Source organism: Lissotriton helveticus, chromosome 3_1 (genome assembly GCF_964261635.1).
Source record: "Lissotriton helveticus chromosome 3_1, aLisHel1.1, whole genome shotgun sequence".
Lineage (NCBI taxonomy): Eukaryota > Metazoa > Chordata > Amphibia > Caudata > Salamandridae > Lissotriton > Lissotriton helveticus.
The window spans coordinates 271,891,781-273,045,213 of NC_136061.1; the positions used below are offsets into that span (position 1 = coordinate 271,891,781).

The 1,153,433-nt window shown below is 46.3% G+C and overlaps 4 protein-coding genes across 13 annotated transcripts in view; 1 reads left to right on the forward strand and 3 right to left on the reverse strand.

Moving 5' to 3' along the window:
• The window catches only part of GGNBP2 (gametogenetin binding protein 2), a 668,014-nt gene extending 443,835 nt beyond the window's left edge, over positions 1 to 224,179 (reverse strand). For 3 of the 5 annotated variants that reach the window (XM_078679791.1, XM_078679787.1, XM_078679786.1), the window contains exon 1: positions 63,193 to 63,488. In XM_078679791.1, coding sequence (XP_078535917.1) covers positions 63,193 to 63,285 — 93 coding nt within the window. In that variant the 5' untranslated portion in view covers positions 63,286 to 63,488. Of the gene's footprint in view, positions 1 to 63,192; positions 63,519 to 224,105 lie in introns of those variants that run through there. The other 2 variants (XM_078679788.1, XM_078679790.1) reach the window with 2 other exon arrangements.
• A 40,877-nt stretch (positions 224,180 to 265,056) lies between these two features.
• Positions 265,057 to 314,197, reverse strand: PIGW (phosphatidylinositol glycan anchor biosynthesis class W). 3 transcript variants are annotated; one of them, XM_078679793.1, is made up of 3 exons: positions 314,107 to 314,194; positions 310,081 to 310,187; positions 265,057 to 269,224 (listed from the first exon to the last, which is right to left on the reverse strand). In XM_078679793.1, the coding sequence occupies exon 3, from the start codon at positions 269,212 to 269,214 to the stop codon at positions 267,691 to 267,693; it is 1,524 nt and encodes a 507-aa protein (XP_078535919.1). In that variant the 5' UTR covers positions 269,215 to 269,224; positions 310,081 to 310,187; positions 314,107 to 314,194; the 3' UTR covers positions 265,057 to 267,690. The 3 variants fall into 3 exon arrangements, with proteins under 3 accessions (XP_078535919.1, XP_078535918.1, XP_078535920.1); XM_078679792.1 differs by lacking the exon at positions 310,081 to 310,187 and having other exon boundaries at positions 314,107 to 314,197; XM_078679794.1 differs by lacking the exons at positions 310,081 to 310,187; positions 314,107 to 314,194 and adding an exon at positions 313,702 to 314,000.
• Positions 314,198 to 314,289: 92 nt separating this feature from the next.
• MYO19 (myosin XIX) lies at positions 314,290 to 894,560 on the forward strand. 4 transcript variants are annotated; one of them, XM_078679798.1, is made up of 25 exons: positions 314,350 to 314,444; positions 446,209 to 446,246; positions 447,017 to 447,161; positions 449,275 to 449,423; positions 478,425 to 478,538; positions 479,282 to 479,414; positions 529,356 to 529,425; positions 544,394 to 544,496; positions 544,702 to 544,798; positions 575,564 to 575,640; positions 577,152 to 577,242; positions 578,068 to 578,239; positions 602,596 to 602,669; positions 604,338 to 604,459; positions 647,451 to 647,564; positions 648,232 to 648,408; positions 671,165 to 671,311; positions 687,890 to 687,997; positions 697,331 to 697,401; positions 698,509 to 698,621; positions 739,101 to 739,264; positions 758,758 to 758,887; positions 798,654 to 798,739; positions 818,535 to 818,873; positions 892,652 to 894,560. In XM_078679798.1, exons 3-25 carry the CDS (start codon positions 447,032 to 447,034, stop codon positions 892,769 to 892,771), a joined length of 2,901 nt encoding a protein of 966 aa, XP_078535924.1. In that variant the 5' UTR covers positions 314,350 to 314,444; positions 446,209 to 446,246; positions 447,017 to 447,031; the 3' UTR covers positions 892,772 to 894,560. The 4 variants fall into 4 exon arrangements, with proteins under 4 accessions (XP_078535922.1, XP_078535924.1, XP_078535921.1 ...); XM_078679797.1 differs by lacking the exon at positions 314,350 to 314,444 and adding an exon at positions 314,699 to 314,810; XM_078679796.1 differs by lacking the exon at positions 446,209 to 446,246 and having other exon boundaries at positions 314,290 to 314,444.
• On the reverse strand, positions 894,473 to 931,788 carry ZNHIT3 (zinc finger HIT-type containing 3). The gene is made up of 5 exons (XM_078679800.1): positions 931,567 to 931,788; positions 913,301 to 913,332; positions 901,709 to 901,801; positions 901,539 to 901,619; positions 894,473 to 895,627 (listed from the first exon to the last, which is right to left on the reverse strand). The coding sequence occupies exons 1-5, from the start codon at positions 931,647 to 931,649 to the stop codon at positions 895,395 to 895,397; spliced, it is 522 nt and encodes a 173-aa protein (XP_078535926.1). The 5' UTR covers positions 931,650 to 931,788; the 3' UTR covers positions 894,473 to 895,394.
• Between the last annotated feature and the right edge of the window lie 221,645 nt (positions 931,789 to 1,153,433).

Sequence of the window (1,153,433 nt, forward strand, 5' to 3'; positions counted from 1 at the left end):
AGATCTGCTGAGTCAACAATCGCAAAAACCATTCCATAACATAACAAGAGCAGAACAGCAGGCCCTCACAGAATTAAAAAATGACGGAGAAACCATCATAAAACCAGCCGACAAAGGCGGAGGAATTGTTCTACTACCAGCAGCTGGTTATGATAAACAATGTATGGACCTCCCGATAGACAAAACTTTTACCAAGTACTCACCGGAGACCCAACTGCACGACTACAAAGGACCATAGCCATTATGGTAGAAGAAGCAGAAACCAACAGCTGGGTATCCAAAAAGGAGGCAGACTATTTGGAAACAGAATCTCCAAATACCCCCTACTTCTACTCTCTGCTTAAAACCCACAAAAGGGATAACACCACCCCCTGGAAGACAGATTGTCTCAGGGATACATTCAGTCCTTGAACCACTTTCACAATTTGCAGACCAACACCTAAGACCTCTGGTTCAAAACACGCAGACATATCTAAAGGACACCCGAGACCTCCTGAACAAACTACAAGACATTGAATATTCACGAGATACAATGCTGCTAGTAGGTCTCGACGTCGAGAGTCTGTATACTAGCCTGCCACAGCAGAAGACTCTGGACACACTAGAAATCATCTTATTGAATACAGACTGGCCATTCAAGACTCCCCGACACTTCGTCCTTGAGTGTTGCAGACTAGCCCTAATGGAGAATTACTTCCAATATAAAGACACACTCTACCTACAATGCCACGGAACATCGATGGGCAGCACATTTGCCCCCAGCGTGGCGGGGCTATACGTCAGCACTTTTGAGAGTACCTATATCCAAAACGAGAACAATCCTTACCAAAGTCGTATCCTTTTTTGGAAAAGGTACAACGACATCCTGTTAATATGGGATGGAGATGCTGCCAGCCTGGAAGAATTTCACTCCTGGATAAACTCCCAGGATGAATGCCTAAAATTCACATATACTGCCAATAGTGAAAATCTGGACGTCTTGGACATTACCATCTTTGCAGAGAATAATACCCTTCATACTAAATCCTTCTTCAAACCAACTGCAAAAAACAGCCTCCTCTCTTTCAAAAGTTTCCACCCACGCCCCCTGAGGGAAAATCTCCCATACAGCCAGTTCCTCAGACTGAGGAGGAACTGCAGCAAAACTTCCGATTACAGAAAACAGGCCAACGATCTATGTGAAAAATTGACAATCCGTGAATACCTGAGAAAAGTGATCAACAACTGCAAAAAACGGGCACGTAACCAATCAAGAGAGGCCCTACTAGAAACATCACAAAAACAGACACAAGAAGATGTCATTACCTGTGTTACTACTTATAGCCCAGTAACCAATCAAATCAAGAAGATCATCAATAAGAATTGGAGTATCCTTACATCTAACTTACTTACCTGGCCAAAACCAAGGTTTGCAAACCGAAGAAGCCGCAACTTGAAAGACCTCCTGGTCCACACCAGACCTCCCCCAAAAAAAACAAAGAACAGGCTGGTTTGTGGGATCACCCACCGGTAACGGGACACTTTCCCTGCGGTTCCTGCTCAGTTTGTAGCCTCACAAAACCTACGAAAGAACTTCAATTACTTCCAGACTTGAAATGGACAATAAAAAGACATACTAACTGCAATACCAGTCACGTAATCTACATGATCACATGCCCGTGCCAAATGCGGTACATAGGCATGACATGTAGAAAAGCGAAACAGAGACTCTGCGAGCATCGCAGCAATATCAACTGCAAGAAAATCACTACAAAAATGTCAAGCCACTATTTGGAAATGAGCCATACCCCCACAGACCTCCAATGGGTCATCCTAGAGACCTTAGATAAAAGAGACAGAAATGCAGCTAAGATTCTTTTCGAAAAATAACAACGTTGGATACACAGACTCAAAACTGACACCGCAGGTTTAAATGACAATATTCCATGGTTGAGCCTGAACAGATAACCACCCACCTGTATACAACGACCATGACTGTTTTGTCGACTCTCTGTAGGATTCTATAAAGTGAGATAGAGGAGTGAGCTAATACACAAATTTTTGGCACAGCCTTCCGTACCAACCACAGTGATAACTCAGTGTGATGAATGTGATTAATAGAATCCTGTATTTAAAAGATTCTTCCATCTTACACCGCCATACCCCACAAATAGACCCATTATTGGCAGACACTACTCCAATGGCCACAAGGCTGCTTTCATTTTTATTTTTATTTATTAATTATTTCTTACTTTATTTACAAAATAGAAATAAAGATTTACATTTGCACTTATTAGAGTAACCATGCGTCAGTAACTCCTCGCACTATGCATCACAGCCAAATAGTCATGGAAACATTGCCTAAGCTGACCCGGATATGCTCAGGGTGAGACAGCACATGCTGCGTGTGAAGAGAGAAAGCCGAAGGTAGCGTCTTCGAGTGTCGTCCAAAATGAAGCTCGACACAACTGCAAGTATCTCTTACATCTAATCTCCTCTTCAAACCACTTTTTTCCGCAGCAAGGCTCCTTTTCCAATTGCCATCTGCCCGAAGAAGTTAAACTTTATACTTCGTGAGGTATGTCCCGCGCCCCATACCACGAGGGCTCTCCCTAGCGAAAATAACTAATCGCTTGCATCCATCTCAAATAGCCGGCCGCTCGAACCACGTTATCGTTCTACATTAGAACACCGGTGGATTACACCGATTGGGGACTGAACACCTAACTTGCGACAAAAACGACACGACCGACAGTGTTGTTGAAGCCACTCGTTAACACTTGATATTTTAATTCGTATCGTTATCACCAAGAGGATTTCTAGCTTCACCAAGAACGGTCTCGTCAGTAACACCAACCGAGACCTGTCACCACATATGCATGTGCCACTTTGAAAAACACCAAAAGTATCACCATTATAGAATCAGAGTGACAGTCAGACGGTCAGAGGTACTAACAACACAATCCGATTACAATGTCCCAGCACAAACCGTAATCAGCCAATCACCTATGTTTTATTCCTCCAGCATGACATCACCATAGAAGCATGAGGATGAGAGAGTTGACACCCCATAGGAGTGTGGTTATGTGTAAAGTATTGCCATTTTTTAGTTGTTTTATTGGTTTCAAAATCCACCTCGTTTTGATCTATGTGCAATTTTGTACAAAACTGTGTGTCTCCCCAACCCCCCCCCCCCCTATATGTATGTGTGTTTATTTTTCCTACAGGTACAATGCGACCTCACTCCAACTGAAGAAACAGGTCACAATTTTACCTATTTCTTTTATTTGTTTTCACCACTTCACCTATTTGCACTGATCCTGAGGAAAGCTCACTGACCTATGGAGGCGACCAGAGCTGAAACATGTCGACCGTATTTTAAAAACTCACCTTTACAGTGCGCTCGAATCCTTAACAATTCTATAGCTGCACATTGGCATTCTTTTCCCGTTTGGGCTACCCGAATCCAGACACATTACATTTTTTATATCTGGCTATCGGGTATTTTAATCCCTTCTCCCAATCACACACTACCCTTATTCACGATCACTACTGTTCTTAACCAATGGTTAACACCTCCTGGCAGAGGCTGCATGAATACTGACCCTATGATTCTGCACACACATGTATACAAGAGCGGGGAGACAACATATACCGCTACGATAGCTTTACCTACACGTGCATGAGGGTCTTTTATTTGAGAGACACCACACACCGACCTGCAAACCTTGGTTATGCAGGACCAGTGATCCTTCCCCGATGATTTTTTGCGTAACTACTAGGAGACTGAATGGATCAGTATCTTCCTCCCCTCTTTTGATTTTGTGCTATTGCACTTACACACACACAAAGCCACCCACACACACATACAGAGCCACCCACACAGAGCCACCTACCAAAAAAGCTACCCACACAGAGCCACATGCACACACACGCACAGACAGAGCCACGCACAGACACACAGACAACATAAATGCAGTGTGTATGTGTTAGCTGATCACTGCATAAGTGAGTTAAAGAATGTGTTGAGGGTTTCACTTAACTCATTCAGCTGTAGTGCTTTAGGGACGAATTCTACTTGGAAGAGGTTTGATAACGTTCTTTAGACCCCCCCAAAGAAACGTTTTGCTTCGTTTGTGGGACCAATAAACACTATTGCTACCTACACAATATAGATTTTTCACAAAAACTACAAAGCTGGTGCTTTTTAGTTCGTCAGTAAATGTGCAGTTTAAGTATTGCCAGGCAGGAGTGTGCTTGTGCCCTCCGTCGTGCTGTGTGACTCTAAAAGGGGACGTAAGTGGTACTCACGGTGGTTGTCGGGTGTTCTCCGGGACTATTGTCGCCAGCACGAAGGCCCCTTCCTCCACGGTGTCGAGCAGCATGGTGGCGGCCCGCATCTGGTCGCTGGTCGTCAGGTCCCTCCAAGCACCCACGGCCTGCAGCTGCAGGAGGTCGTTTACTAACTCCACCATGGCTTGTGGAGCAGAGGAACAGGATCTGGACAAAAGTCTGGTGGGGCCGCGCGGGCTGTCAGACATCTACTAAAACATTCTGTGTGATATGACTAATAATATATTTTTATTTTACAGAGTTTTATATAGCGCAAACTTTGGATTAATAATAGGTATTAAACCCTAGCCTGCTCAATGCTCATCATGCCCCCAAATCAATAGCCCTATTCCCAGCAAGTCTTTTAAATTCACGTAAACACAACGTTTCTCAAAAAATCCCTCTATGTAAAATGTAATGTAAAACAAGCAATGGCGTTGCCAATAGGTTTCGCATTTTGAAAGTTGGAGCTATTTGTTTTGTAAATGACATTTTATATTTATATATTGTTATTGACAATGCCAATAACGATATCTAAATATAAAATGTAATTTACAAAACCAATAGCTCCAACTTTCCAAATGCGAAACCAACGCCGAAACAAAACCGAGTGCACACGGTCGGCTTCTGCGTACTCATGCAGACCTCCTGCACCGGCCTGCCTGAGTCATCAATTATTCAGTGCCCTCAGATCCGAAGGCATTCAACCCGAGTGCCGCCGCTGTGGCCGAATGAGAAGTGGCGTGACTGAGCGCGGAGAGACGACTGACTCATTTGATGTTTACCTTTAAAAAGCCAAAACGAAAATTGCTTCCATAATGCTGCAGTTTATTTTAATCAAACTTTACCGGCACGCAGGCAGTCACAAACCTCACATCACATACTGTAGTGTTTGTAAGAGTGTTGATATGCTGGCAAATGGCCGGAGGGCCGACAGAATGAGAAGTGGCGTGACTGAGCGCGGAGAGACGACTGACTCATTTGATGTTTACGACTGACTCATTTGATGTTTACCTTTAAAAAGCCAAAACGAAAATTGCTTCCATAATGCTGCAGTTTTTTTTAATCAAACTTTACCGGCACGCAGGCGGTCACAAACCTCACATCACGTACTGTAGTGTTTGTAAGAGTGTTGATATGCTGGCAAATGGCCGGAGGGAAGCCGGATGGGGGCGGGAGAGCCTGGTGGGGGGGCGGGAGAGCCTGGTGGGGGGGCGGGAGAGCGTGCGAGGGGAGGAGAAGTGTGGCAGGCAGATGGGCGGCCTGGTGGGGGGGCGGGAATGCGAGCCTGGTGGGGGCAGGCGGATTAGGGAGATGCTCGTGCTTGTGTGGTCACGTGACCCGCTTTTGTGGTCACATGACCTCACATGCACTGGGAAGAAACGCCAGTGGTTTCACTAGTCGATCAAGCCCTTGAATTTTCGCCTATTACATTCGCAAGCGAATGATAATAGGCGAAACCTAAAAAAATGATAAAGCGCAGCTAACACCCAACGGTTTCTTGGCGCTAAAGGAGGCAGACAATCCGAGGGGCTAGAAGCGTTAATTGTAAGCATTACAAAACAGGTGGGTTTTAAGGAGGGACCTAAAGTGGATGTAGGAGGCTTGTCTCAGGCCTAACGGGAGAGCGTTCCAGTATAACGGGGCAAGGAATGAGAACCTTAGTCCACCCAGTTTTTTACGTTTGAAGGTCGGGGTCCGGAGTAAGACCAGGTGGGAAGAACGAAGATTACGGGAAGGGACATATGGGTGTAGTAGAGATAAGATGAAGGAAGGACCTGTGCCTGCAAGGGATTTGAAAATGATGCACCCCAATTTGAACTTACAGCGTTCAGATACCGGGAGCCAATGGAGGGATTTTAACAGGGGGCGGACATGTTGGTGTCTAGGCTGATGGTAGATAAGCCGTGCCGCCTGGTTTTGTACGAGTTGTAACCTCTTCAGTTGATAGGCCAGAATGCCAACATAGAGCGAGTTGGCATAGTATATCCTGGAGATGACTAGGGCCAGCAAAACCAGGGTAAGAGCCTCGGTGGTCAGGAAGCGTGCGATCTTTCGGATTTTCCTTAACTGGAAAAAACTAGGAGACCACCGCGTTGATCTGGGGCTTCATAGTGAGGTCGTTGCTGACAATGATCCCAAGGCTTTTTACTGAGTTGACAGGGTGGGGGGGGAAGACCCAGCCTCGTGGGCCAGAAGGTAAATTTCCAGGGGTTGGAAGCTCCCCCGACAAGCAGTAACTCTGTCCTGTCGAGGTTGCGTTTCAGATGGTTCACCCCCATCCAGTCACTGATGTGACAGAGGGTGGTTTGGAAGTTGTCGATGGAATGGTCCGAGGAACTGATATCGAAAACCAACTGAATGTCGTCCGCGTAGTTGAACGCGGTGACACCTCTGCCGCGTAAGGACCGAATGAGGGGAGTGAGGTATAAATTAAAAAGAAGAGGAGATAAGGAGGAGCCCTGCGGGACGCTGCAGGTTAGTTCGACCTCGTCAGCAGAAAACAGAGAGCCAAACCGTTTGGCGGCGATTGCTCAAAAAGGAGCGAACCCAGTCAAGGGCGGTGCCCCGGATGCCAGCCTCCTCGACACGGTCGACCAGGATGTTATGGTCGACCGTGTCAAAGGCGGCCGACAAGTCCAGGAGCACCAAGGCCTGGCTGGTGTTGGAATCAGCCCCTCTCCGCAACTCCTCCATAACTGAAAGTATAACAGATTCCGTAGAGTGGTTGGGTCGAAATCCAGCTTGTTGGGGATCAAGGAAGTGAGAGTCTTCAATGAAGGTGCTCAAGATGTTGGTGACATGAGACTCGATGACTTTACTGAGGTAGGGGAGGAGGGATATAGGACGGTAGTTACTCATAACCGTGGGGTCTGCCGTAGGTTTCTTCAGAATGGGCACAACCTCTGCTCTTTTAAACGACCAAGGGACTAGGCCAGAAGAGAGAGAGTTGTTCAGCAGCGCCAAAGGGGGGGGAAGGGCTGGCTGTGAAGGCCTCACGGAGAATCAGGGGAGGGCAACAGTCCGTGGGGGATCCGGAGGTAACCTTTTTTAAGAGGGCGAGAAGCTCCATCTCTGAGATTGGAGGAATCTGTGCCAGCTGCATGGAGTTGGCAGAGAGCAAGGAAGGGTCAGGCCTAGGAGGGTGGGGCGGGGTTGAAGAAAGAATGCTGTTTTTGATATTGGCGATTTTCTCCACAAAAAAAAGATTTAAAGAATCACAGAGTGCACGAGAAGGAAGGGGTTTAATGGTAACCCTATCTGGGTTTGACAGTTCCTCCACGATGGAGAAAATATCCTTGGTTCTAGTGGAGGAGTCAGCAATTTTTTGGGAGAAGTAAGTGGTCTTAGCTTGTAGGACCGCTAATTTGTATTCCTTAAGCAGGGTTGTAAATCGTATTTTCATGTCAGGGGCGTAGCCACCGGCGCTCAGCCTGCCTGAGGCCCAATTTCAGGGCTTTGAGGTCCTCCGTAAACCACCTTTGGGCGTCATGCAGGCGCTTAGTTTTGATCTGTCTGAGTGGAGCCACAGTGTCGCTTGCTGATTCTAGCCAATGTGTAAGGGCGGAGGCTTGGGTATCAATGGATCCAAGATGGGGGGGGGGGGGGTGGAGGATCGAAGTAATGAGATCGGCCCTGTTCCAATTCCGGGCAGAAAGGTTGCCTTCCAAGACTCTGCTAGGGCAGGAAGTAATCATGAGGGAAAAAGAAACCATAAAATGGTCTGACCATAGACAAGGAGAGATTGAGAGGGCGGTTATGTCCAGGTTGGAAGTCCAAATCTGGTCTAGGGTGGGACCCTTAATGTGAGTTGCTGATTTTATATGAGAGAGGCAGTTCATGCTAGCAAGAAGGTCGGAAAATGTAGCAGAACAGGCGCTCTCTTTGACGTCAAAGGGCCAATAATTGAAATCGCCTAAGATTAAAAGTTTAGAGTTATTAATGACAAGTTGGGAGATCATGTCTCCGAACATTGTAGGGAAATTGGGCATGGACTGAGGGGGACGGTAGACTAGGGCACAGATGAGCGGGGTCACTGGAGATTCAAGTCTCAGCATGAGATGGTCGACCAAGGGAATACCGACTGAAATCAGGGCGGAGAATCTAATAGAATTCTTAACAATAGCTGCAACCCCACCTCCTGATTTTCCAGAAGGTCTGTTCGCTTGGATGATGTAATAACCAGTGGGGATTGCCGCAAGAACGTCAGGGGCAGACTCCTCATTGAGCCAGGTTTCTGTTAGTAGTAATATGTCCGGTTTCTCAGAATCTAGCAGGGCAAAGATTTCCAACTGGTGCTTTACCAGTGAGCGTGTATTAAGATAGATGACTTTAAGGTTGGAGTTTAGAGGCCTATTAATAGTGGGAGAACTGGAGGCTGACAGAGAGGCTGGGGGTATAGGGGTTTCTTTCTCAGGAAAGGTGTCTCTGGCACAGAGAATCCCCAGTGGCTCAAGGCTGGTCGGAAGTGCTGGGGGGGTAGGGTAGCAGGAGTGTAGGTGGATCAAATCAGCAGAAGTGTACTCTATGCAGGACAACCACCCATATCTGTCAGCACACACGGGGTAGCTAAGGATGCCCAAAGCACGGGCTTGCCCCCGAACCCTCTGCTCTCTTGGGCAGTGGAGGGCCACAGAAGATGCAGAGTACACAAGAAAAACTAGTGCAATCAGGGTGGCAGAGGCAAGAAAAACGGCACAAACAGGGTGGCAGAGGCAAGAAAAACGGCACAAACAGGTTGGCAGAGGCAAGAAAAACGGCACAAACAGGGTGGCAGAGGCAAGAAAAACGGCACAAACAGGTTGGCAGAGGCAAGAAAAACGGCAGAAAATTAGCTTCCGGGACGGCAGCTCAAAGCAGACATCTGAAAAATAACGTGGTCTTGTTTTTTTATTTTTATATAATAAGCTAATTTCCTGGAAGCCAGCAACCAACTGAAGGAAGCCAGCCTTCGGTCCGAGACCTAAAAACCACCCCAAGATGATAGGATTCTTCCCTGCCAACCACAACACAGCCACGATCTACTCAGCTTCCAAAGAAAAGTGAGGCCAATTTTTAGCTGTAATAATTTGATCAACACTGTCCCAATTATGAGACAGCAAGGCAGATGGTAACCCTGGCAAAAGAGTCTGCAGCAAAACGGTACAGTTCAGTACATGTCTCGAAGCATATCGCTTAAGGATGACATCTCAGAAGTTATAAAGTCAAGGAAGGCATTAACTGGAAGGCATTACTAGGACCGGCTAACAGTGGTAAGAGGAGGTGTGACTGGAAAGGCAGGCATCAATTTTTCACCCAGACATTCAGACATTAAAGCATGTAGGTCCGAAAAACACATGAAAGACGCACAAGTTTACTGCTCTCCAGACTTACTGCTCAGTTCAGAGCCAAAAAAAGAATCCGCAAGAATCATACATCCACTCCAAATATCGAAATCAAGCTGGGAACACTGCATACTCCTTGCTGATCTAGAACACCTCTTTTAAACGCCATGTTGGCGGAGGGAGGAAGAAAGAGTAAAAGAAAGCTGGTTTGGAACGGTCTTCCTGCAGAGTTTTAGTCAGACCCTTGGGGACCAGCCAAGAGACCACCACTCCTCCCAAAGGATGCGTACCCGACTTGTGACAAATGCAAATAAAAGAACACATTTCGCTGTAAAGGAAACTCCACTCCGGCACTCCAAGCTTCCCGGACTCTCGTGGTAAACCTGCTCGGCGCAGGTAAACAGTGGACTGGAGGGTGGGACCGTTGGCATGAGCTTGTCATTTGCGCCTCGTGTCCGCTTCTGCGCGTCCAGAAACACTGCAGCGCTTAGAGACGGTTTTCTCTGTACACTGAGCTATAAACAGGTCATAGGATAGCCGTTCCGTCACCTAAACATTGAACCCCGAGCACTTGATTATACTGACGATTGTTGAGTGTGCTTTACAGCGTTTTTACGCGAGACATTGGAGATAGACTAACCCCGTACAGTAATTTCCCCCATTCAAAAGGGATTTCAGTGTTACCACCCCCAGGTGGGTGAAAGGAGGAGTCGGTGCTTCTGTGTTATGTTATGTTAAATGTATTTTTGAGCGCACAGCTGCCCCAGCAAAGGGGCGTCCTGGCGCTATATCTGAAAAAGAACATAACAAACAGGCAGAGTAGGAAGCTAATAAGGCAGTGGGAAAAGATAAGTTTTCATAGCTTTCCTAAAAGCAAGAAGGTTATCTAGAGCGCGAATATGAACAGGAAGTGCATTCCACAGTTTGGCGGTCAACACCATGAACGATCGACCGCCCAATCTGCATTTGCGAAATCGAGGAACACATGCCAGACTTTGGCCAGCAGAACGCAAACTACGCGAAGGAGTATAGAGAGTCAGGAGATGTTGAAGGATGGCGGGAGTATCAGATTTTAGAATTTTAAAAGCAAAACATAATGCTTTAAATTCGATGCGTCTGATGACTGGCAACCAATGAAGTTTTGCAATTGTGCTGCGGACTGAGCAGACACGTGGGAGACCTACCAGGGCCCTAGCTGCTGCATTCTGGACCCGTTGAAATCGCAGGACTTCCGCCTGGTTGGCGCCCAAAAGCAGTGCGCTGGCATAGTCGAGTCTAGATAGTACACTCGCTTGAACCACCAACTGGCGAGTGGGGGCATCAAAGAATTTGAGGATAGGCCTCAAACCCCGTAAGATGCCAAAGCACATAGATGCCACCTTCTTAGTGTGACACGAGAAGGTAAGTTTGGAATCCAGCCAAACGCCAAGGTTCTTTAGCTCCGACACCGGTTTTGGGGGGGGTCCTAACTCCATGGGCCACCAGTTTGCACCCCACAGATCTGGCTGTTTACCCAGTACCATCACCTCAGTTTTGAGGGCGTTGAGCTGTAGACAGTTGGCCGTTAGCCAGCTGGCAACTGCCCTCAGACCATCCGCAAAGTTGGATGCCAGTTGGTCGGAATCTCCGTTAAGGACCACCGCCAACTGGGTATCGTCGGCGTAGGATACCATTGTGAGACCATATCTCTTCGCAACCTCCGCTAATGGTTGAACATAAAGGTTGAAGAGAGTGGGGCTCAACGCCGACCCCTGCGGGACTCCTTGGGTGATGGCACGGGATTTAGATCTAAATGGTGGTACAACCACTTGAAAGGAGCGTTCCGATAGAAACGACAAAAACCAGTCTAACGCACTGCCTGAAATACCAGCCTCCCTAAGCCTCTGGACAAGAATGGGGTGGGATACAGTGTCAAAGGCGGCACTGAGGTCCAAAAGGACCAGTGCCGCCGTTTGACCGGCATCTAGTACAGAGCGGAGATGTTCAACCATATATAGGAGTGCCGTCTCTGTACTGTGTCCAGGTCTAAAGCCATTCTGTGTGGGATCCAGTAGTTGAGCTGAGGTCAGATGTTTCGTTAAAAGATTATTCACATGGGCCTCTGTGATCTTTGCCACCCATGGAAGGAGAGAGATTGGTCGATAGCTCTCCGGCTTCAGTGGATCCAGTCCTGATTTTTTTATAATAGGCATTACACAGGCGGCTTTCCAGGCAGGCGGAACTGAACCGATAGTTAGGGATTGTTCCACAAGATGACGAATGGGGGGAAGGCAGAGGGGCGCTGAGTCCACAAACTGGGCTGGTCTTAAAGGGTCGTCAGGGGAGCCAGATTTAACCTTGGCCACCAGGAGGTTAAACTCTGATTCTGATGGTATGGGAAGAGTGGCCAAGCCTAGAAGAGTACGAGGTGTTATAACTGTACTATCTAGGTTAGCTTTGGGAAAAGAGCGATAGATAGCACTAACTTTTTCCACAAAGAAACTGGCCAAACCCTCACAGTGATCAAGGGAGCAGATCTCGTTATTGGGGAGTCTGTTCACTGTGAACTCTTTCAGGACTTTAAAAACCAGCTTGGAAGGATTAGAGCTTGCCAGAAATTCCCGAGCATAGTAATCAGCTCAGGCCCGGCAGACAGCTCTATGGTAGACCTTAACCTTCGCCAGGTAGAAAACTTTTAGGTCTTTCTCATATCTCTTCCTCCAAGCTCTTTCGGCTTGGCGACAGGTAGCTTTTAATCTCCTGAGGTCCTCCGAGTACCAAGGGTTAGACTGGGAGGAACGGTTCCTACTCCAGGTAGCTGGTATCAGTTGGTCGAGCACTCGAACAATCCAGGTGCAAAAGGTGTGATACCCAGTTTCAACGTCATCCGAATAAACCAAGGGTGAGATGGTCAAAGCACGATGGAGATCCTCCAATTTGAGCTTTTTCCAGGGGCGCCTGAAAGTTGTTTTATCAGGCTTCCCAGTAGGGCGAGCTGCCGTAGTAATAAAAAGCTCAATGAGGTGATGGTCACTCCATCCCATGGGTTTAGGGGGGGTGACCTCAGTCAATTGAAGGTTTGTGAAGACCGGATCTAAGATGTGACCACCCTCATGGGTCGGATGACGGACCAATTGGGCCAACTGTACAGCTTCTAGATCATCTAGTAGACCACTAACCGCTGGTACTTCCAGGGCGTCGAAATGGATGTTAAGATCGCCGATAATGGTGAGATTGGAGGTGAGCAGAGAGAGAGAGAGCTTACCAGCTCAGGAAGAGCTTTCCTAAAAGCACAATCACTCCCAGGAGGGCGATATATTATCAGACCTGAAAAGGTTTGGTTCGGGCTAGTGCTGATGGAAAATTGAGCACATTCAGCGCCCACCAAGTCCATAGGCTTCCAAGTGCAGGTGAAACAGGTTTTAAAAGCCATGGCAATACCTCCACCTCTCCCCTTACGATTCAAGGTGTAGATAGCATAGCCTGGGGGGAGGGCCAGATTGATAATGGCCGAGTCCTCATCTCCTAGCCAGGTCTCCGTCATGAAGAAGACATCAGGGCCTTCTAAAGAGATAGCTTCGTAAATATCTTGGTGGTGCTTAGATAGAGACCTGATATTATGGTGCCACAATTTAATGACACTAGGAGGAGGAGGTACCTTATTCCGATGCAACATTGTCTGACATGGGGCCCTCTGAGGAGCCAATAATTCCCAGCAGCCGCAAGGACAAGTATGGGGACCACACAGCGGATGTAGGCCCACGTGTGAGCAGGGGGTTAATGTATGTCTGAACAGATGTAACGACTCAGAGGAATACTGGTAAACCATTATTGCAGTAGGGAATAGAGCCTTACCACAATCCACGCGTCCTAGCGCGGACGAGCGCAGACGGGCAGGACTCTGGCTTGACTCAGGCGAGAGTCAGGCGCTACCGCTGCGCGTCACCGCTGCGCGACCCGTGTGAGCATTAAATACCGGCTCACCTGTAGTACTGGCAAGCGCTAGAGCGCTCAGGCAGATGTCACGGTCGGCAAAAACCACCCCCAAGATGGCGACCAGGCGCCACACGAAGGCAGCACAAAGGACAACACCAGGTAAGACAGGCTCCACACTAGGTGCGGTGAGGGCACAATTTATGGTGCAAGGATGTGGGCAACACTAATAGAATTATTAAAAAGCAAGAAAGCGACTTTCCAAAATTAAAATAAAAAGCGGTATTTTAAAAGCAGTAAAAGCGCTACACGCTTGAATGTCCAGCAGCATAACGCACAGGCATGCACCTTTCAGAAGACCGAGCAACTGAAATGCTCGTCTTAAATACCGGCTCACCTGTAGTGCACACATTTCACCAGCCAGTACCAAACCCACTGCTCAAGCGTGCTGGTTACATCAGCGTGTCTCGGACAAATGGTTCCCGGGGGGGGGGGGGGGGGGGTCGGAGTGGTGGGAGCAGGGAGAGAAAGTTTTGTTTTAGAAGGGCGAGGCATGGGTTAGTGTCCGGTTTTGGGGGTTGGGGCTGAAGGAGTGGAGTACCCCCTCGGTCCGGTGCGTATGGGCCAAGAAGGGGGTTGGTCGTTTTTTGAAGGGGAGGGTGCGATTCTGAGGTGCTGTCTTGGTGCCGTCAGACCTCCCTGAGGTCACTGGTGGCCTTGCGGGTCCTTGACGACCCCACCAGCTTTGGTGCAAACACGACCAGATTGAGGGTCCGGCTGCAGAAGCCACACAGGGTTGTTGTGTGGTTTTAGAAGTAAAGGGAATTAGAAGAAGGACTACTGCATGGCACGACAGTCCGCCGCCACACATGGAAAGCATGCTGACCGTAGGCATGGGCTGGGGTCTTAATGGACATAGACTAACCCCGTACAGTAATTTCCCCCATTCAAAAGTTATTTCAGTTTTACCACCCCCAGGCGGGTTAAAGGAGGAGTCGGTGCTTCTGTGTGCACACATTTCACCAGCCGGTACCAAACCCACTGCTCTAGCGTGCTGGTAACATCAGCGTATCTCGGACAAATGGTTCCCGGGGCGGGGGTCAGGCATGGGGGGGGGGGGGGGGGGGGGGGGGGAGGGCGGAGTGGTGGGAGCAGGTAGAGAAAGTTTTGTTTTAGAAGGCGAGGCATGGGTTAGTGTCCGGTTTTGGGGGTGGGGGCTGAAGGAGTGGAGTACCCCCTCGGTCGTGTGCGTATGGGCCAAGAAGGGGGGTGGTCGTTTTTTGAAGGAGAGGGTGCAATTCTGAGGTGCTGTTTATTGATGAGTTTTAATACAAAGTGATAAACTTTACCTCAGAGTGATGGAAGAGAAACAAAACAAGCAACATTCACACACTCTAAATCTAACAATGTGTAAAAGAGAAGCCCAGAACTGGTGCATTGCATCACTGGTGACCTGGAGTCACCTGGAAGCCTTTCCAGAGCCACGTCTCAGCCCTGGGGTGTTCACCCCTTCCAAATATGTCCGTAGCTGGTGAGGGAAGTGACAAGCCCTCTCCAGCAGCTGCACTCCTCGCACGGCACCCCACTCGGCCACTCCCCCCAATAACACTTCACAACACTCAAACAGAAACAGGGATAAGCTACTTCCAGGGGGGGGGGGGGGGGGGGGGGGGGGAACGGGTTTAGCTCTGAACGTTGCATGGAAATAAAAGTTTGAAATCGAGACAGATGCAACCTCTCCCATTCCTGCCAAAGCACATCATGTCATAACACTTCAGGCGCAGTCCCGGCCTTTTAGCTACGCATTGCATTCTGGGACTTGTAGTTGTGTTTCTTTTAGTAATAAAACGCTAGCAAATAATGGCCGGACCGGCTGAATGCGTTACACAGATATCACAGAGAATAACATCACCCAGACACAGGGGAACCCCAACCCCTGATCCAAGGGGCGCACTAAATACCTGGGAAAAATCAGTGCTGGACACCCCGACAGGAGAGGAACAGCCGGAGTACAACGACGGTGGCGAAAGTAAAATGCAGGCGATACATCTTTGAAGAACAGGTGCCAGCGAAGCACACCAACGATCCGAGCCTCTGGGAGCGAGGGTCAGGGACATCCGCAGTAGTGCAGCTGCGCCACGAGGACAGCGGTGAGAGCGAGACAGACCTGCAAGCAGCCAGAGTGAGCCCCATCAAGATCTCCAGTGACGGTGCACCGGCCAAGGAAGCTCCAGGATGGCGAGAGAGGCCCTGCAGCCAGGAAGCGGACCACAGCGCTCTCCGTCTGGGAGGCTGTGTGCAAGTAAAGGGGCCGCGGGTCCCTGACGGAGTTACAGATAATACGGGGTTCTGCATTGGTGCTACGAAACGCAGGTGAGGCCGGGGAGAGACAATAAGCCCAGGGCCCTGTGAGCTCTGGAGATTCCTTGTGAAGGGCCAATTCCCGCCACATGTCCCTGTGCAGGTCCTTACCTCGGTATTCCTCTGCTTGGAACGCAGCACAGACAGGCGAGGAGGAAGGGAGTCCTGCTGCTCGTCTTCGGGACAAAAAAAAAAATGGCGGCCGCAACAGAGCAGTCTCTCCGTCCGTCTCCAGGTTAGGGTTTCTAGCTTGCAAGCCATCACTGCAGAGTACAAACATGTCAGGGCCAGGGGCACCACATAACGAAGGGACAGTGAATAAGATATTGGTACAAGGCGGAATAGAGCCCGGCAGCACAGGCGAGGATGAAGGGAGTCCTGCACCTCGTCTTCGGGACAAAAAAAAAATGGCGGCCGCAAGCTTCCGTCTTTTTCGGAATGGGGGCGTGGTTTTCTGTTTGAGTGACAGACAACGTCACTGTCTAAAGAACAGCAAAACTTACGCCCCCAAATCCGAAAAGGACGGGTCTAAATCGGAGTGACGCATCTCTCCTCCAATGGCTGGCCTCCGTTTAGGAAGCCAGCCAATGGAGGAGAGACAGGGCAGGGAGGCGGGTTCTACAGCCATACTAAGAAACATTAAATCTCCGACCCCAGACTGCGCAAGCGCAGCCTTTAGGTCCGACCTAAAAATGTGGGTTGAAAAGCTTGAAGGTTACCTCAACAATTAGACCACGCACAGTCCTGAAACCCAGACTCAACGGCTGTTTGTGCTCAAAAATGTCAAAAATAAAAGCCACTCTCTACCCTGGGGTAATTAGTTATGAGAGCTTTTTGCTCCTGTCACCGATTCCAGGTCCATGATCCCAAAGTTGGGGCAGAAGACCAAACGGCTCCAATTAGCTCATTACAACAGAATATTTCAGTTTGAACAGCCATTAGAGCCACCTTTCGTAATAGGATGCAGGGCCAAAGCACAGAATACCATTACGAAAAAAAGTTAAAGGTGGCAAAAAGGGCTTTAGAGAGCAGGCCAAGACACTCTACCCCAAGTCTGGGCGGTCCAAAAAGGACCCCAACTTCTTATTGAAAAAAATTTAAAATAAAAAGGAAACAGTGCAACCAGGTTTGCGGTCACTGTGTTAGGATTTCTGAGTATCTAAGCAAGATTTTGTTTGACCTTTACAGATCATTCTCCTAGGTCAGTGCCTGAAAGCACGGGCTCTTGAACCCTTGTTGGTCCCTCGTCTTGGACTCGTAGGCTTGTGTCCAGGATTGTAGACCATGCAGGGATGTAGGAGTCCCTGCATGGGTCTAAGAATCCTTGAAGGTTTGACAACCCAGATTGGAGTGAACAATTCCAAAATAAATAAACAAACAGTGTAAAGGCATATAAAAAAAAAATGGATGCATCATGCTTGGCTGCCTGTTGAAAGTTGTGTTGGGATTTGGGCGAAGGGGGCTGGCTGTCCGCAGTGTGTTAGCGGGTTTAATTTGTGTGACAATTATGTATGCAGCTTGCAACCAAGTGTGTGCATTGAACCACTGGACGTAGATTGCACATGTAGCCAGCTTGCAATCTTTGTGGGTTGTCTGGCAACGTTCAGATGTTAGGTAAGGCTCATGTCTGTGTGACATCAATGCACTTGAGAGCATTAAAAACTTTTACTGAGGTCACATCAAGCACACTATGTTTAAGAGCACTCATGCACTGGAGACAGAGCGTACCACAAGAAAGGCAAATAAAGTGTACATAATACACAGATGGTGAAAGACTACTCTTGTTTAAGGTCTGTTCCTCCCTTCTTCAATCCATACCCTACCAATTGCCTGCTGCTTACCCAGCACATCTCTCAAGACCTCCCCTAACACAGCTAGAAACATTAAGGCGAATACTGGGGGAAGCAGAAAGCACAGGCGCCCTGTTGCCTTAACTATCAGTTTATTAAATAACCAGCAGCAAATACAGACAAAGGGCTCTCTAGTTGCACGATCCTGAAAACAAAGTTCTTGTTTGCAAGACAACCAATTTCATACATGACTGCGAGAAATCTATTTTGCTGTGGTACTCCATAAAGGATTTCCCCAAATCGGCACACTCACCTGGGGATATCCACGGATCACTGACAGCAAACATTCAAATAACTAATCTAAGACCTATAGTACAAGAGTGTGCTCTAGTGGCTACTAGCCACGACAGTGAGACTCCGACACTCCTGTGGGCCTTCTGAATTGTAATCAGAGCCGTGATCTGATGGCTGGGGAACTCTTTCTGGGTGGAGGGGACGATTGCCATCTTAAGCTAAATTTTAAGGTGACTGGCTGTGATGGCACCCTAAGTCTAGACTGGGTATACTGTCCTTTCTACCTGTACTACTTTAGGAAGACTGCCTAGCAGCTTTCCACAGCAAAGGTAAGTTGAGTGCCTAGAAGTGTAGTCAAGTGCTTTGAGGTGTGGGAAATGTATGATGGTGGGTGATGTGTGTTTGGACTGGTGAATGGTGGGATCTTATTGGACCCTTGTACACTGCACAAGGTTGCGGTCTGTTTCATGTAAGCAGACTATGTACATCTTGGATGTGCCAACCTACATGTACACCTTTCTTTTTCTCTTCCCGAAGTCAGTGTACGTGGTGGGCAAGGGAGATGTCTTCAGCCAGTTATCGATCGCACATTTTACCTGCCAAAGGTGAAACCCACCCATCCACTAATTTCAGAGTTGCAGCCATCTTCCTTGGCAACAAGAGCAGATGAACTGCGGAGTCTGCGCACAAGTCACCTGAGACTAGAATGCAGACTGCCCTCCATCTGGCACAATGCGCGCAGCCGCTGCTAATTAAAAATAGATGGCACCGGAGGAGGAGCTACGCTAGCAACCAAGATGGCCGCATAAGCTCCCGGCTCCGTCGACCTCCGTCGCTGGCGGACCTATCCTGAAATTCATCCTAACCTCCCGCCCGACTCCTGTGTGTCTGAATCGTTGCTGACCCCCAGGTGGGCAATCCCAGAGTTTTTATCGCTCTTATTGACGAAGTTACACCGTCTTTCATTTTCGGGCCTACTCCAGTGTGTGAGCCGGGGCCTCGAGTACTGACCCAGCCGGGTTTCAGTTGAACAACATCGGCCGCGGGTACCTGGCGGAGTCCGGTCTCCTCAGAGTGAAACTTATCCTCGATCTGGTGGTGGTCTTGGTCCCGGCGAATACTAGACAGACGGCGACGAGACGTGATTGATGCAGTGGGTGGGGGGCCAGGTCCCGGGACCCTGTTGAATCCCTCGGGGTCTGCGGGTGGGGCCCCCGCTCGCGGCAACCCCGTCCATCCCGCTTCTGTCTGTTTCCCCGGAGTAGCCGGCCTCCGGGGTTGAGGACCTGCTTGGTTATCGTGCAAGCGGAGATGGATCGGACGATGTGTGGACCAACAATGGGGACCGTAATGGCCGCCATCGGGACTCTTCACCGGCAAATGGAGGCAGCTCTCCACAAATTGACTGTAAGCATCGAGACTGTGTGTTTGAGACCGGACTCCAGCCCTGTGTCAGACCTGCAACATACGGTGACCCCCGCGAAGCTCGATCTAACTCGAGAGGAGAACCCCGAACATAATCGGAACCTGGTGCCATTTGTCTATGCGCGACAACAGCGGTACGTTGCTGGGGCCCCTGAACAACTAGCAGGATCGGCAGAGTCATCGCCCGCACAGGACTTATTTCTTCCTTCGCTTCTGGAGACTTCCATTAATACTTTTTGGACTGCCTTTCGTGTGTCTGGTAGACTTCGAGACTTAACATTTTTGACCCTTTCAGGACATATTGATCTCCTTTTTCTACAACGTTTTGACTCTTTTGTTACTATGCCAGTCCTACTGGATGGGGTTTGTGCGATGGATCGTAAGGGCCAGGGCTGAGTTTGACTGTGAGTTCGGTACAGTGACTTTCTTTTGGCTCTGCTGGGTTGTATCCGTGAGCGTAGGGACCAGATGGAAGTCTGATTCTCTGGGTTTGGTACAATGGCTATGTTCGAAAAGTGATTTGCTGCCTCTGTGGTGCCGGGGGTTGGGCAGGAAGGTCTTTTCTCTTTCTGTGACTCCCCTATCTGTTTGCTTATTAGTCTGCTTTCATTCGCTTAGTACGACGGTAGGGGATGTCTGCTTTTGGCGGGGGGAGGGGAGTCCGGGAGCTCGTATCGTATTGTATGACATTTCCTCCTCCATCTTTTCCCTTCCTTGGGGATTAGTTTAGTGGGCGACAGGCACGCTGCTAGTGGGGTTAGGATGTAGCCATCTGCAGGGGTGCAGGGTGGGGGCTGAGTTTTTTTTTTTTTCCTTTATTTTGTTCTATGACCTTTCTTTTTCCCTTTTCCCTTCTTCACAAGAGATGTGGCATATTCTCCTGAGCCTTTTGTTCCTCGTATCCGGTTGTCGAGTGTCCCATTTTCATATCCTATATCCAGGGTGGGCGGGTTCCGATGATGTTTGCTTAAGGTTATCTGTACCGTATTGTTTTGCCCAGCTCTAAGCTGGTATTGATGACTTTCAGATGCCTGTAATTGTTGTGTATTTCCTCAACTCATTGCCCGTTCACCACTACAATGTGTTCCACAACATGATACCCGATATGTACATTTCTACTCTTGTTTTATAATCAATAAAAATATATTTAAAAAAAATAGATGGCACCTGGCTGTGCTGCTGCTTGCTTCCTAGACCAGGGGAAAGAGAAGGCGGGACATCCACCCGCCTTTGGCCAATTGCATGCTGTCTTTCTTAGAAAGAAGCATGCAAAGGCCAATAGCGGGTGATGAAAAAGAGTTTAAAGCCCTTACTAAAAGCCTCGTGCAGCGCGAAACCTAAAAAGCAAGCTAAGGAGAGTGATAGCAAGCCAATTATGGGCAATGGGCAGGCTCTAAGCCCAGTGTTAGTTCACAGCAGGCCTTTCGCAATCAGATAGCTCGCACAGTCTGGTGGGCTCAACTTAAAAAAATGTCGGGGGGGGGGCTACAAACGGTCAAAAAGTTAAGTTTTGAAAGTTGGAAAGATTTATTTTTATTTGCCTATAAATTTAAACCCATTTACCCAACTTGCAGAAAATCTGTCAGATTCATACCAAAAAGGTTAACCTTATTCTTGGTATTTTTAAAATTGTTCTGATTAAATCAAGGAATGAGCACCTTAAAGAGGGGTAAAAATGTTCATTTGTTAACTAATTTGACGATTCGATATGGAATGTGGCAGCGTTTTAGCTATTCAGATATTTTATGAATTTGGATTAAATTTAGCAGGCTGTTAGCAAGTTAAGCTTGGTGCTGGAATCCCAAGTTTCATGTAGTACTGAAAAGGGGAGAAAATAGAGAATGGGTAGTCAAAATATTTGATTAGCTAAAATTTGGACCAGTTACATGTATCTTCACATCACACCTATGACCAGTAAGCACTGGTCTGATTGCGATCACTGGCCTAGGCCAGAAAATCTGGCCATGAGCAGGAAAATCTGCTGCCTCAGTGCAAGTGTAGCACAGGAACCTCTCCAAGAGGCATACCGTACCCTCTGGGTGGCTACAGCTTCCCACTTTAACCTCCTGATAGAGACGAAGTACAATTTATCAGTGGGTTCTGGGTTCTTTGTTCATCAGGAAACACAGAAAAAGCTTGCACAATATTTTAAGATAAAAGGCTACTGGACAATAAGTGGAAGGATTGGTGGTAAGAAAGGTGCTGTGTTCATTCTTACTTCAGACAGTCACCAAATCAAGGAAGCCAACGGAATGGTCTTTTTGTGGTTCAAATCTGCAAACCATGCAGAAGAGGATGGAAAATGTGTTAAATCAATGATGGGAAACACACCCGAGCAAAAATCTACTAGCCCTGCTCATAGTACTTCCCTATGCATTATGTTCTAGATCGTAAAATTGTCCATTTTGTACTCTGGAACTTGTTTTCACAGATCAATAGAAACCACTAACCAAAGAATAATTTGAAATCCTCCGAAACACAAAAATACAGACAGATTTTCCAGAATTTACATCTACAAACCTTCCTCAGCAAGCTACAAAACAAAACTGTGTTTCAGGCAAAGATACTGTATGTAGATCCATACACCTCAGATTGCATAATTTACAGAATCTCAACCACCAACACTAAAGTGTTACCTGGTGCTTTTTCTTTTCTAAATACTTTGCAGCAACCTTAATGTTGAGCACATCATCCAGGACACCATAACCAACAAATTACAACATTTCAGGAGCCAAACATACAATTAACTGTCGGTGTGGCCTGTTGGAAAAGACTTTTCTCCCTCTTACTAAATGTCCATGGCTCTGTAAACCTCAGCGCTCCGTCCATTATCATCTTGTGTTTGCTCTGTAAACCTGGGCCAAGCCCCAGCAGGAGCACTTATCTGAAAATGCCCACATCTATTAAAGATCCTTTGATCAAAAAAGTGGTAAAGGGGACACTGAAGAGCCGATATTGTGGCAGCTATAAGGAAAGCGGTGAGAAGTTTCCTCTGAACAGATCCAAATGTGTTGAGTAATCTGCTTTGGACCCAGTTGTACCCATTCCTAGAGATATGGCTCTATAGATTAAAGAAGAACAGGACAGGAAGAAATTTGAAAAACAGACTATTTTACTGAAACTTAAAGAATTACAATTTAAAGCACAAGAAGAGTGTAGAAACTGATGAGAGAAGGGTTAGACTTTAAATACAAAATGTATATATGGCCATACCACTCCCTGGTTACCTGAAGTGTAGTGCGCACCAGAAAATAGTACATGATGTTAATTATCAGATTCCTGATGAAGATGTACATTTTAAAATGGCCCAAGAGACAGCTACAGCAGAAATGACAGTTGAAAAATTACATTATGATTTGAAAGAAAGAAATACAGAAGTAAGGGAGTTCACAGAGAAAGATGTCAGATTAATAAAACATGCAGAACATGTCTTATTCAAATTAGAACTAGGACATTTTCAAGAACACCATCAGTTGCAGAAATGTTACTAATAATTGGAGATAAACGGAGTAAAGGATTTTTGGTGGAATTGATTGGAGGTTTATGTAACTTTCTGATCACAGGTTCACGGAAACTAAATGAAGAGAACAGAATAATGCTGGAGAGTAAAAGTTTAACTTTTCTAGTTTGATCTATGGTACTGAATCGAGCAATATATTTTTTCACATTCCATGTGCTGAAGAATGGCTTACTGTTATTGGTTTTTGTCAAGTTCATATAACCGTGCTATTGCATGAGAATAGTCAGGAATACTATCAAAAAAATGATGAATGTCAGGGACACATAATTGGAAAAGGAGCTAGAAAGGTGTCACCAGAGAGTGAAAATTATTCACCAGATGAATCCACCTCAAATTCAAAAAGAAGTCAGGATTTTATTTTTATTTTTTTTAAATGGTTGGCTGCTGTAGTGAGTGGTTACAAAATATTTCCCTAGTGGCTAAGCCTTTACTGAGGCTGACACACAAGGATGTGTGATCGGCTTCCATTGGACAACAATTGCACAAAAGCATTCCTAGAGTTGGAAGAGAAAAAGGGTCAAACCCCGGCACTAGGAGTGCAAGTTTATTACAAAGAAAATACACCGATTTGCAGTGCGAGTGAGGGCTGCGCTCTCTCAATGTCTGTTCAGAAACATGAATGTATTCAAAAGGTTTGTGACGTATTTCCCGATGACCCTTGATCCCAACGTCACAGAAATGCCCAGCTGCCTTAATTTAGTAGCTATGGTAAATGTCAGTCACAAAAGAGTGAGAAAAAAAAATGCCTTCATTTGTAAAGTTGTTTAGGGAAAAAAGTAGGACTAAGTAATGTCTGAATTCAAACGTATTGAGGTTACAGTCAACAAATCAAATTGCTTGTAATGAAACTGAATCTGGCTGACTGCTATCCCCTCTACTCTTTGCCAACGCCATGGAACCAGTAGCAAGTTGGATCCATAGAGATGCCCTGATGTGCGGCCTTTGATGGGGACAGGACTAGAAGACGTTGTCTCGCTATAAGCGGACTATGTCTTAATGTATTTAGCCAAGCCAGAGAATTCCACCGATAGAATCTTGGACATTTTTTGTATCTTCAGCGCTTACTCTGGGCTCTGCATATACTGGAACACATCTGGTCTCTACCCCTTCGCGGGTTAGCGTCCCAACAATGGTTGCGGCAGTACGTCCCGGTGGAGGAGAGGAGAGGCGAGTAGTTCTCGAAGCTTGGGGACCTGTGGAATACAAAAGGCTTAAACCCCTTTGAAACAAACACTCTAGGTGGAATACTAACTGGTGGAGTGCCAATAGCTTCATTATATTCAGATCCGGCACCTCATTAACAGATGCACAGATCAGATTGAGGAAATCCCGGACAAGAGCCCTCTGGAATTTCTGGTACTCTGTACACCCGTACACAGGAACACCATAATGGTGGTGTACAACACACTGCTGGGTCACAGTACCCCGCCACTCCGAAATTGAAGAGAGTTGGGAGAGCAACGAGGAGGACATGCTACATCTTGTCTGAGAGGCTCTCTGGTTCCATTCCTTATTTAATAATAAGATTTGTAATTTTGCCCTGTAAAAAATTGGCAATAATGTTACATAGTTCTTGTGAGAGTATGGCCTCTGGGTGTACAAAAGAGTTGTACATTTTTAAATCTCTTTAGTAGGATTTTAGGCCATGGTGATTCTCTCCTGACAATATTGTGCTTCACAAGACTGCATCAGTTTTTCCCCCAGACTTGGAGTACCTGTTTATAAGCATCATTTTAGTGTTAGACCTATGCCAAAGTGTTTCAGCTTCTTTGCAGGCTTGTTCTGGCGGCCCAAAGATTAGTATTGGACCATGGTGCAGATAGTTTTTCTTTTATAAGAGCAAAGTTTAAGCGAGATCAGGAGTCAAGAAACAGAAATCCATTTGTTCATTACTTGTGTGCTACTCGTAGGGTCCAGATTGCTAAAGGGCGGTAAATAATACGTTCGAATTTTATTCCACTGAGTCTTGTCCAATTTGTTCCAAGCTTTAGCCCATGGCCTGCCATTGCCAAGATGTGCACGATCTAATATTAATTCAAGATCTCGATGCCCTGTTCATCACCGAAAGTTGGCTCAATGACTCCTCCAACCCCGACCTCGCTATTGCCCTCCCCCCTGGTTTTACCATATTTAGGAGGGATAGACCTTCAGGTCGAGGTGGTGGGATAGCACTAATCATCAAGGAAACTTTTCCCTGTCATACATTTGATTTATGCCACCTTAAGGACGTCGAGAGCTTGGGTTTCTCAATTAAAATCACTGCCTCATTTTCTCTCTCGGTTGGGCTTCTTTATCGTCCCCCGGGAAACCCTACTTCATTTCTTAACTCTTTGGATGAGGCCCTTGGAGCACTCATGCTACAATACCCTAACTTCACGCTCCTTGGCGATATGAACCTACATATGGAATCACTCATTAACCCTCACTCCATCTCCTTCCTACAGTCCCTGAACATCTTTGGACTCTCCCAACGCATTAACACGGCCACTCACAGCGCTGGGCACACCATTGATGGCATTTGTTCCAATCTCTCCACTCTCTCCACTTTCCCTCCGCTACCTCAAATTTGGACTGACCACTACTTCACCCCTTTTGACATTATGACTCCCATTCCCATCTTACCCAGCCCTAGTCACACACAAGCCACCTTTACAGTCAACTGGAAGAAAGTGGCCGAACGAATAAAGCTGGAGTCAAAACCACTGCCCCCACCCCCCACCGTAACTGGAGATGTTGATATAGACTCCCGCAATTTTCATATCTGGATGAACCAAATAGTCGCGATTAATACTGAACCCAAAAACAATCAAGGAAAGGGCCCCAAGAAGAAAAAACCAAATGCCCCCTGGTACACCCAGACCCTTGCAGACAGTCATCTTTTATGTCGGAGGCTGGAAAGACACTGGAGACAAGCATATGATACGGTCTCCAAAACACGCTATGTCCAACAGAGGAAATTATATCTCTCTGACATAAAATCAGCAAAAAAGGAATATTTCACCAATCTTATAATGGAAGCTCATCAAAATCAAAAAACTATCTTCACCATAGTTAAGTCTTTCACTCATCCAAAAGCTCTCACCACCGATATACCTCCTTCAGAGAGCTTGTGTAATCAAATTGCTGATTACTTCATTGACAAAATTGTTAACATTCAAAAAGACTTTCCCCCACCCTCGACAATTTCCTTAGAGGTAACAGTTAACTACCCTCCTCTTTCCAGTTTCAAACCAGTCTCCTTGCAACAGACAAGCAAGGCAATCCGGGCCTGTAAATCAGGAGCACCCACTGATTCCTGCCCCCCCATCATTCTTCATCATCTCATTGACACAGTCAATCCCTACATTCATGGTATTATTAATGAATCCCTTGAATCCGGAACTGTACCTGCCGAATGGAAGAAGGCCACTGTAAAACCTCTGTTGAAAAAACAGAACAAATCATCTACAGACTTGACTAACATGCGCCCCATCTCCTTACTTCCCATTCTGGGCAAAGTCACGGAGCATCTAGTACATGAGGAGCTTAAAACTTTTACAGAAGCCCATAACATCCTGCACCCTCAGCAATCGGGTTTCCGCTCCGGTCACTCCACCGAAACAGCTTTGATCGAACTTGCTGACTCCATCAAATTCCTGCAGGATGAGGGCAAGCAAGCTGTCCTCATCCTGCTGGATCTCACAGCAGCATTCGACACTATCTCGCATGCCATCCTAATTAATCGAATGCGAGAGATCGGCGTGACAGACACAGCTCTGGCCTGGATTTCATCATTTCTATCAAATAGGTCTCAGACTGTGTCATTAGGACCTCACCTATCCAGCGAAAAACTCATTACATCCGGAGTGCCACAGGGGTCCATATTGAGCCCTTTATTTTTTAACATCTATATGGCACCCCTTTTAGCTGTGATAGAATCACATGGGATCTTGGTCACGTCTTACGCTGACGACACTCAATTGGTCGTCACCTTTGACAAACAACAGACTGACGCAGATCTCCGGTTCAAAAACTGCCTCTTTGACGTTTTTGAGTGGTTAAATACTAATCATCTTAGATGTAACAGTGCAAAGACGGAGATTATTCCATTAGGTAAGAATCTCTCTTTCTGCCCGAAAGATTGGTGGCCCACAGGATCAGAGGCCCCTCCTAGTGCAGTTACATCAGCCAGAAATCTGGGCGTACAATTCGATTCTTCCCTTTCTTTTGATGACCACGTTAAGATCACCGCAGGTCGCTGTTTCGGATTAATAAAATCTCTGAAGAAATTTTTTGATTTCCTCCCAATTGCAGCCAGAAAGTCAGTCGCGGTAGCTTTTATACTCTCCCGACTCGACTATTGCAACGGCCTTATGGCCGGAGTGAAAAAATCTACTCTTAGAAAGCTGCAGAGCATCCAACATGCGGCAGCTAGACTGGTCTTACAACTTCCCAGAAGGTCATCCGGGTCTTCAGCCTTGAATTCGCTTCATTGGATGCCACTGCATAAACGAATCCTTTTCAAACTGCTCCTCACAGTCTTCAAAACCATGCAAAACACAGGACCCCGCTATTTTGTTAACCGATTTACGCGCTATAACCCCTCGCGTTGCCTGAGATCCTCTGGGACAAATTTGGTTCAAATTCCCAGATTCAAATATAAGACCAAGGGCGGAAAATCTTTCAATGTTCTGGCGGCTAAAGCCTGGAACACCCTACCCGCCAATCTCAGAGCCATAGACAATGAGAACAACTTTAGAAAACTCCTCAAGACATGGGTCTACAAATTACCAGACTCCTCTGTCCTGGCGGCTATTTAGTTCTCGTTTACATTTACTCCACTCTTTCAGGTATTTCTCTGCAGCCCGCCCAGCGCCATGATGCTCCCCTGGGAGCGAACGTTAGCGCTTTACAAATGCTCATAAATATCAAATATCAAATATGTAGGCATTTGGGAGGGTACACATATTACCCTTGGTGTAAGGGCTTGTAATCAAGAAAAGTATAATCTTATGGCCAGACCATGCTATCGGAATAATATCCTTCATTTAAAACATATGTGGAGTGAAATTGTGTCTACTGCATGCCAGGCTGCAGGGAAAGCTATATGTTGGGAAGATTACAACATGAGTGTAGGCAGAGATTCGGATATCGTTTGATCATTAATATCTTGGTCACGGTCAAAATGTAAATTAAAATTACCTAAAACGACTGAGTGGTTACAACTTAATAGCCAAGTGGCTACTGTATCAATGAACAATTTTAACAGTCAGTCACTTGACCTGGTGGTGTATATCATGGGATGAATTTGTGAACACAGGTCAATGAAAGCTTCAAAGTGACTGACAATTGTTTTGAATTTAAAATATTAGATATAAAAAAGTTAGCACTCTGAAGGTGTTACTTGAAGATGTAGACATTACCCCCTCCTTTTCTTATTTGATCTGGGAGGCGAATGTGAACTATATGATAACCAAACAATCATGAATTCATGGTTCAGTTAGAAAAATGCAATCATGTACAGAGTCCAACAATTAAAATCATATATTTCCATACCGTGTTTGCAAACATTTAATAAGGCATATTTAATTTATTTATTTTATTTATTTATGCAATTTGTTAAGCTCACAAATACCCCAAGGGGTCTCTGAGCTGTGGACAGCTGAGCTGAGAAAGACTGGGAGGGGGTGATTTATTGATTGAATCTTTATCTCAACCATATGAATCATAATTGTGTTAACCCCTGGATAATTCAGCAAGTAAAAATGCATCACTAGCCATTGCTCAAAGCTCAAAAACACAGACCTTCAAATGGCAGGTAATTAAGCTGGTTTCTAATCTATGAATGGCAGTATAATAAATTGGGCTATTGGTTGAAGAAGGGGGAAATCCTACTCAAGTAGGAACTACAATACTGGTCAGAGTGAAACACAAATTCACTAAATTAATCTGTGCTTAACCCTCTGGTAGCTTAGCACAAAAAGCAGTCAGGCTTAACTTAGAGCCAATATGTAAAGTATTTATGTAACACAAAAAGAAAAAACACAAGAAAAAATCCCACCCGAATCTAGAAAAATAGAGTACATATTAATTAATACCATGAGACCAAAACAACAACAACAAAAAACAGTCTGTAGAAAAGGAGTTATGCATTTTCAAAGATTTTAGGGAAATAAGCGTTTTTCAAGCAAAAGCGCTAATTGCGGTTCTCTGTTCAAGCTGGACAAAGTCACACGTTTAGGCTGACTGCGATGGAGCGCTGATCGGGCACAGGACTAAGTTTGGCACACTGAGATAGCATCTTGATTCCAAAGGACACATGGTACTAAGTCTGCATTGGGCTGCACAATACTGCGTAAATGAACCGTCGAGCAGAAGCGGAGATGCGCCGCTCTGGGTCGGTGCTATCTATGGCACCAAGCAGGAGCTGTGATTCCGACATCTAGCTACGTCAGGTTAATTAAGCAAACGGGCTGGGGCTGCATTGCAGAGACTTTGAGATGCAATGGTCAGTGCCGGGAAAGCCACCGAGGTGCAGCGTGCTGCACCAGGTTCCGATGAAGCAACCGGTCTGGAGCTTGCGATATTAGGACTTGCGTCGAGATGCATTGCTCTGCCTCGGCTCTCATGAAGCTGCTGGTCAGGATCCTGTTGTGTCCCAGTACCTCAGAACAGGAGGTAGTCGAATTACCCTTGGAGGCCCACTGGTTGTCCTGGGTTCGAGCAGAGATCAACAGGCAGCAATATGGTTCTTGATTGTTCAAAAAAAGAGGCATAATAGGTGCCTCGTCTGGTGGATCTATAAGCAATATATCTGTAACGTTGATGTATATTTACGTGGTGGATGACAGGAGATTTTCCCAAAAGTGGAAGAGATGCCCTCATCAAGATAGTTAAGCAAAAACAGTGGTCATCAGATGTTCCTATCACAGCCGTATTTAGCACACTGACAAGATGACCACACTAGAGTCACCGTAACCCACTGTCCATCCCCTCGCTCTCGTTCAGGGAAGAGATGCTTTCACTTAGCACACCACACTACAATTACCAACATCAAAACAATTACCAACATCAAACTGACTGTCCCAGGGTAGATACAACCACTGGATTCAATTACAAGAACTGAGGCTATATTATGCATAACACTTTTAATGCAGTCTCCAAGCAGCTGCATACATCACAAAGTAAAGGTTCCAGAACATTAGTACCGTATAATAGGCATAAGCCAACAACAATCTGAATCTTTTAAATGCGGCTCAGAGCAGATAAGTTGGACTTTTACTACTTCACTAACATATGTTTGTAGCTATTATCTCTACCAACTCGGAGGATATATTGTCGATGTGTGGTCCTTACACCACCCCCCCTAACTCGAAAAAGATCTCCAATTTTCTGAGATCCCCTTAAAAACAAACTCTCCCCAACTCTGGAACTTTTCCATCCCCCTTGCAAATCCTCTCACTGCGCTTTATACCGCGTTTATTTTTGCCCTGGCCCCTTCATTTAAATGGCCTTCTTGTAACATCGCCGTGCTAATCTTTACCTCAGAAACATATGCACAATTGCCTATCGAGGTAAACCCTACCTCAAATAATGCTCCCTTCAAGCGGGAAACTCTCTTCCTTCGATGGTTTACATGGACGCCTGCTCCTTAGAGGGCATTAGAGGAATGACCCTCGGCAAGTGGAACTCTTAGTCCCAGCGTTGCCAGGGGCTTTCTTCAAGACTTTCGGTGGCTTCCCTTCCTCCAGCTGATCTAACGCCATCAAGCTTGAGGCTCCATATCCCCACGGAGGCTGGCATCAGCTGTTCCTAGGGACACGCGAGCGTCAGTTGCTCGATTCCCGACTGAAACCAGCTGATGCGGATCTCGATCTGGACCCGCAAGTAGGCCAATTTCTATTTTGCATAAAAAATACATTTAAAAAAAGTGAAACACACAAGTGTTAATCCTCTTAGCCCTACGCAGGCTGGAATAAAGACAAAGCCATAAGCCTATATTACTTGGTTTAAGATTTAAATCAGTTAAGGGACTGACTAACTAACAAGTGATAACATATCTTGTTATCGTCATCATACCCAGTGCCTTCAAGCCCTCCTATCCTACAGTGGCCTCTACATTATAAGGCACACACCAATAAAACCACATTAAGTGTGTCTGCGCAATGTCTGACATTGATTCAGACGAGGCTGTTGTTCCCATCCCTAATATTGTTAATGAAGTCTTCAAGAAAATGATTCAAAAAGAAATGAGGTTGTGCATGCTAGAGACCTTAAATCAAGGCATGACATCCAAGAGGTCCTTCCCTAATGAGGAGCGCGACACTACAGAGGTGTAAAGCTTCCATACCTCTGATGACCTGATCGAAGTAAGGGGGAAAAGACATAAGAAAAATAAAAACACAGAGCCTCCAACCCCCAAGAGCACAATGGGAGGTCCTAGAACCTCAATTATCTCAAGGGGTCTTAGCAGCTCAACGATTAATTACGGCCATCGTGCCTCAAACTACATGGGTGTCCTTGGCGGCACAAATTATCGTGGTGTCCTTAGCAGCACGAAATATCTGGGTGTCCCTAGCGGCACAATACATCTTGGTGCTCATCTTGAATTGGGAGATAAAGATTATGATAACGACAAAAGGATGAAGAGGCTTTGGACATATTGGATGAATATGTCCTATAGTTGGACGATGCCAACAACCAAGAATTTTACACACAACCCACCGAAGAGGAACTCCCTTCCTCATTCAAAGACAGTATCTTCAATCCTTTGGGGGAAGAAATGTTCTCCCCGCTTAACATCAGACATCGAGATTCTCGGAATGGTGGCCGCATGAACATGGGTCCAAATTCATTTAAGAAATGCTTGCGAAACCTTTTAGAAAAAGATACCAGAAACAAGCTCAGAGCTGAAAGCTCCAAACCTTCAATTCCGGACAAAACCATCCCGACACCCAATTTAGACCCAGAATTAATCAAATTCCTTTTTAAACTCTGCAGCAACCCAAGAAAAGGCATGGAGAGATTCCTCATAGGATACCAAGATCGCCTCCTCAATATCCTGGGTCCTCTAGACAGGATTATCAACTCTGCCGTGGAGAGCCACATTAACGGCACACCCCTGGACACGAATACAATTAGGGGATGAAGCCAAAGGACGAAGATTCTACTGGGTAACGCCAACGCCAGCCTTAACGCCGAGAGGAGAAGAGTGGTTCTCACGAACATTAGCCCGAAAGGCTCCGATATGGCAGACGGAGAATCATCTCAGAAGCCCAAAGGATTACTTTTTGGAGAAGACCTAATTAAGTCACTAGGCAAGACGTGTCCACATTCACAGCCCCGGATAAAGCACAACAAAATATTAAGAAAGTCTTCAGCTCTAACCTTTTTGGACGGGCCGGAAGAAGGGACCTCTCTTCCGGCCGCTTCAACCAAAGGCCCTACTCAAAATTCCGTTTGTATGGAGGAGGATACCAAGCCACCAATTCTCCACAGTTCTACACCCAAAGAAGGAGATGCCCTTGCAACAGAGGCTTCAGGTCCTGTGGAGCCACCAACAGCAACAACCTCCAAAGTGAGTATTCTATCCCCTCTTCCTGCTCGCTCTTTCCCCTGAAAGGTGGGAGGCAGACTCAGATTTTTCTTTCAAAACTGGGAGTTAATTGCACAAGATCCATGGGTTCTAAACATTGTGATGTGCTTCACGATAGATTTTACAGAAAACCCTACACAAACCTTCTTTCCAAGAGATATCCCACTCAATTTAGACCATCAAAATATAAGATAAGAAGAAATGTCCTCCATGCTCCAGAAATTAGCAATAATAGAAGTTCCTCTGGAAGCGCAGGGATTTAAAAGTACACTTTTTCTTGTAGAGAAAAAGGAGAAAGGCTGGCGACCGGTTATAAATTTGAAAGAACTAAACAAATATCTGGTCTACAGGCACTTCAAGATGGAGAGACCTACTACTAGAGGGGGACTGGCTAGTCCAACTAGACTTAAAGGATGCCTATTTTACCACCCCAATGGCCAAAATCCACCAACCATTCCTTCAGTTCATGTGGAAAAATCACCTTCATCAGTTTCAAGCCCTACCATTCGGCCTGACCTCTAAACCTTGGTGTTTCACCAAGGTCATGAGAACTGTCGCCTCATCCTTGAGAGAGAGAGAGGCATTCATCTAACTGTTTATCTAGACAAAATCCTTATAATGTCCCAAGACTATTCACAGAGTCTCCAAGATCTGAAGACCGTAAATTATCTATTAGAAAGCCTGAGATTTTTATACAAACAAAAGAAAAATAGATTCTGTTCCCCTCCAGAACTATGGAATTCCTAGGCTTTACCGTAGATACAACGAAGTGTCTACTTCTCCCATCAAAGAAAATAACCAAGATCAGGAAGGAAATAAGACATGTCTTGAAATGAGAAAACCTAACTAAGGGAACTAGAGAGATTGCTAGACCTACTATCCTCCTCCAATCAAGCCATCTTCCCGGGTCCATTAAATTAGCAGGCTCTTCAATGGGTAAAAGCGAGAGCTCTGAGATCTGGCCTTTGATACGAAGAACCAATTATCCTAGATCAGGAAGCCAGAACTAGCCTGGTGGCTTGAGTACCTAGACGAATGGAATGGCAAAGCAGTGTTTGGGTCAGTACCAGAGTTTGTCTTAGAATCAGATGCAAGCCTTCATGGCTGGGGAGCCCGTCTCCTCGATCAGTATGGGTGGTATCTGGTCGCAAGAGGAGTCCTCTCACCACATAACTACTTAGAACAGACAGCTGATCTTTATGCTTTAATGAGCTTCAGACATTCTCTCCATAGCAGGTCAGTCATCCTAAAGATGGACAATATGTCTGCGGCAGCCTATATAAATCGTCTGGGAGGTACCCAATGACCGGATCTTTCAAATTTTGCCAGAAAACTTTGGATGTTCTGCCTGGAACACAAGATCGCTCGGAGAGCAGAAAATCTCCGAGGGAAAACGAACATTTCTGCAGATTGGAACTCGAGATTCTTTTTGGATCACAGCGATTGGAAACTCAACGTTTCCGTATTCCGTTGTCTCAACAAAATGTGGGTTCCCCTAGAAATAGACCTTTTTGCGAGCAGACTGACCTTCCAGTTGAAGAATTACTTCAGTTGGATGCCCGACCCAGGTGCTCTGGCTGTGAATGCCTTTCTCCAATCTTGTAAAGGAATCAAAGCGTAAGCCTTCCATCTATTTGCCATGATCCAGAGGGTGCTTTAGAAAGTGAGACAGGACCAATGCTGCCTTGTCCTAATAACTACCTTCTTGCCACCTCAAGCCTGGTTCCCCACCACTCTAGAACTAGCTTGCAACCCTCCCTTCTTAATTCCGTCCCAAGAGAATCTTCTGACAGACATAGAAGGAGGCAATCACCCCCTTATCCACCCCGGGAGTTTGAACCTTCTTGCCTGGAAAGTGTCAGGAGATCCAATGAAGTGTCAGGACTTTCATCAATGGCTGCAACACTCCTCGGAGAGTCTTGGGCCCCGGGTACTCACTGCAGATACAACAATATATGGAAACGCTGGGTACGTTGCTTCGTGGGAGGAACTTGGATTCCTTGGAAGCACCTATTGTTGACGTAGTAAACTTCCTGGTTGAACAATTCGAAAGGGGTCTCTCCTATAGAACAATTAACTGTTAGAGATCAGCTATCTCTGCCGGCCATTCCCTTGTCAACAGTAAAACGGTAGGTAAAAAGATCATTGTTTGAGAGTAATGAAGAGTATTCGTCTGTGGAGATCTCCTAAGCCCAAATATGACTCTCTCTGGGATGTTAAGCTAATTCTAGACCTTTTCTCTAACTGGCCTGTTAATTCTCAAATGAATAGAACTATCCTTCAAGCTCGCTACACTGCTATGTTTAGTTTCTTGCCGTAGGGTTTCTGATATCAAAGCCCTTGAAATCACCAATAGATCCTATCATACGTTCAGTGCTAAATTTGAGCTAATCAGGAGAACCAAGACTATGTCTGATTCTATCTTTTATCCACGCTTCGATTTATTCCCTAAACTTTGTGTGGTAGACTGCATGAGAGAGTACGATCGCAGAATGAATGGTCTTCATGCTGAAGGTATGAATCAGTTACTTATCTCCTTTGTTGAACCTCATAAAGGTATAACTTCAACTTCTATTGCCAGATGCGTTAAAACAGTTATGAATTTGCCAGGTATTGATTTAAAGAAATTCAAAGCTCACTCTCTCAGAGGTGCTATGGCCAGTAAATTCTTCTGGTCTGGAGGTAAGTTGGAAGATATTCTCAAAGCTGCTGACTGGTCTAATGCTAGCACCTTTGCAAGGCATTACTGCAAACCAATTGAACACATGTCTAACGTAGTCTTACAAAGCTGCCAACATGCATAAAGTAGCCTCCGTTCTTGTAATTAAATTGCGATTCTCCTATTTCCATGACTAGAGCATCTGGATTTCATTAGAGATACGAAGGCTGACTTATCCCACCCATCCCTTCCCTTGAATGACTAGTCTTTCTTTATCTAATTCTGTAAATATCTTATATTTGATATTAATAGTTTTATGATCATTGTTTGTTCAAGACCTGTTCTTATATTAATATTGCTTAAACTACTTTGTGTATTGATTTCATTCTATACTTTCCTAAACTACTTCGTGCATTGATTGCATTCTGTACTTTCTGGAAATACTAATTTCTCTCTCTTTTTCAGGTAACCTCTCATAATGTCATAAAGTTTGGCCTTTTGGCCACTCCCTTGTTCTTCGTCATTCATTTTACTTTGGATTAGAGACAAGCGTTTGGAACATTTAAAGTTTGGACTTATGCTCTTTTTTACCACATTTAAAAGAGGCAGATAGTGGTTGGCTCATGCCTACTATATGTAACTAATGTTCTGGAACCTTTACTTTGTGATGTATGCACCTGCTTGGAGACTGCATTCAAAGTGTTATGCATAATGTCAGCCTCCGTGTCTTTAATGAAATCCAGATTCTCTAGTTATGGAAATAGGAGAATCGCAATTTCAACATTTGATTGGCTATCTAAGACATCCCAATGAACATTACTTACTTTAAGTATGTTTGGGCTGGATCTGTGTAGTAGCCGGGAAGCAGAGCCAATTCAAGTCAACCACTATCTCAGCTAGGGATCAGATGTGAAAGAATCAATGTGTACCAGTGTGCATACTACGATCAGAGCTTGAAAGCTGCTCTCTAAGCCATTCAATGGAGCCTAAACCGGTCTTGACTCATTCATTGAGTCAAGACAGGTTTAGGCTCCTCGCCACAGTTAGGGGAATAAGAACGGTCTTCTTTTCTGAAAGACCGTCTACACCACTGGAACTAAACAAGGAGACATGGACTTCCTCTTATGATTTGTCTAGGATTGTCCCACGAGGACTCAAAAAAGTGGATGCAACAAGTACCTTTCTCACCCCCTAGGACAAACTTGCTCTACGAGCCATCAATTTCCATCAAGTACAGCACCAGGCCTAATAGCTCATGTTGATGCATGCATCTTATTTCCAGCTTTCACCACGCACAAAGAGTTAATCATGTGTGTGGATTATAGGCACCACTTTCATGCACCTTTTAATACTCAATGTGTGGGTGCTACAAAAACAAAACTAGCCTGAACCTCTGACTATTGGAACTACTAACCGATTTCCTTCAGTTTCCAAGTGTTCAGTGCAAGTTTTCGGACTGAGTCTTTGACAGCATTAATCACCATAGCTTGCTCAGCTGCATGTTGCTTACATACGAATCAGCAGCGTATTAAAAATGACAAACACAAAAGAGGTTTACATTTGCTGTTTAAATCACAATTAATTTTATACTAAAGTGAAAGGTACTTGGGGAGGCTGACCCACTCGTTTAACATACTAAATCAATTTTAACTGTTTTGGGTTAGCATTAGCTTAATGTGTACTTTATTTTAATTTCTTACATTAAGGTAATTAAAGAAAACAGTATGTGCATGCACATGTATGTGTTTACAGGGTTGCATTAAATAAATTATTATGTAAATGGGGAAAGAGGAGATTAAAACATGAAATGCGGGTCAAATCTAGAGTTTACAGTTAATTTCAAGCCACAGATTGAGGACATAATATTTCAAGAAGCACATAATTCTAAATCACGTGCCATAGTCAAGATCAGAAATTAGATCTGCCAGAAAGCATGTAAGTGACTAAGCGACCCGAACCAAAAGTCCCCATTACAAAATGTGCCACTCTGGCCATCAACTTCTGCCCACAAGACATATCCAAAAGCATCTAAAGGGGCCCGATTAGCACCTTTAACTATAAATTGCTGTTCCCCAACTCTCTTTTAATAGATTAATCAAAATAAGATTTTCCTTAACACTAAAATGATCAAACAAATTATGGTGGAGTGGAAGTCGATGACAAGATCCATACAACCCTCTAGTTCCCCAAATGAGGAACACACACTTCACTCAAAAATGTTTGCAACCAAGGAATTACTTTCCAAGCACAGCCTTTCATTCTCTATTCAAATTAGCAGCATTTGTGTCGTGTATTTCTATAGGTTCTGAATCGATCCCCCTATTCCTGACCCTATTCTGGTTAAACTACCTAGCTAGTTAACTAACAGTCAGCCCATGAGGCAAGAAAACCCCCATGATGCAGATACCGTTATCTGACGCAGTCACACTACGGCACAGGAACGTGTTATCTGATTAGGTCATAACGCTTGAGATCTAATTAGACAAGCGACATTCCTCCAGCCCCTGATAAGGCATACGACGTTCTCATAACAAATCAAACCTATGACAACCTGGATAATCCGTGCGGCCATTGTTTTGATTTCACAGAGAACTTTAGTAAAGAATGTGCTAACGAGCAAGTCGTATGACATCTTTATTGACGTACCTATGTCCATCCTTACGTCAATCCCGGCACCTTTAAGGTATAAATATTGCCGACCTTGCCCTATGCAAACACACGCGTGGTGACAAGACGGAGCAGCCATACTTGCCGAAGCCGAGAGCAGAAGCAGACCCCGCTGGCAGCAGCCCCGCCTTCCTGACGCGCTGAGAGACGCGCTGCTATCTCAAGCCGAGAGACCCAGCACCGGCGCTTCCGGGTAGCCCTCGCAGGCAGCCTGGAATATCGAGAGCAGAGAAAGAGATACCATTCCTCATTCATCCTAAATTCCAGGTACAGAACTGAATAACCCCTCACAGAGAATTCTTTAGTTATTCACTTGGCAAAAACAAACTTAACTTAAACTGTAACTTTCTATTCCCGCCCACGCATTAGACTTAGGTCAGGTACACGGGGTAGGCGTATTTAGAAACACCAGTTGAGTACGTTTAGTCAAATGTATATGTGTATGTAAATATATTTTAATCATTTTAAACATCATATGGCTCAGAAACCATATCAATGTTTTTACAGTATTATTTTATACTATTGCTTCTAATGTATGCACTTTACTTAACTATAAGTATTGCAATAATATCGATCCATTTCTCTTGTACGAGAAAAGAGACTGATCAATAAATAACATCTTTTATTGAACACGCCCGTCTCTTCCTTTTCTCTACATTCTGATGAGACTAAGAATGCACGTACTGACTGAGTAAAATAATTGCCTTGTGCTCACACGACTCTCGAGATTGACTCTTGATTAGGGGAGAGCAAAGTTGTCATGTTCTATGGTTGTCAGAAACTAAATCCCTTCTTGTCTAATCAGGGAAGTTAATCCTTCCTTGAACATTCGAGAAAGTTTCTAGCGAACTCTGAGCTTAGCTGGCAAACCCAAAAATTAAGTCTAGTATCGACAGTAGTAGACCTAGTTAACGTCTGGCCTAGGCCTTTACTGCTGTAGGTACTATTCCAATGCGCAGAGCCTATTGGGAAAATAGGAGCTACACTACATGGCGCCCAACGCGTTTGGAAAGGGCGATAAAACTAACGTAAGACATTTAGAGTAACTCAGTCGTGCTTTCTCACTCAGACCCCTTTTCCGAAATACTCCAAAGACGTCTGGAGTGGGTGAAAGGTTATTATATCCTCCAAAACCTCGCAGGAGGGAACTCCTATGTATGGTTCTTGGTCTAGTCAACGTTGAAGGATAAAACAGTTCCAGAATATTGTGCATCTAATCTCTGTTTCCATAAAGAAACCTGATCTGCAAATAAAAATAATACCATCCTGTCTGTAAAATGGCAGAGAGTGATGATGAAAGAGAGGCAATTAGATTAGCAACTGAAATAGCAGATGCTGATGCTACCATGCAAACAGCAGACCCGGATATAATACTCATCCAGGTCGCCAAAAGGAGATCTATAACCTTAAAACTTATAGAAAATGGACTGACACCTAGAGGTGGCACAGTCATATTCGTAATTGAGGCACACGAATATCGGCAGACAGAGGTATACTATACATGGATACATTTTCCAGCAGCAAATGCTGTAACAAAGTACTTCCACTATTACAAAGTAGAGGAACCTCCTGAAACGTACACTCCTTTCGAGGAGGTGGAAGTACCACTCAAATTCCAAGAGCATTTGCTCTTATTTGATGGCGCCCTAAAACATAACAATCACATTACAAGGCTCGGTCCTTTAGGAAGACCAGGAGCAACGTGGCCGGTCCTAGCCGGATACACACCACATCCAGACATCGAAAGAATGCCTGCAGCAGAGCTTTTAATACAGCTAAAACAACTACTAAAAATTCATAGACAATTAGTTCAGTATGTAATGCGGACTTCAACAATTCAGCCAGCGATTAAACTTCCACAGCTGACCCCTCACCAGGGGAACACAAATAAAATTACACCACAGAACATCCAATCCTGCCTAGGTAAAGTTCCAGCTAAACGGGAACAAATACCATTCTGGTTGGCACAGAAAATTACCCAAATAGAGGCGGTGTTTCCTGACACCACCCCGCTGGAAAAACACAGGATTCTGACTATATGTCTCCCAATGGGAATCGCACCACACATTGAGGACTGTGACACTTGGGGTACAGTCTTTGCTTCCATCTATACAAAAACGCACGGTGTTCCATCCATTTCGGTAATACCAGATGTGCTAAAACAAATTCAAGATGAATACGGTCCAGAACCTGCTTTAACTCTTGGTATGAAATTACTAAAAGACTTCAAGCAGGTCTCGGCTATATTACTAGCCAACATAAAGGGTGAAGCAGCAAACGTGGCGATCCGCCAGAGGTTAAAAGAGACAGATATAGCAGACCAACCAGCTGAAATTGCCAGAATCATAGAAAAATCCTATGAAGAACTAGGCAGAGATAGTCTAGGTGGAATACCAGTAAAACCGCAACTGACTACAAGTCCAGAAAAAATGTTTTTTTAATAATAATAATAATAATTCACCAAAAAAGAACTGGGATGGAAATAAACAATCCAATCCTAAAGAAAAGAAATTCCAGTCCAGAGGAAGGTCTCCTAGGCGAAGAGAGAAATCTCCAAACCCGAGACAAAGGTCACCCCAGAGTGACCCCTCTGGGAATAGATATAACCTTAGAAATAGGGATAATATTAAAAAACCTGATAGATATCAAGACATTGATACACGTCCCTCTCAATCTTTTCAGAATTCCTCGCAGAAATCGGAAAGAAGAGGACGATCAGAAGAGCACGCCAAGTCCAAAGACAAGGAACCTGCTCAACTGAAAAAGAAATCACAATTTCCAAAAAAGAAGGTAGCCAGTATCAAGGTAGTTAACAATGCCGAGAATACTGAGGACACAACTGAAAAACGGAGAGTGGGCTCAGACAATGCTAGACAGCGCAGCAGAGGTGAGCATAGCTCGCAAAGTCCTTATGAATCATCTGGAGACAGTGGACACGAATGAATACCTTCAAGTGGAAACTGCAGATACCAGAGTTAGCAAGCCCCACAAAATATACGAGATAACATTACGTATAGAGGGAGATAAGACTAGGAAAATTAGGGGACTATTTTGGGATAACCTCTCCAAAGGCTATGACATCCTTCTAGCTGAAAAAGACTGGCCACCAGAGTTTGTCAGGGAGTGCCCTCATGGCGAAGAAGTAATTATGCCTGCCTTCTCGAATCAAATACCGATTCATAAAAAATATACACTTGCTAGAAAGTGGGCAGTGGCCTTAGCACCTGCTTTATATAAAAATCATGTAGGATGGGATGAGGATTCTCCTCCTCACAAAGTCCAGTTAAAATCACAACCAACTGCACAAAGGCAGTACCCAATTAAGCAAGAAGCTAAAAAACAAGTAAATGAAATACTAGATCAGCTAGAATACCAGGGGGTGATTGAAACTTGCACCTCACAAATGAACAATCCTTTGTTTCCGGTCGCCAAACCAGACAACTCATATCGTCTAGTTTTGGATTACCGACACCTTAACACATGTTGCAAAACCTTTGCAGTGCAAAACTCACACAGTGCTGCACTAATGAATAACATAGTGCGCAAAAAATACAAAACAACCTTGGACATCTCCAATGGATTCTTTTGTCAAAACATAGCACCAGAGAGCAGATATTTAACAGCTTTCTCAGTAAATGGCACTCAAAAACAATTCTGTCGGTTAGCCCAGGGGTACAAGAACAGCCCGGGGGTATTCTCAGCGAGAGTAACAGAATTACTACAACTATATGATGATGAAGCATTATCTTATGTCGATGACATTTACTTAACAGATGATGACTTGGAGACTCACTTGAAAAGAGTGAACACCATAATACTTGGTTTCGCTGCAGAGGGTTACAAATTCAACTTCAAAAAGTCCAGAATTGCCCATCTGACGGTCCTATTCTTAGGATATGAGTTATCAAGTGAAGGTAAAAGCCTGGCAGACAATTTCCTAGAGAAATGTGCCGTAATCCAAGCTCCTAAAACACTAAAAAACCTACAGTCAATTCTAGGCTTCCTAAATTTCGGAAGAACATATATTGCAAATTACGCAGAAAGGGTCAAACCCCTTTATGATCTAATTAAACCAGACTTTAAAAGATCCAGTTGGACTCAAACACACACAGAAATTTTGAGATCCTTACAAACAGACATGCTAATTAAAACAAAATTAGAAACCCGTGATAATACACGCAACCTTGTGATCCGAGTCATCCCAGGGAGATGCGGATTCACATACCTAACCTCTAATGAGGGAGATAAGGTACCAATTGCATTCAAATCACACTTGTACACTAAGGCTGAAATGAAATTTAGCCCAACGGAAAAAATTCTTACAGCAACACAGACAGCTATAGCAAAAGAACGAGCCCTGGCACAAGGTAAACGAATAGTAATCGTGACACCAATACCAGCCTTAGAGGCGGTAACAAAGGCAAGCATTCCAAATGCTAAAGCACTCCATCCGAGATGGATACAATGGGCTAACTCTCTTGCTGCAACAGACGTGGTGTACGAATTTGATCCTTACTTAAAAACACAAGAATTTCTCCAATATGAATTTGAATGTCCTCCGCCAACCGAAATTCTGCCTCTAGAACACTACGGCTGTATAATATATACAGACGGATCAGCACAACCCGCAGTAGGGGGTAAACAAGCTTACAGTGCTGCGTGCGCGATTGTTAAAGGTCGTTGGCACGAAGGGAAATTTAAACCAACCCTCACTAAAACACAATCTCTAGGAGATTGCACAGCTCAGCGAGCTGAACTACTAGCATTCAAGATGGCGCTTGAAAATACCGATCGAGAATTCCCCACACTTATAGTGTGCGATTCGTATTATTGCGTTCAGTCTTATAATGAATACTTGCAGATCTGCCTTCAGAACGGTTTCAAGGATGCGAAAGGTGGCACAATCAAGCATAAAATGCTCTGGGAACAAGTAGCTCTTTTACAAAAAGAACTACCAAAGACTCACGTGATACATACACTGAGTCATCAACGTGATGGCGTTCACGTTGCAGGGAATTCATTGGCTGATGAGGCCGCGAAAGCAGCTGTGCAAACGGCTTCCGTAGCAGCCGTCACCCGGTCAAAAACAAAAATAGACAGCGAAATATTACAAGCTGTCAGCGCTTCAGAAAAGGATTCGATAGAACCACTCCCTAAAGGCTTTCCAGAAAAATACTCATACATAACTGATGAAAACAATGTTCCTTTTGCTCGAATCCCTGGAGTGGGGGATAGGGCAATTCCAAACATGGAACACAGATTAGGACTAAGAATAGCGGCACACGAAGGGCTTGCTTCTACCCATGCTGGCGTCTCAGCCACAGTATCATTATTAAAACAGAGATACTGGTGGCCACAAATGAGAAGACAAACAAGGAACTATGTTCTAGCATGTGAAATATGTCAAAAAATGAAAGTATCAACTGTGAGACGTCCAGCACAGACGCCCCTTCTAATCTCGGATAAACCATTAGCATGTGTTTATCTAGACCACTGCGGTCCCTTACAAAGGGATGGTAACTATAAATATATCTTGGTCGCAGTGGACTCATGCACGAGATTCATATGGATGTGGCCCCAGCGAACGGCTGACGCCAGAACTGTTATAAAAGATTTGCGGGTCTTTATCGGCACATACGCAATTGGCATTCTGCATTCGGACAATGGTCCTGCTTTTAGCTCTCGGGCTTATAAGGAGGCCATGGTCAGCATGGGCGTGCAATTGCGGTACTCTTGTCCATTTCACCCTGAGGGGAACGGAATTGTTGAAAGAAAAAACCGTGACATAAAGCAATCTATAACGGCAAAGGTATTAGGTTCGGGAGCTGGGTGGGTCAAACATCTAATAAGTGTCCAACGTAGTCTAAATAACTTGCCAAGAAATTCTCTGAAGGGATTCAGTCCGTACGAATTATTATTCGGAACTAGGATGTTGATCTCTGACCTTGATAGTCAGACTTCAGTGGTAATAGAAAAAACCTTTGATGTCAAAGACCGTTTGGCTATTTTGCAGGACTTAAACAAAACAAGAAAAGACCTGAGCAACATACAGTTGAAACAACAGCCAACGACCACTGAAGATTCACCACCTGTCCCAGCAAGACCTGTCTGGATTCCAAAAGTCGGGGATCTAGTCAGGGAGAAGATCGCGGTAAAGAAGGAATTTGGGCCTTCTTACAGAAAAGCAGTTCCTGTCTTGTCTGTCAACGGGACAAGATCAGTTGTACTACCGCCACTTGCTGGAAAAAAGGAGAACAGAGTTGTATCCATCGACCTGGTAAAACCACAACATGTGGCCGATAACAAACAGTAGGCCAAGTGGACTCCCAATAAGTAGCAGAACACAAAGGTTTGCTACCAGTACAGAGGTCCTAACAAAGAGGCTCATCACATTCGAAACGCCTAAAGAAGAACAACAAGGACTATGCAACAATGCAATAGAACTCAGACCTCTGAAAACCCAAATAAAGACATTTAGCAGAGACACACCAATCTACAATGAAGTTCCAAGTGAAAATGCAAGAAACAAAAATCCTGAACCAATTGGAACAATTGACAGAACTGCATCTGGTTACTTCATCAACTTCGATGATTCCTCTGAAGGTTTCAGCGAACAAAAGACACAGCCATCATCAAAATCCTTTAAAGACAAAGCTAAGGAACTTTTGAAACAACTGAAAGAAACATATCTGGTTACTCCATGGATTGAATTTTGGGTGGGTTTTGGTGCATTTATCCTCATACTTTGGCTCATCATGGTATTTACCTTGGGACGCTTCATTGAGGGAAAATATGCTAAAATGGACACAGCAAGTCAGAACATCAACTTGGTCCTCAAACCACACACATCTTCACACGTCGAGAAACGAGAACTTTCTTCAGAACTTTCTTCAGCCAACTTCACAGCAATTCCAATACCTGGTGGGGTAGCCTGGGACAACACTGACTATGAAATTTATGGTCCGGTCGAGATCCTGAAATATCCACACCAAATCAAGATCTCCTTGAGTGATTTTGCAAAACCAAACTCATTTGCTGATGATTGGGACTTTGAAAGTATAAACAATATGATGTCTGACTTAGTAATGTCTGCTAAATTTACAAAACATGATTATTTGCAAGGTTCTACAAATTATGATAGTATGTATTGCTATAACCATTATGGTAACCATTTCTTGCATAAATCTGCACAACCTAGAAATGTTTTAAATTATAATCAATGGGAACATTGTGCTACACCGCCAAAAGGGAGCTCTAGAACCGTTTATGACAAATATTCATACTTTCAAGGTTTTAACACTAGTAATGCTGAAACATTTTATTACAAATTGTCAAACAAGACAAGGATGAAAACCATGATAACCAACACAAAATTGATTTATTCTGATTCGTTCTTTGAAAAAATGAATACTTTTGGATTTGATTATTGGGACAAAAATGTTGATTTGAAAAGTGTTTGGGGTACAAAAGAATGGCAAGTACAGGGTTTAGAAGCTTTGTTTAGAGCCTGCATGATCCCAGAACAAATGATATTTTTAAATGACACTGTTCAACAAACCACCTGTCTTGGCTTAGCCAAAATCAAAGATTTAAATAACCTGTCTATTCCAAAGCCAACAATGTTTAGCAATAGCTCTGAAACAGATGAAGAAATAGACATAAACCATATACTTAACCAAAACAGAACACATCCTGATTGGAAACAATGGTTGATCTGGCCCACAGATACAAATAACTGTCAAGATAGATTCCTGAATAAAACACAGGGTTTCAAAATGACCAGGCCAGACCCTAGATATCCCCAAAGACATCACCCAGGGATAATAACAACCTACAGTGTGGGCAAATTATGCCTTCAATGGCTACAAACTTCCACACTGCCTGAAATTAAGCAACACCTAACTTTACTTACTGATGGTGCTGACTTGCGTGATTTCATACTGGGACCACGCAAACAGCGTCAAAAGCGTTTCATAGCAGCCTCTGTATATGCAGCATACAATGAGGCCTGGAAGGTTACTCAAATTGAAACAGCAGAAAGAATACGGGAAATTGACCGTATTAATTTGGAAAAATCACTTTCTGTAGTGGACAATGGGTTAATGACTCTGTCCTCCAGAATTTTTTCATTGGACAGCATTGTGTCTTCAGCAATCGATATATTATCGCAAGACTTACTGTTATTACAACATGGACAGTCACAATTGCGTTCCATTGTACATCTTGGCTGGACGTTACAAAATCTGCGTTCAGGCTATGTGCCTTGGCGTTTAATCAACACAACGTCACTATTCCAAATCTTTAACCTTACTGATAGACAAATCGGTATGGCGCAGAAGGGTGCTGATTATACAATCTTGAGCATTGAAAAACTAGAAAGATTACCAATGACAATGTCAGAACGACCTGTCAGTGAATGGATAATCCACGGAATCATAAATATTCCAATCTCAACCTTCAGGTTTCAATACTGCCAAAAATATATACAGGCTGGCATGTACGAGAAATTGGGAAAGGGGTACCTTAAAACAACTTGGAACCTGCCCTATTCACATGCATGTGTCAGTAACAAAGGACAGAAAGTGTTTCTTAGTGGCAACAATTGTGCTATGTCACTAAGCGGCACGCTTCTGTGTAACGGTATTAGTTTGCACGGAGCCTGTGAAGGGAATTCATACAACCTTTCATGTCACCAGCAAGGCGCACCTGCAACTGAAATAGAACCATTCTTTCAAAGACTCTATAATGGGAGTTACATTCTTATTGTAGACCGCAGATGTTGTAGTCTTATGCCCGGGACTCCTTATCTCGTCACTACGACGGCGAAGGTCAAGTGCTGTGGACGTTCTTTGTTCCCCAGCTCCTTTCCAGACAGGGAGGCAAGGGCATGGCCCGGTTTGAAAATTACTTCTATTCGAATAGATACTTTAAGCAGAATGAAAACAGTGCTTCTTCAGACGCCTACAAGGCTCACGTCATCTAAAGAAACGTATGATCTACAAGTCGCAAGGACGACTGCAGAGATACATACATTATTATCAACTAATTCCCCCGTACATTTCGCGGAAATCCTGAGCGAAATCTTAAATATTTCTGATACCACTGGGGTCTCAAAGGTATTTAAGACAGTATTTTCGATGGCATTAACACCATTCAAAGCCATACTGGGTATTTTTCCAGATTTCGTCCATTCGATTTTCGGCGGACTTCCCCTGATCCTGGGACTAATTGCAGGAATCCTATTCCTAGTCCTTATTTTCCGTTATGGCAACCCATGTCACAGATCAAACTCTCGCGACAATGGAAGATACGATCCTAGCCATTGGATACCGGGACCGGATATCAAAAATCCTGGGACTATCCCGGCTTAGAGACCTAAACATGACTTGGTTTCTATCATTTCGACCAATGTGGCAAAGGTGTGTTTTACCTGTACTAAGGTGTCTGCTATGCGGAGAAGAATGCGTGTTAGACACCTGTCTGACGCTACAATCGGATGCGCCGGTGGATGCAGATACACTGTTGGTTCCTACCAAGGTTCACGCACTGTGCTGCCCTCAAAGGCTGCCAATTCTGATGACGGCATTCCTGGAATCTTCACCACTACGATTGAAGGGTAGTGAAGTTCGAGATGAAAGCAGCATCGAACAGGTACGACCTTCTGTCAGCAATGCAAATCAGAATGTCAATGGAGACAATCATGCGCACGAATGCATGGTTACCCCTATTTCCGACTTAGTGGAACTTTCCCATGAAGCTGTTGACAGTTTTTTCGAAAGCCTGAATGATATGATGTTCTCTCCGGAACAGAAATAGAGACTTTTGAGTAAACTCGCACACGGCGTTCCCTGAATTCGGCCTTCAACTTTAAAAATAAAGTCACATGAACAATTACAATCCAGTTCACGGACAGCAACTTTTTTCAGCAAGCCCTTAAAAAAAAATTTCTATATATTTTTTCCCCGGGACACTGATCTTCTGCTTAAAGTAAGAAACTATTCCTAGAGAACTAAGATTTCTATTTTAGATACTTTATATAGACTTTAGCTGCCCGCTGGTATGTTCACAAATATTTTATTATGTGATGAAATGGTCTCGACCTTCCTTTCTGTATAGCTATATTAAGAGCCATTTCATGTGTATTTCTCATATACCAAAAAGCAATAATGCATAACAATGCGTGTTTAATTTTGCATTTAATTCATAGCTTAAGTGCATACAATATATATGACTGCAATTTTTCAGTATATTTGAAAATTTCAAAATGCATTTATGTATTTTGGGGTGGTAAGGTATACACTATACTCTATAGTATGTTGTACTATGTTATACTATGCATAGATTAGTAGATATGACCATAGTTAGCGTGGAGTGGGTGTCGTGTATTTCTATAGGTTCTGAATCGATCCCCCTATTCCTGACCCTATTCTGGTTAAACTACCTAGCTAGTTAACTAACAGTCAGCCCATGAGGCAAGAAATCCCCCAGGATGCAGATACCGTTATCTGACGCAGTCACACTACGGCACAGGAACGTGTTATCTGATTAGGTCATAACGCTTGAGATCTAATTAGACAAGCGACATTCCTCCAGCCCCTGATAAGGCATACGACGTTCTCATAACAAATCAAACCTATGACAACCTGGATAATCCGTGCGGCCATTGTTTTGATTTCACAGAGAACTTTAGTAAAGAATGTGCTAACGAGCAAGTCGTATGACATCTTTATTGACGTACCTATGTCCATCCTTACGTCAATCCCGGCACCTTTAAGGTATAAATATTGCCGACCTTGCCCTATGCAAACACACGCGTGGTGACAAGACGGAGCAGCCATACTTGCCGAAGCCGAGAGCAGAAGCAGACCCCGCTGGCAGCAGCCCCGCCTTCCTGACGCGCTGAGAGACGCGCTGCTATCTCAAGCCGAGAGACCCAGCACCGGCGCTTCCGGGTAGCCCTCGCAGGCAGCCTGGAATATCGAGAGCAGAGAAAGAGATACCATTCCTCATTCATCCTAAATTCCAGGTACAGAACTGAATAACCCCTCACAGAGAATTCTTTAGTTATTCACTTGGCAAAAACAAACTTAACTTAAACTGTAACTTTCTATTCCCGCCCACGCATTAGACTTAGGTCAGGTACACGGGGTAGGCGTATTTAGAAACACCAGTTGAGTACGTTTAGTCAAATGTATATGTGTATGTAAATATATTTTAATCATTTTAAACATCATATGGCTCAGAAACCATATCAATGTTTTTACAGTATTATTTTATACTATTGCTTCTAATGTATGCACTTTACTTAACTATAAGTATTGCAATAATATCGATCCATTTCTCTTGTACGAGAAAAGAGACTGATCAATAAATAACATCTTTTATTGAACACGCCCGTCTCTTCCTTTTCTCTACATTCTGATGAGACTAAGAATGCACGTACTGACTGAGTAAAATAATTGCCTTGTGCTCACACGACTCTCGAGATTGACTCTTGATTAGGGGAGAGCAAAGTTGTCATGTTCTATGGTTGTCAGAAACTAAATCCCTTCTTGTCTAATCAGGGAAGTTAATCCTTCCTTGAACATTCGAGAAAGTTTCTAGCGAACTCTGAGCTTAGCTGGCAAACCCAAAAATTAAGTCTAGTATCGACAGTAGTAGACCTAGTTAACGTCTGGCCTAGGCCTTTACTGCTGTAGGTACTATTCCAATGCGCAGAGCCTATTGGGAAAATAGGAGCTACACTACATTTGGAAAACCACCCGAAAAATAAATAAATTCATTTTGATATATTTCCAATTACAATAACTATTAACATCATCACCATGCGAGGACAACCTAGTCTCTGGAAACAAACCTATTCAAAGCCTTACAGCAAGAATATTATGGGGTCGCCACTATTCTGATGCATCTCTAATAGCCTGAATTCCCTCAAATATTGTAGAAGATTACATTCAAGGTACTCCATTTTAGAAGATTACATTCAAGGTACTCCATTTTATCTATATCCCACGATCTCTAGCTTCTTAATGGTACTGTGGAGATAGCTGCTGTGAGCACTGGTTGCTACAACCTTGATTTCTTCAGGTTGTGGGTGATGATCATTGCACACATATGTGGAACATCCACCCAAAAGCAAAGTAACAAATGTTTCACAACAGCAGAAATTGCCTACTCTTTGAATGTCCAAATGCATTATGATGGAGACTTGAGCACTAATTGAACCTTTAAACACAATTCACCAAAAGCTGTTCAACAACAGCACCTCAGCCTTTCAAGTCTCTAAAAATAAACACACCCAAATAACTCAAGGATCCTATTGAGTTCACTCACCCGTTCAATCCGTTATACTCATCGAAATAGTCACAAATTAAAATCCACCTATTTTAATTAATATGGTCCGTCTTGGAGATCTCAGCTACGCTGTTATTGGCACTAATCAGCTAAAGAAGGTACTTATCAGGCTTCCAATAGGTCTCAACTAGCAAATGAGAAATTACTCCATTCATACCTAAAAAAAAGTCTTGTTTTCAATGAGATTTCAGAGAAATAAAGACAGAGCCTTATTGAGGTATAGCGAGCCAGTCAATTTGCTCTTTAGGTCTCAACTAAATAACTTCAAGGTCCGAAATCAAGAATGAACCAGTAAGTGTTTTCATTGTCTCATTCTATTACTCAAGGATTCAACTAAAATCATTTAGCACAAGATAATGAAAAATGTTATTTAAAAAAGGAATTATTCACTATAACAGTGACAGCTATGGATGAAACTGCCACACACCCCAATTTATACAGTTGGATAATTGTGAGCAATGCAACATGCAAATGCATGTATCACGGCCTAACAACATCAGACACCCTGCTACCAACAGGTGTAGTTGTAGCTTCTACCAAATATGACTACAAGAAGCTAGAGCACAGGATGTTCAAATGTCATGTGAATAAGAAATTCAACTGGTGAATCCATGGTGGCTTATATTCCCTTGTTATTTAATTATTCCAAGTACAATAGAACAGTCAACACCGGTTTCGTCCCGTGGGAATTTATCAAAGCTTTGAATAGGTTTGTAGATGGACCAGGACCACAGTAGAAATACATTTATAGCTCTATCTAAAGAAACAGTATTAACAATGGTTTGTATTGTATTGTGCCCTGTAGTAGGTAGTATAAGCTGAGAGTGGCAAATAAAGTATGCTTAAATTAGTTGTTGATAGTGTATCGTTTAGTCCATCGGTGTGTGTACTGTTAATGAGGTTTCTTCCAGGTACAGGCTGTAACTGTACCCTGAATAATTAAAACAGTACGAGAATATAAACCACCACGGACTCACTTGTTGAATTGCTAACTCGCTTTACAATTGAACGTGTATGCTCTGCTACCTTTCTGTATTCATTCAAATTATTATTAAGCATTCCTGTTTTAACTGGAAACAAAATGCACAAACCATGCAACAAGTAAAGCAGTTGGGAACTTTAGAAAAAAACAGAAAAGCATGCAGAATAAGATTTCATACTTTTACTTAAAATCAGTCTGCTGCATTTGACACATTTCATACACAGGCTGGCAATCTCACCATCTCAGGTGGCTTTTGGAACTCGCATAGTCATGACACCATCAGACTAAAGACCAAAAATGAAAAACGAAACAACAAGCCAAGACAGGCATTTTCAATCTATTCACCCAGGATCCGGTAAGACATCCATGAACTCCTGAAGACCTCACAATGATGCTTACATTTATAAAAAAAAATAAAAAGGAGGAGTTCTGCCTCCTATTAGTTAGGGTTTAGACTATACAAAGGCTACAAACAAATACCACATTGAGAGCAACAACAAAAAACAATTCTTCCAGGTTGCTCTAATCTGGATCTTCCCAAAGCATTTATTTTTATATTCTCATTCGATTCCTGGGTTAGGTACATATACAACAAGGTGAGTATCTTCACTGAATTATGAGAGGGAAAGTAAATTCCCTGGGAGTATAGCTAAACATACCATCATGAGTCTGTTAGGCTGCTGGTTAAATCTGTGTATTAAGATCTTGTGTTCATGTGGTAGAGAAATTGTTATACTGAACCTTGGCTACAAGGATCTAACTGCCCACCCCATCCAAACGGATGGTCTAGCTTCCCCACCCTTAGTTATGGAATTGTATCCATTTTGTCTCTCGAAGGGTACCACGGTTAATGATACACTACTGACAAGTGCCACATAATGACTTTAGGACCTATTCTAAACCTCAGACGGACATACCTGGGTACAAGGACAACAATATCTGCACACTGGCTAAGGAAGACTTTGTAAATGCCACGGAGTTAGGATCTACCTTCTACAACCAAGGAAGGGGAGCTCATCCGGACATTATAGAAGGGAGCAGGTTGGGGTGGGAGGCAAGAGTTGGCACAGTAGCAGTGACATGCTAAATGCAAAGACTAAAATGCTGGGAACCGTTTGGCACCGGGAGATGAAATGCTGATGTTTGGATTACAGAGACCCTGGAACATAGGAGATCGTGGTACACACCATTTTAAAAGCGTAGTGATCAGTAAAGAGGGATAGCTGGCCAGTAGCAGCAAAGGTAAGTTGGACGTGCTGCTGGTTGTGGACTATGCTACTGGCTGAACAGACTCTATAGATTTTAAATATTTTAACATGAAAGCTGCTGTGCATGGCTAGAAACAAGTCAAGCTTGGGTGTTTTAGCAAAAATGCAATCCCATGATTAGCAACTGAAAATTGTAACCAGAGTTGCAAACATTTTGCAAAGCGGTGGGGGAGCATATGGAAGCATAAGTCATGCCTCATGTCTTGATCAAATCTTAATCTGTGGGTTGGAATGCCAGAATAACCCTGCCCTACATTTCTGATTGACTCAGCTGCCCTTAAACCTACAGCTATCAAATAAGCAAATCATGATGCAGGGCACTTACTAGAACCTATCTGCGCCTCTAACAATATAAATGTAGTAAGAGATCCCATTCATTTTATTTAGGCGGTTCACCATGGCATCACTTTTGTGCTCCCCATCTCCACAGGTAGCCAACTGTCACTTTTACTAAAATTATCCTGCCTTGTAACTGGCAGCATTTTAAACATGAAACAATAGGTTTTGCTCTCACAGAAAGCTTCTCCAACTCAGATACAAATACCAGACAAGCAGAACCTAATTCTGCTCTCAATAATTTAGTTAATTCACTCCAGTGCATCGTAGACCTATACTTACCTTCTCAGACACTTAAACATTTCCCACAACGTAAATAGGAGACATAACCCAAAATTTGTGGATGAATTAAAGTCAAACTACATGTCCAAAGTGCAAAAAGTTGCTGTTGCTGAGATTAGAAACGTAGGGAGACTTGAGTATACTAATTTGGCAGCAACTTAGAAATGTAAAATCATTTCACATAATTTCAGAGCTACAATCACACACATTTTCAGCCACCATAGAACCTTTGCGTTTACTCTGCAACAATCTTGCTCAATTCTCATCAATATCTATTCATGGGTAACAATATCCAGAGCGAAAAATCCCCACCCTAAATAAACTTCCTAATAAAAATCAGGCCATTCAAAAAATTCCTCTTTTGGATTGATTTTTTTCTTAAGTACCAAGACCGATCTTGATGTCATTAAGAAGCTGTTGGCCATCTGGTACTCCCCTAGACTCATGCACAGCTACAATAATGAAAGTGTATCCATTTAGCAACACTCGGATCCTTGAATTGTTAAATTGCTTCCTAAAGCAAGGGATCCTTCCAAAGAGCCGGAAAACTGAAGCGACGACATCCATCTCAAATTTCACCTGTTTGTATTTACAGTATTTATAAAATATCTTCTTGTCCATGGGGCAGGTTGCTTCATAAATCTACTTGTCCTGTAACAAAATCTACTTGTCCCTTTGGTGCCATGTAGTGCGGTGACACATAATGGCAGCAATCTCATTATATAAGAGCTCCGATATTGCCTCTCTGATTATGCCAGGCCTCGAAGCATAGTAGTGTTTGAACTTTGCAATTCCTTTACGTTAACACATTTCCGCAGATCAATATATGGGCCTGGAGGTAGTGGTCTGTGCCAACCTACTAACTTGCATGTTTTAAGGGTTTTCAACAACTCTTCTCTAATCTTTTCCCATACAGAGAAATGTTGGAAATTTACTCCTGACAATGGCAGACATAAACCTTCTTCCAGAGTTGAAGTGGTTGGAGGGAAAGTGAACTTGCAAACACTCAGATTTTCACATGGGAAAAATCTACACATGCAGATATGCTCATGCTAAAATACAGTTCACGAATATTTTCTAGGAGTACTATTTCTTGTCCTACTTATGTAAATTCTTGGAAATCCACAAAAGCTGTATAGCTGTACTTAATGCAAGGACATATACCATAGGTGCACTTTGGAGACTTTCTTTAATAATAGGGCCCAAATTTGGTCTGGCGTTGACCATGACCGTATGCGTTTAATAAAATTAATTCTCTCTCCCTCCCTTCCTCCCTCTCTCTTCTGGCTTCACTGTGAGTGACAGCCTTCTGCTCTTCCACAAGGAACATATCGGCACACAAAGCTGTTTTGTTCAGTGCCAGTAACTACTGTGGCAGTGTTTGCTTTTTGAGACTAAAAACTATTTTTGCTTTTGCCAATGTTTGTTATAATGGGGAGGGCCCGGCAGGTCCCACACCAATAAGGTTTTACAAAAACCATGCCAAAACAAGTTTCACATTGACAAAAATAAAAAGCGGACCACCAACTTCAGACCTATTGGCTTTGCGGATGCTGGTTTATTTTTCTTTTCCATAATCATATTGAAGCTGGTTGAACTGATTTTCCACACATTACTAAATGATGCTGCAAAGAAAAAGGCACCTGAAATTTTACAGTAGTTTAACTCAATGTTTTGGGGTTATCCTGCTTTCATTTTTTTATGAACATTTTATTTTGAAAGCAAAGAATCATCAATCTTGCTTTCAAGCTTCTGCAAATATTTGCATAAAATCAGAGAGAATTCTGGGAGCATTATACATATCCTCATATTGCTAAAATTTGAAAACGTGTGCACACATTTTTATATTGGAACCACTTTCAGTAGTGCAGTCAGAGCTTACAATGTTTACTTAAGAGAGCTCATCCTAATAACGGCTTTCAATTATTGAACCATAAATACAAGTTTGAACAGCATTAATGAATGGATATAAATATTACCTTAACTGCAGACATCGCCCTTCCCTGATCCATAATGTGGGTACTGCAACCTGGCAGCCTAAGGATTTGTGCTGCAGGGGGTTGGTTCTACTTGTCCCAAGGACAAAATACACATGAAAACGTATTGCCCTTGACCACAAACAATATGTCCTGGGCGTCGGGCTACAGAAATTCCACATCCCTGATTTAACAACATTGTTCCCTCAGAACAGGATTCAAATACATTGGGCGGGTTATGGTGACCTGATTAACACATGTGAACATGGTACTAGTGCTGTGGGACTAGTCGGGGTTTATACCTGCTAAATCCAATGCACACAATATTTATATGTTACTTGTGATTATGTACAAGATAGATCCTAAGATCTCAGCAACTGGTCCTTTCATAGAAGCAGAGAAGGCCTTTGATTTGTTCAAATGGCCTTAATGCAGTCTTGAGGAGACTGAGATTGGGGGCACATTTAATATACATAGACACACAGATTCTTATAGACAGTTATGACCTGCTAGGACTAGACTGCAAATACAGATAGAGGAAATGATAAAATTACAGCTGTCCTTAGCTGAAAGCATAGATATTTAAAAAAGGTGGTTGCCCAAGCCCAACTATAGTTGTATTAATATACTGATCTCACGGTCACAAACCTTATTTAAACCACTATGGACTTACTTTAGTAGGTCCATTTGGACAGGAGGGTGGGTACGATTACGGTGGGGGATGGAAATGGATTCGCTGAGGATAAACAAGCTGATGTGGGGGGGACAAATATATGATAATGGACTTTTCATGACTAGAACACTTAAGGATTATGGGCTCAATCAGTACCCTTGATTTGATTACTGGACATAGACTGACACATGCGGTGAAAGGTAGATACCAGATATTGGTACAGGAGTATGCTCCACTTATGAAACATATTACTATTAAACTTAGAGAGCTGGGTCTCGCAACTGTTTAAACTGTAAATTGAGTGTTTTTTTTATTTTACAGAGTTTTATATAGCGCGAACTTGACCCGAATCGGGTATCAGAGCGCTTTACATAGCACCAGTTGCATTACATGAAGACACATTCATTTTTTTGGTAGGCACAGGGAGATGGAGTGATTTGCCAAAAATCACAGGATGTTCAGCGTCATTGCAGAGACTCGATCCCAGTTTCCCAGATTCGAAGTCGACCGCCCTAGCCGTTAGGCCAACTCCTCCCCATATGTGCATATTTATAAACACACGCTTAAATGAGAACCCCAACCAAACCCTGCCCTCTGCAACACCATCTAGTAACATCCAACAATAAATATCTCAAATCTTTGAGCTATAAAAAACTGGAGTAAGCACAAAACTGCTAATCTGTGAAATACAATAGATATACTTGGCCTCTTTTATGGAGGTTGACAAGCACGTACTTTGAACAGTCTGTGGTAGATTTACTCTCATATTTACTAGGGTGAACAAAATGTACACAAACTATAATAAAAAAAGTATTGCATAAAATGTTCCCCATAATTCACAAAGTGGTACAAGCTTAATCTAATAAAGCCACTTACCCCTTTTTAGTAAACAAGACCGAACCATTGTCTGCATTATGCATAGCCTAAAAGCAAAAATATTCTTCATACTAGCAGTGTACGCTACCGGATAAACCACATCAAGTTGTAGATCATCTATAAGTGGTCAAACAACAAGGCTCGCACATCACAGATTCAGGGAAAATTTAAAAATGTGATCAAAAGAATTATGTAACATGCTCAAATGGACAAACAACACCATGTCACCAATCTAGTGTTTAGCAAATATCAGAAAGGAATTTTTGAATATTCATAACATAATGAACTTTTCCAGAGCACCACAAAATTAGAGAATCAGGGTCCGTCAATCCAACAGGTCCTATAGTCATCCAAGAAACAAAAGAATGAAACTCAATGAATAAGAGTCCAAAGCATGAAGGCACTATGTGGATCCGAAAGTCAAAGTGCCCCCATTTCTTTAAGCAATCAATTTGACTGAAATCCAAAACCGAGACAGCCGACACATGTTTCATCACTTGACAACTCCTTCAAGGCTCAAGAAACCATTCGGAGACAAGCACGCTCCAGAATGCGTCCTGCAACGGAAATGCCACTTGCTCACGTGTACCTCCGATCCCCGAGGACAGGAAGCAATTGAACCTGCACAGTTTTTTAAATCAAATAATTTGCGGAAGGGATCCAGTAATATCAAAATAATGTATATAATGTGCTGAGGTCAAAGAAAACTTAGTAGTTAAGACATTTTAACGGCAACAGCTATAAGCCGATAATTCAGAGGAGTTACAGTGGCGGCATCATATGGATGCAAGTTCTATTGATTCCTGTCCTCGGAGCTCAGGAGGTACACATGAGCAAATAGCATCTCCCTTGCAAGACGCATTCTGGAGCGTACCCATCTCCAAATGTTATGTTATGCTGGCTTATATAGCGCATGGCTACCCCAGCAACGGGGCGTCCCAGCACTTGCAGACAAGCCTGAGTGCAAGGTAACCTAGCCCATAGAAGTGACGTGTGGCGCTATTTTAGATACCCTAGATGACGGGAAACAACCAAATGAATTCCTGAGCCTTGAAAAATGTGTCAAACGACAAAACACGCGTCAGCTGCTTTAGCTCTGGACCCCAGTCAAACCGACCCCCCAAATAAAAATGGAAACAATTTCACTAAATTGGTAACAGTTATACTGGAGGGCACAGCGTGTATAAGAAAACGTAAATGCAAATTAAGGTTCAATTGGTGCTCAAAGTGGAGAGAGTAGGTTACCACTACTCAATTCAGCGTCAAAATTGACTAAGCATTAACAGTTATCCACCAAGCACTCGTCTTCAGATTAAGTCAATCAGAATCAATGTTCATATGTCTTTTATTCCATCAATTCGTCATCAGATTTCTTCATCCAATGTGTAACAGAATACCAGCCAACACGTGTTTCGTCTGGTCAGTCTATGACAAACAGACTTCTTCAGGGCTGTAATTGATACAAGAAAAAGGGTAAACCACATTTGGCATATGCCACCACACAATTCTATGCTCAAATTGGGCTACCACGTAGCACATATATAGTATATAAGTACTCACTATACATATGTTAAGATATAATTACGATGGTTTTGGACTTGGAATTTTGCTGACTGGCAACTTCGAATTGATAAATACTTGGGAGCTATTAACTGGATCACGAACTATTGCTCACAGGTACTTATATGTAAATTAAATAATTGAGGATTGATTATGGTGTGAACTGTATAGGGATCATGCATTTAGTTAGGGACTTAGTGATTAAATATATGTATAGTGAGTACTTATATACTATATATGTGCTACGTGGTAGCCCAATTTGAGCATAGAATTGTGTGGTGGCATATGCCAAATGTGGTTTACCCTTTTTCCTAAAGAATTCAATGTATATAGAATAAATGATAACTCTTTAGACAAGAGAGAGCTTATGAGAAGTGACATAAGGTTTATTTTCTGATTAGAAACTTGTTTGGATTGGACTGAGGAGATCAATGGAATATTGAAGATTACGTACTACATGATTTCGCCCTTATACTATGGGTGAGTCTTTATGGTCAAATTTGTATATATTATGATGACCTATCTGCTAGTATAGTTGGTGACTGGGTCCCATTTGGTTTTTCAGGTTAATTGCCATTATTAATTTTCGCAACATTTGGATTGAAGTTAGGTACGTTACTCCTCCCCTGATACTTTAATCCAATGTGAATGGGTGCTCTTTCTTGGGCATTAAACGCATTAGCCTTACACTTTGGGTATTTCTCGCTTTATTCTTGGTGACTGGGACTTCCTTGTTGTACTTTTTCTGGATACACTTATTCGGTGTATTTTACTGTGAATATGAAGTATAGGATTATGTTTTGTAACTTTGGTTACTGTATCAATTACAGCCCTGAAGAAGTCTGTTTGTCATAGACTGACCAGACGAAACACGTGTTGGCTGGTATTCTGTTACACATTGGATGAAGAAATCTGATGACGAATTGATGGAATAAAAGACATATGAACATTGATTCTGATTGACTTAATCTGAAGACGAGTGCTTGGTGGATAACTTAACAAATAAAAATGGACCCTCAGACCCACACAGTGCCCTCACACTTTGGACTCCCACCCACCGAATCTCACTCTTCCCCTCTTGGACGACTACCATAGGACCTGTCGAATTGACGGACCCTAAGACTCCAACCTTGTGGTGCTTTGGAAATGTTTAAGTTGTAGATAATGTTGATGTCTTACTTTCTTGTCCAAAATTAAAACAAATCGTTTAAGAACCATTTTGAATAACATAAATCAATTATGTAGAATGCAATTTTCAACTGTGAGCATCCCAGCAACGATGATGTGGGAAAAAGACCTGGGTGAGTGAATGGGATTTCGAAATTGATCCCACTTCTGTGCCCAGTTAAATACAATTGCAGTTAACTATAGACAAACTATTACCCTTAAAGCTCCTAGATACAATGTAAAAAGTTAACAGTTATGTACTGCATGAGTATCCACAACGCAATTAGCCTCAGGGAGACTTTTTTTTGTCTGGTCTGGGCGTGCCAAAGTATTGCTGCCTACTGGGTGAAAATACTGTGTGTGGTGTCCCAAATTGTGGGTTGTGAGGTTCCCAGATCACCTGTTGTAGCTTTGATGGGATATGTTGCTTATATATCAAAAACTATTAGGCACCTGTTTGTGATACTGTTATTACTTCCAAAAAGGGGGGAAAGGGGAATAGCTACACATTGGATGAAAAATAAGCAATATGAATGCTGTGTTGTCCTCTGGAATGCTACTGATAACGTTGAGGCCTTAGGATATTTGGATACAGTTACTGCCATATCTTGCAGACATACTAGACAATGAGACTGCAACCATGACCCCCAAACCTTCCCTTTGTGATGCGAGGGCACCTTCACCAGAAACGGATTGAACTGTTGTTGGCTATTCATGGTATTGAGAATCAACGGGTAAAGACCTGGTAAGTAATGAGATTGCTAGTGTTACTGTGTAATATGATTATGATATTTGTATTATTATGTTAGCTGAAAGTTCATAAATAAAATATGAAAGAAGAATGCAATGACACTGCCCAACTACCAAACTTTAACATGCTGGTGTAAGTCTGAAAACTTTCTCAAGGTAAAACCAGCAAATACATAGTTATTACTCGTGCCTAATGCTCCTTCCTCCTGTCACACTACAAGCTGTCCTGAATCTGTGCAACAACTACTCACTTCACAAAAGTTGTAACAAATCTCTCTCCGCGCCTCAGCTGGCAATGCTGTGGAGTGTGCATGTCAACCATCTTGTGGTGCCATATAAAACTTCTAACATAATGACAACAGCTACCACGTACAGTGGTAAAACCATTGATTTAATCTATGCTGCACCACGCAAAAGCCATTTATTTAACTTCCTTTGAAAACCTCACCATGGTCCTTAAAACAGTACTCCAGCACAGACCCTCTTTCATGACTCCAACATTCACAGTTGATCAGCCAAACAGGTCCCTACATTAGGCCAATCAGTTTTACGTTAACTGTACCCTGAATGAGAACAGTTACTGATAAAGACAGGGGATTCTTTCTAACTGCATTGGAATTCCTTCCAAACAACCGTGTATGAAGAATCCAATGTAGCCACGTTTTGAAAAGCAATCAAAACTCGGCTTTTTAATCAGTGATTATACATTTTCTTTTCTTTCTACTGTATGTGGATTAGGTTGCCCTCTTAGAACCAAGAAATCAGTATGCTCTATAAATAATAAATATTACATAAAAAATGAACACCATCTTTGCTAGTCTTCAGCAAATGTTTCTATGCCGGTCTTCTTCCCCAATTATTTACTGTCACATGCTAATATATCAAGTGTTTATAACCTAAGACGTTCATTTTTGCTTCTGAGTAAACTTAACCTTGACTGCTACAAGAAATCAGATTGTGGCAGTCTGCATCCGTCTAAACGTAATTACACTATTTATCCACGATTCAGCATAAACAATATCCTAGCTTATTTCATAAATGCTATAGGAATTTTAAACTTTTGCAAAGACTTGAGAATTAATGCTTTAGGTATATCCACGGAAATGAAATATGCTGATCGCCATGTATCCAATGGAATGCATAATTGTATTTGCAATAGCAAAGCACACACGACCTCTGCCAACTTTTGGAAGGGGCAATTTACACTTCTGGTATCAGAGGAGAAATAAGATGCACAATTCGCTAAATAAATTAACATTTCAGAATAATGTTTGTGGACAAAATTTCGACTCAACCCAAAATGATTAAAAGCAATCTAGGACAAAAATGCAGGATCACCTCCGCACATGGTCTAGTTGTAGTTAATATACTTTATTAGTTCATTAAAATCATACACATGTACAAAGTGTGCCTCTAACATTTATAAGATTAAAAAAATCAATATAAAAACGTTACATTTCCAGTTATATAATAATCTGGTTATGTAAGGCAACAGTACATTTCAGAATGAAAACCACATTCTCCCTTAAAAAGGCTAGAGAATAGGTAATACCAATAAAGCGTGTAGTGCTTGGCCGTGGTCCTCCAGCAATGTAGCCCCAAAGAGCATAATCAGGCTGGGGAGCCTTGTCGATCTTGGCACACCCACCTTAAACACCCATCCATGGTCAAAGCAGGTGACCACTATGCATAAAGTGTTTGGTGCATTTGTACAACAACCTCAACAAGGCGGGGTAGGGGATTAACATGGTCCTAGCAGCCCACCGAGGCCTTGTTATGCGGCGGTGGGTTGGAGGAGGAGGAGGGGGGGGGGGGGTGTCACATGGATACATATTTGAGTGAGAGTGATCTGCCACGAACTCCAATAGCAGAATAGAATGTTAATTTTAAATCCCAAATCTAACTGTACAAATTGGAAGTGAGAAAACATTGGTAAAAGTGAATACCAGCAAAGAAAGGACCATGTGGGAATTGACTTCATTCCTAATTTCCCCAACTCTGCCCTGGTAACAATTCATATTCCCACCCAACCTCAAACTTCTGACTACTGATAATCAACAATGGTGGTGAATTTGTCAGAGTGATGTTTTCAACTATGACTGTACACGAATTTATCAATCACAACCAGAAGTTATTGTACACTCTAGGAACTCCCACTTCACCCCAGGATTTTATATTTGGGTTTGCAAGTCTTCACAAGTATCACGAGCCCTAATGTGGCAGGGCAATGAATGAGCAGACAGTGTTTTGATGGTGTTCTTTTAAAGACTTACACAGAGACATCACTGACATACATAAAAATTGCCTGGGGCATATCACCTGAAAACAATACACATGAGGTAACCCGATAAGTAGTACTATAATATACTTAGCTCTTATATACTCATGTCCAGATTCTAGAAACAGTTATAGAACTTTCAACGTGCGATCGTGCAGTCATTCATTTCAAATGGACTCTTGTTTACATAATTGGACAGAAACACACGATAGTAGATGTACAACGTTTGCCTTAAAAATGATGGCGCTGCGAATCACTTCTGGTAAACTAATTTCTATTAAATCAATTTGTATCGCTATAGTGTCTGATAAACAGTAAAGCAAGTGATCTTTCTAGGTGCAGGGTGAAAATGTGTTTTTCCTCAAAATATGGAAAAAGCATAACGCTTCCTGTGTGGAAGTGTTGTCTAACAAGACAACTCCAACGACGCTTTACATAGACACCTTAATATGTACTGTGACGTGATAAGATACTATAGGTGTGAACTGCAGTTCCAGACACATTTACCGTCTACACTTAACAACAACGATTATGATGTGGCAGGAGGCTGCAGGTGCGGACTCGAGTTTAATATTGCAGCTGAGATACCAATGCACTGATATTATGAGGTGGTAAGGGTCTATATGTTGTTATAAGTGATTATTAAGAACAATTCCAGGCATGAACACATAGGAACTGCAAGACACATATCGAAGACCTGTCCTGTCAACTTCCCTTCGTTAGTACAATATCTGCCACCTTAATAATTTACAATAAGCGGGACCGGTGCAGTCGAGTTGTTTCTACTTGAAGGCCCGGGCCACAGTTACCTCCGCACCACGGGTCACCCACTCTTGCCCTCACCCTCACTCACCGTCAGGGTGTCGTCGATGAACAGCGGGATCTGTCGCTTCTCGAATGGGAACTCCTCCTCGCCGTCCCTGCACACTGCGACCAGGCGCGCCATCTCTCCTGCTTATTGCTGCGGCTGCTGTTACTGCTGCTGCTACTTCCAGCTCCCCCAGCTTCGGCCTGAAAACAGGACGGAACCAAACAGAACTGTCGTAAATAAACTGCTGCTCATCCGTTGGCAAGGTCCCTGCCTGGTTCACAGCACAATCTCCATCTTGGAACGGGGATACGTGTGCTTCCTGCGAGATCGCCTTCCGCGTTCCATGAAGACAAGTATTTGTTACGCAAGTGTCTCTGTGGCATCCATGATGCAACGGGAAAACGTTTAGAACGAAACTGCATTGTATACCAGTTACAAAGGCTAGCTCGCCATCTTGTTGCAGGATTCTGTATATTTCAATTCCATAGACTCGATCTACTGAAAATATTACACTCTTTTCCCATACCAAGATGGACAACAGAGAACCGTAAGTTAGCATGGTTTCCTTCTACGCACAATCTCACTTAGAAACATGAACGGAATTACATTTACATTACCACTTCAGGCCATCTGTCAAATGTTGCTGCCATCTTGGAATGGGAGTCAGGCGTTGACCTTTGGACGAGTACTTTGAACAAGTGAAACTCACGTGAATAACCTATTGACTATTACGCATCAAGTTAGCTCTTATAGATTTTTTTGAGTCCTGAAAAAAAGCAACAGGAGCCAAATAGACAAATATTTAATCAGCATTCAGAGATGTTAGATAAAGATTTTTAAATCCGACTTCCTGATTAGCTACCTAAATTGCCCCATGTCGCTACGCCACCATTTTAAAAGTGGAAGACTTTGAACACTTATCGGAGGAATGCAGTTTCCCCATTGACATATATTGAAGCAGAGGCACTTTAAAGCGAGAGACACCTAAAATAAAGCCAATTTTGTCTTAAAAAATTAAATCGCAAATGTCCCCTCTGAATCGGGTATGTTGCTATTTGTATGTATGCGATTATAAAAGCATCTTCAGCCGCAGCCATGAGATTACATTCATAAACTTGTTTCTTGCTTTGCTCTGCAATAATTCTACTTGGATAAACTAGTACATTTCAAGGAGCACACTTCAATAAGCAAAATTACAACTTACAGAATACAAAAAGTTCTTGTAGTCCAGGAGTGACAGAATAAGTTAGGCCCAAGTTTTTTTTCTTCTTTGCAGACTGATAGTTTTAGCCCTGCAAATAAATGAACAGTAAGTACCCCAAGCGCACAGATACCTGGTTGCAACTGAACAAAACGGCTTGGATGAGCTATTATAATAGCATGGGGAGCTTAACAAATGACTTAAGTGTTAAGCGTTTGGACTACTTATGTGTAGGATTTCCACGTAATGTGCCTTTGTGTGACATTTCAGTTCCTTGGGTGTGACACTTTGTGAGTGGAACATTGCAGTTTTATCTGGGTAACGACATTTGTTCGGACCGTTTTTTACCAGTATTTTAATGTCCCACCTGGTACACAAATTAAGGCTATTGCTTAAAGCTAGTATTTTTTTTACCCTTATCAGTACATACTGTAAACAGTGTACACAAGAAGAAAGCACTTTACAATGTCATACATAGCTGCCTTATTGATCCCTGACTGATGATTAAAGTAAACAAAGACAGAAAGGCTATGTTAAAAATTAATAAAGATGATTTCCGGTAAATTTCTATTTATATATCTTGTATTGTTAAAACATGAAAATGGCCAGTATTTTTAACTGGGAAAGGTGGGGGACACTGTACAGTGTAGGGTAATGGTCTGGAAATAACTTTAAAGCAGCTGCAATGCTCTACAGTGAGTATGCCTATTATAAAGCAGGGCTATGTTCAAAAGCAGCTAAGCATCAAACCTGTCCATGCAGAGTCACAACTGTATGGCTTTGTGCAGGTAGATACAGTTGAACAATACAGCGGAATAGCACAAACGCATGACTTGGCGACTTGGGGCAGAGACAGAGTATGCATCTACTGATATTGATAGACTTTAATCAGTGCTGCAGCTGCCCATGCTCTTCCATGATGCATTCAAGCCAACTAGGGTTCCCACCTTTTGCAGACAAAAATACCGGCCATCTGTTCGCGGTTTAACATTTTTGCACAGGTCTGGACGTTTCTTAAGCAGAACTTTATTGAAATAGTCTATTCTTTCTTCTAACATGGCCCTTCGGTCTTGGTTTAATTACCTGCTGGAGGTCATTAAGACTACTATGGAACACATTTTAGTGCTTTCTTCTTACATTTACTGATTAAAGAATGCATTGATAAGGGACAAATGGCTGCTTTAAGATATTTTCCTAATTTTTGTACCATAACCTAAGACGTTCATATTTGCTTCTGAGTAAATTTAACCTTGACATGGGACCTTAAAATACCGGGCATGCTGGTATAACACCAGTCAGCCTTAATGCCAACCCTCCATATGTAAACAGGGCAGTCCCGTTACTTAAAGTAAACGTAGCTTTGTTTTAACTTTCCCCAGCATAAACATCCTACAATTTAATGCAAGTTAATGGGAGAATTAAATTCCCTTTTTACTAAGGCTCCCTCTTACATATTCTCAAATATTGGTACCTATGATTCTGTGTCATCCAGACTATTAGGGCAATAGCACAAAGGCATCAGAGAACAGAATAATTAGACAGTCTTGCTCCAGGTACCAACGTCCCTGCATTCTTTCCTGTTGTGTCTGAAACTTACTGTCCACCACAGGAGAATATTTAAGGGACAGCTTTGTGTCAAAAATGCTTCCTTGGCCCATTCATGACAGATGCTGATATACAGCCTCCAACTGACCTAAACTGTCAGTAAAACATCATTCATTCCTTGTGGGCGTCTTACCCTAAACTGATGTAATTATTCAGTCTTGGTTTCCCCTTTGTCCTCTTTTACTTGTAGTTGTGCATACATTTTTGGGGAAAATACTTAACTAAAAGTATTTGAGTGCAAACAACCACTTTGATGGCATATGTGTGTGTGGCATTTGCAGAAAGATGACTACAGGGAGTGTATGAATGACGCTATCGACCATTATCTGGCTGTTAATGTGGGGTCCGTTTCCTCTGCTAGGACACTGTGGGAGGCACTAAAACCCACGCTGGGAGGGGTGGATAATTCCTGGTGTGTGGTGGCCCGTAGAGAGAGCAAGAAGGAACTATTGAGAGAAGAGGCAGAAGTGGAGGCGCTGGAGTGGAGGGGCGGAGGGCGGCCCAGTCAGACAGCAATTAATATTGGCACAGTAAAACTATGGGGCCATATTAATGGACGAAGCCCGCCAAGCATGGCTGGCAACGCGTAGCAGGGTGTACCAATGGGGAGACAAATCCAGCAAGATGCTGCATTGACTATGTCAGGGTGCCTTTCATTCCCAGGCCCTTACTAGAGTCCTGGGCCCGACGGGGGCACCACTTATCAAGCCCCTGGCTATCGCAGAAAGCTTTGCTGTATACTATGCGGACCTCTACACTCCGAAAGAATGCCTCGCAGCCACCGTCATTGATAAATTCAGATGACTTACCGCCTAACGCCGTGTCGGATGAGGTGCGGGACCGACTGGAGCGGCCTGAGGAGCTGGGCACGGCACTGAGGGAACTGAATCCCGGGAAGGTTTCCCCAGCGAGTTTAAAACATTTTTTTTTATACAACTGGCCCTGCACTTTAGGCGGGTGGTGGAGGAGGTGCAGGAGCGCGGCACCTTGCCCCCGGACTGGAGGCACACAGAGGTGGTGGTGTTCCTCAAACCAGGCAGGCCTCCGGAGCAGCAGGCGTCGTACCGTCCCATCTCCCACCCGAACGTGGAGGCAAAGGTCTTAGCCAAACCGTTGGCCAACCGCTTCTACCACACATTTCCGCTCTGGTGCAACCCAACCAGGCTGGGTTCATACCCCAGAGGGCAACCAGACATAATATCAGGCGCGCACATGTGGCGGCGGCGGCGGCCAGCGGACAATTGGGTGAACCGGCGGCACTACTGTTGGCCGACATGGACAGGGCGTTCGACTCCCTGAGCTAGGTGTATCTCTTTGCCTTGCTGTGGAGGCTCAACTTTGGCCCGCGCTTTCTTTCCTACCTAATGCTACTATACACAGACCTGATGGCGTCAGTGCGGGTGGCGGGAGCGCTCTCTAGGCCCTTTTCTATTCAGCGGGGAACGCGCCAGGGCTGCCCCCTTTCCCGTATATATCTATTTGCGCTCGCTATGGAGCCGCTGACGGCCTCGGTGCGCATTGCTGCTCAGATTAGGGGATTTGAGTGGGCACCGGGTATGTCTGATACAATAGCACTATACGCGGACAATGTCCTTTTCTTTGTCACGACTGTAGAGAAGATTGGGCCGCAGCTGATGCGTATCCTACAGATCTTTGGGGAAACCTCGGGTTTACATATGAACCCACGTAAATATACGTTATGGGCCCTGGGAGGTCGGACGAGAGTGGGAGCATGGGCATCTTTGGTTCAGCTGGCGGTGGGAGGGTTGAAATATCTGGGTGTATTCCTGTCAGATCTACCGGTGATGTCATGGAAACGCAACCTGGCCCCGGTGTGGAAATGCACCCCGGAAGATCTTAAGTCATGGTCCCACAGGCCCCTGTCCCTATACAGCAGATCGGCGATTTTTAAGATGGTGGCGCTTCCCCGGCTCCTCTACCAATTGCTGAATCATCCATACCAGATCCCACCCCGATGGTTTAGGCAAGTGAATGCAGCGCTGGGTCAGTTTCTGGGGGGGGGACATGCTTCCTGTCCACCTACTGTGGGGGGCTTGTGTCCTCTGATGTCCTCTCGTACTATCAGGCTTCACACTCACTAGTCCTAAATGAGTGGTGGTACGGCGACAGGGGAGACCCGGCATATGCAGTTGAGCAGCAGCTTGTGGGACGCCATTCCTTAAATATGATATTATATTCAGCGCCGCTACCGAAGTCGTTGCCATCGGTCACGCGGGTGGTGTTTCTGACCTGAAGGCAGGCTCTGCGCCAGATGGAGAGGTGGAACACTTTGACCCGTGAGACCCCCCTTTGGGAAAACAGGTGTTTACCTCAACTAGCAGAATTACAGGGCTTCCGGGGATGGGATACGATAGGCATCTTAGTTCTTGGGGATGTCATTAGGGACCGGACGCTTAAATCCTTTCGGGAGCTGCAGGAGAAATATTCGATGCCACGCTTCCAGTTTTACCACTACCTGCAATTTAGGCACGCCCTATCCCCTAGCTTGGAGGGCCTGGAGTTGCTACCCGAATTTAGCCCCATATAGGCGAAGGTCTTCATAGGGGATCTCCCAGATCGCAAAATTTCCTGAATATACCAATCGCTGGTCATTCACTGCTCCCCCACCCTCTCGGAGGTGTTGGGATGGGAGCTCCCCCACACGCCGCAGTTGGCCCTGCTGCACGTTAAGGAGGGAGTGGGGGGTAATATTTATAAACGCCATCTCTTACAACTGGGCTTTACACTAGCAAAAAGAGATATCGCCAGGGCCTGGAAGGCACCTAGAGCCCCATCGGTGGCTGCATGGAAAAATGGGCTGGACTTTTGTATGGGGTTAGAACAACCCATTTTCATTGCTAGGGGGTGTCCGCACAAACACTATAAGATATGGAAGCGGTGGGCAGACTACCGGGGTCTATTATTGGACCCGGCACAGGAAGTAGAAGCACACTTGCCGGAATAACGCACATGCATTTTATTGGACTGTGGGGGCGGGTGTGGAAAGGATTGGAGGGACTAGTTTCTCCTGTTGTGATATTATGTGATGGACAGGATTATGTAGCATTGGCGCGATCTGGGGGGGAGTTGGGGGGATTTATTATAATGTGGCTCGTTAATACCTGTAAAAGTCAAAGTCATTATCAATGCATGATTGCTATGTGCAGTTGTCTCTGGAGTGCAGACCCCTGCAGTGTATGTGAAACTAGACAAATAAAATCTGTTTAAAAAAAAGTATTTGAGTCCAGAGTAAAAAAAAACATAATTGGATGAGCTAATCATACTTTACATTGGGAGACCAAGATAAGAACCTGTTCCACACAAGTAAAGAAAACATTTATTGACCCAGGCGAGCAGCCCCACACACAGGAACCAGTGATATTTAAGGCTAGGTCAAAGTGGGCTCTGGCCAAGGACACCTTTCTTTTACAACCTCCGTGACTAAGGGGGCATTACCTGTTGACCTTCCATAGCCTTGTGGGTTCTGGTTCCATCCCTATTTTATAACTACAGATATCATGTACACACAGTTTTTTCAAAATACATTTTTTAAGTAGTGTGGGGCAGTATGGTGGATGTTTAAGCATCACAGACAGAAACATTGCAAACAATGTTCTTTTAATTGTTTTGCCTGGTACAATGTCCACAGATATGTACACTGATGGACAATATAGTAAAACATATAATCTCACTGAGTGCCACGAATTTGAGTAATAGTAACAGTATTTATATACAGCATTTAGGAATTGAATAAACTGCAAAACACACTGTATAGAAGAAATTATGATTGCTTATAGACGGGAGGACATCATGTAAAACGTATTTATGGCAATGACACTAGTGAGCAACAGATTTATCACTGACTAGTGAAACTACATGTTAGCATGCATTCCATATATTTGATGTCACACTACAGCAAAATACAGTGAGAGGTACATAGTTATCTGCAGTTATTGTATACTATTGTTTAGCAACTTTCTGTTTCAGCATCACAAACGCCCTCCTGCCTTCCTTGTAGAGAACCGAAAGATAAGACAACAGACCTCCAAAGAAGGGGGCGGGAGGAAGAGACTTACCACTAACATTACTTACTACTAGTACAACAGAAAACCCAGTGACTGCCAGAACGAACGGAGCCTCAGAAACCATAGAAAGCATAGATGATGTCTCTGGTACAGATAAGAACAGTAAACGGGGTGTTTACAGCTTATGATGTCCTCATACCCTTATTTATTATATTTTGTTTTATTTAATGCATTTTTATACAGTGCAGACTTTACCCAAAGGTGTCAGAGCGCTTCACAATAGAATTATAGAATAGAACGCATCAGTATCAACATGTTTCAGCCTCTTTCCTGCCACTAAAGGCCCCAGGCTTTTGTCAGGATAAAGACATGTGCCCTGGAATATGTGTCTTTTTCACCTTTTTTATATTATATTTAACCTATTTGTCCAGACTAAAGACATGCAAAAAATGACATGCAAGGTGCGTACTCGTCCAATCATTTTCGCATATATAGCTTCCCTACTGTGGTAATAATCTGTGTGACATAAGAATTGATAGGATATATAATTCAACACTGTCTCAATGGGTATCAATAGAAAGGGTACAAATTAGGAGTAAGTCAATTATAGAGGAAACAACAACATGTAGCCCTAACGTATTGTAAATGTGTTTATTTTTTTCAGCAAAGGCAAAAGAATGCTTCAAGAGCGATAAAGCAGCATCAGCAGTGTTTAAGACGTGTGTTAAGTGCAGAGTGAACACATTGTGCTTGTGAGAGAACATAAAAGATTAAATGGCTCAAGTGAAACACATGAGGCGCTCGTTATGAACAACAAACTACCACGGTTACCAAACTCCTTCACACACTAAACAGGCATTTAATTTAGTGCTCCTCTCCCCTCTTTGTTGTTCCTCAACAAGGCACAAGAACAAATTATCACCCCAAAAAACATCGAAAACTAGGATTATTTGAGGGAAACAAAGAAACAACGTTACTTGAAAAAATATTATTGCTTGTGATTGACACTGTTCTGCTGAGAAGTTCACGCATTTTGCTTTCCACGTATACTCAAAAGCGGCTTTGGGTTGCTTTCTGTTCATGTTTTCATGATGTTTTGCAGCTGGATGGGAAGTGTAATTTTAGTGTATCAAAAGGAAGCACGCAACTAGCGAGTGAAGTTCGGAGACTAAAACATGTTATCTCCAAATGCCTTGTTCAAAGAGGAAGGGCGACCCAAAAAATGCTCTCCTTCTAGCGTTGTAAATTGTGTGCAAATTAACCAGCACGCACACCATGGCAGTAGTTTTCAGGGGTTGGGCAATTATATACCACACTTCGATTCGTGTTCCTCCCTGCCCCTCTGTTTCCCTTACACGCCTCCTTTCCGTGGCACCTGTGACCAATGTTCCCTCTAATTTTTAGGTTTCGCCCTGGCCGTAGCACCTGCAAAACAGGTGCTCCGCTCAGGGCGAAATCCTATGTCCTACAGTATGGGGCTTAGTCCCGCCTCTGTCTTCCATTGGCTAGCTCCATAAATGGAGGCTAGCCATTGGAAGAGATTGGCTGTCAATCGCGCTTTCCCTGTGAAAACGCGATTCGGGGGCGTTTCTGGGTCTTTTTTTAAGTCCCGCCCCTTGTTGCCGTGTGTCCCGGGCCGCGCTGTGATTGCCTGCCGGCCCGGGACACCCCCGTGACGTCATTCCCCGGGCCGCACTGTGATTGGCTGCCGGCCCGGGACACCTCCGTGACGTCATTCCCCGGGCCGCGCTGTGATTGGCTGCCGGCCCGGGACCTTACTTGTTGGTTTCTGTCGGATTAATCGATATTGACCGATTTTGGTTCCTTTCCTCTAGCTTGTGTATGGGATTTTTCATCCTTTATGTTATGTTCAGGATACCGAGGAGTAGAGAATGTATCCGGTGCTCGGGGAATCCTGGCTGCAGGACAGGACAGGCTAGGTATTCTGAAGGTCAGGGGGTGTGCAGTCTGCCCTACCCCAGCCCCACCGGTCATTTCTAGCTGAACGCCTATTTAGCACTTCTTTCTGGTGCTCTACAGAACTTAGCAGGTCACCTGAAGGCACGCGCAGCTCGCCACAGGCCTCTGTAGTCTGGTTGAAAATCTACCTTCGATCGTTAACTTTTTGCTAACTTTTTCCTGCAGCGCTATCGGTGTGCTGGCCACAGGCTCCCTGTGTGCATTAACCAGTCGCGCTTCTTGGCGCTGCACGTGTCCGTATTCTTGGTGGGCACTCCCACACCCTCTGGACGCCCCCAGTGCCCCTTCCACCTGCTGTCTCCGTAATGGCCCTGCCTTAAACTCTCACTGCTACACTCTTTTCCCCTTTTCTGCCCCAAGCATTTGTTTTTCCCCTTGAGCCGTGCAACAAATCCAATTACTACAATTATCCGTTGGATGGATTGTGCGGAGTGTGTGCGTGGGGGGCAGCTTTATCCCACCCTCCCTCCCCGGTGGCTGTCCATCAGCCTCGCCTGCACAGAATGGTGCCCCTGCAGATCCGCTCGAAAAGGTCTGTTCACTCTGCAGTTTGCCACCTGTTCCCCCGCCCCACCCCTCCGCCCCTCCCGTCCCCAGTGAATGGTCCGGGGGATCAGGAGGCTCTTGCCAAATAACTGGGCGATGCTGTCACCGCTGCCTCGCAGCACCTTGGGACGCACTCACTTTTTCCTAGCGCTGCGTTGTTAGCACAGCCACGGTTCACGTTTTGACACTGAATTAGATGGGAAATGAATACTTCCCAAGCACATCGAAAAAATGAATAAAGGCTGCTTCGAAAGGCTCCACCACAGCCCCGAGGCATGGCACAGGGAAGCTCAGGCCTCTGCGCTGGCGAAGGCCTGGGCCCTGTACTTGCTGTGTGCACGAATGTGTGTGTGTGGTATTTGTGTAGCGTTAACCTAGTGGACATATCTACATAGTCTTAGGCAAAGATACCACCGAGAGGTAGCTGGAGCGATAGCTGGTATCTCAGAGCGGAAGTGGACTGTTGCTGCGCTGTGATGTAGTGCTGGCTTCAGCCCCGTACTAGACTGGCATATCATTAGGCGGTCCTGGTTGATACAGGGGTGTTGTTTGAATTCCGGGGTGCATACATGGAGACACGTGTTGGTTGCCTCTTTTGCATTCTTAGTCTTCAGAGTGACTTGTCCTGGCTGTGGGTGTTCCAAGAGCCACGAGGGTGGCGAGCTCTCGTCAGCCAGCTGGGCAGGTGGGAGTGCCGGTTGTGATGGCTTTGTAGATGACGTATCTTCATCATGGTGTTCTGGCTATGGGTGTGCCAAAATTGCTTTTTTTTTGGGAGGAATGGTTTTACTTTCTTTCGGAGAGTGATCCGGTATCAGGCTGTCTTGGTTTTCTTGTCAATTTGTTTCCTGATGGTGAAATCGGCATCTAGGATAGAAAGAATGGTCATGAAACCCCGTAAAATATCTCCACATCTGACTGTCCCCATAATTGACAGTGAACCCTTCCTGACAGTCCTCGCCCGCACTGACTGCCGTTCCTAACACACAAACCAGTCTGAGCCACTGGACTCCAAGTGTTTTTTACATTTTTCATCAGATGTTTGCTTAAAAGGTCTTACGCTGATATCTGAAGGTTCAGTAGTTTTAAGACAAAACCTCCAATCACAGCCCAGTGCTGCCTATTTAGATAGGCGTTAAAATTATCTCCAACCCCTTCCCAAGAGGCCACCATGGAACGTTCTGGAATGTACCACGAAAAAGACGTGCAGAGTAGGAGGGGAACAGGACAAACGAGAAATGGAGGGATAGAATGAACAAAAAAAGAAGAAAAGCAGGAAAAAAGAAAGGAAAAAAGCCAGAAAGAGCACAAAAGAGAGCAATAAAGAATGGTTGAATGAATTAAGTTCTGACTGAGGAGCGTGGGAGTCAGAGATAAGACAGGCAGAAAGGGGAAAGCCAGGCCCAGAGAAGAAGTTGTTTGAAAAGTACAATCAGGGAGTTGCAGTTTCGCTATTAATGTTGCATGTGTGGGTTCAGTCAATGGTAAAGCCAGTACTACTAGGGAGTCCACATGACATGATCCCAGTCAGTGGCGTGCTCACTTGCTGTTGTGTGCTTCTCTGCAGCGTGTGTACACTGCTTTATACTGTAATGTGACAGGCAGAGGTGCAACTAGAGAGAGACAAATTTCGGGGAGGGGGAGGCGATTCATATTTCACGGTGGGGTGCCTAATTCTTCCAGCAAGAAAGAAAGAAGGCTTTTGCTCACAGTACTTTTCAGGGAGTTAAATATTCGTACTTGTTAGTAGGCTTTTAAGCACGTCTTTCATGGAATAGACTGCAGACTTATGGTGAGATTCTCTAAATTCAGCGACAAGGTTACTGAGAGAATCGGCGAATGGGCCTGAGTACCCAAATAAGAAGTTCTGGTTGATGCACTTGCCACTTTTAATTGATGATTTCAAGACGGGATACCTTTTTAGTCTATGCTGCTCATGCGTTGTGCCAATAGGCTCATTAAACTTTTAACTGTTCTTTTATATGTTTAATATACGCTTGCTTTGTGCTGTTTCTTAATTAATGGAATTGTATTAATTAATTTGAATTGTTTTAATTAATTATCAAATAAAGATTTGTACTATACTTATTTAGAGGGCAACAGATACAGATTCGATTAGTTAGCCTAGACTTTACTTCTCGTGCACTTTTACACTTCCTTCCCGTTTGACCGAGCTCAATGCTTTAGGCAACTACCTGGTGAACCTACTGAAGATCTGATCCCTCGTTCACCGGCTGGGCAAGACTACAAATTGGAATGTGGGTTTGATAGCAATTTGAGGTTCCTCTGTCTTTTACCCAGTTACCCTTTCCTCTTTCCAAATAACAAATTGATTGGTCCTTTATTTTACTGGGACAGATCCCCATAAATAATAAGTATTCAATTCCGCGTGTCCATGCTTCCGGGCACACACACAGACAGTTTTTCAGCTGCCAGCCGCACCCGAGTACTTCGCAGGTCTTTCAAAGACCATTGACGTGTTAATGAAGCTTTGTCTCACCTTCTTAGAGCCCCTACAGCTCCACTCTGCATATTGCTGTAGTCAGAGTGGAGATGCAGGGGCTCTAAGAAGGTGAGACAAAGCCTCGTTAACACGTCAATGGTCTATGAAAGACCTGCAAAGTACTCGGGTGCGGCTGGCAGCTGAAAAACTGTCTGTGTGTGTGCCCGGAAGCTATCTCAGCCCGGGCTGACACACACGAAGGGGGAGGTGGTAGTGGTGGGGGAGAGACATAGCCTTTGAGCCCTAAGGGTGTTGCACGCCTGGACTGCCAGAGGCGACCCTGTTTTTTTTACGTGAGCCAGCCCTCTGCTGCAACCTGCTCGAGGGATCGGCTATGTGCGCGCTTCACATAGGTCAATGCGCGCTCGGGGTGAAAGAGGTGGGCGCCCGCGCACGCGCGCAGGTTCGAGGGAACACTGCCTGTGACACCTGTAACACCCCTAACTGTAGTTCACTGGTGGTACATGTGAGATCTCAGAGTGTAGTGCATTGGTGGTGAGCATGGTGTGTTAAAAAGCCTTGGAATATATCAATAAATGTTTCCTGAGGCAAGCATGTATTCATGAATCCGACTGCATGATCCAGTGTGTAGTAATCGTATAACTCTTCAGTCCCTGGTGGCACAGCACCCAGGATAATGTGCTACATAGGTAAACACTTATAAGGTCCCAAAGACGAGACTTATTGGCTATGTCAATGCTTGTTTTCTGTGCCATGGTGCTCAAAATCCTTTTGTTTGCACTAGTGGAGACAAAGACACCATGTCTAAGCGAAGGCATGCAGTTCTGATTAAGAATGAAAGTTAAATGTTGTGAATACAAGAGAAAGACAGTTTCGGAGGCTGATGGATTTAGCAGGCTGAGACATTGGTGTATATACATTGAAGGTAGGCCTGTAGGTGGACGAGGCATGCTTGCATTGAGCTGCACAGACTGAGCCAGGCAACCTAGCTAGGGTACTGTGATAGTTCCTACTTTTGTTGATATGAGCTACCTAGTTTTTCTCTCTCCACTATATATTTTTTCTTCTTGGCTCTCACGGCAGCCACAGTCGTGTTAGCTGCACATGTAATATTTCGAGCTTTATATGTGGTTGTGGGTGGAATGAGCCATTGAGAGATTGTAGATTGGAGCTCTACTGCACTCTAAAACCTAAAATCATTTATCTCTCCGATCTCAAAAATGTTTTCTTGAATAAGGAAAGGAGGTAATGTTATGGCCTATCTCCAAATTTTAACTACTAACACAGCTATTCAATGTTAGAAAACAGACCATGATTTGGTTATATCTTGTAATCATAGTTATGAACAAAGGACTAGTTTCAATTGACTTCTAATTGGGTTTCTGCCCTCATCATTAGGGAGAGCTGTGTACTAACAGATAGCACCCTTTTTTAAAGCAAGAACACGCTAGGCCCACATCTGGGAGGATTAGAAGTAATTTCTTGCTACCCAGAATGGGGAAAAAGTACAATATATATGGTGCGCCAGTAATCAGGATGGCAGGGTCATTTTCACACTCTCTTCAAACATGGGGAACTATTGTTGTATGCTTCTCCATCTTCTCCCTTTCTTCCTTGCAGTACGCAGTCAATATATTTCAAAGATAATACCCAGAAGTGCAAAACATCGAAAAACAGAAAACCACAATATAAAAATTATTATAGGCTGGGTCCTAAAGCAAAAACAAAAAATACAAAGCAAATATAAAAGGTACAAATCTGAACCATGATCCATCTAATAGGGTAAATTAGAAAATCAAAGCCTTTCAAGACTCCACTTTACAAGCAATTAAAACCATTTTGAATAATCAAAGAAAAAGTGATTTGATGTCTTGAAAGAACAATAGAGTTCAGTTTTGCTTTTAAGACACTATAGGATTTTGTCACAGATACCACTAAACTCCAAATACTTAACTCTGTTGCTATTAGTTGTATTATAGTTTTTATTTCAAACCTAATAAAATGCCGGTTAACCTACTGCCCCCTCTACACTGTCATTTGTCCGCACAAGCAAAGCACATGGGTAAGGGTTTACAGGAAAGAGCCACAAAGACCACAAAACTGACTCTGGCTATGACTTTTTAATGGCTAGTATGCAAGACAATTAGCAGTAAGAGTCTCAACCAAAAAGAATTGTACCATACCATTGGTGTCAGTGGAGTACATAAAGTAGTATTAATTGCTTGAAAACCTAGACCCCTGAGCACTTTTAAATCAAGCCTTATCTTCGAGAAAATATATCATTTTGATGATTTTATTCAACAATTTTTAAGAGACATTAATGAAACATTTACAGACTACTCATCGTTGACCTTAAGGTGTAATATGGTTGAATTAAGATAGCTTTACACTAAATGCACAGAATATTTTTTTTTATAATTCATAAAGGAACATAGACAAATTTTAAGTGATTCCTCTCATGCTTTCCCGAAGCATTTGCAGTACTTAATATAAGCAGTCTCTATTTGGAACAAGAGTTTTGGAATTGCAGACTCCAATCATAGCTGGCAATGCGAAGTGTACTTAGGTAACATGAATACCTTACATGTATGCACACCAAAATATCCAACAAGAGTTCCAATTTGTTCCTAAATGTTGAGGCTTCAGAACTTAAAGCTGACTGTCATTTTGATTTAAAAACTGTAAACATTGGCGCTACACTGGAACTATGCATTCCACTGGATACAATTCATTATTGATGTTGCTTTGATTTTCTTGGCACTGCCGTGAGCTTTATTTTTTCTTTATTTATTCCATGTTCATGGCCTAGTAGTCTTCAATTGTATCTGGCTGAATTCTGTAATACTGTTTCATCCTTTTGTGCTACCATCCCAGAAGTAAAGTAGCTGTGGTTCTTGAGGCACCTCTTCTCCATTGTTGACGAAAGGAAAGTTAAAGGCAAAGCCACAGTGATAGTGAGGTTTTTAGGTCTCGGACCGGAAATGCTGGCTTGCCATCTTCCGGGAGGAGATCTTATGTTTCTTAGTAGGATCGTTTATCCCGCCTCTCTCCTCCATTGGCTGGCTTTCTAAACGGAGGCCAGCCATTGGAGGAGAGAGGCGTCACTCCAAACAAGCCCCGTCTCTTTCGGATTCGGGGGCGTGTTTTTGGCGTTCTTTCGCCCTATGACGTCACCCGTCACTCAGAAGCCAAAACACGCCCCCCGAATCTGAAAATTTTCGGAACCTTGCGGCCGCCATTGTTGGCCAGAACAGCCTCGCTGCCACAGGTAACTTTTCTTCTGCCCCCGATTGTGCCGTTTTTCTTGTTCATACTTCGGCTGGGTACGTCCCGCACTTGGGTACCATATTGCCGCTTGTTTCATACATCTGGTGAAAGGGTGTCTCTTGCTGTTGTTTTCGCGGCACGCTAGCGCCTGGATGCAGTTGCAGTTTCGCTTCTTGCCACGGGTTTCAGATCTGACTGTGCCCCGGTGGCTGTAAGTTCTGCAGGTTCCTTTGTGGTCTGCGTCGGAGGCCGCCTCGTGACGAGAAAAGAAGTGGCCGCGGTACAAGATCGGGGTTCGACAGGATCTGGACGCCAATGAACCACTCACCGGTAAGGAGGACCGCACCAGCGCCCAGGCTCACGCGCACCGCTGACATACTGCGGCAACGCTCCTCCTTTCATCATTTACAATTTTATAATTTCAAACGTGCCCAGCCCCATCGTTGCAGTTACAATAGACAACTCTTTAAAGGAAAGTTGTAAGACGCGTGAAATCTCCTCATGAAACAACGGTTTATTTCTTGCCGGGTTATGATATTTTAAATTATCCAATTATTGAAGCGAATGAATATGTATTTAATGGGGAAAAAATCTTTTGTTCAGAATCTTTGGGTATATATCGGGGAGCCCCTCTTTCGCTCTCGAGCTTTTTTCTCTCTCTTTGCGCCTTATTTCTCTGCCCCCCACACTCTCTCTCCCCCCCTAGTTTCCTCTCCCCTCCCCCTCGTTTCCTCTCTCCCGCATTTCTCTCCTTCCCTCCCTCTTTCTTTCTCCCCCGCTCCCCTCCTCTTTCTCTCGCACGCTCTCTCTTAATTTCCCTCTCTCTGCCACCTCTTCCTTCCTCTCTCCTTTCTATGTCCCCTTCGCTCCCCTCCCCTGTTTCCATCTGTGTCAGAGGCTGGGGAGCAGGTCCTTTGGAGAGCTCTCTAGAGGGGTGTTTCTGACGGGAGTAGGTGAGAGGTTTCTCTAGTGAAGCGGCCAAGTTCCAACAGAGATGTGGCGCTGTGCAGCGGCATCCCCCAGCCACAGTGTGTGTTTGTGTGTGTGTGGGAGGGGGCGTCCTTTGTGCTCGGTCCCGTGTCATCACGAGGGACCTGCCATGATCAAGTGACAGAAAACGTCTTGAGAGAATAGCCCGCCCCCTCAGCCTTGGGTATGTCTATGGAATGGTCACCGGGCCTGGTTCTTCTTAACACCTCCCCGCCTTACTACCATTATGTATGTGAGACACGCGCGTGGCCATGTGAGTGTGACCGTGTGTTTCAGTCAGTATATGTTTGTGTCGGGTGTTGCAATGGGTATGTGTGTGTGTGACGGGGCGGCAGGTCACCCCTGCGCAGGACTGGATAAAGAACCCGTATATAAGGACTGGTGGTCAGCTGTCCCTGTCTCGCCCTTTTCTCTTCCCCCGCTGCAGCCGTCAGAGGAGTGGCCAGACCCGGACTCTGGTTATCCTTGGGGATTTGAGGTAGAACCAGAGCAGTGTCCCTTTAAGAATGACAGCGTCGACGACGAGACTCCGCCCATCGTAACGTCAAAAGCAGGAAGAACTCGGAAGACGCCGGAAGACTGTCCCCTGGAGTACGAGAGCGAGGAGGAGCGGAGACCGAGGACGGAGCAGTGCACGAACAGCCCAGCTGAAGACGACAAGCCAGGAGGCCCACGGTTCTGCGAAGCGCCCCGCCACGCTCCCACGGGAGGGGCGTGGCTTACAAAGGTACGGGGCAAAGTTGCGGGGTGGGCGGGTTGGAGTGGTTAAATCCACTGTGTATATACCGCCTATACGACCCCCTGTCCCCCCCTACCTCACGAGCACTACATCACTACCGCCTTGTGTATACACTGAGCACCAGGTTTCCCTCACTCCCGGTCCCTAAGCTGCATATACTGGACGCTCCCCTGATACCTTGTTTTCTGTTCCTTTTCCTTTTGGTCGGTGCCTACCACGGACTTCGTCTGGAGGTCGCTGTGACGTCACCATTCTGGCAGTTACACCCCCGGGACAATGCCGTAACACCCTGGAACTCCCGTGTTTTCCTAGAGGCGTCAGACCGGAGCCTGACGAGATAGCGCGCATAAGACTGTCCAATCGCAGAAAGAAAGCATATCTAAAAATAAAACCCTCTCTCAAAGCACTTTTTCAGCCTACTGACTCCGTTCCTTCCCGTGCCGTTCCAGACCCCGTCACAGTGTGCCACTAAGGAGGCATGTGTGTGAATGAGTGTGTATGTGGCTGGGGTATGTGTGCGCCAATGTATCGGGATGTGTTTGTATGAGTGTAAATGTGGGTACGTGTGTTGGTGTATGTGTATATGTGTAGGTATTGATGCAGGTGTGCATGCGTGAATAAGTATGAGTGTGTGTTTCTGTGACTATGCGTGAGTGTAAGGGTTTCTGTGTGTTAGTATGTATTTGTATGTGTGGTCTGTGCTCGCTTTGGTGCGTGTGGATATGCGCTTCAGCAAGGATGTAGGTTTGCACGTTAGTGACTGAGTAGGTATATGTATGATTTATATGTGCATATGTAAGTATGCGTGTTACTATACTGTAGATTTGCACATTGTAATGTGTTAGCATAAATGTAGGTATGCGTATTAGTGTGTATGCATGCGGGTACCCTCAGCATCTCTTCAAGCTTATTTTAAGGCGTGTAACATATTGTGCCACAGATAAAACTGGTGTGGCCATCTACACAGGAGATATGCACACATACACGCATACATTTTAAATCTCACATTTTATGTGTGTGCATATTTACAATTTGAATACATTTATAAACAATCATGCAACCTCAAATGTAAACAATTAAAACAAACATCTCTGCTTTCAATTGAGTGTAGTAGGAGACATTATTGTGTGTGGCAAGGTAGTGTCTTCTTGTTTTTTTCTGTGGCCTCCTGGTAAAATTACCAACCATGGTGGGAGGGGGCACAGGGGAGGAAGGCAAGACAAATAGAGCTAGGCAACAGGCCCCATTGGGCCCCTCACTAGAGATGCCTGTGAGTAGATATGTTTGTGTGCGTTGTTGGCTGGCATGTATGTTAGTAAGCCTGTTAATGTGTATATATAAAGGCATGTGGGTATTGGATCTATGAGTAGGGGTGTCAATGGGTTTGAATGTCGGTATGCATATTATTATGCTTGTATTGGGTATGTGTGTAGAGAGAATATGCATTTAAGCATTTAGGTGAAAACGAATAAAGTAGTGTCTGCTCCCAAGATAGGCCATTGGTCCCCATGTTATATTTCAAATGGTGTTATTCCTTCTCCCCCACTTAATACCTGGGCTACTCTTTCCAATTCATAATAATTCCAGAGCTGACCCCACCACTTATCTATGTTCGGTAGAATAGTGCTGATCCACTCCTGGGCAATACATAACCTAGCCGTACAGATTGCTGTGAAAGAAAACAGTGCCACAGGATTATGCACCTGTTCCAAGGACAATATTCTGGCGCCTAGATAACCAAATTGTACTCCTGTCCAAACTGCTTTGGTTGGATGTATATTTACAACAAGGGGTGGTGAGGGACAGAGTCTCTGAATTAAGCAGAATACTCTCACCCAGTCAAGAGATCAGGGCTAGATCCAACACCGTTTTTTAGCTCACTGCACCATCCCAGTTTCAGAACCTGGCTGTATGCAAATTAGTCTGTTCCTGTCCCAGTGCATGATGGCAAACCAAACTACAAAAGCCAATTCTTACACTGGGAAGGAAACAAGCTTCCGGGGACCGGTTTCTGGCATTACAGCCGTCTTCGGCCCGGCTTGCTTGAATCCTGATGGTGCAATGAGCAAGGGACTCATGTCTGAGTATACCCTTCCACGCTTAGGGTGGACAAAAATATTTACAACAAGGGGTGGTGAGGGACAGAGTCTCTGAATTAAGCAGAATACTCTCACCCAGTCAAGAGATCAGGGCTAGATCCAACACCGTTTTTTAGCTCACTGCACCATCCCAGTTTCAGAACCTGGCTGTATGCAAATTAGTCTGTTCCTGTCCCAGTGCATGATGGGAACAGGGCAAACCAAACTACAAAAGCCAATTCTTACACTGGGAAGGAAACAAGCTTCCGGGGACCGGTTTCTGGCATTACAGCCGTCTTCGGCCCGGCTTGCTTGAATCCTGATGGTGCAATGAGCAAGGGACTCATGTCTGAGTATACCCTTCCACGCTTAGGGTGGACAAAAATATTTACAACAAGGGGTGGTGAGGGACAGAGTCTCTGAATTAAGCAGAATACTCTCACCCAGTCAAGAGATCAGGGCTAGATCCAACACCGTTTTTTAGCTCACTGCACCATCCCAGTTTCAGAACCTGGCTGTATGCAAATTAGTCTGTTCCTGTCCCAGTGCATGATGGGAACAGGGCAAACCAAACTACAAAAGCCAATTCTTACACTGGGAAGGAAACAAGCTTCCGGGGACCGGTTTCTGGCATTACAGCCGTCTTCGGCCCGGCTTGCTTGAATCCTGATGGTGCAATGAGCAAGGGACTCATGTCTGAGTATACCCTTCCACGCTTAGGGTGGACAAAAATATTTACAACAAGGGGTGGTGAGGGACAGAGTCTCTGAATTAAGCAGAATACTCTCACCCAGTCAAGAGATCAGGGCTAGATCCAACACCGTTTTTTAGCTCACTGCACCATCCCAGTTTCAGAACCTGGCTGTATGCAAATTAGTCTGTTCCTGTCCCAGTGCATGATGGGAACAGGGCAAACCAAACTACAAAAGCCAATTCTTACACTGGGAAGGAAACAAGCTTCCGGGGACCGGTTTCTGGCATTACAGCCGTCTTCGGCCCGGCTTGCTTGAATCCTGATGGTGCAATGAGCAAGGGACTCATGTCTGAGTATACCCTTCCACGCTTAGGGTGGACAAAAATATTTACAACAAGGGGTGGTGAGGGACAGAGTCTCTGAATTAAGCAGAATACTCTCACCCAGTCAAGAGATCAGGGCTAGATCCAACACCGTTTTTTAGCTCACTGCACCATCCCAGTTTCAGAACCTGGCTGTATGCAAATTAGTCTGTTCCTGTCCCAGTGCATGATGGGAACAGGGCAAACCAAACTACAAAAGCCAATTCTTACACTGGGAAGGAAACAAGCTTCCGGGGACCGGTTTCTGGCATTACAGCCGTCTTCGGCCCGGCTTGCTTGAATCCTGATGGTGCAATGAGCAAGGGACTCATGTCTGAGTATACCCTTCCACGCTTAGGGTGGACAAAAAATATTTACAACAAGGGGTGGTGAGGGACAGAGTCTCTGAATTAAGCAGAATACTCTCACCCAGTCAAGAGATCAGGGCTAGATCCAACACCGTTTTTTAGCTCACTGCACCATCCCAGTTTCAGAACCTGGCTGTATGCAAATTAGTCTGTTCCTGTCCCAGTGCATGATGGGAACAGGGCAAACCAAACTACAAAAGCCAATTCTTACACTGGGAAGGAAACAAGCTTCCGGGGACCGGTTTCTGGCATTACAGCCGTCTTCGGCCCGGCTTGCTTGAATCCTGATGGTGCAATGAGCAAGGGACTCATGTCTGAGTATACCCTTCCACGCTTAGGGTGGACAAAAATATTTACAACAAGGGGTGGTGAGGGACAGAGTCTCTGAATTAAGCAGAATACTCTCACCCAGTCAAGAGATCAGGGCTAGATCCAACACCGTTTTTTAGCTCACTGCACCATCCCAGTTTCAGAACCTGGCTGTATGCAAATTAGTCTGTTCCTGTCCCAGTGCATGATGGGAACAGGGCAAACCAAACTACAAAAGCCAATTCTTACACTGGGAAGGAAACAAGCTTCCGGGGACCGGTTTCTGGCATTACAGCCGTCTGCGGCCCGGCTTGCTTGAATCCTGATGGTGCAATGAGCAAGGGACTCATGTCTGAGTATACCCTTCCACGCTTAGGGTGGACAAAAATATTTACAACAAGGGGTGGTGAGGGACAGAGTCTCTGAATTAAGCAGAATACTCTCACCCAGTCAAGAGATCAGGGCTAGATCCAACACCGTTTTTTAGCTCACTGCACCATCCCAGTTTCAGAACCTGGCTGTATGCAAATTAGTCTGTTCCTGTCCCAGTGCATGATGGGAACAGGGCAAACCAAACTACAAAAGCCAATTCTTACACTGGGAAGGAAACAAGCTTCCGGGGACCGGTTTCTGGCATTACAGCCGTCTTCGGCCCGGCTTGCTTGAATCCTGATGGTGCAATGAGCAAGGGACTCATGTCTGAGTATACCCTTCCACGCTTAGGGTGGACAAAAATATTTACAACAAGGGGTGGTGAGGGACAGAGTCTCTGAATTAAGCAGAATACTCTCACCCAGTCAAGAGATCAGGGCTAGATCCAACACCGTTTTTTAGCTCACTGCACCATCCCAGTTTCAGAACCTGGCTGTATGCAAATTAGTCTGTTCCTGTCCCAGTGCATGATGGGAACAGGGCAAACCAAACTACAAAAGCCAATTCTTACACTGGGAAGGAAACAAGCTTCCGGGGACCGGTTTCTGGCATTACAGCCGTCTTCGGCCCGGCTTGCTTGAATCCTGATGGTGCAATGAGCAAGGGACTCATGTCTGAGTATACCCTTCCACGCTTAGGGTGGACAAAAATATTTACAACAAGGGGTGGTGAGGGACAGAGTCTCTGAATTAAGCAGAATACTCTCACCCAGTCAAGAGATCAGGGCTAGATCCAACACCGTTTTTTAGCTCACTGCACCATCCCAGTTTCAGAACCTGGCTGTATGCAAATTAGTCTGTTCCTGTCCCAGTGCATGATGGGAACAGGGCAAACCAAACTACAAAAGCCAATTCTTACACAGGGAAGGAAACAAGCTTCCGGGGACCGGTTTCTGGCATTACAGCCGTCTTCGGCCCGGCTTGCTTGAATCCTGATGGTGCAATGAGCAAGGGACTCATGTCTGAGTATACCCTTCCACGCTTAGGGTGGACAAAAATATTTACAACAAGGGGTGGTGAGGGACAGAGTCTCTGAATTAAGCAGAATACTCTCACCCAGTCAAGAGATCAGGGCTAGATCCAACACCGTTTTTTAGCTCACTTCACCATCCCAGTTTCAGAACCTGGCTGTATGCAAATTAGTCTGTTCCTGTCCCAGTGCATGATGGGAACAGGGCAAACCAAACTACAAAAGCCAATTCTTACACTGGGAAGGAAACAAGCTTCCGGGGACCGGTTTCTGGCATTACAGCCGTCTTCGGCCCGGCTTGCTTGAATCCTGATGGTGCAATGAGCAAGGGACTCATGTCTGAGTATACCCTTCCACGCTTAGGGTGGACAAAAATATTTACAACAAGGGGTGGTGAGGGACAGAGTCTCTGAATTAAGCAGAATACTCTCACCCAGTCAAGAGATCAGGGCTAGATCCAACACCGTTTTTTAGCTCACTGCACCATCCCAGTTTCAGAACCTGGCTGTATGCAAATTAGTCTGTTCCTGTCCCAGTGCATGATGGGAACAGGGCAAACCAAACTACAAAAGCCAATTCTTACACTGGGAAGGAAACAAGCTTCCGGGGACCGGTTTCTGGCATTACAGCCGTCTTCGGCCCGGCTTGCTTGAATCCTGATGGTGCAATGAGCAAGGGACTCATGTCTGAGTATACCCTTCCACGCTTAGGGTGGACAAAAATATTTACAACAAGGGGTGGTGAGGGACAGAGTCTCTGAATTAAGCAGAATACTCTCACCCAGTCAAGAGATCAGGGCTAGATCCTACACCGTTTTTTAGCTCACTGCACCATCCCAGTTTCAGAACCTGGCTGTATGCAAATTAGTCTGTTCCTGTCCCAGTGCATGATGGGAACAGGGCAAACCAAACTACAAAAGCCAATTCTTACACTGGGAAGGAAACAAGCTTCCGGGGACCGGTTTCTGGCATTACAGCCGTCTTCGGCCCGGCTTGCTTGAATCCTGATGGTGCAATGAGCAAGGGACTCATGTCTGAGTATACCCTTCCACGCTTAGGGTGGACAAAAATATTTACAACAAGGGGTGGTGAGGGACAGAGTCTCTGAATTAAGCAGAATACTCTCACCCAGTCAAGAGATCAGGGCTAGATCCAACACCGTTTTTTAGCTCACTGCACCATCCCAGTTTCAGAACCTGGCTGTATGCAAATTAGTCTGTTCCTGTCCCAGTGCATGATGGGAACAGGGCAAACCAAACTACAAAAGCCAATTCTTACACTGGGAAGGAAACAAGCTTCCGGGGACCGGTTTCTGGCATTACACCCGTCTTCGGCCCAGCTTGCTTGAATCCTGATGGTGCAATGAGCAAGGGACTCATGTCTGAGTATACCCTTCCACGCTTAGGGTGGACAAAAATATTTACAACAAGGGGTGGTGAGGGACAGAGTCTCTGAATTAAGCAGAATACTCTCACCCAGTCAAGAGATCAGGGCTAGATCCAACACCGTTTTTTAGCTCACTGCACCATCCCAGTTTCAGAACCTGGCTGTATGCAAATTAGTCTGTTCCTGTCCCAGTGCATGATGGGAACAGGGCAAACCAAACTACAAAAGCCAATTCTTACACTGGGAAGGAAACAAGCTTGCGGGGACCGGTTTCTGGCATTACAGCCGTCTTCGGCCCGGCTTGCTTGAATCCTGATGGTGCAATGAGCAAGGGACTCATGTCTGAGTATACCCTTCCACGCTTAGGGTGGACAAAAATATTTACAACAAGGGGTGGTGAGGGACAGAGTCTCTGAATTAAGCAGAATACTCTCACCCAGTCAAGAGATCAGGGCTAGATCCAACACCGTTTTTTAGCTCACTGCACCATCCCAGTTTCAGAACCTGGCTGTATGCAAATTAGTCTGTTCCTGTCCCAGTGCATGATGGGAACAGGGCAAACCAAACTACAAAAGCCAATTCTTACACTGGGAAGGAAACAAGCTTCCGGGGACCGGTTTCTGGCATTACAGCCGTCTTCGGCCCGGCTTGCTTGAATCCTGATGGTGCAATGAGCAAGGGACTCATGTCTGAGTATACCCTTCCACGCTTAGGGTGGACAAAAATATTTACAACAAGGGGTGGTGAGGGACAGAGTCTCTGAATTAAGCAGAATACTCTCACCCAGTCAAGAGATCAGGGCTAGATCCAACACCGTTTTTTAGCTCACTGCACCATCCCAGTTTCAGAACCTGGCTGTATGCAAATTAGTCTGTTCCTGTCCCAGTGCATGATGGGAACAGGGCAAACCAAACTACAAAAGCCAATTCTTACACTGGGAAGGAAACAAGCTTCCGGGGACCGGTTTCTGGCATTACAGCCGTCTTCGGCCCGGCTTGCTTGAATCCTGATGGTGCAATGAGCAAGGGACTCATGTCTGAGTATACCCTTCCACGCTTAGGGTGGACAAAAATATTTACAACAAGGGGTGGTGAGGGACAGAGTCTCTGAATTAAGCAGAATACTCTCACCCAGTCAAGAGATCAGGGCTAGATCCAACACCGTTTTTTTAGCTCACTGCACCATCCCAGTTTCAGAACCTGGCTGTATGCAAATTAGTCTGTTCCTGTCCCAGTGCATGATGGGAACAGGGCAAACCAAACTACAAAAGCCAATTCTTACACTGGGAAGGAAACAAGCTTCCGGGGACCGGTTTCTGGCATTACAGCCGTCTTCGGCCCGGCTTGCTTGAATCCTGATGGTGCAATGAGCAAGGGACTCATGTCTGAGTATACCCTTCCACGCTTAGGGTGGACAAAAATATTTACAACAAGGGGTGGTGAGGGACAAAGTCTCTGAATTAAGCACAATACTCTCACCCAGTCAAGAGATCAGGGCTAGATCCAACACCGTTTTTTAGCTCACTGCACCATCCCAGTTTCAGAACCTGGCTGTATGCAAATTAGTCTGTTCCTGTCCCAGTGCATGATGGGAACAGGGCAAACCAAACTACAAAAGCCAATTCTTACACTGGGAAGGAAACAAGCTTCCGGGGACCGGTTTCTGGCATTACAGCCGTCTTCGGCCCGGCTTGCTTGAATCCTGATTGGTTGGATGTATGACATTACAATGCATGCTTTTACATCGCATGCCTTTACAACGCGGTATTTACAACGAATACCTTTACAACGCATAGTGCTTTTGGGCGCTAGATAGTGAATAGTTTAATTTACTATTCCAACTCCAGTCCCCGTGGATAGTAGGGAAGGTGTTGGATAGTACATTAAACCTATTCCCTATCCTAGAGCGCCCCCCAGCGCAATGCGTTGTAATGGTTTGCGTTGTAAAAGTTGCGTTGTAAAGGCACTGCGTGGTAAAAGTTGCATTGTAAGTGATGTTTACCGCTTTGGTTATCTCCGCCCAGAAACAAGTTAGTTTATTATAGTTCAGAAATGTGCGAATGTAATCCACTTGCTCAATTTAGCATTGGGGGACATTTGGAATAAACCTGAATGTCTCACAATGTAATCTCATTGGTGTATAATACTATCTATGAATTACTTTAAACGGCTGTAATCGCAGATTAGCTGCTTCGAAAACAACGTTACCAGCATCAATTGCAATCTGAATATTTTGTCTAAGAATTTCAATTACCAATTTCTCGTGGCTTGTGCGTGAGCTCTTGCGTAAGCTCCTCACCCTCCCCCCCCCACCCCCTCGTGGCTTGTGCGTGAGCTCCTGACCCCCTCGTGGCTTGTGCGTGAGCTCCTGACCCCCTCCCTGTGCCTAACAAAATGAATGTGTCCTCTCTACTACTCTCTAATGCTCACCTATTGCCATTGTAAATGACAATACCATTTATTTATGTTTTAAAAAAAAAAGAAAAAAAATGTCATGAGCAATGCCAATAGCTCTACCTTTAATAATGCCGAGACCATTGCATTGTAAATGCTTGTTTTCATATTGAAGCTTGGATGTTACTTGTCTAAGTAGTTCCCTTGTGCCAGTTCCTGAGACAGTAATATTAGTACAGAAAGATGATGACTGCAGACTTGTGCACTATTATTCTATGAGCTTCTTGATATGAAAGTAATGTTTATGTTTCTGATAGGCTGAAATGGCTGGGTGGGAGCGAATTGGCCCTACACTGGCTATAGGGTGTGATAGAATTGCCATAAACAGGCTCCGAACAGTATCTCGAAATAGCCCTTTGTACTAAACGGGGGATCCCACTCAACCATTGTTGCAGCACGACTGGTTTCATTGTCATGTATGTCTGCTAAATATGTATTACAATCCTTTTGGGCCTTTAATTAAAGATAAAGCTCAGAACATCAGTACAATTGATTAGCCATTGTACATTACAGATCATCAACTCTCACCTCTATTACCAAAATCTGATCATCCAGATTGTTTATCTTCTTAGTGAACTCAGATTCATAGCAAATACTCTGCAATTCATTTGTTGAAAAAGATGCTCCATTTCAGCTTTCACGGTTGGGGAATGAGCTTGATCTTTCAAGATTACTGGTTCTTATGTCACTACAATACGTTCTTGAACATTAGAGCTTCTCAGCTCCTTATCTTTACACATCATCTCAGAACAGGCTGCCAGGCAGCCAGTACAAACAAGCATTTGCAATGCAATAGGTCTTGCATCACTGAAAGTTTGAGCTATTGGCGTTGCAAATAATAATGCAATGCCAATAGCTCAACTTTCATTAATGTGAGACCTTTGCAAAAATGCTTGTTTGTATAGTACTCAGTATGATCCAGATTGTCTATGTAGAAATTTTCGCATAAATAACCAAGGTACAAAAGATACTCGCACCCTCTCAGAAAAACATTGATTCTAACAAACACCTCTGAGACGCAGGCTCAAATTCCACAAGAAAGTGTGAGTAATCCTGAAACTGATTTGAATAATAGTATAAAAGATTTTTCATGATGTGCAATGCATCTCCTTAAACTATATATAAAAGGGGCTAAATCCATCATCTACAAAATAACCTAATATTTAATAAATGATAAACCTGATCTGACTTGACATCTTTCGGGCACCAGACTCCGTTCCGGTGTTGACATTGTTCATAATTCAAAATCCTGGAAGGAGATGGTGTGCTTTATTCTCAATTATTGAGTGGTAGCCCGTCTGTACCACCCACTGAGGACTAAAACATCTTGTGGCACTGGGAAGAATGCTTTTGGATATGCACATATATATATATAGGACCAGGAGCGGCATGTGACTTCACTCGGCAGCAGAATCACTGCATTTGTGCTGCATGGCTCGCTTTCATTCCTGCTACATGAGGGAGAACGTGTGGGGACCCTAGGAAGGCTCTCATCTTTATCTACAGGATTCATCAAAGATCCCTTTCATCGGTATTACAGCGCTCATTACACGGTACTTACCGAACACTGCATTATGGTTGCTGTAGTTTCCATTGCTCAACTGCAGCTGCTTTGCATTCACTTTGAGTCACCTGACTCCTCATTGTGGGGAGGACCGGAACATTCAAAAGGGAGGCGTGGTGTTTTCCTGATTTTGTGAAGGGCGTCTGACGAAGGCATACTCACGCCGAAATGCATTATGCCCAGCAAAGTTTGTATTAAAGACTCTTCCGAAGCCCCATGGTGTCCTCTGACCTCTTCTTCACGGGAGGGGTCCTGCTTGCTTATCAGGGCACGAGTCGGGGTACCACGCGGGTGGACGGCATCCCCCCACTTATTTTCCAGGGTGGACGCCGTCCACCCTGCTCAATCAAAACGCCGTCCCGATCCAGACTTTCCTTCGTCCCCGGCCTCGCCTGCTGCCTGCCCGCCTCAGCCGGATATGTACGAAAACAGACTCTCCCAATATTGCACCTCACTGCCAGCTTTATTAGCCCATCATCCCCTAATGCTGTGGTTCCCAAAGTGTGCACCGCGGCACCCCGGTGCGCCGTGATGAGAAGCCAGGGGCGCCGCGGCGCCGAGCAGGATGTGGGGGAGCTTGAAAGAAATGCCACCTTCTGTTGCATTGCACATGCTTCAAAACATTGGCACAGAGCGCCCTCTCTCCACCTGCCCGCCCCCATTCCTGCAATCACAGGCTGCTAGAAGCGCAAGAGCAGCCCCACCCCGCCCATTGTCACTTTGTATGGGGCTGATTGCCACATACAGAATGTCAATGGGCCAGTTTGGGGTGTTACAGCATGTGGTGAGCCGCTTCCTGCGGGTAGCGCCGCCGGCAACATTAAGAGCTGGTCAAGGGCATTCCCAAAAATCTCACCAGAAGTATGCTGCTTGCCACAGGGTCAGGAGTCTCTCTCTCTCTTCTTTTGGCATATGTTGAAAGCCAACACGATGTACAACATTTGAAAATGAACGGAGGGTGTAATGTGTTTCAAATAAAAGTTCGATTATTTTAAGACTGTTTTTTCACACATTTTTGTCTAAAATAAAAAAAAATCTGAGCAGTGAAGGCTCTTGCAGGGCTGTTAATCGGTGAGTCGAGTTCCCAAGAGGTATGTTAGTCCCTTCTCTCCAGCCTGCTTGCTCAAATCAGAGGCGAACACCCCGCAACTGGCTGTGCATAAAAGGCAAGAACCACCCGCTTAATTACTGGAAAGGTGAGGAAGCATGCACCACTCCACTGTAACTTTTGGGATTCATAGCCCTTGCACAAGAATCCACAGACACCCCGGAAATGTGTCTTTTGTGACTGCTTTTTTAAATATGTTTGTGCACTTCGGTATATTCAACACAATATTCACCATAATATGATGCAATCGTTTTTCAGTGAACAAGTGTAAAAGTGTTGGGTACCCTAATCTCATGCTGCTGTATCAGCCTTCCATCTTCACTAGATCGATAACATTATGATAATTAATTTGTCTAACAATACATATCAGGTATGACACCTGACAAATGTACATTTCTTATTGTCTTACAGGCTGGATGGGTGAAAGGGTAAATGGTTGGATGGATGAGTGAATGGATGGGTGGGTGGAAGAGTGGATGGATGAGTGAAAGGATGCTTGGGTGAAATGGTACACGGTTGGATGGATGAGTGAGTGAATGGATGGATGAAGGGATGGATGACTGAAAGGATGGATGGAAAGATAGACGATGGATAGGTTTTCAAATAGTTGAAAAGGTTTGGATATGGATGGGCACACAGTTGGAAGGACAGAATGAATGGTGAAAGACTGCATGATGGATAAAAGAATTAATAGATGACAATGTACATTTGGAATGGTGGATATCAGGGGTTTGATGGAAGGATGAATGGTTAGATCATTGGACAAGAGAGCTCTTCTGGGGATGGTTGTGATCAGTGGCGTCACAAGGGGGGTGCGGGAGGTGCGGGCCGCACCGGGTGTCACCAGCAGAGGGCTGACACCAAAATGAACTCCTCGCTATTTATTTACTGTTCATGTAACACCGTCCGTATTGTCCCATGCTGTTTATAGTGCAGGGAAATGGACGGATGCCAGAATCTTCCTTTTCCCAGTTCTGCGAGCGCAGCGGCTTTGTCAGGAGGGGCTTGAGTATAAAATGAGCTCCGCCCTTGACCTTCTGCTCGCTATTCTTTTTGCTCGGAGATGCGATCTTGGTCGTGTTCATGTTCCGAGTGCATGTGGGCGTTTGGGGAACACCACATTCAGTGAACACAAAGTCAAGATTGGCCCAATCTCTAATGGTAAGAACTTTCAGAGTTTCGTAAAAAGTCACATTTGCAGTTAATTTTTGGAACCTTTTGAATCATCCGTGTATATATGTTGCGAGGCTTGTCCTGCATTACTGCAGATGTTAATATGAGAAGCACTGAAAAGACCATTTGATTTCTTTGGACAGCGCTATGATGGGCCAAACGCAGGTAGGTCACAGAGTGTGCAGGATGGCAGGAGGAACGAAAAAAGGCCTCACCCTGTTTGCCACGCCTGCCCTAGACAATGGATGTTCAGTTGAATCATACAAAAGTATTAAAAAAAGGCTCCGATACTCAGCACATCGAAGCGGGGTAGGAGCGGGGTAGGCGCAAATTTGCGTGCACAAATTCAAAGCGCATTTCATGAGTTTATTTCAGTCACTTTGAGAAGAGCCAAAAACTGTGGGAGAAACCATGGGGGGGGGAGAAGGCGACGAGGAAAGGGTTAAAAGAGCAGCAGGCAGGGGAGGGAGGTGCAGGCGGAGGGGGTGGATGGTGCAAGCAGAGAAGGAGATGATGCAGGCTGAGAGGGAGACGGTGCAGCCAGAGGGAGAGATGGTGCAGGCAGGGGATGAGATGGTGCAGGCAGGGGATGAGATGGTGCAGGCAGGGGATGAGATGGTGCAGGCAGGGGATGAGAGGGTGCAGGCAGGGGATGAGATGGTGCAGGCAGGGGGTGAGATGGTGCAGGCAGGGGGTGAGATGGTGCAGGCAGAGGGGAGACGGAGCAGGTAGAGGGCAGATGTTGCAGGCAGAGGGGAGATGGTGCAGGCAGAGGGGAGATGGTGCAGGCAGAGGGAGAGATGGTGCAGACAGAGGGAGAGATGGTGCAGGCAGAGTGGAAATGGTGCAGGCAGAGTGCAAATGGTGCAGGCAGAGGGAGAGATGGTGCAGGCAGAGGGAGAGATGGTGCAGGCATGGGATGAGATGGTGCAGGCAGGGGGTGAGACGGAACAGGCAGAGGGGAGACGGAACAGGCAGAGGGCAGATGTTGCAGGCAGAGGGGAGATGGTGCAGGCAGAGGGGAGATGGTGCAGGCAGAGGGGAGATGGTGTGGACAGAGGGAGAGATGGTACAGACAGAGGGAGAGATGGTGCAGGCAGGGGATGAGATGGTGCAGGCGGAGGGGAGACGGAGCAGGCACAGGGCAGATGTTGCAGGCAGAGGGGAGATGGTGCAGGCAGAGGGAGAGATGGTGCAGACAGAGGGAGAGATGGTGCAGCCAGAGGGAGAGATAGTGCAGGCAGAGTGGAAATGGTGCAGGCAGAGGGAGAGCTGATGCAGGCAGAGGGAGAGCTGGTGTAGGCAGAGGGAGAGCTGGTGCATGCAGAGGGAGAGCTGGTGCAGGCGGAGTGGGAGGGGGAGATGGTGCAGGCAGAGGGAGAGATTGTGCAGGCAGAGGGAGAGATGGTGCAGGCAGAGGGAGAGATGGTGCAGGCGGAGGGAGAGATGGTGCAGGCGGAGGGAGAGATGGTGCAGGCGGAGGGAGAGTTGGGAGCCATCCTATTCAACAGATCTCCCTGCCTTGCATTTGTCCTGCTCACACCTGTCATGATGTCACTTCCTGTCGTGATGTCACTTCCTGTTGTGATGTCACTTCCTGTGACCACGCCTAACTTTGAGAGTCCCCCCACTTCTTTTTTTAGGACTTGTGCCCTGTTGCTTATATATATATATATATATATATATATAGTTTGGGCGCAGTATCTCTGTATTAGCTCTAAACGGGTGCCTGTGTGTTACAGGTTGGTGCAAAGTGCCAAAAAGTTTGGAGTCCAGGCGAGAAATTAGAGTGAGGTGCTAAAGCATGACCTCACGTTAAAAGTACTTCATCCCACCACTGCTGGTACAGAAACTCCCTTTGTTGCGACCCGCACCCTTGCCCCAGAAGTAAAAGCCTGTACCGTTCAGCGTGGTATGTGAATCTCCAGCAGTACAGAAAAAATACGCAGCCGCTCACCTAAAACCTGTAATAGAAATGGTTGTAGGCCCGACCTGCCTCGCCCACTTGCATATTGTGGCAACGCCTGCAGAAAAGCTATAGCTAGTGAGCCACTTTGCATCATGGGGATTTAATTTCACACTAGAACCTCCTGTATAGCGTTTTGCTTGTGGACCACAAGTCACTCTATTCTCTGGGAAGGCAGCTTAGAGCCTAGGGAGGAGGTATTGCAACCAAACGTATCACGTGACCTATGTCTCCATTGTTCCTTCTGAGCTCCAGTCTTTGTTACTGCTGTATTTAATTCGCTGCGGAGCTCGTTGTCTGCTACCGGGATCTAAGGGAAGACTTACGGGAAGCATCATGTCCATGCAGAAATAAAGAAAGCAGCCCAGCCATGCTGTGTGATAAAGCTTGGCAGGCCACACTGTATGTACAAAGGAAAGCGTCCGCAAACAGTGAGTTTTAAAGTGAAAGCGGCATGCACAGATAAAAAAAAAACATGCTTGTCCGCCCCTGCTTTATGTACAAAATAGTGTTCCGAGGCTGTAATTAATACATACAGAGTAACAACACATGGAACAGGGGTATCCTCATTGGAGGTTACAAGATGAGAAAAGGCGGTACTAAGGAAGGACTAAAAAACCTATTGAACAATGAAAAGGACAAGGACAGGGACAGGAGTCAATTAAAAAAAAAAGATAGGCGGAAAATTAGCAGAGCTCCATGCCCATATCCTGAATACAGAAGCACTGCCTAGGGGAGACCTAAAAACATTGAAGAGCAAAATAAACCTCAATGGGCATGCATTTTGCACACTGTGGGGCATATGCATCAAAGGGTTTTGCCCATTCTGTGTCTATGGGAAAATGAGTTCATGCATATGGGCCTACGTTCTGTAATTCTGGGATGCAAAATTTAATTACTATACTATTCCGAGCTTTCACATGAGTAATAGGGAATAAGAGCACAAATCTTTGTTTTCACACAGGTTCCCACATTCCATACCCTTTTCTATGTGCATATTTCACCAGATTTTTATTGTTGAAATCTGGCTGAGGACAAAAATCAGGACTGCAATATTCTCAGGTAATTTGTAATCCACATTCAGCCAGTAACTCCTTTTACCAGACAAATTATTAATTCCATAATGAGGGCCAAATGTCTACATTGGTGCATATAAAAAAGCCATTAAATGCAATCCTTTTAAAAGTTGTTGTATGCGTTCAGTGTCCTCTGGAATCTAGTAAATGCATACAAGCCAACTCAAAGTTCAACGATTTCGGGAAATATCTAATCAATCAATCAATCAGGACATTTGTTAAGCAAGCTACATACCCGTGGGGTCTCAAGACACTGTGGGGTGGGGGGGGGGAGGGGTGCTGCTACTGGTCGGAGAGCCAGGTCTTGCGAAGTCTTCTGAAGGTCAGTAGGTCTTGGGTCTGCCGTAAGTTGGTGGGGAGGTGGGAGAAGGTTCTGCCGCCGGTGGTCGTTCTTTGAATGCGGGAGACTGTGGCGAGGGCGAGGCCAGTGGAGCGGAGATTGTGGGTAGGAGTGTAGAAGCTGAGTCGTCTGTTGAGGTACGCTGGGCCGGCGTTGTGGAGGGCCTTGTGTGCGTGGATGAGGAGCTTTAAGGTTATCCTTTTGTTGACGGGGAGCCAGTGTAGGTCTTTCAGGTGGGGCATGATGTTGCTGCTGCGGGGGATGTCGAGGATCGCCTGAATTCTGCAGGAGAAGAAGGATGTGGTCCAGTCCAGGGCCTTCTCTTGGATCCCGGCGTCGTGTAGGTGTGTTCGTAGTGTGCGGTGGCAGACCGTGACTGTCGAAGGCGGCTGACAGGTCCAGGAGGATGAGGGCTGCTGTATCTCCGTTGTCGAGCAGGGTCCTGATTTCGTCCGTGGCAGCAATGAGGGCGGTTTCGGTGCTGTGGTTGCTGCGGAACCCGGACTGGGATGGGTCCAGGATGTTGTTGTCCTAGAGGTAGCGGGTCAGTTGTTTGTTGACGATTTTCTCGGTGACGTTCACCGGGAACGGGAGATGGGACGGAAGTTCTTGAGGTCCTTGGGGTCCGCCTTGGGCTTCTTGAGTAGGGCGTTGATCTCGGCGTGCTTCCAGCCTGCCGGGAAGGTTGCTGTCTCGAAGGAGATGTTGATAGCTTTCCGGAGATGGGGGGCGATGCGTGTGCTGGCTTTGTTGAAGACATGGTGTGGGCATGGGTCAGACGGGGATCCAGAGTGGACGGAGTTCATGATTTTGATGCTGTAATCGACGTTGAACCATATGATCAGGCAGCTGGTGGTCGCGGGGGTGGAGGTCTCGGTGGTTGGCGGGGCGGTCGTTGCGTTCAAGCTGTCGTGGATGTCTGCGATCTTGCGGTGGAAGTAGGTGGCCAGTGAGTCGCACAGCTCCTGCGAAGGGGGGATGCCGTTGGTGTTGGATCTGTGGTTGGAGAGTTCCTTCACGATGCTGAAGAGCTCCTTGCTGTTGTGTGCGTTGTTGTCCAGGCGGTCCTTGAATGCGGTCCTTTTGGCGGTTCTGATGAGTTGATGGTGTCTGCCTGTGGCGTTCTTGAGGGCTGTGTAGTTGTCTGGTGATCGTTCGCTGAGCCAGTTCATCTCCAGTTTCTGGCATGTATGCTTGGAGGCCTGGAGGTCTTCAGTGAACCAGGTGGTTTTCTTGCTGGTGTGGGTGTTGGAGGGTGTCTTGAGCGGGGCGAGAGAGTTGGTGCAGTCGTTAATCCACTGTCGGAGGTTGAGGGTGGTGGTGTCGGGTTCGGTGGGGTCGGCTGGTGGGCTCTGGGCGTGGGTGGTGGTTAGCTGCTCTTCGGTGACTTTGCCCCAGCAGCGACGAGGCATCGGTTGGGTGCGGTGGTGTGTGGTGGGCTTCCTGAAGGTGAAATGGACACAGCGGTGGTGGGTCCAGTGGGGCTCGGTGGTGTGGTTGAAGCAGACGTGGGGCTTGCGGAGAAGTTGGGATCTAGCGTGTGACCGGCGGCGTGGGTGGGTGTTGTCACAAGCTGTCTGAGTCCGAGGATGGCGTGGTTGGCGATTAGGGTGGCGGAGTTGACGTTGTTGTTGTTCTCGAGGTGGAAGTTTAGGTCCCCGAGGAGGATGTAGTCTGTGGAGGCGAAGACGTGCGTGCTGATGAAGTCTGTGATGGAGTCGCTGAACTGTGGTCGGGATCCAGGGGGTCTGTAGATTAGGGTTCCTCTGAGGGTGGTGTTGGGGTCGGTGTGAATCTGGAAGTGCAGGTGTTCGGCGGTGCTGAGGGTGTCATCGGTGCTGGTCGAGACGCTGAGGGTGTTCTTGTGGATGATGGCAATTCCACCTCCTGCTCCGTTGGTGCGGTCTCTGCGGGCGATCTTGTAGCCTTCCGGGATGTTTATGGCGATGTCGGGTGCTGAGGTGTGGTTCAGCCAGGTCTCCGTCAGGAAGGCGACGTCTGGGGCGGTTGAGTCGAGGAGATGCCAGAGTTCTATGGCGTGTTTGCGGGCGGAGCGAGTGTTGAGGAGGATGCACCTCATGTGGTTGGGTTCATTGGTTGGTGGTTTTGGTGGTCGGATGCTGGTGAAGCTGCAGTTCCGGCAGGTGAAGGGCCCTTGGGTGCGCTTCGGGGTGGCCCGGTAGCAGGTGTATTCTTGCCCAGGGTTGAGTGCGTGGAGGGTGCTGGCGTCGTAGTGCAGTCGGGTGTCTAACTGCGCCCGGACGCTGCGCGCGGCTGCCATAAGAAGGGGAGGTGGGAGGGAGGAGCAGCTGGGTGGAGGGCAATGGACGAATGGGAGCAGGGGGGCTGGGCCGCAGGGGACGCAGCGGCGGGAGCGGGGCCGGTGAGGGGGTGCGGGGCGCGGGGAAGGGAGAAAAAACACAATCAGAGAGCACAAGATGTAAAAACAGACAAAATTATAGGGAGACCAAAACACCGGGACAACAGTTGAAGAGAGACACCGTTAGGGAGAAAAACGGCAGTAAACACAGGCAGTGGGCACAAATTACAAGGAGAACACCGGAGCAATAGTAGAGCATAGAAAGTTACGGGCAGTCGAAGGCCTGCCAGGCGGGCCTCGAACTTGCTAGTAGATGCAGGGGGGAAGCACGGGCGCAGTCAGGTGGAGCTACGCGGCGTGGGAGCGAACTGCCTGCAAAACAGGGTCAAGGGTCGCTAAAATGCTAAAATTCTATTATCCAATTAGACTCTGTGCTCCAAACATCACATAGCAAGCACTGTAGGGTGGTGCGACTGGTACCACTGCACCCGGCGCCTGGGTCGGGGAGGGGCCATTTGTGTGCATAATCAGCACTGTTCCGTCGCCCAAAAGCTTGCACTGGGCACTGCCTTGTGTTCTCAGAACATCTGCTTAGTTGGAGCCGTCTGGGAGACAGAGAACATTTTTGTTTCTTTTGTGGATTAGAAGTGGCACATAGAGTAAGCTTCATTCTCTGTAGCGCATTAAAGGTCAGTTTGGGCACATTAATAGACCCATCAGAGTTTTTTAAGTGAAATCCACCAGTTTAATTTTTTTAATTCGCAATTGGAAGTCAGCTTGAAAAAAGCTATAAAGAGCGTAACATTTTACTTAGTCCAGTGTTTAAAAGCTATACAGAAAGTAAAATTGTACTTGGTGCTGTGCTTCAGATTTGCTGTATGCTGTAAGAGGTTAAACCTGTGAATTAATGAAGCCACATTGAACAGGAAGATTACAATTGCATAGTTCAGCAAAAAATGTTAACTTTTCTGTCTTGATGAATGGCGTGTAACAGTAACATCAAGTTTGGCCTCCCTTACTTTCAAAAACATTTCAATAAATGTGATCTCCCATACGCCGATAAAAGTTTCCTTCCTAAAGTTTCTTTTTGCTAGCCTCAAGGCAGTAGAATAGGCCTGCTGCAAAGAACTGTACAATGAAGATTACTGAACTGTATTTCAGGTGAATAGCTCAATGGGTTACTGTTTTTGTCACAGCGATCCTTTTGTTACTTGCAGTTCATTAGATACAATCCTAATATAGCTCAGTAATAAATCTCATCAAAGAGCTGCATGGTATAAGTTAGAACATTGTTTTTCCCCCTGTCTTTTACTATCCTATTGTTGCTAAAAGGGTTTGTGTGCATAGAAATATATTCTTATTAGTAAAGCCAACCCCAACCATTGTGTCATGTTTTAAATCCCGGGTTTGTGCTTCTCCAGATCAAACTATCTTAAAATAAGCTGTCTACTGGTATGGATGACGTGATTCCTACACTTAGTAATCCTCATTGGATTATGTAAAGTTTCCTATAGACTGATTTACACACATATGATTCATTGTTTCTATATAATGTGTGTGTGATCTAAAGTGCCCTGACACTACACTGGTATGACTAGTGTTACAAAAAAAATAAAATGTATGTGAGAGAGAGGCTATGGAGAGATGAGGGGTACTGTTTTATGGTAGTAGTGAGGGAATCCGTGAAACAGGTGGACACGGGGGGCCGCCAAAAAAGACTGTTGCACATAGCGCCACCAGCTCTAAAGCCAGTCCTGACTGTATAATCTTTTTTCTTTTTTTTAATTATTTATGTTTTTCTGCCTCTGGAACAGAGGACTTCAACCTGTGGATCCCGCCCATTTGGGGGCATGGCTACATCTGCAGGAGAGGCATTACTCAGAAATATCAGTTGATTAATTAAAAGGTCAGAGGGGCGATGAATGGAAATAAAAATAACCTGGAAGCAATGCAATCTTTCTGTGGTTTATAGGTTGTCTTTGTTTCCAAGCAAGGGCAGTCAGAGGCGACAAGCAGGTTGGTAGGGGAAGAGGGGAGGACCTCATATCAGACGGGCAACAGAGCTCCTACGCAATAAAAGCTAGTGTTCAGACTCCTGTGGTCCCGCAAGTCATGGCCAAGGATGGGATGAGGTGTAGGGGCAATATCTTCTTCTGTAACAATCCAGGAGAAGCAAGCTGCTGGTTGCCTTGGAGCCGAGGCCAAAGGATAGAGGAATCCTTTTCACAAAGACACAGAAGGGGGATGCTCCTCCATGGGGGCGGGGAGGTTATGCCAGGTGTAGATATCTCTATCTACTCCAGTTAAGGTTTTTCTTTGCATTCTGGGATTTTTAGTTCTAGATTTACAATGAGGTAAAAATGACTTCAAGTTCCAGACTGCTGAGAAAAATCCTGAAATTGGGCAGCTAGTCATTCATGCACCTAGGAAGCTTGGCGTGGCTGTTCTGAGTCGGGGTCTAGGCAGGCTACTAGTTTTAGGCAGCTCCATTTGCTTTTCAAAACTGCAGTGGGAGTCCACTCCTGGGTGCCCTAGAAACATGTCATTAGGGACTGATTGAGGGGAAGTGTCTGTTTTTTATCCTTAAAACTGTATCGTTGGCTTATCCACTGCAAGTCTCTCAGCTGTGTTCCTTAAAATACCAGAAGGTCGGTGGGGGCATGGCTTGGAGCGTCAAGATGGCGGTCGTACTCTCCGAACCCCTCTGTCATCCGCACCGAGAATCACCGACATCGGCTGCCATCCATCCCCAAATTCTACAGCCGGTACATCTCCACAACCTGTGCCACCCGTCCGTGGCGAGAACCGCCACAGATTGTGTGCAGTACCCTGTCACCATCGAAAACCTTTTTGTACTGCCATACCTTAAAATGGGAGCGCTCGCTCTTTAGGCCCCGGAGTCCTAACCTGAACTGCTACTGCAGGCCCGTCGACAGATCCAACACACCTACGGCCCGGGGGCCCAGTGTGACAACCAGCAAACCCAGCAGCCCGCCTGACATCGGCGGGGGGGAGCTGTGCAGCCCAGAGCCGCTCCTACTCCCCGGCGACCAAGAGTGGGACGTCTGGCTGCGCGGTGCAAGGAGAGGCCTCCTTCCTCAACAAGGCCTCCGGGGTTGCTGCGAGGCCCGATGCCGTGAAAGCTGTGGTCAGCTGCTGCATTCCAGCAAAACTGATTCGGGTGGTGGGGTAGACTGATCGGATCGGTGGTGTTGCCCCACCTTCCCCTCTCAGGACCGGTGACGGACCCAACCCGCCTGCGGCCTGGGGACTCGGAGTGGTTGCTGGCGGGCCTGGCGGCTTGCCGACCGATGGGGAGAGAGGAGCTGCAAGGCCCTCGGCCACCCCCCTGCTCCCCGGTGATCCGGAGTAGGGTATTTGGCCCAAGGTGAGGCCTCGTTTTCTTGGCCGGGTCCCCAGGGTCGTTGTGGGGGCCGGCGCCCTGGAGGTTGCAGCCAGGGGCCGCACCAAAGCACAACTGCAAATTCAGTCACCACTTCAGATGGCGGGGGTAAACCCATCGGCTGCGCTGCCTCCCCTCTCTGTCTGCGGCCCTCCTTCGAGCTGGGGACGATTCAGGTCTCGGCTGAGCCTACCAGGCCCAGTACGGTGGTGCCTACCTGTGGTGGCCCTCGGATCGATGGACAGGACCCCAGAGGTCCAGGCGGGAACTGAGCGGCTCCTCGAAGACCCCGGTGAGTGTAGGAGACAGCTGCACGAGGGCATGGGGGCCTTTCATGCGCAATTCCCCCCAAGTGTTGTGGTCCTGAGGCCGCATAGTAGCAGGACTGTGGTGGTGAGCTCGGCTGCACCGATCGAGCAGCGAGGAGCTCCGGGAGGGAGCCCCCACCATTCCCCCTCCTCCACTCCCACGCTGGCCTCTCCAGACTTCAGCGGCCTTGACACCCAACCAGGCCCAGCGAAGAAACACACCGCCCACGTCAAACCTCTGACCTGCTGCACTCCGGCCAACAGCTGAGTGACTGTCGGCGGCCAGGATCCCAAGACGCCCCCCTGGGACACCATTCTACCCACATCACCTCATGACAGGGGTGTAGACTTCTCCCCGTCCACCTGCCGTGCCTCTGGGGGCGGCGGGCACGGCCCCGGCAGTCCAGGTGGGATCTGAGCGGCTCCTCAATGACCCCGGTGGGTGTTGGGGACGGCGGCATGGAGAAGTCCTGCGCAACTTGCCCCAAATGTTCTAATCCAGAGGCCGCACCGCAGCGAGACTCTTGTGGTGGATCCGGCTACACTGACCGAGCACACTGCTCCCATGTTGGCTCCCCCTGGACTTCGGCGGCATTGACAATCGACCAGGCCAAGTGAGAAAAATGCCCTCCCACAGCGAATCCCTACGCTGTCGCATTCCGACCAGCAGCTGGACGACTATCGGCGGACAGAATCCTGGGATGCCCGCTGGGACACCACTACAACCACATCAGCCCTTGGGAGGGGAGTAGGCCCCCCCGCCTTGGCCACAGTATTTTGATGCACCACCATCCGGGCGGACACAGCCCCCTTTCAGCACCCATGATGGGAAAAGATCGGGTCCCTAAGTCATCCACTACACAAACTCAAACTAAAATGGACCAATACACTACAAATGATCGAGGTCCGGTGGAGGGGCACTTGGGGGTCCCTCCCTCCCGGGAATGACCTATCGACCATCCTGCAGGCCATTGACGACTCCCAGGCCTCAGTGGAGAACAAGAGCGGCGAGGTCCTGGTAGATATGGCCCTCATTCGCCAGGACCTGCACAACGCCACAGCCCGAATTTCGGATACGAAATCCCGCATTTCCACAGTTGAGGACGATTTCAGTCAGCTAAAGGAACAGGTAACCCACCTGCAAACACACACTACATAGCTGCACTGCAGGGCTGAGGATGCCGAAAACCGATCACGCCCTAACAACCTCTGCCTGGTGGGGTTCCCGGAGGGGGCCAAGTAGGGCCAAACAGCTACCTTTGTGGAAACGTGGCTGAACTCTTGGATGCCCAAAGATGCACTATCAACATGGTTCACGATTCAGTATGCCCATTGCTCCCTGGCTCCTAAACCGCCGCCTGGTGCCACCACACCGTCCTATCATTGCTAGGATCGGAAACTTTAAGGACAGAGGTGCCATCCTGAACGTGGCCCGGGATCAGGGTACCTTGAAGTTCCAGAACCACACCATAATGCTCTTTCCAGACTATGCTAGAGAGGTTCAGTCCCAGCTACACTCATATAAGGAGGTCTAGCAGAAACTTTGTAACCTGGGCCTGCGGTACGGGCTTCTCTTCCCGGCCCGCCTTCAGGTTGTCTTTCAAAACAAGACGCTCTTTTTTGAGACCCCGCAATCTATGTGGACCTGGCAGACAATGGCCACTCCGGGTCTGCTCTACATCTTTCACTGGGCCATCCGGAACACAGAAGACTGACCCACTCTCCCCTAAGCAACAAAGGAGGCGCACGCGGTTCCGCAGGGGCCAAGGGCCGCATGGGGGGATGTCTGATTTGCCTGGCCCAGGTGCCCATGGTCCAAAAACCACTGCGGCCCCTCCAATCTCACGGGATCAAAGCTGAGAAAGCTCCGCGGATGAACTGCATTGCGGCCCGGACCCCCGCCAGGGCCTAGAACCCCACAGCCTCAGACTCCGATCTCTCCAAGAGACCTGCACTCTAGGGAATCTGTCAGAGGTGCAGGAGTACGGATCAGAGAGGTCCTGACTGGATGAAGAGGGAAGATATAGCCAACGGACAATGCAGAACTCAGAGGCATGCCAACGACACTATCATATCCAAAATAGTGGAGGGGTCCACCACGCAGTTCCCAGCTAGGTGTTTCAGTTTAGCTTGTTGTTGTTAACTTCTCTTTCTTTTTCAGGGCGACAGATGATTCAGTTCCTGAAGTATAGGGTGGGTGGGTAGTGGGGGAAATGGGGGACAGTTGTACTCTGGGTAGTTTTAGGTCTGGATCTGCCCTGGATTCCTTTCCTTAATGTTTACAGCACTTTGACATTTGCTTACTGCACCGACACCGCAAGAACGCACAACACACAGCGCATGCCGCAATTACATGCTTACATTGAAGTGTACCGGCCCCTCTGGAACCCAGTGCCCTTGGGCCCACTCATTCTACATACCAATCACAATACAGACAACCACCAAAGGTAAGTCCCTCCATGTTCTATCCTGGAATGCGAACGGACTACTAGACCACATCAAGCGAATGGGAGTCCTCAAATACACCCAGCGCCACGCACCTGATATACTCCTGCTTCAGGAGACCCATCTCATGGGGACCCTATGCCCCTACCTCGCATGAAATGGTTTTGACAGGATGTGGCATTCCAATTTTGAACGAGGCTCATGAGGGGTTACAATCCTACTGCGGCGAGGACTCCCCTTCACCACTGGCCATATCGCAATAGACCCTTAAGGCCAGTTTGTGACCGTGTCCAGGAAGCTAGAAGGGAACACCCTGAACCTGGCTTCTATATATGTCCCACCTGCAACACTCAACCTCCACCCTGCAGCGCCTCACTGATACAATCTCCTCCCTACCCCTGGGGCAGACGGTGATCACAGGGGTGACTTCAATGCAGTTATGCAACCAACACTTGACGCGAGAGGCATACCCTCCCCAACGAGACTAGCCCTTGCAAACAAATTAGCCGACTAGATGGCTACCCTTGGTCTGTGCAAAGTCTGGAGGGTCTGGAATCCCTGAGGCTCTCAATATACCAATACCTCAGCAGCCCACCGCACACACTCCCGCATCAACCTGGTCATCCTGCCTGCCCCCGACTGCCACAGAGTCTCAACTATTACCATCATCCCCAGGGGAATCTCGGATCACTCAGCCCTATCTCTGCACCTGGGTGGAACCTCAGACACGCTCTGGACGGTGTGGAGGATGAACGCATGGTTCTTACAGGACAAAGAGGCCAGGAAGGCGATATAGGTGAAACTACACCAATATTTCCTTACTAATCAGGGTTTGGTCCCCTCTTCGAGCACCCTCTGGGATGCAAGTAAAGCCACTATCCAGGGTGTAGCCAGGGGCTGGGTGCACGCCAAGCGGGTGGCGCAGAACAACCGCCTGACCCTTCTTGAGCCACAAGCAACACGACTGGAAACAGCCCTAACTGGGACCTCCGATGTTCATCAAGACAGGAAACTTGCGGCCAATTCGCGAGGAGATCAAACAGATCTTCCTAGCCTCAGCCATGATGCTGTGGCGCATTTCCGTGGCCCGAGTGTACGGATAGGGTGATAAAAATGGGAAGCTGCTGCACAGTCTAATCTCCTACCCCCTAGCTAACAGGATAATCCCGGAAGTCCAAGACGCCTCCGGTAACAACCAACACACATCGCCCGCAATCGCGCAGGCGCTTGCAGACTACTACGCCCAGTTATACTCCGCTCGTGAACCAGAAGCTACACTCCCGGACATGCTATGTCAGGGGAAGATCTAACTCCCTCACCTCACTGAGGTTGAGGCAGCAGAACTAGACCTCCCCTTTACCCCAGAAGAGATACACGGTGCAATATACTTGTTGAAGGCCTTGAAAACACCGGGGTCTGACGGCTTCCCGCAAGAATATTACGCGGCTTAGCGGGATGTGCTGGTTCCCCGTCCCATAGACCTCTACCAACACGTCGCCGAGGTAGGCTCCTTCCCCCCGAGACCGATGTGGCAACTATTGTCGTGATTCCGAAGACCCAGCCGCCCTCTCCTGTTTGCGCGGAATACCACCCGATTTCACTAATCAACATGGAGATAAAAATATATGCCACAATCCTAGCCCAGCGGCTCCGTCCCCTTCTACACAAGCTGGTCCACCCGGACCAATGTGGCTTTATGCCAGCACGTAGCACCAGACATTTCCTAAGGCGCCTCCATCTCGCCCTAGCTCACCGCCAGCTCCTTACACCCTACCTAAGGCTCCTTCATGTCGATTTCGAAAAAGCTTTTGGCACAGTGGACTGGCGATACCTGGAAGACGACATGCAGACGATGGGCCTCGGGCAACAGTACCGAGCCTTGTCCAGTTCCTCTATTCCAACCCCATAGCCAGAGTACTTACCAATGGAGCCCTCTCAAGGCCATTCCCAATTTAGAGAGACACAAGACAGGGGTGCCCCCTCTCACCCCTTCTATTTGAACTGGCAATGGAACCCTTGGCCTGCCTCATTCGGGCCGACCACCTGATCCAGGGATGGGCGTGGGGAAGCAACCACATCGATAAAATTGCACTATACGCGAACGATGTCCTGCTCATCCTGACAGACCCAGCCAGCTCTGGTCCTAGATGCCTTGAGGCACTCCAAGCCTTCGAGAATATCTCAGTCCTCCGACTCAACCCAACAAAAGAACAATAGTTACTTACCTGTAATCTGTGGTTCTCCAGTATTGGTGTCTTTCATAGATTCACATGCCTGAATCATTCCCCGTCGTCGAAGTGGGAGTCCCACGGTATATAAAAAAGCAATAATATGCCATAAATATGTAGTAATAGTAATGGAAAAAGAACCAGGAAGTAAAGTAGCCAATGCTACAGTAGGAAAAACTTCCACATCTATGACTCTCATAGTCATTTTGTATAGTCCAAACTACAGCCAATCAGGCGCCAGCACCCACCAGAATGTTCTCCCCAGAGGCTCAGTGTAGGAAGGTAGATCCCTGACTATGGTTGCCCCCAACTTTTTGCCTGGTGTTTTGCTGGTTTTCTGACTTAGTTGACCTGGGGCCCTGCTATTCAGGACCCCAGGCCCACTGCTCTCTCTGTAAAATGGATTCCATGTACCTTAGGTACATATCCAATTGGATACTGAGTCTCCTTATCAGTCCCTGTACAGTGTACCTTAGGTACCCAGGGCATAGGTGTTCCCAGGGGCCAACCAGGGGCTGCAGCATGTATTATGCCACCCCTGGCTGGCCATCCAAATCTGACACAACTGGCTGCTTGACAGCTGGGGCAAGGTGGTGTAATCACCCTTTGCTTTAGATATAGTATACCTATATCTAACCCTAAAAATGGACACACAGATCTCCTATCAGTCACTCCTATGGCAGGCCTTGACAATCCTGAAGGCAGAGTGCTTGGAATCGTGTGAGATAGTGCTCTGGCATGAGCTGAGCCTGTCTGCGGCTTTCGGTGTCGTGTATTTCTATAGGTTCTGATTCGATCCCCCTATTCCTGACCCTATTCTGGTTAAACTTACTAGCTAGTTAACTAACAGTCAGCCCATGAGGCAAGAAATCCCCCATGATGCAGATACCGTTATCTGACGCAGTCACACTACGGCACAGGAACGTGTTATCTGATTAGGTCATAACGCTTGAGATCTAATTAGACAAGCGACATTCCTCCAGCCCCTGATAAGGCATACGACGTTCTCATAACAAATCAAACCTATGACAACCTGGATAATCCGTGCGGCCATTGTTTTGATTTCACAGAGAACTTTAGTAAAGAATGTGCTAACGAGCAAGTCGTATGACATCTTTATTGACGTACCTATGTCCATCCTTACGTCAATCTCGGCACCTTTAAGGTATAAATATTGCCGACCTTGCCCTATGCAAACACACGCGTGGTGACAAGACGGAGCAGCCATACTTGCCGAAGCCGAGAGCAGAAGCAGACCCCGCAGGCAGCAGCCCCGCCTTCCTGACGCGCTGAGAGACGCGCTGCTATCTCAAGCCGAGAGACCCAGCACCGGCGCTTCTGGGCAGCCCTCGCAGGCAGCCTGGAATATCGAGAGCAGAGAAAGAGATACCATTCCTCATTCATCCTAAATTCCAGGTACAGAACTGAATAACCCCTCCTAGAGAATTCTTTAGTTATTTCACTTGGCAAAAACAAACTTAAACTAAACTGTAACTTTCTATTCCCGCCCACGCATTAGACTTAGGTCAGGTACACGGGGTAGGCGTATTTAGAAACACCAGTTGAGTACGTTTAGTCAAAATGTATATGTGTATGTAAATATATTTTAATCATTTTAAACATCATATGGCTCAGAAACCATATCAATGTTTTTACAGTATTATTTTATACTATTGCTTCTAATGTATGCACTTTACTTAACTATAAGTATTGCAATAATATCGATCCATTTCTCTTGTACGAGAAAAGAGACTGATCAATAAATAACATCTTTTATTGAACACGCCCGTCTCTTCCTTTTCTCTACATTCTGATGAGACTAAGAATGCACGTACTGACTGAGTAAAATAATTGCCTTGTGCTCACACGACTCTCGAGATTGACTCTTGATTAGGGGAGAGCAAAGTTGTCATGTTCTATGGTTGTCAGAAACTAAATCCCTTCTTGTCTAATCAGGGGAGTTAATCCTTCCTTGAACATTCGAGAAAGTTTCTAGCGAACTCTGAGCTTAGCTGGCAAACCCAAAAATTAAGTCTAGTTTCGACAGTAGTAGACCTAGTTAACGTCTGGCCTAGGCCTTTACTACTGTAGGTACTATTCCAATGCGCAGAGCCTATTGGGAAAATAGGAGCTACACTACATGGCGCCCAACGCGTTTGGAAAGGGCGATAAAACTAACGTAAGACATTTAGAGTAACTCAGTCGTGCTTTCTCACTCAGACCCCTTTTCCCAAATACTCCAAAGACGTCTGGAGTGGGTGAAAGGTTATAATATCCTCCAAAAACCTCGCAGGAGGGAACTCCTATGTATGGTTCTTGGTCTAGTCAACGTTGAAGGATAAAACAGTTCCAAAATATTGTGCATCTAATCTCTGTTTCCATAAAGAAACCTGATCTGCAAATAGACATAATACCATCCTGTCAGTAAAATGGGAGACAGTGATGGAGAAAGAGAGGCAATTAGATTAGCTACTGAAATAGCAGCAGCTGATACTACAGCACTCGATGCAGACCCGGATATAATACTCATCCAGGTCGCCAAAAGGAGAGCTATAACTCTAAAACTTATAGAAAATGGACTGACACCTAGAGGTGGTACAGTCATATTCGTAATCGAGGCACACGAATATCGGCAGACAGAGGTATACTATACATGGATACATTTTCCAGCAGCAAATGCTGTAACAAAGTACTTCCACTATTACAAAGTAGAGGAACCTCCTAATGAGTACACTCCTTTCGAGGAGGTGGAAGTACCACTCAAATTCCAAGAGCATTTGCTCTTATTTGATGGCGCCCTAATACATAACAATCACATTACAAGGCTCGGTCCTTTAGGAAGACCAGGAGCAACGTGGCCGGTCCTAGCCGGATACACACCACATCCAGACATCGAAAGAATGCCTGCAGCAGAGCTGTTAATACAGCTAAAACAACTACTAAAAATTCACAGACAATTAGTTCAGTATGTAATGCGGACTTCAACAATTCAGCCAGCGATTAAAATTCCACAGCTGACCCCTCACCAGGGGAACACAAATAAAATCACACCACAGAACATCCAATCCTGCCTAGGTAAAGTTCCAGCTAAACGGGAACAAATACCATTCTGGTTGGCACAGAAAATTACCCAAATAGAGGCGGTGTTTCCTGACACCACCCCATTAGAAAAACACAGGATTCTGACTATATGTCTCCCAATGGTAATCGCACCACACATTGAGGACTGTGACACTTGGGGTACAGTCTTTGCTTCAATCTACACAAAAACGCACGGTGTTCCATCCATTTCGGTGATACCAGATGTGCTAAAACAAATTCAAGATGAATACGGTCCAGAACCTGCTTTAACTCTTGGTATGAAATTACTGAAAGACTTCAAGCAGGTCTCGGCTATATTACTAGCCAACATAAAGGGTGAAGCAGCAAACGTGGCGATCCGCCAGAGGTTAAAAGAGACAGATATAGCAGACCAACCAGCTGAAATTGCCAGAATCATAGAAAAATCCTATGAAGAACTAGGCAGAGATAGTCTAGGTGGAATACCAGTAAAACCGCAACTGACTACAAGTCCAGAAAAAATATTTTTTAATAATAATTCACCAAAAAAGAACTGGGATGGAAATAAACAGTCCAATCCTAAAGAAAAGAAATTCCAGTCCAGAGGAAGGTCTCCTAGGCGAAGAGAGAAATCTCCGAACCCGAGACAAAGGTCACCTCAGAGTGAACCCTCTGGGAATAGATATAACCTTAGAAATAGGGATAATATTAAAAAACCTGATAGATATCAAGACATTGATACACGTCCCTCTCAATCTTTTCAGAATTCCTCGCAGAAATCGGAAAGAAGAGGACGATCAGAAGAGCACGCCAAGTCCAAAGACAAGGAACCTGCTCAACTGAAAAAGAAATCACAATTTCCAAAAAAGAAGGTAGCCAGTATCAAGGTAGTTAACAATGCCGAGAATACTGAGGACACAACTGAAAAACGGAGAATGGGCTCAGACAATGCTAGACAGCGCAGCAGAGGTGAGCATAGCTCGCAAAGTCCTTATGAATCATCTGGAGACAGTGGACACGAATGAATACCTTCAAGTGGAAACTGCAGATACCAGAGTTAGCAAGCCCCACAAAATATACGAGATAACATTACGTATAGAGGGAGATAAGACTAGGAAAATAAGGGGACTATTTTGGGATAACCTATCCAAGGGCTATGACATCCTTCTAGCTGAAAAAGACTGGCCACCGGAGTTTGTCAGGGAGTGCCCTCATGGCGAAGAAGTAATTATGCCTGCCTTCTCGAATCAAATACCGATTCATAAAAAATATACACTTGCTAGAAAGTGGGCAGTGGCCTTAGCACCTGCTTTATATAAAAATCATGTAGGATGGGATGAGGATTCTCCTCCTCACAAAGTCCAGTTAAAATCACAACCTACTGCACAAAGGCAGTACCCAATTAAGCAAGAAGCTAAAAAACAAGTAAATGAAATACTAGATCAGCTAGAATACCAAGGGGTGATTGAAACTTGCACCTCACAAATGAACAATCCTTTGTTTCCGGTCTCCAAACCAGACAATTCGTACCGTCTAGTTTTGGATTACCGACACCTTAACACATGTTGCAAAACTTTTGCAGTGCAAAACTCACACAGTGCTGCACTAATGAATAACATAGTGCGCAAAAAATACAAAACAACCTTGGACATCTCCAACGGATTCTTTTGTCAAAACATAGCACCAGAGAGCAGATATTTAACTGCATTTTCAGTAAATGGCACTCAAAAACAATTCTGTCGGTTAGCCCAGGGGTACAAGAATAGCCCGGGGGTATTCTCAGCGAGAGTAACAGAATTACTACAACAATATGATGATGAAGCATTATCTTATGTCGATGACATTTACTTAACAGATGATGACTTGGAGACTCACTTGAAAAGAGTGAACACCATAATACTTGGTTTCGCTGCAGAGGGTTACAAATTCAACTTCAAAAAGTCCAGAATTGCCCATCTGACGGTCCTATTCTTAGGATATGAGTTATCAAGTGAAGGCAAAAGCCTGGCAGACAATTTCCTAGAGAAATGTGCCGTAATCCAAGCTCCTAAAACACTAAAAAACCTACAGTCAATTCTAGGCTTCCTAAATTTCGGAAGAACATATATTGCAAATTACGCAGAAAGGGTCAAACCCCTTTACGATCTAATTAAACCAGACTTTAAAAGATCCAGTTGGACTCAAGCACACACAGAAATTTTGAGATCCTTACAAACAGACATGCTAATTAAAACAAAATTAGAAACCCGTGATAATACACGCAACCTTGTGATCCGAGTCATCCCAGGGAGATACGGATTCACATACCTAACCTCTAATGAGGGAGATAAGGTACCAATTGCATTCAAATCACATTTGTACACAAAAGCTGAACAGAGATTCAACAACAAAGGAAAAATTGTTCAAGCAGTTCAAACCGCAATAGCTAGAGAAAAAGACATAGCTGACGGTAGACATATCACAGTCAGAACAGCAGAATCAGCTTTTGAGGCATTAACAACACCGTGTAATTTACCAACAACAACATTGGATCCAGAATGGTTACAATGGGTAAATTCAATCACAACGGACAAAGTATATTACTTCTTTGATCCAGAACTAGAAGAATTAAAAAATCTAAAATATGAAAAAACGTATCCTCTGCCAATCGACATTCTGCCTCTACGACATTACGCCTGTGTAATCTATACAGACGGACATGCTCAACCCTCCGTTTGGGGAGAACATGCATACAATCCCACATGTGAGATTACAAAAGAAGTGTGGCACGGAGGTAAACTAAGACCTCTATTAACAAAATCACACTCAGTAGAAACTAATTCAGAACTACAAACTGAAATATTAGCTTTGAAAATGGCGCTAGATAATGCGGATCGCGAATTCCCGACACTTATAGTGTCAGATTCATATTTCTGCGTCAAAGCATATAACAAGGATTTGCAGACCTGGATTCAGAACGATTACAAAGATGACACGGATGCACCAATAAAGCAGAGACTTCTCTGGGAACAAGTAGCTCTTTTGAAAAAAGAACTACCAAAGACTCACGTGACACACTCACTGAGTCACCAGCGTGATGGCGTTCACGTTGTAGGGAATTCATTGGCTGAAACAGCCGCAGCGGCAGCCAGTAAACCGGCTCCCGTAGATCGAAAAAAGCGTACATTAAAATACATTGACGGCGAAACATTGCTGGCAGTAAAAACGTCATCAAAAGGCGACTGCTCGGCGTTACCGATCAACTATCCACTCAATTACACATACATCATAGATGCAAACTCCATTCCTTTTGCTCGAATCCCTGGAGTGGGGGATAGAGTGATTCCAAACATGGACAGGAGAAACTTGTTAATCGCAGACGCACACATGGGCGAGGGTCTAAGACACCTTAAATTAAAGGATTCTCTGGAAGAATTACAATCACGGTACTGGTGGCCAGGCATGAGCCTGCACTACACCATGTTTGTAAAAAAACTGCCCAAACTGCAACAGAGATCGCAGTGGGGAGAGAAGCAGTTTAATACCTCGTCGTATCAAGGCAGATAACATCACCACTAAAAAGAATGGCTTGCGATTAACATATACAGGCTAGTTCCCACTTATAATGTAGATCCACAGCACTCGGCTGACGTCCGGACTGTTATACAAGATTTGCGAGTCTAATTGGCATATACGCTAAGAGCATGCTACGTTCGACCATTTTTTTTTTCCTTTTCTCAGGCAATCCAGCCTGGGAGGGGAAAGAATGGCCAAATGAGCACAGCCCAGCGGGAATCTTCTCACTTCCTTCCTGAGGGTATGGGATGGTGTAAAGAAAAAACCAAGACAGAAAGCAATCTATAATAGAAAGGATATTAGGTTCGGGAGCCGGGTGGGTCAAACATCTAATAAGTGTCCAACGTAGTCTTAATAACTTGCCAAGAAATTCTCTGAAGGGATTCAGTCCGTACGAATTATTATTCGGAACTAGGATGTTGATCTCTGACCTTGATAGTCAGACTTCAGTGGTAACAGAAAAAAGCTTTGATGTCAAAGACCGTTTGGCTATTTTGCAGGACTTAAACAAAACAAGAAAAGACCTGAGCAACATACAGTTGAAAGAACAGCCAACGACCACTGAAGAATCACCACCTGTCCCAGCAAGACCTGTCTGGATTCCAAAAGTCGGGGATCTAGTCAGGGAGAAGATCGCGGTAAAGAAGGAATTTGGGCCTTCTTACAGAAAAGCAGTTCCTGTATTGTCTGTCAACGGGACAAGATCAGTTGTACTACCGCCACTTGCTGGAAAAAAGGAGAACCGAGTTGTATCCATCGACCTGGTAAAACCACAACATGTGGCCGATAACAAACAGTAGGCCAAGTGGACTCCCAATAAGTAGCAGAACACCAAGGTTTGCTACCAGTACAGAGGTCCTATCAAAGAGGCTCATCACATTCGAAACGCCTACGGAAGAACAACAAGGACTATGCAACAATGCAATAGAACTTAGACCTCTGAAAACCCAAATAAAGACATTTAGCAGAGACACACCAATCTATACAGAAGTACCAAGTGAAAATGCGAGAAACAAAAATCCTGAACCAATTGGAACAATTGACAGAACTGCATCCGGTTACTTCATCAACTTCGATGATTCCTCTGAAGGCTTCAGCGAACAAAAGACACAGCCATCATCAAAATCCTTTAAAGACAAAGCTAAGGAACTTTTGAAACAACTGAAAGAAACATATCTAGTTTCTCCATGGATTGAATTTTGGGTGGGTTTTGGTGCATTTATCCTCATACTTTGGCTCATCATGGTATTTACCTTGGGACGCTTCATTGAGGGAAAATATGCTAAAATGGACACAGCAAGTCAGAACATCAACTTGGTCCTCAAACCACACACATCTTCACACGTCGAGAAAAGAGAACTTTCTTCAGAACTTTCTTCAGCCAACTTCACAGCAATTCCAATACCTGGTGGGGTAGCCTGGGACAACACTGACTATGAAATTTATGGTCCGGTCGAGATCCTGAAATATCCACACCAAATCAAGATCTCCTTGAGTGACTTTGCTAAACCAAACTCATTTGCTGATGATTGGGACTTTGAAAGTATAAACAATATGATGTCTGACTTAGTAATGTCTGCTAAATTTACAAAACATGATTATTTGCAGGGTTCTACAAATTATGACAGCATGTACTGCTATAACCATTATGGTAACCATTTCTTGCATAAATCTGCACATCCTAGAAATGTTTTAAATTTTAATCAATGGGAACATTGTGCTACACCTCCAAAAGGGAGCTCTAGAACCGTGTATGGCAAATATTCATATTTTTCAGGTTTTAACATAACTAATGCTGAAACATTTTATTACAAATTGTCAAACAAGACAGGGATGAAAACCATGATAACCAACACAAAATTGATATATTCAGATTCTTTCTTTGAAAAAATGAATACTTTTGGATTTGATTATTGGGACAAACATGTTGATTTGAAAAGTGTTTGGGGTACAAAAGAATGGCAAGTACAGGGTATAGAAGCTTTGTTTAGAGCCTGCATGATCCCAGAACAAATGATATTTTTAAATGACACCGTTCAACAAACCACCTGTCTTGGCTTAGCCAAAATCAAAGATTTAAATAACCTGTCTATTCCAAAGCCAATAATGTTTAGCAATAACTCTGAAACAGATGAAGAAATAGACATAAACCATATACTTAACCAAAACAGAACACATCCTGATTGGAAACAATGGTTGATCTGGCCCACAGATACAAATAACTGTCAAGATAGATTCCTGAATAAAACACAGGGTTTCAAAATATACAGGCCAGACCCTAGATATCCCCAAAGACATCACCCAGGGATAATAACAACCTACAGTGTGGGCAAATTATGCCTTCAATGGCTACAAACTTCCACACTGCCTGAAATTAAGCAACACCTAACTTTACTTACTGATGGTGCTGACTTGCGTGATTTCATAATGGGACCACGCAAACAGCGTCAAAAGCGTTTCATAGCAGCCTCTGTATAAGCAGCATACAATGAGGCCTGGAAGGTTACTCAAATTGAGACAGCAGAGAGAATACGGGAAATTGACCGTATTAATTTGGAAAAATCACTTTCTGTAGTGGACAATGGGTTAATGACTCTGTCCTCCAGAATTTTTTCATTGGACAGCATTGTGTCTTCAGCAATCGATATATTATCGCAAGACTTACTGTTATTACAACATGGTCAGTCACAATTGCGTTCTATTGTACAGCTTGGCTGGACGTTACAAAATCTGCGTTCAGGCTATGTGCCTTGGCGTTTAATCAACACAACGTCACTATTTCAAATCTTTAACCTTACTGATAGACAGATCGGTATGGCGCAGAAGGGTGCTGATTATACAATCTTGAGCATTGAAAAACTAGAAAGATTACCAATGACAATGTCAGAACGACCTGTCAGTGAATGGATAATACACGGAATCATAAATATTCAAATCTCAACCTTCAGGTTTCAATACTGCCAAAAATATATACAGGCTGGCATGTACGAGAAATTGGGAAAGGGGTACCTTAAAACAACATGGAACCTGCCCTATTCACATGCATGTGTCAGTAACAAAGGACAGAAAGTGTTTCTTAGTGGCAACAATTGTGCTATGTCACTAAGCGGCACGCTTCTGTGTAACGGTATTAGTTTGCACGGAGCCTGTGAAGGGAATTCATACAACCTTTCATGTCACCAGCAAGGCGCACCTGCAACTGAAATAGAACCATTCTTTCAAAGACTCTATAATGGGAGTTACATTCTTATTGTAGACCGCAGATGCTGTAGTCTTATGCCCGGGACTCCTTATCTCGTCACTACGACGGCGAAGGTCAAGTGCTGTGGACGTTCTTTGTTTCCCAGCTCCTTTCCAGACAGGGAGGCAAGGGCATGGCCCGGTCTGAAAATGACTTCTATTCGAATAGACACTTTAAGCAGAATGAAAACAGTGCTTCTTCAGACGCCTACAAGGCTCACGTCATCTAAAGAAACGTATGATCTACAAGTCGCAAGGACGACTGCAGAGATACATACATTATTATCAACTAATTCCCCCGTACATTTCGCGGAAATCCTGAGCGAAATCTTAAATATTTCTGATACCACTGGGGTCTCAAAGGTATTTAAGACAGTATTTTCGATGGCATTAACACCATTCAAAGCCATACTGGGTATTTTTCCAGACTTCGTCCATTCGATTTTTGGCGGACTTCCCTTGATCCTAGGACTAATTGCAGGAATCCTATTCCTAGTCCTTATTTTTCGTTATGGCAACCCATGTCACAGATCAAACTCTCGCGACAATGGAAGATACGATCCTAGCCATTGGATACCGGGACCGGATATCAAAAATCCTGGGACTATCCCGGCTTAGAGACCTAAACATGACTTGGTTTCTATCATTTCGACCAATGTGGCAAAGGTGTGTTTTACCTGTACTAAGGTGTCTGCTATGCGGAGAAGAATGCGTGTTAGACACCTGTCTGACGCTACAATCGGATGCGCCGGTGGATGCAGATACACTGTTGGTTCCTACCAAGGTTCACGCACTGTGCTGCCCTCAAAGGCTGCCAATTCTGATGACGGCATTCCTGGAATCTTCACCACTGCGATTGAAGAGTAGTGAAGTTCAAGATGAAAGCAGCATCGAACAGGTACGACCTTCTGTCAGCAATGCAAATCAGAATGTCAATGGAGACAATCATGCGCATGAATGCATGGTTACCCCTATTTCCGACTTAGAGGAACTTTCCCATGAAGCTGTTGACAGTTTTTTCGAAAGCCTGAATGATATGATGTTCTCTCCGGAACAGAAATAGAGACTTTTGAGTAAACTCGCACACGGCGTTCCCTGAATTCGGCCTTCAACTTTAAAAATAAAGTCACATGAACAATTACAATCCAGTTCACGGACAGCAACTTTTTTCAGCAAGCCCCTAAAATATTTTTCTATATATTTTTTCCCGGGACACTGATTTTCTGCTTAAAGTAAGAGACTATTCCTAGAGAACTAAGATTTCTATTTTAGATACTTTATAGACTTTATAGACTTTAGCTGCCCGCTGGTATGTTCGCAATAGATTTTATGTGATGAAATGGTTTCGACTTTTTTTCTGTATAGCCATATTAAGAGCCATTTCATGTGTATTTCTCATATACCAACAAGCAATAATACATAACAATGCGTGTTTACTTTTGCATTTAATTCATAGCTTAAGTGCATACAATATATATGACTGCAATTTTTCAGTATATTTGAAAATTTCGAAATGCATTTATGTATTTTGGGGTGGTAAGGTATACACTATACTCTATAGTATGTTGTACTATGTTATACTATGCATAGATTAGTAGATATGACCATAGTTAGCGTGGAGTGGGTGTCGTGTATTTCTATAGGTTCTGATTCGATCCCCCTATTCCTGACCCTATTCTGGTTAAACTTACTAGCTAGTTAACTAACAGTCAGCCCATGAGGCAAGAAATCCCCCATGATGCAGATACCGTTATCTGACGCAGTCACACTACGGCACAGGAACGTGTTATCTGATTAGGTCATAACGCTTGAGATCTAATTAGACAAGCGACATTCCTCCAGCCCCTGATAAGGCATACGACGTTCTCATAACAAATCAAACCTATGACAACCTGGATAATCCGTGCGGCCATTGTTTTGATTTCACAGAGAACTTTAGTAAAGAATGTGCTAACGAGCAAGTCGTATGACATCTTTATTGACGTACCTATGTCCATCCTTACGTCAATCTCGGCACCTTTAAGGTATAAATATTGCCGACCTTGCCCTATGCAAACACACGCGTGGTGACAAGACGGAGCAGCCATACTTGCCGAAGCCGAGAGCAGAAGCAGACCCCGCAGGCAGCAGCCCCGCCTTCCTGACGCGCTGAGAGACGCGCTGCTATCTCAAGCCGAGAGACCCAGCACCGGCGCTTCTGGGCAGCCCTCGCAGGCAGCCTGGAATATCGAGAGCAGAGAAAGAGATACCATTCCTCATTCATCCTAAATTCCAGGTACAGAACTGAATAACCCCTCCTAGAGAATTCTTTAGTTATTTCACTTGGCAAAAACAAACTTAAACTAAACTGTAACTTTCTATTCCCGCCCACGCATTAGACTTAGGTCAGGTACACGGGGTAGGCGTATTTAGAAACACCAGTTGAGTACGTTTAGTCAAAATGTATATGTGTATGTAAATATATTTTAATCATTTTAAACATCATATGGCTCAGAAACCATATCAATGTTTTTACAGTATTATTTTATACTATTGCTTCTAATGTATGCACTTTACTTAACTATAAGTATTGCAATAATATCGATCCATTTCTCTTGTACGAGAAAAGAGACTGATCAATAAATAACATCTTTTATTGAACACGCCCGTCTCTTCCTTTTCTCTACATTCTGATGAGACTAAGAATGCACGTACTGACTGAGTAAAATAATTGCCTTGTGCTCACACGACTCTCGAGATTGACTCTTGATTAGGGGAGAGCAAAGTTGTCATGTTCTATGGTTGTCAGAAACTAAATCCCTTCTTGTCTAATCAGGGGAGTTAATCCTTCCTTGAACATTCGAGAAAGTTTCTAGCGAACTCTGAGCTTAGCTGGCAAACCCAAAAATTAAGTCTAGTTTCGACAGTAGTAGACCTAGTTAACGTCTGGCCTAGGCCTTTACTACTGTAGGTACTATTCCAATGCGCAGAGCCTATTGGGAAAATAGGAGCTACACTACATCCCTTAGCCGTTTCCATGATATCGCATACCATATACTCTTAAGTGCATTATAATCCTCGCGGTTATATGCCAACTCTGGTATCGCTTTATCAAAACATGTCGAGTAAGGTGTCATACGAATTGGAATACTAACCCCTCGCCAATTCTGGCGACGGGGTTAGCATTCCACCCTTCTAGGGGGACACGACATGTATGTAACCTGTAACCCCGGTTAAAGTCAGACATAGCCTCAGCTCCACAAGATGGATGCTGCCACCGAGACACAAGTCTGCCCTCCTGCTGCTGGGAGTCCTCCCAGCACAGGAGGCAAGGACAAAGGGTTTCCTGCCAGGGGCGGTGCCAGCACCGTCCCAGACAGGGTTTTGTGTATTCTAGGTAGGCAGGGCTTTAGAGGAAGGTGACTGCAAGTGGCACCCCGGTGCTCACTGTGCATAGGCCGGCTGAAACCAGTTCCAGGGGCACTCCAGCCCCTGGCCTGGGGAAAGCCCGCCAAAGGAGAGGGGTGTAACCACCCCCCTCCTAGTCCCACCCATAGGGCAGGACTTAGTCGCGTGCCAGCCCCTTTTTGCAGGATAAAGGTAGGAACTGGCCCCCTTCCAAATCAGATCATCTTTGAATCCTGAAACTACTTTCTTCAAGAAGGAACTGAAGACTCTTCCTAAGATTTCTCCCTTGTAACTAAGGAGTAGTCATCCTGCAGCAGCAGGCACCAACCAAGCATTGCGGTTTGTTGCCAGTCTCTCCTTCGGATCAAGACTGCTCCAGCACGACGAGAACCGGCTTCCCTGGCACCTCTGACCTCAACCTACATCATCAGCCCAGCTGTGATCCGTGGGTGTGACGAGACCTCGAGGGACCGGCCATCTTCAGAACTGCACGACGCTTGTCCAGCACGACGCCTGAGTGACCCTCGACTGAGTGCCTTGGGGTAAGAGAAGCCCCGACCCTGAGCAGCTCCAGCACCGAAGTTCAGCCCCCCTGCATCCACGAGATCTGCGTGGGGCCCTTCTGCTCTTTGCTGCTCACCGCGTTGTCCAGGTCGCTTGCCCGTTGGCTAGTGGCCCCTTCACGACGCTCCACGACGACAAACACTGCTGGTCTGGTTGCTCCAGACTGGCCCTTGCTTCCCTCCATCAGAGGAGCACCCTGGACCCTTGTGGTCCACTCAAGGCGCCATTTTAGGTCCACCGCGTGGGCCTTGCATTTGCCAAGACTTGTTGCCCAATCCTGGGTCCAGCGACGTCGACAGCAAGAACCTTCGTGGGACAGCTCGCACCTCCATCCTGGTCGCCGACAACGCCTCCTGGTCCGAGAGACTGCAGAGCCCAGCAGCGCCCACTCACCTGACTGCGGTGACTTCGCCCGGTGCCATCCTGGTGCCCACTTAATCACTGGCTAGTGATTCAGAACTTGGTCCCCTCTGCTTTCAGGTCTTCTCCTTCCCTGATCCAGGCTTGGATCACTCCGAACTTTCTTCACTGGCCGCCTGCCAGCAACTCTTTCTTCAGGCTCCTGGTTCATCAACGAAGAAACCCGACGACACTTGAACCCTATGCAGCCGCAGCCTCTGGGCTAGGTAAACCGAGTACTCCGGTGCTCCAGCGTAGGCCCACTCTCTAAGTGTCTAGATCCACTTTCGTTTTTGACCTACCTAGTCGGGTTCGCCGGAAAACACTAACTTTGCATTTACTAGGATCCATAGACTTTGTTCCGCATTACGCGTGAGAGTTCCCACTCTGCACACGACGTCCCTAGGTCTCCTGCTAGTAATCTAAAGGTTCAGTAGTCCAGTCCTAGCGATCCCAAAGCCTATGAGAGTAGTACTTACCTGCTAGTAATTTCGCATTCCACTTTTGTAGTATATGGTTTTTCGTGCCCCTCGGGCATTTGTGTAAATTGTGCGACTTAAAGTATTTTCATAAGAGTTTTGTTGTGTGCTTAGCTCCCTGACTCATAAAGAGTTCAGGGTAGTCTTGTTATAAATAAATACCTGTTTATTTTCATAACAACTTGTGTGGTGTCCTTTCACTGGGTGTTCAAGGGGTAATGTGATGGTAAAACAGCTGGCTTAACACGCCCTCTAGAGTCTTAGCCTTAGACTGCTCGTATCCATGCTACTAGGATAGCTGGTCTATAAGGTTGACTTACAACCAATCATCAATAAGGGTTGTTTGGACTGATACAAAGTGCTCACTAGAATAGTGAACATTATACATCAGGCCAACTTCTCACATTGGTGAGCAGCGGTTGGGATTTGAGCTTGCTGTTGTTTTACCACACATATCCTAAGAATATCTTGTGAAAGATCACATAAGTACTAAAGGTACATATAACTTAGCTTAGAATACTCTGAGTTCTACTGAACCAGCTGTTGTAGCTCCTAGGGCCTAGCACACCCTAAACTACAACTCTAGCAAGGGATCAGTAGGTAAACATATAGTGTAGGTAAGTGCACCACTTACACCTCACTAGAAAAGCATGTCTACCCATGGAGAGTCTTCAGAGACTCCCCTTGTGGTTATTGACCCTTTACAGGTCAGCTCAAGATATGCAGCTCTCAATTTCCAGGAGTTGAGACACTTGTGTACCTCCAGGAAATTGAAACAGGGGTCTAACCCCACCACTCCCTTTTTGTTGGGTCTCTTAGAGACTTATGATGCTAGGAAAGCATCTCAGGGAGATGGGAATATGCCAGCCTTAGAAGGGCACCTTGGTGATCCAGACCTCCACAACACTGTAAATGCAGTTGAGGAGGAGGACCCTGAGGAGCTCTCTGGGGATGAGGCAGACAAAGGTCTTGAGGTAGTCAGAAGGCTAACTAGGGCCAACATAGACTTGCTTGGGCTAGGATCTGGGGGACCCCCAGTACTGACCCTAAGTAGGCCTAACCTTGGAGTTAGGAGAGATAGATCTCTTTCTAGGGACTCCATTAGATCTCTGCACTCTAATGCCTCTTCTCAGGGGAGAAGGAACTCTCCCCAGAGGAGATTGACTTCCCCTCAGAGAAGAGAGCATGAAGCAAGGATGAGACAAGCTAAACTGAGGATTGAAAGGGAAGAACTTGCCCTGGCCAAAGAGAAGCTTGCCTTTGCTAGGGAGCAGCAGATGAGTGGGTTAGCTCCCACTGGTGGCAGCAATCTCCCAAGAGATAAAGAGAAGGGTTTAGATACTAAACACCTGACTAAGATAGTGCCCCCCTTTAAGCAAGGGGATGACATCCAGAAATGGATGGCTGCTTTGGAGAGGGCCTGCACTGTCCAGTGCATCCCCCAAAGTCAGTGGGCAGCTATACTGTGGCTCTCCTTTGATGGCAAAGGTAGAGATAAGCTCCTCACTACTAGAGTTGAGGATGCTAACAATTACCAGGTCCTGAAAAATGCACTGGTTGATGGGTTTGGCTTAACCACTGAGCAGTACAGGTTGCTGTTCAGAGACACCCAGAAAACTCAGTCTCAGGACTGGTCTGACTTTGTTAATTGTGCCACTAAGGCTTTGGAAGGCTGGCTACTGGGTAGCAAGGTTACTGACTTCACAGGATTGTATAATCTTATTATGAGAGAGCAAGTCTTAAATAATTGTCAGAACCAGTTATTACACCAGCGCCTGGTAGACTCTGATCTGACCTCTCCACAAGAATTGGGTAAGAGGGCAGACAAATGGGTCAGAACCAGGATTAGGCCCAAGAACCAAGGTGGTGACCAGAAAAAGGAATCAACCAAACCTCAAGAGAAGGGTGGGAATAAATCTCCAGATCAAACCACATCAGGGCCCCAAAAATCCTCTGAGGGGGGTGGGTCCCAGAATCCTTCTAATAACCAGAAGAAACCTTATTGTTATCCCTGTAAACAGGTGGGTCATTTGAAAACTGACAGCAGTTGCCCAAAGAATAACAATAAGGAGAACATACCCCCAAGTAACATTCCCAAACCTCCTGTTACTATTAGTAGTAATCCCCCAGGTGGTGGGAGTGCCCCCAAGAATTTGGGTGCATTTACTTTGGGAGTTCCTGGGGACTCTGGCCTAACCAGGTCCCCAAACTTAAATACTCTTGTCTGTGAGACTGGCATGGGGTTTGCCAACTTCACAACTTGTCCCAACACTTTGGGCAAGTACAGACAGGAGCCCCTCATCAATGGTATAAAAGTTGAGTTATATAAGGCCCAGGCGAGGGGAGCAATCATGTATGGGGCTGAACTGTGGGGGCACATGCCTTGTCATAGCCTTTCTGTAACAGAAAACAAGTTTATAAGAAGGGTGGCTGCTCTCCCCGCGAGCACTCCGCTTCTTCCATTGAGGCTTGATCTAGGATTACGACCACTAGCCGATGAGATAGGTCTGAGACCCATAGCCTTTTGGCGCAGGCTATGGAGTAGCAACGATCTTACGGATTACAGGGCAGAACTGGTCGAAATACTGAAACATCCAAAGGTGCTTAGTGTCCCCTGGGTTAAAAATATCCAAGCCATCTGCATGGATTTGGGGCTTCCTGATCTATGGACAGACCCGGCCACGGCAGCACCCAATATTTCTAAGAAGTCTCTGTCGAATTTATACCACGAATATAAATTGGCAGGGGCTATAGCTGCCCAGCCAGACGGGTCTTTGTCAGCCGTGTTCCTACAAAGTAAGGACACCTATAAGTTTGAAAAGGTTCTGGACCCTATTTGTCCCTTACTGGCAAGAAAATTGTATCTCCAGTGGCGGTATGGTACATTACCCCTCCGGTCTTTTACTAGCCGATGGTCGCCGGCTGCCCCCAGCAAGTATTGTCCTGTGTGTGAGGATAGGGAGGAGAACGACCTGCATGTGGTCTTTTTTTGCCCAGCCTATAGGGCAGCTAGAAAGTATTGGCTGCTTCCGTTGATAAGGAACATGGGTGGCAGGGAATATGCATCAATGTACAGGGTTTTAAAAACTGATGTTACTGGCCCAACTGTTTTTGCACTTTCTAAGTTTTTTACCAATGTGTGGTTTACACGAAACCGTTTTTTAAAAAATGTTGGGTAGTGACTGAACTTTTTTTAAATTCACTATAAAGTTATTTTTCCCTGTACTGAACCCTTTTTACGTATTCATATTTTAGATGTAATGATATGTGAATATGTGTTTTTCCTTCTTTGTATTGTGTATCTTTTATGACCAAATGGTCGAAATAAAGATTGGAAATTGAAAAAAGTTGAGGTCTATAGAGATACAGGGGCTAGCATCACTATGGTGACTGAGAGTCTAGTCCCCTCAAGGCAACTTTTACCTGGTGCCACATACCAGGTGACCAATATTGATGGAGTACAGAGAGATCATCCCATGGCAGTGGTCAATCTCAGCTGGGGAGGTGTCACTGGCCACAAGAGAGTGGCAGTGTCACCAAACTTGCCTGTAGATTGCCTACTGGGGAATGATTTAGAGCTCTCAGCCTGGGCTGAAGTAGAGCAAGAAACCCATTCTAAAATGGTAAACATCCATGGTAAGGTTAGTGGGGCAGTGATAGCCACAGCCCCAGTCCAAGATGTCCTCCCTGAACAGGTCAGGAGGGCTGTGCCAGTCACAGCCCAATCTCAGACAACTTGCTTCCCAGAACAGGTTGTCAAGGCTGTGATGGTCACAGCCCACACCCAAACTGAGCCCCCTCCTGAAAAGGTTGGGAGAGTTGTGATGGCCACAGCTCAAACTCAGACAGATGATAGTGTTGTGAAGCCTGAAACTATGGATCACTCCACTCAGACAGAGAGCATTGAGGAGGAAGAGAAATCTCCGTCCACCAGACTTTAGGAAAGGGTCAGCCTCCTCAGGGAACTGATCTGACCCCTTGTGAAGAAACTGCCACAGAGGTAGTCAGGCCTAGCCTGGCAGAACCCCTGATGTCAGTGGACCCTTCCAAGGTGGGACCCAGTCTGGAGCAGGTAACCTGCCCCTCTCTACCCTGCCTCAGTCAGCCCAGGGCTGTAGAGGTCAGGGAGGCCAGTGTTGGACCCCAAAGGGCCCCCTGTCCAAAAGAACTTCGCAATCAACAGATTAAGGGCACTGAAGCTAGTAATCCTAGCCAAGTGAAAATAAAACAGACTCCTGAGGGATCCCCCTTAAATTTAGTTAGGGACCTCCCACAGATGGACACTGTTGGGCACAGCCAAACCTGGGACCTGAGGGCCCCAAACCTGACCTGTCCCTCCAGTAAGCCAAACAGAGGGACCCAACCTCCAGCTGTAGGTAGCCAGAGGTTGACCCTGAGAGCCCAAAACAACTCAGTCTTGGAAAGAAAGGCCTCTATGGTGGAAAATGATTGGAGGAAGCTGAGCCCAAAATTAGTGGAGCCTCACTTCAGTACTCCATTTCAGCACCAGCCTTTTCCTTTGCCAAAACACACCACAGGTAGAGATTCCCTATGGTGGAGACCCTCAGATACCCTTAGGGTGAGGGATTGCTTAGTGGACCATGAGATAGGGGGTAACCATGCCAGTGCTGGTACTTCCTTATATGGCCACTCAGGCAATATAGGCTTACCTGGCAAGGATAGCCTTATCTCCTTTCGTTTGGGGGGGGGGGTTATGTAGGAAGGTAGATCCCTGACTATGGTTGCCCCCAACTTTTTGCCTGGTGTTTTGCTGGTTTTCTGACTTAGTTGACCTGGGGCCCTGCTATTCAGGACCCCAGGCCCACTGCTCTCTCTGTAAAATGGATTCCATGTACCTTAGGTACATATCCAATTGGATACTGAGTCACCTTATCAGTCCCTGTACAGTGTACCTTAGGTACCCAGGGCATAGGTGTTCCCAGGGCCAACCAGGGGCTGCAGCATGTATTATGCCACCCCTGGCTGGCCATCCAAATCTGACACAACTGGCTGCTTGACAGCTGGGGCAAGGTGGTGTAATCACCCTTTGCTTTAGATATAGTATACCTATATCTAACCCTAAAAATGGACACACAGATCTCCTATCAGTCACTCCTATGGCAGGCCTTGACAATCCTGAAGGCAGAGTGCTTGGAATCGTGTGAGATAGTGCTCTGGCATGAGCTGAGCCTGTCTGCGGCTTTCGGGATCCCTCCCTTAGCCGTTTCCATGATATCGCATACCATATACTCTTAAGTACATTATAATCCTCGCGGTTATATGCCAACTCTGGTATCGCTTTATCAAAACATGTCGAGTAAGGTGTAATACGAATTGGAATACTAACCCCTCGCCAATTCTGCCGACGGGGTTAGCATTCCACCCTTCTAGAGGGACACGACATGTATGTAACCTGTAACCCCGGTTAAAGTCAGACATAGCCTCAGCTCCACAAGATGGATGCTGCCACCGAGACACAAGTCTGCCCTCCTGCTGCTGGGAGTCCTCCCAGCACAGGAGGCAAGGACAAAGGGTTTCCTGCCAGGGGCGGTGCCAGCACCGTCCCAGACAGGGTTTTGTGTATTCTAGGTAGGCAGGGCTTTAGAGGAAGGTGACTGCAAGTGGCACCCCGGTGCTCACTGTGCATAGGCCGGCTGAAACCAGTTCCAGGGGCACTCCAGCCCCTGGCCTGGGGAAAGCCCGCCAAAGGAGAGGGGTGTAACCACCCCCCTCCTAGTCCCACCCATAGGGCAGGACTTAGTCGCGTGCCAGCCCCTTTTTGCAGGATAAAGGTAGGAACTGGCCCCCTTCCAAATCAGATCATCTTTGAATCCTGAAACTACTTTCTTCAAGAAGGAACTCAAGACTCTTCCTAAGATTTCTCCCTTGTGACTAAGGAGTAGTCATCCTGCAGCAGCAGGCACCAACCAAGCATCGCGGTTTGTTGCCAGTCTCTCCTTCGGATCAAGACTGCTCCAGCACGACGAGAACCGGCTTCCCTGGCACCTCTGACCTCAACCTACATCATCAGCCCAGCTGTGATCCGTGGGTGTGACGAGACCTCGAGGGACCGGCCATCTTCAGAACTGCACGACGCTTGTCCAGCACGACGCCTGAGTGACCCTCGACTGAGTGCCTTGGGGTAAGAGAAGCCCCGACCCTGAGCAGCTCCAGCACCGAAGTTCAGCCCCCCTGCATCCACGAGATCTGCGTGGGGCCCTTCTGCTCTTTGCTGCTCACCGCGTTGTCCAGGTCGCTTGCCCGTTGGCTAGTGGCCCCTTCACGACGCTCCACGACGACAAACACTGCTGGTCTGGTTGCTCCAGACTGGCCCTTGCTTCCCTCCATCAGAGGAGCACCCTGGACCCTCCTGGTCCACTCAAGACGCCATTTTAGGTCCACCGCGTGGGCCTTGCATTTGCCAAGACTTGTTGCCCAATCCTGGGTCCAGCGACGTCGACAGCAAGAACCTTCGTGGGACAGCTCGCACCTCCATCCTGGTCGCCGACAATGCCTCCTGGTCCGAGAGACTGCAGAGCCCAGCAGCGCCCACTCACCTGACTGCGGTGACTTCGCCCGGTGCCATCCTGGTGCCCACTTAATCACTGGCTAGTGATTCAGAACTTGGTCCCCTCTGCTTTCAGGTCTTCTCCTTCCCTGATCCAGGCTTGGATCACTCCGAACTTTCTTCACTGGCCGCCTGCCAGCAACTCTTTCTTCAGGCTCCTGGTTCATCAACGAAGAAACCCAACGACACTTGAACCCTATGCAGCCGCAGCCCCTGGGCTAGGTAAACCGAGTACTCCGGTGCTCCAGCGTAGGCCCACTCTCTAAGTGTCTAGATCCACTTTCGTTTTTGACCTACCTAGTCGGGTTCGCCCGAAAACACTAACTTTGCATTTACTAGGATCCATAGACTTTGTTCCGCATTACGCGTGAGAGTTCCCACTCTGCACACGACGTCCCTAGGTCTCCTGCTAGTAATCTAAAGGTTCAGTAGTCCAGTCCTAGCGATCCCAAAGCCTATGAGAGTAGTACTTACCTGCTAGTAATTTCGCATTCCACTTTTGTAGTATATGGTTTTTCGTGCCCCTCGGGCATTTGTGTAAATTGTGCGACTTAAAGTATTTTCATAAGAGTTTTGTTGTGTGCTTAGCTCCCTGACTCATAAAGAGTTCAGGGTAGTCTTGTTATAAATAAATACCTGTTTATTTTCATAACAACTTGTGTGGTGTCCTTTCACTGGGTGTTCAAGGGGTAATGTGATGGTAAAACAGCTGGCTTAACACGCCCTCTAGAGTCTTAGCCTTAGACTGCTCGTATCCATGCTACTAGGATAGCTGGTCTATAAGGTTGACTTACAACCAATCATCAATAAGGGTTGTTTGGACTGATACAAAGTGCTCACTAGAATAGTGAACATTATACATCAGGCCAACTTCTCACACTCAGGCTCTCAGATTTTCTCGCAAGGAGTGAAGGTAAACCAAAATAGCCTAACAAAGCCTCTGAGGGGAGGTGGGCGGGTTGCATGTGAATCTATGAAAGACACCAATACTGGAGAACCACAGATTACAGGTAAATAACTATTGTTCTTCTCCAGTATTAGGGGTGTCTTTCATAGATTCACATGCCTGAATCAGAGTAGCTAGCAGTACATATCCTTGCTGGGCAGACGCCAATGACGCCAAGCTTGTCAGCGAGTAACGCAAATAACAATGCAAAGTGAAAATACACATATTGTATAAAGCATAACATAATGCAAACATGGAAATATGTGTGAACATAACATAAGAAGCGTCTGACAGCAGAAACAAGGAGGTGGGAAACAGAGGCTCACCTTAATGAAACAGATTCCGTAGAACAGCTCGACCCACAGAAGTATCAGCCTCGCTGATGGACTCTAGACAGTAATGTCTGGTAAAGGTATGGCGACTAGCCCAAGTAGCCGCTTTGCAGATCTGCTGAAGAGGGACTCCAGCAAATAAGGGCGTGGATGAAGAGACCGCTCTTGTAGAGTGCGCTCGGGGCGCTGATGGTAAAGGTCTCCCAGCCTGTGCATGACAAAAGGCAATGGCAGCAGAGATCCATCTTGAAATAGTCTGTTTTGAAACTGCCTGCCCCTTACGAATCGGACCGTAGGTAATGAACAACTGGTCAGAAGTGCGTACAGTAGACGTTCTTTGTAGGTAGAATTTAAGACATCTTTTAATGTCAAGCGAGTGTAACGCTCTTTCCGCAGGTGTTTGCGGGTCTGGAAAGAACGACTTAAGAACAATAGGTTCGTTCAGATGGAAATCCGAAGGTACTTTCGGAATGTATTTTGGATTTGTGCGAAGTATCACAGAGTCACTTGTGAATTGCAGGAAAGGATGATGCACAGTGAAAGCTTGGATATCACTAACCCTCCTGGAGGATGTCAAAGCCAAGAGCAGTGATACTTTCCACGAAAGGTACTTCAAGTCGGCTTTGTGGATGGGCTCGAATGGGTGACGCATGAGTTGAGCTAGGACCACATTCAGATGCCACGAAGGAGGTGGACGGCGTACAGGAGGGAACATTCTAAAGAGGCCTCTGAAGAATTGTTGGATAATCCTTGCTGAGTACAGAGAATTGGTTCCGTCCTGTCGATATCTGGATATTGCAGCCAGAAACACCTGTAAGGTAGCATGAGACAGACCTGTACGTGCTAACTGCAGGAAAAAAGGAAGAATTTCCTCAGGTTTTGCTGAAAAAGGGTGAACCCCTGCTGAACGGCACCAGATGCAGAAGCGCTTCCATTTCAGACTGTACGTCTTGATGGTAGCAGGCGCTCTAGCCTTGGCCAACACCTCTTTACAGTCCTCCGGGATGTTCAGGTGTGCAAACTCACGGTGTTCAGGAGCCAGGCTGCTAATCCCAGAGATGCTGGGTCCGGATGGAAGACTTGTCCTTCCTGAATGCTGAGCAAGTTCGGGATTGGATGTAACTGAATTGGCTTGCACTCTGAGAGTAGGAGGAGCTCTGTAAACCAATATTGGCGCGGCCATCTGGGCGCAATAAGGATGAGTCGGCAAGGTTCCTTCTTCATCTTCCGCAGAACCTTGGGGACTAGAGGAATCGTGGGAAAGCGTACGCAAACGTCAGAGACCAATTGATGGAGAATGCATTCCCCAGAGAATTCCTGTGGGGATGCCAGCTTGCGAAGCTCTGGCATTTGCTGTTGGTGCTTGTCGCAAATAGATCTAGGTCTGGCCAACCCCACTGATGAAATATGTGTTCCACTGTCTCCTGGTGAAGCTCCCATTCGTGGGTGGTGACCGTTGTCCTGCTGAGTGCGTCCGCGAGGACGTTTTCTGTCCCTGGAACATGCACTGCTTGCAGATGTATATTGTGATGAAGAGCCCATGTCCATAAATCCTGCACCTCTTGAGACAGGAGAAGAGATCGAGTTCCCCCCTGCTTGTTGACGTAGTGCATGCTTGTTGTGTTGTCCGTTCGTATCAACACATTGGCATCCTGAATGATGGCACAAAACGCCTTGAGTGCAAGAAAAATGGCTCTCAGTTCTAAACGGTTGATGTGCCACCGTCTCTGCTGCGCAGTCCATTTGCCGCTGATCGTGAGGCCTTGTAGATGAGCCCTCGAGGGACGCATCTGTAGTGATGGTTAGACTTGGTGCTTTTTGAAGGAACGCGCACCCCTGCCTCAGATGACTCATCTGTGTCCACCAGAGAAGAGACTTCTTCATGAGTGGCGTGATTTGAATGAGGTCCTCGAAAGTGCCCGAAACCTGTTGCCACTGTAAGGTTAGTTCCTCCTGAAGCGGCCTCATTCGAAGCCGGCAATTTGGAAGCAATGGAATACAAGCCGATGCCATCCCTAGAAAAGACTTGTACAGTCAGACTGAAACTGACTTTCTTTGCATGAGATCTTGTGCTAGCCGACTTATCTTCATTTGTCTCTCTTTGGAGACGAAAGCTCTGAGTTTTTGAGTGTCTAGAGTCGCTCCTAAGAATGCCTTTCTTTGAGACGATTGCATTTGGGATTTGCTGAAGTTGATTGTCAGGCCTAGAGACTGAAATAGGTGCAGACACTGTTGAAGGTGTTGTCGAACGGTTTCGTGAGAACTGGCCTTTATAAGGCAGTCGTCCAGATATGGGAAAATTTGTATTCCTTCCAGCCGGAGGTGCGCAGCCACTGGAGCTAAAACTTTTGTAAATACTCTTGGAGCTGACCGCAGCCCAAAAGGAAGGACCTTGAATTGGTAGTCCCTGCCAGCCACCCTGAAGCGAAGGAATTTCCTGTGGCGAGGAAGGATGGGGATGTGGAAATATGCATCCTGGAGATCTAAAGTGACCATGCAATCTCCTGCTGCTAGAAGATGTAATATTTCCTGAAGCGACAACATCCGGAACGTTAATTTCCTTAGATATTTGTTCAAAGCGCGAAGATCGAGGATCGGGCGCCACTCCCCGTTCTTCTTCCTTACCAGGAAGAACCTGGAGTAAAACCCCATTCCTCTCATCCTCTGAGGAACGCTATAGATCGCTCCTTTTTGTATCATCACTTTGATTTGGGTAAGCAGCTCCTTCAGGTGAGCCGGAGGCGGTCCTTTTGGCGGAACATTTGGAGGGAATTTTTCGAATTCTAGGGAATGGCCCCTGGCCACAATATCTAGGACCCATTTATCTGTTGTTATAGATTGCAAGGTGGAGTAAAATTTCGATATTCTTCCGCCAAGTCTTTCGTGAGGGTGTAAAAATGGTGGTGGCAGGTGAAAAGTTTCATTGGCGCTTGTCTTTGCCGCGGTAATTTGTCTTACCCCTGTTCTGGGTGTAGTGATATCTTTTCTGCCCATAAAACTGGAAGCGCTGTGTCTGATAGCGCTGGTTATTTTGCCTGTATGTGGATTGTTGTTGGTATCCACCTCTATTGGAGGACGTCCCTCGTCCTCTCGCTCCTCGAAAGGGCGGCTTGCGGAATTGTAGGGTGCCCAAGGATCTTGCCGTTTCAGTATCCTTTTTAATAGTTTGTAACGCTTCCTCTACTTTGGGACCGAATAAATATTCGCCATCAAATGGCATGTCTAAAACTCTGTTCTGGACTTCTTGCCTGAAAGAAGTTGAATGTAACCACCCCTGTCTGCGCAGGACAGCAGCTCCTGCTAACTGTCGAAATCCTGTAGATGCGACATCTATAGCTGAATCGATAATCTCTTCCGAGATTCTTTGGCCTTCTTGAAGAATTTGAAGTGCTTCAGCCTTGGATTGTTCAGGGAGGAGATCGATAAATGGTGCGATGTCAGACCACATTTGGCGATCGTACCGCCCCAAAATGGCCAATGCATTGGCAGCACGAACAGTTGTTGCAGCCATGGTGGAAACACGCTTTCCAATTGAGTCAAGGCGTCTGCCATCCCTGTCCGGCGGCGCCGTAACTGCAGAGGATGGATTTCTGGCTCTCTTCTGGGCAGCCTGGACAATTACTGAGTCAAGTTTTGGATGTCCAATCAGACATGCAGGTGATTTTTCGGGAGCTTTATACTTTTTATCAATGCGTGGCAATACCGGAGGGATGGAGGCCGGTGTTGACATTACCTTAATCCCTTCCTTCCAGATGAAATCAACGATGGGTATTGTCTTTATTTGTCGTCTGGGCTGATCCTTGAAATCGTATAAGAAACATTCTTGTTGCGTCTGTTCCATCTGTATATGAAAACGTTTGGTTGCACGCTCCATTAGTAAGTGAAAACTCGCTACGTCCACCGGAGGGGAGGCCGACGTAGTCTGAGGAGATGTTGAAGGAGATTGTACTTGATAGTCATCCCACTCCGACAAATCATCCACTTCTCCTTCTTCCCTTTGGTCCTCATCCTCCGAAGACTGCGGAGCTCCCTCTTGAGTAGGTTGTAAGTGTGAAGATGGACACACCGGTGGAAGCACGATTGGAGGTGCTTCAGAAGTTGGAGTTGTTGGTCCAGAACCTGCCAATTCTGATGGTGGGAACCTCCTATAATAATCGTCCAGCATATATTGTAAATTGAATAGCAAAGCCATAGGTACTTGGGCAACAGGATTACTCACTGGTGTCGATATGTGAACAGGAGATTGAGAAGCATCCTCTTCCTCTTCTTGAAGTTTGATATGCAACTCCGATGGGCTAGTTGCTTGTCCAAATGCGTTCTGGACCATTTCATCCTCACTTTCAGTGTCCAAAAGTTGGTCTGGCAGTTCAGAAAGGTGAAATTCGAAGGGGTGAAAGCTGCATTTCACGTATTTGACCCGATGCTTGTTGAGGTGTTAGAAACACCGTCGACGGAGACCAAACCTGCAGTGCCGTGCATGATGACATTTGCGTCGTCGTCGTCGGATTCCCTTCCGATGGTTTTGTCGTCGACGGGACACTTTTTGTCGACGGGACACTCTTCGTCGACGGGACACTCTTCGTCGACGAGACACTCTTCGTCGACGAGACACTCTTCGTCGACGGGACACTCTTCGTCGACGGGACACTCTTCGTCGACTGGAAACTCTTCGTCGACGGGACATTCTTCGTCGACGGGACACTCTTCATCGACGGGATACTCGTCGTCGACGGTACATTCTTCGTCGACGAAATACTCTTCATCGACGGGTCACTTTTCGCCGACGGGTCACTCTTCATCGACGGTGTTATCTTCGTCGACGGCGTGAAGCCCGTCGACGAGCTCGTCGACAATTTCTTTTTCGTCGGCGGTAGAGCCTTCAAAGGAGTCGACGACGAGGAGTCGACGACGAGGCGTCGACGACGGACGTTGACGATACAGGCCTCACAGAGACAAATACCATAGTTGGGGACGACATCGACGATGACATAACCATACCAGGTTTAGGAGAGGAAAAAGTTACCGTCGATGTCACTGAGTCGTCGTTCTCGTCGACGAGGAGGCTGAAGTGGACATCGCAGTTGGAGGAGAAGAGGTCTGTGGTAAATTCCTCTCAGATGATTGGGGAAACTTGATGATTGTTCCCTTTTTAGGACCAGAAGCGCTTTCCATGCCCTTGCTTGTGGGGACAGCCTTGGATGTTGAAGGCTTATCCAGTCCCTTAGTAGGTGGTTGTTTTTTAGTCACCTTTGCCTTAGGTGATGACATTCCTTCAGGCGCAGGCCTCTTCCTAGAGGCTACAGTAGATCCAGAGGCAATGCTGCCTACCTCAGAAGCAGGATTAGAAGAATCCTTTAGCCTTTTCAACCACAGAAGTAAACGACCCTCTCTGTCCCTGAGAGTCTTTTGAGGCATGGTTCTGCAGATCTTACAGTCAGAGGCCTGATGATCTGGGTACAGGCAATAGATACACTTTTTATGTGGATCTTTCTCAAAAAGCCGAAGCTTACCACAGCAATCACAGGCTCTAAAGAGAGATTTCTTAGAAGACATCCTTGAAAGTAGAAAAATTGAAGTTAGAGTAAGAAAACTGAGCAGAGCTCAGGGAGACTCCCTTTCACACGACGTGCGGTAGAAAATCTGAGAGCCTGAGCCTCTGGGGAGAACATTCTGGTGGGTGCTGGCGCCTGATTGGCTGTAGTTTGGACTATACAAAATGACTATGAGAGTCATAGATGTGGAAGTTTTTCCTACTGTAGCATTGGCTACTTTACTTCCTGGTTCTTTTTCCATTACTATTACTACATATTTATGGCATATTATTGCTTTTTTATATACCGTGGGACTCCCACTCCGACGACGGGGAATGATTCAGGCATGTGAATCTATGAAAGACACCCCTAATACTGGAGAATCAAACCTAGTGCCACTTCACCTCTCTAGGGAATGCTTTGATTGGCAATCAACCATCCCCTTCAGGTGACAGTCATTCAAATATTTAGGGATACGGGTCGATCTGCTCCCCGTGCTGGAATGGGCATTAAAAATTTCCCCATTGGTCAAAAAAGCCAAGGGCTAACTCAAGCGCTGGCGAACCTTGCCACTCAACAAACTAGGGAGAGTAGCGTTGTTCAAAATGATGATCCTTCCATGCTTCTTATAAATCATTCAGAACACCACCTTCCACTTCCCAAGCAGCTGGTTTAAGGAAATGGACGGGGTGACCACGAGGTTTCTGTGGGGAGGGGCAAGACTGCGTGTCCCCCTCGCCCAATGCAGGATCCCACCCTTTGACGGAGGCATGGGTATGACCGATCTCCACCTATACTACCTAGCCACTAGACTCCTTGTCATTCACGACTGGTTCACCGGGGGCTGGTCAAACCCGGCCTACAAAATGGAGCTGAAGGACATGGAATTCCCCAAATACAAGCATACTTATACAGGAACCCAATACCTAAAGCAATATCGACAATAATCAGAGCGTTCCTGGTGGCTTGGCGCACCGCCCCGAGGCACACACAATGGGACAAACGATTGAGCCAACAAACGCCTCTCTGGCAAGGCTCGTGGTTAAGAGAGATGGCCACACTCACGGGATTCAGACAATGGGACCACATAGGGTACCACTGTTAAAGGACGCTTGAGTGGGCGACCACATTAGGATGTTCCAAGACCTGCAGAAACGCTACACCCTCCACACCTCACAATTTCCTAAATATTTGCAGCTTCGTCATGCCCTCAGCGCACACATATCAACAGGCACGTCACTCCCCGAATTCAGCCCACTCGAAGCTCAGGTCATGATGGGGAACCTGGGGAGGTGAGGGGTGTCTCGAATATATCATACCCTTCTCAACAACGGCCCAGCAACACTCGATCCGCTCGCGGCCTGCTGGGAGAAATGGTTGGGTCCCCTGGAAGAGGAGGATTGGCCTGATGCCCATATGGCTCCCAAAACCATTACGACCTCAGCCAAACTTCGTCTAATTCATCTATACTGTTTGCACGTGGCCTACCTCACCCCAGCACGCCTACATAGGGTTGCGTCCCTCCCCAAACTGCACGTGCTGCGGCCAAGAACTGGCAGATTTTTACCACATGATTTATACCTTGCCCCGTACTGGTCAGCAATAGAGTCCGACTCACACATACGTCTCATCCTGGACGGCCTGGATGGTTCTCGACCTGACAGACTATTCCTTGGGACAGCGGTTGCGGTGGCCAAATGGGATATTGCAGCTACCTTGGCGCAAACTAAATCCTCAAACATAGCAAAATGGCTCCGGGGTGTGGATTCGTGTGCCGCACAGGAGAAACCCTTATTCGAGCTCTTGGATGCCTAACCAAGTACAACAAGGTCTGGGGCAAATGGTTAAATGAACTGGAATAAATGAACCAAAGCTCACTTATGTACACATATGTAATGTTCTTGTGTCACGGTTACTCTTTCACCCATTAATGTGTTTGTTTTTCAAATTAACATTTGCAGTAACAACTTGTACCATTGACAAATGTCTTGTGCTGTTAATGCGTTTGTTCTTAAAATCATTAAAATTGATTAACAAAAAAAAAATACCAGCAGGTCAGGCTCAAGGGCAGCAATCTGATGTGTGCAGACCAGAGTAGGTCATTCAGGATGTTTTTTTCCTTCACATTTCATTATATTATGGAATTTGGTGTCTTCATCATCATATTATTAAATGAGAACTACAGATCCCAGAATGCAAACAACAAAACCCGGAATGGTTGCGCTACTCATGGGAAACTTGAGCGCTCTTTTGGGGACCTCTGAGCCATAGCGTACTGGTGAGAGTCAAAATGCCAGGAGCTCTATTGCCGAGGGGGAGGATTCCACGCTCCTCAGATTAATGGCCCAAGAAAGAGAGGGAAGAGGTGCCTTAATGTCAGAAAACTGTTGAGGGGCCAACTTCAAGGGATCTTTAACATGGGCCAGGCAAATAAAAACATCTCACAGGTACTTTTGGAACTAAATTAGCCAAGAGTAACTCCTGTTATTTATTGCTTAGAAATGGCACAATTGTAGGACAAAGTGCTATAGGAAAGAAGTTATTAGTATCTGTCCTAATGCGTGTCCGCATGCGTGCGGCCGCTATTTTCGCGCTGTGCGGCTTTTTGCGAAAAGCTGCGTTACATGACGAGCTGAGCTCGTCATGAGCATGCGAACGGCGCAACTCATGACGAGCTCAGCTCGTCATGCGCATGGAAGGGGTTAAGAATACCTTACATAGCTCTGAAATACTTATGAGATGTTTTGGTCTTATTTCACCCATTTTAAGTTTATGTCTGAAAGGAGAAATATGCAGGCTGTGCCTACTTTTTCCATCTTTAACATAGATACACTGTTGATTTAGTAAGACCTTCTCCCTCTTGCCACCACTTGCAACCCCTAATCCTGACTCAAGGGTTTTTCAGGGAGGCCCAACTTAATTACATTATAGTCAAGATGGGCAGCACAAAAAAAGTTGGAAGAACTTTGCTCTTGCATGTGGTCCTTTAACAGTTGTCCCTGCTTTAATGGGAATATGGTAATCGTGCATCTTAAAAGAAACTCTTCAACTTTAATCCAAGACTTCGCCATAACTAATAATGAATTGCATTTCCTTTTATACTGGATGCATTGCACGTCCTTTGGGAGAAGGAACTCTCCCCAGAGGAGATTGACTTCCCCTCAGAGAAGAGAGCATGAAGCAAGGATGAGACAAGCTAAACTGAGGATTGAAAGGGAAGAACTTGCCCTGGCCAAAGAGAAGCTTGCCTTTGCTAGGAAGCAGCAGATGAGTGGGTTAGCTCCCACTGGTGGCAGCAATCTCCCAAGAGATAAAGAGAAGGGTTTAGATACTAAACACCTGACTAAGATAGTGCCCCCCTTTAAGCAAGGGGATGACATCCAGAAATGGATGGCTGCTTTGGAGAGGGCCTGCACTGTCCAGTGCATCCCCCAAAGTCAGTGGGCAGCTATACTGTGGCTCTCCTTTGATGGCAAAGGTAGAGATAAGCTCCTCACTACTAGAGTTGAGGATGCTAACAATTACCAGGTCCTGAAAAATGCACTGGTTGATGGGTTTGGCTTAACCACTGAGCAGAACAGGTTGCTGTTCAGAGACACCCAGAAAACTCAGTCTCAGGACTGGTCTGACTTTGTTGATTGTGCCACTAAGGCTTTGGAAGGCTGGCTACTGGGTAGCAAGGTTACTGACTTCACAGGATTGTATAATCTTATTATGAGAGAGCAAGTCTTAACCCCTTCAGTGCTAATGACAAGGGTAACTCGTCATGGAGTTTCCATTGATTTCAATGGAAAGTCAATGGAGGTCGATGAACACCCTTAGCAGCCAAGTGGTTAAATAATTGTCAGAACCAGTTATTACACCAGCGCCTGGTAGACTCTGATCTGACCTCTCCACAAGAATTGGGTAAGAGGGCAGACAAATGGGTCAGAACCAGGATTAGGCCCAAGAACCAAGGTGGTGACCAGAAAAAGGAATCAACCAAACCTCAAGAGAAGGGTGGGAATAAATCTCCAGATCAAACCACATCAGGGCCCCAAAAATCCTCTGAGGGGGGTGGGTCCCAGAATCCTTCTAATAACCAGAAGAAACCTTATTGTTATCCCTGTAAACAGGTGGGTCATTTGAAAACTGACAGCAGTTGCCCAAAGAATAACAATAAGGAGAACATACCCCCAAGTAACATTCCCAAACCTCCTGTTACTATTAGTAGTAATCCCCCAGGTGGTGGGAGTGCCCCCAAGAATTTGGGTGCATTTACTTTGGGAGTTCCTGGGGACTCTGGCCTAACCAGGTCCCCAAACTTAGATACTCTTGTCTGTGAGACTGGCATGGGGTTTGCCAACTTCACAACTTGTCCCAACACTTTGGGCAAGTACAGAGAGGAGCCCCTCATCAATGGTATAAAAGTTGAGGCCTATAGAGATACAGGGGCTAGCATCACTATGGTGACTGAGAGTCTAGTCCCCTCAAGGCAACTTTTACCTGGTGCCACATACCAGGTGACCAATATTGATGGAGTACAGAGATATCATCCCATGGCAGTGGTCAATCTCAGCTGGGGAGGTGTCACTGGCCACAAGAGAGTGGCAGTGTCACCAAACTTGCCTGTAGATTGCCTACTGGGGAATGATTTAGAGCTCTCAGCCTGGGCTGAAGTAGAGCAAGAAACCCATTCTAAAATGGTAAACATCCATGGTAAGGTTAGTGGGGCAGTGATAGCCACAGCCCCAGTCCAAGATGTCCTCCCTGAACAGGTCAGGAGGGCTGTGCCAGTCACAGCCCAATCTCAGACAACTTCCTTCCCAGAACAGGTTGTCAAGGCTGTGATGGTCACAGCCCACACCCAAACTGAGCCCCCTCCTGAAAAGGTTGGGAGAGTTGTGATGGCCACAGCTCAAACTCAGACAGATGATAGTGTTGTGAAGCCTGAAACTATGGATCACTCCACTCAGACAGAGAGCATTGAGGAGGAAGAGAAATCTCCGTCCACCAGACTTTAGGAAAGGGTCAGCCTCCTCAGGGAACTGATCTGACCCCTTGTGAAGAAACTGCCACAGAGGTAGTCAGGCCTAGCCTGGCAGAACCCCTGATGTCAGTGGACCCTTCCAAGGTGGGACCCAGTCTGGAACAGGTAACCTGCCCCTCTCTACCCTGCCTCAGTCAGCCCAGGGCTGTAGAGGTCAGGGAGGCCAGTGTTGGACCCCAAAGGGCCCCCTGTCCAAAAGAACTTCGCAATCAACAGATTAAGGGCACTGAAGCTAGTAATCCTAGCCAAGTGAAAATAAAACAGACTCCTGAGGGATCCCCCTTAAATTTAGTTAGGGACCTCCCACAGATGGACACTGTTGGGCACAGCCAAACCTGGGACCTGAGGGCCCCAAACCTGACCTGTCCCTCCAGTAAGCCAAACAGAGGGACCCAACCTCCAGCTGTAGGTAGCCAGAGGTTGACCCTGAGAGCCCAAAACAACTCAGTCTTGGAAAGAAAGGCCTCTATGGTGGAAAATGATTGGAGGAAGCTGAGCCCAAAATTAGTGGAGCCTCACTTCAGTACTCCATTTCAGCACCAGCCTTTTCCTTTGCCAAAACACACCACAGGTAGAGATTCCCTATGGTGGAGACCCTCAGATACCCTTAGGGTGAGGGATTGCTTAGTGGACCATGAGATAGGGGGTAACCATGCCAGTGCTGGTACTTCCTTATATGGCCACTCAGGCAATATAGGCTTACCTGGCAAGGATAGCCTTATCTCCTTTCGTTTGGGGGGGGGGGGTTATGTAGGAAGGTAGATCCCTGACTATGGTTGCCCCCAACTTTTTGCCTGGTGTTTTGCTGGTTTTCTGACTTAGTTGACCTGGGGCCCTGCTATTCAGGACCCCAGGCCCACTGCTCTCTCTGTAAAATGGATTCCATGTACCTTAGGTACATATCCAATTGGATACTGAGTCACCTTATCAGTCCCTGTACAGTGTACCTTAGGTACCCAGGGCATAGGTGTTCCCAGGGCCAACCAGGGGCTGCAGCATGTATTATGCCACCCCTGGCTGGCCATCCAAATCTGACACAACTGGCTGCTTGACAGCTGGGGCAAGGTGGTGTAATCACCCTTTGCTTTAGATATAGTATACCTATATCTAACCCTAAAAATGGACACACAGATCTCCTATCAGTCACTCCTATGGCAGGCCTTGACAATCCTGAAGGCAGAGTGCTTGGAATCGTGTGAGATAGTGCTCTGGCATGAGCTGAGCCTGTCTGCGGCTTTCGGGATCCCTCCCTTAGCCGTTTCCATGATATCGCATACCATATACTCTTAAGTGCATTATAATCCTCGCGGTTATATGCCAACTCTGGTATCGCTTTATCAAAACATGTCGAGTAAGGTGTCATACGAATTGGAATACTAACCCCTCGCCAATTCTGCCGACGGGGTTAGCATTCCACCCTTCTAGAGGGACACGACATGTATGTAACCTGTAACCCCGGTTAAAGTCAGACATAGCCTCAGCTCCACAAGATGGATGCTGCCACCGAGACACAAGTCTGCCCTCCTGCTGCTGGGAGTCCTCCCAGCACAGGAGGCAAGGACAAAGGGTTTCCTGCCAGGGGCGGTGCCAGCACCGTCCCAGACAGGGTTTTGTGTATTCTAGGTAGGCAGGGCTTTAGAGGAAGGTGACTGCAAGTGGCACCCCGGTGCTCACTGTGCATAGGCCGGCTGAAACCAGTTCCAGGGGCACTCCAGCCCCTGGCCTGGGGAAAGCCCGCCAAAGGAGAGGGGTGTAACCACCCCCCTCCTAGTCCCACCCATAGGGCAGGACTTAGTCGCGTGCCAGCCCCTTTTTGCAGGATAAAGGTAGGAACTGGCCCCCTTCCAAATCAGATCATCTTTGAATCCTGAAACTACTTTCTTCAAGAAGGAACTCAAGACTCTTCCTAAGATTTCTCCCTTGTGACTAAGGAGTAGTCATCCTGCAGCAGCAGGCACCAACCAAGCATCGCGGTTTGTTGCCAGTCTCTCCTTCGGATCAAGACTGCTCCAGCACGACGAGAACCGGCTTCCCTGGCACCTCTGACCTCAACCTACATCATCAGCCCAGCTGTGATCCGTGGGTGTGACGAGACCTCGAGGGACCGGCCATCTTCAGAACTGCACGACGCTTGTCCAGCACGACGCCTGAGTGACCCTCGACTGAGTGCCTTGGGGTAAGAGAAGCCCCGACCCTGAGCAGCTCCAGCACCGAAGTTCAGCCCCCCTGCATCCACGAGATCTGCGTGGGGCCCTTCTGCTCTTTGCTGCTCACTGCGTTGTCCAGGTCGCTTGCCCGTTGGCTAGTGGCCCCTTCACGACGCTCCACGACGACAAACACTGCTGGTCTGGTTGCTCCAGACTGGCCCTTGCTTCCCTCCATCAGAGGAGCACCCTGGACCCTCCTGGTCCACTCAAGACGCCATTTTAGGTCCACCGCGTGGGCCTTGCATTTGCCAAGACTTGTTGCCCAATCCTGGGTCCAGCGACGTCGACAGCAAGAACCTTCGTGGGACAGCTCGCACCTCCATCCTGGTCGCCGACAACGCCTCCTGGTCCGAGAGACTGCAGAGCCCAGCAGCGCCCACTCACCTGACTGCGGTGACTTCGCCCGGTGCCATCCTGGTGCCCACTTAATCACTGGCTAGTGATTCAGAACTTGGTCCCCTCTGCTTTCAGGTCTTCTCCTTCCCTGATCCAGGCTTGGATCACTCCGAACTTTCTTCACTGGCCGCCTGCCAGCAACTCTTTCTTCAGGCTCCTGGTTCATCAACGAAGAAACCCAACGACACTTGAACCCTATGCAGCCGCAGCCCCTGGGCTAGGTAAACCGAGTACTCCGGTGCTCCAGCGTAGGCCCACTCTCTAAGTGTCTAGATCCACTTTCGTTTTTGACCTACCTAGTCGGGTTCGCCCGAAAACACTAACTTTGCATTTACTAGGATCCATAGACTTTGTTCCGCATTACGCGTGAGAGTTCCCACTCTGCACACGACGTCCCTAGGTCTCCTGCTAGTAATCTAAAGGTTCAGTAGTCCAGTCCTAGCGATCCCAAAGCCTATGAGAGTAGTACTTACCTGCTAGTAATTTCGCATTCCACTTTTGTAGTATATGGTTTTTCGTGCCCCTCGGGCATTTGTGTAAATTGTGCGACTTAAAGTATTTTCATAAGAGTTTTGTTGTGTGCTTAGCTCCCTGACTCATAAAGAGTTCAGGGTAGTCTTGTTATAAATAAATACCTGTTTATTTTCATAACAACTTGTGTGTTGTCCTTTCACTGGGTGTTCAAGGGGTAATGTGATGGTAAAACAGCTGGCTTAACACGCCCTCTAGAGTCTTAGCCTTAGACTGCTCGTATCCATGCTACTAGGATAGCTGGTCTATAAGGTTGACTTACAACCAATCATCAATAAGGGTTGTTTGGACTGATACAAAGTGCTCACTAGAATAGTGAACATTATACATCAGGCCAACTTCTCACACTCAGGCTCTCAGATTTTCTCGCAAGGAGTGAAGGTAAACCAAAATAGCCTAACAAAGCCTCTGAGGGGAGGTGGGCGGGTTGCATGTGAATCTATGAAAGACACCAATACTGGAGAACCACAGATTACAGGTAAATAACTATTGTTCTTCTCCAGTATTAGGGGTGTCTTTCATAGATTCACATGCCTGAATCAGAGTAGCTAGCAGTACATATCCTTGCTGGGCAGACGCCAATGACGCCAAGCTTGTCAGCGAGTAACGCAAATAACAATGCAAAGTGAAAATACACATATTGTATAAAGCATAACATAATGCAAACATGGAAATATGTGTGAACATAACATAAGAAGCGTCTGACAGCAGAAACAAGGAGGTGGGAAACAGAGGCTCACCTTAATGAAACAGATTCCGTAGAACAGCTCGACTCACAGAAGTATCAGCCTCGCTGATGGACTCTAGACAGTAATGTCTGGTAAAGGTATGGCGACTAGCCCAAGTAGCCGCTTTGCAGATCTGCTGAAGAGGGACTCCAGCAAATAAGGGCGTGGATGAAGAGACCGCTCTTGTAGAGTGCGCTCGGGGCGCTGATGGTAAAGGTCTCCCAGCCTGTGCATGACAAAAGGCAATGGCAGCAGAGATCCATCTTGAAATAGTCTGTTTTGAAACTGCCTGCCCCTTACGAATCGGACCGTAGGTAATGAACAACTGGTCAGAAGTGCGTACAGTAGACGTTCTTTGTAGGTAGAATTTAAGACATCTTTTAATGTCAAGCGAGTGTAACGCTCTTTCCGCAGGTGTTTGCGGGTCTGGAAAGAACGACTTAAGAACAATAGGTTCGTTCAGATGGAAATCCGAAGGTACTTTCGGAATGTATTTTGGATTTGTGCGAAGTATCACAGAGTCACTTGTGAATTGCAGGAAAGGATGATGCACAGTGAAAGCTTGGATATCACTAACCCTCCTGGAGGATGTCAAAGCCAAGAGCAGTGATACTTTCCACGAAAGGTACTTCAAGTCGGCTTTGTGGATGGGCTCGAATGGGTGACGCATGAGTTGAGCTAGGACCACATTCAGATGCCACGAAGGAGGTGGACGGCGTACAGGAGGGAACATTCTAAAGAGGCCTCTGAAGAATTGTTGGATAATCCTTGCTGAGTACAGAGAATTGGTTCCGTCCTGTCGATATCTGGATATTGCAGCCAGAAACACCTGTAAGGTAGCATGAGACAGACCTGTACGTGCTAACTGCAGGAAAAAAGGAAGAATTTCCTCAGGTTTTGCTGAAAAAGGGTGAACCCCTGCTGAACGGCACCAGATGCAGAAGCGCTTCCATTTCAGACTGTACGTCTTGATGGTAGCAGGCGCTCTAGCCTTGGCCAACACCTCTTTACAGTCCTCCGGGATGTTCAGGTGTGCAAACTCACGGTGTTCAGGAGCCAGGCTGCTAATCTCAGAGATGCTGGGTCCGGATGGAAGACTTGTCCTTCCTGAATGCTGAGCAAGTTCGGGATTGGATGTAACTGAATTGGCTTGCACTCTGAGAGTAGGAGGAGCTCTGTAAACCAATATTGGCGCAGCCATCTGGGCGCAATAAGGATGAGTCGGCAAGGTTCCTTCTTCATCTTCCGCAGAACCTTGGGGACTAGAGGAATCGGTGGGAAAGCGTACGCAAACGTCAGAGACCAATTGATGGAGAACGCATTCCCCAGAGAATTCCAGTGGGGATGCCAGCTTGCGAAGCTCTGGCATTTGCTGTTGGTGCTTGTCGCAAATAGATCTAGGTCTGGCCAACCCCACTGATGAAATATGTGTTCCACTGTCTCCTGGTGAAGCTCCCATTCGTGGGTGGTGACCGTTGTCCTGCTGAGTGCGTCCGCGAGGACGTTTTCTGTCCCTGGAACATGCACTGCTTGCAGATGTATATTGTGATGAAGAGCCCATGTCCATAAATCCTGCACCTCTTGAGACAGGAGAAGAGATCGAGTTCCCCCCTGCTTGTTGACGTAGTGCATGCTTGTTGTGTTGTCCGTTCGTATCAACACATTGGCATCCTGAATGATGGCACAAAACGCCTTGAGTGCAAGAAAAATGGCTCTCAGTTCTAAACGGTTGATGTGCCACCGTCTCTGCTGCGCAGTCCATTTGCCGCTGATCGTGAGGCCTTGTAGATGAGCCCTCGAGGGACGCATCTGTAGTGATGGTTAGACTTGGTGCTTTTTGAAGGAACGCGCACCCCTGCCTCAGATGACTCATCTGTGTCCACCAGAGAAGAGACTTCTTCATGAGTGGCGTGATTTGAATGAGGTCCTCGAAAGTGCCCGAAACCTGTTGCCACTGTAAGGTTAGTTCCTCCTGAAGCGGCCTCATTCGAAGCCGGCAATTTGGAAGCAATGGAATACAAGCCGATGCCATCCCTAGAAAAGACTTGTACAGTCAGACTGAAACTGACTTTCTTTGCATGAGATCTTGTGCTAGCCGACTTATCTTCATTTGTCTCTCTTTGGTGACGAAAGCTCTGAGTTTTTGAGTGTCTAGAGTCGCTCCTAAGAATGCCTTTCTTTGAGACGATTGCATTTGGGATTTGCTGAAGTTGATTGTCAGGCCTAGAGACTGAAATAGGTGCAGACACTGTTGAAGGTGTTGTCGAACGGTTTCGTGAGAACTGGCCTTTATAAGGCAGTCGTCCAGATATGGGAAAATTTGTATTCCTTCCAGCCGGAGGTGCGCAGCCACTGGAGCTAAAACTTTTGTAAATACTCTTGGAGCTGACCGCAGCCCAAAAGGAAGGACCTTGAATTGGTAGTCCCTGCCAGCCACCCTGAAGCGAAGGAATTTCCTGTGGCGAGGAAGGATGGGGATGTGGAAATATGCATCCTGGAGATCTAAAGTGACCATGCAATCTCCTGCTGCTAGAAGATGTAATATTTCCTGAAGCGACAACATCCGGAACGTTAATTTCCTTAGATATTTGTTCAAAGCGCGAAGATCGAGGATCGGGCGCCACTCCCCGTTCTTCTTCCTTACCAGGAAGAACCTGGAGTAAAACCCCATTCCTCTCATCCTCTGAGGAACGCTCTAGATCGCTCCTTTTTGTATCATCACTTTGATTTGGGTAAGCAGCTCCTTCAGGTGAGCCGGAGGCGGTCCTTTTGGCGGAACATTTGGAGGGAATTTTTCGAATTCTAGGGAATGGCCCCTGGCCACAATATCTAGGACCCATTTATCTGTTGTTATAGATTGCCAGGTGGAGTAAAATTTCGATATTCTTCCGCCAAGTCTTTCGTGAGGGTGTAAAAATGGTGGTGGGAGGTGAAAAGTTTCATTGGCGCTTGTCTTTGCCGCGGTAATTTGTCTTACCCCTGTTCTGGGTGTAGTGATATCTTTTCTGCCCATAAAACTGGAAGCGCTGTGTCTGATAGCGCTGGTTATTTTGCCTGTATGTGGATTGTTGTTGGTATCCACCTCTATTGGAGGACGTCCCTCGTCCTCTCGCTCCTCGAAAGGGCGGCTTGCGGAATTGTAGGGTGCCCAAGGATCTTGCCGTTTCAGTATCCTTTTTAATAGTTTGTAACGCTTCCTCTACTTTGGGACCGAATAAATATTCGCCATCAAATGGCATGTCTAAAACTCTGTTCTGGACTTCTTGCCTGAAAGAAGTTGAATGTAACCACCCCTGTCTGCGCAGGACAGCAGCTCCTGCTAACTGTCGAAATCCTGTAGATGCGACATCTATAGCTGAATCGATAATCTCTTCCGAGATTCTTTGGCCTTCTTGAAGAATTTGAAGTGCTTCAGCCTTGGATTGTTCAGGGAGGAGATCGATAAATGGTGCGATGTCAGGCCACATTTGGCGATCGTACCGCCCCAAAATGGCCAATGCATTGGCAGCACGAACAGTTGTTGCAGCCATGGTGGAAACACGCTTTCCAATTGAGTCTAGGCGTCTGCCATCCCTGTCCGGCGGCGCCGTAACTGCAGAGGATGGATTTCTGGCTCTCTTCTGGGCAGCCTGGACAATTACTGAGTCAAGTTTTGGATGTCCAATCAGACATGCAGGTGATTTTTCGGGAGCTTTATACTTTTTATCAATGCGTGGCAATACCGGAGGGATGGAGGCCGGTGTTGACATTACCTTAATCCCTTCCTTCCAGATGAAATCAACGATGGGTATTGTCTTTATTTGTCGTCTGGGCTGATCCTTGAAATCGTATAAGAAACATTCTTGTTGCGTCTGTTCCATCTGTATATGAAAACGTTTGGTTGCACGCTCCATTAGTAAGTGAAAACTCGCTACGTCCACCGGAGGGGAGGCCGACGTAGTCTGAGGAGATGTTGAAGGAGATTGTACTTGATAGTCATCCCACTCCGACAAATCATCCACTTCTCCTTCTTCCCTTTGGTCCTCATCCTCCGAAGACTGCGGAGCTCCCTCTTGAGTAGGTTGTAAGTGTGAAGATGGACACACCGGTGGAAGCACGATTGGAGGTGCTTTAGAAGTTGGAGTTGTTGGTCCAGAACCTGCCAATTCTGATGGTGGGAACCTCCTATAATAATCGTCCAGCATATATTGTAAATTGAATAGCAAAGCCATAGGTACTTGAGCAACAGGATTACTCACTGGTGTCGATATGTGAACAGGAGATTGAGAAGCATCCTCTTCCTCTTCTTGAAGTTTGATATGCAACTCCGATGGGCTAGTTGCTTGTCCAAATGCGTTCTGGACCATTTCATCCTCACTTTCAGTGTCCAAAAGTTGGTCTGGCAGTTCAGAAAGGTGAAATTCGAAGGGGTGAAAGCTGCATTTCACGTATTTGACCCGATGCTTGTTGAGGTGTTAGAAACACCGTCGACGGAGACCAAACCTGCAGTGCCGTGCATGATGACATTTGCGTCGTCGTCGTCGGATTCCCTTCCGATGGTTTTGTCGTCGACGGGACACTTTTTGTCGACGGGACACTCTTCGTCGACGGGACACTCTTCGTCGACGAGACACTCTTCGTCGACGAGACACTCTTCGTCGACGGGACACTCTTCGTCGACGGGACACTCTTCGTCGACGGGAAACTCTTCGTCGACGGGACATTCTTCGTCGACGGGACACTCTTCATCGACGGGATACTCGTCGTCGACGGTACATTCTTCGTCGACGAAATACTCTTCATCGACGGGTCACTTTTCGCCGACGGGTCACTCTTCATCGACGGTGTTATCTTTGTCGACGGCGTGAAGCCCGTCGACGAGCTCGTCGACAATTTCTTTTTCGTCGGCGGTAGAGCCTTCAAAGGAGTCGACGACGAGGAGTCGACGACGAGGCGTCGACGACGGACGTTGACGATACAGGCCTCACAGAGACAAATACCATAGTTGGGGACGACATCGACGGTGACATAACCATACCAGGTTTAGGAGAGGAAAAATTTACCGTCGATGTCACTGAGTCGTCGTTCTCGTCGACGAGGAGGCTGAAGTGGACATCGCAGTTGGAGGAGAAGAGGTCTGTGGTAAATTCCTCTCAGATGATTGGGGAAACTTGATGATTGTTCCCTTTTTAGGACCAGAAGCGCTTTCCATGCCCTTGCTTGTGGGGACAGCCTTGGATGTTGAAGGCTTATCCAGTCCCTTAGTAGGTGGTTGTTTTTTAGTCACCTTTGCCTTAGGTGATGACATTCCTTCAGGCGCAGGCCTCTTCCTAGAGGCTACAGTAGATCCAGAGGCAATGCTGCCTACCTCAGAAGCAGGATTAGAAGAATCCTTTAGCCTTTTCAACCACAGAAGTAAACGACCCTCTCTGTCCCTGAGAGTCTTTTGAGGCATGGTTCTGCAGATCTTACAGTCAGAGGCCTGATGATCTGGGTACAGGCAATAGATACACTTTTTATGTGGATCTTTCTCAAAAAGCCGAAGCTTACCACAGCAATCACAGGCTCTAAAGAAAGATTTCTTAGAAGACATCCTTGAAAGTAGAAAAATTGAAGTTAGAGTAAGAAAACTGAGCAGAGCTCAGGGAGACTCCCTTTCACACGACGTGCGGTAGAAAATCTGAGAGCCTGAGCCTCTGGGGAGAACATTCTGGTGGGTGCTGGCGCCTGATTGGCTGTAGTTTGGACTATACAAAATGACTATGAGAGTCATAGATGTGGAAGTTTTTCCTACTGTAGCATTGGCTACTTTACTTCCTGGTTCTTTTTCCATTACTATTACTACATATTTATGGCATATTATTGCTTTTTTATATACCGTGGGACTCCCACTCCGACGACGGGGAATGATTCAGGCATGTGAATCTATGAAAGACACCCCTAATACTGGAGAATCAAACCTAGTGCCACTTCACCTCTCTAGGGAATGCTTTGATTGGCAATCAACCATCCCCTTCAGGTGACAGTCATTCAAATATTTAGGGATACGGGTCGATCTGCTCCCCGTGCTGGAATGGGCATTAAAAATTTCCCCATTGGTCAAAAAAGCCAAGGGCTAACTCAAGCGCTGGCGAACCTTGCCACTCAACAAACTAGGGAGAGTAGCGTTGTTCAAAATGATGATCCTTCCATGCTTCTTATAAATCATTCAGAACACCACCTTCCACTTCCCAAGCAGCTGGTTTAAGGAAATGGACGGGGTGACCACGAGGTTTCTGTGGGGAGGGGCAAGACTGCGTGTCCCCCTCGCCCAATGCAGGATCCCACCCTTTGACGGAGGCATGGGTATGACCGATCTCCACCTATACTACCTAGCCACTAGACTCCTTGTCATTCACGACTGGTTCACCGGGGGCTGGTCAAACCCGGCCTACAAAATGGAGCTGAAGGACATGGAATTCCCCAAATACAAGCATACTTATACAGGAACCCAATACCTAAAGCAATATCGACAATAATCAGAGCGTTCCTGGTGGCTTGGCGCACCGCCCCGAGGCACACACAATGGGACAAACGATTGAGCCAACAAACGCCTCTCTGGCAAGGCTCGTGGTTAAGAGAGATGGCCACACTCACGGGATTCAGACAATGGGACCACATAGGGTACCACTGTTAAAGGACGCTTGAGTGGGCGACCACATTAGGATGTTCCAAGACCTGCAGAAACGCTACACCCTCCACACCTCACAATTTCCTAAATATTTGCAGCTTCGTCATGCCCTCAGCGCACACATATCAACAGGCACGTCACTCCCCGAATTCAGCCCACTCGAAGCTCAGGTCATGATGGGGAACCTGGGGAGGTGAGGGGTGTCTCGAATATATCATACCCTTCTCAACAACGGCCCAGCAACACTCGATCCGCTCGCGGCCTGCTGGGAGAAATGGTTGGGTCCCCTGGAAGAGGAAGATTGGCCTGATGCCCATATGGCTCCCAAAACCATTACGACCTCAGCCAAACTTCGTCTAATTCATCTATACTGTTTGCACGTGGCCTACCTCACCCCAGCACGCCTACATAGGGTTGCGTCCCTCCCCAAACTGCACGTGCTGCGGCCAAGAACTGGCAGATTTTTACCACATGATTTATACCTTGCCCCGTACTGGTCAGCAATAGAGTCCGACTCACACATACGTCTCATCCTGGACGGCCTGGATGGTTCTCGACCTGACAGACTATTCCTTGGGACAGCGGTTGCGGTGGCCAAATGGGATATTGCAGCTACCTGGGCGCAAACTAAATCCTCAAACATAGCAAAATGGCTCCGGGGTGTGGATTCGTGTGCCGCACAGGAGAAACCCTTATTCGAGCTCTTGGATGCCTAACCAAGTACAACAAGGTCTGGGGCAAATGGTTAAATGAACTGGAATAAATGAACCAAAGCTCACTTATGTACACATATGTAATGTTCTTGTGTCACGGTTACTCTTTCACCCATTAATGTGTTTGTTTTTCAAATTAACATTTGCAGTAACAACTTGTACCATTGACAAATGTCTTGTGCTGTTAATGCGTTTGTTCTTAAAATCATTAAAATTGATTAACAAAAAAAAAAATACCAGCAGGTCAGGCTCAAGGGCAGCAATCTGATGTGTGCAGACCAGAGTAGGTCATTCAGGATGTTTTTTTCCTTCACATTTCATTATATTATGGAATTTGGTGTCTTCATCATCATATTATTAAATGAGAACTACAGATCCCAGAATGCAAACAACAAAACCCGGAATGGTTGCGCTACTCATGGGAAACTTGAGCGCTCTTTTGGGGACCTCTGAGCCATAGCGTACTGGTGAGAGTCAAAATGCCAGGAGCTCTATTGCCGAGGGGGAGGATTCCACGCTCCTCAGATTAATGGCCCAAGAAAGAGAGGGAAGAGGTGCCTTAATGTCAGAAAACTGTTGAGGGGCCAACTTCAAGGGATCTTTAACATGGGCCAGGCAAATAAAAACATCTCACAGGTACTTTTGGAACTAAATTAGCCAAGAGTAACTCCTGTTATTTATTGCTTAGAAATGGCACAATTGTAGGACAAAGTGCTATAGGAAAGAAGTTATTAGTATCTGTCCTAATGCGTGTCCGCATGCGTGCGGCCGCTATTTTCGCGCTGTGCGGCTTTTTGCGAAAAGCTGCGTTACATGACGAGCTGAGCTCGTCATGAGCATGCGAACGGCGCAACTCATGACGAGCTCAGCTCGTCATGCGCATGGAAGGGGTTAAGAATACCTTACATAGCTCTGAAATACTTATGAGATGTTTTGGTCTTATTTCACCCATTTTAAGTTTATGTCTGAAAGGAGAAATATGCAGGCTGTCCCTACTTTTTCCATCTTTAACATAGATACACTGTTGATTTAGTAAGACCTTCTCCCTCTTGCCACCACTTGCAACCCCTAATCCTGACTCAAGGGTTTTTCAGGGAGGCCCAACTTAATTACATTATAGTCAAGATGGGCAGCACAAAAAAAGTTGGAAGAACTTTGCTCTTGCATGTGGTCCTTTAACAGTTGTCCCTGCTTTAACGGGAATATGGTAATCGTGCATCTTAAAAGAAACTCAACTTTAATCCAAGACTTCGCCATAACTAATAATGAATTGCATTTCCTTTTATACTGGATGCATTGCACGTCCTTTGATTTTCCAAAGAGGGAAATGTAAATAGAAAGAAGACAGCAGCTGACAGTGCCACTGAGCTCCTGCTTAAAACCAGGGGCGTGTGTGAGAGGGTGAAAATGTTACGGCAAAAACAGCATGGTTAGGAAAGTATGCACCAGTAAACAACTGGAGTATTATGCTCAGGATTATGTCCGATAGTCCCTGCTGCCAGCTCTTCAGCCTTATGGGAGGGCATCCTAAACTACCAGCACAGCCCTCCATCTCCGTCCCCCTGGCTCCCCTCCTCTGCTGTGAGGCACGGAGACACACACACAGGCTAGAGCCTGCCGACTGATTGGGAGGGTGAGGGAGAGCAGAGAAAATACACAAGAATGAAAGCAAAACCAGCGCGGTGCTCGTGAAACGCGCACAGCGCTGATAAAGGATGTCCGCAATTATTAAAACAAGCAACCGAGTAGGTGTCACATGTGTAGGAGAGTAGGGTCTGCTTCCTATGGTCACCCCCACTTTTTGCTGTGATACTCTGGTTTTTCGAATTTAGTTTGGCTGTGGGCCTGCTAATCAGACCCACAGCCCAGCTGTTCTCTCTCTTAATTAATACCTTGTACTTTAGGTACATACCTGATTGGGTATTGGGTCACCTTTGTGAGCCCCTGTATAGTGTACCATTGGTACCCAGGGCATAGGTGCATCCAAGGCCTACCAGGGGCTGCAGCATTTATTATGCCACCCCTGGCTGGCCATCCAAACTGACACCACAGGCTGATCACTCAGCTTGCGTAAGGTGGTGTAATCACCCCATACTTAGATATAGTATACTTATATCTACCCATATATATAGACACATATGCACCTATAAGTCACTCCTATGGTAGGCCTCGACAATCCTGGAGGCAGAGTGCTTGGTTTTATGTAAGAGGGTGCCCTAGCATGAGCTGAGCCCCTCTGCAGCTTTCGGGAAACATCTCCTTATAGCTGTTCTATGATATAGCCATACCATATACTCTTAAGTGCATTATAATCCTCGCGGTTAATGCTAACTTTGGTTTGGCTTTATCAAAACTTGTTGTGTAAGGTGTCAAACACTTTGGAATACTACCCCCTCCCAGCCCGCCAATTCTGGCGGCGGGGGTAGCATTCCACCCTTCTAGAGGGAAAAGACATGTATGTTACTGCTTTTGTCAGGCTGTGCTCCGCAGAATCCGGTTGATGCTAGTAAGGGTCCACCTCCTGACGTTGCCAACACCCTGATAATATAAACAGGGTATTCGAACCATCAGGCGAGGGAAGGAAGGGAAGATACAGCAGGGAAGGAGACCTGAAACAACAGAAGGACAATTTACAATAAATGCAAACAGTGGAATGGCTACTCTCTTTTGGTCTCACTAAGCTCACCTGCAAAAACAATGGAGTAGTAGATAATCTGTTTTCCTTCCAAAACCTTCTTGTCTGATTCTATATGTAATCAGGAATACACAAAGAGGGTTTGAGAACAGCTCCAAATACAAACAGCAATACTCAGTCACTCTCTCTAAGATACATGAACATACCATAGAATCTGGTCAAAATGTTATTAAGGCAAGTCTTCAAAATAAGGTCTCTCCCATCCTTCGTTTAGCAAATAATAATAATGTGCAGGATTGTAGAATCATCCTTAGGTAAGTCATGAAAGAATAACTGTAAGTTCAAAGTACTGTATTAGGCTGTGGGGTTTTAGGTTTAAACCTATAATAACTGATAAAACCCCACTGAAAGAAAAATAGCCCTCACTGGTGAAAACATATAAACACTGAAAAAACACCTGGACAACCACAAACTAAATGCCATTAAAAGAAAGGAAAAAGAGAGTGAAAGTCATTTATTTCTTCCTGAAGGGTCAATACAATATAACTTAGTTATACAAGTAGCAGTAAGACAGACTGGCTAACATTCTTCTGCTTGAGTTTTGCTCTTTAGGGATGCCGCTAAAATATTGTTTCTTCTTCGTTTTATTTTTCAGTTTTGTGGCCTTTGGTCTAAAAATGCAGTGTTTAGTTTCATGTTTTAGGTCTACTTTATTTATTTTATAAACTATAGAGAATCAGGAAATATCAAACTCATATTTGATATTTTGGCTGCATTTGATTCTTTCACCGATAGGTAAAATGGCTGGTTTCATAAAAATCTTTCCTAATATGTGTCATCACATTTACCAGCAGAGAATGGGTAAAAACTATTAATACATCAGAGCATAGTTTCTAGTGGGTCAGTATTGATAGTAGGTGAATTGCCAACACCTCAGGCTTTAAACATTCAATGCAAGGTATAGTGACAAGTATATATATCACCAAGCATCTGGGATAGTGGTGAAAACATGACACCAGACTTTTGGAAAACATGGAACGCAGTGTTACTTGTAATGCTCTGCTAAAAAGGTTCTTTCCAAGTTCAACAAAGACTGGAGTGATATTGTTTGTATTTGCAGTGATTCAGCTACGTATATAAAAAAGTTGTGTGATGATATGTCAAAATTGATAACCGAGCTGAAGTGATTCCCTGTAGTAGATCCTTTCCACTTGTTAGATGGTATGCTGAAGTTAATGAGGGATGCTATTGACTTTTTAGTCCTTTCTGGCGCACTGGTTTCTAATGCACAGGAACTAAAACGCAAATATTAATAATTTCGTGCTTTATGTGGCATCAAGGAAAGAGTCATCTCAACTGTGTCCCTTAGCTGATGGTTCTCAGCCCAATGGTCTAAGAATGCTGAGAGGACCTTTTCACAGAAGTTTACATGGGAAGGAAAGAGCGAGCGCACATGACCCAAAGACTCACTGAAGAAGTATTGTATGGTGTACAACAATAAGATTCATTTGCAAAAATCTATTTGGACCTGATATACACTATAAGTACACTGTCTATATACCATTTTCTTTCAGTGCAGAAAGCAAGCAATAATAAAAGCAAAACGTTCCATAAACATCGGAAAAACACTTTTTCTGTGGTTTTTAGTGGCGTGAAAATGTGTAACCACTGATAACAACTGTTTTTTAAGATATTGAAAACACTGAAAAAACCCCACCAGAATTTACCAAAAATAGAAACTGAAAACAGGAAAGCCTATGTATTAATGATCAGGTAGTACTCCATATGGAATTTAATTAACTAATGAACCCTTCCCTGGTTGTTTTCCTATATCTTCTAGAATGCTGTGACACAAGACAGCTACCACAGCGTCCAGCTTTTATGTTCCAAAGTATTAAAGCATGGGTGGCGCGTGGCATCCTACCACCGCGCTCCCATTATCATATTTGTTAGATCCTCCACAAACCTTAACTCGGTAACGTGTGGCTGCGACCGCCACCTCGTTTTGGTTAAGCACTAGCCAAATGCCAAAATGAAACCAGCCCCGGTAACACGTAGCCGACCTGCCACCGCGCTCCAGAATACATCAAAGAAGAGCACAATAACCAAACTCACTGACTCGACAGCAGCGGGTAGTTAAATTTCACTACTGCGCTCTGCCGTAGCCGTGCGGGGAACGAGGAACTGTCCGACAAAGAATTGTGATAGAAATGGCAGCGTGTGGCAGCTTACCACCGCTCTCCTCTGTAAAGGACAAGGCACTCCCCAACAATAAATTCTTTCATAGGTTGTCGCTTTCGCTGTCTTCGAGCAGCGACAAGAAGCGAGCCTCAGGAAACACCGCAATTTGCCGGCAATCCTCCAACCTCTGAACCGGAACCAGGAAGCCACAGAATACCGCACATCCTCCAATGCGCTACACCGGTCTAAATACTTCCTGTCCCACTGTCTCATGGGAAATGTAGTTTCAAACGTTGTTGGGCAGGCGCAGCTAGGTCAGTCCTCACAGCTTTACCCGGTTAAAGTTAAACAGAGCCTCAGCATCACAAAATGGATGCTGCTGCCACAGACACGAGTCTGACCTCCTGCTGCTGGACGAAATTCCGGCAGGGGGGCCTGGACAATAGGTTTCCTGCCTTTGGTGGTGCTAGCACCTCCCCAGACAGGCATTTAGTGTATTGGGGCAGGGAGGGCTGCAAAACGAGACACTGCCTGGGACACACAAGGTGTTCCATGCATAGCCCGGTTCAAACCAGTTGCTGGGGCACTCCAGCCCCGCTCTGGCGCAAAACTGGACAAAGAGAAAGGGGTGTAACCACCCCCTTTCCAGATCCACCCAAAGGAGGGACCTAGCAGGTAATCCAGCCCCTAAAATCAGTATAAAGATAAGAGCTGTGTCCCCAGGACTTTAGATTATCCTGGAACGAAACTCTGATACGGAACTCTTGGACCTTCGATGTTCTATTTCGACTAGAAGACTGAAGACATCTCCCTTGTGGTCAAGGAGTGACCACCCTGTTCAAACAGGCACCATCAGTAACTTGTCGGTCTGCTTTGTCGACACTCCCGACTGAACCCGAAGACTCAGCGACACAGGAACTGGACTTCCAGACTTCTCTGACTCCGACCCATATCCGCAGCAAAGCTGAGAACCGTGGTGGACACGGGAGACGTGGGACCATACACCCTGGACACCCTGAATTTTGCTAACAGCTCGACTACCGAGGTACCCTCACAGTTGTGCATTGGGGTACGAGAAGCCCCAGATCCGAGCACCATTTGCACCGAAGCTCAGCCCTCCACACTCCACGAGTGCCGCGTGGGGCCCGCTCTTGCATTTCAGCTCAACGTGTCTTCCCGGTTGCTAGCCTGTTGGCTAGTGAGCCCCCTGAAGACAAACCTTTGAAACCAACTTGCTTTCCTGGTTGCTCCAGGCTTGCTCCAGCTTCCCTGGAAAGGAGAAGCTCCCCAGACCTTGCTGGTCTGACCTGAAGCCCATCTTCACTTCCTGGGTGGATTCCGTTTGCCAAGGCTTGTTGGGTCCAATTTGGATACCGACACCGCAGTCAACTAGATCCTTTGTGGGACAGCTCGAATCCAGCTCCTGGTCATCGTAGACGCCTCCTGGTGCTCGTGCCTACAGAGACAAGCTTCACCTCCTCACCTGAGATCATCGCGACATCGCCTGGTTCCGTCCTGGTTCCTTCCTGGTCACTGGCTTGTGACCCAGACTCTGTCCCCTCTGCTTTCAGGTTCTTCAGTTCCTCGATCCACCCTTGGATCCACCCGGACACTCTTCCTCTGGCCGCCTGCAGCACTTCTTTTGCAGATCTCCATTGAAAGCACTGACGAAACCCGACACCAAAAGGCACCTATGCACCCGGCTTCCCTGGGTAAGGTAACAAGAGTACTCCGGTGCTCCCGTGGGTCTTGACTCTCGAAGTGTTCTAGTCTAAATGGGTTTTGTCGTAGTCCATCCGGAAGTGCCCTAAAACAGTAACTTTGTAACTTCCTCGTTCTCCATTATAAGTCAATGGTAACTCGCGGCGGTGTTTAGACACTGCACGCGTCTCCCGTGGGCCTCCTACTTCCTAACCGATTCCCTAGGCCTATTCAGTATTTCTGTAGTGGTCCTTATACCACTTACTTAGTATATGGTTTGTGAGGCCCCTAGGGCAAAACTGTATTTGTGCAACTTATCGTATGCTAATTGAGTAACTTGTGATGTACTTCGATCTCTGACCTCATAAAGAGTGCAGAGGGGTTGTGTTAGAAATAAATACATATATAGTTGATATATACCTTGTGTGGTGTCCTTTCATTTGGTATTCAAGGGATTATAATTGGTAAAACAGCTTGCTTCACATGCTCTCTGAAGTCTTAGCCTATGACTGCTGGTCCATGCTACCACTAGGATAGCTTGTCTATAAGGTTGACTTTACAACCACCATCAATAAGGGTCGTTGAGACTGGTGCAAGGTGCCCACTAGAATAGTGGACATCATATGCCAGGCTACCTTCTCGCAACGTGTGGGAGGCAGCAGTAACACAACTGTGGCATTAAGCATAGGTGGAATGCAGAATGCTATGTTTAAATGTAGGGAGCTAGGGCACTGAAGCTAAACACAGACAAACCGTACCAGAGCAGGAAACCACGTACAAAACAGTCCCTCAAAGAACAGATATAGAACCATGGCAGAATGAGAGAGTACTAAGTCCCTGCTCTGTGTGAGGAACAGAAAAGAGAAAGGAGGGACAAAGAGGCAGGACTGATCACGAGCAAGCACAGATTTTTAAAGGACACTGACACAGACAAATGAAAAGCAATGGCAAGAAAGGGGATGTAATTGATGCCCACAGGCTGATTAGAGCAGGTCTTGAAGAGGCAGCGCATACGCTGTCTTGCTCGACCTAATAAATGAGCAATATTATTATGTGGACCAGGCAACCAACTGCAAATTCAGAGGGTCTCACATTGATGGATAAGCAAATAGCAAATGAGCAAAGAGATTTGTGCCTGGTACTAATAAAGCAATGCCTCCTACCTTTGTTCTTTCATCACACTTCTCCAGATCTTTGCCTTAGCATTACTGTGTTCTGTGTGGCACACAAACCAACTTACTTTTGAAACAGAAGTACATCTTTCATGACGACCAGTGAGGCAGAAGAAAGTCAAAGGAGTTGTTTTCAATTTTCTCCTAATTATGTCAGAACCATAACAAGATGGTAACTTTGTATTTTACAGGTAATGCTTTTGAATTAATTACCATCAAAGATTAGTAAATTTATAACTCGCACAGTGACTAGGGCTGTGGTGAAATACTGTTCAGATGCAAACTCTCAAGCCATATCAAAACACCTAAAATTCTCCAAGGATAAATTATCAACTTCCTCAAAGTCTTTTATAAGGAGGCTGGTGCTTGTGGAACATTTTCTCCTAATGACTTCTCTCATTTGTCATTTCCTACATAGTCATTGTTAGACCTGGCACCATTGGCGTGTGTCTCCATTCCATTTTCTGCTGTTCTCTCGTGTGTTTTTGCTGGTCTAGATGCTTTAGGCACTTTGCCACTGCTATTCAGAGCCAAAGTGCAAGTGCTCCCTAATGTAAATTGTTGTAATGGATTAGTGACTCCATGATTGGCTTATTTGATTTACTTGTCAGATCATAGTACAGTGCACCATGTGTGCCCAGAACCTGTAAATAACATGCTGTTGGTGGGCTTGCAGCACTGGTTGTGCCACCCACAGAAGCAGCTTGTAAACTATTGCTCCGGCCTGCCACTGCAGAGCCTGTGTGCAGTCTAGGACTGCCATGTGGACTAGGCAAGTGCACACACTTGCCAGTCCCTAAACCTTCCCTTTTCTATATGTTAATCACCCCTACGGTAGAGCCAAGGTACCCCCATGGGCAGGGTGCATTATATGTAAAAGGTAGGACATGCGGGGGGCGTGGCCTGCGGCATCAAGATGGCGGTCGCACTTTAAGAGTGCTCCTGGACCCCCTCCGTCATCCGCCCGGCATCTGCTGCTTCTATCCTGCATCTACACCATCTGACTGCCGGCTGGGGATCCCTGTAGTGTCTGCATCCCGCCGATGTCCTTGGCGTGATCCTTGTGCTCCCTAGCTGCTCCTGGCACCCGGAGGCCTGGCGCAGACAAGATGGCGGCCCCCAGGTAGTGTGGGCTGCTGCATCGACGGGCTCCAGCCCGAGGCCTTGGCGATCCCCCTGAGACTCGGACTTGTGCAGTCGGACCCCTTGCTTCATTCCGGCGTCACTGTGGTGCTGCGCTGCGGACCTGAGCGGCGGAGCGGCACTGCCCGTGATTTCCAGCGCCGGAGCTGCGGCGAGAGCCCACTGTGTAGAGGGCCCACCCAGGGGTGCCCGATTGGGGTGCCGTGTTGAGGAGGCGGCTGCCGTTACGGCCCTGGGCCCGTGAGCGCGGGTGTCCTGATGACTGCGGCGAGGAGATTGATTCGACCCGACGTGCTCAAGGTGAGGGGCTCCAGGGGGGGGGCTGTGTGGTTCGGGCTGCGCTATCGCCCCCAGGACCTCGGGCCCTGCTGCTGCCCAGCTAAAAATCCTGCGTCCCGCGCGTGGAATCCCCCCCACCCCCTAGCGGTGGACAGTAATCCGGTACAGGGCTGGTGAGAGGCGCTCTTCCACACTGGCCCTTTCTCTCTCTGCTCCCCAGGGCTGCTGGGGCCCCCCTCCTGCTGCTTACCTGAGGCTGAACAACGGGGGCAGTGGTGGAAGCTCCGGGGCCTTGTCGGCGAGAGGGGCCTTGGGGTGGTGGCCTGGGCCTCTGCGGGTGGACAGCCGCTCCCCTGAAAACACCATGACAGCTGGGAGTGCCTGTGGGGAGGAGAGGATTGCGCCGCACGTCCGGCCCAGTGACCTGGTCCCCACGTTTCCCCCCGAGGCAGCCATCCAGCCCTCTACCACGGGCGAGATCGTTCGGACCCCACTACTCCACCTGACGGCTAGCCCGGTCTGACACTGTGTGGCGATGGGGGTGGCCTCTGGACCTCTTCCTCCTCTGAGGTGGCCATGATCGCCCGTACCCGACCAAGTGGGTGCGTGCTGTGAGGAGGCTACCGTGGACGACCATCTGGGCCGGATAGCTTCCCCCAGGAATACTATTCTACGTTTCGGGAGGATCTGGTGCCCCACCTGATGGAGCTTTTCCGACAGGTGGCGGAGGACGGGTCCTTCCCATCTGAATCGGATGTGGCAACTATCGTGGTCATTCCAAAGACGCACCCACCCTCACTAGACTGCTCCGACTTTAGGCCTATCTCCCTGATTAATACTGAAATTAAGATATTCGCCACTGCCATCGCCCAGAGATACCGCCCTCTCCTGACCGACCTGGTCCACCCTGATCAATGCGGCTTTATGCCGGCCAGAGGTACCCGGCACTGCATCCGCCGTCCCTACCTTGCCCTGGCCCACCGCCATCGACTCTCCCCCTACCTAGCCCTTCTCCTTCTCGATTTCGAAAAGGCATTTGACACGGTGGACTGGGGGTACCTGGGAGACGTTTTGGAGAGGTTGGGCTTTGGCCTTCCCTTCCGCTGCCTGATCCAGGTCCTCTACAATAGCCCCAGAGCTTCAGTGCTCGTTAATGGCAGACTCTCCGAGCCGTTCCCGATTCGAAGGGGCGTCCGTCAGGGATGTCCTCTTTATCCACTCCTATTCGCGCTAGCGATGGAGCCCCTGGCGGCGCTCATACGGCAAGACCCCATGATCCGAGGATGGCAGTGGGATCAGAGCCAAGAGGACAAAATTGCTTTATATGCGGATGACGTGCTGCTCTATTTGGCTGACCCGAAACGTTCGGCCCCAGGTCCCCTAGAGCACTTTCTGCCTTTGAGCGAGTCTCTGGTCTCCGTCTCAACCCGTCAAAGTCCACGTTGGTCCTCCTTCACTCCTCGCGGGCCTGCTATGATTAGCAGGCGGTGATCCCCCTCCGGAGGCTGTCGTTTAAATACCTGGGTGTGTGGATGACCCTCCTGCCCGAACTGGAGTGGACTCTTAATATCGCCACCCCTAGTCACCAGGATGAAAACTGATCTCCGAAATTGGCAATCCCTTCCCCTTAATCCGCTGGGTCGAAGCGCCCTCTTTAAAATGATGATCCTTCCCCGCTTCATCTATATTTTACAAAACATCTCGATCCTCCTCACGAGTAGCTGGTTCCGTGAACTGGATAGCGTGTTGACTCGATTCTTATGGGGAAGAGGACGTTCGCGCCTATCCCTCTCCCACTCCCGAATTCCCCCCTTTGATGGTGGTATGGGAGTTTCCAACCTCTACGCCTATTATCTGGCCACCAAACTTATTGTGATCCACGATTGGTTTGCGGGTGGATGGTCCGACCCTGCCTACCGAATAGAACTCACTGTTCTGGAGTTTACACACCTGCCTGGTTACCTCTATGGCTCCCCGGTGCCCCGGGACATGCCCTCCATCACTAGGTCGGTCCTTACGGCTTGGCGTGCCGCACTCCGCCTGGTGCGCTGGGATCGGAAACTGACAAGGCAAACGCCCTGTGGTGTGGCTCCTGGTTGGGTGAGACAGCGGCCCTGGAGGGGTTCCGCCGATGGGACCTGGTAGGAATAACCCTACTAGGGGATGTGTGGGTGGGGGACCACATGCGCTCCTTCTCTGACCTTCAGCAGCGACACTCACTCCTACATTCCCAGTTTTATAAGTACCTACAACTTCGCCATGCCCTCAACATTCATCTACCCACACCCACTTCCATTCTCGAGTTTAGTCCCCTAGAGGCCCAAGTTATGATGGGAGACCTGGGGAGGGGAGGGGTTTCCCGGATATACCGTGCCCTGATCAACAACTCCCCCGCATCCTTGGACCGTCTTAGGGAGCGTTGGGAGGGTTGGGTGGGACCCTTGGACGAAGCTGATTGGCGTGATGCCCTTATAGCACCAGAACCTTAACTACATCCTCAAAATTGCGTCTAGTTCAGCTCTATTTCCTCCACGCAGCCTATTTGACCCCGGTCCGTATCTTTCGAGCAGGTGTACGATCCTCCCCGGCCTGTACTCGTTGCGCCGGTACTCCGGCCGACTTCTTCCATATGGTGTGGCTGTGCCCGGCCTTGGAGTCATTCTGGAGAGGGGTGGAGAGTGAGCTGACGAGTGTGTTGGGTTGGGTGGTCCCTCATGACCCGAGACACCTGCTTCTAGGAGTGTTTGATGGTCTAGACGGCTCCAGAACCGATAAGCGCCTCTTGGGGACGGCGCTGGCAGTGGCGAAACAGGACATTGCTGCCAGATGGTCTCAGGCAGAGGCACCAACCCTGGGGAAATGGAGAAGGGGGTAGATTGGTGCGGGATACAAGAAGAATCTATTTTTGAGGCCCGGGGTTGTTCAGAACTCTTTCACAAAATATGGGGCAAATGGTTTGGCTTGGTACCACCGTGATGACCTAGATATTTTATTATGTTCGATGGGTACCGATGGCTTATTCTACTTACCCTGATTTGCTATGTGGTGTCATGGGGTGGGGGCAGGGGTATTTTATAGGACTATGTGACTTGTTATGTATGATTTTCTTTGTATTGAAAACTTTAATGAAAAATGATTATCAAAAAAAAAAAAAAAAAGGTAGGACATGCCCGGATGTGGGTGGCATGTCCTGATAGCGAATTACAGCCAATTTCGTTTGTCACGATTTCAAGGCTACCTGTTCCCATAGACCAGAATGGGCAGTTTGATTATAACATCTTAGAATCCTAACTGACCCAGGGAACAAGGTAGAAATTCGAGTTTAGTATGCCTGAACTCAGAATGCTAAAATACACCTTTTAGTGAAGGTGATTTTTACATTCTATGTTTGAAAATACCACTATTAGAAAGTATACATTTTCTTGCCTAACCATCCAGCATGCCTCTGCTAGGTTTGTGTACTCCATGTCTAGTTTGTTAATGACAGGGGGCTGGGGAGAGCCTTGGCTCCAGCAGTCTGATGGGTCAGGGCTGGGCTGAATAGGACATGCATTGAATAGAGAGTGGGGGAGTGGGGGGGTGCGGGGGGGGACATTGAGATTTGCTGTCACTGACCTGAGCCCTCATAGTATAAAGAGTAGCTACCTGGGCAAGGTCTGCTTTCCACAATACTGTCTCCACCTCCTGCCAGGAAGCTACACAGAACTGGTTTTGGCTGGGCACAGGCACCCTCTGCCTTCAGAGGACAAAGATTTTGCAGTATAAATATTGGGGCCCAGACCCCAGAACTTTAGATCACTTTTGGGAATCAAGCCGAACCTTTGCCAAGGAGAAGATCCAAGGAAGCTGAAGGAGGAGACTGCCCCAGTGCTGTTTTGCTATTTCTAGGGTTGCCTGCAGTGGTTACTTTATTGCCAAGGAAAGAGGAAAAGGACTTTTGTGAACTTTTCATAATCTTGAGAAGAATCTCCAAGGGCTTGAAGTGTGCTTGCCTCCTGCCTGAAGTCTCAGGGATACAATACTTCACCACCAGCTCCCCTGAATTCCCCTGCTGTGAATTCTACCTGTAGAGAGGTGCCTACTGTTGTTTGGGCCCTCTGAGAATACTGCATGTCGCTGGGAGCTGGAAGCGCGACGCAACAAGGAGAAGCCTGCCGCCGCCGCAGCAGTTACCATCGCATCGCCAAAGAAGCGTGCCGCCGCTGCCGTTGCATCATCGACGAAGCGTGTCGCATCACTGGAGAAGCGTGTCGCCGCCGCAGAGGTCACTGTCGCATCACCAGAGAAGCGTACAGCAGGGCCTGTCGCGGCTCAATAGTTACTGAGTTCGCCGCAGGGCCATCGGGCATGCACGCATCACATCCAACGTTGTTGCATCGCATCAAAGATGCCATTTAGTCGCATCGCACCAGATCGTCACATCGCATTGAGGCGCCATCTTGTCGCATCGTCACCGGGCCGCAGTAAGAAACAAAGCATAAACTCCCCACACAGTAAGGAAGCGAGCCTCAACTCCCCTGTGCAGCAGTAAGGAACAGACGCATCCACTCTCCTGAGTGTAAGGAACGGTGCATCAACTTCCCTGCGACCCTTTTGTTTGTATTGCGTGATGCATCCCAGGTACTTTGAGAGTAAAGTGTCACATTTACCATCTACATTGAACTAAGCTATTTTCTACCATTTTAAAGTCTTATTTTTGATTACAGTATTGTGGACTTTTGTTGTTTGGTCTTGTGTTGAGTCTAGTAAAGATTACTTATTTTTCTAAACGGGTGTGGTGCCTATTTGTAGTGTTTTCACTGTATTACTGTATCTGTTCACAAATGCTTTGCACACTGCCTCTGAGATAAGCCTTTCTGCTCGTGCCAAGCTACCAAGGGGTGAGCAGGAGTTATTTTAGAAGTGTAGCCCCTTAACCTGACTAGAAGCGAGGGTCCCTATTGGTACAAATCAACCTACCTCTGCCAATTAGAGACCCCCAATTCTAACAGCCATGTATCGTGTGCTTCAGATAATTTTCCTTGGGTTCCTAGCGCCTACAATCTGTGCAGTGTCCCTCTGCCGCCCTAGTGCTCTCCAATCTCCTCTTCAGGTGACTTTGCTCTTACTGACAAAAAACCATTACCCTAATGCTTAGTCATGAAGTTCCCTGGCCTGCACCTCACACTCACTGGATGCCCACAATTTCTTTATCTCAGTTGTGGGAGTGCAGATCATCACGGGGTTTCTACCAAAGAGCTTAGATTGCCAAGAAAAAGGAAACAGGTCCCAGAATTATTCAAATCAGTGAGGTTGGTATGCTTTCAATGCAGCAAAACCATCCCTAAGGTATCCTGACCTGAAGTGACCCCCTCCTTAGAAAATCCTCTATGTTGGATAGGAGAATTTTAGCTAATAGGATTAGGGGATGCCCCTCCCCAAAGAAAGGGGACATACACACGGTATAGTCATCCTAAAGGTAAGAAGCCCATTGGCTACTGCCTGCCAGTACCTGTAAAGTCCCTAAATGTAGTATTTAGGGGAACCCCTGACCCTTGATCCTCAGATTCCTGGCTACCTAAAAAAGAAGAAGGATCGAAGAGCCACGCAACAGTGAGAACTCCAGACGACAACTGACTTGGCCCCAGCCCTACCTGCCTGTCTGCAGCCCTTTAAAAAACTGCTTGAAGAAGCGACTCGTCCTACAGGCCCAGCTAGCTCCACAACCCTGGGAGGACTGCCTGCCTTGTTCCTAAGACCAAGAACTCCAGAGGACAGCTGCCCTGTCCACAAATAAACCAATACCAAGGACTCCCTTGCCATTTGGAACCGCGAGTCCTACCCACTCTGCACCCGACGCCCATGGACCAAGTCTGAGTGGCCCACCGGTCCAGTGTTGTCTCCCAAGCGATCCTGAACTTGAAACCATCGGTGGCAGACCTCTCCTGGACTCCACGAAGAAACCTCCAGCCTCAGCACGAAGGGTCACCCTACCGCGACCCGCTCCGGTAAATATTTTCCGTCTAAAGGCACCCTGCATCCTCAGCCCACGACTTTGGGGAGCCGAGCCAATGGTGCTCAGGAATCCACCAACATCCCAACTTACCTGCATAGTTGTTGGTCACATTCGGTCCCTCCTGGTCCGAGCCTGCAGCCTCTTTGTGAAACAGAGTTCCCCCATTCACTTGCATTGGGTGCCCATTGCTGTTTTTGCACCCTGCACCCGCCCGCCCTAGTGCCGCTGATGGTGTAAGCTTGGTGCTGTTTTGGGGCCCCCCTTGTGCTTGCTTGACTCCCCAGGGCCTGTGCCCTAAAACCACAGGTACTTACCTGCAAACTGTGCATCTCTATTCACACCTAGTCTCCATTGACCAACATTGGGCTCCGGGCACAACCTTTGACCTCTGCACCCGGCCGCCCCTGTGCCACTGGTGGTGTAGATTTGGTGTGCACTTGAACCTTGCCCTGTGTTGGTCCAAACCCTCGAGGACTGGGACTTTAAATCGTGTAGTTACCCGATAATGTGCATAAAATATTTCCTTCCATGGATTACATTGTATTTCTGGCTATTTACAATGTCTATTTTTTACATTGCTAAGTATTGCTACCGTTAATTGACAGCACAAAGCATTTCTAATACCACTGTAAAGTATTCCTATTGCTATTTGTCACACATTTTCACTGTACCTGAAAGTATTGCTATTTTTGAACTGGTACTGACCTGCAACTTAGTGAACTGGTACTGACCTGCAACTTAGTTCTTCTTGGTTATGAAATAAAAGTAACATGGTAACGTTGTACAAACATAGGATTTGGAGTTAGTCATTGAGTGTGTGTCTTATTTCTTGACTGTGCATGTGCAACAAATGCTTAACACAGCCCTCTGATAAGCCTAACTGCTAAAACACACTACCACAAAAGAGAGGAAGATATTATCAAATTTAGCCTATGTAAAGCCTCTGGGGATTCACTGGACTCTGTGCACACTATACCATACTTTTGAAAAGTGTATACAGACCCTGCTTCCAACAGTATATTCTTGTGTTGTGAGTATAGTCATGTGGGAAAGAGCCAGCTCTTGACAAATCTTCTCACGTGGAAATGGTTGGCTGAGGATCTTATGTATGTGGGCAGTGAATTCCATAGTTAGAAAGATGTGTTTTGTCTTGGATGTAGGAATTATGACTTGGGGAGCCATTATTGAGCATAGGTTCCTCTGTTGTATTTGTTGCTTTTCTTTCTGATAAGGAGTGGTCCCTTTGCCAGGTATTACTTTGTGTGTGAGATACAAAGCAGCTTGTAGGAGGATCTTCTGGTAACCAGTGTAGCGCCCTCAAAGTAGGGAAGATGTGTGCTTGTGGCTTTACATATAGGAGGATTCTAGCAGCAGCATTCTAAATTCTTTGTAGTATTCTCATAGTTGACAAATCTGAGTCATGACACAGACCGTTAGCGTAGTCCAAGTTTGATAGGACAAGAGAGATGGTAGCTTGTACCTTGTGTGGGAATTCTAGGTAGGAGAAGATGTATTGCAGTGCTTTCATTGGGAGAAAGCTTGATTTGGAGGGGTTGCAGTTTTTGCCAGTTGCCACAGGCGTTTGCGATTTTGATGATTTGTCTCATTTTTGGGTTGCAGTGTCCAACTGTGTCCAAAAGGACTATCAGACCCCTGTTCAGAGAGCCACAGGGCAAGCAGGAGCTACTGGGCTTAATTGTGGGGGTTGAGGCCTTTTAGCCCTGATGTCCCAGGCACGGCGTACTATGGATTCTGAGCAACTGAGCCAAGTACACCTTCACCACTAGAGTTTCAGGAATAGCGTGCTCCAAGCAGTTCAAGGCTCCCTTGGGGGAGGTGGATACAGGGGCGTGGACACAGACTCACAACTCAAAGCACACACACCCGGAGCAATTAGTGGCATAACAAAACTTGAGGGGGCTTTCCTGCAAAGTGCATGGAGGGGCACCCCCACGATGTGGACCCAGTCAGGAGCTCTCGGGCTCACCGGTGCACAGAGCCAGAGGAAGCTTCCTGAAGCTCCGGCCCCCTCTGTGCCACAGGGGGGTCGGAGGCTATTGTTACACTTGTGGGAGCAATACATGATTGTCCAGGCAAATACTTTCAGAATAAAAGAAGTACTTTATTCAAGTGACAACACAAAGGGAAATACGAAATTCACAGTTGCCCTGAGGTCAGGGCTCTAATGTTTTTAGGCAGTTCCCTGTGTCCCACTCCCTCCTCGCTCTAGCGATAGTGGTTATTCTCCATTTACTATAGGGAACATCCACAGGAAGTCCCACTAGTAGTCTGAGTCTCAAGAGTCCACTGCGACTCTATTTTTAAGGCAAAAGTGTTCCAGCACCGCAGCGCTACCTTGCAAGCAGGTTCCCCAGGGACCAACTGGCCCAAATTAAGTCTTACCCGCACCTGCAGGATCTGTACATCTGGAGCTGCTGAGCGCACCTCCTCTGCAGATGCCGGAGTAGCAGCATCTGGATCAGCTGAGTTAACTGTAAGTGGCCCAGATGGGCTGTCGTAGAATATGCTCCATTTCCTCACAAGCGGTTGCGCACCCACAGTGACTGAAGGTTCCTCGTGGCTCCTCCTTGCAGGGTAAGTCTTTGGTCCGTGCCACGATGGGGGTTAGTGGATGTGGTGCGAAGTTGCTGATGCCTATCCCTCAATCCAGGGTAGGTGCGTAAAGGTTCCAGAGACCCCCTCTGGCATACAGGGTCACCGTATTTTTTTATTGTACAGAGGCACTGACCCTATAGGCACAGCAGATGCCTGTACAGTGGCCCCTCCTGGAGTATAGGGTCGCCGGCTCATCACACCACAAGGGCTACGACCCACTCTGCACGGCAATCTATCCACGCCAGCCCCTCCTGGCATACAGGCTTGCTGACACCTCATTGCACAGGACTCTGGCCCGATTGGCACAGTGATATCCACAGCTCACTTCACAGTGGTCCTCCTCTAGCTTGCAGGGATCGCCAACATTGTCCTGCACACAGGAAACAACCTGATCCTTGCAGCAGCTATTTCCTCACACATCACTCAGGGAGTGAACTCAACAGCATTTTCCATTGGACTTCGCTCCCTCCAACACTCTCCTCTTCCTCATAGGGCACACTGGTCTTGGCAACCAGGCAGGTGCTGGTGCTGCAGGCTCTTAGCAGATAGTCTTGGATTCCCTGGTTGGTGTCCCCTCAACTAGCAAGGACACAGACATAAGTCTTGCAGAGCTTTTCCTCCTCACACAGGCTAACTGGTTGGTTTACAGTTGACAATTTGTGGGGTCTCAAGCTCCCCTTCTTATAGTCAATTTCCAAACACCAAATGTGATTTAGGGTCCAAGTATTTGTAATGTATTTTGGGTGTCTGCTTCCTTTGAAGTGCCCACTCCTATGCACTCTCTTGACCATGGGAGTGACTAGATTGCACACCTGGATGTCACCCACAGCCATACTTTTTGTGATTCTCTTAGTCCCATCCCCTTTCTGAGATGTGCCCAGCCCCCTTCCATTTGACATCTAGCTGAATCAAAGAGCATCCTTTGAAGTGTATGGGGAAAGCCTGGCTCTCCTTTCCCCAGGTTGTCCCTCCCAGCTTACAGGAATGCAGCAATATACAAATCTGTCTGGGGGCTCGTCTACCTCCTCGCAATGTTTCCCCATGTAGCCCTAGGTCTCCCAAAATGGAAACCATAATCTGCCATGTACTGCACCATTCACAGGCACCCACACACCCAGCACATGCATTTAACATGCATGCACTGCATAGTACTATGTCCTTTATGAACTGTACTCCTCACAGGCACACTGTGGGAGGACTGGGTGAATAAATAGTCATGGAGGCTGGATGTATTTCTTTATGTTGAGATTTATTTAGTTTTTTTGAGTTTCGAGAAAATATATAAACAAGTCAGGATCAGCTGTTATGTGAAATACGTATGCTTTCTTTTTATCGTGGTAGGGATCACTTGAGTCGAGCCGATGCCATCCGGAGGCTCAATGAAAGAGCGAACAGTAGCGGTAAGTAATGTTTCAAAAGTAAGTCTTTCCTGATCTTCTACCATGCCCTTCTGGTGCACTCGTGTGGGTTTATCAGATTGATAATTTTGTTATAGTGCCAATGTAAAATAATAATATGTTCGGTAAAACGAAAAGTAGGGCTCTCTTCTGAAACGTGAGGCTTGACCTTTTCCTTTAACTACAGGCTTCTCGTACTAGGATTGGTTCACCCCTGGGTACTGATCCATTCTTATCTCTAATAACAAAATAGAAGCATTAGCTTGCATTCTTTTCTTGGCTCTGGGTTTATCAGATTCGGGTTTCAGAAAGAGACTGACCAGGTTTTTGTGACAGCGCCTTAAAAATGCAATCACTGTGCCTGTGTTTTACCCCTCAACATGACCCCTCCTCCCTCTTTCCCACCCCAACCCGTAAATCTCCGTCCCATTGTCACTCACCCGCTCTGCCGCAGCTCTCCAGAGTTGTGGCCGCTCTTCAGCCACCGCTGGTGGAATCCACCACTCCTCACACCAGGAGTCGAATGCCTCTTCACCGTCAGCAACATCCTTAGGCTGGGCTTCCTCACGGACTGGCATCCTGTCTCATAGACTTTCTCTTGTCTCCGACTCCACTTTCTCTCCTCCTCTTCCTCCCGGTTTCCAGGGTCAGCCTTCTTTTCGCCTTCTTTGTCCTTTCTTGGTCCGTGCTCCGGCTAGTGCCTCCTCCGTGCTGAAAAATATGAAAGTCCATCTTTGATGTTGATCTTCTTTTGCTCATCTTAGTCCCTTCTTTGTTGAAGTTACAGGTGCCTTGTAGATATCAACAGCCATATGGGGAAAGTTCCTGATGCACATATGGTCATTAGTTTTTGACAGGCAGACTTCCTCACACACACATAAGCCCAAGTACATGCCTTTAACATGCATGCATTGTACAGCAACACATCCTTTATGTAGTGTACCACTTACAGGCACACATACACCAGCACATGCACTGAAAATGCATGCACTACTTAGTACTGCGTTACCCCTGTATTGAACCCTTCACAGACACACATACAACCAGGGCAGATACACCAGTCAAGTGGTGAGCAATTCTCCACATCAATCCGACGAAGGCCAAGGGGGCAGTGTAGGAAGCTGGCTGAAGATGTAGGGGTGCCTTTTGGGGTCGGATTTTCTTCGCCGGTCACGGTCAGTAAGACCCTTTGTGTTGAGGCTGCAGTTGACTTTGTAGGGTCCAGGAGAGGGCAGCCACTGATGGAGTTGAGGTCTGGATCGCTGGGGAGACGTCACTGGACAGGTAAGCCACGCTGACTCAGGCAGTGGGAGTCGGGTGAGGGGTGGGCAGACCAGTCAGCGGAACACGAGGGAGTTGGTCATTTTTATGGGGACATCTCTAAGATACCCTGTGAGTATGTTTAACAATAAATCCAACACTGGCGTCTGTGTGGGTTTATTCTGCCGAGACGTTTAATACGAAACTTCTCAGTATTCAGAATATCCATCATGGAGCTGTGGAGTTCATAATGACAAACGCCCAACCCATGTACTCAATATGGCTTCACTGCACTTACAATGTCTAAGAATGGACTTAAGACATTGTAGGGGCATTTTGCTTGTGCACCTGTGATAGAGTGCACCCTGCCTTAGGGCTGTGAGGCCTGCTAGAGAGGTGACTTACCTATGCCACAGGCAGTGGTTGTGGGCATGTCATCTCGAGTCCTAATTTTTGTCTGCACCAAATAACAGTCTGCAATGACAGTGTGTATGTGTTTGGTGATGGGTCTCTGAAGGTGGCACAATACAAGCTGCAGCACTTGGATACCCTTTCTGGCCAAAAGGCCCTTGGTACCATTGGTACATTTTACAAGGGACTTCCATGTGGACCAGAGGTACAGTTTTGGGAAAGTACACAGGCACTGGGAACCTGATAGGCAAGGACCCAGTGCACACTCAGTCAAAGTGCATAAGATATCAGGCAAAAAGTGGGGGGTAACCATGCAAAATGGGGCACTTTCCCACAGTTGGTTAAGTATACAGCATTTGAACTTTAAATGAGTGAGCCTGCAGGCCACACTCCACTGACAGATTAAAAAGGCCCTGTTCACTCCTACTGATCACTACACGGTACACTTCCACCACCATGCTTGTGCTGCTTAAGTCCTGGTAAAGGCAGGTGCCTTTCACCAGTATGAGGGGTAGCACCTGGGTGCCACTCCCAGTCCAACAAGACCACAATCCATGGGACAGGCCTATGTCATGGTCACACGCATGATCTGTGTTTGCCCATGACAACATAAATCTGCATTAGGGATCCAGACATCAATACTATGGGGCACTCGGGCAGGGATGCATGTCTGTTACCATGCAGAGGACTTTTCCAAAGCAATAAAGACTGTGTGTTGAATTTGAAGATTTGAACGCTCTTTCATGCTTATGGCTTGTGCTTATTGTGATTAATGTGATTATTGCTCAGAGCTGAGGTTTAGGTAATCAGATAGATATATAAAACTGGTATTTGACTTGTTTGTTATGGTAGAGTTGTTGGACTATGAGGTGTCATGGTCACACCAAGGATAGAGGCTTATCAAACTTCTATTGTGAGATTACACCCAACTGACATTAGTGTTTGGTTGTGCCATTAAACACAGGAGTATAAGATGGTCGAGAACGTGCTTTATGTGTTCTGTAGTACCAGGAGGGTACTATTCTTTATTTCTCTTAGAGTGATTGCCAATTCCATTCCTCCTTTAGGTAAAGCAGACAATAATGGTTGTAATGTTTGTTATGTTATTCATTTAAAGTAGATCAGAGTAGATTGGAACTGATGAGTGCTTTGCTGTGAACGACATCATCAGGTGCCGCGCTGGGATGAGTAGTTCAGCTCTGTGTGTGGCACGGGGATTGGTGGGAGTTGTGTCGCTAGGTGCCGCATTATGGTTTGCTGAAAACAGCTAATTATTTGGTTGGGATTGAAAAGTTCTCTGTTTACACTGTATGAGTTGTACAGATGTAGTTCTGTAAGAAAATAAGAACAATGTTGAGGAAAGATAATTCACCTTTTTGTCATTGCGAGGAAGTGCCTCCAGAAGACACACCTACAAGCAAGATAGTCACAAATGTCAGGCTTCACATGTTTTTGGGTCAAACAATGAAACAAGATCACAGCGAAAGATGGTGTTTGCAATTTCCTCTCTATAGGAACTTTAACTTGTGAAAAATTAAACATTTGAGGAGCGTGATGGAAGATATGGCGCCTCAACTAAGACCTGTGCAGTTTAAAGCGTTGAATGCTTGGGAACATGCTGTGCAGGAACTGGGGTGATGAGAGAGTGTGCTTGAGGGTGTTGGTGATTTTGCTGCAATTGCAAATCAAGAAGCTGAGGTGAAAAAAATCACGAGAGAGAGATAGGAAGAGAGAGTCTGAGACTGAGAGCAATTTGTGTAACAGGTTTTTGGATGATCTGCTGAATTGCTGACCACCTTCATACAATGTTATTCCTTCAACTGTAGTGCACCCTCCACCACAGTTGGAGAGGAGGGACAAACATGTTAGAAAGTTTGAGTGTACCTCTTGTGTAGGAACTCCAACTGCAAGTCTGCAGCCTGCCACTACAGGTCCATCTCTAGATGCTCTAGTATATCTGATGTCACTACTGCTTTAGTTTCAGAATCACAACCTCAGCTAGAAGAGGCTCCCTCAAAAGAGATTAACGTAGTACAATTAAAAGCAGAATTTGAGGAGCTTGCAAAGGTGACTCTTGATCTACAGTTCATAAACACATACAATGAGGCTGAGCTGGTATTCCTGAGTAGAGAGGTTGCAAGATATGCTTGTGAGGCGCTTGCCAGGTTGGAAGAGTTGACTGACAAGTTTGGGGATTGATCTGAATGAAAATAAGAACTTGTGGAAGAATTTCAGGACGGGGATGGAAGGTGATGAATTAAAGAAAATTAGATTGTCAAGTTTGAAAGTGCATATCAAGGAGTTGGTGAACAGCATTAAGGAGTGGGTGAAAGTACAGATGTATAAGGAGCAATGCGTGAAGCATGAAGGGAATAAGAAGAAAAAAGTAGTCACGGGAGGAACTAATAGAGAGCTAGCATGAGTGAATCAGAAAGAAGCTGAAGAGTTTCCATTGAGAGAGGTACAAGAATGTGCATAAATTCATGTGGAATTGCTCGGATCTTCTTTCATTCACGAACCTGTTTCCAAAGTTAAGAGAGAATTCTGGCAAATGGTATACTGTGGTGGAAAGGATTGTGACAATCTCGAAAGAGTTTTGGGTAGACTTGAATACTATTTTGAAATTGTGGTCCCCAAAGATTTGTGGGTAGAATTCAAAGTGGTCATGGGTGGCCAACACAAATGCGCCTTCCCTATTGTCATGGATAAGTACAAAAAAGGTGGTTCCCCATTTGAAAAAGAAGGTGCCGTAGAAATAGGTGGGTTGCTTAAAATAACACAGAGTATCCGAGACGGACTCAATATATCCTCATATCTGCAGTGGTAGCAGAAATCATGCCCATCATCGAATCCATGTTACAGCAGAGCATTTTGAAGAAAGTTTTAGGCAGTCCTTGAAATTCATTTGTGGTGAGTTTGCAGAAACTGAACAAGAAATGGAGGATAGTCCAGTACCTTTTAAAGGTGAATCAAATTGTAATCTTGTATTTTTCGGTGGTACTGAAACCTGCCATGATACTCTTACACATCCCAAGTCATGCAGAGCTGTTCTCAGTCACTGATCTGTGTCAAGCATTCTTTTCAATTCCCTTACGTGAGGTTGGAAAATTCCTTTTATTTTTTTAAATAATTTGGGTGAAAATCCTTGTGTGGTGTGGACCCTACAAAAGGATACAGAGAGTCCCTCGATCTTTATTCAGATACTGAAGAATTATCTGGACACTCTACAGCTGCCTGGCAGCTTGGTGATGGTACGTGCAAAGAGAACCTATTGATCACGTCAATAACTCGAGAGGTCTGCAAACAAGACACAATTGCATTGCTGAATCAACTTGCAGAGAATGGACACAAGATGTCCCCTACAAAACTTCAGTACTGCCAGAGGAAGGTTCTCTACCTGGGATGCCACACAGAGAAAGGAGCAAAGAATATGTTTCCATAATCTTGAGAATGAACTCTGACCATTAAGTTCTGCACATTTAATCAAGATAAACAATGTGAAACTGAAAATGACCACATTTCAAACATGTTGATGAATATTGTGAGGGATCTGTTTACCTGATGTTACGATTTCCCCAGTGGAAATTATATCTTGTTTCGGGCTACCAGTTTCTCTAAAGTCAGATTGTGGCACTCATTTTAAAAAATAAAACATGAAAGTGCTGTACACAACCTTAAAAAAGATTCCACAGTAGTTACAGAACAGAAGTTTTAGAAGTAGTGGAACAAATTAATGGCACTCTTAAATGGCCTGATGCCCTTTCCTTTGATCTTATGAGCCTTTGAAGCACTCGAAATCCAAAAATCTAAAGACTGGACTCTCCCTAGATGAAGTGCGAATGGGGTGAGCCTTGAGAATCCCATCAATGCCGCAGTTGTTCTCGTGGATATAACGGATGATATGGTTCTTGACAACTGTAAAGGATTGGCTAATATGGTACCTTCAGTTTCCCACCAGGTTGACTTGGCAACCCCACCTTCAAGACAAGAGCTGTGGCATCAACTCAGTTTGGTGAAAAAACATGTCAGGAAAACATGTCTTGAGCCAAGCTGGTAGGGATCTTTCAAGGAGTTCTTGTGACAAATTATCATGCTGGGAATAGGCATCCCATTCCAAGAATGTGAGGCATGGTGGTGAAGAAGTGGTGACCATCACCACTGATTCGCAGAGTCAAACGCTAGCTCAGTGTGAACATACAGTAGGAGAAGATAGAGCACAAGAGTCTAAAAGTCAGACTGTGGTGCATGAGCCAAAAATAACAACAAGAATAAATTGAGAAAATGAGAGAGTGTGCAGCACACACTAGAAGACATTGCAAGTATCGTAAATAGTAGAGTGCAGAGGGAAGAGATGTGGCCAAAAAGTGAAGAGGGTCTGAAAAACGTCTTGACTGAGACAACAGCCAGAGGTCAGTAAAACTAAGGCACAAGGAGTGCCAAACTGAAGATATTCAGCTCCTGAATGGACCTACTGCATTAAAGGTGACCCTGATTTGAGAGCTTATAAACCTGAAAATGTTTTTGAGAAAATTACTAGAAATTAAGTTATCACAGCAGAGGATGGAACAAAAATGTTGATTAACAAACTCAGATGGTACATTTCCTTACATTTAAAAATTTATATTTTATACAGTACTTAACCAGATGAAGATATTCGGTTGGGACAGTTAGACTCTACCTTTATGTATACAGTTGGATTAGTTGGTTCCATTATCCTAACGTCTAACATGAATTAACAGTGAAAAGAATGGAAAGTTTTGCTGATTGGAACAGTAGTGTGAACAGCAGCTGCTGCTACCAGACGGGAGTGGTGGGGTGTAACGGGGTCAGGGGGAATAAAAAAATTATAACAATTACCTATGCCGGGCAACATCTCTCCACAGTCCTTTTCCTTCTTCTGTCTCCACGGGCAGCGGGAAGCACCCGGCCTCCAAGGCTACTCATAACCAATCGCAATGCAGCTTTGTGATTGGTCTGAGCAATGTGGTTCGGTGCTCAGACGGGGACTGGGAGGCTTTGCATGTTCTTCACCAGGCTGTGTAGAGCAAGCCTTGTGCAAACCACTCCTGTCCCTGCTCTGGGCAGCCCCGCCCACCCCGAGAGCCACTAACGTCAATATGAAAAGTAAAATGGAAATAAAGATAGTTTATTACCATTTTATTTTTCCTTTTGAGCAGTGGAGCTAAGCTCCTCCGCTTAGCAAAGGAGCTGCCACTGAGTGTGAACATGCATATTTACCATTTTTCTTCTTTTTCCTTTTTTGAATCTAGAAACCATGGTGCCAACCACACAGAAAGGTTGCAAAACTGTACTAGTGGTTTTGGCATTGGCCATAGTCATATTAATAGTGTGCTTATTTATGAGGCTTATCACTTCTTTTGACCATGCTTCATCTGAGATTACATCTAACCAGACCTTATTAGACAGAAGCCGTAGATTTAGTATATCAATATTACACAACGATTCCTCTGTAGTAAATTTTCAGACAATGTTTATTTTAGGTTGTTGGAGTATTCCAGGGTAAAGGGTGTCCAAGATTGGTATATACGTATGCATCTTTCACCTTCTACAGCAGCAAGTGTCACTTATCACTAACTGCATCTTACTTATTCATTTTTTTGTGGGTGGTATAATTATGTATTTGTTTTATTATCAAGATAATTTTGAGTGTTATTTTTCAATTTTTTTAATTTCCCTTTAGATAATGTGCCTATTTTTGAGTCTTTAAATCCACAAGCATGGGTAAAGTCCGTGGAACGCATGTATCATTATATCAGGCCTATCACACAAAGGCTTCATTGCACTTTAATAGGTTTGAGGAAGAATTAAATACATGAAAATTAAAGGTTGAAACAAACCATTGCGAAAGGAGAAAGAAGTATTTTGGAGAAAGAAGAAGAGGCAATAAACAAAATAGCAATATGTTTGAAATTCAGTTTGGATTTACAAAAGAGGGGCAATTCATGTGTGATGCATGAGAAAGCTCAGATTAAAAAAGTAGAGATGGTGGGCTGGAGTGATTGTGTCTAAGGGTTTAGAGCAAGTGGTGCAGTTCTGATAGGAGGAAAAACTACTGTTAGTGGAGTTTACTATGTGTGCAGAAATTGCTTATGTTCTGCTTCGACTGAATTGTGTACTTTAGTGTTTCCTAAGTTGTATCATGTAGATGACAGTGAGGACAGGAATGTAAATGCTCCTGGGAAAACTGAGCGTGGTGTAGTTCTAAATGACGTGAAGATTAGAAAGCTGTCTACCTTGGTAGATCCTTTAGCAACGTACACAGCTGGTGCTCTAATCGCAGTACATAAGAAGCTTATGGCCAGATGTGTTATGGTATTGCAGAATAGGCTTACTTTAGACTTTCTATTAGCAAAAGAGGGTGAAGTTTGTCATGTGCTTTGCATTCAGCAATGTTGCGCCTATCTGCTTGACACAAATAACCAGATTAACTAGTATATAACTAACATGACAGATATCTCTCACAAAGTGAAGAGTTTAGAGAAGACAGGTGCCTGGGAAGCGATAAAGAAAGTGTTTTCAAAGATTGGTGAGTGGTTTAGTAGTCTTGGGGGGGTACACTCAAGACCATATTGACACTAATTCTAATTCTTTTGATTTGTCTGATATGCCTTTTTATTCCTGTAATAAGGATCAAAAGGATTATAGCTAATGTATGCCTAGATTTCAAAATGTCAGACATTGTTTGCCATCTTGTTTTTGTGACACGTGAACATTTTATTTCTAGTAAGCTGAAGTCCTGATATGGTTGAACGCAGTATTCCTTTTTATTTTTATTCCAAGTGCAGAAATGTTTATTTTTTGTCACTATTGTGGAATGTTGTGGTAATGAGTAGCACACTTTCAGGATCCACCTACAGAGTGCAAATGTAGGTAATGTATCATATTTGTTCCTGACAGTGTACATTTGAAGAACGCAAAGGGAAGATCCATGCTGGATCATCCTCTGATTTATAAGACTTTGATATAAACTGATTTACATATTTTTTTAATCTTATAAATTCTGATTATTAACTGATTTTGAACTGCTGCTTACCTGATTCTTGCCTTTTGTAAAGCATTAAATGTAATAAACCTTCATTGTTTGATGCTTAATTATTTTCTGTTTTCTTGTGAAGCCTAATTTGCTTCATACAGTATTGATTGCTTTGATTGGTCGACCAGCCCCAGCCGCTGAGTGTAGTGACCTCATGCCTGCTGGTGAGCTCATGAAGTTCCAACTCTCGAGTCTGTCCTCGTGCTGCAGAATAAGATGAGGTCACCAGAAGTCAGAGCACTGGAATGAGAGGAGGTTTCTGAGCTCCTCGACGCTGTACTTGGATTCAAGTCAATAAAGAAGTGGAATTTAAATACAAATGTCTCCAAGCCTCTACTTTGCAGCAATGGCAACGAGCGACTTGAATCCTGTTGGACCCACTCATTGAAATCGACCATCGGCAGGTGTCTGACTGTTTTGAGAGTTTCATTTGTGACAGCGTAAGGAGAAACCCTCGACAAAAGAACCATCACAGCTTGTCTTCCACCTGAATTACAACATAGGTTTGTTTTGTACATTTTATTACTGCCTTTCATTCTTGGGAACTATCCAACGGCTGTTGACCGTTAGACCCACGATTTACTCTTGAGCTGCACAGTAGGCATTCCCATCTCTGCTATCACCTATGACGAATTCAAGATCCTGTGAGGGGACGGAAGAAAGAGACGTGCGACACTTCCACGCATGTTACGTTCGCAACATGATCTACGTGGTGGCCATCTTGATTACCTGATTGCTAATCAGTTCACTTTGCGTTCCAGCAAGTGTTTTCGAGCCAATTCCGGAACCAGACCACCGCTTTTCGAAAGCGGTGATGCACACACCTTGCGTGTCACTCACTCTAGGAAGTGTTGTCAAGCCTTTTCTGGAACCTGACCCCTACTTCTGAATACGGTGATGCGCACACCTTGCTTGTTACTCAAACCCGGAGCTGCAGTTTTGGCCTCTAACACGGTGACACGCACACCTCTTGTGTCACTTATTTTGGAACTTCTATGCATGATAAGTGTGTTTTGGCACACCAGTCTACAGTGGCACGCACACTTGTTGTGTCATATTGCACTCTATTACAGGGCGAAAACATTGATATCCTGACCTTATCTGAGACCTGGCTGGGGGATAACTCCCTACCGGACATTATAGCCGCTGTCCCTGAAAACTATGACATTCACTGGCAGAATCGTACAGGGAACACCCGAGGGGGAGGGGTGGCAATAATTTTTAAAAAACATCTAGCAGTGACTAAAATACTGGCGGAGTCAGCGGATTTAGCCGACCTGCTGGCGATAAAAATTATGTTCGATAACATGTGTGTTATAGTTCTCACAGTTTATCGCCCCCCCAACGCAACCCCAGGCTTTAACGACTCCTTTATGACCTACACATCTGACATGTGCTCTAGATATAGAAATGTCATAGTCACAGGAGACTTCAATTTTCATTGGGACAAAGATAGGAAACAGCCTGCAGCCAACACCCTAGAGACAACCATGTCTTCTCTAGGATTCAGCCAGCTTGTGAATGCCCCTACCCATGTTAAAGGCCACACCCTGGACTTGATATGGACCACATATCCCAGGGTGGCACTAGTTGGAATCCTTCCCTGTATGTGGTCAGACCACCATCTGATCTACTGTGATATCCCTTTGGACACCATACCCTCACGTCCAGTACCTAAAACTAGACTGACTCGTCAGTGGAAAAACGTAGACCAAGATACGCTGACTACATCACTTAGAGGAATTGCCCAGCCAATAATGCTTAACCAAGATGTAGATCAGGATTGTAAAAACATGATGGACTATCTGGTAAAGGCCATTGATCAGATAGCCCCTGAGAAACCCCAGACAAAAAATAGTGGGAAAAAGGGAGCCCCTTGGTTTACATCTGCTTTGAGGGACCAAAGGAAGGCCCTGCGTAACACAGAGAGAAACTGGAGAAGGAATAAGGATATAGCCACTTGCGAACAATACAAAACGGCGTTCCGTAGCTATAAAAAATCTATCCAGACAACTAAAGCTGCTTTCTACGAGGTCCGTATAAATAAGGCGAATAATGTTCAAAAGGAAACATTCAAAATTCTGAAAGAACTTACAAAAAGAGCCCAAGATGCAGAAAGCAGCATAGACTGTGGCACCTTCCAGAAATATTTTCTGGATAAAGTTGACATTATTAGGCGTGAAATAAAAAGCACGGGGTGCAGTTTAATTGAGCAGCACATCGATTTAGAGCCAACGGTTAGCTGCTTATTATCATTTCCCCCCATGGATCCACTAACCCTTGAGTCACTGATGAGAAAAACGAAGTCCGGCTCCCCTGCAGATCCATGCCCCCCAAGCATTTTTTGCTTGGCAGGCCCAATCCTAGAGAACCATATCTTAGCCACACTTAATAAATCCCTGAGCACTGGCAGGCTCCCAACTGGCTTCAAGGAAGCTCGTGTAAGACCACTGTTAAAAAAAGTGGGGGGAGATCCTAATGCTTTAAAAAACTACCGACCCATATCCCAGCTGCCCTTCTTGTCTAAAGTACTCGAACAGCATGTACTTAAATCTCTGTCAAGCTATCTGGAGTCTAACCATCTACTCCATGAGAGGCAGGCAGGCTTTCGTGCACACCACAGCACCGAGTTGGTCATGCTCTCGGTGCTGGATGAGCTCAGAAGGATGGCTGACAGTAAAAGACCGAGCGCCCTGATTTTGTTAGACCTATCGGCGGCGTTCGATACTGTCAGCCACCCCATCCTGCTGAACAGGCTGGCTGGGTTTGGGATCCAGGGTCTAGCCCTTCAGTGGCTGGAATCATTTCTATCTGGGAGAACGCAGAGAATCCAGATGGGAGATAGTGTATCAGGAGTGGGAAGTCTGACTTGTGGCGTCCCCCAGGGCTCAGCACTTTCCCCACTCCTGTTTAACATTTATCTGCAGCCCCTGATTAACACACTAGCGGGAATGGGCTGTCGAGTATTCAACTATGCTGATGACACACAGCTGCTGCTGGGCATAGATGATACAACACATGCCCAGTTGCACGCGCAAGATATACTCCGATACACGGTCCACTGGATGTCCATCAACCAGCTCAAAATCAACCCGGAAAAGACAGAGGTGCTGATAATACCATCTAAATGCACCTCCTGGAGCGATTTGTACTGGCCCCAGGAGCTGGGCCCAACCCCACAGCCGGCAGCCACGGTTAAAAGTCTGGGCATTAAACTGGACAGTGGCCTCTCAATGACCAACCAGGTTTCCACCGTGGTTGGCACTTGTACAGGTCTTCTAAGACAGCTGCGTAAACTGGTCCCTCTTCTCTCCCAGTCGATGCTACGCACAGTGGTCTCGGCCACTATAGTGTCAAGATTAGATTACGGCAATGCGCTCTACCTAGGCCTGCCAAAAATACTAACAAACAGACTTCAGGTAGTCTTAAATGACGCCGCAAGACTTATCTTCAATCTCCCGCGGAGAACGCATGCCTCTCCACTATTAAAAGATCTACATTGGCTACCAACTGGACAGAGGTCTGTTTTCAAAGGCCTCTGCATAGCCCACAAGCCATCTACGGGAAGGCCCCGACCTACATCAAGGAACGGATCGAGATATACAGACCGGAAAGAAATCTCAGGTCCTCTGATGCCAAACTCCTTGTATGTCCTCGTTTTAAGCTGGCCACAATGGGTGGGAGATCTTTTTCGGTTGTATTACCGAAGCTTTGGAATGCCCTGCCTGAAACACTCCGAAAGGAGGAGAATCTACTCCGCTTCAGGAAAGCCTTGAAGACCAGCTTGTTCCGAACAGCACTTAGTCCAGCTTAGGCACTCCACCCCTTCTCTTTCTCGGTTGTTATGTTCTGTGGTCAAAGCGCCCTGAGACCTGTAGGTGACCCGGCGCTATATAAACCCATAATAACAAATAACAAATATTAGTACACCTCCATGAGGGGTGTAAGAAATTCCTACCACATTTCTACACAGTGACAGGCACACCCAGTCTGGCACAAGATTTTTGATGTTCACACATCTACAGTATATGCTGGATGTTTTGAGCACTCTGCTAGGTTGCACTAGCATTATAGCCACCACCTATAGAGTATGCATTATACTAGCGCAAATCTCACGCATGAAGGGTAGAGCATGAAGCACTGAACCACTGAGAAACCACATTACAGGCACGTATTATGTATGTTTGTGATTATATTTTTTTGTTTCCACAGGTTCCCTTTTTTCCTTCTCTAAAATTTGGATGTAAGGATACCTTCCTTGGGCAGAGGGTTGGATACACCTTAGCGAGTGTATATCACCCAGGTCTCCCATCACTTGGTCCTGACAAAAACCTGGCATTTTCCATTACAGGTTGAAACATGTAGACCTTTCACATAGATACTATCGGTCAAACCTAACCAATGGAAGTATCGAAGAAACTGTATTTTTTAATTAGTTTGAGGACAAGTTTACTTGGCATAGTTAAATGGCTTAGGAACATAACATGGTTTTGTAGCCAAGGCATACTTTCGCTAGTGTACAATAAAAAAGAACTGAGTTGGCGGTAAGGGTCCCAACAGGTCATCGCTTGAGGCTAAGGTATAGTCCTGATGTGTCGTGGGCACTTGCAGTGGTGTTGGCAGGAGTAAGAGGATTATAATGAAATAGCGGTATGTCAAAGTAATTGGCTATCGCCTGCAGTAATATGGTCTGCTTCATTCTGGGAGGTCAGCCCCTCCCGGTAGTAATGCGTCTTTAAATAGTTGCAGGGCCCACAAGCAAAGAGGGAGAGAACGGCAGTCCTCCAGTTCAGACAGGTGTTGTACTAGGGGTTGCTATACTAGTATAAATTTAGTGTCAGAGTGTGTGATGCGGCTGGTCAGGAGCTCCATCGCCATGGTGTACCAGAGGCGGGTGAGCCACACCGAAGTCAGTGAGGTCAGGGCTTTCTTCCTATACATGGCAATAACCTGCTTGGCTGCCCATAGCATGTGGAGGATCAAACGGCAATCAGAGTGGGTCATGGCTTTAAGAGATTGGGGTCGGAGCCCGAGGATCGCTATCTGTGGCGTGCTCAGGATGGGGAAGCCCACTACGTCTTTGATGTGGCTCAGCACCTCCTTCCAGAAGAGAGTTATTATTGGGCAGGACCACCAAATATGTATAAATGAGCCTGTGTAAGCATTGCAACGCCAACACAGTGATGTGGAAGTGGCAAACATATTCTGGAGGCGGAGTGGAGTGTAGTACCAACGGGTCATAACCTTATAGGCCATCTCCTTTTGAGCAATGCTTTTATGTTCTGAGGATAACTCTCCACAGCTGCTCCCATTGCTCTGGAGGGGTATCATCCGCTATGTCTGAATGCCATTTCTGCTGGTAAGAATAAAGGGGTAGAGGGTTGGAGTGCTGCAGGACCAGCTATATATGTGAGATGAAGGAGCTTACAAGCGTCTCAAAGGAGGTGAGCTGGTACATGGCTCCTTGCTTATTGAGGGGTGTATGTAGCCAGTGTCGAATTTGATAGTGTTGCAAGTGTGCCATGTGTGGTTCTGAAAATCTGGATTCGTATAATCGTTCTGGACTCGAGAATTAAAACTTCGTCGAAACATGACGAATTTGGTATCAAAAGACCGAGAATGACGAGCACATCATGTCCATATATTTTCAACATATTCGAGTGACGATTTCACCTCGAAATCGTCATTTTCGTTCTGAACCCTTGGCTCCCATTTATGTGTTGCCCTTTACATAGGCCTTAATCCAGCTGAATTCAATTCCACAAGGACACGTACTCAATCGACTTTTCCATGACCTGTGCAAGTTGGAACCATTGCCCCAGGCCGAACTCGTTAGGTCAGTTCCCCTCCCAGTGGCCGAGCAAGATAGCATCAAGGCTCAACAAGCCATAAAACCATTTCAGCGCGCACACCTGCCGTATCTTGCTCACATCTGTCTCTACTCTTTTGCTTCACTTACTTTATGATGGGGAGGTGCCTGTTTTATTGGGGGTCCACCGATATCTAATGAAATGTTGGGCCTTGCCGGGTGATTTGTTATGGGCAGCACGACGTGAAATATGTACATGTCATCATGACTCTGCTTTTCTTTTGTAACCAGTAACTATAAATGACATACTACGAATTCGAAGAATGTTTGCCTGAAGCTGAATATTCTGTATAAAGAGAGAAGCCTGACTTTGTAAAATCGAGCAGTCTCCTGAGAATATACTTCTCCGTGTGTTGTATTCTAGGACACTTGTTACCTTGGTTGCAGCCAATAAAATCGATCCTTGACTTCACCTAGAAGACTCTGAGTTTCTGTGGTCTAAATCAGGAAGAACTCGAGGTCTCTGGGTGTACCCTGACACCGCTGGGTTGCCGGTTCTGTGCCGGTTCTTAAAAACCCAGTACCTCAGCTGGCGCCCAACATGGGGCGCCAGCTGAGGTACTGGGTTTTTAAGAACCGGCCCAGAACCGGCAACCCAGCGGTGTCAGGGTACACCTAGAAGACTCTGAGTTTCTGTGGTCTAAATCAGGAAGAACTCGAGGTCTCTGGGTGTACCCTGACACCGCTGGGTTGCCGGTTCTGTGCCGGTTCTTAAAAACCCAGTACCTCACATGGTTGGAAGGTGAAAGTCTTTTTTGCAGTGATCGAAGGATTTGAAGGCTTCTCCCTCAAAAAGGTCACTAATCGTGCGACATTCCCCATCAACCCAGGCCCGGAAAGAATTGGGCTGTAGGGCTGGGGGGAAGCCAGGATTGTGAGCGAGTGGCGTGTTGGGGAGGGGAAGGAAGTAAGTCCCTGAATGACCGCAAGTCTATCCCATATAACCAGGATCGTTCTCATAGGGGTAGCGATGTAGGCACTGCACAGCCTTGCTCACTTTGGCAGCCAGGCCAGGTCCCACATGCAACCTATTTTTCTCACTTTCACGGACTACCCACTCCGAGATATACTGCAGGTGTGCTGCCCAATAGAAAACAAGGAAATTGGGAATGTTTGGAAAAGGTAGAGTATCTTAAGCAGACTGTACATTTTAACCGTGTAAATGCGACCTCACCATGATATGGGGAGTGGTTTCCATCACCTAAGGTCTTCCATGACAGATCGCTTGCAATCCGGCCAGTTGGCCCGAGACCACGATTCCAGCGTGGCCATAACATTGAGGCCCGGGTACCCAATCGAGTGGGGAGCCCATTGAATTATGGTGAGAGTGCTTAGTTCGAGAACCTCATGAGGGGGATGTGTTAGGTTCAACACCTGCGATTTAGCTACATTAATTTAAAGTCCTGAGATGCGTTCAAATTGAGAAAGCAATGTGAGAATCACAGGAAGGGAGCTCTTTAGGGTTGGTCAGGGTGAGTAGGAGGTCATCTGCCAATAGCGCTACCTTTTGTTCATCGCCACCAAATGGTATGCCCTTGATTGCAGCAGACTGGTGGATGGTTATGCTAGGGGTTCTACTGCCGCAGCAAAGAGCAAATGGGATAGTGGGCATCCCTGGCAAATACCCCCGTGAATCTGGACAGGGGTGGGGGGTTGGGGGTGGCAGTAGCCTGTTGACTCTGATTTGTGCCGACGGGGCAACATAGGATGCCATGATACAAGATACCATGAACGGGCCCAACCCAATCCTCCGCAGTACCGTCCAGAAAGGCCCAGTCCCCCCTATCTAACGGTTTCTCAGTGTTGATGGAAAGGAGAAAAGCTGGGATATTGCGCCACTGGAATTTTTCCACCAGGTGGGCTATACGCTGTATATTATCGGCCCCTTGCCATTGGCGTATGAATCCCAATTGATCTCGGTCTATCAGGCTGGGTAGGCAGGGTTCCAAGCGGTGTGCCAGTAGTTTGGTGTATAGCTTGGTATGAATGTTAAGGAGAGAGATAGAGTGATAGGAGGTGCAGGACGTACGGTCTTTCCCTGGTTTGAGAATGAGAACTATCTCTGCCCTGGACACCGTGGGGGTTAAGCTGGTACTGTCAGTGAGGGAACTGAATAAACGGAGCAAGGAATCCTGAAGTTGAAGAAGGAACAAGCGATAGAAGGAGACCATGAGTCCATCAAGGCACAATGTCTTTCCTATCAGCAAGCTTTTCAGTGCCTTTTGGAGCTCTTCTAAGGTTAACAGGACTTCCAATTGCTGTGCATGGGAGGGGTCAAATGGCAGGAAATGGATCTATTGTTGTCTAGCTCCTCCTGAACAATTTCACCTTGGCTATACAGGGTTGAGAAAAAAGGGTGGCATGCCTGCTGTTTGTCTGTTTCCGAATTAGCCCATGTGCCCCCTTTGGTCTTAACTCTAGCAATATGGGCGTGGGAGATATGCATACAGAGTCAACAGGTCAGTAGGGAGCCTACCTTGTTACCCCTTTCGTAATATTTTTGCTTCGAGGTTAGAAGGCAATGTTCGGCCTTGTTTATTCGGATCGCTTTCAGTTGGCCGCAGAGGGAGGCCAGCCGTTTTTGATGTTGCAGCGACAACATTGCATGATCCTGTCGTTACAGCGCTTTAATATCTTTAGCTAATCTGGCCTCCATCAGGCGGGATTTTCGTGTTCGGGCGATTGCTATGGAGGTGATAGTGCCCCGGATGGTTGCCTTAAAGGCATCCCATAGGGTATGGCTGTTAGTATTAGGAAGATAATTTGTTGCGAAGTAAGCTTGAATTGCCTGCCATGTTTCTGCTACATTGACCTGATCTCGTATAATGTGTGTGTGGCGAGCCTCCAACGCAGTTAGGAGCGAGGGGCACTCCTATGCCTCCCAGCGAGATTTCAAGATGAGCGTGGTCTGGGATAGAGATGTTCGATATAGTCGCCACTCCACAGACCGAATGAGTATCAGGGGTATGAAAAAATAATCTATGCGTGAATATGTACAGTGGACATGGGAAAAAAGGTGTAGGCTCTTGCATCCGGTGCCGAGCATCTACCAGGCCCAAGGCAGTGATATCTTGCTTTATCGCCTGCAGACATTGCCCCCATGCCCTGGAAAGAGGTCGCACTACGACCTAGGTGAGGCTCCCAGACCAGGTTAAAATCCCCCACAATAAGCATCGGGCCCATCTCCTGGGAGGCAAGCTCCTTGAGTAGGTTCCTAAAATATGTGTCTTTGGAGTAGTTCAGGGCATAGATATTAATCAGTGTGAGGGGTCTGCCATTGACTAGTAGCTTGAGTTTTACATACTGCCCCTCTTTGTCCCGTATTATTTGTGTCCTTTGTAAGTAAAGGCCAGCTATAATAAGGATTGCACCCCTGCTGTTTTGTCAAAGAGGAGGCCTAGATTTGAGTTGGGTATTTGGGATGCGTCATGCGATATGTATCCAAGCGTAGGAGAGGAGTCTCCTGGAGGAAGACTATGTCCAGGTCCTGGTTCAGTAGGTAGCATCATACTTGTCGTCCCTTGCTAGGGACATTTAACCCTTTCAAGTTGAGAGGAAGACATTGAACCAGAGACATAACTAGATATGTGGGTAAAGAGGCAAAGCCATATGTAAATCCCGCCCATCTGCTAATGGGTGAAACACATGTATCGTCTGGGAGCTCGCAGCGCCCGGATGTGTAAAATATAAGAAGAGTGATAGTAAGAATCGCCCCACTTATCTCACCCGGTGTAAGGTGGTGAGTTGCCAATCGTGGAGCAACGTAGTGGCGGTAAAGTGCGCTCTTCTCCCCTCCCCCCCCGGGTGTTCAAGATTAGGGAAGGGAAGGGAAAGAAGGCAAGCAAACAACAATAATGAAAGTAAGGCCAACCAGGCCATAATAGTCCATTCCAGTCCTGGAGTGTGCCTATGGTATATACCAGGATGACTCTGAGGAAGTCTCCCCTCCTGGGGACCAGTTGAATGGCAAGGGGGGCCAAAGTGATCTTGCTGCAAGCCGGGGTCTCCCCACCTAGCGGCCGACCCCTGACTACAAAGTAGGGAAGAGAGTACCCCCTGGAGCGTGGGGCCCCATTAAGTTGAATCCAAGCATGGAGATTGCTGAAAATTTGCTGGGGAAAATTAGCTACATCCTTGGTAACGTATTATAAACCACCAAATATTTGAAAGTACAATGAGACTAGCTGGCCTGGAGGTTTGAAAAATGTCAATGCAATGAAGCTGTGTTCTCAAGGCATCTGAGATGTTTGGCTTCTGTAGTTAAGACGCACTGGGGAGGGTGCGTTTGAGGCTCATGGGGAGTTAGCCAGAGACTGAGGGTTATCCAGAGATCTGAGGTGTTGTATAATGTCTTGCATGGCCTGTTGTGATACATTTCTTGCTTTCTGGGCCTTGTTTTGAAGATGAGGTACAGTTGACCATTCCAGACGCAAGGGAGTCCAGGGTTGTGCCAGACCAGAGTTCAGGTTGGAGGGACGGGACTACGCTGTAAGATGGAGTAGTTGTTGTGCCTCAGTAGGGATCGGAGTGATTTGCATTTGTCCTTCCATATGAAAATCAAGGCAAAGGGATGGCCCCACTGATATTTAATTTTCAAATCTCTCAGTTTGTCTGAAACCGGCTTAAATTCCCTGCGTCGACGCAGCGTAACAGGGGCGAGGTCTTGAAAAATCTGAATGCAATGTCCGCCATAGGCCAGGTCAGCCTTCTCTCTGGCAGAGCTCAGGATTGCTTCCTTCTTAGTGAAGAAGTGCACCTAGATAAGGATATCTGGAACAAGGCTTGTGTTAGCACGAGGCACTGCTACCCAGTGTGCCCTATCCAGAGCTGGAAAGGAGAAATCATCACTCCCAGACCGCCTGAAGAAGATCCGCCATATAGGACATGATGTCCTGCCCTTCTGCGCCCCTTGGGACCCCCCTAATGTGGAGGTTGTGCCTCCGACTCCTGTTTTCCAGGTCCTCCTGTTTGATTTGTAGCTGTATGTGTTATTCTGCGAGAGCTGCCATTCTATGCCACAGATCTTCCTGGTCCTCTGTTTGTGTGTCGAGTGTTACATCGCAGAAAAACCAAAGGTGATGATGGACAGAGCGTTGACAATACAAACACTCACCCCCAGTCAACTGATCTGGGTTTAATCCATCACCGTTCTTTAGCTCACTCCGCCACCCCAGTTCAGACATGGCCATATGCAAATCAGTCTGACCCTGTGCCTCATGGGAACAGTCCAGCCCGAACTGCCAAGCCAGGTCTTCCCTGAACCGGAATCAACCTTCCCAGGACCGGTTTCTGGCATTACAGCCGTCTTCAGCCGGGCTTGCTTGACTCCAGTGGCAAAGTGAGCAAGGGACTCACGTCTGAACATACCCTGCCAACTTAGGGCGAACAAAGAAAAACCAAAGGTGAAGATGTACGGAGCATTGACAATACAAACACTCACCCCCAGTCAACTGATCTAGGTTTAATCCATCACCGTTCTTTAGCTCACTCCGCCAACCCAGTTCAGACATGGCCATATGCAAATCAGTCTGACCCTGTGCCTCATGGGAACAGTCCAGCCCGAACTGCCAAGCCATGTCTTCCCTGGACCGGAATCAAGCTTCCCAGGACCGGTTTCTGGCATTACAGCCGTCTTCAGCCGGGCTTGCTTGACTTCAGTGGCAAAGTGAGCAAGGGACTCACGTCTGAGCATACCCTGCCAACTTAGGGCGAACAAAGAAAAACCAAAGGTGATGATGGACGGAGCGTTGGCAATACAAACACTCACCCCCAGTCAACTGATCTGGGTTTAATCCATCACCGTTCTTTAGCTCACTCCGCCACCCCAGTTCAGACATGGCCATATGCAAATCAGTCTGACCCTGTGCCTCACGGGAACAGTCCGGCCCGAACTGCCAAGCCATGTCTTCCCTGGACAGGAATCAAGCTTCCCAGGACCGGTTTCTGGCATTACAGCCATCTTCAGCCGGGCTTGCTTGACTCCAGTGGCAAAGTGAGCAAGGGACTCACGTCTGAGCATACCCTGCCAACTTAGGGCGAACAAAGAAAAACCAAAGGTGATGATGTACGGAGCATTGACAATACAAACACTCACCCCCAGTCAACTGATCTAGGTTTAATCCATCACCGTTCTTTAGCTCACTCCGCCAACCCAGTTCAGACATGGCCATATGCAAATCAGTCTGACCCTGTGCCTCATGGGAACAGTCCAGCCCGAACTGCCAAGCCATGTCTTCCCTGGACCGGAATTAAGCTTCCGAGGAACGGTTTCTGGCATTACAGCCATCTTCAGCCGGGCTTGCTTGACTCCAGTGACAAAGTGAGCAAGGGACTCACGTCTGAGCATACCCTGCCAACTTAGGGCGAACAAAGAAAAACCAAAGGTGATGATGGACGGAGCGTTGGCAATACAAACACTCACCCCCAGTCAACTGATCTGGGTTTAATCCATCACCGTTCTTTAGCTCACTCCGCCACCCCAGTTCAGACATGGCCATATGCAAATCAGTCTGACCCTGTGCCTCATGGGAATAGTCCAGCCCGAACTGCCAAGCCATGTCTTCCCTGGACCGGAATCAAGCTTCCGAGGAACGGTTTCTGGCATTACAGCCATCTTCAGCCGGGCTTGCTTGACTCCAGTGACAAAGTGAGCAAGGGACTCACGTCTGAGCATACCCTGCCAACTTAGGGCGAACAAAGAAAAACCAAAGGTGATGATGGACGGAGCGTTGACAATACAAACACTCACCCCTAGTCAACTGATCTGGGTTTAATCCATCACCGTTCTTTAGCTCACTCCGCCACCCCAGTTCAGACATGGCCATATGCAAATCAGTCTGACCCTGTGCCTCATGGGAACAGTCCAGCCCGAACTGCCAAGCCATGTCTTCCCTGGACCGGAATCAAGCTTCCCAGGACCGGTTTCTGGCATTACAGCCGTCTTCAGCCGGGCTTGCTTGACTCCAGTGGCAAAGTGAGCAAGGGACTCCCGTCTGAGCATACCCTGCCAACTTAGGGCGAACAAAGAAAAACCAAAGGTGATGATGGACGGAGCGTTGACAATACAAACACTCACCCCCAGTCAACTGATCTGGGTTTAATCCATCACCGTTCTTTAGCTCACTCCGCCACCCCAGTTCAGACATGGCCATATGCAAATCAGTCTGACCTGTGCGTCATGGGAACAGTCCAGCCCGAAGTGCCAAGCCATGTCTTCCCTGGACCGGAATCAAGCTTCCCAGGACCGGTTTCTGGTATTACAGCCGTCTTCAGCCGGGCTTGCTTGACTCCAGTGGCAAAGTGAGCAAGGGACTCACGTCTGAGCATACCCTGCCAACTTAGGGCGAACAAAGAAAAACCACACCGCGCCGGAGATCTTGCAGGAATGCTTTGAAGTAGGTTTTGAGTGAGCCAATTACTGTCTTAATTTCTTGTAGAAAATCCATACTAATATTATAAAGAGAGATCCCAAACCTTTGAGGCGGGTAATCTCAGTAACCACAGCACCAATCACAACACCCAATACAGCGTTGGAAAGGGCAATTGCAGCAGAAGGACATAGGCTATGCAGACGGCCACCATATTTTTTATTTTTTTTTTTTAAAGTTTTATATAGCGCGAACTTGACCCGAACTCAATCAAGTATCAGAGCGCTTTACATAGCACCAGTTACGTTACATGAGGACACAAATTCATTTTTGTTAGGCACGGGGAGATTAAGTGATTTGCCCAGAATCACAGGATGTTTGGCGTCGTTACCAAGACTCGAACCCAGATCCCCAGGTCCGAGGTCGAGTACCTTAGCCGTTAGGCCAACTCCTCTATACATTTAAAAGGTAAAAGAACCGTGCCAGCAAAGTAGTCCCTTGTGGGCGTGTCTGCGTTGTGCTGTGGGTGTGGGCTGGGGGCGTGACTAACGCTGGGGGCGTGTGGTACCGCCATCACATCGTGGGTTGTGGGCGTGTGCTGGGGCGTGACAAACGCTGGGGGCGTGTGTCCGCCCTTCATGCCATGTGAACGCAATTGCGCCACATCAAGGGGCACGCTGGGATGGCGTGTGCTACATTCCGCCCTTCATGCCATGTGGGTCGTACATTAATCAGAAGATCGTCTGCTGTGGCCATGTGCTGGGGGCGGGACAAACGCGTTCACCTGGAGGCCTGGTAAGTAACGTTACTGCAGCCTTTCCTACGTGCTGTTACTGAACTCTCTCATTCAACGAAATTACAAGCGCCTGCTGCCATCAACCAGGGCTCTAGCCGGGCTCAGGCGGCAGATCAGTACACTAATTACACGCGCCTGATAACCAACCAGGGCTGCAGCTGGGCCTCAAGCGGGCGAACACGAGCCTGCTAACATCAAACAGGCCTGCATCTGTGCCTCAAGCGGGGAACACGCAAATGAGCGTGTCTGCGGGGACAATTACTGCAGCCTCTCCTACTCGCTGTCACTCAACTCTCTCATTAAACGGATTTACCTGCGGCTGATAACTCTCTCATTTAACGACATTACACGCGCCTGCTAACATCAACCAGGGCTGTAGTCGGGCTTAGGCGGCGGATCACTACACCAATTACACGCGCCTGCTAACATCAACCAGGGCTGCCGCTGGGCCTTCTCTGTCCCTATTCTAATGAAAAAAAAATGTTGTCTACCGCGAGATTTTAAAATAAATTGCCCTTGCCAAATACACACATTACACACATTCTATTTCATACCCGGACAACGTCGGGACGGGCTGCTAGTTAGTCATAAAGGCCTGCGTGAGGGGACTTGCCTCGGGTCCCTCCGAGTTAGCCGCCACCAGGAGAACAGGCTGGGTCATAGTGGCAGCGGGCGGTTTTAACCACTTAGCTGGTACTACAGCTTCTTTAGTGGGGCCTGGGGCAGTGTCCTTTCCTGCTTTGGTGTGGGGCATGTTCTTCCCTGGTCCTCACATGTCATAATTTCCCATTTGGAAGGCCAAGTCTCCGGTTACTGGCCTTGGGGGCGGTTGGGGTACCTCCGGGACTGTTACCCTCAGAACACAGCGTTACCCCATAGCAGGAAGGCTGGCAACGCCGACCCAAAGCCGCCAGAAGGCATAGGAGTCTAGTAGGGTCTGGCGCTAGTGGACCCCAGGGCAGCCAGGAACCAGGGCAAGCCCAACCTGAGGTTTGCAGACAAGGTTGGTGAGGGATGCGCTCCTGCCGCCCGTTAAGGCAACCGATATCCCCACCCGTTCACAGGGTGGGGTGGTCACTTTGGAGACCAGGTCCGGATTCTCCTCCTCTTGGTAATTATAGCTTTAGTACATAGGGCACTGAGGGGGCAGGGAGCTCATCCCCGAATTGCCTTCTTCACCTAGTCGCGATCTGAATTGTTGACCCCCACCACTGGTGTTCATCAGGCTATGTGGAGAGCCTTTCTACATCTGGAGGGGAGGGGGGGAGACACCTCCCACCGCTCGACGATGCAGTTGAACATGGGGTGATTTATAAAATCAAAATCAATTAAATCTAGTTTTCCTTAAAACAAATGCAGCTTCATAAACATATAAAATGGACTCTAAATTCAGTATTTTCTATCCATGCTCCTAATCAACACTACAACTTTATCACACTAAAACATTGTATGTATATATGTAAAAAGATAAAAACCTTCCTTGAGGAGGTTCTCGGGAGAGAAGGGGTGGTCTGCTTGCCTCATTGTCAGATGTTTATGGCATTTGCCTACCCACTGCATGCATGTGGCACAGGCTACCAGGTTGCCACTGAACGTAATTCTCTTTCTCGAACCGTTTTTAACATTGGGCCAGGCCTACGGCTGGCAGTAATAGTAATTTGATTGCTGTAAGAGTGGTTTTCTGGGGCAGTGAAGCAACATTTATACCTATCAACCCACCACATCTATTTAAGACAAGTTATTATTGTGCTACTAGCTAATCACAATGATGTTCATTGCATCACAGAAAGACATGTTTTTGCTTGGTGGTGCCACAGCTGAAGTGTAACCTCCAAAAGTAAGCCATTCTAACTCAAGGGATGTAGCGTCAACCTGAGTCAAAGAAAAAACAAGTAAAATATTGAGGCATAATATTAATTTAGTTCATACTAAACATATTGAGCCTGATTTAAGTCCTGGTGGAAAGCCTGTGGGCCTGCCAGGGATACAGGTGAATTACTTAATTGGCCTGTTGGAAGTACCACATGCCTGATTTATAAATGACCACCAAGCTGTAATTTATAAAGGCACTGGCAGGAACTGCCTTTACTGTGGTTCCTGTCAATGTATTTTACTGTTAGCTACAAGACGCAGCCCTGCAGCAATCAGTATTTTTTTTTTTTTTCAAAAAGAAAATTTAAAAACGGGACTTCCTTTTTTTAAATAAAAAGAGTAATGCTCCCCTTGCCATTGGAGGCTTCGCCCATGGCCGGGGAGAATTTGAATGTTTTTACTGTTCCTTATCAAGAGGTTTGACCTGGAGGTAAGAGACAGTAAAAAATGACTACATGTCCACCCATCTAAATTGGGTGGGAAGACATGTAGCCAGTTCTCAGACGGCCCTTACTTCCCAGGGCTGTCAGAGAAGTTTGGCCACGTAGGAGACAGAGCAGTCTCTGCCATGGCCAAACTTAAGGTCCGCCTGCAATAAAATTTGATGCGCTGACCACTATATCGGTGGGAGGGAACTCGTTCGTCGTTGAGATGGAGTACCCTCCCCGCCAATAAATAAATCAGATCCATTGTCTATAGGTAATACATGTACGTTATAAAGTCAGAATAAGCCTGCTGGACCTTATATCAATCAATCGATCAATCAATCAGTCGTTTGTAAAGCGCACTACATGCCCGCGAGGGTCTCAAGGCGCTACTGATCGAACAGCCAGGCCTTGAGTATCCTCCTGAAGGTCAGCAGGTCTTGGGTCTGTCGTAGTCCATGTCTTGGAGGCGAGGTGGGAGAAGGATCTCCCACCGGTGGTTGTTCTTCGGATGCCAGGGTTGGTGGCGAGTGAGAGGTCGGCGGAGCGGAGCTGGCGGTTGGGGATGTAGAAGGATAGCCGTCTGTTGATGTAGGCTGGGCCGGTCTTGTGGAGTGCCTTGTGTGCGAGGGTGAGGAGCTTCAAGGAAATCCTCTAGTTGATGGGGAGCCAGTGCAGGTTTCTCAGGTGGGGTGATGTGGCCGTGGCATGGTACGTCGAGGACCAGTCGTGCCGAGGCGTTTTGGATGCGTTGTAGTCGTTTGATGTGCTTAGTCGGGGCTACCGCATAGAGGACGTTTCCATAGTCGAGTCTGCTGCTGACGAGGGCCTGGGTGGCTGTCTTTCTTGTATCTGTCGGGATCCATCTGTAGATCTGGCAGAGCATGCGGAGGGTGTTGAAGCAGGAGGAGGAGACAGCGTTGACTTGCTTGGTCATTGAGAGCGTTGAGTCAAGGATGATTCCCAGGTTGTGTGCGTGGTCGGTGGGTGTCGGGGCTGACCCCAGTGCCGTCGGCCACCAGGAGTCGTCCCAGGCTGAAGGGTTGGAGCCGAGGATGAGGACCTCCGTCTTCTCCGAGTTCAGCTTCAGACGGCTGGTCTTCATCCAGTCGGCGACGGCCTTCATTCCTTCGATGAGTTTGGCTTTGGCGGTGATAGGGTCCTTGGTGAGGGAGAGGATCAGCTGAGTGTGGTCGGCTTAGGAGATCATGTTGAGGTCGTGCTGTCGGGCTACGTGTGTGAGCGGGGCCATGTAAATGTTGAACAGCGTCGGGCTGAGGGAGGATCACTGGGGTACGCCGCAGATGATCTCAGAGGCATTGGAACGGAATGGGGGGAGTGGACGCTCTGGGTTCTGCCGGAGAGGAAGGAGGTGGTCCAATCCAGAGCTTCGTCTCGGATCCCTGCGGCGTGGAGGGGTGCGCGTAGTGTGCAGTGGCAGACGGTGTCGAAGGCGGCAGAGAGGTCTAGGAGGATGAGTGTTGCAATCTCGCCATTGTCCAGCAGGGTCCTGATGTCATCTGTGGCAGCGATGAGGTCAGTCTCGGTGCTGTGGTTGCTGCGGAACCCTGACTGGTAAGGATCCAGGATTATGTTTTCTTCGGGGTATCGGGTTAGCTGTCTGTTGGCAGTTTTCTTGATGACCTTGGCTGGGAAGGGGAGCTGAGAGATGGGCCGGAAGTTCTTAAGGTCTCTTAGGTCTGCCTTAGGTTTTTTGAGTAGGGCGTTGATCTTGGCGTGTTTCCAGATCTCTGGGAAGGTCGCGGTCTCGAGGGAGAGATTGATGACGTTGCGCAGATGGGGTGTGATGGAGCTGCTTGCTCTGTTGAAGACGTGGTGCGGGAATGGGTCTGACAGAGAGCCAGAGTGGATTATGCGCATGGTCTTGATGGTGTCATCGATGCTCACGCTGGCCCAGGCTAGCAGGGGGTCGTGGTCGATGGTGTTGCAGAGGGTCTGTTGTGTTGCTGTCTGTTGGGGCTGTCTGGGTCTTGAAGCTGTTGTGTATGTCTGCTATCTTGCGGTGGAAGAAGGTGGCGAGGGAGTGGCACAGGGCTTGCGACGGCGGGATGTCGTTGGTGTTGGAGCTGGAGAGAGCTGGTGTTGGAGAGTTCCCTCACGATCTTGAAGAGCTCCTTGCTATTGTGTGCGCTGTTGTCGAGGCGGTCTTTGAAGGAGGTCCTCTTGGCCGCCTTGATGAGGTGGTGGTGGTTGCGGATGGCGTCCATGTGTGCTGCGTGGCTGTCCGGAGTTTGTTCACTGTGCCATTTCTTCTCTAGTTTCCGGCAGGCTTGCTTGGAGGCTAGGAGTTCTGGGGTGAACCAGCTGGCCCTCTTTCTGGTGTCTCTGTGGGGGGGGTTTCTTCAGTGGGGCGAGGGTGTTGGTGCAGTCCTCGATCCAGTGTCTGAGGCTGTGGGCAGCGTCGTTGGTGTTGGAGGGTTCGGTGGGTGGGCTGAGAGCGAGGTTTGAATGTAGTTGGTCTTCGGTGATTTTGCTCCAGCAGTGGCGGGGATCTGTTGGGTGCGGTGGTGTGTGGTGGGCTTCTGGAAGGCGAAGTGGATGCAGCGGTGGTCAGTCCAGAGGAGTTTGATGGTGTGGCTGACGGAGACGTGCAGTCTTGAGGAGAAGGCAGGGTCGAGCGTGTGGCCGGCGCAGTGGGTGGGCGTTGTGACGAGTTGCTTTAGTCCGAGGTTGGCTAGGTTATCGATCAGGGTTGTGGAGTTGATGTCGTTGTTGGTCTCAAGGTGAAAGTTCAAGTCTCCTGGGGGCAGGATCCAGGGGGTCGGTAGACGAGGGTGCCTCTGAGGGTGGAGTTAGGGTCTGGGTGAATCTGGAAATGCATGTATTCGGCGGTGCTGAGCGCGTCGTCGGTGCTAGTCGAGACCCTGATGCTGTTCTTGTGGACGATGGCGATTCCTCCTCCGACTCTGTTGTTGCGGTCTCTGCGGGTGATCTTGCAGCCATCTGGGATGGCTATGGCGATGTCGGATGCGGAGTAGTCGTTAAACCAAGTCTCTGTCAGGAAGGCGACGTCCGGGGATGTTGTATCGAGACGGTCCCAAAGCTCGACAGCATGCTTGCGTGCGGAGCGGGTGTTCAGTAGTATGCATTGGAGGTGGTTGGGGTCTTTCTTGGCGGGTGGTTCGTCGGATCTGAGGCTGGAGTAGCTGCAGTTCCGGCAGGTGAAGGGGCGGTGTGCACGTTTCGGGGCGGCCTTGAAGCAGGTGTGGCTCCGTCCGGAGTTCAGAGCGTGCACAGTGCTGGCGTCGTAGTGGCAGCCGTCGTCATGGCGGGTGCAGGGGCCAGGGGTTCTGGTGCTGAGCACGGTCTATGCGCGGACGGGCGCAGACGAGCTTGCCTTAGCCGCGCAGCGGCTGGCATATATGGAGAGGTGGGAGGGAGGAGCAGCTGGGAGGCGGGGGCAGCGAATGGGCAGTGGGCCATCAGGGGGGCGGGGCCGCAGGGGACGCAGCGGCGAGGGTGGTGAGGGACAACGAAGGTAACAGAAGGAAAAAGGGGCACAAAATTGAGGGAAAAACGAGTGGCACAGAAGGCAAAAGGGCACAAAAATGAGTGGAACAGAAGGCAAAAGGGTCACAGACCCCACCAGGTAGGTCGCTCCCCCTCCGCACAGCACCGCCTGTGTCTACCTGCCGTTTTAGATTCCAACCTAAGAAGACATGTATAAAAGGTTAAAGTCTCTCCCTTAATTGATTCTTACCACTGTATCCAACATTGAGGAACAAAACAAATCAAACACCAAGAGAATATCACTGGAAATTCATTCCTTCTTCCTGACTGGGGGTTAGGTTTAGGATTGTCTGGCGATCGTGGGCTTGGTAATTAACTTTGTGATTGTCTCTGTTACCTGGGACAAGCTCTGCGAGCGCTCCCTTCACAGCGGCTTTTCCCCGCTTCATAACCACGTGGTAGGCTCTTGGCCCAAGGGCGTTGTCATGTTGGTAATAATGTCTAATACTATGTTTGATGCATGTGCATCGCGCGGCCACAAAGAGACGACAGTGAGGTCAGACAAACGTAAATTTGCTGTACAAGAGTTGGACTATTTAGGCCACACTGTGTCTAGTCATGGGATTAAGCCAGCATTTTCTGTAATTAGAGCAATTGAAGAAGCAAAAGCCCCCATGGATAAAGATGCATTATGTTCATTCTTCGGCTTAGCCGAATATTATGCAAGATTTGTACCCTGTTATGCCCAAGCAGTAGAACCCTAACGAGTGTTACTTAGGAAGGTCAGAGTTTTACATGGACAGATGATTTGGATGTAGCAGTTGGGAATGTGAAAAATGTATTGTTTCAGCTCAAGCATTACATGCAGGGGAGGGCATAGTGGGCGTAGCGCGCGATACGGAGGGCCATGGAGACAGAACCATTCTCCGCACACTCCGCGTAGCTCCGCTTCACGCCACCCGCCCGCACTATTAAAACAATGAAAAAGAACAATTTAAAACACCTTACCTTATGGGCGGCGTCCCCGGGCTTCCCTCTTCCTGCAACGTGCCTTCTTCTTGAAAACTGCCCGGGCGCCCACGCATTCGCAGTTTTCAAGAAGAAGGCGCGATGGAGGAAGAGGGAAGCTCGGGGACGCCGCCAATAAGGTAAGGTGTTTTTAATTGTTCTTTTTTAACATTTTAATAGTGCGGGCGGGAGGCGGATGGGAGGCCAAATCCGCTATGCCGCGAGTGCGCGGAGATTTGCCTGCTCCGTCTACTTCGCGGAACAGGCACAATTCTGCATATTCCGTGGGTGGCACGGAGTTGTCCGCCACCCCTAATTACATGTATTTAGGGATGACTGTGTTCCTTCATAACTGTGGATGCCAGTATTTATAGTCTTGGAGCAGTACTAAGTCAGAGGGTGGATGGACGTGAGCACATGGTCGCGGTTGCTTCTAGATCTCTTAAGCAGTTTGAACAGCAGTACAGCACAATAGAGCGAGAAGCTTTGGCGTGCGTGTGGGCTGTTCATAAGTTTAGAATGTACATCTGGGGACGCAAGTTTGAATTAGTGACAGAGCATGAGCCTTTGGTTGATATTTTTATTAAGGTAAACATCACCAATATGTCCGCCAGACTCAAGAGGCTAGTGTTGAAACTCCAAGTGTATAATGTTGTGGTTAAACACATACAGGGCGGTAAAAAATGTTGTGCCGACTGTTTGCCCAGATGGCTTACGCACAAGGACGTTGAGGAGGATTCTCTTATGGAGGATATTGAATGCCTCGCTGTGGTGGACGCAGTACAAGAGTATGATTACGTGTTGTCCGAGGTGATTGGAAGACAGCTTGCGAGAGTGATTTAGTCTTGCAGAAGGTAATTGAGTATACAACCCACAGCTTGCCTGATCCTAGATGTTTGGATGGTTATTTGCGTGTTTTTGCTCAGATGTCGGACAAATTGTCTGTTGAAAACAGTATTGTATGACGGGGAGACAGATTTGTCCCTCCCGCCGGATTGCGCTCTTCAATCCTTAACAAAGCTCACCTTGGGCATCTGGGATCTACTAAGACTGGGATGAAGATTAAACAACATTACTGGTGGCCTTCTCTAGATTCCCAAGTTAAAAATGCAATCGACAATTGTCCTGAATGTCTCCTGTCCGTTAAACATTGGCGGACATTGAAAACCCTGTTACATCCAAAAGCGTTCACTAATGCCCAATGGGAAAAAATAACCGTAGTTCGTGCCTGTTCCACCCCCAACCCTCGCCTCACACCACGCCGTGTTACGACCTATGGGCATAGCTCATAAATATATTAGCTGATTACTCTTGTTTCCTGCTACCGGCTACAAGGGGCTTTTCAGAGCTTGGTGGCTGTCTAGTCAGTAATGTGTTAAGAGAACCGGTGAGGGGGCTGCCCAATTAAGATAACGGCACATTTTTTTTGTGCTCCTACCCTCCAAAGAATATACAGTCCCAGCAGGACCATGATTATGCCCTCTCTCTTTCCTCTGAAGAGGAATGCCCCCCACCCGCAGCGACACCGTCCTGCACAGGTGGACAAGCTACTTTTCAGGGCCATCTCCCAGATGCCAGCTCCCCTGCAGGAGAGCGTCGATAAACTGTCTGCCCATGTCTTCAAGGGCACGGGGATACTGGGAGACGGGGCTGGGTGTGACCCGGGTTCCCCCACGTAAGGCTAAAAGCATGACAAGGGGTACCTTGAAGGATTTCGCTGTTTGACTGAAGTCTTTTACAAGAGTGCACACACGCTCAAGGAAGCACCCTACCGGGAAGAGGATATACCCGGGGTAACCAGCGACGAGGTTGCAACAGATTTCAACCCATAAGAGGGGTTCCCTGACATGGGAGAGGGTGATTTGGTGGAAGAAGAGGGACCCATGACAAGTAGACCTGTTTGCTTCCAGATGAAATGCTCAACTGCCCCAATACTTTAGCTGGAGACCAGACCCGGGGGCGGAAGCGGTAGATGCCTTCCTTCAGGATTGGTCAATGGGTTTGGGCTATGCCTCCCCTCCCTTTCTCTTCATCCAGCGGGTGGCAGTGCAAGCCTGGTGCCAGAGGGCCTTGCTAATCCTGGTCACTCAGATCTGGAGATCACAAGCATGGATCCCCTCTCTCCTGGCCTGGGCCGCCCCGGTACAACTTCCATCATATGAAGAGATCCTGTTGTACCCCTTGGACCAGCCTCACCCATTGGTTCTCCAGGGCCATCTCCATCTCATGGCATGGAGGATTTCAGGCGACGCTGGCAAGATGTCAGACTTTCTCAGGGGGCTGAATTCCTCATCCAACAGGCTTGGGCCCCGGGGACCATCAAGAAGTATAGATCAGCTAGGAGTAGATGGGTAGGTTGGTGCGGGGAGGCACACCTGGATCCCATGAGCACCAGAGTTACAGACATAGTGAACTTCTTGGTGGAACTTGTACAGGAAGGATTGCCTTATTGTGCCATCAACTCCTTCAGATTGGCTATTACAGTTGGTCATACACCAGTAAATAATGCTCCGGTGGGGGAACACCCCTGGGTGAGCAAACTCCTCAAGGGCATCAGGATTTCTTGCCCCCCCCCGACGGGTCTTTGGGATGTCAACCTGGTCCGACGCCTGTTGTGATCTTGGCAGGACAATCAAAATCTGACCAGGAAGGAAATATCTGCAAAGTTGGCTGTGTTGCTCTGCCTCATCTTGTGCAAGAGATCTTCAGATGTGAGGGCATTAGACCTTTCTGCCTGAATCTTTACCCTTAAAGGGGTTACATTTAACATCTCAAGGAAGACGAAGAAGAGTATGAGGTCGGTATCCTATCCAGCTTTTCCTGAGTCTCCTAAGTTGTGTGTGGTCAGATGCCTGAAGTCCTTTAAAGACATGGCATTGGAAGTACAGCCTCCTGGGGAACGGCAACTTCTGATTGCCATAAAAAAAAAACTTCAAGGCTGTGTCACACCTGACCAGTGCCAGGTGGGTGAGATGGATCATCGATACTAGTGAGTTTGGGGCACACTCCACTAAAGGGGCTATGGCTTCCAAGGCTTTCCAGGAGGTAGTGGGCAGATTGGAGTGTAGTCTGAATGTGGCGGAAAGGTCCTCTGATTCCACTTTCAAGAGGTTTTATTTTAAACCAATCCATGACGCAGCTTCCCTGGTGGTAAGTAGGCTTTAAAAATGCATGATCCTTGACTCCGGTCTTGACATAGAATTATAAATGTCCTAGTTAATATGAATGTTTCAATTCTATTAAAGGACGCAGAGGCGAGGATATTCCTCCCTCGCACCTCACCCGGCATGCTCTATGTATGCCTCCCTCCCTAGGAGGACTTACGCAATGACATACATGGAGTCTACAAATTAGAGAACAGGATCCTGAGAATAAAAGGAAAGTACTGACAATTTACTTATCTGCTATTGTTTATTGCTATGCTTGTGGTTTAATTTTGACACTGTTCATAATAGCAACCAGTTCCTATATTGCACATCAATATCTAATGTGAGATTATGGATCTCCTTGGATTCTTTTGATAATCACTAACATGTCCAGTGATATTCTCTTGGTGTTTGATTTTTTGACCTTCAATGTTGGGTACAATGGTATGAATCAATTGAGGGATAGACTTTAACCTATTATCCATGTCTTCTTAGGTTCGGAGTCTAACGGAATAAGGTCCAGCGGGCTTAACTTCCTTCAGTGAGGACTAAGAGATCACCGGTATCATATGGACTATCGGATTGTTATGTGTTTGGACTTTTGGTGGCCATGGTTACTCCTAGTGTTCATGGGAGTTGTAGTTCCAGAGATGTGTTTTTACTTTATCTTTGAACGTGCTGTTAATAAAGAGTGAAGAAAGTAATGCATAATCCTTGCCTCCGCGTTCTTCATAGAATTGAAACTATCCTTCATGTTAACTAGGACATTTTTAATTTTCTGTACTTTTTCATTTTTAAACATGAATACAGACAGGAAACACATTGTTTTTTTGTCTGTATTTATATGTAAAAAGCAGTAAAAACAGAAAACTGGGAGCCTGAATGTTAAGTAAGGCAGTTGCAGTCCTGTGTCCAGCTTTAAAGCTTGACTCATACAAACATTGAAGCTATTTTTCAGAAGTATATGTTTCTTGTTGAGTGGCCACAAACACAGATAAATCACCAAGGTACCAATTTGAGAGACATTAACAGGCTTAATAACACATTGCTGACAGATATATAAGCTGCTAGAGAATATTGTATGAGAAAGTGCATCTTGACAGAATGCCATAATCTCGGAGTATCTAAGCAGAACAGGCAGTATAAGTCATATTATGGCTCAGGCTAAAAAACCCTGTCAGTTGAGATAGCCGAGAGAGTAGGAGAAATGCAGTTAACATTTCCACTAGATACATTATTTAATGTAAGAGCATTGCTAGCCTCTGATAGAGTTCCAGCGACCATTATCTGCAAAGGTTTTGAAATATTGTAGTTTATACTTTTATACTGGAAGAAATGTAAAGTTTACTCAAAGATACACAAACCTTTAGAAACAATTTAGGGATGAATCCGAAACGGACCCGGGAACTTAACAGTTGTGTTAAAGTTTGCCACTGCCTAGTAACAGTTACATCACTATATGGTTGTGGAGTGTGTGGGAAGAAACAGGTCTATAGGGCTAAAGTGACACATCTTTCAGTAAGCCTTGCACAAAAGTAGGCAAAATGGTCCAACTGAGGTAAAAAATAACATTTTATTTGCTCAAAGCTAAAAGGTATGTCTAGGCTGTCCGGTTTTAGGTTTAAACCTATTATAACTGATACAACCCCACCGAAAGGAAAATAGACCTCACCAGTGTAAACACATAAACACTGAAAAAACACCTTCCCAACCACAAACTAAATGCCATTCAAAGAAAAGAAAAGGTGAGTGAAATAGTCATTTTTATTTCTTCCTGAAGAGGTCGATACAATGTAACTTTATTACATAAGGCAGCAGCAAGAAAGACTGGGCTAACATTATTCTGATTGAGTTTTTTTGTTTAGGGATGGCACTAAAATATTGTTTCTTCTGGTCTTCGGTCTAATGATACAGGGTTTAGAAGCATGTTTTAGGTCTTATTTAATTATTTTATAAACTGTAGAGAATCAGAAAATGCATTGATTCTTTCACTGATTAGTAAAATGGCTGGTTTCATACAAATCTTTCCCAATATGTACCATCAGATTTACCCACAGACAAAGAATGGGTGAAAACCATTTACCCACAGACAAAGAATGGGTGAAAACCTTTGATACATCAGCCCCCTTTTCTAGCAAGTCATTGTTGATAGTAGGTGAATTGCCAAACACCCTAGGCTTTAAACATTCAATGCAAGGTGTAGTGGCAGTTATATGTGAAAAGAGTGCTGTCACCAAGCATCTGGGATAGTTGAGAAAACATGACACCAGATGTTTGGAAAATATGGAACGCAGTGTCACCTGGAATGCTGCTGCTAAAAGGTCTTACCAAGTTTAACAAAGATGTGAGGATATTGTTTGTATTTGTAGTAATTCAGCTACGTATATGAAAAAGTTGCGTGATAACCTGTCAAAATCAATACCTGAGCTCAAGTGCTTCCCTGTAAGAGATTCTTGCCATTTGCATGATGGTATACTGAAAGTATCTTTACAATCTTCAGAGTTAATGAAAAATGCTATTGACTTTGTAGTCCATTCTGGTGCTCTGTTTCATTATGCGCGGGAACTAAAATGAAAATATTTCTTCTTTTGTGCTTTGTGCGGCATCAATGAAAGAGTAATCCCAACTGTGTCATTTAGCCAGTGATTCCCAGTCCTAGAGGCCGTGAATGCTATATTATCCATGTGGAAACCGTTTCCAGAATTTGTGCTTAGTGATGTCAAAAGTCAAGAAATGTGAGAATCTTTGGTTGCATATTTATACTGATGTGAAAAGAAGTACACTCTTCTGCATTCTTAGATTTTTACAGGAAAACATGTTTGCTGTGGTGAACATAATAAAAAAACTTGAGTCTGAAACCACCCTTGTCTACCAAGTGTTCAGCGTAATTAGAGTAGATGTGAAACATCTCCTTGTGAGTTGGCTAGGCGACACTTTTAGTCACTTTGGCACTGTAACATGTTCCATGTTAGAATTCTTGCCACTTGGTAAGCAAAGATAATGTTGAGGAGAAATTCAGGAAATTTCATTTTACAGTGCATGAGAAATGGCTGGCAATCATGAATCGAAATGTCCCTTCGCCAACCATGGCATTTGAAGTCAATAAAGCCTCATTGAGGTACTCTGTACAAGTTCTAGATCCTTTAAGTAAATAGGAATTTTCTCCAGACATTGTAAAGAACTGCTTAATTTTTTACCGCTTCATTAACTGAGGGCATATGCACCCAGTTCAACGCATAATTTGCAGAACCTGTCCCAGAGAATCGCAATCATCAGGTGCACCAGTATTGGAATGGAAAGCTATGTCAGTGGCCAGAGATAACAAATTGTGAACAGGCTGTTTTTAAGTTGCCTGTCTCAAGTGCCAACGTTGAGAGGGCCTTTTCACAGATAAATGTTTACATGGGAAGGAAAGAGCAAGTGCGCATGACAAAAGGCTCACTAAAGAAGTACTGTATGGTGCACTACAATAGGTTTGATTTTAAAAAATGTATTTGAACCTCATACACCCTGTATGCACATTGTCTATACTCATGCACTGTCAGTGCAGGAAGCAAGCAAGCAATAATAAAAGCAAAATGTTTCATAAACACCGGAAAAACACTGTTTCTGTTGTTTTTAATGGCGCGAAAATTTGTAACCACTGATAAACACTGTTTTTTAAGGTATTGAAAACACTGAATAAACCCCACCAGATTTTACCAAAAATAGAAACTGAAAACAGGAAAGCCTAGGTATGTCCCATCAGAATCCTCTGAGATGCTAACACGTCTTAACAAGGAAATCAAGGTAAAACCGTAGGTGTGCCTGACAGGTTTAATCAGTAAATCCTGAACACATTAGATTTTACTTTAATGTGTATAGTTTAGGTTTTAAGATATAAGCCTATATACACTGACTACACACCCAATCCTTTGGAATGGAGAGTATTTCCTACTACAATGTACTCAAAAATATGTATGTGTGTATAATGTGACAGACTATTACACACTAACAGAACCAAGAAGAACCTCACGGGGTAGAGCTACTACATTTTACATACTGAGTAGTTTGGGAGAATAACTTTCAGACTGCCCATATACCTTTAAATTCTGGGAATCATACTGCGCATATAGATAGTACAGAGTTTTTAATCGATGGGCTCAAGTCTACAATCTAGAGAAATAAATTGAGAAAGGCACTAATTCGTGTTCACGCCTAAACAGTATCATGTGCTTAACAAGCCTTTACAAAGCAACGGTCTCGCCTTTGCCAAAGTTAGAGCAATTGGCATTGTAAATGACAATTTTTTTATTTATGTGTTGGTTCTGAAAACAGATAAATAAATGGCATTGTCATTTACAATGTTAATAGCTTAATCTCTCGCAAATGCAAGACCGATTGCATTTGCACCCACCCACACAGAGACACACACACACACACACAGAGCCCCCCCCACACACACACACAGAGCCCCCCCACACACACACACACAGAGAGCCCCCCCACACACAGCCCCACACACAGCCATACACACACAACCCCCCACACACACACAGCCACACACACACACAGCCACACACACACAGAGCCACCCCCACACACACACAGAGCCCCCCCACACACACACAGAGCCCCACACACAGAGCCCCACACACACAGAGCCCCCCCCACACACACACATAGCCCCACACACAGACACACAGAGCCCCACACACAAACACACAGAGCCACACAGACACACAGAGCCACACACACAGAGAGCCCCCCCCCACACACACACAGAGCCCCCACACACAGCCTCACACACAGGCACACACACAGCCCCCCCACACACACACAGCCCCACACACACACAGCCACACACACACACAGCCACACACAGCCCCACACACACACAGCACCCCCCCCACACACACACAGAGCCCCACACACACAGAGCCCCACACACACACACACACACAGAGGCCCCCCACACACACAGAGCCCCCCACACACAGAGCCCCACACACACACAGAGCCCCAGACACACACACAGAGCGCCCCAGACACACACACCGAGCGCCCCAGACACACACACAGAGCGCCCCAGACACACACACAGAGCGCCCCAGACACACACACAGAGCGCCCCAGACACACTCACAGAGCGCCCCAGACACACACACAGAGCACCACACACAGAGCCCCACACACAAACACACAGAGCCACACACACACACAGAGCCACACACACAGAGAGCCCCCCCACACACACACAGAGCCCCCACACACAGCCTCACACACACACACAGCCCCACACACACACACAGCCCCACACACACACAGCCACACACACACACAGCCACACACAGCCCCACACACACACAGCGCCCCCCCCACACACACACAGAGCCCCACACACACAGAGCCCCACACACACACACAGAGGCCCCCCCCACACACACAGAGCCGCACACACACACACAGAGCCCCCCACACACAGAGCCCCACACACACACACAGAGCCCCAGACACACACACAGAGCGCCCCAGACACACACACCGAGCGCCCCAGACACACACACAGAGCGCCCCAGACACACACACAGAGCGCCCCAGACACACACACACAGAGCGCCCCAGACACACACACAGAGCGCCCCAGACACACTCACAGAGCGCCCCAGACACACACACAGAGCACCACACACACAGAGCCACACACTACGGCCCCCACACACACAGAGCCACACACACACAACTGAATGAGTTCAGTTGAACGGGCCATATAGGCAGCGGCGGAATGGGTTGACCAGGGTCTAAAACAACATCACAGCGGCGCAGGCGTCAACATTACTAGTACCGTGAGTTGAGGTTCAAGTGCCTGGAATAGACGGAGGTTAATAATAAGACAAGGCCACCTCCAGTTCACAGACTCTAAGCGACCTGCCCCTCCCTTCCGAGGGGCATCACGGGTTCAACCAGAGACTGACTGAGGTCACACTTAGTCGGGAAAGGGTCACGACAGCCAAAATACAACCTTGCTTTAAAAAGACAATCAAAAAATGGTATACGAATAAGTATTTTTAAACTAAGAGATACCTGCAGTCACTTTGGTAAGCTTTTTGCCGAAAATTAAAACAGTTGGGCGACACTTCCCCTTTAATGTCTCAAGTGCCCTGTCACTCCACCGAGGGAAGTCTGCTCACCAGGAAAGCCTCAACAAGTCGCTAGAATTCCGGATTTGCATAAAATGCAGAGAAGCTGCCCAGGAATCACCAGCTGCACTCAACTTTGAAAGGGTCTGTATGCAAACACCAGACGATTATATTCCTAAAATAAACACGAGCAGTCAGTTGAATGCATGCATTGAACCAGGAAATCCATGGCCGTCTCATGGGGGGGGGGGGGTTACATTTGTCGCATTTGATCAACTAGTAAAACGGGTTACACAGGAGTGGGCGTGCTCCAACTAGTGAAATGGCTCAGGGGGTTCGTCTAACTGCTGCATATCCATCAAGGGGCTCGCAGTTGAGATATGCACGAGGCCTGCACTTTACGGGTTCCAAACATAGGAAAACAGCACTTACCGCTAACTAAGATAAATGTGTGTACTGCGGAGATATGCCTTTGTATGTGAATTAATTGTAATTGCAATAAGGTAGCTCAGCTTGTCGTTGCAAAAATATGGCTTTAGTCTGCAGGTCAAAGGTTCCACTGCCGCCAAGAACGCTCTCTGAGTGGATGTACGTGCTTCAGAGATCAGTATAACTTGCAGACCTTTAACCCTACTGCTACCTTGCAACGCTCGCTCAAGAGTACGTGCCCTAAGGTTCAACATATTTTCTGTAGTCATTTTCTCCATGTTAATAGTCACATGCAATTGATCATTGTTAAGTTCTGACCCCAAGGTTAGCGGGAGGAGTGAAGAAGTTAGTAATCTCCTCGATGCTGCGTGTCTCTCAGGCTACAGGTTACCAAGCACCCAAAAAGCGAGCGGGATGAGGAACAGAGGGGTGGGGGTGCCAAAAAGCGAGCAGGACGAGGAACAGGGGGGTGGGGGGGCCGAAAAAGCGAGCTGGGACGAGGAACAGGGGGGTGGGGAGGCCGAAAAAGCTGGCGGGACGAGGAACAGGGGGGTGGGGGGTCCGGAAAAGCGAGCGGGACGAGGAACAGGGGGGTGGGGGGGCCGAAAAGCGAGCAGCGAGCAGAACGAGGAACAGGGGGGGGGGGCAGAAAAGCAAGTACTCACCGGCTGGGGCGGAGGACTCGACGACTTGTTCCGGCGGCGGTCGGGCCGAAATGGCATAAGAAAAGCGCCGCCATTTTCGCATTCGGGGCGTGGTTTTTGCAGTTGAGTGACGGATGTTGTCACAGAGTGAAAAACTGCAAAAAACACGCCCCCGAATTCGAAAAAGACGGGGCTTGAACTGAGTGACGGCCCTCTCCTCCAATGGCTGGCCAGCATTTACGAGGCCAGCCAATGGAGAAGAGGCGCGGGTTCAAGCCCCATTCTCTGAAAACATCAGTTTCTCCCAGCGGAGACTGCGCAAGCGCAGCCTTCGCTAGGCGAAGCCTAAAAAGGGGGAATGGTTTCCTTCTGTTTTTTAATAGGGCTTTATGGTGCTTAAAAGCCAAGTTCTCAGACAAATAACCAAGAGAAAATCAGCAGATGGGGAACCCTGCACAGCACGTATTATTAGAAAAGCAGGAAAATGTAAAGTTTGGATTGTAAAATGCCTGCCAGCCTGTTTAATGTATTACCTGAAAGATATTCTATACTGGTTCCACAAACTGGGTGACAGTACATCATTAAAAATGATCCGACTTTAGGAAGGAGATATTGTGCTTAGAGTGGAATTTCCAGATTAATAACCAATGCATTTTCACCATTTGTAAAAATGAACCTATTAAATATACAACAAATTTGAGTGGTTGGTCATCACATACCCCATTTAAATATTAAACTGTAGCTTATTACTATTTCTGTACAACTAAATGATCATTAATTGACATGCTCATTTAAATGATCATTAATTTAGAACATTCTGGATCATTCAGTGAGTGGAAATTTCTAACAGAGTTATAGCAAATCTGCCCCAGATTATAATTCTCTCTCAATCGTTAGAGGCACTCTCCTGTGGCTAGAGGCTATAACTTGGGGAGAGAGCCTGTTATAACAGGTAAAGCGCCCTGAGGGTGGCTATAGAGCTATATTAGCACCCTGAGTGGAATACTGGGCGCTAGACAGAAAATCAGAATGCTTCTTTTGCAAGCAACAATTACATACAATCACCACCCCTTTTTCATCTTTCCCCACTTTACAAGAAGGGAGCAATGGATCAGTTTCACAATGCTAAAGAAAGGCTCCTCCTTTTTGTGTGGGACAAGTGTTGCTTTGTCTCCTGATACTACTGGAGAAAGAAAACTGGCTTCCCTCAGACGTAACTACAAACTGACTTTCCTCTACATTCATGCAGCAAGAAAGCATGCCAGAACACATAGAAGTAGAGAGAAATGCATTAATTGGTGTTTTTTTACTTCCTACTCTATGGCTCTCTAGCTCGTTTTTATTTGTACACAAATGAAGGATAATACTAGGTCCAAATTAGGCACATCTACCTGAAGTGTGATATGATACTTTAGCTCTAATAAACAAGTTAGTTACCTTCAGTATCGCTTTCTCTGGTACAGACTCTACCTAATCGCAGATTCCTCACATTTTGAATATTTCACCAGGCATCAGACTCGATTCTGAAACTTTTGAGAAGTATCTCTGCACATCTCTACGTGACACCATTCTGTTTCGGAAATGACTGAGGACCAAAAAAGGTGCCACTCCTGTACGCTGACCTCAGTTGCTTTTGAGATGGTCCACTCCCCTAAACGCAACTCCCCAGCCAGAGTCCCAACACCAAATTGGCATCAAACAAAGTTTAGATTCCTAGACCTGGGAATCCAATTCATAAAATGGGGAGGGTTGGTAAGAAATCTGAGCTCAGATAGAGTCTCTACCAGCAACAGGGTTAACAAAGGGAAGTAACTTGTTCTTCTATTAGAGCCTTCTAACCACAGATTCATCACCTTTTGAATAAATACCAAAGCAATTCCTATTCGGAGGTGGGCCTGCGAATCGGCTCAAACCAAAAGTCCTGTAGTACCAAGAGGGCAATATGCCCCTCTTGGTGAACTTGGCTGTCCAGACAGTAGTGGTTCGAGAACAGGTGGAGGGACGCCCAAATAGCTGCCAGGCAAATGTCCAGGAAAGGCCCTTCAGTGGTAGAAGCCTTAGCTCTAATGGAATGAGCCTTTAACCCTTCTGGGGGCTCCTTCTTGGCAAGTGCATAGCAGATCTTTATGCAGAGCACCATCCAGTGAGAGATTGTCCTTTTCTGCATGGCTTTTCCCTTCTTTGTTTCCAAAATCCCACAAAGAACTGATTGTCCACTTGGAGTTCCCTGGTATGATTAATGTAAAAGCTTTGCACTTTTTTAGGATCAAGGGGATGGAGTCTCTCATTCTCTTTCAGGGGGGGAGACAGAGCATAGAACACTGGTAATGTAATGGTTCGACCAACATGGAAAGTCATCACTAATTTGAGAAAAAAGGATGCCATAGTCTGCAGACCTAGTTTGTCTGAGAAGAAGGGGGTATACAGCAGGTTGCCCAAAGAACTTGGAGCTCACTTACCTCCCTACACCGATGCTATGACAACGAGGAACACTGTATTGAGGGTGAGAAGTTGCAAAGGAGATCTGAGAAAGGCTCAAAGGGAGTACACATCAAACCAGGTTAAGATCTCACTGTGGCATTACAAAGGTAGAAGGAAAAAACAAGTCCTTTAAAAAAAATTCAGCACAACAGATGATTTCAATAAAGAGGTCTAGTCCGGTAACTGTAAGAAGGCCGAAAGAGCCGAAAGGTACCCTTTGACTGTGCCGAAAGCAACGCCTTTCCAGGGAGAGAACAAACAAAGCATTAGACAACTTGGCCTGGAGGGGGTCTGTCTGTCATGTGCCACACCAGACCACAATCTTTCCCAAAGACAGGCATATACAGTTTTTGTCGAGGGACGCCAAGATGACATCAATCATTTCTGGAGGAAGGTCAAAGGTGTTCAGCTATTACCACACAGTCTCCAAGCATAAAAGAGTGAATTGTGGAGGGCCGGTTGTAACACTCTGCCATGTTACTGTGATAGCAGATCCCCCCAGAGGAGCAGCCTAATTGGAGGACAGATGTTCATGCTCTTCAGCTCTGGATACCATACTCTTAATTCACAATCCTGGGTCACTAAGATGACTTGGGTCCGGTCATTTTTCATCTTCTTTACAACTCTGGGTATGAGAGGTATTGGTGGGAAAGCAAACAGAAGGTCCTGGGTCTCAATGTAGGCAGAACACATCTCTGAGAGAGAGTGAGAGATACTTTAGGATCTCAACAGTACAGAACTGTTGACATTGCACGTTCTCGGAGATGGCGAAGAGATGGAGCAAAAGTACTACTCGAGCATGGAAGAGACCTTGCACCACCTCCAGGTGTAACAGACACTTATTTATTTATTTATAAAGTTTTGTATAGCGCGAACAAGACCCAGGAGGGGTTCAGAGCGCTTAACAGTTGAGGTAGGTAGGTTAATAAAGTGTGGCAAGCACACATCAGCAGCTGATTTTGTCTGCTTTGGCGTTCAAAGATCTCACAAGGCGGCTCACTACCAGGAAGATTCTTTGATGGTCAGCCGTTTCCAGACAAGTAGTCTTTCCTGGCATAGGGTCCTTACACACCCTGGCCTTACCCGCCCTGTTTGTTACAATACCACATGGCTGTGGTGTTGTCTGTGAGCTCCTGCGCCAGCCTTGCCTGGATGGAAAGCAGGAAGGATTTCAAGGAAACGTGGATGGTCTTCATCTCCAGAAGGTTGAGGTTGAGCTGAGCCTTAATGGGAGACCAGAGACCTCCGTTCTCCACCTCTCCCAGGAAGCCGCCCCAACACAGAAGCTATGCAAAAGCCACTACTGTAAGCTCTGGGTGAGGTAGGGAGAGGGATCTACGACAGACACAATCATGGTTGAGCAACCACTACTGCAGATCCTTGCCAGTCTACTCAGAGATCTGGACATGGTCGGAGAGATCCCCTTGATGTTGGGCCAACTGAGACTTCAGATCCCACTACATTGCCCACATATGCCACCTGGCATGCTTGACCAGCAGGAGGCAGGAGCCATCAGTCCTAGCAGCTTCAGAGTCTAACCCACTGAAATCAAGAACAGAGGCTGAAAGTTTGTCATCATAACATAAATGTCTTAGACTCTCCTTTCAGGGTGGAAGGTACGAAACCTGACCATATCCAGAATGGTTCAGATGAAAGGGAGTGTCTAAACAGGAGTCAGGTGTGTCCTCAGCACGTCCATAGTGAACCTCAAAGATGTCAGGAAGTTCGGAGTAGTCTGGAGTTGAGTGAAGACTTCTGGGGCAAGCCTGCCATTAGCAGTCAGCTGTCAAAACAGAGAAAGACTGGAACCCCTGGCCTCCGGAAATGTGCTTCCACCAAGGGGTACTGGTGAGACCAAAGGGAACACAGAAAACGGAAAATGCTCCCGTCTCACCATGAACAACAAATAGCACCTATCGGCCCGCAGAACGGGATGTGAAATAAGTGTCATTTAGTTCCAACGCTACACTCCAGTCTCAGGGATGAAGGGTAGACAGGACCTGAGCCAGAGTGAGCATACTGAATTGGTTCTTCCGAAGGAAGGTGTTGAGAGGGCGCAGATGTAAAATGTGACAACGGACTCCGTCCTTCTTTGGCACCAGGAAGTAGTAGGAGTATCAACCATGACCCATTGACCCATTTTGGATGAGGGTACCTTCTCAAAAGCCCCTTTGGTCAAAAGGGCTTGCACTTCCTACCATAAGATGGAGAGATGGTTCTCCGTCAGTCGTTCCAAGAATGGTGGAAGGTGTGGTGGAACTGCCTAGAAAGGGTAAGGCATAACCCTTCTGAGCAATCTGCAGGACCCACCAGTACAATGTCATGGCCTGCCAGCCTGAGGTGGCAAAAATCATTAGATGCTACATGTAAACAGGTAGCTTGCCCCAGGGCATGCTTAAAAGGGCTTGGCAAGTGGAACCATGAAGGAGGACGTGCGGGGTAACTGCAGACTGACTGGCATGCTCTTTTTAAATGTGCAATTTTGTGTGACAAATTATTTTTTATTACTAATGATTATTAGAGTGCATATAATCGTAACCAATTAATTAATAATGTTGCACTTGAAACAATTTTATTTAGAGGCTTAGAAGTGTGTCTATTAATATAGTTTAGTTATGTCACATTTTCATAGAAACACTGTTTTATTAAAAATGGATGCTGTTTTTGTGTTCTGTTAATTTTTGTCTCTGCTCATTAACCCTCCCAATCAATGTCACCCTGCGTGTCTTACCTACTCGCTGTTTTGCAGAGCCCAGGACATTGTGACACAATTGGTTATTTTCTTTAAAGGGTAAATATTGTGAATTAAACTTTCTTCTTGTTCCTAATGTAACATTCTGAAGGACATTTCCGCTGGAAGTTCTGATGCAAGATTGCTAGAGTACTGTTGTATGAATCTTTGAAAATGTTTCATATTATGTTGTAGATCTTCGGACTGCGCTGTTGCTGTGGAAGCTAATGCAAGAATCCCTCTACTCTAGAAATGGGTTAGTGTTCTGATTATTTTTATGATGATCATCACTCTGATTAGTCCAATCTGTGTTATCACTATTCATACAATGCTGATTTTGCGGTTTTTGCCTGTTGATAAAATGGGTATAAATACCTATAGTTTTGAGGGTAGGCCAGATGATTGTGCTGTTTCTCTGGAGACTGTCAGGTTACTTTATTGACTTCTCTTTATTATTAGGGACTTTATAAATTTATTTAGAGACTTCCCATTCTATTAGGGATGCTGTCTTTGTGACTTTTTGTTTCTTATTGGGACTTAGAATAATTCAGATTTCTGACAAGGTACTCTGTATCTGAGCCGTCATGGCATATACTTTGTTTTCCGCTGTACTATCTATTTTGAGATTTGTAATAAATCCCATAAACTTTCATTGATCTAGAATTCAGTCACTTTTATTATTCTGGTAATTTGTTGGGCTTTATGTCGAACAGGATGGTGCCTTATCTCTAGATCAACGGTGCAGGAGCCGAGCTGCCAGAGCTACATTTTGAGGTGATGGAAATAATGAGCTACAGTGAAATTTGGGGTCTCTGCTCCCACACTGTTCCTAACCACTAGATTGGTGTGTGCTTCGACCGTGAAAGGGCTGGGAACGCTGCTGAGGCTCAAGTAGTTGTCTGTATTTGATGCCCCTGCCAGAGCCACGGAAGGGTTGAAAAGGGTAGCGCAGTTGGCGAGGCGAGGAAGACAAGCACAAGTAGCATGCTGTGGCCCAGCTTTCTTTGAAATGTTCCAGGGCAGAGTCCATTTTGTCTCCACAAATGGTGAGTCTCGTCAAAGGGCATGTCCATAAGGGACAACTATACACTGCCGTAGATGGCTGTAGATCTAAATTAGGCGTGGCGACGAATAGCAACACTAGTGCCAATGGCTGAATCTGTGGTATCCAAGCAACAACAGATAGTAAATTTTTAAGCGTTGCGGCAATTTGTATGGCTTGGGTCAGTATGGGATGAAAGTCTTCTGGAACCCCAGGGAGAACTTGACCTAAAGAGTAACAAAGTGTGGGAATAGTGGTCTAAAAGGCAGCTGGCACTGCCTGACTGGAAAGACAAACTTGTGGAAGAAAATACCCTGTTCCCAATCGTTTCTATACTCTTAGACTTCATATCTGGAGGAGAAGTAGGAAAGGCATCTGAGTTTGTCCTGCTGGTTGTAGCTTGCAACACCAAGCTCTCAGGAGAAGGGTACGGAGTCAGAAAGGTTGGGTTGCCAGGGGCAGGGCAGTGCCATCCACAATCTGGCGATTCACTGAGGCACCAGATCAAGGCTTGACCCAGGCCCCTAAAAGAGAGTTGGTGAGGGCCGCGTTAAAGGGCAACAAGGACTCAGTATTGGTCTGTCCTGGTTGGAGAATTTCAATTAGCAGATTAGTGTTGACCTCCAAGGTGGGGAGCTTGAGTCTTAAACCTTGTGGAAAGGAGTCACTTTTCCTAGTGGCAAGGCCTGGAGGTGAGACTAGGTCACGATGAGGAGCGGTTTTGAGGCTACTGGCATTCTGAAGATTCTCATAACAGTTGTCTTCATGGTAGGGTTGCCTTAACTTATCTCCTGCATCATTCTCCTTGTAAGAGTCTCTCCTAAATAGGGAATTCAGTGCATGAGGTCTATCCCACAGAACTGCGACGCTGAGAGGCTCAGATGGAGTGGGCATGGGAAGCGGCTTGATGGATACCAAGCATGGCTTCGGTCAAGACAACACCGACTTGGAGACCACAATGGGTAGAGCCTTGTTCTCTGGCATCAATGGAGTCTGTATTGACCTGCTGGGGATCAAAGTTGAACTTGGAGTCGACAGTGGCGCCGGTAGGGACCTGGTGGTGGGCTCAGAGGGTCCAACTGGTGTTGGGGGTGAACTCGTGGACAGGCTCCCAAATGGAGGGCCTCTCCGCTCTGTGGGGCCCTGTAGGCACACAAGGGGCTGTTGGAAGGGAACCAAAGGATCGGAGCATGACTTTGTGAAACTCTTGCCTCTGCCTAAGTGTCACATACGGAAACTTAGGTTGTGTCGCCAGGACAATTTGCGAGATTGGCTCTAATGTCCACCATCTTCAGGACCAAGGCTGACAGGCCTGATAATACTCTCAGCAGGAAGGGCCAAGTCTCATTTACATTTGACTTACATGAGGATTTGGCGTGTGATGATGATTGTCCTCGGGACAGACTTCTGGACCAGGATTGAGACCGACCTTTGGAACTTGGACCGGTCCCAACGTGGAATCTTCCGATGTTTGGTGATGGAGTTTCACTTTGCAGTCCCAAATGTCATTTAGATACCCTGTCACTCAGTCACTCCAGTTCTTGGAGTTGTGAGTTGACCCAAAGGCACCATATGCAAACCTAGAAGGAATATGCCAGACATTTCCTTGCGACAGCCCCTACAAGGTTTAAATAGTGTTGTCTTGAGAGGTGACATTTTCCCTTACATACTACTTTGCTTAGAATTTTTTGAGGTAAAGTGTTCTCAAAGAGACAAAAATCTAGCTCCGGATCCGCCTCTGGTGGCGGGGGAAGTAAGGAACTGATATTATGAAGCAGGAGTGGCACCTATATTGGCTCTGCACTTCAATTCTGGAGTGGAACAGTGCCAGGGAGGGGCCACATAACACCACCTACCAGTGTGCAGAGGTAATCAAAGGTTGTTGGATCCAGTCTGATGCTTGGTTAAATACTCAAAAGGTGAGAAATCCGCAGTTAGAAGCCTCTATCAGAAGAAAGTCACAACAAGCTAGCTTGTAGCCCGGTGGCAGCGGGCTCACGCGCATCTGCTGGAGCGCGAGTATTTTATTTTAAACCTCGGTCTCACTGTGCTGATTAAGAGCATTTTATCTGCCTCTCTACCCCTTCCCACCCTGCTGACTACGAGCAGCGAGAACGCACTCTAAATTCTTTTCCAGTGGCCCTGCTGACTTCTAGCCGCCACACTTACCCCGACAGCCTGCCTGAAGCCAGCAATCCACCGTGGGCTGGCCGCTTAACGGCGACCCCCGGCGACTGCGGGCGCCATTTTGGTTTGGGTAGTCGGCCTGTTACACCCTAGCCACTCCCCCCTGATCGCATCACTACTTAAGATCCTCCTTGCCTTGGCACCAGCGATAGCTTGTAGCCCGGTGGCAGCGGGCTCACGCGCATCTGCTGGAGCGCGAGTATTTTATTTTAAACCTCGGTCTCACTGTGCTGATTAAGAGCATTTTATCTGCCTCTCTACCCCTTCCCACCCTGCTGACTACGAGCAGCGAGAACGCACTCTAAATTCTTTTCCAGTGGCCCTGCTGACTTCTAGCCGCCACACTTACCCTGACAGCCTGCCTGAAGCCAGCAATCCACCGTGGGCTGGCCGCTTAACGGCGACCCCCGGCGACTGCGGGCGCCATTTTGGGTTGGGTAGTCGGCCTGTTACACCCTAGCCACTCCCCCCTGATCGCATCACTACTTAATCGGCCACCATGCGTCAGCGCAGCGGACGAGCGCAGCGGGCGCGACGTAGGCGCGCCGGAGTCGCGCCAGAGTTAAGCCCGTCTGCGCCCGTCCGCGGCTGGCCGGGGCCCGGGCCCGGTCGCTATGCCCATTTACCTATTACGTACCCTTCGGCGACTATTTACTCCCTTTGGCACCTCCGCTCCCCACCAACTCCAGTATTGGAACGCATTGCCTCACTTGGTCTATGCAATTCCTGCCTCGCACCACCATGTCCCAGTGTGTCATCCCAACAGTCGTCCTACGTCTCCCCTCCTCCCACCAGGCCGCCTTCCAGGCCCGATTATACCTCCCTTCGCACCCCTGACAACCCTAAGCCCCCCACCTCTGCGATCCTCCTTAACACCAGGTCCGCGGTTGGGCACCAATTCGAGCTATTCCACCTGCTTGATTCACGTCAGCCTGACCTGTTATTCCTCACTGAAACATGGTTCAGGGATGACTCGCTACCCAGCCTGCTGTCCATACTGCCCTCCACCTACTCGGCCATTAGGAAGGATCGTTCTGGGGGGAAGACTGGGGGGGGTGTTGCCCTGATCACTCGCGCGGACTTCCTTTTCCAAACCCTACCGTCGCCTGTGATCCCTGCTGTGGACTGCCTTGTAGTCCGCTCCACTTCTTTTGGGGTCCCATTAACCTGTGTACTCATTTACCGCCCGCCCCAGCCTACCCCTGACTTTTTAACCGCTATTGAGGACCTTCTGGCCACCCTTGTGGTGAACAACTCTGCAATTTTACTACTTGGAGACCTGAACTATTGGCCGAATGACCAAGCTGAAGACATAAGATCTAAGGAGTTTACGGCTCTGCTCACTAGCCTAAATTTCCTTCCTCAGCTCAGCATGGCCACCCACATTAAAGGCCATCAACTCGATCAAATTTGGTCCCTCAACATCCCTATCGACCCTCCAATCATTTCCCCTTGTTCCTGGTCAGACCACTCCCTCATTTCCTTCACAGCCGACCTCGGACGGCCGCCTAAACCCCCCCTGCCCAAAAACATCTGGGCCAGAAAGTGGGATAAGGCGATCCTTCCTGCGGTCTGCTCCTCCCTTGCAGCATCCAGTCCGGAGCTTAGTGACTTACCCCTTTCCACCCAACTCTCAGCCATCAACAACTGGCTGCTAAAGGCGTGCAACCCCATCGTCCCCCTTAAGAGAGTGACCATTAAACGTGCCCATGCGGCCAACAGATGGTTCACTCCCGCCTTAAGGGACAAAAAGCTTGCGGCTCGTAGAGCCGAACGCGCCTGGCGCCGTACCTACTGCCCTCTTCTCAAGGCCAGCTACTGCTTGTCATTGAAGGATTACAAATGCGATATATTAAAAGCCAAAGCGGAGTACTTTTCTGGCAGAATCTTGGCAGCAGAAAACCAACCCAAGGAGATATTCGCCACTGTCCACGAGCTCGCTGCTTCCGACAGGGCGACCCCCAAAATCCCCCCATCCCAAACACTTTGTAATTCCCTCAATTCCTTCTTCTTCGAGAAGATTGCCCTCATCAAGGCCAACATCCCCCCACCATCCCTGGCATTACCTGCTGCTCCCCCCACTCCCCCGCCCCTCCTTTTACTCAGTTTCCCCCCCTCACCCGAGACACTTTGCTTCCCCTCCTGGCCCGGATCAAATCGTGCTCCCCTCAGGACATCGGCCCTGCATTTGTTTTAAAAGAGCTTTTCTCTAACTGTTATTCTCCTCCACTCACCTTCATCAATCACTCCCTCAGCACCGGTACTGTTCCTCTTGCCCACAAGTCGGCAGTCATCATCCCTATCTTGAAAAAGGCAGGCTCCGATCCTTCTCTGCCCGCCAACTACCGCCCTATCTCCCTCCTCCCATACCTCGCAAAGGTCTCAGAGGCTCATATCACCAGGTCGCTGAGCTCCTTTGTGGAATCCACGGGCTGCCTTTCCGCCCGCCAGGCGGGCTTTCGCCCGCTGCACTCTACCGAGAAGGTAGTTGTGTCGGTGATGGATCAACTAAGGGAGGGCATTGACACTGGCCGACCACAGGCCCTGGTCCTGTTAGATCTGTCCGCCACGTTCGACACGGTGGACCATGACATCTTGTTGACCCGTGTCGAAGCGGCGGGCATTGGGGGCACGGCCTTTGCCTGGCTCCGTTCTTTTCTGATGGACAGGGAGCAGGCTGTTCATCTTGCCAACTTCACTGCTCCACTTAGGAGGGTGACATGCGGAGTCCCCCAAGGCTCTTCCCTGTCCCCCTTGCTATTCAATTTATACATTTCACCCCTCATTTTTTCTTTGCAGCAGATGGAGGTCTCGGTGTTTAATTACGCCGATGACCTCCAACTTATTTTCAATCTCTCCTCCTCCCCTTCTTCGTCCTCTAATTTCCAGAAGGTTATGCTTTTTATCCAAGGGTGGATGAACTGCAACCACCTCAAGTTAAACCCGGACAAGACCGAATTGGTCCTGACGGGGGGTGGTTGCAGTCCCTGGTCCTCTTCCTTCTGGCCCCCTTCCCTTGGCCCTCCCCCCCTTCCAGTCCCCAAAGTCAAAACCCTAGGCATCTTCATCAATCCCCTGCTCACTCTCCATGCGCAGACCAGTTCAGTGGTGCCTGCTTGCTTCTTCTCCCTTCGGATCATCCGAAGGGTTTCCCGCTTCTTCACTGCCGCTGCACTCAAACTCATTCTCATGGCCATGGTGCTTTCGCGCCTTGACTACGGGAATGTAATCTACAATGGCGCGCCGGCCTACTTGATCCGTCGGCTTCAGCTGATTCAAAATCAGGCGGCTCGCCTGATTTACGGGCTCCCCAGGTTCAACCACACGACCCCCCTGCTGCAGTCTCTGCATTGGCTTCCAGTGAGGGAGAGGGCCCTCTTTAAGCTGGGCTGTATCACCTATCAGGCTAGATCAGGGACCGCCCCCGTCTTCTTGTGTGAAGCCATCTCCCCTTACCTCCCTTCCAGAGAGCTTCGTTCCACCCACCTGGCCCTCTTGTCAGTTCCCCGCTTCAGGAAACAGAAGTCCGGGGGGGCTAGATTTGCAGTGCTGGCTCCATCCTTTTGGAACTCACTCCCGCTTGCTCTCAGGACGTCATCTTCCTATCTGGAATTTCGCAAGTCACTGAAGACCTTCTTGTTCTCCAGATCTGTAGCAGCCTAGCCCCCTTCTTCGCCTCCACTGATCCATAGCTATCTAGCGCCATGAAACCGTTCCGGTATAAGAGCGCTCTACAAATATTTTAAAATTCAAAATTCAAATTCAAGCACTGCTTGATCCAAGTAAGTTAACATAACAGTTTGGAAAGCAAGGTTGCTGCAAGGACTAATTTGTGCAATTATAATGCTAAGATATTATAAGAAATTGTGAGTCAAACAAATAGTTTCACGGTGTCCAAATGACAGAAGTTACAAAATCGCAATAGATTAAATGTCGCACTTTTACTGTTTTTAAATGCTTGTAAATAATATATATCACTATTATCCAATAGATGGTACTCAGTGCCGACAGCACACGGTTGGAAACCTGGGCCTATCTTCCTGGGATATGAGCACCGCATTTATCAGCAGTAAATCTTCAGCTCACTGACTTTACCCGGCTAAGCAGGCTCTAACTATCAGAATTATGAGAGAACTAGTGTCAGAAAATGACCTGATTCTGAGACACAAAAAGAAACACATAAACAACATTTTGAACTAGATATTGAAACATGAGATGGCACACCACAGATTTTATGGGGCACATGATGCTTACAGGAGTGAGATTTATATGATGCTTTGGCACATGTGGCGTACAGAGTACATGACCTATGGGATAGCTATTGGCGAAAAGCTAAAATGCATAATTGATATAAGCTTCTTGAGAGGTTTTTTAAGTAAAGCGTGGCATGGGTTAATGAAATTAGTTACTTGAATAACATTATGTCGTTTCTGTGTGGTACATGAATGGGTTACTTGAGGGGCTCTATTTAGAAATTTGGACTATATGGGTCATACAAACTACTTTATGCTCATCACAGTGTATACACAGATGCACTATTGACAACAGATTGAACAAAAGAATATTTCTAGATTTCTAGGTACACAAGTGAGGCAGAAAAGACAGTAAATCATATGCTTCAGTATTTGAAGGTTGTTACAGAGGATAGATATGGTACGAAAAAATTACAAAAAACATTCCAATGACCTTTTAGGAGCCACATATTTCTAACACTGTGGTCCTAAAGGACAACAAAAGGCACATATGGCAGTGTAAATTTGACAACTCATGAGTGAAAGCGATATGTGGGTGTTTTGAGGGCTGATGCCTCAGGACTAGAGCTAAATGTGTGAGAAGTGCTGTCTACGTGAAAATAGGGCAGACTATATTACATTTTGTGCATTTTTAGGGGTTTTCCTGCAAACAGGGCGGTCCCTAAATCGGATTGACCTGGAGAGCGCCCTTGGCGTAAAGAAAATTTGGTGTTTGTTGTGAGGGGTGGACATTACGTTGGATGTGAGAGGAAGATGGGAGTTAATGGGGGGCTAACAATTAGGGTGAGGTGCATTAAGGGCAGATTACAACGTCTTTTAACGGGGGCCAGTTGAGACCAAGTGGGATGGACTAGCTGTTCCCATAACATTAAGTTAGGCAGCTCCCAGTGCTGCGCCCCTCGGAATTCTGGCGCACAGGGCCTGGGCCCAGCTTCCCCATGCCCCAAGGCCCGCCCTGCATCCTGAAGGCTATCAACAAAACAAACAGTAAAACAGATTAATCGCCTGCCACGTCAGCTACCGGCCTCTTCTCCCATCGCGAGTGTCAGACTAACTAACCTCCCTCCACTCCGAGCCCGAACAATGCGGCGCTTCTCCCCCTTATGGCTTCTGCCCGTCTCAGTCCGAACCAGAATGGGGGTCGGATCCGATGCTTTACCTCATGAAAAGCTCGAGGCACCGCTCCACGTGTCATCGACCGCTCCTCTTCGGCACACTCGGGTTTCAAACACAACTTTTGAATGTAAACAAAGAGTTGGAATGTTCACAATTTCACCTTTCTGTGCGGGGTTTATCCTTCCGCGAAGATCAGCACGAACGAGTCCGTCCATTTTGTAACGAAAATTACTAGGAAAAACAAGCATTTGCAATGCAATAGGTCTCGTATTTGCGAGAGTTTAAGCTATTGGCATTACAAATGACAATGCCTTTTATTTATCTATTTTGAAAACCAGAACATAAATAAAACACATTGTCATTTACAATGCTAATAGCTCAGACTTGCAAATTTAAAACCTATAGCATTGTAAAAGCTACCTACTCCTGCCCTGCAATGCAAACACACCAAAAGAAATTAAATTGTGTAGCAAACAGCCAATTGCATGAGTTGAGCGATGCTAAACTACTTTGCGTTGAGCAAACTCCCGTTTATGTATAATATATCGAATTTGTAACCATAGGTAAACAGGCAGCTGCGCTGTCAGCCAAACCGAAAACGACAAGCGAGAAACAAAATTGAGGAAGAATGACTGAAGGGAATTAGTGATTCAAAAAATGGAATACATTTTGGAATAAAGACAAAATGAAACCGAAATAGTGAATGTGTAAGGGAGAAATGGGGAGAGAAAGAATGAGAGCAAACAAAATGGAAGAAAATAGGTAGGAAATATCGAAAAAGGAGTTAGAAACTGAGGGATGAGGACAGAGCGTGAGAGGGAGAGAGGGAGAAACCGAAAGTCAAATCCAAATTCAGGCAGGAAAGAGAAAGACAAATTATATATCCTAGAAGAGGGTATGGAAAAGGGGAAGAGAAAAGTCAGTAGGCAGAGCAGAGGATGCCATGCGAAGAAAACTGAGAAAAACAGAAGGAAAGAAGGGCCATATTATCAAGACGGGGCGATAACATTATGTCTAACCTGGGTTTCTATGGACATTCTTAAGGGCATATTATCAAGCCCTTTATCGCCACTTTAGCTGCAGTTTCCCGGCGATAGTTTTATCGCCCCGTCTTGATAATATGGCATAACATTTTGAGGAAAAATATTCAAAAGGCGGCCAATAATGGAGTGAGATAAAAAGAGGGCAGGTGAAAAATATTTACAAGGGAATGGAAAACAGAGAGAAAAGACGAGAGGACGAAGGAAAGATTCAAATAATTTGGACGAAATACAGGAAATATAGAAAGATTGAGATACGGGTTAGTGAGACAGAGAGACGGGAAAGTGACTATTTGGAATAAGAAAGAGGAGAAAAGGGTACAACACAGGCGAAAGAGAGTGAAGAGCCAGCATAAAGGGCGGACTACAGAAGGGGTGGCGTGAAAGGTAGAGGGGTGAGAAGACTAGACAAACAGAGAACACAGCAGAGGCACCCCCCCACATGGTCGCACCACCCAAATCCCAATAAATTTAGACCACGCAAATTGGAAGAATTGAGGCCGCAGTTTATTAGGCATTTCCAACTTACAAGCGATCCTTTACACACCATAATCGTTTGTCCGGCGAGCATGTGTCCGTGCCCCATCCACTCTGCACTGTGCCCTACCTTCAGTGCAGCTCTCTTTGTCAAGGTGACCTATCCGGGGACGCAACCCTACCCTTTCACTCCGGGCAAGCTTTTTGCTTCCAGCCCGACGGGTAACCTTTTACTTCGGGTTTCCACACACTCTGGGTAAGCGTCTGTTTTAACCCAACCGGATGACCCTTTTGCTTCTGGTGTCCACACACTCCCGGGTAACCAGCCGGTTCCCACCCGGCCGGGTTACCTTTTCACTTCCGGGGCCCACACATTTCCTTTCGGGTAAGCATTTGTTCCCCACCCCCCGCCAGGTGCCTACTGTTCCCCCACCCATCTCTGCGAAGGTGACCCGGTGACCGGTACCCACTTCCTCCCTGCCACAGGCTCCGCCCTCAGTTGTGTCATTAATTGTTTACTTCTGGTTCACCTGAACCAAGGGCCAAGGGGACCTTGCCAGTGACCCCCTGGGTCCTGACTGGCCTGTTTATGGTCTGTGCCCGCTTCGCAACCTGCTTTTTTGTATTCCTCTTGGATCGCTTTGTAAGTACCGCCATGCCTCACTGGGAGCTATGCCCCGCTGGGAGCTATCAGTGCCTGTGAGGCCCCCCTATGCCATACCATTCTTGAGAACTACCAACAGTCCCTTGAATTCAATGCTGTTAGCATATTCCTTAGCAGGACATCTGTTCCAGTGTCCGATAGGTACACCCCATCTGCTCTGTAATAGTGCGGCTGCTGCAAGTTAATCAGGTGTGCCTGATGCTACCTAAACCTGGCCCCCCGTTAAAAACTTGGCTATGAGGCTATTTAGACTCTTCCTTGACAACTCCATGCCGTTTTGGGAGCGCGCACCAGCCCATACCCTACTAGGAATGATCTCAGACCATACAACTTCTGCGGTGTCCATGCTCCTGGCTAAATTGGTGAGATCCTTCTTTAACATTGAAGTCGTTCACCCCGGCCTATCACTGGAAGGTCATTTCCCCCTAGATGAATTACTACCACACTCGGGTCCTTCGAGCTGGTGCGGAATTCTTCAATGATGCTCCCAAATTCTCTCCAATTTAACCCTGGCTTTCCAACCCATCGCACCCTTGTCCTTTGAAACGGGAATGTTGCATTCCACCCAATGCTGTGGGCTTGGTTAGCAGCCATGGACACATAAGAGTGCCCGATGACTCACCCTGATTTGTATTCTGTGGAGTAGAACAGAAGCACAGAAATGTTGAGTATGAGTCTTCATTCAGCCTTTTATTATACGTGTAACTAGCTGTACATAAGTGTAGTAACTACCCCTACAACTGAATCCCCGCAACACCTGTCTTTTTTAATCATTTATCTGTTGGGTGTTTGGGCGCGTATACACCCGAAACCTGTCTGATTCCCATCTCCCCATTCGTTTTATCGCGCTTGCCGACATCCCCTCCTGGAAGGCTGTGGTGGCTGCCCCAATGCGGAAGGAGTGTGTAGTAATACCCTTGGAGCCCAGCTATTTGGACCATGGCTACAGTGTTAGCAGGGTCCCATCTTTGTGGGTGAGAAGGTAGCTGTCGCCGTTGACACTTTCTCGCTCCTGGATGTACCCTGCCAAAAGTTTAACTGGGCAATACGAGCTGTGCCCCTCCTTCCTACTCAGTGTAATGTACTGTCCCCTTCCCACTTGATCTGTCTTAGAGTGTCGCACCCGTAGGGATACCTGGTGTGTGCCTAGGGATATGTCCTTGACCAACAGGGCCCTGTTGCTTTTATCCCCTTTTGCTCTAGCTACTAGTTCGCTAATGCGAAAGGCCCCAAAGAAGACCAGGGAAAATGTTACTCTATACAGCGTACTTTCAAATTCCGAGTAGCACACCAAAAGGAGGTGGTCCATTCGAATCTTTAGTGTGTTAAAATCAATTGGAGACCTGTGATCCTGCTTTTTGCCCTCCCCTTTGGCCCAACCTTTCAAGGCTGCCCTAAGAACAAAACCTTTAGTAGGATCGTCAAAACCCTTTAGCTTTGAATGGTCTGCTATTGCTGATAGGTGCTCTCCAACCTATGACATAGATTTGCCGGCTCCCCTGGCCCACACCACAAACTGTTTAACCCGAAGCCCCAGTCGCCGAATATTGCCTGGAAGCTCGGACGCATCTGCTGTAAAGTTCCGAAAAGTGTCCACACAACGCCGATACCGTTGCCTTGTTCCCACAGCTAAATCCTCCTCGGCCATACACTGTAGTTGACCGTATAATGCATTAGTCTCCAATATTCCTCTTTGAAGGGCGCAATTTCCTGCTGCACTGGTAACGACCTGAAAGCTGATTCAATATCAGCTTTTGCCATGAGGGCTCCTGTCCCCGCCTGCCTGACTAACTCGATGGCTTCATCAAATGTTGCGTAAGACACTGTGCAAATATCCTGGCTTAGCCAGTCATTTACTGAGTTGAGTTTGGGATAAGAGAGATGGTGGTGGATCATTTGGTATTTGCCTGCTTCCTTTTTGGAACCATACCTAGTGGAGAAATAAAAAAGCTGCTTAAGGGGGTGGGGGGGGGAGAGTTGTGAACTGGGCCTGCTGTTCTTCCTAGCCGAAGCTCTTTTTGTATCTTTTCCGCAACTATTTCCGGAAGTTCCTCCGCTGATCGAAGGTTCCTAGGGAGAGGTGTGGCGCCGCGGCCAGGGCGACTGACGCTGGAATCTGGGGATCAGGGTTCGATCCCCGGCTCCGGCGGCAGGTCAGCCCAGCACCATGTGACTCTGGGCAATAGCTTGCTTAATCTTCCCAACGGCCCCCAGCGCCTAGAGACCCTTTCGGGTGATTGTGCGCTTTACAAATGTGGATTATTATTATTATTATTATTATTAGCTGACCTGCTGCTAAAGGGCCACAGTAAGGTATTTTAAACCCTTCCTTGAAACCCAAAAAAAAAGTAGTTCCATCTCCTCATCTTTTGGGTAATCATTCAAAAGTGTTGCTAGCAATTCAAAGTTTATTGGGGATGGGCCTTTTGTTACCAGGCCCAGACTATGGCTGAGCCATGTACGGGGCTCCTGGTGCAACTCTAACGAGCGTTTTGCATGCCAAAGCGGGATGGTCTCCGCTACACCGGGAGCACCCATGCCAAAAAGTGCATTGCATCCCCCAGGTGCAATTGCCTGTATTGAACAGGCGACAGGTATTATCCCTTTGTTTATGCTGTAGCAGCTGCTTGGCTCCATCTGGAACTTTTGGCGATTGAAATTCCTGCAGCTGCTCCTGGAGCGGCTGCTGGTGCCGCCCCTGGCCCAGCATCGATCCTGTGGAATTTTTCGTTGTCACCATGCCGACCTGACTTGTCCCCTTGCTGCCCTGCCGTCATCTGCCCCACGCCAGCTGGGAACCCCACCGCAGTCAAGAGCTGACGACCCCTGCCCCCGTTGAATTGCGCACTTGACAGCCCATTGTTGCCCTGTGGTAGCTGCCCCCCAAGTTGCATGCTGGAAATTTGAAAAAGCTGTGCCTGTCCGCTGGCTATGCCCCACCTGTGTGATCTGTGGTCCTGCTGATCCCAATTGTTGTTGTAGCGTTTGTCCTCCACTTGTCTGTTGCCGCATGGGACATAGCCATGTCTGTTGCTGCCCCCCACCACCCAGAAGGGACTGCTGACAGTGCCCAAGTCCTGCACCTTGATGCTGGGACCCCTCCCTCGTTCCATTCCCCACATAGGTGATCCCGTGTTGAAACTGTACCTGTCCCATTTGCTGCTGTGGGAAGCTTGTCACTAATTGTTGACCCAATCCGCGTTGAGCATTTGCCAAAGAATGTGCCTGTGTGTTGTTCGCCTGCCAACCCTGTCCTGCTGGCGGTGCGATCCAGTGCTGTACCCCACCCCCTGCCCCCGCTAAGCCTACCCCGTAACCTGCTTTAGACCCCATACTGTTCCATCCATTTCATTCGCCTCTCTTTGTTCCCAAGACATCCCAAGACTCCTCCATGCGTTAGCGGAAGTTTTGATCATATTGCAGCTACCCCATGCCTCCATAGCGCCTGAATCTGTCCAGGATAGCTTGGTTGTATCTACTTAATGCTGGACCTTGCTCCGGGAACATTTCTAACATTATGGCTGCCAATAATGCAAAGGCGTCCAGCCAGTTGTTAATATGCTCATCGGGCTTGATCCTCTTCCTATCTTTGCTCTCTCCGCTGGGCCCGGATACCCGTAACGTGTCTATCCCCCTGCGCACATGCTCCAGTAGAGTGAAAATATCAATGAATTCCCTCTTTCAAACTCTCTCTTTAACCTCTAGTGGGATATGCCATGCTTCTGACTGTGTCCCGTTCAGCCCCCCTAACCCTACCTTACTCAACGGTGTGGTGTTTTGGTCACTATCTTGCGATGCATTTGACAAGGGACCTTTTCCCAGTGTAATGGTGCTACTTTTAACCGACTGAGCCGACACTTTCCTTCCTGGCCACTCTTCGGCCCCATGTTCCCTACTCCCCCCCCCCCCCAGACTTGTATTGGGAACCCATCCGGTGCTCCGCCTGCTGTGATCCCTTCATCACCCATGACAGCCTCCCCATTGTTTTTGCCAATGTGCTTATGCCAATTATTGAATATTTTCTTAATTACTTCTGACAACTCACCCAAGGAACCACTTTCCGCTGTCAATGCCCCTTCTTTACTTGACTGTCCTTTGTCCTCTCCTATTTGCCTACTTGGCGTAAATGCCCACACAACTGCTGCTGCTGCCTGTGAGTCCTCCCCCATTATTGCCATTGTTGTTACATCCTCTGTAGACATCCTTGCCTTTTTTGCTCCTGCGACAGAACTGCCCCGCCCCCTCACCTTCTTTTCCATACCCCACTTTCCCCCCTGTGTCGCTGCATTAGTATGGTCATTAATAGGAAAAGCGTCACCTTGCCACTCTTCCACCTTGTTCCATTGTCCACCCACCTTCGGGCGCAGGTGATTGCATTTGAGCCATTGCTAGCTCCCACCCTTTCCAATTCTTTGCCTTTGCTGTTACTGCAAAGCTGGCCCAAAGCTGCTGCGCATCCTGGCCACCGCGGGACTCCAGTCCTGGGATCACCCAGCTAGGTCCAGCCTCTTCATTTGCTGCTAGCTCCAGCGCACCGCTGTAAAACAATCCCTCATCTCCCATCATGCTCGGGCATGTCCTGGAGCAATCCCCCTTTCGTGGTTGACCTAAAATTGAAAATGGTGTTAACCTTGCAAGCTGTTATTGTGAGTAAGTCCTCTGTGTGGGGCAGCCATTAAACCCCAACAAGTGCCAGCGCCCTGGCCTAGGGGGTGCCCACTTGCTACGGTGCCCCTCCATCCTTCTCCCTCGGTGTTCCTTATCTTTGCGTCGTGCCACCCCCAGTCTTTTGCAAACGTACCTTCCGGCAAGTTCCGACCCCTTAGGCTCGTTCCTGCCCCTTTGCCCAGTCCATGACCTCCGCCACTACTGACACCTCTTTGCTCGTTCACTCAGCCCTTCACCGTCCAAATGTATTCAGTCCTTGCTCAACTCTATATAATAGAAACCACATGTTAGATTTCCTATTCACCCCTCCTGTACATAACTGTCGTACCATCCTCGTACACTCTATTTCTCTATGTTGTCAACCCAAACCCATGTGGCAGACTATGCATGCATGCCTACGAAACACTTTTACCTCCTTGTTGACCCTTTCTCAAATCCCTGCCACCCCTGTACCACTCCCACCCCCCAGCATTGGTGGAGGCGCGCTGGGGAAGTGGGCAGAGGGTATTAGGAGCTCAGCATTCACCCAACCCCCACGACCCCAACCCCCCGGCATGAGCCTAGCACACTCTCCCCCCCAATGCATTCAAGAAAACCCCTTTGCACTTTTAATGAGGCATTGTACCTTCCCCTGACAATAAGTGTACCCATATTTCCTGGACAATTTAGTATATTAGCAAGACTAATATTGCTCCTTTTCTGCAGAAGTCGACATTTAGAATCCAAGCTGCCAAGCAGGAACTTAAGTCAAGGCACACCATTCAAAAACAGGGAAGCAGACGTCAGGGAGAGATCCAAGTGCACAGGCGCTGTAGAGTACCCGCTCTACTTTGCGTGCCTTCCCGGGGGTCTGCCCAGTTCCTGCAGGCCTTGCTCCCTACTTAGGACTATCCGCAATAGTACCTACCTCCCCTCATCCATCCCATCCCACCCCACCCACCCCCTCCAAATGCTGCCCACCACCATCAGCCGTATGTAATACAGTAAAATTCTAGCTCTGCACGTTTAATCAACTTATCTGGCCTTTCATAACCTGAACCTCTACGGTCAGTATCTCACTGTTGCTGCGAATTTAGTGGGATAAGTATTCAGAGCTTTTACTCCTTCCTTCCTCCCGACACTCAGAAACTGAATTGAAAGCAACACATTCCAACATAAATAGAAATATTGTGACATTGAACGGCTCTTTTCTTCTTCGCAAGTCCTTGTTGAGAAGTGTTGATATTCCTACTGAGCGTGCGAGCTACGTAGCTAGCCCTATACCATACATAACTGAAATATAAACATATCCGCGTATACGGGGCATCACAGACTGCGCGTGCAACAAGTAACAACTCATTTCATTTTGTTCCTATGTCGCATAATTTAGGTAACCCTGCCGCATAATTCCAGCGGGACGGGATATGCGTCTGCCTTTAACACTTTACACCCAACTTTGCTGCAGAATACAGGACGGTCTTCATCTAGTGCTTTGTATTGGGCGCTAGAGGCCTGTCTAGGTATTGCTCCATTGCTGGCTTTTTCCTGCCTTTCCGACTTTTTGTCTTCACTGGCGCACTCACGCACAGAAGGCCTCATCACCAACGCCACGAGCCAGCCAGCCTGGATGGCCTGCGCGACTACGAATTTATTATCAGAGGCGCTTCCTTTTTGGCTAATTATCCTGAATTATGCATCCAAAGCAGCATATTCACATGGAACACATCAGAGGTGTCCGGAGCCCTTTAAGCAGTATGGCGGGGGTTTGCTTGATATTAGCCCCCTGCCATGAACCCCCGTCCCCCTTCCTTCGGCGCCTTCAGGATTTATACATTTTTCTTAGTATTTTTTTTTTTAGGCGATGATGGAAAACCCGAGCGATGTTCCAAACGTCTTTCCTCCTAAAAAAATTCTGTTTGGAGTTAAAAGCGCCCTTGCCTTCGGCAGCCTCTGCCCCCCCCAGACTTAGTGTTAATTTTTTTCTGCTGCGCCGTAGTGTTTCTTTTCGCCCCCAATGCTGACCCCGAACCCCCAAATCTCTACCACTGGGTACACGACTCCCGCCGGTATCGGACGCCCCACCCGCTGCTGTACCCGCCGCCATTTTCCCACTTCAGAAACACCATGTGTGCCGCTGTAAGGTGACCGACTCGAAGCTAACCACAACGAAGTCCCTAAGATCGCCTACCAATCAGGACTGAGGACACCAGCGGCTCCCCCATCTTTCGAAGCCCCTTTCTGCCAGCCGATAGTCAGCTGATATTGCAGGTAGTGACTAACAAGCTTTCCTTTCCCTTCCGCCATAGCCCTGCTCAGTGCTCGCTATGCCACCCACTCTTTTAACGTTAGCTGTGTTATGTCCTTGCACTGCCCACTGTACCCGCACTCTCGGCCCGAGCAAACCCCCCCTTCCCTACCTCTCCTCCACCCCCTTTCACCTTTATCCACTATGCTGCAGCCCACCCCAGACCCACAACCTCCCCCCACCTCACCCCACACTCTGTCGACGCTGCACCTCTTCTCCTGACAAAATCCACCGGGGAAAGACGCCTGAGTCATGTCTTCTCCTGTCAGATACCTTCTGACAGCGGTGAGTTTTTGGATACCGAGGCAGTAGCCTCATTACTCCATATTTGTAGCATCGTGCTACTAATAAATACAGACACTGATTACTGTTTGACTGGAGCTTTATTACATACATCCAGTATCATCCCTGTTCCTACTCTAACTGCCCTCATCCTGTCCTGGCTCCTCCTCTTCCCCTCAACCCACCTAGCTCCACCCCCCAACTACTAGACTGTCAACTCCATTACATCTCCCCCTTTCTTAAGAAAACAAACAAACGTGATTTCAATCCATCTCCTCGATGAGTCTCTTTGGTGGCTGGATATCACGACGTGGCCGTAACGACATGGCCTCCGTGGACACAGTCGGCAAAAGTCCATTTGGCTGACCTCTGCTGTCAGTAGCACCAGAATTAGGCTCCTCAAGCGCAGGGGTGCCAGTGGGGCTCAACAATGGTCCATTCATGTCTCGAGGACACCTCTTGAAGTGAGAGACGTTCCTGGTGATTCGGCGTTGGTCAGATTCGGCAGTCATCATGGTGCCCTTCTGTTGGGTAATCAGCAGTGGCTCGTCACGGAATCGGTAATCAGTCTTTTTCTGTTGCTCCAATTTGACGAGGACATAGTCTCCTTCATGCAAGGATGGAGACCTCGCTCTCCTCTTGGCATCGGCGTATGACTTCATTCTGTCTTTGTTGTGCTTATTAATCACAGCCATTTCGAGGTGATTGTGACTCGGCGACCCAGCTTGCAAGGCCCCTTCCCATGTAGGAATGCGAATTCTCATGGGTCGTCCTAGCATGAGGGTTGCTGGGCACTGTCCGGTGGTAGAGTGTGGGGTAGTCCTGTATGCTCTGAGGACTTCATTCAAGGCGGCCTGCAGTTCCTTCTTCTCAGCTGTGGCCTGCTGAAATGTCTTTTTGATTGTGGCCATGAACCTTTCAATGGTGCCATTTGCCTGTGGCCAAAGTGGTGTAACTTTCTTGTGCTTGAAGTCCATGTGCTTCGCAAAGGCACTGAATTCATGGCCATTGAACGGGGGACCATTGTCCGTCTTAACTTCTTTGGGGACACCCCAGGTTGCAAATACCTCATCTAGCACCTTGAGAGTGCAAGAAGCACTGGTGGACGATATTATTTGTGCGATTGGAAATCTGGAATATTCGTCAATTATGGCAACTACATATTTCCCAGACTGCAGCGGTCCGTAGAAGTCCATGGCAATTTCTTGCCATACTATGCTGGGCAGGGTGGTCATCTGTAGTGGTGCCGGGGGATTGCTTTTGCTGGTCAGCTGGCAGAGATGACAATCCTTCAAGGTAGACTCTACAAGCTGGTCAAGAAACGGAAACCAAACACGTTCCCGTCGGGCTCGCTTTGTGGATACAATTCCTCTGTGGCCTTCATGGGCCAGATTGACCACTCCCTGCCGTAGTTTCCTGGGGATAACAAGTCATTGACCTCTCAGGATGACTCCATCGGCGGTGAACGATAATTAGTCGCAGACGTGCTGAAATGCTTGCATCTCTTTCTGGACAGTGGGGTCTGTGTCTTCTTCGTGGGGGTTGTGCCTCCATCGATTGGTTTGGATCCGGCGGAGTACCATCTGCAGAACAGTGTCTTGGGCGGTGACTTCCCGGATGTCGTTCATGGGAATGGCAGGTGGAAGTGCTTGGTCAGCCACGAAGTGAATATACTCCTCAGCGATCGAAGGTTTGGATTCAGATGACAGCTGAGGGTGGCGGGACATATAGTCAGCCGGGTTCGCCGCCTTCCCCGGCTTGTGAACGATGGTGAAAGTGTACTCCTGAAGTCTGAGACCCCATCTCTCAATTCTCGGAGGCATCTTGGATCTCGGGTTGCCGTAGATGGTGACCAGTGCCTGATGATCGGTGATCAAGGTAAAGTGCTTGCCATATATAAAAACATGAAAATGTTCACATGCCCAGACCACTGCAAGACTTTCCTTTTCAGGCTGTGAGTACTTTTTCTCAGGATCAGACAGGCTGCGACTGGCATAAGCGGCAATCCGCCTCTGGTCAGAGCCGTTGTCATATTGGGCCAAGATGGCCCCCAGTCCAACGGGGCTGGCATCTACGGTAATCTCGGTCTTCCGGTGCGGATTGAAGTAGGAGAGGCTGTCGGCTGACTCCACAGCACGCTTGATGTCTTTGAATGCTCTCTCGCACTGAGGGGTCCAGTCAAACGGTTGACCAAGCTTGGTTAGGACCCGAAGGGGGTGGCTAATAGTCGCATAGTCACGGATGTAGCGAGCACAGTAGCTGGCCATCCCCAAGAAAGACCTCAAGTTGTTGACGTCCTGCGGGCTCCTGGTATTGTTCAGGGTCGCAATCTTGTCCGGATCAGGTTTCATACCCTCATCCGAGTAGATGTGGTCAAAGAATTTCAAAGTGGCTTGATGAAACTCACATTTCTCTTTGTTCAATGTCAAATTCGCGTCCAACAGGGCATGGCAGACGCGATCAAGAGCAATGTCATGTTCACGAACATCCGACCCATAGACCAAGATGTCGTCGCTGTAGTTCAATGTGTTGGGGATGTTCTGGATTATTTGCCGAATTGCCTCTTGGAAGATTTCTGCGGCAGACGAGACACCAAAGCTCAGTCTTTTATACCGAAAAAGTCCTAGGTGTGTCGCAAACGTGGTAATGGAACGAGACTTGGAGTCTAACTCGAGCTGGTGATAGCCTTTGTTTAAGTCCAGCTTCGAAAACACTTTGGCACCATTCAGTGAAGCGATCATGTCGCTCAGATGCGGTCCAGGGTGCCTCTCCCTCTCAATTGCAGTGTTGGGTAGGCACATGTCAACGCACAGTCTCACCTTGTTGGGAGTCCCTTTCTTAGGCACGATGACCACCGGTGACACCCATGGGGTCGGGCCATCTGTGCGCTCTATGATGTCCGCCGCCAGGAGTTCTTGAAGTTCATCCTCGACGGCGCTTTGCAGATGAAATGGAACCCGCCGTGGGTGCTGTGCAACGGGCCTGATCCGTTCGTCAATGTGTAGATGGATTTGACGCCCTTTCAGCCTGCCCAGGCCCTGGAATAGCTTGGGAAATTTGCTGACGCAGTTCTGGTTGTCGGAGACTTTGAACAAAATTTCCACCAGACGAAGAAGCTCTGCGGTGGGGAGGCTAAGTAGGCAGTCGGCTTCAGGCCCCTTGATAACATGTATGACCGCAGGTATGGTGATATTGTCGTGGGTGAGTGTCGTGTGGAATTTGCCCAGACAAGGGAGTGGTTTTTTGGACATCCACGTGAAAACACGGACCGGTGAAAAAGTTAATGGGGGCTTCGGGATCATTTTCTCGTGTTCCGTAACCGGGATGTAGTTCAGCGAGGCCCCGCTGTCCATTACAAACTTCATGTCATGGTTCCCCACTTTAATGTCTAGGCGTGGATACCTTTTGAGTTGATCAGGATCAGCTATCATATTTAAGTATTCTACGGTGTAAGCAGAGTCCCTGGATGAAGATGATTTCGAGTCCTGTGACGGGGATCTGCGTTCCCATTGCGACCTGCGTGATTCTCGTCTGGAATGCGATGAGGCTGGGGACCGCATGGGCTCTCCTTGAACAGCTCGTATGTGATGCTTCCTTGTGTCAGAGCGAGACGATCTCGTTGTTTCATTTCGCCGTTCCTTGTGATAGTCTCCGCACATTGCTTCGAAGTGGTTTGATCGCCCACATTTCCTGCATCACTGACCCATTGCCGGACAGGTGTCTACATGGGGATAGTCATACCCACATCGATAACATCGTTTAGTCCTTTCTGGCTTTTGGTCCCTTCGCCCTGGATCTCTCCTCCTGTATTCTGGGCGTCGTTGGCGGGATGACGGTCTTGGCTTCCACTGTTTCTCTTGCGAGTACTTGCGTCTGCCACTAGGTCGTTCTTGAACCCGATGTGCTTGCTCATGACTTACACTGTGTCCTGTTTCGATGGTGGCGGCATGTTCCTCCGCTTGGTCATAGAGGCGCGTCATTTCTTCTATTTCTTCCAGTCCATGGGGCTTCCTCAGCAGTCGCCTTCTTAGTGTTTCTGAGTGACAACCGGTTATGATTTGCGATTTGATGGCAGCGTCAGGCGAGAAGGCTTCAAATTCGCAGTGCCTCGACAGCCGTCGTAACCGGGTAATGAATGCACACATCGCCTCTTCTTTTCCTTGACGCGCTTGATGAAACGTATGTCGTTCATAGTCCACATTCCTTTTGTGGAGGAACTTCTTGTTCAACGACTCACGTACCTTGTCATAAGTTCCAGCATCCGCAGGCGGAAGGTCTTTAATAATCTTGCTTATCTCTCGGCCCGCTAGGTTGCGGAGGGCAATTAGCTTTTCTTTGTCTACTGTCACTTTGGATCCCTCAATATAATCTTCAAAGTTTTCAAGCCATTCTTGCCACTTGGGGCCCATGCTCCCTCCTGTGGTCACGGTCAGGGGTTCTGGAGCTCGCAGGTGTGATCCTCCCGCGACGTGGGGCTTCGTTTCATTCCGCTGCGGTGAAACGTTGGGGGTCACCATCGTGTTGCTGTTTCCTTCTCGCTCTTCCCTTTGCTTCTGCTTTTTTTTCCACTACACAGCTGTTGATCACTGTTTGTTCCTGTAGTTCACTTGCGTTTGCCGCCGTCAATGCTTGTTTGCTTCTTTTCGCCAATGCTTGTTTGTTTGCTTTTGTCAATGCTTGTTTGCTCCTTTTCGCCAATGCTTGTTTAATTGCTTTTGTCAATGCTTGTTTATTTGTTCTTATCAGTGCTTGTTGAGACTGCTGGATGCCTGACTTCAAGATGGCCGCTCTACAATCGCCAAGGGGTCTGTCTCGAAAGGTGCCTGACTCCAAGATGGCCGCCGTCACTACATGCACACGAGGCTTTCTCTCTCGGCTCATTCAGTCCCAGTTTTCTCTGAACTCACCAGCAGGCGACTTCAGGGGGCAGCGCACGTCAGGGTACACTTCTCTCCAGCTACTACTGCCACCAGGTGAGGTTGGGGTGGGCTCCCGCCTTACTCTGCAGGTTCCCGCGCTTCTTCGCCGACAGCATGCCAAGACTCACGCATCGGGCGTGAGGTTTTCACCGTCGGTGAGCACTCGAGCCCCGACTTCAGCGCGCTCAGCGGCGCTTGCCAGCAGACCTTCAAGGACGATGTCCACTGCTCTGGGAGCGCTTCTTCTTCGTTCTTGGGCGCAACACAGGATCGGAGTGGGCTCCCGATTTCTGTACTCGTACCACTCACTCAGGGCACACGCTTCCAGCGTGAGTCGCGCTTCAGCGCGATCAGCTTCTTTTCTTCAGAGCGGTTCAGCGCTCGTTCCTGCGGCCCCTCTTGGCTCCCTCACAGTCTCTGGAGGAGCAGGGTCACCGGCTGCTGGCCTCGTCTTCTCAAGCGGCAGCTTGGCTTCACTCTGCAGCGTTTCTTCGACGCTGCCTGGGACAGGGTGTTCTGTTCTCTCGGGGTGCGGTGGGCAGTGGGTTTAGTATCCCATCCTCGTCGCCAGTTGTAGCATCGTGCTACTAATAAATACAGACACTGATTACTGTTTGACTGGAGCTTTATTACATACATCCAGTATCATCCCTGTCCCTACTCTAACTGCCCTCATCCTGTCCTGGCTCCTCCTCTTCCCCTCAACCCACCTAGCTCCACCCCCCAACTACTAGACTGTCAACTCCATTACAATATTCATTTAGAATTTTGTAGTCGCTGTTTAGGTTGTCTTATTGGTGTGTGACGCTTTGTCACAGTTGAGGTTGTATCACATGGTCAGCTCAGTGATAACCGGGGAAAGAGGGCCTTGTGCCCACCTTTAAATACCCTTTCCTCCTTCCCACATTCCTAACCCTAGATTTACGGCTGAGCTGGCCCAGCCCTATTATCTGGTGGTCCCGCTCTTTCCTAGTCTCTCTCCCTTTCCTTATCTCTCACTAATCCTGTACATTGGTGTTCGGGCTCTGCTCCCCCGGGGGCGGCCTCCACTGAGACCCCCAGTACAGCCACTATCCACCTCTCCCTGGGGAATGGGGGGTTGAACCAAGGGGCAAAGGACAAAGACAGAGGAAAGATGTGAGCAGCGTTTGGACTGCGCTGAGCAGAGAGGGGCGGGGGAGTGCAGAGGGAGGCTTGCACCCCCCCCCCGTCCAGCGGGCAGGTAATGGGCCATTTCCTGCCAGAGCATGGGGGGTTGTGCAAGAATGTGTTCACCTTTTATGGTCAACGCGATGGGGGCAGCCCAGCAGCAGGGGGTGGAGAAGGTAGAGGGAGGGCGAAAGGAATTAGGCAGAAGGAGGGCGAGAGGGGAGGTTCAAGGTGCAAGGAGGGAGGAGAAGGTGGGGATAGTAGGGAGGGTGGAAGTGTGTGGGGGTAGCGGGGAAGGGCGGTGATGTCAGCAGGACTGACCCTCGTAACAAGGCCCCTGGAATTATGTGATTTTGTGGCCGTGTGTTTTTCTTAAAATTATGGACGCCCTGCATTTACCACATAATCCATCATCTGCTGTGTTATTTGTAGAATTTAACAAATAAAATGCATCTGTAGCTCAAACAACTCAACAAGTTAGTAAACACATGATGGCATACAGGGCAGTGAAAGGCCCTTTGCAAGTGATGACTGGTCATGTTTGTGTTGTTTCTTTCTGTATTGGGGTGTCAAAATGGTACTAAAGAGGTAAACCTTTTTCTGCGAGACCTAAAAATGGCACCTACACAAAGATTCATAAATGGACCGAATGGATGTTTGGGCCTGACACAAAATAACTTCATATAAATTACAAACATTCTAAAATGTAATTTTACAGAGGAGAATAAGACAGAACAAGGTTCTACTTTGTTTCCATCGCACCTGCAGTCTCCGCTTCCCAAACCCTCTGCTGCCATCCCTGGTTCGGTTTCGTGTCTTAACTTTGTTGTAAGAAGACGAGGAAGGGCGAGGACGACAGAAAGGAATCAACAGAGACAAACAGAAGCCAGCGAGAGGCAGTCAGAGGCATGAGCTTCCTGCAAACAAAGAGGAGAGAGAGAGTGACCGGCATCCGACCAGTCTCCCAGGAACATCAGCTGTTGGCTAGAGTGACCGGCGCGCACTTGGCAAACCAAAAGCAGACCTGTTCCAGCTCCAGGAGTGACTGTGCCCATGATGCACTGGGACAGGAACAGACTAATTTGCATATAGCCAGGTTCTGAGCTGGGATGGGGCAGTGAGCTAAATAACAGTGATGGATCAAGCCCTGATCTTTGGACTGGGTAAGAGTGGTCTGCTTAATTCAGACACTCTGTTCATCACCACCCCCTTTTCTGAAATACCGCAACCCAGAAGCGCTCCCCAGCACTTGAGCGCAGGGCTCCCCCGCAAGTCGGGGGCTTGTGTAATGCCCCTGCTCTCCCCTGCTGCAGTGTCTGCCGGCAGATGCTGGGAGGGAGAGCCCGGCCGGGGTGGGTGGGTCATGGGTGAGCTGCAGTCGCCGTGCCCCCTGCGCCTCCGCTCTCCGTGCCTGCTTCACAGCTGTGGTGAAGAATGTTCTTACCTGCTTGTTAAAATAAACAAGCAGATAAGTACTTTACCACAGTCGTAAAACAGGCCACAGTGTCTGGAGGGGCGGTCTAAAAAGTGGACAGGGTGGCACCTGAAAACCCTCCTTTTCAATGGGAAGCCAGCGTTTACCCTAAACGCTGACGCTACCCAATGAAAAGGAGGGGCGGGGCTTAAAGGACCCATTTTAGAACAAAATCTCTCGCAGGGCGTGGCCTGCAGCTTCGCTGCTCTGTCCACGCCTCTACGAGATCTAAAAAGGACTCTTGGATACCGCCACGTACAGTTTCCCACATGTTAGGTCACTAATTTACCGTTTTTGGCACTATACACGAAGGCTGTATACTGGCAAGGTGACCAGATTTCGAAGTAAGACAGCAATTTTACATCCTTAATTCACTGCGCTTACCAACGCAGGACCAATATATGCGGGTGGGGGATCCATTACAACTACACAGTTTGTATGACAAGAATGCCAACACTTCAAGAGAGGTAGATAGAAGGGGAAACAATCGGTTAATTTATTTTCCCAGTTGACTCACTACATAGAAACAGTGTCTGTTTCTGGAGACAGTAAAAATAAAGCAAGCTTTAAGGACCAGGAGTCTCCCGCCCGAATAGGACCTGTTGGCATGTGCGCACTATCATCAGTATTAATAAAATTTTTCTCATAAGGGCTGCTAACCACTTCTGGACTGACCACAATGGGGGAAAAAAGACACATGAAAGTTTTTGTTGAGTTGACCTTCTCTGAAAACCGGGACGTGCAAAATTTCCTGAAATTTGCCAAGACAGATGGTGAAAACTGGGATTGTGCTGGCAAATCTGGGGCACCAGTCAGCCTTTATACTGGCTAGCAGATTGCCAGTCAAGGAAAGGAGGAATCCGGCATGTTGTCCATCAGGGCACCAGTCCTAAAAAAAGAAGTAGGGGGACTAACCTAGGTAGGCAGTATGCAAGTGACATCAAGACGTGCGACATCACGGCGCATGACATCACGGCGCACGACATCACAGCACATGACATCACACATAGCATCCCAGAAACTGACATCATACTAAGTGGCATCACAACCCACTACTTTACAGGAAGTGACATCAGATATAAAGCCCTCACATATATGTTTAGCAGGTCTATCATGTGTACTTTTGAGTGCATTGCAAGAGTAATAGCACAGTGAGCTATGGAAGATGATATCTGACTTCTACACCTTGCAATCCCCCAGTTTTATGAAACACATCCTGTACATTCATTTACAAACATATATCATTTATTGTACATGTTATATACACATGTTGATGTAAAGCGCCCTGACACCATCCAGTGAGATGAGTAGGGCTAACCAAGAAAAAATAGTGGTACTTAAATTATTTCAACGCCTCCTCAATGAAGTAAGCTTTATATAAATGCAATTTGGTTTGTGTAAATACTAGGAAAGACCAACACATCTGACATTATTACAGTGCATGCACATCGCCTAAACAGTCACTGAACAAAGCGAACAGCTGCTTCTAAAGTATGTGTCAAATGGTAAGAAGGTGTGTACATACATTTCCCCTGTGCTGCAGTGCCTTTGAGGTGTGAGGGTCCAGGTCTGCATTTGCATCAGGTGTAAGGCTCCTGACTGCTCCCAGCTAAAAGACTCGAACAAAAGGAGGTCTGATGACCCCTCATATTCGGTCTTTGTTATGGGCCCAGCAGGAGTCTAAAATAAGAAAGCACCCTCCCCGCCTGCACGTTGTTGCTCGTTACGATAGACAGCAGACAACATGCAGATGCTGCTGAAAATATCCCGGTGTTTGAAAATTACATCGGGACGAGTTCAGGACATTATTCAGTGGGGCCAAACTTCTTGGCAGAGTGTACGGCGTCCACCCTATGAAAATAGTGGGTGGACACCGTCCACCTGCGTGTACCCCCGACTCGTGCTCTGTTGTCCATACAGTGGATCTGACTGGGGCACAGAAGAAAATTGTATAATTCCCCTTTGATCGGTTATGCCACTGAAGAGGAATAATGCTCACGAGAACGCTGAAGTAAAGATGCGGGCTTGATTTGAAAAATAAGTTTGTGAAAGGATCTCACATCTAAAACCACTTGCAGAAGTTTGTATCCGTTAAGCAAGCATCCTTGGGGCACCATGGTGCTTGTGTAGCAACCTTTCCAGGGCTGGAGCTGGGTCCCTATCTGGCCCTATCCGATATTCATAAAGCCCACAAAAAATGATGGTCACAATCATAGCAGCAGTGGCCCTTCCATGTTGTTTACCTTACCTCGCTATGGAGTGCTCACGTATCTGTATTCTTTAGAATGTGAGGCCGACGGCACTCGATGTTTGCCAGTTGCTGCTGGATCGTCGAGGTGGTCGTAGGCCAGGTTGTGTCCACAAATATATCTTCTTTTCAACTCTACACGAACCTTGAAGATTATTTCTACTCTCCTTCTCAACAATTTTGGCGATGATTTTGTGTCTTTCTCTGCACTCTTGAACGCAACCTGGTAATCCATTAGTGGATGTTCTCTTCTTGCTGGTTCTTTGTGCTGTAACGTCGCCGTATTGGGAAGTTTTAGTTGGATCTTAGCTGCACTGTGTCAACTTTTTAAGGTACTGGGTATTTTGGCCAGAAAACATCACTTTTGTGGTGTTTGAGCTGCGTGCATCCCCTTGAGCTCAACCTTCGGCTTACTACGTCACTCTTCTGATGGAACGCACTGCATAACCCACGCTTACTTTCCAGTGCGTGTCCGACGTACACATCGTCTTAACGTCATTTTACGTGCCTCCATTTTGTTTGTTTCAATTTAAGTTCCGTTAGCGATCTTCAAGGCAGCTCTGCATGAGTGTGAGTGTACCTCATATCATCAATCAATCAATCAATGATAACACTTGTATAGCGCACTACTCACCCGGAAGGGTCTCAATGCGCTTGGGGGAAGGGGTCCGCTACTGCTCGAACAGCCAGATCTTGAGTTGTCTCCTGAATGCGAGATGGTCCTGGGTCAGCCGAAGGGGGATGGGAAGGGAGTTCCATGTCTTGGCCGCCAGGTAGGAGAAGGATCTGCCTCCGGCGGTGGCTCTTCGGATGCGTGGTACGGCGGCGAGGGCGAGGCTAGGAGACCGTAGCTGGCGGGTGGGCGTGTAGAAGGTCAGGCGGTCGTTGAGGTACTTGGGGCCCAGGTCGTGGAGAGACTTGTGTGCGTGGGTGAGGAGCCTGAACGTGATCCTCTTGTTGACGGGGAGCCAGTGCAGGTCCATCAGGTGGCCGGAGATGTGGCTGCGTCGGGGGATGTCCAGGATGAGTCGGGCGGAGGCGTTCTGGATTCGTTGGAGTCTTTTCTGTAGCTTGGCTGTGGTTCCGGTATAGAGGGTGTTTCCGTAGTCCAGTCGGCTGGTGACGAGGGCCTGGGTGACCGTCTTCCTGGTTTCGGTCGGGATCCATCGGAAGATCTTGCGAAGCATGCGTAGGGTGTGAAAGCATGATGAGGAGACGGCGTTGACTTGTCTGGTCATTGAGAGGGAGGAGTCCAGGATGAAGCCCAGGTTGCGTGCGTGGTCTGTTGGCTTGGGAGTGGTGCCCAGGGCTGGGGGCCACCAGGAGTCGTCCCAGGTGGAGGGCGATTGTACTAGGATGAGGACTTCCGTCTTGTCTGAGTTCAGTTTCAGGCGGCTGTTCTTCATCCACTCGGCGACGTCTTTCATCCCTTCGTTTAGGCTGGTTCTGGCGGTGTCGGGGTCTCTGGTGAGGGAGAGGATCAGCTGGGTGTCGTCGGCGTAGGAGATGATGTTGAGGTTGTGTTGGCGTGCGATGGCTGCGAGAGGTCTCATGTAGACGTTGAAGAGGGTGGGGCTGAGTGATGATCCTTGCGGTACGCCGCAGATGACTTCGGTGGCCTCGGATCTAAACAGGGGGAGGCCTCTGTGTTCTTCCGGCGAGGAACGAGATGATCCACTCCAGTGCCTTCTCTTGGATGCCGATGTTGCTGAGGCGTTGAACTAGGGTGCGATGGCAGACAGTGTCGAACGCTGCAGAGAGGTCCAGGAGGATGAGTGCCGCTGTTTCCCCGTTGTGGAGCAGGGTCGGATGTCGTCGGTGGCTGCGATGAGGGCGGTCTCGGTGCTGTGGTTGGCTCTGAAACCGGACTGCGAGGGGTTGAGGGATCCGTTCGCCTCGAGGAAGCCGGCAAGCTGTCTGTTGACGATCTTCTCGATGACTTTGGTAGGAAAAGGGAGGAGCGAGATGGGGCGGAAGTTTTTGAGGTCGGTGGGGTCCGCTGTTGGTTTCTTCAGTAGTGCGCTGAGTTCGGCATGCTTCCAGCTCTCCGGGAAGGTGGCGGTGTTGAAGGAGGTGTTGATGATGTTCCGGAGTTGGGGTGTGATGGTGGAGTCGGCCTTGTTGAAGACGTGGTGGGGGCAGGGGTTGGTTGGAGATCCGGAGTGGATGGTGTTCATCGTGCGGGCTGTGTCTTCGGTGGTCACTGTGGTCCAGGTGCGGAGGGTGGCGGTTGGGTGCGTTGGTTCGGTGGTTGGGTGCGTGGATGGTGCGCCGAAGCTGTTGTGGATGTCAGCGATCTTGCGGTGGAAGAACGAGGCGAGAGAGTCGCAGAGATCTTGTGAGGGAGTGATGCCGTTGTTGCCGGGGCTGGGGTTTTGTATTGTTGCATATTGGAGCTCACATCTACTCTTTATGTGTAGTGCTGTTCAACCTCGCTGCGGTGATCTGCACACCTCGTTGAATTTGTTGAAGTTGCATCGCTGGAGAGTTCATTTCGTCATTGTTCTCCAGCATGTCAGTTACCTTGCATGCCAGTGCAGTGCTGTGCTGTCATACTTCGGTAATCTGCACACCTTGGGATTTTATTCAATTACATCGCCAATTTTTTTTGCCAGTGCACTTTTTTTCTCTAATATTCTATTTTGGACGCTTGTGCCTAAATGTTATTTTTTTTTTTTTTAAACTCTTTATTGAGTCATGCGTGAGTCACATCCCAATGTCATAATGTCACCTTTGTTTTTACCTTTGCCAGGTACTCCAACTATTATATGGGAGGATTGGTTTGAGATGTTAGAGAACTATATTACAGCACTTGATGGTATTAACTTTTCACTGGCAAGAAAGAAGGCTTTATTACTTAGTACTCTTGGAAGTGAGGTCAGTGTGTATTCAAGTATCTTCCGGTTGCCATGAGTGCAAATGGTCAACCCATGAATGTTGTTTATAGAGAAGCCATTAAACGTATAGAAACAAGATTTGCTAAATAGGTACATTTAGTCATGGTAAGATGCAAATTTTACACTCAACCTCAATCAGAGGGTGAAAGCATTGATAACTTTGTAGCCAGGTTACGTGAACTTTCAGTAAAATGTCATTTTGGAACAATGGCCAAATAATTAATTTGTGACCAACTCATCGTTCAATGTCGTGATAGGAAGATCCAAGAGAGACTGTGGGCCGCTAAAGATCCTTCACTCAAAGAGACCATTGATTTAGCTAAAGTAATTGAGGAATCCCAGAAATGTATTAAGGAGTTAAGCAAGAGAGATAAACCTATAAATGAAATTGCAAATGTTGAAATTAGTAAGGATTAAGCTGTGGATGTCAATGCAGTTTCTAAAAAAGTTGTTAAGAATGTGAATACCTTTGGGTCTGTATCTAAACCCAGGAATAAAGAGTGTTTGAGATGTGGCAGCCAATATCATTTGGCGGATTACAAAAAATGTTTTGCTTTGGACTAAGTTTGTAGGAAGAGTGGTCATAAAGGACATTATGCACGCATGTACAAATCATTAGATACTTCTGAAGTATAAATCCAAAGTTAATGTGGTTCAACCATGCCCCGCTTTCGAACAGACACTCAACCGGGTGTTGGTTTTAGAAGAAGGTACAGATTGTTTTCATGAGGAAGTCAATCAGGCCTTATGTAGATTAACCAGACCTTCTGCTGAAATTAATGTGTGTGGTCAGAATGTTACTCTCATGGTGGACTCAGGCTCTATGTTCACCATTATACCGGAGTCCCTCTTTCACACATTTTGGGAGTGTGTTACTCTTTCAAATAAGGATATCAATCCTGAAAGTTATCAAGGTGAGTCAATTGATATTTGAAGTTACATGTATGGTTCCATTAAATTTGGCTCAAGGAGTACTCAATGCAAGATTTACATTGCAAAAGATGGTCCACCAATCATTGGTTGGCAGCACCAATAGGATTTACACATAATCATCAATCCAAGGTCCCCCAACCAAATAATGGTGGTTGAAGATGATATTCAGATTGACCACATTTTACAGGATGTGCATAAAGTATTTGAGGACAGACTGGGCTGTGTACAGGGTTATCTTCACAAAATAATTCTTAAACCGGACGCTTGTCCAGTTCAGCACAAGTTGAGGAACGTGCCACTATCTGTGAAGCAGGGACTTAAAGATCTTCTAAAAGAGTTGTTAAAATTGGGTGTCATAGAAATGGTAGAGGAATCGTCATGGATTTCGTCAGTGGTTTTGACACTTAAATCTGATGGTCGTTTGAGATTTTTCATTAATTTAAGATCACTCAACCAAGACATTATTATGGATACCTTTCCTTTGCCCAATATTAATGAGTTATTACAATATGTGGATGGTGGCAAGCACATCTCTAAAATAGATATGATAAGTGCTTATTACCAGATTAAATTACATGCCGACTCCAAGCCACTTACTGCTTTCATACCACAGAGGGCACTTTCCAATTCACTTGCATGCCATTCGGTTTGGCGTCGGCTGAGAGTGTCTTTCAGAGAATGATGTCCAACATGTTTAAAGGGCTGGTGGGGGTGGTTTTCTTCCAAGATGACATTCTTGTTTCAAGAAAAACAGCAGAAGAGCATAACACACTTCTTAGACAAGTTCTTTGGAAACTTGAACAAGGGGGTTTAACAGTCAATAAGGAAAAATGTAAATTCTTAACTGAACAAGTTGAATACCTTGGGTATACCATTTCAAGTGGAGGGTTAGCTCCCAAACGTAACCTGTTGGAAGCTATAAAAAATGCACCTTGTCCTAAAGACAAAGATCAGCTCAGGTTCTTTTGAGGCCTAGTGGAATATTATTCCGAATTTGTGAGAGCCTTTGCTGACATTTCTGAACCTTTGAGATGTCTTTTGCGAAAGGTAACCAAATATGTGTGGAAGGGGGGCATGGCTAACAGCCGAGCAAGATGGCTGCTTAGTGCAGGAGCTCCGCGGACGACACAGCCCTTAACGTCAATCCGTTCACTAATCCGGTACATAATGGCAGTCCAGAGGCTTGAGCGGAAGCCTGGGGCCGAGAGGTGGGGATAGGCGAAAATCCAGCCGAAATCGGACACTGGGGGCCAGAATTACCGAGAATCCTGAAATCCGGCCTGGCGCTCGAACAAAGACCGGGGCCTGGAGTATCATCGAGCTGCAGAACACGGCCGGGGAGTAGCCAGAGAGTGTTGGAGCAAGATAGGCAGCGTCTTCAATCCAAATACAAACGAGCGAGCTCCGGGATTGGTAAGACCCGACGACGTCGGACAGCGGAGCGGAAACGGACGAGGTGTGGCCTGGTCGACCATCACACAGCCAGGGGCTCGATTTACGGCGGCATCGCCCCACTGATCGGTACGGAAGCGGGAGCGCCCGATAGTTCGCTGCCACCACAATCGTTGTCAAAGAAAAAGAACAGTATTTCACTTTGTTTCCTGGCTCGAGAGGTTGGCTTACAAGTTTTGACCCCACCGAAAGGTAACAGACCAGCTACGGGGGCGAACCATTAGCACTACCGCCGCCACCAACATCAATATGGCGGGCAGGGGCCCACGGACCCAACATGCGCAGGCCAAACTCGACAAGTTTGCTTATGACAAAAACAACCCGCCACTTCAAGAAGGACGCAACTCCTCGGGGGGGAAAAACGGCAAATGGTGAAGAAGAAAAGAAAGTAACGTTGGAAGACACCATGGCCGCCCTATCTAGTGTTCAAACAACAGTGGGGTCTATCTCTACAGATCTCTCAATATTAAGAGCGTACTTTCATAAAATGGTGGACAGAGTAACTGAAGTGGAGAAAACCACACCAACTCTAGTGATGGACACAGCGACAATGCAGAAGACGCTGTCCCGACTCGAGACAGAAAACAAAATCCTGGCGGAAAAGCTCGATGATCAGGAAGGGCGCTCCCTCCGGAATAACGTGTGTATTTTAGGTATTCCGGAAAGTGAGGGCTTGCAAACTATGGACCTCTACATTGAAGAACTGGTGAAAACACGTCTGCAGCCCAAAGGACTATCGAGTTTCTTCTCGGTGGAGAGGGCTCATCGAGTGCCGGGCGGAAAACCTAAACCAGGGGCACCTCCCAGACCGGTGCTCGCCAGACTGTTCAATTTCCGTGATAGGGACGCCATTTTACAAACTGCACGAGTTTCCCCGCCGATCAAAATACAGGATTCGACGCTCTCCTTTTTCCCGGATTATACAGCGGCAGTCTCCCGACGCAGGCGGAATTTCATGGAAGTCAAAAAGGCGCTGCGAGATCAAGAAATACACTTCTCCATGATATATCCGGCTAGACTCAGGGTAGTGGCAGAGGGGAAGACGTGGTTTTTTGAAAAGCCGGAGGAGGCCCATGACTGGCTGGAGGGATGGCGGCACGCTGGCAGACCGCGCCGAGGGAACAAGAACCATCAACGCCATAAGGAGGACGGCGATGCGGGCAATCGGACTGAGAGGAGCCCAGACTCTGAGGTCACAACGGTCAGTTACAGAGACTCTTGGCCAAGAATAAGACTGTGAAGTTTAACCACCCTGAACGAACATGCAACATTAGTTTGTGCCTGTTCTTGCAGGCTTGGATACCGGACTGATGCAGGCCATGGACTGAAAGGAGGGTTTGTGTCGCTCAAGGACTTCCTACCCCGTCAAGCAAGTACTTTGGGTGAGGATGGGGGATTAAAGCACTCCGCTGAGTTGGGGCGGCGGGCGATTGTATGTCCGTTGAGCGGGGAGGCAGGGTGGATGGGTGGATGGGTGGGATGGGAGGGGAGGGAGTTGAGGTTTTGTTTTTCCAGGTACTGCTTTCAAGTTTCGAGATTGTAATAGAGAATACGATCCTCATATACACAACCACACACATTAGTTCGGGTGCGCCACACGTTGCAGAAGCCACTGATACTGTATACTTCTACGATGGGGGATGACTCACTGCTTGGACCAGGGGGAACTTCTATCACCGTAGCCCCATCCCTCTCTGTGATGACATGGAATGTTAGAGGTCTGGGAGATAAAATTAAGCGCGGGTTGGTATTGCAAAGTATCAAACGGGCAAACCCCACAGTAATACTGCTGCAAGAAACGCATCTCACTGGTACGTCCATTAAGGCACTCGATAGATGGGGCTATAAGATGGTAACGCACTTTGCCTACACGTCGAACTCAAGAAGTGTGGGTATATTAGTTAAAAAACTATTTCCACTCATTGTAAAAGAAACTAAATCAGATGATGCGGGAAGATTTGCGGCTATACACACGTAATGGGAGGGGAAACAACTAAATATTGTCTCAGTATACATACCCCCATCACTTCACGAGGTGGCCCTCCCAGCTCTGAGTAAATTTTTGCTTGGACTTCCGGTGGGTGAACTGCTCATTGGCGGGGACTTCAACTCAGTGGTCGACAACTCCATGGATAGGCACCCACGACGGACAAACACACAGGGGGAATCCCCTTTAGGGAGCTTTTTTGCAGCGTTGGGACTGCTCGACATCTGGAGGAAATATCACCCTATTGAACAACAGTACACATATTACTCCAGTGTACACAATAGCCTCACCAGAATAGATTATTTTGTGGGTTCTATGGGTTATCTGACAGATATCGATAAAATAAAAATTAGGCCCCGAGGAACTTCTGACCACTCCCCGATCTTACTCACTTATACACGCCATCAACACAAGAAACGTTGGACATACCCGATAAGCCCCGGTTACCTCAAAATCCCCGAGATCAAAAAAGCGCTTAAAAAGACGACAAAACAATACTTTCAGGAAAACGAGGGATCGGTGACGTCCTCTGTTATATTGTGGGAGGCATATAAAACGGTCCTCCGGGGGCAGGCTATATCCTCCATAACAAATAACAAAAGGGAAAAACAGAGGGAACTACAGACTCTGGAAATGGATTTGTTGTTGGCAGAGGTTAGACACAACACTGACCCTACCCTCGACACATCCAACACCCTGCACTTAGCACAGAGACGCCACAAGGAACATCTGACGGAACTGACCAGGCAGGAGATAGCAAATACGCGACACAAAATATATGATATTGGCGATAAGGCTGGAAAGCTGCTAGCATGGTTAGATAAACGAGATAGAGAGGGCAGATGGATAGTGCAAATAAACACACCTGATGGCCGTAGCGTAACAGATCCCCACGCCATAGTCACCCTAATGGCACATCACTTTTGTGAAATCTACTCCTCCAACTCTGTGAGTACGGAGGACGAGGCTATGACCTACGTGCAGGATTTGGCCATGCCTAAATTAACCGCAGAAGAAGCACAGGACTTAGAGAGGGACCTCTCAGTTTAAGAGATACACACCGTCATACGGGCGTTGCAATCGGGCAAGGCTGAAGGCCCCAATGGCATACCAATTGAACTATATAAAAACATGACAGACACACTAGCGCCACATATGCTACACATGTTTCAGGAAAGCTTACAAGAGGGGGAGCTCCCACTCGACCAGCGCTCAGCCACTATAATTACCATCCTTAAACCAGGCAAACCAGCAGACCAATGCTCCTCCTACAGGCCCATCTCCCTCATAAACGCAGAGGCCAAAATTCGTGCCAAACTGTTAGCGATAAGGTTAATGCCACACCTCACTAAACTTATCCACCAGGACCAGTCGGGCTTTATGCCGGGCAGGAGCATAGCTCTTAATTTGAGACGATTACATGGCGCCCTGGCTCAAGCGGCGCACCTCCAAGAACCGGCGGTAATACTTTCACTCGACGCTCATATGGCATTTGATATGGTCCACTGGCCCTTCTTATTCGCGGTGATGAGACATCTTGGCTTTGGCCCCAGGTTCTGTGCCTGGATCCGGTTACTCTACACAAAACCAATGGCGCATGTCACAGTTAATGGTCACATTTCAGAAAATTTCCCACTGGCGAGAGGCACGCGTCAGGGCTGCTCACTGTCACCGATGTTGTTTGCGTTGGTGCTGGAGCCCCTGGCGGTCTGGCTAAGGTGGGAACTTACGATACGTGGGCTTAGGTGGACAGAGACATGGGAAGATAAGATCTCCCTCTACGCTGATGACATACTCCTGTACCTCACTGCCCCTAGACGCTCAATAATTAGCCTAATGGATGTATGCACGGCCTATGGACGGGCTTCAGGGTACACTCTAAACTGGTCCAAGTCCATCATGTATGTGCTCCACGGTCCCCCTCCGCGTCTCCCAGACAACTGCCCACTTGCAACAGCGGCGGGCACGTTCAAGTACTTAGGGATTCACATCACAGCAGATGCTGAAGACTTCTATAATAGGAATCTTAAACCGCCACTGGAACGCTTAAAACAGGATATTCGCCACTGGGAAACCTTACCACTTACCCTACTGGGGAAAGCGGCACTATTCAAAATGATGGCACTGCCTCATTCCCTATATATACTAGAAAACACTCCATACCCAGTGAAACCCGCGTATTTTACAGCAATCGTGGCACAGGTTACTAATCTGCTATGGGGCAGCAAACCACCGCGCATAGCGCAGGCAAAGTTAGTGCGCAGTTGGTATGATGGTGGGATAGCGCTCTCTGATGTGCGACTTTATTATTGGGCAGCACAACTGAAGGTTATTAATCAATGGGTACATCTTCCCCGGACAGAACCAGCACTGAAGGCAGACAGACACCAATTGGGAGTGGTTGAAATGCTGGCTCCACTCTACGACAAAAAATTATCTTTGCAAAAATCAGGACCGCTGCGACACACATTGGGGATATGGCACATGGCTCAGGCACGACTGGGTTGGCAGGGGGTACTCACACAACTCACTCCATTATGGGACACGAAATGGTTAGGAAAACTTAGACACAGCAAAAGCTTCGATCGCTGGGATGATATTGGGATCTCGACGATTGGAGACTTATGGCAAAAAGGAGGAGTATTACCCTTCGATCAGCTACGGCAACAATACGACCTAGCCCCGTCTGAATTTTTTAGATACAATCAAATCAGACACGCCCTAATGACAGCACTTACACCTGATACGGAACTCCCTGAATCCTCCCCCCTAGAAGACTGATTGTTAACAGACTTCATGGCGAGAAGAGCGACCTCACACACATATCGGAAATTGGTAAACAACTTACCTGATCTGATGGGAATACTGCGTGATAGGTAGGCCGCTGATGTGGGTGAGAGCGATGAATCGGAATGGCGGGAGGCACTGGCATCCCCGAAGGAGGTAGGCATTCCTTCACGTCTTAGACTGGTGCAATTGCGCATACTATATCGCTCATACTACACAAGACATAACCTGCACAAAATGGGACGAATAGCACAACCTTATTGTCTGAGAGGGTGTGGAGATGTTGGAACCTTTTTCCATACCATATGGGACTGTCCCAAAATAGCCGAATATTGGGCCCGGGTAATGAGGACGATGTCACAGTCAGAAGGGGTTACAATACTACCAGAACCCAGGCGCTGTCTACTAAATGTCTGGGAGCCGAACAACCTCACACGAGCAGGGCAGAGTTGGGCTACATTGGGGATGATGATAGCAAAGCGGAATATTGCGCAGAAATGGGGCAGTGCAGAACAACCCACATTAACAGTATGGTGTAAAGACATGGATGCTGCCATGATGGCAGAAAGGGCGGTGTATAGTAACAGGGGATGCCCCCAAAAATGGTCCAAAATATGGGGAGCGTGGAATAAGTATAGAAGAAACATCTGTGAACCACCTCCGGACCGAAATGACAGCAGCGACGAGTGAATATTGGGCTCAAAGCTCACTCAGTGGACTTATATCAAAATGACGACACATTTGTATATCTGTGATTCTGGCGTACTTGACTGTGTATATGATGCTATGATATGATACCTGACTGTGTGGTTGTGGTTGGAATATGTGTATGGCACTATTTTTGAAACTCGAATAAAATATTTTACAAAAAAAAAGTTTAAAAAAAAGAAATAAATATGTGTGGAATAAGGAACAGCAAGAAGCTTTCTGGAACATTAAAAATAAGATCTGTGATGCGTGTATTTTAGCTCCTTTTAAGTCAGGGTGCAAATCTTTTCTAACAGTAGATGCCAGTCTCACTGGCATTGGTGGCGCTCTTTCTCAAAACAAACGTGGAGGTGAGAGAACGATTGCCTTTGCATCTAGAACTGTAACACAATTAGAACGGAACTATTCGTAATTGAGAGGGAAGCACTTACTGCAGCCTGGGGTGTTGAGTGCTTTAGAGTATACCTTTGGGGTTCAAGATTTGTTTTGAAGATGGACCACAAACCTCCGATGAAAATTTTGTCTGCTGGAGGTGCAGGTAAGGGCTCAGCTCGTTTGGCCAGATTCGCTGCCAGGTTGCAGGAATACTCGTATGATATTGAATTCCTTCATGGATGGAGGAACTTGCAAGGTGATTGATTGTCTCGTATGTCTTTAGATTGGGAAGTTGTTGACAGGAATGTTGTCAAGAAACTTGAATCCGAGGAAGCTGTGGCTTTGGTGAGTGAAGTGCGTGAATGTAGTTTGGGTGCGTTTTCAAAAGCACAGTGGTTGGAAGAAATGCAGTTAGATACCAAGGAAGGAATACCTTGAAGGAAGTTATTTCCTTAATTAATAAAGGTGCTCCTCGTGAAAGTATGGTACCTGTTGCGATCAGACCTTTTTGGAAACTAATGGATGAGTTATCAGTAAATGGATCTGATGTTGTGTGAGGCGACAGGTTTGTGTCTCGGCTGGACTTTGCTTGCAAATCTTTAAGCTTGCTCATGAAGGTCATCTGGGCCAAGGCATGACTATCAGAAGAATTAAACAAGAATTTTGGTGGCCTGGAATGGATGACCAGATTCGTAAGTCAGTTGTAAATTGTGTTTTGTGTAAAGAGAGTGAAATAAGACCCAAAGTTGGCAATCAGAATAGTATGGGTCACATTACCGATCCTGGGAAGGCTTGGTATACTATTTGTCTAGATTTCTTTGGCCCTCTTTCTGAATTATCAATGGATATGCGTTTTGCTGTGGTCATTATATATGTTCACTCCAGATGCCCTGTAGTAAAATTTGTGAAGAATGTCACTACTCAGTCTACTATTAAAGTATTAGAAAAGTTGTTTTTGGATGAAGGTGTTCCACATATGTTGCTGACCGACAATGGTACACAGTTGACTTCTGGTGACATGCGTGTTTTTTTAGAAAAGAGTGGAGTTAAACACTCTTGCACCTCTCTTTACAATCCTATGGGCCATGGAATGGTATAGAGGGCTAACAGATTGGTAAAGGGCACCATTCAACTGGGGTTGGCCAATGGATAATCCCCCAAACGTCTTATTGAAGAAATGCTCTGGGCGTATCGTGCCACCGAGTATGGTGTTATCCATATATCACCTTTTCAAAGTATGAAAGGATGTGTACCTGGTTGTCGCTTGGTTCCGTCGTGGCTGAAAGATTGGGTGTTATCTGGAGGTGAACATCCTCAGGAGTTTGTTGATTCTTAGTTCATGGTGGGTGATTGGGTTAAATTAAAGTGTGGTAGAGTGAGAGCTGGTTTGAGCAAATTTTCAGGTCCTTATCGAGTTGTCAGTGTTGCAAAGCATTTTGTTGTTGTGGAAGGAGGACAAAAATGGAATGTGCGTAGAGTGGCTCTTTCCCAGAGAAGGGGGTCTGTTGTCAAGCAATCTGGCTATGATGAATGGTGTTCTGGCACAATGTTTATCCCAGATATTCCTGTTACTTCTGATCCAGAGAGGATGGGTCATGATGTTGTTGTTGAACGCAGCACAGATTCTGCGGATCTTGTTAATATTCATGATACAAGATCAGATAATCTGGTTGATTCTGGTGCAAGAATTCACAGCCCTCCTTTGTATTTACAAGACTATCAGCCAGATTCATTTGGGATGCATCATCCCGAATGCAAAAATCGCAATTCTAGAAATCGCTAAATTGCGATTATTTGCATTTAAGGAATCTCAATTTGAGATTCCTTAAATGCAATTCATGAACCATTTTAAAATTGCAATCTGGGGCCGCTATTTACGGCGAAGGCTAACTACGTGGTAAATAGCAAAAACTAAGTTGTATGTTACACACACACATGTCCTTGGGACATGTGTGTGCGCAACACCAGTGGACATTACCATTTCAGGGGTGCAACAGGGTGTCCTTTGGACACCCTGGCACCCTTTTAATTGCTTCCTTATTTGCGATACGCTAATTGCTAATCGCAAATAAGGAATGACTCCCCATTCATTCCTTTGGGCCTTTAGGCCCATAGGAATGAATGGGAAAGCCATTCCTTATTTGCGATTAGCAATTAGCGAATCGCAAATAAGGATGCAGTAGAAATCGCTAAAAATATTGCGATTTCTATATGCATTCCGTTTGCGAGTCTTTAATAGCGAATCCTTAAAATTCGCTATTAAGGACTCGCAAAACATGACCATGATGAATCTGGGGGTATGTCACTGTTTGGTCTCATCTGTTTTTTAAAAAAAATTGTGCTTTGCCTTTGGTTTTGTTCATTAAGGAGGAGGATGTGTTGCGATGTAACTTACCTTTATATTTATGCAGTGGTCCTTCCATGTTGTCTACCTTACCTCGAGATCGAGCGCTCACGCATCTGTATTCTTTAGAATGTGAGGCTGACGGCACTCAATGTTTGCCATTTGCTGCTGGATCGTCAAGGTGGTCAGATGCCAGGTTGCGTTTACAAATAAATCTTCTTTTCAACTCTACACGAACCTTGAAGATTATTTCTACTCTCCTTCTCAACAAAATCTAACCAGTCCAAAAGCACTATGGAGAAACTAATGCAGTAGACATGTAGAACTAAATAAAAATGTTACATAAACGAATACTCAATTTTCATGTGTTGAACCTGGTTTGCATATTCAGTCGATTTCCCTGGTAACAGGTTGACCGGGGCAGAAAGGTAATGACTGGAAACCACAACCTCCTCCTTTTAAAAAACATACCTGAGATCACGTGAATGACGTTGGGACACATTTCCAGAGATTTTTTTCTACTAAAGAATATTTTGAAATTTATTAGAGTCAGTAAAAGTTAAATGAACCATTCTTGGGAAGAACAAACATTGGCAATGCCAATAGGTATGGCTTATAAATGAAAGTTGTGTGTCACTGATGGTATTAGGGACTCAATAAATCCTCAAACATGCACTCAGTCCTTCATCTTTGCACTGCTTACTCTTCTCATTCATTCACTGATTCAATTTTGCATTCACCCTCTGACACAATCGCAAAAAGACACACCCAGTCTACAACTTATGCACGGTAAATTAAAAAACTACAAGTAGAATAAACATGTTGCTGTCTAAAAATGGCAAGCACATTCTTGCAAAAATGAAACTAACATTAGCAGAGGGTATCCGTCTTGCAAAGGTATTGTAAACAGCCTCCTGTTGTTTTGAAGTTCTAGCATGGCCGCCACATTTAGAACCAACGGGTAGGCCATCTTGGAATGATAAAATAATGAGACACTATGGACAGCACCATTACATTACGGTCTCATGGTTTAGAGGAAGTGACCACCTGGGATACATTGCATTACAGATTAAATGAGCGGCAAGTATGCGACCCATTGGTGCTGCCTTGAGAGCTGTAGTATTCGATTAAAACATTAAAATTAAAAAAGGCAACGCAAAGAAATGAAAGTGGAGCTATAAAAGGAAAAAATTAAAAACTAAGGTCCTGATACTGAAACACACTTCTTTCAGGTGTATGTACAGGTGATCAGAAAATCTCTTCATTCACAGGGCAAGCGAGCCAATGACTGATGAGGACTAAATCATTACCCCATGCAGTAAGATATCGTGGATGGAAGCAGAGTGTAAATATCACTCAGACATACCGATGGCAGAACAGAATTTACCCAAAGGTCCTGTATGTATCTATATGGATATACATTCAGATGTATGTATTACTAAATGATTTTTTTTTATTACAAGATACCGGCAGACCGCTAAGAAGAGATGTTAGCAAAAATGATTACATTGCCAATGTTTTCTCCCTAGGGTTTGTCAGAGGCAGTAACCAGCCCAAAACTCCTTACCTTCAACGGTAATGTGTGATATTTTATGTAACAATATACCTATCTGTAGACTTTAATACAGAGAAATAATCCGCCCTTAAATGCTCACTGACTAACAAATGTGCTCCTCAATCAATATTATGGGGTAACACCAAAACCCTTACCCTACTAAGGTAATCTGTGAGATCCCATGTAATAACATACCTCTCTGTAGCGTTTAGCACAATCAATATTTAAAATCTATTCCATTTATCTTAGCTTTTCATTATAAACAATCAGGCCTAAAACATTTAACAATGGCTTGTCACCAGAACTAACTCAAGCCTACTGTACAATCCTTCTAAAAGGCAACCATCCAGCATAGTTATAAAATACAAATGCATACACAATTACAGTTGGCAAAGGAAAATGTCTCCTGTAAGAGAGCCTGACAGGAATAATTGTAGTGCATATCTTCTATTCCCATGCTTTGTTCGACTGGATCACCAGCATCAAAACCCAGAGTTTGTCAGAGTGGTTGGCCAGTACCTAAATCCTTGCATACTGAAGCAGTCTGTAAGATGACATGTAACAAAATACCTGTTGATAGCACAATGTGATAACAACCAACTCTTAAATGCTTACTGGCTTTAACACATGCCTTCCACAATTAATAAGCTAGACCACCTGCCCGTCATAACACTTCATAATAAGCAGACACGATCTATGGCATTGGACATAACGTTTCCCAGTGTACCAATCAGGCCTAATGCTAGTCACCATAACCAACACAGGCATCCGTCAAGGGAGGGAGGTGAGACAGCTTCCCCTTCCTGGTTAAAATGAAGTTCTGAGCTCAAGTTTCTTCACCAGTCAATCAACAGACACACAGTAATAAAAAAGGATTATACACAGAATTACAATTGGATGTGTAAAATACTATGTTTCTTAACAGGTCCTAAAAAGGATTCTCACAAGGCAAACCATGGTTTGTCACACAAAAACCATTGCTTAATATAGTAATCTTAGTTATTTTGTTAAATTAAATTTCAATCTGTAGGCTTTAATGCAGAGTATTAATCCACACGTAAATGCCTACTGACTTTAATATATGCCTTTATCATAACATTTCATATTAAACAGATCAGAGATACAGCCATAATCTTTGGCTTGCCATCAAAACCAAGCTTTTCGGGCATAAGCTTTGCCACAAGTCAAAGAGTGCAATACAAGCCATCTTTTTAGTGGGAACACAAAGTCGGTCCAATCAAATCTTGTACTCTGGGAAACCATCATGTGGCTGGAGCCTTGGCCCCTCTTTAAAAAAAAATTAGAAAAGCTCTTTTTTTTGTTGATTGCATAATGTCAAGCGACAGTTGAACTGTCAAGCCGTATCTAAAAATAACTAAAAATCTATGTAGATCAGTGTAGATGTGAGCATTCCATACTGCTCTCAAATACCAAATTGCACTCAAAAGTCTCAAGTAATGATGAAAAAAAGAGGGTGCAGGGACTGCAATGCATTCCTCCGGGATGCCCTCAAACCATCTGTACTGCTTTCAGAGAAAAACAAACACAGTAAATGATCTAGTTATCTATGACACTGCAACAGCATTATCATTTGGCTGCCCATGAAAGTTCAAGATAAGACAGTTATACTGCTGCTGACTCAGGCAGCTGGATAAATAAAATAATCACAGCTCCATGTTATGTTATAGTAAACTGATTTCTAAAGCACCTGGCTGTCTCTAAAGGGGCTTCCCAGCACTAGTCACAGGAGAGGCACTGCAAAGACAGGTCAGGAAGACCATCAGCCTTACTGGAGATCAGCCAGGTTTTCAGCTGTTTGAGGAGTTGTAGATGGCCATGGATCTTCCTAAGGTTGGGTGGCATGAAATTCCATAGGATCAGCGCTAAGTTACGAAAGGAGCAGGGGGTGCAGGCCAAGTTTAAAGCCGCAAAGTGCTCTGGAGGTCATGTAGAATTGCATCAGAGAAGCTAAGATAGGTGCTCCTTGCTTATATAGAATTTTGTGTGTGATGCATAGGACCTGGAACTTAGTACATTTGCCAACGGTAGCCAGTGGAGCTTGACTAGAAAATGGGAAGCAGAGCTGAATTTAGGGAGCGAAAATAGAAGTCTAGCGGAGGCGTTTTGTATAACCTGGAGCCTGTTCAGGACAGATTGTTTTGAGCCCAGATACAGGATGTTGTAGTAGTTAAGATGAGATGACCAAGGATTGTATGATCAGTTAATGTACTTGCTTGGAAAATAGTCCTAGAAAGACTTTAAGGTTCCTAAGGATGCCAAGTGTCTTGACTTGGGGTTTGAAGAACAGATAATTATCCATCCAGATTTGGGGGATTATAGTTTTTGAAGTTCCATTATTTCTTCTCCTAAGAGTGTCATTTTCAAATAGTGTCCAGTACATTTGTTCCCCGCCCCGTTCCCAGAGTATGGTACCTGTTTCCCCAGAGGAGGAGTATAGGTTGAGATTCAGGGGCAGTAGGAAACTGTCTCACCAGTCTTGGGGGGCATTTTGTTAGTTAGAGTCCACAGAGGCTCAGGAGGCACGCTGGTGGCAGGCTCCCTGCTACAGCTGCCCAGCACCTAGTGGGCAGCTGCTCCGTTTAGGCCCCCCCGACATTTGGGACAGTCACAGGTTGCGGCCTATGTAATTTCTGCGAATTGTTCTGTGCTGCACCTCTGAATGTATGTTTATACATCATGTGTTTTCTTCCCTACACCTCCAAATGTTGTGACGCATCATGTGTAATGTGTTCATGCTTATACCCCTACATGTATTGTGATGCTTAGGTGGTTGTTCTTCTAGTATAGGTGTACTAGTGAGGTCCTGGTTCCCTGCGTGACATTCTCCTAAGGTGGTTAGGGTTGCGTAGGTGGTACTTACCTGTTACCAGTAGTTACTGGTTGTGTGCCCTATTTTCTATTTTGTACTAAAGTGATTATTATTCTATGTACCAAGTGCTATTTCCAACAAGTATTCTAAACCTAAAAGTGCATATTCCTGGTAGTGGCCCATGTGGCCCTGTCCTGTACATATATCCCCTGTAAATTCTGCCCGTGCCTGTTGGCACATTGTAAAGTGTGTGTTTTTATCTAATGTGTTTTGCTATAATACAAAGGCTATTTTTATATATAGCGTTGTGTGGAGTTTCCTTTGTGGTGGGCCTTGGGTGTTGTTGCTGGGTGCGCGGGCAAACGCTTAACTTACATAGCCTCCGAGTTTAGCCTTACTGCTCGTGTCACGTTACCAAGGGGGTGAGCAGGGGTTATCTTGGCGTGTAACTCTCTTGCCCTGACTTAGAGTGGTGGTCTCTGACTGGTTTTGGCGCGAGCCTTGGCACCTTCGGGTAAAGTCTGCGCTTTATAAAAATGCATTAAATAAATAAATAAATAAATAAAATAAACCTAGTATTTCCAGCCACCATTGATTACTCCAAAGCTGGGTGTGCCTGCCCAACAGGAAGATATCGGTTTTATTGGCATTAAGTTATAAGCAATTTTTGTGCATCCATCCCGCAACTGCTGTTAGTCAGTTTTTGAAGTTGACGTAACTGTTGGTAGACTCTGCTAACAGAGATGAACAGCTGAATGTCGTCAGCATACGACAATAGGGAGATTCCAAAGGACTTCACTATAAATGTTGATAAGGGAGGGGCTGGGCGCCAATCCCTGTGGGACATCATGTATTGGCGCTCTTTGGGATGAGGGAAAAGGGGGCTACAACTTGAAAGTTGCGACCACACTTAGCCCTTTGTCCTGTCCCATTGTGTTTCTCTGTGGCCTCAGTGGCGGGACACCTCCATTGGAGGAACCTTTGCACTAATTTAATGTTTCAAATAAATAAATAAAAGGCTGCTTTTTAAAAAAAGAGGTAAACCAGGTCAACGCTTTGCCATGTTCTCCTAACTCAGTTAGGCGGGATAATAAAACCGCATGGGAGATAGAGCCAAAAGCTGCACTGAGATCTAAGAGTACCAGAGCCTGGGATTTGCCAATGTCAGTCGAGCTGCAAAGGGATTCAATGACTCTTAGGAGATTTGTTTCATTGCTGTATGATGGTCTGAATTTGTTTTGGGAAGAATCTAGTATTGTTCAAGAAATTTGGTTAGGATGTTATTTAAAGTGTTCAACAACCTTAGATAAGAATGAAAGGAGGAAGATAGGATGATAGTTTTCTGGCTGAGTAGCATCAGTGAAGGGTTTTTTTTTAAAGAAGAGGGATAACCTTGGTGTATTTCGAAAGTAGTCAGATTTGAATGTGTCGTCCGGAGATCCAGATTCTACTTGGCATATTAAGGTGGAAATAATGTTTGCGTCAAGCAGGGCCAATTTTTTCATTGTTGCCAATTGTGTGTGGGTAGGGTTTGCGTCAAGGGAGGAAGGAGACACTGCCTCCCCTTACTGGTTAAAATGTAGCTGGATATTGTTGACCCTATTGACCAAGGTGGATACAGGTATGGTCAGGCTGTTCACAACAGAAAAGATTTCCTCCGAAGGGTTACAGCTTTTTTTAATTTTGTCAGCAAAATAGTCAGTGTAAACTCTTTTAATTGATTTCTGATAGCATTTAATAGCTTTTATGTATTGAATCTTCGGTACTGCATTGTAAGATGTGTGCCACAGACGTTCTAGTTTTTTACATTGCTTTTTCTCCGCGAGCAGTGTATCGTTAAACCAGGCAACTCCGGGGCAGCTTCCTAATTCTACAGCGCATGGCATGAATAAAATGATCTAAGGCAGAGATAAGCCATGTTTTGATAGAAGACTCTGCCCAATCTATATTGGAGTCTAGTCCGGGAATCCGACTCTCAATGAAACTTGAAAAGGCAGATAGGTCCAGTTTATACCATTGGCTTCCATTTGCAGAGTTCCCAATAGTGGTATTCATAGTGCTAGGAAAGTCTATGGTCATAGGCACCAGATAATAGTCTGACCAAATCACGAGTGTAGGGAAATCTGTTAGAAAGGAAGACATGTTAGAGGAAACAGGGTCCAGCAGAAGGTCAAATGAGTTGCATGTTTTACTAAATGAGCCAGCTGCAAAGTGGATTGATCATTGGTAAAATCTTGGATTTTTTGCCATTGATTAAATCGAGATGCAGATTCAAGTCACCAATAATGTTAAAGTTAGACAGTAGGGACTCCATGAACTGTTTAGAGAGGCCAGGAGTTCTGTAAATCAGAAGGCATGCAAAGGTAATATTGTTGTTTAAATAGCATATCCCACAGACCAGTCCTTAAAAAGGCCAGGGAACAGAGTGCACTCGATGTTGGATCTTTGAATAATTGCGATGTCAACCCTCTGCCATTAGGTCTGTCATATCTTTGAATTTGGTAGTATGAAGGCATGGCCAAGGCAGGTTCTGCATGTGTGGAGTGGGTGAGCCATGTTTCAGTAAGGAATAGAATATCAAGCTTCCTATCCAATATTAAGTCATATATTTCAGCATAGTGCTGAACCAGCGAGCAACAGTTAATGCTGTGCATTTTTAAGGTTAATGACATAGATTTAACCTGGGGGAGAGGAGGGGCGTGATACTAGAAATAGTGAGGTTACCCTTCGTAGTAGGGGTGAAACTGCAGTGTATGCAGTGCACTTGGCCATGTCTGTTTCCCCTAGAGCAAAATAATGTAGGCAGACCTTTGTGCAAGGAAGTCAGAGAAGTAGCAGATGGGGGAGGGGCAGAGTGAGGTGTCTTGGGTGACGAAGGTGAAGCAGGGGTTCTGACCTTTTGTGCAGCCCAGGCACGGATGAGCACAGATGGGCTAGCCTTTGGTGTGCAATTGCCACATCCGCGCATCGGCTGCCTGTTTATGGCTGATCAGGCACATAGGAGCTTTCTCTCACGTTGCACCCACTAGACTGCTAACCTCTCTCACTCAATGGGTAGAACAAGGTGGCCATTGAGGAGATTAAAGCCCAACTAAGGTAGGGAGGGTCCTGTTAATTGCGGCTCTCTAAGTGATGCTGCGCTTCCATCACACAATTATTGCACTTCCCCCAGCACAATCATATACATTAAAACAGAGGCAGCAGTTCGTTTGTGCAATTATTTAAGAATTCACTGATTGGAGAGCATGGAGGGAAAGCACTTTTTTTCTGTGGAAGCACACACTTTCTGCTCAATCAAAACATGTACTTCTGGATACCGACAAGTGGGTGGAGCCAAAGCCCCTCTCTGTAGTACTCCTGAAAGTTCTTCTTTAGGTTGGTCACAATAAGTCTGACGGCAGCTCTGCTGTCAAGTCAGAACTCAAAAGCAATGCCACAGAACATGTAAACAGATCTAATGACAGGACTAGAAACTGATAGTTTACTGGGTTAATTTGCACTTAACAAAATCTTGAGAATTCACAATTAAAAGAAAGAAGACATGATTGTGGCCTTGTTACTTGAAGTTATACAGATTAACAAAACGTATGTACATACCTGTAAGATTTAATAATAATGACCGGCTTTAATAATAATGTATGCTTTGATAATTATGAGACTAGTTTGAGCACAGCCTCTTGTGGGTGAGAAAACAGTTTATCGATAAGAGGCACACATTGATAATTTTATAACCAATTTCTAAATTTGGATATTAGCTTGGGCTTTGAAATTGAGACCTATTTATGCTCAATAATCTTCTTATAGCTTTTCTCAACAACACATTTTCTATTGTAGAATCATTCAAAAAGGTTCAGCAAAACATACCTTGCAACATTCCGTCTAATATTCTGAACATTATATACAAAAACAAACATTACAGAGTTTGATATTCAAAAGTAATTTATTTTAAGATTGAGTTTTTCTATTTGTTCTCCATTTACGAGTTTGTTGGGTTTAATTGCTCAGAAATCAACCAATTAAATATTATTTTTGGTACACTAACAGCTTTCCCAGAATGGCAGGCTTTAGGTAAATTTGTTTGCTATACTCTGCAAATGTGGACAAGCCAAAACCGTAAATAATAAATTCTCTTTTTTTGCAACAGCAGCATAGGCAAAATAAAAACAATTGAAAATAATTACAAATTAAGTAATAGTATACTGACTGTCTAATAAAGATAAAATAAATGGAATTTAAACTGGAATTTGGAACACAAGAAACCTTTGTTGATTAAATATATGTTACAGCTTCTTAAAAAAACTCAAATATATATATATATAATATTCTACACACGGTTTGATATGAAAATGACCCTGTCCGCTAAAACAAGTAGCAAAAAACACAAATCTGAAACAACATAAAGTAGTACATGCTAGATAGATCATGGCAAGGACCCTGAAATAAAAACAGCGACCTATCCCAATTTCTGGCTCAAACAGCACCTATACAGATCAGTTTCTAAGATAACTGTAAAGTAGTTACATAAGATGGCAGCATAACTTCCATCCAATAAAGATATGATGCATATCTCTTGTGCTAATAAAGTAGAAAATGTTTTTCTAGATAAATGCTGGTGATATTCTATAAGGACTTGGGCAGCTGCTTTGTCCACCAGTGCTTTCAGTATTTTTATCTTTGTTTTGAAACGTTTCTCATCCTCAGCTCACTTCCTGATGAGTCCTGCTTGAAAGTAAATGTAATAGTTTGGCGGACCGCACTGCTGCACCCTAGCAGAGGTGCCTATTAGCCCACAAGGACAATTTGAAAGCCTGCAACATAGGGGACTCCTTTTCCATGAGGAGTGTTTGCAAACATGGAACTATTGTGGACAAAATTGGATTGAGATGATCCGGAAGATGGCAGATGCCACCTGGTAGAAAACAGTGGGATCACACACTTCATACTCCATCTCCTCCAGTGAGCTGTCTGGATGGAATACACGCATGCTCCCACCAGAGCAGCCACTTGAGAGTGATACTCCTTTGTTGCTACTAAGCCACAGCCACTCCCAGTGCATGCTGAAAGTACGGCATGCCTTCCAAACAACCTGACACCACACTCTAGAATGAGGAAAGCTCTCAAAGAAGCTGGGTGCAGGTGAACTGAAGCAGGAGAATTGATTCTGCCTGTACACTTGCATTCCGGCACCAGCAAGTTGTATAGATACTTATGTGGGAAACCCCCAACCCCTTTTACACCATCTCATGGATCCACTCACCTCAGTCTAGCATGATCAGTGGCCCATCATCAGCCTCTGACGTGGGTGCCAATTAGTGCTCCACAAGCCACGCTTGAGGGTGACCCTAACCTCCTTGGCTTTACATTGGTGCCCAATGGACACATGTGCTTTCAAAAATCCAGTGCTTGTGGATTAGACTACGACGTCCTTGTTCACGGTCTATCTATTTAGCAACTTGATTACAGTCAGAACCTAAACCAATCCCCTCCAGCAGGAAATGTGATTCCTCCAGTGACTGGAACCAATGACCCTGTGTTGCTATCCTTTCAATGGTCAAACATGCCAAGGTTCCAAGACCCCTTTGGTCACCACAGTGACGGTGTATTAAACGTGACCAGCAGATCACAATATGTCATCATAAAAAGTTAATGCTGACTGGTAGGAACTGAGGTAGAGTGATGTCTTAACATAGCTTTGAGATTTTGATTTGCACTTTGGATTGTTCCATAACTTGTTTAACTGTTATTGGCAGAATAATGGGATTTTTGTATTTATATTTGTTTTACTGTTTCAGTAATAACTCCTACAAGTTGTACCTTCAACCTTTACTATGAATACAATACTTGTGTTATGCTGAGTGTAGTCTGAACTAGTTCACACCACCTCCCGGTGAGTTAGGCCTTTACTGCTTGACTAAGCTACGTTACATACACTGGGAGGACCTGCGTTTAGCAGATGATCTTGTATGCTGGTTAGATAGCAGGGAATATTCGCAATCTCGCCTTTGACAGTAGTAGGTGGTTAGCACAACTTTACACAACTAAAAAAAAAACAAAAAAACAGAGGTGGCCAAAACTATTTTATTCAGTAGAACCAGTTTTATCATTTACAAATACTAAAATTAGAGGAAATACCTGCTCTGCTACATATCTTGCATGTACATAATCAAGAGCTACAACCTAACTGCTAGATAGGTTCCTGCTTTCTGTATGTGGAGAAACAACCAGTAGCATGAGTGAAACTGACAAACATCACCTACACCTGTGAAGGCACAGGCCGAACAAAAGGCATGATTATGAGTGTTTTGTTTAATGAATTTTTGTTTTCAAACTAACCTTGGTTTTCAAAAGAAATTTTTGTGTTTTCCTTACCTTCCTAGTAAAAAGAATAGTATTTCTGAAGCACCGCTTTGTTATTCAACCCAAATTAAATTCAGTTAAGATCTGCTTTAAAAAGATGCTACCCGTATACAGAACCAACATCTAAAAGTTAAAAAACTGATACTTTGATGAATTATACACCTATCGTACTTAATGCAGACCTACACTTTTATGAAATTACCAAAACTTGAAAGTTATACTTTTGACATGTAATATATACATTACCAAACAATTGCAAAACATGTACAGTAAAAGGACACTTAATGAAAATGAACTGCTGCTGTGAATGGTATCAATCAATATGTTTACTAGACCAGTCATCACATTGGCTAGCAAGAAAAAAAGCAACTGGTTTCTATTTATGGCATTGAGAAGACAGAGATCTGGTTGATTTAGATCTTTTGTGGAGGAAGAAAAATCGGACTCATCAGTTTTCTTATTTTTGTCCAAAGTACTTGAGAAATTCCAAGAACAAGGTACTGTACTTCCAGTTACCAAGTGTTTTGCAAATACTAAAACAAGATCTGCAAGGAATATGGTAACCAGGAAGGCCAAACACTGTGCAACCACCCAGACAATAAAAGGAAGATTAGCCATTCGCCTGGAGGTAGCCTCTATGTATACTTGCAGGACATGAAAGATTAAGAAAAGTGTGAAACTGGTTACAAGAAGAGACCAAATTGCTTTCACCCAATCTCTAATCATGGTTCTCGTGTTTAATACATAAAGGCCCACTTGCACACCAGCCATGTATATTGCCAGATAGCCAAACACAGAGAAAATCCCTTCTCTATTAGCATTCAGAAATCCTTCCCGAGTTCCTGTGCCATCACTTCCATTCAATATAAACATTTTTAGAGTTGTTGTTTCAAGAGTTAGTTGATAAACTACTGCAAGAAAAACAGCCACAATCCATGATATGTGCACTGGAAATATTGTCAACACGACAGAAGCTCCAATTCTCACAACTGCCAAGGTGAAGAAGAAGTTCCAGTGGACGCCATACTCCGAAACATGTTCTTGATAATCCACTGCTTTCACGCTGAAGAAACGACATACCCCAAGGAATGCAAGTGGCCAAACAGATATAATTTGCTTAGTTAAAGCACTCCCTTTCTTCTGTAGCACACCACAATGTCGTCGTACTTCTGGTGAAACAAGGGCATTTGCAAATACGTAACCACCAACTCCAAAGTCCATGACGCCTGTCCCATAGCTCTCCGTTTTGGCATACCTCCTTGGAAACAGTGGAAAATCCACAGCCAGAATGGAGACAGCAGTCAATATGTTAATAGAGACCCGCAAAACAGTCACTGATGGGACACTGTTCGATTTTAATTTTGCCTTGAGAAGAACTTTGATGATATCTTGAAAGTTCTGCCGAACATAATTATTTCTTTGTGTGTATAATATACAAAGTGTAATTGCACAGAGTGCTGAAAAGCAGAGGGGCACAAAAAGAAGGATATCACTTAGAAGAGTGCAGGATAGCACGATCGGGACCACGAGCAGAAGGAAATCTAGTAAGAGATGTCCTTGCCATGAACACTTAAATTGTCCACATTGTAGATAATAGAGGATCAGCAGGAGCCCTCTGCCAACCACACAAAATGGAGGCACACTTAAGCCCAATGAGATTTCTGTTAGACTTGTTCCATTTAGATTACTCACAAAGGCTTCCTTCAGCACTTTCTCAGACATTCTTCTCGCCCTACAAAGGAAAATTTCATTTCAAATTAAATTTGATATATTATTGAAGCACAGACTAAAACAAGAGAATGATCTATGTAAACCATACATTATCGAAAGCAAATTCATAAACATCTATGTTTGATATGGCACTATGCTAGCGAATCACAAAAATATTCAAGCCAATATGTTAAATGATTACAGAGTTTATTTAGGAAGTTTGAACTGAGAAATTGATAGTTACAGTAATAGGTCAGTCACCGACGGCCAGAAACTATTCATAAATTGAATGCCCCTTTTGAATTGGCTACTTTCTGGTACTATGCACAAGCGGACGTGTACTAGAAACACACCACCAGCTACTTGGATCAATCGTCTAGATTTTTAAACTCAATAGATTTAGAGTGGAATGTTGCTAATTGTTGACTGAAATGTCTGCCCACATTTCAAATAACTTGACTCCAAATGGGAGTAATAGAATCTACTATTGTATTAGAAACAAATTTACTGTGAAATGCTATGCCTTAGACCAACTTTTTTTAGGACTCATTATTTTCTACACAAACCAATATAAGCAGTTTTATAAGTCCAGCTCACGCATCTCAATCTTTTACCATGTGTCAACAACACAGCCTTGTTACTATTTAATCAGTTAGATCATATATTGGGTATTATATTGGGAAAATGGTTCCACCAAGGGCTTCAGATCTCAGGTGCCTTGTAATTGTTCAAGTAACAAACAATGTCTTTCTTGGCCACTATCATAACCATAGTTACCAGGGACTAGGGTCCTTGAGCTCCATCCCAACCTTCATTTTTTACGAGGATCACTCGCACCAACATTTTTATACAATAATGGCCATTTTTATTATGTTGCCTCTAAATATTGCAGAAAATGACTTTAAAAAAAAATCTTTTATTATTGTAACATTTGCACAGCAATATTACTCACTAACAAATTATAAGCCACAATAAAATATATTTGACATTTACAAGATAATAAAGGAACTAAAGAAAATAAACTTTTTATAACAAATGTTAAAAGAATTCTAATAAAAACAGCACAAATAGCATTAAGGAGTAGGTGGGTGTATTAAACCTAACAAAAATAGGTCTGAAATATCGTTTTTTGGTACGTTCTTAATCCAGAACAAAAGAATGGTACATGATCTAAATCTTGACTATCAGCTCCATAGAACTGGCAACGTGGGTGCCTTTCCCCTAACCACCCAGATAATTTCATCAGAAGATTTTCATACCTGATATTTATAAATAATCCTATAGCCTCAAAGCTAAGATTAGATCTTAAATAAAATTGCATTTCATTCATATTTACAAAGGTACAGTTAAAATAATTTTTAAAAGCTTTTATTTAGGAACATTTTTCAACCATAACCTAATTGATATCAGATATGTTTGATTTAAAAGATCGTTTAGAGATATTCAAAGTTATTAAACAATAGGACACTAGTTTAGTGAGCAAAGATTTTATTTCGTGATTTGCTTTTTTGTGGAAAAAGTTTCTATAGGTATTATAATAATAATAAAAAAAATACAGAAGGAAACAAGGAGGGAGAACAAAGTGTTAAATAAAGTAATGGACAATTGCATGATGTGTACTACAACGTAACACTTATGGGTTGCTATCGACAGGATTTGAAGAATGCCATTAGCTGTTGCCATACCCAGAGAGTGTGGCGTAAGATTGGAGTTTTGATGTATGGGGGAGGTGTGAGTCTTGAGAAATGCACACAGAAATATATGCAATATGTTCACATCTCCGCAAGTGTGTCTGGTATCATAACAAAGGTAAAAGGGTAGGGGATAGGAGTGGGGGAAGAGGTGGAGTCATGTGATTCAGTATAAGAGGTGGCAAAAACCTAAGTAGAGCGGACGAGGGTGGAACCGGTGGCTAGGGGAAGATTTGGAGGATTTCCCTTTAAGGGGGTGGACTGTGAATTAAGTGAGCGAGCGTATCCCAAATATGCTGGGAGGTTACCGGGCAACCTTTGTTACTAGATTGTGTTATGTGTGTGCTTTTTAGATAGGTAACCCAGGCCCACCAATTATGGTAAGTTACATTGTTACTAGATTTCCAATCAATCAGCATTACTTTAATGGCAATGGGGAGTAAAAGGACAATGAGGAAGAGACCCGTGGCAGGGGGATCAATTGGAGGGTCTGCAGATGAGGAAGGGATAACGAAATAGTCATTCTACACATTTTTTGTAGCAGTCGAGAGACATTGTGCCAGTAGGTTTGAATGTTAGGGCAAAAGAATAAGATATGTTCTTAGCCACTGGGGGAGGAGTCGCACGTCCAGCATGTATTGGCACCCTTCAGTTTTAATTGAAATAATTTTGCAGGGGTCGAGTACATAAAGTGTGCAGCAAAGAATTTAGTCTGGGTTAGGGAGGGAATCAGTTTGTGTTGAAGTAAGTGTGATCTCCCTTTAGCCCAGGTGTCCTCAACCGGGGGAGCTAGGTTTTTGGAAGAAAATTAAGGAGTTCACTTTTGTGCCAAAGGTGGATGGCGTGGAGTTTTTGAGGTGGTAAGTTTTAAAAAACGTTTTGAAGCAGCATGACCCCACGAAGCCGCGGGGAGGTAGTATCCAGGAGAGGCAGTCATCTTCACATTTGTTTGACTATAGACACACCTTCCCACACCATTTCTGAGGCTCATGGGGCAGCATTCCTTTTTAGACAAAATATACATTATGTAGCATACCTATTGAGGTATTGTATACAGTGCATGTTTATTTTGACATGTCCACCACGTAGTAGTATCTACAAGTATATACACCTTTTTCTATTTACTAAAATTTCGAGTATGAGTGTAGAAGGGATCCTTTGGTCCTGATGAACAAGCCAGGGTAGGGCTTCGAAACATGTTGGCATAGGAGAAGCAGTTCATTATAGCTTTGTTTCTCCATCTCTTTTCCCACTTTTAACAATACCAGCTCAACTGAACATTAAAGTCTTCTTTCCATAGAGCCAGGTATTTTTTAATATATATTCACTCCTCCACTCACTCCTGACCCTTACACTCACATACCTACACTACACATAGTCTTGTTCAATAACTAGTGCTCCCGCGTAGTCATAGGTTGCAGCATGCCCCGTCCCGTGGCGGGGCAGGAAGACCCCTTTGATGAAGCATGACACCAAGGGCCTTTTTGGTGTGTGAGGGGTATTTAAACAAAGCTGTGTGCTTTCCACCACTGTAGGAGACACACCTAGTTTGGAAGAACACGGTTACATATCTTTTCAGGGATGGATCCCTTTTGTTTCTCACATGTTGACAGTCTTTCTTTTATTTTATGTAGGGTTTTATTTTCATCAATGGAAAGGGATTCATTGAGGTCTTTACAAAACCATATCCCAAGGTACTTGATAGTGGATTTTCATTGGAAATTGGAAGAGCCATCCATTGAAGTATGGCAGTGGATAGTCAGTGGAAGGATTTCAGTCTCATCATGAAGTTTTACTATTGAAGTATTTGGTTGTACTTTGATAGCTTAACGTGCTATGGCAGGGAATTTAGTAGTGTAAAATGTCACTATAGAGGGAAAATCTCCTTTTACTTATGCTCTGAAATATTGAAGAAAGCCAACAGATCTGGCAGTGGCCAGCTGGTTTTACAAATCACTAGGCTAAGGGCCTGATTACGTCTTTGGCGGTGTGGGAGCGAGCCGCTACGCCCTGCTCCCACAATGCCAAAGTCGACTGCTGCCTGCCCGCTAGATTACGAGTTTCCTTGTGGTCTGGCAGGCAGGGCTTTGACAGTCCCGTAGCAGTGCAGTTTTAAGGCTCATATGTGAGCCTGAGAACTCCAGCGCTGAGGGAGCACCAAATCAAGTTCCCGCACGTCATGCGCTGTGCAGTCCATGCTGTACATGAACTGGGGGGCATGCACACAGGAGGCCACACCATGTGCCCCCCTGCATGTATCCCTAGGGCCCCCTTAGTGTCCCCACTGCCAGCATTTTCATGGCGAGAGCACCGCCATGAGCTGGTGATGAGGAGACTCTTAATGTGCTTGCGGCCCTGCCAAGCATATTGCGGCCTTACACTGAAAGACTGCCAAACTCATAATTAGAGATGATTCAGAAAAGGGGGTGGTGATGAACAGAGTGTCTGAATTAAGCAGACCACTCTTACCCAGTCCAAAGATCAGGGCTTGATCCATCACCGTTTTTTAGCTCACTGCACCATCCCAGCTCAGAACCTGGCTACATGATAATTAGTCTGTTCCTGTCCCAGTGCATGATGGGAACAGGGCAGACCAAACTACCAAGCCAATTCATCACCAGAAAGGAGACAAGCTACCGGGGACCGGTTTCTGGCATTTCAGCCTCGTCGGCCCGGCTTGCTTGAATCCTGATGGAGCAGTGAGCAAGGGACTCATGTCTGAGTATACCCTGCCACACCTATAGTGGCCAAAAACGATTCAGAAAAGGGGGTGGTGATGAACAGAGTGTCTGAATTAAGCAGACCACTCTTACCCAGTCCAAATATCAGGGCTTGATCCATCACCGTTATTTAGCTCACTGCCCCATCCCAGCTCAGAACCTGGCTATATGCAAATTAGTCTGTCCCTGGCCCAGTGCATCATGGGAACAGGGCAGATCAAACTATCAAGCCAATTCTTCACCAGAAAGGAGACAAGCTACCGGGGACCGGTTTCTGTCATCGGCATAAAGGGAGATGCGGTCTTCCCAGCCCCTCCCCACGAGATGCCCCGGATCTGTGGATCCATACGGATTTTCACCGCCAGTGGCTCTAGTATGAGGGCGAATAATAGCGGGGACAGGGGGCATCCCTGTCGGGTGCCGCGACCCAAAGTGATCACTCGTGACGTGTGCCCATTCGCAATGATCTGTGCCAGGGGCGCTGTATATAGGAGCTTAACCCAGCCACAGAATTTAGGGCCAAAGCCCATTTTCCTGAGTACCGCAAAGAGGAACGGCCACTCCACCAGATCGAATGCCATGGTGGCGTCTAAGGAGAGAATTGCGGCATCCTCCCTGAGTGAGGGAATGCGGTGTAGTATCCCATTAAGACGCCGCAGATTAAGGGAGGTGTTTCGCCCTGGCATAAAGCCGGATTGGTCGGGGTGGACAAGAGTTGTGAGGTGAGGTTGTAGACGCTGAGCCAGGAGTTTCGCTAGCACTTTAGCATCCGCGTTCATCAGCGAGATTGGCCGGTATGAGGAAGACAGATCAGGTGGTTTACCAGGCTTGTGTATAGTGACAATAGTGGCCAACCTCTGATCCGGCGAGAGGGAGCCCCGCTCCAAGCAGTCTGCATACATGGGAAGCATATGGTGGGTAAGGGCTGATGACATAGTCTTATATAGTTCGATCGGTAGGCCGTTAGGTCCCATTGCCTTTCCGGTGTTTAGGGCTGCTATGGCCAGCCCCAGCTCCTCCCCCGTTAGGTCATCTTCTAGTGACTGCGCTTCTTCCTGCGAGAGTGTGGAGAGAGGAATGTCATGCAGGAAGCGTGTACATTCGTCCACTGATATTTCCGCACGTGCTGTGTACACAGATTCATAGTAGGAGGCGAGTTCCTCCACTATTTCAGCGGGAGAGGTCGTGTGTGTGCCATCTGGAAGTGTTAAGGCCGCTATCCGCCTACTCGCCCTTTCCTTCCTCTCAATCCATGCCAGCATTTTCACCGTCTTATCTCCTAATTCATAGACCCTGTGTAGCGTATCAGTTAACCTCAGCTTTGTCATGTCCTCTGCATATGCTCTGAATTCCTGAGATGCTAACGCCAGTGTGTGTGCCGCGTCCTCCGTGGGGTCAGAGGCGTGCGCCAACTCTGCGGACTGGACCGCTGTCTCGAGTGACTCGATGGCTGCCCTCTGTGCCACTTTATGCCTAGTGATAGTGGAGATAGCTTGTCCCCTGATCACTGTTTTGTAGGCCTCCCATAGTATCGACTGTGAGTCGACCGAGCCCACATTGTCTTCGAAGTAATTCGTGGTAGCCGTCTTTAGTGCCTTAGAAATGGTACAATTCTTAAGATACCCAGGATAGATCGGATAAATCCGTTGACGTCTGGTGGGGTGTACTGTGTAGGTGAGTAGCACCGGGGAGTGGTCAGATATTCCCCGCGGTAAGTGTTCAATGGAGGTAATCTTTTCTGGGGGAACGGCTAGCGTCAGTAAGTAGTCTAATCGGGAGAGACTATAATGTACTCCCGAAAGAAAAGTGTATTGTCGATCCCGGGGATGCTTGAGTCTCCATGCATCTAACAATCCCAGTGCATCCAAGAATTCTCGGAACAGGTGGTCCGCTCTGGTAGCCTCTCGAGGAGGCTGTCGATTCATGGCAGCGTCTAGCACCGCATTAAAATCACCTCCGATAATTAATTCCCCTTCCGGGAGTCTAAGCAGTAAGTCACCCAGGTCTTGGAAGGCCCCTTGATGCAACGCCGGGGGGATGTAAACCGACAGTACATTGTATGGCCGTCCCTCCCATTGGCAACTGATCGCAGCAAAGCGTCCCTGGTCGTCAGCCAAGTAGGGGTGCATTTTTGGAAACCAGGATACCAACTCCACGTGAACCAGAGGAGAATTCTGCGTGGGTGACCATTTTAAATCCCCAGCGGTTAAGGGCCTTACAGGATGTACCCACCAGATGTGTCTCCTGGAGTAATACTATTGTCGGTGCCTTTCTCTTAAGAAATTGGAGGACTAAACCCCGCTTAATTTTGTGGCCCAACCCATTGACATTCCAGGTGATGATAGTGAGTGGGGGAGTAACCAGTGATTGTGAGGGGGGGTGAGGCGTTAAAAGGTTTTGGTCAGCCATGGGTGTAGGTGCTCCTGCGTGTCAGTGGCGCTGAATCTAGCATTTGGACCGGGGTCCAACAACAGTGTATATGGGAAGCTCCGTCTGTGGCGGTAAAGAGTGTTCGGCGTTGTGCAGAGGTAACACAAAGAGCGTTCTGCGCTTGAGTGGAGAGCTGGCCTAGATAGGAACCTGAGACTATAGGAACATTGGGGCCCAATTACTGAACAATCATTATGTACTAAGTGCCGGAGCGGCAATGCTCCCGAAGAAGACACTCGGACCGGGGTCCCATACCATCTATCGTATCGTGTAGTGTACAGAGCGGTTCCAAATCCCTCCCCCTGTCTAGCTAGAAGGACCCTGGAGAATACTAGGCTCACTAAGAAGCCTCGTCTATGGCGGCATTGAAGACCTAGCAGTGTGTAGTGGCGCCAGAGTAAATGCCCCGTGGTCGTGTGTACATATAACCCTAGGAAAAACATGAGACTCAAAAGAGAACAATAGAACTTTGCAAACAAACCCCCCTGTCCATCCCCCCTCCCTGCCTCCCTGCTACACGGACATAGAACCGCCCGCATCCCCAACTTAGCAGAGTGCCTACTCCCATTTCTCCCCAATGTACTTGCTTGCGGGGTAAGTGTTCCGTGGCACGAGTGACCCCATCAGTCACAGTCTGCTCCTCTCGTTCATAGTCCAACGGCAGCCCTCTCACCTCTCGTTGCCACCGATGGACCGTACAGTGTCAGTAAAGAACTCATATTTCAGGACATCGTTCGTCGGCTTCCGGCCCCTCTTCCAGCTCCTTGTCACGATTCTCCCGGGTCGATGTTGGCGAAGTTCCTGCAGTGTCGAATCGTTGGTTTCGTTGGTCTCTGCCCGTGCGTCTAGTTGGTTCCACCCGACTCCAACCATCCAGCCTATCCCACGCCGCCTCCGGGGTATCAAAAAACCAAGCTTTATGGTTATCTACGACCCTTAGTTTCGCCGGGAACAGCATCGAATAGGGCAATTCCTTTGCTCGCAAGGCCTGTTTTACCTCCATGAAGGTCTTGCGGCGTCGGGCCACCTCGGCAGTATAGTCAGGAAAGAAGGCCAACGTGGAGTTTTGTATTTTGATGGGTGGGGTATTCCGAGCCGCTTGGAGGATGACATCCCTGTCCCGGAAATTGAATAGCCTGGCCAGGACAGGCCGTGGTGTTGCTCCCGGTTTCGGCGTTCCACCTGGGACCCTGTGCGCCCTCTCCACTGAGAAGAAGTTCGATAGACCTCTCGGTTTCAGTTCAGTCTTGATAAGGTCTTCGATGTAAAGGTCCATCGCCTGTTTGCCTTCCGATTCTGGCATTCCAAGGATTCGGACATTGTTACGCCGAGCCCGCCCCTCCTGATCGTCCAGCTTGTCCTGCAGTTTCTTAGTGACCGCCTCCATCCGTTCCATGGCCAGCTGTAGTCCGGAGGTGTCCTCAACCAGGGATTTCGTGACCACTTCAACCTGCGCCACCCTCTTGGTCATCTTGTGCAGGTCCGCCCTCAGTAATCCGACGTCCGAGGAGATGGCCCCCACTGTAGTTTGGACGTTAGTGAGCGTCCTCATTAAGTCCTCGAGCTTTTGCCTGCGGACGAACGTCCTTCTGTGTGTTGCGAGGGGGTCTTCTCGAACGCGAATTTTTCCAGTCTCGACTGAGCAGCGTTGTGTCGCGTTCCTTTTCCCGCCATTCCGCCGACCTTGCGTGGGCCGTCAGGCGTGTCAGCCCCGGCTAGTGTCCTGTCAGTTTCTCGGCCCTCTGAGGGTCGGGCGTGCAATTAGGACGGTCCGCCGACGAGGCAGGCCCGGTCAGGCGTCAGGGGTAAGCTCCGAGACTGGCTCAGCGGATAGGATCCCCCAATACCGAGGTCGGCCAGTATAGTGAATAGCGACAAAGCGGTGGGTTAGACGAGGCTTGGTCAGAAGGAAACCTCAATGCAGAGCGCCTTGTAATGTGCAGGCCACTGCGCCACAACTGTCTCACTGTCACTCCGGGCGAGCAGTGTCTCTGGGGGATGAGTGTGCATACACCGGTCAGTACTCTCTCTCCATGTAGTGGGAGATCCCCTAAGGTCCAATGCGCCCCCTCAAAGCTGTGTCAGGATCGCAGCACGGGTTGGTGAACTCGTTACAGAGCTCACACTGCGGTGGCCCCCGTCTGGGGCGTATCTTTACTTGCTCGTCCCCAGGCACGAATCCGGTAGGTCGTTATCCCACCAGCGCGGCTCCAGGCCAGCAACAGCGCAGGTGAGGTCGGCTCCGGAGGAGGGACGGCGCGCCTGGCAGTAAATGGTCGGGTCCGCCCCGTCAGCGTGACAATAGATCGCTCACCTCCCGCCGGTAATACAGTCAGTGGCGGGGGGTGGCGAGGGGGGGGGGGATCAGGTGTAGGCTCCTCACTCACCGTCGATTCCCGGCCTCAGGATGTTCTCCACCGGCCCCCGATGACAACCAAGTCAAGGGCGGGGGGGGTGTGGGGGAGGCGAAGACCCACCTCAGAAGAGCGCCGCCACCGGTGCACACGTCCGGTGTGCGAAGCGGATGATTCCTCCGGGCTGTGGTCGGAGCCGCAATGCGGGGGCTTCCGGTCCGGTCTCCCGGCGGCCCCTCACTTCCGGCCGGGTAGGGTTGTAGGACAGGCCGGTGCAGCCACGATGCGAGCAGGCCGCAGGCAGGCACTCCACCGCGGGGCAGTTGCCGGTGTCGGATCAACACCGGGGTTGCGGCGGAGGACGCCGCTTGGAGTCCTTTCGGTGAAACAGTCGCCTGAGCAGCCGAGATCACGGATGGATGTGAGGATATTGAGATGGGGTCTCGGTTACCACGGAGCTCCTCTGCTAGGCAGCCATTCCAGTCGGCTGCTAGCCACGCCCCCTTTTACACTCTTAATATAATAAAAAATGTTTCTGCAGAGAAGTATATCCATGGGCCCCCACAATCATTAGCTTGGTTTTGCTTTCATTGACCAATAAAGTATGTGTGTTTGCTTAGGCTGCTAATGCATTTAATTGTCTTTGTAGTCCAAACCGCCTGCGTGCATCAAAGCAGAGATTTAATTATCACCTAATTTTGAGAAACAGGAATGGGACAATTTTATATGCTCTGGTAGATCGAATAGGTGCAATGAAAGAAGTAAAGGGGCTAATACACAACCTGGGTTTAAGAGATTCTGCATGAAAGTTCATTTGTCGATCCTAATAGTACACGCACCAAGTTGTTAGAGTAAATATTGATTATAGGAAATAATAATCATGAATGGCCTAGGCTATCAGTTTATGCCATATCTTGGAATGATCAAATCGACTGAACACACTGCTAAAAATCAACAAAAGCCACAAATAATTTCATTTTTATTATTATTTATTTTACATATTTCCTGCATAGTAAAGGAGATAGATAATGGGGTCTGTTGTACAACAAGTGGGGCAAAACCCCACTTGCTCAAAAGGTGTAAGATGTTTATCATTCACCCAGTTTACTAACTGGGATATTATGACCTTACCAAAGACTTTCTCCATAACATCTAACAAGGCAATCAGATGGTAATTTGTAGGTTCACATCTGTCACGTTTTTTGTTCAAGGGGATCATTTGACTACTCTTCCAAGATTCAGGGATACAATTCAAGTAAATACAGTTTAGGAATAGGGATTTAAGTATCTAAGCCTGTTTTAATAGGTGTCATTTGCAGTAACGAAACAGGACTACCAGCTGGTCCTTGAGCACAGGAATAGTTTATAGATGTGACAATATCAATATTTCCTTGTATGGTTATCTGATCTGAACTAGATGACGTTGGCCTATAATTTAATACTTCAATGTGCACCTCCAAAGAGTTCCAGCATCTTGATTTTCCCTTTAAAGTCTAATTTGCTGTTTTGAGATGGCTTTTTTAGAGCATCTTTTATTACTAGGGGAAACACAAATAGTCGAGTGTATAATTAGTAAATGTAACAACATCAAGTAACGATAAAAAAAGATCAGAAAAGGCATCCAAAGTAACCATACTTGAATCAAAAAACGTACTTATCAATTACGTTATCCAATTTTCTTTGTTCATCTTTAGCTCACTATTTTGCAAATATATGTGCTTACAGTGACAACTATAAAATCAGAGGCTCTACAGAGAGTTGTGAAACGGTGGTGCCAGTGTGAGAAATTCTCTTTCTGGTCAATCTTTAGGCTGATACAGAGCTGCTTAGCTGCCATTCATAATGTATGAACAGCTACTCTTTTCCTAAGTTTTGCCAAACTTTTTCCATCATGCTGATGTTTAAATTTCAAACCAAATTATGATAGAGTGGAATAATAATTTAATAAAGGCAGTGGTTTTCTGTTTAAGATTGGCATTGGAAAAGACCACACCCGTCAAATAACATCCTGCACAAAATCCTTAATATTAGAAGATGGCCTGCTAAGACCCGTGAGAAGGAAAGAGCTAAGGAAATGAGTTTACAAGTGGAAAAAGAGGGTGGAAAACAAATCTCTTTCGAATACAATTATTTGGAAACTATTATAAAAACCTAACATACAAAAAGAAACGTGTATTATAACAAAAGCTAATCCTTAATGGCAGAAACCATAGCCTTAAGACCACAGGAAATTACAGCCACTGGTTGTTAAGGTTCTCAGAATTCCCAACCCTGTTATCTAATTAATTTTGGAAGAGTTTGGGGTATTCTACTAAGCGGAACTGTATGATCAGGCTGGTTCCAATAAACATAAACTGATTACATCAAGAATGATTTAATAGTAACGTTATTTACTACTGAGCCTATAAAAACACTGTCTGCTCATTAAGCAGAGCAGTAGGTCAGGAAAACTCTCTGCAATGATCATAAAGTCAAATACAGGATAGAAAGCCTCAATCTTATGTCAGTTTTTCTCCTGGGTTAACAATACTGGAATTTTCCCGATTCTTGGCTAGGAGCTGTGATTATAGCGATACACAAAAATGATGATTACCCTCTTCCTAAAAAATATATATTAGTTTCACACATATCCGGACCTCTGTGTATGTTAAGATAACCTTAAATCTGCTAAAAGAAAGTATGAAAGAGAAGAACATTAAATCTGCTAAAAGAAAGTATGAAAGAGAAGAACAATCACTCAACATTGAACAATACTTTACTCTATGGGTCACTGCATGCAAGACCATAGAAAACTTTAAAATCTCTTTTGCTGCTTTGTATACCTTTCAGCATATTTTGTCTGATTGGTAGGGAGACCTTGTGCTAGAAACTGATGGGAATAAGTATTGCTGGAGGTCCCCTCTCAACTCTTAGAGAACTCTACTTCTCGATTTGGGTCCAGGTAGAAAGGTATTCTATGGAAGTGTGACTTAGGATTTGAGTGGGTAATGGGTTAAGGCAGGGTTGCGTGTAAGCTCCTACTTTATTCTCAGGGATTATCTTGTTTTCCCGAAGGTGGATGATATGCATATCCCATGCCTATTGAAAGCAAATACTTTTTGTTGTCTTTTATGGTTTTTATTGTACTAATTGAATAAAGGTTTATATTGATGATTAATGTAAATGATATAGTTATAATGGACTCACTTGATTCTGCCTTTAAAGAAAACCGATCATTTTTCATGACTATTGGTCCAAAGAATAACAATGTATCTAGATAAAATGTATATATATATATATATATATATATATATCTTTTGGCATAAAAAGAAGTACATTTTCTTGTTTTTTCAGAGCACCTCAAGTGCGGCAATGGAATCTTAAAATATCTATTTTAGAACTTCCATACATCGCTGACATGGTCTTTTCATTTGTAGCAGTGCACCCCAATGCATCCATCCGAGGTCTGCAGAAATATAACCATGATATTGAAGGGTTGTTGTTTGACCCACTAATTTTTGCCTTGAGAAGTAAAGTTACTCTCTAAGTATTATATGATGCGGAACTTGTAATTGTAAGTGCACATACCTCTTGGAATTCGGTTGAGAGAAGTAGCTGGCAACAACTATTATTTCCCCTGTCATGGGCAGTTAGATTAGAACAGAGGTGAAACTCATGGCAGGATCAAGCTTTAATTAGTACTTTGAGATAGCTTCACAGACTTTCAGAGTGAAATCAAAATAAATTATTTATTGTCCCGTAAGGAGCTAAATCAAAGTGAAGTGAGCTAGTCCACCTAAACCTTATTCCAAAGGAGATGAATAAGATCATTGTATCTACAGGACACAGAGCTGCCCCTAAGCAAAACATACTCTCTCTCTTCAAGACTCACATTATGGAGAGAAAAACTATTTTAAATATAAGCAGTTTCCCTGTTTACTCTCATTGGGTGCAGATACAACCTCCACCTAGCTTTCTTATCTCTCAAATCAAATAATGTGTCTTGTAATTTTCAAACTCCAAATACGAAACTAAACTGAGAACTGTAACCTGCAATTTGCTATTGGAAGAGCTGCAAAGGAGATTACTCTCTGTCCTACAGTTTGAAGACAGCTTTAAAAAAAGGGATTTTGCGCAAGTCCAATGCAAGAGCAAGAGATTGTGTAGTTCTTTTTATGTGATCTTTATTGACGTATTAGAAGTAACAATACAGAAATAAAACAGGGTAACCCTCTCTGTTAATGTGAAGCAGACACGTCATATGGTTGCATCACTGTTTCATACTCAGTGCTTCCTGGTTAGCCCACTTTGAGTGTCCTTTTGCACCTCAGTCGCTCTACGGGGATAATGTGTCCATTGTCATCAGTAGGCCAGTTCCCCCACTCATGTCTTAATGAGTACCCCATAGATAATTTAGCTTAACAATGTGCACTCTAACTGCGGCCCAACCAACTCAAATCGCAACCTTTAAATTTCACTTGTCCACTAATGGAACACACCACTACTTAATAGCTATTAATCCTCTTCCTTCGTATCAGCAGAAACTGCAATGACACATTTTTTTATAATTTTCTGTCAACATCACTCAATTTTGCCAAGAGCCCCAGACCTGCCAATAATTATCTGGCAAAAAATTGTTTCTTGACTACCTTCAGTAGTTCTCTTTTACTCATTGTTTCCATGGCTAGCTCTTCGGTCAAAAAAGGTCAGTCTCTATGCAAATGACCTCGGTTACTCACGAGATCAAATGTGACCAAATGCATTATCGGCAACCCTAAGATGACCTGAATCACGTCTCCATCACACAAAGAAATATCAATCCCCCAAAAAATATATGAAATGCCGCACAATACACATTTATACCAACGCCATCCTTACAGGAACTCCGAAAAACAACCTTGCCCCCTTTACAACAGTTCTCAACATGGCTGCCCGGCTACCAACAGGTGTTAAATTATTTGAGGACTTCTCACGGGCCCTCAAGAACCTCAATTGGCTTCCCATCGAAGGAAGATGTATCAGCAAGACTGCTTGTATCACCCACAAAGCCCTTCCGACTCATAATCCAAACTACCTAGGTTCCGCACTTTCCAAAGCAGGAAGAGCCAGGGCTCTGAGAAGCTCCAACTCACTTCTTATCATACCTCCCAAACAGAAAAAGAAATCCTCACAGACTCGCTCATTCTCTGGAAATGCTCCTAGGATCTGCAATTCACTCCCTAGTGATCTCCCGCTGTAACCCATTGTTGGACCTGGCCCTTTTGGCAGGTTCACCCCGAAACTTTTTTTTGCTTTCTCCTAGCCTGTTTCTAGAACCTGGTGTTGGTGATTTTAGGCCTCTGCGCACTTTTTCACTGTGGTACAGTGTAAAGCGCGTGTGCTCTCTGTGTATGTGTGGTGAGTGACATGCCCTCCCATAGGAATGAATGGGGAATATGTATGCCCATGGTAGTTCCTGATCTGTGGGGAGTGCAGGGTCGAGTTTGATATGTGCGAACTCGTGAGATTGAATGCTGCGTAATGGTGTATGCGGCATGATTGTGTCTAGTCTAGAAGTGCCACTTTGAGAAGTTGGCATATTTGTGTAATTTGTGCCTGGCGTGTGATTGGCTGGTGAGCCTGGCCCAGAGTGCCTGGGCCTGCTTGTGGATTGACTGTCTGGTTTGAGGGTGACAGGGGCTGCAGAGCCCCCAGGAGGTTGTCTGAGTCAGCCCGTGGATGAAAGGCAGCATCTGCTGCCAGGGAAGTGGGAGGAGATAGCACCTGGGAGTGAATGAGGCTGTGCCTGCCTGCCACAATGCTGGCTCCACCCCCCCCGCTGGGCGACTGTCACCTCTGTCCCTGATACTGAAAGGACTTCCCTATAACCAGTTCTAGCTGGTTCTCACACTGCCTGCACAAAGACTTCAAAGACTTTTCTCTGTGTAAGAAGGGGCTGTGTCCCCTTCCAAAATGTTCTTGTTTCTGACTTGAATCCTACCAGGGGCGTGCTGCTGCTTGGGCCCAGGGGAATCCCTGGGCCCTGCCCAGCCCCTGGATACCTGGAGGACTTCTGGGGGACCCCTCTGCCTTGCCTGGGCTGATTGGGGACTTTGCTTTGCCCTGGATACCTGATGGCCCTGCAGGGCAAAGGACCTTTTTTCATAAAGACGCAGTTGAGGAAATATGAACCATCCAGACTACTTAGATCTGGCCAACAAAAACTGATAGCAATACCCAAGTTCAAACGAGCGAACTGGGGGGGAAGAAGTTTCTTTGTCCATGCAGCAAGGACATGGAATCAACTACCATTAGATATAAAAAAAACAGCCCTTCTTTGGACTTGTTCAGAAAGCAAATTAAAACATGGTTGTTTACTGCATAAACCTAAGACCAGTTCAGGACTACGGACATGTCATAGCGCCAAGACGCCTCCGGGCATTCGTGCGCTTTAGAAATAGATAAATCAAATCAAATCATGGACTGATGTCCTGGACTCTGGAGTCCTTTTACAGGGGCCCCTTTGCTTTACTTTGCTAAAGGACTTTGCTGAGACTTTATTGGGCTTATAGCGCCTGGGAGCGCTGTATTTGCTTTCTAGCGCTGAGAGCGCTGTGCTTTTAGCCCCCTAGCGCTGGAGAGCGCTTTGCCTTCCGCTTACAGCGCCTAGAAGCGCTTTTTATTTGATTTATAGCCTGGGAGCGCTTTACTTTTCCTCAGCGCTTGGGAGCGCTGTATGTGCTTAGAGCCGGTGCCCACCCGGCCTTGGTCACCCCATGTATTGAATTATCTAGCGAGTGCCTACCTCGCTTTGTTGTGGATTTAAAGGGAGCCCACCCCTGGATGTTGCCCGTAAAGATTGCCGTCCTCAGCCCGGGGCCGCGGGCGGAATATCGAAGGGGCCGCGCACTGATTGGGTCGCTGTTGGAGGATGGTCCCGGAGAGCTGCGCTGTGATTGGCGGGCCCCGGGAAGAAGTTGCCGCGTCACGAGGGGCTCGTTTGGAGAGCCGCGCCCTGATTGGCCAGATCTGCCTTCCGGTCTCCCGTGTGCAGAGGGAGACCGGAGATACTGCCGGCCCGGGCCCTGAGGCGGAAAGAGGAGAAGCGGAAGGATGGGCGGTTGCGGGGCTCCCGTGTGCTGAGGGAGCCCCGAGTGAGGAGAACCGCTGATCGCCAGAGAACCGGTGAGTGGGGCAGAAGAGAAGGGAGGGGCGCCGGGACACATTGTCGGTGTCCGCCCCCCCCCAGTAGCGCGAGTTCGCGCTTATTGTCAGTGTGAAGCCACGAGGGCTCCAAGGGCGGCCCCGGTTGGCAGTGGGTCGCCCCAACGTGGAGGTAGAGCCCAGAGAGGCTCTGAAGGGGCATGTGTTCTTTTGAGTCCCCCCAGAGGAGGGGGCTCCACCGAAGGCGCCAGTTTGTTTGTCGAGCCCCAAGGGGCTCACGCAGCCCCCCTTGATGTGTGGAGAGGCCCGTGGGGCCTCGCTTGACGCGAGTCCCCAGAGGGGGGCTCAAACGGCCATTTATAGTTTCAGAGCCTGTGTGGCTCCAACGTTTGGGACATGTGTGGTGTCCAGAGCCTGTGTGGCTCCGTGTGGTGCAGTTTTATGTTCAAGGGCTACTGAGAGCCCATGCCACAGATTTGACTTCTCAGCTGCCCAGCAATTAGTGGGCAGCTGCACCGTTTAGGCCCCTGACATTGAGACACAGGGCGTCCTAGCCCCCACAAGGCCAGTTGGCCTAGGGACTGCCACAGGTGGTGGCTTATGTAGGTTTTGCGCAATTGTGTGGTTTTTCCTTGCACCTCTGAATGTTTTAGGCATCATGTGTCTTTGCGCTATTGAGTTGTGTTTTCCTTCCTGGCACCTCTGAATGTTTTTGATGCATCATGTGTCTTGTTATTACACCGCTGAATGTATTTTTGTGCATCATGTGTTCTTTCTTTCCTTACACCTCTGAATGTTTTATGCATCATGTGTTTACCTTTTTCCCTACACCGCTGAATGTGTTTTTGATGCATCATGTGTAATGTGTTCTTGTTTATACCCCTAAATGTATTTTATTCTTAGGTGGTTGTTCTTTCCAGTACAGGTGGTCCTAGTGAGGTCCTGGTCCCCAGCGTGACATTCTCCTAAGGTGTTTAGGGTTGCGTAGGTGGTACTTACCGGTTCCCAGTAGTTACTGGATGTGATTCATAACTGTGATTTTATATCCTTTATTCTAATTTCTGACAGTATTTCTATTTCTAAAAGTGTTGATTCTGACAGTGGCCCATGTGGCCCTGTCTTGTAAATATTCCCTTATGAATATTGCCCGTGCCATTTGGCACAATGTACATGTGTGATTTCTATCTGATGTGATTTTGACAATACAGAAGTTATTTTCATATAACCTTGTGTGGAGTTCCTTTTGTGGTGTGCCTAGGATGTTGTTGCTGTTGTGTGCTGGCGCAAATGCTTTACACATTGCCTCCGAGTTTAGCCTCGCTGCTCGTGCCAAGCTACCAAGGGGATGAGCAGGGGTTATCTTGGCGTGTGACTCCCTCGCCCTGACTGGAATGGTGGTTTCTGCCTGGCTTTGGCGTCAGCCTTAGCCTACCAGAAATAGCCAGTTCTAACACCCATCCTTTCCATGCTTCAAACGGGACCTTAAATACCTACTGCTCAACAAATACTTTAATACTCAAGCAAACTAAGTTTTGTTCTCAATGATCACACCCAATCCTTTTAGAGCCCCTAAGGCCGGCATTTGATTGTTTAAGCTTCTTCTTTGTCATTCACGCCATTAACTTGTGCTGTTCTAATGTCCTCATTTTGTAACTACCTTGACTGCACAATGTTTTTCTTGGTCTGTATATTTGTATGTACTTCTGTAGAACGATCTGTATATATGTATGTACTTCTATGGAACGATCCTGCATTATATGTAAAGCGCTATGATACCTTCGGGTCTCGTTAGGGCTATATAAAACCTATAAAATAAATAAACAATATAGTGTCTGCGCTGCTTAAAAAATTCCACCAAAACAATTGCAGAAGCTGAAAATTACACAATTATTCTAAACTGTCTAATACTGCACAGCTCTTCTTGTCAGTTAATATTCCATTGAGAAATCGACTAATACTTCCTACATCAACAAACAGGCGTTTAAACAAACAAATAGATCTCACTAATGCATCTGCCACTCTATTACAGAACCAACCATACATGCTCACTCAACACACCTCTGAACGCCTCACCAATAATACAACCAGTAATCTTCAGTCCCAAAACGTGACATCCTATTCCAATAACTTGCTCTGTTGCTCACAGCCCACTTTACTTACTTTGTCAACATCTAGACCCACCTCATTCGAGTGGATAGAGTTTTCAAAGAATTCAGGTCGACTTAGCCTCAAACACATTTCTTCTGAGACCCCGCGGGCCTATTTCAGTTCCACACCGCACAGTGTCAACGCATAAAATGGGAGCAACTCTTGCATTTCCTCATATAGCCCCATCCTGATGAAACTCCATTGGTTCCCCTTGCTTGCCCGCACCATCTTCAAAACCAGCTGCATTGTTTACAAAGCCATTACGACCAGCACCCTCCCAACCCCCCCTATCCTGCAGACAAGCTCACATTCTCTGGTGGTTCTCGGCATACTCCCAGCCAGGACACGACCAAACTGCAGACTAAAAAGTATAAAAAAGAAAAAGATAAGGCAACAGATCTTTTCCATCTATATACCCAGAATCTGGAACAACATCCCTGTATCCATCAGGACCACCCCAAAAGCAGTTAGTTCAAACTAGTTGAAGATTCACCTCTGTAAAGAATACTACATCACAATGCATTAACCATCCACAACTCAGCTTCCTCTCCTATTACTCACTGAAGTTAAGATTGCCCTTAACCATATACAGTGTTCCGCTGCCTTTTGCTTAAGTTCACACTGTAGAAATACCATATACATGTGAAGAGTTTTTGTAAAGTGCAAAGATGCAGTACGGAAAATAATGATGGGATGCACTGCAATTCTGCTGTAATACAAAAAATATATTTTGTTAAAAACTCAAAAGGTAAAGGTGCCACGTTTCTCTTAAACAAATTACAGTAGTACCCGCGATCCTAAATTCACAAAGGTCATAACAAATGAATGTCCTAACTAGCAGTGCTACTGACAAAGTGGTGCATTAAGTTTGATGGGTTAGCCTAATTATCCCTAACAAAGCCTTTACTTCTCAAACCATTTACCTATAGGACAATTAAGTGAAAATATTCCCCCTTTAAGAAAATGAGCAAACTGTTTCTCAGTCACTGTTGGAGCCTGCTGATGACAAAGGTGCCTTAAACTTTGTAATTCTTTTGTAATCCAGTCCCTGTAGTCCAGAATCTTGATTTCTACAAATGCTGTCCCACGTGTGCCAAAGAGAGTCAATGGCAGAAAAGAAGAAAATGTGTTTCCTTAATTCTTAGAATAGACCTACATTATGGAGTCACAATGAGTAAACCCATGAGTTATCACTTACGGATTTATGATTAAAAAATAGTTTGGGGTTTGCAATGAGGTGTTATACTGATTGTGATTAAATTAAAATCTTATGATTAAGTTGCAAAGAAAGAACATGCACAGCATTGGAACATTTACATCTCAAATTAGGATATCTTTCCTGGCCAGGTAAGTACAAAAATAATATGAGCTAGAGTACTCCCTGCTGTACGTTAGAAGGATGGTGCAAGTCACAGAAGTGTTCCTTTATAAGGTCATAGAACTCACAGGTAATTTGCACTATCCTTAAAATGCACAAGAGGGTATTTTATTCCTTATAATACATGATCCATCATCACCCTTCCTGCAAACCACATCTTTGCTTTCATATGAAAGGGGACGAATGGTTGTAGACATAAAGAATAAAGTAGACTCTAATCTAAATGTAAGCACATTAGAAAAGCAGCTATTAATCCACATTAAATAAGAGACTTGTAAAAGAACAAATACATCAAACAGAAACTGCCCAAAAAACATTACTCTCCATAATGTGGGTGTTGTGTGCCCCTCATGCTGTTGGGCTCCAATTAAACTGCACCTTCTGTACTAATGATAGCTGGGGTTTTGAGTTGTGTGCTTTCTCCTCTGCCTTTTCAACTCTTCCCCACCATGTCTGGTCATCACTCCAACCTTGAAAGACTCTCTGTCCCCGTCCCAAGTATTGTCTGTCTCTTTTCAGCAAGGGTTCCCTCAATCCCAATGCTACCAAGGAAAGGGAGCCCATATGCCTCTTATGTAAAGTAAGACGGTCATAATTGTGATGCAGTGGGCCCTGCTCAATTCTGGGCCCAGTGCCACTGCACTGGTGTCTCTAATGAGAAAGCGTCCTTTCACTGGATTTATAAAGGTCTTTGCACTAGGTACAGTCTGCCGACCTATTACAAAAATGCACTTGTTTTATCTTAAACAGTAAATCATTTTGTGCAGCCTATCTTAAACTCTGGGCCATTGGAATAATGCCAGTCTGTGGCTGCAGCATTTTCTGCATAATTATTGTTTTTCTGTATTTGTCACACAATCCGTTATCTGCTGGTTAATTGCCAGATTTTCACAAAAAGAAATCGTTTCTAGCATAAACGGATGAAAAGATACTAAAAATGTGGCAACATGTCTGTGTGCAATGGAAAGGCCTTTGCAAAGGGTTGATTAATCATCTTTCATTCCTGAATTTGGGTGTTAAACTGCTACTAATGAGGGGTATTCTCTGCCCAGGCAGCGTTGCCATGTGTAAAAAACACACACACAAAAATAATGAAGTAATAGTATCACAAAATGTGCCGCAGTGCACCGCATTATTTGCCTTTTCTGGCTGCTTAATTTAGTCAACCATGAAACATAATCTGTTCCTCCCCTGCCACATAATTCCTGTGGCCCTGTTAATACTGTGTGTAATACAGTTTTAAAATAATGACTTATATTCACAGAGCTTTCTGGTATAGGCTGGGAGCTCATTGCAATATAAATACACGTCACTATTCCAAACTGCACCAACCAGGTTTCAATAGTGTGACTCTTTGGTCTCGCAAACAGACATCTAGAATGACAGCATTAACCAACCGATAATTTCCTACTGTAAGAGCGACTCATCCGCTGATTACTTTAGTTTACATTTCTTTTTCATTAAGCATTTATGTATTATTTCATAAGCAGGATGTCTAGAGGTGAAATAACAACAAAATACTTGTAATAGTTTGTTCTTTTTAGCCACGTCTCTCAAACCAGTGCTCAGGATCATAGCTCCCACACTTTTGTATGCACTTGAAATGCTGCCTGTTAATGAACACAGTCTGTAAACGGAGGCAAAGAAACTAAGTCGGGCTTCCGAGCCATCTTTATTTACAAGTACTTACTGAGCCATTGGCGCCCCCCTCGAAACACAACCAGGGAAACCCGCCCCCTCCCCCCCCGGCGGGTGAGCTCCACAGTTTGAAGACTTATGTTCTCATATAAGTTACATTTGAAAATTGCGGCGGCTCAGGGTGTAGAAAAAGCAGAGAAATTCTATTCTTACATGCAACTACCTTTCTTGTACAAAAAAATAAACACGTTGCCACACATCCCTACTTCTTGCTCGATTGTTTGTTTTCAGAAAAAAAAGATCAGAACAAGCATTGGCATACCAATAGGGCTGGCTTTTGGGACCTTGTATGTGACTAGCCATGCAACACTTGATATTGTTTAATTGGAGGATATGGTGCTGGATAACTAAATACTTATAAAGTCCAAAGGCGAGATCTATTAGCTATGCATTGGGGGACCTTTTAGGTGTTTATGTAGAGCTATTGATTTTGCCAATGTTTCTAAGCTGTGCTGTAGAGAAGTGTGGCTGCTGTGCAGCATGCTGAGAAGTTGTAATTAAAATGTGTAAGAAGCACTGAGTGATGCTGTGCTGGCCTGGAGCTATGCAGTGGTCGCGTTGAGTGATGCTGTTCTGGCCCCTAGTGATGCTGTGCTGGCCCTGAGTGATGCAGTGGTGATGCTGATTTATGCTGTGGCGCTGCAGAGTGATGCTGTGGTGGTAGTGAGTGATGCTGTGGTGATGCTGTGGTGGTGCTGAGTGTTGCTGTGATTGCGTAGAGCGATGCTGTGGTGGCGCTGACTGATGCTGTTGTAGCCCTGAGCGATATTGTTGTGTGCTTGAGCGATGCTGTGGTGGTGCTGAGTGTTGGTGAGTGATGCTGTGGTGGTGTTGAGTGATGCTGTGGTGGTGTTGAGTGGTGCTGTGGTGGTGTTGAGTGATGCTGTGGTGGCGCTGTGTGATCTTGTGGTGCCCCTGAGTGATGTTGTGTTGGTGCAGAGTGATGCTTTGGTGGTGCTGAGTGATGCTGTGGTGTTGCTGAGTGATGCTGTGGTGTTGCTGAGTGATGCTGTGGTGGTGTTGATTGATGCTGTGATGTTGTTGAGTGATACTGTGGTAGCGCTGAGTGATGCTGTGGTGGCGCTGAGTGATGCTGTGGTGGCGCTGAGCGATGCTGTGGTGGTGCTGAGTGATGCTGTGGTGGTGCTGAGTGATGCTGTGGTGTTGTTGAGTGATGCTGTGGTGTTGTTGAGTGATGCTGTGGTGGCGCTGAATGATGCTGTGGTAATGCTTAGAGATGCTGTGGTGGTGTTGAGTGATGCTGTGGTGGTGTTGAGTGATGCTGTGGTGGTCTGGAGTGATGCTGTGGTGACGCTGAGTGATGTTGTGGTGGTGCTGAGTGATGCTGTGGTGGCGCTGAGTGATGCTGTGGTAGCGCAAAGTGATGCTGTGGTGGACCTGAGTGATACTGTGGTGGTGCTGAGTGATGCTATGGTGGTGCTGAGTGATCCTGTGGTGGTGCGGAGCGATCCTGTGGTGGTGCGGAGTGATCCTGTGGTGGTGCGGAGTGACACTGTGGTGGTGCTGAGTGACACTGTGGTAGTGCTGAGTGACACTGTGGTAGTGCTGAGTGACACTGTGGTAGTGCTGACTGATCCTGTGCTGGCCGCGAGTGATGCTGCGGTGGCCCGGAGTGATGCTGTGGTAGTGCTGATTGATGCTGTGGTGGTGCCGAGTGATACTGCTGTGTCCCCAAGTGATACTGTGGTGGTGCTGAGTGATGCTGTGGTGGTGCCGAGTGATATTGCTGTGTCCCTGAGTGATACTGTGGTGGTCCTGAGGGATGCTGTGGTGGTGCTGAGTGATGCGGTGGTCGTGCTGACTGATGTTGTGGTGGCGTTAAGAGATCCTGTGCTGGCCCGAGTGATGCTGTGCTGGCCCGGAGTGATGCTGTGGTGAAGCTGACTGCTTCTGTGGTAATGCTGTTGCGCTGCAGGCTGATGCTGTGGTGGTACAGAGTGATGCTATGGTTCTACTGAGTGATGCTGTGGTGGTGCTGAGTGATACTGTGGTGGTGCCGAGTGTTGCTGTGGTTGCGTAGAGTGATGCTGTGTTGGCACTGAGTGACGCTGTTGTGGCCCTGAGCGATATTGTTGTGTGCTTGAGTGACGCTGTGGTGATGCAAAGTGTTGCTGTAGTTGCGCTGAGTGATGTTGTGGTAGTGCTGAGTGATGTTGTGGTGCCCTTGAGTGATGTTCTGGTGGTGCTGAGTGATGCTGTGGTCGTGCTGAGTGTTGCTGTGGTGGCACTGAGTGATGCTGTGGTGGCGCTGAGTGATGCTGTGGTGGTGCTGAGTGATGCTGTGGTCGTGCTGAGCGACGCTGTGGTCGTGCTGAGTGACGCTGTGGTGGTGCTGATTGATGCTGTGGTTGCGACGAGTGATATTGTTGTGTCCCTGATTGATGCTGTGGTAGTGCTGAGTGATGCTGTGGTGGTGCTGGGTGATCCTGTGCTGGCCCCGAATGATGCTGCGGTGGCCCTAAGTGATGCTGAATGCTACTGTGATGATGCTGATTGATGCTGTGGCGCTGCAGAGTGATGCTGTGGTGGTACTGAGTGATGCTGTGGATGTGGTTCAACTTCAAAGTGCGTTTTGATTTAATATCGGACATTAGCTATTTTTTCTATAATATATTTAGCAGGATTATTGCCCAAAGTGTGTGGATCTTTGATTGGGTGCATCTGTAACTGTCTAGCCAGTTCCTTAATCGACATAAACCGCTTATTGTCTAAATGAGGAGCATTCAAATGCACAATAAATAAAGTTCACACTATGTTATGCACATTGTTTGCTTACTTTTTAACATTGCCTGCAAATACAATCATGTATCGGAGCGTCTTTCTGTGTGGCGAGGTTTCAATTTAAAATCAGCTAATACAGCTGTGAACCAAGGAATTTGTCTGTCAGCAAGCGAGAGGAAAGCCAGATGGCTACTGTGCGCGTGCAGACACGCGTAATAGCAAGCTTTAGGCCACAAGCGAAACCTTGTGGTCGCATTTCAAAAGCCCACTCACTAAATATCTCGCCCAGATCAGCGCATGCGCTGGCTCAGGCAAGACCTAAAAATTAAATTCCAGTTGTGTGTTTGAATAAACCAGGGGTTGTTGGGACTGCTCACGTTAAAATACAAGAAGAAACGAAAAGAAGAGGAGTTGTTGGCAGGCCTCAGAAACAATAAAGACATACGAGTTTCGGCCTGCCCCTTCCCAGAGTCCTGGGCTGCACATCACCTTGCTGCCACTCTAGCCCACACAAAAAGGAAAGAGGCAGAGTGGCACTTTAGGTCTCACCTCTTCCATCTTGTGCAGTACTCCCACCCCCGGCTGCACAAGCGTGTCTCCTCCTCCTCCTGGTGGCACAGTGCCTGCCATTGTCCTGGTGGTACAATGCATTTCTTCTACTTATGGTCTCCTGTAGATTGTGCTGAGCCGAGAGCTCTCCTTTTCCTAAAAGTGAAGTAATCAACTCCCTTTGCAAGTGCAATGTCTGCCCTTCTCCTTGTTGGGCAGTGCTGCCCGCCTGGGTCTGCCTGTGCTTTGCTTTGGTCCTCCTGGCTCTTTAGGGCTATCGTTTTCATGGTTTTGCAGTTCCCTTCTTCGGTGCTTGATGGTACAATTGTTCCTCCTACTGTTGGACATGCAGAGCTCTTCCCCTACTTAGGGCAAAGAGGCCACGTCTACTGCTCCTTCCGGTTGCAAAGCGCTATCTACTTTCAGAACAAGCATTTGCAATGCAATAGGTCTCGCATTAGGAAAGTATGAGCTATTGGTCTTGTAAATGACAATATTTTTATTTATGTGTTGGTTTTGAAAATAGCTAAATTAATAGCTTTGTCATTTACAATGCCAATAGTTATAACTTTCTCAAATGTGACACCTATAGCATTTATAATGCAACATGTTTTGTATTTACGTGACTTAGATGTATTGATATTACAAATAACTATGGCTTTTAATTTTTTAAATAATTAATACTTAAATAAAAGTTATTGTAATTTATAATGGCAATAGCTTAAACTTTTGTAAATAAGTTTTGTGAAGATTATGTTGTGTATTTTATTGTGACGAAAATCCAAGAACAGAAGTGAAATATTAACATCTTTTTGTGACATTTGTAATAAAGCTTGAAACATTGAGAGAACATATTTGACCCAGTTGTTGTTGAATTGTTGCACAGATTGATGCTGTGATGGGGCAGAGTGATGTTGTGGTGGCGGCGAGTGATGCAGTGGTGGCCCTGAGTGATGCTGTGGAGGCCGTGAGTGATGCTGTGGAGGCTGTGAGTGGTGCTGGGGTCGTGCTGAGTGGTGCTGTGGTGGTGCTGAGTGGTGCTGTGGTGGTGCTGAGTGGTGCTGTGGTGGTGCTGAGTGATGCTGCGGTGGTGCTGAGTGGTGCTGTGGTGGTGCTGAGTGGTGCTGTGGTGGTGCTGTGGTGGTGCTGAATGATGCTGTGGTGGTGCCGAGGTGGTGCTGAGTGGTGCGGTGGTGGTGTTGAGTAATACTGTGGTGGTGCTGGGGGATAATGTGGTGGTGCTGAGTGATAATGTGGTGATGCTGAGTGGTGCTGTGGTGGTGCTGAATTATGCTGTGGTGGTGCTGAGTGGTGCTGAGTGAATGTGGTGGTGTTGAGTAATAATGTGGTGGTGCTGAGTGGTGCTGCCGAGTGGTGCTGTGGTGGTGCTGAGTGGTGCTGTGGTGCTGCTGAGCGATGTTGTGGTGGTGGTGTTGAGTGATAATGTGGTGGTGCTGAGTGATAATGTGGTGGTGCTGAGTGATGCTGTGGTGGTGCTGAGTGGTGCTGTGGTGGTGTTGAGTGATAATGTGGTGGTGCTGAGTGATAATGTGGTGGTGCTGAGTGGTGCTGTGGTGGTGCTGAGTGGTGCTGTGGTGGTGTCGAGTGATGCTGTGGTGGTGTCGAGTGGTGCTGTGGTGGTGCCGAGTGATAATGTGGTGGTGCCGAGTGATAATGTGGTGGTGCTGAGTGATGCTGGGGTAGCGCTGAGTGGTGATGTGGTGATGCTGAGTGGTGCCGAGTGACGCTGGGGTGGCGCTGAGTGACGCTGGGGTGGCGCTGAGTGACGCTGGGGTGGCGCTGAGTGATGCTGTGGTGGTGCTGAGTGGTGCTGTTGAGTGGTGCTGTGGTGGTGCTGAGTGGTGCTGGGGTTGCGCTGAGTGATGCTGGTGTGGTGCTGCTGAGTGTTGCTGTGGTGGTGCTGAGTGATGCTGTGATGGTGCTGAGTGATGCTGGGGTGGCGCTGAGTGATGCTGGGGTGGCGCTGAGTGATGCTGGGGTGGCGCTGAGTGATGCTGGGGTGGTGCTGGGGTGGTGCTGAGTGATGCTGTGGTGGTGCCGAGTGATGCTGTGGTGGTGCTGAGTGATGCTGTGGTGGTGCTGAGTGGTGCAGAGTAATAATGTGGTGGTGCTAAGTGATAATGTGTTGGTGCTAAGTGATGCTGGGGTAGCGCAGAGTGATGGTGTGGTGATGCTGAGTGGTGCTGTGGTGGTGCTGAGTGTTGGTGAGTGATGCTGTGGTGGTGTTGAGTGATGCTGTGGTGGTGTTGAGTGGTGCTGTGGTGGTGTTGAGTGATGCTGTGGTGGCGCTGTGTGATCTTGTGGTGCCCCTGAGTGATGTTGTGTTGGTGCAGAGTGATGCTTTGGTGGTGCTGAGTGATGCTGTGGTGTTGCTGAGTGATGCTGTGGTGGTGTTGATTGATGCTGTGATGTTGTTGAGTGATACTGTGGTAGCGCTGAGTGATGCTGTGGTGGCGCTGAGTGATGCTGTGGTGGCGCTGAGTGATGCTGTGGTGGCGCTGAGTGATGCTGTGGTGGCGCTGAGCGATGCTGTGGTGGTGCTGAGTGATGCTGTGGTGTTGTTGAGTGATGCTGTGGTATTGTTGAGTGATGCTGTGGTGTTGTTGAGTGATGCTGTGGTGGCGCTGATTGATGCTGTGGTAATGCTTAGAGATGCTGTGGTGGTGTTGAGTGATGCTGTGGTGGTGTTGAGTGATGCTGTGGTGGTCTGGAGTGATGCTGTGGTGACGCTGAGTGATGTTGTGGTGGTGCTGAGTGATGCTGTGGTGGCGCTGAGTGATGCTGTGGTAGCGCAAAGTGATGCTGTGGTGGACCTGAGTGATACTGTGGTGGTGCTGAGTGATGCTATGGTGGTGCTGAGTGATCCTGTGGTGGTGCGGAGCGATCCTGTGGTGGTGCGGAGTGATCCTGTGGTGGTGCGGAGTGATCCTGTGGTGGTCCTGAGTGACACTGTGGTGGTGCTGAGTGACACTGTGGTAGTGCTGAGTGACACTGTGGTAGTGCTGAGTGACACTGTGGTAGTGCTGACTGATCCTGTGCTGGCCGCGAGTGATGCTGCGGTGGCCCGGAGTGATGCTGTGGTAGTGCTGATTGATGCTGTGGTGGTGCCGAGTGATACTGCTGTGTCCCCAAGTGATACTGTGGTGGTGCTGAGTGATGCTGTGGTGGTGCCGAGTGATATTGCTGTGTCCCTGAGTGATACTGTGGTGGTCCTGAGGGATGCTGTGGTGGTGCTGAGTGATGCGGTGGTCGTGCTGACTGATGTTGTGGTGGCGTTAAGAGATCCTGTGCTGGCCCGAGTGATGCTGTGCTGGCCCGGAGTGATGCTGTGGTGAAGCTGACTGCTTCTGTGGTAATGCTGTTGCGCTGCAGACTGATGCTGTGGTGGTACAGAGTGATGCTATGGTTCTACTGAGTGATGCTGTGGTGGTGCTGAGTGATACTGTGGTGGTGCCGAGTGTTGCTGTGGTTGCGTAGAGTGCTGCTGTGTTGGCACTGAGTGACGCTGTTGTGGCCCTGAGCGATATTGTTGTGTGCTTGAGTGACGCTGTGGTGATGCAAAGTGTTGCTGTAGTTGCGCTGAGTGATGTTGTGGTGGTGCTGAGTGATGTTGTGGTGCCCTTGAGTGATGTTCTGGTGGTGCTGAGTGATGCTGTGGTCGTGCTGAGTGTTGCTGTGGTGGCACTGAGTGATGCTGTGGTGGCGCTGAGTGATGCTGTGGTGGTGCTGAGTGATGCTGTGGTCGTGCTGAGCGACGCTGTGGTCGTGCTGAGTGACGCTGTGGTGGTGCTGATTGATGCTGTGGTTGCGACGAGTGATATTGTTGTGTCCCTGATTGATGCTGTGGTAGTGCTGAGTGATGCTGTGGTGGTGCTGGGTGATCCTGTGCTGGCCCCGAATGATGCTGCGGTGGCCCTAAGTGATGCTGAATGCTACTGTGATGATGCTGATTGATGCTGTGGCGCTGCAGAGTGATGCTGTGGTGGTACTGAGTGATGCTGTGGATGTGGTTCAACTTCAAAGTGCGTTTTGATTTAATATCGGACATTAGCTATTTTTTCTATAATATATTTAGCAGGATTATTGCCCAAAGTGTGTGGATCTTTGATTGGGTGCATCTGTAACTGTCTAGCCAGTTCCTTAATCGACATAAACCGCTTATTGTCTAAATGAGGAGCATTCAAATGCACAATAAATAAAGTTCACACTATGTTATGCACATTGTTTGCTTACTTTTTAACATTGCCTGCAAATACAATCATGTATCGGAGCGTCTTTCTGTGTGGCGAGGTTTCAATTTAAAATCAGCTAATACAGCTGTGAACCAAGGAATTTGTCTGTCAGCAAGCGAGAGGAAAGCCAGATGGCTACTGTGCGCGTGCAGACACGCGTAATAGCAAGCTTTAGGCCACAAGCGAAACCTTGTGGTCGCATTTCAAAAGCCCACTCACTAAATATCTCGCCCAGATCAGCGCATGCGCTGGCTCAGGCAAGACCTAAAAATTAAATTCCAGTTGTGTGTTTGAATAAACCAGGGGTTGTTGGGACTGCTCACGTTAAAATACAAGAAGAAACGAAAAGAAGAGGAGTTGTTGGCAGGCCTCAGAAACAATAAAGACATACGAGTTTCGGCCTGCCCCTTCCCAGAGTCCTGGGCTGCACATCACCTTGCTGCCACTCTAGCCCACACAAAAAGGAAAGAGGCAGAGTGGCACTTTAGGTCTCACCTCTTCCATCTTGTGCAGTACTCCCACCCCCGGCTGCACAAGCGTGTCTCCTCCTCCTCCTGGTGGCACAGTGCCTGCCATTGTCCTGGTGGTACAATGCATTTCTTCTACTTATGGTCTCCTGTAGATTGTGCTGAGCCGAGAGCTCTCCTTTTCCTAAAAGTGAAGTAATCAACTCCCTTTGCAAGTGCAATGTCTGCCCTTCTCCTTGTTGGGCAGTGCTGCCCGCCTGGGTCTGCCTGTGCTTTGCTTTGGTCCTCCTGGCTCTTTAGGGCTATCGTTTTCATGGTTTTGCAGTTCCCTTCTTCGGTGCTTGATGGTACAATTGTTCCTCCTACTGTTGGACATGCAGAGCTCTTCCCCTACTTAGGGCAAAGAGGCCACGTCTACTGCTCCTTCCGGTTGCAAAGCGCTATCTACTTTCAGAACAAGCATTTGCAATGCAATAGGTCTCGCATTAGGAAAGTATGAGCTATTGGTCTTGTAAATGACAATATTTTTATTTATGTGTTGGTTTTGAAAATAGCTAAATTAATAGCTTTGTCATTTACAATGCCAATAGTTATAACTTTCTCAAATGTGACACCTATAGCATTTATAATGCAACATGTTTTGTATTTACGTGACTTAGATGTATTGATATTACAAATAACTATGGCTTTTAATTTTTTTAATAATTAATACTTAAATAAAAGTTATTGTAATTTATAATGGCAATAGCTTAAACTTTTGTAAATAAGTTTTGTGAAGATTATGTTGTGTATTTTATTGTGACGAAAATCCAAGAACAGAAGTGAAATATTAACATCTTTTTGTGACATTTGTAATAAAGCTTGAAACATTGAGAGAACATATTTGACCCAGTTGTTGTTGAATTGTTGCACAGATTGATGCTGTGATGGGGCAGAGTGATGTTGTGGTGGCGGCGAGTGATGCTGTAGCGTTCAGTGATGCTTTGGTAGCGCATAGTGATGTTGGGGTGGCCCTGAGTGATGCAGTGGTGGCCCTGAGTGATGCTGTGGAGGCCGTGAGTGATGCTGTGGAGGCTGTGAGTGGTGCTGGGGTCGTGCTGAGTGGTGCTGTGGTGGTGCTGAGGTGGTGCTGAGTGGTGCTGTGGTGGTGCTGAGTGATGCTGCGGTGGTGCTGAGTGATGCTGCGGTGGTGCTGAGTGGTGCTGTGGTGGTGCTGTGGTGGTGCTGAATGATGCTGTGGTGGTGCCGAGTGGTGCTGAGTGGTGCTGTGGTGGTGCTGAGTGGTGCGGTGGTGGTGTTGAGTAATACTGTGGTGGTGCTGGGGGATAATGTGGTGGTGCTGAGTGATAATGTGGTGATGCTGAGTGGTGCTGTGGTGGTGCTGAATTATGCTGTGGTGGTGCTGAGTGGTGCTGAGTGAATGTGGTGGTGTTGAGTGATAATGTGGTGGTGCTGAGTGGTGCTGTGGTGGTGCCGAGTGGTGCTGTGGTGGTGCTGAGTGGTGCTGTGGTGCTGCTGAGCGATGTTGTGGTGGTGCTGTGGTGGTGTTGAGTGATAATGTGGTGGTGTTGAGTGATAATGTGGTGGTGCTGAGTGATAATGTGGTGGTGCTGAGTGATAATGTGGTGGTGCTGAGTGATGCTGTGGTGGTGCTGAGTGGTGCTGTGGTGGTGTTGAGTGATAATGTGGTGGTGCTGAGTGATAATGTGGTGGTGCTGAGTGGTGCTGTGGTGGTGCTGAGTGGTGCTATGGTGGTGTCGAGTGATGCTGTGGTGGTGTCGAGTGGTGCTGTGGTGGTGCCGAGTGATAATGTGGTGGTGCCGAGTGATAATGTGGTGGTGCTGAGTGATGCTGGGGTAGCGCTGAGTGGTGATGTGGTGATGCTGAGTGGTGCCGAGTGACGCTGGGGTGGCGCTGAGTGACGCTGGGGTGGCGCTGAGTGACGCTGGGGTGGCGCTGAGTGATGCTGTGGTGGTGCTGAGTGGTGCTGTTGAGTGGTGCTGTGGTGGTGCTGAGTGGTGCTGGGGTTGCGCTGAGTGATGCTGGTGTGGTGCTGTGGTGGTGCTGAGTGATGCTGTGATGGTGCTGAGTGATGCTGGGGTGGCGCTGAGTGATGCTGGGGTGGCGCTGAGTGATGCTGGGGTGGCGCTGAGTGATGCTGGGGTGGTGCTGGGGTGGTGCTGAGTGATGCTGTGGTGGTGCTGAGTGATGCTGTGGTGGTGCTGAGTGATGCTGTGGTGGTGCTGAGTGGTGCAGAGTAATAATGTGGTGGTGCTGAGTGATAATGTGTTGGTGCTAAGTGATGCTGGGGTAGCGCAGAGTGATGGTGTGGTGATGCTGAGTGGTGCTGTGGTGGTGCTGAGTGATGCTGCGGTAGTGCTGAGTGGTGCTGTGGTGGCGCTGAGTGGTGCTGTGGTGGTGCTGAGTGGTGCTGTGGTGGTGCTGAGTGATGCTTGGGTGGCGCTGAGTGATGCTTGGGTGGCGCTGAGTGATGCCGTGGTGGTGCTGAGTGGTGCTGTGGTGGTGCGGAGTGATGCCGGGGTGGCGCTGAGTGGTGCTGTGGTGGTGCTGAGTGGTGCTGTGGTGGTGCTGAGCGATGTTGTGGTGGTGCTGAGCGATGTTGTGGTGGTGCTGTGGTGGTGTTGAGTGATAATGTGGTGGTGCTGAGTGATAATGTGGTGGTGCTGAGTGATAATGTGGTGGTGCTGTGGTGGTGCTGAGTGATAATGTGGTGGTGCTGAGTGGTGCTGTGGTGGTGCTGTGGTGGTGTCGAGTGGTGCTGTGGTGGTGCCGAGTGGTGCTGTGGTGGTGCCGAGTGATAATGTGGTGGTGCTGAGTGATGCTGGGGTAGCGCTGAGTGGTGATGCTGAGTGGTGCTGAGTGACGCTGGGGTGGCGCTGAGTGACGCTGGGGTGGCGTTGAGTGACGCTGGGGTGGCGCTGAGTGACGCTGGGGTGGTGCTGAGTGGTGCTGTTGAGTGGTGCTGTGGTGGTGCTGAGTGGTGCTGGGGTTGCGCTGAGTGATGCTGGTGTGGTGCTGTGGTGGTGCTGAGTGTTGCTGTGGTGGTGCTGAGTGATGCTGTGATGGTGCTGAGTGATGCTGGGGTGGTGCTGAGTGATGCTGTGGTGGTGCTGAGTGATGCTGGGGTGGTACTGAGTGATGCTGGGGTGGCACAGTGATGCTGGGGTGGTGCTGGGGTGGTGGTGAGTGATGCTGTGGTGGTGCTGAGTGATGCTGTGGTGGTGCTGAGTGATGCTGTGGTGGTGCTGAGTGGTGCTGTGGTGGTGCTGAGTAATAATGTGGTGGTGCTGAGTGATAATGTGTTGGTGCTAAGTGATGCTGGGGTAGCGCAGAGTGATGGTGTGGTGATGCTGAGTGGTGCTGTGGTGGTGCTGAGTGATGCTGGGGTAGTGCTGAGTGGTGCTGTGGTGGCGCTGAGTGGTGCTGTGGTGGTGCTGAGTGGGGCTGTGGTGGTGCTGAGTGGTGCTGTGGTGGTGCTGAGTGATGCTTGGGTGGCGCTGAGTGATGCTTGGGTGGCGCTGAGTGATGCTGTGGTGGTGCTGAGTGGTGCTGTGGTGGTGCGGAGTGATGCCGGGGTGGCGCTGAGTGATGCTGTGGTGGTGCTGAGTGGTGCGGAGTGTTGCTGTGGTGGTGCTGAGTGATAATGTGGTGGTGCTGAGTGGTGCTGAGTGATAATGTGGTGCTGAGTGATAATGTGTTGATGCTAAGTGATGCTGGGGTAGCGCGGAGTGATGGTGTGGTGATGCTGAGTGGTGCTGTGGTGGTGCTGAGTGATGCTGGGGTAGTGCTGAGTGATGCTGTGGTGGCGCTGAGTGGTGCTGTGGTGGCGCTGAGTGGTGCTGTGGTGGTGCTGAGTGATGCTGGGGAGGCGCTGAGTGATGCTGGGGAGGCGCTGAGTGATGCTGGGGTGGTGCTGAGTGATGCTGGGGTGGCGCTGAGTGATGCTGTGGTGGTGCCGAGTGATGCAATGGTGGTGCTGAGCGATCCTGTGGTGGTGCGGAGCGATCCTGTGGTGGTGCGGAGCGATCCTGTGGTGGTGCGGAGCGATCCTGTGGTGGTGCGGAGCGATCCTGTGGTGGTGCGGAGTGATCCTGTGGTGGTGCGGAGTGATCCTGTGGTGGTCCTGAGTGACACTGTGGTGGTGCTGAGTGACACTGTGGTAGTGCTGACTGATCCTGTGCTGGCCGCGAGTGATGCTGTGGTGGCCCGGAGTGATGCTGTGGTAGTGCTGATTGATGCTGTGGTGGTGCCGAGTGATACTGCTGTGTCCCCGAGTGATACTGTGGTGGTACTGAGTGAGGCTGGGGTGGTGCTGAGTGATGCTGGGGTGGTGCTGAGTGATGCTGGGGTGGTGCTGAGTGATGCTGGGGTGGTGCTGAATTTGAAACGTTTAAGTTTTGACTTGCACCATATCATTTGACACATCTGGCTCTGATTCAAACAGCAAGTCACATCGAGCAGAAGTAAAATGTAGGAATCGGGCTGAAAGAATCACATTCTACATAAGTATGCCAAATGCCATCACGTCCTCTCCTACGGCCCAGTATATAGCTAAAATGGCACAAAGAGAGAACAAATCTAGGGCCAATTTGTAAAGTGGAGAGCAAAACAATGCCAGGTACCGCTTTATTCAAGGTGAAAAGTAAACCTCATATTTCACAAATGTTCTTATGTCTTAGCGCAGCCTAAAGGTGTGCCAAATTTGTGACTAATAGGTGACTGAGCAGATCTGCACACGTTTCGCTGCCTTGAAATACTCAGAGATGAGGAATGCAACTGTTGTCGAGAGTGACAGGCAACACCTCAACTTTCACAAGGACACGCCAAGAAGACCTTTAAGGACTGAAATCAAAACACCGCTGCCGATAACCTAACTGATAGGGCAAGATCCTGCGCCTACCGGTGCATACTTAGAGCTGCATGGCAGGCTTGAATGATTTGCCTAGTGCTGTGTAACGTGAAGACGTAAAGAGCAATGGTAAGAAAGGTAAGGATTCCCACAACAGAGCAGCATTGTTTTCAACTTGGGAAGGATGATGTGCGATTTCAAATACAACAGTGATCAAATATCGACACCGACTCCCCAAGGCGACCTCCTATAATGGTGTGAGAATTCTTTTGTCAAGAAATCAACTACTTGTGCTGTTCTCAGACAAAAAGATATATTTAAGGCTCCAATTGATATTAAAACGTTAGATTCGAACTAGATTTTTTTTTCTTTTTGAATAGTGGAGGACAAGTCAAATCTGAGGTCTTCTGCTTTTGAAGATGAAACACCAGGGGCGCTATAGAGGCCACAGCAGGATGGCCAAACTGTAGTGCAGCTCTGCCGGTTGGAGCCCACAATCTCTAAAATATCACCTCAATCGGCGTTATTAGGAAACAATTGCAATGGACAAGGACTGTAACTGGCCCCAGATGAGGAGTTGAAGATATTATGGGGCATTGAAACACCGAGCTATACTACGTGCAGAAACCAACACAAGAACATCGCCGAAAGAAATAATGAAAAGCGGCCGGGAAATGAGCATTCCTTTGTACTGTGAAGCAGGGGGCGGGGGAGCGGATCCCTTTGAAGTGAAGCTCGCGGCCGTGAAAGTGAAAGCAGGGATGTAATTAGGGAGGAGGAGAAGTGAGGCCGAGTGCGCAGTGCGCACGCTGGGGAAGCAACATATGCCTGTGGGAGGGAGGCTGATGGCTTTGATGTGGGCGCGCTTTCCGCACGAGTGCACCACACGAACTGTCCGAAATCCGCAATGGTATAAGACCTTGGTTTGCCCACTATACTCTCGTCTATTTATCCCTTGCGGGATATAATAGTCGAGACCTAAAAAGCACAAATGTTTTCGACCGTGAGAAAGTTTTCCCAGCCATGCCATTTGACCCACATGCCCAAGTCCCATGGTGATCCTTCCCCTCGTTCATTCAAAGAGAGTATCTTGAGTCAATTAGGTACAAAGAAAGAACAGTAGCAGAGTTAGGCTTTTTGCTTTGCACAAAACAATTACTTGAATCCTTAACAGTCACGTCCAATGTATGTGAATGCAGGACTACATTATAAGGAATGATTCCTGGCTAAACAGGTGATAGAGCGGGGATTAAAATAGCTGCACATACCCTACTAATCAATCTGTGTCGTTCTGGATAACTTGCAGACCTGAGATGTGGTTGTCTTGCAAACAGATGGACTTTGTAGAAGGAAGTCAGAAGTGGGGGGCTGCCCGGTAAACTAATTATTTGTGTTACCTGAAGATATTTACATTTATGGAGTTAGCAACATGACTCAAGGTGTTAATGTTCCTCCTGGCTATCAGCTGTAATCCTGAGCTTGCATTTAGTAAAGCAGACTCAGTCTTCCATCCTTCTGAGGTAGATAAAGTGACTACCACAAACTGAGTAACAGTAAATGGCAGAGGTGCGTGTGAAGCTCTACTCGGTGACTATATACGTATATGGAGAGCAGCGTATTCTATAATTATCCGTACACAATTGAGTTTCTGTAGCATACATCCTGAACTAAATCCTTCAATAAGCTTCAGACTTGACACTGAATTAAAATGAGGTACAGTGACATAAACTGATTTGCATAAGATCAAGCAGTTCAGTTAGGTGGAAAGCTGAGATCTTAACCCATATTTCCTTGTTACACTTTCATTTATACAGCTGACTGACTACCTCCTTCTCACTCCTTTATATCACCAAACTGCAGTGATTTCTGTTTAATTATTTAAAATGTTAAATTAGTACAATAGGTTCAATAAGGATGTGACAGATTATTTCAATCTGTGATACCTAGAGAAGGCTCACTAGCATGCATAAATGTTCAGGTTTACAGAGAAATGGAGCTTGATCTTTCAGCGGAACACATATGACACACAGTTTAATGCTGTTAAAGTGTATTTAATAAGTAGATAATTTACTGTATTTTTTCTCTGGCATCAGCACTGATGGCAGAAGGGCAGCCATGAACAATATGCTGCTGTATTCAAGTCTCAGCACCCACGTATTCCCTTTCTACATTAACTTTAGACTTCAGAGTGCAGTTGTGGGATTGAGAAGAGTATGGGATGCCCAGCACTACACTGATTTAAATGCATTTTAACATAGTTTAACATGACACTCCTTGAAAGAATTTAGTTTTTTCTTTTTAAATTCCTACAATGCCTTAATTTGATTTCAAGACTAGCACTTTGCCTGGCCCTGGTGTTCAGAAATGCTTGAGATGTACTAATGTTCATGAAACGTCTGCATTACACACAAAAACATTTTAAACTGTTTACAAAATACTGATAGCAAAATATTTTACTGATATCGATAAAGTAGCTGCATTTGATACTAAGAACATATGGAAATGGTCTCCCTGGAAGCACTTTTTCAAAGGTACAAGCTCCCACCCAAAGCACATTCAGGACATCTCCCTTACATGCGGCAAACAGTTTTAGCGTGATTTTAAAGAGGAACCACGCAAACTAATACATAGGGCCCATCGGCAATGCATTATTTCAGGTGCCATGATGCTGGAAAGATATGAAGGTGTACTTTGTCAGGCAGCAGGGTAATTATCTGAGAAGGGTATTTTACTGGCTGGTGTAAGTGCAGTGATAGTCTCTGTGATGAACAGCCGGTTCGATCCCTGGTGGCCCAGTGGTGGGTCTCCTTCACTGGTACCTGTTGTTTCTCTGTGCCTCTTCTCCCTAATTTCTGTCTTTCTTTTTGCTGTCTTGATTTCTATCTTTCTTTGCTTTTCCCACTGTTTTTATTTCCCTACTTGTATTGCCTTGTCTGTGCCGTTTTTTTACCCACTGTTGTATCCCATTATTCTGTATTGCCTTGTCTGTGCCGCTCATTCCCCTCGCCCCCATCCTGCGTCTGTTTCCCGCTGCTGCCTCCCCTGCGGCCCCGCCCCCGAGCCCCAATTTGCTCCCGCTCCCCCCTCCCAGCTGCTCCTCCCTCCCTCGACCCCTCATAATGCAGGCCGCTGCGTGGCCGCGCCGCTGGCGTGCCTAAGGCAAGCCCGTCTGCGCCTGGACCGCGCCCAGCGCAATAACCCCTGGCCCCTGCAGGAGACATACAACCAGGCTGAGCTACGACACCGCCACCCTCCACGCACTCAACACTGGCCGAGCATCCACCTGCTACCGAGCCACCCCAAAGCGCACCCACGGACCCTTCTCCTGCAGAACGTGCAACTTCACCTGCCTCCGCACCGCCACCTCGCCCCCTGGACCATGCAACAACAACCACCTCAAGTGCATCCTTCTCAACACCCGCTCCATCCACGAACACACCATCGAACTCTGGGACCTCCTCGACACAACTGCACCGGACGTCGCCTTCCTCACGTAAACCTGGATGAACGCCTCCTCAGCCCCCAACATCGCCATAGCCATCCCGGACGGCTACAAGATCACCCGGAAGGACCGTATCAACCAAACCGGAGGAGGAATCGCCATCATCCACAGGAACTCGATCAGCGTCACGACCAACACCGAGGACGCCCTCCCCTTTGCCGAACATCTACACTTCCAGATCCACACCGACCCTAAGACCACCTTCAGAGGAACCCTTGTCTACAGACCCCCGGGACCACGCACACAATTCAGAGAAGCCATCGCAGATTTCATCAGTGTGCATGCCCTCACCTCCGCAGACTACATTCTCCTGGGCGACCTGAACTTCCACCTGGAGACCAACAACGACAAGAACACCACCTCCCTACTTGAAAACCTCGTCAACCTAGGACTCAAGCAACTGGTGACCACCCCCACCCACCTTGCCAAACCCCATTTTCTCCACCAGCAACAACGTCTCCTTCAGCCACACCACCGGCCTACACTGGACAGACCACAGCTGCGTCCACTTCACCTTCCATAAGACCACATCCCACCACCGCCCACAACAGATCCCCCGCAGATGCTGGAGCAAAGTCACCACAGACCAGCTGACCACATCACTGAGCCAGAACCCACCAAACGACACAATTGACGCCAACGCCGCCGCACGCAACCTCACACAGTGGATTAGTGGCTGCGCCGACGCCCTGGCACCACTAAAAAACCCCTCCGGCAAGTCCAGCAACAAGAAAGCCACCTGTTCACCGATGACTTCAAGAACACAAAGAAATCATGCCGAACCCTCGAGAAGACCTGGCGCCACAACCAAACAACAGAGAACCTCACAGCTCTCAAGAACGCCACCCGCAAACACCACCAACTGATCCGCACCACCAAAAGGACCGCTTTCAAAGAACGCCTAGAGAACAACGCGCACAATAGCAAGGAGCTCTTCAGCATCGAGAAAGAACTCTCTAACCCCAGCGCCAACTCCAACGACATCCCACCCTCGCAAGACCTCTGCGACTCCATTGCCACCTACTTCCACCGCAAGATCGCCGACATACACGACAGCTTCGACGCCCAGACCCCGCTACCAGACACCGAGCCAACACCCCCCACCGACACCCTCAGCACCTGGACCCCCGTCAGCATCGAGGACACCACCCACGTCATGAACACCATCCACTCCGGCTCACCATCAGACGCCTGCCCTCACCACATACTCAACAAAGCAGACGTCGTCATCGCACCCCACCTCCCGAACGTCATGAACAACTCCTTCTTGTCTGCCACCTTCCCAGAGAGCTGGAAGCATGCCGAGATCAACGCCCAACTGAAGAAACCCACAGCGGACCCAAAGGATCTCAAGAACTTAGGGCCCATCTCACTTCTTCCCTTCCCAGCGAAGGTCATCGAGAAGACCGTCAACAACCAGCTGACCACATTCCTCGAGGCAAATGGCTCCCTCAACCCTTCCCAGTCCGGCTTCTGAGCCAACCACAGCACCGAGACCACCGTCATTGCAGCCACCGACGACATCAGGACCATGCTCGACAACGGCTAAACCGCCGCCCTTATCCTTCTAGACCTCTCTGCCGCCTTCGATACCGTCTGCCACCGAACTCCAAGATCCCGCCTCCACAAGGCAGGGATCCAAGGAAAGGCCCTGGAATGGTTCACCTCATTTCTCTCCGACAGAACCCAGAGAGTCCGCCTCCCTCCCTTCCAGTCCGCGGCAACCAAAATCATCTGCGGCGTACCCCAAGGCTCCTCTCACTCAGCCCGACCCTCTTCAATGTCTACATGAGCCCACTCACCGCCATCGTACGCACACACAACCTCAACATCATCACCTACGCCGACGACACCCAGCGGGTCCTCTCCTTCACCAAAGACCCAGCCACTGCCAGAATCAACCTCCAGAAAAGAATGAAAGACGTTGCGGAAATGGATGAAATACAGCCGCCTAAAGCTAAACTCAGACAAAACGGAGGTCCTCATCCTGGGAACATCACAATCTGCCTGGAACGACTCCTGGTGGCCCACCACGCTGGGCTCCCCAACGACACCCACGAACCACGCACGCAACCTAGGATTCATCTTGGACTCCTCGCTCACCATGTCCAAACAAGTCAACGCCATCTCGTCCTCATGCTTCAACACCCTGCGCATGCTTCGAAAGAACTTCAGGTGGATCCCCACCGAAACTAGAAGGACGGTCACCCAGGCCCTCGTCACCAGCCGGTTGGACTACGGAAACGCCCTATACGCATGAACCACAGCAAAACTTCAGAACAGACTCCAGCGCATACAGAACGCATCCGCACACCTCATCCTGGACAGCCACATAACCGCCCACCTGAGAGACCTGCACTGGCTCCCCGTCAACAAAAGAATCACGTTCAGGCTCCTCACCCACGCACACAAAGCACTCCACAACGCCGGACCCTAAAAACTCAACAGACGCCTCACGTTCTACACTCCAACCTGCCAGCTCCGCTCTGTCACCCTCGCCGCCATCCCACGGATCCGCACAACCACCACCGGAGGAAGATCGTTCTCCTACCTGGCTGCCAAGACATGGAACTCCCTCCCCGCCCACCTATGTCTGACCCAGGACCACATCACCTTCAGGAGACACCTCAAGACCTGGCTGTTCGAGCAGTAGCAGCACCGCCCCCAGCACCTTGAGACCCCCACTGGTGAGTAGCGCGCTCTATACATTTTTTGATTGATTGACTGATTGACCCAGCAGCGAGTACGTGATAGCATTCAAATAGCAAATGCTGCTACAGGATTGAGGGCCACAAACAGAGTTAAGCTGAGACTAAGCTTTGTGATAGAAGGCACAGTTGCTGGACAGAAATAGATTAGGCATACTATGTGCGAGGCCAAACAGAGGAAAGTCAAGAGGTGTTACTGGACAGGAAATCAGGACAACTGGCAGAGCCAAGAATGAGTTTACGCACTGTGAAATCAAGTGTTGGTGCAGACTTGAGGTACATCAGCTGAGCATTTTCTGTATGGAAGGTGTGTAGGACGAGGTGCACTGGTGGAGTTACACGTGGTCTTTGCGCTGTAATAAACGCAAGATAAATTATTAGAGGTGTGTGAATGAGTTAGTCTAAGCAGCGCTGAACATTTTTTGTTTTTTAACAACCTATAACTACGTTTTCTTTAATTTATTGTCCAATCTCTTGTGTCCAATGAATAGGGCTGGGTTAATGTGGGCTTAGATAGCTTGTTCAAGTACAAGATGTACAGCTGTGTGTCACAAATTTACCACATCAAGCCAACAACCTTTTAATTTATTTACTTTTTGGATTGCAAACCTGACCCCCAATAAAAGGATTTCAGAGAGTTTCACATAAAACGGAAATGCATTACGCTGGAACTGGTCATATACAGTATGGTCATGTAGTCAGAAATTATGTTCAGCATCAATATATGCATCAATATATGCAGGTAAGACAAAACTGATGTATGCATTTAAAAATAGGTAAGTCTCTAGATAAGGAGTAGTACCCTAAATTGCTTTGTTTATTTTTAAGAATCAACGCAAAACAGATATCCCAACAATCACAAATTCTTCTTTGCTTCATTTACATTTCAGACACAGTTCTGGTCTGCTTCCAGGAGGCTGAGCATCAACCCAGTTTGAAAATCACAATGGAACTTTTTTTGCCGCAAGAGCGATGTGCTGCTTAAATGAAACAGGTCTTCGATAAATTCTAACAAATAGGAGAACTACTGAAGCACTTTCCGTTTTTATGGGAGTTTGTGTGAGCAGGGTGGGAAATACGCACCCGCCTGTACTAATTTGTAATTACAACTACAGATCAAAGCCGACCTGGGCTGTGAAGGAAGGTCTCTTTACACCATGTGCTGCTTGAACGGTTGAGGGAGCGACACAAAGCAGACACTGATGTCTGGGGACGTGAGTTGGAGGTGTTATGGTGCTTATGGTCTTATTTGGTGCAGACATATGATACTGAAGTCTGTGTGGAGGGTGTATGCTAATTGGTACTGGCTGCGCTTTAGGGCAGTTAAAAGTATTTGACAAAGTGCTTAAATAGATCTTCTGAGATAGTAAAATCTATAAAAATGTAATTAAAATAAAATACAGTATATTTATATACCTCCTCCGAGAATTGAATACAAAGCATTGACCCTCGATGTAAAAGAGGGTAAAGAGATCCCCACCTAGTGGCTAAACTGTGAAATCAGGAAACCTGGCACAACCCCGTCTTCCGTGCATGACCAAATTGTGTGATCCACTTCTTCCACTGTGCCTCCTTTTCCTTTACCGTCACATTTGAGCCCACCTTGAAATACATATGTTTAGGATGCCCGCTGTACAAAAACCTTCCTTGACTAGTCTATAATTATGCTCCATCTGCATTACAAACATAATCTACATCTAGGGTGCACAAGACAACAGACTGGTCTTTTGGTTCACTACTGGCATTATAGGGTGGTAGGGGAGGTGCTTCAACGGCCATTGATAGCTATTCATTACATTGAATGCTGCATGTTATGTTGTGGCTTGTATGCTAGTTTGTGGTTAATTCTGTTCTTGGCAGTCACTGTGACCTGGGTTTATTCATGACAAAGAGGCCGTGTTAAATCAGCTTCAATATTTTGAGTGGTCTTGTATAAATAAAACACACTTCCACCTATGTACACAGTCACAGTGTAGCATACAATGCACTCAGCCAAACTGGGAGTTTGAAAAGCGGGCTGAGGTGTTGACAGACAGCCCACTCTTTATGCCCAGATGCTGGTGAGATAGTCCTTTCAAAGGCGATAGTGAATGAGGCAGCAACAAGAATTAACAACATGATCCTAAGGGATCAACGCCTATCTGGGCCCAGGTACTATGCTCACCACCTCATACTGCCCCCAGTTTAGCTTACACACCATCTCCCACTCCAACTGCTTACTCCTTTCCTAGTTCAGGAGCAGTCTGTAGGGCAAGGATTCCCACTACTGACACCCACCAGTATAGGATCCACCTTGAGTGAGACCATAAGCAAGCATGTGATCCTGGGGAAGAAGCAGATCTGGTAAGATGCACATGGATGTTCCTGCACCACCTGGCCTGGTGTGGTCTGTCCACTCAGCTAAAATGCACAGCCTGCCTGTTAAAATGAGGAGCACGTTAGATTATGTGTGCCTTAATTTGCTGATTCATAACTTTAGTCCAGAAAATAACAAAAGGACGTCATGCATGGCATTTACTACGCCCTTCCATTGCTACCATTGCATCAAAAAAATGTATGTAAGAAATATTTTCTCACCCTATACTTTTCCTGAGGCTCAATAAAACAGTACGAGTGATTTTACAAAATAAGCAAGCTTTCCCACATTTTCCTTCCTCATTCGTTATGAAGAGGCAGACAGAGCAGGCTGTTATTGCACAGGTGACTGCTCCTTATGCTGGTGTCACTGACCTCACGTAAATCAGCTCTTAACACGGACACACCACTAGCCCTCCCCAGTAAACCCCAGTCCACACTCAAGACGAACTGGCAACACATAGCAATGTATGTCATTTTGGACTACCCCATCTCCAGAGTTCCAAAAGGATAGTCACAGCCAGCTGCAGTCTAGTACTACTATATAACACTCTTACGTTGCCCCTACCCCACCAAACCTTAACTAGCACCCTTCCAGAAACCACTTCGGATTTCATTAAACAAAGCTCTAAGTTGCATTTGGTTCCTTAAGGGGCAGAACGGACCACTTTTGTTGGTAAAACTGTGTTAATTACATAACTGTTTGTTAAGACGAACTCTGAAAGCAGTATATTGATATACAAGGAATGCACTCAGGACTAGTTCAAGGATATTAAGCACTCCAGGCAAAATTGCATCTTGACGCTGGAGTGCTCCGTGCACCTTTTCCTCCCAGCACCTGGAAAGCCCATACGGCTGGCTTTCATGTCGTACACAACATTTGTGCATGCAACATGTGTAAACAACATCTGTAAGGATCAGTGTTCAGATGCTTTGTCACATGAAAGCGAGACCTACTGGCTTTGCCAGTGCTTGTTAGACTTTATGTGCTCTGCTGACCTTCGTTAAGTAACTGCTTTAGGCACAGGGGAGAAAAGCAGGGAAATCTTAAAGATTGTTGGGGCCCTGGGTGAAACGTATTTCGGGTGGGGGGCAGCCCTGTTCGGAGCAGCTTTGAACGTATGATCCAATCTCAGCTCTTGTGTGCCCTCTTTAGCCAGGTCACTGACAGTGCACAGGTACACTGGTCCAAATTCTAAATATGTTTACATCCAATATTGATTAGTGACATGTATTTTCAATATCGTAACAGCAGTAGCTCACTAATATTACAGTGAAAAATTAGGGCAGGACTCTGCAGAACTCTGTTTTTCCGGGGCCCCCTGAAAAACTGGGGCCATGGGCCTCAGCCCACTTTGCTCATGCCTTAAAACGGCTCTAGAGTGAAGGAGGACAGCAGTATCTGGGATCCCTTCTATTTTGTTTGGTGCGCCAGTCGCCGAAGGGCATAACCAGACATTTGGATCGTGCCTTGCCGACTTCTAACTAACATCATTTTCTTCTGCTTCTTACCGTGGCGGCTATTCTCATCCCCTATTTATTCTGAAGCGTTTTTGGTCCCTGAAGTTGTGGTTTAATACTTTCCCACTGCCGGGTGCTCCTGAATTGCGCCTGCATCCCATCTGTGTGCAGCGTTCCACATCCGCAACACCAGGCTGTGCAACCTCCAACCCCTGGCTGCACAGTCAGTGTTACCCTCCAACATCTGGCTGCAGAGACGTCTCTAGTTGTTACAGACCGTACATGAGAAAATTCCCTGGGCTGTGCCACTCCACTCGTCTCTTAATCCTGCAGGCTGGTGAGTTTTTCTCTTCTAATCTGCGCAGTGCTTCCCTCCTCGTCTTTGCGGCGTAATTCTCCCTCCCATCCACACCACCCCTGCAGCCATCATACCCAGTTTATCCTGAAATTTCTCACCATAATCTGTAACAGTTAACAGGTTCAGCCCATCCAAACCCAGCGTTGACTCAACATTTCCCAAACTCTCCCTTCCGGCACACACCCCACCATTCATCAGAAGGTACCAGCCAATCAGTGGAGAAACACTCTGGCAGGTAATCATAGACATAAACATAAACGAAGGACACGCTCGTTTGTGTCGTAGGGACTTGGCTGTAAGCACCGCAAAAAGTGCAGCCTCCTTAAATAGCATGCATGGTCGGAACAGATGGACATCGCGTGTTTCATAAAACCGATCTACAGTACAATTCGAGATTAAGGGTTGCAAGTGCGAGTTATTTCAGCAGTGTTTCGGAGTAAGTACGCATTTGATTTTAATTACTACTTACCCCATTGTCAGTTACTTCTTAATACATATTAATTATTTTGTTCATTTGCGACTTTGTCTCTGCCAGATTCCTCAGTATGCCTGGAACACTAGTTTATTTTGTTTTAAAGAACGCAATATACGTGGTGCCAAGATGGCGTCCTGAGCTGCGTTTCTTTTCATTATTTTTCTGTATCTATTTCTGTATATGGCAGATGCCAGCGGCGGGTTGAAGTTTAAACGGTTTGTCCTCGTCCTTGGCACGGGAGAAGGCAACATGGCATAGTAGGCCATGGAGGAGCGGCCCGGGATAGTATTGAGAAACGGACGGCGTGCTCACCCAGTTGAGCCACAGGTAAAGGAGACTCTCTCGTGATTTTTGTGACGCGGCAGAGCACGCTCGGTGCCGTTAGTCTTACTTTCTCCGTGTTTCAGCTGCCGGTTCCATGTCTGCAGCATATTATTCATAACAGCATGCCCCTTCCACAGAGCAGCATTCCTTATTTCTACACTCTACTTTATTTGCAGGGTGTCTTTCAAACATACTTATGAGAGAACACTCATTTTCTCCCGAAAACTTACCTCGCTCACCTTTCAGTATTTTTTTATTTTATTTAAATTGGTTCAGTGGATCGCCCTCCTGGGAGCCTCAAAATATTGAGTTATGTGTCCCCCTATGATTTGTCTCGCGATTCCCGGTCCTAACTGTCACTTGTTACCAGCGTTTGAAGTGCTGGGACTGTGATTCTGAGTACTATGGAGGTGGGTTGGAAAAACTTGATTCCTCCTCGATAAATAGGAGGTCAAGGCTAGGAGGTCAACGCGTGGCACCTAAAAGAACTCCCACATCCAAATTGCAAATGTTATTTATTTAAAAAAAAAACTCTTCCACAAACAAATCTGCAACAAGCAGAAACGTGACAGTAAATCTTACTTAGTTTGTTGCGGAGGTTGCATTTTAAAATATCTTATAGGGTTATTGCACTTATTGCCGAGAGTTTGTGTGCCTAGTAGATCTCAGGTGATATTAATAATGGTAAGATAACTCTGATGGTTAATGTTCTTGCAGGAGAGATCTGTGTTTTGTCAGTCAAAGTTGTGACTCAGAGTAGCATAGAGGGTTAATGTGCCTCATGCACTTCACATAATGTAACATGGCAGATTTTTATTTTATGTAGACAGGTAAGCAGGTTAATGCTTTTGACACCGAGATCGTTTTATTATTTTCAGAACGTAGATTGGAATCCTTCTAATACAGCACATCCAGCTAGAGCCGGCATGAAGAGGTCGTAAAGTTTATTGATGTTCAATTATTTAAAATCATTACATCTCAGTTGAAACAAGCATTTACAATGCAATGGTTTCGCCTTTGGAAAAGTTAGAGCTATTGGCATTGTAAATGACAAAATGTGTATTTATGTGTTGGTTTTGAAAACAGATAAATAAATGGCATTGTCATTTACATTGCCATTAGCTTAATCTCTGCAGTGGGAGGGAGGGAGACACAGAGGGAGGGAGGGAAACAGAGAGTGGCTGACAGGGAGGGAGACACAGAGGGAGAGTGGGAGACAAGGAGGGAGACACAGATGGAAAGTGGGAGACAGGGAGGGAGACACAGAGGGAGGGACGGAGACACAGAGGGAGGGAGACACAGAGGGAGGGACGGAGACACAGAGGGAGGGAGACACAGAGGGAGGGAGACACAGAGGGAGGGAGACACAGAGGGAGGGAGACACAGAGGGAGGGAGACAGAGGGAGGGAGGGAAACAGAGTGGCTGACAGGGAGGGAGACACAGAGGGAGAGTGGGAGACAAGGAGGGAGACAGGGAGTGAGACACAGAGGGAAAGTGGGAGACAGGGAGGGAGACACAGAGGGAGGGACGGAGACACAGAGGGAGGGAGACACAGAGGGAGGGAGACACAGAGGGAGGCAGGGAGACACAGAGGCAGGGAGACACAGTGGGAGGGAGACACAGTGGGAGGGAGACACAGTGGGAGGGAGACACAGTGGGAGGGAGACGCAGTGGGAGGGAGACGCAGTGGGAGGGAGACGCAGTGGGAGGGAGACGCAGTGGGAGGGAGACGCAGTGGGAGGGAGACGCAGTGGGAGGGAGACGCAGTGGGAGGGAGACGCAGTGGGAGGGAGACGCAGTGGGAGGGAGACACAGAGGGAGGGAGACGCAGTGGGAGGGAGACGCAGTGGGAGGGAGACGCAGTGGGAGGGAGACGCAGTGGGAGGGAGACGCAGTGGGAGGGAGACGCAGAGGGAGGGAGATGCAGAGGGTGGGAGATGCAGAGGGAGGGAGGGAGATGGAGGGAGAGAGAGGGAAGGAGACGGAGAGAGGGAGGGAGACAGAGGGAGAGAGAGAGTAAGATGTGTGTATGCTGGGTCTGGTGGCTCAGTGGACGAAGGTGTCTGCTGCAGGGACCTGTGTTTAACCTCATGGTCAAAATTTGTTTTTGCTTTTGCCCCGCCCCCTCTGACCCCGCCCCCACCGGTGCGGCCCTCGGCCGCAAACCACACTGTAAATTTGGCACCCCGAGAGCAAGTTTGTGAGTACCCATGGCCTAGAGGGTGTTTTTTTTTCCCTTGGGCCCTCTAGCTACTGCAGGAGTGAAGGTCCAGTGCTTGATTGGCTGGCCAGAACAGGAGAGAAAATATCCCAGAATGGACAGCCTAGTGAAGCAACCAGCTAAGTATAATAAGAAATACTATCAATGGAACTGGTAAGCTACTAAAAGCATAACTGAAAACCATAACTCACACCTCTTCATTCATCATTCTGCTAAGTGCTCTGTCCTATGACATAACCGCTCCTCAATGGTCATCATCCATGACACGGAAACACTTCACTCATAGAATCAAGGCAAAGAAAACACACTTCCACACACACCCTACACAGTGCTACCCATGTAGGCAAGTGCTTCAGCGTCCCACATAGGGGCAGTAAGCGCTATATAAATGTTGCGATACAATACAATATATTGAATTTGCGTGGAGGATGAATCTTAACCACAAAATCCTTGATAGGGTTATTTATTACAGTAATCAATCACATAGCTAGGAGTGGCATAAAATCCACGTTGCTATCCAAATGTATTGTATCATTGGTGGAGTCACTCACTGAAAAAAGTATGGTTCAACCCGAGACCGCGCAAGATTCTTACTGCAGCCAATGCATTATACACTTGGAGTTAAAGCGGGTAAGCCCCTAAAAGTACACAATGCATTTAACTGGTTACTGTACAGACCGCCTTTGACTTCCAAAATGAATTGCAAAATGGGCTGTCTCAAGTATTTTTAGATAATCAAACAGCGAAAGTTAATAGTAATAAGGAAAATGGCTCTCGATACGTTTATGTACATTATAACGAGCCAGCTTCAGGAACTCATACTCTAGCAAGCGTATCTTCGTAAGGGGGGCTGGAAGCTGCCTTAGCTGGAGAACAGTCCAGGCGCCTGCCTGCCTGCCTGACCTGGTCGAACGTTTGTTTTGAAGCTTGTGGCTGGACATCTGGCGCTCTGCTGTGCGGCCTGGCCTGCACGAAAACATATGCGCTGTGGCTTCTCTCTGGGTATTCAAATACAAACAATGTAGACACCGGCTGTCCACTGTAATCTAACTGAGGAGTACGTTTTTAGAGTTCTCCCCCAAAAAGGAAGAGAAAGTACTTACCCTGCTGGTTGCTTTATTAGTTCCACCACCTATGCCTGTTCGGTACTCGATACACTCCCTCTAATCAGACGCCGACTTTGCAAGAGTCTCGTCCAATCAGAGTAGCGCTTATTGCGAGGTCACTCGACTGTCAGTTATTGCCATGGACATGGAGACAGAAGCTGCGGTGGAGTGAAATCCGCCACGTGAAATGCCAAAGCCGACACAAAGCCCGTTCTTCATAGCTGCTGGTGTAGATAGAGCTGGTTAGACAGCCCCTGGGATGCAAGGAACATAATATTAAGAAACGGAGTCAAAATGCCCGGGCGGCGCGTATTGGTCTATTCTTTAATAACTTATGGCGGGTTAATCTCTGTGAACTACACTACCCAGGTTCCTCTTCTCCTAGCGTAAAATGCCTTTGTTATAAACTGTCGAAAGCGTCTCTGGGGCGCGATGCGAAATGATTACTGAAGTCTGTCGAGGTTGTTGTTTCTCGTATTCAAGACAAGTTGCATCTAATCAGTGAGCAGGGCTTTAAGAAGGATGAAACAAGCATTTACAAAATGGAACGGGCATACGGACGGGAGGGAGGGGGGGCGGGAAAGGAACGGACAGCGGGAGGGGGGACAGGAAAGGAACCACTCACCTGGACTTTCTCGGCCGGCGGTCGGCCGCCAAATGGCCCAAACAACCTCGACGAGCCAAAAAAAAAAAGCCCCGCCCACCGCCGCATGACGTGGCCAAAAGAGAAAAATTCTCGGGAACGCCCCCGAATCTGGTCCGGCCTTGACGGACAGATCCGGCACCCAATGGAGCTAAACAATGGGAGCCGGGGGACGTTCCCGAAGTCCTTATTGTAAACAAAGGATTTCGCCTGCGCAGAGCGCAGCCTTCAGCAGGCGAAACCCAAAAAAACAAAAGTGGTCTGTCTAGTAGATCCACAAAAGCTCAAGTATAAATGGATGGCGAATGGGGTAACGGTGGAAGAACAAGGGTCATACAAGTACCTCGGAACAATAATATCACAAGGAGCGAAACACAAGGAGCACAAAGCAGCAATACAAGCCAAAGCCCAATCTTTAATCTACGCTTAAAAAAAATGGACTGCCCTAATTACAAGCACCTATTAAAAGTTATGGCAGCCCAAATCATGCCCACCCTATCCTACGGTCTAGTTACTTGGTGTGGCAAGGAGGCCGATCTATTAAATGACCTACAGATCAAAACCTACAAAGCTGTCTTCAACCTCCCAAAATCCGCCTCAGCATCACAAGTCAGGCTTGAATTTGGACTGCAAAATCAGAAAATCCGGAGCATGAGCGGCTTTGTGAAGCTCTGTCATAAACTTCGCTCTGCAGACCCAGATACAATGGACTGGCTGAGCTGGGAAGAAATCAAAAAACAGGCGGACAGCGAAACCCCGAGCACCTGGTGAAAGAGTTTGAAAACCTGTCTGAAAGAGCTGGAGCTGGAATCAGCATGGAAAACTGGGACGGACAAAGCATGCTTAAGCAGATCAGCCAACGTGGCAGCAAAAAGGAAATCCTTTCTGGAGGATAAAAACACACTTGCAAAACGTCGGCATGGTTGGACCATCATTAACTCCTTTACAGCACTAAAACCTCAAGCATATCTCTCATCTCACTTTAGCGGGTATTTAAAAAGAGCATTTACAGATTACCGGATGGGTCTGCATGTCTCGAAAGATTTATTACCGTCCTGGAAACGCTCTCAACAGACGGAGCAATGTCGTCTCTGTGGTTATAAAACCGAAACCCTAGCCCATTTTCTCTGTGTATGTCCAGCACTCATGGCTCAGAGGCGACGATATTTGAAACCCATTTTAAACGAGCTAAACATCCGATCCTGCAGACACGCAGTAACAAGTTGGATGGGAGGTTCCTCCATAATTCTGGCATGCCGGGGAGTCAAATTCCTGGCAGAGGTGAGAAAATGCTTAGGTCAAGTCGAGCAGGGGGAATACTGAGGAGGTGGGCCACTAGGGCCACCCTAATTCCAGGGTCTCTCATGGAAATTATAAACAGTAAAAACTGACTGAGACCCTGAGACGGCTGGAGCTGCCCCGGACGAAAGTTTTTAAATATCGTATTTTATACCATTTCCTAGACGCTGAGTAGCAACAAGACCAGAATTTTTTTAATTAATTTTTGTACTGTTATTTTATCATGTGAAATTTGTAATAATTTTAAATAATTATGAAATAAACCTTTTTGACTTTGACATGAGTCCCATGCTCACTTTGCCACTGGATTCAAGCAAGCCTGGCTGAAGACGGCTGTAATGCCAGAAACCGGTCCTAGGAAGCTTGAATCCGGTCCAGGGAAGGCATGTCTTGGCAGTTCGGGCTGGACTGTTCCCATGAGGCACAGGGTCAGACTGATTTGCATATGGCCATGTCTGAACTGGGGTGGCAGAGTGGGTTAAAGAACAGTGATGGATTAAACCCAGATCTGTTGACTGGGTGTGAGTGTTTGATTGGTTCAGATGCTCCGTCCATCACCACCCCCTTTTGTACCACTAATATGATGGATCACAAAATCACCCTAGACATAGTCATAGAAGGGCTAGAAACCAGTGATGCTGTATTAAGTCAGCTGGAATTCTTCCATTCAAACTGGTTCCAACGTGTAAAAATTGATGAGGCTCTCTCTAAACCGGCTCCTGTAACATGTGAAATCCCCTAAGGTTTAATATTAGCTACATTACTATTTAATATATTTGTTGAGCCCCTTGGACCTCTACTAACAGAACTACGTATTCTTTTATTGTGGATTGAACCTAGTTGAACATGAAATTATGACCACTCAGTGTGGTCTTTTTCTCTAACCAAAATCAAGAATGGCTAGACATTTAAAACGCAATGATTTTAAAGCTGAGAGTCTACTTTTCTCAAGAACCCTAACCTAATACATGAATGAGAACTGTGCACACACAATCCAATAATTAGCAAGTCTCAAAGATTGGCAGCAGACAAAAAAAATTACGCTTATATTACAAATCTGGCAAAAGGTGGAATTTTACCAGCATTAACTACTTTGTAGATGCAAACATTTTTATAACCTGAAGATGTAAAATAACAGTGCAAGAACTCATAGTATCACATTTAGATTTCGGCAAGGCCCTTTACACACTACTATAAAGAACCTAGCACCTCTTAAAGGTGTTCTACATGCAGCTACAAGTTTAATCCCACTATAATGCAAATATGCCCACATCAATTATGTTCTGTGTTCTGCAAAGTGGGTCCCGACTAAAAGGGGGGGGGGCAGTTATAAAATTGCATATATAACTTATAAGGCACCACGTCTAAATAAATAACTTTAAAATACAGTGCTTTTCCATGGGTTCCCGCCTGATTGGGAAATAATATTATCGCCTCCCAATCCAAGACACCAAGAAAGGATCCTCTCCTCACGTCTCATTTGAGGTACTCTTTACCTGTACATGAGGCTATCTAACTCCTCCAGCCATTTTATGCGCCTCCTAAAATCCAACCTTCTTGAAAAATACCTCTAAACAGCATGACAGGGCAGATCATCGCTCGCTTGGCAGTTTAAAAGATGCTTACTGTGAAAAAACTCTTGCTTTGGTAAAGGAGTTTATTGAAGTGGCACCCTGAAAAACCCTGGAATACATTTCTTGTGAGGTACTGATGTTAAACCACACTTTGTGTAACTGCTTCAACAAAGTATGTTTAATGACCCGATGCAACACCCACTTTTATATTTTGCCAGAAAAGTCTAGGATTTAGAAATGAATAAACTGTGCATTTCGGTTATGTTCTCCAAACCCCTCCACATAAAAAATGAAGATCTACAGAATAAAAAAAGCTAATGTATCCCCGAGTGACGGGATGTCTGTGTAGGTTTAGGGTCTAGTCAACGAGTCACCAACATATAAAAGATGAACGCACGTTATCATTTCCAACCGCTTGACATTGCTCTCTTGTTTCACTCTTCTTTATCCGATTCCTGCTTTTTAGGCGCACCCCCTGTCGATCCTTTTGGATGGGTAAATTGTAGCCGTCTGCCCCTCTCTCCATAGGATCTTAGACCCCAAATTCAACGACAATTGCAAAAAAAGTAAAGTCCACATTTGTAAAGCGCACAATCACCCGTAAGGGTCTCTAGGCGCTGGGGGGCCGTCGGGAAGATTAAGCGAGCTATTGCCCAGCGTCACATGGTGCTGGGCTAACCTGCCGCCGGAGCCGGGGATCGAACCGTGGTCCCCAGATTCCAGCGTCAGTCGCCCTGGCCGCGGCGCCACACCTCTCCCACGCAGCAGGAAGCCAAAGACAGCAGGAAGGACGCGACGCCTGTTTCTTTATGTTCTTATTACGATTATATTATACTAACTGTCCGCTTCCTGAGAGAACTTTACAAGGTGACTATACTTTAAAAGCGAAACCGGTCCAGAACAAAAAAACACTGTTTCTCCCTTCCGAAGGTACGGTACGCCCTAGTGTGTTGTTGGTCACACCCTATGCACGAACCTCCCGTAGCATCCAATGGAATGTAGTTAAGACCAACCAATTCGACAACTAGACCGCGCCACAGAAACAAATCCACGTCCTTTACAGCGTGGTTACGACAATGGAACTTCTGTTGCTGAGTGCTGTACCCCACTCGTCCTAGCTTTACATATGCCCAGAGCTCCACCAGGAACGCGGGTGTGTCTGAAGAAGACTATTGCAGACGCTTCAGTATTGAAGAATGCAGGTGGCTAACTACGGAGCTCATAAACCTGTACGTGCGAAACGTGTACGGTTCCGAACATATGAACTATGACTGCACGTTGGACAAGCTTCGGGTAAAGTCCGCGCTATATAAAAACGCATAAATAAAATAAATAATCGATCAACGCCGATTCCGATTGCCCTTGAGCACGCCCACTTACCGCCCTTTGATGTACGGGGACCTCAACGTTAGTCTTTCGTTTTTAACCTTCGCTTTCCGTCGGGGCAGCATTGCAGGCTCTGATTGGCCCACGGTTTCTCTGCAGTCATTCGTCGCAGGTGAAACAGTACTTTCATTGGGCAGTTCAGTCTAAGAGTGGCTGCCGTTCTGACAGCCTGTACTTTATGCTAGTAGACATGGGGCTGAGGAGAAGCTCCAGAGATCACTGGAGTTTTTTCATTTAAAATTTTTTTCTTCAATGGAGCTCTTAATGCTCCGCGTTACATAGCACCCGTGGATAGCCTAAGTAGAAAGGTGAGTACACGGAGGCATACCTGCCAACTCACAAGGGAAAATGAGGTAAAAACCAATGTAACAAGTCAGGTCCCGGGCCGGCCAGCCAATCACAGCGCGGCCCGGGAATGACGTCACGGGGGTGTCCCGGGCCGGCAGCCAATGGCAGCGCGGCCCGGGACAAAGGGGCGGGGCTTAAAAAAAGCACCAGAAACGCCCCCGAATCGCGTTTTCGAGAGAACGCGATTGACAGCCTCTGCCTCCCAATGGCTAGCCTCCATTTATGGAGCTAGCCAATGATAGGCAGAGGCGGGTCATCACCCCAGATAGAAATCAAGAGGTTTTGCTAGCGCATGCGTACTTCGTACGCATGGCTAAGGCAAAACCTAAAAAGGGAAAGAGCGGAGCAGATAAAGCAGAAAACAAATAACAACATACAATAGCTGAGCATGATAAAAACATGCAGTTAAGGAATGTCCATACAGTTAAGGGCACCCCAATGAGTGGTCTATAAAATCCAAAAGTGCTTCATGATTACAATAATAAAACATAAAAATAATATATATATTTTTTATTTTTTGCTTTTGCCTCAAGCGAGCTTATAATTGATAGAGTAGCGATGAGCTGCTTTAAAGTGCGCGCTAGTTCTTAGTTCCTTACTGGTGAGGTGCGACTCTGAGGGGTATGATCCAGGGAGGGCAGGTGTGGGTGCCCAGGATATCGAGGACATTTATAATTGTCTATTGCTGCTTTCCTTCCTTTATGTGAACCAATGTATGAAGGACCTGCATGCAAACTACAAGGCATGGGTTCAGACTCCTTTAGGTTTTTCTCACTCTGTAATTATAAGGGTGCTATAAAAGTTTTCTTTGGGTAGTTGTAGAAATGTGCCCCTTTTTGGCATGGTCACCCCCACTTTTTGCCTGGTATTTTATCTATTTTTGACTGGGAGTTCACTGGGTCCCTGCTAACCAGGCCCCAAATGCCAGATCTTTCCCAAAATTGTACAATTGTTTCCCACAATTGGCAACACCTTTATCACTCTCTGTAAGTCCCTAGTAAATTATGTCCCTGGGGCCTGAGGTACTAAAACGGGCCCCCAAGTGCTGCAGCACAAATTGTGCAATCCTAAGAGGGCCCTCAACATACCCGTTCAAGACTGGCACTACAGCATGTGTGTTTTGGTGCAGACCAAAGTGAAACACAATATCCCTGTGTGCCATGCCCCCTAACAATGCATGTAATATTTGTAAATTACCCCTACAGCAAGCCGTACAGCCCTAACTCAGGATGCATTATATTATATGTTAAGACATATCTGCCTAAACAGATATGCCTCTGTGCTGGGCAGTCCCATTACTGCCAGTGCAAGTGAGCAGGGAAGCCATTTTAAAACATGTGTTGGACAGTGGTGAAGAAGAGTTCCCAAGTTTCATGATGGCTTCACTAAAAATAGGGATTTTTGGTATCAAACATCTTGTTTTAATAAACCCACATGCACCCAGAGGGCACTGTAGAGGTGCCCATTAAAAATCTGCCAGCCACTGGTGTGTTGACTGACTGGTTTTTGCCAGCCCACCACCAGAGATGTGTTTCTGCCCCCAAAGGTGAGGGCCTTTGATCTCAGGAGTTCAGAAACAAAGCCTGCTTGGGAAGAGGGTGCTCACACTCCCTCCCACAGGATGACCTGCTGATTAGTATTCCCAGGCAGGGGAGCCTCAAAGAAGCTACCGTCTTTTAAATGTGAGTCTCGCTGCCCTCACAGGAGAGGAAGCTAAACCTCCTGTGTCCAGAGCCCTTCATAAATTCGACCGGCGTGAAAATTAGTTTGTAAGCTAGGCGTGCTCATCCTAGGCTAGCACCACCCCTAAGGTGGCCTAAACTGAAGTGGTACAAAAGGGGGTGGTGATGGACGGAGCATCTGAATCAATCAAACACTCACACCCAGTCAAAAGATCTGGGTTTAATCCATCACCGTTCTTTAGCCCACTCTGCCACCCCAGTTCAGACATGGCTATATGCAAATCCGTCTGACCCTGTGCCTCATGGGAACAGTCCAGCCCGAACTGCCAAGCCATGTCTTCCCTGGACCGGAAACAAGCTTCCGAGGACCGGTTTCTGGCATTCCAGCCGTCTTCAGCCTGGCTTGCATGAATCCAATGGCAAAGTGAGCAAGGGACTCACGTCTGAGCATACCCTGCCACACTTATGGCGGCCAAAAGCGGTACAACAGGGGGTGGTGATGGACGGAGCATCTGAATCAATCAAACACTCACACCCAGTCAAAAGATCTGGGTTTAATCCATCACCGTTCTTACCTCCCCCTTTTGTACCGCTTTTGGCCGCCATAAGTGTGGCAGGGTATGCTCAGACGTGAGTCCCTTGCTCACTTTGCCACTGGATTCAAGCAAGCCGGGCTGAAGACTGCTGGAATGCCAGAAACCGGTCCTCGGAAGCTTGTTTCCGGTCCAGGGAAGACATGGCTTGGCAGTTCGGGCTGGACTGTTCCCATGAGGCACAGGGTCAGACTGATTTGCATATAGCCATGCCTGAACTGGGGTGGCAGAGTGGGCTAAAGAACGGTGATGGATTAAACCCAGATCTTTTGACTGGGTGTGAGTGTTTGATTGATTCAGATGCTCCGTCCATTACCTCCCCCTTTTGTACCGCTAAACTGAAGTGGACATGACTTTTCAGAGTTGGCAATCTTTGTAATGGCAAACACTAGGAACCCTGGGACAGGGTTATGCCCACTTCCCACAGGAAGTGGTCCTATAGAGGGCATATTGACCGAAGGAATAGGTAGCCTATTGTCAGGTACCCCGCAAGGCTTACCTTAGCTTGCGAAGTAATCCAGCAGAGACGACGAGTGCAATCGCCCCTGTACCCACCTTACCCAGTGGAGAAGATGCACCAAGCTGGAATGAGATGGGACCAGGGAAGGAAGCTAAAGATGAAGGGAATGAGCCCCTTAGTTTCAGGAGAGGACGTTCTCTTGGCTCGGGAAGGATCGGGAACACCAGCTGGCAGGGAGACAAAGGAAGACCCAATAAGAAGGATTGCTCCCTCACCCAACCCAAAGTGCACCTCTACACACATAAAGAACATTAGCTACCTGGCAGCAGTACCATGGCTCTGGAAGACATTTTTAGCTGAGAAAAGGAAATGATGCTTCAGCGTGCTCAGCAACAGAAGTGTAAACGCTCCTGCGCTGCTCAGGCAGAGGAAGGTAAAAGCGTATCAGCGCGATGCGGAACAAACCAAAGGAAGGTGCTCCAGAGCGGTGTCTGTTAACCCCAATGACAAGCGCTCCAGTAGCGGTGTGGGGATTGAACAAGAAGGCGCTTCAGCACGATGCGGGGAAAACAATGGCAAGCGCTCCAGCACAGTGTGGGGATTAAACAAGAAGGCGCTACAGCGCGATGCGGGGAAAACAATGCCAAGCGTTCCAGTGCGGTGTGGGGATTAAACAAGAAGGGCGCTTCTGCGCGATGCAGGGAAAATAATGTCCAGCGGGAAAATAATGTCCAGCGCTCCAGCGTGGTGTCACTGCATGGCTTCACCAGCGGGGAAATGAACAGAGTATGAGGTGAAAACGAGGCGGCGCATCAGCGCGTCCTCGAAATACCTGATTGCCCATCGGGTCCGATGCATGCAGCGTCAGGACGGGTTCTGGCCAGGATTCGAAGCGCCGACCTGGCGGGAACCGCAGCAATTAAGCAAACTCCCCCAGAAGCGCTGGGTGAGTCGAGGCGGGACCTGTTTGCGGACTAGACCACAACCTGACCGTCACCCAGAAGTGAGGGTTTCCAGTCCTCCGTATGTGTGCAGAGGTTTCCGTAGTGCGGCAGAACGCCGCAAACATGACACCTATTGGCTAATACCCTACACTCCCCTATCATCCTAGTAGAAACTTTCGGGGTTGAGATAGTGTCCTACGCGGATGACACCCAACTGGTGGTGACACTATCTCAGCCCCCAGAAGAGGCGGCAGCGAATTTCTCGGCGTGTCTGGGGAAATTAGCGGAATGAATGAACAATAATTGTTTACGCCTTAATGCAAACAAAACTGAGCTCCTTGTGGTCGGGAAAGCCCCCTCCATCTAGTCCTCTGCCTGGAGGCCATCGGAGTTAGGACCCGCACCGTGTCTGGCAGGACAGGTGAAGAACCTGGGGATCATATTAGATACCAACCTCTCTTTTGTACATCACACTAGAGGGGTGGCAGGCAAATGCTACGGCATTTTAAAATGCCTGCGTAAAACTTTGGATCTCCTCCCAGCAACCAGTAGAAAAATCTTGATCCATACTTTGGTCACGCCTCACCTTGACTATGGCAACTCACTGTACGCTGGCCTGAGTCAAAAGGGGCTTCACAGATTGCAGGGTGTTCAAAATGCGGCTGCCAGGTTGGCACTGAATCTTTCTAGAAAATCTTCAGGTAGCCGTGCTTTGGCTAACCTGCTTTGGCATCCTGTCCGGGAGCGCATCAAATTGAAAACTCTATGCGTAGCTCACCGCATCGCACAGGGTAAGGGCCCTGTCTATCTCCAAAGCTTAATGACCCTGTACCAGCCTAAACGAAAGCTAAGATCACTGGGCTGTATGTTTTTTCAGGTTCCCCGCATCCATCGAGCCAGGATGGGTGGGCGTCCCTACAAGTATTTGGCCAGTAAGCACTGGAATGCGTTGCCTCTGGAACTCCGGATGGAGCCATCAGAGAGGAGATTCAGGATGAAACTTAAAACCCACCTTTTTCCCTAAATAGATAGGAGGGCCCGACGGATCCTGGCGCTACTTCTATTTGCAAGGGGTACGAGCTGGTTCAGTGAATCTACACAGCGCGGGGACACACTGTTTCTAGTGTAACCAGGTGCTTTACAAGCTATTATTATTATTATTATTATCCCTACATTCAGCATGTAGGGGAGCCCCTGGTGCCAGAAAGACAGATCCTGCTGACCTAAAAGAAGACTGACATGAAGAGTCGCACAGAGCAAGAACAGACGACCCAGCAGCTGATTTGGTGCCAACCCTGCCGGCCTGCCTGCTGACTTGGACAATTGTGGTAACAGCTGCAGGACAAGTCATCTTTTGAGTCTCAAAGCCCAGGAGACCTGCCAGAACTTCACCCAAGAACCAATAACTAATTTGAAGCAGCAGACCTGCATCCTGCAGGTACCCAGAGAGAACTGAGAGGACTGCAAGACCTCTAAAGACACCACTGCACCAATCGCGCCCAGCCTAAGTTGAAGTGGGCCAACTGTGTCAACATGGTCCCCCAGCCCTCGAGAGTCTGAGTCCATTGTGGTTTAACCCCTTCTGAACTCCCTGACGCTGCCTGCAGCCTCTGTTTGCAGGCCCCTCTACTTCGACTGCTCCCGTAAGAAAACCCCGATGCCTGAGGACACCTCTGCACCTGTCGCCTGTGAGGAAGAGGACATAAGGTGTCCCTATGTCCCGAGCATCGTGAGGCATGACCCACCCCACCCCCAACCCCACATTGTTTCAGCCTAACTGGCCTCCCAGTCAAAGCCTGCAGCCTCTTGACGCGAAGAACGATCCCTATAGACTAACATTGGTGGTGTTCTGCTGGTACTGCCTTGAACCTTGCACACCACTCCCCTTAAGTCCCGGAGATCGATCCAGTTAGTCACTGGACGTATCTGAATGCCACACTTGACTTTCCTCCCACAGGATAACACTGCATCTTCTAAGAAATGCATTAAGTGTCGACTTTTTGAATGCAAAATACTTTCTTCTGAAAAAAGTACGTACCTGTTCATATTGATTCTGGTGCCTAAAGATGCATGTAATTTAATAAATTGGTGTGGATCTCCTTATTGAGTTGTGTACATCATTTATTGACTATTGTGAATATTTGCCGATGTCTAACACTACTCTCTGATTAACCTAAGGCTGCTCGACAACACTACCCCCTAGAATAGCACCTAGGGATTGCTAAGGCAAGCCCTGTCCCCTCATAAGGGAATACCTTGACTATTTGCGCGATATATCAATTTTTGATCTATCATTTAAAGAGCCAGCTTCTTATAGTAAGATTAAAGTCTTAATGGTTCAAACCACACCAAACAATGTGTTATGTTCTAAATCCAGATTTTTGTTTTGTTTATCCCAGCCATTCACTCTAAAGATAGAATACCTACCAGTAAGACGAGGTGTGACTCGTACACCTTGAAACACTCATTGCCTTATGTAATATCCTGTACATTGATTTACACACTTGTATAATGTGTGCATGTAATGTCACAGTCAGAAACTCTACATTGGGAAAAGTAGCACTATAAAAGAATAAAATCAAATAAATTAATAAGTGCCATTTAAATAGTTATTTTTGTACGCATACACACGGATACAGCTGCTTTGTAAGCACATTTCTTGCATAGGGAAGTTGAAAAAAGTCAAAAACCTACTTTCAAATGGTAGTTTCTCCTAAGTACTTGTGAAATGATAAACTGTGTGACTTTGTTTCCCCTCCATTGCATTGACATCTAAGTATTAGGCTCCAGATAGCTCACAGTCACGATTATACTTGAACAATAGGCGAGCTGATGGGCTTCTAAATTCTGGCTATGTTTTTGACCCAGCTAGAAGTGAATATAAATCTCCCTCTCCTCCTGCCCGTTGCTGTTCCGAAGAAAAAGCAGATAAGATGCCGGAGCTAGTGTTGGCAAATTATACATGTACAAATTCAATATATTCCACCGGGGCCAGATGGATCCCACATCTGGCTCTATAATAGTTTCTGGATTTGGGATCTGGCTGGTTTCCCCCATCATTCCAGCACTGAATCAGCCCGTCACGGAACTAAATCCTGGTTGGCGAAGTGGGGAATAATGGCGTGTCTGTTTATAGTGTTATGAGGTCTCGGTCTCGACTGAGAGCACTGTGAATACGCAAGTCATTGTTTTAACATTGTGTTACACACCGTATAAGCTAGGATGTTGCAAAATGTGCAAATAGATTTAGTGTTTAAGATAAAACAAGTGGTTTCACAATGAATTTTAGTAATGCTCAGATTGCATATAGAGCACAACAAATATTTTTTCATTTGAATCAATCACTCCAGAATTCAGCTGGCGACACCCTTACATTACCCTTCAAAAGAACATAAACTTTGTTACTATAATGACTCAATCAGTTAAAGCCATACACTGGCTACCAAGCAGCCTTTAGATTGTCTCCTTGATGAAGTGCACACATACATTTCTTTCAGGTAGCAGGCTAGGAAGAGCTTGTTTCTTCTTTCCTGTTTGCCCCTTTTTTGGCTTCACTGTACAACAGAGCCCTTCCCTTTTATCTTAAGCAGAGGCACCTCAAGATTGATATTAACCTTTTATATATTTATTTATATTTTATTTATTGATTTTATTTGTGTTTTATAGAGCGCGAACTTGACCCGTTAGGGTATCAGAGCGCTTTACAGGAAAACATAGTCAAGTACAGAGTAGGCAAAGCATCATCCAGTTACGGATCGAATGAAGGAGGGCAGAGTGCAGGGTACATGAGGGAGATAGGGCATGTATTTACAGGTTAAATATCCAAATACTCAAGATGAGAACATATTTATAGATTACGTTAGCCAATGTTCGCGACAAGGCCCCAGGTGTCTGATGGGGTGAGCTAGCTAATCTCAAGGGAGGCAATAGAGGGGTATAGATCAAGGCCGTGGTGGTGGTAGAGGAAAAGTTTAAACGAGAAATGTATATATGAGGAATGTTTTGGCATCCTTTTGCAGCTTGGAGCAGGAGGTCTCTGGCAGATCGGGAGTTTCTGATTCCTCCAGAAATCACAAGTTTCTGCCTCAGATATGTAGGGGAGTTAGAATATAAGGCCTTGTGCGTGATGCATGCTACTTTGAGCTGTATTCTTGCCTCCAGGGGAAGCCAGTTGGGTGCTTTCAAGTGCGAGGAAATATGGTCGTATTTCCTTGTGCCTGTGAGTAGTCTGGCGGCCGCGATGAAGCAGGCTTTTAGAGGTGCCAGGGAGATCTTGGGTAGACCCGGTAGGGTAGAACAGCCATATTCCAGTCTAGAGATAACAAGTGCTTGGACTGCCATTTTTAGGTCGGGAGTATCGAGGCAGGGTTGCTATTTCGTAAGATAGCTCAGGTGGAATCTGGCTGATTTGGCCATTGAATTGATATGGTTCCGCATGTTAAGATTGCTGTCGAGGGTGATTCCCAGGGATTTGGCTGAATCCATGATTGAATCTCAGGGTTGGTGTTAGGCGGGGCGATCAGGAGAAATTCAGTTTTCTTTGCGTTGAGTTTGAGTTGATTAGATGCAAGCCATTGGACAGTGAGTTTCAAGGCTTCGTTCAGGGAAATGATCTTTTCGAGAGATGAGGATCTGAGTGTCATCAGCGTAGATATGATAGGAGATATTAGCAGTGCGTAATACTTCGGTAAGCGGTTCTAGGTAAAGATTGAAGAGGGTGAGGGATAGTGTTGATCCTTGAGGGACTCCAACCATGACCGGGGATGGTGCTGATATGTTGCCGTTTACAAGGAATCTCTGCGACTCAAAAATAACGGAAGGACTCCAGTGGAAAAGAGGCGGGACATTGGTTAATATAATCCTGACATTGGTCCTAAATGGTCATTGATACTGAACCAGATCGTAAACATTAAGAACGGCACTGAACCACGAACTCCAAGGGGAGTGGCAGTCCTCCCATTGGCCGCAATTCAACCAATCATGGCTTACATTTGCTCAAATGGCCTCTCGCAGTATCGGAAAAAGTATGGCTTTATGCACTGACGAAGGCGAATGCTGAAACGTGTATGCGAAGAAATAAAGCCTCTTTGATATACCTCGTGTGTGCACCCACCTCATCGGTAGTTGTTGTGTAACAGAATAGGTTTCCACCACCTGCTAACCGGGAAATTGGAATAATATATATATTATATTATATTGTTTTTGCAACAATGTTAACAATGGATCTGCTCACTTCGACCACTGGTTGTGACATCAAACCATTGTCACTACAAAGAGAAACATTTCATTTACTTGGTCCGAAGTATACAGGATCTAATGCACCAGAGCAGTGCGTAACCGCTTATTTCACAATGGGAGAACACCGTGTAGCTTATTGTGTCAGCTCAAAACATAGTGCTTGCAGAGACTATGGGCCACATGCAAGAACACCTTTTTCCCATAGACACAGAATGGTCAAAACCCTTTGATGCATCTGGCCCAAAGCGCAGTGTGACTTATAACGTTTAATAATTGTTGTGGCATCTTGTGGTGCCACTACAGCACAGTGTAACACCAACTGTGAATTATAACAATTAAGATGTAGAACAAGACTAGTATTTCAAATTATATTTATTACATTATATTTCTTGATTTGTCTTATCAAAGTATATCAAGTAACATAGCTACGGCCAACAATGTTTTTACATTAATTATATTTTCAAGCTTTAATGTGTCCTTTAGCCAAATCAAGACCAAATTTTATTTTATCTTTGCAGTCTCTCTGAAAACTTCACAGAGAAGTATATACACCTCAGTTCTAGCATATTTCTGCTTACTCCCAATTTCAATGGCACAAAATTCTATTATTGTAGCACATATCCCCCTTTGTTCATCCAGGAGACAGATGATGGCTGATATGTTCTATGATGCAGTCTATCTGGAAAACTCCTAAATAACTCTGCACTTACCGGCCCCAGCATAATTGTTTGCTTCCATTGCTTATGTTCCAAGATTTAAGTGTTCTAGCCTATGCCACCCAACCATCATTCATCAACATATTAAGAATATTCATTATAATGCTTGATATTAATGGACGGCAGACACAAAATTATTTTTCATTTTGACTTGGATACAAGATACATATTGACTCGCATCTGTCTTGTTCTGTATAGAAAACTAGACTGATTATGTAGAATATGTCCTATATTTTAATCTTGTGACATAGAGATTGGGAGCAAAGACTGCCAAGATGGGACCGTACACAATTCTTCTCGGTTTGCAGAGGTATTGGAAGTATAGAGTTATATTTCAACTTGATTTGGATTGAAGATATCTGTGGAATGCTGGAAAATCTCCATTCCATACGAAACCCTTGCTAACTCAAGCTGTTTGATGGAAGATACACTCAGAAGAAAAATAAAAAATAGAATATCATTTGTAATACTTTCCTTATTCTGTAACCAGTGGTATGTATTTTTATTGTTTTAATTCTCGATATTTGGTTTCACCCTCTGGCAACAGGGTGTATCAGGGTTTATCACCAACGAACCTGTTGGTATTACAATACTTTTCATTTTCATTAGCAGGTGTCAATGTCTCTTTACCACTGCTGCCTAATCACTATTATATTCTTATAATATCGAACTGTGATTCCTCTTTAAGACATAAGTGCAAAAGAGAACTTCTCATATTGACCTATGAGCAAAGTGTGGCATTTATTTGTACCTTCGCAATAAAGTGTCATGCAACATCACAGTAAAGTGAAACCTCTTATTGTGAGATTAGAGCAAAGAGTACAGTCTGGCTGTTTAGAACTTTCTCATTGGAGCATCAAAACAGAGTGAAGGTTGAGCAGTATTTCACTGTTTGGGGAAAAATAGGGCTGCTCTTCATATAATTGTTCACAAATACTATTTTTCACACACAGGTTCTATTCAGTGTTAAGGAGAAGTTTAATGTTTTAGAAACAAGTTAAAGCTTTGCAAATATTGCATCAAAACTTTAAAACTAAAGTCAGTGGGTTTGTTGAGACAAGTCACGCTTAAGGTTTGTGTTCGCAGGCTTTCTCAATGTGCCCAGCCTAATTATTTAAGACCATTTATAATGCTTTATCTTTTTAATCAGTCACCACCTTCGTATTTGGCATCTATCCTGGGTGTGTCACCAAGCTAATACCTATCTGTGTCTTTGTAGTTTAAAGCTTTCCTTGTACTTTGTAGGTATTGCCAGTTTTTTCTCATGTGCAGTTGTGGTGTGCAAGAAGTCGAGGCTTAACTGTGGATGGGAACTACTTGTTTTATGGTGCATCACATATGATCACAGGAGTACAGCCTGCTTGTCTGTTTCTCAGTGGAGACCACACATTTACACTCTAGTAGTGCATCATTTATCTTGACTTTTATGTAACGCTAAAATGTTACCAGTCAAACTTTAGTTACTATAAACATGCAGAACATCCAAAATAACTGAATCAACTAAAATCACTGATAAAAGCCGGTTTGGCCAATTCGATCCCCTTATTGGTATGTATGCTGCTGGTTGTTTCTCAGTTATTAATGGATATCTTGGTGTGGACTAGGGGTATGGGCGGACCGGAATAACAGGCGTGGAGGCCGGATGTATTGCGCTATTTTAGCTGTTTATTTATTGTTCAGTACCAGGGTAGGCAAAAGGGGTTGAAAAGGGTGTGAGTCTGGATGCCTTGAAGACGTGTCCCGAAGCATAGGTTGAACAGGGCTGCTCTCAACTGGGCGGGTCGTCGGGGTGAAGAGGTCTTCGGGTTGGCTTCTGGTCCACTGACGGGATCCGGTTTCGCCTCGGAGGGAATGAGAGAGAGAACAGGGCGGTTAGTCCTTGACGTTTTGGACTTTCGGAGTACTTTCGCCAACACCCGGGGCATGATGGGGCCAAAGAGAACGTGAGGGCGAGGACGTTAAGGGAGGGCTCAGAGAAGGGGGGAAAAGAGAGGGGAAGGGGAAGAGCGTGCTGAGGTGAGGGAGGAGTGTAGGGGCTATGGTGCAAATGACTAGGTGAAGTGACACGACTAAATATTATATACAGTGTAGAGGTGGTCTTTCGGTGGAGGATACTATGTACAGCTAGATTACAACTATCTACAGGGAGGCATGGAGAAAGGATAAGAGTGTACTCGCGTGCCCCGCCGCAACTCTCCAGCGCGTTGCGGCCGCTCTCCAGCAACCTCCTGAGGACTCCACCAATCTTCGGTCTAGACGTCCTCCTCTTCTTCGTCTCTGCTCCTCGCACTCCTTCCGCTCTCCTCCTCAGGTTCTCTGCACGCTGTCTCCTGCCACGAGTCCGCCGCCTTGAACGCTCTCCTCTCTTCGTCGTCGGCTTTTCTGTGGGTCGGGCCGGTGATAGGGGCGGGACTTCCGGGGTCACCGGAGGTCGCTTCCGGTTCGTTGCGCGACCCCGCTGGTTGCTCTGTTTCCTGAAGGAAAAGAAAGAGAGGAGGAGTCCTGGTCGTCAGGGACGCGGGAGGGACGGGAGCAGAGGCCATGGAATCCCTGCTCGTACGCCGCCCTGTCAAGGTGAGAGGCGCTCCCCTTCCACACTTGGACTCTCCAGTTTGGAGGTCTTTCACTGGAGTTATACAAACATACAGACTACTGGAAGTGGTCAGATTAGAATTGGGTTTTGATCTTTGCATTGATTTAGTATTTTTCCTTATGGCATTCACTAACAAACTCTAAAGGCACCGAGTCTACAATGAAATGTGTTATTATTACCCAGGGTTGTTGTAGAAAATATGCATCATCACTTTCGATATTGATTATCTACATATTTAACAATTACATTCTGACTCAGATTAATAAATCAATCATGGTATTTATGTAGCGCCCAGCTAATCAATGAGTGTCCCAGTGCAGACAAATTTGAAATTATTGATATGCCAATTCAAAAAACCAGGTCTTAGGATTCTGTTTTTATGACAGTACATTTTGTGCAGTCTGAAGATAAAAGGAAGATAATTCCAGTCCCTGGTGGCAAGAAAGGAGAAGGAGGTGCCACCCCACTTCTTCCTTTTTATTACATGATCACCACCATCATAGCGTCAGATTGATATATTCAAGAAGAATAACATTTTTAGATACTCCTTGCTACATCTTAACAAAGTTCAGATTCTTACTGTTACAAACAAAACCTACTTAACTCTTATTTTTCCTTCTTGATTTCGAGAGTTACATTTATTTGACTTCTTCTGATAGATCAGTATTTAATTTGTTATCATAACTTTGAGAAATATTAATACGTTTTTTAAAGGAATATTTGTAGTTTATATTGTTTGATGAATGGACCATGAATAAAGAATAGAATAAAGTACAAACAGTGAGAGCATACATCAAATACCAATGTTGTGAGCAAGGAAAACTGGTTGGTCTATGAAGCTGAGTGTACATTTGTAAATTTAATTTAAATTTGTATTTATGCAAAGTAAATCCACCATGGCAAACTAGTTTGCCTAATACTCTGCATATTGAAGCACCAGGACTTCCTGCTTACCCTCTCATGTTGCCCTAGTTGTCACCAACACCCACAGTCCTTTTTGAACAGTAGGCTTTTTGAAATACTGGCCTTCTTCCTGCCAATTATACATAATCTTCATTCACTAACTTAAAATGTGTATTCTTATTCTTGCCAGTACGAGTGAGGCCAATTATTCTGCATATATTTCATCACAAGCTTTCTTTGCATTATATACATGTTTCCATCCTGTCTGTTGCACACTCGCAAGATTCTTGATCTATGCCTTAAGTGGTAGGTTTGTAATTGAAAGGTGTCAGTGGTGTTATTTTACAGAGCAGTATGGAGTTTGATGAATAGGTTGCTTAACATTGGCCTCTGATGCTTTTTAATGGTATCCTTACATGTAGTTTTTCTCTATTTGAAAACCTGGTCACACAAACCAGGTTCAATCGAAACACCTAGTTAGGCACAAACATCTGGATAATTGGTGCATGGGTCTGGAACTCAATCTACTCCCAAACCTGTGAACTAAAGAAATCTGAAGATGAACATCTCAGAACTGTTTCCCTCCCTTCTTGAATACACTGATCCTATCCTCTGTGAATGAGAAGCTACTGTCTTCTCCTCCCCCACCGCCCCCCCAATTGCATACCAATCTTCTATGATGCTGAGAACTCAGGAGATATGGATTATCTCTGCCAGGTTGTTCAAGAACTCATCGGTGGACTAACCATTGTAAAACCATTGTCGCTGCAATTACATAATGGTGCATGCTTTTTGCTTCATCCATAATGTAACTGTGTTGTAAATAGGGGTTTGCTTGTATAACCCCACGTGACCTTGGCAATTAGCATAAGGGAAAAAAAGCAATGGAGTACAGTGGGGATAAATTCAACAATTTAGACCACAGTGGAGCTAGATTCCCACTGAGAAACCGATTTAATTAAAAAAAAAAAAGCTTCCCAACTCCAGGCCCTGACGTTCTCCAGAACAGAGGGAGTGCTGCCGCCTACCCCCCCTCCCCACCCCCACATCCCCTCAGTTGTGGTTGGCTTACCCAGCTCCCCGTGCCAGTGTTTGGGGGGAGTGGCGCCCACCACATTACCCAGATCTTCCTGCTGGAGCATGCAGGGAAATAACAGAGCTGCCAGCGAAGGAAAAGCTGCCCATGTCGGGAGCCAGTGGGCTGCCCCTATCCTTGGCAGCACGTGGGGTGCCTGAGTGGGACTGGCACCCAAACAAAAGAAGAAAAAGTCATCTGGCAAGGACAAAGTCCTCAAAGGCAGCGACTCTATCGGCGTAGCAGGAGAGGTGCTCATTAGGTCAAAAAAGAAAGTAGGTAGTAGTGTTCCCTAAGAGGGAAAAACCGCACATCGAATAATGACTCTATGTATACATCTGATAGTCATGAGCGTGTAACCTGATATTCCAAGAATTGGGTCAGGGTGCTAGGACATCTTTTAACATCTACTACCTAGAGATGTCGTCAGCACATTAAACAAAAACATGCATGTACATAAAACCCATAAAAGCTTTAACCGCACACCCTTATGTCTATTTATCAGTTCAACATTAGTATAAGATGAATTAAAGACGCAAACAAAATGCATTCATTGGTACAAATGATTCTGAAAAGGTAAATTCAATCAGTGTTGTTCATGTCCAACAGACAGTCCAAACCTATTTAAACAATTTTGCAGATTCTCACCTTTATTAATTCATTTTTTTTTTTAAAGGATTCCCAGCACACAATCTAGCCAGCACGTGTTTCGTCTGTACTCAGACTTTGTCAAGGCAGTACGGGAATAAAGCGACAGTAGTTTCAAATCACGAAAAAGCACGGAAGAGCATCAGGCTGCGTAAGAAATATCCGGAGGTTGTCCTGTGGAATTCCCGTCGATCTGAATAATTAATGTATAGTCTGCAACTATTAGTATCATTAAGTCATGGGTTTCCAGATAGACACGTTCAATGCCGTACCGATATCGATCTATAGAGAGTTATAAGCCTTCGTAAGTATTTAACATATGGTCAGTCAAACGTAGAATAATACTCCGCATAAAGATCAACAATGGCAGTACAAGTCCATGTTAAGAGTCTGTGCCGTGCCACCAGTTGCTGTGGACAACTGCTATTTCAGGGGAACCTATCTCTCATAAATGCGGATGGCAAGATTTTCTCAAACATTTTGGAAAGCCGCCTTGCCCCAATGTCTGGATTAGTGTCAGAAAACCAAGTTGGGTTTATCCCTCGCAGAGACACCACTGCCCATGTTAACATGGCTGTTGGGGCTTTCGACTTTGCTGAAAAGAGGATGGTAGGCCTCGGTATGATTATCCGGGATGCCGAAAAGGCCTTTGACAGGGTCGGGTGGGACTTTCTATGGGCCACACTAACCACATTTGGCCTTGGAGGGCAGTTTAGGTAGTGGGTGCAAGCCCTATATTATAATCATCAAGCTAAACTGTCTTATCTAGGGTCATATTCAACTCCATATTGATTTTTTTGCGGCACAACGCAAGGATGCCCCCTCTCCCCATTACTATTTGCTCTGTATAAAGAGCCATTTATCCTCATTTTGCAGTCTTGCATACGTATAAAATCGCTGGTATCTGAGATAACTAAGCTCAAGATCGCGGCATATGCAGACGATATTGCAATTTTACCCTAGCCGAGGCCATTACAACTATAGAGACAGAGCAACTAAGTTTGGTGCTGTCTCTGGATAAAAATTCAATGTTAACAAAACACAAGTGCTTATTAATTTTAAACCGGATTCTCCAATTATGGGGGTTTGTACTACAGCGATGTATTTGGGGGGGTTAAGATATCAGCTAATGTAAACCAGATTGTTAGCTTAAATTATATACCATTACTGAATGACACTATTAAAGAACTGGATAAGCTCCCCATAAGAATTTTAGGGAGATGTAACATAGTAAAAATGAAAATACTCCCTAAGTTTTTATATTTGTTTCGTTCTATCCCCATACGGGTCTCTAACATATTTTTTTTTAAACTTGAGGGATGCCCTCAGTAGCTTCATTTGGGGACACAAGAAGCCGAGACGGGCGATCGATCTGCTCAAATCTCCTTATAATCAAGGTGGACTAGGTCTACCAGACTTTAAAATTTATTTTTGGGCTGCCTGTGCTGGGCGTTTCCGCAGTCTCCTTAGTTTGGATCACAAAGACCCCGCCCCCCCCCCTCACCTGTTGATTTTAGGAAATGATAGCCAACTATTTCTATATCGTACTAACGACCCAAATTACTTTAAGCGAGTTAGGTTCAAGACAGTAAAGGATAGTGATTATGTATGGCGGGCTATGTCCGCTAGAGGTAAACGAACGGTATTTCACGATAAGCTCCCATTATGGGGGAAACCTATGTTTCCTGAACTGTTTCATGACCATGCTGGTAAATCCTGGTCCAATTATGGGGATACACGCTTAGGCGATTTGTATGATGGGAGTGGACTTAAGTCATTTGAAAGTCTACGAATATATCATAAACTAGCTGCCCACTTTCTTTTTAAGTATTTACAGATCAGGGACTACCTGGTAAAAAACGTGGCCTTGGATATGCTAACTCATTCAAACATCTTGGAGTGTTTGTGTGGAGAAAAAACGAAGTCTCTACTTGGTAATATGTATAAACATTTGTATAATTTTAGACAGGATGGAAGTGAAAAATTAGCGACGTGTGGGAGCCAAGGATTGGGGGTAGGTGTAACACCTGGCATGATCAAACATGCTTTAGGGAATGTAGGTGATTCAGTCTATTCTGTTAGTCTACAATTGCAACAATTTCGCACAATTTGCATGTTGTACTACACGCCTGAAAAGATAGCTAAATGGGCTCAAGGGAATAATTCTGGAGACAAGACAAAATGCCCTAAATGTGGGACTCATGCTGCTAACCTCTTACATATGTTTGTAGAATGCCCAGAATTGAAGGCCTACTGGCAGAATATAGGCCAGGTGCTTCATCTTAAATTAGGATTGCATCCCTCATTAACGGCTCTAGAAATTATGTTGGGTTATAAGGGAGATAAACCAGCCCTCTCACGACTCTTTTCAACTTTGATGGTCGTCGCTCGACTAGCTATGGCTCGTGTATGCGTTTCTTCGACACTGCCATCTATAGGCGAGTGGTGGACCATCATTAGGGAAACGTTTTGTTTGGAAACTGCTTTGGATAAAGCTAGGGGTGTTCGTTCCTTGGTAAAGTTAGAGGCAATTTGGGGACCAATGGCTTTGGAGGCACCATACTAATGATGTAAGGTGGCGCATTCCTCTATTTATGCAATATTAATATTTTGACATGTATGGGTCATATATGAATGTTCCTAGTAAATGCTCTTGCTTGTTCTTTTCTACTTGGATGAAAGGGTTGCATTATTTGCCCTTCCCCTTTTGCTGAACAATCTAAAAGTTAAAGTTGATATTTGTTTTGCTTTTTCACTGTATTGATTTATGTGTGCTATTGTTTGCCCTTTTGATGACAATAAAAAACATTTTATAAAAAAAAGGAAAGTGAACTTGCGAACCCTCAAGATTTTCGCATGAGCAAATCTACACATGCATATTTGCTCATGCTAAGATGCAGTTCACAAATATTTTTCAGGAGTACTATTTCTTATCCTACTTCTGGAAATTCTTGCGAACTTACAAAAGTTGTATAGCTGCAGTGAATGCAAGGACATATACCGTGGGTGCATTTTTGAGACTTTCTTTAATAATTGACCCCTTAATTTGGTCTGGCGTTGACCATGAACTTTTGTGTTTTTTAAAATTCTGTCCCTCTTGCTGTATCGGCTGGCTTCACTGTGAGTGACAGCACTCTGCTTTTTCACAAGGAGCTTATCGTCACACAAAGTAGTTTTGTTCAGTGCCAGTACATTTTTGCTTTTGCCAGCTCCCACACCAATAAGGGTTTACAAAAACCATGCTAAAACAAGTCACACTTTGACAAAACTAAAAAGCTGACCACCAAGTTCAGACCTACTGTTTCCTGTAATTTTATGAAAGCTGGTTACACTGATTTTTCCATTATGAATATTTTTGGGAAATACTAGCATGCATTAACACAGGTTACTAAATGATGCTGCAAAGAATTGGTACCTGAAACTTTACAGTAGTTTAGCGAATTTTATTTTTTTAAATTTGTTTTCCTGCTTTCATTTTTTTATGAACATTTTGAAAGCAAATAATCATCAATCTAGCTTTCAAGCTTTTGCAAATATTTGCTTCAAATCAGAGATTATTCTGGGAGCACTATACATAGCCTCATATTGCTAATCTTTGAAAACATGTGTACACATTTTTATATTGAAACCACTGTCGGTAGTGCAGTCCGAGCTTACAGCATTTACTTAGAGCGCTCACCCTAATAATAAAGGCTTTCCGTTAATGAACCATAAATACAAGTGTGATCAGCATTAACATATTGACAGAATATTACATTAACTGCAGACCGTTCCCTTACCTAATCCATAATGTGGCAGCCGAAGGTTTGGTCTTCAGGGGGTTGGGCTTACATGTCCCAAGGACATAATAAACATGAAAACTTGTTTCACTTGACCCCCAAACAATGTTTCCTGGGCGTCGGGCTATAGGAATTCCACATCCCTGAGTTACAACAAAGGCAGTAGGCCTATTATATGTAATGTGAAAAGCTTTTGTTAGAGCCAGTAGGGCTTTAACAATGGGTTGTTATCACCTTGTGCTACAGGCTATATATGGGTATCTCGCAGATGACCTCAATAGGCAAAGTGTGTTGATGCTGGATACCCACTCTAACACGTTCTAAGGGTTTTCATTGTGATGATTCTTGATATGCACTATTGGGAGGGGTTGTATATATTGTTTTGCCAACCGTTATTATGTACATATTTATAATTGTAGAACTGTACTATTGATGGCTGGCAGTTTATGTCCACTTCACTAGGCCTGGTTTGCTTATAATGAAGGCTCTCTCATTAATAAGCCAGACCTGTTGTCATTCCCTATGCCTGTTTTAATCATTTGTAGTGTTGACATTGCATCATTCACGACTGGCCCCGGTCAACGTAGAGTATCTTGCGTACTGTACGTGGGGCACTTCTGGGGGTTTTGCTGCCTATTTGAAATTTTGCTCGTTTTTGGGGGCCATATTAGGTTGCAGACCGGGTAGCGTTCTCTAGTCTTTCCACGCTGCCTATTTTAGAGGCATGAAGACGTGGACGCGCCGCCGGCGCGCAAAAGGTAAGCCCGTCTGCGCCTGTCCGCGCTCGGGCCAATCCCCCTGTTCGTGAGACCTTAGATGTCAAGAAATATTCAAAGCAGCAACTTGTAGAGCTCAGGCCAAGAGGGGGTATGGTTAATTGCCCTATACATGTGTGACCAGGAGCACAGGCCCGGTCTCGAGAATAAGAAAACGCTGCCCTTAGAGACCATCGATAGACATCTCTCACCTCTCTCTCAACAGCAGCCAGAGAACTGGAACCGGGCCGACCCTCCTGCCTTTCGGCCAGAAGCCGAAATGGAACCCTGTTTCTTTAATACGGCGGAGTTTTCCAGAAGTCCGGCCTCCTTTGATGACGCAACGGCAGCTGACCCTGCAAATCCAGGAAGCGCAGAGAACGAGGTGTGTCTTACACCCAGAGAAGGCAAATACGGAGAGTTTGAAGAGTCAACTGAAAGGAGGAAGACTGAAGAGGACTTGAGGACGTAACCAGCACGAAGTCTACCGGAGCCAGGAGGCCAACGACACGGTGCACCGCCCAGCCACTCTTCAAGGGAAGTGTGGCTCTCCCAGGTACGTTCGCGTATAGCGGGCTGGGCAGGGAGGAAGGGTTTTAAACCACCGTGACCTCACCGAAGCCATTCCAGTCACGTCCCATCCTGAGCACTGTCTGCACCTGGCACAGCGTTAACTGATTTTTCTGCACCGTGTGACTCCTCACCCCCTTACCCCGTGCACTGTATACATATTGTGGACACCTGACTGAGACCAGTCTTTGTTTCTTTTTCACCATACACCGATTTCCGACCGGCCTGGGGACATCCTGGAGAGGCTACATCGAGGAAAAGGAGGGCTGCGAGGGAGAAGATCTCCGGAGAAAGAACAGGAAGCGTCACTCCCATATTATCGACCCAATCCCTTAAGAAAAAAACTGTTAAGACCAATAAAACCCAGATTTCATTACAAGACCGTAGGCTACCATTATTCTTATATCTTTTAATTGCAGCCGCATATGTCACAAAGCAATAGTTCCATATTAGAACATTCTGAACCAAACAATAGCAGTAAGCACTAGGCAATCATCCTCTTTTAAATGCGGCTCCAAGCAGATAAGTCAATCTCTTTTTACCTCCTGAAACGTTCTGTGTTTCTTGCCTTTATGTTATTCTTGTTTAATATTTCTATGCCTCTGTTTTATCTTTGGTAATATGCTTGTACTATATCCATTTATTTCTCCCTACAGCGCGTTTTTCACGCTTTTTCCTTGGTGTTTTCTCCACTTTTCTCAACCCTTGTTTTGAACCCACCCTCAACCCTCCCTCATGTTCGGTCTTCCGACCTCCAATTTACGGAGGTCGGCTTCCGTCCTCCTTTCCCTCTCGTTTCTCCTAATTTATTTGTTTGAATACTCGCGCTGTTTTGCACATTTTGTTTCACCACGCGCTCACCGTTTCTCACGCGTGTGCTTCTCCGTTTAATGTCCTTGACCGCCAACTCCTCTTGACCGGCACATCTCACTGCTCGCGCCGCGTCTTGACTTTTAAACACGGCGATCCTTCCTCGCATAGATTGGAGGAACGTCCCTCGGCAACATACACGCTACGTCGTGTTGTCGCTAGGGGGCCTTTCCTCTAACCACGGGCTCACAATGCTGATCGCGCTCGAGGTACTGTGCAGTTTAACGAGGCGATCGGCTGTTTATTCATCCTGGCAGTTACTGAGGGACCCGTTTTACCTGTATTTTGGCATCTTGCAAAATTAATACTTCCCCGTTTTAATCTTCATAATTTATTTAAATCGGCTTCACTCACCCTATTTAGTTTTTTGACACTTGAAACCCCTTATTTGACTCTTGAAACCCCCAAATATATATATATATATATATATAAGTATTATATGATAATAATAACACAAAAAAGGGGGGTTCTATTTGATACCTTGACTCTAAATAATAAATTATTATCACCATGTCTGACACGGACTCAGATCAGGCTAGCGCCGCTGAATCTGACTTTGATAACGAGGCGATAAAAAATCTTATACATAAAGAAATGAGATCCTGTATGTTCTCAACACTCTCCCAAGTCATGTCTTCTAAAAGATCATTCACTTCTCAAGTGGATGACTTTCCCGAAGCGAACTTTGTGGAGGAGAACGATCTTACTGAGATAAGGGGTAAGAGGCATAAGAAAACTAACCATATTGATTTTACCCCAGAGAGCATGGGAGGTCCTAGCACCTCGAGATTTACGGGAGGTTCTCGCACCTAGACTGCCTCAGGTGTCCCTTGCGGCACAAAATCGAAAGGTGTCCTTAGCGGCACAAATTTAATAGGTGTCCCTCGCGGCACACATTTTCAGAGTGCTCAAGACGATACAGATGATCTCAATTTTATCTCATATGACAATGATGATGCCTCTGAATTTCCGGATGAATACATCCTTGACCTTGATGAAGATGACCAGGATATTGATTCCATTCTTTCAGCGACCATGTACCATCTTCTTCTAAAGATAGTGTCATAGACCCCTTGGGTGAGGAGATGTTTTCTCCTTTCAATATTAAGCATCCTAGGAGTTCCGAGTGGACACCCCATGACCATGTATGTAAGTTCATTACGAAATGGCTTAGAAACCTCTTAGAGAGAGAGACTCACAATCTCTTAAGAGCAGAGTGCTCCAGACCTTCTATCGAGGGTAGAGTTTGCCAAACCCCAAATCTTTACCCCAAACTTATTACTTATCTTTTTAAACTTGGCAGAGACCCTCGTAAAGGGTTGGAAAGATCCCTTAAAATCTGCCAAGATAAAGTTCTTGACATCCTGGGTCCCTTGACCAAAATATCGATGCTGCTGAAGAGAGCTACGGCTGCTCTCTTGATACCCATTCTATTTGGGGTTGGAGTCAAAGGGCCCTTGTTCTATTAGGCAATGCTAATGCAGGCCTTAATTCTGAAAGGAGACGAGTGGTTTTAACCAAAATTAGTCCTAAGCTAAGTGACCTAGCCGATAAGGAAACTTCTCTCAACCCAAATGGTCTGCTTTTCAGAGAAGATTTAATTAAGAGCCTGGGCAAATATGTCTCTACATTTACTGCCTTAGATAAAGCGCACCAAAACATGAAGAGAGTCTTCAATTCAAACAACCTTTTTGGAAGTGCCGGAAGAAGGGGCCAGTCTTCTGGCCGCTTCAACCGTCGGCCCTATTCAAGGTCTAGGGGCTATGGTGGAAGAGGATACCAACCCCCCATCCAGCCTCAATTCTACCCCCCGAGAGGAAGAGGCTTCCGTTCGAGAGGATTCAGAGTGAGAGGAGCCTCTGCCGACACTAACCCTCAAAGTGAGTACTCCTCTTCCTTATCCTTCCCTTTTTTCAAATCCAAAAGTGGGAGGAAGACTGAAATTCTTTTACCCCAACTGGAAACTTATCACTCAAGACCTTTGGGTTTAAAACACTGTGGTCGGCTTTTCTATAGATTTCCTCCAAACTCCAGTTCAAAATACTCTCCCCAAAGTAATTCCCCTTACTTTAGATCCGGAAAAGATGATCAAGGAAGAAATTTCCTCAATGCTCTGGTGCAATTATAGAAGTCCCTATGGAATTTTTAAAGATTTATAAGTACTCTCTTCCTAGTAGAAAAGAAGGTCAAAGGTTGGAGACCCGTCATAAACCTGAGGGAACTCAACAAATACCTTGTTTACAGACACTTCAAGATGGAAGACATCCATCTTCTCAGAGACCTCCTTTTGGAAGGAGACTGGTTAATCAAATTGGATCTGAAAGATGCCTACTTTACCATCCCTATGGCGAAAGAACATCAACCCTTCCTTCAATTTATTTGGAAAAAACGTCTTTTTCAATTTGAAGCCCTTCCCTTCGGCCTCTCCTCAGCCCCCTGGTGTTTCACCAAGGTGATGAGGGCAGTCACCTCTTCTCTGAGAGAAATAGGTATCCGTCTCATCATCTATCTAGACGACATCCTTGTTCTGTCTCAAGATTACGATCAAATCATCCAAGATCTAAACATTGTGGTGGATCTCTTAGAGAACCTGAAAAATCCATACTATCCCCTTCAAAGACTATGGAATTCCTGGGTTGCACCGTAGACACCACAAACTTCCTTCTCCTTATCCTCCGAAGAAGATTTCCAAAATCAGGAAAGAGATAAGACATGTCCTCAAACAACATAATCTCTCTTTAAGAGAACTGGCCAGGCTCTTAGGCCTTCTCTCTTAATCCATTCAGGCTATCTGTCAGGGCCCCCTAAATTATCAAGCCCTTCAAAGAATAAAAGCGAGGGCTCTGAGATCAGGTCTATGGTACGGGGATCGTGTTTCCTTGAACCAGGAGGCCATCTCAGAACTGACCTGGTGGTTAGACAATCTGGACTCATGGAATGGCAGAGCGATCTTCGGTTCGGCACCGGATTTTATTTTGGAATCAGATGCGAGCCTTCATGGCTGGGGTGCTTGTCTCCAAGACCAAAGCACTGGAGGGGTCTGGTCTCAGGTGGAATCTTTTCAACACATCAATTACCTAGAATTAACTGCAGGGCTTTATGCTCTGATGAGTTTCAAGCACTCTTTTCATGGCAGATCGGTTGTTTTGAAAATGGACAACGTGTCTGCTGTCGCCTACATAAACCGTTTAGGTGGCACCAAATCGGAGGACCTCTCCAACCTGGCCAAGAAACTTTGGATCTTCTGCCTGGAACACAAAATCTCTCTCAGAGCAGAATATCTTCCGGGAAAATCCAACCTCTGTGCAGATTGGAACTCAAGGTTCCTCTTGGACTACACCGACTGGAAGCTCAACACCTCTGTCTTCAACTCACTCAATAATTTCTGGGTCCCTTTCCCAATGGATCTATTTTCGAGCAGACTAACGTTCCAATTGGAAAGTTATTACAGCTGGATGCCCGACCCGGGTGCTCTAGCGGTGAACGCTTTTCTCCAATCGTGGGAGGGGATCAGCGCTTATGCCTTCCCCCCGTTTGCCATGATCCAGAGAGTCCTTCAGAAGGTGAGACACCAACGCTCTTCGATTGTCCTGATAACCCCTTTTTGGCAATCCCAGGCATGGTTCCCTACTATCCTGGAACTAACTTACGATCTTACCTTCCTGATTGCTTCCCTGGTAGACCTCCTTACAGACGTAGATGGTCAAATTCACCCTCTTGTTCAGACAGGGAATTTGAACCTTCTTGCCTGGAAGGTGTCAGGAGATCCAACTGTCTCGCAAGACTTTCGTCGACGGCTTCAACTCTCCTTGACGAATCATGGGCCCCTGGCACACATTACCGGTATAACAACATTTGGAAAGTTTGGTTACGTTGGTGCTTGGAGAGGGACCTGGATCCCGTGGAGGCACCTATCGTTGATATAGTTAATTTTCTTGGAGAACAATTCGATGGAGGTCAGAGGTACAGGTCTATTAATTGTTATAGGTCTGCTATTTCCGCTGGCCATTCCCTTGTCAACAATAATAAAATGGTAGGTAAAAATCCTATTATTTGTGGAATATTTAAGAGTATCAGACTTGGAAGACCTCCTTAACCTAGATATCAATCTCTATGGGATGTTAAGTTAATTCTTGACCTTTTTCTGTACTTGGCCAGGTAACTCTCTTTTGAACAGAAAGAACCTTTCTTTAAAATTGGCTAATCTCCTTTGCTTGATTTCATGTCGAAGAGTCTCTGATGTTAAAGCTCTAGATATTTCCTATAGATCTTATGAAATGTTTGGAGTTAAATTTGAACTGCATAGAAGAACCAAGACTATGTCTGATTCTATTTTCTATCCACGCTTTGACATATGCAATAAACTTTGTGGTGTTCACTGTATGAAAGAATATGATCTGAGAATGAACTCTCTTCACCCTTCTGGTGTGAGTCAATTGCTTATCTCCTTTTCTTCTTTTTGGATGCCATTTAATTGCATCCTTGTGTGCTTCCTGTCTCCACCATGGGCCCGCCGATAAAGTAATTGAAAAGTCAGCAGCGAATTATGCTCCAAGACCTTCAAGGAAAGACTGAGCTTCATGCAGGATCGTAAAAATAAAAACTTTCCCTTTGGCCAACACTTTAAGTTTCGATTGCTGTACTATCATAGCTTGAGCTCCCTTGCTCTTAAAAGAGTCAATAAGTTTAACAAAGTCCCTGCGTCTATGGGCAAATACCGCCGACATATCAGAAAAAATCCGAAAGTTATTCGCCCCCTCCGCGTTGAATGTTTTCTTAGAGAATGCAGTGTTTAAATTTTTCTCTTTTACCCTGAAATCTGAAAAATTGAGCAAAATTGTGCGGGGATATTTCAAGTTGTTGGGTTTATGCGCCGGGACTCTGTGCGCCCTTGTGATCGTTAGGTCGCCTTGGAGCTCAGGTATGGCTTTTTTCAAGAGGGACTCTGACCATTTAACTACATCCTTATCTTCAAGTCCCTCTGGTATGCATACTAGCCGTAAGTTGGACCTCCTGTTATAATTTTCAAGGTCCTGCATTTTTTCCGCTAGTTGAGTTTTCTCTCTGTTGGACACTAGAAGATCTTTCTGCATTGCCGTTAGAGAGTCCTCTAAGGACGAAATCCGAGCTTCAGCTTCGGAGACTCTCGAGGGGAGATTACCAAGGCATTCCTCCATTTTCGTGAGCGTGCTGTGCAGCTGTGAAATTTCCTGAGCCCGGGAACTTTTAAAGTCTTAGTTCCTGAAGGATAGTTGCAAGCATATCTTCAATGGAGTTCGCTTTTGTGGCATTCGGAGGGAAAGACAAGCCGCCCTCTTGGGAAACCTGAGATGCTTGTAGACTTAAGTCTTGGCTTGGAGCTTTCGTAATTCGCTTGTGGCTTGGGCTTTTAATCAGCTGAGCCGGAGGGTGGGAGCGGGTCTGGGGCTGGGCAACGCAGGGGGGAACCCTGGTTGATACAGTTAGTGCTGCCGAAATTACCTCTTCTGAGCCTACCTGCGCCCCTTGCGCTGTCACTGGAATCTCAGGCGTTGTAAGGCTGTTTATATTCCCTCCAGTGTTAGAAACATCTTGCTCCGGCAAGTCACTTGCCCCCCCTTGGTTGACCTCTCCCCGTGCAGGAGTGCTCGAAAATTGCCCCTGTTGGAGGAGGGGTTTAGAAAAAAGAGGGTATTGCTTGGGGGTTGATAGACTCTCAGAACCCTTAGCTAGAGGCACGTTATCAGCCTTGACCACTTTGTCCACAACTATATCCACCCGGTCTGTCTTCGTCCCCTTGTCCTTCCCATCCTCCTCTCCTTTCTCACCAACAGCTAGCAGACTCAATTCTGCTGAAAGTTCAGACAAAGTCAAACTCTCTGCGTCTACATCCTCCTCGCCCTCCTCCTGATCATCTTCGTTGTCTTCATTATCTTCTTCATCCTGTTTTCTTAAGGCATTATATTTATTTTTTCTGTATATCTCGACAGTTTCCGCTGCTTTTTCTTTCAGGGTGTTTTTTTATTGAGTTTTCCTTCTATTTTTTTTCTCTCCCTTGGCTGCAGGCGGGGGTCTAATCGCTATCGGCGACTTTAATAGCTCCCTCCCCAACTCCGGCTTGGCCAGCTTGCCCTTTACTCTTGCCGCCATAGCTGCGTGTGATTTATTGAGCTTAAGCTCACGGTTTTTAACAAATAGCAAAACACACTGGATTTCTCAATTAATACAGAACACCTCCCCGCTTATTGTCCGAATTTTTAACTCGCAGGTAAGGGGGGGTGTGATAGTAAGACCCGTAAAAGTTCTGTCAGCGGACTTGAAGAACTTGGTAATTTTCGCTCTCAGGGAATACTTACTAATTATAACAAGAACTTGGCACAGACTCTGAAAATATGAAAAGACATCTTTATTAAACTTAATATAGTGAGGCCACGTCACCCAGAAGCCGTAGCAAGTGGATGAGGTAGTCTCCCGAACACAGAGGACAGAGGCCTTTTATATGTTTTTAGCGTTACATGACTCCGTACAAAAAGAAAGAAAGGGGCAGTTCTGGTTTTTGCAAACATGCAAAAACCCAACATTCCTTCTTACACAAGCTGCAGAAACCCATAATAAAAACCCGGCACGTCCCCATCGTAAACAGGCCATAAAGAAGGGAGCAGAGACAGGTGTGAGTAAGATAAGACAGGGTGTGTGCGCGATGAAAAGGTTTATGGCATGTTGTACCTTGATGCTATCTCGCTCGGCCACTGGGAAAGGAACTGGCCGGGCAGGTGCGGCCTCGGGCAATGGTTTCAGCTTGCCCAGGTCACAGAGAAGTCAATTAAGGTGTACGTGTCCTTTGGAATCGAATTTGGCTGTAGTTATAAGCCTATGTGAGGGCAACTCACAAAATGGCTGCTGTACACAAAATGGAAGCCAAGGGTTCAGGACGAAAATGACGATTTCGAGGTGAAATCGTTACTGGAATATGACGAAACTGCTTGTACATAGTGTACTAGCCATTCTCGGTATTTTGATACCAAAACCGTCATGCTACGACAAAGTTTATTACACGAGTCCAGAATTTTCAGTACCACAGACGCTCCTTTTGCCCTTACATAGGCAATAACCTATACTCACGCTAGTCTGAGTCCAGGTCTATATTTATCAAATCACCAAGATGTTGCTGAAGCATAATCCTGTTACTTGGCGACTCTCTCGGGACAGGTCTCCTTACACACGTAGTAGCACAAAGGCCATATATGGCAGGACCAAATAGGGAATGCCTCTATCTGTAGTATGTGGTATAAGACCACACACCCAACAATTAGTGATGTTCACTACTAACTGGTGTCGATGCAGAAACTGTACAAAAAGAATTATCAGTAAACTCTGACCTCCTAACTAGTTCATGTTCAGGTAAAATCTGGAAAGTATGTAAAGAAGTAGAAGTAGGAAGAGACATAGGTTGGGAGGTGGGTACAGATGTGAATTGGGCAGCAAAAACAATCCCACCCATAAAAGACAATGCCATGTTTATAAAACACTAGAAAACACGTCATTAAGAACATATAGACAAAGTAGTGACCTCTATTACAAATGAAATCATAATTTTTCACAACCCTAAGCAAAAGGTAAATCCTAAAATTATCTAGTAACATTGTAGGTCTTCCTATGCATTTCTGTAATTCATTATATGTTCAAGTGAAACAGTGCTCTGAGGTGAAAAGGGGATACTCTTTCACAGAAAATGGACTTTATTCTGCTTGTACTAAACAGAATACTACTTAAAAATAATGCCAGTTGAACAATAAAATCATTCTCCTAACACTTAGTCTATACAATCACACGGAAACCTCTTGTGAAACCAACTATGCCCAGAGTCTGTTCAAAAAGCTTCTCTGGCAGGCTTCTATTGTCCAATCAAGTCTGCTCCCGTTGTTGCATGGGCCTTTGGATTCAGGCCTCCCATGCTCTGATGCTCAGTATCTGTTGGAGTGCCCTCCTGGCAAACACTCATAGCTCATTCAAAAAGTCTCAATGTCTCAAGGGAGTGCACCGTATCTCTCCTCTGCGGCAGACACTACAGATATTGTGCTCTTCTCGTGCAGACCCGGGACCATTCTCAGACTCCAACACTCATCATTCAGTGTCAGAGGACGCCCAGGCCGCTCTTTCATGGGCACCAGAATGGAGTGCCTTTTGCCACTCTTGGATCTTCCGGTGCACTGCACTTTCGTTGAAGCAAGGGAAAAAGGGGTGCGTGGCCAAAACTCAGGCCAAGGGGCTCAAGGGACTGCACTCTGTCAGAGGTTAACCAGCACATAACAGGCGATCTCTTGCACTGAAATCTCAAGGGACTGTGGCAAAACCAGCTCCTTCTTCTTTTCTGATGTTGAACGCCTTCTGATGAAGCAAGTGCGATGCTTTAAACAGTTCACTGTACAACAAGGGTACTGCAAACAGGTGGCCTGCGATCTTCAAAGGGGTGGCCACAGCCATGGGACAAATCTGCGTTGAAATACACTGTCATTCAAAGGCAATACAAAAACAAAGGTAATAGGCAAGTCTCTTCAATTGGGTTTCCGTGTGAGAGCATATCTTTCATCATCATAGCGACATGGGAATTCTATCTGAATGGATGTCCTCACACATAGTGGCATGTCTAATGGGGCAAACACATTTTATCTCAATGATACACATAGGTGTTCCTAAATTCCTCATCTAGAACATCTCAAAAGCGGGATCACATACATGTTATCATAATAATTGTGCATCAGGTGGGACTATGCAATGCAAAAGCCAATGACAAGAACTTGAGAGTCCTGGTATTTCCATTATTTAAAATACATCTGGTTCATTAAAATTAAAGCAGCAGAAAAAGGAACTAAAAACCAAATTAGAATAGGCATTGAATTTGTCATATTAAAAAAAGTAATGTGTCTCCTATTGAGGTGGAAAGCTTATCTTACTATAGTATTGAGTCAGTTAATCAGTCCTAACAGTCCTAACAGTTAGACTAGAAAAACATCAGAATAGGCCTAAAGAAAATTCTTAGAAACCAGTCTAGTTATGCAACAGGGAATTATACATAAAATGGGGGTCCATGGTACATTACTGCAATCTGAAAGTGCGAACCTGAACAATACACCAATAATAAATAAAAGTTGACTGGTGAAAGGAATACGGAAAAGAGAATAGGACACAGCTAAAATCCCCAATAACTAGGCCTGATGTGCTTGGGTGATAGTCAGGCATGTGACACAATACCAAGAGTATGGGTGATACACAAAAAAATCACAATAGTCTACAAATTTAACTCTACCGTTGGCCACTACACCATGTACGGTAATCTCAGCTAATGTTCCAGTTCCTTCTTCAGGAAAAAATTAAACCTGGTTTCTTTTACGGTCCAGAGCCATAGGAAAGCCACTTAGGAAGCAGAATAAAACTGACTACGGTGAAATAGAAATTAGGTCACCATGTACAAGAGTCACAAATCTATAATTTATCCTTACGTCCAATCAGGATATATAATTTTAGGGCTGCCGGTTCCTTACAGGAAAGGGCAGTATCGTGACTACAAATGACACAATTTGCTGTTTATTTTTCTTCAATACTTATAGCCAAATTTGACATACACTGGTGAAGTGTTGTCTGTCTGGTTCACAATATGTAAAAAAATCAATTCTGTGAATTTTAGTATCAGCGAAAATTTTACCCAACTGTTGACAGCGACACGTATCGTCCTACATGTTCGGTAAGAGTTGGTGGCAGCTACTCCCCGCTGGGCGCCGAGCCTTACATACTTTGAAAGCAGCTCGTTTTCTCAGAGGCTTTAATTGTTTTATGAAACTCGCTTTGTGTACTTTGAGCTGAAGCTCCAATTTTAAAATTGCCAAATTTGCATTTTATGCTGTGACCGTATGTTTTATCTGCACTCTGACTAATCTGAGCACATACTCACACTCACCAGAGTTCTTAAACGTGCACCCGAGGACTGTTTCTGCTTAGTTTCAAGGCAACCGGCACCCCAGCCAATCGCGGTTGTGAAGGGCGGGACAGGGGCGGCACCTGACGGAGTGTCGAGCGGTTAGCGCTCTAGACCTCCGCTTCCTTGAGGCTATTTAGCCACTCGGCGGCCCCAGCGCGCAGCGATGGCGCGCAGGGTGGGCGCCTTTGACTGCGCCAAAGACGAGCCTAAGACCAGCCCGTCTGTGCCCGTCCGGGTCACGGGGCAGGAAACGCTGCCACAGGTATGATTTCTGCGGATCAGCTAAGGGCTTTACGCCCCAGTGGCAGCGCTAAATGCCCCGTCCTAAAGCCTTCCCTAGCGGGCACACAAGCATGTCCCTACTGTACCTTTGCCCTTTCTAATGTTCAGCCTTATCCAGAGGCTACAGAAATTCACAAGTTACCTACCCATTCGCTTAGGCAAACTCCCTGTGATTTTATTTTTTATACTGTAAACTGTAGATCTCTGCCTCAACACAAAGCAGATATTTACCATCTTCTAGATGAAGAAAAACCGTGTGCGTTGTTTTTAACGGAGTCCTGGCTGCATGATAGTGCAGGTCCCGATGTAGCTGCCGCACTGCCCCCCAACTACGCTATCGCTAGAGTAGACAGAGAAAGACAGATTGGAGGGGGTATTGCTGTGATTTTTAATAGGAAGTTTAACTGTGATCTGAATGCGGTTGATATCCCTGGCTGTGAAGCAGCATTTTTTAAAATCGCACTGAACCCTAACTTCATGTTTTCTGGTTTTTTGATTTACCGCCCTCCTGGAAACAGCAGTGTTTGGGCTGCGAATCTGGTTAATATCATCTCGCCTTATTTCCTTAATGCCCAAAACTTGACTATATTGGGTGATTTAAATCTCCATTTGGAGGATACATCAAACAGTATAGCAATGAACCTCCTGGAGGATTTTTCTACCCTGAACATGACACTGCAAAATGAGGGCCCTACTCATAAAGCGGGACATTTGTTGGATCCCATCATATCCAACATTCAGGAGTTAAAATGGTTAAATACTGATCCTATCTGTTGGTCTGACCATTTTTTAACGCGCTTCAGTATTACCCTTAGAGAGCCCAAGCAGTCACGCTCTACACAGCCCCCGATCCGTATGAGGAATTGGAAAAGGCTGGACTTGGCTGACTTACAGAATGCATTAAAGATATCCCCCCCTGTTTTGGGCTGTGATATGGATAAAAATGCACTAGAAACCCACACTTGGTTGGAGAGAGCAGTTGATACTTGCTTACCTATTTCCAGGTGTAGAGGGAATGTTCACCGTCCACCGGCTCCCTGGTACACTGAAGAACTCAAAATTGAAAAGACTAAGTGCAAAGCGCTCGAACGGAAATGGCGCAAACACTACGACCCCTTAAAAAAAGAAGTATAACGTAAGGCTAGAAATCTTTATCATTCGGCCTGCACGAGAGCCAAAGCCTGTTATGTAGCAGAGACTATTAACACTGCTACTAACAAAGCACGAACTCTTTTCAACACAGTCAAGGATCTCGCTGGAGCAAACTCTATGGCTGTCGCAAGTCCCCTCACCGCCCAAAAATGTCAAGATCTTGCCACCTACTTTGTGGGAAAGATTGAGACGATCATTGCTAACATCAATCTCCCGGTGAGTGATGGCAGAGAAATTCCGCCCTTAGTTAGATCAACAGGATACCGGCTCGACTCCTGGCCACTCATCTCCCTAGACACTCTGAAATCCTTGGCTACTTCTATTAAGTCAGGTTCCCCTAGTGACCCTCTCCCTATTAGCATCCTGAGCCAACTTGATGACTCTGCCCTGAGGATCATTTTGGATACTCTAAATGCTTCTATCCACCTGGCAAAAGTCCCAGCATCCTGGAAGCATGCCATGGTCAGCCCTCTGTTGAAAAAGCCATCTGCAGATCCTGAGGTGCTGGCCAATTATCGCCCCATCTCCCTGTTGCCTGCTTTTTCTAAAATTTTGGAGAAGCACATCCACGGTGTACTAACTACATTCACGGAGGATAACAACTTACTCCATTTCTCCCAGTCGGGTTTCAGGGCTGGCCATTCTACCGAGTCCGCCCTCCTGGGAGTCACCGAGAGGATCAGGGAGCTCTTGGATGAGGGGCAAACGGTTGCGCTTGTCCTGCTCGATTTAAGTGCAGCCTTCGACACCATCTCACATAACAGACTGCTTGTCAGGCTGAGTGAGGATGGTGTCGGAGGTACAGCGCTGGATTGGATCGAGTCCTACTTGTGCAACCGGACGTTTCAGATCTCGTCCTCTCAGGCTCAGTCAAACATTTTTGTCTCGCCCCATGGCGTGCCTCAGGGCTCAATTTTGAGTCCATTATTTTTTAACTTGTATCTTCGCCCCCTCGCCGATCTAGCAGAGCAAGTAGGTCTAGAACTTATGACCTATGCGGATGATTCGCAGATTATCTTTTCTCTTACCAACTCAGAGCCTTCATCCCCCTCTGCGCTGAAATTAGGTCTTCACGAAGTCTTCAGCTGGATGTCAACTAACCAGCTGAAGCTCAACGGGGAGAAGACGGAGATCCTTCTCCTTGGTAAAAACAGAGACCTGTGGCAGGATACTCACTGGCCGCCTTCTTTGGGCACTTTTCCTATTCCGGCGACCCAAGTCAGAAACCTTGGAGTGTGCATTGATGATTCACTATCAATGAAACAGCAGGTTAACAAAGTGGCTGGCACCTGTTTCACCATCCTTAAATGGCTGCGGAAGATTATCTGGATGCTGCCTGTTGATACCCAGAAGACCGTAGTCAATGCACTTATTACATCTAGGCTTGACTACGGTAACATCCTATACCTGGGTTCCAACTTAGCCGTGACCAGGCGGCTTCAGTTAGTCCAGAATTCCGCAGCCAGGCTGCTGTGTAAAATCCCTAGGACAGCAAGGATATCCAAGCACCTTAAAGACCTACACTGGCTCAGGGTTGAGAACCGGATTCGGTTCAAAGCCTTGACCTATATGTTCAAGATCAGGGCAGGAACCGCTCCAAAATATTTGCAAAACCTAGTCAGGCCCTACTCCCCGGTACGAGATCTTCGCTCTTCAAATGGAGCAAACTTTGTGGTTCCTAGATTTAAACTGGCCAGAGTGGGAGGGAAATCATTTTCCCATCTGGGTCCAGTTCTCTGGAACTCCCTTCCTCTAGTTTTGCGAAAAGAGGAGAATTTTGCCAGCTTTAAGAAAGGCGTCAAAACCTGGCTTTTCAACAAGTAATTATGGTCTTTTGGTTTTCCGTTGCTTTCTGTGTTGTTTGGTCTCTTAGTCCTGGCGCCGGGAAACCCTTTGTGGGTATCTGTGCGCACTATAAATGCAAAAAATAAAATAAATAAAATAAATAATAAATGTCCCTCACAACAACACGGGTGAATTTGTAATAATTTCTTAAGCGGCAACATACAACATAAAACATGCAAAAACGCACAAAACGGACGTCAAGCCATCAGATATACTCGCTGTAAAACAATAGCATATATAAATGAGCGGTGACGCATAACACCGTGTAAGGATACCCTCCTGTTTGACAGTAGATCACCAATAGTTGGTATCTGCTGTCAAATACAACTTTTGGACACACAGAACCAGCAAGAACAATTCATGATAGAACAAAATACACAAACATGAAAAACGCATGGACATTTCTTTTCAAAGGAGTTGCGCAAAAAAACCCCATCTCATTTCAACCAACCAAACTCACGTGTCGTGAGCCCCCAGAGCAATCCATGAATGATCTGTGAGCAGAAGCGAAAAGGGAAAAAAAATTTAAAATAAATACACAGCACACAAAAGAGACATATACAATATGTATAGATAATACAGATAATAAACAGACATCAATTGTAACTTTTAAGCAGAAGACAAAACATGATACACATTAACAAACACAAAAATAAATTTCCATTACTTCACTGTTACCATCTTGTCAGTCACCTTGCAACATGAAGCCTTTTTAACTTTTAGAGGTAAAATCCTTTCCCTGACACCTAAAATTAGCCTTGTGCCACAATCTCCGTGATAAAAAAAACTTCTTAATTGGCAAATCGTTCTTACTTATTCATGTAGGTTTCAAAATTTTAGTAAAAGGCTGCATCCTATTTTTTTGTCTAAGATGTAATGCAACACTTCGTTTTCTGTCAAAATAAAAACGACTAGCAGACATTATTTTTTTAGAGCAGAAATACAAATGTCATGATGTTGGGACTTTTCAAGAAACCTTTTTTATATTTCCCTTTGGAATTAAGTCTTTAACTTTAAACCAGAAATTCCACCTTTCAGAGGCCTGTTTAGCAAGGTTATTCTGCATTTCACAGAGACAAGGCTCGAATTTAAAAGGTCACAATGTCAACATGACAAAGACAGAAGGCCTACTACATTTACTGTGAAGGGTTCACACATACCAGTTTTTAGAACAAATGCTTGCTACCACCCTATACAATGGTACTCATTTTAAACACCACCTAATGTCTAAATGGGCCCCGCTAAAGTTAGAACCTTCAACCCTGATATTAAACACAAAGTTCTGCACCGGGCACATTGGCTCGCCGAGCTATGAAAAACAACCTCAATAACAACCCACAAGTTTGTATTATGCACAAATGTATGCATTTACTAAAGCCAGAGACATTTTCAAGCTATGGTAAATTACAAGAATCTGTGTTTTAAAAAAAAAAACATTTAACTCAATTTCGACTTTTATCTTTGGGGCACTTAAAAATAAATATCCTATAATTGTTTTACATATTAATCATCCTCAGGATGTTCTTTACACGTTACAGATATTAGACATTAGTCATATCTCATGTAAATCCTTGGAAAAATGAGCTTTTTACGCCTGCGCCAAGTGAAAAGCAACATGCAAATTACCTAATTACACCGTAACACATAACTTAAATCACATTTTAATACTGGGAGGTCATAGTATGAGTATTAAGCTTTATAAATATCAAAAAAAGATTTTAAAAAGCACTAATTTTTTTTTTCAAATAATATTTTTCGTTCAATTAAACCAATTATCTGTTTTTATGATAACTCCACATATAAAGGTAAGCTGCATCCCTTTCCTATCATTTTTAGATGCATTCATTTATGCGCCTACGCACAAAAAGCCTAACTTAAAACATGACATTTTTCGCACCATGTTTAAAGGGCAATCAGTATTTTCAACAGAACCAAAAATATACTTTGAAAAAGATGTTTTAAGAGAGGAAAACCGTATTTGGAATGTCTTCCAGTGAGACAAAGTGATGAACCTTATTTTTGTAACCCTCTAAAACACTATTCTGAAATGAAAAAGATCCAACTGTGATTAACTAACTGCTAAGTCCTGGGTTAAATAAACATTCCAATATTATTCATGGCCTTTGAAAAACAACATCTGCTGCCTTAACGGCAGGAAAGGCCCTGCACAGGGCTGAAACTGAAACCTGGGCATGCTTTCAGTCTTACTGAAAACAGACATTTCAAGTTTTTTAAAAATGCGCGTTCAAAAAGATGCATTTAAATCTAGCAAGAAAAAATTCACTTTTTTTTTTAAAGTGTTTGCCTTTTACATGTACACAATCTATTTAAGTAAAAAAAAAAATACAAATTCGTTTTGCTACAAAAGACACCATTATTTTTGAGGCCTTCATATTCCTAGTGAATGTGAATTTTAACTTATCTTTTTTAAGCATTTAACAGTTTGCACATATGCGTTTTTGCTTAGTCTGTAAATCAAATAGCAAAATATAGCGATTTTAGCATGTGACATAGTAAATTGCTGGAGTGTTATTTAATTTCTACTATATATTAATTAATCTGACATTTTACTTAACAAACTGAAAACATCAAGAAACCCACAAACACACATTGAGAGCTCATTGCAGACATAAAGAGACAGAAATCAAACACTCGGGACACACAATACAGCGCTGTAAGCTATTACTGAAGTTACACTAATGAGAAAAACCACATAGACATTGAAACACACATTGAACTCACAAATCGACACTTTGGACGAAAACAAAGCCATTTGTAAATACTAGCTAAGTCATATTTACAAGAAACACGTTTCAATAGTATTCCAAAAAACTGCAAAAACACAGCCCAACAGACTGTTGTATGTGCACGAAGTCACAATACACTTAATTCACTAGCTTTGGCTGGCAGAACACCAAAAATTGTGCTGCATATCTCCATTCATAAAACTGCGCAGAACAAAGGATCCTTGTTTTGTATTATGTCCTATTTTAATTCCCTGGGGATACAAAATCACCAAGGAAGAAATATGTTTTTAAATCTAAACCTATTTAGATATCCCCTTTAGGGGAAGCCGGCTAATCCAAACGTATACAAAGTTGGCCAACACAAATCTCCAAATTCGCTAAGATCAGGCACCTTATAGCTCACTAATCTAGCTTCAAACTTCAAGGGGCTATCTCTATCGATACACTCGTAAATATGCAAGACCCTCGGTTTTTGAAAATTGCAATATTCAAATAAAACTAAGGACAAATCAAACTAAGAACCAGACTAAGGAAGCAAAGAACAAAGGACTGGGAGCGACCCACTTATACTTAACTCTTACTTTTACTAATCAAAATATTATCCAGATTCTAACTGTCAAGTTCTACATGACCTAATCGTCTTTTTAAGAATACTCACGCCAAAAAGGTTATCAGTCAGGAGTGACATCATGTAGAGGATCAAAAGTCAGGAAGATCAGAAATATACTGGGCCGCAGAATCAAAGAATCTCTAGAATCCCCGTGCACAGAGTACCTTCTTAGTAGAATCTTGTTCTGTCCTCCTCAGTTTATTTGAGTCTCCTGGCACGATCACTCCCACAGAAAGTCACTTCTCTGATGAGCCCCACGTTGGGCGCCAACTGAAGAACTTGGTAATTTTCGCTCTCAGGGAATACTTACTAATTATAACAAGAACTTGGCACAGACTCTGAAAATATGAAAAGACATCTTTATTAAACTTAACATAGTGAGGCCACGTCACCCAGAAGCCGTAGCAAGTGGATGAGGTAGTCTCACGAACACAGAGGACAGAGGCCTTTTATATGATTTTAGCGTTACATGACTCAGTACAAAAAAAAAGAAAGGGGCAGTTCTGGTTTTTGCAAACATTCCTTCTTACACAAGCTGCAGAAACCCATAATAAAAACCTGGCACATCCCCATCGTAAACAGGCCATAAAGAAGGGAGCAGAGACAGGTGTGAGTAAGATAAGACAGGGTGTGTGCGCGATGAAAAGGTTTATGGCATGTTGTGCCTTGATGCTATCTTGCTCGGCCACTGGGAAAGGAACTGGCCGGGCAGGTTCGGCCTGGGGCAATGGTTTCAGCTTGCCCAGGTCACAGAGAAGTCAATTAAGGTGTACGTGTCCTTTGGAATCGAATTTGGCTGTAGTTATAAGCCTATGTGAGGGCAACTCACAAAATGGAAGCCAAGGGTTCAGGACGAAAATGACGATTTCGAGGTGAAATCGTTACTGGAATATGACGAGAATGCTTGTACATAGTGTACTAGCCATTCTCGGTCTTTTGATACCAAAATCGTCATGCTACGACAACGTTTATTACACGAGTCCAGAATTTTCAGTACCACAGACTTGCTCACCTCAGCCTCGCTTCGGACCGCATAGGACCGCTCTCCTACTTCACCACAGTCCGGGTTTTCAATCCTCCCTTCGCTTGTCCTTGCCTCAAACAACTCTAGACTCCCAGAGCATAGGGCGGATAGCGAGGCTTCTGCGGCGAGGGTCAGCGTGGAGCAGCTTGTCGAAGAACGCCCCAGGTGCAACTCAGCGTGTTGAAGCGGAGCAGGTGTGGAGGGAGAATTAGGCGCGAGTGCGGGTGCGGGCAGAGTGAAGCCCTGAATGCCTCAAACATCCGATGTCCCAGAAACCGGCGTCGACCGCAGCCACAGTGGTAAGGCAGACTCGGGTGGCAGGACAGACTCGGGCATCAGGCCCCCAGAGAGCAGCATAGAGGCGCCGTAATAGTTCACCCGGTAATCTTTTCAGTGGAGCGGAGGGGAGCTCTGGCGTCTAACAGAGATCCAGCGTTTCCGATCGTGGGCGGAGCCACGGGAAACAGGAAGCACAGCGGCGGCGTGCATGGGTTCACGTCAGCCGTTCGCCATCAGCCCCCAGCTCATAGGTGTGAGAAGGACGGAAGTGGGACACGGGGGGTTACCGTCCACTCTAGGGGGGTGGGAGGGAAGGGGGTCAAGGGGGTGTCGCAGAGGGAAAAAAAGAGTTCATATATTGAAGAATTATCTATGTCAATACTGACACAGTTATGGTACGGACAATGTTACATTTAAAAGGCTTTTTTGCACAAAAGGGCGATTCAATTTCGATATTTTGCACTTGTCACTTTAAAGTCCAATTAATATGTTTTTGCTCTTTTCTTTTTTGCTTTGCTGCTATCATACAATTGCACTGCCTATTTGCATATTTGCACAAGGAGTGGTCTAGAACTATACGTCTTGCTGCTATTATACAACTGTGCTGATTATTTGCTTATTTGCACGAGGAGAGGATTAAAACAACACGATGTTGCTCTTTTTTTATTTTTGGTCTCTTTTCTACATCTATGCTGCTCATTCGCTTTTTCTGCACAAGGAGAGGTATAGAACAAATAATATGCTGCAGTTTTTGTATGCTCATTTGCAGCTATAACATACCTTCGCTGCTTATTTGCACAGGATAAGATTTAAAACTCTCCTGAATATATTTACTTATTATTTATTCTTCTTGTATAAGTTTTAATATTTGAAAAATGAATAATATGTTGAAGTCTATCATTTCTAAGGCAAATGGTCTTAACAAATGTTCGCATTTTCAGTGAAGACCAATTACTGAGCCGTTGCTTTTTCTCTCCTTATCTGTTGCTATTCTACAAATTGCATTGCTTATTTGCACATTTGCACAAGGGGAGGTTTAAACCAACATGCGTTGCTGCTACTCTACAATTCTGCTGCTTATTTGCATATTTGCCCAAAGAGAGGCCTAGAGCAATATAATGTTGATCTTTTTGATTTTTTTTTGTCTATTACATATCTGTGCTGCTCTTCTTCTTGCTCTATACAGGGAGAGGTTTAGAACAAATAATATGCTGTAGTTCTTTTATGATCATTTGCTGTTATCATGTATGTATGCTGCTTATTTCTCATTTGCACAGGCTGAGGTTTAGAATTCCCCTGGATGTATTTACTTATTATTTGTTGTTCTTATAGACATTTTAATATTTTGAAGAACAAATAGTATGGTGAAGTTTCTCTTTTAATGCAAATGGCTTGAATAATGTCCGCAAAAAAAAATGCCATTGAGTGCTGGCTAAAAAATCTTATCCCAGATGTTATCTATTTACAAGAAACCCATTATAGAGATCAGGCAGAGTCAGATAAAATCTTTAAGAGCTTGGTTGGCCATAAGATATCCTCAACAGCTAGCTGGCTCAGGGAGGTGTATGTATACTAATAGGAAGACATGTAGGTTTTATTCTGGAAGGGTCACTTATAGACCCCAGAGGTAGATGGGCAGTTGCACATGGTAAATTAAATAATGTAAACATAATTTTTGCCACAATCTACGCACCAATTCTAGATGACCCTCTGCCAATCTTACAGTTAAAGCATGCAATAACAGGTCTTCCTGGGCCAATAATATGGGGGGGAGATTTTAATCTTCTACAAAGTCCTTTACTGGACTCCTCAAAAAAAGATAGTCGTCAGAACAAACCCCAAGTTGCTATGGCCATCCAAAGCTGCAAACTAGACATTGACGTTATTGACCATTGGCGATTCTCTAATCCTCTCAAACGAGAATATTCATGTAATTCAGCAAAGTACAACTCTGCATCTAGGTTAGATTTTTTTTTTAACATCTTACGATTTAGAGTTACACAATTATGTCCATGTACCAAATGCTTTTTCAGACCATGAGGCACTCTGTATGGAGGTAAATTTAGGGGCATATGACGCAAGTCCTTCAAGAAGATGGTTTTTTAACAAATTGAACCTCCTAGACCCGCAATGGTGTATAGATATTGAAGGAAAGATTGAGCAGTATTTGCACAGAATAGAGGTACAGCCCCATTAAATACGACCTGGGGCGCATTTAAGGCCACTCTGCGGGGGTTAATTACGTCTAAAGAAATACCAAAGCAGAGGGCAAAAAGGGAGGAGAAAATCAATCTACAAATTGAACTTACGCAGGCAACCCAAAAACATTACAGGGTTAGATCAACGCTCTCTGGGCAAAAGCTGTCTGAGGCAAAGTGTAGGATGAAGGATTTTTACTATGATTTAGGTGAGAGCAATAGTAATCTCTATGCCCAAAAGATATATGAAGAGAGTGAATACACAGGGAAGCTCCTGGCCTGGCAAGCCAAAGAAAAACAGACCCGAAATAGGATAGACCAACTAACTGACCCCATCACTGAATTACATGCTAAGACCACCGCCTCCATTGGTGAGTTGTTTTTGAAACACTACGAGGGAGTCTATCAAGCAACTGAAGGGGCTACATCCAATTCCATTGGGGAATTTTTAGAGTCACTCGCAATACCTAAATTAGATGCTGAGGGCAACAAATGCCTCATAGAGGATTTCTCATTGTCAGAACTAGATGAGGTGATTGGCTTCTTCCCCAATGGTAAGGCCAACGGTGATGATGGTCTCCCTATTGAATTTTTAAAAAAAATTTGGAGGACCCCTGCGTAAAGAACTTCTGCTATTGGTTAACTACTTACTTCAAGGAGGACCTCCACCGGACTCTTTCCATTTAGCGGTGGTGGTTAGCATTTTAAAAAAAAGGAAAGGACAAGGAAAATATAAATTCGTACAGACCCATAAGTCTTTTAAATACAGACTATAAAATGTTTACAAAACTTTTAGCAAACCGATTGAACAAAATAGTAGGGTCTCTGGTAGCCCATGATCAGTGTAGTTTTATTGCAGGCAGGCATCTTTATTCAAATACAAAATTTCTATTGGAGGCACTAGATTATTTTAAGACTAAAAAGGTGAAGGCTCAAATCTGGCTTTTAGATGCGGAGAAAGCCTTCGATCTAGTGTCATGGGACTGGCTTTTTGCTATTTTGCACAGTTTCAATTTCCCCGACTGTTTTTATCTCTCTTTTAAAACAACTTTATATGAATTTAGGGCACAGATTATCATTAATAATACTAATATTGGGACATGCCAGGTCACTAGAGGCACGCGACAAGGATGCCCCCAGTCGCCAATTTTATTCGCCATATTTATTGAACCTTTGGCGATTGCAATTAGGGATATGAGGACTGACACAGCCCCAGTAGCTGGAATGACAAATATAAAATTATATGCGGATGATATTGCCCTTTTTTAGATTCTAAACCCTCAAGTCAATTGAAAATTTTAACATTTTTCTCTGACTTCCAAAAATTAGAGGGCTATAAGATCAATGTCAACAAAACTGAAATTATCTCAGCCAACTGCACTGTAGACACTTTAGTACCGGAATTCAGGCAGATATACAACACATGCCCAAAGAAATATCTGGGAATATTCATATCTGATAACTTGGATGATCTGTATTCGCTCAATTTTTTACCTCTATTAAAAAAGGTGGGGTCGCTTTTAGATCGTTGGAATTTATTACCCTTGTCTTTAATGGGACGGGCAGCGTTAATACGCATGTCGGTTTTACCTCTTTTTTTATTTTTTATTTTTTTAAAGACCTTTATTGTATAGTTTCATAAGACACAGCTACATGCCTACAACCCAGGGGCCGGCAGCAGTAATTTTGATCAGTTTTCTCATAACACAGCCCATCAGCCGACAACCCTGGGGTTCGGCGGCGTAGTAGAGTAATTCCTGGGATGAACCCCAATTTCCATAAGGATCTCATAGCGGCCCTTTTTTCTTTTTTAAACTAAAACATTAAATGAAACAAAAAGAGCGGAGTCAGAAACCAGCCACAAGCAAAACCTAGCCCACAAAGGGATATATAAGCCACTCGTAACCGAATCATCGTACAGGTCTCCCCACAGGTTCGTCACGGGACATGGCTAGTTCTGATGTTGGAGAGTCGCATATTTCCCCCCGATATGCATTCCAATGCCCCCATTTCCCGCCCCATGCCTTTTAGCACCCTCGAACCTTGTAAACAGTTTTTTCGGCAATCATACATTTATCCATTTCAGCCACCCAGCCCACCACCAGCAGCCTATCCGGTTATCCCCATTTCATCGCTATTGCACGTTTAGCCAGAAGAAATCCCAGTGCAGCCCAGTATAGTTCCTGATCATTTAGGTCATTCGCACCCCAGATGTTAAGAACACACTTCTTGGGCCCCAGCGAAACTTGCTTTCCCAGGGAGTTACTAATTTTCAAAAGTATCCTGCTCCAGAACTGTTGCGCCACGGGGCACTCCCACAAGATGTGGTAGAAGGTACCGAGGAGACCACAACCTCGCAGACACTGGGCATCAGGGCGCCTACCAATCTTGGCCAGGGTAAGGGCGGACATATAAGCTCTATGTAGCACTTTCAATTGAATCAGTCGAAACCTATGGCAGATTGCTGATTCCCCCCGGGGACATTAGAGCCGAGCGCCATTCCTCCTCATCTAAGGGGCCCAGGTCAGCCTCCCACTTGGATCTTAATGACTGAAAGGGGCCAGGGAGGTTGTTACAAAGTTTACGGTATGTTAGGGAAATGGCCTTCTCGGGAAGGGGTTCAGACAGGAGCCTGTCCTCCAGAGGAGAGGACTCAGGTAAGGTAGTAAGATCTGGGACAGCTGCACTAATAGCGTGTGTGATTTGCAAGTATCGGAAGAATTCAGTGGGCGCTAAGGCATATTTAGTCTGGAGGTCCGAAAAGGTTAGCAGTTTACCCTTATGAACCAGGGAGATTCCGATCATGTCCCATCTATCAAAGCCCTGAGTAAAGCAGAGGGAACCCAAGCAGTGCATTGACCATAGAGGAGTGGCCATTGTAAGTCTGTGCGACCACCCCAAACGTCTGTTAGCTTTATGCCAAAGAGCTACTGTATGTGCCATTGGCCCCAAAAACTTAGTTTTAGCAGGTTTGCCGTAGAGAGCACCCAGGTATCCCTCACGACCTGTCTGACACCTATCAAGCTGGAAGGCTGGATTTTGGGGCGAGCCGTGTATCCAACAGTTAACAGCCACTAATTGCGATGCCTAATAATATAGGCGGAGATTAGATAGGGCAATGCCCCCGTCATACCAACCCTGGAACAGTTTACAGAGGGCAATTCGAGCGGCCCCCCCATTCCACAACAAAAGTCAAAGCTCGCTCTCCACTGACCGGAAATATGAATCCGGGATCAGGAAAGGGCAATTCTGCAGGACATATAAGAAGCGCGGGAGCGCCAGCATCTTAAACAACGCTGCCCTCCCTGGGAGCGAGAGGGGGAGTGAGCGCCAATGGGCAACATCACTACGGAGTCTACGCATGGGGCCCAACAGGTTGCAATCGTGGAACAGCTTGGGATCAGGTGTAATGAAGATGCCCAGATACTGAAAACCTTCCTCGGCCAGCGCGATGGAGAACCCCTTTGGCAAATTGGGTGAGGGGCCATGTAACATGTACAGCACCGATTTAGCCCAATTAATAGAGTATCCGGAGTATTTCCCAAAATTAGTAAGGACGTGAAACAAACTATTAGTAGAGGATCGGGGAGATGAGACATATATCAGGATATCGTCCGCATAGAGGGAGATTTTATCTACAGCTTCCTCATTCCAGTGTAGTCCTCTAATGGAGACGTCAGTACGGATCCAATGAGCCAGGGGCGCCAGGGTGAGAGCAAACAATAGCGGGGACAGAGGGCATCCCTGTCTAGTGCCACGATGAAGCCGAAATCTCCGAGATGTGTGGTTGTTGACTCGGACTTGGCCCCACAGGTCTATGTAAAGGAGACGGACCCAGCTAATGAATTGAGGTCCAAAGCCGAATCGTCGGAGAACCTCAAACATATAGGACCATTCGATCGAGTCGAATGCCATCGTGGCGTCAAGGGATAAAATAGCCGCGTCTTGCCGTAGGATGGGACGGCGGCTCAGTACGTTATGCACCCTCCGAAGATTTAATGCCGTGTTACGGCCCGGGAGGAAATCCGACTGGTCATCATGTATCGGGGAGGGGAGCACTGAGAGAAGGCGAGTTGCGAGAAGTTTAGCCAGGACCTTGGCCTCCGCACTAATTAAAGAGAGAGGCCGGTAAGAGCTGCATTCAGCGGGCGGTTTAGTGGGCTTAAGTAGAACCACTATGGAGGCGAGCCGTTGGGTTAGTTGAAGGATCCCGACCTCTCGACTCTTTGTAAACATATTACGAAGATGGGGGATAATGTCGGGGACCATGCCCTTCAAAAATTCAATTGGGACTCCATCAAGGCCCATAGCTTTGCCGGAGTTCACGGCAAACAGTGCCGCCGTCAGCTCCTCCGCTGTAATGTCGGCATCGAGGGCCGTTCTATCAGCTTCCGACACAGTGGGGAGGCGCATCTCCTCGAAGTTGTCTGGATTCATCAGAAGAGTAGCCAGCGCCAGCGGTATAGACCCGCTCCAGGTGGTCTGCAAATGCCTCCGCTATGTCTTGCGGGTCCACTATTGAGGAGCCGTCTGGCTTCAAAATGGACGACACCCACCTACACCCCTGGTCACGGCGATCCAACCAGGCAAGCATCTTACCTGCGTTGTCCCCAAATTCATATACTCGATGGCGCGTGTGAAGCAGTTGTGCTTGTGCCAGTTCTTGCGACAAGGCCCTATAGACCAGCTGCTGGGCTCGAAGGGCCGCAGCATTAGCCTCCGACGGTGACACGTTTTGGGATGCCTCAAGGAGGATAAGATCTGATTCAGCCCGAAGAATCTGTTCTTCGTGTTTCCGCTGGTAGCCCGTCTTAAGGGCCAGCGCCTCCCCCTTGATCACCGCCAGGTATGCCTCCCAAAGTGTGACCGTCGATTTCCACAGTCCCGACGTTTTCAGCGAAATACTGTTCAGTACGTTTTTGCAATGCGTCTCTAATATCAGGGATCCGCATCAACCAGGGACTGATAACAATTGGGCCCCTTTCGAGGTAGCGGTTATACGTAAGATCAACGCTGAGGGGTGAGTGATCGGAGATGCCTCGGGGAAGGCCCCGCGGGCGATCGAAACTACCGATGTCTGCGGTGGGGCAAAATAGATAATCAATTCGAGACATACTGTTGTGTGCATTTGAATAATGTGTAAAATACGGTGTGTCCGGATTATGACGGCGCCAAATGTCTTCCAACCCCAAGGTGTGCTCAAAATCAGCCAGGTCAGAGCTGTGACGATGAGAACCCCGCTGGGGCCTGCGGTCTATGTCATCACACATTGTTACATTAAAATCACCGCCAATCAGGAGTGTCCCCGGGGAGAGACTTAATAGTCGGACGCCTTGCTCCTTAAGGGAGTCTCGGATCAAAGTCGGTGGAAGATAAGCTGATATAATATTCAGTGGCCTTCCCTCCCATGCCGCCTCAGACAATGCAAATCGGCCTAGGGGGTCTGCCCAGGTCCTAGTGTAAGTGAGTGCAAGAGTCTTTTTCACCAGGATCCCGGTGCCACGAGAGCCCGTCGTGAACCCTGCATGGACCAGCAGTTTGTACCCACCCCTCTGGAGCGCTCAACAGTTGTTGCCCACTAAGTGTGGTTCTTGCAGTAGGACGATGTCGGGAAAGTGGCGTCGCAAAAACTGGAGGACCACGGTCCTTTTTACCTTGTGTCCCAGACCATGTACATTCCAGGATAGGATGGTAAGGGTTCTAGAAAGAGACTGCGTCATAGTGGCGGAAGTGGTGGGGTCGAGGGGAAGGATGATTGGAAGGGGGGTCATCCATATTGGCGAGACATCAGAATATCCAGTGGAGCATGATTTAGGAAATTAAGAGGCAAGTAGGCCCTTTGGGGACTAGATAACATCCCAGGTCGCCTTCCCACCCTCAGTGGACCTAGATTGAGCATGAAACCGTGACAAGATAGGACTCCGCTGTTGAAACAAAGAAACATAAAACCAACAACAAAACAAACCCACATCAGACCATATTGACCCTCCCCCCTCCCATCACCCCTCCCTGCTTCCCTGCCCGCGGATTTCAAACTATCCACACCCCAACAAGGCAGAGTGCCTGTCGCCCTCCCAACCGTAGCAGGGGTACCTGGTGAGCCGTTGAGGCCTCTCGCCTGGGATCTTCAGTTCACACGTAACCGGTATTTTGCATAACAAAACAACACGCAGTGCACCTCCACAAATATTGAAAAACACTGTTCCAACAGTCCCCAAAACCGGACCATGTCGGGGGAGAGCTCACCGACATTAGTGGTGGGTGTCGAGTAGTAATCCTCTGCTCCTAAGCAACGTCGCGCATCGGTTTCAGCACTTCCAGCGGACTCAGTGTTCGTCCCCACTGGCGGAGGTGAACAAGTCTTGGCTGCCCGGCGGCGGATCTTGACCCACTTGGCTGTCTGGCCCACCATGGGGCCTCGGAGATGTCGCCAGCCCTCCAGCCATTCCCACGCTTCATCCGGAGACAGGAAAAACCAGACTTTACCATCCGATTCTACCCGCAATCTAGCAGGAAAGAGCATAAGTATTTCAGGTCTTGATCCCGCAGGGCTTTTTTTTAACTTCCAGGAAGCTGCGGCGCCTCGCCTGCACCCTCATTGTGAAGTCCGGGATCATGGTGATACGGGTATTCTCCAGGAGCAGGGGAGGCCCGGACCTAGCCGTCTGAAGAATGGCATCACGATCTCTGAAGTTGAAGACCCTCGCGATGATGGGACGGGGAAGGGCTTCCACCTTCGGCCTGCCTCCCGGGACCCTGTGCGCCCGCTCGATGGAAAAGTAGCTGGAGAGGTTTTTTGGCTGGAGGTGTTTTGTAATCAATTCTTCAACAAATAGGTCCACCGCCCGCCCCTCCATTCGTTCAGGCACCCCCAGGATGCATATATTATTATGCCTTGCCTGCCCTTCGTAGTAGTCAAGGAGGTCTCCCATTTGTTTTTGCTGTTGCTGGAGTTGGGCCACTTGTTGCTGGAGGGTGGAAGTGTCGTCGATGAGAGCGGCCGTCTTAACCTCGACATCTTTGACTTTTGAGTCCATCTTCCGGAGATCCGCCCTGAGGAGAGTGACCTCTATGTTCACGGAATCAATACGTGTTTCAAGGGAGGACCGGACTCCAGCTATTGCTGCCATTACGTCTTCTAGAGTGAGAGCCTTGGCCCCTACAGAAGGGGACGCAGTCTTTGGATCAACAGACATGGCAGTGTCTTTGGCCTCTCCCCTGGATCCCCATGAGAGCTTGTTAAGCTGCCGTTGGGTAGACGTCTTGGACCCTTTGTTAGACGCCATCAGGTACCAATATGCTCATAGCCAGGGGCAGCAGGCAACAACAAGGAAGCACCCCTGAGGATCAGCAGGAACTGCCGCTTGCACAGCCCCGGAACTGGGCCTTGTAGTGGGGGCCCCCGCGAGGAGGTACCGCAACCTCAGGCCTTCCAGCCCGGCCGGTCGCGAGGTAAATAATTGCTTCACCAGCATAGGCGCCAGCAAAGGCAGGCCCAGGCCTGCGTCCCCCCCGGCTCTCACCGATCCGAGGAATAGTGGGATTCAATGTCTATTTCGCCCCTCCAGATACACCAACAAGATCTAGGTACAGCTGCCGCAGTTATGGGGGGGGGGATTCGGACTCCAACACCCCCACGGGGCCCCCGCTTCCCGGTGTCGGGGTCCAGCCAATGGTCGGCTCTCTCCAATGGCAGCGTGGCACCTGGTCCACCCCTCAGCTCCCGGGGTGTAGGGAAGAAGAGATAAGGGCCCGAACGTCCGTCGCCCTGGCCCACCGCACCAAAACAATCCGTACCTGAGGTCTGGGAAGACCAGGGGAGAAGGGGGCAGTGGTCTCCACTTCGGGCCAGAGATCCCCTGGCATGCAGGCCCCAGAGCCGGGGAGTCTCGTAGGTCAGCTCCAGGTGTGGGGCCGCCTCGTAGGCGGTTCCTCCTATGCCGTTCTGCGGGTGTCTGGGCGGGCTGAAAGCAGGATCTGGCTCATGGAGAGCGCCGCGGGTCCCAGGCGCAGAGGTCACTTGCGGTCAGCCCCTGGAGAGCGGATCTTGTCTCCTATGGCCAGTGCGTATGCCGGCGCACCCCTGGAACAGGCAGGCCCCAAGCCGGGGAGCTTCGTAGTCGTGGGTCCAGGTATAGGGGCGTCCCGCAGCGGCTCCTCCCCCGGCACTCCACGGCCCCCGCAACAAAACGAGGGCCGGATTCAGCTCGGGGAGGCGGTCCGCTTAGCTCCGGTGATTGTGGTGCAAGTATCAGCCACTCCAACTGGCCGGGACAGAGCTCCGGCCGCCACGGCTCACCAGCAAACATGTCGGCTCTTTAAAGCCAGTGCCATTTTGAAGGCGCCGAGGTGTACAGTGTGTCGGGCTCTTTCTCCCCCATCTCGGCTCTCAACAGGCCCGTGCGAGTCGTCGGAGGTGCACAGCAGTTAGAACTGTGGGACACCCCAATTTCAGATGGGGTCCCCCAACCTACTCGGATATGTTGGACGAATTTCCAGGCGAGGTCTGGGAGCCGCTCTAACAGGCGACCATTCCCTCCGGCTGCTGGCCACGCCCCCCACCTTTTTAATTTTCTTTTCAGCACAGTACCCTGTGCAATCCAGGTCTCCTATTTAAAAAAAAAAAGTAGATGCTTTGATCTCCTCTTTTCTCTGGGCAAAAAAATCTCCCAGGCTTGCACTTAGCACTTTATATCTCCCATCGGCACAAGGAGGGCTGTCCCTTCCAAATATTAGAGAATATTATTTTGCGTCTTTTGCACACCATAGTTTTTAGGTTTTTTTTTTTTTTTTTTTTTTTAGAAACCCACCAGGCAGACAATTTTTTTATGAAGAAGATGCTGTCAGAATCAAAAATCACTGACCCGGTTAGAATTACGAAAGATCCAAAGAAAGTCGGTTATAAGTCCCTACAGTGGATTTTTAAACAGAAAGCTCAGTTCTTGAAATTTTATTGTATCCCCAAAATAAGTAATACAACGGATTTAATCAATCTGAGTTTAGAAGAAGAGGGCTGCATGGACAATAATATAATAAATATCTGGAAGGAGAATGGCTTCGAGAAAATTGAAGACTTCCTGATGGGTAATAGGTGGAAGTCTTGGGACGAAATTTCTAGACAGATGCAACACTCCTATACAATTCTGAACTTGTCTTTTCTTATGCTTAATCCAAAACTTAGAGAGCTCGATATAGGAAATTTACTTCATAAAGAAAATATTTCTACAGCTTTGAATAATCAAATACAAAAGAAAATGAGTATTTGGATTAAAATACTAAAAGAAAATAAAGGGCAGGAATCCTCCAGTAAGATTATTGAGAGGTGGAAAAGAGGGAAGATATTGTAATTAGCCAGCATGTATGGGATAAGATAAATAAATTTAATTAAACCATTTTCCGCGGCGCTAATTTTAAACGCAGGCAATTTTATAATAAATGGTTAATCTACAGAACCCCCTCTTTTCTCTACAGCATTTTTCCCCAAGTCACCGACAAATGCTTTAGGTGCGAAGAAAAAGGCACCTGGAAGCATATTGTCTGGGAGTGCTCAAAAATTCAGTTATTCTGGAAGGAAATCGAAAAATAGCTTTCTATTGAGCTCAAAGCCATTATAATATTCGATGACTTAATTCCTGTCCTAGGCTGCTCCTCAAGCCACACTCCATACGATGAGTCCCTTTTTATAGCCTCTTTATTAGCTAAATCCCTTATATTACAGTCCTGGAAAACAGATCTTGTCCCAACCTTTCAGGCATGGAAGGTAAAATTACTACGAATCCAGGGTAGGGAAAGAAAATATGCATTGAGGTCAGGGGCCCTTAAGAAATAAGAAGTATTGGAGTTTGTTTGAATCCCAGTTTGTTTTCTGACGATATCTAATTTTAACCACATCTTCTTAATATTAGTCTGCCAGATTGCATTTATTCATACACATTGCACTTTATAATTAAGCTTTACACCTGAGGAAATTTTAACGCGTTTTTGTATTTGTGTCCTGTACTGTATTAATTCTACTACAAATGTATCTTGTAATGCTCATTCTGCTTTTATGAACTCTCAATAAAAAAAAAATTGCTCATCTCCTTTGTTAAACCTCACAAAGGTATTTCTTCTGCTTCCATTGCAAGATGGGTTAAAATTGTTATGGGCCTTGCAGGTGTCTATCTGGGTCTCTTCAATCCCAATCCTCATTCCATCAAAGGTGCTATAGCCAGTCAGTCATTCTGGTCAGGTGGTAAGTTGGATGATATACTTAAAGCTGCTGATTGGTCTAGTTCTAGGACTTTTGCTCATCACTATTGCAAACCAATCACCCATATGTCTGATGTTGTTTTACATGGCTACCAACATGCATAATGGTAGCCTCCGGTCTTGTAATGAAATTGCGATTCTCCTATTAACATGACTAGAGAATCTGGATTTCATTAAAGACACGAAGGCTAACATTATCCCTCCCACCCTTCCATTGGGTGGTTGATGGTTGTTTTTGGTTCATTGTTTAACTCCTATGATATGTTTATTTGAATACTTAACTTGCACTTATGTTCTTATGTTCCTTTGCAGGTTTGATCTTTGTTTATATTCATGGTTTCATGTACACCCTTTTCTTTTCAGATTACCTCTTGTGAGTTCATGTTCGTGACTCATTTTCTACGGATCTTGGAGGTTTTGTCCATCTTTCTTCTTTCTTCAAGTTGTGAAGTTTCGTTGACCCTTCGTTGAAGTTTTTCTTGGGACATTTCCTTTCTCCTTTGCACCACATTTAAAAGAGGCTGATTGCCTAGTGCTTACTGCTATTGTTTGGTTCAGAATTTTCTAATATGGAACTATTGCTTTGTGACATATGCGGCTGCTTGGGTCTGCAATTAAAAGATATAAGCATAATGTTAGCCTCCGTGTCTTTAATGAAATCCAGATTCTCTAGTCATGTTAATAGGAGAATCACAATTATCTGACCTTAACGTCTCCCCTGTTTCCTCGGTCCCACCTGTGAGATGGGATTCAAGGGTCCACTTGGGGTATGCGGCAAATGCCGCGTGCAACTGCCTGTTATCCTTGATCAACTGGTCCACAGTTTGCATGATAAGTCTTACGTTGGTCCAGATAATGATGCTCAAACCAATATTAAGTGTTCGCTTTTTAGTGCAAGGTCCCTAGTTAAACATAGCTCTGAATGTGCCCTTTTTTTTTTTTTAGAAGAACATAGCATTAAAGTTGCTTTTATTACGGAATCTTGGACCGACCAAGCGTCTGGTCCAGACCTAATGAAGGCCACTCCCCCAGGTTTCTCCTGTTTTTCGTTAGATAGACCTTTGAGGAAAGGAGGGGGCTTAGTGGTTATTTACCACAATTCATTAAATATAGTCTTCCATCCTGCTTTTAATTCCTTTTGTGAAGCCCTTTTTATTAATCTCAATTTTGAGCACCACAGTATCTTCAAAGGGCTACTTTTGTATCGACCTCGACAGTCTGATATCCGGTGACAATCGCTTCACCTGCTCTGTTGGAAACCTTTGCCGACTTGGGGCTAACGTTTGAGCGTGGGACTGCGAGGACCAGTGATCTTTGCTGCGTGTGACCTGCCGCACCTGGGCCCTCTTCCCGCCCCACCTCCCTGCAATACAAAACAACTCTCAGCCCCCGCTTCGCGGGAGCCGCTCGTAGTCGAGGACTCTGTGTGCTGGGACATTTTGCCAGTCTGATATCCGGGGACAATCGCTTCACCTGCTCTGCTGGAAACTTTTGCCGACTTGAGGCTAACGTTTGAGCGCGGGACTGCGAGGACCAGTGATCTTTGCAGCGTGTGACCTCCCGCACCTGGGCCCTCTTCCCGCCCTAACTTCTTTCCATTTAGTCACGCCCTATTCCGCGGTCTGCGGGACTCGCGCCGGGCCAAGGGCGGGCCCGTTTAAGCCCATTCAAGGCCGATTAAGAACGGACCGGGCAACCCCGCTTACATTTGTTAATGTGAAATTGTATGTATACTTCTGTAATATCCTCTTTCCACAACTAAGGAAATAGGGGCTATAACCTCTGTCTTCCAATATGACCACACGTGAGAGTAGGAGTAAGGCCATTACGGGAGGGTCCCAATTAACAGGCACCTTAGATAATTTCATAATAAGAGCTAACTCGGTAATAGATCAAGGCATTAGCCTAATGGAGCGAAGGGTGTCTCAGGATTTAGCTATGGCCAAAAGGTCATCTATGGGCCACTTTGCATCTGCACGCACCCCAGAGCATAACACTAGAGCGAATCTTATAGAGACTCCGGTAGTTGTGCATGGTATTCCCAACACATTAGCGCAACCTCAAACACAGTCTTTAATTGACCTCCAACCTTCCCCGGTAGCGGTAAATACTTCAGAAATCATAACGGTTGGATCCCAGGAAGAAACCAACACGAGGCAATTGCGGGAAAGACGGGAGGGTGCCATACCGAAAAGAAAACGTGTCCATACCACCTCTTCAAGGGGCTGAAAATCTAAGGTAGCTAAAGCCTGGGGCTCTAGTGATACTTCCAGTAAGCAAGGGGAAGAACAAGGGCAAGTTACCCATGTTAGACAGGATTTACCGCAGTTAGATACATTGAATGAAACTTCGGATTCTAGAGTTGCAGATAACACCGTAGTTACTCTTTTTTAGGTATAATGGACAAAGCTAACGAAGCAGATAGCTTACTATTAAATCTGGGGAAGTTGCTCAAATCTTTTCTCGCACCCCTGGAAACTAGATTATTACACATCGAAAACCAGCTCTTAGATCTGGAAAAGTTAATAAGAATGTCGTCAAGTCCCAGGGTTGAAAAAGTGCTACACAAAGAACCTTTAGGTATGGTACCTGATGGACAAGTAATAAATAATCTTCAGCTGCTGACACAAAAACCAAACCCAAACACTACAAAGGTACCAGTGAGTAAGAAACCCCCCTGCATCTAGTCAGCACCCTAGACAGAAAATTACTCATTCTAATGCTACCACTTCAAACCCGAGAACTCAACTTCAATTTACCCCCAGAGGTCTGCCCGTATGTAGTCGTACTGACAGGTGTCCCGGAACTGGGTAAACTGAATGAGGAATCGTTTTGGTCGTTAAAGAATAAAGTTTCACATTGGCTTAACACCAACCGACCCCTACCACCACATATCACGAGCAAAATCCTAATGGTACGTAGGGTGCCCTGGGTAGGTTACAATAGAAAAATAACTTATGGGGACTGTGTGGTAGTCAATTTTCAGGACCCACGAACGGTGGACTACATCTGCTCGTGGAGACCTCAAAATAATAGGGTAGCCATAGAAACCAGACCTCTCTCATATTTTTACCTGGAGGAAGACCGACCTGACCAGGGAGTTAACTGGACCAGGGTCACGCACCATGGACAGGGTGGGATGGAACAAGGGGGTTACGGACACCCTAATAGCTGGAGAGGGGCACCGACGGCTAATAGGTTCAGCTGCCTAGAAATGGTGGACTGATTATACCCGTCTAGAGAGATTATAACTGGCACTTATGAGGAGTCATGCATGCACAACTCCATAGTTACCCATGATTCAAATGCAGGTAGTGACGTTGTGGGACATCGTGGTGAAGCACACTTTAACTCCTCTTGTTTGCTGGAAAAAAAAGGAGAAATTAATGTTGAACCTGTTGGGTACAATTTTGGTTTTGACTATGCCCCGGGAGGAGTAGTATCTAGTGTTGAGCAAGACCCGCCGGGACAAGTGTTAGCAGGGGACACAGAGGTGCGCCCCGTATGTGATAATAGTATAGTTAAACTTGACTTAGGAACCCCGCAAAGAAAGGTGGAAGTATTTGGGGGCAAAGTTACTATGTTGTCTTGGAATATAGCCGGCTTGGCGAATAAAATTAGGGACCCTGTCTTTCTGTCATTCGTAGATAATTTTAACATAATCTGCCTTCAGGAATGCTGGGAGCGGGTCGAAATGCACATTAATGACTTTCCCACTTTTTTCTCACCTGCCAAGCAATCAAGAAGGGGCAGAAATTCAGGAGGCCTTTGTATCTTTACATCCAACACCGCAAACATAACTGTTAAAATATCTAATGTGGGGTCTACTTATTATCAACTATTGTCACTTAATATGGGAGGTAATGAATTTGTCACCTTGCTCAATCTTTATAATAATATCCCGAAGAATGAAATAACCAAGGTGTCTGATGAACTTATAAATATCCTTCAAAACTCACCAGAAACTAGCCAGGCTGATAACTGTGTCATCTTGTTGGGTGACTTTAATTGTCACTTATGTCCTTACAGTGACCAAGGCACTTGCGGGTTGGTTAACCTCCAGGGTGATCCTTGCACCCATTTCGAGCACACTACTATTGGGAGTCTTTTTAACACTTTATTATTTCAATGGGATTTGGGGTTCGCAAACGAGCTCTGCAGCCCTCAGGTTGCTTCACAATCGACCTTCAACGGGAGGGGGCATTGGTCAGTTATCGATTTTATCCTTGTCTCAAATAGCCATCATCGCAGAGTTCTCAGCTTTAATACTGAGGACATTGCAATGATCAATCACTTCCCAATTAGCATAACCTTAAATCTGGGCTCGAGTAACGCAGAGTTCTCAGCATTAATACTGAGGACATTGCAATGATCGATCACTTCCCAATTAGCATAACCTTAAATCTGGGCTCGAGTAATAGTAAGACTAACAGTGTAGTCGATAACCTTTTATCAATACGGGATAGCCTTGGCTAAAGTGAATGGCTACTCCATTAAATGGAACAGGGTTGAGCCAAATGATTTCCTCGAAAAGAAGTGCCAGAGCACATTACTACTCCGCAATAAAAAGAAGGAAGACCGAATTGAAGGAGGTGGCATGGAGAACGCTCCATAAGGCTTGCACTCTGAGAGATAACACTGCCTTTTGGAAGGCCGTGAATGCCCCTTTCTTTGCCGCCAGAAAAACAGATTTAATAGAGAATGCTATAGAGGAGGGCATGTGGGTTAACCACTTCACTGAATTATATAAGAAAGATGAGTCCGCGAATTTAAGGCACCCTGATAGCTCTGGAACAGCTGAGAGTAACTCCGTGGGGTTGTTTCCTTTGGATATTGTATTTTCCTTACCCGTAGAACTAGCTATTGTAGAAAGTTCTTCCAGTAAAGCGGCTGGACCAACGTATTAAATAGTTGTAATGAAAAGGGATTCCCTTTGACCTGGCAAGAGGCAATCGTAGTACCCATTTTCAAGAAGGGAGACCGAAACGACCCAAAGTGTTACCGCCCCATTTTTCTATTCGATTCCTTGATGAAAGCAGCAGGTAGAGTTGTTTTGAATAGACTACAGATATGGGCGGATGAAACGGGTGCCCTATCTAAGTTCCAGTACGGTTTTAAAGCAGGCTTAGGCACTGTCGAGCAGGGACTAAACCTGGCTTTGATCATGGGCACGTATGTGGCAGCGAAAAAAGGCAATTTATTTATGACATTTGTCGACTTGAGCTCGGCGTTTGACTGCCTGAGTCATGACACTCTGTGGGACACTTTATCACTTCTTGGTATTGGTTGCAATATTCTTAATTTTATTAAAGAACTATATAGGGGCGCGGGGGCAAAAGTCCGATTTGGGAGCAAGGGGGAATGTACAATAAAGTTCCCTATAATGAAAGGAGTCCGACAGGGCTGCATTCTTGCACCGTTTTTATTTAATATATACATTAATAGTGTGGCCGACCATCTAATGTCGGAAAATTTGGACTTGCCCCAAATTGGTGGAACCCCAGCACCTATTCTTTTGTACGCAGATAATGCGGTTATCATGGCTAGGACCCAAGTGGCCCTTCAGAAAGCACTAACTATCTTCTCAGATTACATGGGAGCCAGGGGCCTAAAGATTAATATTGGGAAAACTTTTACTATGTGCTGCACATCCAAACATAATGTACAATGTAATACCTTTTTAGAGAAGTCAAAGATAGGCTTAACTAACACTTTTTCCTATCTTGGGATAGTTTTTAACAAAAAGGGTACTTGGACATCAGCCGCTAGCACAAGAAAGCTAGCATTTTCACGTGCGTACGGCGCGGTGAAACACTTTACAAATAAATTGGGGGGCAGGCCGGTACAGATTTTGCTGGACATCTACAAAGCAAAATGCGTGTCGACCGCAATTTACGGAGCAGGTATATGGGGGGTTGCTGACTGCAGAGATATTCAATCAAGTGAAAACGATTTCCTGCGATATTTACTAGCTGTCCCTAAATCTACATCTACATACGTATTCCACAAGGAGCTTGCTCTTGTCTACATCTCAGACTTAATCAGGATAAGTCCCGTTCTGTTATGGCATAAGGTTTGGACCTCCGCAGCAACCGAGCTCAATAGGGGAATAATTCAGGACTGTCTTAAACACCAAGAGGCTTTAAAAATCGTGTGGCTTTCTTATGTAAAGGGCTTTTTAACAGAGATAGGTTTTCCTGAATTCTATGATTCCCCGTCTTCGTTAAGCTCAATCACTAGAAAGGCATTGAAAGATGCCTACCTTTTGTATCTAGAGGATAAACGCTGGCGATTAGAGGGGGAAAAAGGTGTCTGTTATTCAGAATCAATTAATCCTACAGTGTTCTGGTATGCAATGTTACTTAAAACACATTGAGAGCAGTTATAGCAGGATGTTATTGATTCGGTTAAGAATAGGTTGTTTTTTCAGGCTGATTACCTTTCCAGATACCAACAACTGGTCCAAAGACCTACTATTATGCCCATGTGACGATATCTCACAGCAGTCCATGCTACATTGTATATTATTCTGCAAGTTTTACTCCCTCTGTAGGAAAAGAGACCTGTTACCATTATTGAAGGAATGGGGCCTAAGACAGTGCAGACCTGCTTTCCTGAAAATACAAATGTTACAAGATGAAATGACAATGCACCTAGTATGCATGTTCCTCAAGAGCGTTCGTAGATGCAGATCAACAATGCATTGAATATTTTGAGAACTGTACTTGGCACTGTATTACTGATTTTTAAATTCTTACTAGTGATGTATTCTTTTTTAATGTGCTTTCATGATTTTTTAACGGAATCGAATAAAGCTATCTTTGACTTTGACTTTATATCGACCTCCAGGGCAGCAACTGGTTTTTTTTGGGGAAAAGATGGTACATTACTCGAGGATGATCTGTGTCAAGATTCCCTCAAAGTCTTGGGCGATTTTAACTTCTATCTTGAGGACCCTAATGATTTCGATACTAGCGGTTTGAACAATATAATGGGAGCCGGGGATCTTAAACAATTGGTAGCTGGTCCTACACATCTTAAAGGTCACACTTTAGATGGGATATTTTCTAACAACTCTAATGTATCCTGTCAGGAGGTCCTTCCCCTGGCTTGGTCTGACCACAGTGCCATTATATTCGAGCTTTAGGAACCTTGAGTTCCTAAAACAGAGAGGACTCCATTTAAGTTGGTTGGAAAAAGAGCATGGAAAGATTTAGATAGGGTACTACTGGAGGAGGAACTCAAGAATACTCTACCCCCTCCTCCATGCAACACTGACAAAGCTACTAATGACTATACTGATTGGCTTGATAAAGCGTGTAAGAAATTGGTTCCACTAATAAAGTTGACCCCTAAGAGAGCGAATCCTTCGGCCCCCTGGTATTCTGACAAGCTTAAATGCAGGAAATTGATTTGTAAAAAATTTGAAAGGGCCTGGAGGAGGGGCTAATGTACTGTTGATAAAGCGAATTATAAATGTCGTTTAAAACAGTATAAAGACTTATTGCTGGAAACAAAGAAGAATTTTTTATCCAAAGGAAATTCTTCAAGCCAAGTCCAACCCTAAAGAACTTTTTAAAACGGTGAAAAGTTTATCTTCTCCTCACATCATTAACAATCTGGCCGCTTTCTTTCAACAAAAGGTGGAGGCAATATTTTCTACATTTACTTCCCAGCTGAAAGAGTCTGATCTCTGCCCAGTGGGTCCTAGTCAGGCTGATCTAATCTCAGGATCTGCTTTTGATCATTTCACCCCCCTAGGGCTTGAAGAAACTGTTAAATTGTTGTCTTCTGCCCGCTCAGGGTGTCCTACTGACCCTTGTTCGGTCCCAATACTCAAATGCATTTCGGAAGTGATTTGTTTGGTTTTGAACCCTTTTTAATAATAATATCTTCACTTCCGGGATTTTTCCGATTGCTTGGAAGAAGGCTTCGATACTCCCCTTTTAAAGAAGCCTACTTTGGATCCTACAGACCTGGGGAATTATCGGCCTATTTCGCGACTCCCCCTGCCTGCAAAAATCATTGAAAAGGCCATGAATGTTCAGCTTAGTAGCTTTTTTCAAGGCAATAACGTACTTGATCCCACCCAATATGGCTTCGGAGCTGACCATAGCATTGAATCGGCCCTCATCAAATCTTGTGAGGTAAGGGAGGCTTTGGACTGTGAGGGGAAGGCTATACTCATAATGTTAGATCTCTCAGCAGCCTTCGACACGGTCCACCATAAAGTTTTGATGGACCGGTTGTCTGGGGCTCGTGCAAGGGGTCGCTTGGAAATTCCTGCACTCCTTTTTATCAGGGAGATCACAAACGGTCGATCTAGATAATAACAAATCTCAGCCTTTTAGCCTTCCGTGCGGGGTGCCGCAGGGGTCGTCACTGAGCCCCGCGCTCTTTAACATCTATGTGACGTCCGTGGGAGTCCTGATTAGATCATTTGGTTTTCAGTTAACCTCCTATGCTGACGACACTCAGATTGTACTATCCTACAAGTACGGTAAAAGAAACAGGTGTTCGCTTCCATGACTGCATGAAGGCTATTTGAAACTGGATGTCGGCAAATTGTTCGAAACTGAACTCTAATAAAACGGAGGTGATTGTATTTGGAAATAACCCTCACGTATGGACTCCAGACTGGTGGCCAACAGATATGGGAAACCATCCTACACCAAGCTCTAAAGTGAAAAACCTGGGTGTAATAGTGGATAATAAACTGACTTTTTGTGCCCACATTAGTTCAGTGGTCTCCGCTTGCTTCTTGATTCTGCGAGTCTTAAGAAAAATAAAACCTTATCTTTCGGACGACAATTTTAGGACAGTAGTCACAGTCCTTGTACTGTCACGCCTTGATTATTGCAATAGCATATATCTGAATGCCCAGAAACAACTTCTTAATAGGCTTCAGATAGTGCAAGCTGCTGCGGCTAGATTACTGTCTGGTATACCCAAATTTGTCTCAGTCCGAACAGAACTAACTCGGCTACACTGTCTCCCGGTGAAACAGAGGGTTCGTTTTAAGGCCCTCTGTATAGCCTTCAAGGCCCTTAATGGTATTGGCCCTGACCACTTGAGGCAGAGGTTTAAATGGTATATCCCCAGTAGAGCGCTTCGATCCCTGGGTGCTAAACTTGTCCAAACACCTACCTACAAGAAAGCCGGCTGGGGAGGGAGGAGCTTTATCACCTGCACATCCAAGGCGTGGAACGAGTTGCCGTTCCACTTGAGGAATGCTGCCAATCTGCTCTCCTTCAGAAGAGGCCTGAAGACATGGCTGTTCTCTCTCTGATCACATCGACTTATGTTTAGGCCTAGCTCAGCGCCAGGACACCCACGGATAATCGTTCGCTTCTTATAAATTCCAATAACCTAACATACTGTTCAGAATGCTAGTTAGATTTTACCTTTACTGTCTGTTTTCAAGGGGATGCTTAGGAATGATAAGCTCAAATATTGTAATCTGGGTAACAATGTATGTGTGTGAAGGACTCTGCATAAGTAATTGAATATGGGGTGAAATTAAGCAAACGCAACAAGATGACGGACGGAGTGTTGAAACTTTTCAACCACTCACCCCCAGTCACAGATCTGGGTTTAATCCATTGTTATTTTGCTCACTATGCCCCCACAGTTTGACCATGTTGTTCGTGGACCATGGTCCAGCCCGAATTGCCAGGCCTGGTCCTCCCTGAATCAGAAACAAGCATCCTGAAACCCTACATTTAAGCACACATTTTTTATTCTGATGGGTAATTGTGTGGTTCTAACCTCCCTGGTTAGGGAAGATTACCTCGAGCATTGTGCACAAGAAGGCAACTTTGTATAATTTAAAAACAAACAAAAAGGATAGTAAGTTTAACAATGCCATTAAAGAGTGGAATGCCATGCCATCTAGTGATGATATTGTCCATAGTGTACACACAGTCTAATAACAATTAGAACATTGGAATGTGGAGCACTCCATTGCAGGCAATTAAGTGCTCTGTGCTTCTACGGGCCAGTAAAGGCCCGCAGAGCAGCATTCCAATTTTGTTCAAACAAAGGCCTCTCGGAGCCCGAGGGAATTGTTTAATTTATTAGAACATTCTGCCCTCTGGTGGCAGAATGTTCTAATAGCCCTTTGAAGCTGGACTATACCGGCTATTAAAAATCCCGCTCCCTTGTTAACGCTGGAGCAGGCCTTTAATTGCTGGTATAGCCCGCTATGGTGGGTAATAAGGCTATATTAATCCTCAAACCCTGTTGACTTTAACTTTCGCTTTTAACAATAAATATGCCAGCTCTTCTGCCTTTGTTTTAACTTTGTAAAATATACAGATCCGAGATGGCATCTGACATTTTGTTTTCCAAAAAAGGCTTACAGCTTTTATGATTAGTTTGTCACCATAACCAACTTGTGATTACTGTATTGAGCATTAGTCTGCCCGCAAGTGTTGGGTCAGGAATGTCCCGTGCATATGTGAACAGGTGTGTAGCCCAACAGCATGTATTACTATTATCCTGACTTTTTTATTGGCCTGAAATTAATGTGTGCACAGAGGACTAAATTCTGTTCATGTGAAAACCTAGCAAACACAAGGAGATGATGGATGTAGTGCTGAAACCTTTCAGACACTCACCCCCAGTCAGAGATCTGGGTTGAATCTATCATCATTCTGTAGCTCACTTTACCACCCCAGTTCAGATACAGCTATATGCAAATCAGTCTTGACCCTGTGCCTCATGGGAACAGTCCAGCCCGAACTCCCTTGCCATGTCTTCAGTGGATGAAAACCAGCGTCCTGAGACCGTTTTCTGGGTAATACCCTTCATCAGCCAGACTAGCTTGAATCCAGTGGCAAAGTGAGCAAGGGACCCACGTCTGGGCATACCCTGCCAACTTAGGGCGAACAAAGCAAACACACGGAGATGATGGACGAAGTGCTGAAACTTTTCAGACACTCAACCCCAGTCAGAGATCTGGGTTGAATCCATCATCCTTCTTTAGCTCACTTTGCCACCCCAGTTCAGACACAGCTATATGCAAATCAGTCTTGACCCTGTGCCTCATGAGAACAGTCCAGCCTGAACTGCCAAGCCATGTTTTCACTGACCCGAAAACAAGCATCCTGGGACCGGTTTCTGGGTAACACTCTTAATCAGCCAGGCTAGCTTACAAACCAAGCCAAGAACCTTTTAATGTGACTAGGAGGGGCTCACCAACAGTGCCCTAATAACCGACATAAGACCACCCTACATATCCTGGGTTGATCACTTGAAGTGGTGGAGTCAGCATACTGTGTTTTATTAATTATTCGTCTTGATGCCATTTTGCTGTCAAAGGAGAGTGTGATCTACTGCTCTTGTTAGTTTAACGTGCTGCTGTAGTGTCACCTCACCACCCTAAACCCTTTTGTTTACATTCTCTGTGCATGTCAGGTGCATGAATGTGTGGTAGATGTGTAGCACTTGTCTGCTAGTAAGACTGTGTTTGGTAAGAGTATGAGTACTGGAGCCATTGGGATCTATTTTTGATGCCCCATGGTCTGGCAAGGCGCAAGATGGAGGGTGGGTACAGCTTACCCAGACTTCGGAAGTGTATTGAGTGCATTACTGTCTGATATCCAGACACTGAAATGAGGGAGCATGCATGGAGACGGAACTTTCTTTAAAAAGTCCATGGGGTCCTGATCATCCTTAGGCTGCTGATTTAGCTCTCCCTGACTGCTGGCTTATGGTATATGGTAGCAGTGAGAGGTGGGTCAGCACCTTCTGTTGTTAAAGGATAGTAAGTTTCTAGCAGGATCTTCCCTTTTTTCTGCCCCTGAACACTGCTACAGAGCCCTCTGCAGCGTACCTTAGCTGTGTGTGACCAAGGCTGCTGTCTGCATGACAGCTAGCTTCTCAGAGATGAAAGAACATCATCTGAAGTCTGCCGTTTTTAGGGTAGGAGCTGAACACCTGTGTAGAACCTAGAAGCCTGCCTGTCTGGTCAGATAGGAGTGAGAGTAAATGGCCCTTCAGGAGGAGAATTCCAGTGTGCTCCCAGTATGAGGAAATCCAAGGATAAGCTCACTGCCACCAGGAACACATTCCTCACTTAACAAATCCCTCACTTGACCCATGTTGTGAGTCGTCTCCCTCAAATATGTATGATGGGTCTTGTTGCTGGCTATTCATTGCTTAATTCTGATTTGTGTGCCTGTATTGGAGTTTTATATTCTTGTTCCCTCAGTTGTGTTTGAACAATTGTTGCAATTTTCACATGTCATGAGTAACAACCACTTATCAATTTCCGCTCCAGTTTGCTACTTTTAGACTGTTTATAAACTCTTCTGATTATGATATAATGGTTCTCATTTATTTAAAAAAACAAAACAAGGATGCATTCAGGTATAGCTCTTTAAGTCTGTGTCTTCTGCATGTTCTCAGATTTTTGTTACGTTGCACAGTGAACGTGGATTCCTTTGGTATGGTGCTGGAGGCAAACTACTGTGTTAGTCCAGACATATGCACACTGCTCTCTCCGGGAAGCACTCTTGGCATTCTGTACAAATTTTGCTGAGGATGATACACTCCATATTAGCTGTTCCCTCGCCTCTAATCCAACTTCTAACAGTTTCTCTCAGTTTCTTTTTCAGTTCATGTCTGTAAAAAATTGTTCTCCCACAAGATGGCTCCTAGTCAAACATTCCGTGAATACACCGGAAGTGACCTGTTTGGTTAGTCTCAAACTATCTAGAGCTCATCTGCTTCTGTCCAGGTTTTGTGAGTGCTAGGTTTCTCAACAAATCTCTACTTTTAGATGTCCTACAATAAGTAACCCTTCAAGGAGACACCTGTTGCTGCCCCGTTATTTATTAAGTGTTAAGCAGCACAGTGGCTACAGGAAGGAGTCGCTGTTACTGCTGGCAGTTTCAGCAAGAGAAGGTGTTTCCATTACGTCCTGGTATTGACAATTTTTGTCACATAAAATTGTGTGCCCATGATGACTAGGGCCCCTCTTTGTCAGTCAGTTTTATAGTAATCTATTAATTATTGGATTTAAACTAAATCAATTGATCTTAAAAGATAACTGCTACGTTTGAAAACTGCATATTTTTTAATGTATGTGCTTTTATGGTTATATCTAACCGCAATAAAGTTTTTGAACTGAACTGAATCTATTAATTATTGGCTAATTTCTTCGAACATGTTTTTTTCACAGCTTGATTAGCAGCATATGTTTTGGATATAAAGGGGGCTTTTTTGAATCGTAGTTTCACCATAGTTTCAAATAGATAGAGTGCTATTTGTGTTGTAGTAAGGCTGTTATTTTGCTGTCTTTTCTGCCTTGAATTGGACAGGAAGCGGTAAGACCTGGAGTAGGCAGGAAGCTGTAGTTTCAGTGTTGGAATGTCTTGTGAGTCTTGGACTATGTGGTCGTAATATTTGAAGGCCCTCATATGTTAAGAAAATTCTATCCACCAAGGAACAGCCCTCAAATAGCGAATATGCTATCTCTACACTGCCTTTAGGCTATTTCTATAGGCCTCCTGCCTATAGAAGTGTATATGGTCTTTCACGTCAAATGCATCCTATTTTCAACCCCTTCCGTATCACAATACATTCTCTGCACTTTTTAGGTCTCGCTGGTGTTGCAGCGCGAAGCGCTGCCGCCAACGAGACTTATAGCCGCCTTGCTAGGTCGCAAGGGAGTCAGAGCTGTGCACGAGCCACTCCAGACCTGGGCACGAGCCGACTCAGGTCTGTGAACGCCAACGTGCACGCTCACGGCGTCCTCCCGCGTCTCTTCAGAGGTGCGCTCCAGGCCGACTTGCGGTGTGCGTGCTCCAGCGTTTCTGTGGCCGGAGGTAGACGGCATCTGGTAAGTGAGGGCCGGGGGGGAGTTTGTTTGCTTGTTTATTTAGAAAAGACTTTTATTTTGAAAAGACTTAATCATATTTTAGGTGGTGTTAGTTGCATGGTTTACATGGCAAATTGTTCTGAGGTTCAGCTCGTGCATGATGGGCCTTCGACCTAAGCCATACCCTTGCCTCGCCTTCTTTGTTAATTTGTTAGCTCCTCCATCTCTAATGGTGATAGTAATCGGGCTATGGGTTGGCGGTTGCAGTAACTGAGTTTGTGTGATGCGGCAGCGGTAACATATGGGAAATATAAAAGTTCATTTTTTTATTATTATGCAGCCAAAGTTCAACAAAATCCAAACATTGACCATTGAGCCAGTTAAATGTTAAATGTGGAATTTGTCAAACGGCAAGTTATAAGAAATAAAAACTCTTCATTAATGTGCATTTTACACATTCAACTCTGAACAAACTCTTTCAGGTATTTGCCTCCCTGAAGATATCCTGAATTTAATTATACGTGGTGCTGATAAAACCAAACATAATCAAAACAGGTACAGTGGACTGAAGGGCAGATGTAGTGGCAAGAACAGACGGTAATAGTAATACTAGCAGATGTTTGGTAGAGGTAGTAATAGAGATTAGATTGGTCCCTGCAAAGCCAAGCATAACCTTCCCTTTCGACTTTCTAGACTACACAGTGAAGGTTCCGAACACCGCGTGCCCTGTAATATTCACCCGTGAGTTGGCCTAACATTCAATAGACAGGTCCCCAAAACATAACAGCAACTTAAGGAGGAAATGAAGCAACACATACGCAAAAACACTCGGACTACTGGGAAAGAACGACTATCAAATACTTATAACTTTACGTACCCGTGTATCACTGCGCCTCAACGCTGCCACAGCCTCTGGTCTTATGGGCGTCCACTAAACCAAACACTCCTGCTAAAAACCAGTGCAACTCGAAACGTGGAGGCACGTGGTGGAACGCGCAGGGCCCTCTCCAGGGAGGCAGGAAGTGCTTAACATCCGCGCGCGCGCTTCAACATTTCTTAAATAAAGAGTTGTGGGGAGGAGGAGTGACGGAAGTGAGGGACTTGAAGGCTTTGAGATAATGTATGGGCTCTTTTACTCCCAAGAAGTTCTAAACGGAAAAACATAGTGTTCGGCACGCCAAGCTTATTGTCAATAGGTGTGATTGTTGACTTCTTGCAGTCGTGTGTTTGTTGTCGTCTAGATTACATTCGTTGATTTAAAGAGTTTCGCATCTCCAAATCTTTTCCGAATGAAAAATTTACGGTGGAAACCTGCGAAACAGTCCTATGCAAAATGGCGTCAGATGGCGTAACTGTCTTCACTGCCTGAGTGAGCTGTTAGACCATTTAACATTTGTTCTGTGTGTCCACAGCTGAAGATTGATATGTGTAAACAGAGGGTGGGGCTTCATGGGGAGCTGGGTTGCTCAAGACCATCCGGTCCGGAAATGTCAGCTCTTTAAATGCATTTTGAAGGGCCATTGGGAAAAAGTAAGGTAAGCAAAAAATAGTATGGTGTAGTAATTGGCAAGGTTTATTTAGGTGCTTACTGTCTTGGAGTATTTGAGCCCTGCTCCGAAACGCCATTCCTCCACCTTCTGAAAATCAGATGAATTAAGATTAGGATTGTTTGGCCTATTTCTAGTGCCTGCTTCTCTGAAGACCATAACATGGTAGACCCTAGACCCTAGTATTTACGCAGCTCTCGTTCATCACATTAATTTCTTTTGTAGATCCAACACTCTTTTCAGTTATGTTCTCTTATTAAGCCCCACCACTCTTTTAGAACTCAGTTGTATGCATTTGCCATTTAATTCCTGCAGGAAACATGTTACACCATTACAAATCATTTGCATAAGAAGTCTTAATTCATAATACTGCCACCAGGTTCAAACTCATACTAAAATACCTTTTATTGTGCCATCAGTGAAAACATTTATAAATAATCCAAGGACCACCTCAGGCATTCTTCATGTACTGCTGGCAGACTTTGTTTTACAAATGGTGTTATAGTCTGCTGCTACCAATGTCTATGGGTATGTACAAGTTTAGGTAGCTGGTCTTTTCTATGGCAGCCCTATGGATACAAACACTTGGTGACTGGTTTTGATGCTTCGAGTTGCTATGCAACCAACTTTATGCCTAATGTGAGTTGCTTCTCAGGTGGATCAGTTCCATTAATATTTGATGGGAGCTGGATTTTTGGACTGGTCTGCATTGTGAAGGAGGTTGGATTCGATAGCCTTTCTGTTACAATGCATTGACATGAGGTGTCTTGCCCATGACAGCACGAGAGATGTTTTGTTTACCAATATACTATCTTGCAAATATTGTATAGGGATTATGTGCTGGTAAACACAGTATGAACAGAACACTAACTAACCAAATGTACTTAAAACTGTACCCATATCCAATAATTTACTAATGCAGTGAAAGTGTTAGGGAGATTATCCAAATCTTTTACAAATATTTTTAAGTCTAGTTATGCTGCTACCAATTTAACTGGGCCAAGACCCTTTACTGATTGGCCGAGAAACTAGAACACAAACATGAAATTCCCCTTACTTTGAGGTTTACTAATACAGTGTGTATCAAAATGCAACATTTAAAAGTGTTAAGTTTCTCCTTGGAGTTCCCAGGAGTAATTTGACCCCTGCTCTGAAGCTGTCTGACTGTTCAAAATCGTACCCCTCCCCCCCAGTTCGGGTCTAGTTGCATCCCTGCTGGGGAGTGTGATCTGAACCCCGAGTTGTGGAATTTTCTTGGCTTGTGGAGCTGCAGACACCACCTTTCAATACATCATTGACTCCAGAGCACCAAAAATGGAGATAGGGGCCTGGCGATCCACGAATGGGTGGATATGCTCATACGTCCTAACTATAGGTACAGCTACATTTCGGTGATTCAGGTCCATATTCCTGCAAGGTCAGTCATGGATTCAAGGCCAACAAGACTCTCATTCACAATTAATAAAGATTGCAGCCCAGGGGCAAAATAGTCCCTATAGTTTCTTTCAACAATACCTACTCTGATGCTATCAAATGTACCCTTGCATTCTTGAGATCTCCTGTATGTTTGCCCTTGTTTGTGAAAACTTTCAGGGTAGCACTGACTCCGGCAAAATGTATCTGGCACAGTCGGTGGCTTTTTAAGAGAAGCAACACAATATTTTAGTGAGAGTGGTTCTGCTGTGAAAACCTCTACTTTTTCAGAAACAAGCCGCATGCTTTCAAGAAACTAAATATGGCCATAGAACTCGAAAAGTTTTTTTTTTATGTAACACGAGGTTGGTCTTTGCCAGGGTAACACAAACTTTTACAACTTTTAGCATTGTGCAGCGGTTTGGTTTTTCCAAATCCCAAGATGTCTGAAACATATAAGGATGCCTTGTAAATCTTTCTCATTCGTTCTTGAAAGACCTCTGCCACAGATAAGATGCGGGAGCTGAAGTTAAGTGTCTTGTACCTAAGTACAGCTATCTGAGTGGCAAAGGGGATAAGAAAACACAACAACTTCCCTCATTCTAAATGAGGATAACCCTTCTTGAGGGTACGTTTGGGAAAACTGATGAGCACCATTGAGTTGGTGTACCAAGACTCTAATGCATGGTGTGAGGTGTCTCTCTATTTGGAAAGCTAGGTTGGGCTGTCTAATTGTCCCCTCTACAATCTCGTGGACTATTATCCACACTACTGGCTTAATGAAATCATGTGGCAATCAGCCTCCACTTGCCGCTGGATATAGTGAATTCTACACCAGGTTTGATTGACTGACTTAACAGAGTCATTCACATGTAGATTTATCTGTCTCTCCTTTAGTTTGCCCAAGCCTCCAAAAAAGCTTTGAAATCCGCTTTTGAATGTGTTGTCGAGAAGAGCCAGGAGAATAATTGCAATAGACCCAGGTTGATTGCAGACACAAGCCTTATAAGTAAGGCTCCCAGTTTTACTGTTGTTACTGATTTTTACAGATAAATACAGACCGAAAACAATGTGTTTCCAGTCTGTATTTATTTTGAAAAGTGGTAAAAAACTGAAAATTGAGAATCTTCTCATGGACTCTTCTTGTTGTTGTTCATGAATTCCCAGTCAATAGTCATGCAGATTGAGAGCATGAAGAGTTAAAAACAAATTAAATGTACCTAATTTACTGTATATTAAAAATAAATATGGATAATTACAAATAAAAGGGCCAAAAAAGAAATATGGATAAATACAGACAGAAATGTTCCAACAAGCATTTGCAATGCAATAGGTGCCTAAACAAGCACGCTGTACTTATAGTCCTTGCTTATGAGAAGTAAGGCTGGCAGTCTCTTTTACTGCAAGCCTTGCTTTTGGTAAGCAAGGACCATACATACAAAGTGCGTGTTTATGCACCGCATGCAGATTTTCAAAACAAATGAATAAAAGGCATTGTCATTTACAATGCCAACAGCTCCAACTCTCGCAAATGCGAGACCTATTGCATTGCAAATGCTTGTTTTTTATAAGTTCCCCACAAAAGTTTGGGAATCTAACTCTCGTTCCCCCATTGCCATCTACCAACGCACATAACACTGCAGTTAGAAATCTTAGCTGGAATGTGGCCGGCCTCAATTCCAAGATTCACATAGCTGAGTGACAGAAACTTGTAAGGAGGTATGATGTTATACTACTACAGGAAACATGGGACCAGTGCTGCTCAAATTTAGCAAAGCATTCATATGGGGGCGCGCCTCGGGGGCATGGCTATCTGGATCGAAACTACTATGAGGGGTGCTGTTAAAGCCATTGAAACACATGCAGATAGCTTTCAAGTAAGTTGTCAGGTCATCCATTTGTTTGCACGTTATCAACTTTTACAATAATGATTTCTCAAGTATCCCAAACATCAGGTTGCCGCCTTTATTTACCTTCATACATAGTCGATGAACTACAGTGAGACCCCCATATAAAGGTAGAGGACGCCCCTCCATAATAGATTTTTTTTTTGTTAAGACTTGATCTTTGTCCGGCCAGCCCTGCTCTGGTCCTCAATATGGAAAAACCCTCAATCCACCCTAACAAGAAACATAATACTGGACTGCCTCTTCCTGGATAAAGATTTGCAAATACCCTGGATTGGTTATCTTAAGACCATTTATAGTCTTATAGGTGTTGAACCTTTTTTCTATGCTCCCTCGACCTGTGTTTCATTAAGTAAAAGGAGTATGACTGAGGCTTTTTTCCAGCTCTGAGTCCCAGCGGCCCAGGAGTCTCCAGGCATGCCCAACTGTCATAAGATAGTTGGACTTGTACAACACTGATAACAACACCAGTTATCCATGGACTGCTCCCAGCAGATGGAAATGTTCACTCTTACTTCGTTTTAGATCAGGCACTGTTAAGTACCTGTTATGCTTTACTCTGGGCTATACACAGCATCTTGATTCTATATCTTGCCAATGTGAGGATGTTTCCAAACAGACTATGCTTCATTTTATCTTTTTCTGCAAATTGTACTCTTAATATTCCAAGTTGTTTTTAACCTCCATTTTTAAGAAGTACTGTTGCGGCCTAAGTCAATGCGGACTCCCTCTTAGATTCTTATTACTTTTATATAATGTTAAAGTGTCTTTTATTGTGGGCGTATTTTTAAAGGCTGCAACGCAAGCACAAACTTCAGTGCACTGATGAGATATGCTGCTACAATTTGGTACTGTATGAGATATTTTATCCTTCTACCTGAGGCATTTTATGTATTGGTTAAATCTTAATTTCAAATGTTATGATGTATTTTTTTTTATTATTTTCTGTTTGTGAATAACTTTTATGGCTGTCATAATGCTGCCAAAAAAAGTTTTGAATTGAATTGAGTCTTGTGAGTATTTACAAACTCCTCTCAAATCTCTTCACAAATTGGACATTTTTCAAATTTACTTCTGACAAAGGCAGGAGTAAAACCTATTCCGGAAAGGTGAAAAACAGTGTAGAAGAAGTGAAATTGCAATTGCAATTGCTTAACAGATTTTTACACTTTCAAATATATACGTGCATATATTTGCATATGCAAAAATTAAAATCCGAAGTTTGTTAGGGGTGTGTTTTTCAGGCCTACATCTGTAAATTTGGACACATTTTTGCAAGAGGTGTTCTCTTTCAGGGGGGCTATTCATATATAGAATATTTAGGCATCAATGTAACTTCCTCCCTGTCCCAAATTTTGCATGCTAATTGGTTCATGGTTAAAAAATAAATAAATTGAGATCTCTGCAGATGGGGTGCCCCTCCAATATTGTGGTTACGATGGATCAACGCAGTTAAAATGAACGTTCTGCCATAACTTCTATATCTGCTACAGGCCTTGCCCTACTCTTTACTGAAAGACGAGATGGCCAGGATATTAAGGAAAGTAAATGAAGGTGCCTACAGACAGATGAGGACTATCAATGAAATGAAGACTATCGGGCAACACAACTGAGCCTCCTGCAAGCTTGGAAGACAAAATAGACAAAAAGTGGATTTTTATTGATAGGGTGGTGATGTAAAGACCACTATGGGATGTCCTGTGGCTACAGAGATATGCTCGACCTAAAAATGCATATGCGAGTGACATATTAAGCACAATCTGGAAAACATAGGATGTGGTAGCCACCAGGTTAAGACTCACAATGTGCTCTTCACAGCCATTCACCAAAATCCAGACTTCACACTAGCTATGAAAGGCCAGTAGCATAGATTATGAAATGAGGGAGACTGTTTCTTGGTGGGTGGCTTGTTTCTTTAGTCAGTAGGTCAGGAACGAAGTCGCTCCTGGTCCCCAAGCACTGTTGCGTTGCCAAAAAATTATTGCCACAATTATTTTCCTTTCGGTCTTTTTATTCATGTTATTCCAATCATTTCCATTTTTCAATTCATTTTGGCACTTGAAATCCATTTTCAAGTGCCAAAATGAATTGAAAAATGGAAATGATTGGAATAACATGAATAAAAAGACCGAAAGGAAAATAATTGTGGCAATAATTTTTTTGCAACGCAACAGTGCTTCTGGACCGGGAGCGACTTCGTTCCTGACCTACTGGCTTGTACTTTCACATGGCCGATGGGCTGACCACGTTTCCGGGATGCACGCAACTTACAATGATTCAAGTTTAAAACAGCCAGTTAAATGTGTGCACTACAACCCGTCATTTTCTTTCTATAGTGCCTTATAAGATCTTTCTGAAACTGACTGATTAACACATGCAAATAAGCCCCTGCGTGCTTCATCCTACGATCAAAGGGGATTTACAAGAACTTAAAGATTATGAAAAATATATTATGTCCTGCCCAGAATCCCAGGAACTAATATTGAACATCTACAAACTTTTAAAGAAAGGCAAAAACCAAGCAAGATGTGTTTTTTTGAAAACTTGGGAGAAAACCCTGGGGAGGTGATTCGGGGATGAGGAATGGGGCAAATGTGGGATCATATACAGAATGACCATAAAAATGTAATCAACATGGAGCAGAAGTACAAAATTAATTTAAATTATTTATTTGAGGTTTTATAGTGTGCGAACGTGACCTGTTAGGGTATCAGATCGCTTTACTGGGATAACACGTTATGTACAGGTTAGGCACAGGCTAAATACAAGGATGGGGATTAGGGAATGGACTACATTAGGACAAAAGCCAGAGTTATATACAATAACCAGTACACTACCATAATCAGCAGAGCGACATGTCAACGATTAAAAAGGGAAACCAGCAATTGTATATGAGGGGAGATATGATAGCAAAAGGCAGAGAGAACCAGCAAAGCATTGGAAGGAATGAGAAGTGGTACACGGAAAAAGGCCAAGCAGTACAGGAGATTATGCACAGAAACAAAAGCCATGACAAAGGTGGTCTGCTTGACAACGGTGAGTTATTGGAGGAATATGCTCATTAGGAGGTTTTTAGGTTCTTTTTTGTAGATTGGCAGAGAAGGTATTCTTCTGATGGAGGATGGTAGCAAGTTCCAGATTCTTGGTGCAGCCCCAGAGAACGCTCAGTTATATGTTTTTTCCTTGCGGAAGCGCAGTGGCTGGAGCACACGGTCACTGGCGGACTGGGAGTTTCTGAATCTCCGAGATACCACGATTTTATGAGAGAGATATGCCAGGCAGTTCATGTACAAGGCCTTGTGTGTGATACAGGTCAGCTTGAGCTGGATTCTGGCTTCAAAAGGAAGCCAGTTCAAAGCCTTCAGATGTGGTGAAATGTGGTCAAATGTTTTAGAGCCAGATAAGAGTCCATCTGTTGCATTGAGGCAGCTTTTAGAGGGGCTGTGGAAGTCTTTGGTAGGCCAGATAGGGTAGAGCAACCGTATTCAATGCTGGAGCTAACTAACGTCTGAACTGAGGTTTAAATGAGATATAACTGGTACCTTCCTCCTCAACGATTAAAAGTGATCGACCCAAATACGCAGGGGATATGCTGGAGGTGTGGAGAGGAGAAGGGTTTCATTCTGCTCATGTGGTGGTACTGCAATATGTTTTGACATTGTTTGATAGAAATCCATGGGTGTATTAATCACATCATTGGGTTTCTAATAGCAAATTCGCCAGATATTTTGCTATTTGGTCCCAGAGACCCTAAACAGCAAAGAAAGGACCAAAATAAGAATATTCGTAAATCGTCTCACAACTGCAGCCGGTCAGCTAATAGCTGCAAACTGGAAAGGGACAGGACTCCCCACAATGAACAGATAGCACATTAAACCATGAGAGATGGTAGCTATGGAGAAGAAGAATATATGATTTCAACAACCAACGTAAACAGTGCAAACGGATTTGGCAACCATTAATTTGCCACCTAATAGGAATAAACCTATGCCAAACTGTGGAAATGTGCCTTTAAATGGGCACACTGTGGCAGGAGTCACCCTTCTCTGTCCACTGGTCCGTAGACCAGCAAAATAGAGGTTGGCACTGAAGCTATAATTCAAATAACAAGTTTATTAATCACTCGTGACTGGGACCATGTCCATACAACACCCTCAAGTATTCCAGGAGGTAGTACATTGAATACACATACCATGGTACTTACATACAGAGTTTGTTGCAGAGTAAGCATGTAGATACAAATAGAAGGTACAGGCCTACACACGAATAGTTACTGACAAACATGGGCAGATGGTAGTTGACAGTTACATCTTTAACCAGGTGCATTTCAGCAGCTACAGGCCTTTGCTCAGCACATGCATTGTTTTGGCCCAGTACAGAAGGAGTTAACTAAAGCTGATGACTCAAGCAGAATAGAAGGGTAAGCAACAGTGAAGACGGGAGAATTACATAGGTAACAAAATGGATGCCACAACCAAAATGGCTTCAGCTTATGCTAACAGAAATTATTACACGTTTTCCACAAAACAATACCTCAAAGACTAAGAGCCTTCGATCTGAACTACCGATTCCAGTTAAAAATAGGATTAGTTTTATGGAAGGAGGGGAAATGGGGCAATCTTAGGTTCCTCAAGGGGGAAACGTGTGTCTATGTGTGTGGGTGGATATACAGGGGGACGAGGGAGTTGGGACTTTTGTAGAGTTTAGAAGTGGGGAAAAAGAGGGGATATTTTGCCTTCTAACAAGTGCTCTATTGGATAATCTTCCCATTTTTCTTTCAATAGTAATTGTTGAACCAAAGAAAAGTCACATAGAATTTCTAAAGGCAGTCATGTCTCTATTCCTCAACTCATTTATTTCTATAGTAATACCTTTCTCTTCTAGAATGTAGACAATACACTACCACTGTATGGGGACTATTACCCAACCACCTTGTGTGCCGTTTCAGACCAGAGTTAAACCAAAATGAATCCCACTGTTCACTCCATACATACACAATTGCAAACAGTATGTAACCTTCTACCATAAACCATATGTGCACTCTATATTCACCCAAACAAATCGGTGCAGGGTCTTGTCATGACATGAGTGGAATCTTACATGAGCTGGCAGGTATATCACTCTTATAGGATAAAAGGCCAGTTAAGTTGCTGATCACTAAAAGATGGTACACTACCCCTACCTCTCGCTGTACATGGCCTGGGACACACACAGTAGCCTAGGGTATACCTTGGCACCCTTCCATGACCTCTGGGCTAAACTCTGAGCCTTGCTGTTAATTTTGGGCCTAGGCCTATTGTGCACATGCAGGATTTTTTGCCTGCTGTGTCCAAAAATAAAGTCTGGATGCCGGATTCAATTGCAGTTGGATTATTCATGACCGGAATACGTGTCCTTTACCATACATGGAGACACTCCTGTCCCAACAAGGAGTGTAGAGACTAATTTCCCATCTCTTCTACCTGACCCCTGTTTTTTTTTTGTTTTGTTTTTTTATTTATAAGTTTTCATCAAATACAACCTACAGCGGTAATCCATTGCAAGCATGGAAGGATTGATGGGACATGGTATCATTCGTATACATTGTCTTTTCCGGATGTATTTGTTAATTTATTGGCATTAAAAGACCAGCAATACAAATAGCGTCCCGGTATCCATGCAGCAGACTTAATCTGCTTAAATTCCCCGTGTAAACACAACTCGCTTTATATTGAGAGAAAAAATAGAAGGTAAAGCATTGGGGAGAAGGGAATCTCTCTGGCCGTCGATCATGGAGTGTCTTAGTGACGCAAGCAGTGCCATCACAAATAATTTGAACAGTCTCCTTGCATCACCTACCCTTCAGTGTTGGAGGCCTCCGCTTGGTCGAGCAGATGGGCACTGAGGTAGCTCTGTAACGGTTCCCATATATTCTCAGGACGCGCCTGTGCAGGCCTTAGCTCCCAAATTCTGCTAGCTGGTTATGGCAAAATGCTGCATCTCTAAGCCATACAGCCAAATGCGATTTTCGCCCACTACCCCAGCAGCTCGCCACCCGCCTTTTAGCCAGCAGCAGTAGCATAGCCGCTAGCTTCCTGTGTTCCACCGGCACCTTTTGTACATAGCCAAGAAGGGCAACCAGCGGGGAGCGTTCACATCTTTAACGTATCACTTGTACCAACACATCAAAGATGCCTCCCCAATACTCCGAAAAATCTGGGCATTCACACGCTAAGTGCAGGAAGTAGGCCTCCGGCATCCCGCAGAGCACACATCATGTACCCTCCCTCTAACCAGCTCTATGCATCCACACAGGGGTCTTGTACAGCCTGTGAATAAACTTAAAATGAATTAATCGTAGTCTGTAATTGGGCGACCGCTCCCTGGCCTGCGCGCAGCAGTATGCCCACACTCCCTCCTCAAATGGGACTCCTAGGCTTTTTCCCCATTTGCTTTGTGCAGGGGGAATACTTATCGGGGATTCAAACTGCATACCAGAGTATAAGTGGGTAATGTGTTTGCAGTATGAGGGTTGCCTAAAAACTCTTCCAGGACTCGGAATGTCGGCGGTGCCACCTGAACAAGTCATAAAGAGCATGCAGCGCTGCTCTTAGCTGAAAATATGTAATTCTTTCTTTTTTTTTCCGTAATTTTTTATTGAAAAAAAAAATATTTACATGGAGCATTACATAAACATGGGAAAATGAGAAGAAGAAGAGAGAGGAAAGGAAGAAGAGAAGAAACGCCCGGGGGGGGGGGTGGAGGGGGAGGGTGGGTGGTCCGGTGAGTTTTTTTTAGCCTTAGTCCATGCACCGTTCGTGCGCTCCGCTTCTCGTCGTTGGTTCCTGGTAGTGTTCCCACGCCCCCTATTTCGCATTGACTTCCACTCGCTGGACCCCAGCCCCGACCGTGGACAGAAAGGAGAGAGAGCAAGGAGAGAGGAGCAGCTCAGAATCGTTTTGCAGTTTTGTGGCGGAAGCCTGCGTGCTGGAGGTATCTGTTGGGTTGAGTGCCTGGCTGTGCTTCTAAGGGGGTTTGTGCGAGGATAGGTAGTTGTCTAGAGACTCCCACTTATTTGACTGTCTGTGCATCTTGGGGGTGTGTTTCGCCGTTATGATGTCCGCCCCTCTCAAGAAAGTGACCCAGTTGAGCCAAGCTCTGGACGTGGCTTTCCCTGTGTCCTTCCAATTGTTCAGCACTGTTTTGACTGCAGCTGTCAACAGCTGGTCGATCAGGTCCCTGTCCTCTTTGGCTGTGATTGAGGGGGCCATGAACCCTAATGTTAGGCTGTGGAAGTCTAGTTGTAGAGCTGCCCCTGTCATTTTGTTTATCAATGTCTCAATTGTGTTCCAGAACTTCCTAACCTTGGTGCAGTGAAAGAGCAGGTGTGCTAGATCCCCCCTTTGTTTGTTGCAGTTCCAGCAGGAATCCCTATCACGGATTCCTATGGATGCTAGGCGTGCGGGGGTCCAGTATGCCTTGTGTATAAGCCAGAACTTGGTCTGGTCTAGAGTCGTTGTTACCTTTTTCCTTGATGTGGACTGCCAGAAATCTGCTTTCTCTTCCTCGCTAAGCTCCCTCCCCACTAGAGATCCCCAGAAGGTCATGACTTTGTTGTTGAGTTTGGTGGATTTGGGGCACAGGGCCTTGTAGAGGTGTGCTACTTGGTGTCCTAGTTTGTTTAGGTTATCGGCGTACTGCAGGATTGACGGTGTCTGTCGGGTCAGGTCTGCCTTCCCTATTGCTACCTTGATCTTCAGGAAGTTGTACAGTTCTATGCTTTCCATTTTGTGTTCTTCTTTGAGTGTGTCGAAGGTGGTGTGTGCGCCTTGTTTTTGTAGGTGGTTTACTGTGGATATGCCGTGTTTGTACCATGAGTGCATATCCAGTGTTTTGTCTCTGTATTTGATTCTGGGGTTGTGCCATATGGATTCTAGCTGTGTTTTCTTTATGCTCGTTCCTAGTAGCCTGTCTATACTTAGTAGGGCTGTCCTAGTGTTCCTTAACCACTTGGATGCTAATGACAAGGGTAACTCGTCATGGAGTTCCCATTAATTTCAATGTAATTTACATGGGGCTCTATGGACATGTCATAGCATCCAAGTGATGGGGTTGTGTTTGATTGCGAGGTGCCGGGTGGCGGTGAGTAGAGCAACGGGCTCCATCCCTCGGAGTAGTCCTCTTTCTAGTGTTAGCCAGGCTGGGGTGTAGTCTTGTTTGGGGGTAATCCAGTATAGTCCCTGTTTTGCTATGCATGCTTTTTGAAATGTTCTGAAGTTTGTTATGTTAAGGCCCCCCAGGTCTTTTGTCAATCTGAGCTTCTGTAGGCTAAGTCTGGGTTTTTTCCCTTTCCATAGAAAGGCATTGAGCATTTTGTCCAGTTTTTTGTGGAAGTCCTCCGTGTTAGTCAGTGGCAACATGTTAAGCATGTAGTTTACCATTGGTGTGAGCATCATCTTAACCGTCTCCACCCTCCCCCACCATGTGGTGAATTTGGGAGACCATCCCTCCACTCTTTCCTTTATTTTGCGTAGTATGGCTTGCTCGTTATGGTCTAGTGTGAACCTGAGGTCCCTCTCGAAAAGGAGACCTAGATATATATATATTTTTTTAAAACCTTTATTGTACAGAGAAGGCTTACAAATACGGGCCTACAACCCAGCGGGCCGGCCACCACAAATAAAAACAGAGTCAGCAGCACCGAAACGCATACAGAATATCACAACAAAGCATACAGGAAATAAGGGCTAAAAGCCACATAGGGACCAGCAGGGGCAGGATACGTGAAGGTTGATTTTCTAATATAGAAGCGGGAATAACAGAATAATAACAGACAGGAAGTCTCGGAGGGCCGTGGTGGGCCGCGAACAAGCTGCGATGTAAGATACAGGATAACGCTATAACGACAAACACATATCGATAAAGGCAGAATAGGAGTCCCGCCAGAAAAACAGTGGCAACCGCCGTTCAGCGCCCGCCCACCACAACAAGAACATATCAAATCAAACAGAATCGAAAAAAAGCTTATCAAATAAAGCCCTCCGTCACACAACCCAGAGAATAAGGAAAAAAAAAACCCACAAGAGGGGGGAGAAAGAAAGAAAAAGAGGGAAAAGGGGACAAAAGGGGAAAGGAAGAACGCCACCTCAAGCACACGCCCCATGTCAAACGAGATCGGAAACCACAAATCTGTATACAGGACCAGTAGTTACCGGAGCAAAATTATGTAGTGAGCCAAAGTCACAGTACGACCAAACGGCTAATGCATCAAAAATAACCCACCCAGGGGGACATATGCTGAGACCGCGCCCCGAAAAAGAGGACACACAAGAGCCATAGAACCAAAGAATAAGAAAAATGAGGGGAGAAAAACCTCAAAGAAATGACAGACCCCCCCCCCCACGAGCCCACCCTGCACCCCTGCAGAAGGCTATGGCCTACCCCCCAGCAGCGTGCCTGTCGCCCTAATCAGAACCCGAAATATAGAAGAGCTAAAGCAAGATTGAACCATAAAGACAAAAAAGGGGGGGAAAAGAAGGAATAAGGAAGGAAAGAACACGGGAGAGGGCATCAAAACAGAATCACAGGCTTCCACCCTCCCGTCCGAAACATCAGTGCCCACGGGAAGACAAAGATTCTAAGGACACATTACAGGAATACGATAAAAATCCGACATGTTCATACCGTTACCAACCGCTCATCCAACCATTACAAAACACCAGTCCACAAAGGCAAGATCGTCTCATCCCTGTCCTTGTTTTTCAAAACCTGTGGCAGTCCGCCTCATGAAGAACCAGACCACGAGGAACAGGAGGCAGAGAACAGGGAGGTCAAACTTCAATCCGCAGAAGATGTTTCGCGTACAACTTGGATGATCCGGAACAGTCAGAAACCATTGTACACAATGCAGGCACAGTTCCGAAGATGATCTGAGGAAAGCCGACCCAGCGAAGTCAGCACAGGATCTACGTTCGGCCATTCGAGGAGACGAAGCACAGGAAGAACCACCAAGGCCGGTCCGGACAGGACCCGGCCTACCGACCCACAGCACAGGAGAGGACACATCACGATGGAGGGCAGCGGAACTCCGAAGATCCGCAGAAACGGCAGCCACCGGGTCCATAATTCCAGGATAGTTCCAGTCGCACCCAGTAGCGACGCAGCCGTACACGCCAGGGGGGGTCCAAACGGCCCAGCGAAACGAGCCTCCTCCAGGTTATCAGCGGGTGCGGCCACAGGAGCACCCCAGGAGCGCAGGGCGGCGAGGATGTCGGCAAGTGTAGGAACACCTTTACAGTATCCGGCTTCTGTGCCACATCGTGGACCACCGCCGCCCATCTCGGCCCGGCTGAGATATACAGGGTCGGCCGCCATTTTGGAAGCCCGGCAGGGTCGCAGCGATCCTCGACCCCGGCCCGGGCCGCAGCAAGGCAAACGGAATGCAGCCAACCACCAGCAGAGGCACGTCCAGAGCAAGAAGGGGGGCCACCAGAAGAAGGAGGGTCGCAGGCCCCCCAATGCCACCGGCCCCGTTCTCCGAGTCCGGGCGGAGGCACTCAAAATGGCCGGACTGGAGAACAAAAAGGGGGGGGACAAGCCACATCTACGGTCAGCCCCGTCAACGGAGGGCAGCGCCTCCATCTCAGGCCGCTGGACTGCCTGATCAGGCCAGAAAGCCTCAACCGGCCTCTCTGCACAACCGCCTCGTCGGCCGAGACCACTGCGCCATCAAAGGCCGGCCATAGCGTAGCGCCCCGTCCGGGCGCCGCTGAAGAGACTCAGGCCAGTCCACTCCGGAGGCCCCGAAGCGAGCTAAGGCACAGTTCCGGAACCACGGCACCCAGAGACAACCGGAACAGACGGTAAGTGCCTAGAGATCGCCGCAGATCCACTGCGTAACAGAAATTGTCTTCCCGGGGCAGGATAAAGGCAGGATTTATGTTTCGAACAGGAAAGTAAACGGAGCCGAGCTAAAGCGCGGCCATCTCGGACGCGAGCTTGGCTCCTCCCCCCCGAGACCTAGATATTTGATGGGCTTTTTCTGCCATGTCAGTCCTGATGTGCCAAGGACTGTCCTTGTGGTGTGGATGTTTAGTGGTTTGCACTCGGACTAGTCCCTGTTTAATTTGTATCCCGAGACCTGGGCGTATTGTTCTATGGTTTCCATCAGGGCTCGGATTGATTTCTCAGGGCTTTCGGTGATGATTAGGACATCGTCCGCATAGGCCGCTAGTTTGAAGGTTTCCCCCTCCACTGGTGTCCCTGCTATGTCGGTGTTTGTTCTAATCATGTTTAGCAGCGGTTCTATCGCTAGTAGGAACAGGGCTGGAGACAGCGGGCATCCTTGTCGGGTCCCGCGCTCCAGGTAGAGCAGGTCAGACATCCCGCCATTGACCACCACCCGTGCTCTCGGATCGTTGTAAAGGGCTAGGACCATCTTCCTGTAGTTGGGACCAAGCCCAAATTTCTGCATGCAGTTATCTAGGAAAGGCCAGGATACCCTGTCGAAAGCCTTCTCCGCATCGAGGGCTATCATGACTGCTGCGTTGCTGCTTTTGGAGCTATGGTTTATTATGTGGCATAGCAGCCTTGTGTTGTCGTGGGACATGCGGTTTTTAAGATAGCCTACTTGTGAACAGTGTATGAGCTTGGGTAGGTGTGCGTTGAGCCTAGATGCAAGTATCTTTGCATAGATCTTACAGTCTACATTTATAAGTGAGATTGGTCTGTAGTTTTTGGCCTGCTGCGTGTCTTTCCCTTCTTTTGGTATTACTATTATGTTAGCCTCTGCCATGGACGGTGTCATGCGTCCCCCCTGGACGCAGTTCGTGAAGACTTCCGTCATTGTTGGCTTGAGTATGTGTAGGTATTGTTTGTAGAAACCGTCCGTGAAGCCGTCTGGCCCCGGTGCTTTGTTATCTTTGAGGCTTGCTGTGGCCCTCCCTACCTCGTCCTCTGTTATGTTTAAATCAAGTATCTCTCTCTCTTTGTCACTTAGTGTTGGTGTCGATATTCGTTCTAGGAGTTCTTTGCCTCCGTCGCCTAGTAGGGTGGTGTCCCTCGTGTAGAGTTGTTCATAGAACTCCTTGAATACCTTCAGTATCTCTTTGCTCGCGGTCTGGGACTTGTTGTTACTGTCTTTGATGGCTGCTATCGAGTGTTGTCTCTGCTTCCCCTTAAGGTAGGATGCCACATGTTTCCCTGCTCTGTTTGCGGTGCATAGGTTGATGGCCTTATATTTGTTTATCCAAGTACCCGCCCTTTCACTGAGGATTTTGTTCAGTTCGTATATCCGTCTGGTTAGGGTCGTGAGGGTGTTCTCATCCTCTATGTTCGCTATGTGTCCAGTCTCTAAGTGTTTGATTTCCTTTTCTAGTTCTACAATCTTCCTGTTTCTCTCACTATTCAGCCTACCTTTGATGGCGAGGATTGTCCCCCTAATAGTGGCTTTCAGGGCGTCCCAGAGTAAGTCTCTGTCTGTTTTGGGTGTGTCGTTAATTGCAAGATAATCTTTAATCGCTGTCTCTATCTCTGCCTTCGCTATCTTGTTATTAAGCAGTGTGTTGTCGAAACGCCATCTGCGCGCAGGCTTCTCGTTGTGTTTCCCTGATAGTACTAGGCTGATATGTGAATGATCTGAAATGCTTCGTGGTCCTATTTCAGTGCTGTCTATGAGGTGGGTGTGGGTATCTGATATTAGGATGTGGTCTATTCTGCTGTAGGAGTTGTGTGGATGTGAGTAAAAGGTGTACTCCCTACCATCCGGATTTTGAAACCGTCATGGGTCCTTGAGACTTAGTTTGGCGCACAGGTTCCCCAGGATATTGCCCCTTTGTGATGTTTGGCTTGGTCTGTGCGGGTGCCTGTCGATGGCTGGGTCTAGGACTTGGTTCATGTCTCCCGCCACTACTAGCAGTTCTCCTAGTGGTAGTGTGCTCAGTTGTTCTCCTACTTTGTCCCAGAATGGCCTGTCGTCAGTGTTGGGGCCGTAGATGTTAGCCACATGTATTACGTCTTCACCTCTTGTCAGGCTGGTAACAAGCATTCTACCTTCTGTGTCTGCCTGCAGTCCTCCCAGTACTAGTTTTGATTTCTTACTTAGTATTGTTACAACACCGTTCTTTTTGTTTTGTGCTGGTGATCCTATTACTTCGCCTATCCAGCTAGCTTTGAGACGCCCTATGTCATCTGCCTCTAGCCTAGTTTCCTGTAGTACATATATGTCACTTTTGAGCTTCCTCAGGTGTTCCAAGACTTTCCTTCTCTTCACAGGGTGATTAAGGCCTTTGACGTTCAGGGACACTATCTTGATATCAGTGGCAATCTTGGTTCGGTTGTTGAGTGTCATTTTCTGTGTTGTGCATCTCGCGGATTGTCTGGTTTTTCTCTATGTGCCTCACTGTGCTGGCCCCCTTGTACCTCCCCTGCCTGTGGGTGCCCTTTCTCTCTCCTGCGCTCGCCTCTCCTAGGGAACGATGTGAATGAAGAAAAGAAAGAAAGATAGAAAAGAAGAAGTGTAGATACCCCATGTCCGTGCTCCCCGCGACCCCCTCCCCCCGTGCCCCCAGCCCCTCCCTCCCGCCTCCCCCTCTTACTTGCTGAGTGGGTGTGCGACGACAAAGTTCCTTTTGCTCCATGTAGTCCCTGAGTTAGTGTTCTTGGTTGGAGTAATCAGCTAGGCTTCAGCGTGTCTGTCACAATAATGAGGTAGGATGTTGTCTGTCACAACAATGAGGTAGGATGTTGTCATGCGCCCGGGTTCTCTTTTGTGTCGATGTCCGCGTATGGTCCATAGTTCCTGAGTGAGACTCCCGGGCGCCTCTTGATATAGACTGTCTTGAGGTAGAGCTGTGTCTTATGATTGAAAGCGTGCTCCTGTGCACTCAGTCAGATTTCGCAGCGTCGTCAGGTGAGGCGCATCTTTTGGCTGCTCCGGGGCTTTTTGTTCTTGTTTCCATCTCTTCTGCGGGCGGACCCTGTATGTACCTTCTCAGGTCTTCAGGGTCATCGAATATCATTGTCTTCCAGTTGTCTGAGACCTTAAAGCGTGCCGGGCCGGCGAAGCTGAAGTGAGATTTCTTCTCCTTAGCGTGTCTCTTAGAGCCAGAAAGCCCTTTCTAGTTTCTACCGTTGGTTTGGAGTAGTCTTGTGTCAACACAATCTTGCTGCTTGCCCATGTGAGGTTTTGGTTCTTCCTCGCGAAGGCGAAGATGGCGTCGGTATGGCTCATTCTTAGCGGGTTGCAGATTATCGGTCTTGGATTTTTCCCCATCGCTGGCTTCCCTGCCGGTACTCGATATGCCTTTTGTACCTCAAACTGCCTATCGAATTTCAGGCCAGTGAGTTTAGGAATCATGTCTTCCAGCATGGCCGTGCAGGAGCCCGCCTTGTCTTCTGTGCCCTCTGGGACGCCCAAGATCCTAATATTGCCTCTTCTGGCCCTGTCGTCCTGTTCCGCCAATTGCCTTTGTATGGCTTTTGTGGCCCTTTGGCACTCTGTTATTGCCTTTGTGTTCTCTTTTGTTGTGTCCTCCACGTAGCTTATACGTCCCTCTGCAGCTTCAATTCGGGTGTTGGTGCTGTGCAGGTCAGCTCTTATTGCTGCAAGCTCCAGTTGCATGTTATCTATCGTTAGTTTCGTTTCCTTTGCTACTGCGTTGCCTTCATTAATTTTCCTGAGGATGGTTTCTAAAGTGATGGTCTCGTTTTTCTGCTTCATTGGCGATTCTGGGTTTTCTTTCCTCTGTTTTTTGAGGTCTGTGGCCGGTTTGCCTTCGTTGCCCGCCATGGTGCTGATACCTCTTCTTATCAGGACACTGCCCAGTCGGCCCTCCTTCTGCGTCGATGTAACGTTCTTTGTGGGGCCCGTTTTCGTTGTCGGGGCGCTTGTGTATGTTCTGTATCTGCTTGGTTCTCTGACGTTCCTGGTTCTTGTCTTGGCTTTTACCCCCGCCAGCGCGTGCTTTATCTCGTTCGCGACCAAACTCGGCCGCTTGCCGCCGCGTATGCTGTGAGGTTGCCTGCCTTGTAGTTGTTCAGAGTGCAGGCCGCTGTCGCATCCGCAGTCGCAGCTATGCGATCCCAGGCGCTCGTTTTTGGCCTTCGGTCGTGCTGTGCTGTGCGGTCTGTACTGCCACTTATTAGCGCCGTGCCTGGGGTGCTTGCCTTGCTGGTTCAGGTAGCGTTTCTCAGTCTCCTCTTGCCCTTCCACCGAGCGTGTCTCAGGCGCTCGTTTTTGGCAGCTCTCCTTCGATCGTGCTGTGCTGTGTGATCTGTACTGCCACTTAAAAGCGCCGTGTCTCGGGTGCTTGCCTTGCTGGTTCAGGTAGCGTTTCCCAGTCTCCTCTTGCCCTTCCACCGAGCGTGTCCGGGCTCTCACGACTCTCCCCTATGTGCTCGTACTTCCGATTTCGATCCTGTTGTTGTTGTGGCGACTTCCGGTAATGGCGGCGCCTATGAGCGCATTTAGTTTCACTTTCAATGTTCGCCCGGTCGAGGATCGCTGTCTGCTGTTTCTTGGTTCTTCTCGCTTTGTTCTGGCTCCCCCCGTAGCTCGCCCCCACCGTGATGTTCTTGCTCTCTTCCTTTTAGCGCACACCGCCTACCTGCTCGCCTGCTCTGTCCTCGCTCGGTGTGTGCGTCTGCCGATAAGGGGGGCGGTCGCGGGCTGTGCTCACCTCCTGCTCTTCCCCTTGTTTGCCTGCCCGGTTTTCTTTGCGGGTGCCATTTTTTCTCCCGCTAGATGTTGCTTCCAGGGGCGTGAGGAGTGCAAAGTCCAAAAAGCGCGGTGCAGACGCTGCTCTTTCACACACTGCTGGCCTCCTTTTGTAGCCTCGTTCTTCCCACGCTTGATTCGCGTTTCTGATGCAGGATCAGACCTGTTTGGCTGGTTTGTTTTCGCCTTAGTTGCCCTCAGGGACACGGAGCTGACGGACTCAGACGACCGTCCACATTGCCGTCCAAGCCACGCCCCGAAAATATATAATTCTTTCTATCAGTCCCGTGTGTTCATCCCCTAGCGCAGCATCCGTGCTAATGAAGATGCTGTCAGGGAATGCCTGCCCCATTGTGTGCAGCTGTAGTTTTCGCAGTCTCTGGTAGACTCCCGTCTCAGCAGTGAAAGGTAATGCTAGGGGTCTAGTGAGTGGCACGGAGGGTGCGAATAGTGTGTCCAAACATGCCCTACGACGAAGTTCCTGCCACACCCAAACTGTACAGCCAACCGGATTAATCTTGGCCCGTGGGCGGCTCTGTTGCCTAAACAGTGCCATATGCAATGGAACAGGGCCCGCCTGGTCACTTTCAGGGGCGGTGTGCGCCATAAAATGAGTTAGATAAATCCAATGAAATCCGAACTCGGCTTGCGCACAGTTATAGTACAACTCCATGTCTGGTGCACCCAGATCCCCCAGGTTCAAACGGAAGCGTAAGGGTCTCCCATGCAATACGTGACTGCCCACTCGCCCAAACAAGGAATATCAGATCCGAGCGAAGCCTATTCTTAAATTCCGCAGTGAGAAGTAGCGGGAGGTTGGTGAAAACATATAAGAACATGGGTAATATCACCATCTTGGCGATAGCGATCCGGCCTTCCAGAGACAGCGGGAGCGACTTCCAACTGTTCAGCCGGCACTCTTACCATCCCATAAGTCTGCCATAATTATAATGCCACAGCTCTTCAGAATCACGACTGATCCAGGGGCCCAAATATTTCACTGGGGATTCTGCCCATTTAAGTGGAAATTCCGACTGGAACGTGTCGGTGGCCACAGTTAACGGGAAGATCATGGACTTCCCCAGTTGATTGTGACGCCTGAGAGGCCTCCGAACCTAGTGATTTTGTGAATGAGGGAGTCAAGATTTATCGCCGGGTGGTTAACTAATAGTCACGTCGTCTGCATACATAGACACCAAGATCACCCGGGGAGTAAAGACAAGGCAGCGCCGTGCGTGATACTGCCATAATCAAGCTACCAGTGGCTCCATAGCTAAAGCAAATTAGAGGGGTGACAGCGGGCACCCCTGCCTCGTGCCGGGAGCCACCTTGACAGGGGGGAGACCACTCCATTGATCCTTAACCTAGCCGTCTGAAGTAGAATATAGTAGTTTTTATTTTTTTAAAGGACGGGCTTCTGCCGATACGGGTGAGAAGTGTAAAAAGGTCCGGCCATTCCAAGGTTTTCAAATTCCTTGGTAGCATCCAAAAAAATGGCGGCAGTTGGGAAATAAGAGTCAACCTCCTGCATGGTTGCGAAAAGGGTGCGAAGGTAATGGGAAGTACTCCTACCAGGGACAAAGCCACACTGATCAGGTCTAAGCACCAAAGGAAGCGAGATGAATTTTTCAAGAGAGAAGTGAGCAATATGGATTGAATGAGCTTTTGGAATGGAATAAAGTACACTAAGAACATCTACATTTTTCTAGTATGTCCATTCGCAATATCGCTCATTTAAGTTGTTTTTTTTCCCTGTACTTGGCTTTGGTGAAAACGGATCACGGGTAACTAGTCCTCATAATTGTGGCTTGTAACAGGCTACAGGTTTCCCTAACTCTTTTATAGAGAGGGAAAAACGGTGCTCTCCTACACCTGTATGCAGCGGGGTGTTTTGTAGGGGAACATAGTCTAAGAAGTCTCCCAAATAGTATATGAAAAACTCTGCACTTTTGGTTTATGCAACATGAACATCTAACATACATTAGGCAATATGGAACCAGGTCCTTTGTCCTCACAAATATATGTTCTTTTAAAAAAATATCCTATTGCCGTTATGGCCCCTTATATATAATTAAGGGTTTGCGATATAACACCGGTGGACCCCTGAGGCCGTATTGCAAAGTTTTATTTGTGAGATGCCCCTGGTGACGTTAATATGCTGCGGGGGTTCAACAAAGCTGAATATATTGAGGATAAGATTTTCCACCTTTCCCTTTTTCTTAATTGACACAAGCGCGTGTATGTTGTTGAGCACTGCCAGGAGGTACACTATCAGCTAACTTGCAGTACCCAATCCAAAATGGCGGGTCGCGTCTCCTTGCGAGAGGAGACGCGTCACGGGTGGGATCTCGGCAATCGAGTCCCCGCTTAAGAGAATGGCAGAGCGGATTCCCGGGACCGGGTGGAGGTAACGCCAAGGGTCCATAATAATCGGTAAGGAGAGGGACAGAGAGTGGGGACTTCCCCTTGAATGCGATTAGGCTCATTAAGCCTTTTATAGGTAAGCAGCGGAACGTGCCGGAAAACGCTAATTACACGCGTTCTGTATATGTTTCCCCCTTTTTTCAGTTTCAAAACGAAACGAGACCTGAGACTACCCACGATTGGGGTTTAGTCTATATTTTAATCGCAACCGCACGGCCGGTAGGAGTCACTTGGGCCGTGGAAGGGTAAATATGGAATGATGTGACGTATTCTGTACAGTTGGTGCAATTTGTTACACATAAGTCTGGATGGGCATGTGGCAAATGAATTTTAAATTTGTGTTTGTTTATTCGACAGTCATGAAGAATGGTGTGTCCAGCATTGAGTGCAGTGGCAAAAACTACTAGCCCTGACGAAATTGCCCAGAATCTATAGGGTAATGAAACATGTTGGCAAATGGCAGTAGGCTATATAATTAATAGCCACTTCCTGTTGTTTTTAATTGGATAGGCTGCACTAAGAAGAATAAAAATTGTGTATGTGTGCGGGTCCTATCTCGTTGCATTACACTGTTTGTTTTATGTGTGTTGCACTTTTATCCACTGCACTTCATATTACACTTAAAATGCACCTACACATTATTTTGGACACTTTACTTTAAAGCTTGATGACCGCCGATGATGATAACAGGGCAACACTGGTGAGTACCTACCAGGTTTCCCGTTGGTGGTGCGCCCGTGAGGGGTCATCTCGCTTTCACACTTTTTTTCACCATACACTGTGTTGTTGGTGTTGACATTGTTCTTGACTGTCTTAGAAGGGATTGAGGCCTTTTAATCTTGGCATGAATACACTGTACTCTCTACCCCAAGGTTTAAAAAGAAGGGGAGGTTGTTGTTAAAATATTGCAACTAGAGTTACTTTGATTAAAATATTAGATATTGCCGAAGGGGACGGGGTCAATATTGTTTGTATGAAGCAAGGGGAGATGTCAGGTGGCCAGCAACTTTTTTTTATCAAGGATAATCATTGATAGTGGTCTGAAGGAATCGCAACGCTGTGGGTGCTTGTCTGGCTTAAGAATGGTCACAATGAGTTCCTCTCTGAGAGAAGGGGGTAGAAAATTCCCGCTCTAGTGATTCCTAGCACATGTTGAAGTGGAATGCGAGAAGTGGCATAAACTCCTTATAGAATGCGGACGTTAGTCTGTCCAATCCCGGCACTTTGTCCCCAGGCATAGCCCAAATTACACCGATCGCCGCCTCCTCGGAGTACGGCTCGTCCAGATATCTACGATGACCATCACTTAACCATACCAAGGAGCAGATAGGGGTGTGCTTCTGTCTGACGCGCGGCATATAATGAGGAACAGAAAGCAACAACTAATCCATTTTCACCGACCCGTAGCTTGCCCATATATTTATTTGCACATGGCTTTTTGAGAAGTCCCCCCAGAGTTTTTTCCGGCTCTAGGCTCGAGCCTCCTTTCTTCGGTAGTGTCTTTCTCTGTGTGATGCCTCCTCAAATTCGGCAACCTTTTTTCTATTTTGTCATATAGTTGCTAGCTGATTGGTGGCGAAATACTTTGATTCACGTTCCCGTATCTCCCTCTCAAGGTGCCAGAGGTCTCCTCTGAGGGAGCGTAGGACTCACGCCTGCTTGGCGATACACTTGCCTCTAATGACGGTTTAAAAATCCCTCCCCCTCGCTCCCCCCCCCCCACAGCGTGGACGAGTAGTCAAACAGGCCAGTACTTTTCTCAAAATATTCGGTTAATACAGACATCATCTCCTCCCTGAAGACCCGGTCCCGGAGGGCGCCAGCGGGAAGACTCCAGGTGAAAGCCTTGTTTGGTGCGCCAGTCAGCGTGAATTCTAGTAGGACCAGAGCGTGATCCAAGAGGGATCGGTGAGATGAGCGCTGTTACAGACCCAAGTGTCCTCGTCGTGCGATGTCAACCAATAATCGATTCTGGATCCTATAGAGCCCGCTGTTGATATGCAGGTTCTTTCTCTGTTGTGAAGGTGTCAACGGCGCCAGACATCCACCAAATCATGATCCTCCATGAGGACCTATAGCTGCCGATGGGGTCCACCTGATCTGTCCTTTTAGCTGACCCCAGGGTTGATAACTGTCTGTGTGCATAACCTAGATTGAGTGAAAACTTGCCATTGAAGATCACTGGGTACAGGATGTCGGGCCAGTTTCAGTAAAGCATCAAATCAGAAGTTCTGAAGATGTTCTACTTGATTTAGCATTGTAGTAGTTCTTGGGCCTGTCCATTCGTATTGATGTTGAAGCAAGGATCAACAAACTTGTGCTTCTTTGTGGATTACCAAGTCCTTAGGTAGGTAGCCAAGATTGGTGCACTTCCGATCCTGTGAGCTGATGAACTTGAAAGACCAGCTGCGTGCTGCTCACTTTTTGAGTACCTTTGATCTGACCAGTAGCTAATGTAATATTGAATTGGCAATGATTGCAATGTAATAGACTGCATTCTCTGCGCCATAGAGCGAGTACCAGTTTAGGGTTAAGGTTTTTGGGCTCAAGAATGTGCCTACTGTATTTTAGCACCTAGTCAACAATGTTCTCTCATGGCTGGAAAAATTCTACTGTGACGACATTGCAATTTTTAGCAATGATGTGTAAGGATCACCTAGTACACCCAGAAAAGGTGTTCGCATACCGGGAGTGGAACTGACCACCAAGGCAACCATGTGCAATGTGGGGCAGTCCTCTATAGTCTGCCTTTGGAGATCCCAGCGCTTCCTAATACTTGCTAAACACTCTGCTTGACTTCAGATCACGCTAGGAGCCATTTAGAGCGACTGCGTGCAACTTGTTGATTTTAAAAACGCCGAATTTTAATTTGTAGAATTTCCATACTGCTTTGCACTCAGCATACTTGGCACTTACTAGGCACTTTTTTCGCCGTGTTTTGACGATCCCAGCCGATTTTAGGGCTGTAGATCGAGGGGCAGTGAGCACATCATCTACGGCGGCCATCTTGAGTGAGGGGGCGAGAGTGGTGAGAGCGCTCCAGTGTCCTGTACTTAAGGAAACGGTTGTCCTCCGCGCTAGCGGTCGCGTTTGCGGACGCGCCTCCTCAGCGCCGGAGTCACGCCGGAGTCACGCCAGAGTCAGCCCGTCTGCGCCCGTCCGCGACAGGACGGGGCGTAGGGGTCAGGGCCCATGTGTTATGGACCCTACCACTTCTGGTGCTCGCTGTATTTCCTACTCTGCTAGTTCCCTGCGCCAGTTACAACCCACGAGTATTTGTGCGACACGATTATCCTGTCAGCTACTCGAGGGTTGTTTTTCATGTCGGCAATGTCGTTTTCAATCATTTGTGCCAACAAACAGCTCCCACGCCAATGTAACAACACTGGCATCTCCCCTGGAACTTAAGTGTCTTCTCCTTAATGTACGGTCTCTCCCTAAACATCAACTTCAGATCTGGGATTTGATTTTTTTCCCAGCAACCTGACATATGTTTCTTTACCGAAACGTGGATGAAACCTCATACTATAGCTGCAATAACATTAGGGGTCCCAGCAGGTTATAAAATCATACATGTGGATAGGGCAATTAAAACAGGAGGTGGATTAGCTATCATATTTAAAGACCCCTTTAAGATAGCAATGTTAGAACAGAGCTTCACTCCCCTCCTGGAAATTATGGTATTTAAAATTAACCTAGCAAGCAATATCTCATGGAAGGGCGCACTAATATATCGCCCACCTGGGCATAATCCAGATTTTGCTCTGTCGCTTCTGGAACTACTGGCCCCCCATGTCAGAGCTAAGGAGGATTTCTTTCTCCTTGGTGATTTCAATGTACATATGGACAACCCTGAAGACCCTGAATCAATACAATTAACAGCAGATTTGTCCAATCTTGGACTAGAGATGAAAAATAGTGGGGTGACCCATATAGCGGGTCACACCCTTGACGCTATATTTTCCAACTGTATTAAAGTCAGGTGCCTCCCAGCCACAGAAGTCCACTGGACAGACCACTTTTTGATTGAGTTTTATCTGGCTGGAGCTACCAAGCGACAACTTAGAACACCACCCCCGCCTATTTACCGTCGCCAATGGCATAAAATATCAGTTGAAAATCTGCGTGAACATTGGCAACAACCTCAGTTCTCTGAATTAGACTCAGCCGAAGTGGCATTGGAAAAGTACAATAATTCTCTTAAATTAGCTATTGATGCACTCGCCCCGCTAAAACTTCACAAACAGTACCCCCCCAATAAGCAGGAAAAGTGGTATACCCTTGACCTTAGGAAAGAAACACAGAAATGCAGAAGACTAGAAAAAGCGTGGAGGAAATCTAAAAATGAGCAGGAAAAGAAAATGTTTTTAGAAGCTCAGTCAAATTATTATAGACATATAAAACTTGCAAGGAAAAATAATCTATCGCTACAACTAGATGCGGCGGGAAACTGTCCGAGGGAATTATTCAAAATCCTACTAAGTTTTGTAAAGCCGTCAGCTAGTGAGAGCCCTGACGATGCCTCACAGATACTGTGCGATGAGATTTCCATGTTCTTTGAGGACAAAATTAATTTGATTTACAATAAAATCATTGCTTCCCAAGGCACAGAAACCTGGTCCTCCCCCCTAGGTGTATCCTCTGCACTCACTGAAAATACTTTTCTTACTATTCCACCAGTTAGTGATGTAGATCTCCCACTCCTCATTAACCACATGAAAACTGGCTCCCCAAACGATCACTTTCCTGCTAAAATGGTGGCTCCCTTGATTTCCATTCTGGGACCCTCCATTCAGTCAGTTATGAATACCTCACTGGCGAAAGGACAAGTCCCGAGGGAATGGAAGATAGCGGCGGTAAACCCTATAAGGAAGAAGGCGGCTTCCCCCTGGACAGATCTTTCCAACCTCCGGCCCATCTCCCTTCTACCCTACATCGGTAAAATGACAGAGAAGCACGTGAACATCCACCTATCGAATCACCTTGAAGCAGCAGAAAGCCTGGACCCTTCTCAATCTGGGTTCAGGCCAAACCACAGCACCGAATCGGCCCTACTAGAAGTAACCAATAACATCAGGTTGACACTGGATAGTGGGGGGTCTACGATTCTGGTGCTGTTGGATTTATCTGCTGCTTTCGATACGGTGTCGCATAAAGTGCTTCTCGACCGTCTGAGGAATGTAGGGTTGGGAGGTGCAGCCCTGTCTTGGGTGGAAAGCTTCCTCTCCTGTCGCTCTCAAGAAGTCAGGCTGGGCTCCCATAAGTCCACCTCTAGGGAGCTCACCAGGGGTGTGCCACAGGGCTCATGCCTTAGCCCCACATTATTTAATGTGTATGTGGCCCCCCTGGCCGACTTAGTAAGACCATATGGGTTTACCCCGATATCCTACGCTGATGACACCCAGCTGCTGTTCCCCTTTAAAACTTTTACACCGGCCCTGCAAAAATCTTTTGCAGAAGGCATGAGGGCTGTGTCGAGATGGATGGCCGAGAACTGCCTACAATGTAATGTGGGCAAAATGGAGGTTTTACTGTTCGGGGAGGCAGCAACATTATGGTCTGGGGAGTGGTGGCCCACAGAACTAGGACCAGTTCCTGTCCCTAAGCAGACTGTCAAAAACTTGGGGGTGTTATTCGATCAAGCCTTGACTTTTAAACATCATGTCAACCAAGTTGCTGGCACATGCTTTAGGGCCATTGGACTATTGAAAAGGGGTTTTCCCTATATACCTGATAGTCACAGGAAAACCCTAGTCCAGGCACTAGTGATCAGTAGATTGGACTACTGTAATGGCCTTCTTTTGTCAGCTAATGAAGGCCAATTAAACAAATTACAAGTGGTTCAAAATACGGCGGCGAGGTTAGTCCTCAATGTTCCATCTAGAACTCCCTCCCGTCCTCTACTAGTCAAACTTCACTGGTTGCCAGTGCGGCAACGCACAAAGTTCAAAATTCTGTGTACCATTCATAGATGCCTGACAGGAAAGGGCCCCAAATATTTGACTAAAGCTTTCCGACCTTATGTTCCAGGCCGATCACTTCGATCGTGCAATCTCCACTTACTACAGGTCCCTAAAATAAAAAAATCTTGTCAGGGAGGTCGTGCTTTGGCACACACAGGACCCGTTCTCTGTAACTCCCTTCCCCTTAAACTCAAACTTATCACCAACCATTTATCCTTTCGCAAAACCCTCAAGACCCACCTTTTTACTATTAATTAACCGGCTTATGATTTACTACCTCTGTAAATGACCAGGCATGGGACAAATCTCCATTTCTAGAATAAGCGCGGAGATACCCCTTCGGGGGTTTATTCAGGCGCTATAAAAGCACATAAAATAAATAAATAAATTTGGTATTAGGTGGGCGATGGGAAGATCCGCCTTTTGGTCACTAATATCCAGTTTGTTTTGGAGTGGAAGGTTCCCAACTCGTACTCACCAGTTAGTTCTTTTTTAGGACTCATTGGCTAATAGTGACGTTTCAGCCAACTGTATGGCCATAGTTACACCTTGATGGTACTGACATCCAAGAACCAGCGTTAGAAACTGATTCGGACTGTTGCGTGTTAGAAGGCTTTGAGCTCCTGAAGGCAGCACTATGTAATCCCTGTGACTACTGCCAGCCATTCATTTTACAGACTAAACCTTCAGATAATGGAGTTCGAACAGTACTGGCTCAACGTGATGACAATTCAATGGCCTTTATCAGTAGAAGACTATTTCCTTTGGAACAGTACTGGACTACCAGTCTGCAGCTGTGTGGGCCTCAATGAGGTTCTGTCCTTACCTGTTTGATACCGGATTTGTGGTGCATACACATGACAAACCACTTAAATGGTCGGTGGTAATGAGGAGTGAAAATATTCTCAGGCTGTTGATGTTCTATTTGATTACAAGGCAAAGATATCCTGGTGGAGCAAAAAGGCTGATTGCAGCATGGGAATGCAGATAGACTTTCCCACCAGTTTTGCCAATCTGATGACTGGACTTCTCAAATTGTGGAATAAGGTTCCGGGTGTTCTGATCTGGGAAAGACCGCTGTTGGGACAGTAATAAGCCCTGCATAGTAAATAGGCATGTTCCCCTTTCCTGAGTTCTTGACTGCATATGTAACTAGTATCTTGACTTTTTTATTGGGCCTGCAATCACGCTAATCCAGCATGTGCGCAGAGGCCTTTGCCTGTCCATGGAAATGCGAGGTCCAGAACCTGTTCTGTGATCTGGAGGGGGTGCATCAAACATGCCATCATAAATGACATGGGACTACTGCCGATGTCCTGGCTTGACCACAAGACGCAATGGTGGCAGTTTACTGCGTTTTGTTAATTATTAGTGTTGAGCAGACCTTATTTCTGTGTCAAAGGTGAGTATGAATCTATTGACCTCACTGGTGTAAGCTTTGCTATAGGGTTAACGCCCAGACACTTGCACTGACTATCTGTGTGCATGCTGAGTGTGTGTACTTGTGGTGGATGTGTAGTAAGACTATGTGGTGAGAGTCTGAGTACTAGGATGAGTGGGATCCATTTTGGAAGCCCACTGCTTTAGCTCGGCACAAAATGAAGGGTAGATAGCTGCTTTCCAAGACAGTGAAAGTGTATTAATTGCATTTGTGTGGCTGGAAGGTGGAGAACCGGACACTGAGACAGGCCCATGTTTAGAAATGCCTTGAGGTCTTTTTAGGTTTCGACCTGGGAGTTGCAACTGCGTAGCAGTTGCTCCTCCCACGGCGAAACCTCATGATCCTACATATTGACTTTGGTTCCGCCTCGGTCTCCCATTGGCTAGCTCCATAAATGGAGGCTAGCCATTGGGAGACAGAGGCTGTCAATCACGCTTTCTCTTGAAAACGCGATTCGGGGGCGTTTTGCGGTGTTTTTTTAAGCCCCGCCCCTTTGTCCCAGGCCGCGCTGTGATTGGCTGCCGGCCCGGGACACCCCCGTGACGTCATTCCCGGGCCGCGCTGTGATTGGCTGGCCGGCCCGGGACCTGACTTGTTTTACTTTGTTGCCGCCATTAGGGAATCCTTAGACATTTTTTGTAAATCAGGAAAAGCCAGCGACAGCAACATGTACATACAGTTCGCCGATGTATGTTAACCGCATGCGTGCGGCATGATTCCCCCCCGTACGCTGGATTTTGCGAAAGCGCACTTTACATGACGAGCTGGGCTCGTCATGAGCGTGCGAGGAGGCTACCTCATGACGAGCCCAGCTCGTCATGAGCGTCGAAGGGGTTAAGAAAATATACAATTCTAATAAATGTTACTCAGTGCAACAATCTGATATGATACACAGATGTAAAAGGATAAATAACTGATTGCTCTTAAAATGTAAACAGGCGTGTTCTTATTTGTACACGTTCTCTGTTGTGTGATGGACAGGATATTTAAATTGCATTTATATAGTGTGGTTCCCATGGCTTGGCTTATGCTGTAGCTGCTTGGCTCGGCTCTGGCTCGCTTCTCCCTGTGAATTTGGAGTCGTGGGCTCCAGGACCCCATCGAACGGCACTCAGAGAGCAAGCCACACGTCGGCCGCTTTAAACTGCGGGTTTTGCATCTCCTCCGACCAGTTGCCAGCCTTTTGGAAAAACATGAGCATTCTTTTCGGGCCAGTCTGCCTCTAAATTACATCCTCGTCTTTGTACACATGGGGAATGTTTCTCAGACTTGCAGACTGCAACCCTGATATTTACACAGCCAAACATTTTACTGTAAATGCATTAAACTATTCCTCCGTCGGGACTGCTATCAGGGCCGGCTGGGAACCAAAGGCAGCCCCGGCGAAAATACTCCAAGTAGACCCACTCCTTTCTTCTGCTCGCTCCCTATCCATCCGCCAACCACCGCTCTCTTTCTTACTCTCTCTCTCTCTCTCTCTCTCTCTCTCTCTCTCTCTCTCTTTCTCTTCTCTCTCTCTCTCTCTCTCTCTCTCTCTCTCTCTCTCTCTCTCTCTCTCTCTCTTTCTCTCTCTCTTTCTCCTTCTCTCCTTTCCTCCTCTGGGACTGCTTTCTCTCTTCCTTCCGCCTCTCCTCCTCTCTCTCTGTCTTCAGCCCACAGGGAAAATGCCCGGTGGAATAAACGGCCTGTCCGGCCGGCCCTGCGGCACGGTAAACACTCGCGAGGAGAATGTACGGGAAAAGTTGTCCTACATACCAGTGTAAAGAACTGACCTGTTTAGCTCCTCGGGCGCTTATCGCCGGTGCACAGAGCTCCCTGCCTGCGCCCGGCTCCGTCTGTCTGCTCGTGCACTCGCGTGAACAGTTGTCATTACCATGGACCCGCCTTTGGCAGCGGCGCTTGGCCTCCTGAAAGGAAGGCTTTCCGTGAAACGGCATGACCGCAGGCTTCTGGCGGGGATCCGCCTGTTTACCTCTTTACTATCCGCATTTCACTTCACTCTGAACTTGGGTCCCAGAAAAGCGAAGCTGAAGGGAATTCCTGGAGCCTGCTGCAAACGTGCAGGAGTGACTCGCTCATACTCTGTTTGCACTTGTGTGTGTACATAAAATGTGGCACTAAAGAGTTTTTAAGAGAGTGAGATAGATTTAGGTCAATTCAATTCAAAAATACTTTATTCGGATTTCAACAAATCCATAAAAGCGACATAATTAAAAGTACATTTAAAATTACAAAAGCTTCCACAAATAGTTAAAGACTGCAAAAAAGAGCATACAGCATAAATGTAAACAATCAGTATTTTCTGATTACTAAAATGCAGTCCAATTTTCTAAAGTGCAAAGGCATTGGGAACTGTGCAGCGCATAAACATTTCAAGGTGATTCCATCGATTTGCGTGTAAAAGAAATAACTTTCAAAAATGAACTTACACGGAAGATCAATTCATCATTTTCTAGTTTTAAAAGCATAGAGTAGGATTGAATCAGGGAAACTGGTCTGTGTTTTTTAAAATATGGGGCTAAAAACCATTTGATGTATTTCATATAAAATTTACAGTTAAAAAAGAAATGTAAGTCATTTTGTCTGCTGAATCCATCGCAGGGACAGGGGCATGGCGTGTTTCCGGAGGTCATCATACTATAGCCCATAGGAAAGCAAAGTGAGTATTTTATAGTCCCAGCTCTCAGGCGATATAATAGCGATCTTTCCCAATTAGTCAATGGAAGTCTTAGGTATAAAGGAATTTGTTGTAGAGATGAGTCATTATTTACGTTATTCACATATGACTTAACAGTTTGTTTTTGCAATTCTTCCTCCAACCTCTTTTCCCTATAAAGGGCATAGAGTTCAAATTGGACATCCTTTTTATCTGTACTCTTAATCTGAGAGGGGTCGTTGAAAAGATGGATTTTGCCTATGCTGTTTAGGCTTTCTTGTGTCGCCCGAAGCCACGGAATGCTCATACCTTTGTCGCAAGCTAAACACTCCGTCACAATTTCCTGAGTTAAGGTAGCGCGATCATTGGCCCAAATGGCCAGCCAAAATAGTGCAGGCCGTGTGGCGATGAAATCAGTTATATAGGGCAAGTTGAGTTCAGCATGGCAAATGTACCCGGATGAGGAGATTGGGGCTCCAAGTAGTTTCCTGCATAGCCGATTCTCTTCTGTCTGCAGGCTGGGTGTTTTCACTATCCCCCAAATCTCCGCACCATAGGTTGCTACCGGGGCACATTGCAGTCTGTATATCTTCACAATTGCATTAGTTGTTTCAGTCCTCTTTGGCCGTGGAAGGGAAATGATTGAGTTTATGGCCTTTGAGAACTTGCCTGTGGCGTGGGCAAGATGCCCACTCCACAGGCCGTTCGCAGCAAAGACCATACCTAAATAAGAAAATGTTTTTGTAGAGTACAACTTGTCTTGTCCTATAGAAATGGAATTAAGATGTTTGGCCCCTGGCCCGCAGGCCATAATAAACGATTTTTTAAAATTCACTTTCAAATCCAAATTCCCCATAAAATGTGCAAAATTCTTGACCAGAGCACGTAGGGCGTTTGGTGTTAGGCCCATAATCACCGCATCGTCGGCATACAGAAGTGCGGGTAACAATCTCCCTTGAATTCTCGGGGCGTCAGTGGTCGTTTTTTTCAAGGAATCGCTCAGTCCGTTTATATAAATGATGAACAGTAGGGGTGCTAGGACGCACCCCTGTCGGACGCCTCTCTCAACCTTGATTGCCCCTGAGATCTCACCTTCCCTGCCAATCCGTACCTGTGCTTTAGTATCTGCGTGTAAATAAGCCAGGAAATGCACCAAAGGTTCGTCAAGGCCATAAGAGAGGAGAGTCGCCCACAATTTTGACCTGTTCACTAAGTCGAATGCGGACGACAAATCCATAAATGCTAGGTAAATAGGTGAGACCCTAGCTATGGTGTATTTGCCAATTATGAGGTTGAGGTTCAGGCATTGTTCAGTTGTCCCAACCTTACTTCTGAAGCCCATTTGGCATCTGTCCATCACCGCTGTTTCTTCGGCCCAATCATTCACTCTGTTATACAGCACCCGACCCAAAATTTTCAAGGTGTTGTCTAACAGCGAGATGGGCCTGTAATTTGCAGGGTCAGATCTTTCACCTTTTTTGTAGATGGGAACTATTATGCTTGTTGACCAGGTGTCAGGAATAGGGACCAACGGCAGACAATTAAAAACATTGACCAAAATGGGTCCCCAAAATTCCGGCTTGTGTTTAATTAGGTCGATTGGGAAGCCATCCGGCCCAGGCGCCTTGTTCCCGAGGCTTTGATTAATAGCCAAAATAACCTCTCCCTGGGTTATGTCTAGTGAAGTCAGTTTGCCAGGGCTATAACCATCTGTAGAGGCAACAGGGTTGGCGTATATTTTGGAGAAGTGTTGTTCCCATTGCTGGCTTGAAATGGTGCAGCTGATTGGTGATAACTGTTTTCCCAAGTCCCGCATCTTCCTTACAGCAGGCCAAAAAGTAGCGCTATTTCCCATAGCAGCTGAAACAGTTAATTCCTTCCAATGTTCTTCCACCATGGCCGCCTTCCTTATCCCTATGGTTGTTTTATAAGTTTGTCTGGCGGTCCGTACATCTGTCTGGCTCCTAGGTTTGGAATTTAGAGCCCTGCGGAGAGCCTTATTTGCCGCTGAACAACGACTGTCGAACCACCTAGGCTCATCATTGTGTTTTTTGTTAGGGACAGTTAGGAGAGACTTTATAACATTACAGAGATTTACAAAGTTTTTGACTATCCTTTGGTGATTCCCATCGGTCAGTGAACACGAATCAACTAGTGGTTGATGGTTGCTTAAAATTTTGTTCATAATGCAACCACTGTCCACCCCTTTCCATTTCAGCCTTAAGTTATTAGTTGAAGGCATAATATCCCTAGCTCCCAGAGTACGAGCAGGTGCTTGGGACGATCCTAGTCTTAATGTTAGTTCTAGTGCATTATGGTCTCCAAAAGCTGTTTCTAGGACTCTTGCCTGGGTGACTCTGTCTAATAGTTCTACAGACATAAAAATATAGTCCACCGTACTAGAAAAGTCTCTGCCTCTGAAGGTTGGAATGTATACTGATTCACTAGTTTTACATGTGTCCATAATATCCAGTAGGGAATGAGCATTTATGAAACTTTCTAGTTCCTTCCCACGTTTAGTGGCCCTGTCTGATTGAGTAACACCTTCTTTGGTTTTGACCATTTTGGCATTAAAATCCCCAGCTAGGATAATCCTATTGTTCGCACAGTTGTTGGGGGATTCAGTTATTTTCGCTAGGTTCCCGAATAGTTCTATATAATTCCTGTTAGGAATTGATTGGAAGTCATTATTATAGAAATTAATCAGTTATAACGGGGACCTACGTGTGAACTCAATTATTTGAATATTGGGGCTTTTAGTTGGTATTAATTTGATAGCCCCCCCTAAAGTTATCCTGAATCCAATCAGGAGACCTCCCATAGGGCGTCCAAAAACTGGCTTCTGTGCATTAATGCTGTGACATTCGAAGCCTTCAATAGCTATTTCCGAAATAGCCCATGTCTCTTGTAGCATTATTATGTCTTTGTCGGATATAAATTTTAACCAGTCCAAGTCCGACATCCGCTGTTGGAGTCGGGCAACGTTCCAGCTAATGATCCTTAATTCATTGTTAGATTGTTTGTGTGGGTATGGTTTCCCGTGGATCATATGCATATCAGAGGTTTTTTGGGGGCTACGGTGATCTCGGGATTCAAATGTTACGGGCCCAATAATATTACCATCTACTTGATCTTCTCTTATCGGTGACATCCTCAAACTATTTTGGGCTAAGTGTGTACTGGGGGTCTCCTTAACATGCACCTCTTTGATTTTTGTAATCTCAGTTAGGCAGCCCTGTTCAGTTCCCTCCAGTTCAATGTTCAGCGGCCAGGATGGTGACTGAAGTCAGTCAACCATCTCTAGGCCGCTGAATCTATTGAAAACTGGAATTCCCCAATAGGCATCCCTGCTTGTTGTATTTCTCTGGGGATATCTGTGATTATCCCGCCCCCATTCACCCCAGTTGTTCCCCACGTCTCTTTGTCCCACCCGACACCAGCCTCCATCAAAGGCCTGGTCGTAGTGGTCAAACCTACCATGATTCCTAGATGGGTAGAAAAAGGAGAGGTGCCTTGTCTCTATACCTTCTGTATACCCCTCACTTTTCCAGGAGCAAATGTGTTTTACCGTGCGTGGGTCCTCGAAATTAACAATCACACAGTCACCATGTGTTTTCTTTGTCTCGTGTCCCACCCACGGTACTCTCCTGACTGTTAGGATTTTACCCCTGCAATATGGGGGTAGGGGTCTATTGTTATTTAGCCAGTAACTGACTTTATTTGATAGAGACCAAGTGGGCTCATCAGTATTGTCTGGTGTCTCGGGAACTCCCGTCATCACCACTACATATGGACTTGATCCGGGCGGCAGATTAGCGGGAAATCTTTCTTGATTTCCTTTGATCCTATCCTTATGGTTGTTGGTACTTCCCCCCTTTGGTTGTGTCGGGTTAGATTGGTTCCCTTGCGGGTTTGTATTTGTAATGGGTGGGGTTGGTTTCTTCACGACACCCTTAGAGGGTGGAGTTAGTTTAGGTGTGTTATTAGAAGCTGCAACGGATTTTTTCACGGGTTGGCCCAGGGGTTGTTGAATATGCGATTTGGCTGCTGCTAAAGTGGATGTTCCTTTTGTAGGTGGACTTTTGAGTAGGGTGCTTAGTTCATTTAGTTGTTTTTCTATATTCCCTAGTCTCTTATCTATGGTTGCTAGATGTACACTTATAAGTTCCCCGACCTTAGTTATAAGTTGGTTGGTCGAGGGGCAGTCTTTGCATAATGACTCCGTGATGGACGAGTCCCCTTTATGGTCCGTCCCTGTATTAGTTTTCTTATTGCCCTTTTTTGAATAGTTATATGGGCATTTCCCCTGCTTTCTTTGAGGTAGGGGGTTCCCCTTAGATATCGAAATATTTGAGCCTTGTGGATGTTTCTGTATGGCTCCCTCCCTTAAGCCTCGTAATGCTCTTGAATTAGGAGTTGAATCCTGCATAGTGTGTGTAGTAACCGATTCTAGGGGAGGGGATAGATTAGTTGCCATCAGGTCAGAATCTATTATCAGGATCGGGTCAGTGGCAAAAACATGTGTGATGTCTGTTATCGGGATAGAGGGTAACTGAGACTCCATAGTGGGCGTTATAGCCTGGTTGTCAGCATAACTCGCTGCTGGGATAGAATTGGTAGCGAACTCCAATTGTGTGTTGAAATTATCGGTTACATCTAGATTTGGGGATTTTTCCAAGCTCCGTAGTGATTCCGATAATAGCTGTGTTGCTGATAAGTCCACAGTGTTAGGCATGGTGTGGATCTCTGCTCTAGCTCTACCTACTGGGATGCCATCAGCAGGATTATCCCTATTTGGGGTCTTAGCTGAAGCGAGGAGTCCCAAAGAAGAACGTTTGGCTTGAGCCAATTCCAAGGAGACTCTACGATCCAAGAGTGATATTCCATGGTCAATAGCTTCATTGGCCCTAGTGATGAAATTGTCGATTGGGCCAGTGACCTTCCCTACTACTGCAGCAGTCTTGCTGCGACTGCCCCTTGCAGACATAGCAGTATGTATGATGAATAGTCGCCTAGTAGAAGCGAGGCGTAAATGAGTAAGGTGTCTATCAAGATCTTACTTGGAATTTTCGAATAGCGTGGGGGTTAGTGGGGTGGCCCGTCCCGTCCTCCGTCGTCCTCGGACGGCCTCAGACGGCCCGCCCTTTGCCCGGGCTTAGCCCGGCGCTCCCGCGACGCGGGTGGGGCTGTGCAGTTTTATGCGCCGGCAGGCGCGCTCTCTGGTCCCGCCTTACTTCCTGGTAACGGGGCAGCTGGGAAGGGTAGTTCTTTCCCTCTCGGTCCCCCCCTCTCGGCGGCTGTTCCAAGGACAAGGACAGCGGCGGAGGGAGACCGGCGCGGTGCACCCGCAGGGGCTCCGCCTCCAGCAGCACCACGCTAGGCAGCCTGTGAAGCCTATCAGGTTATCTGGTGAGTCTGGCAATCCTTCGTGACAGTTTCAGTTTCCCCGCTCCACCGATGGGGCTGTGCAGTTTTATGCGCCGGCAGGCGCGCTCTCTGGTCCCGCCTTACTTCCTGGTAACGGGGCAGCTGGGAAGGGTAGTTCTTTCCCTCTCGGTCCCCCCCTCTCGGCGGCTGTTCCAAGGACAGCGGCGGAGGGAGACCGGCGCGGTGCACCCGCAGGGGCTCCGCCTCCAGCAGCACCACGCTAGGCAGCCTGTGAAGCCTATCAGGTTATCTGGTGAGTCTGGCAATCCTTCGTGACAGTTTCAGATTTAGGTCAAAAGGGTTCAGTGACCACTAAATTCCGTTCTACGAAAACATGAACAAGAAAATCCTTCTGCTTTGTACATTTTTTGGGGGTATTATATGATGGTTTTCCATTCTAAATATATAAAGAGGTCTGGCCAATGAATTGCAACTTACTCACTCTTCAGGTGCTCGTCATTGGACCCTGAGGGCCAAGGACTAAGTTTGTCAGGAGCCCCCCGCTGCAGGGCGAGTGACGGGGTACAAGGAGTGCATAGCCAGATTTTAAGTTGTAGAAGCTGTGTACAAAATTCCATTAACGTTGTAGGGCACTGTGAGGACCAACTCTAAGCCAGAAAAGGGGCCCTGTGACCCAGTGGTTGCATAGTGAAAGAGATCCATAATTTGGGTGTCGTGGGCTCCTCGCCCCATTGGGCTCGATGCCACTGCACAAGCTTCACAAATACCACCAACCCCCAAACAGGGACTACTGAATCCTGCTTGCTCCTGCACCTCCTTTCCTTTCTCTGTCTATGATAGTGCTTAATTTGAGCTGGTGGTTTCCAGTGCTCGACGCCAGCACTTAATTGTCAACACTAGCGCTTGTGACAGTCTGCCACAAAGTGGCGTTGTCTGGCTAATTTAGAGTTGACCACAACAAAAGTTAATTGTTAATTCAAAATACATTAAAAATGACTATTACCTGCTGTCCAAGCCATTCTTATAGTTAGGGGGCCTGAAATAGTCCGGATTGTCAAACTTGAAGAGAGTACTGGCACTTATGTTTTTTTTTTTTTACAAATTAAGCACTAGTCTATGATAAAGGGCACAGACAGCAAAGGATGTAATACTGGCTTCATCTAAAGAAAGGGAGGAACTAAGAACTTCCCGTTCAAGAGTCACATCGGAAAATAACTTGTCCTTCATGGTGTGTTCTTTTTTCATATTCTTAACTATGTATTCTTATGTTCCCTATGTTTGAATCATGTAAAGCATTCTGATACCCGCAGGGGTCATGTTCGTGCTATATAAAACCTTCAAAATAAAAGGAAGAAATACTGGAAAGCAGATTAAACAGTTAAAAAGTAAGAATTCTGTAAGGGCCGGACCACTTTGATAGGTCCGGCTTAGTCAAGCCAGTCCCCAGGCCCCTGCACCTAGCTTGGCCAATGTGAGCCTCTGCTCAAACTGAAGTTCTGAATGTAATGCATACAAGGCATACAGCATAGATCATGTGGCTGCCTTGCAGATGACATCTCAGGCGGTATGGCAATATAAAGAGACGGGCAGTGCTAGTACTCTCATTGTGTACGCAGGAAGCCTACAACTGTGTAGTAAAATACGAGAGCCCATCCACGTAGCATCAAATATCATGGTCTTTTGTGGAAAAAGTCATCTTGGAATCTGCCTGGAGACTTAAAGGGTGCACAATCTGCTGGCCAGTATGAAAATCCCACACGTCTAAGGAATAATGAATGTTTGTGAGGGACACATTGAATTTATAAAAAACATATAGTAGGAAACAAACTGTTGGGCGAGGGTCGACGTTGTTTGTGGGTGCCAGCTGTTTAAATGTACAGTGACTGTATCTCACTCTTGTCTGTCCTATTCCTCTTCGGTTTCACCACTAATTTGTCTGTCCTTTCCCTCTTACTCTAATCAAGGCCGCGTTAAATATAGGGGATCACCTGGGCAGCTTCAGGCGCGTGCGCTTTTAGACGGCGAGATGCCGCGCGCTATTTGTTAACACGTGTCCGGCTATAAAAAGGGGATTAGAGTGATATACCAACAGGTTTTTCGTTTCAGTTAATTGAAGCTAAAAAAGCGGCAGTGTCGGGGACCATATGAGGCGCGAGGACAGGCTCGAAAACAGTCAGCACTCACTTTAGAATGATTGTGTTCTGAGGTCTCCAAAAACAGGGAATGATGACAGGGAGTGATGGGCAGGCCTGCCCCAAAATCATAAGAGAGCTTCACTGTGGTTCATCCAGGTAAGATGAATCAGTCACTGTCGGTGTCATTTCATATATAAAGCGCACAGCTGTCTCTAGTGTGGCCTCGTGACGCTATTACTTTTACCGGAGAATGACGTGAGTACGAGTGGGATAAATGGTGGTTGGTGACACCTGTGAGCAGATAGATGCTTGATGTGCGTGAAGTCTAAAGATGTCGCAGGGGCCTTGATGTGGCATGAGAGCGCCAAGCGGGACACACGGAGCAGGGAAGGTCTTGTAGGAGGCTGGATGTATTTGCATGTGAGAAGGAGGCGCTAAGCACTTTATCTTGCAGTGTGTGTCTGCGTTTGTGCCAGCGAGTTCAGGTGCCGTGATTTAAGGCCGGCGATGCGCCCCAGTGACGTCACTGACCCTTTAACCAAACCTGAGAAGGTTTGAGCTGAGTGTCGAGCAGGGCTTGCACATAAACTTTCATGTGATCCCTTGAAGCATTACAGTGGGAGAGAGAGATGCTAGCTGTGCTCTAATTGTGGTGCAGGGAGCCAATCTCAAATGGCACCCGATCGCGTGCGTGAGATAAACTCTGTGGAAGATGGGGTTTTCTGTCCCCCTCAACCCCGGAGGTAATTCTGAAAAAATGTCATCAAGGAATTTTCAAGGAATGCGGCCAAAAAGGTTAAGGCTTTCCAGGAAAATGTGCATGGACACTACTGAGTCAGTTAGATTCAACAAGGGCTTAAAACCGTGACTGACTTTCTGTAGAGATGTTGAAGAGAAGAGGTCACTCACTCCTTCGAAAGTTTTTTTTTTAATGGGACTGTATTGTGCTTTGTATACAAATTTCGAATAAACTGACCGTAAAATCTATTGGTTTTATACAACCATGTTCTACTCACTCTACTACTCTCTACTATCCACTCTCTATCTACTACTCACCCTCTATCTACTACTCACCCTCTACTACTCTACTACTCACTCTCTACTCACTTTGTACTACTCTAATACTCTCTACTACTCACTCTCTACTACTCTACCTCACTACTTCTACGCGCGCACATATACATATATATATGTATATGTATGCATTTATATATGTATGTGCCACCTTTTATTTATGTTTTTGTTTTTGAAACATAAATAAAACGCATTGTTATTTGCAATGTCAATAGCTCATACTCACGTAAATATGCGACCTATTGCATTGCAAATGCAATAGGTCTTGCATTTGCGAGAGATTAAGCCATTGGCATTGTAAATGACAATGCCATTTATTTATCTGTTTTCAAAACCAACACATAAATACAAATTTTGTCATTTACAATGCCAATAGCTCTAACTTTTCCAAAGGCGAAACCATTGCATTGTAAATGCTTGTTTTCAAAAGGATGCTGATTATTTCTTCTTGATCCTAGCGTTTTAGTGGGTGGTATGGGTGAGAGATGTTGTTGTGCCCTTGTTTTGGGTACTCTTGTTTGAAGCCAGCATCATTGCTACCTGTTATGTGAAGCATCACCTTGCAAAACGGTTGTGTCTAAGCTATTGCCAGAAAACGACATTTTGAAAGAAAAGAAAGTCATACTGCCTCTGAAGCCGTGGCTGGATCTGTTTCCCATTTCTGGGAAAGTAATGTAGCCGTGGGACCCAAACCAACCCATTTGGTGCCAGTTTCATGACGAAAGAGGAGAGTGCTCTGCTGCTGTGTGACCAGGGCTGGTGCCTGCATGACAGTCAGGCTCCCAGAGTTGAGGGGACATGACCTGAAGTCTACACATCTTACCGGAGGAGCTGTCGCTCTGTCTAACAACTTGTAGCCTGCCTGCTCAGAGACTGGGCACCTGGCACTGCAGGAGGAGAGACTGTCTAGAATGAGAAGGCCAGCATTTTTGAAGAACACCGATAGAAAGCTGACTGACAGGAGGAGCAAAGCAATGTGTTGACCCATTTTATGACAGGGGTCTCTTTCCTCTGTGAGCGATTACCATGGAGAACTGTGCCAAGGCTTTCAACTAAAAGGCAGCATTGTTTCACCTGGTAGTCCTGCCATGTACCATAATACTAGGGCTTCCATGCAAAAGAAGCCATTGTCTCTGACTGGCCCTGGAAAATCTTGAGCAGCACCTCTGTGTCCCAGTAGGTGACGTATTTGGCTCGGCGTTGACATAGTCCGCGTTGTGACGACACTGTGCCCATATAGGTGCCACCCTAACACGCTGACATCAGTTCCTTTCTTTCTGCGCCAAAAGCACAGATCCAGACAGCTACCTCTGTTATTTTTTTACCAATTGTTTTTGACGACAATTTTTTGCCTTTGTAGTGTGCCGGGGACATATCCCCTGAAAACCTACAGGGTTCAAGCCTTGTGGGCATTGTCACAGCAATATGTCTGTGTCCGATTCTCACTTGGTCTATCTGTAGTGCTAGAGAGTCCGGACACAACCGCAAGGCCTGCGAAGAGTGCAATTCGATGCACCTGAAGACAAGCAGGCAATGCAGCTCCTGGTGAAACGGTAAAAGAAGGAAGGCTCAGCTGCTGTTCCAGTGGAATTTCTCAAAGCTGTTCCCGTGGATGATGGTCTTTTTGCACCAAGACCACCTAGTCGAAGTCTGGCTTGTCGATGAAGCACTAGAAGAAGTTGTCGAAGCTGGTTTCTACTTCACCCTCTTGATTTCCTGCTTCTAGGCCCCACTCCTGATTACCACCTGCGGAGCCGACGTCTTCCAGAAAAAGCATTACCCAAGGTCAGTAACTTGATCATTTATTAGGATTTACCTGCTTATTATTTCATGAAGTACAGCTGAATCATTTTTAGTGTAAGCTATTATAAAGGAAGCCTAGCAGCGGGAAAATCCACAGCAAAAGGAAAACCCATCATAATAGGAGTTTTGCAGGGAAGAAAGACACAGGAATTGAATCCAATAGGTTGCTACAAAATGGTGATGTACTGACTGGAACTTGATAATCATCAGTCGGGAATGTGAGAATCCAATTTATAGAGAGAGTTCAGTAAGCAATCCTTCATTGTGCTGCCAAGGTGCTGATTTCATAGAGGTAAGTCATATGATTTTGGCTTAAATTGTTACAGGATTAGATCCTGATCAAATATGTCTAGTGTATTACCTACCCTGTATCTAATGCGTTTGTATGCACTATCTTCAGCTAGGTTTCATTTGTTTAATGTCGGAGGCTTGAGCAGATTTCCATGTTAAGGCTACAACCCTCTTTGCTACAAATGTGACTAAACCTACTCGTCTTCTTATCCTGTTTGGTTCTAGACCAGGGTTCTCCAAAGTCAGTACTGGAGGGCCGGATCCATGCCTGATTTCTAAGATGACTACATTTATCTAAATGGGGATATGCTAAAAATCTGGAATGGATCCGACCCTCCAGGACAGACTTGGCCGAACCCTGTTCTAGACAATAAGTGTAGAAGGCATATTTTAGGAGTAAGACTATTATACCGATCAGTGAGCCCAGTAATATGGTTCATTGTCTTGTCCCAGAACTCACTGCTCACTAGGCAAGACCAGATCATATGATAAAAAGTGCTTTCACCCTAGTCATACATCGAGAACAGCAGAGAGCATGCAATGCAACTTCTGTGGTGTGAGATATGTGCAGTGTAAATAATAAAATTGGATAAGCTTTAAAAGTGTGTTTCCGGAAACTTTTGCTATGTGTCTCAATTTGCCCTTCCGCACCAGAAAGGTATTCCTCAAATGAATGTATGAAGGATTTATAGAGCGCTGGAATCACCCAAGGAGGGGTGTCTCCGTGCTGTAGACAGAGGTACAGAGGCTAAAACAGGAGGTCAGTTGTTAAAGAGTTCAGTTTTCAGACGTTTCCTGAACTTCAGAAAATTCAGGCACTTGTGTAAGTGGACGGGTAGCTAGTTCCAGTATCGAGGAGCCAGGTAGGAGAAGGCTTTACCACCAGCGCAAAGTTTGTTAAACAGAGGAATAACAAGTAGAGCCTTCTCTCCAGAACGCAGAGATCTGCTTGGTAGGTAATGAAGAAGTTTTTCCGCAGGGTACCTGGGAACCCTATCATTGATTGTTTTAAACTTAATTATTTTACAAATGGGGAGCCAGTGGAGGCATCTCAATAATGGGAGAGATGCAGTTCTAGGAGGCATATTGAGGGCCAGACGCGCTGCCGTGGTCTGAACCACTTGCAACCTGTTCAGCAAGGAGTTGTTTGCTGCTGCCAAGAGGGCATTACAGTAGTTGAGATGACTGACTACCAGGGCTTGAATTAGGGTCCTACCTACAGATAAAGGGAGTAGGTGGAACATTCTCCGTAAGAGCCTCAACATATAAAAGCAGGTGCCTGAGGTAGTTGCTACTTGATCTCTCATAGATAGGGAGTGGTCTAGGTCGCGCTCCAAGGGCAATGGGCCTTCCTAATCCGAAATCCGATTTAGCTCCCATTTAGCATTTGTCACCACAAGTTTTATAGAAAAGGGTGACCCCTAACCATGTCAGTATCATTTATAAGATCTTATCAATTGTGCGTCCATGTGATCATTGCCTTATTGTGTGAGACAGCATGGGATATAAACTGCCCTTGGTGTAGTTTGTAATAAATCTGTCTATCAAAAGCTGCAAGATTTCCTAAATCCTAACGGTGACCTACCTGAGTTACAGAAGACTTATCTCACGATATACAATTGGCTGTTTGTTTAATAATGCTAAATGTAGACATGCACAATAGGGTAAGCTTCGGTGTACATACCACCTTCAGTTTAGTTTATACTAAATATTTATTCCAACAACATTTAGCAATTATTAATGGTCTTTTTCTGGTGATCACATGAAGTCGACTTGGTTCGGTGTCGAGGGAGACCTAAAGAGGAAATGTATGTTGGGTGGTGAAAGCAATAGTGCATTGTTTATATTAAGGTGAAAAATATCTGTCAGAATGTGGAAAATAACGCGTGTCCAGTGCATGCCAACTAGAAAAACACATTTCCGTTTCAATGATCTTACTCTGCTTACATTGATTATCTAGACTGCCAAAGTTTCAAAAGTTTAGTTTTGATCTGTCTTCTGAAAGAAAAAAGGTAATGATGGTTTCTTAGCCAGTGCCAGTTATTATGCAATGTTTAATTACTTGCTTAAAGGCTTGTGTTGCAATTGTGTTTCACCAGCAGCCATACTGTGACAAGATTGGTTGTTTTCGCATTTCTTTTTAATGTATTTGCACGTTACAGCCTTTCCAAATTACATATGATAACAAGGTCGACAAGGGCTAACCCGAATGGGAGGTTTCAGGGTGTGGCCCTGTCTAGCCTCGTTTTTGACTTTCAGACACGTACTCATCTTTGTGGCAGCAACAGTCTGTATCCTCATTGCGTACTCGTGCGTTCATGCAAGTTTATAATTCAAAGCTACCCATGTCTTATTCCTTACAGAGGGGATTGTCTTGATGGTGATCTCCTCTAGGAAATTAAGGTAATAGCCTAGCCTGCCTATTCTTTCCTTCTCTCTTTGTCTTCTCTCTCTCCCGCTCTCTTTCTTTCTCTCTTTTTCTTTCTCTTTTTCTCTCTGTTTTTCCTCTTTCTCTCTTTCTTTCATACTTCTAAAGTGTAGAAGAGGCACTTGTCTAGGCACCAAAGAAAAGTTACTATAACTCTGCTTCTGTTGTTACAAGAATGTTGAGTGAAAAACCTGTACGTACCTGTTTTATAATTGAAAATGTTTGTTACCGATATGCATACCTGCAAAGTGTAGAAAAAGGCATACACCAGAGAAATGCTGCAAAATGCTACATTTTAACTGTAAATGCTATTTTTTCATCGAATCCCCGAGTAGAATGGACTGTTTCTAAATACTGAGTGGGCCTTTCTACCTCTCATTTAGAAAAAATGGCAGGTGGAGTGGGTCAACTGATACCACTTGAACTAGGTGGGCACAGGGATCGTTGGCATGTGTAGCGACGACTCAGCCATGGTTAGGCACTGTCAACACCCCTGGTAGGTTTAAACTTCTGACACAGTTTTGACATGGGTGGTCTATGTCGACCTTTTAGCTTTGTGGACATTTGGCTCTTTTTGGCGCTGAATACCCTAGACTTTACTGATTCCGACAGAAGCTGGGCACTGCTGTTGACCACTTGTGCCTTCGCAAGGAGTGATTGCCATACAGTTCGGCACTGGCTACTTCTTTCAATTTTAAGTAGTAGATCCCTCAGGATAGTTGGGCATCAATGATTCTTCAGCGCAGTTGAGCACCAGGCACCCTCAACACAGTTGAACGTAATGTGTGAACCTTTGACCACCTGCCATGGCTGGGCACAGTAGGCCCCTAGTATTTTGGGGTACTTGGGCATTAGACCTATGTCATTGTTTTGACCTGGATTGCCCACAGAGACCTGTGGCACTGCAGTCTCTTGACATGGTTGATCACTGCAGATTCTTGTCAGTGTTGAGTACTGCACACCCAAGCACTAGACAAACTCTGTTTAACATGAGCATGGATGTGCACCTGTGATCACTGGTTTGGGCGATCCCTTTGGTTTCCTTAAAACTGTTGGACCTTATGTACTCAGGACATGTTGGGCATAGGTCCCCTGCCTGGGTGGTAATTGTTCCCTTGAAAGCCGACCCATGGTACAGTTTTGAAACCTATACTTCTGGGATATTTGGGAATAAATGATTCTGGGATTCTTTGAGCACTGGAAACTTCTGACATGTGGGAAACCAGGGATACCTATTGTGATGGCAAATGGGAAGATTTGGCATATTTTTTGGCAGAGTTGGTCCGTGGGTGCTCTTGGCATTGTGGAGCTTAGTAAAGTTGTGCATGAGAACCCTCTGTACAGTTGAGCGGCATAGGCCATTGGCATGGTGAAAACTAGGGCCTATAGAAGATTTTTTATATCTTGGGCCTTTGCACAATAGGGGGAAATGGGATTCCCTATCCCATCTGGTAGTTGAGAGTCTGTGTTATAGTTTTGGGACAAGATGAGATCACGGCGACCCTTGGCACTGTGGACCCCTGGCGCTGATGGAAGTGAGGAACCCTGGTCATTCCTTTGCACCGGGGACTGTTGGCATGGGTGATTTCTTGGAGATCCTTGACAATGTTGTGCACTGGATGATATCTGCAGTGGTGGGCACTGAAGTTCCTTTCCACAGTTGAGCACTGGGAGTCATTGGCTCAGGGACACTAATGATCCTGGATACGTTTGGGAACTGTAGACTTCTGGTATGGCAGAGAGTAGAGTATCATACCCAAAACTTTAACAGAGGGTCCTAGGGAAATCTTTAAAGACCAGGTAGTGTTCAATCCCCAATCTAACACTGAAAAACATAACCGTGTTCCTGGATGTTCTTGGCCAAGAAAGAAGGGTTATAATTTAACATTTGTATATATTTACATATTATTTTGTAGGACCGAATCCAAAGTTCCTGTACGGTCTGCTTACCTAAAGGGAGCTCCAGGATATGATGGGCTGTATCGCACCAACCATTTGATTTGTTAATATTACATATTCACATTTTTTGCAGTAGGGTTGTTTGTATTGGTCCTGACGAAATCCTGGTGGCTGAAACATGTAGACCTGCTATTTCACCTTATATGACAGTTATCCTTTAAAACTGTTAGCGCTCTGTTTTTAGATTTGACACTAGGATAGTGTTTATTAAAGTTTCTGGAATTATCCTAGTAGCCAATTTTAACATTTGCACCTTATCATTTTCACTTTTTGCACTGCAAATCTTCAGCTTCACTTATCAAGACTGGCGAGTGGCTGTACCGATCACTGGGGTACGAAACAAGCTTAGTTTTGACACCATTTCTGGTTGGTCGCACGAGTGGTGCAACCAACCACCAATCCCAGATGACGAAGAGTATCCATGAATGTGGGCTTATGGGATTCTTTTCTACTTAAGGCATGCTATCTTTTCTGTTTGGCCTAGACGTTTAGGAGTCTTTGTTATAGTATTTCTTATAGTATTTCTCATGGTTTGTAGACCGGTAGGTTTTTGTGTTGTTTTTCAGAGAGCAGAGTATCCCATCACTTTTCGGAACCGGCGACCTATGCCTAGCTTTGGCACTGGCGGACTATATGGATCTTTGGAGCTGTTGGGCACTATGATCCTAGACTCCATTGTGCATGTGGAGTTTGGGCAATGCAGCACACGCAAGACCATTGGCATAAAGGTCCATTATTGATATTTTTGCAATATTGGACAGTGTGGTCTGTAAACTAAGGTGTTTACTTACAACTATCGAGGCTAAAATAAGATATGTGTTGACTAAGTCCATGTTTTGTCTGTAAGCTGATATTTTCAAGTCTGAGTAGTAACCCGCCCTCTGAAATAGCTAAGACCACAACCACATATTCAGAAACCAATCTGAAGATAGCTGAAATTCAGTGGCTCCTGTGTTTTCTCGCTGAGCAGATGACTTAATCTGCCCATGTTGATATTGATATATCTAACACAATTGGAATTTCTTTTAGAAACAAGCTAATTGTATGCCTTAAGCACTGTAAATAGCGGTTATTAACATGCATTTTACTTTTTTGGACTTTTTCAGTTTTTGAAGGCATATCATTTTAATAAAGGCAAAAAGTGCTTGTATAAAAAAAATCCTCTGTATGACCAAATAATGTAAACTTACAAAATCCACTTCCAACAGCCAGTTGATTAGAAAGTAGGATTCAAAGATGTCCTAGTTGCTAATGGCCTTCTGCTGTACCAGGGGAAAGGTAGTAGCCAGGGCTTTCGCACCACTCTTTATCATTCTGTCTCACACTCCAAGCTCTGGTGGTCCTGTTTGTGACAGTCATCAAGGTCTAGTTTGAAGTTCTTTATGCTCTTCTACACTCTGGTCCAGGGTCAGATGAAGGAGAGCCTAGTAGAAGGCATGACTTTAGCGATACAGCCCTCCTGGGGGCATAGTGTGCCGGGGTACAGTTACAAGGAAGCTGTCTGTGAAATAAGACATGTGCATTTGCACCCACTGAGACTGTTAAATAAGGCATCTCCTCTGCTCCTAAATGGAAGGTATTGGATGGTACATATATATTTAGATTAGATTTAGACTTATTAATAAAATGCATAGTTAATTAAAACCATCACACCAAAATACTTTTTAAAACCATTACAATTAAAACTGTTATATTTCCAGGTTAGGGCCATGCAGTGAAGCAACTTATTTCTCACATTGTCCCCACGAATAACATTTCCAAGTTGTGACCTTTTGCATACATTTACATGCACGACAATGTTGGATTACTTTCTCTGAAACTAAACTTGTTTTACATCTAGCTTTGCGGAACATTATTACAAAGTCCTGAAAATCATGTACAAGGTCTTGTTCCTTACGACGTACAAATGTCATCACTATCTTCATCCACGAGGCTATCTACATATCTACAACCTCACTCATCTATTCATACATCGCAAGGCTGCTTTGTATTATAAAAAATGGGCATCCCAATAGATTAGTGGAGGAGGTACTTCCGCTGACACTGAGGGTCCTCACATGTTGAGAAATCACCATGCAGCGGTCTGACATCTTGTGAGGGGTGTCCAGTTCGTGACCAAGACGCGGTCATTCACTCTATCCCATCAGGTAATGGGGTTGGATCGTCCCTTGGGGGAAAAGATTTGGCTTTACACTTACACACCCTCTAGATACACTTTGAGTAGGGTCCGCATCGTAGGAGGGCACCTGATTACCGCCTTGTTTTATATATTCCTACATATGTACAGTGTTTTAGCACCATGGTAGCAATCTATAAAACAACCTAATAAAACAGTATGTTGAAGGCAAGAGTTTTTCACATTGAGTCAAAATAACAAAATGTCTCATTGTTAAGCATGTTAAATGTGTGGCAGTACAATGCAGCTTCATGTATGGTTTTCATATGTAATTTTTGTTTTGCACTCACCAGCCTGGGCATTTACTTTTGCCATAAATAACTGTCCAAATTTAACAACCCTTATATTCACGCTAAGGCCCTGTATACGTGCTTATCTACAGGTTCTTACTCCGGCTTCAATGAAAGAACTCCTTATTAATTTTCTTCTTTCGGTAATTAACACCAGGCAGATAGACAAAATGGGAACCGTCATCTCCTTTCCTGACCCACAGAACCTGCATTTGTCCCCTTCTGCTGTCCTGGACCAGGAAGGAATCTGATCCAGGGTAGGTTGGTAGCTAAAATGCAGGCGCATAAATGGTAGCTTCAAGTGGAATTGGTATCCTTGATGAAGATAAATAAGGCTGAGGTTTTAAGACTTTGTAGAAATTAATGACTTGCCAGGCGTACTGTTTATTTTTCAGGGTAGCTTTTTCCTCCTGTAAGGAAAGTGACCTGGTGTTATGGTTAATATGGCTCTTAAATTATTTGAACGAGATTTGCAGATCCCATATGTTTCCTACATGGAGGGAGTGTATTGATATATTTATTTTTAGATGGTCTTTTAGCCCCACCTTTGAATTACAGGAATTTATTTATTGCCAGACTCAGGCTGGCCCGGTGTTTTTTTCAGCTTGGTGGAAGAAGTGGCACATACTCAGAAAGGCTTTTTTGATAGCCTAGCTATATTTTGTGAGTCCAAATTAAAGGTGCAGATGGGCCTGCATGATATGCTTGGGCAGTTTAAAAACTGAGCGGTATGTCTGGGCTGTTAATACATCTAAATGTTTTGTCAGTTTCTCCCCCACAATTTCAGAGCCATGTGCTATGGAGGGCGGAAGTTTAACTGACATCTCCTGCTGTAGAGGTCCGAGGATGGGACCATGCAAAGTTTTCTGTGAGCTGCTGAAACCCTGGTGTTAAAGAGGCCACCTTTAGCTTCATGCCCTCCATGTTCGGGCGAAAATAAGAGCCTCTAAAGTCGTACACCACTCCAAGATACTTCTACTGCTAGGTGCACTCAAGATGGGAGCCACCTATTGTCCAGGTGCCCGGAGATATCTAATTTTCTTCGTGAATTATATAATAATTGATTCCGTTAGAAGAGAGCACCCTCTGGGAGGGAGGGGCGGGGTGGGGAAGCTTTGCACAATGCTCAGGGTCGACACTTATCAGGCCAGGACTTAGTGAGTGGTGAGATTGATCGTACGATCATGTAAATGGACTTTTTTTTCCCAGCCGATCACCAATGCAAAATGTGTAGCTTCATTGATCAAGTCTGAAAGCCCCTGCTCGGATTTTCTAAGGTCTATCCGTTGAGACTGCTTCCCCAAACTATTGTTTTTTCCACAAAAATCAAGTGTTATATACACACATAGAGTGAGTGGAATTGGTCAGCGGGCTTCATCCACCGACAAGTTCAATTATCATTCACATTTTATTTCGACCCACTACAGCATACAGCGCGGGCAGTTTGGTCAGCCCACTTTTCCTAATAGTTCCCTTCACTGAGTGACTGCACAAAGGCTCTGTGCAATGTTCACATCCGCTTAAAATATAACTCAAGTGAAAGGAACTAAGTCTCGTTTAAAGTGTGCTTTAAAATTAGTTTTTCTTTGATTAATTGTGTTAAATTAACTTTAAAAAGTGGTTACTTATTTTGCCAGCACACTTTTTGAAATGTATGTTTTATATACAGTGTTTAAGTAACATTGTAACCTGCTATTCGAGTGCTTGGTTAAGTGACAATTTATTTTTGTTTCTTCACGAACAATATTGAAATGCATGATGCAACTGAAGGGTTTATTGTTTAAACATATCAGTAGCAAGACCGATACATCTTTGGATGTTTTTTAAAATTGTATTGCAAGAATGCGGTGGCCATGTTTAGGTGACAACATATTTTCTTTTTATTCCTTTTTATTACTTTTGTAGCATAAAATAACGTATCCCCCTCCCCGCCACCCCCATCCTCAAATGAGCTTTGGTAACTGCTCAAGCTGTCTCTCGCCGGACCTAAAGACTGCTGAAAATTGCAGCTCACTTCTTGGCAGCAACATTCTTTGTGGAATGCAGTCGTTAGTGTTATTTGAACAAGTCGGACCTGTTTCCAGTAGCTACGGAGGTGTGACCTCTGCTTGTGATTCTCAAGGAGACTGGTTCAGGCCGTGGCTGGCGGATTACGGGCTTTCTGCAGTCTTTGACAAGTACATTTTTCGAAACAAAGAAGTATGATGCCAGATTATTTGGAACGCTCACATAGATTTATTTTTGTACTAATACTTATTTGCTTGTCTTCCAATCCCTGCTGCGCATAGTTCCACGTTTTCTCAGTTAGTTATTTTTGTTTCCTGCATTTTTCATGCGTGTATATTGAAAGAGGGCATGGCTTCTCCTCTCGCCTTCACTCCCACTCGTGTTTAAGAGGTCACACTATTACAGAGGCAGCTGTGTCCCAAGTAGTAAATGCTAGCTCACACCAGGGGTGGCGGGGAAACCTGCCTTCTTTGACAAATGTGCAGTTTGTGCAGACTGGCGCCATTCTTACAATAACAATATCCCTATCGCCCCTCATAGCCCAATCGCTCCTGTCACCAAAACAGCCTCGTCAGAGTTCTGCTGTTTGCTCCACAACTGCAGATCTGCAATGAAACACAAACTGGAAATTTCTGACACCATCATCCTTCACAATCTCGACATGCTCTTCCCCACAGAGACCTGGTTCAACAACACCTCTCATTCTATATTTGATCTTCTGTTACCCACCGACTACTCTATCTTTAGAAATGGCAGAACAGACAAAGTTGGAGGAGATGTTGCAATCCTCTTTAGAAACTCCCTTCGACTTAAGGCTTTTCCTAACAGCTTCTTCCGTTCATTCGAATGCTTATCTCTTGCGCTTCAAGTGCAACACTGCTCACCATTCAGATTCCATGTCATTTACCACCCGCCTGGTGGCTGCTCTTTTTCTTCTTTAGAGAAACTCACTGACTTAATCAGCGACCAATACGCGCAAAGTGACAGATCTTCCTGGGAGACTTCAATCTTCACTGGGGCTCGTTGGAAGATTCCTCTGCTAAGATGCTGGCCATCTGCTTCTCAATAAAGATCTTATCCAACACTGTACTGAAACACACTCTCTAAGGGCTTAATTCTGGACTATGTTATATCTAAAGCAGACATGCTTACTATTGCTATCCCTATTCATGGAGACTGGTCTGAACTCTTCCTCATCCCCTTCTCTCTTTACCTATCGCACTCTATTACTCTTGGCCAACCTAAAAGGACTACTACCTGGTTGCGTAACACTAAAAACATTGACCTCAATACTCTCTGTGATTCCACTTTGCTATCACTTCCAAGGCTAGACCCGAACTTGGATGTCAACGATCTCACCTCCCAATGCCTCTCAGTCTTTGCAGTCGAAACCGATAGTGTCGCTCCTCTCCAAAGGAAAAGGCCTAGTCCCTCAGCACCTTGGTTCAATAAATCCCTTTATGAAGAGAAGAAGAACCTGAGAATCCTGGAGAAACAATGGAGACAAGCTCCATCCACCCCTAATCTTGCTACGTTACTGTCAGCACGATCCAAATACCACAAACGCATCTTCCTTGAAAAAACATCACACTTCGGAACCCTCCTTGACTCAGCCACAAACAGACCCAAAAAACTATTCGACCTCTTCAAAAATCCAAACTGCTATCCCCCAACCTCCCAGCCGGAAGATTCTCCAAAGAAAGCAGCGGAATTCAATATATACTGTGACAAAAAAGTGAAATCATTGGTGGATCAGGTCATTCATCCTACCCCTCTAGAGGAGCGTAAATCCTTAGTCATTTGGTAGAACTTTGACGCCATCTCTGAAGATGCCCTCCTCAATTGCATCCTCGACACAAAGCCCTCCAACCATTCTCTTGACCCCGTTCCTAGTAACATTGCCATTGACTTCTACACCCATACTCTTTCTTATTGAACCAGTCTGATTAACCTCTCCCTCAGTCAAGGCTCCCTTTCCTGTTAACTTTAAAACAGGACAGGTTACCCCTCTTCTTAAAAAACCCCACAGTTGATGCAAACGACCTCAACAACTTCCACCCCATCACCAACCTCTCTTTTTTTGCGAAAATCACAGAAAGATGTGTAGCAAAACAACTTTCCCGTCATATCAAGGACGATGATCTTCTTGACAATTTCCAGTCTGGTTTCATTCAAAACTGCAGCACTGAAACAGCCCTGCTGCAAGTGATCGATGATGCGCTGCGTGTATTCGATTCAGGGGAGTGTTGTCTTCTGATTCTTCTTAATCTTTCTGCACCCTTTGACACTGTGGGTCACCACACTCTCCTTAACACTTTTCAACAGAGAATGGGTTTGGAAGGAACAGTGCTTAAATGGTTTGCCTCTTTCCTTTCGGACAGATCCCAAATAGTCAAAATAGTGAACAGTCTTTGGTCTTCATTGGGGGTAGGTCAAGGTGTCCCACAAGGCTCTATCCTTGCACCCACATTGTTCAGTCTCTATTTGGAACCATTGGGAAATCTCCTAAGTAAATCTGGGATCCTTTACCATCTCTATGCGGATGACACCCAAATCTACCGTAAGGTGTCCTCCACACACGATCTCTCAATCCTCAACTCTACTCTCTACAAAAATGGATGTCAACTCATCAACTCATTCATCCTCCCGTCAACCTCTTTCTCTCTTCCTCCTGTTCAATCTTGGATGGATCAGCTGAATCTTCTTAACAATAAACCTATCGTTGTCGACATCGCAAAATCCCATGGTGTCTTACTCTACAAAAGGCTCAATCTACTCTCCCACATCAACTCCATTGCAAAGAATGCTCGATACCAACTGCGCCTTCTTTGGGGGTTTCCATGCTTCTTCCCGGAGCAAGACCTTAAAACCATGGTCTAATCACTGGTTCTCTCTAGATTGGACTACGGCAATTCTCTTCTTACTGGCCTCCCCAAATCCCACCTTTCCCGTCTTAAATCCGTTCTCCATTCAGCGGCTCGTTTTATAGTTGGGCCCAAAAGAAGTGATCACATCACGCCCATTTTGTCTTCCCTCCGTTGGCTTCCCATTGAGACGAGATCAATCTACAAGACTGCTTGTATCACCCACAAAGCCTTGTACACTTCCTTCCCTCGCTACCTGGCGAATAAACTGAAAATCTCTGGAGGCTCTAGACCGTTTCGTAATGCGAAAGAATTACTGCTTGAGCCTCCCACTTTCAAAAGGGAAAGATTGATGGCTCAATCCTTCTCGGACAATGCGGTGTGAATCTGGAACTTGCTTCTGTCGCAGCTACGCACCACCACCTTCACCTGGATCTTTAAAACTGACCTCAAATCTTTTCTCTTCCAAAGACACTTCCAGAACTAATACACACCCCTTCAAGTGCCTCAAGGGAGTTCTTTCACTATTGTAAATTTTGTATTCTATGCCTGTACAAGTGTCATCCCAGTGTGTTTTGAGTGACTGTCATTTATTGCTGTTTTATACCTCTTCTTGTATTTCATTTGCTTCTGTAACATGCACATTTGTAACATTCTCCTCATGTAACGTAAGTGGTCCTATTGTGAAGCGCTCTGACACCTTTGGGTAAAGTCCAGGCTATATAAAAATGCATAAATAAATAAATTCTTCCAATGCTAACCAACTCCCTATTTAGTGTCACAGTCCCCTGATGTAACAATAGTCCGTACGTGCGGTGGCGGACGGGAATGGAGGGGGAGGGGGGTCGAGGGCGAGCTCCAATGGGCCCCCTCCGGCACTGTGCTCGGGCAGTGGGCCCCTGGTCTGAGAGCTCCTGGCGGCGGAGGGGATTGGATGTGGGGCGCATCTATGTACTTTGCAGTGGGGCCCCCCACAAGATTTGTTATGCCACTGTCAGTCCTGTGGCAGGCAGCCTCTTCTTACAGGCAAACCTCACGAGCATCCGTTGAAGTTAGTAACCGCCCAGTAACTGAACTTCAGTGGGATGTTTGGCCAGTCAGTGAGAGGTTCTCCGTGCACCCAGAACGCTGGTTTTCAAAAACCATAAAACCATGTTTTCTCGAAAGGTCTGGCCTTCTCTGTAAGCTGTACCTCTAAAGGCTGATTGTAGCCCAGCCCCATCTGACTTCCCGAAGTTCTACTGGCTGCAGAGCTATTGCTGTGACTGTGGTAATGAGCCTTTTTAGGGGTCTACCGGTGCAGGGGTTCACCCTTATCTGTCCACTGGTCCTTACACCAACAAAGTAGAGATTTGCACGGAAGCAGGAATATCAAATAACAAGTTTATTAATCACTCATGAGTGGGACTACATCAATACAACACCCTCAGGCACTGTACGAGGTAGTACAAGGAATACAGAAACCAGGAGCCTTTTATACACACTTTGTAACTGAGTAAGCATGGAGACTCAAAATAGAAGGTACAGGCATACACAGGAATAGCTATCGACTAACCTGGTCAGACAAATATCTCTTGATCAGCAAAGTAAAAGGGGAGACAGGACTGCTTACATCCATTGAAACAGCCTGCCAGTTACATTCTAAGACTGCATTCTAGCAACTACAGGCCTTTCTGAGCTCATACATTGCTCTGGCTCAGTACTGAAGGAGTTAACTACAGTTGATGACTCAAGCAGGCAGGCAACAGTGAAGACGGCAGAATCTCATGGCTTAACAAAATGGGTGCCACTACAAAATGGCTTCAGCTTATGCTAACGGCAATTTCTCTGATTTCCACATGACTTGCACTACCACACACATTCTCTATTTTCTATAACCCCTAAAACACCTCACCCACCACTACTATACATGACTTTAAATACTAACACGTTTGTGTAAGGTACCAAACGTCTCCAAAAGGTAGCGTGGCACATGGGCATAATGCAAAACCAGATAGCAGAGCTGTGGGACCTCGTGTTCTAGGCGAAGAGCATTCTAAGTTAGACCACGCATGGGCTGGTTTACCTGCAGACATGTCTGTATTCTGAGAAGGCTGTGGATTGATAAAATAGCCGTTAAGCAAAGCCTGAAAATTAAATGAGTATCATCTTTTCAGGTAAAGTATTATTGCTTTTGTTATTAGTAAAATAGCAACGAGGTCATCGTGTACGGTATTAGTGCTTAAAGTTATTGTGGAACAAGCATTGACTAAGCCAATCAGTCTGCGTTGGATCCTGGCCTCTTTGCTTTGGCAGTGCTTGTTTTTTGCAAAATGTTGTTATTGAGGAAGCTTTTGACATAATAAAGATTGTGATCCCTTTGCACTCAGATACGAGGATCGGACGCCATTGTTTGGATTTATTCCGAGTAAGTCAATTAGTGTAGCCGTCTCACTTTCCTTCATTTTTTAACTTTCTCCTTTCCACACCTCCTGGACAGTACTAATCCGGTCTTTTTATATCTTGTGGTTCAATCACTCTTTGACCTCGGTTTCCTTCACGGAGCACTACCCCATCACTTTCACTTATTATTTTGAGCACTATATATTGAGCGCAGCATAGCTTCAATCGGATTTATTTTCATTTACGATGTTCTTTAACACAGGATTTACTAATTTATTTTTTTCATCACCTAGTGCATGTTACAAAATTCATTAAATCTATACATAGGGCATGTTTATTTTTACATAAACTGTGGTTGTACTATTATGTTTGCTAAGGTCCTGTATTATGTTATTTGTAGGCCCCTGAAGAAGGGTCACCTTGACCCCAAATGCATTGGGCAAAGGAGTAAATATAACAATTCTATAAATGTGAAGAAAAAAGAAAATAATTTTCTTATGAAGTACAATAAGGAATAAATATTCTGGATGGAATAAACTATGAAAAAAGCTTTATTGATTATTTTTTGAAATATTGAACAATACAGGAGAAGAAACCTAACAGTTTCCAGTGCGTACGTCTTCGTGAAAGGGTCCCCCCCATTTCACATATCAGGAAGTTATTAGGGAAGCTCCAAGGCCCTCGTCGATCTATTACCAGTCAGTTTTCACAGATTTGGCATAGTATTGAATGTAAAAATGTAAAGCCGAGATTTGTCATTCTTTAGTATCTCTCACTATTCTCTCTCTCTTCTAGAAAAATGGACCAAAGATGAATCCGCCGGGCCACACAAACCTGAACGACTCATTGGAGGACGAGGTCAAGGCTTTCTTGATCGAGGAGGATAAACTGCATCAGTTTGACGATCTTACTAAGGTTAACCCAGTGAACACTGCAACAGGTACCACTACTTACTTATAATGATATTATGTTCCTGAAGCACTTCCAGGTCCTGGTAACTGTTATTACTCATCTCATAGGTAATTGAGTGCCTGCTAGGCAACTCTGACAAGCATATTGTTAAATACCACATTTCTGTCGTACACCCTCCCCCCCCCCCCCCCCCCCCCCCACACACCCCTTTTCATGGCCAGATTGCTACACCATGCCCTTCAGCATCCAGGTCCTAATAAATACTTTCCAGCTTTCAAGAACCAGCAGCCAGTTTATTGTAGCCTTGTCATTTTGTGAACATCTTGTCTCTTCCCGTGTGAAAGCATTTCCAACCTACGACCTCTTAACATTACTATGATAGCTGGATGGATCCTGTTTACCAAAATGGGAACCAATGAAAACTCATTCTGTGGCAGCAATACTTTTATGGTCAAGTTTGCACTTCAGAAACTATAAAATCGAAGTCACAAAAATAAATGGAATACACAGTATGATAAAGTGGAAAAAAAGACATTTAAACATCTAGTAAATCAAGATAAGTTCTGTTCAGATTTCCAAAAATACATTGCAACCATCTATGCATGGTGTGAAAATAAATACTACTAAATATTTTAGGGTTTTAAAGAAATTACTAATCACCTGTAGGCCAGGTAAGATATTTGCAGAGGATGCTTATGTCACCAAGTTTAGAGCAACGTGCAGACGCAGTGTACCAAAACGGGTACTAGACCAGTGGTTCTTAACCAGTGGTGCATAGACCCTTGGGCGTCCACAAAGCCTATTTAAGGGGTCCATAAACTGCTTAGAAAATTAAACCATGTTAACAGGTTAATAAAGTGTATAGAAATAAAAAAGCTAATAGTGTACTTGAACATTTTAACACGTTATTCAAATCTGAAGGAATTTGAAACTGGAATTTAAAAATGTAGCTATTATCCTTAGACTGGTTCGTGGGAGCAGTGCAAGTGCATCAAGCAGAATATAGTATGGATATTGAGTGGCCTCAAGTGAATTTAGAAAAGCTCACACCTTCCTATTGATTTTTTTTCAATATATGTTGATTAATTGAACTAAATAAAATATTTAATCATTTATGTGTTTGTTTGATGAATGCCTTTTGCTATATTTTTTGTGTATTGTGCTAGAGTTCAAATAATCGAAAATGCTTAGGCTGGGAGTCCCCGGCTTCCAGTAATGACCCATTGGGGGTCTCCTGATTCCAATTATTATTTAGTGGGCGTCACCTGGTTCCAGTAATGATTAAGTGGGGGTCCGCAGAAGTAAAAAGGTGAAGAACTACTGCGCTATAAAGGGCCTAGTTGGAGGGTTCAAGTAGCCCTTGAGCTAGCAGCATCACACCATTGTGCTTCTGCCTTGCCAGAATTTGGTTTGTACACTTCCTGAAATAGTTTTTAGGAAGTATCTTAATTCTTTTACTATTGACCGGCTGGTTTACTGATCAGTAACATCTTGGTATTGCTCCTACAAACATTTGTAACATCAATTTCTTTCAACTTTTGTTGGGATAGGTATGATGATTTTTGCCTATGGTCAGGGTTCAATCAAGTGACTACGAGTCAGAACCCTTGGATAGTTAATATCTGAGAGTATGTAAAATCACTCTGGAGGAAAGCCCACACTTGAGTATTCCCCACTGAGGATATGCATATTCACAGCACCTGGTTTGTACTTTGATTCCAGGGTTATATACTAAAAACACTTGTGCGAGGGCTGTGTGCTGCTTTCCTATAGTGTAATGAACGATACAGTTGATGGTTTTTCCCTTTATTAGTATGATTGAGATGTCTGGCATGAAAGCAGATGTTTTTATACAGTATAATAGCACAGGCAGATTATATTTTTCCAAGGAAACGCTGGCGCAGACATTAGCTACTCTTGCAAAATCATAGTTTTGGATGTAAAAATATATAATAGAGGATCTGTGATTACTAGAAAACCTTTTTTCTTTTCTTTTTTTTTTTTTTTAGCTTTTTGAAGTATAAAATGAATACATACTCATGCATGAAAAAATTATTTAAGGTAATTCCTAACCCAAATTTTAGAAAAATTATTGAATTAAACTTTTAAGCAAACTTTGCACAATTACTTTTTTGTTGTAGTATTGAAATGTCTACAAGCAAGGTACGCATCGTCTGTTTTTTATACGAATGCTGGCTGCACACTTGTGGCTGTCAATCCATTCCGGCCTGTTTTTCATCTCTATACACCTGAGTTAATGAAGGAATATCACACAACGCCTCGACCTCAGGTAAGTGCTTTATTAATGATTTAATTGTTAGAATAATATAGTACATTTTAATAAGAACACTTGTGACCAGTAGACTAGTTTTGCTTTCATAATAAGGAATTACTGGAACCCTAAACACGAGAAAAACATTCTGAAAGACCCTGTACCTGTCCTACCATGCATGCATTGTGGGAGAAAGCAGTGTGGTGTCCTAGCCAGCTGAACATCAGCTTGCGGCTCAAATAAATGCATGTTCTGCTTTTGTTTATAGACCATGCAATACTGGGCACTACTTGTTTCTTAGCTGATTTGCAGGGAGCACCCAAGAATATCTGAGGATGTAAAAATTGTGGACCTTTCATTCAGTAGGTGACAACTAAGTTTAGCTAGATTCTGGAATTTAAAACAGATTAGCATTTTTAAGGTAAATATGTATGCAAGACTGTTATTTAGGCTGTCTATATTTTTCATGACTGTTAAAATCTGTTTAACTTGGTGGACTACATTTGACATGAGGATCTTTGAGGACATTTTAGCAACACTTCAGGCTTTTGTTTTTATCTTTGCAAAATTTCTGAAAACAATCGCAGCTTGTGTTTTTGGCTCGACTGTTGAGACATCAGAATTATTGTGCTGTGCTTAATAGACTATGAGTCACCCAGACACCCAAAGTAAAACAAGGTGCAGAGCCACAGATCCTTCTGGCTCACAGTGAAATGAGCATCAATTTAGTAAGTAGCCAGTGATGGTACACAGGTCACATACATATTTCTTTAAACAGCATTGCATTTATGATAACACCTACTTTGTGAATGAACAATGGCCTGGCACAGAAGATTGCATGAAAGACCAACCCATGTGGGCTTTTTTGGCCAGGACCTGGAATGGATGCACCCCAAATTCACGACCAGATCAATATCTAATCTACAGACATACATAATTTGGAGCTGTGTCTATCAACTCCCAGGTATAAAAAAGTTTTTTATCCAATAGCATTCTAAAATGTATATGCAAATACACCAAAATAACACAGAAACTGTCTACCCCCATTCTATGCAGAACAATTCTTCCAAGACAACCACCATTAATTGCTTTAGTGATTTCACCATTGTACAACCGCTAGCTTGTTCATGCCTAAACATATGCTGTGCTATAAAGCATAAATTCAATGCATAGAATATTATCTTAGATCACAAATTCAAATTTTTTTTAAAATGAACTGGTTGACTGGTGACTTCTGCGTGTGGTTAATGGTCTGATACCTTCAGCCCCAACGCTACTCCTGTTTAGGAAAGAGTTGAAGACTTCCCTCTTTAAAGAACACTGCACCACAATGCATTAATTGTCCACAACTCTGCTTTCTCTCTTGTTACCTGGTGACTTTAATGTTACCTTTGACCATGAGCAGCGTTCAACTGTCTTTTTGCTAGGTTTGTGCTATAAAAATACCATATACATACATACATACCTTCAGAGTGCAAATTTGTGTGGTCTCACTGTCCGTGCCCACAACAATTTACTGCTGAAATAGCTGATTCTGAAAGCTTCATTGAAAGCTGAAATTATGCTAATCAATGAATGGGCTTTCCACAATACACCCAAGGCTTTCTGTGGAAATAGTCTTCCGCCGTCTGGCACCAGACCTTCCCTTTGTCAGAGATGAGTCTGGTGTGAGGTAGGGAAAATGAAAGACCCAGAGCACAGAACAGGAACAGTAACAGAGTGTGGTGGGAGAATCCTTCTGCTTCAGAAATGTATGTGTACCCTGCAGGCTACACTTTAAGCTAATTTAAGATATTAACCCCTTCGACGCTGATGACGAGCTGGGCTCGTCATGAGGTAGCCTCCTCGCACGCTCATGACGAGCCCAGCTCGTCACGTAAAGTGCGCTTTTAAAAAAGTCAGCGTACGAGCGGAATTCCGCCCGCACGCATGCGGTTAAAAGGCCTGCCGCTTGGGGCAGAGATGACCGGCTAGGGATTACAAACATCTCTGCCCCGTGCAGGTTCATATTCTGAAACAAGTTGTCCATAAAACATTCAACAACAAAAAACCACACTTAACAGTTAAAACATTTAAAAGGACTCCCTCCTGGCTACCCAACCCCGCCCCAACTCACTACGTTTCATGATTAAAATTTTGTTTCACAGATCATAAAAACTGAGCAATTCCAACTGCCACATCAAGATAACACATTTCGGACAATAACTCCACAGCTTTATTCCTATGGAGAGCATCATATTTAAACCAGCATTGGCATAGCCAATAGGTCTCGCCTTTGGGACCATATAAGTGTTTAGCGATGCAGCACATTATCCTGGAAGCTGTGCTGCCACGGATTGAGTAGTTATATAATTACTACACACTGGGTCATGCAGTCTGATTCAGGAATATATGCTTGCCTCTGCGGTGCGCTTCTTCTTAGGTGGTTTTATGATCACCAACACTTGGCAGGCTTGTGTGGGGTCAGATGCCCAGGGGCACCAGAAACCAGTCTATACAACATGCATATCTCTTTTCCTGTGTGATCTTTGAATATCCAATGGCTCGTGCAACAGAGAGTTACTGGTGATGAGGGGTGGATACGTAAACATGAGGGAAAGGAGGGGTGGTACACAGACTCAGGACATGTCTAGAGGACGGTGGGTCACTAGTCAATCGAGGGTCAATGGAAGGAGCAGGTGGGTCTTTTGAGGGAGGCTAAAGCATATGCTTTAAAAAACAAAGTAATCAAACTGAAGCCTTACCAAAATAGAGTTACATGCTGGCTGCCTTTTCCCTGGGAGGAGATCATGTAACAGTCCACTGAAGCCTGGACAGTTAATAGGCCTTAATTAGTGTAAATTCCCCAAAATCACCTCATGTTAGGGTGACTCTAGTACTGTAATGTGATTTTATCCGTTGAAATATCCCAGTTGTAACCCTGGTAATTATGTCAAAGTGGTATTCAGTATGAGCTGTACAGTTATCTATCTGTTAACAGCTGATGCCAGCAAAGATATTACAGTGTGAGGTGTGCTTTGTGTTTTAAAGTAAGGACAATGAGAGAAAATAAAATGTTAACTGGGTCAGCAGCATAGACCGGATGCTGCATTTGTATGAAGTGATCTTAAGGAAACAGTATCTATATCTGTTTATTGTTGTAAGTTTGTCTTTTTTTTATTTGTAGTATGCTTGTGTGGCACTTTAAAGACGTGATTTTGTATTTATTGTTATGGATTTATATTGATAATGTTGCATTCTGTTGAGATGGTTTGATTTATTGTTTTTGTTTGATATATTTTTTTGTTTAAGGTTTATTTTATTTTCTAGATAGGGAGGGGAACATAGGTCTCGATGTACCCAGAGTTAAGCCCACAACCCACTTAGGGCCGGCTGCGTTTCATCAAAGTTTTTCCACCAATACGCAAAAGCATTAGTAGGCTAGTTGGAACATAGCATGTCGCCTACAACCCTTGTTGGGCCGGCCTCGTGACTCAGTACATATGCAATATTAACTTGTTGTGGGAAATCTCAAGACCTTATTTAGATCAATAACATTGAAAATGCGGGAAAGAGGCCCATATAAAGTGGGTAACGGGGAGGAGCCAAGCCGGCGACCGAGATGGCCGCTCGGGCTCTCGGCTCCGTCGGTCGCCTTCTCCTTCCACGAAATCCTGCTACTAATCCTGCGCCTGGGACACGATCCCGCATCGGTGGAGTGAAGCGGTGCCCGGCAGTGTGATTCCGGTTAAAATATCGGCTCGCTCATGGAATTATTGTCGTCGTGAAGATTGCGGCCTGACCAACTAAGAAACCGGGACCTCTGGTGGTGGAGAGGTTGGCTGCAAGCGCAACAACATAGGCCATAAATGACCGGAGCGGACCGGTCGACCCGGATGGGAGAACTGATTTGCCCGATTTCATCGGTGAATACCACGTTTGCGTAGCGCTACTAGCGGGACAGGGGAACACTGCTCTAGGCGCTGCCTGACGGCCCTATTTGATGCTCCGGATGGTGCCCGTGACGAAGGCCGACAACAGCTCCGCCCGCCTGATAAGAATTTGTGGCTGCTGCTGCCGGGGGTGGCCCGGAATTCCGTCGGGCCGTACACTGATTGCGGCAGAGAGTCAGATCGGTGGTATCTCCCTTGGCATCGATGGTGGAGAGCGGCCGCGGTTTGTGCATTGGTGCCGGGCGGCGTTCCGATTCAACCCGGCTTCGATTCTCCGAGGGGGTTAGATTGACTCGAATACTACCCCGGTAAGGATTTTCCTTCTTGGAGGGTCTCGGGCAGTGGTGTCAATTGCTACTACCGGAAGAGGTGAGATGGAATATACACCAGGGGCTGTCATGGTGGCTATTGCTGACTTGCACTCCTTCATGAATCGGAGACTGCTAGACCTTGAGCATAAATTGGTTGCTATTGTGTCTGAGATGGGGCTCATGGCTATGTACTCCGTTGTTCTAGATGGTGATCCTACGGTTCTAGACCCTAACGATTTGCAGTCATCAGTTGTCCGAACTTCCTTGTCGCACGAAGTGCGGGGTCTTGCTGATAGCGAGTTAATTGGTCTGAGGTGCCTGAATGCGGGTTTTACTTTTCCCCTGGACTTTGTGTTCTCCATCGGACAACAGCGCAGAACATCCTTATTTGTGACATGGGACAACGCGGACAGCTGGGCCGTGCCTGTACTGCGGCTTTCAGCTTCCATTCGGATGGGCCTCGAAGGATGTGTCCGGTTGTTTGGCCCTCTGGCAGTGACAGCGGATGGTCCAGGGGATCTCACTGCTCTGGATCGAACTGGTCAAGGTTGACCGACTTCTGCCTATTCGGACTGCATTGCTGGGATCGTGCTGATTTTGGACTTCGCTTTATATTGTTCCTTTGCGGGAGGTGGGCTAGGTGATTATTGGTCTCCCCCTAATTTGCCAATTTTGCATTATCCTTACTAGGTCTGATAGCATATGGGGGGCGCATAGTGGTGGGGGGAGGAGGCGGGAGCTGGGAGGTCCTCCTCCACTTATATCTTTTTACTGTTTTTCTCTCTTTCTCATCTTTCTTTCTTTCTTCGGGGTACTCCTGGGGCGACAGGCACGCTGTTAGTGGGGTAGGCCATAGCCATTACGGTGATGTGGGGTGGCGGGTATTGGGGGGGGGTGTTGTTATTTTAGTTTGTTTTGTTCTATGGTCCCTTTCCTTTTTTCTTTGGGTAGGGTTGGCTGTATCTTCTTCTTTTCTCCTTTCTCCATTCGAGCATCTGCACTTGCCTCTACTTTATTGTTTTGGTCGGGTGGGTTTTCCGGATGACGTTTTTGCTAACTAGCTTGCCATTGTTTGATTTTTACTTCTGGCCTGCCTCGGGCAGGCGTAGTGTGTGCTTTAAGCCTTATTGCTCATCGTTAATTCTCGATTGCATGGAGGGGTATGCTCCTCCCGTCTCTTCTGGTATATCATACAGTGTGATGCCTCTTATGATCTAGCCGCTGCTACTGCTTCCATATTATAAAATGAAACCTCTATTATCCTTGTGCTGCGCAGTGCCTGCAACCGTATATTCTGACTACGTAGTGATTCCTTTTTGAACTATAAGACTATTGCATTGCTCCTGTTTACATCTCCCGATTTGCGGCCGGCCTCGGTGGTTGTAGGCCTGCGCCTGTACTGCTTTGAGTGCTTCAATAAAGGTTTTTTAAAAATAAATAAAAAAAATAAAATAAAGTGGGTAACGATGAGTAGATAGAAAAAGAGAAAGTAATGGAAAAGAGAAATAGACAGCAACGAAAGCGACCAAGTAGGCTGACGGGTAGGTGCACGCAGCGGTGCATGATGCTAAGATGTAATACCTTCATGCTTGTCAGAGGGGGTGATTCGCAAGATTTTCTAATTACCTGAGGAGCCTGCTAGGATCTGGCGGGAGTATAGCATCTTCAAAGAGTTGTAGCGCTCTAAGCTTGGTGGGTAGATAACGTGCATGTTCTATTTTTCCGCCGTGTAAAGGGCAGTGTAATAGGCCCTGAAGGCCTCGCATTTGGCCCGCTCCTTGGTGACCCTTTCTCTGCCCGGCAATTGAATGTTCGCTATGTGGGCCTTTGCTGCACGTGTTCGTAGGCGCTTCGCCAGCAATCTGCCCACTTTGTCCCCCCTCAAAATATCGTTGCTTCAAGGCTAGCAGGGACCGCTCGGCTTTATTGGTGAGCAGGGCACTGAGTTGGCCCCTGAGGTTTGCGAGTCGCTGCCGAAACGCAAGCGAGGGATGGTTCTGGTCCTGCTTCTCCCATTTCTTAATGACCTTAGTGAGACTATCTTCCAGGCTATGGGACTCCCGTGCCCATGAAATCAACAGAGATGTGATGTGGCCGCGGATCGTAGCCTTGAAAGCATCCCACACCACAGGGAAGGGAGTCTTGGGCAGATCATTGCTCGTAAAGTAAGAGTCAATGGCAGTTTGTATGCTTTCCACATCGGCTGGATCCCGTAGGACCTGCAGCAGCAGATGCCAACCCGGGAGGCGGGTGGAGCAAGCAGCTGGATCCTGCAGAAGAAGCTGAACATGGGTATGGTCGGATAGTGATATAGCAGACATAGAAGCCGCTAGCGTGTCTCCTACAAGTGCGTGTGAGATAAAAAGATAGTCAATATGCGAATATGAGCGATGGACGGGCAAATAGTACGATTAATCCCGCACCTCTGGAGAGTGATATCCCCATGAATCCATCAAGCCAAGGTCTGTTATCCGTTTCTGGAGTGTGGAGGACATGGCCCCCGACCCGTTCGAGGAGGCTTCACTACGGTCCATCGCAGGATCCCACACCAGGTTAAAATCTCCCCCCAGAATCAGGCTTGGCGGGCAACCGTGTAGAAGGCGTAGGTCAGGTGGGGCTGGTGAGTCGCGAGGAGGGAAGTCGGAGTAGTTGAGCCGCTTCGTTGTAGGACCGCATCACTTTACGTTTGGACTCCCATGTAAAAATAAGGGCGAATGGGTGGCCCCACTGATAGATGTCCATGCTCGTCAGCTTGTCTGTCACAGGTTTAAAGGCGCGACGGCATTGCAAGGTGTTGGGTGCCTGTCCTGATAGACCTGGATCTTGTTCCTCTCGTATGTGAGATCCTGCTTGGCTCTCGCCACCCAAAGAATATCTTCTTTTTCTATGAAGAAGTGGACCCCGGTTAGGATATCTGGAAGGAGGCCCGGCCTGCCCGCGGGCCCGATAACTCGGTGCGCCCGGTCCAAAGCCGGCGAGGAGGCGTTGCTATCCCCCCAGACCTCATCGAGGAGCTGCGCCACATAAGTCATAATGTCCTTCCTTCTCCGCCCCGAGAGGAACCCCCCCCTGATGTGTAGGTTGTTCTGCCGACTTTGATTTTCCAGGTCCTCCTGCTTCGTTTGCAACTTTATGTGTTGGTCTTCCAGGATGGCCATGCATTGCCAAAGTTGCTCCTGATCTTCTGTGCGAGCGTCAACCGTCTTTTCCAGCCCGTCTACTCTCTCGCCTAGGTCCATAACTTCCTTCCTGAGTTCCCGAACACAGGAGTGTACTTCGGTGCATAAGGAGCCAATTTCGTTCTTCAACTCAGACATGAAGGAGGCCATAAATGCTTGCGTTACCGGCGACGAGTCTCCTCCAGCCAGCGGAGTCACCTCAGCGGGGGCAGACGGGCCTGCCTTACCCTACATCGCTGCCACAGAGTTGTCATTGGCGTTTGGCACTGAAACGTCCTTGCCTCTATTGGTACATGTCATTGTGGATGCGTGGCCTTCCTGCTATGCACCAGTCCCTAAGTCCAGCGAGGGTCCGCGACAGTCCACAGGGGCCCCAGGTAGTGTCAGGAATATCCTGCTCTACTTGAGGAGCGCGTCAGCAGCCAGCGGGCCTCCCCGCGGGCCCCAACCACAGGTTCAAGTGCGTCAGAGGCTGGTGAGTTGGTGATGAGTCTATATGGCGCGTGCCGTCAAAGTGTTGCCGGTACAGGCTACCTGCATACCTCAGTGCCCAAGTGGTGGAAAGGCCCCCTAGTTCGCAGACCTCTCCTCCACCCTCAGATAATTGTGCTGAACTCAGGGCGTGTGTGCCTAGGTGCGTACGCCCACAGCCAGCAATAGGAGAGTGAGTGTGGGGCCACTAGCCATGGAGGAGTCTCAGGAGGAGCCGCAGGTACCAGTCTCACCCGCAATCACAGGGGGGTCCCTAGCGGCATGTAGGCCAGGTCCCCAACGGCATGTAGGCTTCCCACCGTCAAATGGATTGTGGAGCAGCAGGCCCGAACAAGTGCAAGGTGCCAGGGCCGGTAGGTGCGGGGGCGCAGGGGGACGTGGAGAGGTGCCCCACCTGCACCCGAACCATGCCTCAAGTCCGCCAAGGTCCATTTAGTGGGAAAGAGCAGGCCGAGCAGAGCAGGACGGAGGCTCGTATCCAGCCTCAGAACCGCAAGGCCAAGGAATCGCCATCACCGGGGCCCCTTGCCGTCGGGGCTCCGGCAAGACTCCCAGAGCAGATGTGGCTCGCCGCTCAGGCAGTCAATGTCTAAGGGGGGGGCCACCACTGCAGGTGTTCGCCTCCGCTGCCCCCGCCGTCTCTTACCACCAGGGATGGTGGTGAGGCTTAATGCCGCAATCCCAGCAGCCCGGCGTTAAAATCTGGCGTCTACAAGGTCCTCAATAGCACTCGGAGCTCGCAAGCAGCATTCCTCGTCAGCCACACACCGCTATGGCACTGGGTGATCCGGCCCTCGCCGTTCGCAAAATGGTGGCCGCTGCCGCGCGAGCCCCCAAGAGGAAGAATTCCACTCACCGCATATAGTCCAAACCGGGCACCGCAGTTGCTCCGCTGCTGCATCAAAGTGCCCAGAGAGTGCCAGTATCCGCTCACAGCCATCCACAGCACCAGCAGGTATACAGGCGACAGCCCTCAAAATGGCGGCACTGGCCCAGCTCGGCTGGGCCCGAGTTCCACTCCCTCCCTCCAGGCCAAAACTATGCACTGTCTGTCTCCATGGGAGCTCTCCTGCCACTCCGCATCCGCTCTCGGGCCCCTTTGAGTCTGGTGGGGCCAGTAGCTTCCCGATGGCTGCCGCAATCGCCCAAGTCCGGGTGCCTCAAAATGGCGGGTTTGCGATCTTGGCCCAGGGGTCGGAGTGGAGCGGCTCTGCCACCACCGTTATCACCGCCCCCGAACCACTCTCCGCTTGCCAGCTGACTTCTCTCAGCTTCCGCCAGGTATTCGCCCCCAGGGGTGGCACCAACAAGCCCCCAGCTCCGCTGTAATTGCTTAAACATAGCGGGCGGCCAGAGCTCCATCAGCGTGTGTCTCACTGCATGCTCAGCGAGACCACGCCCCCCAATTTGATATATTTACAATGGAACTGTGCATCCAATTTGTTTCTAATGTAAAGGCTTTTTTGAGGTTGGAAAGCAAGTGTGTAGGCAAATTGTTTGCGTAAATTGTTTCTGATCAGGGAAGAGAGACGCTACTAGCATGCAAGCTGTCCGGAAAGGCTGACTGAGATCTTATTGTATTGGAAGTGAGAAGGGTGCAACAAGGTGGATGGGAGGGGGAAGGGATGGCTGGATGAGGGCTAAATAGTTTCTGGTTGTGTTGTGAAACCACACGCATAGCTATAAAGATTGCTATCGCTCTCTTGAGCTGCATATGGCTTTTGTTTGGGAATGTATCTCTTCAGTGAAATGTCCGAAATTACAGGATGGGAAGCTTCCTGTCAAGATATGACCCTAGTTTACCAGCTGCAAATACGTTTGATGTAGCTACAAAACCACGTCTGGTGTGTTTTAGGGATATTTTAGTTTCTATAGAGTAAATCGTCGTGTTTTGGTGGGAAATGTGCGTTTAGGGCATCTAAAAGGCAGTGTGTGTTTTAGTTCTTATCTATATTTCTTAATTGCAAACAAGCACACGCAGCATTTTCAATACAAAACATAAATTTAAAGGAAAAGACACAACTTTTCAGATGCCCCTAAAAACAATTGGAAAAGACTCCGCCTTTTAATTCGCATAAATGTAGCGATAAATGTTTTGAATAATTAAGTAAATACTTTTTTAATAAACCACAAACACGATGTAGAATAAAATAATGTAGCAGTTTAGCAAACGAGAGAAAGAGGCGCTGTTTTTCTATTTGCTAAACTGTGTCTCATTTGCTAAACTTCTACAGTATTTTAAGCTAGATCGCATTTAATCCTAATGAAAAGTATCCGCTTTTTTTGTTGTGTCTTCGGACAAATTGAAAGGGAATGGGAGGCAGTTACAGTTCAGGGCTACTTAAAAGTTCAAAGGAATGTCTGAGAGAAAATGGTCTACCCAAATCGGGCTACTGAGTAAAAAATACGAGCGACACACAAATAGAGTTTAAAATACTGAGCACAACTCTGAGCATAAGAAGGAAGGAGGCGGGAAATGTGCAGGGAGATGTGGGGAGCACGACGAAAGGCCTGAATGGAGGAAAGAGGCGCAGATAGCTAAGAAGGCACAGAAACCGGCACATCAACTGGTGAAAGCGGAAATGCAGAAGGGCGAAATAGCAAACGAAAGGCAGAGTAAAAAAGTGAAAAGAGGCTCAGAGGGGATAGAAAAACGTAGAAAAGGAGTAAATGAGAGGCAGAATTAAAATGAGGCGTCAAAGCAAGAGTGAAAGGAGGCACGAGATGGAGCAGCTACATGCAAGAGAGAAGGAGCAGAAGGAACAAGCGCGTGCGGCAACGCTAATTGCAAACAGATGGCGCCTGCGCGCCGCTGCTCGCTCCCGCAAGGTGGATGCCAGCACAAGCACGAGTGCTTGAAAAGGCCAGACCAATTCCAAAAGGTAATCTCCTAGAGCAGCGCAAGCACGCTGTCTAGGCGAGACCTAAATACAGGGGTCTTAAAAACTTGATTTGATTTGCAAAATCAAAGTTGCAGTCCATAAGAATATGAATAAGGGTACATCTAACATTCAAAGGGCAGGGGCATAGACCACTATTATTCTGTACCCTGATCCTGTGTGGGCGGGAGATGGATTGTATCCCACCCTAGTCCTTAAAATGTAATTCCTCAATCCTGGGTCTAGTAACCGTGATAGATAGAGAAAAACAGTACCCTGGCCCAATGTAGCAATCGAGAAGCTAATGGATAATTTATTCTCTAGATACAGTGGGTCGATAGATTCAGAGGCTGTAGAAGCTGATTCCCTCAGTGCTAGTTTGCCTGGAAATGGGAACCAGGATGTAACTATACCACTATTTATATGAATGTTCCTTAGTGCAATTATTCTGGTTCTTATGGCCTTTGCCCACATCCTTTCACTGCTTTGGATCTTTTACCAACACAATTTGGGGACTTTAACAACCTCATCATCCTCCCAACAATGTGTGGAAATATCTTCGTGCCAGAGTAGAGGCCGCCGCATTCCAAGAGACGAGATTGCACTCTCTCCTTATGGCCTGAACCATAGTATCCTGGGGGAGTGATAAGTCTTTTAAGCACCACCCCTTCCAATCTATCCCATTCATATATTGGGTCGAGGTTAACAGCCTCTCCCCAATAAAAGTCTAACTGAGGTAGCTTCCCTTCATAAGCTTTTAGTAATGGGATATGAGATAGGTTTGGGGGGGCTACCATTCAAACTTGAGACCATTGGCCTGCAAAAGGCCCATCTGCTTAGTGGCATCCCAATGAGCACCCCAATTTAAATTTCTCCTAAAAATTAAATCCAGGTATTTATATTGATTGGCTTGCTCCACCACGTGCGTACCGTAGTGCCAAGAAAAACTATGTACTTTTTTTTCCAAAGATCATGATCTTGGTCTTTTCAAGATTGATACAGAGATGGTTCTGCTTGCTATAGGTTGCCAGGGCATTGAGTTTCCTCTGCAAACCTAATGGGGTATAATCCAATAACACCAAATTGTCTGCATAAAGCAAACAAGCAATATGCTGGTACCCAATTTTTGGCAAAGGGTGCTAAAACGCACCCCTAGCTGACGCCATTGTCAATAGAATTTTTTTGTGATAACTGACACAACTTATCTAACTCCACTTGAGCCCAATTGCCAAAGTGCAAAGATTGGAGTGCCACAAGAAGATTTGGCGGTAGGTTCCAGGAGGCAAGTTTTCCCCACAGAGTATCCCTATCCACAGAATCAAAGGCTCTCCGGAAATCTGCAAAGCAACAGCACATCCTTTGATTGACCTCCAGAGCCTTTTGAATATTGCCCACAGAGCAAAACAGTGGTCTGTAGTGGAATAACACTCGTGGAAGCCCCCTTGTTCCGCTGCCCAATTTTCGAGTTTTGCTAAAATGATCTTAGAAAATATCTTTAAGGAGATATCAAAGAGGCTTATCAGCCTATAGTGCATAGGGTCTGTACCACTCCCTTTTTTAAAAATCGGTTTCACTATTGACCCCTTCCAGGACGAGGGATAAAGGCCAAAAATAGCAATCCAACTAAACAAGAAGGAGTTATTTGTAGCCCACCAGACACTATTTGTTTTAATTATGACTGCTGGGATGTTATCGGGTCCAGCGGCTCGGGAGAGTTTTACCCTCTCAATGGCAGCCTTTACTTTCTTCACTGAGAACCATATAACTGGGAGAGTTTGCCCATATATTTTCTGATGTCCATCTGTACTAAAAGGTCCCTTGTATAAATCTAACAAATAAGTGGCCCACTGGGCTTCAGAAATCATATAAACAAGTGTGCCCCAATTTTGGCCATTAAACTCATTGACCTTTTTCCAGAATTTTTGCTGGTCATTTAATAATGATTTCCTGCATCTTGCCCCCCTTACTATGGTAAAAGGCTGCCTTTTTTGTCTGCATGAGGGATTTATAATGGTGTTTAAATTTAACCAATTCTTGGGTGGCTGATGGGACAGTTTAACGCCTAACACAGAGATGTGTGCAACCTAAATGCCACACCTTCCTCTTAAAGTATTCGTACAGCATTTACCAGGCCCACAAAGTTGTTTACTATTTCTGCCTCACTAAATATTTTGTTCCTCTGATAGATGTTGCTCATTGCATTGAGGGTTGGAGAAACTAGGCTGTCAACTGTTGGCTACCTAATGAGGACCAGGAATTGGCAACTAGCTTACAAATTAGTGATCAAATTAAGATATACCACCCTCAAGACCATGCTGTAAATATATAGGTTAGCACTTTAGTCGGACCAATAGTTCTGCAGTAGCTATACAGATCAACAATAATAGAACCTTGTGTTTGGAAAAGAATCTATGGCTATCTCTGTTATGCATTAAAACCCCACATTTCAAATGCACAGTCTTGGTAAAAAGAACATTTACAAACTCAAGAGACCCAGAGATTTAGGATTTTCAATGAGATTTTACCAAATTAGTAGCAAATTTATAATCTGCATGTAAAAAGGTTAAGTCAAATTCTCAGATAAATTAGTTACAGGTGTATGATGAAACTACACATTAAACTAAAGCAGATAATTAAAGTTCTTACAGTCCATAAGGGAAATACTCATACAAGGACAGAGTCTTTAAGAAGAATGAGCAAAAGGGACAGCTCAGCAGGGCATTGCGAAGCTATGGTTCAGCAAAGAAATCCAAGGGAAGTTCCGGTAGGCAAGAGGTTCCTGCCACCTCCAAGGACAGGAGTCACTGTGAAAGAGTACTTCCAGGATGGGCTTAAGCAGAGTCCGTAAAAGTTCTTAATCGACGGAAATTGCCATACGCAAAATTAGGGAATTAGTAGGGCTCATGTGGAATTGGCCATGAAGCCAAAGAAGAGCCAGGGCAGGAGCGTGAGTGGGCTGAATTAAACAGCTAACATTTCGACAAGTGGCAAAGGGCTCAAAAAGGGCACCCTCCTCCTGGGGAGAGCAATTATCTAGATCAACCAGTCCGGAGATGACATAGATTGCCACACCATCATCGTAAGTTGTCCATGTGATCATCATCCGCTCACAAGGTGCAAAAAGTGATTATATTAGCATTCTTTCCTATACAAATAGTCTGTTCTGGGCACACAGGTTAGTCCACAATAAGCTTATTCATTACCAAAGCTTCCCATGTGCCAGTAGCAAAGGTTCATGTCTCATGGTAGTATCAATATATAAGTTGCAAATATGTTTCCACTCAGTCCTGAATGTTAGGGGAAAGTACAGAAACGCTAAATGAACGTGCTGAAGAAAAATTGCTTCTGCTAGTCATCAAGTGACCATACCAACTTTAAGGAAGGAAGTGAAATTAAGACATTAAGAGACCGCATATCATTAAAATTTAGGAACAGAATTAGAGTCAAACAAAGGTAATTCAATTAAGGTATTTGTCTTAATAGTCAAGTGTAATGCATTGTTTCATGAAATGGTACATAAGTGAGTATGGCCTACTACCACTTTTTGCTAAGTGTGCACGCGCAACGTGTAGTTATATTTTTTATTTTAAGAATTCTAAACTCTGCCCTTATAAGGATTCTTCATTGAAAGTTTCATCTTTCTGGTTAATAGGTCTGGGTGTAGTTCGCGTAGTTCTACTCTGCGGAACTCTGTGAAGTGCCGCAAAAACTTTGCCGCAATCCTATGTTTGTTAAGCAGTCCTGCTGGTTCTAAGATAAAAGTTTGGAACTGTAAACACTTGTCACTGTTGCATACTACAGACATTATCACATGCTTCTTTGTCCTTGTCTTTAGCCACCCACTAGTATTAGGAACTAGCTAGCAGTTTTGTAGTAGTCCATCCTATTTAGCACTCCTGAGTTATTGTACGTAATCTAGATCTGACTTTCACCAGTGGTATACGCTTTTAATGCAAATAAGGAAACTTTCTACCATGGAAAACACATTAGTAATCTTAATTTGTGGTTTAGACAAATTCTCATTTCTCATCTTAGGTTGCATGGACTCAGCAGCATTTATGATACTTCACAGTTTCTCATCTGACAAATATAATTCACCTCCATGCTGTGCAACTAGTGAATCATTGAAATGTAGATCATCACAGGCTTAATTCTCGTCCTTCGATTCCGGCACACTCCAGGCCACTGCTATCCTTATAAGAAGTCTACCATGGCATTCTTTACCCGCTAGTGTGCTGGACCATGAAACTATATTCCCACAATTGTGTCCTCAACCTAGCCAGTTTCAACATCAATTGTGTTCTCCCATCCCCAGGTGAATGTTTACATTTCATCGCCACCCAAATGCAAGCATGCATCCTTCTTTATTACAGAGTTTTGATGTTGTGGGAGTCGTAAAGTGCGGGAAGCATATCCAGTGGTGACAATTTCTTACTATCAGTTTGCTTGAACACTTCTTCCAGACAGTATGTACACAGCACATAAGGGCAGTGATATTAACAATATCTGCTTCGAGATCTTCGATGCACTACTTCTTTTCTATGTTCTGGTCCTTACTTATTAAGTTCCTTTCTTACTCTGCGCCGTCCTTGAGTCTTAGTTGTAAATTACTCTTTCAGTTATGAACAAATCCGTAGAGCCTCAACTATGACCATAACTGTTCACCAGTCTCAAGCGATGGAACACCAACAGTAACACTTAAAACTCCATGGTGACATTTGCACAACTTCTGCAGAAATGACATTTTTTAAATACTCACCTTGGAGGACTACTGTACTACATCGTTTACCTTTGACAATGTCATGCCCTTGTCTGTTCGATGAACCAACACTTAATGTCCACTACAATTATGCTGTTTATCTTTGTTGCCATAAACTAGGTTTTCATTTTGAAATACATGACTCATTGCCTCGTAACAGATGGGAGACAGAGGAAGCGTATTTATTTATTTAATGCAGTTTTATATAGCGCAAACTTTACCCAAAGGTGTTGGAGCGCTTTACAAAAGAACCAGGTAAATTACAAAAGGTACACAAGATAGACTAAACACGCAAACACGTTACATATAAGCAGTTATAGGTACACAAGATAGGCTGAACATGCTAAAACGTTACATAAATGTAGTTACAACGCTAACAAGTTGTATATTTATATTGTAAAAAATATAAAAGGTGTCCGCGTTAGGTTAGAACAGGAGTAAAATACTTATTCGCAGAGTTGATCTCAAATGAGTGCCAGATAAATTACAAAAGGTACACAAGATAGACAAAACAAGCTAACAAATTACATATATGTAGTTACAACGCTAACAGGTTGCATATTTATATTGTAAAAATATGAAGGGTGACAGCGTTAGATTGAAGCCGGAGTAAAATACATATTTACAAAGTTGTCCTAATGTGAGTGCTAGACCATTGCCACCTGGGACTTTACAATGGGATAAACGGGACAAGTCCAAGACTGCAACCCAAAAAAAAATCAACACTGGAGCGGATCAGCTAAAGTACTTGTGAGTTCTGGAGACTTAACACGGCAAGTTTCAGAAATCAGTTTGTTGAAGATGCCTGGGAATTAAGCCATCTCGGACTACTGCTGGTGTAAACTTTACATATTTAAACAGCTTTACTACTGTTCTGTACCCGCACGTTTGCCCGCCCCTCACTCCCTTTCGGCTGCGTTCAGCAATCCCCATGCACTGCACTCAACTGTAACTGTGCCAACTTCCAATGTGACTGTGCCCACTTCCAATGTGACTGTGCCCACTTCCAATGTGACTGTGCCCACTTCCAATGTGACTGTGCCCACTTCCAATGTGACTGTGCCCACTTCCAATGTGACCGTGCACACTTTCTCCCTGGCATCCCCAAGCTTTCGTGATGCGTAGCCCGATGGGTGTTACAGAAACTGGAAGGTCTTATAAGTAGCACCACTGGAATTGTGCAATTCTTTGTCTGCACTGTATTCCATAACTTATGCACTTGCCACATAATCCATCACCTGCCGCATAATTTGCTGATTTATTAAAAAAATATATAATTTAGAGCTCAAACAGAACAAAAGTTACTGAAACCGGTGCCATATTTGTTGATGCATAGTAGTAAGTGCTGTGCAGAGTTTAGCTGGCCATTTGTCTGTTGCTAATTACTGCCTTTTATGTTAGACCTTTGTCTAGGCAGTGTTAACATGTGGAAAAATGATCGCATAATGAAATAAAACTGCCACAAATTGTGCCTCATTACGCCACATAATTTGCCGTTTATTGCTGCATAGTATAGTGATTCCTGCAACAGATGTGGTCTTTCCTTGCCCTATAACGCCAGTTGCACTGCTTATAAGGTACAACAAAGACTGTAAGAAGAAATAGCCACTCTACTTGATGGCAAGCTGTCTTCAAATCAGTTTATAGAAGAACTTGGCAGCTCTGTGTATGCCAGTCTACTCATCAGTGAGAAGCAGTGAGTTAAAGATCACTGAATGTTGTCATTAAAGCCTCAGAGATCAATTCAGATGTGCAGCTGCCAGGTTTTTGTTGCAATAAATGCAAGCCATAGTACAATCGGTTTTGTGGCCCCTATGCTGCATATTTTGGACAGAATCTTGCAAATTCCATTCTCAAAATGGATTATGCCTTAATGCTTGTTTCACTTGCATCATACCATGTTTCAAACTTATGGAGTGTGTAAATCATTTTACAGTCCCTAATACTTACCAAATGCATCCTCGTGGCTATTGGACTCCTAGTTTATTCATTACTTAGTAGTAGACATTGCCTGCATCGGGTCAGTGTGCAATTGTAAGCTCTTTTTTTTCTGTGATCTAAGTTTTCTGTGGATATTGATTTTCATTGACATTTCATAGACTACTTGTGGCTTCTAGTATCCCAGATTGACGATTTTGGAAATGCCTCAGACTCCAGGTGATATCAGCTCTCTTTACTCACCTCAGGCATTGTGTGTTTGCAGGTGGCTGTACTTGTTTGTGTTTTACACGAACCCTGTACAAATACAGTGATTATTGGCCCTAAATCCGTCAACAAACAATTATCATTGTCTTCTGGTCACCCAGTCTTATGGATCCTCACAATCTTAGTGACTCTGATCTTGTGTTGTCTTTTTTTTCTTCTCCTTTTTTAAAAATTAATTACCGCCTGAAAGAGAACACAACATAACAGAGACCAAATACAATGCTTAACAGAAAAATGAAAAGACAGAAAAATCATAAATATAAGAGCACAGTCAATAGCATAACGAAACCTAATACACTGACCTCAGAAAGAAAGAGAGAGAGAGACCAATTGTCTAACCAAAATGAAGAATTTTCCTCCCAGGAATAGAAAAAAAGAGAAGAATAAACCATAATGTACTAAATAATCCTAAATAGGTGAAGGGAAGCTCCAAAACAAGAAATAAAGGGAATGTGCCTAAGCGTACGTGTCCTGTTGAGTAGCTACATTGGCCAAACCAGTCCCGGACGGGATCCCAAATCCAAATGGACTTTCTTCTGCAAGAATCCTTTTCAATTAAAACAATCTCCAGTTTATTTATTTATTTAAAAGGTTTTATATAGCGCTGACTAGACCCGGAGGTATCGGAGCACTTTACATGACCATCAGATCATAGTTACAGGTTACATCGTTACAAAGGTTACACAGTTATTAGAGCATGCCAACATAGTTACTTGTAAGATCAAGATAAACAATAAGCACAAATACGTAAGGGGAAAAGCAGGCAAAGGGAAAGATTCAGGGGAGGGGGAAGGAGCTGGGGAAGTAGACCGGTAATGAAGGCGGGAAAGTGGAGGGGAGGGTGAAGGACACCGCATGGAAAGAGGAGGGGAAGGGCGACGGGGACACAAACCGGTAGACTAGTCAAAGCAACGTCCAAAGTACAGTAAGCTGTGATCCCAGGGGAAGTGGTATCACTTCCCTATCTCGGTTGCGGGAGGCTCCCTTTACACAGTGGACTCTCTCAGTGGGGTCTCTGAGACTCCAAGGCCTACATACTGAATCCTTCCCCAAAAATGGGAGAGGGAGTGCTTTGGCAAGGGGTGCCATACCATACCTCAGTTGTGAGTGGCTCCCTTGGCGCAGTGGACTCTCTCAGCGGATACGCAGAGATCTTTAATTAATGAGTTATTATATAGCGCTGGCTAGACCCGATGGAATCAGAGCGCTTAACATGAGGGACAATAATATTGCAGTTTGCATCAGTTAAAAGTTACATAAGTATCAAGAAAGGCATTTAAGAACATAAGGGACAAGGTGAATGGAGCAAGGAAGGGTAAGGGCATAGGGAAAAGGGGTAGGAGGAAGATAGGACGTAGAGACTAGGGGAAAACCTACCCAAGGTCCGGCTGGGTAGGTGACGGCAGGGAGGGGGAGTCCACAACCCATCTCCTCTTTAGGTATATGGTAGCTCCACCGGGCATCAGCCAAATTGCTAGGTCTCCACAGTCTGGGGTAAGTTCCGCAGGTTCCAAGTCCTGATGTGTAGGCAGGTAATGGGATAAGTTCAAGGTATCGTCAATGTCCAATTGTTGTCCCAGGGAAATAAAACAACATGTAGGGGACCACTATGGAAGCCATCTTGGGGTCAGGCAGGGGACTGTACTGTACACTGGTACACTGGTGGCCATACTAAGGTCAGGCATCAGGCAGTTAAAGTCAATATCCAGGACAGCGGCTCCCAGAAAATAACAAATCCAGCGTGCGCACACCATCACTCGCACAGACAATCACAAGCACACATAAATGTGAGCACACACTCTCATACGCACACTGATGCACACAGACACGCACATAGTCAGAAACATCCAAGAACACAAGCACACATAAAATCCCTTGCACTAATACAAAAACATCCAAATACATGCACACGCAAACACCATCACATGCACAGACATGCACAAGCACACACAAATGCGTTCACTCTCATACACGCAGACACGCACAAAACACAAGCACACATACAGAAACTATCAAAAACACAAGCACACATACAATCACATGCTCCAGAACAAAAATACCCAAGGACGTACACACAAATACATTCACACACACACCATCACATGCACAAGCACACAACAAATGTGCGCACACACTCTCATACGCGAACAGAGGGCGCACACACAGAAACATCCACACGCACACATACAATCCCATGCTCTAATACAAAAACACTCAAATACATGCACACACCATCACACCCACAGACATAAGCACACATACAGAAACATCTGCGCGCACAAACACAAGCACACATAGAATCATGTGCTCTAATACAAAAACACCCAAATACATGTCCACACCATCACACGCAGACATGCACAAGCACACACAAATGTGAACATAGTCTTTCATACACGCACCGGTGCACACACACACACGTACATCCGCACACACCCCCTTATACACGCACAGACGCACACACAAAAGCACTCCCATGGCCTTTCTCCAGGACTGCCGCAGCATTGATGGCACACAAAGGCAGAGTCAGCAGTACCGATGTCCTGAGGGCGCTGCCATCTTAGGACCGAGCAGTTGGCCCACGTTTTAGCGCAGTCTGGTGTGTTCCTCATAAGAGAGCAATGGGTGCACACTGATAGTCGCGCTGTTGCTTCGGGTCCGTCCATATGCCACCAGGTCCAAGGAGCTCGCAGGGTGGAAAGCACTGGGTTCCGCTGTACTGCGGCGCAGCAGGGGTTTCCTCTGCTCGAGACAAAAAGCCTTTCACCCTGAGCGCTTTGCAAGTTAATGGCGGGCTGCGGCGTTTATGGAGAGCTAGGTGTCATTTTGTCTACAGCGCTGCTAAGTCCGCGCCGCAAGCAGTGTCAGGGTCCCCGGACGCCTCAATATGCCTCAACATTTTAACGAGGCTGACACTGCTCGTTGCCCTGGTAAGTGTCCATATGGGAATCTCCGTGGGCAGGCTGCTGTGCAACACAGCCGTCCCCATAGGGTGTTCATGCCCTGGCCGCCATTTTGTCGCCTGTGTCGGAGCATGCTAGGGGCACAGCGTTGCCGGGCTGGTCAGCGTGCACATAGCGCTTTAGCCCCTCCTCACCTTCGTAAAAGCCTGTCGTGGGCCGGTGGTCAGCATAGGCGATTCCTTCTAGTGCAAAGTGTCCACCGGGCTTGCGGGTCGAGAGCAGCGGTGGCGGTCAGTGTCCAGCCACCATCTTACTTGCAACGCCACCAGGGCAGTGATCACCGATTTACTCCCGGGCACGGCAACAACGGCAGTAAAAGGCTCCGCAGGGCAATGCAGACCCATTCCTAAGTCCTGTGCTATAAGTTTTCAGTCCTCCCACTGTGTCAGGGGATCAGGATAGTTGTTTACGGGGAGACGGCGAACTGGAGCATCTCAAATACCACAGAGTTTTCAAGTGACATGATGTCATTTTATAACAAGCATAAAATGAAATTCCTGAAATTATGTGAGATTACACTAGCATAAAGAGAATTGGCCCAAGCCTAATCACAATGAAGTAACAGGCCAATTCCATGATCAGAACCCAGAATCCCCCCCATCACTCATTGGCTGTATCCTTGCCTTTGACCTTGTACAGCACTATAATACCATTTGGCTGGATTCATAGTATACAAGTACCATATAAATATATAGTGAGCAAGGTGGTTCCGTCCACTGAAACACGTCTGAGCAAATAATTGTGGAATGAAGAAATCTGTACTTTGAAGTATCCACGGAGTCAGCGCCTTCTTTTATGGATGCATAAAGTTGGATTGGTGTTGGAGATATATGTATATATATATATGAGAAAATACATTTTGGATTATTTTGTCTACAAAAGTAATATAATCCTTTGGCATAATAAGTGTTATTGTAAACAGTTCTATAATAATAATAATAATCCACATTTGTAAAGCGCACAATCACCCGTAAGGGTCTCTAGGCGCTGGGGGCCGTCGGGAAGATTAAGCGAGCTATTGCCCAGAGTCACATGGTGCTGGGCTAACCTGCCGCCGGAGCCGGGGATCGAACCCTGATCCCCAGATTCCAGCGTCAGTCGCCCTGGCCGCGGCGCCACACCTCTCCAGATTTGCCTGTTCTGATGTATCGGCTGTCAAAGAAATCACATGTTTTTTAGGTCTCGACCTAAAGCATTGCTTTAGCAATGCTTGTTTGTCGAGATTCTAGTAAGCGGTCCGAAACGTCTACCAAAACGGCGGATTAGCCACAGTTCATGTGATCTATGCGCGTGCACAAACCAGCCACGTCATACCACCATTTGTCTGTGCCTCGCATCAGACTTCAAAGGCTGTCGCTCCCCAGCCCGCCGCATCAGTCTTCAAAGGAATGCGCTTCTCTCCCTATACTCGCGTCTCCAGCCCCCTCCTCCCACACCGTGCCCTCAACAGCCGCCCCTGTGCAGCAGTCGCATACCTGGCCCGCGGAGGTCAATCTGCCGCTCCCCCGCCCCCGAGTGCACATCTCACTCCACCATTTGTCTGTGCCTCGGCATCAGACTTCAAAGGTTGCTGCCTGCTGCCCCGCCACAGCAATGCAGAGAGCTTGTTTCTGGACGAAAGCATACCGTGCTTGTTCTGAATCTTTATTTCTCACCTTCCTTTTACCACTCTCTCATTCATCGTCTCTCTTATCTCCTAGCAAGTATTTCGTTCTTCCCGTCTTCCCTCCCTTCTCTTTCTTTCACTCCAGCTTTCTATTTTTGTGTCGTTCACTCTCCCTGATTTTTTTCTCTCTAAATTTCTCTCAATTCTTTCTCATTCTCTATTACACACTCTCTCTCTCTCTCTCTCTCTCTCTCTCTCTCTCTCTCTCTCTCTCTCTCTCTCTCTCTCTCTCTCTCTCTCTCTCTCTCTCTCTCTCTCTCTCTCTCTCTCTCTCTCTCTCTCTCTCTCTCTCTCACACACACACACATACACACTTTCTTTCTCTCTCTCCCTCTTCCTCGCTCTCTCGCTGGGAGTCCTTTGTTGTTATTGTGCTCCGGACCATCGAACGGGCCTTCATTCCTATGACATGATTATCCAGGTACCAAAGCCCATTTGTCACCTGCAGCAGAAAATTGAGTTAGTGCACGACTAAAGGCAACCAGGACTGTGTAATATCAAGTTGATTACATCAAACTAGCTGCAAACCTAATTCTGCGGGATGACACTCCGTGACCTCTCCAATCACCAATGCTGTCAGGAATCCATCAGCTTTACAGCTAATTAGGTGAACACTAATGAAGATGGTAAAACAACTTTTCTTTTTTTACGGCTGAACGGACCTTTCAGTTCGGAATAGGAAAAGAAAATCAAGATTTCGCTCAAGGTTGCTGGGGACTGTATTTCCTGAATTCCCAATCAGCAGACATCTTTCCGGCTGCCTGCCTCCCTCCCCGCTCCCTTTATCCTACACTCCTCTCGCTACAAAGCGATCAACTTGTCATCGCCGTTGTTGTGCCACGAAAGCATCCATGAACCTTCAAACTCGTAGCTGTGAGGCCAATGGGAGACAAATCTGGGCCTGCTGCGGGTGCCTGCGCGCCGCGCCTGCTTGCACGTGCCAATCGCTCACGCGGGGCAAATGCGCGTTTTTTAACACCTCCGCTTTAAGTAACGTTCGGACTGTTCCTTAGACACTTCTTCACTGGCTATCAGGCCGACACTTCCGGGAGCTCTGAGCCAAGGCCCTTTCTGCGGAGCTTTGGAAGTCAAATGTGGACTTGGCGCAGAGAAGTCAACACATTTCACTTGTTTCCTTCAGGTATCCATGACATCATCAGGACAAATGATCCTTTAAACGGACTTTACCAGTGTCCTATTGCCCCTTTCTAGTCATTAATATGGCATCCTAGCACACCACCAATTTCCCAGCATGCAAATCTGCATCTGCTCTGGAAAGCATATGATTGTAAAACTATACATGTGTGAGTATGTGTGTGTATTATTTGACAATAAGTAACCTTTGAACTGTCTCTGCACTGTCCATTAGACCAAGACCTTCAAATAGATTTGAGAGGTCTTAGACTGCAGAAGATTGAAGTCAAATGTGGACTTTGCGCAGAGAATTGTGTGATTTGCTTCTCTTTATGTGTCCATCACACCATCAGGACAAATTCCCCTTTTTTACACTTCGGTGCCCCCTCTTCCCTGTCCATTAGGCCAAGGACTTTAACTTTTGCGGAGCCAATGGGCTTGCTGTAGAAGAACGGAGACATATGTGGACTTGTTGCTGGTGTCTGGTTGCAGAGAAACCACATGCTTCACTTTCGTTTATTAACTTCCTGTACCCCCTCTACACTGTCCTTTGGACCTAGGCCTTCAACATGATAAGAGCCAAGGGGCTCACTGCAGAAGAATGAAGTCAGATGTGAACTTGGTGCAGAGAAGCCCACAGTGTTGACTTGTTTCCTGCATGTGCCCTTGACACCATCAGGACAAACTCTTGTTTTTAACCTTCTGCAGCCCATTCACTGTCCATTAGGTCGAAGCCTTCAGCTTGATATGAGCCAAGGTGCTCTCAGCAGAGGTAACAGAGTAATGTGTGGTCTTGCTGCTGGTGCTGAGGTGCAGAGAAGACCACAAGGTTCATTTGACACCATGAGGATAACATATGTTTTTTTAAATCTACCTGTGCCCTCTCTTCACTGGACTTGCTGCTCGTGCTGGGTTTGGAAAACCCCACAAGATTCACTTGTTTCCTTCATGAGCCCATCACTCCAACAGGAACAATGGCCTTGTTTCACTCTTCTGAAATAAGTAACCTTTCTGCTACCCATAAGCCCCCCTCTCATCCATTAGGCCGAGCGCACCCTCACTCACCCTCACACCCTCACCCTCCCTCACTCACCGTCACTCACCCTCCCTCACCGTCACTCACCCTCACTCACCCTCACTCACCCTCACTCACCGTCACTCACCCTCACCCACCCACCCTCACTCACCCTCACCCACCCTCACTCACCCTCACCCACCCTCACTCACCCTCACCCACCCTCACTCACCCTCACTCACCCTCACCCACCCTCACCCTCACCCACCCTCACTCGCACCCCCTCACCCTCACACCCCCTCACCCTCACACCCCCTCACCCTCACACACCCTCACCCTCACAAACACTCACCCTCACCCCATCACCCTCACCCTCACCCTTTCTCATCCTCACCCTCACCCCCCCTCATCCTCACACACCCTCACCCCCTCACACCCCTCACCCTCACAACCCCTCACCCTCACAACCCCTCACCCTCACAACCCTCTCACCCTCACCCCCTCACACACCACATCACTCAGGAACACCACCACATCACTCAGGAACACCACCACATCACTCGGGCGCACCACCACATCACTCGGGCGCACCACCACATCACTCGGGGGCACCACCACATCACTCGGGGGCACCACCACATCACTCGGGGGCACCACCACATCACTCGGGGGCACCACCACATCACTCGGGGGCACCACCACATCACTCGGGGGCACCACCACATCACTCGGGGGCACCACCACATCACTCGGGGGCACCACCACATCACTCGGGGGCACCACCACATCACTCGGGGGCACCACCACATCACTCGGGGACAACACCACATCACTCGGGGACACCACCACATCACTCGGGGACACCACCACATCACTCGGGGACACCACCACATCACTCGGGGACACCACCACATCACTCGGGGACACCACCACATCATTCGGGGACACCACCACATCACTCTGGGACACCACCACATCACTCTGGGACACCACCACATCACTCTGGGACACCACCACATCACTCTGGGACACCACCACATCACTCGGGGACACCACCACATCACTCGGGGACACCACCACATCACTCGGGGACACCACCACATCACTCGGGGACACCACCACATCACTCGGGGACACCACCACATCACTCGGGGACACCACCACATCACTCGGGGACACCACCACATCACTCGGGGACACCACCACATCACTCGGGGACACCACCACATCACTCTAATACACCAGCACATCACTCTAATACACCAGCACATCACTCTAATACACCACCACATCACTCTAATACACCACCACATCACTCAGCCCAACCACATCATCACACAGCACCACAACAGCACTGTCCTGGCTTGCTACCAACAAGCATTGCCATAGCCAATAGGACTCTCATTAGGAAAGTGTAAGCTATTGGATTTGTGAATAACAATGCTATTCATTTATATATTTTCAAAGCCAACACATATTTAAAAAATTGTCATTTACAATACCAATAGCTCACACTCTCCTAATGCGAGACCTATTGCATTGCAAATGCTTGTTATATTAGTATTTCTGCCAAAAGTACAGGTATTTTGCTATTCTTGACATAATAGTAGCACGTCTTTAACATATTGCAGGTATCGTTGAAAGCATTGTTGCTATCCTTAGCATATTAGTGACCCATCTATTAAACATTTGAATATTATTGGCTAAATGTCATCAATCCCCAACATAATATTGCCCAACTCTGCAACACTATGACTATCCCTGGCACATTACTGACCAATCTTTGATATATTACTGGCAATCTGACCGCATGATGCCTATATCAGAAATAATAGTGACTGAATCCTTGATACATTTGAGGTATTCCAAACAATAATTGGGCTATCCTACCCATATAGTAGACCATCTTTGAAAAAATTGTAGACATTTTTGATGCATTTCTGACAGTCACAGGCAGAACAATGCCCTGCTTAGCACAGTGTTGGCACACTTTACATACAAGTGGGTCTCCTTGGCATAAACGTAGCACGAGCCAAAGGGTCTCCAACCTTTTTTGTAATAAGAGCTTCTCATGTTCAAGACAAATCATCTTGACTTACTAATATTATCAGTACAGTAACCATATTAAAGAAGATTACATTAGTGCCAACAATATGGAAGATTACCCGCCGTAATCACATCAGTTCCTCAGGCAGGGTTGCCAACAGTAATGTAAACAAGCATTTGCAATGCAACAGGTCCCGCACTATTGAATTCCGAGCCATGAGACTCACTAGAAAGCCAAAATTGTGCCAGAACCAGTCTTGCTAGGGACATAGAAAAGAAGTATAAGCCGATAGATTGGGGGCGTGTGGCGAGAACTGGTGAATGACCCAACATAATTACTTCTGATCCGCTACCACTTCTAAGTTTGAGATAGCATAGAGCTTACCGAAGGCAAAGCCCCAATACAAGCGTAGTGCGGAGCAAAATGCAAAAACTTGAACTGCATTAGCTCCTGCTGATCCACAGTGAAAACACCAGTCGTCTGGTCGAAGCTTCATTACAAAGAGACAATGAGGGGTACATTTCAGGGGATCTACTTTGATACGAGATACATTTAAGGCTAGTTGAAACAGCACATTCCTGGGCCTGAGGTCCACAGCCGTTACTTCAGTGTTCAGGAGAGAGCTCCACTTATATGCCTGAGGCTGGAATGGGTCAACTATGTTATTCTGTGATGATCGATAGATCACCTTGTTTACCAGCCCGAAGTTTCACTTTAGAGGAGCATTCCTTATAAGGTCCAAACTGGGGCTTTCAATACAGCGAAGATCCTCATCCTTAAGACTAAAGATAAAATGCCTCATACAGGTACCTAAAGCAGACAGTGGATTTAAATGAGAACTACTGTTGTATGATCAAAATTGAAGAGAAAAAGTCTGTTGCAAATAACTGTCCTGAGGTAAGTAGGTTGCTTCTTCCCCAGGCCTCCCTGAAGCCCCTGTGAACACAATAAGGGAAATTGGAATTGTGGCTCAGATACATAAGCTGATTGAATAGGGTAATACCTGGAAAAACCCTGCTTATGTGAGTTCCAGATAAGATGAAAGACTTTTAAGAGTCTTGAATATGGTTAGCTTAAAGTATGCGATGTCCACAATCCCCACTCCTGGGGTTTACGATAACCAAGAGGTAAGAACTTTAAAACATACATCCCTGAGGCCACGGTCCCCATCCCAATACTAGCTGCATACGTCAAAAAAAGTACGCCAGATAGTAAAACCTAAAAATTGGGCGCGAAACCCCACCATCTTCCTTTGGTTGGTATAAATATAGAATTTTACAACGAGGCTTCTGATAACCCCAGATAAACATCTGCCATAACGCCTCCACTTTAGTGAAGAAGGCCACCGGAAGAAAAAGCAGCATACGTCGAAAAATATACTGGTACCTAGGGAGTATGATTATCTTAATGAGGTTACCCCACCTGATAAGTCCCAAGTGGAGACAATGCCACTTAAAGAAAACAACTAAAAAAGCTGGCAGAGTGTTGAAATAACTTTTCATAATTATTCTCAAGTATCTCCAAGATATTAATAGTTAAGGTAACTCCCAAATAGACTAGTGTCTGGACCCACCTCACGTCCTGTACTGATGGAGCAACATTTAATAGGATCTAGGTCTTGTCAGGATTTCGCTTGTAACCAGATACCTCCTCTAATGCCCGAGCTGCAGAAACTACTGCTTTTAGTAAAGTAAAGCATGTTCCTCATCCCCATATCCTTCATTGAATTAAAGTTTTCTTTACAATGGTTCAGAAATGTTTTATTCGTATGTGCCAAATCTTGTTTCTGAACTTTTTGTTACTCTGTGATTGTGCAGTCTGGCTTGAAATCAAATTCATTGTATCATTCTGAAAGTCTCTCATTATAGCAAGTGTGCTCAATGCTGCCATCTAAAAATTAGTTTTTATTGGCACGCTGCATTGTAAATATTTGACGATGTACAACTGTACTGAGTTGTTTATCATATCAGTTTTCACTGCATTTCACTGCATTTCACTGCTTCCTGAAGTTGTGATTTTAAAGCTAGTTATCAAGCGAGGCGGACCTTTCGAGGGTTGATGATCATCAAGCTATATATCTTAGACTATAACAGGGATCGAAGTTGCCTGCACAAAGTCCCTACACTTCATAAAAATCAGCGTAAGTAGGAATGCATTGAGAACAGAAGATGCAAAGCCTTGAAGGAATGAAAGCTGGAGATGACCTAAATACCTTCCTGTAAGGACAACTCTGATAAATATGTTTTCTCAGTGCTTTGACCATATCTCAATGGATCATAAAGTATATAACTCCTAGTACATAAAAGCACCAATTATTATGTTAGTCTGTAGAATGAATTTTTATGCAACAGTTAGTAGTTGGTTTTGTTTTGTGTTGCATTATAGTAAATCTGATTTTGGAAAAAAAATGGAAAAGAAACTTTGTGCTTGCTTTCAGGAGTTAAAGCCTCATGTCTTCATCGCCTCAGAACAAGCCTACCGAAATGTTCAAAGCCAAATTCAACCAGTCAACCAGTCCATCATCGTTAGTGGGGAGAGTGGTGCGGGCAAAGTAAGGGTGCACTTCACAACTGTATTTGTTTTGTTTTGAGGACCAGTACTAGTTGTGTCTCTTTTAAAGTGGTGCAGAGCAGTGCTAGGATTTTAATTCATTATCCATCATTGATCGGTTTTAAAAATATGCTCTGGTTCTCAGTGATGCCACTATTATAAAATGTATATTAAGAACTTCACATAACCTTTGTTTTAACTGACACTCAGTCTTTTTTTACTTTAAGCTTTTTTTTTTTTATTGTAGTATGCCTGCCGAAAATGACTGTATTTTACTAGCTTCTTGACTTACTTCTTCCTGGCTTCAACTGTGTTCTATCTTCCTGTTTAAAATATTGCACGTGTAGTCTGAAATCTGAAAGTTAAGTCTCACAGAACATTTATAAAATACTTTCACTCTTACTGCCTGCTTGAGAATTTTGCACTTGTCTTAGGGAACCAATGGTTTGGCTGTGAGGCACCGCTGCCCCGTGGAACAATGTGCCACAACCTTCTCAATGCAGGCATTGTTGAGGATGTGCTGTCTTCCTTCACTGGGGAGGCCATCATGATGACGTTGTGTAGGAACCAGTGGAATGTATGTATGTGTGTATGTTTTTAGAGTATGCAAAAGGGTCCTGGCTTGCAGAATCATGCAGCTGTAAACTCTGGCGCTTGTTTACATTTGGGGACCATTGAAATGAAAGGGCCAGTAAACGTCAGTAAATATAATAACTTATTTAATTGTGACTATTTTTTTTTCAGACCTGGACCTCCCGTTGTCTCATGAAGTATTATGCTACTGTTGCTGCTTCATCGTCTTCTCAAATGGGGGTCCAAGTGGTAGAAAGGATTGAGAGGAGAGTCCTAGACTCTAACCCTGTGATGGAAGCCTTCGGTAAATGCTCAACACTTTTATTGCAGTTAATTAGGTCTGCCAGCTAGCCGTTTTAATCTACTGCATGTGAAAGATGTGTGTGTATATAGGTGTTTATAAAGCACAAACCTAGCTTAGGAAGCCATGGTGAATTTTACAGAACAAGATTAGATCAGGGTTGTGTAGAAGGAGATCAGGAGCTGGGGCTAGGCAAATCATTGTCCATGATGAATAAGGTGCTCTTGAATAATTGATGACTTAAAGTATGGCTGAAAATTCAAACAGCAGGGCCTGTTCTGTTACTAACTGGAACATGGGGCTTATCAATACAATAAAACAACAAGGGGTCCCTTGCAGTATATTTATAAGCAGTATATAATCATAAAGCAATTAGTGTCGCAATGTATGACTTCAAGCAATGTGTTGACCCATCAACCCGTATAAAGACCCTGTATATCAATTTTTGTAAATATATTCTGTTAATTGTGCTTGAGAAGATCATATAGGCAAAAACAAATGGTGCCTGGTGTTTCAAGGGCTCACTATGTAATTCAAGCTACAATGGGGAAACGCACATATAAATCACGACAATAGACCAATAAAAACATGGTTGTTGGTACAGACATAACCATATGCATCTTAGCAGCCTGATCTAAAGAAATAATGGGAAGGCTAGTCTAATTGTCTGTCGCGTCAACTGTGTTTTAACCAGTGTTAGACCCGGCTTCCTGGGCACCAGGGCACTCAGGGGTAACTGCGCTCCAATCGCATTAACTGGAGTGTTCCCTCACTGATGTCCTGGGGCCTCAGTACTAAAGGACCCAAAACTGGATAACAAAGTACTCCTCTCCAGCACTTGACTCTCTCAGGGTAGCGAGACAGAGCAGTCCAAGGCTTACTCAAGGAGGTGAGGTGGGGTTAGACATTCAGAATACAGTGTAAACCGTACCACCAGCTGATAAACTCAATGTCCAGTCAGTGCTTTACTTTTTATAAAAGAAAAGTACTTTAATACACATAAGATAATTATTCTACACATAAAACTAGGATAAACAGTGAAAACCAGAAGTCTCTACAACCCTCTGGGGCAGAGTTCTGACCCCGAACAGTATTATAGCGCCTAGACGCCAAGCACTATAAAAACACAGTTAACATGAAAACACACAGTAAGCATTGCATATTACAGATCATGTTACACAGGGCTGGTCTCATTCACTAGAGCCTTGATACCAAACTTTGTATTGAAAGGATATAGTTTCAGCATATGATGCAAAGTCAAATGGTCGTGATCAGTCCCATAACCCCCCACCCAAAGCAACAGAAGTGCCCTCCCATTGTGAGTGAGGATACTGCTCTAGAGGTGTCAGGGATCTGATCAGAGGTGCCGGATGTCTTGGCACAGTTTACTGGAGTCCCACTAGTCCAGTAGCCACTGGCTAGCTGAAGAAGGGTAGTGGCTGGGCAGAGTGCCAGTTCACCCTGATACCCTCAGAGTTCACAAAAAGAAAGGTGGGGTCTGCTTCACTGGCCTCTCTTCCCAGTTACTGCTTGTACAGGCTCCCACAGCGCAAGGGAGGAGCCTAGAGGGGATTTGATCTCACCTTCAAAAACTAGAATCAAGCATCCTCCTCTCTCTGGCTCTTGTCATGTGCTGCAAGCTTCTTTCCACCAGCCTCTGTGATGTGCTGTAAGCTTCCTCTCCACACTGGGTGATGTGCCGCAATCTTCCTTCCCACACCTTGGGCAGCTGTCTGTAATTTCCTTGGTCCAAAGCGAACGCTCATCCAAGCCTCACAAACAGCTGGTCCTTAATGACCTTCCTTCCAGACCGCAGTGAACAGAGTCTTATCATCTGTCTTCACACCAGCGGGGTCCGTGCCTGGCTATCTTCTCTGTCATAGCCCAGTCTTTGAACAACAGCTGACCACTCAGGCCAGACTTTTATCACCTCTGATTGATAGGCTCATCCAATCAGAGGGTCTGCTACTTTTTACACCTCCAATCACAGACCATTCACCGCGTGTTCAATGCATGGGTAAAGCATGTAGCAGGTCGTGTTCTGGTATCAGGCTGCGCAACCCTCTAGAGAGGAATTTTAATTAACTCCAGCCCAGGAGGCCCTGACAAGTGAGGGACGGTCCTATCCACACAGTTAGTTTAGCTAAACCCAGATAAGAGCTGAGGGTCTCCCCCAGCCCACCAGGCCTTTCCAAGGAAATAGGGAGGGGGACGGGGGAGCTGGGATGTCCAGCAGGACAGCTCGCATTCCTCACACTGGCTCAAATCACTATTCTTCCCCTGTACACCCACGGGCTCTCAAACACAGATCAGCCAGACAACGGCAACAGGCCCACAGGCATGGCAAACTGCACAGACTTGGTCAGGAGGGTGCCTAGGGACTCACCCCTCCTGACTATAGATTTATTGCTGCCACCACTGTCAGTCTACCACAGCCATAATAGAGAGGGCAGTAGCCACTCTCTGAAAAATAGGGGTGCACTAGGCATGCCCCCTCGACCTCAGAGCCCAGCTCTAGGGTCTCAATCCAGGTAAACAGGGAGACCCTCAGTGGACATGTATGATTGTCATGCTCACCGAGTTAGGGATCTAGAAACTATACAGTAGCTTTTTGAGTGACTTGCCTGGAGATTAGCATAAGGCAGGGGAAGCACTCTCTCCAGAGACATGCAGGAGACTTCCCGTCCCAACAACCAGTAATGATTTAATCTGTAAAATATATATATATATATATATATATATATATATATATATATATATATATATATATATACACACACACATACACACATACATACATACACACACACATACATACACACACAGATGACAATTATTCCCCTTGTTTCTGCAAACCTTCTCACCTGCTTATGCTTCCAACATATCTTGTCCAGATGGTTACAGATTAAATCATTACTGGTTAAAACACTATTGATGCGACAGACAATTAGACTAGCCTTCCCATTATTTCTTTAGATCAGGCTGCTAAGATGCATGCATCTTAGCAGCCTGATCTAAAGTCATCTGTGTGTGTATGTATGTGTGTGTGTATGTATGTATGTATGTATGTGTGTATGTGTGTGTATATATATATATATATATATATATATATATATATATATCAAAACACTTTGAGTTGACAAAGTGGCGCACACTGGAACTTATAATAAAAAAAATATATATATCCAAATCACCAAACGGGAGCGTGCACCCAGGAAACAACCAGGCAAGTACGATACCAGATAGATTTATTCCATCATAAATCTATAAGTGACGCGTTTCGGCATTCCGGCTGCCTTGATAATAACAATTCATACAAGTATACACTTTGTTATTTAAGCATTAAATAGGAATAAAAGTAGGACTACAGCCGTAGATCCGACTAATAACTGAGTATGCCTTATGCCACCGGGACACTGTGCTTCAGGCCAATGTTTTAAAGGAAATATTTTGGGAGTTGTGGTCTTTTCGGTTGAATCAAATGGACTAATGCAACAGTAGTTTGTAAAAGGAGAACCCTAAACTGAAAACATATATTTTTGTTTGGTAAAAAATGGGGTCTGTTGGTCTGCCTTCCCCAGTTTTTCCACAAAAGTAGTTTCTTTTCATCTGCAATCCCTTCTCAATGTGATGCACAAGCAACACCAAGTAGGCCTTTGCCTTGCTTTTGGACCTCCTTGATGACCTGTTTCATAATGATGTTAGAAGTAATTTCTCCTGTAAGTAATTTCATTTGCTGTCATCCCTGGCTAGTACCTTGCTGTTCTTGACTGCAATGACAGTTTGTCTCTGAAGACCTTCTGACAGTGTGTGGATGAGACTGACGTTGAACCTATTTTCTCAACTTCCTTATTTCATATCGTTTGCTCCAATATTTGGCATTTGCTTAACGCTTATGCTTTACTTTTTATGTCTGACCTTTGAGACGGCTTTAGCTACCTTGCTTTTGGCACCTCTCTAGATATTAAACACACTATTTATCACTGCAAAGTTCAGTTAATATGGATCTTGAAGAGCTTTGGGATCCACAAATTTAGCACGTTTGCAAGTCTAAGCAACAAACCCCATTAGAATGAAATCACTCTCTGTGGCCACTGCTAGAGGTTATAACTCCCTTTCACTCCTTTTGCATTGGAAACTGCCTTGCTGCAGATTTGTAAGTCCTTAAAAACCTGCTTATTTCCTCTCATGTTCTTCTCATGGTTCTTTGTTGTGCCGTGTTGGTTGTCATTGTAGTTCCATGATACAAATGTTAGAGATTGCTTTACAAATGATAACACAATATTTCTTCTAATGCTTTCAACTGCAGTTTTTTGATTCATGCTCTCCATTTACCTGTGCACAATATGCAACTAAGAAAAACCAAAGGTGATGATGGACGGAGCGTTGACAATACAAACACTCACCCCCAGTCAACTGATCTGGGTTTAATCCATCACCGTTCTTTAGCTCGCTCCGCCACCCCAGTTCAGACATGGCCATATGCAAATCAGTCTGACCCTGTGCCTCATGGGAACAGTCCAGCCCGAACTGCCAAGCCATGTCTTCCCTGGACTGGAATCAAGCTTCCCAGGACCGGTTTCTGGCATTACAGCCGTCTTCAGCCGGGCTTGCTTGACTCCAGTGGCAAAGTGAGCAAGGGACTCACGTCTGAGCATACCCTGCCAACTTAGGGCGAACAAAGAAAAACCAAAGGTGATGATGGATGGAGCGTTGACAATACAACCACTCACCCCCAGTCAACTGATCTGGGTTTAATCCATCACCGTTCTTTAGCTCACTCCGCCACCCCAATGTGCAACTAAGCCACTTTTTTTAAATAGACATTGACAGCAAGGCTCATCATTTTCCTGTTATCAGAGAGTTACAGTTTGTCATTTAGCAATGTGGAAATCTGCAGCTTTGTTCCCATATTTTTTCAATAGAGGTTGTAAAATCTAATGTTTCCTTTTATGATTTAAAAAAAAAGATTTTTACTGGCATGGTATTCATATCCACGTTACATCATATGAAGCAGTAAAAGATCCCAGATCAGGACATGGTTCGTTCGATAGAGAGATTGGTACAGCGCTAAATGTTCGGGAAGTGATTACAGAAGGGGGTACGGAGTAATATGTAGTAGGTCCTCCACTAATATTCATTTTCATTTCAAAAATCTTTATTTCGATCACAGATCATAAAAGATACACAAAAACATACAATTAAAAACTTATTAAACATAGAGTGATCAGTATAATAAAATTCATTAAATGTTGAATAAAACACTCGAAGAAACCGCTGAAGGAGTCCATTATACCAATCTTTTCATCATTCGAGTTCGGGTAACCCACAATGCAGATAAAAATTTTGAAAGTGCAAAAACTACATAAGGGGAGAGATCAGATTTTAGAACTCTATAAGCAGTTTGGAAAGATCTAAATCCCAGATTCCTGAGCATCGGAACTAGCCAATATTTTCTACTTCGCTCATAACCCTTGCAGAAGAAGATCGCGTGCATGTCGTCCTCTTTCGGGTGGGCACACATCGGGCAAGATGGCACGGTAGAGCACGCTGTCCAAGACGCTGTAAACGAGGCTAGAGGAAGACATCCATAGCGCCACTGTAGGAACAATTTCCTTGTTAATGCAGGGGAAATATTGTCCAATGTTTTTTCGAGAGAGTAAATGTCTTTTATTTTCAGGAATGATTTTGTCAAGGACCCCTCACGGGAATTGTTGGAGGCTCTGGTAAGCATCATGTCGTTGTAGGCACTCGCAAGTACCTTCTTTGAAGTCTTCGTACATGAATTAATAGGATCTGTCCATAGTTCTGGGAGCCCAATTTCTTCGAACCTTCCCTTGACATAGATCAACCACGGAATCTTCTTTATCTTCCCTATTTCCAGGAATTCCTGTAGTTCCTCTCTATAAGTTACAAGATCTGGGCTGGACCACAAACGCCTCCAGAATTTTAGGGGTTTGAGTCCCAACTCCTCTGTTATGGGTATAATACCCAGATCTAGTCTGAGTGGAAGTAGTGGAGTACTCTGGGGAAGGGCAGCTACCCGTCTCAAAAATTTGTTCTCCGTGGCCTGTAACTTCGGATGTTGAATGTAGCCCCACAGCTCACCCCCGTAAGTCACCCCTGCCCTCGCCTGTATTTTATATATATGAATAATTGGGGCCAGTGGTCGATAGCTTGATTTATTCGCCAGGCGCAAAGTGCCACCCGCCAACTGTGCCAGTTTGATGGTCATTTTGGCCTGGTGGGATGACCAAGTGAAATATTCATTTATAGTAATGCCCAAGTATTCGATGTTATGGACCCGTTCTAACTGGACCATTCCTAGCTTTGGAGGGGCTCTATTTCGGGCGTTAGGATTTAAAATCATGAATTTGGTTTTTTGGGGATTTATTTCCAATCCCCGCTCAGAGCAAAAGTCTAGGAAGCCATCCAAAATACGTTGGATCCCCATCGGGGATTTAGACAGCAACAGGGTGTCGTCCGCAAACATAATTGCAGGCACCCTGTTGCCAGTCAGCTTTGGGGCATCAGAGTTAGCAATCCTGTTGAGGTGGGCAACTACCCCGTTCACAAAGATACAAAACAGGGTAGGTGCAAGCACACAACCCTGTCTTACACCTCTGCGAACGGGGAACCTTTCGGTTAGCTTGCCACCTTTGCCACACCTAACGCAGGCATAATTGTTGGAATGGAGTCTCATCAGGATTGCCAAAATGTCCTCCGGGACTTTCAGCTCCTTCATGACGCTCCACAACCTTGCTCTGGGAACCAAATCGAAGGCGGCACGTAGGTCTACAAAGATGGTATATAGACTGCCGCCCTCGATAACCGCTGTTCTCCAATAGAGCAGTTGTAGCCTGAATATTTGGTCAGTGGTAGATACACCCTCCCGAAATCCTGCCTGGTATGGGGACAGGATATCCGTTTCATGAATCCACACCTGCAAACGATTTAAGATCAGTCTGCCGAAGAGTTTTTGGGATATATCTATCAGACTGATAGGACGATAGTTGGATGGGAGCAGAGGGGATCCCTTTTTATAAATTGGGACTACCTCTGCTCCCATCCAAGTATCGGGCACAGTCATTCCCCCCTGAATAGCATTAAATATAAGTGTGAGGTACGGTGCCCAAATCCCTGGTTCCTGTTTGAACAGGTCCCCCGGGACCCCGTCCAATCCCGGTGCTTTTCCAGCAGGTAGGCCTTTAATGGCCTCCCTCACTTCTTTTTCAGTGAATGAGGGCCCCGAAGGGGTAGGTCTAATCAAGAATCTCTCGCTACTAGGGTCCCCACCACCCTGTGCATAAAGCGCTTCAAAGTGGGCCTGCCACACTGAGGGGGCTATATTGGGCTCTAGTGCTGGGGGTAACTCCGTCGTACCATTCGCTACTACCCGCCAGAATTTGCGTGAGTCTCTGGTTGATAGTGCTTTCGTGAGGTTCTCCCAATAATCATGGTCCCATTCCGCCTTGGCGTTCACTAAAAGGCTCTTATACTTATTTCTCCTATCACAAATTTCTTCCCTGCTAAGGCGGCCCTTAATAGCAGATATCAAGTGCGCCTTAGCCTTCCTACACGTGGCATTATACCACGAGGTCTTTGGCTTTTGGCCCTTCCTTTTCGTGGCGGATGTGAACAAATCTTGTTCAAGGGAGTCTGTAATATTTTTGTGTATTATTGCTAGTTCTCCTCTAGTTACTTCGTCTAGGTCTTTGGTACCTAGATCGAAGGCACACTCTAAAAATGGAGTTAGCCTTTCATAGAGGCAGGGTATTTTGTCTATACTACGAGCCAGCATCTCCCACTTGACTTTCCTACGATTATTTTCAAGTAGGAGGCCAGACTTGTCACTACCAGTTCCCTGTGATAGGTCCTGGTTCCTAGGAAGGGAATAAGTCAATTCCAGGGAATTATGGTCGCTGTCCGTTCTTGGGCATACTTTAAAGTCAATTATTGCTGGCCACATGAAGATTTTGACCATGATGTAATCTAGTCGGGATTCACTACCGGGTTTGTTGTAAGTCGGATTACTTGGTATATCCGAATTACAGCACCCATTACATGCCCTGAGAGCAAGATTAAGGGTAAGGGCATTTATTTGTAGGGCCAGGGGAGTCCAGGCCTTTGGAGGTGGTGCCGCCGACTCGGGTATCAGCCAGCTAGAGTCTTCATCTAGGGAGGAACCATCGCGTAGTCCGGGCAGAGGTTCATAGTGGGAGTTAAAATCACCCCCAACTAGACAGGGGAGATCACACGGGATGCCCTCTAGAAACCTAGCTAACTCATCTATAGTGGGCGACTCGTTATGCATTTTGGTCGGCCTAGAGTAGATATTGATAACTAGAAGCTTCAATGCGTCAGGCCACTCTAGTAGGACGGCCAACAGATCGTCGGAAGCAGTCTCCAAAGCGGAGGCTTGACAGCCTAGATCCGTTGCTATCCCTATCATTAATCCCCCAGAAGGTCTCCCCTTTCCCTCCCACTTGGCTGTTTTGGTGAAAGAAGCAAAGCCAGGTAGATCTACTGCTTCTCGCGCCCAGGTTTCCTGTAGGAGTATTAAGTTTTTGGAACTGACATAAACGCCCCACTCTGGGCAGTCTAATTTACTAGAGAGCCCAGCTACATTCCATGAAATTACAGTTAGGTGTGATGCTTGAGCACGAGACAGGCTCGCAGCCATATCATTGGATTCCTGATAGGCCGTATAAGTTGGAGAAGGATGTGTGGAGCCCAGTGGGCTGGTAACAATTGGTAGGGACGGATTTGTCATGGCTGGCATCTGGGTCGGTTCGTCTAAAGTTGTTGTCAATATATCCTTCATCCTATGGGATAAATTTAGGGGTGAAAGGCTCCGTTGGTGGGGAATAATCTTGAAGGGAGATGAGTCTCCAGACCTCCCGAGTCAATCCACCTCCTCCAGGCAGCCGAACCTGTTGGAAGTGGGGACCCCTTGCCACCAATTAAGTTGGTTTTGTCCGACAAAACTATGCGTCAATCGACTAGGGTTTCTGACAGTGGACCATGACCCCTCACTCACTAGTTGTTGTCTAGGAGGATAGAAAAAGGTGAGAGGCCTAACCACAATTGTGGAATTGGCCTCAAAAGATGGCCCTGCACATAGACACTGGGCTGTGTGGGGATCAGAAAATGATACCACCACACAGTCGCCGGGTATGGACTTATGCGTACGACCAATCCAGGGAACTCTCCGCACCATAAGTATATTACTTCTTTGATGGTCGGGGAGTTGTTTATTAGAATTAAGCCAGTGAATGACTTTATTTTTTAAAGAGAAATCGTTCTCCTGTGATTGTTGATCCAATTCTGGAACACCCACTAGAATAATGACGTACGACCCTGCTTCTGGCGGGAGGTCAATAAACCCTCCGCGGAAATTATGACGACTAGCCTGTCGTGTTGGTTTATACACCAGGGGTGGCCTAAGGGGGTGGTTAACTGGTGCCCTGGAGACTGTGTTCGGCCTATGTGCTGGTTTCTGCGGGTAAAAGGGTTTGCGTATTGCTGGACTCGGAGTAGGTGCAGTAGTATTTGCAATAGTGGTGCGGGGTTTTGGAATAGGTTTGGGTAGGGTCGCAGGGATGCTTTGGACTGATTGTGAAAGAGATTGAACAGATTGTATTTCTTTGGGCTGTGGAGTGGGTTCAGTTACACGTGTGAGCTTAGCATCCATTTCCTTAAGACTCAAACTGGCTAGAGTGACTATAGTCCTTTCCATTTCAAGGAGATTGTTCTCTATGCGAGAGAGCCTTAATTCCAGGGGGGAAAGTAACTGCTTTAACGTACCCCAGACTAGTTGGAGGAATTCACTGTCACCCTCCCTATCATGCACGGGTCCGCTCACCCGACCATCCAAAATGTTTATGCTGTTCTGACTAGGAGGGATGCTAAGAATATCATCTTCGACCCGGCTAGGTATTTCCGTAATAACTTCCCCATTAGGAACAGAGTTAGTCGGTTTGGGGTTAACATCTTTCATCCCAGGGGAACCCATGGCCCTTCTATTATTAAAAAACTTTAACCTTGCTATTCTGTCTTTTTTCCTAGCGTGTATAGTTCTCGCCAGACATTTCTTTTTATATGCTGCGGCTTTCTTAGCACTAGAATGACTGGCAGCTTGACTTATTTTGGAGGGGGGAAAGGAACCCGCGATACTAAATAGAGGGGCAGGGCCAGTGCTCTGTAGCACTGGATCAGGTTGGTGAATTGGAGGGGAAAGTACAGGGATAGTAGAGGGAACAGGGTGCATAACTGCCGTTGTTATCAGAGGCCGTGGGGCAGCAGAGCGATCAGGGGAACGGGCAGATGCAATTTCCCCCAAGGAAGATTTTTTGGAGTTAGCAATATGCGCCGACAGCCTACGTGCAGCATCAAGTTCTAAAGAGACCTTGTGCTGCATTTTGCTGATTTCCTGGTCAATCGCCAAATTGGTTTTGACCAGGAAATCGTCTATGGATCTATTAGAGTTGCTAGCCGCCATGAGGGTTTTGCTCCGGCTACCCCGTGAACACATATTACAGAGTACAAGTCAATAAATAAATATACACACAACAATAAAACTGTAAGATGTGACGGTAAAACTAGGAACAAAAAAGGGGGGGTGGCCCAGCCCAGCCCTCTTAGTCCTCGAACGGCCTCAAACGGCCCAGTCTTTGCCCTGTCTTCGCCCGGGCTGCGTCCCGCGCTGCGGGAGTGATGGGCCTAGATATAATGGGCGTGATGGGCAGGGGGCGGGCCGGCGGGGAGAGCGGACCGGATGGTCAGTCCGTGGTCTTCGCAGGGACTCCTGGATGTTGGAGTCCCTGCACACTCGCAGCCCACGCCTTACCTCGCGCCCCTGCCTCCGCCTTCAGTGACCAGGTGCTGCAAATTGAAAACGCACTCCTGTGCGCAGCGGCTCCCGCGAAGCGGGAGCGGCAAGCCGTGAGGGTGGAACTGCCCTTGAATTCCTTGACAAAAAGAAGTAAGCCTCTGCGTCTCCGTTCAGCGTCCCAGGGAATAGCAGGGGAAAAGCGCCTTTTACACTTACAGGTGGGCAGGGGGCGGGCCGGCGGGGAGAGCGGACCGGATGGTCAGTCCGTGGTCTTCGCAGGGACTCCTGGATGTTGGAGTCCCTGCACACTCGCAGCCCACGCCTTACCTCGCGCCCCTGCCTCCGCCTTCAGTGACCAGGTGCTGCAAATTGAAAACGCACTCCTGTGCGCAGCGGCTCCCGCGAAGCGGGAGCGGCAAGCCGTGAGGGTGGAACTGCCCTTGAATTCCTTGACAAAAAGAAGTAAGCCTCTGCGTCTCCGTTCAGCGTCCCAGGGAATAGCAGGGGAAAAGCGCCTTTTACACTTACAGGTGGGCAGGGGGCGGGCCGGCGGGGAGAGCGGACCGGATGGTCAGTCCGTGGTCTTCGCAGGGACTCCTGGATGTTGGAGTCCCTGCACACTCGCAGCCCACGCCTTACCTCGCGCCCCTGCCTCCGCCTTCAGTGACCAGGTGCTGCAAATTGAAAACGCACTCCTGTGCGCAGCGGCTCCCGCGAAGCGGGAGCGGCAAGCCGTGAGGGTGGAACTGCCCTTGAATTCCTTGACAAAAAGAAGTAAGCCTCTGCGTCTCCGTTCAGCGTCCCAGGGAATAGCAGGGGAAAAGTGCCTTTTACACTTACAGGTGGGCAGGGGGCGGGCCGGCGGGGAGAGCGGACCGGATGGTCAGTCCGTGGTCTTCGCAGGGACTCCTGGATGTTGGAGTCCCTGCACACTCGCAGCCCACGCCTTACCTCGCGCCCCTGCCTCCGCCTTCAGTGACCAGGTGCTGCAAATTGAAAACGCACTCCTGTGCGCAGCGGCTCCCGCGAAGCGGGAGCGGCAAGCCGTGAGGGTGGAACTGCCCTTGAATTCCTTGACAAAAAGGAGTAAGCCTCTGCGTCTCCGTTCAGCGTCCACTAATATTGCATCTCCCCCTGACAGGGCGTGGTAAACCATGTTCTATATTCAATCTAGTGTCGGCTGGGAGCATCCCATCCCCACGCCGTAGAACTCCCTCCATCAGCCCGATATTTTCTCGTTCTTCCTAGGACAAACCCTGGCGGTGTAAACCACTTTTTGGGCCCCATGCAAGCATTCCTGTAATCCACTGTTTTATGGGTAGGGACCTCCACCTCCGCCTCCCCCTCCCCCCAGACCCGTGCCCGTGCGGGGTCTCTCTTTGCCACCACCAGGCCCAGAGAGCAAAACACTAGCTTCTTGTGGGGCTGGTCATTATACCCCGGCATACCCAGGAGCACGAACGTGGGATTTGGTGGAATCTCTCATTCTTATGTGTCCCAGCATTTCTGTATCTCTTAGCATCCCTACAGCATACGATAGATTGAACCTGTATGTACATTATAGCATAGGCAGGTGAGCAATGGGATCCTCCCCATTTTCAAACCCTGTCCCGTGCTTTGTAAAACCTGTGCAGGACTTTAAGCTGTATCATGCGGAAGCGTGCCCTGATAGTTACCTCCTGGGAGTGCCTCCCACTCCACAGTCTTCATTTCTTCCATGTCCCGCTCTCTACATCGCCAAAGGCTTCAAAGGCCATTAGAGCTATTATTAATGAGTACTCTGTCTGTCGAGGAAATTGCATTCTTCCCTAAGGGTCCTGGCAGCAGATGGGTGTCTAGCGGGGAGGTATCAAGAAGTGAAGCCCAGTCCACCTTCTCTGCCCCGTAAAGTGTTGCAGCTGGGTGTGCTTGTAGTGTTGTAGTGTTGTATTGAGAGAAGCCAATGCTCCTCTTGTAAGCAGGTGAACATTTATGGTTGGTTCGTCAGCTAGCATGTCTCATAGGCAGACTATGCCGGTCGTCTCCCAGAGACCAAAGCCCTGCAGCTTACCTACTTCGTGGAGCATTTATACCACCCAGAGCAGTGTGAACTTAGTCACTTTCCTCTTTCACCTCACTTGGGTCTTCGCATTATCCCACGTTGTCAATGTTGTCTTCAATGATGCAAGCATCAAAAGACTCATGCAACCCTTCCTGTCCTGTACATATTGCCTCCAAGAAGAGTCCACCATGGAGCACCTATACAGGCGCACCCCAGGATCATCTCTCATGGCATGTGCCCAGTCATGTATCACCTGTATTTGTGAGGCCCAGTAATATACCCTGAAGTGCCTGAGTGCATATTCCTCCATTATACACTGAGCAGCAGAGGGTTGGCAGAGCTATCTGGGGATTCCCTCCTTCGTGCAGAAGTTGCTAGACCTCCCTGTCCAAATGAATGTAGAACGTTGAGGATGGCAGCTCTACCCAGGAGTGTCGGAGGAAGTTTCCTCCACCTGGCCACATCCTCCTGCAAATGCACCAGTTGAGAGACCAGCAAGCCAGTGATACAACCCACTGAGCAAAAGAGAGGCAACCCTGTATGGTTCCCTGCCACAGTGGGAACAGCGCTGAGGTAATTCTATATATCTTCACTGCGGCTGCAGTCTCAACATACAAAAGGGCCACCTTAACTAAAAAAGTGCCTGCCATCCCCAACAGCCTAAGCGCAGCGACAAGTTATTTGAAGGCCATTAAATCGAATCGGACACCTTTTCTATGTCAGTGGAGTTGAACGCCAGGGGAAGAGGGATGTCCCACATGGCGTTGAGCCAGTTCTGTCTCATTGACTGACATGGTATGGATCCCTTCTGGTCATAATGGACCAGAGTGTGTATTACTTCTTTCAACCTGTGTGCCAGGATAGTAGCCAGGAGCTTAGCCTCGATATTCAACAAAGAAATAGGGTGGTGTAGGAAAGCGCCCCTTTTTGACATGGTCACCCCCACTTTTTGCCTGGTATCGGATGCAGTTTTGACAGAAGAGCACTGGGTTCCTGCTGTCCAGGTCCCTAGTGCCAGATCTTTCTCTGAAGTGGTACAATTGTTTCCTCAATTGGTAATACCTTTAGCACCCCCTGTAAGTCCCTATTAAATAGTATCGCTGGTACCTGGAGCAAGGAGACTAAAGAGGGCCCCTAAGGGCTGCAGCATGTATTGTGCCAACCTTAGGGACCCCTCCCCGCCAACATGCAAACTGCCATTGTAGGTTGCGTGCGATGGTGCAGAGAAACGTTAGGACCCGACAGGGCACACCTCTTCCGTGCCATGCCTACAGACACTGCATGCAGTATACGCAAGTCACCCCTACAGCAGGCCTTACAGCCATAAGGCAGGGTGCACTATACTACATGTGAGGACCTATCTGCATGAGCAGATATGTCCCTGTGATATCCAAGTCGATTCTTAGATATTACAAGTGAATAGAGAAGCCATTTTGAGTACATGTGATGGACACTGGTGTTTACGAGTTCCCCAGCTACATGAAGGCTTGACTGAAATTGGGGATGCCTGGTATCAAACATCCTGTATTGATAAACCCACACAGATTCCAGTGAGGCATTTATTAATACATGCCTGACAACTTACCGACTACTAGTGTGCTGGTTGACTACGCAGCCTGCCACCACAGGTTTTTGACCCCTTGCATTGTGAGACCCTGCGCTCTTTGAGGGCAGAACCAATGTCTGCTCCGGCCGGAGGTGTTGTCACCTCCTCCATATCAAGTTAGGCGGCTTCAAAGGCCTCTGCCTGCTTTGATATGCAACCCGAGGCTTCCCCAAACAAGGGAAATGCAAGCCCCTGCCCTGGGCCTATTTGGCACCAGGACAGACTGCAAAATTAGCTAGTCAGGATGCATGTCCCCCTCGCAGGCTAGTTTCACGCCTAAGGTGAGCTACCTGATGAGGATACGTCTTTTAGAATTCCACTATCTTAGTTTTGGTGGAATTAGGGTCTCTGGGTCAGGGTTGTGTCTACTTCCCACAGGAAGTGGTCTTGTAGAGGGTGTAGACACCCTAAAGGTAAGCAGTCAACTGGCTACTACCTGTCTCTCCCTGTAATGCCATTAAATTGAGTATTTAGGTGGCATCCCAGACACCAGGAACTAAGTTTTGACAGATCAAGAAGAAAAGGGCACGAGAGCTTTAAGAAAAAGTGAGAACTGAAGATTGCTGTGGACTTTTGCCGCCAAACCCTGCCTGCCGCACTAAGTCTCGGAAGTCGCAACTCATCACACAGCAGACTGATTCCAAGAACCCCTGGAGATTGCCAGCTTTCGCAAATTACGAATTAGTTTGCCATGGAGTAGGGGAGCTATTCCCCTGTCCAGTATACTGTGCTGCCGCTCCCTGGCCAACCCCATGCAGCAGCCCCCCAGTAAGAGGACCATGTGCTCCTCTATGTCAGATCTGTGCCCTGTCCACTGAGTGAGAGTACACTAGAGCAAATGGTACCAGGGTACCGGATCCCTTGCAACAAACATAGACCGTCATAGTCATGTCGAGACTCCAAGGCACAGCAGTCGTTGAGGGACATCCGCACTGCAGAGACCCACTTCCAGAGTGTCCCAGCTGTCCTGAGTTTTGCACCCTCAACTGGTGAGATCAACGACAGCAAGGTCCCAAAGCGCAGCCAACATTTTCACTCTGCGGCCAAGCGCCTCGGCCTGGGTACTGACGAACCGACTGGGCCCCTTTGTCCCAGGACCCTTGTGACCCGAGCCCTCCATTGGGAGCTCCCGGACTTGTCCCCAAGTCCCCCTGTGCAGTCTGTTTCTATGTGGCCCCCCTTCTCTTTACCGGCGTAGCATGTTTAGCTACCAATGTTACCAGCAGCTCTGCACCTGGACGCCCCAGGGCAGGTAATGTGAAGCTGCTGGTAGTATTTTGAACCTTGGCCCTTACGACTCTGAGTCAAAGGAGATTCCCAGAAGCAGAGCGTAAATACTTGTATGCGATCTATGCCTTTTCTCCCATAGGAAAGCATTGTGTTTAAAAGCGCATTTAAATAACTGTTTTAGTTAGCTGCAAAATTCAATATTTACAAAAGTACTTACTTGCTATTGAAGTTCTTAGTATCAAAATTTATATAAAAATACAACTTATTTTTATAAATTGGTCTCTGATTTATTCTCGAGTATGTGTCTCATCTATTGCCTTTGTGTGTCAACACAACCGTCTGAAACGCCTACCTGCTTGCCCACACTACCACAAAAGAGAGCATTTGAGATAAATGTTGTACCTCTGTAAACTTGGTCTTTGTACGCAGTGTACCTCGTTTTGGTCCACTATATAAAAAGCCAGCTTCCTACAGGTGGTAAAAGCCACATTGTGTTTTTGGCTTACCGTCTTTATATATTACTGTGATCAGGGCATGACTTAGATCTTGGGGGAGCGCCTCTTGGGTGTAGGATTCCTCAAACATTGCTGAGAGGCGGAGGCCCACCAGAGTTCCCAGTCTCCTAAATAATTCTGTGGGGAACCCATTGAGACCTGTGGTCTTCCTGCTGCTCATGGTCTTTTACGCTTCAGAGTGTAAGATCTTGCTCCAGCATCTCTACTTTATCATCGAGTTGTGGGAGGGTCAGCATTCTCAGGAAGTGTTCTGTGTCTGCCTCCTCCTTGTGAGTTCAGGATTCATAAAGGACCTGTTAATATCGCTCAAAGTCCCAAACTATCTCCTCCATTTGAGTAATCCTATCCTCTGTGCTGGAAATTGTCTCTTCCACCCATCTTGCTGTGTGCCAATACTGGACTACCTTCCATATGGAATGCCATGGACTATTGAATATTGCAGCTATATATATTTAAAAAGTGATTGTATATGGAAGAGAAAATCTTTATTTATATCATCTCTGTTGTGTTTTTTTTGTTTATGTATTTAAATGTTTGTTTGCCCGATAAACAATAATGGATACTTGGGATTGGTGTCTGCATGTGCGTTTGGTACTAAACTAATGAAGGTTGGTTGGGACTACGATACTCAACAATAGAGATTAATGTTTTATCTATTATAAAACGTTTTTTCTGAATTAGTTCCTGCACATTACTTTGTTTATACAAGCCTCTTCCCTCCAGGACACAGGAGGCGTCCGGCCTTGTCACCTGCATCATATATTTTGTGCTGTTCTGCAAGGTAATGATGGCGAGTGGCCTCCACTAGTAAATTGCAGTACTCTAATCTCGTCACTTCCAGGAGTTCTCTGGCTGCGAGCCAGTTGGCCCTCTAGGAGCCATACCCGCCCTTCCAGCTTTAATATTTTAGCTTTAATAATTAGTCTGTCTAGCCCCCTTTTTACGGACTGGTATCATCTGTAGACTGTTACGAAGGACCGCTATGTAGGTCGCCCATAGCGCTCTGGAACAATCCACTGAGTCTGTTTTCTTCAAACTACACTGTTGAGTCCGCTGAGATCTGTGTCTCCGTGGTAGGGTCCTGCAACTCCTATGTGTTGAAGCTCAATTAAGGGCTACCTAGACAGCCGGGAGCTCCTCTAGTAATCAGCAGGTGGAGTGGTCAGAAATTTCCTGTGCCATGTAATCTGCCCCTGCAATGGAAGATACCAATCCTGTCTGGACAAACCAGGAGTCCAATTAGGTTAATGTCCCATGGACCCCAGAGTAATAGCAATAGGCCACCTCAGTGGGGTGCATCAGGCTCCAGACGACCAAAAACCCCAGCATCTGGGTGAGCTTTGCCAAACACGTATGGAAGAGGGGTCGGTTTGCCCGATCTTTGGTCTTTGGCCTGTCCATGTCTAGAAGCAATAGGTCATTCCAGTCACACCCCTTCCCCACTGTGGCATAGTAAGTGTGCTTCCATCAGTAAGGGGCTTACTTTATCCTTTGCTGCCTGCTGGAGTCTGGGTGGGACATAAAAATTGACGATTCTCCAGTATTGGGGTGTCTTTCATAGATTCACATGCTTGAATATTCCCCATCGTCGAAGTGGAAGTCCCACTGTAAATAAAATTAGCAATAAAAGCAAATATCATATATGTATACCAAAAAACATGATTACATACATTCTAAAATCATAAATACTCATAAGTACCATAGGTTGGAATGAGCACATAGAGCTACATTAGAAGAAAGAAAAGGCACTTCCATAGCCTATCCATGTCTTTATGATAGTCCAAACTACAGCTAATTAGGCACAAGCACCCTCTAGAACCTTCTCCTCAGAGGCTCAGGCCCTCAGATTTTCTACTGCACGCCGTGTGAAGGGAGCCTCCTTTTTCTACTTCCTCTTGGATTTTCTTTTTTTTTTTTTTTTTTTAAACGTAAGAGCTTTATTCGGAGTTTCAAATAATACAAGGTTATAAGCCTACAACCCTGAGGCCGGCTGCTCCACCATGGTAATACGTCTCATATGGAAGTTACACAGCTATTCAGCCGACAACCCGAGGTCCGGCAGCAAATCAGGCAGAATGATCATACAGATGTAATGGCTTACAACTTATTTCCATCGTGTATCTCACTTTTATATTTTTAACAAAACATAACATAACTTTCGACTCTGTAGAATGACAATTTGTACGTGATGGTATTTTCAATACACCTGTTCTTAACAAAGGTCTGTCTAGTTCTCTCCCCCCTTCCCACTCTCTATCGGGGATTACTCCAGTCTCCCGGCTGTGTCTGGCTCAGGTGCTGGTCCGTTGGTGGGATCGTGGAGTAAGTCTCCGGTCACTATCCCGCCCCCCTACCCTTCTTCGTCTTCCGAACTATCCTCCTCGTCCTCCGACAGGGGTTCACACAGATCACCCTGATATTGATTCCAGGGTGCCCAGATCTTATTCCACTTGCGTGGGTTAGCTCTCAGTTTATAAACCGCTCTCTCAGTCACCATCATCGTGTCCATATTTCTGCACCATATGGCCAGTGTCGGGGTTTCCACCGCCCCCCATTTCTGCGCTATGTCCCTCTTGGCTACCATTAGGCCTATAGTAACCCATTGTTGGTCGTGTCGTGTAAGGTCCGTAGGGCCCCATATATGTAAAAGGCATGTGCGGGGGTCGGGTAACAGCATCTTTCCCAGTGCCTGAGTGATGGTGCGGAAAATCTGACGCCAGTATGAGGCAATAATCGAGCAGTCCCATAATGTGTGTTTAAAGGAACCCTCCTCATTACAACCCCTCAAACAGAACGGGTGTTCAGCCCTATGTAATCTATGCAATAGTGTTCTAGTGAAGTAGACCCTATGCAGGACCTTAAGCTGCACTAATCGGAATCTAGACGATATGCCCGCCTCCCGTGGGGATGCCAGAGCCATATTCCATTCCAATTCACTCATATCTCCTAATTCTCCCACCCAGGTCTCCCTCAGTTTAACTAGGGGGTCCGGCAGATTATTCAGGAGTTTACGATATGTCAGTGAGGTGGCGTGTGTTTGTAGAAAATCAGTGAGCAAGCGATCTTCTAGTGGAGATGACTCTGCGATCTGGGTTCCGGTTGGTATCGCCGCTCGCAGCGCATGCCTAATCTGGAAATATCTGTATGTTTCGGTTGAACTCAGGTTGTAGGTCTGTTGAAGGTGTGTGAATGGCACCACTCCATCATTCGACCACAAGTCCCCCACCGTAGAAAGGCCTATAATATCCCATTGGGTGAAGCCTTTGGTACGTCGCAAGTGGCCCAGCGCCCTGGTGTCCCACAGAGGTGTCATTTTTGTTATAACTCCCTCCCATTGGAGCCTCTTCTGCGCCCTGTGCCACAGCGTGACCGTATGTTTGGTCGGCCCTATCAGTTTCCCCAGTAGTCCCTTGTGGTATAGTGGAGCCAGTAGGCTGTGTGTGCCTAGCTGTATTCTGTCTGCCCGGTAGGCCGGGTCGTCTTGCGGTGCATGCAGCCAGTGGTTGATAACCTTAAGTTGTGATGCCCAGTAATATAATTGTATGTTGGGCAACGCTATCCCTCCTTCGTACCAACTCCTGTTGAGTTTCAGATGAGCTATGCGTGCCGGGTGCTCCCCCCATAGCAAGCTATTCACCACCGCCGCAATGCTCCGCAGATACCGCGGAGGCACCAAACTCGGTGTATTCTCAAGTACGTATAAAAGTCTGGGCAGGGCTATCATCTTATATAAAGCTGCCCTCCCCAGTAGTGTCAGAGGGAGGGTCATCCAGTGACCTACATCCTTTCTCAACCTGGTTAGGGGTGGCATCAGGTTCCTGTCGTAAAAATCTGTAGCGTTACGGGTGATGTGTATCCCCAAATATTTAAATGAGGCGTCTGCTATCTCTAATTGGCACTCGCTCGGGAGGACCGTGGGGGTCCCCGCAGCTCGAAGAGCACTGATTTTGCCCAGTTGATCCTATAGCCTGATGCCCGTCCGTGTTCCTCGCACAGTGTGAGGAGTTCCGGGATGCCCTCTTCCGGGTCTGACATATAAATCAGCATATCATCAGCGTAGAGGGACACTCTATCCTCCCAGTCGTCCCTCCATCTGATTCCCTTGAGTAGCGGGGTGGTTCTAAGGATCGTGGCTAGGGGCTCTAGGACTATGGCGAATAGCAACGGGGAAAGCGGGCAGCCCTGTCTTGTCCCTCTATGCAAGAAGATCGCACGAGAGATATGCCCGTTCGCCGCTACCCGCGCCACCGGTGTATTGTATAGCAGTTTGATCCAGGCGATGAAATTGGGACCAAATCCCATATGGGCTAGCACCGCAAAAAGATATCTCCACTCCACCATATCAAACGCCATTCTGGCGTCAAGAGAGAGTATGGCTGCCGGTTCCGTAAGCGAAGGCGCCCGCGCCATCACTCCGTGAACCCTCCGGAGGTTCAATGCCGTGCTTCTGTGGGGCATAAAGCCCGATTGGTCCGGGTGGATCAGCTGAGCAAGGTGGGGTTGTAGTCGAGTGGCTAACAGTTTTGCCAATATTTTGGCCTCAGCATTTATAAGTGAGATGGGGCGGTAAGACCCACAGTCGGTGGTCGGTTTGCCTGGCTTCGGAATTGCCACGACAGTCGCCTGCCTCTGGTCAAGGGGCAAGATTCCTCGATCAAGACTATCCACGTACATGGCCAGCAGCGGCGGACTCAAAGTGTCAGCCATTGATTTGTACCATTCGATAGGTATTCCGTTAGGGCCCAGTGCCCTCCCGGAATGTATCATATTGATAGCCGCTTGCACCTCCTCCACCGTGAGGGCTGCGTCGAGGTCGTCAACTGCGTCCTGCGACAGAGTAGGCGTCGGTACCCCAACGAGCACCGCCACCGCTATCTCGGTCGTGACTTCGAAGTCAGGGGTGTAAACCCCTTGAAAGTGATCCGCCAACGTCTCTACAATTGCCGCTGGGCTCGTGTGTATTCGCCCGTTCCCATCCACTATCTGTAGTATATTCCTAGTTCCACTCTCCTTTTTTGCTAACCAGGCTAGGAGTTTATTTGCGTTATCCCCTACATCGTATATTTTATGCGTGGTCGCCGCCAAGGACTCCATAGCGCGCTGTTTCAGATGATTGTTATGTAGTTGTTGGCAGAGTTGAAAGGAGTGTAGCGTTTCCGTCGTGGGGTCCGCCATATGTGCAGCGTTCGCCTCGGCTAGGGCGAGGTCCAACTGTAGGAGTTCCCTCCCTTTTTCTCGTTTGTGTCCCGCTATCGTGGAAATGGCCTGTCCCCGCAGCACCGCCTTGTACGCTTCCCGCAGGACCGTGGGGGACTCTACCGATGCCTGATTCTCCGCAAAGTAGTATAGTGTTGTCTTTTTCAACTCCTTTCTCACCTCCGGTATCTCAAGATACCCTGGGCGTATCTGGTACAACCGTCTACGTGCCCTTTCCGCGCATGATAGAGTTAATGTTAGTGGTGAGTGGTCTGAAATTCCCCTGGGTTTGATTTGTACCTCATCAATGGTAAAGAGGCCACCGCCTAAGGTAAGGAAGTAATCAATGCGGGACATACTGTTATGTGTCGCTGAGTAATAAGTGTACTGCTGCTCAGTGGGGTGCAGCCTTCGCCATATGTCTACCAGTCCTGTGCTCCCAGGAAATCGCTAAGGCGTGAGGGACCCGGGGTGTGTGTCCTAACCGGGAACCTATCTCGTGTGTTGTGCGTAACCGCGTTGAAGTCCCCCCCAATGATTAGGTCTCCCTCCGGGAGCTCCAAGAGGACCTTCCCCAGAGCAGGAAATGCTATGGCATGCAGCGCTGGAGGAATGTAGACTGAAACCAAGGTCAAAGGTTTACCCTCCCACTGCCCGTGCGCAGCCGCGAATCGGCCTTGATCGTCTGTTTTGGTGTTCAGGAGCAGAAATGGGGATGACCTACGCAGCAATATACCTGTCCCGCGCGAACCAGACGTGAACTCGGAGTGCACTATCATTTGGTATCCCCTTCTGTTTAAGGCCTTACTCGCGGTGCCCACCAAATGTGTCTCCTGGAGTAGCACCAGGGACGGGTTCAATCTCCTAATGCCCTGCATGACTAGTCCCCGTTTGATCTTGTCCCCAAGGCCCCTTACATTCCAGGACATGAGGTGTAGTGGTGCCACTGGTGTCGACTGAGGTCCGCCCTGCGGGGTCTCAAGTGGGGGCTCCTGTGTCATGGGTGGTACGTGGTAAGGGCTCTATGGGTGTCATGGGGGAGTATCCGCGTGACCATCCCAGTGTCAATATCAGTAGGTGTTCAACACTCACAGCATGTGTCCTTCTATATCGAGTCAAAACATAACCAAACAATACCCCCTGTCCGGAGGTGCAAACTTGAACAACCCCCCCCTCCCAAACTCCCCCCTCCCTGCCCTCTTGCTACACGGACCTACAACCGCCCGCCTCCCCAACTTAGCAGAGTGCTTTACCCTCCCCACAGAAGAAATACTTGCTCGTTGAGGCGAGGAACACCCCATAGTTGGCAGCCTCCCAGTATGCTCTCCGGAGGCCCTCCGCCCAGTGTCCTGTGGCAGCCTCCCAGGCAGCTAACAATAAGAATAGTAATCCATCTGCCGCCGAGTGATCAGTGTTCCGAGGTAGCCTCGTCCTCCAAACCATCTCCCAACGAGGACTGCTCCTTATCCCCACGGTCTGGGGTCCGTGAACCTTCGCGATCCTCTGCACTCCTGTGTCCCTGCGACCTGTTCGATCGGCGCGGCCGTGTGGCAGGACGCCATCCGTCTAGCCATTCTCTGGCGAGTTCAGGTGTGTCAAAAAACCAGGTCTTATTTTCTGCCACTACTCGCAACCTGGCCGGAAAGAGCATCGAATATTGCAGTTCTCGTGTTCTCAACTCTTTTTTGATCTCTAGGAACGTCCGCCTGCGCCTGGCGACGTCTGCCGTGTAGTCCGGGAAGAATGCCAGTGTCGCATTTTGTAGCCGGACCGGAGGAGACTTTCTCGCAGCCTGGAGGATGACATCCCTAGCACGAAAGTTAAACAGGCGCGCTATAATGGGTCTCGGGGCCACACCTTGTTTAGGCCGTCCGCCCGGCACTCTATGTGCCCTCTCTACGGAGAAGAAGGCGGAGAGACCTTTAGGTTGCAGTTTAGTCTTAATTAAGTCCTCCACAAAAAGATCCGTCGCTCCCGTACCCTCCGATTCCGGAACGCCAAGAATCCTGATGTTATTTCGCCTGGAGCGCCCTTCTTGGTCATCAAGTTTTTCCTTCAGTGATTTGTTCTCTGCCATCACATGTTCCATCGCAGTTTGTAGTTCCGAGACGTCATCCACCAGCGATTTAGTGACCACTTCAAGCGAGCCCACCTTCTCTGATATCTTGTGGAGATCTGCCCGCAGGAGAGTGATCTCGGTGGAGATTGAGCCCACCGTAGTTTGCACTTGAGACAAAGCTCGCATGACATCGTCCAGTGTCGCCTTCTTCCCTCCTGGGCCATCTGTCGATTTACCGCTGGGTGGCCGCCCCTCCGGCGGGGAGGAAACGCCTTTATCGTATGCGAACTTTTCCAGGCGTGCCTGTGCCGCGCCGCCTTTGGTGATTCGACCCGCCATCCTGGCGCCTAGTGGGGTGCACTGCGGCGTCCGATCCGTCTGAGGCTATCAACCCCCCCCCGTGGCTTACGACAGTGAGGGTGCGGGGGGCCCGGGTCGGGTGTCGGTTGGCTGGTTGTCTCGGGCTATCCACGGCGGTGTTATCAATCGCCCCTGTATGCCGCAGACTCTGGAAGCAGCAGTGAGTCTAGGCCGTTGCTAGGCCGCCAGTGCGAAAAGTTTCTGTTCCACCGGGGGTAGGAGCCACCCCGGCAGACCGCAGACGCCGGCACTCCACCCGCGAAGGTCTTCCGTGCGGGCCCAGTCGGTGTGAGCACTGCGGTGCCGCCCGTCACAGGTGTCTCTCCCTCTGACCCCCCTCCGCCGAGGGCCGGGGGCGCTCCCAGTGACCCCCCCGCCGGGCCGAGTAATGCACCGGAGTTCGGTTTCCGAACAATGCAGGCGTGTCCTGCCGCTGCGCCTCACCCACAATGTGTCTGCGCCGCCTGTGCTCTCTCGTTCGTGGATTCCGTCATGAGCCCCTACGCGGAGCGATGTCGCCCAAGATGGTGATGCGGGCCGGTCGCCGTGAATGCGTTGGTGTTCCACCTGCCGCGGTCCTTCGTACACGACCCTTCCGGTAGCCTGGTCGTATTTAGCAAGTTGCCCAGCACACTCCCTGCAGTATAGTCCGAGCCCCTTGGCTTGCCTCCCTGCGCTCGGACACGCCCCAGGCTGCTGGCACTTCCGGCCGGGTCCGTCTGAAACCGCAGTCCCCGGCTTTCTCCTTTTCCGTAGGCCGCTTAGATGGTCGGCGGTAACTCGGTCACTCAGCGTTTGAATGGAACCGGAAATACTGGCGGTGATGCCGCCCGGTCCCGGGCGTCGGGACCCTCCGTCAGAGGTCTGTAAAGTGTCGGATGCGAGCACGGATATATGGAGAGGCCGCTCTAACCACGGAGCTCGTCCTCTAGGCTGCCGCCATGATCGGCTGCAGGCCACGCCCCCCCTTCCTCTTGGATTTCTACACCTTTTAGGATGTCTTCAAGTAAGAAATCTTTTTTGACCATGTGCTTCTTGTGGGAAGTTGCAGCTCTTCTCTGAGGACCCTCACAAGAAGTGTATTTACTGCCTCTATCCAGAACATGAGGTAGGCAAGTGTAACATTTGCAGAACTTTTTCCACCAAGACTCTTAAGGACAGAGAAGGGCGTCTCCTTCTGTGGTTACAGAGGTTGAAAGATAAGGATTCTCCTCTTTCTGATGCAGATAGCCTTGCGTCTGGTTTGTCTAGAGCCACTTCCAAGCGTAGCAGTGTGCAGGACTTGCCCTCTCCTTTCCTTAAAAGAGGAAACATCAGCTCAAGGAGGCTCCTGCAGTGTCTCCCTCTTCCTGCTGTGCCTACGCCCCCGAGATCTGACTCTCAGGTGTCCACGGCTCCTTCAGCGCATGTTTCTGCAAAAAAAGTGCCAAATCGTCGACGGGATCGTCAACGATCTGTCCGACGACTAGATCTGCCGTCGCTGGCTCTTCGACGACAGTGATGACGACTTCTGCCAGCAGGTCGTCGACGGCGGATGCGTCGACATCGTCAGCGTCGACGGTGGTGTGCGTGAGGCTCAAATCAGTCTCGTTGACGATTCCTATTTCCTCGTCGACATCAAAAAAGGGAGTCTCGTCGACGTCCAAATCTTCGTCGACGTCTTCTGTGAAGAAAGCCTCTTCGTCGGCGGGTACTCCATCGGCGGCACCTCCGTCGGCAGCAGCTCCGTGGGCAGTGGTCTCGTCGATGGCGGCCCTGTCGACGGCAGTGGTCCCGTCGACGGCGGTTGTCTCGTCCGACGTAGCTTCGTTGGTTGTCCCGTCAACGGCGTTATCGTCGACGACTACTTTCGCATCACTACCTCTTGTGCCAGTTTCAACGTCCGGCTCCGCGACACCTGCTGTTGACCCTCTGCTCCAGCGTCGCCATGTTTCTTTGGATCAGCTTCCGCTTACACAACACTCTCAGCCTCCATCACCTTTTTGCCACAGGTTCGGAGCATGACTCTGGTTCTGATGAGGAGGAAGATGATACATTCCGGGCAGCTCGAAGCCCTTCGGAGCTGGTCATCAAATGTCAGGATTATGAGGACGATCAGGAGGATCATCACTTCCATGACGAGGAACTTTCTACACAGGTTCCCGCAGCACAAATACCGCTTTCCCTCATTTCTAATCTCCAGTACATGTTGGAGGATTACAATAGATATTTTCCACCGTCTCACCTTGGCTCTCCTCAGCCTAGGGTGCCTGCCACTACAGCTGCTCCTTCGTCTCCTGCGCTGCCGGGGCCATCTGCGCCTTCTGTTCAGATACAGGCAGCTGCTGATGAGGACGATGACGTTCATCCGGATGGGTCTTTTATCGATCTAATTCCTGAGCCTTCCAGGGTGGATACTCTCAAGATTCTTCAAGAGGGGGAAAGAGTGTCATCGGAGATTATTGACTGCTCTGTAGACATTGCGTGCACTGGCTTTCTTCAGCTTGCGGGGGCAGCTGTTTTACTTTGTCACGGCTGGCTTCGTTCCACCTCTTTTCGCCAGGAGGTTCAGGCGAAAATCGTCGACATGCCCTTTGACGGCGAATCGCTTTCTGGCCAGCATGTCGGCGACTCACTTCAAACCATTAAGAAGGACACTGAGACGGCTCATGCCCTAGGCACTTGGCAGTTTCGCAAGCATCCTTTTCGTGGTACGCGCGGACGTGGCACCTCCTCTTCTTTTCTTGGCGGATCTAGCCAGTACCGCTCCTATAATCAAGGAAACCAAAGATATTCCTCTCAGTCTCAAAAATCTTATCGACAACAGTCTACAAACTCTTACAGAGGAAAGTCTTCCTACAGAGGCTCCACTTCTAAAAAGCAATGACTTTCCTTCCCCTCTCAAAGTTGGAGGTCGAATCTCTCTTTTCTTTTACAATTGGTCTCTAATCACTTCGGACAGTTGGGTACTAGACATTGTATCAAAAGGCCATGCCTTGGAATTTGTCAAGTTCCCTCCAACCACCTCTCCAACTGGTCCACCTCCAGCTCACTCAAGTAGCTCTTTCAACAAATTCGACTCATGATTCAGAAAGGTGCCATCGAAGTGGTTCCCAAAACTCAGAGGGGGCTCAGATTTTATTCCCGTTTTATCCTGATCCTCAAAAAGTCCGGCGAGTGGCGCCCGATCCTCAACTTGTGGGCCTTAAACAAGTACCTGGATGTAAATCCTTCTGCATGCTCACACTCACAGAAATCCTCCGCCTTCTCTCAAAGGACGTCTTCCTGACCACCATCGATCTCCAGGACGCATATTTCCACGTGCCGATACTTCCAAGGCACCGGAAGTACCTGCGCTTCCGGGTAAGGCGGAGAGATTTTCAATTCAAGGTCCTACCTTTTGGCCTTCAATCCGCCCCTCACATTTTTACAAAGGTACTGGCTCCAGTGGTGGCATATCTACATTTGTCCGGCGTTAAAATCTTTCCCTACCTGGACGACTGTCTAATCAAGTCGCAATCTCATCATCAGGCATCTCTGGACACTCAATTCTGTCCGACTCTATTTCGCTCCCTAGGTCTGTCCATCAACACCGAAAAGTCTCAGGTCGATCCAGCTTCCTGCAGAACTTTTCTGGGCGCCACTCTGAATACCTCGCTGGCAAGGGCATTTGTGTCGCACGAACGTCAACTACGAATTCTATGCCTAGTGGCTCTCATCCGTTCAAAAGGGCCCGTTTCAGTTCGTGTGTTGAAATCTTTTCTCGGGATGGCGTCCTCCTGCATATCCTTGATCCCAAATTTCAGGCTCAAGAGTCGTCCAATTCAGGAGGAACTGGACAAACAGTAGCGGCAGGTCACCGGCTCCTTCAAAGATCTGGTCCTGGTAACCGCTCAAATGAAGTTGGCTCTCCGCTGGTGGGCTCACCCTCCCAACCTTGCTGCCGGTACTTCTTTCCTGACCGTCACTCCAGAGCTCGTCCTTACCACGGATGCCTCCCTGGAAGGTTGGGGAGCTCATCTTCAGGGGCTGTCCGTCAAGGGCAAGTGGACCCAGTCTCAACGTTCCTGGCACATCAACAGACTGTAATTGATGGCCACTTTTCTTGCGCTAAAGTCCTTCCACCTTCTGCTTCAGGGAGAATCAGTGCTCATTCAAACCGACAATACCACCAGTATGCACTATCTAAACAGACAGGGCGGCACCAAGTCACCACTCCTCTCTATTCTGGCACAGAGAATGTGGGATTGGGCACTCCGTCACCACATTACCCTTACAGCGGTTCACCTCCGAGGCATCTCCAACATCCTGGCGGATTCACACAGCAGGTCCGCGTCCTCGACCCACAGTGGGAATTGCATCAGCTGACTCTAGACTTCATATTTCGGCTGTGGGGTCGGTCAAACCTAGATCTTTTCGCAAGCCCTGTGAACCGAAAATGCCCGTCTTATACAAGCTGGCTTCCCCACCGAGGGTCGTGCGGAAATGCCCTTTTGATGGACTGGTGCACTCTATTTGCCTACGCTTTTCCGCCGATCCCGCTGGTTCCTCAAGTGCTGTGGAAAATGTGGAGACAACCGTGCCACATTCTCCTGATCGCTCCCAGATGGCCTCGACAGGCGTGGTTCTCGGAACTGCTGCTCCTTTCACAGTGCGAGCCCATCCTCCTTCGCCCTCGGGCGGATCACCTCACAATGGACAAGGGTCAGATTTGCCATCTGGACCCCTCCTCTCTCAAGTTATCGGCCTGGAACCTGAGCACCTTGAATTTGCCCACTTGAATATTTCGCGAGCATGTCGAGACGTTCTTGCCAATGCGAAAGCTCCGTCCACAGTAAAGACTTACAAGTTAAAGTGGAAAAGGTTCTGTCACTGGTGTGCCTCTGCCAACATCCACCCCGTGCACTCTTCTCCTGCTCAGCTTTTGCCGTTCTTTCTGCAGTTGGCACAATCAGGACTTTCCCACTCCACTTTGAAGGTCTTCCTAGCGGCAATATCTCGTTTTCGGCAGGACGGATCTTCTTCTCTCTACTCTTCCAGAGTCATTTGGCAGTTTTTCAAGGGGCTGTTCAGAATGTTTCAGCCCATTCGGCGTCCTCCTCCTACCTGGCAACTCAATATTGTTTTGGCGCAACTGATGAAGGCGCCTTTTGAGCCCATCCACAAAGCTGATTTGAAATTTTTGACTTAGAAGATGTCCCTCCTTCTCGCCTTGACCTCCTCGCGTTGCGTGAGTGATATCCACGCCTTTACCATTCAGCCTCCTTTCCTTCAATTCAAATCGGACTTCGCAGTAATCCGGCATTCATGCCTAAGGTGCCAACTGATTTTCACCTCAATGAACCAGTGTTTCTAAAAACTTTCTTTGCTAATCCCCAAACTCCGGCGGAGCGGAGCCTACATTCATTGGATGTGAAAAGATGCCTTAAATTCTACATCAACAGAACAGCACCCTTTCGTAGATCTGATCAACTGTTCGTTCGTTGCTTACGGACGCATGCACAAGGGGCGTTCTGTTACCAAGCCAACTATTGCAAGTTGGATTTCCTCAGCAATCTCGTTTTGTCATCAGAAGGCTGGCAAGCCTCTTCAATCCACAGTTAAGGCTCATTCCACCAGGACGATTTCATCCTCTACTGCCTTGTTTGCTGGTGTGCCGATTCACCAAATATGTCGTGCAAGTACGTGGTCCAGCAGGCATACCTTCACGAAGCACTATTGCCTAGAGACGATCAGCAAAGCTGATACAGCTGTGGGCCAAGCGGTGCTTCGCAATCTTTTTAAATAAGGTGAGCCTCTTCCTTTCCCTTCGCTTGTATAAGTTGTCATCTGTTTGGCAGTCTTATGTTATATCTTTACAGCTCTGCCACTGCACTGCAGTTTTCTTGCGGATACCTATCACTGCTCACTATTCTATTCAAGCATGTGAATCTATGAAAGACCCCCAAATACTGGAGAAGAACAATTGTTACTTACCTATAAACGGTGGTTCTCCAGTATTGGTGTCTTTCATAGATTCACATGCGACCCACCCACCTCCCCTCAGAGTCTCTCTCTCTCTCTCTCTCTATCTTTGTCTCCTCCTCGACTCTTTGTCACTCTTGTGCTACGAAAATCTGAGGGCAAGAGCCTTTGAGGAGAAGGTTCTAGAAAGTGCTTGTGCCTGATTGGCTGTAGTTTGGACTATCATAACGACATGGATAGGCTATGGAAGTGCCTTTTCTTACTTCTAATGTAGCTCTATATGCCAATGCTAACCTATGGTACTTATGAGTATTTATGGTTTTAGAATGTATGTAATCATGTTTTTTGTATACATATATGATATTTGCTTTTATTGCTATTTTATTTACCGTGGGACTCCCACTTCGACGACGGGGAATATTCAAGCATGTGAATCTATGAAAGACACCAATACTGGAGAACCACAGTTTACAGGTAAGTAACAATTGTTCATATCTAGTCTTGTGTACCCCTGGTCCACTGGATCTCTAGCACCATCCCATCAGGGTTTATCCACTTTCTTGGGACCACAAAGAGTGGGAATTTTCTCGCCAAGATCACTCCCCCCACACTCCTTCCCTTTGCCATGAGCCTCTTGTTTATCTCACATGTTCCGATGACACATAGCGGCCTCAACCCAGGAATTTGCACTCCGTGACCAGGAGATGTCTCCTCCAGGAAGACCACGTCATTTGTGTTTTATGTACTGTGTTGCCAACTTTATCTTGATCTTGTCCTCTAGACCATTTACATTCCAGAAGAGGATTTTATGGCTACCAGGGCTCCCCCCCATCAAGTTATTGTGGCTCATGTTCCCTCACCACCTCCTCTCTCCACCCTTCCAGGTCCTCAACATCCCAGTTACATAAGTTTATGCCTGTTAATAGAACTTAACATAAACAACCTTGAACCCCCCACACACATTTCCTCTCTATAAGCGAAAATATGCTTATCCCCAACTCAGTGAAGGTCTGTCCCTCACCCCACAGAACCTTAAAAACAGCTAAACTTGAGAATGTTTAGTGCGTCCGTACCCTCTCAGAAGGGCGTGGAAAGATTGTGTCTGTATCTCACCAACTGCAGTCCATGCCTGCGACCCCCACTCTAGCTCATACATACACACATTCATATTGGCTCCACCCCCGGATAGTTCAGGATCCCAACCTCGTCTGATGACCCCTAAGGCCTCTGGCTCACCTAGTCAGGCCAGATCAAATGATGCCGTCTGCACTCAAAGGTGTCACCTTGGATCCAGGGCAGAGAGACTCCAGCACAGAGTCTCTGAGTTCAATGCTATGTGGGAGGGCCTCAGGCTCGCTCTCATTCCAGAATACTGAGAGTGGTGAATTGTGGCCACTACGTCCACCAGTCTAGCCATTTCAACTCTTGCCTACGATAACGAAGATCAGCTTGTCAGTGAGGAGGCCCACTACTTTCTCAGTTTCTCTCTTTTTTCTGCCCAGCCGTTTGCCATCTCTCCGCCCCCTTGACTGCCTCTCCCTCTCACTTTACCCATCTGCAGACATCCTCAGGGGTCTCAGAGAAGTATGTTGAGCCATTTTGGATTACCCAGAGTTTGGCCGGACACAGGATCGCACCATTTTTTCACCCTAACCTGCCACAGTTCAGATAATGTGTGCTTGTAAGGTACTCCTGTTTCGCAAACCCCATGAATTAGGACTTCATTAGCCTTTTACTTTGTGTATCTTAACATATTTTAGGGCTATTCCTTTGCTAGGGGAGGGTGGTGAACGTATGTACCAGAAAATATTTGTTTGAGGCATGTGAGCTGTAGATCACATGTTTTGCATACTCCTGCCATCTAGTGTTGGGTCCTAATGTTGGCAACATGTTTTTCTTCAAAGAAGTCTTTCCAGTCACGAGGTAAGATGACTCCTCCTTTCGATGATAGTGCGCATGGGCATCAACTCCATTGTTAGATTGTTTTTTCTGCCATCGGGTTCGGACGTGTATTGCGCCGTTCCAGTTTGAAACCGTTCTTTGGGTTCCCCTCGGTGCGCAATCCACTCTACCTGTGTTGGTATTGTTTTGTACGCATATCCCACTTCTCTGCATATCGTGTCGGTCGAGGAAAATGTTAATTTCGATCGGAAGACTTGTGGAAGGCCTAACCGTGTCGGTCCACTTTACAGTCGATGGAACGGATTCCATTTAAATTCTGTCCTCTGTGCCACGCAAAGTATCCGCCCACCAACTCGCAGAAAGTGTGCAACTTGTGCTTATCTACAGAGCACAACGAACAAGAATGCGAAGGGTGCAGATAGTTTGTTTCGATCCAAGAAATCTCTACGCGATCATCCGGCTCAACGCCGTGAAATGCAAAGCCAGACATCGAATACACGCTGGACACCTTCGGTGAAGGATCTGAGCAAGCAGAATTCGATGCTCAAGGGACTGAACAGGAACAGGAAGAGCAGACCTTATCCGTAACGGACTCGGAGATGGAAGAGGACATGCCACACAATCAGGTCCTGTGAGTACCGAATACCCCTTGCCCCGAAATCCAACTCAATCTAAGCATAAGGTTTCTGTTCTACCTCTGCACCAAGGTCGGTACAGAGACAAAGTTTCTGACCCCCTGCTTCCCGGCTCGGCATTGAAACACACCGTCAAGCCTTCAGGCTCCGGATCAAGTCGGCTAAATACCGCCACGGAGACAAAACCTTTGAGCTCAAAGCCGAAGACTGCTTCGTAGCCAAAACCCTCTACGCCGAAATTGAAAATTGCTTCAGAGCCGAAACCTTCCGCATCTAAAGGTCATTCCAACCCGCACTGAAGTTGTCGGTGCCAAAACCGGAAGATTCTCCTTCCAAGCCGCAGGATCCGATTTTTGACTTCCCACCTCCCAAATCGGATCCTAAACAAAAGGAACTTTACATTAATAACACAGGACATCTTCTTACCAAACTGCCTCGCATACGCAAACCTGAGTCAAAGGACATACAATATAAGATTCCTCTAAAAAATAGGATTTTGGTACTAACCCTTTTCCTCTTCCACCACGTTCCACTACAGCTTCACCACCTTCTTCAACATTAGAACCATTACCTACCACACCACAGTACTCTACACCCTCACAGCCTGATGATGATGATGATGATGATGATGTAGATGATGGGGATATTCAATTACCCGTAGATCCTTGGAAAGACTACACTATTGATCCACCTACAGATAATGACCCAGACCTTTACCCTGCAAAGTCCACTCCTGACGACAACGTAGGTTATTAAGAACTGCTTGCTAGAGCTGCATAATATCACGGGATACAGCTACACAAAGAATCCCTAGAAGAAGATTTCTTGTTTGAAACTTTGAGTAGTACACACAGGTCTAGTCAGATTCCTGTGATCAAATGCATGATGAGACATGCCGAAGACATCTTCAAGGACCCTGTTCGTGGTTGTATTCTGACTCCTAGAATAGATAAAAAGTATACGCCTGCCCGTCTGATCCAGTCTTCATTAGGGGCAGTTACCCCTAGACTTCCTTGTTGTCTGTAATGCCCGTAAACGGGTCTATTCACAAACCTAAAGGGATGCTCCTCCTCCCCACAAGGAGTCAAAATTAATAGACTCCTCTGGCTAACGAATAGCTGCCCAGGCGGCGAATCATTGGCGCATTGCCAACACCCATGCCCTCTAAGTCAGTTATGATAGAGCGCAAGGGTACGAAATGGAGCAATTGCTCAAATATCTCCCAGATGAGCCCAAAGCTAAAGCACAGGATTTAATACAGGAAGGAAAGCTCATCTCTAATTCCTCTATCGGATGTGCCTTAGATGCTGCTGATACCGCAGCTCGAGAGATTAACACTAGTGTGTTACTTAGGAGACATGCCTGGTTGAGGATTTCCGGTTTCAAACCTGAAGTCCAGCAATTTATCTTCTACACTCAGTTTGATATAGAACATCTCTGCAGGCCCAAAGTTGATCAGGCATTAGAGAAAATGAAAAAAGACACTGAGGTAGCTAAATCTATGGGAGCCTTACAGTCTCCTTTAACTCCTTCTACGCTCATGACGAGCTCAGCTCTTCATGAGTTACGCCTCTCGTACGCTCATGACGAGCTGAGCTCGTCATGTAACGCGGTTTCCCGCAAAAGTCCGCGCACAGCGGGAAAATCGCTAGCGCACATGCGGTTAAACTGTGGCTCCTTTCGTCGCTCCTTTTACAGTGGGGAAGGGTGGGGTTCAAGACCACATCCTCACACAAATAATTCCTCATATAAAGGCAACAATCAATCTTCCTCAACCAGAGGTTTCTTTAGAGGAGGATATAGAGGAAACCACGGCAAAGGTAGGGGCAAGGGTTCCACACCCCGTAAATCCCCTTCTCCTAAAAGCAGTGACTTGCCTACCATTCTCCCCGATCATTTAACACCTGTTGGAGGACGTCTTCTACAATTCCTCCCCATTTGGCAATCCATAACCGACAAATGGGTGCTAGAAATGATCCAAAATGGTTATTTCCTGGAGCTTTCCACCAGTCCTCCAAACATTCCACCTTGTTCTCACAAAATGTCACTTGTTCTCACAAAATGTCACTAGAACATTTGCACCTGCTCAAACAGGAAGCTCAGTCTCTTTTGCTAAAAGGAGCCATAGGGCAAATACCATTACAATATCAAAGGTTAGGCGTTTACTCCCTGTCTCTAATTCCTAAAAAAGGGCGGCTCTGGACCTCAGAGAACTGAACCGCTACATATGTCAGAACATTTCCACATGGTGAGACTTCAACAAGTACTCCCACTTTTACAACAAGGCGACTTTATGTCTACTCTAGACTTAAAGGACACATATTTCCACATTCCAATTCACCCTGTTCATCGCAGATATCTCAAATTTGTGATAGCGGGTCAACATTACCAATTCAAAGTACTACTATTTGGAGTCACTACTGCTCCCAGAGTATAGACCAAATGCCTGACACTAGTTGTAGCTCATCTGAGAAGACAGCACATCCACATCTTCCCCTACCTGGACGACTGGCTCATCCAAGCCGGCATGTAAAAGAAGTGTCTCCAACACACTCAATCCACAATTCACCTACTACATCAACTAGGGTTTACAGTGAATGCTTTGAAGTCCCATCTGCACCCTTCAAACACACAGCCTTATTTGGGAGCCACCATAGTCACTCAAAAAACTTTAGCATCTTCCACTGCAGCCAGAATTCACAGTATTCCATCTCTTCTCATTCAGTTTCAGTCCAACCATTCATTACCAGCCAGAGTGTTCGTGCAACTGCTGGGAATAATGGCATCTTGCATCATAATCGTACCCCATGCCCCATGCAAGAGTTCATATGCACCCCCTTCAAGAATGCTTAGCAACTCAGTGGAACCAATCGCAGGGTCGATTAACAGATTTAGTGTTGGTAGACGGCTGCACTCATTGCTCTTTGCTGTGGTGGAACCCACAAAATGTATCCAAAGGGCGGCCCTTCATCGACCCTGTTCCACAGACCGTGCTAACGGCAGACGCATCACTCACCGGTTGGGGAGCTCACTTACAGGATTACGCAATCCAAGGCTTGTTGAGTCAAAAGCACAAAAATCTCCATATAAACCAACTAGAGCTGCTAGTAGTGTTTCTAGCGCTCAAAGCCTTTTAAACTCCCCTCATAGGCAAAGCTGTCATGGTCCGCAAAGACAACATGACCGATATGTACTATATACAAAAGCAGTGTGGGACACACACACTCCCCAACTGTCACACTTAGCACAAGCCATTTGGAAATGGGCCATACACCACAGACTTTGTCTCATGGCAGAACACCTTCCGGGAGTAAACAATTAGATTGCCGACCTCAGCAGACAGAGGCAGCAAATTCACGAGTGGGAACTTCATCCTCCTCAGGTAGACCTGTTCGCCACAGCAGAAATCGCAAAATGCCAAAGCTTTGGCTCCAGGTTACCACACCCGTTCTCCAAAGGCAATGCCGTATAGATAAACTGCCAGGGATATTTGCCTGCGCTTTTCTGCCTCTCTCACTCATTCCACTGGTAGTTCGGAAGCTCAGGAAAACATCCCTCACACTAATTCTCATAGCTGCCACATGGGACCGTTAACCCTGGTTCACCACCTTGCTGTAGCTGTCAGTAGTTCCACACCAAAAGCTGCATCTCACCTCCAGTATCCTCATTCAGAGCCATGGTGAAATCAGGCAACCAAATCCCAAGGAACTGAACCTGACAATCTGGCTCCTGAAGTCATAGAGTCAGACTGTATGAAAATACTAAAAGAGGTTAGAAAGCCTAATAATAGGGCATGTTATGCAGCAAAATGGAAGCGATTTGTTATCTATTGTAACAATAACAATATCAATCCTCTTAATGCTTCTGTACAGAACATCATCTGTTACCTGTTATATTTACAGCAATCTGGACTAGCCTACACATCCATTCGCTTACATCTAGTAGCAGTAGCTGGATACGTACAAAACAGACACCACTTATCTCTATTCAGAGTACCGGTGATTATAGCCTTTATGAAGGGATTGAAAAGAGTGATACCACCAAGAGTCCCACCTGCACCAGTGTGGAACCTAAACATAGTCCTTACAAGGCTAATGGGTCCACCATTCGTACCAGTAAATAGGTGCTAATTACAATTCCTCTCCTGGAAGGTTGCTTTCCTCAACGCAATAACTTTACTAAGAAGACTTGGCGAACTCCAGGCATTAACTATACAAGAGCCCTCCTTTCAGCTTCACAGAGGTAGAGTTGTTCTACGCACCAATACTAAATTTCTCCCTAAAGTAGTTTTTGCCTTTCAGAGCAATAAACCTGATCCTGAAGCAGAACGAGCTCTACACACCCTTGGTGTTAATAGAGCTCTACTATATTACGTTAAAAGAACAAAAGAATTTCGCAAGACAAAGAAACTTTATTGCTTTTGCTCCACCACACAAAGGCAATCCCATATCTAAATCAGGCATTGCACGATGGATTGCAACATGTATCCAGACATGTTATGTGAAAGCAAAGAGAACTTTGATAATACCCCCTAGAGTGCATTCCACTTGCAAAATAGGGCTACTATGGCCTTCTTTGGAATATTCCTCTAGCTGACATCTGTAATAATAATAATAATCCACATTTGTATAGCGCACAATCACCCGTTAGGGTCTCTAGGCGCTGGGGGCCGTCGGGAAGATTAAGCAAGCTATTGCCCAGAGTCGCATGGTGCTGGGCTAACCTGCCGCCGGAGCCGGGGATCGAACCCTGATCCCCAGATTCCAGCGTCAGTCGCCCTGGCCGCGGCGCCACACCTCTTCAGCAACATGATCTACACCGCACATATTCACCAAACATTATCGTGTAGATGTGTTAGCGAGGCAACAAGATAATGTAGGCCAGGCAGTACTCAAAACACTGTTTTAGACAACAACAATAACTACAGGTTAGCCACCGCTCTGGCAGCATACTGCTTTATAGTCTATGCAAAGCATGTGATCTACAGCTCACATGCCTCGAACGGATAATGTTACTTACCCCGTAAGCATCTGTTCTTGGCAAGTAGAGCTGTAGATTCACATGCGCCCACCTACCTCCTCGGTCACCTGTAGTTGTTGCAGTTCTCATTTTACAAACATATGCATGGACATCTCGTCTACACTTTGTTATATCTATGCCTTTAAGTGTAACATTGTTCCTGAGAATGTATGTGACATCAGGGAATGTTGGAGGCTGAGCACGGAGAGTCAGTTATCTCCTGTGCCGCAAGCCTCACCGATGTGTGTGAATAAAGACACTTCAATCAAGATAAACAGATTACTTGTTTTATTACTGGCGACGATAGAGGGAACACACACTGGAAGATAAAAAAAGAACCCACGAGGAAAAAAAAAGAGGAAAAATGAAAACTTTTAATGAAGTTAAAAGGTCAGTTTTTCATTGAGAAGTTGTTTGAGGCGTTTTAAAAGCTTTAAAAAGCACATGGGATTAGTGCATGGAGAGGATGTTATTCGCTTTTATTTTTAATGAAAAGACACGCGTGTTGTGAAGCGTGAAAACAGCGTGAAGAAATACGTGCCAAAGCACTCTTTCAATTTGAAGAAATAGCAATGTAATTTAGTCGGAAATATTTTTCTTTGACATTATCTGTTCAAGCCTGAAGTTATTTTGAAGATTTAAAGTGGATTTAGTGCTTTGCACTCGAGATTGAAAAGGCTCGTGCTTAAAGTAAATAGCCTTTGGAACCTTAGCTCGAATTGAAGAAAAACAGCTGCGCGTACATCAGAGTGTGAAAGGGTTGCGTTTCATGTGCGCAGGGAAAACAGCTTTTGGTTAATGTTGAGAAAAGTGGAAATTGAAGAAGGACTGTAGAGCGACTTGTAGGCAGCACTGGGAGTATAGAAATTGAGGTAGGACTGCACATGCCTCATCAGGAAGTGAAGTGTCTTTTAATGGAAAAAAGACTAGTAGAGTAACTAAAGTCAATTCCAGGATTAAACAATTATACAAGATGGATGTTTCAAGTTACAACATATATGTGATATTCACAAGGAGAACACTATTACAATTCTGATTTTTATTTTACCATACCCCCAAAAAAATTGACATTTTTTGAAAGAGAGTCATTTGGGACAATTGACATGGATAAAATGACAAATCTTGGAATTCAACTGTAACCCAGTTGTTATTTTTTTTTCCATATTTGTTTTAGATTGTTATTTTAATTAATTATTTTAAATAATTATTTCAACTTATTATTTTGGTTTGTTGTGTTTACTTATTTTCAGGATGTCTACGGCAGGTGGAATGAATCAACCACCTCAATTTTTGAGTGAACAAGGTGAACCAGTCTTACCTTAGAAAAAGTGGAAGCCAATTTTTGACTCTTATCTAATTGCCATTGGCGGTGAAAAGCTTTCAGCTATTAGGAAGCAAGCTGTTTTATCGAACAATCTTGGAATTGAGGGTAGGAACATATATGACAGTTTAGACCCTATACCTTTAAGCAGAGGTGCAGGAGAGCCAAATGATGTCTATGACATGAGTGTTTTGCTTTTAGAAAAACATTTTGGAGCGCGCATAAATGTAGTCCTGGAGAGACATAAATTCTTTATGCGTGTACAAGCCAAAGGTGAGAGAGTTGGTAACTATGTTGCAGCACTTAAGTCACTTGCTCGGACTTGCGAATTCGAACAGCTCACTGCCTCTCTCATTCGTGATCAGCTTGTTCGTTGTACAAATGACCAAAAAATCCAGGAAAAACTATTATCCAAGAATCCAAATTTGAAAGAGGCTATAATTATTGTGGAAAGTGTTGAACATACTTCCAATTGGGTTAAAGAGATACATAAGGGTCCATGTGTCTCTGATTCTGTTTCCAATGTCATCGAAAAGGGACAAGTCAATTTGTCATCTCAAGTGAATGCTACTTCTGGAAGTAAAGCTACTTTTGCCAGTAAAGCAAACACTGGTTTAGGAAAGGTTACTCAGAAACCCGACAGACCAAAATCTAATTCAAATTGGAACAGAGATGGGGAAATTTAAATGTTTAAGGTGTGGTAGTCAATTTCATGGATCTAATTTTCCAAACTGTTTTGCAAAGAATAATACTTGCAGGAATTGCGGAAAAAGGGGTCACTATGCACGGATGTGTAAAAGCAACAAAGTTAACTTTGTAGAAGAAGAGGAGGAGTTTGATCAACAAGCTATCCATTGTGTTTCTGATGAGATATCTGTTGTAGTTAATGATGTAAAAAGTATAGACTCCGATGCTATAACCATGCCAAGATGTGACATTCACATATGTGATGGAACGGTGCCTGTTTTGGCAGATACAGATCCTTTGTATACTTTAATTAGTGACAAATTTTGGTTTGCAACTTTTGGATCTTACAACATGGAACTGTTAACACCTGATATCAATCCGGTGGGTTATGGGGGTAAAAAAAAATGATTTAATTGGTTATACTATACAAACCATTGTCTTCAAAGACAGAGAAACTGTAGGAAAGGTTTATGTTGCTAAACGTGGCGACAGTCTTCTTGGTCGGCGTCACCAGAGAGATTTGGGTATCGTTTTGAATCCGAATGCTCCAGAACAAGTCATGCTAGTCTCTCTGCAGGGTGATGTCCAGGACATTGTGAAAAAATATCCGAATGTTTTTACTGATGGTTTGGGATTGCTGAATGGTTTTAAACACAAAATAAAGATAACGCAAAGCCTGTTGTGCATAAGGTAAGGAAGGTACCAAATCTTATGCTGAAGCCTTTACAAGAAGAAATTGATAGGTTACTTAAGTTGGGTGTGATTGAAGAGATAGAATCTTCTGAGTGGCTCGCACCCATTGTTTTAGCACCTAAGGACAATGGAACCAAAATTAGGATGTGTGTTGATTTAAGGAGTTTGAATGGGTCAATCTGGGTAGATAAGACAACCATTGCCGATTATTAATGAGATTCTTTCAAGTTTAAGTGGGGCTTCTGTTTTCAGTGTGATGGACCTATCGGCAGCTTATCACCAGATTATGCTCCTCGAAGATTCAAGACATTTGGCGTCATTTGTAACCCCTGTGGGAGCTTACAGATTCATTAGGATGCCTTTTGGGTTGGTGAGTGCAGCTGCCTGTTTCCAAAGGATTATGAAGAATGTGTTGTCTGGCATTGATTCTGTACTGTTTTTCCAAGATGACATTTTGGTCCATGGGCATGATGTATGTGAGCATGATAAGGTTTTATTTGAAGTTTTGGCGAGATTGCAAAAATTTGGGTTAACCTTGAAAAGTGTAAATTCAGAGTGAATTCTGTGACCTACCTTGGACATTCAATATCGGGTGAAGGTATCAGTCCTAAGATTAATCTGGCTGAGGCAATTTTGAAAGCTCCCTCACCGTCAAACAAAGACCAAGTGAAGTCATTCCTTGGATTGTCTGAATACTATTCTAAGTTTATTTATAATTTTGCTAGTGTCATGCAACCTATCAGACTTCTTTTAAAAAAAGGTACTGTTTTTAAATGCGATCAGGAATGTGCTGAAGCTTTCAATACTGTGAAGTCTGAGATTGGGAAAATGCCTACTTTAGGCCATTTTGATGTAAAAAGGAAGACAATTCTGACAACTGTAAATGTAAATGTGTGTGTTTCGATTTATATAGCGCACTAATCACCCAGGGGTCTCAAGGCGCTTGCTTAGGGAACCCGTCCTGGTATTCCCCTGTGAGATACCCCGGCAGGGTATTCACAAGGTGAAAGCCAGGCATCCCGCCGCGAGGGGCCGTAGTGGAGATTAAGCAAGCTATTGCCCAGAGTCGCAGAGTGTGACCCCGTGAGTCGAGTAGGCACCGGAGCGAGAATTGTCGAATCCGTGGAATTTTTGAGCCCGAGACCCGCCGAGGCGGGGAATCGAACCCTGGTCCACGGCTGATCTCAGCTTCCGGGTCTGCCGCCTCTAACCACTGAGCCACGCTTCTCCAACTGATGCAAGTGTTCGTGGCCTGGGTGCTGTCCTTTCTGAAATGGTTGATGGTTCTGAAAAAGTAATTGGTTTTGCTTCTCGTTCAATGAAGGGAGCTGAGGAACGTTATTCAGTAATTGAGCGTGAGGTTCTGGCCTGTGCATGGGCTATTAAACATTTTAGGTTTTATTTGTGGGGTTTACCATTTTTGATCAGGTCTGACCACAAGCCTCTTGTTCAAATTTTCTCTTGCAGAAATTTTGAATGTACTACCCCTAGAATCAAAAGGTGGATTGAAGGGCTTTTTGAGTACAATTTTAGTGTAGAATATTTACCTGGTTTAAAAAGATTTCCAGCCTATTTTCATTCAAGATTACCTTTGGAGAAGCATGTGGTGGTTGAATCTGATTGTCACACAGTTTCGTGGGTGAAAGAATCAGCATTGAATGAGGTGGAGTGGGAAGGGTGTTATGCAAATGATGAAGCCAGAGTGCATATTTTCAATGTTGTGGTAAATGGTTGGCCTGTTTTGAAAGATGTTCCTGATTGTACAAAAGGTTATTGGAACATCAGGGAGGAGTTAAACATTGTGCAAGGTGAACTTTTTCGTGGTGACAGACTTATTCCTCCTTTGTTGATGCGTGAAAAGGTGATTAACCTTGCTTATGAGGGGCATTTGGGGCGTAGCCTCACAAAGGCTAGAGTTAGAGAATCGTACTGGTGGCTTGAAGTAGATCATCAAGTTGAGGATGTTGTTAAAGAGTGTCATTTGTGCAGGGAATGATAAATCGAGGAAAATAAGAACTGCTCCTCTTTCTCCTGTGGCAATACCTGTACGCCCTTGGTTCAAACTTGCTGTGGATTTAGTTGGTCCTTTTGACAATTTAGCTCCTTGTGAAAGATTTGTAGTTGTGTTAGTAGACTATACTTCTAAGTGGGTGTCTGCTTCTTGTATGAGTTATGTCACTTCTAAAAATGTTATTGAATTTTTGAAGGATGCTTTCACTTGTGAGGGCATACCTGACATTTTAGTTTCCGATAATGGGGTGCAGTTCACTTCACAGGAATTTTCTGATTTCTTGAATGATTTGTCTATCACTCATCAGAGGACTGCCCTTTATGCTCCCGAGGCAAATGGTCTGGTGGAGAGTATGAACAGATTGGTTAGAGACTCTGCTCAAACTGCTTTGGAGTTGAGGGTTCCACGTAAACCTGTTCTTAGAGAAAAGTTGTGGGCACATAGGAATACTCCGAACAACATTTCGGGCTGTTCTCCCTTTAAGTGTTTAAAGGGTAGGATGGCGGGTTCTAAACTTAATCCTTTGTGGTTAAGTGTGAAGGATAGGGTTTGTGTTGTCAACAATTGGAGAATTAGGAATTACCAGAGTAACTACAAGAGGTTTGATGTGAAAATGGGAGTGAAGAAAGATGTATGGAAGGTGGGTGACTTAGTTTATGTTAAAAAGGCAGTGTGGTCTCCAAAAGGGGAATCAAAATATTTTGGACCTAGGCGCATTGTAAAGGTCATGAAGAATGTTGTCATGCTTGCTGGTGGGGATGTGTGGAGCATGTCTCGTTTGGCAAAATGTAGGGAAGGGGATGCTGATGTGAAGTCAAGATCTAAAATTTCGGATGAAGTTTCTGTTGATACTTCTTGTTTTCCTTCTCGTTTTCCTTCTCGCAGTTCTAGAGCTAAAAGAGCTCCTTTGAATTTGCAAGATTATAATCTCAAATGAGATTTCATTTGAAGTTTAATGTAGTTTTTGTTTTCTATTGAATTTGTAGTTTTGTTTTCGCGTTTAGTTTGTTGAATTGTTTTTGTATTTGTTTTGTTTTGTTTTCATTATTTTATTATTATAAAAAGGGAGATGTTATATCTATGCCTTTCAGTGTAACATTCTTCCTGAGAATGTATGTGACATCAGGGAATGTTGGAGGCTGAGCACGGAGAGTCAGTTGTTATCTCCTGTGCCGCAAGCCTCACCGGTGTGTGTGAATAAAGACACTTCAATCAAGATAAACAGATTACTTGTTTTATTACACTTACTAACTCCATTCTCGCCCTCTGCGGGAAAACAATCTGACAATGAAGTCGATGCCCATGCGCACTATCACCGAAAGGAGGAGTCACCTTACCTCGTGACTTGAAAGACTTCTTCAAAGAAAAACAAGTTGCAAAAATTCAAACCCAACACTAGATGACAGGAGTGTGCAAAGAATGTGAATCTACAGCTCTACATGCCAAGAACAAATGCTTACTGGGTAAGTAACATTATCCTTTAACCTTATTACCCACTGCTTCCATGCATTCCGAGTAATTACTGTCGGGGACTTCAGTGGATGCCATGTAACACAAGAGGCCTGCATACTGTCCAAGGTTTCCCAAACACGTAAAGAGAGTGTTTAATCAGTCAGCCATCTTGTCATGTCTCCTTATAAAAATTTTGTATGGCAGGACATTTTTTTAGGTTTTGTAATTTTTCAGATTAAGGCAGGTTGTCGGTGCTTGTGACATTTCTGAAACCAGGACATCTCAAAGTAAAGTGCACAGTGGCACCTGTGATACCTCTGACTGCAGTGGCCTAGTGGTACATGTGAGATCTCAGAGTGCAGTGCATTGGTGGTCAGTATGGTGTTGTGTTAAAAAGCCTTAGAATGTGTCAAATGTTTTCTGAGGCAAGCATGTATTCCTGAATCAGAGTACATGATCCAATGTGTAGTAATTGTGCAACTCTTCAGTCCCTGGTGGCACAGCACTCAGGATAATGTGCTGCATGGCTAGACACATAAGGTCCCAAAGTCGAGACGTATTGGCTATGCCAATGCCAGTTCACAAATTGTCTTTAATTCTGAAAACATCCACTAATGATCCATTATGTGAATGGGGGACTCATTATCTTTTCTAAGACACCCGCAAACGTAATTGTTTATTAGAGGCAGGCACAAAAAGCTCTTTGAATGATTGAATGAAACAATAAGCAATCTGTGTCCACAGTTTATATTGTTTGGTCATGAATTTTCCTCCGAGGTTAGATGGCCATCCTTGTAGCCTAATTGTTTATTCTGGCTATAACATAATTCACTTGAAAGGCCACATTTAACATCTTTATCTGGATGAAGTGTAAAAGTATGTGAGAGCCATGTTTTATGGCTTTTCAACTGGACATTGCTACGGAACCTTGTTATGTATGCAGTCCTCTGTTTATTTCTGTTGCAGCATATACTAATCCTGCTACGACTGCTTTAGTAGTAATTCCAGCGTGCACAGTATTTATTCTTGAGGAAGAAGCGCTCAGCGTTGCTAGGAGCACCTCCGGTTGCTAGGTTTGTCTACTCGATGTGCCTCTTCCGTGCTAGCAGGCCAGCCTTCCCACATCTTTGCTGTGGACTGTGAATTCAAGTTTTGTTTTCGCAAATCTACAGTGATTAAAAGTGTAGACTGATTGAATGAGGAAAGGGTGTGTGATGATCGTGGAGGTGAAGGATTCACAACTGGCAGCCACATACTGGGCTTAAAGCAACTTAAGCGGAAGTGGCTAGAAGAAAGGGCGAGAGAAGGAAACCGACATGGTAGATTAAACAATATTATAATTTAGGCTGAGAAATGGTGCTTTTACTACTTTTGGGAAAGAATGAAGGTGATGCTTTTGTGAAGTGTAACCAAGGCTTAAGACTTGAACATGGGTAATCTGATCGAAACGTGACTGACAGGTAAAACTAGCAGTAGAGGAATGTATGTTTCTAAAATTGTTGGGCAAAATACACAAGATGATGGACGGAATGTTACACAATGGCAAAACATTCACACCCAGTCACAGATCTGGGTTTAATCCATCGTTATTTTGCTCACCAAGCCACCCCAGTTCAGACATGGCCAAATTGTCGGGACAATTCCATTCTGATGACTGATGCGTTGAGGAAAGCAACCTTCCATGAGAGGAATTATAATAGGGACCTATGTACTGGTTCGAATGGTGGACCCATTAGCTTTGTAAGAACTATGTTTAGGTTCCACATTGGTGCAGGTGGCACTCTTGGTGGTATCACTCTTTTTAATCCCTCCATAAAGGCTTTAATCACCAATACTCTGAATAGAGATATGTGGTGTCTGTTTAGTAAGTATGCAGCTACTGCTACTAGATGTAAGCAAATGGATGTGTAGGCTAGTCCAGATTGCTGTAAATGTAACAGGTAACAGATTATGTTCTGTACAGAAGCATCAAGAGGATTGATATTATTACAATAGATAAGAAATCGCTTCCATTTTGCTGCATAACATCCCTAGTAGTAGGCTTTCTGACCTCTTTTAGGATTTTCATACAATCTGGTGGTAGGTGTAAATAACCAACCTCTATGACTTCAGGAGCCAGATCCCCAGGGCAGAAGTATTGGAAACTTTCACTTGCTGTTTCAGAACAGGTTTCACCTAATATTTTGAAGAGTTATGGGTATTGTGCCTCTTTGAACATTGGACATTCGGCTTACATTAAAATTCTCACACTCGTTGGCCCCAGCTGTGACAATAGTTGCAGCATGAATCTTTTCTGGATTCACATGCTGTACAATATTTCGTCATCTAGTAGTTAGGTCTGGAAACGTTCCAATGTTCTCTATGTTTGTTTCTGTTTGGGTGTCAACGACTAGGTGGCTAGTGCTATCTCCCTATGGTGTTAGAAATAGGCCCACAGCGTCACAGTATATAGTTGCCATCTTCAGATTCTTTTTTCTGCTGTTGTGTTCAGAAGCGTGGTACACCGCTTTAGGTTGCAGATCACCTAAAATACTGGAACAGCACTAAGTCATAAAAAAGTGAACATCTGACTTTAAAGAAAATGAAAAACTGAAGACAGGCTTTAATTTGGGTTGCGACCATGTGAGTTGGAGAACGTGTGGTTGGGGTGGGAGTTTTTCATATAGATTGAAAGTATCCTCTTTAGATTTTGCCGGAGGTTCACCAATATATTTTCCAAAAAGACTTAGTTTTCAATCTTTGCCTACACAAGGAAGATCAGTCTGAGGGACGTAAGTCTTGCGAGGAGTTCCTGTCTAGAACCCTTTATAGTAACAAGTGGTCTTACGTGTTGCCTTTTTTAGACAATAATTGTAACACTAAGGCTAATATATATTGGATGTCTTGCATCAGAGCCAAAATAGGAGTTACCCAATTATAAAACAACACCTACAGTATCCTTCTCATTAAACAAGACCATCGATGTTTCACAATGCTCTTTTTGTGACAAGCGGCTCACTAATTTTCCTTGACAAATAATCATGAATAGTATGCTTGTTAGATGAATTCTCTCTAAATATTGTCTTAGTGGGACGTGGTTAGGGAAAGTGTCCATGGTGGATGAAGGGGCACTTGCTGGCTCTTTTTATAAACTGAGACTCTATGCTGCAGAGCCTTTAGTTAGAAGCAGATTCATCCATATTAAAAATTGACTACTGTATGTACGATAAAACACGAAAAAGAAAGTACTAACGCAGACCAGGTTTCTAACACCCACCTGCTGGCTTGCCGATGTGCTGTGACTGCCGATACTACACATCAAGCGCACGTGTTCAGGTAAGCACAAAGGTTAGTTTTAGGATTATCCCAGAGGCGAATGGTGAATCTGGGCAGTGGAAGGGTATTCTCAATCCCACTCCCTCACCACCTCTGCTGTCTTTACAGCGTTTAGGATAGTGTGCAAGTGCCAACGATGTACCAGCTTTCTGGATCTGGCGAACAAGTTCAACTTAGCACAAAGTTTGGTTTTAGGATTATCTAAGAGGCATGCAGCAAATTGATGTGGTGGCAGTGTTGTCTTAAGGCTTTTCAGGGCCCCTGGGCAAGCCATATTTTGGGACCACCTGTTTAATATAACTTTGAATTGTATTACCCATTATCTGCTAATTGAAGTACACTGGATGACAGACAAACTTTTGGAAACTGGGTTTACACAAAAACAGCTGAAATGCCTTTTCTGGGGCTCAAAAATCATTAACATTACGCTGGACAAAGAGAGACGAAGTCAAAGGAAAAGATAGGCAGAGATAAAGTGAGAGGCTGAGTTAAAGAAATAGAGTTGAGCAACGGTGAAAAACAGTTTACTTTCAGAGGGGGGCCCTTAGAAGACTGGGGCCTGGGACAATTGCCCACTTTGCCCACGACTTAAAATTCTCTGTGCGGTGGGGGTGTCTTCAGACTTCCCAGCTGTACAGACAATGACACATAGCTACAATGACACAAGTGCCACCAGTTTATCACGTACATATGCACTGTAGTAGCATATATGTAATACTGTGAATATTTCTGTGCTCGGATACAATTTGCACAAAAAAAATAGTAACAATATGCCTAGGTCTGAGGCAACCACCAGTGTGTTGCATTTACTAAGGCTTTGCCTTAGTCCTACAAGGTTTGACTTTTCCCACCCACGGATTCCTGAACTTGGTTTAGAGCACGAACGCTTGAGTGGGAAAATTCCAGGTTGTTGTAGCCCCAAACAACCCCACTTGCATACTTGTTTTTGTGCTGTGCATTGCCTTATGGGTTATCAACAGTCCAAAAAAAAGGGGTCCGGGCTGCAGTGGTAATTAAGACCCAATTACACTCTTTGGAATTTCATACACAAGTACTGCACTGAGAGAAAAGACGCTTTATATGTAAAAGTGTTTATTTCAACAGTCTCATCCTGTTGCTTAGCATATGAATAATAACCACACAGAATATAACCTGATGCATGACACTAACAACAAGAATAATTTTGAAATTTCTAACATGGTTGGTTTTTGACTATTTAATACCCTAAAGACTACTTCTATCTACCATATTATGAGAGCATGGGGTAGCTTGCATCTAGAGTTTCTTGGGATTCAGTGCACTGCATACCAGTTTGCAGCAAGAAGCTGTAATTATAATACTTTGGCCAGGAAAGAGTTATGTTATGTTATTGTCGATTTATATAGCGCACGGCTACTCGGGCAGAGTGTTCCGTCGGAAGGAAAATATACATCAACTGGGCTCACCTCCTCTCGCAATTGGCTCGGTTTTGGCTCCCAGCACAGAAATGAATGTTGTGGCAGTACCAGGACCTCAATGGTCATGCCCAGATCGACAATCACTTGCACTATAGCCCGCGGCCGTCACAAAACGGACCACGGAGCAGCGAGGATTCAAACCATGTGCTAAGGCTTTTGCCAGATTTTAATTGCATAGACCGAAACGGGACGAATTAAGTCCATGCCCACGATCCCACAAGAAGGAAACACTGGGATCACCACCTCAAGTGAGAGGAACAGTGAAACAAGTGACAAAATGGCATTTTTGAAATTCACTAGATGTGCCATTCTAGACTGCAAATGAGCATTGAGGTCCTGATGAAAACCCCGGGATGCAAGGGGGTTTGAAACGCGTAGACCTTCATTTTCTGGCCTTAAGAATTGTGAATAATTCTGATTGGTTGACTCATTGTATGTAATTTGTGTGATTTGTTTTCTATGGCTTGTATTGAACAAAAATTTAGGAAAAAAATGTTCTGTTGGTTTGAAAGGACCGTGTGAATGTGAGTGCTGGACATTTGAGTGAGTGACAAAAGGGCTGATTGCGAACGCATGGAGTGGTATGAAGATGGTGAAATGGATGTTAAAGGGAGAAGATTGTCGAAATATTTATTTTAAAAAATTGAGAGGGTGACTGGATTGGTATGTGCAAGTGTTTTAAGGATTTTTTGGCTTTTTTGTGATGAAATAATTGAAATAAAAGACATTTTTGATTAACTCGGATGGAAAAAGAGGTCTATGGTATATGCTGTACAATATGTACCCTCGGAATTAAATTAGAGTGAATAGGCATCGATAATTAGCCCAGGGCACATCAGAATGGCTTGCGCAGAGGTGTGTGAAAGATAAGTTTGCTACGATAGAGGTAGCAAAGCCTCTATCTGGCTCGAATCCAGCCTCCTCCTCACCACCGTAGATGAGCATATCTTCTCAACCATGCACACTGACCAGTTGTATGGCCTTCTTCTTCCGAGAAACCCCCTATGTCCGGCCAGCAAAGTGCAACAGGCTTCTATATTTCACCTGTCCCCTGATTCTCAGATGACTTCACCCTCTCCACAAATAGCAGACCTCTCCACTTACACACACATGAATACATCCCACACGTCAGTACCACACACCCTCTCCTCCTTACATATTTACAGATGAAGCAATATATTGACCTGTTCTACAGGCTCTGTGCATGCTGCATTGCAACGGACTTACCCTTTTTTATTTGCAATTATTTCCTCCTTTTCATTGTAATAAATATTCCTTATTTTCTAGCCACTACCCCATCCACTCCTACATTACAAGTCGTAGAACTGTGTGTGCGTACTCTATTCTCTGAGCAGTGAACTACGCACGAGAGATAGAGGTAGGTGTAGGTCGATGCCTGAACCTTTGTGAATTGCATTTATGAGTATGTAAAGTAGTGGTACACGAGTACTACCCTTCATACTAGTAAATGCCATCAATTGGGGGAAATATTTTTTGTCTTCAGTACTCACTTCAGATGTTTTTAATGATTGACACTTCTTGTGACTGCGTCTTCTGCTGTGAGATGAATGCTATGGAGGATGTAAGTTGACTTGCAGTCCTCAGCATGAATGTAAAAAACCTGTCCTCATAAGATCGTTTTAACGTTTGTGATTTTCCTGACTGCAGGGAATGCGTGCACGATGAGGAACAACAACAGCAGCCGTTTTGGGAAATACATCCAGCTTCAGTTGAACAGGTACACTGGCACAAGTACGCTTCTTGTTTACAAGAAAGTAGGGTCGATCAGTGTGAGCTCTTGTTACACTCTGTCCTGCCATACTTCTTCTTAAGAGATCGAGCCTTTAGACTGAATTACCAGGTCAGCCCTCCGATATAATCGACACGCTAGACTTCTGTTTTTACATGACTTTTTATTGCAAACCTTACAGAGCTGCAGTGGGTGGTTTGGCTTCTGGCGAATCTGTCTTATGTCAAATATTCTGGGTTCTCGGGCTGGTTTCTGGTGTACGTTCGCAACAATGAAATTCTCTAATTAGAGCTCTATTTCTCATGTTCCGAGGCCTACAGTAAATACTCGGGGAGTAAATGCGTTTGCTTCACCATGCTTGGCATCTCTAACTCCTTACGGGAGTTTTTGTAGTTCAGGATTTCAGCAGGATAATGGGCAGAGTAAGGTTGCTAACGCTGTATTGCTACAGCCATATCTGACCTTGGTTTTTGTACCGTTAACAATAGGCAGCTTTTGCCACTGCAATTCTAAGTGAAGTGTAATATATAAAAGAAACGTAGACATTTTTCACTTATTTCTGGTTGCTGTGTCTGGTTTTGTGTAAAACAAAATGTGTATCTCTGAAGAACATGTTCACCCTGAACGGTACCATGGCACTGAAATGAAGTAAGAGACTCAGTAGTACTCATTTTATCGACCTCAGAAGGATGAGAGGCTGAATGGGCCTACCATGATTCGAACCCGTGACCATGAGGTCAGACACAGATTCCTGCAGATGATGCATTAGTTCACAAAGCCCCCAGACTGGTAATATTTGTTTTGTCCAACAAAGCCCACCATGCGCGGTCAATGCTGGAACGGTCGGCAGTCCTCCATAAAAGGCTGTTCACTCCCTCTATTGTAAGTTACTCCAGATAATGTTGTTCTAGTACAAATGACGGAGTTAAAAGATTTTTTCCAGGTGAGCTTTGGTAATCGTGTCTATCTTTTAATATTTGCTCTGCAACTCCTAACTCTTACCGCCCCAACCCTACCTGCATTTATCCCACTGACTGAAGAATCCTTCCTCTGCTTGGCTGATCCTCACTAATTGCAAAGTACAACTCTAATCTCCCGTCTTCTGCTGTGTCATTGTCCCATGAAACCGCACTGACCCTTCGCTGGTTGACTGCGAGCAGGTACAATTGCCCCCTCATCAGAATCCCCTTTGATTCTTTCATAACCTTCTCCACTCTCCCCTTCCTTTGCCTGAAGAAGGCGCGTGTGCTCAGTAAATCGGGGACCCTATTAGCGTCCGTATTTTTTTGCGTGAAAATACTAACTGTAGCACTCTTTACGTTGAGCAATGATTTGATTATATCACAGCACTCGTAAGTCCTTTTCACTTTCGTTCAGCACATCCATAAGGGATTTGGAGGTATAGTATGCTTATCTGTAGTTTATGAAAACTGACTGTGACAAGACTGATGGGAGGAGTGTACCAAGCATTGGCATAGCCAACAGGTCTCGCCTGTTTAGGCTTTGCTAATGTTTAAGCCAAAAGTGAAACTACAGTCTGTGAAAGAACTAGAAATCAGGGCTGAGGCAAGACAGTAAGAGTTAAGGAAGAGCACTGAATGGACAGCAGAGGTACAAATTAGGGAAAAAGGGCTTAGGCAAAACAACGAGCCTCCCAGCAAACCTTGAAAAAGTTGGCTACCTTCTCTGTTCCATCCTGTGGCAGCTGCCCCAGGCCAACATAAAAAAAGAAGACTTGAAATCCTCTTCTAGGGACAGAAACAACTTGTTTGTATCCGAGAAATGAAACTTCCCCAACGGAGATGGCCCTGCATGTTTTTGAAAAACGACATTTAAAAGATGACGCCAGACCTTGGATAAATCAGCTGACTCTAGAAACGCCCCCTCCCTGCTGTTTGTTTAATATGTGCAGAGGGGTCGGTGGGGGAAGGGAGACCTGCTGGACGTGCACGCCAAGTATAGCAAGTCTTGCATGTAAACAGAAGCAGCCAGGGGTAGTATAGCATTTTAACTAATATGTGGAGAATGTAATAGATAAGTAGCTCAAACAGAGCCACAGGCAATCAGCGGTACAGAGTATAAGGGTATCATGCAATGCAGTGCTTTATCTAGTTCAGGAGTAAGAGGGGAAACCATGGTCAGGACAGGGGTGCAATGGGGGAGACTGTGGCACCCGGAACTGCATTCTTATGGACTGCTTCAGTCCACTACTCCATGTTGTTTACAAAGAGAATCGCAATTCAGGGCAGTAAGAGGCTGCCCTACATTTTTGATAAACATGTTTAGAGCAGAGAATAAATTATGGCACGCTCTGCTCAAAGTACGGAGGCTTTGAATTGCTCTCTGAGGAGCTCCCTTTCCTCTGCAGAGCTGCCCACACCATCTTGAAAGCACTCAAGCCGTACCACGTGAGCCAGTAGTATACCAGGCATCAAGGAAGCCTCCCGTGGTACCCGCCTGCCCTGCCCTTGCCACTCGCAACCTGAGCCTGCCATTTAACCCATCCTCAAGACAATTGTTTTCAAATGCAAAATTTAATTAAACTCCAGTCGAAATGAATGGGGTAGGGCTGAAGAAGAATTAGTTTCAGAAAGTAGTGGAAGACCATGAGAGGAAGTAATTGGGTAGGAGCTGAGGATGAAATGCACCACTGAGGAGCTAAAAGTAAAGCTAGTCACTGCCGCTATGCTCAAACTGGATTGGCCTGCAAAGCGTAAGACTTGTCGAGCAAAACGGCAAAGGGCCACAAAGAGGAGTGGTGGGGCGGGCAAAGAGAGACAAGGGGGAGGGGTGCAGGCAGGCAAAGATGACACAGGGACACACAAAGGAGTGGTGGGGCGGGCACACGGAGACAAGGAGGCACTGCAGCTGCTGCCCTGTGCGTCTCTGCTCGCTCCCGCGGCAAGATGTCGTGGAAGTGAACCTTTCAGAAGAGGTGGGACAGGCACCCACCTTTAGCCATTTGAAGGCTTTGATTGTAAACAAAAGACACACACAAAAGCCAATCCAATGTGTGGGAGAAGTCAGACCCACACAGAGTAGACACAAGAAGCCTTGCAGCGCATGCGCAATGCGCTAAGCTCGACCTAAAAATTTGACCTGATTTTACAAATGGTTGATTGGTTCGAGAATTCTGTTCTGCAAGGTTCAGCCCTGCTATGTTTTGTGAACCAAGGAGTTCCAAATGAGGATGTGAACAGAGAGTGCAAAAGGAACATTGAGGTGCATGGTGAGGAGTTCAAGTCCATATCTTTCGGAAATTATGCTTTGTCTAGATTACTATGTTCACCTGTAGACACACAGTCCTTAAACTGACTGTCAAATTCATGCACGGTTTTGGCAATTTATTTATTTATTTATGAAACTTATAAAGCGCGAACAAAAGCCCAAGGGCGTCTCGGCGCTGTGGACGTGGCAGAAAAGAGAAGTCGAGGAGAATTATTGGTTAAATAACCAGGTCTTTATTTTTCTCCTGAAGATGGCAAGAGTAGGGGAGGATCTGATGTCCATGTCCAGGGAGTTCCAAAGTTTGGCGGTTGAAACAGTGAATCGACGATCACCCCATGAGACTGTTTTGGTCCGTGGTACAGACATTAGAAGAGCATTTGTGGATCGTAGTGATCTATTCGGGACATAGAATGCCAGGGGGTTGAGAAGGAATCGTGGCCCTTGCTTACGGGAGGCTTTGTAGGCAATACACAGTGCCTTGAATTTAATACGGTTTTTCACCGCTAGCCAGTGATAGCCTTTGATGAATTGGGCAACGGGTTTAAACTTTGGGGTACCTGAGAGCATTCTTGCTGCTGCATTTTGTACAGACTGCAATTTACGGGTGACTTTGTGCTAGGCATTGATAAGGAGTCCATTGCAGTAGTCCAAGGAAGACATGATAAATGCTGTAATCAAAGTTTTACCTGAGTTGGGGGGAAGAAAGGGGAGGATTTTTTTCATCGATTTGAGCTTGTAAAAGGACGCTGAGACAATGGAGTTTGCGTGAGCGGCAAACGTTAATTTGTCATCGAGGAGTACTCCCAGGTTTTTGACCTTTGTGACAGGTTTGGGTGGAGAGCCCAATTCCATGGGCCACCAGGATCCGGGCCAGATAGGGCAGAGCTTGCCGACTATCATTACTTCCGTTTTTCCGGATTTTAACTTAAGGCAGTTGGTTGCCATCCAATTACCGATGGCAATCATGCCATGCTGAAAGTTGGCAGCTATTTCCTCTCTGTTGTTTTTTATGGCCAGGACTAGTTGAGTGTCGTCCGCGTAAGTTGTTAGGCTCATCCCACATGCCTTGATGACTCTTGCTAGATCTGCCACATAAACATTAAATAGCTTAGGACTTAGGGATGAGCCTTGTGGGACGCCACATGGTAGTGTCATCTGGGCAGAGCTGAAATTGCCCAGTTGAACCGTCTGGGTGCGTTTGGAGAGAAAGGAGGCGAGAAGATCTTTAGCTTTATCCTGGATGCCTATGGCATTGACACGGTTGATCAGGATGTTGTGCTCGACCGTGTCAAAGGCTGCCGATAGATCAAGCAGAATAAGCAGTGCTGTCCCTCCTTGATCAAGAATGGTTCTTATCTCCCCAGTGGCTTTAATAAGTGCAGTCTCAGTGCTGTGATACTTACGGAAGCCGAACTGGGTGTCATCCAGTAGGAGATGATCTTCAATGAGAACTAATATACAAGATGGCCACCAGGTAGGAGCTGCCAGCGTGAGCTCCCGGGTTTAGGGATAACCTAAGAGGTTTAAAATCCCTGTTAAAACCCGAGAACCCACGCAGCAGCAACCAGCCGCCACCGAACAACGGCTATCCCCGAATGCGGAGCAATTCCGGAGGCATCCTGGCCAGGATTGAGGTCCGGAGGGGATCAACGTAGACGAAGAGGAGTCACCCTGTAGCGCTGCGACTCGGAGCGCCCAGCAACTGCCAAGACGATCGGGCGATATCAAGAAGGTGAGGCGGATTGCTGGGGACGTGGAGCCAGAGTATTCCGAGGCAATTAACAACGGGCCCCCAGTATCAGAGGAGCGACGTGAAACCTGACTAGCCTCGCAACCAGGGGACGGCAGGAAGGGGCACCAGTCTGGGAGCCTGGACGTCGGGGACGTGAAGCGGCGGGAGGAGGTTGGAACCGGAGCGGAGTGACACACACAGGCTGCGCTGAATCTTGGAACGCTGACAAGCCTCGACGCGGGAAGATCAGGAGGAGGTGAAAGAGCACGGCTGTGACAGGGGGGGCGCCTGCCTGAAACAGCATGAGTAGCATAATGTTCATTTGAAAATTCAGGGGCCTTGAGGATATATCATGGATTATAGGCACAGTAACTTGTAGGCAAAGTGAACTACATACAAGATTGTACACAGGATGCGAAGGGAAACCACGGAGCAGCGCGCCTGACCTTAAGATGGCGGCCGCAGCAGACAGCTAATCGAAGTGCATAACCAAAATGCAAAATAATCAGGAAAAAAAAACCTAAAATGGCGGAAACAATCTCCTGGATAGTGAAAGCAGACTTACCTATAGAGAAAGCCTTTCCACAACAGAAGTAGGTAAAAGAGGACTTCCAATTCAGCTGACAAAGAGAGAGGAGCTATCCCAAGGACCGAATCTAGGAAAATGAAAAAGGACTAAAAAGCCAGATAGCCAGCCACAACAGGTGAAAGTGAAAGAGGACTAAACAGAAATAGAGAAGGGTTTTCTAACAATGACAAGGAATAAGGAGCTATCCCTTGGGTTGAAGACATGGAAAACAAAAAAGGACTAAAACAACAGAAAGAGAGAAGGTCTTCAGCACAGAAGTTATAACATTCACGTTGGACATCTTGAAAAGTCTTCTAAATTAATTGAAAACACAATAAATAAATAAATCATGTTGATCTTTTTAAAAATCACCACAATGAAAATAATTTATTTTAAATTAAATATGAAGATGTAATAACTGGAAGAGAAATTAATATAGGTAACGGGAATTAAGCAGCACATGCGAGAGAGATCCTTACTTACTCACCCAGATACTTCTTTAATTATAATCCTACATTTATTCTAAGAATAACTCATACCTACTTGAAGAGGGAAACGTATTCAGTACGCACCACATTTCACAGAAATGGAGGAAAACTACCTGGAACAGACAAATGGGAACGCCTACATCATAAAATACCCAACAAATCTTTCTAAAAATGCAACCAAAAAATTTAAGCATAACATTTTGAGAAAAAACCCTGACACACTGATCTCTGACATTTCTGTGTGTATGGCTAAAGGAGTCATCACGAAAGATATGATATTCTTCACCAGAAGAAAGGCGAAATGGCGCAATGCCCTTACAACGTTGCTCTATATAAATTCCACTACCAACATCCCTCACGGTACAAAATATATGACTAGAGCAACACCTAACCTGAGAGCCGACCTCTGCATTACTATCTTCAAGAATGGGATAGTGTTGATCCAAGCCTCTAATAACAACTTGGAAGAGTTCGACAACTCTTTCTCATTCCTAAAAAGAAACGTAGAGTCCTCGAAGCCACTAATACACCCGAGACACTTAGAAGACAACCCGGTCATACCCAACAACACCAGTAAAGTAGTTATAACAACAAGTGTACGCCAGAATCTTGATCAATCCTTGCAGCTAAGAGTCACTAGACCTCTACAAAACCTGTCAGAAGACAATATAATCTCATCCGACAATATCTCCACAACTAGAAACTCCACCAGTAACCAACAGAGATCTGAACAAATGAACACTCCATCCAGGAACCTCCAGGAACAGGTTTCTCAACCAGGAACCTCAAGCAGAATAGAATGTGCGACGGCAAGGAATGAAGCTGAGAAAACACGAAAGACATATAACATTAACAACGACCCTGAACCACCAAGCTTAGTCAGAACGTCCATCCCAGCAATTTCATCAACAATATCTCCAAAATTGGAAATTCCTACAGTAACCGACGGAGAGCTGAACAAACTAGCACTATATCCAGAGAACTACAGGAACAGGTTACTCAACCTGGAACATCACGCAGAACAGAAAGTACGTTGACAAGGAATGAAATTGAGAGAACACGAAACACATATTACCTCAATAACATCACTGGATCACCAAGCTTAGACAGAACGCCCATCTCAGCAAAAATAGTCCGAGGAGAAAACCGATCTAAGGTTAAAATTAAGAAGAAAACAAGACATGGACCAGAAGGGAAATTCAGGAACGGTGAACATCAAGACCGAAACTTACAGAATAAGTATCCCATCACGTCACCTAAGATCATGAGAAAAATTCATGAGATCCAAACACAAATCAGAATCCTTTCCCAGGATCTATTAAACGCCCTGAAAGGGATAGAAAAACTACATGATACCACAAAAAAATCTCACACGGAAATAGAACTCATCAAACAACTATTAAATACATCCGAGGACAACAGCAAGAAGAGAGCGATGCCACGGACAACGAGACAAAACAGACCTGAAAGGAATCAAAACTCTCTTTCAGAAGCAGAGATACTAGATTTACTCAGGGAGTATGAACATAAGGACCCCAATAAGGAACAGGCAATTGAAAGAGTACCGATTGACGCAAACAGAACACTCACGAGAAATGGAAGGAAACCCAATTTCAACAACCTACAACAAATCCAGCTAACCACCGATACATCTAATAGGATCACATATGAAACAGAAAAATCTTTAAAATGCCTATTGCTCAACTGCCGATCGGCAACGAAACATGCGCCTGACATAGCCGATATCATTATCAATCAGGGAATAGACGTTACCATCCTTACCGAAACATGGCTTTCTGAATCCTCGTCCCCAGTCTTAGACCTGCTGGTGCCCCCACACTATAACATAATGAGGCTTGACAGACAAAAAAAGTCAGGAGGTGGTATTGCTTGTATCTACAGATCAAACTTAGAAATTGGCCAATTTCAATATGACCCTCTTGAATCATGCGAATACCTAGGGCTCCATGTAAGATCGGCTAACAAACAGATCTGCAACCTACATGCCATATATCACCCACCGGGAAATAATATGAACTTCATAGACCAACTAATGGAGATCATCACTGCCAACTCTAGCAAAGACATCAATAATATATTTCTAGGTGATTTTAATCTACACTGGAATGACAACTTCGACAAACAGGTCAACGCCTTTAAAGATTTTCTTACAGAGCTAAAATTATCACAAGCCTGTCTGGAACCTACACACGAAAAAAGAGCTACACTAGACTGGATTATTTCAAAGGATAATGACATCTCAATCCTCTCAATAGTACCATGTGACTGGTCAGATCACCACTCCATAACATTCTTGATACCATCAAGGGAGAAGATAAAAATCACCCAACCTAGCAAAATGAAAAGATGGATACGTGAAACCAGAGATTCAAACATGGATCTGCTAAGGGAAAGTTGCAAAAAAGACCTCATCCTACCTGACAACGTACAGAATGTGACGGATCTAACGAACCACTACATGACCACAATATCGCAAATCGTCAACTCCACCTTACCACTCAAATTGAAAAAAGTATCGGAGAAGACAAAAAATCCATGGTTCAACGGAACATTGAACGAAGAGAGGCGAAAATTGAGACATGCAGAAAGAAAATGGAGACAACACCCGTCCTCCCCGGAGCTGAAATCCCTAAGAAGGATCAGAAAGGAATATAATAAGAAGATCATCAATTCAAAAAAGGAATTTATCAGATCTGAACTGGAAAACGCCAAAAACAGACCTCGGAAACTGTTTGAGATCATAAAGATACAATCTAATAAACTGTCAAAATCTGCCCAAGGAGTCTCAAAAACACAACTAAGCTGCGAGGACTTCTCAACCTTTTTCAACAACAAAGCCAACGAACTGGAAAAAGAACTTAGGATCGCTGCAGATAACCTCAACCACAATACAACATCTTCACAACCTGCACTACACTCTGCGAACAACGAGACAAAAAACAAGGCATACTGGGACACGTTCAAATTACTAAACCAGAATGAGGTTACCAAAACGCTCCTGCCACGAAACCGAACAATCACTTCAACGACCCACTACCAACAAAATGCCTGAAAGAAATCCGCCATATAATGATTCCAATTTGGACTGAAATTATAAACGCTTCACTTTCCCAAGGGGTCCTCCCAGAATGTCCCAAGACAGGACAAGTAGTCCCGATCATCAAAAAACCCACGGCAGACCCGGCTGATCCAAATAACTATCGCCCAGTGACCAACATCCCTTTTCTGGACAAATTAATAGAGAGATGTGTACAAAATCAGTTAAGCAGACATATAGACAACTTCTCTCTATTGGATGATTGCCAATCGGGCTTCAGAACTGGACACAGCACGGAAACCGCAATCCTTCACATAGTCGATGATGCTCTTCAAGCACTAGATCGTAACCAATCCTGTCTACTCATCCTCCTAGACTTGTCATCAGCGTTTGACACAGTTAACCACGAAAAACTTCTAACCAGACTTCAGAACAGGATGGGAATTTCAGGCACTGTATTGAATTGGTTCAAATCATTCTTACAGAATAGAACTCGGAGATTCCTAGTAAATCAATCTCTTTCCAATTCTTGCCCTAATACAATTGGAGTACCCCAAGGATCGACTCTATCTCCTTCACTATTTAACTTATACATCGAACCACTTACAGAAATTCTACGAAATTCTAAAATATCTTACCATATGTACGCGGACGACACGCAACTTTACATCAAGATCGCATCGCTGGAAGACACTACCATTATGAATGAGGCCCTCAAAATGTCGCTAAAGTGGCTATCTTGTAATCACCTCAAGCTAAACGCGAACAAAACTGAATTCTTACTCATCGCACCTCAAAAGAATCAAGCCGAAGTGAAAGAATGGTCCAAAATGATCACAGCACTAAACTGCACCCCAACGCTAGTTGAATCAGCTAAGTCTCTTGGAATCACACTGGATGAACACCTTGATATGAAAACCCACATCAAAGTAATGACAAAAAACGCACGCTTTCATCTGAACTACTTAAGAAAAATGAAGTCATTTCTATCAGAGAAAGACCTAAAACTAGCAGTGCAATCATTGGTGATCTCAAGAATTGAATATGGATGCACAACACTTGCAGGCCTTCCAAAAATCTCTACTGCTCCCTTAAAAGCATGCCTCAATGCAGCGGCTAGACTTATCACAGGATTGAGGAAATTTGACCAAATCTCCCCTCACCTGAAAGCTCTAAACTGGCTACCCTACGAAGCTAGAATACAACTAAAAATGGCATGTATCGCCCATAAAGCAATTCATCATAACACACCCAGATATCTTGCCAAGAAAATAAAAATTGCAGGAGGAAATTGACCCATCCGGAGTGCTAATCTACTGATGCTGAGACCACCTATCTTCAGGAAGAAAAAAACTTATGAGAGATCTTTCTCTGGTGCAGCCCCTAGAATATGGAACTCCCTTTCTGCGAACATCAGAAAGATCTCGAACACTGCAACATTCAAGAAGGAAACTAGGTCGTTTCTCATGAACAAATTCCTCCAGTAGATAGTCAACTTGCCTTCGGCGACTCTACAGCGAGGGTCATCTGGATTACATATTGGGAAGCATAAAGAAGTTGAGCCTTGGCAAGAAGTCATTGACTGTACTCTTGCATCTGCCCTTTATGTGCTCGTTTTGATATATACATTATTTTTTACAGGCTACATATGTGCGTGTTATTATCCTTGTTGTTATTATTATATTCCATATGTTGTTAAGCGCTCCGATACCCAAGGGTCTAGTTCGCGCTATAGAAAACTGTTATAAATAAAAATAAATAAATAAATAAAAATGTATTGAGCGATTTGTGTATTCATCAATTTTTCTATGAGTTTGGCCGCAAACGGCAGACTGGCAACGGGTCTATAATTTTTAGAGTCTTCGGCGTCTAGGTGAGGCTTTTTCAGAAGAGGTTGGAGAAGGGTGTCTTTCCAGATGGTAGGATAGGCACCAGTACAGAACATAGAATTTAATATTTCTGTGAGTTGGGGAGCTACTATGTAAACAACTGGGAGGAGTATTGCAGGTGGACAAGGGTCATTGGCTGTGCCTGATTTAATGGTGGTCATGACGTTGATTACTTGGGTAACATTGATTTTTTGAAACTGTCTAAAAATGGACTGGGGATCATTTGTAGGTTGGAAAAGGGAATGGTCTATAGTTCGGTCTGAAAAATTGGTGTATATATTATTGACTTTATCATAGAAATAGCTGGCAAGGTTGTTACAGAAGACTTGTGAGGGCGCAGGGACCGATTGTGGGGGTAATTGTGAGAGTTTGGATACAACCTGGTAGAGTTGTTTGTTGGAATTTTTAGCTTGTTCAATCTGTGAGGAATAATATAGGCTTTTTTCTTGGAGGATCATGGATTTATATTTGGTAAGTTCGTTTTTGTAGAGCAATTTTTCTTCAGTGGAGTAGGTCTTTCTCCAGTGTCTTTCTCGGTTTCTGCATATCTGTTTTTGCTGTCTAAGAGCATTAAGTTCTTGGAAAAACTCCGGAGTCGGAGCATCTTTGCACTAAAAGAAAGACTGGACCAATTACGTAGGAGACACGGGCTGAGGGCTTGCAACGGTCGTACTCAATCCGATATCCCCTCACAATGTACTTATAATAGACAAGGGAGGGAATCTAGAACCGACTACTTCCTGGTACAGTTAAAGTCATGGAAAAGGGTGGTTGACTTTAAAATATCAATAAGACAGGATAGTGACCATAACACCCTGGAGCTAGATTATATGATCCCTCGCGAGGAAGCGATTGGAGAGGAGAAACAGACAGGAGGACTCCTTTTAGAGAACAATAGGAGACGGATAAAATGGGATACCCTCGCGTCCAGTGAAGAAAGGCTTACCTCTCTTTACGCTGGAATTATCCCTATTCTTGAGGAGGCTTTCGAACTAGGGGGCCTATCGTCCACTATGGAAAGAAATGAGGCCTTAGTTCAAAAACATACCCATTTGACCCAGAAGCTAGAATTAGTTTTTTCCACTAATGCACGCCCGAAAACACAAGGGCAGTCTAACAACTCCTGGTACAATCGCTCATGCCGTTTGGCAAAACAAGACCTTATCATGACCATAAAAGAGGGAGGCAGTATATTGGAGATCCAATCCAAAAGGCGCGCCTATAAGTCACTTCTGTACAACGCAAGACTCGAGTGGGACACACATCACTGGGAGAATCTGGCCGAGTCCCTAGCTAGCAGGGACTCTCGTAGATTCTGGAGAATCATTAACCACGGCTGCGCAGATCTTCCATCCGCAAGTGAACCAAACATTTCAGCCAATGTTTGGCAAGATCACTACCAGGGGCTATATGCCCCCGAGGCAGAGGAGCTACAACCACCCGAAGCTAGTTTCACCAACACACGTAAAACACTTCCCTTCACCTTGAAAGATGTTGAGGTGGCCATAGCGGGCTTGTCACCTGGAAAAGCCCCGGGATTAGATGGGATACCTGGCGATCTCTTTAGGCAGGAACCTATGATCTGGGCTCCCTACTTGATGGTCTTATTTAATGCAGTCCTAGAGGGAATGAGGCTACCAGATACTTGGCTGGGAGCAGAGGTGGTACCGATATACAAAAAGGGCTCGCCTCTGCTCCCCGCCAACTATCGTCCGATTAGCCTCATTGATGTCAGCCAAAAGCTATTCTGAAGGCTGATTTTGGATAGACTCCAATGTTGGATGGAAGAGACCGAGATCCTGAGCCCTCTCCAAGCAGGTTTTAGGAAGGGCGTCTCTACGGTGGACCAAATACTGAGATTAAACATTCTATTCTGGAAAACTGCATATGTAGAAGGGGGGTCACTGTATGCAGTGTTTGTGGATCTCCGTGCCGCCTTCGACCTGGTCCCTCGGGCCAGGTTGTGGGCGGTACTGGAGGACATGGGTGTCCCTGATGACATCCTACAGATTCTCGTTAGGCTCCACTCCAACAACTACGCCCGGGTAAGGTATGGAAAGGGAGGTAGGCTCACAGATAGGTTCCCTGTCCAACGTGGTGTAAGGCAGGGGTGTGTGTTGGCGCCGACCCTGTTTTGCCTGTTTACAAATGGGGTGATAGAGCACCTCTGTAAAATCGCAAATATTGACGCGCCATTATTGAACAGCAGTAGGGTGCCCGCAATTATGTTTGCGGATGACACCCTGCTGCTGTCAAAAACGCCAATGGGGCTGCAAAGGATCCTGGATGGATTCTTGGATTTTTGTAATAAAAGGGGCCTAGAAATAAACCCAACAAAATACATGGTTCTGAGCCGCAAACATAAAAATTGCCCAAATCCACGTTTAGGGCATACACCTCTGGAGAGAGTTAACGTGATTGAGTATATGGGCATAACACTCAATCACAACTTAACTTGGCTGCCGCACAAAACAAAAGCAACCACTAAACTAATCCAGAGGGCGGGTGCAATCACTAGAATCGCTAGAAAATCCCCCTTTCGCCCGTTGGCACCGGCAATTCAAATCTACAAGGCCCAAGCGCGGGGTGGTATTATCTATGGGGCAGAACTATGGGGCCACACACCACTACACTCCATCCAAGTTGCTGAGAACAACTTTATTAGGCAGCTGACGGCTCTTCCTTTAAGCACTCCACTGATACCGCTAAGAATGGACTTGGCACTGTGCCCAATTAGCGAAGAAGTGAGCCTTAAACCACTGACCTATTGGAGGCGCCTCTGGAGTAGTCAAGATCTGAGCCATTATAGAAGCGAATTGCAAGAGCTTCTTAGAACGATATCTGCATCCAAAATTCAATGGCTCAAGTATATAAGAGACATGTGTATGACCCTCGGAGTCCCAGAGCTATGGAATGACCCACAAGCAACATCGCTAAGGCTTCCCAGGAAAGCACTGTCCAAACTCTTCTATGGTTTCATGCTCCAGAGATCTATTACCTCAATTCGGGAGGGCTCATTAAACGACATATTCATTAAAATAAAAGACACTTACAGTTTTGAATATGTCCTTGATGCAATGTCTCCTGTATATGTTAGGAAAATTTATTTACAATGGAGATATGGCTCTCTTCCCTTGAGATCGCTTACTAAGAATTGGGACGATAAGAGGGCCTCACCCAACTGCCCCGCGTGCAACTATAAACTAGAAAACGATGCTCATGTGGTTTTATTTTGCAAAGCCTACCGCAACATTAGGAGCTCTTGGCTCAAGCCATATTTAAGGAACTTGGGCTTTCGCACTTATGCCCCAGCTTACAGAGTCCTTAAAACTGATCTTTCAGCGCCCACAGTATTTGCAATGGCGAAGTTTCTGGCAGCTATGTGGAGAGTACGCGCAAGGATTATAAGTGACTCCACTGTGTCATGACCAAATTCTCCTTATTATATATATATTTTTTTATTTTTATGAATTGAACTGTAAAAACTTGAAATGATTGTATTTTAAGAAGCACTTTTTTAAATAGCTAGGAATCACTTCATGGACTTTAAATTGATTAACCCTTTTGTACAGTTTTAACATTGCACTGTTGTTTGCTTGTACATATTTTATGATCACACAGATCGAAATAAAGATTGTTGATGATTTGGATTCTTTGAGGTTGCAAGCCAAGTGCAAGAGTCAAATATGTTTTATAGAAAGAACGTTTCTAGAGAAGAGGGCAGACTATGCGGCTGGAAGTGATGAGGCTCGGGAAGCTACGTTAGACCATATGATTTTACAAACAGGGAAAGTTAGCCCTGCAGAAGTAGCACAGAAGAAAACGATAAATTGCAAGTGGTTTGGTGCGTACATAGTGCAGGAGAACTTAAAATACAAGGGTACATCTCTAGACCATTTATGGTCTCTATAGTTAAACTAGGCAGGGGGATGGTGAAAATGGGTGGGTCTGGCATTTCTAATCTGCTTTCTGTGTATAATTTGTTACTTCCAGAACACAGCTTCTGACCGGTGCCTCCATCCAGACTTACCTGTTAGAAAAAACGCGAGTTGCCCATCAGGCCCCCTTGGAAAGGAACTTTCATATCTTCTATCAGGTTTGCAATCTTGTCTGCATATATTATGAGAACTATTTGTTTCATGTGAACATTTGCTGCTATTGTGCGTTGTTTGGATTGGTGTGCACTGCATTTTAATTAGTTCTTTTCATAAAAATTAACTTCTAAAAGTGTTCTAAAGCAAGCAGTGTAAAAGCAAATCCGTCTAATGCTGCCATTTTTTTTGTGCTCGTTCTTACTGCAGATTACAAAAGGTGCAAGTCCAGAAGAAAGACAGGAATGGAATCTTCCAGTTAGTTCAACGTTCTTCTGGTTGCCAAATTCAGATCGACATCTGGAAGGTAACAGCAATGCAGAGGATGTACTTTGTTTTTAACAACTTTAATGCTTTTGCACATTAACATCTGCATCATAAATATATGAAACCGCCGCAAATGTGACTTCTACGGGTTCTTTTCTGCTAGCACGTCTGCACAGCTATAAGGATCCTACCCTTTTCTAGATATTCCCCTCCATTGTTCTTATTCAAAGAAGTATCCTTTCCTTTATCCGTGGATGTACCGTTATAATACAGCCCGAGGCCCTTGTGACCCCAGGTCGTTGGAGAGCCCCTCTAGGGTGTGCTGCTCTTCTACCACCCCCCCTCCGTCCCCACCAATCGTTCCCGCTTCTTCAGTTTGTCTCCCCAATCCTGGAAGTCGTCAATAACTCATTTAGACCTCCTTGGCCAACACCTTTTCAAGAGTACCTCTTATCAATTTGTATGCACCCATCCCATGGCAATTCAATATTTCGCCAGAAGGAGCACAAGCTGAGGAAATGTATATTTCATTTTACTATTTTGGGGCGGCTTACTATACCCAGCAAGCATTGTGCAGGCGAGAGTTCGAGACGCATTCCAGTTGCTTCCCAGATCTGCTCAACCACCGCCTTCCAGTATGTCGAGACCTCATTGCAGAATGAAGGAATTTGGCATTCCCCTGCCATAGAACATCCCACAAATATCCAGTGTAGCTTAACTGGTGTGAGGTATTTAGCGATGTACGTAATTGAAATGCAGTCATTTAAATCGTACATGTCAAAATCGGACCGTACCCAACGAGAATGTCTCCGGCACTCCCTGATATGAAATAAAGCGTTCCCTCCCCACCATCCCAGAACCCGGCATCCACCCTCCTACCAGCGTGTAACAAACATGGTTAGGCTCATGCCAATAAATGATTTCAGTGCCCACAGGTCCAGTCCTCTAAAGTGAGGACGCTAATTACTATTTGCTTGCAGATCCAGTCAGTGTGACGTACCAGATTGATAAATTCCACCTCTTGGTTCAAGCCCCTTTATCAGTAGTTCCTACAGAAGTGTACCCCACAATCCCCCATAACAACAGTTTCTCACTGCTGTCAGAGTCCGTTATCCATTTCGCTGCATATTGGACATGTGCTGCATAATAATACAGCTCCATATCCAGTAGCCCCATTCTGCCATCCTCCGGATCAAGCTTTAGGGTGTCCAAGGCCACCCGACTTATCTTTCCTACCCAAACCAGTGACACCAGTAGACTATTTAGGTGCTTTAAAGTGGTACGAGGTACAGGGCACAGCGAGTTTTGTATCACATGTAGACACATGGGGAGAAACACCCTCTTGGCGATGGCGACCCTTCCCATTATAGACAGAGGTAGCCTGGTCCAGAATTGGATAAGTACATGCAAGCCTTCTATCATCGTCCCGATAGTGTACTGTTTCTCAGATGTTGCTGCACCCATTATGCCAAGGTATTGAATGTTTCCACCTCCCAGGGCAAACCCAGGTCTGGAAGACCTTTAACTGGGACCTTCGCCAGTGCACCCAATGAGAACAGTGCGGCTTGTTTCTGTTTACCCGTAGGCCCGCTGCCACATTAAATGCCCCCAAATGTGTCAACAAGTCCGGTATAGACTCTCTCTGCCATGTTAAACAGAACATCATGTGAGTACAGAGAGAGCACATGGGAGATGTAACCCACCCGGTTCAACTGGGCATCCAGGACCCTCCAGAGCCTAATAGCCAGCAGTTCCAGCGCCAGTGCGAATAAAAGCAGCAACAGTGTATATCTGTCTGGTGCAGTGGTGCACCCCAAAGACCTTTGACTCCACTCTGCCACTCCTGACTCGAACCCTGAGGTTCGTATGTCTCAATTTTTTCCAGGTACAAAACATTAGGCCAGATCCCATTCCCTGTAATACCAATGCCAAATACATCGGGTCCAATGTATTTGAAGGCCTTTGCTATATCTACCGATGCCAATACCAACTCCTCGTCCCAGCTTTGCACTGAGTGCAGTATATGTGATGGGTGTCTCAGATTGTTGGCTGTGCTTCAGCCCAGTATGAACCCACACTGAACTTGATGTATTAATAACGTCACCACTCGCTTTAATCGCAGTGGCAAAAATGTACAGAGGACCTTGTTGCCAGAACTGATCATTGTTTAAGTTGGATAGGATGTAGCATCTAGTGAGTCTTCCCCTGGCTTGGGCATCCTACAGATAAGGTCCTCCCACATTGTGGAGGGCAGCTGCAGTCCGTGCAGGTAACAGCGGTGGGGCTGGGTAAGGGGGGGAGGATTTCGAAGGATCATGCAGAGGGAAAATTAAATAAATAATTAATTTTCCCTTGGTATGGTCCCTCGAAATCCCTCCCTTACCCGGCCCACACCGTTGTTACCTGCAGGACCGCAGCTGGTGGAGGGTAAGTCCACCCATGCCGGAGACTCCTTGAAGACCGCTAGCAAGTTTTCTGTTAGTGTGGGTTTGAATGCTTGATAAAATTCTATCGGAAGACCATCACTACCCGACGCTTTGTTGGGGGAAGAGTGCTCCCAGGGCCTCCCACACCTCCTCCAGCGTGATGTCTGCATCCATCTCGTCCGAGAGGTAATCTCAGAGGAACCACCCCAGCGAAACAGGAAGCGATGGCGTCCGGAATAGCTGGACCTTCGTCTCGATATACCTCCGTCAAGTGATCCGTAATTGTGTGGTTAACGACCATCTATATAGTGATGTAAAGGTATGTAATTGATTGAATAATCACAAACCAATGTACACCTTGACTCTACCTTTTCATCCGCCAGAGGAAGCGGTCCTCAGCAATTAAAGCACCCTAAGTGTTCACTGAATCACACAAAAATGGAAGCCCACTGTCCCACTACACAGTTCACTCCTTAGGTGATTCCCCAGATCAAATCCCACAATCCTATCCATGCAAACGCTGTGCCTAGCTCTCCTTATTCTTCTCCCTCTTCATGCCTCTTTAGGCAGCATTTTTTAAATGTAGTAATACACTGTAGTGATGTCATGTTTTCTGATGTCATGAAATTAACACCCACAGCAAAAGCAGCATCTTCCGAGAAGGAAAATCCTAACAAATGCAACCACCTCATCCATGCCTCCCTTCAAAGGCCTAATGTCCTTTTAGCTCCTCCCTACGGTCTTTAAGATGTCATCAAGAATGTATAATGACATATCCATGCCCCACACGACAGAGAAGCATTTCTGGCGTTTACCAAGAAGAGCTACTCAATGATTTTTAAACTTGTTGAATGTTATAATTTTGGGAATGCATCTGATGGAAAGGTCAATGTGGAGTGATTTCATCAACATAATGCATCATAGACCTTCCGATAGTGTAGAATTGTTTTATTTATTTTAAGGCCACAAAAACCTGTCCCATCATTTCTTTGTCTACGCAGTATAAAATATCAGAATGGGTGTTTTAACTAGAACACGGGCCTGTCATGCTGCTTTGTTCTGTAGTTTTGGTCTTCAGCGTACTTAGAACACACTTATACCCTCACAGTATCTTATAGTTAATTGTATAAAGATGTGAATAGTACATGTGTGTGCTTGGAGGTTGCCACAGTATTACAGTGCTGATCGAAGGTGTGCAGCCAACTACAAGAGAGTATCAAGGCACACTAATACTTCCCTTGCATTTGGTTTGAAATGGCTGTGTAGTGAAAAAGCAAACGTTTATTTTGTAATAGCTATAAAACAGAAACAGCTATCCAGTGCAAAGCACAGCTATTGATCCCTTTTGTTTACTGACACAGAGAACTTTTGGTGAAGTTATAAATGTAGTTCACATCACTGCAATCACTGCATCCATCACTCATCTTAGTACACGTAATCCTTTTGAGGCTCCGGAGGATCCGAGCATTAGAGCAGCACGTGGGCTCATTTACCAATATTCCATGAAAAGGGTATACTAGAAAAAGTATGACATTCACCAAAAACCAGCGTTTGACTGCAAAGCAGCTATATGTTGCGATGTATTCTGAATGAATCACTTCTTTTTGCAAAATACAATATAACTTCCGAGCTATGGCTCTGCTTTCTCTATTCCCACGCATCTCCATGTTTTGTATATTTGGGTTTCTTTAAATATTGAATTAAATAATTAACCAATTGCATCCACTCCTTTTTCAAACAAGTTAATCATGCATTATTTGTTTACCTTCACTATTTAATGCAATTATATACATGTTTATTTCATCATTTAATTTGCAATAAATGTCAGTCACAAGCAAACCAACAACTACTCACAAATCATCAGTCCAGTAATGATATGCACAATGTTCACCCTGCGTCCAAATGCTTGGATGTAGTTAAATAAAACCCCCAAAGATTACGTGCCAATGTTGCTATTTAAGGTAAAAATAGCATGCCCTTTACTGTAAAAACATGAACCAGGTTTTGGTTTGTGCTTTGCACTACACAATCATTTTATTTTTATTTTACAGTGATTTAACAAACCGTAACCAACCAACAAGACCAGGGAGTGCTGAAAATGGGAACAGAGCTTCTGTAGTAGGGGATCTCTGTGTATAGTCATAATCTAGTGAATAGTCCCGCCTATGTGCGTGGACCCCGGAGCAATCAAAAATAATCTCTTAAGTTGTCCTCAGTGCAGTCCTGCATAGACACTTAAGAGAAAATTAAAGACAATAATGCAGCCTATACCTGCAAGGCTACACTGTCCAGCACTTCACCTAGAAATGCAAAGGATATTCCACCAACATCACATTAAACACAGTCTGTTAAGTTTCACCCATAGAGAAACTTCCCCTTCACAAAATCCTTGGAATGATAGAGAGGAAGGGATGGACAGACAAGCCCCAATAGGCTGCCATTATGTGTCTGGAAAAGGGATACCGTGCCTTAAGGAACTCTCCAGAGACCCTCGGTATCCCATAATGCATAGCAAACTCCTTTTACTTTCAGTTCTCTTTTCCGGCTCCAGCTAGCAGGACCCTGGAGCATTAAGCTCTCCCTTTTTTGGTTTAATTCTAATTGTTTGACACTTTTCAAGTGTTTAGAGTGTTTCACTCGACGTCTACCTACTCCTTCTTCCATTTGCTGGGGTTTTTTGCCACCTTTTCTGTCAAAAATGCCTGCATTGTTCGACAGATGCCTGAGTGTGCCAGGAAGAAGGCCAAATCGGACGTCCACAGAGTGTGTATCCTCTGTCTCCCTTCATCCCATGTCCCTGAAGATTGTGAGATCTGTCATTCCTTTTCCAAGAGGACCAGGAGAGAGAGGGAGAAGATCCGGCTCCAAGGCCTGGAGCTGAGGAAACTTCAGGATCAAGGTGGGTCTGGGTTTGGGAGGGCTGGATCTGAGTCCTCTGCCCGTGCCTGCGGCCTCTGGGGGCTCCCCAGTCAAGAGAAGGCCAGAAAATGGCACATTTCTCCGTTGACGGCCTCGACGTCTGCGTCGAGAGGGTTGACCACCGTGTGCTCCCCGTCGACCCAAGGCTCTGGGTCGAAGCGGCGTCGCCGTTCGACGTCAAAGGGGCTGACGTCGAGACCTCGGACGAGGTCGACGTTGAGGACTACATCAACGTTGAGGAGTCATCGACGTCGTGATGGTTCCAGGCACCGGCTCTCGCCGTCGAGGTGACACCGTCGCTCGCCGTCGAGGTCTACTTGGCGTTCGACGTCGAGGAGCAGGCACTGGACATCAAGAAAAAGGAGATCGCCGTCGAGGGATGTGTCGACGTCGAGGAAGAGGTCGACGTCTAGAAAGGAGAAGTCAACCTCTGGGAGGCGATCCAGGGCAAGGACGGCGTCCCCGGGCTCGGTGGGCAGCTTGTCCTCTGCTTCCACAAGCCCCCGGTCGCGGCGGCGCCGGGATTCGTCTACTAGAAAGTCCGCTTTTAGGACTTCATCGCGAAGACCTGCAAGGAAGAGGAGAGTGGTTAGATCTTCCAACTCGGAGTACTCTCAAACCTACTCACCTTCTCGGCTGAGGTCGCTTACGCCTCCTCCGTTGCCGCCGAAGAGTCCCACTCTTCCACCTCTTCCTAGGACTCCTCCTCCTCCTCTTCCTCCTCTTCCTCCTCTGCCGAAGACTCCTCCGCCTCTGCTTCCTCCTCATCGCCCTCCGCCTCTTCCACCACGGCCTCCTCTAAAGTCCGTCTCTCTGCCGCGCCTCCCTTCACCACCTAAGGGGACGCCACAGCCGAAGACTCCGGCTCTACCGCTGCAGCTTCCACCCCCGACCAGGCCAGTGGATCGTCCACGACCTCGGAGGTCAAGATCACGATCCAGGTCACGATCCAGGCGAAGACGTCGCTCTAGAAGTGGTCACATGGGTAATGGGACCCCCTCTATGCTTAATTTAATGACCAGGGAAAGAGAGGACAATACTCGTAAAAAATTTTATACTAATATTCCCCCGTGGTCAAATCCTAGTTTCTTATGTGGCAAGGCTCACAACATTAAGCAAAAGACCTCCAAATTAATCCAGGTACAACAATATCCTTTCTTTCATTTTACATATTTTATTTCTTTTTCTGTAGTTTATCAAAAAATCTTTAAAATATTTTTTCTTTTTTAATCTTTTCTTGTGTATACATCATTTCATAAACACGGATAATAATCCAATCAATATTTAAAAATACAGTGAGAATACAATGTGTAAAGAGACACTTAGTGCTTTTCCCATGAAAAAATGACACCCTATTTGTCACACATCAATCTACATACATACTCACTCATTCATACCATTCTACAAATTAACAAATACAAACACAATTCCTAAGGTTGAGATAACACAGATTTTGTTTGTGTAATTTCCACGCCAGGTCTACGCGCGTTTCGGTGGGTTCAGACCACCTTCCTCAGGACCAGACCAGAAAGAGTTTCACTCTCTCTTCTTCCTGTGTGTGCAGGGTGCCTTTTGTTTAAAGTTGCTCAACTGTGACCAGTGTCTTTTTCGTGCAGGTACCGACTTTTCTTTAAAAAATACAATGCCCCAGATTTATCGTGGATGTGTTGTTATGGGGACTACTCTTTATCTTGGTTTGTACAGCAGAGTGGGATGATTATATCGATGAGGCTTGTATTTTTTATATCTCCCCAATTTTATCATAAGTACATCACTTGTAGGCCGGTTCTTTGTCTTTAATTAATAAAGTAGGACGATGCAGTTATTTTTCTGTGGTTCTCACTTTTGGTCACCTTTATTTCTTCAGGAGCGGATATATTCTTAGGTTATCTTGTTGTTCATATGCTGGCCATGGTGAACTATTTTCATTTCTTCGTTTTCGAAGTTGGTAGAGTCTTGTTTCGGTATTATAACCGATGGATGTGGTCCTCCTGCATCGTCTCTTCTTTTCCGACCCACGTTGTTAAAAGTAGCTAGATGTGACGCTTTAAATAGATTCTGCATATACGCGGGGTTTGTATTTTCGGCGTATCGTGAACCGGAAACTGTTAGGTCTGGTTCCGCTCTAGAAGTGACCTTTGTTCATCTACAAGGTCCTGGCGGCGTCACAGACAAGATCGGTCGAGATCCCGTCATACGGATTCGTTCAGTGCTCGGAGGTATTCGCCCACTCTGTCAGATTCACCCCACACGAGAGTGTCGCCAGTGGACGACATTGTCCTTTCAAGAGGTGCTATTGCGAGGGGCGGCGAAGCTGGGTATTACCCTGACGGTGCCCACGCCTGCGACATCAGTGATCTTCGAAACCCTCCATAAGGGGCAGCTGTCTCGATCCCTGTTGCCCTTGGTGCCGGGGGTGGAGGAACCGGCGATGGAGCTTTTCCTGACGCTGGCATCAACAAGATCCGCCCCCTCCAGGCTGCAGAAGAAATATAGACCTCCAGACTCTGATCCGGCGTTTCTCAGATCGGACCCGGTCCCAGATTCTGTGATGGTCACGGCTGCCAGGAAACAACACGCTACTGCTCCATCATCCACGGAACCCCCGGATGAAGAGTGTAGACAGATGGATTCTGCGGGTCGTAAGGTCTGTGGCACGGCTGCTACATCTACGAAAGCCGCTAGTGCCACGGCTCTCCTGGGGCGATACGACCGGTCGTTGTGGGATTCCCTACAGCAGTTTTTGGAGCATCTCCCTAGGCACAAGAGGGAGGATTTTCAGGAGATCATCAACGAGGGCATGATGATGTCCAATCAAGTGATCAGGGCGGCGGCGGATTCCTCGCTTATGGCTGCCCATGGCTACTGCCACGGGATAAATTTGAGACGTCATGCCTGGTTGCGCCTGACGTCGATGAAACCAGAGGCCCAGGAGAGGGTCGCCAACATGCCGTTCTCTGGAGCGACATGGTTTGGAAAACACGCTGATGAGCAGATGGCCCGCATGAAGGCGGAGGCGGAAACACTGACGGCTGTCGGGTTAGAGAAGCCGAAGGAGCAGAAGAAGACTTTCCGCCCCTTCCAGAGGCGTTATGGTGCCCAGGGCAGAGGGCAAGGTCGTCAAACTGGCCAGCAGCAACATCAGCAGCAGCAGTACCAGAGACGGCCTTTCCAGAAGCGACAGAGGGGCAGAGGCAGCCAGCAGTCCTCCTCGTCGCCCAAAGGCCCGGCCCGGGTCTAGGCCCTGAGCTGCTACTTCCCCCTCGTCCGTTACCCGCTCCGGTGGGGGGGAAGCATCCAACATTACTTGGCAGAGTGGAGAATAATTACTCAGGACAAGTGGGTGCTGAATATTGTTTGCAATGGATACAGTCTTCGTTTCACCAGCCCGCCTCCAGCAATTCCACCGGTTTGCTCGCAGTTCCGACTGCGCGAGCTCCAGGCGCAGGCCGATACCCTGTTAAGAAAAAGGGCGATAGAAGACGTCCCTCTGTCTCAAAGGGGAAAGGGCATTTACTCACGTTTCTTCCTAGTACAGAAGAAGGACAAGAACGAGTTCAGGCCCATTCTGGATTTGCGGCAAGCAAACAAATGGATTCGCAGGGAAAAATTTTCATGCTGTCATTGCACCAGATCTATCCTCAGCTACAAAGGGGAGACTGGCTTTGCACGATAGATCTGCAAGATGCGTACTTCCATGTGCCCATTGCACAGAAACACCGGAAGTTCCTGCGCTTCCTCGTCGGCACCAATCACTATCAGTACACCGTACTACCGTTTGGACTGAAGTCTGCACCCAGGACCTTTTCGAAATGCATGGCTGTGGTGGCAGCGCACCTGCGAAAGAACAAGGTGTTTGTCTACCCGTACCTGGACGACTGGTTAATCAAAGCCTCCACCTTCCAGGAAGCGCAACTGCACTTCAACAAGACGGCTGTTCGGTTGAGCCAGCTGGGGTTGCACATAAACATGTCCAAGTCTGTCCCGATTCATGCCCAGTGCCTGCAGTACCTGGGAGCTTCCATCAATATGCTGTCAGCAAGCGTGTTTCCTTCGGAGGAGAGACGCTTATCGATCCTTTGAAAGGCTCAGGCTCTCATAGCTGCTCCATCTACAACAGTGAGGACGGTGTCTTCTCTACTGGGATCGATGGCCTCTGGCATCTTCCTCACTCCACATGCGCGCCTCCAAATGAGACCGCTGCAGGAATGCTTGGAGGATCAGTGGGACCAGAGGAATGGGTGCTGGGACGACAGGATCCAGTTGTCTCATCACGCCCAACAGTCCCTGAGATGGTGGTGCTCAGCAGAGAATCTCCTCAGAGGGGTTCCTTTCCACAAGGACATCCCCACTCAAACTATCGTGACGGATGCGTCTCTCCAGGGCTGGGGAGCGCATTCAGACCATCTAGAGATCCAGGGAACGTGGTCTCCGGCGGAGTCCACGTATCATATCAATTTCCTGGAACTCAGAGCTGTTCACTTGGCACTGAAGGCCTTTAATCCATCCTTCCAGACCAACTCCTTGCTTGTGCAGACGGACAATACGACCACAATGTATTATCTCAACAAGAAGGGGGGCTCAAGATCGCGCACACTGTCACAGGAAGCGCAGGCGATCTGGCACTGGCTACTAGCCAGAGGACTGACGATAAAGGCGATTCATCTGCCATGTGTGCAGAATGTTCAAGCGGACGCCCTCAGCAGGTTGATCCAAGAAAACCACGAGTGGGTCATAAACGACGAGATGCTCGACGATATCTTCGCCATGTGGGGCACTCCAGACGTAGATCTGTTCGCCACCACCGAAAACAGAAAATGCCGCGACTTCGCCTCAAGGTATTCCCAACCGGGGACTCTGGGGAACGCGTTATGGATCAGCTGGTCCAACAGCTTTCTGTACGCTTTTCCACCAATTCCGGCGGTGCTCATCAAGCTGTCCCAGTCCAGAGCGCGGATGATCCTCATTGCTCCGGAATGGCCCAGACAGTGGTGGTTCACGGACCTTCTTCACCGGTCGCTCCTACCTCACCAGCGGCTGCCGTGTCGGCCGGACCTTCTCACGAAGTTCGGGCGGCAGATGTTGCACCCCAACCTCTCATCGTTGAGTTTGGCGGCATGGCTTGTGAGATAGTGCAATATGGCCACTTGAATCTTCCTGAGGATTGCATGGACATATTGAAGGAGGCTAAGAGGCCTTCCACTAGGACTTCTTACGCTTACAAGTGGAAGAGATTCTGCATCTGGTGCACCTCTAAGAACTATGATCCGACGACCTGCAAGGAAGATGTCATCCTTCCATACCTTCTGTATTTAGCTCAGTCTGGACTTAATTTCTCTTCCATTAAGGTTCACCTCGCAGCATTGACTGCATACAGGAAATGTCCTTCGCAGACGTCCTTCTTCCAGATTCCTGTGATAAAGGATTTTTTGGAAGGATTGAAGAAGGTGTTTTCTCCTGTTCGGCATCCTTCGCCATCATGGGAGCTGAACGTGGTGCTGTCCAGGTTGATGAAGGAACCTTTCAAGCCTATTCAAAAGGCTTCACTGCAGCACCTGTCGTGAAGGCGGCATTCCTCCTAGCCATTACATCGGCCCGCAGGGTGAGTGAAATTCAGGCATTGTGTTGCCAGGAACCTTACACTGTTTTTCAGGCTGCTAAGGTTGTGATGCGTACTCACCCTAAGTTCCTTCCTAAGGTGATCTCTGATTTTCATGTTAATCAGACTATAACTTTACCTAGGTTTTTCCAGAATCTTTCCACTCTAGTGGAAAGGTCTCTCCATTCCCTGGATGTCAGAAGGGTGTTGAAATTCTACTTGGATAAGACCAAGGACATTCGTAGGTCAGACCAACTGTTTGTCAACTATGGGCCGGTCAGGACTGGTCTTGCTACCTCGAAGCAATCCATCTCTAGATGGATTGTGTCCTGTGTCCTGTATCCAGTTATGTTACCAGAAGGCGAATAAGACCTTAGGCGGTAAGCCTAAGGCTCATACCACCAGGGGCAAAGCGGCTACAATGGCTTAGCTACGTAATGTTCCCATTGCAGAGATCTGCAGGGCTGCCACGTGGAAGTCGGTCCATACCTTTGCTAAGCATTACTGTCTGGACTCTGATGCCAGAGCAGAAGCGCAGGTTGGGCAGGCTTCATTAAGAAATCTGTTTGCACATTAGTGGGGTTGTCTTTTTCTCCACCGCCGGTTAGATTGTTGGCATGGGCTTGCCATTCTATTTATTATATTATGACTATACACAGAGATCCCCTACTACAGAAGGAGTAGTTTCTTACCTGTAACTCCAGTTCTGTAGTAGGGGTATCTCTGTTATAGCCATAAGCTCCCTCCTCCTCGGTGGAGAAAATGGTACTGTAATGTATGCTACATGTCTTTCTTTATACACCTTCAAAAAGAACTGAAAGTAAAAGGAGTTTGCTGTGCATCATGAGATACCGAGGGTCTCTGGAGAGTTCCTTAAAGGCACGGTATCCCTTTTCCAGACACATAATGGCAACCTATGGGGGCTTGTCTGTCCATCCCTTCCTCTCGATCATTCCAAGGATTTTGTGATGGGGAAGTTTCTCTATGGGTGAGACTTAACAGACTGTGTTTAATGTGATGTTGGTGGAATATCCTTAGCATTTCTAGTTGAAGTGCTGGACAGTGTGGTCTTGCAGGTATAGGATGCATTATTGTCTTTAATTTTCTCATAAGTGTCTGTGCAGGACTGCACTGAGGACAATTTAAGAGATAATTTTTGATTGCTCCGGGGTCCACGCACATGGGCGGGACTATTTACTAGATTATGACTATAACAGAGATACCCCTACTACAGAACTGGAGTTACAGGTAAGAAACTACTCCATATGAATCAAGCTGCTTGGTCATAAGACGCTACATGATATCTGCAGACAAGCCAAGCATATTTTACAGCATCCAAACATAATGAAAAGTTATCTATTGAGATATATCCACTGTTATCATTTTCACACTGTCTTTCTCCAGTTTCTATTGCGTAAGAAAACAGGGCTTTCTGCAGGTCCCCCCCACCCCCACCCCGTTTTTGTCTACCCTATGTGCCCCAAGGGTAGGATGTAGTGTAATTAAAAAGGAGGGACATTATAAAAGATGTTTTATATGCCATGGTGGTGCAAAAACTGCCAATTTCGTTCCCCCCCGTTCTAGTACATTAGCTCCATAGGCTAACATAGGGAGGGTTGATTAAACTTTAATAACGTCCAACTATTGACAGGAGTGAGCTAAAATATATTATTATATAATACTTTATTTCGGTTTATGTAAACCATAAAAGCAACAAATACATAAATAATTAAAAGATTTATCTCAGTAAAATACAACATGCAATACACTTAAAACAATATTACAATGTGCCCCCCAAACAATTTGAGTATTTGTTAAAACACTTTCCACTAGCAGCTAGAGCAAATAAAACAAGATAGGGTAGGTTACAGAACATCTAGTGATTGAAGACTGTCATCATGAGCCAGTGCAGCAATTAAAACATGCCCTTCTCCCTCCCTTTCAATTTACTTGTTCGAATTCTCCACACCTAACATAGAAACATGGGAACAGCAAATGAAATATATTCCTTAGTAAGGCACCTAAAAATTCTGCTCACTTCCCAATAATGAGATGCGCCCGACCGCTGCCTGCGCGTAGGAACATACAAAATGAGCAAATTGCTCAACAGGCTGGGACTAGCGAATTTCACGATCTTGAAAGATTGGCACAATGCCGTGAATTGAATCTGTTTCTCCATGGGAAGCCAATGCAGCTTCCGAATGGTGTCCGCAGCTGAACAGAATCGCGGCAAGCCTGCCAAGGCTCGGGCACGCGAGGAATGTATAAACGGCGATTTGAAGAGGAATAAAGGTACACTTCCATAAACCACAAATATAAAAAACGCTGAGTATTGGGCTTTTGAAAGGCTACAATGTCCCTTTTGTTTGTTACAGAACGAAAGAGAGCCTTAAGACACAAGGTTCCTTCCATTCTCTTTTTTGAAGCTAATCCGGCTGGATTAAGCACGTTGTTGACAGAACAGGTATTTATGGCATAGCTTTGGGCATTTGGTGTACAATTAAAGTGTTTGAAAAACAAACTAAGCCATATTACGGTTTATTTTAAAGAATAGAAGACTTTATACACAATACGTACACACAGGTATGACACAAGACGAGCCTACTGTTTGGCATACCAATAAAGTTGGTTTTTTGTCTATAGGAAGTTTGGAGATTCTCTATTCAAGAGGCATACCATCGACACTAAAGCCTGAGATCCCGTGGTATATCAGGTACCGAGATTTAGAAATAGGCAAATAGAGATAGAAAAAATAATGGAGATGTAGAGGTTTTAATATTCTTCCAATAGTTTTCTAATAATCCCCCAATTTTTACTTATTGTCACACAACAATTCATTGCAGATCAGAATAACACAGCCCTGGCATATGATACATTGGAGAAATAGGCTAAGATATCAAATTCTAATTGATCTCTGAATTGATTTATTGTATAACTGAGAGATTTGTAAGAAAATTGTGTTTTTCTAGCTTAGAGTTTATTGATTGTTTCAAAAAATTGCTGCATAATTATGTTTTACTTTGGTTGTTGTATAATTAATCTTCACTTTGGTTATTGTTGAATGACAATATTTTCTCACAAATTCTTGCTTGTATGTTTAAAGCACTATTTTTTAAATCAATTTTTTAACGAATATGAGACATTACTGTGAAATGTTTGTTTTATATTCTCTGTATATCAATGTTTAATACTTGAATGCATTACGCAAAGTAAAAAAGGTATAAATAAATATACCAAGAGCAACAAAAGTTAGGTGTTTTTCTGAAAGCACAAAGAAATTATTGCTTCTTCAGAATCATTGGGAGGGTTAGGCTATTTTTCTTGTGATTATAGTTTAAAAAAGGCCCTGCCTATCCCTTGTCCACTTTGGGCCTAACTCCCTTTGTTTTTTACGAGGCTCGGGCGGCGGCATTTTGAACACTTTGCAACCGACATATCTCGGCCTTATTTGCCCCAAGTAAGAGAGAACTGGCATAGTCGAGGCGAGAGAGGATGGTAGCCTGTATGACCAGCTGACGTGTAGTAGGATCAAAAAATTTCAGGAGTGGTTTAAGCCCCCGCAGCAGGCCAAAACAAGTGCCAGCAATTTTCCTGGTATGGTCTTGAAAACTAAGGGATGAGTCCATCAACACCCCAAGATTTTTGACCAACGTCTTCGATGTAGGGGATAAGTGAATAATCCACCTCCTTTGAGGCAGGGCATGAATTGGGCAGAAGAATAGGAAGTGGTTGTCTGTCTCGGGCGTCGTTGGGCAGTTTGGGTGTGGGGGTCTTTTCTTGTCCCATTTACTTGTGAAAAAATTCAAGGGCGCAATGCCAAATCTAAACTTAATGCACAGACTTTTTACTTTGAGAGTGCTGATCTTGTCCAATTACGGCTCAAAGCTAAAAAAAAACAATTGTGACTTAAGAACTTCTCTGTGATGCTTCTCACTTTTTGCTCGTTGCAATTTTGCTGCATCATGAAATCCTAGAAGGCTTGTTTCAACTTAGTGAAAATACCTTTCTTTAGAGTAGCTGGGGAGTTCCACACTTAAGCCATTTTGTTGCTTGACTGAAATGTTAATGGAGTGTGTACACTTTTCTCAATATTAATTAGTTCCATCAGTGCTTCCCCCTGTAAGGGCCAGTTCTTTGGACCATAGATGCATCCAATATGTCAAGGGTTTTAGGAGTACAACGTGATCCATTTTTTTAGTAATAGATTAATACGAATAGGTGTAAGGTGGGGGTGCTTTAGGGGAGGTTGAACAGTGATCCAATACATTTGTTTACAGTTCGTGTGAGAAAGGACACGTCAACACAGACCCAGAGCTCTGTCCCATATGTAGCCACTGCAATGGTGGCGTCCCTATAGATTTCAAGTGTGGGTGTTGCAGTGCCACTAGAAGTGGCCTCGTGTTTCCTGTCTATGGCAGACGCTTTAATGGAGAATCGTCAAAGCAATTGACTTGTTCAAGGACACCCCATCCTACCTCATCCTGCCTCTGCCAGACTGATGCGGGGTCAGCGCAATGAATTTGGATTTGGAGAGGTTTACCTCTAAGTCCCTTGCAGAGCAGAACTTGAAAATTTGTCAAGCAGAGATTGGAGACCCGATGGCATTCTAGATATAAGGAGCGCATCATCAGCAAACACCAGTATTGTCAGACTAGTGCCTGCAGATTAAGCGGCATCATGTTTGCATTGGCCAACCACTCTGCAGCTCCATTTATATACAAAATAAACTGCTACCACACATCCTTGCCTGACCAAGTGGTAGTAAGGTCCCCACCAGAGTTCTACCGAACCTGTGAGTGTCAGTGTGTAAGAGCTTTAAGATTCTTAAGAGATGAGCAGGAATTTCTATGAGTGGGGTACATTCCAAAGATTTTCCCTTGGGACCAGATCTATGAAGATGTCATAGAGATGGTCCTGCCTAATGGCAACACACTGCCAACAAATCAACCCAAAGCGGAAGACTTGGTTGAGGGATACTAACCATGAATCTTAACCCAGCTGTTCAGTCTGAGCTAATTCTGTTGTCTAACATCAAGGCTTGAAGCCTAGCTAGGACCTGCCTACACATTTTTGTTTGACTGCTGTCAATCAAGCTGATTGGTCTGTAGTTGGATGGGATGTCCCTCCTCCCCTTTTTGTAGATTGGGACGATAGTGGCTCCCTTCCAGCAGGAGGTGGAGAATCTCCTCTCTTCTCAAAATGACATTTCCCGGAGCACTCGGGTAGGGGACCAAGATTTCTTTGTTGTGACAGATTGAGATCACCAGGAATGTCATCGGGGCTAGGCGATTTCTCTTTTCATTTGCTATAAGGCCTACACCGTTTCCACTAAATCATGGGCCCATGGGTCTCCGGTACTAACCCCTGCCATATATGCTGTATGAGCTGGTGGGGAGGCCATATTCACAGGATTGTGTCAGTGGGGCCGTCCTCAATGTCCCCATCCTTAAGTACTAGAAGATCAGGAGAAAAGTCAAACGTCCTCTGGATTATCTCGTTAGGTCACTCCCAGTATAGATCTTCAAAATGAGTTACCAAAGGCTCTGGTTGTATCACTTTTTCTAGTTGATTGTCAATAGTGCGGGAACCAGCAGCTATCAGCTTCCAGAAAACCTTAGTGTTTCTGTTCTGTAGGGAATCTGCCAGTTGTTCCCATTGTTTTTTCTCCCAGTGTCTTTTTGCTTGGGACGTAGTGGTCAATAAAAAGGCCTCCTACTTCCGTGCACAACTCGACTGGGCTACAAAATAGACCCACCGAACTATTTAGCATAGTCAAGAAACAAACCGCTTCTGCCCCCCCCACACCCAATTGATGGCCTCTATCAAAAGATGTGAAGAAATTGCAAACTTCTTTTCCGAAAAAATCGCCAAGATTGATCAATTCTTTGCCTTAACCCCCCCTCCACATTGCTCATCACCCCCATATGAATAATGCATCTTGGCTTAACTTCAGCCCAGTTACAGAACGTGAAGTCCTCAACATCATCACCAAGCTTAAACCTTCCTCTCATACCATGGACCCTCTTCCGGCTAACCTTGTTCAAGATTTAAAACATTGCACCATATTGGACCACCACCATCATCAACTCCTCCTTGGCCTCAGGCTGTGTCCCTTTTTCCCCCCAGCTTGGCCAAATCACTCCCACCCTCAAAAACGCTACAGCCGATCCCATTGACCTCCACAATCTACAACCTATCTCTAATCTTCCTATTCTATCCAAAGCCCTCGAAAAATGCGCCCATCTCCAATTGGACAAGCACATTGACTCTTTCAACCTTTTGGACACATTTCATTCAGGCTTTAGAAAGGGCTGCAGTACTGAAACTGCCATGCTCCACATCATTGATGACATCCATCGCTCCCTCGACAAGGGGAGGCCTCTCTTCTCATTCTCCTTGACCTCTCTGCTGCTTTTGATACTGTTAACCACTCCGCCTTACTCAACACCCTCAAAAATCGTTTCAGCTTCAATGGTTCTGTCCTCAAATGGTTCTCCTCCTTCTTCCAGCACAGAACCCAACAAATTAAAATCAACAACTGCCTCTCTGAACCTATACCTCTCTAAACCTATACCGGTCTCCTTGGGTGTCCCCCAGGGTTCTATTGTCTCTCCTTCTCTACTCAACCTCTTCATGGAACCCCTAACCCTCATTCTTAAGCAAGCAAGAATCAACTTCCACCTTTATGCTGATGATACCCAACTCTACTATAAGATCAAATCCCCTGCTGACATTCTGCACCTCAATGATGCCCTGACTAAGATTCAACACTGATTCCATCACAATCACCTTAAACTCAACCCTAAAAAAACAGAAATCATTCTCCTCGCTCATAAAGGCAACCAGCCCCCCCATTATAACACTGGATCTCTGAACTTAAAGCTCTCAACGGCTCTCTTTCCACTTACGATCGCTTTGTTCGCCTTAAGTTGGAAGGGTATGCCCAGACGTGGTTCCCTTGCTCACTTCACCACTGGATTCAAGATAGCCTGGCTGATGAGTTATGAACCCGAAACCGGTCCCAGGATGCTTGTTTCCGGTCCAGGGAAGACATGGCTTGGCAGTTCGGGCTGGACTGTTCCCATGAAGCACAGGGTCAAACTGATTTGCATATGGCCATGTCTGAACTGGGGTGGTGGAGTGAGCTAAAGAATGATGGTGGATTAAACCCAGATCAGTTGACTGGGGGTGAGTGTTTGATTTGCTCAAACGCTCCATCCATCATCCCCTTTTGTGTCGCTTTGTTCGCCTCTTTCCACTTACAACGCAGTTAAATCCCTCGGTATAAGTATCGACCGGAACCTCAGTCTTACTCCCCATAGAAAGAATTCAGCCAAAGGAGCTCTCTTCACTCCATCACCTCAAGAAAATTAAACCCTTCATTCCTGCTGATGACTTCAAATTTGTTGTTAAATCACTTGTACTGCTTTGGACTATGGTAATGTAATTCTCTCGGGAACACCGAAAGTCCAATCAAATCAGTCCTTATCCTCTCGGCCAGGCTTATCACTGATTGTAAGCGGTTTGACCACATCTCCCCCACCCTCAAAGGTCTCAAATGGCTTCCCATCGAAGGCACATCCACCTCAAGACCGCTTGCATTACGCATAAAGCCCTTCATCTACTCACTCTATTGTATCGCTCAGATAAACTCCACAAAGCGAGCTGCTCGAGAGAATTGAGAAGCACCCATGCTCTCTTGCTAGTCCCTCCCTTGTTAAACAAAAAATCTACACAAACATGCTCTTTTGCTGGAAATGCACCTACTATCTGGAACTCACTCCTTAAAGATCTACGTTACAACCCCACCTACCTCTGCTTCAAAAACCCCAATGATCATCCCTCAGCCCGACCCTTTTCAACATCTACATGGCACCGCTCGCCAACATCATCCGAGCACACCACCTCAACATAGTCTCGTACGACGAAGACGCCCAACTGATCCTCTCTCTCAACAAAGACCCGAACACCGGCAAATACAACCTCCACGAGGGAATGAAGGCCGTCGCAGAATGGATGAAGACCAGCCGGCTGAAACTGAACTCGGAAAAGACGGAGAGCCTCCTCCTCGGCTCCACCCCCTCCGCATGGGACGACTCCTGGTGGCCGAGCATGCTGGGAGCTGCCCCGACACCCACCCACCAGGCACGCAACCTGGGGGGTTCATCCTGGACTCAACGCTCTCTATCACCCAGCAAGTCAACGCTGGGTCTTCCTCCTGCTTCAACACCCTCCGCATGCTCCGCAAGATCTACAGATGGATCCCCACTGAAACCAGAAGAACGGTCACCCAGGCCCTCGTCAGCAGCAGGCTGGACTATGGCAACACCCTCTATGCAGGAACCACGGCCACAGAAGAGACTCCAACGCATACAAAACGCCTCCGCACGCCTCATCCTCGGACTCCCTCGCCACAGCCACATCCCCACCCACCTGAGACATCTGCATTGGCTCCCTGTCAACAAGAGGATCACCTTAAAGCTCCTCATCCATGCTCACAAAGCACTCCACAACGCCGGACCAGCATACATCAACGAACGACTGTCCTTCTACACCCCAAATCGCCAGCTCCGCTACGCCATCCTCGCCCTCGCCACCGTCCCACGCATCTGCCGAATGACCACCGGCGGGCAGATCATTCTCCCACCTCGCCGCCAAGACATGCAACACCCTCCCCGCCCACCTTCGTCAGACACAGGACCTGCTGACCTTCAGGAGACTTCTCAAGACTTGGCTGTTCGACCAGTAGCTGCTTCCCCCATCCCCATAGCGCCTTGACACCCTCACGGGTGAGTAGCGCGCTCTACAAATGTATTGATTGATTGAAAAAAGACCTCAAACTGCACCTTCCCAACAAATACTGGGGTCCTTAATCCTTGCCACCTAACACGGTTTTACAATCTGCTCCCGACTGTACTAGGTTCCCGCTACATTATACCTGACTACCTGACTCACTCCCCCCCTTCTCACTCCTGGATATACCTCTACACTCCCCCTCTAGTTCTTTTGTAATTATCGCCTACGCCCGCATGCTATCACATTTGCCATCACCCTCCTCAGTCCCCCTCTACTTTTATACTTCACCCCCCATCCCTGACCATCCACGCTAGTTTAACTATTCAATACTGGCTAGGGTCTAATGGTATTCCTTATATATAGTCCTATGTTCTAACCGTACAGTGTAGATAGCTCTAATTGTCTTGCTTTTTACCTTTTTGTACAAATATTATACTGCAATTTATTTCATCACCTAACCATTGTAAAGCGCTCTGCTACCCTCGGGTCTAGCCAGCGCTATATAAAACCTTTAAAATAAATAAATAAATAGTGGTCCTACACTCTTTTCTAGTGACACGAATCACCCATCACTCACCTTTTTTTACTGCTTCTAAGAGTTTAGTTTTAGGGTGCCTGCATTCTCATGTGTACCATCCCGAGAGATATAACACATAGTGTCCCTTTCAACCCCGCTTTTGTAAAAAACTTTTAAAGATCCCATAAATTCACAATGGGTACTAACAATATTTATCATGGTCTGATCCATACTTTCCAAGGTGGTTCGTTTTTCCAATAATAAGTTGTATATTTGGGTTTGGACTTAGTTTGCTAGTGCTGTCCATTTTACATTCCTTCTGTAATGGCGGGTCTTTATTGGGCTTATATTTGTTGTATGGGAGGTTGTTGCTAATAAACGGTTTTGCTTGGAAGTAGGCACACTGCGTCATGATCACTATCTGATCTGGGTACTACCGTCATATCAATCTTAAAGGGGCAGAGTGTACTGTCTAAAAAGATATAATCAATTTTGTTTGTACACAGGCTTCTTTTGAAGGTTGGTCGTGGTGGAGAATCAGGGGTAGTATAGAGCCATTCACTACCTTTAGTCCACGAGATTCTAGTAGGTCAGCAAGTTGTACGTAGACCTTGGGCTGCCTGTTTTCACAGTCAGTTGAGACGCAAGATGATCTCTTGGAGTCGCTTGGTAGGTCTATATGAGCCGGAGACTTGGAGCCTAGGGGATTGTATATGTTGCCGTCTACTGCAATAACTTTTAGTTGGCTATGTTATAGCTGCTCGGTCATGGCCGAAAGGCAATCTACAGTTCCTGACTGTACATTTGAGGGAACAGAATGTAGGTAGATGTTTATAATGGCAATATGCCTATCCCCAGAAGTGGAACCTTTTTTGATAACTATACCCAGTAGGTCTCTGCACTTGGCAGGAATTCTCTTTATTGTGGCAAACAAGTCCATCCTCAGCCAGATTAACAGCCCTCCAGAGGCCTTCCCCTTGGTAAAAGGTACAGTGCTGGAGGAGAATGATTTATACTCTGATCTGAAGACCGACTATTGCCCATGTCTCCTAGTAAAATTATGTGGTATTGGTTAATAAATGTTGCCCATTCGGGGTCCCTGAGCTTGGACCTAACCCCTGCGACGTTCCAGGATAGAAGTTTTAACTAGCGTTTTCGCACAGGTTTACACCAAGTTAATACATTGGCCGATTGGCCATTTGACTCATTTGCATCTCCAAGGTTTTCTAGATGTTAAAAGTTACTCCCTTGTTATCCACCTTTCTATGTATGTATGTAAATTGGTGTCACACCCATTGTGGTATTTGGTGAGGGTTGGCTCTTTGACCATGAGGATGTAATGACCCCACTCTGCCCCATCATCCGTTATTATTATTAGTTAATATTTTTGAGTTTTCTACAGCGCTGGCTAGTCCCAAAGGTATCGGAGCACTTTACATAAGAATACGTTTACACAAGTTACTTGTGAGGATTCTTGCAAGTCAAGAAAACTCAACAAGTAAGGAGTATAAAATAATACAGTATTAGGGTTGTAAAAAAACAGTCATAAATGTCTATAACATAACAGTGTTAGGGCAACAGCATTAGAGACAGATTAGAGATTGAGTGAGTCAGTGACCACATTAAGGGATCAGTCAGTGAACATAGATCAGTTTGAGAGATTGTCAAAGTAGTTGTTAAACAGAAAAGATTTGAGGTCCCATTGGAAGCAAGAGTAGGAGGGGTTGCATTGGAGATCCATGGGTAGTGAGTTCCAAATCCCAGGAGCATTTTCTGAGAAAGAGTACTCATGTATTGATTTCTTGTTCATCTTTGGAGGTATGAGAAGAAGTGAGTTGGAGCCTCTCAGTGTACGGCCTCCTACTGCCTTCGATAGTTTCGTACTAGGTATTTGGGGTTATTTGTATGCAGGACTGTGTGAGTGATGCAAGCTGTCTTGAAGGTACAGCGTCCTTCAATGGGAAGCCAATTGAGACTCTTGAGGGCAGGTGAGAATTGGTCTAACCATTTGATTCCTGTGAGGAGTCTGGCAGCCGCATTGAGAATTGCTGTTAGCAGTGCAAGGTGGCTCTTCGGGTTTCCAGTTATGATGGCATGCCGTAATCAAGTTTCAAGAAGACTAGTGATTGTATAACCAGCTTAAGATCATCAAGGGTACTGAACGGTTTGAGTTTCTTGAGATGTTTTAGTGTGAAGAGCTCTCCTTTGGCTGAGTTGTTGTGTTCCCTCATTGACACGCTTTTGACCAGGGTGATACCCAAGGACTGTACGGAGTTAGATGTTGTGAGAGAACAGTTAAGTGCGTCCAAATTCTTAAGCATTCTTGGATTGGTAAGGGATTATTTTTTGGGGAGAGGAGTAGAAGTTCAGTCTTGTTGGGGTTCAGTTTTAGGTGATTGGTGTTTAACCCGGTGTGTATCTTCTTTAGTTTGTCATTTAGATGACTGATGTCTCCTGGTGATATTATTTTGTTGTAGAGTTGAGTGTTGTCCGCATATAGGTGATATTTGTTCCCTGCTTGGTTCAGGATTACTGTGAGGAGTTCTATTAAGAGATTAAATAGGGTTGGAGAGAGCTTACTTCTTGTGGAACTGGGGCAGGCTTCGAGAGACTGGTGTTTATTTTTATTTGTTGAGACCTATGTTGTAGATAGGACGTGAACCATTTCAGAACTGTGCCATTGATACTAGTATGGTTCTTGAGTGTCAACTTGAGCTTGATGATTTACTGTATCAAATGCCGCCGATAAGTATGAGTGCCCAACATCTTCAAGAATCTGTGAATGTCATCTGCTATATTGAGCATAGCAGTTTCTGTGCTACAGCCTTTTTCTAAATCCTGATTGGAGTGTGTCATGGAGGTTGAATTCATCTATGTGTTGGAGCAGTATGCACTTCTCAATAGTTTTAGCTGGGAAAGAAAAGTTGTTGTTCGGTTTGAGGTTGAAGTCATTCGGGTCAGCCCCTGGTTTTTTGAGAATGGGTGTGATTTGGCCTAGTTGGAGGGAGTCCGGTACATGGCCTGATGAGCGCTAGGCGTCGCTGATTTTGGTCTAGAACGGAGAGATGATTTGGTTGAGGTTCTGTATGAGAGCGGAAGGAAAGGAATCAGTAGTGTGGGATTTGGGATTCAAGTTTGCGATTATTTTGTAGACTTCTCCTTCTATCATAGGTTTGAAATCTGTCCAATTTGCATTGTTTGTCAGTTGTTCGGGATCTTTGATGTCTTTGGGGGGCACTCTGATCATTCATTGAATCTTGTGGTGGAGTTTTCATGCTGGTATATGTGTCAATGGGGCAGGCACACTGGGAAGTTCAACGTGTATGAAAGATGATAGATCCTTTAATTTTTGCTACTTTGTCAGTGAAGAAGTTAGTAATTTCTTCACAGCATTTCTTGGTGGCTATTGTTTTGTGTTTGGGGAGAGGTTAGGTTGTTGTTTAAGTTGAAGAGCTCCCTCAGTCTGTTCTTGGCATGGTCAAATTGGTTGTGAAAGAGTGGCTTTTTCTCTGAAGAAGTGTTTTTTGAAAGAGAGCAATTCTGATCTGAGGAGTGATAGCTGTGCCGGTGAGGGGCTCTGACTTCATAACCTTTCAGTCAGTTTTATTTGTCTCTTCTCTTTGTTAAGGTGTGCATGAACCAGGATCTAGACTGTGTTATTCTAGATCTCTTTAGTTTGAACGGGGCCACTTGGTTGAGGACCTCTGTCATCACTTAGTTATAGTGGGCGTTGAGATCATCTACGGTGTGGGAGATAGATTGGGAAAGTAATTGGGGGCTGATCCTGGATTCCATCTCAGTTTGTGGTATTTGTTTGATGTTCTTTGTCCAGTGCATGTTTTATTTGGATGGGGCTGGGTCAGACCTGGGATGGGCCTTGAGATCGAACAGTCTTAGGGTATTGTCCAACCAGTCGGGAGCCATGATGGATTGGAGGGAAGCGAGTTAGTATCTAGTAATCATCGCATCAAGAATAGAGCCTTTGTTGTCAGTCTGTTCACTAGAGTTGCTTGAGGTCATTGATTTTAAGAAGGTTTGTTAGGTTACGGACTGAGGCGACTTCTGTGTCGTTCCAGTGCAGGTTGAAGTCGCCTAAGAACATGTCAATGGAGTCAATTGTAGAAAACCGTGTTGTTAGGTCGGTGAGGTCTTTGGTGAAGAGTAAGCGATCTCTAGGTGGATGATAGATGTTGTGGAATTTGATAGGAGGGCTGCCTTTTGTCACAAGTTCGACTCCAGGGTATTCTAAGGTTGAGTAGTTTGTGTACTCTAAAGTGTAAAGCAAGTTTCTTTTTTGTGTATGATCGCTAGCCTGCCCCTATTCGTCCAGGTTTGTCCTGTCTAATGAGGGAAAAGTCAGGTGGTGTGAGCAGGTCTAGAATAGGGGTTGAGTGGTCGTTAAGCCAGGTTTTTGTTAGGAAAGCAATGTCGATTCCATGAGCTAGTAAAGTTTCAGCTATTTCTATGCATGTTTAACTGCTGTTCTCCATGCAGGTTAGGGAGCTAGGCATATTTGTAGGATATATTGTCGGGATAGTGGTGTATTGAGCCTGAGGTCTGGGAGATGTATATCAGCTCGTGGGATTCTGTTTCTGCCCGTGATTACTGGGATTCGGATGGATACTTGGGGAGCACTTGAGTATTTATGCAGTATGGTTCGTTGAGTGCTTCTACTTCAGTTGTAAATAGTAGGTTGAGGGCTCGGTAGGGTCTGGGGGACAAGCGGTGCATGGGAATGGATGTCTGGCCAGTGTGCCAGCTGTTGATTGGGGATCCTTTATGGGGAGTCCATTACTCCATTCTTGGAGAGGAGTTGAGTTAACTAGGCCTAGATCGCAAGGTCGGTTTTAAATGAGAAATGTCTTTGGCTAGAAAGAAAAGTTTTTGTTCAAATCGACTAAGAAACAGGATAAGTATGTCAGGGAGAATTCCTGCTCTGAATGTGGATGAACATGCAGTGGGTCCTGTGTCAACGGAAGGCGTGTGATCTTCAATAGAGTGGAGGGCATTGTTCTTAAGGTTGGAGGTGGAGAGGATTCGTTTGGGCTGGGTGTGTTCCACACTGCAAGTCCGAGATGAGTTCAAGGGGGGGTTAGGACTGGCGCTATTGTAATCGCTATGCACATCAAGGGGGTAGGTTTCAGTGTGTCTGGTATCTAGGATGGTTGAACTGATGCTTCCTTACTAAGGCATGTGTTGGGGGAGAGGGGCTAGTGCATGGTGTGGTAGAGGAGTCCAAGGGGCAGACAGGCTTGAAGTTCACGGTCCGGGGTAGAAACGGGGGGGGGAGGGGAGGGAATGCATTGGGAACAGGACCATCTTGTGACAGTAAGGTGAAAATGGACGAGAAGTGTTAGTCAAAGATGGTGAGATGATGGGTTGTCGCTTGAATTAGTATGTTCCCCCTTCTGGAGATAGCTATGTAGATCTCTCCTCTAAAGCTTTGGGAGGGGGCGGTGGTGAGTTTAATACCATAAGGAATTTGGATTGTTTTTGTAAGATGAAGCTGGAGGAGGAAGATGTTTCTCCATTTTGCAGGGCGTTTTGAATAAAAAATGAAGTCCATTTTAATGTTGCCGTTGCTCGCGTTGTCGTTGATATCAACTATTCGCTTCTCTGGATGTTTTTTCAGAGGGTTGTGTTTGAACTTTTTCATTTCATTGTTTGAGCCGTTTTTTGGGATATTTTATGCTCCGGGAGTTAAGGCTGTAACTTCCAAGTACGGTTTCATGGGGTTCAGGGTAGGGAAATGTCATTGTTACTCTTCTATTGTGGGCGAGCCACCGCAGTGCCGGGGCGGGGGGACAAATCCTTTGTTCTATATCAATATAGTAAGCTCCAAGGGGGTTGGTGTGAAAGTTATTGGGAGTTAATAAGTTACCAATCAGTAGTAGTTTTTCACTATTTACTCTACAAAGTTAAATGTGTCTAAAAATTCCTGTTTCACTTTACAAGCTCCTAAAGTTGGTAACTGAACAGTAGTACTTTATCACTTTTCGTGATTGGTAGAAAGTATTAATTTATATCACAGTTTCCATGCTCCATTGATGTATTCCTTACTAGCTTTATCTGGTTGGTGATGAAGATTGGGTCCAATCTATCTATGCTTCCCTAAAGGGAGTCTGGGAAGCACAAAGCAAAACCAAAACAAAAAACAAGTGGGGTCAGGCGCCAGACACCTACCCTGTCAAGATGGATGTCATGGGGTAGTATATCTGCAGTGTCAGTCAAACTGTCCAAAGAAATTGAAGTCCTTCCTTACTTTCAATGGCTCTTTACTGAGGGCCCAGATCAAATGTTGGCCAAAGGTCTGACCAAAATGAAAGTTCTTACCTCAGGAATTAGTCCTTTTACTTTCTATGGCTCCTTCATGTAGGAGACCATAGCCTGTAAGTCACAAAATGTCTGCTATAACGTGGCCTTTCCCTTGGCTGTGAATAAAGGAACAGGCCTGCTTACATAAACTCAGTGCAGGGGAGAAAAGGGAGCAGATTCACTGTCCACATGTGGTAAATTGATTTTGTTCAAGTTTTTCTCCCCCTTATATGGAAATTGGATGGGGTAATCATCGCAACAAAGAGAACAATTACATGTGTCGGGAAAACACCTGGGTATCGGAGTATCAGGACCCGGGCACAAGCACCGGTCAGAGCAGAGCAGGGTCTGTGCTATGAGGCCGAAATGGAGCGTGCTCAGTCAGTGCTGGAGGGACTCTGGCGGGTGTGGGAGACTATGAGCACCATGCTCATTATTGGCCCTCTTGATGGTGCGTGACGCAGTGCTGAGCAGAGTGCATCGCCTTTTGGTTGTGAGGGGTTTTCAGGTCACAGATACGATCAGTTTAGTGCATTTCGTCCCAGCTGCTTACCGATTTTCCAAATCTTCAGTGGTTGATGGCTTGTTAAGGGCCCGCTTCATTATGGACCGGCCATGGCCTGGATCCACACTTATCCGGAGGAAAAAAAGGACGGAAGGAAATAGTCATAGCTCGCAGTGGGGGACAGGCTGTGTTGGCCAGGAGATCTGGTTATGGGTCTCGTGGGGGACCCAGAAGTCATCCTGGAGTCATATAGAGAATGACCCGGGATGTGTTTAAGTTGAGCTAGTGCTGGAATGGTCACTCCATATTCAGCGTGGGTCCAGGTCAGGGGAAAACAGGGACTGGTAAGTGTTGCACCTAATACTGTCTGGGGAGATTGTGACCAGTGCAGTGTTGTATCGTTGTAAAGCACAGCATCCGTCTGAGGCAGGCGGGGTGTCAGACCACAAATGTTCTCCGCCTTCCCAATCTGTTGGGCACCAGCATAATTAGACCACTGGTCTCTATCGGTGGACTCTGAGTTCAATCAGCTATCTGGAGAGTGAATGGGAATGAGGCGCCAGTTGATGAATAGAAATATCGATAGAGGTTGCCCAACAGGACTCTGAGACTCTCCCTTCCAGCCTGCTGGGAGTGCAAACTCCGATCTCTCGCTGGATGTAGTGGCAAGGTTGTCAACGGTCAGATAATGTTCCAGATCGAATTTTTTGTCAGTCAATATCCAATAAATTGGCTACATGAGCCTCAATAAGAGTTGGAGATTGTGAAAGAATGTGTAAGTTCGTGGAGCATTTTGTTTTTGTGACTAATGGAGAGTGGGGCGTGTTGAACTTAAGCCTTATTTGTGAGTCAAGAGGGGGCCTGAATCTGTGCTCTAATGCCATCAAACCTTCAACAAGCCTGTATGCGCCAGCGTCAAGCCGAATTTGATGGAATTTTGAATGTTCATTGCTGAATCGTGTGGCCATTGTCTCTGATAACTAATCTGCACCCTCTCACCTTTCTGGGCTAATGAATGGCTTTGTTTGTTAGCAAATTATGCAGTTCTCTAGCACCTAATATAAGATTCAGGACATTGATGATGAATATGTCATGCTCCTTTTTGGGGGCCACTGCGGGCGTAGCTAGAGTGTTTATTGGATTTGGGGTTCCATTTGGCTCCAGAGTGTTATTTTGGAACCCTTCAACTTCTTTCTGGTGTAAGGGCCCCCTGCCAGGTCCTGTGGGAGAACCAACATTACATCCTATGTGCCAGGAGTGTTTAGCCATTGCCCCCGCCACTCTAACGTTGTTAGGTATGTTTGCCGTGCACATTAATGGACTGTTCTTGACGGTGCTACCCATATATTTGGGATGGCGAGTAGAGTCAGCCTTTGTCCTTGGTGCCTGGGAATTATTATTAAGGTTCATTACCAAAGCCAATAGTCTATCCATTTTGTCATTAAGGGTCTTTGACAGCCTACCAATATGGTCTCTCAAATTCTTTCTCTCTTTTTTACACGTGGCTAAATGCACGTGTGTGGAGTCTTGCTCGTCTGGAGTCCTTGTGCTTCAAACAGATTAGTACATTTGATGGCTGTTGTGGGAACTATGGTGGCCAGGGGCTGAACTCTAGGTGAAGTTGGGGGCTAGTGCCAGGGGGTGGCTGCGGGTCGGTAGATGTTTCATTACTAGCTTGAGTTACTTGGTGACTCCTAGGATTATTAAAAAATGATGTAACATCCCCCTGTAGACTTTTCCCTGGATTGTCCCCTTTAGCCTTTGGGCCTAACAGCTCTTCCAGCTCCTGAATTAGAACATCTATTTTGTCAAGAGTACAATTTTCCACTGAATGCTTCAGGTGCTTTTTTGCTTTTCATAGGTCAGATGTTTTGTCCGTTGCCTTGCGTTTTACCATTGTAGCCTGTGAGGTGGAGCTTCTACAGCTTTTAGAGTAATATTGGCCAAGAAAAAGAGATTACACAGAGAAGAACGCTGTAATTTCAAGCCTTATACCCTTTAATCTCAGCTAGAGATGCAGTACTCAACTATAATTATTGTACAAGATGAACCTACAGCAAGTATTAATTGTACTCTTTTGCTATAACTCTAAACTATCTAGTACCACAGAGCTTTGGCAGGCACAGGTGAGGAGAGTTGACCGGGACTTTCTCCTGGGGCCCTGTGCAGGATGGTCAGTGAAGTCCCACCGTGGAGCAAAGTATCCAAAAACCTGCGAAGCGGTATACTGAGACCAGCTTTGTAGAACTTTGGCAGGCACAAGTGAGGTGACTTGACAAGGCCCTCATCGTATTGCATCCCTGCATTTTGCTAGTACCAGCAATGAGCTTTCATTCCAAGGGGGGAAATTTGCTCACCCAGCTCAGCAAGGCTACTAACCGGGTTAGTGTTAGTAGTGTGGCCCTGATGATCTCCTCTATTAGCTTCCATTATGCATTTATGTCTGCTCGGCTTGATGGAGGAAACCTGCCATGTTTTCACAGCAGCCTCTGCAGTTTGTAGATTGCATGAGTCGTATTCTGTGTAACCTTTTGTTCCGGGTCTTATATGTAGAGGGTAACATCATCAGCATAATGTGACCCTGCCAGTCATTTAGCGTAAAAGCTGACTCCCCTGTGTGTTTGATGTTGTCGCAATTGCGCTGAAAGAAGCTTCACTGCTGTTACAAACAGGATTGGTGATAGGGAGTAACATCGCGTTGTGCCTCTTGCTATATTTCTCTGGGCTGACATTATGCCATTAGTAATCATTAGTGCCTCTCAAAGAGCTGGGGGCAAGATTTCCTTATCAAGGGCCTCTCAATATACCTAAAGAAGCCTAGGTGCCAGGAGGGTTGCAGATTTTTATAGAGCTGTTGTGCAACCTGTCTGGCCTTGTTGTTTGGTCAGGTTTGAATTACAGTTGTTATCTATTCTACTCTAATGGGCTTGTCTAAATATTTTCTGTGCTGCCGTGCTGGCTAAGGCTATTGTGTCAAGGAAGGAATCTAATTCCGCTTCATGTGTCTAATTTGCTCATTATATAGCTACATAATAATTTTGGGATGCCACAGTTGTAGACGTCACTGTAACTCCAGTATCAGTCTTAATTTCTGTTATCCCCATGCTTGCTCTCTACTGACCAGAGAGCTGTCAGTCTTATTCGGCCTGCCCCCTTTCCATATGTCTCGGCTTCCACTTATTTACCTAAAACGTTAACTTCCCTCTGTGCCACTGCTTGATATTCATCTAGATTTGCTCACCTCATATTGTGTCTCTAGCATACTCAATTCAGCCTCTAGCTTCGCCAGTCCATTTCTGATATCCTTTAGAACCCCTGTTTGCTTAATGATGTTGGCCCCTCTAATGATCACATTGTATGCCTCATACAGTGTAGCAAGGCTATTTACTGTGTGTTCATTTAGTAAAGTATGTTTCTCTCCCTTGTAAGATTTCCTCTCTAAATATTCTGTCTCTTGGTGCTCCATGTGGCATACTCCATGGAAACGCCCTATGTGCTTGCGTCGGGATAGCCATTTCCAAGAGCATCAATGAGTGATATGACAAAGTCCTGGGTAAGTGTTCAACTCTTGTCATCCACTCTCCAGCCTCGGGTATTGAGCCAGTTGCCAACTACACAAACTTACTTGGTGAGCGTGCAGGGGCACTGATATTGAATAGGGAGGCCATCCACATCTGTTTTTGTAGTTATATAGACAATTTATTTGTTTATTTATTTATTTTTTACAGAGGATTGTTTTGAGGTGACCAGAGATGCCATGCTTCACTTGGGGATTGACTGTGGCACACAGAAAAATATTTTTAAGGTATGTACAACTGTGTTTGAAATATTTTGGCAGATACTGCTTTTCCATGAATTATCATCATTAGGCAAAGACATGTTCACTGTAGATTTATAATCTCAAACTGGCGAAGGTCTGATTAAAAAATATACTTAATCAGTCCTCATTTGAGCAGTTGATTTTACTCTGAAGCAACACTTGTTTTATCATTGTAAGACAGTCAACCCAACATTGTCTTGCAACAGGCCAACAATTTGTGAACTGCAACTCAGTAAAAGGTTGTTACGTGGACGGTGCAATATTCTTAAATCTATTAGAAGTCATAAGCAACCTGGGGATAAATGTTAATGTGGAAGGTAGGGTCATCGTACTGTCCATCTGTATTACTTATTGAAAATGGAGTCCTACTTTTCAAATGTTTGTGAACCTTTGCTCTAGAGTTTAGTTATTCGTCTCCTTCCATATTGGTGAAGGCTAACTGGATTTCATTTAGGAAAGATGGTATTTATGGTAAAGATTAGTTATTGTGGTAGTCGTTTGGCCTTGGTTGTCAAGCATCGTTTGGTCCTTCAAAATAGGGAATGTGTGGTGTATTGTGAAACATATTACTATTTAGTCATTGGTATGAGATTAATGATAACTACATTATAGAGTTTTATAGAGCACAGATATATTGCCTTCCAGCCACTTCTGACTACTTAGTTAAAGGTGATGAAATCTCAACGAAGCGTGTTGATACATTTAAGTCTGGGTAATTAATGAGGCCTAGTGTAGTCTGAAACTGAGTTTGGGGTTGCACGTTTGTTATTCAGTACCTCTTGGTTAGCTTTTCCTTTTTTCTATAATTGTTAGGGTCGTAACTTTTTTTCATGGACACCCTGGGATTGTCTGGTGGAGAATGGTTTTGGACTGCTGACACACTGCTAGACTTTTGCGCTAAAGTTTCTTCTTAAGCAGTATTGTGTGGGGCCTCCGGTACTTTCTCAATCTTGTCTGAAGTCATGCATGACTTGTTATATATTCAGGAGTTGCATTCAGGGTGTTCTGTGCTATTAGATAAGCATATTTTTCACATTTGAATTCTGTTGAGAAGATCACATTATTTTTTTGTTGATGTTTGTTTCTTTCATTTTATCTAGTGAGATCCAATACGTAGTGCACAGGCTTTTGAATTTATTCCTGGGATGCACTGGTAGCCAGTTTAGGGCTTTTAGCACAGGCTTTGTGTGGTCCTATCTCTTTATTCTCAGTATGACGGCCTAGTTTTGACGCATAAATAATTGGAATGAGGTGCAAAAGTACTTTCTTTATGAAAGCCGATACCTCAACTTTTGACTTTGCATTGAGGTAAGAGGGCCCTAATCTTAACGGCCAATTTAAAGGGTGTAATTTGTCTTTTGTCCGGCTCACTAGCAAGATTCTAGTTTGCTATTCATACAATTGCACATTCAAATGAAAGTTAAAATAAAATGGGAGTTAATTACAGACAACATGTGACTTGACTATTGACAGGCCATATCTGTCTTTCGTTCCAGCTGTTGGCGGGGCTCCTACATCTGGGAAATATACAGTTTGAAGATCCAGTTGACGAATCTCAACCATGTGATCCACAATCCAATTTCAAAAGTAAGAATCAGATCAAAATTAACAACTTTATTAAGTTGTGCTTTCTTGCAGGTCAATCGTAATTCTATTTTTGTAGTTCTTCTAATGTTCTATGTTAATATTTAATGATGTTTAGCCAGAGAATATATAGTGGAAGGATCCTCTTTTCATCTCTGAGCAAGACTAAAATGTCCCCTTACCTAAACTTGTATTCCCACTCATATTAAGGTCAAATATTGGCCATTTAGATTATAGCCTGTGTGCTTGGAACATTAAAAGCATAACCAATATATTGGACCATAACCGTGCACGCTGGAAACTGTGTCACAGCCTGTAGTGTGGCCAAACACTCCTGCACTATTCTCTCATGCATTTTTTAACAACCTCTGACCTATTGCCTATATATATGTGAGCATATTTGAATTGTCTATGTGAATGTACGTTTGTTAAATCCCGAGTAGACCTGTTTCTAAATAAGGCTAGCAGCGCATCACTTTAACACAGTCTCCTCTATCCATATGGTGTTAAAATAATATAATGTTGGAAATCGGCACTCTAGGTTTACAGGAGTACCCAGCAGATGATGGTGTTTTCCCATGTTGTGACTGGCTAGGGTTTGGAGTGGGAGTTACTTGATAGAGAGAAAATCGCACATATTTTCCTTGTGTGTATCCAGACTAAGCACTTTAATGACACCCTATTTGTGGAGGATGTACAAGACCTCCATAGTTTGTAATCACTTGATATGTTTGCTTTGAAGAGTCTTAGTATTTGCAAAGTACATGCATTTTTGACTGTCTAAACCTTTCTGATTATAATGCATTATCTTTTATCGCCTTTAATAAGGTTTTATTGCAACAGCTGCCAGTTTGCTGAATGTTTCAGTGGACGATCTTCTTGAAAAGGTGCGTGTTCGAACTATAACGGCAGGAAAACAGCAACAAGTCTTCATGAAGCCATGTTCTAAGTCTGAATGTGCAATGAGGAGAGATTGTCTGGCCAAAGTTATCTATGCCAAGTAAGTTACATATATATATATATATATATATATATATATATATATATATATATATATTTTATTTTTTTATTTTATTCATTTTTACAATACACTGTACATATGACAATTACAATACACAAGTAGAACTCAAAATGTAGAGACACATCAGCATATCATAGTACTTACTCAGTTTGACCAATATACAAGATACAAACAGAATAACACCATAAAAAATACAAAAAACAAACCAATTGGACCCTGGACTGTGTCTGCATTTTTACATATAAAAAAAGAGGAGACAAACTGACAACATTACTTCAGTATATGGCATATATGATTATGTATTTTCGACTTTAGTTGAACCTTACGGGGAAGCAGTACGTAAATATGTCACTAAGGGCTCCCAAATGTCGTTTGGTTTTGAGGACGTTGGTAATTCCTCAGCGTAAAGGGCCACATTTTCTCTACAGTGCCACAGATCCTTAAGCCACAATTCCATTGTAGAGCACACTGTACTGTCTCACACCATCGCCACCCGTCTCTTAGCAACAAGCAGTGCCACTCTCGCCAACCTACCCACAGCACCTTTTAGAAAGCAAACCAACCCAAGCAGACATATTTGTGGAGAACACTGCAACGTTATCCCAAGAATCTTCGATAGTGTAGCGGTCACCGCTGCCCAATACTCTGACACTCGTCTACAGGTCCAGGCTAGGTGCCAGAAATCGGCACCCAGTGCCCGCATCATTTGCAAGCATCTGTGTCTCTGAGCCCATGTTTAAAAAGCTTATATGGAGTACAGTAGACCTTGTCGTTGTGCTGTCCGGGACATGAGGCAGACGGTGGCTGTCGGAGGTATCAAGGGGTTTGAGAAGAAGGCTGCCAGTGCTGGCAAAGTCACAAAGTCCGCCATCAAGGCCTCTGGTGGCAAGAAGTAAACCCGGCCATCCACTTCTAGATACCAAGGGCAGAAATGCTCAAATTTCCCCCTTTATTATATGGCAATACTTTGTGCTGCTATACATTCTGAAGCCACTTGGAAATAAACTTTGCATCAAGAACCTCTTGCAGTATTGTACTGTGTTGTAGAATAGCGCTGTGCTCAGTCTTTAGTAGCACTAGCACAGCAGTGCCACTTGGCCATCTGGTTTGCTCTTGTCTTGGTGTTGCAGAAGACCAGTGCTAGGCACGTGTGCCCGTGAGCTGATTCTTGCTTTGTAGGTGGTTGAATAAATAGGCTTTCTTCCCACGAGGATGTCTGTGCAAATGTACCCGGCTCATTCACGTTCATCAGATCAGCCAGTGGTGAGGTGAGCAGGTCTGTCTTTAGAAGGCTTTGTTTTTGTTTGTTCTTTGTTCTTCAGCAGCCCAGGTATGATTCGAGTATAGCTTCTTCTTGCACCGCAAACCAGGTACGGGAACCCGGGACTATTGCCATCTGAGTGAAGCCCATGGTGCATATACTTGTATATCATTAGTAGGAAGTGCGTTAAAAAAGATTCTCTCCCATGACATTATATTAATCTAGTTCTTGGTTTTGGCTTCAGACCGGTTTTATACCCCCTACAGAATAAAAAGTAACCATTGCTTTCAATGGTGTTGCAAAGCAACCCTTCCATATGTGCAGTGGGATTGGACTAGTGTACGTGGGTACCTCCTAGCATTCTTGGGTTGGTGCCCAGCGCACTCCACAAGGACCATGTTGTCAGCATACATTAGGTTCTGTCCTATGTTCCCGTCGGAAGGGGTAAACTTTACTTCATGAAAAGTGTATCTAAATCAAAGATTTGTGCGATTCTGGGTGGTGGAACAATGACTGATAAATGACCAACATTTGCACTTGGGCCCATAAATGGCCACTGCCCACATAAAAGACGTGTACATTGGATTAACATTAGATGGTAGTGGGAATAAAAAAACACTTAAAGCCCACTAGCATTACAGATTTTGTTCTAGTGTCATTCACTTTCAGACCAGTATTACTACTGAAAAGTAGTTAATTCACAATCTAGAGTAATATATCCTATATTACCTCTTTCAAGTTCGACATTTTCATGACCAGTGAAGGGAAATACTTTCTCACAGAATGTCAGGTAAGTCTACATAAGGCACTGAAGATGCCAATCTAGAAGAATACTGTCTCTAGCCCTAGCCCAACAGAAGTAACCACATTTTAGACGTATTCATGTTCCCAGCTCCTATTGGGGACGTGGCAATAGCTGATTTGAAAAAATAACTCCACTGATCGTTTTCATTTGGCTTTTTGTTTTGTCGCTCATTGTCTATTCGATGGTTTATTCGTTGTAGTCACTCCATCTAGTCTGTGTGTCTTTTCCTCCCCCTCCCCCGTGGAAAGTATCCTGTTCACCATCACCAAGTGGCTCCTGTTATGCTTCCATGCATGTGCTTTTTTTTTAGGGGGGGGGACCTTTTTCTTAAAAAGCACTTCCAGAGACTGCATGCATTTTGCCCTTCTTTGTTTTCACGCTTCTCACCACCTGAGCTGTATAAGAATTCCATAAGAGTATTTAAAAAAAGCATTAATCTATGACCTACTATCTAACAAACCAGCCCCTTTGTTTGGTCCAAGCCTACCAGTCAGCTGTCTGGTTTGCTAAAGAGAATTGGACATTTGGAAAGCGTCCCCGAGAATATATCCAGCCCATTGCATACCATTGTTTGTGGTGTGCAACTCAAATTTGTTTGCTTTCTATTTGCTGGTTTTATTAGTTATAGGCTGAATAGCTTGAGTTCCTCACTTAGCTACTGTACTATTCAAAGTGCTCCCATTCGTTAAACAGGCATTTAGAATTTTTTTTTCACAATATCTTGTAATATTTGCTGTGCATTCAAAGAAAGGTCAAATGTTAACACCAAGCTCACTGAGCAGAGCCTATGTTTTCTTTCTGACTTCAAAGTGAGAGGATTTTTGTGACCATCTTGCCGTGGAAGGCTTTTTCTAGCACATATCCTTAAAATGTGTGTAATGAACTGTGCTGACATTTCACAATATTAGAAATGGCAATGCATATATAAAGCAATTTTTTTTATACTTAAGTGTGCTGAAAACATTTCAATACATTCAAAGCCACTCAATACACTAGGTGATGACATTTCCACATCATTTGTGTGCTGTATACTTTTATTACTAAAAGTTCATCCCTGAGCCAATGTAGTGGTCTTATCAAGATGTGTGGCCTGTAATGGCAGTGTGCTTCCATCCCATGCACACTCCACGGTAAACTACTCCATGGCATGTCACTTCTTGCCAATGCACTCTACTCTAAACGACACTACTGCACTCTATGCCACTCTGTGCATCACTCCAAATAACCCTACGCCACACCACTCTCTGCCACTACTCTATGCCATTGTACTATAAGCTGCTTCAGTCTTTGCCACTTCATCACTGCTGCACCCTGTCACCACCACCAGTGCACACTAGGCCATTCTAATCTTCTCTGCACCACTCTACTCCAATGCACTCTGCCACTCTAGTCTGCATCGGTCCACCGCACTCCACTGCAGTGTACACCACTGCATTCGAGGCCACCTTAATTTACTCAGCACCTCTGTAATCTATGCCTTGACGCTCTAACACTATAATCTCCTGGCACCCTTATGACCTTCTATTCTACTCCACCATCCAATGCTGAATAGCAGCCATGCTAGTGAACAACATGGTAAAAAAAAATTGGCACAGCCAATCTGAAAGAAACAGGTTAGTATTAGATTCCTTACCTTAGAATATCCCCAGGCGTCAGTCTGGATCCGGAAACTTTTGCGTAGCAGTACCCCTGCGCGTCGGTAGGCGTCGTCTGCAGGCGTCCCCTGCGGCTCCGCGTCGTCGGCGTCGTGCGCCGTGATGACGTCGCTGGAGTATATAGACGCCGCCTCCGCGCGCTGACGTCAGTTCTTCTTTTTTCCGCGCCAGTTAGCGCAGATCCGAAGAGCAGTACTCCGGTCTTTTGACCAAGTTTATTGTTAATTACTTAATCTTCTACGGTGCCGGTAGGATGCCTGGTTTCAAGGGTTGCGACGAGTGCGACCGCCTGATGTCGGTCACCGACCACCATCGACTCTGCCTCCGGTGTCTGGGCGCGGACCACGACGTGGAGTCCTGCGTCGACTGTCGGGCCTTGACTGGTAAAGCAAGCTTCTCGAGCTCCGTGTGTCGGCCCCGCGTCGAGAGCGGTCCCGGTCCGGTCGGAGGTCGAGGGAGCGGTCGAAAGAACGTTCGCGGAGCCGCCATGAGCGCTCCGGGAGTCGCCACCATTCCTCCGGTTCGTCAGGTAAGCGTAAGAGGTCGGGGCGTCGTCATCGTACCCCCGACTCCCCCCGACGCCCGCGTGATGCGGCCGGGGGCTCGGGTGGCCCCACCCCCGCGGCCCCGCGTGGGTTGCCGACGCCGTCTGACCCATACCCGTCGGTCCCTGGGGAAGGCGCGTCGAGTGAGGAGATCGAGGCCTTCCTCATCGCTATGAGGGCGAGGTCTCCTCCGGCGGGGCCTACGGCGCCTGCGGGCCCGTCGGTCCCGTCTGGGGGCCCGAGCGGTTCGGGTGCTCCTGCCTCGACGCCGCCGGTGGCTCCGGCCTCGGCGCCGCTGGGCCCCTCAGGTTCGTCGCCGGCTGGTCTACCGGCCTCTCCGGCGTCGGTTCCTTTGAGCCACCCCGTGGTACCGCCTCCGCGCGGTGCAGCGACTCTGCCGTCGGTTCCGGCCGGCGTCGGGTCCCCGGCGCCGACGCCACGCGGCGCCACCCCCATTCCCCCTCTGACTCCTGACGCGGAGTCGGACCGGCGTCGTCCGACGCCGGATCCGGCGCCGATGGGGCCCATTGACCCCGAGGTCTATATCGTCGATCCAGAATACGGCGATGAGGACGAGTATGGAGAGGGTTGGGAGGGGTCTGAGGACCCTTTATCCCGTGCCTGCCAGTATGATGTGGACTGGGTAGGTGATCTGGGTGATGCCAGTGGTCTGGACGAGTCGCCCAACCCTGGGTTTGTCTCCCCGACCCCTGTGGCGTCTGAGGCAGGTGCTGCCTATTCGGTGGTCCTGATGAGGGCTGCCAAGGCCTTGAGCCTTGAGCTCCCTGTCGCGAAGGTCAAGCCGAACATTCTGACCGAAGTGTTTAAACCGCAGTCATGCCCCCAGGAGCCTCTGCTGCCGTTTAATGAGGCCCTGACGGATGTCCTTTTGGGCACCTGGTCCAGGCCCGCTTCCGGTGCACCGGTTGACCGGAACGTTGCCAGGCGTCACCGTCCGTGCTCGGACGACCCTGCCTTCCTATCCACCCATCCCTCCCCGGAGAGTCTGGTGATCCAGGCCTCCACTTCGCAGTCCGCGTTCCCGTCGGCTCCGCCCGATCGGGAATCAAAGCGGTATGACCAATTTGGTAATAAGGTCTTTTCCTCTTTGAGCGCTGGACTGCGGTCTTGTAATACCGCGTGCCTCTTGGGCCGCTACACCCACTCCCTGTGGGATACGGTCGAGGAGTGTTTGCCGCAATGCCCCCAGGAAGTGCGGGACAAGCTCGATGCGGCGCGGTACTCGATCCGTTGTGGTCTGGACACGACCGACTCGCTGGGACGGGCTATGTCCACGACGGTGGCGATTCGTCGCCATGCTTGGCTGAGATCTGCCAACTTCTCGCCAGACGTCCAAAATACACTCATGGACATGCCATTTGATGGCAGTCGCCTGTTTGGTGACAAAGCGGACCACGCGCTGGAGCGCTTCAAGGACTCCAGGGTCACGGCCAAGTCCTTGGGTCTTTCGACCCAGCGCCAGCAGACGGGTTCGTTTCGCCCCTTTCGTGGCCAAGGGAGGGGCGGTCCCACACGTGCTGCCAGCCACGCGCCGCAGAACGCTCCCCAGCGCGGTGGCGGCCGTGGTTTCCGCCGTGGTGGCGGTAGAGGCCAGCGGCGAGGTCAGTCCACGCCTCCCCCCGCTGCTGCATCCAAGCCTTCCTAGTCCGAGCTTTCGGGCTCACGTGACGCCAGTGGGTGGCAGGGTTCGCCATCACCACTCCCGCTGGCGCGCGATAACATCGGACGGGTGGGTGCTGCAGCTCGTTCGAAGGGGCTACGCCCTCCCCTTCGAGTCCACTCCTCCAGCCATGCCACCGCAGAACCACCGTGTGTCGGGGGACCACTTGACACTTCTGCAGGAGGAAGTTACGGCCCTCTTGGCCAAGGGGGCCATCGAGCGCGTTCCTGGGCCAGAAGTAGGGTGTGGTTGCTACTCCCACTACTTTCTGGTGCCCAAGAAGGACAAAGGGGGCCTTCGTCCTATCTTGGACCTACGGGACGTCAACGGCTTCCTCCGGAAGGAGAAGTTCAAGATGTTGACTTTGGCTCAGGTCTTGGCTGCTCTAGACCCACAAGACTGGATGGTAGCGTTGGACTTGCAGGATGCGTATTTTCACATCCCCGTCCTGCCGGCCCACCGGCGTTACCTGCGGTTCACGGTAGGCCACGAGCACTTTCAGTTTATCGTGCTCCCCTTCGGCCTTACCAGCGCCCCACGGGTGTTCACGAAAGTGATGGCGGTGGTCGCAGCTCATCTGCGCCGGTTAGGGGTTTCAGTCTTCCCCTACCTCGACGACTGGTTGTTGAAGGCGGGCTCGCCCCAGACAGTCGTCCGCCACCTTCAGATGACGGCAGACCTCCTGCACGAGCTGGGGTTTTCCATCAATGTGCCGAAATCACACCTGTGTCCCTCTCAAAAGCTCCTTTTCATCGGAGCGGTTCTCGACTCGGCGCAGTTTCGGGTTTATCCCCCGGAACGGCGGGTCCGGGATATTCAGGCTCTGATTCCCATCTTTCAGCCGTTATCCCGGGTTTCGGTCAGGTTGACGCTGCGGCTTCTGGGGCTGATGGCCTCCTGCATCCTACTGGTGCATCACGCCAGGTGGCGGATGCGGGCTCTGCAGTGGGACCTGAAGTTTCAGTGGGCCCAGCATCAGGGCAACCTATCCGACCATGTCCTGATCTCGGAGGGCACTGCAAGACAGTTGCAGTGGTGGCTTACGGACCGCGATTGGGTCAGAGGCAGATCCCTCTCCCTTCCCCAACCGGAGCACGTGGTTGTGACGGACGTGTCCCTCCAGGGCTGGGGTGGCCACTTGGGAGAGGCGGAGATCAGAGGCATCTGGTCTCCGGCGGAGTCCCGGCTCCATATCAACCTGTTGGAGCTGCGGGCGATTCGCCTAGCACTGAACAACACCACCGCCATGTGGTACTGCAACAAACAGGGCGGTGTGGGGTCGTGGACCCTTTGCCAGGAGGCTCTGCGTCTCTGGCAATGGCTGGAACGTCAGGGCGTGACTCTGACGGTTCAACACCTGGCAGGTTCTCTGAACGCCAGGGCGGACGAACTCAGCCGTCGGTGCTCGGTGGATCACGAATGGCGTCTGAACTCGGACGTGGCGAGAGGCCTCTTTCAGCGATGGGGAGAGCCTTGGTTAGATCTATTCGCCACAGAAGAGAACGCGCAATGTCATCAGTTCTGCGCGTTGGAGTTTCCAAGACGGCACTCGCTCGGCGACGCCTTTCGGCGCGAGTGGAGTTGCGGTCTGTTGTACGCCTTTCCGCCTATACCACTTCTGCCCAGAGTGCTGAAGAAGATCAGGCGCGACCGGGCCCAAGTTATCCTTGTGGCTCCGGACTGGGCTCGAAGATACTGGTATCCCGAGCTACTCAGCATGACAGTCGGTCCCTCGATCCGCCTGCCCCTTCAGGAGGACCTTCTGTCGCAGCAGCAGGGGACGGTCCTCCACCCGAACCTGTCCAGTCTCCACCTCCATGCTTGGAGATTGAGCGGCGGCAGTTGAGGCCATTTGACTTGCCTCCTGAAGTCTGTGATGTAATTCTGGCAGCCAGGCGTCCCTCCACGAAGTCGGTATACGCCTGCCGGTGGAACAGATTTGTGGCATGGTGCACAGCAAGGGCTGTGGATCCCCTTTCTGCCCCTCTGTCTGAGGTTCTCCTCTTCCTCCTTTCCCTTGCCCAGCAGGGCTCTGCTCTGGGCACTATCAAGGGCTATCTTTCTGCCCTTTCCGCCTTCTTGAGGCTACCTGATCAGCCATCTTTATTCAAGTCCCCTATTGTGTTAAGGTTCTTGAAGGGCATCACGCACATGTATCCTCCAACTCCGTTCGTGATGCCTCAGTGGGACTTGAACCTGGTCTTGACTTTCCTGATGTGCGCTCCCTTTGAGCCCCTTCATTCCTGTCCTCTCCGTCTTCTCACTTTAAAGACGGCCTTCCTGGTGGCCATCACCTCTGCCAGGAGAGTGAGTGAGCTCCAGGCTCTTTCTGTTAAACCTCCTTTCTTGTCTGTTCATCCTGATAAGGTGGTCCTTCGGACTAGACCTTCTTTCCTGCCCAAGGTAGTCTCTGCTTTTCACATTGGGCAGTCCATCACCTTGCCCTCCTTCTTCCCGCCTCCGCATCCTTCAAAGGATGAAGAGCGGCTCCATCGTCTGGACCCAAAACGTGCGCTTTCATTTTACATGGATCGCACACGCCAGTTCCGGGTGGATGACCAACTGTTTGTTGGCTACGTGGGTGTGAAGAAGGGAAGGGCGGTGCAGAAACGAACCATCTCTCGGTGGGTCGTCCTGTGCATCAAAGCATGCTACTCTTTGGCTCGGAAGGAGCCTCCTGTTGGGCTGAGGGCCCATTCCACTCGGGCCACGGCGGCTACTACTGCCCTGGGCCGGGGAGTCCCTTTGCAGGACATTTGCCAGGCGGCCACGTGGGCCTCGCTGCACACCTTTGCGAGGCACTACTGCCTGGACAGTCAAGTCCGGAGGGATGGCTTCTTTGGCCGTTCGGTCCTCCAGGACTTTCTGGTGTAGGTTTGTATTGGTTCGTAGACCCACCACCGGGGTTGGTATTGCTGGGGTATCTATTCTAAGGTAAGGAATCTAATACTAACCTGTTTCTTTCAGATGAACAAGTTACTTACCTTCGGTAACGATATATCTGTAAGAAACAGTAGTTAGTATTAGATTCCTTACCGCCCCTCCCATCCTCCCCGTTCTGCGAACTGATACCTAGGGTTAAGGACATCCCTTTCAGGGCCCTAGTTTCAAATGGCACCAGTGTTAGTTCTCACATGGCTCTGCGTGTTCTGGCGCGGAAGAGCTGTGTGCAAAGAACTGACGTCAGCGCGCGGAGGCGGCGTCTATATACTCCAGCGACGTCATCACGGCGCACGACGCCGACGACGCGGAGCCGCAGGGGACGCCTGCAGACGACGCCTACCGACGCGCAGGGGTACTGCTACGCAAAAGTTTCCGGATCCAGACTGACGCCTGGGGATATTCTAAGGTATGGAATCTAATACTAACTACTGTTTCTTACAGATATATCGTTACCGAAGGTAAGTAACTTGTTCATTGCTCTGCATAGGCAAGTCCCATTGGCTTTGCTTGTTTATCAGGGAAGCCTGGCTGGGAGAAATGGCTCCAGTGCTACAGCTGACAATTTCACTAGGATACCAATGCTTGCCGCTGAGCCACCATGTCAAAAAGAAGAGGTCTAGCAGTGATATTATGAAAGACCATCTTAGAATGCTACGAAGGAAGGCACAAGAAATGGAGCTTCTCTAGCCGTGTAACATTCATAGGAATGCTAACACACGCATCCATGTGGAAGGTTCTCCCACTCAAAAGCCACTTGGGTTGTGCCATGGGCCCCCAGACAGCCATTGGAGGGGTAGCTTCATGCCCTGACTTAGGGTCTGACAGGAATAGAGCAAAGAAAGACGTGGCAGCACCAAAGAACCCCGGATTATATGCTGCTTCATAGCTGTCGTCAGTAAGAAGAGCACGATCTGGCTTTGGAGTGGCGAGGTGATCCCAGGCTCTTGTCCTGACAGTGCTCCTTTGGGGCGGGGGAAATACCTGCGGCCCAAGTATCTGCTAAGCCTGTGAAGTGCAGAACAATTGGAGCTTTCGGCCAGGGAATCATGCTGAGATCATCAGGAGGTGAACTGTGACCTTAGAGTGGGGGGAATTAGAAAGAAGCAGAAAGATGAGTGAAGAGGGGGTGATAGATGCCCCTGCCGGCAACCACCGTGAATTACAGTGACAGTAGCATCGCCATGACTGCATATGGTTGCCTAACGACTTGGAGGACACCGGAGGGAGGAATGTTAGGGTGGAAGGTCCGGACAGAATACCATCAATGACTAAAACTGGGCATACCTGAGACTTTGTGGTGGACCATATGGTCTGCTGAGGCTGTTCCCTGAGTTGTGCCCACTGGAAACGAGAGACACTGGGGCTTGTGTTCTTCCCCCTATACAGTTTATTTGTATAACTACACCAACATGAAAGACAAGCACCCACCCACCCATAGAACAGGGACTATAGATCTCAGATGGAGGGTTAAAAAGCTGGAGGCAATATTAGCTGGGAATTCCAACGCCCCTATAGGTAGACAGAGCTATCTTGCAGTCTAACTCTGCATTATTTGAGTGAGTTGATTCCTTGGAACTAATAGATATGTGGTGCTCCTCGTACAGGATGGCGACAGTGTTAGCTTTCTTCTCTAGTACTCACTTCTTTATGTATTATCCGGCATCGGGAGGCTCAGCGGTGCACCCTGGGGGCTCCCCTATGCACAATGCAGCTTGGCTTTCTCTACTCTTGGCGGGAACTACTCTGTGGAGTGCACAGGAGTGTTGCTGTTCGCCTTCCTGCAGCTCTCCGTGATTTCATCCTTGTCCTCCAGAGAAAGATTGAGTCCCACTGCTTCTGCCCCACGCTTCTCAGCACCAGCATGGCATCCGGGCTGTCTGTGGTCTCTCACGAGCATGGGCTTCATCGTGGTAGAGACCTATCCACCTTATCTATGCCTACACAGGGATCTACATAGGCCCGGTCCTGACGTGCCGAACTTCAAAATAGCGGCCTCCGCTGCCTTTGTTTCTCCGGCAGCCACTAGGACACATCACCATCACCTACCCAGCCTGACATTGGGCATAGTTCACCTTGTCTCCCGCTGTGTCTCAGCTCCCTTTCTGGCTTGATTCTATGCCCTCCCCCCCACCTTCTTCTTTTACTTCTATCCTTGTAGCCTATACATCTAGTCTAAACTGTTTTTCCTGAATGTTGAGACCTGAGCAACATGGCTGATACCCGATGGAGTTGCTAGACAACTAATGAGGAGATTGGCCCTGGTTTCCCCTCGACCGTCACCGAACCAGCCGGGCATTGGACACAGTTCTTCCTCGTCTCCCTGCTATGGCTCCTTCCTCCCCTCCTTCCCTATAGATTCTCACATTCTCGTTGTTTGCTTACTGTACATTATTACGTTATTGTAACTGATGTAATTTGTAACACAGTGTTCCTCTGTTATAGGGCTCTGATACCTACTAGTCTAGCCTGCGTTTTATAATCCTTTTGATGTACCTTCTAATGCAATGTTCCCCTGGTTAAGCGCTCTGATACCTCCGGGTCTAGATAGCGCTATATAACCGTCGCAAATCAAATAAACTTAGAACCGGTTTTTCCTGAACGCAGACACCTGAGCAACATGGCTGATGACCGGTGGAGCTGCTTGACAGCTAATGAGGAGATTGGCCCTGGTTTCCCCCTTGACTGTCACCTACCCAGTCGGACATTGGGCATAGTTACTCCTCGTCTCCCCGCTATTACTCCTTCCACCCCTCCCTCCTACGAATTATTGAAACATTGTTTATGTGCACTGTACCTTACTATGCTCTTGTATCTAATGTAACTTGTAACACAACGATCCTAAATGTAAAGCGCTCTGTTGCCCTCTTCGGTCAAGTTTGCGCTATATAAAACTTTATAAATAAAATGTATAATTCAGAGGTTTCCGTTAGAGGTGAGGGCGCTAGTTTGTTGGCAACAGCTCTCCTATTCCTTCTGCATGAGTGGTGGGTCGAGATACACATTCCAGTCATCTATGCTCCTATTGTTGTTCTGAGGTCTGTCTTCCCGAGCAGCTTGATATAACCTAGTTATTAACTTGTGTCGTGAGGGGGCAGCGAGGAGTGTGTGCAATGTCAAAGCTTCAGGTGGTTCCGTGGGGAATGTAAGGTAGTGAAACTGCAGCGCCTTCTTTAATCTGTGTACATAAAACATGAACAGGGGAGTCTTATTCTGAATGTAGTCCATGTCTGCGACAGACAAAAAAGCGCCATTCGGAAATAAATCCTGCAGTTTAGATATTCCCACTTGCTCGTATGTACGCAGGGCTCCCTGTTCATGTGTCACAGACACTCTCAAGCGGTAAGCCACTGGCAATAGTGGAGAGTATAAAAGAAGTTTTCCCGCCATTCGACCCAATGTCTGCTAAGAGGCTACCGTCGTGTGAATGGTGTTAAATGTGGAGCGAGTGGACGACCTGTGAGAATGAGTTAAGGAGCTTAGCGGGATAGGATGAGCATCCCAGTGTTCAACCGCCACGTGGGGGATAAAGTCATGTGAGGTGAACCAAAAATGAACATATTGGGCCTGTGCACTTAGATAGTAAAGATAACAATCTGGGACAATAAAACCACCATGCTTATTACTCATCGTGAGAGTCTCCCAACCCACCCGAGCTTGCCGACCACCCCACACAAGACGAAGTAACAGAGTTCGCACCTGCTTAAAAAATTGTCGCTTGAGTTGCAATGGAATATTATTAAAAAGATATAAAAACTTGGGAAGCACCACCATTTTAATCAAAGCAATCCAATCTGCAAGCGACAGTGGGAGTTTTATCCATCTATCCACTTGCTGCTCCAGGCGTTCCACAGCTGTTAAATAATTCTCTAGAAAAACAACCTCTGGATTCCGGTGAATCCACACCCCCAGGTACTTCACCGACTCTGTGGACCACTGAAGAGGAAAATCAAGGTCATGTGGAGTGGTGCTCTGTCAATGACATCACCACCGACTTGGACCAATTGATATGGAGGCCTGAGAAGCGGGCAAACCTAATGTACTCGCGAAGGACTGATGCTAAATGAGTGTGGGGCTCACGAATGAAAAGCAGCAAGTCATCTGCGTAAAGAGATGTAATAAGAGGCTGATGATGTAAGTTACTGTGCTGCATAGTTGTGAGATTGTCTTATGAGACAGGCTAGAGGCTCCAGTGCGAGAGCAAAAAGCATTGGTGATAAAGGACACCCCTGCCTGGGGCCTCTGGTGATCTTTATCGGGTCTGATGTATATCCCCCCCACCCGAACTCGCACCGTGGGGCCAGTATATAAAAGACGCACCCAATTAATAAACAGGGGCAAAAAGCCCATCCTCTGTAGAATAAACAAAAGGTAGCCCCATTCTAGAGTCAAATGCCTTGGCAGCGTCAAACATGGCCGCGGGCAATTCGAGATTAAGAGTGTGGAGAGTGGCAAACAATGTCCGCAAATTATGGGAAGTCGAGCGCTCCGGAATGAAGCCCGATCAGGCAGAACCAGATTTTGCATGAGCGGCTGGAGACGAGTGGCCAGAATCTTTGCCAGAATCTTAACATCTACATTGATGAGTGACAGAGTTCTGTATGATTCGCAACTGGCGGGGGGGGGTTATCTTTCTTTAATAGTGTTATAAATAGCGCCTTGCGTAGTGTTGCCAGCAGTTGGCCTGCATCGTACTATTCAGCGTACATTTCCAATAAGTAAGGGGAGAGTTCTTCAATATAGGCTTTGTAGAATTCACATGTGAATCCATCGGGACCCGGCGCTTTTTTATTAGGTAATGCTTTTATCGCCATATGGATATCTTCCACCGTAATCGGCTGGTTTAGAAATGCCCTCTGACCATCCGACAGCCACGCGATGGCTATCTGTGTGAGGTAATCATCGAGATCTGCTACATCGTTTTCGCTAGGGGAGGTATATAGTCGCTCATATAATATATAATCCACATTTGTAAAGTGCGAACAATCACCCGTAAGGGTCTCTAGGCGCTGGGGGCCGTCGGGAAGATTAAGCAAGCTATTGCCCAGAGTCACATGGTGCTGGGCTAACCTGCCGCCGGAGCCGGGGATCGAACCGTGATCCCCAGATTCCAGCGTCAGACGCCCTGGCGCCACACCTCTCCGCTCATAAAAATGTCTGAAATGATTGGCTATGTCTGGAATGCTATAATAATCTTGACCCACCTCATCTGTGATTTTAGTGATTACCTCACTCTCCCTACGCAATTTAATCTTATTGGCTAAATGGTGCCCTGGTCTGCCCCCCCTCCCCAAATGCACGCGCTCTGTGTCATCAAGAGATCTACCTCATCTCTTCTTCTGCCAGTTTAGCGTGTTCAGTAGTGGCCTCTTTAATGGAAGCCAGGGTCTGCTCGTACGGCCTAGCCCCATAGTCCTGTTCTAGATTTTTAAGCTGAATCTCAAGCTTATTTAGTTGCCCCCTTGAATCCTTTAATATACCAGAAGTAGTACATATACAGGTGCCCCGAACGGTGGCCTGAAAACCTTCCCAGAGCACCCCCGCATTTTCCACTGACCCCTTATTATGTTCGAAATACTGCGTAATAGCCTCACAGATCGTTTCCATATACACTGGGTCCACCAGCGATTCGGACCTAAAGCGCCATGTGAGGGCCCTGGGAACACTACGCAGGACAGAAAGGACAAGGCGGACCGGACAGTGATCCGAAAGTGTGCGCAACAATCCAGCCACATCAGTCACCCAGCCCACTGCTCCCTCACTCATCAGCCAGTTGTCAAGACTGGACCAGCTGCCATTAGCGGTGGAAATATGTATGCCCTCCATTGCGTCCGGGTGCATATGCCGCCGTACATCTAATAAACCCAAGTCTACCATTCCATCCTTGATCGCACATGCTGCCCCAGGATAATGCCCTGCTTTGCCACTGGATTAATCTTTGAGCGGATCCAAATGCGTATTGAGGTCACCGCCCCAAAGTATGATGGCGTCTGGGAGTTCACCGATAGCAGCTAAAATGCGCTCGTACAGTGCAGGGTCATCAATGTTGGGACCATAGGTATTAATAATGGTAACAAGCGTGCCCATCAGTTTCCACTGCAGAATAGCATAGCTCCCCTCTGTGTCGGTATGCATGTCCATTGTGGTAAATGGGAGACCCTTCTTGACAAGGGTGAGGAAACCTCGACTATAAGAAGAATACGAGGAGGCAACACGCCAACCAGCCCACCGACTCCCCACCAACTTCTCTGACATTTTTGTGAGGTGAGTTTCCTGTATAAGGGCAATACCAATGCCATGGCGTTCCTAGTGTGCCAGGACCTGTCGAATTTTTGGGGGAGAATTCAGCCCTGTACATTCCATGTCATGCAGGAGACAGACATCACATCACCATACATAATTGCAGCAACTCCGACCTGGGATATCACCAGCCCTTTGCGATGAAATGATCGTCCCCTCAAGTAAACAAGTACTGCTGTAGATGCCAGAACTATCATATGTGCCAGAATTAGAGAAACGAAAAGCAAAAACAGACACCGGATCAAACTTTACCACATCCACCCACCCGCCAATACCCCCCACCCACTTCAGCAACCCCAACCTGTCAATGCCTTCCCGAACCTCCCCAAACAATTCCCAAGTTCAAAGCCAGGGGACAAACCAATCACGGGGAACACCCATGAGGGCGGCACCTGAGCACAGTAACCCTCCCAGCTAGCATAGGAGGTGGCCAAGTCAACATTATACCATCCGGTCACTTAATTAGAACTGCACCATGCATATACCAAACCCTTAGGGCAAAGTAAACATTTTCAACAAAACATCAGAGCTAACATGTTAATTATGCATATCTATTACAAACAAATTGGTTTACAAAACCATTGCAACGGTATGATCGGTATGATCAGCTGACTAGGATGCAATATAGTAGTAACACATTAATCAGCTTCAAGACTGCACATGTGGATTGCAGATCCTATCCTTCGTCCATCAAATCTCTGCTTTCTTCAGCACCAGGCCCTGCACCAGCTGAAGAAGACCCACTGCCTCTCGTGAGAGTTTTAGCGAAGGCCATTGCCTTCTTCGGGCAGGTGAATATCTTGTATTTTCCCTTGTCCTCTATACGCAGACTTGCGGGATAAAGCATAGCTTTTTGCTGCGATGAGGAGTTTCTTTACCGGCAGATACTCTCTCCGAGCCTCTTGCACCGCCATCGTAAAATCAGGATAAAAGGCCAGATTCTTCCCCTGATGTATGATGGTGCCCTTTTGACATGCCAGCCGGAGTACAGTGTCTCGATCCCTATAATTCAAGAGGCAGGCAATGATAGGGCATGAAGGTGCACCCGGAGGCGGGCGTGCAGCCAGTGAGCGATGTGCCCGTTCCACTATCAGGACTGCTGACAGCTGTTCCGCCCCAAAGATCTCACAGAGTAGATTATCCACAAACGTTTCCAATCTTCCTGTATTCGTTGATTCTGGTAGGCCCGTAATACATACCTTATTTCGACACAATCTGGCTTCTAAATCCTCATTATGGGCCTGGATAACTGCGAAGATCTTCTCCATAGATGTTGCTTTATCCGTGACTTGCCGGAGCCCATCCTCTGTGCCTCATCCAGACGTTGCGCGTGTTTATCCAGCTTCGCGGACATGTGGTCCATACGTAGATTCTTACCATCAATGGACTGGAGACTCGCCTGCACTGCTAGTAGCGTTTTGTCAATATTAGAGAGTTGAGTGGTGGGAGCGTCCGCCTCCGAGTCAGAAGCTGCAAGCTGAGGGGCCAGGCCAGACTTCCGTGGTTCAAACGTAAGCCTCGGCTGGCCGCGCTCAGATTTACCCATGATGACGTCACAGCCAACCCTGGTCGGAGCAAGGCCCGGACACAAAATAAAAAAAGGAGGCGAGACCTAGTTTGGTTGGCGATATAACACAGCAAAACCAATCAATGAGAAGGGGAGGGAGGAGCAGCTGATATTGTAAAAAACTCTGTGACTTTCAAATTGTTCTCAAATCGTCACCAGCCGCCACACAGAAACAGCATGCCAGATCATAAAATAAAAAAACGACTCCAGTTGCAGGGCCACCAGCACATAACCAGAAAATCGTCCCAGCTGCAAATTGGAGGGGGCACACAGCCACAGAAATCCAGCAGCCCAGCCAGAGCGTCACAGTCCACAGAGACCGAACCAACCAAGGCCTCAATGACTCAGCCTCAAGCTCTGTGATGATACAGGACTCCCTGCCACAGCAGATCTCCGGTGCAACAACGAAGGGGAAGGAGAGAAGCCCTGCAGTGCCTCAATGTCACCACCAGTCTCAGAATGCGTTTAGCTTGGCGATGTGGAAATGTGGCCTGGACCTCCCAAGAGCATCCCACCGCAATGCTGAATACTTGCGCTGGCAGCAGCGGAGGTATGTCGATAACCACCACTGGAACGCTGACTCCTCTCGTCACAGCATGGCACCACCGACCATACGCGGGGCTCACCCGCTGTATTCTATCGGCAGCGGCCTCCGGAAATCAGCTAAAGGGCTCCCCTGCACTCCCATACGCCGCAGCACTCTACAGAGAGGCAGGGATTAAGCTCGCACACCGATGCCTGCTAGCCCCACAACTACGGATCTGGGTGACACCAGTGGCACCAGGCCACAGCTGCGATTGGCAGCGGGCAACACAGCTCCCGCCCCAGCAGGATGCGAGGAAAGCGAGTCGAGGGCGGCCCACACCCACAACCCGCCCCAACACCACGTCAGGAGCACGCCAGCCCTCAACTCGCGCCCCGCAGTCCCACCGGGTTAGGGTTCAACGGCGCCGTACCCACCACAGCAGTCGCATCTTCGGCACCCACTCTGCCCGCACCAGTCCCTACTGCAGAGGCTGGTCACGGTGCACCACGTTGTCGCCAAGGCTCCAGCTGCAGATCCCCTCCAAGATCTGCCTTGTCGCTCGCAGTTTTCATTAACTCTGTCCTCCACACCTTTCCAGGTGCGTTTTTTGCCGTTCTGCCCGTAAGCGACGACGGATGTGGGGGATAATTTAAGGAGTAATTACTTGGCCGGCGTAGCTGCTCTACAGAGCGGCCATCTTGCCTTGCGTCCTCTAGCGCCCCCCAAGTAAGTTATATATATGTGCCTTTCATTGGTATTCATGATTTACTAGTTACATTTTCTCCTCATTTTATATTGCACATCCTTGCTGCAATGTTAAAAACAGGATGTTGCAAACCCCCTCTTACTGTGCCTTCACATTGATGATCATTAGAGTTCAAATTCCTGTGCCAGCCCTCAGATTGCTTCTCTTATATTTTACTTACCACATAACTAGTGGAAAGAATTTCAGGAGAGTACTGAAGCGTCTTCCTTTGTTGAATGAGAGGGCCAATAAATTGATAACTAATTTAAGCTGTGAACGTTTTATTTTTGTTTTGGGTCAATTGATTTCACCACATGCCTGTATCAGTGGCTAAAGTCTCATGTTCACCTGAACTGTCTACAGACGTTCTTCAATATCTCCAGCACAGTCATAGGACCGCCCCAGCTCAGGCATTTGTGAACATCAGGCTTCTGTGCTTCCACACAGTTTACCTTCCTTATCCTCCACCAACCTAAGTAGTTGACTAACAGTGGGTAGTTGCCATTACATTATTGGATTCAGAGTATTTGATTCTTATTCCCTAATCATTATTACAAATCTGCATTAGAAAAGCACTTGGTTACATTATAACACTTTATAATGTATAACCAAATAGATACTAAAGTCAGATTTGAAATTACTATTCTAAAAATGTCATTTTTAGAAAGTTGATCCTTTTATGCCTAAAGCCTCTAGTAGCCCTTTCAGAGATAATCCTTAGCTGTTGCCACAGCAGACTGTTGGGAGATGTGAATTGCTCTCAGGAATGGACATAAAAAGGCCTTAGCTGGGAAGAGGTATGACCTTCTCCTGACAGAGTGGTCTGGGGGATATGGCCATCAACTATACAAGCTTCAAAGTAGCAGCCCGTCACAGGCTGATGTAACTCACACCGAGACCAGTCCCTGCTATTGTCCAAGTAGTCAGAGTGGCACCAATGCCAGTTGGGTGGGGGGAAAATGTTACGTAAGTTACGACTTTGGCATAACTCTACAAGGTATTCTTTCCCACCCACAGGTGAACTTGGTTCAATTCACCAATGATGAATATGAAAAACAAGTTATTGTAGCCCCCAAAACATTACTCAGTGTGTAATTGACATGGAAGTGTTGCTTTTGGGTTAATAGCAATTCCATAAAGGGATGAGGTGCTCCGTGGAAACGGCAACAAACTTATTTAGTTAGTCACAGTATCACACATACAGTACTAAGAAAAATTAACGATTTTAAGTTAAAAGTATTTATTACTACAGGAACAACTTGTTTCTTAGAACATCTAAAACAGTTACCCAGAATAATATAAAAACCAGCAGCAGGACACATTATAAATATCTGAAACAAAATGAACATTTGCAGCAATGTTAAATTGTAATTTAAATTATTATCTAGAACCTAACACCCACTTCTATGCACTATACTATGAGAGCATGAAAGGCAAAGCAACTTGCAACCTAGAGTCTCTTAGGAAGAAGAAACACACTGAATACTTTGTTTACAGCAAAGGCTGTCTTTATCAGCGAAGGCATGAAGACAGCAAAGGGCAAAAACCCACTGTGGTAGCAGTCAGTCGATCTTCCTCCGGGACTTGGCTTTATCAGCTTCAGTCTTCAGGTTAGATGAATCATCTGCGAAGTCTGCTCGCAAGAGGTGAGACGGTCTCTGGCAGAATCTCTGGCGATAATCTGGGCGAAGGACCTCTGCTGACAAGTGGTCAAGTTTCAGTCCTTATATTCTAAATATTATCAGAAAGTGGAATTTCTGACATAAGTTTCATAATGTCTAACATAGATCATCTACATCAAAGTATGCTCCCCAGATTTTTCCTAACGAACATTTAAGGCAAAAGGACGTCAATTCAGGTTACATTCTTTTGGTTATATGTCTGCATGTGTTCTTATTTGACCTTGACATAGTGAGGAAAAGACATTTGATCCTGACGAATTTTGCATTAGATATTGTATCTATGTCATTAATCAAAGAACTTGACACTATCACAGTTCCGAGAAATATAAGATCTGGCGACATCTGCATTTAAAGGCAGACATGACTATGTGTCTGCATAAATCAGGGAATATCGCGACTTCCGTTGTCTAAGTTAAGGAGGATGGCGGCCTCCGTGAACTAAGATCAAGTCGGGGCCTATATAAGATGGAGTCGGACCTTAGGACTATACATCAAAACCTGTCCCAGAACTGGTTTTGAATTATGAGTTCCTCATTTTCGTTGACACACCTCAGGGGTGTGCCCATATCCCTCACCCAGGGAAGGAAGATGCTGCCATCTTGGATTTGGGCAGAGAAGTGCACCGTAAGATTATTTAGTGTCAAACCTCCAGTAAGTGATTTAAGACTGGTTAGGGTTTCCTGGGGGAATTGTACTCCTATTTGTCAGGGAGTTTCCCACACCCAGAAGCTGGTGCCAGGCATAAATGTGACACCACTGGCTACTATCTTCAGAACACTGCTGCGCCTGTGGAAAACGGAGGAAAGGACTGCACCTGCTGAACCAAATTCCTTGAACTCAGAAGAAGAACTGAGCCTGCTGTTCTACATGTGGAGAGAAACCCCAACGGCTGGATATGCTCCAGCTTGAACCAAGGACATAAGAGTGGACCTCAAGCGCTAGTTGGTTAGCCTCCTTTTAAGCTCCAGGAACACAAATGTTGCAAGACGCCTGCAATAAAGAAAAACCCAGTCACCCAGTTACGACTGGATTTACCCTGGAACCTGCTGGTGGCTTCTGGGAGATTGAGTCTTAACTCACCAAGTGGTGCCCAAAAGCTCCTGGACCCTTATCTGTTATTATAGTGTACTCTCTACCCCCTTCAGGATTGAGAAAGTGGACACTTTTTCCTAAAAGAAACAGAAGCTACCAGAACCTCTGTTACATCGCTATTTGGATTCTGCTAGCTCTGTTCCACTTCTGAAAGCAGCTTTTCTTCCTGAAAAGTGTCTAAGTTCCTGCAGGAATCTGACTCTTTATATAGTATACCAAAAAGAGGTATGCTGTGTAAAGAGGCCTGGTATCCTTTATAAGTAGACATGGGCTTGCTTTAGCAATTCCAAGGTGCTCTCTTTGGGGGTAGTTAGGTTGAGCATCCTTAGGCTTATCAGAGAGGAGTGTTGGACTTTGGTTACACACACAGTCATTCAAAGATTCATACACTCAAACCACTGAGCTCCACAACATTTTAGAAAAATAGCACTTATTTTATATATATTTTATATATATTTTAATATCAAGTACTTTATAATTGGGTAAGTACTCTGTTTTGAGATATCACGGTCTTGGAAATATACAGAAATACACTTTCATTGGGTAAGGTATCATGGTTTTTCAGTATACAGAAGTACACTGGCACTTGTATCTTTTAAAGCGGTAATGCTATCCTATTGGAAAGAAACATATCCTACATTCGGGCACTTAGCAGCTACTTATGCGACTGCCCTTGGGGATTTAAGGAAAGTATGAGGCAAGGTCCAAAGCAGCACCAACAGGGGCGTCAGGGTACAGAGGTGCAATTCAGCGTCTTGTGCCCCATTTAAATCCATGAGGAATGGTCCAATCACAAAGAAGCTGCAAGCAGGGACTGGGAGACCAGTCTGGACGAACCCACAGTGGGGCTCAGTCCTTGAGATGCTCGGGCATGGAGGGACACTGCTTGTCCACTAGAACTCCGCCTGGTGGGCTCACCTGCAGTGGTGGTTTTTCCGAATGGGTCACACTACGGGAGGCACTCACAGCTGTAGGGGGGGACTGCAAAAATAGGCTGCAGCTGGGGACTGGTGGAGCAGTTTGGCCAAACCCAAAGGTGGACTCAGCTCTTGAGGGTCTCGGGACCCCGTTGGCATGTTGGTCCACTTCTCCCCGGCTGTGGGGCTCGGGTGCAGTGGTGTTTCTTGCTGTTGAGTTTTTGCCGTTGAGGCTCTAGTGGTCCCTGTTTGTTGACAATAGAGGCTGCAGGTGAGGGCCAGCCCGGTGGAACCCAAGGGGTAGCTCAACTCTTTAAGGTCTCTACCTCGGGGGCAATGTCGGGTCTCTGCAACTCTGGCTGGGGGGTTTGTGTGCAGTGCTGTTTGGTCCGGCAGGGTCACCCTGGCAGAGGCTCTCGTGTCGGTCCTTTGGTACCTGGAAATGTGCAGAAAGCATCTCCTCTGCTCCAAGGGAGATGTTGCTGACAAGGTGAAGTTGTGGGTCACTCTTTAACAGCTTTTGGAGGTGACACCGCTTTCTAAACAGGCCAGGTCCGTGCAATTGTAGTTGGCAACAGACAGGCTTGGCTCCAAGTCAGTTGTTACTCCTCACTTCTCACCTTGTGAGCTCTTCTTTGTCCTTCTTTCTACTTTAGGCAAACACATCTGATTTTCTGGTGTCATGGGGCCACCTAAATACTCAATTTAGGGGCATTTTGGGGAGTGAAGGTTAGTAGTCAATGGGCTACCTACCCCTGGGGTCACTACACCCACTAGATAACCACTTCCTGTGGGGAGTGGGCATCACCTTGTTCCAGAGTTCCGAATATCACCACAACCAAGATGGTGAAATCTTAATTTTCGTTTTTATTTAGGTAGCCCATGCTAGGGGTGTGACTAGGCTGGAGGTGTAGTATGCCTCCTTGCTTAGTTCATTTCCCACCTGTCCTGGTACCAAATAGGCCTATGGGCAGGTGGTGGCATCTCTCAGGTCTGGGGGAAGCCAGGTTTGCATATCAGATGTGCGCTCTTTGAAGCTCCTTGCCTTGACATCCTAATTTACTAGCCATCCTGCTTGAGGAGGTGTAAACACCTCCTGCCAGAGCAGGCATTGTTTATGACCTCAGAGTGGGACTCGCATCTCCTACGGGGTCGGAAACTCATCTGGCAAGGACCAGTCAGCCAGCACACTAGCGGACTAGTAGGTTTCAGGGGGTACCTCTAAAGTACCCTGTGGTGTGGGTATTTAGAAATCCTACACTAGAATCAGTGTGAGTTTATTAATACAAGATGTTTGATACCAAACACCATAGGTTTTTGTGAAGCCATTATGTTGCTGTGAAACTCGTTTTGACCAGTGTCCAGTACATACCTTAGGATGGTTTCTCTGCTCACTTGTGATATTCAACAATGGAACTAGACTTTAAAGAGGCATATCAGCTCATGCAGATATTTCCTCACATGTTGTATAATTCACCCTGCTTTCGGTCTCCAAGGCTGCTGTAGGTTGCATGTGTATCCCATGCAATGTCTTTGGCATTTCACACAGGAGTGCACCATGGCCTGTTTTCAAACCTGGTTTGTACCATGTCATGTAGCCTGCAATAACAGTCTGTGTGGAATTTGTGTGTTGGTCCCTTAGGGTAGCATAAGATATGCTGCAGCCCTTAGGGACCCTCTTTAGTACTCATGCCCTAGGTACCAAGAGTACTATTTACTAGGGACTTAACAGGGGTCCTAAAGTCCTTGGCCAATTGTAAACAATTCAGACATCACCTTGTTGTAAGGAAAGACCACTGGCACTGAGGTCTGGTTAGCAGGCCTGAGTGCTGTCCGTCAAAACTCAGCATCTAGCAGCTAATAAAGTGACAAAAAGTGGGGGAACAACTGCAACAAAAACCCAGTTTCCTACAGTCCCAATGTGGAGGGCTTCACCAGGGCCAGTGCCGAGCAGCACACTGCTGTCGCGAACCCTCCGTCTGGTCAAACTGGCAGCCCTCCCCAACTGAAGAGAAAATACCTCCAGAAAATAAGACCAAGTCAGAAGGTACATTTTTCACAGGCACAAACCTTGTCCCTGTCACCGACCCGCACTCCATCGCTGTCAGCCTTAAATTTTGAATTTGACCTAGTCTAGCTCGACCAGATACCCATGGTTGGCATTTTTTGCACTTTGGCACTGGAAAACTCAAACTCTTAATGGTGTTATCCGCGGTTCACCTGATTGTCATTTTGGTGTGTATCTGTTTGTTAAAATGTATCTTATTTTTATAAATTGGAGTGTTTTTTTTTTTTGTGTGTTCTGTTTTCAACTCATTAACTGTTGTGGTACAGATAAATGCTTGACACTTTTATCCTATCAATTAAACCTGTGACACAATTACCGAGTACTGAGCTAAGGTGTAAATTATAGAATCTGGTATAGTGACATTATTACTTGATGAGGTATCCCAACTAATAATCCAAGCCCTCACTCTATATAAATAATCAAATTAAATGCTACTTAACTGCTGATAGACAGTTTGAACTGCAACCCATTCATGCTCTCGAAATGCATTATTGCATGAGTTACCAACTAGCCATCCTCTTATAACTAACGGAGACATCTTTTTCCCGCAGATTATTTGACTGGTTGGTTACAATGATCAATGGAAGTATATGTGCTGACTCTATCAAGTGGACCAATTTTATAGGTATGCTCTTGGAAAAACTGAATGTGTTTTGTTTTCTATGTTTTTTCATCTAGGTTCTCATTTGGAAACCCCTTGTAGCTGCATTACCAGAGACAACACATTTTTCATAACCAATTTGAATCAGCAACATCATGTTTTAAAAAAAAACATTTTGTGTGCCTGATGCAGTGCTCTTGGAGTGTTCGATGAGCAGAAAATTAAACTCATCGTTCACCTTAGCCAGTACAATAGTTATTATTATACCTTTTAAATGATTAGTTAGTAGTGTGTCCTAAATGGAGCACAAAAACTGGTCCTTTTACAATGCTAGATGGCATTCTTAGCAGAACAAAAGACAGCAGTGGCAAAAAGCTGAAAATAGCCCCATTCTCTCACTCTCTCTCTCTCGCTCGCTTGCTCTCTCTCTCTCTGTCTCTGTCTCTCTATCTGTCTCTCTCTGTCTCTCTATCTGTGTCTCTCTCTCTCTCTCTCTCTCTCTCTCTCTCTCTCTCTCTCTCTCTCTCTCTCTCTCTCTCTCTCTCTCTCTCTATCATATTTACTGACGTTACATTTAGGGAGATTACAACAGTATGGTTATATCATTACATTGGAAAAAAGCCTTAGCAATTCACTGAAAAATCCAAATTTAAAGTGACATTATAGTTAGGTTATAATTCACTCACAATATAACATTTGAAAAAAAAAAATCAAACACTGAAATCCACCAGTTATAGTTAACTGAAGTAACTATAATTTGCACCATGAAGCAACTGTAACTTGCGCTCTCACTAGGCACACATGTCATTTCAAGTATTAACAGTGATGCTATCAATGCTGTTATTCTATGTGTTATTAATGATGTAATAAGTGTGGGTATAACAGTGCATGGCAAGTATGTGAGTTATTGTTACTCCATGGCACAAGTAATAGTTACTTAAATCAACCACGACTTGTGAATTTCAGTATTTTTTTATTTTTTTAACTACATTTTATTTTGTAAGTGACATTTTCACCAAAATAAAACCTTGCTTTATCCACCGTTTTTTCCAGTGAATTTCTAAATTATTTTTTTAATGTAAGCTATTCTGACCATGCCCAACTATACTGTTTTTTCAGTGAACTTCTAGGGATTGTTTTATGTAAAATAATAGATAATTACCATATCTTACTAGAACAACCCCACAACGCACCTTCGGCCATGCAAGGGCTCATCCCTGAGGTTGTGCGCCGCGTGAGGTTGGGCGCAGGGCCTGGAGCCAGGCCCTGTACCCAACCAAACCCAAGGTATCTCCTGTCAAGCTCTTAGGACTTGGACCAACTTTACCCATATATCTCAGGTGCAATTTGAACATACAAGCCTTCTGTAAAGCTCTAAAAACCCACACATTTAAGCTGTAACTGCAACCAGAGGACTAATAGACTCCTCTTTGCAAATACTATACCTTTTATTTGTTTGCTGCATTTTTTAGCATTCTTAGTTTTTTGGCTTATTTTGCGTAATCATAATTATACCTATGGATTGTGCCACTCTGTTGCAACTAGTTCTCTGTATCCTGTTTAATGTAATGCACTCCACTTCCTATAGGGTAAGGTATTTGCCTTGTACTACCACAATAAATTCATGCAATTGAACGTTCACACATCAAGGGAGCATGTTAAGTTTATATCTGACTGTGCGCATTTTTGCAGGTCTGCTGGATGTATACGGGTTTGAATCCTTCCCTGAAAATAGCTTGGAGCAACTGTGCATCAACTATGCCAATGAGAAATTGCAGCAGCACTTTGTATCGCATTATCTGAAATCCCAACAGGTACCTCTGCTGCAACGTGTACTGATTACATGCCATGGTGCTTACTCAGGTGATTCTGTTGGTCCCATAACTGGTCACCTTTTAAAGGTTTGGTTCTATTATAAATATAAGTCCGAGGCATGTGAGCTGCAGAATACATACTTGTGCATAGATCGACATCTGGTGTTGGGCTTGTTGTTTGCAGTTTGTTGTTGTCCTGGAAGAAGTCTTAGTAGTCACGAGATAGGTGACTCTTCCCTTAGACGATACTGCGCATGGGCATAGACTCCATTCTCAGATTGTTTGTTTTTTCCCGCCATCGGGTTTAGATGTGACTTGCTGCGCCACGGTTCGGTACCTTGTTTTCGAAAATTTCGACGCGCAACCCATCACCGCTCTACAGTCTTGTTTCGTTCGCGTGCCCTTCGACGCGCTAACTCCCAAATCCCCGATTCCAGTCGTTGACGCGGGCCGCTGGGCCTATCTGCGCCATTCGGGCCTACAGCTAATGGAAGTGACTCAATTTAAAAAATGCCCCCAGTGTGGAGATGCATTTCCACACAGTGACCACCACAAGGTCTGCAACCTTTGCCTCTCGCCCGAACACTAGGAAAAGGATTGCCAAGCCTGCGCCTCGTTTCAATCTAAAAAGACTATCCGTGATCGGTGGGCTCGACGACACGTTGTGGCTCAACAGGCTGCAGCAGTGCCAGCCAACATTTTCATTGAAGGCCCGACGTTCCAGAGGCACAGGATTTAGAGGAGCTGGACAAGCTGATGAGTCCGACGACCACATCACTCCAGGTCAACGAGTAAGTACAAATGCCCCTGCCCAACCCGAACAACAGAAGGCTCTGGTCAAAACTTCAAAGAAAGCAATTGTGGGGTGGCAGAATGCACACCTAGGTAATCCATGTACTCAAGGTTCTCACTTTTCTCCTTTATTTGCGTGCTGAAAGGGTCCTTGCCTCACCTCCACGCACGTTCTGTTAGATTCATCAAACATATGTTGCGCAAAGACGCTCCATTTCCATTCGCACAGCCAACATCATTATTTCCAAATCTCTTTGTTTGCTTAATTTTTGTTTATTCCATGTAATCATTGATTTCAACATTTTTCCTCTATTTGAATCACGATTAAAACCTGGACATCCCTATTTTTTCAAATGATACAATGTAGTTCGTTAAGAAGGTGCGTCGTAGGTAATGAAGATCAGGTGATGCTTGTTAGTGATGTTAGCAGGAGGGGCTAAATACTGAGTAGAGTTGTGAGTTAGCCGTTTGAATATTCGTATGGCCAGATAGTCGAGGGAAAGGAGTCAATGGTATTGTTGAAAGGAATGAAGAAGGAGGCGCAGGTATGAGGAATGTTAGAATGAATAACAGACAGGATTAGAATATGGAGGAGTAGTTAGAGTCTGGATGATTGAATATCGGGTGGAATAGAGAAGGGAGGTCATGAACTGCGAGGCAATCAGTCAAGGTGGGTGGTTAGAACTCTGTTTGGTAACGTTGTTGAAATTGGCAGTAAGAAAATCGAGGATGGATGTAGGGGAGGTCATAGCGTTACACAGAGTTGACAAAGGGATGTTTGTTGAATAAACAGACAGTTGGGGATATTAGGGTGCAATGGGGCTAGTAATGTTATGGGTTTGCAGCAGTTTGATTATCTTGATATGTACAGCACAGTACGGTTTGGTTATGGGAAGTCTTTGGTAAAAAAGTGAGGTCTGAACATGAATTAACAGAGGTTTATCATTTTTATTTGACAGCTTCCCCTGAGAAAGGGCACAAAAGAGGCCCGAAATGCATTGGGATACTAACTTATTCTAAGCTGCTGATCATGGATTATATATATCCCGCGTGGTGCAGTAAAAGGCCCGGATGGGCATAATTGTATCATTTCAAAAAAGAGGGATGTCCAGGTTTTAATCGTGATTTAAATAGAGGAAAAATTTTAAAATCAATGATTACATGGAATAAACAAAAATTAAGCAAACAAAGAGATTTGGAAATAATGATGTTGGCTGTGCAAATGGAAATGGAGCGTCTTTGTGCATCATATGTTTGATGAATCTGGTCAAAACTTCGCCTGAAGGCCTTAGTCGAGACAGAGGGAAAACTTCAGAAGCCCTGCCTCCGGGCACGGCTCCGACGACAAAGGAAAAGCCTTCCGGCAGCTAAGGACCGAACAAACCTTATATCAGCTTATATCAGTACCCATAAAACACCTTTGGTACCGAAATCGTGGATACACCCTATTCCCGTTACGTCCAAAAAGGTCTCGTATCGAACCCTTTGGCACCGAAAGACCAAAAAGCCTCGGAACCGAACAAACACTGAAAACCTTCGGATCCGAAGAAAATGTCCAACTCTTCACCGCCTTCGAAGCCAAAGAAGCACAAGACCCCTCCTACGGCCCTAGAGACTAAATCCAAATCACGTTCGGAACCGAAGGGGGGGACAACAAGCAGGAATAACTGTTTCGACCAGATCTTGTCGATCCGAAACAAGACATTACATGTGGATCTTAAAACAGGCCATATTGTCAGTGTCCCATCAAACAAGAGGAAATCTGATACCTCACACTCTCCTGAGGTACCTGTGAAGAAGAGAGACCTTGCAACTTCACCCCTAAGACCCGCTTCTCCTATTATTCCTACCAAACCTTTGTCTCCTATAAACTCTCCTATACACTCTCCTAGACTCTCTCCATACTCTCCCTTACCACCACAGGATGAGGATGCTTTAGGGGATGGGGTGGACATGTAAAGGATCCCTTAGATGACCCTGATGATGATACTACTCCACCACAGGATACATGGGATAATTACAATGATCCCACAGATCCTCCAGACCTTCTTGATCCAGATGCATACCTATCTAAGCCACCCACCCAGATGACAATCTAGGGTTTAGTCAGCTTATTATTAGGGCTGCGCAATACCATGGCATTAAACTGCATTCAGACCTCAAGGAGGAAGACTTCCTACTGGACACATTTGCTCAGTCACAAAAAACAATACATACATTGCCCATGCTTAAAGGTGTCATTAAACATGCACCAGACATATTTAAAGACCCTGTTAGGACCAGGATTCTCAATCCTCGAATTGATAAAAAGTATACTCCCTTTAGATTCTTTAGTGGTCTCCAATGCCATACTAATTCCCAAACCTCTGAATGAGTCTAAACTGCTGGATGCATCAGGTTAACGAGTTGCCTCCCAAGCAGCCAATCACTGGAGAATTGCTAATGCACAAGCATTGTTTGCCAGATACGACCGAGCTCACTACGATGAGCTAGAAGATCTTATTCAACATCTACCTGACAGAGACAAAGCTAAAGCCAATGATTTGGTCCAAGAGGGCAAGTTAATTACAAATGCATCCATTAAATGTGGCCTCGATGCAGCAGACACTGCATCTAGATCTATTAACACCAGTGTCTTACTTCGCAGACATGCATGGTTGCACATTTCTGGTTTTAAACAAGGAAGTGCAAACAACTATCTTAAATCAGCCGTTCGATCAAGAACACCTCTTCAGCCCAGCTGTGCACACAGCTCTAAAAAAAATGAAACAAGACACAGATACTGCAAAATCTATGGGAGCATTACAATGTCAGGCACCACGAGGTTTCTTTTGTCGCTCCTTTTATAGGGGAGGAACCAAAAACATTAGCACAGACACTACCTCCTCCTCCTCCTACTAGAGTCTCACACAAAAATCCCACAACAATGGAAATTTTAGGGGAGGGTAAAGGGGAAACAATAACAGGGGCAGAGGTCGAGGTAACGACAACCGAACCTCCGCTACTACCAAGAAATGACCCCCCCCCCGCTCCCTCCAGACCATTCCACTCAGGTCAGAGGAGGACTATCACAGTTCCTATCGGTCTGGAACTCCATCACTTTAGACAGGTGGGTAAGACAAATTATCCAGTATGGTTACTGCTTGGAACCTACCACAATTCACCCTCCAACGTCCAGTTCCAGTCCAGTTCCTATCGGTCTGGAACTCCATCACTTTAGACAGGTGGGTAAGACAAATTATCCAGTATGGTTACTGCTTGGAACTTACCACAATTCACCCAACAACGTCCAATGTCCACGGAACATCTAACGCTCCTCAAACAGGAAGTTCTCTCACTTCTTCAAAAGCATGCAATAGAACTAGTTCCCCTCCAGCATCAAGGCACAGGGGTTTACTCCCTTTACTTTCTCATCCCAAAAAAGACGGTACTCTCAGACCAATACTAGACCTCAGACCTCTCAATATCTACATACAATCAGATCATTTTCACATGATCACTCTTCAACAGGTCCTCCCACTGCTCCAACAAGGCGACTTCCTTGCCACTCTAGATCTCAAGGACACCTACTTCCATATTCCTAAGCACCCTGCTCACAGGAAATATCTAAGGTTTATAGTGGACGGTCAGCACTATCGATTCAGGGTCCTCCCATTCGGAGTCACCACCGCACCCAAAGTCTTCACAAAGTGTCTGGCGGTAGTAGCCGCCCACTTGCACAGATAACAAATTCATGTGTTTCCATACCTGGACGACTCGCTAATAAAAACCAAGTCATACAGTCAGTGTGTTCACCACACTCACTAAACAATTCATCTGCTCCACAACTTGGGGTTCACGATAAACCTCACCAAATCACATCTCCAGCCATCCCACATGCATCAGTATCTAGGGGCCACAATAGACACTTCCAAAGCCCTTGCATACCCCAATCCATTCAGGATAGCCAGTATGCACACCCTCATAACAAAATTTCAGCCACAAAACTCACTACCAGCTCGAGTGTTTATGCAACCTATAGGACTGATGGCCTCTTGCATTTTCATAGTACCTCATGCAAGACTTCAGATGCACCCTTTACAAGAATGCTTAGCACGTCAGTGGAACCAGGCTCAAGTTTCAGACCTGATGTTGGTGGACAGCCGCACACATCGCTCTCTGCAGTGGTGGAACACACAAAACCTTTCCAGAGGGCGGCCTTTCCTAGACCCAGTTCCACAGAAAGTGCTAACAGTGGATGTATCACTCACCAGCTGGGGAGCCCATCTCCTAAACCATACAATTCAGGACAGGTGGACCCCTCAACAAAAACTGCTACACATCATGCACCTCGAATTACTGGCAACCTTTCTAGCGTTAAAATCATTCCAAACACATCTCATCAACAAAACTGTCCTTGTCCGCACAGACAATATGACCAATGTATTATATACAAAAACAAGAAGGAACACATTCCTTACAGCTTTCTCAACTAGCACAAAATATATGGAGATGGGCCATCCCCCAAAGGATATACCTTCTAGCAGAACATCTTCCAGGGGTACACAATCAGATGGTGGATCTGTTCACTCGTCAGACACAGCAGATACACGAATGGGAACTTCATCCTCAAGTTCTTCATCCATTTTTTCAGTTGTGAGGCCACCCAGACATGGATCTTTTCGCCACACACTCAAACGCAAAATGACCAACCTTCGCCGCCAGGTATCCACACCCATTGTCCAAGGGCAATGCAATATGGATGAACTGGTCAGGCAAGTTTGCGTATGCTTTTCCGCCACTCCCACTCATCCAATTAGTAGTGCGCAAGTTCAAACAATAGTCTCTCAAAATGATCCTAGTTGCTCCAACATGGGCCAGACAACCATGGTTCACAACACTCCTGGAACTTTCAGTAGTTCCACATCAAAAACTACAGCTCTTCCCCAAAGCTTCTCTCACAGAACCATGGAGAGATAAGACATCCAGACCCAGCTCAACTGAACCTGGCAATCTGGCTCCTGAAGTCCTAGAATACCTCAACCTCCCACCGGATTGTATGAACATTCTTAAGGAAACTAGACTCCCTACTACTAGAGTTTACTATGCAGCCAAATGGAAAAGATTTGTAATTTATTTCAATAACAACTAAATTGACCCACTAAATGCTAAAATGTCAAACATTATTAGTAATTTACTGCATCTACGATGATGTAATCTAGCGTACACATCCTTAAGACTTCATCTTGCTGCCCTTGCCGCTTGCCTACAAAACAGACAACATTTGTCATTGTTTAGGGTACCTGCTATGAAAGCATTCATGGAAGGCCTTAAAGGGATAATTCGACCCACAATCCCACCCTCTCCAGTGTGGAAATTAAAAATCCCCCATTTGAACCTCTACACAAATGCGAATTGCAGTTCCTTACATGGAAACTAGCTTTCCTAGTCGCAATCACCTCTCTCAGAAGAGTAAGTGAGATCCAGGCTTTAACCATACAAGAACCATTCTTACAAATACATCATAACAAGGTGGTTCTTAGAACAAATCCAAAATTCCTTCCCAAGGTAATTTCTGCTTTCCATCTTAATCAATCTATGTAATCTATGCAATCTAGTCCCAAAACCAGATTCTGTAGCAGAAAAAGCTCTTCACACACTAGATGTCAAAAGAGCTATACTTTATTACATTGAAAGAACTAAACCCTTTAGAAAAACAAACCAACTGTTTGTAGCTTTGTCGCCACCTCATAAAGGAAACCCTCCTCTCCAAAGCTGAAATTGCCAGGTGGATAGTCAAATGTATTCAATTATGCTACCAGAAAGCAAAACGCACATTAACAATTCCCCCTAAAGTGCACTCCACAGGCAAACTAGGGGCTTCCATGGCATTCTTAGGGAACATTCTTTTAGATGACATTTGTAAGGCAGCAACATGGTCTACGCCACACACCTTTACCAAACCCAACTGTGTAGACGTGCAGGCAAAACAGGCTTATGTAGGCCAGGCTGTTCTTAAAAAAAAAAATTCAGACCACTGCAACAGATACTGGTGACCACCGCTAGGGGAGCAAAGAGAATGAAAAGATCCCTAATACTACCACTAAATCAGGTGTTACTTGTGTACCTTTATAACTCATACGACCCTTACAAATTTAAACCACATTATACATTCCGCCGAAATATACCAATCAACAAAGTAATTATATCAAATTTATACATTTTATTACATACAGTACAAGAGATAATTTACTGATAACAGTGCCACTTGACAGTTTAAAAAAAAAAAATTGGGGGTGTTTATACACAACAAAACTAATAAAATGCAATTTATCCACAAACAGATAAAAGAACAATTACACATAAGACAAATTTAAAAACAAGTTGTCGACGCAGCGTTTCGGTTTTTGTATTTACACCTTCATCAGGACAAGGTTCTATTCAATAAAGAAAACATACAATTAGATACAACAATCACATAATTCTTATTTACATAGATATTTCCCTATCTACAAAGCTTTGTGTAATTGTTCTTTTATCTGTTTGTGGATAAATTGCATTTTATTAGTTTTGTTGTGTATAAACACCCCCCAAATTTTTTTTTTTTTTTTAAACTGTCAAGTGGCACTGTTATCAGTAAATTATCTCTTGTACTGTATGTGGTAGTATTAGGGATCTTTTCATTCTCTTTGCTTATCACTCCTTGTCCCTTGATTGGTGTTGTGAGGAGACCTCCCTTTTCTGTTTAAACACCGCTAGGGGAGAACACTGCTATACAGGCTATTCACAAGTATGTATTTGGCAGCTCATATGCCTCGAACGGAAAATGCTACTTACCAGTATGCATCTGTTCTCGGCATGTAGACCTGCAGAATGACATACGCCCACCCGCCTTCCCGGTGCCTCTCTCTGTTCCAGTGCTATCTTACTTAGATACATTACACATGGACATCTTTTATGTTTCTTTCAAACACCATCATTTCCCTTGATGGCGAAAAACAATCTGAGGATGGAGTCGATGCCCATACGCAGTATTGTCCAAGGGAGGAGAAACTATCTCGTGACTACAAAGACTTCTTCCAAGACCACAACAAACTCAAACATCCGAGCCCAAGACCAGATGGCGATCTATGCACAAGTATGTCATTCTGCAACTCTACATGCCAAAAGCAGATGCATTCTGGTAAGTAGCATTTTCCTTATATGGTTATCTTTTCTAAGAGACCGCTGACCATAACACTAACCCTTTGTTTCATAAAACTGTCTTTCCATTAAATCTTGTGTGGGGCATTCAGTATCTTTCAAAAGGAGAGTAGGTTTATTATATAACTAGACAAGTGAGTGGGGCATTATTTGAAATACAGCATATATTTAGGTTCTGAAGAAGGAATGGGCATGATTTGTTCATTTTAACTTTGCAGCAAGTGGTTATGTTCTCCATTGCTAGATGTTTGAGATTCACATGACATCAAAGACTAAATAGTTACCACACTGTTAGAAATGGGGGTCTCTAGTTGGCAAAGGTTTGCATCTTTGTCCAAGTATGGACCCTTCCTTCTAGTCAGGATAAGGGAGTTCCACTCCTAAAATAACCCCTGCTCACTCCCTTCGTAGCTTAGCACGAACAGTCAGGCTTATCTTGGAGGCAGTGTGTAAAGCATTTGCACATAACGAACAGTAATACAGACACTACAAAAGGACAACACACCAGTTTAGAAAAATATCTAATATTTATATATATCCAAAACAAGACCAAAAATGATAAAAATCCACACTACAGTTCTCAGAAATCTTCAGTAATCAAAATAGACTTGAAATACAGTTCCTTTAAGTCGATAGCTTGGTCTGGGGCTATCACAGGGTCGTGAACAACAAATCCAAACAGTTCTAGCGGACTGTGGCGTCGGGGGCCAGTTACGGTGTTGGGAAGACCTGCAAAACAGTACCTTTAGAAATGTAGGGCGTTGACGACCTCTCTGTGCCCCAAAGGGCTCACATCCGCAAGCCTCGCTTCCAGAGGTTAGTGCAGGAATCGTCTGGCCCTTGAAGTCACACGCGTTGCAGAATGAACTCCTCGCGGTTGAAGTCGGGAGCACCGGTGTCGGCAGGCATAGGGGCTGCAGTGTGAAGTACAGCAGTGTGGCGTGCGGTGCTCTCAGCTTTGCGGTGCAGGCAGAGGCTCTGTGACGATCGTCCTGCGGCATCGATGAGACCAGGGCTGCTGTGCGAAGTGAGGTGGTGATCGTCATGGTGCAGGGAGGTCTCGGTGCGAGCAGAAGTGGTGTCATTGAAGCACTGTTGTCATCTGACGAACTGGAGTCAATGGCACCAGCATCAGTAGGCCAAGGCTGAGGTGTGGGATAAGGATGGTGTGTTGTGTAACTTACTAACGGTGCAAGCAGCGGCGTCTATATCTCCGTGGAGCGTCTTCATCGGGGATACCAAGGCGGCATCGTGAAGCTGGGCGGTGTGAAGTGCGGTGCCCACAGGTTGTGGTGAAAGCATCTGCTCGGTGGTGGCATCGGGTGGTGTCAGTGAGACCAGTGTTGCGGTGCGGCGTGCAGCGGTGCCATCTGCGGTGCCATCAGGACACTGAGTCGGCAGCAGCATCGTAGGCGGCGTTGGGTTGCTTTTTCTTCTATTGAAGCAAAAAACACAGTCCCCTGTGCTGGTGACAGAAGAACTTGAAGTCTTTGCTGTTCCTGATACTTCTTGAACAGGGGACAAGCTCTACCTCAAGCCCTTTGAGAAACTCAATAATGAAGTTGCAGAAAGTACATTCGAGTCCTTTCACTGCCCAAGCCGCCACTGCAGGCCAACACAGCAAAGGTCTCCGCAAAGTGGTAGTTCCTCTTCACAGCTTCTCCAGCTCTTCTTCTTGGCAGTCTTCTTGGTCCAACAGAGTTCTAAAGTTCTGGGCCTGATTATTTACCCACCTCTGGTGCCATCCGACCGTCCACGGAGGCTGTGTGGCTCCGTCACCCTGTCCTGCATTGGCAGACCGAGTCTCCTAAGCTGAAGCCTTCTTTCTGTGGAGAAGTGTGGCTCAGGGGTTAGAGGCGGCAGACCCGGAATCTGAGATTGGTCCTGGACCAGGGTTCAATTCCCCGCCCCGGCGGGTCTTGGGCTAAAAATTCCACGGACTCGATAATTCTCACCCCGGTGCCTCCTCGACTCACGGGTTCACACTCTGCGACTCTGGGCAACAGCTTGCTTAATCTCCACAACGGCCCCTCGCGGCGGGATGCCTGACTTTCACCTTGTGGATACCCTGCTATCTCACAGGGGAATATCAGGAAGGGTTCCCTAAGCAAGCGCCGGGACACCTGCTTTGCGGGTAGCTGTGCGCTATATAAGCTCAACTACATTTACATTTACATTTACATTTACATTCTGCGGACCTCTGCGACAGTGTGAGGCAGCTGCCTATCGAGCCTGCGGGTGTGCGCTGCTCTGCCGGAGGTCCCATGGCTGACATCGCGGCCTGGGGGTGCTGCGCTGCAGTGGCGACTGAGGACGCGATCAAGTGAGGACGCGGTCAAGTGAGGTGTCCAACTGCAAGCTGCCCGGTGGAGGTGAGATGGCAACACGGACCGCAATGCCGCCGTTGTGAAACGACTGAGCCGGGGCCATTTTGAGACTCTCATGTAGTTTGAGGAGGCTGGTCTCGCTTTCCCCCCCGAAGTGCAGCTCTGTGTTGATCTCTGTTGGCCCGGGAACAGCTGACATGCCGAGCTCTGGTCTGGACCGCCTGTGAGACAGGAGTGTGTGGTAAGCAGGCCTTGAGTGCTGTGCGGCCTAGTGGGGACACTCCTGGTCTGTGGGTCGGCGGATGGGAGATGCTTGGGGGCAGTGTTGGCAGTATACTTAAGTGCCAAATGGTCTGAGACGCCGCAATAAGCGGGACCGGGTGGCCGTGACTGGAGGTCCCCCTGCTGTGTGTGGGCTGCCCGCATAGAGTGCCAGGGTGGCAGTGTGAGGAAGAGGCTCCCCCTCCCCCAGCTGAGATTCCACGTGCACTGGAGTACGGCGATTTGGCCTATCCTAGGGCCTGGGAGCAATGCGTTCTGCAGGCACACTGTCCCGTGGCACAGTGTATAGTGCAGGGATCACTGGCTTTGCGCTTCCTTGGGCTCCCGAAGAACGCCTGAAGCTGCTGCAGTGGTTGCGAGGGCCGGGAGTCTACCGGGTGGCGCGAGCACTGGGCGGCGGCCTGGTAAAAAACGCTCCCTCTTTACATTCCCAGTGGAGTGCGGCAGAGGAGGGGGCACACGAGAGTAATGCTGGGTCTGGGGTGGGCCTGGTCAGTCCGCAGATGGGCGGACGGCGCTCACCTGGACCGTGGTCCCAGTGGACGCTGCAGCCTGAAGCACTGCATAATACATGCCCTGTTCCCGAGTGTCTAGACGATGGCTGGCCCCCGGGCGGAGAGCAGAGTAGTTGGTGAGTGGTCATGGAGGCTGCATTTGCGCTAGTGCACCTAACAGTGGAGGAAGTGGGCCTGTGGTGAGACCCTGCGGTCCGTGTATCGGCGGACGGGGCGTATGGTGTGGAGTGAGCTGCCGGTTTAGACGAGGGTTCGATGAGCGGCGGATCGGCGGATAGGGCCTACCTGAGGAGTGGCAGTTGACAAGCTACTGGGGCACGACGTGGCTGAGAAGCGTGTCGGCAGAGGAGCGGTTCTATCACCCCTATTCTTGGTGGGCCTGCACTGACGGTTCTGGCAAGGTGACCTGCCGGGCAATCAAAGTGGGTGACACATGAGCAGCGGTTCGAGCGGATGAGAAGCGACGGACAGGTGACAACCTGAAAGTCGGGCCTGGAGTGAAGCCTTAACGGTCCGCACTTCGGCGGACGGCTGGTCTTGGAGTGGTTCTGTGCGGAGGGGCATGCGGAGCTTCAACGTCTAGAAGGCGCGCAGAGCCAGTGCAGACTGTGCCACCGCTGCGACCACGTGCAGACACTCCACGACCCAAGGAGACAAAGGGCCAGCTCACCAAAGGGTGATGAATCCCCAGCGACCTTTATGGTGGAACTCTTAACGGCCATAAAAGAAGACATACAAGACCTGAGGTCCCAACTGGCCTCTGATTTAAAGGAGGTGCGTCGTGATGTGGATGAGATTGGGGAGCGGGTGACGACCCTCGAGGAGCACGACCTTAACAGGGACGAAGAGATCCATCACATACAGCAGGAAATGCTGCGCCTTCAGAGAGCAGAACATCGATCTACAGGCTCACACAGAGGACCTGGAGAACCGCTCCAGGTGGAACAATGTGAGAATCAGGGCAGTTCCATGGAAGGAGACGATCTCCGGGCATATGTCAGTGCGCTCTTCCAGCAAATCCTAGGGGATGAGGAGATTTCGGACATTCAAATGTACTTGGTGCATCATGTGAGCCTCCCTCGAGGTAATAAAGCGCCTCCTCCTGATGTACTAGTGTGTGTACACGACTTTCAATTAAAAGAGTGCATTCTTCGGAAAGCACGTGAGGCCCAACCTATACACTTCCGCGGCCACCAACCGGCTCTTTCAGGACCTGACGGTCTCCACTCTTCTTAAGAGACGGGCGTTCAAACCTGTGACCACACACCTGCGAGTGAACAATGTTCCCTACTCATGTGGCCACCCATTCCGTTTGGTGTTCAAACATCAGGGCAAGTTGCTGCCGCTCAGATTTCTGGAGGAGGCGATGGGAATCCTTGGTCTCGAACATACCTCTCATGCACGTCGCGACTCGGGATGGCAGCGAGTTGGCAGATCGTTACCAATTAAGAAACCTGACCAGGCCACGAGAGACAGAGAGGAAGAGGCTATACTTTACTTTCTATCGCAGGCTACTGATCGCCCTGTCACTCCGTGAAAATGACAACTGTTGGCACAGGAGTGGGTTAACAGAGGGGCGTCGTAGGGGTGGAAAGCAGTGACCGGTTCATCTTACTGATGGCTCTTCACCGTCTAGGTGGACACTTGTCGAACTCTCCTCGGGCTAGACGTTAGTCGCCGCCACGAACCGCTGGACTTTCTCCACTGTGACGAACTTTGGTCATGATTTTCTTGTTAACAATTTTTATATTAGGTGCTGTATTGTTTTTGTGATTTCGGGTTCGGGTTTGTTTGGGCTACAGTTGGGGTCCTCCACTCCAGTTCTCGTACTAGGGCGACCTGTCAAAAGACGAGCCAGGGTCTATGTTAGGATCCACATAGGGGTCAGACGCCGACAACCGCCATGCAGGGCACATTCTTGGTTGATACATGGGCAGGGATCTTAAGGTGGTTAGCCTAAATGTTCGTGGGCTAAATAATCAGGTAAAACGTGCTGCAGTGCTCTCCCTCCTTGAAAATGCCGATAGTGACATTTGCCTACTCCAAGAGACGCATCTACTATCCAAAGATGTTATGCGCATGAGTGATAGGCGGTTCCCACAACAAGTATGGTCAGCAGGGCCATCCAAGAGAAATGGGGTGGCTACTTTATTAAGAGCCCATTGCCAATGCAAGATAATATCAACTGTGGCAGAAATAAAGGGGCGGTTGTTGGCCATAAGGGTGCAATGGGGGGAGACACACCTCACTATTGGGTCACTATTGGTCCCCAAATGAGAAACAAGAACCCTTTCTTCTCTCCGCCCTGTCGGAGGTTCTCACTTCACCGGATGCTTCGATTCTGGTGGGAGGGGATTTGAATCTGGTGATGGATGCAGGGCTGGACAGGTCAGGGCAGCGGATGCACCAAGCTTGGGCTCTGTCATCAGCAGGAAGGGAATGGCTGGTAGATAGTGGTCTGCGTGATGCGTGGTGGGTTCAGCACCCCACGGATCGAGACTATACATATTATTCCGCTGCACATAAAACATATGCGCGCCTCGACCATTTTTTGGCCTCTACCTCGCTCATGCCTAGTCTCCATTCTTCTGCAATTACTCACCTCTCTCTCTCTGATCACGCCTTCATTTCTGTCCTCTTGCCTGCGCAGCCTACACAAGCATTTCTTCCTAGATGGCGGCTTAGAGAGAGTCTGTTGCACGCCGAGGATGTGATAAAGCGCATGCGTGACACTTTAGTACACTACTTCCAGGTGAACGATGTAGGGTCCACGTCTTTGTCATCGGTTTGGGAGGCCCTTGAAGCTGGAGGCGCGCGGGGAATTCATCGCCATTGCGGCAACCTACAACTTCATTCGCAGAGAAAAACGCGCTGAGTTAGAGAGGGAGGTAGGAGAGCTAGAGGTGATCCATAAGCAAACGGGGGCTCCGCCAGTGTGGCGGGAGTTAGAGAATCGCAGGCGAGCACTTTAGCACTTAGACCTGGACAGAGCGGAGCATACCCTCCTCAGGCTGCAACACAAAGTTTATCTTAGCAGTGATAGGTGCGGGAAGATGTTGGCCCATAGGCTGCGTGCGGGATCACTCGGGAGTAGACCAGTCTGCTGACGAGCAGATTGTTGACGCCGTACAAAGTTTTTTATCAACTTCTCTATTCAGAGCAGGTCCCGCCTCCACAAGACCCTAATGCATATCTAAGCTCCTGTGGCATAACACCCATTCCTAGAACCGTGACAGAGGATCTTGATTCAGCAATCCGCATCGAAGAAGTGATATTAGCTATCTCTAGATTGAAGACGGTAAAATCACCGGGGCCGGGCAGATTCCCAGTGTCTTTTTACAAAATGTTCTGTGTGGAGCTGACTCCCTTTTTAACTTGACTGTTTAATTCTTTTCTTGACACAGGGATAGTGACGCCCTCTATGTCAGAAGTGACGATCTCAGTTATTTTGAAACCTGGTAAGGACGCAAGGGAATGCGGGTCCTACAGACCTATTTTGCTTCTTAACGTTGATGCAAAGCTCTTGGCTGGAATTTTTGCGGCGAGCCTTAACCCCCTCATGGCTGACATCATTGATCCAGACCAATCAGGTTTTATTCCGTCCAGGCAGGGAGGGGACAACGCCAAATGTCTGTTGCACCTCATCGATAGCACACAGCAGTCACAAAAACAGGCCTTTCTCTTATCCATAGACGCCGAAAAGGCCTTCGATCGCGTTGGTTGGGGCTATTTATTTGCAGTGTTACAGAGCTATGTGTTCGGTGATAACTTCTTGAAATGGATCAGGTGCATATACCATACTCCCAAGGCATTTATGCGGGTCAACGGGTGCAGGTCAGCCTTCTTTTCCATCGTGCAGGGGACACGGCAGGGTTGCCCCCTGTCACAGCTTTTAGTTGCGCTCTCTATGGAGCCTTTCGCTCAACAGATTCGGGCTTATCATAGTGTTGTGGGACTTAAGTTTGGGGCAGACGTACATAAAATTAGTCTGTACACAGACAATGTGATTCTGTCGCTCACACAGCCTCAGACGACTCTACCCGCTTTGCTCGACGAACATGCGGCCTTCGGGGAAGTTTCAGGGTTTAAAGTTAATTTAAGGAAATCTATGATCCTGAACCTTTCAATTCCTTCGGATGAAGTGGAGGCCCTACAAAGGGATTTCACATTCCACTGGACGCACACAGACATAACATACCTAGGGTTTAAGTTGACGCCCACCATCGAGAGGACGGTCTTGCTAAATTATGCCCTGCTACTGGAACACACGATCAAGGCGCTGGACGCCTGGTCACATCTGCGATTGGCTTGGTTTGGGAGGATAGCGGCAGTGAAAATGTCGGATCTCCCGCGTATTTTATACATCTTTCAGATGCTACCGATGATACCACTGCCTAGAACGCTCTGGAAACGGCAGACTCTTATTAATAGATTTGTTTGGGAGGGGAAAAAGCCACGACTTTCTCTCGCTCAAATGACACATACGAAAGCTCAGTGTGGACTTGGTCTCCCGCTCATAGGCGGCTATTACCAAGCAGCGTGTCTCCGATACTTAGTGGAATGGAATAGGCCTCTGTCCAGTAAACATTGGAATTGTATGGCTCAGTTAGTAGATAGGGTGAATATTAGGAGGGAACTGCGGTTACCCCGCAAACATAGAGCATGGGGGCTATATTCTTCTCCTTTCACCTCGCCTATCCTCGAGGTCTGGGATAGGTTAGCCTTGAAGAAAGGGTGGACATTGTTCCCTTCACCCATGTCCCCTTTTGTCGACAACCCTGATTTTCCACCGGGACAGACGTCGGCAGTGTTTCAGAGGTGGCGAGAGGAGGGCTGCAAGCAGGTTGGTTCCCTTTTTGATACGGAGGGCTGATACCCTTTGCGCAACTTCGAAAGGACTATGATCTTTTCAGCAACTGACGCATTTCCTTACAGCCAGGTCTGTCACTGGGTGACTAGTCCCGCCAATTATGTCCTCATGTCCAGACCCCTGACTTTGTTTTAAAAGTGGTTAGTGCGCAAGACAGATGACCGCCGTCTTATTTTCGAATTATATTCCATGCTTATGGCACATACCTCTGGTCACCGTACGAGAGCGCAGGTGTGCTGGGAAACTGAACTGGGCAGGCCCTTGACACCTAGGGAATGGGAGCACGTCATATACAGGGCACATCATACTGCATATAACACTGCGTGCGGAATTCGCTTATAAAGTAATCGTGTATTGGTATTACACCCCTGCTCGCGTGCATTGCTGGGATAAGAACTAAACCAATCTCTACTGGAGGGGTTGTGGATCAACTGGAACCCTAGCTCACCTAATATGGCACTGTCCGAAACTGGAACGCTATTGGACACAGGTCCTGGACGATATTGATGCTGCGTTTCAGATTGCATTACCCCGTTCCCCAGAATACACACTGCTAGGCCTCTCCCACCCCAAGGCCTTCCTGTTGAGATCCCTCAGGGGTGGGCAGATTGCCCTGGCGCTACTGGAGGGCCGCCAGGTTATGCTAGCTCTGTGGGGGACCACAACTTCACCTGATGAACTAGCCTGGATACATAGTTGATGGCAACTCCTAGCTATGGAGCGCATGTCGCTCAATGTGGAAGGGAAGGGTAACTATTTTGCGAAATTGTGGGCCCCTTTTTTGCACCTACTCACAAAGATATGAGGGAAGTGACATGTCCGAAGTACCTATAGATTCTTAAACTCTTGCCACTAGAGCCACTGGGTTCCATTCAAAAGTTGAAGGGTTGAGCAGATACCCTGTAACGAGTGATGGCTTGATGCCTTGGATTAAGGTTCTCCAACAAATCATGGAACTGGTGCGGAGAGGGGTGGGGGGAGGGTCAGGGGTTGGGGGGGGGGAGGAGGTTTGTTTTGATCGTCAATTATCTGTTTTATTTTAGTTGTATTCTGGATGTCCTTAAACTGGAAGTTAATGCAGAAGTCCTACACGTCTGCTTTGTGTGGTCGGCCTCCGGGCTGTGTCTGAAAGGTATATCACTCTGCCGGCCGTGAGATGTAGGCAGGAAGCTGTGTACATTGATCCTGATTTCCGCATAATAAAAATGATTGATTCTAAAGTTCTGGGCCCCAGTATTTATACCCAAAATTCCTTTTTTCTCTCCGGCAGAGTGTGTCTGTGCTTAGTCCAAATCAGTTCTGTCCTCTCTGGCCCAGCTTCCTGGCAGGAGGTGGAGTCAGCAGTGTTGAAGGCAGTCCAGGCCCATTCAGGTGAAAGAAAAACTCCTCCCCCTACTCTAAATGCAGCCCAGGTCTATCCAGCCCAGCCGTGACTCAACCATACTCTCTGGAGACTCTGCACATCTCCAGCCCCTGTCACTCCAAAGCCAGACAGTCAATACACATCCTAGCAGAGGCACACAGGATGGCTAAGCAAGAAAATACCTACTTTCTAAAAGCGGTATTTTCAAACACAGAATGTAAAAATCACCTTTACTAAAAGATCCATCTTTGGGATCCTGAGTTCAGGCATACTTAACTTTATTTTCCTACCTGGTCCCAATGTGAAATTATATTTAAAAGATTTTCTAAATTAACTTCCATGCCTTCCTATGGGCCAGATAGCCTTTCAATAGTGAAAAACGAAATTGGCAGCATTTCACTATCAGGACATGCCACACACATCGGGGCATGTCCTACCTTTCACATACACTGCACCCTGCCCACAGGGGTACCTTGGGGCTACCCGAGGGGCGACTCACATGTAAGGAAAGTGGGTGCACTTGCCAAGCCGACATGGCAGTACTAGACTGCACCGAGACACTGCAGGGCTGCTTGTGTGGGTGGCACAACCAGTGCTGCAAGCCCACTAGCAGCATTTGATTTACAGGCCCTAGGCACACACAGTGCACTGTACTAGGGACTGAATAGTAAATCAAATATCCAATCATGGAATCACCAATACATAATACAAATTTCACAGAGCGCATATGCACCTTAGCACTGAATAGCAGTGGTAAAGTGCCCAGAGTCCTAAAACCAACAACTGCAGGTCAGTAAAAAATAGGAGGAAGAAACAAAACGTTTGGGGATAACCCTGCGAAAAGGCCCATTTCCAACACACAACAATAAAAAGGTGGCTCCCATGGACATTGAGAATTTTCATCATGTGTAGCTCCTGATTAAGCCCAATCTCATTAACTAACCTCTAAGTTTCTAAAGCAAAAGCCAAAACATGTGGTTTTAGTCATACATCAGCAGCTGCTAAAGGTTTTGTTTTTTTACACTTTAATAGGCTACTCAGTGTGTCTTTCCTAAGCCTACTATCTCACTGGAAACTGCCTTTTGCCCCGCTGCATAAAGCAACACAAACACCATCTCAATGACTTACTGAGTAAGCTACTCCTCCTTTTCCACGCAAGGCTATCGTACTGTGGCCTCCAAGTTCTTTTAGTTCTCTCTCTCTCCTACCTGATTGGGAGAAAGGAATGTTCTGTGGAGATAATTGATGAAATCATGATAATGGTATTGAGGAAGAAGATGAGTGAGGGACATTTGTAGTTCCTAATAGGCTTGTATTTTTACACCCCTCTCAAAGAGCACATTTTGATGACGTGTATTGGTTTATGGCTTGATGCCTAAAGCATCACACAAATTAGCCTACACAAATAATCTGAATCTGCTTTCTGTGCAGCTTGATGAAAGAAGTAGCTCAAGCAAGACATGCTGTCTTAATTTTGGAACACATGGACAATTGTCTGAGTGATCGTAGAAAATCCTTTCTACACTTCAATCTGTTCGATAACACAAGAAAAGACGTACAAGGCCCAGACACTGCTCTCTGTGCTTTGACCTGACCTTACACAAAAGCTTCAGTCATGAGAGAGTAAATAAATCCAGTTCATATTACATCTATTTCTCCAGATAAGGAAAAAGGAAGTTGGAAGGAAGTTCAAAACAATAAAAAGCATGTCCTTCATTGTGGTTGTTACGTTTGCAAAAGGGTTTGTGAAAATCATAAGCCTTTTAAGAAACCCTTCAGAGATACGTTCTAAGGTTTTATTGTAAGTTTACTTCTGAGGTTACTTTTGTATCAACCAAATATAATCTGCCAATTGCTGAATGGTTGGCTGAGTCCAAGAAGATTTAGCTAGTTAACGAACTGTTGTTTTTCAGCATTGGTATCTTTTATACGTTGTCATGAAACCCACCTCTCTCCTTAGAAGTGGTGCAGTATTAATCAAATGGTACGGGGCCCTATTCAGGGACATCTGAGAAGTTTGGGGGTCCCAGGCAACTATATTTTGGGAGACCCTATTTGGAACAAATTTGATTTTATTATGCGTTTTCAGGTCATCTATGCCCTCCTACGCCAGTTCACAGGCAGTCTCATCTTATGGATAGTTGAGATCTTGGCTACATACATATTTTGGGAACCCCTGTTTGGACAATTTACATTTAATAAGTGGTACTAATTATGCATCTCCAAGATGTAATTCACCATATTACATCCTTTTTGAGCAAGAAGGGCCACAATGTACAAAAGTTATTAACTCACAAGGACGTCAACCACAGTTGATCAAACAAACGGAAGAGACGTACACATCCAAATATTTTACAACCTTTTGAGATATTACTATTTTGGATCGGCACAGATGTCACATAATCTGAATCTGACATTGAGCTTTGTTCATATAAGTAATTATCTGTCCCAGCTTTTGACAGAAAAACAATGTCTCCACTTAAATGGGTCTTAATACAGAGTCTGACTTCACACAGGAAAAAACATCCCCAATCTTATATAGGTTCTAAAGGCCTAGGCAGCAATTACTCAGGTTGCAGTGATCTCAAGCCTCTAAGCCACCTGTCTTTGTTACACAATCTCAGATCCCAAACAGCAGCTCTTTTGCATATGTTTCAGAGATATTACAGTCTGTCTCATAGGGGTCGGGGGGGAGGGGTGAGAAGCTCCTCTTTTAAACTAGATTACAAACCACATGATACTTCATGAGGTAGAGGAGATGGTCTCTAACATCTTAGTACATAACACCGGCCATTTTATATTAGTTTATTTGTACAGCAGGGAGGAGTGGGATTTACCTGCACTTTAACTCATACTGCACTCATCAATACAAGTGCCTCCAACTACAGAACTTTTGCGCATATGATTCCTGCATTATATAGCAAGAGGAGAGTGAGGCACTCTGTATACATTGCTATGTTTGTATGAAGTCAAGTTTCAGGTAATGATGCAGTATTGCAGTTTTTATGAGTAGAGAAAGGAGCTTGAGAATGCTCTTCACTTTTCACCTACATTCCTCCTGGCCCATAAGGCTATTCTAGATACTGCAGGGACATCTTCAGGTTATAGCGATCACATATGCTAAAGCATCTCAAAGCATAATTATCCCTCAGTTTACTCAGAATTTACAGGCTCGATAATATAACTAAAAGTTAAACTTTATATTAAGGAAATGATACATACTCTGACTTCAAACACAGAATTACATCATGGCTGCATAATCTAACAGGCTCAGACTTTGTATGGCAAATATATAGCTGAGTGTGGGAGGGATGGGCGGAAATAGAAGCTAGGAGGCTTTGTGTTTATCAATGGTTCTGGTTATTTATAATTTCTATGAAAATCAAGAATTCTCCTGGAGTGGTTGTCCTTGTAGGTGGTCGGAGGTTTTCTTCTTTGGCGTTTTCAGTTTCCTCGTGATTCCCTTCGGTGGTCCTTCCCCCAGTATGCTCGAGAGGAAGGGCAAACAGGACGGTGAGACTCCGATTCTTTGGAAATATTATCGAGTTCACAAGATTGGGTAGGGTCCTTCACCACATCACTTTAAGAGTGAAGAGAGAGAGGAAGTTGATCCTAAGTTAACGTGGCTCGAGCTGAACAGGATAATGGCCGTCAACACACCACTTGGGAAATGGGTTGGATGCCTAGTTAAATGTGGCCCTGGTTCAATAATTCTCTAGTATTGGGGTGTCTTTCATAGATTCACATGCCTGAATCATTCCCCGTCGTCGGAGTGGGAGTCCCACGGTACATTAAAAAGAAATAACTATGCACATAATAACCAAAACCCTTGGTAGCATAAAACCAGGACGTAAAGTAGCCCAAAGCTACAAGGAAAAAAGTTCCACATCTATGACTATCATAGTCATTATACATAGTCCAAACTGCAGCCAATCACGCGACAGCACCCACCAGAATGTTCTCCTCAGAGGCTCAGGCTCTCAGATTTTCTACCGCACGTCATGTGAAGGGAGTCTCCCTGAGCTCTGCTCAGTATTTTCTCAATTCTTCAGGAATTTTCTGCACTTAGGATGTCTTCTACAAAGAAATCTTTATTCAGACCTTGTGAGTCTTGTGGTAATCTCCGGCTTTCCTCTGAAGATCCCCACAAGAAATGCATTTACTGCCTGTACCGGGATCACCAGGTGAAAGACTGCAAGATATGCAGGACCTTCCCTCAGAAAACCCTCAGAGACCGAGAGGGGCGTCTACTTCTGTGGCTACAGAAGATTAAAGATCAAGATAATCCAGTTTCTGAGGTGGGAAGTATTGGTCATCTGCGTCCTCTAGGAAGAGAGCTGCTGAAGAGGTTTTTTCTTCACCTGGGGCTAAGGTGTTTAGGAAACAACAACCCTCTAAGGGTTCTGAAAGTGCCTTCCACCTCAACAAAAGGCTACTCCACCTTCTAAAGGCAAGCCTCTGCCTTCCACGCACCTGAGAAAATCTGTAAAATCTCTACCTTCAGAGCTGACTTCTGAGAAGATTTTCTCAGAAAATGACCCCATCGTCATCGACGACTCTGTCAACGAAGATTACCGTCGACGCAACGTCTACATCGACAGTGACCTTCTCGTCACCGAGGCCGCAAATGATTGTCTTTGGCTTCATCCCCGTCAACACTGGTCTCCGTGTCTGTGAAACCCATCTCGTCGACGGGAGAGACAGTGCCTATCGTCGGCGTCCCATCGATGACGCAGACTAGAAGAATCTCGACGACGACTGCCTCGTCGACGACCACCTCATCTTCGAAGGTTGCCTCGTCGACGGCGGGCACATCGTAGTCGACGGCCGTATCGTCGACGAAGACTACCTCGTCGACGAAGACCTCATCATCATCGAAGACCACTTTGTCGACGGAAATTTCCTCATCGACAGTTCTACCTTTGTTTACAGTTCCATCGACGACTACCCCGTCGGCGGCCCACGCGTCAACGCTGAAATTGTCCTCTTACAGAGCTGCAGGTCTGGTCTGCGTCTACGGCTATGACATCTACGCCATCTACGACAACACCTTCTTCGTTGCAGAGACGTGGTTCTACGTTGGAGCCCCTGTCTCCATTGCATATTTCTCCAAATAAGGTACCTCTTCAGGTTCCTGAACAATTACTGGATTCAGAGGAAAGTGAGGTGGATGACAGGTTTCGAACAGCTAGTAGCCCTTCAGAATTGTTCATAAAGTATCTGGAGGATGATCAGGATGAACAGCCTTCCCCTGAGCCTGTGGCCCCGCCTCAGGATACTATACCTTCAGCTCAGATGCCCCTAACTTTACTGAACAATCTCCAACATATGCTAGACGACTATTACAGAGTTCCACCGACACCTGTTCCTCAAGCTTCTACCTTAGCATTCAGGTCTCCTAAGACCGCCTTCGCCGGTACCATCGCATCATTCTCCTGATGCAAATTCATCGGATGATGATAGTGAGGACGGTGAAGTAGATGAAAGATCTCTTATGTCGGAGTGGGACAAGTACCAAATCCAAACTCCATCTCCTTCAACTTCAGTTCCCACTGACTCTCCTCCGCCGGATATCGGAGTCGTCCACCTCCTCATGGAAAGGGAAACTCAAAGATTCCTTCTTCCCATGGAAACGAAGAAGGATGAATGCTTCCTGTACTATTTTAAGGATCAGCCAAGGAGGCAGATATGGACAATCCCCATTATAGATTTTATCTGGAAGGAGGGACTGAAGGTAATGACAACTCCTACGTCTATCCCTCCAGTTTTACCCTGGCTGGACAAGAAGTATAAAGCGCCAGACAATTCACCGGCATGTCTCATAGTTCATCTGAAGGCTGACTCCGTAATTGTACAACCTGTTCAAAGACGGGCTAGGAATCCTTCTTCTCTTATCACAGCCCCACCTGACAGGGATGGCAGACGGTTAGACTCAATTGGAACAAGGTTTTTTTTTTAAAAAGCCAGAATAAATGTATACCTCCCCCCCCCCCCCCCCCCCCCCCCCCCCAACTAGAAAAAACACCATACCTCCTAAGTCTACAATTTAGCTCATTAGGATACTGGTGGATAGAACATGGCCAGGTCAAAACAATCTGCGTTTTCCCTGCTCTGAAGTTAGAGCAATTAAGCAATACTGCAAGGAGAAAAAGCCCATGAACGGTGCATTATTGTAAGCTTCCAAACAGAACTGTTTTAGTCCCACGTGATCTAGATTTTATTGTCCGTTGCCTGCCAGCTGCTGCCAAGGTTCAAAGTTGGGGAGCCACAAAATCACAGGGAATCTCTGTTAGCGCTCAGCAAAGCAATGCTTCCTGAAGGTATTTTATTGACTAGCCACACAAGAGACATTACTAAATCTTCAGGTAACCATACAATAAAGCTCAACCAAAAAATTAAATAAAACATGGAAATTTAACAGGGCACTAAACTAAGCGTGTGACTAATAGAGTAAAATCAAGGTTCATCTCCCACCAAAAAATAATACCAAGCATTTTTGTGACTAATCATCAATTCGTACACAATATAAGTGCTTTTGCGCTGATCACAACAAAAAGACTCTGTGTAAACTAAAACATGGCTTACAAACCCCAAACCAGTCTCCTGCTCGGTAATCACTCAACGATGGTGGGAAGAGGTGAAATACCTTCCAACTTGAAGCGCCATCAAAGGGCTGTTACAATCGGATGCGAAGTATGTCCTTATTTGCGTTTTTGAAAAGCTCTGGCAATGTCAATAAAGCATTCTCAAATTAAATTGCATGGGAGAAAAACATGGAAGAGAGCGGTAGTAATTATAGCCGTGTTTTCCAGAAAACTGAAGTGCCTGCATGTCTACTCTACAGTAGATTATGCGCTCTTGCATAAGAGGAGGAGAGGATTTGTTGTGTTTTGCTATGCTATGTTTTGTTTTGTTATGCTATGCTATGTTTTGTTTAGCTATCCTCGTCTTTGTTTTGTTATGCTATGTATTGCTATCCTATGCTTTTTTTGTTATACTATGCTATGCTATGTTTTGTTCTGCTATGCTGGTGAGAGTGAGTGAGGGTGTGTTAGGGTGTGTGAGGGTTATAGGGGGGTGAGGGTGTGATGGGGAGGGTGTGTGAGGGGGTATGAGGGTGAGGTTGTGAGGGGGAAGGGGTGTGAGGGTGATGGTGTGTGTGAGGGTGATGGTGTGTGTGAGGGTGAGGGGGTGTGAGGGTGAGGGGGTGTGAGGGTGAGGAGGGGTGAGGGTGTGGGGGTGAGGGGATGTGAGGGTGAGGGGGAAGGTGCATTCACTTTATCACTAATTGCCTCATTCGACTCTGATCTGCTCCTTTAAAAATAGAAGAAACACATTCTGCCACTAATGCTGGTGCTGTGCACCTCCGCATAGCTTCACCGTTTACTGAGGGATGCAGATGCTGCCTTTCTTATGGGGAAACTGGAATATTTCCAAACAGGCCACTGGCTTGTTCTTGTTCTTGGTCAAGGTAAGTTTATGTCTACCCAGGGTGCAACTGGCATTGGGGCATCAATACTCCCTCTTTCCCTCTCGCCCCTCCCCAGAGAGCAACAGAGGATTTCTCTATATTGGGCAAGAACCCACAGGCAGCTATGTCAAAGTACTTTTTTGTTTTAAACTTTAGCCACATTGCAAAACGTTGCAAATGCTATTCATCGTGTCTAAGAACCATTGGAAAAGCCAGCCTGTCACTAGGCGAGTCCTATTGGCTTTGCGATGTTTATTTTGTATTAGGTGGGCTCCTGTCCAGCAGCTTTTTGTTAGCATCTTCCTGGATGAATTAATGGTCTGAAGACAAAAGAGCCCATTGCCAGCCATGGAATAAGCTGGTTGGTTTTATTACAGGGCCGCTGAAGTGAGACATGGGATTGAAAAACTGGCAAACATTGATGCGGCTCGGGACAGAGGACATGGGCGGGAGGGGGCACAGGAAACTTCATGTCACGAGTAAACCGCAGGCACAAAGGCTGTGCTGCAGGAGCTGGAGAGGAGGCACAGCCCTGCTCAATAGGCCCCGGGACCCCCTCCCCTGCCTTGGAAGTGATATGAAAGGGCGAGGGGCAGTTTGCTTCTGGGGGCGATTCCAGTAAACTATCCCAGGAAGTGGATGTCCGAGGCAGGCTAATGGACCTGTGATTGACAGGCTTCCCATCGGGTGACAGAGTGCATACCTTGCGGTGAGGGTGGACAACGGGGTAAGAGGGTGGGCGGGGTCAACCTAACGGAAGATTGGGGGGGCAGGAGGTTTTATGAGCATCAAGGGGGCCTCGCGTGCGGAAGGGGCCCGAGTCACAGGCCTCCAGGTAAGTTCACTTCAGTGGAGCCCAGCCCAGCCAGAGGGGGGGGGGGGCTGTATCCGGGGGTTAAGTGACCCTACCGGGCCGCATTCCGCCTCACGAGCCCAGCTTGTCATGGAGACCCCCGGCCCTTCCGTGTAATGTAGGGGGTGAGCGGGGAGGGCACTGTGAAGGCACCAGAGGAGATTTGCATGGATTCTGGATGCAGGTTGGTGTAGACCCCTGAAGAGAGGAGTTCTCGTTATTCATCGGATTCTTTATCTCTCGTTTCTTCTGTGCAACCCCATGTGTTTTACTAACGAGCCCTCTTAACTGAAACTGCCTTTCAGTCCCCTTTTTCCCATTGAGATGCGATGCCACAAACCGGATGCATTTATGTACAGGTGACATAATTATAAGTAATTGATCGCCATACGGAATGATCGAACATTGAACATCGCACAGTCTTCTAGCGCCTGGCGAAGGGCAGTCTCATCAGATTATCACCTTTGACTTGTGGGGCATTAAATGCCAGGGGAGAGCCCTCCGCTGCGAGGGGCGTAGATCAGAGCAGGCGTTCACCTAATAACGCTTCTAAAGTCATCACCAGGCTTCTGTGCACTAATGAAGGTGATCACACACCTGCCCTGCAGGGCTTGCAGGTGGTCTCACTGTGGAACTGGCCTTTCCGCCATGCTGGCATTTTCTCAGTAAGCTGCAGAGTGGGGTCTTCTTTCAGAGGAGGATAGGCGGCCATGGCCCCATTTTACTGGGAGTCTTTGAACGTTTTTGGCAGGCTGAGTTTAGTTTTCAGTCCGACTCCGTCTCAAATAAACAAGAAATTCACTGCCTAGTTACTCCGTGCTTAAATTTTGACAAATGATTTCCATGTCAAAAAAGGGAAGCTAGTAATAAGGATAGGTGGCAACTGCAAATACCATTTTCAGGTCTGAAGACAAACAAGCGCTGCAATTTGTCTCTAAGCCCCGTGCGCATGTGCGCAGCCTACGCCAGCCTCGACCTAAAGAGTCTCCACCATGGCAGCGACAACAGTCCGTGCGGCTAATTCACTAGCCATCTTGGGTCGGTACGACCGGCAAATGTGGTCGGTCATTTCACCATATAGCAACATGTTACCAGAACCTTCAAAATCTGAATCTCTAAAGATTTTACAGGAAGGGGAAAGTATCTCTGCGGAGATTATAGATTTGGCCGTGGATGTCGCATCCACAGGTTTCAGACAGCTAGCGGGTGCTGCTGTTCTGCATAGGCAAGGCTGGTTGAAGGCTACATCTTTTCGCCAGGAGGTTCGGGCTAAGATAATTGACATGTCGTTTGATGGAGAGTCCTAGTTCTGCCAACACGTAGAAGAAGACCTACAAATCAAGAAGGACACCGAGACGGCTAGATCTCTCGGTACTTTACAATTTCGTAAGCCACCCTTTCGGGGTGCGAAAGGACGTGGATCGTTCTCCAATCAAGGGAGCTTACAGCCAACAGAAATCTTATCAATCGTATCAAGGAAATCAACGATACCAGTCACTAAGACAGCAGTCGTATGGACAACGTAACGCCTCCTATTCACAAAATAAAAGGAAGCTTTCCTACCGTGGAAGGGATTCAAATAAGAAACAATGAAAGCCGCCACCTGCCACCGCTTCTACCGCAGTCCCATGTAAAAGAAGAACATCCCAATTTTACTTAACTGGTCCTCAATAACATCGGACAAGTGGGTCTTAGACATCGTGGCCAGAGGTCATGCTCTAGAATTCGAAAAGTTTCCTCCAAATTTTCCCCCAAGAGGCCCACCTCTCCCTCATCTCAAGGAGCTGTTTTCCCAGATAAATCTGATTATACAAAAAGGAGCGATCAAGAGAGCCCCTCGGTTACATAGAGGGACAGGATGTTATTCAAGATTTTTCCTGATAATGAAAAAAATCGGCAGAATGCATCCCATTCTCGATCTTTTCTCCCTCAACAAATACCGAAGGAAATTGTCCTTTCGGATGTTAACACTTCAAGAAATCCTCCAACTTCTGTCGGCAGGGGATCACATGGCCACCCTCGATCTTCAAGATGCGTACTTCCATTTTTCGATCCTTCTCAGACACAGACAGTTCTTGCGGTTCAGAGTGGCTGGCAGGGGCTTCCAGTTCAAAGTCCTTCCCTTCGCACTGCGGTCGGCACCCCGGGTGTTTACGAAGGTTCTGGCACCAGCAGTGGCGCACCTCCGCCTGGAAGGGATTCAAATATTTCCTTATTTAGAAGACTGCCTTAAGGCGAATTCTTTTTCGGACACAGATACTCATGTCCAGAGATGTCTGTCCCTATTTCAGTCGCTGGGTCTCTATCAACCTCGACAAACGTTGTTCGGGGCAATATTGGACACACAACTAACCCATGCCTTTACCTCATACGAAAGGCAGCAAAAAATTTGCAAACTAGCTCACAAGTTATCATCAAAAAATTCTGTTTCAGTCTGGCAGTTCAAGTCCCTTTTAGGAATGATCTCTTCTTGCATCCCCTTAATACCGAACTGCCACCTCAGGATGAGGCCCCTACAAGAAGAACTCGCCCACCAATGGTTACAAGTTTCAGGATCGTTCGACGATCTCGTTCAGGTCACTCTTCGGATGAGAAAAACCTTCCTCTGGTGGACTCAGAAAAGGAATGTAGACAAGGGATGTGCATTCCTACCAGAAGCGCCAAATTTTACAATCACCACAGATGCGTCCCTCGAGGGTTGGGGAGCACATCTTCAAGGGCTGACGGTCAGCGGAAAATGGAGCCCTCAACAATGGAAGTGGCATATCAACCTGCTGGAACTACGAGCCATCTTCTTGGCCCTAAGATCATTTTGAATAGTCATTCTAGGAGCCACAGTACTGATTCGGACAGACAATACTACAAGTATGCATTACTTGAACAAACAGGGAGGCACAAGATCTGCTCTTCTCTCTCAACAAGCCCAAGAAATCTGGGACTGGGCGATACGGCACAGGATCAATCTTTCGGCAGTTCACGTACCAGGAGTTTCCAATGCCCTGGTGGATTCCCTGAGCAGGTCCACGGTATCCACTCACGAATGGGAACTACATCAGCTGACGGTGGATCGAGTTTTTCAGGAGTGGGGTCATCCCGATCTAGACCTTTTTTCGACCAATCAGAACAGCAAATGCCTACTCTTTTCAAGCTGGCTTCCCCACAAGGAATCTCAGGGGTACTCGTTTCCGATGAATTGGTCGCAAATATATGCTTACGCTTTTCCTCCGATACCATTGGTTCCCAGAGTTCTCCGGAAAATGAAGAGAGAACCTTGTCACCTAATTCTCATTGTTCCCAGGTGGCCTCGCCAGTTCTGGTTCACCGAACTTCTCCTCCTATCAGAATGCGATCCCATTCAGTTTCGACCAATACCGAACCTCCTTTCCATTCAGAAAGGTCAAATTTGCCACCTGGACCCTGCATCTCTGAAATTAGCAGCCTGGCGCCTGAGCACCTTGAATTCTCTCATCTAAATATCCCTGCGGATTGCAAGGAAGTTCTGGCTAATGCTAGAGCGCCTGCCACGATAAAGACATACAGGCTTAAATGGAAAAGATTCTGCATATGGTGTCAATCTGCCAATATTCACCCGATTCACACAACACCTGAGCAGATATTACCGTTCTTATTACATTTTGCAAGATCAGGCCTTTCTCATTCAACTTTAAAGGTGTATTTGGCGTCCATTTCAAGGTTCCGACAAGATGGTTCCAATTCTCTCTACTCGACGAGGATAATACAACAATTCTTTAAAGGGCTATTTCGAATGTTTCCTCCCGTCTGTCATCTGCCTCCATCCTGGCATCTCAATGTGGTACTAGCTCAGCTCATGCGCCACCCCTTTGAGCCTATTCATAGAGTGGATTTCAAATTTCTATCCTGGAAGGTGTCTCTACTACTGGCCAACTAGAAGAGTCAGTGACATTCAAGCTTTCACCATAAATTCACCTTTTCTGCAGTTCACTTCCAATTCGTGGTGCTACATACGAATCCCAGTTTTATGAAGAATGTTAGGGTGGAAGGTCTGGACAGAATACCATCAATGACTAAATCTGGGCATACCTGAGACTTTGGGGTGGTATGGTCTGGGGAGGCTGTTCCCCGAGTTGTGCCCACTGGAAACGAGAGAAACTGGGGCTTGTGTTCTTCTCCCTATACAGTTTATTTGTATAGAACAGGGAAAATAGATCAATTCCCCACCAAGACTGGACTGGTGCCCCATCTGAGATGGAGGGTTAAAAAGCAGGAGGCAATATTAGCTGAGGATTCCAACACCACTATAGGTAGACAGAGCTATCTTGCAGTCTAACTCTGCATCGCAGATACTCCTGAGATTATTTGAGTGAGTTGATTCCTTGGAACTAATAGATATGTGGTGCTCCTCGTACAGGATGGAGACAGTGTTAGCTTTCTTCTCTAGTTCTCACTTCTTTATGTATTATCCGGCATCAGGAGGCTCAGCGGTGCACCCGGGGGGCTCCCCCTTGCACAATGCAGCTTGGCTTTCTCTACTCTTGGCGGGGACTACTCGGTGGAGTGCACAAGAGTGTTGCTCTTCGCCTTCCTGCAGCTCTACGTGATTTCTTCCTTGTCCTCCAGAGAAAGATTGAGTCCCACTGCTTCTCCCCCACCCTTCTCTGCACTAGCTTGGCATCCGGGCCGTCTGTGGTCTCTCACAAGCAGGGCTTCATCGTGGTAGAGACCTATTCACCTTATCTACGCCTACACAGGGATCTACATAGGCCCGGTCCTGACATGCCTGACTTTAAAATGGCGGCCTCCGCTGCCTTTGTTTCTCCGGCAGCCACTATGGCACATCACCATCACCTACCTAGCCAGCCGGACTTTGGGCATAGTTCACCTTGTCTCCCCGCTGTGTCTCAGCTCCCTCTCTGGCTTGATTCTATGCCCTCCCCCCACCTTCTTCTTTTACTTCTATCCTCGTAGCCTATACATCTAGTCTAAACTGTTTTTCTCGAATGTTGAGACCTGAGCAACATGGTTGATGCCTGATGGAGTTGCTAGACAACTAATGAGGAGATTGGCCCTGGTTTCCCCCTCGACCGTCACCTACCCAGCCGGGCATTGGTCACAGTTCTTCTCGTCTCCCTACTATGGCTCCTTCCTCCCCTATAAATTCTCTCATTCTCGTTGTTTGCTTACTGTACATTATTCCGTTATTGTAATTGATGTAATTTGTAACGCTATGTTCCTCTGTTATAGCGCTCTGATACCTACGGGTCTAGCCAGCGCTTTATAATCCTTTTGATGTACCTTCTAATACAACGTTCCCCTGGTTAAGCGCTCTGATACCTTGGGATCTAGATAGCGCTTTATAAACCGTCGCAAATCAAATAAACTAAAAACTGTTTTTTCCTGAACGCAGACACCTGAGCAACATGGCTGATGACCGGTGGAGCTGCTTGACAGCTAATGGGGAGATTTGCCCTGGTTTCCCCCTTGACAGTCACCTACCCAGCCGGACTTTGGGCATAGTTCCACCTCGTCTCCCCGCTATTACTAGTTCCTCCCCTCCCTCCTATGAATTAACGAAACATTGTTTTTGTGCACTGTACCTTACACCTCTTGTATCTGATGTAACTTGTAACACAACGATCCTAAATGTAAAGCGCTCTGATACCCTCTTGGTTCAAGTTCGCGCTATATAAAACTTTATAAATAAAATAAAAAATAAAAAAAATGCCGAAGGTGTCTTCGGACTTTTACCTCAACGAACTAGTCATCTTAAAGATGTTCTTTCCTAATCCGCAATCCCCTGTGGAAACGGCGTTGCATACCCTTGACATCAGAAGATGTCTCAAGTTCTATTTGCAAAGGACCTCTACCATTCATAGAACAGATCAATTGTTTGTAGCCTACGGAAAAATACGGCAAGGACATGCAGTGTCAAAACAGATTATAGCTTGTTGGATTTCTGCTGCTATTGACTTCTGCCGTCAACAAGCTGGAAGACCTTTGCAGACAACTCCAAGAGAACACTCTACAAGGGCGGTCTCTTCCTCTACTGCTCTCTTTGCCGGTGTTCCTCTTCAACAAATCTGCAGAACAGCGACTTGGTCCAGCAGACACACTTTTACCAAGCACTACTGTTTGGAGGCTGCCAACAATGCTGATACGTCAGTGGGACACGCGGTTCTCCGCAATCTTTCAAATCAGGTTAGCCTCCGTTCTTCCCTCCTCTGTACTGCTTCTCAGACGCTTACTATCATGCCTATTATATGATAGCATTGCCCTATGGTTGCAAGCTTGCATGTATTTATGCATAATTATAGCATTCTTATAAAGTTATTGCATATGTTTTCTATACACATGTTTATGTTTCGAATAGTGTCTTTCAAGCATTTTTGGGTACTGCTATCTACTCTGATTCAGGCATGTGAATCTATGAAAGACACCCCAATACTGGAGAAGAACAATAGTTACTTACCTGTAATCTGTGGTTCTCCAGTATTGGTGTCTTTCATCGATTCACATGCAACCCGCCCACCTCCCATCAGAGGCTGGTTTATGCTCTTATCTCTTGGTTACACTCTTGTGCGAGAAAATCTGAGAGCCTGAGCCTCTGAGGAGAACATTCTGGTGGTGTTGTTGCCTGATTGGCTGCAGTTTGGACTATGTATAATGACTATGATAATCATAGATGTGGAACTTTTTTCCTTGTGGCTTTGGGCTACTTTACTTCCTGGTTTTATGCCGACGACGGGGAATGATTCAGGCATGTAAATCTATGGAAGACACCAATACTGGATAACCACAGACTACAGGTAAGTAATTATTGTTAGTCTTCCTTCCTCTCTCCCCCCCCCCCTTTGTATCAGAGACCCACTTTAAGTCTTTCAAAAGTTAAAGAGGGTTCTCACTAGTGCCAAGTATACCCCCCATCTCCCAAGATATTGGCCAACCAGTAAAGAAAAAGAAGGATAGAAAATCATAATATTGGTATACACCACATTATTTTATAATATAAACAATTGGAAAATACCAGCATAAAGAAATTTCCTCAGGCGGCCCACTTAGAAGCAGTTTGACTCCCACTTCCCTTTTAAACCTCCACCCCGTATCTTAATAAGCCCTCCCCTCCTAGTGCGGTGCTCAATCTTCGCCCGGTTCACTCACCGTCCTAGCCACAGCTCTCCTGAGCTACGGCGGGATTTCAGCACCTCCTGGGGAAGGGGGAATCCACCACTCCTCACTCTACACCGCTCCGTTGTCCTCGTACTCCATTCCTTCGTCGTACCGGTCTCTTTGCGATTCTTCCAGCTTTTCTTCAGCGTCCTGCTTCTTCACCTTGGTGTGTCCTCCGGCGTCTTCCTCGTTCCTCTCTCTCACCTCTTCCGAGTCTGCGTTTTCCTCCTTCCATATTGGTCCTTCCCCTTTTAGCCACTTCTTTCTTCCTGTAATGGAGAGGTTGGGAGTAATTGGTTAAATCTTTCTGTCTCCTGGCTTCCCGATCTCCGTGTTCTCTTCAACATTCAGGGCAGGTAACTGGGTTTCAGGGTTCTCTTCTCGGGGTCCTCCTCACACTGAATAATTCTGGACTAGTAACCTTTTATCAAGGAGACAAGCTAAAGCATCAGCTTTGTATTCTTATTTCATAAGCTGCACAGGAAGAGTGCAAGTAACAAAAAACACCTGGCCATAACAGTGCGAACTTCCTTCAGATACAGAGGAGAAATGAACGAATTAAGTTTCTCTCAGATACATACTTGGTAAAGCACAGTAAAAGTCAGATGTGCAAAGTCCTATTACATGCACTTCACACCAATTTAGGCAGCAGTACTGCAAACGTTCCTCAGGCACGGAAGATGCAGCAAGAGTTTAAGCATCCCAAAACCCAACAGGCAGCAGACAAAGCAACCCCCATTTCACACAAATGAGATATATCATGGACCAAATAAAAACATAAAACATAAAAATGTGCCACGTTTCAAATGTTTTTACATTCAGTATTCAGAATAGATTTTTCTTAAGGCAAAACAGTTACATCTCAGTTTTCAATATTGTGAAACAGGTGAAGATCATTAGAATAATTAGAATAGTATATATTTAGGCTCCTCCCTTTACTCACGAATGAGATATTGTTTGGCTCCAAATTAATGTTTTATTGATGTCGCAATCGCCTGAAAAACGTAAGTGCAATATTTCTTTAAAAACGTGTTTATCAAATTCCCACATCATCCAGACTCCCCCTTACCTTACTAAAAAATAAACAAAAATAAATTGTACTAAAAGCAATCTATTTTTAAGTTGCATTCTAAGGTATCAGGGCAGGAATGTCGGAATAAGTGAGTTGACCCTGGCAGACAGCTGAGAAGGCTCTACCTAGGGCAACCCCTGAAGGGCTGGGTCCCTAGGCCAGGGCCCACTTTGCCTATGCCTTAAAACGTCTCTGGCCCAACTAATATTGACTTTATCCATGGATACAGATTGCCTGTAGTAGCTGTAAAATATAGATGAAAACAAGCTCTGCGGACTATAAAAATAGCTCTAATAGAATTGCTTCTTAATAGAACTGTAATTGTTTTTCTTGCTTTGCTGTATACATCCCAGTTTAACTTTGAGAAATTAACATGTTATATGCAAACATGACTGCGCCCACAACACTGACCGAGACCGCAATGGCACAACTCCAGTACATTCTTCACAATGCATGATCGCTCAGCAAACACACCACTTAGATCTGGGACACTGTCTCATCCCTCAACCCAGATGTTATTGTCCTCACAGAGACATAGCTGAAACTTACGTCCGCACTGGCCATCGCCACTCCTGAAGGCTACAAGATAACACACTGGAACCAAACCATTACCATTAAACCAGCACAAATGCACGGTGCGAACAATGAGACTACAATTAACATTTCTACCATAGTTTAAATGTCATCTAGCAGCACCTACTTTTATGCCTTGATCTAGGAGAACATGGAGTGACATAACGTGCATTCAGAGTTTCTTATCGAGAATCAATGCATTGCATACCTGTTACAGCAAAATGCTGTAGCTATCAGCATTCAGGAGCAAGTGTTCTCTTGAAAGGAAAAGCTGCATCAGTCAGTTCTTCTCCTTACGGACTTTGCTCGGTATCACTTTTCAGTGCAGAACGGGATGCAGCAGCATCACAAGCAGTATGAAAATCTTCTGGCAGCATCTTGCGCAATAATCTGGGGCAAAGGAGCTCTTCTGGGTCTTTGGGTCTTATATATTTTAACTTATCTGAGATGGGAATTTCTGACATTAGGAATGTCTGATATAACCTATGTGCATCAATATGCTTGTCTTAGACACATTCTTATGATCAAATAAGGTAAAAACACGTCAGTTATGACTACACTGTTTGTTATTATAATCTGACCTTGACATAGAGACAAGAAGACAATTTTTCCTGACTGATGTTGCATCAGGTGTCTTATCAAGGTCATTGTCTGTACATCTGGTGTCTTATGTCGTTGTCTGAATGACTTGACACTTACACAGTTCTTTGAAAGGTAAGGACAGACATCTTGATGATTCTACAAAAATAGAGAAAATGGAGACTCAATCTGCTAAAGATGGAGTCTGGCATTGAGGATTTCATGCCAAGACCAGCAATGTTGTTGTCAAAGGCATCCGTGCCTACATGTTCACCGTCACGGGAAGGATCAACTGTGAAATATCGACTTTGACAACACATCTTTCTTTAAGATCCCTGTAATAAAAGCTTCCATGAGGGCCTCAAGACGTTTTTCCTTCAATAAAAAGGCTTTCAGCCTGTATCGGATCAGAACCTCGTCCTTCAAAACTGATGGCCCCACCTTTTGAAAATCTACATAAATCTTCTTTACAGTATCTGCCATGGAAAACTCCTTTTTTTTTTTTTTTTTTACTAGCAATCACATCAGCATGGAGTTAGTGAATTGCAATCAGTGTTAGAGCCTTTTACTGTTTTTCATTCTAATAGGTTAGTTTTAACGACCTATCCAAGGTAGTTTAAATATAAATACATCTATTTCACTTCCTACTTTCTTTCCTAATTCATCTGTTTCAGTGACATTATCTCTCCAATCTCGATATATGAAAAGAGTTCTCCATTTTTATTTGAAAAATCAAAGGATATTAGAAACATTCCTCAATTATCTTCTAATTGCTATCATATTAGACAAAGACTATCTACTTCTAAACAATAAATTACTAGATGGCTAGTAGTACACATTCTTTATGCTGCCAACTTAGTAACAACTATCTTGTATACATTTACTGTAACTACTATTTTGATACAGATGGGCAGCAGGTGGGGTTGGTCAAGAAACACTTAGAAATCTTTGTATCGCCTCGTAGGAATCTTCAGCACGTGCTAAACGATCCTTCCTGGATGTCTTTAAGCTTATTGAGTTGAGTTATTTTAATGCATTTTTTTGTATTAAAAAAAAAAGACCTGGCTCTGACAGGTATGCCAGTACAAGGCATTATTGGTAGTGGTGCCTCAAAGGTTCTTCAAGGGACCGGCTCTATTTTGGTATTTTCTAATGTAATATTTAAAGGTTAATCATCATACTACAACATTTCCAGCAATCGGGAAGAAAATTACATATCTGACAGACTTACATGGTACTATTTTCAAGAAGTTTGCATGGTTTAATTACATTCTACAATGTTTAATCAATGAAGAATACTATTTTGAAAGGGTTTTACAGAGTCTGTGCAGGCAGTGGGGAATTAATCAATGTTTATGACTTCAATGAAGATTCCTACGATGCAGAACTTGGACCACGGGTAAATAACCAAACTTGTTAGGTTTCGCCCTGCGAATCGATCGCGAAGCGATCGTCGCAGCGAAACCTATTGTGATTGTTTCTGGTTTAAGGAGTCAAGGGAGACAGCCAGGAGACAAGTGATGTGCACGCGCAACCTTCCGAACTGAGATCAGGTCGCGCGCGCTTCCTGTCTCCCATGGCTCCTTGGAAGCAGGCACGCACTCACACACACACATACAGACCCCCCCACCGCCGCGCATACACACAGTCACACACACACACACACACATAGAGATCCACCCAACCCCCCCCACCGCCACGCCGCCGCGCATGCACACACACATAGAGAAACCCCCCCCCCCGCTGCGCATACACACACACACACACACACACACACACATAGAGAACCCCCCCTCCCGCATGCACACACACATACATACAGAACGGCCCTCCGGCGCTCACACACACACATCCCCTACCTCAGCTCGGCGTGTGTTCTCATCATACGCAGGGACAGCCAACGTGCACGAGCACGGCGACGGCGTCTCCTGCGCTACACCCGTGGTTTCGGTTTCGCATGAAATGAAATGAAAGACTTGAAGCGTGATGCGTGAAGATGCCTCGCGCTGACTTTAAAAAATGCCTACATAACGGTAAGGGCGCGAGCAAGTATGACTTTTGAAATGACAAAAGAGTATAATTAATAAAATGCTCACGTTACGACTTGTGCTGAATACCTGCGCCTGATACATGTGTATCGACTTGACATTTCTCCACGGTTGTTTATTACTTGCGGAACTGCGGCCAGCGTAACCTTGGAAAACTGCACCGAGACCACGACAGTGGATTATTTTTGTTGTTGCTTGTAGGCAGAATTCCTTCACCCGAAGACACGTTTGTGTTTACTGAAACTGTGTGGTTGAATTCGTATTTTGTGGGCTGAAATGTAGGATTCCTAGGTTATCTGTTGAAATCAAGATCGGGTTATAGCTAGTCCGATGAACCCAGAGGCCAAGAATTATTAATGTGTCTGACAGGGAGATATCTCGTGGGAAATCTGAAATCACACAGGTTTTAAACCGCACAGAGTAGAACTGGACTAATGTGGAAACCAGCGAGACCAGTGTGCGAGCCATAATCCGATCACTTTATGCAGTCCAGGGTAAATAGATAAGGCCAACAGACTTTGCTTTGATTCATGTTCAATAGGGACGTGCCTCTCAGTGCAGCAGGTTATGTGGCACCGGGGCCCACTGCACCCCATATATGGATGTGTTTTATTACTCAACCAAGATGTAGGGGATTCTTTTTTTTGTGGCTAAATTAGAGCCCAGGGCACCCCTGCTGTCACTGATGTCGAAGGGCAGGCCAAGGCACCATGTCAGTGTTTAAATGAGCATAAGGGCCATTGTTGACGACCTGCTCCCCGGACCAGAAGCCCAGCCATAAACTAATTATTTTCAATAAACCGGCTCACCGCAGCCACTATCGACCCAAGAAGACCGTGCAAGCAAGACAGGGGTTCCTAATTGTTTACTCAATGGCTGCCCAGATTACCTCAGCATGGGTTGTACTGTGCTGCCTGCGCAGGTTGTTGACACAAAAATATCACAGCATGAAAGGATCTCCCTATCGATGCAGTGCCATGAGAACCTGAGTAGACTGACGTAAAGCTTTTTTTATCCAAATTATTTCTCGCTTGTTGAGTTCGAAGTAAAACCTTTTTATAATTTTTTTTTATAAACCTCAATTGTGTTAAGCATTTGTTCACGTTGCTTTTTCGCTTTACTGCGGTTCCCTTTCAGCGTGTTGTCCGCTCCTCCTTTTATCAGACTCTGTTCGATGGTTACCTCATTGAACGATAAGGCAACAATGGCTTCAAAGTGATGTCACTCGGGCAGATCAGACGGGTAGCGCGCGCCGCCGTCGAAGCCTGTCACAATATTGTGGCTTGATGATTTTTGGGACGTGGCAGCTGCCTTCGGAGGAGGCCGTGTCTCTTCCCAATTAGGATAAGTACATAGGTGGCGGCTCTGTTATCTTCATATTCTCCTTCCCTCATCCAAATAAATGAAATTCCCCAACCAGAGTTGGTTGCTTTTATTGTTCGTGATTTGGACATCTTTACCGCTCATAAGAATCGCCCCTTCAGAGTCGGCCGTTTATGGTAATTTGTCACCGTCTTGCACTTGCTGTCGTCGACAAGTCCTGCTCGGTTTGCCGATGTTGGTGGCTGTGTTGTTGTGTTAGATGTATAGTGTGGGCGTTTGTTAGTATTTTATTGAAAGATGAGGGGTTGTAGTGTGGTACTATGATACATTGCTTTCACCCCTTCAGGATTGAATTGCTGTTTTGTTATACTCAGGCCACTGTAATTATGCAGCAGGATAAAACCAATTATGTAGCATTGTTGACTAAATTATGCTACAACAAGAGGCTAATTATGCCGTATAATGCAGTGTTCGTTCTCCATGTTGTCATTCTTACACATTAGCACTGTGTGGGCAGAGGTTTCACCATATTAATATGTTTAATGCCTAAATGCAGTAGTCAGTATCTGAAAGGTGACCCTCCCCTGCCCTACAAAAGGCCTGACCGTGCATTACCACCTGGGTGGTCGCGTAGTAAGTCTTAATCTATTTGATATAAACATTACATTTTTATTTTGTTAAAATCTTGAAGTTATGCATAGGATGATGAATTATGTGGCCAGTGCAGCAAATTCATAATTATGTGCAAAATGCCACAGTCCTAGAATCTCATAATTTATGTGCCCCTGGTTATGGTACAAACATGGTATATTTTGCTTTAAGCTGATTTTTAGGTTTCGCCCTGCGAATCGATCGCGATGCGATCGTCGCAGCGAAACCTATTTTGATAGTTTTTGCTTTCAAGGAGTCAAGGGAGACAGGAGACAAGTGATGTGCACGCGCAACCTTCCGAACTGGGATCAGGTCGCGCGCGATTCCTGTCTCCCATGGCTCCTTGGAAGCAGGCACACACGCACTCACACACACACATACAGACCCCCCCCCCACCGCCGCGCATACACACAGTCTCACACACACATAGAGATCCCCCCCAACTCCGCCCCCTGCCACCGCGCATACACGCACACACACACATAGAGAAACCCCCCCGTCGCCGCCGCGCATACACGCACACACACATAGAGAACCCCTGCAGCCCGCATGCACACACACATACATACAGAACCCCCTGGCCCTCCGGCGCTCACACACACACACATCCCCTACCTCAGCTCGGCGTGTTTTCCGGCGTGTCTTCTCATCATGCGCAGGGACAGCCAACGTGCACGAGCACGGCGACGGAGTCTCCTGCGCTACACCCTTGGTTTCGGTTTCGCGTGAAATGAAATGAAAGACTTGAAGCGTGATGCGTGAAGATGCCCTGAGCTGACTTTAAAAAATGCCTACATAACGGTAAGGGCGCGAGCAAGTATGACTTTTGAAATGACAAAAGAGTATAATAAAATGCTCACGTTACGACTTGAAAGACTGGTGCTGAATACCTGCGCCTGATACACCGCTGCTGAAATAAATGTTAAACCCTCCTCTTCACGAAACAGAGCAGGTCACAGTCGAGGAGGAGGCAGAAAGCACACACTTGTATTTTGCGTTTTCATTTTAATCTGCACGGTAGCAGTGATCACGGGATGTGCTTATGTTATTGAGTGAGTGCTACAACTAATTTCTATAGGTGCTGGATCGTCGCCGGTCCATTCCCGGGCAGCTGCTGGGTGCGCCATGCTATACTCTTTGCTGACTTTGTATACACTGCTTCCCCCTCCTCTTCCGGGCAGCCGCTGCCTAAGAGTCCCGCCAGCTGTTGGGCACGCCGTGCAGGCAGACTCGAACCGTTGTACTCTGTGTTTGTAGATTGGTGCATTGACTACATGAGTTACTCACACTTGGGCTTGTGACACGTGAGAGGTCTTTGTCACCTAGCAAACCCGCCCATATCCATGGAAGCTTCTTCTGCCCAGTGTTGTTTAAGAGCAAGTTTGGTTCGACCGTGTTTTGCCAAGACCCACGGTGAATCTGCCGGTGCTAGAGTTGTAGCAGACATCTTCCTTAAGATTTCCAGCTCTGGTCTCTTTACAAAGGACACAAGTGATGGGCGGGGGAGGGGTTTGCACAATGTCCCTGTAGGGTCTGAGATAACCTCCTTCAATGAATTGGTTCGTGTTTCTGTTTGCTTTGTGTCCTCATAACATGGGCTGCGGTTTTGTAAACAGACATCCATTCCTTTCATCTTGCAGAGCCCACTGACTTCTAATGTTTGCGATTTATTTATTTATTTACTTATTTATTTAAAGTTTTATCGGGAGCGAACTTGACCCGTGAGGGTATCAGAGCGCTTTACAGGTTGAAGGAGTAATACAGAGAGAATAGCAATAAGTCAGGGGGGGTAAATAGCGATGAGGGTCCTATGGTAGGCAGGGAGTCAAAGGGGTATGTACAAGGAAGGAGGGGGTGAAAAGGTACAAGGAGCATTTTACAGAATAAATAATTATACGTTAGGAAGGAAAGTGCAGGGGTGCTTTACGTTAACACAGTGATCAAGGATCATACATACCCTGTTCTATTGTATGATGATGTATCACAAAGGTGATAAGTCTCTCGGTGCTAGTGGCACGGGTTAGTCAAGGAATTTAGCCATGAGGAAGGATTTAGCCTCTTAAGCGCTGTTTAGGGTGAGGCGTTTTCACAGTAAATGAATTAACATGAATGCATTTATTTACTTTAAAAGCATTTAACTAGGCAGGGCACTGTTGTGGTAGCATGGCGACACTGACCTTTTAATCCATGGGCATTTCCCCAGTCGGCAGGAGGCCTTGGAGATTGATTTTGAAATTAAAAGTTCCAATCCTCCGCTTTCCTTTTAAAAATCATTTTTTTCAGGTGTGTCGGCACCTTATTTCATGAAAAGCAAATCAAACTGCCTCTCCAGAGAAGTGGAACATTTGAAAGAAAATGTTAAGTCTTCCTTAACTAAAAGGTTGCAAGATTTCCGTTTTAATGTCTGGTCAGTTTCCATAGGTTAAACAAGTGTTTGCAATGCAATAGGTCTCACATTTATGCGAGTTTAAGCCATTGACATTGTAAATGACAATGCCTTTTATTTATGTTTTCAAAACAAATACGTAAATAAAAGGCATTGTCATTTACAATGCCAATGGCTCAAATTCTCACAAATGCAAAACCTATTGCATTGTAAATGCTTGTTTTTCTAAGTGGCTGGTCTTTATTAAACATTATAGCAAGAAAAAAAGCAGAAAAACCAAAACCCTGTAGAATGCATTGAAAAATAAAAAATGTTAATGGTAATTTGAATCATAACCTCATCCATAACCAAGGAGCTCTTTTTTTTAAAAGAACTTTGTTAAAAAAAAAATAAGGTTCACTCATTTGGTGCATATATGCACTATTACACTGAGGATGCCACCTTTTTACCTCTGTATCTGAAAGCACAGACCTAAAGAAATGACCTCATCTAAGGAAGTATCATTCAAAATGTTTTATTTTCCACTGAAGAAAAACCCTCAGCAATGTCTGGTGCATTCCCTTCTGCTGATGTGATGCTGTGGTTATAGAAAACTATGTGAAAGTAGAATTTTGTATTATGATGAGAAAAACAAATTAGTAAGCCTCATTCCACTGTGGTACTTTTGGGTGTTGTCTTACTTGTCCTCAAATAGTTGGTAATTGTTGGCATGTAATTTGTAACCATTTCGGAAGGAGAGAGAGTAAGGATTAAGAGTAGTTGAATAATCTGGAAGGTGATTTTTCCTAGTGCAGTGCAGAGCAGACATTATAACCCAAATGTTCCACCCTAGATTGAAAGCTAAAGCAGAAGCTGTGGCTGTGGCTGCGCAAATTGTTCATAAGGAATTCCTACTTGTTGCTTCAGAACCTCTGACTAAAACCTCAAGCAGTGTTCTAAGATAGACTCTTAAAATGTATATTTTTCAAATATGTTTGCTCAGGTGACTTGGGTTCAGTGTTAGCCCCAGCTAGCACCAAAACCCAAAATAGTGATGGCATCAAAGATGGTCATTACCATCCACTCACGAGCAGTTTAAACCAATCAGGCTGGATGTGTTTCTATGTAAAATAAATATATCAAGCTTAAAGTGTTGGGGTTTGTTCTATTTGCTAGTTACGTTCTTTGTGAGTTAATAATTTTGAGATCAGTAAAATATCGTTTGTCTCTAAAAAAAACTCGATAGCTACAGTCATGTTAACTGGATGCCTCTAAAATTCAATTTCAAAGTCCTTTGTTATGTGAGTTAGAGGTAAGAAATATTTCCAGACTCTGACATTCGATTCTGCGCTGACAAACACTTTTGATCAAGTCACTTTCTTACAATCCACCAAGCAAAAACACAGGGTCTGAACAAGAAATCAGGACTATAAAGGTCAGGTGTCTCTTGCTATTAACTCCACCTGAATTCCAGCCCAAGAGCGCAAGTAAACTTCCTTTTGTTCAGGAAGGAGAGAAACGGTTCTGTTCGAGTGAGCGTAATGTGTGCCCTGAAACATACTCTTTGTGCTCTTAACAGGAAGAATATGCCACTGAAGGTCTTGAATGGTCTTTCATCAGCTACCAGGACAACCAGGGATGTGTTGATCTAATTGATGGAAGCCCCGTCAGCATCTTTTCTCTACTTAACGAGGTCTGTTCAATGATGAACCATTTTAATAATTACTTGCACTTTTAGGCTCTGTTTTTTATCATATGATCACCAGGCAAAATGGCAGTTCTTAACGGTTTAGTTTTTATTTTTACGTGTGGTTATGTAAATGGCACACAAAGTGTTATATGCAGTAACTGCAGAAACATTTCTTATCTTCCACACATTATAGTTTTCTCAAAATCTGTGCCTATTTCTTCAAACTTGCAAAGAACTGCTAATAAAACTACAGCATTATTAAATGCATTTTGGAGACTGTCTTGCATAGGTTTACTTGCTACTGCTGTAGGATAATCTGCATGCATGTGTGAATGTATATATGTGCTATTTGCATAGCAAAAACCTAGCCAAAAGTAAGTTGAGTGATATTCAAGGTCAAAGGCGGTGATATAATCTGAGTGATTGGATAGGTAGCTAGCTTTTGGTAATGCAAGTGGACTCTTACTGCATTGTTATGTAATGTTCTTTAAAGAGGAATGTCTTTCTCTTATCTAAATTCGAGCAGGATTGAGGTGGTCCTGATGGATGGTAATTTTGTCTTTTTTCTGCTTGTTATAGTCCTCGTGAGGAACGCTCACAATGTTTTCACGTTATTGATTTTACTCAAAATACCTAGCTAATTTTGTTTCTCATACTTTCCCTCTGACAGGAGTGTCGCCTGAACAGGTCTTCTAATGCTGCTCAGCTACAGACTCGTATAGAGAAGGGACTTGCTAGCAACCAAAGTATGAGCAGAGATAAATTCAACAAAAAGCCACATTTTATATTGTCTCATTATGCTGGAAGAGTGACCTACCTGATAGAAGATATGGCAGAGAAAAACCGGGTATGGATGACATTATTTTAGTTTACTCAAACTGAGTTTTCAAACCTTTAAAACACATATACATATTCTTATCTTTAACATTAACTATGGAATCTTTTTGGTGAAAGATTTCATCACCACCGTCCTGTCTTCCTACTCATGCAGTAGCTATTTTGGTTGCTGATCAGTAGAATGAGACTGTATCATCTGTGGGAAACATCCTTTACAACGCAACTTTTACCATGCAGTGCTATTACAACGCAGGTTTTACACCAAAAACCATTACAACGCATTGCGCTGGGGGGCGCTCTAGGATAGGGAATAGATTTAATTTACTATCCAACACCTTCCCTAGTGTCCACGGGGACTGGAGTTGGAATAGTAAATTAAACTATTCACTATCCAGCACCCCAAAGCGCTATGCGTTGTAATGGTATGCGTTGTAAAAACTGCGTTGTAACAGCATGCGTGGTAAAAGCATGCGTTGTAACGTCATACATCCATCATCTGTACAGTAGAGATAACAAATATTCAGCTTGTAATTTGTTGCAAACATATGTAGGCAGTTTAATGATAATAATTGCTGTTCTTTAAAATAGGGGCTAGTATGCAGATATAGTCCTTCCCTCCTGTATTGAAGACCTGCAATGCAATAAATAAACCTCTCTTTCCCCACAAATCTCTTTCGAGTAAAGGGTTAATTTCAGGGAAAGTAATCCGAGAAGAGGAGGAGCTGAAAAGCAAGTCACCATATACTCATTGAAGTGGCAATCTGTTTTCTGCTTTGCGATCTGCCATTTATACTGCCTCCTGGCTCTGGCTCAAGTATTGTGCTGTCGCATGTCATCTCTAATGAAGGATTTCAATAGAGTAGTTGTGTCATTTGTTTATTATAGGTATGTAATGGTGGCCTAGCTACACTAATAAGGACACTGGGTACTGGTAAACGATTATTGCATGATTTCTCCTCCACTGCATCGCATTGAATGCTCACCCTTGAAATGTATGCTTACGCCATTCTGGCTGACCTCTTGATTTTCTTCGAGCCAAAGAGGGCAGGTGAACTTTCCTATTATCTACATTTAGCTCATCTGCTAATACAGCTGTCACACTAACACTTCCCTAACCCTTCTGTTATCTGAGGAATGGACTAGCTGAATGACGCCACAAAATCTTACTGCAGTTTCTTAAAGGAATGGGAAGGGCAAAAGGATCTTGATGACAGTCAGTAGGTTTCAGGATGAGATCCTCACCTGTACTGTAAAATAGGTTTCTAAACAAAAGTTAGCTAGGAGATTGAGATTGGAGAAGTGTGGCTCAATGGTTAGAGCGGCAGACCCTGATGCAGAGGTCTAGCCCGGGACCAGGGTTCAATTCCCCGCCTCGGCGGGTCTTGGGCTCCAAAAATTCCACGGACCTGATAATTCTCGCCTCGTTGCCTATTCCAATCATGGAGTCCCACTCTGCAACTCTGGGTAATAGCTTGCTTAATCTCCACAACGGCCCCCACAACGCTAAGGATGCCTGGCCTCCACCTTGGGGGTGCCTAGGAGTGGATACCTCACAGGGAAAGCCAGGATGGGTTCCCCAGCGGTATTCGTACAAGCGCCTTGAGACCCTTGCGGGTGAGTAGTGCGCTATACAAGTACCAATTTACATTTTACATTTAATCGGGTGGGGGAAAAGGTTTGGTTGAAAAAATATTAACACATGACTTCCCCTTGAAGTCGTGCAGAGCCTTGGTCAAGACAAGTAACTATTGTTTCAACCCACCTTTCAGTTTAACTTGTTAAATCCTAGTTTATCAATTGTATTTCTTCTTCATCTTGTATTGTATATAAAAAGGAATAAAAGTATAGGAGGGATTTGTTAGATTTACATTTGTGCTAATTTAATTTTTGGGGGTTCTTTGTTTTTTGATATTGTATTGTACAAGTGCCATGTTTTACTTATTTATAAGGATTCATACAACGTCAATGGAGTACATGAATACGCATTTCAAAGAAAACCTAGAACTTTCTTGCTGACTACTTAGTTGGATACCTAGTGTAATGAATTTCATGTATATCAATGATACTTAATTATTTCTGAATTTCAGTGTGTTGTCAGGCAGTGAGAAACGCACATTGATGTCCATTTTGGTTGCAGATTGTGTTGTGACAAAGCATTTATTTTTTATAGGATGCAAAACTATGGCTGTTAGGCATGGGCCATCAAAGGTGTGGGTTTTCAGGGTAGATCTGGTTTGGGGCCTAAGCTGCTGACATTAGAAAGTGGGGACCTGGATTTGAATGTAAACATTTCAGTTATGTAATGTAATTAGGTATTTATAGAGCGCACAGCTACTCCAGAGTGTCCGGACGCTACAGGACCACGAGACAGACATCCACACTCTTACATGATAAAGAGCAGCAGACCATGCTATTGCAAGAAAAGCCAGGTCTTCAACTGCTTCCTGAAGGTAAGAGAACCTTGCACCTGCCTGAGGGAAAATGGAAGACGATTCCATAACCGGGAGGCCAGAACTTGAAAGGACCGACCTCCCAGTCGGGACCGGGAGAACTTTGGGGTAGTCAACAGAAGCTGCGATGAAGACCTCTGCTCTTTGCGGCACGTAGTGCTGAATCCTTTTCCTGACATAGACGGCTCCAGTATCATGTAGGGCCCTGAAAGTCAGAACTAGAGCTTAAAATTGAATTCTCTTCTGAACCGGCAGCCAGTGAAGGGACTTAAGATGGATAGACATGCACGCTCTGGTACCTACCATGAGAATTGCTCTGGCCGCCGGGTTCTGCACCACCTGCATTCTGTGTAGTAAATATTCCGGTAGGCCGAGATAAAAGACGTTGACGTAGTCCAGCCTTGATACAATCAGGGCTTGGACTACAATCTTCCTGCACTTGACTGGTAGCAGAGGAAGGACATTTTATAGCATTTTTAACAGGCCAGGGCAGGTACCGGCAATGGTTTGGATCTGAGCCTTCATAGATAAGTTAGCATCTAGCTTGACTCCTAAGTTCTTCACAGTGCTTACTGGGGCTTCAGACGGGGACACATCCTGAGACCACCACTGCCGCCATGCTTCGCACGGTGAGGGCCAGAAGAAAATGATTTCCTGATTTCTCCGGGTTGCACTTCCGTTGATTCCGCCTTAACCAGAACAACACCTCAGACAGGCAGATGCTCCCTTGTCACAGGTGAACAGCAGTTGCGTATCATCAGCGTATGATACTATTTTAGCGCCATAAGCCTTGACAAGCAGAGCAAGGGGAGCCAAATAAACATTAAAAAGTGTGGGGCTCAGGATGGATCCCTGAGGGACCCCTACCTTCATGGAGGAGGTGGGAACTGCAAAGGGAGGGGACCAAATTGTTTGCTGTCGGTCTCTTAGAAAGAATGAGAACCACTTGAATACCGTGCCTCCAACGCCGCACTCCTGGAGCGTCTGTAATAGCCGGTCGTGGGGCACGGTATCAAAACCCGTGGAGAGATCCTATAGTATCAACACCGCCTTTCCCCCTTTATCTAGTGTCTCTTTAATAGCTTCGGAGACTTCCAATAGGGCTGTTTCTGTGCTAAAATTTGCTCTAAAACCCGACTGACTCTGATGGAGTACATGGTTGGGTTCCACATATTTGGTGGGAACTAGATTCACATATTTTTCCAAAACTTTAGAAAAAATGCCTATAATTGGAGACCACCAAAGGGTCAGCCGAAAGGCTTCTTTAGTAGAGGGAGGATTTCAGTAATTTTCCAGCTCTCTGGCACCTGCCCCTTTTGCAGTGAGTTGTATAAAATCCGATTGATGGCTGGATTTATATTCTCAGCTAGGAGACAGTACTTTGGCTGGACATGGATCCGAGAGCGAGCCTGACTTAAGGGTTTTCATTATTTCCAGAGTTTTTCTTGGGGAATTGGTGGAAACTGGTTGAGGACGGGGCCAGTCGCAGGAGTTGCATGAGGTGGTGGCCCCGTCATTACTTCTTTCACCAGGTGCGGAGTCTCAAAGGAATTTTGAATAGTTTTAATTTTGTTGTGGAAAAAACCCTCAAGATGGGTAGTCCACTCACTGGTGGGTGTGAAGGGTATATCAACCGCACTAAGGGCTGAGAAATTTCATACAATTTTAAAAATTGCTTTACTTTTGTTTCCTGCTGACTCGATTTTGAAAGTGAAGAAATATTTATTTTCCTCACTGTGAAGGAAAGCTTCAATTATATTAAGGACACAGAGGCACGGGTTAAACATTTCTCTTTTAACATTTATTTCTCAGTAGCCCAACATGATTATATATGCTTCCATCAAAATGAGACTACATGTCCCATGAGTCTTAAAACTTGTAACAACAACCACCAGCCAATACTGTTGCTCCATGTCCTACAAAGCAAGCCACAAAGGGAAAGCAGTTAGTCTTTCTTCGTGCAAACCATCTACCACTGCGTAATCAGGTTTTAAACTTCCTACTTTTGTTCCAACTCTAAAAGAAAATAAGTAAATGTAAAAAAAGAAAAATGTAAACCTCCTTCTTGCTAATCAAGATGTTCATACCAAAACATATTTACTGAACCATTTGAGGATAAATTATTGATCACACGTATGCCGTATGCCATATGTTGTGATCTTCATTAAATCTTCTTGCTGATCCTCACATCCGTATCCTTAATTGAATTTAAACTTTCCTTCATAATAGCTAGGACATTTTACATTCTATATCAGGAACGAAGGTTCAGATCAAGCAGTGTTAAAGTTTACTTGCAACCAGTGAGGTCAGCCCCATCACTGGTTTGAAATAAAGTGTCTAAAAATTAGAATCTGAAGATCAATCAGCCGCATAAAGGAGGTCCTCCAAATTGCTACAGAGAGAAGGCTTTAGAAGCCATAGCCTCTTGCTGGAGTGCTTCCCAAACAAGAATGTATCAATGGCTGCATCCTCATGGACTCATTTTAGCCATCGTGCAGTGTTAGGGATGAGACTAGTTGTACCTTACCCGAAGGTCCTAATTCCTCTGTCATTGCCTCCTAAGCTCTGAGGCACCTCACCACACACAGTTGGGTTGTTGGAGTAAAGCTGGGTATTATACCTCCTTTCTACGAACTTTTGTGTTTCTAGAATCTGTAAAAGATACTCCCTCTTGAGTAAACATTCCTGAAGTAATCTCTTAGATGAGAAGAGGTACAATAAAATCACCAAATTTCCTATAAACTGCTTCTTGGGATAAGAATTGGTTGTCTTGCCAGGACTCCAATGACCTAAGCATCACGTTTGTACCACACAATTGGGAATATCTGGATTTAGGGGATCTTCACAGCCGAACACCTCGTAGCAACCCTTATAAAAAAAGAGTGCTCTACTGCCGCAACCTCACTGAAGGGAAGGCGACCCGCTGAAACATCTCATTTATAGGCGTTAATTGTCCAATACGCAAAACCTGCTCCCGCCAGTTCTGATAAATTCAGTGTGCACACAGTCTGCCCCCCCCCCCCCCCTCAGGATCTAATCCCCATCCCAGACTCCGGCATAAATCTCTGTGCCAAGCTGTGAGCTGTAACGTTTGTTTGATGGTAGAATCCACCCATGCTCTCCCGATGAAGTTGGAAGCATGTCCCGATAAACCTGGGATGTCCCAACGTCCCCCGTAATCTTCCATGCCATCAGTTTGAAGATCCCCTCTTTGTACTCGTTGGTGTGAGTTGCCATGAGCATCCCTCAGCAAGTTTCGGGTCCGGGAAAGTTGTTTTGGAGAATCCATAGAAAGTTCCACAAGTACGGATAACAAAGCTTGCAATCTCGAAAGCAGTGTCACTATCACCATTTACTCCGCCTTCCTCCTAACCTCAGTGATGTCACTGACCATGTCATGAATGATCTAATATGTGACATCATCAGCAGTGGATTGCGGGTCCGCGAAATATAGTTAGTACAACTAACTATATAGGAGCAATTTCAATTGTTTTGTATGAGTGAAATGTCCAGCTAACTATAACACCCCTAAAACTTATAGTTTTTTTAGTGAATTTCAAAGGTTTTTTAAAAGCTAATTCCTAACTATATAAGGCCTGAAACCTATGGTTTTTTCAGTGAATTTCAAAGGTTTTTTAAATGCTAATTCCGAACTATATAAGGCCTGAAACCTATGGTTTTTTCAGTGAATTTGCAAGGTCTTTTAAATGCTAATTCCTAACTATATAAGGCCTGAAACCTATGTTTTTTTCAGTGGATTTGCAAGGTTTTTTATATGCTAATTCCTAACTATATAAGGCCTGAAACCTATGGTTTTTCCAGTGAATTTGCAAGGTTTTTTAAATGCTAATTCCTAACTATATAAGGCCTGAAACCTATGTTTTTTCAGTAAATTTGCAAGGTTTTTTAAATGCTAATTCCTAACTATATAAGGCCTGAAACCTATGTTTTTTTCAGTGAATTTGCAAGGTTTTTTAAATGCTAATTCCTAACTATATAAGGCTTGAAACCTATGGTTTTTTCATTGAATTTCGAAGGTTTTTAAATGACGATTTTTAAATGTATCATTTGTTATTTTTTTTATACTGATTTACTACATTTTTGCAGGCAGGTGTTCAGAGGGCATGCCCCCTTTTTACAACACTCTGCAGCGCAACCCCTGGGGCGTTTGCAGAGGAGGAACTAATTCCCCTTGCATACTGGGGGTCCCTGGGGGGCAACTAGTCCACCAGGAGCCTCCAGTATAATCTAGGGAGCTGCATTACAGAGAGGTGTAATGGGGCCACACCCTTTTTTACACCTCTCTGCAACGCAGCCCCCGGGCGTGTTTGCAGAGGTGGAACTAATTCCCCTTGCATACTGGGGGTCCCTGGGGGCCAACTAGCCCACCTGGAACCTGCAGTATGCGCCAGGGGGCTGCATTGCAGAGAGGTGTAATGAGGCCACACCCTTTTGTACACCTCTCTGCAGCGCAACCCCTGGCGTGTTTACAGAATAGGAACTAATTCCCCTTTCATACTGGGGGCCCCTGGGGGCCAAGTAGCCACCCAGGAGCCTCCAGTATGCGCCAAGGGGCTGCGTTGCTTTGCCCCGGGGGCGGTGGTCCCCGGGGCAGTGTGGGGGGATTGTGAACCCCCCACACTACTTTATCACTATGCCGCCGCGATTTGGTCCCCCCGGGGGGTAATTTAAAAAAAAAACAAGTCCAGATTTTTTTTTTTTTTTTAAATGTGGGCCTTTTTAGGTCTCGTGACCTATCAATGCGCATGCGCATTGAGAGAAGCGAGACTATAGGGCTTTAAACAAAGTTTAACTGTGGCGATTTGGTGCTGTGCCCGTGCGCTTTTAGGTCAATGCGCAAGCGCATTGACCTAAAATGCGCGTGCACATCATCAAATCGCCATCTGTCCCCAAACCACACTCCTCCCACACCTTTGAAGTGAAGCTTAGCTTCACTTCAAAGGCCCCTGCTGCTTCACACCCTCATGCCGCTCTCCCCGCTCCGCCCCCTCCCGCCGTGTCGCATTTCTCCTCCCCCACTTTCACTTTGACGGCCGCAGGCCGTCTCTCGTGTTTCCCCTTGTTTTCCTACTACACTTCCCTTTCCTGCCTTTATTACAGGTACTCTTGAAGTATATCCACGGTGACACCGCCTGGAAGAATACGGTATAAAGCGATCTGTACACTGAAAGCTTCCTTTGCAAGTAGCCATTTCCTTTTCTGTGTGTAGTAGAGAATAATAATACATACCGAGGCAGATGGAAGTCAGTGCAAAGATTTTTATTTGTGAATCACGCACATGGATATCTTGTTTTTTTATGTAGCGCTTTAGATCGCGTCCGTGCCATTTCTAAGCGCTGCAAAGGGCATGCGCTAATGTTTCCTAATGTAATATTACCCGATCTAGCCACCTCTGAGTGTTGAAAGGCTGGTGGGCCGTCTATGTCCTTACACTATGGAACTTGTGACACGGAGACCACCGCATGTCTCAGCCGCGATCGTGCAAAATCATGGCGCTAGCTATCCTACCGGCATAAATTAGCTTGAATTAGCTCTGCTACAAATAAAAGGGAATATGAATGCAATAAATTCGCTGAAGTGCCTGTGTGCTTCAAATAGCGCACTACCACGCCACGCGTCCTTGAAACGAGGTTCACTACTGCAAGGGAAGACTATTAAACAGCTTTAATGGAAAGCTGCAGACACGGTGTGGTGCTGCATTAAGCTGTCTCTTGAGGAAGTAGGCCTTAAGTGCTTGTTGTTGCGCTGCGCGCTCAGTGCCCGGTCTGTCTGAGCATCCCGGCTTCATCCACCACCACATCCACCACCACCACATCCACCGCAACCACATCCACCGCATCCACCACCACCACATTCACCATCACCACCACATCCACCAGCACATCCACCACCCCATCCACCACTACATCCATCACATCCACCGCCACATCCACCACCACCACATCCACCACCACCACATCCACCACACCATCCACCACACCCACCACCACTACATCCACCACCGCATCCACCACCACCGCATCCACCACCACCGCATCCACCACCACCACATCCACCACCACATCCACCGCATCCACCAGCACATCCATCACCACATCCATCACCACATCCACCACCACATCCACCACTACATCCATCACATCCACCGCCACATCCACCGCCACATCCACCACCACATCCACCACCACCACATCCACCACACCCACCACCACATCCACCACACCCACCACCACTACATCCACCACCGCATCCACCACCACTACATCCACCACCGCATCCACCACCACATCCACCACCACATCCACCGCATCCACCAGCACATCCACCATCACCACCACATCCACCATCACCTCCACATCCACCATGACATCCACCACCACCACATCCACCACCACATCCACCGCATCCACCACCACCACATCCACCACATCCACCACCGCATCCACCACCACCACATCCACCACCGCATCCACCACCACATCCACCATCACATCCACCACCACATCCACCACCAACACATCCACCACATCCACATCCACCACCACATCCACCACCACCACATCCATCGCATCCACCACCACCACATTCACCTTCACATCCACCACCACATTCACCACCACATCGACAGCATTCACCACCACCAACACACCCACCACCACCACATCCATCACACCCACCACCACTACATCCACCACCACCCCATCCACCACCACCACCCCATCCACCACCACCACCGCATCCACCACCACATCCACCATCACCACCACATCCACCACCACATCCACCACCACATCCACCATCACCACCACATCCACCACCACCACATGCACCACTGCATCCACCACCACATCCACCACCCCAACCACCACCACATCCACCACATCCACCACCACATCCACCGCATCCACCAGCACATCCATCACCACATCCACCACCACATCCACCGCCACATCCACCACCACATCCACCACACCCACCACCACATCCACCACACCCACCACCACTACATCCACCACCGCATCCACCACCACCGCATTCACCACCACCACCGCATCCACCACCACCACATCCACCACCACATCCACCGCATCCACCAGCACATCCACCATCACCACCACATCCACCACCACATCCACCATCACATCCACCATGACATCCACCGCCGCCACATCCACCACCACATCCACCACATGCACCACCACAGCATCCACCACCACATCCACCACCACATCCACCACCACATCCACCGCATCCACCACCACCACATCCATCACATCCACCACCACATCCACATCCACCGCATCCACCACCACCACATCCACCACCGCATCCACCACCACATCCACCATCACATCCACCACCATATCCACCACCAACACATCCACCACATCCACATCCACCACCACATCCACCACCACCACATCCACCGCATCCACCACCACCACATTCACCTTCACATCCACCACCACATTCACCACCACATCCACAGCATTCACCACCACCAACACACCCACCACCACCACATCCATCACACCCACCACCACTACATCCACCACCACCCCATCCACCACCACCACCCCATCCACCACCACCACCGCATCCACCACCACATCCACCATCACCACCACATCCACCACCACATCCACCATCACCACCACATCCACCGCCACATCCACCACCACATCCACCACCACCACATGCACCACTGCATCCACCACCACATCCACCACCCCAACCACCACCACATCCACCACCACATCACCACATCCACCACCATATCCATCACCACATCCATCACCACATCCACCACCACATCCACCACTACATCCATCACATCCACCACCACATCCACCACCACCACATCCACCACACCCACCACCACTACATCCACCACCGCATCCACCACCACCACTGCATCCACCACCACCACATCCACCGCATCCACCACCACATCCACCGCTTCCACCAGCACATCCACCATCACCACCACATCCACCACCACATCCACCGCATCCACCACCACCTCATCCACCACATCCACCACATCCACCACCACATCCAACACTTCCACCACCACATCCACCGCATCCACCACCACCACATCCACCACCGCATCCACCACCACATCCACCACCGCATCCACCACCACATCCACCATCACATCCACCACCACCACATCCACATCCACCACCACATCCACCACCACCACATCCACCGCATCCACCACCACATTCACCATCACATCCACCACCACATTCACCACCACATCCACAGCATTCACCACCACCACATCCACCAACACACCCACCACCACCACATCCATCACACCCACCACCACTACATCCACCACCACCCCATCCACCACCACCACCCCATCCACCACCACCACCCCATCCACCACCACCACCGCGTCCACCACCACATCCACCATCACCTCCACATCCACCGCCACATCCACCACCACATCCACCACCACCACATGCACCACTGCATCCACCACCACATCCACCACCCCATCCACCAGCACATCCACCGCATCCACACCACCACATCCACCACCACATCACCACATCCACCACCACATCCATCATCACATCCACCACCACATCCACCACTACATCCATCACATTCACCGCCACATCCACCGCCACATCCACCACCACCACATCCACCACACCCACCACCACCGCATCCACCACCACCACCGCCGCATCCACCACCACCACCGCATCCACCACCACCGCATCCACCACCAGCACATCCACCACCACCACATCCACCGCATCCACCACCACATCCACCGCATCCACCAGCACATCCACCATCACCACCACATCCACCATCACCTCCACATCCACCATGACATCCGCCGCCGCCACATCCACCACCACCACATCCACCACATGCACCACCGCATCCACCACCGCATCCACCACATGCACCACCACCGCATCCACCACCACATCCACCACCACATCCACCGCATCCATCACCACCACATCCACCACCGCATCCACCACCGCATCCACCACCGCATCCACCACCACATTCACCACCACATTCACCACCACATCCACCACCACATCCACCACCACATCCACCACCACATCCACCACCACATCCACCACCACATTCACCACCACATTCACCACCACATTCACCACCACATTCACCACCACATCCACCACCACATCCACCACCATCACATCCACCACCACATCCACCACCACATCCACCACCACATCCACCACCACATCCACCACCACATCCACCACCACATCCACCACCACATCCACCACCACATCCACCACCACATCCACCACCACATCCACCACCACATCCACCACCATCACATCCACCACCATCACATCCACCACCACATCCACCACCATCACATCCACCACCATCACATCCACCACCACATCCACCATCACATCCACCACCACCACATCCACCACCACATCCACCACCACCACATCCACCGCATCCACCACCACATTCACCATCGCATTCACACCCACATTCGCCACCACATCCACAGCATTCACCACCACCACATCCACCAACACACCCACCACCACCACATCCATCACACCCACCACCACTACATCCACCACCACCACCACCCCATCCACCACCACCACCCCATCCACCACCACCACCGCATCCACCACCACCACCGCATCCACCACCACCACATCCACCACCACATCCACCATCACCACCACATCCACCACCACATCCACCATCACCGCCACATCCACCGCCACATCCACCGCCACATCCACCACCACATCCACCACCACCACATCCACCACATGCTCCACCACCACATCCACCACCACCACATCCACCACCACATCACCACATCCACCACCACATCCACCACCACATCCACCACCACATCCATCACCACATCCACCACCACATCCACCACTACATCCATCACATCCTCCGCCACAGCCACATCCACCACCACCACATCCACCACCGCATCCACCACCGCATCCACCACCGCATCCACCACCGCATCCACCACCGCATCCACCACCGCATCCACCACCACATTCACCACCACATTCACCACCACATTCACCACCACATTCACCACCACATCCACCACCACATCCACCACCACATCCACTGCCATCACATCCACCACCATCACATCTACCACCACATCCACCATCACATCCACCACCACCACATCCACCACCACATCCACCACAACCACATCCACCGCATCCACCACCACATTCACCATCACATTCACACCCACATTCACCTCCACAGCATTCACCACCACCACATCCACCAACACACCCACCACCACCACATCCATCACACCCACCACCACTACACCCACCACCACCACCACCCCATCCACCACCACCACCGCATCCACCACCACCACCGCATCCACCACCGCATCCACCACCACCGCATCCACCACCACCACATCCACCACCGCATCCACCACCACCACATCCACCACCACATCCACCACCACATCCACCATCACCACCACATCCACCACCACATCCACCACCACATCCACCATCACCTCCACATCCACCGCCACATCCACCACCACATCCACCACCACCACATCCACCACATGCACCACCACCCCATCCACCACCACATCCACCACCACCACATCCACCACCACATCACCACATCCACCACCACATCCACCACCACATCCACCACCACATCCACCACCACATCCACCACCACATCCACCACCACATCCATCACCACATCCACCACCACATCCACCACCACATCATCCATCACATCCTCCGCCACATCCACAGCCACATCCACCACCACCACATCCACCGCATCCACCACCTCATCCACCGCATCCACCAGCACATCCACCACATCCACCATCACCTCCACATCCACCATGACATCCACCGCCGCCACATCCACCACCACCACATCCACCACATGCACCACCACCGCATCCACCACATGCACCACCACCGCATCCACCATCACATTCACCACCACATCCACCAACACATCCACCGCATCCACCACATCCACCACATCCACCACCACATCCACCACCACATCCAACACATCCACCACCACTTCCACCACCACCGCATCCACCACCACCAACACCACATCCACCGCCACATCCACCATCACCTCGACATCCACCGCCACATCCACCACCACATCCACCATCACCTCCACCTCGACATCCACCGCCACATCCACCGCCACATCCACGCCACATCCACATCCACCACCACTTCCACCACCACCACTTCCACCACCGCATCCACCACATCCACCACCACATCCACCATCACATCCACCATCACATCCACCGCCACATCCACTGCCACATCCACCGCCACATCCACCACATCCACCACCATCGCATCCACCACCACATCCACCACCACATCCACCACATCATCCACATCCACCACCACCACATCCACCGCATCCACCATCACATTCATCACCACATCCACAGCATCCACCACCACCACATCCACCACCACCACATCCACCACCACCACATCCACCACCACACCCACCACCACCACATCCATCACACCCACCACCACTACATCCACCACCACCCCATCCACCACCACCACTGCATCCACCACCACATCCACCACCACCACATCCACCACCACCTCCACCATCACAACCACATCCACCACCACATCCACCACCACATCCACCACCACATCCACCATCACCTCCACATCCACCGCCACATCCACCACCGCATCCACCACCACCACCGCATCCACCACCACCGCATCCACCACCACCGCATCCACCACCACATCCACCAGCACATACACCATCACCAGCACATCCACCACCACATCCACCATCACCTCCACATCCACCATGACATCCACCGCCGCCACATCCACCACCACCACATCCACCACATGCACCACCACCGCATCCACCACCACATCCACCACCTCATCCACCACCACATCCACCGCATCCACCACCACCACATCCACCACATCCACCAGCACCACATCCACCACCACATCCACCACCACATCCACCATCACCTCCACATCAACCATCACCTCCACATCCACCATGACATCCACCACCACATCCACCACCACATCCACCATCACATCCACCATCACATCCACCATCACATCCACCGCCACATCCACCGCCACATCCACCACCATCGCATCCACCACCACATCCACCACCACATCCACCACATCCACCACCACATCCACCACCACCACCGCATCCACCACCACCACCGCATCCACCACCACATTCATCATCACCACCACATCCACCACCACATCCACCACCACATCCACCACCACCTCCACATCCACCGCCATATCCACCACCACATCCACCACCACCACATGCACCACTGCATCCACCACCACATCCACCACCCCATCCACCACCACATCCACCACCACATCCACCACCACATCCACCACCACATCCACCACTACATCCATCACATCCACCGCCACATCCACCGCCACATCCACCACCACCACATCCACCACCACCACATCCACCGCATCCACCACCACATGCACCGCTTCCACCAGCACATACACCATCACCACCACATCCACCACCACATCCACCGCATCCACCACCACCACATCCACCACCACATCCACCACCACATCCAACACTTCCACCACCACATCCACCGCATCCACCACCACCACATCCACCACCGCATCCACCACCACATCCACCACCGCATCCACCACCACATCCACCATCACATCCATCCACCACCACATCCACATCCACCACCACATCCACCACCACCACATCCACCGCATCCACCACATTCACCATTACATCCACCACCACATTCACCACCACATCCACAGCATTCACCACCACCACATCCACCCACCACCACCACATCCATCACCACATCCACCACCACATCCACCACTACATCCATCACATCCACCGCCACATCCACCACCACCACATCCACCACCACCACATCCACCGCATCCACCACCACATCCACCGCTTCCACCATCACCACCACATCCACCACCACATCCACCGCATCCACCACCACCACATCCACCACCACATCCACCACCACATCCAACACTTCCACCACCACATCCACCACCACATCCACCATCACCTCCACATCAACCATCACCTCCACATCAACCATCACCTCCACATCCACCATGACATCCACCACATCCACCATCACATCCACCATCACATCCACCATCACATCCACCATGACATCCACCGCCACATCCACCGCCACATCCACCACCATCGCATCCACCACCACATCCACCACCACATCCACCACATCCACCACCACATCCACCACCACCACCGCATCCACCACCACCACCGCATCCACCACCACATCCATCATCACCACCACATCCACCACCACATCCACCACCACCTCCACATCCACCGCCATATCCACCACCACATCCACCACCACCACATGCACCACTGCATCCACCACCACATCCACCACCCCATCCACCACCACATCCACCACCACATCACCACATCCACCACCACATCCACCACCACATCCACCACCACATCCACCACCACATCCACCACCACATCCATCACATCCACCGCCACATCCACAGCCACATCCACCACCACCACATCCACCACCACCACATCCACCGCATCCACCACCACATCCACCGCTTCCACCAGCACATCCACCACCACATCCACCGCATCCACCACCACCACATCCACCACATCCACCACCACATCCACCACCACATCCAACACTTCCACCACCACATCCACCGCATCCACCACCACCACATCCACCACCGCATCCACCACCGCATCCACCACCACATCCACCATCACATCCATCCACCACCACATCCACCACCACATCCACCACCACCACATCCACCGCATCCACCACCACCACATTCACCATCACATCCACCACCACATTCACCACCACATCCACAGCATTCACCACCACCACATCCACCCACCACCACCACATCCATCACCACATCCACCACCACATCCACCACTACATCCATCACATCCACCGCCACATCCACCGCCACATCCACCACCACCACATCCACCACCACCACATCCACCGCATCCACCACCACATCCACCGCTTCCACCAGCACATCCACCATCACCACCACATCCACCACCACATCCACCGCATCCACCACCACCACATCCACCACATCCACCACATCCACCACCACATCCACCACCACATCCAACACTTTCACCACCACATCCACCGCATCCACCACCACCACATCCACCACCGCATCCACCACCACATCCACCACCGCATCCACCACCACATCCACCATCACATCCATCCACCACCACATCCATCCACCACCACATCCATCCACCACCACATCCACATCCACCACCACATCCACATCCACCACCACATCCACCACCACATTCACCATCACATCCACCACCACATTCACCACCACATCCACAGCATTCACCACCACCACATCCACCCACCACCACCACATCCATCACACCCACCACCACTACATCCACCACCCCATCCACCACCACCACCGCGTCCACCACCACATCCACCATCACCTCCACATCCACCGCCACATCCACCACCACATCCACCACCACATGCACCACCGCATCCACCACCCCATCCACCACCCCATCCACCAGCACATCCACCGCATCCACCACCACCACATCCACCACCACATCACCACATCCACCACCACATCCATCATCACATCCACCACCACATGCACCACTACATCCATCACATCCACCGCCACATCCACCGCCACATCCACCACCACCACATCCACCACACCCACCACCACTACATCCACCACCGCATCCACCACCACCACCGCATCCACCACCACCACATCCACCACCACACCCACCACCACTACATCCACCACCCCATCCACCACCACCACCGCGTCCACCACCACATCCACCATCACCTCCACATCCACCGCCACATCCACCACCACATCCACCACCACCACATGCACCACCGCATCCACCACCCCATCCACCACCCCATCCACCAGCACATCCACCGCATCCACCACCACCACATCCACCACCACATCACCACATCCACCACCACATCCATCATCACATCCACCACCACATCCACCACTACATCCATCACATCCACCGCCACATCCACCGCCACATCCACCACCACCACATCCACCACACCCACCACCACTACATCCACCACCGCATCCACCACCACCGCATCCACCACCACCACATCCACCACCACATCCACCACATCCACCACCACCACCGCATCCACCACCACCACCGCATCCACCACCACATCCATCATCACCACCACATCCACCACCACATCCACCACCACCTCCACATCCACCGCCATATCCACCACCACATCCACCACCACCACATGCACCACTGCATCCACCACCACATCCACCACCCCATCCACCACCACATCCACCACATCCACCACCACATCACCACATCCACCACCACATCCATCACCACATCCACCACCACATCCACCGCCACATCCACCGCCACATCCACCACATCCACCACCACCACATCCACCGCATCCACCACCACATCCACCGCTTCCACCAGCACATCCACCATCACCACCACATCCACCACCACATCCACCGCATCCACCACCACCACATCCACCACCACATCCAACACTTCCACCACCACATCCACCGCATCCACCACCACCACATCCACCACCGCATCCACCACCACATCCACCACCGCATCCACCACCACATCCACCATCACATCCATCCACCACCACATCCACATCCACCACCACATCCACCACCACCACATCCACCGCATCCACCACCACCACATTCACCATCACATCCACCACCACATTCACCACCACATCCACAGCATTCACCACCACCACATCCACCCACCACCACCACATCCATCACCACATCCACCACCACATCCACCACTACATCCATCACATCCACCGCCACATCCACCACCACCACATCCACCACCACCACATCCACCGCATCCACCACCACATCCACCGCATCCACCACCACATCCACCGCTTCCACCATCACCACCACATCCACCACCACATCCACCGCATCCACCACCACCACATCCACCACATCCACCACAACATCCACCACCACATCCAACACCACATCCAACACTTCCACCACCACATCCACCGCATCCACCACCACATCCACCACCGCATCCACCACCACATCCACCATCACATCCATCCACCACCACATCCACATCCACCACCACATCCACCACCACCACATTCGCCGCATCCACCACCACCACATTCACCATCACATCCACCACCACATTCACCACCACATCCACAGCATTCACCACATCCACCCACCACCACCACATCCATCACACCCACCACCACTACATCCACCACCACCCCATCCACCACCACCACCGCGTCCACCACCACATCCACCATCACCTCCACATCCACCGCCACATCCACCACCACATCTACCACCACCACATGCACCACCGCATCCACCACCCCATCCACCACCCCATCCACCAGCACATCCACCGCATCCACCACCACCACATCCACCACCACATCACCACATCCACCACCACATCCATCATCACATCCACCACCACATCCACCACTACATCCATCACATCCACCGCCACATCCACCGCCACATCCACCACCACTACATCCACCACACCCACCACCACTACATCCACCACCGCATCCACCACCACCACCGCATCCACCACCACCACATCCACCGCATCCACCACCACATCCACCGCATCCACCAGCACATCCACCATCACCTCCACATCCACCATGACATCCACCGCCACATCCACCACCACCACATCCACCACATGCACCACCACCGCATCCACCACATGCACCACCACCGCATCCACCACATCCACCACCACATCCACCACCACATCCACCGCATCCACCACCACCACATCCACCACCACATCCACCAACACATCCACCACCACTTCCACCACATCCACCGCATCCATCACCACCACATCCACCACCGCATCCACCACCGCATCCACCACCGCATCCACCACCGCATCCACCACCGCATCCACCACCACATCCACCACCACATCCACCACCACATCCACCACCACATCCACCACCACATTCACCACCACATCTACCGCCACATCCACCACCACCACCACCACATCCACTGCATCCACCACCACTGCATCCACCACCACTGCATCCACCACTGCATCCACCACCACATCCACCACACCTACCACATCCACCACCACACCCACCACACCCACCACCACGTCCACCACCACCACGTCCACCACCACATCCACCGCATCCACCACCACATCCACCACCACATCCAACACATCCACCACCACTTCCACCACCACCGCATCCACCATCACCACATCCACCACCACCACCGCATCCACCACCACATCCACATCCACCACCTCATCCACCACCTCATCCACCACCGCATCCACCACCACCACATCCACCACCACATCCACCACCACATCCACCACCTCATCCACCACCGCATCCACCACCTCATCCACCACCGCATCCACCACCACCACATCCACCACCACCACATCCACCACCACATCCACCACCACATCCACCACCACCACATCCACCACCTCCACCACCACATCCACCACCTCCACCACATCCACCACCACCACATCCACATCCACCACCACCCCCACATCCACCCCCACATCCACCACCACATCCACCCCCACATCCACCCCCACATCCACCCCATCACCACCACATCCACCATCACCACCACCACATCCACCACCACCATATCCCCCAGATCCACCACCACCACATCTATGTGTGTGTGTGTGTGTGTGTGTGTGTGTGTGTGGCTTTGTGTGTGTGTAGGTGCAAATTCAATGTTCTTGGATTTTCGTCACAATAAAATACACTGAACATAATCTTCACAAAAGTTATTTACAAACGTTTAAGCTATTGCCATTATAAATTACAATACATTTTATTTAAGTAATTATTTACAAAATTAAAAGCCATTGTTATTTGTAATATCAATTCATCTAAGTCACGTAAATACAACACACATTGCATTACAAATGCTATAGGTGTCACATTTGCGAAAGTTAAAACTATTGACATTGTAACTGACAAAGCTATTAATTTTGCTATTTTCAAAACCAACACATAAATAAAAAAAATCAAACTTTCCTAATGCGAGACCTATTGCATTTCCAATGCTTGTTTGTCCTTGTGGGACCACCTGGGCAGGCCTAGGGGGTCAGGGTGTATCTACCCTGCCCCCTTTTTGTGTTCTTCACGTTTGTTTTTCTGCTTTCTTGTGCCTCGGTCTATCAAGCACAAGATGGATGGCAACACTTCCTGGTTAGAAGTGTTGACAGCCAATGAGCATGCAGCTTTCTCGGGAAGGCATGCTGATTGGCTGCCACCGAGTGTCAACACTCCAAACCAGGACGTGTTGGCAGCCATATTGTGCCTCGGTAGAACCAAGGCACCTGAGCAGGCCTAGGGGGTCAGGGTGCTTCTACCCTGCCCCCTTTTTGAGTTCTACACGTTTGTTTTTCGGCTTTCCTGTGCCTCAGTCTACCGAGGTACAAAATGGCTGCCAACAAATTCTGTTTTGGAGTGTTGACAGACATTGGCAGCCAATCAGAATGCAGCTCGTACTCGGGAAGGTACAGAGTACAGTAAGCTTACAGTGAGCTTATATAGATATATACATTTTTTCAAATTCAATTTTCTCAACAACTACTAAAGGGATTTACACCATTTAAACAAAAGGCCGTACTGCGTACCAGTCCCTACCATTTTGCCAAGTTTGGTGTAATTCCGTTCAGCGGTTCGGGCTGTAGCCGTGTCTAATCATCCTATGGAAAATAACATGGGGAAAACACGTTTTGGGACCCCCCTTTTTTCTCAGCCCCCACTTGACGAATCCCCCCAAAACTTTCAGGGAAGGAGCGGAGCGGGTCATCTTCTTTGAGAAATTCGCGGAGATTCATCAACCGGCGCCAAAGTTATTCCCAATAGAATGTTGCGGATTTCCTATGGAAACTAGGTCCTAACTATATATACCTACTGGCGACCGCCAGTAGGTAATATATATATATGTATATGTTTGGCACATTCAAAATGAATTAGGTTGTTAGGTTGCAATACGGTCCCCCTTCCTCACTTTTGTTAAATTGGCATCTCCATTTTTCACTAATGGTTGTCCATGCCTCTCCCCCAAAACTACTATCTCCTACTGTCATATGCTCCTTTCCCTATCATTGTCCAAAAGCCCTTCACAGTTTCTTTGTCCTATTGTCTGATATTCGCTACCTCAGAGTAGTGTAATGTGCAGATGTGATAAGAGAGGTGCCCAAGCCATTACACCGGTATACAATTATTTAGAGGGCACAATTAGAAGATTAAAGAATCAGTCTCTTGCCAAAGCAATTACTAGTTTTTGAATGCGCTTTTCCACTCAAAAATAATCACCTCTGATTGACGTATCACCTTATTACTAGCAGGGCAGTGATTCTGAGAATGCAGAAAGGAGCTAGTTGTGCTTTATTTCCCGTATGTTTCTTTACCCCTTGCCCTCCATAGCGCCAATGTACTTCTCACACTTCTCTGCACTCTAAATCACCCAGATAGTACTCTGCTAAAGTAAAGAGAGAGACAGTCGTGAAAAAAGGGGCAGAGTGATCCTGATGCGCAGTAGTTGCTGAGAGCCGGGTGACATGAGTGAACCAGTAGCAGGTCACCTCCTGTTTAATGAGCTTAAAAAAGCTTAAAAGACATTCCAGGCTTCAAGGCTGAACAATTCGAAATCCTATAAGAAACATGGCAATTCATCCAAAACAATACTGCCTCTAAGGTGTTCCTGATGCCTGACTTCCAGTAATGAATCAATGGGAGTCACCCAATTCCAATAATGATTCAGTAGGGGGTCTCAAGTTCAAGTAATGATTAAGTGGGGATCCTCAGAAGTCAAAAGGTTAAGAACCACTGTTCTAAACCTTTAATAGTCATCCTATTTAGAGGAATGCTATCTTGTTTCTATCCATTAAATATCTGTGTTTCAGACTGAACTGTTTGAGCTCATCCTACATATAATTAATCAAGCTACAATTTGTTTCCCGCTGATTTCAGTCATGAATAACACCACTTATTTTGAAATCTAGGACCCTGTTCCAGCAGAGCTGATCCAGCTCCTGCAGAAGTCCCAGGATGCATTGCTTCAGAAGTTATTTCCAGCTGAAGATACAACTCCAGCTGATACAAAATTGCAGAGCAGGGCTACAGTTGTTACAGTGGTCTCCAAGTTCAAGGTACATCGGTTATATTCATATTTCCCTTTCTTCTGCTTATAAATTCATGCTGTGGATTTATTATCTTTACTCAGTAAAGGAAATGCCCACTTTATTCTCTTGCCAATGCTGGGACCTGATGTCGAAACGCAATATATACATATAACTGACTCCTTTAATTCACAATACAAAGTTGACGATGTTATGTTCTACAATTACAATGCTACTTCTGTATCAGAATCTATTCTCCACTGTCTAAATTACCAAATGTTTCAGTTCTTATTTATCATTTCTAAGTATCTCCAAAACATATTGCTGCATTTCTAAGTTTATTTGCTTGCAAAAATATTGAATAACGCAGATTTCTGTTTGTTTTTTACACTTTTCTTATGTTAAAAGGCTACACATAATTGTGACTTTAAGAGGGTTGATTTTCTGGCTCCGTGTCTAAAAGTTCATGTCTTTAGAATAACCACAGATTTTAGAACACTATTTATGGATAAGAAAGGTATGGTCCTCACCATGGATCCCAGAAAGTGAAATTCTAAAACCTGCCGTCCTGTATGTACATGTTATTTCTTTAGCGCAAACCTAGCTAAAAGGCAGTGGAGCGCTGTACATGCTCAAAGACAAGCACAAAGTCAATGAATGATAGGAGAAGAAATTGAGCTATGGACGATTAATGTATTGTGATATAGTGTTCTGTAAAGAGGCGAGTCTTCAACTCTTTCCTAATTTGTAGCAGCGTTAAGACAATCCTGATAGATATGGAGGTGGATGCATAGAATCAAAGCTGCTGCATAGCATTTTCTTTTTTTTCATGCTTGATGTCTGCAGTCCGATGGTGTCCTGGCTGCAAGTGAGACAAATACCAGAGATAAGCTGGGATGCTACTTGTTATGACTTTGTAAATGATGCAGCTAGTTTTGAAGATGGTGGGGGATGGCTAGGGGGAGGCAATAGAGCCCCATTTGGATGGGGTTGATGTGATAATATATTTTTTCAGGCCCTCAATGAGATGTACTTCAGCAAGTAAGATGTCACTTAGAGGTGCCAGTGTGGATCCTCTGAGGCCATAGAATAGGGTATTACCCCAACCAGATGCAATGGTCCAGATGAGAAGCATTTTGAAGTGTTTTTTTTGTTTTTTTTATTTTTTGTAAGCAATGTGTTCCTTGGGATCTAGCATATATCAACGTGAATGGCATTCAGGGAAAGCTGGGATTTGTTATTGAGGTTTGTACTGTAATATTGTTTGCTGTTCTTGGCAATCATCATTTTGATGGTGCTACAGTCAGTTGTTTTAATTGATCTGTCTTGGACTGCTTGGTCCACAGAAATAAAGCAAACATGCCTTTTGTTTCCTGGTATAAAAATGGAGAGAGAGCCTGTGTTAACAGGTAAAAGATTACGAAGGGTAAGTGTATATTTCCGCCTGGGTAAGCTTAGTTTATTGATATTGAAGAGAAGAAATCCTTTATAGAGCACAGCAGTATCCATCCTTGTGGGAAATTGAGCAGAGTATACTGAACTAGGAAATATTTCCTCACTCTCAATAACTGCTACTCCAACATCCTTCAGCATTGTATAATAAATGTGCAAGAATGTGCCAGGTAAACATGGTGTTTAATTGAGAATAGGGTTGTCGTGAGTTTACATAGGCCCCAAGCACAAACACATCCATTTTACATGTGCATGTTTAAGATTGACATCACGCACCCACATTGGATTATGTTCTCAGAAAATGGTGTTCGAGGCATATGAGCTGTAGATCGTATACTTTTGCCTAGATCACCATCTGGTGTTGGGCTCGGATGTTGGCACTTTGTTATTGGGGGAGAGGAGTTGGCCTAACGGCTAAGGCGCTCGACCTCGGACCTAGGGATCTGGGTTCGAGTCTCGGTAACGACGCCAAAACCTCCTGTGATTCTGGGCAAATCACTTAATCTCCCCGGGCCTAAAAAATGAAAGTGTGTGTCCTCATGTAAAAAAAAAAAACGTAACTTGTGCTATGTAAAGCGCTCTGATACCTGATTCGGTTCGGGTCTAGTTCGCGCAATATAAAACTCTACAAAAAAAAAAAAATTGTAGAAGTCTTTGTAGTCACAAGATGGGTGACTCCTCCTTTGGTTAGTAGTGCCCGTGGGCATCAACTCCATCTCCAGATTGGTTTTTTCCACCATCGGGTTGCTGCTCTCTGGGTCGGTGTCGAATTCGATCCTCCTTCAATGCGCAAAAGCTCTCACCGTTCGATGGTATTGTTTCGATCGCGATCTCCTTCGATGCGTATCCCAAGAACCAATAAAATCTTCGAGGCCGGTCGTCGACGAGGGGCGTTGGGACAATCGACTACATCAAAACTAGCTTATGGAAAGGAATCCATTAAAAAAATCCAAATGTGGGGCTAAATTCCCACACACAGATCTTTACGAGGTCAGCAAAATCTGCGCCTCTCACCAGAACATAAGAGTCAACACTGCCAGGCCTGTGCTTCCTTCAGGACCAAAAAAAAACCATACGTAATCGCCGGGCTCGATGTCCTAAAATGACTAGATCAACCGTCTCGGCGCCGGACAACATCTTCGATGCAGGCCCAATGATCCAGAACCAGAGACAGGTGATGAAAAAGTCAGCGTCTCCGAAGTCGATAAATCGGATTCAGATGATCAGATGATTACTCCAGCTCAACGGAGCGTGAGTACTGAGATCGACGCCCCTGCCCTGAAAAATCACAAGGCTCTGGTAACACCTTCACCTTCGGGTCTAGGTCGACACCGTGACAATACTTCAGAAGCCCCGCCTTCAGGCCTGGCTCCTAAGTCCACAAAGCCTTCAGGCAGCTCAGGATCGAGCCAGCCACACCACTGTACCGAGAAACCATTTTCGGCACCGAAACAGAAACCCAAGGTACCGTTGACACCAGAGTCTTCGGCACCGAAAGAGTCAACCCAAGGCTTCGAATCCGAAAAAACATTCTAAACCTTCGGAGCCGAAGAAAAATTTGGAGTCAGAAACTCCACCTAAGCAGAAGGAGACTAAGACCCCTCCTAAAGGTAAAGACGGCAAATTAAAGCACCATTCAGAGCCTAATTCCTTGGTGCCGAAAAAAGACAGTGGATCAAAAGAACTGTTTCATCCAGATCCACCGAATCCTAAACAAAAAACACTCCATATCGACCTTGTTACCGGTCAGGTCACTTCTATACCACCTAAAAAGAGGAAATTGGACACTTCAGAGACACTTGAGATACCCTTCAAGAAAACATGACACAGCCACTTCACCTATGAGACCTTTCTCTCCACCTCCAATGCTTCCAAATGTAATACTCTCTCCAGCACACTCTCCAGTGCCTCCTCTTAAACCTGCACCACAAGATGATGAAGAGGATATAGGGGGTGGGGATGAGGACATAGACCCACCACATGATAATAATGATGACACCCAAAGTATCCCATCTCATGACTGTTTTGATGATTATAATGTTCCAAATGTACCTGAGCTAGATGTATATCCCTCTAGGTCATCCCCTCAAGATGACAACATAGGGTTTGCGTAACTAATAAGTAGGGCTGCACAATATCATGGGGTGCAACTCCACTCAGACCCTTTGGAGGAAGATTTTTTTATTGGAGACCTTCTCGCAGCCTCAAAAATCAAGATCCTGTCAGGGCTAGAGTGCTCAATCCTAGAATTGAGAAAATATATTAATCAGCTCCAAGCGATCCAGCTTACATTATGGGTCAACTCCCTCTGGATTCACTAGTAGTGGCAAATGCCCGCAAACGGGCAAATTCCAAAACTAGAGGTGATACCCCTTTGCCAGACAAAGAGTCTGAATTATTGGAGGCATCCGGAAAAAGCGTTGCATCACTGGCGGCACATTTTTGGTATATTGCTAATTCACAGGCTTGACTAGCAAGGTATGACGGGTTTCATTAGGATGAGCTTGAAAAGCTCATGCCACATCTTCCAGACCAATATAAAACCAAGGCAAATGATCTCATACAAGAGGGAAAGTTGATCACAAATACCTCTATTAAATGTGCCTTTGATGCAGCGGATACTGCATCTCGCACAATTAATACAAGTGTATTACTACACAGACATGCGTGATTACGCATATCTGGCTTTAAACAGAGGGTGCAGTCTACCATCCTCAATCAACCTTTGGATCAGGAACACTTGTTTGGACCAACTGTGGACACATCTTTAGAAAAGATGAAAGAGGACACAGAAACAGCCAAGTCTGTGGGGGCAACAACTAGTAGCGTTTCCTTTCGTCGGTCCTCTTATAGGGCCGCCTCCAAAACCATTGGCACAGAAAACACCTCTTCCACCTATAAAAGCCCCACTCAAACTTCCCCTAACAAAGGATATTATAGAGGGCCTTACAGAGGCAATAACAACAGAGGGAGAGGACGTGGTTCTAACACCCGCAACTCCGCTACCAGAAAACAGTGACTTCCCTCCATTCCCCCAGACCAATCCACTCCGGGAGGGGGAAGACTATCACAGTTCCTACCTGTCTGGAATTCCATCACCACAAACAGGTGGGTGAGACAAATTATCCAGTATGGTTACTGCCTGGAACTCACATCTACCCCACCCCCACATACCTCCCAGACAATGTCCAGAGAACACCTCACGCTTCTAAAGCAGGAGGTTCTCTCTCTTGCAAAAGCATGCAATAGAACCGGTTCCCCTACATCATCAAGGTACAGGGGTTTACTCCCTTTATTTCCTCATTCCAAAAAAGAATGGCACTCTCAAGCCAATATTAGACCTCAGACCATTAAACCTGTACATAACAATCCAACCACTTCCACATGGTCACTCTCCAACAGGTCCTCCCACTGCTCCAACAAGGCGATTTTCTTGCCACTCTAGATCTCAAGGACGCATACTTCCACATTCCTCATCACCCTGCTCACAGGAATTACCTACGATTCGTAGTTGACGGTCAACTTTACCAGTTTAGAGTCCTTCCATTCGGAGTGACAACAGCACCCAGAGTCTTCACAAAATGACTCGCAATGGTAGCAGCCCACTTGAGAACACAACACATTCATGTGTTTCCTTACCTAGACGACTGGCTCATAAAAGCCAAGTCACACAGCGATTGTGTACAACAAACACACAACACAATCCAGCTACTGCACAACTTAGGATTCACAATAAACCTCACCAAGTCACATCTCCTACCCTCCCACACAAAACAGTATGTAAGTGCAACAATAGATACTTCCAAAGTCCTTGCGTACCCCAATCCGGTCAGGATAGCCAGTATGCAAGCTCTCATTACAAAATGTCAACCACAACACTCAATACCAGCTCGAGTGCTCATGCAGCTAAAAGGGATGATGGCCTCTTGCATCTTAATTGTCCCTTATGCAAGACTCCAGATACGTCCATAACAGGAATGTCTAGCACATCAGTGGAACCAAGCTCATGGTCAACTTACAGATCTGGTGTTCGTGGACAGCCGCACACATCGCTCTCTGCAATGGTGGAACACACAAAATCTTTCCAAAGGGCGGCCGTTCTTAAACCCAGTTCCACAAATAGTGTTAACAGCGGACACATAGTTCAACTGCTGAGGAGCTCATCTCTTAAACCATACCATTCAGGGTAGGTGGACCCCTCAATAGAAACTCCTCCACATCAATCACCTGGAGTTACTGGCCATATTTCTCGCTCCAAAATCATTTCAGATATCACTCGTAGGCAAAGCTGTCCTCGTCCGGACAGAAAACATGACAGCAATGTACTATGTACAAAAACACGGGGGGGGACACTTTCTGCAGCTTTCACGCCAAGCAACAAAGCATATGGAGATGGGCCATTCCTCCAAAAATATACCTCTTAGCAGAACCTCTACCTGGGGTACACAATCAGATTGTGGATCTGCTGAGTCGTCAACAACAGCAGATTCATGAATGGGAACTTCATCCGCAAGTTCTTCATCCGTTTTTTCAAATGTGGGGCCACCCAGACATAGATTTGTTTGCCACACATTTAAACACAAAATGCCCAATCTTCGCCTCTAGGTATCCAAACGTCCAGGCAATGCGATATGGATGAACGGGTCAGGCAGATTTGAGTGCGCTTTTCCACCTCTCCCGCTCATTCCGATACTGGTGTGCAAGTTCAAACATCAGTCTCTCACAATGAACCTGGTTGCTCCAACATGGGCCCGACAACCATGGTTCCCAACATTGCTGGAACTCTCAGTAGTTCCACACCAAAAGTTGCACCTTTCCCCAAAACCTCTCAATACAGAACCATGAAGAGATGAGACATCCAGCTCAACTGAACCTAGCGATCTGGCTCCTGAAGTCTTGGAGTTTGGTTACCTCAATCTCCCACCAGACTCATGAACGTCATTAAAGAGGCTAGACGTCCTACCACTAGAGCACGGGTTTTTATAGTACGACCCGCGGGCCGCCAGCCCTTCTTTGGCGGCCCGCGGAACTTGCAGACATGGTACATGTGTTTTAAAAAAAAACTTTTTTGAAAGAGTGTCAGCAAACACCGCCGGTTGCAGCAGCGCAGTCTGCGAGAGACTGCTCTGTGGGGGCCGGGCGATTCCAGCGATAGTCAGAGTGGAGATGCAGGGGCGCTAAGAAGAGGTGAAATACAACAAAGCCTCATTAACAAGTAAATGGTCTTTTAAAGACCTGTTAAGTACTCTGGTGCGGCTGTGTGTGTGCCTGGGAAGCTGTCCCAGTCTGGGCTGCCACACACGTGGGCGCGTTGCCCTTTCAGCCCAATGGGAGTTGCGCGCCTGGGTCTGGGCTGGTGTGTGTGCACCCTTACAAGTGCAGAAAAACGTACATGTGCCAGTAGGGCTGCCACCTTTCCACAAGAAAAAACAGTATTTGTTGCCGTTTTAATAGTCTGCAAAGGCCCGTTTGTGATGCTAAACAGGACTGTAAATGAAACCGTATGTATTCCTCTGATATTTATAGTTTTCATTTTGCTTGAATTTGCTTGCGAGAAATTGTCACTCATAGTTACAAGGTTACAGTACCACTTTGATTTGTTTGGGAAAGATTTTGATTTTTTTCTCTAGCCCCGCCCCTAACTAACCCCACCCCCATTGGTGCGGTCCTCGGCCACAAACCACACCATAATTTTGGCCCTCGAGCGAAAGTTTGTGAGTACCCATGCACTAGAGCATGCTATGCAGCTAAATGGAAAAGATTTGTGATTTGCTACAATAACAACACAATCAATCCACTAGATGCTTCAATTCAAAACATTATTTGTTATCTCCTGCATCTACAAAGATGTAATCTGGCATACACAGCCATATGATTACATCTTGCTGCTATAGCAGCTTACCTACAAAACAGACAACACTTGTCATTGTTTAGGGTACCTGCCATCAACGTATTCATGGAAGGCCTTAAAAGGATAATTCATCCCAGAGTTCCACCCTCTCCAGTATGGAATCTAAACATTGTCCTTACTAGGCTCATGGGTCCCCCATTTGAACCTTTACATAAATGTGAGTTACAGTTCCCCACATGGAAAGTAGCTTTCCTTGTGGCGATCACATTAACCATACAAGAACCATTTTAGCAAGTACATCACAACCAAGTTCCCTCTAATTTTTTTCCTCTGTGTGCGGCAGTGGAGGGTCTCTGCGCTGCAACCATGGCTATATACGCCAGGAACCAAACCACGCGTGTCTGCGGCGCCAAATGCCACTCGTTTTTGTTGCCCTTCTGCCCCACTCGTTTTTTGTGCCTTTCTGCCCTCTGTCCCACTCGTTTTGTCCCTTTCTGTCCTGTGTTCCACTCGTTTTTCCCTTCTTTTTTGTGCCCTTCTGCCCTCTGTCCCACTCGTTTTTTGTGCCCTTCTGCCCTCTGTCCCACTCGTTTTTGGTGCCCTTCTGCCCTCTGTCCCACTCATTTTTGGTGCCCTTCTGCCCTCTGTCCCACTCGTTTTTTGTGCCCTTCTGCCCTCTGTCCCACTCGTTATTGGTGCCATTCTGCCCTCTGTCCCACTCGTTTTTGGTGCCCTTCTGCCCTCTGTCCCACTCATGTTGTCCCTTTCTGTCCTGTGTTCCACTCGTTTTGTCCCTTTCTGTCCTGTGTTCCACTCTTTTTGTGCCCTTCTGCCCTCTGTCCCACTCGTTTTGTCCCTTTCTGTCCTGTGTTCCACTCGTTTTGTCCCTTTCTGTCCTGTGTTTCACTCGTTTTTTTCCCCTTGTTTTTGGTGCCCTTCTGCCCTCTGTCCCACTTGTTTTGGTGCCCTTCTGCCGTCTGTCCCACTTCGTTTTTCCCTGTTTTTGTGCCCCTTTTGCCTCATGTTCCGCTAGTTTCCCCAGCCACTCTGACCACTCCCCCGCGACGTCCTAACCGCGGTGCGCTCCACGCGAGGTGGTGCGCGCTGAGGTCAGGAGCGGTGCGCGCGCCCTAGAGGGAACAGTGATCACAACAAGTGGTTCTTAGGACAAACCCTAAATTCTTACCTAAAGTAGTTTCAGCTTTTCACCGTAACCAGTCTGTTGAGCTCCCAGTCTTTTTTCCTCAACGAGACTCAGTAGCAGAACGGGCTCTTCATACGCTTGACGTCAGGAGAGCTATTCTTTACTACGTTGAAAGGACAAAAACGTTCAGCTTTGTAGCTTTCTCACTACCACATAAGGGCAATCCTATATCAAAAGCTGAAATTGCCAGTTGGATCGTTAAATGCATCCAAATATGCTAACAAAAAGCAAAGCGTACATTATCCGTTCCCCCAAGAGCGCATTCCACATGCAAGCTAAGGGCATCCATGGCATTCTTAGGAAACATCCCCATGGATGACATTTGCAAAGCCGCTTCATGGTCTACACCGCACACTTTCACAAAACACTACTGTGTAGATGTGAAGGAAAAACAATAAGCTAGTGTGGGCCAGGCTTTACTAAGAACACTTTTTCAAACTACTTCAACACATACAGGTAGCCACCGCTAAAACAGAACTGCTATATAGTCTATGCAAAATTATGCGATCTACAGCTCATATACCTTGAACGTAAAATGCTACTTACCAGTATGCATCTGCTCTTGGCATGTGGAGCTGTAGATTCGTATATGCCCACCCACCTCCCGGGATACCTATATGTGTTGCAGTACTATCTTACTTAGATACATTACACATGGACATCTTTTTCTATTTCTTACTAACCCCACCATCACCCTTTATGGCGAAAACAATCTGGAGATGGAGTCGATGCCCATGCGCACTGCTACCCAAAGGAGGAGTCACCTATCTCGTGACTACAAAGACTTCTACAATAACAAAGTGCAAACATCCGAGCCCAACACCAGATGGCGATCTATGCAAAAGTATACGGCTCCACATGCCAAGAACAGATGCATACTTGTAAGTAGCATTTTCCTTACTTACACTTATTCGTTGGCACATTATCAGGCCTTGAACATTCTGTACGAGGAAGAGGTACACTGTGCAAAATGTTGTTGGTTGTCTGTTCAATGGCAGTTCTGAGTGGGTAGAATTAAGTGACAGTCGGGTCAGAGCTTGGGCATAGAACAAATGGGTCAAGTTAATTATATAAACTGCACCAAGCCTTTGTTTAGACAGAGGAGCATTTCGATGAGTTGTCAAGGTCGCCCAAAGCTAGAATTCTAGCCCAGCTGAATAATGTCACTATCCTGAGAAGGATGGCGGTCTGTTCTATACCCAGACTGTCTTCCAGATGACACACACTCGCACCCATAGATAAATGAGGAGTTGGACCAGTCCAAGGTATTCTGGCAGACCTGCCCACCCTATGTTTTATAGGATAGGCAGCGCTATGTAGGAGTACAACTATGAGTATTCATATAATCAACGCAAATGCACCATGGTTGAATTGCTTATTCTGTTCACCATTCTTATAATACTGGTAACATTGTTTTGCATCAATTTATTAATCATTGCAGCACACACATTTTACATAATAGTCCAATTGCTTCAATAAATATTTGAAATGCCAACTTGTGTACTCTTGTGTCTCCCTTTGGTCATGCATGAGTTGACAACGAAAGGGTAGATCTATTCCCATGATCACCTTGAGGAATCAGGGTTGCCATGTTCTGAGGTTGGAGACACCAACCAGTACCTTGTAAGGTTTAGAGATCTAGATGGTGAACTGTGAGCTAGCCAGTAATTAGGTCAACATAGTCTGTTGGTATGCGCTGACTCAGTTGCACGTAGTTTTTATGCGTATGTTGCCCAAATGCACAGCTTTGCTGAAATAGTAAGAACCATAGGACATGGCACCACCAACGTTCTAGGTCAGGTACTTATTTAATGGGTCTCCAAGTTTTCTTTTGCGTGCCCAAAGACACTACTCACCATTTAAACGGAGATGTCTGTGGTGTTATGCAAACAATCCTCCTCAGCAAAATAGGGAACCCTCTATTTCTGCCTGTAGGTTGTTCAAGCTTGAACCTTTCAGAGGATCACCCCACCATAGTTACCTTCTCTGAATTTCACATATTCAAATGGCTAATCCGATACTAGTGGTCATACCACTAAACTGCAGACATGTAGTAACACAGACGCACAGTCGTATTGAAATAGTTGGAACCATAGAACAGGGTTATTAAGGCAAAGAAGGTGATGAGGTCAGAGGTCTAGTCAACCTGCTTTTCTCTGCATACTTCCCACTGTTGTTCTTTTAAGAAGAATTGGTCATTTGCTTTACAAAAGTTATTTCACAAATGTTTTGCTTCATACTGCTGCGATCTGAACACTATTCTCAGACATTTAAGTTTATAGCTTCACAAGCAGTCATAATGTACGTCCATGTAACACTATATCTGAAAGAAACACGTTAGTGATAGATTCCTTACCTTAGAATTACTCCCAGGCGTCAGACTGGATCGGAAAGTTTTCGTCAGCAGTACCCCTGCGCATCGGGAGGCAGCGTCGTGCGGCTCTGCGTACGTTGTTGGCGTCGTAGTCACCGAGATGACGTAGTCAGAGCTACTTAGATGCGCGCTGTCGTCAGTTCTTCCTTTTTCGGCGCCAGCAAGCGCAAATCCGGAGAGAGCAGTACCCTCAGTCACTTTTGACTGAGATATTTTTGGGACTTTTGTCTGTTTTTTGAGTCTTTGACTTCTGGTGTATATGGATGCCCGGTTTTAAGTCTTGCGCCGCTTGTCCCCCGCACGATGTCGGTGACGGACCCGCACCATGAGTGTGTCTACTGCCTGGGGTGTGACCACGACTCCAAGTCATGCCCTGAATGCCGGGTCACCCCGAGTGGGATGGGTATGCTCAGATTGTCACCGTGAATGCCGGGCCATGGCTCTGAAAACTTTGCGGGAGCGGTCCCAAAAGTTGCTGGAGGCCCGGGAGTTGGCTCCGCGCCGTTCAAGGTCCTGGTCCCGTGGGAGGTGGAGGGACCGGTCGCGGAGCCGCCATCACCATGGTTCAACGAAATCTTCGCACTCTGAGTCAGGTAAGGCGAAGTACAAAAAGTACAAAATGTCGAAGAAGCATTGTCGCTCTTCGCATTCCCCTAGCCTGTCGCGTGACATGGCTGAGGGTGCGGGTGGTGCCACCCCCTAGGCAGAGCCTGCGCAGTTGCCGACGGCCTACCTGCCATTCCCGGGTCCGTCGCCAACTCTGGTCCAGCTACAGGACTTCTGTCAGCCTTGGCCCGCTTTTTTGGCCCATCAGGCCCCACCGGAACGCCTTAGGGCCCGCGGGTCCGAATAGGGGTCCTCGCTCTTCTTCATCGTCGCCGACTCCGGTCTCGATGCCACAAGACCCCCATGGACCAATGCATGGATCCCAGCCTATGTCGGGTGGCCTCGTATGACCTCCACCAACATCGACGTCTACGGCACTGCCACTGGCGTCGGCCGGCTCCCACCCGACGTGGAGACGGCACTGGACCGGTGTCGATCGACGCAATATGGACGCCAATGGGAAATTTCTGTCCCTTTCTCCATCCGCCTCCCTATTTTTCACCTGCCCGACTGGTTGGGGAGGAAGGGGAGGACTAGGAAGAGGATTTGGAGGATGCAGGGTACATGGATTTTACTCCAGAGCCTGGTACACTGTCTCCTTCTACCATGGCTACCGAGGAGGGTGGTACATATTCTGTGGTATTAGATAGAGCAGCCGAGGCGCTCCACCTCAAGCTCCCTACGATGGCCGTCAGGGCTAATCCCTGACAGAAGTGCACCGGCCAGCGTCTTCCTCTACGGAGCCGCTGTTGCCCTTTAATGATGCACTTTCGGACATTCTTTTGGGCACCTGGTCCAGGCCCAAAACAGGGGCTCCTGTGGATAAGAACGTGGCCCGACTCCATCGCCCGGCCCCGGGCGACCCCATTTTCCTCGCCCAACCCCTGAGAGCTTTCTGCATTCCCAAGCGCATTACCTTCCTCACCTCCGGATCGGGAATCCAATAGTTTACTTCCGCCAGTTCAGGGCTGCGGTCTGTGAACACAGCATGCCTCTTGGGCCGTTGTTTCCCATTCTGTGTGGGACACGGTTGCGCAGGTGCTGCCTCAGTGTCCGGAGGAGGCCCAGACGGTGCTCTCCCAAGCTATTGCTGAGGGGAGAGATGGAGCCAAGTTCACAATTCGTTGTGGCCTTGACACCGCCGACTTGCTAGGCAGGGTGATTTCCACGACAGTGACACTACCCGCCACCCCTGGCTGAGGACAACTGGCTTTTTCAGAGATGTCCAGAACACTCTGATGGACATGCCCTTTGATGGCACTCGCCTTTTTGGCGACAAGGCAGACAGTGCGTTGGAGTGTTTTAAGCGATCACGGGCTACGGCCAAGTACTTAGGCCTTTTGGCCACACGCACTCCTTCCGCTTCTGCTTTTCTCTCCTTTCGTGGCCAAGGAAGGAGCCACAGGCCTGCGCAGCAACAGTCTCAGCACGGACGTGGGGCCCGCAGAGGTTGGTCATGGGGCCAGCGGGCGGGTCAGTTCACTACCTCCAAACCTTCGTAGTCCGGTGTTTCAGGCTCACCAAACACCAGTGGATGGCAGGATTCGCCGTCACCTCCCCCACTTGTGCACCATCACCTTGGACAGGTGGGTTTTGCAGATAGTCTTAAGGGGCTACTCCCTCCCCTTCGAGACTACCCCTCCAGCCATGCCACCTCAGTACCACCGCTTGTCGGGGGATCACTTGGTACTTCTCCAACAGGAAGTTGCGGCCCTCTTGGCCAAGGGGCCCATCGAGGACATTCCGACGCCAGAAGTAGGTCGTGGTTGTTACTCCCACTACTTCCTGGTTCCAAAGAAGGACAAGGGCCTGCGTCCTATCCTAGACCTCCAGAACGTCAATCACTTCCTCCGGAAGGAGAAGTTCAAGATGCTTACACTTGCACAGGTCTTGTCTGCCCTAGACCCGCAAGACTGGATGGTAGCGTTGGACTTGCAGGACGCCTATTTTCACATCCCCGTCCTGCCGGCCCACCGGCTTTACCTGTGGTTCACGGTAGGCCACGAGCACTTTTAGTTCACCGTGCTCCCTTTCGTCCTTACCAGCGCCCCTCTGGTGTTCACGAAAGATGATGGTGGTGGTCGCAGCTCATCTGCGCAGATCAGGGGTTTCAGTCATCCCCTATCTCGATGACTGGCTGTTGAAGGCGGGCTCGCCCCAGGCAGTCGTCTCCCACCTCCAGACTACAGCCGACCTCCTGCATTTGCTGGGGTTCTCCATCAACATGCCGAAGTCGCACTTGGTTCCCTCTCAGAAGCTCCTCTTTATCGGAGCGGTTCTAGACACGGCGCAGTTTTGAGTTTATCCTCCCGAACAGCGAATCTGGAAAATTCAGGCTATGATTACGATCTTTCGGCCCTTGTCCTGGGTTTCGGACAGGATGACCTTGAGGCTGCTGGGCCTCATGGCCTCCTGCATCCTGCTGACCAATCATGCCAGATGGAATATGTGGGCTCTGCAATGGGACCTGAAGTTCCAGTGGGCACAGCATCTAGGGGACCTGTCTGAGCATGTCCAGATCTTGGAGGGCACTTCACAGCAGTTGCAGTGGTGGCTCACAAATCAACATTGGGTCACCGGCAGATCCCTCTCCCTTTCCCAACCAGAGCACACAGTGGTGACGGATGTATCCCTCCTGGGATGGGGCAGCCATATGGGAGAGGCGGAGATCAGAGGCCTCTGGTTCCTGGCGGAGTCCAGGCTCCATATCAACTTTCTGGAGCTCCGGCGATCCTACTTGCACTGAAGGCATTCCTTCCCTCTGTCAAGGGGAGAGTGGTGCAGGTGTTCACAGACAACACCACCTCCATGTGGTATTGCAACAAGCAATACCGCATGGAGGGGTGGGGTCGTGGACCCTATGTCAGGAAGCTCTTCGTCTCTGGACATGGCTCAACGTCAAGGCATTTCCTTGACGGTTCAATACTTGGCAGGTTCTTTGAACGCCTGGGCGGATGAACTCAGCCGCAGGTGCATGATGGATCATGAATGGCGTCTGCACTCGGAGGTGGCGCAAGGTCTCTTTCAACAGTGGGGAGAGCCTTGGTTAGAGCAATTCACCACCGAAGAGAACGCGCAATGTCATCTCTTATGCGCGTTGGAGTGGAGCAGCATCTATTGTATGCCTTTCCGCCTATACCACTTCTACTCAGAGTGCTAAAGAAGATCAGGCGCGACCGGGCCCAAGTCATTTTTGTGGCCTGGGACTGGGCTCGAAGAGTTTGGTATACCGAGCTACTCCGTATGAGCATGGATCTCTTTGTGAGGATCTTCTGTCGCAGCAGCAGGGGACGGTCCTCCACCCGAACCTGTCCAGCCTCCACCTACATGCGTGGAGGTTGAGCACCAACAGTTGATTCCATTTGACTTGCCTCCTGGAGTCTGTGATATCATTCTGGCAGCCAGGTGTCCCTCCACTAAATCGGTATACGCCTGCAGGTGGAACAAATTTGTGGTATGGTGCACAGCTAAGGCTGTGGAACCCCTTTCTGCCCCTCTTTCACAAGTCCTTTTGTTCCTTCTTTCTCTGGCCCAGCAGGGCTCTGCTCTGGGCACTATAAAGGGCTACCTTTGTGCGATTTCAGCCGTTCTCAGGCTCCTTGATAAGCCCTCTCTTTTCAAGTCCCCTGCTGTAAATAGATTTCTCAAAGGCATTACACACCTTTTCCCTCCCATTCCATTTGTTATGCCTCAGTGGGACTTGAATCTAGTTCTTGCTTATTTGATGTGCGCTCCTTTTGAGCCACTTGACAACTGTCCTCTTTGTTTATTGACTTTGAAGACTGCTTTCCTGGTTGCCATCCCCTCCGCTAGGTGCGTGAGTAAGCTCCAGGCTCTTTCCTGTAAGCCTCCCTTTCTGTCGGTTCATCCGGATAAGGTTGTGCTTCGCACTTGTCCTTCCTTCTTGCCAAAGGTTGTCACTGCCTTCTACATCGGGCAAACTATCACCTTGCCCACTTTCTTTCCGCCGCTGCACCCTTCGAGAGAGGAAGAGAGGCTCCACCGTCTGGACCCAAAACGGGTGAATGACCAGCTCTTTGTTGGCTACGTAGGCGCCAAGAAATGCCGGGCTGTACCCAAGAGGACTATCTCCCGCGGGGTCGTCTTGTGTATCAAGGCATGGTATTCTCTGGCTGAAAAGGAACCTCTGATGTGATTGCGCTCCCATTCTACCAGGGCGACAGCAGCTACTACTGCATTGGGACGTTGTGTCCCCCTGCAAGACATCTGCCAGGCAGCCACGTGGGCCTCGCTGCACACTTTTACTAAGCATTGTTGCCTTGACAGTCCAGTCCAGAGAGACGGCTTCTTTGGCCGTTCCGTTCTCCGTGACTTTCTGGTGTGATCTTGGTTCGCAGATCCACCACGTGGTTGGTATGGCTGGGGTATCTATTCTAAGTTAAGGTATCTATGACTAACGTGTTTCTTTCATATGAACAAGTTACTTACTTTCGGTAACAATATCTGAAAAACATTAGTTAGTGATATATTCCTTACCGCCCCACCTATCCTCCCCGTTCTGCAAACTGATTTCTAGGGTTAAGGTCAACCCTTTCATGGGCCTAGTTTCAATGCACCAGTGGTCAGTATCCTGCATGGCTCTGCGTTCCTGGCACGGAAAGTCATGTACAGAACTGACGATAGCGCGCGCGGGCGTGTCCAAGTAGTTCCGATGACATCATCTCGGTGACTACGACGCTAACAACGTGCGCGGAACCTCACGACTACACCTACCGACGCCCAGGGGTATATATGAGTTTGTCATGCAAAGACCAGCATCTTTCAAAGATGCTGCCCTAACACAGTCATTTTTCCCTATTTGTAGCCCCTAACTGGATTTATTGGACATGCTTCTAGCAAGAGATCTGGGGTAGATAATGCCAAACAGCCTAATTGCGTGGAAAATTATCCAAATAAACCAGGTAAATATCAAGTATAAATGCTTGATTCCCTACGATTTCATACACACCTAACAGCCCCCTTTGCCCAAGGGTTTTTGCCCCACAAGAGAGACACAAGCAACCATGCACATTTCATTTTGAAAAGGGATGCTTAAACGGAGTACACAATAGATTTTACCTAAGTGCTTACTTTTTTATTCCTCTTGGTTTCTTCCTACAGAACTCGTTGGAAAGTTTAATGCAGATTTTGCACAGCACCACCCCACACTACATCCGCTGCATTAAGCCCAACATGGAGTGCGAGGCCATGATGTTTACTAAAGAGGAGGTATGCTATGTTCCGCTGTTGTCCTATGCAGCCAGCTGTCCCAGTGGTTAAACACCTCATATTCATAGTCTTTGTGATCTAGAGACTCCCTTTTAACCTAGTAGGGAACTTGTATACGTGCTGATCAGTTGGGTTATGCTCTAAAACTATAGACCTTACTTTGTCTCCAGATTTACTTTTGCTAGCTCATGCAGTAAAGCTGTTTTGTTTTGTTGTTCGTATTCTTTGATATTCGATTTAGCATCAAAATGAATGGAGTTTCTCTTTTGATATTGTCATTACCAAGTGTATAAAGAAGATGGTAAATAATTTAGAGCACTACCACTTTCAATATCAGAGATCTTCAAACTTTGGGGCGCACCCCAAAGAGTCGTGGCTTAATTCCCAGAGGATGTAAATGCTTCAGCAAAGAAGTGTAAATTAAATCTCTTGGAAGTTCGACCTTATTTATTTGGTGTGTTTCCGTGCTGTCTTTATTTATAAACAGACCTGAAAGTGCATTAAAAAGTATGGGAGCTGTGATCCTGAGTGCCATGGGGGTGGGGGTCATTGGGTGTGGGGACAGGGTCAAAAAGGTGGCTAAAAAGAACAAATTATTCGGTAAGCATTTTGTTATTTTTTTGCCTTCATGCAACTGCATATACAATAACCCGCACACAATGAAATTAGAAATAAAGGCAGTATAAACATCCTATGATTATTTGCAAATCACCTAATCTTCCCATGCCTAAATAATGAATGTGACCTTGTACACTGTAACTGGTGCTCATGTAAAGCGCTCCAATACCTGCAGATGTCTGTGTGTGGGAGACCAGAATAGGACAGAATTGAATCCTAGTCAGGGCAAGGCAGTGTAGAATAGTGACTTAAGTATTTACAGTGCTCCGAGACAAAAAGCACTATGAATATGTAGGTAATTAAAAAAAAATAGTTTTCAGTTTTATGTAGATCTTACTCAACCCGAAGGTTTTGGAGCGCTTTGCTTGACACCAGCTATATAATAGAGTCACAATAATTTTTGTAGGCACGGAGAGATTAAGTGATTTGCCCAAAATCACAGGATGTTGAGTGGATGCCGATACTCGAACCGGGTTCTCCAATTCCAAAGTTAGCAGCTCAAGCTGTAATGCACATCCTGAGGTAGTTTTAGAGATGAAAACAATTGCTTTCAAAATAGGTATTTTATCAATAAGTAATCAGACTTCTGATAGATACATCTGCCAGTGGATTCCTCACCTTGTGAATATCCCCTGCGTCGCAGCCAATCGGAAACTTTTGTAGCTCTCCACGCCGGCGAGGTTATGGACGACGTCACAGAGGGTACGACTCCGCTCGCGACCCCGCTGACGTCACTGGATCCATAATAGGGCCTCGTCAGCGTGATACGGTTTCTTGGGACTCTCCGTAGTTACATTGTTGTTATAGTTATTCTCGTCTGTTCTTCTCGTTTCCTTTCGAAGATGTCTGGGAGGAAATCTGGTTTCAAGCCATGCAGGGAGTGTGGGAAGCAGATGTCCATTACTGATCCGCACGAGAACTGCATATGGTGCTTGTCTTCCGATCACGACGTCGATAGATGTGCGTGTTGCAGGAAGATGACCTCTAAGGCTTTAAAGGAAAGGGAAGCGAAGTTGTTCATTGCTAAAATGAAGAAGAGTAAGAAGGCGAGTAAAAGAAGGTCGAGATCTTGTTCCGAGTCCAGGTCGGGCTCGAAGTCGGCTTCGGGACACTCGAAGTTGAAGAGGCATAAGAGAAAGAAGCACTCTTCAAGACGTCACTCTGATAAGGAACCGGCGCCGAAGTCGTCTTCTCCTCGACGTCGCAGTAGTGATGTCGATCCTTCTCATTCAAAACCAGGTTCGCCAGTAAAGGAAGTGTCTCCTGATGTCGAGGTCTCTCGTTCTCCGGCGCCATCGGATTCGGTCCATTCTTCGGATCCGGGTGAAGCCGAGCCAGAGCAAGAAGATCAGGAGCAGCCTGAAGAGTTTCCTTTGTCGGCGCCGACGGGCCCGACTCCAGGTGCACCGGCTTCGGAGCCGACACCGGGAAATGATCCCCCTTTTCCGGCTCCAGGCCAAGACCCATCACACTATCTGAACGCAATGTATGGTGTCTTTGCAAGGGCTATGTACCCCTCTGGTGCGCCTGCGTATCGAGAATCTCCGACTCCGTATCGAGAATCTCCGGCGCCGTCTGTTCGCCCTCGTTCGCGTTCGACGCCAGTTCCGAATCCGATGGAGTCGGTTGTGGATCCATCGACTCCGGTCCCGAGGATCCGCTCCAGGAGGGAGGCCCAAAGAGTTGTGGAAGAGGCACGCTATCAGAAGGACATGGAGGAAGGTGAACTTCCTGATTCTGAGGACTATTTTGCGGGATTGAAAGATGCAAGTGGTCTTGATGTCTCCCCTGAGTGGGATTTTTCTTCTGGTTCGGATGCTCCTTCAAAGGAGGTTGTCCCATATCACACAGTCGTGAGAAAAGCTGCGGAGTTATTGGACATTAATCTTCCAACCACTGAATTTAAGTCCAATCTATTGACTGAAGTGTTGCATTCTCCTTCCTCTGTGACTGAGCCTTTGTTACCATTTAATGAGGCAATTCTGAACCCGGTATTGGAGGTTTGGAAAAAACCTTTATCGGCTCCTGCTATATCTAGGACTGTAGCACGGAGATATAGAGCGGCACCGGAGGATCCAAAATTGTTGTCAGCTCACCCTTCACCTGAGAGCCTTGTGGTTCAGGCGGCTTTCTCAAAGAAGTTTTCAGGAGCTTTCCCGCAGGTTCCAGCTGACAAGGAATCAAAAAGGATTGATCAATCCGCTAAGAAGGTGTTCTCATCAGCGAGCATGGCACTGAAGTCATCAAATGCAACTTGTCTGATGGGAAGGTATATCCATGCCTTGATGGATTCCTCTAAACAGTTGCTGCCGAAACTTTCTGATGATGACAGGAAGAACTTTCAGGAAGTTTTGGATGATACCCAAGCTGCTGCGTGCCAGGTCATTCAAAGTGGCCTGGATACAGCTGACTCGGTTTCTAGGATTATGGGCTCTGCAGTGGCAACAAGAAGGGGGGCTTGGCTGAAGTCTTCAGACTTTTCACAAGATGTGCAGGCTACTTTATTGGACTTAACATTTGACGGTACGGGTCTGTTTGGTAAGAAGGCTTATGCCGCACTTGAAAGATTCAAAGATAGTAAGGCCACGGCAAGATCCCTTGGCTTGCAGTCCCAGTCTAGAGGATCCTTTCGTAAATACAGAGGATTCGGGAAGCCATCCTTTCATTTGCAAGAGCAGCCTCGTCAGCAGCAACAGAAGCAGCAACAAAATACGCTGTATAAGTCTTATAGAGGAAGAAACAGAGGTCGTCCATGAGGTCGCCAACCCTCCTCCTCTTCCTCTACCTCTCCTCCTATCACCGCAGCAAAGCAGCCCTAGATTCCCCATTCCCAGTCATGTTGGTCCTGTTGGGGGTCGGCTTACCCATTTTCTGCAGGATTGGGAATCGGTCACTACAGACCGATGGGTTCTCAATCTTGTGGCAAATGGGTATGCTCTTCCCTTCAGGGAATTCCCTCCGACTTACCCTCCTTGTCAAGGGGCTTGCTCAGAGGAACATCTCCGTCTCCTTCAGGAGGAGGTTCTGACCTTGTTTCAGAAAGGCTGGATAGTGGTGGTTCCAGAGCAGGAAAGGGGTCAGGGATGCTACTCCCGGTATTTCCTGATTCCCAAGAAGGATGGCAGGCTTCGTCCAATCCTGGATCTCAGGATCTTGAATCTTTATCTGAAACAAGAGAAGTTCAAGATGCTTACCCTTGCGCAGGTTGTTCAGGCGCTGCTGGAAGAAGATTGGATGGTGTCGCTTGACTTACAGGACGTGTATTTTCATATCCCGATCCTGGAGGATACAGGAAGTATCTCCGTTTTACGGTAGGGTCGCAACACTACCAGTTTGCGGTCCTTCCGTTTGGTCTTACTACTGCGCCTCGAGTCTTCACCAAGGTGATGGCAGTGGTGGCAGCCCATCTCAGGAGGTCGGGGATTCCTGTATTCCCCTATCTGGACGACTGGCTGATCAAAGCAGAGTCTCCAGAGAAGGTGCTCCACCATCTGCAAGAGACAACTCAGTTGTTGTACAGGTTGGGTTTTTCGATAAATGTACCCAAGTCTCACCTGGTGCCCTCACAGCGCAACCTGTTTATAGGGGCAGTACTGGAAACTACTGTTTGTCGGGCATTCCCTCTTCCTCAAAGGATTCTCGACATTCAAGAAATGATTCCTTTGTTTTACAATGGAGCGGTCGTTCCAGTCCTGAAGGTCCTTTGCCTGCTCGGTCTGTTTGCTTCCTGCATTCTGCTGGTCAACCATGCACGCTGGCACATGAGGGCGCTCCAGTGGTGCCTACGCAGGCAGTGGTATCAGCACAACGGGGATCTCAGGGAGTCTGTGAGGATCTCCAGAGAAACTGCAGCGGATCTGTCTTGGTGGAGTGTGGGGGGCAATCTGTCTCAAGGAAAGCCCTTTCATCTACCTCCATCGGTTGCCACAGTGATCACGGATGCCTCCACTCTAGTGTGGGGTGCTCATCTGGGGGATCTGGAGATCAAGGGTCGTTGGTCTCCAGAGGAAAGGTTGCTTCACATCAACCTTCTGGAATTGAGGGCGATTCGTTTGGCACTCAAGGCCTTCCTCCCTTCCCTTCGCGGGCGGTCGGTTCAGGTCCTGAAGGACAACACCACCGCGATGTGGTATGTAAACAAGCAGGGAGGAGTAGGGTCGCAGTGTCTCTGCAGAGAGGCTCTGCGTCTCTGGTCCTGGGTTCAGGACCACCAAATTTGTCTGATGGCAAATCATCTGGCCGGAGTTCTGAACGTTCGCGCAGACAATCTGTCGGCAGTTCTCAGCCGACCACGAGTGGAGGCTTCACCCAGAGGTGGTTCGTCACGTCTTCCGGACGTGGGGAACTCCTCAGGTGGACCTGTTAGCCACTCGCGAGAATGCTCACTGCCCCTCATTCTGCAGTCTACAGTATCCGTTGCGGGGAGCTTTGGGGGACGCGTTTCCTCCCATACCCTTGATTCCTCTGGTTCTGAGGAAGATTCGCCAAGACCGGGCCCAAGTTATATTGGTCGCCCCGGATTGGCCAAGAAGGGTGTGGTACACAGATCTTCTCCACCTCTCCTCGTGCCCGCCGCTCCGTCTCCCTCTCAGGGCAGATCTCCTCTCTCAGATGGAGGGGCAGGTTCTACACCCCCACCTCCAGACCTTACACCTTCATGTCTGCAGATTGAACGGGGCAACCTGAATTCCTTTTCTCTCCCGCCTGATGTGGTGGATGTAATTCTTTCGGCCAGGCGTCTTTCCACCAAGTCCATCTATTCCTATAGGTGGTCCAAATTTGTTTCCTGGTGTGGAGAGAAATCTGTTATGTTATGTTATGCATTTTTATTAGGCGCGCAGCTGCTCCAGCGAAGGAGCGTCCTGGCGCCGCGACCAGGTAGCAGCACAACACAACAAGATAAAAACAACCGAGGGAATGGGCTAAGGGAACAGGAAAGTTTTCACCGCTCGGCGGAATGAGAACAAGTCCCTAAGGGCGCGAATCGCCGGGGGAAGAGAATTCCACAGCATTGCCGCGCGGACTTGGAAAGAACGTCCGCCGGCTCTGCTGCGCTTGACACGAGGGACAACCGCTAGTTCCAGATCAGCAGATCTTAATGCTCGTACAGGGGTGTAGTGGGCCAGAAGTTTGGACAAGATCATGGCTGGGGATCCCTTAAGTATTTTGTAGGCGACACAGAGGACCTTAAACTGAATCCGCTGGGCCACCGGTAGCCAATGCAACGATCGCAGGGTGCTAGAGGTCGGACAGGATCTAGGTAGTCCAACCACCGCTCTCGCAGCGGCATTCTGAATCCGCTGCAGACGACCAATTTCTGCTTGGTTTAAGCCAGCGAATAAAGAGCTCGCGTAATCCAGCCTGGAGATGACAGTGGCTTGGATCACGAGTTGCCGGGTGGCGGCATCAAAAAACTTAAGCACCGGACGTAGTCCCCGTAGAATGCCAAAACAGCAGGCCGCCGTACGTTTAGTATGACATACAAACGAAAGGGTGGGATCCAGCCAGACTCCGAGGTTTTTAAGCTCAGAGACTGGGATAGGTGTAGGACCCAGATCCCCCGGCCACCATCTGCCTCCCCAAAGTTCCGGTTGCTTCCCAAAAATCATGACCTCGGTCTTACTAGCGTTCAGCTGGAGACAGTTGGACGTCATCCAGCCAGCGACCGCCCTCAGTCCTTGTTGGAATCTGGGTGCATCCACATCGGCATCCCCGCTGATCGTGACCACTAGCTGGGTGTCATCGGCGTATGACACCATTGTCATACCCCATTGACGAACAACCTCAGCCAGCGGCCTTACGTAAAGATTAAACAGCGTAGGACTCAGCGAGGAGCCTTGGGGGACCCCCAGATCCAGCAGATGGGGTTTGGACTGGTATGGAGGGACGGTCACGCTAAAGGTCCGATTGGCTAGGAAAGACCGGAACCATTGGAGAGCGGTGCCAGTGACACCAGCCTCCTCTAAGCGACACAGAAGGATGGGGTGTGACACGGTGTCAAAGGCGGCGCTCAGATCTAATAGCACCAGCGCCGCCGTTTGACCCGCATCAAGCACGGAGCCCCCTTCAGAGCTAGTTTGTCTAACATACTTCAGTTTGCTCTTTCTTTGGCCCAGCAGGGTTTTGCTGTGGCGACTGTAAAGGGTTATTTATCGGCCTTGTCGGCTTTCCTGTTTGCCTGACCAGCCGTCATTATTTAAGTCACCTATTGTATTACGCTTTATAAAAGGTCTTACCAACAAATTCCCTCCAATTCCATTTATTGTGCCTCAATGGGACTTGAATCTTGTCTTGACCTAATTGATGGGTTCACCCTTTGAACCTTTACACAAGTGTCCCATGAGACTTCTGTCTTTTAAGACGGTCTTCCTTGTTGCAATTACCTCGGCAAGGAGGGTAACTGAGCTTCAAGCTCTTAGTTCGAAACCCCCATACCTGACCGTTCATGCTGAGAGAATGGTACTTAGGACCAGGGCTGCTTTTCTGCCTAAGGTGGTAACTCCCTTCTATCCGGGGCAGTCCATTACCCTCCCTACCTTTTATCCTCCCCCCTCATCCTTCCAAGGAGGAGGAGCGGCTTCACGGCTTAGACCCTAAGAGGGCGGTGTGTTTCTACCTCGATAGGACTAAAGACTATCGTGTGGACGACCAGCTTTTTGTTGGATTTGCTGGCTGTAAGAAGGGGAAAGCGGTGCACAAGCGCACGCTGTCGAGATGGATTATCCTGTGTATAAAGATCTGCTACGCTCTGGCTGGTAAGGAACCTCCAGAGGGTACAAGGGCTCATTCTACTAGAGCAAAGTCATCAACATCTGCTTTGGCTAGAGATGTACCTGTAGAGGATATTTGTAGAGCCGCAACTTGGGCCTCCCTCAACACTTTTGCGAAGCATTACTGCTTGGATGCGGAGGTGAGGAGGGACGGCCAGTTTGCGCGCTCTGTACTCCAGGATTTCTTGGTATAGCAGAGTGGACACCGGCCTCCGGGAGTGGGGACTGCTGTGGGATTCTATACACAAGGTGAGGAATCCACTGGCAGATGTATCTATCAGAAGAACAAGTTACTTACCTTTGGTAAAGCTTTTTCTGGTAGATACAGTATCTGCCTGTGGATTCCTCACTGACCCACCCGCCTCCCCGTTGTCCACTCTTCTATTCCTGCTATGTGTATATTTGAATGTTTTTTATAATGGATGTATTATATATTCTTGCATATTGCATTGTTTTCACACTATGTGTGTTGGTCTGAATACTGTGTACTATGTATACTATTACTGTTTATGTCGGACCGTCCGTGTGCCTCGGGGGCACGGAAAAAAAGGGCGGAACTGACGTCATCACGCCGACGAGGCCCTATTATGCATCCAATGACGTCAGCGGGCTCGCGAACGGAGTCGTATCCTCTGTGACGTCGTCCTTGACCTCGCCGGCGTGAAGAGCTACAAAAGTTTCCGATTTGCTGCTGCGCAGGGGATATTCACAAGGTGAGGAATCCACAGGCAGATACTGTATCTACCAGAAAAAGCGTTACCGAAGGTAAGTAACTTGTTCTTTAGTGCTAACATTTTAGTAAGTCTCGCAGTTACACCAGGAACTTGGCTGATAACGCCCTTATATTACCTCTTAAAAAGAATAAATCTTTGTAACCATGAAGCTCTAAGGGACTCCATCAATTAAAGGCTGTTAAGAAAGTCTTTCTTTCTTAGCTCGCTGTACCCCACCATCCCCTTTGCTTTCAGGCAAAGGGACCACCTCAATGTCAGCATTAATCTTTCAGCGACCTCTATTTTTGTTAAAAGGGAGTCCATGGGGTGGCAGGGAGGACCAACAAGGTTTCATTTAGATGCAGAGTCCAAAAACTACCTCAGAGTAAGGGGCAGAGGAGTAACCGGAAAGGAGAGAGGTCCATTAAAAGTGTCAAAGTTATGGCCGAGAAGAGGGGACATTATGTGGGGGCTAATTTTTTAGTTTACAGTTGAACAGAGGCAACGTTCTCGGAGAGATGCTCCCTAGGAAAGAGGAGAGATAAAGGGGTTTTCTTATTATGAAAATGTGGAGTGGGGGCCCATTTTCATTCCTAGCTATAGAGCCCAGGTAACTCTCTTGCTGCTTTTAAAATTGTATTTAACTCTAAGGGGTAGAAAGTATCATTGGTGCTGCACTACAATGGCATGGGAGTCACCTTGTATGAGATGTCCGCAAAACCCAAGTCATGGCAGCTTTACTATCCTCATTTTCTCGCACTATGACCCACTGCACACTTACTATAGTAGTATTGCTTTTAGCCTCCGAGCAATGGCTCAAGAGAGGGGAAGATTGAAGCAGAGGGGCCACCTTACTTCAGCCTTGTGGGGTTTGAGAGACACTGAAGACAGACGAGTAATGTTGCTGCTTTCACATACTATCAAAACGTTTTGTAAATGTAACAGATAAATTACTAGTAATATTTGTTGCTTTCATCAGGAATAGTTTTTCTTACATGTGCGTACTAATACTTTCTTATCATAACAAGTGGTGTTAATACGATTAACAACCCACTGAAAGTATTTCTTTTAATTTTTTTTCTGAAAGGAAATACCTTGATAGGCCCGTAGAGAATCCTTGTCCATTGAGGGTCTTTGAAAGCAGAGAGTTAGTAAATACCTACAATAGACTCTTTGCTGACCGAAAAAGACTGAGATTGTTGAGCCAAAACATTTCTTTGTTTGTTCTTTAGGTTCTCAGTCAACTGGAAGCTTGTGGGATTGTGGAGACCGTCAACATCAGCGCAGCCGGGTTCCCTATCAGGTACAGATTGGGAAATGCATCTTTGAGTTCTATTGTAGGCTTCCTGAGAACAGCCATCCATTCTAAATACCCAACCATGCGCCACTGTATCTTGAAGAATTAAACTCTGTGTGATGTTGCCTTTCTTCCATTTCATATGTGGTGCAGGGAGGTGGCTTTGTAGTTGAGTAGCTGTCTGATGAAAAAGAAACTATAGTTTTAGTCTGTTTTCCTCAATACCATATTGTGACTATTGGGCAGATTGTTTTATCCTCTAATGCTGCTGTTCTGTTTGGTGACAACATTTGTAGCACTAAAAATAGGTCTACCATCATTATTAAGTGCTTGACCATTATAGGCACATGTGGAAGTAATCAAAGTGTACATGTATTTCGTCAGTTACTCTATAGGTATACCGTGGGGAAAGGCCCCACCATCTGTTATAGTTGCAGGGAAAACAGTGTTATCTTATCCATAGTATTCAACTCGGAAAAATACATTCCTTTATTATTAACTTCCTGAAACTTTTGGAATGTATATTCCTAAACAGATTCATACTTTGTTTGAATCATCTCCTATAAAATCCCTGTTTTCTGGGCTTATTTTTTTCCGACAAGCTTCTGAAAGAATATTTATACATTTCTTGCTGCTTTGGATACCAGGTCTTGGTTATACCTAAAAGATATTGCTTTAAGTCAGTTTGTTTTTATATAGCACCTAATGCTGCAGTAAGACTTACTTAAGTACTTCCTTTGTAGCTAGATGAGGGCAAAGAAGAAATGTAGATGTTCCAAATCACGCAAATATGTTGAGTTGGCAAGCTACAATTAGAACCCAGGGCTCCTGGTTCCATTAGATCGGATTGAAAGCAGGATGATAGAGCAGTGGGACTGATTCACCTGCCACCTCAAATTATTATAAACCCAGGCGTGTGTATCTACCACACCTATCTGCTGCTTCAAAGGAGAAGAAAAAACATTGTTTCACATAGGCACCAAATAAGAACCGTTTGATAGAACCCTGTGGAACAACAAGGGAGGCCCAGAAGGAGCTTGTAAAATATGTGCATTGGTTGTTTTGTCATGCAGGCAATATGAATAGTTACTGCATACCTTTGTTTGTTTCCAGGGTCCCATTCCAGAATTTCATTGAGCGTTATCATCTGATCAGGCATTGGCACCAAGTCAGGACAGACTCCACACCTAAAGTAAATGGCTGCTCACCTGCTAAGAGGAAACGAGGTACAGGTCTGCCTGAGTGTATGGCACCACAACAGCTGACATCAGCTGTGGATGTGCTGCAATGCTTTTATACGTGCTATGGTTCATCTGACACAACAACTGTCTCTGCATGTGGCTCCCATGTCTGCACAGATTTCCAAGGAAGACATGCTGTACATCATGTACATGGTTTAATAATTCTCCAACTTAATGCATTTTCTCTGTAGTTATGTCAAAGTTACGCTTGCACAGGAAACCCTTTTTTGGTTGTCTTAACTTCGGCCTCTTTAATGAATCACCACAACATATTCTATAATGTGTTAACCTACATTTGAATTATTTTCCCCAGTTTTGCCTCTTTTTTTGGCTTTTTTGCAAAAACCTCTGACTTCCTCGTAAATTTGATGAGAACCACACGTTGGACCAGCCTGCTTCAGGTCCTTCTGCTTTGTAAAAGAAATGGATTTACATGGCAGAATATAGACCTACCTTCAGTCTTTATATTACTATGAAGAGCCATAACATAACATAACAGAACACTTTACATGCAATCTTAATGTTTGACTTTAACTTGGTTGGTTAGCGCTTAGGCACTGTTAGGAAAAGTCTTCGTGCCACTATCATAGTTCGCCATGCATGAAAATCCTGCGGACCTTTTCAGTGCTTCCACTTCCTGTCTTCTCAATACTGACACACACCTGTTCTCTTTCTGTCTCTTTCCAGTACTTTCTTTAACTTGTTGATTTCTGGACTGCTACCGGTATCTGTCCAATTCTGCTGCTTGCCTCTTCTGGAGCCAGTTCCTATGGAAAGTGTGACCTGAACGCTTTGTAAAATTCTTTGCTTGGTAAATGGATTTGGTTATATGTTAATTCGAGCAAGTTCTGTCTTAAAGGTGGCTGTGTAGCTAGCTTGTTTTCTCTAGTGGTGACCAATGATCATAGTCCTTCCTCCATTCTGACCTTTATCCAAACTTGGAATTACTGTCAGTTTGTCAATTGGTGTTTTTAGCCCTTTTCTTGGGCCTCTATTCCAACAGGTCTCCTACAGAGACTAACAAATTGTTTAGATGAATCCTTCAAAAAAATGTTGCATTTTTCTGTTTTTAATATCGCTCAGTTACCATAAATGCTAATTTTCCCTTCCTTGACTGGGGTTACTTACATTCTGGGAAGAGGAGGGTAATTATACTCCCGTTAAAACAAAGGTATGATAGTATGAAATCCATACCTGAAAGGAACCAGTGCCGGAACCAGCATTATAGGAGAGCCACAAAATGTTAATGTTCTGAATAAAGGAATTCTTATGTTGTTAAGGGTGTTAAAAAGAATATATTTTTGATTGTAGTCTTTTCCAAAATTCCTTATGCAGTGGATCTACAATTGAAGGCAGAGCACAAATCCAAATAAGCTGTGCATTATCTCCACTGATCTTGAGACCTTATCTGTATCTTTCTGTTATTCTGTACCCCATTTTCCCTGGTTGGGCTAGGACAGCTCCACAACACAAGGGCATCTAAGCGTTGTGAATCATGTCAATGTCTGAATTACTGTACTTCTATTAGAACAGGTACACTGTTATTAACAGTTGTGCCTTAACAAGGAAGATAGACCGTTTCAAGATAGGTTTTATAATGCTTTCCTTTTAGGAAGACACTTACATTTAATCAGATCATGGTTGGTGATTAAATCCAAATGTAGATAGTCATTCCAAGAAGGACAGAGAAGTATATTGTCTTACCAGTATTTGGAGACTTCAAGCTGATGAATGGCTTGGCTGTCTGGACCAATTAGGTAGCGCTGGTGTTTGTACCAAGTAAGCTGGTGGATCAAATGAATGACTTTAGAACATAGCTGTTAATCGTATATGTCACGTACACCAAAAGACCATTTTTTTTACATTTTAGCAAAGAATGTGGGTTGGCTTAGTTAGCCTAAGCATTTCATGGAGCTAGCCTTGTTTTTGGGCTGTGCATACAGTTGCAAATATGCTACTTGATGTATTTGTCTGACTACAGATTCCTCCCCCTTCATACCGCCCAGGCACCAAACGGGATCCAGAACCGTTTTTAGCAATTGTCTCTGCGTGCCAATAGCAGCCGCACAGACCCTCCAGAAGTGATGGCACGAATCCTTATTTATGCATAACAACTGTGCACTCAATTCAGTTCTTTTTTTTCCCCACAGCCTTCAATGTGAATCCGGAGCTCTATTCCTAAATATTTTTTCCAGACAATGTGCTAGGGAAATGTCTCCCCTGAAGGCCGCAGTCTTCAAACTGTGCCATGACTGCAGGCAGCCGATGCCGGTTACTGATCCTCACAACATCTGACTGTGGTGTCTAGGGTCTAAGGATGATTCAAAGTTCTGTAGTAGGGGATCTCTGTGTATAGTCATAATCTAGTGAATAGTCCCGCCCATGTGCGTGGACACCGGAGCAATCAAAAATAATCTCTTAAGGTGTCGAAAAATGCAGAACTGCACAGACACTTAAGAGAGAATTAAAGACAGATAATGCAGCCTATATCCTCAGGCTACACTGTCCAGTACTTCAACTAGAAATTCCACCAAAAATCCACAAACAGCAAAACCTATCCAGATTTCCCTTGCTTTAACAGCAAAAACCCTCTGGAATGATAGAGAGAAAGACCTGGACAGACAATCCCCATAGCCTGCCATTATGTGGCTCAAAACAGGATACTGTGCCTTTAAGAGAACCTTCCAGAACTTCACAGTATCCCAGAATGCACTGCAGGTCCCTTTTACTTTCAGTTCTTTTTTCCGGCTCCTGCTAGCAGGACCCTGGAGCATTGAGCTCTCCCTTTTGGGATTTATTTTTGTGATTTCTCACTTTTTCAAGTGTTTTTTGGTACTTTGTTCGAAGTACTTTGGTTAATTCTTCTTTGGTGTGCTTTTGGGGCAGTCCTTTTGTCGAATATGCCTGCATTATTTGACAAATGCCCAGAGTGTTCCAGGAAGAAGGCCAAGACTGACCCACATGAAGTGTGTATCCTCTGCCTTCCCTCTTCTCATAACCCTGATGAGTGTGAGATCTGCCAGGGATTCACAACCAGGACCCTGAGAGATAGAAAGAAGATCAGGCTCCAAGGCATGGAGGAGAGAAGACTGCAAGCACGAGGTGGGTCTGGAGGGGCTTCATCTGCCCATGCTGAGGCCTATGGGGGGCTCCCCAGAGGCAGGAAGTCCAGCAAGCGTCCCCATTCTCCGTTGGCGTCGATTGCACCGACTACGGCGTCGAGAGGGATGACTACAGTCTGTTCCCCGTCTCCCCAGGTCTCTGGGTCGAAGCGGCGTCGACGTTCGACGTCGAGAGTGCTGAACAGACCGCCGTCGACGTCACCGGTGACGGTTTTGTCGCCGTCCTCGTCGAGGACTCGACGTCGACGGGTGGCCCGGCGTCGGCGCTCGCCGTCGTGGCGACACCGCCGTTCGCCGTCGGCGAAAAGGAGAAGATCGTTGTCGAGGGGATCCTCGGCGTCGAGGGGGCGATCGCCGTCGAGGCGCAAGAGATCGCCGTCGAGGCACAAGAGATCGCCGTCGAGGAAGAGATCGCCGTCGAGGCACAGGAAGCCGTCTAGGCGAAGTCAATCGACGTCGAGGCGATGGAGATCGCCGTCGAGGCGGAAGCGTTCGCCGTCAAGGGACAGGCGTTCGCCGTCGAGGAAGCACAGTTCGATGTCGAGGTGCCGACGCTCGCCGTCGGGTCACCGTTCTTCAACGCAGGAACGGCGCAGAAGGAGTTTGGGCGCCAGGAGTCAGTCTGACAGGCGTCCAGTGCCTAGCAGAGACTCTCCCACATCCCAGCCTGATAAGGAGGGCGGGTCACCGGGCTCGGTGTACTCCCTTGTTTATACCCCTCCTAAGCCGGGGACAGTGACTCCTCCTCCGCCTCCTTTGCCGAGAGGGCTTCCTCCGCGGGTCCCTACCCCGCCGCCTCTTCCACCTCGGCCTCAGCCTCAGCCTCAGCTGCCGGTTGACAAGCCTCCACCGCTTCCTCGGAGATCGGTTTCCCTGCCCAGGTACCCGACTCTTCCGAAGGGGACCCCTCGGACGAGGGGACCACCCAAGCCACAGTCTCCTGTCCCGGTGGAACCGGCAGGACGACCAAAGCCACGGAAGTCGCGATCCCGCTCCGGACGGAGAGGGAGGTCACGCAGCCGTCACAGATCCTCGACGAGGTCCAGACGGCGCCACAGGAGGCGCGGATCACAGTCCCACAAAGGGGTCTTCCAGGACGAGGTCCTACTCCCGACCATGTCAGACTCCCCGGGGACTAGGGTGTCTCCCGTGGATGACAACAGCACGTTCCAGGATGTTCTCCTGAGGTGTGCGGCGAAATTAGGAATCACGGTGACGGCTCCCACGCCTACGACGTCCGTGATCTTTGAGACACTTCACAAGAAACATTTGTCTCGCCCTCTGCTGCCGCTCGTGCCAGGCTTGGTAGAGCCAGTGGAGGAGCTGTTCCTTACGCCTGCAGTAACGAGAGCTGCTCCATCCCGCCTGCTGAAGAAATATAGGGCTCCGGATTCCGACCCAGCTTTTCTAAGGTCTGACCCTGTTCCGGATTCCGTTATAGTGACGGCAGCCAGAAAACAACATTCTACCTCTCCGTCTTCTACCGTGCCTCCGGATAAGGAGAGCCGATGGATCGACTCTAATGGCAGGAAGGCTTGTGGGACAGCAGCTACGGCCATGAAAACCGCTAGCGATACGGCTCTGCTGCGACGGTACGATCGTTCCCTGTTGGAATCTCTCCAGCAGTTCACGGAACTCCTGCAACGGGACAAGAGGGAGGATTTCCTGGAGATCCTGAAAGAAGGGATGCTGGTTTCGAACCAGGTTATCAGCGCGGCTGCGGATGGTTCCCTGTTGGCGGCCCATGGTTACTGTCATGGGATCAACCAGCGACGCCATGCTTGGCTCAGGCTCACATCACTCAACCCGGAGGCCCAGCAGCGAGTGGCTAATCTGCCCTTCTCGGGGGAGACCCTGTTCGGGAAACATGCAGATGATGAGATGGCCCGCATGAAGGCGGAGGCAGAGACTCTGACGGCTGTGGGCTTGGAGAAGCCCAAAGAAAAGAAAGCCTACCGCCCGTTCCAGAGACGGTTGGGGGCGCAGGGCCGAGGGCGAGGACAGCAGCAGCAACAACAGCAGCAGTTCCGGAGGCCCTTCCAGAAGCGCCAGAAGGGTAGAGGAGGTCAACAGTCCTCTACAGTGAACAAGGGCGCGGCCGGGTCTCGACCCTGAGCTGTTACTTCCCCTTCATCCGTTACGCGCTCCGGTGGGGGGAAGCGTCCAATTTTTTCTGGCAGAGTGGAGAAAAATTACTCTGGACAAGTGGGTGCTGAATATTGTTTGCAATGGATACAGTCTTCGGTTCACCGGCCCGCCTCCATCAATTCCACCGGTCAGCTCGCAGTTTCAACTGCGCGAACTCCAGGCGGAGGCCGATATCCTGTTGAGGAAAAAGGTGATAGAAGACGTACCTCTGTCTCAAAGAGGAAGAGGTCTGTACTCCCGGTTCTTTCTGGTCCGCAAGAAGGACAAGAACGAGTTCAGGCCCATTCTGGATTTACGACAAACAAACAAGTGGATTCGCAGAGAAAAGTTTTGCATGCTGTCGTTGCATCAGATTTATCCTCAGCTGCAACAGGGAGACTGGCTGTGTGCCATAGATCTACAGGATGCATACTTCCATGTGCCCATTGCACACAAACACAGGAAGTTCCTGCGATTCCAAGTCGGCGCCAATCATTATCAGTACACAGTACTGCCATTCGGATTGAAGTCTGCGCCCAGGACATTCTCGAAGTGCATGGCAGTGGTAGCCGCACACCTAAGGAAGAACAGGGTGTTTGTCTACCCGTACCTGGATGATTGGTTGATCAAGGCCTCCTCCTTCTCGGAAGCTCAAGCGCACTTCCGGAAGACGTGCGTTCTCTTGAACAAGCTGGGGTTGCACATCAACATGTCCAAGTCTGTCCCGACTCCGGTCCAGTGCATACAGTACTTGGGAGCCTCCATCAATACGCTGTCAGCAAGCGTGTCTCCTTCGGAGGAGAGACGGTTATCACTCCTTCGGAAGGCTCAGGCTCTTATGACCGCTCCATCTACAACAGTGAGGACGGTGTCTTCTCTACTGGGGTTGATGGCCTCTTGTATCTTCCTCACGCCACACGCACGGCTGCACATGAGACCATTGCAGGAGTGCTTGGAGGATCAGTGGGATCAGAGGAAAGGATCTTGGGACGACAAGATACGACTGTCTCTGCATGCTCTTCAGTCTCTGAAGTGGTGGTGTACAGCGGAGAATCTCCTGAGAGGGGTTCACTTCCACAAGGACATTCCAACGCAGACTATTGTGACGGATGCGTCTCTCCACGGCTGGGGGGCGCACTCCGGAGACCTACAGATTCAAGGGACGTGGTCCCAGAGGGAGTCCACGAACCACATCAATTTCCTGGAACTCAGAGCTGTTCACTTGGCACTGAAGGCCTTTCTTCCGTCCTTCCGGCCCAACTCGTTGCTTGTACAGACGGACAATACGACCACGATGTATTACCTCAACAAGCAGGGGGGGGTCGAGATCGCGCATTCTGTCGCAGAAGGCACAGGCGATCTGGCACTGGCTTCTAGCCAGAGGACTGACGATAACGGCTACCCATCTACCAGGTGTGCAGAATGTTCAGGCAGACGCACTGAGCAGACTGATCCAGGAAAACCACGAATGGGTCATAAACGACGAAGTACTAGGAGAAGTCTTCGCAAGGTGGGGGACTCCAGACGTAGATCTGTTGCCACCGCCGAAAACAGCAAATGCCGAGACTTCGCCTCCAGGTACTACCAACCAGGGACGCTGGGGAATGCGCTATGGATCAACTGGTCGAACAGCTTTCTGTACGCTTTTCCACCCATTCCCCTGATTCCAGCGGTGCTCAGCAAACTGTCCCAGTCCAGGGCACGGATGGTCCTGATTGCCCCGGAATGGCCCAGACAGTGGTGGTTCACAGACCTGCTTCACCAGTCTCTCCTTCCTCACATACGGCTGCCGTGCAGGCCGGACCTTCTCACGAAGTTCGGGGGGAAGATGTTGCACCCCAACCTCTCGTCTTTGAGTTTGGCGGCATGGCTCCTGAGAGAGTGCAATATGGCCATCTGAATCTACCAGAAGATTGCATGGACATACTGAAGGAGGCTAAGCGACCTTCCACTAGGACTTCTTATGCATACAAGTGGAAGAGGTTTTGCATCTGGTGCAACTCCAAGGACTATGACCCAACGACGTGTAAGGAAGATGTCATCCTTCCATATCTTCTACATCTGGCGCAGTCGGGCCTTAATGTCCATTCCATTAAGGTTCATCTCGCTGCTTTGACTGCCTACAGGAAATGCCCTTCACAGACTTCCTTCTTTCAGATCCCTGTGATCAAAGATTTTTTGGAAGGTTTGAAGAAAGTGTTCCCTCCTGTCCGGCTTCCTTCGCCTTCATGGGAATTGAATGTGGTGCTGTCCAGATTGATGAAGGAGCCCTTTGAACCTATTCATAAGGCTTCTTTGCAGCACCTGTCCTGGAAGGCGGCGTTCCTCGTGGCCATTACATCGGCCCGCAGGGTGAGTGAAATTCAGGCGTTGTGTTGTCAAGAACCTTATACTGTATTTCATGCTGCTAAGGTTGTTATGCGTACTCACCCTAAATTTCTTCCTAAAGTTATATCTGACTTTCATGTTAACCAGACCATAACTTTGCCTACGTTTTTTCAGAATCCTTCCTCTCCAGCGGAAAGGTCCCTGCATTCCCTGGATGTCAGGAGGGAAATTTTATCTGGATAAAACCAAGGATATTCGTAGGTCAGACCAATTGTTTATCAATTATGGCTCAGTCAGGACAGGTCTTGCTACCTCTAAACAGTCCATTTCTAGGTGGATTGTGTCCTGTATACAGTTGTGTTACCAGAAAGCTGGTAAGACCTTAGGGGGTTAACCTAAGGCTCATTCCACCAGGGGCAAAGCTGCCACGACTGCTTTGCTCCGTAATGTTCCTATTGCAGAAATCTGCAAGGCGGCCACTTGGAAGTCGGTCCATACCTTTGCTAAGCATTACTGTCTGGACACTGATGCCAGGGCAGACGCTCAGGTTGGGCAGGCTTCGCTTCGAAATCTGTTCGCACAGTAGTGGTGTTATTTCTCTTTCCTCCACCGCCGCTTTGGTGTGGGGATGGGCTTGCCATTCTATTCACTAGATTATGACTATACACAGAGATCCCCTCCTACAGAAGGAGTAGTTTCTGTCCTGTAACTCCAGTTCTGTAGTAGGGGTATCTCTGTTATAGTCATAAGCGCCCGCCCTCCTCCCCGGTGGAGAGAGATATTCATGTAAGGAATGCTACAGGTCTGGCGTGTTACGCCTTTAAAAAGAACTGAAAGTAAAAGGGACCTGCAGTGCATTCTGGGATACTGTGAAGTTCTGGAAGGTTCTCTTAAAGGCACAGTATCCTGTTTTGAGCCACATAATGGCAGCCTATGGGGCTTGTCTGTCCAGGTCTTTCTCTCTATCATTCCAGATGGTTTTTTCTGTTAAAGCAAGGGAAATCTGGACAGGCTTTGCTGTTTGTGGATTTTTGGTGGAATTTCTAGTTGAAGTACTGGACAGTGTAGCCTGTGGATATAGGCTGCATTATCTGTCTTTAATTCTCTCTTAAGTGTCTGTGCAGTTCTGCATTTTTCGACACCTTAAGAGATTATTTTTGATTGCTCCGGGGTCCACGCACATGGGCGGGACTATTCACTAGATTATGACTATAACAGAGATACCCCTACTACAGAACTGGAGTTACAGGACAGAAACTACTCCTACTGCGACAAACCCTCCCTGATGCACCTGCAGGCCATAAGGGAGCAGGATGTCAAACTGTACTTCACTGATCACTAGGAACTGACCTGGTCATGCTCCAAGTGGTCAGCCTCCTTCCTCTCCCTCTCCATATCCTGGTGCTGCTCCAATTCACCATCCTCCAGTAAATTAATGTCTAAGTTAAGAGACAAATTTCTCTATACATGCAAGAAGTCCAAGCAGGACTTATCTCAGTCCTGTTACTCTCTTTGGGGAGATCACACAGTCTGCAAACAAAGGAAATTTGTGAAACTCAGAGCCTACTCAGATGCTTTGATGGTGGTTTGACCATGCTGTTGCCCACCCCGCAAAAGATAGAGGTCTTTAGAGAGGCCATGTTCCAGATTTTCTGGAATTTTCCTGCACCCTTTGGAGTGTCTTCTGGATCTACGAAACTTCCGGGGCCACTAGTTGAACTACCGTCACAGGACCTGCCCTGGCTGACTCCTTTTCACCTCCTACCGGCACCAGCTCATGCTTTCACTACCATATTGACAGTCTAATATTTTCAACCTACTCTGGGCACCTTGACACCAGTGGCATCTACTCCGGATCCGATGTATGTTTCTGTTCAGAGCAGGCATCACCCACATCTGATCATAACACAAAAAACTTCTCGGGTCTATGGTAACCTGAAACCAGCATGGGAAAAGAAGAAAGAGGTGAATCTGCGTCTCTCTAACACACCCCAAAAGGGGAGCAATCCTTTTCATGACGAATGCCCTCACCCACCATAAGTGGCATGCTTCATCATATGGGCTTCTCCTCCCAGTGGGCAAACCTGGTCCCACTGAGGGCTACAACTCCCTCACTGTGAGGTAGGAGCTCTGGGATGTTTTTATTAGACGTCAACAGTTGTTATGGATGCTAAAATCCATTATCTTAGTAATAAGGTGTTGTGAGGGTGGAGCGCAATGAGTGAGTGAAAGTGATTTTAAAACTACCTAGTGCGGATGAAAAGATTCTTTATTGGCTCGTCCGAACTGGCAGGAATAAAACGCAGTGCAAAGCAGTGTATAATTAAACTGCTAGGATGTATAAGGAGGTCAACATGTTTCAGCCATTATTTTTTTAAATGAATCTTTTTATTGACAAAAATCGACATAATAGTAAAGTTCCGCAAAAATGACAGGTGGAATTACAGTGGAAACAATTACCTATACAGAAACGGTAGGATAATTCATTGGAAATCACAGAGAAGGGGCATCACCACAATCAAAATTACGGGGTGGAACACAAATATTACGATGGTAGACATTCCAGGGGTCCCAAATCTTGGACAGTTTCCGGGGGCAGCCTCGGGCCATGTACACCATTTTTTCCCTCAGCATACACATATCGAGGTCCTTCATCCAGTCTGTGACTTTGGGTGCATGTGAGGCCCCCCAGAGCTGAGCAATGTTCCTTTTGGCAACCATGTAGCCAAGTGTGACCTATTGTATAGTGTGAGTGGTGAGGTCAGTAGGCTCCCATATGTTAAGGAGGCATCTACGCGCTTCTGTCTGAACCACAACCCCCAGAGTTTCACCCATCACCTCGTGTATCTTCAGCCAGTATTCTTGGATTGGCTCACAGTGCCATATTATGTGCATGAGTATGCCCATTTGGGTGCATCCCCGCCTGCACGACCCATTCGTTGGCCCACCCATGTGTAACAATTGGGGACCCGTGATGTAGATTCTGTGCAGGATCTTCAATTGTACTAAGCGGAGACGTGCTGGGATCGCAACAGTTTTGGGGGAGGAGACTGCCTCTTGCCAATCTTCATCATCTATCTCAATACCATCTCTGGACCATTTTTCTTGTAGTGAGCGCAAAGAATCTTCCATACTGTTAATGAGCTTCCTATAAGTGAGGGAAATGGCTTTTTCAGGCAAGTGGGCATCGAGTATTCTGTCTTCTAGTAGGGATGAGTCTGGAGGAGAGGAGTTTCGGGGCAGGGCTAATCGCAACGCGTGTCGGACTTGCAGATTTCTGAAACGTTCTTATTCTGCCAACTCGTGTTGACGCTGGAGGACGTCAAAGGGCTTCACGTCACCTGCGTCCTAGAGATCTTTAATATGTGATATACCCATTAGTCCCCATTTGTCACAGCCCCTTGTGTTCCCCAGGTCTCCCAAGTCCTGAGAATCCCACAAGGGTGTAGCAAAAGTGATCCTATGGCTCCAACCGAGTGATTTGGTCGCTGAATGCCAGATTCCAACTGCTTGTCCGGTGGATACCTGCCCGGTTTGGAATAAAGTGCTCGACTGTAAGCACTGTTGGGGAGAAGCCATCTATCCATATTGAACCCCGGGTCGTCAAGGCGGCCGTATGTACCATGGTTTATGGCTGCAAGGTGCACAACTCAGTAATATTGTTTAATGTCTGGCAATCCGATCCCTCCATCATACCAATTGAGAGTGAGTTTTTGTAAAGCAATACGTGGCTTCCCGTCCCATAGAAGTTCCAGTTGGAGCCCGTCTGTTTCTTTGAAGTACGAGTTTGGGACAGGGTCAGCCGATGTTTTGTACTGCGTACAAGAAGTGGGGTAGGGACATCATTTTATAAAGGGCTGCCTTGCCCAACAGGGAAAGTGGGAATGACTTCAAGTTTGCGATGTCTCGTCAGAGCCTTTGTAGTGGGGGGACAAGGTTACGGGCATATCGAAGGGAGTGATCATGGGAGACGAATATTCCAGGTACTTGAAGCCTTCTGTGACTATCTGTATTGGGCAATTTAGAAGTAGCGGAGGAGGACTCCCATAAAGGACATAGAGGAGAGATGTCTGCCAATTGATACCAAACCCGGAATACCTGCCAAAAATGGCCAAGATATCGAGAACAGCAATCTGAGATTTCTTGGAGCATGTGAGATACAACAGGACATCATCAGCGTATAGAGAAATACGGTCCTCCCAGTCCGGAGACCATCGCATTCCACGAATCACTGGGTCTCTCCGGATCAATGCTGCAAGGGGCTCCAGGGCCAGTGCGAATAATAAGGGAGAGAGGGGACATCCCTGACGAGTCCTTCGGCTGAGTGTAAAAGCCTCCGATTTTTTTTGTTATTTACGACTACTTGAGCCATAGGTTCACAATATAACAGACGCACCCATCGGATAAATCCTGGCCCAAATCCTAGTTTTGAGAGTAAGGCAAATAGAGAAGGCCCCTCCACGGTATCAAGTGTCATTGTGGCATCCAGAGAGACTAGGATCTCCTGCTCTCATATGGTAGGTGCCCTACCCAGAACCCCGTGGACTCGGCACAGATTTAACGCAGTGTTGCTACGTGGCATAAATCCTAATTGGTCAGGGTGTACTAGGTCCCCTATGACTTTGATCATCCTATTAGCGAGTAGTTTAGCGAGGATTTTAGGTTCTGCATTCAACAGTGAAATAGGGCGGTTGGAGGCGCAGTCTGTCTTGGCTTTCCCTTCCTTATGAATTGTGACAATGTTGTGATTCTTTGATCCAGAGGCAGCAACCTCTGTTTGAGGCTGTCTTCGTATATAGCTTTTAAATACGGGGCCAATTTATATGGTCGGAGCTTGTAGAGTTTTATTGGGGTGCCGTTTGGTCCAAGTGCCTTACCCGGGTGTAGCGCTCGTATCGCAAGTGCTATTTCATCAATGGAGCGGTCACTGTCCATGAATACTCATCGTCAGAGAGCGTGGGAAGGGGAATGTCTCTTAGGAGATCCGAGGAATCGTCCTCAGTGTATGGTGCCACCGAACTGTACACAATGCGGAAGTGCTCTGCAAACTGGTTAACTATGTCTTGGGTTCTGTAATGGGGGACATGTCGGTGCCCTTAAGCTCCGGGACGAGCCTACTAGCGTACTCCTTTTTGTCAAGCCAGGCGATTAGTTTTCCAGCCTTGTTCCCCCAGTCCTAGATCCGACCCATCCTGTCCTGTCCCATTGTTTTGGCATGGTCAGTAACTAACGCCCTGTATTCGTCCTGACGGAGACGGAGTGTGTGGAGGGCTTCAGGAGTGATGTCAGAACCCATGCCTTGTTCAAGACGATAAACCTCTTGTTCCGCGTCGGAGATGTCATTAAGTTTGTCTTTTTTGGATCCCGCTATCAGGGAGAGGGCCTGACCCCGGAGAACTGTTTTGAAGGCTTCCTACAGGGTCTGTGGAGAGTCAACAGTGTTTTTGTTCTCTGAGAAGTAGTTGTCTATGGACTTAACTAGATCTTTGCGTATTGTTGGATTTTTAAGATACCATGGGTTGATAGGGGCAATTCGTCCTACTTGTGTTTGGTCTAGGACTATGTGAACCCATAGTGGAGAATGATTGGAAATGCCCCTGGCTAGATGGCGGATCTCATGAATATTCGTGACCTGTGGAGCGGGGACAATTATGTAGTCCAGACGGAAGAGGCTGTTACGCGCTCCGGAGTGAAAGGTGTGTTTGATTTTGTCTGGGTTATGTGTTCTCCATCCATCCTCTAGCCCCATGACTTCCAGGAAGCCAAAAAAAGAGTGTGAAGTGTGAGGCAACATGCAAGGGGAGTGCCTGTCCAACGAGCCAAAGAGTACTGAGTTAAAGTCTCCGCCAAGCACTAGGTGCCCATCAGGCAGCGCTAGCAGTATAGTGCTGAGATCAGTAAATGTTGTGGATTGTAAGCCCGGTGGTGAGTATACAGACATAAAAGTAATGGTTTGACCCTCCCATGTACCTGTGATCCCGACATATCTGCCTCGGTCATCAGTCCAGGTGGATGTGAGTGACAGGGGAAATTATCTTTTTTGCATGATGCCTACACCCCTTGAGTTAGACGTAAAACCCATGTGTGCGACCATTGAGTAACCCCACCTATGCATAGCCTTGCATGTGTTACCAATCAAATGAGTTTCCTGAAGCAATACGATGTCTGGCGCCAGTCTCTTGACATATTGCAAAACAGCACATCGCTTAATTTTGTCCCCAAGCCCGTTAACATTCCAATTTAAGCTTTTAATCTCTTTGTTCTACTGTGCACAAATTGATAACAAAGTGGGGTTCAATATCTTATGCAATAAGTACGGACTGTACTGTCGAGACAAACCAAAAAGTTACGCACAAGTGAAAACATCCCCTCCCAACAACCCCCCACCCTGCTCCCCTGCACTCTGGGCTCAGAACTGCCCATAATTCTCAAATGCAGAGTGCCTGTCGCCCAACAGCTTACTAAAAGAAGATACTGGGGGAGGCCTAAGCGTCCCATCGGCCCACCTCCCTACCATTTCAAACTAAACGTGCTCCGGGCCTAAATGGGCCAAGTTACAGTATACCAATTGCTTCAAAATATGCTAGTGCACAAGTTTATAGACTAATACCCCATGCGCCAACAGTCTGTCAGTGACAGGCGGCTAGAAGCTATTTTGAGTCTTACTGGTGTATTCTCGACATCTGCCTCAACGGCCACTGGAGCCCCCCTCCGTTGATGTCCTCCACTCGTCCAACCAATCAGATGCTGCTTTTGGTAGATCAAAGAAGCGAGTCTTTCCTTCGGCCTCAACTCGAAGATGAGCCGGGAAGAGCATGGCATTCTTGAGGCCCTTATCGCGTAATCTCCTTTTGACATCTAGAAATGAACGTCGTCATCTCAGCACAGCTTGAATAAAATCAGGAAAGATGGTGATATCCGAGTTGTCTAGTTTGAATGGAGGGGCGACCCTGGCGGCTTGTAGAATTGTGTCCCTGTCCCTATAGTTTAGCAATCGCGCCAGTATCGGGCAGGGGGGGCAGGCCTTGAGCGATCCATAGGCTCCCTGTGAGCTCTTTAAATCACAAACAGCTTGGACAGGCCCTTCGGTTGCAGTTGCGTAGTGATCAGGTTTTCTACGAACAGGTCAGTGGCGGGTCCTTCCGATTTCTCCGGCACACCGAGAATGCGTAAATTATTGCGCCTCGTGTGCCCCTCATAGTCCTCCAGCTTGTCCTCTGTAAACTTACGGAACGCCTGGAGTTCCTGAATTTCGGTCTGCAAGTGCGATGTATCTTCCACAAGGCTGGTCGTGGTGAGTTCTAGTTGTTTGACTTTTTCCCTGTATTTTGTAAGGTCAGCCCTGATCAGCGTCATTTCAGAGGAGAGAGTGTCCATACGTTGCTCCATGGAGGTGCACACTCAATTAATGGCTTCCATTAAATCCTTCAACGTGGGGTCTGGAGAGTCATGTTCCGCTCCGCCCTGCTGCTGTTTCAGCCATTATTAATCAATAGAAGTATTTTAGGCTTTCTTCAGCACCAAAGGAAATAACTGCTGCTGTGAAGTGAGAAAGAATGAATGAATAAATAAATAAACAATGATACAAAACCAGTAATCCTGTGTGTGATTCGGTATTACTGGAACTTGTCCAAATTTGTAGGACAAGCTAACCCACCTCAACCTGGTTGCAACTCAGGGAAGGGAGCCCCGCTCTCTCTGTCGGTACTCCGTCGTAGTACAGAAATTGCAACCGGACATCTGGCCTATATCCAGTTATGAGATCAAGATACAGCCCCCATCTTTGAAAGATTCCCACTTTCTTTCTTGATGCCAGTACTACCGAAGGCCGGAAGCCTTGTTTGATTTGGATGCTGTTCAGGGCTTTCAGCATGACCCGCAGGACAAGGATAGCAAGTAGGAGGCATCTAATTTTCTCCCCTTCTTTACAATGATGCTATTCTCTATTCGGATTAGCAGAATGCCAGTGACCTAAATACTTCGATTGAGACAGAATGGTCATCTCACCGGGGCTTCCCTAAGAGGAGAGTGCTTCTTTTGTAGTGGTAAACTGGATGGCAGCAGAAGTGCTAGATCTTCACCTTCAGTGGAGTGGTGTGGCTCACTGGTTAGAGGCAGCAGACCCGGAAGCAGAGAACGGCCCGGGACCAGGGTTCAATTCCCGACGCGGCAGGGTTGTGGACCAGGGTCAGCGGACTCGACAATTCTCGCCTCGGTGCCTACTCTATCCAGGGATCACACTCGGCAACTCTGGGCATTAAGCTTGCCTCATCTCTACAACGGCCCCCCACAGACGCCGGGGATGCCTGGTTTCACCTTGGAGATACCCAGAAGGGACCATCTCACAGGGAAAGCCAGGACGGGTTTCCCAGCGGTCTCCAGCGCCGGGACGCTTACGGGCAGCCGTGCGCTTTACAAGTCCAACACATTTACATTTACATTTACATTTACATTCACCTATCCACTATTGAGACTGGGGCAAATCTGTTGACGGAAACCTTGCAGCCTGAGCCTGCTACTTCAGAGCCCTTGTTGCCCCTTAATGAAGCTTTAACAAACACATTGCTGGTGACCAGGTCTCAGCCATTCCTGGCTCCCCAGTAAGTCCGTGTGGCTAGGCGTAATAGGCTTGTCCTGGAGACCTGGCCTTTGTGATGCAGCACCCAGCCCCTGAGCTATTGGTACTATAAACTTCCATTACAAAGTTAAGCCCAATGCTTCCCCCACTTCTCCACCAGATAGACAGTTGACGTGCATTGAGGCATTTGGAAAAAGTCTTCTCCTCCATGAGTTAGTCTTCGAGGTACCTGAACCTTGTTTACCTACTTGGACGCTATACACGTCCTTTGGGGTATGGCCAATGAGATCTTGTCGCCCATTACCGACTATTTCAGCAATGGTATTGCTCAAACATTTAACAATGTGTAGAAGTATGTATTGCGAGCTGGTCTCCACACAACGGAGAATGTAGTTTGCCCCATTGTAGTGATCAGCCCTCATGTCTGGATGCACAACACAGGATTTGTTTGGGACATGCATCTCTTAAGGATATCTAATATGATGGCTGTAGGGCTTTTGGAGAAAAAGCTGACTTTGCACTGGAGCACATCAGTGACAGCCGTGCTGCAGCCTCACTTCTAATGGATACTTCTAACCACAAGTCCCTCACTTTGTGAGGGACTAATCCCCAGGTGTCAGACTACATCCGGCAACTTTTAGAGCTGCACCTCTGCGTGCCAGTAGGTGGCGTCATGCAGCTATGCTCATACTTTGTTATTCTGTGGAAGTGATGAGAGGAACCACATACAAGCGCCACTCATGCACACTGATGTCAGTTCCATTCTTTCGAGTGCATTCAAAAGCCGTTTCTTGTGCTACTCGTCTATAACCACACTTTTCAAACACTTTTACTAGCGTGCAAGGCAAATGTCACCTTCTAAAACAACTGGGTGCATACCGTGCAGGGACTATCGCAAACAGATGTCTGTGATGGAACTTCATAAAGTCAGTTTGTGGTGCTCTGGTTGAGATCACAACACCAAGGCGTACGACAACTGCACCCCGATGAACCTGAAGGCAGTAGGGAACCACAATGCCAAACTCTACATCGCCCGACTCTATGTGCGACTGGCTAAAGTCAAAAGGAATGTCCCACTCCCGAAGTTGTTTCAGAGGCAGATCATCATCATGGTTGAAATTTTCAATAAAATTGAAGAAAAAGCTCTAGAAATCAAGCAGGAATCCACCCCTTCCTGCCGCTCTCTATTTCGAGAGAGGACAGGAGGGCATCAACATGCTTCCCGGTCTCACTCCTGATCTCCATCAAAGCACCCTGAAATTCCAAGCCCATTGGCGATGTCCCAAACTAAATCTGCCATGACCTCAACCGAAGTCGTGCCCAGTGTTGACCAGCATGCAGCCACTTTGGCAACCCTTCAGACTCCGATTCTAAGCCCTAATTACATGGTAGGACCCGACTTCAAACCATCTTTTTGCCATGGCTTAGGACAACAATAACTATGATGAGCATCAGGATGACTGTGTGCTAGACACTTAAACTGATACTGGCGTTGTGATCCCCTCACCCTCCTTCCCCATCACCAGTATAACCGAGTTAGTGCGCCCTTGCTGGAACAGCCGCCCTGTAGGACCAGATCTGGATCTAATATTTCTTCCAGTGGTAGCAGGCCATCATGACAGACAAGTGGATCCTCTAAATTGTCCATGTGGCCTATGCTCTCCCTTTCCTTTTCTACTCTGCCGCACCTTCCACTGCCTTCAGTGAGGCTGACAGAAGACCATTTGTCAATCTTACAGTAGGAAATGCAGGCTCTATGCCCAAAGGAGTTGTAGACAGGTTTTCTGGCCTCCTAGGTAGGAACTGGGGATTACTCCGAAGACTTCCTTATGCTGCAGATCGGAGGCTTTCGTCCTCTTTTGGATCATCACCCTCTCAACGCCTTCCTGCAGCAGGATAAATTTAAGATGCTCACGCTACCCTAGGACCCTGAAGACTGGATGGAGGTGTTAGACCTATTGCAGCACTTCCGCCTTCCTGCAGCGCTTGTCTGTTGAAGCTCCTCATTTTAATTGACCCGTTTTGTCTGTTAGGTTTAATTTTTGGTTGGACACTTATTCCCTGCTTTTAATTCTGTGGCCTCGCCTACTCGCACTGCTGTCACCCTTACCCGCATTTAAATGATAAAAACTCACCGCACTTTGTGGGTCCCTGCCCCTGACTCGTGGCGGCCATATTGAGTGGTGTTTTCTCGCGCGCTCTAGTCCTACTTCTATTTTTCTAGGCGTGCTTAAAGGTAGACAAATTTGGGCAGATTGCTCTATTGCAGCACTTCCGCCTTCCTGCAGCGCTTGTCTGTTGAAGCTCCTCATTTTAATTGACCCGTTTTGTCTGTTAGGTTTAATTTTTGGTTGGACACTTATTCCCTGCTTTTAATTCTGTGGCCTCGCCTACTCGCACTGCTGTCACCCTTACCCGCATTTAAATGATAAAAACTCACCGCACTTTGTGGGTCCCTGCCCCTGACTCGTGGCGGCCATATTGAGTGGTGTTTTCTCGCGCGCTCTAGTCCTACTTCTATTTTTCTAGGCGTGCTTAAAGGTAGACAAATTTGGGCAGATTGCTCTATTGCAGCACTTCCGCCTTCCTGCAGCGCTTGTCTGTTGAAGCTCCTCATTTTAATTGACCCGTTTTGTCTGTTAGGTTTAATTTTTGGTTGGACACTTATTCCCTGCTTTTAATTCTGTGGCCTCGCCTACTCGCACTGCTGTCACCCTTACCCGCATTTAAATGATAAAAACTCACCGCACTTTGTGGGTCCCTGCCCCTGACTCGTGGCGGCCATATTGAGTGGTGTTTTCTCGCGCGCTCTAGTCCTACTTCTATTTTTCTAGGCGTGCTTAAAGGTAGACAAATTTGGGCAGATTGCTCTATTGCAGCACTTCCGCCTTCCTGCAGCGCTTGTCTGTTGAAGCTCCTCATTTTAATTGACCCGTTTTGTCTGTTAGGTTTAATTTTTGGTTGGACACTTATTCCCTGCTTTTAATTCTGTGGCCTCGCCTACTCGCACTGCTGTCACCCTTACCCGCATTTAAATGATAAAAACTCACCGCACTTTGTGGGTCCCTGCCCCTGACTCGTGGCGGCCATATTGAGTGGTGTTTTCTCGCGCGCTCTAGTCCTACTTCTATTTTTCTAGGCGTACTTAAAGGTAGCCATGCTGACGCGCAGCGGCCACGCGCAGCGGGGACGCCAGATTGACGCCGGAGTTACGCCAGAGTTCAGCCCGTCTGCGCCCGTCCGCGCTGAGGACGGGTTGCGGGCGGGGCTGGACTCTGTGCCATCTCCTTTCCACTCGTCTGTTACAAGGTATTCAAGGGCAGATCTTTTGGCACTTAGACCGGCTCTATTGCCCTGTTCTCATCGTTATGCACCTGAGGGGATTCTACATGATTACTGGTGCAGGGCCTGTTCGGCCTCTTTTGATTTCTCCTGTTCCGGCACTGTAACTCCTCATCTCCCGCCCACACATCCCGATGTGCTCGTGAGATCGGGCTTCTTGGTTAACGCTCGTTCGCTCATCAAACACAATATCGCTTTTCATGATTTTGTTGATGAGCGACAGCCAGACTGGGTCTTCATTACAGAGACCTGGGCCTCAGATACCTCAGGACATGACCTGATCCTGGCCATCCCTGATGGATATTCTCTTTACAGGCAGGATAGACTTTTACGTAGAGGAGGAGGTATTGCCATTCTTATTAAATCCTCCTTTCCCTGTCTGATAAAATCTCTTTCAATGCCCTCAGATGGGTACGAAGCCCTATATTTCTGTATTACCCTTTCTCCATCTGTCTCTTTTTCGGGGATTTTGGTATACAGGCCCCATGGTCTCAGAGCCAGTTTCCCTTTAAAACTACTGACAGTATTGGAACCCTATTTTGGAAGAGCTGCCTTTACCATCCTGGGTGATTTTAATTTTCATTTGGATGAGGTTAACTCAAAGGACACTATATCTCTTGTCGATTCGCTAGGTGCGTGTGATCTTGCCCAGCTTGTTAACAGTTCCACCCACAAGGCTGGGTATATACTTGATGGGGTATTTTCTAATGATCCCAGGCTTTCTACTGGCCCCCCATTACCTTTGGTATGGACTGATCATTTTGCCGTCCCACTGGAACTTTCTCTTCCTGTTACCTGCCCTATCAACATGGAAACCTCTCCATTTATTCCTAGACGAAACTTTAGGAAAATCTCGGATGAGGCTCTTGCTCCTTTTGTCCCTTCTTCCGAATCATTATCTCTTAAAGACGCAGCTGCTGCAGCTCAAGACCTGACAGACTCTATTGCTAATGCTGTGGAACAACTTGCCCCATCATCTTTGCGCTACGTTGCCCGCCGTAAACCTACGGCACCTTGGTTTTCCGATCAGTTGCGACTCTTGAGGCGGGGCTGTAGGAGTAGTGAGAGAACCTGGAGGAAATCTTGGGACCCAAACGACCGTGAGGCCCACAAGTCCGCACTGCGGGAATACAAACGGAGAGTGGTGACAGAGAAGCAGGAGTACTTCTCCAACCTCACAAGTTCCCTCTCTTCCTCTAGGGAGCTCTTTAAAATCGCAGACACCCTATGCTCCCTGCAACTACCAGATCCCGTAGTTAGCTCGCAAGAACTCTGTAATAACATCTCCGACTTCTTTCACAATAAAATTCTTGATATACATACCTCTTTGGAAGCCCAGTGCCAAGCGCTGGATCAAACTGTTCCATCTGTCATTTCCAGCCTGGACTCCCTAGGTACAGACTCTCCCTGTTCCTTTGTACAATTTCCCTCTCTATCTTTGGAGGGATTAAACCTGTTGCTGGATAAGACTAAATCTGCTTCCCCCCCTGGATCCTATACCTTTGAAAAAACTTAAAGAATGTAGAAACTGCCTTCTTCCTCCCATGCTCGAGATAATGAATAAGGCTATTATCCAGGGCTCCTTTCCACCGGTATGGAAGAAGGCTATTGTGAAGCCTCTCCTCAAGAAGCCGTCCCTCGATCCGGCCCTTTTGAAAAACTTCAGGCCGATCTCCCTCCTGCCTGCCCCCGCCAAGATGCTTGAGGCGCATCTCAATTTGCATTTGTCTTCCTTCCTTGAGTCATCTGGATACCTCGACAACACGCAACATGGTTTTAGAAAACACCATAGCACCGAGTCCGCCCTTATCTATGTAGTCGATAATATCCGACGCAAAGTGGACTCTGGTCTTACCACGGTCTTGGTTTTGTTGGACCTCACGGCCGCGTTTGACACCCTATCCCCGGCCATTCTTACATCTCGGCTTAGGGAAGCTGGTGTCACGGGGTCGGCCCTGAGTTTGCTCAACTCCTTCCTGTTGGAAAGAGAACAGAGAGTGATGCTTGGGAACCACCTCTCACCTGCTAAGTCTTTGCAATGTGGGGTGCCACAAGGGTCGGCGTTAAGTCCGACCCTGTTTAACACCTATGTGGCTCCCCTGGCAAGACTAGTAAGATCGCAGAGGATGGAGGTGGTGTCCTACGCAGACGACACCCAGATAATGGTGTCACTGGCTCACTCCTCCGCCAGGTCATCGGCTGCCAGTTTCAGGGTATGCATGCAGTATGTGGCAGACTGGATGACTATAAATTCCCTGAAACTGAACGGCGAAAAGACGGAGGTGTTGATTTTCGGGAAGGACCAAGATGCTTGGTCTGACGAGTGGTGGCCATCCTCTCTTGGCATCCGCCCCACCCCCTCCCAATCGGCCAGGAATCTGGGTGTAATATTCGACATCTCGCTCTCCATGACCCTTCAAACCAATAGAACCGTGGCTACCTGCTGGGGTGTGATTAGGATACTCAATAAAATCCGAGGGTATCTCTCCCCCCAGGCTCGTAAACAGGTTGCAGTTGCCTTGGTAGGATCAAGGTTAGATTATTGCAATTCTTTGTACACGGAAGCCAACAAAAGTCTTGTTCACCGACTGCAGATAGTGCAGAATGCTGCAGCTCGGTTTATCCTGGCTCTCCCCAAATCCTCCTCCGCCACTGCAGCCAGGAAAGAACTCCATTGGCTCCCTGTCCACCACAGAATCTCTTTCAAAATTCTGTGCTTGGGGGCGTGGCCAAGATGGCGACGGAGTAAGACATGCCTGCGAGCTCCTCCGGCACCTCGAGCCCTTCATCGCCTTGTATAGCTTTCCTGGGTCGCTCTTTGCTCCGGAATAGGCTTTACTGGGGTTCCTAAGGTGCCCTGATTGCTTTTGAGGCTTTTCCCGTCGAGCTACGACCAAGATCGGCGGACTTAGCCGAGGTGACGAGGCGGCGGCGCACGAGGTTGGTGCGGCCTACACTGCATCGCTCGGAGATCACCGACGGCTGCTACACGGGGGACCCCGGACCACAGCGACCGGCGGAGAAGGTCATTCGCCTTGCAGGACGCCCTAATTGGCACCGTCCCGAGCTTACGCTACTCTCCTGGAGGTCCTTTCGGCTGCCGTCCTTTATACGAGGTGAAGAGGAGGTGCCGATCTGTCTGGCGGCCGCTGGACAGCGCAGAGGGACGAGAGCGGAAGCGGAGCTGATCCGATCCTACCCCATACAGCCCGGAGACATGTCAACGGACTTCGGCGAGCACGGCGACCGCTGTTCCCTGATAGCTCCGGTCTCCCGGAGACGGCGGAGCGGATACCCGAGGGGCGCGAGGGTGTGTGGCCTGCCACCCCGGGAAGCTCCTGGCATTCGCGGTGCAAGCGGGGGTTGGCCGTGGCTCTCCACCATGACGACGAGGAACCGCATGACCAAGCCGGGGAAGGAAGGTCCTGGGAAGGGGTCTTCTGCATCGCCCCCTGGTTCCAGCAAGTCGCCCCCGAGGGAAGACGGGGACGGTCCTGTCACGAAGGCCTTCCTGATCGAACTTTTTGCATCCATCAAGGACGACATCACGGAGCTGAGATCCCAGTTGGCCTCCGACCTGCGTGAGGTCCGCCGCGATGTGGATGGCATCGGCGAGCGGGTGGCGACCCTGGAGGGCCATGATCTAGGCCTTGCTGACGACGTCCACCATTTGCAGCAGGACATGCTCCGGCTCCGGGAGCAACATCTGGACCTTCAGGCCCACTGCGAGGATTTGGAGAATCGCTCCCGGCGTAATAACATTAGAATCCGATCGGTGCCCTGGGAAGGAGAAGGTGGAAATTTGCGGGAATATGTGGAGGCCCTCTTTCAGCAGATTTTGGCGGAGGCGGATCTCTCGGAGATTCGCATGGATAGAGTACACCGAGTTGGGCTGCCGCGTGGCGCGCGCTCGCCGCCGCCGGACATCTTGGTATGTGTCCATGATTTTCAGTTGAAAGAGAGGATCCTACGGAAGGCCAGGGACACTAACAATTTGCAATTCCGGGGACACAGCCCCCAGCTTTTTCAGGACTTAGCGGCCTCGACGTTGCAGAAGCGGTGGGCCTTCCGCCCAGTCACGGCTTTCCTGCGGGAGCACGGGGTGTCCTATTCCTGGGGGCACCCCTTTCGGCTCATATTCAGGTGGCAGAACAGACTAGTGCAGATACGATCCCTGGAGGCTGCCAGGGAACTTCTGGGCATTGAGGAAGAGGCCGCACCAGCTGACATCAACGCTTCCCCAAGGAGACGTCGCCGCTCCCGTTCCCCGGCATGGCAGAGAGTGGGTCGCGCTGGCGTGGCGGACGGCCCGGACCCGTCGGCGAGCCACAGTGAGCGGGGAGAGGCCCTTGCCTCGGTGGCTCTGGTGACTGACTCGAGCCGGGCGGACAGCTCCTCGGCTGCCTAAGCTTCCCTATCATCGGCCCGTGGGGCCGGAGGGGCTCTACCACCTCAGGTACATTCTGGGACCTTGCTCCACTGGAGGGTTACCCCGACCCTGAACTCGAGGGGGGCATTACCTGGGTCTTCTACCCCCGACCCTTACGGTCATGTCCGGCTGCTGTTTTCCTTTTAGAACTATTTTTTCTTCTTCAGGTTCTGGGGCTGTTTTCTTTGTTCGGTATCTTGGGGTTCCTTCGGGTTGGGGAGGTGTTGCATTGGTGTGGGCTCAGTGGTGGTAGCGATGACTGGTATGATTGGGGGTGTATGCGACCGATATGTGGCACTGCAGGGAGTTTGGTGTGGAGCGGGTTGGCGGAGGGGATTGTCTAAATGATGCCAGTCACGATAGGTACATGGAATGTTAAGGGCCTTAATTCCCCCCAGAAGCGTCAGAAGGTGTGGAAATACATTATAGATCATCATCTGGATGTGGTGGGACTGCAAGAGACTCATTTGGCCCGTAGAGACGAAACCAGGCTTAAGCATAGACAATACCCACTGATTTACCGGTCATCGGCCACCACTAAACACAGGGGGGTGGCGCTATTGTTTCGCTCCTCGCTACAATTCCAACCCCTGGGTGTGCGTAGTGATCGGGAGGGTAGATGGCTGATGGTGAAGGGGATGCTTCTTGGCAAGCTCTGCACATGGGTTGTTCTATATGCACCGAACACGGGCCAAAATGGGTTCCTTGAGGCTTTCCTACGGGAGGTGGGGGACTTTGGGGAGGGTGTGTTGGTGGTCCTGGGAGACTTCAATTTAGTTTGGGACAAAGACCTTGATTGCTCGCATCAGCAGCGAACGGAGGCAGGCCTCTTTTCCTCCGAGTCGCGCGACGCTATAGAAAGCCTGGGTCTCATTGATAGCTGGCGTGCTTGCAACCCCCACACTAGAGATTATACATTCTTCTCCCATGTTCACCACACATACTCGCGACTTGATCACATTTGTTTGAGCCAGTCGTTGCAGGGGGGCTTGAGGGAAAGTAAGATTTTTCCGCTCTCTGTCTCGGACCATAGCCTCCTGGCAGTGTGCCTGACCTGGGCCCCGGGGACGTCCCCGTACCGCAAATGGTACTTCCCCCTCTCCCTTACGAGAGACAAGGAGTCATGCAAAAAACTCAGGGCGGCCATTAACGAGTTCTTTGAATTTAACGAGGCAGGGGACACTTCGATTTTCACCCAATGGGACGCCTTTAAGGCGACGACACGGGGCACGTGCATTGCTCTGAACTCCGCCTTGAACAAACTTAGGCGTGAGGAAAGGGAGGCGCTGGAGGCGGAGTTAACGGCGCTTGAAACTGCGCACAAGCAGAATCCTTCTCGAAGGACTCTTCGTCCGCTCACGGCAGTGCGGGGTAAACTCAGGACCCACTATAATAACCGGGCGGAGTATACCCTCCTGCGTTTGCGGCGTCTTTCTTATGCACAGGGCAATAAAATAGGGAAACATCTTGCTCGGCAGCTTCGCGATAAGCGCGAGAGAGAATACATAGGTGGCATCCGGGCGCCCTCGGGCGCCTTGGTGCATCATGACGCTGACAAGGCACAGCTTTTCGGTGACTTTTATGCCGCCCTGTATTCGGCGGATGGCCTGCCACGGGACGATCAGGAGGAGTACCTGAATGCTCATCCGCTTCCGCAAGTTTCTAGGGAGTGGAATGATCTACTGGAGGCCCCCTTTACGAGGGAGGAGGTGTTGACCGCGATTCACTCCCTTAAGCCGCTTAAGGCGCCTGGCCCGGATGGCTTCACGGCACCCTTTTACCAGACCTTTGCCTCGGAGTTGGCCGACTTTTTGGTGACACTCTTTAATGGCATGAGAGAGGCAGGTCAGACTACGGGCTCTATGGCGGAGGCGATGATTTCGATCATTCCCAAAGCCGGGAAGGACCCCTCGAAATGCGAGTCATACCGGCCCATAGCCTTACTGAATATAGACGCCAAGTTATATTCCTCCATCTTGGCTTTGAGACTACAGGATCTTATGCCTGCACTCATTCATCCCGATCAATCGGGATTCATTAAGGGACGCCAGACCCACGACAACACCAGACGGCTGATTCACCTGATTGAGAAGGCCAATCGCTTTAAGATCCCGGCAGTCTTGGTGGGTCTTGACGCTGAAAAAGCGTTCGATCGGGTGGACTGGAACTTTCTTTTTGGAACATTAGCAGCCTATGGTTTCTCTTCCAGATTCATAGCTATGCTGCGGGCCAACTACCACGGCCCTCGGTCGAGGGTCATGGTTAATGGCCACGTTTCCCCCTTCTTTGCGCACTCCCGGGGTACGCGGCAGGGATGTCCCTTATCCCCGCTTCTCTTTGCCCTCAGCATTGAACCCCTGGCTCTTAGAGTGCGGGATGACCTGGGCATCGTTGGTCTCCCCTTTTCAGGGGACCAGCATAAAATTTCCCTTTTTGCTGACGATGTTCTGCTGTCGCTGGCTGACCCGGGAACCTCCCTTCCACGGGTGCAGGAGGTACTTTCTCAGTTTGAGGCAGTAGCGGGTTTTAAGGTCAACCCCAGCAAGTCCTATATCCTCAACCTCACGCTGCCACCTGCTGAGGTTGACCGCATCCGGCCGCTCTCACCTCTGTCGTGGGCCGGCTCCTCTATACAGTACCTAGGTGTCCGACTGACTTCGTCTGTCTCCACTCTATTTGCGGCCAACTTCCCGCCTCTATTGACCCAGATACAGTCTGAGCTTAATCGGTGGAAGCCCATGTTCATTTCTTGGTTGGGCCGAATCCACGCTATTAAGATGACGATGCTCCCTAAGCTCTTGTATTTGTTTCAGGCGCTTCCTATTACACTGGACGGGTTTTTTTTTAGACGCGTTAAGACCATGCTCCTACACTACATTTGGCAAGGGGGCCGCGCTAGGCTTTTCTTCCTTACATTGCAACGACCTTTGAAGAAGGGAGGGGTCGGTCTCCCGAATATGCTCCTTTACTATAAGGCGGCACAACTCCGAGTGCTGGTAGAGTGGACCCAGATGGAATCGGAAAAGCACTGGTTGCATATGGACAGGAGTGTGGCGGGGAGATCGATATGGGACCTGGTCTGGAAGGCGAAGGGGGACCGTCCTCGGAATGCCTATATTAGCACACCTACAAGCACTACCCTGAAGGTCTGGGATTCGATCTCCAGCGATGAGAGGTGGACCTCCTTCCCGTCCCCCTTCACCCCTATACATTTTAACCCGGCCTTTCCGCCGGCGCTGGAGGAGGGCCCCTTTGATGTGTGGAGAGCGGGGGGTTGTCACGCGCTCACGCACCTGTTTCACGGCTCTGAGCCACTCACCTTCCATAACTGCATGCGGGATTATGCGGTGCTGCCGTCTGAGCGTTACCGGCATACCCAAATGCTACATTGGGCTTTGTCGCCTGAGGTGCGGGACGCGGCTACGAGGCCTCACAGATTTTGAGTCCTTTATCACCCGCACCGCATCCATGAGGGGGGTGATTTCGTTCCTCTATGACCTTCTGCTTGATACGGCTGTCTCGCCCCGCCCCCGATATATGGGCTTGTGGGATGAGCATTTGGGTCGGGATATCTCCGACGAGGAGTGGACCCACCTCTGGCGTGATCTGCACAAATTCAATCACTCCGTTGACCTTCGGGAGGCCCACTTGAAAACGATGTTGGACTGGTATCTTTATCCAGCCCGGTTGAAAAAGATTTTTCCCTCCACATCGGATAGATGTTGGCGAGGTTGTGGCCTCTTGGGGGATTTTCGCCATATTTGGTGGGACTGCCCTGTCATCCGCCCCTACTGGGAGGAGATACTATCCCAAATTAAAGATGTGCTGGGTTACCCGATCCCTGACTCGATAGGCTTCGTTTTACTGGGTCACCGTGATCCGCTTCTGGAACATCAAACCAAGGCTGACAAGCAAATCCTTTGGCTCTGCATCTGTGCGGCCAAGCTGACCTTGGCGGCGGCCTGGAAAAAGAAGGAGGCTCCTGCACTCTCCCTTTGGCATGCGAGGTTGTGGAAATTGCTAAGCATGGAGCGAATGGCGGATGTCTTCAGGGGAGATTTCAAAAACTTTGTTTTCCGATGGGGCCCCTTGGTCCGCTTCCTTTCTCGAGGCTTGCCATCGGCGGTTTGTCCGCCCACATTGCGTGCGCTCCATTTATTCCAGGTGTGAGAGGCTGTTTTGTTGTGTGCCTGTTCTTTAGCTGCCACCACTGGGGGGAGGGGGGATGGGGGTAGCAAGGGGTTTGGGGGGTGGGTGTTTTGCTTCCCTTCTACGGGGGGTGGGTTTTTCTTTTTGTTTTTTCTCGCTGCATTGTTTTTTCTTTGGCATGGAGACGAGGGGCACATTTTTGGACTGAATAACTGAACTCCCATCGTGGGTGGCATGTGCCTAGCGCCGCTGTGAGTCAGTGCCTTCGTGTGATCTCCCCCTCGGGCGACTCTATTTGCTGGCGAACTCTGAAACCGGCCTGGACGGATGGCCGCGTTGATTACTGTTCTGCACTGCTCCATCTCCCTTGCCATGTATCGTGAGCTCCTGCGAGGGCCCTTGTTGCATTTTCTATGTTTCTTCCTTTCTCTCGCCTTCTTCTTTCTTTCTTTTTACACTTCAATAAACATATCTTTAACAAAAAAAATTCTGTGCTTGGTTTATAGAGCTCTGGCAGAAGGCCCCTCGAGCGCCATTGGCTCTCTTCTCACACGCTATGCTCCTACACGAGATCTTCGCTCTTCGGGACTTTGTCAACTGGTTGTCCCTCGTGCTAAGTTAGCCAGATGGGGAGCCAGAGCTTTCTCTGTGGTTGCTCCGAAGCTTTGGAACTCTATCCCTGTCCAAATAAAAACCCTTCCCTCAATTGAGATATTTAAAAAGGCTCTTAAAACCTGCCTCTTCAAGAGGGCATACCAATGAGAGAAGGCTGTAGAAGGGGGGGTACATTGCTGTTTTATCTGATCTAGGCGCCTTGACGCCCATTGGGCTAAGTTTGCGCATGAGAAGACCCGGTTCATTCATTCACCTGCAGGACACTTATTTCTACATCAACTTCCTGCTGGCCCAAAGGAGCTACCTGTGGGCCAGAAGCATTTTCTGCTTGCAGGGCTCCCCTTTGGCCTCTCTCACCAGTGCTCCTCGGGATTTCTCGAAACACCTTTTGAGTCAGGGGTCCAGTCTTCCCCTACCTCGATGCCTGGCTCACCTAAGGCTGTCGTCAACCACCTCCAGACAATGGTGAATATTCTAACATCATTGGGGTTCGCGGCCTTGATCCTTGATGTCAGTACTGATGACTCTGACATTCATGGCCTCTTGTTTCCCGTTTGCCGAACATACCAGGTTGCACATGTGAGCTCTGTAGTTAGACCTGAAACCCCAGTGGACACGACATCTGTCGGATTGTATGCAGATTTCAGAAGAGAATGCAAAAGATCTGCAGTGATGGCTACTGGACCGCGAATGGATCAGTGGCAGGCCCCTCTCCTTACCCCACCCAGAACTGACAGTAGTCTCAGATGTATCACTACTCTTTTTGGGAGGCCATCTGGGAGGTGCAGATTAGAGGCCTCTGGTCTCTGGTGGAGACTCAACTCCACATAAGTTTGTTGGAGTCACGGAGCGATTTGCTTGTCGTTGAAGATCTTTTACTGACTATCAAATCAAGACTGGTGTGCCTTGTTCAGCTCATGTTTTTTCCATCTGTGTTCCTCAGGCTCATTCTTTCCTGTAAGTGGCAAGTGAATTTTTGTCTGTTGCTTGTCGGAGTTCATTCTAGCTAATCCGAGCCAGTATATAGTAGATATGTAAAGGATGGACATTTTGTGGCCGCAACCAAATGCTGATGTCTGCAGCAGCCCTAATGACCCGGTTAGACATGAGCCTGTCTTAGTTTACAATGTATTAGACGCCTGGTTTGGGTCTCTGGAAGGAATATTTAAATATCTTTACACAATCTTCCACAATACATGATCCACTTTCCTTAGAACGGCTATGGAGAGTTCATTCTGGAAGCAAGTTGGCGGCCGTGTGAAACGGCCGTAGGTGGCTCCGACAGGGGGTGACATGAGCTTGGTTATATGATATAACCCCCGCTGTCCTTCACCCCAGAATGCAAGTCGCCCAAGCTAAGGAAAACAGACGTAAGAGAATTCATGGCACAGCTGTTGCAAAAATCCTTCCCAGATCTAGAAGGGTGGAGGTGGTCCCAGGAAACCCAGAGGGTGCACAGAGTTCCATTCAATATACGCTAGCCAATTCGTCCCAATGCCAAACCTCGGACAATTTTAGTCTATTTTGGGAATTTCCTATTGAGGCAACACGTGTTTAAGAAGGCCAGACCAGATTCACAACGGGCGGTCGATGGGTTCTCTTTCTTCACCAGGCCCGATTTTGCCACATCACTATGGAGCGAAGATGGCGTTTACGCCAAATGATTTGTCAGTTCCAGGAAAAGGGGACACAAGCCTTCCTATTAAATCTGGCCCGATTGAAAGTCGTGTGGAAGGACCGTGTTAGCCTTTACCTCAGAAATCGAGGCTAAGGAGTTTTTAGACGGTGGAGGTAAATGACTCCCGAGGGGGTCGGTTGACTAGATACGTGTCGGATTAACGGAAGTCGTGAGACAATATTCAGCCAAGACTAATCAGAACCCTATAGTACTTTTTCTTTCTTTCTCTTTTCTAGTATTGGACCGTTAAATGGTGATATGGTGGAGGGCTCTAGTGAAGGTGTAGGACTCTAGTGAAGGTGTAGGAATAGAAAGTGTGAGGGGGGTGAGAGAAGCGTGGGGAAATTTGTTGTTTTCTTTTTGTCTTTACTTCTCATATGTCACCCCAGTGAGGAAACACCACCAATCATCCCCCACAGACCGAGATAAGTCTGGTGCTTCACGACACAGGGAGGGGAGGGGTCTATCTGGGAGGGGGAGGGGGTAGGAGGGGGAAAAAAACAAAAAAATTCAGGAAAGTAATTCACTGTATATTAAATAAGTTCTGGGTTCCAGGTTGTTTGAAGGATTGGTTTAAGAAGGAAAGCAGGCAAAGTAGGTTTCAAGGTAAAAGCCGGGATGGGTAAGCTAACTTTTTGCACGATCAACATCGGGGGGCTGAATGATCGAGTGAAGAGAGGTAGGACTAGTGAAGTATTGCGAACTTTGGGCTTGGATTTTATATGTCAGCAGGAGACTCCTATCCCTTGGCAGAAGAGAGGACTAAATTATATTCCAGGTTTTACACAAGCAATTTGCTCCTCACAGACCTCTAATACCAGAGGGGTGGCAATTCATGTATCTAACCGGCTGCCACCTAGTAATGCACATTATCTGACAAATAGGGCCAGTGGGCAATTGCCTTCATTCCCAGCTTTGGCACACTCTGCACTATCTATGGGTCAAATCTAGATGACGCAGGCCGACGCTGCACGCTGGAGACTGCTCCCGTTGACGCTCTTGGGCCGAGCAGCCATGTTTAAAATTATCACTCTACCGAAATTTTTATATGCCCTCCAGAATGAATATTTCCCCCTTCGGAGACCGGTCTTCCGTGATCTGCACGCGGAAGTGCGCGCGTTTCTGTGGCTGGGGAAGCAGCCCTGAGTAGCATTGTCCACCTTGCAGAGGCATCAATACGATGGAGGTATATCTCTGCCCAACCTAGAAGCCTACTACTGGGCAGAACATTTGACCCCAATAAATGAATGGATACACGCACCTGCACATCACCCCACTTATGCCCTGGAACGGCATTCGATGGGTACACATACATTTATACACTTCTTATATGGTGGCAGGGGTAGGGACAGGCTGCTTCCGGCCACGAAGATCACTTTAGGGGCATGGGCTAAGGCAACAAGGGCCACGGGGTGGCAGGGCAAACCCACTCGTCAGACTCCCCTGTGGAAGTGTGCCTGGCTCAAGGAACTGCATAAACTGAAGGGCTTTGTGGCCTGGGACGCAATAGGTATTACTACTCTGGGTGATGTGATGAAGAGGGTAGAACTGCAATCGTTTGCGGAGCTGAGGAGGGAATATGGTTTTGGTCCCACACAGGCTTTTAGGTACGCACAATTGAGACACGCCTGGAGGGCGGAGGCGGTACTGGCGGACCCACTCCCGGAATATGCTCCGCTGGAGGGTCGCCACCTACAGGAACAGATTCCACACAAGGCGGTCTGCCTCACATACAGGACACTAATGAATAACATGCCTAACGGGCTAGTGAAACTGCGGGAGACTTGGGAGAGAGATGTGGGGGATATGGATGAGGTGGATTGGGGAACTGTACTAATGCATCCACGTGAAGTAGCGATTAAATCTCGCCTACGATTGATGCAATTCAAGGTGCTCCATAGGACCTATTTTGACAGGATGAGATTGCATAAAATTGGGAAGGTGCCTGATCCCTGTTTGCGCTGTGAGTTTGAAAGAGGGGATTTTTTCCACACCATCTGGGCGTGCCCGAATATCCAGGTTTTCTGGGGTGAAGTACTCCGTGAATTGGGAGCGGTGCTGGAGACCACTCTTCAGCCAGACCCCAAGTTAGTCCTACTGGGAATGACAAATGATGTTGATGTAAGCCGCCCACAATTGATCTTCCTAGTGCTGGCTTTAGTGGTGGCCAAGAGGGATGTGGCCAGGAAGTGGGGAGCCCCAGATTGCCCGAGGCTGGAGAAATGGCGTAGTGGCCTGGACTTGTATATGGCCGCAGAGAGGGTTACTTATAAAACACGGGGGTGCCCAAAGAAATTTGGGAGAGTATGGGGAAAATGGCACCACTACCATGGACTGGATGGTGGTCTCTGAGAACGTTGCTGTGACATGGGCTGGGGGAACACGAAGGTCTTGGATTGGAGGTTACCATACTGTATTTTTGGCCAGCGGGACTATTGTGGAACCCATATTGCCTGTGTTATTCCTTTGTGAGTGGAGAATTGGGGGTGCTGGGGGGTCGTGGGGGGGCTCTGGGTTTGGGACTTCGAAGGAATAATGACATGCCTGTTTTATTGTTTTGCACTGAAAATGCTAATAAAAATATATATTTTTTAAAAACAAAATCTAGACGACTCAGATCTGCTGGCAGAACTAGAAGTAGAGCTCGCCTCCTGGCCTGCCCCACTGATCCTATGTGGGGATTTTAACATTCATATTGATGCAAGCAGGGTGGGTAGGGGTGGGTACCAAGGCAGGAAGTCACACGTTTTTCAAGCAGTACAGGCATTAGCCGATAGCCATGGGCTGGTAGACATATGGCCTATTAATACAATTGGAGACCCAAGATACACATATTATTCTTGCCATACAGAAAATATGATTTTCTTTATCCCCATGTCACTAGTAAAAAATGCACAGATAAGGAATCTACCTAAGATTCTTTTGGACCACAACCCTTTGGTTTTGGATATTGAAATTCCCGGGTACATAAAAGCCGCTGTAAAATGGACCTTTGACAGGAAACTATTAGCTACCAACGGCTTTATTGATCATATAAAGTGCTGGGCTATCCAGTTTTTCTAAGCTAATAGATACAGCACCTCAAGGGAAAATGTTTGGGACGCTTATAAGGCAGGGCTTAGAGGGGAGGTAATCAGGGTTTCATAGGAAAGAACAGCAAGAGGCTATCAGTTCACTGTTGCAGGAGCTGAGCAGATAGGAGTTAGAACATATGGTAACTATCGAGCAAAAGCAGACTCAGCTGCAATCGGAGGTTGAATTAAAAGTATTCAGTACTAAAGCTGAGATAAATTGGGTGTATAATAAAGTTATAGCTGAAAGGTTCCAAACTGGTCGGCCAGATCATTATGAAAATATGGCGAAATGACAGGGAAACATCTTGCACTTCGGATTAGACAAATAGCAGCGGCAAGCTGTATTACAAAGCTGAAAAGGAAGGATGGCACCATCTCTAATGAACCTCAAGAGATAGTGGAAGTTTTTCAAGATTTTTATCAAGACCTTTATAAGTCTAGGCTTAGCGCCCCCGTAGCTGTGGGCGCTGGTACCAGAATATCGCCTCTGATTCAAGAGCTAGAAGTAGACATCACATCGGAAGAGGTTAACGAGGTAGTATCGTCTATGGCTTCTGGGAAGGCGGCAGGCCCAGACGGGCTACCCATGGAGATCTATAAAGCTCTGTTCAGGGAACTTGCCCCTCTCCTGTTGGATCGGTTTTTAGCAGTTCAGCAGAAAGGGATCCCACCTAGATCATGGCAGGAGACTAGTATAGTAATTTTCTTGAAGAAGGGGAAGGTGGCGGAAGACCCAGCCTCCTACAGACCAATTACGCTGATAAATGCTGATGAGAAGCTTTATTTACAAATCTTAGCGAGGAGGCTATCTAAGATAATTGATCCTCTGGTAAGCCCGTGGCAACCCGGTTTTATCCCTGGTAGAGGTACGACCAACCATATCCAAAGGGTAATTTCACTATTTAATATTGCAGAGATCTCAGGGCAACAGATGTCATTAATACTATTGGATGCCCAAAAAGCGTTCGATCAACTGCAGTGGGGTTATCTCTGGCAGAACTTAAGGTCAAATGGTTTTGGACCACTTATGCTTACAGCCCTAAGAGCTATGTATGTTCAATGATATGCAAAAATACAATTGATGGGGCGGCAGTTGGGGCAGGTGAAGATCGCAAGGGGGACAAGGCAGGGTTGCCCATGCTCCCCTATCCTTTTTGCATTATACATAGATCCATTTGTCAGAGCGATTTTAAATGATCCTGTAATTAAGCCGGTAGTGGTCAGGGGGTATAGCACTAAGGTTCTAGCCTATGCAGATGACATCGCGGTTGTCACCCCCTGACCCCCAGGTGGCGATGGGTAGAATCGAAAACCTGGCTCGGGAGTTTGGGGAGGAATCTGGGTATGGGCTAAATGCAGATAAAACTAAGATTGTTTGCTATAAGTCCGTTACCTGACCGGATTCTAGGAGGAGAGAGGTTGCTACCTACTTAGGGATCTCCATTGCAGCAGATGTCGATACAATCTGGAATATTAATGCAGACCCTCTTAGCAGTAAAATAGGTGCTGGCTTAAAAAGAATGGAAAACCTACATTTATCTATCATTGGTAGGGCAAACGTCATAAAAATGACTATGTTCCTGAAAATATTATATTTGTTACGTTGTATACCACTGGATCCTCCGAATCTCTTTTTTCTTTTTTTTAAAGTGAGGCGATTTTTTCGCAGTTTATCTGGGGATACAAGAAAGTTAGGAGATCTTTGAAATTAATGTCCCTTCCACAAAACCGAGGGGGGTTGGCTGTCCCTAATATTTTATATTATTACTGGGCCATTATGTTTCAACAGATGACTATATTATTTAGACCAAAGCCAATAACATCAGATGTGGAGATACTACCATCCATCTTTGAATTGGCTCTGGGCAATCACGCACCAGGGTTATTGGAGAGTAGTTATTACAAGAAGACTCGATTTAAACCTCTTAGAGCAGCCTGGAGTGTGTGGCAGAGAACCAGTAAACTATTAAAAGTTCCGAAAATCCATCGCTACCTGCTACTATGGCGCTCATCATTCTTTCCAGATTTCCTGTTTGATAAAATTAGTAGCAAGTGGGAACAGGCGGGAATTAACTTTGTTGGAGACATTGTTAAATCATTTGGCATTAGGACATTTGTAGAGATTCAGATCCCCGAAGTTTATTTAAATATTTACAGGTTAGGGAAACAACTAAATTAGTCACTTCACACCTTACCACCCAGTCATGCTTCCCACTTTTAGATATCCTAGTTCGTAAACAACCTCAAGTGAAGGAGGTATATGCTATGCTCATGGAAGCTAGTAACGACGATAAATCAAGATGTGGATTTTATGTTGGTCCTTAGAATTGTCTAAGAAGGTTCTTTTATCTGCCAACCTAAAGGCTCAACATTTCAAAACAATATTTAGATTATATTTCACACCAGCTAAACTTTGGGCATGGGGGAAAAGGGAGTCCAATGAATGCCCAAGATGTGGGCAAGGTCCGGCTGATATGGTCCATATGTTTGCGGAGTGCTGCGAATTGGGCATGGTAAAGCAGTGGATCAATACCTTCCTGTATAAGGCTATAGGGCGAGCGGACTTATTAACTCCAACTTTAATTCTTTTTGGTTGGGATGAGTCCTTGCAGCTAGAAATATCACAAGTCTATTTTTGTTTCATGGTGACAGCAACTCTACGCATATTGATCGCCTCTAAGTGGAAGGACGAGGATCCCCCGACTTTTCAGGATTGGTATGCAAGATTGTTCCATATATTTAACCTGATGATGGCACTATATAAGTGAAAGGAAAGCAGAGCCAGGAAAAAGGGGCTGCAAATTTGGGGGCCTCTGGTGGAGCAGCAAGGACAGGGGTGACCTTTGTCATCTAGCTTAAAAAAATTTTGCTATAATATTTGTTGTCCCTGTTCTTCCGATAGGCTGTACCCAGTGGCTCCTTCTAGCCACGTCCATCCTAGGCATATCTGGAGTTTATTAGGTTATTTTTTTTCTTCCCTTTCGCTTTTTGCCATGATTTCTTTTTTTTAAGGTTTTTTTTTTCTTTTGCTATTTGCTTTTCTCTCTGTATCAGTCATTGTACTATGTCGTTTGACTATATTTCTTTGGAATCAGTGTAACTTTCCTGAAATTCAATAAAAAAAAAAGAACGGCTATGGAACTAGCTGCTCAAATTGTACACATTTTCAATCTCTCTTTGATTCTTGTGGCTCTGGGGGTAGTGAGAACATTGTTGATAGTATACAGCACCTCCTCAATGCTGAAGGTCTAATCACTTGAGGTGCCTGATCTCAGCAACAGGGTTGTGTTTTGGTATCTTTATTTCTTGGATAAGCGAAGAGTTTAAGTCCATGGTGTGTCAAAAATATCTTCAGCGTTGGTTTCACAAGACCTGAGAGCAATGCTTTCTGTGATTTTGGAGGGTCTCTGCACTACACAGTTTTGCATATTAAGAAATATGTGGGGGAGGAGCCAAGCTCGCGTCCGAGATGGCCGCGCTTTAGCTCGGCTCCGTCAACTTTCCTGTTCGAAACATAAATCCTGCCTTTATCCTGCCCCGGGAAGACAATTTCTACTACGCTGTGGATCTACGGCGATTTATAGACACTTACCGTCTGTTCCGGTTGTCTCTGGGTGCCGTGGTTCCGGAACTGTGCCTTCGCTCGCTTCGGGACCTCCGGAGCGGACTGGCCTGATTCTCCTTGGCGGCTCCCGGACGGGGCGCTACGCTATGGCCGGCCCTTGATGGCGCAGTGGACTCGGCCGACGAGGCGGTTGTGCAGAGAGGCCGGTCGCGGCTTTCTGGTTTGATCAGGCGGTCCCGCGGCCTGGGGTGGAGGCGCTGCCTTCTGTTGACGGGACTGACCGTAATTGTGGCTTGTCCCCCCCTTTGTTCTCCGGTCCGGCCATTTTGAGTGCCTCCGCCCGGACTCGGAGAACGGGGCCGGCGGCATTGGGGGGCCGGCGATCCTCCTTCTTCTGGTGGCCCCCCTTCCTGCTCTGGACGTGCCTCTGCTGGTGGTCGACTGAATTCCGTTTGCCTTGCTGTGGCCCGGTCGGGGGTCGGGGATCGCTGCGACCCCGCCGGGCTTCCAAGATGGCGGCCGACCCTGTATATCTCAGCCGGGCCGAGATGGGCGGCGGTGGTCCACGATGTGGCACAGAAACCGGATATTGTAAAGGTGTTCCTACACTTAAGGACATCCTCGCCGCCCTGCGCTCCTGGGATACTCCTGTGGCCGCACCCGCTGTTAACCTGGAGGAGGCTCGTTTCGCTGGGCCTTTTGAGCCCCCCCTGGCGTGTGCGGCTACGTCGCTGCTAGGTGCGGCTGGTTCTATCCTGGAAATTATGGACCCTGTGGCTGCCGTTTCCGCTGATGTGCGGAGTTCCGCTGCCCTCCATTGTGATGTGTCCTCTCCTGTGCTGTGGGTCGGTGGGCCGGGTCCTGTCCGGGCCGGTCTTGGTGGTTCTTCCTGTTCTTCATCTCCTCGAATGGCCGATCGTAGATCCTGTGCTGACTCCGCTGGGTCGACTTTCCTCGGATCATCTTCGGAACTGTGCCTGCCTTGTGTACAATGGTTTCTGACTGCTCCGGATCATTCGAGTGGTGCACGGAACATCTTATGCGGTTTGAAGTTTGACCTCCCTGTTCTCTGCCTCCTGTTCCTTGTGGTCTGGTTCTTCGTGAGGCGGACTGCTACAGATTTGGAAAGAAAAGGACAGGGATGAGACGATCTTGCCTTTGTGGACTGTTGTCTTGCAATGGTTGGATGATCGATTAGTACGGTATGACCATGTCGGACTTTTGTCGTATTCCTGCTCTGTATCCTTCAATTCTTCGTCTTCCCGTGGACACTGATGTTTCGGACGGGAGGGTGGGAGCCGTTAATTCTGTTATATGGCCCTCTCCCGTGTTCCTTTCTCCCTTATTCCTTCTTTTCCCCCCCTTTTTTGTCTTTATGGTTCTATCTTGCTTTAGCTCTTCTATATTTCGGGTTCTGATTAGGGCGACAGGCACGCTGCTGGGGGGTGGGCCATAGCCTTCTGCAGGGGTGCAGGGTGGGCTTGCGGGGTGGGGCGGGGGGTCTGTCATTTCTTTGGGGGTTTTTTTTCCCCTCCTTTTTCTTATTTTTTGGTTCTATGGCTCTTGTGTGTCCTCTTTTTCGGGACGCGGTCTCAGCATGTGTCCCCCTGGGTGGGTTGTTCTTGATGCGCTGGCCTTTGGGTCTTACTGTGACTTTGGCTCACTATTTAATTTTGCTCTGGTTACTACCGGTTCTGTATACCGATTTGTGGTTTCCGGCCTCGTTTGCCATGGGGCACATGCTTGAGGTGGCGTTCTTCCTTTCGCTTTTTGTCCCTTTTCCCTCTTTTTCCTCCCTTCCTCCCCCCCTCTCGTGGGTTTTTTTTTTCCTTATCCCCTGGGTTGTGTGACGGAGGGCTTTATTTGATAAGCTTTTTTCGACTCTGTTTGATATGATATGTTCTTATTGTGGTGGGTGGCGTTGAACGGCAGTTGCCACTGTTTTTCTGGTGCGACTCATATTCTGCCCTTACCGATAGGTATTTGTCATTATTGAGTTATCCTGTGTCTTTTACCATGGCTGTTCGCGGCCCACCACGGCCCTCCGAGACTTCCTACCTGTTTATTATCCTGTTGTACCCGTTTCTATATATTAGAAAATCAACCTTCTCGTATCCTGTCCTTGCTGGTTGCTATATGGCTTTTAGCCCTTATTTCCTGTATGATTTGTCGTGATATTCTGTATGCGTTTCTGTATTGTTGATTATGATCCTTATCTGTGGTGGCCGGCCCGCTGGGTTGTAGGCCCGTATTTGTGAGCCTTCCCTGTACAATAAAGGTTTAAAAAAAAAAAAAAAAAAAGAAATATGTAGCTTGACAAACATTGCTTGGTATATGAAGCATTGTAGTCCCTCTTGGAAGAACTTTGTGAAATGTTAGTATATATCTGGTGTCTCTCTAACGTCAGCCTTTGAAATGAGGGAGATGACAAACTTGGTCTATATACTCAACAGCAAAGCACTTGACATTGGTGGTCTGGATGTTGTGTGCATTGCTTGATGGAGACACCCACCACATTGAGTGCTTTGATATAAAGTGAGTCCTTCTTTTAACATCCAATGCTTCTACATGATGCGGACTACAAAACTTCCAGTGATCTTGGTCTTTCCAAAGTTGGAAACTTCACTGTCATGCTTTTGGCATAGCATGACTGACGTTTTCCTCTGCACTGTTTCCTAGATCCAAGCTGGACAGGGTCTCCGGTAGTCTCAGAAACACTGATGTGGAAACATCAGCTCCTGTAGTTTCTAAAATGTTCCTTGTTTCCGAGGTGAATACCTTCCTGATATCGTCTTGAACATTTTATCACATATGGGTAATTCCTGAACAGTGTGACAGTCAGGCCAACACACGTTAGTTATGTTCTGACTTAACTGCCAGGCAAAAAGCACCCCATGCATTTTTTATTCAGTGGAGCTAAAACTTTAAAAATAAAAATGTGTTTTTGAGAAAAATTACAGAAAAAGACTTCTAACCTGAAAAAAGCTGACCCATGGTTTGGTGTTCACGTGTCCTATCTGCTTTGTGCTGTAAAACTAAATTGGCATTCAACTGCCAAGGCTGTGGTCTCTGGTTTAGAAATGGCAGTCTAGGGTTTAAGAGCACTGTGCACCTTTTTTTTTTATCGTACTACAATTTAATATATTTAATTTGTGCTTAAAGGGCAATCTGAGGTGTTTATACCCAGGCATTGCTTCCACAATACTAGAGAAATCGCCAATTAAGTAGTGAGAGGACCTTTCAAAGTGGTGCTTACTATCAACTGGAAACCAGTCGAAAGTCAATGGTCATAGCTTCCCTGTTCAACTATCAATACTGCAGCTTGAGTCTGTGTCTGGATGTTGTAGGTGGCCAAGTCAAATGGTAGGAAGTTTGAATGTTTCCATGCCAAAAATCTGTTCTTGAGTTTGCACACTATCTTTTCAATGTAACAATGTATTTTGTTTGACAATTTCAGAGGCAGAGGATGATTGTGGAAATGTATACATTGTTCATGACATCCTTGAAAAAGTGTTGTCTGGACACATTTGCTTCTCCTCATTCCACAATAAAGCAGAGACAAAATCTAGCAACATGTTGGTGCACTGCGGAAAAACCAAAGTATTCATGACTCATAATATGGTATGTATATATCGTATACCTGTCTCTGGTCAGTTCTTTGTAACAGGAATTGAAAAATAGTTGAGTGGAGACTAATATAATTAGGGAAGGTCAGTAGTTAATATTTATTTATTGCACCTTTGTTCTTTCCATGAGATAGCATGCATGTTAATGCAAACACAGTTAGGGCAGGTCTTAGTATGCTGTACATTCTAACAATTAAGAATATCACTCGTCTTTTCCAAAATATTTAAGTGCTTCAATCTGAAAAGGTTCATTCTGTCTTTTTAACGGGGAGGGTTTTCTGCTGTTCCCAAGAGTTTGAAGATGTGCGCAAGTAATGGACTTCTCTGTGGCATAGCGGGAGAACATATTGGAAGAGGAAGAAAGTGTTTTACTCATAAGAAGCACTGGCTTTATTTGTGGCTCCTTCTCCCCTTCAGATTGCAGATAGGGCATCTTTATTTATAGGCCATAAAATACACTGCGTGTATGCTCAAATTGATTCTATCTGCACAGGAGAGGGTGCATTTGTTCTATCAGAATTTCACATTTTGAAGCGCTAGCCAGGTGAGAGTTAAGTAAGGGGACACCAACTTTGTGTGACCTTTTTCTTCATTATTCTATTGGTCAGTCTACTGAAGACCTTGGCAAATCTACGTGGAGAGGATACCTCTGTGTGCACTGCTGACAATGGTCCAATCTGTTTTCCGTGTGTCATACCCTTAAGAGAAAGCCTTCTTCATTCTTTTCATAACAGCGGTCATGATGTATGAAGGCCCAGATTAGCTCTAATTGAGCCTGTGCAGGTAGACTGTGAGAGGTCTGAAGAAGCAGGATTTAACCTGTGGGGCATGGGGCGGGGAGGAGTATGGCTCACTTACCACTCTGGGTAGGATGGTCATATTTAAAAAAACAAACCTGGGACAGACTAGACACATGCAAATCTGAATATAATTTGACCTCACCTAGGAGAATAGCACTAAAAGGACAACATTGTGCAGAATCAAAGTACTTTGAGATAGTGAAGAATTCTAATAACACAAAGCCACCAAAATAATGTTATGTACTATTCACTTTTAAAGCTAATACCAAGATACCCAATTCTCAAGTAACAATCAAACACAGAAAATGAAATGCACGTTTTGTGATAGATTTTAAACTTGCATATTTCAGCACATACACATAGAAATGACTAGCTCGGTGATGATTGTGAACCTGGGCGGAGGGGAGGTCAGCAACACCACAAATATTTGGGGACATGATCAATACTGGTCTAACTCCAATCCTAGACAATTTGGGGAAAACACTTTTGGGACACCCCAAAACACATTTTAATTGTGTTTTGTGTGACTAAAGATGAATTAGTAGATTACCTTGTCCTTGAATATTTGGTGGGTATTTCAATGTCTTCTATCTGCTTTCAAGAGGAAGCATATTAATAAGGCTGTTTGTATGTCCTGCCGAGATAACAGAGAGTGGCTAGAACAAGTCTGGCTTCATTTTTTGCATGTTTTGCAACATGCATGATATGCACGCAAGTGCACTTGAATTTCTTGCATTCCCTCAGTTTCTGGCAAGCAACAGGCCGAAAATACAGTCCTCTTGAAAGATAGTTCTATCTGCAGATTCCTTACCTTTAAAGTGTCCCAAGGCTCCAGACTGGATCTGGATTTTCCACAGTAATTGCTTCTGCATGCAGCTAAGTGGCACTGTTGGACTCTGACTACTTACAACATCATGCGAAGTGATGGTGCTGAGTTGAATATAGGTACCACATGCTGATGTCAGTTTCTTCCTTTACATACTATTCGAATCACATTTTTTGTGTGACTAAATTAGAATCTCTTCCAAGATCATCACAGAGGAAAGTGCCTGCCACCTTTGCAGTTGTTCGTGGGGTAGCAGAAGTACATGATTTACAAGTGCCATCTATTGAGACAGAAGCAGATTTGTTTAAAGAAATCTTCTAATGTGGGGCTGTCTTGTTGGAGCACTTGCTTCCATTCAAAAAGGACCTAACAGACAAGTTGATGAGCGCTTTGCCGAAGTTGTGTTTTGCTCCCCCAGTCATTCGCCAGTGGCTAGATGGCATAGACCAGTCTCTGGAAACCAAGCCTATCTGAAAGAAACAGGTTAGTATTAGATTCCTTACCTTAGAATATCCCCAGGCGTCAGTCTGGATCCGGAAACTTTTGCGTAGCAGTACCCCTGCGCGTCGGTAGGCGTCGTCTGCAGGCGTCCCCTGCGGCTCCGCGTCGTCGGCGTCGTGCGCCGTGATGACGTCGCTGGAGTATATAGACGCCGCCTCCGCGCGCTGACGTCAGTTCTTCTTTTTTCCGCGCCAGTTAGCGCAGATGCGAAGAGCAGTACTCCGGTCTTTTGACCTAGTTTTGTTAACTTTCACTCTTCTTCAAGGTGCCGGTAGGATGCCCGGGTTTAAGAGTTGCGACGGGTGCGACCGAATGATGTCGGTCACCGACCACCATCGACTCTGCCTCCGGTGTCTGGGCGCGGACCACGACGTCGAGTCTTGCGTCGACTGCCGGGCCTTGACAGGTAAAGCTAGACGGGAGCGGTCCCGCAAGCTGCTCGAAATCCGAGTGTCGGCCCCGCGTCGAGAGCGGTCCCGGTCCGGTCGGAGGTCGAGGGAGCGGTCGAGGGAGCGATCGCGGAGCCGCCATGAGCGCTCCGGGAGTCGCCACCATTCCTCCGGTTCATCAGGTAAGCGTCACAAGAGGTCGGGGCGTCATCATCGTACCCCCGACTCCCCCCGACGCCCGCGTGATGCGGCCGGGGGTTCGGGTGGCCCCACCCCCGCGGCCCCGCGTGGGTCGCCGACGCCGTCTGCCCCATACCCGTCGGTCCCTGGGGAAGGCGCGTCGCGCGAGGAGATTGAGGCGTTCCTCATGGCTATGAGGGCGATGTCTCCTACGGCGCCTGCGGGCCCGTCGGTCCCGTCTGGGAGCCCGAGCGGTTCGGGTGCACCTGCCCCGACGCCGCCGAGTGCTCCGGCCCCGGCGCCGCCGGGCCCTTCAGGGTCGTCGCCGGCTGGTCCTCCGGCCTCCCCGGCGCCGATTCCATTGGGGCAACCCGTGGTGCCGCCTCCGCGCGGCGCCGTGACTCCGCCGTCGGTTCCGGCCGGCGTCGGGTCGCCGGCGCCGCGCGGCGCCACCCCCGATCCCTCTCTGACTCCTGACGCGGAGTCGGACCGGCGTCGTCCGACGCCGAGTCGGACCGGCGTCGTCCGACGCCGAGTCCGGCGCCGTTGGGCCCCATTGGCTCCGAGGAGCCGGTTTACATCGTCGACTCGTCCTATGGCGATGAGGACGAATATGGAGAGGGTTGGGAGGGGTCTGAGGACCCTTTGTCACGAGCCTGCCAGTATGACGTGGACTGGGTAGGTGACTTAGGTGAGGCCAGTGGTCTGGACGAGTCGCCCAACCCTGGGTTTGTCTCGCCTTCCCCTGTGGCGTCGGAGGCGGGGGCTGCCTATTCGGTGGTCCTGATGAGGGCTGCCAAGGCTTTGCGCCTTGAGCTCCCCGTCGCTAAGGTGAAACCTAACATCCTCACCGAAGTATTTAAACCGCAGTCGTGCCCACAGGAGCCTCTGCTGCCATTTAATGAGGCCCTGACGGATGTCCTTTTGGGCACCTGGTCCAGGCCCGCTTCCGGTGCACCGGTTGACCGGAACGTTGCCAGGCGTCACCGTCCGTGTTCGGACGACCCTGCCTTCCTTTCCACCCATCCCTCCCCGGAGAGTCTGGTGATCCAGGCCTCCACTTCCCAGTCCGCATTCCCGTCGGCTCCGCCCGATCGGGAATCGAAGCGATATGACCAATTTGGCAAGAAGGTCTTTTCGTCTTTGAGTGCTGGACTGCGGTCTTGTAATACCGCATGCCTCTTGGGCCGCTACACCCACTCTCTGTGGGACACGGTCGCGGAGTGTCTGCCGCAGTGCCCGCAGGAGGTGCGGGACAAGCTCAACCAGGCCTTGGTTGAAGGCCGGGACGCGGCGAGGTATTCGATTAGGTGTGGTCTTGACACGACCGACTCGCTGGGACGGGCTATGTCCACGACGGTGGCGATTCGTCGCCATGCTTGGCTGAGATCCGCCAACTTCTCGCCGGATGTCCAGACTGCCCTCATGGACATGCCTTTCGATGGCAGTCGCCTGTTCGGTGACAAGGCGGACAACGCGCTTGAGCGCTTCAAGGACTCCAGGGTCACGGCCAAGTCCTTGGGTCTTTCGACCCAGTGCCAGCAGCAGGGTTCGTTTCGCCCCTTTCATGGCCAAGGAAGGGGCGGTCCCACGCGTGCTGCCAGCCACGCGCCGCAGAACGCTCCCCAGCGCGGTGGCGGCCGTGGTTTCCGCCGTGGTGGCGGTAGAGGGCAGCGGCGAGGTCAGTCCACACCTCCCCCGCTGCAGCCTCCAAATCTTCCTAGTCCGAGCTTTCGGGCCCATGTGACGCCAGTGGGTGGCAGGGTTCGTCATCACCACTCCCACTGGCGCACGATTACATCGGACAGGTGGGTGCTGCAGCTCGTCCGAAGGGGCTACTCCCTCCCCTTCGAGTCCACTCCTCCAGCCATGCCACCGCAGAACCACCGTGTGTCGGGGGACCACTTGACACTTCTGCAGGAGGAAGTTACGGCCCTCTTGGCCAAGGGGGCCATCGAGCGCGTTCCTGGGCCAGAAGTAGGGTGTGGTTGCTACTCCCACTACTTTCTGGTGCCCAAGAAGGACAAAGGGGGCCTTCGTCCTATATTGGACCTACGGGACGTCAACGGCTTCCTCCGGAAGGAGAAGTTCAAGATGTTGACTTTGGCTCAGGTCTTGGCTGCTCTAGACCCACAAGACTGGATGGTAGCGTTGGACTTGCAGGATGCGTATTTTCACATCCCCGTCCTGCCGGCCCACCGGCGTTACCTGCGGTTCACGGTAGGCCACGAGCACTTTCAGTTTATCGTGCTCCCCTTCGGCCTTACCAGCGCCCCACGGGTGTTCACGAAAGTGATGGCGGTGGTCGCAGCTCATCTGCGCCGGTTAGGGGTTTCAGTCTTCCCCTACCTCGACGACTGGTTGTTGAAGGCGGGCTCGCCCCAAACAGTCGTCCACCACCTTCAGATGACGGCAGACCTCCTGCACGAGCTGGGGTTTTCCATCAATGTGCCGAAATCACACCTGTGTCCCTCTCAAAAGCTCATTTTCATCGGAGCGGTTCTCGACTCGGCGCAGTTTCGGGTTTATCCTCCGGAACGGCGGGTCCGGGATATTCAGGCTCTGATTCCCATCTTTCAGCCGTTGTCCCGGATTTCGGTCAGGTTGACGCTGCGGCTTCTGGGGCTGATGGCCTCCTGCATCCTTCTGGTGCATCATGCCAGGTGGCGGATGCGGGCTCTGCAGTGGGACCTGAAGTTTCAGTGGGCCCAGCATCAGGGCAACCTGTCCGACCATGTCCTGATCTCGGAGGGCACTGCGAGACAGTTGCAGTGGTGGCTTACGGACCGCGATTGGGTCAGAGGCAGATCCCTCTCCCTTCCCCAACCGGAGCACGTGGTTGTGACGGACGCGTCCCTCCAGGGCTGGGGTGGCCACTTGGGAGAGGCGGAGATCAGAGGCATCTGGTCTCCAGCGGAGTCCCGGCTCCATATCAACATGTTGGAGCTGCGGGCGATTCGCCTAGCACTGAAGGCATTCCTCCCCTTTGTCAACGGGAGTGTAGTGCAGGTGTTCACGGACAACACCACCGCCATGTGGTACTGCAACAAACAGGGCGGTGTGGGGTCGTGGACCCTTTGCCAGGAGGCTCTGCGCCTCTGGCAATGGCTGGAACGTCAGGGCGTGACTCTGACGGTTCAACACCTGGCAGGTTCTCTGAACGCCAGGGCGGACGAACTCAGCCGTCGGTGCTCGGTGGATCACGAATGGCGTCTGAACTCGGACGTGGCGAACGGCCTCTTTCAGCAATGGGGAGAGCCTTGGTTAGATCTATTCGCCACAGAAGAGAACGCGCAATGTCATCAGTTCTGCGCGTTGGAGTTTCCAAGACGGCACTCGCTCGGCGACGCCTTTCGGCGCGAGTGGAGCTGCGGTCTGTTGTACGCCTTTCCGCCTATACCACTTCTGCCCAGAGTGCTGAAGAAGATCAGGCGCGACCGGGCCCAAGTTATCCTTGTGGCTCCGGACTGGGCTCGAAGATACTGGTATCCCGAGCTACTCAACATGTCAGTCGGTCCCTCGATCCGCCTGCCCCTTCAGGAGGACCTTCTGTCGCAGCAGCAGGGGACGGTCCTCCACCCGAACCTGTCCAGCCTCCACCTCCATGCGTGGAGATTGAGCGGCGACAGTTGAGGCTATTCGACTTGCCTCCTGAAGTCTGTGATGTGATTCTGGCAGCCAGGCGTCCCTCCACAAAGTCGGTATACGCCTGCCGGTGGAAAAGATTTGTGGCATGGTGCACAGCAAAGGCTGTGGATCCCCTTTCTGCCCCTCTTTCAGAGGTTCTCCTCTTCCTTCTTTCTCTTGCCCAGCAGGGCTCTGCTCTGGGCACTATCAAGGGCTACCTTTCTGCCCTTTCCGCCTTCTTCAGGCTACCTGATCAGCCATCCTTATTCAAGTCCCCTATTGTACTGAGATTCTTGAAAGGCATCACGCACATGTATCCTCCTGTTCCGTTCGTGATGCCTCAGTGGGACTTGAACCTCGTTCTGACATTCTTGATGTGCGCTCCCTTTGAGCCGCTTCATTCCTGTCCTCTCCGTCTTCTCACTTTAAAGACGGCCTTCCTGGTTGCCATCACCTCTGCCAGGAGAGTGAGTGAGCTCCAGGCTCTTTCTGTTAAACCTCCTTTTTTGTCCGTCCATCCTGACAAGGTGGTTCTTAGGACTAGGCCTTCTTTCCTGCCCAAAGTAGTTTCTGCTTTTCACATCGGGCAGTCCATCACCTTACCCTCCTTCTTCCCGCCTCCGCATCCTTCAAAGGATGAAGAGCGGCTCCATCGTCTGGACCCAAAACGTGCGCTTTCATTTTACATGGATCGCACACGCCAGTTCCGGGTGGATGACCAACTGTTTGTCGGCTACGTGGGTGAGAAGAAGGGAAGGGCGGTACAGAAACGGACCATCTCTCGGTAGGTCGTCCTGTGCATCAAAGCATGCTACTCTTTGGCTCGGAAGGAGCCTCCTGTTGGGCTGAGGGCCCATTCCACTCGGGCCACGGCGGCTACTACTGCCCTGGGCCGGGGTGTCCCCTTGCAGGACATTTGCCAGGCGGCTACGTGGGCCTCGCTGCACACCTTTGCGAGGCACTACTGCCTGGACAGTCAAGTCCTGAGGGATGGCTTCTTTGGCCGTTCGGTCCTCCAGGACTTTCTGGTGTAGGTTTGTATTGGTTCGCAGACCCACCACCGGGGTTGGTATTGCTGGGGTATCTATTCTAAGGTAAGGAATCTAATACTAACCTGTTTCTTTCAGATGAACAAGTTACTTACCTTCGGTAACGATATATCTGTAAGAAACAGTAGTTAGTATTAGATTCCTTACCGCCCCACCCGTCCTCCCCGTTCTGCGAACTGATACCTAGGGTTAAGGTCATCCCTTTCAGGGCCCTAGTTTCAAATGGCACCAGTGTTCTCACATGGCTCTGCGTGTTCTGGCGCGGAAAAGCTGTGTGCAAAGAACTGACGTCAGCGCGCGGAGGCGGCGTCTATATACTCCAGCGACGTCATCACGGCGCACGACGCCGACGACGCGGAGCCGCAGGGGACGCCTGCAGACGACGCCTACCGACGCGCAGGGGTACTGCTACGCAAAAGTTTCCGGATCCAGACTGACGCCTGGGGATATTCTAAGGTAAGGAATCTAATACTAACTACTGTTTCTTACAGATATATCGTTACCGAAGGTAAGTAACTTGTTCTTCTCACCAAGTATCTGACCCCAGAAACTTTGGTGGTACAAGTGTCCATAAGCAAGGTTGATCCAAATACACTCCTTTTGCATCGCCAGATAAGGAGTTGAAGTGCATCACAGCATTCAGCAAAAGAGTATTTTATTCTGCAACTTGGCCTTTTGGTTCTTAAATGCTGTTTGTCTCTTGCACCGTTATACACAAGCCCATTGGGACATGACCAGAGATGTCGTGTTGGCAATCTGTGACAAGTTTAGAAAAGCCCTTGCCCAAATATGTTTCAGGGCTTTAAGGTTGTGATCAGGCTTCAGGCCTGGATTGTGAGCTGCGGGTTTCTGCTGTGACGTTCAGACATGATGGATTTAGACTCCGGAGAATGGCCGTCTCAGTAATTGAATGTTTTGCAGGCAGTTGCTTTATGGCCTACTCCTTATGCTTGCTTTCACTGGCTAGTCAGTTTGGCCCAAAATACAGAAAATTCAGGGGCTTCTCGCGGGATCAAGCCTATTGTCAATGGCAGCCCTTCCAGCCAGTTCAGCCACCGACCCAAACTTTTAGTGGCTTTAGAGGACGCAGTGGGAGCCAAAGTCTTAGACACACCTAAAGGTAGCATTCTTCTACATCCTTCTCACCCACCGCATACCTTCCAAACCACTTTGATTACTGCATCCAAGACCATGCACAGCCAGTAGGGGGCAGGTTCTTTTTTTCATACACAAGTGGAAATCCATGACTTTTAATTGCCGGATGCTGTAAATTATTAGAAACAAATGTTGTTCACATCATCCCCCCATTGTATCTGACCTGAGTCCAGGCAACCCTTATTGCATTGCAGAGGCAAAAATGATAACACTTAAAGCTCTCTTTTGTGGTAGAGGGTGTGTTTAGGCTGATCAGAGGGTAGTGCTAAGCATTTATTGCACACGCAAAGGCAGCAAGTGAAACACGCACTCAATAAAGAAATCCAACACCAATTTATAAAAATAACACAGATTTCTATACAAATTTAGTTTGGGATTGACTAAGTACTTTTCCAGTTATTAATTTTTACAGGTTTCAAAAGTTCACAATTTCTGGGACGGTAATGTTATCCTATGGGTAAAAACATGTACTGCATTAGAGCACTTGTCAGTGACTTACGGGACTCTTCTCACCTTGGGAGACACCGGGGTGGCTGGGTGCAGATGTGCGTTTTGGCATCTGGTACCCTGTTTGTCTACGTGGCTCGGTCCAAAAGGAGGCTGCAAGCTAGGCCCCTGCGGGGGAGAGCACGGGGCGGAGGGCTAGTCCGGATGAACCCAGAGGAGGGCTGAGGTCTTGAGGGTCTTGTATAGGCAGGGACACCGTTGGTCTACTCAAACTCGGGCTGGGGGGCTCGTGTGCAGTGGAGCATTATCCTGCAGAGTCATGCTGCTGAATACACTTGCGGTAATTAGTCCTTGCAAAAAGAGGCTGCAGGCGGCAACTGGGAGTCCAGTCTGGCCAAACCCAAGGGTGGGCTCAGCTTTTGATGGTCTCAGGACCCCATTGGCACCATTACCTCCCGTGGACTCAGGCTGTGGGGTGTGGTTGCAGAGATACTTTGAGGTGTCGGTTGGTTGCGGTCAGAGGCTTACTCTTTGTCATGGGTCTTAAGTAAAGGGGCAAACAGGACAGCTAGGCCACTCTCGAGTTTGGTGTCACTGTCCCTAACGTGGGTCTCACTGTCCCTTGACTGCAGGTCGGTCTTCCTCAAAGTTAGTATCCGGTCTGGACACAACAAGCCTTCATTGCTGCAAGGAGTCCTGTAACCTGAGTATTGGTGCTATGTGGCTCCGGCCTGTCCTGGCGTCCCCACACTTGGAGGGAGTACATATCTTACCTGTAGGAGCACGGTAACCTCTTTGTGGGAAGCTGCAGCTTCAGTAGTCCCAGTAAGCGGCAGGATGGTGAACCGGACCTTGCTACTTCAGTGCCTGTGGCTGTAGAGCAGTAACTCCAATACTCAAGGGAGTTCTTTGGCGATTTGCAATACACTGGCAGACCTCCAGGTTTCTTGGAGTTTGCACAGTCGCAGGACGAGTTGGTTTCACCACGATTGTCGGTGGCAGCAGGCAGGCTGCAGGGTTGGTGCCAAGTCAGTAGTTTCTCCTTTATTCTTATGTGAGCACTCTTCTTGGTCCACTCCTTCTTTGTGTCCTTCGAAACGGTCCTGGCATCAGGGTTGCCACATAAATACTGTATTTAGATGCGTTACAGGGAGTGTCCAGTAGTAACCAATGGGATACCTATCATTAGGGTGACTACGAACTCTATATGACTACTTCCTGTGGGAAGTGGACATAACCCTAACCCAAAAACCAAGATGGTGGAATTGTCATAATCATGTGCACTTCAGGTAGCCCACCATAGAGGTGGTACTAGCCTGGGGGGTGAACACACATCCTGATCACTGTTCCCTGTCAGGTGCGCGCACGTGCACCTATTTCACTCCGAGCGCACAGTGTCTTCTATGGAGCACACACACACCCAACCCATCCCCCGAGACAAGTGTTCATGTTAATCGCTGCGCCCTTCATAAGTTGTGATCAACATGAATACTTTTAAAAAAGCAGGCAATCGGCCCCCAGCTGCCCTTTATTAAGGAAGGGCATGCAGCAAAACTAAAAGCATGACGTGTGCTTTCACAATCACTAACATAAATTAGTGATTGTGAAAGCACACGTCCTTTTTTTAGGCTTGCTGCATGCCTTTTGTTAATAGAGAGAGGCTGCAGGCAGATTGTGTGCTTTTTTGAAAGTTTTCATCTTAAATGCAGCATGTGCATTAGTATGTCGGGTGCTGCAATTAACATGAAAACTTTAAAATAATACATGCGATCTGCGGCACTCTATTAACAAAAGGCATGCAGCAAGCCTAAAAGCACGATGTGTGCTTTCACAATCATTAATATATGTTAGTGATTGTGAAAGCGCACGTTGTGCTTCTGGACTTGCTGCGTGCCTTTTGTTTATAGAGCGTGGCTGTGGGCAGATTGTGTGCATTTTTTTAAGTATTGTTAATTGCAGTGCCTGTCATGCCTATACACGGTGCTGCAATTAACATGTATACTTTTAAAAATGCACACAATCTGTCCACAGCCACGCTCTATTCACAAAAGTCATGCAGCAAGCCCTTTAAGTGGGCCGGGTCCTGCCGGTGCTCAGCACCTGTAGTTCTTAAAAGCAGGTGCAGACGGGTCCCTATCGGGCTCTTCAATTTTGCCCTCAGCCTCAGGGTAGATCTCAACTCTGCAGCAGTGCAACTGCTCAAAGTCTTTGGTGTAACTTCAAAGAGACTTGTTATAGTTCTTTCACAGCTTCATCATTTCAGAACTGATGCATTTTCAATATTTGATTCAACAAAGCTGTAGTTGTTGCTTATTTATCTTATTTTATCGTCTGCCCCTAACAACCATTGACAAAGCGAATAGGCCTGGCTTGATGTATGTATATTGTTACCAGTTGTATTATATATCCAAAAAAAGTCATGTTTTACGTAGACTAAGGATGGTGCATTAAAAGAGTTATTCCTACAGAAACCAATAAAGCATTTCAGAAGGGACGGGTTGAGATCTAAAGTAAAAAAGAATGGCGAATAAACAAAAGGTACTTCAGTCAAGCATTAGTACATTGATCTCTATTTTGGATGTTGTGATGCCTGTCTCTCCTCCAGCAACACATACACACAAGTCTATCAGGAGGGACTGCCTCTCTATGATAGGATATCTGCACCATCATTCTCCTTGCCTCAGGTCCCCTTTGTATGTTTGTTTCCCTTAGAACGTACCTGTTCTTTCTGCATTCCGTTCTCATGGATAGGAGTCAATGGGAGGTGGTGACTGAGTTGATGGTGGGTGAATTGTCTGTAAAAGCCTACTGTCTCGGTGCCCAGTGTAGCTGTCATTTGGATAACTGGTGGAATGGTACCAGCATAGAGGGGTAACAGTGGCTCTTTGCACGCCTGTCCGACAAAATTGCCAGAGCTGATTTGGGTTTCCAGTCCGGCCCTGCCTGCCCCATCAAGCAGGCCTTCTGCATTCCAGTACCTAGGTCATTTATCTTCACAATCAATCAGGAACCTCTGTATCAGAATCCCTGTCGCTGCATCCACATGCGCGGTCAGTTTCTTGGTGCACATAGCCTTGGCTGCAGCGCACAGGGACCTTGCACTGCTGCACACAGAGGTAACAAATTAGAGAGAAAATTGCTCCTGACTAGCTAATTTTCCCAGCTGTCCTGGTGCCATATAGGCCCTTGGCAGGGGGTGGCATTTCCCTTGTCTGGGGTAAGCCAGGGTCGCATATCAAAAGTGGTGGAGACCTTTGAAGCCTCTTGCCGCGATATGCTGATTACCAGCCATCCTGCTTGGAAGAGGTGCCACCATCTCCTGCTAGAGGTGACATATTCTTGACCTCTGAGAGCAGTGCTCTCACCTCCTAGGGGGGTCAGAAACGTGTCTGTGGTGGCAGGCTGGACAGGACCAGTCAGCCAGCACACTAGAGGACTAGTAGGGGTCAGGGCGCACCTCTAACGTACCCTCTAGGTGCATGTATTAATTAATCCATCACTGGAATCAGTGTGGGTTTATTAATACAATGTGTTTGATATCAAACACCATAGGTTTTAGTGAAGCCATTATGTAGCTGGGAAACTCATTTCGACCAGTGCCCAGTACATACCTTAAGATGGCTTCCCTGCTCACTTCTAATATCCATCAATGAACTATCTATTACAGGGCCATATCTGCTCATGCAGATATGTCTTCACATGTGCTATAATGCACTATGCCTTAGGGCTCCAAAGCCTGATGTGGGGTGACTTACATATAGCCCATGCAGTTTCTTCGGCATGGCACACAATAGTGTGCCATATCATGTTTTCAAACATGGTTTGCACCTTTTCACGCAGCCAACAATGGAAATATGTGTGCAGAATTTGTGTATGGGTTCTTTAGGGTGGCATAAGATATGCTGCAGCCCTTAGGGACCCTCTTTAGTACCCCTGCCCTAGGTACCTAGGGTACCATTTATTAGTGTAGGAAAGTGCCCCTTTTTAACATGGTTACTGCAACTTTATGCTTGGTATCTGATTCAATTTTGACAGTAGTGCACTTGGTTCCTTCTATCCAGTTCCTAAGTGCCAAATCTCTTTGCCAAAAACTGTACAATTGTTTCCCCAATTGGCAAAGCCTTTAGCACTCCTTGTAAGTTCCTTGTAAATGGTACCCCTAGTACCTAGGACAAGGAGGCTAAAGAGGATCCCTAAGGACCGCAGCATGTATTGTGCCACCCTAAGGGACCCCTCAGCACGAACATGCGATCTGCTACTGCGGGCTGCGTGCCATGTTGCAGAGAAAAGTGAAGACATGACATGGCACACCTCCTCTGTGCCATGCCTACAGACACTTCATGCAGTATATGTAAGACACCCCTACAGCGGGCCTTACAGCCTTAAGGCAGTGTGCACTATATTGCATGTGTGAACATATCTGCATGAGCAGATATGCCCCAGTGATATCCATGTCGGTTCTTGGATATTACAAGTGAACAGGGAAGCCATTTAAAGAACATTTGCTGGACACTGGTGCTTACTAGTTTCCTAGCTACATAATGGCTTCTCTGAAACGAGAGATGTTTGGTATCATACATCTCGTATTGATAAACCCTCACAGATTCTAGTGATGGATTTATTAATACATGCACCCACTGGGCACCTTAGATGTGCCCTCTGAACACCTACCGACTACTAGTGTGCTGGCTGACTGTATTAACCAGCATGCCACCACAAACAGGTTTCTGACCCCCTGCAGGTGAGAGCCCACATTCTCTGAGGGCAAAAACAATGCCTGCTCCGGCCGGAGGTGCAGTCACCTCCTCCAAGCAGGATGGCAAAGTGATCAGCATATCAAAGCAGGAGGCTTTCAAGGCCTCTGCCGCCTTTGATATGCGACACAAGGCTTCCTCACGCAGGGTAAATGCCACCCCCTGCCCAAGCCCATTTGGCAACAGGAGAGGCGGGAAAATTAGCTAGTCAGGAGGCGTGACCTCTCTCACGTTAGTACCACCCCTAAGGTGGGCAACCTGAAGTTAACACGACTTTTAGAATTCCACAATTTTAGTTTTGGCGGAATGAGGCTTTCTGGTTCAGGGTAATGTCCAATTCCCACAGGAAGTGGTCATATAGAGGGCATAGGCACCCTAAAGGTAAGTAGCCCAGTGGCTATTACCCGTCACTCCCTGTAATGCCCCTAAATTGAGATTTTAGGTGGCACCCCTGAAACTCTGTTTTGATGGATCAAGAAGAGAAGGGCACAAAGAGCTGCAAGACAAAGTGAGAACTAAAGGCTGTTGGGAATGTTTGCAGACAAACTCTGCAATTAATAATCACAACCCATTGACTCGTCCTGCAGCAGGCCAGCTTCCAAGAACCCTGGGAGACTTTCAGCCTTCGCAAGTTGCCAAGATGCCCCTTAGAGTAGAGGAGCTACTCCCCTGCATTCCGCCGCCAACGATACACAAAGTCCAGTTTACTGTGTTGCTGCTCCCTGGCCAGCCTGACACAGCAGCTCCCCAAGAGGAGGACCCTGTGTTCCTAAAGGTCAGATATGTTCACCCCCCTCCCCCCACTGAGGGAGAGGAGATCAGGACCAATCGGACCCCACAGGACCAATACTTTCCAATGACTCCATGACAAAGCAACCATCAAGGGACGTCTGCACCACAGAGACCCACCTAGAGAGTGGCCCAGTTGTCCTAGTTTTGCACCCTCAACCAGCAAGACCGAAAACCGCAAGGTTCCAAGGCGCACAGAACCCAATTGACCTTTCCTGGGCACTGACGAACTGATTGTGCTCACTTGTCCCCAAGACCCTTGTAACCCGAGCTGTTGGCAGCTCCCAGACTTGTCCCCAAGTCCCCCACAACACCTTCTCTTTACTGGTGTAGCGCGCACGGTTACCAACGCAACCTGCAACTCTGTACCCGGACATCACAGGGCAGGTAACAAGAAACTCTTGGTAGTACTTTGGACCTTGGCCCCCTGCGACTCCAAGAACCAAAGGTGACCCCCAGAATTTGACCGTAAATACCTGTATGCTATCTATGCCTTTTCTCCCATAGGAAAGCAATGTGTGTAAAGGCGCATTAAGTAACTGTTTTACTTGCCTGCAAAATTCAATATTAAAAAAAGTACTTATTTGCTATAGAAGTTCTTGGTATCAAAATGTATATAAAAATACAACTTATTTTCTAAATTGGTCTCTGATTTGTTCTTAAGTGTATGTCTCATTTATTGCCTCTGTGTGTCAACACATGTTTAGCATTACCCTCTGATATGCCTAACTGCTCACCCATACTACTCCAAAAGAGAGCATTTGGGATATCATTTGTACCTCTGTAAACCAAATGGGGGTTTGCCTGCATTCTTTACACAGTGTACCTCATTTTGATCCTCTATATAAAGATCCAGCTTCCTACAACTAGGGACTTGCAGGGGTGCTAAAATCCTTAGCCAATTGTGAAACAATCAGACACCGCTTTGTTTTAAGGAAGGAGCACTGGCACTGAGGTCTGGTTAGCAGGCTTCTGTGCACTGTCAGGGTTGAAAATCAGCATCTATCAGCTAGAAAGGGGGCTAAAAGTGGGGGAAGAAGTGCAACAAAAGCCCAGTTTCCTACACTGGGGGCACGGAAAAGTGCAAAACATAACTATATCTGCATGCAGGTGTGCCGCTTATTTGCATTTCTGCATCATTACTTCTGGTGTTAGGCCATCAAAGAGTCTGACTGTTGTTGAAAATCTGAATTTAGTCTGACACCTAGGGATAGATGTTTTATAGGTGAGAAATCAGGAGGTAGAATACCCACCAGAAAGACCATTACCAAAGTTAAGTAACTTGTTCTTTTGTAGACCTTTTGCACCGCATGTGTGTGATGCATGCGGATATGCAGCAGAACCTCTGGGGTTTACCTACGAGTGGAGACTGGAAATACATCATTTTTGTGTACATGTTTGTGTGCATGCGCATGGTATGTAAGCTCATTAGCGTAAATATGACTTTAACAGATGGAGAGCTGCAGTATAAGGAGCAATGAGTTACATGCCCAAGAATGAATAATGCCTGGGCAAATCAAGGTCGCCCGAGCTCTGAGATGCTTTGAGTTGTGGCTCCATGTGGCTGATGAGTTTGGGCTAGGTTGCATGCTATGCATGTACAGGTTGGTTTAGGCAATGAACAGGCAGCAGTGAGTTTTAGCTTTTGTTTGGATAGTGGTGAATTGCACTGGAGAGACGTAAATGTATTAACACTGGACAAAATGAGTGGCTTGGAGGACACAATGATGATTGGCCTGAAGCAGGTTTTGGCTGACAATAAAGACCTGCAACAGGGTATTGGGGGATAACTTGAGGTTTGTTGATGTGCCCGAAGATGTGGCAGCTGCATATAGAGAAGTTTTTGAGACAGGCACTAACGAACTATACTTGCAAGAGTACTGACTTGCCATGTCTGCAACATAATACCGCTGCCGGCTTTGAGAGGTGAGTTGAAGCGCAGGATTCTCAGATCTCCATTTCCCTAGACTTTGGAAGTAAACGTTCAAGAGACTCCTTTGTTTGAATAATTCCAGAAGTGCTGTTGTAGTGCCAAACCGCCCCAAAGCCGTAATGATCAGTTACCTAGATTTGACAGCAAAGCCAGTGAGCTGTCACCGCAGCAGGATGGGTGGTCATAGCAGACTGCTATATAATATTTTGGCATGTGGTATCCAGAGACGCTTAACATTATGGCAGCCTTAAATACTTCATTTTATACATGCAATAATGCAGGATGTATGGGCCCCAATAGGAGCCCTAAGGCGTTGGCCCTAGCACCATCAGTGTGCACATGTAACTCAGCAAAGAAGTTGAGCTATTACTAGGGTGATTGGGTGTCCCAGACTCAGCGTGACAGTCCTGGTTTTCACCATCCGTCCCAGCAAATTTCAGTAAAATTAGCCATATATTGGTTTTCAGAGAGTTTCAACTGTACACTGAGGTGTTCCAGTATGTGCGGTGTTATGTATATGGACGGTGGTGTATGTGGAGGCAGTTTCAGTTTGGGGGAAATATAGGTAATTGAGGATTCTTTTTTTTAAACATATTATATTAGTTTTTTATAGTACCACTTGGGCAATCGCCCAAAATAATTCACTTGGTAACAAGCTATCACAGAGTCAACTGCAATGGAATAAACAGTTGGTACCAGCTGTATATCTATCAAAAGAAAACAAACTAAGAACTGCTTTACCAACCCACCCAAATAGGCATGCAAATATCAGCACACACATGTACCCAAACAGGAGTCCAGTGCAACATTCATTATGACCCACATGCTTCCCATGGGGCTGTTCCTACGGGAATTGCGAGGGAAGAGGGGAACGATCGATGCCACGGTATGCAGCCCACCAAGACCATATCTTCCTATGTTTTTACGGGCAGCCCCTAGCCTGAAATACGGCCATCTCCGCACCCATGCATGTATCCAGTTCTTTTTGCCACTGCGCAATTCCCTTCCATAATTGAGCCATATCTCTCTTGGCAATTGTGAGGGCAAGGAAGAGTAGGTGTTGCTTATATCTGTTCCCTCCTATGTCTTCCGTACTGTGGAGCAGAAACAGACGGGGATCAAACGGAAGGGTCCAGGACAGTACCTCGCAGAGGCATGATGACACCCTAAGCCAGAAAGGCTGTAATGCGGAGCAATTCTACACCATATGAAGGAATGTCACCTCCTCCCCATTGCAACGTAGACATGGGGGATGGCACTACACCCATTCTCCAGAGATGCGTACGGGTGTGATAAACATGATGAATGTATTTAAACTGAATAAGACGGAATCTTGAGGCTACTGCTGCGGCACGAGGGCTAGCTATCGCCTCCACCCAGTCATCATCCTTCAGATCAGGGATGTCATCCTGCCACGCTGTCCGACTTCTATGTAGGGTTGTGGTGGAGTGTGTAGTCAGTGTCTGGTATATCTGTCTAATTTTGTGTGCACCAAGATCACCCATAAGAAGAAGGCCTTTGAGCGGATGGAATTCAGGGAGGTCAGTGAGATCAGCCAGCATGGGGGCTAAAGCTGTAATTAGAGGTACCTGTAGAACTGTGTATTATGGAGATGGTACTCCTCTTGCAATCCCTGAAAGGTTGTAAAGACGGTGCCCCACATAATGTTACCCAGAGTGGAAATACCTATCTGGTCCCACTGTCAGAACCCCTTCAGAGCGGCGACCTGGCGTAAATAATTACCGTGCCATAGGGGCATTGACTGTGTCATCTGCATGTTCCATCCCATATGTCGAACGGTGTAACGCCACAATCGAATCATTGTTCGTCTGGCATGTGGTAAGAAGTCGTGCTTCTGCGCACTACAAAGTAGTCGCAAAAGTGGGGTCCCTTCCATGGCTGCATGCTCTAATGCGAACGCCCGGTCCGCAGGGGAGTTGTACCACCAATCATTAATGATCAAAAGGTGAGCTGCCACATAGTAGGAGTAGACGTCAGCCGCCGCTATGCCGCCACAATAGAGGATTAATTTTGCTAGTGTTGTTTTACATTAAATAACAAATATTATTACCTCTTTATATATCTTGCATGCATGCACTTCTAATCTATGTTTATACAATTTAAGGTTTTTGTTTTCCTTTTTTAAGAAGATACTTTTGTCTTCACCTTAGCCTGTTTGTGAGAACTAGTTTTAGTTAATCTACAAGGCACTGTAAAACAAAAACTAAGCTGGTTTAATATCAGAATTACAATCTAAAATATGAAAATTAATGATGGTTCTCCTGTGCTTGACATACTATCTTCCTTGCCCTGATGTACAAACAAAATTCAGTAATACAAGAACTCAAAGCAGTAATGTAAGAAGAAGAATTAAGTGGATAGATAGCAGAATTTTCACTTCACAAAAAACAGCTGGTCTAAAATCTTACTCTTGGAAACACCTTTCTTCAGTCCTCAAAAATTATTGGAAGACGTAAACATGTTGGGTTCTAGCCTCATACTACTGTTCTTTTTATGAGACTAAGGGAGTTTTTTCACCGGGAATATTTTCATGATGACATGCATAAGGATGTTACGGACCTTCTCTATACAGTGTGGCTGATGTCTGGTTCAACAAAGCAGCCCTGCATAATCTTTTTATTTTGTTGTTTTGGATTTTAAAAGATGTAACCCAGACATTCATTGTCATTTAGAAGGAGATTCATGTAAGAAAGAATTGAAGATGCTTCTCTTTAAGAACACCATATGACAATGCATCTACAGCCCACAAACCAACTCCCCTCCTGTCACTCGTTGGCTCTGTGCTATAGTTTGACCATGTACAGCGCTCCTCTGCCTTTTGGCTAGGTTTACACTATAGAAATACCACATACATCCGTACATACCTACATTCATACAGCATCCAATAGTGTTTTCACCTGTGCTTGATTTTGATGAGACTTTTCCTCCCTTGTAGTTTTGTGCGTCATTAAAACTAATTATTATACACATTCTTGTACCATAACTAGATTGATTGTTGTACTCTTTTTATTATGCAGCTTGAACTGCTAGAAGCCAGAAGAGCATCTGTTTTCTCAGCAAAGGCGTTCTGTATTCAGTGTTGCTGGAGAAGGTACAAGCGGAGAAAGATTGCAAAACAGAAGTGGGCCGCAGTCGTTATCCAAGCAGGTAATGTCATCAATGAGGAGTAGCGCTATTCTTAATATGTGGCTTTGAGTGAAAGTTAAAACTGTGTTTGATGCGCCTGGCTATAGATGTATAATATAATATACAAAAATATAAAATGACTTTGGGATGAAAGCCAGGTTTATAATCGGAGTTTCAACATAGCTAAATGATAGTAATCAGATTGTGCCAGGAAAACCCATTCATGTGAGGAATGATGGAAGTTGCTGTGTGCCACGGAAAAATCGTTCATGTAATGATTTGACAGTGGACTAGTGATAAGAAACTGGCTGAATGGTAGGTCTCTACCTAACCGCAAATTCCTTACCTTATGAATCTCCCCAAGTGCCAAATTGGATTTGGAAAACTTTCTGCAATCACTTCTGTATACTGTAGGTAACAATATCGGCCTCTGTCCCACCACTGGGCATGACGACACAGAGCCGCCCTCAGGAGCTCTTTTACATGCCCTTTCATTTGACTCTTGAGCGCCGGTACGAGCGGCTCCTCCTTTATGGCGGAGGACCGTCCCCCCCTGCCAACAGCTGCAAACACAAAAAATAAAATGATAATAAAACTCTATTATTATCATTTTATTTTTCTTCAGGAGTGGAGTATTAGGGGCGGGGCCAACATAACGAGAGCGCTGAAGGAGTGGTGGGCACTGCTGCAAGTGCTCATGTCTGTTTGCCGGTTGTCTTACAATGGCCAAATCGACATGCGCACTGAGATTCCTCCAACCCGAGCAGCGTTGCCGGGTAGAGAGAACAGCCGGCACAGGCTCCAGTCTCACTTGGAGTGCAAATTCAGCCCGCTCAGGCCAATCCTAGTACTTCTCTCATGCTGATATTACTAGCATGATAGCACTGTCTGAATTCGCCATAGGGGAGACTTGGAGACTTGGAGCCTGTGCTTAGTAGCAGAAAGATGGTAGCAGCAGGTACCGGGTTTTATATTTTTGTTTATTGTTACTGTATGTCCCTGTGCTGCCGCACAACTTTCGTCATATAGCAGCCGCTATGGAGCTCCACTCCTATTCTAAAAAAAATTTGCCATGCTTTGCTGAGCTCTTTCAAGTGACAGTTTGCAAGGATTTCTCCTCCTAAAACAATAGTTTTTAAATCTTATACTTGCAGCAAGCAATATTGGTTACAGACATAGTGTCTGCCTTTTGTGCCTTAATAATGAAAATAACTCCATGTCCTGTGATGCATGATCCCTGATGTCTCCAAAGGCCATCAGAGAGCAGTAAGCAAAACTCTTTGCTGCAGAACAAGAAATGGAGTCGGTCCTGTTTGAGGTAGCAAGGCCATTTTCGGTCTGCTGGCCATCTTCTGGTATGTCCAGGACAATATTGAAAGACAAGTCTAAATGCAAACACAAGAAGTCCAAACAAGGCTGTTCACCTCTGCACTGCACCAGGGTGGGGGGCGGGGGCTGCAGGGAACTTACCATGCAGAGCCCGGGGGGAAGCCTAGAATCTGAAATATGTGAAAACACGAAGCGGATGTGTTGAGAGCACAAGTAGTGTTGCATCGGGAGAAATTGTTCCTCCGGGTAGGTTGGCCATCGTGTGTAACTGTAATCGAGATAGCAGGCACATGTTCCATCATTTAGCACTGACGGGAGATGTGGGTGACCATTCAGGGGGGATATTACGGATAGAGAGAAAGTACAGACGGGCATGTGTGCGCAATCTGCCCCGTGACCAGGTCATGCATGCAGTGGTATCGATTGTTGAACGAGGGTGGGGGCAGTAAGTATAGTATAGTATATAGTGGACAAGGAGCTTGTTGTCACACTCAATGGCTGTGTGGCTGGATTGGAGGCAGGTGAATCCAGTGGTACGCAAAGTGAGCTTGTGCTCAATAATAATCAAGTTCCATGTCTGTGATGAGTGGCTGCCCTGTTCTAATAGGAGAGGCATAGTCTCGCAGGGGAACCTCCATTGTTTCCTGGTCCAGGCTAATGTGATAAGGTGTGTGGGGAGTCTGTGAAAGTAATGTGCCAGGAGGGGTATGGGCATATTAATGAAAAGGTAGAGGAGCTTGGGGAGAACAAGCATCTTGGCAATAGCAACTCTCCCTGCCATGGATAATGGCAGGTGAGTCAGGATTGGCACACAGTCCTCCAGCTATGCCATTCGCTTACCATATTTGGCCTTTAGATAGCCTCAATGTCCCTGCTGAAGCATATTCCCAAATAGCAGACTGTCCCATCTGCCCAATGCAGGGGGTAGTCGGTGGTAAAGTGGTCAGCCGCTGCAGTGAGAGGGAACATCACTGATTTAGACCAGTTTATATAGACTCCAGCGAGACCGCCGAAGCAAAAGACCTCGTAAAGGAGGGAAGAGGGGGGAGATCGATGACACGGTATGCGCCCACCAAGACCATAGATTCCTATGTTTTTGCAGGCAGCCCCTAGCTTGAAATATGTCCATCTCAGCACCTATGCATGTATCCAGTACTTTTCGCCACTTCCCCATTGTTGGCGGCGACATTCCCTTCCACAATTGAGCTATATCTCTCTTGGCAATTGTGAGGGCAAGTAAGAGTAGGTGTTACACAGGGGATATATTGAGTTGCAAGTCCCACAAATAGCATGTGACGCCATCTGCATATAGAAACTAGAATGTGCCTGCTGCAGAAGGCAAGTCCCCTTTGTGAATGATGTTGCCATAACCTGCCGCTCAGGACTCCATGGCAATGCTAAATAAAAAGGGTGACAAGGGGCATCCTTGTCTGAAGCCCCTGGTCACAGGGAAGGGGCAATAATGTAATCTTTAATGTGCAGTCTGGGGGATGGAGAAGTTTAATCCAGTCCACAAAGCGAGGACTAAGCCCCAAGAGCTGCAGCAACTGGAACAAGAAGGGCTACACCAAAGAGCCAAACGCCTTCCGGCTTTGAGTAGAAAAGCTGCAGCCTTGGCTGGGCATCAATGGAGTGCAAAAGCGCAAACATTGTACATAGATTATGTGCCGTGTTATGTCTAAGTATGCATTCCGACTGGACCGGGCAGACGATGTCGGGTAGCAGTAGTGTCGGACGGGTAGCCAGTAATTTGACAAGAATTTTGTCATTAACATTGATCATTGACACTGGTTGGTAGGAGCTTTCCAGGTTTCAGAATGGTAACCATTACCAGTTTGCGTAATGTAGGGTGTAGGCTTCTCGCTTGAAGGGCCTATTCGTAAACAGCAAACAGATTGAGGGGCAAGGATCTAGGCTTTATCTTTGTAAAAGGACACAGTGCGACCATCTAACAGTACCTTCTCACCCAGAATACTCTATCGTCTGAAGGACACCCTCCACCGAAAGGGGATGTCGAAATACTGCTAGTGTGCATTATCAAACCTTTGCAATTGAATAAAATCAAGGTACTGTCCAAGTAGATCTGGGTTGTGAGTTATCCTTGAGGTAGGGAGATTTGTATAGAGGTTGTCATGGTGCTTTTAAGGCCCTCTGGATTGGAATGCATAATGTGGTGGTCATTCAGCAATTCAGTGAAGTATTCACTGGAACATGGGTGACTAAGTAATCTGGCCAGCGTTTACTGGGCTCTCCTCCCTCACCATAACGCCGAGCCACATCATCTTTGCTGAGATCGTGTCTCCAGAGAAGCCTCCTGATGCGTGCGTCCCCCCGCAGCAAAGCAAGTCACCTTGAGGGTTCGAAGATCAGACTCAAGACGGGCAAGTCGCGCATGTATCACTTTCAAGAACCCAGCCTGCTTGGCATTACATGCACCCCTTGTTACGACCTTGAAGGCCTCCCAGAAAGTGGCGGCTGATGTTACATTGTGGGAGAAGTATTTCAGGATATCGGCTTGAGTTTAGTTATGGAATACTGGATCGTAGAGAGCAGTTGCAAGAAGCTTCCAAGAGTGTGCCTGGTCACGTATCTCAGGGAGGGCAAACTCAAGAAGGACTGGTGTGTGATCGGAGAGGGGTTTGGGGAAGTGCTCAGTCGTCACAGAACAGGGGACTACACCCCTTGTTATTAACCAGTAGTCCATCCTAGTCTGGGTGTTATGAGTAGCTCCCATACAAGAGCCCTCTTTTTCTTGGGGATGGCTAAGTCTCCATACGGTAATAAGCCTGTGGTCTTTGGCGATGAGGCGTAATTTGAGTCACTCTCCCTGGATGTGGCCTTTTCATGTCGCTGGATCGGTCAAGATGTCGGTCCAACACCACATTGAAGTCTCCATCCCACACTGCAGTTGCAGGCTTCACACTACCGACCTGTCAACATTGCGCCCATAAACTGAATCCAGTGTTAAGAGCCGACCCTGAAGCATGACATGGAGAACAACATATCTACCCTTTGTATGACAGATGGATGGGCGTGTACGCCACTGGAAGTTGTTTCGCCGATACCAGGCCTGCAAATCCTCATGCTTGTTTTTGATTACCTCCAAAATGTTCTCCATCCACAGGCAGTGCTAGTTTGTGGCCGTGTGTGTCCTCAACCTTCGACACCAGTGTCTCGGATTGGTAGATGCGCCCACCATGTTTGTCTAGCTGTTCCACCATATGATTGAGCCTGGTGCTGAGGAGATCTATCTTAGTGTCTATTACATGAAGGCTATGTTTCCATTAAGAAAACATGTCTTTAATACCCTGGTAAACTGGGGAAGTAGCCTCTGAAAGAGCATCTCGCAGCAGGGCCTATGAGGTCATGTCAGCAGTACCCTCACCTTATTGAGCTTGAAAGGAAAGATTTGGATGCTTTGTGCCGTGTTTACCCATCTTGGATGGGTGGGGGTGGGTGGCACCTCACAGACAAGAGGAGTAGATAGCAGGGACAGCATGCTAATCAACCAGCCAGCAAGCCGGATCCCAACTCACTCTTCGAGATATGAGAGGGCACAAACATACCCGGACCCTGGTCACTCCACGAAGACACTAGCACCCGCGCCCACTGGCAACGACGGTCCAGTATCAAGTCCCCCGGGGCGCGACAACCACAGCAGCGCCCTGCAAGCGACCAGGCACAACCTGTGCAATAGCACCACCCAATCCACAAAGGCAATTTATTGAGGCACCAGAACTGCTGCGGTGCAGACCCTCTGCTCGGCTCATGTGCATAGCAAGGCCCAGTCTGCACAGGCGTGGCAAACGGATCAGGCCACACTCGTTCCCTTGCCTGCTGCCAAGTGCAAGACGGCTGTAATGCCAGAAACCGGTCCCCGGAAGCTTGTTTCCTTTCCAGTGAAGAATTGGCTTGGTAGTTTGGTCTGCCCTGTTCCCATGATGCACTGGGCCAGGGAAAGACTAATTTGCATATAGCCAGGTTCTGAACTGGGATGGTGCAATGAGCTAAAGAACGGTGATGGATCAAGCCCTGATCTGTTGACTGGGTAGGAGTGTTCTGATTAACTCAGATACTCTGTCCATCACCACCCCCTTTTTGTAATTATTTTGGCCACCATGAGTGTGGAAGGGTATGCTCAGACATGAGTCCCTTGCTCATTGCACCATCAGGATTCAAGCAAGCCGGGCCGAAGACGGCTGTAATGCCAGAAACCGGTCCCCGGAAGCTTGTTTCCTTTCCAGTGAAGAATTGGCTTGGTAGTTTGGTCTGCCCTGTTCCCATGATGCACTGGGCCAGGGAAAGACTAATTTGCATATAGCCAGGTTCTGAACTGGGATGGTGCAATGAGCTAAAGAACGGTGATGGATCAAGCCCTGATCTGTTGACTGGGTAGGAGTGTTCTGATTAACTCAGATACTCTGTCCATCACCACCCCTTTTTGTAATTATTTTGGCCACCATGAGTGTGGAAGGGTATGCTCAGACATGAGTCCCTTGCTCATTGCACCATCAGGATTCAAGCAAGCCGGGCCGAAGACGGCTGTAATGCCAGAAACCGGTCCCCGGAAGCTTGTTTCCTTTCCAGTGAAGAATTGGCTTGGTAGTTTGGTCTGCCCTGTTCCCATGATGCACTGGGCCAGGGAAAGACTAATTTGCATATAGCCAGGTTCTGAACTGGGATGGTGCAATGAGCTAAAGAACGGTGATGGATCAAGCCCTGATCTGTTGACTGGGTAGGAGTGTTCTGATTAACTCAGATACTCTGTCCATCACCACCCCCTTTTTGTAATTATTTTGGCCACCATGAGTGTGGAAGGGTATGCTCAGACATGAGTCCCTTGCTCATTGCACCATCAGGATTCAAGCAAGCCGGGCCGAAGACGGCTGTAATGCCAGAAACCGGTCCCCGGAAGCTTGTTTCCTTTCCAGTGAAGAATTGGCTTGGTAGTTTGGTCTGCCCTGTTCCCATGATGCACTGGGCCAGGGAAAGACTAATTTGCATATAGCCAGGTTCTGAACTGGGATGGTGCAATGAGCTAAAGAACGGTGATGGATCAAGCCCTGATCTGTTGACTGGGTAGGAGTGTTCTGATTAACTCAGATACTCTGTCCATCACCACCCCCTTTTTGTAATTATTTTGGCCACCATGAGTGTGGAAGGGTATGCTCAGACATGAGTCCCTTGCTCATTGCACCATCAGGATTCAAGCAAGCCGGGCCGAAGACGGCTGTAATGCCAGAAACCGGTCCCCGGAAGCTTGTTTCCTTTCCAGTGAAGAATTGGCTTGGTAGTTTGGTCTGCCCTGTTCCCATGATGCACTGGGCCAGGGAAAGACTCATTTGCATATAGCCAGGTTCTGAACTGGGATGGTGCAATGAGCTAAAGAACGGTGATGGATCAAGCCCTGATCTGTTGACTGGGTAGGAGTGTTCTGATTAACTCAGATACTCTGTCCATCACCACCCCCTTTTTGTAATTATTTTGGCCACCATGAGTGTGGAAGGGTATGCTCAGACATGAGTCCCTTGCTCATTGCACCATCAGGATTCAAGCAAGCCGGGCCGAAGACGGCTGTAATGCCCGAAACCGGTCCCCGGAAGCTTGTTTCCTTTCCAGTGAAGAATTGGCTTGGTAGTTTGGTCTGCCCTGTTCCCATGATGCACTGGGCCAGGGAAAGACTAATTTGCATATAGCCAGGTTCTGAAATGGGATGGTGCAATGAGCTAAAGAACGGTGATGGATCAAGCCCTGATCTGTTGACTGGGTAGGAGTGTTCTGATTAACTCAGATACTCTGTCCATCACCACCCCCTTTTTGTAATTATTTTGGCCACAAGTGCCTTGCGGCTGGCTGTTCTCACCCACCGGGCTCAGATCACCCCTGCTGAGCCCACAACGCACCACTAGCGTGCAACAGCTCTGGCAGGCAGCACCCAGTCAAAGATCACACCCCCTGCGGAGGCTCGTCAAGGCCCGATAGGCCTCAACAATGCAGGAGAGGAGACTCTCTCCTCTCAGCCTCAGCGCGACCTCTCACAAAGATATTTTTGAGTCCAGCATGTTCGAGTCACCCCCTCCAGCATCGACAACCAGCAGGAGAGGCCCATCCGTGCAGAAGATCAAGAATGATTATCCTCTCGGCCAGAAGTGCTGCTTTAGGCAATGGCCATCTTGCTGTGCGGCTCCCATTTGTTCAGGTCTTACTGGATCTGAGGCTTCTTGGGCTGTTGACATACTACTATTACTCATGCCTGTTGGCCCATATAGGTTCTTCAATGGAACATTTGCCATGAATGGGCTCAAGCACTGTGGATGCCTTTCGGGTAACATCTGAATGTTGGAAGATGTGGCTAAGGATTGCCGGTGATGGGTGCTCACCTGATGTGCGGCAGTCTGAAGTTACCAGAAACAGAGTTAATGGTCGTCACTAGCGCATCATCTCTGGTGTGGTGAAGGGCCCATCTGGATGATGTGGTAATCAGGGACCTCTTGTCACCAAAGGAACAGTGTCAGCTCAGCAACCTTTTGAAGTTGCAAGCCATCTGGCTGACCCTCAAGGCTTTATTATTCTCCTTCAAGGCTAGTCAGTTTAGGTTCAGATGGCTAAAAGACCGGCATGTTGTACTTCAACAAGCATGGATAAGTGGGATCCCATGCTCTTGTATGGAGGCCCAGAAGCTTTGGAGGTTTCTGGAACCACTAGGGATATCCCTGATGGTCGGTCACCTTACAGGGTCCCTTGTATTCAGGGCTGACTTACTCTGCAGGCATCATCTGGCTGGACACAAGCTGTGTCTACATCTGAATGTGGTAAAGGGCGTTTTCCCTTTGGGGCATGCCCATGGTTTCCGTTTGCTACCTCCTAGAATGCTCAGTTTCCTCCTTGTGGATCCCAAGGGAATGTGTTCCATCTTCAGTGGGTCTGAGGTGTACATGTTTCCACTTATGCCGCTGATCCCACAGGTACTGAAGGAGGTCAAGCAGAAGACCGGGCCCAGCTCATTCTATTAGTCATGGACTGGGCTTGGATGAGCTGTTACTAAAGGCTACTGAATCTCTCTGATTTGTCTGCCTCTCAGTTTGACCTGCTGTCCCAGCAGCATGGTAGATGCCTGGACACAAACCTTCATAATATATACCTCCATCCGTTAAGATTGAGTGGAATAAACTGAGTAGATTTGATCTTGCATCAGAAAAGGTGGATGTAATTTTAGCTGCTCTCTTTCCTTCCTCAAAGTCCATTTATTATGGTGTAGGTCTAAATTCACCAGCTTGTGTGAAGAGAAGCAGGTTGACTATCTAAAAGCTAAACTGTGTGATGTACTTATGTTCGTTTAATTGTTGGCCCTGTAAGGTTTGCTGTAGGCATTATGAAAGGTTACTACTCTGTCCTTTTGGACATACTTCATTTACTGGATCAATCCTCTTTTTCAATCCACCTGTTCCAATGCTTCTTTTGAAAGAGCTTTAGCACATGTTTACACTGCCCCCTTCAGTATGCCCTAGTGGGATCTATACCAGATTCCCACTTTATTGATGTGTGCTCCATTCGAGGCTCTTGACTCTGAAGACTGTTACTCATTGCAGCTATTTCTATGTGTTGCGCCATTGAAATGTAGGCATTATTGTTCCAGTCTCTGTATACCACCTTTCTTTGATTGACAAATTAGTGTTTGGCCTCATGCCTCTTTTTTCGCAAAAGTGGTTTCGACTTTTCATGTGGGCAGTATGTCACACGTCCCTTGTTCTTCTTGCTGCTGCAGCCCTCTATGGAGTAGGATCATAATTGCGCTCCTCAGGCCCACTTTAGGAAAGTGCCCCTTTTTAACGTGGTCACCCCCACTTTCTCCGTGGTATATGATGCAACTTTGACTGAAATGCACTGGTTCCTGCTAACTAGGTCCCCGGTGCCAGTGGTCTCTCCCTAAAACAGAGTAATTCTTCAACTGTGCCCCAGTTGGCAAGACCTTTAACACCACTGTAAGGCTCTAGTAAATGGCACCCCTGGTACCTAGGGCATGGGTACTAAAGATTGTTCCTTAAGGCTGAAGCATGTATGTCTCCATAAGGGACCCACCACCAAACTCATGCAGACTGCCATTGCAGGCTACGTGAAATGGTGCAAACAAATGTGAAAACAAGACATGACACACACCCTTTGTGTCATTCGACACTGCATGCACTAAATTTAACTCACCCCTACAGCTGGCCGTATAGCCCTAAGGCAGGGTGCATATTATATTGCATGTCATTGTATAACTTGTGAGAACATATCTGCATTAGCAGATACGCCCCTGTGTTGTCTAGCTCACTTACTAGATAGAACAAGTGGACATGGAAGCCATCTTAAGAATATATACTGGGCACTGGCCATTACGAGTTCCCCCAGCTACATAATGGCTTCACTGAAACCGATGGTGTTTGGCATCAAACATCTTGTCTTAATAACTCTCGAATGTTGCCAGTAGTGCATTTATTAAGATATGCCCCACCTTAGAGGTGCCCCCTGAAAATTTACCAGCCTTATAGTGTGCTGGCTGACTGGTATCTTCCAGCTTGCTACTACAGACAGGTTTATGACCCCCTAGAGGTGAGAGCCTGTGCTCTCAGAGGTCAGAAACAATGCCTGGTCTAGCAGGAGGTGTTTACACTTCCTCCAGTAGGATGGATAGTGAATCTGGATATCAAGGTCAGAGGCTTCAAAGCACCTGCTGCCTTTGATATGCGACCCCGCCTTCCTCTAGACCAGGGAGATGCCACCCCCCTGCCACGAGGCTCATTTGGCACCAGGACAGACGGGAAATTGGCGATGCAAGTAGACGTGTTGCACCACCAGGCTAGTCACACCCCTAAGGTGGGTAGCCTGATGTACTCCACGAAAGAAAGGTTCCACCATTTTAATTTTAGTGGAATTAGGAACTTTGGGACAGGGTTATGACCACTCCCCACCGGAAGTGGTCAAATAGGGGGTGTAGTGATCCCCAAGGGTCAGTAACCCATTAGCTACTACCCTACACGCCCCTCAACACCCCTAAATTCAGTATTTAGGTGGCCCACTGACACCAGGAACTCAGATTCCCCAGACAAAATAAGGACAAAGAAGAGCCGAAGAAGCAAGAACTGTAGACTATTGGTGGGCTTTATTGCCAAACCTGGCCTGCCTGCTCCTGTCCTGACAATCGCAACAACCGGACTCGTCCTGTGCGTCCTCCAAAAGCCTTGGAGGGCCTCTAGCACTTCGCCAAGCAGTCAGCATCTTCCTTGAAGTGGAGGAGATACCTCCCTATAACCTGCAAGCAGCGACTGCAAAGTCCGGTTCACCGAACCGATGACTACCCGGTACACCTACACAGCAGCCGCCCAGGAGAATGTCACATACGTCTCCCCACCAAGTTTGGAGACGCCAGGACCCCAAAGAGCTGCCTTGCACGAATACCCAGGGTACCGGACCCCTTGCACCAACCAAAGCTTGTTTGAAGTCCAATTTGGACTCTAGCACCACAAAGACCGACTAGCTGGTAAGGGACGTCCGCATCGCTGAGGCCAGCACCAAGAGTGGCCCAACTGTCCTGTTTTGTCCCCTCTTCAGATCTGACCGAGAACCATGAGTGCCTTGGATGCATGGGTCCAGCCTACCAAAACCCTCTGCACCAGAGCTCCCCGGCCTGGGTCCTCGAACACAGAGTGTGCACTTCTGCTCCCAGGACCCTCACAAACTGAGCCCCCGGACTTCTCCCTAAGTCCCCCTATGCAGCCTGTTTCTAGGTCACCCCCCTCTTTGCATACAGTGTAGCGCCAAAGCTACCAACCCATCTAACACTTCTGCACCCGGACACTCCAGGACAAGTAAACCTGAACTGCTGATGGATCTTGTACCTTCACCCTCTATCACCTTAAGTCCTAAAGGGTAGCCCCAAAATACAATTGCAGTTACCTGTATACAGTATGTTTCTTTCTCCATAGGAAAGCATTACTGCGTAAAAACGCATTTGTGTGACATTTTTACCTATCTGTAAAAATTGATGACTCAAAAAGCACTTACCCAATAACTAAGTTCTTTTTTTCAATTTTTTTTTTATTTTCATTTCGTAGTCATACAATCACAAACATCATAAACATCATTAATCATCTCCATCAGTAGTTAGTTAAAACACATCATATTGCACTACATACAGATCAGCCCTCTCCCGGCACATCGTCATTACATTACTATAGGTAACGTCGTTCTCTGCATATCCTGCCCACATTTACAACTCCGAACTCCGCTATAACCCAGTCTATCTGGTCCCGTCACTGCTCATGGGCTGTCCTCTGGGGTTGATGTTGTGTGTGGCGGATCGCAGATATTCCCCCGGGACTCATTCCACTTCCCCCATAATCTGGACCACTTTTAGGGACATCGCCTGTGTGTGTAGACCGCTCTCTCCGCCGCCATGGCGATGTCTATGTCCGTGCCCCATTGTTGCTGTGTAGGAGGTGTCCCAGAGCCCCAGTTCCTGGCTATGTTCCGTTTAGCAATTGTCATCCCCAGCGTAGCCCAGTTTTGTAATGCTAAGTTTAGATCAGTAGGTTGCCAGATGTTTAGGAGGCAGCATCGGGGGTCTCGCTGGACCTCTGCCCCCCCCCTACCTCCGAGATCTCGGTCATTACCTGGTCCCAATACAATTGTATTTTTGGGCATTCCCACAGTATATGATAAAATGTTCCAACGTGTCCACAACCTCTAAGGCAAAATGGGTCTGGTGCGTGCCCGAGTTTATGTAGGATGGTGCGGGAATAGTATACGCAATGCAACACTTTGAGTTGTATCAGCTTTAGCCGCGATGGGATCGCTGCCTCCCGTGCCGACGCCAGTGCGTCCATCCAATCGGAATCTTCCATGTCTCCCAGGTCTATTTGCCATTTGCCCCGCAGAGTCAGTGTAGGGTCTGGTTGATTATTAACCAGCTTGCGGTAGGTTTGTGAGATGGCTTTTTTGTCCATGTAGTCCGTAAGAATTCTGTCCTCCAGGGGCGAGGACTCTGCCAATTTGGTGCCTTGGGGGATTGCGCTTTGGAGAGCGTGTCTAATTTGGATATAGCGATAGAGCTTAGTGTCTCTCATACCATATTTGTCTTGCAGGGCTGCGAAAGTGAGGATCTCCCCCCTCACCCAAAGGTCTCCAATCTTAGTAATACCTATGTGGTCCCATTGTCTAAACCCTTAAGTGTTTACCTGGGTGCCCAGCCGCCGGGTCTCCCAGAGTGGGGTGGCAAGTGTCAGTACTCCTTCCCAGCCCAGTGCCCTTTGTGCAGTGTGCCAGATTTTTATCGTGTGCGCGGTGGGACCTGAAAGTGTGTGCCGCCGCTTGTTGGTATAGAGGGCCTTCATCAAGCTGTCTACAGGGAGTAGGGTCCTTTCTAACCTAAACGCTGGCTCATCCTGGGGGACATGCAGCCATTGATTAATTATCATTAATTGCGAAGCCCAGTAGTAGAGTTTAACGTTCGGTAGGGCAATTCCTCCGTTGCACCAGTTTATGTTGCGCTATGCGGGGTGATCTACCGTCCCATAGTAGTGAGGAGATTTCTGCTTCGATTGCTTTAAAGTAGGAAAGAGGGACTGGGAAAGGGGTGTTTTGGAGGGCGTAAAGGAATCTGGGGAGCACGAAAATTTTGAATAACGCCGCCCTCCCCAGAAGTGTCAGCGGTAGATATCTCCAGTGCGTGACATCTGCTTTGAACCGTGTAAGGTGTCTTGTCAGGTTTTCATCCATAAATACAGTGTCTTGTGGGGTTACATATATCCCTAAGTATTTAAACCCTCTGGTTGCAATTTGGAGCGTGCAACCCGGAGGCAGCGCGGGGCCATACAACACATACAGTAATGATTTTGTCCAATTGATGGTGTATCCAGACATTGTCCCGTATGACGTTAGGATATCCATCAGGACCTTCAAGGACTCTGCTGGGGATGTTAAATATATTAGTGCATCATCAGCATATAGCGAGATCCGGTCCTTCCAGTCCGGTTCCCATTTTATCCCGTGAATCCTCGGCTCCTGCCCTAGCCATGCGGCAAGTGGTTCCAGTATGAGGGCGAAGAAGAGCGGTGATAGCGGGCAGCCTGGTCACGTCCCCCTCCCCAATGTAATCTCTCTTGAGATACGACCGTTTGCTACCACATGTGCCAGAGGAGCCGTATATAGTAGTTTGATCCACCCACAGAATTTGGGGCCAAATCCCATCTTTCGGAGGACTACAAACCGGAATGGTCATTCTACGAGATCAAACGCCATCGTGGCGTCCAATGAAAGGATGGCTGCGTCTTCCTGCATCATGGGTATCCGGGCCAGTACGCCATGTAGACGTCTTAAATTGAGGGAGGTGTTTCGTCCAGGCATAAATCCAGATTGATCTGGATGAACCAGCGCCTTAAGGTGCGGCTGTAGTTGGAGTGCCAGCGCTTTCGCCAGTATCTTAGCCTCTGCGTTTATTAGCGAGATCGGGCGGTATGAAGAAGGTGCCATTGCGGGCTTGCCCGGTTTGTGTATTGCCATGATCGTCGCCACTCTCTGGTCTCTGGGTAGCACTCCTTGCGTCTGGCAGTCGTTATACATATTAAGCAAATGGGGCGTGATGGTGCCTGCAACCTTTTTATAGAGTTCCACTGGCAAGCCGTTGGGTCCCATGGCCTTCCCTGTGTGAAGAGCTGTTAGCGCCACCCCCAATTCTTTGGCCGTAAGGTCTGCCTCCAGTGTTTGCATGTCTTCTTGGGGTAGTGTGGGCATTGCTATAGTATGTAGAAATTGCATGTTGTCTTCCACTGTGGCTGTGGCGTGCGGTGTATATACCTTCTCATAATATGTCGCCAGCTCCGCCACTATAAGTTGGGGGTCAGTTGTGGTAGTGTCGTCCCTTAGTGTGGAGAAGCGTGGCTCAATGGTTAGAGCGGCAGACCCTGATGCAGAGGTCTGGCCCGGGACCAGGGTTCAATTCCCGCCTCGGCGGCTCTTGGACTCAATTTCTCCGGACCTGATAATTCTCGCCTCGGTGCCTAGTCTAATCATGGGTCCCACTCTGTGACTCTGGGCAATAGCTTGCTTAATCTCCACAACGGCCCCAGCAGCGCTTGGATGCCTGGCTTCACCTTGGGGGTGCCCAGGAGTGGACATCTCACGGGGAAAGCCAGGAAGGGTTCCACAGCGGTATACGTAAATGCCCAAGGAACCCCGAAATGGGGTGACAGTTGCGCTTTACAAGTACACACACATTTACATTTAGTGTCAGCTGTGCAATCCATCTATTCGTTTTCTCTCTTTTCTCCAACCATGCCAACATCCTCCCTGTCTTGTCCTCCAGCTCATACACTCTGTGGAAGGTGTCTGTATGCCTAGTTTTCGCCTGTTCCCAAGCGTATGCTCTAAATTCTTGGGACCCCAGCGACAAGGCTTGTGCTGTGGCTTCAGTGGGATTCTCGGCGTGTGTCACCTCCGCCTGCTGTACTGCTGTTTCCAGGGCATACAGGTGCTCCCTGTGTTCTCGTGTGTGTCGGGTAATGGTCGAGATGGCGTGTTCTCTGATCACTGACTTGTATGCTTCCCATACAATACTCGGCGAGTCCACTGATTGTGCATTCTCCGCAAAGTATTGTTCAGTGGATTTCACCAGGACCTTGGCTATTTTATGATTCTGTAGGTATCCCGGGTAGAGCGGATAAATCCTCCGCCTACCAGGCAACTGTGTTGTGTAAGTGAGTTGTATAGGGGAGTGGTCAGAGATGCCTCTCGGCAGATGTTCCACCACACTCACGCGTTCTGGGGTGATAGCTAGTGTCTGCAGATAATCTGTTATGTTATGTTATGTTATGTTACTTTGTTTTTGTATAGCGCAAATCACCACTGGTCTCTAAGCGCTTTGAAAAAAGAGAAACACAACCAAGTCACTAATACTCCGCCTGCTGCCGGGCTAATCGTTAGGTAAGAGCAATTGCCTTTTTAAACAGGTAGGTCTTCAAGGCCTTCCTAAAGGGGAGTAGCACTGGTTCGCCTTGTAGAGCTTCCGGCAACTCATTCCAGATTTGGGGAAGGAGAACCGACAAAGCTGTGCCACCTTTGGATTTAAATCTAAATCTCGATGGGGCAAGCTTGCAGGCCTTGGAAGAGCATAAGGCCCTGCCTGGGGTGTACCTTACCAGTCGGTCTTTAATGTATTTTGGAGCATTCCCATGGATGGCTTTGTGGGCTATGCAGAGGCGCTTAAATTGCACTCTATGTTCAATAGGCAGCCAATGCAGTTTAAGTAAAAGGGGGGTAGCTCGTGTTCTCCTTGGGAGGGAGCAGATGAGCCTGGCTGCGTCATTCTGGACTACATGCAATTTTCTGAGAAGTTTCCAAGGGAGACCAAGGTAAAAAGCATTACCATAGTCCAGCCGGGAGATAACTGTGGCGGACACAATGGATTGTAGTACTGGGACAGAGAGGATAGGGACCAATTTCCTCAGTTGCCCAAGTAGGCATGTACAGGTGCCTACCACTGCGGATACTTGAGGGGCCATGGACAGGTCTGAGTCAATTTTCAGCCCTAGGCTTTTTACCACTGTCCCTGGAGTTGGTACCTCCCCCAGTTCGGGGGCCACAAAAGCTCACACCAAGGCCTGTTTTGAGATGTGATGATAAGCACCTCGGTTTTATCAGGGTTAACCTTCAAGAGATTGTTTGCCATCCAGTTAACCGTGAATCTCAGAAGATTTTTTACCAGGTCTTGGCTGGTGTTGTCCAGCTGGACCAGCAGTTGAGTGTCATCCGCGTAGTTAAAAACTTGGCAGTTTCTATGTGTTAGCTCTTCCACTAACGACTGCAAATAGATATTAAATAAAAGAGGGAATAATGCTGAGCCCTGGGGCACACCACACGTTACTGGGCTGGCTGATGATAGTTGATATCCCATTTGCACTCTCTGGGTCCGACCGGTTAAAAAGGAGTTTAGCCATTTAAATGCTTGCCCCTTTATCCCCAGATTCGACAGACGGTTCAGCAGGATGGAATGGCTGACCGTGTCGAATGCTGCTGACAGAACTAAGAGAATCAGGTCGCATGGCTGTTTATTATCGGCCCTGATTCTAAAGTCGTCAACAACAGAGGCCATCACCAGCTCAGTACTGTGGTGTGCCCTAAAGCCTGCCTGTCTAGGGTGGAGTAGGTCCATGATCTTCCATAAAAGTGGCCAAGGTGGTCAAAACCTGTTTTCCAGGATTTTAGCCAGAAATGGAAGTTGAGAGATGGGCCTATAGTTTTTTAGAACTTTTGTATCCGCCCTTGCTTTTTTCAAGAGGGGGATAACCCTAGCTTCCTTCAAATTCGCAGGCAGGTACCCTGAGTCTAGTGACTCATTAAGTAAATCCAGGAGTTGCTTTTCCAAACCCGGCAGGGCCATTTGAAATATCCTCGGCGGACACTGGTCCATCCTAGAGCCCGATTTAGTCTGGTTGGCTATTGCCGCCAGATTCGTAGCGTCCATGCGGGGAAAGCTATTCAAATTCCCGCTCAGGCCGGGAGGGCTGGGCGAGTCTACAGCACTGAGATCAGTCGAGGTTGTAGTGATGTCCATGATAATGTCCCAGACTTTCTGAATGAAGAACTCCTGAAAGGTATCACAGTTCGGGAGATTGAACCAACTCTGCCCCCCCCCCCTCTGTGTGAGTTCCTTCAGGATGGCAAAGGTCTCTTTTGTTTATTGCCGGCCCTGCCAATTCTGTCCTCATAGAAAGCTGCCTTCCTTAGTAGGATATCTGAATTGTAATTGACCAGGAGGGTCCGTAGACTTATAGTTGAGTCTCCACTTCCTCTCGGCTTGATGGAGGAGTTGTTTTTTTCCTCTTAAAGTAGCATCAAACCAAGGGGCTCCTTTCCCTTTAGCTCTCTGTCCGTTCCGGGGCTAGTGCATAAATTGCGACCAGAAGCCGAGATGTTAAAGCTGCACTTTTTTGGTCCAGATTACCCTCACATATGAATGGAACAAGGATTGAATTAGGCATGGAAACTAAGGATTCAGCTTCTATTAACTTCCAGGCTCTGACCTTCTTCCACAGGGGCGCGGTCGATACAGGAGGACCGTCACACGGTACCCAACATCTTATCAAGGAGTGGTCCGACCACACGCAAGGACTGATCTTAGTAATCTCATCCTGGGGTATAGAAGACCAAATCAGAGTGTGGCTCCCGACATGAGTGGGGCCAGTTACCAATTGCAAGAGGTCCAAGGAGGTCACATTTGTTTCAAACGTAGCCTCTACAGAATCTCTGGGTAACTTATCCCAGTGATAATTAAAATCCCCAACCACCAAAAGGTATTTATATCTTGATCCAAGATCAGTTAGGAGATCCAGAAAAGCATCATTAAAGTCTGGGGAGAGTTTAGGCGGGCGGTACACTACCAGCATTACGATTACCGCCCCTAATGTCCCCGGGTCTGTTATACCATAGCGCATCAAAATCCATTGGCAATGCTGCCAGGATATCTGGGGTGGATGTATCCCCCAACCATGTTTCCGTGAGAGCTAAGATGTCAATATCCCCATCAAGGAGCAGGGAGAACACTTCAAGATGGTGTTTATGCAGGGACCGCGTATTGAGTACTGCTACCTTCAGGCCATGTATCGTATTCACCCGAGGGAGTCTCTGAGCCAGTCCAATATCATTCCCCTCCTGACTATGATCCCTCAATAACGATTCCTCTAATAACTTGGCTCGTACACTTCCTTCTAACACCTCGTTGCCTAATTTTAGTGCCAGGAGTGTCTCACCGGAGTATATATATTGTTGAGCAGGAGTCCTGGGCCCGGCCTGGCGCAGACGTGCTTGCCTCTGGCGCGCCGCGGCGCGCGCGCTGCTCGCTTGCACTCCTGCCATTTAAATAATGTACCGATTTAAATAATGTTGGGCAGAATTCCCTGCAACGCTAACCGAGATGGCATCTTGGAAGCGTGCATAGGTCCCTGATCCCTCACCCAAGATGGCGGTGGGGTGAGGCGAGGACGTGAAGGCTCACCAAAATGGTGAGTTGTGCAATAAATTTTTATGTGCAGGCAATTGCGGAGTCCCCTGGAATAGTCGCTATGTTGGACACCCGTTTTAAAGAATTAAAATTCCCAGCAAGTTAAACTATTCAAAACAAACACATTTCTACAGACAAAGTGCAAAGTGCTACGGTCAGCGTTCCAATAGGCAAGGCGTTTCAGTGCCTCAGCGTGTTTCTATTCTAGTCGGGAATCTATGCAGGAAAGACTATTGTGTGCCCCTGAGTGAAAGGTGTACTGGCGGTCTGTAGGGTGCTTAAGCCTCCAGAGGTCAGTCAGTCCCATCGCATCTAGAAATTCCCTTAGGGCCAGATTGTATCTGTTTGTGTCTCTAGGCAGCTTCCGGTCTATAGAAGCGTCTACTACCGTGTTGAAATCCCCTCCTATGATCAGCTCCCCCTCCGGAAGGTCAAGTAGAAATTTACCAAGGTCCCTAAAGGCCGCCTGGTGAAGCGCCGGGGGAATGAATACCAAGACAATATAGTACATGCGCCCCTCCCATTGACAGAACATTGCGGTGAATCGGCCTTGGTCATCGGACCAGGTTTTCTTTACCACCAGCAGGGAGCTCTTGTGTACCAGTATACCGACCCCTCGGGATCCAGATGTAAACTCCGCATGGGTGACCATTGTGAACCCCTAGCGGTCTAGGGCTGTGCAGGCCCTTCCCATTAAGTGAGTTTCTTGGAGCAGTGCGACCGTGGGGCCCTTACGTTTTAGATATTGCAGAACAAGCCCTCGTTTTATCTTGTGTCCTAGCCCATTTACATTCAGGATATAACTGACAGTGAAGGGCCTGACGATCTTGGGGTTTGGGAGCCGGCGTCCCCATCTTCATGGTGCGACATAGCGTTCGTGATATAACTTTATCAAGTGAGTAGTATTCCTTGTAGTGCCGGGGCTGAGGTGACTGCCATGTGTGCTTATACATTTCAATGTTACTATCAACATGCCTGTTTGTGTGTGTGTGTTCCACAGAGTCAACAATAAGCGTTCATGGAGAGATTGTAAACCAATCAACTTATAACAGAACCAAAGAAAACTTACAGCATCTAAAACCCGTGCACCCCACCCTGCCTCCCTGCCCGGCGGATCTAGAACCGTCCACCACCCCGAATGAGCAGAGTGCTTACTATCCCAAACCAACTGCATTGTTCGAGAGGGTGAGACTGCTGCGACCTTTATAAAGCCCCCCCCGATATTGTCCATGCAGTGCTGCTTCAATTCAATAGGTCCTACCTGCGGGAGTCCCCGTCCCTTGTCTCGATATCTCGCTTCATATCGTCCCTCCGAGACTGTGAGCAGTGTCTCGTCCCGCCCCCCCACTTTCACCGCCTAACCATGGGTCATATCAAGGATATCAGTGCCACACTACAGTGACGTATAGCGCGTCACCTGTTGTAATCCATGTTCCGTCGATTTCTGTATTGCAATGTCTTGTCGCAGAACATCTTCGCTGTGTACACCGCCTGCCTCTTCATCAGTTGTTTCGCTTCGCGTCTCTGTTCTTGGGTCCTCTAATCGGTCTCCAGCCCTCCAGCCAGTCCTGCGCTTCCCTAGGTGATTCAAAAAACCACGTTTTTCCCTCCGATTCAATGCATAGCCTCGCTGGGAAGATCGAGTATTTCAGTTTTCTGGAACTTTGACCGCCTACCTGTGGGGGACTGCAAGTCCCAAGACTCCCTCTGGCCAAGCACACCTGGCCTGGACCATCGCCACGCCTGCAGTCTCAGGCGCGATATAACCGCCACCACATCCCCGCGCCGCGGGAGCGCCGGGCTAAGCCCGGGCAAAGGGCGGGCCCTCTGTGGCCAGAGAAGGCTGGGCTGGGCCACCCCCCTAAAATCCTCGGACTTTGCAATCTCCATATATCAGGTGATATTGATCCGGTTTTGCAACAAACTGTATAAACTATCACTGACTGTCGGACATTGTTATTACTGTCTTCCCCTGGTTTATAAATTCCCCCAGGATAGATCATGGCCCTTAATAATGAAAATGTGGGATCATTACTGTCCAAACCTAGCGGGGGAAGTCTCACTGGTACGCTAGATGGTTATTTCACCAGGGCAGTAGCCGCCCTGGAACGAGAAATAGCACTCACGAGGAAAGGTCATCATCTGAATTTCTTAGCGCCAAAAGATCATCTTCTGATAGATACATCTGCCTTGTGGATTCCTCACCTTGTGAATATCCCCTTGCGTCAGCAACGTTCGGAATTTTTTCTTTGTAGCACGCCGGCGTGGACGACGTCATAGGAACGCGGCATCGGGCGCGACTCCGTCTGACGTCACCGACCCCTTATTAGGCCAACGTCGGCGTGATGACATCAGCTCCCTTTTTTCCGCGTCGTCGACGCTAATGGTTTCGGGATCTTCTGTGGTTACAGATAGAGACTTTGTTGCTTTTTGTCTGTTACGGTTTCTGTTCTTCGTCGAGGATGTCGTCGAAGAAGACGGGTTTCAAGCAGTGTGGCTCGTGTGCCCGGATGATGTCAATCACCGATCCACACGAAGATTGCTTATGGTGTTTAGGATCGGATCATGATGTCAAGGGCTGTCGATCCTGCTCAAAGATGAATCCGAAGGCTATGCGAGAGCGGTAAGCTAAACTTTTATTAGCCAAGATAAAAGGTAAAGAAGCCGGTAGATCTTCGAGATCAAGATCGAGACACACCAGATCGAGACCGAAGTCAAGATCGAAGTCACGATCGAGGTCGCGATCGAAGTCACAATCGAGGTCACGATCGAGGTCGAGAGTCAGATCGGAGTCGGCGTCGAAGTCAGCTTCTGGGCATGCTTCGAGTTCCTTGAAGAGAAAACATAAGAGGAAGAAGCATAGTTCTCACCATCATTCGGGGTCTTCGGACTCTAAGAAGAAGTCTTCTCGGAAGCATCACAAGGACTTTGTGTCTCCGTCTCCTGCTGGTGGTACCACTCCGGTACGATCTCGAGAACATACACCGGAGCCGGAACTGGATCCGAATCCGACATTCGGGTCAGTCTTCGGAACATGATGAGATCGCGGAAGTTCCTCAGTCTCCGACTCCGGAGGATGAACCGGAAAGTCATAAGGATCAGGAGGAACCGAATCCAATACAGCCTCCTACGAATCCACCAATGGGTTCTTACCCTTCTTTTCCTGGTCAGGATCCATCGCATTTCCTAAATGCTATGTATGGAGTATATGCGAGGGCAATGTACCCCACTGGAGCACCTGCGGGTCCTATGGGTCCTTTGTCTTTTAACTTGGGTGTCCCCCAAGCTTATGCACCGGCGCCTTTTCTACCTTTCATGCCGACTCCATATCCTTCTTGGATCGGTTCAGCGCCGCCGAGGTCATCGACTCCAGGCACGGCTTCGCCGACTCCGGAGCGACCTCGAAATTTGGGTTCGAGGCTCAACGCCGGTTCCTGTTTCTCTACCTCCTGTTATTCCAGCTCCTCGGTCGACGCCGGCTCCGACTCCATCGGAGTCGTTACCGGATCCATCGACTTCGATCCGTATGGAGTGGTCGAGACGTAGAGCCCAACGTCTATTGGAGGAGAAAGAATATATGCAACCTGAAGTGGAGGAAGGCGAAATTCAAGAACATGATGATTATTTTGAAGATCTTCATTCTGCAAGCAGTCTTGAACTTTCTCCTGAATGGGGTTTACCTGTAGTTTCAGATGCACCCTCCATGGATGTGGTACCATACCATATGGTAATTAGAAAAGCTGCTGATTTGCTAAACTTAACTTTACCAACGGTTGAGTTCAAATCTAATATCCTTACAGAAGTTTTACATTCACCTTCTTCTGTCATTGAGCCAACTTTGCCTTTCACTGAAGCTCTGACCGAGCCAATTCTGGAAGTTTGGAAAAAGCCTTTGTCTGCACCTGCAGTGTCTAAATCGGTGGCGAGACGTTATAGGGTGGCTCCTGGAGATCCTGAGTTCTTGTCATCTCACCCTTCACCGGAGAGTCTGGTGGTTCAGGCTGGTTGTGCGAATAGATCAGCAGGCTCTTTTCCCCAAGTTCCTGGAGATAAAGACTCCGGAAAATTGGATCAAGCCGCTAAGAAGGTCTTCTCCTCAGGTAGCATGGCCTTAAAATCAACAAATGCTACTTGTTTACTTGGTAGATATGTGCATGCCCTAATGGACTCGGTCAAACAATTGTCTGCTAAACTTCCAGAGGAGGACAGAAAAACTTTAATGAAGTTGTTTTAGACACTCAGGCAGCAGCCCGCCAAGTTATTCAGAGTGGCATGGACACTGCAGATTCTGTGGCTAGAGTAATGGGTTCTTCAGTGGCTTCCAGAAGAGCTGCTTGGTTAAAGTCCTCAGAGTTTTCCACTGATGTACAGGCTACTCTTTTGGATTTACCTTTTAACGGAGTTGGTCTCTTTGGGGAAAAAAGCGGATACGGCTTTGGAAAGGTTCAAAGAAGCCGAGCGACGGCTAGATCTTTGGGCTTGCAGATGAAAGGTACAGCCACCAGGAAGTTCAGGGGTTTTGGCAGATCTTCCTTTCGTCCCTTTAGACAAGGCCAACAACAGCAGCAACAACAGAACCCTCTGTACAAGTCTTATAGAGGTAGACAGAAGGGTCATGGACGTGGACGTCAAGCCTCTTCCTCCTCTACTTCCTCCTCTAATACCCACCCCCCTCCTACAACAGCAAAGCAGCCCTAGATCCGCCATTCCGGATCATGTGGGTCCAGTAGGGGGTCGGCTTACTCATTTTCTACGGGATTGGGAATCGGTTACATCAGCTCTTTGGGTTCTCAATCTCGTAGAAAATGGGTATGCTCTTCCTTTCCAGGAGTTCCCTCCCAATTACCCTCCTTGCCAAGGTTATTGTTCGGAGGACCACCTGCTTCTCTTGCAGGAAGAAGTCCTGGCACTGTTCAGAAAGGGTGCAATAGAGGTGGTTCCGGAGCAGGAGAGGGGTCAGGGATGCTACTCCCGGTATTTTCTGATCCCTAAGAAGGATGGCAGGCTTCGGCCATTCCTGGATCTCAGGATCTTGAACTTGTATCTGAAACAAGAAAAGTTCAAGATGCTCACTCTTGCGCAGGTTCTTCAAGCGCTGTTGGAAGAAGACTGGATGGTGTCGATCGACTTACAGGATGCTTATTTCCACATCCCTATCCTGAAGTCGCACAGGAAGTATCTCCGTTTTACGGTGGGTTCGCAACACTACCAGTTTGCGGTCCTTCCGTTTGGTCTTACTACTGCGCCTCGAGTTTTCACCAAGGTGATGGCAGTGGTGGCAGCACATCTCAGAAGGTCGGGAATTCCTGTATTTCTGTAGCTGGATGACTGGCTCATCAAAGCAGAGTCTCCAGAGAAGGTGCTCCTTCATTTGCAAGAGTCAACTCAGTTGTTACACAGGTTGGGTTTTTCGATAAGTCTCACCTGGTGCCCTCCCAGCGCAACCTGTTCATAGGTGCGGTACTGGACACTACTGTATGTCGTGCATTCCCTCCACCTCAAAGGATTCGCGACATACAGGAAATGATTCCTTTGTTCTACAATGGAGCGGTCGTTCCAGTCCTGAAGGTTCTTCCCCTGCTCGGTCTGATGGCTTCTTGCATTCTGTTGGTCAACCATGCACGCTGGCACATGAGGGCACTCCAGTGGTGCCTCCGCAGGCAGTGGTATCAGCACAACGGAGATCTCAGGGAGTCAGTGAGGATCTCCAGAGAAACTGCGGCGGATCTGTCTTGGTGGAGTGTGGAAAGCAATCTTTCTCAAGGAAAGCCTTTCCAGCTGCCTCCATCGGTGGCCACAGTGATAACGGATGCATCCACTCTAGGGTGGGGTGCTCATCTGGGGGATCTGGAGGTCAAAGGTCTTTGGTCTCCAGAGGAAAGGTTGCTTCATATCAACCTTCTAGAGTTACGGGCGATACGTTTGGCGCTCAAGGCCTTCCTCCCTTCCCTTCACGGTCAGTCGATTCAAGTCCTGACGGACAACACAACTGCGATGTGGTACATCAACAAACAGGGAGGAGTGGGGTCGCAGTGTCTCTTCAGAGAGGCTCTGCGTCTCTGGTCCTGGGTTCAGGACCATCAGATTTGTCTGATGGAAAATCATCTGGCCGGAGTTCTGAACGTTCGTGCAGACGTTCTCAGTCGGCAGTTCTCTGCCGACCACGAGTGGAGGCTCCATCCAGAGGTTGTTCGTTACATCTTTCGGCGGATGTGGGGAACTCCTCGGGTGGACCTGTTCGCCACTCACGAGAATGCTCACTGCCAGTCATTCTGCAGTCTCCAGTATCCGATGCAAGGAGCTTTGGGGGACGCGTTTCAGTTGAGTTGGGGAAATCAACTCCTTTACGCATTTCCCCCCATACCCTTGATTCCTCGGGTTCTGAGGAAGATTCGCCAGGACCGGGCCCAAGTCATATTGGTCGCCCCGGATTGGCCAAGAAGGGTGTGGTACACGGACCTACTCCACCTCTCCTCTCACCCGCCGCTCCGTCTCCCTCTCAGGGCAGACCTCCTCTCTCAGATGGAGGGGCAGGTTCTACACCCCCACCTCCAGACATTACACCTTCATGCCTGGAGATTGAACGGGGCAACCTGAACTCTTTTTCTCTCCCTCACGATGTGTTGGATGTCATTCTTTCGGCCAGGCGTGACTCCACCAAGTCCATCTATTCGTATAGATGGTCTAAATTTGTTGTTTGGTGTAGGGAGAAGGCTGTTGAGCCTTTGAGGGCTCATTTATCTGATATTTTACAGTTTGCGCTCTCTTTGGTGCAGCAAGGATTTGCTGTTGCTACAATCAAAGGTTACCTTTCGGCGTTATCGGCATTTCTTTGCTTGCCGGATCAGCCGTCTCTTTTTAAATCTCCAGTGGTTTTGAGGTTTCTGAAGGGGCTTACTAATAAGTTCCCTCCTTCTCCATTTATCGTGCCTCAGTGGGATTTGAATCTTGTCTTGACTTTCTTGATGGGTTCTCCCTTTGAACCCTTACACAAGTTTCCCTTGAGGCTTTTGTCTTTCAAGACGGTTTTCTTAGTAGCAATCACCTCGGCAAGGAGGGTGAGTGAGCTTCAAGCTCTCAGTTCTAAGCCCCCGTTCCTGACCATTCATGCTGAACGAATGGTTCTTAGGACCAGGGCTGCTTTTCTGCCTAAGGTGGTAACTCCCTTCCATCTGGGACAGTCCATTACCCTTCCTACCTTCTTTCCTCCCCCTCACCCTTCTAAGGAGGAAGAGAGACTGCACCGTCTGGACCCTAAGAGGGCAGTGTCTTTTTATCTGGATAGAACTAAAGACTTTCGGATGGACAACCAGCTGTTTGTTGGTTTTGCTGGCTGTCGGAAGGGCAGAGCGGTGCACAAGCGCACACTTTCCAGGTGGATAATCCTGTGCATCAAGATTTGCTACTCCCTGGCGGGTAAGGACCCTCCTGAGGGTATAAGAGCTCATTCTACCAGGGCAAGGTCTGCTACTTCTGCATTGTCTAGAGGTGTACCTGTTGAGGATATTTGCAGAGCCGCGACTTGGGCCTCCCTCCACACTTTCGCGAAGCACTACTGCTTGGATACCGAGGTGAGGAGGGACGGCCACTTCGCGCGTTCTGTCCTCCAAGATTTCCTGGTGTAGCAGAGTGGACTCCCTCCTCCGGGAGTGGGGACTGCTGTGGGACTCTATTCACAAGGTGAGGAATCCACAAGGCAGATGTATCTATCAGAAGAACAAGTTACTTACCTTCGGTAACGCTTTTTCTGGTAGATACAGTATTTATTTGTATATTTATTTGTATATTTTAGGTTTTGATACCTTTGCTATGCACTGTGTGCTATTTTGGTTTGTATGTACTGTGTACATTGTATATATGTATATTTCCTGTCATTGGTCCGTCCATGTGTCTCGAAGGCACGGAAAAAAGGGCGGAACTGATGTCATCACGCCGACGTAGGCCTAATAAGGGGTCGGTGACGTCAGACGGAGTCGTGCGCGATGCCGCATTCCTATGACGTCGTCCACGCCGGCGTGCTACAAAGAAAAAATTCCGAACGTTGCTGACGCAAGGGGATATTCACAAGGTGAGGAATCCACAGGCAGATACTGTATCTACCAGAAAAAGCGTTACCGAAGGTAAGTAACTTGTTCTTTGGGCAGTATCCTGAATAGCGTAACCCCTGAGAGGCGAGTCAGCCAACGCCTCATTGACTTAGGGCTACCAGAAACTAGCACCGTCTCGGAAGAGCAAAGCATCATTACACTGGGGAATAGTACACAGGAGAGCTTAACCTGCAAAGCTGACAAAAAACAGGGTAATACCCCCCCTACAAAGACCAAAGCATGCCCCATAGTAGAGACATTGTCAACCCGTAGCAAACAACCAGTGAAAAAAAAACGGTGTGGGGGTGGCCAAAGATGCAAACGGGCAAAAATCCCTAAGCTCGCGGCTAAAAATATCAATTCCTTAGGAACCAATAGTCCAATCCAAGCCCCTATTGAGCATATTAGCGCTCTGGTTCCGTTTAACACTAGGCACCATCCCCTGCCAAATAGACCATCACTGATCACTCAGGGAGCAGATAGCCTGATCGAACAGGTAGAACACCTGGTAAGGACGTTTACACTCCCCCTCCTAGAGAGACTTAGAGTAGTTAGTGCAAAATAAGAAAAGCTACAGCAAATCACCACAGATAACAATCACCTGCTTCAAGAGTTAGTGGGTAGCAAGAGGTTGCTAGGAGATAAACAACACTTAAGTTTAGGGAACAGCACCAACAACTTAACTAAACTAACTACCACCCAACCCCTCACAGTATCACCCACCAGAAACCTGGATACGAGGGACATAAGTTGAGCCGACAGAAAGGGTACTCCTGAAAACCCCAGAGGCTGCCGTGAAGTACCGGGGGGCATCAAACTAGCCCCAGTAGAGGGCTCCCATTTAGCCACACAGCCTTACGGTCTTACACAGCCCAACAGCACGACCCAAGGTGTGGGTAACCGATCCATTCTCGACCTGCCCCCTCAGAGTATCCCACTAGTAATAGTATTGGGGAATGTTCCACCTTTGCCACAGGGGGGAAGGGAGGATTTTCTACAGATCAAAAATAAAGTCACCCACTCGCTAGCAAATAACACCTACAGTGCCAAAACATAGGGCACAATATAATCATGGCACGCCGAGTATCGTGGCTGGGCCGTACTAGGAAAAGCAGAGATGGTGACTGCATAGTAGTAAACTTTAACAGCACACTACCTGTAGAAAGGATCTTGAAGGAGGCAGAGACATGGACTGCACTGAGGGGACAAGGCATAGAAATTCTACCCCTGGAGTTCTTTTATAGACTAGGGGAAGCCTGAGCCATTAATAACAAGAACAGGACCCTACTATGTCTAGAAAAGGAATAGATGGTTGGAATACAATTCCGGTCAGGCCATTCAGGGGAGAAATGAGGGGTGGATTGGAACCTCTATCACAATTGGAGGTCACAAACAGATTCAACATTCTTTCAGGTCTAAATGACTGTGACTGACTGAGTGGCTCCGTTGCCTACCCCTCCCTCCTTTGCGGCCCTGGTCCTCAGTTCGACTGTCCAGCATTACCCAGGGGCAGCGCAGCGTTAACCGCTGATACTGCTTCGGATAATGCGGGCTCAATGGGTTTACCAACAATAGTCGGGGACTGTGAGGACTTAACTACTGGAACAACGCGGCCTGGTAGATTCAGTGCAAGCACCGGGGTGGCCACAGAGGGTAACTTAGAATACAATATCCTCTCCTGGAACATAGCAGGGATTGCAAGTAAGGCCTCAGACCCCTTATGGGTGCAGTCTGTAAAACATTACTCCATCATCTGTCTCCAGGAGACTTGGGCAACTGATCGTAACATCGCACTTGAGGGCTATAAAGCTCCAGAAGTGGGCGGGCCTCAGGGGGGCTAGTTATCTTTTTCTCCCTGGCATTAAGATGCAGTATTAAGGTCCTCCCCTCAGGCAACAAAAATGTTCAGGCCATCTTGTTGGGGAAAGAAGAGAACAGTATATGTGTGATTAACTTTTACAATGCAAACAGTCAAGGTGAGGGCTGTAGGATTACCGAATTGAATAACTTCATCAACCAATGTCGGGGACCTGCTAGAAGGAACCTGATGCTTGCTGGGGATTTTAATGTCCACCTATGTGGTGATCCCATGCTATATACTTTATCGGACATGGGTTGTCCCCTGTCATCGGGACTCCACTTTGAACACACTACCCAGGGTAATACCCTGAATTACTTATTAGATGAGCAAGACCTTTTGTTCTCCATGAACGTCGCCCCACCGATGTCTACACAAAAAGAACCCACTTTTAAAGGAGGAAGCCACGGCACCTTCATTGATTTCATCCTAGTTGACAGAAACCTATTGACACTTTTGTCAGGCTTTCAAATAGCCCCCAGTGTCTATAGTGATCACAACCCAGTTTGTGTCTTGCTAGGAGGGAATCTCATGAAAAAAACAAAAAAGGATAATATAACACGAGATAACGCGTTGCAACCCACTAACAGCGGGCGACGTATAAAATGGAACGAAGTGTTACCGACCGAATTCCATGAAAATCTAATAAAGGTTTGTGAAAAGGACTTCACAATCTGTCTTAGACCCAATCCCGAGAGCAAAAGAGTCCTTACATCCTTTGAGAATATTGCCCGAAATGTAGGAAAGATGTTGGAGGCACGGGGGGGTAAAACCACTTTGGACAATCCCAGGTGGTTTTGCAAAAACTGTTCCAAAGCAGCAAGAGGCCTGAAAGAGGCCCTCAAAATACTTCCCCGAGACAATGCCTTGATCAGCTCGTTGCGACTAACTTATAAAAAGGTATTGACAAAAAGAAAGTCCAAGTTGAAAAACGCGTTATGGGAGGAACTCCTAAATCCCCTGACCCTATCCAACAGCTCTAGGTTCTGGAGTACAATCAATCAATCATCCCTAGTAGCGGCAGGGGCTAGTGTAGTGGGGTCAAACATAACGGAGGGTGAATGGGTGAATCACTTTGTCGCCATCTTCCATGATAACAACGTACAACCAGCTCCCTCACAGGAGAGGCAAGGGCAGGAGGGGACGGTATTCTCAGTAGGTGAACTACTGGAGGGAATAAGTAACCTCTTCAATAAAAAGTCCCCAGGCCCAGACGGTATCCCCCCAGTTCTTTATAAATCAGATCCTACATTTTGGGCCCCAATCCTTACAGCTGTGGGAAACGCTGCAGCAGAAGAGGCTTGTCCAGCTTCATGGGGTCTCTCAACAATAGTTCCCGTATTTAAAAAGGGAGACCGAAATAGCACGCTAAATTATAGGCCTATATCCCTGATAGACTCCATTGCAAAAGTCCTAAGGGGTGTTATCCTGAAGAGGCTGTCCACCTGGGCAGAAGAGAACAAGATCATTTCCGACATACAGTACGGGTTCCGCGTAGGGCATTCCACCATGGCTCAGTGCCTCAACCTCTACCTACTCCTTGGTAAATACACCATCGCACGAGCAGGAACAGTTTACTTGGCCTTCATGGACCTTTCCTCGGCCTTTGACTGTGTCAACCGGGGAAAGTTGTGGCAGTCCATGGAGGCCATGGGGGTAGAGCAACATCTGGTGAATTTCTTAATGGACCTACATCGCGACACAGAGGCTAATGTCAGATATACCAGGGATCTCAAGGTCACACGAAGTTTTAGTACCAGACGGGGGGTAAGGCAAGGGTGCATCTTGGCCCCCTTTCTTTTTAACCTATACATTAATGACCTAGAAGAACACTTGGTTAAGACAGGGGCGGATTATCCGTATGTGGGACGCCGAGGCCTGCCAGTCCTACTGTATCCGGACGATGCTGTCCTTCTAGCCCGCACCCCCAAAGGGCTACAAACACTATTGGACGCCTTTTACGGATTTATGTTAACACGAGATCTGCACATAAACAAATCCTATGTGCTGCAGGTAGGGAAGCCAGCCAGAAAACAGCACTTATTCAGGGTCAATGGAATTAGGGTACCCATATGTACTTCCTTTTCTTTCCCAGGGGTACTCCTAGACCAACAGTTGAACTGGGTCGCATGTATGAACAGGAAAAGGGGAGAAGTAGCCAGGGCTAATGCGGCGCTCTTTGATTTTGCAGCTAGAATGGGCAATAGACCGGTGGCGGCCATGCTGAAAGTCTACCGCTCTAAGAGTATTGCGATAGCTACCTATGGGAGTGAATTCTGGGGTTACAGTAACCATGAGTGTTTACAGATTGCTGAAAACAAACTCTTGTGTGTCCCACAGGGAACCCCGAATACATCAGTGCATGAAGAAACTGGCATGCCCTTTATCTGCGATACTCTGTCACTGCGCCCCCTAATGTTCTGGATGCAATGTTGGCTCAACAAATACCTGGTGCTAAAACATAGCTTGTTAAAAGAAATCTTGCGCCTAGACAATATGTCCAAAATACCTTGGCTGAGATATCTTAAAGACACTTTTCGCAAAGAGGGGCGACCAGATTTATTTTTAAACCCGGCAGGAATAACGAGTAATGATCTTACATTTATAAAACAATCATTTATCACTCGCAAAAAATTGGACAGAGAGGATAGGGATTTATTGAAGCCTAATGTGCGCCTCCACTTATTGTTAAAAACTTCACCCGCAATACTTACAAGGAGCAATACTTACTCTGGCCCTTACCAGCATATGAGCGTTTTCTTTTAATCAGGTTCAGGTTTAATTTGTTTCATCTTTCATTGGCAGTCCCTAGAGGGTGCCACAAGGGGATGGTGTTAGCACCCTGTGGCTGCGACAACCAGTCTCCACAGGACCTGCTTCACTTTGTTTTTTTGAATATATTATGAATTCCCCAGGACTTTTTATCTAAAACCCATTTTAAAAAGAATGAACTTTGTACAAGCCCGGCCTGCGTTATTTTATTTACAAATGCTGAACCCAGAAAGTATACTATATGTGGCGTTTTTTTTTAAAATGTACCATGAAGTATAGGAAATGTCTGGATATGTAAGAACCGTTAAGAGTAAAACTTTTTACATTCTGTCTCCCCATGACTGTGCAATAGCTGAACAACCAATGTCATGAATAGCCGGTTTTTTATAAACTGTATCTTGTTGTGTATAACTTTTTACTGACAGCTTGGAATGCTATTTTTATTGTAATATGAACTTTTATGGTTTTGTATAAAAGAAAACCGAATAAAGTATCTTTGAAATTGAGTATTTCAGTTCCCTGACTCGGAGTTCTTTATTTCTGTGAAACTTCGCTTTTGTTGTGCCACTGCCGCTGTGTAGTCAGGGTAGAAAGTGACTTCAGAGTTATCGATTTTTACCAGCGGGGCAATATGTGCGGCCTGCAAAATGGCATCATGATCCCAGAAATTAAAGATCCTCGCTTAAATTGGACGCGGTGGTGCACCCGGTCTTGGCTTCCCTCCAGGCACTCGGTGGGCCCGCTCCACCGAGAAATAGGTAGACAGTCCTTTTGGCTGGAGCTGATTATGGATGAGGTCTTCCACAAAAAGGTCTAATGCTGGGCCTCTTGCAGACTCCGGCACACCTACCAGGCGTACATTATTGCGCCTTGAGCGGCCTTCTTGCTCATCAAGCTTGGCCTTCAACATGATGTTGTAGTCCTCCAATTTCTGTACTTTTTGTTTTAGCTCCGCCGTGTCTCCTGTGAGTCCTGTCGTCGCCTTTTCAACCTCTATCAAGCGATCTGACATGTTCGCGAAGTCTGCCCTCATTAGGGAGATATCTGTGGAGATTGTGCCCATTGAGGACTGCATCGTTTTCAAGGCCGCCATGACATCCTGTAGGGTAACCTTTTCGGCGTCAACAGATTGGCCGTTTGGACGGGGCGGCGTTCGCGATGTTTTCCCCCTAGGATTGTCCGGGGGATCTTTAGTGTAAGCCTATTTTTCCAGTCTCGGAGCCTGCTGTACTCTTGGCCCCCTGCCACTCATTATGCCGTACCCTGTGTATTGCCCTTCAGGTGTGTCGCGTTTGGACAGGAAGTAGCCGTCGCTATATCAGGTCTGCAAGTGGGCCCTCTTGAGTTCTCTGGTCTCCCGTCGTAGTGGATGGATTGGAGCGCTATGATGATAAATCCGCCCGGGTAGGGCCCGTGCTGTCTTTTCTCACTGAAGGATTGATGTCCTCTTTGTATCTGAAAAAAACAGATAAGAACAACGCCTTGCACTACCGCAGTTACCACCCGAGAAATCTGCGAAATAACCTCCCCTACGGACAGTTCCTGAGGGTGAGACGGAACTGCTCGAGGGTTGAAGACTTTGAATTACATGGGGAAGCTTTATGTAAAAAACTCCAAGAAAGAGGCTACCCACGGAAACTGGTCAGACACTCAATGAAGAGGGCTCGATGGACACCCAGGGAACATCTGCTACAAAAGAAAGTTAAACCACCGATGGAACGACTGGTTTGTGTGTCCACATTTGGACCCCACACCCAATCCGTCCAGAAAATCATTCGTAACCACTGGCACTTGGTGGAAGATGTCCTTCCAGAGGTTGGCAAACCACTCTTCGCGCTCAAGAAAAACCGGAGTATTGGTCAACAAATAGTGTCAACGCGACCGGCTGTGAAAAAAATGGTCCAAAGTACAATCTTGGGCACAGGGCCAGTAACAGGACATCATAAATGTGGGACGTGTTCAGTTTGTGACACAACTGAAGAAGGCACACTGTTCAGCGATGGAAAAATCCATTGGAGACACAACGTGTTCGCGAACTGTAAATCGAAATACGTGGTGTATGCCATTAAGTGTCCATGCCAACTGTTATATATCGGTAAGACCACGCAGGAGGTAAGACAGAGAATTATACAGCATCGCTCCAGGATCAAGAACAAAGTCATGTCGGCACCCTTGGTGCCCCATTACATGGAACAAAAGCACGGCCCGAACGACTTTAAATGGACGGTTCTATCATCAATCAAGATCGCCCAAGGCACTGGAGGAGATCCGGATTTGCAACTATCACGAAGAGAGGCCCTCCTTATCCTGAAATTCAACACGACGAGCACTGGCCTTAATGAAATGTCGGAGTTGAATAATTTGAGTGAAGGGTAGTGCGGATGTTTTCACTTTCCTGACAAATGAACTATATGAACAATGCGTTTTCACTTGATCGCCACATTAGATCAGTGCTGCCACAATCCATTCCCTTGCCTGGTACAATGTGCCAAAACGCCATGCAAATACTAGCGAACTACAAGGACCAGATGCCTCGGCAGTAGTAACGCGAGTAAAAAAGCACAGCGGCTCGCCCGCCCACACTAACTGACGTCTGACGGAGACAAGGGCGAAGATTGAAGAATAGATCGGCAGACGCTGGAGAGACACCGCCGAGTGACACGCGAGCGACCTCTGCAAGGAGGTATGTGCATTTGAACACATTGAATGCTGGGTGCATTAGGCAGCCAGCGCGCTGAGAATATTGGAATACTAGCCTGCTGAGAACATTGAAAAACTAAAAGGGGCTTCCATTCTTGTTACAGATTTTATAATAGGGTGAACACTGAAAATCCCGCCTACAGGTAGGATTCTGTTAACTCCTCCATGTTGTTTTGCTCGTGCAGCTCAGTTGAAATTATTGTGGCCAACTAGGGTGGCGCTGATATGATTCTTTGTACATTCACAGAATCACAGTTTCCCTGACAAGAAGGAACACAGTGCTAAACACGCTACAGTTCAGGTACACATTTTGAGATTCTCCGTGAGGGGGTGAATTGAGGGAAGATCAGCATCTTACACGATGTTTTTTTCACATTTTACAGTACAGGACAAGTTTCCAGTCCAGGTCCTGAGGAGTACCCCAGATTATCGTGTGGGTCCGAAACGCGTTGGCATAATACTGGAAGGATTTACACAAAGGGCATATCAGGAGTGTGATTTAAGATTAATTTAACCTGATTTTTTGACCCTAGAAAGTTGTGCGTTCCAGTATAGGCAAGCTAGCGGGCTAATAATTACACCAAAAAGCTTCCTGCTGGCTTGCAGGTTAGATACTAGGACTGGTGCCTTGAACATTTATTGAAGATAGGCATTTCTCGTTTTATACTGTTTGTTTGTATCAATGTATATTTGTAAATATATCTCACTCATGGTGATTGTACAGTTTATGTTTAATGAGCATAGATCTTATGTGCATTTTTGTTGTCACTTAATTGTATCCTTCTTCAGCCATTTATGAAGTATATTGCAAGAAAACTGAAAAAACAAGTAAAAATACTAAACCATAAGTGCGTCCACTTAGATTATTTTGGTAAGTGGTACAAGACTTTGTTATAAAATAACCTATCTGGTCAATTGGTTCTTTGTTGTCTTTTCTACGGTGGCACCCACCAGAGTCCTTGTAGCTTATGTCCTACCGGCTGGTCTCCAGCGCGTTGGGCCCCGCACCGTCACCCACTGGCCAATCCTGCTTGAATTCTACGTTCGGCGCTCCTTAACGCCACTGGGGTGACCCGGCCCTGCCGGGCGTCCGGTGTCTCCTATGGCCCCCAGGGTCAGCACCCCCTCTCCAGTGTTGACACTGTTGCGCTATGCGGGTGCCGTTAGCATTATGCCACCTTATTTGCGCCGATGTCTCAAGGCTCTTATCGCCCCTCGAACAGTGTCCCGGTTGCTGATCGTAGGCCGTCACCACCAGCTCCAATGGCGCGAATGTTCCCGCCGCCGGACTCAGACCGCCACTCTATAAACACAGGCCAGAGTTCGTCTCCGCTGATTGTGGGTGGGAGCCCTCGCCTTTCTGCCCCAGTCAGTGCAGCTTAGTGCAGGTCCCGGAGCACCGCGCCTCGGCCGCCGCCTCCCGCCGTCGGCGATTTCTACTCCGTTCTGGGCTCCGCGCAGCCGGGCCGCGTTTTCACTTTAGTCCCCGGCTCCAGCGCTTAGGCAAGGCTGCGATTTTCGCCGCGGCAATGCGCCGCAAGTTTTGGGAGCTCAGCGAGAAAGGTTAGTGCGGCGTGCACCGGAGGTCCTCCCGCCTCAGATTCTGTGTTGCAGCACCGTCTATATGCAGGATAAGTGCTCGGATTTTATGGGAAAGGGCTCGTTAGTCACAGAGCTCTGCTAAGCTGCGGCCATCTTGGCTGGTCGCTAGCCACGCCCCCTGTAATAACGAAGTTCTTGGTGTTAAAAGATACATAAAAATACCGGTTATGTTTCTAAATTGGTATTGACTTTCTTCTTGAGTGTGTGTCTCATTTATTGACTCTGTTCTTTTAGCTGTACAGAAGCTCGATAGCATTTTAAGTGTTGTATTTATTTCCTCGTCCTTAAAAATGTTTTTAAATCACGTAAATCAATTGTAATCTGAATTATGTGGAATTATCTTGGGTGTACTGTAAGAACGCTTTTAATTGTGATTTTTAAGTGTACTTTTATGGTTATTTAGTCTTAATAACCGAATAAAGTTTTGAATTTGATTTTAAATTTGATTTTTGTAAATTTGACTCTGTGAGTTCAACAAATGCTTAAAACTACCATCCGATAAGCCTAAACTGCTTGCCTACACAACCACAAAGAGAGTATTTGGGATTATTAATCTAAGCCCTATGAGGCAATAATAGTCTTCTGGACTTTCTTCATAGTGTACCTTATTTTGGTAAAATACATAAAAAGTCAGCCTCCTACACCCGCCTACTGGACAAGACCTTGTTTTGGCATCAATACAGAGGGTGAGAAATGTGCAGTTAGGAGGATCCTTCAGAGCAACAAGTTACCAACCTCAGGTAACACCCTTTCTGGTGGATACTGCAGATTCCTCAGCGCCACCTTTCTCCCTGTTCAGTGGAGTGGGCTTTCAGAAGGAATAATGTTCCTAGTTAGATTATGCATACCTTGGACATCCTCAAATTGTCAGTGATAATTTGTTTGAGAGTGCAGAAAATGTCATGTTATAACTGACCTCATTGCATGAGGAGCTTCCTATAAGCAGCTCTGTCATCCTGTCCAGAAGCAGTCCCAGGTGAAGATTAAAGCCAATGGTACCACCTACCAACATGCATGAGCGACTGCAGAAAGATTTTCGGATCCAGTCTGCCACCTAGGGATATTCCAAGAGGCGAAGAATCTACATTTAGATACAGTATTCACCAGAAAGAGAGTGAAGTACATTGTTCACCAGAGTGTGCTAGTCATTCATGCAAGGATAAATAGTGGTGTACTGATTTTCAATTATATTGTCAGAGAACCTGTGTGTGAACACGATACAGAGGTCCATCATAGCTTTGACATTCAGTTAAGATTGGTCATTCTTCAAAACCTACACTCCACGTGAAGGAGGGTATGTATAACCTTTCTTCAGACCAGATTCTTTCAACTTTGGGAACAATAATGAATGTTATGATCACAGAATTGTTTTCTTTGGGAACAGACTACTTTCTTTGCAAATCATTTCACGTTATTTGCGAAGGACATCTTGTCTAATAGATGAGGTCTTTCTCTCTGCTTGACTCTATGGCATTGAACAAGTTTTAGTACCCAATGTCAAACTGCAAATGACTTACATGAGTGCTTGGAAGATCTTGTGGTGCTAGAAGACATGGACGGAAAGATAACTATGGACAATAGCCTGACTACAATCAATTGTGTGGTGATTATGGAATGAGAACATTCATAAGGAAGTCCATTTTCAGCAGCTCAGACCAGACCATTGTACAAGACTTTCCAGCAGGAGGATGGAGTGAATGGCACTTTCCAAGTGGCCAATCAGTATTCAAGAACTGAAGGAAGTCGACTTTACTTTCTAATCGTTCCATTGGGCTGACTCTTCTATTTTATCCTTTTACAGATCAAAACAACCACTATCATGTACTACCTATAAAGCCAAGGTCCCAGAATCATTTCAAAAGATAGTAAAATCATCTGGCACTGGCTACTGTCAATGAACATCTGCATCCCAGACGTCTCCTTTTGGAACAGCAGAACTCCAGGATATATTATCACAGCAGACACGTGATAGGGAATCTTTAGTGGATGATAAATAACAAGATAGTTTTACTACTTGTTCTCAATCTGGGGTTTTCGATATTGCAACTTATCCTCACAGAAGAATATTCACATTCAGAGAGAATAAGCATCAATTTTCTAAAGCCTTAGTTAATTTTAACAGATCTGTATTGGCATTTTTTATACCTTTCTTCTGCTTCCACTGCTACCAAACCTGATCACGAAGCTGAAGTACTGTAATGCAAAGATAATCATCATTCCATAGGACTGTCTTTGTCAGTGGTGTTATCCACATTTCCTCCAAATCTCACTCACTCACAGCCTGCTTCCATACAGACCAAGCCTTCTCTTGAGGACATCAGGTTACATCGTGCACCCCCGCCTACCATCACTGAACATGATGCTTCCTATAATCATTGTGGACACTTGAGTGTTCCAGACAACTACATGGCCGCCCTTAATGAAGGTTCACCTTATGCATTCAAGTGAAAGAGGTTCTCCTTCTAGTACCTTAAGATGTAGGTGCAACAGACAACTTACAAAGAAGATAAATGCTTTCCTGGTTAAATAGGTCTTGTAAGTTTCTTTTATTTAAGTTTCCTTGGCTGCCAATGCTTCCTATTGTGAATATTCTAGTGATTCAATATTTTCTAGGGGGTATCGGGAACTGATTGATAAAAAATGTAGGGGGCCACACTTTTAGCCTAGCAGATCCTTTTCATTTGCCCTCCAAGGTCACCTTATTAGGTATCATGTCGGGCAGGGGCGAGTGTACTTCTTTGCACAGAAGAAGTTTACACTGTCTTCCATCTTAATTATCTCCTATTGCAATAAGCTTTCCTTAAAAAGTCAGCATTACTTTCTTCCACCAGCATTTTTTGGACTTGCACATTAATCATTTTCCTACCAACCCTTCATTCTGGTTCCTTGAATTCCGGCAGAAGAGGTAGATGTTAAAATGATCCTCTGATAAAATATTAGAAGCACATTAGGGCATGGATCTGTTTGTACTGGTATAACTTCCTTAAAGCACTCCATTGCTAATTGGGTAGTCTTCTGCATTATAACCTGCTACCATAAGGCCACTAGGACTTTACAAATTCACATGGCTCACACCACAAGAGTGAAAAAGGCTTTTGTGCCCTGACAAATGATATACCAGTTCCAGACATTGGAGGGGCCACCACTTGGAGATCATTTCAAATCTTGCTGAGCAGTACTGCATAGATTACACCTCCAGAGGAGCCACTGTAGTGGGTCTTGCATCTCTGAAAACTGGTTGCTCGATTACCTCAATATTCACTTCACTTTACTCCAGGGTTGGTTTAATGTTGCTATGGTATTCTACTGTTTATGAATATCTGAGAAAATCATATGATGGAAAATGGAAAGTTGGTCACTTATGACTTTAGTCTTCCTTCATAGGTATTCTCTCTGAATTTAATAAATATCTCACCCACCTTCTGTGGAGGAGTGTGGCTCACTGATTAGATCGGCAGACCCTGATGCAGAGGTCTGGCTCGGGACCAGGGTTCAATTCCCGTCGCGTCAGGCTCTTGAGCTCAAATGTCCGCGGACCCGATAATTCTCGGCACGGTGCCTACTCTAATCATGGGGTCCCACGCTGCAACTCTGGGCAATAGCTTGCTTAGTCTCCACACCGGCCCTAATCGCTAAGGATGCCTGGCTTCACCAGGGGGGTGCCCAGGAGTTGGGCGCCTCACAGGAACAGGCCAGGACGGGTTCCTCAGCGGTTTATTCAGCGCGGGGACACACTGGTAAGTGTAACCATGCGCTTTATAAGCTTCAGAATTACAATTATTATTATTTCTCTACAACTGTGATCCTGCTTTTGGTACAGCTTTTTGATGAATACCTTTTGAAGCAGACACCCAAAAATAAACTGCCTGGCTGACGCTGCTTAACATGATGAAACGCTACTGGACGCTGAATCCCTAAAGAGGCAGTAGCAGCTTTCTCTCATGTTAAACGGCAGCACCCCTTCCTGCTTTTTCCCAGTTTAAGGAGTCCTGCTTTCAATTAACTGTTTATTACGTTGACTATTTTTGTTATATGGCTGTTTAGAAAAAAAACAATACATAGCCTCCTCATACGTTGGCTTGTAAAAAATCTAGATTTGTATTTGAAAAATGTATATTTCGAAATGGAATCCCACACATGCATTGGGGTGATTTACTGCATTCAGGTGGAATGCCTATGATTGAAAAGAAGGATTTACAAATTAGTAAATTTTCCTTTTTGGAATATCGGACATCGTAATTATGAAGCATCGCGTTGCTGCTATAGTCTCATAATCTGCTAGGCTAAAGAGTGACCTTTTGTCCTGAATACAGGTCACAGAAACTTCTCTTTATTTATTTTTATTTATTTTTACTAAATACCCAACTGCAAGGTGTTTGACATATATTTTGTTTTATCCTACAGCTGTCAGATGCTATCTAACAAGGAAGAAGATTAAAAGGATGCACAATGCCGCATCAGTTATAAAGTGTGCCTGGAGAAAATGGAAAGTAAGTGATTGTTTGTTGAGTTAGAAGTAATTGAAAAACGTGTTATTAAAGAATTTGCTACCTTTGACAAAAATTGGAGCACAGACCAGAAGTAAGAATACACCACATCATCAGCTGGTAACTTTATAGCTGTATCCGCCAATCCAACATCTGAATAAAGTTTGTTCTCACTTGCACTATATATTTCCCATAGAATGTCAACTTTGTCAGTAAAATCCTACAACTTCAGTCCAATACTATTTAATTTCATAGGCCAGTTTTTCAAAATTGCTCCAGTAAAAGTGTAAATCATTAAATTCTTCATTATGAATTAATGCTGATAACTGTCCATGATAAAATTGTGAAAAACCTCAAGATGAATAAAATATTTGTTTTTCATTAGATCAGCAGGAGACTCTATTGTGGATTGTATCTTCCTGTGAGTCCTCCTGATATCTATTAATGTTAATGTAAGTTTGCCCTTTTATTCACGACTTGACCTTTGCTATTCCATCATAATCAAAATTCATCCTGGATGGCAAATTGTTCACATACAGCATTATGTTTACACTAGAGTGACCTACCTAAAAGTTACAAATAAGTACGCAAATGAGACCTATTAAACACCACACATAAAATGTTTCTGCATGACTTGAAACTTCAAGATTTCAGATGACACCAAAAAAGTCCATCACTTTTTTTCACTCAACATTTAAAAGTTTGTTCTAACAGTCCTACCAGAGCAACAAAACTCTGAGACCAAACACTCTAGATCTTTTCCTTTGATATCTCTAGCATGTTGGAGAGGCTGTCACATCAATCCTCAATAATCTTTCCATCGTATTATTGGATCTATGCAGATATTTCAGATGTAATCTAATGCTTTAAGTGACGACTCTTGATTCTGCAAGGATTTGCTTCCTTCTTATTGATTCAATTTGTTTTAATCCACCTCCTGTTTTTCAGGTTTTTTTAAAGCATCTGACTTAACCCTGATTTGGAATGGTAATGTTAAGCCATGTAACTTGGCACTCATGTTACTTTCCAACTGTTTCATATTTTGTAGAGTGTAAAGCTGGTAATCCTATTGCATGTGATTTAATTACACACAGGTGATGAACCATTGTTCATAGTGAGTTTCATCATGCTAGAGACCTTCCAACCTACCAACGAGCAGTAAAATAATCTGCTTCCACCTTGGTTTCTTTCTGGTCCATTTCTACATTTAAGCATCACTGTCCCTTTATGATAGTAAGCAGTGTTTTTTCAAGTAAAAAGTTCTCAGAATCTAGGAAACTTTTGTAAGTAAACATGCTCTTTCGGCTTAATTCCTATCTCTGGTAAATCCTAGAACTGTTTGGAAAAATAGGGATGCACTAGACTTCTTGTGGAGTTCTAGAATTCGGTCAGAAACCTTTCGGAATCATTGATATCTCGGTAGGGTTTTTATCGATCTGTTTTATTACGTTCTTCCTTTGTATCAATCTGCACCGTGTTCTGGTTAATCTGAAATGGCTTCTCAGCCCTATCAGTCTCCAGGTAGTTTACCACATAAGAATGCAATAAATGAGGTATGTTAATCAATCTCATTCTTTTAAGTGTCAGTCAGTTGTCTTTTACTTGCATCTAAAGTTGTGGGTTTGATCTGACTAGAAAAGTGATTATTAGACTCTGGTTGTCCATACCAGATATTTTTTTTGATAATACATTTTTATTGAAATTTCTGAAACAACAAGTTCATTGGTAGCAAATCACAGTACAATATTAAAAACCTTTCCCACCTTGGTGGCAACACTGACATAAAATTTCTGAAACAACAAGTTCATTGGTAGCAAATCACAGTACAATATTAAAAACCTTTCCCACCTTGGTGGCAACACTGACATAATAAGACCCCCCTGAGTGGGTACAATAGCTTCCATATTACACACATGCATAATGAGGCTCGGACCCTCATAAAGGCAACAGACTCAACCATTTACTCCACACCCGGCTGAACATTTCCGGGCAGCCCCGGGCCTCAAAGAGGGACTCCTCCTGCACCCCACACCAGTTCACACCCCTCCTCCATTTCCGCAGCGTTGGGGCCGCAGCTTGGGACCAAGCGGCCGTTATGTCCCGCTTCGCCACCACCAGAGCCGTCCCCAGGAAGCGCTCATCAGCCCTAGATCCATCTAAGCCAGCGAATATCCCCAGCAGCAGGTGCCTCGGGTCATGGGGAACCTCCCTCCCCAGAGTATGCCTAAGCTCACGTTCCACCCCACTCCAGAACGGCTCCAAAGCCGGGCACAGCCACACCACATGGTAGAAGTCTGCCGGGGCAGAGTCGCAGCGCGCACAGGCCGGAGAGGTTCTCGAGCCAGCTCGGAAGAGACGTGTTGGGGTAAGGTAGGCCGTGTTGGACCAGGCGTAACTTGGATGATGTAGTCAGGGTTTTGGGTGCCATAAGGGCGTCACGCCAATCTGCATCGTCTAAGGGACCCACCCACTCCACCCAACGCTCCCGAAGTCGGTCTAGGGATGTAGGGCAATTGTTTACCAGGGCTCGGTATATACGGGACATACACACCCTCCCCAGGTCCCCCATCATTACCTGCGCCTCAAGAGGGCTGAATTCTGGGAGAGTGGTGGGTGCTGGGAGATGTGTGTGTAGTGCGTGACGAAGTTGCAGGTATTTGTAGATCTGGGAGTGGGAGAGTGCATGTCGGTTTTGTAGGTCCGAGAAGGAGCGCATGTTGTCCCCCACCCGCACATCCCCAAGGAGCGAAATCCCCACCAGGTCCCAGTGACAGAAACCTCCCAAGGACGAGACCTCCCTCAGCCAGGCTCCATGTCATACCTTTTTTTGTCGAGTTAGCGTCCGGTCCCATCTCACAAGTCTAAGGGCTGTGCGCCAAGCCATGAGCACCGTCCTAGTGAATGGGGGTAAGGCTTGTGGCACCGGGGAGCCGTAGAGGAATCCCTGAAGCTGTGGAAAGTCCAGGGTAGTGAGTTCCACCCGGTAAGCAGGGTCAGACCAGCCGCCCGTAAACCAGTCGTGGATCACGATGAGCCTCGTGGCCAAATAGTAAAGGTGGAGATTGGTGACCCCCATGCCTCCGTCAAAGGGGGTAACCCGGCAATGAGACAGAGACAATCGCGAACGCCCACCTCCCCACAGGAATCGGGTGAGTGAGCTGTCCAATTCCCGAAACCAGCCACTGGAAGGGTGGACTGTGGTGTTCTGCAGGATGTAAAGGAAGCTGGGGAGGATCATCATTTTAAAAAGGGCGCTCCTGCCCAGCTGATTAAGGGGATGGGACTGCCAGTTCCTGAGGTCGGTCTTCATCCGAGCGACCAGGCGATATCGAGGGCCCATTCCAGCACTGGGAGGAGGGTCACCCACACGCCCAGGTATTTGAAGGATTGCCTCCGGAGGGGGATCAACGCCAGCCAGTCAAAACACGCCCGGGAGGGGTGCAGGGGGACCAGGGTGGACTTCGTCGGGTTAAGGCGAAGCCCTGAGACCTGTTCAAACGCCACGAGGACCTCTAGAGCTCTAGGGCCAGAGTGCTCCCGATCCGCCAGGTAGAGCAGGACATCGTCCGCATATAGAGCGATTTTATCCACCTGGCTCAGATCCCAGGCCCAACCTTGGATAAGGGGGTTCTGCCGGATTAACGCCGCCAGGGGCTCCATCACCAGAGCAAATAAAAGCGGCTAAAGAGGGCAACCCTGATGGGTGCCTCTTCGGATCGGGAATGGTTCCGACAGCTCACCATTAACGAGTACACAGGCTCTAGGGCTATGATAAAGAACCCTGATCAGGCGGCGAAAGGGAAGGCCGAATCCCATCCTCTCCAGGACATCGCCCAGGTACCCCCAGTCCACCGTGTCAAACGCGAAATCCACGAGCAGCAACGCCAGGTAAGGGGACAGGCGGTGACGATGGGCCAGTGCCAGATGGAGGCAGCAAATACAATGGCGGGTGCCCCTGGCAGGCATGAAGCTACACTGGTCGGGATGGACTAGGTACTGCAGCAAAGGCCGAAGTTGTTGGGCTATTGCGGTGGCAAAGATTTTGATTTCAGTGTTAATCAGCGATATCGGGCGGTAGTCGGAGCATTCTAGGGAGGGCGGCTGTGTTTTTGGGATGTCCACTATGGTAGCCACATCAGATTCAGACGGAAAGGACCCCTCCTCAACCACCTGGCGGAAATGTTCCATCAAATGGGGAACCCGGTCGTCCCGGAAAATTGCGTAGTACTCTTGGGGGAACCCGTCGGTACAGGGCGTCTTGCCGGAGTGGAGCAGGGAGATGGCCCTGTGTATTTCTTCCGGGGTGAGGGGGCCGTCCAGAGCATCGGCGGTCTCCTGGGAGACACAGGGCAGGTGGGTTCCGGAGTCCTCCATTAGTCCAGCTAGGGAGGAACCTGGAGGGCGCGTGGCATATAAGGTCGCATAATAGTGTGCAAAGGTTTGTGCGATGGCCGATGACGTCATTTGACGGGTCCCCGCGACCGTCCGGATCTCCGGGATAATCCGGTTGGCTCTGGGGTATGACGCCAGGTTATGAAGGAGTTTACCATTTTTGTCCCCCCAGCCATAGATGCGTGCCACCGAGGTCCGCCAGAGGATTTTGGCGGACTCCAAGGAGATCCGCCGAATCTCATCCCGGACCAGCGCCAGTTGTCTGGAGGTGTCGCTAGTATCGTTAGTCAGCTGGGCATGCTCCAGTTGCACAGCCGGGATTCCAATTGTACCAGTTGGGCGACCTGGACTACGCGCTTGGCGTGGACCAGTCCTCGGGCCACCCCTCGAACCACCACCTTACCGGCCTCCCAGAGCGTTCCCTGTGAAGGGACCAAAACTGTGTTGGTGGAGAAGTAGTGTCGCAGTTCTTGACCCAGGGACTCACCAATGTGGAGTCTTGCAGGAACCAAGCGTTCAGGCGCCAAACCATCCGAGGGCCCAGAGTAGGGGACCCGATGCGGAGAGAGATGGGGGAATGGTCGGAGATTCCTCTAGGGAGGATAACCGCTCCTGACACCAGTTGGCAATCTGTGGCGGGCATTAGGACAAGGTCTATATGGGAGTGGGTGTGATGAGCAGCCGACGTGTGTGTGTATTGTTTCAATCGGGGGTGCCATACCCTCCAGACATCGCAGAGACCCACAGGCGAGGTCCATCGCACTAGGTTCCTCGCAGAGACCAACCGCTGCGCTGACGGAGCGCCCGTCACATCTTGGGAGGGCTGCAGGACAGCGTTAAAGTCTCCCCCGATGACCGTGAGGCCCTGGGGAACGGAGGAGATCACCTGTGTCAGGTGCCGAAGAGTGGGTGCCAAGAGCGCTGGGGGGACATAGGTGCACAGCAGGTGCACGGGGTTTCCCTCAATCAGTCCCGACAGGGCCTCATATGTCCCCTGTGCATCGGGGTCGACGGTAACCAGGGTAAAGGGAAGCCCCCTTCTAAGAAGAATGCCCCCCCCGGGAACCCCGGGCGAAGTTAGAGTGCCAGACTCGGTCAAACCTGTAACGGGCTAGGAAATGACAGTGGGAACCCAGAAGGTGCGTCTCCTGGAGAAGCAAGGCATCGGGCATGTGGCGATGGGCTGCATGGAGCACCGCAGTGCGCTTGATGCGGTCCAGAAGGCCATTTACATTCCAGGAGAGAATGTAAGAGGTCTGTTATGGGCAGGAGACATGTGTGAAGAGGAGAATCCGGTAATGCAGGTGCATGTGAAAGGTCGTGTCGGGCCGGAGAGGAAGCCCCACCCAGACCCGGGGCCCCCAGACATGGGAAAAGGAGGCAACGGTGTGTGCGCCAGCTGATGAAGAAGGGAAAGCCATTTTGCTACCAATAAGAACAGAACACAGCGGCCCGTAGTCTTCTCCCCCTCCCTCGCCCCCCAACTCCCCCCACCCTATACTTCGCAAAGTGAAGCATATGTCGCCCTAAACAATTCTAAACACTAGCACCTCCCGGGGAGGTAAATAGCTAAACTAAAACGGTTAGCAACCATAAAAGGGAACATGGCTGAGTCGGACCCCCCTCCATGTGTTCGGATGAAATGCTAACAGCAAGAACAGGTATATCTTAGCTAGATTGCTAGGACCCCGGATAACAGCAATGGTTAATTCCCCACCAAACCAATCAAGTGAGCCCCATAGGAGCTGGTGTGGGGAGCTACAGGCAGTCACAGCGATAAAGGACCCCACGGTGGAGCCCCAGGCATTGGAGGCAGCATCGTTCACGACCCGGTCTCTCCATCAGAGCCGCAGATCACAGGGCTCCCCGACCGGTCCAAGTCTGACATTGCACGTCGCAGAGTTGCACTGGGTCCTGGGACGCTTCCCAGCTCGATCAATAAGGAAGCCAGCGGTGGAGGATCAGGTCCTTGCCCCCGGGCCTGAGTCGGCGAGTGTTGGGACCGCGGCTCCGGCGACCGGCAGCCCCCACCTCGACGACCGCCTCTCCTCCGGGATCCGGTCCGGGATAGTCGGGGTTTTGGCGCTGGCTGACTGTCGTCCCGGGGCCCTCCGAGCAGGGGAGAGGGGGACACCCGGCAGGAGGGGCCGCTCCTCCGTGAGCCAGGTCCATGCTGCCTGCAGGGAATCGAAGAAGAAGGTCTTGTTTTGGAAGATCACCTTGAGGCGGGCCGGGAAGAGGAGCCCATAGCGAAGACCCATCGCTCTGAGTTTTTGTTTAACTTCGTCGTAGGAACGACGTTGTGCCTGGAGCTCCCTGGACTAGTCTGGAAACACCAATATTTTAGAGTCTTGGTAGTGGAGTGGCCCCAGATCCCTGGCCGCACCCAGGACAGCGTCCCTGTCGTGAAAATTGAGGACACAAAGGATGACAGGGCGAGCAGGGGCTCCCGGCGGCGGCCTGGGGGCAAGGGAGTGGTGGGCCCGAACCAGGGGGAGAGTTTCTCCTTGGGCATCCAGGAGCGGATCCAGGTCTCCATAAAGGTGGCCGCATGGTCTTTCTCAACTCCCTTGGGGAAGCCCAAGAGGCGCAGGTTGTTGCGACGCACCCTGTTTTCGGCATCCTCGGCTCTGCGGTGTAGCTCCAAGGACTGCGACTGGAGACTGGCCACCTGAGACTTGAGGGCGTTTACGTCGTCTTCCACTGTGGACACGCAAGACTCCCCCCTCGGTGATGCGTTCTGTGGCCTTGCGAACGTCTTGGGTGATTAAGGCCACGTCTACCTGCACCTCTCCTATCTTGTTCTCCACGGATGCCTGGGATGAACTGATCGCCTGCAAGAGGGACGAGAGATCTCAAACGGCTAGGCCAGAGCCGGCCGGTGGTCCGCCCCCGGGGCCCCAGTCTGACTTTGCGAACTGATCCATCGTCGTTTGGGTTGAGGGGCCGGGAGGGCGCGGGGCTTCCCTATAATCCTGGGCAGGTCAATCAGCACGTGTTCCGGAAGAAATAGAAGCGCTTCCCGGCAGCGTTCCCCGCCATACCTGATATTAGTAGCAGTTATCCACAGAACACTTTTCCCTCCACTAGAGATTAACACCATGTTGACTAAACTGATTGAAAATACTTGCTAAATGTTATTTCTTCGTACATAACTTATGTAATTGCTTTAACATGTGCTAGGTGTGTCGGAGAGATCCAGGCTTTCTTAATACGTCATTTACAAGATTCTACAAAGAGAAGGTAGTTCTCTAGATGCACTTAAACATTTCAACATTTACTTAGTATGTGGAAGCATCAGTATTGTTAATGTACTTCTGTTTTAGTCTTTTTCCTTTATCTTACTTCCTTGACCATTAACGCCATCAAGAGTTTGATATCTCTCCATACAAATTCACCACTGAACAGTTTTAGCTAAGTTCAGTCATTGGGATTTTGATAAATCACTATATCTAACAGTCCTACAAGCAGAGATGAACCTGGGACTAAGGTTACTTATTTTAACTACAGAAAGTCACATTTGACCCATCCTCCACTCCAGTGAGGCACATAATATATTCTCACTCTGTGATTAAAACACATTCGCGCCGAGGAATGCACCCAGGCAATTGACGATCTCTATGCGCTTTCGCTTCCTCTAGTTTAAATATATTCATCAATTCTACTATTTCACTTCTCGGTTATGGCAGATGGGTCATGCCAATTGTGCTGGTGTACCTTCAATGTGCTTCCTCACCAGGCACCTTTTATCACACTGTTTGGGAGTGCCCAGTTATTTGTTTTTTAGGTCTCGACTGAGCCAGCGCATGCGCTGCTCTGGAGAGACATTTAGTAGCTGCTTTTAAAAGTGCAACCTCGCCGGCCACCAGCTTCTTATCGCGCGCACAAGCGTGTGCGTGACATGCACAGCTGTCATTTGACTTCAGCTTCTTGCCTTTGTATGGCGTGTGATAACTGCCAGCCACCAGTTTGCTATCACGCACACAAGCGCGCGCGTGAGGTGCACAGCTGCCATTTGGCTTCAGCTTCCTGCCTTTGGATGGCGCGCGATAACTTGTAGCTGTTTAACTTCAATTATTTGCAAACCATGTTTACGCTGGAGCCAAGGCTGACTTTCAATTAAGGTCAGAAGTTCCATTTCGAACCTCATGTGTTAATGAAGGGTTTTCCGATCAGTAGCCGTTTCACTTTCATTATTTGCACTCCCTCCTTGTAAGCTTCCTGCTTTTGTATAGCGCGCGATAACTTGTAGCCGTTTAACTTTAATTTTTCTCAACAATGATCCCAGGCCCGACTCCCTCGTCATTCTTTCGAGCCGCCAGCTTTGTTTACTTTTGCTCAACAGTGATGCCAGGCCGTGCGATGTCTTTGAGCATTTTCATTTTTTTTTAATCCTCACCCCTACACCCTCCCTTCTCCGACTCCCTCGTCATTCTTTCGTTATTCTTATGCTTTTGTAGCAGGCACCCACGCTTTACTTTTAATATGGTTAAAGTAAAGCGCGTGTGCTGCGATTGTTGCAATAGTTAAGAAATAGATGTTTATTCTATTTCTTAAGTTTTGCTACAATCACGGCTCGCGCTTTACTTTAATCACAAACTGATCCAACGATCACTCACGTACGTCACTAGAGATCAACCCTGCTCCGCGCCGCCACCCTTTTCATCCAGAATCTTGGCATCGGCATCCTATTCTGGTCTGCCCAGCCCAGTAGAGGACCATCATATCAACCACAGTCCGTTCCAGAAAGGAAGGCCGCCATTAGCTGTCGCCCATCAACTTCGTCAAAACCGGCTCGGGAAAAGGTAAGTAAATAAACTCCACAGCTCAGGATTTACGATGTGCTTTACATTGGCGAACGTTGGATCAAATGCTCCAATTCTACGTCATTTTACACATTATGGTACCGCCCACTCCCAGGTAGTTGCCAGAATATGCCCAGCCTTGGTTATGTAACCTGGAAGTGGTGTTTCAAGATGAGCGCGGGGCAACAGACATTAAGATGAATTCATGGATGATCCTTGTAAGTAATGTATGAATGATTGTTTATTATGGGATTTCTATCATACTTAGCAGTTTGATTACTCAGTAGAGCGTGTCAACTCACCCAATTAAAGCGAGACTCTCGATTTTAAAGCAAGCAGAAGGGTTGTATTTTACTTTTTTTTAATTTATTTTTTTAGCTTAATTGCACTCACTTCAGTTAAAGCAAATGAGGGAAATTCCATTCACCCGGATTAATTTAAAAAACCCATCTTTCCCGCTCCCAAATCTGGGGATGTACAAAGAATGCGGCATTCAGCGTTTTGTGTGTGTGGGGTGGACCAATGTTCAAGAAGAAAGTTTCTCTGCACCGTAGCAGTTACACACTATAAACAGCAGTCTCATAACTCGCGGACAAAAAAATCTCACATTCCAAACGGCACATTAATACTGACATTACTCACAGACTAGCAGTTGGTAAAGACTGACCCTCTTTACCAACATCCCCCCAACTCCTCACAGAGAGGGAGAAACTATTGACAGCACTCAACACCCTTCAGTCTTTAATGGAACACTCCATGCCAATGCACTGGTCCAGAGGATGTGAGTGCACGGTGCTATGCACCGGTTCAGAGGTGCCAGGGCACGGTGCTATGCACGGGTCCAGAGGTGTCAGTGCACGGAACTATGCACAGGTCTAGAGGTGTCGGTGCATAGAACTATGCACGGGTCCAGAGGTGTGAGTGCATGGTGCTATGCATGGGTCCAGCGGTGCCAGTGCACAGCGCTATGCACGGGTCCAGAGGATGTGAGTGCAGCGTGCTATGCACGGATCCAGAGGTGTGAGTGCACGGTCCTATGCATGGGTCCAGAGGTGTGAGTGCACTGTGCTATGCACGCGGTTTAGTAATGGCAGCCGCATGCCTTTCTTTTACTTTGCAGCTCGCCAAACTCCTTTAAAAAAAGTATCATTCTTTAATGCAGCGTGGCAAACAGCACTTGGCCTTCAAAAATGCCAGCAGCGTGCCTTTCTTTTTTTCGGTGTGGCAACACGCCCACATTTTATGTGGTCAGCTAAGGACAGATGAGCAGTCTCGTGGTTCTCCTGCTCTCTGTCGCACTTGACCTCTCTGTGTAGCTCCACTTGCCACCCGTAGCGCCAGAGGCAGTCCTGCTCACCATGGCAGCGCACGCACACCCAGCAACTTCTCTAGCAACGTCAATGTGCCCAGAGCAAGGTTTCACTTAACACATGCTAATATGAGCGGGTTTATTTTACTCTTTTTGCATCTGCTTCTCTACTTTCTGTCTCATTGCACTTTTACATATGCATACATTTGATGATTTTACTCAGGGGCATTGGTGCTGGTGGTGCCTGGTGCAACAATGTTTTTGGGCACACCCCAACGACCTCCTTCTCCATGGATTCCCTCCCACTGCCCTTTAACAGTTCCACTCAGGTCTCCATATCCACGCTCTTTCACCTGCATTTTTTCCTGCAGCTCTTTGATGACGGGTAAGAGCTCGCTGGTCCCCAATACAGCTGTGGAGCAACTTTCCGTTTTGCTCCAAGCCTACCAAACTTTTGGCAATAATTTATTTTAAGGGAGATCACACATTACTGCTGCTTGTTTGTAAAGAGGGACCTTGCATGCCACTGCTGTGAGGCCTGAGCTTCCAGAATCACTGAGTGGACTAGTAGAATGAACCAGTGCACCATACTGGAGAAGCTGGTGTACAAAGCCCAATGGATGCAAAAGAAATAAAAGAAAATTTGTAATCCCTGGATCCGGGTCAATGGAGCCCTGGATTAGTGTTAGACCATCTGGTTCAATTGTTACTTGTGAGAGATGAATAGCATACCAGAAAGAAAAAAACCTGTTGATTCTATTGGTACTTGAGAATGTAACGTACTGACTTAAGGAAAAAGTTTCTGTAATGTTTGTTTTTCATTGCAAAATCAATAAAAAATTATAAAACGAACATATAAGAAACTTTCTGAGTAGTGGTGCTTAAAGCACTCCAGTGAACTGTTTAGGTCAGGTTTGAAAAGGGCAGAATGAGATGGGAGGTCTACTCTATTAAAGTTATTTCAATGTTATTATATTAAAAAAAATACATTAAGAATTCCCAGGTTGAAGACTGCGAGTTTTTCTAAACATGTGACACATTAAATTATACCAGTAGTGGAGAAGTGTAATTGATCCTAAGTAACTTTTTCATTACAAGCAACTTAAGGAAAAAGATTCTCGACAAGTTTGTTGGGGATTGGTATGTGCATAACGCTTTGAAGGAGTTTGCAGAAACTTGGGCGTTTGTATTACTGGATTCTAAGATAAATGTAACCTTTTCATTCTTTAACGTGAATAAGAAACTTAGCCGAGATGTAATCCTAGGAGCTATAAAATAAAGCTCCATAAACCCCAGGTAGTGATTATATAAATGCAAATAACAGGAAATCGGGATAGCAATGCCATTGTGTTATTGTGAGCTATGACTGAGCCAACAAAGCTGAACACAGCTAAAGATCCCTCGGTAACCCTTGGTAGCTTGGCTTGCACAGTTTAGCCAGATAGAAGTGGGTGGTCTGTCACGCTGAATATTTTCACCCTCTTAGACTAATGAACTTATCCAGAGATTGTAAGCCTTCAGTAGGGTGGGCTTGCAAGCTATGCCTAGCAAGAGCTCCACAGGGTCAGATACAATGGGTAAGCCATCGTGTTTTTGGCCTTGATTTACCCCTCAGCCTCCCAGCATCCCTCAAAATAACTGTTAGTGTTAAAAATCACAAAGTTGAGTTGCCAATGTTGTCTTCACAAAAGCTGGTCAGATTATCCCAGTCCTGGAGAAGTGAAATTCTTCCCCAATAAAATGTTGTTCCACAAGTTCATTAGAAATTGCTTCACAGACTCCAGTTAATCTTTCACAGCTGCAGATGGGGTACCACAACTCTCCTTTCAAGTCCACATTGGTACTCTGGATATATAATATATATATATCTTGGCTGTGCAACGTTCTCGACCTGGCATCTTAATTTGGTCCTTAGAACTCCAAGTTCAGTCTTAGCTAACACATTTTGTTCAGGCCCCTTCTAATAAAATGCATTGAAAGTGTCAACACATTCCAGTTTTCAAAATAATCTTGTCACACAGTGATGAGCCCTTTGCCCATCTTGCCATTGTGGATTACATTTCCAGGCACAGAACGTAGGACCACTGTTTCACAAAAGAAAACCGTGCGAGGTTTGTATGGTGAGCAAAGTGATGTTAGGCCCTGTCCTCTAAGGAAAATTAAATATTAGTCTTCAGGTTCATATCTGGTTTATTATTGGCTGCTGTCACCCGTATAGCTGGAGAGATGAGGACATCCTAAATTGAGCGGCCCATCACCCTTCATGCAATTTATGTCAGAAGCCTGGCCTTCAAAGCTCTATTTTCTGACGTGCATTTTATCATGTCCCTTGCTTATTAATAGACGGTAATGGGAAAATATGTAGCCACGCTAATACAGCAATAGCAAGACTGCTCAGTGAATAAAGAGCTTGCAGCTGACATCCTGGCAAAGCAAGCTTAATCTGTTCTGCTTCCGAGGTTGATAAATTGAGAGCTAATAATTGTTAGTAGTATTGCCTTAAAAATGAATGACGTACAAATAGCAATGGTGTAAACAATTGTATAATAAGCTATTATGCGTCTCTGCAAAGCAGGTAACAGGTCAGTAATCCAGTATTAGGGGTGTCTTTCATAGATTCACATGCCTGAATCATTCCCCGTAGTAGAAATGGGAGTCCCCGGTATATAAATAAAGTAATGTCCCATAGACATATAGATAAATAGGCCTAAAAGTCTCACATTAGTAACCTATCCCTTTCCTTTTGTAGAAAGGACCAAACTCTAGAAAAGAGCCAATCAGCTGTCACTTCCCTCAAGAACCCTCCTGGAAGGAGCCTCAATCCCTCAGATTTTCTACCGCACGTTGTGCCAAGGGAGTCTCCCCTGAGCTCTACTCAGTTCTTTTCTTCACAACTGGTTTCCAGTGTTCTAGGATATTTTATTCTGATCCATCTGTGATTGCTGATATCACCATGGCTGAAACACCAAAAAAGGGTCTTTTTAGATCCTGTGCTTCATGTGGAAAAAAGAGGCTGCATATTGATGACCAGCATAAAGATTGCCTGTATCCAGACCATTCTGCCAAAGACTGTGTGGTATGTCGTACCTTTTCCACTAAAACCCTCAAAGATCGTGAGGGACGCCTATTAATTTGGCTCCAGAGGCTGAAAGACAGGGACCACCTGAAATCTTCTGAGGAAAGTGAAGGTTCTTCAGTCTCTTCAAAATCTTCTCTAAAGAGACCAAGGGTGGCTGCCCTTAGTGCTACGGCTCCTCCTCAAAAGAAGATGTCAAAGAAGTCTTCAGAGGCTCTCTCCAAGGCAACTTCTGCGAAGGGTTCCTCTCAGGAAGTTCACACCTTCAAAAAGCCTGTTTGGACACTGTCGACAATGGTATTGTCGACAACGGCTTCATCGTCGAGGAGAGCTATGTCTACTGCATTGACGACGACAGTTTCTACGTCGACGGCATCGTCGTCATTGTCTTCGATGGCGACCCCATCGTCGACGGCAGGTAAAACTGTGTCGTTGACGATAACCATCAAGAAAGCACCGTCGACGTCGAAGAACCTGTCGACGCTGGACTCGCCATCGACAGCATCGTCGATGACGAAGTCACCATTGTCGACGTCTGCACCGTCGGCAAAAACGTCGTCGGCGAAAGCACCGTTGACGAGGATACCGTCAACGAAGAAGCCGTCGGCGACGTATTCCGTGATGTCTCCACTGTCGACGATTACCTCGTCGACGATGACTCCTTTAGCCAAGACACCCGTTGACACTCCACCGTCGACGGGCTCGTCAACGATGATAGATTCTGGTCCACAAACCACATGTGTGCGCCTGAAAATCACAAAGAAATCTCTGACACCGGCTTTAACATCGCCAAGCAGAGTCCAACCACTACCTCCAGCAAGTCTTCTTCAGGAGGAGGATTCAGATGAAGGAGACCTGTTTCAGACGGCGACAAGCCCTTCGGAGCTTCATGTTAAATGTCAGAGTTCGGATGAAGAAGAGGATCAGGAGGAGGAATAAAATCCGCCACCTCCTCCTATGGTTTGCCTTCCAGCCTCTTTAGTTACCGACTTGCGGAACCTTTATACAGGACTATAAACGGAGGTTTCCAGAGCCTCCTGCTCCTCCACCTCCGACAGTATCTCCTTCACGAAGACCTCGGCCTCCACCTTTGAGCATACAGCCGGAATGGTTTGATTTACCACATCCTCCTACTACTGATGAGGAAGAGGCAGAACAGCAGGAAGAGGGAAGAACTGCAAGATACTCAGTCTATCCACGATGACTGGGATGACTGTTCTACCCTCTCCCGCGTCTCCAGTGCCTGCGCCTGCAGATTCACCACCAGCCGACATTGGAGGGTTCCATAATGTAGTTGAGAGGGACGCTCAACGTTTCAAGATACCAATGGTCTCTCAAGAGCAAGACTACTTCTTATATGACTTTAAGGAGCCTCTCAAGAAATCAGTAAGATCAATTCCCATTATTGATTACCTATGGGAGCAGGGTGTTAAAGTCATGCAGAACCCTTCCTCGGTACCTCCAGTGGTACCTTGTTTGAATAAAAAGTATAGGGCACCTGATACTGCACCGGCCTGTTTGGTAGGACATCCCAAACCAGATTCGGTCGTTACACAGGCGGCAGAGAAGAACTCAAGGAATCCTTCTGCCCCGTTATCAGCACCTCCGGATAAGGAAGGCAGGAGGTTAGATACCATAACATTGGGAAGCGTTTCTCTTCAATGTCTGCAGTGACAGTGAAGGCAACCAATGCTTTAGCGCTTTTGGGGCGCTACAACAGACAACTATGGGCAGATATCGCCCCATATCTATCTGAGCTGCCTAACAAATCAAAAGAAGAGGTAAAAAAGATTTTGCTAGAGGGTGAGACCTCAGCATCAGAAATAATAGACTGTGCGATGGATATCGCTACAACAGGATTTCGCCAGTAGGCTGGAGCGGCAGTCTTGTGACGACAAGGTTGGCTAAGGGCAACTTCCTTTCGTCCTGAGGTGCAACAAAAATATTGGATATGCCCTATGATGGCCAGTCTCTCTTTGGCTCACAGATTGATGAGGCGCTGCAGAATATAAAAAAGGACACGGACACTGCTATAGCATTGGGCACTCTCCAGTACAAAAACCAGTCCTTTCGTGGTTCCAGAGGTAGAGGACAGTCCCAATAGAGGGAACTACCAATACCGGTCTTCATTTTCTTCAGGCCAGAGTCGATCCCAGTACCAGCAGCGCCAGCAACATAGCCAACAATCCTCTTATGGCAAGTCGTCCTTTCGTGGTAAAGGCCAGCGAAGAAACAACGGACGTAGACAATGACCTTTCTCTTCAGCCAGCCCCAGATTCATTTCCATCATCAAAAATTGGAGGAAAGATTTCACATTTCTTAAAAAATTGGAAGATTACCACGGACCGTTGGGTTCTACAATTAGTCCAATTCGGCCATTCTTTACAATTCATACATATTCCTCCCCAAACTCCTCCCCGCCCTGTGCTTCACAAAAATCTACGCTTCTTCTCCGAGAACTCTCTCTTATGATCCACAAAGGGGCGATAGAGAAAGTCCCTCTGTCTCAACGGGGGAAGGGATTTTATTCTCGCTTCTTTTAATCCGGAAAAAAGAGAAAAAATGGAGACCGATTTTGGACCTCAGGGCCCTCAACAAATTCCTGAAGAAGCAGTCGTTTCACATGGTAACGATCCAGGAGGTCTTACAACTCTTGGAAGGGGAAGATTACATGACGTCCCTGGACCTTCAGGACGCTTATTTCCATATCCCGATTCACAGAAATCACAAAAAATATTTAAGGTTTGCGGTGGCAGGCAGACACTTTCAATTTCGCGTCCTGCCCTTCGGGCTCCAGTCTGCACCTCGCATCTTTACAAAGTGTCTCTCCCCAGTAGCTGCATATCTCATGCACCACCATCATCAAGTCTTTCCATATCTGGATGACTGGCTGATCAAGGCTCCATCCTTGGAAAGCGCATCCAGATCTTCCAACGCCTGTCTGCAGCTTTTCAATCATTTAGGACTCATGCTCAATCGGAAGAAATCAGTCCTTCTACCTTCTCAGCGCATCAACTTCCTAGGTGCAAACCTCGACACGACTGAGGAAATCCTTCCCATCTCAAGAGAGAAAGACAAAGCTTTTACAATGGCTACTCTCGTGGCTTCAAAGAGGACCTTAACGGTCCGCCTTTTCAAATCCTTACTAGGAATGATGTCATCATGTATCTTCTTGATACCTCACTGCCGTCTACGGAGGCGCTCTCTCCAGGAGGCACTCTCAAAACAATGGATCCAATGCACAGGGTCGTTCAACGATCTCATAAAAGTAACTTCTCAAATGGTCAGGACCCTGCAATGGTGGATGTCAGTTCGGAATCTTTCTCGGGGCTTACCATTCCTGCTTCCGGCTGCACCGCATATCGTCACAACAGACGCATCCTTGGAAAGTTGGGGAGCTTTTCATCAAGAGCTACAGATAAGCGGAAAGTGGTCCCCATTAGAAAAAGGGCTCCATATCAATGTCCTGGAATTGCAGGCGGTCTTCCTCGCCCTTCAAGCCTTTCTTCCAAGAATCAAAAATTCCCTTGTGCTCGTCCGTAAGGACAACACTACGACGATGCACTACCTCAACAAACAGGAAGGGACTCGCTCTCTGACACTCTCGCCGAGTCGCAAAAAATCTGGAACTGGTTAATTGGACACAATATATCTCTTCGGGCGGAGTACGTCCCAGGCATGGACAATGTACTCGCCGACTCATTAAGCAGACAGAGGACAACGTCTCACGAATGGGAACTGGATCTAGGAATCCTCAACCAAATCTTCTCGCGATGGGGCACTCCTCAGATCGACCTGTTTGCCACAAGATCCAACACCAAATGCCCACACTTGGCAAGTTGACATACCCAGAAAGGGTCCCTAGGGAATGCATTTTCGATCGCATGGTGCAACGTCTTTGCATACGCCTTTCCACCATTTCCTATGATTTCCAGGGTCCTCAGAAAGTTGAAAGCGGAGCCTTGTACACTCATTCTGGTAGCCCCAACTTGGCCACGCCAACATTGGTTCACGGAGCTCCACCGCCTATCTCTGGAGCCGCCGACCCGCTTGAAACAGTTCCCGTCTCTTCTCACGATGAGCAACCAACAAGTCCAACATCCGAATCTAGCCTCACTCAAATTAGCGGCTTGGCTCCTGAGTTCAGATAACTTCAGAATTTGAACATTCCGCCAGACTGTAGAGCCATCCTAGCTCGAGCACGGGCGGATAGCACCAACAAAACACTCTTTAAAATGGAAGAGATTTTGCATCTGGTGTAAGGCTCAAGGTATACATCCTTTCTCTTCCTCTCCAGAACAAATATTGCCTTATCTTCTCCATCTGGCGAACTCAGGCCTTGCTCATGCTTCCATCAGGGTCCACTTGGCGGCGATATCTCGTTACAGAAGATCTCATACTGGCCCTACTCTTTGGTCTCACAGATTGATCAAACAGTTTTTAAAAGGACTCTACAGAACTTTCCCCCTGTGAGAATTTTGCCACCTACCTGGAATCTCAACACAGTCCTTAACCAGCTCATGAAACATTCATTTGAGCCAGTTCACAGGGCTGACCTGAAATACCTTTCTTGGAAAACAGCCCTCCTACTTGCACTCACCTCCGCAAGACGAGTGAGCGAGCTCCAAGCCTTCTCAATCCAGGAACCTTTCCTGCAATTCAAGCAGGATAGAGTAATTTTATGGACGAATCCTAAATGTATTCCAAAAGTCCCGTCGGACTTCCATCTCAACGAACCTGTGGTCTTGCGCTCTTTCTTCCCGAATCCTACTACGGCAGCGGAAAGGTCGTTACACTCTCTGGATCTTAAGCGCTGCCTAAAATTTTATATTGAAAAGACAAAAACCTTCAGGAAGTCCCATCAGTTATTCGTGGCTTACAGTATGCCCAGGAGGGGTCTTCCACTCACCAAACACAGTATTTCCCGCTGGATTTCTGCTGCTAATTCGTTTTGTCATGAACAAGCAGGGCAACCCCTACAATCTAAAGTGAGAGCCCACTCTACCAGAGCAATATCTACATCCATGGCGCTTTTTGCAGGATTGACGGTTATAGATATTTGTAGAGCGGCAACATGGAAGTCGCCACATACCTTCACTAGGCATTACTGCCTGGATACAGAACTCATGAAGGATGCTGCGGTGGGACAAGCAGTACTTCGTCATCTGTTTCAGTAGAGGTGAGCCTTTCTGTTCATCCCTCCATCCTTCTCATGTATGCACATTTCTCTATTGTATAATTTGGTGGTATTTCTTGCTTGCGAATGCTTGTTTCTATTAGTCGTTTGATATGTTGTTATCTAATGACTTGTATGTCCTATACCATCCGAAATGTGCTTTGTGTATTGCTTGCTACTCTGATTCAGGCATGTGAATCTATGAAAGACACCCCTAATACTGGATAAGAAATGCGTTACTTATCTGTAACTGCAGTTATCCAGTATTGGTGTCTTTCATAGATTCACATGCAACCCTCCCGCCTCCCCTGGAAGGGCTCACCTACTTCTCTCAGTAATACGCCTACTTAGCTCTGTGCGTACGAATATCTGAGGGACTGAGGCTCCTTCCAGGAGGGTTCTAGAGGGAGGTGACAGCTGATTGGCTCTTTTCTAGAGTTTGGCCCTTTCTACAAAAGGACAGGGATAGGTTACTAATATGAGGCCTTTAGGCCTATTTATCTATATGTCTATGGGACATTACTTTATTTATATACCGAGGACTCCCATTCCGACGACGGGGAATGATTCAGGCATGTAAATCTATGAAAGACACCAATACTGGATAACTGCAGTTACAGGTTAGTAACACATTTTGTTATCCATGCTTATTGCACCTTTACACACCAAGCCTGTGGTATCCTGAAGAACGAATGGCCAAGATGAGCGCACTGTATGTCCACCCCTTCGTGAATTAAGCCTGCTGTTCTGAACAGGCAAGCCTCTCTCCCTCATCAGTGCCAATGTGCAAGCAGTGAACACCAATATGCGCGCGCAGTTCTCTTTCAGAAAAACACCTGCACATTTTCCTTTTTTTCTACACATGGCACAAACCAGTGGTTTTGTGCGTACCAGACGCAAAAAGATCAATCATCTGCTTTTAAGAGGTTAACAAAAGTGTTAATTATACATTTTAATTATGAGTCTTCCTCCACATCCGTAGAAAGAAGTCTAGTCAGTAAATACTGTAAATTGAACTCATTTTTGTGTTTTCACTTCAGGAGAAAATGGAGGCCTTAGCAGAGATGGAACTTGACAACACCAGTGATGAGTTTGGAGCACCTTTTTCTTCTGTTCCTGTATCACCTGTTAGAGTTCCTCAGACCTCCTCAGGTCGCTCAATAGACAAAGTGTGGACGGAAAGTGTGATCAACCAGTTCTGGCCCATGGGACTGGTCTTATCAACTGCTCCAGCTATTAGAAAATCTGTCTCAATGGAGAGATTTCACAGAGACCTTTCCCTACTGATGTGCTTGAATATAGTGCATCGGAATAAAAGTTACAAAATGGAGTCCAACCGTTCGGACCAGGGAATCACATCCATTCGGGCCTTGCCACAGGTAACTTACTAATATTCTTAAGTGGATCACATCAAGTTACAGAGCTCGCTTGTTCACTGTCACTAGGTTTTGTTGCCTGTGGCAGGTAGGCCAGCTCCTGTGTCCATCTCCTGCTGTTCATATCAGAAGGCCATGTGCAGAGCAGGAAGGACTAACTTTAAAGAAAAATAACTAACGCTGTTAAAGTGAAGTTATTGTTACCGAACAAACCACAGAAATAAGCCAGTTGTGATATGTTCCACAAACCATAACTCGCACATAACTTGAGCACCAAATGCAATGCAGTGCAATGCAAACAATAATTTATGCATCAGATGGAATACGTATGACTTTACTGTATTAATTCCAATAAGGTGCAACAGGTTCAAGTGCACTGTCATTAAATAACACAATACTGAAATCAATAAATACTACATTCATAGACATCTCATTCATAGTATTAATGGTAACATGATTTGAAATCTTTTCTGTAAGATTAATTATGAAATTTTAAGCAACACTTGACATATCAAGGATGAAATCAAAACCATTTAATTTGGTGTGAGGGTTATGGTTTTCATGGCTATTGTACGAGTTATGGATTGTGGAACTAACCATGTTTGTTAATTTCAGTGGGTTTTCATTTCTGTTATGTCATCATAATTTCACTTTATTTGTGATTTTTTAGCAAATATATTTATTCATTTGTGTGTGGCAATGTAGCTGGAAGGCCAATATACTGAATGTCCACCTTGCCATAATATGTTAAGTTGTGACATTCTTCACAAACTATAAAGGTCTGGCATAGGAGAGTGCTTTTTTATTTCTCAGGCGTGATTTTCTTTTCTCTAAAGAGGTATATGAATCATCTCCACCTTTGGGAAGGGAAAATAGATCTTGTACAGTACATTAATCTAAAGTGAGCTAAACATTATTAAACAGGGCACACAAATTAGAGCCGCTGACCCTAGCAGAGTTGGGTAGGTTTGTATGCTCTCCAAGTCTAAAGTTTATCTGTGTTATTTGAGCCTATCTGATGACTTCTGTCCTCTGCTCAAACACTCATCAGTAACCGCTCTGGTGTTGTCTCACCTCCCAGTTAACTGAATTGCATTGTTGTCATTCTTAATAATGTGTGATCACCATGATAGATGCATACCAGTAATACGTTTTTGATTCTTACTTAGGTGGTGGTAACCGCAAAAACTTCTTCAAACATTAAAAAAGAAAAAATCCTTTGGGAATTATTACACATGCTTTTAAAACGTCTGGAACAGCGAGACTTCTGTATGACTATTTTCCCATCATGCCTGGTTCTGGAGGATGGGACAATACATTTACATATAATAGAACATGAAAACAAATGTTGTACACTTGTAGGGTGGACGCATATATTTAAGTTGAATGCCTTTGGAATGATGGTGTGCATCCTAAAGGGTGTCGTCTTTGAACCACATCTCTCTTGTCTGGCTTGGGAGCAGAGATGTTCCTTATATGTGAATTGTTGGACATCTACCTCCATTCTCTTTGAGTACATTTCAACTGTTCAGATGTCATACAAGCAATCAAGGGAGATTTTAATCACTATCTAGAGAGTTAGCTTAGTTAAAAGGGCCTATGTTGAAGATTGTTATGATTTTATTTATTTATTTGAAACGTTTTATATAGCGCTGGCTAGACCCTGAGGTATCAGAGCACTTTACACGAGTTACAGTGAGTTACAGGTTACATATTTACATCCGTTAAATCCAAGAGTCACAGGGGGAGGAGGCGGGGGAGGGAAAGAAATACACAACGGGGAAAACGAAGAAAACAATGTCAGATGTCTGACTGGGTAGGTGACGGCCGAGGGGGTGAAACCAGGGCCAAACTCCTTTTCAGCTGCATATGACGGCTCCACCGGGCATCGGCCAAGGTAGCTTGTGCATCGAGGTGAGTACAAACAGTTTTGGTATCTGCCCAGGGGGCGTCGTCAAAGGTTCATAAGAAGTTCCATCAAAGATCCATCAGGTAAGGGCCATGTTGATTCTGGCTCTGTGGAACACTTCCACACTTTCCTTTCGTCCAAGGATACCGGTGGGGATGACTCAAGATCGCCGACTCTATATGTGGGATGTGAAGTTGCCTGGATTGCGCTATGTCGTCCGCCATTTTGAATGACCCAGCAAAGTGATGTCCACTGGTCTCGGTTGGCCGCCTGACGCTCGGGCAAAAACTGGCAGCGAGCTGTGTGACCGACCGAGCCAGCACTCCGCTTCAATAGTTGTTCCTGGCAGACCTCTACTTGAGCCTGGAATTCGGGCTCCTCATTGGGTTACTGGCGGAAAAGAGAGACGCTGCTTGTTAGCGACAATGGCGGGAGCAGCCCGGTAGCGTTAGCGCTAGATATGCATTAACGGCAACCACGCATGGCGGCCGGGGTCCGGGCTGGTCACAGGGCAGAAAAAATTGGCGGCTACAAAATGGCGCCGGAGATCCAGTGGTACCGGTAGCCTCAGATCCCCCCCACACAACAGTCAGGTGTTCTGAGGTGAAAGATCTGCCTTCCAGGTGCTTGCCGTCGGGCTCCGGTCAGGTACTCTAGGACGCCGGCCGATCGTAGCTGGCAGGGGCTCGTAGTCCAGTTCCTCCGGTAAAGGGAAGGATCTTTGTGGATAGTGCCTGCATGCCAGGACACCCCTCAATGCCAGGATACAGTGGTTCCAGTAGTCCCCGTCCCCCTCCACATAACAGCCAGGGGACCTCCGGGGCATAGGAGAAAGATCTGCCTACCAGGTGCTGGCCGCCGGGCTCTGGTCGGGTCCTACAGGACAAAATGGCGCTGGAGATGCAGTGGCCTTCAGTGATTTCTTCTTAAGTTCACCATTCATCACCTTTGTTGCCTGGAAATCCAGAGCTTCCTTAACGAGGAGACCATTTAAAAGCAGACGTGAATCTGGAACTATACTCTGATATTTCACCAGCCTCTGATGACTCCTAACGAACATCCAGTGTGCTAAGGTGTGATGTCCCCTCCTAAACCTACAGGTTTCAAACCATGTTGTGACTGTAGAAAATAAATATTAGGCATAAACCTGAGTCTCTCATGTTTGGGCTCAGGGTACAACTTTCAGTTATGTGAAGAGTACGCCCTTAAGCACCTAAAGGCAATATGTGGCCCGAGAACCAAAGCTGTACATTACTGAGCACAAGAAGTAGTCACGGACTTTGCATGAGTCCTAACCTTGCTCCAAGTTGAGAACGTGGACCTGCTCCCGAGGATGTTGCTCCAAGAGTCTAATTTGCAGTCAAAGTCCTCTGGTAAGTTAAAGTTGCAGTCCAAACAACATCACAGTGTGAAGCGGGACTTGACCACATCCCACCATTCTCTATCTCAAGAGAAGGTACGATGTACAATGTCAGTAGGTCTAATCCCCCTCCCCTGATCTCCAGTTGCGGAGCAGAATCCTAAATTTGTCCTAGTATGCTCCGAATTCCCTGGGCCATTGGTGAGGCTGCAGCATATCAAAACTTTTAAGGAGGTGATGTTGCAAATATTTGGCACTCTTCCGGCTCTCTGGTGTGTGGTGGCACACCAGAGACCGGTGAGTCACCAATGTCCCGCAGGGGCCCTTAGTCTGGTTACCGCTGGGGGATCTGTCCATGGCTCCATCTGACCTCCTTGGCTGTGGTACAGACATTCACCCTGGCTCCAAGAACTGTGTCAGTTCCTCCCTTACTGATGTCGGTACAGATGGGTCCGGAGCTGGATCCGGCACTGGTTCCGATGTCTGACCGTGAATTGTGTTCATCATGATCCCAACCGATGTTGTGCTACAAAATTACTACAGCTCAACAGTCACTATCCCAGCCTGATTCTAATCCTATGCTCCTATTAGAGGAGGCATTCCCCTAGATGCTTCATTATGGTTTTTGGCTCTGACTCTGACCAGAGGTTGCCACCACACACAGATGATGATGGCGGTTATGGAAATGTTTTACCCCCTCGTTATGATAAATACACTTTTTACATGTTCTTACAAGAGGCTATTGGGCTTGAAACTTTCCCTGATACAGGTCTGAGATCACCATGTGGACCTCCAAAGTATGAGAGTGCTTCTTTTGCTATGATAATTCAATATGCAGCTGAGGTCTTGAACGTACAGCTGCCCTTTATTGAGGTTCAGACAAATGTTATTGTGGAAATCTTAGTCTGGGCCTCCCACATCGGAGCCCTTGTTTCCGTTCAATGAGGCACTCACTGACACCTTAACTGGCACCTGGTCAAAACCTTGTTCCTTCACAAAAAAAACATGAGAGGGCAATAAACTGCAGGGTATAGCGTTTAAGTTTCAGAAGAAGCAAGTCTAAATCCAGCTACAACCAGTCGATAGCAAAAAGTCCCCGAAAGGGATCACAAGAGGTGTTGCCATCCGTGCTTGCAGGATTTTCGAGCAGGTTGAAATAATTCCTGTCTGTTAAAACATAAACAAGGATTGCAGATGGGTAAATGGAGCAGAGTAAATAATCCTCTATTTTAGCACGCTTGTTGCAAACTGTCGGGGAAGGAGAAGTATCCAAACTGATATGGGTGGGCTGATGTAAACAAATAAGAAAAACTCCTGCTCAGGTACGCTATTTGCAAACTGTCAAGAGGGAGAAAAAAATCTCAGCTGATATGTATGGGTTGATATGGATAGATAAGAAATCTCCTGCTCAGGTGCGCTATTAGCGAGTTGTCGAGCGGGATAGCAAAATGATGTGCTGCCTTCCTCTCCCGGAAGCAAAATGATGTGCTGCCTTCTTCTTCGGGAGAAGAAGAAGGCAGCACATCATTTTGCTATCCCGCTCGACAACTCGCTAATAGCGCACCTGAGCAGGAGATTTCTTATCTATCCATATCAACCCATACATATCAGCTGAGATTTTTTTCTCCCTCTTGACAGTTTGCAAATAGCGTACCTGAGCAGGAGTTTTTCTTATTTGTTTACATCAGCCCACCCATATCAGTTTGGATACTTTTCCTTCCCCGACAGTTTGCAACAAGCGTGCTAAAATAGAGGATTATTTACTCTGCTCCATTTACCCATCTGCAATCCTTGTTTATGTTTTAACAGACAGGAATTATTTCAACCTGCTCGAAAATCCTGCAAGCACGGATGGCAACACCTCTTGTGATCCCTTTCGGGGACTTTTTGCTATCGACTGGTTGTAGCTGGATTTAGACTTGCTTCTTCTGAAACTTAAACTCTATACCCTGCAGTTTATTGCCCAGCAAAATTGAAATGAGAATATAATCTACCTTCTACTGCGCCCTGATGAAGGAATACTGTATACTGGCACTGTTTCCGAAACGCGCGTCGGCGTTTTCTCATGTTTTGTGGTTCTAAATGTGTTCACAGTGTTCTGTTTTGAGATATATGATGATGGCTGTATGTATGTATGCCTGGAAGTATGAGTTGTTTTTTTGTATATAATGTTTCTTCTCCTTCTGTGCTGGGCTAATTTTGCTATGTATTCTATGGATGTTGGAAAAAATTCTATTTGAAGAAAAAGAAAAAAACCTTTTATGAATGTTTTTCTAGTGATTAACACATGAATATTAAATTAAATGATTTGATACCGTATTAGTTTTCCGTGGGCAATTGTCAAAATGATTTTGAACGCTTAGTCCTCTAGAGTTATGGGAACTTCCCTCTCATGTTTTTTTTTGTGATTGAACTCCCTGGTGGGTTGTTCCCCTTATCCTTGCTTGAGGTTCAGGGTCCCTTGTTGTTTTTCTACTCAAAACCTTGTTCCTGCCCACTAGTGAAAATGCAGCTGGCTAGACATCACAGACCGGTGCCCTGTGACCCTGATTTCCTCACTAAATATCCTGCGTCTGAGAGCCTGGTTGTACAGGCTTCAACCAGCAAATTAAAACCCACTGCATTTCCCATCACTCCCTGGAATAGGGAGTCTACGAGGATTGAGGGATTTGGAGAACTGATGCTCTCTTTGGCTAGCCTAACATAGAAGTTGGTCAGTACAGTTTGTTTGTTGGGCAGATAAATGCATGCCATTTGGGCCATGACCAGCGAGAATTACTAGTAGTCCCAGAAAACTGCTGTAGGACATCTGTGCATGGCTTCAAGATGGCTCAGTTAGTGATTCAGCCTGCCCTTGATACTACTGATTGTCTGGGAGGGGCAGTTGGCACTAGTGTGGTGCTACATCACCATGCATGGATGTGTGCTACTGGATTCTCTAGAGACATACAGGCCCTTCTCATGGATAAGACTTCCAATGGCTTACCCCTTGCGCGGTAAAAAAGCTGATTGTGCCTTCGAATGTTTCAAAGAGAGTAGGGCATAGCACGAATCTTAGAGGAACACCTTTCAATTCTGTTTCAAGAGGTTTGAGTGTTTCTCTCCAAAGGAACCATAGAGAGGGTTCCGGACTCAGAAATAGTGGAGGGTTGATACTCTTGCTTTTTCCTCATACCCAAGAAGTTTGGGGGCCTTCGCACATCTTAGATTGTTCTCTGAATGCCTTCCGCAGGATTGAAAAGTTCAAAATGCTCATGTTGGTTCAGATTCTATCTGCCCTGGACCTGAGTGATTGGATAGTGTTCTTGCACCTGCAGAATTTGGTATTTTCATATACACATCCTGCAGTCCCACAGATGTTACTTGTGGTTCAAGTTGGGTCAGGAGCATATCCAGTTCGCCGCGTTCCCTTTCAGCCTCTTCAGTGCCCCTCAAGTGTTCTCTAAAGTAATGTCAGTGAACACAACTCCTCTTGAGAGGTCTAGAAATCCGTTTTCACCCACCTTGATGACTGGCTGTTGAAGGTGTGTTTGTTACAGTAAGTTGTAGACAACCTTCTGACCAGGACAAACTTCCCACAATCATTTAGGTTTACGATCATCTATGAGCTGAAGTTGCACCGGACTCGTTTGCAGAGGTTACCTTTATTGGAACTCTCCTGGATATGGTGCAGTTCATGGTCTTCCTTCTGATGCAATGGGTTCAGGACATTCAGGCTATAACTCTGTTGTTTCACTCTCTGACCTTGATCTCCCTAAGGGCAGCTGTAAGGCATCTTGGCCTTTTAGCCTCCTCTTTGTTGATTATGCCAGGTGGCATATGCAGGCTCTGCAGTGGAATTCGAAGTTCTAATGGACCCTGCACCAAGTAGACCTGTCAGATATCATTCAGACTGTGAATGTGCATGGTCTGCAGTGGTGGCTGCTGACCTTATTTCAACTGGTAACAGGCCCCTCTCCCTTACCCTCTTAGAGCTGACCGATTCTTCACTGCCTGGTTGGGGAGGTGACCTCTAGGAGATAGGGATCGGAGGACTTTGGTCTCTGCCAGAAACCTGGCTCCTTATCAATCTGTATGGGTTTCAGGACATTTGTCTGGTATTGAAGGCTTTCCTGCCATGCATAAAGGTGAGGCTGGGGCAGATTCTCATGGACAGCACCACCATGCTGTACTGCAACAAGTAGGCAAAGTGGCGTCCTAGGCCAAGAAGCTCTGCGCCTCTGGAGTTGGCTGGAGCATCAAGGCATTTCCCTGAGCATGAACCATCTGGCAGGACCCTTGAATACTACAGCAGAGAAGCTCAGCTGGGGGCATCTGGCAAATCACAAATGGCCTCTACATACTGAGGTGGGCCAGGACATCTTCCGGCAGTGGGGGGTACCTTGGGTAGAAATTTTTGCCCCTTTTTATTTATTATTTTTTTTTTTTTTAAAACCTTTATTGAAAGACACGTATAATTACAAGCGCTGGCCTACAACCACAGGGGCCGGCCGCAAAGTCAGGAGAATCAAAATAACAAAGCAATGTATACGATAGGGAGAATACAGGATGGATGCAAATAAAGTCGTTACATCGCCAGCGCCAGGATAAAAGAGGTTTCATTTTACATTATATAAAGGAGGCAGCAACCATATCTACCAGCGCGTCATGCAACATATACAGAAAAGAAGGGGGGGGGCGGGAGGGAAATAGCCCCCCACGCAAGCAGACGACCACAGTAGGGCAAAGCCCAAAGACCTCACACGCCCATACCAGGTGCAGAATAGAGGAAGAATACCAGCAAACAAATAAAGTGGACGCCACACGTACAGCCCACCCGCCCCGAAAAAGGAGAAAGTGCAGACGCTAGCGAAACAGAGGAGTAAACACCAAGGGACATAGCCCACCCCCTAGAAAAAGGCAATAAAGGGACCATAGAATAAAACAAACTAAAATAACAAACACCCCCCCACCCTACATCACTGTAATGGCTACGGCCTACCCCACTAAACAGCGTGCCTGTCGCCCAGAGTCACCCGAAATATAGAAAAAGAGAAAGGGAATTATAACGAAGAAAGAGAGGGGAATAGGAAAAGGAAACAGAGGATAAGGAAGAAAGAGAGAGGAGAGGAGCCAGCGACCGAGACATAAAACACTACCCCCCCGCAACAATAATGCACTAATCGAGGTCGAAAAGGAGAGTCAAGAAAAGCCTACACCGGGATGTAAACAGGAACCATCCAGAATAACGAGGCCCGGAGATGCCATGTAAAAAGGGTCCCACAGGCATCCGGGCACGATCACCCCTGTCCACTTTTATGAAGAGTCGAGCTTCCCAACCCCGCCACAGCCAAAAAACAGCAGAACACAGTGGGTCCACACCAGTCAGGAAAAGCCGGTGGGATCTCCGCAAAACACCGTCCCGGCAAACCAGAAGCAACCAGGAGAACTCGGCAGCAGTCAGAATGCAAAAGTTCCTCAAGGATCCATGTGACCAAGCACAGTATCTGAGCCGTCCAGCACGAAGCAAAGAAAACAGGATGTAGAAAGCACTGCAGCATCGGCACCGGGTCCGCTAGATCCCATAGAATCGAGCACCCAGCCGGAGATCCCAGCACAGCCGCCGGCGAAGTTCCAGGCAGTACAATTCGGGGAGACGACACTTCGTCACAAAATGGCGGAGCCACCATGGCAGCTATCCGCAATTCCATGGCTCGACATTTCAAGGACAGGTCGATCCACAGAGCAGACAGGGCAAACAAGATAGCACTCCGAGTAGGGGCCGCCCAAACCACGCGAGGGCTGGAGAAAGCAAATGCGGCAGCCTCCCTGTCTCCAGGAGAAAGACACCCCGAGGGGCCATCCGCCATCTTAAGTGCAGCACCCTCCGCCATCGCCACAGGTTCTTCCAAGTCCACCAGGAGCACCGGCGGCCCCAGGGCTCACCGCCAAACCGCGGCGGAAGGCGCTCGGCGGAGAAAGGAGAGTCACCAGAAGAACGGGCGTGCTCCCCACAGTACTCGGGGGGAGCCCAGCACCGGATCCCGGTCGGGATTAACAACAGGAGTGGGTTTCTCACTTGAGGGGTGCCGGACAGCGCGGCTTCTCCTCTTCGGGCCGGCAGGCTAACGGACATGCGGGGTGGCCCACCAGCGGGGGCGGGTCCGCCCCGGGGGTCCCGGCCCGCGGCTCTCAGGCTCCCACCATCGGGTCTCTCCACCGGTTCCGGACCGCCGGCACTCCGAACATCTCCGGGCAGGCACAGCACTCGAGGCCCCGCCGAAATCACTGCACGCCAGAGCCCCGGAGAAGGATGGTAAGTGACGGCTCTTCCTCAGTGACCAAATTCGGAACACCCCGAACAGGATGAAATACAGGATAGGTGGCGGGGAGGAAGAGATCACGGAGCGAGGCGGTTATGCGACCGTTCCGATCGCCATCTTGGCTCCTCCCCCCTATTTTTGCCACTTTGAACCCACAGTGTTACACGTTTTGCACGATTGAGATCTCAAGAAGGCACTCTTAAGAGATGCGCTGCGGTTAGAATGGGACATGGGTGTTCTCTATGCCTTCTTGGGCTAGGCTCTCATGCCTGTTGTGAAAAATATCAGGACTGATCAGGCCAAGTCATCCTAGTTCTGGATTGGGCAAAGAGAGTGTGGTACCTGGAACTTCTGACAATGAACATGTGCCCTCCAATCAGGCAAACACTGCAGGAAAATCTTCTCTTCACAGAAGCAGGGCATGGCTCACCACCCGCACCTGCACTCTCTACTCCTCCATGCGATGAGAATGAGCAACAGCAGTCGGCTGCATTTGATCTGCCACCCAAAGCTTTGGCTGCCAGCCTTGCTACTAGGTGCTCTTTAACAATGTCCTTTTATGCCAGGATCTGGGACAAATGTATGGATTATTGTGGAGTCCGCAAGACTGACCCTTTTACACGCCAAACTGTTTGATGCTTTATAGCTCATGTCTTTGGATCAGCAAGGCCTTGTAATGGGAACTACATTAAAAGGTTATTTGTTTTCCTTTTTGGCTTTTTTGCATTTGTCAGACAATCTATTCATGTTTAAATCATCTGTTGGGATGAGGTTCATTAAAGGTTTGACACACGTTTCCTCCGAAATAGTTTGTGATGCCACAGTGGAACCTTAACTTGGTCTTGAATGCACAGCTGCTCATTGGGTCTTCTTACCTAAATGACTGTCTTCCTCCTTGCAACCTGTCCAGTTTGTCACATGAGCGAACTTCAGGCACTATCGGTGTAACCGCCCTACACCACCCCCTTTTCCGGACAAACTGGTGCTCAGGACTTACGTGGGGCCATTTTGCCAAATGAGTCTTTTCTGTGGTGGGCAATCCATCACTCTCCCAGTTTTATTTGCCCCTCCTTCCTCTTTGAAAGATCTTTGAAAGAGGAGGAGAGACTCCAAAAGAGCCTTAAGCTTTAACATTGATAGTACCAAGGACGATCAGCTTTTTGTGGGTTTCTCTGGTGCAGAGAAAGGTGAAGTCTGTGCAGATAGTCCTCTGAATTAAGGGTTGCTACACACTGGCCAAACAGCCTCTGGGAAGAACTTTAGTGCCCTTCCAACAGGGCTAAGGCTGCTACTACTGTATTGGCATTGGGAATGCCTGTCCATGACATCTGCCAGGCTGTGATGTGGGCGTCTGTGCACATGTTCATGGGAAGGATATTTCGCCTATTCCACAGACCTTCCACCTCTGGGAGGACCTGCTTTAGTATCTATTTTAAAGGAGAGGAACATGCTGTTTGAAGTATTTATTAGAAGAACAAGTTACTTAACTTACACAATGCTCTTTCTGGTGGATACTCTATCCAATGCAGATTACTCATTGCCCTCTTCACCTCCCCGTTCTGTGGAGTGGCCTCTTTTTATCATCTGAAAATGGAAGTTAGAGTTCTGCACATTGCTGTCAACAATTGTTTTATGCTCTGAAAAAATTAAGCAAGAAACGGACATCTGAATGCAGGGTGGAACTTATATGTGGCTCTGCCCCCTAATATTTAGGGTGTTGATGAGCCATTCAATGCCACTTAGCGGTACACTGGAGTATTGCTTAAAATGCTTCCAGGTCCTGTCTGGTGCCTGGGAAATTTTCTAAAGGCTAGGAATCTGCGGTTAGAATATCCATCAAAAAAAGTATTACCAAGTTAAATAACTTGATCTTTTTGTCAGGAATTTCTAAAACAAATTCACTTAGGTATATTGCCGGTACCATCCTGAGAACTAAACAGATTGCCACAGTTTGAATTAATCTACAGTTTTGTGACTTCAGCCAAAAGCAGACGATTATTAAGAGTACTTTTGAGCCCTGAATCTTTCACAGACTTTTTCAGGGATGGGTGCATGAAACACGCTTACTTAACTCCTGAATTCCATATAAGCCAAATGTTACTTGTCAGATTAACTTGAAAACTTTGCACAAAGTTATGCGAAATAAACAATTACACATCTCACAGGAAAGTTCTTCTGATGGATAATGCAGATTCCTCACCTTGTGTATAGATATTAATGCAGTACCTCCCACCGTGGTGGGTCTGTACGATTGTTCAGACTAAAAAGTCCTGCAAAAGCAGATGGGCAAAATCCCCATCCCAGCAGACCAAACTGTCAAGGCAGTAGTGCTTTTTGAACTTGTCCAGTGGTACCCATGCAGTTGCTGCCAGATATTCAGTACAGGCACGCTGTGTGCCAGTACAATGGTAGCAACCATGACCTTGTTTGAATGAACCTTCAGACCTTCTGAAGGCTGCTTCTTAAAAAAAGAGTATAATCCATTGTGCAATGGTCTATTTCTGGACAGCGTTGCCCTTCTTTCTGCCAGATAACCCCACGAAGAGCTGATAGTCCCCTAAATGTTCCTTACCATGGCCAAAGTAAAACCCCAGTGCTCTTTTGGAGTTCAAGCAACAGAGTTTTTTATTCTGAATCGAGGTATGAGGCACAGCATCAAAGAAGGTCATAAGAGTTCATGGCTCATCTTTCGTGTAAAGAGTAGGAATGCTACTTGAGCCCTTAACACCAGTTTGTCTGCAGGGGGAGGGGGGGGGGGGGGTGTGCTACAAGGGAGATGAACCAAGATAGCCTTAAGCTCACTCACGCATCTTGCAGATGTTAAGTTGAGGAGGAGCAATGAACAAACGTGCATTGGTTCATGAGTAAAGTAAGAACCAGATTTAAGTCCTACTTTGGTATTACACAGTACTTAGGCAGAAACCTATTGTTTATGGCATGTGTAGCTATAGGTACACATGCTGTGCATACTGCTTCCATGTGTTGGGCTCGGACGTGTGCAACTAGTTTTCATTCAAAGAAGTCTCTTCGAGTCATGAGGTGTGACAAATGCACGTATCATAGGTAAAGCCCATGGGCATCAGGTTGATAGATTGCTTTTCTCCAGCGTCTGGTTCAGACATGTATACGGAAGCTCCGGTTTGACGGTGCGTGTTCTTGCCGGGCTTTCAACACCGTCCCTCGTCGGTCGAAACAATCCTGCTGTTTGTTGGTTTCCGCCGTCTGGTGTTGCTTTGACTCTCACAGTCGATAAACTCTCCACATCGGGGCTTTGCCTCTCTCGACTCCCATCTCTGACAGCCGAGAATGTCCACATGATGGAAAGGACTGCTTTTCAATTCTACCCAACTTGCCATGCCAAGTACACCAGGACATACTTGCACGAAGTCTCTAACTTGTGCTTGTTCCCAGACCATTGAGAGAAATGCAGTGACGTGTGTGGCATTTAGCAAAAAAAAGACACTCCGGAACCGTAGGGCGCGATGCATTGCCTCAGCTTCAATGGTGCAGTGATGTGAAGAGGACGACACCCCAGACATTATTTGCGTAGGTGAGGAGAAAGTTCTGCAGCAGCCGGACACGTCTGGAGCTGAAGTTGAATAGGTTTTCTCGTCAGTCCGATGTCGAAGCTGAAGGGGCCCCCATTGGCTAAATGCCTGTTGCCGAGGGCTGCAGAGGGTCCTGCTATCTCCCATCCTTCAGAAGCACCATCTTGGAGCTCCCATGCCTTATCCAATGGCTCCAGGCTGCCACTGCATCATATTCTGCAACAAACTACTGAGCCAGACACTACACCCTCGTTACCCTCTGTGCCATAGTCCACTTCGAAACCTCGCCCAATTGACGTTGACCGCCACTTCAGTGCCGAATCCAAAAATTTCAGAACCGAAATACACTTCGGGCATTCTGGGCACCAACCTTCTTCGGTTCCATCCGGGCCATCACCGAGGAGCTCGACCAGCCATCCTGCAATGGCTTCAGGAACATCTTGATGCCGATTAGCAGAGTATCCACATTCAGCCGGCCACAGGCCAGTTTCTGTCCAACTATCTAAGGACTACATCACTCTCTTAATAGAAGGCTTACTTTTGAGGAGGCCCTCAACCCTCCTTCAGAGCCAATGCCCAAAAGCCTTGGTGCCTGGACAGAGGCATTGTTACTGCCTGGTCCAGGCTTCTCCGACAAATACCTCCTGAGCCAGCGGTAACTCTCCAACTACCTTTATGTAGCTTTCCTGTTTGCAGCCCTGCCTACTATGTCAGAAATTTTTGCTTGACTGAATTAACCACAAATAAAAATCGTGTATTAGAGAGGAAAATGTGTACATTTTCAGTACTCACTAGCTGATGTTTGGAGAAAAATAGCTTCTTTTCCAAAATATATTTACATTTGATACGGCGTGATAATTCATGTGGGGTTGGGGAGGGGAGACTTATTACCTTGGTGCCGGGGGGTACTGCTGCTATGGTTGTTATACATTACCTATTTAAAGTCATTCAATACTGACAATGTCTTTTTTACATTACTGCTGGCCATCCTGCCTACAGCACTGACGTGTTTAATGCATGTAAACTTGCATAGGGTAACCACTGCTATAACCTTGTCGGATTGTGGTCACAGTTACAGGACTAATTTAGTACTGGATGATTTTCAATGAACATAAGTATCTCTTATTACAGAAAAGGTTGGAGACCCTAGGCTGATGGAAATCAAAAATCCCATCTCAGGGGTTTGCACTAACACCTGATCCTTTAAAGCAGCATGAAAAAGTTGGCACAGAATCTGTAATCAAGAGAAACATATTTATTAAATTACAACAAGTGAGGCCATGTCACACAGAAGCCGCAGCACTCTGTATGAGATGGTCTGAGGACTGAAGGCCACAGTATCTCTTATATACCCTCACAGGGGCTAAAAAGAGGCAGTACAAGTGCACATAAGAAGAGTTACACACATAGATGGTCATACAGAAAATGCACAGTCGACAAGTAGGAGGAGCTAACAGTTTTGCCAATGCTAGCAAGCACATCCTGACAGTTACAGAATATTAGCAGCTGCAAGCACAACTGAGCATGTGCAAAGTAGAAGGAAGAGGCTAAATATACCGAGCAGAGAACAGCAAGATAGGACTGAGTACATGGTGAGCACATGGCCATCTAAAATGGCTGCCAAATACAAAATGGATTCCATAGAAAGACAAGATAGTCTCTAAATACAGGATGTCTTCTGCTAATGCTTAATCTAATCGCTGCTAAATTACGACAGACGACCCTTTCAGCATTAGCTGAAGACATTCCCATGATCCAGTAAGTACATAGAAAATATTTGTACATTCAATTTCACAATTTATCAATATCCTAATTCATTGCTAGGGGAGCATTTTCCAGTCTAAACATTTCACTAAGGGTATCAGCAGGAATCCAAGAAAAACGGGCATTGGATCATAATAAACATACAGACAGTAGGAGAAAGCAATGGCCACTATTATAAACAGAATTATCATTTTTCTTGGCCTAAGCTAAAGCAAATCCTAAAATCATCTAGTAGACATTTTCAGGGCTCCTATGCATTTCAGTGACTATTCATTTTAAATTTCAGAATAGCTAACAGCTCATATCTAATAAAAACATTTTCCAATTGACTGTTACATTTTCCTTTTATGAGGGCTAGAACATCAAGCATATCTGGGACCAGGAGGACCACACAGGGCCATAGGAATTAGGACCAAGAGCTGCAAAGGGCTGCTCTTCAAAAATGGGACAACTAAAGGGATACATTATTAACAAAAATAAGAAGTCCTTGGGGAAATTGAAGCCGTTGTACAACCAACCAGAGGGGGAGTCTTCTCCCTGTGTCCGTTTGAGCCTCACAGGCAGGCTCTTGTTGTTTCCACGGTGGAGCTGCACAACTCGCAACTCAAGAATCACAGTCCAGTTTCAAGGAAAAAAGTCTCTTCTTTCAGGATAGGGCAGTCACCCAACAGGCAAATGCTCTTAGCGATCCTGTCCAGTGTCTCAAACAGTGCACCACTTTTCTTCACTTCAATCTAACAGGCACCAGAGACACAGAACTTGAACCCTAATCTCAAGTCCTTCCCTAACTCCTATATTGCTCTGCTGGCGCACTGCTCATTCGTTGGGGCTACACATTTGCATCCAGTGTACCCAGGTATCACTTAACCAACAAACAAAGGTGCAAACTTGTATTCACTTTAGGACCAGAAATCAGAGGCCTGATTCTAGGATCTCTGAAGCAACCCTTGTTTCAGAAGGGGTCACCTCAAGCAAAGCCTCCTTGCCATTCTGGTCGGTCTGTGACTCTCAGCTAGGCATGATCCACGATTTCTCCTTTCTGATTTGTGACCCCGTCTTTCGCTCAAAACAGTGGCAGGGGTACACACTTAATCACAGGGCTTCCGCCTTCACTGAGGTCCTAGTTGCCAGCAATGCTTGTGCTGGTTACCTTCACTTTGGTTTCAAGCTGCACTGGTGCTGACGCTGACTCCCCAGGCTGAATCTGATGTCCGGGCCCCTCTGGTAGTGGTTTGTACAGCAGCAAATATCTATTGGTGGACAGAACAAATTGTCTTTAGACAAGGCACAGAAACAGTCTATCAACAGAGTGTTAGAAAATACTTCCTAGTCTTGGGATGCCCCATATATTAGCAAGGCACCCAAGAACCACTTCCATCTATCTATGTGAGAGTAAAGAAAAACACAGGCTGGACCTATTGGCAAGTATACAAAAAACAATTCATTGCAGGGGATTTGCAAGCAGGTGGCCTGCAATCTTCAAAGGAGTGGCCATACACCATGGGACTATAGTGATCTAAAACAAAATACTGTCATTGTCATAGAGTACAAAGACAAAAGGTAGTAGGTAAAACAGCACCTCTAGCCTCTTCAATTGGGTTTCCATGTGAGAGCATTCCCTCTACCATCTAAAGGTAGACAGCTACATAGAAAATTCTGTTTGAATGGATGTCTTCACACATAGTGGCATTGTCTAAGGGGGTAAACAAACTTTCCTCAATGATTAAGTCTAGGTGTTCCTAAATTCCTTATCTAGAACACCTCAAAATGAGAAATCACATAATACAGATTATCAGGGACATGTAGACTAATTGTGCGTCAGGTGGACTATACAATACAAAAGCTAATAGCAATGTAGAAACAACAGACAAGAACTAGAGTCCTGGTATTTCTATGATTAGGACACATCTGATCCCACCAAAAATTAAAGCAGCAGGGAAAAAGAACTAAAAACCAAATTAGAATAGGCATTTGAATTTGTCATACTAAATACTCGTGAAAGTATCTCCTATTGAGGTGGACAACTTATCTTACTATAATCTATCACTACCCTAACAGTCAGACTAGAAAACATCAGAGTAGGCCTGAAGAAATTTTGAAAACCAGTTTGGTCATACAAAAGGGAATTACACATATTATAGAGGAACCTGATACATCACTGTAGTCTGGAAATGTAAACCTCTAAATGGTGAAAGAAAAACGAAAAATAAAATAGGACTAGAACACAGCTAAAATCCCCAAAAACTAGGCACAATGTGACATCAATCAGGGGAGAAGCAGCAAAAGAAAAATCCATAGGAAGGACAAAAAAATGACTTGGGTGACAATCAAGTTTGTGACATAATGCCAAGAGCATGGGTGATACAAAAAAGTCAAAAATAGTACACATATTATAACTCTACCGCTGGCCACTACACCATCTACGGTAATCTCAGCTAGTGATCCCATTCCTTCCTTTCTCGGGGAAAATGAAACCTGGTTTCCTTTTAAGACAGAACATCATTTAACTAATACTATATAGAAATTAGGTCACCTTGCATAAGAGTCACAGATCTATAATTGCTTCCTTAGGTCCAATCAAGGAAATATAAATGTGAGGCTGCCTTTTCCTTAAGGGAAAAGAGCAGTAACGTCTAAAGGTGACACACTTTGCTGTATATATTATAACCACATAGGCATGCACTTGGTGAAGTGCTGTCTGTTCTTGCTCACAATATCATATATCATAATTTAGTATCAGCAAGTTTTACCACTTAACAAGTTTTAACCACTGTTGCTCAAAGGATATACATAGTCATGTCATCCCTTCACAACACAGCAAAACTTACAAAAGCACCAACATGGATCACAAACATACATAATATAGGACATGTCATGCCAAGCCATCAGATATACTTTGCTGTATACCTAAGCACAGAAAAACACAATAGCATGCAACACCATTTCATGCACTTTCTGCACAATAAACACTCCAATAACATAAAAAAAAAACATTTGGGCCCATTTTAATTTTGTCAGACTTATACCTAAATAACACCTTCTTTTAATCCATCCTCACCCTTTTGACAGCAGATCAAGCAGTCAGTGAAGATCAGCTTGTCAAATATAACTTACTGTGTCGCGTCAGACACACAGGAAAAGCAGGGAAAATTCATAGAAGAAATCCAAAAAACATGAAAATGCACAAATAATTCATTTCAAAGAAGTCATGAAAACACATCTTTGTTTCATCATACAGCCAATACTTCACATAACACGCAAAATCTCAAGTGGAACCACCCAGCTTTTGTAAATGTACAAAATCTCTTAAGCAAAAACTCTTTCACAGCCTCTGCGTGTCCCTTACACCAACCCCCCAGTTTAGGCCCTGCTGTTTATAAAAAGCCGTGTCAGGAATGCACTCTTCAAATGTCGACGTGAATGGCTCCTTTGCGTGACGCTTTTCCAAGCAATCATTTCACCATTTGTTGTCACATACTCCTAAGCCCCCACCACACTGACCTAAAGGTCAAAATCTGGCTGGAGCACCAAGCTTTCTTGTAACCTCCCTGGGACCCTCACTGTGAAACTGACAAAGACAATAAGTCTCTGCAAGTCCGTGCAATAATCAACCCTATTTAAAAAAGACATTTTAAATATATTACTTCTTTTAGAGAACTACAATTTATTTATTCTCAGAGCATTAACACATTTACTGTGAATAATTCATGGAACATAACAACACACCATACCAGCTTCATAATAAATGTGTGTCACTATCCCATGCAATATTGTATCAACCTTAAATAAATAAATGGCTCAGTAGGCCCCGCTGAAATCAAAACTTTCAACCCTGATATTAAACATAAGCCTCTGCGCTGGGCACATTGACTCACTAAGCTATGAAAAAGCAAACGTGCACATTTGTATTATACTTGAATGTATACATTCACTGAAGCCTAAGGCACTATAAAACTAGTTTAAATGGCAAGAAAGCCTTTTAAAATGGTCTATTTAACTCAATATCGTTTTTGCAATTTGAGGTACTTAAAAATAAATAACCTATAATTGTGTTACATATTAATCATCCTCAAAATGTTCTTTAGAGATTGCAGAAATCGGACTTAGACATATCTCATGTAAATCTTTAAAAAAAATGACTTCTTACGCCTGCGCCAAGTGAAGGTCCCATACATAAATGTCCTCATTATGCAGTACTGCACAACTTAAATTAAATTATAATGCTAGGAGGTCACAGTATGAGTATTAAGCTTTATGAATATCAAAAAACGATTTTAAAAAGCACTTATTTTTTTTTCAAAATATTTTTTTATGTCATAATTAAAAAATTACTCTCCATATTTCGTTTTTGTAATAATCCTATATTTAAAACCAAGCTGCATCCCTATTCTAAATCTGCCCCTTGCTTATGTTTTTAGAGCACCTATTCACAAGCCTAAGTACATAAGCTCGTCAACTTCGTGCTACTTTTGTTTGAAAAGGACAATGATTTTAGCAACAGAGCCAGACATGTGCTGACGAGAAAAATGCTAAAAGAGAAGGAAAACCGAAATTGAAATGTCTGTCTGTGATACAAATAATTAACCTTATTTTTGTAAATCTTGCTTCCAAAATAACACTCTGAGATGCAAAGTTGCACGTTTAACTAAGGAAGAAGTCCTGGCTAAATAAACGAGGCCTGCGAAAATAACAGCTGTGCCCTTGACGGCAGGCCCTACCCAGTGTTAAATTTCCTGGAGGCAGCCTTACTAAAAACAGACATTCCCAGCTTTGAAATGCGTGTTTAAGAATACACATTTTAAGTTCAGAAAAACTCACTCCAGCTAAACTGTTTTGCCTGTAAGCATCTTAATGCAATGTATATTAAGTAAACACGCTATGAGTGTGTTGTCTACAAAAACACACAATTTCATTTTTCTGCTATAGGCCTTTAATATTCCTAGTGAATAAGAATTTTTAGTTTCATCCCTTAAACATTTAACAGTTGTACATATGCGCTATTCCTTACCCTATAACTTTAAAGAGCAACATATAGTTATGTTAGCACATCACATAGGTCACTCCTGAATTTCTATCGAATTTTTCCCTAACATTAATTAATCTAACATTATGTTTAACAGACTGAAAACATCAAAAATACCCACAAAAATACATTTGAGCTCAGTACAGACATAAACAGAAAAGGGGTAAAACACAAAAGACACACAATACAGCGCGCTTTAGCCATGTTTCGTAAATAGCGACGACGCAATGTACAAGCAAAAGTTACATGAATGGAAAAAAACCCACAAACCAGCTAGACATTTAAACACACCTTTTAAACCATGGGTCAACACTAAAGCCAGAAACAAAAGACAGCCCGCAGACTGCATCCAAACCACCTATGTAAATTCCAGTTGTAAGTCATATTTACAAGGAGAAACCCTATTCTCAACAGTATTCTAAAAACTGAAGTAGAAATACTCTCAATTCACTAATTCAGGCTGGCAGAACACCAAAAACCGCTCTGCATATCTTCATACATAAAATTGCACAGAACAAAGGATCCTCATGTGTATTATGGGCATATTTAAATTCTCTGGGGAAAAATTTCACCAAGGAAGAAATATGTTTTCATACCTAAAACCTATTTTAAGTTTTCCCTCTAGGGGAAGCCGGCTAATTCAATTCATATCTCACTATGGTACCTCTCATAAAACTACACATTTTACATGTGAGTTTGGAACAGGCATGCAAACAAACATAATGCAAAATATGCATTATCATAATCTAAAATGGCACTTAATCATTGCGCCGCTCATAACCATAAATGGAGAAACATCTCCACATTACCTGCCTACATGTGTTGCAACGCATATATCACATAATCCATATCATAAATATGATCGATCATCCATACATATCCATATCCATATCCATAAGCCACAGCAAGCGTATCCTAAAACTGCCTTGCGAGTCACTGGCTACCATAAGCTCACAGTAATTACCATACAATGGTTCTTACTAAGCACGAGCGTCCAGATTCTATCTGCCAAGTTTTGAATGACCTAACAGTCTTTTCTTTTAAAATATTCACGCCAGAAATGTTCTCAGTCAGGGGTGCCATCATGTGGAGGATCAAAAACCAGTAAGATCAGAAGTAGACTGGGCTACAGAGACTAAGAACCCCCAGAAGTGGTACCTCCTTTAGTAGAATCCTGCCTTGTCTTCCTCAGTAAACTTCTGTCTCCTGACCGCTCCTTCAGATAGTCACCGCTCTGATGAGCCCCAAGTTGGCGCGCCAAATGATGGAAATCAAAAATCCCATCTCAGGGGTTTGCACTAACACCTGATCCTTTAAAGCAGCATGAAAAAGTTGGCACAGAATCTGTAATCAAGAGAAACATATTTATTAAATTACAACAAGTGAGGCCATGTCACACAGAAGCCGCAGCACTCTGTATGAGATGGTCTGAGGACTGAAGGCCACAGTATCTCTTATATACCCTCACAGGGGCTAAAAAGAGGCAGTACAAGTGCACATAAGAAGAGTTACACACATAGATGGTCATACAGAAAATGCACAGTCGACAAGTAGGAGGAGCTAACAGTTTTGCCAATGCTAGCAAGCACATCCTGACAGTTACAGAATATTAGCAGCTGCAAGCACAACTGAGCATGTGCAAAGTAGAAGGAAGAGGCTAAATATACCGAGCAGAGAACAGCAAGATAGGACTGAGTACATGGTGAGCACATGGCCATCTAAAATGGCTGCCAAATACAAAATGGATTCCATAGAAAGACAAGATAGTCTCTAAATACAGGATGTCTTCTGCTAATGCTTAATCTAATCGCTGCTAAATTACGACAAGGCTACCTTCACCACCTCTTATTCCTACCTCCCAAAACAAAAAGAAGGGAGGACCGGGAGAATTACAAACTGGCTCACTCCAATTATATAAAAAAATAAAAGCAGCGAAAAAACTCTATCTTAAGCAAAGAATAAATAAAGCGGTCCACTCTAGTAAAGAGCTTTATAAAATACTGAAGGAATTCACTGCCCCCCAGGTAGAACAATCAGTATTTATTCCCACGGTGGAATGGCTAAACTCTTTGTCTTCCTATTTTGATCATAAAAATTTAAGTTCATCTATTCCGCATTTCCGGACACTAGCCAAGGCTCATCACCACTTGTTGATGACGATCCCTAGCTCAACTTCACTATCAATGTAGCCTTGGATACGCCATATCTCACTGAATTTGATCCCATCACCCCCTCTGAAGCTCTTGCAGGCCTTAGGAAAATTAAATCCGGCTCTTCCTCTGACCTTTTGTCTCCTCGTAACTGCTCGGAGATACTCCCGCTATTGGCTAGCCCTCTTACTAGCATCTTTAACACCTCCTTTGAGCTAGCCCTCATACCCAGAAGTTGGAAGCACGCCCTGGTCAAACCCATTTTAAAAAAGCCATCCAGCGACCCCACCCTCCCGACTAACTATCGACCTATTTCTCTACTGCCCTATTTTGGAAAGGTATTAGAATATTTGGTGAACACGCGTCTCACTACCTACATTGAAACGCATGAGCTCCTGGACCCCTCTCAGTCGGGGTTCCGAGCCGCTCCTGGCACTGAGACAGCTGTAATGGAGATTGTGGACAATATTAGACTCACCCTAGATAAAGGCGATTCCGCAATTCTTGTTCTATTGGATCTATCGGCTGCTTTTGACACCATCTCCCACAGAATTCTGAAACATCGGCTGTGGGAGATAGATGTCAGAGGCAAGGCCCTATCCTGGTTTGAAAATTATCTGGCAGATCGCTTCACTTCCATTAAGGTTGACACCCTCGTATCCAGTAGTCTGCCTCTTACTGTAGGAGTCCCTCAGGGGTCAATTCTCAGCCCCATGTTATTTAATCTATACCTTACTCCGTTGGCCAATATAATAAAAGCCCACGGCTTCACAACAGTGTCGTATGCCGACGACACTCAGGTGCTTATCACCTGTAAAGCCGATTTTCATGAAACATGTATTAGATTTAAAAAGTGTATGATTGACATCAGCAAATGGATGTGTGACCACAAACTTCAACTGAACTACAGCAAAACAGAAATCATTTTGTTCGGTAAGGCTAATGAAGTTTGGTCACAGGACTGGTGGCCCCAAGAACTGGGACCCTGCCCCGCACCCAAAGAGGTGGTTCGTAACCCGGGAATCATGATAGACTGTTCTCTCTCCATGAAAACCCATATTAACCAAGTATCCGGTGTCTGCTACGGGATCATGCATAAGTTTGCATAAAATCTTTAAATGACTACCCCTGGAAACCAGAAAACCACTGGTGCAAGGTCTAATCATAAGCCGCTTGGACTACGGCAACGTCTGTTTACAACAATCAATGAGTGTTTACTCTCTAAACTACAAACACTGCAGAATGTTGTGGCAAGACTGGTGCTTGGCCTTCCCCACAGATCAGCCGCTATGCCGAGTCTCAAGCAACTACAATTGCTGCCAATCCGCCAGAGAAGCCATTTTAAAGTTCTAAGTCTGACCCACAAACTTCTTTACAGTATCGGGCCTGCTTATCTTGCAAAACAACTGGTCTGGTATCGTCCCACTAGATCATTAAGATCTAGCTCAAAATCTCTCCTAGTTCAGCCTCGGATGTCGCGTAATGAATGTCTGTCCTTCTCGTATGTGGCTCCCCATCTCTGGAATAAACTTCCCACCCATCTTCTGTGAATTACCAACCACCAGCTGTTTCGGAAAAACTCAAAAACCTGGCTCTTTCCGAAATAACTGCTACTTATCAGCTCTAGCCTAGGTCAAGGTTGTTGTTCTTTACTGCAAAGCGCCCGGAGACCTAACAGTGATTTGTGCGCTCTATAAAAGCATCTGACTTATGACTCCCCATTGCTGCCTGTGGACCCTAGCCATAGTCACCACAAGGAGTTTAAAATCCAGGCAGTGGGGACAACCCATGGTCTCCCTACGACCCGCCTTATGGTCGCCAGGCTCAGGATGACTAGCAGGTAGATAATCCAGTAGACACTACCCGGATTTGCACCCAGCTAAACCCTCTCAACCTGATGACACAACCTCATACCACGAGGTACTTACTACACAGGGCAGCCGCTTTTCACAAGGCTGAGCTGCACATTATTTACCATGTTGAAGAGCATGCTAAAATCTGCTGGGGGCAACTTCAAGGTGCCAGTAATCACACCCTGTGTTGACAAGATTTTTAAGGCTTCTCCATAAGACTACCCCCTACATCAGGGGGGCAATTAACCCCCGATTTACTGGTGGTTCACACAGCCAGGAAGAGAGTGAACTACCAGGGTACACGAGATGCACCCCCTTTAGACTGAGAGAGCAAGAAAATAGATGTGGCTGACAAGTATGTTGCAGGGCAATCACAACGCGAACTCTATTGGCTTGCTTTCCTGGTATGATCGAGCCAACTTGGATCAGATTGAGGATCTTATCCAACATCTCCCAGAACAATACTGCAAACGGTGCATGAGTTGGTGACAACGGAAAAAATCATCTCTAAAACTAACATTTGCTGCACTCTGGATGCCGCAGACACCGCTGCGCACAGCATTAACTCTAGTCACCTCCTCTGCTGCCAGGCATGGCTACATGTCTCCAGTTTTAAACTGGAGGTACAGCACCTCCCTAATGTGCCTTAGACAACAATCATCTCTTTGCCCCATAGGTCAATGAGATGCTCAAAAAAATCAAGAAGGATACTGGCACGGCTAAATCCAAAGGCGCACTACAGCCATGAACTACCCGCGCATCATTTCGTTGCCCACAGTACCGTGGCGCAGCCAAAGCAGCTGCAATGCCAAAGACTTCCAACACCTTCACCAGACAACAGCAGCAAACCCCTTCATGAGGTTTCTAAAGGGGATGGGTATAAGGGGAACAATGGCAGAGGTAGAGGCAAGGGCTTGCTTCTAAAGGAGCCACCACCCCCAAACAGTGACATACTCTTTCTCCCTCTACATGCAAAACCTGTTGGGGGGCAGGTTGCTGGGGTTCCTGTCCCACCGGAAGGCAATCCCCTCCAAGCGGTGGCTTTTAGACATCATAAGGGAGGGGTACTGTTTATAACTCACCTAACATTCCCCCGTGCGCACACAAATTGTCGACAGCACACCTGTGTCTGCTCGTAGAGGAGATGTACGCAATACTTGACAAGGGGGGCATAGAGCTAGTCCTGCTGTAACATTGCAGCAAAGGGGTGCGCTCCCTTTACTTTTTGATCCTCAAAAAGGATGGCTCCCTCTGACCCATACTCTACCTCCAGACCCTCAACAATCCCATCCTATCAGAACATGTTCATACGATCACACTTAAGGATGTCATCCCTCTTTTGTGGCAATGTGACTTCATGACCGCCCTCAACTTAAAGGATGCAGATTTCCATATTCCCATCCATCTAGTCCATCAAAGATTCCTGTGGTGACTGTACAGCCTTATCAGTTCAAAGTGCTACCCTTCAGAGTTGAAACCGCTCCAGGGGCATGGCCATGGTAGCCACTCACCTCAGATGGGGCGGCATCCACGTGTTACCTTACCTAGAAGAATAACTGATCAAGAATGCCACGTAGTAGCAATGTTTAGTGCAGACAGCCATAAACCTTCTTCACAGGCTAGGCTAGACTTCATCATAAATATAGCCAAATCCTACATTCAGCCCCTCCAAGTTTAACCCTTTCTCAAGGGTGGGAGTAGCTTACCCCAGTCTTGCCAAGTGAACACGTATCTGAGCCTGCTGCCTCTTTTTCAGCTGGACCATCCGGTAGCAATCCGGACTGTAATGCGCTTGCTTGGCGTGATGGTGTCCTGCATCGCTATAGTTCCTCATGCATGATTACACGTGTCCCTTACAGCAGTGCGTAGCGGCACAGTGGTCTCAAGCGGAGGGTCTATGGAACGATCTAGTGTTGATTTGGGGTCATACACATCGAACTGTGCAGTGGTGGAACGCAATCAACATGTTGCATGGATGGCCTTTTCTAGACCCCGTTCCGAGTGAGACTATTACTATGGAAGCCTTGCTCTCCGGATGGCAATGCACTTACAAGATCATTCAATAAGGGCTTGTGGATGCCATGCAGCAGGGTTGTCACATCAACCGACTGGAGTTGCTGTCTATCCAGCTTGCTGTCTGAGCATTCTTTCACAAGAAAGTCGTGTTAGTCCAGACAGACAACACCATAGCCATGTTTTACCTACAGAAGCAGAGGGAAACTCACTCGCCCCAGCTGTCTGTTTTAGCCCAGAACATCTGGCGGTGGGCGATACATCACAAGGTGCCTCTGGTTATCTAGTACATTCCAGGTCTGGGCAGCGACTTGGTAGTGGCGCTCAACAGGACGCATCAATAAGTCCACGAGTGGAGAGATTTGTTTGCTTCTGACGAGAAAATGCAAATTGCCCGAACTTCGCCACCAGGTTACCACACCAGCAGTCCATGGGCCTTGCATTATGGATGAACTGGTTAGGGATATTCGCCTGCGCTTTTCCGTTCCTACCATGTGTAGTCCGCAGGCTGATGAGTCATTACTTACTCTCATCTTGGGCGCACCAGCCATGGTACTCTACTCTGCTAGAGCTCCCTCTTTTTCCCCAAAGAGGGTCCCCAACAGCCTCACCTTCTCACACAAAACCACGACACTCTCTGAAACCCCAATCCTCAGCAGGTCAACTTAGCAATTTGGCTCCTGAGACCTTAGAGTTTGATTATCGCAACCCCTCATAGGACTGTGTTTATTTTTGCATAGCACGCAGGCCTACCACGAGGGCCTGTTACACAGCCAAAAAGAAACGTTTTGTGCACTATTGTCATCCCAAACATATCAATCCGCTTACACTGTCGGTACAAGGCATTGTCTGTTACCATCTCCACAAGTCAGGACTCACCTACACTTCCATTTGATTACATCTGGCTGCTTACCTACAGAATATACCGTAAAAGAAAGTGGGAAACCCAATTCACCCTTTGAGGCTTGAGTAATGTAAGTATTGACAGGTAAATGAACCTACAAGGGATTCATTTAGGTGCACTCAGTTCAACAATTCATACAGTAATGTAGCAGTTCCAACCCGTAACCTACATTTAAACCATCTACAGTTCCATTTTTAGGTTTCGCCTGGGGCCGGAGCTCCTAGCTCCGCCCAGGAGAAATCTTATGTCTCTACAGTGTGGGGCTTAGTCCCACCTCTGCTTCCATTAGCTAGCTCCATAAATGGAGGCTAGCCATTGGAACAGAGATCTGTCCGTCATGGCCGGACCAGATTCGTGGGCGTTCCTGCAATTTTTTCCCTCTCCACCCTTTTCGCATCGTCATCGGGCGGTGGGCGTGTTTATTTTTTTCTTCTTTCTGCGGCATCCTTCCTCACACCAGCCGGACGGCTCTCCATGTGAGGACGCAGACCTGACCGGCTCTCTACTCCGAGCCGACACAATGGAAGGTGATTTGTTGCCAGTCTTTCTCGTGCAGCTCACAGGGCTCTCGGTACGAGGCCGTGCTGTCCCCCTTGTGTTGGGAGAGAACAGGCGCTCCTTTCTTCCTATCTAAACACGGCCTTGGTGGTTTGCCTTTAATTCCATACATGGCGATTGCGTGCGAGCAGGGCTGGGTTTATTGCCATGGGTGTTAGGTTTGCTGTAATTTATCACATAAACATTTGCTCCAGTTTTCCGAAAAGAAACCGCAGCCCAGCCTGGCTGCTCCAGTGGCAGAACACGAAACTTCCCGAGCCCCGTTCAGCTGCAGGCCGCATCCGAGTCCCAGCTTTGTAAGCGGCTCTGGCCTCCAGGTCTTTGGACTCGCTCTCCCCGTGATGCTCACTCGCTGTCCCTGACCCGTCCCTTCCTGGATAGCGGTGGCACCCGGGAGGGGGGGGGGGGGCGCCTGGTCCCTGGCCCCTGGCCCCCTCGAGTGACCGTGCACCAAGGGCAGAATCAAGCAGCACCCCCGCTGTCCAGTGGGTGCCTCGACCTGATCCGGGGGGGGGGTGGGGGGAGACCCCTCAAATTGCGAAGCTGGGATCATCCTTCCTTGTGCGGGGGCAGAGCGGCTCCTCGTAAGCTTTTAATTCTGCCCAAAGCTGCTGCGCCGCTTTGCCGTGAGACCTCATGTGCTGGTAAAAGAGCCCTCGGCTGCACGGAATGCCTCGTCGCATCGCCGGCTCACGGCCTCAAAAAAGGGCCTTTCTGCGCCTGGCTCTGACCTCAGCTCCGAACTATGCCTCTCGCTGTCCGTGTGCCGTTAACCCGCCCCCTCCCGCTGTCCGTGTTTAATGCTTGTTTGGAGAGGTTTTCGGCTACAGAAGCACAAACGGAACTCTGAAAAGAACTGAATCAATTTTTTTGGTGCCAAGTGAATTTGGAAAGCGCTTCGTGATGGACTGTGTCCATTTTCGGAGAGCTAATTTAGCTGCTGCTGGGGCATTGTTTTTGTTGACGCAGTGTATAGGTTGTGAGGCCGTGCAGCTGCCACCGCAGTGGGCGAGCAGAGGAAGGAAGAGTTCTGGCCTCCGTTTCCTGGCTGTGGCATTCGTGCCCTGGGAGCCTTTCTCCCGATAGCGACCATCGGAAGCTGGAGACGGCAGAGTCCCCATGTCTGAAAGGCTCGGTGGTTTCTGAAGCTGTCCAGAAGGCTCTCTCTTCTCAAAGTTTACTGAAAGGTGTACTCACGGTAGGTGGGCAATGCTTCTTAAACTGCCACCGCAGTGGGCGAGCAGAGGAAGGAAGAGTTCTGGCCTCCGTTTCCTGGCAGTGCCTTTCACACTCATGCTTCCTCGCAGCATCTCGACAGTACTTAGCAGGGCCGAAAGAATGTTAAAAGTGAATGGGAAAGGGAGAAGTGCTTATTTTGTGTGTGTGATTCCCTTTTTCCCCCCACCTCCTAAAGTTCAAGGGCTCAAAGATTGGTTGTAATGGCACAACTTCCAAATGCTGTGATTTTCGAAAAACAAGGCTGTGCAAACTCCATTCGACCCCATTCTAACACCTTGCAATTCCTTCATCTCACTTTTGCAGGTTCTGCCTCTTCATCACTGCTTTCTCCTTTTTATCACCATTTTCAGTTTTTCTCTGACCCCCCCCCCCACCCTCTTCTATGTTTCTTTGATGTCTGTTTTTTTCTGTCGTTCAAGGCCATCAATGAAAAGTAAGTCACAGTCCCTAAAATGACTGCCACTTTGCACGACAGTTTAGGCAATTCTGAATTGGTTTTAAGTAAGGCGATGTCTTTATTTATTTGTATTTTTCTGGAGCTACACCTTTACCGTGGAGTAGCCTGGCACTCACTGGTTTTATAGACAATACATCTGCTGAAATCTTTTTTTAAATGGATAGACGAAACATGTTGTTGTTAACAAAAAAGACACCTGTTTAGAGATTTAGTGCAATTGGGGTGAAATGACGTTTGAGTGTTTTGTGGCTAGATAAGAAAAGAAGATCTTTCCAGTCAAGCGACAGAAAGTCACATTTGAAAAGGTTCTGTGTTAAGTGAGCAGGGAAAGGTGCTTTTGACACATTTTCAATAACTTCACACCCGAGGCCAGGCCTGATATTGGTATTCAGTTGGGCAGAGAGACTCTTTCTGATACGGACCTCTGCAGCTTGAAAATGTTTAGGGAACACATGGTCGCAATAGTGTTGATGAAGATGTGCATGAGGGCTTGCATATGTCAGTTTTAAACTGGTGAATTCAGTAGGGGAGGTATTTGTGCCAAGTGTTGATTATGCCACAAAACAAAATGAAGGTAGGTAGGTACGTACAACGTAGTATAGTTTAAACCACACGAATAATGGTGGCGGGAGAGGAAGAACTCTTTGTAGATTACTAAGAGTTCTCTGGTCTAGTTATTTATAAAGTTTTGTTGGCCTGTAAGATGTAGTATCTAGAAGTTGAAGCCTGATTTGTTAATCAGTTGTGGACATGATTGTATATATGCACAGTAGTGGTTAAAGGGAGATGTGGGCGTGTGTGTGACTGCTCCAGTGTGTGTGTATGTGACTGCTCCAGTATGTATGTGTGTGTATGACTGCTCCAGTGTGTGTGTGTGTGTATGTGACTGCTCCAGAGTGTGTGTGTGACTGCTCCAGTGTGTGTGACTGCTCCAGTGTGTGTATGTGTGTGTATGTGACTGCTCCAGAATGTGTGCGTGTGTGACTGCTCCAGTGTGTGTGTATGTGACTGATCCCGAGTGTGTGACTGCTCCAGTGTGTGTGTGTATGTGACTGCTCCAGAGTGTGTGCGTGCGTCACTGCTCCAGTGTGTGCGTGCGTCACTGCTCCAGTGTGTGTGTGTGTGCATGCGACTGCTCCAGAGTGTGTGTGTGTGTGTGTGTGTAAAAGTGTGTGTGTGTAAAAGTGTGTGTGTGTAAAAGTGTGTGTGTGTGTGTGTAAAAGTAAAAACCATAGAGATTTCTTAGAGAGCAAGACTTGTCACAAGAATGACAGCGTCAAGTAGTAGTCGAGAGCCTCTGAGGGGAGGTCGCATGTGAATCTATGAAAGAAAGTAACTTTTGTTCTTCTCCAGTATTGGGGTGTTTTTCATAGATTCAATTGTTTGTTTGGTGACTGGATGCCCCTTCCGCATCCGTCCGTAGGCCATAAAGAGTTGATCAGTTTTACGGATACTAGCCGTCCTTTGAATAATATTTTAGACATCTCTTGACATCTAAAGAATGAAGTGTCCTCTCTGCTGGTATTTGAGGATTAGGAAAAAATGGTTTTTAAATGACTGGTTCATTGAGGTGGAAATCCGATGGCACCTTGGGGATAAATGCCGGATTGGTGTGGAGTCCTTGGTGAATTGAAGAAAAGTCGGTTTAGTAGTAAACGCCTGTATGTCACTGACTTGACATGAAGAAGTGAGAGCCAATAGCAGTGAAGTCTTCCAAGTGATAAATTTGAGATCGACATTATGGATTGGCTCAAACGGGGGTTTCATGAGCTGTGCCAACACATTATTTAAATGCCAAGGAGGAGATGGTCGACAAATTGGTGGAAACATCCGAAAAAGACCCATGAAGAATTGTTGAAACACTCTAGAGGAGTAAAGAGACTTAGAACCATTATGGCAAAACCTCGAGATTGCTGCCAGAAAAGCTTTCAGAGTAGAATATGATAGGCCTGATTTTGCCAGATGTAAAAAGGCAACAGTTGCTCCGGCGTGGAATGAACAGGGTGTACCTGAGCAGTACTACACCATAGACAGAATCTTTTCCATTTGAGTTTGTATGTTTTCACAGTTGAGGCTGCTCTAGCCTTAGCAAGGACTTCCCTACAATCTAAAGGAATGTTCACATTTTCAAATTCATAGTGCTCAGGTTCCAAGCCGCTAAGCGAAGAGATGCTGGGTCGGGATGACAAACTTGGCCCTGATTCATGGTCAGGAGATTCGAAAGTGGGCGAAGAATGATCAGGTTGCACAGTGACAGGAGCAGGAGTTCCGTAAACCAGACTTGTCGAGGCCCCCTGGGAGCTATTAGAATAATGTGACAGGGTTCCTTCCTCATTTTTCAAAGAACTCTGGGGACCAGAGGAATCGGTGGAAAAGCGTAGGCATATATTTTTGACCAGTTCATCAAAAAGGTATTCCCGCACTACTCTGGTTGGGGAAGCCAACTTGTGTAGAATGGGCATTTGCGGTTCAGATGTGTTGCGAACAGATCCAGATTCGGTGGGCCCAATAATCGAAAAATGTGATCCAGAGTGGACTGATGTAATTCCCACTCGTGATTGGTCGAGGTCGACCTGCTCAGGGAATCCGCAAGGGTGTTTGATGTTCCCGGAACGTGCACTGCTGTGAGGGTGATTTGATGTTGAATCGCCCAATCCCAGATTTGTTGAGCTTGAAGGGATAGCAAGATGGACCGTGTGCCCCCTTGTTCGTTTATGTAGTGCATGCACCTGTGCTGTCCGTCCGGACTAAAACTGAGGTTCCTTGTATGATGGTGCAAAAAGCTTTCAGAGCCAGAAAAATGGCCAGTAACTCTAGGAGGTTTATATGCCAGGTCCTTTGATGAATGCCCCATCTTCCTTTTGCTGTCAGACCCTGAAGATGTGCACCCCAACCTTCGAAAGATGCTTCCATTGTGAGAGTGAAATTTGGAGCGTCCACCAGGAATGGATGACCTGAAGAGACGTTTTCCTCGAGAGTCCACCAAAGTAGAGCTTTTTTCCATCTGAGATGTGACCCTGATCAAATCGTTGAAGGATCCTGAGACTTGAGCCCATTGCTTGTCCAGTTCCTCCTGGATGTGTCTCATTTTTAGGCAGCAGTGATGGACTAGGGGAAAGCAGGAAGACAACATCCCTAGGAAAGATTTTAACTGTCGAACAGAAACTGACTTTAACCGGAGGGAGGCTGCTAGGTCGCAACGTCATTGACGTCTTTCGTGTGACACAAAGGCTTTTGCTAGCTTGGTGTCACGATGGCTCCCAAGAACAGTCTGTTTTGAGCGGGGAGGAAATGAGACTTGTCCATGTTGAACGTAAGGCCCAGGGACTGAAAGAATGGCCTGCAAAATAGTGTGTGTCTGGATGCCTGTTCGAACGACCATGCCTTCAGAAGGCAGTCGTCGATATAAGGAAAAATTTGCACTCCTTGCATACGAAAATAAGTTACCACCGGTGCAAGGACCTTAGTAAACACTCGGGGTGCGGAACGAAGGCCGAATTGAAGGACTTTGAATTGAAAATCTTTCCCGGCCACTCTGAATCTGAGAAATTTCCTGTGTCTCGGCAGAATGGGGAGGTGAAAATGAGCATCTTGAAGATCCAAAGTTGTCATATACTCCCCTTGGGATAGTAAAAGAAGCACCTCCTGAAGGGACAGCATGCAAAAAGTTTGTTTTTTGATGTATTTGTTCGGGCGCGTAGGTCCAGAATAGGGCGCCATTCTCCCGACTTTTTCTGTATAAGGAAGAATCTCGAATAGAATCCTCTGCCCCTTTGTAGCTTCGGACACTTAGTTTGCGCCTTTTCTTAATAAAATTGCAAGTAGACTTAAAAGTTCCTTCAGGTGGGCAGGAGGAGGACATTTCGGTGGAGAACTGGGAGGAATCTTTACAAACTCCAATGCGTGCCCTTTGCGCACAATATCCAGAACCCATTGATCGGTAGTTATCAGTGAACATTTGAAGTAGAGGTGGGAGATTCGACCTTCAACCTTTGAAAAAGCAGGAGGAGTCCGGGATGATGGATGGAAAAAGTAATTGCTTCTTGGATGAATCCTTTCCTCTGTAAGATAATTTACCTCTGTATTGTCTGTAATAAGTAGTAGGCGGTATGATTGTTGACTTTGGGAGGAGTAACATTGTTGCCCTTGCAGATATCGATTGGAACTTTCCAGAAAGGAAGATGTGGAACCACGACCTCTTGCACCTCGAAAGGGCTGCTTTTTAAACTGGAGAGTGCCGAGTTGGTTGTGCAATGAGACAAGCAGGTGAATTTGCAGGTTGGCGTTGGTTGTGCAATGAGACAAGCAGGTGAATTTGCTGGTGCTTTGTATTTCTTATCCAGTCGAGGTAGAACAGCAGGAATGGAATTAGGGTTTTGCATGAGCTTGAGACCTTCTTGCCAAATAAAATCGATGATGGGGATAGAACGAACTTGTTTCTGCAGTTGATCCTTAAAATTATATAAGAAGCAATCCTCCTCTCTGGTGACCATAGGAAGGTGGAATCTTTTTGCCGCCCTTTCCATGAATAGATGAAAACCACCTATGTCAACTGGTGGAGAATCTAGAGGAGGTGGCGTAGTGGGAGAAGGTGTTTGAATCTGATATTTGTCCCATTCCGAATGAAGGGATCTGTCATCCAGCTCACCCTCTTCCCTGTCGTCATCATCATCCTCCACCATGAACTGATGAGCATCCTGATGTTGTACTCTGGACGCCGATGCAGCAGGTGTGGCAAGTGATTCTCCAGTAGGAGGAGGTTGAAGAGGCGCTTGAGGTGCCGGAGTGGCCTTTACTGAGTTAGGAAAACAAAGATAATAATCATCCAGCATGAATTGGAGGTTGGAAATAAGAGACGAAGGCATCTGTGCCATTCGAATTTCCAGCGCAGGTTGTGTGTCACAAGCTGAAAAATCTTCGTCTTCTTGGTCATCATCAGAGTCTTGACATTTAATAAGTTTAGAAGGACTGCGAGCAGCCCGAAACCTGTCATCGTCCTCAGAGTCATCATCATCAGCATCAAAAGAAAATAATTCTGCTGGAGGTTGAGAAGCAGTTTGAATTGGCATCAGTGTATCCAAAGAGGAATGTCGCTGCTGAAGTAAAGAGCTTGAAGACTTCCAAGGAACCAGATCTATGGATGCAGTCGTTGACGCTGTCACCGTCGACGATTGACGTTGTTGCTCAGCCACCGTCGACGAAGCCACCGCCGCCGACTATGAACGCGTCGATGAATGCTGCTTCTTCTGCTTGAAAGACGCAGTCGACGAAATAGGCCTCACCTTTATGGATACAAACGTCGATGATGAAGATGCCGACAGGACCATAGACGCAGCAGTTAAAGTCGTCGACGTAGATGCGATGACAGCAGTTATTGCCGACGGAGGAAGCGACGACGAGTTTGTCGACGAGATAGGCAGTTTCTGAAGTAAAAACTGCATAGGTGGAGTCTTGGACGCCTGAGAATCAGATCTCGGGGGTGTAGAAGGTGCAGCTAGACTCTGAGGGGAAGAAATCACCCCCTTTGAAGTTGAAGGTCGGTCAGTGGGTTTATCCACATGATGTTTTTTCACCACCTTAGGTTTAGGACCACCATCTGATACTCACTGGTTCTCTTAAAGGATGAAGAAGGCTTGACTGAGGACACACTCCACATCTGAAAGAGGGTTCTCTGAGGTCTTCAACTTCTGTAGCCACAGAAGGAGACACCCTTCTCTGTCCTTTAGAGTCTTCTGAGAGCAGGTCCTACATATTTTACAATCTTTTACCTGGTGTTGAGGCAATAAATGCACTTTTTTATGAGGATCTTCAAAATGAAGTCTCAGTTTACCACAAGTCCCACAAGGTATGAAGAGGGACTTCTTGATTGAAGACCTGATGAAGTTATTTTTGAGAAGAAAAAGAGAAAAAACTGAGCAGAGCTCAGGGAGACTCCCTTCACACGACGTGCAGTAGAAAATCTGAGGGCCTGAGTCTCTGAGGAGAACATTCTAAAACGGTGCTGGCGCCTGATTGGCTGGAGTTTGGACTAATCATAATGACTATGATATGTTATAGAAGTGACAAGTCTTTCTCTCTATGAAAACTATGTTTTTTCTTTCTTTAATATATAAGTATACTTATGTTATTACTACATTGCTATGCTATGTACCGTGGGACTCCCACTTCGACGACTGGGAATATTCAAGCATGTGAATCTATGAAACACACCCCAATAGAACCTGTCAAGCTTCATCCAGGTTTTGGAGGAAACTACAAAGGATCTGCAGTGGTATCTGCTGGACTGCAAATGGTCCAGCAGCAGAACCCTCTCTTTATCAGACCACACTCTGGGATGACAGTGGTGACAGACGCATTACTGTGGGGGCTGGGGGGGAATCGCGGGGTGGCATCTGGGAGAGGTGGGGATTAGAGGACTCTGGTTTCTAGCAGAGACCGGCACCACATACATGTGCTGTAGATGCAGGCAATTCAATTGGTACTGACATTAAGCGGAGGTTGGAGCAGATTCTCACGGAGACCACCACCAGTATACGGTACTGCAACAAGCAAAGCAAGGTGGGACCCTGGTCCTGTGCCAGGAGGTTCTAAGCCTCTGGAATGGGTGAATCTAAAATGCATTTCCCTGGTGGTACACCTGGGAGAATCTTTAAACACCAGGGCAGATGTGCTCAGCAGACTATGCCTCGGGAATCACAAATGGCAGGTACACCCGGAGTTGGTGCACAGCATCTTCAAACAATTGGAAGAACCCTGGCTCGATGACCCCTCTTTTGTGCACTGTAGTTCCTAAGAATGCTCTCTCTCTTACAGATTCATTACGCATGGAGTGAAGCACAGGGATTGTGTAGGCCTTTTTTGCCACTACCTCTCCTGCCAGAGGTCTGAAAAAGAACAACCGGCCCCCAAGTCATCCTAGTGGCTCCGAATTAGGCCAGGAGAATGTGGTATCAGGAAATTCTGAACTTGCACATCTGTCCTCTGATCAGGGTGACATGTCCGGAGGATCTTCTGTGGCAGCAGCAGGACTGGGTCTTTCACCCAAGCCCTGCGCATCCTGCATTCCATGCGTGGAGATTGGGCAGCAACAGTTAATCTTCTTTGACACTCCTCCTGAAGTCGTTTGTCACCTTTGAAGCCGGGTGCTCTTCCACAAAATCTGTGTATGTTGAGTGTTGCGATACGTTTGTGGCTTGGTGTGATACCTTCCAGACAGACAGAGGCCTGTTGGATGTTTAATTTATTTTGTTTTTGGCCAAGCCAGGACTTGTGTTGAGCATTGTTAAAGGTTATTTGTTGGCCCTTTAACATTTTTTGGCCCAGACCTCCCTGGTCAAATCACCAGTTGTGATGAGAATACTTAATGGTTTGTAAGAAAAATTTTACTTACCCTGTAAGCATCTGTTCGTGGCATGTTGGGCTGTAGATTCACATGCTGTGCATACTCCTTTCATCTAGTGTTGGGCTCGGACATGTGCAACTTGTTTTTGTTGAAAGAAGTCGGAGTCATGAGGTTTGGTGACTACACCTGTTGTAGGTAATGCATCTGCTCAATAGTTAGATTTTTTTTTGCACGGAGGGCAAAGATGTAGATGGATCAGAAAGATACAGAAAAGATGACTGTGTGAAGTAAAGGATTAAGATCATCTGCAACAGACTCAAGGCGACCGGGGAGAAGAGTGGGTGCATGTGAATATACAGCACTACATACCAGGTACAGATGCTTACTGGGTAAGCACATTTTTGTTTGTGGCATGCGTAGCTGTAGATACACATGCTGTGCATGGACTGTAAAGCAGTCCTCCCAGCTTAGTCTGAGGATGTTGCAGAAGACTGAAACTGTGTACGTGGAACAGCCTGTCCAACTCTAGCTTGTTGTCTAGCCAGGACAGTCACACAGTAGTGCTTAGTAAGAGTGTGAAGTGGACTAAGTTTCTGCTTCACAGATGTCAGCTAATGGTATTTAATCCCTAAGAAAGACATAAAAGCCCCTTTCTTGTGAGTAGAATGATGTCTGGGAGGGACTGGCAGGGACCTTTAAGTTTTAGCGTAACAATTATGAATGCCCGTGCCAAGCCAACATGCAACCCCTGCCCCCTGTGTGCCTCAGAGAAGTACACATATAGCTGTTGTCTCTTACAAAATGTTTTTCTTCTGTTAACATAGTACATTAATCCCTTTTGGCATCTAAGGTAAGTAAAGCGTTAACAATTTTTAGAATGACCACAGCACCTTTAGCTCATGTATATATAACAGGACCGTTAGCACTAATGATCACGCTACAAACTACAAGCACCTGGCCATCCAATGGAGAACCCAGACCTTATCAAAACTTCCATTGGTATAGATACCCTAATGGTAAACTGTATCTTTGTTTCTTGACTCTTGTGATTTCAGACGTACTACTCCCTTCATTTATCTGGGGGCACTGAAATTTTCGGGCCACTGTAGATACAACTTTCTCACTCTGTACTGACAAAGCGCCCTGGATCTCCCCCTGAGACCATTAAAGCGTGAAACATGTTGACCAGAACATATGCCCACTAGGGACATATAGTTACCAAGCTACCAAGGGACATAATACCCCTTAAAGCAGCACCATACACTTTGTTTTAATAATGACAGAGGGATCACCTTAATAAAAATTAATCACTCTCCCTCCAGCCATTTTTTAATACACCTTCTAGGACTTCACTGCCACTTACACCCACGCACCCATACGGCTTCATCAAAAGATCTCCGAAAAAGAGACCCTTTGGGGGACCCATGGGGCATTGCAGCGCCGGCCCAACGAGGAGCAAAAGCCCAATGATGAAACATGACACCCTTTGGGGTGTGTGAGGGCATCAAGATGAGGCCCCCTGCCCCTTACAATTAGAGTAGCACACGAGAGTACCCCTTACTTCTCTTCATTTTACTCTCTCTACTTAGGAACAGTGACTCCCCTTTCGTATAAGTATTACCCATGGGATTATCTAATCATAGCTGAATCTATATAGGAGTAAAATCTTCCTAGTCATTTGCACCGTAAAAGAAACTATTGAAGTGCTCTTTAATTCAGTATATTTCCCAACAAATTGTAAGGCACTAATGGAGTTTTTGCTAATATTCTTGCTTGACGGTTGCGAGCACAAACACATATGCCGACTGCAGACACAGCGGCTTGTCAGAGGAGTAGCGTCCCGCTTCTTGCCTGACGGTTGCGAGCATGAATATTAACGAAAACTCCATTAGAGTCTTACAATTTGTTGGGAAATATACCAAATCAAAGAGCTCTTCAATTGTTGTGAATCTATCTACGACCCTAATCAAGATATCCCCGATTCATGCCCTTATATGGTTATAACAAAACATATCCTTATAAAGGCATAGGAATCATGTCCATATCTAGTCATAGCCCATGCAGTCCAAATACGGCAAGGCTAGTCCCATAGACTCCTAGAAAGTACAACGCGTTCTTTAAACAAACCAAGCCTCCAGCAGCCCGGGAATTCCCCCTGCTTTTGTTTTGATTTGCACAAGGACTCCTGTAAGTTCTTAGTGACGTCTTATGTCCACCCTTACGTCAAACCCGGCACCTTCCAGGTATAAATATACCGATGTTGCCTTAAGCAAACACACGGTGGTTTGGAGCATAGCGGCTATCTACTTGCCCGACGCCCAGCTGATGCGAGTGCCGAAGGAAGCCGACCCTCCCCATTTGACTCACTGAGAGAGACGCTGTCTTTTCTCCTGCCGAGAAATTACAGCTCCGGTGTTTCCAGTCACCCTTGCGGGTTGCTGGGAGATCGAGTCCTGAGAGAGAGATACAAGACCTCCTACATTCTAGAACCAAGGTAAGGAGCTGACTAAATCCTTAAAGAGAATTCGTGATTCAGATTCTTGGCAAAAAACCAACTTAACTTAAACTGCAACTTACTTACTCCTTCCCACGTATTAGGCTTAGGTCAGGTACACCGAGGTAGGCGTATCTTAGAAGCACCAGTTGAGTACTTTAGTCAATGTTTTTATGTATGTATATATTTTATCCATTTTAAAGTATCATATGGCTAAGAAACCATATCAATGCTATTACAGTATTATTTCATAATACTACTTTTACTGTACACACTTTACTTCATGATAAGTATTGCAATTGTGGCAACTCATTTCTCTTGCATGAGAAAGAAGACTGCTCAATAAATAACACCTTTTATTGAAAACGCCTGTCTCTCTATTTCTCTGCACTCTGGTGAAACTAAGTATGCACGATTGACTGAGTGAAATAACTGTCTATTGTTTTCACACGACTCTAGAGATACTCTCTTTATTCTGAGGGAGCAAAGTTGTCATGTTTATGCGGTTGTCAGAAACTAATCCCTTCTTGTCTAAATCAGAAAAGTTAACTCCTTCTTGAACATTCGAGAAAGTTTCTAGTGACCTCTGAGCTAGCTGGCAAAACTAATTAAGTCTAATATAGTCAGTAGAGACCTAGATTACCTCAGTCCTACGTCTACACTGCTGTTTATATTATTCCAATGCGCAGAGCCTATTGGGAATATAGGAACTACACTACATGGCACCCAACGTTTGGTAAGGCGATAATCTAACGCAAGGCATTATTAGAGTAACCCAGTCGTGCTTTTTCACACAGACCCCTTTTCCCGTAAAAACTCCAAAAGACGTCTGGAGTGGGTAAAAGGTTAATACCCGCCGGAACTTAGTAGGAAGAGATTCCTATGTATTAGTTTTTAGTTTAGTCAACGTTGAAGGATACAGTGTTCCAAAATATTGTGCACCTAATCTTTGTTTCCTTGAAACTTGATCTGCCACAAAACGCTTTCTGTTAGTAAAAAATGAAGGAAAGTGACGAAGAAAGGGATAGAGCTAGAACAGCAGCTCAACTCCTAGCAGAAGACACAAGTCTCCAAAATGAAGACCCGAATGTTATAATCATTCCGGTTAATGTAAGAAGAACTATAACTCTTAAACTTCTAGAAAATGGACTATCACCGAGAGGTGGTACAGTCATATTCGTGGTAGAGGCCCATGAATATCGGCAGACAGAGGTATTCTATTCATGGATACATTTTCCAGCAGCAAACGCTGTAACACAAGACTTCTACAATTACAAAATAGAGGAATCTCCAGAGGAATACGCCCCTTTCGAGGACGTTGAAATCCCACTAACTTACCAAGAGCACCTGCTCTGGTTTAATGGCGCCCTAAAACATCAAAATCACATTACCAGGCTCGGTTCACTAGGTAGACCAGGAGCCACGCGGCCGGTTCTAGCCAGCTACACACCACATCCCGACATAGAAAAAATGTCAGACCGGGAACTTTTAGCCCAGCTAAAACCACTAATTAAAATACATAGACAATTGGTCCAATATGTCATGCGGACTTCAACAGTCCAACCAGCAATAAAGATTCCACAACACACCCCTCACCAGAGGAACACAAATAAAATCACACCACAGAATATACAATCAGCCACTGGCAAAATACCCGCAAAACGGGAACAAATTCCATTCTGGTTAGCACAAAAAATCACTCAGATAGAGGCAGTATTTCCTGATACTACACCTCATGAAAAACACAGAATTCTGACTATCTGCCTTCCAATGGGGATCGCACCACATGTGGAGGACTGTGACACTTGGGGCACAGTCTTTGCTTTAATATACACAAAAACACATGGTGTTCCGTCCATGGCGGTTATACCAGATGTACTAAGACAGATTCAAAATGAATACGGTCCAGAACCTGCTTTAACTCTAGGTATGAAATTACTAAAAGGCTTTAAGCAAGTCTCGGCTATATTAATAGCCAACATAAAAGGAGAAGCAGCATCTGTGGCGATCCACCAGAAATTGAAAGAAACAGATATAGCAGAACAACCTTTTGAACTTTCCAGAATCATAGAAAAATCCCATGAAGAACTAGGTAGAGATAGTTTGGGTGGGAAACCACTAAAACCCCAACTAACTGAAAATCCTCTGAGAAAAGATACAACCTTAGAGATAGGGAAAAATTGAGAAAACCTGACAGATATCAAGATATTGATACACGTCCCTCTCGATCTTTTCAGACTTCCTCACAGAAATCGGAAAGAAGAGGACGGTCAGAACACAAGGAAGAGAACGTCAAGTCCAAAGACAAGGAACCTGCTCATCAAAGTAAAAAATTACAATTTCCAAGAAAGAAGGTAGCTAGTATTAAAATAAAACATGCCGAGGATACTAAGGACACAACTGAAAAACGGAGAGTGGGCCCAGACAATGCTAGACAGCGCAGCAGAAGTAACCATAGCTCGCAAGATCCTGATGAATCTTCTGGAGACAGTGGACACGAATGAATACATTCAAGTGGAAACTGCAAGACACCAGAGTTAGCAAACCCCATAAGTTATACGAAATAACATTGCGTATAGACGGGGATAAAACTAGGAAAATAAAGGGTCTCTTTTGGGATAACCTTTCGAAAGGCTATGATATCCTGTTAGCTGAGAAAGACTGGCCACCAGAGTTTGTCAGGGAGTGCCCTCTAATGGCGAAGAAATGATTATGCCTGCCTTCTAAAATCAAATTCCAATTCATAAAAAATACACATTTGCAAGAAAATGGGCAGTGGCACAAGCTCCTGCATTATATAAAAATCATGTAGGATGGGATGAGGATTCTCCTTCCCACAAAATCCAGTTAAAAAGTCAACCTACTGCACAGAGGCAGTATCCTGTTAAACAAGAAGCTAAAAAGCAAGTCAGGGAGATCTTAGATCAACTTGAATATCAGGGGGTGATTGAAACATGCACCTCACAAATGAACAATCCTTTGTTTCCTGTCTCCAAGCCAGACGATTCATATCGTCTAGTTTTGGACTACAGACACCTAAACTCATGCTGCAAAACATTTGCAGTACAAAACTCAACACAGTGCAGCACTAATGAATAACATTGTGGGCAAAAAATATAAAACGACATTAGATATCACAAATGGCTTATTTTGTCAAAACATTGCACCTGAAAGCAGGTATTTGACCGCTTTCTCAACAATGGGGTCGCAAAAACACTTCTGTCGACTCCCACAGGGATTCAAGAATAGCCCAGGATTATTCTCAGCAAGGGTAACAGAGTTACTACAAATATATGATGATGAGGCATTATCATATGTCGATGACATCTATCTTACAGACGACGACCTGGAGACACACTTGAAAAGAGTGAACACCCTAATTCTTGGGTTCGCAGCTGAAGGGTACAAATTCAACTTTAAAAAGTCACGAATTGCTCATCTCACTGTCCTGTTTTTAGGATATGAATTAACAAGTGAAGGCAAAAGCCTGGCAGACAACTTCTTAGAGAAGTGTGCTGCACTCCAATCTCCAAAAACGCTGAAGAACTTACAATCAATTCTAGGTTTCCTGAATTTCGGAAGAACATACATTCTAAATTATGCAGAGAGGGTTAAACCTCTCTATGAATTAATAAAACCTGATTTCAAACCAATCAATTGGACTCAGAAACACACAGAAATTTTAAGATCATTACAAACAGACATGTTAACTAAAACAAAACTGCAAACACGCGCAAATGAACGCAACCTTGTAATCCGAGTCATCCCAGGAAAATGCGGATTCACGTACCTGACCTCTAATGAGGGAGAAACGGTACCAATAGCTTACAAATCACATTTGTACACACAAGCTGAAATGAAATTCAGGTCTACTGAAAAAATTCTAACTGCGGTTCAAACTGCTGTAGCAAAAGAAAGAGCCCTCGCACAAGGTAAACGAATAATAATCGTTACACCAGTACCTGCCCTAGAAGCAGTAACAAGGGCAAGCATTCCAAATGCTAAAGCTCTACATCCGAGATGGATACAATGAGTTAATTCTCTTGCTGCAACAGACGTAGTATACGAATTCGATCCTAATTTAAAAACACAAGATTTTCTCCAATATGAATGTCCTCTGCCAACCGAAATCCTGCCTCTGGAACATTACGGCTGTATAATATATACAGACGGGTCAGCACAACCCGCAGTTTGGGGTAAACAAGCATATAGTGCTGCGTGCGCGATTGTTAAGGAGATTGTACAGCTCAGCGAGCTGAACTACTGGCTTTTAAGATGGCGCTTGAAAATACCGATCTGGAATTCCCCACACTAATAGTGTGCGATTCATATTACTGCGTTGAGTCTTACAATGAATACTTGCAGAACTGGGTTCAAAACGCTTCAAAGATGCAAAAGGTGGCACAATCAAGCATAAAACGCTTTGGGAACAAGTAGTTCTTTTACAGAAAGAACTACAAAAGACTCACGTGATACATACACTGAGTCATCAACGTGATGGCGTTCACGTTGCGGGGAATTCATTGGCTGATGAGGCCACGGAGGCAGCTGTGCAAACGGCTTCCGTAGCTGCTATCACCCGGTATCACAAAGAGTGAAAGTATCTACAGTGAAACGACCAGCATAGACGCCCCTTCTGATCTCAGATAAACCATTAGCTTGTGTTTACCTGGACCACTGTGGTCCCTTACAAAGGGATGGCAACTATAAATATATCATGGTCGCAGTGGATTCCTGCACGAGATTCATTTGGATGTGGCCCCAGCGCTCGGCTGACGCCAAAACTGTTATAAAAGATTTGCGAGTCTTTATCGGCACATAGGCAATTGGCATGCTACATTCTGATCAGGGTCCTGCGTTTAGCTCTCGAGCTTACAAGGAGGCCATGATCAGCATGGGCATTGCATTGCGGTACTCTTCCCCCTTCCATCCTGAGGGTAATGCGGTAGTGGAAAGAAAAAACCGGGACATAAAGCAATCTATAACGGCGAGGGTATTAGGTTCGGGTGATGGGTGGGTCAAACATTTAACAAGTGTCCAACGTAGTCTTAACAATCTGCCAAGATATTCTCTAAAAGGTATCACTCCGTACGAACTATTGTTCGGCACTAGAATGCACATCCAGGATCTAGATTGTCAGACTTCAGTGGTAGAAGAAAAAGCCTTTGATATAAAAGATCGTTTGGCTGTTTTACAGGACTTAAATGAAACAAGAAGTCGTCTGAGTAATATAAAGTTAAAGGCAACAGCCACTGAAGAGAAACCACCTGTCCCAGCAAGAGCTGTCTGGATTCCAAAGATTGGGGATCTAGTCAGAGAAAAGATCGCGGTGAAGAAGGAATTTGGGCCTTCTTACAGAAAAGCAGTACCTGTCTTAGCTGTCAGCGGAACAAGATTAGTAGTACTACCGCCCCTTGCTGGTAAAAAGGAGAACAGAGTTGTATCCATCGACCTGGTAAAACCACAATCATGTGGCCAATAATAAGTAGTAGGCCCAGTGGACTCCCAAGAAGTAGCAGAAGACCAAACCTTGCTACAATCCAAGAGGTTCAAACTGAGAGACTAATCACTTTTGATAAACCTGCAGTAAACAAAAAAGGACTATGCAACAAAGCCATGGAACTTGTGCCTCTTGAAACGCAAATTGCAACAGTTCGTCAAGAAACACCTGTCTACAATGATGTAGCCTCGGACTATACTAATGTACCAAAGAAAGATCCAAAGACTAAAGAAAATCCGGAAGCAATTCCAACAATTGACAGAACTGCATCTGGCTACTTCATCAATTTCGATGACTTTTCTGATGATCCAAGTGAACATGAAGAAACGCCAGCAACAAAAACTTTCAAAGACAAAGTAACGAACAAGTTACTTACCTTCGGTAACGCTTTTTCTGGTAGATACAGTATCTGCCTGTGGATTCCTCACCTTGTGAATATCCCCTTGCGTCAGCAACGTTCGGAATTTTTTCCTTTGTAGCACGCCGGCGTGGACGACGTCATAGGAACGCGGCATCGCGCGCGACTGTGTCTGACATCACCGACCCCTTATTAGGCCTACGTCGGCGTGATGACATCAGTTCTGCCCTTTTTCCGTGCCTTCGAGGCACACGGACGGACCAATGACAGGAAATATACATATATACAATGTACACAGTACATACAAACCAAAATAGCACACAGTGCATAGCAAAGGTATCAAAACCTAAAATATATACAATTAAAACCAGGTATAGCAGAGTGGACGACAGGGAGGCGGGTGGGTCAGTGAGGAATCCACAGGCAGATACTGTATCTACCAGAAAAAGCGTTACCGAAGGTAAGTAACTTGTTCTTCTGATAGATACATCTGCCTTGTGGATTCCTCACCTTGTGAATAGAGTCCCACAGCAGTCCCCACTCCCGGAGGAGGGAGTCCACTCTGCTACACCAGGAAATCTTGGAGGACAGAACGCGCGAAGTGGCCGTCCCTCCTCACCTCGGTATCCAAGCAGTAGTGCTTCGCGAAAGTGTGGAGGGAGGCCCAAGTCGCGGCTCTGCAAATATCCTCAACAGGTACACCTCTAGACAATGCAGAAGTAGCAGACCTTGCCCTGGTAGAATGAGCTCTTATACCCTCCGGAGGGTCCTTACCCGCCAGGGAGTAGCAAATCTTGATGCACAGGATTATCCACCTGGAAAGTGTGCGCTTGTGCACCGCTCTGCCCTTTCGACAGCCAGCAAAACCAACAAAGAGCTGGTCGTCCATCCGGAAGTCTTTAGTTCTGTCCAGATAAAAAGACACCGCCCTCTTAGGGTCCAGACGGTGCAGTCTCTCTTCCTCCTTAGAAGGGTGAGGGGGAGGATAGAAGGTAGGAAGGGTAATGGACTGCCCTAGATGGAAGGGAGTTACCACCTTAGGCAGAAAAGCAGCCCTGGTCCTAAGAACCATTCGTTCAGCATGAATGGTCAGGAACGGGGGCTTAGAACTAAGAGCCTGAAGCTCACTTACCCTCCTTGCCGAGGTGATTGCTACTAAGAAGACCGTCTTGAAAGACAAAAGCCTCAAGGGACACTTGTGTAAGGGTTCAAAGGGAGAACCCATCAAGAAAGTTAAGACAAGATTCAAATACCACTGAGGCACGATAAATGGAGAAGGAGGGAACTTATTAGTAAGCCCCTTCAGAAACCTCAAAACCACTGGAGATTTAAAAAGAGACGGCTGATCCGGCAAGCAAAGAAATGCCGATAACGCCGAAAGGTAACCTTTGATTGTAGCAACAGCAAATCCTTGCTGCGCCAAAGAAAGAGCAAACTGTAAAATATCAGATAAATGAGCCCTCAAAGGATCAACAGTCTTCTCCCTACACCAAACAACAAATTTAGACCATCTATACGAATAGATGAACTTGGCGGAGTCACGCCTGGCAGAAAGAATGACATCCACCACATCGTGAGGGAGAGAAAAAGAATTCAGGTTGCCCTGTCCAATCTCCAGGCATGAAGGTGTAATGTCTGGAGGTGGGGGTGTAGAACCTGCCCCTCCATCTGAGAGAGGAGGTCTGCCCTGAGAGGGAGACGGAGCGGCGGGTGAGAGTAGAGGTGGAGAAGGTCTGTGTACCACACCCTTCTTGGCCAATCCGGGGCGATCAATATGACATGGGCCCGGTCCTGGCGAATCTTCCTCAGAACCCGAGGAATCAAGGGTATGGGAGGAAATGCGTAAAGGAGTTGATTTCCCCAACTCAACTGAAACGCATCCCCCAAAGCTCCTTGCATCGGATACTGGAGACTGCAGAATGACAGGCAGTGAGCATTCTCGTGAGTGGCGAACAGGTCCACCCGAGGAGATCCCCACATCCGAAAGATGTAACGAACAACCTCTGGATGAAGCCTCCACTCGTGGTCGGCAGAGAACTGCCGACTGAGAACGTCTGCACGAACGTTCAGAACTCCGGCCAGATGATTTGCCATCAGACAAATCTGATGGTCCTGAACCCAGAGACACTGCGACCCCACTCCTCCCTGTTTGTTGATGTACCACATCGCGGTCGTGTTGTCCGTCAGGACTTGAATCGACTGACCGCGAAGAGAAGGGAGGAAGGCCTTGAGCGCCAAACGTATCGCCCGTAATTCTAGAAGGTTGATATGAAGCAACCTTTCCTCTGGAGACCAAAGACCTTGACCTCCAGGTCTCCCAGATGAGCACCCCACCCGAGAGTAGATGCATCCGTTATTACCGTGGCCAGCGATGGAGGAAGGTGAAAAGGCTTTCCACGCTCCACCAAGACAGATCCGCTGCAGTTTCTCTGGAGATCCTCACCGACTACCTGAGATCTCCGTTGTGCTGATACCACTGCCTGCGGAGGCACCACTGGAGTGCCCTCATGTGCCAGCGTGCATGGTTGACCAACAGAATGCAAGAAGCCATCAGACCGAGCAGGCGAAGAACCTTCAGGACTGGAACGACCGCTCCATTGTAGAACAAAGGTATCATTTCCTGTATGTCGCGAATCCTTTGAGGTGGAGGGAATGCACGACATACAGTAGTGTCCAGTACCGCACCTATGAACAGGTTGCGCTGGGAGGGCACCAGGTGAGACTTGGGTACATTTATCGAAAAACCCAACCTGTGTAACAACTGAGTTGTCTCTTGCAAATGAAGTAGCACCTTCTCTGGAGACTCTGCTTTGATGAGCCAGTCGTCCAGATACGGAAATACAGGAATTCCCGACCTTCTGAGATGTGCTGCCACCACTGCCATCACCTTGGTGAAAACTCGAGGCGCAGTAGTAAGTCGAAACGGAAGGATCGCAAACTGGTAGTGTTGCGAACCCACCGTAAAACGGAGATACTTCCTGTGTGACTTCAGGATAGGGATGTGGAAATAAGCATCCTGCAAGTCGATCGACACCATCCAGTCTTCTTCCAACAGCGCTTGAAGAACCTGCGCAAGAGTGAGCATCTTGAACTTTTCTTTTTTCAGATACAAGTTCAAGATCCTGAGATCCAGGATTGGCCGAAGCCTGCCATCCTTCTTGGGGATCAGAAAATACCGGGAGTAGCATCCTTGACCTCTCTCCTGCTCCGGAACCACCTCTATTGCACCCTTTCTGAACAATGCCAGGACTTCTTCCTGCAAGAGAAGCAGGTGGCCCTTCAAACAATAACCTTGGCAAGGAGGGTAATTGGGAGGGAACTCCTGAAAAGGAAGAGCATACCCATTTTCTACGAGATTGAGAACCCAAAGATCTGATGTAACCGATTCCCAATCCCGTAGAAAATGAGTAAGCTGACCCCCTACTGGACCCACATGATCCGGAATGGCGGATCTAGGGCTGCTTTGCTGTTGTAGGTGGGGGGTGGGTATTAGAGGAGGAAGTAGAGGAGTAAGAGGCTTGACGTCCACGTCCACGACCCTTCTGTCTACCTCTATAAGACTTGTACAGAGGGTTCTGTTGTTGCTGCTGTTGCTGGCCTTGTCTGAAGGGACGAAAGGAAGATCTGCCAAAACCCCTGAACTTCCTGGTGGCTGTACCTTTCATCTGCAAGCCCAAAGATCTAGCCGTTGCTGGGCTATCTTTGAACCTTTCCAAAGCCATATCCGCTTTTTTTCCCAAAGAGACCAACTCCGTCAAAAGGTAAATCCAAAAGAGTAGCCTGTACATCAGTGGAAAACTCTGAGGACGTTAACCAAGCAGCTCTTCTGGTAGCCACTGAAGAACCCATTACTCTAGACACAGAATCTGCCGTGTCCATGCCACTCTGAATAACTTGGCGGGCTGCTGCCTGAGTGTCTAAAACAACTTCATTAAAGTTTTTTCTGTCCTCTTCTGGAAGTTTAGCAGACAATTGTTTGACCGAGTCCATTAGGGCATGCACATATCTACCAAGTAAACAAGTAGCATTCGTTGATTTTAAGGCCATGCTACCTGAGGAGAAGACCTTAGCGGCTTGATCCCGTTTTCTAGAGTCTTTATCTCCAGGACCTTGGGGAAAAGAGCCTGCTGATCTATTCGCACAAGCAGCCTGAACCACCAGACTCGAAGGGTGAGATGACAAGAAATCAGGATCTCCAGGAGCCACCCTATAACGTCTCGCCACCGATCTAGACACTGCAGGTGCAGACAAAGGCTTTTTCCAAACTTCCAGAATTGGCTCGGTCAGAGCTTCAGTGAAAGGCAAAGTTGGCTCACTGACAGAAGAAGGAGAATGTAAAACTTCTGTAAGGATATTAGATTTGAACTCAACCGTTGGTAAAGTTAAGTTTAGCAAATCAGCAGCTTTTCTAATTACCATATGATATGGTACCACATCCTTGGAGGGTGCATCTGAAACTACAGGTAAACCCCATTCAGGAGAAAGTTCAAGACTGCTTGCAGAATGAAGATCTTCAAAATAATCATCATGTTCTTGAATCTCGCCTTCCTCCACTTCAGGTTCCATATACTCTCTCCTCCAATAGACGTTGGGCTCTATGTCTCGACCACTCCATACGGATCGAAGTCAACTGATCCAGTAACGACTCCAAATTTCGAGGTCGCTCCGGAGTCGGCGAAGCCGTGCGCGGAGTCGATGACCTCGGCGGCGCTGAACCGATCCAAGAAGGATATGAAAGGTAGAAAAGGCGCCGGTGCATAAGCTTGGGGGACACACAAGTTAAAAGACAAAGGACCCATAGGACCCGCAGGTGCTCCAGTGGGGTACATTGCCCTCGCATATACTCCATACATAGCATTTAGGAAATGCGATGGATCCTGACCAGGAAAAGAAGGGTAAGAACCCATTGGTGGATTCGTAGGAGGCTGTATTGGATTCGGTTCCTCCTGATCCTTATGACTATCCGGTTCATCCTCCGGAGTCGGAGACTGAGGGACTTCTGCGACCTCATCATGTTCCGAAGATTGACCCGAAGCCGGATTCGGATCCAGTTCCGGCTCGGGTGTATGTTCTCGAGATCGTACCGGAGTGGTACCACCAGCAGAGATGGAGATACAAAGTCCTTGTGATGCTTCCGAGAAGATTTCTTCTTAGAGTCCGAAGACTCTGAATGATGGTGAGAACTATGTTTCTTCCTCTTATGTTTTCTCTTTGAGGAACTCGAAGCATGTCCAGAAGCTGACTTCGACGCCGACTCCGATCTGACTCTCGACCTCGATCGCGACCTCGATTGTGACTTCGATCGCGACCTCGATCGTGACTTCGATCTTGACTTCGGTCTCAATCTGGAGTGACTCGATCTTGATCTCGAAGATCTACCAGCTTCTTTACCTTTTATCTTGGCTAATAAAAGTTTAGCTTCCCGCTCTCGCAGAGCCTTCGGATGTATCTTTGAGCAGGATCGACAGCCCTTGACATCATGATCCGATCCTAAACACCATAAGCAATCTTCGTGTGGATCGGTGATTGACATCATCCGGGCACACGAGCCACACTGCTTGAAACCCGTCTTCTTCGACGACATCCTCGACGAAGAACAGAAACCGTAACAGACAAAAAGCAACAAAGTCTCTATCTGTAACCATAGAAGATCCCGAAACCGTTAGCGTCGACGACGCGGAAAAAAGGGAACTGATGTCATCACGCCGACATAGGCCTAATAAGGGGTCGGTGACGTCAGACGGAGTCGCGCGCGATGCCGCGTTCCTATGACGTCGTCCACGCCGGCATGCTACAAAGGAAAAATTTCCGAACGTTGCTGACGCAAGGGGGATATTCACAAGGTGAGGAATCCGCAAGGCAGATGTATCTATCAGAATGAACTCTTTCCTCAACTCAAAGAAACATATCTGATTTCTCCATGGATTGAATTATGGATTGTGTTAGGTGTACTTTTCCTCCTGCTTTGGCTCATCATGGTTTTATGTTTGGGTAGATTTATTGATGGAAAATATAGTACAATGGACACAGCAAGTCAGAACATCAACTTGGTCCTAAAGCCTCACAAGTCATCTCACATCGAGAAAAGAGAACGGTCATCAGTGAACATCACAGCCAATCCAATACCTGGTGGGGTAGCATGGGACAAAACGGATTATGAAATGTATGGCCCGATTGAGCTCTTGATATATCCACACCAGTTCAAGGATTCATTAAGTGACTTTGTAAAACCAAGTACTTTCTCTGATGATTGGGACTTTGAAAATATTAATAATATGATGTCAGATTTAGTAATGTCAGCTAAATTCACAGAACATGATTACTTGCAGGGTTCATCTAATTATGAAGAAATGTATTGTTACAACCACTTTGCACATCACTATTTGCATAAATCTGCTCAACCTAGAAATGTTTTTAATTATAACTAAAAGGGAACATTGTGCAACACCGCTTAAAGGCAGCTCGAAAACATTTTATGAGAAATTCCTATACTTCTCAGGGTTTAACAACAGTGATCCAGAAACGTTTTATTTTAAAATGTTAAATAAGACAGGAATGAAAACAATGTTGACAAATACTAAATTGATTTACTCTGAAACATTTTATGAAAAAATGACTACATTTGGTTTTGAATTTTGGAAAAAGAACATTGAAACAAAAACCATCTGGGGTACAAAAGTCTGGCAGGTCCAAGATTTAGAATCATTATTTAGAGCCTACATGATGCCAGAACAGATAATATTCCTGAATGACACCATTCAACAAACAACCTGTCTTAGGTTAGCCAAGATAAAAGACTTAAATAAACTGTCTATTCCGAAGCCCATACCTGATAGTAATAGCACTACAGATGTGGAGATAGACATATCCCATATTTTACACCAAAACAGAACAAATCCTGATTGGAAAAAATGGTTGATCTGGCCCACAGACACAAATAACTGTCAAGATAGATTCCTGAACAAAATACTGGGGTTAAAACTGAACAGGCCAGACCCAAGATATTCCCAGAGACAACATCCAGGGATAGTTACAACATACAGTGTAGGGAAACTATGCCTGGAATGGCTATAGAAATCCACACTGGCTGAAATTAAGCAACACTTGACTTTACTTAAAGAAGGTGCTGACTTGCGTGATTTCATACTGGGACCACGCAAACAGCGTCAAAAACGTTTCATATATGCCGGTAAATACACTGCTTATAACGAAGCTTGGAAAGTAATGCAAATAGAAACTGCTGAAAAAATACGAGAAATTGATCGTATAAATTTGGAAAAATCCCTTTCTGTAGTGGACAATGGGTTAACGACTCTGTCCTCCAGAATATATTCACTGGACAGCATTTTATCATCTGCTATTGATATAATAGAGCAGGACTTGCTAATGTTACAACATGGTCAGTCCCAATTACGTTCTATTGTACAGCTAGGCTGGACGTTACAAAACCTGCGTTCAGGCTACTTGCCATGGCGTTTAATCAACACAACGTCATTATTCTCTATCTTTAACCTTACTGATAAACAAATCAGTTTGGCACAAAAAGGAGCAGACTGTACGATTCTGAGCATTGAAAAACTTGAGAGATTACCATTGACAATGTCAGAGAGACCTGTCATTGAATGGATAATACATGGAACGATTACAATCCCAATAACAACTTTCCAGTTTAAATATTGCCAAAAGTATATAGCAGCAGGCCTGTATGAAAGGTTGGGTAAAGGATACATCAAATCAACCTGGAATTTACCTTACACGCATAAATGTTATAGTGAAGGGAAAAAAGAAGTATTTCTTAGTGGTAACAATTGTAAAAAATCCCTAAGCGGTACACTTCTGTGTCAAGGTATTAACTTGCATGGAGCCTGCGAAGGTTCATCAAATAACCTTTCATGTCACCTGCACGGCACTCCTGCAACACAGATAGAGCCTTTTTTCAGACAGCTTTCCAACGACAGCTATATTCTAATAAGTGACCACAGCTGTCACAGGGTCATTTGCTGTATGCAAGTATTGTATCCAAATGGCAATCCAGACATGGAGGCGGCAATATGGCCTTTTTTGAATATATCTTCTATTCGAATTGATACTTTAAGCAGAATGAAGTCAATTATTTTACAGACAACTGTGCCTTTAACCTCGTCCAAAGAGATGTATGATCTGCAAGTTGCAAGGACAGCGTCAGAGATACATTCCCTATTATCAACAAATTGCCCCGTGCATTTTGTAGAAATGTTAGGTCAAATTTTAAACATGTCTGATACCAGTGGCATCGCACATGTATTTAAGACAATTTTTTCGGGACTGTTAGCACCCTTTGAAACAGTTCTGGGGATTTTCCCGAATTTTGTCCATTCCCTTTTCGGCGGCCTGCCTCTTCTTTTGGGACTCGTAGCAGGAATTTTATTTTTGATCCTTCTGCTCCGATATGGCAAGCCAAGCCACAGACAAAACTCCAGCAACAATGGGAGAGACGATCCTAGAAATCCCGGCTAAGAGATCTGAGTGCAACTTGGTTTCTTTCATTCAGACCAATCTGGCAAGATTGCATCTTACCTGTGCTTCGATGTCTGCTATGCGGAGAAGAATGCGTGTTGGACGTCTGTCTTACACTACCATCAGCAGTACCAATGGATATCGATACTTTGCTAGGTCCGGTAACGACTCATGCAACGTGTTGTCCCCAGCGGCTACCTATTATGATGACAGCATTCGTTGAGACCACTATTACGACTAGGTGGCGGTGAAGTACGTGATGAAAGCGGCACCACACAGGTACAACCTTCTGTGAGCATTGCTGATCCCGACATCGATGATGGCAATGATTCTCACATATGCACTATTTCAGCATTTTCGAACTTGGTCGAACTTTCACCTGATGTTGTAGACCAATTTTTCGCAACACTGTCTGATATGATGTTCTATCCTAACAACAAGAATAACTTTTAAAACAACGAGCACACAGTGTTCCCTGAACTCTGAATTCGGCCTTCAGTTTTTTTTTGATAAACGAAAGTACTGAAAACAATTAGAACTATTTTTTCCCCTGAAAGCGAAATTATTTTTTTCCACTTCCAAAATATTTACATTTTTTTGGCAGATGGTACTCTGCTTAAAGTAGAACTATTCTTAGAGAACAGAGCTTCTATTTTTAGAGACAATATTTGACCTCAGCCTCTAGCACATGTACAGTATTTTGTAAATATGTGGTGAAATGGTCTCGACCTTCTTTTCTGTATTCAGAGCCATTTCATAAATGTAATTTTTCGCAATTCATTCAGCCGATATTTATATTTGTATTTTCTGAATGATATCACTGCTTGAAAAACGTACAGTACCAATACTCATTTTCGTGTATATACCATACACCATTTCAAATACAATTTATGTATTTTGGGGTGGGTTGGAAAACACACATGCATCGTTATATGTTTAATATTGCTTAGTATTTAGTAATGATGGACATTAATACGTGGAGTGGGTGTTGTGAATCTATCTAGGACCCTAATCAAGATATCCCCGATTCATTCCCTTATATGGTTATAACAAAACGTATCCTTATAAAGGCATAGGAATCATGTCCATATCTAGTCATAGCCCATGCAGTCCAAATACGGCAAGGCTACTCCCATAGACTCCTAGAAAGTACAACGCGTTCTTTAAACAAACTAAGCCTCCAGCAGCCCGGGAATTCCCCCTGCTTTTGTTTTGATTTGCACAAGAACTCCTGGAGTCCGGAAAGAACTACGTTCTTAGTGACGTCTTATGTCCAACCTTACGTCAAACCCGGCACCTTCCAGGTATAAATATACCAACGTTGCCTTAAGCAAACACACGGTGGTTTGGAGCAGAGCGGCTATCTACTTGCCCGACGCCCAGCTGATGCGAGTGGCGAAGGAAGCCGACCCTCCCCATTTGACGCACTGAGAGAGACGCTGTCTTTTCTCCTGCCGAGAAATTCCAGCTCCGGTGTTTCCAGTCACCCTTGCGGGTTGCTGGGAGATCGAGCCCTGAGAGAGAGATACAAGACCTCCTACATTCTAGAACCATGGTACAGAGCTGACTAAATCCTTAAAGAGAATTCTTGATTCAGATTCTTGGCAAAAAAACAACTTAACTTAAACTGCAACTTACTTACTCCTTCCCACGTATTAGGCTTAGGTCTGGTACACCGGAGTAGGCGTATCTTAGAAGCACCAGTTGAGTACTTTAGTCAATGTTTTTATGTATGTATATATTTTATCCATTTTAAAGTGTCATATGGCTAAGAAACCATATCAATGCTTTTACAGTATTATTTCATAATACTACTTTTACTGTACACACTTTACTTCATGATAAGTATTGCAATTGTGGCAACTCATTTCTCTTGAATGAGAAAGAAGACTGCTCAATAAATAACACCTTTTATTGAAAACGCCTGTCTCTCTATTTCTCTGCACTCTGGTGAAACTAAGTATGCACGATTGACTGAGTGAAATAACGGTCTATTGTTTTCACACGACTCTAGAGATACACTCTTTATTCTGAGGGAGAAAAGTTGTCATGTTTATGCGGTTGTCAGAAACTAATCCCTTCTTGTCTAAATCAGGAAAGTTAACTCCTTCTTGAACATTCGAGAAAGTTTCTAGTGACCTCTGAGCTAGCTGGCAAAACTAATTAAGTCTAATATAGTCAGTAGAGACCTAGATGACCTCAGTCCTACGTATACACTGCTGTTTATATTATTCCAATGCGCAGAGCCTATTGGGAATATAGGAACTACACTACACAATAGCTTCTTTTACTGTGCAAATGACTAGGAAGATTTTACTCATATACAGATTCAGCTATCATTAGAGCCTCGGTGCATACACCACCAAGACCGAAACGTCGACAACCTCATCTATTTCCTTATCGAATGGCTTTCTTTTAGGAAGTGATTTCTGTTTTGATCAGACTCACTGTTCTATTTATGCATTTTTGTTTGGAATAGATGTTCGTATTAATAACCCAGAGGAATTAATAATATTTAATCTTTTTGTAAACCTCAGCGATTTCTGTGTTGCCTCAATCTTTTGTATCCTTCTATTTCACATTACATAAATGTTATTTCTGAAGAATTCACACCTGTTTTATGAGTATCTCCTATAGATCTTTGGGAAGAAATTAAACAAGCATTTACAATGCAACGGTTTCGCCTTTGGAAAAGTTAGAGCTATTGGCATTGTAAATTACAAAATTTGTATTTATGTGTTGGTTTTGAAAACAGATAAATAAATGGCATTGTCATTTACATTGCCAATAGCTTAATCTCTCGCAAATGTGAGACCTATTGTACCCTACGGACGAGCTCAGCAGACAGCAATTACTACCACACACACACACACACCCAGAGCCACACACACACACCCAGAGCCAGCCACACACACCCAGAGCCAGCCACACACTGGAGCAGTCACACACACACACTCTGGAGCAGTCACATATACACACTCTGGAGCAGTCACATACACACACACTCTGGAGCAGTCACATACACACACACTCTGGAGCAGTCACATACACACACACCCTGGAGCAGTCGCGCACACACACACACACACACACACACACTTTTACACACACACACTTTTACACACACACACACACACACTTTTACACACACACACACACTTTTACACACACACACACACACACACACACACACACACACACACACACACACACACACACACACACACACACACACACACACACACACACACACACACACACACACACACACACACACACACACACCCCCCCCCCCCCCCCCCCCCCGTTTACATGTAAGTAACTTTTGTTCTTCCCCTGGTTCTGGGCCCACTGAATCACAGCCCAAATGCCCTGGATTGGTTGGATCAGTGGAAAGGCCCAGAAGCACCTTGTATCCAGGATGGCTCCAATGAAGAAGAACCTCTGCGAAGGAGTCAGGTGTGACTTAGGCAGGTTGCGTGAGAACCCCAGCAATGTCAAAAGGTTCACCTTTATCTGGAGGTGGTTGTAACTGACTATTGCTAGCCTTACTTCAACATCTATTTGTCAAGGTCCAGGAAGACTGGTACTCACGACCTCCTAAGATGGGCAACCAGTGCCATCACTGGTGAGCCTGAAAGGGAGCACAACAAACTGAAAGTGCTTGTAACCCACAGCGGTGAGCCAGAAGGACAAAGATGTGAAAATAGACATTCTACATGTCCAACGCCATCATCCTGTGTCCGGCATACAGGGCAGATAGAACCTGGGCCAGTATGAGCATCTTGAATGTATCATTGAGAGGGCGAAGGTCTAGAATAGTATAAAGTCCTCTGTTATTTGGCAGAAGAAAGGAGAGGGAATACCATTCAGTCCCCACTTCCGAAGTTGGTACCCTCTGAATAGCTCCTTTGGCCATAACAGCCTATATCTCCTGGTGTAAGATGTACAGACGGTCCTTTGAAAGCTGCTCTGATGTAGGTGGCAGGTGCAGTAAGTCGTAAGGGAATGGCAGGGCATAGCCCTTTTGGACAGTTTGAAATACCACCTCTTAGATGTAATGTTTTGGCAATCCTTGAGGAAGTGGCTGACTGCCTCCAATCTGATGGCTGTGTGCTACTAAGGTCACACTAAAGAGATTTTAAGGTATTTGACAGAGGGGCTGGGGATTGCGATTTACGCTGCCCCTGTGGGCCGGGTTGTTTACTGTTGGTCCCATGACCATACCCTCATAAGTGCTGGGAGGCCTATTGTGCTGGTGGTGGGGCCTGATGCTGTTGATGCACCAAGTCCTTCTCGTATTCCTTAAAAGGGCAATGCTGTGGAGAGCGGCGGGGCGGGGGGAGGAGAATTACCAGACTGGAGCTGAAAGGCATTAACAGCTTACTGTGGCCTGGATTTCCTTAAAATGCTCCAGGGTCAGGTCCACCTTCTCTTCAAACAGGAGCTGTCAAAGGGCATGTCCATCAGTTGGTACCTGGCCAGGCAGGAGGACTTCCATAAGCACATTAGTTTTTAGCTTCATAGTGGGGAACTGGAGGTCAACGACTTCAGCAGCCCTTCTATTCACAGTTACGAAATAAGTACTTTCCTCCATTGCTGGCCCAAGATGGTGTGGGGAGTGCACAGCCTAGTACAGGACAAGGTGTCCAACCCACTGACATATTGTAGGTCCATGTACCAATTGTCCTCATCATAAGGAGGGGCAAACTCTTCCCTATCCTCTCAATCTCCACATGGCTGGCTCTGGTCGGAGTCCAAGCTAGAAACATGGTGTCTGTGCGCAGCAGTGGAATAGTGTCAGATATATTGACTGTGTCACATCAAGATCTGGGCATGGCCTTAGTATAGATGAAGTCTGCTCCGAGTAGTATACCATAGTGGGTTGTGGCTCATACTCTGGCACCCGTGTCTGTTCAAGGGACCAATGTAGATTTCGGCACTGGACCTGAAGTCGGCACAGACGCCGATGTAGAACCCAAAATAGGTTTGTGTCACAGGTGGCTGAGCACAGATCCGTGGGTGCTAACCTGGCTGGAGGCCTCTGCGAATCAGTTGTTGCAAAGGAGAGAACCGGAAGCATGCCAACGATGAGAAGCTTGGCCTCTCGAATGACTTCGATCTGCTGTGAAGTTGCCAACGGACCATAGGAAATCAGGGTGCATCAGGAATAAGGATTGAATCGGCCCCTCCTTGGAATGGGAGCAAGACTGTAAGGCAAGAAGACATACTTGTGCCTTCTCTGGAGGATGAGTGGCAGGATTCGGCTAAATCCTGCTTGGACTTATGTACCTTCTTGGGATTACCTGAAGACTTCAATAGTGATGAAGATCTTCTGTGGGAACATCTTCGGAAGCAGTTCTGCACTCCATACTTCAACCTGGAGTAGGACTTGTGTTGCTTCACAACGTAGCGCTTCACGTTCGCTGGTGGCTATTGTATTAATCTGTGCACAGTTGGCACAGGCATTGGAGTTGTGCATCAACCCCAAGCACAACTCATGGGAATCGGTCACAGGCATCTGTATGTGACAGTGCCTACAAGGTTTAAACCCTGTAGTTTCGTGTGCGACGTGTTCGTCTTGCAATTTGGAAAATATTTAGAATTGTGGAAAAAGGAGCAGAGCTACAGATCCGTATCTGAAGGCGCAGGAAGAAAGGAACTGATATCAGCGCACATGGGTGGCATGTCTATGTGGCTCTACTAGTCACTTCTGTGGTACCAAGACAACGTGGAGTCACAGGAGGCCACCTACCAGCATACAGGAGTACTGCTTTGAGTTTTCCGAAACCATCCTGAGGATATTCACATGGTGATGTATCTGCGGTTAGAAGTATCCATCAGAAGTAGCACTATTAAACATGCTACAAAATGTCGTCTCTGAATAGGCTCCATAGTACGTAGAAGTTATTCCATCTGTCTGCTGAAAAGACTGCACTTTCTAGGATCAGTCTTAGACTTGCAACTCTGCAAGAGTTCTAACATTTGTATCAGTCATTCGATCTTTGCTGAGACATACCAACTCGTTACTTGGCCTTTTTACATCATGCATAGGGCTTGTGCCTTTCCGCTAGCTCTGAAGAACTTAATGCAGCATCAGCTCAACCAGCAATGGAGAGAATCAACAGTATCCTGGAGTGACCGGTATGGTCGGCAGACTCCTCACACGAGCTCTGCTGTGGTGGAGGTTCCGGACAACCATAAGGCAGCCCTTCTTTTTCAACCACCACAGACAGGATTATTGCAGCTGATGCTTCAGTGAAAGGCAAACATGGAGGAACTATCCACAAGAGGCCTCGCTCCACATAAGCACGCTGAAGCAAAGGTTAGTACAACAAGTTACCTGATGAGACTAAGTAATACTTTATTTGATTTATTAAAATCGTAAAAGGGTGGATCTTACCACCATGTGATAAACATCAACATCTTTGAGTCAGCATAAAAACAATATAAAATGACACATGCCCCCGTGTCCTTAACGACTTTGCACAAATATACGTGATAAGTAAAAACTGGTGAATCGTTTTAAAATGTAAAAAGAAAAAAAGAAACAGGGGTAACAGTATTGTAAGGCAGTGGCCGTCTCATAAAAGTATGGGGGCCAACAAAAGACTGTTATGACAGGGAGTACTGCGTACATAAGGGCTTATATTTGATTAGATGTGACTGTCCCCTCTTGTCTCAAATAAAAGTCTTGCAGTGTATTTTAAAATATCAGGGAAGGGAAGTGGGAGGGGTGTGACTATTGAGCGAATGAAGGAAAGTCTAGGTCCAGCCACAGGGAGTCCATGTGGCCCAGTTTGTCTGCTCCCTTTTTTCAAGGTCTTGAGCAGCAAATGCCATCAATGTTATCGTTTTGCAGGAAAGTTGTATCGATGACCCGCTGAAGCATTTTATCACAGCCGTCCTGCAGGTCCTGACTTATGTTTCTCTTAGGAGTGGTTTCAGGAGAATCTTCCTTAGATTTTGTAAGGCCGGGCAAATATATAATAGATGCAATATCTACTCTACTCCCTTTTCAGAGAGGCGACAATCCAAAGTTGCCCAGGTCTGTAACCATTTAGCTGTAAGGTCTTTGCTCGGGAACCACCCCAACCTCAGTAGACTTAGTTTCCTCTTGTAGTGATCCTTGAAATATTCTTGCAAATAAGGTTGTTTTTTCAGTTCTTCCAGATTTAGCGATAGAAGTGCTTGCCTAAGAGACTTGCATTTGGAATTGGTCTGCCTAGCCTGTTTTTCGACTTCTTCCCAGCAGAGATGGGCAAACGTGTTATCTTCAGCGTCGCTCATGCGCCACTAGTATTTGGCCAGGAGCGCTTGTCTGGCCGGGATCCGATTTATTAATCCGTATTCCAGGCGTATCTGTGCTTGGGAAATGTGTCGCGGAATTGTGAAGAGATTTTTAAAAATCTTGATTGCGCAAGGTTGAGCAATGTAGAGTCCTTGGTAGCCATCAATTCCGATCCATATGTGATTGAAGGCAGAAATTTTGCTTCTACAACCTTTATCAGGTGCCCGGTTGAACTTCCACTTAGATGTTTTTGAATGGTTTTGAAGGCAAATTGAATTCCCACGGTCTAAATGATGTTTGTACTTTAGTTGGCGATCTAGTAGGATGCCCAAATATTTGTATTCATCCACCTGGGTTTAAGTACAGGAGTTTATCCCCCAAACAAATTTTGGTCGTTTTTTACGAGAGCTGGAGAAGCATAGGACGTTGGATTTTTTTGAGGTTTATTGTTAATTGTGCATTAGAGATGTACAACGCTAGTTGAGAAATCAGCCGTTGTAAACCCACTGGAGTTTGTGAGACAAGCACAATATCATCCGCATATTGCAGACTCGCTGTGGGTGTTTGTCCCAATTTCGGTGGGTAGCCCTGGATTGTGCATAGGTCGGCGGTGTAGATGTTGGATAGACTGGGGGCCAGCACGCATCCTTGCTTTAGCCCATTAAATGATGAGACTGGTAGGTCAAGCTAGCCACATCCCCTTGATATACTACATCAATAAGCAGGTTGGCGCAAAGTTATCTTGTCGGTCATAGCTGTTGTGGGACTGGGCCATAGTGAACATGGTGGATATTTCCAAAGAACCCTTTCCAGGTGTCCAGAACGACTAGGTAGACCTGCCAAAAGGGAGAGATTCACCAGGATCAGCTGCATTATGTCTTTTGAAAATGGGGTATCCAACTATAGACCGGTTTGCTATCCTGCAGAACAAAACTGCTTTTACTACACTACCTGGCATTGGCAACTAGGTCCATGGGCAACGCCTTTTTGATGACCTGGTCAAGTATCTTTGTGCATTCTCTTCTGCTGTTTGCCTTTATTTCCAGAATGTGGAGGAAAGTCAAGGCAGATTACTGCTCGCTAATACTCCTTGACACAGTGTTGCTGCACCAGTTCAGGTGTAGCCACCAACACAGTTCAAGAACCTCCCTCAAACTCTTCTACAGACAGGTCCTCCACCACTACGTGAAGTCATTCAGCCTGACAGCCTAGTTCCTCCTGCCCACTTAGATTGTGTATAGCTTGACATTCCTATGGCCTGCAATGAAGTACTGGCACAACAAGGACTTGCAGCACTAAGTCGAAATGCTTTTGTGTCTGATGTTTGGATAAAGTATTAACCCCATCTCAATGGAACTCCCACTTAGATTGTGTATAGCTTGACATTCATATGGCCTGTAATGAAGTACTGGCACAACAAGGACTTGCAGTAATAAGTTGAAATGCTTTTGTGTCTGATGTTTGGATAAAGTGTTAACCCCATCTCAATGGAACTCCATTCAAGTTATTGTACTTACGGCACCTAGCCCAAGAAGACCTCAGAACCTCCTTGGTCAGAGTTCACTTGGCTGCAATTTCAAGATGTAGGATGTCAAACTATGCTTAATCATTTTTCTTCAACATGATTATCAAGCAATGTATGAAGGGCCTTCTTTGAACTTTACCAACTGAGAGGCTCGCCGGCACTATGAGAGTTGAATACAGAGCTTGGTAAACTAATGCGGTCTCTCATTGAGCCAATCCATAGGGCACATCTCCAATTCCTGTTACCTCTCTCTTCAGCAAAGAAGGCTGAAGGGCTTCAAGTGTTGACCATTAAGTAACAATACTTTGACTTCAAGAATAAGATCACCTTGCCCATCAAGGTCCCGTCGGGCGTTCACCTAAACAAACTTGTCTTTCTCTGCTGCTATTTCCAAATTCATCCATGTCAGCAGAAAGATACTTACATTTGCTAGATGTACACAGGTGCATCAGGGTCTACTTAGAAAAAAACTAAAACGCATACATACTTCTGGCCAGTAACTTATCTCATTTGTCATCTCAGGCAGGGATAGTCCACATACAAAATACGAAGTTGCCTGTGGGCTGTCATCCTGGATCGCCTTTTGTCACAGTAAAACTACTGTTATTGCTGTAACACTGTTTACTGCTGTTGCATTTCTGCATATATACTGATGATACCTAGTTACTTTTCAGCTTTGAGAACTCGGAATGGACCTTTTACAAACACCACCGAGTTGAAGGAGTGTCTTCTTTTAACTAGATGGTAGATGGCTCAAAAATCTGTCAGAGGTCAAAGCTTGTCCAACCTCTTAAAATGGGATTACATTTTGGGTATTCGTACGAACTCAAGTTTCTTTTTTTTTAATTTCTTTTTTTTAAGTTTCAAAAACCTTTATTGTCTGATTAAAGCAAGGCTACACAAAACTAATGCCGTTGGGACCAAACCTTGGTATAACAAGGAGTGCCGATTATCCAAGAGTTCACTCTTAGAGGCTATCAAGAATAAGACACCGGATGTGATTAGGGCCCTAAGGAACGAATACAGGAGGACACAGCACAATGCTAGAGTTCATTGGGATGAGGAATGTTGGGGGAAACATGCTACTAGCTGCTAAGGATAATGTGGGGTTTTGGAAACTCGTTGCAAACGAGAAAAATGGAGACAAAACACCTGATGACGTGTTCATTGATGAGCAAACTTGGGTCAACCATTTTACCCACTGATATGAAGCCCCAGGAAACAAGGAGTTGCCCATTGAAAATTGCTCACGGATTGTACAGAGTACAAACACCATAGTGTTTAGTCTAGAAGAAACTGAGCAAGCCATCAGCTCAGTTAAAAATGGTAAAGCGCCAGGACTAGATAAAATACCTGGGGACTTGTACAAGCACGAGATTGGAGTGTGGGCACCTTATATTAATCAGCTTTTTAATATATTAGTTACCGGTGGAAATTTACCTGATAGCTGGAGGGGCGCAGAAATTATTTTAATTTTTAAAAAGGGAGATAGAAGTGTTCCTTCTAACTATCGTCCCATTTGTCTTTTAGACATTTTGCAAAAAATCTTTGAGGCACCTTTTAATTTATATGAATCAGTGGATTGATGAGTATGATATCTTTACCAAATTCCAAGCAGGTTTTAGACGTAACACCAGTACAATTGACCAAGTGTTCAGATTTTGTTGTATTTGTTGGAAATATGTTTTTTTATTAAAGGGACACATTTATGTAGCTTTTGTTGACCTTAGGGCAGCTTTTGATTTAGTTTTGCGGGATCGTTTATGGGATTGTCTGTTTGCCATGGGATTACCAGTTTGTTTACTCGAGCAGATTAGAAGATTGCATAATAACAACTTTGCAAGAGTACGTTGGGGTCCGAATGGGAAACTAACTAAACCTGTTCCAATCAGGCGGGGAGTCTGCCAAGGGTGCGTGCTGGCCCCCACTCTCTTTTCTTTATTTGTCAATGATATTCCGTCTTATTTAGAAGAGAGCAAAAACGATTCACCAAAGCTCAATGGAGAGAGGGTTCCCGCACTCTTATTTGCAGACGATACCATCCTGATCTCGCAAACCCTGATTGGTCTGCAAAACCTTTTAAATTCCTTCAAATTGTACTGTGATAAGAAGGGATTAGAAATAAATACAAATAAGACCAAATGTATGGCCCTTAATTCCCACAAATCTTTTAAGGGCCACTTCTTTCTTATCAGTCAAAAACTGGAACTTGTATCAGATTTTTCCTACTTGGGTGTTTCTCTCGACTCCAAAAATTCTTGGAAGACGCAAATTGAAAAAAGTAAAACCATCTTTAATCAGAGCACCCTACCTATTGTGAGGCGACATGGGGCTAGCTTAAACAAATCTATTACACCAGCACTGGAAGTGTTTACATTTAAGGCCCAGGCTAGTGCCTTATATGGTGCTGAAATTTGGGGCATTAATGCGGGGAATCTTTTCAAGAAAAGCAAGAATAACTTCTACAGAAGTATTTTGAGATTGCCCACACGCACCCCACTCCTACACCTTTTCTTAGATTTAAATATGAAACGTACGGACCACCTTGCAGTACTTCGTCCACTCTTATTTTGGGTTAGACTATGGAGTACTCCAGAACTTGCAGACTATAAAAATGGCATTCTAGAAGTGAAGAACCTTGATGTTTATAACTCCAATCTTTGGTTGAAGCATGTAAAAACTTGGTTCCATCGAATAGGCCTTATCCATTTCTGGAAAGATCCGGCATGTCTGACACAAAGTTGTAAGAAACATGTAAAGGCAAGATTCTGGTTTTATATTTCTCATAACTCCTTAAATGACAATCCTTGTGGTTCTATTACTAGTAGTTTTCTTATTTTTAAAGTCTCACCACACTTTGAGGAGTTTTTAGACGAGATACAACCCCCACTTGCTAAAAGTCTGTACCTAAAATTTAGATATGGAATACTTAAAACGAATGTAGTTCTAGCAAGGTGGGAAATGCACACAGGGCCAACGAATAGTTCAAATTGAACATGTTGTCAGTCAAACTTGAGAGGATGATAATCACATATTGTTTTTTGCACCACATACGACATAGCAAGGAGACGATGGATCAAGCCCTTGTGTAATGCCCTAGGTATTCGTTCGTATGTGGAAGCATATAGGATCATCAAAACTGACACTAGTCGTCTTACTGTGTTCTGTGTTAGCAGATTTCTACTGCTTGTAAGTTATTCACGTAAGAAGCGGGGTTTGGAGCTGTAGATGTTTAGTTGGCCGTACACTGTGTAGAGCTTAGGCTGTTCTGATTGTTCGAGGAATACTGTTGAGTCACTTCATAGGATCATTCTCTCTGGTGCCACCTAAAAAGTTTTTTTAACTTTGTATCTTAACTTACATTTTATATGCCTTTTTAAATCGATGAAGTGTACTGTATTAACTGGATGAATTGCATTGTATTTTTTGCTTCCCAACAGCATATCATGTACTTATTTTTGTATCCACTGTGTAAAATGTATTATTGTTCCTATATGTATCTTTTATGGCCAGAATGTACCGAAATAAAGATCAAATTAAATGATTAAAGCAAGGTACATCAATGCAAGGAAATCGAGCCAATGTATGTTACATGTTACAACTTGTGAGCATCTTCCCATGCTTAGAGTGAGATAGGAATAAGTAACATTTCAACAGGAACTTGACAGTCACCCTGTACCTCCCCACCCCCAATAACAACCCCAACAGATACAATAATAAGCATTCCTGTATTTAGTGACACATCCAACGTCTAAAATATAGAAACAAGCTGAGAGATAAGTTTAACTGCTGTAATGGGACCCATCAGACAAGTTCGGCAGTTTAACATGACTTGACCAACCCAAAAACAACGCAAGTGAACCCTGCGCTGGACGGGCATCTATGTATGCGCTCTAAGGGGTGTATTTCCGACGTTAGTGCAGTAAGGAAGTTAGCGGTATACTCTGATTGAAATGTGCAACCTTTAACGAGAGGATTGCGATGCACTGATGTTTACAGCAGGTATTTCCTCCTGCTCGTCCCCCTCTTCAGCCTGCTGTCGAAGAAGGAAGGACGCAAAGGGGGCCCAGATGTCTTTAGGTCTGGATTGTAAAGGCAGGAGATCCACGTAATCATAAAGACGTTCCTGCCAGGTGGACATGGTGTGGATCCAGCATTTAAATTTTGGGGCTCGGCCCCTCCCCCACCTACATGCCACCAGACGTTTAGCTAATAGGAGGCTTAGCGCCAGGAATTTCCTATGTACGGTCTCAACCGGTTGTGTCAAACCTAACAGCGCCTTTAGCGGACAGGGGGGAATTGCAACACCAAGCATGGAAGAGAGCCCCTCGAACACCTGATTCCAGTAGGAGGCAACTTGTGGGCAGCACCAGGCCAGATGTATGAAGTCCGCTCCAGCCGCACCCCAGCGGAGGCAGCAGTCAGAATCGCGCAAGCGGAATTTATGTAACCGAACAGGGGTGTGGTATAGTCTGTGTAAGAATTTATAATTTAGTAGCCGTAACCTGTTGTTACCAGTGATCATTTTCGTCTGTGTGCAGCTAAGCTCCCACTGTTCATCTGTCAGTGGCTCAGTAAGGTCCCCGTCCCATTCCCTTCGGGCCCGCAGTATGGTGGGTCGTTGCGCGTCTTGCACACTTTTGTAAAGCTGTGAAACTACATGGCGTTTGAACTAAGGCGTGCAGTGGCGCAAAGGTTTCAGGTTCAGTGGAAAAGGAGGGAGTAATAGTTCGGACGTTCTGTCGCAGTCGGGCAAATAAAAAGGTATCCATGATAGAGGGCAACCTTTCTCTAAAAAACTGCTCACTAGTCCGAAATCTCCCATTTATATATAGATCGCCCCATACGGAATACCCCAGTTCTCTGAGCAGTTTGCGACCTATGGCTTCGCAAGAAACCTGAAGTCTGGGATCGTTATCTAGTGGCAATTTGGGTGAATACAAAAAGGCACAGTCCAGGGTGTGTGTTATTCGGTTCCATGCAGTCACAGTGCAGTTAACAGTAGAAGGGTCTCGTTCCCTGGGCCTTACCTTAGTGTGTATATATCCAGTACTGACCATCGGAACCATATAGCCATCCTCAACAGCAAGGTGTGCCATATATGGTGGAGGATGAAACCAATATACAGCAAAGTGCGCTTGGGCACAGTCATAGTATCTTTCGAAGTTGGGGACCTCAAACCCGCCTAGATGAAAGGGGAGCATAAGCGTATCAAGGCTGAGGCGTGCCTGTTTCCCCACCCCATATTAGTTTCGTAAGCTGGGACTTCAGGGAGTTAAAGAAAAACTTCCCTGGGTTGTATGGAATGTTGACAAAGAGATATAGGAGTTTCGGCAGTAGTACCATCTTAGCAAGAGCTATCCTCCCAGCCATGGACAATGGAAGGCGTATCCATTTGGTGACACTGTCTGTGATTTTATCGATTGCAGTGCCATAATTGGCACGCATCATGGCTTCCTTCTGTCTAGAGATATGAACGCCCAGGTACTTCAATTCGTCTTGTTCCCAAACCAAAGGAAAGTCCAGCTGATGCTGGTGGGTACTATCGGTTAATGGCAGACTTGGCCCAATTAATTTGCACTCCGGCAATGCCGCAGAATTTGGTAATCTCCCTTAACACCGGATTTAAATTATCTTGGGGCTTTTCAATGTAAAGGGTCATGTCGTCCGCGTAAAGCGATACAAGCAATTGCCGGGCAGGATAGATGAGGGATCGATGGTTGTGCTTCTGGCGGAGCTTCGCGGCAAGAGGTTCGATCGCAATGGCGAAAAGAATAGGGGAAAGGGGGCAGCCCTGCCGGGTGCCTCTCTGCACAGTAAAAGGGGTAGACCTCGCCTCGTTGAGCAGTACTGTAGCAGTTGGCTGATGATATAATAGTCTAACCCAGTCTATGAAGCTGAACGGCATTCCCATGTGCCGAAGTGTGCCCAGCAGGTAGTCCCACTCAAGTGAATCGAAAGCTTTAGTGGCATCTAAGAACACAGCTACAGCCTCGCATTTAGGGTTGATGTCCTGAAGTACCGCGTGTAGGGTACGAAGATTGTGTGATGTTGCCCGGTTCGGAACAAAGCCGGCTTGGTCTGGTAAAACAAGGCGTTCCATAAGGAGGTTGAGGCGTGTAGCTAACACTTTAGCTAGGATTTTAGTATCGCAGTTTAAAAGCGATAAGGGCTGATAGGAGTCGACGAGAGTGGGGGGCTTGCCCGGCTTGAGTAGGGAAGTTATGAGTGCTTTGGGCATGGTACGGGGAAGGCTGCCTTCCTCCAAGGAGGCATAGAAGACTTGTTTCAAAATGGGGGCCAGAATGGGGGCAAAAAGTTTGTAAAAGTCTATGGGTAGGCAGTCGGATCCAGGAGCCTTGCCCGACCGCATACCCATAATAGCCTCGGTTATTTCGTCAACTTCCAGCTCCAAGTGGAGAAATTTTCGCTGGGTGTCTCCCAGCCAAGCCAATGCGACATCTTCGAAATGTGCTGGGAGGTCAAGAGGTTCTGTCCTGTGTGAGGAGTACAGAGCACTGTAGTGTTTCTGAAATATGCGTAGCTGGTCAGGGAGGTTCCTATGCAGGTTGCCTTCAGTGTCTTGAATTGCAGTCACATAATTGTGAAATCTGGGGGGTTTCATCGAATTCGCCATCGCCTTACCCGGCCTGTCTCCCTCCCCGTAAATGCGAGCCATATGCGGTCGACCAAGGAATTTGCGTTCCCGATCGGCTACTTGAACGTATTCTGTTTTTTCGCGCAGTCGGGCCTGTCCTAAACAGTCGTCGGGGCTTTGAGTAATGGCACGTTCTAGCTCACGGAGGTCTGTTTCTAACTTATGCCGGTCGGCACGCAAGGTTTTAAGGATGCCTCCGGCTATACACCACCCTCTGACTGTAAATTTGAAGGCCTCCCATACTGTGGTGACACTATCTACCGAGGACATGTTACGTTCGAAAAAATCTCAAATGTCACGCTCCAACTCAGTGTGAAACACAACATCTTTGAGGTGCGCCGGGTTTAGCCGCCAGCTCAAATAAGGCGAGCATGCAAGAGGGATCTGGAGTTCCAGGAGGACCGGAGAGTGGTCTGAAAAAGTACGAGCTAAGTGCTGTGCGTGTCGGAGCCAGGGCACCAGGCCTGCTGATATAAAAATGTAATCTAGTCGCACCCATGTGGAGTGTACAGAAGAGTAATGTGTGCCCTCTTTGAGATTGGGATGTGCATGTCTCCAGGCGTCAATTAGGCAGTTATAATCCCCTATGTCAAGCAGCGTCCTTTGCGTGGTGGTGTAGTGGGAGGGAAGCGCGTTCGATCTATCCATATGGGGATGCAATGCAGTATTGAAGTCTCCCCCCCAGATGATGTGTGTAATGTCCAGCTTTTGCTCGTAGTAATTGGCAAAGCGGATGTCATGTGCGTATAGTCGTCCCCACACTAAACAGAATCTGCCTTCAGTATCACTATCCACCGCGCTGGGCGTGAACGCCACACCACGCTTGATAAGGACAGTAACCCCTCTGGAGTAGGAGGAAAAGGTGCGGCTCGTGGCCCATCTGGATGCAAACTGAGTGGTCCCGCCCGGGGCCAAGTGCGTCTCCTGGAGGAGGGCGATGCTAATACCATGTCTGTCCAGGTATCCCAGCACCTGCCTACGCTTTCTGGGGTCATTGAGGCCGCGTATGTTCCAGGTGACCAGTTTAATGTGCTGCAGTACCCTATTCTCGCCCAGGGGAGCCACTACCATAAATGTCCGTGATTATGTGACGCGGATTTGTAGGTTGTGAAAGGAGACAAAGCAGTCGGTTTTGTGGAATCGACTCAGGGTGTGGTACAACTACAGGTAATGCTACGGTATGAAGTACAATACAGTGCCCATTAAACCTTCCCCCCCGACCACTCCGGCATCCCCAACTTGCCGGGAAAGAAATTCCTACCCGCAAAACGAAATCTCAACAAAGGAACAATATCCTCTCCACCAATACAACAGTGGCGGAAGTGCAGGGGTTCGCCCTGTAGCAAAAGGAAGGGACGCTAGGGGCCCTCGACCCGCCCATATATCTTCCTACTTTCACCCACCGGAGGCTCAGCCAGCAGCTAAGCATCCAAGTGTGGGACGGAGATGAAAGTCTGAGCAGAGTTATGAGTGCAATAATCGAACAGAAAGATAGTCTTATACATCACCAAGCAGTTCAAAGCGTCGTTGCCAATCAGAAAAGACAGTGTACTTCGCTGAAGTCATTCACGGCCCTTGGAGTCAGTCCTGCTGGGAAAGTGGAGAGGGCGATCTGGAGTGGCTGCCGGAGTCCCCCGTCCCGGAGGCCGCCTGTCTCTGTCGTTTGAGGTACTCCTCAGCCAGCTGTGGGGACGCAAAGATGTGTTGCTTTCCACGGTGTGTGAGTTTGGCCGGGTAGAGCATGGCATAGGGAATTTCCAGAGATTGCAGCTTTTTCTTTATCCCGGTGAATTTACGGCACGCCTTCTGTACCGTAGTTGTGAAGTCCGGGTAGAAGGACAACGTGGTGTTCTCATATGGGACTTGTTGCTTTTCACGTGCCAGTCGCAGTAGTGTGTCCCTGTCCCGGTAATTAAGGAACTAGGCGATGATAGGGCGCGGCGGGGCACGCGGTGGAGGGCAGGCTGCGAGAGAACGGTGCGCTCTCTATCGTGAGGTGCGCGTAGAAGGAGTTCCTGCCGAATAAGTCGACTAGCAATTTTTCAATGAAGTCCTCCATACGCCCCGTATTGGTTGTCTCCGCCAGGCCTAAAATTCTCACATTGTTTCTCCGTGACCTGGCTTCAAGGTCCTCGTTTTTATCCGCAATGATTTTGGGTAGCTTGTCCATTTGAGTGACCTGGCGGCCGTTAGATGTGGCGGTGTCCTCAAGAGCGGAGATTCTAGTCTCGGCCTCTTTCAAGCGGGTGTCATGTTGGTCCAGCTGTGTCACGACCGTGTCCATTCTGGTATTTAATGCATCAATTTTGGAGTCTATTGAGGTGAGGCTTTGGTTCATACTGAGGAGGAGAGACTTCCAGTCTTCATCTGGTGGGGCTGTGGCCCCAGAGGTGGTTTGCTCCGTATGTTGTAAGTCTGGAGGTTTCCGGGCTTCGTATGGCGATTTGGACTGTCGGGCATCGGTCCGCCCCATTGTGCAGTAATAGACTCAAGGAGACGATGTCGACCCTCTGGAGATAAGGAGGCAGCAAGGGGAGGTAGAGCCTGAGATGGTAGTCTTTGCTATGGAGGGGGGGGGGGGCAGTCCAGAGGTGCAGTCGAAAGGTAATAGGGCCTTAGGGCTTCCTTTGCTGCAAATATCAAGGGCGGCAGGTCACGGCACCAAAGAGGTGGCAGCAGGAGGCGACTTGAGGCAATTGAGGGGGGGGTGCACGGTTGGTGGTCCTTGCAGGGTGTGTAAGAGGTCCAGCACCATGTGGAGTCTAGGCACAGAACCAGAGTGCGGCAGATTGCCGCGCAAACACCACGGCAGAGAAGGAAGGCAGTTTAAAATGGTGGTCAATTCAAGATGGTGCCCTCAAAGTGCGCCCGTGCCCCCACAGTAATGATGCAATGAGTCTCCCAACACTACTTCCGTCCCCCAGCGTGGGGGGGGTTCCACAGAGACCGGTCCAGCTAGTTCAAGCGCCCATCCCCCAGGCAGCAGTGGGCATCAAAATGGGGCAGGGGCCAAACAGCGTAGCTGAGCCGGGCCGGGGAAATCCGATCCTGGGACAGTGAAGCGGTCAGCGAGTCGGGCGCTCCAAATCAGTGCCGAGGCAGGGGTGGCAGCCGTATCACACGGGGAGGGGGGCCGGTGGCGCAGTATCTCAAGTCCCAAACAGCGCGCCGTCTTAAGCTGTCGCGATGGGCGCGTTGCGAGTAGGAGGGGGGGGACCAGGGCTCCGTGGCGGTACTTACAGCCCTATGGTCTGTAATGCAGCAATCCCTCTTGAACGTCCATCAGGCGATGGGCTTGCACACGCCGCTCCGATGGGCGATCGACGTCCACTGGGGGTAGGGCCCAGATCCCCGACCTGGATTCGTTCCCCTCGCCGATCAAGGGTGCGGGCACGGCCGGAGCGCGCCTCCGAGGGTGATGAGCGCGGCGGGAGCGGGGAGGACACAAGCAATTCCCTCACCTCAGCTCTGGGCGGGCCGCCGATGTCTCCGGACAGCAGGATGTGCGTTGGTTGATTCCAGGCGTGCGCCGCTCTTCAGGAAAGCTTTGCGGTCTTTGTATAGGCCCTGCCGCCCTGGCGTGGAGTATCGGCCGCGGCCAGGCAGCAAGCTCCGGGATAGTGCGACAGAGTCCGCAGCCGGGCCGATATGGCTACAGCACGGCTTCCTCTGCGTATGCAACGATAGTGGACACAGCGGGAGACTCCTTACACCGTCACGGTGTCAGCGGTGATGATTGCAGGCATCAAAAAGCACATCAGGATGGACTATAGGATCATGAAAGGCTCAGAGGGCTGGAGCCTCACAGCAGCGTGGCCATCTTGGTCAAGCGCCACCTAATGCCCCCCCACGAACTCAAGTTTCTTAAATAGAAATATAATGTTTATTATTGAAAGAGCAAGTGATTTAATACTGAAATAGTGAAAAGAAAATTAATTAATGATGTTGCAGTTCTTTGAAGAAATCTTCAAATTCCGATGGTAAATTTGTTTATTCAACCTAGGCTGGAATACGCAGTGCCATATTTCTGGCCTCACTTGCATTTTTGTTTGAACAACTATAATTTGTACAAAATGAGGGAGTGTGTCTTGTTACGAAGACTCTTAGGAACGCACAAATATCACCAGTCTTGAGCAAATTACACTCGCTACTAGTTAAACAATTGATTGTCTTTAAAGCTCCAGTGCATAGAGCCCTGTAACGTAGTCTAGAAATTCTCTTGATGCTGAGGGTAAACCATGACCACTTCGTTCTGACTCTATACGCCTAACTTTGATTGTCAAATCTAGAACTGTTAAGTCAGCAGTTAAAACTTTCACCACTGCAGCAGTCAAACTCTGGAATTCTCTCCCTTTTTATTTGTGATCTGAATTCAACATGCTATTAAAAACATAACTAATTTGTAGAAGTAAACCACCCTAGCGTCTGTTGCGATACTTTGAGCGCCAAGAAGCTTCGGCATACCATTAAAATTACCGTGATTCCTAGCCTGATGACTGGGAATTATTCAAGCATGTGAATCTATCAAAGACACTGGATAACTGAAGTTAGGTAAGTAACTAATTTCTTACATGTTGCACATTCCACCTCTGGTATGTCCACACAGTGCCAACTAAGGGGGGGATCATATTTGTCCTTCTTGATGGTGGGTAAATCTGTGATGAAAGTACTAAGGTGGGTGGTGTAGCACATAGCTGTTCTGGCCTCATATTTTGACATTTTCATTTTATACATCATATATTACCTAATCTGTAGGACATTACCAATTAACAAGAGTAATAAAATGGAGCCTTACCTCTGAACACATATTGGATTTACGGGAAAAGAAATATAGTTTAATAAGGGGCTATTGGAAATGCAGTGGCAATTTATGCTAAGGGATTTATTAAGATTTTCGGTAACCAATATTTAACATTTTTGTGCCTATATTAAGAGATCAATGTAAATTTCGACTTGAGATACAATGCTGTCTGCTCATGTTTTAGTAAAGTTATTGTGCTGGTTTAATGTAATTTATTATTTTGATTTACTTTTTAGGGAACAATCAAGTTTCACTACAAGAAATCTCCTCTGCTTTATGCCGATACATGTCCAACAATGCATGAATGTGGGATTTCTGGATTTAATGAGATTTTACTGGAAAAAACACTATGCTGAGGTTGCAGGCGCCGCATGTTACCTTATCTACAATATTTTATTGCACTTTCTCGTGCAAAGATTTCCTTGCAGCGCTGCCTTTTAGTTGTGTTGTCAATCAATGTCAACAGTATTGTTTTTATTAACATAAAATTAACAACCAATGATGATTTGTCTCTACCTCATGAATTAGATATAGGAACTAAGGCTTCCAATTGAGTGAGGTCTTGCAACTGTATTATAAAAACTGACTCTCCACCTCACCACCTGACAAAAGCTATGCAAATAGATAAAGTAGGTATACTATGTGCTACCACTAAGACAGATTACAGGTATCTTGGCATACAGGAATGGAAGGTGAAATGTAGCAGGGCAGTGCTGGTAGCTGTCGAGGGAAACATGTAGTTTTTGCTAGTCTCTCAAAAAGAATTGGTTGAAACGCATTCCACTTTTAAACTGACTGATCTGGACAATGAGGTTGAAGGTTCGAGACATTTGTTTTTAAATACAAGATGCAGATACATAACTAGCATTATAATCGGTGTTTCTTGCATGTATTACATTAGACTGCTTGATGCAAACTTTTTTTATACTATGCAGGGAGTATTTAAAATGATCTATTTTCCTGTTGCGAAACCTGACTCTTGAAGTCTCAAGCTACGATGTACAGGGAAGTTAGACGACGTTCTTTTATGAGATACATATAATTTGATTCTGTACCACTGTAATATGCAAATGATATGCTTTAATGCTAGAAATCCACTCTGCATTATAATTGCCCGATTAGGCCACCGATTGGCCATTCTAGGTTACGATTGTGTTTAAGGCAGTCTTTGTATTTATTGCACAACCTACTACGGTCCAGGAAGAGTAGCTAATGAATCACATGAAACTACAGTAAAATTATTACAATTTTAGGATATTGAAATTGTGTTAGTCACTACAAAGGGAAAAGTACGTTCTGTAAACTAATTCTGTCTGTTCTAGAAGTATGCTTGTACACAATTCATAATGGTCTTGTAGTAAGCCAATGTAATAGAACTTCCGCATCATTATTTCATTTTACTGTGTGTTAACTGCCCTTTTCCGGTGTTATTTGCTATGATTTCCAGAATTTTAATATTGTTCTGACTGGTCTTTTAAATGTTACGTATTCACCATTAGATAATGTTTAGGACGATGTGTTTAGGTCTGAGAATGCACTTGCCATTACACAAAGGCCAACTGCCCCTTTATTTTCAGTACATAGTATCAATATGCTTCAAATGTATCTGTGCTGTCGAGATGTCTTTTGAAAGGAGATGCTGGTTTTAGTTTGTAGAGCTCCCAGGATCTCAGTTCTGTGCCCTGTAGGGCCTCTCCCTGGAAATCGCTTCTACTACAAAACAATGTAAGCCTTACACATGATCACTTTACTCTGAGTTGCTGCTTTGTGAACATGGGTCGATCGAAACAAATTCCTGGGTTATTAATATAGCCTAAGCATATTTAATGTTTAATAGGTCGTTGAAAAAGTAATTCTCGTATTGTGTCCGGCCAGTATACATGCAACTGCAATAATATGTCTGTCAGATATGCACTGAAGTGCAGCTACGGTGTGGGTAACCTCGCTGCTACACTTGTGGTGGGAAATGAGCACTTTACTGCCTCTGAAGATTCTTAATCGAAACACTACAAAACTATTCAGTGCTCTCTAGGATTCCCAAAGACGATGCTGGGGTGTGCCTTTGTATTTCAAACCTGCTTTATTATAATACACATTTTCCTTTTGTACATACATTTTACAAATAAAATATTTATTGGTGAAAAATATATGCTTTGTATAATTTTTTACAAGTATTAACATTCTGAAACAACTTGTAGTTAAGGCAACGCTTACGGAGTTGTGAACTTATATTTGTTTGCAAATTGGTTAGCACTTCCAAACCTGTTCTTACATGCGGCAGGAAGAGAAGTTTGGGAATATGATTCAGTTCATAAACACCACACTGGAGAAATCATAGCAAGCACTTAAAAAAATCGTACATATCACTTTTCAAATGAAGCGTTGCAAATTTTCAGTCTTTACCACTGTAGCTAATTAACAGCCCTTTACAATATAGAATGTGAGAAAGAATAGGCTAAGAGAAAAGGTTCTAGTCCTATAAATGCACACTGATCTCACACAGCCTTTGTAGCACGTCAGTTTTTTTTAATCCCTCCGGAAAAAACAGTGAATGATGTTTGGAAAATATTACATATTTAAATGTACGAGTCGTATTAAAGAGGTGTTAAATATGTCATTTGTACAGGTGAAGAGAACTACTACTGTACCACACGGCTTATGGACTCATGCATGTCACATTAAACTGAAATGTCTGCTTTCACAAAGATTCCCAGAATGTGTAATGCAGGGGTGATCTATATAGCCGTATGTTTTAAAAACTAATCCCAGAGGTGCAAGGTCTGAATTTAGTGATCTGTCCGTACAGTTGCAGAATACTAGTGGCTAAAACGTTGTGGTGATACACAACACAACCAATTAACGGAAAGTCACGAGAAATGGATTATGAACAGCAGCAAAAAAATCCATGTTCTGCAAAGCATGGTTAATAGCACACTGCAAAAAATGGCATTCTTCAGGGCCACAACGATCAGACAGTCCTCATTGCATCATCATTTCATGTATGTCCTGGAGCTTGACTTCTTCGAGTGGGAGCACATTTGCATTTTTTGGAGGCTCCACAATTTTCAGGCAACAGTCTGCAAACTCCACCAATAGAGGTTCCTGCATGTACTTCTTCATAACGGATGCTTTTTCCTCCGCCTTGTCAATTGTTACTAGTAGTTGAGCAAGGTGAGGATTTAACAACAGGTCTTTCATCTCTTTAGATTCTCCTATTGAAAAAGAAGGTTCAATAAGTGACACCGTTTCGTTGGTCTTCTATAAATACATAAACATTGGCAACTATCCGCTAAAAAATATCCTAGGCCATGATTACACTTACCAGTCAAACATACAAAGTGATTCCACTCTATTAGCAAAATATGTAGATGGCTAAAATGGTATGTTACTCAATCACACATGAATATGGAATCCGTATGTTCTGGCTGGACTTAGTGGGTCCATATAATTTTTTGACCAAATGCTTTTACAACTGAGAATCCCAGATACTAAAAAGAAAAAAAACATGGGCCTGCTGGCATCCTGCAGCACACAGGAGCAAGTGTTGGGCACACGTAGGGGCTGCAGAGGGGGGAGTAAGGGACACCAGGCTAGAGCAACGGTCTCCAGGAGGAACAGGGAGAGGAGGCAGAGGTGAAAGACCGGGGCTAGACAGGGTGGTGTACAAAGAGGGTGTGAGAGTGCCACAGAGGGATAACAGGAGTAGGACAGGAGCTGAGAAGGGATGTATGAAGGGAAGACAAAGTAGTTGCAGTGTTAGGGCCAGATGGCACATAGGAGTTGGAAGGTGTTGGGTTGGAACACCTACCATCTGATGTCCAACAACTTGCCAACACAACTGTCACACCCACTGCCATATGTCAACACTGGCACTATCATACTCCTGAGAATGAACATCAGATGCCAACACAATACCCTAAACACAAAAATTTGAAAAGGAGTTAGGGTTTCAATAATTTGTCAACAGTGCCTTTGCGTAAAAATTATTAACATATTCCTCAAAAAGGAAAGCGCTTCAGACACTGGGTTGAGTAGACGGACTAATCTCCAGGGCACTTTCATTCATCGGCTAATTTGGTACTGGCTTTGAAGATTCCTGTGCTTTTATGTAGTGGGAAATCACTACCAGTACTCTACACTTTCCTTTAGTTTCACATCATCCACATACCAAAGTTATCAGCAGAGAGAGCGAATTAAAAAAATTGACTAATGGAATGTGTAAATTAATCTCAGGCAGTAGTAATTACTCGTGCTGCAGTCCAGTTCATCAGTTTCTGGTGGATGGGTCTACCTACAGATTCCTCACCCGTAGAGCAATCCCTATGTGTTAAAACTGGATCTAGGTAATTTCAAAGCTTTCAACCGCCGATAGGGGCACTGGAGTCATCCAATGCCAGAAGTGACCACAGACTACCATCCACATAGCGAGCGCCTACTTTGGGGCAATGACGCAAGTTTCCTTTTTTCCACGCCTTTGAGGATCTGGAGCTCGCTCTGTGAAATTTGTGTGTAATTTTCCTCACAAAAAAAAAAAATCAGATTGTGCAGGACCACGTCTCCTCCCAACAGGTTGGGCTTTAAGCCCGGTTAAGAATTCGAGGATTAAATATCCATCACCGATCCTCACCCCATCTACCTTTGGTGTCTTGGTTCTTAACACCCCTCTCTCAAGTCCTTCTCTTTAGTCTTTCTTCTGCCCAGCAGGGCTCCGCTTTGGGCACCTTAAAGCACTATCTTTCTGACATCTCAGCCTTTCTGTGGTTGCCACATCGGCCATCTCTGTTGAAATCCCCTGTTGTAAATAGGCTTTTGAAAGGCCTGCAACACATGTTCCCACCTTCACCCTCCATTACGAAGTGGCACCTTAATCAAGGGCTCCCTTTTCTGACATGCTCTCCTTTTAACCTACCGCACAATTAATCTCTCTGGCTCCTTACCATCAAGATGGCCTTCCTTGTGGCAATAACATCTGCCCGGAGGGTCAGTGAACTTTAAGCCTCCATGCCTGAATATCTTCCCAGACAAGCTGGTTGTTCACATTAAAGCTTCCTTCCTGCCAAATGTTGTCACTCCCTTTCAAGTTGGCCAGTCCATCACCTTGCCTACCTTTTACGCGCCACCACTTCCATCTAAGGAAGAGGAGCAACTTCACTGACAGGACCTGAAAAAAGTGTTGATGTTCTACATTGACTGCACAAAAAAGTTCCGGGTGGACGACCAACTCTTTGTGGGGTAGGTCGGAGCGAAGAAGGGGTAGGTTGTGCAGAAACTGACCATCTCCTGATGGATTGTGAGCTACGTTAAACTTTACTGCACATTGGCAAAGAAGCAACACTGATGGCTTGCATAAAAATTTCACCAGAACTAAGGCTGCGATCACTGCGTTAGCACACGGAGTTCCAGTCTGGACATCTGCCAGGCAGCAACATGTTCTTCTCTACACAGGTTCGCAGCTCATTCCTGCCTGGGCAGTCCGTTCCATCAGGACGGGCACTTTGTTCATTCGGTCCTGTAGAACTTTAGTATGAAACATTTTCGCAGACCCACCTCCGGGGAGGTATTGCTTGGGTATCTCTTCTAAGGTAAGGAATCTGTGGCTAGAAGTCTCTATCAGATGAACAAGTTTCTTACCCTTGGTTATCGCCTTATCCAGTAGAGACTCTAGCCACAGATCCCTTACCGACCTACCCATCTTCCCTGCTCTGCGAACAGATTTCTAGGGAAGGATTTTCCAGGTCGAGTTTTCCACACCAGTGGTCAGTCTTCTCTGTGGCTATGTGTTCCTACTGCAGTGAGACACGAAAAGAAACTGACGTCAGCATGCTGTGGTGACGCCGATATAGGCACCGCGCACATAACTTCCAGAGCCACATGGAGCTGAACGACGCCACCTACTGCAGCGTAGGGCTACTGCTCACAAAAACAATCCAGATCCAGTCTGACGCATGGGGATAATTATAGGGTAAGGAATCTGCAGCTAGATAGAGGGGAACGTGATTGATTTCCAGTCCACTATATTATGATCCCCTTCTATCCTATGGAGATTGTAATATGGCAGAAATCGAAATCTAAAAAAAGGCCCAGAGGCATTACTGAAGGTAACCCGGGGTATGCAATGCTCTTCACAACGGTCTTGTGCAATTTCTTCTAGCAGATTTCCAATTGGTTTAAAATGCAGCAAGTAGATCTGACCACAGGTGTAGAACTGGTTGCAGTCAAATGGTCTAACCTTTATGTCAAGGCCATAATTTATAAAAAAATTCTACCGGAGGACTTCTCTGATCTGTTTACAGTGAAGCCTGCTAAATTTTGATCGGCATAGATGCTTTTCGGCTTAGCACTATAATAATACCATTTTCACTCCAACTAAGACCCATTTCTTCCCTTTCTTCCTACAAACGCACAGCTCAAGTCCCTCATGTATTTTGTTGCGAGTTCCTCACGTCACTCAAATACAATTTAGGTGCACTTTATAAAATGAACATTTGTTAGCTGGTGCTGAGGCATTCTTATTTAAGTGACATTCCATCTTGGGAACACCCTTTATCCCACTAGAGGATAAACGTAATCTCGCCATAACCTTCTCCCCTATACAACTTTAGTTCGTGTACATGAATTTTCTGTGATCAATTCTCAATATTATCTATCACTTCTACAAAGCAACCACTTAGTGGAGCTGACAAGAGATTTACCCATGTCACTGAAAGACCATAGCTATATAATCTAAAGTAGCCCCTCCCGTCCCCCACAAGAGCTTACAGACGACTGCCTACAATACGAACAAAATCAAGGTACCAGAATAAGCCTCACATTGAAGCAGAATCACATAAAACATGCCTAAAAGCAATCAGTTATCTGCAGAATTAAAGCCAGTACTTTAGACAGCCTACAAGGTATACTGCACCAAAGGCAGGGTATCTTTGCTGAAAGCTGCATAACAAGGCACGCTGCCTGCATTGATAATGGCACTTGCATTTTTCTCACTTAATTTCTTGTAGGCAAATGCAACCTTGCGGCAACAAATACCTTCGCCCTATTCTTCATTCCTTACCCTAGAAGTACATGCTTGAGCTTCAGTAGTTCTTGGTGCACTTGCTCAAACGTTTACTGTGATGTCAATTAACATTTTTTTTAATCTCCCCCCCCCCCCCTTCCAAATGAAGCTACAGCTGACATTATGCACAAATTTAGCTTACTTTTCTGACTGATTCTTTAATACATTATCTAAAATGGAAGAGCACTAAAGGATTACATAGCACAGTAGCTTAATGCGTCCACTACAAAGAAGCAAGTGGCAACTGAAGTTTGAATGCGCCTACAGACAATGCAATATGCCGACGACGACATCATCATGGATCATACGAAAATAGGATTGCAAAGATCGCTCACTTCTCTCAATAAATATAACACAAAGAACCATCTTGTGATGAATGAATCAAAAACCAAAACTTTGATCTTTGGGAGCTACAAAAATAAAAATCTTACTTGGAGAGCAGGGGGAATCACAAATATCGACCTGCACTAGCTACAACTACCTAGGAGTTTGGTTCAACGCAAGGGCAAACCAAGCAGCACACCTTAGACACTTAAGGCCTAAGGGTATGGGGATCATTCATAGCTTGAGGCGTCTGAATCGTCATCTGCACAGTCCTTCAGCCGAACCAATCCTAAGGATGCTACGGGCCAAACTACTACCTGCAGTGACCTACGGCCATTTGGCCTTTCCCGGGAAAATTGACGTATTTCTGGGAAACCTACAAATAAAAGCTTATAAGAAAATCTTTTCCGTTCCACAGCACGTGAGGAGGTCGAGGATGAGACTCTAGCTGAGCCTGACACGTGCAAACCTCTACTGCCTGGGAGACCTAATCAAATACTATATACACACCTTACGAGCACAATCTTTGAAAGAGCAACTACAAGCTGTGTTTAAGGACGAACACTCCCCTTGGCATAAACAGTTGCACCTTGCCATCTCTACATTAAAGATTTAACCAACCTCTCTCACTAACCCAACTATCCCTCTGCTAACGTGGAAAAAACAATAACAAAACAAATCATCTCAGTTTCATTTCAGACTGACGTTGTCGGGCTATCTAAAAACAAACTTTTCACCGCTTTGAATGAATCATATCAAGGGGAAACCTCAATTATACTTTAACTACTCCCTCAACCCCCAGACTCGCAACAAAATATCATACATGAGGCTGCTAGCCCTACCAATATTTGACTTTATCCCACAGTGGGCTTGGTGGAATGAGCAGCCCATTTGCAGGTTTTGCAATTACATACATGAGTCCTGGCTCCACCTGCTTTGCTGTTGCCCATTCTTTGCTACTGATCGACGTCGCCTACTGATCCCCGTCATTCGGGAACAATCGCTGAGACACTGTAGTGAAGCATCGACTTTGTGTTTTAGTAACAATTCAGCCCAGGCCGTAGCAAGAGCTGGGAAATTCGTTAATATCATTTTAACTGCACTGCATAAACGCTTAGCTCTAAGAACCTGATCATGATTTTATACATTTTAAAATTTTAATCTAACATGCATTGCTCTGTTTGTACATTACAGTTTTTATTAACTGTATAATAAAGAAAGAAAGAAGATGGGGTACCTCTGTCAAGTAAATAAAATCAGCTGCATTGACTTTGGTAATAGTAACCACAGCAGATACATCAATTTAAAACTTAGTTCATAAAACGTGAAAAATTAAATTCAGTTGCCCGTTTGTTTACTTGGAAATCTTGGTTAGTAGTATGACAGATCTCTGCACACTTAGTTCATGGGAACGGCCACTATATTATATACCCAATGAAAATATGTAATGAGGACAATATTCAGTTATGGGTTCTATTTTTTTGTTGTTGTTCTAATGGCAGAAGGGAAACCTCAAGCTAGCTTCACATTGAGAAAGTACTTTTAATTTACAGAACAGAATGTTCATAAAAAACGTACAGATTAATTTACCAGACACTCTTCATACTGTCAGTAACACCAAGTGTTGCAGTGTACCAGTAGGTTAGGGAAATATACGCTGCAGACATTTTTTATAAGTTGCACCACAAAATCGCATTTCTTCCATCGGCAACATCTTCCTTATCAAATTAACTTGGAAAACATACCTAGGAGTTTAAGCTTCTCCAGTGGAACTTTATCAGATTCGTCGTCCTCACCGAGGATGCCTTCTGTGTACACACCATTTTCTGTCAAACAGAAGGGATTATTTACAGGTCATTTATGGACAAAACTAGTAAAGATGGGAAGGAAGCACCAACTGGAACTGTGTACGCACCTTCCCTTTCTGGTTGTGTATAGTCTCTGAATGTTGAAGATATTTCTGGAAATGCCACCTCTGGCACTGGCTTACTTTTTGGAACGCATTCCTCTGTAAATGTAAAAACCATACTGAATTTAGAGTTCACAAGTGGCAGCACTGGGCTTCTCAGAAGCATAGGCAAAACACTCCTCTCTAAGCATGGCTTGCCATGTCAGTTTTCTGTGAAACACAGAGCTACAAGTGGAAAACAATTGTTGCATGTAAATTTTCAAAGACATTCTTGAGTCACATTTTTCCGATCCCTAGACATATAGAAACCAGACAGGTTTGTCACCTTCCGATAAACACCACGTACCAAAAACCAACTCAAATTGTCTTCCTTAGAAATTGGGAGAAGTCTACTTGTATAATAACTACATTTCAATTTTAATTTGCATTTAGCCATTCAATGGTTTTGCATGCAAACTATTTAAAAAAAAAGTTAAAGTATGAATAAAAATGATCCACAAGTCACATGATTAAATGTAATTGGTTTATGTTCAATGAAAACCCTAGAAAAATAAAGGAGTAGAAAATGTTCGACATAAGCAAGAAAAATGAAGAGGAGGAAAATCAAACTGGAAAGCAGAAAATCTCAATCACCAACCTTCAACAGCAACCACAGGTATTGGGGTTGGTATCATATTTAATTGTAGACTTTTAGTGGAAATGTGATCTGTAAACATGAAGAGACTACATTTTCCTCTAACGCCTGCATGGTGCCAGTAAACACTGTGCCAAGACTCTTTGAAAGCCTCCAGAAGTTGCAGTAGATTACTGAATCCCCCATAACACTGAATCTTCTCAACTCATTTAGAGGACAAGTGAACCCTGAAAGTGTTGTTAGGACTCGGACACCACATTACATCACAGCATTGCTGCCGTAATATTGTCACTGAACAGGGGTATCCGGGTGAACACTGCAGCTTTAAACTCCCTGTCCCATACTCTTATACTTTTAGCTCCCAGTACATCTGAGATCCCTGGCTCAAAATGGTGGTTGAGGAGTGTTAGTGTATATAGCTATGACATGTTTCGCTACATAACACTGAGGTCTGATAATGCTACCTCAGGATTCTATTGGCATTTACAAACTACTCTGCCTTCGTCCTCATGTTTCATAATCAACCACATATGGGAGATACAGCGAGGTTACCCATGATATAGCCATCGTAATACTTCATTTGGTTGGGTATTCAACCATAAAAGCTCATAAAAAGAGAACAATTTATATACAAATGAGTATACAGACATAAAAGTACTATTAAGTATCAGGTAATTTATTGTATCATAACCTATTAAAAAGAATACAAATGTATGTGTATCATGATAAAACAATAAGTGAACCTTGATATAACCTTGGCCAGTATCTGCCAATTTAATGTTGTGTATAGTTGGATTTACTGTGGGACTGAGGCACGGACAACTTGGCACTGGGAAGAAGCCTGTCAAAGAAGTCTTTCGGTAATTGGCTTGGTTATGCTGATGAAATGCTTTCATTTTGAGTCTGTAATGACTGCTCTGTTGATATTAGGAGAACTGCCTTTGAAATGATTCTGCACTTTTATTGTCCACAGGTACGCCAAGGAGTGTCCCAGCGCAGTACCTGCTGTATGGTTAGGAAGGAAGAATGGAAAGTTTATTTAAATTAAAAAAAAAGTTTTCAGCTTCTTTTTAAATAACCATGGATCGCTTACAGCATGTAATTCCAGTGGAAGCAGATTCCAAGCTACAGCTCCCAACAGGGACAGTGATCTTCCGCCAGCTCTGTTTACGAATCCTGGGGGTACAGACCAACAATTTATTCAAGGTACGCAATTTCCTCGACCGGTTGTAGAAGCTGAATCTGGGGCTCAAATAGATAGGACCTTTGCCGTACAGGGCGGCATGGTCCAGCACCAAGGACCTGAACTTCACTCTTTCCCCAATAGGGAGCCAATGGAAATCCCGAAGATGTAGACTAGTGCTCTCCCTCCTTGGAAGGCTGAGCAGAAGCAGAGTAGCCACATTCTGGATCACCTGAAGTAGGTCTGGAGATATCCTGGCATGCCTGCATACAACACATTGCCATAGTCTATGCGGGACGTGATTAATGCGTGGATGACCGTTTTCTTAGCATGGAAAGGTAGGAGCAGCAGAAATGTCTTAAGCAATCTCCTGATCCCAAAGCGGGCTCCAACGCGCCTTTTGATTTGGGGCCCAAATGACAGCCTGCCATCAAAGCAGATCACCAAATTTTTTATCAGCCCTCCTAGGGGATCTGGTGTGGGCTCATCTGGCCAGAAGGGGAGCCAGAACTGCGGGAGGAAATCCCTGAAGAGGAGAATATCCATTTTGGCCTCATTACATTTCAGTTGCACTTTTGCTAGCCAGTGGAAGTCTGAGGTGAGACGGGATTTTACATGAGAGCTATTTACCGCTTTCCTCTTATTCCAGGAGAAGAGTAACTGTGTATCATCCGCATAGCAGATCACTTTTGCTCCTAATTTGTCTGCTAACTGGATTAATGGGGTAAATATTTCCATTATGGTATTTAGGTTTTATTTTATCAGAACAGGCTGTTCTCTCGTGGCAGGCTCAATCCCGCAGTCAGTGGTTTGAGTACGTAACCTAAGCAGCTTCAGGTTTACTTGGCCTGTTATAATTAATTTCTTTTTAAGAATAAATACAGGGTTATTTTCTTACTTTCTGTTCCCTTTGAAGTACAAGGAAAGGGTTTCACTTGTACTTTTTGATACCTTGGCATCTGCAATAATCTACACACATCTGATGTGCAATCGCAATCTAAACGCTTATTTCAGTGTCTGCTGTAGGACTGAACCCAGCCTACTATGTGTCTGACCTATCTGTTTTCCTGTGTAAAAGTTCATGCCGGATGCCACCGTCTGATGGTCACGTCCAATATTTGACTCTTAAAATACTGGCTGAAACACAATGTCCCGCCAAGGTCTACTCAACCTTTAAAGATTTTTTTTAATTTTAAAAAGTTTTTTATTGGTTGTTTCCAAATGAAGCAGTACATACAATACATTAAATGAGGGACATACGGAATAGACATACAAAATTAATAATAGAAGAAAACAATAACTAAAATGGCAAAGCAGATGACATCAGTGTGCAAGTTGGTATAGCAATAAGTCACAATTTAACACATTTTAAACATATGTAATGTCAAGTGAAGTTGAATGAAGGCGATTAATGGTGACAAAAGGTGTGACCAAATGAGCAGCAGGAAGAGTTCTAGCACAGGGATCGGACGACTGAGGTAACTGTCTTTACTAATGGACCCTGATGTAACAGACCGGTCGTGTGGGGTGATTGGTTTAACAAGTTTGGTGTGATTCATGGCAGTTTGTGTGAGCTAAGGTATAGATCAAGAGTGTCCCACATATGCCTGGTAGAAGATTTCTACAGCGACTCGGCTCTAAGGAAACCGAAAGCTAGTGACGTTAGATCTCTACTAGGGGAGTATGAGAAGAGATTAGATATGAATTCGAAGACCTTATCCCAGAAGGGTACCACACAATCGCACTGGTGTAGTAAGTGTTCTAGGTCACCTGTTTTGTCTTTGCAATTCCAACAGATGGGATCCTCCCTAATTTTGTGCGAGTGGAGACGGGCTAGTGTCCAGAAGGCCATATGCAATAGCCAAAACTTTGTCTCGGACAGTACCGGGCTGATTTTGTTTCTCATGGTTGAGACCCAAGTTTTGGTCCAAACAAGCTCCGAGATCGCGGAGGAGGAGTGCGACTCCCAGAAGGCTATCAGCTTCTTATTGAGGGTAGATTGTTGAGGGCATATTAGCTTGTAAATCCAGGAGACCTGGTGATCTAACTTATGTACTTTTGATAAATAACTCTGGAGGGAAGAGGAGAGATAGTTTCGCTTTAGTTAAAGCTAATTTTATTTTTAAGAAGTTATAGAATTCAATTGGGTCCAGATTGTATTTCTTTGAAAGAAAGAGGATAGGCACCGTTGAAGAGTTGGTGAGGGAAATAGATACCATTGTTAACCCAGGCGTCTGTGAAGAGGGTTCCCTTTATAAAGTATTTTATGATTGTGCCAGAGTGATTCAAGATTAGAGCGTGTCTAGTAGTTTATCAATCTTCAACAGGGCAGATTTTGGGTTCTTGAATAAGGACTTTGAGCAGGTGACCACAGTAAGGTTTGCGGTCAGAAGGGCTGCTGGGGTAAGATTCACTAGAATTGATTTCTCACTGTCAAGCCATACAGGGGTGTAATCTTCTGATGGCACGAGCCAGTATGAGCCTTGTTTTGCTAAGAAAGCTGTCTGGTAAAGTTTAAAGTCGGCTAGGTTGACCCCACCTAGTCATTTATCTAGTTCTTTCATGCTAATTCTCGCTTTCTATAAACATTTGGAGAGTAAGATGTTGAGTTTATGCTGGAAGTCCTCAGTTAGAATGAGGGGGAGCATAGTAATTAGATAGTTTACTAGGGGAGAGATCATCATTTTGATGGCCTCAATCCTACCCCACCATGTTACAAATCTTGGGGACCATGCATCAAGAAGATTTTTAATTTTCTCTAGGGTGCTAGCTTCGTTACACTGGAACGTCTCTAGGATTGTGCTGCCGAATTCAATCCCTAAATACTTAATGTATCCAGGCTGCCATGCGAGGCCAGAGTCACCTAACATACCTCGGGTACCAAGGATGTTCAGTGGTTTGACTTCGGACTTGTCACGGTTTAATTTGTTTCCGGAATGACTAGAGTATCTTTCTATGGGACATGAGTGCCTTCATGGAGTCACTCGGATTCTCTGTAACCACAAGGATATCCGCGTAAGCGGCCAGCTTCACTTTGGTTTCTCCTAATTTTACTCTCCTTTTATAGTCATTGCGTTTGATATCCGTGATTAGTGGTTCTAAGGCCAAAAGAAACAGTGCAGGAGAGAGAAGACAGCCCTGCCTGGTGCCCTGTTCTAAATGGAATGACTCCGACAAGGTTCCATTAATATCAATTCTGGCAGTAGGGTCTGAGTATAGTGCGAACACCATGTTGATATATGCCTCGCCAAGATTAAAAGATGACATGCATTGTTTTAAGAATGACCATGATACCCTGTCGAACGCTTTTTCTGCGTCCAGGGTAATGGCAATAGAGGGGACGGCCGTTATCTTAGCTTTCTCTAGGATATGACACAGAAATCTTGTGTTGTCATTAGACATGCGATACTTAAGAAACCCCACCTGCAAGTTACTGATCAATTTTGGAAGGATCTTATTTAGCCTATTGGCTAGGATTTTTGCAAAGAGCTTGCAATCCAGGTTGATAAGCGAGATTGTTCTATCATTTTTTGTTAAAAGGGGGTCTTTCCCTTCTTTGGGAATGACAATGATCTTGGCTTCACCCATTGATTTGGAGACACAGCCCTCTTTAGCTATAGAGTTGAATAATTTTAGTAAGGTAGGTTTTAGCGACCTATCAAACTCCTTGTAAAAGGAGGCCGAGAAGCCGTCTGGGCCCTTATTGTTTTTGAGGGATTTAATGGAGATAGTTATTTTTCAGAAATGGGGGTCCCTAGTGCTGAGCTATCCGTTTCTGTTCGTTTTGGTAGGTTCAGTGACTCTAGGTATTTAGTGCAGCCCTCAGGATCTATTGTTCGTTTATTTTTATATAGATCCTCGTAGAAGGCTTGGAATGCCCTTAGTATCTCGTTTTGTTTGGACGACGTTCTTGGAGTCCCTAATCGAGGATATGGTAAATTGTTTGAGGTATGATGCCAGCAATTTGCCTGCCTTATTCCCTTCACAAAGCTTGAGTGCCTTGAATTTATTAATCCACACACCAGCTTGTTTACTATTTTATTGTAATCGTATTTCTTCTTAACCAAAAGAGCAAGAGTGTCTTTATTATCTATATTCTCAGAGTCAGATATTTCGAGTGACTTGATTTCTGTCTCTAGCGATTAAAGTTCTTGGTTTGTTTTTTTATTAAACTGCACTTTAATACCGATAATGACACCTTTATTGGTCGCTTTAAGTGCGTCCCATAAAGTGGATGTTCTTAGTTTCAGGGAGGTCATTTAGTGCAATGTATTCCTTAATTGCAGATTCAATCTTTATTTTGTTTGCTGGGTCAGAGTGTATGTCATTGTTGAACCGCCATCTTTTTTGGGGAAAAATGGTATGGGTACCTGCGAGATTGGTGCTGATGCAGGAGTGATCAAAGACTAGTTTGGGGTTGGAATCGCAGAGACGCAATTGCACGGTGTAGACTGGTTATAGAAAGGTGCAGGAATACTGGTAAAGAGAACCACTGTTCCGCCAATTATCAACAGAGGACTTAGGGCTCTCCAGGAGAAGGTCACTTTTTTTTTAACACACTTTATTCATGGCTGTGCAAGTCATAATAAAATAGGTACATATGCATATACATATTCAACAGCCAGTTTTTCCGTTTTCTCCCCAACCTTGCCTCCCCTCAATCATATAGTAACATGTGAGTCTCCAACATTGGAGTGAACAACATAATGTCTCTGATATATTCCACTTTCCAACTTCAATGCGGAGCAGCCGCGTGCCTGCAGCATTGTCCTGTATTACGAGGGGAAGAGAACAAAATAAAATAACAGACCCAACATCCCTCCCCCACCTCTAATAACCCTCCCTCACTTTAACCCTCCCTCCTCCTGGTGGCATCGGAATCCTCCCTGAGCTAATTCCATCCTACTAGGTCTAGTGTGTACACTGTCAATTCGTGAGTTCAAATACTCCGTGCGCTTTTTTGGGTACTAAAAGGCCTGACCGGAGTCTCCTTCATATTGTGTGCAGTCCCTACTCTCCATCACCCTGAGCCGGGACTAAGTCCATTTCCTCCAACGCCAACAGCATAACCTCCCAATCTTGTGATATATGATATTTTCTCTGTCCTCGTACCTCCTCCCTTCGGAGTGCCGTTCCCTCTGCTCGTCCCCACTTCACTACTTCTATCTGCCACTCCCATGTAGTATAGTAAATGGACCAGTTTGTTCTGCTCAGGTTGGATACGTTGTGGCGCCCAAGTGGTTCTAATGTAATGGGTGACTGTGGCGTGTAACAGATAAAGTCTGGGGGAGGCTCCAGGAGAGGAGGTCACTTGAGCGGTGTATGGGCCTGGTATAGGTACAGTGATGTCTATGCCTGGTGTCTGTGGTTCCATCAATTACAGCAGTGCCAATGCCAATGGTTTCCGGGAATGTCTGGCTTAGCGACAGTAGCGTCTTCTGCCTTTAATCCGCCTTATTCCTCTTTATATGAGGATCCAGCGGCAATGTCTGCCAGTAAGTGTTGACTGGAGATGGAGGGATTGATGGCATGAAAAATAGTGTGACTTTGTGCTTACATTTGCACTCCTCCATGTGCAAGCATGAGGTTGTGGTGACCGATGTGCTGTTAGATGTGCGCGGTGGGGGAGAGGAGAGCAGCAGACCATGGAAGTCGGGCACAGTGAGACGGTGATCCCACTAAGATTGGAAGGCAGTCGCAGCGTGAGTGGACTGAAAGGTATCCCGGGGAACCCACCTTGTTCAGATATTCAGTGCTAGCAGGCGTTGTGGTGGGGTGGCGGAAGAGTGTTTTGGAGTCGCTAACTTGTCTGAGCTAGCGCGATTCGGATGGCCACCGCACAGCGTAGGTTCCACACTCCTTAAGGGCTTGGACACCGAGCGTTCTTCATGGCATGGAGAATCTTCTTTAGTGAAGGTGCGCTGTTATTTATGGCACCGGCGTGTATGTACTTGTAACTACTCGCTGGGAGGCCATTACAGGGTTAACTTGCGAGAGAACGGGCGAGTTAAGGCGGATATTAGTTATGGCACAGGCGTGTTCAGAGTTTCGCTGAGGTGTTAGCGCTGTGAGCATAAGCAGAGGTGCTAGGCTGAGGTTGTAATGTGCGATTGATCGCTAGGGAGCCATTACAGGGTCAGGCAGAGTGAGTCATTGACTTATGGTGCTGAGGAATCTGGTTTAGTCGCAAGCAGTTGGACTATAAGCATGAAGCACCCACTTTAAGGCTGGCTGGCTGCTGTACACTCACGATATGCGATAAATCTGCATTTTTAGGTCGCACCGGACCCCGCCGTCATTTTGTAGTTTTCAGGCAAGCTCCGTTCACCGCTCTCCGTGTTTTCTGATATAGTGATCTTCCGAACGTGCAATCCTTAACTGCTTGGTCACAAAATGATCTTCATGGCATTACCATATGGAGACTAGCTGCCATTGTGTTAGTCTCTTAATTTATCACCTGATTACAGCTTGAATCTCTCCTCCGTGTGCCGAGTGACGGGATTAGGCAGCCATTACCGCTGCCGTCCAAGCCACACACCCCCCCCAACCTTTAAAGATTTTTAACGTATAAATTTCATTGAAGCAGTTTATGCTGAGGGACATTTAGGTTACAACGTCTCTATAATCCTAAACTTTGCAACATAATATACCAAGACAAACATAACTCATGGGTGGCCCAACAAGCACCTTTCTCTGCCGGTGGCCTCAATCTTTATTTAACTCCACTGTCAGGGAGTGAGGTAACATTACTTTCGCACCTTGGCTGCTGAAACTTCAGCAGACACCCGCGTAAGTAATTCGCACAATTCCATTTGGCTTAGGGATGGTAAAATGACAAAGGCAAGTCCCACGATTCACCAGTTAAGGTTTCTAGGCAACCATTTACCCACAACGAGTGAACTAATTTATAGACTTTTTGTGGTGTCTGAGTGTTGTGGTTACAAGGTAAGTTAAAGTAATTCCTGTATCCAAATTATTGAGTTGCGGGACTTATGAAATGACTGTTTCACTAAGGTTTAATCATAAATCATGATTTAATTTCATTTTAGAGACCAACTTTGGTTACTGTTTTTGGAGCAGCATTACAATTAGATAATTGATAATGATACAATAAAAAAATTGTGAACTGCTGAACAGGCTTTTAGACAGTATGCCACTAAACTTAGACTCCATGTAAATAAACCGTATTTGGCATAAAAACGCACCATTAAAACTGTTACTACTGGCACCCTGTATACTTGTTATAACCAGGGTCCAATGGAATTATGCAGCAGAGGCGGACCAAATTATGTAACTAGAAAAGACAAATTATGCAGCATATTTTGTGATCGTTTAACTTCATTAGTTTGTAATTTTCACACATTTTAACACTGTCTAGGCAAATGTGTCACCTTATTAGTACCAGTGTAACACCCAGATACAGCAATAAGCAATTGAAATGTGACCAGTCAACCTTTGCAAAAGGCATTGAACTGCGCTACAATATGTTTCTGTGAACTTTTTGAGCTAAACATGTTTTTTCATTAAAATCTGGAAATTATGCAGCGGATTATGTGGCACGGACACAGAATTGCATGTTTCCAGCAGCACAGATTAAAATATTTGGCAATTCACTGTTTCTACTTGCATGCCAGAAGTGACTAGCTGTGTGTCCATATGACAACCTGGGCTTCGTTTGTAACACTGAGGCAGATTCTACTCAAAGAGAGCGGTGTCATGAATTTCCTTAAAGTGCCCTAGCAGAGGTTAGCATACTGAGCCGTTGGGGATCCACCAAAAGTGCTATTCCTTGTAACACAGGTGGCTAGTCTCCCTATAACGAGGTCATGACACTACGGATGGTTGCTAGCAGCTAAATACAGTAGGGCGGTCTCTGCCTTTCTCTTTTAAATGGTGTCTCAGTGAGACGAATGTTTACCGGATCTCACTGATAAATACTTTCATTATGTGTATGGCAGTTAAGTATGCTCCTCCTTATGGAACATTTGAGATGGGCATACCGCCTGCGTTTAGTTAGCCCCTAAAGATGTAGGGTCCTCTGTAGTGTTAGTGGTCACAGTTACCCACCTCCCCTTGTTGCCCCTACATCTCCCCCCCCCCCCGGAGTAAAGACCACACATGGACAGTGGGTGCATCCAGGAAACAAGGTGAAGATGCACAGTTTGCACAGACAGATAGGTGCTACCTTCCTTCATCTTGTGCTTTACTACTAAATCGATTCTGTCAGAGTAATCCACGTTCAGGCAATGAGTTTTGCCGAAAGACAGCTGTCCTGGGGTTGTGACCCACTGAAAGTACAAACTGCTGTGAAGAATCCCCTACAAAGGTTTGAGGTCAACTACAAATTTCACCGGCTCGTGGTTTTGGACATACTGCTCCCAGATATAAACTGAATACTTCATCTTAAGCACTGATCACCTCCTACTAGCTTGGGCTCAGTACACCTGTGTTGAAGAAGTGGAAAGGCAAAGACTAAGAGCTGAAAAGAAAGTCTGCCTGTACCCTGCATTTGCGGAACTTCATCAGTAGCTAATGATTGTGTGAGGACCGTACGTATGCATGTGCTACATTTCTTCAGCCACTGATAACCTTATAAAGCCTGAGTGCCTTCCATTTGCACCTTCCATCGCCCCCTCGTCCTTCTTTCCTATTGGACAGTTGGCTCTATTGACCAGGTCCATCCGCCACACCACGCCATAGCTCGACATCCAAGGTGCCCTGAGTACAGCTTCTGGCAATCACACCTCCATGGCTCAGCCTAATGTGCTACCCCTGTAGCCAATGAAGGAGACATTTCACATAATGTTATGTTAAAATCTTTTATATAGCGCACAGCTGCCTCAGCGAAAAGGCGTCCCGGCGCTGATAGCAGTGAAATGAAAAGTAAGGGATTAGGCCGTGGGAAAGAGAAAGCTCTTGGCAGCCTTGCGGAAAGACGTCAAGCTATCCAGACAACGCATCTGCAAGGAATTCCACAATTTAGCTGCCAAGCAGCGAAAAGATCGCCAGCCAGCTCGAAGACGCTTCACTCGCGGGACCATAACTAGATGTTGCCCAGCTGATCGAACAGCTGGACAGAATCTCAGGGGAAGAACATTTTAAAAGTCAAGCACAAGGTTTTAAATTCAATCCATTTGATCAAAAGTAGCCAATGAAAGCGACGGATTGTTCCAAACTGTGTCACACGAACAGATTTAGCTCTGTGTCTGTAAACCTTGGGTCATGGTTGTATAATTAAATTGCAGTTTACTTAAAGAATAATTTGAGATACTCGACAGAAAGATGATGCCATAAAACTTAATAACGTTCAATGTTATTTTAAGTAAGGAAATATGCCCATGAAGAGACATCTTTTACATAAAGAATATCACTGCTTGGATATTATTTCTTGCAAGTGATTGGGGTGCAGCTTGATCTAGACATCCTAGCTCGCACCACCTTATTTATGTTCGCACATGTTACCCCTTGAACGTCCAAGACGAAATAGAGGATAGTTGGCAAATCAGTGATAACAAGGTAGTGTCTGGACCCTTGATGAACACAGGCCCCAGCAAAATGACGGAGATAAGAGCGTGATAGGGACGTCTCTTTTTGGATAAGGGTCACTAGTGAAAAAGAGCTGTATCCATTAAAAGTACTTATTAACTGCTCTCTTGCTTCCGTCTTCTCCTGTCCCCAGGGACATAGTCTAGTAATTCTTTCTACATGAGTTCTTGAGTCATTTTAGACCATTGAAAGACTGGGATAAAATAAAGTATGAAGCAAACCATTCCAGACCTACCTTTATGTTTCTTGCAGCAAGGAACAGAACAACTACAAAGGAAACAAAAACAAAATAATCAGAAAAGGAAAAATAGCGAACATTACAGGAGGACATTACTTGATACCAAATGGCTTGCAAGAAAATTAGCTAGCTTTAGTAACTGTCATACTACAGCACAAAACCCATCGGCATTTGAGTGGGTGTGATTATCTTCTACATTTGTAATCATGCCGTTTGTAGTCAATTCTTGAAAATATGTTGGTGCTAAACGTTTCCTGGGAAAGGACTGCCTCGTGGTCTGTGTTTTTACTACAAGATGGGTGCATAGAAAGCACCTCACTGCTCAGCAATTCCAATTCAAAAGAAAAGGATAATTTCTTATGTTTCAGAAAAGAAAGATTGGCAGCTCAAGTGGAGTGTACAGCTAGTCCAGTTTCTGCCAGGCATAAAAAGATTTTTCCAGTAGGTATATTAATTATAAAGTTACACATCAATATATTTTTCTACGAGGGAGATGCCTGGGTTCTGTGGATTTATGGCTGGAAAGATGATTTAGTCCCCATGATAACATTTCTACTAAACCCAGCCAAGGGTGATCTGAACAGGATTGGTTTTAAAAACATGCAAATAAAGAATTTGGGCACAACAGTACCCTTGTCGATTACATGCATTTCAAACAAGATGTTGAATAATTAGTGATTAATTCATTATAATCAATGGAGTGTGGTTGGGCGACAAGAGGTCACCGATATGTTATTCTGGTCTCAAGATATCTGCCACACTATTGTGAACCAATCTAGAAGAAAGACAATGTAGAGGTTAACTTACCAAAAAAAGCTGGCATAGCAGCTAAAGAAAGTAGGTGATGAGAAGTTTCCTTAAAATATGCTCGTACATCTTAAAAAGCATGCTTCAATCTAACCCCCTGCTTTTCAATCGTTATGTGTAGGCACTAGGTAGGTGAGGTCTTTAGAAAACAGGGTATCTCCTTAGTAAAATATGTGATTAGACCGATAAATTAATAGAGAAGGATAACTAGAGATAAAAAGAGAGATAGGTACATATAGACAGACAGCGATCAATATAGAGAAAAATGATATCTTCTAAATAGGAAGATATGCTTAATTAACATTAATGTAGGATATTTCGATTTTTTCTTTTCTCCCTGCAAAAACTTTTCAATTGGAGCATTTAAGTAATCATTACCTTTGGTGGAGAATGATAGAAGTATATTCTGAAGGATATGGTTAAATACACACTTTAGTGTTATTGCATCAGTGTAAATGCATTTCTTCTCAACGACGTAGATCAGCTTTAACTTTGTCCATCACACATTTTCAATTTAAAGACACTATTGTTTCCACATATCTAATATTGCTTGTACCCCTCAGTATAAGTCAGTTTCCTAGCTCCAATTTAATTTCCAATCTTTAAAATGAGTCTGGAAGCAGTTGCTACTATATCCTTTTAATCCATACAGAGGACTATACCGATTATTAAATGCCCTAGGGCGAGGGCCTTTAACGACTGGTATAACCCAAGGCAGAAGGGCTATAAGACTGTTAGAACATTCCACCCACTGAGGGGAGAATGTTCTATGTTAAAAAGGAAGAAACAGCGAGACAAACATTGGAATGTTGGAATAGAAGTCTTATAGGACCATAATGAACCCAGAGCCACTTCATTGTCTTCAATGGAGCTCTCAAAATTCCAATGTCCTAATATAGCCATATAGTCTGCTGCTGAGGGCTATACTAGTTGTTAAATGCCCTGAACCAGAGTTATAGGCTTGAGACGCAGTTGAGGTCTTATAACAAGGGAGAGGGATTTTAACAACTGGTATAGCCTAAATTAGAAGGCCTATGAGGCTATTAGAACATTCCAACCACTAAGGTAGAATTTACTAAATTAAAAAGGGAAAAACATGAATACCAAAATGAAAATGGTAGAGCTCCAGGCATAAACCAGCCATTATAAGCCTTCAGCGCTCCATTTTCTTCAACTGAGCTCTCAACAATCCAAAGTTCTAATAATTGTTCATAATTCTATTCTTCCCCTCTAACCCCCATTTATTTTCTGCCCCAAAATATTACCACATTTTCAAAGAGCCTGATATATATGTGGCAGGCTATACTGGCCATTAAAGGCCAGCTCTACCGTGGGCCCTAAATGGCCGGTATAGCCCAGCTACAGTGGGCTATAAAGCTATTAGAACATTCCACCCCATCAGGGCAGAATGTTCCAGTTAGTAAAACAATGGCCTCACGGAGCCCGAGGGGGTTGATATTCTCTCTGGTCTGAGAGGCCTTTGTTCACAACAATTGCTCGTAATGCTCTAAAGCATGGGTACTCACAAACTTTCTCTCGGGGGCCAAATTTACAGTGTGGTTTGTGTCAGAGGGCCGCACTGGTGGGGGCGGGGTCAGTGGGGGAGGGGGCGGGGCTAGAGCAACAACAAAAAAACTGAATATGAGGTTGAACACAGGTCTCTGCAGGGGACGGCTTTGTCCACTGAGCCACCAGACCCGGCATACACACATCTCTCTCTTTCTCTCTCTTTTTCTCTCCCTCTCTCTCCCTCCCTCTCTCAACCTCCCTCTCGCCCTATTTCTCCCTCTGTCTCACTCAGACTGTCTCACTCCCTCTCTCTCTCCCTGACTCCCTCTGTCTCACTCACTCTGACTGTCTCACTCCTCTCTCTTTCTCTGCCTCCCTCGCTCTCTCTCTTTCTCTGCCTCCCTCGCTCTCTCTCTGTCTGTCTCCCTCTCTCTCTGCATCTCTCTTCTTCCCTCTTCCTCTCTGTCTCCCTCTGTCTCCTCTCCCTCTCTGTCTCTCTCACTCTGTCTCCCTCCTCACTCTGTCTCCCTCCCCTCCCCCCTCTGCCTGTCACCCTCATCCCTCCCTCTGTCTCACTCAGACTGTCTCACTCCCTCTCTCTCCCTGACTCCCTCTCTCACTGTGACTGTCTCACTCCTCTCTCTTTCTGTCTCCCTCTCTCTCTCTGTCTCCCTCTCTCTCTGTCTGCATCTCTTCCCTTCCCTCTCCCACTCTGTCTCCCTCCTCACTCTGTCTCCCTCCTCACTCTGTCTCCCTCCCCTCCCTCCTTCCTCTGTCTGTCTACCTCCCTCTGTCTCCCTCTCTGTCTGTCTCCCTCCCTCTGTCTGTCTCCGTCTGGCTCCCTTTGTCTGTCTCCCTTTCTCTGTATCCCTTTCCCTCCCTCGATCTCCCTCTGTCTGCCTCCCTTTACCTCCCTCCTTTCTCTCCTTCCCTCTCCCGCTGTCTGCCTCCCTTTCCCTCCCTCCCTCTCCCTCCGTCTGCCTCCCTTTACCTCCCTCCCTCTCCCTGTTTGCCTCCCTTTCCCTCCCTCGTTCTCCCTCTGTTTACCTCCCTTTCCCTCCCTTCTTTATTCCTCTCCCTTGCTCTCCCTCTGTCTGCCTCCCTTTCCCTCCCTCGCTCTCCCTCTGTAGGCCTCCCTTTCCCTCCCTCCCTTGCTCTCCCTCCCTCTCTTTCCCTCCCTCTCCCGCTGTCTGCCTCCCTTTCCCTACCTCCCTCTACCTCCCTTTCCCTCCCTCCCTCTACCTCCCCCTCCCTTTCCCTCCCTCGCTCTCCCTCCCAGTCTCCCTCCCTCCCCCTCTGTCTGCCTCCCTTTCCCTCCCTCCCTCGCTCTCCCTCCCTTTCCCTCCCTCGCTCTCCCTTCCTTTCCCTCCCTCTCTCTCCCTCCCTTTCCTTTTCCCTCTCTCCCTCGCTCTCCCTCTGTCTGCCTCCCTTTCCCTCCCTCTGTAGGCCTCCCTTTCCCTCTTTCCCTCCCTCGCTCTCCCTCCCTCGCTCTCCCTCTGTCTGCCTCCCTTACCCTCCCCCCTCTACCTCCCTTTCCCTCCCTCTACCTCCCTTTCCCTCCCTCGCTCTCGCTCTCCCTCCCCCTCCCTTTCCCTCCCCCTCTGTCTGCCTCCCTTTCCCTCCCTCCCCCTCCGTCTGCCTCCCTCCTTTCCCTCCCTCGCTCTCCCTCTGTAGGCCTCCCTTTCCCTCCCTCCCATGCTCTCCCTCCCTCTTTCCCTCCCTCGCTCTCCCTCCCTCGCTCTCCCTCTGTCTGCCTCCCTTACCCTCCCCCCTCTACCTCCCTTTCCCTCCCTCTACCTCCCTTTCTTTCCCTCTCTCGCTCTCCCTCCCCCTCCCTTTCCCTCCCTCGCTCTCCCTCTGTCTGCCTCCCTTTCCCTCCCTCCCCCTCCGTGCCTCCCTCCTTTCCCTCCCTCTCACTCTGTCTGCCTCCCTTTCCCTCCCTCCCCCTCCGTCTGCCTCCCTCCTTTCCCTCCCTAGCTCTCCCTCCTGCCTCCCTTTCCCTCCCTCCGCCTCTTTCCCTCCCTCTCTTATTATTATTATTTAGGTTTTTATAGAGCGCGTAGTCACCCTCGAGTATCCCAGCGCTGAAACCTCAGACTCCTAGAGGGGGGGCACAGGGAAGCTTCGAAGAAAAATCAGGGAAAAAGGAGGGTTTTGACGGACTTCCTAAATCGTAGGAGGTTTGGTTCAGCTCTGAGGTTCGAGGGGAGAGCGTTCCATTTACTGGCCGTGTTTACCGAAAATCTGCGGCCGCCAATGCGGGTTTTCTTCACCCTAGGGACAACGATAAGGTTTCCCTGTTCAGACCGGAGCGCTCTCGGCGGTCTGTATGGAGTGATCCACGTGCTCAGAATGGGGGGACCCGCATTGTGCAGGGCCTTATGTGCCAGGCAGAGGGCCTTGAAGGCGACTCTTTCCCTCACGGGGAGCCAGTGAAGTTTTCTCAGGGCAGGTTTGGCCGATGTTCTTGCTGGGGTGTTTGTGAGCAGGCGGGCTGCTGCATTTTGGGTTTTTTGTAGTATTTGCAAGGTGGCTTCCGGCGCCCCGAGGTAAATAGCGTTGCTATAATCCAGCCTTGCTAGTACTAAGCCTTGAATTAGCAGGAGGCGGGACTGGAATGGTAGAAGGGGGAGCACCTTTCTGCATGATCTAAGGAGCCCATAGCAGATGCCGGCTGTTTTCCTAGCCTGTGTCCTGAAAGTGAGATCTGTCTCTAGCCACACTCCCAGACTCTTAACCTCTGTCTTAGGGGAGGGGGGGTCACCCATACAGGCGGGCCAGATGTTAGGGGGGAGACTCGAAGTTTTGTGACCGAGGAGCAGGATCTCTGTTTTTGACCCGTTAAGTTTTAGGTCAGAGTCGCCCATCCATTGATGGACGGTGGAGAGGCAGTCTCGCAGGTTGGAGGGCTTTAGCTTGGGGTGAGAGAGGGTCACCACCAGCTGAGTGTCGTCAGCGTAGCTGACGATCGTGACTCCGAATGGGGCGACCAGCTCCTCCAGTGGGGCCATATACACGTTGAAAAGCGTGGGGCTCAGTGAGGAGCCCTGGGGCACTCCACACCGGAGGGGGATTGAGGGAGAGCGGCTTTCTCCTTCCCAAACTTGGAAGGAGCGTCGGGAGAGAAAGGATGTGAGCCATCTCAGCGCACTGTCTTGTACGCCAGTGTTCTCTAGGCGCTGGGCTAGGACCTGGTGGCTGACAGTGTCGAATGCCGTGCTAAGGTCCAGGAGGACCACTGCCACTGATCCCCCTGTATCCATGATTTCCCTTGCTTTTTCTACGGCCGCCAGAAGGGCGGTGTCTGTGCCCTGACCTGGTTTGAAACCTGTTTGGGAGTTTTTTAGGAGATGGTTTGTCTCTAAGAAGTGGGACAGCTTTTTATTTGCGAGCTTCTCCGCGACCTTACCTATCCAGGGGAGGAGCGAGATGGGTCGATAGTTGGATAAGTCTGCGGGGTCTAGCGACGGCTTCTTCAGAAGACCTTTAACAACGGCCTCCTTCCAGCTTTGTGGGACTTCTCCTTGGGCAAACGAGGTGTTAATGAGGGCCGTGAGTCTAGCTGTAATGGTCCGAGCGATGTTTTTAGTGAACCGTACGGGAACTGAGTCGCTGGGGGCCCCACTTTTCGTGGCTGCTAAAGTAGTTGCCACTTCTTCTTCTGTGACTGGTCCGAATGAAGCTAAACAGGGGGATTCGGGTTTGTCCGTGGGGTTTCCTGACGTGAGGGCACAATCCTTGGCTATTCCAGGGGTGGCCTGATTGGTGGCAGGTAGGGAGGAAGGGATTTTCTTAATTTTATTGTCAAAGAAGTTAGCCAGGTTGACGCATTTCTCCTCGGCTGCTTTGGGGTCCAAGGGTATCTGCGGGGGGGCTGGGACATGGAGAAGCTCTTTAAGAATGGAAAAAGTCTCTTTGGCAGAGCACGAGGAATTCTGTATTCTTTCCTCAAAGAAGGAGCTTTTTGCGCTGTGGAGGGCTTGTTTGTAAGCCTTCATGGCTGTTTGATAAACGTTTTTGTCCTTCGCTGATTTGTTTTTTCTCCATGTTCGCTCCGTCTTTTTGCACTCCTTCCTAAGAATGTTCAGGGGCGGAGTGTACCAAGGAGCATGGTTGATCCTTTTTACATGCTTAAGAGAGCATGTTAATGGAATGAGGCTGTCTAGGGGGTTGGTGAGCCAGCTGTTAAATTCTCTATCAGCGGTGTTCGGGTCAGTTGAGAGGGGGCCGTCGGAATCCCTAAGCTTCACTTCCCATTTTTCTGGACTGTCTCTCTGCCTCTTTCCCTCCCTCCCTCGCTCTCCCTCCCTTTCCCTCCCTCTCCCTCTGTCTGCCTCCTTTTCCCTCCCTCGCTCTCCCTCCCGTTCCCTCCCTCCCTCTCCCTCCCTCGCTCTCCCTCTGTCTGCCTCCCTTTCCCTCCCTTCCTCTCCCTCCCCCTCCCTTTCCCTCCCTCTCCCTGCCTCCGTTTCCCTCCCTCGCTCTCCCTCCCTCTCCCTCCCTCGCTCTCCCTCTGTCTGCCTCCCTTTCCCTCCCTCCCTCGCTCTCCCTCCCTCTCCCTCCCTCCCTCTCCCTCTGTCTCCCTCCTTCTACCTCCTTCTGTCACCCTCTTCATCTCACCCTGCCTGTGTGTGCCCAGGCTGAGACAGCTTCCGGGCACACACACACAGCCGCACCCAAGCACTTCACATGTCTTTAAAATACCATTTGTATGTTAATGAGGCTTTTGTATTTCACCTCTCAGCACCCCTGCAGCTCCACTCTGACTATCACTGAAAAGCCCGGGCCCCCACAGAGCAGCAGAGTCTCGGCGCGCAGTGTTTGCAGACACTCTATAATTTATTTATTTATTTAACCTACTTTCATTACCTCTCCCTTCGCACAAAATTACAGTTTTGTTATTGTTAGTCAGTTTGAGGCCATACAACATGGGAAATTAAAAATGATAAAACACAACAGGAGATTTCAATGCTGCATATGCCATAACTGTTCTGCTTGCAAGGATGTTCAGAGGGAATTATGCACTGCTGCCTCTTGTCACTGTTCCATGAATGTGAGGGACGCTTGCACTCCAGCACACATTGTATGTGTTCAGTGTGAGTGGAGCTTGCGCTGCTGCAGTCTAGGAAGTACCTGATCTGCATGCAGGAAGCTTGGACTTTAGCTGTCCTGTTTGTGTAGGAAACTTTCTTAGCTTCTGCCCTTGCAGTACAAGCTATTTGGGAAGAACAAATACTGTTGCTGCCTTATCCTTGCCTATGTGATGCGAATTATGCCCTGCAAGGGAAGCGTGCACTGGTGTTACCTATATGTGTATGAGGGAACATTGCTCTAGCTCGGTGTTTGTTAGGAAGCATGCACTGCTAACTGCTATTTTGTATATTGGCTGTATGTTTGATAATGCCTGTGAAGACTCCGTCACTGCACACCTCAAAAAATAAAATTGTCAATGCTTGTCTTTAACTAAACAAAACGTCAAGTTTTAACAAAGATACCAGTGCACATCCCTTCTTGTTGCTATTATCCAATTGGCATCCAGCCACGACAATTCAATATTTTCACTCTCCTTGTCGTCCTAAAATAAACATGCACAATGTTCGTTAATGTTCAATGTCCATTTATTATTGATTTCTTTCTTTTGCCACACCGTCACAGCCGACGCGCGTTTCGCCCTCCGCGGGCTTTTTCAAGGCCAGAATGTAATGTGGTGAGTAGAATTTATTCACAAGAGTCAATAAGTCGTAGAGCCTGTTGAACATTAGTCCTTTAAGCCTTTAGCTTTGTGCACCATAAAGTTGTCAGTACAAAGTATGTGTGGATAGTCCATTCATGTGTCAATACACGAGTTACTGAGCGCTATCTGGAGCCTTGATAAGTTCCATCACCATAGCGCATTACTTTGGCGTTCGTAAGGAGTCCTTCTTTCACGTTCGCCTTCCCAGACTCGCTTCTGGGAAGGCGAACGTGAAAGAAGGACTCCTTACGAACGCTCTATTTCAACATCTGCCGCTCCTAATCAGCAACAATGGTGGCTGCACCGTCTACATTTTTTTTGTGTCTATCCAGTTGGTTCCTTTGTGGGAGCTACACAACTATGCGCCTTTCCATTCAGTGGTCTGGAGTGCAGGTTTGCACGTATGTCGCAGTTTATGCAGATTCCTAACATACCGCGGTTTTGCACCAGCACTGAAGCTGATTTATGTTCTGCATCTCTTCCCCACCAAAGCATTGTCCAGTCCCAGTGCGCTCTTCGAGGACTCGTCGTGTCACTGGTTCTAGGAGCAGCTCGTGTGAGCACCAGTGTTGTTTACAGGCGCACAGGCTGTTCATATTACTTATCGTCCCTGAGATATTTATTACCTATCTCGACTCTAGGGCAGTCACAAATTCTGACACTGCTTCCTACCATGGACCTTTTCTGGCCACATAAGAACCATTGTTTTTCTAAAACATTAGTCTACCCCAGGTTCACTTATTGGAGCCCCCTTGTTTTCCTTACTACATTGTTCTCACACGGCACGCCGCACTCCATTTCAACAACTTACAATGGGTTTTTTAAGCAAATCGACACGCCGCTCCTAATCAGCAACAATGGCGGCCGCGCTTTTTCTTTTTTTCTAGCCAACTCGCACATCATTCTTCGTTCTGTCCACCGCCGCAAATAAAAAAAAATAAACAAGAACCACTAGCATTTACAATGCCTATATGTTCAATAAATGCAAGACTAATTGCATTACAAATGTTTGGGTTTTTTTTGCCGTTCCCTCCTCCCACCCGCTCTCCTGTTCACCACCCCCACTCGATTGGCAAAGCCAATTGCTTGTCCATAGGCGAGACCTATTGGCTTTGCCAATGTTTGTTCTGTTTAGCAGTCCAGGAACATAAACAAGGTAAGGCTTGGACAACTGTAGGGTGCTCCAAATGCGTGACCCTGAGCATAAACAACGGTGTACAAGATGAAAATTCTCGGACCACCCCATGCAGCATGTAATCAAGACAGCACCCATTATGCAACTGTGATGGTGTGTTCGCAACACAGGGAAGCACTGCTGGGCAACACCAAGCAGGAAGCTCAACCCCAAAACAGCACATTAAAGGCAAATTGTTTACTTGCAAAAGTGGTGTACCTTACAGTAAAACTAATTTGTCTGTGCAATGCACTAATGAGCCCAATCCCAAACATCAGACACTTCCTCATCCAAATATGGGGGCTCGGTTCAGCACAATATACACCTTTCTTCAATAATAGAGACCTCTTTTACCACTGAAGAAATCTCTCCTTGCCCACCCCACCTCCCAAAATCCCTAAGTCAAACAGCAAGTTCAAGTTCAAAATTTGTATAGCACACTACTCACCCAGAGGGTCTCAAGGCGCTTGTGGGAGGGGGGGACTTTACTTATCATCGAATATCCAAGTTTTGAGTTGCTTTCTGAAGGAGAGGTGGTTCTGTGTAAGGCGGAGGTGGGTGGGGAGAGAATTCCAGGTTTTGGCCGCTGAGAAGGATCTTCCTCCCATGGTGGATCTATGGATGCGTGGAATTGTGGCGAGGGCTTGATTGGACGATCTTAGTTGGCGAGTGGGGGTGTAAAAGGACAGGCGCGTGTTGAGGCATTCGGGTCCTAGGTCGTAGAGGGCTTTGTGTGCGTGGGTGAGGAGTCGGAACGTTATCCTCTTGTTGACGGGGAGCCAGTGGAGGTCTTTCAGGTGACCCGAAATGTGAGCTTGGCGGGGGATGTCTAGTATGAGTCTGGCTGAGGCGTTTTGGATGCGTTGGAGTTTTTTCTGTAGTTTGGCTGTGGTTCCGGCGTAAAGGGTGTTTCCGTAATCCAGTCGGCTTGTGACCAGAGTGTGGGTGACCGTTTTTCTTGTTTCGGTGGGGATCCAGCGGAATATTTTTTGGAGCATGCGTAGGATGTTGAAGCATGATGATGAGACGGCGTTGACTTGTCTGGTCATCGAGAGGGAGGAGTCCAGGATGAAGCCCAGGTTACGTGCGTGGTCCGTTGGTATGGGTGCTGTTCCCAGGGCCGGTGGCCACCATGAGTCGTCCCAAGCGGATGGGGAAGAGCCTAAGATTAGGACTTCCGTTTTGTCCGAATTCAGTTTTAACCGGCTGTTCTTCATCCATTCGGCTACATCTTTCATTCCTTCGTGTAAGTTGGTTTTGACGGTGTATGGGTCTTTGGTGAGGGAGAGGATCAGCTGGGTGTCGTCTGCGTAGGAGATGATGTTGAGGTTGTGTTGGCGCGTGATGGATGCGAGGGGTCTCATGTATACGTTGAAGAGGGTGGGGCTGAGTGATGATCCTTGTGGTACGCCGCAGATGACTTTGGTGGGCTCCGATCTGAAAGGGGGAGGCGGACTCTCTGGGTTCTTCCGGCGAGGAACGAGATGATCCAGTCCAGTGCTTTTCCTTGTACTCAGATGTTGCTGAGGCGTTGTATGAGGGTGCTATGACAGACTGTGTCGAAGGCTGCGGAGAGGTCAAGTAGGATGAGGGCAACTGTTTCTCCATTGTCCAGTAGTGTTCGAATGTCGTCTGTTGCTGCAATCAGGGCGGTTTCGGTGATGTGTTTGGCTCGGAAGCCGGACTGTGAGGGGTCGAGGGAGTTGTTGTTGTTGGATTCGAGGAAGGCGGCGAGCTGACTGTTGACGGCTTTCTCAATAACTTTGGCAGGGAATGGGAGGAGCGAGATGGGGCGGTAGTTCTTAAGTTCAGTGGGGTCTGCTGTGGGTTTCTTCAGGAGGACGCTGAGTTCGGCATGTTTCCAGCTTTCCGGGAAGGTAGCGGAGTTGAGGGAGCAGTTGATGGCGTCTCGGAGATGGGGTGCGATGATGGAGTCTGCTTTGTTGAAAATGTGGTGTGGACAAGGGTCGGTTGGCGATCCTGAGTGGATGGAGTTCATCAGGCGGATGGTGTCTTCAGTGGTGATCGGGTTCCAGGCGCAAAGGTTGTTAGAGGGGGGTATAGGTTTGGGAGGCGGTGGAGTGGACTGGTCTCCGGACTGGTTTTCAAAGCTGTTATGTATGTCGGCGATTTTGTTGTGGAAGAACGAGGCTAGGGAGTCGCAGAGGTCTTGGGATGGAGTGATGTCGTTGGTGCCGGCGGTGGGGTTGGTAAATTCTTTGACGATGTTGAATAGTTCCTTGCTGTTGTGGGCGTTATTGTCAAGTCGATCCTTGAATGCTGATTTCTTGGTGGATCGGATCAGTTGGTGGTGTTTGCGGGTGGCGTTCTTGAAGGTGGTCAGGTTTTCAGTGGTTGGGTTTTTTCTCCAGGCTTTCTCGAGGGTGCGACAGAACTTCTTGGATTTCTTAAGGTAATCGTTGAACATGGGGTCTTTTTTGCTATTTTGTTTGAGTTGATGGTTTTTCAAGGGTGCTAGTTCGTCTGCGCTGTGGTTGATCCATTGTGTGAGGTTGGTGGCTGCTTGGTTTGGGTCCGATGATTTGGCGGGAGGGTTTTGGTGGAGCGATGTGAGGAGTTGGTCGGTGGTAATTTTGTTCCAGTTTCTTCGAGGGATTGGGTGTGGGAGGTTGTGGGTCGTGGTCTTTTTGTAGTTGAAGTGAACGCAGCTGTGGTCCGTCCAGTGGAGAGCTGTGGTGTGGTGGAAGGAGATGTGCTTGCTAGAGGTGAAGATTGGGTCGAGCCACCCCAGTTCAGACATGGCTATATGCAAATCAGTCTGACCCTGTGCCTTATGGGAACAGTCCAGCCCGAACTGCCAAGCCATGTCTTCCCTGGACCGGAAACAAGCATCCTGGGACCGGTTTCGGATTCATAATCCTCATCAGCCAGGCTATCTTGAATCCAGTGGCCAAGTGAACAAGGGACTCACGTCTGAGCATACCCTGCCACACTTAGGGCGAACAAAGCGATACAAAAGGGGATGATGGACGGAGCGTTTGAACAAATCAAACACTCACCCCCAGTCAACTGATCTGGGTTTAATCCATCACCATTCTTTAGTTCACTCAGCCACCCCAGTTCAGACATGGCTATATGCAAATCAGTCTGACCCTGTGCCTTATGGGAACAGTCCAGCCCGAACTGCCAAGCCATGTCTTCCCTGGACCGGAAACAAGCATCCTGGGACCGGTTTCGGATTCATAATCCTCATCAGCCAGGCTATCTTGAATCCAGTGGCCAAGTGAACAAGGGACTTACGTCTGAGCATACCCTGCCACACTTAGGGCGAACAAAGCGATACAAAAGGGGATGATGGACGGAGCGTTTGAACAAATCAAACACTCACCCCCAGTCAACTGATCTGGGTTTAATCCATCACCATTCTTTAGTTCACTCAGCCACCCCAGTTCAGACATGGCTATATGCAAATCAGTCTGACCCTGTGCCTTATGGGAACAGTCCAGCCCGAACTGCCAAGCCATGTCTTCCCTGGACCGGAAACAAGCATCCTGGGACCGGTTTTGGATTCATAATCCTCATCAGCCAGGCTATCTTGAATCCAGTGGCCAAGTGAACAAGGGACTCACGTCTAAGCATACCCTGCCACACTTAGGGCGAACAAAGCGATACAAAAGGGGATGATGGACGGAGCGTTTGAACAAATCAAACACTCACCCCCAGTCAACTGATCTGGGTTGAATCCATCACCATTCTTTAGTTCACTCAGCCACCCCAGTTCAGACATGGCTATATGCAAATCAGTCTGACCCTGTGCCTTATGGGAACAGTCCAGCCCGAACTGCCAAGCCATGTCTTCCCTGGACCGGAAACAAGCATCCTGGGACCGGTTTCGGATTCATAATCCTCATCAGCCAGGCTATCTTGAATCCAGTGGCCAAGTGAACAAGGGACTCACGTCTGAGCATACCCTGCCACACTTAGGGCGAACAAAGCGATACAAAAGGGGGTGATGGACGGAGCGTTTGAACAAATCAAACACTCACCCCCAGTCAACTGATCTGGGTTTAATCCATCACCATTCTTTAGTTCACTCAGCCACCCCAGTTCAGACATGGCTATATGCAAATCAGTCTGACCCTGTGCCTTATGGGAACAGTCCAGCCCGAACTGCCAAGCCATGTCTTCCCTGGACCGGAAACAAGCATCCTGGGACACGGTGATGCTGCACATCTTCAGCATTGGTGACTTTTCCTGGTCCCTTGCAGAACCTCAACAGTGTCCTCCCCAACCTACAACACGTTTATTACTCAGACTAGAAATCTGGCTCACCTCTTTACTGTAATTGCAGCTCATTATGATCTACAGATGCGGTCACCTCTTGTTAGCAGTGCTTTTCTACTTTAGATGTTGAAAACTATTTTGGGAGTAGAATGGTCTGCTCGTAAGCTGTCCGAAAGTCACCTTAGTTTCTTTGACAGCTGCAAAACTGTCATCAATTGGACTCACTGTTTACCTCACGGCACTGGTAAATTGTGTACTACTACCTTGTTTTCTCGTATTTTGTTTGTTTATAATGGGTCATACAGATGTGTAACTGTCTCTAGTTTTTAAAGTCATTTAGTTCTTTTTTAATCCAGTATTATAAGGAAACCTCTGTTAAAAATAAAACACAACACATCAGGAAACTTAAAGTCTAACTTGTGTTTAAAACACTACAGCAAGCAGTATATCAAATAATCAAAAGACAATTATCATTTCAACTGACCAGAGCTATAGCTAGGAAAAGGTCAGTTGGAGCATAATGCAAACATTTCAGACAATTTATTTAGGTTTCTCTCAATAAATGGAACTCTATGAACCTAATCACTTGTCAGAAATGTGTTACTTTCAGCAAAAACGTATCTAATGAGAAGGTGGCAGGATCTTCGCCCCGTAGATCAAAACATCTTTGAGGAGGAGATATCATTCATGAATACAACACCGAGTTCATTGTTCTCCCAAAAAACTGCTTGCCAGGACTGAAAAAAAGGTTATGCTGTGCAAAAATATAGCCTTGTATAACAAACCAATAAGAAACAACATTCATATTTGTTTATAAAATATATTGCTGTATTCCTTGTCATACATGTACAGGGGTGTGGAATTTAATAAAATATCTACTTGTCCATGTGGCAAGTTGCTGCATAAATCTACTTGTCCTGTAACAAAACCCACTTGTTTCTTTTTGCCATGTAATGCGACGACAAATTATGACAACAATCTTGTTATATAAGAGCTCTGATATAGCCTCTCTGATTATGCCAGGGCTCATACCATAGTAGGGTTTGAATACTAGCAATTCCCTTATTGTGCCACGATTTCCTAGATTTACATATTGTGGCTGAAGGTGGTGGTAAGCAATAGTCCCATGGCTAGAATGCCCTTTTGAGTCTATGCAAACCTACTAACTTGCATGTTTTAAGGGTTTCGCCACCTCTTCTCTAATCTTTTCTCATACTGAGAACATTTCAAAATTTACTCCTGATAATGGCAGACCTAAAACTTCTTCTGGGCTGGGGAAAATGTGGTTGGAGGGGAAGTGAACTTGCAAACACAACAGATTTTTGCATGAGCAAATCTACACATCTGCTCATGCTTAGATGCTGTTGACAAATATTTTGTAAGGAGTACTATTTCTTAGCCTACTTCTGTAAATTCTTGTAAATTCATGTAAGCCGTGAATATGCACTTAATGCAAGGACATATACCATGGGTGCACTTTTGAGACTTCCATTAATATTTGGGCCCCTAATTAGGTTTGTTAACCATGATCTTTGGTGTTTATTAAAATTCAGTAAAATTCAGTCACTCGGTCTGTGGCTGGCTTCACTGTGAGGGACAGTATTCTGCGCTTTCAGAAAAAGCATATTGGCACACAAAGCAGTTTTGTTCAGTGCCAGGAACTACTGTGGTAGTATGTGATTTTTGAGACCAAAAACAAGTTTTGCTTTTGCCAAGGTTTGTTATAATGGTGAGGGCCCAGCAGCTCCCACACCAGTAAGGTTTTACAAAAACCATGCCAAAACAAGACCCATATTGACAAAACCAAAAGGCTGACCACCAATTTCAGGTCTACTGGCTTCGTCAATGCTTGTTTGTTTTTATGCTTTCCATAATTTTATCGAAACTTTTTACACTGATTTTCCATTATGAATATTTTTGCGAAATGCTAGCATACATCAACATATTTTACTAAATTAAGCTGCTAAGAAATGGTACCTAAAATTTTACAGTAATTTTGCAAAATGTTTTTTTTCTATTTGCCTTTTTTGGGAACCTTTTATTTTGAAAGCAAAGAATCATTAATCTTGCTTTCAAGCTTCTACAAATATTTACATCTAAACAGAGAGCATTCTGGGAACATTATACATTGCCTTATATTGCTAAACTTTAAAAACGTGTGAACACATTTTTTATACTGGAACACTGTCAGTAGTGCAGTCCTAGCTTACAACATTTACTTAGAGCGCTCACCCTAATAATAAAGGCTTTGCATTAATGAACAATAAATACAAGTTTGAACAGCATTAGCACATGGACAGAAATATTACCTTAACTGCAGACAATGCCGTTCCCTGGTCCATAATGTGGTACTGTCAACTAGCAGCCAAAGGGTTTGTGTTGTAGGGGGTTAAGCCTACCTGTCCACACATGAAAACTTGTTGCCCTTCACCCCAAACAATATGTCCTGGGAGTCTGGCTATGGGAATTCCATATCCCTTCACGTATAAAACAATACTGTAATGTACAGGAATACATGATTATATTTTCACACCACACACCAGTAATGAAAACTGGAATCAAGCGGTTGATATGCAATGCAGCTTTTTGCAACCTATATTCTTCAAAGTGGACATTTCGAAAAAAAAATTGCTTTTAAAATCCTTTTTTCTGCACCAAGGGAAGAATCATCTAAAGCCTTCTGTTATGAATGCAAAACTCTTCAATGTTTCAAGTGTTTGCATGAGTGAACAAATAGATATGCAACAATAAATAACCTATTTTTTATGATACTCCTCAAATAGGTATGTTTATATTTTATGTTTTACAGTGTCCGACAAATCTGTGGAGGCCTGCAATGGAGATATTTGCTTAGAGCACTTTTAGTTCATGACGTTTTTTCCAAATTTAGAACGCAAGTACAATACTGCTAGTGAGGTAGTTGGGATACATAGCTTTTCAAGCAGGGAAAAGGCTCAATGCATATAATAAGTGTTTCTTCTGCTACAGCATCTTTTGTGTGTAGCACATGAGCTCTAAGGAGGTGCAGACCTGACAACCTAGAACACAATTTTACTGTTAATAACTGCTGGTAGAATTTACAGAGACATTAGAGGGAGTGAATTTTAGTGCCTTTAACTGGCGCAGCAGAAGGTCCTACCCTTCACAAGAACCCAGCATTCCACATCTTGGGGAGGTTCCAAACCTGTGCAGGAAATATACAGTGTCTCCCCACAGTTGGAGTTGGAAACTCACTCTTTGAAAGGGTTATGTTTACTGTGTGATATTGGTTCTTCACTGGATAACCATGTGACGAGTGTGGGTATCTTATAACCAGGGCCCCTGGAATTATGTGATTCTGCAGTTGCAGCGCTTTCCACTTAACTATAAATGTGCCGCATTATCCATCATCTGTTACATAATCTGCAGATTGTAAACAAAAAATATTTCTAGCTCTAATGGTTCAAAAGTTACTAAAGATGCAGCGACATGTTGCCGTGCCGTAGCAGGCCATTTGGAAAGCTGGACTGGTCACCTTTCCGTTGCTTATTGCTATATTTGGGGGTTAAACTGGTACTAATGTGGTTCAAGCAATGCCTAGACAATAGCACCACGTCTAAAAATATTGAAATAATAAAGTAATACTACAAAATGTGCAGCATTATGCTACACATTTTGCCTTTTCTTGCCACATAATTTACTCAACTGTTGGGCCCCTCATGCCGCATAATTCCAGCGGCCCTGCTTATGACAAACCATAGTACTGTGAGAGTTGGAGCTATAAAGCTTTGGGGTTAAGATTATCCGATGGCTCCATCTTATCATCATGTGAACATCTTATCATCGATATTGTTTTCCAGGCCTGAGATTTCAATTAAGCACCTAATGCATTCTGAGATTTGCTGTTATCGTTCATTCAGCTGAACTAATATTACTAACACAAATGAAAACAAAGATTTTCCTGGTACCCATTAACTATCAAGCCCTGAAATAAATGTAATAGTTAGAAAGCTCTCTTGGAATGCCCATTAATCTTAGTTTTCAGTGCAAAAAAAATGGCTTTCAGGCAAAGTTTTGGAAATATATTTGCACCAGTTAATTACCACATTTTGCGGTCCTCCAAATAACCTCTTACGCCAAGTGTTCAGATTTGCACACTACGAGTGCAACATATGTCCTACCTCCTAGAAGCTGATTAAGCACACATTGTGGAAATGTTTCAATGGTTGACAGGTCTGATGTAGGTTAAGAAACAAGAAAGAACACAGGTATGAAATGGCTCAGTACCCTGGCTTTATTGATCTGTTAAATGACTGGGACTCCAAGTCATTTAACAGATCAATAAAACCAGTCAGGGAGCATCGAAGAGCAGACTACATTGATAAGGAAATAGGAGCACATGGGATACCTGGAGCTCCCAGGTATCCCATGTGCACAAAGGTGTAGCTCATACAGTCGAGGAGTTTACAGTTGCCACCTGGGACTTTATAATGGAATAAACGGGACATGTCCAAGACTGCGAAAAAATTTTTAAAAAAACACAACACGGCAAGTTTTAGAAATCCGTTTGTTGAAGATGCCTGGGAAGGAATTAAGCTATCTCGGACGACTGCCGGTGCAAACTTTACATATTTAAACAGCTTTACTACTGTTCTGTACCCGCACGTTTGCCCGCCCCTCACACCCTTTCGGCTGCGTTCAGCAATCCCCATGTACTCTTCTCAACTGTGACTGTGCCCACTTCCAATGTGACAGTGCCCACTTCTCCCTGGCATCCCCAAGCTTTCGTGATGCGTTTAGAAACCCCATAGTACTCACTATCGTAGACGGCACCCAGGGCACCGATACTTGGGGGCTTGTTCCGCGCATACGCAGCATCCCTTCGGTGAGTGTGTAGCCATGCTCAGTTAATCTCCGAAAGACTGCAAGCTCAAACGCCAAGAACCACCACAACAAGCCGCGTGCGAATCACCCGATCGGGAGGCAGGAGACCCACCCACAGGCATTTTCAATCACCAGCCTATCCAGGGCTCTCCCCCAATCACAATTGGTAAATGGCCAATTCCCTTTCTCCTACGACAGGCAGAACCAATCAATAACATATTTTTAACTCCCATCCAATCAGGCTGCGCCAGTCAAGACAGCATTAATCAAGAGCCTACCGCATACAAAATCGGTCATCAACAAGCGGGGCGTGTTGATAGATTTTTAAAGCCAAAAACCGGGACATTTAAAGAAAATAGAAGAATGACAATAATTTTACTTCACCTGAGTACACAGAATGACAGTGCTCCTCAGCAGAGAATCACAGATGAGGCAGCATAAACATAAATCGAATGCAATTTTTAAAGTCAGTACCATGTCTGTTAATTAAATTGCTTTTCTTTATAACAGCTGATAACTAACTAAACGATGATGATTTGCCTAATATAAAAAGGCACCTCCCACCTTTTTCAGTCAACCCTCGTTAAAAACGGAGACATGAGCTAAATTTACCAAAATCTGCTGGGACAGCTGGCGAAAACTGGGACTTTCCCGGCAAATCCAGGATGTCTGGGCCACCTGACCTAAGGGGACACAACTGGAGGCAAACGCTTTAGTATACGGCCCGCTCTTCAACCAGAGAAAGTAGCACGGCCTCTTGTCAGTTTACAAATGTTTTTATTGGAAACCTGAGGCCCCATACTATTATTTGAATCTTATACACCCATAGCTGCCAAGATTTCAGATTGCTTATGTGTGACATTTTCATAATTTCAGTGCAATTGTGAGTGACTTTTAACGACTATGGGTCACACTTTCAAGTGAGCAAACTCAAGCAATGAAGACGAGGCAAACATGTAAATATCAGAAAGTACACCCTTTGGAGCAACCAGAAACTCTTAGAAGACCAAGTTTTAAGGCAGCTTTTGTGTAACATTTCCAAACTTGGTGTGCCTATGTGTGACATTTACATATATGTGACACTTTGAGAGGTACAGTGTCAAGAGCAGGTAAAAAGATATGCCTAATAAATCTTTCTCCCATTTGGTTTACAAAGTACATTTTGTGACTTTCTAAAGTGGTTATGTAAGGTATAAACTTGACGGAGCTCAGATGGAGCACTCATTCAAGCAGCCCTAAACACAATTTAAAGTGCTTTCTATTTATATTTGCTGTTCAGAGTATGCACAGATAAGTGCTGAAAACAGAGCTTTAGGTGACTGCTTTTTTTTGTACCACGTGGGACATTAAATTAATTAGCTGGCAACCCTAATCATAAAACTGGAATTTTGTTGCAAGATCAGCCCAGTATTTATTTCCTCCACCCTTGATCCCTGGTTAATGCCATAATTGCAATAGCAATAGTTTAACATATCTGAAAACCTGTGCTGCCTTCAATAGCGTGCTGAGTTACTACAAGTGTCTGGGAATGTACCCTGCATTCAGACAACTTGCTCCACATTCTCGCCCTTCACTTTCATGCTCACCCTGCACTCAAAGCGATCACAATTCCCTCGCACTGACCCCCATGCACTCACACCATTCACCCTGCACTCAGTGTTCACTCTGCCCTCACAATGCACTTGCGTGGTTTTCCCTGAACCTCAACCTGCAGCCACACAAGCACACTACCAACCCTGAACTCATGTGACACTTCACTCACCTGTCCCCCCCCACTGCTCAATCTGCAATCTCACTTAAACATGCCCATCACTAACCATGCATTCATTAGTGCCACTCTGCCCTAAGATGCACACCCAAATTCATATGGTCACCTCACTCACCCTGCAGTCACTCCACTTACCCTACTCTCACACTGTTGCATACTTCACTGTGCACTCACATGAGCACTCTCACAGCACAGAGGGTTAATGTGCCTGCTACAAAGAAGGTGAACCATGCAGATCAAAGAACTGAGGGGCATATGTTCAAGGAAGTTTCGGAGTGAGGCGTTAGCAGTCATGGGTTAAGGCCTCTCTCCGCCACTTCAGAAAAAGAAGGCTGCACCATATTTACAACAATATGGTGCAGTCTTGCATTTCCCCTGCACTGGCGCTACACTTAGCAGTGTAGAGCCAACACAGACACCATTTCACCATAGTGCAAGGGTGTCTGGGTGCAGGTAAAAGATTGTTTATGTACAGGAGGGAGACCTTCCTGTACATAGACAATCTTTAACTTTAAACATTACAAATACAAGGCATTTTGCTTTTTCCATGTGTGCTGCACAAGGCTGCACACATGGATGAAGCAAAACTGAGGAGAAATAATGCATTTCTCCTAGTTTTACCAGCTTAAGACCAGGTTTTCCCTGTTCTTAATGTTAACGCTGCCTCACTTTTACGCTGCCCTTGTAAATAGCGATACAAAAGGGGATGATGGACGGAGCGTTTGAACAAATCAAACTCTCACCCCCAGTCAACTGATCTGGGTTTAATCCATCACCATTCTTTAGTTCACTCAGCCACCCCAGTTCAGACATGGCTATATGCAAATCAGTCTGACCCTGTGCCTTATGGGAACAGTCCAGCCCGAACTACCAAGCCATGTCTTCCCTGGACCGGAAACAAGCATCCTGGGACCGGTTTCGGATTCATAATCCTCATCAGCCAGGCTATCTTGAATCCAGTGGCCAAGTGAACAAGGGACTCACGTCTGAGTATACCCTGCCACACTTAGGGCGAACAAAGCGATACAAAAGGGGATGATGGACGGAGCGTTTGAACAAATCAAACTCTCACCCCCAGTCAACTGATCTGGGTTTAATCCATCACCATTCTTTAGTTCACTCAGCCACCCCAGTTCAGACATGGCTATATGCAAATCAGTCTGACCCTGTGCCTTATGGGAACAGTCCAGCCCGAACTGCCAAGCCATGTCTTCCCTGGACCGGAAACAAGCATCCTGGGACCGGTTTCGGATTCATAATCCTCATCAGCCAGGCTATCTTGAATCCAGTGGCCAAGTGAACAAGGGACTCACGTCTGAGTATACCCTGCCACACTTAGGGCGAACAAAGCGATACAAAAGGGGATGATGGACGGAGCGTTTGAACAAATCAAACTCGCACCCCCAGTCAACTGATCTGGGTTTAATCCATCACCATTCTTTAGTTCACTCAGCCACCCCTGTTCAGACATGGCTATATGCAAATCAGTCTGACCCTGTGCCTTATGGGAACAGTCCAGCCCGAACTGCCAAGCCATGTCTTCCCTGGACCGGAAACAAGCATCCTGGGACCGGTTTCGGATTCATAATCCTCATCAGCCAGGCTATCTTGAATCCAGTGGCCAAGTGAACAAGGGACTCACGTCTGAGTATACCCTGCCACACTTAGGGCGAACAAAGCGATACAAAAGGGGATGATGGACGGAGCGTTTGAACAAATCAAACTCTCACCCCCAGTCAACTGATCTGGGTTTAATCCATCACCATTCTTTAGTTCACTCAGCCACCCCAGTTCAGACATGGCTATATGCAAATCAGTCTGACCCTGTGCCTTATGGGAACAGTCCAGCCCGAACTGCCAAGCCATGTCTTCCCTGGACCGGAAACAAGCATCCTGGGACCGGTTTCGGATTCATAATCCTCATCAGCCAAGCTATCTTGAATCCAGTGGCCAAGTGAACAAGGGACTCACGTCTGAGTATACCCTGCCACACTTAGGGCGAACAAAGCGATACAAAAGGGGATGATGGACGGAGCGTTTGAACAAATCAAACTCTCACCCCCAGTCAACTGATCTGGGTTTAATCCATCACCATTCTTTAGTTCACTCAGCCACCCCAGTTCAGACATGGCTATATGCAAATCAGTCTGACCCTGTGCCTTATGGGAACAGTCCAGCCCGAACTGCCAAGCCATGTCTTCCCTGGACCGGAAACAAGCATCCTGGGACCGGTTTCGGATTCATAATCCTCATCAGCCAGGCTATCTTGAATCCAGTGGCCCAGTGAACAAGGGACTCACGTCTGAGTATACCCTGCCACACTTAGGGCGAACAAAGCGATACAAAAGTCCAGCCCGAACTGCCAAGCCATGGACTGTTCCCATAAGGCACAGGGTCAGACTGATTTGCATATAGCCATGTCTGAACTGGGGTGGCTGAGTGAACTAAAGAATGGTGATGGATTAAACCCAGATCAGTTGACTGGGGGTGAGTGTTTGATTTGTTCAAACGCTCCGTCCATCATCCTCTTTTGTATCGCTTTGTTCGCCCTAAGTGTGGCAGGGTATTCTCAGACGTGAGTCCCTTGTTCACTTGGCCACTGGATTCAAGATAGCCTGGCCGATGAGGATTATGAATCCGAAACCGGTCCCAGGATGCTTGTTTCCGGTCCAGGGAAGACATGGCTTGCAGTTCGGGCTGGACTGTTCCCATAAGGCACAGGGTCAGACTGATTTGCATATAGCCATGTCTGAACTGGGGTGGCTGAGTGAAATAAAGAATGGTGATGGATTAAACCCAGATCAGTTGACTGGGGGTGAGTGTTTGATTTGTTCAAACGCTCCGTCCATCATCCTCTTTTGTATCGCCCTTGTAAATAGGGCGCAACATCAAAATCAGTGCCTGTTGCAGTGGAACGCCCACCGCAACACCCACTGCCCACCCTTTCACGCTAAGCATAGAATGAAAGGGGGCCTTATTTACAAGGCAGCGTGAAGCCAAGTTAAGTGGCTTATTTCTGCCTTGTAAATACGGCAATGCCCATATCGCCACCACAACATCATAAAAAGTAACGGTGTGGTGTCTATAGGGGCTTGTACATATGCCCCTGAGTATGATGAAACTATGAGTAGCACTATAAAAATAATTATATGTTTGCCAGAAAGGTGCTATAGAGAGATGAGGTGCATTGTTGGTGAGTGGTAGTGAGGGAATTCATGGAGGAGGAAACACTCATTGTTTTGAACATTATTTGCCGGATATGGCCCGGGAGATGTGGGTGGCGGTCGATTATGTAGTGTACCAGATTCCAGAAATTTCTGTCAGGTGGTGGGGGGGCCCAACATTAAAAAAAAATACAGCTGGGGGTGCTCAACCTTCAAAAGTTTGAAGACCTCTGCTCTACATGGTCTCCATCGAAGGGCTCTTTCAGAGCCCAGTTTAAAGAGGTTGTAGGCCTCTATCACATGGTGTGTGTTTTAAAACACACTAAAACAATAGTCAGTGACTTTATATCAGTTAAGAAAAGGGCTCGTGTTTTCACAGCAGAGCCCTTAGCTGCACTGGCCCGTCAGTTAACAGCTGAACATTGTTGGAGCTGTCCGAGCCTATTCAGTCACCTAGAGGCCGGCGCCCCCTATAGGTGAACATGGGGCATGCGCTGATGGTTAGAACTTGAAAACACTATTAGTTCATGGTGCAGAGCACTAGGTCACGGGCAGAACACGCTCTGGTCTGATGTTCAGGTAGCCAGGTTTGGTGCAGCTATCAGCAGGCCTCAGCCGCGCGAGACTAGAATTAGCAGGGCGAGGCAGGTGTGTCCAATGTCAATAAATAGAGCAAGAACAAATTAAAGACGAGAACAAGATTTTTGGGAAACCACTCTTGCATCTCACTACTTTTAAGCTGAAATTTTTTTTTTCTTTTGGGAAAAAACACTATCAGTTCTCAAAAAGACTCCCATATTTTATAAACTTGATAGCGAGAGATAGAAGCACACTGCGTTCCTTGATCTTCAGACATCCTGCAATCAAATTCCCATCTTGCTGGTGCTGTGCAGCGTATCATATCAGCCGTGCTAGCAGAGAGGTCAGAGGTTACGCTGCTCACAGTGAAGAGCGTACTGGCTATGCACTGGAGAAGCCGCTCCGCACATTTTGAAGCTTCAGCAACTCTGCCTGTGAGTGCTAGTTACAGAAGGAGGGTAACAGCAGTACCATGGTGCACAGCAATAACCGGGTATTAGTCCCAGGAGGATGGAGAAGAGTACAAAATGTTCCAGCTATCGCAACAAGAAGGACACGGAGGCGAGGATTATGCTTATTCAATTTCTTTACTGCAAACACAGCAGCCAATGAAAGTAAAACTACAATAATAAAACACATCAATACCATTGAGGCTCTGAACCAGGCCTCCTTTATCACAGCCAATCACTGCATCATGAAGAATACAAAGTAGAGAGACACCAATCAGGCTTCCTCTTTCTTTGCGCGAACTCAGTCCAATAAGAACAAATCAAAACAAAGTCTTAAACAGACCCCCCAGGATATAGCGGCATGGATTAGCAAATTTAGCGGCACAAATATGGAAATTTAGCGGCATTTGTGTGGCACCATATTTTACTCATAATCATTCATTTTCAGCTTTAAAACAATGGAAACTGTTTTAGCAGAGTGTTCCACCTTGAAATAGGCCCTGATGTGATGTCATTTCCTGTGATGTCCCTTCCACTACTCCTAGCATTTTAGTGAAATAACGACCATGCTCTAGTTGGCCATGTTACCCCCTCACCTTCCATGTCCATTGTGCCTGTATTTAAAATATATCTTGATGCCTTGAGACAACCCATACTTTCATATAATAAAGCAACTTCTGAATGTGAAAGTAAACAACTAAAACATTGCACACTGTAAAGAAAGAGAAACATAAATCGAATTGAGAGTATGCATCAAGGATTATCTTTGTGCTGCAGAAGGAGGAACTAGCTCCTGTTGATTATAATGGAATGAGTACCTTATGTGATTTGCAAACCGAAGCCTTACCAGTTTGATGGAAAGATACACAGCTTAGGAGGAGGAGCTACATGCACGCGAGCTGCAGGAGCTGCTGAAGCTACTGAAAACGCCAACGTCACGCCGCCCTGCCCCCGTGCCTTGCTGCCCATCCATTGCCGTTCACCGGTCACCCCTCCCAGGCTCCATTGAGTCGTGAGACGACAGGCAGCATTTGTCTAGGCGACAAGAAGCCCGCCATATCAGGCATATTCTGCCATCGCCCTCACTCCTGCGGACAGTGGTTCCAGTAAGGCCGGATGTCCGGCGGCGGTTTGCCGAGGCTGCAGCTTTGGGCGCAGCAGACTTAGGCCCCACAGCATTTGAGAAAGTCCCTGGTTGCAGATGCGGCCCAACTATATTCAATAGCTATGCCAAGTCCAAATTTGCAATCACATTTTCTTTCAGCAACACTGAAAGTGCATGGGAAGGAAGAGAGCTAGCATGGAAAAATTGAAAAAGAAAAAAAGTGCTTGAATCATGAATGGCCTAGTGAAGTGCTTCCCACACCCTTTAGAACAACAAACCAGTTTTTAAAAAGACAAACTTTCGCAACTCACCTAGCTTTAATGGACATGAGGTGGGGCGATTTTCTAATGTCATTATTTTTTTAATACTTGTTTTACATTCAATATTGAATATCAATATTAAAAATCTGATTACTTATACGTACCTGGCCTTTAATGACCCACTTATAGGTCATGACCCACAGTTTGAGAACACTAGCCTAGTGAGTTTTTGTGTACTTTGAGTTTCAACAGGCCACGCTGAGCCCTCAATGTTTCACTAGAGATTAGTGTAAATATAAAAGATGGGCTAGATACACTGTGCAGAAAACAAACATAATTACAAAGGCTTATTCTCCGGTTTAGTGCATAAGGGCTATGTAGGACCACAGTTTTTATAGGGGACCAAACTTGCTTTGGCATTCAGTGGAATAACTCCGTACTCCTGCTCCTGAGAATAGGTGTCACCATTTCTGTTAATCTTGGGGTATTTCTGAGTGTGGATAATCTCTGCCGTAGCTGGCAGACTGTGTCCCTTAATTCATAATGCCCCGCCTGTGAAATCCAATATTCTGCAGCACACTTTCTGAACGGCGAAAAAGGAACAAACCAAATAAAGCAGGAATAAAAGAGACCAGACCATATTTGCAGCAAAATGTAATTAAATTCACCTCCCTGTAGGCTTGCCTTTCACATACTAATGCGCCTGAATTTCTAAGAAAGTACTGATGTCTATCAGTTCTGCCTGGTATTGATTTTCATATTCCTGCTGCCGATGACGACTAGGACTTCGAGATCTGTGAAGTCTGCTACAGCCAGCGCACAAAACTATCACTGCACTGTTGATCATTTTGAAGGTCATGGGAGAGAACAAGAACTGCGAGGCATAATGGCAGCATCCGTGTTGAATCAACCGCGTCTCCCTTTCTGACACTAAGATTCAGAGACATATGCCCTTATCCTAATAAATAAACTATATACTATCTGGATTTTGCGGCACTTTTGTAAAAATGCCGCGATTTTTACAAAAGTGCCGATTTCGCGGGCACTTTAAAAATCCCGGCATTTTTACAAAAGTGCCGCAAAATCCAAATTCGAAATTGCGAAATTCTGGAGGGTCTGCTTAAACTCTCAACGGAGAGATGAACAGTTCCTTTATGAATTCTCAACGGGGAATAATCCACAGCAAACGAAGTCATCTGCATCTGTCACGAAGGCAAAGTATCTCCATCCGGAGTAGCCAATCAACTCTTGTTGGAATCATTTCCTAGAACACAAAACTAGATTGAGAAAGGGAAACCCACAACTTCATTTCTCATCGGGTGGGCATATAACGTTGTTAGAACAATATAACATCAAACAACTTTAACAGTTGAATAAACTGTCCCAACGGGTGGGATAATCCTTGCCTCCGTGTCCTTAATAGAATCTAAAATCCTTATCGCGATAGCTGGAAAAGTTTGCATTCTCTAGCAGGACCGGAGGCTTCTGATTATGCTGGTTCAAAGCTCATCAATCACAGCATCAGAAACATCGGAAATAGGTTTATAATAAAAACTTTAAACATAGAATCGGAAGACCAGTCATCTGTTTTGAGGATGTCTTCCAAACGGGATCCTAACAGGTAGGCTTTGGAGGCCATAGCCCCTCTAGCAGAGTGGGCACCATAAACAGAAATGTCAATACCTGCCTCCGACATCACCCATCGAACCCACCTAGCTAAGGTAGCAGCAGAGACTGGTTTGAATTGCTTCTGGACAGAAATTAACAATTGACCCAAAGGATCAGATCTGTGTGCAATAGTACGTTATTCATAACACTTCAGACATTGTAATACACATAACTTGTTATTATGAGGAAAAGAAGGATACTCCACTGAAAGCGACATAGTCTTAGTTCGTCTCGAGATCACAAAAGAGACACCCTGGGGAGAAAACATCCGACCAGCCAGGTCTAAGGCTCGAACATCAGACACTCTCCGGCATGAAATGAGGCATAGCAACATGGTAAGTTTAGCAGAAATTTGATTCAAAGACAGATCAGCGATATCCGGCCAGGATTCCAGAAGGGAGAGAACCTTGGAAACATCCCATAAAGTCAAATACATAGGACGCGGAGGGTTAGCCACACGGACACCCTTAATTAACTTACAAACCAGAGGATGCATCCCCACGGGTTTACCATCAACATGATCATGACCAGCAGAAATAGCAGACCTAAAATTATTAACTGATCTGTAAGCAAGATCTGATTCTGGACATTCAGACAGGAAATTCAAAATCTCAGTCACATCTGATCCCACGGGATCCACCTGCCGTTGAAGGCACCAACCCAACCATCTCTTCCAGGAAGCTGAATATCGCTTTCGGGTGGAAGGAGCCCAAGCTTGTTGCATAAAGTTGGCAGCCGCCTGTGTAAGGCCTGCAATGCTCTCATGTCTCCTGAGAGCGTCCACACCATCAGTGTTAACTGGTTCTCAGGACCAGTGGATGGCCTGACCCCACTGGGTCCTGCAGAAGAGTCGGGAACACCAGAAGCCAGAATGGAAGATCCACAGATAACTCCAATAGTGTGGGAAACCACGACTGAGTCTTCAACAAAGGCGTCACCAACACTAATGACGCTCTCTGTCGACGGACAAAGGCCGCCACCCTCGGGATCAGAGCAAACGGAGAAAATGCATAGTTCCTCTGATGCCCCCAATGGTGAAGGAACGCGTCCGTTCCCATCGCCATCGGATCCGGTCTCCAACTGAAGAACAGGGGAAGTTGGGCATTGTGGCTAGAGGCAAACAGGTCTATCTGGCATGGGCCTCGCATATCAATGATCTGAGCAAAGAGCGAGGGGTGAAGCCTCCAATCGCTGTAATCTCGGAGGAACCTGGAGTTCCAGTCCGCTACTTGATTGAGCTTCCCCAGAAGATATTCCACCACAACCGAGATCTTGCGATCCAGGCAGAAATGCCAGAATTCTTTCACTATGTTGACTAGCATGCGGGACTTCGTCCCCCCTAGTCGATTGATGTATCTCACCGCTGAAACATTGTCCATCCGAAGTAGAATGCAACAATTGCTCTTCAGGGGTGAGATAGATCTGATGGCAAAGGAACCGACCAGCAACTCTAGGCAATTTATGTGCAACTCTAGTTCTTCGGCTGACCACCTTGCTCCTGTGGTAAATTCCCCACAGCGAGCCGACAATTGCTCGCCCGTTCCAGGCCGTCATATGCTCCAACCACCAATGAAGCTACGCTCGAGCTTCCAGGGATAAGGGAATGAGATGGTCGTAATGGAACCTCTTTTGAATGTAATAGATCTTGAGTCTTTGAAGGGCCCTGTAATGCAAGGAGCCCGGAAAAATGGCTTGGATTGATGTTGCAAGAAGCCCCACAATTCTTGCCAGAACTCTCAGGGAAATCATTTGTTTGGACAAAGTGGATCTGATCTCCCTCTTTATGTATCTGACCTTGCTTACCGGAAGGAGGAGTTGGGCAGAGATTGAATCTATCAGGAATCCCAGAAACTTCATCTGTTGACTAGGTACCATCAATGATTTTTTGGTGTTGATGACAAAACCCAGATTCTGTAACAGGGACATCGTCCACTCCAAGTGAGTGGGGAGAAGATTACGATCTTGTGCCAGAATTAACATGTCGTCTAGGTACACAATGAGGGGTACCCCCATCTCCCGGAGACGGGAGACCACTGGTTTCAGGAGTTTGGTGAAGACCCACGGGGCTGATGACAGACCAAAGTGGAGAGTTTGATATTGGTACCACCGCCCTTTCCATTGAAATTGCAAGAATTTTTGATGTGAGGGGCAAACTGGTACAGGAAGGTAAGCATCTTTCAAGTCCAGCCAGACCATCCAGTCCTCTTCTAGCAGAAGATCCCTCAAAAGATTGATGCCCTCCATCTTGAAATGTCGATAAACTACATAAGGATTGAAATCTCCCAAATTGGCTTCCGCCAAAAAGACGTTGCTGCAAAATCCTTCGGGGTTGAAGGGCCCCACTGCAATAGCCTGTTTGGCCAAAAGCTCTTCCAGTTCTGAGTCTATGAAGGGAAAAAAGGAGAGGGCGAGGGCGAAACACCTGACGGAGACAATGTACCATTTCTATTTGGTAACCCTGTACAGTCTGAATAGACCCAAACATCTGAGGTGAGATTCGTCCAACTGACCACAAAATGTAACTACCTGCCCCCTAGGGGGATCAATGGACATATAAGACTTACCAGAGGACTGGGCGTCGAAATTCTTATATCCTCGGTTGACACCCCGGTTGAAGCAGCCTCTGTAGCCATGCGATCTGGAGGGATAGAAACCAGCCTGTTCGGGTTCCTGGGTGTAACCTCTACCACGCCTGGGTGCGTATCCTCTCTGAGGACTTGGATCGAGTAGCGGCCGGTCGAGCGTCCTCTACCACGCCTGGCCCTACCAGAGACCTGGTGTAACACTCTCTTCAAAGAAGCTTGAGATTTGTCAAGGGAAGCGAACGTGCTTACAAACTTGGCAATATCTTTCACAAATGTGTCACCAAAGAGCTGGCCCTCTGCCAAGGGGCCCGGTTCAGGCGAGGCCAATTCCACAAATTGTGGATCAATCCTGAGCAAGACGGACTTCCGTCGTTCCGAAGCCAAGGCGCAGTTAGCGTTTTCTAGCATGCAAATCGCCCTCTGTGCCCAACCAGCCAGGACCTCGGGATGGATAGCGTCTCCTGTCTCCTGAGCTTGGAGGGCCAATTCAAGAATCTTTGCTAAAGGGCCCGAAAGGTCCAGGACCTTATCTTGGCATGCCCGAAGGGCACGATCAATCCCCTTCTTGGCATCCTTTTTATACTTTTTTTAAAAGGTAGTCATCAAGGTATCTATGTCGGGGGTGAGAGCCACCTTGTGGGCTAAGTCTGGACGTGGACATTCTGACTTCAAGCGCGCCCTAACCTCTTTGTCAAAACTTTTACGCAGATGGGTCTACAAATACTCAGCCACCGCAGGTGGAGGAACCCAGTCAGATGATCTAGGGTGGACTATGTATGAGGGGTCAAACATGAAGGGAGAAGGATTAACAGGAGAGGAAGCGTGCTTGTGCTTCTTTGCGCACTTCCGAGGCTTAGAAGCCTGGGACGCATCTGCGTAAGTACCAGTATCAGTAGTGGTATCGAGAACAGGGATAGGAGATGACTGTGGAAGGGCAAGGGCAGGAGCATCATCTTTAGAATCTTCTTTAGACTTATATAATTTAGCATAGGAGTGTACATGGGGCCAAGAGGGACCGGTGGGCTCACGCGCCAGGGGAACAGGGGCCTGGTCAGAACCAGAGGAGGAGCGAGGTTTGGGGGTAGCAGGAACTAGCAACTCCAATTTCTTAGCTAGGGGTAACAGGGCAGAAGAAAGGGCCTTATCCAACTTTGCGTCAAGCTTTTTGTCAATAATGTCCTCCATGGACTCTTCCTCATAATATTCCTCATCGCACGCAGCAACCTCCTCTTGATAGCGGTCGTACTCTGCCATATTCATAAGTAGAATTGAAAATTCCAATCAAAATCCCCAGAGGGAAGCTCAATTATCAGCCCAAAATAAGGGCGCCGGCTGGGAGTAGTGCCAGGCGCAGGAGCCAGTCAAAAAACAGTACTGAAAGTCACACAAAGTTACTCAAGTTCAAATAGTCCCACTCTAGGACTAATGGAGGTATAAACCCCTATCTGGAATTAGATTTGGGGGCACCAAAAATTGAGGCTTCAGGAGCCCTGGCAAGTCCGGGGTTAATGTCTGCCACAAGCGTGAGGGAGAAACAAGAAAAACGCTGCCTTATCCTGATGAAAAAACGGCCCAAAATGGCTCCTGACCCGCTGCGCGACTATCCCCTCTTCAGCCCGGGGCAGAGTGTCTCAATCGGCACTGAACTGGGCTGCGCGCGTTACAGAGGCGCGCCCTTACCCTGGAGATGCACGCTGGGAGCCCGCAAAGGACTCGGCATGCGTCTTACTCCCAGCGGGGGGGGGGGGGGCAAGTCCCTCCGGATCGCGAACCGTGATCGAGCACAGACGGAGCTGCAGGCAGCAGTAACGGGGCTTGGGGAGCTGCTAAAACGCAACATGCGCTTGATTTGGGGGCTAAAGGGAATGGAGCGGGCAGGCAAAGCCGCGCTCCAAAGCTAGAAAAAACAGCGGGAGAGCGCTTACAAAGCACTACAGCCCCCTAGTAAGAGAAAGCACCACAGCGTGTGCAACAATAACGTTTAATTATACGATCAATCAAGTATAAATAAGTATCAAAATATCAAAATGCATGGAAAACACAGTACAGTGCAAGTATACAGAGTAGAGAGGCACTTATCTGGGCTGCGGAGCAGCAAAGAAAGAGGAAGCCAGATTGGTGTCTCTCTACTTTGTATTCTTCATGATGAAGTGATTGGCTGTGATAAAGGAGGCGTGGTTCAAAGCCTCATGGGTGTTAATGTTTTTTATTATTGTAGTTTTACTTTCATTGGCTGCTGTGTTTGCAGTAAAGAAATTGAGTAAGCATAATCAGAAGCCTCCGGTCCTGCTATAGAATTAAATTGCGCAGCAAGTCACGTAGGATGTGCTCCCATGTGGCAAGCGCCAATCAGTGCATGACTGGAAGGAAGCCGAATGAGATTAAATGAGAAGCGCGCTATCGCTCGTGGGCTGCCTCGTCATCCTATGAGTATTCAAAACACCCTCTCCTTTGGCTGTCCATGGCAGAAAGGGATGGGAACAACACAAACTGGAAAAGGTAGAATCAGAGAATGGGAAAAATGCCACAGCTTAACCGATTTGTATGAGCATCGTGTTACCTCCGAAGGATTTATCCTGGGATTCGAAGCGAGACCTTTCTCTCTTTTCTAAAAAATTGATGTTTTTAAAATAATAGTTACCTCAAGAATATTGGAAATGCATTGAATATTTGTCTGACATTATGATGCCTAAATAGAATGACTAGCCTTGAGAAAGCCCTGGCTGGCCCCATCTGCCACGTAGGGCGAGACAAGTGTCGGCTGTTCTCTTTTTCAGACAATTCTCTTTGAAAAATCAAATAAAAGTGAAATGGATTGACCCAAGTGGCGAATTAAATAAAAAAAATATATAATAAAATAAAAAAGAACTCTCTTCACTCAAAACGAACTGGACTGTCTTGTTTTGTCATAATAAGGAATTATCCTACTTACCAGAATAGATCCTTTAGAAAGGAGGAACAAATGCTTACACCCCTATGCTTACCTGTCAATATGAGGCTGGAAAGGTCCAGAGCCTTGAGCGCAGTTCCTCCAGCATTTTAGGGATTTATATACGGAACCAGGATCTCTGGACCGTTCGTTGACTTTTCTAATTGTGCACCTACACTAGTGTATCCTTTTCTAAACATGTCTAGGGTGACGAACTGACTTTGTGTGGAAGAAGAGCGAGACACAGCCCCTCCCTCACCACCGGCAGTATTTCACCAGTTCGCGCCTCCCGCTTTGCAGGAGACGCATCGCGGAGTTAACCAGGTGGCAAAGATGACTACAAGCCCCAGGGACCTGCAGGGGAAGAAGAGCGAGACACAGCCCCTCCCTCACCACCGGCAGTATTTCACCAGCTCATGCCGCCCGCTTTGCGGGACGCGCGCCGGTCGCCCACCGGGCGAAGCCAAGGCCAAGGGCATGCCCGTCCTAGCCCGTCATTGCCAGGAAGAGGCAGGGCAGGGCCCCCTCCCTTTCATCTGGGACTTAAGGTACTGTCTTTAATACTTAGCTGGCCTAGGTGGACTGCACATTGGGATCTCAATTTAAAAAGTGGCTGTGCAAAAGAAGTTGAACTCTAAACCTTAAAGTAAATGGTACAACGCGCTCTGATCTGGGCGGGGCTAATACCTTTAATAGGATTAGTTCCCCGTCACGGATAGATTATATCATATTAGATGTTCGTCTATTTGGGATCTGGTGGACATGGAAGTTAGACATATCCTGGATAGCGACCAAAATCCTTTATGTATGCAAATTAGCAACAAATGGGCACCTATTGTTCCTAACCCAGTCGATGGTCTTAGAATGACGACAAAAGAAATTGTGCCCTCTAACTGTAACCGGAGAACTTATTGATGAGAAGATTGGGGAGCTTGGCACTCCATTAGAACGGGTCGAGTCTTTTGACTACTTGGAAATCAGGGTCACCAACTCAATGAAGTGGAGCTCCCATATGGATAAAATGCTTTCAAACCATAAGCGGGTGTCCGGGGCAATTTTAAGAGAACAACGATACTCTGTAAACTAAACCAGTAGCCCCGGCCCTTGTGGTTTATGAGTGGTAAGCGTTATCCTCGACACTATATGGATCTGAACTATGGGGTTTCGAGAACCCTGTCGATCTAGTAAGGTCAGAAAATAAGTTCTTCAGAGGGTTGGTCTCTCTTCCATCATCGACCCCATTACAACCCCTCTTTCAAGATCTGGGTAAACGCTCCATCAAGGACATTGTACGACTTCGTCCCTTACTATTTTGGGCTCGTATAAGAACGACTCCCGAGCTAGCCAACTATGCAGCTGCTCTAAGTGAACTTATTAAAGTGGATACAGGCCATAAGATCAAACGGATTTCCAACCTCAGGTGGCTTGCATCGGATATATACGGTACGGGGAGGCATGGGTTAGCCAGACCCCGCCACCCAAGCAAGCCTTAAAGAAAGTATACTGGGAATGGGTGGGAACGAAGCTGGTGAGGAGTCCGATTAAGGGGGTTCTTACCGAGAGGTTTTTGGAACATAAGCCTGTCCGGAAACTGGAACCCTATTTAGACTTCATTCAAACACCTAGGGACAGGTCACTGTATATGCAACTAAGAATTGGAACTCTCCCACTTAATGATTTCATTGCAGGCTAGGCGAGGCATGATCCAGCAGCTGCAGCAGCTTCTTGTCCTGATTGTGCGACCACTACAGAGTCCATTGCTCATTTCCTTTTTGCATGCCCAGCTTACAGATGTGCGAGAAACAAATGGCTTAAACCTATCTGTATAATGCTGGGCTCAAGGGACTATCGGGTAGTTTTACGAATTTTAAGAACTGATACTACCTCCCTTACTGTAGTCTGTGGGGTTGCAAAATACTTGGGATGTGCATGGCTAACCCGCTCGAAGTTTTTAGCGAGGAAAATATAAGCAAGGTTTGCAAAAGCTAGTTTTGTGATGTATTGTTTTTTAGCTGTTCTTAACCTTTTTAAATGTCACTGTTTTTATTGTATGTATTTTTATAATAGAAATGTTAATGAATTGTATATCAATTTGTACAGAACAATGTTTTTTTAAAATGGTGTAGTTGGAATATACATACTTTTACGATACTTGTATCGAATAAAGTATATATACAATACTTTGTGTGTTACCGGTACACCACTTCCTGAACTTTACTTTTACATATCATGCCCTTATGGGAGTTGTTGTTTTGGTTTATTTTAATTGAGCCAATTGGAACAATATACCTCCTAACAATAATATGTAAAAGCAACCTCAGGAATGTAAAAATGGTGTTCTGGTGCCATACGTTAGGAGATGTTGCATAACGACCGGAGCTGATTCAAAACTGGGGAAACACGTTCGAGTTCCAGTGTTGGTTGCATATCCCATGACTGTCGCCAAATCGCGTAATCCTCATGCCCTACATAAACAAGCATTTTCAAAGGCAATATGTTTCGCCTATTCGAGTTATATTCTTGTTGTTAATGCTTTTTTAAAGATGCTGTACAGCAGTGTCGGCTGCTTTGCAACATGGCCCAAAGTAAGCAAAAACAAAAATGCACTAGTGCGGTCTATGTTGAACACCTCATACCGCTTTTTTTTGTTTACTTTAAGCCATATTTCAAAGCAGCCTGTGCTGCTGTACAACATAATTAGAAAAACATTAACAAAGCCACATAGCTCTGTTTCACAACATTTTTGTATTCTCTGTTCTATTCTTTCTCGTGTCTCCAAATCTTTAATCCTTCTCTCTTTACATTCCTCATATAAGTAGTGAGCACACCGAAAGATGACAATACCATAATCCTATTAATGTAATCTTGCAGAAAGAAACATGAGTAAATGTATAGTTTTCCCTAAGATCACATGACTGATCTCAATAAGCAACAATAATCACTTGATGAACAATTTACCTTAGGTACTGGAAGTACAGATGCAAAGCGGTTTAACGCCTCATCAGGGGTATTAAGCGCTTTACAATTACATTACAATACAACTGTAACCAAAGTGAAGAACAAAAGACATCCATGTTTTTTAAACATTTATATTAAATTTACAAGTGATCTGGAGGGTGGCAGTCACAGCTCACTTTTGAGATGAAATTCACAATGCAGTCTGCAAATAATAGCGGCGGTGTCTATATTTGGCTGCCAATGTTTTCAACGACAATAAGTAGCAGACATTCACCACCATAGGTGTATGTTAAATCTTATAATGGCCGCTACTCTCAAAAGTCTTAACAATGAAGTACGCTCCCTGCTTGCTCAATTCCAATAGAAAGCCTACAAATTAACATACATTGCATTATTCGAAAAAAGGGTGTCAGACGTGATACCACTGCGTACTTACGAGTATGGCTTAAAGTAAAAAAGGTGGTGCTACTCACCACCTTCAGCCACTGCAGACCTTCACGGCGTCCTAGCATGGAACACTCCTAGTGACTCCAGTAAGGAAACTCTGGTGGGCGCAAGTGAGACTGATCACAAGGCCTGAGGGGCCCAGGGGATCTTATTCTACCTCATAGTGCTGGAACACTTTTGACTTTAGAGCATTTGGAGTGGCACTCCTAAGATTCTGACTTCCAGTGGGTTCTAACCTGAATGTGACCTATTAGGAATGGGGAATAACCATTGCCAACAGAGAGAAGGAAGTGAGACTCTAACACTAGAGTACTGACCTCAGGAGACCTGTGTGTATTATTTGTATATGCTGCATTGTACTTTGAGCTTGCATATAAATGCTCCTTTTTTCATAAAAGTAAGTATTCAACTGGACAATCATTTATTGCTGCTATTATGCATATTTTGAGTTGTGAGCCTGTCTTCACTCACTACAACTCCCTCCCCCATGAGAAGCCTTTGAGTGCTCGACCCATGATACTATTGAGAGTCAAGAGCTGAAGGGGTACTTGGTCCAGGTGCTCAGGACCCAGAGTGGGCTGGGTTCCGGGACATTGGGACTAAAAAGCCCAGTAGGACCCAGTAGCTCCTGCTTGCCTTGTGGCCGTCTGGAAGGTTATCTGACAATTGGCAAGACACAAAAGGGGCCTATAGAACATGTCCTGCTTGCCAGATGAGTGATAAGTCAGAAAGGAGGACAAAGACACTGATAGTGCCTCTACAAGTTGTAGGTGTTCCATTTGAGTGGGTGGAAATCAACACTGTTGCCCCATTTGATGCCCCCTCACAGTCAGGCAACAAGTATATCTTGGTTGTGGCAGATCAGGCCACCGTGTACCCCGAGCCTTTACCTCTGAGCAGCATGACTGTGTGGATGGGAGCAAGAGCTCTCCCGGGGATCTTCTTTAGGGTTGGAGTTCTGATGATTATAATTTCTGACTGGGGCACCAATTTCATCTCTTTCATGAGAGTGATGTGGAAGCAAGCTGGTGTCACATACCACTTCTCCATGTCATACCACCCGCAAACCAATGGTTTGGAGGAGTGGTTTAATAAAGGACTGAAAAGCCTGATTGGAACTCTGCCAGAGAACCTCAGGAGGAAGTGGCATTTTCTCCTGCCATGTCTCTTGTTTGCTTACCGATAGATTCCACATTAGGGGGTAGTGTTCAGTCCATTTGCACTTCTGTATGGACACCTGGTTGGGTCCATTCACCTTAGTTAGAGAAGAGTTGGAAGGAACCTCAGTGTTTCCACAGAAGGTTCTGATGGGCTATGTATTTAATTATATATTATGTGTTTAGAGTACCCCCCCTCCTGATTATGATTCCCCACAGAGGAAATAGAGATAGAGAACTATATATATTTTGAGGAGAGGTATTCTGTTTGCAACTGATTTATTCAGGAGGCGGTAAATTTGTTGTTTAGGGAAATAATTATTTTTTAGATCCAGATTAAGTGGGCAGCCTTATAAAGTAATTCAACATGATGGGGAACCTTTGAATGGTTAATGCTAAGGTAATTAGGTTTGATTAAGACTAAAGTCATGAGTTGTTAAAATGTGATGGTGAGGGACTATAGATGAAATGTGTTTATTCATTTAGTTTCTTTTTTTTAGACACATCAGGGCTGCATTTTTATGGAAGCTATCCCAGTCTATAATCTATTATTCTGATGAAGGCGGGTCAAAGAAGCAGAAACTATGGCATTATAGTCAATAGATGTATAAAGGCTCGGAATGGTGGAGTCATTGAAGGATATTTATTACAATCTTTTTAGATGGCAAAATAAATGCTACTGGACTCTAATTTTGACTCCCTATTTTATCCATTTTCATGTTTGATTTTCACTTGCATATCCTTATTAATTTGTTTGGTGTTACAAGAATAAGGAACGTATTAATGTGTGTTTTTTTTATTTGGAGAAGGAGAATGGTAGGGTACAGATGTGTCACAAACATATGAATGTACTAGAATGAATTACACTTGGATTTTTAGCTTTAGTCCCATTCCAGTTGCTCATTAAATTATAATAGTTTCCATACCACTATGTGTGATTGTAACTGTGTGATTGACCTCAAGAAGTTGATGGCACAATAAATGAGCCAGGCAAAGGAAACCCTGTAGTCCAGCCAAGAGAATATGAAGGAATGGCACAACAAGAAAGCTACACTGATTGGATATCAGGAAGGTTAGGAGGTGTTGGTGCTTAAGCATGTCTGTCCTAGGGCTTTGAAGGACAAAAGGTGTGGGGCACACAAAGTAATTTAGAAGGTTTCCGAGGCTAACTACTTGGTGGAGGACATAGTGTTGCAGGGATTCTGTACCTACACATAACTATACTTAGGAAAACAGGACCTCAGTGTATAGGGGCGTACCAACCTACCACATTAGTACCCAAAATCCAAAACCGACTAGCAATAGTGTCTCATTCGTTCTCCTCCAAATATCACGAAGCTACAAAAGATTAGACAACCCAGAACACAACACTCTCAGCAATCGCAGGAGCAAGACATACTCTTTCGCTCACTTACTCGTATTAATATGCAGAGTCACCGAAATAGTTCAAAATGTTTATTTTAACTATCGTGCTCTACAACACATTATATGAGCCACTACCAGCAGCAAAATGCATAAACTCAGCACAGTTAGCATTGTTACAATTCCATAGAATACAAAGGGAGAAGTCATTTTATAAAGACTGTGGAAAAAAAGGGCAATTAGGCCTAACTGCCCTCGCCTTGACTAAAAGAAGTTTATTTTATATAAAGGCAGATCTCTGGGCTTTGATAGCAGACCCCATGTCTTAAAGCCTGGATGTATGGTTTACATCATAGGAACAGCAGAGCTCTTCTCCCTGGAAAGGCTTTCTCCAAGTGTGTTAAAACAACATGCAACAACGTAATATCAAAGCACGAGTCTTCAGGACTGCAGCTGTGTGTAGCATGTTATGTCTAGGTGCTAGGGACTGACCAGAACAGAATACCAAGGGGCATTGTTTATCGACCTAGCACATCGTGTTCATATGAAACTCCAGGAAAGGCAGTGAACGCGAAAAGCAGCCCATTTTCATGTGAAAGGCACAAACAGAGTCTTGCAAAAACAAAGTCATGTAGTAATGTGCGCAAAAGCAGCATCATGGCAGCCAAGCTCATGCTAACTTAGCAATGTTGACAATGTCCCTAAGGGCCATATAACACCCTCCCCTTGGTAAGGTCATAGGACATAGACAAAGGACCAAAACAGAGTTCAAAAGTCAAGCAGAGTTGAAAGCTTTTAAAAAAAACAAATTGGAAATAAATCGAAATTTCACACCAAAAACAAATTCAATATTGTTATTTCGGGCCTATTGAAAGAGTGCTGTCTCCGGCATAATAAACTTATTATGAAGGAGGTGGTAAGTCAATCAAGGTGTGTGACCTGAGGAATGCAATTCCCTCCAAAAATATCATCCCTATCGTTGGTAGAAAAAGGGGTGCCATCCAATCAAGTATTTCGAAGGAACAAACATGCTACTCGTAATCAGACACCTCTAAAAGCAGAAGCGGGAAGCTTGCGTGATATTCAATGAAACGCAGTTGCAGGACATTCTGTGCAGCTGCACAGACATCCCATTCAGCCAATACTCCAAGTGCTGCCGCACTCGCCATATGGCCATCCCCAGAACAAGCCTGATCATGAGCTTCTAAGGGACCCATCTACTGGTTAAAATCCGGGACTGGACACAACGTCTGCAGAGGCATATATCCACCGCCCAATAGAAGAGGTATCGCCGACAGTAAAGCACTGGTTGCACGCAAGTAAAGTAGGCAAAGCGAAAAGTTAATCCATAACTGACACCAAGCGTTGCTAATGGCAAGCATCCAAATACGTGTTGAATGCGATCACGGTACAGCTGCAATTGGCTTGGTCTGTGCATTACCACAAGATGAGCAGCCATTACGCAGCAGGAGCAGGAGAAGCAGGATTCCAGCACCTAACGCCAATACTAAGGAGAACCCTCCAAAGACGCTGGCTGGAAAAAATAGAATGAATAAAAGCCAGTATTACTCCAAATATCATCTGAAAAGAAGTCAGAAGGCCAGATAACACGTTTAAAAAAATGCGCAAGGCTATAGTGTCATACGCATTAAATATTTGGTGTATAATGCTCTCCAAAGTGAAGTAGGAAGTTTGTGTTCATAAGGGACTGTATATCACTAGAAGTCCTAGCCACCTGTAACTCGAAGGTCTCTTGGGCCGAAGTGAGAGCCACCTCTTGTTGGAATGATAGCGCTTTGAACCTGCTCAATTTGTTGAAATCTACTTTCAAAGTAGGAATGGAAGGCCAAATTGAACTATCTAGAGTCCCATGATGGGGTGGAAAAAGCATATTGCTACAACAAGTTACGTGCTGGGAAACCGTTACTAAATATGGGACCCCTGACCGTAAACCACAGCAGTCTTGGTTGTTCAAAATAAGTTAACTGCCATTTGTAAGCAATGTAAAAGCAGGAATTATTGACAGAACTGGGGTCCCTTTTAAAAAACAAGTAAGATTGGGCTCTGACACATTACAAGCGCCGTGCAACTTAATGTGCTTGCAAACCAGGGCATATCCTACTGTGGAATTGCAGTCCTCCCCTGTAAGAAAAACAGGGGAGGACTGTTTTTCCTACCCTCCCTCTGACATCTGTAAATGAAAGGTAGGGACCACAATTCATGTAGAAATTCACTACCCAGTGGTTCAAAATGGCCAATCGGAAAGTGTTGCATGTATAATTTAAATTGAAACAGCAAAAAAGGGAGAGAGATAATCCCATGAATTAACCGCTACCGAGAATGGCAAAGGCTCTAAATGGTTCAATATGAAATAGTGTATATGCAGCATCTTTCATGGACATAAACCGTTGTTTATCAGTTTGATTAAATGGCAAAAAATAAAGCAGTGGCAATTTTTAGAGTTTGCAATGTCCAAGCAAATTGCATAACAGACCTTAATTGATTTTGACCATGATATAACACAGAAACATCACTTTGAACAATATCAATAACAGATGAAACAATATTATCCAACGTATAAATGTGTGAAAAAAGTATGTTGATGATGTTGTCTACTACAGCAAGGACTTTTTTTAAATTGGCTTGATCAATTTGGCGCAGACAAAAAGCAGCCTCAATCTAGGAAAGCTTCCAAATTTCATTGTATGCGGCATAAAGAAATCACTTAGATCTAGGATTCCTAGGTCCTAAGATGAAATCATGCACCAAGAGAGAAAGATGTTGTTTCACTGATGCTAGCGTGGAATGTTCCAACCATTATTGGCATAATTTACCCACCGAATATGTGGTGACCGAATGCGTAAGGGTATAACGAGGATCAGGTCTCGTCTGAATGAAACCAGGTGTAACGTTATAAAAATACAATTGGCATGCATTTGTAATAGTTTGGCACACCAATCACCCGGAAGAATCAATTTCAGAGATATTGAAAGTGTCATTTCGCAGCAAAGCTTGCAATGCCTCAATAGAATAATTTGTTTGAGTGCGCCAAGCGTCATATTCCGCTAGGTACCGAATGGATGGGGTATTTAAATTCTTGACAGTTGCCAGGCCAAAACAAGTGGTTTGGTACAATGTATTATTTAAAAATAAAATTTGAGTAGGGATGAGGCATGTAAAGCCTCAGTTCCTTGAACCTGCCAAGGCTTCGTGCCCCAGATTGATTTTAAATCAACAGTCTCTTTCCAGTGATCATAACCCTGTGTAGCCAATTTAGTTCTAAACAAGTTGGCGTAAATCAATTTAGTGTGGGTCAATATAAATGTGATTTTTGAAGATGATTGGAGTTTAAAAAATAAGATTTCGCATTAGATATGTCATAATCAGTAAAGTGTGTGAATTTATCTCTAAGAGTTTTAGAATTCCCCTATAGAGGAGTAGGACAATGTTCCCATTGTGTATAACTAAAAACAGGTCTCAATGTGTTTGTTTTGTGTGAAAAATTATGCCCATAATGTTGATAGAAAAATAAATCTTCATAATTGACAGAATATAAATACAAAACTTCAGCATCTTAAGCAGCATAATATTTTAAATCTGAAAACAATGCATGTGCTGCTTGCACATTCCAATCATCAGAATGTGTGTCCTGTGTTACGACATCTCCTAATGAGACGCAAAACACATATGGTACCCTGAGTACCTCGGTCGGACCGTGGATTTCGAAGGCTACTTTGTCCCATATGATGCCATCTGCAACTGGGAATGCTGAAATGTTAACAAGTGTCTGATCTCGTTTCATGATATGGGACGATGTGTGAGGGGCCAGAATTCCATCGACCAAGTTCACAGCAGAGCATTCTGGCAAGTAATGACCATTGATGAGCAAAAAGAACACTTTCACAAATCCAATTGACATGAAGAGGAAAATGAGTATAAGTACCAACCAAATGTAGGTCCATGGAGGGACCAGGTAAGTCTTTTTGAACCAAGAGAAGAAAATACTTAATTTAGTCGGTGGGTCTGCCAAACTGGATGTCGAGGAGGACAAGCCGGAAGAAAGGCTGGCATGATCTCCATAATAGCCACTCGTAGGTTGATTAATTAGAGGTGGAAGTGCTGGGTCCGCCTGATATTCTCGAGGAGAGTTCGGGACCTCACTCAGGGACTCATCAGCATGATATGTATACTCAACATCTATAGTGGAAGATAGAGGTCGGACGGATGAATGATCAATTACAGTGTCCATAAATTTCTTAGCCACACAAGGACCAATGGAAGATGATGAAGTGAGTGGTTCTAATGAAACTGTGTTGCACGAAACCGCAGGCGTGACACTATTCAGAATCGGTAACATGGTGTAACTTGACATTGTCCACTGAGATGAATCTGTTGTCTTTGCGACCAGGTCAAGTTGGTAAAATGACTGTACGAGTACCCTTCAGTCCAAGCACTGGAACCGGTGCACGATAAGAGGGACCAAATTCTTTTTTGTTCTCCAACTTTTCTCGTAACAGATCTACGACTTTTGGAAGCCAACGGCAACTGGAATCAGCAGTGCTGCATCAGTGGAAGAGAGTAAATGTTCAGTTGCACAGCTGTCACGTGTCTTTTGTAGATCCTGTAACAGAGTAGAATGAATATCTATGTCAAAGATGGCAGCAGCCGCCCCAACGTCTAGATCATCAAGGTCTAGCACAAAAAATTGAATGCCAAAGAGCCTTTTGCATGGGTTCCACCAACCCATAGATCTTCTAGAGAGATTATTAAGTGCGGGTTGAACCCCATACAAGTGGTCCTGCCAGTACCTAAGACTCGAGCTGTCAAGGATTGCTTTAAGTCACGGTTCATTTGCTCCAAAATTGAGTTGCCGTCAGGCCTGTATGGAGACGAAAACTGCATTAGCACTCCCATAGACTTCATCGCATCTTTGTACGCCTTAGAGGCGAAGGCTGAACCTTGGTCAGAATGGAAGGTGCCACAGACAAACCTCCCAACAAAGACACGCAAATCCCTGATGACATTTCGAGCATAATCACTGCGTTGTGGCCATACCCAAAGGAATCTAGTGCACAAATCAACTGCAATAAATATATATTTTTACGCAGTAGCAGAAGAGAGAGGACCTACTATATTGCTACTTGAATGATACCTGATGCCTTCTTTTGAATGACCCGGATCAGAGGTTGACAATCTTCATTACTTCTGTGTTTAACAATAGCTGAGCTCAATAAAAGGAGGGTTAAACAATAAAGAAAACAATGACAAGCAAATAAGTACAGCAGTACTGAAACTGAATTGTCCTTATAGCGCAATTGTCCTTGAAACTGCACTTGTTTCATTTTCGAGTTTAAAAGTTACTGTTTAGTAAATGCAAGTCTCTGTTTCTTGCTGCCAATTATGTCCAAGAAATACGGTAATCTCTCACTGTAATGCTTGCCAACTGGATTCCTTCTCAAGTTTAAAAATGGCAAGTTTTTTAGCAATATTTTTATCCCTGAAAGAATGCAGACTTTATAAACACATGTCTAGAAATGAACTCACTGAGGCCTTTACGATGTGAAATGCCTGAGATACCTTTTGTCTCTGCTTTTCTCTTTCACGATTTATGGGAGTGTGAAGGGCAATATCTGGAAGCTGAAGGGTGTAGTGTCCTACGGCGCAGGGTAGCGTTCCAGCCTACCCGCGCCTGCGAGGACACGTTAGAGCGGGCGCGTGTCGTCACGCGCCCGCTATAAAATAAAGGGGGCGTGGCCGACGTGATCAGTCGGAGCCCCGATCAAAGAAAGCAACGGCTCCTAGTTTCATTTAGTCTTGTGGCTCCACAATTATTAGCGCCAGCGCCATTCGAGACACGACATTGGCGACGAGGGGCTATTCGACCCCATGCTAGGCTGAGTGCCCTCCCCCTCTGCTGTATAAATGGGCCGATTTTGGGAGCTGCATTATTCAGGCCCTGGAAGGTCGTGAGAGCCTCGTGGATGCCTGCTGTTGGGCCTGTGTGCTGTTTGCTGCTGCCACTACACTAATGAGGCCCTATCTGTGCCCTCCATCGCTGTAAGCTGCAGACATCACCAGTGGTGAGCCCTCAATGCACCCTGGAGCTGGCCCATGCCCGAATTCCACGGAAACACTCCTCTGAGGCCAGGGCTGGACACCAGGCAAGTAACCACCAGCGGAGGAAGGACGGCAGACCAGCCACGCACATACCATCTGGCATAGCCTCTGCCATCCCCGGCCAGACTCCCATTGGTGCACCCGAGAGGTGGGTGTAAAGCGCATGTGCCGCGGAGCATACTACGCATGCGCCAAAATGGCGCTGATTCCCGCCATCGAGCCGTTTGTCGTGGACAGAGCTCCGTCGTCCCTCGCTCCACGTTGGAGGAACTGGGTTGATCGTCTCCAGATCTACTTCGAAGGAGCGGGCACGGCCCAGGAAAAGCGCAGAGCACTACTTCTTCACCTGGGAGGAAAGGATATCCACCGTATATACAAAACGATAGTGGAAGCCACGCCGAAGACGTACCATACCCTCCTCAACGCCTTAAACGCGCACTTTGAACCCATGGCAAGTAAAGACTACGAGAGGTTCATCTTCCGCCAGGCTAAGCAAGAAGCAGAGGAGTCATTGGACGCCTTCCACGGGAGACTGAAGGAGTTGGCCAACACGTGTGGATTCTGTGATGAACAGGAGGAAATTCGAGGACAGATAATTCAAGGATGTTACTCCTCCAAACTAAGGGTCACCATCCTCCAGGAAGACGGCAAGCCGCTAGCTGACATCCTCAAGCTGGGGCGCTCCAAGGAGCTATCGCAGGCCAGAGCCTCTCACATGGAAGCAGCCCTCCACCGTCCCATCAAAACGGAGCAAGTCAACATGGCGGAGAAGGCGAACGTCGTCAGACCAAAAGCGCGCCAATATGCTGGCAGGAAACAGCAGGACAAGCGTAAAGAGTGTGGATACTGTGGGGGACCGCCCCACCGCATGCAGGACTGCCCGGCAAAGGGAAAGAGGTGTAGCGCATGTGGGTGGATGAATCACTATGCGGCAGTATGCCGGTCGACAAAGTCAAAGAAGAAAGCTGCACAAGCAGTAGTGGAGGAACGAGACAGCGAAGACATGGACGACGACACAAGTGACTATCCGGTCCACTACGTGTTTGCGATCGACCAACCGCGGCGGAAAAAGTGTCGTCTGCCAAAATGCCAAATCAAAGTCCATCAGCAAGAGGTGAGGGCCACCATCGACACAGAAGCATCCATTGAACTGATGGCGGCCAACGTGTACAACCAGCTGAGTAAAAAGCCCCCTCTCCGCGAAGCAAAGATCAGGGTATTCGCATATGGCCAGAAGACGCCAATTCCACTCATAGTGTGCTGCAAAACGGATCTGCAACACCATGGCCTCAAAGTCCCTACCACTGTGTACGCCACCAAAGAAGGCAGCGGTATTGCTGATTATCAGACAGTCAGCAGAAGAGCTGAGGCTCATATCGTTCGCTATGGCAGTGCTGGAGGATGAGCTAGAGGCCATTTTAGAGGAGTTCGGGGACGTCTTCAAAGGCATCGGATGCCTGAAAGGGAAAGAGGTCTCCCTCCATATCGACCCATCGGTCCAACCAGTGGCACTGAGACACAGACGCATCGCGTTCCATTTGAGAAAGAAGGTTGAGGAAGAACCGGAGGCGTTGGAGAAACAGGGCATTAACGAAAAAGTAAGTGGGCCCACCCCGTGGGTGTCCCCGATCGTGGTGGCTCGGAAACCGAAACAGCCGGGACTAGTCCGAATTTGTGTGGACATGCGCCTCCCAAACGCCGCCGTAAAGAGAGAGCGACACCTAACCCCAACCATCGACGACATACTGGGGGAGTTGAACGGAGCGGGATCTTTCTCCAAGATGGACCTCTAGTCGGGGTATCACCAAATGCCACTACACCCGTACTCCCGATACATAACCACCTTCTCCACGCACGTAGGCCTCAGAAGATACCGACGCCTCAACTTTGGGATCTCAAGTGCCGCTGAGGTGTTCCAAAACACCATCCGGGAAGTCCTCAGTGGGCTCCCAGGAGTCTTAAACGTGAGCTATGATTTGCTCATCTATGCATCGTCGGTAGAAGATCACCATCAGAAGCTAAGGGGAGTGCTACAAAGGGTCCAAGAGTCCGGCCTGACCCTACACCGGGAGAAGTGTCAATTTCTGAGAAATAAAATCAGTTTTTTTGATTATACATTCTCGGACCAAGGAATTGCCCTGGACCCCGAAAAAGTGAGGGACGTCCAAGAAGCCCCTGCCCCCACCAACATCTCAGAAACCAGGAGTTTCCTGGGCATGGTGAACTTTTGTGGACGCTTCGTCCCCGATCTTTCTAACCTCACCAAACCATTGAGGGAACTGACAAAGTCTACCACGATGTGGCAGTGGGGCCCCGAACAAGAGCAAGCCTTCAAATCCACCAAACGGGCTCTGTCAGCAGACACAACCCTGTCCTATTTTAACCCGACCCGGTCCACCAACATCGCAGTGGACGCCAGACCCTATGGGCTAGGGGCAGTACTAACTCAACTACAGGGCAATGGAGAATGGGCCCCGATTGCGTATGCCAGCCGCTCCTTAACGGACACAGATCAGAGATACTCGCAGATAGAGTGGGAAGCAATCGCCATCCACTGGGCATGTCGACACTTTCACGTGTATGTGTATGGTCATCCTTTCACCGTGTCGACGGACCACAAGCCGCTCATACCCCTGTTTCAAGGCTCGGTGTCCAAGCCCCCACCACGGATTGAGAAGTGGATACTCCAGCTCCAGGGCTATGATTACAGAGTAGAGTACAAACCCGAATCATCGAATCCCGCAGACTACCTCTCGAGACATTCCCGGACGGCCACCCAAGCGGAAAGAGAGGAGGCGGAAGATACTGAAGAATACATCCGGCTGGTACTGGAGAGGGCTCGGCCCCTACCAATGAGTCTGGAAGCCATCATTGAAGCCACACAGGGAGACAAGTGTTTACAACTGGACGCCAAGGCTGTCCAAGTGAACGACTGGCGCCCTATCCAAACCACCATGAACAGGCGGACACCGCAAGCAAAAGGGGCACTAGAATCCATGATGCAAGTCAAGGACAAACTGTCGGTCGATAGTCGAGGCTGCCTCCTGCAAGGACCGCGATTGGTGATGCCCTTCAGCCTGGCTCAGCAGGCCGTTGACCTGGCACACCGTGGACACCAAGGCATGGTAAAAACCAAGAGTAGGCTGAGGGCCAAAGTGTGGTTCCCAGGAATGGACCCAATGGTGGAACAGACAGTCCGGACCTGCACCTGGTGTCAAGCAACAGGACAATCCGACCACCCTCAACCGGTCATCACTGAGGAAAACCCTAAAAGGCCGTGGGAATATGTAAGCGCAGATTTTGGACATCTTCCCAATGGGCGCTATGCACTGGTGATCATCGACGATTTCACGAAGTATCCAGAGGTGGAGATTGTAGCGAGCCAGGTAGCCATGGAAGTCATCACCAAGTTCGAAAAAACCATTGCCACGCACAGAATATATGAGGTGGTCAAACAGACAATGGCCCACCCTTCCAGGGACAGGAGTTTGCGGACTACCTAAAGAGTTGGGGGATCCACCACTGGAAAGTGACCCCCCGCTGGCCCCAAGTCAACGGGGAAGTGGAGAGATTCATGCGTACGCTCAACAAAACAATACGCATTGCACATGCAGATGGATCACCCGTGGAAAGAGCCATCTACACTTTCTTGAGAGAGTACCGGCAGATACACCATCTCACTACCGAAGCAGCCCCAGGCCCAGCAACCATGGGCCGAGTAGTGAAGGACACTCTCCCGAACCACCCAGACTGGGTCCCCGCTCGAGTGGATGTAGACACAACCCTGGCGAACCGGACCCAATCCAACAACCAAGCCAGTGCCAGGAGAGGGGCTAGAGAATCGGACATCCAAGAAGGAGACAGCGTGTTCATCAAAGACCGATATCCAGGGAGCAAATTCCGGCTCCCGTTCGAGCACAAGCCCTGGACTGTTCTACGCCAGACTGGCACCATGGTAACCGCACAGAGAGGATCCGAACTTGTCACTAGAAACGTTTCGTTCTTCAAGAAGGCACACCCCGGAGCACCAGATCGCAGGAGCCAAGTCGCCCGCCAGCCAGGCCCAGCCAGCAAATGGATGAAGATGACTATGAACTACCAAGGCACTACCCCACCGAAAATGAGAACCAAATGGACCAAGACACCCAACCGATGCCAGAGACGCCAGGAGAGAGCTTGCCAAGCTCTCCCGTGCATTCTCCGACAAGAGGGACCTCGCCGAGAGTGACACCGTACGTGCCACTATCACGAGGGGAGCAATCCAGGTATGGTTTGCGCCGGAATCCAGCACCGTCATCCCGGCTAGCTGATTTCACGGTGTGACCATCCAGAGACTGGAGATCAAGAGACTGGTAACAGACCCTCATTATTTCTATGATGCTGTTTGTGTTTTGTTCAAATAAAGGTTAGAAGGAATGTAGTGTCCTGCAGCGCTGGGTAGCGTTCCAGCCTACCCGCGCCTCCGAGGACACGTTAGCGCGGGCGCGTGTCGTCAAGCACCCGCTATAAAATAAAGGGAGCATGGCCGACGTGATCAGTCGGAGCCATGATCAAAGAAAGCAACGGCTCCTAGTTTCATTTAGTCTCGCAGCGCCGCAATTGTTAGCGCCAGCGCCATTCGAGACACGACAAAGGGGAAGCCGTCTGACTGTAGACCCCAGCTGGAGTTCTGGAGCAGTGAAGCGAAGCCTTGAGAAGAAGGATACAGGACCGGAGGAGCGGGAAACCCTTCCTTCCTGCGTGTGCCACTGCCAGCCTATGCCTGCTCCCCCCTTCATCCGTACAGGGCAGGCTGACGTGGCTACAGGCCAGGCCTGGCTGCTCGCCCTCATTCCTCAGCTCCTGCGGGGCTCTGGTTTGTCTCCGGAGGGGCGGGGGCGCCGCCTCCAGTAGGGGAAGGACGGGGTACCTCATAAGAGGCACTGCAGGAGCGCTCGCTCTCCCCGCCGCACAAAGTCGCGGCCGCCGCTCTGCAGCATCTTCACTGCCTGCTGGGCATCCCGCACACCCCGAGGTGGGAATGTCCTGACTCACGAAGCATCCAGCGTGAATCCACGAAGAGCCGTCGTAAAGGCAAAAGACACCACACTTTACTTGGGATCAGAACCTGAAATTGAAATGTAAAGCAGTAATACCAGACCACCAAAAGGAGGAACATCATAAGGGAAGGGAAAACAAAGTCACAATAGAGACATTGCAGTATAAACATAGCAAATCAGACAATACAGTTGTGGAAAAGTAAATTTTGCCATGTTCTGTGTCCCTACGTGTTCCCCATCTTATGTTATGTGTGCATGATTAATATGCATATGTATTCCCCATGTCTGATTAAAGACGCAATTACAGTTGTGTCCATCCCTAGTATGCCAGTTTCCAGTTCTCGTGAAAGCTACGAGTATTAGGCCTATGTAAAGTTACGTTGCCATGTTTCTCAGTGTGCACGTTATTTCATTGTAAAGTCCCCGTTTCTAGGCCTCAAAAGGGCCCGGACACCAGATTCAGCTCCTGTCTCCTGAACCCTCGCTGAGGAGCGATACAGCCCCCACCTGTATCCTCGACCCTTCACTTACTTCCTGCCTCGCAGTGCCCGGCTCGGCCTGGCTCTGCCTACGAGTCTGCCAAGAGTATGTTATGATTCTAGTTATCAGTCCAGCCCTCCTTCTCTGCATTCCTAAGCTACTGAATCGCATCAATAGTTTCAGTCATCGTCTAGCCTTTACGTCTCCATGTAAGAGAAATACTGTATTAATGGTCATTTAATATTCCTCAGCACGCACTACATGTAGAATAATGCATGCTCCAGTCTTAGAGTCTGTTAGCCTCTCCCCTCCTGACTCTTAGTTTATATCAACATGTCCTCTAAACATTAGATACTAGATAGGGTTTAGGTACATGTCGCCCTGACTCTCCAGACTTCAGTCTCTACTCCTAGCGCAGAGTTCATAGCCCCCAGCTTCTCCTAGTAACACGTCATTGTCAGTTTGCGCGCACCATTAGGGTAGAGGTTCCGGCTCCTTAGGTAGCCCCCTCCATGTTTCCGCCCCATTTATGACATATTCTGTTACGTTTACATCACATGTCCATGTATACGCCTCCTGTTACACCTACTTTCACCCTTATCTTTCGCGACTGCTATTGACCACACCCACTGCTCCGCCTACTGTATTCACTGTAATGCAACTGTTTTAGTATATATGCTTGTGTACTGTTATTAAATGTTACGCCGATTCCTTTCCCTTGATCCTGCCCCCGGCAGCGCTGCCATCCTATTCCTGTGCAGGTTGTTCTGTTCCTGTCCTTTATGCTGTATTAAACCTGCAAACTCCTACTACCTCGAATCTTGACTCTTATTTATTGAGCTATCTGTTATTGCTATGTCCAGTCAAACCTAGATCCGGTATTATTTATTTATATACCACATAATGGCGCCCGAATAGGGACTTGCCCTTTCCCCACGCGCCGGTGAAGCCACGCCGGCCCCCTGACCCTCTGCAGCCGTGACGGAACCATACCGTGCACGTGCAGATATTTCTGCTTCAAGTATCCCTCAGGCCCACGGAGGAGACGGAGGTGGCGGTCCAGCATCCAGACGAGGCGGTGGAGGAACGCGGCGAGTCCCGACCAGAGCCCAAGCCGAGAGTCCAAGGTCCGAGGTATCCGGAGGCCCACCCGTAACTGAAGTCCGAAGTTCGTCCGTCCGGCGTCGAAGCAGTCCAGTCCAGTCCGAGGCCTTCCGTTCTTGCTGCCCGGTGAGTACCGTTGCTGGGGTAGTATCTAGACAGGGTCAATCTAATTGACTCTGGTCCGTGGGTTTTGGTGGTACACAGACCCAAAACGAAGTGTCCACTCCGGTGGATGCGGGTCCTGACGTGTCTCTTTATGAGACCGGTAAGTTTCGTACTGTTTTAGCAGTGCATTTAGTTTCTGTTCTAGTCAGTTCTGTTCTCGAGAAGATTCATGTATTCTGTTTCCAGTATTCCAGGTAGTATTCTGTTCGAACTGTTATTTTAAAATGTCATTCATGTATTTTAATGTCGTGGTATGAAAGTGGGGTAGTTATCGTGTTCATTGTGTATTGTATTGTGTCTAGATTACAGTTCCGTCATGCCGTTGTTCTCGAAACTACGTCAGTTGAAAACTAGAAAAGGTCTGTTAGAAGCAGCAGTTCCTGTCCCGCCTAGGGACAGTCCAGGTCACTTTATGTATCAGAAGCATGGCATAAGTGCCATATTATATCTAGATTTATGGGTAGAGTATACCAAACAGTTAGAAGAAAAGTATAGATGGCCCGTATCAGGTACGTGGGATGCCGAGTGCATCATGCGAGTAGAAGAAGCATTATGGAAAAAGAAAGCCAGACAGTCACAGAAAGATGCCATCGAGTTATGGCGCAAAGAATCTCATAAAAGAACCGAAAAAGAAATCAGAAAGTCAGAACTAAGTAGAGAATCCTTAGAACGAGCCCAAGAAAGGGAACTAATCGAGATAGGTGAACGAGTTAAAACCGAACAGTCAGACAGACAGAGGCATGCCCTCATTAAGGGTATGTACCCCCTTCTTGCCGAGGGCTTGCCAAAAGCAACCCCGGAGGCATCTAGTAATTTTCCGCCACCATTAGTTCCGATCAAGCTACGTCACAAACCGACCGCAGCTGATATTTTTATTTCGTCCTATTTGGACGACACAGTCCCAGAATATGCAAATCCGCCAGCTCCTGTAAATAATGTAAATCCTGCTCCTCCAGTCACCGGAGTACCTGCCACGGTACCCCCGGTCCAGCCTACATTACAATTTCCCGCCGCGCCAGTACGAAGAGTATCAGTCGACGATTCTAGTTTAGGGGCCGCAGGAGGAGGTCCTCCTGGTACCCCGCCACCACACCAACGAGTAACGTTAGTCGAGTTACATGAATGTGCGTTACAGCGCACGCCCAAATACAAGTCCGTTGCAGATATCCGACGAGCCCTTACTGAATGCCGCTATGATCCAGTTGCAGGTGATGATAGTACAGTTATATATTCCATCCGTGTAAGACGGGTGACCGGGTATTTGGACACCCTACCGAATATGGAAGAAGATCTAGACAGAATATATCGTTTCATCCGTACAGGGGATGATCCAGAAAGTATTGGCGAAGCCATGTCTCAAAGGAAAGCTGAGATCCAGCTCATGTTATTAAAGTTTCTGATTAATTGTTTAATAAGAGAACAAGATTATCCGACCAAAGATCCAGCCGAAATGAGAATCCTGACAAGGTGGAGTGATAATATAGCCGAGGGTAAACACAGAACTATCAGTAGTATAGAGAGTATGTACAAGAGAATTCGTAAGGAAATAATAAAGTTACACGAACAACGTAAAGCAGCACAAGTAAGCGAGAAAGAAAATGACTCTTCTACTGAAGAGGTAGAGGACGAGAATCCCGCCAGAATAGCGTATGTAGGTAGAACTAGACTTTCCGACCGACATTCACGTCTAGACTACAAGAAAACTGTCCCTCATCCAGCACCAGAACAAGGTTCTCTAGAACAAGTATTTCAAGCTACCGATCACATTCTGAAATCACGAATCGGTTACAGTGAATTAAGTACTATGCATGAACAAGAACTAGCCCGATCAGCAGTCCGATGGATTACTGATTCTACCACTTTTCCAGACGAAATAGTGGCACAAATGTTTCTGAAACTGCCCCCAGCCGAGCAACGACTGGTGGGTATGTATATGATCCAGCACCTCATTACTCTGTATGAGGGTCAACACTCTGATCCAGGTCCGTTACATGATGTCCTGAACGAGTTACTCCAGTATAGATGGAAAGGTCTAGGTACCGATTTAATTAGTGTCATTCTAGAACAGCGCCATAAATATAGAACGTTCCTGAACCCGCATTTTGTTCATGTCTCACCCCCAGAAAGTAAACCCTTTTACATAGACAGACAGAATCCGTTACGAGAAGTACACCCAGTCAGGACAGCAGATGGTGAAATGCAACGAGTATTTGTTTACACCCCAGTTACCAAGATGGAACTCTTAGAAATGAAGAAATTAATTCCCTGTCATGACAAAGATCCAGCAGGGTTCCACCGAGAATTAAAAGACATGCTCCGTATGGGAGAATACACGTATCCAGATATTATTAAAATGTTAAAGGTCTTGTTGCCCGCAGGCATATATGAAAAACTCAAGGAAAAAGAATGGGAGGTGGGAGAGAAAAAGATCGATTGGGCAGTTCTAGAAGCTGAAGATAAGATACGAGTACCAGGTACCGGTCTTGGAGAGAAATGTAAAGAATTACCAGAACTGCTAATACAAGTTTTGCCCAGATTATTAGCCACTAAAAAGGAAGACTGGGATGCAATCTCAGCCTGTAAACAGAAACAAGACGAAGACACTAGTGATTTTTATTCTAGATTTGAGAAATGCTTTATTATAAACAGTGGCCTCAAGACAAGTAGTGAGTCATACCCTCATCTCTTTGTTACTAAATTAGTCGAGAATTCAAGTCCACAAATTAAGAATCGAGTTTTGAAAGTCGAAAGTACATGGCAAGCCAATACCCCGTCCCAGATGTTACAGATGCTTCAATATCACCAGAATAGAATCAGAGAAGAGCAAGATCATGAAAGAAAACGTATGAAAGACACGAAAATGAAAGTACTAGTTGCACAATCTGTTCCTCAAGACAGTCAGAAGAGGGGTACGAATCAAGCCAGTCATCCTGCAGCTCCCGTTAAAGGGACCTGCAATTATTGTAAACAGCCAGGTCATTTTATAAACGAGTGTGCAGTTCTGAAACACAACATAGCTACTGGTAAGACTAAAGAAAGACCACGTCCGTCTAGACAAGAACAAGTTTCACAGACTTCTCAGCCACAGAATGCACAACAGACAGTTCCAGCACCGCAGCCTATTGCTGCAACACAGCATGTTACACAGCAGATGTACCAGTATGCACAGTCCGAGTATCCAGAGTATCAGCCATATTCATGAAACAGCCTAGAGAGGGAGGTAGGCTTGCCTCTCATCGAGATACCTGTAGATCAAGAAGGTCCCTATGTTCATAGTCAAGTATTAGGGAAAGACAGAAAGTTTCTGATTGATACAGGGGCAAGTAGGACCACCATCAGTCACGCCGAGGTTCCAGGGGCTCCGCTCTCAGGCTCTAGAAATGTTTCCCTTGGATTTTCAGGAAAGCCTATTGTAAACGAGATATCTAAGCCAGTTACTCTAGAAGTAGGTCCATTGTCCCGCACTACTGATCTGTTACTTACGAAGTCATGTCCAGAAAATCTGTTAGGTATTAAAACACTGAAAGAATTAGGTGCAGTTATTTGCTGCTCCCCAGAAGGAATACGACTGTTTCTACGTGACTTCAAGGGTCACTATGTATTACGAGATTTTGATCCGAGATTGTCTAATGTTCCGCAGCATCTATGGGCGCAAGGTCCAACTGATGTTGGTTATATGCAAATCACACCCCATCGTGTGACTCTCAAACCAGGTGTAGTGTTACCACGAATCAGACAGTACAGACTGCCACCTGAGGCTGTAGCAGCCTTATCCAAAATTATTGACGAGCTCATCGCTCAAGGAGTAGTTGTAGAAACTGACTCCAATGTATGTAATTCTCCGATCATTCCAGTCATGAAACGTACTGATCCAAATGCACCCCCAGTATATCGATTAGTGATTGACCTTCGAGAACTTAATAAATGTATTATTCCCCAGTACCCAGTTGTCCCAGATATCTCTTCCCTATTGACAGCCATTGATTCCGAAGCCTCATTTTTTACAGTCATAGACCTCAAGAACGCGTTTTTCAGTGTCCCCATTCATCCAGACAGCCAGTTTCTTTTCGGATTTTGTTTAAATGGAAGGAGCTACCAATTTACACGAGCTCCTCAAGGTTTCACAGAAAGTCCTAGTATTTACAGTCAAGCACTTAAGAGACAACTAGACAATATTCACATGCCAACTGACACTGCCCTGCTCCAGTATGTCGATGTTCTACTGATCATAGCTCGTTCTGAACGTGCTTGCGAGCAAGCATCACTTACAGTCTTGTATTTCCTAGCCGAGATGGGACACAAGGTGTCCCCTTCGAAGCTTCAATTCTGTGTCCAGCAAGTGATCTACTTAGGCCACTTACTGTCCAAGAAGGGTAGGCAGTTGACACCAGACCGTATCCAGTTAATAGCGAGTCTTCCTCAGCCCAAGACCCAGAAGGAGGTACGTGCTTTTATCGGCCTTACTTCTTATTGCAGACAATGGATTCCTCAGTATGCATTTCTAGCTAAGCCACTGATACAGTTAACGACACAGGAGGCAGCCGTATCGACTGTCCTCCCTTGGACATCTGAACATACACTTAGTTTTAATGAGTTAAAGAAAGCTCTATGCCAAGCTCCAGTTCTGGCTACACCGAACTACAGTAAGCCTTTTACACTTTTCGTCACAGAACGCGAAGGTACAGCATTATCTGTTCTCACACAAGATCAAGCAGGACAGTACAAGCCCTGTGCTTATTTTTCGAGCACACTAGATCCTGTAGCCCAGGCTCTGCCTGCGTGCCTCAAGTCAGTTGCAGCCACAGCACTAGCTATCAGGCAAAGTGATTCCATAGTATTAGGACATTCCTTGACAGTACAAGTTCCACACTCTGTGGAAGTTCTTTTAAACCGAACACAGACTCAACACTTGACAATTGCACGTTTAACAGGTTATGAACTGACACTGTTCCAGCCACACATAGAAATCAGACGCTGCAACGTTCTAAATCCTGCTACACTGTTACCGTCAGTTATTTCGAATCCTGCCACACACGACTGTGTGGAAGTAGTTAATATTATGACAAAGCCAAGACAAGATCTGACAGATATTCCATTACCAGATCCCGACCTGACACTTTATGTGGATGGTTCATGTATGAGAACAAGTACAGGAGAACTAGTAGCCGCGTATGCAGTGACTACTGACACTGAAGTTATAGAAACACACCGTATTGACACCCTGTCTGCTCAAGCAGCAGAGCTAGTTGCTCTGACCCAAGCCTGCATTTACGCCAAGAACCTGAAAGTTAATGTTTACAAAGATTCACGTTACGCATTCGGAGTCGTACACGACTTTGGAGTGCTCTGGCAGGAGAGAGGTTTCATGACTTCTCATGGAACCAAGATTCAGCATGGTCTCCTTATTCAAGCTCTGTTAGATGCCGTACACTTACCGACATCTATTGCTATCATGAAATGCAAAGCACATACGAAAGTTACTGATACTATTTCTCAAGGTAATGATCTAGCAGATCGCACAGCCAAGCTTACAGCACAGACTCCAGACATTCCAGTTAATCCGACACAGACACATACTCCAGATCCGACTACCTGTATGACAGTTAAGGACCCTACTCAAGATGTCATAGATATCCAGTTACATGCTACTCCCGATGAAATCAAGAAATGGTCCGAACAAGGAGGGGTCCAGACAGATCAGGGATGGGTAACGAAGGGTAGAGCCACATGGTTTCTCCCCGACTCTATGGTTCAAGTCATTATCAATACCGCACATAGTCCAGCACATTTAGGAGAAAAAGCTATGTTAGACAGTATCCAGAACATTTGGTTTAACAAGCATTTACGAGCTGCAGCCAAGCAGAAAGTCCGTACCTGTATGATATGTTGCCAGTTTAATCCAGGTAAAAGTGTCCCGGTGGAACAAGGTGGATTCCAGCCCCCTGACCACCCTTTTGAAGTCCTCCAGATGGATTATATTCAGATGGAGCGATGTCGAGGTTTCAAGTATGTCCTTGTAGTTGTATGCGCTTTGTCCAGGTGGACAGAAGCATATCCAGTTCCAGATTACACAGCCGCGACCACTGCCAAGCAGTTGGTTCGTGAATTCTTCCCCCGCTACGGACTCCCTAGAGTCGTATATTCTGATAACGGCCAGCCATTCTCATCTGAGCTTATGAAACATGTTTCCCTTTTGTTAGGGTGCCAGTGGAAGTTCCATTGTGTACGCCATCCTGAAGCAGCCGGTCTCGTAGAGAGACATAATCAGACCCTGAAAATCCGCATTGCCAAAGTATGTAAAGAGAAAGGTGTGGACTGGCTAGTAGCTCTGCCAGTCGCTTTGTTTTATATGCGCATGGTCGCACATTCCAGATCAGGTCTGTCCCCTTATGAGGTCGTTTTCGGCCGCCCCCCTAACATGTGGGGTACACCTAGACCTCGAAGTATTACAGATGTTTCAAGTAATATGCTGACAGATTACCTAGCTTCCTTGATGTCTGCCCTACACTCTTGTCGTTCACAGGTTGCCGCCGCATTTCCAGACAATACCGAGGTGGCACCGCATGAAATCGTTCCCGGATGCATGGTTCTTGTCCGGAATTTTGATCGTTCAAGTCCGCTGGAGCCCCGCTGGAAGGAACCAAAACAGGTCCTCCTGGCCACCCGTACTGCCGTCAAGCTGGAAGGCAGGAAGGGCTGGGTCCACCTGTCTCATGTGAAAAAATTTTACGGACTAAAGACTGTTTCAAAGAACATTTCCGAGGATTTTAAGGATTGCCAAAGTACTATTCTTAAGGACTGTCCCGCAAAAGACAATGATACAGATTCCTCCCTGTTAGAGAAAACTCCGCAGCAGGAGTACAAGCTAAAATTAAGGTCTAGTAAAATAAGTCAGCCAGTTTGATTGTCTAAGTCCTCCCCTAGGTGAAACGGTTAGACCGGTTTCTGACATGTATATAATAGACCCCCACAGAGAGAGAGTTAGTGATTTTTTATGTTTTCTGCTATATCTCAGCCTTATGATTACCTGCACAGGTTATGCATTTTATTTGTGTTTTCCAGTTTCTCATGTAAATAAGTCTTCTATTGCTACAGTAGAGCACACGTTTAGTGATCTGCCTCCTCATGAACTATCTTATCGTCTTGCTATGCGTAATAATTCCTTTATCCGCATGTTACATTATTCACACCAGACCAGCAATGCTACTAATTGTTGGGTGTGTGGTCGACTCCCCCCTTTCCAGACACCGAAGGGAGTTCTGCCACTCTTTCCTTATCCATTTTCACATAATGGTTCGTGTGGAGCATGGTCCACGTTAACGTCATCCTCAACAGATATGTCTTTTCTTAACAGTACATGTTTTCCAGACAAGCAAGGTCTTCCCCACAGAACAGGGTTAGATCTAGAAAATGAAGTTTATAATTTGGGTAATTATTCTTCGAATTTTATGGTCCTGAATGTTCAGTCTGATACTACTCCAGACTTACCCTCTATGTCAGTATTACCAGTCAAAGGTGAATTATGTGTCCGAAAGAATGGTTCCGTACATGTAGGCCATAGTGATTGTACTACTATTGTCAAGTATAGTGACAGTAGGAAATCTATTTTCAAAGCTTCACGTCATTCTTATTTTGTTTGTGGTCAGACCGCATATGTTCGTCTGCCCCTCGATTGGGAGGGAACCTGTTATATTGCCTTCCTACTGCCACCAGTTTTTCTAGCCCCACCTGACTACCATAGGAATTCCCACCTAGTACATACTAGACACAAGAGAGACCTCCCGATTGTCGATTATACTGAAACTGCTCTAGAACAATACATAGATATCAATAAAGGTGTCTTCCCCTATTTAGGTACTGTCGTGAATAATAAACTGATACGTAGATTAAACAGAACACTCGAGGCAGTAGTGATTGAGACTACTTCTGCTCTAGGTAACTTAACCGAAGAGCAATCCTTTATGAGAATTGTCGTGCTCCAGAATCGTCTCGTCCTTGACGTCATACTGGCCGATAGGGGCGGGGCATGTAGAGTCATCGGATCTAGTTGCTGCATTTTCATTCCTAATAACGCGCCGTCTGTTTATTCAGCTATTACCAGACTCCATAATATTGCCCATATGTTACACCAAGATCCAGGCACCTGGACATGGTCCGGTTGGTTCTGGAATATAATTTCCGCCTGGGGATGGAAAGTATTGTCACTTCTGGGTATTGCAGTAGCGATCATATTCAGTTGCTGCCTCTGTATACAATGTGGCCCTGCGATTTGCGGCATTTGTGCTACCTCTTGTATTCCTAGCCCCAAGTCCCGTTCTAAATCCCGTTCCGAGAAAATTCGAGACGAGCAAATGATACTGTATGAAATGATAGATGGTATCATGAATATTGATGTTTCCTGATGGAAACGTAGTGACAAGGAGGGAATGTGGAAAAGTAAATTTTGCCATGTTCTGTGTCCCTACGTGTTCCCCATCTTATGTTATGTGTGCATGATTAATATGCATATGTATTCCCCATGTCTGATTAAAGACGCAATTACAGTTGTGTCCATCCCTAGTATGCCAGTTTCCAGTTCTCGTGAAAGCTACGAGTATTAGGCCTATGTAAAGTTACGTTGCCATGTTTCTCAGTGTGCACGTTATTTCATTGTAAAGTCCCCGTTTCTAGGCCTCAAAAGGGCCCGGACACCAGATTCAGCTCCTGTCTCCTGAACCCTCGCTGAGGAGCGATACAGCCCCCACCTGTATCCTCGACCCTTCACTTACTTCCTGCCTCGCAGTGCCCGGCTCGGCCTGGCTCTGCCTACGAGTCTGCCAAGAGTATGTTATGATTCTAGTTATCAGTCCAGCCCTCCTTCTCTGCATTCCTAAGCTACTGAATCGCATCAATAGTTTCAGTCATCGTCTAGCCTTTACGTCTCCATGTAAGAGAAATACTGTATTAATGGTCATTTAATATTCCTCAGCACGCACTACATGTAGAATAATGCATGCTCCAGTCTTAGAGTCTGTTAGCCTCTCCCCTCCTGACTCTTAGTTTATATCAACATGTCTTCTAAACATTAGATACTAGATAGGGTTTAGGTACATGTCGCCCTGACTCTCCAGACTTCAGTCTCTACTCCTAGCGCAGAGTTCATAGCCCCCAGCTTCTCCTGGTAACACGTCATTGTCAGTTTGCGCGCACCATTAGGGTAGAGGTTCCGGCTCCTTAGGTAGCCCCCTCCATGTTTCCGCCCCATTTATGACATATTCTGTTACGTTTACATCACATGTCCATGTATACGCCTCCTGTTACACCTACTTTCACCCTTATCTTTCGCGACTGCTATTGACCACACCCACTGCTCCACCTACTGTATTCACTGTAATGCAACTGTTTTAGTATATATGCTTGTGTACTGTTATTAAATGTTACGCCGATTCCTTTCCCTTGATCCTGCCCCCGGCAGCGGTGCCATCCTATTCCTGTGCAGGTTGTTCTGTTCCTGTCCTTTATGCTGTATTAAACCTGCAAACTCCTACTACCTCGAATCTTGACTCTTATTTATTGAGCTATCTGTTATTGCTATGTCCAGTCAAACCTAGATCCGGTATTATTTATTTATATACCACACAGTACTGAATTATGGGTGGGATAATCCTCGCCTCCGTGTCCTTAATAGAATTGAACATTCTTATCACGAATGTTCGCAAATTTTGAATTCTATGTCAGGACCGGAGGCTCACGAGCAGAATGAGCACCAAATCTAGAAACGTCAATACCTGCTTCGCCCATGATTCAACGTACCCATCTTGCTAGTGTAGCTGGGGTCACTGGGCGAAAAGGAATCAACAATTGGCCTGCCATATCTTGACGGTAACCTGCAGTACTCACCTCATAATCCCAGATATATTGAACCACACATAGTTTGGGGTTGTCAGGAAATGCAGGGTAAGTAACGGAAGAGGTGTTACATTTAGTGCGTCTTGTGATCAAAAAAGTAATACCATCCGGGATAAATCTGCGACGCGCTAGGTCAAGAGCGCGAATATCAGAAACGCGTTTACAAGAGACTAGACAGAGCAACGTAGCGAGCTTGGCAGAAAGTTGCTTAGGAGACAAAGACTGATTTACCGGCTAGGATTCCAAAAGACGTAAGACAAGGGAATCATCCCAAAGTTCTGAATATTTAGAACAGGGGGGTTTAACCAACCGAATTCCTCTGAGCAATTTACACAATGGGTGTTCACCCAGATGCTTACCGTCAATGGGCACGTGACCCGCCGAGATGGCTGACCTGAAATTGTTGACAGTGCGATAGGCAAGGCCAGAAGCCGCCAAAGACGCCAGGAAGTTCACTACCAAGGAGACATCTGCTGAAGTGGGATCCACTTCTCGTTGAGAGCACCAATCACACCAAAGTTTCCATGCTGTAGCATAACGTTTGTGGGTGTTGGGCGACCAAGCTTTGTTAATAAATCTGGTAGTGTCTCTCGAAAGGCATGGGACTTTCCAGCGATCCCTGAAATTCGCCAAGCGACCAGCACGAGCTGACCTGATGTCACCAATGGATGTGGAGATTGGAGAGGATCTAACAACAGATTCCACCGTTGGGGACGAAGAACTGGAACCGCCCACAACATTTGTTTCACTTTCAGATTGGCTGCTGAGAATTTTCAGTAAAGAAAATCGAGAAGCATAATCCTGGCCTTCGTGTTAATAGAATTGAAAATTCTTGTCACGAATGTTCGCAAATTCTGAAATGTTGGGGGCAGTGTTGTAGCTATGACCTGGCACTATTTCACCCCTCAGTTTCGAGAGAGTAAACATGAGTCATCTCCTTTGCAAAAGATTAAGAATTAGTGTGCCCCAAGCATAATTTCTTGTTCTAAATATTAATCAGAAGGAACCCATGAGTTTTAACATGAACGAAATGGAAAACCACTTATTGTGCTGTGCAAAACAAGTTTGTATTTCAAATGGAATTTCTTTTTTGCACAAGTACGTCTATAGCAGTAATATTGATATACTGCCACAAGATGGCAGTGAATGACTGTTTTTCTTTCCTCTGTTTAGACTATGACTGGTCACAGGGGCAGGTACCACTCAAGATCCACGTCCGGGCACTGCTAGATCTAAATTCTATAATGTTTATCAACATTGTAGGGTCGGGGCCCTAGGCCCTCATGCTGGTAATGAATGTAGACACAGGACACACTGGATACTCGGTGCAACTGGCCCAGAGCACGTGCGCTCGGCCACTTTTATTATAGCTGTGTCACCTGACTGGTGACATCAGTGGTGGGTGGGTGTTTAGTGTAATTACACTGTTAGCACTAGAATGCTAACTGATTCTGGGTCCTTACATCCCTCCCAAAATTGGTGAAAATTAAACCAAACGGAAAAAGTCCAAAATCCTGTGGGGAAAAGAAAAGACACGAAAATGTAATATAGGACTTATGTTTTCATCGAGTGTCTTTTGCTGCTTGCAGGCCGCAAGCATTGTAGTTCCTGCTTCCAGGACCAACAGTTTTCTGTGGCACAGTTCGCAGTTGTTCGGCGGGTTCATTCTTTGTCTGTGCTGTCTGGACGCTGTTCTCAGCCCTGCGTTTTGCTTTGCTCTCTTGGTGACGATGAATAGTTAAAGAGAGAGATGGATGACATGGGTGTTGTTTGTCTTCTGGCTTCTCTTCTCCACGCTGGTTCTGTGATGTTTCCAGGCAGGCTTCAGTGTGTCTCTTGGCAGGTGAAGAGAGTAGGTGCAAACATCCCTCTCACTAGGATGACCCTCTCGCCGGTATTCCTCTCTCACCAGATGTCCGGGAGGACCTCTTTGCCAGGTTTCCACTGGACTGGTGTTGTCGGTCGTGTTGCTCTACCATAGCCTTCGGGCCGTGAGCAGGTCGCTCCACGAGCCTCACCGTTGTGTCCTAGTTCCACCTGAAGGTTGAGTTGTCGACTCTTTTCCTTGCTCGCGAGGCTTTCATCCCCGAGGGTCCTGCAGACGCGCATCTGTAGATCTGTCTCCCGTGCGGGACTTGCTGCCACTAGAGTCCCTTGAGGCCTCTGCTTCCTGGGTTGCCACGGGCTGGTGTGAGGTGGTCAGTTCCTCTGCTTCCGGAGGAGTGAGCAGTCTCGCCATCCATTCTTCCGTTCAACCCCAGAGGTGGATATCGCCAACAGTCTAGCTTGCTCTCTTCTGCGATCGCCATGTGGATGGCTCGTAGGTAGCTGTCTTCCGTCTGCGCTGCCAGTGCTCTTGCCAGGCCTTGTCTTCCCCTGCACTCCGGTGTTCCAGTGCGGCCTTGTTCTCCAAAGCACTCAGGTGTTCCAGTGCCTGTCACCTTCCTTATTCCCGCAGGGGCAGCTTCTTCTTGCAGTGGCAGCCTGCCACTCTGATTTCTCCTTCCTTCTTTCTCAGTGGCGGTGGCCACTCTGATCTTTCTTCCTTCTTCTTGATATGGCAGTGTGCCACTCTGATTTCTTCTTCCTTCTTCTTGCGGTGGCAGTGTGCCACTCTGACTTCTCCTTCCTTCTTCTTCCAGTGGCGGTGGCCACTCTGATTTCTCCTTCCTTCATGCAGTGGCAATGTGCCACTCTGGTTTCTTCTTCCTTCTTTTCTCAGTGGCAGTGGCCACTCTTCTTCTCTTCGCGACGTAACCTGGTCCGATCTTCTTCATCTTTCCTGGCCAGGCTTCCCCGTGCAGTGCGCTCACTCTGCACGTGTCTTCCTGGTCTTGTCCTAGTCCTTGGACACTATTTTCTTGTCACTCAACTCCCAGGGTTAGCGTCGCAACCTTCACTTCCTCTTTCTGTCGCTTCCATTAGTTATGGGGTTGAAGTTCGTTGGTCCATGTCCACGGACTGCGCCTTGGCTGAACTTCTTGGACCTCGTGCTGGTCCCTTCTGCCGAGGTCTGGCAGGTAGGCTTCGTGGTGCGACCATCTGGCTGGTCGAATTCGTGCTTTGTGACCAGGCTGAGTGGTCAGGTTGCTCTTGTGCTGAGTCTTCCATGCTGCGGGTTGTCGGCGCAACCATTTTTCTTTTGCGCCGCAGTTCGGCTGCTTTGGCGTGCATCTGGGTGCGCTCTTCGGGTGTTCCCTTGTGACTTGCTGCTTTGGGCTAGTGCTGTCTGCACTGCTGCGCATTTGCGTCATGCGCTTTCGCATCTCCTGTTGCTGGGTTCCATAGTTACCGTCGGTTCGTGTGGTGGTGCTCCTGTCTTCGCCATTCTCCTGCAGCAATGGCCTGTGGCCACCAGGCATCGCTGTGTTCTCTTCCGGGGTGACGTAGGTGCTTCTGAAGTGTTGCTTCTGGAGGGTTGCTTCACCACTCCATTGACCTTCTTCTGGTCATGCTTCTTCTTTGCGTTGTTGGTTGTGATCCTTTGGAATGTCCTGCGTTTAGTTGCTGCACTCCTGACGCTCTTCTGTCGCGTTCCTGGGATTCTGTCGCGTTCTTGCGCTTCTGCGCCATCGCCTTTTACATCCGTAGTCAGCGTTGCTGTGCATTTACCTTCATGCTGGGCAGTCTTCGCTGTGTTCCTGTCTAGTGTTGCTTTCTTTTTTGTCCTGTCTGCTAGCAGCTGCCATTCACCTCTGTGCTGCTGCTATTACCATTTGGCTTGTCCAGGCTTGTTTATTTCTTTATTTGGTGCTGTACCAGGAAATGGCCATCAGATGGCAGTGTTGCATTGTCTCTAGTGCTGTCCTCGGTTGTTCCTTTCGATGCCTTCACCCTTTCTTTGGAGGAATGCCGGTGCAGACTTCTCCAGCCTTCAGCATGTCCTCGCTACTTTACCCCCAGGGCACAGGCACGTGCAGCCAGGTAGGTGTCTTCCAATTTTGTCAGGTTGCCTGTTGGGAGTGTTTGTCTTGGTGACCACCCGAACGGGGTTTATTTCTGTGCTGTAGATTGTTATAACGACCTTGCAAAGTTTACATTGGCCAGAGCAGCTTGTACCCGCTGTGGGCCTTACTGCTCATTTACCCTCGGGCCCCCTTTGTGCAAAGTATGCCTCTTGGATTGCTTGGGTTTAGCCCATTTGACGGCTGGTTGGGAGTTCGTTGCTGCCTCATTCACAGGCGGGGCCCTCGCGCTGAAACAGTACTGCAGTCTCTGCCAGCCTCCCAGGGATCTCGCCGTTCTCCTTGCTCTCCCCGCCCGCAGCACGTCTGTTATCACGCTGCGTTGGGTGGGGGAGAGTTAGATTTATTGCCGGAATCAGCTTCCTTTCTTTGTGGGCAGTTTACTTTTCGCAGGGGACGGGGTGCTGACACCGCTCCTAGCGGCCGCGGGCCGCATGCATCCTTCTCTCTGGAGCAGCTTCCCCCTGGGACAGTTTGCTTCTTCCACCCGCGGTGCTGGGGCCTGGGCAAGTCGTCAGTGACCGCTGGAGTGCTCCTCTTTACTGCGGTGAGTGTCACTTTGTTTTTAGCGCCTTCCCACCCCTCGCAGCAGGCATTGTCCTACTTGGCTGCGCAAAGAGGTGGGGGGGCACGGACGGAGTCCGCTCTTCGCTTGGTCGCTTCGCTGCGGGTGGGCTCCGCTTTCTTCATACAAGGCCCGGCAGCTCTCCACTTGCTCCCCACCGCCGCAGCTCCAGTCACACACTGCATGGCGGGAGTGGGGGTCACTGCAGGCAGGCCGCGGGTGGGCTCTGCGAGTCTTGTTTCATTAAGGGCAATGTCTGGCGCCGCTCGCACTGTTGGGGCACCGTAAGTGTTTGTAGCGGGCGGACTCCGCTTTCGGTGCTTGAGCTCACCTTCGGCCGACGGGCCTTCACCTTCCACGCGGATGGGCTCCGCGGAGGTCGCTTCACAGTTGGGGCAGTCGCGGGTGGGCTCCGGTCCGTCCGCTTACACACGGTCCCAGTTGCGGCCGGTACAGGAGGGCTCTGGCCGGTCCGCTTTTGCTTCGGGGCACTGCCACGGCAGGGCGATTTATCGCAGGTCGGAGAGGTGCGGGGTGGGCTCCCAGTCACTCTCTCATTCCCCTTCAGGCCCGGGGCTTGTCACACGCCCTGTGGGCCTCTCGGCGGCCGGCGCCGATCGTCGTAGGTGGTGTGCCTTTGCTGCAGGCAGCTCTCTCTTCCCCTTTTCCCTGAAGTTTTCTTTTAGCTGTGGCACGCTGGGCACAGCTCCGCCCTCGTTGCCATTGTAGGGTCGGGGCCCTAGGCCCTCATGCTGGTAATGAATGTAGACACAGGACACACTGGATACTCGGTGCAACTGGCCCAGAGCACGTGCGCTCGGCCACTTTTATTATAGCTGTGTCACCTGACTGGTGACATCAGTGGTGGGTGGGTGTTTAGTGTAATTACACTGTTAGCACTAGAATGCTAACTGATTCTGGGTCCTTACATCCATGACCATGTAGAATGAATGCTCAGAACCGCGCTTGACTTAACCCCTTCACTGTCAGGCCTCCTAATGCCACACCTTTTTTTCTTACTATATGGGGTAGTTCGTGCTTGAGCCCACATAACCTTTTGTCCACATAAGCTATCCATGCCAATTTTGCGTCCTTTTCTTCTAACATCCTGGGGATTCTAAAGGTACCCAGGGTTTGTTGATTCACCTGGAGGGGATCGAGAAATTAGGGAAAATATACCTACATTTGGGTTTTTGGGGGAAAAATGGGAAAAAAGTGCTGCAGAAGAAAGCGTCTGTTTTTTCCCCTGCAAATGGTATCAACAAAGGCCTTGTGGTGCTAAAATCACTGTTTTCCCAGCTTTCAGGAACAGACAGAATTTTGTCAAAAAACCAACATTTTCTACTCAGTTTTGACATTTTTAACTGGGAGCCCATTTTTCCTATTTCTTTGTTCTTTCAACCTCTTTCCAGTTCGTGGTAGAAATGGATGTGAAACTAATAACGGATCCCAGAAAGCTATACATTTTTGGAACCTAGACGGAATTCTGAATTCAGCAAAGGGTCATTTGTGTAGATCATTTAAAATTTTCCTATGGAAAGTACCAGATGAAATAAAACAAATATTGAAATTGAGTTGAAAAAACATCCATTTGTGCCTACATTTCCACCTGTAAGTTCTTTTAATTATGATAGATTTTTGGAAACAATATACTGTTATGTTCGTGGGACCCTTCTGGTTGTGGGGTTATATAGGGCTTCTGGGTTCACAAATAACTTGAGGTACACTGTGCTGCACCTTCCAATGTATTTTCATTGTGTACTGGGTATACAGCAATTCATTTGGTAAAATATAAAGAGTGAAAAATAGGTATCAGTGAAACCTATGTATTTCTGAAATGGGAACAAGATATGGTGTTTGGAAGCAGCGGCTATTTGCACATCTCTGAATTTGTGGGTAGCCATAGTAGCATGTGAATTAGAGGGCATTTTTCAAAAATATCTTCTTTTTTGCACACTGTCTTACATTTGGAAGGCAGAAATGCCTAGAAAGTCAACTGGTAATAACACGTGTTCTACTATTCTGCATTCCTCTAAGTATCCCAATAAAAACAGTAACCCACTTGTGTGGGTAGGCCTAGTGCCCACAGCAGGAAACGGAGGCAAACCACAACATGGATACAATAAATGTTTCCACTGAAAACGGACCCTTTTTTTGCAATGTACTTAGCTCTGGATTTTGAGCTCTAGCTCAACCAGCACCTAGAGAAACCTAGCAAACCAGTACATTATTGAAAGCGAGACACCCAGGGGAATCTAGGATGGGGTGACTTGTGTGGCCCTCACCTGGTTATATTACCCAGAATCCCTTGCAATCCTCAAAATTTGTAAGGAAAAAACACATTTTCCTCAAACTTCTCTGATAGAAAGTTCTGGAATCTGCGGGGAGCAAAAAACTTCCACCCACCCAGCCTTCCCCAGGTCTTCTGATAAAAGTGGTAACTCAGTTGTGTGGGTAGGCTATCCCCATGACAGGAAACGATCCAAAACGCAATGCGGACACATAAAATGTTTACACAGAAAACTGACCCTTTTTTTGCAAAGTACCTAGCTGTGGATTTTGTGTGCTATCTCAGCCGGCACCTAGGGAAACCTAGCTAACCTGTACATTTTTAAAAACTAGGCACCCAGGTGAACCCAGGATGGGGTGACTTGTGTGACTCTCGCCAGGTTATGTTATACCAGAATCGTTAGCAAACCTCAACCTTTGTTGTTAACAAAAGCAAATTTTACTCAGATTTCTGTGATGGAAAGTTCTGGTATCTATAGGTAAAACTTCCACCCACCCATTTTTCCCCCAAGTTTCCTGATAAAAATGATACCTCACTTGTCTGGGTAGGCCTAGTGCCTGTGACATGAAATGGCTCAAAACGCAACGTGGAGGCAATGTGCCTAACTGTGAATTTTGGGACCTAGCCCAGCCAGCAGCTAGGGAAACCTAGAAGACCTGTACATTTTTTAAAACTATACACCCAGGGAAATCCAGGATGGGGTGACTTGTGTGTCTTTGATCAGGTTATGTTACCCGGAATCCTTTGGAAACCTCAAAGTTTGAAAAAAACCAAACCATTTTCCTCACATTTCTGTGACGGAAAGTTCTAGAATCTGCAGGGAACAGCAAACTTTCATGAACCCAGCATTCCTCCAAGTCTCTCAATAAAAATGGTACCTCACTTGTGCGGGTAGGACTAGTGCCCGCAACAGGAAACAGCCCAAAGCGCAACATTTTTAAAAACTAGACACCAAGGGGAATCCAAGATGGGGAGACCAATGTGGCTCTCACCAGGTTCTGTTACCCAGAATCCCTTGCAAACCTCAAAATTTGTCAACAAAACGCATTTGCCTCACATTTTTGTGATGGAAAATTCTGGAATCTGAGTGGACCCACAAACTTCCACCCACCCAGCATATCCCCCAGTCTCTGATAAAAATGGTATGGTACCTTACTTGTGTGGGTAGCCCTTGGCAGGAAACGGCTCAAAACACAACGTGGACACATCACATTTTTCCACAGAAAACTGACCCTTTTTTTGCAAAGTGCCTGAATGTGAATTTTGGGCCTTATCTCAGCTGACAACTAGGGAAACCTAGCAAACCAGTACATTTTTTAAACCTAGACACCCAGGGGAATCCAGTATGGGGTGACTTGCATAGCTTGCACCAGGCTATGTTTCTCAGAATTCCTTGCAAACCTCAAACCTTGTAAAAAAAACACACATTTTCCTCACATATCTGTGATGGAAAGGTATGGAATCTGCAGGAGCCACACACTTTAATCCACCCTGTATACCCCCAAGTCTCCCAATAAAAATGGTACCTCACTTATGTGGGTAGGCCTAGTGCCTAGGGCAGGAAATGGCCCAAAATGTACTGTGGAGACTTGAAAATTATCGATCACAGAAAGACCTGGTTTTGCAAGGGAGTCACCTGCTGTTTTCATCCTGGGCTTGGCGGCCATGTAGGAAAACCTTCCAAACCTAGACATTTCTGAAAACAAGATACACGGGGGATTCCAGGTGGGTGTGCTGTGCGTGGATCCTCTAACGTTTTTCTATGCAGAATCCCTTACAATTAAAAAAATGCAGGCGACCCCCTTGCAAAACCAGGTCGGTTTGAGATTAATAATATTTATTCCTCCATAATACGTTTTGGGCCCTTCCCTGTCGCATGCACTTCGCCTACCCACTTAAGTGAGGTACCATTTTTATCGGGACACCTGAGGGAACGCCGGGTGGTAGGAAATTTGTGGTGGTCTGGTGATCCCACAATTTCCCCAAACAAATGCGATTTTTTGTTTTTGCAAAATTTGATGTTTGCAGGGGATTCTGGGTAAGAAAACATTGGGAGATCCATTCAAGACACAACTCCCTGGACTCTCCTGTGTGTCTAGTTTTCAGAAAAGTCTGGGTATGGTAGGTTTCCCTATGTGGCCACCAAGCCCGGGTCCAAAAGCACAGGTGACCCCCTCGCAAAACATGGTTGTTTTGTGATTGATATTTGTTGCCTCCCTCCCCAGCACGGTTTGGGCCCTTCCGTCGAGGACATCTGGCCCACCCAGACAAGTGAGGTAGCATTTTTATCAAGATGTCTGGAGGAACCCTGGGTGGTAGGAAATTAGTGGTGTCTTTCTGATTCTAGAAGAATATGCCGCAGTAATGCAAGAAAAATGTGTTACTGAAGTCACATTTTGAGGTTTGCAGGGCATTTTGGGTAAGAAAACTTGATGGGATCCACGAGAAGGACAACACCCTGTATTCCCTTGGGTTTTTAGTTTATGAAAATATCTAGGAGTGGTAGATTTTCCCTAGATACAATGTACTCCTTGGCAGAAAAAGACAGAAAAGACAAATATTACTTGACAGCTAACTATTCCTCAAGTGCACACACTTGCTGGTTGGATTTGGCACGAGGGTGAGCGAAGGTTCAGAGTGTACCTTTTTATCAAGAAGATATTTCTCAAAAAGGAAATGCACTGCTAATGATTATAAGGTTAAAACCCTGAACCAATGACTCACAGCTTGTGACATGTAAGCTACAGCAAGGCACCAACCTCTTAACAGGCCATTCACACACCTTTTATAAGTGACACATACAAGACCATTCACGCTGCCAGCCGCAGGCCCAGCACATTACAACACTCACATCAACAGACAATGTAGAGACAAAGTACACCCTGGCAGAGAAAGACAGAAAATACAAATATTACTTCACAACCAACTATTCCTCAAGTACACTCACATAGTGGTTGGATTTGCCCAGAGGGGGACTGTGTTTTCCTACCACACTGCTGTTCCTTGATTAATGTCTGTTTAATGCTCCCGTTGTGTAGAATCTCCATTGTGGGCAATTCGTTGTTTGGATATTATGGCAGCCTGGCCCAGATCGCGGAGATGCCCTGCCGTCCTGCCGTCAATCGAATGGAACCGGTGTTTGGAAAACTTCCAAATACAGCGGAATGGAAGTGCCAGATTTTGGGACTGACACGAAGCAGTACGGCGGGATACTTGGCCCCCGTTCAACCCACTTGGGGAACACTTTTGAGTCACATCACGGTCAGTGGCACCCACTTGGGATTTCACTTTCGGAGGTACCACAAGATCCAAAATGCCGGTGTGCATACGCCCACCTAGGGGGGACTCTCTATCAGGTTTATGGTCCTCAGAGACTGCCGCTTAGCTCATTATCTCGCAGTCCATGAACAAGAGCACAGGGAGTGCTCAAAACGCGTAGGGCTCTCACGTTTGAGGGGGACTGTGTCTTCCTACCACACTGCTGTTCCTTGATTAAAGGCTATTTAAAGCTCCCGTTGTGTGGCATCTCCATTGTGGGCAATTCGTTGTTTGGATATTATGGCGGCCAGGCCCAGGTCGCGGAGATGCCCTGTCGTCAATTGAACGGAACCGGTGTTTGGAAAACTTTCAAATACAGCGGAACAGAAGTGCCGGATTTTGGGACTGACACGAAGCAGTACGGCTGGATAATTGGCCCCCATTCAACCCACTTGGGAAACACTTTTAAGTCACATTATGCTCAGCGGCACCCACTTGGGATTTAATTTTCGGAGGTACCACAAGATCCAGAATACCAGTGTGCATACGCCCACATGGGTGGGACTCGCTATCAGGTTTATGTTCCTCAGAGACCGCCGCTTTACTCATTATCTTGCAGCCCGTGAACAAGAGCACAGGGAGTGCTTGAAATGCGTAGGGCTCTCACGTTTGAGGGAGACTGTGTTTTCCTACCACACTGCTGTTCCTTGATTAAACACTGTTTAAAGCTCCCTTTGTGTGGCATCTCCATTATGGGCAATTCGTTATATATATATATATATATATATTAATATATATATATATATATATATATATTCATTCACTGAAAAAACCATAGGTTTCACACCAGTTATAGTTAGCTGGAAATTTTACTCGCATAAAACCATTGAAATTCCCACGTTATAGTTAGTTGGACTCACTATAACTTGCGCGTGCAATGCACTGCTGATGACGTCACATATTACATCACTCATGACATGGTCAGTGACATCACTCATGACATCACTGATGACGCCATCCAGTGAATGTGTGTCTTTCTGAAAAATAAATATGTGTTATATAAGTATATGTAAAAGTTGATGGAAGAATAAATGTTTAAATAAGTGTTTACATAGATTTAAAAAAAAATTAATTGGTTAACTGGTTTATTAAGTGTATCTTAGTGAATACATATATTAGAGAGTAATGTTTAAATATTTAAATATATGTATTAGTGTTTCACTTTGTGTATAAGTGGCTGCATGGGTTGGTGAGTAGCTACATGTGTATGTATATGGGTTATTAGATGTTTTTCTTAGTATCAGTATGAGTGTTTGTATGGTTTAGTGGGGGTACTACTTAGCACATAGATGCATGAATGACTGACTCTCTCTTTGTATGTGTTTTGAAGACAGCATATGTGCAGGACTGTATGGGTGGATGAGTGTGTATATGTGTGTGTTAGTGAGTGAATGACTGTCTCACTAGTGTCTTTATCAGTAACTACATATGTTTTAATGTAGTATATGTGAATATTGATGTATATAAGTGAGTATATGTGAGAGTGAGGGATTGTAAGAGTTCCTGTTTAAATAAGTATGTGTTTCTATAAGTGATTGTTTAAGAGAGTAAGTATGTGTAAGTTTCCTTAGAAGTAAGGTGGTAGTGTGTGTATAGCTGTATATGCAAATAAATGGATGTTCAATAGTTTATTTGCATGTGTGAGTATGTGTGAGAGTATCTTTTGGATGACTGTCGGTGTGTAACAGGATGTATAGGTGTATCACTACATATGATGAGTGAGTATATGTATAAGTGACTATATAGAACTGTTGGTGAATGAGTGGATGTGTATATAGATGGTGGAATTATTGAATTGGTTGTTGTAACTGGTATGGGTATCTCCATTTTTTTTGAAAATTTTAGTTTCTATTACTGAATATGTGTTTCAAGGGTTACATTACAGTGAAAGGAGGTCTGTCACTCTGTCACAAGGATGGTGTCATCAGTGATGTTATGAGTGATGTCACTGACCATGTCATGAGTGATGTAATATGTGACGTCATGAGCAGTGCACTGCACGCGCAAGTTATAGGGAGTCCAACTAACTATAACATGGGAATTTCAATGGTTTTATGCGAGTAAAATTTCCAGCTAACTATAACTGGTGTGAAACCTATGGTTTTTTCAGTGAATTTATTAGGTTTTTTAAATGCTAATTCCTAACTATAACTGGTGTGAAACCTATGGTTTTTTCAGTGAATTTCATAGGTTTTTTAAATGCTAATTCCTAACTATAACTGGTGTGAAACCTATGGTTTTTTCAGTGAATGTCATAGGTTTTTTAATAGCAAATTTCTATAGCTATGAAATATAATATTTTTATAATAAATCCTATATTGTATATTTATGTAATACTATTTTTTTAATGTATATTTTTCCTTTTTTTGCCTTGGTGCGCTCCCGGTGCGCGTACCGGTGAACGCACGGGTAAGCGCAGTGTTATGGCGCGCCCCGGTGCCCGTACCGGTGAGCGTCCCGTTAGCGCTATTGCCGCGAACGAAAACAACATCGTGATGTATCGCGTAGCCGCGTGATGCGTCTTATGACGCACGGCGTAAGAGCACCCGGAAGCGCCCGAGCGCATACGATCGCGCAACGTAAGCGCCCCCGGGCGCGCCCCCGGGCGCGCACCGGGGACGCGCCTGAACGCATACGATCGCGCAACGTAAGCGCCGCCGGGCACGCCCCCGGGCGCGCACCGGGTCGCGTAGCGTCAGCGCGTCAGGTCATGTGACCTGAAAATAACACTTTTCATTGGTTCAGAACAGTTTTGGTTTCCAAATGATGAAAGCCCTCACCTTTTTTCCTCATTCTCACTTTGTTCTTTGAGTGAGGACGACCTGCTTTTTTCTTAGGGATATGGCTACAGTACTGTCAGCAGCTGGAGCATCTGCCCCACCACCACCACCACCACAAGGACCACCAGAACATCACATTGGTGGTCAAGAAGAAGAGGAGGAGGAGGAGGAAGAGGAGGAAGAGAGAAGGCAGTTCCTGCCAGAAGACAATCCCCCATACAAACCTAGGGAGCACTTTATATGGGAGTTTTATAAAATCCCAAGGGGTTCCAAAAAAGTAAACGCTGGAAAGGTGACCTGTCTCATCTGTGGCGCTGTACTATCCAGTGGGAACCCTGCCAAAAAATATTCATTTGGCAATCACACAATGATTCGCCACATGCAACGATTGCATCCCAATAACTATTCTGCAGCAGAGGTGAGAGAACTGTGCAGAAACCTTCCACAATCATCTTCCAGACCCTCAACAAGCCAAGAACCCACTCCATCGGGTCCAGAGGCAAGGGAGATGGTGCCAAACATACAAACCAAGTTTGGTGGGTACAAAATCGTTTGCATTGTTTGTGGAAAAACAATTACCTATGGTGAGCAAAGTATTAATCTCATCAACCTTGCTGGTGACAACCACCAGTGTCAAAAGAAGCCTTAATTTTTCCCTGTTTTTTTTTGCTCCAGTTGAGCCGTTTACAATTCCCTGTTTTTTGTTTGTCCCCATAAAAAATACAAAAAAAATATAAAATTCTTCATAAAAGCCAAAAAAAGTAAAAAATGTTCAAAAAAACAATAAAAAAAATATAAAACAATAAAAAGAAAAAAAAACAGTTCTTTTTAGAACTACCTCTAATTTATAAAAAAATGCTACATTTTTTAAAACTCTGTCATTCTATTTTCTCCAGGGTACGCGTACCGGTATGCTCCACGGTGCGCGTACCGGGGCGCGCACCAAAAAAAATAATTAAAAAAAATAAAGGAGTGAGCATGAGGGAAGGACACAGAGAGAGTGATGTTAAGAGAAAGAGAACTAGAGGGTGCAACACAGAGGGACTGTGTATTAGATAGTAAGACAGAGAGAAGGTGTAATAGGGTGTAAGTGAGAAAAGGAAAATGAATAAGGGAGAAAAACAAGGGAAGAGAGAGGAAGAAAACTAAAGCAGAGGTACTGGGAGAATGTGAGTGGGTGTTGAAAGTAAAGGGAAGGACAGTAAAGGATGGGGAATGAGGGGTAGTGACAGAACCGGAGTAAAGGAACAACGGTGAGGGAGGGTTAGAAAAGAGCAGTGACTGTAAGTAAAGAGGGGTGAAAGAGGGTGGATAAAAGTGAATAAGGGTAAGACATGGGGAGTGACAGAGAGAAAGGAGAGAGAGAGTAAAGGAAGGAGTGACTGAAAGGGAGTGAGTGAAGCAGCAAAGAAAGGTAAGTGAGGGAGTGTGGGTGAGTTGTAGGGAGTGAGCATGATGAAAGAGTATTGACAGAGTGAGGGGACAGAGACAGCGACGGTAAGAGAGACAGAGTGAGGGAACGGAAGTGAGGAACTGTGAGGACAGACGGACTGAGAGAAGGAGTGAGAGGAGTGAAGTTAATGAGTAAGGGAAAGGGAATGAGTGAGGGAGCAAAGGAAGGGAACAGAGGGTAAGGGAAGTAAAGCAGGGGGACTGAAAGAAGTTGAATGTGGGAGGGGAGTTAGGGAAAGGGGAGTAAACATGGAGGATAAGAATAAGTGAGGGAAGCAGAGTAAGGAAACAGGAGTGAGGTAGGGTGAGAAAATAGTAGTGAGGTTAAAGCAAAGGGTAATGACAAACTACGTTTTTTTAGTCACACTTACCATATAATTAATGTAACTTTAATTACATTTTTTTACTACACTTTGTATCTGTGAAAGAGAGAAGAAAAAATAAGTTATAATTAGTAAAATATATATTTTAAAATAAAAGATACAAATGAAGAGGTTAAAAATCATAACAGTGTATTAATAAATAAAGTACGAGTGAAAGACACAGAAAGTGAAATAAAGTAATGTAGAAGGACAAAAAGAGGGTAAAAGAAATAGAAGGAGAGCAAATTACTCAGAGTAAGGCATATAGATTCACTGACAGAGAGGAAGAGAAGAAGAGAGAAATGAACTGAAGGTAAGAAAGATACTAACAGAATGTGAGTTAGCAAAACTAAATCAGGAAACAGGAGTAAGTAAAAAGAGAATGACTGAGAGGGAAAGGAGTCTGATTGAGGATGCATTTAGAAGAATGAGGAATGGAAGATAACTGAGAGTAAGTGAAGGAGAGTCATAGAGTGAAGGGATGAAGGGAGAGAGGATAATATAGAAGGATTGAGGGAAAAGGAGTGAGGAAGTTAGTAGACAGAGAGACTAAGGGAAGGACTGAGTGAAGTGGAGTACAATGAGTGAGGAAAGGAAAATGAGTAAGGGAGCAAAAGAAGGAAAGAGAGGAGAAGAGGACTAAAGCAGTGGTACTGAGAGAAAGTGATTCGGTGATGAAAGTAAAGAGAAGGACATTGAAAGATAGGAAATGAGGGGTAGTAATGGAACCGGACTAAAAGAAATGGGGTGAAGAACGATGAGAGAGGAGCAGTGAAGTTGTTGTAAGAGAAATGATAGAAGGTAGATAAACACAAGTGAACATAACACAAGGAGAGTGAGGGACTGAGGACATAGAGGTAGTGAACGGAAAATAGAGAGAAGAGGTCAAAAGAAAGGAGCAAACAAAGATAAGCGAGGGAGAGTGGGTGAGTTATAGTGACAGAGTGCGACAATACTGGTGAGTGAGTAAAGAGGAATTTCTAAAAGAGCAAAGGAGGAAAAGACGGAAAAGGGAAGTAAAGCAGAGAGACTGAAAGCTGAAAAGTGGTGCAAGGGAGAGAGGGGATGCAGACAGTTGAAATGGAAATGAGGGGTTGTGAAAGAAGTGGAGTAAACGAATGGGTGTGAAACAGAGTGAGAGAAAGGCAGTGTGAGTGAGTAAAGAGAGCTGAAAGAGAGAGGAAAAAGGAAAGTGAGTGTGAGACAATGGGAATACAATATAAATTACACAATACAAACTATAGAATAATTTGTACAACATGTTAGATAGTTTATTTTTGCTGTTCTCTGAAGATATTGAATTTCACTAAAAACAGTGAGTTCAAACTATTCATCATATGACAGCGGGAAAAAAAACCACAATCAAAAATATTGTGTTTAAAAAAAAACATTGAAACTTACAAATCACATATGTACACTAATCTTTGATTCACTTACTTTTCCTTTAGGCCAAATAGTACATCATGAAGGTCCTTTTCGTTGGAAGGTACTCTGCTGTTCTCTAAAAATTCCATTTCATCGACTTTCTAGAAGAAAAGCTCCAAGAACATCTGAAATATGTTTCAATGTTTTCATATACTCTTTGTGTTCAGTCATGACTCTTTGCTCATTCCTTCACCTTTCCTTATGGCCAAATAGTGTCAGATGTATCAGTATATTTTCAAATTACTTAAAACAAACTCTAAAATTACCGTTTTCCCGACGTTCTGAAAGAAAGGCTCAAACAACATTTTCTCAATATTTAAATATTCATAATTCCATCTCTGGCTCTCTCATGTTGAACATTTCCTATAATACTGATATCACTTACTATGCGATCCACTTACCGTACCTTTATGAGAACTATAATTTTTATATTATCTTCATCACTTTTACTCACAATATAATTTTATACAGTAGACTAACTTTTATTAACTGCTCCCGTCTTCATAGGCCAATTACCTTTACTTAAATTTTGGTTGTAAAAACACTAGGTATGAATTTTTTAAGTCAAAAGGCAAACGTTGTTTGAAGGTCAAATGAGTATCATTACAGTTAGTGCAACCTTTTTGACATTTTAAATAGCATGTGTAATGCCCTGATGTTGTTGAAGGACCGTCATGATAAATAATAGCTACAGTTGCAAAAGTTCTTCCTGAAATTGATAACTGAGAAGCCACAAAATTTTTAATAGAAGTTGTCAATTTAGTTCCATCAGGTCTACATCGTTGGAACATTAAAATGACATACTGACCATAATTTTGTATAAATAATGTGGACAGCATTGCAGACTTACATTGGGTACACACCATATTGTGATCATCTGCTTTAACTAGATTATTAAAAGGCACTGATTTGCAGTCTGGTAAAGTCAAATATATAAATCTCAATAAACATCATGAAAGATCCTCGGGGACTGGAGGTGGAATAGCGATTATCTACTGTGACTACCTGTCTTGCCACTTCAAGGACAGCCCAATTCAGGACTGCGAAAATGTCCTGTTTTCAATCCACCTACCCCCATCCACAACACTATCAGGGATTCTAGTTTACCGCCCTCTTGGGCAGCAGAGAATGTTTTGCAACTCCCTTGTGGAGTCCTCCTCCTCTCTTGCTTGCTTGTATCCCAACTTCACGATCCTAGGAGATCTAAATCTCCACTTCGACGACCCCTCAAACAATATCGCCGAAGACCTAAAAAAAGATCTAGCTTCCCTTAACCTCCATCTGAAAGACAGTCAGCCCACCCACTCCAAGGGCCACCTACTGGACCCGATTTTTACCAACCTCTCGAGTCTAGTAGTGAACACCCCCCTCCCTGTCCCCTGGTCAGACCACTTTTTAATCCCTTTCAAATTTCAGCTTTTGTCTGAAACCCCGGTTAAAGCCCCCCCTCAAGGACCATCCCGTCCGTGGCAAAAACTGGATACGGTCTTATGGACTCAAGCACTCGTCTCTACCACTCCGAGTCTTGACCCACACCCCTCCAGAGCTGACACCCAACTCCACGGCTGGATCAATCAATCCCTGGATGCCATCCTCCCAGTCAAACCCCTTCCCAGTAAAAAGAGATCTCTCAAGTCCCCCTGGTACACCCAGGAACTGCGCGGATTAAATAAAAGGTGCAAAAAGCTCGAACGCTACTGGAGAAGGGACTGGGCCACTGAAAGCAAAAATGAATACAGGTCCGCCCTCAAACAATATAAAACCTGCAATCAGTCAAGAGTGGGGCTCCATCAGATCCAGCTCCTATGAGCAAACTAAAACTGGTCGCCCCCACGGTCGCCCCCCCCTTTACTCATCTTATCGACGCTTCCCTGTCACTGGGTATAGTCCCAGACAACTGGAAAAAAGCCACAGTCAGGGCACTCTTAAAAAAAAAACACCTCGACCCTATGGAACCATCAAACTTCAGACCTACTCTCTCCTCCCGGCCATCAGCAAAGTGGCCGAACGTATTGTCAATCACCAACTTTCTTTCTACCTAGAATCCAACAAACTATTGCGCCAATCCCAGACAGGGTTCAGACCAGGACAGGGAACAGACACCGCGTTACTTGCCGTGGTCGAAGAGGCAAGAACCATCATAGACCAAGGAGGATCAGTGGCAGTGATCCTCCTTGATCTGAGTGCCGCCTTCGACACGGTAGATCATGCGATCCTCATCCACCGGCTCAGCATGATAGGAGTATCCGGCACTGCCCTGTCCTGGATCAAATCCTTCTTGGAAGGAAGACCCTTCCAAGTGTCTGATCGCACGGTCAAATCCAAAGCATTCCCGCTCCTGTGTGGGGTCCCCCAGGGCTCATCCCTGAGCCCCACACTTTTTAACGTCTACATGTCCCCGTTAGAAGACATCACAACCCCATTCGGCATAAAAACAGTTATGTATGCCGAAGACACACAACTTGTGGTGTCCATCAACCAATCTAATAAAAGCCTAGACAACCTGGCAGTCTGCCTAGAGAACATCTTCCAGTGGATGTGCGAATCACGCCTCAAACTGAACGGCGAGAAGTCCGAGATCCTCTTCCTGGGCAACCCTCATAAACTCCCCTCATCCCTCATATGGCCGGACTGTATGAGTCCTCCCCCCACCCCCAAATCAGAAGTCAAAAGCCTTGGCATCTGGTTAGATCAAGACCTTAACTTTAAATCTCAGGCCAGAAAAACCGCAGACACCTGCATTGGCCTTATCCAAACTGCCAGGAAGGTTCTCCATCTAATCCCCTTCCAATTCAGGAAGCTGCTCATGCAGGGTCTAGGAAACTCCAGATTGGACTACGGAAACGCCCTTTACCTGGGGGCCCCCGCCTCTGTCATCCACAGACTACAATGCGCCCAAAATGCAGCGGCTAGAATTCTAACAGGGACAAAATCAAAATGCTCAGCGAAACCAGCCCTCAAAAGCCTGCACTGGCTTCCAGTGCAACAAAGGATCATCTTTAAGACTCTCTGCATCTCACACAAGATAATGCACGGTAGAGGTCCACCGATCCTGAGCTCGCTTGTCAAACCCCATCAGTCCAACAGGCATCTGAGATCAGATGCCCTCTCCTTGGCCAGTGTCCCCAGAATCTATAAGACCCGTTCTGGGGGGAGATTGTTCTCGTACAACGCCCCAAAGCTGTGGAACTCCCTGCCAATCTCCATCCGAAGAGAACACAACCTACTGGCCTTCCGTAGGCAACTTAAAACCTGGCTCTTCCCATAGTACTTTCCCCCTCTGGAAACATAGGTTGACTGATAGCGCTGGGACGCCCTAGGGTAGCTACGCGCTCTACAAATCCGTTTCCAATTCCAATAAATCTTTCGGTGTCTATTGTAGTACTACTTGATAAACTACAGTTGTCGCAGTCATGCTGCCATTGATAAGAAAGGCTAAAAAGATTTTTTATATCTACACCTTCATCTTCCAATACATCAAACATATACATAAAAAATTCCTGACAATCCTGCTGAATATTCTGTGAAAATTGATTTTGACCAGAACATATGTCTAGAAGATTTCGACTTTCTGAAACATTTTCTATTTTTGCTCTATCACTGCTACATTTCTCAAACACAGAATTCAATAAACAGCAGATTGTTTGATCCCGATTTTCAACAATCTGTTCTTGTAAATTTTGAAGAAAAAAAACAACATTAGCCCTACATTAGCATAGCAGTTGACACCAGAACTGTTTTCAAACTGAAATCCAACAACATCTTCAACAGAATCCTTTTTCTTTCTGCTTACAGTTACAGTTTCATCTACTTTTTGTCTTTTTGCTACTACCTCACTGCAATTATTCTCATTTCTTCTTTTTCGGCCTACCACACGTTTTTCAAACAGAGGATATTGAGGCAAATGTGGAGCATACTCTCTTCTTAACCTATTGTATTCTTTAACACAATCTAGATCTGCACAAATCTTTGTTTCATCACACTCAACCAAGTACAATCCTGATAAAGTTCTGACTCGTGATAATGCCACATATGCTATACCCTCTTTAAACACAGAACTTCCAATGTTCACCAAAGCACTATCTACACTTAAACCTTGAGATTTATGAATTGTCACCGCATATGCCAAACAAACAGGAAACTGTTTTCGGCGAACATATAAGTCTTTCACAAGCAAAAATCTAGCTGAACAACGACAAATTTGTTCTATTTCGTCAATGCCATCAAATTTAATTTTTAAAATTTCAATTTCATCTCTATTTTTGTAATTCACAAAATCAACAACATGACCCATTGCTCCATTTACCAGACCTCTTTCAACATTTAAATTCCTTCTCAAAATGATACGACAATTTAAACACACATTCAGAGTCTTTTCAAAACCAGCAGTTTTAGATATACTCTTCTCTAATGAATCCAATTTTGATTTCAAATTTTCTGAAAAAATAATTGTTGCTCCCATATGCTCTATTTTATCTATAGCTTCCAGTTTCACAATCTCTTCATTTTCTAACTTTAACATTTTGTTGTTGAAGATGGAACATTCTTGCATAGTTGGCATCAAACATATCCTAGATTTGTTCTCAGTAATTTTCTTAAAAATATTCTCTGGAAGAATGTTTTCATTTGGATACAAATTTGAAATTAATCGTGTATGTAATGCTTCTTTCCCATGCTCAGTTACTTTTCCGATTCTTACATCTTGTAGAATATTTTTATAATCTTCATCCTTTGCCTGTCGCATATTTTGAAGCAGTTCTGCATATTTGAAATGTAACCATATATTAACGTTTCCAATGCTTCCTAGGCACTTCCTGGTATCTTCATGCGTGAGCATTTTAAACACTGGTTGTCCTTTCACTGGAGTCAACTGCAGTATATCTCCAAAAACAATAATGTGTTTTCCTCCGAATAAGACATCATAGTCTGTTCTAAGAATTTCTTGCATTCTCAAATGCACAAAAGCAAGCATTAGATTTGAGACCATGCTTACTTCATCAATGATAAGAAGTTTCATTTTCTTCAGGACTCTGGAAACTTCAGAACAAGCATCTCCAGATAGCTTGTGGTATTGTAATTTGTTATCATGCTCCACTGGTAGCATCAGTAAACGATGTAAAGTAATCCCTTTAATGTTATGTGCTGCAAGCCCAGTTGGAGCAGTAACAACACAAGACAGCGGTGATTCAGTCCTTTTCTGCAGATAAGTTGCAATTGCTTTAATAAGAAAACTTCTTCCAGTTCCCGCTTCTCCACTCACGTACAGTCGGACAGGCTTAAATGATGTACATGAGCACTCTTTTTTCTCATGACTGAATCCATGTTCAACCTGTTCTGTGACTTCGTCATATATCTGTTTCTGCTCAAGGTTTAGTTGTTTCACCAAATCTTCTAAGTTAACTACATCATCTTGAGCTTGTTCCATAGCTCTTTCCACCTCATCCATGGCAGTGGCAGCTTCATTTTGGATAATTGGTCCTCCTAGTGGATCCTGACTCAATGAAGCAGAACTCTGACTGTCTTGAGAACTGTCTCTAGCAATCTCTACAGCAATTGTGGCTTCTTGTTCTATTTCTTTGTTCAACATTTGCAGATACTTTGGAAAATCAGGACATTCTATGGTATCCTTGGTTGCATTAAAAGAATCTTCGTAACAGAGAAAATCTCCAAGTAGTTCCTCTTCTGTACGCCATGGCTTAAAGAGTTGCAAAAGAGCTAAATAGTAAAATTCCCTTTTCTCTGGATTTTCGCAACTTAATTTTCGATGATTAATCAAATGGCCTTTTCTCTGCTTCACTAGACATCCTTCACACCCAATGATAGCATATATTCCATTATTGATATCTTCTCTGATGGTCCTCTTATAAATATAGTTTTGCAGAACTTCATACAAACAACTGTTCTCAAGATGACTACTTCTATTTGGATAGTATGTATCCAACATGTTTGTCTTCAAAATATCTGTACTGTTTGATTCTTTCTCCGCCAAATACTCGATTTCTTGTACAGATTTCAAAACTCGGTTTCGTGTTGCAGCAAGACCTAGACTCACCCAAATAATTGTTCTAGACTTGGCGTAGAGACTTGCTGATGATAACCGATCAGAACATTCATATGCTCTTATTTCTCAATGCGACAACATCTTCAAACTGAAACTGTATAATTTCTTACTCATACTCTTTTCATGTGAAATGTCCTCCCACATTACCTTCAGTTCTGTCTTTTCTTTTTTTGTGATATAAGACGTCACATATCGAGCCACAGCAATAGAGTTGTCAGCAACGAACTGAATATCCATGTTAGCATTCCACATGGACAAAATCACTGGGTTGTAGTCGTTGATGTATTTGGACTCTTCGTTTCTTTTTAAATTGTATGTATTTTTTGGTGATTTCCTCGTCACAGTATGTCGCAGAGAAGACATCAAATTATTTACTCTTCCTTTAGAAATCACTGGTCGTGGAAACCCGAAACGACATTTTGTGTAGAACTTGTCCTTGTTTCTGAATTTTTGACGACAGTACTTTCCACAACGATGGGATTGAAAGTGTAAAACTTGTTGCCTTAAACTGTTTTCTTTGGTAGTTTTCGGAACAGCACATGTTGAATACTCTTCAATGAAACTCATCACTGTGTCATCCGAATCTGTTCCAAATTTGGGTGCATCTTTAATCCATAACAACATATGTATGTGAGGAGCACCTCTCGCTTGATACTCCTTTCTCCAAAAGAAATCCAAAACCTCTCCAAGGGGAGGATTTTTTTTGTTGGTAATGAAAGACATCATAGCTTCAAATCTATGATTGAAATATCTGCATACATTCACTGGATCCAAAGAACACAGTTCTCCAGGTGTTTTGAATTCTATATTTTGTATGTTTGCATTTGCCTCTCGTAGAAATTGAAGTAAGTCGTCCTATGCATACTCAGCACAGCTAAGAGTGAGGAACCATGTTTCTTAGCATACATTTCAATTCCCCATGACGACGGTACCAATACTCGTTTGTACCACGCTGACATGCCATGAGATTGATTAGAGGAGATTCCAAAATATTGTCCTGCAGATTGACTTTCTCCATAAAGTCCCTCGCCGAAACATTTTGCAGATGTGCTCCACTTTTCAGTATATGGTTTACTGCATAAGAAAGCCCAGACAAGTCACTTTCATACAGTAGATGAAACAAATATGGGATGCATTGACGAAACCTTGGATCTTCAGCATATAATCTTAAAGTCCGGTATTCAGATGCAGGAATTTGAAGTGGTCGATTGTCATATCGTCCACCTCGACCTGTTGGAAATAGCTGTGGAAAACAACGAGCTTCCAAACTTTCTTCCCATACACTAATGGGACTTCCTTTTGCTGCTTTCATTTGAAACAAGTCAATTGCATTCCCCATTACTTCGTTGGAATGCAAAGGATGAACAGTATAATGTTCATATATTTCTTCACTTCTAGACACATCAACTTTTTCAATTTGGCCGGCTGAACAATCACTGTCTTCTTCTGCAGCTGTTTCCTCTGCTCCAACACATACATCTTTGTAGTACTCATTGTTTTTGACCAAATACAACGTTGCCTTTTTGACTTTCCTAACATCCACTAAATCTTGCCAGATTTTCTTACTCTTTGTCGGAACCCCATTAACTAGAATAACCAGAGGTTCCTCTTCCACTTTCTCTACACCAATTGTATCAATATTTTTCTTGAAATCTAGAGGCAAATAAACAACTCTTCCCTTTAATCCTCTCTGTAAATCTGAAGGAGGCAATTTCCCTATCTTAGGCTCCATGCGAACAATAGCCTGAAAAGGATGGACACATTGAATCAAAATAGATTCATATGTATTTAAATCCATCAATTCAGGAGGAATGTTTACAAAATCAAGATTATTATGAACAGCTCTAGCAGGCATTCTGTTTTCATTTAATTTATTATAACAATATTTACAAATACACTGATCAGAACTCAAATCAAAAGAATTCTCCACCAACAAAAAAGTTGCAAAATTCTTCCATTCACTATTATTTTCCATTTCACTTTCTGCATATAAATCAACTAACCTAGTCTGAATCTTATAATGAATCCGTCGACAACACACACAAGTAAAATTAGGCCTTTCACTTGATTTCACCTTAAAATTGGTAATTTCCCTGGTCAAACTTTTCTGTACTTGAAATCTGTACATTATCTTCCACATTACCTTCTATTACTGTGTCAATTTCTACACTATCCTCTTTTTCACCAAAATAACAAATCTCAATTTCTTCACAAATCTTCTTCACATCTAATTCAGTTCCATGCAAAAGAGCACTGTTTAATTATTTAAGCTTAAGTGCTGGACTTTTTGCATAATACAACCTTCTCACTAATTTCCTCATTTTGTTATGATGCACTGCTAACATCCTAAAATGATGAAAAACACTCTGACATACTTTTCTAGAAAGATTAGCCAGTGAATGCCCTTGCAAACCTGTGTTTTCTCTCACTCTGCAAGGATCTAAGTCTTTCAACATCTTCATTTTCTGTTTTAGACTTTTCTTACTATATGTACGTAAGAAATTACGAAGCAAATCGATTGAATCCTGTCGCACACTACAAATACTACTACACTTCCAAGTGTACACTGGACCCTTAGTACGTCTCCCTAAAACTTCATCAGGTAACACCTCTTCTGCATCTCTAGACATAAGTTTCTCTTTTTCAATCGGGCAACCGTCTTTCACCTCATATGCTCGACCACTGGTGTCAACTGCACGCACCAAATCATTCTCCTGGAAGTAACTCTCCTCATTGAAAAATGGCTCACAACTTGAACTATGCATCCATTCTCCAGAAAAAACTTTACAAAAATTAGTCCGATTAATTACTCTTTTGCATCTACTCTTTGATTTGAAAACATCAATTGTCTTGTTAAGTGTCCTAATTCTATTGATTACTAAAATAAATATTTTTTTCTTAAGTTCAAAAGCCTGATCAACAATCTTCTCTACAGTTTTCTTTTTCTTATAAAAAGCAGCTCTCTGTTTACCCTTTTTAATATTTTTTAACAAATTTAAAACCACCCTATTGCGAAACATTCGTTTACGAATGTCCCTAAATTGGTTTTCCCTTCTATTCCTATACATATTATTCTCTCCTGCTCCAGTAGTAACATTTTTGGGGGGCCTCTCCTTCATTTTCAAATTTGCTTTCTCCTTCTGTATATTCACATTCTCATCTACATTTTTTTTTGATCTACATATGTTCCGAAAGAAAGACTTAGTTGTCTTACCAGGCGCTTTTTTCCTGTTTTTTGAAGTATTTGTTGTAGACGAGTGCTTTAATTCCGTTGCTGTTTTTGATTTTTTCCGCTTGGCATCTTTTCTTCTCCTCTGCCTTGAGGGCATATTTCCTTACTATTGAAATCTTGATTTCAATCTGTGTTAAAGAAAAAAATAACACATTTTAGACCACTATTACCAAACAACAAAGCAATGACAATAAGCAAACGATATAAACACTAGTTTACAACATATCTAAGTTTATATCACAGCAACTATGTAACTAGGAGTAAGACAGAGAAAAAGAGCTAGAGGAACTAACACAAAAAGACAGAGAGAGTCAGACAAAGAAACAGGTAGAGGGAGTAAAACATAGAGAAGGAGTAAGACAGAAAGAGTGTATAATATATTGTAAGACAGAAAAAGGATGTAATAGGGAGAGGGAGTCAGTCAAAGAAAGGGACAAATGGAGTAAGTCAGAAAAAGGATGTAACAGGGTGTAAGACAGAGCGAGGGTGTAAAACGATGTAAGACAGAGAGAGGGTGTTAGATGATGAGAGAATGTAAAAGACACTAAAACAGAGAGAGGCTGTAAAAGGTAGAGAGAGAGAGTAAGTTTGAGAAAGGGTGTAAGAGGAAGTAAATCAGAGAGAGGATGTAACAAGGAGTAATGAGAGAGAGGGAATAAATCAGAGACATGGTGTAAGGGAAAGTAAGTCAAAGAGAAAGTGTAAGACAGTGTAACACAGAGTCAGGATGTAAAAAGGAATGAGTCAGAGAGAGGGTGTTAGAAAGGGACTGATGGAAAAATAGAGTAAGTCAGGAAGAGAATATAAGAGAGACTTATACATTCTTGACAATACTTGGCAAAGAAACCTTGGTGCATAAAAGAATTGTATTTTATAAATGAGTGACGTTTCAGTAGTGTAATGAAATGCTTATACATATGACCTTTTCTCTGTTTTTTAAATGTTATTCTAAAAAAAGATTTCGGGCACATGAAATAGTTTTACATTATTGACAAGGATTAGATAGTATCTACATGATTTAAAAAATATATTAGCACATTTCACAATCATGTCACCTGTGTTTTCTCATTGTGCACATGAGGTGAGGCCTGTCCAGGGGTGCAGAGGAGGTAAGGCCTGTGTCGAAGAGTGCATTGGACAGGACTCACCTCCTCTGACCCTTGAACAAGCCTCACCTCCTCCGTGCACCCTGGACAGGCCTCAATGTTTTGGGTATAATTGATGGTAATAGGATGCAGATAAGGTGAGGCCTAACCAGGAGTGCAGATGAGGTGTGGCCTGTCCTGGGGAGCAGAGGTGTTGAGGCCTGTGTCCAAGACTGCAGTGGACTGGACTTTATAAAGCCTCCCCCCCACTGCACTCTTAGACACAGGCCTCACCTCCTTTGCACCCCTGGACAGGCCTCTCTCCCACTACACTCTTGAACACAGGCCTTACCTCCTCTGCAGGCCTGTCCTGGGGAGCAGAGGTGTTGAGGCCTGTGTCCAAGAGGGCAGTGGACTGGACTTTATAAAGCCTCCCCCCCACTGCACTCTTAGACACAGGCCTCACCTCCTTTGCACCCCTGGACAGGCCTCTCTCCCACTACACTCTTGAACCCAGGCCTTACCTCCTCTGCACGCCTGGACAATCCTCACCTCATCTGCAACCCTGAACAGACCTCACCTCATCTGCACCCCTAGACAGGCCTCAGCTCATCTACACCCCTGGACACGCCTCACCTCATCTGCACCCTGTTACCATCAATTATACCCAATACATTGAGGCCTCTCCAGAGGGCACAGAGGAGGTGAGTCTTGTCCAAGGGTCAGAGGAGGTGAGTCCTCTCCACTGCACTCATGGACACAGGCCTCACCTCCTTTGTACCCCTGGACATGCCTCACCTCATCTGCACAATCTACTTCCTAATCTGAGGAAACACAGGTGACATGATTGTGAAAGGTTCTAATATATTTATTTAATCATGCAGACACTATTTATTCCTTCTCAAAAATGTAAAAGCCATTCATTTGCCCCAAAATCGTTTTTGAAATAACATTTTAGAAACAGAGCGCAGGTCCTATGTACAAGCGTTCAATTTCACTACTGAAACCTCACTATTTCACAAAATACAAATCCTCTATCTTTTTATCTTATCAAAAAACATGACGTAAACCAACAAGAAAGAAGCTCCATCTGCTTCCTAATCTGAGGTAACACAGGTGACATCATTGTGAAAGGTTCAAATATATTTATTTAATCATGCAGACACTATTTATTCCTTCTCAAAAATGTAAAAGCCATTAATTTGTCCCAAAATCGTTTTTAGATAACATTTTAGAAACAGAGCGCAGGTCCTATGTACAAGCGTTCAATTTCACTGCTGAAACCTCACTATTTCACAAAATACAAATCCTCTATCTTTTTATCTTATCAAAAAACATGACACAAACCAACAAGAAAGAAGCTCAATCTGCTTCCTAATCTGAGGTAACACAGGTGACATGATTGTGAAAGGTTCAAATATATTTATTTAATCATGCAGACACTATTTATTCCTTCTCAAAAATGTAAAAGCCATTCATTTCCCCCAAAATCGTGTTTTAAATAACATTTTAGAAACAGAACACAGGTCCTATGTACAAGCATTCAATTTCACTACTGAAACCTCACTATTTCACAAAATACAAATCCTCTATCTTTTTATCTTATAAAAAAACATGACACAAACCAACAAGAAAGAAGCTCAATCTGCTTCCTAATCTGAGGTAACACAGGTGACATGATTGTGAAAGGTTCAAATATATTTATTTAATCATGCAGACACTATTTATTCCTTCTCAAAAATGTAAAAGCCATTCATTTGCCCCAAAATCGTTTTTTAAATAACATTTTAGAAACAGAGCGCAGGTCCTATGTACAAGCGTTCAATTTCACTACTGAAACCTCACGATTTCACAAAATACAAATCCTCTATCTTTTTATTTTATCAAAAAACATGACATAAACCAACAAGAAAGAAGCTGAATCTGCTTCCTAATCTGAGGTAACACAGGTGACATGATTGTGAAAGGTTCAAATATATTTATTTAATCATGCAGACACTATTTATTCCTTCTCAAAAATGTAAAAACCATTCATTTCCCCCAAAATAGTTTTTTAAATAACATTTTAGAAACAGAGCACAGGTCCTATGTACAAGCGTTCAATTTCACTACTGAAACCTCACTATTTCACAAAATACAAATCCTCTATCTTTTTATCTTATCAAAAAACATGACACAAACCAACAAGAAAGAAGCTCAATCTGCTTCCTAATCTGAGGTAACACAGGTGACATGATTGTGAAAGGTTCAAATATATTTATTTAATCATGCAGACACTATTTATTCCTTCTCAAAAATGTAAAAACCATTCATTTCCCCCAAAATCGTTTTTTAAATAACATTTTAGAAACAGAGCACAGGTCCTATGTACAAGCGTTCAATTTCACTACTGAAACCTCACTATTTCACAAAATACAAATCCTCTATCTTGCAAATGTTCATACCAAGCATTATCAAAAAACATGACACAAACCAACAGGAAAGAAGCTCAATGTGCTACCTAATCTGAGATAACACAGGTGACATCATTGTGAAAGGTTCAAATATATTTCTTTAATCATGTAGACACTATTTATTCCTTCTCAAAAATGTAAACGCCATTCATTTTCCCCAAAATCTTTTTCCACATCACATTTAAGAAACACAGCACAGGTCCTATGTACAAGCATTCCATGTTACTACTGAAACTTCACAATTTTACAAAATACATTTCCTCTATGCAGCAAAAACCTTTTACCAAGCATTATCAAAAAACATGACACAAAGCAACATTTAAAAACCACAATTTGCTTCCAAATCTTCTCCATAGAGTATACAAGTCTCTATCTATATTAAATGAATCATTACTCACCTTTACAAATGCTTTGGGAGATTGAGAACAGTGTCAGACACACACACCAATATTTCTTTAGCAGAGCAAAAGGTATGTACTCCAGGCACTGCAACCATGAATGGCACAGAAAACCTCTAATTCTACACACATATCCCTCATGTTAACCAATTAAAACTCTTCCCTCTCTATTTTCAAACCAAAACCCTTCCCCCCCCCCTCAGCCCTTTCTACCTGTTACCATAGCAACTCCCTCCTCACTGACCTCTCAGGTTTAAAAGTTTATTCTACAATGTTGCAAATGAACTCAGCAAGGATGTTTGACCTCTCAATACACCAGCTTATCCGGTGCAATGTCTCTTTAAATTACTTTTTCTTAACCATTCAAATGACTTCTTTCACAGAACAGAACCATGCACCCTAACTTTCAGTTTTCAACTATCTGAATCCACCAATCATTGCTTGTGATTCAAGAGCACTGAAACTCCACAGTTTTTTTTTTGCAAACTCCTACTGTTCCAACTGCCATTTCATTTCCACACTTCATCTGACTGCACCAGAATCTCCTCTCACCGTGTATTCTGTCTGGATTATTGGACATAGCTACATCCACTGGGCTCAAAGGTATGCAGCTATCAGAAATTTTCAAAACCTTGATTTACCAAATGTAGACATCAAGTGGATTGGCCAAAGAGGATTGAGATGTCATCAATTGATACCATTGGTGAAAACCTTTTACCATCTGCCACACCCTGACCTCATAATTTTGCACTGTGGTGGAAATGACCTAGGCACTTTGACTGGGGTAGGTCTGGAAATGGTTTTAAAGGACACCTTTGGGCAATTGATGACACTTTTTCCACAAACTGCCTTGGTATATTCCAATATATGCCAAAGACAGAAATGGAAGTGGTCCAACCAATTTTGTCCACAATTTGAGAAAGCACGGAAACATGTGAATAAATGTGTTTCTGCTTACATGAGAGATTATGGAATGGGTTCAATATACAACAATAACTTGCGTTATAACATGCAAGATATCTACAGAGGAGATGGTGTGCACTTCTCAGATGGGGGGAATAGAATATTCCTCCTGAATTTAAGACTGTGCATTGGAGACTACTTGTAGGTACCTAAATCAGCCACAGAACCCAAAAGCTCTTTTCAGGGCTACCCTACCTCTCATCACTCAAAATGATTACTTTACTCTAACTTTTTTCACTGTTTTTCACCAAAGTACGCTCCCCGGTACGCTCCCCGGTACGCGTACCGGGCGCTCCCCCCGCGAAAAATTATATTTTGTTTTTTTATTTTTTAGCCTATATGGGCCTCCTAAGCCCCCCTCAGAAAACCTAGGGGGTCAGGGGGTGTCTACCGTGCCCCCTTTTACCCATTCCCAACGTTGTTTGTCCTCCATCTTGTGTCTCAAATCTACCGAAACACAAGATGGAGGACTCCCATAGCGCTGCCGGTTCGCGTACCGGGGCGCGCACCGGTGAGCGCTCCCCAAAAATTTTAAAAGTTAATTTACATAAAAACCACTGGAGAGACTTTCACCAAATATAGAATAGGCCCTACTACATACCAGTCCCTACCATTTTCCCAAATTCGGTGGAATACCATTGAGCCATTTGGGCTGTAGCCCTGTCTAAATATCCTGAGGTAAATTACATGAAGAAAACACATATTAAGTGTTAGAATTTACAACCAATTAAAATGTTACTTTCATTTTCTACTTTTATTTCCTGACATTTGATTGGTTATGTACATGAATATAAATGAAAAATGAGAGGGAAACACAGCCATTTTGACTACAACTACCTGAGGTACATCTTTAAAGGATTTTCTCATTTATCTTCATCACCTTTCTATAAGGTAAGTTGTTAATTTGTAAGGGGCACTTTAAGTTAATTTGTAAAAACGTTTTCTGATAGTTATTTACTGTCCCTCTGTTATAGTTATAGATTAAGATAGGCTTCTCTGTTATAGTTATAGATTGAGTTAGGCTTCTCTGGTATAATTATGAATTTACTTAGGCTTTTTCACATACACTTTTTTATATTTCTACTTCCTGCCTGATACCATACACTGCCCAAAGATAACTTCACTGTTAAAAACTCAGAAGTACCTGTCTGAACTTAAACCCAACAGTGCCCTAACTCTACTGATATAGTTATTTTGTATGCAATTTACAGCAAGAAAATGGAAGGAGAAAAAGAAAACATCAATATTTCTTTCGAAATTACCGATGAGGAGATTCTTCAACAAGATTTTGTTGACGAGGATTTTATGGATGAGTCTCTAGACCAACAATTTATTGACTGTTTACAAAATATTGAATCATGCAATTTTGAGGAGATTCCAGATCATCTAATGCTGGAAGTTTTATTAAACTATGAAAATTCTAAACAATAACATTTTATCTAATAATTAAAAATTGTTTGAGACATTATTCAATTTTATATGTAATTCATGAAGTAGTACCAAAATGATTATAATATAAAGTGAGACTTACAGTATACTGTGCAATTTTAAAACATCATAAGGGAGCAGGGTAGAATACCCATGATCCCCTAGACCTTCTCAGGGAGGGCTTACAGGATCTGTTTCTGCTTTCCTGACAGACTATGGTATGGATTCCATATACCACAATAACTTCTGTAACAACATGAAAGATATCTACAGAAAAGAAGGTGTACATTGAATGTAAGACTCTGCACTGGTACCTACATGTTGGTACTGAAATCACCCACACAACACAACAACTCTATTCAGAGCTACCCTACCTCTAAGCACTTTAAATTATTATTTTACTGTTTCACTGGGTTTTCCCCCTGGTACGCTCCCCGGTACGCTCCCCGGTGCGCGTACCGGGCGCTCCCCCCGTGAAAATCGTTTTTTTTTTGTTTTTTTTTGCTGCGCGGGGCCCTTTTATGGCCCCCACATCAAACCTAGGGGGTCAGGGGGGGTCTACCCTACCCCCTTTTAGTCATTTCCCCCTTTGTTTTTGCCACCTCTTGTGTCTCGATCCTACCGAGACACAAGATGGCGGCCGCTCCGGACTGTTTGGAATGTTGACAGACACCCGGGAGCCAATCAGCTTTCCGCTCGCGAACTCACGTTACGCGCCGGGTGCGCTCCCCGGTGCGCGTACCGGGGCGCGCTTATAGATATATATTTTTTTTAACCTAAATTACTCAAAATCCACTGGAGCACATATCTTGAGACATAGCAAAGGCACATCGGGCTACCAGTCCCTACAATTTTGCCAAGTTTGGTGGAAATCCATTCAGCCGTTCGGGCTAAAAGTGAGTCCAACCGCCCTAAGGAAATTAACATGGGGAAAACACGTTTTGGGACCCCCCAAATATCTCGGCCCCCGCTTGACGAATCCCCCCCAAACTTTCAGGGAAGGAGCAGAGCGGAGAGGGCCATCTTCTTTGAGAAATTCGCGAAGATTCGTCCACCGGCGCCAAAGTTATTTCCAATAGAATGTTGCGGATTTCCTATGGAAAACAATCCTAACTATAACTACCTACTAGCGACCGCCAGTAGGTAATATATATATATATATATATATATTCCAACCAGACGAGTCGCTTTAAGAACCCTGCCGCTTTTACAAAGGCGGGCCCCGGATGGGATAGCGAGTCCCAATATATACAGCCAAAACCTTCTCCTCGGTAAGAAAAGCAATCCGGGCCACTTAGAGATGAAAAGCGTGTTTATTTAATGGCTTCCTCGACGCGTTTCGCAGATAAATCTGCTTTATCACGAGACAGAAACCAGAAACCAAGTGCTCTTTAAATACAGTCACATGTTTGTTCAATTCACATCCATGGAAAACAGACTAGTGGGTCTATCTACGGGCTGGGTTAGTTACTCTAAGAAACAAATAAAGGTAGTTGCAAAAAGCGTTATAGGGTCAAACACGCAAAATGCAATAAATTAAATTCATTGGACTGAAGAAAATGCAAGTGCAATATAGCATCAATCAGCAGAGCACATTCAGGAATTTTGGCATATTCAGATAATATATCATTGTTATATATTCATGTTATATACCGCCCCAGTGGGCCAAATGCGCAAATCATAATTCCTTCCACCATACACAATGGCATGCCGCGGTAAAGCCCAAGTGGGCATAAGTTGCTCATAGTATTAATTCAAATTGTCCAATTCAATAGTCTTATGTACTCAGGTGCTCCCAGAGGTCCAACAGATTCCCAATTATGATCACCAACAAATTCTGTAGACCAAAATTAAAAAAATACAAAAATCAGTGACTGTTAAATCAGTGCTAAAAGGTGAAGAAAAAATGGTTAAAAACAGCAGGTAAGTATATACATTGCAAGCTCACAGTTTAACCCAAGTGGACGTTTAATTCCTCATGCAAATTATGGCCATGCGGTTGGGTCGTCCTATACTTGATAATTAATCTGGATTCAAGTCTCCTCATTTCCTTTATGCGATCTCCTCCTCTCTCTCTTATCGGAACTGTTTCCAGTACACAGAACGACAGCATATTCACATTGCTGTTGTGGTGTGTAGCAAAGTGTCTGGCGATGGGATACTGTCTGTCAATGTTTGTTATCGCCCGCATGTGTTCCAATACCCTTTTCTTGGCTTGATGTTTGGAACTGCCAATATAGCATAATTGGCAGGGACATTGCAGAGCGTATATGACATGATCTGTAAGGCAAGTGACATGCTTGGTGATTTTGAACTTGCTGGTGTCTTTAGATAACTGTATCTCCTTTAAGTTTTTACTGTTGCGACAGGCTTTACACCTGTTGCAGGTGTAAAAACCTTGCACCGGAGTTCTAGGTTTCACTATCTTAGGTAGGAGAGTGGAGCAAAGAAGGTCATTAAGGGACTTAGGTCTCCTAAACGTAAGTTGGGGATAATCAGAGATTTCAGGGGCCAGGTCTTTGTCAAGCTTCAATATGTTCCAATATTTACTGAGTGCTTTCCTCACTTCTTTGGAATCACAGTGATAGTCCGTGATAAATCTACTCATGTTTTTAGATGGTGATTGGGTTTCTTCCTTTCTAGTTTTAAGTAGGCTAGTTCTCTCTCGTTTGTTGGCCTTAGCTAGGGCATTCGCAATGCATTTGCCTCCATATCCTCGTTCCTTAAATCTGTCACTCATCAGAGTTATCTCCTTTTTGTAATCAGTTTCGTTTGAGCAATTTCTTTTGGCCCTCAGAAATTCTCCTAAAGGGATAGAGTTGATCAGATTGGTGGGGTGGCAGCTGGAGGCATGCAAAAGACTGTTGCCTGCTGTACTCTTCCTAAATAAAGTCGTGGTAAGGTTATTGTCTTTCTTTTCGACTTTAACATCAAGGAACTCAATGACTGTGGGATCTATATGGCTGGTAAAGCTAAGAGTTATCTAAAGACACCAGCAAGTTCAAAATCACCAAGCATGTCACTTGCCTTACAGATCATGTCATATACGCTCTGCAATGTCCCTGCCAATTATGCTATATTGGCAGTTCCAAACATCAAGCCAAGAAAAGGGTATTGGAACACATGCGGGCGATAACAAACATTGACAGACAGTATCCCATCGCCAGACACTTTGCTACACACCACAACAGCAATGTGAATATGCTGTCGTTCTGTGTACTGGAAACAGTTCCGATAAGAGAGAGAGGAGGAGATCGCATAAAGGAAATGAGGAGACTTGAATCCAGATTAATTATCAAGTATAGGACGACCCAACCGCATGGCCATAATTTGCATGAGGAATTAAACGTCCACTTGGGTTAAACTGTGAGCTTGCAATGTATATACTTACCTGCTGTTTTTAACCATTTTTTCTTCACCTTTTAGCACTGATTTAACAGTCACTGATTTTTGTATTTTTTTAATTTTGGTCTACAGAATTTGTTGGTGATCATAATTGGGAATCTGTTGGACCTCTGGGAGCACCTGAGTACATAAGACTATTGAATTGGACAATTTGAATTAATACTATGAGCAACTTATGCCCACTTGGGCTTTACCGCGGCATGCCATTGTGTATGGTGGAAGGAATTATGATTTGCGCATTTGGCCCACTGGGGCGGTATATAACATGAATATATAACAATGATATATTATCTGAATATGCCAAAATTCCTGAATGTGCTCTGCTGATTGATGCTATATTGCACTTGCATTTTCTTCAGTCCAATGAATTTAATTTATTGCATTTTGCGTGTTTGACCCTATAACGCTTTTTGCAACTACCTTTATTTGTTTCTTAGAGTAACTAACCCAGCCCGTAGATAGACCCACTAGTCTGTTTTCCATGGATGTGAATTGAACAAACATGTGACTGTATTTAAAGAGCACTTGGTTTCTGGTTTCTGTCTCGTGATAAAGCAGATTTATCTGCGAAACGCGTCGAGGAAGCCATTAAATAAACACGCTTTTCATCTCTAAGTGGCCCGGATTGCTTTTCTTACCGAGGAGAAGGTTTTGGCTGTATATATATATATATATATATATATATATATATATATATATATATATATATATATATATATATATAACACAGCTCCAAAATCCCGAAAATACCCAGCCGGTTCACAGGAATAATAAGCACTCTCGAGCACGGCAGTATTCTTTAGCAGGGCAGTTTATTTAACAAACCAACGCGTTTCAGCCACAACTGGCCTTGCTCACGGTCGGTTAGTCCTTCCACAGTGTTACTTTTTATACTATCCCAGTTTTGCCATTAGGAGGCATTCTGGGAATTGTAGTTACAAACATTAGAAATATTAACGAAAAAGGAAAGAAAGACATTTGTGTGTGTTTCAATCACATCATTTGTATGTTGCGACTTCTAGTTCACTGTGGCATGCACATTAATGTTCATCAATGTTATAGTATTGGGTATAGTACCCATATCGTCACTGTTACAGTCTTTTAAACATTTATTCCAGATGAATGTGGAGATCTTCCCCAAAGTTCATTCCTCTGGGGTGTTTTGTTCTGAGTCTGATTATCATGCGAGACTCCATTTGACGGAGTTTTCGGATTGCGTCACCGCCTCTTTCCATTTTCCCCAGCATTTTTGCTCCATAGAAATGCATTTGTCTCCAGTCGCCATTCTGGCATGTGCTTAAATGTTTGGCGGTGGCATATTGCATGTTCGAATTTTTTACTGCTCGAATATGTTCCAAGATCCTCTTTTTCAACATGCACGTGGTGCATCCAATGTACTTCATGCCACATTTGCATTCCACGATGTGTACCACATTTTTGGAAGTACATGTGATATATTGGTCAATATTCATCAGTTTCCCATCTGGTTCTTGGATTACTTTCATGTTTTTTCCAATCTTGCAAGCTTTACATGTACTGCATGGTTGAAAACCTTTCCGCTGGTTTTGCAACCAGTCTGATTTTGGTTTTACTTGAAAGTAACTTTTGACCAGTAGATCTTTCAAAGAGGTGTTTTTCTTGTATGTTATTAATGGTGCTTCACCAATTGTTGCTCCAATGTCAGGATCCCCTGACAGGAGATGCCAGTATTTTTTCATTATTCGGTCAATATTCCCACTTTCCTTACTGAAAGTTGTCACAAATCTGGGTGGTGCGTTTTTTTCCGTTTTTGTCTCTGATCGTTCAATCAACGTTTGTGTCCTGGTTTTTTGATCTATTTTATTCTTACATTTTTTCAGAACACGTTCCTCATATCCTCTTGCTGTGAATCTTCTTTTGCTTTCTTGAATTACTCTTTCCGCGTCCTCTGGTTTGGAACAGTTTCTCTTTAGGCGTGTGAATTCCCCATATGGTATGCTGTTTAAAAGGGATTTTGGATGGAAACTCGTTCCATGCAGCACACTATTTGTTGCAGTTTTCTTCCGAAATAGGGTGGACTCCAATTTTCCTTCAGACACGTATATTTTAGTGTCTAGGAAATCTATCTCCTTTTTGTTTGTCGTGCACGTGAACTGTAAACCCAGATCATTGTCATTCAGTTTTCTAAAATAATTCTGAACCTGAGAGTTTGTACCATTCCAAATAATAAAAAGGTCGTCGATATAACGCACCCAAAGTATTATTCGATCCAGATCTGATTGGTTGTCTTGGTTCCATGCTGTGGTCTTCTCCCACCAGCCCATGGTGATGTTTGCATAGTTGGGAGATAGAGAAATGCCCATGGCTGTACCACACTCTTGCTTATACATTTGTTTGTTGAAAAGAAACAAATTGTTCTTTAAACATAGATCCACCATCTTTATCAACATTCTTGTGTGATCTAGTTGCGTGATGCTGCGTTGCTTCAAATAATATTCACATGCTTCCATTCCTACCTCATGACGAATTGACGTGTAAAGTGAAATTACATCAATTGTGGCTAAGAGATAGTCAGAGTTCCAGGTGACATTCATCAAAATTCTTAAGAAATCTCCGGTATCTTTTATGTAAGAGGGCAGACTTTGGGCAATGGGAGCTAGGAATGTATCGACGTAATTAGAGATATTTTCATATAGTGAACCACAGGAAGAGACAATCGGTCTTCCTGGAGGATTTATTAGAGTTTTATGGATCTTGGGTAAAAAATATATGCATGGTATTATTGGGTGCTCAATTGTTAGATATTTTTTCTCTTCATCATTGATCAAACCTCTTTCGTACCACATATCCAGATGTTCCTCTAATTCCTTCTTCATTTTCCCATACGGATTTGTGTCTAATTTCTTGTAGTTATTTTCTTGATTCAATTGTTTTTCTGCTTCCGCTATATAATCTGTTGTTTGCATCAATACAATATTGCCCCCCTTGTCAGCAGGCTTTATTGTTATTTTATCATTCTCCATCAAAGTTTTAATTGCATTACGTTCTGCCTTCGAGAGATTCTCACGTGAAGTATTTCGCACTTTTGAAAGATTGTCAAGTTCTTTTGTTATTGCGTCTGAAAACAGATCTATTTTGTTACCTGGAGATAAGATAGGATAATATCTCGATTTTCTCCTTAGTCCAGTGTTAGGTCTCTCATTTGTTTGAATATTTAATTCTTCCAAGATTTCTGAATCAGATAATGAGATGCCACTTTGATCAAACAGCGTTTCAAAACTATGCCTTAAGTCAGGTAATTCTTCAATTGTGGTGAACACGATATCATCTGTGTTTTCATTTGCTGTGTTTTCGGATTCCATCGGTTTGCCCGCATGTACTTTGGCTAACTTTAATTTTCTTACATATTTGTAAAAGTCTATCCGTGTCTCAGTGTAATCAAAGTGTGATTCAGGGCAAAATGATAACCCTTTATTCAGGACTGTGCATTCTGTCTCGGATAGTTGATGTTCAGAGAGATTTACAATTAGGTTTGCTTCCGATTGCGAAGGGGGTACTGTCTTGTTTCTCCGCTTTGATCTGCGGGTTTTTCGGGTGCTGGCAAGGGGGCTGTTTGATTCTGCGTTCCCCTTCCTCTTCCCCTGTGTCCTTTGTTGGAATATGATTGCATTCCCCTTCCCCTTCCTCTGCCTCTTGCGACACTTCTCTCCAGATTTATCAATCCGACTTCCTCTAAAACAGACCAGTTTTTTGTCTGGTAGGCACTGCGTGCTGATTCATTGTCACTTACGTCTGATTCACTGGCACTAGACGTCAATTTGTACTTTGAGTAGTTCTTTTTCAAATTATCGTATCGTCTGGCAAAAGTGAGAATCCTTCCACAAGTATAATCTTGCTCATCTCTTTGGAATTTTCGCTCTTTTCGTTCTTCAATTTCCTTTTCATAGGAATCTAATCTTGCCTCCATTTCTTGGCGTAGCTTTGTAATTTCTTCCTGGTTGCTTTCATTCGAAAGGTTTTCCTCCAATTCCTTGATTTTTAGCGTAATTTCATCCACATCAATTTGCGCATGTTTGATCAGAATGCGCATCATATTTAAAGAACATTGCGTGTTATTTTCAATCCATTCGTTTATCAAATCTTTTTTCACATCTAGATGTGTAGGCATAGTGAAAATCCTCAAGCCTCGAGGAATGCGTTTCACTTCCACATATTTCTCAAGCGCTATTGCTTCCCAGCTTTTGTTAATTTCTTTTCTATACAATTTCTCCAGGGCATTTATTTGTTGCTTTAATGTATTGTCCGATGTTATGGGCGTTTTTGAAACTGCTGGTGTTTCATCCGGTTTAGCCACAGTTTTGAACATGGTCGTCACTTTGGAAGCTCTTTTGGCTGCACGAGCTTCCATGTTGATTATACTTGTAATTCCACACACTTTAACTCCAAGGGTGAAATTTGACGTGCGCGATACCTTTAAGGCATTTCTCCTGACCTGATAAACTCAAAAGCCGCCCGTACTGTTTACGGCTGCGGCGTCTTTCTTTGAGATTTAAATCGGCCACTTCGATTAACCTGCTGCAATGTCACAAGGAAGTTAGTATTCCGCTTACCTTGGGCGGAGTTGATCTGTGTCAGAGGCTCTTCACAGCTACTCCGTTACTCCGCTGCAAGCGACGGCCATGTTTCCAAGAAATCTTTTGATTCAGGTAATCAGGCGCTTCTCACAGCTTCTCTTTCTCATTGCACAATGTGATCCTCAAGCCACACGAGAGCGCTCCGCAGTGTGTGCTCTGCCCAGGGGTCGGATCCTGACCCAGAAGAAATTTTGTTGAACAAAAGAGGCTGCACAGCCAGGGTACTCTTTAAAGCCTTATTTAATTACTGCTTCACCCCACCAACTGGTACAAATTGACGTCTAGTGCCAGTGAATCAGACGTAAGTGACAATGAATCAGCACGCAGTGCCTACCGGACAAAAAACTGGTCTGTTTTAGAGGAAGTCGGATTGATAAATCTGGAGAGAAGTGTAGCAAGAGGCAGAGGAAGGGGAAGGGGAATGCAATCATATTCCAACAAAGGACACAGGGGAAGAGGAAGGGGAACGCAGAATCAAACAGCCCCCTTGCCAGCACCCGAAAAACCGCAGATCAAAGCGGAGAAAGAAGACAGTACCCCCTTCGCAATCGGAAGCAAACCTAATTGTAAATCTCTCTGAACATCAACTATCCGAGACAGAATGCACAGTCCTGAATAAAGGGTTATCATTTTGCCCTGAATCACACTTTGATTACACTGAGACACGGATAAACTTTTACAAATATGTAAGAAAATTAAAGTTAGCCAAAGTACATGCGGGCAAACCGATGGAATCCGAAAACACAGCAAATGAAAACACAGATGATATCGTGTTCACCACAATTGAAGAATTACCTGACTTAAGGCATAGTTTTGAAACGCTGTTTGATCAAAGTGGCATCTCATTATCTGATTCAGAAATCTTGGAAGAATTAAATATTCAAACAAATGAGAGACCTAACACTGGACTAAGGAGAAAATCGAGATATTATCCTATCTTATCTCCAGGTAACAAAATAGTTCTGTTTTCAGACGCAATAACAAAAGAACTTGACAATCTTTCAAAAGTGCGAAATACTTCACGTGAGAATCTCTCGAAGGCAGAACGTAATGCAATTAAAACTTTGATGGAGAATGATAAAATAACAATAAAGCCTGCTGACAAGGGGGGCAATATTGTATTGATGCAAACAACAGATTATATAGCGGAAGCAGAAAGACAATTGAATCAAGAAAATAACTACAAGAAATTAGACACAAATCCGTATGGGAAAATGAAGAAGGAATTAGAGGAACATCTGGATATGTGGTACGAAAGAGGGTTATCATTTTGCCCTGAATCACACTTTGATTACACTGAGACACGGATAAACTTTTACAAATATGTAAGAAAATTAAAGTTAGCCAAAGTACATGCGGGCAAACCGATGGAATCCGAAAACACAGCAAATGAAAACACAGATGATATCGTGTTCACCACAATTGAAGAATTACCTGACTTAAGGCATAGTTTTGAAACGCTGTTTGATCAAAGTGGCATCTCATTATCTGATTCAGAAATCTTGGAAGAATTAAATATTCAAACAAATGAGAGACCTAACACTGGACTAAGGAGAAAATCGAGATATTATCCTATCTTATCTCCAGGTAACAAAATAGATCTGTTTTCAGACGCAATAACAAAAGAACTTGACAATCTTTCAAAAGTGCGAAATACTTCACGTGAGAATCTCTCGAAGGCAGAACGTAATGCAATTAAAACTTTGATGGAGAATGATAAAATAACAATAAAGCCTGCTGACAAGGGGGGCAATATTGTATTGATGCAAACAACAGATTATATAGCGGAAGCAGAAAGACAATTGAATCAAGAAAATAACTACAAGAAATTAGACACAAATCCGTATGGGAAAATGAAGAAGGAATTAGAGGAACATCTGGATATGTGGTACGAAAGAGGTTTGATCAATGATGAAGAGAAAAAATATCTAACAATTGAGCACCCAATAATACCATGCATATATTTTTTACCCAAGATCCATAAAACTCTAATAAATCCTCCAGGAAGACCGATTGTCTCCTCCTGTGGTTCACTGTATGAAAATATCTCTAATTACGTCAATACATTCCTAGCTCCCATTGCCCAAAGTCTGCCCTCTTACATAAAAGATACCGGAGATTTCTTAAGAATGTTGATGAATGTCACCTGGAACTCTGACTATCTCTTAGCCACAATTGATGTAATTTCACTTTACACGTCAATTCGTCATGAGGTAGGAATGGAAGCATGTGAATATTATTTGAAGCAACGCAGCATCACGCAACTAGATTACACTAGAATGTTGATAAAGATGGTGGATCTATGTTTAAAGAACAATTTGTTTCTTTTCAACAAACAAATGTATAAGCAAGAGTGTGGTACAGCCATGGGCATTTCTCTCTCTCCCAACTATGCAAACATCACCATGGGCTGGTGGGAGAAGACCACAGCATGGAACCAAGACAACCAATCAGATCTGGATCGAATAATACTTTGGGTGCGTTATATCGACGACCTTTTTATTATTTGGAATGGTACAAACTCTCAGTTTCAGAATTATTTTAGAAAACTGAATGACAATGATCTGGGTTTACAGTTCACGTGCACGACAAACAAAAAGGAGATAGATTTCCTAGACACTAAAATATAAGTGTCTGAAGGAAAATTGGAGTCCACCCTATTTCGGAAGAAAACTGCAACAAATAGTGTGCTGCATGGAACGAGTTTCCATCCAAAATCCCTTTTAAACAGCATACCATATGGGGAATTCACACGCCTAAAGAGAAACTGTTCCAAACCAGAGGACGCGGAAAGAGTAATTCAAGAAAGCAAAAGAAGATTCACAGCAAGAGGATATGAGGAACGTGTTCTGAAAAAATGTAAGAATAAAATAGATCAAAAAACCAGGACACAAACGTTGATTGAACGATCAGAGACAAAAACGGAAAAAAACGCACCACCCAGATTTGTGACAACTTTCAGTAAGGAAAGTGGGAATATTGCCCGAATAATGAAAAAATACTGGCATCTCCTGTCAGGGGATCCTGACATTGGAGCAACAATTGGTGAAGCACCATTAATAACATACAAGAAAAACACCTCTTTGAAAGATCTACTGGTCAAAAGTTACTTTCAAGTAAAACCAAAATCAGACTGGTTGCAAAACCAGCGGAAAGGTTTTCAACCATGCAGTACATGTAAAGCTTGCAAGATTGGAAAAAACATGAAAGTAATCCAAGAACCAGATGGGAAACTGATGAAAATTGACCAATATATCACATGCACTTCCAAAAATGTGGTATACATCGTGGAATGCAAATGTGGCATGAAGTACATTGGATGCACCACGTGCATGTTGAAAAAGAGGATCTTGGAACATATTCGAGCAGTAAAAAATTCGAACATGCAATATGCTACCGCCAAACATTTAAGCACATGCCAGAATGGTGACTGGAGACAAATGCATTTCTATGGAGCAAAAATGCTGGGGAAAATGGAAAGAGGTGGTGACGCAATCCGAAAACTCCGTCAAATGGAGACTCGCATGATAATCAGACTCAGAACAAAACACCCCAGAGGAATGAACTTTGGGGAAGATCTCCACATTCATCTGGAATAAATGTTTAAAAGACTGTAACAGTGACGATATGGGTACTATACCCAATACTATAACATTGATGAACATTAATGTGCATGCCACAGTGAACTAGAAGTCGCAACATACAAATGATGTGATTGAAACACACACAAATGTCTTTCTTTCCTTTTTCGTTAATATTTCTAATGTTTGTAACTACAATTCCCAGAATGCCTCCTAATGGCAAAACTGGGATAGTATAAAAAGTAACACTGTGGAAGGACTAACCGACCGTGAGCAAGGCCAGTTGTGGCTGAAACGCGTTGGTGGGGTGAAGCAGTAATTAAATAAGGCTTTAAAGAGTACCCTGGCTGTGCCGCCTCTTTTGTTCAACAATATATATATATATATATATATATATATATATATATATATATATATATTACCTACTGGCGGTCGCTAGTAGGTAGTTATAGTTAGGATTGTTTTCCATAGGAAATCCGCAACATTCTATTGGAAATAACTTTGGCGCCGGTGGACGAATCTTCGCGAATTTCTCAAAGAAGATGGCCCGCTCCGCTCTGCTCCTTCCCTGAAAGTTTGGGGGGGATTCGTCAAGTGGGGGCTGAGATATTTGGGGGGTCCCAAAACGTGTTTTCCCCATGTTAATTTCCATAGGGCGGTTGGACTCACTTTTAGCCCGAACGGCTGAATGGATTTCCACCAAACTTGGCAAAATTGTAGGGACTGGTAGCCCGATGTGCCTTTGCTATGTCTCAAGATATGTGCTCCAGTGGATTTTGAGTAATTTAGGTTCAAAAAAATATACATATCTATAAGCGCGCCCCGGTACGCGCACCGGGGAGCGCACCCGGCGCGTAACGTGAGTTCGCGAGCGGAAAGCTGATTGGCTCTCGGGTGTCTGTCAACATTCCAAACAGTCCGGAGCGGCCGCCATCTTGTGTCTCGGTAGGATCGAGACACAAGAGGTGGCAAATACAAAGGGGGAAATGACTAAAAGGGGGTAGGGTAGACCCCCCCTGACCCCCTAGGTTTGATGTGGGGGCCATAAAAGGGCCCCACGGAGCACAAAAAAAACAAAAAACGATTTTCACGGGGGGAGTGCCTGGTACGCGCACCGGGGAGCGTACCGGGGAGCGTACCAGGGGGAAAACCCAGTGAAACAGTAAAATAATAATTTAAAGTGCTTAGAGGTAGAGTAGCTCTGAATAGAGTTGTTGTGTTTTGTGGGTGATTTCAGTACCAACATGTAGGTACCAGTGCAGAGTCTTACATTCAATGTACACCTTCTTTTCTGTAGATATCTTTCATGTTGTTACAGAAGTTATTGTGGTATATGGAATCCATACCATAGTCTGTCAGGAAAGCAGAAACAGATCCTGTAAGCCCTCCCTGAGAAGGTCTAGGGGATCATGGGTATTCTACCCTGCTCCCTTATAATGTTTTAAAATTGCACAGTAAACTGTAAGTCTCACTTTATATTATAATCATTTTGGTACTACTTCATGAATTACATATAAAAATGAATAATGTCTCAAACAATTTTTAATTATTAAATAAAATTGTATTGTTTAGAATTTTCATAGTTTAATAAAACTTCCAGCATTAGATGATCTCTTTCTTCTGGGTCAGGATCCGACCCCTGGGCAGAGCACACACTGCGGAGCGCTCTCGTGTGGCTTGAGGATCACATTGTGCAGTGATATATATATATATATATATATATATATATATATATATATATATATATATATATATTTTTTCACAAACGCCCTAGAGCTTTTCAGGACGCACTCGTGTTCCGCCTGCCATCCGGCCTCACTGGATTATCTCCCCACTGGCTTACAGGTGTGTCATGATGCTTGCCTGACGCCTATGATTAAGGGGCGAGTGACCCCGAAACGCGTCAGGCAAGCATCATGACACACCTGTAAGCCAGTGGGGAGATAATCCAGTGAGGCCGGATGGCAGGCGGAACACGAGTGCGTCCTGAAAAGCTCTAGGGCGTTTGTGAAAAATTATGCAGCGCGGGGTCCTTACCGCGTCAGGATGCACCTTCTCGAGTCACCGCGCAGCGGGGAACGGACTGGAGGAGCTGGGGAACGGAACTCTGCCGCTCCATACAGCGTGTAAAGCCGGATTGAACGCAACTCTCCTTGGTACAACGGGTTTCCACTTAGGAATGAACAATTGCTCAAAACAAAGGCTGTGACCCAGAGCTTGGTAAAAATACAATTCCCAGCATGCAACATGAACTCAAACGCCAATCCTTAACCAATGGAATGCGTGCATGTTAACAACAAATTAAATGAAGTCTCTGTAATCACATTCTGAGCCGCCTATGATTAAGGGGCGAGTGACCCCGAAACGCGTCAGGCAAGCATCATGACACACCTGTAAGCCAGTGGGGAGATAATCCAGTGAGGCCGGATGGCAGGCGGAACACGAGTGCGTCCTGAAAAGCTCTAGGGCGTTTGTGAAAAATTATGCAGCGCGGGGTCCTTACCGCGTCAGGATGCACCTTCTCGAGTCACCGCGCAGCGGGGAACGGACTGGAGGAGCTGGGGAACGGAACTCTGCCGCTCCATACAGCGTGTAAAGCCGGATTGAACGCAACTCTCCTTGGTACAACGGGTTTCCACTTAGGAATGAACAATTGCTCAAAACAAAGGCTGTGACCCAGAGCTTGGTAAAAATACAATTCCCAGCATGCAACATGAACTCAAACGCCAATCCTTAACCAATGGAATGCGTGCATGTTAACAACAAATTAAATGAAGTCTCTGTAATCACATTCTGAGCCGCCTATGATTAAGGGGCGAGTGACCCCGAAACGCGTCAGGCAAGCATCATGACACACCTGTAAGCCAGTGGGGAGATAATCCAGTGAGGCCGGATGGCAGGCGGAACACGAGTGCGTCCTGAAAAGCTCTAGGGCGTTTGTGAAAAATTATGCAGCGCGGGGTCCTTACCGCGTCAGGATGCACCTTCTCGAGTCACCGCGCAGCGGGGAACGGACTGGAGGAGCTGGGGAACGGAACTCTGCCGCTCCATACAGCGTGTAAAGCCGGATTGAACGCAACTCTCCTTGGTACAACGGGTTTCCACTTAGGAATGAACAATTGCTCAAAACAAAGGCTGTGACCCAGAGCTTGGTAAAAATACAATTCCCAGCATGCAACATGAACTCAAACGCCAATCCTTAACCAATGGAATGCGTGCATGTTAACAACAAATTAAATGAAGTCTCTGTAATCACATTCTGAGCCGCCTATGATTAAGGGGCGAGTGACCCCGAAACGCGTCAGGCAAGCATCATGACACACCTGTAAGCCAGTGGGGAGATAATCCAGTGAGGCCGGATGGCAGGCGGAACACGAGTGCGTCCTGAAAAGCTCTAGGGCGTTTGTGAAAAATTATGCAGCGCGGGGTCCTTACCGCGTCAGGATGCACCTTCTCGAGTCACCGCGCAGCGGGGAACGGACTGGAGGAGCTGGGGAACGGAACTCTGCCGCTCCATACAGCGTGTAAAGCCGGATTGAACGCAACTCTCCTTGGTACAACGGGTTTCCACTTAGGAATGAACAATTGCTCAAAACAAAGGCTGTGACCCAGAGCTTGGTAAAAATACAATTCCCAGCATGCAACATGAACTCAAACGCCAATCCTTAACCAATGGAATGCGTGCATGTTAACAACAAATTAAATGAAGTCTCTGTAATCACATTCTGAGCCGCCTATGATTAAGGGGCGAGTGACCCCGAAACGCGTCAGGCAAGCATCATGACACACCTGTAAGCCAGTGGGGAGATAATCCAGTGAGGCCGGATGGCAGGCGGAACACGAGTGCGTCCTGAAAAGCTCTAGGGCGTTTGTGAAAAAAAAATATATATATATATATATATATATTGAGCAAGGCGGACTTGTCTGCCGAAACGCGTCTGGTCGTCTTTCTTGTTAATAAAGACCCTTGATTACGAATCCCACGGAGTTGGAGCCTGCTTTTTGGGTTCATATATATATCTATCCAAACACTCCCTCACAGGGAGAAAGTAATAAATACCGCACTCGCAGGTCTCACCTTGTGTCCAAAACAACTTCTTTTATTGCTTATTCCATATACAAAGCAACTCCCAGGTCTACTAAAAGAACCGACGCGTATATATATTCCGAATAACTCCTCACCAGTTCTCCTTTTGTGAGAAAGAAAGAGCGCGGACCACAGTAGCTAGTTGGTTGCAATATTATTTATTTGCCATACGAGGTGCAGCAGCAGCCATGACGCATTTCGTCCCTCCAAGGGGACTTGATCATATATATATATATATGCAAAACGATCACTCCTCTTCTGGAATAAACAAGGGGACACAGCAGCATGACGCGTTTCGGCAGAAATGCCTTTTTCAAATGCCCAACACCGGAGCTTCTCATTGCTTGAGAATTTAACAGTGCTTCTTTGTTCCGATTGGTGGAAGCACACCTGCCCACAGTCCACAAACAAGAGAGTTTGCCATACCTCTTCCCAAACTATGACTCCCATCATGCATCTTACTTGTTAGTAGGGATAATGTCTCTTGATGTTGCCCAATTGATGAACATCCTCATAGGGAGTATGGGCTAAATGTTACTGGATATGGTCACAGTTCTTTAATTTTTCTACGGCTTGCAATTGTGCGATTATACTCCATTTCCTGGCTCCCTACGTCCTGCCGCAATGCCGAAAATATCAGAAAACAAGGAGCTGGCTAGTTTCCAAGTTATGTATTTATTTATTCTTTATTTTTATGTATAAAGTTTTATATAGCGTGAACTTGATCCCGAAGGATATCAGAGCGCTTAACAATTTGAAGGAAAGGAAGTTAACAGTTCAGTACATGAGTCAAATGGGGAATCTACATAGACAGTGAATCAAATAGGGCTCACATAACAGGCCGTTTACAATCCTGGGGTCAGCAAAGAATGGGCTAGTCGCTGATACATATCGACATAGAAGGGGGGCAAATAAGACAACAAGAGAGGAAGGAGAGGGGAAAAAACCCAATAATAATATACAAGATTAACAACAAATTCTGGAGTATGTCCAATGCAATTAGAGCAGACAGTCGCACATCTTATTAAGCTAAGAACTTATTCATGAAGAATCTTTTTACTTCCAGTTTGAAAGCAACCTTGGAGGAGATTCTACGAATTTCCGGAGGAAGAGAGTTCCATATTTTTGGTGCAGAGCCGGAGAAGGATCGTTGGCATGTTCTCTTTTTGCGAAAGATCTGAGGTTTCAAGAGGAGAGTATTAGCACTCCTAGACGGCCCACCCCCTCCGGATAGTTCTAGCTTTTGCCCTAGATAGGTGGGGGTTTTGAAGTGGAGGGCTGAATTCTAGCTTCATAGGGCAGCCAGTGTAGAGATTTTAAGACAGCGGAGATGTGGGCATTTCGCTTAGTGCCCGTAACCAATCTAGCCACCGCGTTCAATGATGCCCTTAGTGTGGCCAAGGTAGCACTGCCATAGTCAAGCCTCGGAAAAACAAGAGCTTGGACCACTTGCTTGAAGTCCGCTTGAGGTAGGAAAGGTTTGAGATTCCTGAGTGTCCTTAGAAGGTGGTTAACTCCCTTGTACACATTACTGATATGAGTCTTCATATTCAGGTGCTTGTCCAGGGTGACAGCATGGAAATCAAAAAACAGGATGACATTTCTTTAAATAATGGCATATGTCAACATGCATTTATGGTATAATACTAGTATTTACCAGTGGATGTATTGTTATGTAATATTTGCAAGCTTGAATAGCTAAAACATCACAGACATCAAAGTATGAGTGCGCGTCTATCAGTTAAATAAATATGGAAAAGTACAGTTTTACTACTTCATTTATACGCAAAACACAAAATAAATATGGATACATACAGATAAAATCGCTAGAAAATAAATATGGATAAATACAGACGGAAATGTCAAAAAAATAAATACCATAAAACCAGGAGCCCAAATTATCAGCAAGTATACAGGCAACGATGGGTCGTGGCGGGGCTCCTATATTGCCACCGTGCTTTTACGGAGAACACACGCCGCTTATGGTTTTGACATCTGGGCTCCGCGCTCTGGTTTTGTTTAGGGGCACATAAAATTAAGTGCTCCTTACTACAATTAGGCGCCACCTCGCTACCCTCTCAGTCTCGCCTCCTCACTAACTATTCTTAGCTAAATGGCACACGTTCATCTCCTCGTACTCACGCGTATTAAATACTGGCTCACTGCCTAACCCTAGTAACGTCATTACTTCCCAGCTCACCGGCCACACCTACCGAAACGCGTAGATTTTCTTGCCCATTCTCCTCCTGCTTTGCAAGACAGTTTTTAAACATCGCACTCACTGCCCTCACCTTGTTTTAAATCTCAGCCTTTCAATTGGACTGGCTTTAATTATCACCAGTCACCACGCAGACCTTCTGCTTTCTAACTCTTTCTTCCCACCCCTCTTCTTATCTTTTTCATTCCAGGCTTTATATTCAGGCATGTAAACTAATGTCCTCATGATGATCCCATTATTGCTATAAAGGGGATCGAAACGTCGTCGACCAATAAGCGCACCTTATACACTTACTCATTCAACCATTCTTTAAGTGTATTGGAATATGAAAGTCATACGTGTTTGCTTTACTTTCATTTAAAATTGCAAACAGAAAACTTCCTGCCTGAGCCTTTATATCCTTTTTGCTTGTTATTATTATTTTTTCGTAATAATTTCTGTATTGTATGTATTTTGTTTAAACTCTACAATTTTGTTTTGCTATTCTTCCCTTGTGTGTCAAATATGGTTGGTAGGATGCAGGCTTGTGTCTCACCATATTTTTTCTGTCACAATGAATGTATTTGAAACTATTAAACTACTCTATTGTCCGACTGGACAATAATTAATATAGTACTGATTCCTGGTCTCTATTTTTCTAAACCTTTTCATTAGCCTTGTCGTGGGACCATTTTACTTAAAAGCTCACGTTCAAAATCAGGAAAATCAGGATTCTCAGTCAACTCATTGATCATGCAGAAGAAGGACAAATACCTCACCCGTATTCAAATAAATAATACTGTTACTAAGGGATTGGGACCTCCCCCCCCCCCTTTTGCTCTGAGTCTGTTGTATGGCTTGTAGGGTGTCTTCCATTGTAGACTTTTTGGCAGGATCTGCATCCAGCTCAGAATCTGAAGGTTCCCTGACTGTAAGGGTGCACATGCACCAGCTCCTGCCTTGTACTCTGTCCCTTGTTGGTATCTCGAATGTTGCCGGGATAATACAACCTCTGCTTTCCCCCGTTGGCGAGACACGCTTTTCTCTGGCGGTCTCTTGCTGGAGGAAACGCGAGAGGGTTTCTGTTTTGCCTTCCTCCTGTTGGCGTGACTCACGTTTCGTGTGATCTCATGCGGGAGGAACAACCGGTGGTTATTAAGCCACAATTCAGAAGGGGATTGTTGTGACCTGATTGTGTTGGGATTCCAAATGTGATCACTGCCGGTCCTAATCAGTGCACTGAGTCTCTTGGGTTATGATACCCGTTCATCCCGCTATGAAGCAATAGTGGGAATCAATTATACAGGATTTATCTCGCCTCCCCTTGCTTCATGAATCAAGGGGTAATACTGCTACATATATTCGAGTGACTAGAGGATAGAGCTCAAGGTTACGAGCTTTCCATTTCCAGTGTCGTCATTTCTTCTGAATACAAAGGACAAACTCTTCGGATTTCTTAGTAACACGGGACATTGTGTTATCTCTTATTATTAGGGGAGATCTTTGAGGGTATCCTGGGCTAAGCTGTCAAAGTTTAGAAAAGGACAAGCAGTCCGAGAGGATTTATTTTATCCGGACTTGGGGCTGTCGAGAGGTGGACCACACTAAGCATCGGCCTGACCCCGAGGAGAACCTGGTGTCGTGACACCACCTCAGTGCTCCGGCAACCCGCTGTCTCTGCTCGAGTTTCACATGCAGTTACCAGGTTTTACACCCCACCGATGGTCCACCATTGTTTAAGGATAATTTCCCCGACCAGTGGAGCGGCACTGAAGTGCAGCCATTCCGTTGCGCACCCTCTAGCGCCCCCCATTTTGTAATATCTTTCAATGTTACTAAATGAATAATTATAAATAATATGCTGTGCAACAATGGACATCACACAAACATGCTTATATACATATCTTTGATAATATTGAAATATTTTACAAAATGGCTGTCAAGCGCAGTAGAGAAAATGTGGGGGGAAAGAAAAATGTGTTTTTCCATTTTAATTCCCATAGGGATTTTGTACATGACTACAGCCCAACTCTCTTCAACGTCTACATGAGCCCCCTCGCAGCCATCGCACGCCAGCACAACCTGAACATCATCTCCTACGCCGACGACACCCAGCTGATCCTCTCCCTCACTAACGACCCCGCCACCGCCAGAGCCAACCTGCACGAAGGGATGACAGAAGTAGCCAAATGGATGTCGAACAGCCGCCTGAAACTGAACTCAGACAAGACGGAAGTCCTCATCCTGGGATCCTCACCCTCCGCCTGGGACGACTCCTGGTGGCCCCCCGCCCTGGGCAGCGCACCCAAACCAACTGACCACGCACGCAACCTGGGCTTCATCCTGGACTCCTCCCTCTCCATGACCAGACAAGTCAACGCCGTCTCCTCGTCGTGCTTCCACATCCTGCGAATGCTACGCAAGATCTTCCGATGGATCCCCACCGAGACCAGGAAGACGGTCACCCAGGCCCTCGTTACCAGCCGTCTGGACTACGGCAACTCCCTCTACGCTGGAACCACCGCCAAACTCCAGAAGAGACTCCAGCGGATCCAGAACACCTCAGCACGACTCATCCTGGACATCCCCCGCCGAAGCCACATCTCCGGACACCTGAGAGACCTGCACTGGCTCCCGGTCAACAAGAGAATCACCTTCCGGCTCCTCACCCACGCACACAAAGCCCTACACAACCAAGGACCAGGATACCTCAACAGCCGCCTCAACTTCTACGCTCCCACGCGCCAGCTTCGATCGACCAGCCACGCCCTCGCCGCCGTCCCCCGCATCGAAGAGCCACCACAGGAGGAAGGTCCTTCTCCTACCTGGCCGCCAAGACTTGGAACTCCCTTCCGACCCACCTCCGCCTGACCCAGGACCACCTCGCCTTCAGGAAGCAGCTCAAGACCTGGCTATTCGAGCAGTAGCGGACCCCCCCCCCCCCCCCCCCAGCGCCTTGAGACCCTCCGGGTGAGTAGTGCGCTATACAAATGCTCTGATTGATTGATTGATTGATTGATCTTAAATTCTTAATGGAGATGAATGCATTTTTAATCTATAGAAGCGCAATTTGATCAAGGGTGACTGTGGCAAATGGTTTCTTTATTGTCATATCCTGGTGAGAGCAGAGTCCTTGATTCGTCCTTTGACATACCCTAAGTATGCAAATGCCCAAAATCCATATTACCACCCACATGCCCACTCACAGACACACACAGGCACTCACAGGCCCACACAGGCACCCACACACCCACTCACTGTCCCATAGCACCATTCACACACCCACTCACAGACACATACAGACACTCACAGACCCATAGCATCACACACACACTCACTCACAAACACACACAGGCACTCACACACCTACTCACAGACCCACACAGCCACTCACATGCCCTCTCACAGACCATTGCACCACTCACAGATCCAGTCACAGACCCACATAGGCACTCACACATCTACTCACAGACCAATGCAGCCACTCACACACCTACTCACAGATCCATATACCCACTCACACACCCATACAACCCCTAACACACTCACTCACAGACCCATATAACCACTTACATACCCCGTCAGTGATCTATACAGCCACTCACACATACACTCTCAAAGTTTACATGTTACAGTTAGGAAATAAAATTTAAAAAACCTTAGATATTCACTGAAAAAAACCAAAGGTTACAGGGACATTATAGTTAGGAAATACAATTTAAAAAATAACAGAAATTCACTGAAAAAACGAAGGTTACAAGAACTTTATAGTAGGAAATAGAAACTAAGGTTACAGGGACATTATAAGTAGGCTCAGATTTCCTTAGTACAAAACCATAGCAATTCAGCAGTTATAGTGACCTGAGCTAACTTCAACTTACATCCCCACAATGCACTGCTTATGACCTCACATATTACATCACTCATGACATGGTTAGTGACATCACTGATGACATCATACACAGAAGCACTCACACACCCACTCACACCCCTATACACCCTCTCATACACCCACACAACAACTTGCATACCCATTCACAGACTCATAGAGGCACTCACACAACTACTCACTCATCCATAAAACCACTTCACACACCCACTGACTCTCTCATAAATGCACTCTTACTCAAACACCCACACAACCACTAACATACCCATTCCCACATTGTTGGACCCGGCCTCATGGCGTGGTCCTACCCCTCCCGCATGGTGGGCCCAGGACGACATCGGCCCTCCACCCAGCATCGGGCAGCCCTTTTGCCCGACACTGCACGCCCCAACATTGCTGGTCCGGCCACCATCCCGGACCCCCACTCCCGACCGGGCTCCAGCGTGGGCCCCTCACGACCTAAGCACGAGGCTGCGCCCGACTCCATCTTTGGCCCACCACGTCACGACCACGTGGCCTCGGCCCCGGCCTCAGCACAGCCCAGACATCGAGGCACCAAGAGCCATCCAGGTGGTCGAGTGGCCACTCGACAGATCCCGGGGAAAAGGGTGTTTCGATGGCCCTCCAACCGTCCCCGGACGCCTGGTTTCGATCGCCCTCCGGCCTCCCTGGGCGCTGGCTCCACCCCCCTGCTGGGTGTCTGGACACCATCATCCCGGCCCCTCTGACCCCCAGGCGCGAGGGTCCGGACATCAAAGGACTCCAGTCCTATATCTGGGCCAGCCCTGGATTAGGACGTCAGTTGTATCCTGGACTGGAAAGCCCTGCTGACGCTGTCACGGCCGACCCCAGAAGAACTCATTTTCCTGGAACCTTACGAGAGCTGGAGAGCCTGCTGGCACTGCCGCGGCCCACCTTTGCCGAACCCTCTTGAGAGCCTGCTGGCGCTGCCGCGGCCCACCTTTGCCGAACCATCTTGAGAGCCTGCTGGCGCTGCCGCGGCCCACCTTTGCCGAACCATCGTGTGAGCCTGCTGGCGCTGCCGCGGCCCACCGTTGCCGAACCATCTTGAGAGCCTGCTGGCGCTGCTGCGGCCCACCTGTGCCGAACCATCTTGAGAGCCTGCTGGCGCTGCCGCGGCCCACCTTTGCCGAACCATCTTGAGAGCCTGCTGGCGCTGCCGCGGCCCACCTTTGCCGAACCATCTTGAGAGCCTGCTGGCGCTGCCGCGGCTCAACCTCTCGGAACCCCCGGCTCGAGGATTGAGAGCTGTGCGCAGGGTATCCCGTCCTACACCCCAACGAGACTGTGCCGCTACCCTGATCCCCTCTTGCGAGACTTTACAGACCCCTCGATCTACTTGTACATATCGCTGAGAATCCGCAGCCTTTAATTCCTGATAAAGCTTACGAACTCGACTTCTGGTGTGGTGTCCATTTGTGGTGTGTGGTTACTCTGCTGTGCGATCCTAGGAGAGGGCCCTCACCCAGGAGGCCTCTCAGTAACGCTCGGCTACTTCTTGACAGAGAGGTGGACCTAGGGGTGGTCAGTCAGACATCTTCTGCCTCCCCCGGGGTCGCCTTTCTAACATTGGTGGCAAGCGACGGGATCCGAGCCGACGCAGATCGTACAGGAGAGTAATTCACTCACTACCGAGAAAAACACACCGCGACCATGACTACTCAGGAAACCAGACCGACCACGGAATTCCAGAAAGAAAAGATGGAAGATTACAGCCACAAGGAGTTAAAACAATTTTGCAAGGACCTAGGCATCGCTACCACGGGCCTCAACACCAAAGAGGATTTTAAATCAGCCCTGCAAGCCTGGGCGGACGCCGATAACGCGCCACCTCAGAATGAAGACAACCCGGGCCCGAATGGACGCCCGGAGACCGACGCGAACCCAGCGAGGGAAAGAACCGCAGACCTGGGCACGGGCCTCCCCCACGGAGATGCCCGAGAACGAGAGAGGAACCGGCTCCACGAGTTGGAGCTCGCCCGACTACGACAAGAAGGAGAGATACAGCTGGCCGAAAGGAAATTAGCCCTCGAGCAACTACGGCTAGAAGGAGACCTAGAGGAAAGGCGAAGACAACGAGACCTAGAAGAAAAGAAACTCGTGCTCGAGCATGAGCGCGTCCTCAAAGAACTGGAAATCAAGGCCAAGACAACAGAAACCGGCACTGCCGGGGGTAAGGCCTCACCCCCGCCGGGGGACACGAAGGTGCATATACCCAAGGAGGTCGTCAAAGAATACTATAAGAACGACGACATCCAACAGTGGTTCAAGGCCTACGAGGTCGCCATGACCGCCCATCGAGTACCCCTCAAAGACTGGGGCACTGGCTTATGGGGGAAGTTCATCAACGAGGGGAGAGACGCCCTGCTAGAGCTCCCCGACGCCGAGATGACCTCGTACGAACACATGAAGACCGCCCTCCTCACTCGCTACGGACTCACCCCCGAAATGTACCGGCAGCGATTTCGAGACTGTAAGAAAATCCCCGGTACCACTTGGGTGGAGTACGTGAACTTTTACAGCAGAGCCTTCGAAGGGTGGATCAGAGGCTGCCACGTCACCACCTACCAGCAGTTGGTCGACCTCATCCTATGGGAGCATCTCTCCAATAATTGCTTTGTCGAACTCCGGCAGCACCTCCTCGACAGCAAATTGACAGAGCCACGAAAACTCGCTGTCGAGGCGGATCGATGGGTGAGCAACCGAGTTCCCCGGAGTCCGATGGGAGACTACGGCCGGGGATCCCCGGGGAACCACCGACCCCGAGGCGGCGGAGGAGGCCAGAGCAGGGGCCGAGACACCCCCGCGGGGTCATCCCCTACCCCCCCGTCGCCATCCCTGGGTTGGAGGGGAGGCCCCCCAGCCAGGCCCGGGCCCCGCCCGAATGTTACGTGCCACAGATGCCAGCGACAGGGCCATTATGCGAACGACCCGCTCTGCCCGATGAACCAGCGACCCGGCACCACCGGTCCCCCGAGCCGCCAGATCGCGGCCGCCGCCCTGAGTGCCGAGGGAGGCGAAGAAGAGGGCGATGACACCGAACAGGCCGAGTGGGAGCCCGCAGCCATGATCTTAGCATGCCTGGGTGATCGAGACATGATCCCCCGAGACCCGATCCCAGGTAACACCCAGAAATACCGCCAATGGGTCACCATCAATGGACGCCGGGCCGAAGCCCTCCGGGATACTGGAGCCAGTGTGACGGCAGTCCGCTGCCACTTGGTGACCCCAGAACAAATTCTCCCCAACGTCTTGTGCCCAGTACGGTCGGCTGACAACTCTGAAAGTTTGTGCCAGATGGCCCGCATCCCCTTCGAGTGGGGAGGGGTGTCGGGCATGCTGAAAGCGACTGTCCGAGACGATGCCCCCGTGGACTGCCTCCTCGGGAATGACCTGGAAAGCTCCCTCTGGGCCGGCGTAGAGCGGAGAGAGCATCTGGGGATGCTAGGCCTTCCCGAGTGGGTTTGTGCGACCACCCGCTCCATGTCCGCCCGGGCCTCCCCCCCAACGGAGGAAGCCCCGATCAAGGAGCCGGAGTGGCCCGCACCTCCACCGCCCGCCGTCCCTGAGGATACCGACCCTGAACCCGGCCCCCCGGGGCCCAGCCATGAGGAAATCACCGAGCTCGGCCACCTGCCGGAACTAGCTCAGTGGCGCCAAGAAGGTGGCCCCACCCGCGAACAATTCCGACAAGAACAGAGCACCTGTCCCTCCCTCGAGGGAATTCGACGACAAGCCGCCGCTCAAGCCGCTGGAGACCCTACGGGGTCCCACTGGGTCTATTGGGACAACGACCTTCTCTACAGTGAACAGAAGATTGCCGAACTAGGGGCCAGCCGGGTGCTGGTCGTTCCCCTCCGATTTCGAGACTTCCTCTTGAACTTAGCACATGATGTGCCCCTCGCCGGGCACCTGGGCCAGGACAAAACTTACAGCCGCCTGGTGACTCATTTCTACTGGCCGAAAATGCGCAACGATGTGCACAATCACTGCAGATCCTGCCCGACCTGTCAAGCCAGCGGGAAGAGCGGGGGGAAAGTCAAAGCCCCGCTCCAGCCGTTTCCCGTGGTCACCACCCCCTTCGAGCGAGTGGGGATAGACATCGTGGGACCCCTGGACCCCCGCACCCCTCAAGGGCACCTCTTCATCCTCGTGCTGGTGGACCATGCCACCCGATATCCGGAAGCCATCCCCCTCCGAACCATCACGGCCCCAGTAGTCGGCCGAGCCCTAATGGGGATCTTCTCCAGAGTCGGCTTCCCCCGAGAAGTCGTGAGTGATCGGGGCACAAACTTTATTTCCAAGTATATGCGATCCCTGTGGCAACAGTGCGGGGTCACATATAAGTTCACCACCCCGTATCACCCCCAAGGAAATGGACTTGTGGAGCGGTTTAACCGAACACTGAAGGGAATGATCAAGGGCCTCGAGGAGCCACTACGACGCAAATGGGATGTTCTGCTGCCTTGCCTCCTGTTTGCGTACCGCGAAGTACCCCAGAAGTCCCTGGGGTTCAGCCCCTTCGAACTATTGTATGGGCACCCGGTCCGGGGCCCCCTCAGCCTGGTCAAAGAAGGCTGGGAGACGGCTGCCTGAGGTGCCCCACCAGATGTCTACCAGTACCTCCTGACCCTCCGCAACCAGACTCGGAAGTTCCGGGAACTGGCCGAAGCCAACCTTGAAGCCAGTCAGGAGGAGATGAAACGCTGGTATGACCAGAACACCTCGTCCATCGAATTCAAACCGGGCCAGCAGGTCTGGGTCATGTCCCCGGTTGAACCTTGTGCCCTCCAGGACAAGTGGACGGGGCCCTTCAAAGTGGTGGAGCGCAAGAGCCCCGTCACTTACTTGGTGGACATGGAGTCCCCCATGAACCCCCTCCGGGTTCTACACGCTAACCGGCTCAAGCCGCACTTTGCCCGCACTGAACTAAGCCTGCTGTTAGCGACCGATGAAGGAGCTGAAGACGACTCCGAACCACTGCCAGATCTCCTGAGCACCACTGAGAAGGACAGCTCCATCGAAGGGGTCATGCTCTCCTCCACCCTGACCCCGGAGCAGCACCATGACTGCCGGCAGCTGCTGGGGCAGTTTGCAGATCTGTTTTCCCTCACCCCTGGAGTCACCCGGTGGTGTGTCCACGATGTAGACACCGGAGACAGCCCGCCTGTAAGACACCGAGCTTTCCGAGTGCCCGATCGAGTTCGGGCCTGCATCCAGTTCGAGGTGGCCAAGATGCTAGCGCTAGGGGTAGTCGAACCCTCCGACAGTCCGTGGGCCAGCCCGGTTGTCCTGATCCCTAAAGCCGCCACCCCTGGCACTCCCCCGGAGCTCCGGTTCTGTGTTGACTACCGGGGGCTGAATGCCGTCACCAGGACCGACGCCCATCCCATCCCCCGGGCGGATGAACTGATCGATCGCCTGGGGGCTGCGACGTATCTCAGCACCTTCGATCTCACGGCCGGGTAGTGGCAGATCGGCCTCACCCCTGGAGCGCAAGAGCGATCAGCCTTTTCGACTCCGGATGGCCACTACCATTTCAAGGTGATGCCCTTCGGCATGAAAAACGCCCCGGCCACCTTCCAGAGACTCGTGAATAGTGTGCTGGCCGGGCTAGAAGAGTTCAGCGCCGCCTACCTAGACGACATTGCAGTGTACAGCCTCCGCTGGGATACACACCTGACCCACCTCCGGGAGGTCCTGACGGCCCTCCGACGGGCCGGACTAACAATAAAGGCCAGCAAATGCCAGATCGGCCAAGGGTCCGTGACGTATCTGGGACACCAGGTGGGAAGCGGCCGGGTGGCTCCCCTCCAACCAAAGATTGACGCGATCCGGGCCTGGGAGCCCCCAATCACCCAAACAGCCGTCCGAGCCTTCCTGGGGCTCACCGGATACTATTGGCGCTTCATCAAAGACTATGGAAGCATTGTGGGGCCCCTCACAGGTCTGACCTCCAAGAAGCTACCCCAGAAGGTGTGCTGGACCCCAGAGTGCCAAGCAGCCTTCGAGACTCTAAAGACTGCCATGTGCACCGCCCCTGTGCTCCAGGCCCCCGACTACAGCCGAGAGTTTGTGGTCCAAACCGACGCCTCGGAGCACGGCATTGGGGCGGTCCTCTCCCAAGTGAACTCTGAGGGAATCGACCTCCCCGTTGCCTTCATCAGCCGGCGGCTGCTAGCCAGAGAACAGCGCTGGAGCACCATCGAGAGGGAAGCCTTCGCCGTCGTGTGGGCTCTAAAGAAGCTCCGGCCCTACCTCTTCGGCACCCACTTCCGGGTCCAGACCGACCACTGGCCCCTGCGGTGGTTGATGCAGATGCGGGGCGAGAACCCGAAACTGTTGCGATGGTCCATCTCCCTGCAAGGGATGGACTTCACTGTGGAGCATCGCCCCGGCAACGACCACGCCAATGCTGACGGCCTCTCCAGATTCTTCCGCCTCGGCGAGGAGAATCCCCAAGAAGATGGGTGACTCTCCCTTGCCTTCAGCTGGGGGGGACGCGTGTTGGACCCGGCCTCATGGCGTGGTCCTACCCCTCCCGCATGGTGGGCCCAGGACGACATCGGCCCTCCACCCAGCATCGGGCAGCCCTTTTGCCCGACACTGCACGCCCCAACATTGCTGGTCCGGCCACCATCCCGACCCCCACTCCCGACCGGGCTCCAGCTTGGGCCCCTCACGACCTAAGCACGAGGCTGCGCCCGACTCCATCTTGGGCCCACCACGTCACGACCACGTGGCCTCGGCCCCGGCCCAGGCCTCAGCACAGCCCAGACATCGAGGCACCAAGAGCCACCCAGGTGGTCGAGTGGCCACTCGACAGATCCCGGGGAAAAGGGTGTTTCGATGGCCCTCCAACCGTCCCCGGACGCCTGGTTTCGATCGCCCTCCGGCCTCCCTGGGCGCTGGCTCCACCCCCCTGCTGGGTGTCTGGACACCATCATCCCGGCCCCTCTGACCCCCAGGCGCGAGGGTCCGGACATCAAAGGACTCCAGTCCTATATCTGGGCCAGCCCTGGATTAGGACGTCAGTTGTATCCTGGACTGGAAAGCCCTGCTGACGCTGTCACGGCCGACCCCAGAAGAACTCATTTTCCTGGAACCTTACGAGAGCTGGAGAGCCTGCTGGCGCTGCCGCGGCCCACCTTTGCCGAACCCTCTTGAGAGCCTGCTGGCGCTGCTGCGGCCCACCTTTGCCGAACCATCTTGAGAGCCTGCTGGCGCTGCCGCGGCCCACCTTTGCCGAACCATCGTGAGAGCCTGCTGGCGCTGCCGCGGCCCACCGTTGCCGAACCATCTTGAGAGCCTGCTGGCGCTGCCGCGGCTCAACCTCTCGGAACCCCCGGCTCGAGGATTGAGAGCTGTGCGCAGGGTATCCCGTCCTACACCCCAACCGAGACTGTCCCGCTATCCTGATCCCCTCTTGCGAGACTTTACAGACCCCTCGGTCTACTTGTACATATCGCTGAGAACCCGCAGCCTTTAATTCCTGATAAAGCTTACGAACTCGACTTCTGGTGTGGTGTCCATTTGTGGTGTGTGGTTACTCTGCTGTGCGATCCTAGGAGAGGGCCCTCACCCAGGAGGCCTCTCAGTAACGCTCGGCTACTTCTTGACAGAGAGGTGGACCTAGGGGTGGTCAGTCAGACATCTTCTGCCTCCCCCGGGGTCGCCTTTCTAACACACATCCATTCAATCGCTCATTCATACAGCCATTCACACAGGCACTCACTCTCCAATATAGCCACTCACATACCAACTCACTACCAAACATCCACTCAAACACTAATTCACCCATACAGCCACTTACACACCCAGTCACTCACTCATTCAGCAATTTAGATACCCACTCACTCGCCCACACATTAACTCACACGCCCACTCACCCACCCATACAGCCCTTCACAAAGCCACTCACTCCCCCATACAGCCTCAGACACACCCATTCAGTCACCAATACAGCCACTCACACAGCCACTCACTCACCTACACAGCTACTTAATCACCCACTTATATACCCATACAGTCAGTCACACACCCATAAAGCCACTCAGACACCCACTCATACAAGGATACACACAGTCAGACAACCACTCACATAATTAATGTTAGAAGTAGTATAACTCATTAGTAGTGTTAGAAATTGGGTTTCTGGTCGGCTTGGGTATGCACCTAAGCCAAGCGGAACCCACCACTCTAGTCAGGGCAAGGGAAGTTACACACCAAAGATAAACCCTGCCCTCACCCCCTTGGTAGCTTGGCAGAGCAGTCAGACTTATCCCAGAGACAATGTGTAAAGTGTTTGTGCAACAAAGTCACACAACAGTGACACACTAGGCACACCACAAAAGAAACTCCACACACGGTTATATAAAAAATATCTTTTGTATTATCCATGAAAACACATTAGATCCCAATGACATATATTACACTGTGCCACCAGGCACTCATCATGACATCACAAGGATTACATAAATCACTAGGCCAATCTGGCCACTGTCATAACCATCCCAGGGCATAAACCACAAGACCAATCGGCCACAGTCACCACCATCACAGTTAGGGTGACCAGTAACTACTGGTAGGATTACACTGAGCACAACACATTAGGCATAGACATCATCAGCAGTGCACCATAGTAGATACTAGTAGCGTGCACCCATTAGGAACTCCCCATCACTGGGATTCCCCCTGTATGAGACAACATTCCATCAGGGCGCACGATATATGAGTGACCAGCATCACATAGATCCACGTGACACTAGGCACTTGGTCAGAACAACAATGAGAGCTGCATCTGTGCTCTTAGTACACTGTCCATTGTAACTGATTTCCCCTGCGTAGGCTCCCGGGCTACCTTCCACAGGGAATGTGGCACTCCTAATTAGGGGCCTCTGTCAAGGTCTCACCCCGAGCTTCTCTCTCCAATCGGTGGGAAGAACCCTCCTGGGTCTCTTGCTTGTAATTTCACAGTGAGAGCAGCCCACCACTTGCGCTGCCGTCCTTGTGCCTCACCTCATCTCACTGGCCGGCTACAGGAAGACTCTGGAAGAATCTAGTTGGGCCCCGTCAGGCCAGAAAAAAACATAGATCGATGTCGCTACCCTTTCGCTGACATCCGGCAGCCCACAGCTGATGGGGGCCCGGGAGGCTCTGTTTCTTCTCTCTCGTGTGTTGTCCCGCTTGGCCCTGCCTTCAACCAGGCTCTGCCTCTGCCTGACTTCCGCTCTGTCCTTGCGCACCGTTCCAGCCGGGACTGGTAACAGGAGACAAAGGGGTGGGAGGAGCGCTTTCAACCTCAATCTCTCCCCTCCGGCTGCCCAAGAACCAGGGATAGGGCAGCACTCAACACGCGCTGCATGCGCCACCACAGCACTCACCACACACTTTCTTTAAGTCACAAAAGGATGCTCTTCACGCTCTTTCCCTAAGCAAAAGACGAGAGAAGGAGAAAGAGCTCTCCAGACCCTGCACAGCGCTCCACACGCGCTTTGAGATAGCAGGGTGAAAATCCAGCGCTCACCATGCGCTGCTTTAAATCACCTACGGCAGAGCTAGGTACGGCAGGCCAACACACAGGGTAACTCAGCAGAGTTGAAGTCCTTTCAACCACCCAGCAGGCAGCAGGTCTGTCCCCAAATGGCGATTCCTCCTGGTGCACTGCAGTTCACACAGTGTCTTCTCTTTCAGTTCACCAAACATGGGGTTACAGGCTCTGTACTTATAGTCGAAATGTCTTTGTTCTCTCCTGGCCCAGGGCTCTGAGCCCAGTCGAAACCAGTTCTGGGGGCATTTTAAAATACATTTACAAGTGCACAACATCCCCCATTCACAGTTTAAGTCTTGGTCCCAGACACACCACAGGGGGGCGGAACCAGCATTGTAGAAGGTAGGCACAGCCCTATTCAGGTGCAGGTGCAGCTCCTCCCACCACTCCAAATGCAGACCAGGCCTATTCAGCCTTGATCTGAGTCACCCAGGCCGGGCAGGACACACCTCAACCCTCCCAGGGACTGGATGAAGTGAATGCACATCCCCTCTCCCGTGTCAGTCAGAACCAGATGGTCAGTACACATCAGGTAGGGCACAAAGACACATAGCACAGAACTGTCCACTTCTAAAAGTGGCATTCCTAAAATAGTAATAATAAATCTGCTTTCAAGAATCAGAAGGATTTATCACTACTATTCCAAACATACCATACATGGTCATGCTACCCCACACATGTCAGGAATTAACACTGAAGCACATATCAGGGAACCCCCAATGCATCCCTATAAGAGGGCAGCCTCACAGCAGTGAGAAACCAAATAGGATGTTTGTCACTACCAGGACATGCCACACAGTTAAGGCACATGTCCTACCTTTTACCTACACTTCACCCTGCCCATAGGGCTAGCTTGGCCTACTTTAGGGGTGACTGATATGTACTAAAAGGAGAGTTGCAGATGTGGCAACCACTTTATGTGCAACGTCACAGCGGCAGTAAACTGTGCATGCTGGCCCTTCAGTGGCAGAGGCCTGAGACAGGTTTGAAAGGCTACTTCGGTGGGTGGCACGAGCAGCGCTGCGAATCCACTCCCGACCGGACGATCTACACCTCCTCCCGCTGATCTACTCAGCCTTAAATTATACCACGCATGATCGAAATCACGATCTTCCCTGCTGGGACTAAGTAATGAATAACCTGTGATTCCAGACTACCCTCGACTTCTACAAGCACCCGATATTCATTGTCCTTAGATTCAGTATTTCCGGGAACCTGAATTGGTAGGGTGCCTCTCGAGAACCTGATTCGCCATAGATCTACTCATGATGCACCCACACCCAGGGCCACTTCACATCAGCTGAAAGCTACGGACAGCTACTCGCTCCTTGCCATTGGCCCCCTTCGACTTGAAGTGTTTTGGCCAAGCACTGCTCCAATTCCAAGCAACCCTGTCCTGAAGACGATTCCTATTTAAAGAGGATCGAAACGGTCGTTGACTATCCACAGCGCAACTTACGGCGCGATCTCTCAACAATGGCCCAGCTGAACTATCAATGTTGAACCATCAATCAGTTTAGAAAATTAACTCGTTAGCCATTGGATTTCACTACACTGTATATATTTTGTCACTCACTTCACCTGCGCCGTCCCTTGCTGTGCACAATTGTCACTTGCGTCGCATTTGTGTCACCCACTTACACTGAGCACCAAGTACAATTGAGGTTGCTTTTTGCATTTATGTCAATACCGTGCTGCTTTAACTGTATTCATTGTACATTGTAAGCTTTTAATATAAGATGCTATATGCACATTCATGCAATTTAATTGAGTCTCCTTGTTGTCTTTGCTGGTAATGCTGTTAGCATGCGCATCTAATTGTCTTTCTAACTATTACCTTGTGGGATATTGTTCTATATATGCAAGCCCACCAGCAGCATTTAATTTACTGGACCTCGGTATATGGGATATCACTGTACAAGGGACTGATAGGCAAATTAAATATGCCCAACATGTTTAGATTAAATATGCCAAACAGGTGTAGACCAATCTTACCGAGTTTTGCAACAGAGAGCACATGCACTTTAGCACTGATCATCAGTGATAAAGTGCTCAGAGTCATAAAACCCTCAACAACAGGTCTTAAAAAATACAGGAGGAATGCAAAATGTTATGGGATAACCCTGCAAAAAAGGCCATGTCCAACAAGTAGTATACATAGTATACTCATTTAAGTGTTGTAGTAGCTTAGTACATATGTTTAACAATCATAAACTCTTACAAAAAATATACACTGACTGGATGATGTCATCAGGGATATCATCAGTGATGTAATATGTGAGGTCATAAACAGTGCATCGCAGTGATGTAAGTTATAGTCTAGTCTCAGGTAACTATAACTGCTGAATTTCTGCAGTTTTATTTGAGTCAAATCTGAGCCTAACTATAACGCCCATGTAAACTTTGGGTTTTTCAGTGAATATACATATATACCGCGTCAGGATGCACCTTCTCGAGTCACCGCGCAGCGGGGAACGGACTGGAGGAGCTGGGGAACGGAACTCTGCCGCTCCATACAGCGTGTAAAGCCGGATTGAACGCAACTCTCCTTGGTACAACGGGTTTCCACTTAGGAATGAACAATTGCTCAAAACAAAGGCTGTGACCCAGAGCTTGGTAAAAATACAATTCCCAGCATGCAACATGAACTCAAACGCCAATCCTTAACCAATGGAATGCGTGCATGTTAACAACAAATTAAATGAAGTCTCTGTAATCACATTCTGAGCCGCCTATGATTAAGGGGCGAGTGACCCCGAAACGCGTCAGGCAAGCATCATGACACACCTGTAAGCCAGTGGGGAGATAATCCAGTGAGGCCGGATGGCAGGCGGAACACGAGTGCGTCCTGAAAAGCTCTAGGGCGTTTGTGAAAAAATATATATATATATATATATATATATATATATATATATATATATATATATATATATATATATATATATATATATATATATATTCACTGAAAAAACCATAGGTTATAGACCATATAGAGTTAGGAATATGGTTTTTTCAGTGAATTTTCAAGGTTTTGTAAATGCTAATTCCTAACTATATATGGTCTATAACCTATGGTTTTTTCAGTGAATTTCAATGGTTTTTTAATAGCAAATATCATAAGCTGTCGAATGTCAAGTACGTGGTAAGTAAAAACATTTTCGTGTTTATGCACACTGATCTGCTTTGAATGCTGCCCCCCACCCCTCATTTCTATTAGGAGTACTCTCTCTTTGCAGATAGTGAAGGGTAGTTAACGCAGGCCTTTACCCCCGTTGTAATCCGTCGTGCCTGCTTCTCTCTCCATTTGATTGATTGTTCTCTTTGGTTCATTCTCTATTTACAAACAAGCACAGAGTCGCAATACTCTGTTTAGTCTTTGCAGATAGCGAAAAATCGTGTAAAAAACCAAAAGAAATCGAGCAAAATCAGTAGGCCACTAATGGGATCTCTTTTTGACCTCGCTAAAATAGAAACATTAGGAACAACCTGTTGAAAATAGCAATGTGTATGTACATAAGCGGCGTTCATTTGTGTTCACAGTACCCCTTGTTGATTGTTTGAATCGAGCATTGAATTGTTCGAAGTTGGTTCTCTTAAGGATCTTCTCTGCCTGCAAACGAGGAAGAATAGGAATATTCTCTCTCCCTTTGCAGATAGTGAAGGGTAGGTAACGCAAGCCTTTAACACGTCGTACCTATTTCATTCCTCATTGATTGATTGATTGTCCGAACATTGACTGTTTGGGAATTAGTTCTTTTTGGAGGTATTCCCTGTTTGCAAATAAACGTAGGAAAATCTTTGCAAGTAGTGAAAGGGTACGTAATGCGGACCTTTCTCCCCCGTTGTAATCTGTCATGCCTATCTACTCCCCACTGATTGATGCACCTGTTTCACCCGGACCATTTACTAGAGATAGGTCATCTGGCCCGACAAGAGAGCACCCCTAGTGAAAAGGACATATGCAATAATAACGAAGTGATCACTGTATCCTGTTAACAGAAACTTTAGCATGAAACAACCTGGAAAGAAAAGAATAGGAAAATGAAAATCAGTAGGCCACTGATGAACTTTTTATTAAATAACAAACAAAGAAACGATAACAATACGTAATGATAAAACCTATTATTGTCCTAGAAACAAGAAACGTTAGAAGTAAGCCCGTAATAAGAAACCTGAAAACATCGCCCCTCACTGCCCCAAAACGTGTCTGTCCCACCGCCTGCCACGGCCAAATAACGGCAAACTGGGAAAGATAGAAGTCAGCAGACATCCGCCCCATTCTAGAAACTTCCAAAGGGCAACAGGTTTTCGGCTACGCCCAGCCGGAAGCAACACATATAAGGCGGGTCCTGCTGCCACGCCTCGGCCAGGAGATCATCACGTAGGGTGTAGCCGGAGGAGAGGCCGAGGCCAGCGGGACCCGGCCAGGGGGATTGACAACACTGGAGAGTTTTAGGGGGGGGGAATGTCCGTATCCTCGACCCTCCCCTCTCTCTCCCAGTCCGGCCGCGGTGGCCCTTGAGAGTTGCAGGTTGTCCCTCCACACTCTCTCCCGGTCCGGCCACCAACGGCCGGGGGCTGGGGCCGACGGGATCCGGCTGCAGCCGATGAGCCAAGGAACCCTTTCATGGGGCCAGAGCAAAGGGCGTCCGGCCGCCATCCACCGGAGGTCCGGCCCAAAGACGGACGGGACATTTCTTCTTTCTTGAATAATTGCTGCAACAACCCTGGGGGGGGGATGTCTTGCACATGCCTCCGACCCCCCCCCCCTCTCGTCCTCATCGCCTGGTCCGGCCATAACAAATCTCAAGCGAGACGCCGTGGGGTGCACTGGGAGGGAGAGACGGTGCGAACAGGCCTCTCCCGCCTCCCCAGGTGGAGGCTTCCCACCTGCACCCTCAGCGCTCCAGGCGCCCGGAAAAGGGTTCTTCCACTGTGGCGATGCTGCAACGTCTCGCCCGGCAGGGTGGAGCCCGTCCGCTCATTTGACCCCGCGATCGCCAGTAGCTACCGAACTCTCAAAATGGCGGTCGACCTGGCAAGAGCGGGCCCAGCATAAAGAAATGGCCCGGTCACTGGTTGACTCCACCACCGTAGTCCTCCACGACCTTGAAGATTCTAGAGGAGCCGCGGGAGTCCCCGACCCCCGCAGACACCCCCGTTGGGGAATGACTGCCATGATCGCCCGTGGAGTGACGAAACTGTAGCCGCGGGACGTCGGCGCTCCCATGCTGGCGCCAGCCTCAGTTTGAATGACTAGAATCCTGCAGACCTCAGTTCCGGTGAAAGCACAGTGTGACCCGGTAGGAAAAATTGTTGCACCCCCTCCCCTTTTTGACTGATGGTTCAAACCACCGATCCTTTCCTTTGCCCTTTTAACGGAACTTTGGACTGCCTCCCCACCCCCCCCCCCCGCGGCGCCCCACGCCGTTATTTGCAGGGCGGCAACTTACTAGACATCACCTTCGTGCCATCTAGATTTCAGCGCGTTCTGCTGCCTTGGAACTATTCGCACAACAGACTGCTACTGACGACCCACCCCCAGGCAACATCTTCTGAATTTTCATAATTTGAAAGAACTAGTAACATGTCCTCATCAGGAATTTCCTCTTCAATCATCTCATCAGGAATCTCCTCATGAAAAGTCTGCAATGATGATTCTTGTAACTCTATGGTCTCCAAACATTCGATAAATTCGCCATCAAGAGATTGATCAAAAAAATCATTCAAGTCATCTCCTCCTTGTGAGAATATTTCATTATTGGTGCTGTCAATTTCATTAAATGTAGTGGATAATTCAAAAGAAATTGCCACGGTCTCTTCATTGTTTAAATGTTTTTACTGTTTTTGTTTTGTTGTATATATTTATAAGTTATTAAAGTTTTATATTCCTACTACTTTGTTGGAGTGCTATATATTTTTAATGTGACACATAATTGTAAAAACTTTGATGTACAAAGAGTCATCCCTGGAATCTTCCGCTTCAGGCTCGGTCCCCTCCCCAATCACAATACAGGATGGTTTTCAGATAGTATGAACACGTGTGGTGTGACGGATCTCATCGGGTGTGGGCCTTGATCTACTATAACTCCTTTGAAGAGGGGTGATTCTTTACAGCTGGGGCCATAAACTACATCTGCAGGGCTAGCTGATAGCCTAGGACCGGCCTGGACAAGCGGACACAGAAGAAGAGGAGTGTCAGAGGGTGCGGTAGTGAATAGGGCGAAAGGGAGGTGTCGGGCGGGCACAGAGTGTGATTCTCAGGGAAGAGCAGCGCAGATGGGGGAAGGTTTATTGCCCATGCATAAGACAGAGAGCGGGGGTGAGCAGTGCCTGGGGAAGATGCTTGCGAGGGTGGGGAGCCATGCTACGAATCGACAGCGTGCAGAGAGTGGGTCTGGTCAAGGCATCTAAAATGGCTGCCGTGCACAACAAAAGTGTGGCATTTCAAAAAAGGCAAGATGGCGCAGACAATGTTTTTCAACACTTCCTCATTTCCTTCGAATCGAACGTTAACAGACGTTGGTGCATATTGCCAAATTTAAGCGATATTTATCGCTAACGATGCTTAGCAACGAATTTTTTTACCGCTAAGCATCGTCAGAAATTATCGAAGATAAACCTTGCTATTATCAAGGTTTATCGCAAATGCGATAAAAAAACGGCCACAATGCATGAATATCGCTAAAAAGTCAGCGATATTCATGCATTACCGAGCTAATGCTCTTAGCCATGTTATCCACCTCCCATTGGATAACATGGCTAAGAACTGCTCAGGGCAGGTGTTAGTTTTTGGAGATATTCGCGCTTAGCGCGAATATCTCCAAAAGTTGGTAATAGGAGATAGATATCTTGCATGTTGTAATGCAAGTTATTGTGGTATATGGAACTCATACCATAATCTCTCAGGAAAGCAGAAACTGATCCTTTTGGGACCGCCTGAGAAGGCCTAGGGGGTGAGGGGTACTCTACTTTGCCACCTTTTCACGTTCCGAACTATTTTATTTTACTCTCTTCTGTAATTACACAAAATGGCAGCGATAAGATGCATCAGAGACAGACAGTGAGAGAAAGGAGGCCGGAGATGAAGAAGAGATGTCAAATACACATTGGAGATAATATAGTGGAAGAAGGAAAGTAAATATGAGTAAACTTACCATGTAACATAAAAATGTTCCACTCTATACTATAAGTCTCATTTTATACTACAATCACTTCGCTACAACCTCATAAATTAAAAATAAAAATGAATAATGTCTCAAACAATTTTTGTATTTCTAAATATGAATTTATTCTTCTGAATTTTCAAAATTTGAAAGAACTAGTAACATGTCCTCATCAGGAATTTCCTCTTCAATCATCTCATCTGGAATCTCCTCATGAAAAGTCTGCAATGATGATTCTTGTAACTCTATGGTCTCCAAACATTCGATAAATTCGCCATCAAGAGATTGATCCAAAAAATCATTCAAGTCATCTCCTCCTTGTGAGAATACTTCATTATTGGTGCTGTCAATTTCAATAAATGTAGTGGATAATTCAAAAGAAATTGCCACGGTCTCTTCATTGTGAGCCATTTTATTTTGAAATTGCTTGCTGTAAATTGCAGAAAAAAATAATCACTTTCATTTATCGTTTTTAGTAATACATAATATAAAACTAACTTTATCAAATATTTAGTATAACAGAAGGACTGTAAATAAATAACAGAAAACATTTTTCAAATTATCTTAAAGTGTACAACATAGTTCCCCTTACAAATTAACAACTCACCTTTTTAAAAGTAGGAGAAGTGTTAGTACTGTGTAAACCAAACACCAGAAATTGAGCACCAAAAATTCCTCACAAATGTACCTCAGACAGTAGTATCACAAAATGGCTGTGGTTTCCTCTCATTTTAGATATATACATAACCAATTAACTTTCATCACACACAAATACAAAACCAAAGTAACATTTTAATTGGTTCTAAATTTCAACACTTTCAAATGTGTTTTCCCCATGCAATTTTCCATAGGACATTTAGATACGTCTACAGCCTGAATGGCTGAACGGAATTACACCAAACTTGGCAAAATGGTACATCAAACCTAAGAGGTCAGGGAGGATCTACTATGCCCCCTTATGGTCATTTGCCCCTTCGCTTTGGCCTCCTCTTGTCTCTCGATCCTACCGAGAGACAAGATGGCGGCCGCTACGGACTGTTTGCAATGTTTACAGACGCCGGAGAACCAATCAGCTTCGCAAAGCTCCGTTACGCGAAAAGTACGCGAAGCGGAGCGCTGTTACAGATATATATCTTTTTTTGAACGTTAATTTCTCAAAATCCACTGGAGCACATATATTGAGACCTAGCAAAGGCACATCGGGCTACCAGTCCCTACAATTTTGCCAAGTTTCGTGCAAATCCATTCAGCCGTTCGATTATTATTATTATTTTTTTTTTTTGCCCCGCGGGGCCCTTTTAAAACCTCCACATCAAACCTAGAGGGTCAGGGAGGATCTACTATGCCCCCTTATGGTCATTTGCCCCTTCGCTTTGGCCTCCTCTTGTCTCTCGATCCTACCGAGAGACAAGATGGCGGCCGCTACGGACTGTTTGGAATGTTTACAGACGCCGGAGAACCAATCAGCTTCGCTTCACAAAGCTCCGTAACGCGAAAAGTACGCGAACTGGAGCGCTGCCTGGTCCGCTGTTACAGATATATATCTTTTTTTGAACGTTAATTTCTCAAAATCCACTGGAGCACATATATTGAGACCTAGCAAAGGCACATCGGGCTACCAGTCCCTACAATTTTGCCAAGTTTCGTGCAAATCCATTCAGCCGTTCGGGCTAAAAGTGAGGCCAACCGCCCTATGGAAAACTCAATGTTAAAAACACGTTTTGGGACCCCCCTTTTTTCTCGGCCCCCCCTTGACGAAACCCCCCCAAACTTTCAGGGGCTGCTCAGAAACAAAATGTTCCATTTTCCTGAAAATTTCAGCCAATTCCGTCCACAAACGCCAAAGTTATTAGACATAGAATTTTCAAAAATCCCATAGAGAAAAAATCCTGACTATATATACCTACTGGCGACCGCCAGTAGGTAATATATAGATATATATATATATATATATATGTGTCAAACAAAGTGCCCGAAAGCTTTGAAAGCGCACTCTTAGCAAGCTGTACCTTCCGGTCATTTTTTCAAAGCATAGGCTGGCGCTGATATAGTTCTGGTTATTTTAATAGACCTGACGCGTTTCATGGCTGCTGCCAATCATCAGAGGTCGCTTTGTAGAAGACTCATGTAGGCAGTTCTGGTTCTTTTAATTGGTTCTTTTCATGCCACGCCCTCAGTGGGCCGTTCAATGTTCGATGTTCCAAATTGCATGCTGGTTGCGGTAGTTCCATCCAGAGACATAATCTTTCCTATAGTAGGTCCTGCATGTTTGTCTTGATTTTTTAAGCATATCTTCACCCATAGTGGGCCCAGAAAATCAGAGCGAGCATTTGCGCTGCAGTTCGCCCAACCGTATTGGTCCGGATCCGGTTCCGAACACGGCTTCCTTGGGGGTGTCAGGACGGTGCGCTTTCCGCGACAGGGCTGCCGCGTAATTAATTGTCAAACAAAGTGCCCGAAAGCTTTTGAAAGCGCACTCTTAGCAAGCTGTACCTTCCGGTCATTTTTTCAAAGCATAGGCTGGCCCTGATATAGTTCTGGTTATTTTAATAGACCTGACGCGTTTCATGGCTGCTGCCAATCATCAGAGGTCGCTTTGTAGAAGACTCATGTAGGCAGTTCTGGTTCTTTTAATTGGTTCTTTTCATGCCACGCCCTCAGTGGGCCGTTCATATATATATATACATACATACATATATATATATATATATATGTATGTATGTATATATTACCTACTGGCAGTCGCCAGTAGGTAGTTATAGTTAGGATCGTTTTCCATAGGAAATCTGCAACATTCTATTGGGAATAACTTTGGCGCCGAATGAAGGATCTGCCTGTAATTTTCCTTAACTTTGCCTCGCTGCGCTCTGCTCCTTCCCTGAAAGTTTCGGGGGGATCCGTCAAGCGGAGGCCGAGATAAAAGGGGGGTCCCAAAACATGTTTTCCCCATGTTAATTTCCATAGGGAGGTTGGACTCACTTTTAGCCCGAACGGCTGAATGGATTTCCACCAAACTTGGCAAAATTGTAGAGGCTGGTACCCCGATGTGCCTTTGCTATGTCTCAAGCTATATGCTCCAGTGGTTTATACGAAAATTAACTTTGAAAAAATATATATTGGGCTACATTAGGCTATATATATGTTAGAGCCCAAATGTAGCCCAATGTAGCCCAATGTAGCCCAATGTAGCCCAAAGATGGCCACCAGAGACAAAAAAAACAAATGTAGCCAGATGTAGCCCAACTATAGCCCAATGACAGAATGTCCCAGAGTGTTCTAAAGAACAACTAGAGCGCTAACAGTCTTACTTATGACAAAAGTATGGCACACCTGAAGTCATCTTGATTGGAATAAAGTGTTAACACTTAAAACATTTAATTTGCAAAGGAACAAAATGAGGGGGTTCATTTTGCCATAGAAATTATGATTAGTGCTGAAGAAAGAAAAATTAGGGCACATTTTGAGTGACTTCTCAAATCCTCTTATATTTCATTAAAAACATTCTGATATGCAGTCTCCCAAGATGGCCACCAGAGACAAAAGAGCCCAAATGTAGCCCAAATATCAGCCAGATGTAGCCCAACTATAGCCCAATGACAGAATGTCCCAGAGTGTTCTAAAGAACAACTAGAACGCTAACAGTCTTACTTATGACAAAAGTATGGCACACCTGAAGTCATCTTGATTGGAATAAAGTGGTAACACTTAATACATTTAATTTGAAAAGGAACAAAATGAGGGGTTTCATTTTGCCATAGAAATTATATATATACATATATATATATTCACTGAAAAAACCATAGGTTTCACACCAGTTATAGTTAGGAATTAGCATTTAAAAAACCTGTTAAATTCTCTGAAAAAACCATAGGTTTCACACCAGTTATAGTTAGGTGGAAATTTTACTCGCATAAAACCATTGAAATTCCCACGTTACAGTTAGTTGGACTCACTATAACTTGCGCGTGCAATGCACTGCTGATGACGTCACATATTACATCACTCATGACATGGTCAGTGACATCACTCATGACATCACTGATGACATCTCAAATGACATCACTGATGACATCATCCAGTGAATGTGTATCTTTCTGAAAAATAAATATTTTTTATATATGTATATCTAAAGGTTGATGGAAGAATAAATGGGTAAATAAATGTCTAAATGGATGTTTTTTTGTGTAAAATTGATTGGTTAACTGACTTATTAAATGTATCTTAGTGAATACATATATTAGCGAGTAATGTTTAAATATTTAAATATCTGTATCTGTGTCTCACTTTGTGTATAAGTGGCTGCATGGGTTGGTGAGTAGCTACATGAGTGTGTATATGGGTTATTAGTTGTTTTTTTGAGTATCAGTATCAGTGTCTGTATGGTTCGGTGGGGGATATTACTTAGAGCACAGATGCATGAATGAGTGACTCACTATTTGTATGTATTTTGAAGACAGCATGTGTGCAAGACTGTATGGGTGGATGATTGTATGTATGGGTGGGTTAGTGAGTATGTGTTTTTATAATTGATTGTTTAAGAGAGTAAATATGTTTCCGTTTCTGTAGAAGTATGTGTAGTGGTGTGTATATAGCAGTATAATCAAGTAAATGTTTTTTTGATAGTTTATTTGCATGTGTGAATTTGTGTGTGAGTAACTATATGGATGAGTATTAGTGTGTAACAGGATGTATAGGTGTATGAGTACATATGATGAGTAAGTACATGCATGAGTGACTATATAGAACTGTTGGTGAATGAGTGGATGTGTATGTAGATGTTGGAATTACCTAATAAGTTGTTGTCATTGGTATTGGTTTCTCCTTTTTTAAGAAAATGTTAGTTTCTATTTTTGAATGTGTGTCAAAGGTTATTTTATGCTGATAGGAGGTCTGCCACTTTGTCACAAGGATGTTGTCATCAGTGATGTCATTTGAGATGTCATCAGTGATGTCATGAGTGATGTCACTGACCATGTCATGAGTGATGTAATATGTGACATCATCCAGTGAATGTGTGTTTTTCTGAAAATTAAACATGTTTTATATATGTATATCTCAAGGTCAATGGAAAAATAAATGGGTATATAAGTGTCTAAATGGATGATTTTTTGTAAAATTGATTGTATAACTGACTGATTAAGTGTATCTTAGTGAATACATTGGTTAGCAACTAATGTTTAAATATGTACATATCTATATCAGTCTCTCACTTTGTGTATAAGTGGCTGCATGGGTTGGTGAGTAGCTACATGAGTTTCTATATGGGTTATTAGTTGTTTTTTTGATTATCAGTATGAGTGTCTGTATGGTTTGGTGGGGGGTATTACTTAGCGCATAGATGCACGAATGAGTGACTCACTGTTTGTATGTGTTGAAGACAGCATGTGTGCAGGACTGTATGGGTGAATGAGTGTGTGTAGGTGTGTTAGTGATAGAATGACTGTCTCAATAGTGTCTTTATAAGTAAGTAAGTCTTTATAAGTAACTACATATGATTTAAACTAGTATATGTGAGTATTGGTGTATATAAGTGAGTATATGTGAGAGTGAGAAATTGGAAGAGTTTCTGTATAAATAAGTATGTGTTTCTATAAGTGATTGTTTAAGAGAGTAAGTATGTGTAAGTTTCTGTAGAAGTAAGGGTGGTGGTGTGTGTATAACTGTATATGCACGTAAATGGATGTTTGATACTTTATTTGCATGTGTGACTATGTGTGTGAGTAACTCTATGGATGAGTGGCAGGGTGTGACAGGATGTATAGGTTTATGAGTACATATGATGAGTGAGTACATGTATGAATGACTGTATAGGACTGTTGCTGAATGAGTGAATGTGTGTGTGTAGATCTTGGAATTACTGAATAGGTGTGTTGTAACTGGTATTGGTATGTTTTGAAAATGTTAGTTTCTATTTTTGAGTGTGTGTATCAAAGGTTATATTAGAGTGAGAGGAGGTCTGCCACTCTATCACTAGGATGATGTCATCAGTGAAGTCACTGACCATGTCATAAGTGATGTAATATGAGACGTCATCAACAGTGCTTTGCGGGTGCGCGAGTTATAGTTAGCTGAACTAACTATAACGGGGGAATTTCTATGGTTTTGTACGAGTGAAATGTCCAACTAACTATAACGCCTCTGAAACCTATGGTTTTTTCAGGGAATTTCTAAGATTTTTTAAATGCTAATTTCTAACTAAAACGTGCCTGAAACTTTTGTTTTTTTCAGTGAATTTCAAATGTTTTTAAAATGCTAATTCCTAACTATAACGTGCGTGAAACCTATGGTTTTTCAAGTGAATTTCTAAGGTTTTTTTAAATGCTAGTTTCTAACTATGCCAACAGAGGTAGCACATGTGAAGAATGAAGAAAAAACACACAGAAAGAAGCAAAAGAAATGCAGAAAGAAGCAACAGAAGTCCTCAAAGGCAAAGAAAAGTGTAGAAAGAAGCAAGACATGTGCAGAAAGAACCAACAGAGGAGCAGAAAGAGGCCTTGTTACAAAATCATCCTGTGCCCACAACTTTTTCAGACGGGTACTGGTGTTAACTGACTCTGGCTAACCAGGCCTAGAGCCAGTGGCATGCTAAAAGACATTTAGAATACAGTAAAAACACCTGCATACACTTGGGAACACTATGTGTTGGGGTACCCCTGTAATTAGCATGACCTCCTCTGTAAGCCCCTAGTACATAATAGGGAAGGGGGATTAAAACTACCTCTTATAACGCGCCACAGGGTGCGTTTGCACACTGGGGAAGGGAGGAGGGGCCTGAGGTGACATGTGTGCAAACAGGCCCGTGGGCATTTTAAGTTGGGGGATAAAGTCCACTTGAATCCTGAGGGTCCCTGGGGGCCAACTAACCCACCAGGTATGTCCATTAAGTGCCACAGAGTTGCATTGCAGAGAGGTGTAAAATGGGGCATGGCCTCGGACCACCTCTCTGCAACCCAGATCTGTGGTGCTTACTGGAGGTACATGGTGGGCTAGTTGGACCCAGGGACTCTCAGGATTAAAGGGGACTTAATTCCCCAACTTAAAACGTGCACCAGGGTGTGTTTGCACACGTCACCTCAGGCCCATCCCCTCCCTTCACCACTGTGTAAACACACCCTGTGGCCATTTTAAGTTGGGAGATTAAGTCCCCTTGAATCCTGAGGGTCCCTAGGGGCCAACGAGCCCACTAGGTGCCTCCAGTAAATGCCACAGAGCAGCGTTGCAGAGAGGTGTAAAAAGGGGCACGCCTAGACCACCTCTCTGCAACGCAGCTCTGTGGTGCTTATTGGAGGTACCTGGTGGGCTAGTTGGCTCCCAGAGGACCTCAGGATTGAAGCAGAATTAATTCCCCAACTTACAACGCTCCACAGGGCGTGTTTGCACACATGTCACCTCAGGCCCCGCCCCCTCCCTGCAAATGCGGCCTGTGTCGCGTTTTAAGTTGGGGGATTAAGTCCCCTTGAATCCTGAGGGTCCCTTGGGTGGAACTAGCCCACCAGGTACCTCCATTAAGCACAAAGCACCACAGAGCTGCGTTGCAGATAGGTGCTTTGAGATAGGCACGCTGAACGGAAAAACGTACCTGTTTGGACTGGCGTAACATAGCAGAAGGTTGTACCTGTCCCCGAAAGCGACCCGACGGAAAATATATTTTGGGAATATGGGAGCGAGTGGCATCCACTATGGATTTGATGTTGCAAAAACTACAGAGACCAGAATGCCTGGCAAGCATACGCCCAGTGGGGCGGGATTAAGAACTTGGAATCACCTGAAATTAGTCCGTTCACTGCTCCCTCCCCCGCATCGCCGAAGTCAGTGAACAAGGAACTCTTCCGAAACGCGTTTGACAATTACGGTGAATTACCACGCTTGAAAGTCTGTTGCAAACCTCCTGCTGCCATCTGAATAAATAAGGTAAGTAACGTTGTGTGGGTGTCTCCTACTGTTGAGCAGTCTTCGTTTGGAGTATATAGAGGCCCGCTCTAGCCACGGAGATGACCTCACTGCTGCTCTTGCCAGTCCGTGTGCTTTGAGATAGGCACGCTGAACGGAACAACGTACCTGTTTGGACTGGCGTAACATAGCAGAAGGCTGTACCTGTCCCCGAAAGTGACCCGACGGAAAATATATTTTGGGAATATGGGAGCGAGTGGCATCCACTATGGATTTGTTGTTGCAAAAAACTACAGAGACCAGAATGCCTAGCAAGCATACGCCCAGTGGGGCGGGATTAAGAACTTAGAATCACCTGAAATTAGCCCGTTCACTGCTCCCTCCCCCGCATCGCCAAAATCAGTGAACAAGGAACTCTTCCGAAACGCGTTTGACAATTACGGAGAATTACCACGCTTTAAAGGCTGTTGCAAACCTCCTACTGCCATCTGAATAAATAAGGTTAAGTAACCTTGTGTGGGAGTCTCCTACTGTTGAGCAGTCTTCGTTTGGAGTATATAGTGGCCCGCTCCGGCCACGGAAATGACCTCACTGCTGCTCTTGCGGGTCTGTGTGCTTTGAGATAGGCACCCTGAATGGAACAACCTACCTGTATGGACTGGCGTAACATAGCAGAAGGGGGTACCTGTCCCCGAAAGCGACCCGACGGAAAATATATTTTGAGAATATGGGAGCTAGTGGCATCCACTATGGGTTTGATGTTGCAAAAAACTACAGAGACCAGAATGCCTAGCAAGCATACGGACAGTGGGGCGGGATTAAGAACTTGGAATCACCTGAAATTAGCCCATTCATTGCTCCTTCCCCCGCATCACCAAAGTCAATGAACAAGGAACTCTTCCGAAACGCGTTTGACAATTACGTCGAATTACCACGCTTGAAAGGCTGTTGCAAACCTCCTGTCGCCATCTGAATAAATAAGGTTAAGTAACATTGTGTGGGTGTCTCCTACTGTTGAGCAGTCTTCGTTTGGAGTATATAGTGGCCCGCTCTGGCCACGGAGATGACCTCACTGCTGCTCTTGCGGGTCCGTGTGCTTTGAGATAGGCACGTTGAACGGAACAACGTACCTGTTTGGACTGGCGTAACATAGCAGAAGGCTGTACCTTTTCCCGAAAGCGACCCGACGGAAAATATATTTTGCGAATATGGGAGCGAGTGGCATCCACTATGGATTTGATGTTGCAAAAAACTACAGAGACCAGAACACCTAGCAAGCATACCCCCAGTGGGGTGGGATTAAGAACTTGGAATCAACTGAAATTAGCCCGTTCACTGCTCCCTCCCATGCATCGCCGAAGTCAGTGAACAAGGAACTCTTCTGAAACGCGTTTGACAATTACGGCGAATTACCATGCTTGAAAGGCTGTTGCAAACCTCCTGTTGCCATCTGAATAAATAAGGTTAAGTAACGTTGTGTGGGTGTCTCCTACTGTTGAGCAGAATTCGTTTGGAGTATATAGTGGCCCGCTCTGGCCACGGAGATGACCTCACTGCTGATCTTGCGGGTACGTATGCTTTGAGATAGGCACGCTGAACGGAACTACGTACATGTTTGGACTGGCGTAACATAGCAGAAGGATGTACCTGTCCCCGAAAGCGACCCGACGGAAAATATATTTTGGGAATATGGGAGCGAGTGGCATCCACTATGGATTTGATGTTGCATAAAACTATAGAGACCAGAATGCCTAGCAAGCCTACGCCCAATGGGGCAGGATTAAGAACTTGGAATCACCTGAAATTAGCCCGTTCACTGCTCCCTCTCATGCATCGCCGAAGTCAGTGAACAAGGAACTCTTCCGAAACGCGTTTGACAATTACGGAGAATTACCATGCTTGAAAGGCTGTTGCAAACCTCCTGCTGCCATCTGAATAAATAAGGTTAAGTAACATTGTGTGGGTGTCTCCTACTGTTGAGCAGTCTTCGTTTGGAGTATGTAGTGGCCCGCTCTGGCCACTGAGATGACCAAACTGCTGCTCTTGCGGGTCTGTGTGCTTTGAGATAGGCACGTTGAACGGAACAACGTACCTGTTTGGACTGGCGTAACATACCAGAAGGCTGTACCTTTCACCGAAAGCGACCCGACGGAAAATATATTTTGGGAATATGGGAGCGAGTGGCATCCACTATGGATTTGATGTTGCAAAAACTACAGAGACCAGAATGCCTAGCAAGCATACGCCCAGTGGGGCGGGATTAAGAACTTGTAATCACCTGAAATCAGCCCGTTCACTGCTCCCTCCCCCGCATCGCCGAAGTCAGTGAACAAGGAACTCTTCCGAAACGCGTTTGACAATTACGGTGAAGTACCACTCTTGAAAGGGTGTTGCAAACCTCCTGCTGCCATCTGAATAAATAAGGTTAAGTAACGTTGTGTGGGTGTCTCCTACTGTTGACCAGTCTTCGTTTGGAGTATATAGAGGCCCGCCCCGGCCACGGAGATGACCTCACTGCTGCTCTTGCGGGTCCGTGTGCTTTGAGATAGGCACGCTGAATGGAACAACGTACCTGTTTGGACTGGCGTAACATAGCAGAAGGCGGTACCTGTCCCCGAAAGCGACCTGACGGAAAATATATTTTGGGAATATGAGAGCTAGTGGCATCCACTATGGGTTTGATGTTGCAAAAAACTACAGAGACCAGAATGCCTAGCAAGCATACGGACAGTGGGGTGGGATTAAGAACTTGGAATCACCTGAAATTAGCCCGTTCACTGCTCCCTCCCCCGCATCACCAAAGTCAGTGAACAAGGAATTCTTCCGAAACGCGTTTGACAATTACGGCGAATTACCACGCTTGAAAGGCTGTTGCAAACCTCCTGTCGCCATCTGAATAAATAAGGTTAAGTAACATTGTGTGGGTGTCTCCTACTGTTGAGCAGTCTTCGTTTGGAGTATATAGTGGCCTGCTCTGGCCACGGAGATGACCTCACTGCTGCTCTTGCGGGTCCGTGTGCTTTGAGATAGGCACGTTGAACGGAACAACGTACCTGTTTGGACTGGCGTAACATAGCAGAAGGCTGTACCTTTTCCCGAAAGCGACCCGATGGAAAATATATTTTGCGAATACGGGAGCAAGTGGCATCCACTATGGATTTGATGTTGCAAAAAACTACAGAGACCAGAACGCCTAGCAAGCATACCCCCAGTGGGGTGGGATTAAGAACTTGGAATCACCTGAAATTAGCCCGTTCACTGCTCCCTCCCATGCATCGCCGAAGTCAGTGAACAAGGAACTCTTCCGAAACGCGTTTGACAATTACGGCGAATTACCATGCTTGAAAGGCTGTTGCAAACCTCCTGTTGCCATCTGAATAAATAAGGTTAAGTAACATTGTGTGGGTGTCTCCTACTGTTGAGCAGTCTTCGTTTGGAGTATATAGTGGCCCGCTCTGGCCACGGAGATGACCTCACTGCTGCTCTTGCGGGTCCGTGTGCTTTGAGATAGGCACGCTGAACAGAACAACGTACCTGTTTGGACTGGCGTAACATAGCAGAAGGCTGTACCTGTCCCCGAAAGCGACCCGACGGAAAATATATTTTGGGAATATGGGAGCGAGTGGCATCCACTATGGATTTGTTGTTGCATAAAACTATAGAGACCAGAATGCCTAGCAAGCCTACGCCCAATGGGGCAGGATTAAGAACTTGGAATCACCTGAAATTAGCCCGTTCACTGCTCCCTCCCCCGCATCGACGAAGTCAGTGAACAAGGAACTCTTCCGAAACGCGTTTGACAATTACGGTGAAGTACCACGCTTGAAAGGCTGTTGCAAACCTCCTGCTGCCATCGGAATAAATAAGGTTAAGTAACGTTGTGTGGGTGTCTCCTACTGTTGAGCAGTCTTCGTTTGGAGTATATAGAGGCCCGCTCTAGCCACGGAGATGACCTCACTGCTGCTCTTGCGGGTCCGTGTGCTTTGAGACAGGCACGCTGAACGGAACAACGTACCTGTTTGGACTGGCGTAACATAGCAGAAGGCTGTACCTGTCCCCGAAAGTGACCCGACGGAAAATATATTTTGGGAATATGGGAGCGAGTGGCATCCACTATGGATTTGTTGTTGCATAAAACTATAGAGACCAGAATGCCTAGCAAGCCTACGCCCAATGGGGCAGGATTAAGAACTTGGAATCACCTGAAATTAGCCCGTTCACTGCTCCCTCTCATGCATCGCCGAAGTCAGTGAACAAGGAACTCTTCCGAAACGCGTTTGACAATTACGGCGAATTACCATGCTTTAAAGGCTGTTGCAAACCTCCTGCTGCCATCTGAATAAATAAGGTTAAGTAACCTTGTGTGGGTGTCTCCTACTGTTGAGCAGTCTTCGTTTGGAGTATATAGTAGCCCGCTCTGGCCACGGAGATGACCTCACTGCTGCTCTTGCGGGTCTGTGTGCTATGAGATAGGCACGTTGAACGGAACAACGTACCTGTTTGGACTGGCGTAACATAGCAGAAGGCTGTACCTGTCCCCGAAAGCGACCTGACGGAAAATATATTTTGGGAATATGGGAGCTAGTGGCATCCACTATGGGTTTGATGTTGCAAAAAACTACAGAGACCAGAATGCCTAGCAAGCATACGGACAGTGGGGCGGGATTAAGAACTTGGAATCACCTGAAATTAGCCCGTTCACTGCTCCCTCCCCCGCATCACCAAAGTCAGTGAACAAGGAACTCTTCCGAAACGCGTTTGACAATTACGGCGAATTACCACGCTTGAAAGGCTGTTGCAAACCTCCTGTCGCCATCTGAATAAATAAGGTTAAGTAACATTGTGTGGGTGTCTCCTACTGTTGAGCAGTCTTCGTTTGGAGTATATAGTGGCCGGCTCTGGCCACGGAGATGACCTCACTGCTGCTCTTGCGGGTCCGTGTGCTTTGAGATAGACACGTTGAACGGAACAACGTACCTGTTTGGACTGGCGTAACATAGCAGAAGGCTGTACCTTTTCCCGAAAGCGACCCGACGGAAAATATATTTTGCGAATATGGGAGCGAGTGGCATCCACTATGGATTTGATGTTGCAAAAAACTACAGAGACCAGAACGCCTAGCAAGCATACCCCCAGTGGGGTGGGATTAAGAACTTGGAATCACCTGAAATTAGCCCGTTCACTGCTCCCTCCCATGCATCGCCGAAGTCAGTGAACAAGGAACTCTTCCGAAACGCGTTTGACAATTACGGCGAATTACCATGCTTGAAAGGCTGTTGCAAACCTCCTGTTGCCATCTGAATAAATAAGGTTAAGTAACGTTGTGTGGGTGTCTCCTACTGTTGAGCAGTCATCGTTTGGAGTATATAGTGGCCCGCTCTGGCCACGGAGATGACCTCACTGCTGCTCTTGCGGGTCCGTGTGCTTTGAGATAGGCACGCTGAACGGAACAACGTACCTGTTTGGACTGGCGTAACATAGCAGAAGGCTGTACCTGTCCCCGAAAGCGACCCGACGGAAAATATATTTTGGGAATATGGGAGCGAGTGGCATCCACTATGGATTTGATGTTGCATAAAACTATAGAGACCAGAATGCCTAGCAAGCCTACGCCCAATGGGGCGGGATTAAGAACTTGGAATCACCTGAAATTAGCACGTTCACTGCTCCCTCCCATGCATCGCCGAAGTCAGTGAACAAGGAACTCTTCCGAAACGCGTTTGACAATTACGGCGAATTACCATGCTTGAAAGGCTGTTGCAAACGTCCTGCTGCCATCTGAATAAATAAGGTTAAGTAACATTGTGTGGGTGTCTCCTACTGTTGAGCAGTCTTCATTTGGAGTATGTAGTGGCCCGCTCTGGCCACGGAGATGACCTCACTGATGCTCTTGCGGGTCTGTGTGGATTGAGATAGGCACGTTGAACGGAACAACATACCTGTTTGGACTGGCGTAACATAGCAGAAGGCTGTACCTTTCCCCGAAAGCGACCCGACGGAAAATATATTTTGGGAATATGGGAGCTAGTGGCATCCACTATGGATTTGATGTTGCAAAAACTACAGAGACCAGAATGCCTGGCAAGCAAACGCCCAGTGGGGCGGGATTAAGAACTTGGTATCACCTGAAATCAGCCCGTTCACTGCTCCCTCCCCCGCATCGACGAAGTCAGTGAACAAGGAACTCTTCCGAAACGCGTTTGACAATTACGGTGAAGTACCACGCTTGAAAGGCTGTTGCAAACCTCCTGCTGCCATCTGAATAAATAAGGTCAAGTAACGTTGTGTGGGTGTCTCCTACTGTTGAGCATCTTCGTTTGGAGTATATAGTAGCCCGCTCCGGCCACGGAAATGACCTCACTGCTGCTCTTGCGGGTTCGTGTGCTTTGAGATAGGCACGTTGAACGGAACAACGTACCTGTTTGGACTGGCGTAACATAGCAGAAGGCTGTACCTTTTCCCGAAAGCGACCCGAGGGAAAATATATTTTGCGAATATGGGAGCGAGTGGCATCCACTATGGATTTGATGTTGCAGAAAACTACAGAGACCAGAACGCTTAGCAAGCATACCCCCAGTGGGGTGGGATTAAGAACTTGGAATCACCTGAAATTAGCCCGTTCACTGCTCCCTCCCATGCATTGCCGAAGTCAGTGAACAAGGAACTCTTCCGAAACGCGTTTGACAATTACGGCAAATTACCATGCTTGAAAGGCTGTTGCAAACCTCCTGTTGCCATCTGAATAAATAAGGTTAAGTAACGTTGTGTGGGTGTCTCCTACTGTTGAGCAGTCTTCGTTTGGAGTATATAGTGGCCCGCTCTGGCCACGGAGATAACCTCACTGCTGCTCTTGCGGGTCCGTGTGCTTTGAGATAGGCATGCTGAACGGAACAACGTACCTGTTTGGACTGACGTAACATAGCAGAAGGCTGTAGCTGTCCCCGAAAGCGACCCGATGGAAAATATATTTTGGGAATATGGGAGCGAGTGGCATCCACTATGGATTTGATGTTGCATAAAACTATAGAGACCAGAATGCCTAGCATGCCTACGCCCAATGGGGCGGGATTAAGAACTTGGAATCACCTGAAATTAGCCCGTTCACTGCTCCCTCCCATGCATCGCCGAAGTCAGTGAACTAGGAACTCTTCCGAAACGCGTTTGACAATTACGGCGAATTACCATGCTTGAAAGGCTGTTGCAAACCTCCTGCTGCCATCTGAATAAATAAGGTTAAGTAACATTGTGTGGGTGTCTCCTACTGTTGAGCAGTCTTCGTTTGGAGTATGTAGTGGCCCGCTCTGGCCACGGAGATGACCTCACTGCTGCTCTTGCGGGTCTGTGTGCTTTGAGATAGGCACGTTGAACGGAACAACGTACCTGTTTGGACTGGCGTAACATAGCAGAAGGCTGTACCTTTCCCCAAAAGCGACCCGACGGAAAATATATTTTTGGAATATGGGAGCTAGTGGCATCCACTATGGGTGTGATGTTGCAAAAAACTACAGAGACCAAAATGCCTAGCAAGCATACGCCCAGTGGGGCGGGATTAAGAACTTGGAATCTCCTGAAATTAGCCCGTTCACTGCTCCCTCTCCCGCATCGCCAAAGTCAGTGAACAAGGAACTCTTCCGAAACACGTTTGACAATTACGGCGAATTACCACGCTTGAAAGGCTGTTGCAAACCTCCTGCTGCCATCTGAATAAATAAGGTTAAGCAACATTGTGTGGGTATCTTCTACTGTTGAGCAGTCTTCGTTTGGAGTATATAGTGGCCCGCTCTGGCCACGGAGATGACCTCACTGCTGCTCTTGCGGGTCCGTGTGCTTTGAGATAAGCACGTTGAATGGAACAACGTACCTGTTTGGACTGGCGTAACATAGCAGAAGTCTGTACCTTTCCCCAAAAGCGACCAGACGGAAAATATATTTTGGGAATATGGGAGCGAGTGGCATCCACTATGGATTTGATGTTGCAAAAAACTACAGAGACCAGAACGCCTAGCAAGCATACGCCCAGTGGGGCGGGATTAAGAACTTGGAATCACCTGAAATTACAAAAACACCTGTATGAAAGGGTCTGTAGGGGAGACAAGTTTAGAGACTTGATTAGTATCCTATCCCCCAATCTAACTAAAACACAAACACAGGGGATACTATAAGTCTATAATGAGCTCAATATCGTGTACCAACTGTGGATAGGAGCATGCATGGACTAATGTCTGGAAGAATAAGAAAAAGTGTGAGAACAGAACATGAATACTCCCATCAGCCCGCCGATTGACGGAATCTCGTCATCTGGGATTTTTTGTAAATAGACTGGTATCCGGGATTAAGAACTTGGAATCACCTGAAATTAGCCCGTTCACTGCTCCCTCCCATGCATCGGCGAAGTCTGTGAACAAGCAACTCTTCCGAAACGCGTATGACAATTACGGCGAAATACCATGCTTGAAAGGCTGTTGCAAACCTCCTGCTGCCATCTGAATAAATAAGGTTAAGTAACATTGTGTGGGTGTCTCCTACTTTTGAGCAGTCTTCGTTTGGAGTATATAGTGGCCCCCTCTGGCCACAGAGATGACCTCACTGCTGCTCTTGCGGGTCTGTGTGCTTTGAGATAGGCAAGTTGAACGGAACAACATACCTGTTTGGACTGGCGTAACATAGCAGAAGGCTGTACCTTTCCCCAAAAGCGACCCGACGGAAAATATATTTTGGGAATATGGGAGCTAGTGGCATCCACTATGGGTTTGATGTTGCAAAAAACTACAGAGACCAGAATGCCTAGCAAGCATACGCCCAGTGGGGCGGGATTAAGAACTTGGAATCACCTGGAATTAGCCCGTTCACTGCTCCCTCTCCCGCATCGCCGAAGTCAGTGAACAAGGAACTCTTCCGAAACGCGTTTGACAATTACGGTGAATTACCACGCTTGAAAGACTGTTGCAAACCTCCTGCTGCCATCTGAATAACCAAGGTTAAGTAACGTTGTGTGGGTGTCGCCTACTGTTGAGCAGTCTTCGTTTGGAGTATATAGTGGCCCGCTCTGGCCACGGAGATGACCTCACTGCTGCTCTTGCGGTTCCATGTGCTTTGAGATAGACACGCTGAACGGAACAACGTACCTGTTTGGACTGGCGTAACATAGCAGAAGGCTGTACCTTTCCCCGAAAGCGACCTGACGGAAAATATATTTTGGGAATATGGGAGCGAGTGGCATCCACTATGGATTTGATGTTGCAAAAAACTACAGAGACCAGAACGCCTAGCAAGTATACGCCCAGTGGGGCGGGATTAAGAACTTGGAATCACCTGAAATTAGCCCGTTCACTGCTCCCTCCCCCGCATCGCCGAAGTCAGTGAACAAGGAACTCTTCCGAAACGCGTTTGACAATTACGGCGAATTACCACGCTTGAAAGGATGTTGCAAACCTCCTGCTGCCATCTGAATAAATAAGGTTAAGTAACGTTGTGTGGGTGTCGCCTACTGTTGAGCAGTCTTCGTTTGGAGTATATAGTGGCCCGCTCTGGCTACGGAGATGACCTCACTGCTGCTCTTGCGGTTCCATGTGCTTTGAGATAGACACGCTGAACGGAACAACGTACCTGTTTGGACTGGCGTAACATAGCAGAAGGCTGTACCTGTCGCTGAAAGCGACCCGACGGAAAATATATTTTGGGAATATGGGAGCAAGTGGCTTCCACTATGGATTTGATGTTGCAATAAACTACAGAGACCAGAATGCCTAGCAAGCATACGCCCAGTGGGGCGGGATTAAGAACTTGGAAACACCTGAAATTATCCCGTTCACTGCTCCCTCCCCCGCATCGCCGAAGTCAGTGAACAAGGAACTCTTCCGAAACGCGTTTGACAATTACGGCGAATTACCACGCTTGAAAGGCTGTTGCTAACCTCCTGCTGCCATCTGAATAAATAATGTTAAGTAACTTTGTGTGGGTGTCTACTACTGTTGAGCAGTCTTCATTTGGAATGAATATATATATATATATATATATATATATATATATATATATATATATATATATATATATATATATATATATATGCTTTCTTTGCTCAAAGTTCATAAAGCACGCTCTCAGGACAAAATTAAGGTCACCACACAATCTCCATAGTGCTGTTTATTCACAACTCGTTTCGCCGTCAAACGGCTTGATCACATGAAGAATACTGTTTCACCATTGGTATTTGTTGTATGTGTCCATAGTCACAGAAAGAGGACTTACGTAGTATGAAACATTAAGTGCAAACATTTCCTTCATACGCCACATTCATCACATGTAATACTAAATAAACATGTTACAGTGAACAACTTAAATAATGTGGATAAATCTGGTTATGTAACCCACACCTTACACTTGTATTTCACAACGTTTAAGGCATTACGTCCCATTCTCACACTGAATGCGTGTGAAACGGAAGGTATACTCCCAAACTCATAAAGTCGCCGTTTCAAATCAATAAACCTCATGTTGGCCAGTGCCCTGAGATTCCAAAAAGTCCTATGTTGTAGAGACACATAGAGGTAACATGTGGGTAATGGCAAGTGCCCAATACTCAACCAAGTGAATTTATATTCAGTTACCGTCCATCAGAATACCAAGGTTTCCAGTACAAAGTGCCCAGGTGATGAAGATGGCAGAGAAGGGGAGAAGTCCCGTGAAGTGAAGTCCAGATAAAGTGGGCCCCCTCTCTTACTCCTAAAATGTAAACAAATATATAATTTGATTAAAAACATAATCACGATACTACAATCTCTGTATCAGACATAAGGCTAAAACCCATATCTTTAAGGTATGGAAGACTAGCGGAGAGACATGCATGTTATACAAATTCCATCTTTAAATGCATTAGATCTTTAAATGTACGGCTAATTCCTCATCTTGATTCAGGCCTCCAGGGGCCTTGCTCTGAAACTCAATAATGAGTTTTGACTCCCTCTGACGTAATTTCAACACCCTGTTACCCCCACTTGGGTTCTTTGTTATCTGTTCCAAAATAATAAAACTTAAATTTTTGACATTCGAGAAATGATGTTCTCTAAAATGTCGTGCAACAGGGTATTTGGGGTCAAAGTTGGTAATGGCTCTCGTATGTTCTAGAATCCGTTTTTTAGCCATGCAAGTAGTGCTGCCAATGTACCATTTGTTGCATGTGCAAACAATTGCATACACAACAAAAGTGGAACTGCAGGTGAGAAAAGACAAGAGTTTATTCGTGACACCATTATACATGACTTCTTTGCATGACTTGCTATTGGAACAGGCTTTACAATGTCCACAGGGAAAGAAGCCCTCAAGTCCCTTCATTTTAGGAGGATACGTAGTGATGTCACTATGGACTAACATGTCCCTAATGCTCCTTGTCCTTCCACTCTAACAGAAAATCCCACAAGACAGTGATGCTGTTCTGGTACCCTGTCATTTCAATAGGTTCATAGAAATTCTTGTCATACAATTGCCTCATTGCCTCTGCAATATACATTTCTTTGTCCATGAGAATACTTAAAATGTCAAAATTGAGATCATAAACGAGAAGGTGCAGACGAAACTCTTCCGCAAAGCCACCGCAGGGAACAGTATATTGCATGCCCTCAGCAGTCACCCAGATAATCTCAAATGGAGCATTCCGTTTGGGGAGCTGCTGAGGGCAAAGCGCAATTGTAGTAATGAGAGTGGATACCTGGAAGAAAGTGAAATCATTTTGAATAGGTTTCGTACCAGGGGATATCCCAGCTGGGTGCTCAAGAAAGCTAGGGAGAGGGCGAATGCGATCGATAGATCGGAAACTATCTGTGACAAAACCAATGCAACTGAGGAAGGGGAGGATGTTACTAGACTCATCCTCACCTACAGTACGGATTCCAAAGCGATTAAGAAAATCATAACAAAAAATTGGGACGTACTTAAAACGGATAACATCATTGGGAGGGATCTACCCAATAGACCTAGCATCACATATAGACGTGGGAGGAGCATTAGGGACATGTTAGTCCATAGTGACATCACTACGTATCCTCCTAAAATGAAGGGACTTGAGGGCTTCTTTCCCTGTGGACATTGTAAAGCCTGTTCCAATAGCAAGTCATGCAAAGAAGTCATGTATAATGGTGTCACGAAGAAAATCTTGTCTTTTCTCACCTGCAGTTCCACTTTTGTTGTGTATGCAATTGTTTGCACATGCAACAAATGGTACATTGGCAGCACTACTTGCATGGCTAAAAAACGGATTCTGGAACATACGAGAGCCATTACCAACTTTGACCCCAAATACCCTGTTGCACGACATTTTAGAGAACATCATTTCTCGAATGTCAAAAATTTAAGTTTTATTATTTTGGAACAGATAACAAAGAACCCAAGGGGGGGTAACAGGGTGTTGAAATTACGTCAGAGGGAGTCAAAACTCATTATTGAGTTTCAGAGCAAGGCCCCTGGAGGCCTGAATCAAGATGAGGAATTAGCCGTACATTTAAAGATCTAATGCATTTAAAGATGGAATTTGTATAACATGCATGTCTCTCCGCTAGTCTTCCATACCTTAAAGATATGGGTTTTAGCCTTATGTCTGATACAGAGATTGTAGTATTGTGATTATGTTTTTAATCAAATGATATATTTGTTTACATTTTAGGAGTAAGAGAGGGGGCCCACTTTATCTGCACTTCACTTCACGGGACTTCTACCCTTCTCTGCCTCCTTCATCACCTGGGCACTTTGTACTGGAAACCTTGGTATTCTGATGGGCGGTAACTGAATATGAATTCACTTGGTTGAGTATTGGGCACTTGCCATTACCCACATGTTACCTCTATGTGTCTCTACAACATAGGACTTTTTGGAATCTCAGGGCACTGGCCAACATAAGGTTTATTGATTTGAAACGGCGACTTTATGAGTTTGGGAGTATACCTTCCGTTTCACACGCATTCAGTGTGAGAATGGGAGGGGTCACGACAACTCCGTTAACATGGAGAGCTGCTGGTTAGGCTCGATAATATTATACTTTGGCTCTAACACATTGTGTTTCACATGCTATTGATTTTATTAACTATGGTTTGTTATATATTTTTGCTTTTCTTGAGAAACACATAATGACTTAAACGTTGTGAAATACAAGTGTAAGGTGTGGGTTACATAACCAGATTTATCCACATTATTTAAGTTGTTCACTGTAATATGTTTATTTAGTATTACATGTGATGAATGTCGCGTATGAAGGAAATGTTTGCACTTAATGTTTCATAATACGTAAGTTCTCTTTCTGTGACTATGGACACATACAACAAATACCAATGGTGAAACAGTATTCTTCACGTGATCAAGCCGTTTGACGGCAAAATGCGTTGTGAATAAACAGCACTATGGAGATTGTGTGGTGACCTTAATTTTCTCCTGAGAGCGTGCTTTATGAACTTTGAGCAAAGAAAGCAGAAATTTGTCGGCATTACACCGCCGGCGTGCACGCCACCTCTCACGGGTCGCAGGGGATACAGAAGGAGTTGGTTGTTTCGTGGATATATATATATATATATATATATATATATATATATATATGAATGATGCTGCCTAAGTTGACAAAGAAAGATGCTACTACTGAACGACATTGCACCAAATTTGGCAGAAAAGTTAGATGTTGGTCCACAGATTGTCCTAATTTTGTGTGTTTTGGTGTAAAAATTGTTCAATAGTTTTTGAGAAATTAAGGTTAGAAAATAATTGTATATCTGGACGGTTGGGTCCACTAGAGTCTTGAGAAACATCCTCTCTAGGGGATTTGTTGACTCAAAACTATCTTTCAAAATAAGAAACAGACAGAGGTAATTGGCTTCAGAAATCTTTTTTTTTTAAATGTCAAAAATGCAAAGCCTGCCATTATGGACAAAACAAGTCAGACTTTAAATCGTTTGATGGTATAATCAAGAAAATCAAAGATTGCATATTTGTGAAGCATCACATGGTGTTTACATTCTGGAGTGTAGTTGTGACAAGAAGTATGTTGAGAGTACGGAGAATAAACTTAAATTGCATATTCTCCAACTTCTAAGGGTAATTTCTAACAGAGACTACACTTACGTAAAAGCGAACAAAATTGGGAGGAACATAATAGTGATTTGAAGAGACTATGCTATTATGCTATTCAACATACTCCAATAAAGCCAAGAGGAGGAAATCGTGAATTGGCTTTGAGAAGACCTGAATCAAGATGGATCATCATCATTGGGACTGAGACACCATGGGGTTTAAATATAGACACCTAGTTATATGTACATTTATACATTCATATTTGATATTTCCGGACTTAATATGAATATGGTCTCAGATTTGCAGATATCGATTGCCATTAAGACTGTGACTTTCCAAAATGCCATATACTCCTATACATTTCTTGGAATTTCTTCTCAAGAAGGTTCATATTTACTGATTAGAATATATACTGCTGTTTATTGAAATCATTTCAATCAGTAATAGTCCCTCACTGTTTCATGCATTTAATATCTTTTTTTTTAAGGGGATCAACAGGACACATATGAAAACAGTAGTATTTGCTGATGTAGCATTTAAGAGCTGTGTACTGCATTAGCAATCTGCTGGTTTTATTTGAGGATAAACATAGCGCTTTCACGGCATATTGCGTTGTATTAGCTGGTACTGTATTGAAGGCAGCACAGAACATTATTCGAAGCATGATGCATTTTAATTCCATTGAAAGTACCATTCAGGATGCACTTCAATTCTATTTTACGAGTACTATATTGAAAGTAGCATAGCACTTTATTTGAAGCACGATGCACTTTAATTCCATTCTGAAGGTGCATTAATGTGAAGATTAAGGAATGTGGGACCTGAATTGGTTGAAGTATTCTATATTGAGGCAATGAGAGGGTTGATGCTAATACATTTTGAATGTAATCCGTCAATTGACATACAGCTATGTCATTAAGACCATGTCTAGGAATATGAATGAATGAATGAATGAATGAATTTATTTATTTGTGTGGTTAGTCAAAACCATTACAAAATACAACGTATTTAAAAGGAAAAGGAGCAGCATTTGGAAGTATAAAACAATAAATATTTGTTCAACAAATTGTTAAAATCTTCCTTTATTTTTGTTTACAAAATAAGACAATAGTTAGAAAAAGCTTATTGGGCAAAGTGAATCGAAAGTTTGATGATTCTAAATTGGCCAAGTGTCCACGGCACTGGCCCACCCTTTTAGAGAACTCCGAAGGGTGCTCCTCACTCGGCGTGTGGAGGGTTGCCCTTCAATAGTATGCGTGTATGGTAAACAAATTTCCCAAAGCTGGCCATGTGCTTTACAATGCCCAAAGTGTAAAATTGTTGGACTGCCTCTTTTGCTGTACGGGTGCCCCATTGGAGGAGGACCGGTCTAAGGTAGATTCTGCTAGCTGACTGTAGGGCTGGACAGCAGAGAAGGATGTGGGCCAACAATTCTCGTTTGTAATTGCAAAAGCGGCACTCCCATATACCCTGCCTTATATTCACAGTTGGGTATAGTTCTATTAAAGGGAGAGGCTATAGTCCTGCAGATAAAAACCTAAGAAGGGCTTGCCTACCCATGGCCTGCGTGAGATGAGGTTTTTGACTGGACCGTGTGTGTGTGGGAGACTTTGAGTCTCGTGAAAGCCTCTGGCTGCCAGGGATTCCTTGTCCAAAGTGCAGGAGCGTAGACACAATTGTTTTTTTATTATTGCTTTAATGATTGTGTAGTTGGTTATGTAAATGTGTAGTATTTATATAGCGCACTTCTTCCCGGAGGCCTCGTAGCGCTGTATTCATCCTGGCTTTCCTGTAAAATGTCCACTCCTGGGCACCCCGAGGTGAAGCCAGGCATCCAAGCACTGCTGGGGCCGTTGTGGAGATTAAGCAAGCTATTGCCCAGAGTCACAGAGTGGGACCCATGATTAGACTAGGCACTGAGGCGAGAATTATCAGGTCCAGGGAAATTGAGTCCAAGAGCTGCTGAGGCGGAAATCGAACCCTGGTCCCAGACCAGACCTCTACATCAGGGTCTGCCGCTCTAACCATTGAGCCACGCTTCTCCCAGTTCTCTATAGCGAGCTGCAGGTGATCTTTAGCTAAAGCCAAACTGTTGTATATCATTTTAGATTCCAAATGGATTTTCCCGATTCATGCCCTTATATAGGTACAAATCATGCTGTCCTTATATAGGCATAGAAATCAAGCCCTTATTTAGGCATAGCCCATGATACCCAAATACAGGCGTGGCTACTTCCATCCTTTCACCATAACGTCAAAACGATTTCTTGGAAAACCAGCTTAAGCCGTTAGGGACTTCCCCTTGCTTGAATATTGATTTCTACAAGAACTCAGTTAGTTTTACAATGAACAACTATTCCCCAGGGGTTCATTTATGACGTTCATATGCCCGACTTTACGTCAAACATGGCATTCCTAAACACCTTCAAGGTATAAATATACCTTCACTTGCTATGGCAAAGCACGGTGGTTCGGAGCAGTTCCACGACCTACTTGCCCGACGCAGCTCACTACAGCAAGTGCCGAAGGAAGCTGACTCTCCACCTGACGCACTGATCAGAAAGCTGCCCTCCTCTGCTGAGAAATCCAGCTCCAGTGTTTCTGACTCCCCTTGCAGGGTGTTGGGAAATCGAGTCCCAAGACAGAGATAACAGACCTCCTTCATGCTAAGGTATGGAGCTTATTAGAACTTAGAGAAACCTTCTGTAGATTCTTGGCAAAACTAAACCTATGCTAAAGACCATACTTACTTCCTCCCTCTTACTAGACTTAGGTTAGGTACATTGGGGTAGGCGTATTTTAGAAGCGCCTGTTGAGTATTTTAGCCTGTGTATTCATGAATGTATTTTTATATGGCTTAGAAACCATACAATGCTCTTACAGCATTATTTTATAATACTATTCTCGCTGTACGCATTATACTTTGCATTCTGCCTAACGATTGTAGCAGTTCACCTCTCATGCATGAGAAAGAAGACTGTTCAATAAACCTTTTATTGAAAATGCCCATCTCACTATTTCTCTGCAACTCTGTAGAAACGAAGCATGCACGATTGACTGAGTGAAATACTTATACATTGTTTCCACGATTCTGAAGATAGTTATTCCAGTCCTAGGGAAACAAGGTTGTCATGTTTATGCAGTTGTCAGAAACGTATCCCTTCTTGTGAATTCAAGAAAGTTTCTAGTGACCTCTGAGCTAGCTGGCACTCACAATTAAGTTTAGTATATTCAATAGAGACCTACTGACCTAAGTCGTACGTCAAATCTATAGGATATATTATTCCAATGTGCAGAGCCTATTGGGAATATAGGAACTACACTACATGGCGGGCAATGTTTGGTAACACACTAATTTAACGCTAGATACTAAATTAACTCAGTCGTGCTTTTCGCAGAGACCCCTTTTTCCGTAATACTCCAATAGACGTCTGGAGTGGGTAAAGGGATCAAATATCCGCCATAGCTGAGTAGGACGAAAATCCTATGTATTCGCTTTTTTGTTTTTTTCAACATTGAAGAACACAGTGTTCCAAAATATTGTGCACCTTATCTTTGTTTCCTTGAAACTTGCTCTGCAACTTTCATTAAACAATGTCGAATAATGGCAATAACACCGAGGCCGGTGGAGCTACAGGCAATAACGCCGTACAAATTCTAGACTATACAGGCATACATTAATGAAGCCGGCGAGGATGCTATATTCATTCCCGAAAATTTAAGGAAAGCCATCACTGTAAAACGTATACGAAATGGCCTATCAGCAAGAGGTGGTAGGGTAGTTTTTGTGATAGAGGCACATGAATATCACCAGACAGAGGTATTCTATTCATGGCTAGTCTTCCCTGAAGCAGATCCAAGAACACAAGTGTTTCACTTCTACAAAGAAGATGAACCACCAACGGAATACATTCCTTTCGAGGATATTGAAATTCCATTAACATACTAAGAGCATGCTCTCTGGTTAAAAGGCGCCCTAAAACATATAAATCACATTACCAGGCTCGGTCCACTAAGTAGACCAGGACCAACATGGCTAGCTTTAGCCAACTACAGACCTGACCCTAACATTGAAGCAATGTCGGCTATACAATTAATTAGTGATATACAAAATTTAATAGATTTACATGGTTAAAGGTCTTTATTAAAAACACTCCTACTCCTCATAAAAAGAAGTGGGAGAACACTAAACAAACTCTAAAGAGAAGCGTTCTCAATCCAGAGGTAGGTCTTCTCAAAAGGAGCCCTCTGAAAGGAGGTATAACCTCAGGAATAGGGATAATTTGAGAAAACCTGATAGATATCAAGATACTGATACACGTTCCTCTCGTACCTTTCAGACTTCATCACAGAAATTCAAAAGAAGAGGACTGTCAGAACATAAGGAAGAACGTGTGAAGTCCAAAGACGATCAACACGTTCAGAAAAACAAGAAACATCAATTCTCCAAAAAGAAGGTAGCAGGTCTAAAAATCAGACATGCCGAGGATCTTGAGGACACAACTCAAGAACGGGGAGTGGGCTCAGACAATGTTGGACTAGAGTGTTGGCTTGAAAGAGACACTAGGATCAGTTAGCCTACATACATTTTTTCAAACATTTGCCATTTGTTGGCTTATATTCCTCGTTCTATTGAGTTTGTTCATCCATTGATTTCTTTGTATGTAATGTTGTGTTTTTGTAACGATTCTGTGTAGGATGATTTATGTTAGTTTGTAACTTTACATGCTATGTAGTATGAACAATAGTGTAAATATCAGAGTGTACAGTGTGTTTTGTCTTTTTGCTATTTAATGTGTAGTAGAAATGTAAAGAAAAATTATAAAAAAGTGGCATGAAATAATGATGCCAGGGTATGGTCATAATAAATAGTCCTCTGACCCCAAAAGTCGTCTTTACTTTCAGTAAGTGTGGTTTAGGCAATTTCTTGTTGTATACTTTAAAAAGGGTCCAGCCTTCTCCACGTCCTAAAGGACCTAACTCCTTGGGGTTCACACAGACAATGTTGGACAGCGCAGCAGAAGTCACCTTAGCTCGCAAGAACTTGAAGGATCATCTGGAGACAGTGGACTTGAATGAATACATTCAAGTTGAAACTGCAGATACCAGGGTTAGTCCTCCACACAAGTTATATGAAGTAACACTCCAGATGGAGGGAGATATAACAAGAAAAATAAGAGCACTCTTTTGGGATCGACTCTCTCAAGGTTATGACATTCTTCTTGCTGAACAAGACTGGCCACCAGAATTTGTCAGGGAGTGCCCACATGGCGAGGACATCATTATGCCAGCCTTCTCCAACCATATTCCAATTCATTTAAAATATACTTATGACAGGAAATGGGCAGTTGCCCAGGCTCCTTCATTATACAAAAATCATGTAGGAAGGGATGAGGATTCTCCTTAACATAAAATCCAGTAAAAAAATCAACCACCTGCACAAAGGCAGTATCCAGCTAAGTTAGAAGTTAAAAAACAGGTCAGGGAAATCTTAGATCAACTTGAATACCAAGGGGAGATTGAAACATGCACCCCGTCCATGAACTATCCTTTGTTTCCTGTCTCCAAACCAGACAATACATATTGTCTAGTTTTGGATTACAGACAACTAAACTCTTGTTGCAAAACCTTTGCAGTACAAAATGCACACAGTGCAACATTAACGAATAACATTGTGCGTAAAAAGTACAAAACCACTTTAGATATTTCTAACGGTTTCTTCTGTCAAAACATTGCACATGGGGACACAGCGTCACTTCTGTCGTCTCCATCAGGGATTCAAGAATAGTCTTGGGTTATTTTTAGCGAGAGTAACAGAGTTACTACAAACATATGATGACGAAGCTCTATCATATGTAGATGACATCTATCTAGCAGACGATGACTTGGATAGGCACTTGAGCAGGGTGAACAGCATTATACTGGGTTTCGCCTCTGAAGGGTATAAATTCAATTTTAAGAAATCGAGAATTGTCCATCACAACGTCCCGTTTTTAGGATACGAGTTATTAAGTGAAGGCAAAAGCCCGGCAGCCAACTTTTTAGAAAAGTGTGCGCTGCTCCAACCTCCCAAAATGCTGAAAAAATCTAAATTCTAGGTTTCTTGAACTTTGGAAGAACTTACATTCTAAATTACGCAGAAAGGGTTAAACCTCTCTACGAAATAAGCAAACCTGATTTCAAAACAGTTAATTGGACACAAAAACACACTGACATTTTGCGTTCAGTCCAAACAGACATGTTAGCAACGAAACATTTGCAAACACGCGTAAACGTACGCAACTTAGTGATCCAAATCATTCCAGGACGATGCGGTTTCACATACTTAACCTTTAATGAAGGAGAAAAAGTACCAATAGCATACAAATCACACTTGTACACACAAGCAGAAATTAAATTCACTTCAACAGAAAAAATTCTGACAGCGGTTCAAACTGAAGTAGCAAAAGAGAGAGCCCTCGCAAAGGGTAAATGGATTTTGGTCCATACTTCTGTACCTGCCTTAGAAGCAGTGACAAAAGCAAGCATTCCTAAAGCTAAAGCTTTAAATCCAAGATGGATACAATGGGCTAATTCTCTTGCTGCAACAGACGTTGAATACGTTGTTGATCCATATCTGAAAACACAAGCATTTCTACAATATGAACAAGAATGTCCTCTGCCTACTGAAATTCTGCCTCTAGAAAAGTATGAATGTATAATTTGTACTGACGAATCAGCACAGCCCACTATGGGGGGGAAACAAGCTTATAGTGCTGCATGCGCGATCGTTAAAGGTCGCTGGCGAGATGGCAAATTCTGACCTATGGTCACTAAAACACAATCTCTAGGAGATTGTACAGCTCAGCGAGCTGAACTACAAGCATTCAAGATGGCGCTTGAAAATTCTGATTGCGAATTCCCCACACTCTAGTGTGCGATTCGTATTACTGTGCTCAGTCTTACAATGAATACTTGCAGAACTGGATTCAAAACGGTTTCAAAGATGCTAAAGGTTGCACAATCAAGCATTAGTTGCTCTGGGAACAGGAACGTTCAATTGCAACAAGAACTACAAAACACTCACTTGATACATACACTGAGTCATCAACGTGATGGCGTTAACGTTGCAGGGAATTCATTGGCTGATGAAGCAGCGAAGGCAGCTGTGCAAACGGCTTCCGCAGCTGCAATCACTCGTTCAAAAATGAAAATAGACGGCAAAATAATGCTAGCTGTCAATGCTTCATGCAAAGGCAGCGGTGCATCGTTACCTAATAAATTTCCACTCGAATACTAATACATAATTGATGTAAACTCCGTATCTTTTGCTCGAATAGAGTAGAGTAATTCCAAACAGGAAACGTAGAGTAGCTTTGATATAGGAAGCACATTTGGGAGAGGGTCTGATACATCAAGGGATCTCATAAACAATATTAACTGTTAAAGAGACGGACTGGTGGCCAGGAATGAATGCTCTCATTCACATGTTTGTCGTTGACTGCATAGGCTGCAATAGAGATCGCAGCACTGAACGCCGCCAGATACCTGGCTATAACATAGCCAGCCCAGTACAGGCACCATTGTTAGACACCATTAGACTTTCTATACGCAGACGTCCCTGTGGACGAATGCAATCCCACAAATATTAAGACAAGATTCATTTGGATGTGGCCTCAGCGCTCGGGTGATGCTCGAACTGTTACTAAAGATTTGCGAGTCTTTATCGGCACATACGCAGTCAGCATGCTACATTCTGACCAGGGTCCTGCGTTTAGCTCTCGAGCTTACAAGGAGGCCATGGCCAATCTGGGCATTGCATTGCGGTACTCTAGTCCATTGCATGCTGAGGGAAATTCGGTAGTGGAAAGAAAAAACTAGACATAAAGCAATCTATAACAGCTAGGGTATTAGGCTCGGGTGACGGGTGGGTCAAACATCTAATAAGGGTCCAACGTAGTCTTACAATCTGCCCAGAAGTTCTCTAGGGGTATCACTCCATATGAAGTCCTTTTTGGGACCAGAATGATAATATCGGACCTCGATTGTCAGACTTCAGTGGTAGAACAAAAACCTTTTGATATCGAAGACTGTTTAGCTGTTTTGCAGAACTTAAATGAAATAAGAACGAAACAAAATAATGTGTTCCTGAAGCCAACAACCACTGCAGAGAAACCGACTGTCCCAGCAAGGCCTGTCTGGATTCCAAAGATTGGGGATCTAGTCAGAGAAAAGATCGCGGACAAGTAGGAATTTGGGCCTTCTTACAGACAACCAGTACCTGTCCTAGTCATCCACGGATCAAGAACAGTATTACTGCCGCCCCTTGCTGGAAAGAAGGAGAAGAGGTTTGTGTCCATCGACCTCGTAAAACCACATCATGTGGCCGATCATAAGAAGTAGGCCAAGTGGACTCCGCCGATGTAGCAGACACCCTAATCTGGCTATTATCCAAGAGGTTCAAACTGAGAGACTCATCACCTTTGAAGAATCTGCAGTGCGAAATGCAGGACTATGCAACAAAGCTATGGAACTTTTACCTCTTGAAACCCAAATAACAGTTTGTCAAGAAATGCCTGTCTACAATGAAATAGCATCTGACTATACAAGTGTAACAAGTGATCAAGTGGTTCCAGCGATTTCACCTAATCCTGATGCAATCCCAACAATTGACAGAACTGCCTCTGGCTATTTCATTAACTTTGATACATTTTACGAGGATCCCAGTGAACCTGAAACAACGGCAGTAAAAAGAAATTTGTAAGAACAAGCAACAGACCTTTTTCATCACCTGGAAAAAACGTATTTGGCTTCACCATGGATTGAACTTTGTATTGTGGTGGGTGTGCTTTTTCTTTTACTTTGGTTGACTCTAGTAATATCTTTGGGAATGCTGATAAATGAAAGATATGTTAAAAAGGAGCCAGCAAGTAAGAACATCAACTTACTCCTTAAGCCACTCAAATCATCTCATCGTGAACAAAGAGACTTGTCATCAGTGAACATCACAGCCATTTCTATACCGGGGGATATAGCTTGGGACAGAACTGATTATGACATTTTTGGCCCGTCGGAGCTGTTGAAGATTCTACACCAGTTCAAGATTTCCTTGAATTACTTTGTTGCATCTAGTACCTTTTCTGATGATTGAGACTTCAAGACTGTTAATAATATGATGTCAGACTTAGAAATGTCTGCTGTATTTACAAATCATGAATATTTAGAAGGTTCATCAGATTATGAATACATGTACTGTTATAATCACTATGGTCATTATTTCTTGCACAAATTTGCAAACCCTAGAAATGTATTAATGTATAACCAATGGGAACATTGTCCTACGCCACCAAAGGGTAGCTCAAAAACATTTTATGGCAAATTTCCATACTTTTCAGGTTTTAATATTTCCAATCCAGAATCATTTTACTTTAAAAATGTTAATAGGACAGGAATGAAAAGTATGCTGACAAATAGAATAGATTAGAATAGATGTGGACTTGTAAAGCGGGGATTGCTGCCCGGGGGCGTCCAAGCGCTCGAGTAACCAGAACCTACCAGAGAACTGAGGGGAAAGATAGCAACGGTTTAAAGGGGGGAGTTAAAAAGGAAGGTCTTTAATTGTTTACGAAACACAGAGAGGTTGGAATTGGCTCTGAGATGCAGTGGCAGGGTATTCCACGTTCTGGACGCATTGTGGGCGAACGTCCTGCCGCCTGATCTGAATCTTTTTATTTTCGGAGCCACTGCCAGAAATGTCTGGCTAGAGCGAAGACTTCTGTTGGGAATGTAGTGAGTGACTAGGTCGCGTGTAATGCTGGGGCCAGTGTCCCAGAAAGCTTGATGGGCTATGCACATTGCCTTAAAAAGAACTCTCTGACGGACCGGCAGCCAATGAAGGCTAACCAGTCCGGCCCTCACTGATTGTCTATGAGGGATCCTGAGCAGTAAGCGCGCTGCGCAGTTCTGCACTGTCTGCAGTCTGCGCAGGGTGTACTCTGGGGCGCCGAGATAGAGCACGTTGTTAAAATCAAGGCGTGAGTGTATAAGACCTTGTATAGCCACCTGCTTGGCTTCCATGGGAAGGAGGGGAAAGATTTTATTTAACATCCTCATGATGCCAAAACAGGTGGCCGATAGTTTTGTGGCCTGAGCGTTGAAGGACAGAGATCTGTCCAACCATACTCCAAGGCTCTTGATTTTGTTTTTGGGAGCTGGAGGGGGACCCAGACAAGGAGGCCACAAGGAAGGGGGGAGGCCGAGATCTGAAGGGCCTAGGAGCATCAGCTGCGTTTTGTCCCCATTCAACTTGAGGGATAATGAGGACATCCAGGTCTTCACCTCTTCCAGGCATTCTCTAAGCCCACCTGGCGTAGGCCGGTTTGCCTCGTGCGCCAGTGAGACCACCAGCTGCGTGTCGTCCGCATAAGAGATGATCTTAACCCCGAATGGACGGACGACATCGGCCAGTGGCCTCATGTACAGGTTGAAAAGTGCGGGACTCAGAGAGGAGCCCTGCGGGACTCCGCACTTTAGAGGTCTACTGGAGGACACGGACTCACCCTCAAAGACTCTAAAGGATCTGTCCTCCAAGAAGGACTTAAGCCACGACCAGGCTTTGTCCTTAATCCCGGCGCAGGACAAACGGTCAAGTAGGGTGTCATGACTGACCGTGTCAAACGCCGCGCTTAGGTCAAGGAGGATCACTGCCACTGATCCTCCTTGATCCAGGATTTTTCTAGCTTCCTCGGTGACCATGAGGAGAGCGGTCTCAGTCCCGTATTTCGGTCTGAAGCCCGTCTGGGTGGGGTCTAGTAAATGATGATTTTCCAGGAAGTTTACTAGCTGTTGATTAATATGTTTTTCTAAGACCTTGCTCACCCATGGGAGTAGGGAGATGGGACGATAGCTACCCAAGTCAGACGAGTCTAAATTGGGTTTCTTCAGTAACGACCTGACCATGGCCTGTTTCCAGACGGTCGGGACAATGCTAGAGGTAATGGATGCATTTAATACCTCCCTAATAAGGGGCAGGATCGTCCGGTGAGCCGGATTTAACACTGTGCGCTAGTGATTCAAGGGTTGTGGGGTCTAATAGGGAAAAAGGGGTCAGGGTGGGTTGAGGTGGAAAAGGGGGGGAGCCGGGGGGTTGTTGGGTTGGATTGGGGAGGTATTTGTTTTTGGGGGGAAGGCCGAGTAAATAGTATTTACTTTCTGATAGAAGAACTCAGCAACGTTATTGCAATGAGTGTTGGATTTTTCGGCCTGCAGTGCAGGGGGGGGGGTTCGTTAGCTTTTTGCGATCTGGAAAATCTCCTTAGGTTTAGACTTGGCCAGCAATATTCTATTGGAGAAAAGGTGGCCTGGGCTGCTTTTACTTGAGCTTTGTACTCGCCGATAGATTCTCGGTAGCGGGTTTTATTGTCTGCCGAGTAGTCTAAACGCCAACGTCTTTCCGACCTTCTACATAGACATTTTTTGTCCCGAAGAGCCTGCGTGTACCAAGGGGCGGTTTTTTGGGGGCGCTTCAGCGTAGTCTTACTCATTGGGAGTGTCGCGTCAAGGGTTTGGGTGACCCAGTTAACGTAGGCCTGATTAGCTAGGTCAGGATCCTCCTGAACACGGGGCTGAGAGCTGGCAAGTTTGGTAGACCAGTTATCAACCGCGAGACGGGACCAGGCTCGCCTGAGCCTCGAAGTAGGGACAGTTGACACTGGTTTGAGCGATGTCCAGCTGATAGGGACCAGGAAGTGGTGTGTCTAAGGCAGAGGGATTAATGGACCGGCTATAAGATCAGGGCAGTTGCTGAAAACAGGGTCCAGCAGGTGACCTTTTTTTTTTTTTTTTTTTTTGAAAACCTTTATTGACATCAAAAGAAGACAAATCGAGGCCCACAACCAAGCCGGCCGGCCGCAGTGTACAAAACAGTCAGGAGTCACCAGGCAAATATTACATAAGCAATCAATACAAAGCAGAGGCAGCACAATCACAATAGGGGAGAAGAGATACAGAAACTAAAGGGCTAAAACACAGGAGTAAATAAGGCTTAATTTTACAATAAGGGGAGAGGACGTATGACAGGCACACTTGCAATACGGAGGCATCCAACATCCCGTAACCAACCTCAACATTAAGAAGGGGGCATGGGGCAGAATATCAGGGGGACAACACAATGCAGTCAAGAAATCAGGATATGTGAGATACAGTCAGCCCCTGAGCATTATCATCGTAACACGCCCGCCACCCGAGACACTACCAAGCCAGAACAGAGGGATCGGAAGACAATGCATTAAAACCCGCCCGTCATAGTACCCCCTGGGACGCAGGAAGGAAAAAGGGGGGGGGGACTAGGTAGGGAGGGGGGAAGAGGAAGGGAAAGGAAAATGGAGGGAAGAAAAACAGAACAATAAAAAGGAAATCAGGAAATATGAAAAAAGAAAGGTAAAAGACACGCCGACACGGCCCCCGTGGCGGGAGGACAGGAGACAAAAGGATTAGCGGCCCAAGTGGGGCATGGCGATCGGGAAGAAAGACAGCCGAAATATAGCAGGAGAAGTAACGGTGCCATACCCCCACCCGAAACACACCATAGGAGGTCGGGACAGACGCGGCCTCACGAAAAAGAGATCCAAAAGGGCCATAGAACCAGAAGACAAACAAAAAACAGAACCCAACCCACCCGTCCCACCCTGCACCCCTGTAGAAGGCTATGGCCTACCCTTCAAACAGCGTGCCTGTCGCCCTAAACCAGAACCCGAAATATAGCGAGAAGAAAGAAAGAAAAACGAGACAAAAAGGCCACAAAAGCGGAGAAAAGAAAACAGGAGGGAGGAGCAGAATAACTATAATACAAACGGTAGACCGCAGCCCTCCGCCCAACCCGACAAGTACAATCAAAAACAGACCAGGACGACATCCCATCACGCGCCACAAAATATTAGGAGTAGGGGACCTGCCACCCTCCTACGATCAGAAACAATTATGCAACGAAATCGCATACCGGGAATCAAGCAGAAGTCGTACATTTCACCCCCAACCCTTCCGAGCGACAAACCCCACCCACCACATGGCAATGTACAACCACATACTAAATACGAAATCAGCATATAATCGAGTGGAATGGTAACTAGCATAGCTACGTGGGGTGTAGATAGATCCACAAGTGAGCAGTAGTCCAAACTGAAAATACCGATTTATTTATTTATTTATTTTACCATTTGTAAAGCGCGACACGAAGGCCCATGGGCATCTCGGCGCTAAGTAACTGCAATGTTTGACCATCGAGGGGGCCAGAAGATCACTGATTAAAAAGCCAAGTTTTGAGGTTTTTTCGGAAAGACCATAATGAAGTGCTGGACTTGATCGAGTGGGGCAGAGAGTTCCACAGTTTTGGAGCAGCAACGAGGAATCTTCTGTCACCCCAGTTGACAGATTTAGTTCGGGGGATCACCAAGTCCAGGGAGCTGGAAGAACGCAGTGCTCTAGATGGACAGTAGAGGGTGAGGTTCTGAGTGAAGAACGATGGAGCAGCGTTATGTAGAGCCTTATATACCAGGCATAAGGTTTTAAACTTAATCCTCTTCCTCACCGGAAGCCAGTGAAGTTGTTTTATGTGGGGTGACACCGGGTGGAATTTAGGGATTCGTCCTAAGAGCCTGGCGGCCGCGTTCTGTATAGACTGCATTTTTGTTAACACTCTCTCCTGGGCCCCTAGAAACAAAGCGTTACAATAATCTAGGGTGGAGAGCACCAGGGAGCTTACCAGCGTTTTCGCCATGTTTTCAGGTATGAAGGGCAAAATTTTTTTGATGAGCCTAAGTTTATGAAAGGCTGAGGAGGATATCTGGTTGGCGTGTGGAAGGAAGTTCAGGCGGTTGTCGAACATGACTCCCAGGTTCCTCACTTTGTCGACCGGGACTGGAGCCTGGCCCATGGATGATGGCCACCAAAAGGGGGACCACTCCGGGGAGAGATTACCAAAAAGTACCACCTCCGATTTATCGCAATTTAACTTCAGACAATTGTGTGACATCCAGTTCCCGATAGCCGACATACCCTGGTTGAACATATTGGCTTTCTGAAGCCCATCATTTTTGACGGCTAGGACCAATTGAGTGTCATCGGCGTATGAAGTGAGGCTCATCCCGTGTGCCCTGATGACATTGGCAAGGTCCGACACATAAATGTTAAATAGTGTCGGACTGAGGGATGAGCCTTGGGGCACTCCACACGGTAGTGACAGGGGAGAAGATTCAAAAGGTCCCACAGTAACGACCTGGGTCCTATTGGCCAAAAAAGAGGCCAAAAGATTTTTGGCGTTACCTTGAATGCCTATGCTCTCGACACGGTCGACCAAGGTGGTGTGGTCGACCGTGTCAAAGGCAGCCGACAAGTCTAATAATATCAGGACGGCAGTGCCTCCTGCATCCCGGATGGATCTGATGTCGTCCGCCGCTTTGACCAAGGCCGTCTCGGTTCCGTGGAAGCGACGGAAGCCAAACTGAGATTCATCTAGGCATTTATTATCCTCAATGAAGGAGGAAAGTTGAGCATTCATAATTTTTTCCACTATTTTAGCTAGTAGTGGGAGACTGGCGATTGGGCGGTAGCTTTTGATTTCATCTCTATCGAGGGTGGGTTTTTTGAGCAGCGGTTTTATTAGGGTTTTCTTTAGTGACTCAGGGTAGATGCCGGTGTTGAACATGGAGTTGCAGATGTTGGTTATGGAGGGTAAGACTGCATCCATGATAGGTCTCAAGACCTTCAAGGGACATGGGTCGAGAGCCGATCCCGATTTGATGGTGGAGATTGTTTTTAGCACCTCCGGACACGTGACCTCGCAAAACTGCGAGAGAATGGGTCCTTCAGGTTGAATGGATGGCCTGTGGGGGAGAGTGACATTATTGGCGAAAACCCTGTAAATATCATCAACTTTGCTGAAGAAGAATTCCGATAAAGCGTCGCAAAGGGTTTGAGACGGGGGAGGTGTGAGATCCACAGAGAAACCCGCTAGTTGTTTGGTGGTCTCATATAGGCATTTATTGGAATTTTGGGCGGTCTCAATTTTATTGCAGTAGTACTTTTTTTTTGCGTCCAGGATAAGCTGTTTGTATATAGCTACCGACCCTTTATATAAGAGTTTGGCTTCGGGTGCGTAGTCCTTCCGCCAGTGTCTCTCTCTATTTCGGCACTGTTGCTTTTGGGTACGCAGTGCCTCTGAGTACCATGGGGCCGAGGGGGTAGATCTATTGCGTGACCGTTGTTTAACTGGGACCAGATCTTTGGCTGCTGAGCTCACCCAGTTGTAAAATTGGGACGTGGCATTGTTAGGGTTCGGAGATAGCGTTGGGAGGGTGTCATTAAGCAAGGTTTCCAGCCTGCAAACATCTAGATCATCCCATGCCAAGTAGGGGAGACAGGGGTTAGAGTGGGGTTTGTCGACCAGAGGGTCGATTACTGGAAGTGAGGCCAGGATGAGATGGTGATCCGACCAAATTAATGGGAGTATTGCTGTGAGTTTAAGGCCCGGGGCATTAGAAAAGATGCCGTCCAATGTGTGACCTCCTTCATGCGTAGGGGAATGAACCAAAGGGGATAAACCAAAAGTAGACATGTCAGCTAAAAACGTAGCAGTGTCGGGATTGTCGGGCACATCAAAATGAATATTAAAATCACCTAAAATGGTGAAGGAGTTCTCCAGCGCGGATGTTTCCAGCAGGGATCTGTGAGCCCCCAGGAAATCACCCCTGGGTCCTGGTGGTCGGTAAAGAAGGATCCCTTTAAAGGTGTAGGAGGGGGTCAATTTTATTGCGAATTCTAGTGCTTCGCAGGAGGTCAGGGGAATTAACATATGCCTTACGATATAGGTGTCACGGGCAATGATTGCAATGCCGCCGCCTTTTTTCTTGGTTTGCCTGTCCAATCTGTAGGTGGTGAACCCCGCTGGGACGGCTATGACAAGATCCGGGTCAGATGCTTGTCCCATCCACGTTTCCGTCATGAACAGGATATCTATTTTATGGTCCTGTATTAAATCATGGATGTCCTGGCTGTGTTTGCCAAGCGAGCGGACATTTGTAAGCGCAATTGTGTAGGATTCCGTGGGATGGTGCTTACCAGTCTGAATAGATTTACGAATGGATGGTAACATTAAGTGACAGCCAGTGCAGTGGGCTGCAGGCTTTATGGGCAGCGACATAGGGTGGTATATGCAACATGACTGGCTGGTCGTGGGGCGTAGGGACCGTAGCTGAGCTGCTGTATAACCAATACGGGGGATAGGGTGGGATGGACCAGGGGGGCTGGCCCTAGGCCCGGGCCAGGCGCGGACGGGCGCAGACGGGCTTGCCTTTGGCGCGCCTTCGGCGCGCCGCCGGCGCGCCCGCTGCGCCCGCCCGCTGCGCGGTCGGGCGGCTCTGTTATTAATATACATAGTGCGGTGGGGCCGGAGGAGGGCGGGAGGGGCGCCGAGCAAACCGGGCAGCCTTCCCAACACAAGATGGCGCCCAAAGTCGACCTGATTGCTTCCCAGCACGTAATGAAGAACCCTAGCCTCGGCAAAGTAGTCTTGCCTGGGTGGGGGGGCGTCTTATATAAAACTGGAGCAATTTAAAATATTTACAGAGGTTAAAACGAGATGAAAAACGAATATAATATCAGTCGTTTTTTAAATTTCTAAAGTACACAGAACAGACCTCCGGCTTCCGCCTCAGAGGGAAAACATTGTCAATTACTTTGCAGTGCAAGTAAAACGCCTTTTAAATACCCTGGGAGGGCGGGAGGGGCGCCGAGCAAACCGGGCAGCCTTCCCAACACAAGATGGCGCCCAAAGTCGACCTGATTGCTTCCCAGCACGTAATGAAGAACCCTAGCCTCGGCAAAGTAGTCTTGCCTGGGTGGGGGGGCGTCTTATATAAAACTGGAGCAATTTAAAATATTTACAGAGGTTAAAACGAGATGAAAAACGAATATAATATCAGTCGTTTTTTAAATTTCTAAAGTACACAGAACAGACCTCCGGCTTCCGCCTCAGAGGGAAAACATTGTCAATGTTGCATCAACAATCGAAGCACGAGCCATGAAAAACAGGAGTTCAGATGCGCCACTGGAGCGGGCGAGGTGGTCCCAATTATAGACACAGGCAAAGTCATCGAAGCAGGGACAGGAGGAAGTCCACCCATATTTTCAGGCAACAATGTCGAACAGGGTCGCAGTACAGCATCCGAGTCCCCGGGGTCCGAACCTTGAAAGGCAGGGCGCCCCAAAGTCACCAGCACACTACACGATCCTCGATCAGTGGTGGAGACACTCAGGTCAATCGAGGGGGGTGAGGCAATGAAGTCATCGAAACAAGAGGGCGACAAGAAGAAACGGCCGCCCAAAATGGCGGCGGATCGTGGTGGACCCACCGAGACGCCCAGGGCCAGGGAAGCGTGCAGGGATCTCAGGGCTTCCAGGATATCTCTGACTGTCGGCTCACGCCCACCAGATCCGATCCCCACACAATCAGGCAACTCGGGCCCGCCGCCACAGGGTGACTCTCGGTCCAGAGGGCCGGCCGCCATTTCGTGAATCAGCCCAATCGCCGCCCACGAGGACCCCCGGAAATAACAGTTCTCAAATGTAGGACTTTACAAGCATTTTTGGCATCGGGGGTCGATGCCAAAAGGATGTCCGCCCAAAATGGGTCTCCGCCAGCACCAGCACCGGTGCCCCAAACAAGCGGAGTCCGGGCCCCGAGGACCAGGGCCGCCGGACAAAGCAGCGGCGGGGGGAGACCCCCTCTCAGAATCAGGTCCCGGGGCTTCTCACCCGCGTCGGCCACGCGCCGGGATCTTCGCACATCGGCTCCCAACACTGGTTCTCGCTCTCGGCCGGGGCCGAGAGCCGTCGGATCCCACCGGCCAGGTCCCAGTCCAAGTCTCGCAGAGGCCCCGATCTCTCGGAGGCCACAACTCCGGAGCCACTGCACGCCGAGACCCCGGGGTCAGATGGTAAGGACAAACAAGCCGTTATGTTTCCAATTCCCCGAAAATGCGCCGTCCCGGGACAGGATAAAAGACAGGATAGGCAGTCAGGATGGAGGGCTGCGGGAGCCGAGCTAAAGGGCGACCATTACGGCCGCGAGCTAGGCTCCTCCCCCCCTATGTGACTGAGCAGGTGACCTTTAACGTGGGTAGGAGTAGTAACATGTTGGGTGAGTTGCAGGGCTGCTAGATCGTCTGCCAAGGTGGCGGCTGTGTGGTCCGAAGGGGAATCAAAATGAAGGTTAAAGTCGCCCAGCAGAGTAAAATTAGAGGTGGTGCTGACTCTATCGGCCACACTTGAGGGTAGTTTTTCATGGAACTGCTTCGAAGGGCCGGGGGGGCGGTAAATAAGAGTGCCTGAGAAGCAACTGTTGGGTGAGAGTTCGATGTTAAAGGCAAGACTCTCACAGTCCGGAATGGTTTCAGAGGCAACTCGGCAGTGATATTGTTCCTTATGAATGATGGCCAGGCCTCCTCCTCTCCCTTTAGGTCGGTCATGCCGTATGATTTGGAAACCTATCGGGAGAGCATCTACTACAGCGGGATCGGACTCAGAGGTAAGCCAGGTTTCTGTCAGGAACAGTATGTCAGGAGTGTATTCCTCTATTAAAAGTGCCATTTCAGCGCTGTGCTTAGGCAGGGAGCGACAGTTCAGTAGGAACATGCGAAAGTCGTGTGTGGGTTCAGAGCTAGGTCTGGGTTTGAGGGGGGGAAAGCAATTGGGGCAGACTTGTGGCAAGGCATCGGCTTGAAAAGTATGCCGAGTGCAAATGCTGGCAGAAGGCCTAAGGCCGTAGAGGGTTTCCATGTTGTAGCATCTGCGCTCTAATGGCTGGGATGCAGGGGTAGTGGCCCAGGGCCCGGACTCGGCGCGGACGAGCGCAGACGAGCTTGCCTTATGCACGCCTTCGGCGCACAATCGTCGCGCCCGCTGCGCTCGTCCGCTGCGCTTCCGGAACATGCACATTTTTGTAACGAGAGGACGATGGGGGGGGGGCGTGGCCTCAGAGTGGGCGTGTCCCAGTCAGAGCAAGGGGAATAGTGGTTGCGGGAAGACGGCGATTTCGCCCTTACCAGCGCTCGTTTTGCTGCAAGAGGGGGTGCCTGCACACTGCAGTCGTGTGTCAGGGATGGTGAGTGGATTTTAAAACAAAGTAATTTTTATAGTTAAAACAATGAGAAATGCTCAGTCTTTCTTGCTGATCCCGGCTGTGCCTCAGGAGGGTTCAAAGTTATCTGTGCTCTCGTAGATCAGCGCGCCTTATATAACTTTGCAGGGGGGGCGTGGCCTCGGAGTGGGCGTGTCCCAGTCAGGGCGAGGGGAATGGTGGTTGCGGGAAGACGGCGATATCGCCCTTACCAGTGCTCGTTTTGCTGCAAGAGGGGGTGCCTGCACACTGCAGTAGTGTTTTAGGGATAGTGAGTGGATTTTAAAACAAAGTCATTTTTATAGTTAAAACAATGAGAAATGCTCAGTCTTTCTTGCTAATCCCGGCTGTGCCTCAGGAGGGTTCAAAGTTATCTGTGCTCTCGTAGATCAGCGCGCCTTATATAACTTTGCAGGGGGGGGCGTGGCCTCGGAGTGGGCGTGTCCCAGTCAGGGCGAGGGGAATAGTGGTTGCGGGAAGACGGCGATTTCGCCCTTACCAGCGCTCGCTTTGCTGCAAGAGGGTGTGCCTGCACACTGCAGTCGTGTGTCAGGGATGGTGAGTGGATTTTAAAACAAAGTAATTTTTATAGTTAAAACAATGAGAAATGCTCAGTCTTTCTTGCTACTCCCGGCTGTGTCTCAGGAGGGTTCAGAGTTATCAAATACCAAACAAATATATTCTGCGGCCTTTTATGCTCAGCTGTCTAAATTAGGTTTTGACTTTAGGAAAGACAACATTGAGACGAAAACTATCTGGGGCACAAAAGATTGGCAAGTGCAGGGGATAGAAGCTTTATTTAGAGCCTGCATCATCCCAGAGCAAATTATGTTTTTGAATGGCACTGTCCAACAGACGTCTTGTCTTGGGTTAGCCAAGATAAAAGACTTAAACAATCCGTCTATACCTACACTTACACCTGATAACAGTAACACTTCAGTGTTATTTTGCATCACAACAGAACAGATCCAGATTGGAAAAATGGTTAATCTGGACCACAGACACTAACACCTGTCAAGATAGATTCCTGAATAAAACACGGGGGTTCAAATTCACTAGGCCAGATCCAAGATATGTTCAGAGACAACATCCAGGAATAGTACCAACATACAGTGTAGGGAAACTATGCCTTGAATGGCTACATAGATCTACACTTAGGGATGTTAAACAACACTTGGCTTTACTGAAAGATGGCGCTGATCTTAGAGAATTCTTGCTAGGACCAGGAACACCGCGTCATAAACGTTTTATATACGCCGGTATCTATGCTATGTATAATGAAGCATGAAAGATTAAGCAAGCAGAGACTGCAGAACGAATACGAGAAATTGATCGCATTAACTTAGAGAAATCTCTCTCTGTAGTTGACAATGGGTTAACGACTCTGTCATCCAGGATATATTCTTTGGAAAGCATAGTATCCTCTGCCATAGACATCATGGAACAGTACTTGGTCATGTTGCAACATGATCAGTCGCAATTACGTTCTATAATGCTATTAGGCTGGACGTTACAAAACCTACGTTCAGGCTATGTGCCTTGGCATCTAATCAACACCACGTCACTGTTTTCAGAATTTAATCTCACTGATAAACAGATTAAACTGGCATAGAGGGGAGCAGACTATATGGTGCTGAGCATTGAAAAACTGGAAATATTGCCATTTACTGTCGCTGAAAAGCCAGCAACGGAATGGATTATACATAGAACAATCACTCTGCCTGTTACAATTTTCAATTTTCAGTATTGCTTAAAACATATACCAGCAGGTATATATTAAAGGTTGGGTAAAGAATACATCAAGTCATCCTGGGAATTACCATACACACACAGATGTTGGAGTGGGGGAAAAGAAGTGGTTCTTAGTGGTAAAAATTGTGAAAACGCACTAAGCGGTTCTCTCCTCTGTCAGGGTATTAATTTACACGGGGCCTGCGATGGTTCCTCTAACAACTTATCCTGCCACCGCAAGGTTCACCAGCTGCGGTGATTGATCCAATTTTTGGACAACTTTCTAATGGAAGTTACCTCATGTTGAATGATAACAGCTGCTGTGGCATGTTGCCAGGTTTACCCTATCTAGTAACTGTGTCAGCCAGGGTCAATTGCTGTATGCAAGTATTGTTTCCAAAAACCAAGACAGACCGCGAGTCGCCACTTTGGCCTTCACTGAACATCTCTTCTATACAAATTTATACTTTAAGCAGAATGAAAGCCATTCTTCTACAAAAAACTGTGCCATTGACCTCGACCAAAGAGACGTATGATCTGCAAGTCGCAAGGACTTCTGCAGAGATACATGCCCTTTTAACGACAAATTGCCCCATACATTTCTCAGAAATGTTAGGTCATATCGTAAACATGTCTGATACGAGTGGTATCATACATGTATTTAAGACAATTTTTTCTGGACTGTTAGCACCTTTTGAAGCCGTCCTAGGAATATTTCCAAACTTCGTGCACTCTGTGTTTGGCGGATTGCCTCTCATTTTCGGACTCGCTGCGGGTATACTATTTTTGCTCCTATTGCTGCGATATGGCAAGTCAATCCACAAGCGACACCCAGTTCACCATGGAGAACAATCTACTGGCGATGAAGTGTCGTGAGCGCATCGTCCAAATTTTAGGACTACCTCGTCTAAGAGAATTGAATACCACATGGTTTCTATCATTCAGACCAATTTGGCAAGATTGCATTTTACCTGTTCTACGCTGCTTGCTATGCGGAGAAGAATGCGTGCTATACACCTGTCTGACACTCCCATCAGTCATGCCAACGGATGTTGATACTTTGCTTGGACCAGTAATGGCTCATGCACTGTGTTGTCCCCAGCGGCTACCAATTCTGATGACGACATTCACTGAGATCTCACAGACGCAAAATACTACTGCTGAGGTACGAGAAACGACAGGCACACAGGTTCCATCTAATACGAACATTGCTAATGCGACCAATGCTGACGGCGATGCTTCACATCTATGTGCGATTGATCTTCTTCAATCGTAGACACATTTTTTACAGACATAGAAGAGTTGATGTTTTCTCCAAATACCAACAGTGACTTTTGGTTTGGCATGCAGTGTTCTGAGAGACTCTGAATTCGACCTTCATTTTTTCAAAACAAAGTTCTAACTTTGGAACTCTTTTTCCTATGATTGATTTTTGTTTTCCAAATTTGCATTTCTTCATTTTTTGGCACAAGTAATCTGCTTAAAGTATTCATAGAGAACTAGAATTCTTTGAAAAACTTCCAGAGACAATATTTGACCTTGTCCTCATACCACCAGTTATATTTACTATGACATACAATGGTTTTGGCACCTTTTTCTTCTGTATTTACGAGCCATTTCATAAATGTATTTTCTTGATTCATTCAGATAGCATTTTCAAATGCCAACCATATGCTTGGAATGACACATTGCTTTAAATGCGTACAGCACAAATGGTCTTTTCATGTACAACCAGAACCAATGCATTTTTATGTATTTTGGGTGGGTTTTTTAACACATCATGTTTGGATATGTCTACTGTGTTTAGAACTTAGTATTTTAGTAGAAGTCGTACATAAGAAAGTGCAGTGGGTGTTGTATATCGTTTTAGATTCCGAATGGATTTTCCCGATTCATGCCCTTATATAGGTACAAATCATGCTGTCCTTATATAGGCATAGAAATCAAGCCCTTATTTAGGCATAGCCCATGCTACCCAAATACAGGCATGGCTATATAACGTCACAACGATTTCTTGGAAAACCAGCTTAAGCCATTAGGGACTTCCCCTTGCTTGAATACTGATTTCTCCAAGAACTCAGTTAGTTTTACAATGAACAACTATTCCCCAGGGGTTCATTTATGACGTTTATATGCCCGACTTTACGTCAAACATGGCGTTCCTAAACACCTTCAAGGTATAAATATACCTTCACTTGCTATGGCAAAGCACAGTGGTTTGGAGCAATTAGACGACCTACCTGCCCGAAGCAGCTTGCTACAGCAAGTGCCGAAGGAAGTCGACTCTCCAGCTGACGAACTGATCAGGAAGCTGCCCTCCTCTGCTGAGAAATACAGCTCCAGTGTTTCTGACTCCCCTTGCGGGCTTGTTGGGAAATCGAGTCCTGAGACAGAGATACCAGACCTCCTTCATTCTAAGGTATGGAGCTGATTAGAACCTAGAGAAACCTTTGGTTGATTCTTGGCAAAAGTAACCTATGCTAAAGACCATACTCACTTCCTCCCTCGTACTAGACTTAGGTTCGGTTCATTGGGGTAGGCATATTTTAGAAGCACCAGTTGAGTATTTTAGCCTGTGTATTTATGAATTTATTTTTATATGGCCTAGAAACCATACAATGCTCTTACAGTATTATTTTATAATACTATTCTTGCTGTATGCATTATACTTCGTATTCTGTCTAACAATTGTAGCAGTTCACCTCTCTTGTTTGAGAAAGAAGACTGTTCAATAAACCTTTTATTGAAAACGCCCGCCTCACTATTTCTCTGCAACTCTGTAGAAACGAAGCATGTACGATTGACTGAGTGAAATACTTATTTATTTTTTCCATGACTCTGAAGATAGTTATTCCAGTCCTCGGGAAACAAACTTGTCATGTTTATGCAGTTGTCAGAAACTACTCCCTTCTTGTGAATTCGAGAAAGTTTCTAGTGACCTCTGAGCTAGCTGGCACTCACAATTAAGTTTAGTATATTCGATAGAGACCTACTGACCTAAGTCGTACGTCAAATCTATAGGATAGATTATTCCAATGCGCAGAGCCTATTGGGAATATAGGAACTACACTACCATGGGTTACCGGATTGTAGATAAATCGATTTTAAAACAGCCTTCATAGAATTTGTAGGGGCCGCCTTGGTTAAAAAGAAGCATTTAGCGAGAGTCCCGAGTTCTTCTATCTTTTGATGATTGAGGTCAAATGCCAGACAAATTAAAGTGTTCCTGGTGCAAACTGGTAAACGGAATAGCTTTTTGTAGGCAGTACAGTGCATTTTTTTCCAGGTCCTCCGCAAATTTCCCTGGGAATGCCTGTTGCGCATAGTTAAGGGATGGCAAAAGTTTGTCCCTCAAGACTCTATGTATAGCAGTTGTTGTTGGGCTATCCAACAACAACTGTATAGTTTGCAAAGTGCATAGGTGACCATTTCCCCTTCTGCTGCAGTTTGTGAAGGTGCACCCGTGGGCGACCCGATTTGTTGATCCAGACCCCAAGATAATTATAGGTTTGGACATAGTCCAGGGTCAACAAGCCCAACTGCCACTGTGCCACTTTTTTTTCGGGTAATGGCCGAAAATCACTGTCTTAGACTTAGTTGGATTGCCAACCAGCTTGTTCTGAGCATTATATACCGAAAGGGCCATAAGAGCTTTTTGGAGGCCTATTTTGGTGTGGTTGAGGAGGACCAGGTCCTCGGCTTACTGAAGCAGCTGTATCTTTGTGAGGCCAATCCTGGGCGTGGCCACAGTGGCTCCATACAGAGCCCGGCCCATGTCCGCGGTGTACAGATTAACCCCTTGGCTGTGGGGCCGATTCCCCCCGCTGTGCTGGGGGGAGAGGGGGCACGCACAGCACCCCCGTGCTCATGACGAGCTGAGCTCGTCATGAGCCACGTTTCTCGTGTGCTCATGACGAGCTGAGCTCGTCATGACCACACCCGTTCTTTAGAACGCTCAGCACAGGAGGGGAATTAGCCCCGCACATGAGCCACGGTTCTCATGTGCTCATGACGAGCTGAGCTCGTCATGAGCACATGAGAACCGTGGCTCATGACGAGCTCAGCTCGTCATGAGCATAGGAGGGGTTAAAGAGCATCTGGGCCAGAACACACCCCTGCTTAAGTCCCCGATCTGGGATAATTTTCTCTGTGGCGGACTGACTGGTAAGTTTGACCCTGACCCAAGTTTACAAATATATTGATTTAATGGCTTGTAATAAGGGTGGGCTGATGTTACAAGGTACCAATTTCTGCCAAAAGATAGAACGGTCTACTTCGTTGAAGGCTGCTGAGTAGTCGATGAAACAGGCTAAAAGCGGCGGGGTGCAGTGGGAAGACGCTTGATGGGCTAGATATGACAGGGTGACAATGTTATCCACGGTAGAGCCCCCTGGTCTAAACCCAGTCTGATAGAAGGGCAGAAGACCTTCCGTCTTGACCCAGTCCGCTAGTTCCGCCAAAAGAGAACTCGCATAGGCCTTACCCTCGATGTCCAACAGGGAGATCATTCGATAGTTCCTAGGGTCAGTGTTTGGACTTTTTTTATATATTGGTAGCAACAGTGAACCCCTCCAAGAGTCTGGGACATCCCCCAGGAGCCTACATTCTGCATATAGCTACGCCAAGGTATCTGACCAGAAATCTGTGTCCTCCCTGAAGAGGGAGTCTGGTAGACCGTTAGGGCAGGGGGCTCCATTCTGTCGTATCTTTTTAGAATTAAGCAGAGCTTGCCTTTGTCTGGGAGAATTGAGCCAGCTGGAGGAACAACCAGCTCTGCTGGAATATTTCCGAGTCCCTCCTCTGGTGTTGTAGCATTATTCTGCGGGATGCCATTCGGGTCGTCGGTGTACAGTCTGTTCACATGGGCTACCCAGGTAGCTGCGTCAAGGGATTTAGCTCTGTTGGAGGTCTGTGAAATAGTTGGTTTAAGTATTGCCAAAATTCATGTGATTTGTTTGGCGCCAACAGGTCAAAGATCTTCACCCATTTTGCCTCTGTGAGTTCACGTTTTGCCTTCCATATCTGTTGTGAGTGATTTTTTACTGCTAGTTTAAGTTCCTCTTTAGAGGTCTGTAACCTAGTTTTTTGATAGGCCGTCATTCCTTTGTGAGATTCCCAGGAGGAGGAGCGAGTTGCGAGTTGCGAGGCTGCAGTCTGAGTCTGACCACGGCGGAGGGCGAAGCGAGGCGAGGAGCACAGCGTGTGGCGGCGTGCAGGAAAATCCTTCGGAGAGGTGTGCGGAGCCGGAGCAGAGCAGACAGAGCCCTCCCCTGCACTGCGATCCTGAAGCCGCCGCCGCAGCCGCAACCCTGAAGCCGCCGCCGCAGAGGCCACTGAGGAGTCCTGGAGTGCGGAGTGAAGGAGCGGAGGAGCTTAGGAGCTTAGGAGCTAAGGAGCTGGGTCAGCTGTGATTGGCCGGTGCCGGAGTCCCGTCGGAGTCCCGTCCCGTCCGAGAGAGGAGAGCAGTGGTGAGCTGAGCTGGTGCAGCAGCTCACGCCCTCACATTCGCTTCAGCTCCCATCCCTGCAAACATCCTAATGGAACCATACCTGCTTCATGGAAAGGAAACATCATTCATCCAATCCATAAGAAAGGGGATCGAAAACACCCTGTGAATTATAGGTTGATTTCCTTAATCGACGTCGAAGCCAAGCTTTATGCTTCGTGCCTCTTGGAAGAGCTTCAAGAATGGGCAAAATCCATTAACATAATCCCTAGTTTCCAAATTGGATTTAGACAAGGGATGGGGATGACCACAAACCTGACCACCTTGGCCAGGTTAACGGAGAACGCCCAAAAAAAGAACCAGCGACTATATGGGTGGTTTGTCGATATAAAAGCAGCTTTCGATCACGTAGTAGGCCAAGACTCTGGGGAAAGCTGAGTAAATGGGGGCTGCCGGACAAACTAATAAACGCAATAATCAGCCTGTACAGTGACACATGGGCAAAGGTAAAACAAGGGAATGGGACCAGTTTGACAGAAAAATTGAGACCCAGGACGGCCTAAAACAAGGGTGTGTCCTAGCCCCCATCCTTTTTAACTTATACCTAGCAGACATCAGATGCAAGCTAGAAAAAATCGAGAGTCACGCCACGAAACTTGGCGACGTCTCAGTCCCAATTCTGCAGAATGCAGACGATATAGTACTACTATGCAACACTCAAATACGTCTGCAACGCTTAGTAAACGGATTATCAACTTATTTAGCACAAGAAAATCTGGAGCTGAACAAAGAAAAACCAATAGTGGTTCGGCTAGTGGAGGGGAAGAAGAAATTGAACTTTAATTGGACAACTAACAACTCAGTCCTAGAAGAACAGGACTCAGACAAGTACTTGGGGATGACCCTTGAGCAAGGGAACTCAAAAAAGAAGCACCTCCTGGTATTAAAAGGGAAGGCCCAATCAATAATCTACGCATACAGGCAACTGCAACAAAAAATGGCCAGCCCGAATTATATGCACCTACTAAAAGTAATGGCCTCACAAATCATACCTACCTTGTCATACGGGTTATCCTTGTGGCTAGGAGGGGAGGCAAAAATGTTAAACAACCTACAAAACAAAATCTACAAAGTAGTGTTTAACCTGCCACACTCAGCCGCGCCTGCCCAAGTCCGTCTCGAATTTGGCCTACAGAATCAAAATTCCGGTCCATGTCCACATTTGCAAAGTTGTGTCATAAAATTCGCTCTGCCCCAAGCGAGTTAATGGACAACATCTGCTGGAAGGAAATAAATTATCATGAAAACCAGCCTAACACCACCTTATGGGGAAGCTACCTCAGTACCTGTTTGAACACATTGGAACTACAAGAAGTATGGAAAAAAAAATAGACCGAGTGCACTTCTGTAAAGCAGCCAATGGTTCGGCAAAAAGGATTTCCTTGTTAGAAGATAAAACATCTTTAACGAAACGGCGCCACGCATGGACAGTAGTCAACTCCTATATCCAACAAAAATCACAGGGATACTTAACCTCACACTACAGCCAACATTTAAAAAAGGCTTTTTTAGCATACCGAATGGGCATGCATTATTCAAAGGACTTAAGGCCCTCGTGGAAACAACAAGTAGAAAGTCCCAACTGTAGACTGTGTGGACACCAGAAGGAAACTTTGATGCATCTGCTATGTGCTTGTCCAGCCCTACTAGCTCTAAGAAGATTGTACCTACGGGCCATCTTTATTACGTTAAAGATCCGCACTTGCCGGCAAGCAGTGACAAGTTGGCTAGGAGACACATCATCTATCTTGGCATGTCGGGGAGTTAAATTTATGACCAAGGTAACAAAACTGATACAAGAAAGTGAACTGATAAAGGCACCCAAGGTCTGGCGCAAATAGTGGTTTAAGGAAGGAAATCAGTGGTGGTAGAACGGACAATACTGAAAACTTTGATAATGATCTTAACAATGTATTATAACGGATGGAATACGACTAGTGCTGTCTTTACACGGGATAGAATACTTATTTTTTTACTGTTTTAGAAATTTGTAATTTTTACTCTGCTCGAATATTGTAACGATTTTAATTAAGCAAACAATAAAATGAAATTAAAAATTGAATTGAAATTGATAGGCCCTCATTTGGCCTTTAGATGTTTTGTGCCTTGTTTTATCACTGAAACTTGTCCGAGAACGTGTGTTGGGTCTAAGGGGGTGCTGTATGCGGTGTTCCCCCGCAGCAGTGTGGAAAGTCTGAGTGCGAGTTTATCCCATTCCTCTATACGACCCAAATTATTAGAACCGGCCTGCCATCCAATCTATGTTGTTTTCCATGAGGCAAATTCGTTGATTGACTTTGCCTCCATTTAATCCTTCTAAGGAGCCTGTGCTGTTCCTCCCCCTGGGCTGCTCCAATGCAGTGGGGGGTGTCGCGGATGCCCGCTGTGATGGTTAAATGCAAAATTAATGTGGTGTGATCACTTTCACACAGTTTAGCATATGTTTTTGTAGCCTCTTACCTAATAGAATATAATCTATGGTGGTCTGATTATTATAGGTAGGTGCATGAGATACCCATGGCTTGGACTTTGTAGATAGGGAATGCGTGGTGTCCAGACTGTATGCCCGCATGAAGGTGTTAAATCTCCCAGCGCACCCCATTGAATGGCTTTCTGGTGCGTCCTCTCCTATTTTGTGCATTTTGAAGTGATAGGTTCCATAGAAGCAAACTGTGTGAGCAATAACTCAATCTGAGCAATAAGCCTAATAAGCTTGTCTTTAGGAGCCGGCCTGTGAGGGTTGTAGTATATATTGATAACAAGTAGGGATAGTGGGCCCTCGTCCGTGTTATGGCCTTTGAGTGTCCCAGCCAGCAACATATCTGAGGAGTTCTTTATCTCGGTAAAATCGACTTTCAAGGTGTGTTTGATGTATATGGAAATGCCCCCTGCAGGTCTCCCAAATATGGTACCTTTGATTACAGGCTTAAAGTATTCCGCATAACCTCTTATGGACGTGGTTGACCACGTTTCTTGAATGCAGATTAAATCAGCCCCTGCAAGGAGATTGGTCGCCGAAGTACTTTGCAGAACCTTGGTCAACCCTGCGAAGTTCCAGGTCATAATACTTAGTAATTGGGTGTTGACAAAGGGGGGGTCTGAACTGAGCAGGGCTGTTACTTGAGGCGAACATACCTTTGACGGTTTGGGAACCTTACTTGGTAAGGGCCTGAGATTTGTTGGCCAAGTTGGCAGCGACCCAGCCCCAGTAGGCCGAATTTGGGCAGGGTGGGGGGCACAAGGGGGGGGATGTTAGATATGTAAGTAACCTGTCATCCCGCAAGGCCCGTCAACCCTGCACTGAATGTTCAAGTTTGCTTGTAAAAGGGAGCCCTCCCCGCCACGAATCACCTTCAGAATGTTGCCGGAGGGAGGTTCTTAGTAGGTGCCTGCAGGATAAATGGGTACTTTTCCTGTTCCAACTTCCGCACGTCGATTCCCCATTCTGCAAATTGTTCTTTTTACATGAGGACTCTGTCGGCAGTATCCGCATTGGCCCAAGTTACAATGGTTTGTTCTTTCCCAGGTTGTGAAGGCAGGGAGGCAAATTGGACCCTGACAATGTCCCCGGTTAAGATGTGGGAGAGTGTCTGTGTGTGGTGAAGGAGTGTCAAAATGTTTGTTCTATTAAGAGAATCACGATTGCCATTTGATGTATAGCTTGGAGTCATACTTGTTTTTGATGAGTGGCCCCCTCCCAAAATTCCCATGGGGGGCCTGATTGTTTCAACACTGTACAGGGGGCGTTGTGTGGTGAGAGACGTGCCCGCGTTTGTCGACATGGGCTGGGGGCTTGCAGGAGTACCAGAAGGTCAAGTTCTGTCACTTTCTTCAATTTTGAAGGCTGAGTTCTAGTTGGGGCAGTGTTGGGCTGATGGAAATAACCCGTTGTTTGGCGTTGTGCATTACCCGCGCAGTGTGTTAAATTCCCTCCATCCCTGGTGACGTTCTGGGTGCTGGTGGGGGAGGTTAAAGTCGAGCCATTGGGCTAGAGGGAATGACCCGTTGGTTGGCATAGTACATTCCCTGGGCAAGCTATTAAGTATCCTCCATGTCCCCTGCCGCTTCTTTCACTACTGAGTACTGGTTGAGTGATTGCGCGTTCTGTAGAATTGGGGCAAGTGGGGGTTTACTATTGGACTTTTTTCAAAATATTGAAAAAAAATGGCTGGTTGTTTCCAGGCTCAATTGTCCGATTGACTACTGGATTTGTTTGTTCTGTGGCTGTAATATTGCGCTGGCGATTTCTTAGTGCTAAAGTCCTGGCTTGCTTCTTTTGTTTTTTGAGGCATTTCTTCTCTGTTAGAACCGGGAGTCTCTGGTTGGCAAAGGTAAGTACCTTGGCCCAAGTAGGGACCCCTAGCTCCGGTCAGGGCGACGGAATAACCCTCTGAGATAACCCCTGCTCACCCTCTAGGTAGCATGGCGCGAGCAGTCTAGGCTAAACTCGGAGACAATGTGGATAACATTTGCACTTAACACAACAGCAATTCCCAATCCACCACAAACTGAGACCACACAGGTAAGTATATATAAAATATAACTTTATCTAGTTTCAGCATGTAAATGAAGCAGTTGCATGATAATCACTTCTTTAAAACACATAGCATTTCTAACTTAAAGGTTGCACGTTAAACACTTCATTTAGAACAAGGTTGCACTTAATTCTTAGTAGGTCTTGTAAATAGGCAGTTCTCAGCATAAAAATAAAAATAGTCTCTAGTCTCTTAAATCAGGCCTCAAAAATATGCCCCTGATTTCTATGCACTTCGCTCTCAAAACGAACAGTCAACACCAGGCCCACGTGTACTGATATTTATGGGCTTCAGGCGCTGTCAGACACTCCCTCGCGAGGCCCAGGGACTCTTTCTCGTCCCCGGGGCAGCCTCGCGTCTTCCTTGATCACAGGCGCACCACTGCGCACCAGCCGTGCAGACTGCACGCGTCCCCGCCCCGGCCGGTCCCCTTTCCTCTCCCGCCCGCTCTCGACAATCCAACGAGCGGCGGGGGAGGCGGTGAAGCTCACCTGATGGAGGGACGGCGGGCCAGGGGTGCGGGACGCTTCCAGGTCCCTCGGCGGGGTCGGACCTCTTCCCCGGTCCCGGCGGTGATTTTGGGGAATCCTGAGGCACCTCCTGCAGCTTCAGCGGAGGCAGCCAATCCGGTCGCGGCCCTCAGTCGAGCCCCTCTGAGCGCGAGGCCGCCAACGAATGGCAGCGCGGCCTCGCCGATGACGCTCCGCGGGCTCAGCCAATCACGGCACACCACACCTGATGACGCTGCGCCGCGCGGGCCAATCCCGTCGCGGCATTAGTGAGGGGGCTCGGCTCCCTCAGCCAATGGGGTCGCGGCGGCTTCGTTCTTCGCCGCGGCCGCTCCTGGTCACGAACAGCAACTACCAGGGGTGATCCTGGCCCCGGGCTGCGACGGTGATTTGGCGGCAAAGGGTTTTAAAGGGCGCTGGTCAGAACTAGACCCCCCTCTCGACCTTGCCACCACCTGGGAGCAGATTTCACGAGGGGAGGCTCCACAAGCCTCCAACCCTCACGATTAATGTGCCGATGAGCACACCGATCTCCTCCTCACGCTCCGCAGTCCAGCACCACGCGTCCTGGGTCCCAACAGCACGATTTTGCAGCTGTTTCCTGGGATAGCTTTAGGAACCTTTAGCCCTGGGTTCCAAGCAGGAGGCCAGCTCTTCTCAGGCCCTTGGAGATTCAATTGTAGACACAGCACACAGCAGAGTCTTGGCAGTTTCAAGTAGGCAGGGTCACAGCACACAGCAAAGTCCCTTTCTTCTCCTTAGCTTCCAGGTGGACAGCAGAACAAGTCAGCCCTTAGAGCACACAGCAAGGCAATCTTCCTTCAGTTCTCTAGCTGCCCTCCTTCCAGCGAGGGTTCCTTCTTGCTTGCAGAATTTCAGAATCTAACTCTCTGCAGACAGGGGTCCTTTCCTTATACCCCCCAATGTCTTTGAAGTTCTTTGTGCATGGAGGCCCTGGGTCCAGTCTAAACCAGTTCTGGGGGTTGCGGAGCACTGAGGTGTCTCTGGCTTTCTTCTTCCTGTCAGCTTCAGGGCCAGTGGGGTCAGTTGACCACCAGGAGAGAGCTAATGTGGGGGAGGTAGGCAGGCACAGCCCAGCACTTATCCGGCATTCCTTCCTCCCTCCTCCCAAGCAGGCAGATGTGCCCTTTCATCCCCGGGATGGCTCCGACCCTCTCCTCTGGGGCTCTGCAGCCCCTCCCTGTCACATCCAGACCAGGCAGACATTCCACAAACCCAGGCACACAGAAAGGTTTAGACAAGAGAACAGCCACTTTCTAAAAGGGCTATTCTCCAACACTGGATTTAAAAACACCCTTCACTAAAAAATGTGTAATTAAATTCTGAGTCCAGGGATATCTTTCACTTATGTCCCATCTTGTTCCTATGGGGAGATAGGCTGGTATCACATGGGCCCAGCCCCCCTCCATGTTACTCTATGGAGCAAGATAGCCTTACAGCAGTGAGCACACAAAATGGCTGTAGCCCACTACCAGAGCATAGTACCTGCACTGGCACATGCTCTACCTTATCCATACACTGCACCCTGCCCAGGGGGGTACCTTGAGCCTTCCATAGGGGTGACTGATGTGCACAGACAGGGAAGGATTAGGCCTAGCCAGTGGGGACACTGGCCAGGCTGACATGGCAGTCACTGACTGCACACAGGCCCTGCGCTGGCAGGCCTGAGTCACCTATTTTAAAGCTACTCATGTGGGTGGCGCAATCTGCGCTGCAGGCCCACTAGTAGCATTTGTCATCACCAGCCCTGGCACACACAGTGCCCTTTACTAGGGACTTCGGGGTGATACAAATATGCCAATCAGGTATACTCAATCAATATCACAATTTACAGAAGGAGCACTTACACTCTGACACTGATCAGCAGTGGCAGAGTGTCCAAAGCATCTAAATCAGCAAAAACGAAATCCAGCACAGCATCAACACACATGAGTCAGAGGCAAAAAGATGGGGGAAGAACCACGCCAAAAGGTGTCAGGTCTAACACGTGTCCCCTCCAGCTGAAAGTGGGGAGAACTACCCAACCTCTTGGGAGTCCTCATCACTAAGGCGGAAGAATCTGGACAGACCGTCAGCGTTGGCGTGTTCCGTACCAGGGCGGTGCTCCACCGTAAAGTCCATCCCCTGTAGGGAAATGGACCACCTCAACAATTTTGGATTCTCACCCCTCATCTGCATTAACCATCTGAGGGGCCTGTGGTCGGTCTGAACACGGAAGTGAGTCCCAAACAGGTAGGGCCTCAGCTTCTTCAGAGCCCAGACCACAGCGAAAGCTTCTCTTTCAATGGCACTCCATTTTTGTTCCCTGGGGATTAGCCTCCGGCTAATGAAAGCCACGGGTTGGTCTCCTCCCTCATCATTGATCTGTGAGAGCACTGCTCCCACGCCTTGCTCTGAAGCGTCAGTTTGCACAATGAACTCACTTGAAAAGTCAGGTGCCTTAAGCACCGGTGCTGTGCACATGGCAGTTTTGAGGGTGTCAAAAGCAGTTTGACAGGCCTCAGTCCAATTCACTTTCCTGGGCTGATTCCTAGATGTCAGCTCTGTCAAAGGGGCCACAATGGTGCCATAGCCTTTGACAAACCGTCTGTAATACCCGGTGAGACCTAGAAAGGCTCTCACCTCAGTCTGGGTCTTGGGGGGTTCCCAAGCCAGAATGGTATCAATTTTTGCCTGTAGGGGCGCCACCTTGCCGCTCCCCACCTGGTGTCCCAAGTACACCACAGATCCCTGCCCTATCTGGCATTTACTGGCCTTGATAGTGAGGCCTGCCTTCTGCAGAGCCTTCAACACTTCAGTGAGGTGTTGCAGGTGTTCCTCCCAAGTGGAGCTGAACACCGCAATGTCATCCAGGTAGGCTGCGCTGAATTGCTCCAGCCCTGCCAGTACCTGGTTGACTAATCTCTGAAATGTGGCGGGGGCATTTTTCAACCCAAAGGGCATGACACGAAACTGGAAGTGTCCTTCTGGCATTGAAAATGCTGACCTCTACTTTGCCCCGTCAGTTAAGGCAATCTGCCAGTACCCTGAAGTCAAATCAAAAGTACTCAGGTACTGGGCAGCTCCCAACCGATCCACCAGCTCATCAGCTCTGGAGATGGGGTGCGCGTCAGTCTTCGTGACCGCATTGAGCCCACGGTAGTCCACGCAGAACCGAAGTTCTGGGGGGCCACCGGGGGTAGCAGCTTTCTTAGGCACTAAGACCACTGGGCTAGCCCAGGGGCTGCTGGAGGGCTCAATAACCCCAAGCGCCAACATCTTGGAAACTTCTTCCTTGATGCTAGCTCTGACCTTGTCAGCCACCCTGTAAAACTTCTGTTTCACAGGCATGCTGTCTCCAGTGTCCACGTCGTGGACGCACCATTTGGTGACACCTGGGGTCAGGGAGAACAGTGGGGCGAACTGACCCAACACTTGGCGACAGTCCTCCCGCTGTTTTGGGGTCAGGGTGGGGGAGAGGACCACACCATCCACTGACCCATCTTGCTCCTTGACTGCCAGGAGGTCAGGGAGAGGATCACTATCCTCCTCCCCTCCAACATCTGTAGCCATGAGCATAGTCACTTCAGTTCTCTCAAAGTGGGGTTTGAGGCGGTTCACATGTAGCACTCTCAGGGGCTGCCTGGGAGTCTTCAGGTTAACCAAATAGGTAACCTCGCTCTTGCGCTCCACCACCTCATATGGGCCAGACCACTTGTCACGGAGCGCACAAGGCTCCACTGGCGCCATCACCCACACCTTCTGACCAGGTTGGAACTCAACCAGAGAAGTGTTCTGGTCATACCACCTCTTCATTTCCTCCTGGCTAGCCTCCAGGTTCTCTTGAGCGAGCTTCCTGAAGCGCTTGGTCTGGTTGCGGATGGCCAGCACATAGCTGAACACATCCTGAGGGGTTTTCCCACGGGATTTCTCCCACCCCTCCTTCACCAGAGCCAGAGGCCCTCTGACAGGGTGGCCATACAGCAACTCAAAGGGACTGAACCCTAAGGATTTCTGAGGCACCTCCCTGTAGGCAAACAACAGGCATGGCAACAAGACATCCCATTTCCGCCTCATGGGCTCCTCCAGGCCCATGATCATGCCCTTCAATGTGCGGTTGAATCTCTCAACCAAACCATTTCCTTGAGGGTGGTAAGGAGTGGTGAATTTGTATGTCACCCCACACTCACTCCACAGGGACTTCATATATTTAGAAATGAAGTTTGTCCCGCGGTCCGAAACGACCTCCTTCGGAAATCCCACCCGGGAAAAGATCCCCATCAGGGCACGGCCCACCACTGGGGCGGTGACTGTCCTGAGCGGAAGGGCTTCCGGGTACCGAGTGGCATGGTCCACCAAGACCAGGATAAACCTGTTGCCTAGGGCTGTCTTGGGATCCAGGGGCCCCACGATGTCAATGCCCACCCGCTCAAAAGGGGTGCTCACCACGGGAAAGGGTTGGAGGGGTGCCACGCGCTTCCCTCCACTCTTGCCACTGGCCTGACAAGTCTGACAAGACTTACAAAAGGCAGAGACGTGCGTCTTCATCTGGGGCCAGTAGAAATGGGTGACAAGCCTGTGATAGGTCTTGTCTTGCCCCAGATGTCCTGCGAGAGGCACGTCATGAGCCAGACCCAGTAGGAAGTTCCTGAAGCGCTCCGGTACCACCAGCACACGGGCTGCGCCGGGCTCAGCGAACTTAGGCTCACTATAAAGTAAGTCATCCTCCCAATAGATAATAATTTGAAAAACAGGGGACCCCTACGCGAAAATATATTTGCTATAGGTAGATCAAATGCTCCTTGGACCCCAGGCCTGCGGCCTGGTCGGCAGCCTGCTGCCGCACACCAATGAGAGAAGGGCACTCCTTCTGAGCCTGGCAGAATTCCTCCCTGGAGGGACCACCCTCTTGCTGCCACTGGGACAGCTCAGGCAATTCCCCTAGTTCGGCCACCTGCTCCCCTGTAGGTTCCAGGGCATCCCCTTCCGGGTCTGCCTCCTCCGGGACCGTGGGAACAGTGGGGGCCGGTTTCCCGCGCCCTCTACCCCGTCCTCTCTTGGCAGGTCCCTGGGCCATTGTTCCAGGCTCCAGTTCTGCTAGACCGCCCTCTCTTGCTGTCATTGCACGGGTGGACACACAGATCCACGCAGGCAAACCCAACATCTCCAAGTGAGTCCTGTGCTCCACCTCTTTCCAGGGGGAGCTCTCCAGGTCATTACCTAATAGACAATCTACAGGCAAGGCATCACTTACTACAATCTCCAAAATACCGGAGACTCCTCCCCATTCAAATGGAACTTTCGCCAGCCTGCAGTAGCGCACTGAACTGTCAGCTGCCACCACAGGCCGGAGTACCTGGGGAACAATTTGCTCTTCAGACACCCACTGACACCTAACAGATGTCACGCTGGCCCCTGTGTCTCTCAGAGCCTCCACCACCTGTCCATTGATGGTCACCTTCTGCCCGTACTTCTTAGTGTTTTGGGGCAGCAAGGTTTCCTGGGCCATCTCTCGGTCTCCTAGAGAGACAAGGGTCATCAATGCTAACCCCTCCTCCCCACTAGAAATCAAATCCCCTCCCAAAGCTACACTGGCTATCGCCGGAGCTGGAGCTGGAGCGCCAGTGGGTGCAGATTTCTTCTTTGGACAGTTTGGAGCAATGTGCCCCACCTCCCTACATGCATAGCAAGTGAGGGTCTTCTTGTCCTGCGGGCCCTTATGGGGCCAGGACTTTTTAGACTTGGGGGGTTGAGACACCTTCTCTTGGGAACTACTTTGGGGCCCTTTAGAAGACTCCTTTTGATTACCCGTGTCCCCCCCGCTCTTCTGCTGGGGACCCTGTCCACCTTTGGCTGGGGTACTTACCACCCCCTTGTGGACCCTGGTGCTAGTCCACCGGTCCGCCTCTTTAGCAAGCTCACTGGGATCAGTTAACTTACTATCCAAAAGATGCTGGCGCAGCTCTGGGACACACAAACTACTTAAGTGCTCCCTACTAATCAAGTGACACAACCCCACATAATCAGTAACTTTGCTGCCCTTCATCCAACCTTCCAGTGCACGCGTGTACATACTCACACACTCCACCCAAGTACTTGAATCAAGCTTCTTGAAGTTCCTAAACTTCTGGCGGTACTGTTCAGCAGTGAGCCCATACCTGAGGCACAAAGCCTCCTTCATGGCGGAGTAGGACAAAGCATCCTTTGCTTCTAAGGGTGCCAAAACATCCCTCCCAGAGGCCTCAAAATGCTTCCACAATCCTGCTCCCCAATTCTTCTCAGGCACCTCATTCATCTTTAAGGCAAGTTCATACGCTCTGAACCACGCATAAATATCCTCACCCCTCTGATAATTCTGTACCAGATCCTTTGGTATGTATACCTTACCCGCCTGTACTGGTTGTGCGCTGCCACCATTAGAACTGGACCCCCTCTCTTTATATTTGAAATCCAATTCCTTCATGCTCCTCTCATGAGCCAATTGGAGCTTCTTTTCCTCCAAAGCGAGAGCATGCCTCCTCTCCTGTGCCGCCCTCTCCTGCGCCTCTTTCTCAACTTCTAGGCGCAGTCTCTTCTCATCGGCTTCCGCCTTGAGCTTCAAGAGCTCAATCTCATGGGCCCAGACTCGCTGATTCTCCTCTATTTCCTCTGGAGACATAACCCTACTGGAGTGGTCGCTGCCGGTCCTAGACCCTGGCTTCCTCACTGGCAATTCACTGGGCAAAAACCCATTTTCCGGTGTGTCTCCCTCTCCAGTAGCAGCTTCCAGGTCACCATGTTTGGCCTCCCACCAGGCCCTCAGAGCTGTCCGTAGCTCTTCCTTATTTGCGCCGCCCCTTACTGGGCATTCAAGCTGTCTGCAGAATTTTCTCAGTTGCTCCTTGTTATAGGTGAGCAACTCCTGGCTTTCAAATTCCACTTCCCCTTCTGCATTCATGCTTTGCGCGGTCTGAGACATGTTACCTCCTACCCTTTTTCAACTAAAAAGGTTTCACCAAAAAGAAAAAATCCTGCGCAACCTGTTCCGCTAAACTAGACTAGTGATGTACAAGAAATCACTGCCGGTCAAGTGCAATTATTAGTTCAAAATCCGCACCGCGAGCCACCAATGTTAGAACCGGGAGTCTCTGGTTGGCAAAGGTAAGTACCTTGGCCCAAGTAGGGACCCCTAGCTCCGGTCAGGGCGACGGAATAACCCTCTGAGATAACCCCTGCTCACCCTCTAGGTAGCATGCGCGAGCAGTCTAGGCTAAATTCGGAGACAATGTGGATAACATTTGCACTTAACACAACAGCAATGCCCAATCCACCACAAACTGAGACCACACAGGTAAGTATATATAAAATATAACTTTATCTAGTTTCAGCATGTAAATGAAGCAGTTGCATGATAATCACTTCTTTAAAACACATAGCATTTCTAACTTAAAGGTTGCACGTTAAACACTTCATTTAGAACAAGGTTGCACTTAATTCTTAGTAGGTCTTGTAAATAGGCAGTTCTCAGCATAAAAATAAAAATAGTCTCTAGTCTCTTAAATCAGGCCTCAAAAATATGCCCCTGATTTCTATGCACTTCGCTCTCAAAACGAACAGTCAACACCAGGCCCACGTGTACTGATATTTATGGGCTTCAGGCGCTGTCAGACACTCCCTCGCGAGGCCCAGGGACTCTTTCTCGTCCCCGGGGCAGCCTCGCGTCTTCCTTGATCACAGGCGCACCACTGCGCACCAGCCGTGCAGACTGCACGCGTCCCCGCCCCGGCCGGTCCCCTTTCCTCTCCCGCCCGCTCTCGACAATCCAACGAGCGGCGGGGGAGGCGGTGAAGCTCACCTGATGGAGGGACGGCGGGCCAGGGGTGCGGGACGCTTCCAGGTCCCTCGGCGGGGTCGGACCTCTTCCCCGGTCCCGGCGGTGATTTTGGGGAATCCTGAGGCACCTCCTGCAGCTTCAGCGGAGGCAGCCAATCCGGTCGCGGCCCTCAGTCGAGCCCCTCTGAGCGCGAGGCCGCCAACGAATGGCAGCGCGGCCTCGCCGATGACGCTCCGCGGGCTCAGCCAATCACGGCACACCACACCTGATGACGCTGCGCCGCGCGGGCCAATCCCGTCGCGGCGTTAGTGAGGGGGCTCGGCTCCCTCAGCCAATGGGGTCGCGGCGGCTTCGTTCTTCGCCGCGGCCGCTCCTGGTCACGAACAGCAACTACCAGGGGTGATCCTGGCCCCGGGCTGCGACGGTGATTTGGCGGCAAAGGGTTTTAAAGGGCGCTGGTCAGAACTAGACCCCCCTCTCGACCTTGCCACCACCTGGGAGCAGATTTCATGAGGGGAGGCTCCACAAGCCTCCAACCCTCACGATTAATGTGCCGATGAGCACACCGATCTCCTCCTCACGCTCCGCAGTCCAGCACCACGCGTCCTGGGTCCCAACAGCACGATTTTGCAGCTGTTTCCTGGGATAGCTTTAGGAACCTTTAGCCCTGGGTTCCAAGCAGGAGGCCAGCTCTTCTCAGGCCCTTGGAGATTCAATTGTAGACACAGCACACAGCAGAGTCTTGGCAGTTTCAAGTAGGCAGGGTCACAGCACACAGCAAAGTCCCTTTCTTCTCCTTAGCTTCCAGGTGGACAGCAGAACAAGTCAGCCCTTAGAGCACACAGCAAGGCAATCTTCCTTCAGTTCTCTAGCTGCCCTCCTTCCAGCGAGGGTTCCTTCTTGCTTGCAGAATTTCAGAATCTAACTCTCTGCAGACAGGGGTCCTTTCCTTATACCCCCCAATGTCTTTGAAGTTCTTTGTGCATGGAGGCCCTGGGTCCAGTCTAAACCAGTTCTGGGGGTTGCGGAGCACTGAGGTGTCTCTGGCTTTCTTCTTCCTGTCAGCTTCAGGGCCAGTGGGGTCAGTTGACCACCAGGAGAGAGCTAATGTGGGGGAGGTAGGCAGGCACAGCCCAACACTTATCCGGCATTCCTTCCTCCCTCCTCCCAAGCAGGCAGATGTGCCCTTTCATCCCCGGGATGGCTCCGACCCTCTCCTCTGGGGCTCTGCAGCCCCTCCCTGTCACATCCAGACCAGGCAGACATTCCACAAACCCAGGCACACAGAAAGGTTTAGACAAGAGAACAGCCACTTTCTAAAAGGGCTATTCTCCAACACTGGATTTAAAAACACCCTTCACTAAAAGATGTGTCATTAAATTCTGAGTCCAGGGATATCTTTCACTTATGTCCCATCTTGTTCCTATGGGGAGATAGGCTGGTATCACATGGGCCCAGCCCCCCTCCATGTTACTCTATGGAGCAAGATAGCCTTACAGCAGTGAGCACACAAAATGGCTGTAGCCCACTACCAGAGCATAGTACCTGCACTGGCACATGCTCTACCTTATCCATACACTGCACCCTGCCCAGGGGGGTACCTTGAGCCTTCCATAGGGGTGACTGATGTGCACAGACAGGGAAGGATTAGGCCTAGCCAGTGGGGACACTGGCCAGGCTGACATGGCAGTCACTGACTGCACACAGGCCCTGCGCTGGCAGGCCTGAGTCACCTATTTTAAAGCTACTCATGTGGGTGGCGCAATCTGCGCTGCAGGCCCACTAGTAGCATTTGTCATCACCAGCCCTGGCACACACAGTGCCCTCTATTAGGGACTTCGGGGTGATACAAATATGCCAATCAGGTATACTCAATCAATATCACAATTTACAGAAGGAGCACTTACACTCTGACACTGATCAGCAGTGGCAGAGTGTCCAAAGCATCTAAATCAGCAAAAACGAAATCCAGCACAGCATCAACACACATGAGTCAGAGGCAAAAAGATGGGGGAAGAACCACGCCAAAAGGTGTCAGGTCTAACATTCTCTCTCTGAGTTACTGGCGGGGCAGCCTGGGTAGTTTCTGACCGACTGATAGACCCTTTATTAGTGGGGGGTGTCCACTGTTGGATAGCTCCCCCCCGCCGAACTCTCTGGAGATGCAGGAGGGAAGGGCTGAGTTGCGGGTGTTGTTGGCCCCTGATGTAGTTGTTTGAACTCCAGGCTTTCGTCCCCGACTGCTGGCGAGTAACTCCTGATGCGCTGCCCCATGCTGGCTTCGACTGGGCGAGTGGTAATACTGTGCTTTAGTTCCTCCACCAGCAAGGTGAGTACCGTCGGGAGCGAGGCCAGTTTGTCGATTAGGGCTGGGCATCGGCAATCAGGCAGAAGAGAGGGGAGAGGGGGGTTATCCATGTTTGCGGTCAACTTGTCCATTTTTTGGGCCATCTCTGCCATTTTTGATGCCGTGATTCGCAAGGTGTCCATTTGCAGTTTGAGTTTCTCTGATTGCCATGATAACACGTTTATGGCTGTGGAGAAGGATGTGCTGACTGATCTTACCAAGTTGTCCTGTGCACATGAAAGCTCGAATGGCAGGAGTGAAGGTGATCTATATAAAGAGGCCCTTGTCTCCGGGTTGAGCTTCAGGGAGGATCCTATGGTAATGCATGCCCCGGGTTTACGAATTTGGGCTGAAGAACCCGGGATTGAAGAGACGAAGGCCAAATCTTCTTTTTGAATCAGTCCGGTGATCGTCGCGATTATGAGAGTGTTGTGCGGGCTGCTCGTACTGATCAAAGGTCCCCCAGATTTGCCCAAGCCCAAGCCCTCTTCCTCATTTGATGCCTTTTTTGTTGTATGAGAAACAAATAAAGTTGAAGAGGCTCCCAAGTTATGGCAAGACAAAGGTATTTTCGTTCGTCCCCTAAGTAATGTGGATGAGAGATGACGGGAAAATATCTCCGTCCCCTTTGATGGAGAGGCTGGACCTGTTAGCGCTCCACCTGTTGTTGTGCTGGCCCGTCGGGATTCGCCTTTTCCAGTTATTGCTCAAAGGGGCGATTTGGCTGTAGGAGGCTCTGGGCTCTGGGATCCTCATGTATAAATATCAGGGATGTTGTATCCATGAAGGTGTTGAGATGCTCTGAGGGCTGGTCGGTACTGTGACCAGTGCCTGAGTTTGTGCGCTCAGGCTGCCTGCTGTGGAGATGGAGTCCTTAGCCCTTGCCCAACTGCGCAGGTCGTACGTATTTCTACCCTTGGCGTGGCCCTTCAGCTGGGGCTTTGAACGGTGGGGAATACCCCCACCCCCACTCCCGGCAACCTTGTTCGTGGTCATGTCTACAGCTGTGAAGCCCCAGGCTGGGAAGAAGGGAGCAGAGCAGTGGCATCACTAGGGGGTGAGGGGAACGGACCACACCGGGTGACACCATCACATGGGGTGACACCGTGACACTATGAACAAAATGCAAAATATTACTGTCTACTCTGGAGTCCAGTGGTGGCGACCACTCCCCATGTGATATCCCTATTCGACTGCTCGGCCATGGTGCTCCATAGACACCACAGGAGGCCGCGACTTCTCCAATTGCTGTAAGGTCATCCGCACTATGCCCCAAAGGTCACCTATCCCATCGATGCTCCCCTCCCTAAGACCTCTTCCCCGGTGTCGCTCTCACGGATCAGGCCCCCACCTGTCACTGGCCTTTCCCCCAACAGGCATAGCCCCTTACTGCAGACTCGCCTGTAGATTATTGCCTGTTAATTACTTAGGTGCTGGGGGGGGAGAGAAGGTCAGGACCCACTGAGCCTGCCCGTAATCCACGACAGGGAGTCCTTGTTAGGGTGACCAACCGTCCGTAAATTTCACGGACAGTCCGTAATTTCGGCCGTCTGTCCGTTGTCCGTGAAGGATTCTTTAACGGACGCCATTTGTCCGTCATTTTAACAGGGCACCGGTTGCCCCACCCTAAAGCCGGCACAGCTTGCCCCCACCTCTCTTCTTGACTCTGATTCTGCACCAAAGCTCCTCACATACTCCGCAGCACTGAAGAGGCACAGCGGGATGGCAACCCTCACACCTCCAGCCCTTGATGAGCTGTTAAGAGGTGCTCGAAGGTGACTGAGAGGAGGGGCAGCAGGTTCAGGAGCAGCGACATCTATTCACATCCAAACAGCCCTGAATGCATCATGTCTCTGCTATTTAGAGGGGGCTCAGACATTCCATTTCTACACAGGGCCCCAAACATCCTGGACTCGGCCAGATTACACCCCTGATTACACCGAGGCAGCACGTGGTTCTCTTCACAGAGCTTAATTACTGTCACTAAATTGTAAGCAAACCTCGGTTCTTCAAACATGCAGGCTATAATGTAATAAAATTAAGAAATGGCACAATCGCACCCACACTGATTAACAAAGTATGGAGGACAATCAGTTTAATCAGTTCTCTTAGAGTATCTCCTGTAAGTAGTGTACATCACAGTGGGGGATGGCATTTTGGACAGAGAGCCTGTCTTCTCGTTGTCTTGTGCAGGAGGGGGCGAGGAGCCCAAGATGATACTAGAATACTGCATGCCCACCCCTGTGCCCACCCTGGTGGATCCTGTTCCCTCTCCTGTGATGGCTCCTGCCCTCCCCTCAGTGATGGCTCCTGTCCCCCCATGTGGTGGCTCCAGTCCACCCCCGGCCTGTGATGGCTCCTGTCCCCCCATGTTGTGGCTCCAGTCCACCCCCGCCTGTGATGGCTCTTTTCCCCCCCTGTGGTGGATCCTGTCTCCGCCCTAGGTGGCTTCTGTCCCAGTCCTGGAACGGCCCCTGCAGCGAGGGTGAAGTTCTTGATGGGCCTCTTCTCAAAAAGGCTCAGCTCAAAATTAATATGGAAAGGTGGGCGAGTAAGTAAGTGAAGGGATGGGTGAATGGCTGGATGAATTAGTGAAAGGGTGAATGGATGAATGAAATATTGAATAAATGGATAATGAGAGAGAATGGATGGATTGATGAAGGAGGGGAAGGATGGAGAGAAAATGTAAATAGCTGGATGTATGGGTGGAAGGGTAGCTGGATGATGGATGAGGGGAAAGATGGATGAGGGGAAGGATGATGGATGAGGGGAAGGATGATGGATGAGGAGAAGGATGGATGGATGGATGGAGGGGAAGGATGGATGGATGAGGGGAAGGATAAATGGATGGGAAGGATGGATGGATGGGTGAGGGGAAGGATGGATGATGGATGGATGGATGGATGATGAGGGGAAGGATGGATGGATGATGAGGGGAAGGATGGATGGATGATGAGTGGGTGGGTAGAAGGATGATGGATGGATGATGAGGGAAAAGGATGGATGGATGATGAGGGAAAAGGATGGATGATGAGGGGAAGGATGGATGGATGATGAGGGGAAGGACAGATGGATGGATGAATGGATGATGGGTGGGTGAAAGGATGGATGGATGGAGAGTGGGTGGGTGAAAGGTTGGATGGATAGATGATGAGTGGGTGGGTGAAAGGATGGATGGATGATGAGTGGGTGGGTGAAAGGATGGATGGATGATGAGTGGGTGGGTGAAAGGATGGATGGATGGATGAGTGGGTGGGTGAATAATGGTTGAAAGAATGGATAAGTGGATTGGATGGTGGGTGGGTGAAAGGATGGATGAGTGGGTGGGTGGATGGTGGGTGGATGGTTGGGTGGATGGTTGGGTGGATGATGGGTGGGTAGGTTGATGAGTGAAATGATGGATGGATAATAAGTGCAAGGGTGAATGAATGGACGTGTGAGTGAAAGGGTGGATGTAAGGATGGATGTGTGAGTGAAAGGGAGGGTAGATGGACAAAAGGATGAATAGATGTGTGAATGAGTGAAATGATAGATGGATGAGTGATAGGGTCAATGGATGGATTCATGAGTGGATGAGTAGATGGATGGATGGGTGGGTGGATGGATGGATGGAAGGAAGGATGGCTAAGTGAAAGGGTCGATGGAGAGAGAAAGGGAGGATGGATGGATGACTAAAAGAGTGGATGGGTGGAAGGATTAGTAAGTGAAAGGATGGCTGGATTGGTGAAAGGGTAAATGGCTGAATGGATGAGTGAATGGATGGATGGGATGAAGAGTGGATGGCTAAGTGTACAGATGGATAGGGTGAAAGGGTGGATGGATGGATAATGGAGGATGAGTGAAAGGATGGATGAAGGGATGGATGAGTGAAATGATAGATGGAAGGATACATGATGGATAGGTCTGCAAATGGTTGAATATGTTTGGAAATGGCTGGGCTTACTTATATACTATTGCGCGACCTCTGATGTGTCTGTAAAACGTACCTATTGTCCTGAAGTTTTGTCCTGAATTTTGACTTCCTGTCCTGAATTTGTGTCCTGAATTTTGACCCTTTGTCCTGAATTTTTACACTCACCGTCCTGAATTTGCACCAATGCCAGTTGATCACCCTAGTCCTTGTATTTCTCTTCCTGAGACCTATATGTAGGCCATCTGGCAACGTCCTTCACGTTCCCACAAAGCCTATCAGGCAGTGGTCTGCGTCTCTCGGCGCTCCGGTGGGCTCCGTATTGTTCTCTTGGCCAGATTCTCCCTTCTCTGTATTTCTGGATGGCGTGGGTGGAACTGCCCCAGGCGATCCGCCTCAGATCACTCAGCCCTATTCTCCATTAGGCCCGTGCATCTCTGGCTGGCGTGCACACCTTTGCCGAGACGCACCTGGGGACACCCCTCCTCCCTCCCCCCGCCCCCTGCCCAGCACAAGTTGCCTGCGGGCCCAGCTCCACAGCTCCATACTCTACTGAGGCACTGTATTTTCTCTCTCTCTGGGCTGGCCACAATCACTTTGGCCACTATGTTTCGCCTGTTTGCCTCTGCTTTTCCCCATTGTGGTGTTACGGTCTAGTGTTCTGCACCCACGTGACCTGCGCCCAGGGCCGGACTCGCCGTAGCGGGCACCGGGCGTTTCCATGGTGACCCACCAGGGTGGGGGATGGTTTTGGTGCACTGCGGGCCGTTTTTGTTACCGGAGGTCAAAAAATTGGCCCCCTGTAACAAAATCGGCCGAAACCGGCCCTAGCAAACCGCTCAGCTGCAACCCCCTCCCCTCTAGGGAGGCCCGGACGAGCAGTATGCCAGGGTTGGTTTCGGTTCCCAGTCCGGCCCTGCCTGCGCCCTGCCTCAAGGTATCGCCAGAGGTGGCGCAGTACGTGGGGGCAGAGAAGAGTATATGGTGTTGCCTCCCCTCTGGCAATAAAGCAACCTGCTACACCCATCACCACCCACTTCACCAGGAGTTTTCTACCAGGCAAGGATGCTCAGAATATGCCACTCACTGTTGTTTCTCTTCTCAGTCATGGAGATGATCCACCTGTCGTACTCCTGTGGTATGGGGCTCACTAGCTCCTTCGTTTCACATGTATGGTACCTAGTTGACCCCCCACAGGCGATCAGGCCCACAGAGCTACCTCCTCAGGGGCTCCGCACTTCCCAGCACTAACACACCAGCAACTTTTTTCTGCAGGACTAAGTGCGGGCCTACACTTCACTTCGGCCCTCGGACTCGCCACACCAGCCTTCACCTCCCACATCCTGGTTCTTCTGTCAAGGGGGTCACACTCAGGCCATGTAGGTAGCGCCTCCCCTTGGATTCTTCTACTGCCCGAGGGCTCCTGCACATTCATTGATGTTGCCGGCCTCAGTGCTCTGCCATGTTGGGTCCAGGGCACGTGGCCGCACAGATCCACGCTCAATGCTGTTGTTTATCGGCTAGGAGGCAATTCTGGTAATGCCTCAGGCGCCCACCAAGCCTCCATCATGTTCTTTGCAGTTGCGATGTCTGCCAGAAAGGACGGATAACATTTGAATTGGCTGTCCAGCCCTCAGAGCCTCAGATGAATACACCTCCTCGAGGAGGTCCAACCGTCCATCATGGATTCATGGGGTAAGTCATGAGGGGGTGACACCATGAGTTACCCGCACTGGGTAACACCAACCCAAGTGACACCACTGGAGCAGAGGGAGGGCACTGCGGCTCGGGATTGGCACAGTGCGAAGGTTGATACAAAACAGAATACAGTCAAGCCCTTCAAATAAATAACCACGGCTCTATCTAGAGTCCTATGATAGAATTAGCAGTAATGAGCTCACTGAGACCCAGAACAACATGGACTGACTCACACACAATTCATTATCAAAAAATATATTGATATTTTATTGCATTTTTTTCAAAAATAGAAAATCAATTAACAATCTCACAAAATATAATACAATTAAACAGGTCGTCACAAAAGTGCGAAGGTTGACTCACAGCCGAGTCCTCCGGACCTCCAAGCGCACCTGCCGGAAGCTGGAAAAAAACTGGCTCCGAGACCAAACACCAGACAGCTACACCGCCCACAAGAACGCCACCTGCAGACACCACCAACTCATCAGGACCGCCAAGAGGACCGCCTTCAAGGACCGCCTTGACAACAACGCACACAACTCCAAAGAGCTCTTCAGCATCGTGAAAGAACTCTCCAACCCCAGCTCCAACACAAACGACATCCCGCCGTCACAAGACCTCTGCGACTCTCTGGACACCTTCTTCCACCGCAAGATCACGAACATCCACGACAGCTTCAACTCCGACACCCCCACATCAGCCCAAGAGACCACCTGCTCGCAGACCCCCACACGCACCAGTCGCCTGACCTCCTGGACCAACGTCAGCATCGAAGAAACAATCAAGACCATGAACTCCATCCACTCCGGGGCACCTTCTGACCCATGCCCTCACCACATCTTCAACACAGCCAGCACAGCCATCGCACCCCACCTCCAGAAGACAATCAACATCTCCTTCGAGACAGCAACCTTCCCGAAGAGCTGGAAGCACGCCGAGATTAACGCCCTTCTGAAGAAACCCAAGGCGGACCCCAAGGACCTCAAAAACTTCCGGCCCATCTCCTTGCTCCCCTTCCCGGCGAAAGTCACAGAGAAGATTGTCAACAGACAGCTGACCCGCTACCTCGAGGAGAACAACATCCTGGACCCTTCCCAGTCCGGCTTCCGGAGCAACCACAGCACCGAGACCGCCCTCATCGCTGCCACCGACGACATCAGGACCCTGATGGACAAAGGAGAAACAGCCGCCCTCATCCTCCTGGACCTATCCGCAGCCTTTGACACGGTCTGCCACCGCACCCTAGCAACACGCCTCCACGACGCCGAGAAGGCTCTGGCCTGGACCACATCCTTCCGCTTTGGCAGAACCCAGAGCGTCCGCCTCCCTCCCTTACGATCCCAGACCATCGAGATCATCTGCAGCGTCCCTCAGGGTTCCTCCTTAAGCCCGATGCTGTTCAACATCTACATGGCACCGCTCGACCGAGTCGCATGACAACACAACCTCAACATCATCTCCTATGCCGACGACACCCAACTGATCATATCCCTCACCGAAGACCCCCACACCGCCAAAGCCAACCTCCACAAAGGAATAAGGGCCGTTGCCGAATGGATGAAGGACAACAGGCTGAAGCTGAACTCAGACAAAACGGAGGTCCTCATCCTCGGCCCAACCCCATCAGCCTGGGACAACTCCTGGTGGCCCACTTCGCTAGGAACAGCTCCAGAACCCACCAACCACGCACGCAACCTGGGGGTCATCCTCGACCCCGCCCTCTCCATGACCAAGCAAGTCAACGCCATCTCCACGTCCTGCTTCAACACCCTCCGGATGCTCCGCAGAATCTTCAAATGGATCCCCTCCGACACGAGAAAAACCGTCACCCATGCCCTCGTCACCAGCAGACTGGACTACTTGAACGCCCTTTACGCAGGAACAACAACCAAGCTCCTGAGACGGCTACAACGCATCCAGAGCGCCTCGGCACGACTGATCCTCGACGTCCCCCAATGCAGCCACATCACCCCCCACCTGAGAGGCCTGCCCTAGCTCCCCGTCAGCAAGATGATCACCTTCAAACTTCTCATCCACGCACACAAAGCCCTACACAACACTGGACCACCATATCTCAACGACCGACTCAGCTTTTACACCCCCGCCCGCAACCTCCGCTCTGCCGACCTCGCCCTCGCCACAGTCCCACGCATCCGGAAAACCACCGCCGGCGGCAGATCCTTCTCTTACCTCGCCGCCAAGACCTGGAACACCCTCCTCACAAACCTACGGCAGACCCAGAACCTGTTAGCCTTCACACGACTTCTCAAGACCTGGCTCTTCGACCAGTTTGTTGTTGTTGCGCACAATGCACCTGGTTGTAAAAATAAAATAAATATTTTTGCAGTAAATCAAATCCCGGACTGTGCCGTTTTCCTGTCCTTAACTGGAATTGTAAGTTGTCGATGACCGGGGCGCTGTTTCAGGAACAATTATCATATATATCTATTATATATATATATATATATATATATCTATATATATATATATATATATATATATATATATATATATATATATATATATATATATACAAACACAGAGTTCCGGTAATAAGCCAGTACCCGCTCACGAGTGGGTCGTTGTTAGGGTCCCGGTGGCCCAGTATCCATATCCAAGAATTCTCCCATATGAAGAAACGTACAATGACACGCCAGGAGTTGCTGTGCTACTAGAATTTATTCGGCAGCAAAAAACAAACAACGCGTTTCACCTCACGGCTTGCTCACGTTTGTTGTGAACCCAAAACAATAGTCCTTTTACATTCTCAATGAATAGTCATAAACAAAGGACTTCCTGTGCACACCCCTAAGTGAAATAAGTGCAGCGGACATGTTGGAAAAGAATTTTAAACATTTGCGTTTTAGTCCATTGCTAGATGTTCACGCTTTAAATCATACTGTGGCAACAATTTACAACCATCTGTGGTATTCCAATGCTATGTCTGCCAATATAGCATTTAAAATAAACTTTGGAACAGTGGAAAAGTAAAAAACAAGAAAGTCCGTTAAACAAATGAGTTCAAGTGGCACAGAAGACATTTATCAACCATGGTATGAACAAGATAGATTGAGATTGTAACCAACCATACAACATACGATACCAAGAACTTTTTGGATAATATAAGCCCACTTGAAAAATATTTTGGGACTATTAAGACGGGACTACATGTTGATGTAACCCTAATTTAAACTTTGTGTTATTATGCTATTACGTATTGGATCTCGACAATGCTCCTATGCCCACTTGGGCTCAATTCTAGAGGAATGAAATTGTCCTTTTGTGGAACTTACATGAATTGGTAATTTCGAGAATAGTATCTAGTCTCATATTATGTATCAAACCTACACCCACCTGGGCAGGATGGCAAGAAGATGGTTAATGGTTAAAGATGGTTGGTATGGAGATTAACGTGTTTTGTTCTCCCAGAGAAACTGTCTAAAAAGTATTAGACCAATTGATGACAATGATCACGAGATAAAGTTTATTTTAAATGCTATCTTGGCAGACATAGCATTGGAATACCACAGATGGTTGTAAATTGTTGCCACAGTATGATTTAAAGCGTGAACATCTAGCAATGGACTAAAACGCAAATGTTTAAAATTCTTTTCCAACATGTCCGCTGCACTTATTTCACTTAGGGGTGTGCACAGGAAGTCCTTTGTTTATGACTATATATTGAGAATGTAAAAGGACTATTGTTTTGCGTTCACAACAAACGTGAGCAAGCCGTGAGGTGAAACGCGTTGTTTGTTTTTTGCTGCCGAATAAATTCTTGTAGCACAGCAACTCCTGGCGTGTCGTTGTACGTTTCTTCATATGGGAGAATTCTTGTATATATATATATATATATATATATATATATATATATATATATATATATATATATATATATATATATTTAAGTGCTGCATTGTGCACTCAAGATAGTCCACAAGTCCCCTGTGTGTAAATATTAACAAGACACAAGCACAACTTCCCAACGTGTTTCGTAGAATGGCAACTCCAATATCACGGCGTAGGGCGTTTAGAGATTTTCAACCAATTAGTAGTCACTGCAGTGCAGTAACACTGAACAAGGAAAGGGGACTTGCAAGAAAACAACAACTTTGGCCTGCTCACTCTTTCTGTCATCGCCATGATTTAGATGCAAAAGACCATGGGGTCTATTACGATGGTGGGCGGACAAGCTAAGCCCGCCCCCGTAACGGAATGCGGGACCGTCCACTGCCACTGCGGCGGTGGCATCCCCTATTCCCAGCATTGTGGTGGGCCGTGCTCACTGCACCGCCCGCCACAATGATTGAAATTCACGTTGTGCATTGGCATGCACAAGGTGACAGGCATCGCGCTGTGCCTGCCACTTTGTCCATGCCAATGCAGGGGGGTACCATAGGTACCACCCTGCCAAGTACATGTGCACCCCCAGCCATGTGCACCCCTCCAAGTACCTGGGAGCCCGCTAAAGGCCCTCAAAGGCAAAGACCGCATGCCTTTCTATGGAGGCAATGCCGCCATGGAAAGGCACATTTCCACCTGCATGCTAATATGGATGGTGGTGTCTTGCAGACACCGCCACCATGTTAGACCCCTATTACGCCTGGTCCACCGCGGACCCCTCCCAGCCATCATAATATGGCGGGGGTCATTCATGCATGGATGGTGGGCGGATCACCCCTGCCGGGTCGGCGGGGGAGATCCGCCCACCATGCTAATAGGCCCCCATATGTTTTGAATATTTTCCAAATGTTGTTAGAGGTTTTTTAAGATGTTTTTTAAAACACACCATCCAAATAGATAAAATACGGAAAAACATATAATTAATTCTGTGATATTGTTTTCCAACATCTAATTTCGTATATATTGATCTTTTTCAAAATAACATTATCTATTCCTGCACATATTATCACATCAGGAATACATTTCATGTACATAGTTAGTGAAGCCCCAGTGGTCAAATGCCTACTCTTGATACACACAGAAGTTTAAGTTACTGTTTCTGCCCAAGTGGGCCAAAAACGTAACTCACTTTGAGAAAGACAATCAACAAAAAGTCCTACATCTCCTTCTGATGATAAACCAAATTCAAAGTACCTTGCGTTAAGCAAGATCTCAAAATTACAGATATCATTACCACATATCTGGGGTTTCAATTGGAGGAAATATATTAGCAGTCTTTTGCACATTAGTCATCAATCATCTGTCCTCTATCCATACCTAAAACAAAAAAGACAGACTGTTAAAATCAAGACAGTGTACATTAAACTGTACCCTATTAAAAACATAAAATATCCATAAAATGTTAACAATGTTAAAACGCTGTTTTTTTAAAAAAGAAATAAGGCTATACATCTAACATTTCATGGAAAAATATATAGTAAGTGGAAAGGGATAACACCCATACTTGAGTCGTGTCAGTATTGGATTGAAAAACCTCATTAACCTAAATGTACTGCTAACTTTTCATCATGGTTTAAAGCCATAGGATGCATCGTCTGGAATACAATTACGAACCTTGATTCATGTTGTCTCAATTCCAATACTCGATTGCCACCTCTTATAGTAATGGGTATTCTGTCTAGAACATAAAATTTGAGTAAATTAGCCTTACTAGAATGTTCAGATTCATAATGCCTGGCCACAGGATATTGTTTATTACCATTTGTAATGGCTCTCAAGTGTTCAAGTACTTTCAGTTTGTCCATATGTATGGTACTGCCTATGTAATATTCATTACATGGGCATTTCAAGTAATAAACACAAAAGTCAGACTGACAGGCTAAATGTTTACGAATCTCAAATACTTTATTCTCCATGTTGAACTTGATCTTTTTCATATTTTCTGTATACTTGCATGCTTTACGTTTCATGCTTCAGAAAAATCCCTTGATTTGGTTAACATTTATTTTATTAGGTTCCATAGTCCTACATAGTATATCTTTCAGGGGCTTGTTTTTCTTAAAAGTTAATCTACAGTGATGATCCAGATATTTGTTAAGGATGTTGTCAGTTTGTAGAACGTGCCAATGTTTTTTTAAAACTTGTTTAATTTTTGAGAATCTGTGTTATACGTGGTTATGTCGAATAGAAGCTGATTCAGAAATAGATTTAGCTGTGTTTACTAACAAATCCTGTCTTTTAACAATGTTAGCTTTTTCGTAAAGCAGAATCTATGTTCTTTTTTGAATATCCTTTCCAAAAATCTTTTTGTCATTGAAGAAATTTTATTCTGAGCTGCAGTTACACTTTGCGATATGTAAAAATGTGTATGTGTGTGTGTGTGCGTGTGTATGTGTGGGTGTGTGTGTGTAAATATATGTAAATGATGCAGGTTAAGCCGACAAAGAAAGACGCTAACTCCTGAATGTAATTACACCAAATTTGGCAGGAAAGCTAGACCTTGGTCCGCAGATTGTACTTATTGTGATTTGGTGTAAATCTGTTAAGTAGTTTTTGAGAATTTATTTCATTTATTTAAGACTTGTATCGCGCAACAAATCATCGCAACAGGGATCTCTCTGGCGCATTAGGCGGCACAGAGCAAGCGGCTAGGACAGGAATTACGGCTTTAAAACAGCCAGGTTTTCAATAGCTTCTTAAATTGTTCCAGGCTGGGGCAGGCGCGCAACTCCTCCGGAAACCGATTCCAATGGAGAGGGGCTAGAAGCGAGAATGCGCGTCCTCCCGTTTTGGTTTTCTTGATTGTACATGGGAGAAGCAGGCTCTGGTTGCTAGATCTTAGAGAGCGCGCAGGGATATAAGCTATTATCTTTCTCCTTAAATATAAGGGGCCGATCCCCTGCCGCGCTCTGAACACCATTACTAGTAACTAGAACAATGCTCTCTTCCTCACAGGCAACCAATGCAGCTGTTGCGAGGGTGGGAGGGGGTACGCCTCGGTTTATTAAGGACCTATTGTGCCGCTGTGTTTTGCACTACTTGTAGTCTTGCTGCAAGGTCCCCCCTTATTCCCACTAAAAGCACATTGCCATAATTTAGTCTACTGACTAGTAAAGCCTGTATTAAGATCTTTCTGTCCTTTACAGGGATCCATGGGAAGATTTTCCTCAGCATCCGTATGATACCAAAGCAGGTTCCTGATACTGATTTCACATGCTCCTTCAGCGAATTCTTATTGTTGATTAGTATACCCAGGTTCCGTGCCTGTATCGCTGGGTTGGGTGCCTCCCCCAGTTCCGATGGCTACCAGTCCGAGGACCATATCTCCGTGGCCTTCTCGAATAGGAGAATCTCTGTTTTCTTGGAGTTTAACTGCAAAAAGTTCTCGCTCATCTAGGTGGCAATTTGCACCATGCATGTTTTAAACTTGGCTTTCGTCTTATCTGGATCTGTCTCAATGGGGACTATCACCTGCGTGTCAGCCGCATACGAGATGGTCTCAAAGCCACAGGATCTAATAATGGAGGGCAGCGGAGCCACATAGATGTTGAATAAGGTGGGACTTAAAATTGTGCCCTGCTGGACCCCCGTGTCTACTGTCAAGGTCTGAGAGACAAATGTGTCTAATTGGACACATTGAGTTCTGTTGTTCAGGAAGCTCTGCAGCCATGCCCAGGCTCGACCTCCGACACCAATCTCCCGCAGCCTGTCCAACATGACACGGTGGGAGATGGTGTTGAAGGCTGCCGATAGATCCAGGTGCACCAGCATAGTGGGGGTCCCTCTGTCCAGTGACATTCTAATGGTGTCAGTAACCTCCACCCATGCCGCCTCCATGCTGTGGGCTGCAGGGAATCCTGATTCGAGGGGTCGAGTAGACTATGCTGTTCTAGATATCCCATCAGTTGCTTATTTACCAAAGTCTTCATGACCTTCGAGCTACTCGGAAGGAGGGAGATTGGTCTGTTATTTTGCAACTCTGCCGGGTCTGCCAGCACCTTTTTATGTAGAGGTTTCATATGTGCCCTTTCCCAGCTCCTTGGGAAGATGGCTGTGGCCAAGGAACTGTTGCAGACCTCAGTTAGTGAGGGAGCTAGAATTGGGGCTAGTTCAGCCGTTATAAATGGCATTACCGGGTCTGTGGGTGCGCCGGATTTAGTTTGTACCAGCAAGGATTCCACTTGTTCTATAGTAATGATAGTGAAGGAGTCTAGTCTGGGTAATGAGGGGTCTCTCCCTGAAGGAGGTATCCCGCTAGACACTTTTCCAACCGCCAGGGAACGGTATATCTTATCAAGTTTGTCCTTAAAGTAGTTTGCTAAATTATTACATAACGTTTGTGTCGGGGTAATGGATGGTGTGTTTACTATAGGGTTTGTGAACTCCTTGAGTATTTTGAAATGCTCCTTAGAGGAGTTCTTTGCCTCCCGTATTCGCGCGCTAATATGGTCTCCTCTTGCTGTGTTGCAATTTTTTAGGTAGACTCTATGCGACGGTGAGAAGGCCTGTTTATCCTCTGGCCGTTTAGTTTTCCTCCATTTTTGTTCTCTTCCTCTACACTGGGCCTTTTCCTTTTCAAGAGTCTCTGAGTAGCAGGGGGCTGAGCTAACCCTGTCCCGCGTCCGTATTGCTTGAAAAGGCGCAATAATGTTTAGAGTGTCTTCAATAGAGGCCTCCCATTTATCTAAAAAGAGTGGGTCCGAGTTCTGGTATCTCTGTTACCAAGACTCACTTAGATTTGTGTTTAAGCAGACATGCACCACAACCTATTGAATAATTGAGATTACATTTTTGAGAAAAACATAGCAATATTTGAAACCTTCAATAGCATTTATTTATGCAAGGTTATTCTTTCATTATTTTGCAACAATTTCAATCATGTGCAATAGAGTTTGTTCAATGTAATTGTATAGTCATTACATACATGGTGCTCTCTGTGAAGAGGGGAGGGGTGTGCGGAGAGTGTGGGGGACAGGGTAAAGGTGCTGTGACTTTTTAGAACATCGCATAAAAATCAGAAACGCCTTTACAATCAAATGTATGAAATAAGTTCCCAAGTTGCATCACACATAGGCATAAATCAATTCCTCATTTTGATCCTATGGTGTGTTGGATTGGCGTAGTTCTACGTTTCGACCCCTGTTTACGCTAAAGGGTTATTCACGCCTCATGTTGGGGTCTTCTTCAGGAAGGTGAAATAGAGAGCCTAAAAGATAATGATAATGCCGGGGCTAAAATTAGATTGCTGTGGTGATACGTCATAGAAATTATCGGGAGAAGAAGAGCTGTACATACATTAAGAGACGTTGCCATCTATACCGTCTGGTCGTGGGCCTTTGTGTGCTCCTATGATTTCTGTAATACATAATATGAAAGAAAGTCTCAGTGGACCGAGTCAGGCTGTGGGCCCGCACTAGGTCGGGGAAAGACATGGGGACTTACTCAGACGGTGTTCCTCAGTGAGGTGAACATCGCCGTGTCAGTTGTAACCAATGGGGTCGCTCAGAATTGCAGAAACGTCTTTCTGAAATGTTAAACAAAAACACGCCATTAGATGCGAACTTGGGTTCGAGTTCACAATGTTGAACACTCATTTATGCCCCACAGATCTTGATACCCAGCGTTGTTCTGTTCACTCAGAACCCCGCGTTCATGATCCATTGATCTATCCAACACAGCGATGCTTTTTAACTTCTAACGCCAGCACAGCATCTAATGGCGTGTTTTCGTTTAACAGCATAACTTCTAACGCCAGCACAGCATCTAATGGCGTGTTTTTGTTTACCATTTCAGAAAGACGTTTCTGCAATTCTGAGCGACCCCATTGGTTACAACTGACACGGCGATGTTCACCTCACTGAGGAACACCGTCTGAGTAAGTCCCCATGTCTTTCCCCGACCTAGTGCGGGCCCACAGCCTGACTCGGTCCACTGAGACTTTCTTTCATATTATGTATTAAAGAAATCATAGGAGCACACAAAGGCCCACGACCAGACGGTATAGATGGCAACCGTCTCTTAATGTATGTACAGCTCTTCTTCTCCCGATAATTTCTATGACGTATCACCACAGCAATCTAATTTTAGCCCCGGCATTATCATTATCTTTTAGGCTCTCTATTTCACCTTCCTGAAGAAGACCCCAACGTGAGGCGTGAATAACCCTTTAGCGTAAACAGGGGTCGAAACGTAGAACTACGCCAATCCAACACACCATAGGATCAAAATGAGGAATTGATTTATGCCTATGTGTAATGCAACTTGGGAACTTTTTTCATACATTTGATTGTAAAGGCGTTTCTGATTTTTATGCGATGTTCTAAAAAGTCACAGCACCTTTACCCTGTCCCCCACACTCTCCGCACACCCCTCCACTCTTCACAGAGAGCACCATGTATGTAATGACTATACAATTACATTGAACAAACTCTATTGCACATGATTGAAATTGTTGCAAAATAATGAAAGAATAACCTTGCATAAATAAATGCTATTGAAGGTTTCAAATATTGCTATGTTTTTCTCAAAAATTTAATCTCAATTATTCAATAGGTTGTGGTGCATGTCTGCTTAAACACAAATCTAAGTGAGTCTTGGTAACAGAGATACCAGAACTCGGACCCACTCTTTTTTGTACTGCTCTATGGACCCAGGTTCCCGAGTTTTTAAGGGCCTACCCCTTCATTACTCATACTCCCATTTATCTAAGGCATTGTCACATGCCTCTTCTTTATCAAATGAGGGGGGGTCTAAAAGCTTGACTAAACGACCTCAGAGTGACTTTCCTCCATGCTCTCCGAGGAATCACTCTGCGTTGGGGCTTACTGTCTCTGCCTATCACCTTAGCGGTGAACTTAAGTGCACAGTGATCAGTTCAGGTCAGTGTGCAAGGAGTATCTGCTGATAGACCGGGGTTAGCAAAAATATTGTCCAGGGTATGGCCTGCTATGTGAGTAGGCTCATGGATCATTTTTGAGAGCCCTAATGACTCAATAGCCGATACCAAGCACTTCGTGTCTATATTTGCAGGGTCGTCAAAATGGTGATTAAAGTCGCCAACCAGAAAAAAGAGTTCAGATTGTGGAATATAAGGTGCGAGGGACTCCAGTAGTGACATGCAGAGAGCTTTATTGTTTTCTCCTGGAGGGTGATACACTACCGCCCCTGTCCTACTCGCACCTCCCCGTGAGTGTAGCTGAAACACCATCAGTTCCATACCATCGGTGAGCACTGTGTCAAGTACTTTGATGTGATGGTAACCAGGCATCCCCCCTCTTGTTTGTCCAGTCTAATCATGTGATGGAATATTCCCCGGGGAACGCAAGGGTTAAAAGAACTAATGAATTTCACTGGATTTCACTGGATTTGTACAAGTGAAATCTGAGCCTAACTATAATTTCCCTGCAGCCTTTTGGTTTTAGCAGTGAAAAAAAAAAAAATATATATATATATACACACACGTATATATTTATATATATATATATATAAACAACACACACAAATATATGTATTTATATTACCTACTGGCGGTCGCCAGTAGGTATATAAAGTTAGGATTTTTTCTCTATGGGATTTTTGAAAATTCTATGTCTAATAACTTTGGCGTTTGTGGACGGAATTGGCTGAAATTTTCAGGAAAATGGAACATTTTGTTTCTGAGCAGCCCCTGAAAATTTGGGGGGGGTTCGTCAAGGGGGGGCCGAGAAAAAAGGGGGGTCCCAAAACGTGTTTTTAACATTGAGTTTTCCATAGGGCGGTTGGCCTCACTTTTAGCCCGAACGGCTGAATGGATTTGCACGAAACTTGGCAAAATTGTAGGGACTGGTAGCCCGATGTGCCTTTGCTAGGTCTCAATATATGTGCTCCAGTGGATTTTGAGAAATTAACATTCAAAAAAAGATATATATCTGTAACAGCGGACCAGGCAGCGCTCCGGTTCGCGGACTTTACGCGTTACGGAGCTTTGTGAAGCGAAGCTGATTGGTTCTCCGGCGTCTGTAAACATTCCAAACAGTCCGTAGCGGCCGCCATCTTGTCTCTCGGTAGGATCGAGAGACAAGAGGAGGCCAAAGCGAAGGGGCAAATGACCATAAGGGGGCATAGTAGATCCTCCCTGACCCTCTAGGTTTGATGTGGAGGTTTTAAAAGGGCCCCGCGGGGCAAAAAAAAATAAAATAATAATAATCGAACGGCTGAATGGATTTGCACGAAACTTGGCAAAATTGTAGGGACTGGTAGCCCGATGTGCCTTTGCTAGGTCTCAATATATGTGCTCCAGTGGATTTTGAGAAATTAACGTTCAAAAAAAGATATATATCTGTAACAGCGCTCCGCTTCGTGTACTTTTCGCGTAACGGAGCTTTGCGAAGCTGATTGGTTCTCCGGCGTCTGTAAACATTCCAAACAGTCCGTAGCGGCCGCCATCTTGTCTCTTGGTAGGATCCAGAGACAAGAGGAGGCCAAAGCGAAGGGGCAAATGACCATAAGGGGGCATAGTAGATCCTCCCAGACCCCCTAGGTTTGATGTGGAGGTTTTAAAAGGGCCCCGCGGGGCAAAAAATAATAATAATAATAATAATCGAACGGCTGAATGGATTTGCACGAAACTTGGCAAAATTGTAGGGACTGGTAGCTCGATGTGCCTTTGCTAGGTCTCAATATATGTGCTTCAGTGGATTTTGAGAAATTAACGTTCAAAAAAAGATATATATCTGTAACAGCGCTCCGCTTCGCGGAGATAAAATTATCTCTGTATTACCTAGCTGTTGCTAACACCAGTTAGCGACCGCTAGTAGGAGATAGTGACCATCTTGGGCCCCACTTTGCATGTCAGTGATATTTATCACTAATGACATGCAAAGTGGGCATGCCAAGATGTTAGCGACTGGAAACAGTCGCTAACATCGCTATCTCCTATTACCAACTTTTGGAGATATTCGCGCTAAGCGCGAATATCTCCAAAAGCTACCACCTGCCCTGAGCAGTTCTTAGCCATGTTATCCAATGGGAGGTGGATAACATGGCTAAGAGCATTAGCTCGGTAATGCATGAATATCGCTGAGTTTTCAGCGATATTAATGCATTGCGGTCGTTTTTTATGGCATTTGCGATAAACCTTGATAATAGCAAGGTTTATCTGCGATAATTTCTGACGATGTTTAGCGGTAAAAAATTCGTTGCTAAGCATCGTTAGGGATAAATATCGCTTAACTTTGGTAATATGCCCCAACGTCTGTTAACGTTCGATTCGAAGGAAATCAGGAAGTGTTGAAAAACATTGTCTGCGCCATCTTGCCTTTTTTCAAATGCCACACTTTTGTTGTGCACGGCAGCCATTTTAGATGACTTGACCAGACCCACTCTCTGCACGCTGTCGATCCTTAGCATGGCTCCCCACCCTCGCAAGCATCTCCCCCAGGCACTGGTCACCCTCGTTCTCTGTCTTATGCATGGGTAATAAACCTCCCCCCATCTGCGCTGCTCTTCCCTGAGAATCACACCCTGTGCCCGCCCGACACCTCCCTTTCGCCCTATTCACTACCGCACCCTCTGACACTCCTTTTCCTCTGTGTCCAATTGTCCAGGCCGGTCCTAGGCTATCAGCTAGCCCTGCAGATGTAGTTTATGGCCCCAGCTGTAAAGAATCACCCCTCTTCAAAGGAGTTATAGTAGATCAAGGCCCACACTCGATGAGATCCGTCACAGCACACGCGTTCCTACTATCTGAAAACCATCCTGTATTGCGATTGGGGAGGGGACCGAGCCTGAAGCGGAAGATTCCAGGGATGACTCTTTGTACATCAAAGTTTTTACAATTATGTGTCACATTAAAAATATATAGCACTCCAACAAAGTAGTAAGATTATAAAACTTTAATAACTTATAAATATATACAACAAAACAAAAACAGTAAAAACATATAAACATTTTTAGGGAAAAACAACGAAGTAGCGGTCGGCTGTGCGAATAGTCCCAACGCAGCACAACGTCCAGATTTCTGGACGGCACCCAGGTGATGTTGCCTGGGTGCCGCACTGATTTCGGCATCCGGCGTGGGGCGTCGCGGGGGGTGGGTCATCAGTAGCAAACTGTTATGCGAATAGTTCCAAGGCAGCAGAACGATGGCACCAAGGTGATGTCCAGTAAGTTGCCACACTGGTTTTGGTATCCTACAATGCTGCTCCGAAGAACGGCGTGGGGCGCCCCGGGGGGGGGGGGGAGGCGGCGTGAACGGGCCTCTCCAGGTGGAGTCTCGTCTGTTGTAGTGGGGCGCCCCTTTACCGTTTCAGTTGCCATTCCGTCCGCTTTTGGTCCACTGTGTCAAAAGCCGCAATTCAGCTGAGTTGGGCCCACTCTTGCGGTGCAGCGATAGGCGGCTGCCACAGGACTCTCAAAATGGCGGCAGGCTCTTTTCTTTTTGGGCCTGGTCCACTGAAATGGCCCTGGGACACCTTGCAAATCGGACGCTTGTCTGCTAGGTCTTGGACCCCATTGTCGAAAGCATCCCCTCCGCCTTGAGGATTCAACAAAAGTTTTGGGGGCCCCCGACTCCTGCAGGCTTCTGGTGAGGAGCGGCTGCCATGATTGCTCTCGGAATGACCACGACGGAGCCACGAGATGGTGGTGCTTTCATGGTGACGCCAGCTTCAGTGTGAAACATCCAGAAACAAGGTGGGGCTTTCATCGTTTGGGAAAAAAAAAAGTTTTCATCCAATGAAAAGTGTTATTTTTAGGTCATATGATCAAGCCTTCCATCATTAGGAAACCAAAAGTAAAATGAACCAATGAAAAGTTTTATAAACAAGTCACATGACCTGTTATGCGGCATAGGGTATAAAAAGCGTAGAAAATCCGTTGGCACGTGAGGCGGCGTCAGTAGCGGACCGATGTGCGAATAGGCCGAAGGCAACACAACGCGCCAAGATCCGGATGGCACCGAGGTGGTGTCCAGCAAGTTGCAGCACTGGTGTGGCCATCCTACAATGCTGAAAGTCGGCGTGGGGCGCCCCGTTGGCCTGTGAGTTCGCGTCAGTAGCGGACCGATGTGCGAATAGGCCGAAGGCAACACAACGCGCCAAGATCCGGATGGCACCGAGGTGGTGTCCAGCAAGTTGCAGCACTGGTGTGGCCATCCTACAATGCTGAAAGTCGGCGTGGGGCGCCCCGTTGGCCTGTGAGTTCGCGTCAGTAGCGGACCGATGTGCGAATAGGCCGAAGGCAACACAACGCGCCAAGATCCGGATGGCACCGAGGTGGTGTCCAGCAAGTTGCAGCACTGGTGTGGCCATCCTACAATGCTGAAAGTCGGCGTGGGGCGCCCCGTTGGCCTGTGAGTTCGCGTCAGTAGCGGACCGATGTGCGAATAGGCCGAAGGCAGCACAACGCGCCAAGATCCGGATGGCACCGAGGTGGTGTCTAGTAAGTTGCCGCACTGGTGTGGCCATCCTACAATGTTGAAAGTCGGCGTGGGGCGCCCCGTTGGCCTGTGAGATGGCGTCAGTAGCGGACCGATGTGCGAATGGGGCCAAAGGCAGCGCAACAATATTTTCGGAATAGAAGACACCACAAGGCGCTGAGATGCCAAGATCCGGATGGCACCGAGGTGATGTCTAGCAAGTTGCTGTACTGGTGTGGCCATCCTACAATGCTGAAACTCGGCGTGGGGCGCCCCATTAGCCTGTGAGATGGCGTCAGTAGCGGACCGATGTGCGAATGGGGCCAAAGGCAGCGCAACAATATTTTCTGAATAGAAGACACCACAAGGCGCTGAGATTCCAAGATCCGGATGGCACCGAGGTGGTGTCTAGTAAGGTGCACTGGTGTGGCCATCCTACAATGCTGAAAGTCGGCGTGGGGCGCCCCGTTGGCCTGTGAGATGGCGGCAGTAGCGGACCGATGTGCGAATGGGGCCAAAGGCAGCGCAACAATATTTTCTGAATAGAAGACACCACAAGGCGCTGAGATTCCAAGATCCGGATGGCACCGAGGTGGTGTCTAGTAAGGTGCACTGGTGTGGCCATCCTACAATGCTGAAAGTCGGCGTGGGGCGCCCCGTTGGCCTGTGAGATGGCGTCAGTAGCGGACCGATGTGCGAATGGGGCCAAAGGCAGCGCAACAATATTTTTGGAATAGAAGACACCACAAGGCGCTGAGATTCGGTTAGCACCGAGGTGGTGTCTAGCAAGCTATGCAGCTGAGTTGCGTGCGCACTTGCGGCGAATAGGTCGAAGGCAGCACAACAATGTTTTCTGAATAGAAGACACCACAAGGCGCTGAGATTCGGTTACCACCGAGGTGGTGTCTAGCAAGTTGCTGCACTGGTGTGGCCATCCTACAATACTGCTCCGAATAACGGCGTGGGGTGCCCAAAGGGGGGGGGGGAGGCGGCGTGAACGGGCCTTCCTAGGTGGAGGCTCGTCTGCTGTAGTGGGGCGCCCCTTTACCGTTTCAGTTGCCATTCAGCTGAGTTTTGGCCGCTCTTGATGCTACAGCGACAGGCGGCTGCAACAGGACTCTCAAAATGGCGGCCTGTTCTTTGGATTTGGGCCTGGTCCACTAAAATGGCCCTGGGACACCTTAGAACTCGGACGCTCGATTTTTTTTTCCTTTCCTCTACATGCAAAAAAAGGTAAATGCCCGGTACGTTATACGCTTCATCTGCCACGATGTACTCTCCAGAGGAACTGAAAAAAAATATAGTTATGGTAACTATACCATGCATCGTCATATGGAGAGGTGGCACCAATTAATTATAGTGCTGCATAAAAGAGAGATTTGGAGGAGAACCCCCGACCTGCCAGTACATTCATCAAAGAAGTGGCACTGACAGCATCAGAGGCAAGGGAAACGGTCCCAAATATTTAGAAGAACTTTGGAAAGATTAAAATGACATGTTTAGATTGTGGCAAATTAATTTCATGTGGACAGATGAGTGTTACTCTATAAATACAGCATATGAACATCATCATAGTCGATGGTTGGTACAGACATTTTGACTATATCCTGGACCTGCCCGTCCTCGCCCAAAATGGCGCCGGAATAAATGGGACTCGTAACTCCTTGTTGTGTACTGGTTGCAGAACCTTGAAATCACGAGATACGTATGCAGTTTTGAAGCACATGGCGGGCGGGGACGAGAATTGATTGAGTATTTCGACATCCCTATTGATATTAAGTTCTGATGTGTTATTGATTACTGTACTATTGAAAGTTCGAATTAACGTCGCGCATGGTACTTGCCCGCAAATGTATATCTAGATAATTTTATTGTAACTGGCCCTGTCGTATTTTAATTATAAAATGTACGTCCACCGATTCCGCAACTGTTAGACACCTTAGTTCTTGCAACCTAATGGCCCGCCCGTTACGTTCCTCTACAGTGTAAATGTCTACTCATCATATACGATTACAGTTTGCTCCGTGGCCGGCCCACGTGGTTATAGGCTCGTATTTGTATAATGAAATTTTCACAATAAAGGTTTTTAAAAGAAAACATGGTAGTAGTATATACATTGGTAAAGTTTTTAATAATAGTCACTGTTTTAGAATCATTAAAAGGCAAGTGAAATAAAGCAGACCAATTACATGAAGGGTAAAAGGTATAATACGCAGGAACGCAGTAAAGATAAATGGTCAAGGGCTGTTGTGTTTTCTACTCCTGCAACATAAAGTGATCGATAAGAATCTCATATTCAGGCGTATCGGCGACTAAGACAGCAGGTCGACCCTCTTTTGCTCAACGGCTCCGTCATGGGACGAAGAAACGCCCTTTTTCTCGAAAAAAGAATATATTTTACTTGCAGGACAGTTGTAAATTTTCCGGGAAAGTACATTAGCCTGGAACATTATAACATATATTTAAGAAAAAATAATGTTCGGAAGTAATAAAAAGCGTAATTTTTAGGTCATATGACCAAGCCTTTCATCATTAGAATAAGAAAAGTAAAATGAACCAATGAAAAGTTTTATTAACAAGTCACATGACCTGTTATGCTTACGTTACGCGCTGCGCGTCGCGCCCCGGATGACTTCCGGATGCGCTAACGCGGCGCGTCATATGACGCATTACGCGACAACGCAGGCCCAGAATATAGTCAAAATGTCTCCACCAACCAGCGGTCGGAACACAACCCCTTTCAGCAGGCTAAATAGTTCTGTGAAATGACAACAGAAGGGACAGGCAACAAGAACCATCAGTCAAAGAGGGGAGGGCTAGTTCTTCTCTACCGGGTTACATTGGGGCGCTACCGGAACTGATCGAATTGGTATTCTACAGTGTTTCTGGATGTTTCAGACTGAAGCTGGCGTTAGCATGAGAGCACCACCATTTCGTAGCTCCGTCGTGGCCATTCCGCGAGCAATCATGGCAGCCGCTCTTTATCGTTATTTTGGGCGGGGTGGGTGGCGGAGCCGAGCTGTATTGCAGCCATTATGGTGTGGAGTTCAGTTCATCTCACTAGTTTCGTATTTGTCATGAGGGGTTGTTCTTAATGTTTCTATTTTAGCGAGGTCAAAAAGAGATCCCATTAGTGGCCTACTGATTTTGCTCGATTCGTTTTGTTTTTTTACACGATTTTTCGGTATCTGCAAAGACTAAACAGAGTATTGCGACTCTATGCTTGTTTGTAAATAGAGAATGAACCAAAGAGAACAATCAATCAAATGGAGAGAGAAGCAGGCACGACGGATTACAACGGGGGCAAAGGCCTGCGTTAACTACCCTTCACTATCTGCAAAGAGAGAGTACTCCTAATAGAAATGAGGGGGGGGGGGCAGCATTCAAAGCAGATCAGTGTGCATAAACACGAAAATGTTTTTACTTACCACGTACTTGACATTCGACAGCTTATGATATTTGCTATTAAAAAACCATTGAAATTCACTGAAAAAACCATAGGTTATAGACCATATATAGTTAGGAATTAGCATTTACAAAACCTTGAAAATTCACTGAAAAAACCATAGGTTATAGACCATATATCGTTAGGAATTAGCATTTAAAAAACCTTATTTTACTCACACAAAACCATTGAAATTCCATATATAGTTAGTTGCACTAACTATATATCGTGCACCCGCAATCCACTGCTGATGATGTCACATATTACATCATTCATGACATGGTCAGTGACATCACTGATGACATCACTGATGACATCTCAAATGACATCACTGATGACATCACTGATGACATCTCATTTGACATCAATGACCACATCACTGATGATATCATTCATGTGACAATACAATGCATCTCCTCACACTTTAATATAACCTCTGTTACACCCAGTGTTAAATACAGAGTATAATTTTTGAAACCATTGACACACCAATACTAGTTACTACATACGCACTCACTGATTCCTACGTCTACACACACATTCACTCATTCACCCATACAATCATTCATACATACAATCACTCATCTTTACAACACTATCATATGCACTCATACACCTATACAGACACTCACACTCTGCCACTCATCCATGGAGTTACTCACACACCTAGTCAGTCCTGTAAAGAATCAATCACACTTCCATTTTCTATTTTTTCCATTTTCCATTTAAACATAGAGTACCTTACATTTTCAAACATATACTAACACATACTTACTCTCTTATACAATCATTGATACAAGTACACATTGATCTGCACAGAGTCACACATCTCCCAGCCAGCCACACACACACTCAGTCTCCCATACAAATACTTGGACAATCAATCAATAACCCATATAGTTACTCATATAGCTACTGATCAACACATGCAGCAGTTTACAGAACAACAGACATAATGATGCACAAATTAAGACAGTTTAGTCACTAACCCATGCACTCAGTGAGACACATTTAATCACTCACTCATACAGTCAGTCACGCACCTAAATCCTTCATCCAGACACTTATACATCTACTCATTCTTCAATATGTAAAACATATTTAAACTTTACAGAAACACACAGTCAATGGATGATGTCATCAGTGATGTCATCAGTGATGTCATTTGAGATGTCATCAGTGATGTCATCAGTGATGTCACTGACCATGTCATGAATGATGTAATATGTGACATCATCAGCAGTGGATTGCGGGTGCACGATATATAGTTAGTGCAACTAACTATATATGGAATTTCAATGGTTTTGTGTGAGTAAAATAAGGTTTTTTAAATGCTAATTCCTAACGATATATGGTCTATAACCTATGGTTTTTTCAGTGAATTTTCAAGGTTTTGTAAATGCTAATTCCTAACTATATATGGTCTATAACCTATGGTTTTTTCAGTGAATATATATATATATATGATTTGTCTCCGTATTATTGCTTGCTCATTGAGATAGAGGCCTGTGATGCAGAAACTGATACACTGTAATATGTGCTTGTCTTTTGTGTGCTCTGTAGATTGTGCAATCTACACCAGAGATAAGGATGACCACTGATGTATATAAAGCCCGATTTTTTATTATATCTGTTTACCGGTAGCATTCATGTTGGCAACCGGAGGCCTCTCTGCTATTTGCCTGCTCTGATAAAGGAGCATGCTTCTCCAATAGTTAAAGTTTAATCCATTTTTAGGCTGACACGGAGCGCTTACCGCTTCTATGTTATAAGATCAATCGTCTCCACAAGCAAGAGCTGTGCCCCTGGGGATTTTCGCTCCTACTATGGATAAGGCAGAGATCTGTCTCCTTGAGGACTGAGGGTTCTACTGCGATGATGGAGAGCCATGTGAAATGTAACGACAGCGCAATGAACATCTGGAACAACCCCCATGTGGTGCTCGCGCTGGGCATCCCCCAGATGATCATCAACCTTGTGGCGATGACGTTCAATGGGTCTGTCATCATCACCATCGTGTCTTCCCGGAACCTGCACCGGCCCATCTTCATCCTTTTCTGTAACCTGGCTCTCTCTGACCTGCTGGTCAGCTCCTCTGGTTTCTGGATCTCGCTTCTCTTCATCCAAGACCCAGAGCACACCATTTTCGGCTCCAAGGAGCTCCTCAACGCGTACTCCTTCTACGGCATGTCCATCTTGTCCGCCATCTACAACCTGGTGAGCATCGCCATCGAGCGCTACTTGGCGGTGGTGGGGAGCCTGCGTCTGCAGTGCCGGGTCTCCAAGAAGCAGGTCCTGTGCGCCGCCGTGGCCAACTGGGCTGTCTCCATCTTCTTTGGATCCCTGCCTCTTATGGGCTGGAACTGCCTGAAGATAGAGAAAAGGGGGAGCGCGTCCACTTTGTACAGCCCTTTTTGCATTGACTACTTGATTTCCCTCACTGTTCCTAATTTTGCTGTTGTCCTCTTCTTGCCTCTCTTTTCCTACATAGGCATCATTGTCATACTGAGGAAGCACAAGTTTGTCCTGGGGGAATGTGGGCAGGTGTTGGCCACCTACAAGGCAGCAGAAATCCAGGTGGTGAAGACCTGTGCCTTCATCTGGGTTCTAACCATGGTCTCCTACACCCCTTTCTTCGGAGGGGTCATGTGGGATGCGTGCCACACATCCTGCCCAGAGGACCTCCAGGCCAACGTCTTCGTCTTCCGGAATCTCAGCGCCATGATGATCGTCCTCAACTCTTTGGGCAACCCGATAATCTACACTCTCAAGTTCAAAACTTTGGGGAACAATCTCATGTTCTTGAAGTGCCAGTCGAGTCATCGCATTGAAGTGCAGACTGTAGAGAATGCTTAAGGGGAATGGATGAATGAACAAATACGACATTTAAGCGCTGCCAACAATTAGTAGAGAAACTGACGTCTGTGGAGAGAAAGAGATCTGTCGCAGATCACACTGATGCCTAGCGAAAGAGACGGTACTTGTACTCACCAACCTTAACTCCTCACCACATGTTCTAAGTGCTGAAAATTAGAACCTCTCAGTTTTATACACCGTCTGTGGTTACTGTCTTGAAAACTGGTTACTTTATAAATGACAGATGTTACTATTGCCCGACTAACTCATGGTGTTTTATTGTACTTGGTAGGATGAAAATGCTGAATATAAGATTCCAGCCCACAGTATTTAGGCAGCACTTAGATCTCAGCATCAGTAGATGTAATAAGACACTGTCCTTTATTTCAAAAGCAATTGCTGCATTTACTTAATGTATATTTGTATGGTATCCAATCACCTGTTGAGACACATTTGTTGTTACCCATCTCAGTAGTACTCATTTTACTGACCTGGGAAGGATGGAAGGCTGAGTGGGTCCCCAGGACCCAGAATCTTGACCATGAGACACAACACAGGTTCCTGGAGTGGATGCATTAGTTCGCTGAGCCACCAGACCCCTTGCACTGACATACACCCAGACTTGATATCTGCAATAACATGATGTTCGTTTTTAATGATTAATTCCACATTATCATGGCCCTTCCGTGTGCCACATGGTGTGCATTCATGACAGGACTGCAGTACTTAGAAACCACCAATTCTGTAGAGAGCGCTATAAAAAGCCAGTTACCTATCCACACAACCTGCTCTTTGCAGGGACCTGATGTACCAGGAATGTTTGTGCTGGCAAAGCCTGTGATTTGTAAAGCCACTGCATTTGTTGAGTGCAAAAGTTCAGACAGTAATGTATAAACGGCACACTGCGATTCAGAAATCTCTTTTTGACTTGCAAAGTGCACTTTGCGACCCAAAACTAAAGGGGGGTATTGGGGGCGTTCTCGTTTACTGTGTAATTCACTGTGCAACGTATCAATGTATTTAAACGCAGTTGCTGGCACAAACCATTGTTCTGTTCCCAACTCATTAAAGGGGGTGGTGGTGAGCCATTCACAAATGGAAGCTGTCCCTGAGGGCAATTTCCATATTGTGTATGGGGGTTGTTGGTACTGGAAACTTCTGAATGGTGGTTGCTGGTACTGGGAACCTCTAAATGGTGGTTGTTGGTCCTGAAAACATCTGAATGGTGGTTGCTGGTACTGGGAACTTCTGAATGGTGATTGCTGGCACTGGGAACTTCTGAATGGTGGTTGCTGGCACTGGGAACCTCTGAATGGTGGTTGCTGACACTGGGAACTTCTGAATGGTGGTTGCTGGCACTGGGAACCTCTGAATGGTGGTTGTTGGAACTGGAATCTTCTGAATGGTGGTTGCTGGGACTGGGAACTTCTGAATGGTGGTTGCTGGCACTGGGAACTTCTGAATGGTGGTTGCTGGCACTGGGAACCTCTGAATGGTGGTTGTTGGAACTGGAAACTTCTGAATGGTGGTTGCTGGTACTGGGAACTTCTGAATGGTGGTTGCTGGCACTGGGAACTTCTGAATGGCGGTTGCTGGCACTGGGAACCTCTGAATGGTGGTTGCTGGCACTGGGAACCTCTGAATGGTGGTTATTGGCACTGGGAACTTCTGAATGGTGGTTGCTCGTAAAGGGAACTTCTGAATGGTGGTTGCTGGCACTGGGAACTTCTGAATGGTGGTTGCTGATACTGGGAACCTCTGAATGGTGGTTATTGATCCTGGAAACTTCTGAATGGTGGTTGCTGGTACTGGAAACTTCTGAATGATGGTTGTTGGTACTGGGAACTTCTGAATGGTGGTTGCTGGTACTGGAAAAGTCTGAACGGTGGTTCTGGAACTGGAAACTTCTGCATGGTTGTTGCTGGTACTGGGAACTTTTGAATGGTGGTTGCTGGGACTGGAAAAGTCTGAATGGTGGTTCTGGAACTGGAAACTTCTGCATGGTTGTTGCTGGTACTGGGAACTTTTGAATGGTGGTTGCTGGTACTGGAAACTTCTGAATGGTGGTTGTTGGTACCTGAAACCTCGGAATGGTGGTTGCTGTTACTGGAAACTTCTGAATGGTAGTTGCTGGGACTGGAGGAGCAGACTGCTGTATAATGGAGCTGTTGCATGCTCCTCCAATACCATTCACCAAACGCCCACTTTTGGTTTTTTTCAAATCAGTGTCTGTCCCAGTACAGGACGGGCTGCTTTATTGTAAATATCACTCAGTGAATGCAGGGAGGGAGATCGACTCCCCATTGTGAGCCTTAGTTCCTGCATTCGCAGCCTTTCGCAGTGAGTCACAGGAGGACTCCTGCCTCATAAATATGATGGGCCTCATTTATGAGGCCCTTACGTTGCTGTTGTGTCACTTTTTGTGACGCAGTGGCAGCGTAACAAATGTGCCACACTGCACCATATTTACAAAGTGAGACATCTAGGCAGATGCATCACTTTGTAAACCCTTGCGCTGCATCATACCTGCGACAGGTCAAATGTATGCAGGGTGGGAGTTCCAATGCAGATAAGGCTCATAGGAGTGGCACTGTGAAATGTACGAGATTTCACAGCGCCACTTCTACAGCGTCACTATGTGAATTCTTCTTGCCTGCTTGAAGCAGGCATAAGGGGTTACGTAGTCCTTTTCACATGGGGCTGCCCCATGTGAAATGACACATTGCTGGAGTTGCGTCTGTTTCCAGACACACTCTAGCAATGCGCCCTTTTTGCATCAACAGATATGTCAGGATTCCTAATGTATCTGTAAATCCTTGCGCCTTGGAGCACCATACAGTAAATACGGCCCATCCATGGTGTCACAAGGATGGCGCAGTGAAAAATGTTGCATCGCTGTTTCACCCCCGAGAAGCACAACTTTTCATAAATAAGGCGCGGTATCTGCAAATATTCGCAAAGCGGTTATTGTGCAAAAAGCACCGACTGCTTTACAAGCCCCCTCACCCAACCTTTGTAGGGTATCAGGCCCTAAATTATGGGTTATGCTGGCTTGCAATATCAGTCTTTTTAGAAACAAAAAGATATTTCAGCCCCTGGGCAAAGCACAGCGACCACATTATCGTATTGTTGCTTTAAGGCACTATAATTAGTCTGAACCCTTTTGTTTTAGAACTTTGGGGTATATTAGCAAGAACGGCGATAAAATGATCGCCGCTTTAGCGGCAGGAAATTGCCGCTAAAGCGGTGATAATGGGCTTGATAATATGTCCTTGTGAATTCCCATAGCAGCCCAGGTTCTGGTGTTAACCTGGGATTCTATGGGAATTCACAAGGGCATATTATCAAGCCCATTATCACCGCTTTAGCGGCAGTTTCCTGCCGTTAAAGCAGCAATAATTTTATCGCAGTTCTTGATAATATGCCCCTTTGACTCTTCAGGAATTGTGATTACATTGCTGAATTATAGCCACTGTTTGCTGGTGGTGGTCATCCACACACGTGTTTGGGGACTGGCACTTTTTTCCCCTCATCTTACATTTTCCGAGAGCAATAGAAAGAAAAACACTCAAATGGGAAAGAAGGCGGAAGAGAAAGGTGGAAAAACAAGCACGAAGGGAGAAAGCAGGACGCTGTAAGGGTCAGATAAAGGGGAGAGGGGTGTCTGTTAGTGGATCACAGAGGCCTGAGGTGGATTCAGGGCTATGCAGGCTTGGTATTCTGTGTGCCAACAATTAACTACACCCCCTGCGGGCTTCTGTTCTGAGCAGCTATTTGGGCACCGGCACACATTAATGTACAAATTAAGCACTGGCAGAATTACAGACACCCCTTTTCTGCACAATGATGGGGGGATGGAGGCAAGCCACTGATATGACACATGCTAGCATTTGATGTCAATGAGTAAAACTCAACAAAGACTAAGGGTAGTTTGACCTTGAAATCAGGAATCCAGGAACCATGGGTAATCTATAGCCAGAAGAACAAATCCTAACTAGCCTGGGTGAAAATTCGATTTGAGCAGTTGCTAATAGGCACCGATCCAGTTGCCGGGGTATGAATTTCAGGGTTTCTCCAGAAATGATGCACGGACAGCATGGATCATGAACCCATCTGCTTCCTGGGACTGATTGGTTTCTAACATTGCATATTGCTTTTGCCCTGTGTTTGTCAGTATTTGAACCTGCTGAAATTCACTTTTTTGTTTTCCACGGGCACATATAGTGCGACATCTAAAGACCCATGCATTGGAAAGAGTTTGCAGCTCTGTTTGGAAAGACTTGAAAAATGTTGGTTATTTCACAAAATAATGTGTTTTCTCTCACTTAGTAGCCCTGCCAAATCACAATTATATCCCTTTCCACTGCCCCTTCAGCCCCTATTGTGCAACCTGCTTGTCCTATTATGTATTTTCACATGATGTGCCAGCCATGTAAATTGACGTCACCTGCACAGCTGTGAACCTTGCGCGCGTGAAATCAATTGCACCATTGTTGTTGCTTGTTGAAATCGAGCAGATAGGCTTTGCCGGAAACGAAACAATTGCAGCAAACCAAAGCATGAGGCAAGCTAGGTTAATATCCCTTTGCTGGCCTCCCCTTTCATGTGTGCGATATGACTAAAAAACAGTTTGTTCCAATATATCACTCAAGGAGCTACGGGCCTCATTTATGAGGCTGTGCATCACTTTTACGCCGCCGGTGCGTCACTTTTGTGACACACTCCTGCAATGCGTCACTTTTGCGCTTACAGATACGTCAGAAATACTGACATATCTGTAACTCCTTGCACAATAATGCGTCATATTGTAAATATGACGCATCATTGGGGTCGCAAGGAGGGCGCAATGAAAAGTGACGCATCGCTGTTTTCTCGCAGCGATGCGTCACTTTTCATAAATGAGGCCCTACATTTTTTCATAGGTTATTTGTGGTCTTGGTTTTATTTTGCTTAAATCTTTAAGCCTCCCGAAAAAACACATTTGTAAGCACTTCGACCCTCACTATCTGTGGCCTGGAGTAATTCCTATTACTACTGTTTGCAGGGTTTCCGGCAATCAGGGGCAAGGCAAATAACAGGGTGCACACGTTTTGCAGAATAGCATGTGTGAATCGGAGTTTCCACGCCGATTCCCTTCTGTTTCCTCCTGGGGTTTCACACAGAGGTCTCAGGGCAAGGAAGGAGGCGGACGAGATGCCCGGATGTAGTCGGGCTCTCCTCGTGCGCGCAAAGCTCCGTGTGGCACTGTTTGCTTAGCAAGGAAATAAAATAACCGTGTCAACAACGGTAATTGGTTTATAATTCACGAATTTCATTTGTTTTTAAGCAGTGCAAACAGGTGGCTAATAGCGCGCCACACATAAAAATATATATGGTGCCAAGAGGCTTATTGTTTCCATCACGTCTTTCTGAAATTAGTTTTTTGTTTTTTTAACCGTAAAAGACAGGTTCTGGTCTTATTATTTTCTGGAAATAGTGAAAAATAAATACGAATACCACCCAAATGCACCCAGGCACCTGTTATACCGCGCTTTGTTGTTCTGCGGCTACTTTTGAGCTCTATACTCCCACTTATTAAACATACATCGCTAATTAAATTGTGCCTCGGGGCTTAGATAATAGGTCAATATTACTCAACACAAAGGCACTCCTTTTTAACTTGGAAAGATAAAAGGCTGACAAGACTGTGTAAATATTTCAATTTGTGACCAGCTAACCCTCAGCTGTTTTGCCATGTGATCAGTGATTGTTGGTGTTATACTCAGGGCCACTTGAAATTAAGCCACAGGGGGAACCAAATTATGCGGAGGGTTGGCTACATTATGAGTAAATAAAAGGCAAATTATGCAATTAACGTGGCAAATGTTGTGATAGTATTACTCCATTATTTTTTTCAGTTTTACTCATGTTACCAATGTCTGGGCAAACATTTCACCTCATTAGTACCTTTTTAACAACCAAGATAGTCAACTTTTGCGAAGGGCCTTCCACTGAGCAAGAACACATGTAGCCACAGTTTTGGTAACTTTTGATCCATTTGAGCTAGAAACAAATTTTTTGTTGTTAAAATCTGTAGATTATACAGCAGATGGTGGATTGTGCAGCAAATGCGGCAAATCTACAATTATGCGGAAAATGCAGTGGCCACAGAGTCCGTAATTCCTGTGGGCCTGGTTAAACTCCAAGATAACCAGAGTGCTTTACAGGCCCACTTTCCCCAAACCTGCTCCTCTATACTCCAGCCACAGAAGTCAACAAATAATGGGTGAGATCTTAAGCCTAACATCAGGCATTAAACACTCTAATGCCACTTCTCAAACAGGAGACTTAGGGTCCCGATGTAGGTAATTAGTATTTACTGATTCGTAAATACCGAATTTTACCGATTCGGTATTTACAAATCGGTAAATGCTATGTAGGTATTTTTACCGAATTAATTAATGAATCGGTAACATTCGGTAATTACCGAATCGGTATTATTACCGAATTGACAAGGGGGACAGGGTGTCACTTTGACACCCTGTTGCACCCCTGATTCAGGCTTTGCCCCTAAGGGCATGTATGTGTGTCACATGGCACAGGTGTGCATGCACAGACAGCCGCGGTCGGCAGTAGGAGTTCCAGTAGAGTGGTGACGTGGGGAGGGGGAGGGGCAGGGTGGGGGGTAGTAATGTATGGATTATGGAGTTTGACAGGTAAGTAAACATATAAATATATAAAACAAATTTCGTTGCGCGCACTGCATCGCATTTGGTAATGCAGTGCGCGCAACGAAATTCGTTTTATTTATTTATATGTTTACGTACCTGTTATACTCCGTAATCCATACATTACTACCCCCCCCCCCTGCCCCTCTCCCTCCCCACGTCACCGCCCTGCAGGAACTCCTACTGCCGACCGCGGCTGTGCACAGATGTGCATGTACACAGGAATTCGTTATTTACTATGAAATAGTATTTGATGGTAAATAACGAATTCTTAAGGGCCTGTGGCACTGTTTTCAGTGCTACCTACATCCCATATTAACCGAATCTGTAAATTTACCGATTCGGTAATTTACAGAATCTGTAATTTTTAGGCCCCCTACATCTGAAACTACAAATACCGGTCGGTAACGGCCGAAATCGTCCGTTACCGACCGGTCTCTGGCCACCTACATCTGGCCCAGGGTGTCACTTTGACACCCTGTTGCACCCCTGATTCTGACTTGTGTGCAATGTGACATACATACACACATGGCACAGGTGTACATGCACAGATGTGCATGTACACAGAAATTCATTATTTACCACCAAATATTATTTGGTGGTAAATAACGAATTCCTAAGGGCCTGTGGCACTGTTTTCAGTGCCACCTACATCTGGATTTACAGAATCAGTAAATTTACCGATTCGGTATTTTACCAAATCGGTAAATATACCGAATCTGTAAATTTACCGATTCTGTAAAATGTAGGCCCCCTACATCTGAAACTACAAATACTGGTCGGTAACGGCCGAAATCGTCCGTTACCGACCGGTCTCTGGCCACCTATATCTGGCCCAGGGTGTCACTTTGACACCCTGTTGCACCCCTGATTCTGACTTGTGTGCAATGTGACATACATACACACATGGCACAGGTGTACATGCACAGATGTGCATGTGCACAGAAATTCATTATTTACCACCAAATATTATTTGGTGGTAAATAACGAATTCCTAAGGGCCTGTGGCACTGTTTTCAGTGCCACCTACATCTGGATTTACAGAATCAGTAAATTTACCGATTCGGTATTTTACCAAATCGGTAAATATACCGAATATGTAAATTTACCGATTCTGTAAAATTTAGGCCCCCTACATCTCAAAAACCAAATACCGGTCGGTAACGGCCGAAATCGGCCGTTACCGACCGGCATTTGGCGACCTACATCTGGCCCCTAAGGTCTTATTTATGAAAAGTGTTGCATCGCTGGGTGAAAACAGCAGCAATGCAACACTTTTCATAGCACCATCCTTGCGACACCATGGATGCGCCGTATTTACTGTATGACGCTCCATGTCGCAAGGATTTACAGATACGTCAGTATTCCTGAAGTATCTGTAGGCGCACGTTTGGCACTTTACTGGAGTGTGTCTGACAACAGACGCAACTCCAGCAGTGTGTCTAGTCACATGGGGCACGCCCCACATGAAAAGCCCTGCGTCACTCCTTACACCTGGTTCAAGCAGATGTAAGGATTTGATGTAGTGATGACATAGAAGTGTTACAGTGAAATTTCATAGATTTTACTGCGTCACTTCTACGTGGCTTTCCTGCACCAAGTCGCCCGCCATGCATACATTATACCTGCTGCAGGTATAAGGTAGTGCAAGGGTTTATAAAGTGAGGCATCTGCCTAAATGCGTCACTTGGTAAATATGGCACATTTCTTACGCCACTGCAGTGTCACAAAAAGCGGCGCAACGGCATCATAGATAACCTCAACACAGGATGCAGAATGATTCTAAAGTATAGTGCTTTTCATTCATCAATCTCATTCAGCCTATAGTATCAATATCATGGTGCCCATATCCTTTGGTGCCCAGTCTCAAACCTTTTTTGCAGCCTTGCCAAATATTAGCAATTGATGCATCTGTGGCCATCAATCAACTATCATGGTGCGCAGATAGTCAAGTACTAAAGTATTTCTTTTATGATCCCAGACTTTACTTTATTGTAGTGTAATTTATATAGCACTTCATACCCCTGACGAGGCACTATACTGTATTAATGGACTGGGAGCAGATGGAATTTATTACTGCAGAAATTCCTCCAAATTGCTGGATTTTCTACAGTCATATATTGTGTGAGTGGGCCAATCAATCATCAATCAATCATACCATTTGTATAGCGCACTACTCACCCGGGAGGGTCTCAAGGCGCTTAGGGGAAGGGGTATGCTACTGCTCGAACAGCCAGGTCTTGAGTTGTCTCCTAAAGGCGAGATGGTCCTGGGTCAGCCGAAGGTGGATGGGGAGGGAGTTCCATGTCTTGGCAGCCAGGTAAGAGAAGGATCTTCCTCCGGCGGTGGCTCTTCGGATGCGTGGTACGGCTGCGAGGGCAAGGCTGGTGGACCGTAGCTGGCGGGTGGGCGTGTAGAAGGTCATGCGATCGTTGAGGTACTTGGGGCCCAGGTCGTGGAGAGACTTGTGTGCGTGGGTGAGGAGCCGGAACGTGATCCTCTTGTCGACGGGGAGCCAGTGCAGGTTCCTCAGGTGGCTGGAGATGTGGCTGCATCGGGGGACATCCAGGATGAGTCGGGCGGAGGCGTTCTGGATGCGCTGGAGTCTTTTTGAAGTTTGGCTGTGGTTCCGGCGTAGAGGGTGTTCCCGTAGTCCAGTCGGCTGGTGACGAGTTCCTGGGTGACAGTCTTCCTGGTCTCGGTCGGGATCCAGCGGAAGATCTTGCGAAGCATACGCAGGGTGTTGAAGCACGATGAGGAGACGGCGTTGACTTGTCTGGTCATCGAGAGGGAGGAGTCCAGGATGAAGCCCAGGTTGCGTGCGTGGTCGGTTGGCTTGGGTGCGGTGCCCAGGGCTGGGGGCCACCAGGAGTCGTCCCAGGCGGAGATCCCAGGATGAGGACTTCCGTCTTGTCCGAGTTCAGTTTCAGGCGGCTGTCCTTCATCCACTCGGCGACGTCTTTCATCCCTTCGTGTAGGCAGGTTCTGGCGGTGTCGGGGTCTCTGGTGAGGGAGAGGATCAGCTGGGTGTCGTCGGCGTAAGAGATGATGTTGAGGTTGTGCTGGCGTGCGATGGCTGCAAGAGGTCTCAAGTAGACGTTGAAGAGGGTGGGGCTGAGTGAAGATCCTTGCGGAACGCCGCAGATGACTTCGGTGGCCTCGGAGCAAAACGGGGGGAGGCGGACTCTTTGTGTTCTTCCGGCGAGGAACGAGATGATCCACTCCAATGCCTTCTCTTGGATACCGATATTGCTGAGGCGCTGGACAACAAGTGCTCTCTGTGGAAGTGTCACTGTCATTGTGATAAACGCCTATGATGTCACGCATGTGTGTGTGTGTGCCCACAAACATTTAACATGCCTTCTTTACATTAATGGCACTTCTAATCTTACTCCCATTTGAATTAGGCGCACGTGGTGGCATGAGCATGGGAATGTGTCACAGACAAGCCCCTTTTAAGGAGTTCATGTGGAAGGGATTTTGTCACATGGAAAATGTCTTACAATAAAGAAAGAAGAGAAAAATATTAATGTACAATATCACAGTAACCCTAGCCTTTCGACTGCATATTTTTCACTCGGGATATGTACCCTAGCGTCTATATGTCAATTTAGAGAATCGGAAACAAATCTATAAATAAAAATGCATCTTTACATATTGTAAGCTGTCTGCGAGAGATAGTCTAGAGGCCGGCACTTCCATTAAGGCTCCTCTTCCAGAAATCAATCAATCAATCCACCAATCCATCCATTCAACCAACCAACCAACGATCCATCCATCCATCTACCCACCCACCCATCCACCTACCCATCCATCTTTGGAAGCATTTCTTTACGTAATGCCTGATGAAGGTATGCTATGAGGACAATTAATTGGTGAACGTGCGCTATAAAACATACAATTAACCAAAAGAACTTGACATCATCTATGGCTTTACTGAAGCCACAACGGATCGCTGATTTCCAAATATTTTAATGACATTAGATATGTATGCATATTATGTTTGTATGCATCTGGATGTATAAGTTAGTGCATCTCTTTCTATATTTTCATGTATCTGTGTGTATCTGTATATGTAACTACATGTATGTGTGTATCTACATGTACATATCTGTATTTACTTGGGGATTTATATATGCACATGCTTGCATAAGTCTGTATATGTGTCTCTTTATGTATGCACTTGTATGTGCATGCAGTTATATATAAGTATGTATCTGCATATGTATTTTTATGTATATGCATTTGTATGTTTGAATCTGTATTTGTACCCGTTTGTGTGCATCTATAATTGTATCTGTATGTGTGTGCCTGTTGGTTCATGTGTGTGTGTTTATATATATCTATGTGTATATGTATGTTGAAAGGACAGCATAGTCTTCCAGATATAATTGATGTAAAAGACATCAAGACAGCGGTCACTTTTTTGTTTGAAGCTGTTTGTGAAATTGCAGATGGACAGAGCATGCAGGGACATTCACGGGTAACTTGTTCCAAAGGTGAGATGCCTGGAACACGACGGAATGTCCGCAGTGCAAGAGAACTGCACCTATGGACCAGCGCGTCTGCTTTTTAATAGCTCAATGGTCTCCGAGTTTCAAATCGAGAGCTTTCTTTTGCAGATGGGACATCCCTTACTAGGCACCTCTTTTTGCGCTGTACACAATACACCTAATTAAAGAATGAAGGGGCATATTAGCAAGGAACCTCGTTAAAATTATCGCCGTTTTATCGGCAGGAAACTGCCGATAAAACGGCGAGAATGGGCTTGCTAATATGCCTTATAGAATTCCTATAGAATCCCAGGTTAGATGTCCTGCATATCTCACCTGGGATTCTATAGGAATTCTATAACGCATATTTGCAAGCCCATTATCGCCATTTTATCGGCAGTTTCCTGTCGATAAAACTGCAATAATTTTAACGAGGTTCCTTGCTAATATGCCCCCATATGTATTACTACCCTCTCCTAAGGACATCTGGGGCATATTACCAACAAATAGCGATATTGATTGCTAAGTAGGGTTAGCGGCAATATTTTTATCGCCGCCCATCACCGGTTTCTATCGCTGAGATAACTTGCTATTAGCAAGGTTTACCTCAAAAGCGATAAAAATCAGGCGAAATGCGTGAATATCCCTGAGAATACAGCGATATTCACGCATTAGCGACGAAATGCTCTTAGCCATGTTATCCACCTCCCATTGATAACATGGCTAAGGACTGGTCTGAGAAGGCGTTAGTTTTTGGCGATAGCGGGAATATTTCCATCGCTACGCCTGCCTTGCTAATAGGAGATAGCGACGTTAGCGACTGCTTGCAGTCGCTAACAGGTTGGGTACGCCCACTTTGCATGTCATTAGCGATAAATATTGCTGACATGCAAAGCAGGCCCCAAACCGCTCGCTATCGCCTAAAAGCTGTTGCTAACATCAGTTAGCAACAGCTTGCTAATAGAGCGATAGAATTATCGCCGCTTAGCGGCCGAAAACGGCCGCTAAACCGGCCGAAGACGGCCGCTAAACCGGCGATAATTGCCTATCCCCACCCTTGGTAATATGCCCCATATGTACTTCCGACTATACGAGAAAAGCACCATTGTGCACTTTCTGCTATCTGGAAGTTCCTATTACTGTGCATTAGCATCATCTAACCCGCAAACACCAGCAAGATGTCTGTCTACCTGAACGAGCCAAAACAAGACAAAGCAAAGGGCTTCCTCGCAGACTGAGGGCGAAAGAAGTCTACTTGTACTCTCGAGGCTCCTTGGGGTGTGATGTCACATCCGGTTCCCGAGAGTTGTAATGGAGGTGAGACGAAGCCCTACGGTGAGTGGCCAGCAGGGTTCGATGTCAGAGGTGTAGAGTTGAGGTGAAGAAAGCCCAGGCCCGTTCAATGGTCAAAAGACATCATAAAGAAAGAGAAAACAGAACTGGTAATGAGTTCACGGAAGCTGCTAATGACTGCTCTATAGTACAACTGTGCATTGAGAGTCACAATGCAGCCTTGTTTCTACTGGCACCCATTATATGCTGAGAGTCCCCATACAGGCGGTCAACAGCAATTCATGCAATGTAGGCCTGTATGGTTAGTGAGTGGAACCGCATCACTCATTCCTTGCATAGACACTCATTACACCCAAAACAACACCAGTGTGCCACTAGTGCAGGCTTTTCCAACGAGTAGCTCTAGCGCTACTGGTAGCTCTCCAGTTACCTGTAAGTAGCTCTCCTGTGTGCACCCAAGCCCACTAAACTGGAATATTTTATGTGGTTGGATTAATATATGTATGACAAAATCATGCATTCCAAGATGAAAATGTGCGCCTTTTCCGAATTCATAAGCTGATGTTAGGAGAAAATTGGCTGAATTTCGAAAATACATATACAACTGATTTTTGAGTAATAAATCATGTGGGGAGACTTATTATTAACATTCTTACTTTTGTTCCAGGGACACTGCACCTGTGACTGGCATGTATTACGGCCTTAGAAGCATTCCAAGTTGACAGAGCCTTTTTTACATTACTTCTGCACCCCTTCCCAGTCCATAGAGGTGATGATGGCTAGTAGTCTTCCATACGGTGGCCACTACTGTAATCCTGTCTTATGGGGTTACTATTACAACACTAACGATATTAGTAACTCATGATTTGTTGAACATAAGTAGCTCTTCTTACATGAAAGATTGGTGACCACACACTAGTGACATTATCTACCACGTCATCACTAAACTCATCTTTGACATGAGAGCAGCGGACAACAATTTTCCACATCTCTTTGCTGACTATTAGAATCTGTGCTCGGGCTTCTTTCCAAGCCCTGGTCCCACAGCGTCCTGGGCGTGGCTGAAGCCTGCACCCAGGAGGTTCGTGGGCGTGGGAGCTGGGCGCGGCGCTTGGATGAAGGCCGCGCCAGGCTCTTAACTCTGAGAGGTGATAAACCACACCAACCAGTCTGCTTCTATTTTCAAATGTTGGTTTGCGAATATGTTCTCTAAGAAAATGCTACTATATTGGTAAGGATTTCAAAAAGAGCGCTTGATAGATTTACACCAAAAACACATAAAACAACATGCCCTCTTCTGCTTGTCAAATTTGGTACAAATTCATCCAGTCATTTTTGGGATATCGTTCAGAAAACACTACAGTGGGGCTTTAATTGGAAAACATTACCTTTGCCCTCCCACTCAACCTTTGCTCTCTTGGCCATTCTGTTTCAGACTTTCTAAGATGAGTCTTTGTGGGATAAATGTTGTTTTGTTGGAAAATGTCACACAGGAGCTTCATGTGAGGCCATAGACATCAATTGATGAACAACGAGTTTCCTATTGACCCTGGTCTTAAAATCCATAATTTCAACTCACACAGACACTCTGATCCATTCAATAGCATCTCATGTACTGGAATGCCATTTAGGAAATTATGCGATGTCTCAGTATTAGGGACGGAACTTCTATTGAATCCAGATGGTAATAAGGTACCACCAAAAATGTGTCATGTTAAATGAGTCTGGAGTGAATAACAAAGAAAATATTAGTGATCTGGCCTTATATTATCAAGAAAAGATTTAATCAGGTAATATAATTTCATTCTTTGAGTGATTTGAGGGGCTAATCGCCGAAAGGTCTAGTATTTTTGCATGCATTGTTTATACTATGCATCAAAAATATGACAATAATCAATGGGGAATGAGAAATAGGATATGCCTAATGGGGCTTCACTTTCAGTAGATTGGAACCAAATGCTCCCCACTTGTTCAACCCTAGATATTGATAGGCGCAGAGTTTTTTGTTTTTGCAAGGAGGGGATCCGGGCAGGGTGATGTATCATGCCGTGGTTAGAGTAGTGAATAAGGTGGGACATACAATTGGGTTATTGGGTATTAAGTAGTGAACTAGTTGCATAGTTCTGATTGCCAAATGTTGGGGTAAAACAGGAAGCCGCCTCCATTTGCAGACTGGCGTAATGAGCAAAAACTGCTTATAAAACTTAAGAAGAATATTTATGAGAATAGGTGCGGGTGAGAAGTTTGCATAAACGGGAGCAGTTATTGGCACCAGTAATAATTCTGCCTCAGGTGACTAGTTATGTCACAATGGTCCCCCATCCTGAGCAGTCACTCCAGCAAAGAGTGAGCGCCCGCCCATCATTGTAGACTGTGAGGGGGAAAGTCCTTGTGGGTTGTAATAGAATCTCTATGTGGCCTTAGCGTGCGACAAACACACAGATCCAGCTGGCACTCAGTGTATGGAGGGAATCACTGACATGCCTGGTGCTGCTGCACTGTCTCTCACTCTCAGACACACATGGGCACACATGGGTTCTTTAACAAGGCCCATGCTGCCAACACAGAGTGAAAGGAAACATTCCCTCTGCAGGGCCCCAGAGACACTTTGGGCAGAATGTGGCACTAAAGAAAGACCACCTCTGCAAGCAGAAAATTCAATGCAGGAAAAACATTTTAAACATGTTTGGAAGGATAGAAGGAGGAATAATGAACATATTTATTTGAGAAAGGAGAGGAAATAGAGTCAGTATAAATGGGATGTAGGAAGTGAGAGAGAAAGCGCAAAGCCATATATTATAAGGAATAAAATAGCAACAAAGCAGGTAAAAAGCATTTTCCAATGCATAAAGGAGGTCTGTAATGGTTTCAAGGCACTCCACGGTAGTCTCAATATATTGTCAAAGAACTCCCTGGTGACTTGAAAACTCCATATGATGTACAATTAGTGATAATTTATCCCATATAGATCTCCTTCCCACAATCTCAGTGGGACAGAATTTCTCTTTTGTGACTCATTTGACAAAGGCATAAGAAATCACGTCCATTCAGTCTGTTTGGCAGGACGATCAGGACAGAAGTAGATTGGCCTTTATCTAAAAGGATACATTACCTCCTGGTCCCTCCAGTCCTCGTCCCATTCCTTACAAAGTGGAGATGACCATCTCCGCGACAGAAAAAAAACCCAGGAGAATGCTGGGAGACCCCACCTCACCCCCTCCTACTAGGAGTACATAACTTTTGGGCTGTTGCTCTTTGTCTCCCCTGGTGGTTGGTGCTCTTTCGACTTGGCTGGTCTGCTGGGGGCCTCCCCCGGTGTGTTGGGGTTGGTCCTGTGGCTAGTCATGTCGATCCTATATCTTTGGTGGTGCCTGTTAGTTCTCTCCTTGCGCCTCTCAGCTTTATGGTGGGGTTGTGGGGGGTTCTTTTCAACAGTGTGGGGTATTCTTTTCTTGTTTGCAGGGGTCGCTGTCTGTCGTTCCTGCTGCTGGTTCTGGGCATTGTGTGGTGTTCCTGACCTTGCGGGTCGGGTGCCCTGCTGTTTTTTTTTGCCCTGTTGGCGCTTCCACTTCTTCTGGGCCCCCTTCTGCTGGTTGTTTTTGGGGGGGGTCTGGGTTGCTACGGTCCTTCTTCGGAGACCCTGGCTTGGGTCTCTGTGCTTTGCCTCCTTTCTGGCCTTGGCTGGGGTCTTGTGTCCCTGTTGGTGTGGCCCTGGCTTCTTGCGGTGTTGGATTGCCTTGGGTCTTCTGTGGGTGGCCACGTCGCTGTCTTTCTGGTGGGGTTGGTCTCTGGTCCTTAGTTGTTGGGTTTTCCTCCTCTGTGGTTGGGTCAGAGGTGTTCCCCGTGTGGGTTGTCTGCTCTTTGGGTGGCAGCTCCGTGGTTTGGTTCCTTGTTTTGCTCTTCTTGGTCGTCTCCTGCTTCTTTTGGGGGTTTTGGCCATGTACATTGGTTTGGTACATTGCTGGTTGTGTGCTCCTGCCTGTGTTTTTTCCTGTGGTTCTCCCATTGGCTTCTTTTAGGATGCTGATTTCCGTGTGGTGTCTCTGATATTGTGATAGTTCAGAAGGTCGTATTTCTGGCTTTGGTATGCTCCACTTTGTAAGGAATGGGACGAGGACTGGAGGGACTGGAATGCCCTATTACTTACCGGTAATCTTCATTACTCCTGGTCCCCTTGTCCGCATTCCATTCCTTACACCGCCCCCCTCCCTCCCGAATGGCTAGCCTTCCTGTTGGTGGCTTGGTAATTCAGGCAGAATTCTGGGTAGGTACAGCTTATGTACTCCCAGTGGGAGGGGGTGGGGTGTCCCAGCATTCTTCTGTTCTGTTTTTCTGTTGTGGAGAAGGTCATCTCCACTTTGTAAGGAATGGGACGAGGACAGTGGGACAAGGAGTAATGAAGATTACAGGTAAATAATAGGACATTTCCTGACAGGCCTTTGCATTGTACTTGGTGAACAAGGTGGAATATCACATTGTGACAACCTATGCATGATACAATATCCTCCAATACAATTCATGCAGCGACCCTTAGCAATTAGTGAATGCATTCTTCAGGAATCAACTTCAATCGGTGTATCATGAATATCCCTATCCTTGCGGTCAATGACCATCACGAATGAAGGGGAAACTAACAAGGCTTGACTAGATTGTCCAGGACATAGCCAGCCTCACAAATGACCTCAAATGTTGCTGTCCAATCACAAACACAGACTATACAAACCTATTACCACCTCGTTCTGCTCTGCACAGCTCACAAGAAAGACACTGTAATGTGACTGTAAGCAATATAATCATTCATTTATTTGCACAGTAAATTGTTCTGTAGTCTGGGGAGTTTATCATTGTGGTACATGTACGCTACGCCTAGAAATTCCTGACGCAGAATTAGTTGGCAGGTTTAGTTGTTAGGGTGACTTTCTCATAAGCGGCAAGGACCAAAATGGTTTCTTTCGGGACAAAAGCTTTTATGAAGTGTTTAGATACAAAATGCTGAGATGCTTTTAGGGGTTGAGCTTCAAGCCAAGAGAACTGGAAAAAGTGATGTTTGTTGCATGCTGTGTA

Coding starts and splice junctions, on each gene's coding strand:
- PIGW (XM_078679792.1), bottom strand. CDS start 269,214: ATGTCTGAGAAAGTGCTGAAGGAAGCCTTTGTGAGTAATCTAAATGGA.
- MYO19 (XM_078679795.1), top strand. CDS start 314,748: ATGGAGGAGCGGCCCGGGATAGTATTGAGAAACGGACGGCGTGCTCAC. Junction 739,265..758,757: donor TATTCATGACTCATAATATG/GTATGTATATAT, acceptor TTTATTATGCAG/CTTGAACTGCTAGAAGCCAG. Junction 798,740..818,534: donor GTGCCTGGAGAAAATGGAAA/GTAAGTGATTGT, acceptor TTTTCACTTCAG/GAGAAAATGGAGGCCTTAGC.
- ZNHIT3 (XM_078679800.1), bottom strand. CDS start 931,649: ATGGCTACACACTCACCGAAGGGATGCTGCGTATGCGCGGAACAAGCC. Junction 913,333..931,566: donor CCTGGGTGCCGTCTACGATA/GTGAGTACTATG, acceptor TTTCCTTTGTAG/TTGTTCTGTTCCTTGCTGCA. Junction 901,620..901,708: donor TACACAACCAGAAAGGGAAG/GTGCGTACACAG, acceptor TCTGTTTGACAG/AAAATGGTGTGTACACAGAA.